Genomic DNA, 1,002,819 nt, shown 5'->3' with positions numbered 1-1,002,819 from the left:
GAAGCTCCAACCAACACATTGAGTGCAGCTTTGTGAGAGACCTTGAGCCAGAGGTACCCAGCTAAGCCATGCTTAGAAACTATGCATGGCTTAGAAACTATGAGCTAATAGATGTTTGTTGTTTTAGGGCACTAGTAAATCTCATAGAATTTCATATTCTTCTAGATCTTCCAGTACAGGTAAGTGAATACTATGAAGGACCCTCCCACTATAATACAACAACTCAAGCTAAAATACACTTTTTAATGTGTTACTTGAATCACTAGAATCACAGAAAATAAGAGATACTTCCAAGGATGAAATAAACTAAAACCTGAGAGTGGAAACCTTATCCTAGGATAAATATTGACTTATTTCTGGGAATAGGAGACTGAAATTGGGTTTCACTGCGAGATAGGAGATCAGAAAGGATCCTTCAGTGGGGCTAACATGGTTCCGGGTCAATAGTGTCCTGGAGAAGTATACACTATTCAGGCCTTTAGGGTAATCTCCCCAAATTATATTAAAAATTAATCACAGTTAAAATAAAACCAATAACAAACAAAAGGGAAACAAGCAACCACAGATGGAATTAATGTTGAGATACAGATTTCCAAGGACTTTAATGACTGGAATTATTGATAAAGTGTACAAGTAAAATGTTTACAGAATTTATAAAGAAATAAAAATGGAATGTAAATAAACAATTAGGGATCATTAAAAACAACCAGTTATTCCTAAAAGAGTGAAAAAAACTTTAAAATTATAATCATTGAAATTAAAAATTAAAAAATGTTTTCTCAAAACGACAGAAGTTGTATAATGAAAAGTAAATAGATTTTTCTGCCTTTCCTGCCCTAATTCCTAGAAAGAACAGCTTTATACTGTGTCTATGGATTCCCCACAATTAAAGAAGAAGAATTCAGTTCACTTGGTCTATACTTTCTCTTGTCCCTTTGTTCCATCCTTATATTTCTCCTAGTCATGCTTTTCCTTTTAAGTCTCTTGGTTTAATTTCAAGAGTCACTTAATATACTAATCCTTTATTATCTGTTAATGTTAGACAGCGTCTAATGTTAGACAGCTTGCATGTTCACAAGGTAAACTAAGGAATTTTGTGCCCTTAAATATTCTTCCATCCTTTCTTAGCCCTTCCAATTCTTAATTACCTATTGCCACACTTTTATATTGTGGCCATCACTGTTTACCTTCTGTTCTGTTACTACATATCAGTCCTCCTTTTTATGCTTATAGGCAGCATATAAAAATATAAACAATGGTCAACGTATATAAATTCAGAGCTATGTAAATGTTCACCACAAAAGTGAATTTGAATCTTTTAAAAGAAAATGGTGTTCTCTTACTTCACAAGCCTGTGCTGCTCAGAAAGACACATAGCTAACAGGAATGAGTGGAGCTGAGGAGAAGGATGAGAGGGTACATTTACTACAATATAATTATTGTATTTTCTTTATTTGAAGATGAACTTTTTGCTCCTAACATCCGAACATCTCTAAATTTGGGATGCATCTTATAGCTATTGCTGGCCAGGCAGTGGTGGTGTTCATGTGAAAACTTGACCACAACTACTTATAATATCATCATTTTAACTAAATGATTCACACTGTTGGTACTATATGCTTTGAATTTAATTGGTATTTAAAATATCATCAGGAAGAATACCCTATAATTCAGTAATAATACAAACAGTTAAATGCGTAAAAATACAGGAAACAGAGCAGTGAATAATTGCTGAAATGTATATATAAATAAATCTAGAGGAGTTAGTGCAATGAGTATAAAGTAAAAATTCTAAATAATAAAAAGCACTGTGCTATGGTTCAAAAAGAACTTTTCTTCTTAGGGGTTATGATAGTAGTGCACTAATAATTATTGAACTGATAGCTCTTTAAAGTCAAGAAAATATAATTTTTAAATGTGTGTATTATAATATGACTTTACTTCTCAGTAAAATCTTTTAGCCTCCTTATTTTAGAGTGAATCACATTCTTTTTTGTACAAAACCTTCTAAAATCCTGATCAAATGTGCTTTGCAAGCCTCTACGACAGAAGCAACAGATGTTCCATTCCTTTGGTCCCTGGATATATTATCCCTTTCTAGAGTAACAGGAATTTTGGTTGGACACATTTTCCATTTCCCTTGAGCTCTGATGGTGTGACTATGTTCTGCTCATGTGATGCAAACGGAAGTGATATATGCAATTTCTAGCTTGTGTATGTAGAATAAGAAGAACTTTTCCTCCACCTTTGTCCCCTTATCTTCTTTTGCTTTCCCTCTTTGGTGAGGTTGGAGGGTAAATATGGTGGAAGCCATCTCTGACAGTGAACCCAAGGACCAAAAACCGGGGATTGCTGGAAAAATGTTCTAACACCACTGATTCATCCTACTAGCATTGGATCATCTGTGCTTACTGATATATAAGAAAAATAAATTTTTGTTTTGTTGAAGTCAATGTATTTTAAGAGAAAATAGAACTGCTATGTTAGCATAAGGTAGGGTCACAATAGTCTGAAGGATTAACCTTAAAAAACAGATGAAATATTCTAAACTCTAACTCCACCTTTTAAATGATTTCTCTTTGAGATAGTTATTGAGGATTAATTTAAAAATCTCATTACCTGGTAAATGTTACTGAACTCTAATTTTGGATATCAGAAAAAAATTGTACAATAATAATTACCCCACATGTGAGTATAGAAACCCAAAATTATACAGTGTATACAAAGCAGGAAGGCACCTGCATTCATTAAGTTCAGTGCTAGCTACTGTAATCGATAAACCCCGAAAACCCAGAAACTTAACAAATGTTTAATTTCTTGCTAATGTCAAAATAGACTGTGTGCTGGTGGGTAAGGACTCTTCCCTTGCAAGTCTTCGCAGCCCTTTCTATTCAGCAGGAGAAGAGGAAAAGGAGTGAGGATCCTATGGGAAGTTCTACTTGCAATGACTTTCATCTCTTGAGCTCATATTACCTTGATCAGAACTCAGAAATAATTGTGTTATTAGTCAGAGCCCTACCAGATAGAAACTACTTTAAGGATCTGAATGAGGAATTCGTTTCAAGAAATTTAGTACAGGAAATTACACAACTAATAAAAGAGCTGAGAACTCTTTTAAATAAGGGACAATAGATACCCCAGGAGCAGGAAGCTGTTACTTTGTCTAGTCGGAGCAGGTCGGTTACCAGATTCTAGATCATGTTACATATTGGAAGCAAAAACCATGGTGGGGCTCTCTGGTGGGGCTGTCTACAGAGTCTAGAGCTCTGCAGGGTATGTAACCACTGGTATAAATGCCTTCCTGGTCTTTGCCTTCCTCCCACCCCCTAATATTCCTCCAGTATTTCTCACTTGTGAAATCCAGCTAGAAGCCACTCATGCAAGCCTGAGATAGAAAGGCTGGCTGCAAGGGTCAACACCCTGCAATGCAGAACTGATCAGGGAAAGGGGAATTATCTCCGAGCAAACAGGTCACAGATGGACGCCTTGACACACCTAACTACAAGAAGGGTAGAGAATATAGACTGTGTGTCCAGTGGAGAATGTTGATGTTGATGAGTCAGGAATACCCAAATGAAAGGGAGAAGTTGAGGACTTCTACAGTCAGTTGGCAAATCCTTTCTAAAAGGCAACAAGTCCACCATTGATAGTTTCTAAATATATGATGTAGTCTGCCCAAATCCACAGAGTTTAATGTCTCTTGCATTTTAAATAAACTTGGCAGCTTTTTTGTATATTTTTAATAAGCTTAATAATTTTTCAGAAAATACTGGGCTATCAAAAATACAAAAGGTTTCCGTTTGAGTTGAATTGTGTTACGATTCGCTTTGTAGAGAGTGGGGCAAGAGAAGTCTAGAAATATTAATCTCTCTCATCTTAGTACATCTGTGTCTTAAATTTTAAATTCTATAGCTAAAATATCATTGCTTGTTTACTTTCAGCTAACAAAAGGGATTCTGTTAATATTTGTTAGAGAAGCTAAAGAAGGAAAATTCTCTCAGTCTCTTGCCTGGATGTCATTGCAACAATTTTTTAAAGTATAAAAATGGCAGATTATCCTCTTCCTTCCTCTGACTATTGCTTTCTGTATATCATTCGCATTTAGTTTTTCCACTTTACCCAGATTACCACTGTATTTTTATTTAACAATTATTGGCATCAGTAAACTGATCTGCAACAAGGAATTGTTTCTAGCTGAGAAGACTGAAAAGCTATTATAATCTAGTAAATTTGTCACCTTAGAGATAATAGAATTAGAGATAATAGAATTTAAAATGGCAAGGAGGGGTGCCTGGGTGGCTCAGTCTGTTGAACATCCTACTCTTGATTTTAGCTCAGTTCATGATCTCACAGTCATGGGATCAACCCTGTGTCAAGCTCTGAGAGTAAAGCCTGCTTGGGATTCTCTTCTCTCCCTCTGCCCCTCTCCCTTGCTCTCTCTCTTTCTCTCTCTAAATAAAATAAAATAAAATAAAATAAAATAAAATAAAAATAAAATATAAAATAAAATGGCAAGGGATTAGACTAAAGATTAATCAGCCACACATATAACAAAAAATTGTTCAAAAAGCTGAATTTTCTATATTAGCAGTACATATTTTTTTTTTTTTTTTTTTTAGAAGTAAATAATTCTTTTTTTTATTTTTTTATTTTTTAATATATGAAATTTACTGTCAAATTGGTTTCCATACAATACCCAGTGCTCATCCCAAAAGGTGCCCTCCTCAATACCCATCACCCACCCTGCCCTCCCTCCCACCCTGCCCTCCCTCCCACCCCCCATCAACCCTCAGTTTGTTCTCAGTTTTTAACAGTCTCTAATGCTTTGGCTCTCTCCCACTCTAACCTCTTTTTTTTTTTTTTTTTTTTTTCCTTCCCCTCCCCCATGGGTTTCTGTTATGTTTCTCAGGATCCACATAAGAGTGAAACCATATGGTATCTGTCTTTCTCTGTATGGCTTATTTCACTTAGCATCACACTCTCCAGTTCCATCCATGTTGCTACAAAAGGCCATATTTCATTTTTTCTCATTGCCACGTAGTATTCCATTGTGTATATAAACCACAATTTCTTTATCCATTCATCAGTTGATGGACATTTAGGCTCTTTCCATAATTTGGCTATTGTTGAGAGTGCCGCTATAAACATTGGGGTACAAGTGCCCCTATGCATCAGTACTCCTGTATCCCTTGGATAAATTCCTAGCAGTGCTATTGCTGGGTCATAGGGTAGGTCTATTTTTAATTTTCTGAGGAACCTCCACATAGCAGTACATATTAACATTGTAAATTTAGGGTGGACATAATTAAGGTCTATCTCCAAGGAAGAAATAGTGCTTAAGAAGTAGTTATTGAAAAACAGAATTCTTTGATATCATAAACAAGTAGATTTGTTTTAATCTGATTCCAGATATTTGAGAATCTCAGAATTATGTATCCTTTTAGAAAACTGGCATTTTTTCCCCCAGTTTGCTAAAGGTGGACAAATAAATATGCTTTGAAAATAATAATGCATCACTGTTCATGTTCAGCCTATTTCACCAAATGCACTCAAAACGCCTAGCAAATAGTTAAGTCATTTTAACTCACATGGTCTCTGTGTCATTTGAAGCTAGAAGAGGCTATGATGGTTTTAGTACAACACTCCTGACTCTTTGATTTAAATCATAAATATTATGCTCTTCAGTTTATAGCTATCGAATCTGGATCTAGCAAGGTCACACTGAATGGAGATTCAGAGTAAGGATGGCAAACAGTTTCATCTCACCATGATGGTAGTGACTGTTTCAGGTGCTGTGGTGAGAAAGATTCTAAAGCCATATCTGGCTCAGCAGGATAGAATATGGTGATTAATATTGATCTCTTCCTTAAGCATAGGAAGGGAAGAGATTTGCAATTCCTGCTTTCATACTTGAGATATCTGAATTTCTGTTCTACATGGAAAATAAGAGTAAGTTGGAGCAAATTTTCTGTGGGTAATACTATATAGATAGTTTTCAAATTAGTCAAGAAGTACTTATTGAACGTGAAGACAACAGAGTTCTTTCTACTTTTCCAGCTGTGTATAATGGCTTTTCCTTCTTTTCTTACTGCTCCACAAATGACTCTTCTAAAGATTAACTATAGGTGAGAAAGGATAATTTTCCAGCTTCGAGGGAGTATTCTTCAATCACTAGTGTGCAAGTGTCTGAATACCTGTTTATAAGGCCAATAAAAAACGTATTGGATTGCTATTTTGCGTGTTCTTTCTTTTTGTTTCTTGAATTATGAGACAGAGAAATTAACAGAAACTGATACTCAAATAAGAATTTTGTTTGTATGTTTTGCAGAGTCATTAAAAATATACAATGAAAAAGGAAATGCACATAATGGGAAATATGGAAGTTAAAATTTATTGTGGCAAAATATGGTTTTAGAACCTTCTGAGGGCTGGAATTATTTTTAACCCCAGGTGTTTTAGTGTAGGGCTTATCCTTTCTTATTTTAGTGTAAATGCCCTTAATACGCTTTTATTGAATAAATAATATGTGTCAGCCACTAGGAATGATAGAACATTAAAAAATTTTGGCTGTCTGCTGAGCATATTTTAAATTTTATTGTAGTCCTGGAGATATGAATATGAAGGCAGTTGGGGATTAAGCAAATAGCAATCAAACACAATTTTAGAATACTCTAATTGAAAGCCTTTTATTCATTGGTCGAATTACTTTCTCTTTCTTCTGCAAGAATTCCAGTTTCCCACTGATTACAATAATGTTCCTGAAAAAATTTCTTTTTATTTATTTATCTTTTTTCTATTGTGGTATAATTATTATACAATCAAATGCACATGTCTTAATTGTTCAACTTAATTACTTTGACAGTTGGGTTCATCATTGTAACCACCTTTTAAAACAAGGTATGGAATATTTTCATCACTCATAGAAATTTTCCACATGTCTTTTCTCCATCAATTCTATTTCCCATTCTCCTTTCTTTAACAAGTCACTTCCTGATCATTACCTGTGGTTAGTTTTGCCTTTGGCTTTCCCTATAAATGCAGATAGTCAATGGGTACTCTTTTGTGTCTGGATTCTTTTGCTCAATATAATGATTTTAAGTGTCATCCATCTTTTTACATGTATCAGTATTAATGATTATTATTATTACTAAGTAGTATCCCATTCTATAAATATACCAGTATTTGTTTATTTATTCTGTTGATTTGTTTCCAGTTTTTGCTTATTGTAAGCAAAGTGGTTATAATAATTCTTAGAGAAATATTTTGGTGGTCAGATATTTTTATTTCTCCTAGCTAATATTTAGGAGTAAAATATCTGGATCATGGTGTATACAAATTATAATAAGTCCAAAAAAGTTCCCCATAGTAATGGTATCATTTTACATACTCATATTAACAACAGTCATTATCTCTTCTAGTAGTTTGTCCCTTTCTTTCATCTTTTTTTGGCAGAAGGCCAATTATATATATGTTCTACTGTTTGATATTATTCCTCATATGTCAGATACTCTGTTCTTTTTAATTCCTATTTGTACTTTTTTTTCCCCTCTTTGTGTCTGTTAGGAAACTTTTTTTTTTTTTGATCTGCCTTTAGTTCACTGATACTGCTCTCTGCTTTGTCCACTCCTCTGTTAAATCCATCTTTTTTTAATTGACATAAAGTTGACACACAATGTTACACTAATTTCAAGTGTACAAAACAGTGATTCAACAACTCTATAGATTATGCTATGCTCACCACAAATGTAGCTACCATCAATCACCATACAACACTACTGTAATACCATTAATTATATTTCCTATGTGCACACTTAATCCCTGTGACTTATTCATTACATAACTGGAAGCCTGTAAGTGTACCTCATATCAAACTTTTCACATGTAACATTTCTGTTTAGATCTTTTTTATAATTATAATTTTGTAATTCATATCTTTGCTCACACTTGCCAATTATTCATACCTATTATCCACAATTTTTACTATATTCTTTAACTTTTTGAAAATCATGGTTATTTTAAATTCTCTGTTTAATAATTCCAATGTTTGAGCTATCTCTGATCTACTTCTATTGACTATTTCCTCTCTTATCCATTGTTCATATATTTTGCCTTTTGTTTGTCTTGTAATCTTTCATTGTGTGCCAGACATTTTGTATAAGGGTAGAAGAAACTGATGTAAGTTATGTTTGTTTCTAGAAAGGGCACATTTTTTAATCAGGCTACCAGAGAAGGGACTGAGTCAATATGTTCTAGTTGACCTGGGTTGTTCTTTCTTTCAACGTTAGTTTTATTTTGTTTCTCATTGTCTTCAAAAGGTTTGAGGATTAAATCAGGGCTTTCCTTTCTGCTGAACTTGGGGCCAAAGTACTGCCAAGACTCCAGAGATCTACCTATGCTTCAAAGTGGGAGCCACCAGCTTTTGAAACTATGGAATATCTCTGTAGTTTACAGCCTGGTTTCCAGTTTATTAGATGTCTGGAGATTTATCTTTTCCAGTCTTGCCCAATGGTTTCTGAATCTGTGGGCGATCTCTTTAGAGATCTTTTACCCCTGTTACCTCTCTCCTGGCCTTTGGAGCGCTGTGGCCCTATACTCCATGAAGATGTAGAATGCCTTAAAGAGATTTTTTTTCAGCTTTGGTAATTTAAAATTAAACTGTAATTGCATTTTGTGTGTGTGTGTGTGTGTGTGTGTGTGTGTGTGTGTGTGTTCCTCTCAGCTCTCTGATCTCTCCAACCTTTTTCAGATGATGAATTTGTCTCTGCTGTCATCCCTAGTTACCCTCCTCTGAGGGAAATGTGCACTTGAAAGAGGCCCTGAACAGCCCAATGGAGCAATCTCTTAGCTCTCATTCTTTGCCACCACTATCCCTTGCTTTTAGGGTATTACTCCTTACACTTGGTGAATACTTATGAGCAAGAATTGGTAGGTAGGTGCAGACTTGGCCTGTGAGTGGGGTTCCTCCAAATTCTAATCTGCCATGTCAGCCTACATGTTATTGCTAACAATTCTTTAAACCTGTATCCAATTTCAACTTATTTACCCCCACCCCCACTGTATCTCACTTTCATGGTGTATTTTCTTTCTCAGCAGCCATGGTCTCTTCTCTTCTATGCAGGACTCAACACTTTCTGTATATTAGTTTGTTTGAGTTTCAGTGTGTATCCAAGTCTTCAATGAGTTTTAAGAGCTATGATTTTTGTAGTTTATCTGGCTTTTGTTATTATTGATTGGGTGAGAGTAACAGTCTCATAGCTTTCTTATCTGATTGGAAAAGAAACTCCATTTATTATATTATAATTATTTTTAATTTGAAATGCCCTTGGTATGCATAGGAATCTCTGGTGTAGGTGAAAATGACACATAATACAGACAGTCAAACAATTACAAGTCCCTGTTCCTACTAAAAACATTGCTTATAGAAAATTAGATGTTTTTATTCTTTGAGTTTAGCAAACTGGATTTTGTAGTAGTTAAAACATGAGGAAATCCTGGATCAGGGCATCTCAATGACTCATACTTTCCTTCTGGTTTCTTGATATTCAAATTTGGAAACATTTAGCAGAAATATTTTGGTGCTCTGAACTGGTGATGGTGTATATAGGTCCTTAATTGTCACTGACTCATTTCACGAAAGATCTTCCCCTGCATTCTATTTCCTAGTTCCCAATCTTCCAAGAAATATTTTTTGATAATTAAGGAAGACCTGTAATTTCATATGCTGCTCTTATTTTACTTTATAAATTAAGACATCTTTCATAGTCATGGCCACAATTTTTTTTCCAGATAGTGCATAATGTAATTATGCCAGTAATCTTTTTATTTCTGAACTTCATATATTTACTTATTTTAGTCTTTCCCTATAAATCAGTGTCCTTAACTGTTTAATGACTTCCACTGTTTATTGAATACAATTCATATTGTTTATATAAAAACTTCTGGTGGACCTATCTAAACATACCCAAATATATTTATGGTGTGTGTGTGTGTGTGTGTGTGTGTGTGTGTGTATAATGTGCATGTACTATACATATATACTAATACACACATACACATTTTAACAGAATTTCTGTATCAACATAAAGTGTTTCATGTTATATTAATATCATCTAGATTCTGAAATTCTGTAACTTGTTTCTTCCATTCAATGTACATATATATTCTTATATATATTGATAGCTCATTTTTCTTTCTGTTGTGGGAATTGTCATATTTATAACTTCAATAGATCATCACAGTAATTTGATCAGGCACCTTGCCCTGATTGAATTCTGTCTGGACAAGGATTAAGTAGCAATTTGACACACATCTGTTTTCCTTTGGTGAATGTAAATCTTCCATTCTTGGAATGGAGAATGGGTGTCTTTTTTAAATTCATTTTTCTAGCACTTGTTTGCAAAATCTTCAGAGCAGTTCCTATTCCTAAAATCTCTTTTATTGGTTTTGTATTTTTAAGTTTTCTTGGTATAATGGAAAACAAAATTGCATAGAAACAGTGATGAACAGATTTCTTTTCTCTTTTTTATACTTTAAGTGTATTTTTGTCTCATTGTGCAGTGTTAGATGGGACTCCACGGACACTCTACAGATCTGACTTATTCTTCTGGGTTAGCTAAGTACAGATGAGGTTTGAAATATTACATACCATTGCCAAATAAATTGGACAAAAATAAATCATATATAGAAGCCCTGATTTAATTAAGCTTGAGACAATATGGAGGCACTTTTTCAAGCTTTTGGAATTGGCTGCTTCTTCAACAGATGCTCCTCTGATGTTGAAAATGACCTATGACCCTTAAACACTTGACCTGCCCAAAATGGTCCCCTTCCCTGGGCTGGTAAGTTTACATATTTCTGCATAGCACAAACATACATAAAAATACAAAACAGGACAGAAAAACAAACCAAAAACAACCTCTGTTACCTGAGATCTGGCACTCACCACTGTACAACATGGCTTAAAGTTCTTGTGGCCAATTGTATTCAGGCTCCAGGGGAAAGCTTCTCCATGTCTTTAGCCTCATGTCCTAGATATCATAAGAGACAGCCTCCAAATGTGGTAAAGATTTAAGGATTACGCCTTTGAACATCAGAAAATGACACTGCTTTATGGTACAGGAAGGATTTGAGAGGCAGAAGGGCTTTATCGGCAGAAAAGACACATTAATTAACTTGTCAAATGTTTTCTTCTAGACAGCTTGACTGCAATAGATTTTGAAGTATAATGAAGTATTGTTTCTCAGTAGTGATGAGATTTCCTTATTTTACTTATTTTTCTATTTTAATTCATGGTTTTGGAAGTGCTAATGAAACAGTGTGAAATTTGTAACAGTTGCACATGATGACTGAGGAAATTTTACAATAAGAAATCATTGCTATTTACTCTGAAACTTTCATACACATAGATGTAGAGGTAATTGAGGTGAATCGTGACACCAGATTTTTACGTTGGCAAAAAGAAGACAGTGAATGCAAGGATTGAGAATAGTTGTGGTTTTATGAAAAAGTAATGACTTAATTAAATTTTCAAAAAATTAAACATCAGACTTAAGCAATGGATTTACATTTTAATATTCATTGTTTTTTAAATATTCATTAATTTTACTATATTTTTATAATTGTAATACTTGACAGATTATTTTATAAGAAAAACCTTTTTAGAAGACATGAAAATAATTTTGATTTAAAAATTTGACAGCATTTGATGAAGTATATATAAATTTTGTATACTTTTGAAAATAACATTACTTTTGTTTATTTAAATTATTCCCATCAGGAGAAAAAATTATGTTAAAAAATATGATCAGAATGATAAAAGCCAGTGTTTCTGCTAAAGTGAAATAGAGACAAATAAAATTTATGTAATAAATATCATACTTATGGATTATTTATAACTGTTTTTTTATTACATATCTAAACATTATTAGCTAACCAAGGAATGCCCAGGCATATGCAGGAATAATTAAATTTAGTCATCTTTTGATATTTTTTTAAAGTTTCATCCATATAAAAACTATAATTGTGCACATATTTTTCAGGTTTTGTTATTATATAAAGGTGTATTTGTCAGGGTAGAAGGGTAAATGTAATATATCTAGTAATTTATTAGTTTGATGTAAATCAAACAATCAGTGATTGGGGCATCTGGGTAGCTCAGTTGATTAAAGGTCTGACTCTTGGTTTTGGCTCACATCATGATCTTGCCTTTCATGGTCCGGCATCTGCCCTGATGGTGTGGAGCCTGCTACGGATTCTCTCTTTCTCCTTTTCTCTCTTCCCCTCCCCGACTTGTGCTGTCTCTCTCTCTCTCAAAAAAATATTAGTGGTTAAATATTTAGTATAAAATTTTAAATATTTAAATATGGCAAATGAGCCCATTTGTCCTCTGTTCCTGTTAGGACTAGAGGGAGGGGTAGAACTGCCCCTACTACCAAAAATAATAATAATAATAATAATAATAATAATAATAATAAGGAAATGGACCAACTATTCTATGTTGAAAGTTATTAATTTTCTTGGGTATGATAATAGCATGCGATTAAATGTCTATATTTTGCAGACACGCTTACAGATTTATTTAACAGTTGAAATGGTAAAATGTCAGAAGTTTCCTTTAAAATATGACCAAACAAATCATTATAATATTTCTTGTTTGAAATATTCCTTCTGTTTGAAAGGAAAGAGAGTAGGTATATGCTCCATTTGTAAATTAGAATTTGGCAAAAAAAAAAAGTCTATTCTTTTATTTGATCAAGAATTTTATTTTCATCTTTATCTCAGATATATTTTGGAGTCTTTAAAAAATCCTGTAAGCATTAGAATGCCAGGGTTAAAACCATGTGTTTTAAAATGAGTTTGACTTGGGTTTTAATCCTACATTTTTACTAGATATTTGATTGTTGGTAAGTTGTTTATCCATCCTAAATCTCAATTTTATCATTTTAGAAATGACAGTGCTACTACTAACACTGATCTCATAGCATCAAACCGAGGATTAAACAAAATAATGAATTTTGCTTAACACAATGCTTGACACAGAACAAGCACCCAATAAGATGCTAACAACTTAATAGCATCAGCTGGCATCAGTTTTGGATTATAAGACTATTTAGATATGAAAATGGTTGTTCCTTTTAGTTTATGGAAATAGATTATTGGTAATGTTTATGAAGCATTTTCCCCCCAGGCACTCAGTTAATTGTAGCTTTAGTTAGAAGTGAATCTTTTCTTTCTAATGTAAGTTCCTGAAAGGAAAATGAGCATCTCTGATTTGGAGATGGTGAAGCTCAGAAATGCTGCGATTCTCAAATTGGATGCCTGTGGCTGAGAAGACATCACTGTCTTGTTGAACTGGGGTTGTTGGTAGTAGGAGAAGAGGGGTGGTTTGGATGGGAAAAAGAAGAAAAGAGGAAGAAAAAAGAATAAAAGAAGGATCTAAAGAACTAAAGGAAGGAATGCTAATGCCTGTCACTTAAAAATGTCGGACTATAGGAGAAATGTTCAAGTTTTTAAAATAATTAAAGTCATCAAACATCGAACTACATAAATAATTTTTAGTATTAGAGATAGGAATATATATCCATCCAGGTACATACACACACACACACACACATATATATATATATGTATATATATATATGTATACATACAGAGAGAGAGAGACAGAGAGATTGTAGAACCAGAACCAGAGATTGTAGATTATATAACACACACACATGCACAGACACACACACACACACAAATATATGTATATATTATATTCAATACGCCAACATACTAATTGATAAGTCGGTTGTGGTTTTTCTGTAGTATGACATAATATTAGCTAAACAAAAAACAAAAAAAAATGTTCCAAATCCTCAGAAAAACTACACTGGGTTTAACTGTTCATTTTTTATGTCCACTGAGTGAGACTCCTGGACTTCCTGCACAAAACACTATACCTCTCAGCTAGTATTAGGGGCTCCAGAGCTTTGAGATGACTAGAAAAATTCAGAATAGTCTAACATTTTAATATTATGTGGGCTATATCCTCTTGGTCTTTCTGAGTTAAAATCTTGGAGTTACTTTCAGTACCATTCTCTCAACCTCACATTCCAATACATAGAAGACACTTGCATCATGCTCATTTCTCCTTTGTAATTACTCAAGAAAACCATAACCTATTTATCTCATGCTGACAGTCTTTTCCAGTCTCAAGTTCCATACATCACCGAAGAAGCAGGAAATGCTACCGAGGTAAGAAAGCACGGAAGCATGCGTTACTATGCAGACCAAAAGCCTGTGAGAGAGAGTGAAATCTGTTGCAAGGTTCTGTTGGATATTCTCTGTGGGTGAGGGTACTAGAGACGGGGTTAAAATCTTGCTTACAGCTAATCTACAGCAGGTTTGCAAGTTACCAAGTAGGAGAGGATGAGTCTTAAGTAAGTAAGAAGTAGCTCTTCTCTCTGGGAACAGGCGCCGCAAAGAGGCAATTCGCACACAATTTATAGGGAGAAATACATCAGGGGAGCTAAAGAATTACTCCTGAGACCCATTACATTTGAGCATGATGGCATCTGTTCCAGTGATCTATAGCTTCTGTGCGATGTATGTATTTTTGCTTTGGATGATTGTTGGCTCTGTGGGCTGCAAACGCAAGTTCCTGTCCATGCTGGAGGAAAAGGTGAAAGGAAATCTCTGGCAAATGTTCTTTTATTAAGAGGGTGAATTGTTGCAGACGGGTTGGAAGAAGTAAGTCAGATGGGCATAAAACAGAGGAAATCAATGAAAAGTTTGTGAATGGAAGTTTGTAACTCAGAATAAAAAATGGAAAAGAAAACAGTAACAGCAATAAAATGCAGAAACAGAAAATCTGTCCATATGGGAATTTCATCCCAGTTAAGAGGATTTTCTTATGCAGTGTGTGGGGACTGCTTGAAGAAACCGTGTGCTGTTCTCACTGATACACAGGAGAATCATACGCTCCACCAACCGGGAAGAATCTTGTTAATAACCCAGGAGGAAAAGACTTAACATGACCACCCTCCTGTGATGGGTTAAGAAGCTGTGGGTGGCCTTGACATGGCTGTGAAGGAGGATTTTCATTTCATGTCCAGCACTGGAAAAACCAGAATTAAGTAGGACAGAGATACTCCCTCTTTGCATCAGTTCTTGTAACTGCCCCCAGCAGGCACATAGAAAGTCTGATCAGAATCAGATACCACCTGAATTCTAGCTCGGAGAATTTCTCCAGTTTTACCCTCCTTTCATAAACTTCAAATTTTCTCATTCATCAGACTGTGTTGCGTCAATTCTTGATTCAGTTGTTCCTCACATACTCAGGCTAAAATCTTGATTTCCACCATTTGACTTTATTCTGTTTGGATTAGGTCACCCTGTTTTGGAATGTCGACTGCGTACCCACATAAAGTGTTGCTTCTAGTAACTGCTTCTTGGTTTTCTAGCTGCCAGCATGGGCACAAAGTCCTGAAATTCTGGGCAGAACCCTGTTCCCTGGGACACAGCTGGCTGGATCCATAGTTCCACTCAGCTTGTTGGCATCTGATTTCAAGGTGATAGAAGTAAAAACAGAAATTTATTGTAAAAAAGCAAGTGCTATTATGGAGGTACAAACTAGGTTCTGTGGGAACCCAGTGGATGGAGCAGACGACTAGGCTTATTTTTATTAAGGCCTCTGAAAAATATCCCACTACCTCCAGTGGGCAAGATGGGGGATAAAGGTAGGTGAATAAAAGTGAAATGCCCTTTTAACTAAAAACTATCCCAAAAGTAACTAATAATGTTGATCAGTGGAGTGAATGATGGAGTGAAATCCTGAATCACAGCACTAATAACAAGCAGAGTGGAACAAACAAGTGGTGACATTGACAAGGACTAATACTTAGGAAAACAACAGCAGTGGCATCTACCACTCAACTGATAGTTGAGCTGTACTGGCTCTTTGCATATATTATATCAGTTAATTCTCTCAAGGATCTGTAAGCTAGGCTGTTATTAGCACTTTATAGATTCAGAAAGGCGAGGAAACTGGCCCAGCTTTGCATAGCTAGTACTGTGCTTTTAACCCTTGTTGGTCCATGTGGAGGTTGCTTAACCCCTTTCGTTGTGTTAAGTCATGTCATTCTCCCAACACACAGTGAGTTAGACTCTGTCATCATCTCCCTCTTACGAACAAGAAAATTGAGGCAAATCTGTCTCCCAAGTTTGGCTTACCATTAGAATATAGTGTGTTATAATAATAACAGATAAACATTTGCTCCAATCTAATAGTAAAAGCCTGGTTAGAAGAGAAATTAAGGCTTGAAAAAACACATGTGATTTATTATTTTGTGGGTCAGAAAAGAGAAGTCCTGGGTGGTAGTTCTATTTTATCATTTATTAGCTATATGTCCTAGGGCAGGTGCATTAAACTCTCTGCACCTCAGTTTCATTATCTATAAAGTGTGGAAAATAATACCAGTCTCCATACCTCTTAAAGCTTTGGAAGAAAAAAATGAGACAAGGGATATGAAATTGATTTGAAACCATGAGTGTTATGCAGATCTACGTTTTTGTTTTTGTTACTATTTTGAAAAGACAACTGGTAAAAAAAATACTCAATAATCTGAAAATGGTGCAGTAAAAAAGGTTATTTTATACTTATATGAATTAAAATAATGCAGACCATGATGTTAAAGATTCAAGGAGATAGAAGTTTGTCTTTGCAATGAAAATGAAAATTAAACACACTTAAAAGCCAAACCTAATAAGATAACATATGAGCCTGAAGTAGAGCTGTGCCCTTAAAATTCTTAAGGCTTTTTATTCCTTCAATTAAAGTCAAGAAAGAAAACGAAGCTTGTAAACAAGGCTACCTGTGGGTAGCCAAAGCACAAAGGAATTCCACACTAGAAGAGTATACAGAGTACATTGGAATATATGCTCTGACTCTCTGAAGTGAATACAAATTTATTTGTTTATGGAATTGCAAACCCACTTACCAATGCCATTATCTGGGCACAGTATTCCTAAAAGAAATATAATTATTATCAGTGAAGTTTTGCCTTCCTCAGGATCAAGGAAAACACAATAAAAGAGAAATTAATTGAACACCAATTTTATAGATCTTCAAAATTTATAATTTGAAATAAAATTTGAATTTTAATTGTGTGGCTTTTCTTTAAAATATGAGGTCTTTCATTTATGTTTAATAATTACGTTCCCAACTTACTAGGAAGAAAAACATGAACTTTTCTTTTTGTTTACTTTAATCTTTATACCTACCACAGAGAATGAACATGGCTTAATTCTTTGAATTTGCTTGAGATAATCCTCTGGATGTTTTTGCCTTTAGAGCTTTTAAAATTAGGCCCTTCGCTCTTATTGAGTAAAGGAATTTCCAAACTTGGATAGCAAAGGGAAGGTCTGTTGTATCCATAGCTAATACCAAGGAATGAGAAATCGGTATAAATTGACTGCATGTGTCATCCTTTGAAGCTGTGACCTATATGAGTCAATCTAAGAGTAATCTCTCTTTTAGAGATGTATAATCTAAACAAGAATTTCATTGCTTCTTCATTTCTCTAGGAGAATATAAAGAAGGAGTTGTGTTTCACAGAAAAGCTTATGAAAATTCCAGATTGTCTCCTATTCTCTAAAACCCTATACCTCTAAGTTACTTACCTCCTACTATTCCTATTAAGAGGAATAATATGTGTTGAACTTGTTCATGGTAAGCACCCAATAAGCATTAGCAATTTTCAGTGTTAACTTAGAAGACTATTTTGTTCTTCATGACTTTCTTATCCCTTCCATGTCTTTCCTTCTCTGCTCCTAAATACACACTTCCCCTCCCAACCTAATTCCTCTTGAGCCAGCTTGTCATCTTCTTCCTTCAGCATCACAGCCCGCTGCAGAGCATGGTTGCTCTTTTACTTTCACTTTATTTCTCTCTACAATCTACCAGCACAGTTGTAGCTTTTATACGTTTTGAACTTTTTTGCCAATTCTGCAATGCTGAAATAAAAAAAACCTAACATGGCAACAAAAGAAACTTCCTTAGATGGCTGGAGAAGATCCGGAACTGAGCAGGTGAAGCCAGGACCCTCCAGCAAACAGAGAGAGAGAAGACTGAGAACACGCCCTCTTCAACATACACAGGAACAGGAAGTTGAAATGAAGTTTTTCCTAGCCAAGGGGGATAAGGCAGAATGCTGACATTTGAGAAATGCATTCTGAATAGCAGCTATTTAATCCTCCTACTGCAATGTGAGGCCAGTATTATTGCTATCATCCTACGTTACAGATAAGAGATTCATATGGCCTTAAGTCATGCATCTGGGTTATAGCTAGAAACCTTGGTTTTAAAGACCCTACTATCACCCATTAAATGTGCTGGTTCCCTGAGCTAAGGATGAAGATTACCTGCAAAGCATTGGTAAAGGAAGTTGAAGTTCAATTTGTGAGTTTTCTTTCTACTGACATGCATTCAAAATTTTTTATTGAGTGACAACTATGTATCAAATATTATTCTAGATACTGGAGTGCTTTATGAGACATTAGCAAATTTCTATCCTAATAGTAAAGGAGAGAAGGAAGAAAGGAAAGCAGGAAGGGAGGAAGGGATTAGCTCTATGATAGATTCAGTTGGACTACTATAGGTTGGGTGGTTAGAAAACCACCTTGATAAGGAGACGTTTAGATTTCATTCCAAATGTGATGGAACTTTCTTCCTTTCCCAAAGACACTTAGCTTCTCAACATAACTAGGTGACCATACTTCTTTCAACATTGGCAGTACACTAGAGATTTATGTTCCAGATGGGTTGGAAGAGAGAGAGTCTGGGATTTTTGACATTAGGCCAGATGAGTATTTTGGTACTGTACTGAAAATGAAAGAATTCAATAAAATTCTATTTAGTAAAAGAAAATGCAACTTTCCAACTGCCATCCCCCCAGTGGCCATTCATGTGTATATGCTCATTCTATTCCCTAGTTTGCCCACCCATAAGAGATTGGGAGATTTTCCTTGGATAAAAAAAAAAAAAATAGAAAAGTGATAATACTGTAGATGTTAATTATAGTGATAACCCCATTAGATGTCTGAGTTTACGCCATTACCTTAGAGTGAAGCATGCCATTCCCCAAGCCTGCACCACAGAGAGTTCTCATCTATCACAGTAGTCAGTAGATAGTACCTAAAACAAATGAGCAAAAAGAATTACAGTTTAATCAGGTTTCTTAAAAATGAGGTAAACACCTGAAGAAATAGTTAAAATGAATTGAAAATAGTTGCTTCTGGGAGATAGAAGTAAAGAATGAAAAGGGTTGGGGTAGAAGGGCTTTAAAATGTTATAGAAATATTTGACTTTTATAATTATGTATATATATCACCTTAATACACATAAAAGTTAAATTTAAAGAATGAACCATTATTAAAACATGCCCAGGGGTTCCTGGGTGTCTCAGTATGTTAAGCATCTGACGTAGGCCCAGGTCATGATCTCATGGTCCCTGAGTTTGAGCCCCATGTTGGACTCTCTGCTGACAGTTCAGAGCCTGGAGCCTGCTTTGGATTCTGGGTCTCTCTGCCCTCCCCCACTTGTGCTCTCTCTCTCTTTCTCTCTCTCAAAAAAATAAGTAAACATTAAAAAAAATAAAACGTGCCCAGATTCACACAGGAGTAGACACTACTGATAAAACAACTTTTAAAATCTAAACAAAAGTTCCTTGAAAGGAATGCTGAGAATTGTAACAGGAGAAACATGATTCACTAGGTTGATGAAGGCAAGTTTATGTGGCTCTAAAGAGTGTCAAGTTTACATAGTCTAATAGATCTTTCTCTATATTTGGAAAAATAGCTTTGGATATAGACATAGGAACATTTCAAACTTATATGCGCACACAAAATATACCATAACATTACTTTGTTCTTTCACAAGAGAAGCAGCAGTGCATAATGGTTAAGAGCCCAGAGGAGCCAAAATCCTGGGTGTGAATAGCTTCTTTGCCACAAACTAGCTATGCCTGATTTCCCATCTGTAAAGTGGATATGACAGTAATACCTCGTTCATGGCATTGTAATAAGGATTACATGAATTAATACCTGTAAAGTTAGAATAGTGTCTGCCCCATAGTAAGCACTACATAAGATTTTCCTAATTAAATAAAAAAATCATATTTTGTTTGCTACAAACTTTATCAATGTTATAGGCCCATTACAAGTTTAAGTTCAAAGCTAAATATTCCAAATATTAGAAACTCTTTTAAAATAGTTCTTATATTAAAATTTACTGTGACTTACTAAAAGTACCTAATTATCTATTTTACCCAACCATATAAAATTAAATACACATGTATGTAAATCACACATATATCTTCATGTACATTTAAATGATAGCTTCAGTGGAATAAAGTTATGAACAACTAGGTAAAGCAGATAAGCAGTAGACACATGCAATATATTTAAGATAGAAAGCTTTGCACTGAAAAGCAGCATGGATAACTTTGCCGTGTCAATTTATGGGTTTGTTTTACCCTGTTTCCTAATGGTTAAAGTTAAATAGCATTATGGAGACAATGTAACTGAGAATGGACACCGGAAGAGGAAATTGCTATCGGATTAAAATCTAATGAAAGGTAGATTTAAATTGGATCTTTAATGCAACTTTTAAAAGCATTGTTAATCTGTCAGCATGTGGGTTGTATCTCTAGTATTTGAATGCACCTTCACAGTGTCCCAGCTCCATCTTTTCCATTAAGTAAAAAAAAACAAAAAAAAAAACAAAAAAAAACCCTCTTCTTCCATTAGACAAACAAGAGAAAATTCTATGGCTTCAATCAACAAATATAAGTGAACACAAGCAAAAGGTGTAAGGCATAAAAAGAAAATTATGCTTTGTCCCTGTCCTTCTTAGGGAGGTAAGGCATAAACAGAAGTTAAGCAATTCAGGAAAAGTTCACCCAATGCCATAAAACCATAGGAGTCCTAACTGAAAATAAAGACTGATATAAAAAATAAAAAAGTACCCGAAAGTAAAGGAAGAAGGGATAACTGGTGCAGCTGAAGGGATGTGGAATTCAGTCCCTGATGGAGAAAGTGGAATTCAGCAGGTTCTTGGAACGTGGATATAATGTGTGGATTCACAGAAGAAAGGAGAGTGTATGCCATTCATGGAGGGTAAAATGGGGCAAGATCTGTTCAAGAAACTAATTTGGTAGAGGAATAGAGAAGTAGAAAGGACTAGAAATAGGGCTTCTCGATCTCTTTTTCTCAGCCAAAAAAAAAAAAAAAAAAAGTGTCCAGGTACACTGACTTGAGCTAGGGTTTCTCAGGGTTGAGATCTGAAGGAGGTGCAGGTATGATCTATAACTTTGAAGCCTAGAATCAATAGGTTCCTGAAAAAATAACACCAAGGACAAAAACAAATGAAAATCAAGGTGGTCAGTTCAGAAAACCATGAAGTATAGTGAATGCCTTTTGGAAAGGAGGGTGAAAGGAACAAGTTTCAATGGGCACACAATAGACCAATGTTGAGGAGCTCTCCAAAATGCTCTGACATGGAGGGATGCACTCACAGAGACTTGTGGTCTCACCTATGTTTGGTGATGGAGATGTGAAGAACACCATGCAGGTTCCAGCACAAAGTTGGAATGCTAGGTTGAGACTAAATTATCAGAAATTATAAATTTTAGGGCAGGCATGAATTTTATCCTGGAAGCAATGATGATCTGGAGATTTGCATAGAACTAACTACTGTAAGAAAATAATAAACTTAGGAAGACCACTTAAGTCATTCATGTGTTCCAAAGTAAATGGTGATAGGATATAAACCAGAAAATTAGAAACAGAAATAACAAGGATGATAAATATATAAGAGGTACTGAGAAACAAGCAGTATTAAGTTTCAGGGATTATTTGGCTTCCAAGAGTAAGATCAAGAAAAAGAAATAAATCAAACTTAATTCTAAGCACTTGAGGGTAGGTGACCAGGAGAAACTTCTGGAGGAACTGACAGAGGAGAGGGAAGGTGAAGATTACATTGCTTTCAGTTGGCAGGTGTTGAAAATAAAGTGTAAAGATAAAGTTATTTACTGAATTTAATCAATGAAGCATTCGTAGCCAACTAAATTTCTTAGGCTTTGCTATTTTAAATCGTTTTAAAAATCCATATCTATTAGCAACTGTAGATTCATAATTTTGATCAGCCTAGGGGTCTCATGTTATTTTTCCTGCAAGCTGATAGATAATATCTGGTATTTTCGAGTCAGCATGAATTAGTTAAGCTGGACTGTAGTGATCTTGATCTGTTTTTTTGGGGGGTGGGGTGGGGGTGGGGAACAGGTGTTATTTCATTTTCTCTGGTATTCTTGGAGCTAGCTATAAGGATGGAAATACTCTCATTGAAGCTCAAGTTCGGTCCACCACTGAAATTTCTTCAGGTTATGGGCCAGCTGTGGTTCATTACAGCCTTGAAAGTGGCAGTGGCCAATAAGGTATGTGATAGAAGAGCCAATATAAGATTTGAGAACCATGTTTCTGAAGCTTTAATGTACATACAAATCACCTGAGGGATTTTGTTAAAATGCAGACTTTGATTCAGTAGGTCTGTGGAGAAGCTCGATACTCTGCATTTCTAACACGCCCCAGAAGATGCTGAAGTCACTGACCCCTGGACCACCTTTTGAGCAGCAAGGCACTAGAAATCAAAAGAGAGGATTTTAAAACTAAAGAAGGTCTCTGTGCTCCACACTTACAGTTTGCCTTTTCAGATCCACCTTCTACCCTTCACCTGGAGCTGTGCCTGAAGAGGCTGACCTTTATGGAGCACATCAGTGAGGTTTCTTTTTGCTGGGGTTTCCTGTTGGTTTTGGACAGTAAGAGAAATTGACTGAAACTGGAAAGAGAGAAGTGAGTGAAATCTGGGTATTTACAGTTATTTTGCTAAAACAGAACATTTGATGTCTTAAAAAATCTCCACAATGTACAAAATCATGCAATTAAAACCACAAGGCTTTGGGGTAAATGGGATCAGGGACAGGATATTCAAAATCTTGGTCAGTCACACACACACACACACACACACACACACACAGAGAGAGAGAGAAAGAGAGAGAGAGAGAGAGAGAGAAAGATTGAGAGAGAGAGAGAGATGGGAACCTAATAAAAAAACTATAGTACAATTTTGCACATAAATGGTTTAAAAAATACACATCTTCCAATAAATATGGCATTTTACCTTGAAGAAGCCCTGACGTTTGCTTGCAGAAGGGGGCATTAGAAAAGTTGCAGAACGTGAGTTATCATCAAGTGGTGGAAGGAGGGTTATCTGAAATTGGAAGGAAAGCTGTACCACCAGATGTGGATGGACGAGGCTCATAACACACAGCGAACTGAAGTAGCTGGTAGATATTTGAGGTGTGTGCATGTGTACGTTTTGGGTTTTCCTACTCAGCACAGTTCAGCTATGCGGTCTTCTCTGTTTACCTGGTATTTCTCATGGATGAAATTGTGCATAAGCAAACATCAAATTCAGTTATGCTCAAATTGTTCCCTAATATATTAATCACATTGGAACAAACATGTGTTCTCAAAACAAGAGTTTTGCTGCAGTTTGCTGCAGATTGTCTGCATTTCTGCTTAGAGATGTGGCTTTTGTAGGTATCCTCTCATACAGCTACAGAAATCACTTCTGGGTTCAGGTAACCACCATTCACCTTTCCCCTTCTGAGCTAAGGGTGGTAACAATTCCCTGCTATTTCTAACTCTGGGTGATTTCACCACCAACTGTTCGTTTCACTTACTCTTGCCCACAACTCTGTGAATAGTCCCTTTAATGCATGGCCATCAATTACCTATGCTGGTTGAGTTTGTTATATGTGTCCTTCCAGTCCTGGACAATATTCAAATGTGATGAGTGATGTGAAGAGATAAAGGAGAATGACAGCGTGGTGGAGAACTTTGGATTTAATTTGTACTGATGTCCATTAACAGATATTTTAATGAGCTGCTTCTGCGTGCAACAGCTGGAGAAACCCTTTAAAAAGTCATAGCAAGTCATTCCTTTTCTCAAAACCTTACACTGGCTTTACTGTACTCTGAGAATAAAAACAATGGTCCTTTCAATAGCTCACAAGCCTGGTTTCCTGTTGCATCTCTGAATTGGTTACTCTCCAGTATCAACTCACCATTTTGATCCCTTTGTTCTGGAGACATTGGTCCACTTGTGGTCCTGGGACACAGTAGGTGGGCTTTTCAATAATGCAGACAGATGTTTGTGGAGGCATCTTAGCTGAAGACATTCGAAGGCCATTTTCTGAATTTGGAGTACAATTTGTAACAGGGAACACAATTTCTAAGTATGAAAGCTCCTCAGACCATTAATCTGAAAAACTAAGTGATATTGTTCAAATTCACATGCTTTCAAACTATGCAAATACATGTCTAATGAAAGGGAGAGCAACCAAAGTACCATAGGCTCTGGGAAATCATCCAAGAAGTCCATTGCCTGACCAGGTAGGGGTCATCATCCCTGCAGGTGGCCATCCAGTCATGGCCTGGAAATATGTCAGGTTTTGTTTTACATTTTATTAGGATTCAATTATAAATCATTTTTTTGAGTGACAAATACATGTGAGTCTTCCTGCCCAGTAGTTCCAACCAGGCACTATGATGATAAGATACTATAATTTGTTTCATTAGAATCAAGACTTCCTTGCGTGTTTAAGGTTCATTTCTAAAAAGTTCTAAAACTCAGCAATTTTTCCTCACAAAGCCTCTTCCAGCTTTGCCTGTAGCCAGAGCACACCCAGAATCCTGTCCCATATTCAAGGTTTGTTTATATTTTGCTGGAAAATGCTGTTTTACATTCTTGTAGCCATCACCAGCATCATAAGCTCTTAAATGATTCAAGGCAGACAAATGAGGGGACCTCTATCAATGACACAAACAAATTATATTTAATGGTTGGAAAGTTTAAAGAATGTGCTTTTTTTTTCCTTCCAACATTCTTAGCTTTGGTCAGGATAGATGAATTCTCCTGGGTTGTAGTTTCCATGTTTACACATAAGAAAATCAAGGCATCTATTTCCTTATATTTTTATCTGGGAAGAACTGTTGAACTTTCAGGACTAGTGTAAGACTAGTTTTATTAAATTGAAGTCACTGAATTGGCTAGAAGAGAAGGCTACCTTTTGATTATGATGCATCTGATTATATGAAATATTTAAATTAGGGAGCTATTTTGCTGTTCTTAGTTGAATGGCTCAAAACAAAAATGAAAGTAAAACTAGTATATTTAAAGCAGTTTTTGTAAGTAGCAGTTGTATACATTCTTATGGAGGATTAGTAGAATAATGATATCTAAATCATAACAATGTTCATTCAACCAGTTTTCATTCAATTTTTATAGAGCATTGATTATGTGGAAATATTGTACTAAAGTAGCAAAAGAATGGCATTTACACTACATTTCACTTTTTTTTTTCTTTTTAAAGTTTATCTATTTTGAGGGGGGGGGGGAGAGAGAGAGAGAGAGAGAGAGAGAGAGAGAGAGACTAAGCACAAGCAGGGCAGAGAAAGAGGGAGAGAAATAATCCCAAGCAGGCTCTACCTTTTCAGCACTGGGCTCAAACCCACGAACAGTGTGATCATGACCAGAACCCAAATCAAGAGTCGGACGCTTACCTGACAGAGCCACCCAGGTGTCCCACGTTTCACATTTTTATATTGAAGGACACATCAGCCTTGAATGGGGAAGACATTGGCAGCCTTGAAACTGGTAGATGATAGACCCTTTGGGCAACTAAATTACAGTGTTTGCTTCTTTATAATAAAAATATTTTGTATTTAGAGTATGTTCAAAGATAAAGGCTATTCTCCAGTTGTTTACAGTATATTCATTTACATCTCACTGACTAGAAGCCAGATACTTGAAGAACAGGAATCTTGAAGTTCTGTGTTCCTCAACTGCCTAATAGAAATGTAAGGCAAGGAGTGGAAAATGAATAATTATGTGTTGAGTGATGTAAAATAATTCATGTAATCATGTGGATGTTTAGTGACATGAACTGATGAAACATCTGCAAAGTTGAATTTATGTTTATGTAGATGTTTAGTTACTCTTTGTTACTGACTCTTAAATTGAAACAAGCTTTTATTATAATCATATAAATTCTAAGCATAGTGACTTGAAATTTTTTTTTACATTTATTTATTTATTTATTTATTTACTTATTTTGAGAGACATAGAGAGAGCACAAGTTGGGGAGGAGCAGAGAGAGAAGGAGACACAGAATCTGAAGCAGGCTCCCAGGCTCCGAGCTGTCAGCACAGAACCTGACGCAGGGCTCGAACTCACAAACCGTGAGATCATGACCTGAGCTGAAGTCGGATGCTTAACCGACTGAGCTACCCAGGTGCCCCTAAGCATAGTGACCTATAAAGACTATTATCAAATTTTTGCAAAAGTTTGGTGTAGGGAAATCTTAATCAGAAATTATTTCTCTTCAGATACTGTGTTTTGTCTTTCAGAAAAGTCAGATGCCCAGGAAAGACACTAGAGGAAAATACTACAAAATATAGAATACAAAAAAATGTTTAAAAAAGCCAGTGACAATATTTGCAGACAGTCACACTGAAAAAGAAACAGAACAGCCATTGTACTGTTTGACCAGATAGGAGATGGGTCTGAAAGTGACATGGAATGAAGTAATTTATATCTTCACGACAGCTGGCTTACAGTGAGGTTGATAGGAGGGAAGGTGCACTCTGAGCAAGGCATTGATAGTACTGGGAGCAAATAAAGATCAACAGAGACTCACTTTCTCAGCCAACTTTCTATTCTTGTGTAGAAACAGAAAACACACAGTGATGGGTGCAACATCTGTTGAATTGTTTTTCATGTGCCAAGCTAGAACGGGCTTTTCAGTTTGAGAAACAGCATTTAAAAAAAGAAATAAGGAGAAAAATACGGCACAAAATTAGAAAATATTTATGTAAAGAAATCTTCACAAGATACGCTGTAAGTTCCTGACTGAAAATAGGTTGATAGGCAGCTCGATGGCATAGCTGAGGGAGACAGACGAGAGATTCTGGGTTTCATTTTTTCATACAGTGACAATTAAATGCAACAGCAGTTTGGTACAGTTGGGCTTTAGGGAAGACGTAATTTTTGTCACATATGTTCCTTCTGCTTGCTGATTTATGGGAAGACAATGGCATTGAAGAAAAGAAGGGTAACTGCTATCTGTCTAGGATGAGGATATCCCTTATAACACGGCAATTGCAGGAGGTAGCAAGGAGCTGACAAAAGGTGGTTACTTCTCATTCTCAAAAGTCAGGTAGGATTTAACATCAAACATAAGCCTCACTGTAAAGAAATAAGAGCACAGAACATGAATGATGTGATTATAAGAAGCCTAGTGATGATGCCAACTGACATAATTTCTGGGCCAAGCTATTTGTGTGTGTGTGTGTGTGTGTGTGTGTGTGTGTGTGTGTGTGTGTGTGTGTATTCATCTAGGAAATTAGATTTACTGAATACAGATTATTACCAAATATTATTACCAAATATTTCTTTGCCTTCCCGTCTAATTCTATTGGTTCAGATTGACACATAATTATTTGGCCATATATTCTAGTTAAGTGCTAATCAACTAAGGTCCTTTTACACAGTCAAACACTATTGTTGACTAAATCTAATCCTGTTTCAGGGATGGTCACTGAGGAGAACTAGGGTGAATATGAAGAATAAACAACTTATTAAAAGAATTATCTATATTTCTAAGATGTATGGGTAGGAAAATAATAACTTCTTTATTTCTTGGCCTTTAGAATCCTTCTTTCTTTTTGGAATCCAAGACATTAGTTATAGGCCCTTTAAAAAATCAATTATTGGACAATTGTAAAATAATGATTTCTCTATAATCTGCATCTTGATTTTGCATTGTCAAGAATTCAGAAGTTTTGAAAGGAAATTTGTCTTATTTCCATGAATACTACAGTTGCAGTAGTCACATTAATTCCATGTTATGAATGAAATCGTCTCTGGGAAAATAATTTCAAAAAACATTTTAGGAAGGAAAATACAACAGTTAAAAAACCTGCTAGAAATACACAGTGAAATAGAAACTCAGTAGTAATGAGACACTTTATTTAACATGTTACTGTCCACATACAAGCTAAAGCATAATGATAAGGTATATGTAAAAATCTGTACCTTGAAAACACTACTTTTTCACATGCATATGGATTATTTATAAAAATTACAAAACTAATCCAAGTAAAGTTCTGTAACCCAAGCAGACTAGTTGCTATGGTAAAAACAAGGAACTTTTAGAAAGCAAATAATGCACATCTACCCACCCCTTAGAGCCCCAGTTCTTAAGACTATGTAGTGTTAAAATGATATTCTATTAAATCTTTAAAATTAATATATCCAAAGAGAAAAGTAATGTGATTATCTCCATAAAGTCTGAAAAATATTAGGTAACATTTAGTATCTAAAATAAGAATCAATGCATACTTATACGATGTAATAATATGTGAATAAACATTTTCACACTATGATAAACCAGTGACACACATTTCCATAATATTTTAAAATTGGAATAGATGACACTTTCATAGTTGTGATGTAATGTGTTAGCCAAAAGCTGGCACCATGCTTTAGCACTAGCAGCAGGAACAAGATAAGGATATCTGCAGTCATCTTTGTTATTTAACATTGTTATAGAGCTATTACCCAATGCAATTAGACAAGAGAACAAAAGCAAAAGGTACAAAAGTAGAATGTAGAAAGGATCGTTGCTATCACAGAAAAGTGACTGTTTACTTAGAAAACCTAAAAGAATCACTTGGAAAACTATGACAAGTAAAAATTTAGTAGATTGCTAAGTACAAATTTAATATATATACAGAAATCAATAAAGTTTAATTATAGAAATAAGATTATAGAACTAACTAAATTAGAAAATCTAATAAAATAAATATTCCTTTTACAAAAGAAGCACAATGATTATAAACATAGAATTACATTAATTGAAAAAAAATATTTAATGGACAGAAGTAGGAACATAAATGGATAGATTCCTAATCTTAATGGTGGATTTTGACACATTTCTTTCTGACGATGAATGATCAAGCAGACAAAGCAATTATTGGGAACATTAGAAATTGAACAGCATAATCAATAAGCTAATATGATGAATATATAACGAACTTGCATCCATAGAAAATACTCACTCATTTCCAGCATACATAGAACATTTACCAAAACTGGGCAAACTCACAGTAGAACCCAAAATATGTATCTGCAAAATCATAATCATGCATTCCTTATTTTATAATCTCAAAGAAATGAATATAGAAATTGGAAGAAAAAATCTGCAATTTCTATATTATTAGAATCTAAATCAAGCAAAAAAACACCTTTTCTAAGAAATTCATCGTCCAAAAAAAGAAATTACAATGTGAATTATGAAATAATTACAATTAAATGACAAGGAAAGTAAAATCTTGTAAAATAAAGAACAAACATTTTTACACTTAAATTCATATGTTAAGAAAGAGAAGAGGCTCCGGGGTGGCTCAGTCGGTTGAGTGTCTGACTTCAGCTCAGGTCATGATCTTGCTGTTTGTTAGTTTGAGCCATGCATCCAGCTCTGTGCTAATAGCTCAGAGCCTGGAGCCTGCTTCTGATTCTGTCTCCCTCTCTCTCTCTGCCCCTCCCCCGCTCATGCTCTGTCTCTGTCTCTCTCTCAAAAAATAAATAAACATTAAAAAAAGACAAATAAGAATAATACTCAACTCACAAACTTAGAAAATGAAAAATCATGAGGATCAAAATAGGTAGAGGAAAAAGAAAATAGTTAATAAAGTAGACAAAGGAAAATAGAGGTTTTATAAAACCAAACAAAAACGTTTAAAATAGGCAAAGAATCTGATAAAATTGATCAAGAAAAAAAAGAGCAAAATTGAACAAAATTAGGAAAAAAGACATAACCACAGATTTAAAAAAATCTTTACAGCGGCAAAACAAATTTATGAAATGAATAATTTTCAAGATAAATTTAAATTAGCACAATAGACTCAAAAAAGAAAGAGAAAACCTACTAAATGTGTATCCATTAAAGAAACCGAATTCGTAGTTTAACATGGTCACTTCTCATTATTCACAATAGATATGTCTGTTCTATAAGTGACTGTGAACACTGAGGAAATATGAACCATTACTCCTAGAGGAAAATACAAGGTTAGATTCCTGCCAGCCTCTGGCCACAGCATTTTCACCAACCAATGAATACATAGTCTTGTTTTATGTGTGTTTTCTTAAAGATGCCATTTATAATATAATGTTTAATGTCTATTCATTAGCATTGAACTCACAGCCCACGATATTATAACTGCCTGAACAAAGTTTATCTAACCCAGACATTTTCTTTCTCAGCCACATCACAGACTTCTGTTACTTAGGAACATTAAAACAGCACTTCAGCACTACATCTGGGGGCCATTTTAAACAGTACAATCATCAACTAAAAGTACAAAAATGTGAAAAACATGGCACCGAACAGACCACAAAAAAGACGCCGTGTTCAATGTGGTATCTGGAACAAGAAGGCAGAATGTCACCTTGTTTGACTTTAGGTAGGAAGATTCCCTTTGGGTGATCAAGATTTTTTAAAGTTCTATTTAAATCTGTGATGACTACAAAAACACTGTGAATACTCATTTGGGGGTTACAAGTAAATTTTAGCGATTAGGCGGTTTCAAAAATACAGCATTCTCTCACACTAGAGATTAACTGTATATCCAAAAAATTACAAAATCCCATTTTTCTTCAGAGGAAGGTTATACCAAACTTCCAACAAATGGATAATCTTTGTCTTATACAAGCTATTCTAGGGAAAGGAAAAAATGAAATCTTCTTACCTTATTTCTAGGCTTGATAACAAAACTAGATAAGGAAGAAAGATTATCAGATGATTCACTTAATAACATAGAGGAAATATTCAAATAAAATATTATTGGCAAACCAAATTAGAAAACTATTCAAATAACCAAGTAGATATGAAAGGATAGTTTAATAGTAGTAAACAATAAAATAGTTCAGATTGTTAACAGATTAAAGGAGACTAACCTTATGATCATCTCAATAAATGCAGAAATAAAAGGATTGCATAAAATAACACTTTTTTTGTCATTACAAAGCAACACATAACAAAGCAAAACTCTACCTTTTATTGCCATAGATTAGTGGCTGTCAAACTGCAGCATAAGATTCAAATTACCTAGAGGGCTTGTTAAAATACTGATTTCTTGGCCGCACCGCTAGCATTTCTGATTTAGTAGATCTAGTGTGGGGTCAGAGAATCTTCATTTCTAACAAGTTCACAGGTGATGCTGATACTGCTGGTCCAGACAACAGTTTGAAAACCACTGCCATCCGGGACTTAGGCCCAGTATAATCACTATTCTGATTTTTCAAGAACAATCAAAATTATGAACTATTATACAAAATAGCCAATTTTGTAAAATGCTGGGCAGTCCAAATCAATTATGTTTTAGAGCAATATGTAATGTGTGTATATTCCTTGCAGATTTAGAGATGGATGTTCTGTGGTTTAGAATTTTCCTGCCACTTATGTCTGCCTCAGTTTATATTACTATTGGAGTCCTCCAGAAGTATTCCACCCTTCATACTTAATCATCAGGTGCTTTACGATTATAAATTTGCTATATGTGTAATTGGTCCTGTGTCAATGATTCAGTAGGTTTACAACACATCAGTTGGACCATACAGTTTTCACATAGTTTGCTTCTCCTTCCTTTAAAACAGAACAAAACAATGGTGGTGAACAGAAAAAAGAAAGATTTGTGTGATACAGATTTTTGCTCAGTGGAATTAATGCTTCATTTTTATTTGGAGAAGAAAATAGTACATGTCAGAAGTGGAATATAATTCCTAACTAGTATTTTCAGTAATTTATGTAGAAAATCATGAGCAAGAATAGAAACATGTTGAAATGAGGAAGCTTGGTCAGGGCATTAATAATCTTTTTTTTTAAGTCCAATATACATAGATTTTATTGTATGTTTGTTATTTACCTACGTCCTTTCCATTTTATATTGGTTATTCCTGGTATTCAAAAGTAGCATTTAGCATATATTTAAATAGGATAACCAGAGAGAATACATAAAAGTTTTTTGTTCTTTGGCAACATGCTGGTTGATTTTTATATAATTACTTTGTCCTGGAGATATTCATCATCAATGTTACATTTGAAAACTTATTTTATAAAGCTGGAATTAATATTTAAAAGGAAACAGTGGTATTTATAAATTTACATCATCAAAAATTTTCACAAGTGAAAAATAAGTATTTTCCTTTCAGTTTAGTATTTCATTCTCTTTTAAAAGGAGTGGGTACATTTTACTGTACTAGTAAGTGATCTGTGAAGGGCAGAGAGTATCCTAGTCTTAGTTTAGCATGGGAATGCGGTCCATTGTGCAGCTGCACAGAGGGCCAGGGAAACACCAGACTGGCTCCGAAACAAGCCCTATGTTGATGAAAACTATTCCTAAAATGCAGAAATCTTAAGGAATATGATAAAATATATACTTTCATCATGTATTTTTTTTCCTGTCTACATGAATAAATCATGAATTCTCAAATAAAATTTTGGTGGGCTCAAGAAAAAAGATGGTCTTTGGTCTAAGTTGGGGGTAATTCTTTTCACGGCTAGGTGCTGGAAAACCAGTATTTTGAAGAAAATTGAAAGCACCGAAGGGAAAAAAATTGAGTGACACAGGGTATAATGAAAAAATTTCATTCATTTCCCTTAGCTTTTTAAAAAAAGTTTATTTATTTATTTTGAGAGAGATACAGAGCATGTGTGGACAAGTGGGGAGGGGCAGAGAGAGAGAGAGAGAGAGACACATGGAGAGAGAGAATCCCAAGCAGGCTACCAACTGTCAGCACAGAGCCCTCCACAGGGCTCTATCTCAGGAACTGTGAGATCATGACCTGAGCCGAAATCAAGAGTTGGATACTAGACTAACTGAGCCACCCAGGTACCCCTCTTCAGCTTTTTTAAAGGATGAATTTTCAAAATGCAAAGCAAAAGGTGATTTTGCATTTGCACCCTCAGGAGATTTATTTTCCTGTAAATTGCATTGATTCCATGGATTACTGTAAATTCTCAACTGTCATTTAGATATCTTGTACTAGGGTAGAGTTCTTTATTCATGGAATGCTGTTTAAGTAACTTATATCCATGAATTTAAATCTTTTTTCCTCAGTTCTCTTTTAAGTTCAATATTTTATTTTATTCTTCTTTCACCACCACAGAAATCTACACTTTAGTTTTATGATCTTTTCGTATTCCCACATTTCTAGCTTTACTTGGAGTACTTTCTGGTATCTTTTGAATTTCTGCATCACATCAGTTTCATTCTGACAGATGCAGCCTCTAAAATAAGCTGTGTGATGCACTCAAACCTAAAATAAATCATTATTTGAGTGTTAGGTGCGTCATACCTGCAAATAACCTCATTTATCTAGAGAAATGTATTTAATGCTTATTGTATAAATACCAGTGTTTCAGTGTGCTTTATAATACCATCTGTCACTTCTTTTCATACAATACATAATTCAATGTATCCCTTATTACATTTTTTGAGATGCGGAGTTCTTGCATGTATCTGTACATACTGTGACAAGAATCCAGGTGTATTATAAAAAGTTATATCAAATATTATCCAGTATAAAATTTTAATGCATGTTGAATCAAATACTTTCTCTGTGGCTAAGATATGCATCAAGGTAAGCTTATATCATTGGCATCTTTCACCAACTTCATTTACAGTAGATTTTAAATACAATGTTCTGGAAAGTAGAAAAGTAACTATTGTTTCTATTAAGGAATGTCAGTTTGTGTCTGGTTATGCCATAGGGGTTCCTCTGCTAGAGAAGCAGAAGAAAAGAAAATGGTAACATAAAATGGTAACATGTTGCTAGGAAATGATCACATTTTTTAGTTGAAACATTTTCTTTTTCCAGGTAAAATAAGATATTAATTAGATTTATATTCATGGGCATTTAGATCCACAGTAGATATCATTAAAAGGTTAGATTTGTTAGATTAACAAACATTTGTTGGGTAAATCCTAAGTGCCAGACATGAGGCTAAGTTGAGGTGCCTGAATTAATCAGATCCCAGGTGCTCATGCTCTACGCTCTATGCTCTATGAGGGAGATGGACACACGTGGATTGTTAGGAATACTGATGTTACTGGCACAATAGAGGGGGCCCGGGGACAATGGAGCTGCTGAAAGGGGTGCCTAATTCAGCCTCTGGAAAGAATGAGGTGCCAGGAAGAGCTTTCCCAGGGAGGTTCTACCTAAGCTTCATTTTGAAGAATGAGTAGGAGTTAATTGTTTAGGTTGTTTTTAGATCATGTATCATCTAAGCAGTTTTAGGAAGTAGAAATTCTGAAATTATCTTGTCATGCACAGTTCTGCAAGTTGGATCAAGGTAGACAGTTCATATATCTTTTATTTTCCGCCTTCTTATATACACACATACACACAGATTTTTTTACATGTGGCTTCACTATCAGATATACTGCTTTATAATTAGAACTATATGATATATATTTATGTGTGAGAATAGGTGAAAAGGACTATATATTAGATCATCACTTTAATGTAGCTAAAATTTATCTTCTGAAGCATACTTGCATATTTCTCATCAAAATGACTTTCTCTCTAAACACAAAGAAGACATATTCTTAAGACATGACAAAGTCTCTTCAACAAACTGTGTTGGAAAAACCGGACAGCTACATGTAAAAGAATGAAACGGACCATTTTCTTATACCATACACAAAAATAAACCCAAAATGGATCAAAGACCTAAATGTGAGACCTGAAAACATAAAAATCCTCTAAGAGAGCACAGGCAGTAATCTCTCTGACATCGGCCAGATATGTCTCCTGAGGCAAGGGAAATAAAAGCAAAAGTAAACTATTGGGACTATCTCAAAATAAAATTTTCTGCACATCAAAGGAAACAATCAACAAAGCTAAAAGGCAACTGATGGAGTGGGAGAAGATATTTGCAAAAAACCTCTCAAAGAAAGGGTTATTATCAAAAATTATATATAAAGAATTGAAACAACTCAATGCCCCCAAAACAAGTAATCCAATTAAAAATGGGCAGAAGACATGAACAGACATTTCTCCAAAGAAATCTAGATGGCTAACAAACACATGAAAATATGCTCAACATCACTGATCATCAGGGAAATGCAAATCAAAACCACAATGAGATATTACCTCACACCTGTCAGAATGGCTAAAATCGAAAACGTAAGAAAGAACAGATGTAGGCGAGGATGAGGAGAAAGGGGAAGCCTCTTGTACTATTGGTGAGAATGCAAACTGGTGCAGCCACTGTAGAAAACAGTATGGAGGTTACTCAAAAAATAAAAAATAGAACTACCCTACAATCCAGGAATCACACTATTGGGTGTAGTGCAAAATACAAAACACTAATTCATAGAGATATATGCACCTCTATGTTTATTGCAGCATTATTTACAATAGCCAATTTATGAAAACAGCCCAAGTGTCTATCAATAGGTGAATGGATAAAGAAGAGGTGGTTTACAAATACAATGGAATATTAGCCACAAAAAAGAATGAAATCTTGCCATTTGCAACATGGATGGCATGGATGTAGACATGGATGGATCTAGACATGGATGGCTAGAGATGTAATGCTAAGTGAAATAAGTCAGTCAGAGAAAGACAAATACCATGTGATTTCATTTATATGTGGAACTTAAGAAATAAAACAAATGAGCAAAGGAAAAAGAGAGAGAGAGAGGGAGAGAGAGAGGGAAACCAAGAAACAGACTCTCAACCATAGAGAACAAACATGGTTATCAAAGGCGAGGTAGGTGGGGGGATGGGTAAAGAAGGTGAGGCATTAAAGAGTCCACATGTCATGATCAAACTAATAATAATAATAAATAATAATAATAGAAGAATCAGAGTGAAATATATATATTGAAAAACAACAAAATCATGACACAGAAATAGGCAATTCTATTGGCTATGCTCTGCATTTCTTTTGCACACATTACCTTATTACTGTAGCAGATTCTTCTTTATTGCAAAAGTCCCAAAAGTGGAATTAAGGGAGTGAATACATGCTTGCTCCATGGGGTACCTTCCAGAGGAGGAATAACCTAATATTCGAGTTTCAACACTTTCCTTTTTTAAAAATTGTTTTTAAATGTTTATTTATTTTTGAGAGACAGAGAGAGTGTGAGTGGAAGAGAGGGGCAAAGAGAGAGGGGGCCCAGAATCTAAGGCAGGCTCCAGGCTCTGAGCTGTTAGCACAGAGCCCAACGCAGGGCTCGAACTCACCAACCGTGAGACCATGATCTGAGTCCAAGTCAGTTAATCGACTTGAGCCGCCCAGCTGCCTCTCGACGCTTTTCTGTTTTACAACTTTGGAGAGAGGATAGTCAATATCTTAACACGCATATCTTTTTTGTCTGATAATGAGATACACATTTTATAAATATGCATGTTGCTATAAACCAGGCTGGTCTTACATATGGGACAGGTGTTGCTTTAGCTATAAATTTAGTTTTATCACGGATGAAAAAAAATATTTTAAGAGATGATTTTAATCAATATGGTATAGAAACCTAGAGAAAAATACTCCTTTGATAAGCTGTTTGGCTATCTTCTTCAGCGAGAGCCTCTGGCAGGTTAATAAGAACAGCTGAAGATTCATGAATAGTGAATAACATTTTCCCCTATTTATTCTTGAAAGACTTTTTATTGATTCTTCTAAGATCTATCATTCTAAGTTCTAACTAAGCCAGCATAATCACTTTAGGCCATAACGTTCAGTACATTTTTTCCTTATCTAACTGGATAGTTTCATGGTGTTTTATTTATTTTGCTTACTCATCTATATTATCATATACTTCGACCTCAAAAAAATATATATAAAAATAACACACTATTCTCCCTTGTATCTACTATGCAACCTAACAAAGAAAGCATTAAAATATAGATGAAGCTCTTTTTTGTGGCCCCATGATTTCATTGCATAAGATCAAGCCTACAAGTAATTACTATCCTAAAGTGTCATTTATTCTTCTATACGGTTTCATATTTTTACCAATTAAGAGTGTGTTGTTTAATATATAACATCATTTTGCATATTATGACATTATATTCTCTCTATATATTCTGGCAATTTACTTTTTTTTACACAACATTATGTTTTTGAGGATTTTTCCCATATGTGACTCGCGTTCATTCATTTTCACTGCTCTGTAATATAGCATTATGTGACTTCACCACAATTATTTTTCCATTCTCATGTTGATGATTGTTTTCAAGTGTTTGCTCTTGCAAACAAAGCTACTATGAATATTTTTGTATTTATCTCCTTGGGCATGTGTGACCTTTTCTAGGTCATATTATATAGCAGCAAAATTGCTAGTTTAGAAACTATATGGCTTTAAAAGTATAAAATATTAGCAAATTGACCTCCAAACTCTCTTGAACCAATTTGTTCTTCCACCAACAGTTGGCAAAAATTCTGGAAATGAAGACAAACTTATCTCTTTCCTTCCATGATTCATGCCTTTTTATTCACTGTTGAATAAAGTGGTGAAAGCTGATACTCTTTTCTTGTTTCTGAGTTTGAGGGAAGCACTGGTTTTCAATCTGAAGTAGATGCTTGTTGAGGAATTTTGTGATGCCTGTTATCAAGTTGGTGAAATTACTTTCTAATCTTAGTTTCTGAGAATTCATGCACCTGATTGTTTTGCTCATGGGTCACGATTTCCTGCTTCATGACTTTTATAGTTTTCTTTTGTTTGGATTGGTTGCTGGGCATTATGATTTTATATTATTGAGGGTTTAGATTTTATAATCCTCCTTTAAAGATTGTTGTGCTTTTTCTGGAAGACAGTTTAATTATTATGGATCAATTTGACCCTTTTTAGACTTGTTTTTAAAGTTTGATAGAGTAGATATTGACTGATATTTACTCTAGGGATAAATTAGTCTACACTGACTGTCCTGGTGATCATCAGGGAATGACTTTCTTTCCTGTGTGAGCTCTGATAATTCTGCAACTTATAGCACCCTGGCCATTATTATCTGACCTCATGGAGTTTTATAGTATGCATGCACAATTTGATACTTAGCAATAGACTCAAAGGGATTTTTCTACAGATTCCTGGAGTTGTTGTAGTTGTTGTTGTTGTTGTTGTGACTAGTTTCCCTGTGGAATTCTGCCTTTCAACTTCTAGATGCCTAAACCCACCAAACTGAAATATTTTGCTCTTCAATAAGTGAGACCTGCCATGACTGTGATTTTCTTCATTCTACTATATATAGTCCAGATGGTTTCTCCAGGAGAAGAGACATGGTGCCTGTGAGGTTCCTTTCATTTCCCTTTTTTTCAGAGATAACAGTTTTACCCTGTGTATTTTCCAGAACTGAACATGGGTTTTTGCTGTATTTTGTCCAGTTTGTTAAGTGCAGATTAAGTCCTGTTACTCCATCATGGCTGGGCGCACCAGACTTATTGCTGTATTTTTAAAAATGGACTCTTTTTTGAACAGTTTTAGGTTCAAATTTAGTAGAAGGCACTGGGATTCCCCATCTACCTCCTGGTCCCACACATGCTTAACCTCCCTCATCATCAATATTCCCCACCAGCGTGATACATTAGCTACAACTGATGAACCTACATTGACATATCCTTATTACTCAAAGTTCATAGTTTACATTAGGATTCACTCTTGATGTTGAACAGACTGTGAGTATCATGACATGTATCCACCATTATAGTATCAGACAGGGTAGTTTCACTGCCCTAAAAATCCTTTATGTTCCACTTACTTATCCCTCCCTCCCCCAGAAACCTCTGGCAACAACTGATCCTTTTACTGTCTTCATAGTTTTGCCTTTTCCAGAATGTCAAATATTTGGAATAATACAGTATGTAGCCTTTTTAGGCTGGCCTCTTTCACTTAGTAATATGCATTTATTTTATGCATGTCTTTTCATGGCTTGATAGCTCATTTCCTTGGAGGGCTAAATAAGACTACATTGTCTAGATGCATCACAATTTATTTGTCAATTCATCATTCAGATCTACTGAATGAAGGGCACTTTGTTTGTTTCCAAGTTTTGGCAATTGTAGATAAAGTTGCTAGCAACATCCATGTGCAGACTTTTATGTGGACATACATTTTTAGCTCCTTTTGATAAATACTAAGGAATATGATCATTGGAAATATGGTATGAGCATGTTTAGTTTTGTAAGAAATTATCAAATTGTCTCCCAAAGTGACTATACCATTTTTGCATTTCTACCAGCAACCAGCAATGAATGTGAGTTCTTCTTTTTAATTTTTTTAATGTTTTTATTTATTCTTTAGAGCGCGTGTGCACACGAGAGAGAGAGAGAGAGAGAGAGAGAGAGAGAGAGAGAGCAAGCAGGGGAGGGGTAGAGAGAGAGGGAGATACAGAATCCTAAACAGGCTCCAGGCTCTGAGCTATCAGCACAGAACCTGATGCGGGGCTCAAACCCACGAACAGTGAGATTATGACCAGAGCCGAAGTTGAAAGCTTAACCGACTGAGCCACCCAGGCACCCCTGAATGTGAGTTCTTGTTGCTTCACAAATTCATGAGGATTTGGTGTCACTGTTTTGCTTGTTGGCCATTCTGTTAGATGTATAGTGGTATCTCATTGTTTTCATTTGTATTTCCCTGATGACATATGAGCTGAAGGACTTTTTTCCCCCCATGTTTATTTTGAATGTGTATATAGTATTTGGTGAGATGTCTTTTCAGATCTTTGGCCCGTTTTTAAATAAGGTTGTTTGTTTTCGTATTGTTAAATTTTAAGCATTCTTTGTATGTTTTGGATAACAGACCTTTAGAAGATGTCTTTTGCAAATATTTTTTTTCCCAGTCTATGGCTTGTCTTCTCATTCTCTTGACATTGTCTTTAGCACAGGAGAAATTTGTTATTTTAATAAAGTCCAGCTTATCAATTATTTCCCTCATGGATCATGACTTTGGTGTTGTATGTCCTCACCATGCCCAATGTCCCTTAGTTTTTCTCTTTTACGTTATCTTCTAGGAGTTTTATAGTTTTTTTTTGTTTTACATTTAGGTCTGATCCATGTTGAGTTGATTTTTATGAAGGATGTAAGGTCTGTGTCTAGATTATTTTTGTTTTTGTTTTTGTTTTTTCCATATAGATGTCCAATTGCTCCAGTAACATTTATTGAAAATACTTTTTACCTTTTTTCCTTTGTCAAAGATCAGCTGACTATATGGATCTTTTTCTTGGCTCTCTATTCTGTTTCACTAATTTATTTGTATTTTTTTTTTTTAATCAATACCACACTGTTCTGGTTACAATGGTTTTGTAGTAAGTTTTGAAGTCAGGTAATGTCAGGTCTCCAACATTATTCTTCTTCAATGTTGTGTTGGGTCTAATGGGTCTTTGCCTTTCCACATAAGCTTCAAAATCAGTTTGTCAATATCCACAAAATAACCAATGGGATTTGATTGGGATTGCATTGACTCTGTAGATCAAGTTCAGAAGAACTGACATCTTTACAATATTGAGTCTTCCTATCCATGAACATGCAATATCTCTCCACCTATTTAGTTCTTTGATATCTTTTTTACACAGCCTTGTAGTTTTCCTCATATATGTAAATTTTGTTAGATTTATACCTAAGTATTTCAGTTTGGGGATGATAATGTACATGGTATCTTGTTCTAAATTTCAAGTTGACTTATTCATTGCTGGTATGTCGGCAAGTGATTGACTTTTATAAATTCACCTCGTGTCCTACAGCTTTGCTATAATCACTCATTAATTCCCGGAGTTTGTTGATTCTTTTGAGTTTTCTACATAAACAATCATGTCACCTACCAAGACAGGTTTATTTCTCTCTTTTCAATCTGTACCTTTTGTTTCTCTTATTGCATTAGCTAGGTCTTTCATTATAATTTCAAATGTGTTGTGAGAGGAGACATACTTGCTTTATTCCTGATCTTATTGGGAGAGTTTCAAATTTCTCACCATTTAGTATGATGTTAGACATGTGGGGTTTTTTTTGCAGGTATACTTTATCAAGTTTAGGAAGTTTCCCTCTATTCCTAGGTTACTGAAAGTTACTGTTACTTTGAAAAACCACATTTTACTATTGCTGAATTACAGAATTCAATTGAGTTTTGTGTATTAATCTTCTATCCAGTATTCTTGCTTAACTCTTCCAATTATTGTCATAATTTGCCTGTATATCCCATCAGTGTTTTTCTGTGATAATTACAGTTTTAATTTTTTTTCCTCCCAAATCACATAGATTTTAGCTCTTGTTCTTGTCATCCCGGACTGACAAGAACAGTCAGTATGCTGCTAATAGAAGCAGTAATGGCAGGCATCTTTGTCTTAATTTTAATTTTTAAAGGCAATGTTTCTAGAATTTCAACATTAATTATGGAAATCTCTGTAGGTTTTTGTCAGATAATCTGGATCTCTCATGAATGTGTTCATTTGTAAGGTGACAGAAAATGTGACAAGAATCTAGTATCTCAAACACATAGAAGTTATCTTTTCTCATGTAAAAATAGGCCCAGATGTAGACCTTTTCCTCATGCTCTCAAAATGCCTGCTGCAAGTTCATCCACCTAGGCCAAAACTCTTGCAAGGCAGATTCACTCTCTGGGAAAGTGAGTGTTAAGCTTTCCAGTTTATATCATGAAAGGCAGCATTGGACAAGGAATTGAAATTGTATATTAGATTAACTAAACCATAGTGTTTGCACAGTTCATTTTGTTTGACTTAAGGAAGTTCTCCTCTGTTTCTGGTTTGATAAGGTTTTTAAAAAATCTTAAATTGGAGTTGATTTAAAAGAATGTGGCTGTTTTTGCATGGACAAAAAAAATGTTCTTGGTCCTTTATTAATGTATTGTATTACATTATGAGAGCTTTTTTTTTTTTTTTTTTTTTTTTTTATTTTTTAATATATGAAATTTACTGTCAAATTGGTTTCCATACAACACCCAGTGCTCATCCCAAAAGGTGCCCTCCTCAATACCCATCACCCACCCTGCCCTCCCTCCCACCCCCCATCAACCCTCAGTTTGTTCTCAGTTTTTAACAGTCTCTTATGCTTTGGCTCTCTCCCACTCTAACCTCTTTTTTTTTTTTTTCCTTCCCCTCCCCCATGGGTTTCTGTTATGTTTCTCAGGATCCACATAAGAGTGAAACCATATGGTATCTGTCTTTCTCTGTATGGCTTATTTCACTTAGCATCACACTCTCCAGTTCCATCCATGTTGCTACAAAAGGCCATATTTCATTTTTTCTCATTGCCACGTAGTATTCCATTGTGTATATAAACCACAATTTCTTTATCCATTCATCAGTTGATGGACATTTAGGCTCTTTCCATAATTTGGCTATTGTTGAGAGTGCCGCTATAAACATTGGGGTACAGGTGCCCCTATGCATCAGTACTCCTGTATCCCTTGGATAAATTCCTAGCAGTGCTATTGCTGGGTCATAGGGTAGGTCTATTTTTAATTTTCTGAGGAACCTCCACACTGCTTTCCAGAGCGGCTGCACCAATTTGCATTCCCACCAACAGTGCAAGAGGGTTCCTGTTTCTCCACATCCTCTCCAGCATCTATAGTCTCCTGATTTCTTCATTTTGGCCACTCTGACTGGCGTGAGGTGGTATCTGAGTGTGGTTTTGATTTGTATTTCCCTGATAAGGAGCGACGTTGAACATCTTTTCATGTGCCTGTTGGCCATCCGGATGTCTTCTTTAGAGAAGTGTCTATTCATGTTTTCTGCCCATTTCTTCACTGGGTTATTTGTTTTTCGGGTGTGGAGTTTGATGAGCTCTTTATAGATTTTGGATACTAGCCCTTTGTCCGATGTGTCATTTGCAAATATCTTTTCCCATTCCGTTGGTTGCCTTTTCGTTTTGTTGGTTGTTTCCTTTGCTGTGCAGAAGCTTTTTATCTTCATAAGGTCCCAGTAATTCACTTTTGCTTTTAATTCCCTTGCCTTTGGGGATGTGCCGAGTAAGAGATTGCTACGGCTGAGGTCAGAGAGGTCTTTTCCTGCTTTCTCCTCTAAGGTTTTGATGGTTTCCTGTCTCACATTCAGGTCCTTTATCCATTTTGAGTTTATTTTTGTGAATGGTGTGAGAAAGTGGTCTAGTTTCAACCTTCTGCATGTTGCTGTCCAGTTCTCCCAGCACCATTTGTTAAAGAGACTGTCTTTTTTCCATTGGATGTTCTTTCCTGCTTTGTCAAAGATGAGTTGGCCATACGTTTGTGGGTCTAGTTCTGGGGTTTCTATTCTATTCCATTGGTCTATGTGTCTGTTTTTATGCCAATACCATGCTGTCTTGATGATGACAGCTTTGTAGTAGAGGCTAAAGTCTGGGATTGTGATGCCTCCTGATTTGGTCTTCTTCTTCAAAATTACTTTGGCTATTCGGGGCCTTTTGTGGTTCCATATGAATTTTAGGATTGCTTGTTCTAGTTTCGAGAAGAATGCTGGTGCAATTTTGATTGGGATTGCATTGAATGTGTAGATAGCTTTGGGTAGTATTGACATTTTGACAATATTTATTCTTCCAATCCATGAGCAGGGAATGTCTTTCCATTTCTTTATATCTTCTTCAATTACCTGCATAAGCTTTCTATAGTTTTCAGCATACAGATCTTTTACATCTTTGGTTAGATTTATTCCTAGGTATTTTATGCTTCTTGGTGCAATTGTGAATGGGATCAGTTTCTTCATTTGTCTTTCTGTTGCTTCATTGTTAGTGTATAAGAATGCAACTGATTTCTGCACATTGATTTTGTATCCTGCAACTTTGCTGATTTCATGTATCAGTTCTAGCAGACTTTTGGTGGAGTCTATCGGATTTTCCATGTATAATATCATGTCATCTGCAAAAAGCGAAAGCTTGACTTCATCTTTGCCAATTTTGATGCCTTTGATTTCCTTTTGTTGTCTGATTGCTGATGCTAGAACTTCCAGCACTATATTAAATAGCAGCGGTGACAGTGGGCATCCCTGTCGTGTTCCTGATCTCAGGGAAAAAGCTCTCAGTTTTTCCCCGTTGAGGATGATGTTAGCTGTGGGCTTTTCATAAATGGCCTTTATGATCTTTAAGTATGTTCCTTCTATCCCGACTTTCTCAAGGGTTTTTATTAAGAAAGGGTGCTGGATTTTGTCAAAGGCCTTTTCTGCATCGATTGACAGGATCATATGGTTCTTCTCTTTTTTTTTGTTAATGTGATGTATCACGTTGATCGATTTGCGAATGTTGAACCAGCCCTGCATCCCAGGAATGAATCCCACTTGATCATGGTGAATAATTCTTTTTATATGCTGTTGAATTCGATTTGCTAGTATCTTATTAAGAATTTTTGCATCCATATTCATCAGGGATATTGGCCTGTAGTTCTCTTTTTTTACTGGGTCTCTGTCTGGTTTAGGAATCAAAGTAATACTGGCTTCATAGAATGAGTCTGGAAGTTTTCCTTCCCTTTCTATTTCTTGGAATAGCTTGAGAAGGATAGGTATTATCTCTGCTTTAAATGTCTGGTAGAACTCCCCTGGGAAGCCATCTGGTCCTGGACTCTTATTTGTTGGGAGATTTTTGATAACCGATTCAATTTCTTCGCTGGTTATGGGTCTGTTCAAGCTTTCTATTTCCTCCTGATTGAGTTTTGGAAGAGTGTGGGTGTTTAGAAATTTGTCCATTTCTTCCAGGTTGTCCAATTTGCTGGCATATAATTTTTCATAGTATTCCCTGATAATTGTTTGTATCTCTGAGGGATTGGTTGTAATCATTCCATTTTCATTCATGATTTTATCTATTTGGGTCATCTCCCTTTTCTTTTTGAGAAGCCTGGCTAGAGGTTTGTCAATTTTGTTTATTTTTTCAAAAAACCAACTCTTGGTTTCGTTGATCTGCTCTACAGTTTTTTTAGATTCTATATTGTTTATTTCTGCCCTGATCTTTATTATTTCTCTTCTTCTGCTGGGTTTAGGCTGCCTTTGCTGTTCTGCTTCTATTTCCTTTAGGTGTGCTGTTAGATTTTGTATTTGGGATTTTTCTTGTTTCTTGAGATAGGCCTGGATTGCAATGTATTTTCCTCTCAGGACTGCCTTCGCTGCATCCCAAAGCGTTTGGATTGTTGTATTTTCATTTTCGTTTGTTTCCATATATGTTTTAATTTCTTCTCTAATTGCCTGGTTGACCCACTCATTCGTTAGTAGGGTGTTCTTTAACCTCCATGCTTTTGGAGGTTTTCCAGACTTTTTCCTGTGGTTGATTTCAAGCTTCATAGCATTGTGGTCTGAAAGTATGCATGGTATAATTTCAATTCTTGTAAACTTATGAAGGGCTGTTTTGTGACCCAGTATATGATCTATCTTGGAGAATGTTCCATGTGCACTCGAGAAGAAAGTATATTCTGTTGCTTTGGGATGCAGAGTTCTAAATATATCTGTCAAGTCCATCTGATCCAATGTATCATTCAGGGCCCTTGTTTCTTTATTGACTGTGTGTCTAGATGATCTATCCATTTCTGTAAGTGGGGTGTTAAAGTCCCCTGCAATGACCACATTCTTATCAATAAGGTTGCTTATGTTTATGAGTAATTGTTTTATATATCTGGGGGCTCGGGTATTTGGCGCATAGACATTTATAATAGTTAGCTCTTCCTGGTGGATAGACCCTGTGATTATTATATAATGCCCTTCTTCATCTCTTGTTACAGCCTTTAATTTAAAGTCTAGTTTGTCTGATATAAGTATGGCTACTCCAGCTTTCTTTTGGCTTCCAGGAGCATGATAAATAGTTCTCCATCCCCTCACTCTCAATCTAAAGGTGTCCTCAGATCTAAAATGAGTCTCTTGTAGACAGCAAATAGATGGGTCTTGTTTTTTTATCCATTCTGATACCCTATGTCTTTTAGTTGGCGCATTTAATCCATTTACATTCAGTGTTATTATAGAAAGATACGGGTTTAGAGTCATTGTGATGTCTGTATGTTTTATGCTTGTAGTGATGTCTCTGGTACTTTGTCTCACAGGATCCCCCTTAGGATCTCTTGTAGGGCTGGTTTCGTGGTGACAAATTCCTTCAGTTTTTGTTTGTTTGGGAAGACCTTTATCTCTCCTTCTATTCTAAATGACAGACTTGCTGGATAAAGGATTCTCGGCTGCATATTTTTGCTGTTTAGCACACTGTAGATATCGTGCCAAGCCTTTCTGGCCTGCCAAGTTTCAAAGGAGAGATCAGTCACGAGTCTTATAGGTCTCCCTTTATATGTGAGGGCACGTTTATCCCTTGCTGCTTTCAGAATTTTCTCTTTATCCTTGTATTTTGCCAGTTTCACTATGATATGTCGTGCAGAAGATCGATTCAAGTTACGTCTGAAGGGAGTTCTCTGTGCCTCTTGGATTTCAATGCCTTTTTCCTTCCCCAGTTCAGGGAAGTTCTCAGCTATAATTTGTTCAAGTACCCCTTCAGCACCCTTCCCTCTCTCTTCCTCCTCTGGGATACCAATTATGCGTATATTATTTTTTTTTAGTGTATCACTTAGTTCTCTAATTTTCCCCTCATACTCCTGGATTTTTTTATCTCTCTTTCTTTCAGCTTCCTCTTTCTCCATAACTTTATCTTCTAGTTCACCTATTCTCTCCTCTGCCTCTTCAAGCCGAGCCATCGTGGATTCCATTTTGTTTTGCAATTCGTTTAAAGCGTTTTTCAACTCCTCGTGACTGTTCCTTAGTCCCTCGATCTTTGTGGCAAGAGATTCTCTGCTGTCCTGTATACTGTTTTCAAGCCCAGCGATTAATTTTATGACTATTATTCTAAATTCACTTTCTGTTATATTATTTAAATCCTTTTTGATCAGTTCATTAGCTGTTGTTATTTCCTGGAGATTCTTCTGAGGGGAATTCTTCCGTTTGGTCATTTTGGAGAGTCCCTGGCGTGGTGAGGACCTGCAGTGCACTTCCCCTGTGCTGTGGTGTATAACTGGAGTTAGTGGGCGGGGCCGCAGTCCGACCCGATGTCTGCCCCCAGCCCACTGCTGGGGCCACAGTCAGACTGGTGTGTGCCTTCTCTTCCCCTCTCCTAGGGGCGGGATTCACTGTGGGGTGGCGTGTCCCGTCTGGGCTACTCGCACACTGCCAGGCTTGTGTTGCTGGGGATCTGGCGTATTAGCTGGGGTGGGTAGGCAAGGTGCTCGGGGGCTGGAGGGGCAGGCTTAGCTCGCTTCTCCTTAGGTGATCCACTTCAGGAGGAGCCCTGTGGCAGCGGGAGGGAGTCAGATCCGCTGCCGGAGGTTTGGCTCCGCAGAAGCACAGAGTTGGGTGTTTTCGCGGAGCGAGCAAGTTCCCTGGCAGGAACTGGTTCCCTTTGGGATTTTGGCTGGGGGATGGGTGGGGGAGATGGCGCTGGCGCCTTTGTTCCCCGCCAAGCTGAGCTCTGCCGTCCGGGGGCTCAGCAGCTCTCCCTCCCTTTGTCCTCCAGCCTTCCCGCTTTCCGAGCAGAGCTGTTAACTTCTGACCTCCCAGACGCTAAGTCGCGCTTGCTGTCGGAACACAGTCCGTCCGGCCCCTCCGCTTTTGCCAGCCAGACTCGGGGGCTCTGCTTGGCCGGCAAGCCGCCCCTCCGCCCCGGCTCCCTCCCGCCAGTCCGTGGAGCGCGCACCGCCTCGCCGCCCTTCCTACCCTCTTCCGTGGGCCTCTGGTCTGCGCTTGACTCCGGAGACTCCCTTCTGCTAATCCTCTGGCGGTTTTCTGTGTTCTTTAGGCAGGTGTAGGTGGAATCTAAGTGATCGGCAGGACGCGCTGTGAGCCCCGCGTCCTCCTACGCCGCCATCTTCCGGAACCTCTACCCAAGGCCCACCATAAAAGAGAGGATAGAGTGAATCCACTTTGGTCTGTTTTGAAAAACAGTAATAGTTTTTCTTCACTAATCTGCAACCTTGTCCAACACCTTAAATCTTTCAACTGTGCCTTTTGAGAGTCAGTCATCAGCAAAATGGCCTTCTTTGAACATTTTTTTCACTTCTTGCTTTAAAACTTGATCAAGCCTGTAGCCCTCTCCTCTGCAGCTCAAAGTCCTCATTCCACCATTAGGAGGCAGAGATCAGGAAGTAGGAATCCTAAAAATCCTGACCACCTCCTCAGCTTCCGCTCGCGGCCGCGCCTCCCAGAAAGCCGCCTGTGACTCGACACACGATGCCCACTGACATTATGAGAGCTTTTAATACTGCATCAACCCTACACTTCTAAGATATACCCATCTTGATCATGATTTATTTTTTTAAATACATTGCAGATTTCAAGGCGCAGATACATATTTTTTTAGGAATTTTGTGCATGTTTTTAATAGGCTATGGTCAAGCCTCTTTTGGATTCAATAATTCAATAAAAATACAATGCATTGATGACACAAAATTGTATCACTGTCATGTAAAAAGAAATTGCTTTATAATATAGTAAGTAGATAGACTCTTGAATGATGATATGATCCTTCTCTCTTTTTTTTTTTTTAATGCATAAATGGAAGGGAGCTAGTGACTTGAGTTTTTTGGTGTGGTGGGTTTCTTATCCTGCCCTTTCTTCATTGAAAACAAAATTTAGGAAGCACCTTGATAAGAAACCAGCCAAGAACTAGGAAACTGTATTCACTTTCTCACTTGTGTCTTTATCTCATATATTTGTGTTTCACTTGTTTACTGGTTCAACAGGGAAACTGAAATGAAGGTCACAGTGTATTAGATTTCAGTCATCATTCTTTGCGGTCTTTAGGCTGAAATCAAGCCTTTTTGTTCTAGCCTCACTCTATATCAAAAGTGAAATTGGCTTATAATTGTTTCTTATGCTGTCCTTTTCTTATTTTAGATCAAACTTACTTTATAAAATTACTTGAATGGTTTTCTCCTTTTCTTTCTTTCTTTCTTTCTTTCTTTCTTTCTTTCTTTCTTCTTTCTTTCATGAGTTTGGTATACACTGCCAATAGAATTACTTGTCTTTGCCCTTTTGATATTGTTTTTTTGGGTTTGTGTGGGTTGGAAGGTAGACTTGTATCTACTGATTCAATTTCTTTAATGATCATTGGTGGTTTTGGATTTTTTCCTTTTTTCTTAAGTTAGTTTTGGCAAGTTATATCTTCCTAGGAGATAGGTTTTTTCCCCAAGTTTTCAAATTTATTGGCTTAAATTTAGTTATAGTGTTATTTTTGTATGCTTCTACTGTAATCCTATCTACATATTCCTTATTAATCCTAACTTTTTATGAGCCTTCACAATTTTTTCCTTGATCAATCCTGAGAGTTTTGCCTCTTTTATTTGTCATTTCAAAAGTCTGTTCTTTTGGTTTATTGATTCTTTCACTGAATTTTTTATTTCTTTAAATATTTCTTTATTTCTTTAAATATCTTTTTTTAGATTCACAAGATGAATGATATGGTGGTCATTCATTTATTGCCTTTCAGTTCTAAATTCATGCTTTTTTGAAAAGGAGCTTGGCCTTATAAATATTTCTCCTTTGCCTACCAGAAAAATCATAAGGGGCATTCCTGCTTCCAAAGGGGCTTGCTCACCAGATTCCTGGAGGATGTACTTTTTTTTTCCCCCCAGGTTCTTGGTTTGCACAGAATCCCTAGTGCTAGATACTTAGAGGAATCAGCTTCCTTCAGCATTTGGCTGCTGTGTGCTTTCTGTAACTTTTAATTTGGGCAGCAAAAACGTAACTAGCGCCCCTGACAGCATGGACTAGGATGCCCTGACAGTATGGTGCCTCAGCCACCATCCTGGCTCCCTGTACCCTCCCCTCAGTCCTACTGGTACTGTGTTGGGGGACTCAATGGGCTTGCCATTTAGTGGAACTACTGCCCAACCTTCATCCGCAGCAGCTGGCCCAGAATCACTCAAGTCAAGCTGCACGCAAGAGGAGCACGAAATTCCCACAGAAAGAGGCTTACCCAGCTCGTGGTTCCAGTAGCATAAGCAGTCTCACTTCCCACCTGTACCCTTTCCACTCTCTACCAATCTCCAACTGCCTACCTGTCAGCCCAGCTTACATGTGTTTTTGAGGTTTATTTCCTGTACCTCTCCTGATGTGAGCACGGCACTCTATTTCTTAAATCCACAGTGATATCCCAAAGCCACCTGTCACCTGCTCATCCTCAGCCTCAATTTGTCTGTGCTCCAAAGAGGTGCTCTTGCTTTTCTGGTGTGTGTGGACCAGCTTTGGCTTGGCAATCCGCCAAACTTCTTTGTTATCTAATTGGCTACAACCAGGGCGCCTGGGTGGCGCAGTCGGTTAAGCGTCCGACTTCAGCCAGGTCACGATCTTGCGGTCCGTGAGTTCGAGCCCCGCGTCAGGCTCTGGGCTGATGGCTCGGAGCCTGGAGCCTGTTTCTGATTCTGTGTTTCCCTATCTCTCTGCCCCTCCCCCGTTCATGCTCTGTCTCTCTCTGTCCCAAAAATAAATAAAAAACGTTGAAAAGAAAAATTTAATTGGCTACAACCACACCTCCTTTAACAAGGTTTGAACCACCCTTTCAGATGTGTCCTTCCTTGGACACTTTCCCTCAGGAATGGGATTGATCCTCTTTAGGATTCTCTATCTTTACAGTAACTCTCCTATCATAATTAATAATTCTTTAAATCAAAATAATACAAAATTTTCTCTAATTTCTTTGTCCTGATTGGACCTAGCTTATATAGATACTAACTTAATATCAGTATGTTTTGTAATAAGAAGAGCTAAGGCTATTAATTCCCCTCTAATAATGAAGTTTTATATATGGTAAGACTCTTCTGCTACAACAAGGGTTTATTTTCTTTTTTTTAATTACTTTTTTAATGTTTATTTTTGAAAGACAGAGCACAAGTGGGGGAAGGGCAGAGAGAGGGAGACACAGACTCCAAAGCAGCCTCCAGCCCCGCTTAACTGACTGAGCAATCCAGGTGCCCCAGTAACAAGGGTTTCTGTAAGAAGAATTAGTTCATGTGTGATTTGTAAATAAGAGAATGATGACAGCAGAAAGCATACATTCCTTTGATTCCTGCATTTTTAAAATGTCAACGTGTTAATATTTTATGTTACAAAAAGTAATAGCAGTAAAACAGAAAGTACAGTAAAATAGAAAGTGCACAAATGCTGCTGAAATGCTGCCAGCTGTGAGTGAGCATGGTACTGTACATGCTACCTGTTCCCTTCATGTTTCTGCCCTTGGCTTACTTCAGTCACATGCTTCCTCTTAGAATGACTTACTGTGTGATTTTTTTCTCATTTTTGTACATTTCTCCTTTGCTTTAATTTAGCTCAATGCTTCCTTATATCTTATGTTTGCCTATTTAAAAAAAATAATAAGGTGGGGTGCCTGGGTGGCTCAGTCGGTTAAGGGTCTGACTCTTGATTTCCACTCAGGTCATGATCTCAGGGTCTCGACATCAAGCCCCGTTCTCTCCCTCTCAAAAAAAAAAAAAAAAAAAAAAGGCGGGGGAGTTCATATTTGCTATAGTATTTAAGAATAAACATTTTTTTAAACTATGTAAATTATTATTTCATTAGGATTATTATTTTACAAAATACATAAATTTTAGGTGTTTTATTACTGGATCTATCTTTCCTCTGATACACTGTTAATTTTAGAGGGTGATTTTGCAGAAATCAAAGTTTCAGAGGCATTATCTATATCATATTGCACACAAAAACCTGTTTTCATTCTCTTTCAAGTTCAGAGTTTTCCTAATTTCCTTTGTAATTAATATTTTGACCCATGAGTAATTTTTTTAATTTTTTTTTTTTTTTTTTTTGAGAGAGAGAGAGAGAGACAGTGCAAGCAGGGAAGGGGCAGAAAGAAAGGGAGACACAAAATCTGAAGCAGGCTCCAGGCTCTGAATTGTCAGCACAGAACCCAAACCGGGGCTCAAACTCATCGACCGCGATATCATGACCTAAGCTGAAGTTGGACGCTTAACCAACTGAGCCACCCAGGTGCCCTATGACCCATGAGTAATTTAAAACTTTAAAAATTCTTTATTTGAAAAAGTATAGAAATTTTTATTTTAGTTTTCTTTTTATTATTTATTTCTAACTTAATTATACCTTGATTAGAGAATGTGGTATGAATAATATAGATTTGTTAAATTTATTGAGCATTGTTTAATGGCCTAATGTATTGGACATTTTTTATAACTGTTTTCTGTGTTCTTGTGCATTTTTTAATTGCTAGAATCAAGGTTCTACATATCAAGTGCTGTAGGCTGACTTTTGTCCTTCCAAAATTCCCATGTTGAAGCCTTAACTGCCTAATGTTACTGTATTTGGAGATAGGGGTCTTAGGTAATTAAAGTTATATGAAATTATAAGGGTGGGGCCTAATCCCAGAGAACTACTGGCCTTATAAGAGACACTTCTCTCCCTTACTCTCTCTCTCTCTCTCTCTCCACCTGTGCACAAAGAAGAGGTCATGTGAGCACATAGTGAGATGGTGGCCAACTACAAGACATGAGAAAAGGTCTCAGAATGAAGCATATCACGGGGCACTTTGGTCTTGGACTTGCCAGTCTCCGAACTGGGAGAAATAAATTTCTGTTGTTTAAACCACTCAGACTATGATATTTTGTTATGGTAACCTGAGCAGACTAATGAGTCAAGCTTTGTAATTGTTCAAGTCTCTCTCTCTCTCTCTCTCTCTTTTTTTTTGCTTGAGTTCTTAGTTACCAAAAGAGGTGTATCAAAACTTCACACATGATTGTTGATTTGTTTTCTGTAAAATTCTGTCATTTTGTTTTAATAGCTTTGAGAATTACTATTAATTGCATACATATTTAGAATTCTAAAAGATTCCTGACAAGATTCATTTTTAAAATTATGAAGTAAATCTCTGTATTCATTGAAATTATTTTGATCTCAGAATCTGTTTAGCATCTATAAAGCCATACTAGCTTAAACAAAAGCTTATTTTTTTTCACAAAAACTTACTTTTGACTAGGCATTTTCTTATATATTTTTTTATATATTTTCAACATTTTAATTGCAGCCTATTTGCCATTTTTACATGTACATTTTGTAGGCAACTTTTAAAAAAATATGTTCTTGCAGTTTCTGCCATTTACTGTCAATCCTGATATTGTGGGTTTTCCATTTATCCTTCTTTTTCTGTGAGTTGTTTTTCTTTCTTGTCTATATTTTGATATATCAGTTTGTTTTGTTTTTGTTCCATTTCCTTCCCTGGAGAGGATTTAAAATTTATATACTCTCTTTACAGTCCTTTAGTTACTACCCTTGAAATTTTAAATGATGTTTAACAAACTCAGAGTCAGTTAACCAGTTAATCTCTGCTTCTAAAACCATGTGGAGATCTTACAACTAACTACTCTTTTGTAATTTCGGCCCTTGATTCAGTTCCTTTCTTTCTTAAGTATGTTGTTTAGATATTAAATTATTAAGGGTCTATTGTGGCTAAAGTTTTCCAACATTTTTATCTACTTGGAAATGTCTTTATTTTACAACTGTTTGCAAAGACAATTTCATCAGATACAAAATTCTAGGTTGATAATTATTTTCACTCAATACTTTCAAGATACCATTCAGCTGTCTTCTATTGTTTTGTTGTGTTTTGTTTTGTTTTGGCTTTTGATCTACCTGTCATTCCTTTATATGTTATCTGTTTTTTAACTACAGCTACTAGGATCTTCTCTTTCTCTTTGGTAACCTGAAGTTTGTCATTATATGTCTAGGTTTGTATTTATTTTTATCTACACCAGTAATGTATTTCATGAATAGATCACTCATAACTATTGTTCTGACAAATTCTAACTCATTATTTCTTCTAATTTTGCCTATTACCCATTCTATTCTTTTTCTAATATCATTTAGATGAATGTTGAGCCTTGTTATTTTATTTTCCAGATCTCTTACTTTGTTCATCTTTTCTATCTCTTTATTTTTTCTATTACTTTCTGGTTAGCCTCTTTAGAGCTATCTGCTGACTTAATATATCTCTATTTACCTATGTCTGTTCTTCTGTTTAAACTGCTCACTGAGTTTTTATGTTCAACGTAATATTTTTCATTTCTGAAATTTCTATTTTGTTTTCTTCAAATTTGCTACATATTATTTTTAAGGGTATCATGCTCTTTTGTAATCCTTTCATAATATTTTAAACACTTTGTATATATTTTTTTAAGTTTATTTATTTATTTTGAAAGAGAGGGAAGGGGAATGAGGAGAGAGAGAGGGAGAGAGAGAATCTGAGGCAGGCTTTGCACTGTCAGCACAGAGCCCAATGTGGGGCTTGAACTCATGTACTGTGAGATCACGACCTGAGCCAAAACCAAGAGTTGGACGCTTAACCAACTGAGCCACCCTGGTGCCCCCAAATATTTTATGCATTTTAAACAAACCTACAGTATATTTTAAATCTGAAAATTCTATGATTTAATATTCTTAGAGGCTTGTTTTAGCTGTTTTTTCAGTTCTATGGATTCTCATTAAGAATGATTTATTTCCTCATAAGTTATGCAATTTTGAAGGCAAGTTCACATTTAGTGAGACATTATCCATGACAATCCTCTAGGCTTGTTCTAAGTGTCTAATCCTCTAGGCTTGTTCTAATGTATTGTTGTTGTGTTTCGGGTGTAATTGATTTCTACCAACATGGAACTTTTCTATATTATGAAGTTACCTGGATCTCATAAGTAGTTAAATTCAGACCTATGTAAGAGGAAACAATATTTTTCACCTTATGCATATCTTAGGTAAAGATAGAGAAGTTTTGTTTTGTTTTTGTTTTTTTCCTTTCTTTTCTCTTCTTTTCTGTTCTTTCTGTTTTTCTGTGTGTGTGTGTGTGTGTGTGTGTGTGTGTGTGTGTGTGTATACCTTTTTTGACAGGTGGATTTTTTTTTTTTTTACTTACTTTTCATGAGGATATGGCCTTTGAGGATTAACTTATACATGAGGGCTTTAGTTCCAATCACCCAACTTGTGTGGACCCTCTGTCATATTTCTTGTCTCTGTGAGGTCTCTCAGTTATTGAAATCAACTAATGTAGTTTATCATTCTGGTTTTCAGTCCCATAACCTCCCCAAACTCTAGTTTTTTGGCTCTGTGAATTCCATTGCTTTCTTGTTTGCTCAGTTATGAATTTATGTTTGTTACATTAAATCCAACATTTCTAGACATTTTGTATTAGAAGTTCTTTCAGTTTATTTACTCCACTACATTGTTTAAGTCAAAGTCCACCAGTACTTTTTAAAGGCTTCTGTAAGAAATTTTTAGAAATATAAATTATTTTATCACACCTGGTTGGAAAGAGAGAGAAAGAACTAATATTTGTAGGATGGCTAAATGTGACAGAGAAGTGGATGTTTCAAATGATATTTTTCTAAGTTTAAGTAATTGACATGTATCTTTAGGAACTAACTACAGCCAGTAAATAAACACACATACATGCGTGCACACACATACACACACACACTCACACACACACACACACACACACACACAAGAGGAACTATAAATCAGGGGGAGTTTCTAGATTGTTCTAGAGACCTGTAAAATAAGTAGTGAGAGGAAACAATACTGAAGACGGTATTAATTTAGTGCCCAACTGATTTTAAGATAACTTTATTTTTCACTAGGACTCAGTTCTTTCCATTTCTTCATAGAGCTTAGCTCTGTTTTTGTACTTTTTGTTGATTTAATTCTCTGCCATGATCTTTCCTCATTGCCACAAAATGGCTGCTATACTGCCATTTGTTATATTTATTCATAATTTCAGGCCCAGTGGAAAAGAATGCAAGTCTCTTTCAATAGCTTTTATTCTGAGATTCATTCTGGTAGGCCTCACTTAGGTCACATTTTCACCAAATCATAAGGATTAAGCAGATGTGATCCCCTGATTAAATTAGGACTGATCTATGTGTTCCAATCAGTGGATGGGGGCAGACTTATCTCCAGCAGGAGAACATGGGCTGATGGTGACAGAGATTAAAATATAGAAAGGTTTTTGGTATCTAAAAATGACATATTTCCACTACTATCTGACTAATTGACTATTCCATGTTTACTATACATATCCATCTGTCTTAATCTATGTGCTCAAAATGTTCATGTCTATACTGAATGTTCTCATCCGGTCCAAAAAATCAGACAACTGAAATCTTATCTAAGCTAAATTAAAAATATCTGAATAATATGTTAGTCTTCCAAGTTAATTCTAATTTTGGATCCTTATGGTTTCCTACATGTAGATAACTGGTAAATGTATTTATTCTCCAATATTCAATATAAAATGATGGAAAATTAGTGTGATTACTACAATAAAAGTGTGAATGGGAAACAAAACACAAGGGTCATCTTAGATTTATGTAATAGATAATATCTTTCTAGAAAGGCATAACAAAGAACCACTGCCCTGGAAAAGGACTAGGTCAATTAGTTTGATCTATTCTTTTTTTCTTTAAGATTTTATTTTTAAGTGATCTGTATACCCAGTGTGAGGCTCTAACTTATAACCCCAACATCAAGAGTAGCACATTCTGCTGACTAAGCCAGCCAGGTGTCCCTGGTCTATTCTTGAAAGGACCTTTCCCATCGATGGTCTTCTATGGCTACATTTGGAGCAATCATTGGAGAGCATGTTCCAAGTGGAGAGAAAGCATAAAACAGAACTTTAAGAACCATCTTATATAGTTACTGATTCTTCATAGCAGTTTACATGGTCCTTTCCCTCTATTAGACTCTAAATTCTTTGAGGGCAAAGACATGTTTTATTTGCCTCTTTATTGCAACATGAAGCACTGTGATGGGTATAAAATAAGCGCTTAATAAATGTTTGCTGAAAAAATGAATGACTGAATGGACTAATAAAATGATTAAATAACAGAGCTAGATGGGCTTCTAGGAGATGATCCGATTCTTCTGTATTTTAAGGAAAATAAATATCTTAATAAGGATAATAGAGGGAAAATTTAATATTTATCTTATACAATACAAAGTTTGACATGTTTTGTTTCACATAAAATTACATTTTCTTCGGGGATAACTGTGTTTAATAAACAGTAAGATATTGCAGAAGAATCCAAAATCGGATTTCTCATGTCATAATCTTGAGATTTTGAAGTACTTTGAGGAAATGCATTTACTTTTTACTTCCAAGTCAATCAAATATCTAATATCAAAAAAGATTTAATCATCCATACCTTCATAAGTCTATTATATTTAGTTGGTGTTTCTGAATTTTTTTTTCCTTGATTGTAAAGAAAGATCGGCAAAGCAATTGCCCATTTATAAATCGTATATATTGTGTTGCTTATTTATACCTTATTCTTTTCACAAAAATAATAGAAAATTGAATAAGATTGTCATCTTCTTCATCATTTTAATAACTCTTACATGAGAGAGAAGGCTAGATATTGACTTGAATGGCTTTGGACAATTGCCACTTTAATTTGATCCTCACTGGGCTTGTTAACAATTATAAGACCTGCTGTCAGCAATGCTCTGAAAACTTTCTAGTCTTTTTGTAGATAATTTCATAACTTTTTATTACTTTTGGAGTCATTCCTCATCTTTGAAACAAACTTTATTCTAAAGCAGTGTTTTCCCAACTTCAGTAATTTAAGAACTACCTTTACAATTTTTGCACAATTTTGGAAACCACTATATCTTTACTATTTCTTTTCTTAAAATTAATTCACATTTTAATTTCAATACTGGATTTAAGGAGTCTTTATCCTCTTACTAATATGAAAAAGCAATATTTCTTTTCATACATAGCTTATGGTAACAGAAGCAAGCAAAAATCATTAAATTCCGGCTAGGTATCACTGTCTGCTAAAGTATGGGAGCTTGAGATCTGAGTTTTTAAATGGAAAGTAAAGGTTAATTCATGTCAGAGAGATGTTAAGTAATTTTAACCTTAAATTGAGTTTTCCTCTTTTACATTGTTATATTGAAAGGAAAGGAAATGATGTTCTTGCCATTTGAATGAATGTTATTTTTTACTATGTTCTATCATCAAATGCCACCTCCAATGTTACCTAAAGCCATGTCTCTACCACCAATATAGTTCTTGTTCACCAACTTTGGTAAAACTATTCTAAAGAAATATCTTCAGATATGTGGTATACTGTTTTAAATTGTACATGCACATACACATGCATATATGTGAAATGTGTGTGTACATAGGGATGTAAGATATTAAAAGCTTATAATGTGTGTGTGTGTGTGTGTGTGTGTGTAAAAATACCCTTGAGAGCTAGAGCAACACTCCCAAATAAAGTTTTATGTATACTATATTTTGTTTAGAACTTTTCTTCAACTTTCAGCCCTGATTGGTTTTCATTTAAATAGCTATTTAGTCCCATAGCAGGAGAAATGAAGATTTGCCCATTTTAAATACAGAAAACAAAATTAAAGTTCATTTTGATTTTTATTTAATTAATTTCTGTTCTTGGGCCTCTATTTTTGCCTCCTCCTCTCCTGCCCAGACCCTAATATATTCTCTCCTTAACAGCCACAGTGCTCTCTTATAAAATCAGATGAAGATCTTGTCTCTGTTTTAAAACCATCTGTGGTCTCCCTCATGCAGTTTAAAATAAGTTTCAAGCGCATGCCTCAACCTGAAAACCTTCCATGATTCGGCCCATGCTCATCTCCTGCGGCCTCTCTCTCCTTTAGTTCACCAAGTGGAGTTCACTCTGGCTTCATTCTGTTTTTATATAAGCCAGGTTTTCCTGCCTTAGATCTTTTTCACTTGCTTTTTTGTGTGTGTGTGTGAAGTGTTTTGTTGTTGTTGTTGTTGTTATCGTTGTTTTTCTTCCCTGGATTCTCTTCCCCTGGGGCTTTCTTTTACTTAAGTCTTAAGTTAAATGCCTTAAGTTCCCTGGCTGGTACTTTCTTTTCCTTAAATCTCAAGATAAATGTCTTTCAAACTGTCCCTGTATACCCTTTATAAGTGGATATTCCCTACATGTAGTATTCTCTGCCTGTTTCCTTCTCATGCTTACTCTTTTGGATTATAATTTGTCTCTTTCCTTGTTCAATGTCTACTTCCTTACTAGACTCTAAGCTCTGTGAGGGCAGGGCTTATGACTATTGGTTTCAGGTGCCATGGCATATGCTGTGCCAACAGCATTTTTTTATTTTATTTATTTATTTATTTATTTATTTATTTATTTATTCATTTATTTATTTATTTTTTCCAACACCATTTTTGGCACATGGAAACATTACATACATATTGAGTAAAATAATGCTCTTCAAAGAGTTGTTTTATTTGTTTGGTAGGCTTCCTGGATGATACCCTCACTTCTAAATAATTAGTTTATTGAGAAAGGAGTGTGTGCTGTGTTCAGTATTCAGAAAGAGTAAACAAATGAATGAACAGCTTCCCTTAGTTTGTAATAGTGCTTAAAACTAATTGTAGTGACTGAGCATAAGGGGCAGCATAAGCATCAAAGATGTATGGTTTTGCAGCATCAAAGGCAAGGCAGCAATACTGTTTTAAATCTTCTTCTAATGATCTCCTTATAATTATGAATCCCTAAGAAGAAATTCAACTGCTTTCTATGTTTGAAAATCTGCTTAACTATGCTTAACTCTTTTGCTTTGGCTCATCTCCAGACTCTGAAACTTTCTTTGCCTAACTAGAATTGCATTTGGACTTTGGGAGGAAACCGTTATTGTTCTACGTTTGTAGGTGTGAACACCAGCTGCTTGTGGAAATTTGAATTCATTATACATGTGAGTTCATAAAAAAAAACAAAAAACAAAAAACAAAAAACCCAAAGAAAACTGAATCAGTGGCTTTAACCCAAAGCCCTGAACCTGAATTTTACTACTGATTTACTATAGCAAATTTAAGCAATTGCTCAAATTTTTGATGTCTGTTACTTCATTAATACAATAAATATATTTATTCACTCTAATCCAATTTACACAGGGGTCTTAATATTTCCGGAAAATATCTGCAAATATCCATAATGAAAATTTTGGTAGGATACCCCCACAGATGCATACATTTTTTTTCATATTTTGTGTTTGGCTGTAAAATATTGCTAGCTGACTACTGTAGATTTGTTCATCCCTGCCGTAGAGTGCATTTGTAGCTGCCCCTTAGGGGTCTCCATGCCACAGGCACTTTCCCTTGTATCCCTGTGACCAATGGAATGTGTGCACCTCCAGGCTGAGGTAGGTAAGTGTGGGACATGTGATCCCCAGTGTACTCTTCCCTTAGAACTGCTGGCTGGATGACACTGAGATGTCTTTGAATGGTGGTCCCAGACAATGCAAACTGGGGTTTGTGACTCACAGCTTGCAGGTGGGCTGCCCCAGTGAACCACCCACAAGGAGTATCAGCTTTGGGCTTTATGGGAGTGAGAAATAAATTTTCAATGTGCTATGCCACTGAGTCTCAAGGTTTGTCTATTACAATATTTACCCTGATAAATACAATATAAATTTATCCTATATATTCTATAAATGCATACATGTATATCATGTATACATACACTATTGCAGAATTAGCGTAATGCCCGTTTTACATATGAGGAAGCTGAGGAAAAGGAGACCTTGACGGGGATTAAGTAAACTTATTCAGGTTATAGACTACATTAGTTAACAGCTGAACTAAACCCAGTGTTTTATTCATTGTAGCAAGAGTCAACAAACTATGGCTCTCAAGTCAAATCAGGCCTACAGCCTGTTTTTGTAAATAAAGTTTTATTAGAACACAGTCACACCCATTCATTTTCATAACGTCTAAGGCTTCTTTCTTGCTACAATAGCAGAGTTGAGTAGTTGTGACAGAGGCCATATGACCTGTAAACCTTAAAATACTTAGTATGTGACTCTTTCTAGAAAAAGCTGGCTGATCTGTGCATTGTACTATGCTTCCACCGACTCCTCAAGGTAACTCTGAATATGGGACATGATAAAAAGGTAGGCTTAAAATTTTACATCCCTCCCATATTTATGGGAACATAATAAATCTTTTAACTTTACTTCGTATTTCTGCTCTTTGTGTTCTTTCTCCTTTTCTGTATTTACCCGAACCAACTTCACTCTTAACTTCACTCTTAACACTCTTAACTCTCATTGGAAAGGGATGCATCCAACTTCTCCTCTTGCTTCTGATATGATTGAAGATAAACTTCAAGGAGGCAGGATTTCAGAGTGAAGTGGTGAAAGAGTAAAACATGCTTTGCCATTTCTCCTCTATCCCTACTGCAACGCTGAGCCTGGGCACATGCCACTTAATGTATTACCTCAGACTTTACCTTAAGATACCTTGTCAAATGCCCGAGAAAGCATGAGTATTTATATTAAACTCAGAATATGTTTTTCTTCTTTCTGTCCACAAAGATTCCATATTTTTGACAGAGATGTTTCTTAACATTTTTTGCCCATTGTCACTCAGGTCATATGAGTCATGTTTGCACTGATAAGTAGAATTTAGATACTGTTCAGTTCCCAATTTATATATATGCAATCCTGTCATGTTCTTTTCCGATTTACAAAAACACACCAGAATGTAAGGAAAAGACATTTATTAGAAAGCTAACCTTAAATTTATTATAATTTATTTTAAAGTTATATAAAAACATTGGTAATTAAATTGTCATTAATCAGAAATATTTGCCCCCCATCACTCAGATTTTGATAAACAAGCTTGCTGTAACACTGTGTGTAAAGACAACTGAGTCTACATGAAAAAGAAAAATCCAAGAGGCTCATAATAGGAAATTCTGTTTGTTTCTGCATTGTAAGTTGCAGTAAGAATTGATTTAAGTAGACAAAACTCAAAAGAAACAAAACACCTGGGAAATCCTTTTTTTATTTTTTACTTTATTTTAGAAGGAGAGAGAGTGTGCATGAGCAGGGAGGGGCAGAGGGGGAGAGAGAGAGACTCTCAAGGAGGTTCCACACTCAGTGCGGAGCCTGACAAAGGGCTCAATCCCAGGACACTAGAGTCATAACCTGAGCGAAAATAAAGAGTCAGATGTTAGACTGACTGAGCCACCCAGGCACCTCCAGAAAGTCCTTTTGAGTCCATCTTAGGAAAAGTCAAATAGGAGGAAAGATGCAAAACCGTGTTGCTCTAAGCTGACTTGAAAGAAGACAAATCCCAGTGAGAATCCAAAGGTAATGTTATCATAAGTCTTACAACCTGACCCATCTTTATGGCTGACCAGAAAAAACAAAGAAGATGTTTGCCAAATGGCAATAGAAGTGTTTCCAAGACATGGTAACATCAACGGGCTTCAGTTCCAACTTTTCCTCAACTCTGGCTGCCAAAATTCCTGCACTAGCTTGAAGTTGATATAGTGTTCATTCTAACTGCCATGTAAGTCAGGGTGGAGCTGGAAGGAAAGCTTCCTATCCCACTAGAGCAAACATGGGGTGTGTTCCAGGCATTTCCTGAAAAATCAGTAACTGTAGTTTCTACAGAATTCTTGTTATGTATACGTCCTATAATTTGTTCTATATTCTTGTATATAGTCTGAGTTAAATTTATTTCTCTAGTTAACCTGAGAATATATCACCATGGAAATTACTGTGAATCTGACAAGAGGCATTCAAATAGTCATCTAAAAATGTGTTTTAAAATACAACTGAATGGCAAGTTAGAGATAGTCTGTACATTTTGCTTTCATAATGAAAATGTTTGGTTTACAGAGTGGTAAAGATTTAATTATGATGTGTCTTGCTATGATTTTCTTTGCATTTATCCTGCTTGTGCTCAGCTTGACTCTTAATTTGGCATTTTTCATCAAATCTCCTTTTGTTCTGCTGATGGTATTTGACAAGAGTGAATCATAGCAATGGGAAGAATGTCTCATTCTTCCCAACTCAACATTAGAGAAGTGTCTTTCTTCCTCTTTCCCCAAGAAACTCTGCTTACAGAGAGGATAAGAAGGAAGAAGCTTTTTGTAAGGATATGGGTGACTTTGGTAACTTAATCTGAATCTAAGTGGGAAAAAGGGAGAACAGTAGAGCAGACTTAAGTTTGAATCCAAGGAGACTCCATATTTTTCCTGATTCTTCATAGGTTTTTCTACAGAAGCTGTGCCCTCCATGGAGGAATTTCTTATCTAAATGGCCCAGAGTCTCTGCTCTTGTGGCAGGGTTTTGTTGGAGAGAATCACTGTAGACTACATTTGCATCCTTCCAAGGAGGTTGCCCTCAGCACCCGCCCTATGGACAGCTTTGAATTCACCCACACTTTATAATAAATAGAACATTTGCCCACAGATTTCATTTTGCTCTAGTGTCTTAATAATCTTCCCCCGGTGCCTCTGATAGACTTAAACATAATAGAAACCAATTTTGACTCTAATTCAATGTTCTCTGTAGGAGAGGATGACTGAAGTTTAATTACAATTCTTTTATACTAAATGTGTGTGCATTCTCTAGCATTTGATGTGATTCCTCAAAAATTTTCATCTCAAAATCAGCCCATCAGTAGAGTAGTCATAGCAGCCCAGTTAATTATAATGGAATGTGGTGGTTTGGGGCTGTATTCCAAACAGAAAACCATGACATCTACAAAAACAAGCTTCTAAAAAAACTAATAAACTGAGGGCCTTTGTGCTATTTCAAATGTTTTTTTTATTGTTTTTGCCCCTTATCTAAATATATTGAAGAGGGACAGTCTTTTTTCATCTTTGCAGTCCATTTCATTGCCCCGATCTTCTGTTTTCTGTATATAGCTACAGATAAAACTTATGGTTCCTTTTGAGACCCAGAAATTCAAAACATATTCTAGAACATGGTGGATTTAAAGCACATCCACTGTTACTTTTAAAGAATAAATTTCCCCAATATAATTTACCTTTGGAAGAATACATATGGTGGACTGTACATTGAAGGCAATAACCAGGTTTTATGTTTATTCTGTGTCTTCTAAATCACAGACCTGAACGAGAGATACTAAACGGTAAATTATATTTCATAGATTAAATTGGTATTTACAATGTATGTTTCACATACATGTATGTGGAATGCAATGGTTTGGGGTTGTATTCTGCAAACAACACGACACAGAGAAGGCAGAGGAGGTTCTGATATGATAGGAAAGGTAGGATAGAATAGGCAGAGAGGGAAAGGATAGGACCTGAGGTCCCTGGCTGGGGAAAAAAACACCTTTTTGGAACAATGCTGGGAGTGTCTGACCACAACAAATTCCCTCAGGTGTAAAGTTCCTCTTAAGAATGTAACAGAACTCAACTTCTTCCCCTCAGGTTTCCCTCAGGAATTTGACAAAAGACCATAGGCCATAGACAAAGCTTCATACAATGGAAATGAGCCAATCAGGAATGGACAACCCAGCACTTAGAGCTATCAAGCCAATAAGGGTAGAACCTGAGAAGGAACAAGGGGGAAAGGAAGGGTGAGGGCTGACAGGAATCTTATAAAGCAAGGACCCTTGGCTATTGTCCCAGGCATTCACTTTTGAATGTCCCGTCTCTATAAAGAGAGATTTCCTACCATTCTTCCTTTATAATCTTATATTCTAATAAGATTTAATCTTATAACCTAATAAGATTTCTAATAAGATTCTAATAAGATTCTAACTTTTGCCTGTTGCTCATTTTGTGTTCACCTCTTCATTCCTTGAAGTGGCAAGACAACGAATCCCGAGTATTGTGATAAAAAAAAATCCTGCAACACTGAAATGAATGGATACTATCAAATGCTCCTGAGCAACTTCAAGAAGTATTAGAAGTATGGAAACAACTCTTATGGAAATCTTATGAAATGGGCAAAATTCTGTTTATTGGGACTGGTCTGGTACAGGGAGAATGCAAACATATGAAAATATTTTGATGAGCTAGTTGGCACTGAAGGTGAGAATAAAGCTCTGTGCTTGAGTTACAATAGATAATAAACTGCCTCTGGGGAAGATGAGTCCAGTTAACCAAAAAGGTTTTAATTTGCTGAATGATGGTGTGAGAATTTTTCACCAAAGCTAAATTTTTCTGGTAAATAGAATTACTAAGCACTAGGAAGGTGCTCTTTCTTCTCCATCCTTTTCTCTGGTGATATTTTATCTCTGAATAAATGTCAATGAATATTTAAAGCATCCCAGTTTGATAGAGTACCATACTATGCCCCTGCCTGAGAGGCTCACATGAGCCAGTATGCCTAACCCAGTGGACGAAACAGTTTAGCCTGACTAAGGACTGAGGTTCTAGTTGCAGAAGTGGATACAGAAGAAAATTATTTTTCCTTTAAATGAATGTGTTAATATAAAAAGATCCAGAATCATGGGTGATGGTAAATTCCAAAAAAGTATTAATGCCTCTTCCTTCAACAGCATGATCAAAAAAGAAAGGGCAAAGTCCCTAGGTTGAAAGTGTTACCAGTGGGAGAGTCTGTATTGTGTGAATGGAGGTCTCCATTCTTGGATTCCCCATGAAAAGATATACATGAGGATCCATGCTCCAATAAAGACAGCCAGAAGGCAAGTAGCAAGCACAAAGCAGTTTCTTAAAGCAAAAAGTACACTCAAGGTGGGAGAGTGGGCAGGTTCTGCAAGGTGGAAATGGCCCCTTGGTTGTCTTGGAACTGGATATTATTGGGTCTCTGTGGGCTGGGAGGAGCTGCGAGCCACAGTGGGGTGGTCTCTAATGGAAACTGCTTCCAAGCATTTGGGAAACTCCCCCCACAAGTTGGAAGGGGGAATTTTTGCCTCTACAAGGTTTGTACCCAACAGTCATGGAGGGGGGAATGGCTGTAACTGCAATTCAATGCATAATAATGAATCTAGGGGTTACCCTGGGGCAGAGGTGCAGAGGTGGAAGAGGAAATAGCATGCTCCACCTCTGTGGCTCTTAATCTGTCAGTCCCAACTTCTTGGAAGCCACAAGGTCAGGATGTTGTGCCCTGGGGCTTTTAATGTGTAGCTTGTTTATTATTGTTCTTACCTCCAGCTCCCATCTCAATCATTCCCCTTCAAGGAATCAGGACTCTGCCTCAGGGTGTTCCTTTCACTGCTCCTGTCTAGCTTCTACCTAACAAAAGTACCAGCTAAAGATATCACTCCAAGTGTAATTCAGTGAAAAGAAGTGTATATTAAATATATATATATTATATATATATATATATATATATATATATATATATATATATATTATAGATATAGACTCATTTATTACATGGAATTTAAAATTATATGAACATGTGATTTTTAAAACTGCAATACACTCTTATATTCATATATAAATACACACACACACACACACACATATATATATACATGTGTATATAGATGTGTATATGTATAATTTGGTTCTAGTTTTACAAGGTACTATAATTTTTTTTAGTAAAAACACCATAATTGAATTTAATCATCAAATCACTCTATAGGAAAATTATATAATTTATTTACATTAAACAGAATTTGTTGATTATATGAATGTTATTATGATAAATGTAGATAGATACATGTAGATACACTCTTTTATACTTTAAATACTCTTTCAAAATGTTCACACTTAGTTTACAATTCAAACCATTGCAGTTATAGTTAATGAAGTAATAAAAATTATATGCAAATTGTTTCACCTTTTCCCCTACTTATAGGAAAGTAAAATTGCTTGAGTAATAACTTTTAGAAAGAATATCAAGAAACAGCTTATGTAACTAGTATCAGCTTTGGGTATTTCCTTATTTGTCTCCTTTACTTCATTCCCATGTGAGCCAAATGAAAGGATTTCCCTGAAAAAGCATGTAGACAAGAGAGCATGGAGGGCTTATAAGGCTAAACCAGGTCCTCAAATGCTTTACCCCTTGACCTGTCATTTCCATCATTAGAGATTTATTCCTTTGGGTCTTGAGGATTTAACCTACAAGAGAACTTACTGAAATGCAAATATTCCTAGGAGAAATAACATGTTAAAATGTAGTCTGCTGATGTTTGTTTAGCAATTAGTTGACTATAAGGTGAGAGAAGTGAGACACAGGATAGACTTTAGAGGTGGAAGGGGAGAACAAAAGTTTGGAAAAAGGAGGTTGGAGGTATCAAAGATTAAATATTATATCCAGATTTTATTTAAGGCTAACCATCTTGTTTTAAAACTTTCCTAAATATATGGAAATTACAAATTATAGAAGCTAATAAATAATTGTGTATAAGTCCACAACTTGGGGTTCTGATTACGACCCTTTTGCTATGCAAGTGAATAGTAAAAAGTCAGTTTTAGAATCTATGAAGAGAGATTGAATATCTTATTCAGAAAATTTGTGTACACTAAAAACATATTAATTTCTCGGAAATTTATTTCTTTTGATAGCTCCAGTTTTTCATATGTTTGTATTCTGGCTCAGTACCTCCCCAGCCTGAAACACCCATTTCTCTACCTCTTCACCCATAGCCCAAACTGACCCTTTACTATAAATCTTTAGTCTCCAAATATTCCCCAGCAGGAAGTGATCATACATTCCAAAATTTTAGGGATTCACAGAACAACAAAAAAGAGAGAATCTGGACCCTGGATGACATGGAGACAAGATGCTTACATGCCCTGTAGAGAAATTAGAGAAATAAATGTCTAACTTGTATGTGAGCCACTGTATTCATTTCTATGAATTTTAATACGTCTATAGCTTTGTGAATTTTAACATATGTATAGATTTGTGATAATCGGAACACAAACAGATTCACCAGTGAAACTGGCTGGGCATGGAGATTTCTTTTTTGGAAGACATTTAACTGTTAATCTAATTGTTTTAACAGGTATAGGATATTTTGTGTTATTAATTTCATCTTAGGTGACTTTAGAGTTTTGGGTTTTCAAGAAATTGATCCACTTTATCTAAGTGTTTAAATTTACATGCATGAAATTATTTGGTAAGTCCCTTTAATGTGCTGGCAGTAACTAGTGATTTCCCTTTTCATTCATGATATTGGTAATTTATGTTTTTTCTTTTTTTTTTTAATCCTTTGAGAGTCTTGATCAACTTTTACTAGTTTTATTGACTTTTTCAAAAGTCTACCTTTTAATTGATCTTGTATATTTTTTTCTGATTTAAATGTCATTGGTTTATAGTCTATTTTTGTTACCTTTCAGTTTGTTTTGTTCTTCATCTTTTTTAAAATTTTTGGTTTTACTGTGTGGAATTCTGTCTACATTATTGATTTGAGATCATTTTAATTTTTTAATATAAATATTTAATCCTATAAATTTCCCTCTAAACACTGATTTAGCTGCATCCAACAAATTTTTATATGTAGTTTTTTCATTTCCACTTACTTCAGAATTTATTATTGCAACTTTTAGGTATTTTCATTACAGAAGAAGTTTCTTTCCCTCCACTCTTATTTTTCCTGTCTTGCAGTGAATGGGCATCATGGAAGTGATCCATTTTTAACAATGTAGACAGAGATAACATACCAGGGAATAGAGGAACAATCAGCAAGAAGAAACCTGAGCTCCTAGGTGATCTCATGAGCAGGTAGTTACTTTTTTTTTGGTTGTTTGCCATCCTCTGGACTTAAGGAATAACTTCTATTTCACTTCCCATTGGTCAAAATATAACACAGTCACACCTAACTCGGAAGAAGCTAGCACGTGTATTCTCCAGTGCTAGCACTGGAAAATTCTAGCACTGAAAGGAAGGAAAACAGTATGTATTAAGAGACAGAAGTCTCTGTCACAGTCATCTTCTGATTCCTGCATTGTTCTCTACTTGATTAGAGTAGGAAAGGGATTATAAAATTCAGAAAGAAATGAATACACCTATATAGACAGAATGCCAGGCCTGAGGGTTTTCAGGCAGAAGTTCCTGTACCCCAAGCAAGGAAACAGCAGACCCAGAGAACATCAATGAACTATATATATCCTGCCTTGGACCATGAGTAATTAATAGCAAATAGTGGAGTGGAGTGTGGAGGGCTTTGAGTATGAGACCCTGACACCCTGTCATGATCAAATTGGGGGTAAATGCCTCAGAGGGACTGATAATGAACCCCATCTGGGGTGATATAATCAAGTTTAGGTTGATACAAAGAAAAAAACAATTACAAGTTTTCCTTCAATTTCCAGACTTTTCCTTGCAACCCAGTTGCAAATAAATAGCCACTACAATGGTCCAGGTTTTCTCTGGGAGGCTAATATATGCCTGCATTTGAACATGATGTTCTTGTTGAACATGCTGTATCCTTTGCAGATGAATGTGGCTGAAGAGTTGACTTTCTGGCTAACTTTTCTTTGATGTCTAAAAGAAAAAAAAAGTTATGTAAAAAGAAAAGAAATGTCCTTTTTTGACTGCTAAAATTTCTGCTCTCAGTTGTGAAAAGTTTGGCTAAAAGAAATTCATTTTGTAATAAATCATGCTGACATTTTACTGCCTAAAATATGTGGACCCTAATAAATGTTTGCTGACTACATAATGGTAAGTAACTACATCTGTATATATAAGGTTGATTGACAGTTATTTTATCTTCCTGACTTTAATGATAAGCGCTAACTAAGGGCTTACTGGCACAAGGCCTCATTCCATCAGTAAGTATTTTACCTGCTTTAACTTATTTAACACTCAAAACAATCGAAAGAAATGGGTATTACTATTTTTCCCATTGTCCTGATGAAACAGAAAGAGATTATGTAATTAACCTCAGGTCACAAAGGGCAGAGCTAGAATTCAAGCCAGTCTGGCTTCACAGCCCAGACATTTAACCATGACATGCACATAAGGAATTCTAGAAACAGAAAATCTATACTCTTTTAAGAAAGAAAGAAAATTATATTATGATATTGTCTAGAGCATTGTCCCATGTCAGTCAAATATTTTAAGATATATTCTATAGAATGGCATTAGTTAAATAACTAGTCTCACCATAGACTGTTAATGTATACATTTCTATTGAGGGACATTTGAGAAACTGACCTCTGTAGAGAAACTTTAATCCTTTTGGAAAATCCTTTGTTAAGACATCTCTATTTAGTGATTGATTTTGTAATTTGCATAACACAGATTTGCAAAACAAATTGGTTTAATTTTCAGGTGTGAAAATGCTCTGGGAATTAGTGGCTTTTTCTTGATGTCACAGATATCTTGATCACAGAGACTAACATTTCAAATAACATCTCTGCTTTCACAATTAGGGAGCTTTATTTTATAAAGCCAGTAAGATGTAATTACATCAGAGGTGTTATTGAAAGAAAAAAAACAACAACAAAATGAATTTATGTTGCAGAAGGCTATGGAGAATTTCACATTCATGTGTATCAACACACAGAACTTTAAACAGGAATATGAAACATTTCTACTAAAAGCTGGACACAACTGAAACCTGGCAGTATGATGATGAGCAATAGTTTCATCACATATTTTAAGAAAGCAACAAAGAAAACATTCTACTTTTGACTTGATTATACAGCCCTTGCAGCTTATTTCTAGATATTTTATAGGCCCTTATGGAAGGCATTGAAGATCCTGCATGGGGACGCCTGGGTGGTTCCGTCAGTTAAGCATCTGACTTCAGCTCAGGTGGTGATCTCACAGTTTGTGGATTTGAGCCTTGCATCGGGCTCTGAGCTGGCAGCTTAGAGCCTGAAGCCTGCTTTGAATTCTGTGTCTCCATCTCTCTGCCCCTTCCCCACTCATGCTCTGTCTCAAAACTAAATAAACATTAAAAAAAATTAAAAAAAAAAAAAAAAAGAAAATCCTGCATTACCTTCCTACTGCTGCTGTAATAAATTGCCACAAACTTGGTGGCAACAACACAAATTTATTATCTTACAGTTCCACAGGTCAGAAGTCCAAAATCAGTCTCACTGGACTGAAGTCAAAGTATTGGCAGCACGGGTTCTACTGCAGTTTCTGGGAGGGAATCCACCCTTTGCTTCTTCTAGCTTCTAGAAACTACTAGCATTCTTTGACTCATAGCTGCTTCACTCCAACCTAGACCTTGATCTAGCTGTCTTCTTTTCACTGTGAGCCTCTTACCTACCTCCAAAAGAATCTTGTGGTTACACTTGACACACCAGGATAATCCAGAATAATCTCATCTCAAACTCTTTAGCCTAATCACATCTGCATAATCTGCCATGTAAGGTAACATATTTACAGGTTCAGGCATTGGAATGTAGACATATTTGTCATGCCATTATTTAACCTTCCACAAATCCTAACCTATTCTTTGTATTTTATTCTACTCCATTCTAATTTTTCCCGTCCTTGATTTTCACCTATTGAATAGTGTTATTGTAACCAATATTTAAAAATTGTTTTTGGAAGTGTAAATTAATTAACCAGTGAAGTCAGTTCATCCACTTGTGTATGAATATTATGGCCCAATAGGTGTAACAGGCTTCTTCCACCTTACTATCTTGTCCTCCTTGTAACTATTTCCTTGTAACTTGCCCTCCTTGTTAAGTATCTTCTATTGGATGATATTCATCCAATTCTTTTAAAAATTTTAATAGTATAAATACTTATGTGTAATTGTTTGACATCTATCTCTCTTTCTAAAGACCTCATGTTTTATACATTTACTTAATTTTAACAAGCTTCCCTAGTTAAAAGATTTTGAATGTATATAAGAAAGTAGTATCTTTAAAAGATGCTCGACAGAAAGTATAACAGAGTTTCAGGGCTCAATAAAAAGTAAATAAGAAAAAACAGTTCGATTCATATACAACTGAATGGTGGGAGGTCATGGGATAATTGTGAGCCAGGAGAGCTTACCCAGAACAAGAGACAGGGGTACGGTGAGCTACTCGTAGCATGAGTGAGTGTGGCTCTAAGCTCACATCATCTCCATGTCCATTCATAAAACCTAAAGACCACTTAAAAAATTTTTTTTTAATGTTTATTTATTTTAGAGACAGAGAGAGACAGAGGACAAGTGGAGGAGGTGCAGATAGAGGCAGAGACAGAATCTGAAACAGGCTGCAGGCTCTGAGCTGTCAGCACAGAGCCAGACTTGGGGCTCCAACCCACAAACCGTGAGATCATGACCTGAGTGGAGGTCAGTTGCTCAGCCAACTGAGCCACCCAGGTGCCCCACCCGCCTCTCTTTTTTTTTTTGCTGCAACAATATATAGGAAAAGAACAAGTAGTTTTGTTTATTCATAGAGGAACATCCTGTGACAATGAGTAATGCTTTACAAAGGGACATGGGGTACAGAGGGAGAAGAATACCTGTTTTTTACATTGCCAGGAAAGAAATTATTACAAAAATAAAGGAGTTGGATGGTTTTACAGAATCTTTAGGGACTAAAGTTGTTTTGATTTGTTTTTGGAAGCAGTGACGGTATTGTGAATTCTAAGGGATCTTTCTGTGCCTATAATTACCAAAGAAATGGGAGAAAAAGGATGCTTGGTATATTAGTGAGTCTGTTGAATCCTACTTTATATCCATTGGTCTGAAAAATAAATACCTGGGAGAAAGGTTTGGAAAGGGTAAGATTTTAGTGATATTCAGCAGATGTTGAGATGAGGTCAGAAATCATTGGATACTGTATACAGTTATGATGTGTGTAACTGATGTACAAACACATAACAATAGACACTTTGAATGAAAAGTCTGGGTTTTGATTCAATGAATAACATTTTAGTGCCCTCTGTTTGTTTTCTTCTTATATTTTTAAAAATTCACTCAAAACGCATTTATTGAATGCTTATCATGTGCCAGGAACTCTGCCATGGCTAAGTCATCTAAAAAAAAAGACCTGCCTTTCTGGGGCTTATGGTCCACTAGAAAAGGACAGTCGTATAAATAAGTGCTGCTCTGTGTTAAGATGATAGGTTGAAATTGTATCACAGAATCTCTCCCCTTCTCCAACACCTCACAATATGAGAAAATGAAAACTGCAACAACAAAATAATCAACAGTAACCAAATAAGGAAATGAGCATAGACTCATGCAATAAAATTGACCCTCATAGAAAGAAATAAGATTCTGGAATGGAGCAGAGCATTAGTAAGGCCCTGAGCAATATAGGTAGACCAACAAAGTACTGAGTTATGGATACCCCCAAAGTTGGGAGAAACAAATGTGTGTCCATATCTTTTGATTATTGTTACTGGGGGGTAATTAAAACAGCATTTGGGAAAAAAACAAGTAGAACTGAGACACTAGACTGGGGCTGGATGCTTCTGAACAAGCAATAAATAAAGCAAAAAAATAAAGACTCCACATCTATACATCCACTTGGAGGAATAATGCAAAGGACAGGGAACTCTCTGATGCTAGCAGACAGAGTGAACTGTGTGTAGTATATGTAACAAGACTCAGAGAATGTGAAGCCCAAGTAGTCTAACAAAGACTACACCTCAGCTGAACTCTATCCCCTACTCCTGTCAGTCTACAAAGATGAGAACTTCTCATCCCTGAAAGCTACCTAGGTGATACCAACGTGCAGCCAGGTTTGAAAACCATCGGTCTGAAGGGAAGAAAATGGAACCCCCCAAGTCCCAAAGTAGTCAAGGTGTTATCTCACAGGTAAAGGAACTCAGGAAATCCAGCCATTCCTGAACAACAACAAAAATGAAGAAGCCAAGAAGGCAAAGCTTTGGAAAATCTTGTGTGTAATCCATTAACATACAGAACCATTGTAGGACAGGCTGCAGAATAAATAGCCTGTAAGCTTCAAAAAGGTTATGATTATGAAAGACAAAGACAGAGGGTCTGTTAAAGATTAAAGGAGAGTAAAATGACATAACAACTAAAGTCAATAAATGATCCTGGATTGATCCTAGATCAGTACAAGGATGTTAGTGGAATAACTGGTAACCTCTGAACCAAGCCTGGACTTAGATAATACTACTATAACTATGTTAATTTCTTGATTTTGATAATTGCACCGCATTTATATAAGAGAGTCTCCCTGCTGTTAGAAACTGCACACCAAAGAATTTAGAGGTAGAAAGAAGTGATGTCTAACTTTCTCTCAAACATTTCATTAAAAAACCCTCTAGATATATACAATGATAAGGTAAGTTTAGTAAAATGTAATATTTGGGAAATCTAGGTGGAAGGTAAACAAGAATTCCTTGTACTGCTTTTGCTTCTTTTGTGTATGTTTGAAGTTACACCAGAATAAAAGATTTTTTAAAATATCATGTAAATATTAAAACCTGGACAATATGAAATTTTAATATAATTAATGAATAGGAAGGTAGGAGGAAAAGATAGATAGAATTATAAAGGCATTAGAGTTTTCATGTTCCATAGCAGGAAGTTAATGAATACCGTCTGACACTTAATGTGTTTTGGGAAAGAAAATCACTCTGAGTCCAGAATTTTAATGCTTTTCATAAACTTTGCAAACTTAGAAGAGTCTTTTAAATATCTGTTACTGTGAAGACTGATTTTCTTGGTTAAATAGTTCCTTCAGATGTTCTTTAGTTTCTTTTTCTCTTGTTAAAATCACATAATTAATATCTACAGTATGGTTCCATTTAATAAAGTCTCAGCCAAACTGGCTTCCTCATCGTATCTGTACATATGCTTTGTATGACGACTTGAATAATAATTATGAAGTTTATTTCTGGGTGATCAAATTCTGAGTTTTGTTAAACTTTCATCTTCCTGATTTTCAGCACTCTCTGAATTATTTACAATAAGCACAGTTCACTTTTAAGCAAAGGTGACTTTCTCTAAAAATACAAAAACAAGAAGATTAAAATAAATAAATAACATTTTAAGTGTAAATTGTGGATGGAAGGAATGTAAATGCTTGTTATTCTCTTCTTTTGCCTTTCTGTATTTTTAAAGTTCACCATATTTAAAAGACGCCAATTGATAATAAACGTAATATAACTTTATAGACACTGCCTCAGAAGTGTATATAGTGTGCACTGGGATAAGATACTAGGAAGTGGTCAGTTCTGAGGGGCCTGCAAATGTTTCCAATGGATGGTGATCCCTAAGCTGCCCTTAAAAGATGAGATGCTATGGGTGGGTGGAAACAGGAAGGGGTACCAAGACTCTTGTTACGAATGTTGAAGGAATAATGTGAGCAACAATCATTTTCTTAAAGTAACCTGGTACAAAACCAGTAGGCAGTTTCAGAGAGTGCATAGAGCAGGGGATTTAGGGAAGGGAGTGGAGGAAGGGGTAATTTGGTGGCTGGGAGGGTGTTGCAAAGTACGAGATCAGAATGAAAATATTAGGAACAGGACTCTGGAATGCTTTAGCATGCTGTATTAAAGGGCACAGACTTTATTTTATAGGCTAGTGGATTTAAAATCAGGCTCTTTAACATAAAGCAGGAGCTGGAGAGGCTTTCAGTAGGGGGAGGGCAAAGGATGTTGCGTTGGGGTCAGGGACAGGTAGAGGAGAAAGCAGAGTTCCAATGATCAAACTAGCCTCAACAGGAGCGACTCCAAATTTATCTGTTTGGCATATTGAACTTTTATTTTAAGAAAGATTTTATGTTAACATACTCCAGAATCCATACTTCCATGGCCTCTAGTCTCTTGGGGCAATTAAGACAGATAGATTTGGCTTGAATACATTATTGGACAGATTATATTCCTTATGCCATGTTGTCATGGGGCTAAGTCTGACAGAGAGAGAGGTTTTCACAAACACATTGGAAAGGATACCATTATCATATTACAGTATTCCATGGTAATTCCATTTCTCTCTTTTCATACCATTTCAACCACTCATATCAACAAGAAGGGAAGGGATGCCAACTGGGTAATAGAGAGAATCTCACAAGGATAGGATGGTGGGGATATTCTGCCGAAAGGTTTGGTATCTAACATATACTCCCACCAGATTCCTCATTTTCCCCTGGTAAACATTTAGAAAACCCCTATATACATATACCAGATAGTAGAAAACATACTTATTATCTTTTCTAAATTAGTCGGGAGGAAAGGAAAAAAGAAGGCATCAATTATTAGTGTTATCTGGCCATTCAAAGCTATTCTGAAATGGGGCTCTGATACAGTGTGGAAGAAAGGGGAGTGGATTTGACGTGTTCTGTCTGCTTTATATCAATTCTACTTTAGGATTAGATGCTTAAAAGATTATTATTATTTTAATCAGCTCCTAACACCTCCTTCTCTCATCCCCAGTATGTGAACACCATGTCTCAGGGCCATGAAAAGCCAAGGGAGATATTTTGTGGAGAAGTTATAGGACCAGATTTACATCTTAGAATCATTGCTCTTGGCAAAATTATAAAACTTCTATGTTTTACCAAGATGATATTAGGGGCACAAAACAGGAGATTCATCAAGAAGATGAAGGCCTGGGGCGCCTGGGTGACTCAGTCGGTTGAGCGTCCAACTTCAGCTCAGGTCACGATCTCACGGTTCGTGAGTTCGAGCCCCGCGTCAGGCTCTGGGCTGATGGCTCAGAGCCTGGAGCCTGCTTCCAATTCTGTGTCTCCCTCTCTCTCTGCCCCTCCCCCATTCATGCTCTGTCTCTCTCTGTCTCAAAAATAAATAAACATTAAAAAAAAATTTAAAAAAAAAGAAGATGAAGGTCTGAAATGGAGATGCTACTTCGGAAATATTTGCTAAAGTAATGTATGAGTATGTGGATGAATAGAAGCCTGAACCGAGGCAAAGGGAAAGGAGCATACTGAGATGCAAGGCTGCGAGCTGCATCATGGGGCATGCGACAGGGGCACACACACTAGATAGTGAGAAACAGACAAAGAAGAGAATCTGAGTAATGCCTAGGTTTCTGGCCCAGCCACAGAGCATCATGATGATATCTTTTCTCTTTTCTTTCTTTTCTTTTCTTTTCTTTTCTTTTCTTTTCTTTTCTTTTCCTTCCCTTCTTTCTTTCCTTTCCTTCTTTCTTTCCCTTCCCCTCCTCTCCCCTTCCCTCCCCTCCTCTTCTTTTCCCTTCCCTTCTCTTCCCTCTCTTGCCTTCCCTTCCCTTTCTTCCCTTCCCTTCCTTCTTTTCCTTTTTCTTTTTTTTTTGCTTTTCTTTTCTTTGATTTTCTTTTCCTTTTCCCTCCCCTCTCCTCCCCTCCCCTTCCCTTCCCTTCCCTTCTCTTTCCATTTGCTTTTCTTTTCTGATGAATACATAGAGAAGGAAGAGAAGGAAAACTGATGCATTTGGTTCCAGATAGGTTGCTTTTGAGACAAGCCTGGGATATCTGAGTAGAGATGTTCAGTAGGCTCTGTGAGGAGAATTGAAGGAACTGTCTAGAGTGAAAAGAAATATCTGGGACTCACTGGCATGGGGCTAATTGAAGCCAATTATAGAGCAGAATTTGCTCAGTGATAATGCATAACGAGATGAGGAGGAAAGAACACCAAGGAACACCCATTTTAAGAAGACATGAGAAGATGATGGAGGAGCCAAGAACAGAGACTGAGAAATAATGGTCCAGTAGGCAGTATATTCTACTCCAGCTTCACCACAGTGTTTATTTGTCACGTATGTCACATCTGTCTGTCACGTTTGGGGGACTAAGTCCTTTAAGGGGGGGAACCATTTCATATCTTACCAAAAACCTAAAATAAGACAAATAATAGATGATAAATAAATATTGCCTAAGTCAATACATCTCTTTATTATAATATATATTTTTGAAAACTTTATACAAGTTATTTCTGCATGTATTTGGTAGATGTTCATAACTTGGTAAAGTTACCCATTCTTGTGTGGCACTTCATTAATTGTAATTATTACCCTTACATAATTGTGGCTAGAGAAACATTAGCCTACCATGGCTGAATTTTGGGAACATTGGGGCGAACAGTAGGGGCACATAACTAGAGACAGCATGCACATGATACCAATAACGCTCACAGATTTTTCCTGCTTTTATAAATCACCAGGAAGCCAAGGTATCTCAGCAACAACAACTTGACTACAGATATAAAATATTCCCGCAGACAGTAGGAAAAAAATAACTTTTATTCTGTAAAGTTATTTAACATTCTGCACCACTCTTCCAAATTAATTTGCAGTTGAAATAATAGCATTTCTACATATGTATTTTGCATTAATGCGAATCTAGATCTAATATTCAGGAACATCATTTTACATTGTTAACATTATTTCTAGCTATAGACTGTCTGGCTGACATGAGGTGCCTACAGGGGTGATTTCAGAAGCACTTGAAGAGCCCTCTGCCCCTTCAAATATAGTCCTCATCTGCTCTCTGACTCTTCTGATTTCTTTATCTTGTGAGATGGCTATTAGATTGAAAGACTGCAATCCAACACCCATTAAAGAGAGGCCATAGAGACTTCATTCTTCAATAATGAGTTATGAGCAAATGTGAAATTTGGAGAATAGAACAACCATACATTTGAGCATTGTTTTTGGAGGAAATTGTCAGGTCTCACAGTGAAATTAACTCTTGTCAATTATAGGAAAATATATTCATTTGATCAGTTTTTAGTAGCCTTTTGCTACTGATTCTCTTAATCTCAAAAAAGGCAGTCCTGGCCATTAAATTGTAAGCTTTTTGAGGCTAGAGGCTGCCTCTTAATCACCTTTATACCCTTCCCTTGTCCCTAGCAGCTAACAGGGCCATGCATAGAGAGGAGAGAGAGGGAGAGGGATAAATATATCACTACCGTGAAGGGTATATTCTAAAGTAGGAAATGGGTAAAGACAAGGCAGTGGGGGAAAACCAAAAATCAATGACCCACAAAAATATATGATACCATGAAATAATATGGAGAAGGAAAAAAAAAAGGAAGTTTCTTTCCTTTGAGAGACTGTCCAGGATTCTTCTTTGGATGGAGGCTTTGTCAGAGCAAGAATGTTTTCTCCATAAGACACAGGAAAGTCAAAGACAATGGAGGAGAAGGCTCCAGGAACTCTAAACCTGTTGCTAAATTTATGCATGCTGTTTTCAGGCCAAACTAACATCTCTTTAGAGTCCCAGCTTTAGAGGAAATTCAAGGACCTAAAAGTACATGTGACATGTTCATTACTCAAGCAAATTAATCCATTATGGAAATCAGTGTATTCTTTTGCAAACTAAAGTCTAAATACCAACTGAAGGAAGTTATAAAAACAAGTGGTTTTCAGAAGCATCGTGAGGTTGCCTTTCACAAAGAAAACAGTACATTTGATTTAACAGAAATAAATATTTTAGCTTTAATTTTATTTTATTATAAATAAAAATAAATACTTTCCAAAAAGTATAAAGAAAATGTTTGAACAAGGCCAGGGGTTTATCTCATCAACAAATGACTGCATACACTCAAGTTCTGCTAAAACTTTCAGAACCAATGTCATTTTTAGCTCAGCAGGAATGGATAACAGAAGAGTGTACTTTCCAAATGAAACTAAGCCATCTCAATAAATATAAGCCATTTATGTAGAGTAATATTTCAAATACATAAAGTAGAATTAAATATGCAAAGTAGCATTTCATTTAAAGAAAAACTTCACAGGACTAACATTAAAATGTGAATGTGATTTTATATGTCAACATATATGAGTTATAAAGTAATACTTGTTTACAATATTTATCTTTTTGATGATTCACATGTCATTTGCACTTACAGGTGGAGTTATCAGTAGGTGGCAATATATTTATTATGTCCAGAAATGAGTTGAAGGGGCAGATGGTAATATTGAATACAAATATGCAGTAGACATATAAAAGAGTTTTCTTATACGAATTCAACTTTTTATAAGCACAATATTAGGATACAGCTATGTAAATTTTAAATTTGCATATTGGAAACAAATAGCAAATAGAGCATTTTTCCACTAGCAGAAGGTTATGCTTAAAACATTAACATTTAAATTGCATGAATTTTAATAATGTCTCTAAACAATGTGCTTTCTGGCATTTATTCAAGAACTGAGTAACACACCAAACTTGTTCTGGTCAAAAGTTTTCTGGGAACTCTCTCTTGCTGACATACTGATGTCTTCTGAAAACCATGGAATAAAGGATCAAAGAATATGCTAAAATCAAGCACTGATGATTAGCCCACCTTAATTTCTTTTCTTTTCTTTTTTTTTTTTTTTTAACGTTTATTTATTTTTGAGACAGAGAGAGACAGAGCATGAATGGGGGAGGGTCAGAGAGAGAGGGAGACAGAATCGGAAGCAGGCTCCAGGCTCTGAGCTGTCAGCACAGAGCCCGACGCGGGGCTCGAACTCACGGACGGTGAGATCATGACCTGAGCCGAAGTCGGACGCTTAACCGACCAAGCCACCCAGGCGCCCCTCTTTTCTTTTTTTAATGTTTATTTATTTTGAGGGAGAGAGAGCATGCGTGCAAGCAGGAGAAGGGCAGAGAGAGAGGTGGAGAGAGAGAGAATCCCAAGCAGGCTCTATGCTCAGTGCAGAGTCGACATGGAGCTCAATCCCATGACCAGGAGATCATGACCTAAGCCAAAATCAAGAGTTGGACACTTAGCCAACTGAGCCAGCCAGGTGCCCCTAGCTCACTTTAAGTTTTTAATGTTTATTAAATGTAATACACATACAGAATTGTACATATATAAGTATAGAGCTAATCAATTTTCTCAAACCACAAATCTATGCAACTGTACACAGATCAAACAATAAGAAATTACCAGCCCCATAAAAACCTCTCATTACTTCCATCTAGTCACAAGGCACCCCCTTCCTACTACTACATCCCAAGAATAACCACTATCCTGATATCTAACAGCATAGTTTAGTTTCTTTTGTTTTTATACTTAATACAGAGTCACATAGTGTGTATTCTTTTGTGTTCATTTTATTTTGCTTAACACTGTTTTTGAGTCATCCATATTATTACTTCTAATCATATGCCATTCATTCTTATTGTTAAATATTATTCCTTTGTGCAAATATAGCACAATTTAACTATTCAACTGTTGATGATCTTTTGTGTAGTTTCCAGTGTGCAGCTGTTATGAATAGTGCTGCTATGAGTATTCTAGTACACATCTTTTGGTGAACAGGTATATGTATTTGTTCAGTATAGACCTAGGAGTGAAATTGCTGGGTCATAGATTATGTCTTTAGCTTTAGCATAATAGAGACTGCTAAAACACTTTCCAGAGTTCTTATACCTTGATTTTTTTTTTAATGTTTATTTATTTTTGAGAGAGAGGGTGTGAGCAGGGGAGGGGCAGAGAAAGAGAGAGACAGAGGATCTGAAGCAGTCTCTCTGCTGAGAGCAGAGAGCCCAATGTAGGGCTTGAACTCACGAACCATGAGATCATGACCTCAGCCAAGGTCAGATGTGTAACCAACTGAGCCATCCAGGAACCCCAACTTGGACCTTGATTTTTAAACCACTAAGGTATGTTATCTACCTGGTATACTACATTTCTGATTTAGTCTAAAATTATAGACAAATTCCCAGTTATTTTAGATGAAATTCTTTGAGGTCAATTATTTTAGGCTAAAATAAAGTCTTACAGAATAAAGAAATTATCTAATCTACTTCTTGTACCCCCAAATAAATGATTCTTGTATCTTTATTTTTGTGATGTTTCTTGTCCAAACAAATGGAATGGGTATAATATGTCTAGAGAAATGGCAATTGTGGCTACCACTACTCTAGTGTATGTTCTATTTTCTCAATACTTTTCACAGGGATCTCAGGTGTTATTATCCTCATTGTGTATGTAGGAAAACTGACTCTCAGAGAGGTTAAGTGACTGTGCAAAGTGAGAGGCAACGCAGGGATCCAGCTTAAATCTTTCCTGATTCTAAAGCTCAGACCTTCCACTCTGCCAAGTGCCTCTCACAGCATTATGCCACTTGGTGACTCCTTTTCATGCTGCCTGACTTAATACTAGCCCTTCCTGCATAAAGAGGGAGTTAAATGTGAACCTCATTGTGGGTTGATTCTGGTATGTTAATTAAGACTGGTTGCTTTCCGATAGTTTTCCACTACCTTTCATAATGAAAACATATGCAACATGAAAAATAATTTGAAATGTTACACAATCTGCTCCACATTATTAATATATAAGGATGTAGTATTCTAGACACAACCAGACACAGACACAGAAAAATTCTGTTTTGTTTTGTTCTTTGTGTTTTTAGTAATGGTCATAATTACATATTTCAAATATAAGTACAAATGTTAATCATGTGTCTTCAAGATCTCATCCTGTTCTGTGAAGATATAAGCAAAGACAGTGGTGTCTGTGACCATGACTCAAAAGGCTGAGGCTGCATATTGGTTTACAACTAGAGTCACTATTTACAGACATCTTTGCAGATTGACATTCTTTCTCTCCCCTTATGGTTTCATCATTTTGCTCAACATGTACCATTTCACTTGTACTTGCCATATTCCAAGTTGCCTGTGTGTTTTAAATGTTTCTACTGCACATTGACCCCACTTCATTTCATCACACAGCTACTGACTGAATGTCCATATTTTGTACCCATCAAACTTGTGGAGTTTGATGAAGCAAATAATGTTAGTAGACTCCAATGTCAATACTCTGGCTTTATTCCATGACCTCCAACTGGGTGATCCTCTCTTGCTATTTAGTGCTAATTATGACTTTAAATGATGTAGGTGAGATGTTCAAAGAATTAAATGTGATTAATATAAAAGATCCAAATCTCTCATGGACATAAAGTAGATTACACAGTATCTTCATTCTATGTGCCTTTACTTTGGTCTGAAATAATTTCCTTTACATTTTCATTTTTATCATAATTAAGATATTATGCTGAATGGCCACATTTGCTCTAAGCATGAATAGAATTAAATCACCGTACTGTCATTCTCCCTAAAGAACAAATCTTTGCCCTTGAAAAGGTATCCATTGAGTATCATATTGTTTTGTCCTTGGCCCTGTACAATTCACTATTGTCAGCAATGTTTGAATGAAAGGAGAGGGAACTTCCTATAAACGAGAAAGGATGGTAAATTCAGTAATTCAGGACTATGATTTAAAATTATCCCAGGAGGCTGGAATACTTTACCAAAACAAATGGAATATAATTAAAAATAGAAACAGAGAGTGCTACGAATTTAAATACAAAAGATTAATTACATATGTAGAAGATGTGAATGCCTAACTGAAAGAAATTCCTATAAAGATTTGGTGCATTTAGTTCACCTGGAATGAAATATTAGCCAATACTATGATGCCAGTACAATCCTTCCCCATTTTGTGTACTGTTACCAAGCATTACTATGTATCTGGCATTTTACTAGGCAATTTTACACGTTACCTGCAGAAGATAAATAAAAACACCTCAAGTGTTAAATCTTTACATCTAGCTTAAAATGAAAAGCATATCACATAGAAGCAATTAACTGAAGGTATTTCTTTAGGGAGTTAAACTAATGCATTCCAAGGACATTCCTTTCTGGGCATCTAATGAATTTAAAAATATAATAAAGAACTATGTGTTCACTAATTCTTTCTTTGACTATACCCTCTTAACTTCCATTTGTTCCAGCCATAGTTTTTGCAGTCTTTGCTATTTTATGTAAGCATTTTCTGACATATCTGAATGCCAATGGTTTATATTGTTGAAGAAACATTTCTAATTCCAACTATACTGTTGAAGAAATATTCCTAACAACCTATATCTGTAAGTTGCTCCAGATATAATCATGGAAAATTTTCCCTCAGAAAAAGTTTTCTTTTTAAATACACAAGTTCCTTGTCAAGTGTTTGATGGAAATTGTGGGGCTATGCATCAAAAAGAATAAAAGAGATGATTTCAACCTGGAAATGCTGATAGCTATTAGTCCCAGGCTCCCTCATCTACAAATGAAGCTTATTGTTATCTTTGTCAAACTTTACAGTTGTGAATAGAGTTGCACCATATGAGTATGTCAGCATAGTTTGCTTCAGAATATACCTCCTAAGGTAGGTAAATACATGTATCTATGGCACATTGGACAAACTCATTCAACCTTAGCTGGGACCACCCTTGGTCTGGAATGCTGTAGAAGTGACTCTTATCTTGGATCTCAGATTATACATGGTGAACTCTTCAGTCTCAGAAAGGACAAGATTAAATGATCCCATGTTTCTGGGCCATTTCTTGATATGATTATATGTTAATTACTTAAGTTCCATATATCAATATTAATAATGTTCTGGTTTCCATTCTCATGCATTGATCCAACAAAACATAAATTGAGTCCATTTATAGATCCAGTGGCATATTTGAGCACTTGAGTGAAATGGTGTTTGATGATTATTACATGTGGAAAAAAAAAGAATTCTAAGCATAAAAAACTTAATATTCAATAAATCTTCTAAGGCATGTCTTGTACTCTTATTTAAGGGAGTGGGATTTTTGTATGCATCTTATGAACAGTATGAGGATGGCCCTTAGGGTCCAGTGAATTTGAACCATTTTTGGATAATTTCTAAGAAGCTTTCATAGAGCTCCAAAATTATTCAAAATTGATTTTCTTCAGTGTAACATGGATATCTATGAGAAGTAAGACTGGAAATAAATTTTTATTGAGTTATATCCCTTTGGAATATTTTAAAGTTGCATGCAGCAACTGTATTCTTCTGGAATATATAGATAAGAAAGATTGCAATTCCCATTTCTTTGGAATCTAAAATGGGTTGCGATAAAGGAATAGTGAGTGAAAGTTCGAGACCATGTAGTCTGAGAGGCTGCAGGTCAGAAATTAAATCCATCCTAGTTCAGGAGACCAGGGCAAACAATAGCTAGATACTGAAGGAGGTGTGTTTGAAAATATACTGAGGCAGTTTGAGTAGGGAAACCATGAGAACAGAAACAGTTTATGAACTTCTAGGAACACATAGATGTGGGATATTTTAAAAGACTCAGAGAATAGCATTTTTCTGTGAACATTCTGCTTTCCCTTAAAAAAAAAAAAAAGCTGTACATTTCTTTTTCTCTTTGTACAAACCTGCACATTTAAAACGAAAATCTTTATATTTCTTGGAAATACTACATTGTGCCCACTTAAAATTTTGTTCATTTGCTGTTATTTTTTCTTATTTCAATTTCAAATTTTTGAATCCCTTTGTAAATAAATCTCAGGTAGGAAAACAAGGACATGTTTACTTAGGCAAGTTTATACCTATCTTTTAGACCTCTTTCACTCTGGAAAAAATTTGCCTACAAAATTTATGGAGTTATGTGTTGGATGGATTCTTTTTCACGGGTACTCACGTATACTCTTCATTATAAAGACAAATAGTTTTTAGTTTCTCTCAGCTAATTGTACATTTGAACGTCTTGGAATCAAGTCGTCTTAGTTTGGAAAGAACATTAAACATTATATAGCTCATTTACTCTTATATCAGTGAGTCTACAGCTTTTCTGCTAAATATCTGTGTGACCTGAATCAATACTTCAGTGAATGGGAACATATTATCTTTGGAGGTGATCTATTCTTTCTTTGAAGAGTCTGATCTATTAAAAAGTTCTTATTATTAAACAAAATCTCTCTCTCGGAAAAAATTGGGGGTCCACTTCTCTTCAAGTGTTTGCATGTTGCCATTGACCCCTATCCTTCCTCTGTTGAGTCTTCTCGTGTCTTTCTTGAACCTACAGGTCTTTCAACTGCATATTGTTTTGAACTTTTTCACCACCCTTTTCTCTCTTCTTTGGTCATTGCTATTGATGTACATTGCGTTAAGTGTGACATCTATACCTGATCACAATTGTCTAGAACAAAGTAGAAAGAATTTCCATTTTGCTGGGTTTCTTAGAATAGCCTAAAATACTATGAGACTTTTTAGTGACCATATTTATTGCTTCCATGCATGGTGCTTACTGCTTACTAAAACCTTGCACCTTCCTATTACCTGTTATTCTTAAGGTACACAGCTCTTATCCTCTACATGTTAGGTGCTCAAGCAAAAATCTGCCAGAAATTGCTATTCAACAGGCAATTTGTGTCTATCAAGTAATCTTTCCTACTTTCATATATTCACTTTTACCAGCTATTGTGCCCAAATTTAAGGTTGGAGTCACAGAAAAAAAAATTCACTTTGCATTTGTGGTTTTTTCAATTTTTCTCCTCTGTGGTGGGTTAGAACATTTTAAAGAAAAGCAAAAATAAGGTCACTGCAATACAAATAAAAAGTGCTACACATTTGAAAGAGTACCTGTAGCTAAGTATATATGCCTAGTTTGGACTAAAATTATAGCTTCTTTGACATTTTTATCAGGTGAAAATTTTGAGGAAACTTCATTTCTTTTACTTTCTGTGCTTTCCTTTAAGACTCATATAAAGCCAGCCGTGAAAATAGTGAGTATTAGGAAGGGAAATACAACTTTTAAAGTTTTAGTGCTACCTCTTTCTCATTCTGAATTCTACTTGGATCAAAGTATGTGATTTTTTTGTTGTTTGTTTGTTTTTGCTCTTTTTTTTTTAATGAGCTCTTATTCAAATCGTATATACTTTCTCTTTTGTTTGTGCTGTTAATTTTGTAAATCCCAACTAAGAATAGTTATATCAATGTTTGTTTATGCCAATTCGGTCTTTATATGTAAAACCAAAGTGAAATAAATACTTTTTTTTAAGTTTTATTTATTTTGAGAGAGACAGAGACAGCATGAGTGGGGAAGGGGTAGAGAGAGGGAGAGACAGAATACCAAGCAGGCACCGCTTTGTCAGTGGAGAGCCTAATGCGGGGCTCAAACCCATGAAACTATGAAGCCATGACCTGAGCCGAAACTGAGAGTCAGACACTTAACCGACTGAACCACCCAGGTACCCCAAAAATGAATATTTTGAAAGTCAGTGGAATAATCAAGTGAAAGGAATCACTTTTGGTAATGGTGGTCCTTCTAGGATTTGTCAGTTAATTTTAGCAATGAAAGTTATCTGAAACAATGTCTACATTGACTCACAAATACAAGAGCCATCAAACATAAAGGACAATTCAAATTATGTATTTGCTCTGACCCACTGGAATCAATAACAGCTGGCAAAAGCAAAGGACATACTAGTCATTAGTATGAAGGCCAGATCTGAGAAAAGAGTTGGTAAAGAAGATGTATTTACAGAGACAAGGTTGAAAATTAGAAATAATAGCTAAACGCAAGAGGAGTTTTCTATAACATGTATTAAACATGTAATATCACTCCTTAAAGTCACATATAAGTAATGAAGAGCACCATTAACAATTTTAAAGTACTTATCTATATCCCTGTGTATAATACAACTAGAAGCCACCTCTGAGATATTCAATTATGTGCTATACTGATGCAGTTTCTCTTAAACCAGGGATTTACTCATTTAACCAATGAGAATTGTTCCAGTCCTAAATAAGTACTTTTGGCAACTCAAAGCACATTTAAATTAGTCTGGAAAACAAAAGACTAAATATAATCATAACATTATCAGCATTCTAACCCTAGTGTATATTATTCTAATCACTTAATAACAACTAATGGCAGCACCTATCATTTGAAAAAACAAAATATTGCTTTCTTTTGACAACAGAGGTACAAATATATCATAGTTGCATTAAATTTAATCAAAATCAACTATACTGACTCAGAAAAGAAGAGTGAGAGATTTATTTAGTGGGAGATGCAGAGAGAGAATGAATCCTAAGCAGGCTCCATGCCTGACAACACTGAGATCATGACCTGAGATGAAATCAAGAGTCAGATGTTTAACTGACTGAATCACTGCCCTGAGTGAGAGATTTTTAAATAGTGTCGGGACCTGATATTTCACTTAATAAGTATAAGTTTCAAGATTTGACTCCATTGTAGTTCAAAGGTAGTTCATATTTAAGTAATATGGCATATAAATATATAATTCTCAAGATTCTATTAATGCATTTTATTGTTGTTATAGGAAAAACTAAGGCACTTTTATTATTTTATCTGTAATAATATCTCATGCTAACAAAGCACTAATTGCTAAATATTATTTTATATATATATATTTTATATATATGTATATATATATAAAATATGATAGTATACACAAAATTAGTTATCTGAAAATATGGTGAATTTTCAAGATGAAAAACCTGAGGTACAGAGGGCTAAGTATTTTACTGAAAGTCACAATGTTCATGTAAAAGTTGACCACAAGCAACTTGGCTTCAAAATCATCCTCTCAACTACTATATTTACATAGTACATAAATAAGTTTCCATGTACAGATTCACTATACAAGTCATTTCATGCCTACTGGTTGTTTGACTTTCTGAAATTTATGTACTCTAGAGGAATTATATGGTCATCATAGCCTAGGCTGCCATAACAAAATACCATAGACTGGTTGTCTTCAACAACAGAAATTTATCTTCTCATAGTTCTGGAAGCTGTGAATCAAGATGAAGGCATGAGCATGATTGGTTTCTGATAAGAGCCTTCTTCCTGGCTTGTAAATGACCAGCTTCTCTCCATGTTTTCAGATGGCAGGGAGAGAGAAAGCAAGCTGTTGGGTATCTCTTCTTATAAAAATACTAATCCTGGAGTGCCTGGGTGGCTCAGTGGGTTAAGTGTCTGTCTCTTGGTTTCAGCTCAGGTCAAGATTTCCTGGTTCCTGGGACTGAGCCCTGCCTCAGCCTGGCACTGACAGTGTAGAGCCTGGCTGAGATTCTCTTCTCTCTGCCTGGCCCCCCTCCCTACCCTGCTCACAATCACAAATTCTCTCTCTCTCTCTCTCAATAAAATAAACTTTAAAAAATAAAAAAATAAAAATACTAATCTCATCATTAGGGGTTCACTTCATGAAAGTGTCTAAACCTAATTATTTCCCAAAGATCCTCTCTCCAAACACTGTTTCATTGACTTCAACATATCAATTTTGTGGTACACAATTCCGTCCAAAACACTAGTAGGTTGTAAATGTCTGAAGCCATGGATCATGTTTTTTGATCTTTATGTCTTCATAACTCCTGCAATAGAGCTTTGCATATTTGGTCCCAATAAAGTTATGAATTGCTTATTAAAAATTGATGATAATAATCACCATTATTTTTAATCTCATTTTTCCTGACTCCAAACCTAGGAAATATATCTTAAGATTACCATGTAGTTTATTGACTTAACTGAAATATTTAAAAAAAAAATTTTTTTAACGTTTATTTTTGAGACAGAGAGACACAGAGTGCAAGCAGGGGAGGGGCAGAGAGAGAGGGAGACACAGAATTTGAAGCAGGCTCCAGGCTCTGAGCTGTCAGCACAGAGCCCATCATGGGGCTCGAACCCATGAACAGTAAGATCATGACCTGAGCCAAAGTCAGATGTTTAACCGACTGAGCCACCCAGGCACCCCTTAACTGAAATATTTTTGAGACAACACACGCTATTAAGAATTACATTAAGACAACGAGAGGAAACTAAGACTGTTCCTGGCCAACCAGGTGGAAGGCCTGCCTATGTATATGTGAGTAGAAAACTGAGGCTCAGAGTTTTGTTCAAATAAAAACATTTGGACAGGTTCTCTATCTTCAAATAATGCTTTTGCAATTTTATAACATGAAATGGAAGAATCATAGCATTCAGCACTAAAGAAGACTTTAGAAAACTAAAGTTTAGTTTAGAAAACTAAACTATCATTCCCTATCAGTGTAATAAACTACTCAAAACTTAATGGTTTCACAACATTCATTTATTTAACTCAGAATTCTGTTGGACTCATTTGGGCTCACCCTTGTGCTTGCAGTTAGTTAGCAAGTTAGTCTGAGACCATGTGGATGGATGCTGACATGTCTCTTGAACAAGCTGGGCTTGTTCACATGTCAGGGTTCTAAGCCCAGTAAGAGGGGACAAGTCCAAATGGGCAAGCGCTGTTCAAATCTACTTGTATCACAATTGCTATTGTCCCACCGGCCAAAGCAAAGTACATGGTTATACTCAGAGTCAATGTGGGAAAAACTACCCAAGGACATGGATACTGGGGGCTGAAACAAATTGGAGGCTATTTCTGCACTGATCCTCCACAGTAACCCTTTGGTAGTGCCTCACTGTTTTCACATTTGAGGAAATTAAGATTGTGGGTGGTCAAGTGATTTCAGGAAGGACACAAACTAATTGGTATGTTGTCCTGATCTAAAAATAATATGATATTTTAGGTCCATTTATGTAATAAGTCAATTTGAACACTGTCCCCTTTATGTGTTAAAATTTATTTTGGATAATTTTTATTCTCTTCTGCTGGTTGAAATTGAATATAATTAAACTGATCATCTAAACCCATAAAATCATTACAAATCAAGGTTGTTATCTTTGTCTAACATGGTTCTGTGAATATACAAAATTTTTAAATGATAAAAAAGGATAAGTTTCATACTTAAAGTATTGAACCTCATGTCTCTCTTGTGATATTTTGTTCCCTTAAATGATTCTAAATAATTTTTTCTTTAAATACCCTGAGATACGAAAACACTCAAGACAAATGTAAACAGATTAGAAAATACAACTACAAAACAATATCTTAATGTTAGCTGTACTTTTAGTATATTAGTTAATGAGTTTGCCATCCTTGTTGACAGTAAAGTTTTCTCTGAATGTATGGTTTGTGCTAACATTTGTGGTATTAATGTGAATGCTTATACTTTTTCTGCATATTCATGATAATTGTTAATAAACTTGTTGATTGTAGTCAAGGGCTTGGAATCTGTCACAAAAAATACAAAAACTACACAGTTTTTGATTATTACTAATATAATGGAAGATTTGGGGAAAGTCAAAGAGACATCAGACATAGACAAAAGCAGTTCAACTATTTTGAGGACCATCTACAGGCAGGAGTTAGCTTAAATAAACCTAGAATTAGGGCCAATGCACATAGTGGGTGCTCATTAATAACATTCATTTTATCGCTTTCTTGACCATATTGTAAGATTGCATTAGTCACCTAGAGCCGCCATAACAAATAAAACAAACTGAGTGGCTTATAAGAGAAATTTATTTTCTCACAATACAAGAAGTCTCAGATCAAGGTGTTGGCAGTTTTGGAGTCTCAGGTCTGTCTCCTTGGATTTCTCCTCTCTCTGCTTTCCCACTGTATCCTCACATAGCCTTTTCTCTCTGCAATCATTTCTCTCTTTTTTATCTATATATATTTAATTAGGAAGCATTAGACACATTTTTGCCTATCTCTATGTTATGGCTGTTTATGTGTTTGTATTATTTGGAGATGGCAATAGTCTCATGCTTACTCACTCTGTGGGTTCTTGAAGTATGTGTGGTCTTCTCCAAAACCATGCTCCTATAGCAGCACTCGGAGCTTCTTTGCGGGCTAGTGCCTGCCGTGCACAATGGCCAGAAGCACCCAGCCGCCAGCGGCTTCCTGAGGCACAGCACACTCACAGGTGGTTTTGCAGCAGATTACCTTCAATTCCTGGGTATTTAGGGGGGCAAGTAAGAGAATGTCGCAGATGGCTCCTAGGATTCATGCATATAGACCAATATGAGGAAATTTCATGTTTATAGACACATTGTAAGTTATAAAATAGCAGTTTTTGTCCTTGAATATCACAAAAGTTCTTACTTTCAAAATAAGAGGCTGATTAGAATTTACCAAGCACTTTAAAACAATACTTGAAGAAACAACAATCTTATTTAGAAAGAAACTCTTCAATTTGTCTAATTTCTTTTAATGTTTTATTTATTTTTGAGAGAGAGAGAGAGCGCAAGCGGGCCACGGACAGAGAGAGAGGGGTACAGAAGATCCGAAGCAGGCTATACACTGAGAGTAGCAAGCCTGATGCAGGGCTCGAATTCATGAACTGCGAGAAAATGACCTGAGCTGAAGTTGGACGCTCAAATGACAGAGCCACCCAGGTGCCCTGTCATTTGTTTAATTTCAGAAATGAACTTCCAATTCTTGTTTTATATTTCCAGAATTCTAGGTAGGATCTATGTGAGAGTGGTTGAGACCTTTTTTTCTTTTTCTTTTTTTTTTTTTTTTTTTTTTTGAGATTTTAACATCACTTAGTCCCCCAGAGACCATGCAAGTTGAAAATGGAGAGAGAGAAAAATGTTCTTTAAATTAGGAATAAATAAAAAAAAAACAAAACAGAATTTAGTTCACGTATTCATCCAAGGTCATCTTACTAAAAGTACTGACAATCTCTTCTTCTCTAAAACCATTTGACTCTGGGTAGGTCATACAAGCAACATAGGGAATCTAAGATGAGTCACTCAACATTTTAATATGTACACTGTCTGATGTAACTGAGTTTTATAGAAACTAGTAACACTTTGACAGCATGTATTTTTAAAAACATCTTTTTACAAAAGTCTTAAAGCATTTGAAACATTGAAAGCTCAAAAGAAAAAGTTAGAAATCTCAAGCAGTGGGAAGCATAGATCAATTTGGGAATAATTACTTCAATTATTTCTAATAAAATCATTTTGTATTAAGTGAAAATAGTCTTAAATTTTAAACATTCATTGAGGATTAAGAGTGGCAGGCTCAAGCCTTTATATTTCCATAAAAAAACGAGTCCTATTATCCATAGTGAGTTAATAGACTTTTGTAGGTTTTTTTTTCCTTTTAGATAAAGGAAAGTATATAATTGCTTAGGCTAATCAAGAAGGACAGCGAAATTCATTTTTCTTAAATCCACTCACATTGCAATAAAAAAACTAAAAATATAGGTAACAAATTCTTTCCATTGGTCATAAATTTTGTAATGTATTCCAACCCAACATTTTTACCCCCATTGTAATACTGTCTACTTTCATTTACTTGGGAATGATCTTTAGATTATAATGGTCATGAACACAGATTATGGAGCCAGTTTCAAAGCTCAACTCATAAACTGTTAAGCTATGTGACCTTGGGTAATTCACTTAAACTTTCTGTGTTTCAGTTTGCATCTCCACTTAACAGGAATAATAATAGTACCCATCTTATAGTGTTGTTATCAGGATCAAATAAATCAATATATTTGAAGTATATAGAACAGTGTCTGTCACATAATTAGTGTTATTTGAATTTAGCTGTTGTTGTTAGGTTCCTTGCAGCTCTAAGGTTTTATGATTCTACGATCTTCTCTATTGGCCTCTTTATATGGAAATGTAAGCTATTGATGGATGCTTTGTATTTTACTGCATTTTATAAACATTGACATCATGGTGCAAATAATGTAACAGCTTATGATTTATAAAATGTGTCTTAATAGAGCACCTTCTGGAAAGGGTGCTGTTTAACTGAAAATTCTATCTTGGGCTTGTAACAGTCAGGTAAGAGCCACAAGTCCAAGTATCAAAATAGGTCATTTTTTCTCTAACTTTAAATATATATATGTATGTGTGTGTGTGTGTGTATACACACACACATACATATATGTATACACACACACACATAGATATATATTTATATGTACATAAACATACATATATAATAAACACATATGTTATATATAATAAATGTATATATATGTATATATACATATATGTGTGTGTGTGTGTATATATATATTTATGCTGATTAATGATAGAAATGTCTAATTCCTCTGTAATGTGTAATTGGTGAAAATCTTTAGCCAAAGGAGGAAAACTCTCTCTTCTGGAACACCCCAAGTGTATGTATCTGTTAGAGATCTCTTTTCTTTGTGACCAGTTTTGGTTTTAGCAATAATTTTCAATTTTTTACTAAGGCATTCTTATGCAGGTATCAGCTGGATATCTGTGTATTTGTGCACAAAAAATTTTAGTCACTCAGTCTGACATTGTTCAAAGTTCAAAATTTAAGGCAGAGATTTTATTAATTTTGTTTTTGTTTTTCTGGATACTTCTATATGTAAGAAGTTTCAATTTTTCCTAATATGACTTCTAAATTATTGGGTAAAAGCTATTTTTCCTTGGTTAGAATATCTGATTACAAAATATAGTAGTAATTCTCATTTTTGATTTTGAACCATGTAAATGTGTCACTTATTCAAATATTTTAATCCATAATTTAAAAATGCAAAAGAAACAAAAAGATACTTCCTAAATTAAAATTAAAGAATTTGTCTTAATGTGTAAGGCAGTTTTAATAAAATATAAATATTAAATTAAGTTTTAATAAAAGTCTCTCCAGTCGAGTTTTAACTATTTTGTTTTCACATTCTTGTAGTCCACATGACACAAATTAAAAAATTTTAAATTACATTGTGTATCATAAATTTTTCTTCACTTTCATAAAAACGTTATAAATCAACTGGATGCTTAACTCGATCTTCCATTCAGTGATAGTAAAACTTGAAGGATGCCAAATTCCCTCACAATCAAAAAAGGATTCCCAAGAAGCTGACACAATGTCTGAAAATCTTACAATTAGCATTGTCCCTTGAGGGCTTTGTGGAGACAACCATTTCAATTAGGTAAAGGCATTATATTTCCTGGGTAAATCATTTGCTACCCAAACACAATAGCATGAATTTTTCCGTCTTATTAAAACTCATTAACACACAGCAGAACCCTGAGGAAATGACGTGAGATAGAAAACAAGCATACGTCTCAGAGAAATGAAGAGGTACAGAAAGGTCAGATTCATAAGAATTGCCAGATCCCGATGGGCATTTCTAAACCAAAAGGGAGCGTCATGAGGTTTCAGGAATCTCTTGTGGTTTCTCCTAAATTCTTCATTGTATTAATAGTCTTTGGTTAAGACTTTTTTTTGTTGTTATTTTCCATTTTTGTTTTTATTTTTTTGGTTTTAATAACTGGTTCTTTAAAACAAGAACCACCCTTGGGGCACCTGGGTGGCTCAGTCAGTTATGTGTCCAACTTCGCCTCAGGTCATGATCTCACAATTCCTGAGGGCTGAGTGGGGGAGCTATTTCTGGCCACCTCAGAGCCTGGATCCTGCTTCAGATTTCTGTCTCTGCCCTTCCCCACTCGCACTCTGTCTCTCTCAAAAGTAAACATTGAAAAAAAATTTAAAAAAAAATAATGAAACAAGAACCATCCACATTTGATTTGACCTTGTATTATCTCTGTGCTGGTTAGCCATGATCATGCATTGTCGTTCTATCTTTGCATTGCTATAAGAATTTGCTTTGGCCATACATATCTGCAAGTTTCCATTGACTATTTATTTTAAAAAATAGTAAACAAAAACAAAAAAAGAGAAAATAGTAGGCAAGACAGTAATGACACACCAGTGCATGGAACCCTGAACATGAATAATAAATAAATCAGGTTTATTGTTTTTTTAATGAAAATGAAAGTGATACAGACTCTTATTTTTGGCTCTGTATAGCTATTAAATATCCTGAAAGTTTCCCAGTTAAAAACAAATAACATAAAATAAAACCAAATAAAATAAAACCATCAACAATCTAAGAATTCAAGAAATTAAAGAATGAACAAAATATTTTTAAAAACCCCAAATAGCTGAAATCCAGAGGAATAAATCGATCTTAGAGCTGTAAAACTCCTGGGGCAATTTTGTAGCTTCTAAAATAAGAGATCTGCATTTTGTTAACTATGCACAAACAGGAGACAAGTCCTTTATCCGTGTAATGTGAGAATTGGAACTGAATCTTTAATTTAAAGTGAAATTTTCAGGGGCACCTGGGTGGCTCAGTTGGTTAAGCATCCGACTTCGGCTCAGGTCAAGATGTCGTGGTCCATGACTTTGAGCCCTGTGTCGGGCTCTGTGCTGACAGCTCATAGCCTGGAGCCTGCTTTGGATTCTGTGTCTCCCCCTTCCCCTTGGTCCCTCCACCACTAATTCTCTGTCTCGTTTTGTCTCTCAAAAAGATAAATGTTAAAAAAAAATAAAAGAAAAATAAAGTGAAATTTTCAATAAGTTTTGTCCTTAGTAAAAGAATAGACTAACGAAATCTAACTCACCAACAAAGTAAGAAGACAGGTGAATTCTCTATCTTGGCTTAGGGTCTAAGCGAAAACAAAATCAAAACCAAAAACATTTATTTTAAAAAATGGTAACTGAAGGCCAACTTGTATGCAGGTTTGTTGTTCAACACTATACTCTTTACCTAATATTTGTACGTATTCTGGCACGGCAATGCTATCCTGCGAAATTAACATTAAAAGATGCCATACTATGGCATTCTGGGTCACTGGTTAAAATAAAGCACAAATTCTCTCTCAAAGGATCACATCAGGTAAAAAACAAAACAAAACAAAAAAAACAGAATCACACCAAGCTGAATGTTTTTTTTACCTTGTGAATGTAAGGATGGCTTTCAATGGAAAATCAATCAAGATAATGTACTATATTGAGAAATTACATGATCATATCAATTGATGGAGAAAAATTATTTAACAAAATCAACTCTTTATGACTGACACTTTTAGAAAACTAGGAATGGAAATACACTTGAGAAATTTCATAAAAGCCATGTCCAAAAAAGCTAAAGCTAACAAAATACTTAATGGTGAAACACTGAATGCTCTTCTTTTATGATCTCTTAATGCTTCTTCCCTTAAAGAATAAGTTGAGGATATCCACTCTTAGCACTTTTGCTTAGCATTATAGAAGAAGTCTCAGCCAGTGCAACAAGGAAAGAAAAACAAATAAATAGTATATGGATTGGAAAAGAAGAAATAAGTCTCTCTATTCACAAATAACATGCTTGTCTGTCTATAGAATCCCAAGGGTGGGAAAACGAAACAAAACACAATTCTTAGAAGTAATAAATGAGTTTCTAATGACACAAATACAAAGTCAACATGAAAAAATCGATAATACTATTTCCTAGCAATGAACAAAAGGAAACCAATCTTAAAAACACTCTTTACACTATTCCCCCAAAATGATATACTTAGGTATATATGTAACAAAATATCTAGAAAGACCTGTATGCTGAAAATTACAAAATTTTGATTAAAGTAATCAAAAACCTAGGTAGAAAAATATATAGTATTCATAAATTAGAAGGTTCAGCATAGTAAAGATGGCAATTTTATTAGAAGTAATTAGAAGCAAATTAGATGTTGCAGAAGATATCAGTGAACTTGAAGATATAATAATAGGATCAATCCAAAATGAAGCAGAAGAAAATAAGGACTGCAAAAGAAGTGATCAGAACCTCAGTGACTCATGGGGGAAACATCAAGTGATATAACACATATTTAATTAAAATCCCAGAAGAAAGAGAGGTGTGATGAAGGAAAAAATATTTGAGGAAATTATATCTGAAAGAAGGTGAAAAAAAAAAAAGGAAAGTGAAAACTATAAACTGAGTTTCCAAGATATTCTTTGAACACACACACAAATTTCATGCCAGAACAGATAATCAAATTGATAACCACTAACAGTAAAGAAAATAACACAACACCCAGGTAAACAAAAGGTATATCAAATGTATAAGACCAAAGATGAGAATTACTGCACTTTTCTTCAGAAACTGCGCAAAGCAGAAAACAAAGAACTAACATTGTTAAAGTGCTGAAGCAGTGTGTGTTTGTGGGGGGGGGCACCTAGAATTTTATATCCAGAGAAAACATATTTCAAAACCAAAGTTAAGAAATTTTTTCAGGAAAACACAGTGTCAGGAGAATTATTGCCAACATACTTACACTACAAGAAATGTCAAAGGAAAGTCTTTGTAATACAAGAAGAAAACTGGGATGTACACAGGGAATAAAAAATATTTTATTTTCTCTTTTTAATATTGGTATTGACTATTTAAAGCAAAAGTACAAGTAATTTATTTTCATCTTCAAAATATAGATAAAGCTAAAATGTATGAAAACAACAGCACAAAGGGTAGGAGAGGGAAATGGTAATATATTGTTGTAAGCCTCTTATATGTGAAATATTGTAATATTACTTGAAGGTAAATTGTGCTAAGCCTATAAATCTTCAAGAAAACCCTCAGAAAAATAATAAAAAGGAGTCTTAGTTAAATAGCCATTATTAGAGATAAAATGAGATACTGAAAAAAAATACTCTGTTGACTGAAAGCCTTACCTATAACATACAATTGATTAACACATATTTTTTCATGTTATATGCATTATATATTGTATTTTTAAAATAAAGTAAAGAAAAGAAAAAGGCATTAAGAAGTCATAAGGAAGGGAAAATACATTTATAGTACTGTATTGTATTGATTAAAAAGAAATCCATGTGTAAGTGGACTCACATATTTCAAACCCATGTTGTTTCAGGGTCAACTATATTATCTCATTGGATTCCAAAAAAAAAGAAAGAAAAAAAAGAAAAAAAAAACCTAAACCCCAAAACCCAGGGTCCCCGTTTTACAAATGAGAAAAACAGGACTCTAAAAAGTTAGATAATTTCCTCTGTCAGAAAAGTTAATTTTAAAGAAATATCAGGCAAATGGCAGATGATAGTAGAGACGAAAAGAAGTCATGTAGAAAAGTCATTGTGAGTTAGCAGTTATCTGCCATCAAAATAACCAAAATAGTTCCGTAAAGGAAGGGCAGAGTTGAGAACTGAAGCTGGGTTGATTACCTGTTCTCTGCATATGAAACTTTAAGAGTCATGTGGAGTTTAACTCAGTGTCAAATCAAAAAAGGCCAGATGTATTGAATGGCTTCAGAAGCCTGTTTCACCACTGCATCCTGGCATTCAGGAAGTACATGTTAAATAAATATTTATATAATATGTAAATGGATAATAGCATGAAAAAATGAATGAATGATTTCCCAAGGATATTATGTTTTTGAAGTCTTATTATATGCATCTTCCTGGTCAATTTTGAAATCACATTAAAATTTTTTGGCAATATATGAAGATTTGATTTTGGTTTAATTTTTGCTAATACCCTTCATTGATGAGTTTGTCCTTCAATTAATAATTATATACCAAAACTGTTCAAAACTGCTGTGTATCATTTTAATAAACCTTTATCAAAATCATTATAAGTTACATATTATTTTTGCAGATGAGGAAAATAAAGGCTCAGAGAGATTAAGCATCTTGTCCAAGGTTGCACAGCAGTGAATATCTCGAATTTTGCCCTACTTTCCCGAGCCCATGACTTTTATAATTTTGTAAACCAAGAGTGGAGCCATATTTACTCCTTTTTACCTGTTTGAGAAATGCTTACTACAAAAGCTTCAAATTATCCTGAAGTTTAAAGTAAAAATCCCTTTTGCTTAGGGAGATATATGTATATATGGGTGAGAGAGAAAGACACACCAAGGCCAAGGAGAAGAGCAAGAGATTTCTTTTTGTCCTTTTTCCTCTTAAGTGGCAACCAACTAGGACAATTCAGAGACTACATGAAGTGAGCCACCTATTTTGGTGGAGTGGGGGAAAGAGTAAATCACACAGCCCAACAAAAAGGTATTGCTGTGCATATTCATGTTCACCCAACCCTAATCAGATTCTATATTTCTCTATTCTGCTCACTACTCTATTCTCAGAAGTGTCTATCATATATTTTTTGGCTTTTAGTGTGTTTAATCTCTGCCTAGGTACCAACCATTACTGCTGCCAGATAAGCTCATATTCTATAGAGGATATAGAAGTGGTCAGATGGGTGATCTCTGCTATCCCCATCACCGAATCAGTCCACCAACCTGGATTTGCTTCCACACTAGTTTTATTGGGGTTCAATGGAGGAAGAGAAGAACATTATGGCTTTCTGACTTTAGAATTAAGGAAAACATTTTGGGGGGGCCCTAAAACCATTTATGAGCTCCTAAAACTGTTCCTAATGTACTAAGGAGTAAATAGGTTCTCTGGAAGAGTCTTTCTCACCATCAACTACTAATCCTTCTGGGTGCACTGGATTGTATCTCCTCCCACCTGCTCAACGAATTTGGTTTTGGTTCCCTCTTCTCACTATATTAGCTACCTTTTTAATACTAGAATTTTACCAGTAGAATGAAAACAAGTTATCAGGTCTGTTAGTTTCAAAACAAACAAACAAAAAGAACAAACCACAGAACTTTATTCGTTTTCTTCCACCTGTTGCTAGTCACTGTCTCTCCACTTCCATTCAGTGGTAAGCTTTCCTCGGTTCTGCCTTTTTTTGAGATTCATAAATATTTTTAATGATAATTATTTCCTCTACTATATAGTAATGCAGTATTCTTTTGACTGTTATCCAGAGGAATTTCACTGCCTGTGCCCTCTAGTATAAAGTTGAATACAAGTGGCGAGGGGAAAAATCCTTGCCTTTTTCAGAACGTTTAATTTCTCTCAGGAGTCTCTTGCATGTATCTTGTTAAAGAGAGTCCTCAGTATTTCATAGGTTTGTATAATATTATGATATTAAAAATGACGGTCTTTAAATTTCAAATTCCAGGGCGCTGCTTAAGACTCTTTCTCTTGGGGGAGGAGCCAAGATGGCAGAACAGCAGGGAAGTTTTTTGTGTGTCTCACACCCATGAAATACAGCCAGACCAACACTAAACCATCCTGCACACCTAGAAAAGTGATTGGAGGATTAACACAACAATCTGTACAACCTGAACCACAAAATTCACCAGGTATGCGGCGCAGAGAGGTGAACTTGGGGAGCAAAAAGCCGCGGGAAGGGAGGTGTTTTGCAGGCAGAGAGAGGATGGAGACGGTGGGGGCGGGGGGAGAATACAGGAAAAGCACCCCTCCCCAAAAGCAGCTGGAGAGAAAGTGGAAAATTGGAAACAGCCACAGGGACTAAAATAAAAAGGGAGAAAGGAGAAAGGAGAAAGGAGAAAGGAGAGGGTTTAAATTCCATTAAGACTGTAAACAAGGGGAACACAAAGTCTGCAACTCCGCAGCTCCATACCTGGCGGTGCTCTGGTGTGAAAGGTGAATCCCCAGGAGCAGAGTGGAGTCCAGGAGGTTCTCGGGCCACATGGGGAAGAGCAGTTCCACTGCTGGAAGGACATTTGGTAGAGACTGTTGAGGCCACCAGGTCCGAGCACACCCCAGAGAACGGCCACATTCGCTGGAGCTGGAATAAGGTCCTTAAGGGTGAAGCCTGGTGCCAGATGTGTGTTGTGATTTTCCATTATCCCCAAAATGCTGCTGCTACACTATCTTGCGAACTTTTTCTGGGGCAGGGTGGCACCTTGCCGCAGTCTCGGGGCACCCGCAGCAGCAGGGTCCAGCGAGGGTTCCTGGGTGCAGCCGACATTCAGCCATTGCTTATTCGGCCATTTCTCGGTGAGACCCTCCCACAGAGGGGCGGGACGGGTCAAAGCCACAGTCCTTCAGAAGTAAGGGTCTGGGGAAAACAGCCGCATCTGGACAAAACTCGGGAGAGAGGTACTGCCTGGGGCCTGGTCACGGACAGTGAAAAAGCCGGGAGTGGACGAGAGCTGAAGACAGAGGAGGGGTGCTCGATTGCTGATCTGGGAGAACAGATTGGGTAGCTGGGTGACGTCATTTTCACCACTCCCGCGCATGCGCATACTCACCTATGAACGCCAAACACTCCATCCCAGTAGGCTAGCAGCGCCATCTAGTGGAGAGCAGAGCCGTTACACGGAGCCCCGCCCAACTGGGCCAACCTCGCTCGCTCTTCAAGAACACAAGTCTTACCGCCGGTTTAGTTTATGGTCTATAAAGCACTTCATAGTCTGACTTCTATGGGAAAACGAAGTAATTCTAGTCCTATTTCAATCTGTTAGCAGGTCCATCTATTCAATTTTCTTTTTTTTCTCTTTTTCACTTCTTTTCTTTTTCTTGACTACAGAAAGAGAAAAAATTCATATTTATTTTTAATTTTATTAAAAATATTTTTCTTTAACTTTTTTACTATATTTTTTACTTTTGTGTAAATTTTTTCAAATTCTATTTACTTCCATCATTTTGTTTTAGTCTACTACAGTGTATTCACTTTTTCAAATTTTCAAACGATTTCTTTTTTTTCTCTTTTTTCTTTTTCGTTTCTTTTTATTTTCTTGAATACAGAAAGAGAAAAAATTCATTTTTAATTTTTATTAAAATATTTTTCTTTAATTTTTTTCTACTATATTCTTTACTTTTGTGTAAATTTTTTCAAATTGTATTTTACTCCCATCATCTATTTTAGTCTACTTCAGTGTATTCATTTTTTCAAATTCTCAAACGATTTCCTTTTTTTTTCCTCCCCCCTTTTTTTTCTCTAATCTGTCAAACCACTTTTAACACTCAGACCAAAACATACCTAGGATCTAGCATCATTTATTCAATTTTTTTGTGTGTATGTGATGTTAATTTTTTAATTTTAATATTTTTTAAATTTTAATTTTTTTACTTTTAATTTTATTACCTCATTAATTCCTTTTCTCTCTTCAAAATGACAAAACGAAGGAATTCACCCCAAAAGAAAGAGTATGAAGAAACGACAGCCAGGTATTTAACCAACACAGATACAAGCAAGATGTCTGAACCAGAATTCAGAATCACGATAATAAGAATACTAGCTGGAGTCAAAAATAGATTAGAATCCCTTTCTTCAGAGATAAGACAAGTAAAAACTCGTCAGAATGAAATTAAAAATGCTATAACTGAACTGCAATCACAGATGGATGCGATGGCAGGAAGAATGGATGAGGCAGAACAGAGAATCAGTGATATAGAGGAAAAACTTATAGAGAATAATGAAGCAGAAAAAAAGAGGGAGATGAAGGCAAAAGAGCACGATTTCAGAATTGGAGAAATCAGTGATTCATTAAAAAAGAACAACATCAAAATCATAGGGGTCCCAGAAGAGGAAGAGAGAGAAATAGGGGTAGAAGGTTATGTGAGCAAATCATAGTGGAAAACTTTCCTAACCTGGGGAAAGACACAGACGTCAAAATCCAGGAAGCACAGATGACCCCTGTTAGATTCAACAAAAACCGACCATCAACAAGGCATGTCATAGTCAAATTCACAAAATACTCAGGCAAGGAGAGAATCATGAAAGCAGCAAGGGAAAAATAGTCCCTAACCTACAAGGGAAGACAGATCAGGTTTACAGCAGACCTATCCACAGAAATTTGGCAGGCCAGAAAGGAGTGGCAGGATATATTCAATGTTCCGAATCAGAAAAATATGCAGCCAAGAATTCTTTATCCTGCAAGGCTGTCATTCAAAATAGGAGAGACAAAAAGTTTCCCAGACAAACAAAAATTAAAGGAGTTTGTGACCACGAAACCAGCCCTGCAAGAAATTTTAAGGGGGACTCTCTGAGGGAAGAAAAGATGAAAAAAAATACATATATATATATATATATATATATATATATATATATACACACACACACACACCAAAAGCAACAAAGATTAGAAAGGACCAGAGAACACCACCAGAAACTCCAACTCTACAAGCATCATAATGGCAATGAATTCATATCTTTCAGTACTCAATCTAAACGTCAATGGACTCAATGCTCCAATCAAAAGACATAAGGTAATAGAATGGATAAGAAAACAATATCCATCTATATGCTGTTTACAAGAGACCCACTTTAGACCTAAAGACACCTTCAGAGTGAAAGTAAGGGGATGGAGAACCATCTATCATGCTAATGGTCAACAAAAGAAAGGCTGAGTAGCCATACTTATATCAGACAATCTAGACTTGAAAATAAAGACTGTATCAAGAGATGCAGAAGGGCATTATATATTAATCAAGTTGTCTATCCACCAAGAAGGCCTAACAATTGTAAATATTTATGCACCAAATGTGGCAGCACCCAAATATATAAATCAATTAATCACAAACTAAACTCATAGATAGTAATACCATAATAGTAGGAGACTTCAACACCCCACTCACAGCAATGGACAGATCATCTAATCAAAAAATCAACAAGGAAACAATGGTTTTGAATGACACACTGGACCAGATGGACTTAACAGATATATTCAGAACGTTTCATCCTAAAGCAGCAGAATATACATTCTTCTCCAGTGCACATGGAACGTTCTCCAGAATAGACCATATACTGGGACACAAATCAGCACTAAGTAAGTACAAAAAGATTGAGATTATACCGTGCATATTTTCAGACCACAACGCTATGAAACTCAAAATCAACCACAAGAAAAAATTTGGAAAGATAACAAATACTTGGAGACTGAAGAACATCCTACTAAAGAATGAATGGGGTAACCAAGAAGTTAAAGAGGAAATTAAAAAGTATATGGAAATCAATGAAAATGATAACACCAAAACCCAAAACCTCTGGGATGCAGCAAAGGCAGTCATAAGAGGAAAGTATATAGCAATCCAGGCCTTCCTAAAGAAGGAAGAAAGATGTCAGATAAACAACCTAATCTTATGCCTTAAGGAGCTGGAAAAAGAACAACAAATAAAACCCAAAACCAGAAGAAGAGAGGAAATAATAAAGATTAGAGCAGAAATTAATGCTATCGAGACCAAACAAACAGTAGAACAGATCAATGAAACCAGAACGTGGTTCTTTGAAAGAATTAACAAAATTGATAAACCACTAGCCAGTTTGATCAAAAAGAAAAAGGAAAGGACCCAAATAAATAAAATCAAGAATGAAAGAGGAGAGATCACAATGAACACAGCAGAAATAAAAACAACAGTAAGAGAATATTATGAGCAATTATATGTCAATAAAATGGGCAATCTGGAAGAAATGGACAAATTCCTAGAAACATATACACTACCAAAACTGAAACAGGAAGAAATAGAAAATTTGAATGGACCCATAACCAGTAAGGAAATTGAATTAGTAATAAAAAATATGCCAAAAAACAAGAAAGAGTCCAGGGCCAGATGGCTTTCCAGGGGAATTCTACCAAACATTTAAGGAAGACTTAACACCTAATCTCTTTTTTTTTATTATTATTTTTAATGTTTTTATTTATTTTTGAAAGAGAGAGACAGAGCATGAGTCGGGGAGGAGCAGAGAGAGAGGGAGACACAGAATTCGAAGCAGGCTCCAGGCTCTGAGCTGTCAGCACAGAGCCCGATGCGGGGCTCGAACCCACAAACTGTGAGATCATGACCTGAGCTGAAGCCAGACACTCAACCGACTGAGCCACCCAGGCGCCCCTTAACACCTAATCTCTTGAAGCTGTTCCAAAAAATAGAAATGGAAGGAAAACTTCCATACTCTTTCTATAAAGCCAGCATTACCTTGATTCCAAAACCAGACAGAGACCCCACGAAAAAGGAGAACTATAGACCAATTTCCCCGAAGAACATGGATCCAAAAATCCTCAACAAGGTATTAGCCAACTGGATCCAACAATACATTAAAAAAATTATTCGCCACAACCGAGTGGGATTTATACCTGGGATGCAGGGCTTGTTCAATATCTGCAAAACAATCAGTGTGATTCATCACATCAATAAAAGAAAGGACAAGAACCATATGACCCTCTCAATAGATGCAGAGAAAGCATTTGACAAAATACAGCATCCTTTCTTGATAAAAACCCTCAAGAAACTAGGGATGGAAGGAGCATACCTCGAGATCATAAAAAACATATATGAACGACCCAACGCTAATATCATCCTCAATGGGGAAAAACTGAGAGCTTTCCCCCTAAGGTCAGGAACAATACAGGGATGTCCACTCTTGCCACTGTTATTCAACATAGTATTGGGAGTCTTAGCCTCAGCAATCAGACAACACAAAGAAATAAAAGGCATCCAAATCGGCCAGAAGGAGGTCAAACTTTCACTCTTTGCAGATGACATGATAGTCTGTATGGAAAACACAAAAGATTCCACCCAAAACTGCTGGAATTGATTCATGAATTCAGCAAAATTGCAGGATATAAAATCAACACACAGAAATTGGTTGCATTCCTATACACCAACAATGAAGCAACACAAAGATAAATCAAGGAATCAATCCCATTTACAATTGCACCAAAACCATAAAATACCTAGGGATAAACCTAACCAAAGAGGTGAAAAATCTATACACTGAAAACTATAGCAAGCTTATGAAAGAAGTTGAAGAAGACACAAAAAAATGGAAAAAGATTCCATGCTCCTGGATAGGAAGAACGAATATTATTAAAATGTAGATACTACCCAAAGCAATCTACATATTCAATGCAATCCCTATCAAAATAACACCAGCATTCTTCATAGAACTAGAACAAATAATCCTAATATTTGTATGGAACCAGAAAAGATCCTGAATAGCCAAAGCAATCTTGAAAAAGAAAACCAAAGCAGGAGGCATCGCAATCCTGGACATCAAGCTATACTACAAACTGTAATCATCAAGATAGTATGGTACCGGCACAAGAACAGACATTCAGATCAATGGAACAGAATAGACAACCCAGAAATGGACCCACAAATGTATGGGCCAACTAATCTTTGACAAAGCAGGAAAGAATACCCAATGGAATAAAGACAGTCTCTTCAGCAAGTGGTGCTGGGAAAACTGGACAGCAACATGCAGAAGAATGAACCTGGACCACTTTCTTACACCATACACAAAAATAAACTCAAAATGGATGAAAGACCTAAATGTAAGACAGGAAGCCATCAAAATCTTCGAGGTGAAAGCAGGCAAAAGCATGTTTGATCTTGGCCACAGCAACTTCTTACTCAACACGTCTCCAGAGGCAAGGGAAACAAAAGCAAAAATGAACTACTGGGACCTCATCAAAATAAAAAGCTTCTGCACAGCAAAGGAAACAATCAGCAAAACTAAGAGGCAACGGGCAGAATGGGATAAGATATTTGCCAATGGCATATCAGATAAAGGGTTAGTATCCAAAATGTATAAAGAACTTACCAAACTCAACACCCAAAAAACAAATAATCCAGTGAAGAAATGGACAAAAGACATGAATAGACACTTCTCCAAGGAAGACATCCAGATGGCCAACCGACACATGAAAAAATGCTCAACATCACTCATCATCAGGGAAATACAAATCAAAACCACAATGAGATACCACCTTACACCTGTCGGAATAGCTCACATTAACAACTCAGGCAACAACAGATGTTGGAGAGGATGTGGAGAAAGAGGATCTCTTTTGCATTGTTGGTGGGAATGCAAGCTGGTGCATCCACTTTGGAAAACAGTATGGAGGTCTCTGAAAAAACTAAAAATAGAACTACCCTATGACCCAGCAATTACACTACTAGGTATTTATCCAAGGGATACAGGTGTGCTGTTTTGAAGGGACACATGCTTATAGCAGCACTATCAACAATAGCCAAAGTATGGAAAGAGCCCAAACGTCCATCGATGGATGAATGGATAAAGAAAATGTGGTGTATATATACAACGGAGTATTACTCGGCAATCATAAAAAATGAAATCTTGCCATTTGCAACTGGGTGGATGGAACTAGAGGGTGGGTATTATGCTAAGTGAAGTTAGTCAGAGAAAGACAAAACATATGACTTCACTCATATGAATGATAAGATACAAAAAAGATGTATATAAGGGAAGGGAAACAAAAATAATATAAAAACAGGGAGGAGGACAAAACAGAAGAGACTCATAAATATGGAGAACAAACTGAGGGTTACTGGAGGGGTTGTGGGAGGGGGATGGGCTAAATGGGTAAGGTGCACTAAGGAATACACTCCTGAAATCATTGTTGCACTATATGCTAACTAATTTGGATGTAAATTTTAAAAAATTAAAATTAAAATTAAAAAAAATAAAAAGATTGAAGTTAAAAAAAGACTCTTTCTCTTCTTCTACCTCTCTTCCCTACTCATGTATGCTCGCTCTCTCTAAAATAATAAATAAATAAATAAATAAATAAATAAATAAATAAATAAATTTCAAGTTCCAATTCCTTGCCATAGAAGATAAGAAAATTGGTATTTGTATATCAACTTTTTATCTTGTAACTTTGTTAAAATCACTTATAATTTTGAGTTGTTATCAAAAAAGATTCCTTAGGATTTGCTACATACACCATCCTGTCATCTAGAAATAAAGATGAATTAATCTCGTGCTCGCTTCGGCAGCACATATACTAAAATTGGAACGATACAGAGAAGATTAGCATGGCCCCTGCGCAAGGATGACACGCAAATTCGTGAAGCGTTCCATATTTTTAAACCAATTTGACAGTAAATTTCATATATTAAAAAATAAAAAATAAAAAAAAAAAATTAAAAAAAAAAAAAAAAAAAAAAAAAAAGATGAATTAATCTCTTCCTATCCAAAATGAAAGTCTTTTCATTCTTTGTTAAATAAAGTGGTGAGAATCTATCTCCTTTTCTTATTCCTGAGCTTGAGGGATGTATTCAGTTTTTCAACCTGAGGTAGATATTAGTTGTAGAATTTGATAGATGTCCACTACCAGGTTGATGAAATTATTTTGTAATCTTAATTGCTGAGAATTTATGGGACTGACTGTTTTGTTATGTGTCACAGTTTACTTCTTGGCCTTTCTAATTATTTTTGATTAGCTGCTGGGTATTCTGTTTTATGTTGTTGAATGCTTAGATTTTGTGATCTTTCTTTAAAGATTGTTGTACTTTTTCTGGAAGATAGTTTAATTATTATGGATCAGTTCAATCTTTTTGAGGCTTATTTTAAGATTTGACTAGTCTTTAAGAATAAGCTAGTTCTCCTACTCAGGTATGGCTCTCTGGGATCTCTACTGACTGCCCTAGGGATTATCGAGGACAGTCCACCTTAGTTGGTTAATCTGAATGTCTCCCTTCCCTATATGAGCTCTTGGAATAGTTTACAGCACATTGGTCATTTTTTTTCGCCTGGTGTCATGGAGTTTTGCTATATGCATGTACAGTTTAGTTTTAGCAATAGATTCAAAGGGATTACTATGAAGATTCCTGAAGTTCCCTTTTTGAAAAAATTTTTTTTTTCATCTAGAATTTTGCCTTTCAACTTCTGGTCAACTTATACTCTCTGAACTGCTATTTTTTTTTCTTTTTTCAGTGAGATCATCATGCCTTGCTTGTGATTGTCCTCATTCCAGTAGAGTCCTGATTGTGCCTCCAGAAGGAGAACCACATGCTTATAGGGCTCATTTCTATCATTTTCCTTTTTTTTTTTTTCAGGGATCACAGTTTTACACTGTGTATTTTCCAGTATCTGACAACAGGTGTTTGATGTATTTTGTCCAGTTTTCTAGTTGTTTCCAGTAGGAAGTTCAGTACAGACCCTCCTACTTCACTATGGTTGGAAGCAGAAATATTGTTACATTTTTAAAAATAGATTTTATTTTTTAAGAGCCATTTTAGGTTCACAGCAAAATTGAGTGAAACTGGGAGATGTCTCATATACTCCTTGCTTCTGTACATGCATAATCTCCTCCATTATCAACATTCCCCACCTGAGTGGTGTATTTATTATAATTGATGAACCTACATCAACAAATCATTATCACCCAGGTCAATGGTTTATATTAGGATTCACATTTCATGTTGTACATTTTCTGAGTTTAGAAAAATATATAATGACATGTTTGGTGTTAGTGATCCAGATTTAGGTCATTTTAATAGGTGTGTAGTATTATATAACTGTTATTTTAATTTGTATTTCCCTGATTGCATACGGTATAGGCCATCTTTTCAGAGGCTTATTTGTCATCTTTATATCTTCTTGGTGAGGTGTCTGTTAAACTCTTTAGTCCATTTTTTTTAAGTTTATTTATTTATTTTGAAAGGGAGAAAGCATGAGCATGTGAGTGGGTGAGGGGCAAAGAGAGAGGGAGAGAGAAAGAATCCTAAGCAGACTCCCTGTTCTGAATGCAGAGCCTGACATGGGGCTCAATCTCATGAACTCAACCATGAGGTTATGACCCGAGCTGAAACCAAGAGTCTGACACTTAACTGACTGAGCCACCCAGGCGACCCCCCTCCTTTTTTTAAGTGCTCTTTAACCCATTTTTTAAATCGAGTTATTTTCTTATTTCTGAGTTTTAAGAATTCTTCATATATTTCAGATAATAGTCCTTTATCAGATATACCTTTTGCATGTATTTTCTCCCTGTGAATTGTCTGTGAATTGTCTTCTTATTCTCATGGCATTGTCTGGAGCAAAGTGAAAGTTTTTGATTTCAGTGAAGTCCAGCTTATCAAGTCCATGGAAAGAGAGATTGAGAGATTGAGAGAGAGAGAGAGAGAGAGAGAGAGAGAGAATGAATATGTGTGTTGATTCCTCTTCAAGTGACTTTAACATATAGGGCTTGTATGAATGTATGTGGAATCACCATTAAGCAGCATATTTATTAACATGGACATATGTTTTCAAGTGAAAAGAATAATAGGGTATGAGGCTATCTATGTACACAAAAAGTCACATGCAGGTCTTTCTTTTAGTTCTGTAGCACGGAGCAAGTTTTTCACCCTCTCTCTTCTTTGGTTCCCATATCTATAAATTAGGAATAATAATAATAACAACATCCTAGAATTGTTGAGAGATTGAAATGAATTGTTATGTGTAAAGACATTTAAAATAGAGCTAGGCAGGTCTGCAAATGGTTGTATAAATATTAGTTACTATTTTCCTCTCTGTCTTAGCTGTACTCTGATTTCTGATCTTTCTACAATGTGTACAACTTTGTTGTAATATGCACAACTTGTGTGATACAAAAATTATAAAAAATTAAATGTGAAAATACATATGAATATACGTACAACAGGTACAAATACTTCCTAAAAATGTAAAAGTTCCTGCATTTTTACTAAACTTTAAATATTAAGTTTATAAAATGTTGCAGCTAACATAACATTTTTACAAGAGGCTGAAAATTGGGGTTGTGTGCAGGACTTTGCTAAGAGATTGATTGCTTTGGATTAGCAACCTAATTTTCTGTCTGAGCTTTGCATGGTTTTAGGGGTTCTGCTGAAGTGCCTTGGGGGTTAGGCAGGAAATGAAGGGAGAATGAATATGAGTAGGGTACAAGACTCTCCTCCTCCTTTTTTTTTTCTTTTGACTTGGGCAACTTCATTTTTATCAGTTTTATATAGTACACTTCTGAAAAAAAAACTGGAAAACAACTGTAATGGATCAAACAGAACATATCCTACAAATATTTGAAACACATCAAGCCTATGATGACTCATTTGAACAATGAGAAAGATATGTGCAATGAGCAGAAGAGACTTTTCATGGAATAAACACTACTTGTCAATTTCATGAGCATGACTAATGAGAACATTTTTTAATAAGACTGAATACCATGATGACCCAAGTTCTATTAATTATTGTAGAAAACTTCTGAATTTTACAGTGACTATTATCAATTTTCTTAGTCTATAGACAAAAATTATTATCAGATTGGCTCTTATGTTCTTAGAATTTTGAAATTTAAGGAACCCTGAAGCACGTCAGTGCCAGTTTTCACAAAGCATCTCAATTTTAAAAGAACCTGTGGAAGTCGTTGTCCCAAAAGGAGAGACTTTTCCAGACACGACTCACTGGAACTCATTTGCCAGCTCAAGTTGGAGTCTCAGAGCCTCTTTGTAATGCTAAGATTATAAACCAGATGCCTCCAATCAAGATCAATTCCAGGAAATGCTGGCCCAGCTTATACTCAAAAAAAATGCTCAGAACTTTTTGGACTACACTCATCTATTCATGATGAGTTAGAATTAGAAGGAAAAGGATCTTTCTTTAGAAATCTTTCAGTGTTTCTCAAAAATCTTTTGACATCATATGTTTATTTACCCAGGAAGTATGAATTAAAAGTGGATTTATAGAGGTGGTGATTTTGCAGGGTCTTTGATTCAGCTGGAATCCTTGGTAAGTGGCAGGTGCTTTATCATGAAGGCTAATGGGCATGTTGCAGAAAGAGTGTGTTTTCTCCCTTGTACCAAGTAAGTACCTTTCTGAAGATACAGCCTGGAAGCTTCTCTCTTCAAACCAGAATGATGGGATTTTCTACGTGGCAGATAAATAGCTCTTTCTATCTTTCAAATAATCGAAGCAAAAGCAACCATAGAGAGAAAAGGTCAGATGGCAGTTTTAGGGCCTAGGCACAGAAACACACCAAGAACAATATGGGTAAGCAGTAAAGCAACAGTAGTATGAACAGAAGGTTCAGAGGAATTAGAAAAGAGCAGAACAGTCTAATAGCACATAAAGCAAAAAGGAAGAAAAATGGAAAAAGAAAGAAATCTAATAAGAAGCAATATACACGAGAAATTTTTGTCTATCTAAAGATTAAGTTACTTGCAGAGGGATAGCACAGTTTGTTGCAAAATAAATAAATAAATAAAAAGCTGTAAGAAGAGAAGTGCAATTTAGTTAGCAAGACCAGGGACTAAGAAGTGAAGGGATGGACTGAGACAAAGAGCTAGTCTCCATACTAGAAAACTGTTTCCATTTCTCTGGGGTAGAAGGAATGATGGTTAAAATGGAGTTTAAATTGTACACTGTCTTATCTATACTTGTATTGAAATTGAGTACATTTGATTTAACTGCTTCTTTTGATAATAATTTATCCATACTTCAGTGACTGAGAAATTCTGAAATCATTTTTATCTAAGTCCTTATTTAAAAGAACTAAAATAGCTATTTGTTTTTAAGGATGCTGTCATGTTGCTGCTAATAACATTTCTCTTTGTAATAGAAACAAATGAATACAGTTAGGCCCACAGTTTTCCTGTGGTCTAGAGTATTGACCATTTACTTTTTCTAGAAGTAACTTCTGCCACATTCTATTGAAGTAACTAGGATATTTTCTGTAGCGACTTTTTAATTGGTGCCTACTAGACAATAAATGTTTGTTGATAGAATGAAAGATTAGTTCATTTCCCAACCACCTGCAATGTTTCTATACTACATATTAAACACTGGTACATAAGAGATCTCCAAAAGATTACTAAATTTAAATTAAAATAGTCCTTGTGTTTTCCTTCCTGATTGGGTTTTCTAGTCCAGAAATTTAAGCTGGTTTACTTGTATATGAATTTAATAAACTAAAAAAAAGGAAGTTCTTCTTACATTTTCATAATTTCAACCAATTTCCAAAATTCACTTATTTGGATTGCCTAGCCAAAAGCAAATCAATGCCTGGTCCAAGTTAACATGCTATGCTTGATTTAAAAAAAAAAGGAGTCAAAATAGCACAACTGATTGTAACTGTAGGCATGGTTGATAGCTGTGGTGTTTAAAGCCTAATCTTAAATTTGCAAATGGCTCAGAAACAAAAGTGGAAAAGCCATTAGTTATTAAAAAGTCGTATAATTCAAGGTTTGTTGTTTCACCTATCAGTTCAGACAACTAAGGAATGGTGATCCCCTCATTGCGTTAGCTGTCCGGATAACTTCTGGTAAATATAACTTTCTGTGGTCTACAAGCAGTATAACAATGTGATGTAATCATCTCAAAATGTCAATAATATGATATTCCTTAAAGGTAAAGCTAATGAGGGAATCGTGCATGTCATTCAGCTACACCCACAGAAGATAATTTGCCATCAAGATCCTACTGCTTCTTCATCACCAGCACAGTGCTCTTACCTTTGTCCTCCCATATTATTCCATTCTGAAATAACCTGCATTTGTTGGCTTCTCTACTCCTGGGCAAAGAATTTCCACCAGAGCGTGCATTATCTCCTAAGAACAGATGTCAGTCAGCAGCCATATTGTCAAACTGCCCCCCCACCCGATTCCAGTTCTCAGTCATGACAGTATGACTCACCCTCCTGAAATATCATTATCATATGGTTTGAAATGTCTCTACTTTGAGTGAAGCCAGGGCCTGGCACTGGTGCCTTTTTTAATGAATTTCCCAGCTTTCATCACTCATAGCTATTTTAATTAGGGGCACAAATTTAGGTGCAAAAAGCTAAGTGCAGAATCTACACTATTTGCCAATATTGCATTTCCTTCCACCTAGTGCATCCTCTGCCTATCTCTAAACTGATCTTGAGGTCTTTCATATACTAACATATTGGTATTTTATCACTACCTAACATATTGGTATTTTATAATGGTACTAATTCAAAGATAATTAAAATCATATTGTTGCATTTAACTATGTCCAGAGGCTCATGAACAGACTCATAATTTTGTTTTTTTTTTAAATATTTTTTTTTAACGTTTATTTATTTTTGAGACAGAGAGAGACAGAGCATGAACGGGGGAGGGTCAGAGAGAGGGAGATACAGAATCCGAAACAGGCTCCAGGCTCTGAGCTGTCAGCACCGAGCCCGTAGCGGGGCTCGAACCCACGGACCGTGAGATCATGACCTGAGCCGAAGTCGGACGCTTAACCGACTGAGCCACCCAGGCGCCCCAAGACTCATAATTTTGTATTAAATAATGAATTAATTCCAGAAAATAATGTAAATGTTCTAGGTTACGCAAGTGACATTGTGTTCACAATATTCAGTAAATTGTCAGTACCAATTTGCTGTCATTTTAATCCAACAGTTATGAATCATTCCACTGATAGATTTTGGTGTTCAGTATGCGATCAGTATTATGGAAAATAAAAAAGATGATCGATATATGGACTCTATCCTCAAAGAACATAGAATCTAGTAAGTAGATGCATCAAGTAAACTGACAAAATGCAAACACCAAACAATGAGACCAAAAGATAGGCCAAAAAGAAAAATTATATCTGGTTCAGGTGACTCAGAGAATTGAGCATTAACAAAACACACATGACAAAAGAACGAACTGATTTGATGGGAGGAGCGAGGATGAGATGAGTTTGGCATCCAACATGTTTGCATTGTGTTTTGATATAATGGTTATCAAAGATTTTGGTCTTGGAACTCCTTTGCTCTCTTAAAAATTATTGAAATCTCCAAAGAGGACCTTTCTTTTTTTTTTTTTTTTTTTTACATTTATTTATTTATTTTTTTGAGACAGAGAGAGACAGAGCATGAACAGAGCATAACCGACTGAGCCACCCAGGCGCCCCAAGAGGACCTTTCTTTATAGGAGTTTTATCTATGAACATTTACAAGGTTAGAAACTGAGAAACTTTAGAAATTAGTATTTAATAATTTAAAACAACAATCAAGTCTTGTATATCAACATAATTAATATATTTTATAAAAAAACATTTCTGAAAAATATCAAGTAGAGTGGTAGGTATTATTTTAAATTTTTGAAAATATCTTTAATCCATGGCTTAATAATAGACAGTTGGATTCTCATATCTGTTTCTGCAATGTCATTTATGATACAGATTCTGGAAAACTCCACTGAAAACTCATGAGAAAATGAGAGTGAAAAAAAAAGGACAAATAGTGCCTAAGTTTTATTATGAAAATACTTTGATTTTGGTCAGAGAACATGCTTTATATGACTCAAGTCCTTCATACAAGTTGATACCTGTTTTATTCCTCAGAATATGATATATTTTTGTAAAATTTCCATTTGAAAATAATGTGTATTCTTTTGTATTTATGTGGTACTTTCTATAAATGTCAATAGGTCAAGATGTACTAGTATTGTTCAAATCTATATTCTTACTGATTTTCTGTATAATCATTTTATTATTAATTATATTAATTATTATAAGAGGGTTTCTGTATAATTATTTGTTAATTCTATTAATTATGGTGAGAGGTTAATTGAAGTGTCTGATTATAATTGTGGATATGTCTATTTTTTCTTGCAGTTCTATCAGTTCTTGCCTTATGTGTTTGGAAGCTCTGTTATTATATGTTTAAGTATTCAGGATTGTTAAATCCTCTTAAAGAATGTAATCTTTTATCATTATGAAATGACCTTATTTATCCTTGCTATTTCTTGCTTTGAAATATAATTTGGTATTAATGTAACCACTTTAGGATTTTTTTTAAATTAGTATTAGCATGGGATATGTCTTTTCCATCTTTTAAATTGTCACCTAATTTTATTATATTTAAAGAGTATTTCTTGTTAGCAACATTTAGTGGTGAGTTGTTTTCTATTCAGTATAATAATCTCTGTTTTTTATTTGGAATATTTAGACCACTTGCTTTAAATGCTTTTTGGTTGATGCTGTCAGGTTTAAATCTATCATTTGCTATTTGTTTTCTATTTGTGTCATGTGCCCTTTGTTCCCTTCATTTTCATTTTCTGTCCCATTGTAGATTAATTTCCTGCTCTTATGATTCTATCTCCTTTATTGAAATACTAACTATAATTCTTTTTTTTTATGTTAGTTGTTGTTTTAAGATTTATAATATACAGATTTAACCTATCACAGTATATCCTTGAATGATATTATACCACCTAATACATAGTGTTAACACCTTACAATACTATATCCATTCTTTCATCTTGAACCTTATTGTATTATCATGTAATTTCGTTTCACATATGTCGTAAACCACTCACTGTAATATTTGTGTTTAAATAATTTTATTTTAAAGAGATTTACACAGAATTAAAAGGTATTTATAAATTTATCCATGTGGTTATCACTTTCAGTGCTTCTCATTTATTTGTGTAGGTTCAGATTTCCATCTAGTATCATTTTCCTTTTATCTGAAGACTGTCACTAATACCTGTAGAATAAGTCACTGGTGATGGAAACCTTCAGTTTTTGTACATCTGGAAAAGTTTTACTGTTCCTTCATTTTTGAAAGGTATTTTCATTGGTTATATAATTCAAGATTAAAAGATTAATATCTAGATTATTTCTTTTAGTAATTTAAAATTATTTCTCTCTTGTTTTCTAGTTTATGTTATTTCCAACAAGAAGTCTGCCTCCTTACTTATCTTTGTTCCTCCACATATAATGTGTTATCTTTTCTCTGACAACTTAGAAAAAATTCTTTTTTATCACTGGTTTTGATTTTTATATACTTTGGTATATAGAAGTTTATACCATATTGCTTCTGTTACCACTTATTGAGATTCCTATATCTGTAAGTTTTTAATTTTTATTTAAACTTGGAAAATGTTTGATCATTATTTCTTCAAATATTTATTTTGTACCTCTCCCCCTACCTTCCTCAGGGACTGTAATTACACATTTAATAGGTGGTTTGGAGTTGTTCTGCAATTCACTAATTCTTCATTAATTTCATTATGCACTGTTTTTTGTTTTGTTTGCAATAATTTTAATTACTTTGTCTTCAAGTTCACTTAGTCTTTCTTCTGCGATGTCTAATCTGCAATTAATCCTATACTGTGTATTTTTAACTTCAACCATTGTAGTTTTCATTTTTAGAAGTTCAATTTAAATCCCTTTTATTTCTTCCATGTCTCTGCTTAACATGTTCAATCCTTTTTTTCCTCTCATGCCCAGTTTTTCCAATAGGTTTTTTAACATAGGGAATAAAGCTGTAACAACTGTTTAAATATCAAGATATTTAATTGTTATAACTCTGCCAGATGTAATTTGATGTTGATCAATTCTTTTTCTTACTATAGGTTATATTTTTCTGCTATTTTTCCTGGCTGATAATTTTTTATTGGAAATTGGACACAATTAATTTTTTAATAGGATGTCAGACACAGTGTAGTTTACCATATTGGTTCCTGGATATTTTTGTATTACTCTGAATAGTCTTTTTTTCCCATTTACTGAGATCTAACTGACATATAACACTGTATAAATTCAAGCTATACAATGTGATGATTTCATACATGTATATATTGTGAAATACATAATTATCACACTGCAATTAGTTAACACATCCTTCACCTCATGTAATTACCGTTTTGTTGTTGGAACGGTAAGAATATGAAAGCTTTACTCTCATAGCCACTTTCAAATATACAATACAGTACTGTTAACTGTAGTCAACAGGCTGTACATTAGATTCTCAGAATTTATTCATCTTATAACTCAAAGTCTAAAAGTAACCCTTTACCAATATCTTCCCATTTATCCACCCCATCCCCTGGCAAACACCATTCTACCCTGTTTCTATTTTAATCAACTTTTTTTTCTTTAGATTCCATGTATAAGTGATACCATGAAGGATTTATCTTTCTCTGCATGACTTTTTTCACTTAGCATAATGCCCTCCAAGTCTATTCATGTAATATATCTGTCACATTTTCTCTAACAATCCATTGGTGGGCACTTAGGTAGTTTTCATGTCTTGGCTATGGTAGATAATGCTGCTATGAATGAGGGAGTATAGATATCACTCCAAGATAGTGATTTTATTTCCTTTAGGTATACACCTAGAAGTGAGATTGATGAATCATATGGTAGTTCTATTTTTACTTTTTTGAGGAGCCTCCATACTGTTTTCCAGAGTGGCTGTACCAACTTACATTCCCATCAACAGTGCACCAGGGTTTCTTTTTTTCCACATCCTTGCCAGTATTTGTGATCTCTTGTCTTTTTGATAATATCCATTCTAACAGGTGTAAAGTGATATTTTGTTGTAATGATTAAGGATGGCAAGGGATACAGAGCTGATGAATTAGGGATGTTGAGCATCTTTTCATGTACTTGTTGACCATTTGTATGTATTCTTTGAAAAAAATGTGTATTCGAGTCTTCTGCCCACTTTTAAATTGGATTGTGTATTTTGTTTTTGTTTTGTTTTGTTTTGTTTTGCTATTGAGTTGTATGAGGTCCTTAATATATTTTAGTTATTAACTCCTTATCAGATATATGACTTGCAAATATTTTCTTCCATTTCATAAATTGCCTTTCATTTTGTTGATGGTTTCTTTTGCTGTGCAGAAACTTTTAAGTTTGATGTGGTTCCACTTGTTGACTTTTGCTTTTGTTGCTTGTGCTTTTGATGTCATGTCCAAAAAGTGATTGCCAAGACCAAGGTCAAGAAGGTTTTCTTTATGCTGTCTTTTAGGAATTTTAGAGTTTCAAGTCTTATATTTAAGTCCTTAATCTATTTAAGTTATTTTTTGCATATAATATATGATATGTGTTCAATTTCATTCAATATCCAGTTTTCCCAACACAATTTATTGAAGAGATTATCTTTTACTATTGAGAATTCTTGGCTTTCTTGTCAAAAATAATTGGCCATGTATGTGGGGTGTTATTTCTTGGCTTTTGATTCTATTCCATTGGTTTATATATCTGCTTTTATACTACTACCATGCTGTTTTGATTAAAATAGCTTTTAGTAGAATTTGAAATCAGGAAGTGTGATGTTTCTGGCTTTGTTCTTTTTCAAGATTGCTTTGGCTATTTGGGGTATTTTGTAGTTCCATACACATTTTAGGATTGTTTTTTCTATTTCTGTGAAAAATGCCATTGGTTTTTTTTATGGGAATTGCATTGAATCTCTATATGGCTTTGGGTAATATAGACTTTTTAACAATATTAATTCTTCTGATCATGAGTATGCAATATCTTTCCATTCATTTGTGTCTCCTTCAATTTATAAATATGTTGATTTTGGGGGGGTACACAATTAGGTTATTTGGAAAGAGTTTGATCTCTTTGGGTCTTGCTTTAGAGGTTTGTTAGACAGAGCTCTGATTGTTCTCAGTCTAGAGATAACTATTTTCTATTATTAAGGCAAGGGTGTTCTGAATACTCCATGCAATATCCTGTGAATGATGAGGTTTTCCAATCTGGCTGTTAGAACAAGCACTATTTCCAGCCCCATATGACTGTTGGGCGCTATTAATTTTTAATCTTTTGGTTGTACCTTCCTCAGTCATTGATAGTTTCCTCATTCATGTTCTGATTAGCACTTAGCAGAATACTTGATGGGGATTCTCTGAAGATCTCTGGAATTCTCTATTTGTGTTGCTCTATTCTCTCTGGTAGTCTTCCCTGGTAACACAAGCTCTCTCTAGGCTCTCATCTTTATCTCCTCAATTCAGGGAGTTCAACAGGCATTGACTCAGTTCTTTTTCCCAAGGAAATATCCTGGAAATGTCTTTATAACAGTAAGGTGGAGCAATTGTAGAGCACACCTCATTTTTTCCTACTTTGTCAGGGATTGTCCTTCATTGCCTGATAGCCAGTAGTTTTCAGCATTATTGTTTCATCTAATGTTTCCATTTTTTGTGGTCCTCCGTTCCCCTTTTTAACTGAAGGTGGCCGCTTTGACCTAGGAACAAATTTGGTAGGAAAGCAGTACCCTTAATCTCATTTTTGCTAAGCAATACTGCAAAATTTCTGTGGCAAGACACCCATCTTGTCTCTTGTTATTGTGCCTCCTTTCAATTGCCGTTGCTGCTTCTGGAACCAATTATCATATTGGTTAAAAACCATGAGCTGCAATGGACACTATTCTTGTTTATTTATGGGAAAAAATGATTTATCGCCAGGTGGTTATCAATAGAATTGAGAGTGCTAGAGAAACAGACACCAGTGAACTTCTAGCAGCAATTCTTAGGCCATAGTATAACATCATTTTTTATTTGAATAGGAAAGCAACTGCTACTACTGCAGAGAAATATCAAATCTGGAAGTGCTAACTACAGAACCAAACTGTCTTCACCATAATCTACAGCAGGAAAATGGATTCCTCATATTTTGTGTCTCCTTTCCTTATTTTGAATCCAATTGATGAGGTAGCATATTTAATTGAAACATGTTTTGACATAGTGATTAAGAACGTCGAACTTAAAGTCAAACTTTTTGGGTTTAAATTCCAGTTCACTACAATGCACCTCTCTGTGCTTCAGTTCCATTGTCTACAAAATAGAGAAAATATTATGACTATCACATCAAATGTTTGTGAGGATTAAATGTTAAATGCTTAGAACAGTTTCCAGCACACACAAAAATGTTAAATAAGGATTAGGGATTGTTTTATTATTGTTGGTAGCAGCAGCATCAAGGATGTCCAGCTTTACAGTGTTTTCACCATAAAAAGACCCACCAATAGGACGTCAGAATATCTATGTCAGCCATAGTATTGGGCCCATTGTTCTATATACAAGAATAGTTGCAGTTATGTATGTAAATGTAGATTTCACATAGATATAGATACCAGTTTGGGTGCATTTAATTTATAAAACCCAATAAATGTTAGCTAGTAGTAATAAAATGGAGTATGGCTGAGAAGAATAGGGAGATGAAAAAAACTATAACCCTGAGTACAAAAAACAAATTTAGAATGAATGGGAAAATGGGAAAAAAGGAAAAGTCTAAATGGTTTTTAGAAAATGCATTTTTGTACATTAAATAGTTCTAGTTGTTGAGAATTTAACAGTGGAAACTAATACATAATTAATTATAACAGTGTGATGATTACCATTGTATTATACAAGATGCAGTGGAAACAGAGAAGAAATGTATTTCATCTTCCTGAGAACATCAGCACCAAATCCACACAAAAGCAACTCTTAGGAAAGATAGTCATTGGTTTTGAAGAGATTAAGGATCTGCAGGGTTAAGGTATTAGAAAATATACCATTATTAATACTGAATTTGTTGAAGAGACTATCAGTTAAAAGAAAATAATATTTTAAGCAGGAAAAATAAATACAGGGATCAAAGAATTTAATTTTAAGGGGGTAATGCAAGAAATGTCACAGGCAATACAAAAATAATTGCTAATGCATATAGTTATGTAGTTCAAAGAGTACATTTGTGTAAATGTTATAAATGTTTTTGACTTATGTTGAGTCATCATAGTAATACAGTGACAGGCAAGGTGGAATCTAAATAATTAAAAGAAAAGCCAACCAAAACAATGAATACTGTTTCAGTGTGGAAAAATCTTTTACTTAAAATACTTTTTTTTATATAGCTGGCAATTGACCCATGCACACATTATGACAATAACATAAAGATGTCCTCCTTACTTGCTGTGGAAGATCTTTTTTTGCTCTTTTTTTACATACAAGAGGTCAGGGCAGCAGAACTGCTAGAAAATAATACCAAGATGAAAAATAAGTTTAAAGATTGCTATTAAATCAGACAAGGTGTGTTTAATCAAATGTAAAAATGTTTTCCACTTTCTGGGAAGAGTATCATAAATGATGCAAATGAGTAAATTAACATATCCATTCTAGCATAAACAACCATATAGTGACTTTATTGTGTTGAGGGATTGGCAGGAAAAAGGCAAAATATTTTTTCTTAAAATAATTAGAAGTACTAAAAAATGTATTTGAGTATTCACAACATGAAAAATGTAAAATTAAGGAAAATTATTCCCTCTCTCTTTCTCTATGTCAGAATTGAAAGATTCTTCTCTCAGCACAGATTTCAAAGCTAGAGTAGTGTTAACTTTGGAGCTAGAATGAGTCAGAAAAGTGGCTACTGGGAACTTCATTATGCCTGTATAGACATTATGCCTCTGTATATGAACTTTCTCATAATGCCCCTGTTTCAGGTTTCGAAATCTCCAAGTTATAGCCTATTCATTACTTGCCATTTACTTTATTTTGCTAATTCTAATTTTTTTGTACCTAACAACAATATTTCATCATCTTTCCAGTTTTTCTTTTTAATCTGGTGGGTATTTTTAATCATACTGATGGTTTATCTTATGTTCTCAGTTCTTCCTTTCTCCATGCGTCTTCCTTGCCTTAACACAGATGTGAGACTGTCCATCATTTCCTTCTTTCAAGTCTCTTCTATCTCCTTTATTTCCAGCACTATGTTGCTTTTTTCAAGTTAACCCAAGTCTTCAACAAGTTGTCACTTTTGAGGCATGATGTGTGTATAATATTGTGTCCAGATTAATGAGTTTTAATAATTGTATAAACCTGTGTGGCTACAACTCCAGGAAGGACAGAGATAATTTCACCCCAGAAACCTCAGGCCAGTTTAATACGTTTGAGAGGTAATCAAGAAGTTTTCTAAAACTATACATTAGTGATGCTTGTTCTTAGCTTTCATAAAAATGAAATTGTATAGTATCCACTTTTTTGTGTCTGGATGCTTTCACTAAGTACGTTTTTGGGATTTATTCCTGTTGTTGAAATTATCAGTACTCTGTTCATATTTATTCCTGAGGAATGTGCTGTATTGTGAATATATCATACTTTGTTATCTTTTTACCTCTTGATGGATATTTGAGTTTTTGTAGTTTTAGCTATTATAACTAAAGCTGCTATCAATATTCTTATGTAAGTCTTTGTGTAACACATGTGTTCATTTATCTTAGGTAAATATTTAGTAGTAGAATTGCTGGATCATAGGGTAGACTTATGTTCAACTTCATGAGAAAATTCCAAACAGTTCTCAAAAGCAGTTGTATCGTTTTATACTCACACCATTGAAGAATGAAAGATCTAATTGCTCCACAAATTTGCCAACGTTTATATTAAAAATTTTTAAATCTTAGTTACACTACAAAGCATAAAATGATGTTTTATTGTGATTTTAATTTGTGTTTTCCTGAAGATTAATGGTGTAAACACCTTTCCTGTGTGTTTATTGACCATTTTGTATCTTCTTTTGTAAAATAAAAATTAAAATCCTTTGTTTTTTTTTTTAACTCCAGTTAACTAACATACAGTGTTATATTAATTTCAGGTATACAGTATAGTAATTTAAAACTTCCATGGGGCGCCTGGGTGGCTCAGTCAAACCGACTTTGGCTCAGGTCATGATCTCACGGTTTGTGAGTTCCAGCTCCGCCTCGGTCTCTGTGCTGACAGCTCGGAGCTTGGAGCCTGCTTCAGATTCTGTGTCTCCCTCTCTCTCTGCCCCTCCCCCACTCATGCTTTTTCTCTCTGTGTCTCAGAAATAAATAAACATTAAAAAAAAAAAACTTCCATAGTCACCCTGTGCTCATTACAAGTTCACTCCTTAATCCCCATCACCTATTATTTAATCCATCTTTCCACCCCGCTCCCCTCTGGTAACTACCAGTTTGTTCTATTAAGAATCTCTTTCTTGGTTTGCCTCTCTCTCTCTCTCTCTCTTTCCCTTTGCTGGCTTGTTTTGTTTCTTAATTTCCACATATGAGTGAAATCATATGGTATTTGTCTTTCTGTGACTGATTTATTTTGCTTAGCATAATACTCTCTAGTTCCATCTATGTGGTCACAAATGGCAAGATTTCATTGGTTTTTTATGGCTAATATTCCATTGTGTGTGTGTGTATCTATCTATCATCTATCTATCTATCTATCTATCATCTATATATATATAACCTTTTCTTTATCCATTCATCAGTTAATGGACACTTGAGATGTTTCCATAAGCTGGCTATTGTAGATAATGCTGCTATAAACATTGGGGTGCATGTATCCCTTTGAATCAGTGTTTTTGTATTCTTTGGGTAAATACCTCGTAGTGAAATTGCTCGATCATAGGATGATTTTATTTTTAACTTTTTGAGAAACCACCATACTATTTTCTAGAGTGGCTGTACTAGTTCGCATTCCCTTTGACTATTTTTAGTAAATTATATTTTTATTATATTGACATAATTTTCTATATTTTTGGATATGAGTTATTTTTCTGACATGTGTTTTGTAAATATATTTTCCTCATCTGTAGATTGGCTTTTGAAAAAAAAATTTTTTTTGATGTTTATTGATTTTTGAAAGAAACAGAGCATGAGCTCCTCTAACTCAGTAGCAAAAAAAAAAAAAGATTTAAAAGTGGGCAAATGATTTGAATAGACATTTCCCAAAGATATAAATGGCCAATAGGTATATAAAAAAGTGTTCAACATCCCTAATCATCAAAGATATGAAAATCAAATCACAATAAAACATCACCTCACACCTGTTAGGATGTCTATTAGCAAAGATGATAGATGATGAATGTTTGTGAGGACCCTTGTACATTGTGGGTGGGAATGTAAATTGAAAGCTGTAATAAACAGTGTTATGGCAAATATAACATATGGAAAACAGTATAGAAGTCCTTCAAAAAAATGGAACTACCATATGATCCAGCAGTGCTCGCTTCATCAATATGTATACTAAAATGATCCAGCAATCCCACATCTGGGTTTGTATCTAAAGGAAATAAAATTACTATTTCAAATAGATACCTTACTCTTATGTTAATTGCAGCATTATTTATGATAGCCAAGATATTGAAAATACCTAAGTGTCCACTGATGGGTGAATGGTTAAAGAAAATGTGGTGCTTGCACACACACACACACACACGCACACACGAATAGTTTTCAGCCATACAAAAGAAAGAACCCCTGCCATTTGTAATCACATGGATTGAACTTGGAGGATAATATGTTAAGTAAAATAAATTAGAACAGAAAGACAAATACCATATGATCTTACTTATATATGGAATTGAGAAAACTCAGATTCATAGAGAGAGTAGAATGGTAGTTGCCAATGGTTGGGGTGTGGTATGGCGGAATTGGAAACTGGTCAAAGAACTTTCAGTTATGAGATGAATAAGTTCTGGGGATCTAATGTACAGTCTGATGACTATAGTTAGTAATACTATATTACATATATGAAATATGCTAGAAGGTAGATCTTAAGTGTTCTCTCCCCCTCCCAAAAAAGAAGGTAACTATGTGAGGTGATGGTTGTCTCAGTTAACTCAACTGTGGTAGTTATTTCACAATGTGTACATATATCGAATCATTGTACATCTTAAACATATATAGATTTTATCAATTATACCTCAATAAAGCTGGAGAACAAAGAATATATAAGAATTCTTGTATTTATGAGCCCAAACCTTCAGCAGTACTATAAACAGCTGGTACCTCTATGAAACAAGTTATGTGTTTTATGCATGTCCACCAAAATATTAAATCAAAGTATACATTTTATGCATTTCTATAAAATATGATGAGTGAAGATACAAAATTGTCATATTATGTGCATATAATGAGAATTTTAACAACAAAACAGTTAATTAATGCTAACATTTTAAAGAATATTTAAGATTAGTTGTTGAACAAGAAAATTTGAAATGTTCTGAAGTCTTACAGGTCTTAAATAAAGCTGAGTGAGATTTTTTCCCCAACTTAAAAAGAATCCTATAAATTTATGGGATATTACAAATAACAATTTGTGAAGCTGAAAGAAATTTCCGGAAAAGTCAAAAAGTGAAATGTTTTTCATCAACCATAAGAGAAGAAAGTCTAAATGGTCTTTGAGTTTTCTTTATAGAAAATATTGCAAAACTGTCTTTTAAGAAGGCAATCACACTGTTTGCAGCTAGAAAATATTTAGGAAAAAGTGTTGTATAAATATGCCGAGAAGATAATTAATGATGGGTCTATACAATGTTAGTTTCCTGAAATTTTTGATGCTTACTAGTAGTCTTTGTTGGCATTTTAAAATTTATTATCTATTTTTATTTCTATTTTCATTCTGAATACATATATCCATTCACACTTAAAGAAGGAAATTTTTGCCTACCACAAGTTCATAAGGCTATTATCCTATAATCTCTGGTAGAAATTTTATGATTCTAGCTTTTACAGGAGGTGTATGATTCATCTAAAATAATTTTTGTAGAGTGAAATAAGGTCCATTTGTTTTTCATAGAAATCTCCAACTGTTCAAGCACCATTAGTTAAAACAAACAAACAAACAAATAACAAAAAAAAACCCAAAAAACTCTTCTTTTCTAATTGAAGTAATTTCATACATTGGCAAAATTCACATATGTCTGTAGATTTTACACATATTTTCTGGACTCTCTAACCTATTAAGTTGATCTTGAGTCTGTATACCAATTCTACACTTTCATGATTATGAAATCATGAAATTTATAGCTTTATAAAATGTTTTGACACCAAGATTTGTAAATCTTCCAAATTTTAAATTATTTACATGATCATTTTTTCCTGCTTCTTTTTGATCTCCTGTTGGTGCTTCCCATTTGCTGAACTGTAGCCAAAGTCAGTGAACAAGAGAAACAGTTAATACTGACAACCAATATTATCTCATGGGTTATAGATCAGGGTGGGGAATGTCAAAACGAAGATGTGATGGGGCAAATAGAGGATGTCCAACATAAATTACCCATGTGATTTTTGTCTTAGTCACTTAAAAAAAGTTATTCTCGTAAATAAGTTGTATTGTTCTTTGGCTTCATCCTCTGCTCTAAGCATCCAAAGACTGCAACATGTAATAAACTCAACCATCCTACAACTTCTTAGTTCCAAAAATACACAAGTGTCTGCATTTACACATGTTTTTATTCCCATACATAATTTTGAATATATAGTCATTTTGGCTATTTATTCATTCATATTATTTAAAATAGAGGGGAAGCTTTATAAAGTCAAACAATAAGAGTTCAATCTCTCAATTTTATTTAGTGGTTTCTCAATATATACACTCAAATTCAATATATGTGTTCAATATATTCAAATAACAATAATAGATACATTTTATTAAGAAACGCCTTTGCACAAGGTACATTGTAAAGCATTTATAAGTAATTTCTTTGTACAATTCTCATAATACCATTATAAAATAATTATTTTCATAACTAATTTCTTGATGAGAAAACTGAAATTAAACTGATTAAGTATATTCACAAGGATCATATAACAAATAGTGGTCCTTGGGTTCAAGTGCTGGGTTTTCTGACTCGAAAGCCTGCTCTCTTGTTCCCTTTTTCTGCCTTGATAAAAGAACAAGAAACAACACAAGTTTAAAGACTGTCTTCATTGTTAGAATCCAGGAAAAAAATGAAAAGAAAATGATTCACATTTTCAATTCCTATATGAAGGTCAACTTAAGTGTCCCTTTAGGCAAGTTGCCCAGACTCTACTGTTTTTCCTCTGTAACCAGTTCTTTCACTCATTTGGCACCTCTCTCATATTGAACGATGAGTCCACTTCTAACATTTTTCTGTTAGTGAAAGAGAGAGTGAAAGGGAGAGTACTGAGCTTCAAGCCTTTTATTTAGTTATAGTTATTGAAATATTTTCAGGAATAAAGCCTCCAAATCTGTACTCAAAAATGGGTTGCTTGGCATTTCAAAATGGTACCATCTATGTAAAGATTAGAGGATGCTATTTACAAACCTTTCTTAAGACAAATGCATATGCTGTTTCAAGGATTTTTGTCATCTTAAGACCAAAATGCCTATACCTGTTTTCTATCTACTACTGCATTAGAAGTGAAAAAAAAATTAAAGATCATGAATTTAGGTCTGACTGCCTATGCATTGTTACGTACAGATGAAGCTAGCTCCTTCCATATTAGCTTTATATGACCTTACTGACCTATTTACTGGTGCACAATATTTTCTATTTGTTGGGAAGAATGTGTGTGTGTGTGTATGTGCGTGTGTGTGTGTGTGTGTGTGAGAGAGAGAGAGAGAGAGAGAGAGAGAGAGAGAGAGAGAAAATCAGAAATAAAAGGATAATAATAGGGTAGATAATGAATTGGAGAAAAAAGAGAAAATAGCCCCCTTTTTCTGGATCTGTAATCACAGAGCAAGGAGAAGGCCTTTCATTATCTTTAAAGTAAAATCTCTAACAGTTATCATCATCTTTAAACTGACATCAAAATAAATGTCTCAGGCAACTCATAGGATTTGATGCCAGCAAATAGGTACGTAGATGTCATATATTAGTGAATTCTCTGTCATGGGAAATGTTCTAAAATTAAGACCACTTTGAAATATATTCATCAGATTGTGCCAAAGTAGAGTTTTAATGGAATGTAGTCAGAGATCCCTTACAACTATTATTTTATGATCTTACAACTGTAAGGGTTAAAAGTAATTCCATCTATATAACTATGAATTTATGATGTTGAGAGAAATTTCTGATTGTCACTAAGACAACAGTGTAAACACCTTGCTTATTTCTGGTCTTTTCATTGCAATCATAAAAGAAACAAAAAAATGAGAATTGTGATATTTAAAAATCATTATATTCAACAATCCATCTTACAGATGAGAAAACAGAGATTCAGAGAAGTGAAATGACTTATTAAAGGGCCCATAGCTACCCAGTCATAGACGTGGTAATTACACTATGGGGATTTAAGCCAGTGATCTATCTTCTACATGCTAAAAGTTATAGCGCGTAGTTGTAGTTATAATGTGCAAGAAAGGCCTATGAAGTTTACTACTTCTTAGAATATCATAGGGTTACATTTGCTATTAATATTTTATTCATTTCATTGCTCCAGCAGTATAGTGAATAAAGTAATATCTTCTTCCCAGAAGTCATATAAATGTTGCTTCATATTTGTAATTTTCAAACGATCGTATGGAAAGAAATCCATATATTTCTATTTTACACTTTTAGGTATCAAGAAAGAGATAAAATAGATAATTTTCAAAAACAAAACATAGGCTCACAGGAAACTTGAAGTTTATCTGGATATTTAATAGGTTGTGCTACTACCAGTAAAGCATGAAGAATATACATTCTCATAATTCAGTTGCATTAATAGCTGGTTGTCTCTAAACACTCCACATCAATAGGTGGTTTCAAACATTCTTAACCATAGACTTGGTTACCTGAAACAAGACTTCCCGATAATTCATGATAATCCTGCAACCAACAGTATCAGCTGAGAAGCACTCTCCTCCTTGGAGTTCTATATACTGTCTACAAGACCTCAACTCAACTCCATGACTTATGCAAATCCAAAACTCTCCCAAGATTTCTTCAGACTTGCAAGGAATTTGCATTTTCATGATCTCTTCTATCACCTGACCCCCTATTTCCACCTGCCACTGTCTTACAAAATGCAACTCCCCTTGCCAATTTCCACCTGCAACTACAACTATCTACAACATCCACACCTCACAAAATATCCACAAATATGGCACAACTAAGTTATTTCCTGATGTGTTACAGAACCTGAGTCATGTGAAAGGGTGGAGTGGTCTCTGCTTTTCATGCAGTCAACACTCTAAGATTGAAATCTCTTTTCCATAGGTCTGTGGGTATCTCTCCTGGCTACCTCCCCATGCAGCAGTTAGTTACTTCTTCCTCTCTGCACTGTCCCCTATTTCCCTCTCATACTCCTTTTCCCTTACTTCTCTGGAGGAAAAAAATAATAGTCTTTGCCTGTCCTAAACAGAGAAGTTCCACCCTTTGCTGTGAGATCTTTGAATACCCTCAAGATTTATACCAAACAGTTACAGTATTTCTTTTCTAATCTAAACAAAGACAGTACTCCCTAGCAATTCTGGGACATATTTTTAGATAATCATATATTTTCCAGTTTTCCAGTTCTAAAGTAAACTTAAGGAGGCTACAAAGGGATGAGATATCTAGAATCATCTTATGATAGACCAGAAACAACTGGGAGGCTTTGCTGGAGCAAATTACAAGCCTTTAGATCTAGGTGAGAAGAGATAAAGTAGGGTTTGCAAATTTCCATTACCTCCTTGAATCTTATTTAAGCTATAATTTTATCAAGGTTCTTGTGTTAAAAAATTTTTAACTTAACCATCATAATGAAAACTTTTACCCTTGTAAGAAGCTACAGCACTTCAGAATTGCTTAGTCATTTTATAAACACCATTTCAGTTGAGTTCCATGGAAACCTTGACAAATAGGCTAGAAAATATCATTAGTTCGGTTTCGTGCATGCCAAGAGAATGAATGATTTTAAAAATGGGATTTCAACTCGACTCCCAAGTTGCTTACTCAACTTTACCTACTTTTCTGTTTCCTAAGTGGTGATCTCCGTTTTGTTTTGAATTTCTCCAGTTGAATCCTACTTTTGCAACCAAAGGGGTATTTCTAAAGTCCAAATCTCCTCACTTTGTATCCTTTATTAAATTGCTTATTCAATTAATGCCTTCCCATTTCCTACAAGATTAAACCCAACATGGCTTCCAAGGTCTGTCTCTAAGTCTGTCCCATTCTCCTCCCCAGTGTTCTCAGCCTTCTAGGGCATGCACAGTCATGTGATTCCTCAATTTTATCAACTCTCTCTCTTTTTTGGAATTTTGTACACATTGTTCTCTCTCCTCAGAAGTTGTTCACTTCTAATCTCCTACTTCCTCTGCTAATCATTTTATCACAAATTACCTCACCTTTGACATTTAGAATGGGTATGACAGACCATACAACATCATGGCACCAGACACACTGTGGTACAATTCTTTCTTATTCATCTGTTTCAACTAGTTTCATGAGGGTGGTGACCTCATCACTTAAGAACAGTTGCTGAATGAATTAATTCAGGTGTCAGCAAATGACACCTGTGGGCCAGATCTAGCTCACAAGCTAAGAAGTTTTTAAAGTTTAAAGCATTTTAGCAAGAGAGAAAGAAGAGAAAAGGAAGAGGGGGAATAACAAGGGGAGGAGGATGTAAATGGAACTCAAAGCTAAAAAAATAATTTATTATCTGTCCCTTTACAGAAAACACTTGTCTTCTGAAATATAAATAAAACAATTAATATATACATATATTAAAGATATATATATATATATAAAGATATATAAAGATATAAATATATATATTAAAGTATTTATTTTAAGGGAGAGAGAGAGAGAAAGAGAGAGAGAAAGCAGGGGAGGGGCGGGGAGGGGGGAGAGAGAATCTCAAGCAGGCTCCTTGCTGACAGCATGACATAGGGCTTGAACCCATGAATCATAAGACCATGACCAGAGCTGAAATCAAGAGTCAGATGAGCCACCTAGGTGCCCCAAATGCATCATGTTTTTGTTTGTTTGTTTAGTGAAGGGTGGGGGAGGGGAGGAAGGAGAGAGTCCACAAGCAAGGGGAGAGGCAGAGGGTGAGAGAGAGAATCTTAAGCAGGCTTCATGCTCAGTGCAGAGCCCCACTGGGGCTCCATCTCACAACAACTATGAGATCATAACCTGAGCTGAAATCAAAAGTCCAACGCTTAACTGACTGAGCCACCCAGGCACTTCTAAGATATTTTGATTCCAAGTCTTTGGCTGTTTTAATAAATCATCTTCCAAATGCCTTTAAAATCTATTGATTACAGGGAGAAAGTCACCAGGCCTGTTATATGCACATTCTAAATGTCAGTTCACCTCATTGATTAATAGCAATAATAAAAACGTCTGATGTGTATTGCCAGGTAACAGCGGCTGCTAGTAGCATTAACCAGCTTCATGAAACTGATTCAAAAGAGGTGCCTTACATCTGCCAAAAGTATGATGAGCTTGGCAGACTACACAAAAAGTGAAAGGAAACTGTTTTCGAGAGCAAAATCAACCTGGTAATTTTGACTCTCTTCTGCTTTGTTTCCCAAAATATTTTATACATCAATTGAGAGCCCATATGCAAAAGAGAAGAAACAAAGCTTTCATTTCAGTTGGTGGCATATCCTCTACTGTTTTTACAAGAAAAGTGTGGTCTAGGTAGCTGTCAAAGGAGGAAACAGTTTTTTATTTCTGCTACCTTTTAATATGTTTTCAAAGTTGTTATTTAAATAGCTGGCATTGTTAAGGTCTCTTAGGCATTCAACCATGTGCAGTTTTATGTATTTTGCCTGTAGCAATCACGGTTTTCTTTCTTGTCTGTATCAGAATGAAGGTACTTACGCAAAGGTTTTCACTTTCCAATCTCTCTCCCTACTTAGCAAGTTTGCTGCATGCTTGCTGATTCTCGAAAGCATCAATTTACAGATAGGTGATTAAATAAAATAGACTCGAATCGGTAACTTATAATTCTGTTTTGAAAACTTCTGGCTCCAGGGCTTTTTGCAAAATCATGTAAAGATAAATTAATGTACATAGCCCTTTCATGATGAAGTGTTTTAATAGGCATTGGACAATAAATTATGACAGATTTTTTGTTAATTTTCTTTGTAATATGTATAAATTTGCTTACATGAGTAATGTCATTGGAAACAATAGCCCAATAATTTTACAGAGCAATTTCTGAAAATGTATTCTTTGTTCACTGGGTTGCCTGCCTATTGGAAGTCTATCAGCTTTAGGGTATGATTTATTATCCACTAAGCAACAGTATGGCCATTCAAAATGATGGACAGCAATACAATCAAATCTGGTCTGTTAGAATTGGTGGGGAGTTAGGGGCGCCTGGGTGGCTCAGTCGGTTAAGTGCCCAACTTCGGCTCAGGTCATGATCTCACGGTCCGTGAGTTTGAGCCCCGCGTCCGGGCTGTGCTGACAGCTCAGAGCCTGGAGCCCATTTCAGATTCTGTGTCTCCCTCTCTCTGCCCCTCCCCTGTTCATGCTCTGTCTCTCTCTGTCTCAAAAGTAAATAAACGTTAAAAAAAAATTTAGAATTGGTGGGGAGTGAAGGGGCAAGTTATTTGAGAAGAGGGATGAGATAGACTTCCAAAAATCCTATTAATTTGCTTTTTATAGGGGTGATGATTAAAATATCGATTGCCTGTAGTCTTAACATATAGTCAGCTAATCAGATAAATAAAATGAGAATTCCTGATTCTCAGTTAATTTCTATATACTACTTGCAGTAAGTGGTATGTTAGTTTAGTTTTGGGCCATTGGTCGGTTCCCCTGATATACCTTTTATTGGAAAAGTATTAGAAAATGCAAAATCTATTACTGGTTAGTGTAGAGAACTTAAATCATAGATTCACCATTGGAAAATTAGGTGCAGATACGACTCCAAATACAGTAACTGACTTTTTTCTAATTCTCATTCATTCACTCAATCACATAACATTTTGGAGCACTAAATACATACAAGATATTTCAAGCTAAATAAGACAGCGTCTTCTATCAAGGAACAGTTTAATTGGGGAGAGTAACCTATAAATACTATCATTGCAAACAGTATTAGAATAAATTATGAAATTGGGCCATAAAAATGCAGACTGGGAGGGAATAAGTCTATCTAGTGGATTCCCTATGAGGTTCATATTGGCAAATCACCAAATAACTGATGAAAGAATAGAAAGAAAACATGTTCGAACTTTGAAAAAAAAACACCTCCTGATTTTCCAAAGAGCATTCAGACACTCTAAATATTCTTTTTTGTTGTTGTTGTTTTGCACCTGGACAGGTAATTAGTTTAAAGGCAAGAAAGATCTGGCAGAGCTTAGTATAAAATTTAGTTTATAACTTAAGTTCCTAGGATAAAATGTACTGTTGATATGTTCGCTTGGCAAATTTATTATTGGAATATAGTAAATAGTTGTTAGTGATATAGCCCTCTTCATGAAATAGTTAATAAAAATACTAATATTATCTACTTTTAATGGAACTTTATTTAAACTCTCTGCTGAGTTTTTAAATCTGTGTTTTCCATTAAATTCTTCAACAACATGTTAAGCTGGATACTATTATTATCACTACTTTATAGCCATGAAACTAAAACACAGAGACGTTAAGTAATTTCAAGGGCAGATGAGCAAGGTATTGGTCAAAGTTGATTGACTCAGGATATACTTTTAATCACTGTATTAAAGCAAAATAAAGCTCAACATGCTTATATCTGAAAATCCTATAATAAAAGACATAGGCCCAGGTTAATATACTATAATGTGGGCATACTCACTCATACATGTTTCTTTGAAAATAAAATTCAAGATTTTTTGTCTTGTTTTCCCTGAGATATTTGACCTGGTGGATCCCAACTCTACAATTTTGCTCTATTTGTGTACTTATTTAAACTTGTGTAAAATCAGGAAGGGATAACTTTAGGATGAAGTGGGAATTCATTGTTTGAGACAAACCAAGATGGAGATTGATGAGCAATAATCAAATTGTAGATACAAAATGTTTATGGGTTAGACTATATGATATAAGGCAAAGAATACTAGCTGATAGTCATTTTTTCCCTTGTTTCTCAGAAAAATTTATATATTACTGTTACCAAGAGTCAGAAACCTGGGTGAACTTTTTAAAATTATTTTTTAATGTTTATTTATTTTTGAGAGAGAGAGAGAGACAGAGAGAGAGTGTGAGAGGGGGAGGGGCAGAGAGAGGGGGAGACACAGAATCTGAAGCAAGAAGCTGGATCTAGACTCCAAGCTGTCAGCACAGAGCCTTACAATGTGGGGGGCGGGGGCGGGATTCAAACTCACGGACCAGGAGATCACGACCCGAGCTGAAGTCAGACACACTTAACCGACTGAGCCACCCAGGCACCCCAGAAACCTGGATGAATTTTGAAGTTAAGCATTCCCTTGTCTTTCCTCACACATGCCTCTTGAACTACTTTTAGGGCAATGTGCCCTTAGCACCTTCCTTAGTCCCTTGTGAACTTTTATTTTAGTGTTGCCTTGTGTGGTACATCATACCAGTGTGATCATTTCAGTATTCCTATTTTGCCTGGACTTCCTGGGCCTCTCAGGACCCAGAAACCTAGTCTTACATTTTCACCAAAAACTAAATTTTAATTTTAGTATCTGTGTTAATTTCCTATTGCTGCTATAACAAAGTACCACAAATTTCATGGCTTAAAGTAAGACAAATTTATTGTCTTAAACTTCTGGAGGTCAGAAATCTGAAATGGGTCTTTTGTGGCTAATATCAAGGTGTCAGAAAAGCTGTTGTTGTTGTTGTTGTTGTTGTTGTTGTTGTTTTTGAGGCTCTAGGGGAGAATCTGTTATTGCTTTTTCTAGCTTCTTACAGGCTGCCTGCATTCCTTGGGTCATGGCTGCATCACTTTGACCTCAGCTTCTCTGACTCTTCTCTCTCTAGGACCTAGTAATTACATTGGGTCCATCTGGATAATCCAGGATAATCTTTCCATTTTAAGATCCTTAACTTAATCACATCTGTGTTGCCTCTTTTTCCATGTACAGTAACAGGTTCTGGGATGAGGATGTGGATATCTTTGGAGGAATCATTATTCTGTCTCTCACAGTATCCCTTATTTGGGGCAATGTGTCCCCAAAAGGTACGCGGCAAAGTTTGCAAGAAAAGCCATGCTTGCAATTTGCAAAACATGAACAACATTCTTTCCAGTTATAATAGGCCCCAAATAATCATGTTAATTCTGTCTGATTCTTTCTCTTCTTTCTTTGTTTCAAATGTTAGGAAGAAAGTTATTGAATATGAGAATACAAGTCAAGCAATTTTACATAGTAAATTATTTTAATCTTTCTTTTCTTCAGTGCTTTTTCATTCACCAATGAAAACTGCTTCAGCACTATTATAGACTAAAGGAGGATGAACCGTAGCATGGGTCCCAGTTGTATGTCTGTAGCACATGCGTTTTAGGAATTGCTTGAACATCACAGTCCTGTGAAGGGCATGCAGGAAGTGAAGATTGAAGTGTGGTCTTGTTTTCTTCATACCTTTCAAAACCTAGTCAAGGTTTGAGGAAGGAGTCCATCTGTTCTTAAGCATGACTCTTGAATGGTCATTTTGGTTCTTCCAAATGTCCATCCCAGAAATTTGTATTGAAGCTGATGTTCACTGAGATTCTTGGATCTGCTCAGTTCTTGACCTGAGGTGACTTTAGCCCTTCACCAGATGGTATATAAAAAATAGATTAGTAAGTTTCATACCCTTGATGACATTACTAAATTTTGCATCATAAAATGGAACTTGAGCTGGAAGATTTTGAGGGTGGGAGTAATCAGAGTAATAAAATCTATGGTGTGGAACAGCGTTCAATTTAAGAAATGAATTGTCCTTTCTCCCTATGCTTCCGGCCTATACAAAAATACATTTCTTCATAGAAAACATGAAACAAGGAAAGCTTGCTTTGGGTTGGTTGGTGCTCCAACATTTGCTTCACTTAAAGTTTGTAAAATATCACTTCATTAATCCTTATTTTCATTTTCTTGGGCAACCACTGACTTGTAAAGGCCATTTTATTATTATAGAAACAAGTGAGAAACTTTGTTCATAAAAAAGATTACAAGGGGGTGCTTGGATGGCTCAGTCAGTTAAGCATCTGATTTCAGCTTAGGTCATGATCTCATGGTTCTTGGGTTTGAGCCCCGTGTCGGGCTCTGTGCTGAAAGCTCAGGGCCTGGAACCTGCTTTGGATTCCGTCTCCGTCTCTCTCTGTCCCTCCCCCACCTCGTGCTCTGTGTCTCTTTCAAAAATAAACATTAAAAAAAATTTTTTTAAAGGTTACAAAAGCATATTTTGTTTCTATCTTTTTAATTTTTTAAATAAGATAGTGGACATCTGTGAATAATGGCTTTCATTTTTATTTAAAAAGAAAAAGATTAATTTAATTTCTTTCTGTGAGCGATTGTGCCAATGAGCCCTTATCAAATGAACAGTATGAGACACTGATACACCTTGGAATGTATCTAGATTTCATAAAAGAACGTCAACATTTATTTAGTTAGGTTCAGCCAACATCCATTTACTGCCTGCTATGAACTAGGCATTACACCACAAACAAGCACTGCAAATATAAATAATAAACCCTACCGGCAAGGTGTTTATATTTGAGAACAACATTCAAATTCTACTGAAATACAAGAAGAGTACTCCTGCCCAAAGGTGACACCAACATAAGTAAGTTTGGTTCTTGTCCTGGGGAACTCAGAATCTAATGTGGAAGGCAGACAAGTGAATAAAAATGTGCATTAAATGGAAGAGCTCTATCCTGAACATAATCAGTAGGCAAGTGACCTTACAGGATTGGATGGTATGGGCCAACTTACTATAATTCAAAGTATATTTGTCACCCTTTTAGGTCCAGAAACTGGACATTATTAATGTAATAAGGAGAGATTATCAACCTCTCAAACAAGGAAATAATGGTTAAATTCTGGACACTAATCGATACATCACTAAAGATATTCTTTTGCCATGGTCAGAATGCTCATATTCCCTTTCTAAGACACTCTTCTTTCTAATTATCAAGAATGATATCAAAGACATATAGAGCTTACTCTGGGGTACATATTTACTTCTTTAATCCTCAGCACAACCTTATAAAGCAGGAAATAATATCTTCATTTTACAGCTAGGGATAATGAGACATAGAGAGGTTAAGTAATTTGCTTAATTTATGGCCAGGAATTGAAAGAACCAGGATTTGAAACCCAGTTTTTTTCTAAAATTGACACTTGTAACTTCTATATTGCTTAGAGAGTCTTTGGAAGAAATTGATTTTAAAAAAATGCTTTCTTTATATGGGTTACTATTACTGATTAAACTATAACTAGCTATTTCAAAGAGACATGTCTCCCCAATTATATGTTATTTAAGTAGTCTCAGCTTACACAGGGAAATCTTATTTCCCTGGGTCTTATTTCTTCTACCACCAGGTATGCCTTGAATAGTAAAGATGTGAACCAAGCATTCTAGAAACAAAATAGAGGGATGTAAATGTTTTAAAGTCATATCAATGGACACATGTGAATTAATGAATATCTCATCTCTATCATTCCAATATGGCTTATAGTAAAATTCCTCCAAGTGATGGAGGTGATAACATATATCAATAAGAACATATTTCATTTCTCTCATCTCAGGATTTATCTGAAAGATCTCTCAGTGTCATCCAGCTCTAGAAATGGTTATGATTCCATAAAGAACCCTTCCATTTCCTTGTGTATATAAAGTTTTTGTCCTAATTGCAGAGTTAATGTTATTTCCCGTTGTAGCTATTAGCGTTAATCTCTATGTACAATTTGCTTATTACAGTAAAGCTTGGCTATCTGGAGACCAGGCATCCTAAAACCTCAGGCTTTGGTCCAAATCTCAAGACAACTGGAGAAAACATGCACACACAGCATCACCTCTGCCCATTTCCTTTTTATCATGGAGACTTGTTTCCTGTAGACACTACTGAAATAAACAAATGAACAAGCCTTGATAAAATGAAGACTCAAAGATTACAGTCTCATATTGTAATTGATTAGTTCTTCAACAGGAAAAAAGGAAGATTAAAGTCTAGATAAAATGAGACTTTTGTGTGTGTGAGAAAGGGTAGCATATATTATGTAAAAGGAAATAATGAGATAAAAAAGGAGAAAAGAAGAAAGAAGGAAGAGAGCAATGGAAATTAACAGCATCTTTTATCTTACTGATGTTGGGGAAAATAAAGATGAGGAGAGGAGGGGTCTGTAATTGATTCAGGGAATCCTAATTAGAAATAATGTAGGAAGGCCAGAGGGGCAAACTAACTCAGAAGATCTTCAGTAGAAAAGGTTAGATGCTGAAGATGAGTGGAGGATTAGGAAACATGCTCAATCTCTAAGTATTAGAGGCCAAGATCAAAACCAGTATGGACACCAGGATTGAAACCAGCCAGCAAGGTGAAATGCAAGTAAACTGAGATCTCACATAAAGGAGAGAAGAGTTCTGTGTGATAGTTTATAACTCAGCAGCATTTGGGATTTCCTTTGGGGTCATCAGGAAGTTTTTGCAATGATGGGTAAATAACCTGCAGTCATGATTACGTATAAATAAAATAATTGAAGGCTATGGACAGCAGATACTCAGTGCTGAGCAGAGGTAAAATAAAAAGGCAATATGATGAGATAATTCCTAAATCTCAAATTTCCATTTTCTAACAGTGTATAGTATATTACTGTGTGTGCGTGTGTGTGTGCATTAATAGCATCTGCACATCAACACTACAGACTTCGTGACACCACTGACACTTCAATGCAAGTTGCTTTGAGAATGCTGTTTCCATTAAACTGTTGAAACCACCTACCACATGAACCATGGATGCAATGAAGGGTGAGATCACATGTTCAATAACTATGGCTTAAAACCATTGCCCTATTAACTGTGAGGTGCCACAAGGTCTGTCTGACTTCCCACCAGCTGTGTCATTACCCATATTAAATCCTGTGGTCAGTCATCATACTACTTCCTTGTATACATGCTTGATTCCATTGAATTCTCTCCCTTCATCATGGCAAAACTACAATCCTAGTTAAAACTCTATGCCAGCCTCATGCCTGTCTCTGAATCAGTGAATGTGATTGAAGAAAACACATAATCACACTGTGTTAAATTCATGACTACAACCTCAACTGAGCCCTTAATACCATGTCACAATAATATTATACTTCCGTAATATAATTACCTTCTTACTCTTCAAAACGGGAGTCATCTAAATCCTTGCTACTCAGAGAAGAGCTGTATGGGCCTATAGAATCTTCATTACCTGGGGGCATATTAGAAATGCAGAATCTCATTCCTCATGGCAGACATTTCTTACGCACATTGAAGTTTGAGAAGCACCGATCTTCTGACATCTCTCTTACTCACTCTGCTCTAACCACACTGGCCTCCAGCTATTCCTAAAACATAACCAGGCACACTTCTGCTTTAGTGTCTTTGCACTGACTGTTCTCTCTGCTTAGAATACTCCTCTCTCAGGTATCTATGTGCTAATACCATCATCTCCTTAAGCTTTCTTCAAATATTACTATCTTAGTGAGTCCTAACCTGATTATCCTATGTTATTCTAACTTACTCTTTTTATCACACTAACCACCCCTTATATGCCTTACATTTTTCATTCCCATTGCACTCATTACTTTCTAACATGCTATGCTATGTTATTTGTTATGTATAGCTACTTATCATTTGTTTCTGTCTTACCTCTCTTGAGCAAGCCTAACAAATAGACATTATTATTCCTGTGTTACAAACAAAGGAGTCAGGGCTCTGCAAAATTAAGTCACGTGTACACATACACATGGTGAAAGTACGGTGGTAGAGGTGGTACACAGAACTATTTGCTTCTTAATACTTTATTCTGAAGGCCCTCAGTCTATCATCCATGGTTGTGCGGAAATAAGAGACATACCTCCTTCCTTGAGAAGCTGATTGTCTGGTAGAACAGTCTAACTATATCATTATAATAATATAACAGGTAAGACGCAGTTAAAGAAAGTTTCTTAGATGCACACATATTTGGAGCATCTTGCCAGAGGTACTGGACTAAAAGTAATAGTCAAAAGGATTCTGTTGCAGGTGAAGACTACTTCTCCGGTGACCAGCTTAGCCATTAACTTTATTTATTTATTAAAATGTTTTTAATCTTTTATTTATTTTTGACAGAGAGAGAGGCAGTGTGAGTGGGGGAGGAACACAGAGAGAGGGAGACACAGAATCTGAAGCAGGCCCCAGGCTCCGCACCAGGGTCGAACCCAAGAACCATGAGATCATGACCTGAGCTGAAGTCGGACGCTTAACTAACTGAGCTACACAGGCACCCCAAGCTTTAGCCCTGAAACTTTATAGTAAGACTCCCTCTCTCATAAAATGTTCTGTGCACAAGCAGCATACAAGTTAGGTGTCTCAGAGAATTAATTCTACATCAACAATTACAAAGAAAAAATAAAGAGCCAAAACATAAAAAGATTATGCTAATTTTGAAACCAAAAAGAAGAAAAGCAAACCAAGGAAAGAAAATCTGTACTAACATTTAAAATGGTAGCTGTAAAAAACCTGATAGCAAGAGGCCCTGTGTGATAGTGAAGAGCCGCCAGCCCTTACCGTCAGGCAGAACTGGTTCCAATCCCCTTCCTACAATGTTGTGTGAATTCTTTAGCATCTCTCAGTTGTATGTTGAAAAACAACACCGATGACAACTGCTTAATCGCAATACCAAACTCAGAGGGTCATCGTGAGGATTAAATGATTTGTTAACGTGTACTTTGCTTAGCAAGTATTTAATAAATGACAGCGGTTATTCTTAACCAATAAAATGTGTATTTGCCTAATGCAGACGCTCTTTAGCTCTCTGTCAGAAGCTTTTGGAAGCTTTAGCTGTGAAGGTCCTGAGTCAATGCAGGTCTAGGGTAAGGGAAAGGCATTTGTATTTTTTTTTCAACGTTTTTTATTTATTTTTGGGACAGAGAGAGACAGAGCATGAACGGGGAAGGGGCAGAGAGAGAGGGAGACACAGAATCGGAAACAGGCTCCAGGCTCTGAGCCATCAGCCCAGAGCCTGACCCGGGGCTCGAACTCACGGACGGCGAGATCGTGACCTGGCTGAAGTCGGACGCTTAACCGACTGCGCCACCCAGGCGCCCCTAGGCATTTGTATTTTTAAAAAGCTCTGCAGATGAAGCTGATGCACCACCAACATAGAGCTACTAATGCAGCCTCCATGTGCACACTGATTTTCAACTTTATGCCTAAGGACCACTAATTAGCACCTTGGGAATGCAGATACCCAGGCCCCACTCCACAGCAGGCGTGCTCAGTGGATCTGGACTGGGGCCCAGGAATGATATATGGAAGCAGGACCCAGACCGTACTTTGAAATACACTGGTCCCAGCCATACTTTTTATTGATGGTTCTTTGTGAACAAATTTGAAGATCTGGCTTAAACTCACTAGAAGGGCAAAATATTTTTAGGAACACATGTTAACTAAACCATGTGATTTCTGAAAGGATATTTTAGTGATTCAAACAGATACATAACTCAGAAAGTCAGATTTTGCTCTTTTAAATCATCTGGAAAAGCACGACGCTAAGATTTTGTGGTATTTTTTCCCCCCACGAAGTCATTTCTGCCTGCAGTCTACAGAAAGCACAAACAGCTAAACAGTACAACCTGGGTATCTGAGGCTGGAAGCAATATCAGGTGTTGCAATCAAGTAATCAGGACTCCATGTTTTCTGTGCAGAGAAGGAACCTTTGTGAGGCAGGACTCAAATGGGGAGCCCCAGTAACATTTTGTTGAACAGAAATGGACCAAACATCCCTCTTCCTGCCAGAAAGCTTAATAAGCTAGCCTCTTACTTCCATAGCACAGTTCAGAGGGGCCCAGAGAGAGTCAAAAGGCACAGAGAAGAGAGCACGCAGAGCAGAAAGGCCATTCCCAGGCAATAAGTGGCTGCGGCTGGCATTTTTCAGAGCTTTTGGAAGAAGAGCAAATCTTCTTAAATCCAAGAATTGTGCAGACAATGGAGTAGCTACAGGTTATAGAAATACCACTGATAAAGCCTCCAAAGAGTGAATGTAAGGCAGCTCTCTCCAGGGAGTTTGAGAATTTTCTGCTATTAAAATTAATAACCTTGGTTCTGATCTAATATGGGACATACAAAGTGTGACATGCCGAAGAGATCAGCAGATGGCAGCACTAGATGATGAGGAAGAGAATCCAAATTGCCTGAGACAGAACTATTTCCCTTACCCTCCTTGGCAAAAGGGGAGCACACATGCACAAGGTGGTCATTTATAGTTTTTGGTATACAACCCTATGTTGGTAGTTTTTTGAACACTGTTTATGGAGCTTCCTAAAATCCACATGTTCTGTTAGCTTATACTAACCCTTTTGTTTCTTCACATATTTCCATATAGATGGTTACCTTAAAAAAGTTCATTCCTGGGTAAGTGTGCTGCACTTAGCAGAAGCACAGTCCAAATGCGGAGAGTTTTAGGAAGCTGACTAAAGTTGTCTGGATATAGTTAAAGAGAAAAAGTAATCGCCTCTCTTTGTATGTAATTTTTGCTTCCAAGTGCCATACTCTATGGTAATTGTGAGCAAATATCATTCATTATTCTAGAACTTTCTATTATGGTAAGTAATTTTAAGAATCTTGGAGGTTGTTCATGCAAAAATCGAAGTTTTCTATGATGATGGCCAGGGTTGGAATGGTAAGGAAAATCACGAGTCATTTCATGAAATGTTCAACAAACAGGGAAATAACCAGAAGGTCAATGGGTGACAGACAGTAGCAAAAAAGAGTAGTTCCAAATATTACACATTAAATGAAGACATATTTTGCACTCAAGAGAAAAAGTAAGATATCTAGAGGCAGCAATGGTGAGTTAAGAGATTGCCAAAGTGTCTTTTGCTCTTAGAAGTAACATAGAACCAAGGCGTATGACTATGACTATGACTATGACAGGTCTTCAGGGGAAGCTATAGGGGAAGCTATGCCCTGACTTGGTTTTGGTTAGTGTAGAAAGTTTAAGGAAGCACTGAGTGAAAAAGATGTAAATAAATAGGATTACCACAGAACTAGAATTCTAAAGAGTACCAGGATGGATTGAAAAGAAAATCAACTATACTCAAAAGAGAATAAAGCACTGAGTTGTATGTGGACAACGGGACTGACAAAGTAGTTTCGTATGGTGTCTTGGTGTTTGTCCAGTGGCCAAAGATAAAAGTGAGAAGGGACATACTTATAATGATAGTTTTTGAGGCTGCCATTTTAGAAAGGTGTGGCTAGTAGATTCATGCAGATAGCATATTCTTGAATTCTTCTGCAGTTTTGGTTAGGCATGGTTTGGTTTAGGGTTTTGGATTTGTTTTGTTTTGTTTTGTGGTGAATTCTCCCTATAGTCCATAGCAGGAAAATATTTGGCTCCTGAGATTCTTAAGTTTCAAGTGTAATCCCAGTTGCTCAATACTTTGAAGAAACTATTGAAGGCATTGAACTTGGATAAAAATGGTCTTTAAATACAATTTTTTGTGGGTGGTTTAGGGTATTAGTTCAATCCTTGAATTCTTACCTCATTTCATTTAACCCCTAAACAGTCCAGAAATTTATATATCATGACCCATTTGAATGATAAGGCTAAAAGAACAGTTTAAGCAGGAGACAAGTACAGGCACTCATGAACCTCTTCTCAGCAGGAGTAGGGCATGGGGAGGTAATCACCAATGCCTGGGGTTCTCCTCAAAGTTGGATTTAGGGAGAGTCTGAAGAAAAGTGTGGCCTGCTGTCATGTCAGCAGTAGTACAACATCTTCACAGAGTGAAAGGCTTTATGTTTCAAGAATATACTTTGCTGAAAACATTCTAGCAAATTTTTGAAACAATAAGGAAAATTTTATTGTCATACCCATCAAAGAACACATACATTTGGATAAGTATGCAGGCTGATAATGAGGAGTATGGTCATTGTGTCATTGACATTAAAATTACTGATAATTTTTTAAAATAGTGGCAGTAAAAGCCCAAGGGGTTATACAGCAACTGCGAGGAAGGTGATTGTCTAAAGAGTAAGAACAACATCACTTGGCAAGATATGGCCCTTTATTTGATAGCTAAACTTAAATTACATTGCCCAGGAAGTCATTCAGCTTTATGCATTATTAAATCTTTACTTTAAAAAAGAGCAAAAGATCTACAATATGACATTAGAGGGGGAGAAATGCCAGTATGCTGTCAGACTTATATCTGGCATCATCTGCAATGTAGAGGTTGTTTTTGTTTTTTGGTTTTAGTTTTGCTATACATCTCCAGCTGCGATGGGTCTCCTTCAGCAGTACTCTGGGGGTGATAGTTTGCTGCCTTTCCTTAAGTGACTGATGGTTTTTGTTCCATAGAATCTAGAGTCTAGGTGGGGCCTCTAGCTTTTCATGCAAGAAAGACCTCTTCCCTCCTCCAGGCCTGCACCACTAAGTGAAGCTTTCTCCAGTCACCAACCCTGCCAGCAATCTTTCTCACTGGCATTTGTTGGAAACCGTGGAGAAGATACATGTAAGTGGGTGCAAATTCCCCCTGTGTCTATGACTTCCAGAGAGTGTATTCTCTTACAAACTGCCTTTAGCAATTTGTGAACATGATAACTGAATTCTTCTCACCCACTGTGTGCACCTGGTATCCATTTCTTTCTCTCCTCCTCACACTTTCTATCACAGGTAAAGCATGTTCATGTCCTGTCTCTACTTGGAGATACCTGGCTTTCCTTTGAGTTCATGCTACTTTGTGCCCTGAGAGCTTACCTGCCTGTTGGTTCAACAGAAGTTATGATTTTGCAATTTATTAGGCTTTTTCTTGTTTTCGGGGTAGGAACAACACTCTCCATATTTCTATGTTCTAGGCAGAAGCATCAGGCTTTAATTTTTCTCAGTACTTAATATTTGCTTACTTGCTCTTTCCCTTCTATGTTTTGGGTGAGGTCTTCAATACTATTTCTGAATTTATCCAGTCTGGAGGGTTTTTTTTTAAAGTTTTTACTTATTTATAGTAATTATAATTTTCTTCCAGACTACTTATTTTCCATATTTTTCTGTTCTTCATTCATCTGATTGTTTTTGATTCCTAGTCTTTATTATGTATGAATCGCATTTCTTCCTTTATCTTATTGACAATATTAAATATACTTAGATTAAAGTGATTTTTAGATTGCTGGTATTTTTAATTTACTCTTAGTCGATTTATTTCTTGGATTATAGTTTTTATTTGAGTATCTCAACAATAGTTCAATTGTTTTTTTTGGAATACTAATTTACAGCCTTTTTTGAGTAGTTGATTTTTCTGTATGTGTGTGTGCATGTGTGTGCATGTGCCCATTGCCTCTCTCAAGTGATTTTATTGGTCTCTCTATCCCTGGGTCCTAAGTCCAGTTCTAATTCCTAATTCCTAATGTCACAACACAACCTGGCTCTGGCCCTTGATTGTATGTGGAATGCTTTTAGTCCCTTTTATTTGTAGGAATTGACTTCCTCATGGCTTCCTAAGTTCTTCCAGACCTAGAAGCCAGCAGCCTGTGGTCTTAACCCTTCCTACCACAGTGTTTCTCTTCTATTTTGAGGTAGTGGAGATATTTACCATGTCATTGAGTATTACTACTGTATTAGTGTTCTCCAGAGAAACAGAACCAATAGAACAGAAACATTCTATTGGTTCTGTTTCTCTATATATGTATGTATATAGACATATTATAAGGAGTCAACTCACATGATTTTGAGGGCCGAGGATTCCCAAGATTTGCTGGAGACCCCAGAGATCCAATGGTATGGTTTCAGTCTGAGTTTGAAGGCCTAAGAAGTAAGAAGGTTAATATACACATTCCACTCCAAGTCAGAATCTGAAGAAAGGAGAAGATTGATGTACCAGCTCAAAGACAGCCAGGTAAAGAAAGAATTCTCTGTTACTCTGCCCTTTTGTTTTATTCAGGCCTTCAGTGGATTTGATGAGGCCCACTTACATTGGGGAGGGCAATCTGTTTTATGATTCAAATGCTAATTTCTTACAGAAACATTCTCATAGATACACCTAGAAATATGTTTAACCAAATATCTGGACATCCCATGGCACAGTCAAGCTAACACATAAAATTAATTTCTCTGCTTCATTTCATTTAAAAAATATATTTTACTTGTTACTGGCATAAATATGATGTAGGGAGAAGCACTTAAACATTGAACCCATGGTGCCATTTTAAAAAATTATTTTCATTAATTTTAATGTTTATTTATTTATTTATTTTGAGAGAGAGCTGGAGAGAGACTGTAAACAGGGGAGGGGCAGAGAGAGGGAGAGAATCCCAAGCAGGCTCTGTGCTGTCGGCACAGGGCCCAGTGCAGGGCTCCGTATCAGTCTCATGAAATTTGAGATCATGAGCTGAGCTGTTATCAAGAGTCAGATGCTTACCTGACTGAGCCACTAGGCACCCCACCACAGTGCCATTTTGACCAGAAATCTAGATGAGATCAATTTTACTTCCATTTAATGTATGGTTACCAACATAAATAAATATTTGGGCCAGTAATACAACTTGGATAATTTTGTACAGGAAATAATTCAGGGGATTTTACCACAAAGATATTGAGCATATATTTACAAATAGAGACAGATACAGATCCCATTCCCAGCAGTTACTAAGTCTATGGGAGTTCATGACTTCTGAAATTTTTTCAGGTTCTTTAAACTCAGTGCCTCACTCTCCTCAGATATAGTGGAGATAGTAAATAGTACCTATTTGATAGGATTATTGTGAAGATCATACAAAAAGGCTTGGACTTTTTGCCCTGTATTTTAATTTCTTTATCCCAGCTGTCTTGATTGCAAACATTGTGCATTAGGTTTTTTACCTGCTAGCCTTACAAACCTAGATCCATAAAATGGACAAGTCCATTCACACACACACACACACACACACACACAGGGAATTTTAAATACACCTGTTAATGACATATTGTTAAATTTTTAGTTTTAATGACCATTAAATATATTTATGCTATTTAAAATATTGATTGTTTGGTCCTTTCAAACCTTCAATACCACTCTACAATACACACTTACACACACTGTTTATACATGTCATTGAATCTTAAGTCACTGAACAAATAAAACCATCAGGCAGAAGCTTCTCAACTTCCCAGGAAATCTGTAAGTTTACCTGCATCTGTACTTATCCCCCTGTTAGAAGGGTGGTATCTTTCCTCTTAGCTTTATTTTCCAGGCCCTTCTGCCTTCTTAGGAATCTTATCAATCTTCCTCTTCTCTGTTATGAACCTGACCTTCTATACTAGCTTCTTTCCATCAACATTTCAAAATAATCTCTCCAATAATAAAAACTAAAAGCAAAAAAAAAAAGCCCCTCCTTTGACCAAATTTCCCTCTTCTGCTGGGAATCTATCTTTATCCTCCTTTTTACAGTCAAACTTCTTGAATGAATTTTCCATAATTGCTGTTTTCATTTTCTCTCCTCTAACTATTAAACACACTTCAGTCTGGTTTCTGCTCTGAATATTTCACAATAAATGTTTCCACTGAAGATACCATGGTCTAAGTTGGACCCTGTCTCGTTTTCATTCTGATCTCTCTCATCAGGATCTGATGCTTGTCACCTCTCTGTCCCTTAGACACTCATTACTAGGTCTCCAGAATCCTTTTTCACCTGAATTTAAAATGCTGTTGTTCTCTGATTCTAGCCCCTTCTCTTTCCTGTTTACAAAGTCTTCTTAGTGATCTCTCCCGGTCACTGATACAGCTTCAATGACCATGCATGTGTGCAGGCTATTCCAAAATACATATCCACACTCCTCTCCTGATTTCAGATCCATCATCAATCCCTAGTTGTTTTTTTCCACTCGGATTTCACATGCACTTAAAACTTGAGATATCCAAATAAAAGGAATTATTTTTCTTCACCTGATACTGTTATTTCTTCAGAATTCTCTATCTTGGTAAATGGTACAATCAGCTGCTCATTGCTTCAAGCAGGAAATCAGGAAATAATATTGAATTCTCCTTCTCCCTCACTTTCCTCTCCATGCCCTGTTTCCCAAATGCCTTTCACAATTTTCCACTTCTATCCATTTCTACTTGCCACCACCCTAGTGTATATACTCCCATCATTCTGCTTTGAAAGGTGTGACCACTGAATGACCGCAATAACTTTTTAACTGCTCTTATTTCTACCACATTTATTTTCCACTTATTTATTAATTATATTATGTTATTCATTTTCACATATTTATGTACCCCAAAATGCTCATGAAGCATTTATTTGTGCAAGATAACCTATGTGCCAGGCACTCTAACAAATTTTCTAAAAAGAAAAAAATCTGCAAAGCACTTTTCCAATAGGGTAGATGAGAAATGCATAAAAATCACAATGAATCTATTAGTGATGCCTGCAAGGAGGGTATTATATCATGAGGTGGGAAGGGAGGAGGTTTCATGGAAGAGGGGATATTTGAGTTGTACTTCACATTTTTTGTATTGAGAGTTTTGAGTTGCAAATGATAAAGGGAAGGAAGTGCATGGAAGGGGAATGCTCCAGGAGAAGAAAAGAGAATGAAGTTAATCCTGTGGGGGGCAAGTATGCAAATCACTGAATCTGGCTGGCTACTAGGCAGGGTGTTTGAAGATGTTTAGAAGAGCTCAGAAATAAATGCTTAACATGATTCATGGGAGTGCATTGTTTCCACATTCCCTCCTCTGTACACTCTATTTTATTAGGAACATACAGAGATAGGAGAGGGCCACATTTGAAATTGTTAGCAAATTGAAGGAGGGAAGAGATCCCTCTGGCCTCTGCAAAAATGAGGTGTGACCCAGAATAACGAAATGACCCTTCAGTGCATGTTACTCATCAAGTCTAACAACTTCAGAATTACATTTTACCTGGTTCTTCCCCATACATACAATCTTTACAAGGGAAAATTTCTACTAGGGAATTCTTGTAGGCTTTACATTACCTCCCTGTACTTGTAGGAGCAAATATCTAGCACCTTCTAGTGATCAAAATGTTTTAGTTAGCTCTAAGTGGCTGTTACATAAATAAACAGAAATCTTGGCGTATACGAATATGGTAAGGCAAACCTAAAAGATTTCTTTTCATAATTACATCACAGATATCGAGTTTTACTGTATTTTCCATTGTGAGAGCACTAGAATAAATGAGAACTTGCTACTTCAGGCTTGCAATCTGTTTCATGAATTTAAAAATTGTAATTATTATTTTAGGTTTCAAATATAGCACTTTTATTTCTCTGAAACAGAGAAAACGAGAAAGAAATGTGAGAGGGCAATTATCTCCAACTTGAATCCCAAGATGCTTAAATCATCTCTTCTTTCCTTTACATTAAATATTTATATTGATTTCCTAATACTGTAAGGGACACTTAACACCTCTATTTATATATAAATGACTGGAAGAACACTTTTAAACTATCGGCTGAGGTAGATTATTAAGAAATAGGCACTAGATATTGTATGAGGAAGTATTTTCTTGCTTTAATGTAGTCCATAAGTTACAATTGAACAGATTTAAAACAAAACACAGTAATCCATTATAAACAGGAAAATCCACTGTGAACTAATTTTTGCTATTTTAAAGTTAAGCCTATCATTTAAAGAAAGGTATTTTCCTATAACTTCTCTTGTTTGGTTTTGGTTTCCTAAATCTTTTTAAGATTATTTTTTTCTTAAAAGATTTGGCTTTAAAACTCCATTTATTTTCTATATCTCATTCGCAACTTTCCTAGGCCAAAATCTTACACCTAACCAATTTTTTTCTTAATGAATTTAAAATATCCCACTTCATATTTTTCTGCTTGAAACATGTTCAATTCCCTACTAAATTAGGAAAAGAAAGAAAGAAAGAAAGAAAGAAAGAAAAAGAAACTTATCTTTTCTTGACTCTACTACCTTTTAGAATTAAAAGCCTAATATTTCTTTATAGATGATCGAAAATTTAAATGCTTTATCTGTTTGTTCATTTACATCAGCTCATTCATTTGTTCATCTATTCAATTCAAAACAAATATGCACTGAATTTCAATCACTTTTAAGAGCTAAATCAAATACTTTCATTTAAGCAAAGCTTATTCTGGAATCCATATCCCCCTCCTCTCAGATGTGCTTCATCCTTTTCTTTGAATTTCCTTTACTCTTTGTATTCAGTGCATTGTTTTGTTTCATACTTTGGATATTTGTATATGTGTTTTCTATAACCTTCTAATCAAAAGCTCTTTGAGGTTAGTGACTCTACCCTGTGTGTCTTCTTGTCTCCTGAATGTCTAATGAATTGCTTAGACAATTCCCCACAATGAACATTCATTAAGCACCTAATATATGCAATGCATTAGTTCCTAGAATTTATATTTAATCAGGCAGATTTAGGGGAGGAACTCAAAGTAGCATAAATAAACTGAACAAAGACTCAGCGATGGGGAAGCATGAGATGTGGTTTTGCAACATCTAATAATCCATTTTTGCTAGATAAAAGAACTGAAAAGGAGCTCACAGGAGAAAAACTAAGAGCAGTATGTAGTGTACGACCATTATGACCTTAGTGTAGGTTTGCCCAGAAAAGTTTTTCACTTTTCTTCTTTTGGTAACCATCCCAGGGCTTTTCTTACATCAGCCTCCACTGTCTGTGGAAATCTTGGTGGCTTCTCTTACCTGGTGTAGAGGTAAATCATGTGTCCTGGGCTTGATAAAGCAAATTAACTCCATTGCCAGTCACAGGAAGGAACATGTCATCCAAGCAAAACCACTTGGAGTCTTCATAAGATTTCTTTCTAGAGTTAACAAAGTAATTTTCCCTGAGGATACCAGGTTGAAAGGGCAATCTGGAGTTGCACCTTGCCCCAGGGGTGAAGAGAAGCTGCCAGAAAGTAATGCTGCGTCAAACTGAAGAATGACAAAACGAAAGAGAAAAACTTAAGGACCGCAGTTAAGCTTCTAAATAGTCATGGTGAGAACTCTGTAAAGTCTAAAGTTCTCAGTTACAACAATAAACTGTGTTTTTGCTTTTCAGGAATTTGTTTTACTTATTGGGCTTGAGTTAAGTTTCTGTCAGTTGCCTTAAAAAGAGAGTGGACTATATTGAAATGTAGTCAGTGTTTTTACTATAAAGATGGAAGAACACTGAAGGTCTGATAAAAGTATTAGATAATTACAGTTATATCAGCTTTCTACTTATGTGTTCTCTGATTAGTTTTTTTAACTCCAGAGGTCTTCCTCTTTTTTCTACTCAAATTGATTCTTGAAAAATTGTCGCTAGATTCAAAGGTCCTTTCTCAGTTTGCTTTTTTCTTGACTTCATTACAGTGTGTGATGACAGTGATAATTCATTCTCTCAGTAGAGTGTAAGGCTGAAAAAGATAGGCTTTGTGCCAGACTTTCATTTGAATCTGGCTTCACTGAACAATTCACTTAAACATGGGCTTCGGTTTCCTCATCTATAAAATGGGGTTGGTAAACCTACTTCATAATTTAGTTGTGAGGATTAAGAAAGATAATAAATGGAGAGTGACCGAAAAATGTTTAATGTGGGGTAGCTATATGGTATGGAAAATAAAACATGTAATTTCTCACTCTGTCCCAACAGGTAAATGCTGATAATGTATTTTAGGTAAATGCTTTCATATCTTATTTTTACATTCATGTACAGCACTTTTAATTTTTTCTTTTATTTAGGGAATAGTATCCCAAAAATCAGTTTCTTCCTTTGAAATATTTCATATACAAGGTTTGACCTGATGACCCAGACAGATTTCTTAGCCCATATCGTTTCCCCTTCTAGTCTATCATGTATTCTGCTATTAGATTAATATTTCTAAAGCATGATAATGCTTTAAGATTCGTATTTTAAGATAAATACGAAGATTACATTTTTTAAAAAAGTTTGTTGGTTTATTTATTTATTTTGAGAGAGAGTGAGCATGCGCAGGTGCAAGCCAAATTAGAGGAGGGGCAGACAGAGAAAGGGAGAGAGAGAGAGAGAGAGAGAGAGAGAGAGAGAGAGGAACCCAAGCAGGCTCCACACAGAGCCTGACTCTGGGGCTCAGTCTCTGGAACCATGAGATAGTGACCTGAGCCAAAATCAAGAGTCTAAAGCTTAACTGACTGAGTGTCCCAGGTGTCCCTCAACCAATGAATTTTTTATGTCATACATAGTACTTTTTAGTTCTCGATTGTCCTTTTATTTCTTTTTATCATGTATATTTCTCTGTTTAAATATCCTATTTTTTTAATTTACTGCAAGTATATATGCTTTTACTTCATAAAGGGTAGTTACAATGCTGTTATGAAATCCTGATTGGCTCATTCTAACATTTATATAACCTAGTGTTTAGTCTCAGCTGATTTTCTTTTTTCTTGAGAACACATTCTATTTTCCTGAATTTTTGTCTGTCAGATAATTTTGGATTACATTTTGAATGTTGTGAATATTAAGTTATGGGAACTCTGAGTTCTACTGTTTTTCCTCTAAAGAGTATTATTTCTTTTACTTTAGCAGGAAACCTAGCTACAAACTGGGCAATGACTCCAATACTTAAATAAATTTTCTTTAACTGAGCTACTATGATGTTGTGCTCATGGATGTGGTTCAGGGGTCAACCAAAGATGTAAGCAGACAGAATCTGAGCATCTCCTTTACATCTATTTTATCTTCCCCAAGATTTTCACTATTTTTCATTTTCTCCTGGCTTCAGACTTCTGATTCCCCCAAAGCAAGGTATCACTGGTTTTCCTACCATGCTGACTCATGGCCACAGGCTAACATCTGAAAAATGAGAACTCACTTTGCACAATTCCTCCTCTGTGTGTTGATTCACTAAAAGAATCTGCATGCTTCTGTTTGCTATAAAGTGCTTTTCTGTAGCTCTTTTTTTGTGTTATGCCCAAAGTTTATGGAAATTTTTGACTTCAGGAAGGCTAGTCTAAGATGTTATTCAGCCATTACCAGAAACAAGTCCTTCATATTAAAAAAAAAATACTACTGTTTATCTAGAAGGTGAATTTATTCAGGCTGTTAGCTCTGTATGCTTCTTCCACGTAATTAAGTCAGATTGATCCTATAAGACTAACTAGAAATTCAGTCCTCAGTTGAGCTTTTCCATGCCTCCCCTTCTTCTCTCTTCCCTCTCTCCTGTATGCTTATTGAAGTTTTACACAGTTCTTGACATCAAACATATTAACTTCTTTTTAATTAACAATACAGAATACCTAAATTTCAGACATTTACCAGGAATCTCTAGCTTCAACAGTTTCTTCCTGAACTCATATTAAATACAAACTTGAATATTTGAAAGCCATATTCTCATACCTGTTCATTCCTATTAAGTTCAGGAGGATAGTGTGACATAGTGGTAAGTTAATTGGTTTTGGAGTCGGAAGACACAGTTTCAAGTTTAAACTGTTTTGACTTGGATCTAGTAATTTTACCACTGAGGTTGAGGTTTTCCATCTTGAAATAAGTGTACTAAAAATCACTATTTCATCAAGCTGATGTAATTGACATTACCATTTACTTTGTTGCTCCAGCTCAAAAATAAAAAATCATTTTACACTTTCTCTCACGTTCCACAGCCAATCAGTTTCTAAGCTTTTTAATGCACTACTTTTAATTTCTTGTTGTAGTTTTTGCTATGTAGTTCAGACACCTGCATCTCTCCTGGGTACTATTGCAATAATTTCATAACTGGCTTCCCTGACTCTGGTTTTACCTCTGCTTCCCAAGCCACTACCCATCCTACTTTGGACAGACTTTTCTTAAAGGCAAATGTGATCACCCTGCCACCACTGGCCCTGCCTGAGGGTCAGATCCAAACTTCATTGTCTAAAATGCAAGTCCCCTCATTATCTGACCCTACTTACACACAAGCTCATTTTTGCTATTCCCTTATATATCTTCTATGCTCCAGCTAACCTGAGCTGCTTGCCTTTAATAATATATTTTGCACTCAAGTGAGCTCATGCCTTTGCATATGTTGTTTCTTTGCTTGGAATGTCCTTCTCTGGAAAGTCTTTTTGTATAGTGCACAAAGTCATCATATTGTTTAGGTATGATCTTACCTCAGAGATACTGTATAGGTAGAGAGGGACCATGTCTTTTGTTCTTTTGATCCTTCAATAATGAGGTAATGGGTACAGGTAGGCACTCAAAGGATGGGTGAGTGAGAATTCATTTACTTAATAACAAAGCAATCTTGACCTATTTAAGAACTAAATTCATAGTATACTAAAAATGTCATTTTGGGTTTATATAACTGCTCTTATAAATTTTTTAAATTTTTAAATAATTACAAAAAAGAATTTTAGAACCTTTGATAAAGAACATTACCTGGATACACAGTTTAAAGTCATTAAAATCTGGGAAATGAGCAAATGCAGAATCTAAGTCATACATAATAAAGTAGCATTGGCTCTCAAAAGAATAGCATATTTTTGGTAGTACAATATAGTATCATTGCTTTGTGAACACATTTGGGGCTAATATATACCCATTCTAAACATTATTTTTAAAAAGTGGGCTTATGTTCTGTAATTATGGCTTTAATGTATTTTAAGTAAGACATATATTTTTAAGAAATGTCTTTCAAGAACATCTGAGCAAATTCTTATGCCTTTATGTTCAATTATTGGCTGAAGTTAGAGATAGTCAGTAATCATGCCTCCAAAATTGCTATTAGTGAATCAAATTGACCACATTCATTCATTCGTTCATTTGTTTCACTATGTATAGAGCACTATAATGCACAGGCATATTTTTAGGTGTTTGGTACAGAACAGTGAACAAAACAGACTAAGTATCTGATTTCATGGAATTTACCTTCTGGTGAGGAGAAGCAAACAACAGACAATAAATATAATCAGGTTATAATAAGAACACTGAAGCAAATATAAGTTAAGGAGACAGGGTGAATGAGGAGGAAAATGCTGTTTTAGATATTCCATGAAGATACCTTTTGAAAGTGACATCTGAGAAGAGTTCTATATGAAAGAGTGAGTCATATAGCCATCAGAAAGAGAGAGTACAGGGAAGAAGGATTGGAAAGTGCAAAGGTCCTGGAGTGAGAAATTGTTTAGTATTCTGTAAATAAGTTAGGAGACGCAAAAGATCTAGAAATAATGGTAACACAAGATAGGATAAACTGTACAATTGCATTATGGGAAGTACACATCAGTTGTATTTAGAGCTAGAGAAAATAATTTCTGGCTGAGGGAATCTTTGGGTAGTATTTTTGAGTTTTCAGTAGGCAGGGATGGTGATTTGGTAGCCCAAGAGAAGAAATTTTGAGAATTGTCCTTGGAGAACAATGAGTTATATCTTTTAGGGAAAAAACAGAGATGCGGTAGAAAAGTAATGGGAGAGAAAGCTGACTAAAGATGTATGGAACTGAGAGTATGTTGGCTTTGGATCCTGGGATAAGAAGTGTGTATTTCATGTGATGGGAATTACAGATTCATTAAGGATTTTCAAAAATGGTTTGACTCAGGGGGCATCTGGGTGGCTCAATCTGTTAAGCATCCTGACTCCTGATTTGGGCTCAGGTCATGATCTCACAGTTGGTGAGGTCCAGGGGCTCTGTGCTGAGAGCACAGACCCTGCTGGGCATCCTCTCTCTCTCCTACTCTCCCTCTCTCCCTGCCCATTCCCTACTTGCAAGCTCTCTCTCAAAATAAATAAATGGTTTGACTTGGTAAAGGCTAGATTAAAAACAGATCAATTGGCCATGCTGTACAAAGTGCATGGGATGGAGAGGAGGTTTGTGGACAGACTGGAGTTGAAGACCAGGTGGATTGTGGCCAAAGAGATACTATATACAACTAGACTATGCTGGTACTCCAAGAAGTTAGGTCTGTCTTTTCTGTATGAATAACATGTATGTCTTTTGTCTAGGTTATAACAAAATACTGCCAGGAAGCTATGCAGGTGGTACACTTGGCAAATGCCATAACTTGAAAGATTATTCAGCTCTGTTTTTTCTTTCTTTCAGAGCTGAAATATGAACTTTTCACTGCCCCTTTGAAATCGTTCTCAGTATATTATTTATATTTAACCCATTTTAAGTAATATACATATGATTTATGAGGAAAGTTGCAGTAAAATTTCATCTAAGCATGATATGATGTTAATACTTTTCCTTCTGAAGCCCCTTGGAAAAGAAAAAAAAGCAGGGGGGGGTACTAATCTCCTGCTGTGAGTCTTTGGGATTTTCCAAAGAATGAGTAGTACTCATGCTTTCTTTTTTTACATGCCATTTAATTATATATATATACATATAATTACTGAGGGGAAAAGATCTTCCCACTTAATAACTTTCTGGACTGAAAGCAAACTGAGTCTATATACCACTGTACTGAGTATTTGAAAATACACTATAATATTTACCTTCAAGCCTAATTTCCTTTGCCAATATTTTCTTTTTTATTTCTGGGAAAGGAAATTTTACCATCACAACAATTAGGGAATAAACGTATACTTACAAAGTTGATTTCACTATTCCTTTAGTGATATTTTCTGCCATTCTCACTCAAGAGAGATTGGCTCTTCTGAGCCAATATTTTCAGAAAATGCTAATACTTTACATATGTGTCATATTAAGATCTCCTTCCCAATCTACAGATGAGCAGATGCATTTGGGCAAATTTCACAAGGTTTTTATTTGCATTTGACCTTACAGAGAGTTCCAGAATTCATTCCAAACAGTGTCTGACCTGGTTTAAGGCAGCAAACTTGAGCAGTTAATGTCACAATCTAGAAGATCACATGATTGGCAATGTGAATTGAATTCAACTTCCTACGTTTTATTGATGCCTTCATCACCTATTCATGTGTTTAATGTTTTCTTTTCTATCTCATTTAACACATTTAGTATGATCCCTTACACTGAAATTAGTTAATAGAAGACAGATATTGTACCATAAGAAAAAGAGAAGGCAGGAAGGGTCTAGCAATTACTCTCTAATCACTAATGGCTTCCATGCAACCAAATGTCATGTCAGTTTTTAACCCTAACCCCACATGTCACTACATATACTGGTGTTTGAACCCGAAGAGGAAAGATATAGCATAGATACCAAAAATAAAGTGAACACTGAAAAATTACTTACTCATGTGCCAAGTGCTTTACATGCATTATTTTGGATAATCCTCACAACATTCATACAAAGTAGGTACTGTTATTATCTCCATTTTGCAGAGGTGGAATTTGAGGTTTAGGGAGATTAAGTAACATGAACCATGCAATAACAAATTAAGTGCAGATCCAGGATTCAAACTCAGGCAATTTGTTACCAGAGTCCCAACTCTTAACTACATACCAACAAAAGAAGAAAAACATAAGAGAAACAAAACTTCTTGCTTTCATTCTTTTTTTTTTTTCTTTCATCAAATGGTATAGGATAGGTTTATTTTCCTCAGGGGGTTTGACAGGGAAAGTGGGAAAAATGGGCAAGAAGAGTGTGGCTCATTTGCCTGTATTTACAGATTGTGATAAATGCTGTTTGTAAGGTAATTCTATTTTGTTAAAATTCTTGGGCTTTTTGTAAGACTAACTAATAAAAATGAGATAGTAGTGCCCAGTTGATAAAGTACAGCTATGAAAAGAATAATGAAAAAACACAATAGAACCTACTTAAAATTAATCTCATACTATAAATACCAAATATTAGAAATAAAAAAAAAAACATTCAGTCATTATTACCATTAGGGTTCTAATATTAACATCATCTGATGCATTTAGGAAGTGGTCCCAGAGCCTTGAGTTATAAGAAAGTATACAAAACTTCATCTCTGTAAAGTACAATAGATAGCTTTATCACATTATCCTTATTTCTCTTTTAAAAGTTTGATTTTGCAGTTTTGATAACGATGTCCTCTATCAGCCTACCTCAATTGCGTAGTCTCGTGAAAGCTGAAAGGATTCACTTATGTACTTTTACTGGTATTGGAATAGATCCTTATTTCTAATTTTTCCTAGAAAATTCCAGTGAATTTTAGAAATTTCCGAGAATTTTCACAGGATTTAGAATTTAGACAAACTTGGGCAAGGCAGATCTTTCACCAAGAAAATCAGATGCATGTTTTAGTTGAATGAAATTTCACTTTCATGGGAGCAATACTGAGATCTACTATTTGTCAACACATCACCTAAAAGTTACTTTAAAAGAAAAAAAGAAAAAAATGACAAGATAGACTAAATTCTAAAACTGTCAGAAAAATGTGAAACTAAATTCCTTCTAAGAAGAAGGAAGGATATATTTAAGATGATTTTTTAAAAGATCATATATTCTAGAAACTTAGGTTTCTTATTTAGTGTTATTAATTAATTAATGAGTAATACTTCTGGACAACTGCAATCTAAATGTTGGTTATTTTAAAGTTCCTTTCTTTACTTGGCAGCGAGAAAGAATGAAATCATGCCATTTGCAGTGGATGGAACTGGAAGGTATTATGCTGAGTGAAATAAATCAGTCAGAGAAACACAGATACTGTATGTTTTCACTCATACGTGGATCTTGAGAAACTTAACAGAAGACCATGGGGGAAGGGAAGGGGAAAAAATAGTTACAGAGAGGGAGAGGGGCAAACCATAAGAGACTCTTAAACACAGAGAACAAACTGAGGGCGAATGAGGGGTGGGGGAGAGGGGAAAGTGGGTGATGGGCATTGAGGAGGGCACCTGTTGGGATGAGCAATGGGTGTTGTATGTAGGCGATGAACCACGGGAACCTACCCCAAAACCAAGAGCACACTTTACACACTGTATGTTAGTCAATTTGACAATAAATCATATTTAAAAATAAAAAAAGTTCCTTTCTTTTATCTAAATTTTACAGATGAAAACATACTCATTAAATCTCATTAAAACACGAGTTTGAGAAATTTGAGGCAAGCACTTAATAAGAAAAAACACCACTTTTCTACACTAAGTGTCACAATTTCTTCTAGCGATTTCCCACTGGTGGATTTATTTGTTTGAATTATGACACATTGCAATTGATTAATTTAATGCTTCTGTTGTCAGGGCCCTGTCCCACAATTCACTTTCATTCAAAAATTCACACAGAGAAGCTGATCAGAGGTGGGTAAACGATGTGGTATAGTGAGTCACACCCGTCACAAAAGCCAACACGGGTTAGGTATGATGAATTTTTAAATATCACCTATCCAGTGGCAGAAGATGTGGGAGCAGCCGGAGGGGGGGGGGGGGGGTGGAGAGGCCAAAGGCAGTAGCATTTATCTACACTATTCCCACAAATGGGGCTACAACAGACGCTACAATTCGGAGCTTACTCTGCCTCTGGCTGGTGGAAACAAAATGAGGGGGAATTTGGTAGCAAGAGCTCTACCACAGGGACGAAAACTGAAGAGGCACGCTAGGAGGCTCTTGCCTCTAACTCTGCGCGTTCAGTTACCAAGACGAAAACGCCTGGAAGGGTGCACAATGACGCCGAGAACACAGAAACTCCTCGAGTCCGAGGCCTCGCGGCTCGGCGGCCGGGCCCGTTCACTCACACGCTCCTCCGAGTGGTTCGGTGAACGTCACACGTGACGCCCGGAGTCCTTAACCCCTCCTGCCGCCTTCCGCGCTGCGGGCGGAGGAGGCTCGGTCTCTGCGGGAGGAGGAAGGGGGGAGGGCGGAACTTGTAAAGGGAGGGACCACCACTAGCAAAACGTTAGCTACCGCCGGACCCGCACCCCCGAAAGCCCACCCCACTGCGATCGCCGCTCGGGCCCGGGGGGAGGGAGGGGACGCATAGGGGAGGGGATGCTGAGCAATAAACCGGGAGAAGAAGGGGTGGCGGAGGGGGGGGTGAGTCCTGGTTCTGAGGGGGCAGGACGGGGTCTGAAAGATGGGTCTAGCTTAATTCAGACTCCTGCACCCGGCAACGCCACGGGGGGGGGGGTGGGAGAAGAAGCGGGGGGGGGGGGGGTTGTGCTGTGTGTGTGTGTGCGCGCGTGTGTGCGCGTGTCTACAGGTAGCAGCGGCGGCGGCGGCGGCGGCGGGGACCCGAGCAGGGGACGATCTGCAGCCACCTCCCCGCCTGTGATTTTCGGAGGCGATTGCTCACTTAGCTGGCGGATCTTTACCCTCAGGAGATCTTCTCATCCTCTCCATTTCCACGCGTCTTAGGCGTCTTCCAGTTGCAAGTGTGTGTTTTGGGTATTTTATTAAAATTTTTTTCTTCTCCCTCTAAATCTTCTCGGGAATTCTGCATATTGAAGCAGGTGGCTCCTGATAAATCTTTGGATATATTTGGCTTGCCAAGTTTTTCTCTTCCCGGTCCCCTCCCTCTCCAGAGGCATCTGTGGTGCTTTTCTTTTTGGATTTATATGCAGAAAACGTATATATGTTTATATACCGACCGCATAATATGTAAATACATATATGCGTGCCCAAGCGCTTGGTTTTCGTCTTTCTTCCTGACAAAGCGGAATGTTTCGGAGCCGATGGATAACGAGAACAGTATTAACATTCTTTTGAGCCTGTTTTTAAAAAAGGGGAGGGAGCGTGAAGAATTGTTTAACATTCGGCCATCGTTTGGCTGCACACTAAGCATCACGAAGTATTTATGGTTGCAGATCAGGTGCAAACGGGGCTTAGAGAGAAAGGTAAGGGAGCTTCCTGCGTCCGCCGACCTCAGGCGTTTATCTTAATCCCGGGGATTGCCGAGAACTTCCTACTTCCCTGCCTCTTTCTCCTCTTCCCCACCTTCCACCAACCCTGCCCTGCTCACTCTCTTAGGTACGCTTAACCCTTTTTCAGTTCCGATGGATTGGGGAGAGGGGGTGCTGAAGGTTTAATCGTCTGTTAGAGTTTAAATGCTTCTCTCTCTCTTTTCCCAGCCGAGTAACCGAGTTTCCCAATCCCCCTTTAGCTGTTTTAGGAAACCCATTTTGTCTTTTTGAAGAAGAAGGCTACCTAGATAGCTGTTTTAAGCATCTCATGGTGCCAACCCCTCACCTCTTTCTTCTGACGAAAATAAAAGCAATAAAAAAAATAATGAACTTTAATGAACTGGGTGGTTTCTTTAGCACTGGGGTTCATGGAACCTCCCAAACGCTTATTTTCATTTAAAAACAAACCCATACCTCAGGGGGAGTCCACAGTGGAGGAAATTCAGCTTCCGTTTTTACATTAAGCCAATTCATTTTACTTGGAGGGTCGTTTACCAGAGTTGAGCGAGATGGAGCGGAGTCTAGTGTAGGAAAAACTACACGATACTAAATTCCTTTTTCAGATCCACCCTTGACACCATGACCAGTCCCTGTTTAACTCCCTGCCCAGGGGACGCATTTTCAGACTCGACCTCTGGGGAGAGGTGGAAACTTGCCCTTATGTGTTTCTTCTCTCCCTTCAGCCTCCTTCCCCCTCCGCTCACCCTCGCTCGCCCCGGCAGTTTGCAAATTGCCCGTTTTGCCCACCCCAGTCAGTGGGTGTTTTCTGCTCTTCTCCTCTCCTGCCCCCCTCTGTCCTCTCTTCATTGGCGCTTTCGGAGCAGATGCATCTTGGCTCTTCTTGGGCTCACTCTCCCGCCTCTGCCCGCCCCGCCACCCCCAGCCCCCGCCCCGGCCCCCGCGCTCCCCACCTGCCCCAGCTCTCCTCGCTCCTCCTCCCCGCCTCCCCGCGGCGCCTTGACCCTTCAATCCCGAGTCCCGGCCGGCGGGTGGGGGGCGTCGTGTCGTGCGCCGACGACCCGGCGGCCGACGCCGCGCGGAGCTGGTGTGAGGAGACACCGCAGGAAAGGCGAGCCGTAGTCTGCGGACGCGAGGCCGGGAGAGCCCGTCCGAGCCGGAGGGAGCCGAGAAAAGGGAGAGGGCGAGTGTGAGGCGCGCACGCTTCCCGAGCTCGTGCGGACGAGTGCAGTCGCCTCCAACGCCTTAGAGCGGCGCCCCAGTCACTGCAGCTTTTCAGCCTAGAGCTGTGCCCAGGGACCACAGAGACCAAGAGCCAGGAAATCGGCCGAGAGGTACTAAAGAAATAAGGAAAAAAATACGAAAGAGCGGGGAGGGTTTGCTGGCGAGATACGGAGGCTGAACAGATGGAGGAACAATGCCGCCTCCAAAAGAAATCCCTCGCCCAGAAGCCCTGGCGGAGGGCGGCGGAGCTGCCTTCAGCCCCCTGCTCTCCCCAGGCCTCGGGCTAGTTCAGGGGGTGGTTCCGCCTCTTAGTTTGACAGGGATAAGAAAGTTGCTCTTCCCCGCATTTCCTGAGAAGAGCTTTTCGGATCTGCGTGGTGCAAGTCAAGATGTCACTCCCTAGATCCCCCCGCGACGAGCAGCTAATAGATTATGCATATTGGGCAATAAAGTCCCCCAGGAAGACAAGGTAGTCCAAACATTGCAAACGTTCTCCCCTGGCTCCTGACCGTCCAGCACAGTGCTTTGTGAGTAGAAATGAAAAACCACCTGCAGTGAATTTAAAATTATTTTAGGTTGAGATTTTGAGTTGGGAATAATTTATTCCAGAGGAGGTTGTTAGCGTGTTATAGAGATGAGGGAAATCATGTGTCTAACATTCGATTCATTTGTGATTATTCTAAATTATGGGCAGTCGGCCTCCACAAAGGTATTATACTATTTCTTTTTCATTTCCAGGGCCATAGTGATACATGTAGGATTTAGGAAACATGAATTCAAATAGCAAACCCTGTATCTGTTACTCTGCATTTTATAGGTACTTAATATTCTCATTTTTCTTTTTCTTATAGTGAAACTACAGTAGACTATTTTCGCTTAAATAAATTCTTATGCTGTGTATGAAAATTACAGGGTCCTAATGCATTTCTCCAAAATTAATTTTGCTTAATTACAAATAAGAACATAGATATAAAAATATCACTAAGGAAAGGTGTGGGTACGTGTGTTTGAGTGTAAAAGCTATAAAATGTCTCGGCATTTCAATCAGCCATTGCAACCTAGCAGAACACCAGCTTTTTAAATGAGCTCAGAAGCAATGGCCATGCACACATTTAAGATATTAAATGTTAAGTACAAAAACATTAAGTTTACTGTGCCCTTGGCAGAGAATGAATTTAAGGCTACCTGCACTGCTGAGTGATTGAATGATTTACAGAGAAAGTGGAAGTTAATCATTACTCAGGCCTTCTGATTACATGGTTTGATTAAAATAAGTAACTGTTTTCTGTAAGCCTGCTATTCTACAGTTAGTCTTTCCAATCCTCTTAACATAAGCAGAAAATGAAGGAGTCAATCTTTTAGCAGACTATCCTAGAGTTCCTGCAGTGTGGGGGTAAAGAAAAGCCTTCTTCAGTTCCCCTTCTTTTCAGTCTCCCTTCCTTCACCCCCAGAGTACTTTCTGTCAGTCTTCTCTCTATTCCCATGGTGTCATTTCATTTGTGACAATTTTCTTATGTGTCTAGGTATAACATTTTCAAATAAAAATGTGTGACTTGTTTTGAAATTGACATTGGAATATACACTCATGGAAGGTAGGCAGAGAACTCCATTTGCTGCACATAGAGTGCATGAAGGCTTGGTGATTCTTTGCAGGGCTGAGTGACTTCCCTGACTTCCTAAAGCCTCTTCCAACTCTGAACTTTTCATATTTTTTTCCACTTTTATTATTTTCACATGGCTATCCAGTGACAGGATCTACATCTTCCTTCAAATTTCCTTAAATTAGTTAGGATTTTTAAAAATAGGATAATTAAATAGCTGTAACTAGAGACTACAGATACAAATCTAAGCTCTCTGAGTTAAAAAAAAATTTTTTGTTTCCATATAAGTTTTAATGTTATTGACAGCTTTGGGATAATATTAATGCAGATTTAGGTATGCTTGACAAATGCCTCTCTGGGTTGCCATGTGTTGAAACAAATAATTTTGAGTATTTTTAGCAAAGCATAGTAATCCTTTTTTAAAATTTTTATACAAAGGAATTACTTTATGAATTACCTAACATGCCAGTTTGTAGTTTTTGTAAGCAAAACACAATTGGAATTAACAGTAAGATTTGAAACCACTGCAGTTCAACAGTACACTTTTGCCACATTTTAAAGTATTTTGAAGTGAAGTTTGAAGCCTGTTTCCATCTTATTAGAGTGTAAGTAGGAAGATATGATTCCTCACTTATATTTTAATTATTTGTAAATGGAATCACCCAAGTTCAGTTCATCAAACTTATTTTTTTTCCTAGAATGCAGGTCTGGTCTTGCAGATCTCTTGTTAACAATGGCCAATGTTCCTTATAGCATGGATGCTAATGTCCAGAATGCAGATGGCTTTTAATTCTTTGCACAATTTACTCCCCAACTTTACTTTTTAGGTTAAAATATCTTCCACCTAGAACTCCTCCCCACTTTCCTCTTTCCATTCACAAGACTGTAACTTGTTACATTCCCCAATACCACCCCATTTTATGCCTCTGTACTTGACTTATACTAATATTTCTCCATGGACTACTTTCCCACATCCCCTACCTGCCACACACACACACACACACACACACACACACACACACACCCCAAATGTAGGATAGGAGAACATTTTGTTTCCTTAGAGTGGCCTTTCCTCCACCATCCTGCTTCATTCCTGGATTCTGACATGAGCTCCCACAACACGTTTTTTATACCAGGAGTAGCCTGCCTTTTACACTTCCTGATGTTTGGCTTCCTCAGTTGATAGCAAGTTCCCATAGGTGAAAAACCATACTTGATTTATCCTTTTATTCAGAATTCTTAGACCCATGTATGAACATGAAATAAATAATTTGAAATTGATTGAAATTGTATTGATTGAATGATTGAAAAATGATTGAAATGATTGAAAACTGTATTCTTTAGAAATCCATTTGGCTATGAGGTAACAGAAAACTTGGCTAACAGCAAATAAGGGTTTCTTTATTTCATATAATAAAAACTCAAGAAGACAGTTGTTTAAACATTTGGTGAAAGAATTAGACTTCTTTTATAATCTTGGTATTTTTCTTCTCATGGTCATAAGATTGCTGCTGTGCTTCTGGCATCATGTCTGCTTTCTAGGCCCAAAGAAAGATAATGAGAATACTCTAGGATTTTTCAACTGGCACTATTGTCATTTTGGGCCAGATAAACCTTTGTCTTCATTGGGGGGAAATTAGGATGTTTAGCAGTGTCTCTGGCTTCTACTCACTAGATGCCAGTGGCACACCCTACCCATCCAGTTTTGACAACCAAGAGTTATTTCAGACATTGCCAAATGCCCTTAGAGGTAAAATTGTCCTGGATTGGCAATGATTTCCCAAAGTCAGAGGAAGGTAATTCCCGGTTACTACTTCCTCTTTTTCTTTGCATTGTAGTGGTGGTGAGGATCTATTTGGTTTTTGCTTAATAAATGGTAGTGGACTCTTTATGTGATTGCTTAAGAAAGGAGGGAAGGAGGGGCAAAGGGAGAGAGGGAGGGAGGAAGGAAGGAAGGAAAGAAAAAAAAAAGAAAAAAAGAAAAGGAAATGAAAGGAAAGAAAAGAAAAGAGGAAAAAGGGGGAGAGGAAAAGGCCAAATGAAACTTCTCCTTGGGCAGTTTATCTCTTTTTTTGTGATGCGGACATTCTTCCTGTAGACTTCCATTCTCATATCACTGCCAGAACTGTGTCAAATGGCTACTTCTAGGTACATGAGAGGTCAGAAACAATATTTTTAGTGTGGCATACCAGTACCTCAGAGAAAATCAGAATCTGAAAAAAGAAAGGGAAATGGATTTGTAGTTGGAAACTAGAAGTGTTTACCACTATGACAGAATAAATGAATATGGAAAATTCATCTAAATATTTTAAAAGGAGAAAAAGTAAAAAAAGGAAAACAAACAATAATAAAAGAGGATAGATAAAATTTTTCACATGCTAAATATTTAACAAAATGACTTGGATAATACTGTGTTTTCTCCCTCTAGATGCTAATTTAGTTGGAAAATAAGTGGGCAGAATGGAGGCATTTTGCTCTTCCTAACATTGTGTGTGTGTGTGTGTGTGTGTGTGTGAGTGACAGCACTCCATCACCTTCAATCTACTGAAGAAAGCAGTAAAGTTTGTTATTCATATTTATAAATTAGTGGTCAATAGTGAGAAATGTTGTCAGAGAAGATGAAAATGCAGATCTAGTGTTTTAATACAACTTTCTAATGCTTGTATTTGGAAAGCACATGCTAGTGATGGCATTAGATAAAATAATGGTTTCTTGTACAGCTATGTTAGCATGGGCTATAGTAGCTTTAAATTAGATTGCTCAGTTGTTTACCTCAGTGTGGTAAAGAAGTACTATTGGATATCATTATAGGGGAGAATTCTACCTTACAAAGATATATCAACATTGCTGTGATGGGCCAGTAATCTTGTCTGATTGATTACAATTTTTTTTCTGCTTCTTACCCTTGTCGTTCATTCTTTATGAGTCTTTTGAATGCCAACTTTTGCTCAATTTTATGTAGAATATAGAAATATAAAATATGGTGTTTATTAAGAAACTTTTGCCTTCAAGTAACAGAATAAAGTAAGCCGATTAAAGGCTTTAACAGTGAAGACATCTCACAAAACAAAGATCCTGGAGGTATACTGGTCCAGCTAACTCAGAAGTTCAAGGATGTCAGGGCTCTAGGATAAACTTTGCTGTTATTCTCTTGGCTTTCCATCTTGGGAAGAAGAAAAACAATATGGCTGGCTATCACAGAGCCAAACAGTCCTACTCAAAGCAAAGAGTTGCAGTCTTATGGAAATGAGAATATGCTTGATTGACTAAAACTATGACACATCCTACTCCTAAAATGATCACTGGCAAAGAGATAATGCATTGTGCATGATTGATTTTGGTTAATCATGGTCCTTCCCCTAGGGCTGAGGGGAGGTCTCCTTTCCCTATGGACATGGCAAGGTCGTACTTAAAATCAGAGCTTTTGTTAACTGGGAGGAAGGAGGCAATAGCTGTAACCTTGGGTACCTAATAGGGTATTCCATAAACATCATGCTCTGTCTTCCTCAAACTTCTTATAGCATGGAATGACAATATTGGAAAACACACACACGCATTAACCAGTCTTTGAATCCATGAACATAAACTGAATACATGTCAGGCTGCATGCTTCTGATATAGAATGATTCTTTCATCATGCTCCAGAGATTTAAAAAAATACTACCTGGAGAATCAGAAAATGTAAGAATGGGCCCTGGATAGAAGAATTACAAACACTAAATTATGCTACATTACATGTCTAAATACAAAACCCTATCTTTTCAACTTATGCCTTCATTATATAATATAGCCATAGTTAAATCAAAGCATTTCCTCTTCTACTAAATAGATTATCTGTGTTTGTCACATGACCTTATAATCATAATTCAGGAATAATGAGAGAAATAACTGAATCCTTTGCCAATTATTCTCATGATGAAGGACTTGATATTAGTTATGCCCAAATTAAAACTACCCTGCTGCTTTTGATAACTGTTTAACTTGGAGGGCCTAGGAGAGGGTTTTCAGTCTACATGCCAGGGAGTATCTCTCTCAATGAACATTATGAGTCTTTTTTTTAAAACAAAGAAAGCTTTATTTTCATTCTTTTGTCTGACTTCATGGAAGGATAGAGTCAATTTTGTCTTCAGTTGAAAAGGGGTTTTAACCATCTCCTTTTACCCTGCTTTATTATTTGAATCTATTTTTTTAACTTAAACTTTGCTCTAAGATTTTATTGTATTTGGGCTTTTTATCATAAATAATCTGTGATTCAAATTTTTTCTGAAAGAGGAAGAATATATGTATATGTGCATGTACAAACAAGTGCTGTCATATATCACTCAGTAAGTGTCTTCTGAATGAATACATGTTCAGAAATTAGACAATATTGTGTGCAATAAACTGCTGAATTATGCTTCCATTAACATGTGCAATAGGATTTCAGGGAAAGGAGATACCAGCAGTGATTGAATCATTTTGATAAACATTGTAGTTTACAGCTTGATGGTAAACTAAGGCAGGGTAGGTGGAGAAAGTGTAAAAAAGTTGAACTCATCACACGTATTTTGCTCTGTGGTCATATAGAAATGGGTTTTCAACTTTTCTTTCCTCTGTAGCATAAGAATTTCTACGATCTCATTCCTATCTAATAACTTTCTCCCTAATAAAAATGGTCAAATAAGCTTTAACACCAAAGCCACCATGTAAAAGAACCATGAGCAAGAGAAGAATGGATTTGATCTCTCTTTGTTTTAACACAAATGTTGTGATGGCCATTGGCTATCTATCTCCTGAGTTAACTATCAGTATTTTAGAATGAATGCATTTTTAGCATCTCATCTTTCCATTGCCAGTGCTCTATTTTTGGGCTCCATGCCTGAAGCCGTTTGCGCCACAGCAACCACCTCTGACCTGGGCTGCTCACCTCCAGGTGAACTATTATTTGAATCAAACTTAAAATGATAATTAGTAACTCCATCTGTGTTTACGGGCAGAAACAGATGCTTCTCCTTTTTGTTTTAATAGAAGGTATGATTAAAAATGGAACCATAGTGAAATTTTGTTCTGAACAGATCCATGTTTTAGTGGGCACTCTTGTATCAAATGAAGACCACCAAGAGAACATGTTTTCTAAGCATCTGACATTCTCTTGTCTAGACCCAGGCAGTATCTCATACTTTGACAAATCCCCTGTGAAATAATTATGGTGCACAGAATTGACCCCAGATATTGCAGGTTCATAAAGCTTCTCTCAGGGAATAAAATGGTTAATTATATATTGAATATACTATGTTTCATCAAAACTGAGGAATACCTGATTACCGGACACATTCTTATTTTAAGTACACCTTTGAAAGAAGAAACACCTCAATTAAATCATTACACAATTCTTTCCTAGCACTTAGAATTTTTATTTTATACTTTTATAAGAGCAACCTAAATTAAACAGGTGTATAGTTTTATACTATATCAGTCTTGTAAATATATAAGAAGCATAATATTAATAAATACATTGGTTTAAGAATTAAAGAAAATTTGTTCTATTTAGATCCTCACTCTTCTGAATCTTTTTTTTTTTTTCTTTTGACTCAGAGGTATCCACATCCATGTTTTTTTCTGATGATAGTCTCTGTGTTTGGTGGTATGCTATTTCTTAAGAGTGCTCCATGATTATCTTCAGCATTTCATTCCAAGCAGCTGATACCTTCTGAAAAGTTTGATGCTGGTGTTCTGTTGATCCTACTAGAAGGTGACAACTGAGAATTTTCAGATGACAACCAGATCTCATACTTATTTCTTAAATTGTCTTGAAATGTCAGAAGTCGTGGCTGTCTGTTTATGGCAAGAGGAACACAACCAATTTTTACACACAAAGCCAATGACACCTGTGCTTCCACTACTGCTTGGCTATAGGAATTCTAAAATGCATCCTGATTTCAAAGATGTTAAAGGTTACAAAAAATGTGTCAGAATCAATGAAATGTGGCAACTTTAATGCTACATCTGTCCTCATTTTTTAAGGGAGCTAATGCAGTAATGATTATTAATTAACCAACTAATTAATCTCTAAGCATTTGGATATGAGAGATTACTACATAATTCTTAGACAGAATGATTGAATCTAATTCTAGCCCCTTTTATTCTCTACTTATCCTCCCAGCTTGTATTATATAAAACAAAGCTAGTCTTCCAAAGAGAGAATGGTAGGATGAAGAAAAGCACAGACTAGGAATCAAGAAACCTATGTGTGTAGAGTGGACTCTTACTAACTGTCACTTCCTATAATTCATGTAAGCTCTCTGGGCCTCAGTTTCCATGTTTAAAATGTACAGCTAGACTAATTGAAATTAATGTGTCTTTTGGCTCTCATAACTGTTTGGGGTAAAGACAATCAGTAATAAAGAATGTTTATAATAATATATGATTAAGCTGGTATTATATAAACATGTAATGATAAGTGTTCCTTTAAGTTAGTAAGTTTAATATATATAATAGATATTATATAGCCTTAAGATTTATTGTATAGCTTTAAGATTTTACAGTTTCTGGAGGTTTACATATATCTTGTTTGCTCTCTAAAACAACTATAAGCAATACAGAAGTTTCAACAGAACAGTTAGGATTTAGGACCCTTCTCCTCAAATATACTGGATGAAAAAGATTACTGAATATACCAAAGCCAAATAAAGAGTGAAAAAGTGGGAAGAGGCAAGGAGAAAATGCATTTTATACCAAGAACAAAGAAAACTTACACAAGGAATTAACTATCACTATATATAAATATTCCGCTTAAAAAGAAAGTCATCAGAGGGCGCCTGGGTGGCTCAGTTGGCTAAGCATCTGAACTCAGCCCAGGTCATGATCTCACAACTCCTGAGTTCAAGCCCTGCGTCAGGCTCTGGACTGACGGCTCAGAGCCTGGAGCCTTCTTGGAATTCTGTGTCTCCCTCTCTCTGTGCCCCTCCACAGCTCATGCTCTGTCTCTCTCTCCCTCTCAAAAATAAATAAACATTAAAAAAAAAAAAAAAGAGAGAGAAAGAGTCATCAGTAAAAAGCAAGAGGAAATTGGCAGGTAAAAATGAATTTTACTTTTTTTTTGTTTTATCATTACTCAACTGCATACCACTGATTAAAAAAATATGAATAAAAGAAAGAGTAGTCTTGGGTTGGATCAGTCAGATGCTACTATTTGTGGAAATATCTTGACAGTTCTTACTGTGCAATTGCACAGGCGACAGTGTTTGTTCTCTGTATTGTATTTGAAAATTGCCACTGCTCCTAAGTGGTCAGAAAGCTGGGTACTTACTTTCTGATGACTAACAAGCTCTGCAGAGGTATGCCACTCTCCTTTCTCTCATTGTAGTATAGTCACCACAAAGAAAACACTGTGGCCTCTCACCTATCTTTTTGGCCATAAAAGTAAGTTGATTTCTAGAGCATGAAGAAAACCCTTTCTTTTGACGAGATATTCTTGAAGCTCCCATTTCATACAAGTCAAGTATAGAATGCATAATATTGCTGCAAAGAAGTAGATTTTTATTGAATTTAATTAATTAAATTATTTTAATCCTCTATTTAGGTTACTTGGTCTATTAGAAAAATATCCATGATAACTAATACTAGTATTTAAGATTAAAATGTTTAATGGTTTAGAGTTTTAGACCATTAACTAGGGTATTGAGGTTATATTCCCATTGCAATAAATATTTTTTGAGTAAAGGGGAAAGTCCTAGTTTTTGACCCCAGATAATATGAAAAATATGATGTTAAAAAGGATAATTCCTTTTTAAAATTTTAAAATAAATATCCAATGGTATTTCTATCTGAGAAGCTGAAAGGGCCATAATGTTTTTTTAGACAAGTGTAGGCCAGCCTCCTCAGTTTGCAAGTGACAAAGCAGGCCAAAATAAATAATGTTTTGCTGGGTTTATACAACGATTGAACTTGGACCAAAACATCCCAATCTTCATGTAATACTTTCATGCATCAATTTTATGTACAAGACAGCAATACATATATCTGTGTCATATATGTATATATATATATATATATATATATATATATATATATATATATATGATTATAGAATTATTAGTTTGTAAATACAGGGAGATAATTGACAGAAGTTATAAAGAAGGGTGTTTTACTTTTAGGAAGGTTTTGTGAAAAAGGAGATTGAGATATGAACAAATGGAGAAAAGGGAGCAAAGCACTGCTTGAAGAAAAGCAAAAAAATTAAGAATAGGACATGTAGCAGAGGTAATCGGTCGTTCCACGCTTTTTCAAAAGTAAAGTAAGTAAATAAATAAGACAACCCACATTAAGAAGTACTATTGTAGAAGAGAAAGAAAGGTGCTTATTGAAAAGGTACATCTCATTCTGTGTTCAGTAGTTTGGCTTAGGACCTCTGCAAATCAGAAATGTCAATTATGTATTTCCCCTGAGATAATCAGTTTCCTCAGGAAAACTGGTTCATATTACTCACATCAGAAGAAACTAGAAAGCAAATTAAATTATTTAAAATGGAAAATATAACTTTCTGAGTATATGTCAAGTAATATAACTGGTTAATGCTAAATCAATTTGAATATGTAAGTGATGAATCACTAATTTTACTCCTGAAGCCAATATTACACTATATGTTAACTAACTAGAACTTAAATAAAAATTTGAAAAAGAAGAAAAAAAAAGTACTAAATCAATTTGAGATCATTTGTTGTCACCAAACAAGATTCTTCTTATCCTAACTTGCCCAGATACTGTTTTCTAACCTGGGCAGCCTCTCCCCAGAAAGTACTAGAGACATGGTGCACCCAAAACATCTTTCCAATGCTCCCATTCAGTATAATACTCTAGTCAGTCCCTTCAGAACTTCTGATTACAGGACACTTATAATCAAAATGTCCCATTTGCTTAAGGGAGAGAGGTTCTAGTTGGTGCTAATCTGTCTATTAACACCCAGAGATCATCCTCATCATTACTTAAAGGATTATAATATTACCAAGGCCTAAGACGTGCAATTTCAAGTGAGATATATTCCTCTGTTTCTACTAAATTGTACATGAAATCAACATGTCCCTCCCGACTCTCCTTCAATCCACTTTTTGTAAAAACAGCTCATTTTAGGAATCAGTGCTTAGAATAACCAGCAGCTGGAGAACAGAGAATGCATCAGAAAAGCATGAGCATGTTTTCTATACAACTCCATAAACACGGTTGTAATTTCTCATGAATCGGTGCATTTTGACTCTGCTAGTCAGAAATACACTGGGAATAGTCCTAGTAGTCAGTGTAGAATGTCGTTCCCTCACTGGTCTTCTCTAAAACTCCAAAGAAGCATGAAACTCCACAGAACTACCTCTCATGGGGCCCTCTCTCTACTATGCAAACCTGAAAATAACAAAAGAGTGAGGTGATGTTATTACAGGGCAGAGAGAAGTCCCAGTCACTGAAATGGAATAGTCTATCAGGGACATATAGACAGTATAAAGAGCATCATTTGCAATATCCTTTAAATTTTCTGCTAGACACAAGCTTGCAAAACAGTTATATATATGTATATATACACATAAAATGTTTACATGAATAATAAGTGTTTATGTTTATTTATATGAATACATTTGTCTGAATTCTTTCCTTCCCCATGTGATACTCATCTAAAATGAATGAAATGTAAAATAGGCATTTATGGGGAAGGCCAGGAATATTAGTTTAAACCAGGACCATTGCCAATGAGATGAACCTTGGTTCATGCCAAGTGTTAACCAGAAGGATGCTTTAGAGCCCCAAAGGGAGGACAGGAGGGAATCCCTGGAGAAGGTGGGAGATTGAGAAACTTCGGTGTGAGAAAAGGACTATAAAATAAACAAGACTGAGGCAAACAAACCTCTGTCTTGCTCTTAGTCCCAAAGGTGATCCTGTTGCTACGATAGTATTAAAATATGTGGTTTTTTGTAGCCTTCAGGTTTTCTTTGATTTTGTTTATGTATCTGTCCAATAGGGTTGATAATGTCAACCTCGTAGGGCTGTTGTGGAATTAAGTGAAATAATGTATTTAGTACCTTTGCTTGGCACATAAACAATGTCTCTGAGTGCTCTTGTTATCATGATAACCCTCCACACGTGTACACAAACACGTTCTCTGCTCACTCAATAATAACCATTTATCCCACACTTTTTGTGTGCCGTGCAGTGCTAGTCACAATGAAGACAGCAAAGACAAGTCAAACCTTGTCTCAAATGTCCTGGGAATACTTGTTTTTTCCCCCCCGAGCCTTTGAAATTCAGATATAGAATGTTCTATATTCCTGGCTTGCCTAATGTAAGGAAGATAGGGCTGTTTTTATTTTATTAACACATGGAAGGAAGGATAAAGCATTTAGAAATGGTGAAATTGGCAGCTTTAAAAAAATTCAAGGACTCTATCAGCATTAGGATGTGGAAACATTTGAGTCATAGGCTTGCTAGGGAGTGAGTGTTTAATAGGTGCCTTTGTAAAATCTCCAAACTAAGCTGTATCATTTTCTATACATGCTTAAATCTCTTAATTACAAAGCAACTTTAATTATACATAAAGTATGCCTCTTCAATCATGTTTTAATCACACATGAAAAAATTAAATTTATACCAAAGTTATTTTCTGCATTTCAATTCTGATTTTTAAACTCTGGCATATTCCAAACCAAAAAATTACATTAAGCTAATGTTTATGCTTGCACATAATCCCACACTTTCAAGGCAACACTTAAAATATTCAGAAGAGCTTCATAAGAGGGAGTAGTTTAATTCTGCTGTTGACTCAGAGCCATTGTTCTTCACAGTTACAGCTCCGTTGGCATAGGCTACATATGGTCACTTGTTTTCTCAGTGTACAGAGTGATAATGCATTAACATTCTGGCTGGTGGTAGAGGATACGCTGTTTTAGAGAAGTACATCAGGGAGGATGTGCTGCCTCTTGGGCAGAAAGGAGGACAAGATCACCATGAAGGAGCCTGCAAATTGCCTTAAGAAAAATCCCTGTGGCTTTAACTGTGGTGACTGACTTGGGAGCCCTGATTTCAAACATTGGCTGTCTTTGGGTAGGACTTAATATTGAAAGAGCAGTCGTCAGAGAAAATGATGGATCAGAGCCATGGAAGAAGATGTTGTCATTCAGAAATGCTGTTCTGGAGCCTTTGGTTGCCTCTTGGAAAGGACATTTTATGACCCCATGTTTGCTCTAATCACTGCTATGTAGGTCATAGGTTAAAGTGGAGCTTTGGGCTGGTGACTGATGGCTTCGGAGGTCCATTAGAAGTCTTTAAATGAAATCTTTGAGTATTATTTAAGTAGTTTCTTGGGGACTTTGGCCAGGGTTTAGTGAACATGATTTTTCTCTTACCTTTTGCAGTTTCCTTTGGTTTATATTAAATGAAGAAAAAAGGGCAAGGAAGATATTGTATCTATTCTTTTTTATGTTTATTTATTTATTTATTTTGAAACACACAGAGAGAGAGAGAGAGAGAGAGAGCGAGCTCATGCACATGAGCAGGAGAGAGATAGAGAGAGAGGGAGGGAGCCTGACTCGGGGCTTGATCTAACAAGAACCTTGACCTGAGTCAAAACCAAGAGTTGGAAGCTTAACTGGCTGGGCCACCCAGGCTCTCCTGTGTCTATTCTTATACTGTGAAAGATGTCACCTTTCATCTAATTTGATTCCAAGTGGAATTGTATCCCAAGAGACATCTGTAGTTATGCAGGCCATGACTTTACTTACTTTTCCCAGCTAATCTGGTTTATATCTATGGTTGTGAATAAAAAAGAATAAATAAAACAAAACAACAATGAATATTAGTAGCATCACCAGAGGGAGCCACTTACACAGTTTTGTCTCAAGCATCAGCAAAGCTAACTATAAGGGTTGAAATGCAGAAATATTAAGATTTTTATTGTATTTTCTAAAAAGAATGGCAGAAAAGTTGATGATATATAAAATCTGTTAGCAGCAATTCCAGATTATGGGACTAGCAGCAACCACTTCATTTCTCCCACTTGAAATATTTGTGAATGGTAATTGCCTGGCTGCAATCCAGAAAGTAAATCATATTTCAAAATGTAAAATTGTATTTGGAGCAAGAGGTATTTTCTCTGATCCTGTCATTGTCCCTCTACAGAATAGTATTAGCAAGTTTGTATGTTTGAAACTTATGCCAGTTTACTGTTTTTGTAATGTAAATTATGCTACCAAAAATAAAAATGAAGAATAAACTCTTTGGATGCACATGCCAGTGCTCAAACACATTCTGCTGCCCCTCTTTGTGACACACATGCACACACACGTGTACATATTTCCTCTAGTATTTGTTATCAATCAGTAGAAGCAGTGTTGCTGTACGGACATCAGATAAGCGTGTCTTTGGGTCCCCTAGCAGGAAAGAGAAAATTAGTACACCTAAAGAAAAATAGGCACGTGTCTTTATTAGCACACTGACCTTTTTCATAAAGAAGCAGTCAAATGTATGCAGTCTTGGGGACACTCTCTTAATTACCACTCTGACAGAATATTTCAGGAAAATGTATTGATTCCAACTGTCTGTTCTTGGACGGGAGATTGCTAGGTCTTTGGTTGTTTTATCTTTAGTAGTTCTAACTCAAATCATAAAAAAAAACTGGACAGGCAGAATTGCTGTAGTTCTTTAAACAAAAGCGCTTTATGCTTAATACTCCTCAACCCCCCAGCTCTGATAGAATCAGGTAAATCTCATTATATATAATCACAAGAAAGAATGTTCTATAAAATAAAATGATCTCCACTAGCTCATGTAATGGCACTTCGTTGATCTGATTACAATAAAGTCTGCAGTGCATAATATTGATACAGAATGCTTTCTTAGGTTCCTGTCCTTATAACAGTCATTCTCTTCAGGAAAGTATTTATTGTGGTTTGTGCTACAGATGGAAAGGAGAAAATGAGAGTGAAGATTAGTTGCACTTGACTCTGGCAGTACTTATCTTTCTTTCCTTATAACAGCCTTTCATTCTTTTCCTGCATTGCCACCCAGCCAAACTGCTCCCCTGACAAACTGCCTATATCTAATCTATTTGTGAGGGAAGTGGTGGGTGGTGGGGAGTTAGGGGCATGCAATGTGACTGATCAAAATGTCCTGCCTATGGGACTTCAGGTGTACAAATTTGCCTCGGAGGCAAAGGAGCACATATAGTTTATTTTTCGGTTGTTTTATCTACCTACTTTCTGTGTATTTATTCATCCATCCTTGCATCTGTGTGTTTTATTTTAATTTTTAAAATAGTACTTCTTAGTGTAGCAAGAGGCACCATTACTGAGGAAAGAGTCCGCAGGACTAGCACTTCTTCAGGAAGCCTCAGCCCCCAGATGTTCTAGAGAAGTGCTGTGTTAGGACAGTGGGTCAGTTGGGAAGACCTGTACCTAAAGATATCAGTTGATCTGCCTACCCCATAGGCAAGAAGGTAGAAAAATACCTCTTCTCTCTGGGAAGAAGGTGAGGGAGAAAGCAGTAGTGGCAGTGGTGTGCAAGGCCACCCTCAAAGGCATAGAAAGGTTGGCGTGAGCTTTGCACAAAGAGGGTGCCTCCACATTGCCTCAGTGGCATCTCCATACTTCGATTGCCTTGGGATGTGACATATTCGAACAGAAAGCCCTCAGACAAAAGGGGCATGTAGGGCCTGAAGTGGTCGTTCTCATACTGTTGTCTCCAAGCTATGTCTGGCAGCAACATGGTAGCTGTATCACTGGCGTAAGAGAAAGAGGGGGGCAATGCCTGAACATTGATTTGAGTGTGACAAAGGAGATAGTATATACTACTTGCCTTAGTCCACTTGGGCTGCCATAACAAAATTACCAAAGAGGGGCAGCTGAAACAGCAATTTTTTTTCTCATACTTCTGGAGGCTGTAAGCCCAAGATCAAGTTACCAGCAGATTCTGTGCCTGGGGAGATCCTACTTCCTGGCTCATAGACAGCCATCTTCTTGCTATGTCCTCACATGGCAGAAAGGGAAGGAGACCTCCCTGGGGTCTCTTTTGTAAAGGCACTAATTTAATTCATGAGGGCTCCCCGCTCATAACCTAATCACGTTCCAAAGTTTCCACTTCCAAATATCATCACACTGGGGATTAGGTTTCAGCATATGAATTGTGGTGGGGAGCCCACAAACATTCAGTCTGTAGTGGTCCTCTTACTGGTAATACTCGAGAAGCTAGGCAAGGGCGAGGGATAGGGTGAATAGAGGATCCAGTGTCCTACCCAGGAATGATTAAATGGCTATATTTGGATTGGACTAGAGAAAGAGCAATCCCCAGGCAGCTAGGATACCAATAAATTTAAGGGATCAGTGGTCTTTTGTTTGTAATCTTCCCAGAATTAGCAGAGGGTACATGGAGGCTTCAGTTTGCCTCCTCAAAGGAAATCAGGAGTTTTAGATAAGAAATTAGAAGGGCATTGTGTAGCTGTGTAATTTCTCCATGACTAGTTCCATCTTCTCTTTCTTTTCTTGTGATTAAGAGTAAAGTCTTGAAAGGAAAAACACCCTCAACATTTATGTCTTTAGCGGGAGCAAAGAAGGAGAATTTAGGGAGCAACCACTCACGATGAAGTCAGATTTGTTGGAGCAGGACCCTAAGGAGTGGAGTGAGTGATGTTGAGAAGGCTGAAGGTGTAGGCCCTAAAAAGATAAACAATAAGAAACAGTCTGACATGGGAAGAGATCCTGGGACATAGCAGTGGAGAGGCCCTAAGACCCACATAGAAAAACCTCTATCAAATAAGTCCATCTGGGACCTCTAAACAAACAAATTGGAATAAGATCTTACAATAAGATCCAGAAGAAGACCAGGGAGGAAAATGCAAAGTGAGCAAGATTTTTCCTTGGTCTTTGGCTCAATGTTTATCAAGCAAAGTCAGAACATTTGGAGTATCTTAACCACATTTGTTTTGCAAAATAATTGAGATTAAAGGATGATTTCAAATACTTAGATTTAACAGTCCTCCAAATAATTATAGTAACTCAGTGGTATATGTTTAAATTCTGGGCATTCAAGTAATGCTTTCAGAGAACCTTCTTTGTCGTCTGCAAATCAGGCAAATTTATAGCTCTCTATTATATAGGGATTGCTATTTATTTATTTATTTATTTATTTATTTTTTTTTTAAGCAACAATGCTCTAGGCCAGAGGGGAGGATGGGGGGGGGTGGGGGGGGTGGGGGGGGGATCACAGGTCACAGGTGTAGCTGATGTTGAATCACAGGACAGCTCGCATTACAACAGGGAGAGAGTGCCAATTTGGCGTTTGTTGTTGCTTTTTTTTTTTTTTTTTTTTTAATTTTTTTTTTTTTTTTATTTTATTTTTGGGACAGAGAGAGACAGAGCATGAACGGGGGAGGGGCAGAGAGAGAGGGAGACACAGAATCGGAAACAGGCTCCAGGCTCCGAGCCATCAGCCCAGAGCCTGACGCGGGGCTCGAACTCACGGACCGCGAGATCGTGACCTGGCTGAAGCCGGACGCTTAACCGACTGCGCCACCCAGGCGCCCCGGGATTGCTATTTAAATCTAATAAGATGGCAGGGGTGGGAAGGATGATTATTTCAGGCCATTGACAGGCATTATATCTCTTTCTCTGATCCTTATTTTTTTAGTCCTCAACAAGTAATTTAGCAGTATGAAGACAAATCTTGCTTGTTTCTGGAAGAAGAAGGATGTTAAAGAACTTGATGCAGTGGATAGTGTACATGACTTGAAGTTGGATGATGTACATAAAAGTTCTAACTTTGCCATGTGTTGATGATTTGGTGGAAAAAAAACATTGAGATTCAGCTGCTTAACCCGGCTGAATCTCAATGTTTTTACCTATAAAATGGGAAAGGCAACGTATCTTTGCCTGTTTCATAGCATAGTTGTAAGGCTAGAATGGGTCACAGTCTGAAAAGGCATTTTATATACAATTAAGCTCTATATAAATATAGGATTCTGTTGAATATAACAGAGCAGAAGGCACCATCTTGCAGGCAGTGGAGGGAATCAGAGCATAGACCTTTTAGTAAGAGGAGTCTACATGTGAATTCCAGCTTTACCATCAAACTATTTAGCCTCTCTATGCCTCAGTTTCCTTATTTATGAAGGAAGATAAGGGTAGGTCTCCCTTTGGTGTACTACAAAGTAATGAAGACTAAAGGAGAGTGTACATAAACTGCTTGGTATGGAGCCTGACACATGAGAGTCCATAGTAAAATAAAGATTAGCTATTACTAGGTGTGATTATTGTGGTTGACTCTACTGAGTTCATTTATCTTGGAAATAATAAGCCCATGAACTTCACAGAAAGGGATCTTCAAGTCCAAGCACTGTATTTCTATATCACATTCACATCAATTTATCTAAGTATATAACTTAAAATATCAAAGACTGAAATCTGTGTATTATATAGCTAACAATGTACAGGAAGTACATTAACTTTTTTTCACTTGGATAATTTGGTGACCCAGAATTTAGCATTGCATTATTGGGATCTATCTGTTATCTATCTAGTTAGTTTTGTGGATTGCTGCATCCTTCAGCACTCATCTGTTGTGTCATATTGTCATCAGAAGGATCAATGAACATCATGTAATGGACAGACCTGTTTGTTCAAGAGGAAGGAATCCTGAGAACACCTCTTTCCCATTCTGTGACCCCAACCATGTTTATTATAGCCATGAGGACACAAAGTCCAGTGGTTCACAGATGGTTTACAAAAAAGAAGGGCAAGAGGTGTTTCTTTTTTCTCTTTGTCTCTCTTTTTCTACTCTATTATCTGCTTTTTATTTTTCTTTTCTCCTTTTCTTTTCTGCCTTGTACTTAGCCCTATCCACATTTTCCCTATCTGTTCTCCTTCTTTTCTTTATTATTAGCTTAGATAATTTTCTTTTAAAGACCATTATAAATATTATTTATACATTTTGAATACCTACTATTGTTTGCCAATTATTTTTTTTTCCTTACAGTTGCTTATGACTTGGCAGTTTTCCAAACAAATACTTAGAAGTGTAATAAATGAAAAATTTATTTTTTACCCTTGTCTTTGTTGACCCCTCCTAATTCTCAGCCTCTACTGTTTTTTTTCCAAAGCTAATGTACAATAGCTTTGCTATAGCTATAGCTATAGCTATATAGGAATAGCTATAGCTGTAGCTATAGAAAATCCCACTTTACTTCCTGAGGGCACAAGGGCATAAAATAGGTTTATAAGAGCTCGGGAATTTGGGGATGCAACAAGTTAAGTGATAATTTGACCTTTGGTTGACTTCTGAGGCCCGTTCTTATTTTACTGTTCTTCAGTTGGTAAATGGATATCTGTCAGGTTCCTTGTAAATAGATACTTTGTCAGGGCATGTGCCCCTGAGCCTTACCTGAGAGACTGAGGTCTTGCTGCCTGCTCTCAGCCCATCTTCAAGCTAACTTTTTATCTTTGTGATCTTCCAACTTCCCTGTCACCATGTCTGCCCCAGCATTGGATATTTTATTGGCCTTGAGTCCCTCCCAGCCACGTGCCATGCCCAAGGCTGCCCTCTCAAATGTTGCTCTGAGTTTTTGCAGCCCATTGAGATCTCCCTTTCTCATTCTATCCAGATGCCATGAAAGGGAGGTTCTAACAGTCCAAATGTTTATGTTTCCCTACCCCCAACATTTGTATGTTGAAATCCCAGTGTAATGGTATTCGGAAGTGGGGTCTTTGGGAGGTGAATTCATCATGAGACTTAAGAAGAGTCCCCAGAATGCTCACTTGCCCCTTCCTTGTGAGGATTCAGGAAGTCTGTGACTTGGAAGAGGGCCCTCACTGAACCAATCTGGCACACCGATTTCAGATTTCCAGCCTACAGACTGAGGAATTTCTGTTATTTTAAACCACCCAATCTGTGGTATCTCGTTATAGCAGCCTGAATAGACTAAGACAGGAGGACTTGTGGTTTTTTGCCCTGTATTCCTAGTATCAAGCAGATTGAGAGCTTAGCCTTGGTGGGTTCTCAGTAAATGTTTGAAAGACTGTTGGACCATTCCACTGCCTCTCCCGGTGGTTTGTTGCCATTCTACTGGAAGACTTTTTCTCAACCTCTGCTGCTGGTAGGTTTGCATAGACAGGGTAGTAAATGCTATGCAGTAATGATCAGTGATAATGTGATAGGGGCACCTCAGTTCAGTCTCTAAAGAAGAGTAGGGGTCTACCAGTTATTGGAGTCCTGGAATGGGGTATTAAGACAAAAGCATGGATTTTTTTGGACCTGTAGCATGGTAATGCAGTGTTTCCTTCCTTCCTTCCTTCCTTCCTTTCTTTCTTTCTTTCTTTCTTTCTTTCTTTCTTTCTTTCTTTTTCTCTTTCTTTCTTTCTTTCTTTCTTTCTTTCTTTCCTTTTCAAAAAAATTTTTTTAAATGTTTATTTATTTTTGAGAGAGACAGAGACAGAATACAAGTGGGTTAGGGGCAGAGAGAGAGGGAGACACAGAATCTGAAGCAGGTTCCTGGCTCTGAGCCGTCAGCACAGAGCCCGATGCAGGGCTGGAACTCAGGAGGTGTAAGATCATGACCTGAGCCAAAGTCAAGACGCTCAGCTGACTGAGCCACCCAGGCGCCCCCCCCCCCCCTTTTCTTTTCTTTTCTTTTCTTTCTTTCTTCTTAAGCCCCAATTGTCTTTGCTATTTGGCTCCAAAAAGTTTTGCTTTGGCCTAGAGCAGAGAACAGGTATTACTTTCTGAATTGCCTGAGTAAGCTTTAGAATGAGATAGAAATGGTTTCTAATTCATTCTCTATTTCTGGCCATTTTATGATCTCTGCTAACTAACTTCTTTGAGCATCAATATGTTGCTAAATGTGCAGTATGTTATTGATACCTCAGTAAAGGTTCATTGCCTTTCATTCTTAACTCTACTTTTCACGGACAGATACTGACATGCTTTCCCGGAACGTTTCTGGTACCTTTTTTTTTTTTTTTTTTTTTTAGTGTTTATTTATTTTTCAGAGAGAGAGAGAGAGAGGGAGAACATGAGTGGAGAGGGGCAGAAAGAGAGGGAGACACAGAATCTAAAGCACACTCCAGGCTCTGAGCTGTCAGCACAGAGCTGAATGCAGGGCTCGAACCCACGAACTGTGAGATCATGACCTGAGCCAAAGTTGGACGCTTAACCACCTGAGCCACCCAGGTGCCCTGTGATACCTTTTACCAGCAACTTGATAGGCTAAATATTCCTGGTGATGTGACTACTACCCTTTATCTTTTATTCTTACTCATCATGGTTTTGTAGATTTTTTTTCGTGATCCAGATCTTGAAACATTAATTTCCATATCATGGGCATACATCTTTGTTGATAAGCTTTGTAAATAACTTTTCTGGTTTATCTTTGCATTTATTTTTCACTCTACTATTTTTTTCACCAGGTTTTTTCATACTTCACCACTTTACTTTTATTTTGTTCTTTGGGTCATACATTCTTATTCCTTGAGATTCATATAAGATAAAGAATTTAGACATCAAGATGGAATCTCTGGAAAAAATGGCTGATAAAAATTCAGTGGAGGATGAATACATTTTCATATTTTGGTTTGGATTGGCTAACTCATGGCACATTTTTTATGAAGTTTCCATTGCAGTTGAATAATCAGATGTTTATGGAATTTGTGGTGATCAATCCAGGGATATTTAAACGAAGTGTAAAATCCTCCTTAGTAAGAGACAAGGAGGAAGAAGTGTGGTAAGATAGGATTAATAGTGAAAACTGGCTAGAATCTAAAGTTAGATTGATTCATTCATTTTGTCAAAGATATTTATGGTGCCAGGCTCAGTTCTAGTCTCTTGGGCTACACCAGTGAACTAAACAGGCAAAAATCCTTATGCTCATGGAACTCATGTCCTACTTTGGGGGAGATAAACTATAAACAATATGAGTGAATAATTTGTATAATGTGCTCAAAGATGATAAGTGCCATGGAAAAAATAATAAGGCTGAGGAGGGGTGTGGGGAATGTTGGGGAGGGAAGGTATCAGTTTGAATTCAAAATCAGATGGTCAGAGTAAGCCTCATTAACTGGTGGTTTGGAAAAGACTTAAAGGAGGTAAAGGAGCAATCCATAGGTGTACTGGGGAGAAGAGCATTGCAGGTGGAGGGAACAACAGTCAGTGCCAAATTCCTACAGTGAGAACATGCCTGGTGTGAGCATCAAGGAAGCAGCTGAGGCTGGAGTTGGGGAGTTGTTGGCATACAGATAGTATTTAATCCTCAAGACTGGATTAGATCACCAAAGGAGTAAGCAAAGATAAATGCCCAAGATAGACATTCTGTCCCCCGAATTTATGAACCTTCCGTAAGCTCCTTATCCCTCTGAGCCTCATCCTTCATCTATAAAGTGGAAATAAAAATATATTCCTCTTAGTATGGGAGGATTAAATGAGATAATGGATATAGAATATGTGGCCTTTCATTGGTTTGATTTCCTTCTGTTCTTTCCACGATAGCCCAACATCAGAGATGCCATTAAAGAACCAAAGGAAAAACAGGCACCAAGGGACAGCTTCTTCCTCTCCATAAAGTCTCTTCCTTGACTCACACTTCCTCTGTTTTCCAAACTACTCAATGATTGCTTCAGTTAAGAAATTATTGCCATTGGGGCACCTGGGTGGCTTAGTCGGTTAAGCATCTAACTCTTGGTTTTGGCTCAGGTCATGATCTCAGGGTTCCTGAGTTCAGGCCTCGCATTGGGCTTCACGCCAACAGGGAGGAGCCTGCTTGGGATTCTCTCTCCTTCTCTCTCTGCCCCTCCCCCTTGGCTGTCTCTGTCTCTCTCTCAAAATAAATAAATAAAATTAAAAAAAATAAAAAAGAGTATTTCCTTTGATCACAAAGCAGACCCTTGTCAGGTCTTTGGGACCCTTGAGACTTTGCCTGGGAAAAGCCATGTAAAAATTTACTTTCAAAACAATATGTTATTCCCTATTTGGATATCATACCAGGATATGTAGGAGTCAGTATTGGAAATGAGAGGTGAGGAGATACATGGATGCAAATAATAATTATATCCTTTGGAATTTAATATGATTAAATAGATACTGGCATGGTTCAAGCACAAAGATTATATCACTTTAAAATATATAGTTGAAGTGGGTCTAATGCACTTTGAAAGAGATAGAAGAAAACCCAAGTGTTTATTTTGAAGTCCACAAATATGTTCTTGGGATTTCTAATTCTAATAAATTCTTTTGTTACCATGGGTTGAACTGTAACATTGTCACCTGTCTGCTTTAATTTAACACCTATTTCCATGTCAATGTATGCTATTATAATTGTAAAATTAAGATTATTTGTGATTACACACTGGTGACCTTGGGAATCCCTTATTTGGAATTAGTACTTTGTGTTGTTTGTTTTTTTATAGAAGATAACCTATGTATTAGATATTTATTAAGACATATTCTTCCATGTCACAAGGTATTCCCTGTGGCCACACAAGTTATGTTTGTATTAGTCACTTATGTCATTGCATTTAAATATCCTATAAATGTCTAAAAGAGTTTGTGGCAGTAGTAAATAAATTAAAAGTAATTTTTCTGATGCATTTAAAAAAAAAAGTTTATTTATTTATTTATTTTGAGGGGGCGGGGAGGGGCCGACAGAGAATGAGAGTGGAAATATAAATATAAAGTGAGAGAGAGAGGAGGAGAAAGAGAGAGAGAGGGAGGGAGAGAGAACCCCAAGCAGGCTCCTCACTGTCAGTGCAGAGCCCCACGTGCGGCTCAAACTCACAAACGATGAGATCATGACCTGAGCTGAAAGTGAGTTAGACACTTAAGTGACTGAACCACCCTGGCGTCCCTGATGCATTTTTTTTTTTTTAAATTGGTGTTCTTCCCTTTTAAGACTATAGAATTAGACATTTAAAAGTTCACTACAATTATTTAAAATAGTTCTTGATATGATATTCAACTGAATTCTCTAAATTATTTATATTTAAAAAGTGTTTTCCTATTTTGCTTAATTATCTGAATCATAGAAGCATTCCTAATTTTATGGAAACAATCAGTCTCTTTATGAAATTAGTAATTCATATTTTATCATTATATAGATTTAAATTCTGTCTTAGAAAATATTTATCAAATACTAATGCTAATTCTTTTGGGTTGCTTAGTTTTATATTTTATACTACAGAGTAATGTAAAAATTTATAACAGGTTGCTTGCAACAATGACTTGCAGTTTTAAATATGTGATGTTGGATCTCTATCAGTTATATAGTTATTTTGTAGCTAAATGGAGCTACACAGAGATTGCAAGGCAGATATTATAATACAAAATATGAAAAGAATGTGAAATATGAAAAAGTAACTACATTTTTTAGATGTTTCATTTCTTCTTTCATTAAACTTTTTTTTTGATAAATTTTCTCCCTCCTTATGAATTTTCAGATTAAGTATTCCCCACAACTTTTATAACTTTTATTATTTTTATTAAATAAGAAACACATGCTCATTTAATCATAATTAGATAAGAAATAGTTGTACAGGTAGAAAGAAAAACCCTAGAATCCTGTCACCCTGATATAACTACTTTTACCTATCCATTTTCTTTCTTTGACTTTCTTTTACTAATTTTCTCCCTCTGAGAGTTTATGTGTGTACAGCATTTGAAAATGTGTGTGTATCCACACACACACTTTTAAATACAAAGATGATCTGTTAATGCTCTGTCATACATTCATTTCTTGTAATTATATGCCAAATACTGGATGACATAATTATTAGCTGGTTGTTTTAATGACATACTTTAACACCTAATTACTTGATTTGTACAATTGTTTCTAGCTTTTTCTCCTGTTATCAGCAAGAAGCATTGCATATACATTGCACAGTTGATTATTTCCTTATGAACAATTCTTGATGGGGAATTTTTTGGGTGAAGGATTTGCACATTTTCTTTATTTTTAAAGTATTTATTATTTATTTATTTATTTTTGGAGGGATATGCACATTTTCAGTCCTTTGAATAAATATTCGCAATGTGTCCTCCCTAATAGTGGTGGCCATATATAATCCCTCTGGCAAAAATTCAGGGTGCCCTCTTCAATACTAACATTACAGTCTTTATAATATTAGCAATCCAGTAGGTGTAGTCTTTTCTCTCATTGCCTAAATTGGCAGAACTATGATTACTAATGATTTAAACATTTGAAAATATATTTATTTGCCACATGAACTCCATATTTTAAGACTTGCCTAATTTTTCTAATCTACTGTCTGTTTATTCTGTTTTTGGGAATATAGATCTCCTTTATGGTTTTTTCTTTGACATCAAGCTTAGGTTCTGTGATGTCAGTTATATGCATATTAATCTATATTTTCTTTAGATACCTTTATGTTTTGAATTTTTTACCACTAAATTTTCATTTCATCTGGAATTTGTTTTGTTGTGAAATAGGAGATAAGATTCTAAATAGCAGTATTGATGAGCCCATCTTTCCATACTAATTTGAAATGTTTTCTTTATTATGTACAAAATACTTACATGTACTTGCATCTTTTGGACTTTTTCTTCAGTTTCATTAATCTGTTTATTTGGAAAAGTTCTCCATTGTTTTAGTTTATTATAAATTTTTCATACTTTATAATATTGAGCAATACAGGTCCTGTGTATTAGTCTTATTTTTCAAATATTTTCTTACTATCGTGTCCACTCTTTCTTCAGTTGTAATGTAGGATAAGTTAAAAGTAATAGTATTGGATTTTATTAAGCAAATTTTAAATAATCTTTGTACTGTTGAATTTTCAGAATCAGGAACCCAGTCTATCACATTTTTCAAATAATTTTTGCTAAATACTTTTTATTTTGAAACAATCTTACTATGGAAAAGTTGCAAGCAGAATATGAATGGCTTTTTTTCTCTTAAGCCATGTGAAAGTAAGTTGCCCATCTTCCCATCACATACTTTATTGTGCATTTCCTAAAAATACAGACATTGTTCTTTTTAATCATGATACAGCCATCAAAATCAGGAAATTAAGGTTGATACATGACTCTATCTAATTCTCAGACCCTGTTAGTTTTTTGTCCAGTGTTCCAATAATATCCTTTATAAATAACAAAAGGGTTCAGTTTAGAATCCTGTTTTTAGTTGCCTTGTCTCTTTAACCTTGTTCAACCTGATGTAGTTTCTCAATCTTTCTTTGACTTCATAACCTTGGTACTTTTAAGGGATATAGGGCAGTTGTTTGGTAGTCTGTTAGTTTGTGTTTGTTTGGTCTTAGCGTTTAGCTTTAGCGCATGCGTCTTTGGGAGGTATATCACGGAAGTGATGCCGCGCTCTTCCCATTGCATCATCAGTGGCGGCACTTGATTAAAGTGATGTTTGCCAGTCTCCTTCCCTGTAGAGTTCTTCTTTTCCCCTTTGTAATTAAAAAGTATTTTGAAGGAGATACCTTAACACTGTAAATATTCCATTCCCAGCTAACTTTTAATTAATTAATTAATTTTTAAAAAATCAGGAAGTGCTCAAGATATTCACTTTTATTTAATAGGTTATGTGACTCTCATTTTTCTTTTTGTGTTCAGATCAGTTTTCCCATATTTGATTAGTGGGAGCACTTCAGGGTGGATGGCATGTCCCTACCATGCTTGGAGGAATACCTTGCTTTCTGACACAGTAAGATGTTCCAAGTTAATCTTGCATTTTCACTTCTGTCCTGGAACCAAGCATTTCACCAAGGAGCCCCGTTTCCTTTTGATCCTCCTCCTCCTTTCCCTCCTCCTCCTCCTTTTCCTTTTTCTTCTTTTGGTTATTTATACTTCATTTTGTTTCCTTAGGGAAGAGAGCAGTTTTGGGGCAAGTAGGAAGCTAATATCTGGTTTTAGTCATGCTAGTTTTCTTATCAAATCTAGCCAATATAGATACAGGTTTCCCCTGCTAGCTGAAAGTAGAGCGTTCCTATGAAACCTTTTGTAAGCCTAAATGGCATTAAGTGAAGGAGCATTACCATTAATGGAGTGGAAAATTTTTTTAGTGTTCCCAGGCCCCAAAAATAACCTCTTGTAGGCTTTTCTGATACCTTAGGATACATCTTACTCATGAATACACAAAATAAATTGAGATAATGTTCAGATGCTCACACAGTTCATGGTGATGCTTCATGCTGAGTGTAGTTCCTGGGGAAGGAGCTTGGTGGGGCTACTCTCGCTGCTATGGACCTGTGGCTTCTGTAATGGCTCACTGCAAATCAAACAGTGAATGTTACTTTTGCTTTTATGAATAAAAGGTGAGAGCTTTCACCTTTCCTTTTATTCGTAAAAGAAAAAATCCTCTTCAGATTCCTTTCGGTTAATGAACACAAGTACTAATGGTGTTTCGTAACAGTGAATTGCCGTAACATGAACCTTTGAAAAGTGGAGGATACCTGTAATATACAAAATATTTCATATATATAAATGTTTTTATTTGCACATTTATTGACAAATCTGATGAAATCAACATCTGTTAGATTTTTTTCCATTTTGGTAAATAGTTTTTGCATGAATTTTTTTTTTATATAAAATGTATTTTAACTTTTAGAGCAGTTTTAGTTTCAATGGAAAGTTCAGTGGAAGGTACAGAGAGTTCCCATATACTCTTGCCCCACACATATATAACTTCCCACATTTTCAACATCCTCCACCAGAGTGGTCCATTTGTTCAATTCAATGAACCTACATTGATAAATTATTATTCCCCAAAGTCCGTAGTTTACATTAGGATTAATTCTGGGTTTTGTACATTCTGTGGGTTTTAACAAATGTGTGATGATGCATATTCACCATTGTAGTATCATACAGAGTAGTTTTACTGCTTTAAAAACCCTCTGTGCTTTGTCTATTCATCATTCTCTCCTCGCTGAATTCTGACAACTGTTGATCATTTTACTGTCTCCTTAGTTTTTCCTTTTCCATGTTTGGTTTTGTAAGAAACTGACCAACTGTCTTCCGAAGTAGCTGTATCATTTTGCATTCCCACCAGACAAGAGTGAGAGTTCCTGTTGTGCCACATCCTCAACAACACTTGGTGTTGTCAGTGTAATGATTTTGGACTTTCTAATAGATATGTAGTAGTATCCCATTGTTGTTTTAATTTGTATTTCTCTGATGATATATTATGTGGAGCGTCTTTTCCTGTGTTTATTTGCCATGTGCATATCTTCTTTGGTCAGGTGTCTATTAAGGTCTTTGGCCCAGTTTTGTAACCCAGTTGTTTGTTTTTTTATTGTTGACTTTTAAGAGTTCCTTGTGTATTTTGGATAGTAGTCCTTTATATAAGATATGTCTTCTGTAAATATTTTCTCCCAGTCTGTAGCTTGTCTTCTTATTCTTTTGACAGTGTGAATGTTCTGCAGAGCAGAAGTTTTTAATTTTAATGAAGTCCAGGTAATGAATTATTTGTTTCATAGAGTGTGGCTTTGGTCTTGTATTTAAAAAGTAATCAGGAGTGATTGTTCCCTTTTAGAGGAAAATAATATTTAAAAGCCAGAATCTGGGTGTGAATTATTACTATTGGGGCATGACTCCTTCTAGACTTCTCAATGGACAGAGCTGGGACATGTCTCAATGGACATGTTCACACACAGCTATGTAAATATTTCCATATCTTTCTACCTATCTATTTAAAGCAGTGAGTTTACATTAATACTTCAAATTCTGATCAAACAGCATAGAATTCATTCTGGTTTTCTCCCTTTCCATATTTGCAAATTTGTTATCTGTTACTGGGAACATAGCTCCCAGCATTTTATTTTATTTTATTTTATTTTATTTTATTTTATTTTATTTTATTTTTCAATATATGAAGTTTATTGTCAAATTGATTTCCATACAACACCCAGTGCTCATCCCAAAAGGTGCCCTCCTCAATACCTATCACCCACCCTCCCCTCCCTCCCACCCCCCATCAACCCTCAGTTTGTTCTCAGTTTTTAAGAGTCTCCCAGCATTTTAAAGATATTTACTCATTTGATCAAGTGTTCTGCATGAAACCAATCTCCTATTGCTGCCAGTACTCCTTGCTTTGAATAGATGTCCTCCTTATGCCACCTGGGCTCTGAAAGTCCTCACTAGCCTCCCTGCTGTGCGGACACCCTCCTCAGCCAGTTTGGGCCCTGACAGTCCATGTCTGGGCTTGCCCCTCTATGGATGCCCTCCTCACCTTGCTCATCTTCTGACTCCCCACACTGGGTTGCTTCCCTGTTAAACTCCTCCTCACCCTGCCAGGGTCTGACACCTTGCTCTTGGCCCTTTTGGGCTCATTCCTTGCCCCATGAGGATGCTGTCTTTCCTCTGCCTTACCTGATTACTTAATTGTTTAATAAGGAAAATAAGGGAGTGGGCAGAGAGATCTTTTATTTGTTTTATGTTTTTTTAAGTTTATTTATTTTGAGAAAGAAAGCAGGGTAGGGGCAGAGAGAGACAGAGGTAGAATTCCAAGCCGGCTCTGCACTGTCAGTGCAGAGCTGGATGTGGGGCTCAAACTCACGAACCATGAGACCATGACCTGAGCCCAAATCAAGAGCCAGATGCTTAACCGACTGAACCACCCAGGTGCTCCAAGAGTCAGATCTTTTATGTCCCTCAGTAAACTTTATACTTTGTTGTTAGTTTTCTTGTTAGATTCTTAGCCATCTTGTGTTTTTGTTTGTATTGTGAACATTTATTTTATTTTCTATTTTCATCTAATTTTTGGTATATTAGGAAAGTTTTATTTATATGTTGAATGCTTAATTTGTAACTAACCAAGTTCTCCAACTCTTATATATAGATTTAATCATTTTCAATTTGGAATTATAATTTTATCTTTAAATAGTGGTCATTTTGCTTCTTCATATGTATGTAATTGGACTTTTCCTATAACATTAATTTCCACATATAGAAGTAGAAAATATACAATTACAAAGAATTCTAAAATTGATTTTAATCCAAAATCCTTAACCAGAAGGTAAGACTAGGTAGGATGGGGAATTATGAAAATAAAACAATTTGTTATTGTTGATTCATATTAGACAATTTTAGGCCTACTTGAATTAATCAATAGATTCCTTCCTCAAGTTTCCATTAATTTCCTAAAGCCTTCTAAAGTTAACAACAGCATAGCAAAGTAGATTGTAATTTTCATGTTCTTGCTCCTGAAATAATACACGAGCTCTTTCTAGCAGTGGTTTTCAAATTTTAACATGCGTATGAATTACCTATGTATAGGCGCTAGGAATTTGCATTTTTTTTAAAAAAAATAAAATTTATTTATTTTTGAGAGAGACAGAAAGACAGAGCATGAGCAGGGGAGGGGCAGAGAGAGATGAAGACACAGAATCTGAAGCGGGCTCTAGGCTCTGAGCTGTCAGCACAAAGCCCAACGCGGGGCTTGAACTCACAGACCACAAAATCATGACTTCAGCCGAGGTCAGAGGCTTAACCAACTGAGCCACCCAGGGGCCCCAGAATTTTCATTTTAATCAAACACTCCAGGTGATTCCAGGTCCATGGGCCTCATTTAAGAAACACTGATTTAGAGTGAAATAGTGTTTAAGTAAATGTTTCAACTAGTTCACTTTTGTTCCAAGTGGAGATAAACAGGCATGTTTTCTAGTGAGGAGATTAGAATTCAGGGACTGGAGAGCATCGTGTGGTTGAAGTCAACTGCACTCTATATAATCTACTTCCACAAGAGTCTGTTGATGTTCATTTCTCTGAGACTAAGAGCTAAGTTCCTTGAATGTTCCTATCCTTTCTTAGGTTTTTAGTAAAATGACACTATATAAAATCATCTAAAAGGAGTTGAAGAGCTACTCTGCTTTTAGTTATTTATCCAATTTTCAGTGTTTAAGAAGCTTTCTTCCAGGCAAGAGTAAGTTCAGAATTACCTGTGAATAGCTACAAAATAGTGGTTGTTCCTTGTAAGCTCCTAAGTATAGCACATGTTTGGGAGGAAATTATTTGGTCGTTTGGTCTAATGTGAAACTGAAAAGGGGGCCTGAAGTTTGCCCAATAATTTCAAATATGTTGGTGTTCAATTCTGCATAACTAATGCTCCACTTTCTCTGTTGGTCCCTTTGCTTTCTGTCACTTCTGAGGACCAGAGCTGTGATGCTTGAGGCCACTCAGGTTCCAAATTTGTGACAAATCCCCCAGGGCTCACTGGACTGGCAGTAAGTTCTCCCAGTTTGATTTCCTTTCAGCCACTGAAGTGTTAGAAAAGTAACAACAAAGGCTCCCACGGAAAGCAGCAGTTTTGTTTCTTAACAGTCCTCTCTACTCATGAATTACGTCTTTTGTTCCATGGATTTTTTTTTGTCAGATAATTTTAATAGTCTTCTCCATGTAATCTATGGTATGGTTTTCATAAACTGGCATAATCCTTTAAGGGTGTTTTGAGTGTAAGCCACTATTTCGCACATTTTTCCTCCTTCTATCCCCATCATCTGCCATAGAAAAGTTGATTTTATTTTTAAAAATTTCTTTAGCCTTTTAAGCTGTTATTTTCACTTTAAATATATGGTGTTTTATGTTATAAAGTTAGATCCTCTTTTAAAATAGTATAGATACATATAAAAACCCCATGCTCACTGAAACATTATTTTGTAATATTTCAGCATCAGTTCAATAAAAGAAAGTCATTTTTAGGGAGAAATGTATAGTCCATGCCATGCATTCAGTCCAGAAAGGAGGCTAACGTTTTAAATGAGGGAGAGATATTATGAGGAGAAAATAGTGGCTTTGGGGTTAGACGGAAACACCAGTACCAAACTGGTATTGCTCATTATAACTATTATTAAGAAACTGACAAACCTAAAAGACAAAGACAAAGTCAAACAACACATGATCTCCCTTACTAGCAGTATTGTTCTTACTTTTTTGTCATTCTTACTTTTGAGCATGTCTAAAACTCCCCTTTTAAATCAACTCATCAAATCCCAAGTGAATCCAGCACTCGCCAAAAAAAAAAAAAGAAAAAAAAAAGAAATGATTATTTTATAGCCTTTGCTAAAAAATGACCCACATTGAGAATGCAAACTGGTACAGCCGCTCTGGAAAACAGTGTGGAGGTTCCTCAAAAAATTAAAAATAGATCTACCCTATAACCCAGCAATAGCACTGCTAGGAATTTACCCAAGGGATACAGGAGTACTGATGCATAGGGGCACTTGTACCCCAATGTTTATAGCAGCACTTTCAATAATAGCCAAATTATGGAAAGAGCCTAAATGTGCATCAACTGATGAATGGATAAAGAAACTGTGGTTTATATACACAATGGAGTACTATGTGGCAATGAGAAAGAACGAAATATGGCCCTTGTAGCAACGTGGATGGAACTGGAGAGTGTTAATGCTAAGTGAAATAAGTCATACAGAGAAAGACGGATGCCATCCATATGTTTTCACTCATATGTGGAGCCTGAGAAACTTACCAGAAGACCATGGGGGAGGGGAAGGAAAAAAAAAAGAAAGGTTAGAGAGGGAGGGAGAGACTCTTAAAAGAGACTCTTAAAAACTGAGAACAACTGAGGGTTGATGGGGGGTGGGAGGGAGGGGGGGTGGGTGATGATCATGGAGGAGGGCATCTGTTGGGATGAGCACTGGGTGTTGTATGAAACCAATTTGACAATAAATTTCATATTTAAAAAAATAAAGGTTTTAAAGATTAAAAAAAAAATGACCCTCATTGAAAGCAAAATAATTTTTCATCGTTACTATTCAAAATGCTAATGAAAACATCTAGATATATTTCCCAATATTCAAATTATTTCACAGTATTTAGAAGCAAACAAAGACTGCTACTCACTACACATTTTCTCTTTGCTGTGATTAGCTGCTCCCATTCCTTTGCAAATAACACATGGCACACATAGGAGTTCTGGAATATATTTTAATAACTCTGGATTTCCTACCACTCATGACCTGTCTCTCATAATTTGAGGATTTCATGCTATAGGGAAGACAAATGGGGAGATCTCTATATTTGTGGCCAGGAGAATTCATTTCTAGGGATGGTTTAACTGTGTCCCAGTAATGCTGTAATGTATCTATTACTTATTATCTGTTTGTGACCCTGCCCTATCCACATCTACATTCTGCCTTTCTCTGTCTTGTTCTGTGCCCTAGAAGGCAGACCTTGTCTTCTATGAGCATTTACCCAAGCTGCCTTGACAGTTAGCTTCCTGTTTAAACACAGGCAAGTCAATGACAGGAATGGAGGGTAGTAAGAGAGAGAGTTTGGGTTATTTTTTCGCCATTCTTTCCCACCGTGTGCCATGGTTTCTAGTAGTGCCTGTATCCTCCCATGACTATGGACTGCGACCTTGGCATAGGTCCATGCCTCCAGCTCTAACTGTACTCCAGTAACACTGTTTTTTGTTTTTGTTTTTGTTTTTTTCTTCCTCTTTCCCTAGGGCAACAAGTGCCCTAGGGAAATGCCTCTTTCAGTTGCTATTCTCTGGGTGCTGCAACATTCCTTTCTGGTTTCCTTCACCCTGCCCATAACTCTATCAGTGGTTCTGCATTAAAATCTTAGTTTGGATTCTGGTTCCTGAATGACTGACACAGCATGTAATAGCAATTAGAAACACTGTGTAACACATTTGATTGTTAAGTTCTTGGATATAGAAATAAAGTGGGAAACCTAAGGAAGATCCTTAAGATGTGATCTGTCTAGAGAGTACTTATATTTGAAATAGCTTCAGTTTTGCTCTGTGTTGCTTCTCAGCTCCTGCTTTCCCAGTTAAGATAACCAGCTTCTCAGCTGCTGGTTATCACCTGTCACCGCCAATGCCACCGTGCTTACTGTGGCAATAGCTACTCTTTGACCTTCACTCCTATAGTGAGGACCCCATGGCATACATTGATCAGAAACCTTTTAAAGTGGGATGAGGGAAGATAAGGCTTTTTCAGGAACATAAATGAATGACAGTTGAAGTTGCAATAAAACTTGTGCTGGAATTTATCCAGCACTCCTCTTACTCTTGAACCTTTATTTCTAATCCCAGTTGTGCTCTCTGGTTCTCAGCTTGTAGCTGGCTTTTCCTGCTCTGATTTGATTCTTCATTTAGTGTATTGGACTTTCCTCTTGTTTGGCTACTCACTTTTGATGCCCTTTAAATCTTACCCCCAGACCATAATATGCCAAGTGTAACACAGGAGCTACCATCTTTGTCTTCTCCAGTGCTGTTCCTGCCACCATCCATCGTCCTTGGTTTGGCCTCTGCTAATGCCTTTACTTTGATCATCACCATCCCCACCCCTTCACACTTTCCTCCACCCCCATCACACACACTTGTGCTGCCATCCTGCAGCCACCATCATCTCCACCATCAACTCTGTATTTTCCACCAAATGCCAATTGAACAGCCTGTTTCCTTCTCTATTTCAGCCCTTAAACTGAGCTCCCAAATATCTAGTCCCCATTGATAATGAAGTTTGGTATTTTGGACTTTGTTTTTAACACTTCAGATTTACTATAATAAAGAGAGGAACCTAGTCCTCAAGGATTCATTAGTTTGGCAGTTATAGCAGGTGCATATGAATATATTGTTCTCTTGAGAAAATAGGAATACACCTTTGATCACTTGGTTATTATGAGATAAATTTCATTTTAATAGTGTTAATTTTTTTTCTTCCTTTGGACTCTATTTCCAAACTAAAAACCTATTTATTTGACAATGGAGAAAATCTTATACCTTGTATTCATACATGTTTTGTGCAGTAAAGTTTCTATAACAGAAATTCAATTTCCTGGTTAAGATAGGAGTAGAGTTTAAATAAGGTGATGAAAAAACTGAGTCTTATACATGTTGTCTTTCCTACTAAAACTACATAAAAATTATCACAAATTACATCTTTATCTTCTACAACTCCAGTTTGTGATAATTCCTTGTTATAGGGATTCTAGTGAGAAATGATGAATTAAGTAACCTCCTTATCAGCTCTTCAGTGTTGTTTTGTTTAGTTTCCCCTCACTTTTTCTCTGGCACTATTAATTTAAGTCAAATTACACAATAATAAAAAAAAACCCTAAGTATAAAAAAAAACTATGAAATGAAGGAAAGAACCAAAAGAGAGACCTGCCAACTTTCTTCAGAAAATTTTCCCCAAATTCTGGGCTATACCATTCTGGGATTGCAGATCTAGTATGCGATCTTTCTTGGGCGGTGTATAATATAAAACGTTTATTTTAAAAAATGAAATTAACATGATCCTGAGCTCTCTTAATAATTAGGAATCATGGAGAAAAAATTTATTTGTTTTTATAGTTTTACTTTCAAAGTTCAGGGTTACCATCTTTAAGAAAGTCAAATACAAACTGTAGATTATTCAGGAACAGTGAAGGGTGACTCAAAAGTTTGAAAATGGGACCTCTCAAGAAAGCTTAAAGGAATTAGAGTTATTCAGTGGAAAGAAAAGATGAAGGCACACTTGCCTTTAGGGGGTTAATGGGCACTAAATGTTCCTTTTTTCCCTTGAATGTTAAGAAGAAGGAACAGTGAGTAGCATATGTTAGTAAGAAAAGTAAAAGCCATGGTTTCTATGTGGACATTTTTAGAAATCTCTTTTCTGAAGTTCTTCAAAAGTAGACTTATTTGGAAAAAATTTCCAGCATTTCCCAAATTACATTCAGTAGAAGCACAGTTTTTCAGTGATACTCATTTTTCTAAGGTTTCCATGGTCAAAGATGTTCGGGAAATGTTTCATATTATATTCTCTTCTTGGATATTAGCAATACACATTAGCATGTTGCAGGCTCTGAGAAGTCCTGGAAAGGTAGGAACTTGTTGAAGTCTGTTTAATGCTTAGGCAACACAGTTTATGTGCACAGGGAAGAATTCCTCCCCCACTGTCAGCACACATCATATTCTTTAGTTTCCTCTAGGGGCCTGTTTAGGAAGCACTGGTTTAAAGCCTGGAGAATGAATTTCCAAACCTGTTGAGGCTCACTGTTGACTTTTAAGATTATATTAAGAAATCATTATGAACTTGTGGAATTTAATCCAAGGGATGAATGAGAATTAAATAAGAAATATGTACAAAACTATACAAAGAAATTACCTTGAGGTTGCATGAATGCTTTATGCTTCTATTCACATGAAATATGTGTACCAGGATGTAAACACAAAGGAAAATATACTGGTTTAACATATTTGGAGAACCTGAGGTTTATTTTATACTGTTAAAAGTATTCTTCATGCACTTGCAAAATAATGTATATGAAGTGTAAAATCTATTAAACTATCAGCCCATGACGTAAATGCCTGGATGCCTTCTGCATTAATCTTAGTACTGTGAAATAAACCTCAAGAAATTTTTATTATAGAAAGTCAAGGTGCATCTTAGCCCTTTTAAATTCAAAATCACGACACTTGCATTCAAATTATGTAAAAATATCTCTAAACAGCAATTAACTTAAATTTGGAGGAATGAAAGTGTCCTTGTAGGTTGGAAAAATGCCAACAACATTTGGGAGCTTAATTCTGTTACTGGGTTTCCCCCATGCAATGATTTATGTTGAGTACATTGTCAACTTACTATTGCTTTTAAAATCATTAAATATTGAAATTTGTAGTACTGTAAAGAACTAGAGGGGATGTTGAATGTATGAAGAGTATTGAGTTATGTGTATTTAAAGTTTGTTGAATGGTTATTTTTCCCTTTGAAATACTAATTCTATCCCATCTAATTCTTTCTAATTATTTTCATTCTAGTGTTGACTTGGTTTAGTCCCTCCTTTTAATAAAGTAGACCACATTTTTCTTGTATTCAACTAAAAATAATGTGTAGCATTCAAATTGTGTAATCCAAGGACGAATAGACTCCTACAGACTAATTTTTATAACTGTACTTTGTTACCACATAAATGACTGTGTACAGATGTCTGTGTCAAAGTGTTTAAATTTCATTTCAGTTTTCTTGTATATTTTCAGTAATTACTGAGTCTTAACATTAGACTCAAAACAACTATAAAATATTATTTTCATGATTATATTGAAACTTTAAAAATTACATTCTTTTTGAAAGGTGCTTGATTCATTCTGTTCAAGTTTTACGAGATAAATACCATGGAAGATGGTGTAACTTAGAGATCTTGAATCTCAGGATATTAATAACTTGGCTAGTAGTAGTAGTTGTATATCTTTTAAAATTTACACTCTGTCAGATTAATTATAGTAAGACTTAACTTAAGACACATACACACACATGCACGCACACACACATACATATCTTTGAGTAAGCCAGGAACCTTCAGTATTAATAAAATGTAATTTTATAACTCTGTATAAGGAGTCTACAAGAAATGACATGGTGGTTTGAAGTAGGTGTATAATAAAGCATTGGCATCATTTATATTTCTAGGGGAGGCAATTATATTAGGTTTATAATTATATTATTATATGTTTTATATTATATTGTTATATATGTGTTGTTAATTTTATATGTATATTTTAAAGTGGAAACACAAGATTTAAAATTGAATGCCAAATTTTAGTTTTTTCCCTTTAATAATATGTGTATTCATGACAGACATTGAAGCTTTTTGTGACTAAATTATTATTTTTTGAAAATGGACTTTACTCCCAATACTGTGTGACACAACTTTATCACGATTTCCATTGCCTTGAGGTTTTTCTAAAAATTGTTTTCTAATTAAGAAAGCATTTAATGAGAAGGGAGAAAACAAAAGTAATACGTATTTGTATTTGCAGTATCGATAAGATTTGACATCAAGTCTCTATGGTTGATTGTAGAACTGCTGTATTTTTGTTGGTTCATAACAGATCTTTTAAGGTTACTTTCAGACTTGGACTTTGGATATTTAATTTCCAACTTTCCTCAGTATTTACTTTTCTCGATTAATGAATTTCCATTGCTTTAGGGGGAAAAAGTATAAACATTACTGTTAGGTTAGAAATTTTTTCTAGCAAACAATTTCATTGTATTTTCTCAGTGGAAAGACTATTATGGAAGTTAAACTCATAACCATTAAGTATTGAAAATTGTAATGCTATAAAGAACTAGAAGGGATCAAGTTCTTCCCAGGTAATGCAATTTTGAAATAGATCATTTGTACCTACGCATACTTATTCATTGACAGCATGTCACTCTGTAAATACCAACTCACTTAACTGACCAGTGAACATATTTTATTGGGTAAAAAGCTATATGTGATTGTATTGACATTGGTATTTGTTTGCTCATAATTTATGTTCCAGTTTATTTTTGGTAACATCTATATATATTTTTAACTTGAAAAAACCTGCAAAAAATGCAGCTTGAAAAATAGCACCGACAGGCACCTTTTTAAAGGTCTTGGCAACATTATAGGAATACAACACTCAAATTGTAGAAATTCAAAATTTTAATACACTCTTGTGTATAAAACTCTGACTTAAAACATCTTTTCAGAAAGATGTCTGCTTTTTTTAAGGTTATTATAGAGTCCATTTCATATTTGATATTATGTTGCATGCCCAGATAAAATGATTGATAGATTTCTGGGGTTACCTGTCTGTACAGCAGAAGGAGAGCAGGTAACGCTACTCATCAAAATGGATAGGTTCTAATATCCATAAAATGGAAGATAAAACTTAGGCTTCTGCTTGAATTAAATGAGCCACTGATGTAATTTCATGCAAGTCCAGTATACATTTATTCCATCTTTACTTCTGCCATTCTCTTCTTCCAGTCCTGACAAGGTAACTTTTGCATAGTTGACCTATTATCCGGATATTACAGCAGTTACTTTAAGTGCAGATGTTTATATTTTGGTCCTTAAAACCTGCCTGCCCCTGATTCTTATCATTTTTGTAAAAGTAAAATCAAAGACCAAAAAATACATATTCTTTTTTACTTTCTTCAATTTGGTTGCTTCGATGAAAATTGATAGTGATCAAAAAAGGTTAAACTCTGAAAATGCCCTTATCATATTAGTGTATTCTTTATGCTCCCTGCCTTCAAAGGCTAGATGTTCACACTATAGGCTGCAGGATCATAGTGAGATAATTAAATTCATTATATACATATATACACATATATGTTATATTTTATAGTTATTTAAAGTTATAAAAATGTATTTTTGGTGTCTTATCTTGCTGTTTCAGAAATGCAAACCATAAAGAAATATATATTTTCATTTTATAAAGAAATATATAAAAAGCTCATATGAAGAACCATCATGTTTTTTTTTTTGTTTTTTTTTTGTCAATCAGTACCTTTCTTTTATCTGATACTAGAGTAGAATGATCTGTTCCACATGTATGACATTCCCAGGTTAATTAGAGCTTAATTCCCAGGCAAAACAACTCTTCAAGGAAGGCATACATGTTTCAAATTATAGAAGCAAAACCCGAGACTTGGAGAGATTAGGTAATTTGCCAATGATCACACAGCTAGTAAATGCCCAAACTGACTCCAGTTCTAAGCTTGTTGCCCTTCCCATGTGGTGAGTCAGTTGTTGCCCTTTGCGCTAATACACTAATGCTTTTAGAACCTGCTGAGGTATTTTAGATAGTTTTCTTTCACACTAAATGGCTTCAGATTACTAAACCTTTGCATTGTGCTTTTTATAGATCAGCAGCCTTCTTCATTCTTGTTGACTCCGCTAGGGTTTATTTTCTTTGTGCTTGCACCAGGGCAGCTGAGCACTGTTGGAGGAAATCACAAAACGGGGAGGTTTGGGAACACTTTAAATTTGCACTGACCAAGTACAGCTGAGCCCTCAGCACAATCTAGCAATTCTACTGCCTTTCTCTGGTTTCCCCTTCTGTGTAATGAGAAGTTCAAACTTTTCTACCTTCAGCAGACATGTGATTTATTCACTCTGTGTCTTATTATGAGCAGATGACCCCTCTTTCTGCTTTATAGAGAGAAGAAATCAGATATAAAATTGGTAAACTTTCTTGCCAGCATTCACAATCAAATTTTCTTAGTCCTGCATTAAAATCAAAGTCATCCTTTTTGAATACTCATGCTAGGTAACTTTGTTCTAGACATTGTGTACACATATGAAAAAAACTAAACTAGTTTCTTGGTCTTATGGAGCTATCATTCCATAGTAGAGACAGACAGTACACTCATATAGGAGTTAAATATAAATGGTTATTTAAAAAATAAGTTCTAGGAAGAGAATAAAGCAGGTGATAGGAAGCACAGTGGCTGGGATGGGAGAAGGCAGCATACTAGGGTGGCAAGGGAAGATGCCTTTGTGATGCAATATAGCATGGTGTTAGGGCATAGCCTGGCATCTGGATTCTACCACTTATAAGCTGCATAATCTTAAGCAAGTTACTTAAACTGTGTTTCTGAGTTTCCTCATTTGTAAATAGTTGGAACGTTAACAAGACCTTTATAATGGGGTTAACGTGAAGATTAAATACATGCAATGAGTTTAGAATAGTGCTTGGATTATAGGAAATGTTCAGTTGTATCTGGCAAATATCAATTAGTCTCCTCAAAAGAGTTCATTTGAAGAGGTTGTGAGGAAGGGGGCATTTACAGAGGTATGGGTTTAGCTAAGGGAACCAGCAGGAGATGGCAAATCACTCAGGTAATGGCAACAGTGGGAATCCATTAATTACTACCTTTAAGTCTGGAGAGACAAAGAGAAATGATGGGAAGATGCAATAGCTATCTATGGTAGAGGGTCCCCCCCAACAAGTGCTGTAGTCATAGGGAAACTTGGCCACTGTCTAAAGAGTGGCTTGGCAGGGAGGAAGCTGGGAAGGGAAGCGTGTATAATACCCTGACCTCTCTCTTCCTATTCTTTAACCTTTCAGCAGTGCTTATTATCAGGGCACTCTACCAGAATTCAGGGGATAACGGAGGCTAGATGGGGCAGTCAGTGGAGGTCATACTTCCAAGGCACAGAGTAAGGAAGAGAAGGGCAGAGAGTAGGCAGTCAGCTATCATCAGATACTTGACCTGAGAAGTCAGGTAATTCAGAGATCAGGGGAATAGTGCCAGAAAGAGAGAACATCAATGCCCCAAAGAAAGGTTGCTACTTGTTGTTGTGCAGATTTTGTGCCATACAACTCTAACAGCTGGTATTAGAGGCTATGTCCACAAAAGGAGAGAGATAAGTGTGATTTGAATAAAATAAATAAGGTATATGGAAGGAGACTTGCAACTGGAGAGATAGGCAGGGCCAGGTCATCTAGGTCCTTATAGCTGATGCTAACAGCCACACAGTTTATTTTACATGTAATAGGAAGACCCTGGGGATTTTCAATGAGAAAGTGGCTTGATCTGATCTGTATTTATCAAAGACAACTTTGGGTACTACCTGGAGATTGAATTGTGAGCTTCAACACAATTGAAGTGTAGAAGCAGGTGTAGAAGCAGGAAGGTTGCCATCGTAGACTCAGTGAGAGATGATGGTGGCTTAGACTATAGTGGAGAGTAGTGGATCAAATCCGAATATGTGGAAGTAAAGCCCATAAGGCTTTCTGATTGACTGTGAATGGGGGGGGGGGGGTTGGAGATGATGAAAAAAGAGGAATCAAGGATGATTTCAGGACTTTGGCTTAAGTAACTAGGTATAAGAGATTGGCATTTACCAAAAGTTAAAGCCTGGAAGTAGAAGAAATATATGTGTTTTGCATGTGTGTTTTCAGGGGGTGGGGGAGTAAGAAGGGGTAACACATAGTAATTGTAGGATTAAGAGTTCTGATATGTCTGTGAGACAAACAGGTAGACATATTAAGGAGGTAGTCCCGCAGTCAGTGGTGAATTAAGACCTCAAATACACATTAGGTGTCTTCAGCATATTAATGGTATTTAAAGCTATACAGAGTATAGTTAAGAGGATTAAGGGCTGAGCCCCTGGGGTCTACCTCAATGTTGAGAGATACAACAAAGATGTACACAGCATAGGAGCTTGAGATGAAGCTGACGGTGAAGTAGGAAGGAAACCAGGAGTGTTCATGACATGTAAATGTTTCAAGAATGATGGAGTGGTATCCTGTGTCCTGTGGAGCTGGACATACTGCCTCCTTCTTTCAGTCGCAGGAAGCTTACCCTGAAGATAATTCTTTTTCTATATCATGTACCTTCTGGTCTATATTGGATCCTTGCAATCATCACTTAAATGTATTCAAATCTTTTCTCTCTCAAAAACAAAAGCCAAACCAAACCCAAAACTGCAAATCTGTCCCCAAACTCCAGATCCAGCAATTTCCCCATCCCTCAGTATTTCAGTCATTTCCAAGAGCTGTGTAAACTCTCAGTTTCTAGTTCTTTATCAACCAGGCAGTTCTTAATCCAGTTAATGAGTTGTGATTCTTTTGGTAGAAAGTTACTAAATGCCCAGCTAAATGTGACTTTTTTTTAAAAATGAAGATTTACTTTTTAGTGTAAGAAGAGACTTCATGTGTAATTCAACAATTCAGGAGTGTTGATGCTTTGTGATCTTTTTGGGTTTTTCCTCATGGGTATAAGGCAGCTCTAGCAACTTTAAGGGTAGGTTTTCACATAGGGCATGTCTTTATCTCTCAATGTTTCACGTTTAAGTGAAACGTGAAAGGAAAACCTTTCAAGAAGCCACCAGCAGAGGGCACTCAGGTTCCACTGGCCAACACTATGTTCTCTAGCTGCAAGGGAGGCTGGTAAAGCAGGGCTGTAGCATCTTTAGCCTCATTGGTGGGAGACAGGCTCTGTCAAGAGGGCAAGAAAGAAGAGGGCAGTGATTGCTGGATAGGCAACAGAATGCTGGCTGCCACAGTACTCCAATATTGCTTCCACTAGATCCCTCCACCAAGAGTTTTCACATCAATTACTTCACTTGACCTCCCTTCTTTTTAGAAAATAGCATCATCCTTTGGATTCAGGAGCACCACGGTCTGCATTCCTTCCTTATTGTCTACTTCTCAATGGTGTCCCATTGTTCTTAGGATAAACCTAAATCCCTAACCTAGCCTACCAGCCTGTGCATTTCATGACTAGATCCCCTGCCATGATTTCTGTCCTTCAGCCACACAGATCTTCTTTCACACACACACTAACCTTAGCACTTTCCTACATGCAATTTGGTCTTTACCTGGAATTCTTCCCATCCGTTCATCTAGTTTATGCCTATCTTCCAATTTCAGTTCAAAAGTCACTTCATCAAGGAACGATTTCCTCATTTGCTCTTACTGACCTCCTCTCTTCTGCCCCCTCTTTCAGTATTATAGTTTACTGTACTTTTATCTTATTCCTTTCATCAGTTTGTATATTTATTAGATTACCAATGAATGACTAAACTACTTGATCTTATAGCAGTGTCTGTTTTGTTCACCATTTTATTCTGAAAACTCAACTCATTGTGTAACTCAGTTAAATACGTAGTTGTTTAATGAGTGAAACAATGAATTTCATGTCTTTCAATTAACTACTTCCACAATTCTAATTTTCTGTTTCTACTTTGCTGGGGATTAAGCAGATCCCCAAGTCCTTTCAGGTGTGTGTGTGTGTGTGTGTGTGTGTGTGTGTGTGTGTGTGTGTGTGATGAATGTCATGGCAAATTGGCTTGGAAAGAAGTATTGGCAACTATTGTAACTAATGCACAAATTCTGTGACATTTATTTGGTTGATCAAAGCCTTACATGCTAATTTTCTCATTCTTGAATTTGTTATGGTAAACAAATTAACAAATAGGTGGCTTCTAGATCAATGAGATATTATTTAATTTCTTATTGAAGAGAAGATCATAGGAAATTATGTCAGAGTTTTCTTTCCTCACATTTTTTTCTCATAACTGAAGTATTCTGAAGAAATATTAATGTCTGATTGCACTTGAAGAAAAATAAAACTATTACCATTACTATATTTATGATAATTTTATGCTATAATGATAACCCATATACAGATACATTTCAAAAGAGTGTTTATAATAGGTTTGAGTGAGAGGCAAGTCTTGAATAATTAGGAGTTAAATACTATAATAGCACTTTTTGTAAAGGTGTCACATATGTATTTTTATTTTATTTAAAAAGCAATTATAATCAGGGATTTTATTTATAAAGCTGTTATCCAGGGTTATTGGAAATTTTTGAGCTTTTATTTAAAATAAAAATACATGAGAAGCAATTATTTTTCTAGTGTATGTGTATGAAAATTGGCAACACAGAATTATTTTTTGCAATGAGAATTCTTAGATACATACCTTAAATAGTAATTTTAAAAATCAATATTTATTAATTAACATAATAACTAACACATATTTAGAAAACGACTAATGTAAGCCAGGCACTGTGGCAATAAGTGTTGATTATAAAACTCAGAGTTGGAATACTTTTATAAATCATGTAAGAATTTTTATGTGCTGTAATTACCCTTTGGACTTATTATTATAGACATTCTTAGTTACTTGTGAAATATTCCTAAGTTTGCTGAAGGCAGACTTAAGGAAATAAACACATTATATTGAATTAAAGGATCCAACATGTTTCATAACTAAGGCAATCAGTGTGGCCTCCAGAAAGTTGAGGGGGTTTAGTGCTTAGTTGAAGAGATCAGACATATATAAAAATGATTAAAAAAAAGGGATAGTCAAAGAAAACATTCTCTAATCTTTTTCTTTTCAAACACTGGCATCCCCTCCTCTTGTGCTGGTTCAAAGTAGTTAATATTGATATTATATTAAAATGTTGGAGGTTGTGACCTAAATATTACCTCAGAGCTCAAGGACTGAAGGCACAATTAATTGATTTTTTTTCCCCCTGGGAACCATTAGAGGTAGAAGTACTAACCAGTAGGGTCAGCAATTGGTTGTTTGTGCTTGCTTTCTTTCTTTCTTTTCTTTCTTTCTTTCTTTCTTTCTTTCTTTCTTTCTTTCTTTCTCTTCCTTCTTTCCTTCCTTCCTTCCTTCCTTCCTTCCTTCCTTCCTTCCTTCCCTTCCTTCCTTTCTTCTTTCTTTCTTTCTTTCTTTCCCCTTCCTTCCTTCCTTCCTTCCTTCCTTCCTTCCTCCCTCCCTCCCTCCCCCTTCCTTCCTTCCTTTCCTTTTCTCTTTCTTTCTTTTCTTTCTTTCTTTCTTTCTTTCTTTCTTTCTTTCTTTCTCCTTCCTCCCTCCCTCCCTCCCTCCCTCCCTCCCTCCCTCCCCCCTTCCTTCCTTTCTTTTTCTCTTTCTTTCTTTCTTTGCCTTTCTTTCTTTCTTTCTTTCTTTCTTTCTTTCTTTCTTTCTTTCTTTCTCTCTTTATATTTGTACTGTTTGCCAAAAGTTAGATGTAGTCTATATTGCGGACTTTATATTTTCTTGTCCCAGACAAAAGTTGAATCTACAAAGGGTAAATAAATTTTAATTTGGTTGTAATCAGATTTGTTGGTGTCTATATGATAATAAAAGAGAGATTTTCAGGGATAAATAGTTTTAGGGATAAACATTGGTCTCAAGTGACTTTGATATTCCCACAACGTAAAAAGCTGTCTAGAAATTCTCTCTTTCTACACCTAAAGCACAATTCAGCCCATTCTGTAACCATCTTACAGAGTTGAGTTTGACAGGGACTTTAGGATGTTTCCCCAGAGACATCTAGACAGCATCCCCTCACCAAGATGAATCAGAGAGAAAGGCAGGAGTATGGAGAGACAGGAGTTTACTCTAGACATTATTGAGTGCCAGAGAGGTCCATTATAAGCAAGTCAGATACATCTCTCAGTCAACTCTAAGCAGTTAACACCTATATGAGCTTTGATGTAAGGAAATCAATCAAACAGATTGAACTGTCTATGCATGGCTGAAATCCTTGATTCTGAATTGAAAGGATGGTAAAGTACCAAATTCAGTTAGAGCTTTTAGTGAGTACTTGGGGAATTTTACACTCTAGCTAACCATATGGGTTTCTAGTTCACTTGGGAAAATGAACTTGTGTGCACTTGTACCTAACAACACATTTATTTCTATTCTCATTTTTTTTGAGCCCTTGCATTAGCCAGACATTGTGCTGCATTTTACATGGACCACATCACTTAATTCTCATATGCGGAGGATTCTACTATCATGACCATTATAGAGATATGGAAACTGAGGCTTAGAAAAGTTAACTTACTTAATTTCACCCAGTTAGAACATCACTTGACCCCAGTGCCTGCTTTTCATCATAGCACTATGTCATACGTGTAGTAGTTTTTCAATACATATTTGAGGAAAAGAGTAATAACTCAGAAGTCGACATTAATATCATTCTTTTCATTTTCAAGTTGGTTTTAGGATTGTTCTATAAACATTTGTGACTTAATCCACAAATATTATCAAATCACAAGCCATACACTCACAAAAGAAACTAGAAAATTTCTCTTCTCATGTGATTTTTTTAATATTTTGAAAGTGTACTGTAATATTGTGTGAAAAATCTCTCTCCTTCCCTTGCTTCTCCTTTTCTTCTCTTCACCCATTGTTTTACATTTTTGAAAACTATATGAATTTCTTACCACTTAAATAGCTAATAGGTGTATGAGTTTGCTCAGTGCCTCAATTCTTCTGTAAAATGGGCATAAGAATATTACTTTATGAGGAGCGCCTGGGTGGCTCAGTGGGTTGAGCGTCCGACCTCAGCTCAGGTCATGATCTCACAGTTTGTGAGTTTGAGCCCTGCGTCTGGCTCTGCGCTGACAGCTCTGAGCCTGGAGCCTGCTTCTGATTCTGTGTCTCCCTCTCTCTCTGCCTATATGCATTCTGTCTGTCTCTCTCAAAAATAAATAAACATTAAAAAAAAAGAATATTACTTTATGGTATAGCTGTGAGAAATAAATTAGATAAAGCCTGTAAAGTTGTGTTTCTCAAACTATCAATGGTGAAGTACTGTTTTTGGAAGGAGTATTTTCCTTAAGGAAAAATTAAATTAAAAATTAAATTAAAAAAATTATAATTAAATGTCAAATTGCTGTAGAAATTTCTCAAAGCCTACTCTCATTTTTGTACTGGTTTCGTTGCAGACTGATAGAGAATAGTTTTCTGAAGGGCAGTAGTCCTTTGGCCCTATTTTGAATGACATTGATGTGAAGTCCCAAAAAGAGTACCCAGCATATTAAATGCTCCATATGTGTTTGCATTTCCATTGTAAGCAAACAAGGTACCCATGACACTCTTAGTTCATACTTTTCTTGCTCATTGTCATCCAAACTACTCCCTGAGGTTTCTCTCTTATTAGATTTGTACCACTTCCTCCTCAACACCTTTATTGCTCTTGCTCATTTATTTTGAAAATTCTTTAAAATTTAACTCTCAGATTTGAGACTCTCTTTTTACATGAATTACCTTGAGTTGTTAATTTCATTAGAAGGTCACTCCTTATCACTCCAGTAGTGATCACCAAATCACTCGTCCTGGCCTTTTCTGCTTCCTCTTTTGGTTGTGTGTCTTCCCATACCCAGTCTCCAACTCAGGTAATTCTGCCTCCAAGGTGACTTTAATCTTCAGCCTTGTTATTATACTCCCAGATTAAGGTAACAACCTCCTACTGCTCTCTCTACCATCATTTTATTTCTGTTTCAAATTATTTTGTATGCAGTGGTTATTATCCCACCATTTTAGTACCCCATCTCTGCTTTAAATGATATTTATTTATTCATTCATTCATTCATTCATTCATTCTTAAATTTCTATCAGGAGTTGATGACTTGGTGTTTCCAAGGAAATTCTATGGGGTGTTTGTTTTCTCCTGAGGTTTATTTTAACTCCAGCAATAAGTTTTGTACCTAAATATTCTGTTCAGAATTCAAAATCCATCTCTTAGCTTCCTCCACCCATCCATCATTCATCTCTCACATTTTGTGTTAAAATTGTTCATAACTCTGGTCATGCACAATTGTTTTATGATCTCCACCTTGCCTTAATCCCTCTGGGACATTTTCTTTGCTCAAATCTAGCTCTGTGAGAGCTAGATTTCCCAAATTATGAGCTGAAGATCTTTGTGGAGTGCTAGAATTTTTTCCAGGTGGTCTGTGACTCTATATGTACCCCAAGCATTGGTATTGCTAACTATTCTACATAATTAAAACTCCACTTTCACTAATAAGGATTATCTTGCTCAAAAATCTCAGTAGCACATTGTTTATTCTAAATAATTTGAAAATAAATCAGTGCAAAATATAAATCAAAATATGGGGTTTTTTTTCCAATTGCATTCAGAAGTTTTCATATTCCACATTTCCTCCACCCTTAAAACTCCTAATTTATCTCTGATTTTTTTCTCTGTTCTCTTCAGTACAGATCTATTACTCCTGCTGATATAATCTTCTCATGATATTTTACACTGGGCACATTCAGTTCCACATTTCAACTTTAACCACAGATGTTATCATTGCCTAGAATATTCTCTTATAGTTTTTCTCTGATTAGGGTTTATTTGTGATTATTGTCATTATTATTATTGCCATCATCATCTTCATCATCACTGAATGGACCTACGACTCATTTCCTGGGGGAAAGTATCTTGACTAACTTCAGGCAAGCAGTTTTTAATGGGTAATCGAATCCTTCAGTGTTCCTGATATTCTTTCAACTGCGTATCTATGTGTGGCCAGCTTTTCTTCTAACATATCAAGAAAAACAACATATCACAGCAGACTGAATGCAGAAGTATATAGGGCAATACAGCTGTTTTACATGAAGCCCAGCATTAAAGACACTTAAAAAAGTATAAACTAATACTTATGTTCTTACTGAATATTTTTGTTTCTGAAAATACCATTATTTTATATAAAATATGTTGTTAATATTAATAGGCAATGGATTCATTATTGTTATTTAAAGGTGAAGCAATACACAAATATTTTAAAATTTTCAAAATTTATTTTCCATTATGGTTAATATCCATAGATTTATCCTAAATATAAAAAAAAAACTCTTTGGAGTAGAAGTATACCTCATTTTATTGCACTTTGCTTTATTGCATTTTGCAGATATTCCATATTTTACAAATTGAAGGTTTTTGGCATCCCTCCATCAGGTAAGTCTATCTGCACCATTTTCTCAACAGCATTTGCTTCCTTCATGTCTCTGACACATTTGGTAATTCTCATAATATTTCAAACTTTTTCATAATTATATTTGTTATGGTGAACAGTGATCAGTGATCATTGATGTTACTATTGTACTTGTTTGGGAGCCCATATAAGAGGTAAACTTGAAAAATGTGTGTGTTCTGACTATACCACGGACTGGCTGTTCTCTGTCTCCCTCTCCACAGGTCTCCTATATACTGAGACACAACAATATTGAAATTAGGCCAATTAATAACTGTGTGATCGTCTGTTAAGTGTCCAAGTGAAAGGAATAGTGATCCATCTCTCACTTCAAATCAAATTCTAGAAATGATTAAGCTTAGTAAGGAAGGTGTGTTGAAAGCTAAGATAGGCGGAAAGCTAGGTCCTTGTACCAGTTAGTCAAACTGTGAATGCAAAGGAAACATTCTTGAAGGAAATTAAAAGTGCTACTCCAGCAAACACATGAATGATAAAGAAGCAAAAGAGTTTACTGCTTATCTGGAGAAAGTTTTAGTGGTCTGGTTAGAAGATCAAACGAGCTATAACCCTCCCTTAAACCAAAGCCTAATCCAGAGTGAGGCTCTAACTCTACAATCTAGGAAGGCTGGGAGAGCTGAGGAAGCTTCAGAGGAAAAGTTTAAAGCTAGCAGAGGTTGGTTCATGAGGTTGAAGGAAAGAAGCCATCTCTATCACAGTGTTCAAAGTGAAGAGCAAGTGCTGATGTAGAAGCTGCAACAAGTTATTCAAAAGATCTAGCTAAGATAAGAAATGAAGGTGGCTACACTAAACAGATTTTCAATGTAGATGAAATAGCCTTCTACTGAAAGAAGAGGCCATCTAGGAATTTCATAGCTAGAGAGAAGTATATGCTCGCTTCAAAGCTTCATATGACAGGCTGACTCACTTGTTAGGAACTAATGCAGTTGGTGTTAACTTTAAGTTGAAGCCAATACTTATTTACCATTTAAACTTTTTTTAACGTTTATTTTTGAGAGTGAGAGCAAGAGCGAGAGAGAGCGCGCACAAGCGAGGGAAGGGCAGAGAGAGAGGGAGACACAGAATCCGAAGCAGGTTCCAGGCTCTGAGCTGTCAGCACACAGCCTGATGTGGGGCTCAAACTCCCGAATCACGAGATCATGACCTGAGCCAAAATCAAGAACCAGACACCCAACTGACTGAGCCACCCAGATGCTGAAAAGTGGTTTCTTGAGATGGAAACTACTCCTGGTGAAGATGCTGTGAAGATTGTTGAAATGACAGCAAAGGATTTAGAGTATTACATAAACTTAGTTGATAAAGCAGCAGGGTTTCAGAGGATTGACTCTAATTTTAAACAAGTGCTACTGTGAGTAAAATGATATCAAACAGCTTCACATGCTACAGATAAACTGTTTGTGAAAGGATGAGTCAATCAATGTGGCAGACTTCATTGTTGTCTTATTTTAAAAAGTTGCCACAGCCACCTCACCTTTCAGCAACCACCACCCTGATTAGTCGGCAGCCATCAACATTGAGGCAAGACCCTCCACCAGCAAAAAGGTTACAATTCACTGAAAGCTCAGATGATGGTTATAATTTTTTAGCAATGAAGTATTTTTAAATTAAGATATATACATTATTTTTAGACATAATGTGATGGCATACTTAATAGACTACAGTATAATATAACTTTTACATACACTGGAAAACCAAAAAAAAATTGTTTTACTGTGATGTTTATTTTATTGTGATGGTCCAGAATTGAACCCACAATATCTTTGAGATAATCCACAATTATTAAGGGTCTAAAAATGTCCAGGGACCAAAAACCTTGAAAACTATTTCTTTAGCATTAAGATGTAAGGGATGTTTTGTTACTATATATCTGCTCATACTCCCTAGTTTCATAAGTAATCATAGACATCTTTTACTGACAGTGTTATAGAGAGTCATGTTATATATATTATCTCTAATCCACCCAATAAACCTATAAATTAGCTTTCTTATTCTAGTTGTACAGATGTGGACACTGGGATTTAGAGACATTAAGGAATCCCTCAAGTTTTCCCAGAAACTAAGTAGTAGAACAAGACTGCTGGTTGACCCCAAATTCCTAGTATTTTTTTACTATTTAACACTACTTTTTATAAATGCTTATTATTCCTGAAACTACTTGGACCACCAGTTACAACTCCATACACAAAGAGTTAATGAACAAAATGATTGTTGAATACATATGGACAGCCCATTTTTCAGGAGCCATTGATGGCAAAGGTCAATCTTCAAATGATATTTCTCTTTAGAACTATTTTTTTTTCTCTGAATTATTTTCAGGTCTGGATTGCCTCCTGTAGGCAGTGAGGTATTGGTTTTGCAAATCAATAGATTTCAAAGAATGAACACAATTCATTCAACTTCTACTTAAAGTAAGCTTTTGAAGCTTAATTCTATGTTAATTCACCAGTAGATCCTTAACTTGATCTGGAAACATTTCATAATTCCATTTCCCGATAATATACTTAGTGATTTCTCCACAGAAGAATTAAGATTTTCATAGTTATCAGTGCATAATTAAGCTTTGTTCAATTAACTGGCCTGCTGCCATGCTTGCAGGGTGCTGTGTCCTGCAACTCAGGAAACTGACACAGCATCACAGAGGATGCTGGCTTTTGTAGACTGAGCCAACGTTGAAGACGTAATGCTTAGGGAAAAAAAGAATGAATAATTGATTTTATTTGTTCCTGAGAACTTCTTGGAGGAAGGAGCTCTGCAGGACAACTGACTCATCTTGTAGCAACCTTATATAAACTTTGTGCTGGGGAAGATCTTGGTAGGTAAGACATACGAGGGAAGCAGAGAGAAGAGAAATACCCCAACCTAGCATACAAAAAACACGGGATTAATGTGGGGAAAGGAATTTGTAAAAAAAGGTAATAAATTTAGTTTCAGCCAACTTTGATGTAAAGGCTAGACTTTCAAATGGAAATGTCGAATAAGCAGAAATTTCTGACTGAGCTTAGGGAAAGAACAGGATGGAATTTATAGAAGTGAATGTTTTAAATTAGCGGTGAGAGCTGAAGCCATACTTTTTTTTTTAATAGAAATCATAAAGATCTAGCTTAAAGAGATGACTGCTAAATCTTGTACAAATCCTATGTTAGACTGAAGGAGGGAACAAGATAAAAATGGCAGAAAATGAAATGTGGTAGAACATGGAATTAGAATATGCAAGTGCCTCTAAGGTCTAGTGAGAAAAAAGTTTTGGAAAAGAGTATTTCATCAACAGTATAAAACGTTTCAGAGAAGATAGACTAAAGAAAGGAAAAGAATATCATACTTGTTAATAAGGAAGTTATTGGTGACTTGTGAGTTGTTGATGTGAGAGCTAGATCCTACGTCAGGATACACAAGAATAGAAATAAGATGATAACTTCAGGAACTAATGGAAAGAAAACCATTATAAAGATATGAAAATAGACAAGGTTCTAGAAAAGACTGATAAATGAGGTTACAATGATGCATAGTTGACTTGAAAGAAAAGTTTCATTATCTCAGGTTGTCTACTAGACACATAGAACATATATTCATTGAGCACCTGTGGCATACAGGCACTCTTCTAGGTACTTGGCATACATACACCAGTGAAAAATATGAACCAAAATCTTTATGCTGTGAAGCCTGACATCTTTTTTGAATACTTAGGCTAATTGAGCACCATTAGAAGCACTATCCAGTTATGTATATGCCATGGTTTGCTAATGAACAGGAAAAAAAAAGATAAAAAATAAAAAGCCTTGATACAGGTAAATACTCACACGTTGGCCAATTTCTAGGTAGAACATGATACCATGCTGTCTCCATGTCCTGTTTTGTGTTCTAGATATATTAACATATCTCTGCCTTTACTTGATTTGCCTGTAAATGGAGAAAATGTTTTTAAGTTATTATGAGGAAGGAGGTTATTTTTGAATAGTTTTGGTGGAACCAAAAACTGGAGAAAGAAATGTAAGCTATCAAAAAATCACCACAAGTCATAGATCGTTATATGTGAAAACAATTTTAAATTTAGCTGTGGAAAACCACAGAAAATTAAAAAAATAAACTCACAGATGGTAGACAACTTTTAGAAATACTGTAATAACACCTCACTTATCTAACATCATCAGGGAATTAGCTGTTTCACATAAGTGAATTTTCCTATTAAATAGAATTACAGATTTAAGCACCAGTTTGTATGGAAACTTTTCAAAAATGGGTTAGCAAATTCCTTGCCTTCTTTATTTTTATAACATATATTTTGAATAAAAAATAATGCATGATCATTATATAACATTTTTAAATAGAGACATATAAAGGAGGATATTAGCATATTTCTAATCCCATCGTTAGAGGTAATTAATATCAACATGATGGTTTATTTCCTCTACATCTTATTATTTGCATTAATTTAATATTTTCAAAAAACTGAAGTATTTTGTATCTAGTATATGTCACATAAATTTGTGAACATTTTCCCACATCATTAACTATTCTTAGAACATATGATTTTTAATGGCTGCATAATATTTCATCAAATAGATATATTAGAATTATTTTAAATATAAGAATACTGCTAGTCATTTAGGTTGTTTCATTTTTTTATAATTATAGTTTATGCTACAGTGGATAACCTCACATATCTCTGTGTAGATCTATGACATTTCTTTTTATTTTTACTAGTTAAATGAAATTTTATTTTATTTTTTTACCACGAATGATGATATATCTTGTCAATTGCTATTTTTTTAAGTTTTTATTTAAATTCCAGTTAGTTGAAATACAGCATAATATTAGTTTCAGGTGTACAATATAGTGATACAACATTTCCATACAGCACATCACAAAAAGCACACTCCTTAATCCCCATCATCTATTTAGCCCATCCCCCACCCACCTCCCCTCTGGTAACCATGTTTCTTGGTTTGTCTATCTCTCTCTCTCTCTTTCCCCCCTCCTTTGCTTGTTTTGTTTCTTAAATTCCAGGTATGAGTGAAATCATATGGTATTTGTCTTTCTCTAATGATTGTGCTTAGCACAATACTCTAGCTGCATCCACATTGTTGCAAATGGCAAGATTTTATTCTTTTTTATGGCTAAGTAATAGTCCATTGTGTGTGTGTGTGTGTGTGTGTGTGTGTGTGTGTGTGTGTGTGTGTGTGTCTTTGAGTGTGTATTACCTCTTCTTTATCCATTAATCAATCAATGGACACTTAGGCTGTTTCCATACTTTGGCTATTGCAGATAATGCTGCTGTAAACACTGGGGTGCATATAGACCTTTGAATTAGTATTTTTGTATCTTTTGAGTAAATCCCCAGTAGTGAGATTGTTGGATCATAGGGTAGTTCTATTTTTAGCTTTTTGAAGAAACTCCATACTGTTTTCCAGAGTGGCTGCACCAGTTGGCATTCCTATCAACACTGCAAGAATTTTTTTCTCCACATCCTTGCCAACACCTGTTGTTTCTTTTTGTTGTTCATTTTAGGCATTCTGACAGGTGTGAGGTGATATCTCATTGTAATTTTGATTTGTATTTCCCTGATGTTGAGTGATGTTGACCATCTTTTCATGTGTCTCTTGGCCATTTTTATGTCTTCTTTGGAGAAATGTCTGTTCATATCCTCTGTGCATTTTTTAATTGGATTATTTGTTTTTTTGGGGGTGTTGAGTTTTAGAACTTCTTTATATATTTTGGATACTAACCCCTTATTGGATATGCCACTAGCAAATAACTTCTCCCAATTCCATAGGTTGCCTTTTAGTTTTGATGTTTCCTCCACTGTGCAGAAGTGGGTTTTTTTTTGTTTGTTTGTTTTTTGTCTTTGAGACAGAAGGAGAGAGTTCATGTGTATGTGCATGCATGCGAATATAAGCACTGGTGGGGCAGAGGAAGAGGGAGAGAGAGAATCTTAAGCGGGACTCAATCCCACAACCTTGGGATCACAACCTGAGCCGAAATCAAGAGTTGGATACTTAACTGACTCAGCCATCCATTTGCCCCCAGAAGATTTTTATTTTAATAATAATTTTTTTGGAAGTGGAATTAGTGGGTCAAAAGATAAAGATACTGTTTTAGACTTTTAGTGCAGTTGGTCAAATGTTAGTACAAATTGGTCAAACCTTGACTTCAGAAAGATATTGATAACTAATATTTCTATAAGAAATGTCTGAGAGTACCCATTGTTCTATGTTCTTGCCATCAGCAAGTGTTGCTATCTTTGCCATTGTTTTCAAGCCATGTGCTACATAGTATAATGACTCAGAGTCATCATTGTGTATGTAAGTGAGATAAATGAGATAATGAAAGGGAAAGTGCCTAGAATATTCCTTGGCACATAGTCACTATTTATAAAATAGCTACTTAGGTCACAGTTATGGTTGACACAATAAAAGTTTCTTATTCACATTTCATTATGGATCAATGAAGAATCTGCTCCATGTAGTCATTCAGAGATCCAGGTTTCTTCCATCTGTTGGCTCTACCATTACTCAGGGTCTCAGAATCCTGTTTTTATTGAGATATAATTGATATATAACATTGTATAAAGTTAAGGTGTACAATGTGATGATTTGGTACATGTTTATATTGAAATGTGATTACTGCAGTAGAGTTAGTTAACACTTCCATCACCTCACATAATTATTTTGTGTGTGTGTGTGTGTGTGTGTGTGTGTGTGTAGAACATTTAAAATCTCTCTTAGCAACTTTCGAGTATATATTACAATATTATAGTTAACTATAGTAACCATGCTGTATAGTGCACCTGTAATAAGTGAGTTCAAGCAATGCAATTTCATATTATGGTTGAAAAAACTAGGTATAAAATATGTTCTAAATGTCCACTGCAATTGAATTAAAAATTAGCATATAATAAGGAAATTCACTATGTATTCTGGAATTGAACCGATTTTATTTGGTGTATGACTAGGATATGGTAGGGGTGCCTGGGTGGCTCAGTTAGTTGAGTGTCCAACTTTGGCTTAGGTCATAATCTCACAGTTCGTGCGTATGAGCCCCACATAGGGCTCTGCACTGACAGCTTGGAGCCTGGAGCATGCTTCGGATTCTGTGTCTCCCTCTTCCTCTTTGCCCCTCCCCCCACTTATACACTCTTTCTCTCTCTAAAAAATAAGTAAACATTAAAAGAAAAAGAGAGAACAAATGACTAAGGTATGGTAGAAAGAGCTACTTTGGTTCCACTACTACTAGGTGTTTTAATCTGAAAAGTGTTTTATAATATACTAAAGTGTTCTGTCTCCATCATAAGGTTGTCAGACTTAGGTGAGACAAAGTAGTCAGAAGAAATAAAAAGTGTGGGGTGCCTGGGAGGCTCAGTCAGTTAAACATCCAACTCTTGATTTTGGTTCAGGATCTTGATCTTACAGTTGGTAGGCTTGAGCCCACATTGGGTTGTGCACTGGCAGTGTGGAACCTGTTTGGTTGGGATTCTCTCTCTCTCTCTCTCTCTCTCTCTCTCTCTCTCTTTCTGTCTCTCTCTCCCTCCTCCCCAACTCTCTCTCTCTAAAAAATAAATAAACTTTTAAAAATTTAAAAAAAAGAAAAATGTTATCAAAACTTAAGGTAATACTATTTTATTAAATAATATGCTATTTGTACTTTTTGTAAGCTCTTAATTTTTAATCATCTAATTTTTCTAACTGCTTGGATATATTTTACACAAAATTACAATAATTTATTCCTGACATTATAATAGATAGTGCACCTTTAAAATAGTTTCTAAAATATCTCTTCAAAGAGAGCAATATTTTCAACATCCAACTAGGCTTTTGCCTGGGAGTTGGCCCACAGAAACATAGCAATACCTCCCTGATTGTCAATTAGTTCTCCCGCATCCGCTTACCCTGATGGTTGCCTCCCCTTCTCTGATGATTCCTGGGAAAGCAGCACCATTACATAGACTAATATATATTTAGTTAGCCAGTTAATACTATGGCATTTCAAATGCTTCTTGGCTTGTAGCACTTGTACCTATAACCTTTAAAGATTCAGGAGAATATTCTTAGTGTAGTTGGATTGGAACTGGCATTTGAGGGATGTTTGTGAAGAGAATTAAGTCTTCAAAATGTTGGTGAATATACTCCAAAACACTTCTTTTTTTTTCTTAAAGGAATTCATTGGCATTTTGTACAGTCTCAATGTCATGTAACCCCCACCTCTGTCTAGTTCCAAAACATTTTCATTATTCCAAAGTAAAAATCTCTTACCCGCTAAGAAGTTTCTCCCCATTTCTCTTCCCCCACTCCAGACCCTGGCAACCACCAATCTAAATTCTGTGCTTCTTAAAACTTCTTATTTGGAAATAATTTCAAATTTACAAAAAGTTGCCAAGTAAAACTATGACAAAAGACACTTGTATATGCTGTATCCAGATTCACCTATTGTTAACTTATTACCCCTTTTACTTCCCTCTTTATATATGTAATTATTATAATTATATGTTAATGATAGATGTGTTTATTTATAATTATATATATACTTATATATAGAGGTATAATTATATATACATATATCTAGGTATAATTTATTTTCTGAACCATTTTGAAAGTAACCCTCAGGGTGATGGGTATTGAGGGGGGCACCTGTTGGGATGAGTACTGGGTGTTGTATGGAAACCAATTTGACAATACATTTCATATTAACAACAAAAAAAAGAAAGTAACCCTCAGACACCTGTGTGGTATGGACAGATTTGCCTTCTTGAGAACTGACTTACCTTCTTGTACAAGCCAGCAAGGGTGCATCTAAAGCATAGATGAGGCTGACTGTTTCTGTCATATGCTCAAAATCCAATGAAGACTCCTTTATTCTACAGAGTAATTACAGACCGCTCTACAGGGCATTCAGAGTGCTCCACACTCTGTCTTCAATCTTGTGTCCTACATAGTCTGGTGCCACCATTCTCTTATCTGTCATCAGCCCCTCCTATAGTTAACTGCTTCTGATTACCCATGTCTTGCATCATTTTTCTGGAGATTTCTTCTTCCAGATATATCCATCTCTTTATCTCATTGTCAAATTCATCCATGGCTCAGCTTAAATATTTTTGTTACAACTTCCCTGTCCTCTTTCTCCAACCCCTAATACTGTTAGCACTTACAGTGTAAGGACTAAAGCATGGATTTGTCTGATTGAATTCAGTTTCTGTCACTTTTTAGCCTTGTGAGTTTTATTAATTTCCTTGTCTTTTTTCTACTGCTCACCTGTAAGGTGAGAATAATAACAGTTCCAACCTCCCGAAGCTGTTACAGGATTAAATGAGATAATACTTTTAGGTGTCTGGAATAGTCTATGGAAAATAGTAAGCATTCTGTAGCATGTTTTTTCAGACATAGCTCAATATATTTTGATTAGTTGTTTATATATCAGTCTCCCATGGCAAATTATGAACTTCTTAATAGTTAAAATCTTGTTTATTCATCTTCATATCTCCAGCCCAGCCTTCAGTACAGTTGACTCTTGGGTAATAAATACTGCTAATTCTACAGGTAATACCTTTCTTAGAGTAGATTACAAGAGTTATCTCAAGGTGACACAACCTAAAATAAAAGCGAGATCTGCACTGAGGAGTCTTTAGCTTATAACTACTCATATAATCTATAATGAGCAAATAAGAATTGTCATTTATTTTAGAAAAAATATAGGTATGTCAATTGATCTCCAGAAAAAGAAATAGAAGACCTTATCGTTTCAGCAATTTATTGAGGGAAGACATTATACTTTGGGATACACCTGTTGGTTCAGGCCAGCCTCAAGGAAATAAAGGCAATTTTCAGGAAAGACTCTAGTGCAGTCAAGGTGGCAGAAGTATGAAGGAGATAGACTACAAAAAACACATCCATTAGAATAAAAATTTACAATAAGCCAGTAGCACTTCAGAATCAGACAGTAACTAAGGTCAAAATCTCTAATAGATATATTAGTTTTCTAGGGCTGCCATAACAAGGTACTGCAAACCAGGTGGCTTAAATAACAATTTATTGTCTCATAGTTCTGGAGGCTGGAAGTTTGAGATCTAGGTGTCAGCAGGGTTGATCCCTTCTGAGGGCTGTGAGGAAGAATTTGTTCCATGACTCTCTTCTAACTTCTGGTGGTTTGCTGGACATCTTGGTGGCTTGTATATGCATCACCCCTCTCTCTGTCTTCATGTTCACATGGTATTCTCTCCATGTGCATGACTATGTTTAAGATTTCCCTGTTTATAAGGACACAAGTCATTTTGGATTAGGGCCCCAATCTACTCTAGTGTGTGACTTGACCTCATCTTATCATGTCTGCAAAGACCCTATTTCCAAATAAGGTCACAATCTGAGATCCTGGGAGTTAGGACTCCAACATACATATTTTGGAGTGACATGGTCAGCCCATAACAATAGACATTAAAGAACATGTTTAAAATTCAGTAAAGGCAGAATTTCATTGTATTTGATTATATTCTACTGCATCTTCAATGATCTTGTTTTTGATTTTGTTTTTCCGAGCTTAAGTGCCAAGAGTAAACACATTTATTGTTTCTAAACTTGTATCTATGATACCTGATATTTCTGTGGACTAGAGAAATTTCCTATCCAAATAGATAGGTTTATGATTGCTTAGAGATCATGAACCTGAACTTTGCTGAAGCAGGCAGGTTTGCAAATTTTAGCAGTGTTGACATTCCGAGAAAGAAAGTAATGAATTCCAACTTCCAGAAATTCAATCTGGTTATTAATGCAGAAGTGTTTTGGGTTAATAGAAAACTCAAGAAAGTAAAATATTTAGAGGAACTGTGGAGGTATCATAGAATTCAGGGACTTGGGGAACATAGAATTCTTCTCTTAAGAAAAGATAGTTACATCCAAAAGAAAGAACGTAACATTGTCAGTCCCTAAGCGGAGATGGGATGCTGGTTACATTAGTGTATAAGATAAATTTGAAGAAGCATAGCTTCGTACTGTGTCCAGTGGTAAGATCTCTTAACAATTTGACTATAAACTTAAAAGCATGTCTATTTTTTTCTGGTTTCTTTTTCCTTAAAAAGAAAAAAAATCTCCTCTGTCCTTTCTATTATTTTGTCCTAATTTGTAATGTCTTTTTGAATGATTTTATTGTTTTATATCCTGAAATCTTGCCCTATATAGAACATTCATATGTGAGCTATACAGGAAATGATGTCCTTTGCCCAGAGAGGATATTTAAGAGTAAAATTTGTAGTTAGGATTTATATTAAATAGTTAAAATGGAGAATTAGCTTCATTTAGCAAATTATATTTGAGTTAACCTTGAGGAACTTCCAGTATCTAGCATTGTGCCTTGGGTAGACAGAATTTATTAATATTTCCAACCCCGTTGGACTTATTAAAATGAGCTTCTATTCAATATTTTTATCTAAAAATTAATATTTTGCTTTTTTATTACTAATAAAGGAATAGGCTTACCTGGAATGTGAACATATAAGAAATGTCACAAGCACGCAAGTTCTTGGTGAATTTAATTACTGTGCCTACGGTATTGTTCTTAGTATTTTCAATCATCAACTTAAAAAAAATCCATTGTTTATATAGTGTTAAGGCATTTTTACTCAATTCTGAGTTTTTGACCCAAATAAGATAACAAGTTGTTCTTATCTTTCCTCTCAGGAATCTTTTGGCTTGATGTATCGCTCATCATGAATAATTAAACAGTGTTGGATTGTAAATTCCATCAAAACACAATATCTCAGAGATTAGTATTTATTTCACAAAAGACAGATATACTGAGGAAGCAAATGTGCCAAATCTATATAAAGCTTATTTTCAAGTGTGTGGTATGAAGTATTTTTTCATGTAATGAGAAATCAAAATCTTTGATAGCCAGAGCCAATAAGGACACAACTGAAATCCATGAAGGATCCATTATCCTTCCTTCTGTTAAGATCTCCTATGAAAAATTTAAATGTCTTAAAGTTTGAGAATTTAAGCCATTACGAAGTAAAAGAAATATTTAAAAAGCTGTATTGACCATTACTGCAAATTGAGAATCTGTACTGTCTCAGAAAGAGTACCTGAGCTTTCTAGAATAATGAAGCAAAGTTTCAAAGAAGGCATTGCTTTCTCTGTTCATTTTGAATGTTGGCCATTGGGTTAAAAGTAGAGATTAATTCTCCACTGTGGAAAATGAGCATTGAAATTCTATAAATGCTGATTTGCAGAAAAGTGTTTAGAATATATTCCACTTTTTCTACCTTGACCTTCAAATATGGACCTTGAATCCAGGAAGCAAAAATTATACGTCTGAAACTTTTGTGAAATAATTTCCACTTAAGGAATCCAAACCTTGAATACTACTCCTTTCAGATAGTGATACAACATGGTGTCTTCCAGAAAACCGTTACTCTTCCCCTTCAATTTCCTCACTTTCAATTGTCCGTTTGTAAGTAGGACTATTATATAATAAAACAATAGATTTCTTTTTGCATTAGGCAATAATTCCTAGTCTGTTTTAATGTGTGCATTCCCTAGTCAGTCCCCAAAGAAGTATTCCTAAGTCAGCTTCTCAGCATCTTTTTCCTGGTCAAGAGGACAAGCCTGCTGTGTACTCTACAGCTGCTGAGATGCCAGCGGACTAATAACACAGCCCTCCCTTTAACGAGGTGGCAGATTTCTTACCTCTGAAAATTAAGAATGTTGGTCTCTGCAGTAATTTGGCCAGGGTTGCCTTTTCCTTATAAAAATTCTTCTAGTAGCAGCAAAAAGCGTGCCACTATTAGACTCAAACCTAGAACAGACTGGAAGTAAAATATGTTGTTAACCTAGACCAAGTCTCTAGCAAAGTTTAGATCTCTGTGTAACTTTTCTTCTTCTTCATCACCTCCTCCTTCTCCTCCTTGATCATCTTATTATTTTGAAGTTTAGTTTGCCTTCAACTAGCATGAGGTAGGATCTTTAGTGCATTATAAAAGAATTGTCCTTCTTTTACATGAAAACAAAAAAAAAAATAAAACTGAATTAATACTTTATTCAACAAACTATCCTGTAATTCATACACTGGAAAAGTGCCACATATTCTGCAGAATATTGCATCATCCTAAAAAAGTTAATTATATTTAATTTTCTTAAAAATACCTGTGTCTATATTCATAGATATAGATACTTCCATGTAAGCATATAAATACTTACATATATAAAGTATATATCCATACATACAAATATACAACTTTAATGAAATGTTCGAGATTACTTTTAAGAATAGAACAGAGAAACTTGAGAACCACTTGCTTAATATAAATTTTAGAAGTTTTTCTGACACAGTTTGACTAATATATGCATACTGATTGTCACAGTTTTCCTTGGTTGTACATATGTGTATTTAATTTATAATATGTTCTCATGAAATGGTATACATTATGCATAGCAAGTTAGCATGGTTTCTGATATTCTGACATTATATGTAAACCAAAAAAATAATGTTTACATTATCTTAAATGCAGAATCAAATTTACTGAAATAAAGTTATACCCTGGCTAATAAATTTTCCAAATAAGAATAGAAAATAATGACACTTTATTTTTTACTCATTAATTAAACTGTCAGGTGATCACCTCTACAATTATTAAAAGTTGTGAAAGATAGAATTTACTTCATGTAATGTTATTGCAATAACTGTTAGTGTGGTCAGTGCTATTTATATATGTAACAAGTTACATGTGTCTGATGCTTTAAACTTTTTTCTGAAATGAATTACGATGTTGTTTTCTGATTAATAATATCCTTTATGTGAGATAGTTATAATCTTTGCATATATGTATGTATGTATGTATGTATCTACTTCTTAGCATCTGATGTCACACCTCTCTTACCTGCCATTTAAATATGTAGAGTTGTTCATTATTGTTTTTATTTCCAAATCTCCAACAAAATGTAGGAATTAGAATGAGTTGATCAAAAGCAGCACATCTCATATACTATGCTAATTTTTGCTTAAACCTGACTGCGTATTAGAACAAAACTTTGTGGCAGCAAGTACTACATCTTGTCCACCATTGACTCCTCAGATCCTTGCATGATGATTGATATATGATGAGATACTTGCAGCACACATTAATGAATGATTGATTCACTTAATGAACAACAATTATTACTAGTCATTCTTCAAGTTATGTTTAATCTTTTTTGACTAAGCACATTAGCCTTAGTAAATTTATAAAATTTTGGAAGTGATGTAAATACTTTAATCTTTGTATCAGAAACAGTTTCTAAAATAAACAAACTGCTAAGTGTTGTTAGAAATCAGTTAACTGGGTCCATTTATTAACTTAACAAGCATTGTGCTTTAAAAGAATTGGCGTTCAGTCTAGCTAATGGAATGAAAGGCAGGAAGGGAGTCATTTTCTTCTCTGAGAAATTAGTGAAGTCGACATAGTGTTATGATATTTTATGACTGTAGTTTTCTGCCTCCAGTGTCTCATAAATATTGATTACTTGAGAGTAGAGTGAGATAAGCTGGAGAATTACCTAAGGAGAAGGCCAAGAAGAGAACAAAAACCCCATGTGGCCGGAAGACATAATTCAACTTGGAAGCAAGCCGATGTCTCCCTTTGACCAGTGGAGCACAGCCTGAGCAGGCACTTTGTCCTCTACAGATTGCAGTAATACTAAAAGTTGAATATGGGTTTCCAGGGAAGTATTAGAAAAAGTCAAAATTTTATAAACTATATAAAATGATTTTTCATCTATTAATTTGTATATGGAAGAAAGGTTTGGATAAGCTTAACATTGCAGCTTTTAGGAGTTAAAATTATTAGGCAAGATAACTGCATACATAATTATAAATCTATTTTTCAAGTACTTGAAAAATTATTCTAAAAACTATGGGGGTTTTGGCTGTTTTAAACCTGCTTGACACTGGAGTTGGGGCTCCAGGAAGAATAAATACGATGGGTAAAGGTCTAGAGGCATGCAGCATTTAGGGAACTGTGTAATAACTCTATATCATAGGTGATGGGATGAGACTAAGGAAGTAAGAAGGGCCAGAAGATGAAAGTTCCTTGTGTGCTAAGTAAAAAATATGTGCTTTATCTATCATTAAAGTGGAGTGAAGGGGTGCCTGGGTGGCTCAGTCAGTTGAGTGTCCAACTTTGGCTCAGGTCATGATCTTGCAGTCTGTGAGTTTGAGCCCCACGTCGGGCTCTGTGCTGATAGCTCAGAGCCTGGAGCCTGCTTTGGATTCTGTGTCTCCCTCTCTTTCTGCCCCTCCCCCACTCATGCTCTGTCTCTCTGTCAAAAATAAACATTAAAAAATTTTTTTCAAAAAAAGTTGAGTGAAAAATTAAAGTTGTATTTTGAAGGGTCATTCTGACATCTCTATGGAGGGTGAGTGGATACTTTACCAGGGACAGACCAGTAATAAAATATTGAATGTTCTAGAAGAGGTGGAAAATGTATTTATCTGCATATAAAAGGTAGAGTCCATAGTACCTATTAGGAGTTGGAGAAAGAAGGAGGAATGTAAAGTGTTATCTGAGTCAAGCTCATTGTAGGAATGAATAGTGGTAACCCTAACCGAGAAAAGGAAGAGAGGAAGAACAGGTTGGGAAAGAGTTTGGCAGATTAATGTTTTTATTTTTTGAGGTTGAGTATCTGTGTAACATCTACATGGAATGGGCATTGTCAGCCAATTGGATATATTGCTCAAAATTCAGGAGAGAGGTCTGAACTGGAAAAGTGGACATGGGTGTCATTTACATATAGGAGGAAGCATGGAAAATGAAATGAGACCAAGAATGAACCACTAAATAATGATGCATTTTAAGCGATAAGCATAGGAAGGGAGCCCCTGAAAGGACCTGCACTTGGATAGCAAAAGATAAAAAGCAAAGAGAATGGAAGCATGGAAGACAAAGGAAGAATAAGTTTCAAAGAATTAATAATCAATATATTCATGTATTAGAGATAGGCCAAGTAAAACAAAGACAGAAAAATGAAAATTGGATTTGAGAAATAGTATGTCTATTTTGACTGTTGTATAATGTATTTCAACAGAGTAAACAAGGGTAAAACCAGTTTCAAAAGTGGAGTAAACAAGTATAGGCTATCCTTTCAAGAAGCTTACTTTAAAGGAATGTAGAATGAGAAGGAAGTAAATAGAGCAGAATTATGTCATGGAATTGTATGTGTTTGCATGCAATAGAAAAAATACATAATAGAAGGCATCATTTGAAGACATAGAGAATAAAGTCTAGGTTGGAAATGATTTGGTGAAGCAGAGTTCCTCAGGAAATGGAAGGAATGAAATCCAGAATACAGGTCAATATATATCTAGCCTTAGGTAAGAGTGAAGATGAAGCAACTAAGAAAATAAAGGAGGGAGAAAGTGGGGGAGGGGAAGAAAGAGGAGATGGAAGTGATATATATAATAAAATCTTAACCCAAAATATCACAAGCAAAAAGGGGAATTTATTGACGCATACTTGTGTGTTTCAGGTTTCAAACTGGCTTCCATAGAGCTAGAACCAAAGGATCAAAGTCACTGCAGCTGTGACAGTCATGGTCTCTCATGGCACATCGTTAGTTTGGTGGTCACTGAGAGGTCTAGATCCCACTCCTCTCATTTTGGCAACCTCATGCCAAATGTAGAAGAGTCTACTCCCTATGTTTGAATATCAAACCAGAGGAGTTCTGTGCTTGACTTTTCCTGGCCATGTGCCTGCCCCAGATTACAGACAAGGTGGAGGTGGGGAACTGTGGTTGACAACCCAGTCAAGACCACAGGGGATGGGATTGGGATGGGGAGAAACCATCAAAACAATCTGGGACAGGGAAAAATCTGTCCTCAATGAAGAAGATTTGGTATAATTTGAGATTGGGCTTAAGATTGAGGTAATGAATACACAATCATCTTTATTTTTATTTTTTGTTATTTATATTTATTATTTGTTATTTTGTATATGTGAGGTTGAAAGAGAAATTATAAAAATGAGACAGATTAGAGTCAAGTAGGGGGCAGTGATGGAAATTTGCAACTCTACTTGGAATTGAAGAGAACTAGAAAGGAATCTGACCTGGATCTGTTAAGTGATGGACAAGTTGTAGGGTGTTTATTATGTAAGATAGTTGAAAAGATACTAGATTTGGTTCAGAGGGATTAGAGTATATTTTAGTGCTGCCATATATTTTTGTATGAGTTAAGGTAACTCTTCTGACCCCCTATTATTTTCATTTTTCATTTATACAATTGAAATGTGCAAAGCATGTGAATCCCAAGGCTGACCGCAAACTAGGTATTACATTATGGATTTGCAGACTCAGAATCGGATGAATGACGTTAAAGTGATATAGAGGACAAATGCATGACTTGCTTCTTGGAAAAGAAATGAAGAATAGGTTTCCATTTGAAATTAATATCTAACTTCCACTGAATGGAAAATGTAAAATAAACCAAAGTTCACTTTCCCTTCTCCAGTTTTAAAATATATTAAAAATGAACCTACTATATTGGTGATGCTCTACACACAAACCCTCAGATTTGAATAAACTGATAGAAAATATAAGAAGAGGAAGAGGTCCAAGATGTTACTCATGGAGTCTGGAGAGATACTAAGACAGATTTATAGCAGTTGCTTTATGTATCTCATTACATAATTACCCAATCAAGGACATCAACAGGATTTAGTCTGATTAAATTTGCAGCAAATGTAGTAAATTTTCTAATTTATCAATAAGAAATCTCTAGATAATCTGGCTAGGTGATAGTTCTTGCTTTTTAATTATTCCACTTAATTAGTCAATCACTTATCTAGGTCTCTAAGCGCTTTCAATAAATGTTACTTGAATTTAGCAACTATGGAGTCTGTGAAACTACCTAGACTGCAGCCAAACTTCAGTGTTTAGTTCGTTTGTTCATAACAAGGGAAGTAAAATAAGATCAATTGAGTAATTAAATAATTAATGTTTCATGAGCACAATGAACTCGTGTGCATGTATGTATGTGTCTGTGTGACCCAAACCTTGACATGGTGTTTATTATGTGTCAGTCTTATAAATACTTTCCATATATTAGCTCATTTAAATTTCACAAACATGCCTTGAGATAGTTATTGGTGTTACCATTACTAGTGCAGTGGTCATATTCTGGTTTTTTAGATAAGGAAACCGAGGCATGAAAGCTGACATTTAAACCAAGGCAGTCTGGCTCCAGAATCCATGCTCCTGATGATGCAATAATTATATTCTATATATAAGCTATTTTAAAAAAGTTTTCTATGAAGAATTTCATATTTTTCCAGAATTGTTAAGATTCAGTAATGATTCATAACAACTAAAGAAATATTTGCAGTGGAGTATTTTAAAACATTTATTATTTTTCTGACTGTAAGGTTATATGAATCATCATGGAAAAGTTAAAAAAGAAATTAAACATTACACATACACTATTGTGCAGAGCCAACAGCTGTTATCGATTGGGTCTATTTTGTTCTTTCCTTCTTATTATGAAATTAATTTTTTTATTTTACAAAATTTGGATAAAATTTAAAATTTTTTGCTTTGCTTCTTTCATTTAACATTTCATGAGAACCACATATATTTATATGTCATTACACGTTCTTCAAATCAATATGTGTCTGTATATAACATTTTCATATGGGTGTATCATGATATATTAAATTAGTATTCTATTGTTGGGTATTTTATGAGTCCAGTATTTTAATATCTTAAATAGTAATGTGATGATCATTGTTATGTATTTTGAAAAAAATTTAAAGATAGTTACTTAGATGTTGAATTGCTCAATTAGAATACATGAAGATTTTTAAGGCTCTTTGGAAGGTACTCCAAAATTGCTCTACAGTAATATTATTATGCCAGTTTACATTCTCACCAGCAGAGTATGAAAGTATTCATATCATCACACCCTAATTAGCATGAAAAATTTCGATTTAAAAATCTTTGACACTTTGATAAGTGACAAAATTAAATTTCATTGGTACTTTAAACACTTTTTTTGAAACATTTTTTTTTTAACGTTTGTTAGTCGTTTTTATTTCTTGGATGAATTGCTGAGGTCTTTTATTATTTATCTCTTTCTTATTAATTTAAACATAGTGATTTTGTTTTTCAAATTCCTTTCCATCCTTTCTAAATTGTCATTGGTCTCCCCATTTTGTTTCTGGTGATGTTAGATGACATTTCACTTGTGTGTATTCAAATCAAGTGGACACTTATGTGTTATTTTTCATTCTGATGGTGTGTATGGAAATATCTTTCTTACTCTTAGAATATATTAATCTGTATACATGTCTGGGTGGTTTTACATTTTCATTTTTATAATTAAACTTTAATATAACTGAAATTTTCTTTTATATAAGGTGTGAGGAGGAACTCACATTTCTTTTCAAAGTACTTTTGAAATTACTAGCTTATTCAATGTAATGGTTTAATATACTTGATTTTTTTTTCTCCACATGGATTTACCTGTCTCTTCTGGTTTTTGTAATCTTTTGTATTCCTAGCCCTCACTGCCCACATCTTTACAGATTCAATACACTATCAATACACTTGGATATTTGTATGGGCTTTCCTGTCCAAGTGAATTGTAGGAAAAATTTTGTTTCCTCAAAATATCACATAGGAATTTTAATTAAAAAAATGGGTTAAATCCCTTGGCTTTTTGAATGAGATCTGTTTAGTTTTAATTTTTCTCTTGGAGGCTGTTTCAGATAGAGTGCTCAGGGAAAGTCACTGTTTTCTTCCTCCCTCTCATTCCCCCTCCCCACATCCCTTTTTCCCCTGGGAGTATGGCTTACTCTGTCTGGCATTCCTTATGGGGATGGCCGAGATGACAGTCCGAGTTAGCCCCAGTCAGCTAGGCAGTGAGGTAGGGGGTGAACCACAGGGAGCAGAGTGAAGCCCAAACAACATACACTCATAGAAGATCTATCTTGCTCCACAGACTAAATCCTCAGGTTAAGGCTATACTTCTTTCCCCTAAGGAGAGGCAGCATTAGGAGAAAACATCAGATCAGGGGGCCCATGAGCACATGAAACAAAATCACATTTTTTTTTACTATTATCTAATTGAAATTTAACGTTTCTTTAAATAATGAATGTAGACATTACGGTATATATCAGATATTTTCATGCCATTTATAGTTGGAGATACGTCCGATATTATTTCTGCTTATTATTTTGGAATTACAGTAAGTACTAGCCTATAGCTATCATATTTAATGCTATACTTTTTTTTTTTTTTTTTAAAGCACACATAGTGCTATATAAAGAGTTTGGAAAATATGGTTGAATTTCAATTTAACTTCTTTCCTTCGTAATGCTTTATTTTATTTACTGTATTTTTTGATATTTTGAGAAGAGATTTATAGGTTCACCAGACTGCCAAGGAGTTCATTGCACACAAAAGCTAAGAACCTTAGATTGTAGTTATCAGTCTAGGGATTTGGAGCAAAAGTTGTGGAGAAAAGACTTCATAAAGCTCGTTAATTCCCCTTCTATCTTTAGCCCTCCAAAATCAAAGGGCTCTGTACCCTCTGATGCTACTTCCTGGATACCTGAACTAGAGATCTGAATCACTGTGACTCTCAGAAAGGTATTATTTAGCTCTAGTCAGTGCTAGGAGCGAAGCAAAAATATAATTCTAATTGTTCTTCACTATTTTATCCTCTTACACTTGTGGCTGGCTGTTTCCTGCTGAAGATTCATACCTGAGCAAGAGTGTCCTTTTCGGTTTTGGGGTTTCTGTTTTCCAAGTTTCTTTTCTAATAATCAACTTTTGTCTGATTTATTCTATTTTAACTAATTTGTATATATCATTAATTTCTGGTCAAACAGAATTTTCTTCCTTTTAAAAATTTCAAATTAATATTTCTTAAAAATATGTCTAATGCTTAAGTTAGAAATTTAGTTTATTTTTAAACTTTTTGGATATATGCATTTAAGCTTATGAATATGCCTCTTAGTACTGCTGTGGATGTATTCAACAAAATGTATGTAGCGTTCTCATTATCATTTCAAATCTATATATTTGCTAATTACCTTTATGATTTTTTCTTTGTCCCGTGAATTATTTAAAAGTATATTTATAAATTCTCAAATCATGATAAGAGGATTAGGAGATTAAAAAGTTTTGTTATTTTATTTTGTTTTGTTGCAGTGTGATTTGTATTATATCAATCCTTTGGTGTCTGTTAAGATCTGCTTTGTGGGCAGTTTTGTAGATGTTCTATGTGGGTTTGAAATAATATTAATTCACTAATTGTTCTGGCTAGAGTTTTGTACTTATTCATTAGATAGAATTATTTGTCTTTTTTAAACTCTCCATGTCTTAGTATTGTTTTTGTTTGTTTTGTCTGATAAATGTTAAGATACTTATGTTAAAATTGACAAATTCACTTTTCATTTTTGTTGATTTCTCCTGATACGTCTTTCAAGGTTTTTAATGTATTTTGTAACAATGTTTTTGGGAACAAAAAGGTGAAATATTATTATGTCTTTCTAGTGAATTATTCTTTCTTATCACTCTGTATTATTCATTTTACCTCTGATATTTTTTCCATGTAATATATCTTCTTTGAGATCAATATAATTGCACCAGTTTTCTGAGTATTTGCCTAATTTCTTCTTTTTCGTTCCTTTTTTTTATACTTTCTCTGTCATATGTTTTGATTGTTTCTTTTTTAAACAGCCACAGCTGTCATTTTAAATACATTCTAAGGGTTTATATCTCTGAAATAATATGTTTATTTAATGTATATTTATCATGGTTACTGACCCATTTGAATTTCTTCTTTAATCACAAATTTTTGTTTTATTTTATTGTTGTTTTCTGTGTGTGTTGTTTTTTCTTCTCCTTTTGTCTTATTTTGTTTTGTTTCCTTTTTTAATTTTTCTTTCCTGTCTTGTGTTTGATGACATTTTATCTTATTTTGTACATTTTATATTCTATTGCTAATTTTTAGTGTTATATTTATATTTTTAAACATTCTTCCCTGACAAAACAGTACCTAACATTAAATAGCAACTACACTTTTCTTTATAACAATATAAGAATCTTAGAATACCATTTAACTTTAATCACTACCACCTCACCATTTTATGTATTATCTCAACTTGTTTTAGAATTTTAACTTGTTTTGGTACACGTACACTTATGAGTCAAAAAAGCAATATTTGCGTGCAGAAAGAGATGAAATGTATAAATGATAGCATTTTTTATCATAGGATTTCCTGTATATTTGGATGTTTTTAAGCAAGGTTAAAATTAGTGTGCATATATCTGGTTCATGTTTCTATTAAAATTATTAAATTATAAAGAGATTAGAGTATAGCAGTGAATTAGTCATAAGTACATAATAAGAAATATAATTGGCAAGAGAAGATTTTGTAAACATATTAAATCAGAATTCATTGCAAATATAATAGTTCACTGTATCTGAGAGCCAATAGAAAAGTGGAATAGACTGGAAGGACATCCAAGAATAAAGGAAAAAGTAACTTCTGATTAAATTATTTGCACTGAATTATTAAACAAAATGACTGCATGAATAAACTGGTTTTACAGCACTTTGCAACTAGGCAACAAGAATGACATTTTCCCAAATTTGTTGTTGGTATTAAAATGCACAGACTTAAAAATATATATATACTCATATCTCTCCAGATAAATATACTTCATTTTTAAATTCTGGAGAGGCAAATAAATTACCTAAGAAGATGATGTCAACTCCAGTAATAAAATATCCAAACAATATTCATATAAACTATAGTGTTCTAAGCATAATCCTTCCATTTTTCTCAGGAATTTATTTTTAACCATTCCATATTCCTCTCTGAAAATTACTTGCACAGCTTTTTAGTTTGTTTTATAACAGTAACTTAGTTAAAATGCAAATGCAATTTTCTATATCTGAAAATTTAATTGTGTTAATGCAACCCTCTATTTGGGGCTTAAAACTTGGAATACTGACATTCTAGCATGGTAAATTGAGTGTGTTTCTAGAAGTCCTAATAGAAGGAACTTTCTGGATCTTTCTGCCTTATCCTCTAGCTGTGGGTCATTGTCAGTAGTCCCCGAGGCATCTTATTATTATACATCAATACGTATTTCTCAAGTAGTAAAAAAAATAAGAATTCCACTTATTGAGTTTATATTATATGCCATACTCCGTAGTAAAGTTTTACAAATAGTAAATTTCATTTATTCCCCAATATATGCCTGTGGGTATTATCAACCTCATTTTACGAATGAAGAAATTGAAGTTCAGCAACATTAAATATCATGCCCCAGGTTACACAGCTGTTGAGTCACTTGTCTGAGAATTCAATCCAGGCGTGTTTATGAGGTATGAACCACAGTCTCTGCCTTCTGGATATGTGCCATATTTTGCCTAAGTAGTGAAGGGATTCATTTTTATATGCTCCCTGGTCCAAAGAAAATAAAATGGGATAATTTTAGCATCTAATAACAAACTGCAATTTGTGTTAATCAATTGAACCTGCTAATAAAAATGGAGATCAGTTACTTAACAACTTTAGTGTGTAGTCTTGTCTGTTGCAAATATATAAGGAGCGAATGATGTACATGAATTAATGTATGTATGTAATAATATCATAATAGCTAATGCGGTTAAGTATTTACCCTGTGCCAGTCAAAGTTAGAAGTGCCTTACATGTGTAAACTCTTTCAGTGCTTACAACAACCACATGAAAATGGTACTCTTATTACTTATATTTTATAGATGAAGAAATTGAAGCATAATGAGGTTAATTCTCTTGCCCAGGTCCACCCAACCAGTATATGGAAAATTGGAATTAAAATGCAAGCAGTGAACCACAAGAATTTAGACATCAGGCCACTGCTCTATAAAACAAATACACGTAGAAAAACATTTAAAACATACATAGTAAGGGCTGCCTTGGTGGCTGATTCTTTAGCTCAGGTCATGATCTCACAGTCATGAGATTGAGCCCTGTGTCAGACTCTGCACTGAGCGTGGAGCCTACTTGTGATTCTCTCTCTCTCTCTCTCTCTCTCTCTCTTCCACCACTCTGTCTCAAAAAAAAAGTCTTAAAACATGCATAGTGAATGATTTAATTTAAATGTATATAAAACCAACTTTTCCTTGGGGTTAATATTCTTGTTTTTAAAATTTTTTGAAAGTTCTAAAGATTTATAAAAATTGAAAGATAACTATAACAAACTTCCGTTTAGTCACTACCTCGCTTCAACAGTTACAGTACTCTGCTATATCATAATGATCTACAAACCGTTCTAAAAATCCAGACTTGTCTGTTTAGTGGCTTGTGTGTGTTTTCAACTTGTTCTTCTAGTCCTTGTTTTTTCAGTTCCTTTACATCTTTGTCAAATATTAGATGACTAAATAAGTGGAAATTTAATATGGGTTTGTTATTCTGTTTCATTGATATATTTTTCACTTCTTATGCCACTACCATATAGTCTTGATTTCTGTAACATTATTTGAGCTCTCAAAGTCAGATAGTGTAAATCCTCTCATGTAGTTCTTTTACTCAATTACTTTGTTCTAGATGCCTTGCATTTTTGTATAAGTTTTATAAGCAACTTGTCAATCGTTTTGGCTGTTCAAATTCTTTGTATATGCATATAAATTTTATAATTTTATTATACCTATGGAATAATTTGGGAAGATAGATATCTTTCAATTCATGAACATGTCATATTGCTCCATTTATTTAGAAATTCTTTAATTTCTGTCAGCAGTGCTTTGTGGCTTTCATTGTCTTTCATGGGTCTTTCACATTTTTTGTTAAATTTATCTCTTTATAGTTCATATCATGATGCTATCATAAATGGAACTGTTCCATCTTCACACTCTCCCTTTGCTGGAGCACCACTATTTCCTGGAAGGAAGCTTTTATACTTGTCTGGTGCTGTGATCTTTGTGATTACCATCCAGGGGAACACCTTTTGACTGCCTGGCTCTGGAAGTCAGAGTAGAGCTTGAGTTCCTGGTCCCATGGGACTGAAATAATTGGTGTCACCCAGAAAGAAGCTCATACCTCTGTTTGGCATTCCAATTTTTATGGTTGCTGTCAAGGTACACTTCTGTATCATTTGGCTTTGGAAGCCAGTGATGCTTATGCTTGTCCATCCCACAAGATTGTAACCAATGGAGAAAGAGTTCTTAAATAGCTACTACCACCAGGGCACAACAAGAAGCAACAGAGTCAGGAACTTGTTCTTCTGAGAAGGAGACCTATTAACTAATCATCATGGCTGAAGCCTGAGGGGAAGTCTTCTAATTAGATATCTAGGGGCTGACCATAATCTTTTCCAGGGACCTTGGAGGGTAGGCACTGCCTTTGCACTTTCCCTCTGCCATATTTCAGAGCACCAGTATCTCCTGGAGGGGACCCTTATATGTGGCTCGTACCCTGGTTCTTACATCTGGTGCTCCAGTGTGTGCAGCTGCTTTCTGGGGGATGTTCCTTGATCACCTGGCTATGGTGGCCAGGGTTGGGGGGGGGGGTAGGTTTAAATTTCTGCGTCCTACAGGACCATGGCTATCAGAAAGACACTTCTGGCAGGATACACCCTAAGGTACTTCCAAGGCAGCAGGTTGAGCCCCATTTTTGTAACTATCACCCAGGGAATACAGCTCAATCACCTGCCCGGAGGAGCTTATGCTGGTAGTCCCATAGGACTGTATATATTTGCATTAAGAGCCACTGACTGAGGGTCTGGCTTACAAGCAGCATGAATCTAGGTGCTGAGATTTCCTCCTTAGGGACACTGACAGGTCTTGGCACATCCTCAACAACTGAAAGCCATTAACAATATAATAATAGGCTGCTTGGATAAACACAAAAGTTTGAGAGGCAACAAAGAGTTGGAACAGGGTTGAAAGACAAGGTTCAATGCCTACCTAAGGCCACCCCCTCAAGATTGGGAGAGATGGTTGATCTTCTATAAGAAACTAACAGAGGGAATCAAGAAAAATAAAGAAATGGAGGAATGTGTTTCAAATGAAAAAACAGGATAAATCCTCAGAGAAAAACCTTGATGAAATGAAGATAACCAATATTTCTGATAAAGAGTTCAAAGTAATGTTCATAAAGATGCTCACTGAACTTGGGAGAAGAATGGATGAGCACAGTGAGAACTTCAATAAAGACATAGACAGTTTAAGAAACTACAAAACAGAAATCACAGAGCTGAAGAATACAATAGCTAAACTGAAAAATATGCTAGAGGGTTTCAACAACAGACTAGATGAAACAGAAGAAAGAATCAGTCAACTCAAATACATGGTGATGGACTTCACCCAGTCAGATAAGTCAAAAGAAAAAAAGGAACATAAACATGCGAAGATAGCTAAAGGGTTTATAGGACAACATCAAATACACCAACATCTGGATTTGCATTATAGGGATCCTAGGAAAAGAGAGAAAGGGACATTGATTGAAATATTGTTTGAAAAAATAATGGCTAAAAATTTCCTTAACCTGGGAAAGGAAACAGATATGCAGATCTAGGAATCCCAGAAAGTTCCAAACAAGATGAATCCAAAAAGACCCACACCATGACACATAATAACTAAAATGTCAAAAGTTAAAGGCAAGGAGAGAATCTTAAAAGTGTCAAGAAAAAAACCCAAACTTGTTACTAGAAGGAACAACCCTCAGCCCCACCCCATAAGACCATCAGGATATTATTCAGCAGAAATTTTGCAGGCCGGAGGGAGTGACACAATATATTCAAAGTGCTGACTTAAAAACAGCAACAACAAACAAAAACAAAACAAACAAAACTTCCAGCCGGGAATACTCTACTGGACAAAGTTATTATTATTCAGAATGAAAGAGAGATAGATAGTGTTTCAGGCAAGTAAAGCTAAAGGAGTTCATCCTCAGTAAACTGGACTTACAAAAAATGTTCAAGGGACTCTTTTAAGCTAAACAGAAAAGGCACTAATTAGTAGCAAGAAAACATGAAAGAATAAATCTCACTGAAAATGTAAATATGTAGTAAAAGTAGATTTATGACTTGTAAAGGTATATAAAGGTTAAAAGACAAAATTAGTGAAAATAGCTATGATAACAATCATAGTGTGTTAAGGAATACACAAAATAAAAAGATGTAAAATGTGATACCAAAAAATAAAACATGGAGAGAGAAGAATAAAATTTCGAACTTCAGAATGGGCTCAAACTGAAGTTATTAACTTAAATGGACTGTTATAGATAGAAGGTGTTATATGTAAGCCTCATGGTAACCACAAAGCAAAAGCCTATAGTAAATACACAAAACATAAAGAGAAAGGATTTTAAATATAATACTAAAGAAAGTCATCAAACCACAAAGGAGGAGAGCAAGATAAAAAGAAAAGAGCAAAGAGGCACCATAAAACAGTAAACAATTAACAAAATGGCAATAAGTACATACCTATCAATGATTGTCTTAAATGTAAGTGGACTATATTCTCCGATCAAAAGACATAGAATAGCTGAATGGATAAAAAAAATCCAAAACCCATCTGTATGCTGCTTACAAGAGACTCACTTTAGATGTAATGGTACACATAGCGCTGATAGTGAAGAGACAGTAAAAGATATTCTGTGCATATGGGCATCAAAAGAAAGCTGGAGTAGCTATGCTTATATCAGACAAAACAGACTTTAAAACAAAGACTATAAATGAGAGGCAAAGGTGTATTTTACACAATGGTAAAGGGGTCAATTCAACAATAGGATATAACATACAGAAACATTTGTGCACTCAACATAGAAGCAACTAAATATACAAAGCAAATATTAACAGACCTAAAGAGAGAAATAGACTAGCAATACAGTAATAGTAGGAGATTTTAATACCCCACTTACATTGATAAATAGGTCATCCAGACAGAAAACCAATAAGGAAATCTTGGCCTTAAATGGCATGTTAGACCAGATGGGCCTAACAAATACATAAAGAATATTCCATTTAAAAACAACAGAGTAGGGGCATCTGGGTGGCTCAGCTGGTTAAGCGTCTGACTCTGGGTTTCTACTCAGGTCATGATTTCACAGTTTTGTGAGTTTGGACCCTATGTCAGGCTCTGTGCTGGCAGTGTGGAGCCTGCTTGGGATTCTGTCTCCCCCCTTTCTCTGCCCCTCCCCTGCTTGCTCTGTCTCTGTCTCTTTCAAAATAAATAAATAAACTTAAATAAAAACAACAACAACAACAAAAAACCCACCACCACCGACAACAACACAACAGAGTACGCATTCTTTTCAAGTGCACATGGAGCACTGTCCAGGAAAGACCATATGTTAGGCTACAAAACAGCTCTTAATAACTTAAAAGAAAATTGAAAACATATCAAGCATCTTCTTACCACATGGTGTGAAACTAAAAATTGATTACACCTGGAAAATCTGTAAACTTACAAATATTTGGAGATTAAACAACATGCTACTGAATGACCAGTGGGTCAAAGAAGAAATCAAAAGGAAATAAAAAATCCTTCAGACAAATGAAAATGAAAATATAATATACCAAACTGTGGGATGCAATGAAAGCAATTTTAAGAAGAGAGTTAATAACAATAAATGCCTACTTCAAGAAACAAGAAAAGTCTCAAATAAATAAGTTAACTTTATGCCTCAAGGAATTAGTAAAAGAAGAACAAATGAAACCCAAAGTAAGTAGGAAGAAAATAACAAAGACTGGAACAGAAATAAATGAAACAGAGACTAAAAAGATGATAGGGGCAATCAATGAAACTAAGACCTGGTTCTCTGAAAAGAGAAACAAAATTCAGTAAGAAAAAAGAGGACTCAAATAAAATCAGAAGTTAACAGAAATTTCACAACTGATTCCACAGAAATAGAAAGGATTATAAAAGATTACTATGAACAATTACAGTTGAAAAAATTGGACAACCTAGAAGAAATGGATAAATTCCTAGAAAAATAAAACCTACCAAGACTGAATCATGATGAAATAGAAAACCTGAGCAGACTAATTACTAGTAAAGAGATTGAATCATTAATCAAAAACCTTCTAACAGACAAAGGTTTAGGACAGCTTCATTGGTGAATTCTACCAAACATTCAAAGAAAACTAATATCAATCCTCTCAAGCTCTTAAAAAAATAGAAGAGTAGGGAACTCTTCCAAACTCATAACCTTGATGCCAACACCAGACATGGATGCCACAAGAAAAGAAAATTATAGACCAATATCACCGATGAACATAGATGCAAAAATCCCCAACAAAATATTAGCAAACTGAATTCAATAATATGTTAAAAGGATCATACACCATGATCAAGTGGAATTTATTCCAGAATGCAAGGGTGATTCAACATCTGGAAATCAGTGTGACATAACGTTAACATTAACAAAATGAAGGATGAAAACCACATGATCATTTCAATACATGCAGAAAAAACATTTGACAAAATTCAACATCCATTTATGATTAAAAACTCTCAATAAAATGGGGGTAGAGGGAACATACTTCAACATAATCATAGCTATATATAATAAGCCCACAATTAATATATTAAATGAAGAGCTGAAAGCCATTACTCTAACAGTAACAAGACAAGGGTTCCCACTCCCACCACTTTTATTTAGATAGTATTGGAAGTCCTTGCCAGAGCAATTAGGCAAGAAAAAAGATAAAAAAGCATCCAAATTGGGAAATGAAGAAATATAGCTGTTACTATGTGCCCATGACCTGATGTCATTTATGGAAAACCTTAAAGACTCCATTAAAAACTGAAAGGTTGCAGGAAAAAAATTAAAACATAAAGTAGGTATCATTTCTATATACCAATAGCAGATTATCAGAAAGAGAAATTAACAAAACATTTCATTATTTCATTTACAATTGCATCAAAAAGAATAAAACACCTAGGAATAAATTTAACCACAGAGGTGAAAGATTTGTTTATTGAAAGCTATAAGACATTAATGAAAGGAACTGAAGAAGACACAAATAAATGGAAAGATATTTTGTGCTTATGGACTGGAAGAATCAATGTTGTTAAAATGTCTATAATATCCAAAACGATCTACAGGTTCAGTGTAATTCCTGTCAAAATTCCAGTGGCACCTTTAAAAGAACTAAAACAAATAATTCTGAAATTTGTATGGAACAACAAAAAAGCACCAAGTAGCCAAAGAAATCATGAGGAAGAAGAATAACTCTGGAGGAATCATGCTGTCTGATTTCAAACTATATTACAAATCTGTAGCAATTAAAACAGTATGGTATGGCATAAAAACAGACACATAGATCAATGGAACAGAATAGAGTCCAGAAATAAAACGATTCATATGTGGTCAATTAATTTATGACAAAGGAGTCAAGAATATACAATGGGGAAAAGACAGTCTCTTCAATAAATGGTGTTGGGAAAACTGGAGAGCCATGTGTAAAAGAATGAAAGTGGACTACTATCTTACAACACACACACAAAATTAACTCAAAATAGATTAAAGACTTGAATGTAATGTCTGAAACCATAAAACTTCTAGAAGAAAACATAGCAAGTTAACTCCTTGACATAGGCTTTGGTAATGATTTTTTAAAATTTGACACCAAAGGCAAAAACAATAAAAGCAAAAACAAAAAAGTAGGGCTACATCATGCTAAAAATCTTCTGCCCAACAATAGACACCATTAACAATTGAAAGTCAGCCTACTGCACAGGAGAAGATATTTGCAAATCACATATCTGATAAGAGGACTAAAATCCAAAATGTATAAGGAACTCCTACAACTCAATAGCAAAAACAAAACCAACCAACCAACCAAACAAAAATTCTATTAAAAAATGAGTTGGAGGTCTGAATAGATATTTGTCCAAAGAAAACATGTAGATTGCCAATAGGTACGTGAAAAGATGTTCAGCATCACTAATTAGGGAAATGCAAATCTGAACCACAGTGAGCTATCAATCTCATATTTGTTAGAATGGCTATTATAAAGAAGACCAGAAATAACAGCTTTTGGTGAGGATGTGGAGAAAAGGGAACCATTGTGCATTTTTGCAGATGTAAACTGGTAGCCACTATGGAAAACAGTACTGAGGTTACTCAAAAAATTAAAAATAGAACTACCCTGTGATCCAGCAATTCCACTTTTGTATATTTATCTGAAGAAAGCAAAACCACGAAATTGAAAAGCACTTCCATGTTTTTTGCAGCATTATTTATGATGGCCAAGATATGGAAAAAACTTAATTGTCCATCAGTGGCTATATGGGTAAAGAAAATGTGGCCTATGTATACAATGGAATATTATTCAGCCATAAAGTGGAAATCTTGTCGTTTGTGACAACATGGATAGACCTTGAGGGAATTATTCTAAGTAAATAAGTTTGATAGGGTAAGATGCATACCATATGATTTCTTTTTTATGTGGAATCTAAAAAAAAAAATTCCAAAAACCAAAAAACACACAAACAAGCTCATATGTATAGAGAATAGATTGGTGGTTCCCATCAGTAGGAAGTGGGGAGTCAGAGAAGTGGGTGAAGGGGATCAAAATAGATAAATGAATAGTAGGGAATTATCCACTTTAAACATAGAGTTGTGTACGAGAATTATATTAAAAAATAGAAAAAGAGTAATCTCCAGTCATAAGGACAGTACCCATGGTATATTTTTTACTGCTTTTAATATTAAATCTGCTATTGTACTCTCAGCCTCTGACCATGTATCTTTTCATATTGTCTACATTGAACTCCAATATTTAATAATTAAGGTAAATAATTATTTATTTAAGTTATGCATACCGGTATCCATAGACTGATAATCAATATAAAATAGAACTTCAGGTCATTTCTGACTTAATGAAAAGGCTCATCATTGAATATATTGGCTTGTGTTATGTAGGAATCATGTTAATCAATCTGAAAAAAAATAAATGTTTTAATGGAATTTGGTAGATATACTGTAGTCCCTTAAATCAGTTATTTAAAAAATACTTTTAGAGGATTCTTTGAAATTAGTGGAAATTGTTGGTTCTAAGTATATAATCGTTAAAAAACAACATCCCATCTATTTTTGAGTCTAAAGGTAAACTTATAAACTGAGACATTTTGTATTCACAGACTCTTTCAGAAGACAAATAATGTTGTTCGGATCATCTATGAGCATACTTAGTTTTTGTCTACTTTTTTCTATGTAATCTGAGAAAATTGTATCAAAATCTCTAACGATTATTGTGTAAATGACCATATTCACCTCTAATTTTGTCATTTTTGTTTCATGTAGTTTGAAGATTTCTTATTAGGTCTGAATATCTTTTTGAATGTTTTGTCTTACTGAAGAATTAACTCACTTATCATTAGTAAGTGTATCCATGGTAATACTCTTTGAGTTGAACTCCATTTTATCTGATATATTATAGAAAAATCCCCATTATCTTGTTTTCATGGTGTATTTTTCTATATCCTTCTACTTTATATTTAAAGTGTATCTTTTCTGGCTGGCATATAGTAGGGTCTCTTTTTTATACATTTAGGTAAACTCTACCTTTTAATTGGGGAGTTTAGTCCATTATCTAATGTAATTATTGTTATGGTTGAATCTGTGCGTACTATTTTATTATGTTTCTGTTTTTCTTTTCTTGTTTTGATCCTCTTTTCCCTCATTTTGGCCTTCTAGATTATATAAAGTATTTTTAGATTTTAAATTTAATGTCATTTTTAGTGTTTTTTCTAAATCTTTTTGTATTACTTGTAGTGGCTCTAGGGATTCAAATATGTACTTCCTTAATGTATCAGTCGGCTTAGAGTTAATATTTTGTCATTTCACCAATAAAACAGAAAACATGAATCCATTTGGTCCATCTATCCTACCCTCTCACCCTTCAGTTATAGTTGTCATATATATTATATCCACACACACTGTAAACTACACAATATAATAATGTAATTTTTACTTAGCTTTACGTATTTTAAGGAAATAGAAGTTAAAAAATGTCTTCTGTAGTTATCTAGATACTTTGAGTGCCAGTGCTTTTCATCCTTTCCTGAAGATTCGCATTTCCTTTTGGTACTAATTACCCTAACCTGAACAACTTTACTTAGTATTGCTTTTACTGTAGATTGGCCAATGAATTCTTCTTAGTTCACTTTTGCCTTTGAAGAATATTTTCAAGTGGTAGTGAATCCTGGGTTGACGGTCTTTTTAAAAAGAACTTTAAAAATGTTTTTCCACAGTTTTCTGGTCAGTATAGCTTCTGATGAGAACCCAGTGGTCATTTGCCTTGTTCCGTCCTGCATGTAATATATCCTTTTCCTCTATCTACTTTGAAGACTTTCTGTTCATCGTGTGTGTGTGTGTATGTGTGTGTGTGTGTGTGTAACTTTCTAAAAATATTTTTTCTCTGTTCCTTAAATTGTATAACTTCTATTATTCTGTCTTCAAATCCACTGACTCTTTTTCTGTTGTCTCCATTCTGCTATCCAATTTTATTCTACTATTTTATTTTGTATTATTTATTTTCAGTAGTTTATTCTTTCTGAGAATTCTTTTATTTTTACTTGAGCATATGTTATTTTATCTCAGTGTATAGGTTACAATAACTATATTAAATTCTGCTAATTTCAGTCTTAAGATCATCCAGTATAGATCTTCATTTTTTTTGAGAATGGGTTATATTTATTTATCTTCCATATGCTGAATAATTTGGGATTTAACCTAGACATTGTAAATGTCATGTTGTAGAGTCTTTTAGTTTCATATCATCCTGTGAAGTATTGTTATTTTTGTATAACAATAATAATAGTGATGATGATGTGATGATGATGATATTAGAAATATTTGAAAAATGATTATAGTGTGAATTAAAAGAAGTAACTACTATGGCTTTTATTAAAACTTTTATTTCTTTAAAAAAATTTTTATTGAGGTACAGTTGACCTAACATTATATTAATTTCAGATGTGCAATATAATGATTTGATATTTATCTATATTATGAATTGATAAATGGTTTTCTTTTTTAATGCAGAGTAAAAATTATTTTCTCAGTTGATACTCAGGTTATCAACTGGCAACTGATCATGGAGGAGAATCATTGTCTGTATATTCTCATATTTATCACTAGTGAAACTCAGTTATAGTTCTTTCTGTAGTTACTCAGCCAGAAATAGTGAGAATTAAGTATTGAGACCTTGCCACAGACCCCACCTTCTTTATATCTACTATAGAACCTAAAATTGTACCTTGTTTTTTGAGACTCTGCTGGTAGAGTTACCCATCTTGCTAGTGGGTTGTGATTATTTCTACATCTGCTTAGATTGTTATTTTATACTATCTGAAAATAATGTAATTGCCAAGGCATGATATTATGAGTAAGCAGAGCTCTTATTGAACCTAATTCCACTCCATCATTGTTACTAGAGCTATCTCTGACATAAAGCAATAGCTGAGACTGTAGTTACTCTTAGGTACAGCTCCTATAAAATATCATACTTGGTACAAAAGCAAGCAAAACAAAACAAAACTTTCTTAGATTATGGAGTATATTTTGCCTATTTAACTTAAGTGTGCAATTAACTTTTTCTGAATGCTAAAGTCAAATTTTTCCGTGTCTCTGGATAATAGCTGATAAAATGTTTCATCCGTTCTTTTTGTTCTACCTGATTTAGGATGGTTTTACATGTGCCTGTGTCTTTCCTTCTATATCTCTTTACATGTCACAATTTGATGTTGGTTCAGCCCCACTTATTTTTTTCTCTTTTTCTCTTGCTCCTTCCATTTTTGTCTTCACTATATTTTCTCTCTTGTTTCCAATTCAAATAATTCAAGTGCAGTTTAGTTTCATTACTTATTTATTAATTTTTGCCCATTTTGTTATTTCTTCATATTGAAGATTTTGGCTGCAAAATTAACTGCTTCCTTATACCTTGAAAGTTCACCATTCAAGATTTTTTTTAACAAGGCTAATCTCTGTGCTCTTGTTCTCATCTCTTCTCAACTTCTATGTATTTTGTGTTACCAAGTGTACTTGGGTTTTCATATCTCTATGCCCTTTCTTAGGTTTTTCCCTAACAGTATTCCATTCCTTCTTCATCACCCAACTTTGAGAACAAAGACCATGTCTTCATCATCCTTATATTCACTCGGTCCATTCTTTTCTGAATGCCCGTTTTGTGTCTGTATAGTTTTGAGCATCTAGGATGCAAAGATGTATAAGCTGTAGTCCCTGTATTTGTTTTTGATAGAGTTCACACTTTTTCACACCTCATCTCCAGCACTTTTGTCAATCCCTAACTTGACACCTTGCAACAAACAGTGCAACACTGAACTGAATAGCTATTATAGAAAGAGTCTGTAATTAGATGCACCCTCATTTATAAGTCTTTTGTTATACTGTATATTCTTTTTAAAGCTGTAGTAAATTATCACCTCTGCAAAATTCAATCTCTAGCCTAAACTCCCAGCCTCTATTCAAATCATAACATTTTATTTAAAATCTTCTTCTTATTTAACCCATAATCATCATTACTCCTATCAGTCCATCAATAGTTACCTTAAATATGGTGAATGAGGGGCACCTGGGTGGCTTAGTCAGTTAAGGTTAAGAATCTGACTCTTGATTTTGGTTCAGGTCACGATCTCACAGTAGTGAGATCAAGCCCGATGCCAACCTCTGCACTGAGTGTGGAGCCTGGTTGGGATTCTCTCTTTCCCTCTCCCTCTGCTCCTACCCCCACTTAAAAAAATTAAAAACCTGGTGAATGAGACAGCTTTAACATATCTTACTAATTGCTCATTTATAGTAGTATTCAAGGTTCTTAGAACAGTGTTTCATAAACTTTAGTGCATGTCTGAGTTGCATGAAAATCCTATCAACAAGGAGATTCTAATTCAGGAAGTTTGGAATGGGTCTGCATTTCTGCATGATGGCTACTAAGTGATACCTATACTGCTGGTTCAAGAACCATATTTAAAGGTTCTAGAGTATTCTGGGATATTGAGGAGATAAAGGTTAGAGCAATAAATATTTCTTAATCTAATAAAAATAAAAATGTGATGTTATGTAAGCATACAAAGTATTGAAATTTATATTCATCAAAAAAGCAGCATATACTATAGGAGAACAGGACTAACTTGAAGGTGTGTATACATGTACTAAATTTCATTTTTTCTTTACTTTGCAGAAAATTGGAAATAATTAGGTGATTGGATTATTAAAGAGAAATATTTTTATCAAAATATGAAAAAAATCTGAGATACATTGAACTAATGAGTAGTGGAGAGACTAAATATATGGTTCTTCAATCAGGGGCACATTAATATTTAGCTTTCTGAGGTTATCTCATCATAATTGACAGACATGCTTTGGTTGTGAGTTTGGAATATGAACGTAAGTGTGACTGATGGAGAGAAAGAATAGACAATATATTAATGAGAATATAAGAAATATCTTGGTATAGCTAGTTAATATTACTCATATGTTTAAACGGAGCATATACTGAATTAGAGGAAAATTTAAAGAAATATGACTTCTTGTTTTAACTAGAGGTCTTATTAATCTTTATTAATTACTAAATACCTAAATATCTAAATACAGCTTGGGTTTCTGTTACTCTACCAGCAGCTGTTTTCAGTTTTTCTTATTCCGTCCTTTAATTTTGTTAGCAAAGAGTACCAATTATTTCTAGAATGGCAGGGAAATAAAGTTATACCGCCATGTGAGGGCACTGTTCTTCACAAATCATCATGAATACATTTTTTTGTTTGTTTGTTTAGACAAAGAGTGTTTGTTTTCTGACTTTGTCATTGTTTCTTCAGAAAGCCTTATTTATGTCCTATACTAAACCGCTACAGATATCCAGTAAACCAGCAGTATCTGCTCACAAGATGATTTAGACTCTTATTTTCTTGAAAATCTTGGGATTAAAAATATACCCATATACATATATACCTATTTCATAATATAATGTTAAACTCAGTAAATTTATTAAACAGTCACTAAATGACTTGTAAGGTACAAAAATTGTTTTCAAATTATTCCTCATCTTTTGAAAAATCTTGAATATGAACTCATCAGAACTTTTGACAACTTAGAAATTGATATTCTATTAAAATTCAGTCATAAAATGAACATTTGTCTGAGAAAAAAAATAAATCTGTATTCAAGGCCAACGTAGCCTAAACTTTTTAATGTTTGCTTTAAAATAATGATCTTCAGTAACTATAGCACTTGTTTTATTTTATGGTGTCTAAAAATAGTCTACATAAACAATGCTGTAATAAATATCTTCATACAGAGAAGAATATATCTGGTAATTTTAATAATAAAAACTCTTGTTGGACTGAAGGTAGGCACTTTTTATAAGGCATTGGCTGTGATTAACAACTTGCTTCCTTTTAAATTTGCAATAATTTACAATTCCCACGCCACAGAGTCATTTGTGCCAGTTTTCTTAAACTTCCCCCCAATACCGAGTAGGACCATTCCTTTAAAAACCTTCATTTTCATGGAGAGTCTTTCTCTAACTCTCCAGGGTGGGTTTAATCCCATGACAACCTACTCTCAGACTTCCACAGATTCCAGTAATAAATTACATAGTAGAAACTTAAAAAAATTCTGAAAATAAGCAAACAAATAAATAAAACAAAACCTAAAGTCCACTTCTCATGCAGAACCTCTCCTTTATCCTATTACAGTAGTTCTGCTTACTATGTTCCATTTATGTGACCACCGTTTTGTGACCACTTCCCATTTTGACAAATGGGAGAGAAATCATGTGAAATAATGGAAGATAATTCCAAACTTATTAAAATAATTTATTTTTATGTTCAGTGCATCTTAAGAAAAACCATCATGTAAAGAATAGATATAGATATAAAATTTTTATCAAAAGAAAGTTGGTTTCTCCTTACCTCATTAAATAAATGCTGAACAATCATTTAAAGACTATTGGTTGGAAGAGTTCTAAATTATTAGCCTACCCAGGGCACCCACATACCTCAGTATAGTCTTTGCCTTAGCAGTAATAAGACAGTGTGTCTGGGTACCCACAGTTTGCAAGTCCATGGCAGATCCCAACATTGTATCCTCTCAGTCATTCTTGATTTAATAATACCTGTCACGACCCAGACTTTGAGGTTGTTAGACATTTACGACTTTATATTTTAACTCATAATGTAATAATTTTTTCCACAAATATTTTTGCAAGTTTAAACATTTCAAGTGGTGAGTAGTTCATTTTGACAGCAATCAAACTCTATTATCAAGAGTGGATTTCAATTCTTCAGTGTTCTGAAGTGATTATTAATTTTTTTGGCCATAAACATTAAAGTCTAGTTCTTGGCAATTTTCCTAGAGACTTGGGAAGAAAGTATCTTATGTCTCAAATCTCTGAAGTATATAAATAAATCTCCAGATCTAGAGGAGTAATTTCAATGAAATGTGATACCTTTATTCATGTGTGAACTCTTAGATGACACAAATTAAGTTGATTTGAGGTCTGTGCCATGTCAAGCGATGTATTTAATAAATGCTTCCAGGGAATATGAAGCACTACTCTGGTGTTGCCATGATTCTCAGTTTTTCACAAGGGAACTACACACTTTTTTAGCTAATGTTTTCTTCATGTGCAGACATGTTTTAAGTGTGTGTGTGTGTGTGTGTGTTTGTGTGTGTGTGTGTATTGTGCCAAATATTTAAGTAAATTCTTTACACTGAAAAGTGTATGTAGGGATATTTTTTCTAGTCTATGAAGTCAGTCACTTGCAAGAGAGGTATTAATAATTTGATGCAGCATATAAATACTAAGTGTTGAACAACTGGGAAAGAGGAATCACAAATGGCACACATCACTGAATTTTGATTGAGACCCTGTTCCCTGGCAGGCCTTATAAGTTCCTATAGGAACTTCACAAAGGGGGTTCTTGTTAAAACATTTAGAGGAAGCAGTGATTAGGCTAGGAAAAGAAGCTAAAAAAGCACTTCTGGTTCTTGGAGACTATTTGTTGTATTTTTATAAATTAAAGCTGAATGGTATATGGTTGCGATATATTTATGAATTATATAATTTTATTGACCTTTTACAACTTGTGATGCCTTATCATGTGTAGTATTTCCTTTTTCTTTATAATTAATACAAAAAGATACGTGTGCATTTGTGTGTGTATACATATACATATATAATGTATGTGTGACATATATATTTATATATGTACACATATGTATGGGTGTGTGCATAATTAACCCTAGTTTACAAATGAGAAAATTGACACTTAAAAACATCAGATGACTAACCTGAGGCCTCACAGCTATTAAGATCTATATATAACCTCTTGGATACTTAGAATCTTGGTTAAAGTCGATAGTAAATATATAAGAAGCAATATGGCAACAAATAAAACAAATCCATTTGCAAATATTTGCAGAATGCCTACTGGGTGCAAAACAAGGAAAGAACCCCATTTCCTCATTGCTTAGCTACACTTTCTAAACCCCTTGGCTGTTTTATAGTTGCATTTTCATCATTATAAAGGCATGACCCTCTCTGGGCTTCAAGCCAAATACTGAACAGCATGAGATAATGTGCAAAGGCTTATTCTTGTCATCTGATAATTTATAAAAGTAAAATAGTCCATAAGAAAGATTTCTATAAATACGTTTTATATAAAATAATTTGTAAAAGATTTTACTTTTTGAATTAAGCCATTTATTTTCACTTATATTTTAAGATTGTTGATTAATTTGGCCTACTAAGTTGTTAGAGAAGCAGACATTCCTAGTTCCTGCTGTTGTCCCTGGGAATGCTTGTCACTTTGTGGGAACCACATTATCTTTTCGAGGCCACCTGGGGATAGTTTATTAATTTGTTGGTTTACCAGTTTCTAATTATCTTGAAATACTTACTGCCATTTCCAAAGGTGCTACGGGGAACAGCACTGTAAATCTGATACTTGGTAATTTTCGCTTTATGATATCTTTCATTGGTAATTCTGAATGCATGTCTAAAAGGGAGCCCTGGCTGGAGTTATTTTCTCCATCACTTATTATCCCCCACTGAAGACACTTTGTTTCTTTGTTCACTGAAGAGAAAAAATAACACATTCAAATTATTGGCAACAAAGTAGGAAAATAGCAACATGAGAAATGTGGTAATTAGGAGGTCTATAATGGCACATATGTGTTATAAACTGCCAATTAATCTTGATGATAAGAAATGTAGTCAACTTTAGTTACCAGTAATTCCTCTTTCAAGAAGATCTTGACAACTATCAATGGTCAGTGCAGTTTCTAACTTTACTTCTGTTTCATTGAATCACTATAGGCACATTTTTTTTTTACTCCACTTCAAAATGTTCGTCTGTAGACTATAGGGAATACTGTTTCTAGCTATTGAATATAATCCATGTATTTTCTTATTTATACATTATACAGAACATGTGTATAAAGTACTGGGTGAATTCATGATGTAATGTGTGGAATACATTCCGAGATTCTTAAGCTGATAGCTCACTCATATGTGTGCTTCAGCATTTCCAGAAATAATGTTTTAATTTCCTTTGCATGAAATTTACTTAAAATGCTTCATCTGCTTCAATAATTAAAAATAGAGCCTAAAAAAGAGGAAAAAGAAGAGTCTGCAAAGTGCGTATCTTCTGGTTCAAATGTTCTGACGGTATGAGGACACTTGAAGTATCTCGACCTCACATTTGGTCTCCACACTAGCCTATTGCCAGTTTCAGCCTGAGGTTAAGACATACCTATTTGCACTGTTTCCATTTCTCCTTTTCCTTTCACTCTTCAAACCACTCCAGTCTGGCTTCACATCAACTCCACACCAAAATAGATTTGATCAGACCTGGATGTCACCAAACATCATCTTTCATTTCTCCTAATTCTTGCTCTCTCAACAGCATTTGACCTGACTGGCCACTGCCTCTTTCCCTTATCCTTTATTCCTACCACTTTCATTTTTTCTTTCTTTCAGAATTTCCTGCAGGCTTGTCCTCTGAAATGTGACTATTGTCAGGTTTCCTCAAGACTGAAAACTCCTAAATAGATATATATGGGTAGGGCCCCAATTCTAAGCAGCAGGCTCAGAAATCCAAAAGCCTGCTTGAGATCTCCAGCTTGATGTCTCATAGATGTCTCAAGTTTAATAAGTCTCTAACAACAAAGTGTATTTTTCTTCTGTCCTCCCCACGCCCCTTTTAGATCCAGCCTTCCTCTTGTGAACTGAGTCTGAGTAAAGAGTATCTCTTTTCAACCATTGCTTGAGTCAAAGGGACTCATGCTGGAAATCTATTTCTTTTTCATTCCCTTTATCAAGTTATCATTTTTATTTATGAATTAAAATCCACCTTGGATTTGCCTATTTCCAGTTTCCTTGCCATAACCTGAATTCACATAACTCTGATCTTTTGCCTGGGTCAGCTTCTGCATTGGCAGATTCTCACCGAGCAACCTACGTCTAATCTAGCCACCACCCTGTGGCCAAAGTGAACTGTTAAGAACAGATCTGTCATATCACTACCTTACTTAAAACTCTGCAGTGGCTTACCATAATTCTCAGGAAAATGATCACATGTTTCATATAACCCATGATGCCCTACAGAATTTAATCCTTGCTCCTTTTCTAGCTTTATTTTGTGCTGTTCTCCTCCTAACTGTCTTTCACTGTACTAAGCACCCTTCTGTCTCAGGATTTCATCACATGCCATTCCCTCAGACGTGAAAGTTCTCTGTACTCATTGAACCCTTATCTCATCTCCCTTTACCAGTGAATAACTACATATATTTCCAAGCTCGGTGAAAATGTTAGTTTCTCAAAAGCCTTCCGTGACCATTCAGGATGCTCTTGTTATAAAGAGGTCATAAGTTGTCTGTTCCTCTCTGTTGTGGAATTTAGCACAATTATTAACTAATGGCTGAAATAAAACTACTTGTTTGAAGTCTTTCTCACCTGCTATAATATATGCTCTATGGGATAAAAACCTGTATTTATATTGCTCTTTGCTGTACAGCATTCAAATAATACCTTGGCCTGAAAGCACTGCATGTATATTTACTTAATGAATGGTTAAATAAATAAGTTGCCATTTAAATGATAACTGATACTAGGTATTTCTAAAGCTACTGGCACATGGTAGGTATTTAATAAATGTTTATAAATATATCAAGGAATATAATTTTAAAAATGCCATTTTTGTTTAAATAAGGAATGTTCCTGATAAACACTGAATCCTGACTGGATTATTAAATATATCTTTTATTATAAAAATAATTTTGTTATCTTTTTCTTTGGCAAAAGAATTTTTTTGTCCTCTTTTTTCTGTTGTTGTTTTTAAGTAAGCTCTATCCCCACATGGGGCTTGAACTCATGACCCTGAAATCAAAAGTTGTATGCTCTACCAACTGAGCCACCTGGGTGTCTTGTCTTGTCTTGTCTTGTCTTGTCTTTTCTTTTCTTTTCTTTTCTTTTCTTTTCTTTTCCTTTCTTTTCTTTTCTTTCCTTTCTTTCTTTCTTTTTTTTGTCTTCTTGAAAGCTTACTTTTCAGAGACAATAATTTTGAATTCTTGTATGTCAACATATTAAAGCTGATAGTTACCATTTTAATATCTAGGAAGTTTCTTCCTGTCAGAGTCTACATATTTTAGATTTTAACAAAGTAAGCTTGAATAAAATTTTCTGCAGCTTTTATGTTTAACTTATTTTGTTATATTATTCCAGATTTTTTTTTTTAACTCTTAAGCATTCAAGGACAAATTCAGTATCCTCTGCTGAATTGTAGCATTTCCTTTGATGATGAATTTAGACAATACACATACTAGTACTAGCTCTAATTGTGACTTAATTTTACCTACCGAAATTAAAAACATTTCATATCATATTCTAGTTGTTGCAGTCATTTCAAAATAGTGTAAAGAATTCCAGATATGAAATCAAGGCCCCTGAATTCAATCTCAGCCCTGCTACAAGCTAGCTGTGGCATTTTAATTTTTAAGTGATTTTTATTCTGAAATTATGGTAGTTTTTTGACCTGCTACTATATTTTGTTACTTAATGTGCTAATATGCACATAAAATGTTATATATTTGATTAATTTAAAGTATTGATGACCATATGATTGGTTCCTTTGGAATTCTATGCATTTTTAAAATGAATTTTAAAACATTATTCTGGGAAGAGGATGATAGGTTTTACCAGATTGCCAAAGGTTCCATGTCACATCAACGGTAAAGCACTCCTGTATTACACTATTTTTTTAGTTGTGTCATACATTAGGTTTAGTGTTGATTCAGAAAAACTCTTGAGGGAGGATATTCCAATCTTCAAAAGAAAGATCAAAATTGAAAAGAATGCCATAGGTCCTACATTCAAGTTCGGTTGTAAAACCTGTATTCTTTTCCATCTCCATTCTGCTTTGTACCCAGACTCTACTCCTTTCAGGCTGAAAGTGCAGTTGGGTGTCTGAACACTTGCTACTTCACACCTTTCTGCATGGAAGAAATTCTTTTGGATTACATTTTTTATTTCCACTGTAGGAAATAAATAAATGTTTGCTGCTGATGAGAAAGAATTAACCTCAGGCTCACTCTATTCTGGGCCACACAAATCTATGCTTCTGACTGGAAGGAGATTGCAAGGAGCATCCTTATCATTCTGTCACACTGAGAGTGGAGGAAGTGGTGTAGGAACCTTTTCATGCCTGGTGAAGGACAATCAAATCCATCCAATTAAAATGAAAAAACGAGAGCACAATTGCCCTTCTCTTTTAAGCTAGATTTTGGTGGTGTTTGAACTGAATTTTCCATTTTTTATGGTTTAACCACCCAAGAAGAGATAACATAGTTGAATTCTATGATTGCTATTGAAAGTATAGTTCCACTCAGTATTTCTACTATGATATATATAATGGCCTTAAACAAACTAGCAATTAACCATTTGTTTTAGTGAATTTTACAAATAATTATTGATTATTTTATACATGTAGAAATTTTGTTTCATATATTTTATTGATGAAGTTATTTCTAAATGCATTATATCTTTGCTTTCACACACACACAACACACACACACACACACACACACACACACACGTCTGCATTCTAAAAATTATTTCATTATGACCATAAACATCACATTCTGGTAATTGTGGTCCACTTTTTCTGACATTTTCAGATTACTAATAATGGCAGCAAGTGTTGGCATTGGAAAGGACATTGGCTTTGAAGCAAGACAGCTGGGCTTGATTTCTGGTTCTTCTGTTCAGCATGTAGTTTTGTGAACATGGGCAATTTATTTAGCCACAGCTCAGTTTACTCAGCTGTAAAAAGAGGGTGTTAATACTACCTCATTAAATTAATGAAATAGTAGATATACATTGAGAGGTACATATCTGGTACCTAATAAATGGTAGTGACAGTATTAGTGTGTTATAAAAGTCTATCATTGGGGTGCCTGGGTGGCTCAGTCAGTTAAGCGTCCTACTTCAGCTCAGGTCACAATTTCATGGTCCGTGAGTTCGAGCCCCGCGTTGGGCTCTGGGCTGATGGCTTGGAGCCTGGAGCCTGCTTCCGATTCTGTGTCTCCCTCTCTCTCTGTCCCTCCCCCGTTCATGCTCTGTCTCTCTCTGTCTCAAAAATAAATAAACGTTAAAAAAAAATTAAAAAAAGTCTATCATCAAGACAACTGAAAACTCTGTGTTTTCCTTTATGAAAGGTCTGGTCTAATGTTGCTTTGTGTACTTTTAGTGGTTAGCATATCACTGCTGAAAAGGTATTTGTATCTTAAAGCTCCTGCCTTGGCTTTTTCTTCCTCTCTATAATTTTTGTTCATAATTTTTAGTGTTATGACCAGCAATTCTGTCATTTTATAGACAGGATCAGTACATTTGATCAACAAATTAATGAATCATATTATGATGCATGCGATTATTTTTTTCTCACAGATCCTATGTTGATTTTATATTGTCTAGAGGCTTTTCTTTTTCTGTTTGGTCCCTTTTGAGATTATGGGAACTACCACGAATAAACAAATATAATCAGGTCTGCTTTCCTGTGTAATCTTAAATGTTGCTTAGGTCTGCAGGTCACACAACTAAGGGGACATCTTTATACCTTTAGGTGTGCCAGAAGATAGTGGGTTGGGTAGGGTGCATGCTTTGTCCTGTAGAGATTCCTTTAGCGGTACAGTTCCTCTCCTCTGGAACACACTACTCCTGCTTCCCTCCGCTTCTCTGTGTGCCAGACCTGTGGGGCATGTGTCAGTCCCCGAGCTGTGCAACGTACTGTTCTTGTCCTGCTCACTAAGAGAGAAGCCCACAGCTCTTCAGTTTCTCTCGCAGGAATACAGTTCTCCAGTCATATCAAATTCTTCTCTCTGGGGCAGACAGGTATAGGGTGAGGTTGAAGTAGGCAGTATGGGTCCTGGGGGGGTTGAGCCCAGCCTAACCTGCGTGCTTGAACAGACAGCATCTGACACCCTGACCTTGTGGCTCTAGGTCAACCATCCTGCTTCCACCAGATGTCTTCACTCTCACTCATTTTCTCACAATTTTCCTGGAGAGTCTTGCCATCTTCCCGACATTCTCACTTCATAGTTCTGTCACTCCAAGTCCATCAGAAAGATGATGCTTCTGGAATAGGTTCAGATCTCTTTCCCACAGGCCCATATTTAAGAATATTCCGAGATGGGAAGTTCATCAAATATTCTGTAATAGTTAGGCTCCCTTCCCTCTCTTGTCCCCCACTCCAAATGAGGCACAAAGTAAAATTCTAATATAATCTTCAGCTCTGGCTAAGCTAAAACACGCTGTTACAAAAATAAGTTTGGCAAATCTTGTTGTTTCAACATTTAGATATTTTGAGGAAAGATTTTAAAAGTCATTTTATCCTATGTGAAGCTTTTGCCATTCATTGTTTCTCTTACCCTGTCTTTATGGGTTTACTTTTCTTTTAGTCAAATTTTTACTATTTAAAATATATTTAAATTATAAATAGTATTTCTACATTCATGGATTTTTCATACATTTCTTTTCACTAACAAGCAATAAGTCAACATATCTAACTAAACAGCATATCTATGTAATAGTGGTTCTAAAAATTTTAGGTAAATTTGTGAACATTAGAAGTTATACCTGACATGAAATTATAGATTCATGTAGAACTTTTTTTGAATTTCAAAAATACCATCATAGACTTTCTTTTCCTCTGAACTCATGAACTGATTGCACTGATGTGTTTTTAATCAACAAGTTCATCTTAGGAGAATGGATTTGCTGTGAGATGGGCGCTTGGTTGGCTCAGTTGGTTGTGCGTCTGACTGTTGGTTTTGACTCAGGTCATGATCTCAGGGTTGTGGGATTGAGCCCCTTGTTGGGCTCCACACTGGATGCAGAGCTTGCTTGGGATTCTCTGTCTCCCTCTCACTCTGCCTCTCTACTGCTCTCTCTCTCTCTCATTCTAAAACAAAAACAAACAAACAAAACACTGTGATAAATATCTACTTTTAATGTTCAAATGACCCATGCTGTGAAGGAGATAAGCTTGAGGAAGTATGCTTCAGTACCTGGAACGGTTCTGTCATTGGAGTAGATTTGATAGGAATCACATCAGTTGTAATGGGAATTTATATGAAGCAATGGAGCAAAGTAAATTTTTCATTTAAGGGATCAAAATATAAAGCAGACTTAACTAGCTTCTAGTTTTGTTTGCTCCTAATGTTTATTTTGTGACTCTACGTAAAGGATAGGTTTTACTGTTTGGTTTGGTCTGGTTGTGGGGATTTTTTACTGTTTTTTTTTTTGTTGTTGTTGTAAGCGTTTTCTTTCTTCATTGTTTCACAGTTTCATTCAACAAACATTTATTCCATGCCGAATCTGGAAAAAGCTTTGTTAGATTCTATGGAATGACAGAAATTAATAAGATATGAACTTGAATTAGATCCTAAGCTACTGAGGCAAAGAGATCCACAGACAACTGACTCATACAGAGCAAAGGAAATGAGAGCTTTGGCAAGTATGCAGAGGGCCAGTTTTAAACTGGGTGTGGAGAGGAATATTTCTGTATTTCATAGCAGATTCCTAAAAATGAAATCAAATTTTCGGGTGCTGGACCTAGAATTCCACTCATAGCTTGTGATTAATATGGGTTATTATTAGAGATTTGTTTTTTTTTTGTATTCAAGTATGATAAATGGGAAAAATTAAACATTTAAAATCTAAAAATTACAAAAAGTGAAAAATACACATAAGCATTTATATCACATTGGCTTTACTTTGGGAAGTAATATAAAATCAAGTCAGAGAACAGGGAAGTGGCTTCATCTGAAGGGTTCTTCTAGGAATCACTACGATTTGTATTAAAACTAGATAATTATTTCAAAGAAATATAGCTTTCATCCCAATGACTGTGTTAAACTCTTAAGCAATCTATCTAGTCAAGATAAACATGGTTTCACATTTCTAGACATAGATAGGTACTATATAGTCGCTCTTTCTTGCCACTGTTTGCTGTTTGTGACAAAACTGATTGAATCTGAAAGGTTTTGTTGTAATTTTTATTTATTTATTTTTCTGGAGGGAATAAATCCAAAAGATTTTGAATGGCTTAGGAAAAGACATTTATTTTTATTATAGAGATTACTTTTCTGTAAGATGTTAAGAGTGTTTTATGGGATTATTGGGGACATATTTAGAAATCCAACTGAGAAAAGGTTTTAATAAAACCATGTTTCACAGTATCTTTCTGAATCTCTCACATATCCATTAGCTCAGTTGCCAAAGCTCATGCCATTTTGTGATCATGGAACTTTAATAAAAGTGCCCCCATTCCCTTCATTTAATTGTTGGATATGAACAAAGTAGTAATTGTCTTCAGTAGTAGAAAATTCACACAAAATTGGTAAGTCATGTGGCTCAATCCAGAAAAGAAAGTAACAATAAACACAAAATGGTGCCATTCCTCAATATTCTCTTTCTGTCCTCAGTAGTATGGGAGTTTAACATATTATATTTATTTCCATACAAATTTTATAAATCTATTTGCCCTTTTGGTGGCAGAACTATCTTTGTTTTCCTTGCAATAGATAACATGGTCCTTGCATATAAAGGACCTGTTTGTCTAGAGTCAGATATAATCAAATGCTAATAATGTCAGATGGTTCAAACTAAATTCATTGAATGAATGAAGAAATGAATGAATGAATTATTCTTCCAACTCGTAGTCTGTGGATTTTTATCACATACCCAGAACTTTTACTGGAATGTGCACCTTCCAGTCTACCTTCTTGCCACTCTAGAACATTGCTTTCTAAGCTGTTTTGGTCACACACCCCATTAGTAAATCATGTTTAAGGTGACACATCCAAATATGTTTTCTTATCATAGCTTATATGCATATATTTTATTACCATATTAAGGTATTCTTGAAATCCTGTGCATCATCTATTAATCTCCTGGGGTTTGCATAACCCATTTTGGAAAATATCATTCACTGCTGAATTTTCTGATTTTTTTCACACAACTCCAAGTTTATTACAACTAATCTTTAAAATCAATACATTTTGGATAATTTGATCTAAAATATAATTTCTGGGTAAATATTTAATGGTAGATTCAACCAAAGTGAATTTATTTATTTAAAATAAATAAATAAAAAGGGACATTTTTCATGTACAGACACATTATATATGTTTTTATATATAGACACATTAATTAAACAACAAAGGGGGAGGCCTCATGCATTCAAGAAAATTCCCCTTTTTGTGAATCTATTTTAATGCAATTAAAAACAGCCACTTTTTATTCCAGGTTATGTTGTTTTAATTTGTATCTATTGAATCTTTCATAAATTATAATATATTCTACATAGGATTTATGATTTACAGTTACTCTGCCTCATAAAATGTCCTTAATAATTTAGCCTACATTTATTTCTCCTTAAAAATCCTAATAGCATATATTATATAGTGTACATAACCATAGTCATCATCATATACTGTTTTTGTTGGGAAGTCTAAGGCAGGGGAAAAGGCTTGAACTGGATGATCTGTTAAGTTTGATTCTAAGATTTGGTGCTTCTTAGTTTATGAATGCTTTTAGGACTTGAAAGTGGCCTTTCTCGATCTATGCAAGCAATATCCACATAACCAAAATTATTTTTTTTATTTTTTTAAAAAGAAAATTAAAAAAGGCTGCTGGAAGACAGAGAAACTGAGACTCCAATTCTTCTCTTAAATTTGATTCCTTTATTCAGTGTGATGATTCATATCACTCACCTATCATTTAACTTGATACTCTACTCTTGGCAAGGATTACTGTCCATTAGGCTCAGTGGGTGATATCATCACTGTCCATATGATTAAATGACACTTAGTAATATGGATTTCCCAAATTGTGTAATATCTTCCTACTATGTCATCACTATCCCCATTTTATAGCCAGAACACAGGCAAATTTGGCTGTACAATGAGGAGTTCAGATAGATAAATACAAGAAGGGGAGGTTTTAATTTGGCATTGGCATTGTTTAACATTCATAAAAAATTGTTTTACTGCCCAGATGTTGGAAATTTATTAATTATCATATTGGCTCTTGGGCCTGGTTCTTGCAAGAACTATAGTAGATGCCAGAAGCTAAATAACCTTTTGTCATTCTGCTGAATAAAGGATTGTTTGTGCTCTCCAGTTGATGAATTATCTCTGTGCCTTGTCGTTATAAAAAGAAACTCATCTTGTTCACTGGCCTGGCAGGAGATGAAAAGGCCCTAGAGAGAGCACAGAGAGTTTTTCCTCTCACAAATCATATGTAGGATGTATGCTGTGGGTCCTGTCTGGAAGTGAATGTGGAAAGAACCCAGGACAAAGCATAAAACTTGCATTGTTACTACTAGTTGATATGTGATAGATTATTACAAATTTATAGAACCGAAGATCTGCTTTTACCCATACTAAATTATTTTAAATCTAGCCATCAGTTCTAGCACAGACAAATGTTCTTTTGTGTGTGCTTTGGATATAAAGGAAAGCTTAACATTCTAACAGAGCTAAGACAATACCAGTTTTATAATTGTTCTACTAATGCATGATAAATTTAGGGAATCATTTGATATCAAACCTATATCATTGTGTATTGAAGAGAAAAAACTAACTTATTTCTTTACAATACTATGTTTCTGTTAAATAAAATGTGTCCAAATCTACAGCTGGATAAGCTGTTTTGCTGTTTTTTTAAATTAATGAGTAAATCTTATTTTTAGAGCAGTTATAGGCTCATAGCAAAATTGAGCATAAAGGACAGAGAGTTCTCATATAAGCCTTGATCCCACACAGACAGAGCTTTTCCCATTATTGATGGTCTGTCCCCACACATGCATAGTCTCACCCACTACTGAGATCCCACACCACAGTGGTACATTGGTTATAGTCAATGAACCTACACTAACACATCATTATCACCCAAAGTCCACAGTTTGCATTAGGTTCACTCTTGTGTTTATTCTGTTGTTTTGACATATCACCATTATGGTATCATACAGAACAGTTTCATTACTCTAAACCCTCTGTACTCTCCCTATTCATTCCTCCCTTCCCACCCCAACCACTGACAGCCACTAATTACTATCTTTATAGTTCTGCCTTTCCCAGAGTGTCATATCATTAGAATCATAAGTATGTAGCCTTTTCAGATTGGCTTCTTTGACTTAATAATATGCATTTAAGTTTCCTCCGTGTCTTATTAAGGCTCGGTAGCTCATTTCTCGTTGTCTGGGTGTGCCACAGTTTATTTTTCCATTCACCTACTGAAGGACATTCAAGTTTTGACAAGTATGAGCTGTAAACATCCATATACAGGTTTTTTTGTTTTAATGTGGACATGTTTTTAGCTCTTTTGGGTAGATGCTAAGGGGCATGGTTGACAATAATACAATATGTTTAGTTTTATAAGAAACTGTCCACTGACTTGCACAGTGTCTGTACCATTTTGCATCCCACCAGCGATGAATGAGAGTTCCTGTTGCTCCACTTCCTTGTCAGCATTTGGTGTTGTCAGTGTTTTCTAGTAATCCTTTATCAAGTTTTTATCTTTTCAAAGAACCAGATTTTGGTTTTGTTGATTTTCTCTATTGGTTTCCTGTTTAGAATTTATTTGATTTTGGCTCTAATTTTATTATTTATTTTCTTATGCTTACTTGGATTTAATTTGCTTTTTTTTATTGTTGTTGCTTTTTAGTTATTAAGGGGATGCCTAGATTATTGATTTTAAATCTTTCTTCTTTTTAAATATATGTATTCAATGCTGTAAAATTTCTCTAAACTCTGTTTTCACGGTATCCCATAAATTTTAATAAGTTATATCTTCACTTTCATTTAGTTCAAAATATTTAAAAATTTCTCTTGAGATTTTTTTCTTTGACCCATATCTTATCTAGAGATGTATTTTTTAATCTTCAAGTATTTTGGAAGTTTTTCAGCTATCTTTCTGTTATTTATTTCTATTGTGATCAGAGATCAGACATTGTATGTTTTTTATTCTTTTAAATATATTAAGGTGTGTTTTATGGCACAGAATGTAGTCTCTCATGGTGAATGGTCCATGTGATCTTGAAAAAATGTGTAATATACTATTATTGGATGAACCGTCTATGTCTGTTAATTATATCCAGTCGATTGATGGTGCTGTTTACATCTGTATCCTTACTGATTATCTGCCTACTGAATCTGTCCATTTCTTTTTTTAAAAAATGTCTTAATGTTTATTTTATTTCTGAGGGAAAAAGAGAGAGAGAGAGACAGAGTACAAAGGGGGAGGGGCAAAGAGAGAGGGAGACACAGAATCCGAAGCAGGTTCTAGGTTCTCAGCTGTCAACACAGAGCCCAACATGGGGCTTGAACTCACAAACTATGATATCATGACCTAAGCCGAAGTCAGAAGATCAACTGACTGAGCCACCCAGGTGGCCCTGAGTCTTTCCATTTTTGATAGAGGGGTGTTACATCTCTAATTATAATACTGGATTCCTCTATTTCTTTTTGTAGTTCTATCAGTTTTTGTCTCTCATGTATCTTGACTCACATGTACATTAAGAATTATATATCTTCTTGAAGTTTTAACCCCTTTATCATTAGTATGACATCTCTTAATCCCTTATAATTGTGCTTGCTCTTCCATTGTCAGCTTGTAGTGCCTGAATGAGGTAACAAGGAAGGAATGAATGCAGGAGTTAGAATAGGAGAGCTATGGAGGTTTAGTTGGACTCACCATTCTCACTTATTCCTCAACCAAATGCAATTACTAATTCTGCACACATATTGATGAAATTGCTTGTTCTAAATCCAATGAGGTCATTTTTAGTCCTTATCTTATTTGTTCCCTCAACTGTATTTAACACATACAGACTGCTTTCTTCTTTTGAAATATTCTTTTCCTGTGCTTTCTGTGATGCTACAATCTCCTTATTCTCTAACTTTTTTCTCCTACTCCTCTGTTTCAGATCTTTTATCCTGTCTTACCTTGTAGACTATGGTTCCCTTTATGACATTACTTTAAATATTCATCTTTTCTCCCTTTGTGCACTTTCCTGAGACAATAACGTTCATATCTGTGGCTTAAATTTCAATTTTTATCGTTAGGATTTTCACATACACTTTCAGTTTAGGTCAACCTCCATAAGCTACAGACCAGAGCTTGCTAGAAAACTCCACTGGGAAATCTTTCAGACACCCTAAACTCAGTGGATAGAATATTGAGTTTAAAGATTTTCCTTATAACTTTAGTCCTTTCTCTCTATTCCTTATTTTAGTTCATGATGTCAATCACCATATCATGTTGCTCTAGCAGAGAAATTTGGAATAATTCCTAACTTCTTTTCTTTCTCATTTCCAATATCCATTCAATCGCCAATTTTTGTATTTGAACTCCTCAAATTTTTTTGAATATATTCAATTACCTGTGTCTTTTCAAATCCGTGTTATCATCATATTTCACATTTGAATGGGATTGTCATCATTATCTCCTAATTGGTCTTCTCTCCAGTCTCTCTACTTTCAAATATCTATCCTCTGTCAAACTCTTTATAACCTCTTGTTGAAATTTCAACCACTTTAATCTTCTTTCAAAAAGGACAGTGGGTTTTTTTCTCCTATCAGTGTACACTCAGGTTGTTTTCACTGAATGGAACTCATTCTTATGATGAACTCTCTCTTAGTGATCTTTCTTCTGTAGCTTAAATGCTACTTTCTCTGGAAATCACTTTATGGACATCCAAAGTGTGTGTGAGGGGCCCCTTCTATAAACTCCTATATCATCTTGTATATTCTGTAGTATACGACCTAATACACCTTTCCATTAGTTGTCTGATTAGCTGTCTCCTCCACAAATTGCAAGGTCCGTGAGAACACAGACCTTGACCTTTCTCAATGTTGTGTGTCCCTGGAATCTAACACGGTGTTTGGCATGGAATAGGTAGTTAAAAGCATTTTCTTAATGGAGGAATAAAACTGAAACAATAGACAGAAAACAATATGAATAATTGGAGGGAATTTTATTTGTTTGTTTGCATTTTTCATGTTCTTCTCACAAAGGTTTGCGGTAATTAAACAGAAAGAAAGGGGAGGCTGCATATGAAGATGCTTGGAAGGAAGAGAAAGAAGGGGAACAGCAGGAGGATGTTTCTTAGGAAAGAGGTAGGAAGAAAAGTATTAGAGAGAAAGCATAACTCTTATTTTAAATGTTAAAATGTTTTGTTTATTTTCTTGAACTAATATATATCCATGGTACGAAATTCAAAAGTACCCCAGAGAACCCTCTTGCACTGTTGGTGGGGATGCAAATTGGTGCAGCCACTCTGGAAAACAGTGTGGAGGTTCCTCAAAAAATTATAAATAGACCTACCCTATGACCCAGCAATAGCACTGCTAGGAATTTACCCAAGGGATACAGGAGTACTGATGCATAGGGGCACTTGTGCCCCAATGTTTATAGCAGCACTCTCAACAATAGCCAAATTGTGGAAAGAGCCTAAATGTACATCAACTGATGAATGGATAAAGAAATTGTGGTTTATATACACAATGGAGTACTACGTGGCAATGAGAAAGAATGAAATATGGCTCTTTGTAGCAACATGGATGGAACTGGAGAGTGTGATGCTAAGTGAAATAAGCCATACAGAGAAAGACAGATACCATATGGTTTCACTCTTACGTGGATCCTGAGAAACTTAACAGAAACCCATGGGGGAGGGGAAGGAAAAATAAAAAGAGGTTAGAGTAGGAGAGAGCCAAAGCATAAGAGACTTAAAAACTGAGAACAAACTGAGGATTGATGGGGGGTGGGAGGGAGAGGAGGGTGGGTGATGGGTATAGAGGAGGGCACCTTTTGGGATGAGCACTGGGTGTTGTATGGAAACCAATTTGGCAATAAACTTCATATATTGAAAAAAAAAAGCAAAAGTACCCCAGAATGTATAGCAAAAAGTTAATCTGTGTTTCCTGTCACCCAACCATCCTTTTCCCCAATGTTGAGGATAATCACTATGATCAGTTTTCTTTTTCTTTTTCCTATTATTCATAAACATCTATATGTTTATATGTGTTAATTTTAAAAATGTATTTTAGAGCCAGCAGCATAGTACATACTTTTCTCTTTTCCATTTTGCTCCTGCAGTTATCTATCTATCCTACCTATCTATCATGTCCTCATTAGTAATATAGCATTACATTTTTCTTTTTAAACCTCATGGAGTTCCCTTATGTGGATGGGCCATATTTTATTTAATCTGCTCCACACTGACGGGCAATTTTGTAATAACGAAGAACACCACAATGTATACCCTATATAAGCATCATTTTACTCACATGAAAAATAAATAATACTTAAACGTAGAAATGTTAAATCAAAGGGCATATATATATGTGTATATATATATATATATTAATTTTTTTAAATGTTTATTTTTTTTTTTTGAGAAAGAGAGAGAGAGAGAAAGAGAGACAGACAGACAGAGCTTGAGAGGGAAAGGGCCAGGGAGCAAGGGAGACACAGAATCCGAAGCAGGATCCAAGTTCTGAGCTGTCAGCACAGAGCCCGACTCGGGGCTCGAACTCACAAACCGCGAGATCATGACCTGAGCCGAAGTCAGACACTTAAACGACTGAGCTACCCACGCGCCCAATCAAAGGGCAGATATATTTTTAATCTTGAAATATCTTACTAAGCTGCCTTTCTCTGAAGCTGTACTAGTTACATTCCCACCAGCTGCATTTTCGACTACCTTTGTAGGCATTGCCACCAATGCGATATGTTGCCAGACAAGTTTATTTTTGTCAAAGTAATGGGTTAAAAATGTCTCATTTTAGTTTTAATTTAAATTTCTGCTAATATGACTGAGATGCAGTGTCCTTTTCTATGTTTAAGAGCCATATGTTGTGGATTTTTTTTTATAAATAGTCCATATGTTTTGCTCAATATTTTTTAGTGGAGTGGGTCTTATGATGATTTACATCAAAGTTACATATTGCTACAAATATTTACATATATAACATATAATTATATTTAGGAATTTACAACTATAACTGTAATTATTATATATGTTTGTATCTAGAGTTATAGTTTTGTATATATAGTTATAGAGTTATAGTTGCATGTCACAAACATATACAGATATGTATGTGCATTGTCTGTGATATGAGTTGAAAATATGTCCCCCATTTATCTTTAATTTCTGACTTTGTTCATGGAGCTTTTTTCCCTTTGGAAAATCTTTTAATTCTATGAGGTCATATTTAGCAGTTTTTATTTTATTGCCTCTGAGTTTTGTGTAATTCAGAAAGTCATTCCTTATTATAAATTATGTTTTAAAAATTTTTTGCTGCTTTATTTATTTATTTAGACATCTATTATTTGATTCAGCAGAACTTTATTTTGTCATAAAATATTAAGTTATATCCAACTTTTTTCAAAGAAAAAATTTTTTAATGTTTATTTATTTTTGAGAGAGACAGAGACAGAGCACAAGCAGGAGAGGGGCAGAGAGAGAGGGAGACACAGAATCTAAAGCAGGCTCCAGGCTCTGAGCTGTCAACACAGAGCCAGACACAGGGCTCAAATCCACAAACCGTGAGATCACAACCTAAGCCATAGTTGGATGCCCAACCAACTGAGCCACCCAGGTGCCCCTCCAACTTTTTTTCAGATAGTTTCCCAGATTGTCACAATACTATTCATTGTATGATACATATTTTTTTCACTGACTTGAAATGCCATTCTTTTCATATATGTCACTGATCATTTGCTAAGTTTTCATCTGTGGTTTATTATAAGGTTTCAATTCAATTTGACTTGATTCCTCTTCCTTTCTACTTCCCCACCAAGACATCAGTCTTTTAATTATTATAGTCTTATATTTTGATATCATTATGGTAAAGATAGTTCTTTCTCATTACTCTTTATTTTTTACTAGCTAGTCATGATGATTATTCTGTGTTGTCTTTAGAATAGTCTATGTGCTTTAAAATATTCTGTTGAATATTTTTATTAAAGTACATTTATTGCATTGATTAATTTACAGAATACTAACAACTTAATGAATGTGTATCTTCCTTGGCAAAAATATAGCTTCTATTCCTTATAGTTTTATTTGTTTCTCAGAGGTTTAGAATTTTTTTCCTTATATAGAACTTACATGTTTCTTATAATTTATTCCTAGATTTTTGGTGTTTTGTTGTCATTTAATGGAGTATTTTCTTTCATTATTCAACATAACTAGGGTTTTTTTGTGTGCATGCATGTATTGAAGGTATTGATATCTATAATTAATTTTTCACTGTCATTAATTATCTTTGGGTTTCCACACAAAATAATTATATTAGTATCAAATGATATGTTCACCACCTTCCTTCCAACTTGTATTTTTTTCCTTATCTAATTGCGTTGGATAGTACCTCCTTACCTATGACAAAAATTATGTGTAAGAGTGGACATTGCTGTCTTGTTTATAACATTAATGGGGATGTGTCTAGTGTAAACTTATTAAACATGTGTTGTGGGCTTATGATTTTAGGCAAATATATTTTATCATACTAATAAAATATGAATTGTAATTCATCAAGAATCCATCAAGAATGGATTTGGGTTTATATAAAATGTAGTATACTATACAATTTAATGTCTCTGTACTTAATAATGAGTAATCATATGATTTTTTTAACTTTAGATCTATTATTATGATAAATTACACAGATACTTTAAACAATTTTTGTTAATGTTTATTTATTTTGAGAGACAGAGCACGAGCTGGGGAGGGGCAGAGAGAGAGAGGGATACATTCAAAGCAGGCTCCAGGCTCTGAGCTGTCAGCACAGAGCCCAAGGCAGGGCTCAAACCCACGATCCATGGGATGATGACCTGAACCAAAATTGGACGCTCACCTGACTGAGCCTCCAACTCAGGAGGTGCCCCATACAGATACTTTTTTAATATTTAAATTTCCTTACATTTCTGGGAACAAATCTTACTCGGTCTTCTGATATGCTGCTGAATTGTTTGTACTTAGACTTATATGATAGGAATAGATACAAAATTATGTTGAGATGGGAATGAGCAAATGTGGGACCTTATTGTTACTAAACTTGGTCATTTCACTGAAGGGATGTGATAATCTATTTAATTACAAAGCATTTTAAAAGCTCATGCTAGAGGAAGGTAGTGTGCATTGGGGTTAAGAAAATGAGTAGGACATTATTCCTATCTTCAAATCCCAACACATAGCCGATTGTGAGAAAAACATTCAACAAATCATAATACAGTGTGGTCAGTTTTTTTTACCTGATTGCAACCTAGGAAATTCAGGGACCTGGAATGTTTGAGGGAGTTGGGGAGGGCATCACAGGTGGTGACAAATGATCTGGTTTGGAAGGGCAAGTTTAAATTTGGCATGAGAAATGGAAGGAAAGAAATGCAGAACAGAGGGTGGCCCATGGGATATTCTCAAATCATGATGACATGCTAGAGACTGAAAGTTTGATGTGAAATATACATGGAACACCAACTGGATGTAGTTTCCTAGGAAACAAAGCCAAGAGATAGTTTCAGGTAACCCATACCTAGAAGTGTCAACTTGAATTTAAAGTGTAAGCTTTTATAGAACTAAGTTTACTAGGATTATTGAATATAAAGGCTGCAAGGAAACTTAAGACTCATTTCATTTATATGGCCACCTTAGTTGATAGCATCCTTCTCTAGCCTGAGAGCTAGGAATAGAGAGATTGGACTAGAAGCAACCAGGATGTAAAAAGTCACAGTAGATATCAATGTATGCAAGAGCCTAAGGAGGTCTTAGCGCATCATGGATATTTAGCCCAGAGAGGGATAAGAATTACTCCACTACATAAAGAGAGACCATTGAGAATAAACACATTCTGATGGTGTGAGACAAAGAAAGAAATCAGATAAGGCGACTGTGTAGCTGGTGCTTAATGACCACTTGCTGAATGCATGTCAGACATTCCTATGTATAATATCCCCAAACTTTACAGCAACCCTGGGAGACAGGTATTTCATAAGTGAAGCATCAGATACACTATAGAATATGCTTAGGTCACAAAGTTGGTAAATGACAGAGCCAGGACTAGAACCCATGCCTGCCTGGTTCTGAAATATAGTGAGAGAACAGAAGCATCAAGCACAACACCACATACTTGAAGTGATGCCTTCTGATATCACAGTCCCATGTATGACTTGCCAATGTGAGACTTATGGGAACTCAGAGAAGTGTGTAAGATCTCCCTGGGGACTAGCCTTTCATCCTCACAAATTGCATCTGTAAGAACCCAATTCTTCTTGTGGCTATGATGTGCCTATAAGCATTGGACACCTCCATGTAGCAGTGACTGTCAAAAAAGGTGGTGAAGCCTAGAATCAGCACTGTCCTATGGGCTGGTCTTTTATTCTGTACTAATTTTTAAGGTCATTCATTCTTAGCCCGTTTCTAATCATCCTAGTTGTGTCTGTTTTCATAGAAAGCTTGGCCTCTATGTTACATATACAAAGTCTATACATTAGGGCTTTGCTATTTCCAGAAACTCCCAGCTCACTTAGATACTCTGAGCCTAGTAATAATAATGATAACACTTACGTGGCATTTATTATTTGCTTGTCACTATTCTAAGTGCTTTACATATTTTAACTTATTTAGTCCTCACAGTAATTTTATGAGGTAGGTACTATATCATCAGGAATTGAGCCCCAGAGCTTCTAGTGGCAGAACAGGATTTAGACTCAGATCTTCAGAATGAAATTAACTAGTTGAATACTTTCTACATGCCAAGATGTGGTAGGCACTCTATCTGAATTGTTAGCTCTAATTCTCACCATCACTCTGTGAGGCAGGTATTATCATCCTCACTTGGTAAATGGGGAATGTAAGTATTATATAGGTTAAACAACTTGCTACTAGGTGGTGGATCTGGAAAAATTTAAGCCCAGTCCTGTTTGACTCCCAGACCCATACTACCTCTCTCCCCCCTGTGCCTAGAGCCAACCCCTCATTCTGATCTAGCTCCACACGTCCATGCTGGGTCATGAAAGAGAGGAAGGAATAAAGGACAATGTACTGTCGTCCTGGATAAGGAAGAGGGATGAATGGAAGAAGCTAAACTTACCTAAGGGAGACATCTTCTCGCCTGGGCAGTACCTCACACACAAAAGCTATTTGTAAGGGTAATTTCCAGAGGTGAGTTCAGTAGGATTATTTCCAGATATTAACCATCTCAATGAATGAAGAATTTCTATCATCTTTACTTAATTTGGCACTTTTGACTAAGAGCTGTTAGTGTTGGTCTTTTATCAGCAAAGAAAACATTACTGAGTTAATTATCACTTAAGGTGTTAATCTGCTGGTTCTTTAATTTCTCATGTTTCTACTCATAAATCTGATTTGATGATAAGCAAAAGCCTGGTCTTTTGCTTTAATTCTGGAGATAGGGTCTAAACAATTATTTCATAGACTATTTCTTTACACGTCATCACTTTTGTCATTTGCTTACTGTATAATTATATTTAAAATATTCTTTGGTTTAGTTGAAATTCTTTTCACTGCTTGATGCTCTTTTTGAAAAATTAGGTTTCTTAAAGTATTTTTTATTATCTTGGGCTTTGCTTTAATTGACACAACCTTCCAGTTCTCCAGGTTTTTGAAACTTTCAAAATACTTTTTTTTTTTCTTCCAAAATCCTTGCTGTTGTTTTTGGAATTCTGTGACTTACATTGCTCTTTACTTTTAACATATACTGTTACATATTAGAAAAATTATATATTAAACTATAGTGACAATTTTGAAACCTACATACATTCCATAAATTTTTCTAAACATCTTAACATCAAGAGATATTTGTGGGGAATATATAGGGGCGTAGTGCTTGCAGAACTTGATTTTTTCAAGAATTTTGGTTTGGTATAAACTTAGAAAAACAGTATATAAGCACAATAACATGGTACTGTGACAGGCGTTCTAAAAACTCTCTGAAATTTCATATTATTGCTCATTCTCTGAAATGTTTAAAGTCACAGGCATTTATGGTATTCAATTTTAAGAAAAAATTCAATTTTTTTAAAGTTTTCTTCCTTTTTGAGTTATTTCTAGTTCATACGATAAACTTGATTTTGATTCATTTTTATTTTCCCTAAGAATTTTATTCATTTTTACCTGTGTGAAAAAAATACATACCTATTTCTGTAGAAATCATGTTATTAGTCAGTCAAGTTCTCATTTCCTTTATTCCCGCTAAACTTACAACTACCTATAAATCCCATGCCTTCTTTCATTCAAAGTCGAGGTAACCAATTATTTAAACATGTAATTCTCAATAGATCAAAGATTTTGTCTTTGATTGGCAGCCAATCTAAAGCTCTGCCTTACATTTTATTCCTTTAAGCCTCCAGATAGGGTATTTGATCCTTGTCTAAGTCCTTTGCTCTTTTTTGCCCTCATGCCACTCATCTCCTTGTAAAATCCCGCATTTCATTATTAGCTTCACACAGACCCACAAATGGCTGTTTTCTCTTATTAAGTTTCCCTGGGCTCTTCAGCTGAAATGGAGCTCTATTTTACAGAAGTGTATTTCTACTCCTACTATTACTATTGCCTTTCATTCATTGCTTGAATTTGCTCTTCACTAGATTTCTTTTGAATTTTCTTTATTGGTCCCTTAACTCATGAGTTCACCAAAGCCATACTTCCAAATGTCACTAATAATTATTTCTTGTTAAAAACCCAAAGATTTCACTCTGTTCTTGTATTTCTTTTACTCTTGATTACTTTAGGTATATTCAAAACTCTATTCATTGCTTATATTTTTTTCTTAGCTCTAGGACCTATGAGTGCTAGATGTTTGATGTCATGTCTTTCAGATATGTCTTTCAAAGTGTTTTAAAAAATCATTTATATTATTTGGTCTCTTGAGGACCAACTGTAGATTTTTCAAGGTATAGCTGAGCCCTCTATTCTATTTGCAGGGACTAGCAAAGTGAAGGATAATTGGAACTACATTTATATTCCAAAAGTTCTGTGCTTTCTTTGTTCTGTATTTTCCCATTGCCCAGAGGACATATCCACTAGAATAGACCGTTGCCATGTTAAAACAAATAATTTATCAACTTTCTCCAATTTCTAAGCCATTTGTCCTACTGTATATATGTGTGCTTCTTGATGAAATCTTAGTGATTAATTAAATACTATATATTGTCTGTATCACCATAATAAGCAAAATCTGCTCTGTCCAATATAGTAGCCACTGGCCATTTGTGGCTATTGAGCACTTTAAATACGACTGTGATTAATTTCACTTGTTTCTTTTTCATTTTTAAATGTGGCTAATACAAATCTTAAAATTTCAGGGGCACCTGGGTGGCTCAGTCAGTTGGATGTCCGACTTTGGCTCAGGTTATGATCTGATGGTTTGCGAGTTTGAGCCCCGTGTCTGGCCCTCTGCTCTTAGCACAGAGCCCACTTCAGATCCTGTCTCCCTGTCTCTTTGCCACTACCCTGCCCACTCTTGCTCATGTGCGTGCTCTCTCTCTCTCAAAAATAAATGAACATTAAAAAAAAATAACATAAAATTTCATATGTGGATCATGTTTTTTTTTTTTTTCTTGGACAGTGCTGGGCTAGGATTTACTACAGTCACACCACAAAATCTTAGTGACTTACAGCTACAAAGGTCTAAGTTTCCCTCATGTTCCATGTCTGTTGCTGGCTGACTGACATTTGTGTTCTATATTCTGTCACTTTTGAACCCAGCTTGATGGAGCAGCCACTGTCCAAGTCAACCAGTCAGTGGAATCGAGGGAAAGAGAACTGTGAGGGTCTTGAACAAATAATGAAATGTTCTATCTAGCTTGGAAATGACATTTTACATATATACTCTGATTCACTGACCAGCAAAAGTCACAGGGTACAACACGGTAACAATAGCATCAGAAAGTGTGTCCAGAAGATGGAGAGTCAAAAACACAATGAATGGTACTAATAAATACTACACAATCTTTTGAAAAGTTCTTTCTGATGTTTTTTTCACATTTCTAATAGTCTCTTACTTGCAAAGTGGCCTCAATATCTGTTTTCCTATAGTTGGCTATTTGGAAATGCTATATTGGCAACTCTGCCATTATTTTTTATAGAATAATGATAATTGTTAGCTAATCTTTAGAGGTAGCTTTAATTATTTTCAGTTTCTGATTAGAGCATAGTCGTTGTTGGACAAGTCATGTAAAATTGTTATAGTTCAAATTAAATATGTATTTGAAAATTTAGAAAAGCAAACACTGGAAGGTTATCACTTATTCTCTTTGCTTATACATTGTTTTGTTTTTCTGTTTTTTTTTCTCCCTTTAAACTGAAGGACCTTTTATTTTTCAGAATGCTACAGAGATGTGCTCCCAGTTTAGCAGAGACTTCGAAACAATTAACACACTGTCAAGAGCTATAGTCACTAGTAGAAAAGAAAATACTGAGTTAGTTGTTACCCCATAAGTGTGGGGGCAACCACTCCTTATATAAGACACTGCTGGTATTGGTGTCACTTGCTTCTCTGGAAGATAAAGCCTGTATTCTTATTTATTCAAATTCACATTTTGACTTGTTCAGAGAATTAATGTAAAATCCTATGTGAAGGGCTCACTCTTCATGTAAACAATCAAACCACATTTGTGACACAGTCATTAAAAAAGATCCTGTAAGATGCACTTATATAGAGAGGCTAAAGATGATAGTGAGAAGGGCACAGGCTTTGGAACATGGACTTTGTAGCCAGGAAGCATCTCCATGCCATTATTTACTAAGTGACTTTAATCAAAGTATTTAAGCTTATTAAACCTCATCTTCTGCTCTGGAAAATGGGGATAATTCTTATCTTGCTTGATTATTATGTATCTAAAAGACTTCTGGAACATATTAATTCTATACTGAATGCTAGTTGTTATGAGAAGAACTATAATGTAGCTACATATCCTAATTGGTGGCAACATAACGAGCATGTTACTTTTCACAGAATGATTCCTTTGCAAAAGCAGTGTTCTCATTATTAGTTTCTTCTTGATAGCATTTTCATTTTACCTTGACATTGTACGGTCTATTCCAATTTGTACTTCAACCCAATTCTTGATATAGCTTTGCTACGTGTTTTCAAACACATTAGGTAGCCTTTCATTCAAATAACTACAGGCTTTTCTTCAAGCTGACCCTACAGCTGGGGTCTCTGACTTTGATCATTTTTCTCTTGTTTCTCTTACCCCCATAACACTTTGCATATGCCACCATCATGGTATTTATTACATATGCCCGTCAACTATAGTCTTGAATACATGACTTAATTGCTCTATAAATCTCAAGTTTTTTAGGAAAGGAGCTGTCATAAATAAAAAGCAAAAGTGAATGGAAAACATATTCTGTACTAAGTTCTCTAAGGCCTTCATCTCAAGTAAATCTCTAAAGGACACAAAGTTATTCCTGTTTTATAGATAAAGGAAATTGAGGCTAAAACAGTGAGTACCCAATGTGACACCAATAGGAAGGATTCAAATCCAAGTTGCCTCTATCTAAAACTCAAATTCTGAACCACTGTCCTCATTTCCTGCCTTCATCCTACCCACGTCCTGTGGAACTCTCCACCCCTGAATACTCAGCAAAGTGCTTTGATTCATGCTTTTACTTGATTAATAAATAAATTCAAATTTTCTTAACCACTAATATTTTTATCAGTAGGCAACTCTTATGTTACTCATAAGAACTGAAAGTATCAAAGCATTCATAACTTAAACACTACAGAAAGTAATACTTCTCTCTCCCACTATCTTAGTGAAAAAAAAAAGACCAATCTCAGGACATGGTAAGAAGTTCTGTTTCAGCTGGGCAGGAGCTACTTTCTAAACTGCAATGCCACCATCTTGAATTTCCCTCATGGCTCATCTACATGAAAGATACCATTTCCCCTTCTATCTCTCTTTCTTCTTCATTTATTGCCTACCTATTACTTACACTTTTTTTTAGCTTGTCTCTGTTTCGAGGTATCTCATAAAAATACATACCATTTAACAAAATAACAATGAACAGATGAAAAAGATTAGAGTAAAGGAAAAATAAGGGTAGAAAAAATAGATATCAGGGTTATGGTTTAATTACAAAGATGCAAATCATAAGATCCTAGGCAGTGAGTGGGAAAAGACTGTAAATTTAATGCTAATCTTCTTTACACCAAAGTAAAGTGGAAATATAATCAGGTATAAAGTTTAGTGTTACTAATATGGAAAAGACTGCTCACCCATGGAAAATTTATCATACACAGGCACGTTTTGGCATAGTGAAAAATATGTATTACATTCAACATTACTTTTTTCAGTGGCTACTTGATAAGTTTGACTTTGAGACCCAGCAGCTCAGTGAAACTTAAAACTTATTAAACAGTGTGTATTCTGTCTTTCTACCAAAAGCCAATCTTGTTCTCTACCGTATTTGAACATCAGGCTCCAAATGACAGGACTGAGGAGGGTGCTTTGTGTCTTACTGAGATATAAAATGAAGGGGAGATATGTAAATAGGATTGTATTTAGGTTACCAAAGTTATGAGAGGCCCAAACTGGAGTGAATGGTAAGCCAGTATGGACAGTCACCACAGATGTGGACTCACTTTTGGTGATGATGGACAAGATCAGTTTTCAATAGTGACTTCATATACATCATTTTTAATATTTGTTCACATTTCAGTAGTGTTTCTCCAGCAATCATTGCTAGCCTTTAGTTTTATGTCATCAAAATAACCAGAAAAAAACCCAGAAGATCAAATGGTTATGGCATTTTTTAAGTTTCAAAATATGGCAAGATTTTAATATAGCCAAGGGTATGCATAGATGAGTTTTAATAGAACTGGGAATATATTCACAATCATCAGTTCTACTGTTATGATCTGAAACTGATTTACTGATTTGCAGAGTCATGTGACAAAAAAAAAGAGGAGCCTAATCTCAGAATTTTTACAAAGCAAGGCTCTGTGCCTAGGCCGCAGCAGGCAGTGGTCCCCTATGAGGTGGGAGAATAGAAACCAAGTTGCCTCCTGGAGTGCTCTGTTTGAGTGGTGTTGGGGCCTTAGGAAATTTGATTGGCTTTGTGAATCCCTTCTTCCTTGAGCCTGACTGCCTCTCTGGGATGTGTCTGTGGGAATGGGAAGATGGCCATTGATCCAGCTGGTATCTTATCAATCACTGAATTCTTCTGAAAGATGACTAGGCACAACCCTCATCAGGTTCCTGCTATGTTTTAATCACTGTCAATTTTTGAGATGCTTAATCATCCCTGATAATGAGGATTTAATTCTATTTGAAGTGTGATTTTGACTTTCTCTTAGTTTCCATTTTTATCACTGTGTTTATTGAGAGAGTTAATCACTCACTGATGTTTGGGGGCTGAAGTAAACAATCTTTTCAATTTCAATGTGTATATAGTAAAACATTAAGGCAATATTTTTAGTGTGTCTAAAGATTACCTATCTCAGAATATCTTCAGGTGCCTGATAAAATGCAAATTTCTGGTTCCTACTCCAGACCCACTGAAGTTTGAGAACCGGTACCTTATATAAATTAGCATAGCAAAAGAGTAATTCTTATTTAATCATTATGGTTTTAATTATTTAATGCTTTATTGTGGTATAGCAATGTTAAAGAATGACTAGCTGTCTTTCCATGAATTACCATATTCCTTATGGGGACTATAGTCCAAGTAGATTTCCTCATCTGGGGCTCCACAAGAAATTAAGCCCTGATGACTTAAGACATCTATTATATGTAATGAATTAATTTCTCTTATGCCTCTAGAATGATACCATTTATGTACCAACCCAGGAGAATGGAGAAAATAATTGCTCAATTTTCTGTGTTCTGAGGTTCAGAGGAAGAACCTTGTTGAAAAGAATTAAAATTATCTTATTAAGCTTATAGATTTGGCATTAACTAAGTCATTATATTTATATATTTAGGACAAGTTAGAATCTTTCCATGTCTTCTGATGTTTTAAAATATCTTATTACCAAAATAAATCATGCACATGTGAAAAAAAATCAAATAGCATTCTTTAACTAACTTTTGCTGCAGTGGCAAGTAACTCCAAAATTTCAGTGGCTCATAATACAAAGGCTGATTTCTAGACCATGCTGCATATCATAAGTTGTCTGGGGCCTAGCTCTGAAACATGTATTCTCATTCTGGTACTCAGGCTGATGATTAGGCACCAAAGTTTCTGATTCATGTTACAGAGAAAAAAAAAAAAAGAGAGAGGGTGATGAATTGTGTATTGCTTCCACCTAGAAGTGACACATGCCACTTTCACTCACAAGTCCTTAGCCATGACTAGTAATATGTTTCCATGCAGCCCCACAGGGACCAAGAGGTGCAGTCCTGCCATATTCTTGGGGGGTAGAGAACTGGGAATATTTGGTGAACATCAGTAAATAATTATAAGTTATATTGAAAAGCAAATGTTGATTATCAAAGTCCTCTCTCTTGCCAGGCTCTACCCTCAAGTGACAACCACTTCAGTTTCTGTTTAGCTCTTCTGATGTTTATTTTAAAATGATATGTTGATATCTCTCTTTAAAAAAAATCTACTTATACATTGTGTGTTGACTTGCCGCTATGAAAAAAGAGTCTAGTTCATTCACACCATCAACCTTCTCTTTGCTTCCTGCTCAGATCCTTCCCCCCTATTATCTTGCCTTCTTGGAAAGTTAATTAAAGATGTACTATAGTGAGAAGAGGGTATACCAAGAAAGATGAATACATGATATCACAGAAAGAATGGGTTTGACTTAGAAGCACAGTAACATGCCATCTCTCTACAATAACTAGACTCTGCCTTAGCAGTAGAACAAAGGCTTTGGACAGAAGGCTCTGGGAGATAGGAAGAATCTGTAAAAATAAAGAATGATTCCAAATTGTACAAAATTAGGAATATGGTAAAGGCATTTGGTAGAGGATTTAAGGAGAATTCATTCTAAATGACACAAGATGGTGTTTTTCTTGTGGAAATAATTGGACTTATAGGGGATGAAATATAATCCTAGTATGTGACTCAAGATTGCAATAAACTACATTTGCAGCAGTAGCATCATAGTAAAAATATTTATTAAGTTTAAAACTTTGGAACTGATCTAATGGTGTAAATGTGGAAGTAAATGTAAGGCTATCAAAGCTTCAGTAGAGCCTGATGTGGGGCGGGAACCTGGAGATCGTGACCTGAGCCGAAGTAGGATGCTTAACCAACTGAGCCCAGGTGCCCCTAATTAAAACATTTAAAAAAATCTTATTCTTGGGGCGCCTGAGTGGCTCAGTTGCTTAAGTGTTCGACTTCGGCTTAGGTCATGATCTCGCGGTTCGTGAATTTGAGCTGTGCTGACAGCCCAGAGCCTGGAGTCTGCTTCGGATTCTGTGTCTCCCTCTCTCTCTGCCCCTCTCCCGCTCACACTGTCACTCTCTCTCAAAAATAAATAAACATTAAAAAATTAAAAAAAATCTTACTCTGTTTTCTAAATTTTTTCTCTTTTAGAGTCCACTTTTCTGTTTGCTTAATTTGATCTTTTATTTTTTTCCACATCACTTGTTTTCCTTAAATGTCCATTAATCATTGGTTACCTGTAATGGTTAGAAATGAGGTATTTCCTAGAAGCTCTATGGATGTGGGCAGAACTGATCATTACCTTTCTCTTTATGGTGAACATCAATAAGCCAGCCTTTATACTGGGGGACAGGAAATGTCATATGCTGAGATTTCTTTTAATATTTTCTTCAGAGAAGAGCCCTCTGTTATTTGTTTTTGTTTTTACCTGGGATAAGTGATGAACTACTAGGTATTTTGCTAGTTCAGGTCTTCTATTTAGAGACTCTCATCAATACCCCCATTTTTTTAGTTTGTCTTAATCCCTAGTGTTATTTATATACTCTTGCCCTTTAATTTAAAGATGGCATTGATACAAATGTCAACTAATACTCTAAGTTGACATTACATGCTCCATGTCTATTGTCCTTTCCATTCCAGTAACTATAGGATACATCGTTTGTCTAAATAGTTGTTATTTGTGTCTAGAGTTCTAAATATTTCCTCTAACTTTGCTCCCTCAGGCTAAGATGACTTGTCTTTAGCTCTTAATTTGCAGTAGGTAGTCTAGAAGAATGTACTGAAGAAAAACTCAGTATTTAATTGCAGCATTTTATTTATTTCTCTTGCAACCCTGAGGTGTGTCAGATGAGAATACCACCTAGCTTAATTCCGTCTGATTTCTTAATTCTGTTTAAAATGTCCATTATTGGTTGCTTTTCTTGCACACTAGTATGTTAGCAACTATGTCTTTGAACTCAATCTCTTCATCCAGAAAAAAAAAATGTTGCTTGTAAAGCTTCCAGCTAATTTCATAACATATGTTCTGATTTTCTACTTTTGTCTATTAGCATAACACTTAACAGTGTTCTACAAAGATAGCAAAAACGGATGTGCTGGTAATGAAATCTGTCACTGAATGTGGGGCTTCCCTGGCACAACTTAGTAAAGAACTTTGAGCTTCTTCAAGGTAATGATTCATTCCCAGTACTATTCTGCCTTTTCAAAGTAGTACATGAACCCCTGATGTATACTTAGGAGCATATCCATTAGGATAAAACCAGCTCTTGAATAATTGTTTTGAAGATGTTTGATGACTTTGACAAGTGTTCCTTGAGTGGAAAGTATGTCAGAAGATAGCATACATATTTTATTATCCTGTGTTCTGAAACATGGCTAAAACTGATTAAATAAAGTCAGATATCATAAGTGAAATTCTTGTAAGAGAATCTTGGATTTCTGAGAATAAGACATTGATAGGATTGATGGTGATGATTCATTAATTTATATATGCAATTAATAATGTTTATTGAGCACCAAATCTGTACCAGTCACTACATTAGAAGCTAGGAATAAAATGATAAACAAAATAAATGCAGTCATTGCCCACATGAAGCTTAGAGACAAGTAAAGAGATAATTATAATACAATGTGATAAATGCAACAAAATATTACTTGTCATGGGAACATAGATGAGTGACAGTAAAAAAGACTTGGGTGGAGAGATGGAGGTCAGAGTAATCCTCTCATTGGAAATAATTCCTTAGCTGAAATCTAAATGATGTACAGAAATTAACCAGGCACGAGAGTTCAAACGTGTGTGGTTTAGAAAAAAGACATGTGGAAAGTTCCGAAGTATGGGTGGGAAAATGGTATAATTGAGTAACAGAATGATTTTGAGTGACTGAATTATTGTGTTGGATTGGGTGTGACGTGTGGTAAGTAATAATGATGTGCTAAATCATAATAGGGACATAGCCTTTATCTGAAAAGTAATAGGGGACACTTATTTGATTTAAGTAGGAAAGTGCCATGATTTTGTGTATGCGTGTTTATTACTCTGGTTGCTGTGTGGAGAATGATTTAGAGAGAAGCGGCAAAGGAGGGCAGGGAGACAGAGGGCTATCATTTATTTGTGTAAGAGATAAGGAAGTGGCAATGAGTACAAAGAAAAAAGTAGGTGTCATAGAATTTGTACATTCTAGTAATTTATTGGTTATAATGGATGAGGAAAAAGGACTCAAGAAGCACCATATTTTCTTGGGCACTAAAGTGGTTATCAGTACCATTCTCTGAAAAAAAGGAATACATGGAAAGGATTGGGTTTGAAGAAATCCCTTGAGGCAAGGTTGAGGTATATTGAGTTTGAAGTAGTTATGGAACATCCAGATAGAGGTATGTAGTAGGCAGTCAGAAAAATAGGTTTAAAAAAAGATTTGACCTAGATATATAGACTTGGAAATTTTCAGTATGTAGGTAGCAAATGACACCCTAGAGTTCATGACACAATCCAGAGACAGACTAAAGTGAAAAGGGAAAGGGTCCCTACAGAGAAAACTGAGGAATCCCAACTTTCAAGAGAGGGGAAACCTAGAAGGCCTTAGTTAGGAGAAAGACCAGGAAGGAGCACTGTCACAGAACCGAGGAAAGAAAGAGACGCAGGAGGGAGGGAGGGCATAAACCAGAATGTGACATGATCCTGACAAACCAATGTATGATAGAGTATAAGTTATCTTTTAGATTTGCTACAAAATGGTCATTGATGGCTCTGCAAAGTTTTTAGTGTCAAAGATGGAGAGAAGTCTTGGAGGTGGTGTTAAGGCAGAGATAGAAACAAATGTATATTCCAGGAGACTTATAACTAAGGAAGTATTATGAGAATTAGCTTTCTCTGAAGCCCTGCCAGGGAAGAATAGAGATTAAACTAGATTGATAAATAGATTGATTTTAACTAAAATTTGAGGCCTTCTTACAAGACTAACAATAAAAAGAAAATGTAAATAAGTTAGATTTCACTAGATTGCTAAGGTCCCTGATTCTTACCAGGTGACAGTTGTATGATTCTATTATATTTTCTCTCTGTGTTATGCATGGGTATGATAAGCCTTGACAGTTGGGTTATGTTATCAAATCTCTGAATTATTTTTTAACTCACAATGGAGTGATAACAAATGTCCAATATCATTCCTTTACATACTCTTTTACTTATACACATAAAGTTGAGCAATACATACAAATCGGCAAACAAAAAATTATTGCATCTTGAATGAAGAAAATAATTAAATATCTTACATTCTGTAATTTAATGAGCAATACTCTTTCTTTATAAATAATATTTTAAAATTAATACATGCATATGCTTTTAAGAAGAGTAAACAGTACAAAATTAAAAGGTATAAAGTAAAAATGTAACCTTTTAGCGTAAGCCCCTTGCTTACTCCTTGGAGGGAACTATCTTTTCAGAACTTTTCCCTGAATCTATAATAAGATATGCATTCAGGAGAGGCTTACCTACTTTGGGGCACTATTTAATTGAATTTGGGGCTAGAGTGACTTGAATTATTTAAATTGTTCTTGGGTACAATTAGTATTTTCTCTTGTGAATATCTCAGTGAATATCAGTCTGAATCTTTCCAAATATTCTTATTTTCATACCAGAAGCCACCTGCCATCAGCTGTCATTTGCGTTCTCTCTTGTTCTGAACTATAGTCTTGTAAATCTTTTATTCACTCAACAGGATTATAGCCCATACTATGAAAGAAGTACTTCATCCTAATTAGTTCCACAGGTGCCTTTCTTTTAAAAAGGAGATAGTTTCCACGCTGTCTCCAAAAGAATGTTTTTGGGTCATTATCCCTTTGATAAATGAACCCACTGTTGAGCAGGGGTTTCCCTAAAGGGTCTCTGTGATGCACAAAAATGCTGTGTTATAACTTTTGATCCATTATTGCCCCAATTTTCTCAATTTATCCAATATTATATCCAGATATGCAGTCCCAGATCTCCAATGAACCATACTGATGCTTCCTTGTTGATTTTATGTACTTATTTTTCCTCAGGTTGCTACTAAACATAAGTTCTTCTCTTCGTACTAGGTATTATGTGTCAGCTTTTACAGAATTAGATTGTTTATGGCATTGGTATGAGAATAAAGTGCTTACAGACAATGGATTAGTGGTTTGAATTCTTCCCAGACTATCAGTAGTCAAAAGTTGTTAGTACTCTCTTGGGGTCTATATAAAATGAAGGTGGTCTGATTATAATTCCAGGCCAGCAAGAAGGAGCATGATTTCTGTTACAGAGGGCAGAGACAGAAGTCTTGGTAAGGACAGCAGATGTTTCCTTTGAATGGCTTATAAAAACAAAACCTGAACACATTTTAATTTTTTTTCCCAAAAGCTCTATCCCCGGGAGTAGGGATAGTGTAGTCCTTCTCCCCAGTCATTTCCTCTACTATAGTAATTCTTTAATTTATTAACTTACTCATTTACTGTTTTCTCCAACACTCATAAAGTTCTTTGAAATTGTTTCTATTTTTCCTTTTTCCAAAATAATGCCCACCAGAAACACCTTTGGCCCCTCACTCAACATCTGCAACCATCTTGTTCCCGATGTTTCTCTGGATCCCATAACATCACCTTATCAAATGGGAGCTGTAGATATATACTGCTTCTCTAAAATTAATTGTCTGGTCAGTATATCAAGGAAGCTTTGTGCACATTTGACTATGTCAAGCTAGGATATAAAAATATATATAAAATTCTTAAATGATTCCTATATTAGCTAGACTTTCAAATTTTTGCATGCTTTAATGTAATAAAAAAGCAAAAGAGAAAGTATTGAGGAAATTCAAGTAAACCTAAATTTTTCTTTCTAGATCATGTGATGGTTCTGTGTTGATTATAGATTTAATATGATATGTAATACAATCTAACTGTAAAGCTAATGATGATCAGTTAATTTAAAGACAATTCTCTGAAAAAAAGTATAATATATGATTTAATATTGTTGATTAAAGACTGGGCTTTAATATTATTTATTGAAGCAGTTTTCAAAAAAAATTTTTTTTACCAGGCCTACAAAAATGTATTATTTTATATTAGGATCTAGTATATAACAACATACTGATACATGTGTGTATGCATATATATATATATATTATATATATATATATAATATATATATGTATACTTGTATGTGTATGTAAATGATATGATGTAGAGATTTTATTAAATGTTTGTTACTTTACTATCTGCAGTGCCCTCCAATATATTATATTCTTTTTTCTTCTGCTGTGTACCATTAAGAAATAGCTGGCCACATCCCATTAGATTTATTTCATGTAATGTCATACATTACAGTTTGAAAAATACTAAGGGTTCCTGGCTGGCTCAGTTGGTAGAGTATGCAACTCTTGATCTTGGGACTATAAGTTCAAGCCCCACATTGGGTGTAGAGATTATTTAAAAATAAAATTTTAATAAAAACACTGATCTATTGTGACCCCTTGAGAATTGTGAATATATATCTATATTATATCCTTCCTACCACAGTTGCTTTTATGTCAGAAAAAGGTTTGTGATAAGACATGTTCTACATTGGAGATTTTTTTAACCACTAACTGAATTTCTATTAGATTAAAGGTACCACATTTTATGAATGAAGACTAAAAATATGTTCACCATCACCATGGAACTAAATAGTCTGTAACTATCTCCCATTCACATGACTAGATAGTAAATTCAAATAAATTATGTGTTTAAAAGGATTTTTCTTTTATTTCTACTTATCTGTTTCCTGAATAAATAAAAGACTGCTTTCTAACATATTATTCCAGCATACTTGTAAACTTTAAATGTTACTTAGCAAAATATAAAAGAAAACATTTCAAATTTTGGTTAAGCAAAGTGATATATAATATGTTTCACTTTGTATACCTATTTTAATATAGTGCCAGTGAGCCATACAGGTTTTTTTTTTCCCCTCTGTTTACTGGTCCATATTCCTGTGTTAATAAAAATGTTGCTTCTCATTTTATACTAAAATTTACTTTCTCCCTGAATGAAAAGAATGCTTCCTCTTTTTTTATTAGATTAAATTATTTATAGGCATGATGGTAAATCATGCAATGCTTGTGATAAAAATTGTTTGCACCAGTTCTTTATGATGCTTATATTACTGGTGGAAAGATGACCGTGCATATTTCTGAACCAAATTTAGCCAGCTGACAACATTAACCCGTGGGATTTGGAGAAAAACCAATCCTTTGTAAATTATTTTTGAATATATATTTTATATTTATACTTATATTTAGAATATATTTATGAAAATTATTTCATATTTCCTCTGCCTGCAAGTTACCAACATTGTTTACTCTACTATGGAGGTCAGTAACATTGTCTTTCCTAAAAGCTAACCTTTCCCAGTGGGCCATTATTGGTGACATAACCTTATCTTCTACCTCAATGATAAATTCCGCATGTTACTGGCAGATGATGGTATTCAAAATGCAGAAGGTGATGAGGAGATTGTGAGGATCTGTCACTTGAGTTAGACTCTGAAAGCTGGTAAGGAGTCCTGAATCCTGTTGTTGGCTCAGTCAAGATTTGACTTTTAATATCTCAATTGAACTTATCCATGGTATCTTTCTATACAGTATTGCAATTTGTTGTAAATTTCTCTTTGGCAAGCTTTTTTTTTAAAGTTTATTTATTTGCTTTGTGAGAGAGAGAGCATGAGTGGGGGAGGGGCAGAGAGAGAGAGAGAGAGAGAGAGAGAGAGAGAATCTCAAGTAGTCTCCACACTCAGCACAGAGCCGGATGCAGGGCTTGATCTCATGAACCCTGAGATCATGACCTGAGCCAAAATCAAGAGTCAGAGGCTTAGCCAAATAAGCCACCCTGGTGCCCCAGGAATCTTTTTTTTTTTAATGTTTATTTATTTTGAGAGAGAGAGAGAGAGAGAGAGAGAGAGAGGATGAATGGGGGAGGGACAGAGAGAGAGGGAGAGAGGAATCCCAAGCAGTCTCCATACTCAGCACAGAGCCCAATGTGGGGCTCAATCGCACAACTGCAAGATCATGACCTGAGCCTATGTCAAGAGTTGGACACTTAACCAACTAAGCCATCCAGGCGACCCTCTTTTTTTTTAATTGTTTTTAAAGTTTATTTATTTTTGAGAGAGAGAGAGAGAGAGAGAGAGAGAGAGAGAGAGAGAGAGAGACAGAGTGCAAGCAGGGGAGAGGCAGAGAGAGAGGGAGACACAGAATCCAAAACAGGCTCCAGGCTCTGAGCTGTCAGCACAGAGCTCAATGTGGAGCTCGAACTCACAGACTGCTCGATCATGACATGAGCCAAAGTTGGGGATTAACTGACTGAGCCCCCCAGGTACCTCTCTTTAGCAATCTTGCAGATTTTTTTTCCAAATGAAATGTGACATGAATTCTATTTGGACAATTAAGGTGGAAATAATTTTGTTTTTAATAAATATATGAAGAAGTTTAGAACAAAAATCATCCATGATTTTCTCTTCTGCCCTTGATAAGGTTTGGGATCCTATATGTGCCATGCTTGGATAAAAAGCATGTTTAGGCACACATGCATATCAAGGTGCTAAGGAAGGATCTTCTATTGTTATTATGTCCTCCATCAGGCTACATAGAGGACTAAAGGTCAAGTAAAATAAAAGAATAAATTAAAGCAAAGGACTTAAATGAGTTCATCAATAAAAATTATGTTAGATATTTACCTTACATTTCCCTTCAACACACTCATCACACAAAATTTGCAAATAACCTGGGAGTCTTCATAATTATCAGATGGCCACTTGGTATTTTAGTATATTTCCTGAAACTACTGAAAAGAAATATTGAAAGTATTAGCTAAATTCTCAAAGTTTACAAAAAACATTTGTAACCTTCAGTGTCTTTTTTTGTTTTGTTTTAAAGGAAAGCATTTGTTAGCATTTAATGAACCTCCCTCCACATGGCTTCAGGCTACCAGGACACAGCACCCTGTCCCCAACACCCCCCCCCCCCCCCTTAATCTTCTCAGCTCTTCTGTTAAAGAATTAGGTCTTCATGATGATATGCTGTTGTGAGGGCTTTCCCTTCCTCAGAACTTTGTAGTAGCCCAGTCACACCACATCAATGATAGGAGCAGCTCCAGTCTTGTTTTGGCAGCATTTACCCATGTCTGCTCCCTAACCAAGGTCTACAGTTTATAAAGGTTGATGGTTGAGTAGAAGTTCTGGTTCCTCCTTAAGTGCTAATGCCTCATAGCAACTTTTCCAAAGTGACCTGGGTGATTTTTGTTGAAGTTGATCCTGTGGTGATGCATGCCACCAGCATTACTCCTACCTCTTGGGTGCTTCCCACATTTCCCCGTAAGGCCATGGCCATGGCTCACATGACCCTGAAGCTTCCTGGTCTTCCTCAGTCTGGATGGCATTGTTGGCAGCCCAGGCAAAAGAGCCCTCAATGTCTTTTTGGAACCATTATGCTATTTAGTGAAGTTAATTTTACCAACAGAGACCTTAACAGTAGACCAGTGACTTGAACAATAGAATGAAAACTGGGATACTGTCATGAAACATCTTGATATGGAGAGGTTCTGAGTCTTTAAAAGATGCACCATAATTTGGTTGATTATAGCTGTATTCTGTAGGGAATGCATTATTACTTTAATTCCTTGGCAGTATTTTTCTCCCTACATAAAATAACTTCTCTTTTCTAATCTCAAGAATTTCTTTTCTTTTTTTTTAATGTTTATTTATTTTTGAGACAGAGACAGAGTGAGAGTGGGGAAGGGGCAGAGAGAGGGAGACACAGAATCTGAAACAGGCTCCAGGCTCCAAGCTGTCAGCACAGAGCCTGATGTGGGGCTCTAACTCATAATGGCGAGATCATGACCTAGGCTGAAGTCAGACGCTTAACCAACTGAGCCACCCAGGTGCCCCTCATCTCAAGCATTTCTATGGATCTAATCAGATTTCTTCCTTCACTTTACTATACTTATTCTGAAAAAGGTCATTCTAATTCTTCTAATCACCGGCACTTTCATCCTGCTCTCATCTATGACATTTATAGTACAGGAGTCACCGATTGAGTGGATTGGAGGTGTGGAGATGAGCAGATGTGATGACTGCGAAAGTGAAGGAAGGCCAATGATAGGCAGTGTAATTTTCAGGTTCTTACCCAAAGATTTACAAAAGAAGAAGCAAAAGTTGGGGGAATTCAAATTAAGGATCATGGCATCTTGGGGAAAACAAAATAAAACAAAACAAAACACAAAGCTAAGCCACTTCATTGCTAACTTAAACTAAAGCCAGGAGTGCTTAATTCTGCTAAGGTCTATATTATGGATTCATTAAATTGGTTGAATGCTCTTTGCCACTTAGTTAATATGTGAGATTTGAATAGCTTAAAGTAATTGTTAGACTAATTGTTTTATGTTCTTAAATAAAGCATTGTGTTTGAAAAATTCTCTTTTTATGATCCCTGATCCTAAGAAAGCTTATTCTTGTGCCCTGAGGATACTCTACATTTTAAAATATCCTCTTGTCTTCTAGATGTACTTTGGATCTAGTTTGATGGAACCTTCCAGTCTTAAAGATTGCTATAAATACTTTCTTCAAGATAAAAGCTATTATGAATAATATGAAATACTTTTCAAAGGCAGGCAGGGTTGCATTCTGATCATGGAGCCAAAGTTATTTGGCTCCAAACCTCAACTTAACCATTTACACTCATTTGACCCCAACCGAGCTATTTCACATCTATCAACTTCTATTTCTGCATCTGTATAATGTTCTCCGTTATACTTACTTATCTAGAATTCTGTAAGCATGAATAAGGATAGTACTTTTCATGAGATAAGTGCTCAGTAAATTGTAGTAGTAGCTGTTTTATTATTGTTGTATTAATAAAATCTCTGTAGATAGTTCTTAGGTACCAAAGCAAATTATTAGTTATTATAATCTATATAATTACATAATTTTCATTTTGTAAATTATAATAAATCTTATTAATAAGTTAGTAGAAAACTAAGTAAAACAAGTATATCCAAAATGACAGAGAATACTATTTGTAATCCAGCCATGAGACAATGACTGTTAAGTAATGGATGATTCTTTTTTCTTAGAAGAGAAAAAAAAATTATTCCATATTGAAATAGACTCACTGTGGAAAATTCATGTCATAACACATGAGAAAATTTCTGTAGTATGTGTGGCTAATACCCTGGAGAATAAATTCATTTTCACCTTTGTGAAAATAGAGACAAGGTTTTTTGATGGTAAAAGTGAGAGCTGGCCAGCAGGGAGGAATGAAAGTCAGCCTATGGAAATGAGACACTCAATTAACAGGTATAGGGTTAGAAAAGTTGTGGTGTTTTAATTACCTCACAAGTTTTGAACAATCATTGTCCTTTAAACAATCCAAGGTAATTTGAGAGAATTTTTTTTTTCATAGCTCAAACCACCCATGCACTAGGTAATAATTGTTAGCAGTGGAGAATTAATGTAATAATCTATTTTTTCTACAATTTTCTTGCATTAAACAGCATCATTTGTGTTTTTGTGTATATATGCTAGTGCTAATGTTTTGCCTTAATTATGTGTTTATATAAAATACAGTAGTATACAAAAGCATATTATATTTTTGGAATTTAATGAAACCTGTATAAGAAATTCTATTTAGACCCTATTACTCAAAATGTGATCTGTGGACCAGTAACATGGTAGCTTGTTAAAAATGCATACTCTCAGGATCTGCCTCAGAACTACTGAATCAAATATTACATTTAAATAAGATTTCAGGTAATTCAATACACATTAAAGTTTGAGAGTCATTGGGTTAGGTCACAAAGCTATTCCTGAGGTCCTTATCCCTCCATATTATAAATACTTGGAGGATTTGCCTTGCAATTCCAAATTTCCAAAGTGATGGGAATCACCACATTTAACTAGTACATTAAGAAACAAATCTAAATTAAATGAGAACTAATTGCATACGGATATGTGTGAAATCATATTGTTTACCAAGGCTGATACCAAAACCCAAAGAATTGATAAGAGGCTGTAAATATATGAAGCGCTGTCCACTAACTAGATGAGGAATTGAACTAACTCCATGTAGGTACAGAGAGAATTACTGGGATCAATGAATAGATTTTACAGCAAAAGAGATTTTGGCGCCAGATCACCGAACTGTGCATATGTGCAATACATTCTCTCGCAAATGATATCTATTTATCTCCTTTCCACAAGCAAGAGGCTATCCAGTTATTAGTCAGGAGCACTGCTGAAAGAGCCTTTTATGTGAGAGGTTTAAAATGAAAGATCTCAGAGGAACAACCTCGGAGGTGACTTTGAACTCTAAAATTCTAGGATTTGTCCACTCAGGTACTAAAAATGCCTGTGAATAATTGGATATATGTGACAAGTGAAAAGAGAACTGTTTGAATGAACATAAGTAGTGGTTAAGTTTAGCAACTAATAAGAATAATCAGCTACACTGCCTATGCAGATTTAAGAGGCAAATTACATGTTTAACAAAGCCGAAGAACAGAGGTGCTCTTAGCTATTTTCTGAGGACTTGGGAATTCATTCATTATGCCCTCTGCTGGCTGATAAGCAGGGCAGCACTGATTTTTAGATCGGAAAGGAGACTGAACTTCCTCCTTGGGCATAATATTAGTAGGTATTTGCACATGAAAGAGAGGTACTAAGAAAGAGCAGGGAAAAGTTAATTAAGATAGCTCATGAGAGCTGCAACTTGTTTGATTCTTAGAAATTTATTTTTTATTATCTTTGTTATAGCAGTTGATTCAATTGCTGCCATATGGTGACACCAGCAAATAACTTTTACCTATTTTTTAATACTTAAATCAACTGTATTTCCAAAACCGGGCTGAGAATTATAATTCTATAAAGCTTCAAAAAGCATAATTAACTAAGTAATGTTAGTTTCTTAAACTAAAGATGAAAGATAATTTAAAATTACTTTAGAAAAGAAAACCATCTAAAGTTTCTTCCTCCGGTTCAAAATGTTTAGAAGTAGGTTTGCTTATGACTGAATCAACAATGAAGTTTAACTCACTACTGTTTTCAGGACGTAGTGGTGACTTTAAGGGAAAATCCAGCACATGGGGGAAAAACATACCATATGGAATATTTCTACCATCCCCAAATGGGGTATTTCTGCTATCCCCAAAAGCTCTTATTGTGCTTTTTTCTAGTCAGTCTCCAACATCTGCACATCCCAGGAAAGTACTCTTCTGAATCTTATCATACTTCAACGATCATAGATTAGTATTTCTAAACTTTAGCATGATTAGTAATCTATACTAACCAGTAAAGATTAATATAATCTTTTACATAGGATCATTAATATAATCTATACTAATCAGTATAGATTAGTCTAGATTAGTATTTGGCAATACTAATACCATTTCAATATAAATGACATGTTTGGTTTTTTTTTTTTTTTGGTTCTTAAAGATTCATCCAGGTTGTTGACTTTATCAGCAATTTGTTCCTTTTATTGATGAAGAATATTCTAACAAATAGCATTCTGCTGTTTATTTGTTCTCTTGATAATGGACATTTATTTTACATTTTTAGCTCCTGTAAATAGCTGTTACAAATTTTTAATTTCTTTTGTATAAGTAGGAGTGGAATTCTGGCTATTAGGGTAGATGTGTAATTATAAAGAACTTCTAATTCTTTTTATATAGTTGACTCTTTCTGCATTCCATAAGCAACATATGAGAGTTCCAGTTGCTCCACGTCCTTGCCAACATTTGGCATTTTTAGTCCTTTTTATTGTAGTTGTTTTAAATTGTATTTCCTTGTGGTTTTAACTTGTATTACTCTGATGACTAATGATGTTGAACACCTTTGTCTATGCTAATTGGCTGTTCATATATCTTTAGTGAGTGGTCTGTTAAAATATTTGACAACTTTTAATTGTGCGATTTATCTACGTATTGTTGATTCTGAGTATAAGTCTTTATCAGATCAAGAAACATTCCTGTTATTGTTGGTTTGCTGATACATATTTTTAAATCACAAATGGGTATGGAATTATGTAAAGTTATTTTTCTCCATCAGTTGAGATGTTTATGTATTAACCTTTAATTGATAAATTGTATTGAATGATTTTTTAAATGTTAAACTTCCCTTTAATTAGTAGGATAAGCACTACAGATTAAATCTTTTCTATGTATTGCTAATTCATTAGCTAATATTTTGTTAAAGACTGTTGTAACTATGATCACAAGGATTATTAGTGGATATTTTTTCTTGTGATATCCCTGTCAGGTTTTGGTATCAGGATTATGTAGAGCTCCAAAAATGAATTGATATGAATGATATTACCAGGTCAACTCAACCTACAAAGATGCTGAAAGGGTATTCCCTCACCTTATCTTCCAGGAAGAGGAAAGGGTTTGCACTTTCAGATATTTGTGTGTATTTGTGGATTTATCCCTAGCAAAGCCCTAGAATCTAAGGTGGTGGAAATACTACGTATTTCTCATGCACTGCTGCATTTTTGGAAAAACAGATTGGGAAAAATTTAGCAGGGAAGAATTATGGCTCAAACAATGTGCTTTAGCATTTGGATGTCTTTCAGATCCATATACAACCTGCCTTTCCCACGCTGTCGTCTAAGACATGGGGGATTTGACCTTGTCCCTGAAAACTCTGTGGCAGACCCACTGTGTGTCTGCCCAGACCAACTATTTAGCCCAAGGTGTAGTGGCTGCTATGCTTATGGCTCATGTATTAAGTGTTTGTTCTTGTCTGGAATTTGCTTTACCAAGGTTTCCTAGCATGTACCAGGCTTTAATAACCACACAGAATATTATGATTTTTAATTTATCTAGTGTTTCCTCATTATTTGATGGTAGGAAAGGTGTTTTGATCCCTCTACATCCTATTTGGAAGCAGAAAACCCACCAGCAAGTAAATACTTTAAATGAAACTCTCTCCCTGCAGATATAAATAGAGATAGAGATATATAGAGATAGAGACTTGGTATAGTTTTAGAGGAAGATTTTACTTTAATATATGTTTTATATTCTAAATTCTAGAATGCTTTTACATATATTTTATATAAATAAAGATATATATTAATGGATTTTAAAATAGTATATGAAATATTATTTTCTGTCATGAAGAGAATACATTTTCATTAATGAAAAACATTAAAGCTTTTTATAATTTGGCTTCAGTGATAACATTACTTGTCTGGGTCAACTTTATAGTAAATCTGAGCATGATGACTTTTTTTCTAGCCATCTAAGTGTATAATTGTAACAAGGAAATTGAATAAAAATAAGAAAGGAAAGAAAGGAAGGGAGAGAGAGAGAAGAAAAGAAAAAAGAAAAGAGAGATAAAAGAAATGCAAAGGAAAGGAAGAAGAGAGGGAAGAGGGAAGTGAAGAAGGGAGGGAAAGACGGAGAAGAAAAGAAAGAAAGGGGGAAGGAGGGCTAACCTGTTACTTACTCCTGTAATTTTAAAGTAATCAACAGATTGATTTTCTTTTTCATTGTTTAAGTACCCACCATGTTTATATCAGTGCTAATTTTTCTTCAGGCCTTTAAATTTTGGACTAGACTTCCACTTTCCACTTAGAAAACACAATAGCAGACATTAAATATGTTTGGCAATAATATAAAATCAATTGAAATTAGAGACCAAATACTGTATCATAAGATAAATATTAGTTGAAGACTTTTCTCTCCAAAAGAAATGAAACATTGCTCAGGATAAACATATATTTATTACTTTATTCTTTGATTCATTGAATTATTAAAAATTTATAGACTCCATATGACATATTAAGGATTAAATTAGATGCTGTTAGAAATACAGAGATTATTTAAGACATCTGTCTATAAAGCATTTAACCAGCCAGCAGGAGAGATAAAACATGTACATTAACAAGTATAGTACAAGGTATAATCTGCTGAAGGCTATAAAACATTTCGGAACAATGTTTTAATGGTTCAGTTTTTAAAATGGTATTGCAAAAAGATTGAAGAAGTTGGGCCATGGAAGGTCAGAACAGTTGGACTTTTTTTTTCTTAAGTTTATTTATTTAGTTTGTGAGAGAGTGAGAGAGAGTTCATGCAAACAGGGGTGGGACAGAGAGAGAATCCCAAGCAGGCTGTGCTCTGATGGCACTTTACAATTTATGAAGAGCATTTATATGTCATCTTACTTTATTTCCCAGCAGTGATCCTCACTCATCACTCCTTAGTCTCCATTGGTGGTTTGTTTACTCCTCTTCATCTAGACATTTTAACATTTGGGTGCCCTGAGGTTCCGTTCTTGGTTCTCATCCTATGTGTTTACACTCACTCTCTTGGTTATTTCACCCAGTCTTGTAGCTGAAAATAGCATCTATATGCCATTTTCAAAGTTACATCTCTATTCCTGGAAGTAATTCTGAATTCCAGGCTTGTATTGAAAGATACAAAGCCATACTACGTATTGGACATGTCCTCTATGATAGCTAATAAGCTTTACCTAACACATCCAAAGGTAAAATCTTTTTCTTTACAACCTGCACACACACATATACCAAAAGCCTGTTCTACACACAGCTTTCACCACCTGAGATGACAGGGATTCCACTATTCTAATCACTCTGGCTTATAGAATGGTATGTTGCAGTGGTAGAGAAGCCTGTTTCCAATCTGGGTCATCTGAGGACATCAGCTGGTTACAGCACAAGCCTGCAGCTTTGCAGTCATCAAACATTGTATAATAGAACACAGCGTGCCTGCTCAGAGTGAATTATTGTTAGGTGAAAATTCACAAACAACATGGGATTATTGATAATGTACATGCACTTGTTAGTTGAAAATCATCAATTTAGAGATGCCCTTACCTTTACCTGAAAAACCAATGCATGAGACATTCAGAATAAATAACTAGATACGTAGGGAAAAACTAAGGGAAATTAAGCACAAGTACATGTACACCAAAAGCCAAGGAATGATTTAATTTTTACCATCAAGAGACATTTATTTACATCAAGTAGTAAAGTTATGTTGCTGAAAAGATGAAAAAAGCAACAACTTTATCTAATTAGGAATCCCCAGCATTGCCAGGACTTCTGATTCTCTCCAATCTGCTTGTATCTGTTTGCTCTCAAACAGATTTACATTTTACTGAGCTCTTTGCAAATGTGATAATGTTATGCAACAAGGTTACAGACCTTAGTATCATCTGTGGGCCAGTTCCTTTTCTCACACCCTTATACATTCAGGAAATCGTTTTGGATCAACCTTCAAAATATAGAAGAATCCCATCCCTTTTCCTCCCCACTTCCTCATTCCTGCCCCGTAAACATAGAAGCGCACTTGTTATTTCCTCTGCCTAGAATGTTTTTCTCCCCCTAAAAGTTTGTGGGTTTTTTTGTTATACCTTTCACTTATTGTAGGCATAGGTTTCTGTTAAACATCTCTGTTTTTCCTCTGTGCTCTTTATAGACCGGAGTAAAAAGAATATATAGGGATGTAGGACTGATACTGAAGAATGCAGATTTCTATTCATCCTCCTTGTTTAGGTAGAAAGATATTTAAGTAGAATTGTGCTGATTTTACTGACAAATGAGTGCTTAAGGATATAAAACTTTGTTATTAATTGTGTCAAACATGACTAGTTCTCATCGATATTTTCAGTTCTCTTCATCCAGCGTCATGGGAGGATTATACTTCCATATCCTCTTGAAGTTTGATTGTCACTATATAACTTGCTTTGTCCATATGAAGAGATGTTAACAGATACGCTATTTGTTCATTTAAGAGCCAGTGTGCAATTCTCAGGCTTTCTTCCCCTTTGTGAATTTTGGACTCATGAGGAGATGGTAGCTTCACAAGATAGGTCCAGCCTCATTCCCAGAACTCTTCAATGATTGTGAAGATGAGAATCCTTATTAAATAAAGTTGCACATATGCATGCACAAAAAATCAATCTTTATGGTTATAAGCAATCTGAAATTTTAAGGTTGTTATTATAGCCTAACCTAAATTATTTTGAATGATATACTATTGTCTTGTTTAATTCTTCCATCTTGTTTTACCAGAATTATCTCTTATGAAGTGGTAAGACAGTTATTTGGAATTCATGGAAGAAGAAAATCCATTATTTCACTCAATTAATATGTATTAGCTATTTCTATGTTTTAAAAGACTGGGAATACAGGCATAAGCAAAATTTCCTGTTTTCATGTAGTTTACAGTCTAAAAGAAGTTGGAGTCAAGTGTTGAGCAGAAGGAATTATGGGGTCAAAAGGGAAGCCTAGGATGAAGAGGATGAGGGAGTGCAGGGCAGAGTTGGAAGGGATGTCACGCTAGGTTATAAGCCAGTGTGGGGCTGGAAGGCAACAGGGGAGAGTTGGACCAGTCCTGGTAAATGGGCCCTGTGAGGATGAGGAAGAGAGCAGAGAGCCAGATGAAGAATACAAGAGAGTAGTCACCTCCCTCAAGTAGACTAAGTAGAGTACGATAGGCTGCCTTACAGATGGAGGGTGAAGTAGATGTGAAGGTGAAGGCGAGTACCATGCCTTGTGACAGCATGCAAATGGGAAGAAGGAGATCTCCCGAAAATTACTAGCCTTTGGGAGTGAGCGCCAAAATTATATTTTTCAAACTCTACTAAATCCCGGGACCTGAATTGCTGAGTTCCCACTCATTCTACTTCACTGAGGCTAGAGTGCATTCAGAAAGCTGATGCCTACTTCTAATAACTATAACGGGCCCAGAGGAGGGTAGGTGCTGAAAAGTGAGGGAAGAAACATAAGCAGTTCCCCAGACGGGTAGGTTTATTACTTGGCCTAGGGAAACAGAAGGCCGTTGTAAGATATCTGTCACCTCAGACAAAGAAGGAGTAGTTCCAGAAACATGGTTTTGAGACATGGCTTTTCTTCCTGGTCATATGTACTACCACATGAAGATAAACTGATTTATACTACCACCAAGGTGCTTTGACAGTTTCAAATTCAGCAGGTATAGTTGGAGTGAAGGAGAAGCAGATGTTACAATGAGAATTTTATTAGGACTCTAGATGTATGTATTGAAGAACAGTTCTTTTGATTGAATTAAAACAATATCCATTAAAACTGTTTTAGGAATATTAGAATTTATTGAATCAAACTGCTTTTTCCATTAACTGTGAATAGAGGTTTAATCCCTCACTATGTTCATCCTCTTCAAACTCAAAGCAAACAGATTTATTCATAGAGAAAGAAGAGGACCTAAGAGTAGTGGTGTTATGTAAAGAATGGCCTATAAATGTTCAGGTATAGTGGAGAGATATAAGCCTATAATTAATGGCACTGAGAGTGGCTGATGTCAGGCAGTTATTACACAACAGAACTTTATTATTTCAAATTAATCTAAAGAGAGCCTGAAAATATCCACCAACATGTCTGGTTAGTAAATGGGTTAACTGATGCACAAGTTTCATGAGTCATGATTTCAGTGGGAAATAACTTCAGGATGAATATTGAAGCTACAGATCCTAGCTTCTCCCCTAGGCTTTGTAATTGTTAGGCATTGTTGACCTTCCCTAACCTCAACTTCAACAGCATTCAGACAAATTACTTCATTGTATGAGTTAGCAGGTGACCAAAACATGTGTAGTTAAACAAACAGTATGAAATCAATACTAAATTATTTGGGAATTAAATAGTGCTTGCAAAATTGGATTTTTTAGTGATACCTATTAACAAAATTCTATGAAACCCTTTAATTTGGAAAAAGAATTTACTTTCTAAAATATGATCACTCTCTGCGCCATCTTTTATCTTATTAACTGCTACTTATCCTCCAGATTTGACCTTTCTCAAATACTTTCCCCAAATTCCTCTTTACACCCATCCCACAAATGATTCAACATTTCCTTGTTTGTATATAATTGGTATCTCTGCCTCAACAGTTATCGCATTGACTCATACTTCTTTACTTATTTGGATGTCTTCCTTCCTGAACTGCAAATCCTTTAAGGATGGAGGTATCTTGGGCATTTCTTTATCTCTAGCACTTGGTAGACTGCCTGTGTGTCTTCAAATTTTTATTGCATAAAAATAGGAATGAACAAGTGAAAAGTAAAAAATTAAAATTTTCCCGAGAAGACATACAGATGGCCAACAGGCACATGAAAATATGCTCAACATCCCTGATCATCAGGGAAATGCAAATCAAAACCACAATGAGATATCACCTTTTGGCTATTATCAAAAAGGTAAGAAATAATAAAGTGTTGGTGAGGATGTGGAGAAAAAGGAAACCCTTGTGCACTGCTGGTGGGAATGTAAATTAGTAGAGCTACAGTGGAAATCAGTATTTTGAGGAATGGAAATTCCTAAAAAAATTAAAAATAGAAGGGGTACTTGGGTGGCTCTATCAGTTGAACATCTGATTCTTGGTTTCAGTTCAGGTCATGATCTCATAATTTTGTGAGTTCAAGCCCAGTGTCAGGCTCCATGCTGATGGTATGGAGTCTGCTTGGGATTCTCTGTCTCCCTCTCTCTGCCCCTGCCCCACTTGCTCTGTCTTTGTCTCTCTCAAAATAAATAAATAAATAAATAAACTTAAACAAAAATCGGGGCGCCTGGGTGGCGCAGTCGGTTAAGCGTCCGACTTCAGCCAGGTCACGATCTCGCGGTCCGTGAGTTCGAGCCCCGCGTCAGGCTCTGGGCTGATGGCTCGGAGCCTGGAGCCTGTTTCCGATTCTGTGTCTCCCTCTCTCTCTGCCCCTCCCCCGTTCATGCTCTGTCTCTCTCTGTCCCAAAAATAAATAAAAAACGTTGAAAAAAAAAATTAAAAAAAAAAAAATTAAAATAGAACTACCATATGATCCAATAATGTCACTACTGGCTGTTTACCCAAAGAAAAGAAAAACACTAATTCAAAACAATATACACACCCCATGTTTATGGCAGCATTATTTACAATGGCCAAGATATGGACACAGCCCAACTTACCATTGACAGATGAATGGATAAAGAAGATTTGGTGTATATATATATTATACATATATTATATATATATATATCATATATAATATATATGCATATACACATATGCATAAATATATATGCATATATACATATGCATATAATACATATGCATATATAATATATATTATATAATTATATAATATGCATATATATGTATATAATATACATATATGCATATATATTATATATAATGGAATATTACTCAGCCATGAAAAGGATGAGATCTTGCCATTTGTGACAACATGGATGGACTGAGAGGGTATAATGCTAAGTGAAATAAGCCAGAGAAAAACAAACACCATCTGATTTCACTTATATGTGGAATCTAAAAAAACAAATGAATAAATAAACAAAAAGCAAAAATCAGACCTATAATACAGAGAACGAACTGACGGTTGCCAGAGGGGAGGGAAACAGAGGGATGGGAAAAATGGGTGAAGCGGAGTGGGAGATATAGGCTTCCAGTTATGGGATAAATTAATCATGGGAATAAAAGGTTCAGCATATGGAATATAGTCAATGATATTGTAATAGTGTTGCATGGTGACAGATGTAGCTACACTAGTGGTGAGCATAGCATAAGGTTTAGAGTTGATGAACCACTATGTTGTGTGCCTGAAACTAATGTAACATCATGTGTCAACTATACTCAAAAAATAAATAAATAAACTAAACTAAAATTTTCCTACATTTTAAAAACTTAATGAAAAGAAATTTATCCTCTGTAAGTTAAACATATAATGAATTATCTGTTATTAAGTGGGGTCATGAGATGATGCTAATGTAGAAGAAAGGATTGGAAATGGGTTTCATGTTGTGCCCCTGTGGGACCTTAAATTCACTTGACCCCTTAATCCTTATATATTGAAAAAGATGATAATACCTATAATATCTATTCCTTTTATAGTACCGATTTCCTTTATCTACTTTAACCTCGCTTCATGGTTAAGAGAACTGAACAAGTGTGTGTGTGTGTGTGTGTGTGTGTGTGTGTGTGTGTGTGTACTTTGAAAACTATAAAGTGGTATACATGTAAGTTTCTATTTCTACATTAAAAATGGTCACCTTGGATAAAATGAGATAAATTAGCGGACAGATTAGCAATTTCAAGATACTTATTTGATGTCAGAGTTGAGTGTATGAACCACGTATACATTTTACTATTAATTCAAAAGTGAATCAACTTTTTTCTTTTAGGGTACTCTTAAATTTGAGATACTGATAGGATAGAAGAAAAATTCTATTATTTTTCCCTTAAAAAATGTTGTTCAAATAAAATGAAAATTGTATATGTTCTTCAAAATTCTTCAAATTCAAATGTGGACATTTTTATATAATTGGAATAGGGGCACAGATTTAATTTTGAATAGTTTTCTTCACTTCCATTTTATCCTGAACATTGTTCCATGTTGCTACATAATCTCCTAATAATGTTTATCAAGTATATTACTATATTTTACTTAAATATTGTATTACTTCTGCATATTTTGATTGCTTCTAATTTTGCTATTATAAATTATTTTGAAAGGAACATCTTTTCCTATGTGGGTCTTCTTTTGGATTATTGGTAATCGATGGAAGAGATAATTAAATCACTAGTTTAGGTCCACCTCCAGAGCACACCTATAGAAGAAAAAGGAAATAATTTATTTCTTACTAAAGAAATCTGTTAATCTCAAAATCCTGAAGCTAAATTAGTGACGAATAACAATTTAAGATATTTCACGAATAGTCAAAATTATTTAAAAAAAACAAATTAGGGAAATAAATACAGCTTCAGAAGGAAAAGGAATTTCCAGGATTTATTTTTTCAACATTCTGTGTTTCTTTTCTCAGTACTTTTGCCTGAGGTGAAAAATGCAAAAGCACAACGATAATCTGATGGTTCCTGAAAAGTACAGTAAAATTATTCTTCAAGAGTCTTTTACACAAATAATGTGCTAGGTTATCTAGTCAGTTTTATGACAGCATTGTGTACAACTTGAAAATATTTTATTAGACATAATTTTAATAAAATTGTTTTATTAAGTTTTCCTTAAAAGCAACAGAAGTAAAAGAAACCAAGGGAAAACATGGAATTGTGAGTCTTCATATAAATGTTTCTGTGTTTTGTAGAATTCTTAAAGGAGGTATTTTTACTTCATCTTTCAGCTTATAAATTAATCTGCAGCCCATGTGCATTCGGCTACTCAAGGCTTCTATTACAGTTTTCATTTCAATAAATTTTATAAAAACTATTTTCTTATAGTTATGTTTTTAGAGAAGCCTATATTTGTTTTCTCAAAATAGCAGTCCCTTGAGCCTCAGTAAAACATTAAATTTTAAAATATATATATATATTTCTTTGTTTCCTTAAATATGTTTCCCCACCATATATATTTTTTTCTATTTATCTGTTCTTCCTCTTTAATGCTATTGGTTTTCCTCAAATGCTTGCTGTTTATGGTTTTCTGTTCAAATTTATGAATAAAGGATTAGATTGTTTAATATAGGTATCTGGCAAGGTTTTTCTGTCATGGTAATGGAAAGTTCTAGAGCTGCAAATTAGGAGTTGCTGAGGACCATGGCTGTCCTATTTTCTGGCAGTATGATACAGCATATGCAGCAGGTTCAAGTGAGGCCTACTTCTCTGGAATATATACCACACTGTCCCACATTCGTGCTTCTTTGTAAGAAGTTACTTAGAAAATAGCGTTGATTCAATCTTGTATTTCTTGTTTTATTGTAATGCTGAATAGGTTCAAAATGCTGGTTAATAAACATAGAAAAAGTCAAAACTGTCTCCTTCAGAGAGCAATTAGGGAAAGTGCAAGTGTTCTTAAGAGATACATTACTAGCTAACCCAGTTTGGGAGTGGGAGAGGTATGAAGTGGGGTGGGATGGTAGTGAGGGGGGGGATGGGTGGGTGCTGTTGAGGAATGGTCTTTAGAGTCAGTGCTAAGGTTTGATGGATCTATGGAAGTTAGAAAAGTGAATAGGTTGGGAAGGAAGGCATTCAAAGAGAGAACTTTGCAGACAAAGAGAAAACCATGTGCAGAAGTTTAATGCTTAATAAAAAGCATGGTAGATTTGAAAAGAAAAAAAATGATACGTAGCTCTGTGCATTTCTGATAGCAAATGCTGTGCATGTCACTTAAGAAAGCTTTGTTATCATTCTGTGGCATCTAAAATGCACTCTCTAGGTCAGTGTTCTTAAATCTGGCTATACATAAGAATTATATGGGAGCGTTTTTAAAATGTTGATGACCTAGTCAGAGATTCTGATTTAATTGGTTTGTGGGGGGCAGAGAGGTAGGGCTAAGCACTGGTATTTTTAACCTCTCCCCTTAAGTGATTCCAGTGGGCAACTATGGTGAGAACCACTAACCCTGGTAATAATTAATACAGAAGTGTTTCAACTAGATTTATTTAAAAAAATTTAATGTTTGTTTATTTTTGACAGACAGAGAGAGAAAGAGAGAGAGACAGAGCTTGAATGGGGGAGGGACAGAGAGAGAGAGAGGGAGACACAGAATCTGAAGCAGGCTCCAGGCTCTGAGCTATCAACACACAGCCTGAAGTGAAGCTTGAATCCATGAACTGCGAGATCATGACCTGAGCTGAAGTCGGATGCTTCACCGACTGAGCCCCCCAGGTGCCCCAGCTAGATTTATTTTATAAACAATTTATTTTGGTGTCCATATGGGGAACAGATTGAAAAAAAATTAGATGAGGGGAGTGGAGGCCAGTGAGGAGGCTGGCACAGCCATGCAGGATGAGTGTATATGGATCCACATCAAGAAGTCCAGTGTCACTTGCAATTCCTTGATGAAGAATCTTGCTGTTACCTGGTCCTCTAGGATCTGTCTCCCCAACCTTAGTTGACTCTTCTGCTGTCATAGTCTACTCTGAATATGCTTCCTTGGTGCATCTGGCTATATCTTTCAAAGTTGGTCCTGCCTGTGGTTTATAGGCAGCAAGCACCCTTTCCAAGATAATCAGGGAAACCAACTCTTTTGCTAGCAAACCGCAGTGTTGGCTTTGGTAGCCTGGTGTTTTCCCTTAGTTGATGGTCATTTAAAGAGGATTTTGCCAACTGCTCCTAAGTTGAACACTAGGCAATGCTCTCCTCTTGTAGTCCCTCACTTAAGTACATAGTTTTCCTTCTCAATGGGTGAAATCGCCATGGTGTCTCACTACAAGAAATACCCTTACCCTCTACTGTTCTTCAAAATAGTCAGCAGCATTGGCCCTATGTGAGGCAGGGTGAGTAAAGCTAACCTAATCCTGGCATTATCCCTGCTTCTTGAGTGCATGGGGGCATCCCTTTGCCCAAAGGTGACCCCTTATCATTTTGGGGGTCATTCCATTTGTATGAACTCCTGAACACTGAGTCATTTCTTCAGTACCCATACTCTTCACCTGTGAGTTTACTTCTCTTTGCAGTAAAAAGGAAGTACAAGAAACTTGGATTTAAATTTGAATGCAATCCTAGTTTAATCCATTTATAGTGGCAGCAGGTCATTTAGTGTTATGAGGTTTCTGTTTTCTGTAAAAATAGGAAAAATTATATGAACAATTCAAACTTGAAAGACATACATAAGAATAAGAACCAAGTACAGAAGATGCATTAAACAAATGAAAGTAGACATTATTTTTGTTATTATGATCATTATATCTTCGTGTCTTAAAAGCACTCATGAGCAAAGGAGTAGTTAAAACTGTTAGTCTTTGCAATAACCACATGGGAATATGTATATCTTTATTTGTATATTATGTATGTTTAATGATATGTATATTGATAAATTATATATAAATATGCATATATTATAGATGTATATACATACATATATTTAATATAATATGTATATTAAAAACAAAATGTGTAGAAGGAAGGAAAGAGAATGAGAGGAGGAAAACAACCTATATTGAGATTTTATTCTCTTTTCTGTTTTTATTAGTTACTACTACTACTACTATTATTATTATTATTATTATTATTATTATTTTGTCTGTTATATTGCTTTCTGATCTATTTCTTGATATATCAGGGGAGAGAGAGGATAGAGAAAGGTTATCTGACTTTGCCAAAATTAGGAATCAAAAAAGATTAAAGAACACTTCCATGTCTTTATATCATAAGAGTTCACTTGAAATGCATGTAGCCAAAATTAAGATTGATATTGAGTTGTATTTTGATTGATTCACTTTAAATTTAGATTGATTTTGAAGCTTTTATTAAAACTACTCTATTTATAACCTGAATTTCCTTGTAATCCAATTCAATACTATCAATAAGAAATGCCTTTTGATAAAAACATGCTTGATTAATTAAATAGAAATATTTATATCAGTGAGTAAATTAAAAATAAGGAGACTTTGGTTTCTATGTTGCAATGGAGGATACACAGAGGATCCAGATGTCAAAATCTGATTAAATTGAATTAAAATTCAATTTAAAATTTACTATTTAAATGCTTTATGTCAAACTCCTATTAATAAATAATTTGGAAAAGCATCATTGAAAAGTATAATTCCCAAAATAGTTAATGGTTTTAAGTAATCTATTTAAAAGTCCATGGTCTAAGTCCATCTCCTACTAAAGCATCTCATTCATACCCATCACTAGACTAATTTGCTTAATGGAAAGTCCTGATTACAAAACAAATTCTTTTAGAAATTTTGACTCTCAAAAAGGGAAAAAAGAAGTAGACATCAAAGAACATTCAGTGGATGCTACAGAAGAATGATTGTTCAACTTTCAGAAGATTTACTCAACTACATCATTCAGCCTATACTTCATAATTTTGTCCAGTAGAAAATTATGAGTGGTGTTTTTTTATAAAAGGCCTTGCATGAAGTCAAGATAAACAATTCAAACCACATTTTTGATCTGCCATTCCAATAACTCTAATAAGATTTTATTCTTTTTGTCATATACTTAGTGAACACATGTGAGCATGAGTTCTAGAATTTCAGTTAATGTCAAGAATAGTAAATGTCAGTTTCTGGAATTCTATTTGAAAACCAGGACAGTTAACAGTTTTCATGGCATTTTTCCATGGTGACTCAAAGATATTAGATATTCATTCCAAAAACACATCTTCAAGTATTTTTAGTATCCTGTTAGGTAACTGATTTGGACCTGGAATCTTAAAACTAATTTAAATCACCTTCAGGCTTTCTTATCATTTTCTCACCATCAAACTCTTTTCCAGTTCAAACATCATTCTTCTCTGTGGAGAAATTGGAAGCTGTGGTTTAATAGTTTTGCTTTTCTCTTGGTCATTTGTTCATATTACATAGTTGGCCCCAAGCAATGTCATTCTTATCTTTTACTTGGTTTATCTTTTTGCTTTGAAAATACCAGAGAAATTTCTTTTCTATTATCCTTAGCATTTTTCACAAACATCAGACAACTCTGTCATTAAGTGATCATACTCTTCTCTCACATTATTCTTTTGTTTTTGCTCCTTTTCTGATCTCCCTTTTGAAATACACTTCTCAAGCACATGGTTATTAGAAAACTGCCTGTACAACCATCCTGATTTCTTTAGATGCCTTTGTGATTCTTAGCCTAGATTGCTATAGGTAAGAGAATATTAGAATAATCTATAGAATAATATATGGATTTTTCTTTTTAATTTGCTTCTTATAGTTTAAAGCTGTGCTACCCAATATGGTAGTCGCTTGTCATATATGGCAACTGAGCTCTTGATGTGGACTTAGTCCAAAATGAGATGTGCTGTAGATACCTAGATATCCAGTATATACATTTGATTTGAAAGACTTTTACAAAAATTATAAAATGGTTTATTAATCATTTTCAATAGTGATTACATATGAAAATGATTATATTTTTATATATTGGGCTAAAGAAAATATATTAGTAAATTTAATTTCAGCTGCTTCTTTTTAAAAGTGTATACTAGAAAATCTTATATTGCATATGTAGCACGTATTATGTTTTTATTGGGCAGAAATGATTAGTCTCAGAATAATTTTAATACATATTTTTAGTTAAGTGTATTAGCTTCCTATTGCTGCTGTAACAATTTACCACAACTTTAGTGGTTTAAGACAATAGAAATTTGTCAACCTGCAGTTTAGCAAGTCAGAAGTCCAAAGTGGGTTGGCAAGGGCTGCGTTCCTTTTAGAAGGCTCTAGAGGAGAATCCGTTTCCTTGACTATCCGACTCCTAGAGGCTGCGTGCATTCCTGGGCTTATAGCCCTTTCCTTCTTCTTCTAAAGCAACAGTATAGCATCCTCAAATCTCTTTCTCTCTCTTTATCTGTCTCTGATTTCTGCTTCTGTTATTTCTCTGACTCAAAATTTTCTGCCTTCCTTTTATAAGGCACCTTGTGATTACATTGGGCCCATTTCAAGATCCTTAACTTAATCATATTTGCAAAGTCCTTCATGTCACGTGAGGTAACATATCCATAGATTCCACAGATTAAAATGTGGACATCTTTGGAGGGCCATTATTCTGCTAACTATATTGAGCATATCTAATGTTGTGCTTTTTTGGCTTGTTAATATGCAATTTTTGAAGCTTGGTTGTGGTCAAATACTTTAAGAACAATGACACTTTAATACCAAGAACCAAAGGAAAAACAAATCTAAAGTGGCATGGTGCAGTGGTTTCTCATCTAGCAATGTTATTGACCTCAGTGTGACCTTGGTTATTTTAGTCATTTGCTTTCTTAGGTTTTTTTTTTTCTATTTAGCAAAAGGAGATCTATGGAGTCTATACATGGACTATAAAACTGCATTTCTTTGGGCCACAGTTCAAATGTACTCTGCTTGCTTTAATGATAAGTTAATGGTAAAACTAATTTTTTAATGGTAAAACCATTTTTAATGTTGAAACTAATTTCAGACATGTATCTTTTATCAGACTTATACATGATGAGGATGTGAACTGTGAAGTAGGCTTAATATATTACAAATAGTTAAGAATTATATTCTTGTTTGATCTTATAATAGGTAAATTTTCTGTTAATATGTAAACTATCTACTCTGGTAATCTATCAACTTGGTGACATAACAAATCTTTCCTTGAACTTTTTAAATATTACTTTCTCTGAATAATATACTTAACTCTAAGAAGGTTTGGGAAATTTTTAGAGAAAAAAACATAGTGCTTAGGCTGAGAATCATGATTTTGAGAATGGATGGTTGGAAGTTTGAGCCACTTATGCATTTAGTGTTAATATAGTTTGACAATCATCTTTTTAATATATCATTCTAATGTGGTTAGTTCACTCTACTTTTTGTTTCGAGGTCATCAGAAATAATTTTTATTCATATATAATTAAAAAGCAAGCTCTAAACCAAATACAAATGATTTTAGGAAAATTCATCCTTTTGAACGTTTGTGACATGATTTACAGTTTTCTCCAAATGATAAAAAAATTAACTAAGGAGGTGGATTTATGTGTTCAGAGATTCTCAGAGAGAGACAGAGAGAGTCAGAGGGAAAGAGACATGAAGACACATGTACACATAGGGAGAGAGAGAGAAAGAGTGAGGCAGAAAGAGGAAGAAAAACTGACAGAGAGATCATTCCTTTTGAAGATGTGATTTAAAGGTCTCCTTTATTTAATATTTTAGGAAATTATGAAACTAGATATTTTCGGACAGGTAGATGATGCTCATTAAATCACTAATTGAACAATAATGAAAATCCAGGCCAGTGTTTACTTCTAATTGTGTAATTAGCATAAAATTCTATCCAGAGAGGGAAGAGTACCCAACCCATGTATGTGAAGCCAATGAGATGGTAATGTCATTGGCATGTAACAAAATTTTTCCTTTTCTAGATTGAAATACAGATCATTAATTTTCATGTGACTTTTCCATAACTGAGTTAAAGTTTATAGTAAATTTTACTAATACTGGAAACATTGACTCAGATAAAGTAATATTGTACAATAAACTTCAATGGATGATGTACAATAGGATGTTTGTTTGGTTGTTTTCATTCACTACTAAAGAAATACTTAAGATCATTTATATCATTTAATTCTAGGCTACACTGCAATGGATTAAAATCAACTAAGGTATGATGGAGTCAAAAGCAGCTAAAATAGAGAATCTGCTATGAAGTTATTATTTATATAATAATATTAATATTATTCAATTTCAAAAATATAAAAATCTAAACTCTAAAATACTGTGTAAAATAATAATGTAGTAAACTGTTAACAGCCAAAATCTTTGAAGATGAGAACTCACATATTTTTAAGTAAAGAATAATTGTGCCAATTTAATATAAATCATAGATTTAAAAAACCTCTTTCAAAAAGAAACAAAACAGATTCTTAATTATTAGCATAATGTCACCAAAATTTAGAAATTGTAACAGTTCAAACTGACTTAAATTTGTTTCAAAAATCTAGAGTTCTGACTTAAGCCCTTGAGCTTTGAAAATATGTTTTAGAATCTCAAACTAATCTTGATGAAGCCCCATTTCTTTATTTGACAGTCTCATCCTAAAATATCTAGTCTTGATCATTACTTCCTTGGTTTGCATTACAGGTCTTCAAACCATGAAATATAAAGACACATCTGGTAAATTTAGCATTCAAGCAGGTGTGTTCTCCCAATACATACCTGAAATATTCAGTATCGGTCAAGTGTTTTAAGTAGTCTTTTCTAATTAAGCAGAATTGTCTGAGCACATTCTACCCTGTAGAGAGAACCTCTTTATAAACAGCTACCTTTGCAGTAGTTAGGCCTGTGATGTTGCAATACTTTTTATTTTTATGTCTTTCATAATTTCCAGTTGCCATTCATTTAGATTCAAGTTTTGAGCATGTAAAATGAGGGTACATCAGGGGAATTCTGAAGATGGTAGAAGAATATATTTTCCCAAGACTTGCTTTAGAAAATCTGTTTTACAATACTTTATAAGATTAATTTTTTTTCAGACATAGAACACCAATATTCCATAGCATCTTAAAATGTTAACTACCAGGCAGAACTTAATTGATTTGACTTGGTCGCATAAGATGTACTGTTATATCAATTATCTAAAAAATATCATAACCCTCTTTTCATAATGACTCTTGTATTAAAAGCAACAATTAAACACTTTCTCATCTGTTTTTTAGTAGAACTATGCCATTTCTTTACATGATACATTTGGTATTAATCAATCATTTTGTTTGCTTGTTTGAAGTGTAAAAACCAAAATAAGATTTGTAATCCTACTATAAGTTTTAGCAGAGCTGAAATCAGTGACACCATCAAATTGGAATCCCATATTCCAATTGGCACTCAAGTTTGCCAATCTTGGCCTTTCATTTCCCATTGTTGTTAGTCACAGTAGTCTTTTACTTCCCTACTCTATTAATTTCATTTTCTGAAGAGATATTAGCAAGCTTATCCAATATAGAGAATAAATTTGTTTTCTTCATGTGCCAACTAGCTTCACACTTTGGTCCATTAAGTCATTCATTCACTAATCGTTTGTACTCTGAGGGATCCAAAGATTAAGTTTCTATGTTGTCTGTAAAGTAAATCACCAGGTAGAGAAATGAGTTTGATTAATATTTTTATCCTCAGTCTTTTCCTTTCCTCTACAACCCTCATCCTTTTACTTCTTGTTTTATTCTTCCTCCTTCATTGACTACCTTAAGCCATCACATCAGTTTGTACTTAAACACACTGAAAATGAACCTTCAGTTCTATATTAGTGTTTGATATCTCATTTTCAGTATAGATGGTGAGATATTAATTCAAAATAACTGTTAACCATTTAGAATGAATGAATCAATTATCAATAGCTAACTAAGGGTTTGTGGTGGCTACTTGTTTTAAAGTTAACTCTCTTGTGGAATACTTTATACTATGTCCAGTTTGCAGGAGGTATTCCATAAGTGGTTGCTGAATATGTCAACATCTCCAAATTTTGGAAATGCTACATCTGCTCTTCCCCCTTGTTCATTCTATCATTGAACGATATTAAATTGTCCCCTCTCTCTTTATTACAAAGCTGCTTTGGCTGTTGCTCAGGAATGCTGTTGTGAATGGTTGAAAATTGATTGATGATTTGTCCAGGTATCTTTACTGAGTTCAATGTGAGTTGAGTAGTATTAACTGCTAATCTAACTCACTTTTACTTCTAACATTGGGTTCTAAAAAATTCTTTCCTAATATTTGATATGATATCTTCCAGTTTTTTATGAATTATGAAAAATACTGTCTAATGATTTTGAAACAAGATTTCCAGTTCTTATATTTCATATCAACAAAGCCTCCCTGTTTGAATTCACATGTGTAATTTTAAATATTATGGAAGAATTATGTTATAGTTTGGTTTAGGGATACTCTGGTTTTGGTGGTTCCTAGTTAACTGGTCAGAATTGAACATCCATTGATTGATTGCCTGTTTCATAGTTTCAGAGCCTGGTTATTCTATGTGAGATCAAAGGAAAATACAAAAAGGAGCTAGTTGAGGATTATATTTTCCTTGTACGTAACCACATTTTTGTCACTTAGGTGGTAGTTTTTGCTTGTCAGCTGGAAATTTTCATACCTATGGTAGAAATAAATAAGCATTGATCCATTTCCACTTTCTAGAAATAGTAAGTACTTCAGATTTTTTAAAAAAGCACATTATTAAATTCTAGACTCTCATACTAATTTTTCACTTCTACATTATATTTGTTCTAATTTAAAATATTCTAATACTGTCAAGTGTTCATGGAAATCATCCAGTTTAAATATTTCATTTTAGTGAAATAGTTAAGACATACAATTTATATATAATATAAACACATGTGTACTCAAGATTTAGTCTGAGAAATAAAGCATGTAAAATTCAGCTGAAGTTCCCTGTGATGTCTTTCCAGTGTCATTAACCTCCATTCTTCCCAGAGATAACCTCTACCAAGAATTTCAGGTTTATCATTATCATGGATGTTTATATACTTTTGTCACATATACATATGCTCAAATTATATATATGTATGTATATATATATATATATATATATATACACATAATTATTTTTGCATGTTTTAAAACTTGATACATAAATGGTATCATCCCACAAGTATCTTTCTGCAGCCTCCATTTATTGTGGCTGCTTCACATCGCATTTTTGAGAGGTATCCATGCTAACTCAAATAGCTATAGTGCATTTTTTTTCTGCTTCAAGTATCACAGTATGCGACTATTCCATAATTACTTGTCCACTTATTTATCTAAAGGTGTTTAGATTTTTTTTCCTTTTCCTTTTTTTTTTCTCCTTCAAGTAATTCTGCAATGGATATTTTCTGTACATGTGAAGAGAAGTACATAGGAGTAAAGACTAGATTTTAGGAAATGAGAATCTTCAACTGTCTCTAAACTGCTCTCTGAAATTGTCCTATTATAAACCTCCCATGGTTTCTCCACATTCTTATCCATCTTTCATATTGCTGGACTTACACATTTTTGCCAATTTCATACCTGTGAAATTATATCTCACCATTTTAGCTTCCATTTCACTAATAACTAGGGTATCTTTTTCAGATGTTTATTGGATATTGAAAATCCCCTTCTGTCAATTGACTGTTCATCTTCTTGGCTCATTTTTTCCTATCATATTTTTTTTCTTTGTAAGTTTGTAAGAAAGCTTTATGTACTAGAATACTAGTCCTTCTTTGGTTATATGCATAGCAAATTTCTTCTCTCAGTGTATGCCTTGGATTTTTTGATACACATACATCTTTAATTTTAATATATCAAAATTAATATTTTTCCTTTTGGACTTCCTTTTCGATGTCTTAATGTTTAATAAACACTTCTTGTCTACTCAAAATCACAAAGTTACTTCTCTTTAAAAGGTTTTAAGTTTTGCTCTGTATCTTTAGCCTTTATCCTACCTTAAATGCATATTTAGGTGTGAATTTGAAAGCTAGCATTATAATTTTTTCATTTGCCTAATCTATTGTCTGAATAATTCATTTTCCTTCACTATTCTCTAATGCCACCTGTTATTTATCAAGTTTCCATAAATTCAGGGATTTGTTTCTGAGCCCTCTGTTCTCTTCCACTGGACTAATTTCTATTCCTGAACCAAAGCTACATAGTCTCAATTACTGGCATTTTATATTAAGTCATAAAAGTTTATATGGAAATTATCCATACCTTGTTCTTAATTGTTTTGTACTATATTGTATTGTATTGTATATAAAATCGTATTGACAAGTTTGATCCTTTAACCCTGCAAACACATTTTAAGATTCACTTTTCAAGTTCCATGAAAAATTATAGTGGGCTTTTAATAATAATTACATTAATTTTATAAATTAATTTACAATATTGAGTGTCCCATCTAGTAACAGATATGTTTGTTCATTTATTTTGGTTTACTCTTTAATTTTAATAGATAAGTTAGCCATGGGCCAAAAAGTGACTGCTCAAGGTCACATAGCCAATTAATAATAAAACCAGTAATAGAAGATCTCTTGACTCCTTAATAGCTCATATGCTAAAAAGACTTGATTATTTAGTTAGTTAAGAATGAAGATGGTGGAGTCCTTGCAGCCATTGCGCCCACTCATGAAAGTGAATTAAACTTCCGAAGTTTACTAATCCTTGATAATCAGCGTGTAGTGAGAGGGCTTGTTAGAAATGCAGAATCTCATTCCTTCTCTGATGCTACCAAAACAGAATCCTCATTTTGAAAAGATTCCTGGGTCTTTGGTAGGCACAGTGAAGTTTGTGAAGTATTGCTTACCAAAATGGAGTCTTGACATTGATTGCATCAGTTTTTTCTCTAAAACCTGTCAAAAATGTTAGTAGTGATCTTGAGATCATTGAATTGCACGGGGTTCAGATAAACATTGAGAAGTGGTATATGATGACCCTTAGGTCTTGCTCTTTGACCATAGGCTTACAGCATCCATCATCTGCTCTGCTGAATGAATATCAAAAGTCCAAAATGAGAAGAGCTTGTCTAAAAAATATGTATCCATAATCATATTCTTTTAAAGAAAACAAAACATTAAGGTTTTTTCCAAAGAGCAGCATCTCAGGAAGACTGAGGTTTCTTTGGGTATCTGTAGTTATTCAGGAAACAAATACATTTGCTTTGAAATCACTAGCTGCTCCAAACTGGCATTTTAGCTACTAAATGCCATTGGGGAAAATTCTGTTGAAAAAAAGATGCAATACTGGGGAGATAGACACACAGAAGATTCGGTCTTTAAAGTAAAACAAAGAAGAGAGATCAGACGACGTTTCAAGTAGTCATATACTATTCATGTTAATCTCGGTTCACCTTCTTCTTATTTAACTACTACAGCAGCCAGTTATCTAGTGGGGGGCGGGGGATGGTGGGGGGGGGGAAGGTGAGGAGAAGGGATTAAAAAAAAAAAAAGTGAGATTCCCTGCAATATCACTTCGAGCCACTAGGGGTATCTTTGTACCATTTTTCATCCTGCACCGATTTGGAGTAGAAACCTATATTAGGGGAAAACCAGGGTCCTCGGCATTTTTTGCGAGCAGTGCACCCAGAATTCAAAAAGATTTTTTAAAAAGAAGAAGAAGGAAAGAAACCATAGTTCCTTCGGTCACCCGAACAGGGCTACGAAATCGCTCTACTGGACATCAGCGCCAGGGATTCATTTTTGAGGTCAATTTCCAATCGAGATAAATCTATTGGATTAGTAGGATTATCTGATTGCAGCCGAAAGAAGTAACGTTGTTTGATCATTTGTATTTCTTGCCTGATGGTCGGAATTACATGGAGGTGGCTTTGGGTCCCGAGGATTCTGGATCGTGGTTTCATCTGGAGAGAAAAAAGGATCAATCGACACGTTTTGGAAGTGTCCGTGGGTGAATAAAAAAAAGGGGGGGGGGCGCGAAACTGGGGTTGCGGCTGCTTAAAGAAGAAAGATAAATAAAGGAAGCATCTTGAATTCTGAAACAAGAATTACCGGTGCTCAAGATTCAAAAAAAAAAAAAAAAAAAAGCGTCTAGAAGCTGATAAATACTTTGACCAATTCAGCTTAAATTTGACGGCGAAGTGTTGTAGAAACTGTCTCCTTGAATGATTGGAAGGGGACTAGGGAAGGTTGAGGGGGCTCCCTCTGTGGATTTATCTTACTGAGGGTAAGTTTGGGGGTCTTTGTTGGGAGGGGGCTGTCTGCCTGGGTTTGTGTGCCGCTGCGCGGTAGGTGCTGCGGACGCGGTGCCAGTGAAATGGGGAGAGAAGCGGGTATGCAATAAAGCCACGTCGCGCATCTCGGGGTGGATCGCTAGGGAGCTACCCAGATCGAGCTTAAAAACCTTATTTTGTGGCGTCGGAGGGGAAGCCAAACAACCCCCAAGCTCTCAACTTTGCGTTGAAAACCTCTCAGTTAGGAGATCCCTCTTGGATCCAGGGCTTTCCTCCTAGTGATACTTTAAAGAGAGGTAGCAGTGATGCCTTGGAAAACCTGCTTGTGCAGGAGGAAAACCCAAGTAGAAATCGCTGCTGCCTCAGCCTTGGCTTCGGCGGCTGGCTTGGCTTCTAGGGGAATTTTGCAGGGGGAATTGGCCCTTCTCCTATTATCTTCTTCTCCCTCCCTCCCTCCCTCTTTCCCTTTCCCCTCCCACCTTCCCGTTCTCTCAGCCGAACGCTAAAGGGTTACAGGGTCACTGCATCCTGTAGACACAGAGGTGGGTGACTGGCCTCACATGTTGTCTTGTAATTCACTTGCACGACTTTGCATAATACAGTCCGAGGTAACTTTCTTGGAGTTGGAAGAGTCCAGGAAGGCGTTGCAGCCTTTATGCCGAGGGCCCCGACTGGCGAGTGCGCCAGGCAGCCGGCTGCATTTCTGATGCATCCCTGCCCTGGCTGCTTCGCCACTCACTGGCTTTTCTTTCCAACTGAGCGGTGCGCGCGCGTTCCCAGACATTTTCTTGCAGCTGAATACATACAAGGATTTTTCCCCCTTTTTATTATCTTAATTTATTTTTTTAGCTCTCAAGAAAAGATCATCATTATTTGCAGAAGGAAAATCAATTTCAGCAGATATAATTAAAATTAATCACTCAAATGAGTGAATATTAATTGACTTCGGAAACTAAAAGTTGCTTTGGAATCCAGTAAAGCATATTATTCTGAATATGGAACACACATAGGTTCAGAACAATAACATATAAAGAAGTAATTCATTTAAATATAGATAGATAGATAGATATAGATATGTTAAACAGGTTAATGAATATCCCCCAGCCCTTTATACCTTCTGACATCTCAGCACTATAATTTTAGTTGGTTCTTCCTATTTAAGGCCAATTCACTAAATTTTAAACCTTCAGATATCCAAATACATTAGAATAAAATGAAGATAGGTAATTGTTAAAATATAAAATAATTTTTTTGTACACTTTTATCTTTAAAGAAAAGCACCAAATATTTTTTCAGGGGTTTCTGTTTACAGGTTATGATATGAATGTGGATACCTTTATGGCTTTAGCACTGAAGCCTCTCCATTATGTGTGAACTCATGAAAGGCAACTCTTCACTGTCATCTGAAGCACTCATCATCCCACTACTTATTTCAGGAATCCCAAATACATCAGACATTCTGGTATTAAACGAGGAGTCTTGCCAAACTTTGTTCCTGGTTTTATGTGTGTCTATGTGTTTCTTAAATCTAAGTTCTGAAACAAGCACAATGCCATTCCCTTTTTCTTTTTTAAGATGAAATAGCAAAATATAAAACTTTGTCCCCCATGGATTCTATGGTGGTAAAGTTAAATATTTCCTATTTATGCAGATTTTGTGTAAGCTTGCCTAAAGGTGACAAAAATAGCAATAAAATCTTTTATAAGCCCAACTGTTAGTTTTAAGGAGATATCTGAGAGGCTAGATTTGCCTTGCTTTTACGCAGCTCTTAGTCACGTGGTTCATGTGCAGAGTGAGCTAGAAGAATGGATGTTCTGTGTATTGGTACATTCTAGCCACTGATCGTAGCCACACAGTCCAATAATAGTTAACATATTTTTTCAAAGTTTAAATTAATAAAAAAGACAGCCAGTAAATAACATAATAAATGATGATAGTAAATAAATAATGAACGCTAAAGGGTGATGAACTGGAATTTTTCTTTTTCAGTCTAGTAGAGAATGTAATGTTGATATAAAGGTAGATGGAGAATATGAAACGTGAGAAATAGGTTCTTTTAGAAGTTAATTTGTGTATTTCACAACCATTGAACTGGTGGTCATGGCACGTACCATGGTGCTGAAGCAGAAGACTCAACCTAAAGTGCCTTTGTCATGGCTGGACAATGTTTTTCTCTGTCAAGAGTAATCAATACCCTCTACTCTCTTGTTTTATTCCCTTTCATCAGTGAAAAAGAAAAAGGGGAAACTTTGGCCTACTCTTTGGTTTCTACAAGCAGTGCCTGCACCAAACTTCAGTACCTTTGCAGGTAGTGGGTCCACTTTGGAAGGTCAACAGTGATGGAAATAAAAATAAAATTGCATACAACAAAATTTTTTAAAACTGTAGCCAAAAAATAAGAGCAAGGTATCCAGTTACAGAAATACTCTCTACTAATAGAGTAGATCACTGTAAGAACAATTGAAAAACCCAAGCATTCACTTAGAAAATTAATTACATTTTGCTCTACCTTATCCAAACACATATCTTGGGTTGTGATTGTTAAAAAGAACATGGTGGTCTTGATCAGCTGTTCCAATTTTGCTGAAGAATAACACAAACTGTGGCAGTTTGGGATGAAGGGATGGAAGCCTTCCAAAAAATTGGAAGCACAGAGCCTGATATATGTGATAAGAAATAGCACTGGGTTGCCCAAAGCTTATGACTGTGGAAAAACTGATGCTGCATTCACTGGACAGCTTCACCTGTCCCTCAAAAGCCTCCCATGTGTTGTTCTAATTGACCTTACATTCAGTGGGAGTTAAGATATTTACTGCAGCTTCCATCTGTGATTTTGAGATGATTAAATACAGTTAAATGCTATTCTATATTAATCGATTTTTGAGAAGAAAATTGCTATACACTCTTAATTGAAAGTAAAATGAAAAGGGAAATACTTCTTTAATGATTTGTTGAAATTTAACATATGACATCCAAAGATGCAAATATTCCATCTCTGGCTTTCTCAAGAAATGTAAAAACACAACAAAAGTTTCAGTTCATTTTAAATTTCAATGTTTTAATGTCTCAAATTTGCAAAGCCCAGAAAATTTTTAAAAAATAAAATAGCGAATATTCATGATGAATCTAGAGTGTCCTTCTTAATACCTTTTAAAAGGTAACTGAAAATATTTTGAGGTAGCTAACCTGTTAATCTTGTGGGGTAGCTACATTCTCAACTGTTTCTAAGAAGAGTGATTCCTTAACAGTAACAAATTTGTTTTGGCTTTGTTTTTAATGGAATCACATTAACAATATAGAATATGTCTATGTTGTTATAAAAGGATATGAATTATTTCTGCCTTTAAAATACCCCCCCCAAAAAAAAAAACCCCACCTATTTGGTAGTAAACCTACACGAAAGAGAAAGACTGCCAACTCTAAGCTTAACTGAAGTTAGAGAAAACTAGTAAATCACTTCAGGCGTTTGAAATTATTAGACATTAACCTTTTGGGGGATTTTATATGAATTCGTTTTATAACAGTCAGTACAATCTCTTCTGTGCCTATTTCCATTGCATGTAAGAGAAATTCTAGTCAATGGCAAAACGCTTTACTGCTGCCATTACTGCAGACTTTATAGATCAGAGACATGTCAGCATGTTAGCTTTAGCAGTAATGCTTCTTTTGTGTGAAACCTTATGGGCCTTGCAGGCAGTCTCTCATCCTGACACTCATAAAACGTTCAAGTCCCCATATTTATTATTTAATTTTCTTCCTATATATAGCAACAGAACACTTCAATATATGAATGTGTAGCCAAAAAATGACAGGCAAGCGTGAATGGGACTAATGAGTTTTAATAATACACATATTAGGGACTGCTAAAGGAAGTTTAATTAAGAAAAACAAGTTGAGCATGAAATTCATTTTGGAACAAAAGCAAGTTAAGTTACTGCTACAGATGTAAAATCAGAAACCACAGTGATAACATCACCGGAAATAAAGGGTCCAGCCTGAGACTAGAGCTACTTAGTACAGTTGACATCTTAGGACCTGCCTTTAAGTTCATGAGCTTGGATTTGATGTATGAAATGGAAGAATATATATTTTTTTCACAGTGATTTCCCTTTTCTCTGGTTTCTGTAGCATTTTAGTTTAGTATTTTAACTATGTAGCCAGCCACACTTTTCAAACATAATACTAGTTCTCTTGAGTTGAGCCACACAGTAACCTTTTCTTTTTCTGTAGTCTTCTTCTCTAACACCACATATGCCTGCAATTAGAGGTACCTGATGAAGCCCATGCCATCCCTTTGGGTGTGCTGTAAGTGGTGCTTCAGTAAGAGAACTGCTTGTTTATCGATTTACCTGCACCTATAATTCTGTTTAATTTTTGGCATAATTTAGAAAATAAGTAGACCTACTTATTTGTTTCCTTCCATATTTGTTTATTTGGTAATGCCAGTGGGGACAGATAGGGCAGCAGTTGGGAAGCAGATGGAATGTTGGGCAAATATCTTCTTAGAATATGGTTTTCTTACATTTTGCCTATATCTAAATAACACAGTTATACTCTGGAAAGAGCGAAGATGTCAGGAAATGATATGAAGGTCTTGTATGTGTTCCTCAACAACTTCCCTTTTTGAAACACCTAACTGATATACTAATATTCTTTTGTATAGGTCTTTGGTATCACTTAATGTAATAGGAGTTTTATCCTCCCTTAACACACCCAGTGAATGCTGCCTTTTAGGAGAAAAGAGATTAATTGTAACATTTTATTTTATTTTTTATTTTTATTTTTTTAACATTTATTTATTTTTGAGACAGAGACAGAGCATGAACGGGGGAGGGTCAGAGAGAGAGGGAGACACAGAATCCGAAACAGGCTCCAGGCTCTGAGCGGTCAGCACAGAGCCCGATGCGGGGCTTGAACTCATGGACCGCAAGATCATGACCTGAGCTGAAGTCGGACGCTTAACTGACTGAGCCACCCAGGCGCCCCTAATTGTAACATTTTAAAGTGAATTGAAAATTCCTGCTGACTTTAAAAGAAAAGAGTTATGGTGAATACTTTCATACTGTAATATGGAATACCCACTTTGCTTGGAAGTTCAACAAGGTCCCTCGTGAAATCAATGAATATTGATTTGATAAAAACTAACTTGGCTTTGTCACTAGTATAAATTTTTCCTATAAGATAACCAATCCTCTTTTTTTTTTTAATGTTTATTTAGTTTTAAGAGAGAGAGAGAGTGCATGCGCGAATGTGCAAGCAGAGGAGGGGCAGAAAGAGAATCCTAAGCAGCATGGAATCAGACTCAGGGCTTGATCTCACAACCGTGAGATCATGAGCTGGGCCCAAATCAAGAGTCAGACCGCTTAACTGACTGAGCCACCCAGGTGCCCTGATAACCATTCCTCTTATGATAGAATTAACCAAGAAAATAATGATTGTAGCATATGACATTGACCAACAGTTGTCACAATATTCCCACACCTAAAAATGGTACTTGAGCCATTTAATAGTTAACCATAACACTACAAGGAATAAAGGTTCACTTCAGTAACCATCATGTTTCAAATCAGTGCATCTGTCATTTTTAATTTAAATCTATATTACTTAGCTGTCTAAAACTTTACACACAAGTGACAGTGTTATCTATCCTTTTTCTTATGGGTAAAAAAGTCACTAGTTTCATTACCTCTTTAACAATGCCAAGTGTTCTAAATATGTATGTTGCTGTGAAGCTGATACCAAAAGTTCTCATTATTTAGAGCTGTGGTCTTCAAGTAATAACTTCTGAGGAGTTATTGAATATACAAAGGCAAAATATATTACACACTGAAATAATATAGTAGTAACTGTATAACTTCTATGATGGCAAGGATTTTTGTCTGGTGTTTCAAAGCTGTACCTGGCACATTATTGGTGACCAATAAATATTTGTTAAGTGAATAAGGACACTGGGTTCTAGTCTTGAATGTTGACAACTAAATATGTAACCTCTTGCTTAATACATGGTCTCTTCATTTTTGCCATTTTTTCCTTAACATAAATCAGCTGTTATTTGAATTGACAGATATTTTGAAGTTATATGCAAATCCCAAAGGTAGAAAGGAATATATTTAAAAGGACTGAATTTTAATCAAAGAAAAATAATAATTGAAACTTTGTAATGATTTTTTACAGTTTTTAATTTTGATAAATTATTAAGACTTACAAGTATAATAGGATTATTTCTGGTTGTAATTTACCACAATACATTAGAGTTATTTTCTGCCATGAAGAAAATGTGGTCTCTCAAGGAACTTCAGAAGGACTAAAAATTAGTCAAACACTTACAAACACTTAAACCATAGACAATAAGATCTAAAATACAGTAAAGTTTGGTGTTTTGGTTATAATCTTAAACACTTTTTTTTCATTTTTTAACACTTCATAATTCTAGCCCCCCCATTCAATTTTATTAAAGTTGGTGAAATCATTTAATTGGTGAAATCATTTAAATGATGGATTCATTTAGCAACTTATGTTCCATGTATATGTTAAATTCTTGCAAATATCTATTCATTGATGTTCTGTTACAGAAATGGCCCATGAATAGAGCATTGTTTTTAATTTTGTTACTGTCAGTACTAATAGAACTGTTATATGAAGGGAAAATAAAAGATGTGAATATCTGAAGATGATTGCAAGTGTAATATGCTTTCCCCTTTGGGGTACTGGTTGAGCTCTAAGCCAGGTCAGGAGTGGCAGGAAGCCATTATTGTTGTTTGGTGCCTTACGTGAAAAGAGTTGGTGGTGTTAGTCCAGTTCCTACTAGACAGTTACTCCTTAAACAATAGTCACTATAGTGTTTGCCAATTCCAGCAGAAGCCTGGGACTGAATGGGCACAAAGGTTTAACTACCCCCTCTCTGCTAATCATCCTCCAAGGGGTCAAGATTGACACAACCTGGCACAAGTCCATACTGAGAAACTTAGCACTGCTTCTGCCAAAGTTGTAGCTATTCTCTGGCAACAAGGGATTTTTTAAAGAGGACTTTAATTAAGCAGGGCACCAGGAATGGCAATTCTCCACTCTTCCCAGGCACAGCAGCTCACTAGAAACAAAAATAAGCTTAAACAGTGAATTGAGAATGTAGCAGTGCTCTTAGGTTGTGCTATCTTCTCTATAAAGATACCGGCAGCCGTAATTAAGTTGCATCTGGAAGCAACGACTTGTGACCCAAAAGTGGCCCCTTTCAGACAAAAGCATCAACTTAATATCAAGGGAAGTAATCAGCCCTACCTTGCTGGCTCTCTGAGCTCTTGAGTGATTGATTATTCACTTTCTTTTGGGGGATCACAGGGTCACCAATTGGTTTTAAAAATATGTCCTGCAGTGTTTTACATATACATTAAAAGTGTTACCTACCCATGCTTTTTTTTCCTCAGCATCCTCTCTTATGAATTCCTGTCCCTCTCACCTTCTTCACCTTCTTGTTCATTCAGAAGTTGAGATTACTAAGTTAGATATTAAATTTAACAATTAATATTTGGAGATCTTATCTGAAAGTAGATTCAGAGTAAACAGAAAGCAAAGCTTATTATATACAATTAAATGTTAAACAGCCTGTTTTAGCCATCTCTCCAAAACAAAACAAACAAGAAGCTCTCTAATAGTTAGCTGTTAGTTGTAATGATGGCCATAGTAGAAATATTTAGATATGAATACAGAAGGAAGTGCTGTCATTTTGGTCTCTTTTTCTTTGTGTTGTCAGAAAAGCTATGGCCTTTCAGAATCCCGTTTTTTGCCAAACAGCAGTGGAATTAGCTACTAGTCTACATGGGTCATCCATGCACATTCCTGCATGATGAGGAATTTTTGTTGTACTCTAATTTGTTTCTACCTCTTCTCTGTATTACCCTCTCTTGCTGTAACTCTAAAGTAATGCCTTCACAGAGGTCAGACATCACTGATGGATAAAATCTGAGGGTAGGGTTAATTGATGGCAAATAATATAATAAATGAATGGGTTTCTCTCAAAGACTATGGCCACCCTAATTATGTCATTATTGTGATTGTAATTCTTCTCATCATACTTGGGATAAGATCTTAAATTCCTAAAATGGCTTAGACTTTCTTGAATTGTCCGCTCCTCTCCAGCCCCATGCCCTACTCAGTTCTCAAATTACACTTACCTCTTTGTTCTTGCAAAGCCCCAGGCTTCACAGCATTTGGGCTTTCTCTTGCCTGTCTGTCCCCTGATCTTCACCTGCCAACTTCTACTCATCCTTCAAAACCCACTGTATAGATCTCTTCTTCAGGAAGATCATCCATCCCACTCCAGACTGATTAAGTCTTCCCTCAGAGCACCCTGCATTATCCTTCTTGGCAAAGCATTTATGACTAAATAGTTGTCTGTGTGATTGATTTACATAAAGTTTGTCTTTCCCATGGAATTTTAGTCTCCATGAGAATTAAGTTAACACTATGCCTATTTTGCTCATGTGGGCTTCACCAATGGCTGACACTAAACAATATAAGAAGATGAAGAGGGAAGCTTTGTTTATAAATCACTCTAATAGAATGTACTACAGATTCAGTTACAAGAAAGGTAACAAGTGCTTTGAGAGTTGAGGGAAAAGAGTATTTTTGTGGCTGGAAGGATCTGGGAAGGAAGTACTGATATTTGAGCCAGGCTTTGGAGGATGCTAGCTGGGGTTCCTTCAGGCAAACACTGCTCAAGTGAGTACTTCCTAGACAGAAAGATGTTGGTGAACTGTTGGACCCAATTCACTGGATCCTGCTCCCCGTGCTGTGCGCTGCCTTCCAGTAGTCTTGTTTTTTTTGCAAAGATACTTTGTTACCCGGTGTAACCTTGGCAACATACTCATGATTTTTTCCTTGCTAATCTTTAAAATATTTTGGTCGTAAAATTTGTTCTTTTATTACTGTCAAATTTTAGTTTGCTTTTTCTTCTTAATAATTGTTTCTCTCTGATATTTTCTCACATCACTGGAGAGCTTCATTTAGAGTGGAAGTAGCTCAAGGAGAAAGAAAACATAGAACTGCTTACATTTTCTTCAGAAGAGAGGGGGATGGTATATAACTGAAAATTATTGAAGGCTGCCTACCCTTTTCTCTGAAAAAGAGGCTCTGGAAAAAATTGAGAAGGGGGCAGGGCTTATCTTTAGAGTGTATTAATTCTTCAGCCTTATCTCCTTTTATTTATTATAACTCAGTATATTAATAAAACTGTGGTCTTGTTTTATTGAAAAATGTTTCAGTGGCTTTGTGTTCCTGATTTTCCATTTAATTATCGGTTACAAGGAGATGGTAACTATCTCTACTTCATCGTAGTTAGAGACAATTAAATGAGATGATGCTGTTAGCTCACTGGCCCCAGTCTATGCTCAGTTGGAGCAAGCCATTAATCAAGTTATTAATTAATGATGGTAATGGCAGAATATACTTGTTACCGCATTAGTTCTCAATAGCTCCATGGTAGTATGGCCACAATATGGACCATGGCATCTCTTGAAATTCCGCATGATCAAAATCTCAAATTTTGATATTCCCATCTCAGAGTAGACCTTTCATAATAATCCTTGGTTCTAATTATTTCTTACTTTTTCTCCTTGTACCCTTCAGGTACTGCTTACCTTTCTACCTAGATATAGTTTATTCAACACTGGAATTACCATTTCTCATAATCTTTGCTTCTTGAAATTCTAACATTCTTGACTTGCTTATCGCCAGTCCTAACTTTTTTCATTACTCTCTAGTCTATATTATGGAATGTTTCTGGAAGAAGTCTCAATATCACAGTGCTTGGAACTGCTCTAAACTATGCCTATTAATTAACCCTGGCAAGCTGATCAAGAGCCTTTTTATTTTCCTCCTATTAGTGTCTGGTGTGTTTCACTTTCTTCAAATGCTCAAACTGAACATATGACTTGATGGAGTTGGTCTCATTGGAGAACAAAGCAAAATGTCATGTATCATAAAAGTTCAGGGCATATTCTGTGGAGTTAGGCAGTCCCAAGCTTGTTTCTTGGGTCTGCCTTTTCCTACCCTTGCCTTAAGAAAGTTACCTAAGTACACAAATCCTCATTTTCCTCATCTCTAATACCAGTACTTGGCTTATAAATTGGTTGTGAGGACTAAATGACATGACACATGTAAATGGTTTGGACAAGGCTTGGTGAGTAATTGGTGATTTATAATATTAGTCAATTTGCTGTCATTTTCACATAAATGTGGTATATTAACCTATAGTTTAAACTGAACATAAAAATAAAATTGTTTCTTCTTTCTTTCCCACCATTTCATTCACTAAGGTAATGGTCTCCACATTTTTGTGATCATGCAATCCTGTGTTTATGATAACCAAACCAAAAAAGTATAAATATATGCATACATTCCTACACAAATATCTTTGTGTATCAACTTGTAAGGCATACACAAAAATAGGCATTAAAAGATGAGAAAGATAAAATTAGTATTTTTAATATTTTATAAATGTTGACGCCTTCATTCTATCATTCATGAATATACCAAGCCACTGAGATCCTAAGGACACAGTTCAGTTAGTGAAATGGATATAAATCTGCATTCTTTTTCTTTTAACATTTATTTATTTTTGAGACAGAGAGAGACAGAGCATGAACAGGGGAGGGTCAGAGAGAGAGGGAGACACAGAATCCGAAACAGGCTCTGTTGTGGGCTGTGGGGCAGCCCGATGTGGGGCTCGAACTCACAGACCGCGAGATCATGACCTGAGCTGAAGTCGCACGCTCAACCGACTGAGCCACCCAGGCGCCCCTAAATCTGCATTCTGAGTTACTTTCTTGATTTTTTGAAAATGTTTGTCTAACTTATTATTGTATATGATTTGATAGCCATAGTTTTGAGTCTTGCAATATAGTTGAAGAGCTTGTATCAGAACTAGAAGTTTCATATCTGCTTGTTTCTTGTTGTTATGATTGTGTTACTAGTATGTCCTTTAACATTTATTTATCTTGCGAGAAAAAACTTAATTCAGTAGTTCTTTTTTGTGACGGTTGTTTTAATTACAACATGATGAAAAAAAGTATAAATCTACTTATCTAGTGATGTTAACTCTAATATATCATTGTGTGTTGGAAAGAAACAATAACAGCAAAATTGTCACTGCTGGGAATCCTACCATGTTCTAGACTGTACACCTTCCCAAGAATATCTCAAGTGCTATACACGTCATGCAACCATGTGGAGACACTGGTATTAAACCATATATTCATATTAGCAAAGCTTAATTTCTCTATCTTCTAGCTTTATATAAAAATTATGATACATAGTTCAACGATTACCTTCCTTCTCTCATCTGGTCATCTTGTAGTAGGGTATGAGCACAGTGCTTTGGAGATCCCTGCTCCACAGTACTGCCAGTTTAATTTTCTTCTGAATAAATTTGATAATATTCTTCCCCTGCAAGGAATATTTAATGACTTTTTATCATCCTGTGAATAAAATCCAAACTCTTTAGCCTTTTATGAAAGGGCTCGTTTGATTTGGCTGTAACCTGCCTTTCCAGTCTCATTCAGTACTGAACCTCATTTACTCTGTGTTCTTGCCAAACTAAACTGTGCCCTCCTCAAACACTGCTGCTTCTTTCCTTTCTGTCATAGGTCAGGTTTCCCAGGGGGGAACAAAAAAGACTCTGAGATGGGGATTTACCTGCAGGAAATTTACTAGGGCACACCGCTGGGAAAAACACATGGGAGGGAGTGAAGGAATCATAGTCAACTCCTCCTTCTATCTCTTTCCATACAGTAGGGAGCTTTTGGGCCAGGATAGCCCCTCAGAGTTGGTCTGCATTGAGGCAAAAAGGCCAGGCCTTACACTGATGTGGACCAGTCACTGGAATGTGAGCTGTTTCCAGGAAGACTGAGCACTGCAATGTCCACTACATATTCTTTCCATGTTTCTAGAATGTGCCCCCTGCCTGGAATCTCTTCCATGACCATCAATATTTGTTCAAATCTCTTTCCTAATCTATTACCTAGAGGTAGACCTGTCTTTTCCTTTAAAGCCTAACAGAATTTTGTGCAATTGCATTCATTTGTTTATTCATCCTATTTCTAAGTACTTACTGTGTGAATTAATTACACATTAGTTACTTTAAGTGTTCAGGTACTGAAAGGACTCATGGGATTCAAACAGTTTATACTCCTTGGACAGCTTTGTTACACGCAAATAGTACCAGAGAGCAACAACAGGGGAAGGATATGCATTGAATGGGGTCTGGACATCTCAGATGCAGCCTTCCTTGTTTTCCCACTGCTGGGTCACGCAGGATACTCCTTATCTCCAAATTTTGAACCACCTCCAGCATGTATGTGAAACATCTTGCTATAGGAATCCTAAAATCTGCTGGTGGTCAGATTCTGTTATAGTGAGCTGGCTACAATAAGCACATTCCAGTTACATGGGTGGCGTCGGCTGGCTGAGAACGCTGTACTCCACTAAAACCAGTTATTATTAAATGCAATTATTATTAAATTATTAGTAGTAAATCCAATTCTTAAAACCAATGATTATTACTAGTTATTAGTAGTGACAGGCTGGTGACAGGCTGATATATTCTGACCTCAAAATGACTCATCGACCCATAGTTATAAAATATTATTTATCTTTAGTTAATACAGTCAATCATCATTATTCGTGGACCTGTGTTTTCAAATTTGCCTATTCACTAAAATTTATTTGTAACCCCAAAGTCAATACTCACAGATACGCAGCCATTCACAGAGCAGCAAACACTTTGCGTCTTCCTATAAGCATAGTTTCCAGCTGAGGTTATACAAGGGTATCTTCTCCCTCCTTGTTTCAGCTGTCACACTGAAATGAATGGAGGACAGAAATGGTAGACATAGTGCTGTGTGGTGCAAGAAGCTCCAGTGTTGGGGCCAGATGAAGGGGCTTTGAATCTCAACTCTGGCACCTGTTAGTGGAATGGCCTCAGACAAGTCACTTAACATTTTTGAACCCTGTTTTCTCTTTTGTAAAATAAAGAAAATAGAATCTACTAGGATGAACTGTTTTTAGGGTTGAAGATTATAATTTACAACTATGTGAATGATTTATAAATATTTAATTTGAAATTGAGATTATGATTTATAACTATGTGAGTAATTTATAGCTATTTCCCTAGGAGCATGGATCCATGTTTCTTAACTTGACGTTTGCAGTGACTTTATGGAGCATAACTACAGTGAATAACAACAATCAATTGTATAGCAGTGAGCAGACTCCACACCACTCTGGTGATAAGCATTCAGTCAGTCCATATGAGCTGAGGTTTTACCCATGTCTGCATTATATAAAGGATTGTCAACATAGAGTTTATGATGGATATGAAGATACTATTTAAAAACAACAAAATCCTTGCCCTTGAATAAGAAATTCAGTAGCGGGAGGAGGGCGGAGTTGGGTTCAACAATAAAACAAATTAAAAACAGAGCAAGGTAGAAAATAAATAGGTCATATTTTTAAAAAAAACATATAAGGCTATGTAAAGTTATCAATCAGAAACTTTTTGCTGGGTTCCATATCCCCATTCATTGTGTATTTGTTGCACACATGTCACATTCCAACCTACATTAGAGTCATTTTTTTTAATGTGACTTACTCCTTTACACTATTATAGCTACTTGGGAGCAAAGACGCAATTGTACTTGTCTTTAAATTCTCATAACATTTAGCACAATAGCTTATATATTATAGATACACAATAAATGTTTATTGAATGAGTGGAAGATTGGATGAATGATTATCTAATGTTTCAAGAAGTTCTCTCTATTCTCTCCAGTGTCATCTCTTTGATCTGGGTTACTCAGGAACAAACTAGTTCCACCAGTTATGATGAATTAATGCAAGTGAGATAATATATATCCATTTATGATGCCTTTTAAAATGTTATTTAAAATGTTATTTATTTTAAAATGTTATAATTCAGTGGAATTACTCATACTTTAACCCAAAGGGAAGAATTTTTTGAGCTAGTGTCTGCACTAACTGCAAAGTCCAATGGAGCTAGTCCTATATGAATTAATAGACTCATCTACTTGCCTGGCCTGCTGAATAAGGCTTGCTGATCTTATTATTTTAACATATTTATTATAAAAGATTTCAAACACATAGAAAAATACAGAGAATTGCATAACAAAGATGTATAGGTGTGTGTGTATGTATCACCTAATGCTATCAAATGTTAGATTTGTAAAACTTATTGTAGTCAATTAATTATGGTCTTTTAAGACCTCACCACAGGTTATCAATCTTAGTGCCAATTAATTAATTAATAATGTTAATTATTAACCATTAGACTAATTTCATATGCTTTCCTCCTTACCCAGGGATGACAAATATTCTGTTACTACATATTTATGTAATCTGTGAATAATATATAGATTTGCTCTGCATATTTTATACTTTATTTGAATAACATTTTACTTTGTCTCATCTGCAATTTGCTTGTTTAAAACTTCTGAGATTTATCTAAGTTGACATATTTAGGTCCAGGTCCTTTACTTCACTGATGTATAGAATTCTAATTTATGCATATATCATAATTCATTTATCAATATCTATTAATGGACATTTAGGCTATTAGGCTACAAAGTTGTAATTTTTTTGTTACCCATTATTATTTTAGCATAATCTTAGGTAAACACATATGAATAACTGATCACTGCAATAGATGTAAAAAAAAAGTTAAAAAAAGTAAAATAGAAGAAATCTAGCAAAATAAAATCGAAATTTCCAATAAGAACAGGGTAATCCATTTAAATTTCTGTTCCTATGAAATTGTCAGAGTATTTACCTAGACTCTGTCCTTCTCAAGGAACATAAAACACTTTTACAATTCAATTTTAAGTGCACTAGGATCAATTTTTTAAAAAGTGTTAATTGTGAAGTGAGAGTGTTATCAGGTGCAGTGATCAAGAGGGCAGCTTTTAAATCAGATTCCACTGGGCTCCTGGATCTGCTATTGATTAGCTGAGAGACCTTGGTCAGGGTATTTAACCTCTTGAAGTCTCAGTCCCTCTGAGTAAAAAGGGGATAACTGTTGAACTTATGTTATAGGGTTATTGTAAATGAGATGTAAATGCATAAAAGCTAAGGGTTTGGCATATAAAAAAGCTAAGAAAGCACCAATAAATAGGAAAAAAAGTCTTCCAAGAAATTTGAGAGTCTTTATATTTAGTAATCTATACATGTATGTGCACACACACACACACAGACTAATTTACACACATATTTAAAATTTCATTAACTTAAGTAAGCCATATTTTTAGGTTAGACTTGGACAATTGTTATTAATATAACACCAACTTCTAAAAAATCTTTGGGGTCAATACCATAATTCTCCATACAGGTAAGCCCTTGTAAAATGGGACATTTTTGTAACCTCAGTAACAAAATGTTATTAGAATTTGAAAATTTACCCTGGTGTACAGAAATCTAATCCTTCACATCTTGTGTTAAAGTATCACATCAGTGGTAAACAGGACCCCCTTTATTTTTAACACAGTTAAGGGCTTGTGAATACAAAAATGAGTGTTCTTTGTTAATAATGAAATAATTACTTTATAATATTAATAAGGTACCAAGTGTATAAAGAAGAACTTTTGGAAATCACTGTACTTGGAAATAAGGCTGAATAAAAAATGGTGATGGAGATTTTTAACGTGCCACCCAGTTTCTGTATTTTGGGTGTCGATATGGTGCTTTTTATTTGGGATTTTTCTTGTTTCTTGAGATAGGCCTGGATTGCAATGTATTTTCCTCTCAGGACTGCCTTCGCTGCATCCCAAAGCATTTGGATTGTTGTATTTTCATTTTCATTTGTTTCCATGTGTTTTTTAATTTCGTCCCTAATTGCCTGGTTGACCCATTCATTCTTTAGTAGGATGTTCTTTAACCTCCATGCTTTTGAAGGTTTTCCAGACTTTTTCCTGTGGTTGATTTCAAGCTTCATTGCATTGTGATCTGAAAATGTGCATGGTATGATCTCAATTCTTTCATACTTATTAAGGGTTGTTTTGTGACCCAGTACGTGATCTATCTTGGAGAATGTTCCATGTGCACTCGAGAAGAAAGTATATTCTTTGCTTTGGGATGCAGAGTTCTAAATATATCTGTCAAGTCCATCCGATCCAACGTATCATTCAGGGCCCTTGTTTCTTTATTGATTCTCTGTCTAGATGATCTATCCATTGTTGTAAGTGGAGTGTTAAAGTCCCCTGCAATGACCACATTCTTATCAATAAGGTTGCTTATGTTTGTGATTAATTGTTTTACATATTTGGGTGCTTTTGAATTCGGTGCATAGACATTTATAATTGTTAGCTCTTCCTGATGGATAGACCCTGTAATTATTATATAATGCCCTTCTTCATCTCTTGTTACAACCTTTAATTTAAAGTCTAGTTTGTCTGATGTAAGTATGGCTACTCCAGCTTTCTTTTGACTTCCTATAGCATGATAGATAGTTCTCCATCCCTTCACTTGCAATCTGAAGGTGTCCTCAGGTCTAAAATGGGTCTCTTGTAGACAGCAAATAGATGGGTCTTGTTTTTTTATCCATTCTGATACCCTGTGTCTTTTGGTTGGAACATTTAGTCCATTTACATTCAGTGTTATTATTGAAAGATATGGGTTTAGAGTCATTATGTTATCTATAGATTTCATGCTTGTAGTGGTGTCTCTGGTCCTTTGTGGTCCTTGCAACATTTCATTCACAGAGTTCCCCTTAGGATCTATTGTAGGGCTCATTTAGTGACGATGAATTCCTTCAGTTTTTGTTTGTTTGAGAAAACCTTTATTTCTCCTTCTATTTTGAATGACAGACTTGCTGGGTAAAGGATTCTTGGCTGCATATTTTTCCTGTTCATCACATTGAAGATTTCCTCCCATTCCTTTCTGGCCTGCCAAGTTTCAGTAGATAGGTCTACTACTACCCTTATGTATCTACCTTTGTATGTTAAGGCCCATTTATCCCTAGCTGCTTTCAGAATTCTCTCTTTATCCTTGTATTTTGCCGTTTCACTATGATATATCGTGCAGAAGATCAATTCAAGTTACGCCTGAAGGGAGTTCTCTGTGCCTGTTGGATTTCAATGCCTGTTTCCTTCCACAGATCAGGGAAGTTCTCAGCTATGATTTGTTCAAGTACACCTTCAGCCCCTTTCTCTCTCTTCTTCTTCTTCTGGTATACCTATGATACAGATATTGTTCCATTTGATTGCATCACTTAACTTCTCTAATTCTCCTCTCATACTCCTGGATTTTGTTTTCTCTCTCTTTTTCTTAGCTTCCTCTTTTTCCATAATTTTTTAAAACAATTTTTCTTTAATGTTTATTTTTTAGAGAGAGAGAGGGGGTGGGCAGATTATGAGTAGGGGAGAGGCAGAGAGGGAGGGAGACATGGAATCTGAAGCAGGCTCCAGGCTCTGAGCTGTCAGCACAGAGCCCAATGCCTGAATTGGCTCAAACTCACAAACTCACAAACTGCAAGATCATGACCTGAGCCGAAGTCAAACGCTCAACCCACTGAGCCACCCAGATGCTCCCATAATCTTACCTTGTAATTCACCTATTCTCTCCTCTGCCTCTTCAGTCCGCACTGTGGCAGCCTGCATTTTACTTTGCACGTCATTTATAGCATTTTTAAATTCATCATGACTATTTTTTAGCCCCTTGATCTCTGTAGCAATAGATTCCCTGCTGTCCTCTCTATGCTGTTTTCAAGCCCAGCAATTAATTTTATGACTATTATTCTAAATTCTTGTTCAGTTATATTGCTTAAATCGGTTTTGATCAATTTGTTAGCTGTCGCTACTTCCTGGAATTTCTTTTGAAGAGAATTCTTCCATTTCGTCATTTTGGCTAGCTTTCTGTCCCTTATGTGTCTTAAAAGCTTGTTGTGTGCTCTGCACCTGCGAGCACTACTATATTAAAGGAGGGTCATACACTGTCCAGGGCCTGGCCCTTCAGGAGGTGTTTTTCTGGAGATTGTTACTTGCTCTCTGTTGTTGTGACTTTGGTTATTTTATTACCCTACTCGTAGTGATATTTTGGACCCTCCACCAGGTGTACTTTGATTTGTTCCTTGGAGGAGCCCTGTGTGGCAGGGCAAATTTTCTTTACCAAATATTTCCTTGTCTCATCTTCCTGTGATCTGCCTTCTTACCTTTTGAAGCACCCACACCCCTCTCCCTTTCCTTAGCTCAGGATGGCATATAAAGCTCAATTGCTTGCTGTCTTTTTGGAGTCTCATATCTTTGTGGGGCTCCTGGACATAATTACAATGGCTTTTCTACCATTAACTTGACTGACTATTGTGTTTCATCTGTTGATACGGTGCTTTTTACCACCAAATGTGACTAGGAAAGACTCAGCCATGCTGTGGCTCACCACGATTCTGCACAAAAATAAACACTGTGTACTCTTAATAGAAATGGGTTCGTGTAGCTAAATCTTCAGTATGTGCTCGAGTTTTGAGACAGGAATGGGATGGGTCTAAGCCTGCCTTTTGTATGTTAATGAGCTTTCACAGCAAAGGTTTATGAATTAACACAGGCAGAAGTACTCTTGAAGAAAGACATTTATCTCCTTATTGCCTTCTGTGATGGATTGTTCAGAGCTAAAGGAACACCAGGCCTGAATCAAATCTCCTACTGCCCTATATAGTTTGTACAATCTCCTTTTCCGTAACACAAAGTCAGGGCAACCTCACTGCCAGACCAGCACTTCTTTGGGAATCTTCTCATAATATGACAGGATAGAACCATTTGTAATACAAATCAACACTATTATTTTCAAAGTAAGCACTTTAAAAGGTTGCTTGAACAAGAAAAGATGAATTTGCCGAGTTGTATGCTATCTTGCAGTTAAAGTAAGATTATGCTGTGAATTGCACTGCACTGAGTGTTACATTTTATCCTGATGTGTTTTAAGTTGAATTGGGTAAACAGTGTTAGATGTTCTGTTAGTGTTAATATGCAAGATGTGGTGATTAGGTATGATTGTTTCACAGAACTACTACACTTTATTTTTTTTTATTGTTCCTTTGATCTCTGATAGGTAGTGAAAACAAAACTTGTAACTTACAATACATTGACTTTGATGCAGAAATTAATTTTCACGTTGAGAATTTACTGATTTTTAAAATAGTATAACTAGATTGTAAAAAAAAAAAAAAAAACTAAAAACACTTTAGTCCTCAAAAAGATGCCAATTTCTGTTTCTTTTTCAAATTTGTCTGAAGCCATTTTATCTTTAAAATTTTTGAAACTTAATTTAAGGTGAGGGACCTATACCCAATGATTTGGTGCAAACTTTTGAGAAACATCAAGGAGGTTGATCTTATAAGGTAGTTGCACTTAAATGATCACAGTTGAACTAGTGTTAGTTTTCTTGCTCTAACATTAACTTTGTTTTTTCTATGTAGCATAATATTGGGGACCGCCTTTTTGTTTGTTTGCTTTTAAATATATATAGTCACTCTTATAGTTTGTTTACATTCCACTAATTCCCTACCAATAATTTTCAAAAGGTTTTCTGCTATTTAATTCTAATTTTTAGCGTGTTTGCTGATTACTTCTGTTGTTCCTTGATGTGACTGAAGACCATCAATAAAGGGGAAATTTTACATATAGCCTTTAGTATTTTTTTAAAAACGTGTACTGTGAAATGCTCCTGAAATCACATATGTTGAAAAGGCCTGCTTCCACTTAAATGTGTGTAAGTCAGCAGGCAAGTTTTTCAAGAATCTAATAGTCAGTTATTTCCCCTTTCACCTCACATCAAACCATAATTTTCCTATGGTAGTATTTAACTTAACTGACTCTAGCCGCTATTTATGTATTTCTGTAGCTTGTAAAACATCTAGTTATTGCTCTATTTCAGCTTGTTCATCCTAATGATTTATTTTCATTTTCTTTAGGATGCAGATCTGCTGCTAACTGGATTTGATTTGTAAGAGGGCAATCTACAGTCAATGGCCACTCTTGTCACATTGCTACTATGGAAAACAGAATGGTCAATAGGATATGGTCTGATAAATAGTGATGATTGAAGATGCTACTTCAATACATGTGAAATCAATGGGAGATACTGGATGCATAAAGAGCTTTCTGAGCTTTTCTTGACAAGCTTGCCTTGAAGAAGTTGGAGGTGCGTTCTACCATTATCCAGTCTTTCTAAAGCGGATACAAATACCTTTGCCTCACTGTAACCAGACAACTACACAACTAATGTGGGACCATGGCACTGCCCAGATGCATGTGGCCAAATTATGTGTGGAGAGCAGTAATGGCATGCTTGGTACACAGGGGATTGGGTGCCTCATTGACTCTCTGTGTGTTGGGATGTTTACTTCAGGCTGCCCATGTGCTTTCACAAAAATTGGATGATGCAGACCCACTGGTCACTACCAACTTCGGCAAGATAAGAGGGATGAAGAAAGAACTCAATAATGAAATTTTGGGGCCTGTTATTCAGTTTCTTGGGGTTCCATATGCAGCCCCACCAACAGGGGAACATCGTTTTCAGCCTCCAGAACCACCATCTCCCTGGTCAGATATCAGGAATGCAACTCAGTTTGCTCCTGTGTGTCCCCAGAATATCATTGATGGCAGATTGCCAGAAGTCATGCTTCCTGTGTGGTTTACTAATAACTTGGATGTGGTTTCGTCATATGTGCAAGACCAGAGTGAAGACTGCCTATATTTAAACATATACGTTCCGACTGAGGATGGTGAGTTTACTGCAGGAAAAACAGGGAGATAAATTTATATTTTCTTTTCTATTCTAAGTTCTAACAATATTGTTTCATGTGTACTGGTAGCATGCATGGCTTTTCCTGTTGGCATGTAGACATATTTTACATGCTTGCATGCTGCTCTTTTTGTTTATGTGTGTTAATGTTTCTGTTCTTATTTTTTCCTGTGCCTACTCATTTTCTTTCCTCCACAGCACGTATATTTAGGTAGAAATGGGTTCCTAATTTCCATTTCCTACCAAATGACTTCTGAGAAGATGCATCAACATTTCTCCATTGCATGTGCAGGCTCAACGAATTGGGGATCTTTCGCACTCAGTAAATGCAGGAGCGTATTAAGTTAGATAGTGGTGTTGCATGTTCCGGCGGTCTGTGATGGAGCGCCATGTTATTTTCTAGTCTTCTATTCATTTTTCAGTAAAAAGAATATCCAAGGAATGTGCCAGAAAACCCGGCAAGAAAATATGTAGAAAAGGAGGTATGTATAAAAGTGGAAATAAAAAAATGGGGGAAAAAGCTTACAGAGGAAGAAGATATTCTCCCTAAGGATGATTTGCTGAGCTGAGAAGTAAATGGTTAGGTGATATTTGGAATTTAATGAAGGCATGTCAAGGAATAGAAAGATGATTAAGGAGAGCTGTAGTTGAGTGGATAATATTGACAAAGCTCATTGGTGGTGCCTTATGTTTTGGTGCTGGTAGCATCAATAGGAGTTGAATCTCTGCTTTGAGTTTGTGTTCAGAGGACAAGATATGTTTAGGCTATGACATTGCCTGCAAGGAACACAAATGATGCTGCCTTACCAACTGGTCGACTTTATCTCTGAACCCTGTTCTACAGATACAGATTTCTGTTCCTCTTAACACTGGTCAGCTCTGTCACACACCTAGTTTTTTGTTTGTTTATTCTCAGCTACTTCTGAAAGCCCTGTGAACTTTCTCAGATAAGGGTAAATTTGCCGTAACAGTCTGGTAGTCACCATTATTCAGTCATGGTATTTTTTCCCAGATAGTCTATATTTTCAGTTACTCTTCCAGAAAAGAATGAGATTTTACAGATTTTTATACTAAATATTTACAGTCTTAAAATTACTTTAACATTTTTGTATTTATGTTAAACAATTTAACACATAGGGAAGAACATGATTCAGAAGCTACAATTAAATCAACCTTCAAATCATCCTCTAGCCAGATTGAGCACATGTACACACTGACAGCTGCAAGCTTGCATCTGAATGTAGCTTGTCCACACTCCATTTTTATATAACATCCAGTAAATCGCTCATAGGAGAGTATGATTTTTTATGGCAGTAAATCATCTAAGTGTTATTTTGACCTTATTCATAACTTTGTAGAATTTCCAATCTTCATACAGAAGTCATATTAACATTCCAGTGCTGTACATTCTGTCTCCCTATGCACTTCTAATCTGGCTGGACCAAGTCAGATTTCATTACAACATCCTGGTGGGGCAGGGAGTGTCTAAACTGTTCTGTTTTACGAGGATTGCATTATATGGAAGAAGCTTCATATAACAAAGTTCTCAACTGCTGACCAGAGTGTTCGCATTCAATTGAGTTTTGGTTTGGTTTGGCTTGCTTTTTATTTCTTTGGTCATACTAGTAGAATGGGATTTAACCTCTATTTTATTATTGATGCCATGATTTGGGTTAAAAGCACAGTATACTTGAGAAAAGCACAGATACAGACACAGCAAAGGTGTTCTAAATGACCAAAACAAAGTCTCTTGTTTTTCCCCAAATGAGAATAACTGCAGTAATTTACATATCTTTGACTAATGTACAATACTGCAGTGGTTATTATTATGCAGCTTGTCAAGCACGTGTAATTAACTAAGTGACTTTCACCTCCTGTCACAAAGATGTTGATTCACAAAGTCATAAATAAAGATGCTATTAAAGAATGCATAAATAGAGCATAATACATGAAAATATGTACAATCAAGAAAATGATAAAATACCAAAAAGGTAAGCTAGTAAGTGAGAAGTGACCTTTCCTCTCATATAACTTCAGGGGGGAATGAATTCATTAGAAAATTCTTTTTCATCATTCTTTAGGTGGTCGGTTCCATCGGCTGTATGAGAGAGTTGGCAAAGAGGTGTGTAAGGCTGTGCTATTTACTTTGGCAACTTTGAACTCATTTATAATTAGCCTGAGGACAAAATCTGTAGATACCTACTTCAGTCTGTGTGGTTTATAGTCCAAATCTATTGTGCTTTTATGTTAAGCAGTTCAAACAATTATTTTGCTTTGGTATTTAATATATCTTATTAACACATAAATTTTGATCATTCATTGTCTGTTTGTATATTACTCCAAAGTCTAAATAACAAAGATTTTAAATGTAGCTTTCTATATAGATAGCTTTTCTTAAACTAAATAAAACTAAATTTTAGAGCTTGACTTTAAGCAGCGGAGTAGAATTCTTTTTTCCAAACTTTTAACTTTTTTCCTTCTCTATCATGGAAAGTCTCTTTTGGTCACTTCATGAAATCATAGCATTCTGGTTTAAGAAGATATTAGTCATTTATAATATCTATCTATCTATGCCAATATTTACCTCATATGGACTCTAAGTTCTTCAACAGAATTCTAGATGTTTATAAATGATGATTCAGGAAGTATAGAAATAGGTGTGCTGCATTTTATAGGTGATGAGATATTTTGGTTTGTTATTATTTATCTTTTTAAAAAAATTGTGTGTAGTCATCTTCCAAGGCGGGTGAACCCCCATCCCTGTGCCAAGGACATTATAATCTGTGCATACTGTATTCATCCGAAACTATTTCTTAATTGCTTAAATCATGCACTATGCAAAGGAGTCAGTAATGATGAAACAAAGATCTTTCTTCTCATAGAACTTACTGCATTCAAGTAAATATACAAAGAACAAAGCATTTTCTCCACTTTAGTCTGTATAACAGGATCTTTTACTTTGTCTAAGAGATCCCTTGCTATAGTTTTTAAATAGAGCTTTTGTAATATTATCCTGTTCAGTTGAAGGGGGAAAAACATTTTACCAATAGGCTCCCACTCATTTCAAACAGGTCCTAGTTGCACTTTTCAATCTATCTTTTTATATTTCCCATGATAGTTTCAGCCATATGTTAATTACTCTCTAGATGTTTCTTCAGGGTTTTATCCTTGCAAAGTGAAACATGGGGGCTTAAAATGGGATGGCTGTCAACACTTGGCCAAATGGGCAGATAACGTGTGACAGAAACTGGAATTTGGATGTAGAGGACAGATGTAATTTATCACAAACAAATTTATGAGAAAAGATACTGCTATCCTTATTATATAAATAAGAAAGTAGGTTCTGAGGTTAAGTGTTCTGACCCAATTTCTATTGCCAGTAAGTGATAGGTTTGTCTCTAGTTCTTGCTTCTATTAGATGCATTTCCATCGTGTTAAATTACCTCTTCTAGAGATTTCTTTTTTGATTTTAAGTTTATTTATTTATTTTGAGAGAGAAAGAAAGAAAGCAAGCAGGGGGGGTGCTCAGAGAGAGAGAGGGAGACAGAGAATCTCAAGCAGGCTCCATGTAGTCGCAGAGCCAGATGTGGGGCTCCATCTTACGGTTCTTGAGATCAAGACTGGAGCTGAAATCAAGAGTCGGATGCCTAACCTACTAAATCACCCAGGCACCCCTCCTCTAGAGATTTCTATAGCTTTGGTAATATATCATATCTCTCTACCTTATTGATCTTCCTTTCCTTTTTTTCTTTTCAAAAATGTCATGAATTCTTTTTTTCTACCTGTTGACTCTATTTTAGGTAAATTTCATGCTCCCGTTAATTGAATTGGGTCAAGACAATGATAGCAACTGATTTCCAGAAAACATGCTAGTAACCATTGTAGTTACTCGGATCTTCAATCCTACACATAATTTTATTACTGTCTAGGCCAAAATCTCAGCATATTTCTCCTGGCTACTATCAGAAGTAGCTTTAATTTGCTTATGTTTCATTTTGTTTCTTTAGTTTGCTGTCTTGTGAGAGTTGCCAACAAACAGAAGAGTGGTCAAATATTAGGCAGTAAACATGAGAAGGAGGAACAAGGGACCCAGAGAATCCACAAACAAATTGATTGGCTCATGGATACCCTAGAGTTGTGTAGCTTTGCATTTCTCCAGCACTTTGACTGTTATTTGCATAGCTCTTCTGAGATGAATACAGAATTGATTTTCCTCTCTGCAGTGGTGAGAAATTGTTAACCTAATTTTCTCATTTACCTCAATTTTTAATGTACAGAAAATTAGAATCTTAATAGACAACTCTTGCATAATTGTTTACTCCTTGAGCATTTTATTCCATATTTTCATAAGTATTTTACTTGTGCATTCTCCGTTTAGTAGTCATTACCTGAGATAACATTGAATTCATTCAAGAGTCTTTTCCACACATTTAGGGTCTATCTGGTTCTTTGTTGTACATAGAGACTGATTTTTCCCTAATTAAATATGTATAACACTACTCCTTTCATTGTTAATGTGTTTAAAAGGAGATTATATTCCAGAATGCTCTCCTTCTTGCCTCATATATTTTTAACAAATTTATTCATCTAACAAATATTTATTGAGTCCTTACTCTGTGCCAATTAGAGTACTGTTCTAAGACCCAGAGATACATTACATCAGTGAAAAAATAAAAAAAAATAAAAATAAAATAAAAAAATCCTTGACCTCCTGGAGCTTACATCTAGTGTGTGGAGACAAATTATAGACAATAAACACAATTAACAGTTAAAGTTAAAAGGTGTAAGAAGATGAGAAATCAACAGAATATGGAGGATCAGGAGTGCTGATGTGATGGATGAAGGTAATTTTAAATGAGATACTTAGCATAGCCCTCATTCCAGCAAAGACCTGAAGGAGATGAAGTGGTTATCTGGAGAGGTGAAGTGGATATTCGGAGAAAGAGGAGAGTAAAGAGCTAGTACAAAGGCATTAAGGTGACAGTTTGTGTTGTGTAGTTAAGGAACAATTATGACTATTGTATATATGAAAGGGGAGAGAGAGAGAGGCTATGAGATTCAGAATGATCCAACTTTTTTTATTAAAGAGGTAATGCCAGCACAGCATATGAAAGTATGAACAAAATTAAAAGGTAACCTACTGAGTGGGGAAAAATACTTGCAGATGATATATCTGATAAAGGGTTAATATTCAAAATATATAAAGAGCTTATGCAACTCAACACCAAAACAAAAGCTCCACAAATAATACAATTTAAAAGTGGCAAAGGACCTGAATAGACATTTTTCCAAAGAAGAGATACAGATGGCCAGCAGACATGTGAAAAAAATGCTCAACATCACCAATCATCAGGGAAATGCAAATCAAAACCACAACAAGGTATGATCTTATACCTGTCAGAGTGGCTAATATCAAAAAGACAAGAAAAGACGAGTGTTGGCAAGAATGTAGAGAAAAAGGAACCCTTGTGCACTGTTGGTGGGGTTGCAAATTGGCATAGCTATTGTGGAGAACAGTATGAAGTTCCCTCAAAAAATTTAAAAGAAAACTACCATACAATCCAGTAATTCCACTACTGGGTGTTTACCCAAAGGAGACAAAACCACTAATGCAAAAAGACACATAACACCTATGTTTGTTTTAACGTTATTTATAATAGCAACCTATTATGGATATGGAGATATGGAAGCAACCTAAATGCTCAACTATATGATTTTATTTATGTGTGGAATCTGAACAATAAAGAAAAAACAAACAAATGAACAAAGATAAAACAGACCCATAAATACAGAGGACAAACTGATGGTTTACCAGAAGGGAAAGGGGTAAGAGGATGGGCAAAAATGGATGAAGGAGAGTGAGGAAGTACAGGATTCCAGTTATAGAATGAATAAGTCATTGGGATGAAAGATTCAGCAAAGGGGAAGAAAAAGTTATTATGGCTGATGAATTGAGAGTAGATTGTATAAGAGTGTGGGGAAACCGGGAGAGCAGATAAGAGGCTATTATAGTCCAGACAACATAGAAGCCTGGTCCAGCCTCAGTCCAGGGAAATAACAATGGACGTGATAGTCTCGATGTATTTTGAAGGTCACATTTTCCCCCCATTAAATTGCTATGGGCTGTGAAAGAAAATGAGTCAGAGAAGATTCCTAGATTTTTTGTCTAAGTCCTTACAAGAATAAATAAACTTGCCATCAATTACTATGGAAAAAAAAAAGGAATGTAGAATGGTTTAGAGGACGTGTTAAATTTGAAATCATTTTTAGACATTCAAGTACAGACATCAAGGAACCAGTTTGAAGTTCAAGAGAGAGGTATAGGAGGAATACATTTAGGAATCATTGTGTATAGAAGGTAAATAATTAAAGTCATGAGGCTGAGTGAGAATGAAAGGAATTGAATGAAAATAGAGAAAAGAAAAAGACACCAAAGGCCAATCCATGAGACATTCCAACATTAAGAGGGCTGGAAGAAGAGAAAGAAAGCAATGGAGACTGAAAATGTGTTACATGTGAGATGGAAGGTAAGCCAAGATTTTGTTGTTGCTGTCCTAGAAGCTAAGTAAAGAAAACGCATCAGAGTAAACACAGTTATCAACTCTATCAAATGGACTTTTGTGGAGTCTGATGTACTGGAGTGGAGTCTAAGAAAAAAATGGGAGATTTGGAGTCTCTGAGCATAAATAACTATTTTAAGGAGTCTTGCTATAAAAAAAAGAAGAAAAAAATGGGAACAAAGGAAAATAGAGGTTGATTTTGTTGCTGTATGTTAAGATGAAAGAAAGAAATATTTGTATAGTAGAAAGAGAACAATTTAAAATATAGAAGATGGTGGACTGCTAAAATAACATTCTTATAGAAAGATGTGATCTAGTACACATTTGGAGGTTTTGGATTAAAAAGAGCATAGGCAGATAATTTAAATTAACATTAATAACTAAGAAGAGTTCATGAATGGGATTCCATGGGTAGAAGTGGTAGTAGGATTCTATTTTCATCCGAGTATTTAAAAAAAATTAATGTTTATTCATTATCGAGAGACAGAGAGAGACAGAGCCTGAGCACGGGAGGGGTAGAAAGAGGGGGAGACACAGAATCTGAAGCAGGCTGCAGGCTCTGAGCTGTCAGCACAGAACTGGACGCAGGGATCGAACTCACGAGCTACAAGATCATGACCTGAGCCGAAGTCGGCTGCTCAATTGACTGAGCCACCCAGGCGCCCCGTATCTGATTATTTTTATTTTGTTTGGTGTGTAATATTAAAGGGAATGGGAATAGAATTAACATTGGCAAGCTCTTAATTTGTTCTAGAATTTAGCCTCATTAATTTAATATCATAACAATCTTATGAGATTCTTATTACCATATTACAAATGCAGACATGGAGGACCAAAGAGGTTAAATATCTTGTCCTAAAATATGTAATTTGTTGGTGACCAATTATATTTTCTTTGAGGAGACTATTTTTGAACAGAATAGAACAAAACAATACAACAGCAACAACAGCAATCCTGTTTATGTGGGATCCCAGATCAAACAGAAAATGAAATTGGTGGCCAGTAGAAAAAAAAAATCATTGTATACTGGAATAATTACAACATCTGGTTCATTTGGGGGTTCAAAGATGAATGGGAAGCCAGATTGTACCAGAGATCTGGGATCACATTTGAATTAGTAGCCTTGGACAGATGTGGTTGTCTTCTAAAAGCTAAACAGTTTAAGTTGGAACTCTGAAATGAAGTAGATCTAAAGCGTTGTAAAGTTTTAAAAGAGTAACATCAATTGTTCCATTGTTTACTGACAGGCAGAGAGAGTCTTCTGAAGCGGATGATTAAAAGACCATTATAGTTGTCCAACTCAATTTTTCCAGAGAATAAATACCTTTTTTTCTTATAGAAACTAGGGTTGAAGTTGAAAACATGTAAGACTTATGTTACCAGCAAAAAGAGTTATTCCGCAAAATAAATCCTTTGTAGAAACTGCTTTTCTTTCTCCTATCCAATGTATAATAAATAATATATTTTCTTTCGTGTATTGTTTTCACATATGGGACATGCTACTAGCTTAACAATTATGATATAATTGTTGCTTTAATTCATTTCTACATTACTTGGCATTACAGATTTTGTTGATAATCTTTTGGTTTTTAATATTTCTCCTATGAATGCTCTTCTTTTTCCTCCCCATCATGGTGGTACATGCTAAAATAGTTTAGGAAATGACCAATTTTAAAAATCACACCAGTATATAAATTTGCTAGAAGCAATCATATGAACTCATTCTAGATTTGATCATCTTAAATTCTTGACTAGATGTGGAAACATAATTTCTACTCATCAATCTTCTCATAACCATTTCTAAGAGGACAGAGTACTTAATGTAACACTTCCTATATTAGTTTCCTGGGACTGCTGTAACAAATTGCACAAATTGTGGGGCTTAAAATAGCAGATATTTATTTTCTCACAGTTCTGGAGTTGAAAAGTCCAAAATCAAGGAGGTGACAGGGTTGATGATTTCTGGAGCTTCTGAAGAAGAATCTCCCTGCCTCTCTCTGAGCTTCTGGTGGTTGCCAAACCTCCCGGGCATTCCTTGGCTTGTAGATGCATCTCTCTGATTCTACCTCTGTTGTCACATGGCTTTCTTCCCTGGGTCTCCCTGTTGTCTGTGAGTCTTCACATGGCCTTCCATAGGATGCCAATGACAGGATTTATGGCCCACCATAATCCAGTATGACCTTAATTACATTTTCAAAGCCTCTGTTTCCAAATAAGGTCATTGTCTTACTTTGCTAGGACTGCCATAACAAAGTATCACAAACTGTATGGTTTAAACAACAGGAAAATTTTGTCTCAAATTTCTGGAGGCTGGAAGTCTGAGATCAAGGGGTCGAGAGGGTTGATTCCTTCTGAGGGCTATGAAGAAGAATCTGGTCTAGGTCTCACTCCTTGGGCTTAAAGATGGCTGTCTTCTCTCTGTGTCTCTGTGCATGGCATTATCCCTGTATGTATATCTGTGTTCAAATTACTCCCTTTTAAAATCTGTTTTTTTTAAATTGACATATAATTGACATATAACATATTAATTTCAAACGTACAACATAATATTTGATATTTGTATTTATTCTGAATTGATCACCACACCTAGTCTAGTTAACGTCATCACCATACATAAGTACAAAAATTCTTTTTCTAGTGACAAGAACTTTTAATATTTACTCTTAACAACTTTCAAGTGTGAAGTACCATATTATTAACTATAGTCACCAGCTGTATATTACATGCCATGACTTACTTATTATATAACTAAAAGTTTGTACCTTTTGACCTTCTTCATCCATTCTTCCCACCCCTCACCCTCACCTCTGGCAACCACCAATCTGTTCTTTATATCTATAAGCTTGTTTTTTGTTGGTTTGCTTGTTTAATTCCATGTATAGGTAAGATCATACAATATTTATCTTTCTCTGTCAGACTTATTTCACTTAGCATAATGCCCTTAGAATCCATTCATTTGTCACAAATGGCAAAACTTCATTCTTATTTATAGCTAAAGAGTATTCCTGTGTGTGCATGCATGTGTGTGTGTGTGTGTGTGTGTGTGTGTGTGTGTCTGCGTGCATGTGGGTTATTACATCTTTTTTTTCCATTTATCCATCGATGGACACTTGGGCTGTTTCCATATCTTGCCTATTGTAAATAATACTGCGATGAACATAAGGGTGCATAAACCTTTTCCAATTAGTGTTTTAATTTGCTTCAGATAAATACTCAGAAGTAGGAATTACTGGATTGTGTGGTAGTTCTATTTTTAATTTTTGAAGGAACCCTTTTGCTGCTTTCCATAGCAGCTGTGCCATTTACATTACCACCAACAGTGCATGATGGTTCTCTTTTCTCTACATCCTCAACAATACTTGTTATTTCTTGTCTTTTTGATATAGCCATTCTGACAGGTGTGAGGCGATATCTCATTGTGGTTTTGATTAATATTTCCCTGATGATAGGTGATGTTGAACATCTTTCCTTGTGCTTGTTGGACATCTTGTATGTCTTCTTTGGAAAAATACCTATTCAGATACTCTGCCCATTTTTAAATAGGATTGTTTTTTTGTTATTGAGTTGTCAAATTACCTTTTGTTTTATAAGGATACCAATCATATTGGATAGGGTCCACCCTAATGACCTCATCTTAACAAATTTTATATATATATATATATATATATATATATATATATATATATATATATATATAGAGAGAGAGAGAGAGAGAGAGAGAGAGAGAGAGAGAGAGACCTTGTTTTCAAATAAGGTCACCTTCTGAGTTACTCAGGGTTAGGTCACCTTCTGAGGTACTCAGGGTTAGAACTTCAACATATGTGGGGGGGCACAATTTAGCCTATAAAGTGAAATGCTGAGGTTCTAGTTAGACATGAATTCTTGAGGGACACTAAGCACACATCCACTTTTCTTTAAACTGAATCCCCCTAAAAATTTCAAAATGGGTCATCATTATATCCATTTTATAGGTTTCTTGTTTAAGTTAAATAACTTACCCAAGGTCACATGCTGCTAGTTAGGAGCTGGGGCTTCTTTGCAAATCAGAAGTCAAATGTAATATTCAGGCCCTCCAACACCTGTAGATTCTTTGTGCTCTCCTGAGAAGTTTCTTTAATTTGTTTTTTCAGTATTTTTCTATCAAGAGAGGATGCTATGCATTAGTTTAGATACTTTTAAATATGCAAGTGTTTGATCTGTGATAAAATGATTCTGATTTTTTTAAACTTTCCCTGAATTTTAAACATTTTATCCAGATGGTTACTTACATGCAAATATGGTTTCAGTTAAAATTAAGATGCTATAAATTTAACATTGTAGTAGCATTGATTTTCAATACTATCTCATTTGTCATATTTAGGCAGTTGAACAAAGTTCTTTTTAAAATGATTTTTAAATTTAAGAACTATTTCTTTGTTTGCTGTAATGTTGCTCATCTGGTATCTATGTAATGATGGCATTAGAGCAATTTAATTACAGTCCTTAATTTTCATTAAAGCATGTAAAATGTGGCAAGAATCAGTTTTAAACAATTACGAAAAGAAATCTTAATGAAAGGCGTTGGGGTCATTGCAGCCGTAATTTGGAAAATTATAAAATCTGATTAATCAACAGTCCTAATTTTCTGCTTCTCATTTGAGGACTAAAAAAAAAAAAAAAAAACAAGTTCATCCTCCCTTTTATCTCTTTTCTTTGAGGCAAAGACTTTTGGAACAGTTAGGCCAAAAAAGAAATTACATGTTGTCTGCTAGTCTTAGGAGGGTGATACAAAAGCACTTTCCCTCTCTTCTCTTTCTCTCACAAAAGAGTTCCTATTCTGTTTCCCCAAAAAACTTCTGGGTTCCTCTTCTAGAATCTTTCCAACTTCCTCAAAGTGGAAGTGGAAGGAGGAAGAGAGGGAATAGAAGGATAAATGAGTGCAGCACAGGTATGACATGAGGACAAATATAACCCTGAAAGGTAGATAAGAAGCATGAATATAAATTGTAAATATAGCTGTTCCCAGGAAAGGAGGAGGGAAGCCTAGGTAGAATTATTAAGAACACATATGCTCCTTCTGATTTGGATTCCTGGGCCTTTCTGGAATAGATATGTCCCTGTGAAGTGGATCTTTGGAGAGGAATGCCTATAGCTCGTGCTAAGTTTGCATTCCTGCGAAGTTCCTACTCACCGTTTTCCTCAGCTCATCATCTTTGCAGGCAGTGAGTTCAGGCCTCAGTTTGTAGCTCTAAGCTTTCATCACAAGGATTAATATTGTCCTTTTGGCACAATAATTTACAGGCCAGGCAGAGCCTGAGGTTTCTGACCTGCCTTTGAGCTAGGTAACCAAGGAGCCTGACAGTGCCTCTGTTGACCTACCCCCAAGTCCCCACCATCGCACACCCCTACACTCCCGCACATCCCAACACCAACAGGACAGCTCGGCTTTCATTCCTTCCACATGTAGGGAAAGTCCACCTATAGTGCCAAGATTTCTCTAAAAAAAGAAGAAAAAAAAGTGGGGGGAAGTGAGATTTTTTCTTTTGTTATTAAAAAAAAGTTTGGCATTTATTTAGGGAATTAACTTTGTTTCCATGGAAACTAAAATATCTATAAATTTGGATTTTGAAGAGAAAACAATTTTTCTATAATGACCATTTAAAATATTTTGTATTCCAATTCACTCTGAAAAGCTAGGGATGATATTTGGGCTTATTTCTGTTTCTATAGTGTGAAAGCCTTTGGCCACCTGTCCAGCTCAGCAAAGGCATTTGGGGGGGGGGCGCAAACAAAACCTTGTAAAATGTTTGCTGGGTCCTCAGATTGTCATTAAGTAGAGTCTTTGACTATCAGAATGATGCTTCTCTCTCTTTCTCTCTTTCCTTCTTCCTTTTGTTGTCTCCCTCTCCCTCACCCTCTCCCTCTCTCCCTCCCTCTGTCTCTCTCTGTAGTATTGATGTTGCTTTGGTTTAGTTTGTGTTCTGTGTCCAGAAGGCACTGTCTTAAATTTCCTACATGGCCATTCTCTGTCTCTCTCTTGAGCCTACCATAGGCAAAATATATGTCCCCAACTACTGGAGGCTCAGTTGGGCAGGACAGATTTATTCTTCGCCCTCAGGGAGCTTCCTTTGCAGTGAGAACGCACCAGTAACAAGAAATCTGATGTTGTTGTAGGTGGCCTTGTCAATATTACCAAGTAAATGTAAGCCTTATTTGTATTAAAATCTCGAAACCAAATGAGGAAATGGCTCTTTCTGTGGGGGGAAAAAAAGGTAATGAAGCTGATATTTGGCACTGTGTTCCCTGTAATAAAACATTTAATTAAATCTTTAAATGTGTATGGAGCACAAAATATGCACATCAGAATAAAACACATCAGGCATAACCAAAACTATAATTATATCAGCCCTGTGCCTGAGCCCACCTCCGTTGCTCTGCCAAGAAGCAGTGCTTTAAAACTTTCTATCCATCTGTTAAAAAAAAAAACCAAAAAACTGCACTGTACCTATACAAATCTCTGGAAAGCTTGAGAATGCTTTGGCTACTGATATAGCAGCTGCTGAGTTACTGGGCTATAGGCTGTCTCTTCTGGAGGTAAATTAACAGCTGCTGCGCTGTAGTTCTTTCCACACTTCTGTTGAGTGTCTTCTCTGCGCAGGGCCCTGTGGTAGGCCCCAGACACACAGAGATAAAAGAAGGGCCTGAAAGGGCTGCCCTCAAAGCACTCACTAACTCTTGGAGGTAGCGGATTCGGAAACAGAAAATAGCAAAGTAGTAAGTGCCCTGAGGAATGGAAGCAGGGGGCATGATGGGGACACATAGGAGAGATGTCTGTGGTTTAGAGATGTTCTGTGGTAGAAAGTTGTCCCTGATGTGACCACTCAGGAATAAATATTGTCATCCGTCTAGTCTAGTGTGGTGTGTGGGACCATTGTACTGAGTTACTCCAGATTGAAATGTTTGTGTTTATTTAAAATGTGTTTGTTTGTATGTGTTGGGGGACATGTATGTATGTATGTATGTATATCCATGTGTCTCCTCCTCTTTTCTGGGTTGTCTCCTTTTACTGCTCTCACTTTGCCAGGCTGTAGAAACACTGCCTGCCCACTTCTGAGGTGATTAAAACTGTCATGGGTTGGAAGACTGAGCAACCACACTTTAAAAACCACACAAACAAAAAAACTTGTTTGTGAAAGAAAAACAAATAGACTTAAAAAAAGTGTCTGCACTATGAGTAGTCCATAACAACTTAAATATGTAGGCTTTGTTCAAAAATAATTTTTAAATTTCATATTCTGAATAAATGAGGCTGCTGAAGAGGTAGCTTCCGAATACGTGAGGCAAACACCTCACCTATTGATTTTGAAGCTGACTGTGCTTCACTAGTTGTGAAGCTATAGGAGCCAACCCTTTCTCTTCACAAAGTCACCTCTCGGACATGTGTACAGACATTGCTTACCTCTGATACTCAGGACATTGCAGACATTATCCTTCCATCCTGGGGCACCTTTTCCCTTCTTCTCCACTTCCCTCACCTTCACCTGGAGCCACTTGTCTGAACCACTGTAATAGCCTCATACCAGGTCTTTCCATTTCCATTCCTGCTCCTGAATTCCATTCCTCATATGATGACTCTGTGATGACTCCTGCCCACTTCTGCAGTCTCCTTCCGTATATTTCCCCCTTGCTCTCTACAGTCTGGCCTTGTTGATCTCCTTTTGGTTACCGATCTCTATCCTACCTCAGGACCCTTGAACTTGCTCTTCCTTCTAACTTGAATATACAGCATCTACCTCTTTTCTTGTCTAAGTCTTATAATTCAAGTCTTGGTAAATTGTCAGCCTTTGCTGAGCACTGTGTTAAAGTAACCTCTTTTCACCCAGGTATTCTTTTACATACCCAGGATTATTTCTTTTATTACATTTTATCTCCATATGAAATTATCTTGTTCATTTATGTGCTTACATATTTATTCTCTGTCTGCCCCAGAAGAACATTTTTCTTCTTCACTGTTACATCCCTAGTACTCACAAGGGATTAAATAAATATTCACTGAAAACATAAACAGCCTTAAGACACAATGCACTTTGTTGGAGAGAACCTTCATCTCCTACCATCTGCATTTATTTGAGTAATACTACACCTGCTATCGTTTCTCACCAGACATAGCAGGTAAGAATATATTCTATTCCTCTCTGCTCTGCAATCACTGTTTGTTTATGGCTCCCAAAATGAAGAAAATTTCGAAGCCAACATCAGAGTCCTTAACTAAGAAATAACAGTGTTCAGTGGCTCAGTGTCTGACAGATATAACCTGGACTCTGTTGCAAGGGCCCTTGGGGCCGAGTGGCTGCCAACAGCCGAGGCTCTTGGCTCTCTGCCTGTGCACGTTACTGCCAGCCTTATTGCCTCTGCACTGAATTTATATTTTAATACAGGACGCCAACAACGCATTTATGTAATAGAAGCACAGAGAATGATTTCCCTTTTCCAGGCCAGAAGCTTCATTTTCCCTTCCCACCCTCTAATTTAATTTCCTTTTCCTCTTACCTAACCCCAATTTCCCCCCTGCTACAAATATATCTTCTCTTATAATTATTTTACTTTCTTTGTCCTTGTTATACCATCTACCTCTATGATAGAATTTCTTGCCAGTGTTTCTAAGGCATGTCATTTGAGGTTACTAAACAGGCAGAATCTGGGTACTAAAGGATCTAAGAAAAGGTCTAACTGGATTTGTTTAAGGGATTTTCTATATAGCATGAAATAGTTCCTTCAGTGCTCTGTGCTTATGATTTAGCCTTTAGTTGTCTCAAATTGCCATTAACATGTGCATGCATCCAGAAGGTTGTTTTGTTATTTTCTTCTTTTATTAGATATTAGCAACTGCCAGCTTTCCCAAGAAAATCCAGAAATCACATTATAAAGTGGGGCACATGAGAGAATGAGACCTTATTGTATATATAACACCATAGGCAGAGCTTGTGAAATATGGTTGGTGCCCAATAATTGGTTGATAAATGAAGGAACATTTTGAGCATGACAGATAATCGGCAGCTTAGATTCCTAAGCTACATGGAGAGGCCATTGGCTTTTGTAGTGGACAGTGGAGGCTGGATCCTGGACAGTTCAGGGTAGAGAGGTGTAGTAAGAGCATTACAGATTTATAATCTCTTAATTTAGTTGTAAGAGACAAATCCGGCAGTCACATAGACTAGATCTGTGTCTCCAAACACATTGCGTAGCTGATGGAGAGGAGAATGTTAGATTCCTGGCAGGGCTGGCTTCACGGGAGGGCGATCTGTGCAGTCATATTGATCCCTGTGCTGAGAAAGGCTCCATACTTAGTTAAATGTTCCACTGTCACCATCTTGAAATTCATATTTATTTTTGAACAAGGGATCCTACATTTTCATTTGGCACTGGGCCCCACAAGTTACACAGCCAGTTCTGCTTCCTTGTTTCACTGGCATTTCCCCCATGCTTCATACCCACTGATGTTCATACAATTCTGAGAGATAGTAAAACAGAAACCCTCTGTGCATGTTGGAAAGTTCGATTAAAACTCTCAACTAAACACTAAGAACATTTGTGTTTGTACCCTTGCAGTCTCATTCACATTTAAGGGGAACAAAAGGGACCACATGGTAACTTGGGGAAACAAAAGGTCTGTTTTTCTCTTATTCCTATTTTTATGTATTTGTTCATTGTCTCACAAAATGGTTATTGAGTATCCACTATGTCCTAGAGACTGTGTTAAACACTAGGAAAAAAACAACTAAACGTGGTGTTTACCCACAAGGGGAATTTAAGGGATAATAAAAAAATTATTCTTATTATTGTAGCTACCTACTGTACCTATACTGTATAATATCTATCAAGGACTAGCCATTGTTTTAAGGGTTTTATATACTAGCTCACTTAATCCCTGTGATTAATCCTCCCACAAATGCCCTGTGAAATTATTACTATTAACATCCTTACTTTACTGATGAGAAATGTGATGCACAGATAGGTCGCATAAACTCTACAGATTCCAGAGCTAGAAAGTGACACAGCCAGGATTTAAAACCAAGTAGCTTAACTTTGTTGACTTAGTGCCCTTAGCCACTAAGTGCAACAAATGTTAGAGGTGCTATGAGGGAAGGAGGCAAAGGTTATGCATGGTTGGAGGCTGCCCAAAGGAGGGAATTACCGGTTCTGTCTTGGAGGGGGCTGGTGAGGAAGGTTTTGTCAAATTCATCTTGCTTGAAATGGACTGCGAAGCATGAGGAAGTGGCCCATCCACTGAGGAAGAGAATGTACTGGGATGAGGTGGGAGGGGCTGGGATAGGTAGATAGCAGAGAAGTAAGCCTGGAGCTCTAGGCAGCAACCAGATGTTGTGTCTAAGGAACTTGAAGGTATTATATAGGGATGGCAAGTCATTAAAATTTTTAAGCAAAGACTTGACATGATCAGATAATAACTATAGAATACTCTCTACAACAGCATTGTAAATGATAGAATCCAAGGATAAAAACTCACAGTAGAGACAAGTAGAAGATTATGGCAGTGGTGTGTCAGTGAACCTGAGGGACTTCACAAAGACAATGGCTGGAAGAGTAGAAAGGAGGAAATGAAGGATAAGCGATATTTTTTTGGCAGCTCAATGGGATTGGGGTATTGGCTGGTTGTCAGGAGGGCTGAAGAAGGGATGGAGCCTAGGATGGCTCACTGCCCGGTGCCTTCCTTCTTGACTTACTGCTCTCACTTTCCCTTGACCAAGCCTTCTTTAACATAGCTTCTTCACCAGGACTCAATAAGGGAGGAAAGTATAGAGAGTAAGTTAGAGTAAAAAAATGAAGCCCAAGAATGGGAAAGTGTCCATTGCAGAGGAGAGAGAGAGAAGGGGGAGAAAATTTCCAGAAAACAAATGGAAGGACTAGATGGAATACTGAACAGTTTTTTTTAATTTCTCATGTGACAGATTAAGGTAAACTCTTGAAAATAATGCCACATATATGTATTTATTTTACTGAGCCATCTTTTAAAAAAGGAACTTGATGAAAAGATAAGTATGTCAGAACAAGACAGAGACAGGTGACAAGGATGTGTGGCAATGAGGCAGAGGAAAGAGTCGTAACTATGTAACCTACCTTTGATTGGGGTAGGCTTGAAAATGAGAAGGAAGACATACATAGACAGCAAATCACAAACTGTCAACTGGAAAGAAAGCAAAATCATCTATCAAAATGTAAATTGCTAAAAAGAACAGACAGGTGTATAATTTATGTAGATTTGTATTAATGACTAAACAAATGAACCTAATTTTTCAGAACACTAGTAACTCAGAAAATACATGTTGATTGAATTCAACATGTATTTTTGAAGTGTTTACTGTGTGGCATGCTTCATGCTAGGTATTGGAATACAAATCCAGCCTGTGCACATTAGTAACGCACACAGACATACACACACGGAACTCAGTACTTAACATGTAGTATGAAAGCAAATTATAAATAACCAAATATATGTACTATAAGACCAGAGAGGTCATTAGGGGAATGAAATGTTATAAATCTTCATAAAAATACAGGAACTCATTAAGATGGGTGTGAATCAGCAAAGTTTCCTAAAAGAGGTAATAGTCTGGATCAGCTTTGAAGGATTGGAAGACTCTCAGCAGGTAGGGGTATGAGAACTTTTGTCTAGGGTGGAAACTAATTCGATTGTAGGAAAGAAAACTAGATAGGAGGTAATGGCCTTATAGTTCATATGGAAAGTGGTTGACAATGGCAATACAAAGATGGTGGATTGGGGAGACATTTCAAAGCAGAATTAGCAGAATTGGAAACTGATGGCAAAAACACAGACATCAATGCACATTAATTTCATTAATTTCATCAATGCACACACACACACACACACACACACAAATGGTCTGAAAAAAAAATCCTACATTCATTTCTTACCAAAAAGGAGAAAAAAGGTGATGCATCTTCTGTGCAAAAATTTCTCTATTACTGTCATTTCTGAGCTGTGCATAGTTCTAGATTTCCAAAAGAGAAATGAGTAGGGTACATAATACTTCTCTCAGGAAAAGGCCACCCACTGCCATAGTGTGTGAGTATAATTCTCACTGACAAGCCAAGATTGAAGGATGTATATAAGGCCAATTGCACAGACTCAGTGTGTTTTTCCAGCTATTTAACTCTTCACATCAAGTGCTGTGTTTATTTGCATGGAAGTGGAATGGACCCAAAGAACTAGAAAGCAGCAAAGCTACATACCTTGCTGTGAGAAGTACAGATGGGACTGGAGAGACTTTTACTTGAGACTTATACACCTAGATCATTAAAACCACATAAACCTCAGAGAAAGACTGAGAATATGGAATGTGCGACATCAAGTAGAAAATTGTCTAAAGCAATGGCAAGAACATCTGGCAAGATCAGAGCATGATAGAATGCGCAAATTGCTTTTTGATGCTGACCTGCTGGAAGAAGAGAAATAGTTCCAGGCAAAAGAGAGGTAAAAATATCAAACTCATTTTGAGATTTTAGAGAAACAAAAGTTCACCTGGAGTGATCATGGGGATCACTTTTCTTCTTATGATTCAAATAGGCAAAGTACTTATTTAGGGAATTTCTGAAAAATAAAAAAGAGAACAAAGTTACTAACTGACCCAATTAGTAAACACAGCAAGTTGCCATATTTCCTGCCCAATAACAGATGCAAGCCTTAGGGGAGCTGCACACTGCCTTCCAGATCATTGAACAAATGACTTCTTCAGTGCACTAATTATGCTGAAAGAGTTAAAAGAGCTCCTAACTGCATTCTACACCCAAGGGAATGTTGAGTCCCAGGGAAGCTAAGCTAAATGAAGAACTACACTAGGCTATTCCTGAAGCTTAAAATGCCAGCATCCTATCTCATCACTATTCTACAGCAACATATGATATTTATTCCTCACAGTCTACCTTGTTAGCCATGTCCCTGTTGGTGGCCTGCCTCTAACATGACTTCCACATAAAACCTCAGTGAAGGTTAACATTGGTGAAGGTTGGATGCTTCTTGTGTATTCTGTCCTTAAAGTGCTTTGGCATGGAAGTCCACAATACTGAGTGGATGTTGGCAGCAGGGGTGACAATTGACCTGTGTCATCAAAAAGCTTAGTCTGATGAGAAAGGAAGTTGGGCAGGTTACATATATAATGTAAATGTAAAGGAATATGATAATTTTCATAAAAGACAAAAAAACCCAGAGTCTTTGGAGGGTTAAAGGAGAGAGGGATGATACCTAATCATGAACGTGTTTTTGATGAGTTTAGAGAGTAGACAACCAGGAAATGATAGGACTGAAAGTGACTCGAAATAATGCAGACTTGTGATGGATAGATATGGAAGGAGAGATCTGTTCTCTCAGGAAGAGAGAACAGCATGGGCAAAGGGAGGCGTGAAGATGGGAAAGAACAAAGATGTGACTGTCACATGGGTGGAGTTGGGCTGGGAAAGAAGTAATAAGTATCAGGAAGGAAAGATTGATTGGGACTTTTGTGAAGGACTTTGAATGCTCGTGTTAGGATTTAACATTTAATTTGGTAGGCAAAGGAGAGCCAGCAGATGTTTGTGCATAAGAGAGTGACATGATTAAAACTGTTTTAGGAAGATTAGTTTGGCAGTTGTCTTTGGTTAGATGGATATTGCAAGGGGCTGGTGCTTGGAAAAAAATAGTTAATAGACTTTTACAATTGTGTCATCTGACAAGAAGTTGATCAGTAATTTAAAAAATCTTATAAATATTTAAATTTTCCTAACATGCCACTGATATCTATTTAAAAGGCTCCAAAGATTTGGCAATAAGGAGTATTACTAGCTTCCTTCTTCTTTCCTTCCTTCCTTCCTTCCTTCCTTCCTTCCTTCCTTCCTTCCTTCCCTTTTCTTTCTTTCTTTCTTTCTTTCTTTCTTTCTTTCTTTCTTTCTTTTGTTCTTTCTTTTTTTTATTCTTTCTTTCTTTTGTTCTTTCTTTCTTTTGTTCTTTCTTCCTTTCTTTTGTTCTTTCTTTTCTTTCCTTCTTTCTCTCTCTCTTTCTCTCTCCCTCCTTCCCTTTCTCTTCTCCCCTCCCCCTTCCTCCCTCCCTTCCTTCCTTCTTTCTTTCTTTCTTTCTTTCTTTCTTTCTTTCTTTCTTTCTAAGAAAAGAAAAAAAAGTATGCCAGAAGTACCAGTATGTAAGGTTAAAAGGGGAGATGTGCTGGATTCTCTGGCTTTCTGTCAGCATATCAGCTCAGGATAGAATGCTGGACGCAGGGCTTCCTGGTCTGGCTCTGTCGTTGCATTGCTGCGTGACCTTGAGCAAGTCACACCTCTTTGGGTCTCAGTTTTCACTTGTGTGAAATGAGGGTTCAGGCTCCATGACATCTAGAGTCATTTCCAGCTTTCACATTTTCAGAATCTTTATAGGAACAAAGTGAATTGCAATGGATAAAAGGGTTAATGTCCGTCTTTGTTTTCTTCTGCCTATTTCACTGACTTCCCAAGAATCCTAGTAAGGAGGAGGAGTTGAAGATTTAAGTTCATGCATGGATTTAACTTAGCATGAGCTCAATTCATTTGTTGCAACAGTTTAAATACCATCTTTAATGTTTTCTTGTCGTGAAACTCTTGGTGTTTTTCCTTGTTTCCAAGAAGTTAAACTTTTGCTGATGCCTGCTTCCATGTCTTTACAACGAATTAGGATGCATTTTATTCTTTATATTTAAGAAGACTTGGAATACCAGTTTAAATAAATTAGTCACGGGGCGCCTGGGTGGCTCAGTCGGTTAAGCGTCCGACTTCAGCTCAGGTCACGATCTCACGGTCTGTGAGTCCGTGAGTTCGAGCCCCGCATCGGGCTCTGGGCTGACAGCTCAGAGCCTGGAGCCTGCTTCCGATTCTGTGTCTCCCTCTCTCTCTGACCCTCCCCCATTCATGCTCTGTCTCTCTCTATCTCAAAAATAAATAAACGTTGAAAAAAAAAATTAAAAAAAAAAAATAAATTAGTCACAATGTAATATTGGTATATCTTAGTTTCATAGGGAATAATTTAAGTCAGCTAGATGTGCTTTGTAATACTTTAAAAATACGAATGCAAGACAGCTAGGACCAAATGCAGTAAGAACAAACAGAAACTATTTCAATCAGTGGGTTAATTAATTAATTAAATGAATTGTAATAGAATGTAGAGAGTATAAGGAACCAGGGGTTGTGTTTCCAAGACTAATTTATAGCTCATAAGTTGTCTGATTATTCTTAACTAAATGATAAGGTTTATAATTCTGATATTCTATTCACTTTCTCTATTTGTATTTTTTTTTCTGGGGGCTTCCATATAGTTTTATAAAAGGCTTATGAGGACAGCATGATCAATATATTCCAGTGAGAATTTTAATGTTTATTTATTTATTTTGAGAGACAGAATACAAGCAGGGGAGGGGCAGAGAGAGAGTCCAAAGCAGGAGCCACGCTCAGCTTGGAGCCAATGTGGGGTAAATCTCATGAACCATGGGATCATGACCTGAACTGAAATTAAGAGTCAGATGCTTAACCCACTAAGCCATCCAGGTGCCACCCCCCCACCCCCACCCCCAGTGAGAATCTTCTTGAGCTCTACAGTAATTGTTAGAGATTTCATAGATGTCAATTTGGTCAGACAGGTGTAGAGAATGGGTGAGCCAAATATTCTTGACTGTACCCACTTACCATTTGCCTGATTCTAATTAGAGAGACATTAACTCTTTCTGGATTTACTCTATTATGTCTACACAGCCTTTAGCAGAGTTTGAGTCATCAGAGGACTGAGACTACCACTGTTAAAAGTACCACTCCCCCACTTTTTTTTAATTTTGCAGAAAAATGGAAAGATTAACTGGAATGGTAAAGAATTTGGGTAAAAGAATGACATTATATAGATTAGGAAAAATATCCTTGATGTGGGTTTTAGAGATAAGCTAATGTGGACCATTTTCTGAGAGGGTGGACACGGTTTTTGTGATTATAGATACTGGAAAGAATATGCCTACATATTCACGCCCCACCCCCACTCCCATGCTTCATGCTCAGCACAGACTCTAACATGGGGCTCGATCTCATGACCCTCAGATCATTACCCTGAGATCATGATGTGAGCCTAAATCAATAGTCAGACACTTAGTTGACTGAGTCACCCAGGCACCCCGATAAAAGAAATCTTTTTAAGAGGTCCATAGATACAAATCAGATGACTTTTACCAGAGTTTCTAGTGTGAAAAACTCAGTACAAAATTAAAATAAACGTACTGTTAGGAGTCTGACTTGGTCAAAATATAAAAGATGATAGAAACATCTTTGAAATTTAGCATGATTAATTTTTCTTGTAGCTAAGAAATACAGCTTTGGTAATTGAATTTATATTAGTTTTATATCAACAATACATTCAAATGTATGAAATCTCATCTCTGTTTATAGCCTATAGGTTAGTGCTAATAAAACTTTCTGCAGCCATAGAAATACTCTATATCTGCTCTGACTGAAATGGTAGCCACTAGCTACGTGTGGCTATTAAACACTCAAGACATGGCTAATGTGACTGAGAAACTATTTAATTTTGTTTAACTTTTATTAGAATAAATTAAATTTTAAGCAGCTACCTTTCATTAGTTGTTACCATTTATGGCAGTGTAACTAGAGAATGAATATTAGTATCACCAGAGGAAAGATAAAAATCATCTACGATTTTCTAATATGAGTAAAACTTAGTCTCCATATTGTGATAATTTTTGAATTTAGAAGATAGTAGCTAATTTTTTTATAAGAAATGAACTTGTTCAAATACATTGTGTCAAGTATGATTATTTTTAATTTCAGGGATTTTTTTTATAACACTCTAAAATTTAACTAGGTCTTTGCAAAAATTTTTTGAAAAAATTAATAAATTAATTCTCAGTTTTTCAAAATTAAAACAAAAGTAATTCAGAACAATTTATTACATTAAGGATTATTTAATATATAGCAAGTGTTCTTGCTAATATTTTCTAAGAGATCTATGGAGTTAAGAACATTTTGTTTGTTTCTGGAACTAATGTATACAATATTTTCTCCCAAGGATATACACCAGGATGGGCCACATACCGCCTGCCTGCCCCCCCCACCGCCCCAGATATTTTAGAATTCATCTCTCACAAATGACTTAATCATTAAGAAATATTTTTTTAGCTGTTTTTTGACAATCAGCTTATAAACTTGCTATGCAGTTTGTTTTTAGAGGTTTTGAATTGACTATTATAACCACTGACTTTTCAAATCATTTTCTAAGACTGTGCTTATCATTCATAATCTATTCTTTATTTTTGAAAACTAGCTATTGCCAAAAATAGTAAAACTATCCCAGTGGGAAAGAAAGGTATATTTCCCTTGGGACCTCTTGAAAGTCACTGACTGGGAAACAAAAACATTTCCATAAGACTGGCTCACGAGTAAACTGACGTCATCAAAAGTTGTATCTTCTTTCTCTTTCTTTCTTTATTCTCATCTCCTCTGGTTTTAAGTTGAACACATTATATAGAGGCATTTGCAATTTGTGATTTTCTAACATATTAACCTCAGAGTCAAAATATTTATTATTTGCATATTGCATCATCTCACTTAGTACTGGGTTTTTTATTTGTTTGTAGCAAATGGGTTCATTCTAGCTCTTGGTATGAAACTACCTCCTTTTAGGTCATTATTTTTTCATTCATGATTTTCTTGATAGCAACTGAGTTTTTCCTAATCTTTAGGAAGATACATGTCACTTATTTTGTATACTTTTTTCTCACAAAGACTCATGCTTTAAGTTATTCAAGCAAATGTAAAGGCTCTACGTTTCATCCAGGTGAGACTTTTTCTTTCTAATTTCTTGTTTTCTGTTCAGCAAAAGAAATCATCCCTGAAAATCTGTATGCATTACCTGAAGTCTGCTGTCTTTTTGTGAGGCTTTTGTTGATGTCGTACTTGATTCCAGTATTTGTCCATTGAACCTCTCTCTTTTCTCTGTATTTTTCTCTTTTATGTGAATGCTTGTTTCTCTTCCTGACAGATAGTGCTTTCATTTTCTATCATTTGCATGAAGAATTAGGCAGTGTAAAAGTTTTTACCTATGTGAGCCTGGCCTTCTGAGGTGAACAAGCTTCCTGGAGCCTCACCGTCATCTGCAAGGGCTTGGATTCCTCACCTCTGGGATGACCTTGCTCCATAACACGTTCTTTGTAGTAGAGACTGTTTTCTGTTCCTGTATATAGATATGAGAATGTCATTTGTCATTACCCTTAAGGTAAGCCACTCAGGTGGGGAAACACACACACACACACACACACACACACACACACACAACCTCTCTTATTCTGTGATTATTACTGATTTTTTTATGCCAGAAATTCATGTGAAAATGTCTTAGGTTTTACCCTAAAGCAATAGTCACTGAGCATCCAAACTGCTCTGAGCAATCTATTAGTCTTGTGATTGGTTAGAAATGAAGAAATCTATGCAAGTGTGCACGTAAAGAAAATTCAAGTTTTAATATAAATTCTATCAATATGTAAAACTCTGTACAGTTTTTGTCTAATAAAACTGGGAAGACTCTTAAGAGATATATTAAGCTACATCTTCATTTTTTAGGAAAATAACTTGTTTGGGGCCCGATGTAACTTTAAAATTTTGTCCTGAAAAAGCTGAATGTAATATTTTAATTGCTTACTCAATGAGGTCAAAGCACTTTGTAGAGCAGTATATAAATAACTATTTTTACCGTATAAGCAATATTAAGATTTCTATAATACTTTATTTTTAATTTGATCACAACAGTGAGGGACATACCTGTATTTAGAATATCTTGTTGCTTTTTTATTTTTAATAAGTCTTCTAAACAGAAGGAGCTAATTATTTCTTTGTGCATGTGCTTGGACCATATTCCCAGACTGGGGTTGATCCAATGTTAATTAGGTTGGCAAACACCATCTCTGTGTTCCTAAAAATTAGACTTTCAGACTAGCAAAATGATCAATAGACAATTATGTTTTAATTAAGAAATACTTCTCAAATTTAAAAGAAATATTCTTTATTCAAAGACATAGCTTTAGTTATCATTAAAAAGGAAAATAATAATTTAGGTTCAAAGGAAGAGCCGTGTAACAATAGGTTATAAAACATCCAGTGAAAGGTTGTTTGAAACTCGGGAATCCTTAGATAAAGGGCATTTTAGCAAATTGTATATCAAGTTTCTATGAGACAACTCCCTTTGAATCATATACGCGTAACTAATCCCTTATCTCCAACTCCTTCACATCTTGTTTAATATTGCTGGTTTAAACATCTGTACCTTCATTGCTTAGAAAAAAAGTCTTGACTGTGTTAAAATAGTGAAGAAATCAATCTCCATTTCAGACTTTATCAGACTTGTATAATTATAGCTTAAAAAAGCTTGAACACTCAATCAATTCTTTTTCTAACCTTTATAGAAAAGTTTTTTTTAATACTGCATACCAAAAATTTAGAACTTAAAAAATGTTGAAGGTTAAAGAAGGCAGGAGTTATTTGAGAATGATTTTCTTTTTTATAGACAAAGAAAAAGTGAAAAAAAATGTATGACTTTAGAGTAAACTATGTTTCTCAGTTATGAAACCTGCCTGGGAAAGTGAACAAAGGCACAGCCAGTCAATTGTGATTGGGAAACAAAGCTATTTTGGAAGGTATCACAAAATCTACACAGACAAGGAGAAAAGTATTTTCACTGAAGCACTTAAATGACTGATATGCTGTCCAAAGTATGAGGAAGCTTTCCAAGGCACAAAGTTAATGTTTCCCCCTATTGGCATCATGAACAGTGAACAGTAATCTTGTTTTTAAGTAATAAATATGAAGTTCTAGAATCCCTAACTGAAATTATTCATACTCTTACCTGATTTTCTTCAATTTAGGAGTAAGTCTACTATATGTAAGAAGATAGAAACCAAAGGCCATTTCAAAATAAAGCTGAATATAATCTAAAAATAAAAAAAATAAAACGTGATTAAAGTATGTGTGAATTGGCAGTGTTCTGCATTTCCCTCCAAATCAAGTGGTCAAGTATATTCCTTTCAGGTAGATCCTACTGACCCTTATAATTAGATTCCTTCCTCCGTCTTTCCCCTTCAACATAATTTTTATTTAATATTATCATCTTTTAGAATTCCTTCTCTTCCAGAGAAGGAAGCTCAGTCCTTTGTGGGGTCTCTTATCTCTTCAAGGACATCTCTTACTGGGCACGAGTATTCTTTAAAAGTTCCTTTTGAACATGTTTTCTTAATGTAGAACAATATTCTTCTGACATGCCTTGCTTAAATTTTTTTCAAGTGCCATAAGCCTGTTGACTTTGTTACCCCAATTATGCAACATTGTATGCAAATACTAATGTATTGGACTTTGGAAAAGGAGACTCTTGTAATGAAACTTGAGAGGTGTGCTAAGGGAGAATGGTTTGGTGGAAGTTAGTTTAGACGGAGACCCTCAAAGAAAATTCCAAGATGAGAGCCAATAGTTAAGGTGCTTTCTCAGGACATGAAGATGTGGTATTACAAGTTGGCCTTCCTAGTGATATTCCTGATTGGTAATCGTATAGGTAGTTGTAGATTTAAATGTTTGGAGAGAGACAAGTTCATTCTCAAAGTGCTTATTTTAAATCAAATGTGTGGTTCAAATCGTTACTATTGGCAACTATCTACATTAAATTGTCACCGAGTAAGACATAGTCTGTTAAGCAAGCAAGTAGAGGATTCTCACATGTGGAGAATATAGATTTCTTGTTTTGAGAAAGATTGGTTATGATACTATTGGTCCATCCTTTGTATGTGTAGATTAAGAAAAAAAAATTAAGTCTTAATTTTCCTTTTTTCCCCCCTTATTTATTTTGGGGCTTAACTTTCCTTTATTCTTGAAGAACCAAAAACAACAAAAGACTTTGTGCTTGACATATACATACTTGTGTGTTAATGTGTATGCATGTGTGTGTATGTGTGGGGGTGTCAGTGTATGAATTTATGGATATATGTGAGAAAGAAGGAAACGCTACCAGGAACAAGGGTTTCAGTTTTACCTTTGTACTTGTTGGTTTTGATCCTGAGTAATTTTTGAAGTATATAGTATCATTTGACAACTCAGTAAGAATACATATTTGTAGTTATGTATAACTATGTAGTTATGTATACCTATAACTATGGTAACAAGAGTAAATCCAGTCTAACTAGGAGTAAAATCTACTCTGGAATGACAGCTATTTACTTGAAGCTTTTTTCCAACATGCATTCAGAATAGGTGAAAATAGGTTTCCATTTCACAAATTTCTGGTCATTATTTTTATTTCATTATGTATTAAAATTAAGTTGTGGCACAAAAGCCTTAAAAATCATGTTTTTGTAATTTACAATTTCAAGATGGAGTTTAAAATGTTCTTTATTTGATAATAAACTTTAATATTTTTCTCCTTTCTTAAGCCTACAAAACTTGATCCAGGAGCAGATTTTTTTTACAGCTGGTTTATAAACTCTTGGAAAATGGTGTTTATAATGGAAATACTGCCATAACTTTAAATCTAGCAGTGCTAAGAGGCAGCCTTCAAGCTTCATGATTTTCTGGTAACGTAGAAGTTAGTTTTCAGATGCATCTGCAATGTCTATCTTGAGCATTTCAGATGTAGGAAATGAAGTGTGTTACTTTTAGAGAAAAAAAGAGACAAACAAACAAACATATTCATTTTATCGAGGTCAGCATCTGTGGAAATGGGTTTATTATGCTATACATATCACTTAATGCTTCTTGAATTTTGTTAGATATTTTGGTTATAGCATGGGGCTTCCCAGCTGGTGGTTGTGAAAACATTTGTTCTGCTTCATTTTATCCCCAGAATTTCTGGGAAACAAAGGTCTGAAATTCTTAGGAGTAAAGAATGTCATCTTGCTTCTTTTTCAAAAATTTGGTATATCCCAGTCTTGTGGAAAATGCTTGAAGTCATCATGAGCTTATTTTATCTGAAGAGATCCTTTTGTTGATGGTCTATATATACACACACAAAGAATTGCCATAAACTGTAGCAGAGAAAAATGACCTTTTTTACTTTTAGTTCTGTCATTTGTGCTTCATGTTTAGGTGAAGGTCAGAGAAGTCAGTCAGTCAATTATTAGATTCTTGAATACAAGCTGGGTGCTTGAATATTTGGATGCCCTGCCTCAAGCAGGTGGGATTTTCTTATCAGCTGACTAGGCTTCCACCATCCAGTCTTTCTCTCTTGAGATTAAGAGCCAGGGAAAACAGCTCCAGACACTTGTTTCTCTAACACTATCGGTTCACCGGTACACGGACAGGATTTTGGATAACCACACAGGGTTTGTCTTGAGGGCTGGTTTCTGTAGTTGTTGCCTTCTATAGCAAGAGTGGGATGAGAATACTTTTGTACTGCTCCCAGAGCAATATGAGTCTAATTTGCTTCAAGAAAATTTTTTCAGTGGCCAAAGTTTGTAGTTTGCTCTTAAAATACTTTTGACTTTTGATACCGTGAAATATTTGTTATGTGAAAGAGATTTGTGGGAATGAAAATCTGAGAAATGGGGGGTCAGATCACAGAAAAGCTTTTAGGATGCTTTAAGGATTTTAGCTTTTATTATGTTTGAGATGAAGAATCTCGGAAGGGCTGTGCTCCAAGGATTGACATGAACTAATTTTTGCTGGCTCCTTTCAATCTGTTCTTAACACGACAGCCACAGTTGGTATCTTAAAATGACATCTTAACAAGACTGGTTATTTTATCATCCTTTCATAGACTCCAGTTAAAAACCCTTCTGTAGTGTTCATTTGGTCTTCATACGATACACTCATGGTTTGGCCTCTGCCGACTTTTCTACCTTTATCTGGTTTCCATACTCACCTGTGCTAATGGGACTACAGTCACTTTGTCCTTCTTTAAGCAATGTTAATGTACTCTTCCCTAATTTCCTGCGTTGTTTGCTCTTGGTCACATATATATGCCCTTCATATCATTAAGTGACAAGATGGGTGTCTATAATTAATCTGATAGGAAATGGGACATTTTGTAAGTTCCTGAAAAGAGGAACTTTGTAGCCCAGGAGCTTACCCACTGAGGGAACCTCAGAGGTATGTAATTCAAGCCATTCACCATAGCATTCAAAAATGGCAGCATGGGTTCTATGTGGGCACCTTCAGTGACAGGCAGGGAAACTGCCACCTATAAAGGAAGCCCAGTCCACTGAGCTCTTAGCAACACCTTTTCTGAGAAAAGGATTTCTGGTGAAGTCTTTTAGATGAAGAAAATTAGACTTCTAAGGCCAACAACAAAAAGAAACTTTCTGATTCTCATCTTATAATTCTCATTTAGCAGTACAGTATTCAAAAGAGAATATATTGAGCTGTATTTTTTTTCTCATAGCCCTTTCTGATCCCCCATAGCTTGTTAAACCTCTTATGCATAATCCACTTATATTAGCTTAAACTCAAAACAACACTGCAAGGCATTGTACTGTTGCCCATTTTAATAGAATTTTGAGATGGTGTGATAAATGACAACTTGTTTAAGTAATTCCTTACTAGAATAAAGACAATCTACTCAAGGCTTTATCTGCCAATAAAGGTAACCTTGCCTAAATCCATATTTTTAATTAAAAATATCATGGGCTTAAAATTTTTTCAAATCAGTAAAGAAATACATGTACTTTGTTTCTTAAAAAAACAAGCAATACAGTGTTGGATAAAACAACAAGTGAAAATTCCTATTGACTACTTTAATCTCACTAGATAATTCGTTGACAGTATATATGAAAAATATGGTTTAAAACAACAAAAAATAAGGTTTAACAAAATGCCCATATCTCTTGTAAAAGAAATGAATAATAAAATCTCCTCTTCCATTGTTCCCAATCTCATCCCACAGATATGATCACTGTGAACAAATTCATAATCCTAAGTATATTTACATATATTACTATGACTTATGTAATATGCTTTCACATACATATTTCAAATATCTAACATATGAATATATAATTTACTCTTTTACAAAATGGGGTAACATAATAGATGTTATTTAGCAATTTGCTTTTTTTAAATTAACAATAAATGATAGATTGTTTTCCACATTAGTAATGCATACTTTTTAATTTTTTTACTAATTTTTAATACATATTTAAGAGGAGGAGTGCACCATGGTTAATTTAATCATCCTGTATTTTTTTTTTGTTTGTTTGTTTGTTTTGAGAGAGGTGGGGGAGGGACATAGAGAGGGAGAGAGAATCTGAAGCAGACTATGCTGCCAGTACAGAGCCCAGTGTGGGTCTCTCGAACTGTGAGGTCATGACCTGAGCCGAAATCAAGAGTCAGACGCTTAACTGAATGAGCCACCTTGGAGCCCCCCAAAAATTTTTTAAATGCATGCTGAGTATTATTTTAAGTAGTGCGTTTATAATTCAGCTTATTTACTATTGTTAACAAGAACTATGCTTTAGGAAGATTGTTCTATCATTGGCATGCAGGAAGAATTGGAACTGAGAAAGTAGGTGTGCAAGAAGAGCAGTAAGATATTTTTTATCCTTGTGATGATCCCAATGTGAGATGTAGAGAGATAGAGCAGGATTGGGCAGAGGAGGGGCTGACACTGAGAGATGGAAGAAGCAGAGTCAGGGAAGGAGCTCTTAAGATGGCAATAGAGCATTTAAGCAGACATGGAGGAGACAAGAAGACAATGCTTTGCTACATAATGCAGGAATGTTATTGTTACACATGGATACATTAACTTAATTTCGGATCTCCTCTAAAATATAACACTTTTTTAAATTTTTTTTTTTTGCATTTTATTTATTTTTGAGAGAGAGAGAGAGCGCGCGAGAGAGAGACAGAGCACAAGTGGGAGAGAGGCAGAGAGAGAGGGAGACACAGAATCCGAAGCAGGCTCCAGGTTCTGAGCAAGCATTCATCACAGAGCCCGACGTGGGGCTCAAACCCACAAACCGTGAGATCATGACCTGAGCTGAAGTCGGATGCTTAACCGACTGAGCCACCCAGGCGCCCCTAATATATAGCACTCTTAAAAAAATAAGTCATTAATAGTAACATTTTGCTTTGCTTTTTACAGAGTCCATGAACACTTATTTTGCCTAAAAATACTAATAAGTATACAATACCATGAATAATAACAGATATCTATGGGTTATTGTATGTTCCCACCTGCCATTTTCTTTTTATACATATATAATCCACTCTCTACATCGTCTTGTGAGACAGTCATTGCCGTCCCTATTTTATTTTGTTTATATAGCTCAGAAGTACTAAGTAATTTAAGTTTATAGGGGTTATTATCTTTGGAGTTATACTGCTTCGGCAGATGAGGACAAGGGAGCTCTGTTTGCTATATCAATTCTCAGTAGTTCTCTAGTAAGTATGAAATAAGGCATAATGGCATAGAAGTAGAGTCTTTGCTCCACTTTGGAATACTGTTATTCCACTATTCTGTTTTGAATTGAAAGTTTGGGTTCATTTTTTCCCCTGCTTTTAGAAGAGGAAAGCAAGCACAAATATCTAGTTTCTTAATTGTATTGCTAACAGGAATATACAATGTTTACCTGAAGAAAATGATTTCAAAAGACACTTTTCTGGAAATGAATGCTCACCAGGTCATTCGAGCAACCGACTAAAATTTGAATTATCTTTCTTTGTTTTGATGTTTCTATATTTGGAAATAATTTTCCTTTATTATCTTAATTTTCTCTCATTACTGTTATTAATTAGAAGACATTTTATATCAATGAAAATCTTGAAATATCATTCATTTTCCCTCAAAATTATTAAAGACTGTGTCTGTGGGGAGTTAAGTTAATTGCATAAAATATTTTTGAAAGGACTGAGTTTTATATTAATAAAAAGAGACTCACATTTCTATTGAATTCTTTTACACTTTAGTCTTAATAAATAAGTATGGAAGAAGATAGCAATCAAGAAGAACATTGGACAGGCTCCTGATGTGCAGTTCTAAGCAAAGGAGAACTGTAATTTTCTTACTAGCCTTCCAAAAAGACATCAAGGGTGGCAGTATTTTATTCCTAGCTTCTAAATTATTTTAACTTAGTATTTCACAAATTGCTTACCTTAATTTCTATGCTTCTACTAAAAAGTAAGAAAAGAACTCAACAATGGTATTTTATCAATTTGTCATTTACTAGAATATAATTAGTCACTATAAGGGAAAAAATATCATATATAGATTATCTGTGATCCCCCCTACCTCTGCTGCATTTCTGCAGAGAAGTCACATTTGGTCATTTCTTTTTGGCCCTTCCACCAGTGCCAAAAGAGAAAAGAAAAAGAAGAGGAGAAAATGCTTTCTATCAACCACCTTTTCTATTGTATAACTAATAGCACAGTGAAGTGGTTTTATTACACTTAGGGATAATATAGAGCCCCAGAGGAAAGACTCAAGGTGCAGGAGTTGAAAAGGTGTGATAAATCCCTCAAGGGCATTATACCCATTTGTATAGATTGAAAAACTGAGGTTCAGAAATTAAATATCTTCCCTACAGTCACAAGTTATCCATGGTATTTCTCTCATTCCTCATCTTTAGTGTATCCTTTTTTTTTTTTTTTTAACTCTTCACATAGGGATATTCTTAGGTATTTTATAATGAAAAAAAAAATTAAGCCAAGAGAATTGGGCTCATGGTCTGGAACTTCAAAATATGATTATTATAAACTTTTTGTTCATTCTTGGAACTAGCTGGAAAATAGTTCTATGGGGATTTAATGTTAAATTGATATAACTTTAAAAATGGATGGAAGTTGTTTTCTAGATAACATAGTGACTCTCATTTCTCTCTTGAATTTACACACTACTGAGGCCATTAATAAGCATAATGGGAAATGTTATAATAAACAAAATTAAAAGTCTTAAAGAACTAAGTTGAAAATAACTTCTAGTGAAGAGAGGTCAATAGAAGATATTTGGATGTCTCTTGACAGTGCTGTGCCTAAAGCCGTATAAAAAATAAATAAAACCTGAGTTATTAACTTCATGATGTAAAGAATAGAAATATCGTAAATTCTAGGGATTTTTTTGTCTCCTTATATTAGTCTAATACTGATTAAGATAATCGGGGTTACCTTAATGATAAATTCATAAGAAAATTGTTATCTTGGTTAAACAGGGGACATTGGGTGATATGGAATGCTCTTTATTCCCAAGGAAAAGACTTGGCTGTGTAGGGACTCACCTGTCTCCATCATCTGAAGGTCAAGGAAAATAATAAAAAGACCATTAAAAGACTTTTTAGCATATTATTCATGGAATGATTTGATAACTGTATCTAAGAGTTTACTATAAAATATCTTTGGAAATATGCAGTTTAAAATATTGAAAATCATTTTTGGTTTCCTCCTTTTTCATTTGTTTTGCTATTTTAATACATAAAGAAGACAATGATCATAATAGTCCATAATTGGCCTCTGAATAACAAGAAAATTGAATGACTCACCCTTGGTGTGAATCATATAGAAAACTATTTTTACCACTATTCCTTCATATGTAAGTTTGTTTTATTACTGTAAATGGTGAAAGTAATATTTAAAAATGAGTCTGATAACATTATATTTATTTAAGGCTGTTGATACAATCAAAATTTGACTTTTATGACCCTTATTGCTTTCATAGGCTGAGATAATTGAGTTAAGATTTTGAGATATTGAGATACTGTGACATTATGAAGCATGTCTATTTAGCACAGGTAGGCGTTTGTTCTTTGGTGGCTGAGTTCAGGAAGGTTTCTATGATGCCTTAAAATACAGAATTGAGTTATGGGTGAGAAGACATATTAGTATGTAGTAATATGTATCTACATATTAGTATGTAGAACCATGAAAATGGCTTCTTCTGTTCCTAGTCACCATAATATGTTCATAGGGTATAAATCTCAATGGTGTTTCTTCTTTGTGTCTGTGTTTTGGATTTAGTCCTCTGGACCCAGATAAAAATCACCAGAGATGCTGTTTCATTCTTTGCCTTTCAACATTTGCAAGTGGAAAGTTGTGAAACTTTGATGGTAAACCACTTACTGCAGTTGAAGATATATGCTAGTAGGAACATTGATAGATTTCAGCAGACATATTTGCTTTCTCTACATCCTCCAGAGATCTAAAACTTGAGATATATTATCTAGGATAAAACTCTGGTTTTGTGCCACTTCATGCTCATTAGTACAGTTCTCTCTCTTTCTCTTAAACCAATGAATAGATGGGGAAATTCGTTTGTTAGAATATTTCTTTTATGTAGCCATAGAGTTGAAAAAGCCTAGTTGTGCCTCTGTTTTGATGTTCCAGGCTGAGAAAGTGTAATTGTGTTTGTGAAATGAAGTGGGTGTGAAATGAGTCTGATGGTTCAGTCAACTTCAGTAGACAGATGTTAATTTTATCCTTTAATAGAAAAAGGTTATGCAAAAATCCTTATAAAATTAAAAGGACAAGTTGCAGGTTTGTGAGCATTATTAATATATATATAAGTAAGGAATTTTAAAATAAAATTGGGGATCATATTCTTCTAAATATTTTGTTTTTATGTTTTCACAGTTCTCTCCCATTACCCTCTAAATATGTGATGTTAGGTCTTTTACTCCTCTGCTATTGTTATTTCTCAATTGTAAGTTGATGATGACACCTACTACACAATTCATGAGCAATTAGATGATAAAATGTGAGAGAATTTTGATAAAACGTGAGACCGCTTGCATGTAATGAATTATTTTATCAGAGATAGAATCTCCATGAAAGAAATATTTAAAAAAAATTTTTTAATGTTTATTTATTTTTGAAAGAGAGAGTGAGAAAGAGTGTGAGCAGGAGAGGGCCAGAAAGAGGGAGACACAGAATCGGAAGCAAGCTCCAGGCTCTGAGCTGTCAGCACAGAGCCCGATGTGGGGCTCGAACCACGAACCGTGAGAATGTGACCTCAGCCAAAGTCAGACGCCTAACTGACCGAGCCACCCAGGAGCCCCTAAAGAAATCTTCTTTATGGAAATACTGATTTTTAAAATATGCTTTATAATTTCATGGTTATATCATTTCTCCTGTGAGAACACTGTGAGAAGTAACCAGAGAAACTTTGGAGGGAAGAATTTTTTCATGTATTAATTTTCATGTAATAAATACAGGCATTAATTGCTTTCTGAACTGATAGAATATAAATATGTAGTACAGGAAGGTATTGCCACACACTGAAGGAAATATTTCATAAATTGGAGAAATATATTTATAATATTAAAAATTCAAAGAAATGAGAATTTAAGGAAAAGTCCAAACTTAGCTCCATGTTTGGTATCACCCATACTTTTAAATTACACCATGTTCATATTTACTGTTACCAAAGGTGAATTATTCACATAAAATGAATTATAGGATCTTAGTTTTTTTGAATAAAGGGAGAGGTTCTTATAAAAATAGAAAAACAAATAGGAACTTTAAAATGAGTAATTATCATGTCTCTATATTATTCCTAGTCTTTTTTGTGACAAACAAGAATACTGAAAGGATCATGAGTGCTGTAGGGATGGGGGGGAAGGATTGTTGAGCTTGAAACTTTGGTATAAGATACTTCACCTACTCAGAATTTTATTCATTACATTTGCTTTCTGACTCTAAATGTGAATAGGACAGGACATTAAGAATAAAATATCTAATCAATAAACACTTTTCCTGACCAGCATGTTCTTTCTGGCCTACTCCAAGTGTTCTTTGTAATAACCCACATTTAATATTCGATTATTTTTTCATAATTAGATTAGTTTGGACATTTTTAGCAAGAATATTACCTTGGTGATGTTGCTTACCCCTATCAGGAGCAAGTAATGTCAGGGTATCTTATTATTGATAATGCTGTATTTTTGGAGACTTGATTAAGACAATTCTCATTATAGCTCACCACTGAGATATTGGGGCGACAGACATTGATCCAGCTCGGAAGCTGGTAAACTAGGGCTTGTGAGCCACATCTAGTGTTCTTCCTGTTTTGGTAAATAACATTAAAAAATTTTTTTTATGCTTATTTATTTTTGAGAGAGAGAGACAGAGCATGAATAGGGGAGGGGTCAGACAGAGAGGGAGACACAGAATCTAAAGCAGGCTCCAGGATCTGAGCTGTCAGCACAGAGCCTGACATGGGGCTCAAACTCACGAACTATGAGATCATGACCTGAGCTGAAGTCAGATGCTTAACTGACTGAGCCACCCAGGTGCCTCAGTAAATAACATTTTATTGGAACACCTATGCTCAGTTGTTGACATGTTACCTATTGATATTTTCACACTACAATGGTAGAGTACTTGCAACAGAGACCATATGAACTTCAAAGCCTAAAATATATACTATTTGACCCTTTGCAGAAAAAAAAGTGCACCAACCTCTGAGTTAGATGCTTTTAGTGAATTTAGTGTATTTAGGAATACATTTTTTAATGTCACGATTTTACTTCTCCTTTGACCAAAATGGAGTAATAAAGACTTGATTTACCTCCTGCCTGAAATAAACAAAACAAAATAACACCAGACAAAGTATATGAAACGAGGAGTTATAAGACCATGTATTTCAAGCAATAAAAACAAAGGAGAGCAATCCCTGAGAACAAGCAAAGTGAATCCTGCAACTGTCCCAGCTTCTTCCCTTAAGAGAGTTTCTAGACCATAACATAGGGACAGGAAATCCAGATAGAATCTAACCAGCTCCTGGAGAAATAGAGTCCAAGAGGTCAAGGCAGCTATAAAGTAAAGAGATGAGAAAGCTGCACACATAGAGAAGCCCCAAGATCTTCATAAGACCTACCTCAGGTATTCAGCACAATGATTAGAAGATGCATGTGTAGATACTATCAGAGGCCAGGGAAAGAATTATCCAAAAGTATTAAAGTGAACAGTACACAATGCATGGTAAATCTCATAATTCATGAGGTACAGTGTAGTGTAGAGTATATAGGAAGTTCTTCTATTGGTAGATGTGGAAAATAATTGGCCTTAGATTAAGCACTGCTCTGTACCTACCTAACACTTCCTAAAGCATGACTTGAAGGACAAAACTGTTTCCAAGTAACTTAACAGAGTCCTGGAACAATGCTCAGGAACATTTATAGGACTCTAAACATATCCAGTACCCAAAAGGTAAAATTCAAAATGTATGGTGTCCAATAACAGGTTACCAGGCATGCAAAAAAAGGAAAATGTAACATTTAAGGAGGAAAATAGGTCAATTGACACTGAACTTGAGTAGGCAAAGATGTTACAATTAGCAGAAAAAGATTAAAACAGGTACAATAACTCTATTCTAGATGTCTAAATAAAGTTAAATGGAGACATGGAAGATATAAAAGAAGACCCAAATCTAACTTCTAAACATGAAAACTACAGTATGTAAGATGATGAATACATTGACAGATAAAGACAAATAAGCACTGCAGGAAAAAAAGTCATGAACTTGAAGACATAAGAATAGAAACTATTCAAAATGAAATACATAAAGAAGAGAATTTAGAAAAATGCACAGTATATCAGTGATCTGTGTTACAACTTCAAGAGGCTTACTATGTATATAATTGGAGTAAAAAAATATAAAGCCACAGATATGAGAAGCTCAATGAGCCCCAGTGAGAAGAAATATATAAAAAAGAAGAAAAAGATAGTGACACCAGTAGAATTTTCATCAGAAACAATGCAAGTAAGAAGACAGTGAGCAAAACACTGCAAAGCAGTTTTTAAAACTGTCAACCAAGAATTCTCTATACTCAACAAAATATATTTCAAAAACTATAGCAAAATAATGGCAGCTTAAATAACTAATCATCAGTAGACAGACACTATACGAAATGATACAGAAAGTTCTTGAAGCAGAAGAAATATAGTACCAGATAAGAACATGGTTCTACACAAAGGAAATGAAGAGCATTGGAAATAGAAGCCACATGTGTACTTGCATATGATTTTTAAATAATTTAAATCTCTTGAGAAAATAACTATTTAAATAAAACACTTGAAGGGTTTATAACACATGTTAAGTAAAATGCATGACAATGGTAGCATTAAGTCCAGGAAGAGAGAAATGAAAATACACTCTTAGAAGATTCTTATACATAATATTATATAATATTACTCAAAGGTGGATCATGGTAAGCGAAAGATGTGTATTATAAATCCTAAATCAATGACTAAAATAACAAAACTGAGTTATGTCTAATATGCCAACAAAAGATATAAAATGGAATTATAAAATCATTCATTTCATCAAAGCAGAAAAGGAGGCAAAAAGGAATACAGAACACATGGGAAAAATTAAAAATACATAAGATAGGGCCAAACCTAACCATATCAGTAATCACATTAAAGATGAATGGCTTTAGACATCTTCATTTAAAAGGCAGAGATTGTCAGATTGTATAAAAAAGTGAAATTCAAATAATTTTGCTGCCTAAAGAAACACACTTTATTATTAAATATAAGTACTTTAAAAGTAAAAAGATAGGGAAAACATGTCATGGTAACACCGATTACAATAAAGTTTGTATGTCTTATTAGTATATTTATATAAGCTATGTTAATTTGAGAACAAAGAATATTACCTGAGTTATATAAAAAGTTCATTTTAAAATACAAAGGACTTAATTCATTTAGAAAAAATAACAAGTCTAAATGTTCCGACCCCTAATAATAGTTCTTAAAAAATACATAAAACCTATCAAATTTTAAAGAGACATAGATAAACTCAAAATCTTAGTTAGAAGTTACAATACTCAAAAAACTAAGAAGTTACAATATTCTTCTCTCCATAATTGATAAAACCAGTAGTCATAAAATCAACAAGTAACACTATCAAGCGACTTGATGTAATTGACATATATAGAACATTCCACCTAACCTAGAGCAGAATAGATTCTTTTCAAGTGCACACAGAACATATACCCAGACAAACCATATTTGAGCCACAAAGTATGCAAAGTATGCAAAGAATGCAAAGTATGTTTCTGACCTTAATGGAAGTAAATTATAAATCAATAAGAGAAAGTCTATGGAAAATTCTGAAATATTTAAAAGTAAATAATATACTTCTAAATAACATATGTGTAAAGCAAATCAAAATGACTATTATAAAGTATTTTAAACTGAATGAAAATGAAAATCAGTATATCAGAATTTAGGGGCTACCTCTAAAGCAGGATATAGGGAAATATCTATAACAATAAACTCTTATATTAGAAAAGAAGAGCCATCTCAAACCCATGGCATCAGCTTTCGCTTCATGAAACCAGAAAAATAGGAGACAATTCTACCCATGTTTAACATCAAAACACCTAGGGATAAACCTGCCAAAAGATATTTAAGACATGCATTCTGAAAACCGAAAAATATTGCTGAGAGAAAGTGAAAAAGACTGAAATAAATGGCGATATCCCTTAATCATTAGTCAAAAGAGTCACTATTGTCAAGATGTCAGTTCTTTCTCTAATGATGGATGGATTCAATGTAATGCCAATAAAAATAGCACTAGTTTGTTTTTTTTTTAAGAAATTAGCACCTGATTCTCAAATTTATAGGGAAATGGAAAGAAACTAGAAGAGCCAAAAACTTTGAAAGAGAACAAAGTAGAAGAATAGAAACTACCTGGTTTCAAGAAAAAAAATTGATAAGTTGGATTTCACTAAAATTCAAAATTCTGTTCATCAAAAGATACTGTCAAGGGAAAACAGAAATGCCATACATTGGGAGAAATATTTAAAAATAATATCTTTATAAAAGACATATCCTGAATATATAATAAAAGTCTGAAAATGCAGTAATAAGAAACCAAAACACAAATAAAAGCTGGTCAAAGTATTTGAACAAATACTTCATCTAAGAAGATTTAGGGATAAGCACATGAGAAGATGCTCACCATAATTACTTACTGGAGAAATTCAAATTAAAACAATAAGATACTACTACACATGTATTAGAATGAAAAGTTAAAAAGACTGACCATGCCGAATCAGTGGAGGATGTGAAAGAATGGAAACTTCTGTGTATTGCTGGTAGGAATGTAAAAAGATACAAAGTCTTTGGAAAACAGGTTGGCAGATTCTTAAAAATCTTCATAGACACCTACTATTTGATCGAATCATCCCACTCCTTAGTAATTAACCCAGAGAAAAGAAAGCATGTGTTCATGAAAGGATTTGTATGTGCACATTTATGGAATTTTTATTTGTATTAGCCAAAAATCTGAAATAGCACAAATATCCATCAATAGATGAACAGATAAGTTAATTGTGGAATATTCATAAGATGGAATATCACTCAGTAGTAAAGAAGAAAGTATTGATACAAGGAAGAACGTTAGTAAATTTCAAAATAATTATGCTGAATGGAAAAGCCCAACTCTTCTCATTGAAAAGAGCATATACTGGATAATTCCGTTTATATAAAAATTTAGAAAATGCGAAATAATCTATAATTACAGAAAGGGTGTGTGTGGTCGCAAAGAGTGCAAGAAGGAGGACTGGAGAGGAGAGATAAAATAGAAGAATTACAAAGGAAAATGAGAAAACTGTGGGGAGTGATCAATATGAATGCAAATGATCAAATTATACATTTTAAGCATATGCAGTTTATTGTATGCCAGTTATATCTAAACAAAGCATTTAAAAAACAATGTTGAGTTCACATCACTATCTCAAATTCAAACACAATACCATAGAATTCTTTCTCGACTTCCCAGAATCTATGTTTGTGTTTTCCTTCTCTCATAGTGAAAAATGGCTCTTTACAAGATCAGAATAGGTACTCATTATTCTATTTTTCAACATGCAGACACACGCGCGCGCACGCGCATACACACACACACACACACACACACACACACACACACACACACAGAGTTAGTTAGTTTTGGGATCACATCTATACCGCTGTTACCAAAAGAAAGTCAAAGAAGTTAAAAGTTTAATTCTATACTTCCAATGCCTGATAAGCAAGAGGTGGTCAATAAATATTTGATGAATGAATTAATGAATGTAATGATGGGCATCATAAACAATTATTAGAAATCTGTGTGAGTTTTCAAAATAAAACATAATTTAACCTTAAAAGTGAAAAAAAAAAGACTTATTGTAGTTCTTTTGGTCCTTTTGATGTATACTCATTAGGGTACACTGAAGGTGTACAATTAGCAACTTGTGTTTAATTTATTTAAATTATTCAGTTTTCTTTGGTAATAATTATACATTTGATATATAGGTACAGTACATTTATTTGTACATGGATTGAATTGTATGATTTGCCCCTTCCATCCTCTCTAATTTTTTAATATATATCTATATGATCCCAAAGGCAAAACTATATGAAAACATATACTCAAATCTTTGTCCCATAATAATTTGCTCCACCTGCATAGAAAGAAAATTATTTTCTTAATTTCTTTTTACAAAAAGAAACAAATTGTTATATATGTGTATGCATATATGTGTATACACACACTTATTTTGTATTTCTAATTTCTTTTTCAGAGGTGGCATATTGTGTGATATCCAGCTACTCTTTTGAAGCTTGCTTTTTTACTTAATACACTGGGGATGTAACATTCAGTCCATTGACATCTTTTTCGTTCATTTTCCGCTACATACTTTTCTTTCATCATTTTTTACCCAAATCAGTTTCCCAAGGATGACATTTAGATGGTTTCCCTATTTTGCCTTTGCAAATAATGGCAAAATGAATAACCTTTTGCATGTATTGGTTTTGACTTTTGGAGGTTTATTTCAGGATGAATTCCTAGAAGTGGAATTGCTTTTGTTGTGGAAGGTATTACCAATTTCCCCTCCATGTGGTTGTGTACTTTACACTCCCACCAGCAATCTGTAGACTACCATTTTCTCACAGCCTCGCCTTTGGGTGTGTTGCCAAACTTATGAAGTTTTACCAATTTGACAGATTTGGAATAGTATCACAGTTTAGGTTAAATTTTGAGCACCCTTTGATATGATTGTTTTAAAAGTGACTACACACTTGTCTCAACATAATTTTTTTAAAACATCTTTTTCTCATTGATTTAAGATACTATTTTTATGCCATACACTAAATTTTCATATATTCTTGAGTATATGTTAGGTATTTATTTTATTCCATTGGAGCAGCATCTAGTTTTAATTTTAAGGTTGTAGAGTATGTTTTCATAACTGGTACCTGATTATTATTCTTATCTAGGGACTTCCTAGCTATTCTTACATGTTTATTTTCTTATATAAATTTGATCATCAAATTGTTAAGCTCAAGAAAATGAGCTTAACCATTTCTATAGATATTGTGTTCAATTTATATATTGATATGGTTGATTAATGATAGCTGAACACTCTTTGCTACTCATACAAGAAGATGTGGAGTCTAATTCTCCATTCCTTGAATCTGGGCTGGCCATAGTGACCTGCTTGTCTAACAGTATGTAACAATGTGAATTCTGGGGCAGAGAAAGCATCACAGACACTTTACAGGTCTCTTGGGACCTTTTGAGACCTAGACACCGTGTTGTGAGGAAGTCCAGACAGCTCAATGAAGTGGCTACATGGAAAGGAACCAAAGGTTCTGGCCCACAACCCTGGCTGAGTCGACAGCCACTACCAACTAGCCAGTCACTTGAGTGTCTCTTCTTTGAAGTAGATTCTATACTGAGTTACCTCACCTGATGCTGTCTGGAGCAGAGATGAATCATCCCCACTAAGCCCTATCAAACTGGAGATTTTTGGAGAAAATGAATAATTACTAAAGGTTATTGCTATTATTTAGTGTAGTGTATTACATGGCAGTAGATTGCCAGAGCAATTATGTTCAGGAGAGTTAAACTAGGTAATATTTTAACTTTACGTCTTGAACTAAGATGCTGTTGTAAATTCTTTACACTTTAATTTACCTACCTTATTTTATTGAAAAAACTGTTGGGAGTATAGTAGATTTAAGGAAGTGTTTTACCTTAAACACATCAACAATACTAGTGACATCTTATAAAACATTGATCCTGAAGAGCATAACATAAGATTATCTTAACAGAATATTTTCTAACAGTTGAAAGCAACTTGTTTATTACTTTTATCCTATCTACTTTAAATAAGTATTCAGGGTGCTTAAAATGCTACATATAGGTCAGGTTCTTGTTATAACAATATAGAAGGTGAAACCTATAAAAAGAAGAGATTAAATTATTATACTGTTTTCTTTGTTCTAAGCTTCATTCTTTTAACATTTTAATGTTTCTCAAGTTGAATACTTCTTGTGATTGACATATATGTTTAATATAGTGTTTCTTCCTTCCCCAAAAGCTATTATTAAATCAAAGAAATACATCACAATTGAGGAACCATGTACACATCGTGAAGCATTTCGTTTTCTTTTTTTTTTCCCAAAATACAATAAGCATCTATAGATGTCTAGTGTCTACAAGAAGATTCTTCAGGCGTTTTGTTTGAAATGGAAAATGTAGATGGATTTATATCCCAATTCATATAGGAGGTTAGGAATTCATGTATGGCACTATTATTTTTTGTTAAGGCATTGCCATATATGTATATATAATATATAACATGTAAGTTACACACATATATGTAATATATAGCTATACACACATATATTACATATAAATTATATATAACATAAATTATATATTATTTTTAAATATATTTTTGTATATTTACAAAATATTAAAATTTGTATAAATGTTAAATATTTATATTTAATGTATAAATATATAAGTTATATATATTGTATAAATATATATATATTATTATATATACATTATATATATTTATATATATCATAGAGTCGGCTGAGTATGCAGTGATCACAGATGCTGAAAGCAGATTGCTTGCGTTCAACTCTTCCACAGTACTTTGTAATTTGGGGAAATTTTCCCTACATTATAGTTTGCTATGAAGATTAAATGAACTAAAATTAAAAAGCACACAGCAAATTACCTTCATGTAGTAAGCATCAAGCAAGTATTTGTTAAATAAAAGCCAGAGAGGACCTCAGAAGGGGGATAGATAGCTAAGTATCTTAGGGGAAGAAAGAAAAAAGAAATAGAACTGACAACATTATAATCAGATTTATTTAAACAGCTGCTGTTCATTTAGGTCAACTCCTGTTCCCGCACATGTAGCCTCTCTATAGCTAAAATGAAAGGTGCTTTTGAAAAGTTTTTAATTCCTTAGAAAACTCCAAGGTCTAAATATATGTGAACTTTTTGTATTGTAGCAAGTTGTTCTGTTATGTACACACTTTAGCACAGATGGCTATTTTGAGAGAGTGTAAGCAAAACTGGTTATAACAAATGAATTTTGTATTCCCAAGATTTGTTTTTCTCTCAGTATGTTATCATTTTGAGCTACATTTTTGGAAGCATATATGACAGGTGTACTTACCAACTGTGCCTGAAAGAATTATGTTTTGAAAAAAATCTACCACAGCAAATCTCTAGCTCCCTGTCCTTTTTTCATGTTGAAATTATTCCTGCATGAATTTGTTTACTTCATATTTCTCAGGTGTATTTATTTATAATTTATACCCTGCCTACTTCCCAAATGATTTTAAGATAGCTTTTTTAAAATTCATGTATAAGACAATTAAACTAAAAATAGCTCAGACTCATGTGAGTGTATGTGAGGGAGGGGTTCTCAGTGGAAAAGTACCATATGCCTTAATTAATAAAGCATTTATTAAAAGATGGTCCTCTTGCCACCTGCCTAGAATTACTTGAATAATTTGTTATTTATTTGTTAACTATTTAGGACCTCACCTCAGTCTTCCTCAATCAATCTTTGGGATTGGGTTGTTTTAATTAAGCTCCTCAAGGGGTTGTTATGAGCACCAGTGATGGCAAATCACTTGGAGAGGGAGAGCTATGGGAAGAGATCAAAGGACAATTTAAGCTACAAGACATTTGGTATTTACAGACTTTGGAAACCATTATTCAAGGTTTTACAACTAGTGAGTTGATTAATTTTTCCTGTTTCTTCTTCATGTAAAAATAAAGAAAAGCATTTTATTTTGTCTCACCTGCTGTAGAGAACTGTGATGATTACATTAGATACTAAATGTAAAAATGTTTTGAAAATCATGAAATTAAAAAACAGCCAGTTTTTATTGTTATTATTGAAAACATGTGGTTTAATAATCTAACTACTAAGGAAGTTGTATGGCCTGGGGGCTTTGGGATCTTGCGGTGTGTGACTCCTGAATCCCACTCACTATGGTATCTCAGGTAAGAGCCTTAAATAATGAAGATGAAGGGATCTGGGGATCCTTCTGCTTCTTACATAGACTTTCAAACGATCCTGCTGTTTTCACTCTTGGATTCACCACCCTTCGAATTACTTGTGTTGCCAATTCCTGGGACATTTGGAGTTCTGTAGTGCAAGTTGGGTTGGTTTTTACCTTCTCTACTGCCAGTTTAGCAACTTTCTTAGCTAAGTACTTTACTTTTTGTTTTTTGTGTGTTTTAGTTTTTTATTTTTTGCATTTAGCTTCCAAAATAGTACTATTGTCTGCCCTCTCCTCTTTTGTTATCATAAGATTTTGCATCTTTCAAAGGCTCTGAACTATCATTTAACCGGGTGTTGGGGAGTAGTGAGGAGTGCTAATACACGGTTTTTGCTTTGAATTTATTCTTTTAAAGTGTAAATGCCTTCTCTTAACTCATTAGTTGGAAACCTTATTTACACTCTTATCTTAAGAATGTTTGAAAATATGGTGCATATGTTTTGCTTTCAGCTAAAGATATTAGAATTATCCCACCCAGTCCAAAGCCCTAGGTCCGTTCATTTTACTCTCAGTAACATTAAAGAAGTATGTAAATAAACGTAAAAAGGCTTTTCTGAAAGAGGGAGCCATGAATAAAGGATGTCAATATTTTTGAAAAGTACTGGATGGTGATCCTTGTTGGCAATGCTCTTCCCAAAAGTCTCTTAGGATTTCATGTTGGTTTTTTTTTTTCCTATAAAAGCTCAAAAATGTGACAGCAGTATTCCTAAATCTACTATAGGAGTGATAAACCTAAGTTTGAAAGTACATGGACACTTTCACCAAAATCTAGTAAAGGAGACTGAAAGAAATTAGGTTTATCAACCTTACCAATAAAACAGATAATTAAAGAAAGAAAAGTGGTATAATTTATATGTCTAAGTGAAAGTACTTTAGTGGATATGGGGGCAATGTCTACATTAGTAGATGCTGTGGCTGTACATATTTATACCATAAGTCCAAATACCACATCATGTAACTGTTAGCAATCGGGATCATCTTGGGCCTTTGCTGACACAGGCCCCATTGCTTCTCATTTTCCTTAGGTCTGTTGCTACCAGGTGTGCTATTAGGAAGCTATAATGACTTGATGTACTCTTTTATTGACTCTCTATTGGGTGTAATTACATTAATTACTTTATGGAAAAGAGAATTCACTTGGGACAGAGAAGTTTTGATGAGAAATAAGAAAAGCAATCTACATTTTTAGAGTAGAATCCAGGATAGTGACCTACAGCACTGATAATCTAAATTTTTTACATGCTTGGTTAATCCTAGTCTAATCTCTATATTGTGACTACTCTAACTTTTTTGGAAATAGCATAGAACGATCCTATTCCATCACATGACTTTTGATGTGTCTACTCTCAGTTGTGTATACTCCTGCAGAGTTGGCAAAAATCAGGGTGAAGAAGATATCAAAATCCTTTTCCTACTTTGCTTTGGTTTAAAGCTAAGGATGCTGCTAAACTAAGACTTTCTTGTGCTTTAATCTTGCTACCCATCCCCCCCTCCTCCCCTAGGACCCTCTATCAGGCTATGAAGGCATGGGATTGATTCTAGCGCTATTGAATAGTAGTATCTAGGTGGAGGCCTCCAATGACCCACTGGGCCATAATATGTCTGTGGTTTATAATGTGCATTGTAATCTACTCTTTAGGTACTACATTTATATGATGTCTACACATGCATAGAATGGAGGTCCATTCTCAAAGTGCTTGTAAAACTATTTTATAAAATTAGAAAGTAATTCAAAGAGAATAAATGTCCTCAGGTAGCCTTATCTGATACTTCCATGAAGACAGGCACATGATTATTGTAATTCTTTCACTCCAAAAGAGAAACGTAACACCAGGAACTTGAAGCCTCAGGTTGTCTCATTAGACTGATGAGCCCTTAACTTCTATTGCCTCTATTTTTATATTTTAACCAAAGAACCGTGGCTTACTATTAGTGTCATTGTGAGCAATAACCAGTGAAGATAATAATATAATATCCAGTGAAAATAAAACACAAATATAGAAAAACTTTAGAGGTCAGAAGAGTGCCAAATTAAGATATATGTATTCTCATATTATATTTAATGATGATGTATAAACTGTTAAAACCAAAGCAGATTAAAGAAAATGCATTTGTACTGCAATTTTTTTTTCAAATAAGCAAGTGGAGATTTCTAAGTCTGTTCTATTTGCTGACTCCTCTTTTTGCTGGTGTCAACTCTGTGAAAGCTGAAATGACAATCACTGCATGACATAACCATCTACCTGGGTATGTCAGAAATATTAACCACGTGGGAGTCATTTAAAAAGCAAGTAAGTATGACCAGGATCATTTAGCACTTAGAACCTTCCAGAGCAGCAGTTTAAAAAATAGCCTTGGGCCACAGAGTCTTCTTTGCCAGCTAACATACTGGGTTTATTATATAAAAGGGACATTGTGATGCTTTGATCCCTGATTCACACATTTTAGAGCATTGCTGGCTTCAAATCTTGATGTGTGTATTGTTGCTGTTTATTTGTAACTTTTCTGGGTTTGTTTGTCTGCCTTTTTTGGGTGTCTTGTCTTCACTGCTTTAATCATTTGCATGCTGGTGTTTGTTTTTAGCTAGAGGATATATTTGTGTGGTCCTGTATTTTGTCAAAATTCTTTATCACAGTAGGCCCCCACCTCACTATCAGTCTTGGAGATTAAGTATCATGCCTAAAAGTCATATATTTTTGTTCTGAATTTACTTTCCTCTTGCATTTAATTGATAGATAAGCAGGTTTTCTTCTCTTGCATTCTGTTGGTTTATGTAGGTCGCTTGTTCTAAGTATATAGCAAGGAAAAATGTGGCATATGTTCTAGTAAAATAAGTGGTTATTCTTGCCATTCTGTAGAAACCTCCATGACTTGAAAACAATGGAGGCAGGTGAATTATGTTTCACTATGTCAGTCCCAAGCTAAATGGAGCTTTATCTTTTCCACACAGTGAAAGCATCTAGAGGAAATGCAAAGTAGTTTCCATTGTACAATGAATCACTCATTAAAGTTAATTGACATCCATGGAGCACTTGTTTCAGATATCACAGGTATAGGGGCAAAATCTGGTTGTCAAAGAAAGGCAGAATACAGGAGACCCCCTTGTCCATGGGGGATACGTTCCAAGACCTTAGTGGATGCCTGAATCTGCAGATCATACCGAACCTGTATATACTGTCTTTTCCCACACATACATACTTATGATAGTTTAATTTATAAATTAGACACAGTAAGAGATTAACAACAACTAATTATAATAATATTATTAGAACAATTATGACAATTTTCTGTAACAAAAGTTATGTGAAGGTGGTCTCTCTGTCAAAATATTTTATTGTATTGTCCTCACCCTTCTTTTTCTTGTGATGATGTGTGATGCCTGCATGATGAGCTAAATGTCACAGTACCATAGCATTAGGCTATGGCATAGCGTTAGGCTACTATTGATTGACCTTCTGAGGATACTCAAGAGGGTCATCTACTTCTTGATTGTGGTTGACCACAGGCAGCTGAGCCCATACAAAGTGAAACTGGATAAGGGGGTACTACTGTATCTCACTGGACCAATTTTAACTTGCACCGGTCGTTTGACTTACTTATTAAGGTTTTACAGTTGAAAGGAAGCACTGAGGTATGCATCTATTGTTCATTGAAACTAGAGAATAAAATATGACAAAAACAACTTTTAAAAAAAGAAAGTACTTGCATATATAGACACTGGTGCCAGAAAATAAATAAATAAATAAATGGCACTGGAAAGATACCTAAAGAACTATGCTGAACAAAAGAAGCTCCTAGAGATATTAAAACCACCCACAAATGAATCAGAAAAAAAGCCGCAGTTGAAAGATGGCTTGAAATCTATTGGTAGTTGAGCTGGGGACTATTTCGACCTGCTCATCTTCTAAACGCTCTGTCTCTTCTGTGCTAGTATGTCCTGTACCAGTCAGTAACCTTGACTAGAACATGTTCAAGTGTAGATCTGTGATCTCATGGACTCCTGAAAGTGAAGTTCCTTGAAAATCATCGTTTAAAATCTGTAAATCAGTGCTATTCTTTTCCATTGTGAGCAGTCTTTTCCCCAAAGGAATCCTGCCTGATGAGTAGGAGTGCATTGTTTGAAAGAACTGCAGAAGTATTTCCTAGGTGTTTTTCCCCTTTAGCAAACCGTTGGGAAGATGGAGGAGTATGCAGCATGAGGTGTGCTGTCATTATATTTATTCTGGGCCTTTTCAGCACTGTAATTTATTTCTGTGCCAAAACAATATGAATGGTTAAAAAATGTACTTCTCCACAAAATGAAACAATTGGACTGGATTCCTATTAAATTATGCACATATCTTAGCAAAGAGAATGGTATTTTCTGAATAATAAAAATCATATCTTTTTGCAAAAAACAAACTACTTAAAATCCTTATCAGTACATTTTAAGGGGGACTCTCCCAGTTAGACCTAAAATGAACTTTTGAAAAATTTCAACAATTCCCTGAAAGCTCACCACATCTTTAATTTAGAATAGATTATATCCACCATCTCTTGTCTTTTTTTTTTTTTTTACTAAGATGCCTCCTTCTGGAAATGAACACTTAAAACAGAATTCATGTCTACTTTTGAGACATACAGAATCACTTTATTGTACATGGAGACTCTTAAAGAATAAGTATGGCCAGATCATCCCTTTTATGAAAAAGAAATGAGCAGCTTGGGTAAGGGAACCATTAAAAGTCTAAAAAAATGAGCACTAGACAGAATTAGTAATTCCCTCTCCTGTGATCCTAAAGCAAAGGATAAGGAAGTTTCCAGTCATTGAACATCCAGCATTTTTCTGATGCCTCCACATGTGTTCTCATGGAATTCTCAGAGCCACCATGCAGGGTGAGTGCAATCAAATGGCATATATATAATAGATGAGGATACTGAGTTGTAGAGAGGGTAAGCTAATTCAACTAGTGAGTAGGTCTGAGTTTGAGTCCAAATGTGAAGGTCTCTAAAGTTTAATGCCCTTCCCTCGAAATCACGCTACTTGCATTATTTATTGTTCTTTTATAGTGTTTCTATTTGAGCACTTACCAAACTGCTTTAAATTTCCACTGCTAGATGGGTTCTTCAATGTCAGAAGCCACGACTTGCACATCCTAGTGCTCATCAAATATTCAGTATTAGTGACTGGCATATGGTTGGTTCTTACAAAGATTTGTTAAATAGATGCCAAGGTTGAAAACATTCATCAAGTACAGCTTCCCCCATTTGTCAAACAAAGGTGGTAGAGTGGCATACCTGTCAAAGCATTTAGATATTCTGAAGATCAATGTTAAATACATGTGTAGTTATACTACACTTCTACTGCAGTGGCAAGGTTTACATAATTGACACTGAAGACTCTAACATGTGTAAACAGTGCTTAACTTCTGTCTACTTGAGTCACCTTACCAAAAAAAATCCTTTAAGTACGCGTTCAGAAATAATAATGTCAAGAACAATATGAAAAAAATAAAAAGACATGTATTTCAAAGGAAAGCATTTACATTTACCTGTGTGGTGTGTGCATTACCTAATGTGCAAAAGGAAAAAATAAACTGTAGTTAAGTTTAAAAGAGTAGTGACCAAATTCTTTTGGTAAATTGTTTCTATAATATGTGAGGTTTGTTATAATTCTTCTTACTTTGGGATTCATAATTGGTATTAGTTTCTAGCTCCCATTAATATGATAATGGAGTGTTGCCCAAGTGTTTTGTTTATATGCCTGACCTCTTTTCCATGAGCACCTGGAGGGCACAGACTGACTATTCATCTTTGTAGCCCTGCAGGTGGTTAATGGGTGAATTCATACTTTACCATACTGTTGTGCATGATTGAGGATGCAAATTGTGATATACTCAGAAAACCATCATGCCTAGATTGGAAACACCATCCCCCAATCTTTTCTTAAATGTCTCTTGACTTTGAGTTCCTAATAAGTAAAATAAACATTACAGTAGTTATAAAGTCTTTTCTCCCTCTGGCAGTCATATCTTACTGACATAGATAAACATAAGCCTAAGGATATCCTCTTTTTAAAAATTAAATTTCCTATTAGTAGGTTACACTGGTGCAATTCTGGATCAAACCATAAGCTCCAACCAAAATGTGTATCATTTTAAATGAACCATAATTAATGAGAGTTAAAAGTTATACTATGAAGGGAGTTGGAAGTATGCCTAATGTATTCGTGTTAAAACAGTTTATTGTTTTAGGAGGAAAGTTGTGTTAAGTTAGAAACAATACTGTTTTAATCAGAGGATGTCAGAGTTTAAGTATCTTTTCTCCTGCCTAGATATATGATTAACAGATCAATCATTCCCTAACAGGAACTCTCTTGATGATGCAGTCTTTCTTTGAAAATGATCCCAGTTCTCTTTTGATGTGTCATAGATTCATTGCTACCCTGAGGGTGAAAACTCTGCTTCAATGATAAATTTAAAAGAAAGTCCACATTTCAATGAATAATAACTAAAATTATAACAAGGATGAGCAACTTTATTTATAATAGTAGCTTTTTATGGTATCCATCACCAAAACATCTTGAATTTTATTTTTTTAATCTAAAAATTTGGGGTTTGTTTATTTTTGAGGGTGAGAGAGACAGAGTGCTAACAGGGGAGGAGCAGAGAGAGAGGGAGAGACAGAATCCGGAACAGGCTCCAGGCTCTAACCTGACGTGGGGCTTGAACTCAAGACCTGTGAGATCATGACCTGAGCTGAAGTCAGATGCTTAACCAACTGAGCCACCCAGGCACCCCAAAACATCTTGAAGTTTAAAAACAACATAGTTTTTAATTGCACTATTGGAATGGAACTATTGAAAATGCATATTAATGAACTATTGAAAATGCATATTAATAAACTCATTACCCTGACTCATAAAAAGCACATCTTAATATTGTATATTACTCAAGATCCATTCCTTTGCACATATTCAAAAACAGAAAAACTCTTTGGACTAAAAATACAAAACAATTAAAAAATTTTTTTTAATATTTATTTATTATTGAGTGACAACATTATTTATTGTTGAGAGAGACAGAGTGTGAGCAGGGAAGGGGCAGAGAGAGAGGGAGACACAAAATCTGAAACAGGCTGTAGGCTCTGAGCTGTCAGCACAGAGCCCGATGCGGGGCTCGAACCCATGAACCATGAGACCATGACCTGAGCCAAAGTCGGATGCTTAACCAACTGAGCCACCCAGGCGCCCCTAAAAATACAAAATGTGCACATAAAATAATAATTACATTGTATTTTACCCTGCTTTTTTATACAATAGATTGCAAACAGCACTGTATGTCAGTAAATCTAAAGAAAATATTATAATTTGCATGGCTTAATATAGCTTTTTATGGATGCAACATAATTATTCATTGGGAATTTAGGTTATTCCCAATTTAATTTTTTAAATAATGCCATGGTGGAAGACACACACACACGCACACACGTGCCTGCGCACACACACAGAAGCATGCATACACCCATAAAGCTTTGTGGGCTTTTCTGATTATTTCTTTGGAATAAATTCCTACAGGTAAATTTGTGAGATTAATAGGTATGCACACTTTTTTTTTTTTACATTTGGAAATATAACTAATTTAAACTTACAGAAACCTGGCAAAAATAATACACAGATTTCCCCAACCCCTCTCACCCAGCTTCCTTTAAAATTAATGTAGTGTAACCATAGCACACTTAACAAAACCAGAAAATTGCATTGGTAGGAAACTATTATCTAAACTGCAGACCTTAACTGAATCTTGCCAGTTTTCTCTTTCATTTTTCTGTGCTAAGAAAATGCACAGAAAATGAAATGTATGGGCTCCCACATTACTTTTAGTTATTTCTCTTTAGCATGTTCCAGTCTGTGACAGTTCCTCAGTCTTTTCCTGTCTCTCATCATTTTGACCCTTTTGAAGAATACCGGTCAGTTATTTTGTAGAATGTTCCTCAATTTAGGTTTGTCTGAGGTTTTCCCGTGACTTGGATGAAGTTACGCATTTTTGGCAAGAATATGGGAGAAATCACGTTGCATCCCTCACAGTGCATAGGACCAGGGGTTTTGTGATGTCCTCAGGTGTCATCACTGGTGATGTTATCCACCCTGAACATGTGCATGTCATGGTGCTTGCTGTGTTTCTCCACTGTAAATCTGCTATATTTACCTTTGTAATTTATAACTGTCTTGGAGGAGAAACTGAGATTATGCAAATCTTCTATTTCTCCTCATTTTTTGCCCACTAGTTTTAGCATCCACTTGTGAATCTTGTCTGCAACAATCATTACAATGGCATTTACCCAGTGGTGATTTTTCTAATTTCTTTTCCCTTTAGATTCATGCTACACATTTTAAATAACTTGTTTTTATTCTTAATTGTGGAATGCTCCAGAAGTAAAATATTCAAAAAAACAGTAAAACAATTATCTCTGCATTTCCCAACCTGATTTAATACACTGGTAACATTTGGAACATTAGCTTTAGATCTCTTATTTTTGCACATGTTTTTTGTTTTGATATTTCTTTAGAAATAAAACATAATGAATATAGGTAAGTTCCCTTCTGTCCCTTTACTCTCCTTACCTCTCTGGGAAGTTGGCATTTATCCATTGCATGCATTTTTAATTACATATGTGCATATATATTTGATCACAAATATTGTAAAATATTATGCATATCAAAATTTTATCTAAACCATATCATACATATAAAGCTAAATATACTTTCTCTATTTGCTTTTTACCTGTTAATATTATCATTATATTTTTTAGATTTATCAGTGTTGATACATATAGATCTAGTTCATTCATTTTAACTGCTGAATAATATTTCATATGTTCTAGGAAATATGCTTAAGATTCAACATTTATTCAACTCATTTATTGAGCAGTTATGATGGGGCCAGCAAATGTTCTATTCTCTGACTTTAGAGAGTATCCATTAACGAGAAAGAAGATTTACATTTTAGGACAAATATTGTGGTGTAATAGCAAAAACTTGAAACCATGAAAACTTCTTAACTTAATCATATGTTATATTTTCACCAAAAAGAAAAAAAAAAAGCTGGGCCAATATGTGAAGTGATGGATGTGTTAACTTGATGAGGAGAGTCCTTTCACAATATAGACACATATCAAATCATCAAGTTGTACACTTTAAATACTTACAATTTTTATTTGTTAATTATGCCTCAGTAAAGCTTAAAAATAATGTTATGTCTCATTCATTCATTTATATAATCTACAAATCCATACTTATCATCTGTTGTAGGCACTAGGGATATAATGTGCTTTCCTTAAGAAGCTTATAGTCTAGAAGAAAGATATAAACTTGTGACTAGTAATATATTTGTCTAAATGCTATAATTGGCATCTTTCCAGCTATCGTGAATTCAGAAAACAGGCAGTGATCATCAGATTTTTCTTAAGGAGAAACTAACTAGACTTCACAGAGGAAGTGATAATTACCAAATCGTAAATATTGGAAAGTAGCTCTCAGTTTGGTTGGGCTTTCAGAAGAAAATTTTAAAAAAAGGTATTAGTAGAAGTAATGAGGAGAGACACATACAGTTAAATTTAAAGGCACATAATCTAAAATGAATGCATGAGACGGCAGGTATGTAGTGGGAAGGATATTGTAGAATCAGGAAATAATACTGAAGTACAACACATATAGAAGCCATATCTGGAAGGGACTTTCAGCTATTGTAGTTCCCTCATGGCAGCTAACTGTGTGTGTCCTCAAGGAGGATAACTCTGGGTGAAACCTGGCTTGGCTCTTCTTTAACCGTGTGATCATGGGCGATTCACTTTCTCACTAAGTCTTGGTTCTTTCATCTCTAATATTGGAACACTACTACTGGGTTCAAATGGGTGCTATGAGGGTATAATAGATGTGACTAAACCCCATGCATAGCCCATAGTACATTATCATAAATATTAAAGCTGTCATTGCTACATTTGCATGCTGTGTTTAATTTTTTCCTATCAACATGAGGAAGTCCTTACAGTTATTTTAAGCAGTAAAATAATTACCTTTTAAAATGTTGGGATGGGGTAATAGTTTATTTTTTCATTTTGAGTTTAATAGAAAAAAATGATTTCACCTTTTTTTTATCCATTGCCTTACGTATTTATGTTTTTTGTTTATTTGTTGGTAAGAACACTTAAGTTCTACTCTGAGAAAATTTCTGCTTTACAATACAGTATATCAACTGTAGTCACCCATGTTATACGTAAATCCTCACACCTTTTCATTTCACAGCTTTAAAAAAAAAGTTTTCATCCTTTTACCAACCTCTCCTTACTTTCCCCACATCCAGCCCCTGGCAACACTTTTTACTCTGTTTCTATGAATTTGAGGTTTTTTTTTAGAATCCGCTTTTTTTTTTAAGACTCTACTTATAAATGTTACCATACAGACTTTGTCTTTTTCTGTCTGGCTCATTTCATTTAGCATAATCCTTTAAGGTCCATCCACATTGTCACAAATGGCCGGATTCTCTCTTTCTCATGGCTGAGTAATATTCCATTGTGTTTATACATACCACATTTTCTTTATCTATTCATCTATTGATGAACACAGGTTGTTTTGGTATCTCGGCTATTGTGATTGATGCTGCAGAGAACATGTGAGTACAGATATCTTTTCCATATCCTTTCTCTTTTCTTTAGGTTATAAACCCAGAAGTGGGATTGCTGAATCATAGAGTAGTTCTATGTTTAATTTTTTAGGAGCTACATACTGTTTTCCATAGTGGCTGCACCCATTTACATTTCTGAAACTACTGTTTTTTCAAAAAAAATGTTTATTTATTTCATTTTTGAGAGACAGTGTGGGGAGGAGAAGCAGAGAGAAAGGGAGAGAGAATCCCAAGCAGGCTCTAGGCTGGCAGTGCAGAATGCAATGCAGGGTTCAACCCACAACCCTCGGATCCCACAGCCCTGGGATCGTGACCTGAGTTGAAAGCAAGAGTCAGACACTCAACCAACTGAGCTACCCAGGCACCCCTGAAATGATCACATTCTTAATTTAAGACAGAACAGTATTGTAGCAATTTGGGTAATGACTTGAAGGGACTTAAGAGACAGTAAGACTTCTTATAAGAGTGTTACATTTGTTGAGTATGTAGAGGGTAATGAGGTGAAATTTTTTAATACATTGTTTGTATTAGTTTCTTAGGGACTTTGTAAAAGAGTGCCATATGCTGGGTGGCATAGACAACCAGAAATTTATTTTCTCACAGTTCTGGAGGTCAGAAATCTGAAATCAAGATGCCAAGAAAGTCCCACTCCCTCTGAAGGTGCTCCCTCTAGGTTGTCGTAGTTCTTTGGTTTATAGCAAGAAAACTCCAATATACTTATGGCATTCTCCCTATATCAATGTCTGTCTTTCACATGGCTTCTTTAATGACACCAGCCATATTGGATTAGGGACCCACTCTACTGCAGTATGACCTCTTCTTAACTGATTGTGTCTGCAACAACCCTATTTCTAAATAACACTACATTCTGAAGTGCTGGGGGTTAGGACTTCAACATATGAATTTAGGAAGACACAATTCAACCCATAACATTGTTTTTTCTAACCTTAGGGTCACATGATTCTTTCTAGGTGTTTTCTAGGATTATGGTAATGATTATGTGTGAGAATTCATAACTAATTTTTAGTTATAATGTTAGCTTTGTAATAGAACCAATTGTCTCAGCTCATTGTCGCTATTCAAAAACAAGCATCATCATTCAAATACTGGGCAAGTGTGGGGTGGTATCCATAACTTCTATTTATTGATACATGTAGTTCTTGGATCAAGTAGTTTAAAATTAAGCGGTGTCAGGTTTTAATAAAACAAAATACAAAATTTTGTTTGTGATATGATTAAAACTATGTCAGGAATATGCATATGTGTATGCATGTCTGAAATTTAACATGCTAAAAAGAAATGTTATTTTTATTATGATACTAAGATTATGATTTTTTTCTAATTATCTTTTTGTTGATTTTTCTTATAAATATGCAAAAGCAGATAAATCCAAAATATCAGCTGATTTATTAAACCTGATAGTTTTGACTCAGATCTTGATTTCTATGCATTGAAAGCTATCATCATTATTCTGAGCACATAGAAGAAGCTTAGAAAATGCTTGGTGTTGTGATGTGACTATTAATTCTACACCTCAGATGTAACATGGAAAGTGAGTAGAGTACAGGGTTATTTTACTACATCCATTTCATTTTTATTTTTTTTAATTTTTTAATTTTTTAATTTTATTTTTATTTTTTAAAATTTACATCCAAATTAGTTAGCACATAGTGAAACAATGATTTCAGGAGTAGATTCCTTAATGCCCCTTACCCATTTAGCCCATCCCTCCTCCCACAACCCCTCCAGTAACCCTCAGTTTGTTCTCCATATTTATGAGTCTCTCCTGTTTTGTCCCCCTCCCTGTTTTTAAATTATTTTTGTTTCCCTTCCCTTATGTTCATCTGTTTTTTATCTTAAAGTCCTCATATGAGTGAACTCATATGATTTTTGTCTTTCTCTGACTGATTTCACTTAGCATAATACCCTCCAGTTCCATCCACATAGTTGCAAATGGCAAGATTTCATTCTTTTTGATTGCTGAGTAATACTCCATTGTATATATATACTACATCTTCTTTATCCATTCATCCATCTGTGGACATTTGGGCTCTTTCCATACTTTGACTATTGTTGATGGCACTGCTATAAACATGGGGGTGCATGTGTCCCTTCGAAACAGCACACCTGTATCCCTTGGATAAATGCCTAGTAGTGCAATTGCTGGGCCATAGGGTAGTTCTATCTTTAGTTTTTGGAGGAACCTCCATACTGTTTTCCAGAGTGGCTGCACCAGCTTGCATTCCCACCAACAATACAAAAGAGATCCTCTTTCTCCACATCCTCACCAACATCTGTTGTTGCCTGAGTTGTTAATGTTAGCCATTCTGACAGGTGTAAGGTGGTATCTCATTGTGGTTTTGATTTGTATTTCCCTGAGGATGAGTGATGTTGAGCATTTCATTTTTATTTTAACTATTGGCCCATTTCTTGATCCTGAAAGCCATAAAGTTTAAATTTCCTTAGTTCATTTTAACTAAGAGTAAGGATGAAAAAGTGATATGCACCTCATTCATTTACAGGTGGATTATAAAGTATCATGGCAGATTCTTTTTCCTGGAAAAGCAATTTTTTGACTCAAAAAAAAAATACAGTGCTTTTTGAGTGTGATGAGATGAGAAATAGAAGTATGCCGTTTGTTAATTATGAGTTATTTGTGATATTTTCAGAAATTCCTTAAGTAACTCAATTTAAAATTAAAACATGGACAAAGTATACAAAGTTATTTTGGAAACAAAATGTCATTACTGAAGGTGTACTTTTTCATATCCCGAACTAATAAATAGTTCAGAAAGTCCTTTGCATATTTATCAAAATGTCATCTTCAGGTACTGGGTTGGAAAATTAGTAACTGCTGGAGTGTGTGACTGTTGAAAGGTGTTACTATATGCAGAGGCCTAAGTTTTTAGCTTCTGGCATAAAGCAAAGATGTTAATCATAAATGTCGAGATTTAAAATGCCAGAAGTTCTAAGCATAAAAATAAAGGCCAAGAGTTAAGCATCTATTGTACTGTAAATCTCAATGTACAAAAAGAAAACACAGTACTCTAAAAGTGCTCAAACTTACAGTATTTACTATAATAGCTAAGAATGCCATAAATAGCAAACAGCTTTATAGAGTATAATGGCAGATTCCTTAATTTTATTCTTAGAGGATGGCTTGCCTTGGCTTTTTAAATTGTCTGAGGGATGGTGTGGTGTTAGTTCATGCTTCACACCTATACCACTTGTTCTTTTAGTTTTTTAATATTTCTTTTTGGGGGGGGTGGGGGAGGGGCAGAAAGAGCAGGAGACACAGACTCTGAAGCAGGTTCTAGGCTTGACATGGGGCTCAAACCCACGAACCGTGAGATCATGACCTGGGCCGAAGTCGGATGCTTAACCGACTGAGCCACCCAGGCTCCCCTATACCATTTATTCTTAAATACATATGTGACTGTTAATATGTTTGGGAAAATATAATTTTGCTTCCCTGACAAAATTCTTTGCAAGTGGAAGAACTAGCACAAAACCTCTAATGAAATAATGTGGGATTGGACAACTTACCTTAACATAAGCACGTTGGAAGAGAGAAGAGCTAAGACATGCCTCCATGCTTCACTATATTTCTAACAATATTTCTCCTGCCACTTTACATTTGATGTTTTGCTCAATTTCCCAATACTTTCACCTATACTTTACTCATTTGCTCCTCCCCATGATGCAGATGAAATAGGTAGGAAATCCCATTTGATGGGTGAGGAAACTGAGCCTCTGGTATTTCTAGTATCTGATCCAAGGGCAAGCACTAGATAATGCTTGAAAGATTGGGACTAGAAAATGGGTCTTCTAGAGGGCAGTGCTCCACTATAGAGTATTGTAGATAAAATGATATTTTAAATGCAGAACAGCAGAGTTCAAACAAGAAAGAATTTGTTTAGAGCTGTGAAGTTGTACTGGTCTTTATGGTTTTAGCAGATTAACATTTGAGATTTATAGGCTGCCTTTCCTCCAAAGAGAATAGAGGTATTTTTCAAGTGTTATTAATGTATACCTGTGAGATAGCACAGAGTGTCTATGATGGTGAATAAAGACGGACCCAAACACTTAAGTGACCTGCATAAAGTCCCTGTTTACAGAAGGGTCTGTTCTAATGCCTGATGATGTAGAAATCCTTGGACAGGTGAAGGTTAAATCCTGGCTAAATTCTCCATAGCTTTGGACAAATTATTTAACTTCTGAGAGCCTCTGTGCTTCATTGTACAATTGGGTGTTGCTGATACCTCTTGGACAGAGTTGACCTAATGATTGAATGGGAGAACACGTGTAAATTGCCAAACAGAGGCCTGACACATTTGAGAAGACATATTTCTTCTCTCTCTCTCTCTCTCCTCTCCCCACCACCTAATACACTATTATTTCAGCTTATGTTATGTTACTTCAATCAAACCTAGTTACTATTTACCTCATTACCATATGTATAAGTATATTTTAGTTTTATTCTAGAGTTTAAACACCTTTTATAGTGTGCCTCTTTCAACTGTATTGTTTTATTACCCTTGCTGAAAAGTAGAGGTCAATGCCACTATATAACAGCACAAACGGTTATGTATTACTCATTATTCAGGGGACATTTTTAGAAGGAGGCAGACGGGTAGGACTCACTTTAGGTTTTGCTGGTTTTATCCTTGTCAATAAAGAATTGATATCTCAGAATAAAAGAATTTGAAATGACTGAGTTATATTTTTAAGAATTGTTATGGTATGACATGGGAGCTGGTTGTGATAAAGGTGTTTTTTTTAAGGATTAAATGGAGATTTTAGGAAATTTAATGTGTAATTCAAAGACTTACATTATCAGTTTCATTTCTTCTCTTATGACCAATATAGAATAACTGTACATGATCAAAATGGCATTATCTTGTTGCTATGAAATGTACCCCTGGGTAATTGAGAAAAATAAGATGCTGAAAACACATAATGGCCAGTCAAATTGTGAAGAATGTCTCCAAATACAGTGATTTCAGTGATTCATATTGAGTCATTCCTTTGTCAATAATTAGGTACCAGTACTAGTTAACTCCTGATGCCACCCTTAGCATATAATGATGTATCATATCATCCACATAGAGGAAGATAATATCTTCCCAATTGCTACGGTAGATCCTTGTGCATTTATTCTAAAAGCAGTATCAGAGCATTAGGGAGCACGTTAAGAGAAAAGGCTTTAAAATAAGTCTGTTTTACTCTTTTTGAAATACTGGTCTGGTTTGTCAAGTTAGCATACCTATTGATAATTTTTGCAATAATATTAAACTAAAACTTTTTCAGAAAAGGAAAGGAGTATCAAGCATGGTGCCAACTATCTTACCTACATTATTGTATTCAGTTCTTAGAAGAACCCTGTAAACTCAATAGTATTATCTCATTCGACACATGAGGAAACTGGAGCTTGGAGAGGATAAACCCTTGTTAATGTCACATAACCAGTTAGTTAGACATCAGAATGCAATCTCTATCTGACTATGATATCCCTTATTTATTGTTGTTGTTTCTCAGTTACATGCAGTCAGTCAATGATCATTAGTATCTGGAGACCTATGTTAAGCTGCTAAAGTTTTGTTTCATTTTCTGGAGTAACAAGAGGTGAATGAAAAGTATACAAAATAACAAACTTTTTGTGGCAGATTTCTGTAAAATATGAAAGAAAATATAAACACAATCAATAGCAGAATGGTCATATCTGAAATTTACTTATTTCACATATGAATTACTACTCATTGCATCAAACATATTAATCGATTCCTTATTTTGTACCAAGAATTATGCATTTGTATTATTATCCCAGTTTTACAGATGAAGCAGCTGATGCCTAGGGAGTTTAAATAACTTATTGAAGGTGACAAAGCTTTGGAAAAGCTAAAAATTGAGTAATGTCTGAATGACTACAAAGTCTTTGCACTTAGACACTATATTATATCTTGGGCTGAAGAGGAAGCCCTGTAGGGGAAAAAAAAAAAACATGGTAAATTTTGGACATGTCATTCAATACTGTAGGAAAATGTGTTAAAGAAATAAAAGACTATCCTTTCAGAAATGAATGGGTAACTCTGTATCTGCATAAGATACCATTACTGGTGAGTTAACTAGGACAATAGTATATTAAGGATTTAAGCGCATTAATTATTAGAATAGCTTTTAAAATTTCTAGTATAAAGACCATTTCTAAAGTTATTTTTTTCCACTTTAAGTTAAATAAGACAGAATAAGAGAATTTAGGGAGTACCAGTTGGGATGAGACACAGGTTCGTAAACTTTGAGAAAATGATCCAGATTAGGATAGATATTCTGACTCCCAGGAATCTGCAAGGTAATAGGGATTTCAGATGTGCCTTATTATTATAAAAAACTATTTTTCCATGGTTTTGCATGATGATTAAATTTATTTGTTTTTTACTCAAATTCAATCAACATGGTAGCATTGTTTTCTCCATGCTGACTAAAGGAGCTCCTCTTTTTTTAATCATATATGTATGTATGTATTTTCATGTATTTTTTATTAAAAAAATTAAATTGTGGTGGGAAAACAGTAATATAAAATTACCATCTTGCCAAGACCACAGGTTTTGATCAGCACATATATACCTTTTATTTTTTTAATTCAAGTAGGTTAACATGCAGGTTAGTCTTGGCTTCAGGAGTAGAACCCAGTGATTCATCTCTTACAGATGACACCCAGAGCTCATCCCCAAAACGTGTCCTCTTTAATGCCTGTCTCTCATTTAACCCACCCCCCCACATACCTCCCCTCCAGCAACTCTCCATTTGTTCTATTTAAGAGTCTCTTATGGTTTGCCTCCTCTCTGTTTTTACCTTATTTTTCCTTCCCTTCCTCCATATTATCTGCTCTGTTTCTCAAATTCCACATATGAGTGAAATCTTATGATATCTATCTTTCTCTGACTTATTTCGCTTAGCATAATACCCTCTAATTCCATCCATGTTGTTGCAAATGGCAAGATTTCATTCTTTTTCATTGCCGAATAGTGTTTCATTGATTATATTATATACACCACATCTTCTTTATCCATAAGTCAGTGGACATTTGGGCTCTTTCCAGAATTTGGCTATTGTCAATAGTGCTGCTATAAACATTGGGGTACATGTGCCCCTTCAGGTAATCATTTGTATCCTTTGGATAAATACCTAGTAGTGCAGTTGCTGGGTTGTAGGGTAGCTGTATTTTTAATTTTTTGAGGAGCCTCCATACTGTTTTCCAGAGTGGCTACACCACTTTGTGTTCCCATCAACAGTGCAAAAGGGTTTCCCTTTCTCTGAATCTTTGCCAACATCTGTTGTTGCCTGAGTTGTCGTTTTGATTTGTATTTCCCTGATAATGAGTGATGTTGAACAATTTTTCAAGTATACCTTTAAGTGTAAAATACATTGATTATTTATATGGTGTTTGTTAGTCTTTAAGAATAATATGGTTTTAGATTTGGTATAAAGGAGGAGAGGAGTAAATGGGAAGAAATCCTGTTGGAAATGGTTGCACTGATGTCCATGTGGATCTTTCTTAATGAAATATTTTTATTCTAACATGGATAAATATCAACAGAATACCTTTTTTTGGTCATTTTTGGTCTTCTAAGTAGCTGATTTGCAAAATGCCAGAATCTCAGGCTCATTTCATTGCACATACATCTCCCAGTTGACCACTCAGCCCAATCTGTCTCTAGACCTGATTATTTTAATACATTTAGGAGCTTCAAGTAGCAGATGTAAACTGAGAAACTTATTAGAACAAATAAACAACAACAAAAAAAGCTCCAGTAAATTCTTACATAAAAGAACTCTGAAAATCAAGTCATTGTAAATAAGAAAAAAGTGGTTGTAGGTAGGGAGGTATCACTTTACCGAATAGTTTTTAACCAATTATTTTATTCTTGGTGGCTGCTAGTACTTTATTAACTACCATTTACTGATGTCAGGAGCCAAGCTAGATATTTTATAAATGTCTAATTTAATATTTGCCAAAACATTTGGGGTTGGTGTGTACATGGAAAAGATTAAGTAACTTGTCCAAGATTACATAGGTTGGGATTGACCCTGAGCTTGCCTGATGCAAAAGCCTATGATCTTTTCTACTATGCCATTATACAGTATGCTAAAAGATATAGCAATGGTACCATGGCATACTACTCAGAAATAAAAAGTAATGAATTATCTGTGTGCTCAACAACTTCCATGAAACTCAAAAGAATGATGCTGAATGGGGAAAAAAGAAGCCAATCCCAAAAAATTACATACTACATTATTCCATTTATGTAAAACTGACAAATTGTAATATGACAAAACTATTGAAATGAGAACAGAATAATGGTTGCTAAGGGTTAGGGAGGGAGCAGATGTGGGAAAAGGCAAGAGGGAAGTGGATGTGGTTAAAAAAGAGCAACACAAGGGGTCATGATTTCATTGATGAAATTCAGAATCTTGACTCTGCTATAGGATACATGAACCTGTAAATGTGATAAAAGTGCATAGAACTACACACACACACACACACACACACACTAACAACACCCACATATTCCCATGTACAAACATACACACATACACAGAAATATAAGTAAACTGGAGAAATCTGAATAAAGTCAGTGGATTGTACCAATGTCAATATCCTGGTTGTGATATCTGCTATAGTTTTGCAAGATGTTACCATGAGGGAAACTGGATAAAGGGTAAGTGGGCTCTTTCTCAACATTTCTTTCAATTGCACATTAATCTACAATTATCTAAAAAAAAGAAGTTGGATTTTACAAAGGATAGCAAAGGGAACCTAGAAAGAGAGACTTTCAGTGAGTTTTGGGGCTTGATGGTCTTCCCTTCTTTCAGAACAGCCAGAGAGCTGGGGTAGTGATGCTTTTGACAGATTGTACAATCTGAGCAGGCTAACAGGCAGATCAACAGGACTGAGCATAAACAGGGTGCAGATGGAAACTGGAACTAACAGTAAGGCCGGACAGTGGGTCCAGAGCCCTGCTCAAGTCAGTACAGAGTCCAAATCAGTACAAATCCTATGTAAAGAATTTTAGCCAGCCTACCCTTCCTGGGCCTTTACAATGGCCATTCAGCCCCCAATAATTGCTAAAGTATAGAGAATACACATGCTGTCTTTTCCAGTTAATATAACATTTTTGTGTGTTTTTTTAGATAAAGGTAACACAGTAAATGTATAACTGATTTTGTGTATATATTTTTCATATAAATTTACATATTAAAAAATTCATTTAATTCACAAAAGATTTTTATTTTTATTTTATATAGTAGTTACTATAAACTGAGATATTAAATGAAGATCCATCCTTAGTTTTAAGAATGCCTAAATGTTCACCACACATCTCAACATACTCCAAACAAAGCAACTGTTCTGCTTTCTTATGATTTATTTGTTTTCATGTGTTTCTCCTAACTAGACATTGAGTCCTAGAGTTGTGAAACAGTTCTTCACTTGTTTGTGTCTCTCTTCTTCTTTTTATCCTAGGCCCAAATGTCTAGCATAATATCATGCAAATAATGACACTTAATTAATGTCTGCTGAAATAATTTAAAAGTGAATTAGGAGAAGAGGTCAGGTGAAATTTCCAGGGAGGAGGAATCCTACAGAATCAGAACTAAAAGACCTGAGACTCCAAGAAAGAATATTTCGTTAGCCATCAAACAAGGACTTGGTTGAGGGACTAGCTCAAGGTGTATAGATGTCCAGCCAACTGTAGAGTGAAGGCAGCTGACGGACATCAAGGCCAGAAGGGTGATCTGGAGACTGAGGTTCACACCTAGCTATACAAATAGGAAGCCAGCGAATGATGTAGAATACTGTCTTGCACCAGGTCTAAAGATAGTGCCATCTTGCATCTGCTGGAGCTAGATGCTGGAATATTTTTCTGGTATCCAGCCTAGTCCAGAAGTATGTACAACATTTAAGCTTTACTTGCTTGTAACTCCACGTACCTCATAATTCTTTTTGTCTGCTTTCATTGCTTCATTTTCATTTGCCTTAATTTATTAATAAATTTATCATTTAAAGTCTTTAAGTTGCTGATAAATTGAAGAGAGAAGTTAATTTTGACTTCCTTAGCAACATTGTTTTTTGTTTTGACCCAGGACAGTTGCTTCACAGATGGACAGAAATATTGTTGCCCATAGACCACCATATAGATTTGATAACTGTATAACTGGTGCATAAAAATTATGGATTCTGAATATATGTTCTTCAAAAAATTAATGTAGATAGATAGAAATATATATGGATGTATAAATATTTAGATACATGGGAAAAAAGAACTACCGTAAATGGACAATTTTACTATCAGCCAGACACTGTATGCTAACCATTCACATAATCTTCCTAACAATTGTCCCTTCATTGAGTATCAATTTCCACACTTGTTAGGTACAGAAATTGAACTTTGGAAACATTAATTGACTGAAAGTCATACACAAATACTTGAGATGGGATTGAATTTGATGGCTGACTACAGAACCCTGTTCATTCGGTAACAGTAAGTGTTTTTAACTCCACCCCTGCCCCCAAAGACCTAGGGTGGTATAATTTAATTTTCAGTTATCTACAGATTCTGGTGCAATTTTTTTTTTATTTATGTCCCATTCTGTAAGTGGAATTGTGTATTTGTAATTTCCTCAGTTTGTCCCTTATCTTTCTGTATGTGGAAGCAATTATGATATCAGCTATTGAAACAGTTTCTGAATTGAAATACAATATGTCTAGTCAACCTGAGTGCCCACAGACCTTTAATGTGACAAGAGCAGTTCATTCTATTAAAAATCTGATATATTATCCAACAAACATATACTAAATGCCTACTCTTTATCAGTACTTTTCCCATATATTGGGGAAACTGAGATGAAAATGACATGGTTCCTTCCTCTTAAGGAACCTGGTAGGAGGAATATATAAGAAAGAATAACTACACAAAGCAATTAGCAATCTAGATAAAAGAAAAAGCCACTGGTTATACAAAGAAGAAGGAGCTTATCTTTGCTTAGTTATTATGAAGCCATAGAAAAACTAGGGCAGACTTCACAAAGAAGGTAATTATTGACCTATGAATTAAAGGAGTAGTAGAGATGTTAGGTGGAAAAAGTCTAGACTCATTCCAAATGAAAAGATCCATGCCATGGAGGTTGCAGGGATACTATAATAGTTCACCAGTCCTAACTATAGTGACAATAGATAAAGAAGTTGAGGGTGTGACTGAAAATGAGGCTTAGAGGGGTATGCTGAAGCTAGATTTTAAAGGGCCTTGTACGCTAGCCAAGGGATTTAGTTTTCATTCTTGTGGTAATGAAAACCACTCATGGGCTAATTTTTTATCAGAAGAGTGATATGGTCAGATATGAATTTCAAAACGGTCACATTAACAACATTGTGGAAAAAAAGATTAGACAAACTTAAAGGCAGAATACTTATTAGGGATCACAGACCCAATCTAGGTGAGAAATATTGGGGCCCTTCAACTAAGGCATTGTCAGAGAATTTGGAAAATTGGCAGATTTTCAAGATATGGTAAAACCTTGGATTGCGAGTAACTTGTTCTATGAGTGTTCCACGCGATGAGCAAACATTTCTAATAAGTTTTAACTTGCTAAAGGAGTGATATCTTGAAATACGAGTAGTACGTGACCCCGAATGTCACATGATCAAAACTGAGCCAATGGTGCTTAAAATTCTCTTTGCTATATGAGTGCTTTGGATTACAAGTATGTTTCCAGAATGAATTATGCTCACATACCAAGGTTTTACTGTATTTAGGAGAATGTATTGTTTTATAACATGTTGGAGTTGAAAAGTCTGTAATAAATGGGTGGTTCCATTAAGTGGAAGAGGACATAGCTAAGTAGAGCAAGGGTTAGTTGAGAATTAAATAAGTTTGGCTTGTGTGTGTTGTGAGTTTGAGAATACTCTGGAAACCACCAATGAGTACTGATCTAGTCTGTCAGTACAAAGATTTCCATTCTGCTATGTTATGTAGCCTAGTGGCAAATTATATACGATTAGATTTTAGAAGTAATGTAGAGTTGAGGAAAGATGAGTAGCAATTGAGTTTACTGAGGTTTTTGATTAGAGAAAAATATGATTCACCAGAGCTAGTAAAAAAGAATAAGAACAGGAAGAAACTGATAAATCAGCAGAAAACATACAGATTAGGGAATTAGAGTTTCCAGGATTTCAGAAAGAATAAGGGAATGAAAGAGCTGAAAATAGTTGAAAGTTTTTACAGGTACAACAATTCTGAGTCATAAGGAATCCTATAGAGTGGGGTTACTGACATGATTTAAGGATAAATGTTATTATAGGAGAAGAGATTTAAAAAAATGTGAGAACCTAAGAAATTAGATAGGCTATCTCCATGTATTGAAATCACTCAAAATTATTACATGAGTTGGATTGAAGAGGGAGATTGTAAGCTGAGTTGTATTTCTATGAATGTAGGTGGGTGATCTGAAGGTCAGTAGAAGAAACGATTCAAGGAAGGAGTAAAGGATACTATAATAAAATATGTTGGCTTCAAGGAGGAAGGAATTTTTCAAGAGCAGATTAATTATATTCTTAAAGTTGAAGCCAGGAGCCAGGAAAATGCCTTAGGTAGCCTCTGCATCTGACTTTGTAATCATTACACTATGAGAAACCAGCTCTACAAATACTATGACTAGACACTGACCATGGATGACTGAGACATAGAAACCTCCTCCCTGTCCTAAACAATGGCACGCTTTATGACAGGGTTTCTTTGGAAAGTCTATGCTCCAGGAATAGTTATGGTTATAAGAAATCAGGACATGTTCTACAAAAGAAAAAATACTGGATTAATACTTTGAAGGTGCATAGGATATTGGCCAGAGGAAAAAAGAAGGAGTTAGAGGGAAATACTTTGGAATAGCAGATATTTTGAGGCTAGAATGAAGGGAGATGAGGATGGAAAGACTATCCTGTACGGAAAATGAGGTTTTAAAAGAGTTTTGTTTTTGTTTTTCCCTAGCAGGGTTATGACTTTTATGCTAATTTATATGAATATACCGCAGGTTTCTTAGAAATTTTACTTATATAGTGCTCATTGATAAAATAATTTGTCTAAAAGTAACCTAGCATTGATTTGAAAAAGAAGAGATCATTTTAGGGATAATCAGAGATATACTTTTAGTATAAATCATCGCTGTCATAGTTCTAAAAACTCCTAAAAGTAAAAGCAAAGGTGAAAGGTTAATAATGTAATCTTTGGGTTACTTTTAAATATAATCATGAGTTTTTAGACTAATGTTCTCTGAACATTGAAGGTGGCAAATTTTTAAAATTCTAAGCAACTAAATTCATTTTAAATTCTAATTCTCTGAATGTCAAGTGGCAAGATGTATCAAGGTTGGGATCCTTGTGTTTGCTCAATGCCATTTTATGACGAGGATAGTCTTCCAGCATACATTTGAAAGTGTTAATGGCAGGTAATTGAAGGGGGGAATTGAAGGGGGGGCATTAGTTGACAATCCAGTCAGACTTCTGTCACTAGGGTAAGGAAACTGAAACTTTGGGGGCTGAATAATATATATATTATTTATTTTAGTTGTTGATCAGAAAATTCTTTGAAATATAAATGAACTTATATATATCATGCATGTTAAATATGTATGTCACATATATATTAAATATATATTATATGTTTATGTTACATATACATTTGATATATATAAGGCTAAAGAATGTTCTGAACCAAGAACTGAAACAAATGCACCTTTTCTGGTTCCAACTTCAGCAATTTGATGCCTTGGAATTGGAAATTGAGACATGAGAAACTGGGCCAGATTTTCTTTCTGCTTCAAGCTACATTAAAAACAAAAGAAAACAAAAACAACTAGAAAAATTCATCTTAAAGATTGCCCATTTGCTTCATGTTAAAACAATATTTTTCAAGAAAATAATGTTTACCGGTAGAGATTTAAGCTACATATTTTCATTTGAAATTTGTTAGGCAATCAAATACATGACAGGATTGGCTGGTAATTGTATATGTTCAAACTACTCTCTCTTCAAACTGTCTGCAACATTTTCTGTCCTGTGAGATGAGATAAGCAGAGGTTGTTTTATATGCTGAGCACTATTTTTTTTAATATGGTAAGGAAATAGAAACATGAATGTTTGCTCCAAGACAAGGTAACAAAATGGCTTTATGGTCAGTGTTTGGATATGAAAGAGAAATAGAAGAAGATTGATGTTTTGATGGATAATAATTGACTCTTAGCTGTTCTCACTCTTCTAAAGCAAGGATGAATTTGCACTGATGCTTCCTTGCTGTCATTCTAAATAATATATTTCCGTGGCTCAAGCTGTTATCAGTAATTGTAAGTAGGTATTTTTGTGACAGTCAGTCATCTGGAGTCTGCATGATGAATCTGTCCTTGGCATCTATAACCCTCCCTTGCTGATGTGTTTGAGGTTTGCATCTCTGCACCCACCTCTCAGGGTGAGACCTGCATACTCTTTCTGGAACTGTTTTTATGGGTTACTCCCTGAATAAGAAGCATTTGAATGCTCTGATTAAGTGCTTTGTCTCTGGATGCAGAGTAACTACCCACTTGATGAATGATCAGAGCAAGTTATTTAAGCTCTACACCAGATTCCTACACGGAGAATGGGAATATTGACAGTAACCTATCTCACAAGGACATTGTCAAATTGAATCATCAGGCATGTAAAGCCCTCAGCACAGTGCTAATAAGTGCTCAATGAGTGTTCAATATTGTATTAACTATGATGTTTGGAAATTCCCTTAACTACTCCAGTTAACCTCCTCACTTCTAAAACTATTGTAAAGGATTCTGAGGTTTGTGAAATGAACTCACTAAGAATTGACAGACAGTGTAAGCCCTATTTAGTAGGAAAATGGACTATGAAGTTTGTTAGATCTGATTTGAACCTGACTATGCCATTTACTAGTGTTTGTGGGCAATGTGTTTAAACTTTCTTTAGTCATTATAGTGATAATAATAGTAATATCCACCTCATAGGGTTTTGAAAGAATTAGACAGGAGTGTGTATATGTACCATTTCACACAGTGATTGATATAGAGAGTTCAAGAAATGATACCTTTTGTCATTATTAATATTATTTTGAAATTTTTCATTAAGTGATTCTGTTTATGAATTTGTCTCTTCCCACCTAGCATAACAATAGCTATTACTACATATGCCATGACTTACCATATTTAAGAAATCATATCTCTTAAATTGCTGCCTGAGGTGTTAATGAATTATATACTGGAAAGTAATGGATGTTAAAACCTGAGGCTCATATCAAATTTAGATATCTCCTGGGGTGCCTGTGTGGCTCAGTTGGTTGAGCATCCAACTCGATTTCAGCTCAGGTTATGATCCCAGGGTCGTGAGATAGAGCCCTAAGGGTCGTGGGATTGAGCTCTGCATCAAGTTTTGTGGTGGGTATGGATCCTGCTTAAGATTCTTTCTCTCTCTTTCTCTCTCTCTCTCTCCCTCCCTCCCTCTCTCTCCCTCTGACCCTCTCCCTGCTCTCTCTCTCTCTCTAAAATAAAAAATAATAATAATAATTAAAAAATAGATATTTCTTTAGTTGAAAAAATCTATCAAAGCTGTTGTAATTTAAGGAGTCTTCTCCACCATAATAGAATATTTAAAGATTTTTATTAAATTGTCATCCTGTATAAGTTGCTGTTCTTGCAACTGTTGACAGAGATTAAAGCTGTGCTTTTCATTACAGGGCATTCTGTATACTGCATGCATATTTGTGGTTAGTTTTACAAAAATAAATTTAAATGTTGCTTCCTTCCATTTAGTATTAATATGCAGCTGGCATGTATTTATAAATGATGTATAAGTAGCTATTTTTTGCTCCTTTTAAAATACAGAGATTTCATTTGATTTGCTTTTCTTTCGTTTTTATCCCCTTGTGTCCTCAGTGGAAGAAATGATCATCCCTACAATTTCAAGTCCTCTTTCCCTTCCCCTTCTTTGGTTCCACATAACTTTAATACTGCTTCAGGCACTGTGTGTTTGAAAACACCGTCCTTAGTGAGTGCTGGCCCTATCTTTCCAGGAAATAGAGTTGAAATTTCCCTCAGTCTGTGACAATTGAGGATATGGAATTAATTCCAGATGGGGTGGATCTCCCAGGGACAAGACAATAACTGTTGCTTGTAAAAGGTAAAGAATGAGAGAAAATACTGGATTTGATAACCTAGAGGTAGCAACTCAAAATAGTATTTCCTTGCCCTTTTTTCTCTCATTCCTTAATTTCGTGGTAATGAAAAATTTTAATTACTTAACTTCCAGTTAATCACTTACTGTGAGCAAATATCTTATGCTTATTTACTCAGTCTTAGATCCTGTCCATACAATTGAGACATAGTAGATCCCTTTACTTGGTTGATGGGATCAAATGAAACAATACATATGAAGGCCCAGGAGAAACTGTGAAGTTGATAAGGGTATGTTGAGTATTATGCTTTGTACTTTGCAAATGTTTTCCAAGTTTAATCAGCATTTCAACCTTAAGAGATGCCTATGGGCACCATTTTGCAGATGAAGAAACAGAAGCTAAGGATGCAAGCAAGTAATTGTTTATAGAGTTTGAGATGGAGCAAGATCCAGATGATTCCAAAGCTGGGGGGTTTTATTTTTTAATCATAATATGCAAATATAAGATATTATTATTATTATTACTTAATTTTACATAACAAGAGTACCTTATTATACTGAGTGTGTTAAAATTCAAACCTGCCAAAACAGAAAATAATTTGGTGTGATTATTAGCTTTTCAAAAGAATTCTTTGCTTTGAAGATACAATAGTGTCTTTTTAAACAGAACTTTTTTTTTTTTTCCAGTGCAATTAAGACCCAATTTGTATTTTAAGGATTTCATTCATGTACAGATTTCCAGCAACATGTGTTTTGGCTAGATCAATATGCCCCTCCCGGTCCTTTTCACTTTGAGTTCAGGAAATAGGTGAAGCACATTTAACAAAGATAAATGTGAAGGTTAAAAGTCAGATTTTACATAGTGTACTTCCCATGTCTCCACAATGGTGTAAGTCTGAAGCATACCTGGGTGATAGGATGTGAAGGATGTTAATTGCCCTAATTTACTTATAGGCTATTAGCTTACCACACATCTGGGCCTTGAAGAACTAGACCAAAGGAAAATATAGTTGTGATGACCAAAGAACTCAACTTTTTTAATGTGTTGAAGTACTCCCATTAGATCCTTGAGCTCCGTGATGTCCCATTTAAGCATGCTGGAAATGACAGTTACTAAATCAGGTTATTGTTTGCTTCTTTGTTTGAAGATTCCCTATTGAGAATTTACATGAAGCGAATATGTCATGGAGAAAATATTTGAAATTTATAAGTTGGATGTAGTTTAACTGAATATTTATTCATCTCAATTCAGTGTTTTCCTGATCATAGCAGTTAAGATCATAACTAAGCTATTCTAAAACTTAATCGAATGAACAATGGAATGTTGTTTTAAAGTCTTCAAGGTAAATAATCCTTGCCCTACATCTGATGATTCAGAAGTTACTATTTTTTAATAAAGTTCTTTTGAATTATAGATAATATATTATTTCATACTGATAGAACTTAATTTGTGTCACCATTTTAATCCTCTATGTCCCTGTATGGTGCCAAATGATTCTTTCCATGATGTTAGCCCTTATTATTAGACCATGCAAGGGCCTTTCTCTTTAATAATGGAAACTCATTTAATAATATATGGTTTGTGTTACATAAAAGATAATTAGAGGATACCTAGTAGTTGCTTCAGTTGAAAATCAATTTAAATAAGTTGCTCCCAATATTATAATAGACACAAAATGAAGCTTATTGGTAATTACTAATTATGAGACAAAATCATTAAGAACCCCATGGACAAGAAGAGAACAGATTTGAATCATTTTTTTTATGTGTAGTTAGGACATATTCCTAGGTTTTATGAGCTATGTGGGATGAGGTTATTAATACCTTATGAAAATTAAGTGCTAATCACATTTTAAATGCATCAATAATTTGAAGTGTCCTAAACACTATGATAAAAATGCTCCCAAGATTCCTTCTCAACCATTTTTGAAACCTTAAGTTAATAGGTATCACTATCCTCCCTCACTCCCTGCATAGAACATGGGCTACCAGGCAGATGCCAAATCTAAAGAAGAGAGGATATTAGGGTCCAATAATCAGAAATAGGCTGTGACTCAAGTCAGTGATTCAAAACAGTGAGCTCTAAGTTCATAGAGCAGGAAGATGGCAGTGTCAGATAAGAACCCAAATCCAGAAATTCAGAAAATCAACCTGAAAGTGTTGTATCTAGATAGGGTGATCACAGGTGCTTCCAAAGCAGAGACTGGGGCTTTTTCATCATGGGTAACCATGATGAGGTTTGATGTGAGCATGGACAGAGCATTTCCTACTTCACAGCCTCAGATGTCATCATACGACTAAAATCTAATTTATACTCTTCTCAGTTGGTTGAGAGAAACAGAACCTGAACTCATGAGGTGTGTTTGTAGAGGAAGGGAGTACACTGTATCAAGCTATAAGAAGGTAAAAGGAAGAAGGAGGAAAAGAAGCATAGCAGATTCCAGTAATCGTTGAACATGCTCCCTTGTGGAGGTGTCATCGTCTAGCAAGTTATCTCCAAATTTTAAAACATTTTACAAAGAAATACATTGACTTAACCCAGGGCTGAAACTTGTTCTTTTGGTCACAGTATACAACTGATTTTTCACAGCATAACTGTGGAATAATACAGTGATAACTGTGAAGCTGAAGAAATTTTAACTTATTCTTGCTGAATTCAGAGTTCTCTTAATATTGTACCATGATGAGGAAGTGAGCACCAAGTATTTGTCTGAAAAAAAACCCCAGAAAACAAAACAAAACAGAATAACCCCAACAGTATAATGAGTAAAAGTTCCTTCTACTTTCTCTCCTCCTTTATTCATTTCAAAAAAAGGTTTTCTAAACTTTACTTATATTTAATTTCACATTTCTTTAAGTCAGAATTACTGTATTGTTAAAATTTTTAAATTCAAATTATGGTCTCTGGTGATTTCCTAAGGATAGTTAATTTTTTGTTTTTACCACCGTGTAAATTTCTGCAAATTTCTAATCAGAAGTGTGCTATTGCTTTATGCATTCTTCTCACAGCCTTTTAGATGAGATCAATAACCTCAATATCCTGCATGTAAATAGACAGTCAAGGACCTTGTAATAAATCTTAATGGTATGTGTGGTATAGTGATTTGTATCTAGGATAGTGATTATTATGAGGGGTAAAGTGTGTAGCTCTGGGACAGTGGTAGTCTATGTATGTTGGGTCTGCTGTGATTACAGAGAAACTCCAAATGAAATCCACAACAGGTTGTTTTCCTTGGATTTTGGATTTAACATTTTGCTTGTAGAACCATGATAAATTCTCCTGAAATAGTGGTTCTCAATACGATCAGATCCAATAGCTCATTTGTATAAAGTCTTTTGTAATGTACTTTTAATTATACTGAAATGAACTTAAGAGTTGATATTCTCTACCTACACATGCAAGCTTTAGAAATAATTTAATAATAATATATACTTTTATTATATAAATGTATGTGCATGGCTTCACTAGAAGATAGATCAAGTAGTTAGGTGCTTATGCTTATACATAGAATTATTAAAATGGAAAGGCTAAAATGCAGGCAGGTACAGGTATGCTGTGCTGGGGACTCAAATACCATGAACAGCTCTGCTGTCAGTCACCTGATTTTCCTATAAGCTAACTGAACTCTTGATAACATTCTAAAATGAAAATTTACCTGCATTTGTAAAATAGTTGTATTTTGGGAGAATGCATTTTTATATTAAACTGAAAAAATAAAATGTTAAAATATTGATATGTAAAAAAGAGTCAAGTTATGGGCTTCAATGAATATACATAGTTTTCTCACTTGTATATGTCCAGCAAGGTACTTGAAAGATGTGTGAGATGTAGGATAATTCTTCGTTCTACAGGATTGCTCTTGAATGAAGAGCACCTAGCCAGTAGTGGCCAACAATCAATGAGAGCGCCTCCCAACTTAAACAAACAATGAAAACACAGGATAGCAGACACAACCACTGTAGCTGAGAACTGTTCCTCTATACTGGTGCACCAGGTTTTAAAATCTTGGTTAAGTTTCAAGAAATATTAATTCTTTAAGAAGGGTCTAAGATAAAATAGAATGGTAGGGGATGTAAAATAAGTCATGCTAGCATCTAAAATGCCTGATATTGGGGACATTCTGCAATTTATACATAGACATGTATGTATTTGTTTGGGTTGTAGATCTAGACCAAATCTGAATGAGATACTGCTGACCATGTGGCTTGACTTTTCAAAACCCTTTTCTTCAAATGTTAAATGACACTACATGACATAGTGTTATGTGAACCTGCTTTGTGAACTATTAAGCCAACTATGAATGTTAGCAATGCTCTTGTAGAGATTTCTTTAAATACTGACTCCTGAGAAGGCAATGTGATCCTCTTAATTCACTTGCTCTCCTGGGGTAGTAAGTTTAAGTAAGCTGAAAGAAAGTTAATGATTCATTAGGCATTGGATTTTGGCCTCCCAAAACAATACTGTTTCCTTAGGACTTTGTCTTCCTCTGAGTACTGCATGGCTGGGCAGTAGAGAGCAACTAAAAGGTCATTTACATTTTCTTTTTAATCTTAGCAGTACACTGGAATCAAACAATCATAGCTATTTAGAGAGCCCTTTAGTTGTTTCAGTCATTAAAATAAAGCTCTTTATCGAACACTAAACATATGCCAGACACTACTTTATTAAAGATATTACAGACAAGTCACATGGTCAGGTTCTTACTCTAACTGGATGTGTAAGAAAACTATTCTGCTGGTTAGAAATTAACTAAGTGTCCAGTCTGTCCTAAACAGTCTTTTTAATCAGCATTCAGAATTAGTCTTCAAGATCTCATGGACACAATTGCTAATCTTTGAAACAAACTTTTCTTAAGGTCTTGTATCTCTCTAAAATGATGTCAGGGAATATTTGGTAAGGTGTAATATATGAGTCATGGTGAAAGTTTAGTCTCCATGTCACTATCCTGTTGTCTCATTTCATCCCTGCACCTTCTACTTGGGTTTACCAAATACTTATGACTGACATCTGCAGCTAGTGTAATTTATATATATTCTGCTCTGATAGACGTTGATCTGCTCTGCCTGGTTGCCTTGGCACTATTTGGTTCCAAGAAAGTCAGATCCTAGGTTATACCCTGATTCAGTTCCATACCCTGCTTTGGATTCCTGTATATTACCCTGGTGGACCACATAGCAGGCTTGTTGGTTCTCAGCTCAATATCTTGGCCTTCCAGGATTGTGCCTTTAATATGGCAAAACCAAACCCAAGAGCCTCTCTTTGCTTGACAACTTCTGTGTCCAAGGGTATGAGAGTTAGATGTATTATAGAACAGTATGTATTATAGCCCATGATGTGGCTTCCTCCCAAAGTTGTAGAGACTAAAGTAATGGTAGTGTGCTCTTAAGTTTACTCCTACTTACTTGATGCCCCTTCCTGTATTCAGACAAATCCTGGAAACTCAAGACACACATCTGCTGAAATAACTCTTCTACTTTCATTTCCTTCTTCCCAAAACTCTCTAAGGCAAAACAAAGAGAGTGGAATTTGGTTCTACAGTCTTTTCCTATTGGCCCTGCCAAGTCTGACCTTTGTTATTCTAAAAGAGGAGCCAAAGGAATTTTGACAATTATCTTTCAAGATAATGGCCGGACTTGAGAGCCTCATATGTGCTGCAAAGTCATATTTTGAGTATCAAAGGTGAATTTTATCTTGATTGTTTTTCTTTTTACATTCCATCTGTAACAAATTCTAATCCTCCCATATTACCTTGCCCCATTCATTTAGGTACTATAATAAAAAACTTGTTCTCCAAAATGTACACTAGAAAAGTACATTAATAATTTTCAAAACGTATACCCTGTAAACTAAGAATTTGGGATACAGAGGTGGAAAGGGTAGATATGATCTCTACCCTTATTCTATTTTTGGAGAATGGGTACAAGATAAATAAATACAAATACAATAAATTAGAATTTGTGTTACAAAAAACGTAAACAGAATGTTAAAGTGGGAAATAATTGTGAGGCTTGAAGAAATTGGGTGGCTCTATTCTTTTGATTATAGTTGAAGAAACTGAGACTTGGAACTTTCCAAATAACAATCCTTTAGTTACTATAAGAGTCATGAGTGAAGGCATGACTCTAGAATCCTTGCTGAGTGGACCCATAATAATAAAATAAAATAATGGTTCTGGCATGATTTCAAGTCACACTGGTTTTTATAAAATACTATGCTATAAAATATTCACCAAATCTCAGCCCCAATTAAACAAGGCTCCTGACCACCTGAATCCAGACTTACATATGCCATTCCTTTAAGCATTTTGTTTCTCATCCCTAGAATGTCATCTTACTTTATTTCTAGGCATTGTAATATTTTCCAGCTCAGAAACATCCTTATTTATGAATCCAACTCTGATTACCATATCTAACATATCTAAAAATAATCTCTTAGCTCTTGAAATCACCTCCTTTGGTATTTTTCACATTCTGCTTGCATTGCAGTTCAATTTTCCACTGAATTGAAAACTTTTTGTGGTCCAAATACTATGTACTGTAAATGTATATGGTGCTTTGAATACATAAAGTATATAATGAAAGCCCATGATTCTGATTCTAGATTCCATAGAAATCCCTAGTACATAAATGATTCAAGAACCTCACAATCTAATCTAATTAATAAAGGACATAGTTTCTGCTTCTGTTTACAGCAACATTGAATGCATGCAAGAATAAAAAGCACATTGAAGCATAAAAATAGATATGGGACTCATTTGGTATATGAGGAGATCTTAACCACGTGTGGTTAGTGAAGAAAGACAAAAATGGAAAGACTTGAGTTTAAACCACTTTTGAAGTATGAGCTGAGCGGTTTATGGTACTTTAGGTAAAGTGCCTTAAGAGAAGCTGTAGAAATTGCAAAAGTTGTGGAAGGGTGAGCATTAGTTCTGTGTAGACTCTATTAAGTTGATATGCCTAGTAAGTATTAGCTGGAGAATCCAGGGAGTGGCGGGTGGAAGTCTTGAAGCCTGTAATTAGGAGTCTTAATTACGTTCAAAGGATAATCGGAAGCCATTGTCTACTCTGAGAAGGGGAACTTGAAATAACATTTAGGTAGTGCTCCTTCTCCTGTCCTTCACTCTCGCTCTTTTTCCATCTGTAAGAATTCTGTTCCTCTTTTCTCAACCTCTGTGTAGCTCATTTTTCCCTCAAGGATTAGTGCAGGTCTTTCTATCTCTGAAGGTTTTCTGATGATTCAAGCCAACACGTTCTTTCTCAAACTCTCGCTCTCTCTTCCTCATTCTCTCTCCCTCTCCATACCTTCTGTATTTATTGCATTCACTACAAAATTAGCACCCTTCTTAATTCTTTCTTCTTAATTATAAATTGAATTTTAAAAGATTTTTTGTCTTATGGTCTTATTCAATAGCCCAGAGAACTCATGTACATATATGAAAAATAAGGTCCCTGAAGCCAAGATTTGTATATAATGTTCTTGTATGCTCTAAATAGCTAGATCTAGGTTTGTGGGTATTTAATATGTATCTTTAACTTAAAGTGAGAGAACCTAAGATCCAAGTATCAACTCAAAGATAAATAAAGCTTAAGGATTAGAAGAGACCTTAGAGTCCTCTTCAGAACTTGTGTTGGGATCAAATATAAAATCAGTACTAATGGTTTGTATCACATTTTTCACCTTCAGGGGTATTATGTAGCTTGATCATATGCTAGACTCACCAAACTTGACTCTGAATATACTCCTCTGACCCAAAACAAAACTAAATGAAGTAACAACAATAAATACTCCCTCTAATGTTTTACTATTGAAGATTTTTTGAAAGAAAGTTATTGACTTCTATGTAGTAACTTAAATACAAGTTAAATATTCCCATTTGTGGAAGGACTTCAGTTATACGAAAGCCAAGATTGTCAAGCACAGTACATATTTTTGTAATTGAATGCAGAATTACTTTTATTGCTTTTAGGTACACATAACAACTTGCATACTGTGGATTTAATATATCAGAAATTACTTGAATATTTTTCTGGAGGCAATAATCAGTAAATAACATTCAATGTATAAATAAAATTCAATATAATACCTATTATAACAAATTCTGGCATCAGTATGATTCCCTTTATATTTAGTTGTTAGAGACAGGAAATTCTCACTTAAAATGAACATGTTTTAAAGCCTTTTAGTGTTTGAAGAAGATTGTTCTGATAATAACCTTGTAGATGTCACTACATCACTTACTGGGGTACTCACTGTCTTTTCAGGTATAAAAGGAGTAAGCTATAAACTTATTTGGCAGTTATCACTTCTCAGTACATGGAAAAAGTTCATTTTTACTCAATTATTTTTTTAAAAAAGAGCAATGATATATACTCACATTTGTAGCATAAGGATTAATTGACAATTATCTCTACAATCCCCAAATACCATGTGACTGCTGTATAATAAAGCAAGTGATCAGTTATGTCTTTGAAAATGTAAAATACTATATAAGTGCAAAATATGACTTTTTTCAATCACATTTTTCTGCAGTACAGAGGTAAGATTAGACTTATCAAATATCTGCAGTGGGTGTTGAAAATCCTTGGTAATATACTGGTTTAACTTTTATATTGAGTATTTCAGAAATGTGTTTGATAGCTGAGATTTGGAAGTGCAGAGAAAGCTACAGAGCCCTGAAGGCAAAGATGAGCTGCTTGAATTTAATATGAACTAAAATGATAATACTTATTCTTAAGAGCTAACTTTTTTTTTTTTTTTTTTGCAAGATACTCAGAAGTCTTTAGCTGTATTACCTCTAATCCTCAGAATACATCTGTGAAGATGGTCTCTGTGAACAGGGTTAAATGCATTGGAAAGGACACGGATAGAAATAAAGAGGGGTCACTTTCCCATTAAGAGCTACTGTATGGAGTCAAAAGTACGTGCCTGATTCCAGAAAGAGCCGATTACACAAGTGTCTTCTCTACCAGTGGGACAGTTCAATCAAATCAAATAACCTTGCTGTTTCGCATGGTACAAATTTGTGGCCTAGAGAGTTTTGTTAGATGATTTCCTCAAGAATACACTGTAAATGAGAGTCAGAACAAGAGTTGTGAGAAGCTGGCTAAGGAATATTTAAGGTATCTTAATATCTAAGGTAATTTTATAGAAAAATAATAGAGTGAGTGATTTGACATCTGGAAGCAGAATGAGATGAAATGTTGAGGATCTTGCACCATTGGAGGCAATATTTTGGATGATGATGAAACCATCCATAGTCAGTCCTATTAAGGTCTGAGACTATGTTTTAATCATGAAATTCAAGGAGGAACTGAAATAAAATTTACCTAACTATTACGGGAAATAAGTGCCATTATTGCAAATTCCTTCACAGACAGCTGAGTAGCATATATATGTAACTTGTCTGAGTAGAAAACAAAGGAGAATAATAGAGTACGTGGGAAAATGAAGACTAAATGACCCACCTACAAGTATTCAACTCCGATTTACATATCATCAGAAAGGCAAACATCTGAAGGCCCAATTTCAGGCTGCAGGATTTTAGACTGAATCCTCTGATATATGTCAAAATGTTCACCAGAAATACTGACTATAATTAGCAAATAACATTTAGTGGAAATTCTATACTATAAGCTCAAACTTGACCAATACTTCAAACACTATGTAGATAGTTACTTAAAACGTTGATATGTGTATCAATTAAATGATCTATTTATTTTTATTTTTTTTATTTTTTTTTTTATTTTTGGGACAGAGAGAGACAGAGCATGAACTGGGGAGGGGCAGAGAGAGAGGGGGACACAGAATTGGAAACAGGCTCCAGGCTCCGAGCCATCAGCCCAGAGCCTGACGCGGGGCTCGAACTCACGGACCGCGAGATCGTGACCTGGCTGAAGTCGGACACTTAACCGACTGCGCCACCCAGGCGCCCCAATGATCTATTTATTGAAGAGAATTTCCCTCTCTAAGTATCACATTGACAGCCTGATTATATTCATGTTTTATTAGAACTTTAATGCATATTAGCCTTTACGCCTCTGAATTTTAGTAGCATGAATTAAAGAAAAATTTTCCCTCTTATACTAGCTGTATAACAGAATCACAATGTTTGGGGGGAGAAAATGGCATGGAAAATAATGAACAAACCAAAAAAAGGAAAATACAGTTAGGAAGAATGAGAAAAAAGTAACTTTCCCAAAAAGATTTTTCTTGAGTTTATTTAGGGTCTCAGGAGTATTAGGAGCAAATATTTTTAGAGAAAGTTAAATATTTGGAGAAAAATTGGAGAAGATAAAAATTGATTAGAAAACTATTAATATGGAGGTATAGTTTAATCCATGATACAGAATGAAATTTGTAGAGAAAGCATAAAAACACACATTAAGAACAACACACTGGCAAGAATAGGAAAATAATGGGAAGAAAACAGCTCTTTTTTTTTTTTTTAATGTTTTTATGTTTATTTTCTTTTTGAGAAAGAGAGAGACAGAGCACAAGCAGGAGAGGGGCAGACACAGAATCCGAAGCAGGCTTCAGGCCCTGAGCTGTCAGCACAGAGCCCGACACGGGGCTTGAACCCACAAACCGTGAGTTCATGACCTGAGCTGAAATCGGCACTCAACCGACTGAGCCATCCAGGCACCCCAGAAAACAGCTCTTAAAAAGTATGAGAGAGTCCAGAGGAAACTGAATTCTTTTTTTTTTTTTTAATGTGTATTTATTTTTGTGAGAGAGAGAAAGGAGCACAAGCGGGGAAAGGGCAGAGGGAGAGGAAGACACAGAATCCAAAGCAGGTTCCAGGCCCTGAGTTGTCAGCGCAGAACCCAACATGGATCTCAAGAGCCTGACATGGGTCTCAAGAGTCTGACGCAGGACTCAAACTCACAGACTGCAAGATCATGACCTGAGCCAAAGTCAGACGCTTAATCCACTGAGCCACCCAGGAGCCCCCAGGGGAAACTGAATCCTAAATTATCAGCCAGAGTGCTGTGAGATAGAACCACCCTATTAGTGCTTTTGTGGGATGCACACCTGTTGCTGCTGGTTGGAATTATGAAATTTATGGTCTTTTTTTCTTTGTGCTTCGAATAAAATCAGATCAATTATCAATTATATTTATTCTATGTGTTTAAGCCAATGATTCATTGTGGGCAGGAAAGGACAAGATATGGTAAGATGAACCACCAAATAAAACATTACATAATGGATAAAATGCATAATGTTACAGGTGTTAAACAAACTGGAAATGATTTGGACACTTGGGGGCCAAGTGGGGTGCTGAAAGCTTGTGACCCATAAGAAAAAGGTCCCATTTAAAGTCTCAGTGTGTTTTGTTATGTGGGACACATTGATGGGTACATACTTGAGGGCTTCAAATAAACTGATGTATGAATTAATTCAAAAGGACACATTTTGTTATTACATTACTTTGTGCTACAAAAGAAACAACATTGGGTAAATTTCTGTTAGAGGATGGGTTGGATAAATAAGATTGCCTTTGTGCATAGTTTCTGGTATCTACAGTGAAAACCTGACATTTTTGCATAGGCACCATTGGAAATATTATTTGCCTGATAGATGTAAGCCTTGATTGTAAATTGAAAAGTAAGTTTATTAACCTAGGGCCCACACCATATCTATGCAGTGCTCCTGATCAGATTCCTTTTACATATGCGTTTTTGTGTTGTCTTTTATTGACCAGGATGCAATACGTATGCAGCATATACAAAATCAATTGCTTCAGAGGATTAAAAAATAAATTCTAAAGGTGGAGAATGGAAGTGTATTCCATGGGCAGCCTTCCACTGAACTGTAGACAGATAGCTGATATGTTGAAAATTTCTAGATTTATCAGATTCTACTAATAAATTCTGCATATATATCTTTTCTTGTCCTCACTTTTTAACTAATGGTATTGAGACTTTTAGCTTGGCTATTTGAGATGTTTCCAGAGACTATTAGCTACATACGTTGATCCTTATAATCAAGGACTCCTAATTTTTTTTAGTCATTTTTTTAATCATGCATTTTATGGCCTAAATAAAGTCACCAATAAAGAATTCATTTCAAGGTAATTTACTTTTTCGGGAGAAAAAGACAAATATATACTGTCTGTACCTAGAAGTACTTTAAAATATGATTCTGTAATTTTAAGTATTCTATCAAATTGAACATCATTAGTACAGTCAGTCCCCAAATTTCAAAGGAGTAGTGTTCTAACATTCACTTGTTAGTCAATAGCTTGGCAATAAAAACACATTTTATGCAGGAAATGGTGGTTAGGTTCCCAGACTGACCCACAAAATCCTCCTCAAAAAGAGTCCACCCACAGGGATACATTCATACTTGGACTTTTATTACCACCCATTTTTTTGTTCTGGATTATTGATACAGTTTTAATGGCAAAACTGGGCCTTGTTTTCAAATCTTTTGATGCTATTATTTTTCAATGCCATTGTACCAGTATGCTACCTCTAAAAGTTTTTTTTTGTTGTTGTTGTTGTTTTTTGTTTTGTTTTGTTTTTTAAATCTGATACCTGTTATTAGTCCAACAGTCTACTTAATAGATTTTCTCTAGCCAACTATTTTGGAAAGCATATTAAGCTTAATTCAACCTTGTCTTTGTGACTTCTTGCAGTAAAACTTTGGGCAAATTATTGTCTTTCATCCAGTTTTTCTACCTGTAAAATGCAGACAGTAATACCTGTATCATAGGATGTCTGTGAACATTAGGGACAGTTTGGGAAGGATCTGGCCCAGTGTCCAGTATATGTTGAGATACTTGATATGTGGCAGCTGTTTATTTGCAGTTCTTTGTGGTGCCTGTAAAGAAACTAAGTTCCAACTAAATTTACCAGAAAAATGGAAATCTACAGATTATACATTTTAACAAAATATTGAACAATAAGATAGTGACATGGTACAGGAGCAACAGGTCATCAGAAATAACCACAACCAAGGATTTAAACATTCTCTATTGAACTTTCATTTTGGCTTGTCTTTGTATCTTGACTTCCATGATTACATCACAATCTTTACCCACCTACAAGGGACTCTGCATAAATTATGAAGTGGACACCAACATAGAGTAGTGTGTTTCACAGAAGTATTCTGCCAGATAAGAAGAGGTTTATTGTGAAGGAAAACAGTACATATCTTGAAAATGGACAGTCTTCTTTAGCCACTGAGTAAGCCACCGTATGTAGCTGACCGTGATTACCAATGCTACTCTTTTCATACAATTAAAAAAATATATACTCAGAAGTATTATTACTATACTAGTTTTGACTGTGGAGAAATTAAAATGTTTCTCTTCAATTTTTATGCTTTTATTTGCCAACATATAGACACATATTTTAATTATAGGATACTATGTACTATTTTAATTAGAAGATATATAATTCATAGATATCCATAGAAAATCTTATGAGAGTTAATAGAAACAAAGATTTGAAGTGGGCCAGAGCAGGGATCAAATCTTTTTTGGGGGGGGGGGAAGGGAGAGTCAGTATTTTGTTCTAAGTGTCCTTAAGCACTTATTTTACTTTTCTTTTTAAAAATATTTATTTATTTTGAGAGAGAGCACACATGCATAAGTAGGGGGAGGGACATGCTCAGAGAGAGAGGAGAGAGAGAATTCTCTCACGACTCACAACTCACGACATACTACTCAATCTCGGGAAAAACTGACTGAGCCACCCAGGCACTCCTATTTTACTTTTCTAAGCCTCAGTTTCTACATCTGTTAAAAAAGAAAGTGAAGAATTAATAATAGTACTTACCTCCTAAGATCTTTTGTGAGAATTAAATATAAAATGCAGGCAAAGTATTTTGTACACAGTATTTTTTTTTTTTGAAAGAAAGAAATGAATGAGTCATGGAAGGATAGAGGGAGAATCTTATTAAGTAGGTTCCATGCCTAGCTCAACACTGGCTCCATTCCATGATCATGAGATCATGACCTGAACTGAAATCAAGAGTTGGATTAACCCACTGAATTAACTTAACCCACTGAACCTCCCAAGTCCCCCAACACATAGTATTTCAATATTGGTTAGTGATGATAGAGGTGATTATAATGAGTTAGTGGCCCTTCTTTTGTTGTTGTTGTTTGCTTTATGAAAATTTTAAATAAGGTTAAAAGAGCTGTGTGCAAATGTCTATATTGTCTGTTAGAGAGACAGGGTGAGGGAGAAAGATTTCAATCCAATTTTTATGCCCATTCTCCCTTACAGGTTGGACCTTTTCTGTGATTAGAGGATTAACTACTCACTTTTTAGTGGCTTATTTATTTTTTCAGGTTACTGGGGCCATTTTGTAAATGTGTGCTCCAGTGCATTGAATGGTAACCAGTGGCCTAAAACCATTAAGATAAGTCTTAAAGGGGCACCTAGGTGGCTCAGTTGGTTAGGTGCCAACTTCGGCTCAGGGCACGACCTCACAGTTATGGGTTTGAGCCCCGCTTTGGGCTCTGTGCTGACAAAGCCTGCAACCTGCTTTCGATTCTGTGTCTCCTTCTCTCTCTGCCCTTCCCCACTCACACTGTGTCTCTTTCAAGGATGAATAAGCATTTAAAAAAGAAAGAAAGAAAGAAAGAAAGAAAGAAAGAAAGAAAGAAAGAAAGAAAGGAAGGAAGGAAGGAAGGAAGGAAGGAAGGAAGGAAGGAAGGAAGGAAGAAAAAGATAAGGCTTAAAAAGTGAGAAAAAAATTTTTGTATATGTTTCATTTCTTTCTGCTTCCTCATGTGTTAGTTTATCAGGTCCATACATTCTTAGGAGAATCATTGCTTTGTTGCAGAAGTTTGCTGATTTGGGGAGCTTTGTACTCTGTTCTGCAACTATTAGAGAATCAATAAATGCTACTTGATGATAATGGTGCTATTGTTTTCCCAAGAAATGGAAATTCAGGAAAAAAGACATATTACAATATGAAAATATCAAATGGAAGATTTTTCCCCACATGCCAGTGAAAACAAAATCAGGGCTCAGGTGTTCTTCCAAATGCCTATTCTTCCACTGATGAGAAATAAGAGACCTCCCAAATCATTCCATTAAATAGCTTCTGATCATCTAATGTATTCATGCACTTTCTAATGGGAGAACAACCATATTCCCTTTTGATGTTTAAGGGTTCACCCACTGATGGCAGAATGCCTTAAAATGATAGTTGCTTCTCAGATTCAATTGAATTCTCAATATATACCTTGTTCTATACCATGCCCTATAGAACATACAAAGGAAGTATGTCCTCAAAGAGAAAGATTTTTGCTAGTTTTTTTCCTATATTATAGGAAAAAATATCTAAAATACTGACTCTGTTGCCCACACACACAAGGCAAGCATTCCTTTTTTTTTTTTTAATTTTTTTTTTAAGTTTATTTATTTTTGAGACAGAGAGAGACAGAGCATGAACGGGGGAGGGGCAGAGAGAGAGGGAGACACAGAATCGGAAGCAGGCTCCAGGCTCCGAGCCATCAGCCCAGAGCCCGACGTGGGGCTCGAACTCACGGACCGCGAGATCGTGACCTGAGCCAAAGTCGGACGCTTAACCGACTGAGCCACCCAGGCGCCCCAAGGCAAGCATTCCTAAATGAATGAATGATTAGTTTCAAAAAGCCTTCACTTTGTTCTCTTGGTAGTAGTTGCCTCTTTGGAGTTAGGATAATGCCACTGATGAAATGGGGGAAAATGTTGGACATAGTACAGTTAGAAACTGAATTCTTAGCAATGAGGAACTTTGCCATCCCCTTAATCATGACAAAGCCATTTCTTAGATTACTATTCTATTTGGTCACACCATAACAATGATTAAATTTTTGCAATAGTCAATCTTAGGAACATCTATTCATTGTTTTATTGCGTAAAAATGAGAAAATAAGGCAAAAGACTGTTTAATCCAGTTCTAAATAACAATTTCAGATGAGTTAATTATACAGTGAAGCTGACAAGTATATGTTTTGACTAGAACTGTGAATTATTTCAGTTGTCCTATGTGTACTTAGCTTAATAATAGTATGATTTATCATATCACTTGTCACAATGTTCTTATAATTAATTGAAAAAGCTTAATAGGAAATTAATCTAGGGGCATCTGGATGGCTCAGTCAGTTCGGCGTCCAACTTCAGCTCAGGTCTTGATCTCATGGTTCGTGGGTTCGAGCCCTGACTCAGGCTCTGTGCTGACAGCTGGGTGCCTGGAGCCTGCCTTGGATTCTGTGTCTCCCTCTCTTTCTGCCCCTCCCCTGCTCACACTCTGTTTCTCTCTCTCTCTCTCTCAAAAATAAATGAACATTAAAATTAATCTAAATTTTATTTTATTTGGATTAATAGCATTACATACATAAAACACATATGACCTCACTACTGCAACCTGTAACATATTGGTTTTAATTTATGCTTTTTATGCTCCCTTCTAGCCTTTCTACTTTCATTCATAGTTGTAATCAAAACTAATAATGGTGTGGATACTCAAATACATTTCCCTTCCAAAAATATGACATGAGGTATGGGATACCTCATTAAAAACAAAACAAAACAAAAACACCACATAATGCCTTAACTCAAAACAGATATATGTATAACTCTGATTTAAAACTTAATGGCAACTTATGCATCATATAGATGTACATGCGTAGATATTTTCAGTAGCTTGATTATTAATTTTTGTAATGTACTCTGTTTTTTATTTCCCTAAATATGAATTAGCACTTTTCTATGAGAAAGGAGATACTTAAAATGGTAGGTATCGCTTCTATCTTAACTTTATACTGTATTCTGGCTACCTTATCTATTTTTCCATTTCAAAGCCCAAATTTCATGACGATTTACCAAATGTGAACGTAAGACAAAAGATTTACCAAATGTGAACCAAACTAAACATTACCAATACAGTTTAAAAATGTACATTCATAAATTTTAGGGCAAATCCAAAATCAAGCTGACATTAAATACATTAGTCTGCTCTTGTCAAGCTCTTTTCTCTTGGTTTGCTTTGACCTAAATTTTCAACCTGATATTCTTATTCAAATGTGTCATGAGGGCAGCCAGATGGCCTGATTTTTCCAAGGCAGAAGTAAAAATTGTTCTGCTTTCTCATGGATTATTTGAGATATTTTTCTCTTGCAGTGAGTATAAATGTAAACTTCCTGTCTCAGTAAGCTAAGCAACGGAAAGACGTTTAAAGCCACAGATCTGAGTTCTGGCCTCCTATACTGAGTCACCATGTACCCTCTGTGGCTTTGACTTCTTGGCTTTCATTCATGAAAATAGGAATTGTAATATGATAGATTTTATGTGCTAATGTTAGGAAAAGAATAATGTAGGAAGCTGTAGGATTAACAGCAGGTAATTTTTTTGAAAACTGGCTAATAGAGATGTTGTAAAGTGTCTCTCCCCAAAAAGCTCCCCAATAAGCTCTCCTCTCCCATCAGTGGGTAGAAAATTGGCCACCAATGGAAGGTTAGAGGATGATAAGAAAAGAAAAAGAAAAAGAACTCTGCTGGTCACAGAGGTACCATTTAGTAGTAATAATTTATTAAGTGGACCTTTGTGGCTAAAAAGAGCAAATTCATCTACCAAACTGAGAAAATTTACATTCTTTCCATCTGAAGGATGAGATTCCACATAGCCGGTTATTCATCTTTTGGGAAATAACTGGGTAAGATATGGGCAATGGAGTAAATCAGCAAAATGAAATGTACTCCCAAATGCCAAAATCCACAGGCTCCTGGGAAATATACTAAAATATTATTGTTAATTGTATATCTACAAAAATTCTTGTAAATGCACTCATGTTAATCACTACTATAGAAGTGCTATTTTTCCTTACTTTTTATAACATTCCATTTCTTGGAAAAATACAAGATAATTTGAAAAGCAATCAAAAGAGCCAGAGTGGTTCATTTTAATTAATTCTTACAGAAAACTGCTTTGTTATAGATGTGAACCTTTGTTAGTGACCTTCTCGAGGTGAGAAAAGATATACCCAGACCTCTGTACCACTGTAATGCACCTTGTACTCTACAGGTAGAAACAAATAAATTCCACCATTATTTAGACTGTGTGAATAAAGCTGAACAGTAGTGGTTTATGTTTTCATAATGAGTTTCTTCTGTTGAATGCAGAGCTTCTGTCATATTTTCATGGAGTTTTCATAACATCTGTACATAATGAAATGCTTGTTTTCTCCTCTTTGATGAATCATCTTTAGGCAGAAACCTTCATTTGTGTTTTTGAAGTGTAACTATTACCTGAATGTAATCTAGTCTCCAAAGATTTCTGTCACATTTATTTTTTGCATGCAAAAGATTTCCATAGAAGCTATGACTGATATATGGCAAGACAAACCAATTATTGAGAAGCCAGAGGAGAGTGCCAATGTGTGTGTTTGGGAGTGGCTTATAGAAATCTTAAAATCCAGACCTCACACAGGTGCCAGAAAATCCCATTAAAGTTTATCTATAGTTTTTCTGAAGCATATAGCCAGAATGATGGTTCCATGTCTAATCAGGGAATTTGTGAATATGTTCATATGGCAAAAGGCACCTTGCAGATATGAATAAGTTAAGTATCTTGAGGTGGGGAGGTTATACTGGCTTATCTGTGTGGAACCATTGTAATCCCAAAGGTCCATATGAGAGGGAATCAGGAGAGATCCAGTCAGAGGAGTGAGGAAGGAAGCAGAAGGCAGTGTGGTGTAGCCATGAGACAGGAAAGAGGGTAGCCTCCAGAAGCTTTAAAGGTCAAGGGAGTGATTCCCCCAGAGCCTCCAGAAAGAATGCTGCCCTTGCTGCCACCTTAATTTAGGCCAGTGAAACTGATTTTGGACTTCTAATCTCCAAAACTGTCAGATAAGGAATTTCTAGCATTTTAAGCCACTGAAATTTGTGGTAGCTTGTTAACAGGAAACTAATACACAATTGTTAATATGATTTTCAACTTTAGAATATAGAATTCTGAAGCTCAAATTAGAACACAGTGATTCAGGGATGCCTGGGTGGCTCAGTCAGTTAAGCGTCCAACTTTTGGCTCCGGTCATGATCTCATGGTTCACGAGTTGGAGCCCTGTGTCAGGCTCTGTGCTGACAGCTCAGAGCCTGGAACCTTCTTCAGATGTCTCCCTCTCTCTCTGCCCTTCCCCCATTCATATTCTCTCTCTCTCTCTCCTTCTCTCTCAAAAATAAATTAAAAAAAAAAATTTAAAAAACTAAAAAGAAATTTAGAACAGTGATTCAGACTCTACCCTGAGCCATAGTCTACATCCTTTTCAAATAATAGAAGTAGAATAAATCTTAGTGATAGAAGCTTATTACACTTGAGTAACTAAAACCAGAGGAGATAAATCACCTGCTTAAGGTAACATAGCTAGTTATCAAGAGATGAGACTAAATTGGGGGTTACATCATATTGCCTCTGTTTCATGGTATGAAAACATTTGCATACAAAAAGTCAGCATTTGAGAAGTGTTTTCCAATGTCATGAGAAGGAGTAGGGGTAAAAGTGGGCATGACAATGAAGGGGTAGAGCTGAGGAAGAGTTACTTCAGAACAAGAATTTATATGTCTCATTAAGTTCTGGATTAGGCAAACAGTCATGAACTGATTAGCCGTGGCCCCTGCCCTCTTGCTAATTATTAGTTTTGAAGGCAAAATAAACCCGTATCATTATAATTCATTAATAACTTAAAAGGGAAAAGATTCTGCAAATGTCACAAATGTCACAATGTCCAAGGAATTTCCCTTTTATCTATATGTCTTTCAATAAGATGGTGACCAAAAAAGAACTTAATTTCATCAAGAGGCTATCATGTGAGTCTTGAGCTGTTTGTTGTTATTGGCAAATATTTAATAATTGCCTTCTATTTGGGGGAAGAACGGATACATGTGTTGTTCAATGTCTTTGGAAACATACTCGTGTATATTTTAGAAGCCCAAGTTTGTTGATGACACTTTACAGCAATGCCATCAGTTTCTATGGAGACACTAACTATTGTGCAGTTAGGGGGAAAAGACTCCTCCGCTTCCCTGTGGCTTTAAAACAGTTTCAGAAACAAAATTAAAATGGTTTTCTTTTAAGCAATATTACTTCAATGCCAGTAAGATTCCCTTTTATTTCGCAAAGATTATAAACATTTACAAATTACATACAGTACCAACAGAAAATGAGATCTTTCCTGACATCCCATTCTGATGACAAAGATAGTGTTTCCTCTGCATAGTTTGTAAATCTAGAATTCTCTTGGCGTTACATTACTTCAGTTTTTTTTAAATAATAATTTATACGTTAAAAACTACCAAAAACTTCAACTTTGGTATTTTGCACAGCTGTGGTGTGTAGATAACTTTCGTTTATATTAACTGAAGTTACATTTGCATGCTAGTAGGAAAGTACCCTTTACAGAACCAAATTAGTACAAAGCCATGTGAAAGAACAAATCTTTTCTACTTAGAAGAGGCAGGGCAATTCTATTTAATAAAGAAATTCTACATTAGCATCTGTTTCCTGGATTCAGATGCATCCATTCTGTCTTCTTTGCATCATTCATTTTAAATAAGTTTTTAAAGAACTATTTGGTAAACAACAGATAGGATTCCATGCTCTGAATTCCCTTTTTACACTGGCTTTATTTACTGGTTGGATTTTTTAAATTCATTTTTATCCCTCTTAAAAATAGGATTCTCTGCCTTACTAAAGTGGTTTTTTTTTTTAAGTCCTATAAAATGCCGAGTTACATACATATCAGTAAATATTACAGTTGGCAAAAGCTTAACACCATTCCTAAAAATAGTTTTAAGAAACCAAAAAAAGAATCATTCCTGAATTTATATATCCAAGTATATTTTAATATCAGAGTTAAATGTTAAGTGTTAACAGTGAATCCATGGAGATGGCGTAGTACTTTGCGGTCTACGTACTTTTAAGTAGCACAAGGTCTTTCAACATAATTAGCACAGAATATTGAACCCCGCCAGAAATATGGGATTCGTCATTAAATTTAGAGGCTTCCTTATCTTTCTGAGTCTAATCATGTGTGCAGAAGACTAATTGTTATTGGCATGGTCTTTATTGCTCATAGCTTTCTTTTATTTTAAATGGAATGGTCTGCTTTGTGAGAAATAATTAGGTTTTATAGGCCTACCTGCATAGAGCCTTTTGTTGAATGTCTTATGGTTTTGCCAATTCAGATCCTGAGAGCAATTAGAGGCTGTGGCAGAACTGTTCCTTAAATCACACACATATTGTGTTATTGCCTGCTTTTTATTTTTTACCTGCAGTAGCAGATGCAGAAGCTTCAGTTACTTGCGAGTACACAGAGTAATGGTTAGCCAATGCAAAACTTGGTTTGGGAGGTAAAAGCTATGAAGAAGATGTTTTGTGAGTCTGGCACATGGCAGTGCGTCCTGATGTCTGACATTGTCCCCAAAATAATTATGTCCTCAACTGTAGAAGAGCAATTCTTTATCCACTCTCTAAAATGACATAGTGATTTTATTGTCTAAAAGAATGGTCAGAATTGGTCAAACTGTAGGCTTTTAGTATGTATGGATTTGTTCAACGAGAATGATTTATTTGCTTCCCATAGTTGTTGGGAATTATTTGTTGCGCAGTGAGGTAAATAATAGAGACACTTTTCAAAAGTGCTTGTAACAGTTGTAGAAATCATTTCATTTATAAGCGAGATCAATTTATATGATGAGTCAGAGAATTCACTGGTGAGATCTGATAGAAGTAGTATCTAAATTCTTGCCAATTCTAATAGATTTTTGGAGAGAAACTTGTGTTGTGGTGGAAGTTTTGTTGCATTATTTTGGTCACTTTGCCTACTTAATTTCTTCATGACACAGGAGGACTCAATGAGATTATTGTTCATAATTAAATGAGAATGAAAATCATTGTCGTTTCTATATTAGAATGTCCCTATAAAGTGCATGTTACCTTGGAGTTATTTGTTAAGGAGTGGTGGTCAGTAGGTATTCATTTTTCCAATAGTCTTTCACCAAGGGGGAGTGAAATATATGTATACTGTTCTGTTTCACTTGAACTTAATGTTTTGTCCTCTCTGTGTCTTCAACATGTTAGCCAGTTACCGTTTGCTCAAGCAACTCTACTCCTACTACCATATAATCGATAGCAGTCAAGGTACTTTCAATCTTGACAGTTTTCTGTACTGAAAAATTACTTTGCACAGACTTTTTACTATTCCAGTTGACAAGCCATCTTCACTCAAATCTATGATGTCAGGCATTATCAATCCCAAAACAACACTGACAGTCTTAGACATATACATGTACAACTCAATATTATTTTTCAACTAATATCCTTTGAAACTTTTTTAACTGAAATAATGGAAGCCAGATGAATTCGTGATCTAAATCTAGTAGCAAACTTAAAGCTAAGTTTGGAAAATGTCATGTAAATTTGCAGAATCCACAGTGAAATATACTGGTGAGGAGTTGGGTGGGCCTGTCATTTTTGATATATAGGTCACTGTGAAAATATTTCATAGCAACCAGTGGTACCTAGATGTTTATTTTCTGAATCTCTTCATTTCATTTATTTTCCTTTATTTTTTTCTTTTCTTTCTCTTTTTTTTCTTTCTTTTCTCCTTTCTTTCTTTCTTTCTTTCTTTCTTTCTTTCTTTCTTTCTTTTTCTTCCCTTCCTCTTCCCTTCCCTTCCTTTCCCTTCCCTTCCCTTCCCTTCCCCTTTCCCTTTCCCTTCCCCTTTCCCTTTCCCTTCCCCTCCCCTCCCCTCCCCTCTCCACCCCTCTCCACCCCTCCTCTCCTCTCCTCTCCTCTTTTTCTTTCTTTCAAATTCTTTCCCTGGATAAAAAAAGAAACAGGAAAATTGCTTTATATTACCTGGAAGATTCCATTTTGGGTAATGAATTTCAGACAAGCAAAAATGCGTATTGTTGTTTTGAAGCATGCCTGAGATTTTTGAAATCCCAAGGGGTTTACAGTTGTATAAGAAATTGGCTAATTAAAATATTATTTAAAGATAATTTGAGGTATTATATTTTTATGGAAAAGAGATGAAGAAAACAAAATTCAAGAATAAACTTAAATAGAAAGTTTTATTTGAAATAATTTGACGTTTTTGTCATAAAAATAAATGGAATAATTATTCTGTCATGGAAAAAACCTAGCCTGTTTTTATTTTGTCTTATTTTTAAGTGTAGTCTCCACTGAGAGCGTGATCCTTTAAACCTGCCTATGCAGTTTTTGACATTTTGCCCACAAAAAAGCTCTTTTGTATTCAAGGTATGTAGGCCTTGTGAAAATCAGTTGTAGTGTTATTTTGTAGTCTCCAGAAGGTCAAACATAACCAAGGAAGAAAATCTAAATAAAGTTAGGATTATTTGAGTAATTTATCCTTTGTATACAATAGAGTTTACATGTTGTGAGTTAAGATAACTTATAGTAATTAAACTTAAAATAATTAAATTAGAAAGTATTTGCATACTCCTTGCAAATACAAACAGCATTAGTGCTAAATAGAAGTTGAAAGTTCCTTGTAGTCCTATTTTCAGAGATAAATACTGCTTATGATTTGATGTAGACCTTTCTATATTTTTATGCACATATACCTTTATTTTATCATCCTAAGTGCAAGCACACTGTATTTACTATTCCATCATTTGCTCTCTTTACTTAACAATATAATAAGGATTTGTTAATACATATAGATCTATAATTTTTAGAAATAAATGCACTGTAATTTATTTAAATAATTCCATATGCTTAAGATTTGGATTGTTTTCAAAATTTTACCCATTATAAACACTACTGTAATAAATGTTCTTATTCCTATATCTTTGCATACTTGTTCAATTACCTCCTTAGCATCGGTTCCTGGAATTAGATTTGCTGGTTCAAAGGTGTTCAGGCAGCTAATACTATTTTAAACCCCTACCATCCGTGTTTTAAAATTTGGATTTCCACATCCCTTAGTAACATTGCTTTTAGCTATCTTTTTTTCTTGTGTTACTCTGATAGGTTAAAATATATCTGATTATTTTTAAAATCTGCTGCCCTTTGTTATTAGTAGGTCAGTTGTCTTTTCAGCCTTCAGATTTAACAGGTATTATGTAAGGTATAAATATGGATATTTACCTGTAGTTATAGATCTAGATCATATAGATGGAGATGTAGACATAGTTATTGATATAGGTACAAATACAGATGTAGACATAGACAAACACACACATATATACACACACTTTTTCCTTTTATGTTCCACAAATACCTTATGATCTGGCAATATTTGTTGATTTGAGGATGGTAGGAAGTCAGTGTTGGGTACTTATAGATTTTCATTGTTGTCTGCCATAAAAGGTATGATTTTTGTGAAGTATAATGTTCTGGTAAAGAGCATGGGATTTAGAGTCACAGAAATTGCCACTTGATTGCTGTGTGACTTTGGGGATGTTCCTCATCTTCTATGAACCTCAGTTTAATTTATCCGTGAAATGAAGGCAATAACAATATACTTCACAAAATAGTAATGAAGAATAAGCAACATAATAGTTTGACAAATGCTTTGTACACTTTCTGTAAACATAAATATTATTACAGCTAAGATGTGAATTTTTATGTCAGTTGAAGGTAAATAAGAAGACTGAGTCCCCCATTCCTGATGTGTGCTCAGTGATGTGAATCTTAAGAACATAAATAGATAGCAAGATTTCATATGTAAATGCCATAACCATAAGCGTTGATCAGAAATTGTTTAGTAAAAGCAGAAAGTAAAATCAGCTCACAAATAGAGTTAAACTTACTTTCCTGTATGATAGAATAGTTAAATTAATGACTACATCTAATTAAGAAACTGAAAAATTACACCATGCCTGCTGTTAATACTAAACTCAGTGAACTGTGAGATAAGAATATGGTAACACTAAAAATTACCTCACCATTTTTGAATATTAAGGCAATTTTGCTACCTATCCTTAGAAATAAAATAGCCCTTGCAATTACATTTTGTGATTTGTTATTGGTTCAAAAATTAATGACTTTTATTGTAGTAAATGGATCATCACAGGTGACAAAGCACAGTTTTAATTAACAGTGACAGGTAAAGCTCCTCACCGTCAGATGGAATTTGTATTGCAGTTATATAAGAAATGATGTTTTGATCATCACAGTTTTACATTGAAGTTAAGAGTACTAATTGTATGGCTTTGCCCTTAAATTTTTATTGTGAATGGGAAAATACATAAAAATTGTAAAATAAGTTGACCAACTGGCCTATCTTGATAGATATACTTTCAGAATGACCTAGAATCCCAGGTTGGGTTAATTCTTCAACTCTTGAACTTCCACATCAGATCTTGGCTAAAGAGTAGGCCCCTTACTTGTTGCCTGCCTTTCCACCCCAAGCTCAAGTGCTGCACAAGAGATTTTGTGCTTCATATCTAGTGAATCGTACTTCTAAACGCCTTAACACTTACTCCCATCCCCAACAGGCTGTGTCTTGGCCAACCTTCTGATCTAGGGAGATACATACTTGCATCTACCTCCAGGAAGATGGAATAGGAAAGAGGCCTGCACAGGTCCTGCATTGGGCTCAGGACCTTTAGGGCAAGAAATGTCAGTTTTAAATACCTGGAGAATAGTCTAGGGAAGGCCCTGTACACTGCAGATGGACATGTTCATTCAGCTCTACATACTCCTTGTCCCCTGATGAGTACAGGAAGGTAAGAGCCATAGTGAGGTCTTATAAAGTACAGGGTCTAGGGGTCTACCTTTCCTGGATCTAGCGGTGGTAATGATCATATACATGAAGACTTTGAATATATTTCAGAGATGTCAGTTAGATAATGGCACAAACATCTCAATGATGATAAGTCAAGTGTACTGATTTTAAGTTATATACACTTTAGAAAAAAATAAAGCTTTATATGTAAGCCAATGCGTTACTCAGTATATTAATTTTATTTTAAAGGCAGGGTTCTCAATAACATGATTTCTGTTGTATTGTGCTATTGTTTCTTTCTTGACATATTTGTAGGGCATGTAGTTATTGAGAAATCTAGTTTCTATGTGTCAGAGACACAAAATGTATCAAGTAATTGAAACAGACATAGCTATAGCCATGGGTATATGCACTCGTCAGGAGATCTAGGTGTTTGCTAACATGACCAATAATTAATCAACTAATCTGGTAGAGTGTACAAATGTATATCTAGAAAAGCAAAAAAAAAAAAAAAAAGATTAGATGCATATGCACCACATTGTTAACAATGATTTCCTTGGGTGTAGAGTTTATGATTTTAAAACTTTGTGTTTTTAGTACTTTTGTAATGTTTTTAAAACTAAGGCTTTGTGATGGAATTCAAAAGTACAATACCTAATGCAATACTTACATGTTGAAAATTAAAATATTTGTCCATCTAGCATTAATTATGCCTTCATGCCATGCCAAACTGGTGATAGACATCTCTTTAATTAAATTTGACATTTGGTAGACACCACTAATTATGGATTTTTCAAATATTTAATGAGTGTATATATATCTAATCTGACAATGTAAAACAATTAAAATGACATAGTAAAGATACGGTAGAAAAGATTAGCCATACATAAAATAGAAAAGGACCAACAAGGTACCCAGCTTGACCTTCTTGACTTCTTTGGAACTGTAGATTCTGGAATCTCTGTACTGCCATGTTTAACATTTAATCTAATATTCTATTATTAGCTGTATTCCTACTCATATTAAAAATAAATAAATAAAAATTCTCTGCAAAGATTTCCCAGGATTCATTTCCTTCTTACTTGACTGTCTACAACAGTCTAATTTTTCAGCATTTAAATATCTAAACTTAGTTTTAAATGCAATTTTTCTGAATTATTCCAATTGTTATCTACTAAAAGTGAGTCATATTACTTAAAAGTAATGTAATTTTCTAAAACTTGGTTTATGAATGCTCTCTAAATCTATGCCTACAACGACCATTGAATGACCCACAACACACAAGTGCAATGCCTCAAATGGCAGGGCTTTTGTTAATGAAATTTTAATAATTAAATTTTTAATCACATCTGTAAAATTTGGTTAACTGAGTCCTTTTTAACAATAAAGTCCCTTTATATCTGAGACACTTTGGAGGTAATACATACTTTGGAGGCATGTATTCAGGCTTAGAAAACACAAAAACATGACAAGAACCAGTCAAGTACCCTAAAAGAACAAATTGGGTAATCCATAAGAAAATAGGAACTCATAGTTCCTGTGGTGATCTGGGAGTATAGACACCTCTTAAGAGCATTCAACTTAGAACTAATATTTTAAAATATACTATGTCAGTGAAACTAAACACTCTCCTGGGCAAAATTTGAGTATCTGGCTACAAGTTTGAGATTCTAGAACTCAGATTCCCATTTAGTATACATATTTATTATTCAATATTTAGCTACACAGACAAGAAGGTCCACAAATTGCCATATTGGAGAAACAGGAAAAATATAAACTTGTGAGATGCAGACAATCAAATAGTAGTGATTTTATGTTGGGTACCTAGTTTTGTTGAGCTCATCTTTTTGGACTTAAATGATTCAGGATAATATTTTATAGATACTGCAATTTAGATGTTTTCTGGTTGAGAACCACAGTGGGCCTGTTAGTTTGTTTCTGGTGACAGTGGGAGAAAAATCAGCACGTATTTGTTTTCAGGTCAGGGAGGCAGAGGGTAATCTCCCAAGTTGAAACAAGGCACATAAAGAAGTCGCTGGCAAAACACAAAATGTTACAGCTATCACTTACTGCGTGTCTGTGTTTCCTAAGGTAATGTGTGAGGGCAGCATGGCTCATTATTTTTGTATTTCTAGAGTCAGGTCAGCCGAAGGCTTAAAAGAAAAAGTGGGGGCTTGAGAGAACTTGTTCTTTTGCCTGGTGTGGTTCTCTCCATCATTCTTATCTTTTACCTGTTTTTTGAGGTTCCCACTAAGTATGGTGGTTGCTTATACTTGTTACTGGAATTGGCCTACCAAGGTGATGTTGGGTCCCCTTGAAATGCTAGCCCATCTACCAAGGAGGTGAGAATACAGACTGGAACTTGACTGATTATGAGGCTGTTTGAATGCCATCCAATGTATTGAGCACCCCTGCCCCTCAAGGGTAGGGACTATACTTTTTCCAGCTTCAGAGTGTTCAGAGTGGCAATGAGATCGAGGCCAATCATTAACTGAGTCAGAGAGTGAGCAATAGAAAACTGTGAGCAATGCAGGTCATTTTACTTTTGAATCACTTTTGTTAAGAACCACAGTGTGTTATTTAGTTCCTGCTTTCAGCCAGCTTTTAAAAGTGAACTGAACACAGATCAGGAGGTACACATTTCTATGGCTGTTCTTAATAATAATTTATAAGGCATGTAACATACATATGCTAGTCACTACATTGAGTGTTTTGTTTGTTGCTAGTTCACTTAGTTTTATTTTTTACTTCACTTAATTCTTTTTCTTTAATTTTTTAAAATTTATTTTTGAGAGACAGAGAGAGCAGGAATGGGGGAGGAGGAGAGAGAGAGAGGGAGAAGCAGAGAGAGGGGGACAGAGGACAAAGTAAGCTCCCAGCCAATCTAACAGCAGGGGCCCTGCCTCAGGGCTCAAACCCAGGAACCGCCCTTGAACCACGAGGTCACAACCTGGGTCAAAGTTGGATGCTTAACTGACTGAGCCACCTAGGGGCCCCTCACTTAATTCTTACAGTGTAGTGTAGGTATTATACTGAGATCTCCAGATGAGGAAACTGAAATTTAGAGAAAGTGAAATGTTTGCCTAGGAACTCGTACCTAGTAAGTAATAGCAGAATGATTTTTTTGGTGTGAATCATCTCACTGAAGAGCTTTAACTTTTGCGAGTCTTGCTTTGCACTGTTGCAGAATAAAGACAGCAAACAAAGGAACTTGGTGAACTATTCAGGAGAAAGGTTTTCAATTTCTTTTATTACAAACAAACTTGACTTCAGTTTTCTCTCACTTTCTGCCCACCAAACAGTATATAGAAAAATTGAAATTACTCAAATAGGTTGCATTCATTGTTTTTGCAGATGGAAAATTCATTAGCCAAGAATATATAAACAAGTCCATATACCGCTTCCTTTGAATGTTTAAATGAAAAAAATAAAATCTTTGTCGTGTTTAAAGTGTCTTTTATGTCTTGACACTAGGAAAAACAGGGTTTCAGGCTTAAAAAATTTTTTTCTTTGCTTCTATTTTGATTAATGTTTTTCAGCTCTTCAAAATAACAAACATTTAAATAAAATAAGAGTTGTATTTTAAATTACTTGAAGGATTTTAAATGTACGTAATAAGTAAACATGTTTACAATAGCCAGAGATATTCATAAGACAGTTCTACCACTAATATAAGATTTCTAAGTTATTTCACAGACAAAATTGAGTGAGTGTACATTTCTCTTCATTTCCTCTAAAAATTGACTGTATACAAGAAATGGTAGACACAATGACTTTGAAGTTTAAGAACAGGGATTTAAAGTAATTAATCTTTACAGATATTTATAATTTCTTAATTTAACTAAAATATTCCTCAGTTTTTAGAAAGGGGGTCACAGATTTTTTAGATGTATTCATTTTACCCAAATATACGAATGCTTATCAATAGGATAATTTTTGTTCATGTATAATATATAACATACATACATAATGTCTGCATTTCAGTCTGAAGCACCAGTATATAATTTGTAAGAAAGTGACGTATTTAAATTCGAGAGTCTCTCTTATAGCAGCAGCATCAGTGTTAGTAATATATAGGAAGTAAGAGGCAGCAGGGTTTTCCCTTCCAGAAGACCTTGGGTTCACACCCCTTTGGAGTTCATCAGAGCCCATTCAGGTTTATCCTGAGGGATCCATTGCCTGATACTCCTTCTTTCCAGAGGCTGAATGCACAGCTTCAGCAAGACACCCAACTCCTGCTGGCTTGAGAAAAGTGTTATTTTAATGATGATTATAATGAGCTTTAGTGTTGCTGGGAGCCAAGTGTATCCCTTAAGTCCAAGAGAGAACGCTGCAATCAGAGTGAAGTATAATGTAACTTAGATTATTATTTGATAAATTGGCCTTTTAATTAGGATTTTTTCCTTCTTCTATAGTCATTTATTGCCCACTGTTCCAAGGTGAATAATTGCTATGTTTCTTTATGAAGATATCATAGCAACGGAAGCACACTGAATGCACTGAAAGGAGGGGACTACCTCAGACCGTTTATCTTGACACATTAATCAATGAAACTGCACTTTTGATCCCAGTACTGAATGCATTTCTAGTATTTGATTTTGCCTCCAGCAACTTTAATAAGTTACTTTTTATTAAGTGACTCCAGCCTTAGCAGATGGTTTTTAGCCACTTTTAAGCCCATTCCTGGACTGTATTGTCATGAGAAGTTCATTAGGGAAACATCTAACAAAAGAAACTTCAGCTAGACAATTGGGTAAGATGATGTTCTAGCAATCCTCAGAGTTAGTGGAATTTGAGCATGAACTTCAGTCTTCTATAGAATTTAATCTAACTTGGTCTGAATTTAATGTGATTGAAAATTTCAGAAAAATAATACAATTAAATAGTTTTTGTTTTTAAAGCTGTTTAGATCACCTAAAGAAAATACAGTGACTTGATAGTTGCCCATTTCCATTTTTACAAAAAAAAAAAAAAAAAGTATGTCAAGCCAGATAATACTGGGAATGCATGCCAGGTTGGAATCTAGAAGTTTTGTTCCAGCTTGCTATGTAATAGCTCTTGACCAGCAGCTTCCACACTGTTTAGGCTGTGATCCATAGTAGGTAACACATTTTCCATGGTCACACAGTATACCAGCGTATGTTAACAACTGAAAACATGTTTCCCAGAATAGTGCCCTTTGTATAGAGTATGACTCTATTTTCTATCCTATGGTGTACTATTTCACTAAAAAGAAATGCCGGTCACAGATCATTACAATGATTTCACAATCCATGAATAGGTCTCAGTTTGTAAAACCTGCTCTAGACCACAAGTTACACAACTTGGAGGGAGGGAGATAGACAATAAATTTCTAAAAGTTCTTTTCAACCGTAAAAATCTATGACTCTGAGTAGAAAATGCATGTAGATATGACTTTCACATGTTAGATTCAAGTCAGTGAATATCCTGAATAAGCCAATAGATGCATTGCTTGCCTTTGTGATCCTGTTCAGTATATGGCTCTGATGCAAATTGTTTCTAAAATAGGTAACAAGATGTAAAAATTTTAAGTTTATTTATTTATTTTGAGAGAGAGCACATGCATGAATGAGGGAGGGGCAGAGAGAGAGGGAGAAAGAATCCCAAGCAGGCTCCATGCTGTCCGATGAGGGGCTTGATTTCACGAACTGTGAGATCATGACCTGAACTGAAATCAAGAGTCAGACACTAAACCTACCCAGGCACCTCAGATGTAAAATTTCACTAATTATCAAAAAAATACTTATAATGATACCTGAAGCTTTCTGTTAAAGTACAGCAATGTGTATTAACATTGGTGAACTGAATGTGAAAAACTTTTCTTGAACCATGAAAATGAAATAATTTCTTATATTGCTTAGCCACAGTTGAAAGTAACTTAGGTAATGAGGTCCACTTTTCATACCACTGTTATTTTCTTTGTCCCCAGGGTAGACTAGGTGGGCATAGGAACTTCATAAAGACAGAGACAGTATCTTTCAGCCTATTGACCATTTTTGTCCACAAAGGAAAGCACCACTTGGTGCACTTGTTAGATTTTTGTTGTTTCTATAAACAGAAATGAGTGGACGGATGGATGAATGAGTCCATTTTAGTAAGGCTTGCCCTAGGTAACTTGTAAATAGCAAAATTTTCTTTTCATCTCTGGTTTTCCTTTCTTTCAATTTTTCTGGGACTTAATTCCCTTAGTAAGTACACATATTCTGGTCTCATATTTGATTGAAACTCCTTTCTGTATTTTCCTGCTTACCTAAACTTCCAACCTTCCCTTTTTAAAATTTAAAATGCCTGCCCAGTATCTCAGACCATTTAGTTACACACTAATTAAAATTCATGTCAAAGAATGAAGAAATTTCAGTAATGACTTATAGTGTAACTGCTTCCAGGAGAGTTTAAATGTCAACCATTTTTATGGAACAGTCATCGTATTAGATGGTGGTTTTACTAGCACTGTCAGAAAGATATGGGAAAGATATGGGAAAAGATAATACTGTATCAATGTCCTGTAAATAATCTCATGGAGTTGATGTTTGAACTCTCCTCAGAAAACACTGAGACTTATGCTGGGGGCAGAGGTTAATGAGAAATATCATATCATAATATATGATATGATGTGATGATATGATATATCCTTTCTAGGGTCTAGGATAGGGTTTTCTCAAACTGTGGTTGTAGATTTTGGGGTGCTTCTAGAAAATTCCTATTTCTGAGTTATAGTCCAGACTTGTTAAATCACAATTTCTGAAAATAGCAACCAGGAATCTTTCCTTTAAATAAACCCTCAAATGGGGTGCCTGGGTGGCTCAGTCGGTTGAACGTCCGACTTCAGCTCAGGTCATGATCTCACAGTCTGTGAGTTCGAGCCCCGCCTTGGGCTCTGTGCTGACAGCTCGGAGCCTGGAGCCTGCTTCTGATTCTATGTCTCCCTCTCTCTCTGCCCCTCCCTGCTCATGCTCTGTCTCTCTCTGTCTCAAAAATAAATAAAAACATTAAAAAAATAAATTTAAATAAACCCTCAAATAATACCTATGCATGCTAAATTGAAGACCCATACTTAAACATTTTTTTCATGTTGAAAAGTGTCTATGATAGCTTGTTTGAAGGTAAGTTTCAATGTCCCTTTATGCTGGTGATCCAAAGGTTACTTATTTCTCCTTTTACGTTATGAATGGGCATTGGGCCCATGTGACATGGAAGGACACTTTAGCCAATAGAAACTTCCAGGGAATTCTGACCTACTTATCAAAAGTTCACCTCCATAATAGGCAGAGCCAACCTCCAGTATATCATAAATTATTTGCTTAGGAAAGATAAAAAAATTTAAATGAGAAAATAGGAGTCGACAACTTTTTCATCTTTTTTCAGCTTCAGAAAAAAACAAACAAACAAACAAACAAAACAAAACTTCCATTATACCACACATTATTAGGAAGCTAATTTCACTAAAGAGAAAATATAACAAAACTAAATGTTTTGTTTATATTTCTATGCCAATACATTTTGGATACTCCAGACATTTAAATTTTCCATTTAAATATCTCTACAAGCATGGGTAACATAGTTAAATTTATTCTTTACACAAGTATTATTGAATACCTCCTAGATAGCAGGCATACTGCTAAGATATGGAGATGGAGAAACAAAGACTTGGTACCTATTCTCAAGGAGCATTTGATAATGCTAAGGAAATAACTATTTGTGAAATTAATTTTTAATGACATCTAAGTACAGTTGTAAGGAGGAGAAGTATGTAAGAAGAAGACCAGTGTGTCTGGTCTAACTTTGGGGATCAAGGAAGGCTGCCTTGAGGAAAGATATTTAATCATAGTCTTGAAGAATAAACAGGAGGGAGTTGACCAGGCAAAGGGTCAGATAGAGCGTTTCAGGCAGAGAGACAATGTGAGTGAAGAGTATATCCTCTCATTCTTAAAAGACTGTGTTTTTGAGTGTTCATATGCAGCACAGCTTATATTTTCTAACTAAACTCTATAGTTTCAGTTGTACATAATCATTTCTTTACTTTCTATTTCCCAATTTTTCACTTCTGGTCACCGAACTCTAAAGTAAAATACAAGCATTTAATAATTATAATAACAATACTACTACTACTACTAATAATAATAATAAGTTTAGGGTACTGATTCTCTGCAAAGTACAGCTCTGAGTATATTTATGAATTATCGTATTTCATCTTTACAACAACTCAATAGGTTTTTCTAAGGCAAAACACACTATATAAATTTGATGTAATTATTTATGGAGATTATTACAGAATGCCTGGAGAGAGTAGAGAATTTTAAAAGCAATAAAATATGTTTATTGCTGCTAGAGGAATTATAAAATAATTTTGTATCATCTCTACAATATAATAATCACTAAAGCATGGCTTGCTCTTCACTCTGCATAGCCATTTAATCATTTTAACAGATTGGAAAAGTGGCCCCCATTTGGCCAGGATAAAGTACCAGGCATGCATTAGAGTTGAGTATAAAGCTGCTGTGACTTGATGGACATCATGAATATATGCTGGGCAAAAAAGGGATACCAATGGACCTGCGTTAGATATTTAATTATTAGGGATTTGGAGTCTTTTGTATTTTTCTGGAGTCTGCTACAAAATTGCAAATGTCCTAGAATGGAAAGATACCTTATGCAATGGCACTTCTGATGAATTAGTAAAATACCAGAATTGACTACAAAATTGCTCCAAAATGAGTGCCTGAAACTGGGTTGGTAGACTTTGCTATCTCAGTAGCATGCTCCATGATAGCTTTATGAAAGTCATTGTCCTACACAAGCTTTTCTTTCTTTATCTTCGTAAATGGCCTCAGACCTGCACTCATATATTAAGCCATGAGAGACGATAATAACGATAAAAACCCAAGACCTCTCATTTATACTACCTGTAAGACCTTGACCTAATTATTTAATCTCTCTGTACTTCAATTTCTTCATCAGTCTAAGCAGAATGATAATATTATCACTATGGATGATAATGTCAGTGACTATCATAAAATTTTTGTGAAGATCTACTTATTCATTTATTCACTCAACAGATTCTTAAGAGCACCTGCTGTGTCAGGCACTATGATGTTTTTCAATGGAGGAAAGATAGGCAATAAATAAAAGCACGAGAAAAGTATAGAGTATGGAAAACGTAATTTGAGAGAAGCAGAGATATTTTAAATAGGATATGTAGGGAAGACCTAATAAGATGGGATTTAAGCAGAGACCTAAAAGAAATGAGCAGATGAGTCCTACAGGTATATGTGCAGTAAGAGTACATCAGGCAAAAGGAATAGCAAAGACAAAGGTCTTAACACAAGTGTTCATGGCATATTCAAAAAACTTCAAGGAGGTCATTGCAGCTACAGCTACGTGAGCAAAGAGGAGAGTTTTCAGAGATAAGTTTAGAAAGGTATCAGGACGGTAAGAGCACAGCATATAAGGGCCATGTAGAACATTATAAGGACTGGCTTTTTACCATATGTCATCAAACTTAAGACACTCCTGAGTGTTAGCTTTATCATTATTCCATGTATGACTAGGAAAAATAAACTTTTCTATGTAAACAATGACACATACTTTCTAATCAAATACAACTTTTTATTTTGTATTTATTTACAGAGCTCATTTAATCTTATTTAGACAAAGATTCTTTTATATTCCATGCTTGTCTGCCACTGTGAGTTTTTGCATGTACAGTAACTTCTAACCTCAATGACCAATCTCAGAGAAAATGTCTTGAAGACTTTAAACTCAAGATGTTTCAGCAATGCCTATAAGTCAACTGAAGTGATGCCATGATGAACAACTATGAACAATGAACTATGAACTATGAACAACTATGTCTATTGCTTGTATATGTACAAGCAATGACCACTGCCGCATTGGATGCAAATATAAGACACCTCTTAATTTCATACATAAATAAATAAATGTGTATTATAGTAAATTAAATATGCAGTGTAAATGAAATAGGAAGTCAGAAGAGGATGTTGAGAAAGGGGGTAATGATTTAATTCAGAAACCACTCTTGCACCCATGATGATAATAGGCTGAGTGAAATGAGCAAAGATGGAAGCAGAGAGTGGCCAGGACATTTATTTTAAAAACACTAATTCAGACGGGACATTTTGACTTGAAGTGGTAGTTCAGAAAGGGTTTGAAATGATCAGGTTCTGATATATTTTGAGGGCAGAAATTACAAGGTTGCTGATAATTTTATGTAGGGTATAAGAAAAGAAAGAAATCAAAATGACCCCCAGCTCTTTGGCTTGAGATGGGGAAGACTGTGGGCAGATGGGTTGGTATCCATAGAGAGGTCAGGAGTCTGATTTGGGACATGATACATTTGAATTGTCTATTATTCATTCAAGTGGAAATGTTGAGCAAGCTGTCAGAAAATGATTCTGGAGTTCAGAGAAGAGATACAGTCTAGAGATATAAAACTCATAAAATGACTCCATCCTGGTTTGGATGCTGTTCAGTACTATGAAACAGGATGACATCACCTAGGGCTTTACCATGTATGATACATTTTGGGGTTTGTTTGTTTGTTTGTTTCTGCCTTTATTTTTGTTCAAAAGCCAAAAGTTACTGCATGTTACTCAGGTTGAAAAACACTGGCTTAGAGTGTGAATGAGGATGGAGAAGAGAAGAGTTCCCAGGACTGAGCCTTGGAGTGCTTCAACATACAGAACTCTAATTGATGTAATATGTACATATGCCTAGCTCAAAACAATTAAGTGCTCAACAAATGTTAGTTTTTATATTAAAGTAGACTTCCTCCCCCAAATATTCCTTGATTTATTTTTATCAGTTTCGTAGAAGGATTAAGCTATTATATACAGAAAAGGAAATAGGTGCTAATGTTAAGCTTTCTATGGTGCTTAACTAATCACCACAAACTTTGCAGCTTAAAACAACACACATTTATTATATCAGTTTTGATGCCTGAGAGGTCTGGATACAGTTTAGGTGAGTTTTCTCTTTCAGGATCCCACTAGGCTACAATTCAGATGTTGACCATGGCTGTACTCTCATCAGAGGCTCGACTGGGAAAAGATATAATTCAAATCTCCTCAGGCTGTGGGCAGCATTCATCTCTTTAAGTTGTAGGACTGAGGTCCCCACTTACTTGCTGGCTGTTGGCTGGGGGTTACTCTCAGCTCCTAGATGCCACCTCTTGCTCCTTGTCATGTGACTCTTTCCCTAAACAATTTAGAGCAATCCTTTTACTTCCTCAAGGACAGCAGGAAAGTCTCTGAAACTTCAGTCTGCTAAGAGATAGTCTTATATAGCATTACACAATTATGAGAATGACAACCGGCCACCTTTGCTGTATAGCGTAACTTAATCAAGAGAATAAAATCACTTTTGTCAGACTCTATTTAGAATGAAGTTATTTCTCATGTTCATACTCAAGGGGAGAAGACTTATATAAGGGCCTGACTTACTGCGGGTCATTTTAGGGTATGTCCCTCTGCCTATCTCCTTCTTATCCAAATATTCCCCATAGCCTGGGACTTGTGGTACAGTGAGATTTCTGTTCTTCATCTTGATTATGAAATAGAATAGCACAGACTAAGGGAAAAAGTCATGAGCTTTACTCTTAGTACTTTCACTTTTATTATGTGAAGATGACAAGGTAACTAATCTGTTAGAACCTTGGTTTTCCCATCTTTAAAGTAGTGATGGGGAAGTCTCTTTCCAGCATCTTTTCTCATAGGACTCTCATGAATATTATATGAAATAATGTATATTTTGATTTTGAACTATAAAATGGTAACAGTATAAAAAAACTGTAAGTTGACGTTATTCTTTATTATAACGATTATACTTTGGTTCTCTGTACTTTGGTTCTCTGAGCTCTTATTGGCTATCAGAAAGTCTATAGCAATGTTATAAATGGCTTATAGCCTTTCACCTCACTCTAAACCTTGTCCATAGCAAGCTCTCATATATTTATTGAATGAATCAACCATGTTTTTCTCCATTTGGCTTATAACTAGTTTTGTTTATCTTGGGAGCCATAGATCGTTTACCTTCCTTTATAAAGCATGTTTGATTTTTAAAACAAACCACAAGTGTTGCACAGTTTGTACTAAAGGACTACTTTATTGCTTTTTTTATTACCTGAAAAATGCAACAAAAGTTTAAAATTAATAACAGTCAGTAACAGGGAATAGGGATAATAAAAGTTATGTTCCTTGCTTTGGAAGCAACTCAGTTTCCATTTCCTTATAAAAAAAATCAGAAAACTTTCTGGTGGTTTATCAAGGGATTTTTTTTTTTAAAGGAGAGAGAGAAAGAAATAAAAAAAAAAAACTTTTAAACTTTCCTATTCGGCATCTCTCTATTGAGAATAGCATTGAGAATTTGCTTGAGGAGTTGATTCCTCAAATCCCAGAAGACCTATATCCATAATAAGGAGGAGACAACAACAGTGAAGCATTAGGGGAAAGCAGCTTTGTTAGGACATAACTAATCCAGGTACCATAAGTATTTCATGGCACCATGTCAGTTAGTCAAAGTGACAAACTTAAACGATCATTCCTAGGTCATTTAAGATAATTTACAGAGTTATCTACAAAGCTGACTTTTCAGGGAACGGGGGGGGGGGGGCATTTACAGACCAATATCTATTTTGCAATTATCTAAAAAATGGAAAAACTTTCATCAAATTCATCTTCCAGTTCTACTCATTTAAAATAATAGAGTCTGGCCAATATCTTCCATTTATGCCTGTCACCAGTCATCTTTGTGCTAGAGTTTTATCCCCTTTTGGCATCTTAATTGTTCTCCTAGAAGTGATATTGACACAGTTCAGCCTTCCCTTTCACCATTTGCTGGATATTTCCAAATGGATATTCTTTTCTCAATTGAAATTCACTTTGGTAAAAACTAATTTCTAACCTTCCAGCTTAGCTGTTGCCCGACCACTTTCCCTTCTTTATCTCCACAAGCGCATCAACACCTTGTGTATGTTACGGGCCTCAGCCCACAACAAGTAAGTATTCATTCAACCTCTTTATCCTCCATTCAGAGAAAACACTCTGATTCACTTACAAACTCTTTCTACCTTGGAACACTAGTAAAAAGTGCCCTTTGAGATGAAAGCAGAATTATTCTGTACGTTTTTTGATGTTGCTGAGAGGGAATTTCTATAATTACTTTCTTTTCCAAGCAAGAAGTGAATAAGGAAAACTGACCCAGGCTTCCTGAAGATGAGGTTTCTCATTTAGTTGAAAAAGAAAGCTGACAGTGCAGAGTCTGCTTGGGATTCTCTCTCTCTCTCTCTCTCTCTCTCTCTCTGTCTCTCTGTCTCTCTCTCTGTGTCCCCCCCCCCCACTTGCATGGTCTCTCTCAAAATAAATAAATAAACTTAAAAAAAAAAAGAAAGTATAAGTGGGTAAGTGGGTTAGGTCAGATCATAAATGTCTTTCCAGTTGGTCTGAAGAGCTTAGATTCTACCATAAAAAAATGGGGAGCCACTGATGGCTTAGTGATCATGAAAAAATGTGAAAAAAATGTAAGAAATTAATCTCTCATGGTTTGTGTTATGATTCAAAAGTGTTGAGGCAGTTGTTGCTTTAAAGGTGATTATATTCATGCTGGTGCTAAGGTGAAGTAGAATTAAGAGTGAGAAAGAAAAATCCGTGTTAGAGATATGTAGAAGAAAATTGCTAGACCTAGCGTCAGGATGTAAGTGAAAAAGCATAAGATGTGGCTAGACTGTATAAGCCCTGAGAAAACCAAAAACAAACAAGCAAAAACATAAGTAGAAGCTCACTTAAAGACACATTTTTGAAAATGGAAAAATTGTATTTTCACACTGCAGGTCTAGGTTGACATTGTGTGTATGTATGTATAAGAAGACAATACGTAACAGAGATGACTATTTCTTTTACACTCAATTGTTTTTTGACTTTTCTCTCATTTTGCTTAAAGCCATATGAGCTTTAGATTTTGTTAAATATCTCTAGTTGGTTGAACAGTACCACCCTAAAATTCATGGCTACCCAGAACCTGAAAATATGACCTTACTTGAAAATAGGATCTTTGTAGATGTAATTAGTTAAAATGAGCTATGCTGGACTAAGGTGGGCCCTTTATCCATTGACTGGTGTCCTTTTAGGATAAAGAGGTGCTACACAGAGCTACACATGTAGGGAAGAACCCCATGTGAAGACAGAGGCAGAGTTTGGAGTGAAGCAGCTACAAGTCAAGGAACACCATGTGTTGCCGGGAGCCACCGATAACTAGGAAGAAACAAGGGGTGATTCTTCCCTGGACCCTCCCAGGGAAGCATGGTCCTGCCTGCAGCTTGACTTCAGACTTTAAGCCTCCAGAACTGTGACAGAATAAAATTGTCATGTTTCAAGCCACCAAGTTTGTGGTAATTTGTTGTAGACACTGTTCTTAGTGCTTTATTCAAATGAGTTCACAGAAACCTGTGTTGGAGGGACAATTATTGTATTATTTTTAAATAAGCAAACAGAGGCTTCCAGGGTTTTTGACCAAGGACATATGTTGATAACTGATGGAGCCAGGATTCTTAAAATAGCAGTTGGACTCAGATTCACCAAACAATGTACCTCTCCTCCATTCCTTGAGTTTCTGAGTAACTCCTAGCAAATGTATTTTAAAGTTTAAGGGTCTCTGGAAAACATTTTTTCTTGAGTAATCACGTTCAGCAATGGATCAAGGGTTCCTGCCCTGGCTAAGACATCTTATCTATGTGTTTAGATTTCTTGGGCTTTCTGTAGGCCATTGAGTCTTTGGGGATTACAGTAACGTCATTCTGTTTCCATCTCTTGCAATTCTCCAGACTTTGGTATCTAACGGTTTTTATAATCCTTAAATTTTTTTACCAAGGGATGTAAGTTGTGTGGGTGTTTTAAAATACACACACTCCCATAAACTTGAAGTCACAGTGTAGCAATATGCAAAATATTTGAGCTTTTCTAATGATTCTTCTTAATTTATCCCTAATGTTTTTGATGGAATGCAAATCTGCACTTTGGAGTTTCTGCTGTTTGTAGAAGGTACATGTTGGCAAGTGAACTTTTTGTCTTTCGAAGGAAAGTATCAACAACATTGAATAGGAAGCTTTACAAATATCTTTATAGCCATATTTGTGTATTTTAAAGGTGAATGCATTTTAAATTTCCACGTTGTCCCCATTATAAATGTATACATTGTTGCACTCATAAATGTGGGTTCTGTAATCTGATCTTATACAATTTATTTTACAATTTCTGTATTATTTCTATATTATTACAAATGCTTCAAAAGCCACATTTTTCATTTGTTGCATTAGCATGTCTCTTTGTTTCAAAGATTTCATTTATGGGGCTTAGAATTTCTGTGTGGGGCTGTTTGCCCTTCTAACTCCAAATTGCATTCAGTGCTGGCAAAGCACATTGGTTTAAAATGCAGTCCACGATTATTTACTGAACACCTACTGTTGGCCAGACGCTATTCTAGGTATTGAATATACAACAATGAACCAAAGAGTAAAATATACGTAAATGCTTATATATATGTATGCATAACATAATTTTATCAGCATATGAGAAACATACATTAGGGTATAAGGGAAAGAGTAAAACAAAATTGTTTTAGGAAATATCTTGTAGATAATATATGACTTCAGACACAAACTGCCGTGCCTCTTGCTTTGTCTAACACAGTGCTGCCCCAAATAAATACAGTATTAGCTACACATTTCATCCACATATATAACTTAAAATTTTTCAGCAGCCATGTGAAAAAAAGTAAAGAAAAATAAGTGGAGTAAATTGTCACCATACAATTTATTTAACTCAATATTTCCAAGTATTATTATTTCAACAAGTAATGTAAAAATTCTCACTGAGATTTTACATGTGTGTATGTGTTGGTATGAAGTTCAGTGCTTACTTTACACATTCAATACATCCCAGTTCAGACTAATTACGTTTCAGGTTTTCAATAGCCATGTGTGACTGGTGATGACTATAGTAGATAGTGCCTATCTAATGCCTGATTTTTTTCCCTTGCCTTCTCCGTTTAAGATGGGGACATTGGTTTTAATTCATATCTTTCTATTTTTTTTTCTTTTTTGCTCCACATTCTGCAAATGAAAAAGAATAAAAATATATTCTCTCTGGTTTTCTCCAATATTCCAAAATAAAACCAAAATAGTGGATTTATTGAGAGGCCTTTTTTAAAAATGTAAAGATAAAACTGTTCAGAGCTTCTTATAAGAATATAAAATTTCAATATCAAAAACAGATAATAAAATCTCTGATATAGTCTCTTTGAAAATAATTGAGCAAACAACATTTTCTAAGTTTAGAAATCTAAATAAAAAGTAAACATGTATAAATTTGGATTCAGGTACATATGATACGTGCCTTGAGAGATCCCTGGCCAGCAAATGAGGGGTTCTCTCTCTTAAAGCAGCCCCGCAGAGTAATTTTCACATATAACCTGTGACTGTTTCCATTCCAGTGTCTACCACACTGAGTCTCAGATGAAAATTTCTGTTTTTCTCTGGCACAATTCAGTACAGTTTTATGCATAATTTAGATTGCACTATTAGTAAACAGCTTTAAGAAGAAATAGGGTTGTTGGGTTTTTTTTTTCTTCAATTCTTAGTTTCATTTCATTCTTGATGAGCTTATAGTTATGATGAATTTTATACATTTGTTAATTAAACATGGCAATGAATCCTAGCAAAAAATTCTGGAGAATGAAAAGAGAAATGAAGTTACTTTATAATTTTGTTGATAATTTTTGTAAAATCATTTAAATATAAGATGGACTATGTTCTGTTTTAAATCTTTACTTCAAAGATGCACAAATGGTGTGAAAAATGTAGGAGGTTTGGATCCTGGGTCCCATTAGGGTTATGAGTTTCCTCATTGTGAGATGGGAACAATATTACCTTCACTACAGAGCTTTTGAGAGGGTTGAATGAAATAAATGCATGATACATAGGATGTATGAGTATTACATCAGGCTCTTAATAAAGGTTAGTTATCCTTTCTCCCTGAATCTCAAATTACAGCTTATTTTTCTGTTAAAAAAGAAAAAAAAACAACCAACTTTTTTCTTCAATGTGAAACAGAGTAGATGAAACCTTTTTTTTCCTTCTTAAGAAAACTGAGTTAAAAAAATAATAAACTTGGTTTAAAAAATTACATCCAGAACAAAATCTTGTCCCTATATATATGTAGGTATATAAATGTTTAAGTAAAAAATGCAAAATAACATGTAATTAGTTTCTTACATCATGACTGGTCGCTCGAAGTAGTCAAAAACAAAAATTGGTTTTTTTAAATTACCATTGTTTTAAATGGCTTCTCTTTGCCAACAGATTAATCAAAAGATAAAAATCACTGAGGAATTAACTCAATAAAAATCATAAAAGAATAATCATTATGGTTTAAGAATAGCTAATATATGTTTTTATCAAGAGAAGTACAGACTAAATTACTGTTTACATTCATTCTTATGCACACCTCCAATTTATCAGTGGTTAGGATAGTATTTTAAGCTAGTTAAGATAAAATATTGTCTGTCATTTAAATTGCTTAAATCCCCTTTACTAGGACCCTAAATGCCCCAGTAGGACATCTTAGCATAACTAGATGTTTTCCGTCTTTTAATTACTATGACTAATTTTTTACAGCTCAGTTACAAACCCTTGAAAATAATGAATATGGTGACACAATCTTAATTATAATGGTGCAAATAACACCACTCTAATACAGTGTGAGGCTTACATTGAAAAGGAATTTCCCCGGAACTGAAGCTCCTCTGATTGCTTTCCACATCACGTTTTAAACAAACACTGTGGTGCTTTAGCCATTACTTGGTTGCCTAGGATACACAGTTAATGTAGCCCTAAGATGCTGCTACCAGTTAGGCTTTGAGACCATGCCTGGAAGTGCTGCATATAGCTGCTTTTTAATAAATTAGGAGAATTTAACAGTGACACTTTTGGGTGGGGGGAGTTCATTTTGATTAATGAAATATCCAACTGTGTTTTTTGAGTGGTTACACTGAAAACAGTTATTTTTATTTCAGTTTAGTTTGTTTTTTTTCTGTGAGAGAGCTAAAAGCAAATGTTTTTAAACAAATGTAAAATTGATTCAGTGACCTAATTCTAAGACACATTCTCCAATAATATAATTTTTTTGTGACTGAAATAGTGGAAAAGGTAACTAGCTAAATCACAGGAAGTCCTTTCTGTAAGCTTCTTCATTGGGTCATGTCTTTTATTGTTAGATTTTTACTTCATCTGTATGGTTAAAACAGACCACAGTTTATTTGTATTAAGATGTTGAAAGATTCATGTGTTATCATAAAAGTATTATTACGAGAAAAATAATCACTAGCAAGACAACATTGTAACCTAGTAACTCACCAGAGTTTTGATGCTGAACTACAAAAACAGACATAAAATGTCACTATTATGTGTATAGGTTATTGTATCTTTCACACTAACAGCTTACCTTTCAATTCCTGAAACAGTGTATTTTTAATGTTTCACCAAAAGTTGGTTTGGGTTTAAATATGAGATGGAAATACAAAGCTAGTTTTAAATCTTAGCAAAATTTAGGTTGTCTGATTTTAAAAATCAGTAGTTTCCTTGCCTTACTTTTTCCTATGAAAAATTGAATTGTCTTCTTGGCTGATGTGACTGCAAACCAAATTGGAATTGTTGTTGAGGAAGTGGGAAGATCCAGTGCTGAACCAGCAGGTGGTGCTTAAGTTATAAGTGCATTTAGAGTAGAGATTTTTTTTTTTTTTTAAACCTGCAAAACCTTCAGGAATGGTTGCTCTTGTTTTTGTATATTTCATAAGGGGCATTATATCTTAGAAGGGAAAATATCATTTTGGGCTTCTGAATTGTCACCAGAATCAATAGGCTTAACTTCTTTCCATTCTCTCGCTCCCTCCCTTCTTCCGCTTTTCTGGAATCATTGTTTCCTGTCCTACAGTGGCTTTCTGCAGCTGTACTCTTAGGGAGGAGGGATGACATCTTTTCTCCAAAGCAGAGCACCTGGGTGGTGGGAGTGGTACTGTTTGTACAGTCAGGTGTACAGGGAGAGACGCAGGCATGTTGCCGGCACGTGCAAAGACTCTCTCACTTGGGAGAGACTCCGGGAGATTCCTATCTTCACTTTTAAATCTCGGTGCATATTTACGGCTTTACTTCATAAGTTCACTCTTTTGTGCCTGCTCTCTCTTTTTGCCTGTGTTTGTTAGCATGCAGAGCTCTTCACAGTGACTTTACTTAAATAAGTCCCCAAAGTACATGTGGTCTGAAAGGTAACAAAATTATGTCCTTCAACATTTGTCACAGTACAAGGATGGTGTTTATGTACTAAAGAACTAACAACTAAAGAAGAGTTGTTCATTTGGCTAAATTCAAGAAAAAATAAAAAATCATTGCTTTTTGATAGATTGTGCATTTTTTATTTAGATGTACTAACTCTAGTGAATGAGCATAGAACCTAAATAACAAAGGACATTATACTGCTGGTTACCTAGTGTTGTTGATTCTTTCCATACGCCTATCAAGTATACTTTTACTAATTACACTTTAATTATTAAATATTAAATCTTATGGAAGTGTTAGATGTCTATTATCTCCACAGAAATAATCAGAGAGCAGATTATAACTGTATTTATTAACTTTAGACAATCCCTTTATTGGTTGCTTTTATTAAATAATATTTTGTTTTGTAGCATTGATAATTTTGAGGTCCTAGAGTTTAATTTATTTGCATCATGCTTTAGTTTACGATGATAACTACCCTCTATTCTTAAAGTAATAGGTGTCCTGTGCTGTTTCTCCATCCATTGTGAATCCATTGTGAATTATATTAATAATAATTCAATTATATGGATAGTTAATTCATTTTAATAAGCAATCTGAATAAATTATTTTCTCCCCCAAAAAAGAAAACATTTTCTCCTGTTTTTCCTCAGTAGAAATTTTCCCTGCAAGAGTTAATATTTTTAACCAATTATTGTAATGGTTTCTTTCTGAACTCTGGTTCAAAGTAGTCAGACTGGATGGTGTCAGCAATGGTACAGTGAATAAAATAATAGACCTTTCCTTAGATTATATACAGACCTCCTTCTATATGATTAACATGGTATCATATCCTTCTCTGCAAAGATTTTTCTTTTCCCTCTAAGAATTAAACTTAATACAGTATTTGTCAATTATAAATCAGGCTATGCAAATAGGGGTCTGCTAGGTCTCTGATAAAGGGAGTGAATTTTATTTGCCTGTGTGAGATCCACTGGGTTTCATATCATATGAATATTCCAGTTTCCATGTTCTTATTATTATGAATAAACATTAGATGCAAAATGTAAAGATGATTTATTCAAATTCCAACTGCTATTGAAAAAAAATAATAACCAAAATCCAAAGTCCAAGCAATTTTGGGTTCAGGGAATGGAATGTTTTCTTGTTTTTATACACAGGAACTTATTTTCATATCCTTTCTATGTGTGGGTCTTGCTTTGGAAACAAATGTTCTCCTGTCCCAGTTCATCTTTGGCTACTTGATTTTATTACAGAACTAGAGACAAGAAATATAAAATACTGATGAAACAATTCTATCTTATGTCCCAGAGTGCTGTGGATCAAACTTAAAGGATTAAGAAAAAGACACCTCTTACCAGTTTATAAGACGGACTAAAATTTCTTACCAGTTCAGGAATTATCTTTAACTTTTGATTCTGCAGCATAGAACGAACGCTTGTTTTCAGCTGGCCGATTCCTTGCTCACCAGGCCAACTCTCCTGTCTCAAATCTGCATAGAGATAAGTTTTGAGAAGAGTAGAGTCCCTTTGGGGATGAAATTTGCTTTTGCTATTTTTGTTATTCCTTTTTCACAGGAGGCTGTATAATAATTTTCTGCTCTAGGGTCTTGAAATAACATTAAAGATTGACAATTCAGTTGGACTTGTTGCTCTCAGGGCCACAGCTGACTCATATTGCACAGGGGAATGGTGACGTCCACATGATTTTTTAAAAATATCTTTTACATAGAAATTTTATTTTTCCAATTACAGGTGGCATTTCAAAAATGCTTTCCTGTATTGTGTGTCATTCACATACATAAAAGTATATTTTATCTTTGTATACACATACTGTCCTTCAGGGTGATTTCGGTGTTTGGAGTAGCTCTTAGAAACTTCTTTCTCAGGCAGACACCAAACAGAAGGAAGCACAGAAAAGATGGAACACTTCATGTTTGAAAGAGAGGCAGGGACTGAAGGGCGTGGATACCCTAGGTTAGAGATATGTGGAATTTAAGAAGCAAAACACATAAGCAAAGGAAAAAAAATGAGAGAGAGAGAGAGAGAGAGAGAGAGTCAAAGCAAGAAACAGACTTTTAATTATAGAGAACAAACTGATGGTTACCAGATGGGAGGGGTTGGGGAGGGTAGGTAGAATAGGCGAATGGGGATTAAGAAGGACGCTTGTGATGAACACAGGGTCATGTATTGAATTATTGAATTACTGTACACCTGAAAGTAATTTAACATCATATATTAATTAACTGGAGTTAAAATAAGAACAAAACAAAACAAAACAAAACAAAACAAAAGGATTGTGGGAATAGAGTAAAAAGAAACTCAGCTTGATTTATTTTTAGGCTTTATATTCACTATTTAATACAATATATGAAATGAGAATGGTTTCTACCTACCTTCAATTCTTTTTGCTCTTCCTTCTTTTCCCTACCTTCTCATACATGGACATGAAATTTCTCACTAATGTCTATGGCTGAAGAAGGAGGAAATTTATCCTGTACCTCATCTTCCTTCTCTGCAAAACCCTGCAAATGTGATCGCTGAGCTTAGAAAAAGTATATTAATTCATTATGTATTTTTTATATTTAGTATGTTGGGAAACGTAATGTTCAGGGGACATGATTTACAGACAGGTGTGCAAAACCAATATCAAAGAATGGAGGAGAAATAAAAACCCAGAAAAGGACTAGAACATAGTTATAACTTGTGACTAAGCCTTCTCCCCTTTGTTTTTATTTCTGAACAAAGTATTTCCTTTCTCACTTCTCATGGAGCCTTCTTTGTAGAAGGGGGGTGTGGGACCCTGGGGAGGATTGCAATGTGAGAAAGAAGACATTAGGTTACCAAAATGAGTCTTCACTTGGAAATCCATGTGCATATGAAATATTTAGAGATGCTAGTAAACCATTTATTAAACTATAAAATAACTTTACAAGCTCAACTTAAGTCATCTACAATATAATTGTGAATTCAAAGTAGAAATATACTTGTGTATGTTCCATGTAGATATATACCTTAGTATTGGCTGGAAATGCTCATTATTGATAAATCAACCCTATAAACATTTATATAATACTCTTGTTTAATAATGAGCAATGTTGGCACACATAGTTCATTTTAAAGCTTATCTGAAATTTTAATCCCTAGCAGTAAATCAGAGGACCTATTTATGATTTAATTTTGCCAACTCAAAAATGCTTACTAATTTTTACAAAGAATCTTTCAAATTGTAGGTATATTATTAAACCAAACCTATTTGAATTATTAGATCATATCATAAGTACAAAAGCCAAAATCTACCATGAATCTGAAACTCAGATTTCTTTTGGTTGGAGGAATAGTATGGATCCATGTTAGCTGAGTTTATTACTAGTCAATAAAGGATAATTTTTTGTACTGTACCATGATTGCTAATATTGAATATTCTCATTTAAAAAACTATTGACAGTTTTATTGAGATAGAATTCTCATGCCACACAATTTATCTATTTTAAAGTGTATGATTCAATGGTTTTTAGTATTTTCACAGAGTTTTGCAATTATCGACACTGTGAACCTTAGGACATTTTCATTATCCCCCCAAACCCCAAACCCATTAACAGTCATTACCCATTTCCTTCCAAACCCCTAGCCCAGGCAACCACTAATCTAATTTGTGTCTATAGATCTGCCTGTTCTAGACATCTCATATAAATGGAATCATACAATATTTCATCTGTTGGCTTCTTTCAGTTATCAGCTTTTTTCAGGATTCATCCATGTTGTAGTATGTATCAGTACTTAATTCCTTTTTATTGCCAAATGTTTAATTGTATAGATATGCCACATTTGATTTATCTATTAGTAGATGGACTTTTGGGTCCTCCTACTTTTGGCTATTATAAATAATGCTGCTATAAATATTTGTGTACAAGTTTTCATGGAATACATGTTTTCATTTCTCTTAAGTATATACCTTAAAGTGGAATTGCTGAGTCATATGAAACTCTACATTTAACCTTTTGAGATACATTCAGATTGTTTTTCTAAAGTGGATGGACCATTTTACATTCTTATCAGCAGTGCATGAGGATTCCAACTTTTCTACGTCCTCACCAACCTTTGTTGTTTGATTATAATCATTTTGATTATAATCATCTTAGTGAATGTGAGGTAGTATCTCCTGGTGGTTTCAATTTGCATTTCCCTGAGGGTGAATGCTGTTGAACATAGGTTCACTGCTTATTGGCCATTTGCTTATCTTCTTTAGAAAAAGGTGCATTTAGATCTTTTGTCCATTTTAATTTTTTTTAGTATTTTTATTACTGAGTTGTGAGAGAACTTCATATATCCTAGATGCAAGTTCCTTGTAAGATAGATCTTTGTAAATACTTTCTCCCATTCTGTGGGTGGGCTTTTTATTTTCTTTATGGTATTATTTGCAACAGAAAAGTTTAAAATTTTGATGAAATCCAATTTACTAATTTTTATTTTTATTTATGCTTTTGGTGTCATACCTAAAAGAGCTTTGCCAAACCAAAGTCACAAAAATTTACTCATATATTTTCTTCTAAGGGTTTTATAGACTGCTCTTACCTTTAGGTCTATGGCCCATTTTTAGTTAATTTTTTGTGTAGTGTGAAGAAAGGGTCCAACTTCATTCTTTTACATGTGAATACCCAGTTGACCCAATATCGTTTGTTGAAAAAATTGTTCTTTCTCCATTGAATTGTCTTGGAATCTTTGTCAAAAATCAGTTACGGCAAATTTGAGGGTTTATTTCTGGATTCTTAATTCTATTCCATTGACCTATATTTCTGTTCTAAGCCAGTACCACATAATCTTTCTTGGTAGTAAGTTTTGAAACTGGGAATTTTGAATCCTACAACTTTGTTCCTTTTCAATATTATTTAGGCTTTTCTGGGTCTCTTGAATTTCCATATGAATTTTAGGAGCAACTTGTCAATTTATGTAAAACAGGTAGAATTTTTATAAGAATTGTATTGAACCTGTAGATCAATTGGAGATCACTGCCATCTAAACAATATTAAGTACTTTGACACATGAACATGAGGTCTTACCTTTTACTTAAGTCTCCTTTAATTTATTTTGATAATGATTTTTGTTTGTTTTAATTTTCAGAGTATAAGTTTTGCCCCTGCTTTGTTAAATCTATTTCTAAATATTTTATAGTTATTTTTGATGGTATTATAAAGGACTTGTTTTCTTAATTCATTTTTTGAGTAGTCGCTGCTAGTATACAGAAATACAGTTTATTTTTATGTTGATCTTGTAGACTGCAAAATTGCTAAACTCATTTATTAGTTCTAATAAATTTTTAATGGCTTCCTTAAGATTTTATATAACAAGATATATCATCTACAAATAGGTGGAGTTTAATTTTTTTCTAATATGGTGCTTTTTATTTTAATATCTTGCCTAATGGTAATGGTGAAAACCTCCAGACCAATATGAATAGAGTATGAGGAGCAGATTTGCTTATCTTGTTCCTGATCTTATGGGGAAAGCACTCAGTATTTCACCATTAAAATGATGTCATTAGTTCTGGGTATTTTGTAGATACCTTATGTAAGATTGAGGGAGCTCTTTTCCATTTCCAGTTTGTTTAGTGTTTTTATCATGAAGTATGGGGTATTTTCAAATGCTTTTTCTGCATACATTGAAGCAATCATGCAATTTTTGTCCTTTGTTTAATTGGTATGGTGCATTACATTAATTAAGTATAAAACAAATATTAAATTCTTGGGATAAATCCTAATTGGTCGTGGTAAATTTTGCTGGAATAGCTTGCTAGTATGTTGTTTCAGAGCATCTTCACTTTTACAATGCAAACCCTTTGCAAAAACCAAGCTAAAAGATATAAACAGACCATGCATCCACACTTGTCTTGTTTTTATTCCACCACATATTTGGCATCTGCAACAAAAATGAAGAGATACAAATTTAAAGTGTTTGGTATTTTTAGCACCCTTTTACATTAGTGGCATGGCTAAAGAAATACATAAAATATCAAAATCATGCCAGTACTAACCATCTGGTGGTAGCCAGAAAGAAACATTTTGAATCTGAATCTTTATGCCCCAGAAAGGTGTCCCTGTCTCCATTGTGAGGTAAGGGGAAAAAATTACAGATCTAGAACTATCATCTAATATCTTATCAATTTATATCTATTATGTATCATCTATCTATCATCTATCATCATCATCATCATCATCTATAATCTGTCTATCATCATGTATCTCAACGTCTCACAAAATTAAAACATATTTGTTGAGAAATGCCATTTTCTAGGTTTTTAGCCTTTACTTGGTAGGCGATGCAGAACCATTGCAGTCTTTGGATTGAGGTTGTAAAATCTGGTTAGATGGAAAGCACGTGTATGGGTAAGTGTTTTAACCTATACAAAAGGCTACCCACTAAAGGTCCTGGCTTTGACAATCAGCATAGTAGATCTTCTGGAAAACAAAGGGAAACATTGTTTATCTTGTCAATAGAAGAGGTTTGCTTATATTAATTCAGGATTTAATAGCAAGCTAAGCCATAGGGAGCTGCTGTCATGATGAAAAACACCACTGGAGTCCTCCCGGAAAAGGTACTTCTGATGTAAAAGACCTCAGGGAAAGGTTTCTGGGGAATCCATAATTAAATGTCACATCACAGCAAGGGCAGAGGGAAAAATAATGACTCTACTGGAAAATTGTAAAATATGAATGTCTGGTCAAAATATTTTTATACTTTATAAAAAGCTGACTTTTTACCTACTGGTTCTGGACTTCCAAGCCAGAAGCCTCAGTGAATAGACTATTTGTTAACAAAACAGGGGTAGTGAATATACTTCAGCATTACTTGTCTTGATAATGCTGGTAGAAATTTCTGAATTCTGGGTGGGATTCTTTCATTCTGGATTGATGATCAGAAGAAAATTGAACAGAATGATACAATAGTGATTTGTCTCCTAATGGACAGTTTAAAATATATTGGGGATGAAGTAGTTGTAGCTGCTTCCTGCCTATTCCCTAATTTAGTTTGTTTATTTTTTAAAAAATCACACACACACATATACATGCACACACACGCGCGCGTGTGCGCGCGCGCGCACACTCACACACACACACACACACACACACACAAGGTAAAAAACCTACTTTGGCTTTTGGTTATGTAGTCTGATAAGAGAGTATTGTGATTCAAAAACCATTCATTTCTCGTGATGGGTCCAACTCACTGTGATAAACACATAAAACATGAAGGTAAGTAAATTAACACACCGTACTACCCCTAGGGGTGCCATGGAAGCCAGACAATTGAAATGGCTGGGCATCAAGGGAACCAGGTAGTTGGAAGGAGTTCAGTGATTTTGTAACATGCTGGCTTAATCATACAGTAGAAGTAATTGAGAATGTATGACTTTTCTGTTCTTTAACACCAGAGTTCCATTTTCATAACCTTCTTATAGGTAGGTTTAACAGCTAAAGGACCGATTCTCTTTTGCACATGGCACGGAATGAACATGGCTCTGTCAATGAAGTCAGGACCTGCCAATATAAAATCGGCATCCTGGCCACAGCTTCTTCCTAATCCTTCACCCAATTCTCTTTTCCAATGAAATTCTGATTGGAAAGAGAAGAAAATGAGTTATAGATGAAAAGAAAGAAAGGAATAGAAGTTAAAAGAAAATTAAGTTAAGTTTAGGAAATGGAGACCATGGAAAAGAAAGTCATGGTGATGGGCAGTGATGTCTAAAATGAAAATGTGCTTGTTTTGCCTCATACCACAGTTCATAGATGAGGAAGCATCTATATGTTTAATTCTTGGATAATGACAGGTTTTAGAATTAAAAGAGAAAAGGAAAGAATAAATTGTTCTCAAAAACTGGAAAAACTGTACATAAGACAGAAATGCTAAAGACCAGCACTGACAAAGAAGAGCCAAATAAGAGTCAATGAGATATGAAATCAAGAAGGATTTATATTATATTCTGTGACACTTTGAGGGCTTGCAGAAAAAGTTTTGACCTTACAAAACACATATTGTACTATTAGCATCCAAAAGCAAGCTGGTAGATTTATGAAAACTCAGCATATAGATATGCAGTTAGTTACAAGAAGGACTAAATACACAGAAAATTGACTTAGTCAATATTTTATAAACTAATGGAGTCTAATGAAGATAGTTATCAGTACATAAGTATTGCCTCTTAGACATCATAAGAATCCACGCAGTAATAATCCATTCACTTGCTGCTTGATTTTCATTAACAGCCACCAATTGTGCTCTTGCACTCAATACAATATCTGGCACATAGCAAGCAATCAATAACTAGTTCTTGAGTGATGTAGAAATAAGTTCTGGCCAGTGTCTTCACGGAGCAGAAGATATTACTGGACTACCAAATGTTTCTTACATGTCTACGATGTGCTAGACAAAAGGGACACACAATGTTCCAAGGGGATGACAGTCTTTGAAATGGCATAAATGAGCTCATTAGCATCTACTCTATTTACCATTATTTTTTCTCAATGTTTATTTGTTTTTGAGAGAGAGAGAGAGAGAGAGAGAGAGAGAGAGAGAGAGGAAGACACAGACTCTAAAGCAGGCTCCAGGCTCTGAGCTATCAGTGCAGAGCCTGATGTGGGGATTGAACTCATGATCCATGAGATAGTGACCTGAGCCAAAGTTGGACACTTAACCAACTCACCTGAGTTGCCCTGAGCCACCCAGGCACTCCTACTGTGATCTTTTATAACAATGTTCCAACTCACGGAAGCATATAGTCATGGTCCAGCTAAGAAAGCCCAATATACAAAGGCTGAGAAAAGTGAGAAAGCTTCTATCCCTGAGAAAGTCTGGTGTGTGTCCATGTACTGCATGCCTCTAATTCATGCTCTATTCATCAAAACCAACATCCTCATTCCCTCTAGGCCCTCTGGTGAGCAAGCAGAGCTGGTCTCACTTCAACTCTTACATCAACCAAGTCACAGAGATGTCTTCATTCTATGATGTTCTCCATCCTTTCGGTAATATGATTTGTTTCTTCTTTTTCTCTCCTTTTCCAGAATTTTATTCCATTTCATTCTCTCCAAGCATAACTATATTACCTCTTCTTTTTTTTTAAATTTTTCTTTTAATGTTTATTTATTTTTGAGAGACAGAGAGAAACAGAGTGTGAGTGGGGGAGGGGCAGAGAGAGAGGGAGACACAGACTCTGAAGCAGGTTCCAGGCTCCGAACTTTTAGCACAGAGCCCAAATGTGGGGCTCGAACCCATGAACCATGAGATCATGAGATGAGCCAAAGTCGGATGCTTAACGGACTGAGCCACCCAGGCACCCCAATTATATTACCTCTTCTTAGGGATGCACAGTATATACATTTTCCCTTTAAAGGATCTGATGGTTTTAGTGAAATTAAAGACAAGCAATCATCAATAGAGACACTGGGGAAGAAGAGGTAGGGAACAGAAGAACGGAGATTCTCTTATAATATTAGGACCAATGTCACTGTACCAAGTAATAAATACGGAGGTTTTCTACATCCCAAGTGATTAAATGTAATTAATGCATTTTCAAAAATACTGTTTTTATTAATGAAAGAAAGTGAGAGATATATTTTCAAGTGTCTACTACATGCTACATACGTTTTATATGCAACATCTTATTTAATCTTTACAATGATCTTTTTAGGTAGCTAGTGCATTCCCTTTTTATAAATAAGAAAGTAGTCACAAAAATTAAGAGATTTCTTTAAGGACTCATAACTAGGTATGTTATGGATATAACTCTAAACTCTTATATTCTCTTTCATAAAAGATAATGGACTATATAAGGAAATCACGATTTAATTTTTTATATGACATATCGGTGCAACAAATTCTGAGTCATGTATACATATCTTTACTTTTGACTTGTGCCAGATTCCTTTGCTAGAAGGCAAAAGTTGTGATTTTGTTCTCATGCAAGTAGCACCTGGTTTCCTTATTTATTTATTTATTTTTTAAGTTTATTTATTTTGACAGAGAGAGAGGCAGAGAGAGAGAGAGGGAGAGAGAGAATCCCAAGGAGGCTTGGTGCTAATGGCACAAGGCAGGGTCGTGGGGCCCAAACCCACAAACTGTGAGATCATGACCTGAGCTGAAACCAAGACTCAGACACTTAACTGACTGAGCCACCCAGACATCCCTGGTTTCCTCATTTTAGTTGATGTTTTAGGAACCTCTTCACACTGGTCATCTCTGATGTTAGAAAAGCAGAAAATACATTTAATGTGACTTTGAGTAAGTTATTCCTCTAGATTTGGGGTGGGTTGTTTGTATTACACCTATAAAATTATTTGAACATATTTGTATTAAATAGATCTTTCCCCAAAGCTTAAATGAAGAAATTGCCTGGCTATACCTATGTTCTAATAGCATCAGCTTTGCTACAGGGCATCCTTTGGCTCCCTCAGTATATGGTATGTCTACCAAGATTTGGATAGCACTATTATTGGGACATTTTTCCAGATGGAAGTTCTAAGCTGTTGACCCTTAAAGACTCATAATAAACTCACACTTCAGCAATATGTGGCAACAGTTGAGTTCTGCAGTCTACATTTAATTTATTTTTATCATTAATATTTGATAACAGCTTTAATATTTAAAATCACACAAATACCTAGCGAGGAGTAGTGAGATGTGTAGAATCCTGAGTAGCTTGTCCTGGAGTGTAGTCTAAATTATGTTCTCTGGAAGGATGATTTCGTAGTGACTAAGTACTCATCAGCTCGAGGGACAAATACACCATTTACTCTATTGAGTTATATTTCCTTCTTTGAACAGCTGCTACTTATTATTCATAATACCTCATGTCAGTACTTTGCACAATCAAATATATCATAGCAAGTACTCACATCTTTTGCTTCCTTCACACAGGACTTGAGAAGAAAAACAGGGCTTTTGTTTTCTTTAGACTTTCCTCTTCATTTTTTTTCCCAGCTTTGAAACACAGTATTGCCTGCATTGTTTTCTGTCTTAGGGAAAAATGTTTTATCCTTGCTGGGTTACAGGGCTGAAATAAAAGAGATGGCAAGCTGCTGGCTTTTGATTGGGCCATTTGATGAGGAAGGAGAATAAATTGTTCAAGAATGGACTCTGATTATCTGGGTAGGTTCTCTGTCTCTCCTTCAGGTTTAACTTCAGCCTACACAATTTCTTTGACTGCCTGCAGAATCCAATGTTCAGAGATAGACCGTCAGATTTCATTTGCTGTAAGTTTAATCTAGTAAAACCTGTCAAAGGAGGCAGTTTTCAACTATGTCATGCTTCTGAATACTGTAACATCACCACCAGTTTATTTTAACTTAAGAGAAGCTACTTAGGAATTCAGATAAATTTCTTTAACATAAAGAGGCAACATGGTATAGTAAAGGTTGGTGGAAAATGCATGGATTTAGGGCCTAACTGATCAGGTTTATATCTGTGCTCCACCCATTTTAGTTATGGAACCTAAGGCCATTGACTTCATTCTCCAAGATTCAATGAAATGGAAATAATAGGACTCACCTTGAAGGGTTGTCGTGAGAAATGCAGGACACATCAGGACAATACATGCTATGCACTAGATGTACAAAGGTGTTTTTCCCTTTTATTCCCCTCTTCCTTTAAACAGACATTTATTGAGTCTCCAGACACAGTGCTTAGGTAAGGAGATAATGAGAGGCAAAAGCAGATGTACTATATGCTCACAGGGAGTGTGTAAATGAGTGGAGAGAAATTACAACAAAGAACAGTCATGCAAATAGAAGCACACTGTCACTGGAGCAGCTGCTGCAGGAGGGGGGGAGAGGTGAGAGTGTATTTTAGAAGAATTTGAGCCTGTTATGAGGGTCTGGGAAGACTTCTGTGAGAGGGTAATAATTGAGCTAAGATATAAAAGATAAATAGGAGTTAAGTTGGCAAAGTGGTGAGTGAAGAGCCATCACCATCATCATCATCATCACCACCATCACCATTATAAAATACAAACTTCTTTTCATTGTTTGTCCAGACAAGTAAAACCCACCCCAAATTTTGTAATTCATTGAATTTTGCAGTGGCTGTGCCTCACATTCTTGTCTTTCTTTCCACTTTTCTCTATGCATGTCCCTGCCTTTGGTGCCTTGTAGAGGCCACTCATTAGCGGTGGTACTGAAGAGGCTGTTCTTAATCTTTTGTCTTTATTGCTCTGTTGGGATGAGGCTGATAGATCTCCATCCACTATTGCACATACCATCCAACCAATTAAAAAATCTCTGTATCCTCCAGCAGAGTCGTATCAATCAGTCTTTGTCCACATTACCAACTCCAGATGTTCTCAGCATTGTTAACAGGCCACCTGTCTTTCCTTTCACTAAATTGAAACTGGGAGGTACAGTTGGATCAGTGGTGTGCATTCTTAATGACCCATTCCTGACCAGGGCAGATGAGCCCTGTGTATGAGCAGACACAATGACGGTTCTCTTCATCTACCGTGAAATGTCTTTAGAACTTAGTGACTTGATAATTCAGCAGTTATCATGTTTTCTGTGCTCAGAGATGCCTTGCTTGTGACTAATGACCTTATTAGAGTTTGAAAGAAGGGAAAAGGGAAATGGGGATCAGATAACAGTTTTTTTATGCACTGAAAGAAAATTTTTTCCCTTTCTTATATTCATGTACTCATCCAAATATGTTGTTGAACATCATTTCTTTAAGTAAGTCTTGGAGATCCTACTTAGTTTATGCTTCATTGGATTAACATTTAGTAATCAGCTAATTTAATTAAATAAATGACTGATCTTACTTTCTTATAAGTACATCTAAAGCATTTTTCACAAGAAGGAGTTGGTTATTTGTGTATTTATTTATTTTAAACAGACATAAATTCAACCAAACTTGGAACTGCCTGAGTTGCATCACTGATCAAAATAGAGAGGAAAATAATGTGCATTATTTAAGGACTAAAAAGGAATTTTTTAAGACCATCAAGTCCATACCTCTGGTTTTGTAGATGAGATTATATGACTTGCCCAAGATCACATGGCAGACATTTATGGGACTCTTCAAGCATCCCATTAGATGCTTGAATGCAATGTAACAAGGTTATTGGGTGACTTAGTTACTTAGTACCAGGACTCTGAGCGGGGGGTGGGGGGATGGGGAGGTGGGGAGGAGAGCCAAATTTCTATGTCTTTATTAGATTTTGACAAAGGCTTATTTGAATTATGAACTATTAGATTAAAAGAGATCTCAGACTAACTATAAATCAGACACATTCACTTCATAGATAGAGAAGCTGAGACTCAGAATATTGAAATCAGTTATCCAAGGGTGTGAAACTGATTTGCAACCAGGGCATTGGACTAAACTAAACTAGTATCATTGAATGCCATCTAGGACAATGGGTTATGGAAGTAATTATAAAATTTGCTCCCTGAAGATTGAAACTGGTTTTCCTGATTCTTAGCCAGCAGAAGGAATGGAAGGTTTATACCATCCATTAAAAGTTGATCTCCAGTTAAGGAGACTCTATAAAAATCCTTCAATTTTTTTCTCATTATTCTCAAGATAAAGTTTAAAATCCTTAACCTAGAATCTACTTGGCCTTCTACAGCTAAATCTTCCCTTCTTACAATTTTAACTTATCTTTTAATATACTCCTCTCTATCCACTGGCCATGAAATCTTCATCCCTCTCTCTGGCTCTTTGTAGGACTTCCACATGCTCTTGCCTCTGCACTAGCTCCTTCTGACTTATTTTCAAGTCTGAATCCAAATACCCTTCAGGAGGCCATCAACAATTATATGGCAAATGTCTGAATAGATGAATGAATTTCTCTTAGACTGACTTGTCAGTGCTCTGCTTGATTGGCAAGAGAGAGTCCCTTTCTAATTTCTAAGGTATGTTTTTTCATAATCCCTTCTAAATCCTTTAGGAGATGCTTCTTCATGCACTCATTCATTCATTGACACAGATTAACTTGTTACCTGCTGAATAGGACTGGTATCCAAAACCAAATAATACACTCTTTGTTCCAAAGCTATTCACAGTCGTATTCATTTAGGGAATATTCTTTAAGATATGTGCAAACATTGGGGTATGATGAGAAGTTAATAAAACAAAATCTTCTTTCTCTTGAAAACATATATTTAAGAACCCCAAAGCATATTATTAGTTGATATATTACCAGTCTAGAAATAACTGCATTGTTTTCTATTTGTTGTAAGAATCAAGAAACATTCCATCTTGAAGGGTGCACGTAATAGAAAATTTCAAGTGCAGAAGAGAGAAAAGAGTTTATTCCTTAAGTTGACTTTTGCTGCTGACTTTCCTATTTTCACAGGCAGAACATTATATCTGGTCACATGGGGCAAATGGAAAAATGAAGGAAATGGTATCCACCTAGTATGTGCAGAATAATCTTTGATTCTTGCTGGCAACTTCTGGAAAGAAAGTGCCATGGTGGAATAAGTTTCCTTCAGGTTTATTCTTCAATGTGTGTGAAAGAAACTGGTTGAATTTTTCATATTTGTATAAACATTGACCATTTGCCTTCTCATATATCTAAATGATAGAGAGAGAATGAGGAAAGGATGGATGTGAGGAATTAGCCTCATGGCAACTGAGTATGTCTACATATTATCGCAACATCCAGATAAAATATTTAAAAAATACCTTTTCCCAGAAGATCACCCATTAACTCCTGAAAAATACTTGGATATGGCCTTATGTATTTTACTTTTCATCTGGAGTATTTAGCTGTGAAGACATCTCCTTATCTATAAATGTAGCCATTGTATCATAAGTCTGGAAAACATATTTAAAACAGACATATCAGAACATTGAGGTATTGACATGAGATCTGAGAAGTAATTCTCATGGTGGTTCCAAATTCTTCTCAATGAATGAATGAATCTATTATGTAGAATATGAATGAAATGAATGAATGAATGAATCTATTCATTTTCTGTATGAATCTATTATGGCTAGATAAACTGTATTTGAAATACCTTTGAAGGTTTACCAGGTGTTTTCACATATGTTTTCTCATTGAATTTTCACAATAATTCTCTGGAATATGTGAAAATAAATATCAGAAAGTTACCCTGATTGAGTGACAAAAGTTAATAAACATTGAAGTAGGATCTCAAATCCAGATTTTCAGATGCCAAGTCTTATTCTCTGGGTCTAAATCATGTCTGTTAAATATATAACCAGATATAGAACAGTTTCAGAAACTTACCGTATGAACTCTTAAGACACATTGTGCATTCAGATTCTCCTGTTGCTAAGATTGCCCCTTGTTAACACTAGTATTTGTCTTGTTGTAAATGCTAATGCTAATAATAAATATTTTGACATGGCTTAGAAATATTTAATGTGTATATGCAGTTTAGTTTGATGTAATTCTTAGTATTTAAGGCACATTATATATATATACTTTATACTTTATATATATACTTTATACATATACATTATATATATATACTTTATATGTATTAAATATATACTGTATCTAAATATTTACTGTTTATACTGTATATAAATATTTACTATATATAAAAATATATATATATACACACACACACAGACACATACTGTCCTCTTTTAGAGTTCATATTGTTGGCATCAGTTACTGTCAGTCTCTGAAAATACTTTAAAAGTTACAGGTAAAGTAATATCTAATGATTTTCTATCTAGTTAATAAATTTGGTTGGCATCCAATATTTAACTTGAAATAATTTTTGTTAGCATTTAATGCTATCCCTTAATTAAATAATTATAAGTTGAAACTATTACTCTTAAAATGACTTTTACTTAGGTATATATGGGCTATCTATTTCTAGGTTATTACATGTGAGTGTTTAGGGTTGGAAAGTTAGCTGAAACATATACTTTTTTCACATAGATGAAGAAAAATGTGGCAGTTTAACCTTAACTATCTAAAAAGCCTTTGTGGAACAAGGTGGAGTATAAATAAATAAATGAATAAATGAATGAATGAATAAATAAATAAATAAATAAATAAATAAATAAATGCAGATGCATGCAAAGTAGAGGCAGCATTGGAAAAGTGTCAGAATTTTAGCTTATATACAGAATTATAGCTTATATTTTTTTTACAGAGTGCTATACTATAACTCCTAGCTTTTATATCATCCTGTGAGGGAATGGCTCCTGGAAAATGATGAACTTAGGACTCAGACCTGTGTCTGATCCCCAGCTCCTCACCCATTATGTGTGTGACCCTAAGGATCTTTCTACCTCTTCTATAAAATAAGGGTGATTGACCCCCTGGAATGATGGAAGAGATGAAATGATTTTGTGCATATGCACACAGGCACACACACAGTGTGGGAGTGCCCAAGCATAGGATCTGACCCGTACTCAGTACTTAAAATATACGAAAATATATTCACTTGTCTTCTGTTTAAAGGCAAGGAAGAAGCTAGCATTATTATAGCAATAGCAAATAGGTTTCTTCACAGTGTAATGTATGAACTGTAAGATTAGAAGACAGAAAGATCATTTAAAATATAATATCTTATATATTGGCTAATTTATTCATTGTATCTCAAGTTATCTAGAAGTAGAGCCTGAGGTAGAAAATTCTTGTAGAGGAAGTGCACATGCAAAAATGGCATGAAGGAAGCAGGATGGGGTAGGAGATAAAGCTAATAAGCAAGGTGCTCTTAGCGGGAACTGAGCTGCAGTCTGAGCCCACCAGGAGCCCTGGAGCACAAATTACTCCACAAAGCTGACCTGATCTTGAAATGAGAAGGGACAACCTTTTGTCCACCATGTCCATTGTGGGGGACGGTCATGCCATGGGTACAATGTTTAATCTCTTGGGCAAAGTGGCTCCTGTTTGCCCAAAGACAATTCTCCAAATAAAGAGGAAGCTGTGACCATTAGCAGCCAAGAACCACAGCAACTGAGGCAAGTTCTCTTGCCTGATAAAAGAAATGTAGGCAAAGCCACCACAGAGGTCAGAGCAGTATCTTATTAAATTGTCCTCTATCACACATGCCCACCAAAGGAAAAGACACATAGAGCAAAGCCTGGGAGAGTTCCAAATGAGAAGCTTCCATAATTCTCACAGATGAGTTACTATTCTGGCATCGATGGGTGATAATGCTTAAAGAGCGTTTGCTACTAGTCAGTTCACTTGAGCATTTCGTATCCAGAATTTTACTGAGGCTTCATCACCACAATTTAATTATTGCCAACAGAGTTGAACCCAATCTCCTACACCTCCAACCTCCCCAAAGATATGAGAAGATATGTGGCACAAAACCATGTGGTTGGTCTTTTTAGTGTGGCTACCTCTTAATTCTAAGATGCCTTGTTAGCATAAACTATCAGATGTGGTCCATGGGGCCTTCCGTGGGTCACCTAGTAGGGAAAACTATCAGATATGAGGGGAGGGGCACCTTAAATATGAAGGTGCTCCTATCACTCAGGAAATTCCGAAAGATTAAAGGAACCAGGACAAAGATCAAACCTCTCTTTACATGCAGCCATTTTTTATACTATACATATTCAAAAATTCCATTCTTTAAAACAAATTGCATCTTGCTATGATAAATACATTGCTGAATGGCTTATTGGACCTGAATTCTCACATACACTCCAAATTCATGTCTACTACAAATTGGCCCAAAGTCCTAGATCCTTTCTCTTAAACATTACTGTTTATGAATGTGACTTAACCTACCTCTACAGTTCTCATAAAGAGGAGAAACTCCTAAGTTTCTATAAAGGAGAGGATTTTGGTAGTGATACAGTTAACAGAGTGGAAGATTTGTGTAACTTCTGAAAGCTACATTTGTGGCTCAAGTCTACTGTTTGAATAAGATTGCTTATTTATTTGCAGAACTTTGAACTGAGATACAAAAAGACTAATTGAGATAATAAGGTGGTAACTCCTTGGTGCTGCCCTTAGGTATATAGAATCTGAGTTATTTGTGGCCCTGTGATTGCAAAATATATGAAGTGGTGATATGCATATAGCATGATTGAGTTATTGTGAATGAAAAAAAACAAATCTGTTTAAATGCATGCTTATGTTAGTTTGTGAGTTTCGAGACCCACATTGGGCTCTGTGCTGACAAGCTCAGAGCCTGGAGCCTGCTTCGGATTCTGTGTCTCCCTCTCTCTGACCCTCCTAGCTCATGCTCTGTCTCTGTCTCTCAAAAATGAATAAACATTAAAAAAAATTAAATGTATGGATATGTTTTGTTTGCATATATGAAACATCTGTGTGGTTGATGTCATCATATGTAAGTGAATAGAATACCTGAACATCATTCAGTTGTACTCCAAGATTCTGGTATATGGATTAATTCCTCCTGGCTGCAGTCCCTGTTTTGACATCTAATTGGATCTATGGTCGTCCTTTCCTGGTCACACTCTTGGGCATGCTTTCTTTCCTTTTTTCCTTTTTCTTTTATTCATTTACATTCCTTCTGTTTCATTTCTTTCTTGAGGAAACCAAAAATGTTATAGTTGAGAAAGACAAACCTTAGGTAGACTACATTTTAGTTTATGCTTAATTTGTTTTAGTTAACCAAAGAGTAAAATAAGAAGGTGAAAACATAAGGTGGAGAACCCAATAACTTAAAAGTACAGCTTATCTTTGAAAAATATTTCTCACATTTGCTCTCTCTCTCTCACTTTTTTATTTAAAAAAATTTTTTAATGTTTATTTATTTTTGAGAGAGAGAGAGACAGACCGAGTGTGAGCAGGGGAGGGGCAGAGAGAGAGGGAGACACAGAATCCGAAGCAGGCTCCAGGCTCTGAGCTGTCAGCACAGAGCCAGATTCGGGGCTGGAACTCACGAACCGCGAGATCATGACCTGAGCCGAAGTTGGGCAGTTAACTGACTGAGCCACCCAGTCAGTTTTTTAATCTAAGCATCTTTTTTAATCTAAACATTTTTTAATCTAAGCATATTTTTGTGAGAATTTAGAAAGCAAACTTGGCATAAAGTCACAGTGCAAAACAAAATGATTTACAGTCTGCTAGATTTATGGTAATTTTTATGATCAAATAATTTATTCAAGACTATCAAACAGATATTAGGAACCCTGGGTGGCCCTGGGTGGATTGGTTTGTCCTTCTAGGTTTAGTTTCCTCATCTATAGAAGAAGAAGGTTGTCCTGGGTGAAAGATCACTAAGGATCCCTTCTAAATGTAACATTATATATTTTATAGTGTGTTACATGACTTGAATTTGACATTTTGCTGAAAAATTTAATTAATGTAGACAAATAACTTGTGATTTAATTAACTAGAAAGACCCCACCCCTCCTGAATTCCAAAATAAAGGCCCAGCCTTCCAGTTTGAAACAATACCAGAGATCCTTATTCCATGAGTAATACACCATTCCCTTGACTAGTGTTTCTTCTCCAAAAATCAATTGATAGTAACATGTAGGTTCAAAACCTTTGTCTTCCAACAAAAGATTATTATAACCCATTAAGAATTACTGTCACTGTGTATGATGACCACTACATATTAACTACAATAGAATGAAGTATGCCTCCAGTATCTGATTTTCTGTAAATAACTCCCTTTGTAAAAGGGTGACTATATGATAATAAAAACTTCAAAAACTACAGTTAACTGTCTGGACAGTGGAAATATTCTTGGTAAATTTTGTGTACCTTTTGTGTATTCATGTTCATTTGAGGATAACAGTGCTCAAACTAAGTAAACTTGATGAAGTTTGTCCCCAGCCCTGTACCTTTCTTCTGCTCTGGTCAGAAGTTTGTCCAACTAGAACTCTGGAGACTGAACTGAGTTGATTTTGCCATCCCATCAGAAGCTTCCAGAATGTGGAAGCTGCCCTGCCCTGATTTGTCTTGTACCAAAGTGATCTTCCTTATCCATTGCCCTTCTTCACATAAGAGCACCTATTCTCTCCTTCTACCTCTCAGAGCCTTGCTCATTATTTCGGACTTTCTGCTGAAGCTTATTTCATGTTGTCCAGTCTTTGTGACTTTATTTTGCTCCATACTTAATGTTACTTTATTACCACAATATCACTTTTCTCATGTCTTGGACAACACCCTCGTGCTTCCTAAATTTGTTTTAAACTCAGGTAATGAAGTTTCTAGTGAGGGTGTTTCACTGGATTGCATCGCCTCTGCAAATTGGAGGTTACTGAACTAAGATAGAAAACTAATTTCTTTGGCATAGTCAGCATGTTATCTTTTGTACTTAATAAAACTTAACAAAACATTAGCTTGCAGATTGAATGGGATTTGCCGATTTTTCTAAGAACTAGAACACAGTACAGTACAAGCAGTAGTGGATATGTACCAAAATAATTTTATATCTATTGAGAATTCAAAATGCACTCCTGTGCCTCAAAGGAATCATTATGCACACTAATTATTGTTGTACACTGCAGAAATAGCAGTTAGTAGAGGTTTCTTTTGACAGAAGGGCAGATAAATCAACTTCCCCGTAGTTAATTCTTTAGATGGTGCATAATCCTTTTATGCAAATGCTGGTATTCCTGCAGTTTACATTGAGGTCTAAACTCCAACAGAGTTATGATGTGTGGAGGAAATTCAAAGCCAAAAAAGTTCTTTGTAATGTACTTGACCCTGGGATCATTAGAACATTTCAGCACAACTCAACTGCCTGGAGAAATAACAGTGCTTTAGAAATACTTCAACTATGGGAGTTGGGGCAAAAAGTACAGTAAGCATATGAGTTCCAGAAGAACATGTTTCAAAACACAGTTGAAAGGCCAATTGTTTGAGCATGTGACAAATATGTTCCTTGAAACTGTGAATTCTAGTTGCAAACTATGGAAGTATAGCTTTGAATTTCAAAATATGATTCCAGGATGACCAGAATAGGGCATATCTATAACAGGACTATACTAGATTAAAGTAATGTTTAGTGCGAGGACAGAAAATAACTGACATGATTAAATTTCAAATGGACTAAATATTCTGAATTTTCATTTATTGCTTGTCAAGAAAGATCATAAAACTGTATAGCATATTTATCAGAGCACATGGGTGGCTCAGTGGGTTAAGCATCTGACTCTTGGTTTCAGCTCATATCATGATCTCATGGTTCATGGCTAGAGCTCCACATCAGGCTCTATGCTGACAGTATGGTGCTTGGGATTCTCGCTCTCTGTCTCTCTGCTTCTCCCCTGCTCATGCTCTCTCTCTCTCTCTCTCTCAAAACAAATAAATAAACTAAAAAAGAAACAAAACATATAGCATTTTTATCAATATCTAATATACGTAAAAAATAAATGCAATAGTCATAACTTGTCAATCAATCCAACATTTGTTTATTAATTTTTTAGTACTTAACAAAGTAGCTTTACTTCAATCCATCTTTATTTGCTGTCTGTTTTTGTAATAATGAAAGCATGTGAGCATAGCTATCATATCTCCTTAAATGCAGGCATGTCACATCCATTTATTTGATTCACTCAAACAGGCCTTAACTAAATTACTTCTGTTAAAGTCTGATATGCAAAGAATCAGATGCTGATAAGACAGTCTTTAGCCAAGGCATCAACAGTCTAGATAAGCAAATCAACAATTCTGTTGTATATAGACAAGGAAGACCATATCCTTAAAAGAGAACACCAGGAGCAAAGTCATAGAAGTGTGAATATTTCAAGGGATTTGGGAATAAAATATAATAATAGCTTCTAAGCACTGTTCCAAGAACTATGTTAAAAGCTTTATGTATGTTTTCTAATGTGAGTCCCACAACCATCCTTCAAATTAAGTTTACTCTCCTTATGTTGCAGATAAGAAGCTGAGGATTAAGGGGTTAAATAACTTGACCAAATTGGCACAACTAACATATCATGGAGCTGTGATTTGAATCCTGTTTTCACTCCAAGGCCTGTACTGTTAAAACACTGTCTGAATGTGAATGTGAATGTGAATGTGAATGTGAATGTGAATGTTTGGCATAGCTGGAGAAAAGGGTTCTGGGAGAAGTGATAGAATCACAATCTGTTTACGGGACTAGTGAAGGCCTTAAGGAACCATGTACACTCTATTTGTATTTTTCTGATTCTCAAAATTTCATTCGTAAATGTAAGCTAGTCCCAGGATTATGGTGATACAAAATACCCCTCCTGCCAGACTTCTGAGAAGCAAATAACAAATGTTACCTGGTGTCTTAAAAATATAGATTTGTATTTTTGAATTGACTTCTCTCTACATGGAAAACATACCCAATTTTTAATATGTAAACTGTTGGCCTACTGAACTTTCCTTCTTTCTTTTTGCCCTCCACCTTCTTTTTTTAAAAAAAATGGGTTTTTTACTGTTTATTTATTTTTGAGAGAGAGACAGAGTGTGAGCAGGGGAGGGGCAGAGAGAGAGAGGGAGACACAGAATCCGAAGCAGGCTCCAGATTTATTTTTGAGAGAGAGACAGAGTGTGAGCAGGGGAGGGGCAGAGAGAGAGAGGGAGACACAGAATCCGAAGCAGGCTCCAGGCTCTGAGCTGTCAGCACAGAGCCCGACATGGGGCTCAAACTCACAAACTGCAGAGATCACAACCTGAGCCGAAGTTGGAGGTTTAACCAACTCAGCCACCCAGGCATCTCTTGCCCCTCCACCTTCTTATCAGCTATTCACAAGTGCAGACACACCCTATACCTCACCAAAAGCAGAAATCCCTCCATAATCTTGCCTTCAAGCATTCCATTCTCCAACTACTAACTACTTTTTTCCCCTCAATGCTCCAAACATGACATAGTCTTCAGTCCTACCCAGCAATATGATTCTTGATTCAACCAACTCTTCTCTGTTTCTCATCCCATTAATATCTTCTTCTACCTGTTTAGACAGCTTACATATTCTGCTAAACATGACAGGAAAAGTCATAACCATGTTGAGTGGTGTGCCAGTCTAAATATACTGCCAACTTCAAGTGGTTGCCAAGCTGCCAGTAATTATATTACAGTTCTCTGTTCATTCTCCTTCCTCCTTCCTTAGATGACTTCCCCTCACCCCCTCAAATCTTCAGCAGTTCCTCTATAGTCTTCAATCTTGGTTGATCACCTTGCTTCCTATTTCAGTGAAACCATAGAAGCAATTAGAAGAGAATGTTCACTCTCCTCCCTCTACTTACTACCTATCCCTGTCTCTGCCCTTATACTCCAAGAAAGGCCAACCCCTCGACTTCTATGCTAAACACCATATCCTTTTGCCAACTCCTGGGCATTGTTCCAGAAAATCTTACCCAACCCCCTTTTCAACACCATCCACTTATCTCTCTTAGATCATTTCCATCATCATGTGTACATGCTACAGGGCCCAATCCTTCAACTTTTCTGTAAAGCTATACTTCCTCCCTTATTTATTTTATCTAGACTCTTGGCTTCAAATACTATCCATGAATTTATAATGCTGAAATTAAATGTTTGCTCTAGGCCTCTCCTTCAATACAGATTTGAATATTTTTCTGCTTCTCCATCTCTAGTTGAGTATCCAATATCTATCCCAAACTTAGCATGCCCCAACTATTATTCCTTCCATACTTTCTTCTTGGTCTTCCTCATCTTAGTTAATAGCAACTCCAGACTTCCAGTGGCTCAGGTCAAAAAATTTGCAGTCACCATTGACTTTCGTTTTCCTCTCACATCGCATATCTAGTCTGCTGGTAAATTGTGTTGGCTCTACCTTCAAAATGTGTCTGAAACCTAATCTCTTCTTACTATATGCACCCTGGACCAAACGCCATCATCTCTCATCTGGATTATACTTTCCTTCCTATCCTTGTCCCACTAGACCTATTCTCAACTCAATAGCCACAGTAATTATATTCAGCAATAAGTCATATCATATTATTCCTCTCCTCAAAACCCTCCATGGTTCCTTTTTCCCCCAAAATAAAAGCCAACATCCACACAGTGGCCTACAAGGCCTTACAAAGTCTAGGTCCTGTTACTTCTCTGAGTAGTCTACTTTCTCTCTATTCTCTCACTATACTCCAGCTACACAAGCCCCTTGCTCTTCCTCAAACAGAGCCAGCATACTCTAACCTCAGGGCCTTTGCAAACCTTGATGCTCTTTCTACAGGGATTCTCTCCTTCTACTATCTGCATGGTATGGTCTATTAATTTTTCCATGTCTTCACTAAAATGTCATCATATCATAAGGCATCTTCTAACTATGCTATATGAAATAGCAATGCCCCTTTCCTCCAATACTCCTTATCCTTTCTCTGCTATATTTTTTCTCCAGAGGTTGTATCACCATCTAAAATACTCTGAAATTTACTTATTTATATGGTTTATTATCTGTGTCCTCATTAATAATTTTGTTAGTATAAGAATTTGTTTTTACTATCTGTGCACTGATATATCTAGACTAAGTATATAGTAAGCATGCAACAAATATTTGATGAATAAATGAATAATCTGTAGGAAAATAAATGATAGTTCTGGCACAAATACAACTAATGCAGGAAAATACATATTCAAACACATTATCCAAGTCTTAGACCAAGATAGTATCAAACCTTCTTAAACATTTAAGAGTTGAAGAGACAAAATTATTTTTTACAAAAGAGTTCTGTAAGTAAGTTGTAAAAGATGATATAACTAGGAAAAATCAACATTTTTGCAATATCAAAGTCACTGATTTAGGTAATATCATCAATAGATAAAACCATTGGATGAAAGATTAATGGGGAATCAGATGTTACCATCTTGATCTACAGTTCAATCTTAGAATCACTGGAAGTATGACAAACCAACGTTATGTGACACATTCATCCTGATATGCTGAGAAATGAACTATATAGCATCGTTTATGAAATCTTCTTGGAAAAAAATTAAAAGTTGTACTTGTATCTATAATGAAGTCTTTAGACTTAAGTGATGATTTGCAAGAAATGCAGGTGATTGTGGGACAAATTAAATGACATTATAATAAAATGCATGCATTAAAAATATAGGACATTCCTGTGGCGCCTGGGTGGCTCAGTTGGTTAAGTGACAGACTCTTGATCTCAGCTCAGGTCGTGATCTCACAGTTCCTGAGTTCAAGCCCAGGATTGGGGGCTGTTAGGACTACACTGTTAGTGCAGAGCCTGCTTGGAATTCTCTCTCCTCTCTCTCTGCCCTCTCCTCTTTCTCTCTCTCTCTCTCTGTCTGGAAGTAAATAAATAAACTAAAAAAAAAAAAAAAAAAAAAAAAAGAATATATGGCATTCTACCAAAAGAAGTACAACTCATTTTCTCAATTAAGCTAATGATAGAAAAGAAAGTTAGTGAGAGAAGTTAGTGAGAGAAACAGTTATAATAAAAGAAATTTAAGATATTAACAACAAATGACAATGTGGAGACATTGTTTATATTCTGGTGTAGACAAAACAACAAAAAATATCATTTTAGAGATAATCAGTGTAATCCAAATGTTTATGTTAATAAAGCCCCATATATTTTGAAATTATATACTGAAGTTTATAGGTATGACATGATATGATACCTGAGACTTCCTTTTAAATACTTTATAACAAAAGAAGAAGGATATATGATAAAAGAGTGGCAAAAATTTTGATGTTTATTGGAGCGCCTAGGTGGCTCAGTCGGTTGAGCGTCCGACTTCGGCTCAGGTCATGATCTCACAGTCTGTGGGTTCAAGCCCCGTGTCAGGCTCTGTGCTGACAGCTCAGAGCCTGGAGCCTGTTTCCAATCCTGTGTCTCCCTCTCTCTCTGCCCCTCCCCCAGTCTCACTTTGTCTCACTCTGTCTCTCAAAAATAAATAAATATAAAAAAAATTTAAAAAATTTAATGTTTATCAAACTCGAATGATGGGTGGTGCTATGGACTGAATTGTGTTTCCTTCAAATTCACATGTTGAACCCCTAACTCCCAACAAGACTGTATATAGGGCTTTTAGGAGGTGATTAAGATTCAATGAAGTCTTAGGGGTGAGATCCTAATCTGATAGGATTGGTGACTTTATAAGAAGAGGAAGAGAGAGAGAGAGATCTCTCTCTCCACATGCATATATGCACCAAGGAAGGGCCATATTAGGACAGAGCAAGAAGATGGCTCTGCAATCCAGGAAGAGAGTCTGCACCAGAAACTGAATCAGGTGGCTGATTGATCTTAGATTTCCTAGCCTCCAAAACTGTGAGAAATAAATTTCTGTTGACACCCATTCTACAGTATTTTGTTAGCAGCTCAAGCAGACTAAGACAATGGGTATATGGGAATTTATTAGGCTCTCTAATTTTGTGTATTTTGAAAATTAAAAAAAAATCTGCTGCTGAAAGTTTCTCACCTATGTTACTAGAAATAAAATGTTATATAAATTCTGATTTTGTGACTCTGCTCCCTGCCCCCATCTATCCAACCTGGTAGCTTTCCTATTATTGTATTATCCACAGTACTTCAGCCTACAAGAGAAGTCCAAGATGCTTAGCCAGGCAGTCTTTCCCATAATTGAGCTCTAAATGAATCTTTTCAGAAATGTCTCCTTTTGTTCTCTGTAACATATCCTTATATTTCAACCAAAAGAAACCTTACATCATCAAAAATGTCCTCTCTCCATTTATTTGTAGTGATTCTTCTAGTTCAGCTCAATTTTTACATTAAAATGAAAGATAACTAAACAGTTATTATACCCAGTTATATGCAGCTAAATAAATGAATATTTGTGTAGATTCTGATATCAGCCCTCAATTTTTCCTTCTTAGGAAAGTGGTAAATACCGAATCAGCAACTCAAGGATTACTTCTGAGACAACAGTGGGTCCTCTCCCATGGCTGTCACACTAGGAGCCCCATTGGTGCAGTGTGGTTTCCTAGCTTTGACGCCTTTATTGAGTTCTTACTTTTGCACTTAGATATGTGTAAGATGCTCAGACCATACATATTAAGTGTTATTTTTCTTTTACCTTCCCCATTTTCTTCCCCTTTCCCACCACCCACTTTTTCATGCACACCCTCAGGATCTCGGTTTTAACTTGTTAGTATGCATTCTTCCATATTATTTTAATTCATTCATGTAATCACACGCGCACGCGCACACACACACACACACGCGCGCTCGCTCGCTCGCGTTTCAACTCTGGCTTACAAAATAGAAATATTTCATTTATACTTCTCTGCATCTTGCTTTTAATTAACAGTTCACTACAGAAATCCATCCACATCAGCTGATGATTTGACTCATTCAAAAAAAAATAACTTCATAGTATTTCTCAGCAAAGATAAAGCACAACTTATTTAACCATTTTCTTACTGATAGGCGTTCACTTTTTCTTTTCTAGTTTTACTACCAACACAGTGTATCAATGAACATTCTTGTGTATAGTAGCAGTTTTACTTCTTGGGAGTGAAATCACTGGTATGTGTGTTTTAACTTGAACACATGCTTTCTTTCATGTGGCTTTCTGAAAAGCCTGTGAGACCTAGCATTTCTTTTTTTTTTTTTTTTTTTTTTTTAACGTTTATTTATTTTTGGGACAGAGAGAGAGAGAGAGAGAGTGAGCAACCGAGCATGAGCGGGGAAGGGGCAGAGAGAGAGGGAGACACAGAATCCGAAGCAGGCTCCAGGCTCTGAGCTGTCAGCACAGAGCCCGACGCAGGGCTCGAACTCAGGAACTATGCGATAATGACCTGAGCCGAAGTCAGACGCTCAACAGACTAAGCCACCCAGGCGCCCCGAGACTTAGCATTTCTTTAAGCAATGTATGAGAGTACCCTTTTACATGGGGAGGATGTTAGACATTAGCACACTTTTGACCATATGCCATCCACTCAGGAAAAATTTATCTCAAGATTTCTTTCATCTGCATTTTTTCTCACTCCCTTGGTGGTTCATCATACTTCCATGTATTGATTAGTCATTTTGCTTTGCTCTGTAAATTGTCTATTCTTCTTCTTTGGCCCATGTTTCAACTGAGATGTCAGCCTTTTTGTTACCAGTCTTAAAATCTTGTAGTATAGTAAATACAATAACACTTTTTTTTTTATTATCTGTATTACAAGTATTTGTGTCCCAATCTATTATTCATCAACTTCTTAAAATATGGTTATCTACATGCAAATTTTAAAGTTTTTGTAGCAAATATATTCATTTCTTGTTTCCTAACTTCTAGGCTTTTTATCTTATTTTTAACAAAATCTCAAATATCTAGGTTGTATATGTAATCTCTTAAGTGTCTTGTAAGATTTTTATTGTTTTATAATTGTACCTTTAATCAACAGGAATTGGGTGAGACTGGGATCCAATGTATCTTCTCCTAATGGAAGTCAGTTGTAATATCCATTTGCTAAATTAGACCCTTCTTTTCATGTGAATTAAAATACCTCCTCAGTGATCCATTATATTCCACAATATACTGTGATCCATTTCTTAGCCATGTGTGCTACTCTGCCAGTGGCTTTAAAATTTTACATGCATATAAAATCTTCTCTCTGACTAGTTGAAAGTTCTGTCTTCTTGTTCTGAGACCCCATAGCACTTTATTTTTACTTCTCTTAAAGCAATTACCACTTCCTACCTCAAATTGTAGTTGCTTATATACATGACTCCTTGATCTCATTTATAATCCCTGAAAGGAAAATCCCCATCTAAATTATCTTTGCACCCTTCAGTTTTTTGAGCGATTTAGAAACTTCTGACATAGCTATTGAATGCATACACTAATAACTAAATATAAATTATTAAAACCATAAGAGTTCCATGCAATTTTTATTTACTTTTGGGGGGGTAACTTAGTGTTTATTCTGCTCTAAAGAAAACCACTCTTGGGACATGTTTACGTCAGTTCCTTTCCTCTTCCTCCAGAGAAAATGATCAAGGTTCAAACTCAGTTTGTGGTTAATATTTCACTCTGAATTTCTTGAAGTAGCTTCCAGTATCTTCCCCAGCATATGCGGTAGAAGCTTAAGAAATTTAGGGTAGGTATTTTACTTTTTCTTAATGGGTACCTTTTTTTTTTATTAAGTTTTTTTATTTTAATTCCAGTATAATTAACATACAGTGTTATATTAGTTTCAGGTATACAATATAGTGATTCAACAATTCTGTACATTACTCAGTGTTCATCATGATAAGTGTACTCTTTTTTTAAAGTTTATTTTTGAGATTGAGAGAGAGAGAGAGAGAGAGAGAGAGAGAGAATGAGTAAGGGAAGGGCAGAGAGAGAGGGAGAGAGAGAATCCCAAGCAGGCTCCATACTGTCAGCACAGAGCCCAATGTAAGGCTCAAACTCAAGAACAGTGAGATCATGACCTGAGTTGAAACCAAGAGTTGGATACTTAACTGACTGGGGGACCCAGGGTCCCCTTGATAAGTGTACCATTTAATCCCCATCACCCATTTCACCTTCATTCACCCACCCATCTCCCCTGTGGTAACCATCAGTTTGTTCTCTAAGGTAAGAGTCTGTTTCTTGGTCTCTCTCTCTCTCTCTTTGTTCCTTTGCTTATTTTGTGTCTTAAATTCCACATATGAGTGAAATCATATGGTATTTTTCTTTTTCCGACTGACTTATTTCACTTAGCATTATACTCTCTAGTTCCATCCATATTATGGCAAATGGCAAGATTCCATTCCTTTTCGTGGCTGAATAATATTCCATTACATATATCCCACATCTTCTTTATCCATTCATCTATTGATAGACACTTGGGCTGCTTTCATAATTTGGCTATTGTAAATAATGTTGCAATAAACATACAGGTGCATATATCCCTTTGGATTAGTGTTTTTGTGTTTTGGGGGTATATACCCAGTAGTGCAATCACTGGATCATAGAACAGTTCTGTTTTTAACTTTTTGAGAAACCTTCATACTGTTTTCCACAGTGGCTGCAATTTCATACAATTTTAGAAACTCACAGTGACAGTGATTCTAGACAAGATGTGGCAGGTCTTTGTTCTTACTTTACTTCAGAAGTTCTTGCTACAGTGAATGGAATTAAACAAAGAAATTTCATTTATGTAATCTCTCAGTGTTTCACTCATCAATACATAAATCCAGACTACTCCATCAAGCATAGTTCTTTGTAATATATAAACAGTTAGTAGGTAGTTCATTTAAATTTAGTTTTGTTTATTACATCTTTCTACTTATTAAAGTCATAAAATGACATAGATGAGTTCATACATCTGCAGGATCCAGAAAACTTTGATAATATTAAACCAAACCAGATACAAGCATATAAAAAGTCATTCATTCACTTTCTTAATCACAGCTTTTGAGATGCGAATTTTGTCATAATACGTAACAAATGACAATTATGGCAACTCAGATTTCTAACTCATTAATGTGTTGGCATTACACAAATCATGATATTCAAGTCAGCAAAATAGAGCAATTAACAGATGTTTACCTGCAGCTACCTAAAATCTGCAGCTTTAACTCTAGGCCTATAGCAATTTGTAGAGGAAATGCTTGTGGTAGACTCTGGGTAAAGTAAAATAGGAAATTCTGCTTCATTCCCAGACATTTTGTGCAATACACTGAGAAATGTTGAAAGCTGACTCAATCTTGCCCTTTTTGACATGTTTTCTGTCTTTATATTCAGCATATAAACTGAATATAAACCGGTGTACAATAATTTTTAATACTCAAATTAACATGTAATGATAATCCCTAAGTTGCAGTCCTTGTGATAAAAAAACAAAACATCAACAACAAAATCCACAAAACCTAATTTGCTTGTGCTGATAGGAAACTCAAAGTCCACTGGTGTGACCCATTATTTTCTCTTCTATTGAAGAGTGAGAGAAGCTATCTTCCTGCAGGTTAGCAGGGGTTCCAAACCAGGAAGAAAGGTTGATCAGATAGCCTACACATAGTAGCACTGACAGACGGGGAGCAATGGGTAAGATGCCAGGGAGCCAGTGTCAACAATCGAGTATGAATCAAAAGTGCAGTTGCACTGGGGCAAAAGCTGGGGGGTTCTAATGAGGCAAGTCAATTGGAAAGCTTAAGGGAACATTGTCATCTTTAACTGTGGCTATTTGTTTCATTTTGGGCAGCTCCCTTTGAGATTTCTTATTAAATAGATCATTACATTTCTGATATCATGGGGCCAATTATTAATGTTTTAATAGATTTCTTCTATGGCTTTTATTTCCTTCAGAATTATTTCTTCTAACCTGATGGCTCCATAATTAGCCAAATGAGCAAACAAGGTTTTGACCACCATTGTATGCATTCGATGGATGCTCTTTTTATCCCCTTTACACTTTTTCTCTGATTTAAGTTTCTTTTTTATTATTTATTTATTTATTTATTTATTTATTTATTTGAGAGATAGAAACTATGGATGAGGGGCAGAGGGAAAGAGAGAGACTCTTAAGCAGGCTCCACACTCAGTGCAGAGCCCCATGTGGGGCTTGATCCCACAACCCTGGGATCATGACCTGAGCCGAAATCAAGAGTCAGATGCTCAACTGACTGAGCCACCCAGGCACCCCTGATTTAAGCTTCTTAATTGAGGTAGACAATGTAGACTTTTTACCAGGAACAAATCCAGTGACAGAAGGCTAACCTAATAACAATGAGCCAAGAATGGACAGTCTAATATCAGTCTTTGATTAAATCTTTGGAATGGGCCAATAGTGATATCTAGTTCTCAGAGTTCAAAGCAAAGAAGTAATACCAGAAAACAGATTAGAGGAGATTGGAGGGGCAAGAATTTATGGTCTGCTAGTAGTTTTAGGACTAGTCTCTAATATTGAGGCATTATTCTGATCCAATCCTTATTATTTTATTTCTCCAGGACAGGAAATAAGCCAAGGGTGGCTTGGGTGGTCGTGAGCTTAGAGGAGAGGCAGAAAAGTGACTCCCTTGGAAAGAAGGGAAATAACAGCAGGTCAGTGTTAAAGTAGACCCCAGAGAAAGATATTCTCTGACAAGCAAATGTGCTGGGTCTAACTTGCCTTCCCTGATAATGAGGCACTTTTTTTTTTTTTTAATAAAATGGAAAGCAGTTTACTATAACGTTGGGTTGACAAACATGGTATCCATCATAAAAGTGATGATGCAAACAAATATTTGTACCTTTTAAAAATGATAATACATAAAAAGAAGTGCACAGCCAAGCGTTCGAGTGATTAAAATATAAATGAGATAAAATATAGTATAGCTATATAAAATATGCAAATGATGTGATCTTTTTCTTCATTTACTATGTCTTAATGGTGGGGGAAATAATGTACTTCCAATTGGTACTAAAAAGAAACTGTTTTATTATGTTTACTACACAATGAGCCTGCCTTCGGCATTCTCTAGTTATGTTATACATTATTAACTGTTATAAACCATTACTCTGAATAGCACCCAAGAGGCCTGAAAGTTAATGTATCTCTTTAAGTGCTTAGCTCACTACAAGGGAGTAACTTAGACATTGAAAAGTGATTGTTTGTTCATTGACTCTTATTCTGCCAAGATTAGGATAAGGTTTGGGGTGGGGTTGGAGCATGTCGAGAAATGTAAAAGGAAGAAGGAAAGGGGTTAAGTTCATTGAAACAGAAATTCCAAATACTATTTTTATGCTACTCTAGGATTATCTCTTTGAATAATTATCACAGATTTTTACAAATAATAGGAGAGTATGTCTCTGATATGACTCATGAATACACATAGACACATACAGATCTTTGATGGGCATGAGGCATGTGGTTTCACATTTCTCCAGACTGCAACCTATTCCCTGCTACAACTGCTAAAAAATAAAGGGGAAAATGGGCAAGTTTTGGGGAGCTTCCTTCCTTCTTTCTCTTCCTCCCAATCTGGTCAATTTATGTGGTGAGAAAATGTGTCTATACATCCTATACTGCTAATAAAGACAGAGATAATTAACTGTTGATTATATAATGACTGCTATTCCAGAACATGATGTAAAGGAAGCTCCCCTTCCACTTATGTTCCAGCCTCCATTAAGAATGTATAAATACATATTCTCTTGTTTGATGGAATTTATTTCTTCAACAAATATTTATTGATGCATTTACTATGTGCCAGCTAATACGCAAGGGGTAAGGAAAAAATAAGATATATATCCATGTCCTTCCGAATAAAATTAGAAATTTATGAGAAAATAAGGGAGAAGTTCATGGTTTGGGTTTATTTATTTTTTTAAGTTTATTGATTTATTTTGAGAGAGAGAGAGACAGTATAAGCGGGGAGGGGTAGAGAGAGAAGGAGAGAGAGAGAGTCCCAAGTAAGCTCCACACTGTCAACACAGAGCTTAATGTGGAGCTTGAACTCAGGAACTGTGAGATCATGACCCAAGTCAAAATCAAGAGTTGGACGCTTAACCTACTTAGCCACCTTGGCACCCCCTGAGTTTATTTTTCAAATTACAATTACGGTTTTGGTTTGATAAGGCACTTATTATATTTTAACTTACCTTCTATTTCTCACTCATTGTGAATTTTTCCTAGATCTGTGAAACATGTTTTTTTTTCTTTTGATACTATGAAGTTCATCGTTTCATTTGCATACATGGTATACCATATACAGGGTATAGCTAACCATGTATTGGTTAACAGGTAATAGAACTGTCCCATGACTCCAACTCTGTTCTTCCTGAACTTCCCAATGAACTGTCCTCTCTTCTATCAGAGAGATACAAGAAAAGGGAGAGATATGAGGAAGATAAAAATTGAAGAGGGAACACAGAAAATGGAAAAAAAATGAGATGGAAAGGAGGAAAAAAGAATATGTAAAAGAAAGACAAAGACATTCAGAAGAGGGAGCACATAATCAATGATGTTAAAGACAAGCAAACTCACACTCATTTATCTTTTCACACATTGAGCATGGCCGCTCACTGTTTCCTCTGGGTAAATAACCATTTATACCCACACATTTACAAGAACATCTTTACTATGTCCAATACTCTAACAAATGTCGGAGACACTGCATTTAAGAAATTGCAAAACACTATTCTTATATTGTTTTTAAACTTTATTTTCACTGGGCATCATTACTCCTTGAAATTGCCTGGAAAATTTTTGTGTTCCCACAGATGAGTTTCAAACAAACAGCACAAAACAAACAAACAAGGAACAATAACAACAAAAACCACCTACAGTTCAGGATGGAGAAAAGTTTAACAGGAACTCATGATGCGAAAGATCTTGAGATTACAGTCAAGTCTTAAATATGGGTTAAATTGTGGGATGTGGTCATCAAGGAAACTGGTATGATCTTAAGTGGCATTTTGGAAATATAATTTGCCAAAGCGGTAATAATTACTCTACCTGACTAGATCCAACTTAGATTTTGCGGTCACTACAGAGGGCTGCTGACAGACTATACTTTGTTTAGAGGGAATGATTAGAAAAGTGAGAAACTGCCTCCGTGGGATTTTACTGCTGATTAAGCAAAATGAGAGCAGAACCGGGGAGGGTAGCATGACTAGCTTCACTTATCTGAAGGGCTGCCTCGTGGAGCAGGTATTTTTTGTGTGTGTCCCCAAAAGGTTAAGTGGAAAGACTGTAAAAAGTATATTCTAGCTCACTTTTTGAGGGATGATATTCTCATACATAGAGATGCCAATAATAGATTGGGTTACACCAAATGACCTCTGGTCATAATTAGTGCAATCTGGATAACTGTTTGGTAAGAATTTTGTTGAAAGGACTTGGTCATCAGGTGGGTAGTTAAATGAATGGATTTCTGTGTCTCTACTCTAAAACACAATTTTCTGAATAGGAATAGGAAATAGAAATATAGAGTTCTCCATTTCATCAAAAGATACATTTATTAGCAAATATCTTGGTACAGTTTTCCTGGAATAAATAATTTTTATTACCTTATGTCAATGAATCCATCAGTCATTTATATTATTTTTATAGCACTACATGATGCCATCTGATATTTTTTGTTGAATTTTTTTGTCTTATACAGTAGAAAAAATATCTTTATGTCCATCATTAGGGCTTCAAGATGGATAAGTGAAGACATGTGCCAGAAATTGCACATGTAGATGTGTGTGTACACATACATTTGTTATGGGGGAGATTGTTTACTTAAAGACAAGATTCCTTCTGGCTCGCAGAATTACTCCTGGTTCATGAGGATTAAGAAGAACAACAGTAACAACAACAATAACAACAACAACAACAACAAGAAGTTTGGGGCAGCAGAGAAACTTTAACTTAGTGAAAAAAGATATACAGAACAATGGGTTGTCAGAATCTAAAATAATGTGAAGGGAAAGTTCCCTTGGCTTGATGATAAAAAGTAATTGATTGGACAGACAAGAGCTATTTCTTATTATGGCCTAAGCAAATTGAGAAAAAGAGATTATGTCCAGTGATGTCTCTAGAGAGATGGTAAAATGTCACACACAAAAAAAAACAAAGAGAAAATATACCAGTAAAACCGGAAGGAGAAAAAGGAACTGGTATTCCTTGTCCTCCTAGGTTGGAATCATTCCTCCTATTTCCATCTCCTTTCTCTAGAACCCAAAATAGTCAGTAAGCATCTTGATAGGAATGGCATCCTGCTCTAGAGAATTGTACATGCTCTCTTCAAACCATAAAGTCCATTGGTCCAGTCTGTGTCTATACCTTTTTCCAGTTTCCTTCAATGCCTAGGGTTTGGAATGACCACTGGTACCATGCAGATCCCTATACTTAAATCATGCAGTAAGAATACCAGGAGAAGCTGTTTCACATATTTTCAGTATCTGCTTCCATGAGAAAACAAAAGAATGACCTCCATTTCCTTTCAGCACGTATATATACTTATTTTGTCAGAGGTCCTTTTCCATCATCCTTGTGTTCCATCACTTAGTTCTTTTGGAGATAGGTCATGCTCAGAGTTTTAGTGGCATAGAAGGACTTGGTGGAGGAGGAAATCTTCTATTTTCTAAATCATTACATACATATTATTATATAGATGCATACGCACATGCACAAACACTTAAAATTTCATTATATTCGTCTTTTCTTTCTCTTTTCCTCATACGTTTTCTCATTCACCTTATTTTCCCTCCTCCTCCTATTTTTATTAGTAGTAGCAATATTAGTAATTGTACTGGTAGCAGTAGCAACAGTATTATCTTCTGTTGAACAAAGACCACATGTTAGTTGTGTGCTTCTAATTTCACATACACTATGTATAGTCCTAAAAATGGCCCCTACAATGTTATTATTTCTTCATTTTATGGGAGTAAAGCAAAGGAAAAAGAGGTTAAGTTATACAATAGAACAAGATCCATGCATGGAATTATTTTAGGAGTCAGGTTACTATTGAAGCTAAAAATTCACAATTTATAAAGTTAAGAACTGGTCTCAAAGGACACTGAAAAGAACAAAGGGAAACATGTTTTACAATATGCAAAAAATAATAAACAGTTTCCATTTGTGTAACTTACAAATTAGTTTATAAACAAAGGCAGGGTATAAACTAAGAGTTATTTATAACTCAATCTTGTGTAAATAGTATCAGGAATTCATTAATTAATTGAAAAATGATTATTACTATTTTTATTTAAATAAATGATTTTAAAATTTTTATTAAAAGTTATCTGTTGCATCTCCCCCTAAAATTATCTCCTTCATTGGTGTTCCATTCTTTAGATCAATGATAAAATAAATAGTAATTATAGTTTATCTTGAGAGGGTACTTTAAAACTTCAGCTATAAGAGGCTGTAAATGTTTAATATGTAATTATTATATGTAATATATATGTATATGGACATAACTTAACAACCTGGAAAAATAAAAGAAGGGGCTGGCATATTTTACTTCAATGTTGAACATTTTTCTCTCACAGACATTGAACCAGAAATGTGAAATTGGTACTTAAAGCAATACTATAAACCTAAAAGGGTTTCCTACACTTGATGACCAAATTATATTTATAGCTTCTTTCAATAAGGAGAGTCTAGTATATACCTGACACAAATTAACATTCAACAGATGTTAGTGAATAAATGAATAATGGATAACATAGACTGATAGTTGGCTTATACTTAGAATAAAAAGTATTTTCTTGTATACAGGCAATGATGGCCAAAATCATGAAGGGTGCAAAAAGTATTTGCAAAGAGAATAGGCATTTTTACTGGAAAATCAATGAAAAATAAGAGTACCAAAAAATCTTCAGACAGTTTCAGATACTGACTCTTCAAGATCTCTCCATGATAAACTTATTATTTGGTTTACTTTATCCAGCTAATTTATTAAGTAATGTAATTTGTTTCGTATGTGTAAGTATATTGTTTACTAAGTAAGAGTGGACCCAGAGTAAACAATAATGACACACTGAATTTGGAAGAAGCAGGCACACATTGATATTCTAATTTTATGTTTTAAAGTTTCTTTTTTTTTTTACTTTCTCTAGTTAATTGCTAGTTTCAAGTCTAGAAACTAGTCTAGAAAAATCAAGTCATTTGTCAAAATTCAACAACCTTCACAGCTGATGCAATTCCATCCATCATCACTTTATGCCTTTGAAGAATTAATTTTTTGTAGTTTAAATTATAATTTTTAACAGTTTATTTTGAACATTTAAAAGTTAATTTTATTTAAACTTGTCAGTTAATTTCAACATTACATAAGTACAGTTACTACTCAGAAACAAGTTCCTACATTGACTTTTATTTTTTCCCACTTCAAATTCTCTCTCAAGTTTATATGTATTCATGAAATACTTAGAAAATTTAATTTATCCATTCAGAAACTGAAAATTAGGTAGCCAATATATAATAAAGTAATTTGATTTACCAGTGTCTGGGATTGAGAAAGGAAGAAAGAAAGAAAGAAAGAAAGAAAGAAAGAAAGAAAGAAAGAAAGAAAGAAAAGTATTGCTCAGACAACAATACTTCACTGAGTTTTTAGAGAATATTTGATTGCTACCATGTAAAAGCAGAGATGCTTGCTATAAAGCTTTCCTTTTATTGAGAATGAATTTACTTATCATTCATCAACTACTAATGATGGTTCAACAGGAAGTGACAGAAAAATTGCAAGACAACTAATGCACTACGTAGTTTATTAATGAATGGATGAATAGTCCCCTCCCCCAATACTAGTAAATAATCTTGTGCAGATTTGCTTCTCAGGATCTTCAGAAGATTTTTATCTCAAGAATACTCTTTTAAAAAAAGTACTGAAGCTCGGGGTGCCTAGGTGGCTCAGTTGGTTAAGCGTCCAACTCTAGATTTCGGGTCAGGTCATGATCTCATGGTTTGTGAGTTTGAGCCCTACATGGAGCTCCACTCTGGCAGTGTGGAGCCTGCTTGGGATTCTCTTTCTCTCTCTCTCTGCCCCTCCCCAGCTCATTCCCTCTCTCTCTCTCTCTCTCTCAAAGTAAATAAATAAACTTAAAAAAAATACTCAAACTCTTGGAATGGTCACTCTTCATCAGCTTACACCTTACATATTACATACACCAAATATTTCTTCAAGGTCACCGTTTAATTAGCTCTTCCTAGGACCTTTTATCAAAAAAATTCTACCAAACTGTATTTATATTTTAATTAATTTTCTTACTTTTATACACACACACACACACACACACACACACACATACATATATGTATAATAGCCAATAAGAAATACTAAATTACTATTTTAGACAAAAGCAAAACAACAACCTCAAAAACAAAACTAACACTTTGATTGATTTAAGTATGTCTCCATTACTTTGAGAATCTACAAGGACCAGGAAGTCCAAATTAGGGACTTGGTGGAGGTATTAATAGTGAACTTCCCCCTGCCCCCTTGATCTAGCCTTTTCGCAACTGCCAGAATATCAAATTTACCATAAAACTCCTTTGCCAAAAATCCTTTAGTGGTTCACTGTTCCTTCCAGGAGAAAGGCCAAGATAATTAACATGGTTTACAAGGGCAGCCATGACCTGGCTCATCCCTGATCTTCCACCATTCCTTGAGTTTTGGTGTATGCTCAAATAATTCTAAGCTATATGCCTCTCAATCCATACTTCACGTCCCAACATTCTTCCCAAACACACATAGTAGTGCTGTGTGTTTCTGCCAGTTACGCTCCTCCTCAGAACCTCTTTTAAACTTTCATGATGTGTTCCTATGACAACACATGTATGTGTCTGGAGTAATATATGCTATGCATGCAGCTGTCTGTCCTTCTAGGTGCTTAGCACATTGAGACATAGGACTGTGTCTCAGAAATCTTGTATTCATAGCAGTTCTTCCAGTGTCTGGCACAAATAGCAGAGGGCAAGATTAGAGATGGGCTCTAGGCTGTTAAGAGACATGCGGATTGGAAAGATAGAAGAGTATAAGGTTGAGTTCATCTATTTAACTTTTTTTATTCATATGCCAATTAATAAATTGGTTTTGATATCAGCTACCTAAAAGAAGAGTTCAGAGTCCTTTGACTATTGCTACACTCTTCCCTCACCCACCCCTCTGGAAATATCTAAAAAAAAAGGTGGAATTTCCCCTCTAAGACACTAGAAACATATCCAGTATTCATGCTGTTTATATTTTCCATATACAGAATCTACAGTTTTCAAAGATCAAGGCAATTAGTGGAGTTTTCTAGTTTTTATTGTGTTCCAAAGATGCAACAAGTTTGGAAGTTATATTGTTTTCCTGGAATTCTGGAAAGTGGTGTACCCTAATAGAGGGAATTCTCAAAATGATGGGAACCTTACGAGAACTAGAGCAACTCCTTATTTTACAGATGAAGAAATATTTGCTCATTCATCCATCATCCATTCCATCATTGAACATGCCAAGAAAATGTGTGGTGCTGGGACAAAGATGAGTAAGCATGCTCTTCAGGGAGCTCACAGTCTAGTTATAAATAATGATGTGTAATAAGATAAGTATACAAGTGAAACATTTACAGAACTTGGACCCACAGAGGTATGGATTCACTTGCCCAAGGTTGCATCCACAGATAATTGGTGATGGAGCTAAAGTGTAGGGTACAAATGAGCATTCTTAACTCTTATCTTTTGCTCTTTCTAAAATTAATAGTTTTTTAAATTTTGCAATCTATAGAGTGATGTGTAAATATTTTAACTACTTTATTGCTACCTCCTGATGTTTTACTTTTTTGTAGAATATTAAATCAATATTTACTGCAATATATCTAACATTCTAGTTCAGTGCTATTTCCCTTGGATTCCTAATTCCTTTGGGAGAGGGTATGGTATAATGAACAAGCTTGGGTTTAAAAAAAAAATGGAATCACAACTCTAGTCCACTGCTGGCAAGAAATACAACTTCAGACAAATTAATTGACCTTTCTAAGTCTCAGTTTTCTCATCTGTGCAATGGGCATGACAATGTTCCTCCTACATAAGGCTTTTAAGGGGATTAAATAAGATACGCCTGTGATGCAATGAACAGTTAGCAGCACCCAATAAAATGAAAAAGAATGTCTCCTATTTTTGTCATTTTGTCATGAAAAGCCCTTCAACCTTTATAGTACAGCTTATGAATCAGAAAACATACTGCCAATAACATAGTCCTTTACAACTGAACCTGGAGTTCATTCCGTTTATAAAGTAAAAATCCTTTGCTCACTCCTTTGTTCAAGTTGTACCCTCAACTTACAGTGGTTTTTCACCTCTCAATAGCCCTTTGATTTTTCAAGTTTCATCTCAAATGCACTTCTACAAAGGAGCCTTCACTGAGACTGCACACAGAAATCTAATCTCCCATTTCTTTCCCTTCCCATTGTGGTTTGCTGTTGTCACTTTTATATCACTTATTGTGAGAATCTTAATTTTACAATTGTCTACCTGTCTATCTTTCCCTAATACAATGAGAGCTCTGAGCATATGGGGAATGGTTAGCACAACGCTTAGCACATAGTAGGTTCTTTTTACAGCAAATGTCTGTTGAACGAAATTGAAAATAAAATAAGGAACTTTAAAAATTTAGTGGTTTGTCTTAATTTTGCAATCATTTGCCATCATTTAAAATCAAATCTATAAACTGAAAAACAGATGTGATATTTAGGGTATTTGAGCATTGAGGAATTTTATGATTTCAGAAAACTGTAGAAAAAGTAGTTTTCTTGATAGGAAAACAATGATAAATTCCCTTATTTTTAAAAATTTTGTTAATTGTTTTTATTTATTTTTTGAGAGAGAGAGAGGGAGGGAGAGGGAGAGGGAGAGGCAGAGAGAGAGGGTGACATAGAATCTGAAGCAGGCTCTAGGCTCTGAGCTGTCATGACAACACAGAGCCCAACAGGACTTGAGCTCATGGACTGCGAGATATTGACCTGAGCCAAAGTCAGATGCTTAACCAGTGAGCCACCTTGGTGCCCCAAAATTAACTCATTTTTAATTAACAGAGCAAAAGAAATACTCCTTGAATGATTAAGTACTCAAGGAGAAAATTGAGGGCTTGAATTGTACAAGGTTTGTATGTGACATTGTATTTTTAAAATAACAAGCTAGGAAACACAGAAAATTGGAGCTTCATTCATTCATCCATTCATTTTCTTCAAATATTTATTGAGCCTTTAGCAGGATTCTAGAATTTGAAAGATTATTAAGACTTTACCTTCTAAGAACTCAATATTGTTAAAATATAACAACATTAGTCTTGTTGGTCAGTGTTTACACCTGATTTTTATTTAATTCAATTTTGATATATAAGCAAACTTATTTTGTACGTGCAGTATTGTAAGATACAATCCTTTCGAGAAGAAGATGGGGAAACAAAATATTATAATTCTAAAGATGCATGTATATATACATACATATTTATATGTAAATCTTCAAATGGCTGAGTATTTTAACTTTAACATTAATGCTATAATTAACTTGCAGTCTTTTCAATCTAGAATTTAAACAAAAACAAAGCATAACCTTATATATTTTTTAAATGTTTGTTTTATTTTTGAGAGAGAGAGTGTGAGTGGAGGAGGAGCAGAGAGAGGAGGGGACAGAGGATTTGAAGCAGGCTCCAGCCTCCTCGCTGACAGTAGCGAGTCCGACTCTGGGCTCAAACTTACGAACTGTGAGATCATGATCTAAGCTGAAGTCGGATGCTCAACCAACTGAGCCACCCAGGCACCCCAAGTGTAACATTATTTTGAAAAATTCTGTAATTCCCTTTGATTAATATACTGTTCATTAGTATTTATCAGAGAGGCAACAAACTTCATAGCATATTTTTTAGTCACATAACTGTGTTTTTTCATTAAAGGGAGAAATGAAGAGATTTAAAAGATTACTGGCTCTTTTCCATTTTTTTCTTGTGTAGATGTTAAAGTTTTTGACTCATGTAGTCTCACCTTAAATAGTGTACAGTAGAGATTATTTTTAATTTGGAAAACACTTTATTATAATGAAGTAAAAATCATTTTTTCACATTTTCTCATATTGAATAATGGAATGTTAGAAGGTATTCAGTTTCACATTGTAGTTAGAGAGTCATAAATTTAAAATGCACAAAGGTAATTATATTTATAAATGTGTACAATGATTTCAGAAGTTGATAAGTTCTATGAAATAAACAAAACATAGTAATATGACAAAGTGACTAAGGTTTGCAATAAGATGAGTTGTGGGGGGAAAGGCTTCTCTATAGAAGTGGCAATGAAGGTGAATTAGAAAAATGGAGTTTGTCATGTGAGGAATAGAGAATAAAACATTCTGATCAGGGAAAGTAACACATGCAAAGTCATAAAGTTGCAGTATAATTGCATGTCTAAGAAACAGGAAGAAGGGCAGTAGAGCTAGAGAACAACAAAGAAGGCAGAGAATGGTAGTTTCATTCAAATAGCAGTGCATGTGGACCATGGTAAACAGTGTTTTTTTTGTTTTGTTTTGTTTTGTTCTTTATGTTTTAAATGATTGGAAGAAACTGGAGTGTTTTAAGCAGGAGAGGGACCTAAAGGTATAAACTGAAGCTGTCACAAGCAGACCTTGATGTGTGATCATCCTATTTATAAGGATATTAAGATAGACAAAATAAGGAAATGTTAGTGACTCAAACAAAAGTATCAGTATAGAGATGGAGAGAACTTGTATGAAATGTGTGTCAAAGAAGAGAAGAGCATCCTGCCAGATGCTTCAGTAGCCAACCTTCTGCCCATGGGCAGTCCCTAGTCTTCCTCTAAATTTTCAGCCGCCTGATCATCCTACTCCTTATTAAAAAAAAAAAAAGAATCCAGTAACCAGTGACTCTTGTTTCTGGTCTGTTTAGGATTCCCCAACTGCTCCAATTGTCATATCCCAAATAGCTATACTATGGTTTCTCAGGACTCCCTTCTACTTCTAGTCCTTGCTTAGTGTTGAATCCACTTTCCATGGTAGTTTTCTGGTGATCATTTTGATGGTGGTTTCTTTGTTCGATCCAATCTTATTTGCTCTCTATCTTTCCGGGATGCTTTGATGTGTCTGAGTACATTGATAGTCTTATTCTGTTGTTTTCCCGGAATACCTAAATATGTGGGGAGTGAGAGAGATGCTAGCTTTTGTTTAATCAACAGTCTTGACCTCAAACAACTCTAATATAACCTCCCAAAACACACGTACACAAATGATATGGCTTATATTGATTTAACATAGAGTGATTTTCCTTACTGCTGCACTATATAAACCACTTCAAATCTTTTAGCTATACCTTAATGTAGTATCTATTAGTTTTGAAAAGTTTTTAGATTTGATACTTTACAACTGCATCTTCTTCAGTTATTGAGAATGTTTTATAAACTTTTGTCTGTGTATCAAATTATTGCAGACAACCGTGAGTCAATGAAATATTTTTTAGTTTCCTAAATTTCCCATCTCGTTTTCATTACAATGCAAATTTACATAATCTAATATGCTTATATTTTCTGAGTACTTATAGGAATTACTGGGTTTTCTAAATCTGTATTGAATTTATAATAATCAAAAAGTAAAATCGCCAATACATAAATCTTTAAAATATGATTAGTTATTATATATTCAGATTATATAGATTATTTTGTATCTTTATATTCTTTGTTACTCTTATATTATCAGTTTTAAAATACATATGTTTCTTCTTGTGTACTCTTTAATCTTTTAATGGGAATGTGCTGCTCTCCCTTAAGACTTTGGTCTTTGTATTTGAACAGACCTGGATTTGAATCCTAGCTTTGCCACTCTGTGACCTTGGGTAAAAAACTAATCTCCATAATACTTATTTTTCTCATCATAAAGTTGGAATTATGCCTACTGCATGATAATTTGCAGTGTAGCATATTTAAATCTCCTTTCACAATGCCTGGTTCTCAGTACATTTGTTACCATTGTTCTCCTTATTGGTTGCATGTTGGGTTTCCATTCTGGCATCACCATTTATTAGTTGTACAATCTCAAAAAAGCAAATTGATATTTCAGACAGCATAGAATTTTGAGGTTAATTAAATGTGAGAGTGGACATTGGAGTACTTTAAAAACAACAAAACATTTTAAAAATTCAAAGTAGAAAAAACAGAACTAGAGTAACACCTTTTTTTAACTTAGGACATAAGAAAGTATACCACTATTACATAGTTACAAAATAAAGGGAAGGACAGCAATTGTGAGATAGGGCTGCACAGCACTGAAGCTAAATGAGGATAATCATTATAAACAGTACTACCCAGATATAAAAACATCAACCTTTATCAGTCTGCTTCAGATTTTCTGCTGGGGTTCTTTACTGGGAATTGTAGTCAGTTTCTACCAGCAACATTACCTTGTCTATACAACTAGTTTTATTCCTTGATTTTCCTTCACTTCCTCACAAAAACATACAGATGAAGAGGTCACACTTTTATTTTTCTTAACTAAATTTCTTCCTTGACCATCAAATGAGTGAAATTCTAAATAATTGTAATTTCCTTCAAATACTTGGGTACTAAGCAAGAATATTTACTGAGAGATTATTATGTTTTATTATATCTTGCCATTTGTAAATTATATCAGCTGGTTTTAGGAAGCCCGTAAGCTGAATATAAACAATATGACAATAAATGAAATTTAATTAATGTGGATTATATGAGGAGTTTGGTAAGATATATTATGGAAATCATGGCTTGTTTAAAATAATAATTACAGCTTTATTCCTCTCTTATTTTTAATATTCAACAATAACAATATTAATTATTTGAAGATATTTTGTTTCCTTATTGTTAATAAATTCAATCAATTGACATCGATGATCAGGTTCAATCTGTTCTAGTGTTGACAACTTAATAGAGCTGCGATTACTCTAGCGATGTGTGTGGAGAAATCTGTTTAGTTGACTAACTCTTAGTAATTGCCTTTGAGTATCACATTTTTAGTATTTTGAATGTGAAAGAAGGAAGCCAATTAAATGATTAAAAAGAATCTCCTCATATGGGATCATCCCCTGATGGTATATCAGATTTGCTGGAAGCAATATGAGTGACTTGGCTGTTAGGTGTTTATTTGCCTTTATACACAAAAATAATATGGGGGACTCTAGAGCGATTCTCCAACGAGAGTGACTGCTTTTGCCAACCTAGATGCAGATACTTCTCTGATTCTTTCTTATGATCCACTGAAAAATAACTCTTGTGGAAAAGTTGGATAGATGGGTTTCAGTAGCAATAGCATAGACTTTCATAGGGAAACATGAGCTGAGCACAAATGAAACCTGTGACCCTGACTTTATTAATGCCCTAATCTTGTCATCCAATCCAGCAAGCTGTGTGGACTGTATAGTCCACACAGGTATAAGTGCTAATGAATTCAAATTTTCAAAAATAAAACCCAGTCAAAATAGAATATCTACATAACTGAGAAAAGAATAATAGTGACTAAAACTAACATGTACACCTGCCAATCACCAAGCTACACCTGACACTAATGTAACATTGTGTGTCAAATATACTCAAAACAGATGAACAAAGAAAACACTACAGGTTATAAAAAAAAAAAAAAAAAAAAAAAAAAAAAAAAAAAAAAGAAAACACTACAGGTTCTGTAACACTGCTATAAATTTGGGTTCTCCACTCATTGGATTGGGCAAATTACTTTGTTTAGAAGTATTAGTTTACTTATCTATGAAATAGGGGTAATAACAGTGCCTGCCTCATGGAGTTATTGAGTGTCAGAAATGAGGCCATTCATACATAGTTGTTTCCCCAGTGCCCAGAATTTAATAGAAAATAAATGTTAGCTTTATTAGATTTTATCACAACCACAAGACGATATAGTTGACCCTTGAACAATTCACAGTTTAGGGACACCAGGCCCTCCCAATATAAATCCCTATATAAATTTGATTCCCTCAAAATTGAAGTACTAATAGCCTACTGTTGACCAGGAGACTAGCTGATAATACAAGTCAATAAACACCTATTTTCTACGTTATATGTGTTATATAATGTATTCTTTTTAAAAAAATTATTTTTAGTGCAAGTATAGTTGAGATATAGTGCTAAGTTAGTTTCAAGTGTACAACATAGTGATTCAACAATTATGTACATTACAGAATGTTCACCACAATGTGTCTTACAGTATTATTGACCATATTCCCTATACTGTACTCTTCATCCCCGTGACTTACTATTTTATAACTGCAAGTTTGTGCCTCTTAATCCCCTTCACCCATTTGCCCAACCCTGTCTCCCTTCCTTTTGGCAACTACTAGTTTGTTCTCTATATTTATGAGTCTACTTCTGTCTTTTTTGTTGTTATTGTTGTTTGCTTGTTTGTTAATTTTGTTGTTGTTATTTTTAAGATTCCACATATAAGTGAAATCATATGTTATTTGTCTTTCTTCATCTGGCTTATTTCACTTAGTATAAAATCCTCTAGGTATATCCACATTGTCACAAATGGCAAGATTTCATTATTTTTATGGCTGAATAATATTCCATTTGAAGTATGATATATAAATATAGATACATCACATCTTCTTTATCCATTTATCTATCGATGAACATTTAAGTTGCTTGCATATCTTTGCTATCATAAACAATGCTGCAATAAATATAGGGCTGTGTGTATCTTTCTGAATTAGTGTTTTTTGTTTTCTTCTGGTAAATACCTAGTTGTGGAAAAACTGGGTCATATAGTATTTTTACTTTTAGTTTACTGAAGAACCTCCATACTGTATTCCCTAGTGGCTTCACCAATTTACATTCTAACCAACAGTGCACAGGTGTTGCTCCCTTTTCTCCACATCCTTAGGAACACTTATTATTTCCTATCTTTTTGATACTAGCCATTCTGACTGATAGATATTTTATTGTGTTTTGATTTGCATTTCCCTGATCATTAGTGATATTGAGCAGTTTTTCATGTGTCTATTGGCCATCTGTATGTCTTCTTTGTTATGTATTGTACTCTTACAATAAAGTAAACTAGAAAAAGAAAGTGCTATTAAGAAAATCATAAGAAAGAGAAAATGCATTTACAGTACTATATTGCATCAGAAAAGAATCTATGTATAAATGGACCCACACAGTTCAAACTTCTGTTGTTCAAGAGTCAACTGTACTTTGAATACCCAAAGTAGTGGTCTAATGGATTCTGGAGTAAATATTTGTAAATAAGTGATAAGCTCTATCCCTGAACCCGAAAGTGACTGCTTTGAAGTCATTTTCCAAAACTCTTTTCCAAAATCCATGCTGGTCTGTAAGGATTCATGCAACTCTCCAAAGTATTTATTTCATATGTGAAAAATCTAGCACATTTGTGACTGATAATGAAAATAATCATGTCATTAAATAACCAACACTTTAGTGGTACTAGTATATTCCTAAGAAATATAATCCTATGAAGTATTAATCAAATTCACTTTTCAGTTGAGGTTTAAAGATCATCCCTGGTCCCTAAAAGGACATTTCTGATATAGAGACTGGAGTTGTTAAAGTGTATTTTAAAATAGCGTACAATTTATTTAGTGTCCATATTTATTTACACTTTTTTTCACATTTATATCTAAAAATATGAGTGTCTTGTTCATGTGGATTCACTTTATCTTTTCTAGTTCTAAGAATCTCTTATTTAGTTTGAAATTAGACTATAAATTGCCCAAAGGAAGTACCTCATTATCCCTATCACTATTAAAAAATGGAAAAGACTAGAGCCTTAGAAAATATGCACTGGACTTTATTAAGCAATAGTTTTAGGAAACGGAAGTGAATTTTTTGTGTGTGCCAATATTTCCATCTTATTACAGATGGCTCTTTCTGGCAGAGGATAAGGACAGAGGGAAGCCAATAAATTTGCCATCATTTTCCTAAGAATATATGAAAAATATAGTATATTGCTCTTAAAAATGAGTTTTTGCCATCATTCTCTACTAATATATATATATATATGTATATATATACGTATACATATATACATATATATACGTATATATATATACACATATATACATATATATATATATATGTATATATATATAATCTGCAACCTTAAGGTTGCTCTACAAAGGCAATATTTTATTTTATTTTTGTGAGAGAGAGACACAGTGAGAGCGAGGGTGGGGCAGAGAGAGCTGGAGACAGAATCTGAAGCAGACTCCAGGCTCTGAGCTATCAGTGTAGAGCCCGACGTGGGCCTTAAACTCACAGACTGCAAGATCATGACCTGAGCCAAAGTTGGACGCACAACCGACTGAGCCACCCAGGCGCCCCTACAAAGACAATATTTAGCTTCCATGTTTCTTGCAGGAAAAATAACATATTGCTATTGAGTGGATTTTGCCTCTTAGTCTTCCCTTTCTTAACAATGAAGTTAATGCTCCAAAATGAATGGCAAAATCAATTTTAACTGGCAGTTGATGTCTATTCAATAAGCAACTTAAATCACTTCATGTTCTTTAAATATAAGAACAAAAGTAGAATTTAGGGTTACCTGTTACAAAGAGTAATATGGGTAATTAGTTGATATGATCAAAGATTATGATATACTTATGGTTTAATAATTTACAATAGTAAATTATTCTCATGAGGTAAAAGTAATGCAAAATTATGCAATTTAATTTGCATGTCTAATACATCCTTGATATAATAACCAATTAAGATGAGTGGGCTAACATCACATTTAATGATTTATTCATTAAAATAGCAAATATTTTAAATAATAATATTCTTTAAATAAGAGCTAATCATACTATATTCTACACCAATATTCTGTGGAAATAAATGATAAGATTATAGAAACAATAAGATTTTGATAAGCTGGAAAACTTTGCATTTGGATTTTCTGGTTAATTAGACATTAGTTCAGAAATTCATTTTCTTTTAACACTTTAAAAATAATCTTTCTAGAAAATATTATTTGTTTTTCCTGTATTTTTTAAAAAAATAATGTTTATTTATTTTTGAGAGAGAGAGACAGAGTACGAGCGGGAGAGAGACAGAGAGACAGAGAGGGATACATAGAATTGGAAGCAGGACCCAGGCTCTGAGCTGCCAGCACAGAGCCTGACGTAGGGCTCAGATCCACAAACCATGAGATCATGACCTGAGCTGAAGTCAGATGCTTATCCAACTAAGCCACCCAGGCACCCCTTGTTCTGTCTTAATGAGTACACTGTATTGAATGCAGACAGAACATTTGGTTTTGTTTTTATTTTTCCCTTTATATTAGGATCAGCATCCTGAGTATCAATTTAAATTACAGTATATGGTGCCTGTAAATATATATAAAGAGAAGAGATTCACTAAAGTCTTTAGAATATTTGTTACCCTGCCCCCCCCCCCTTATTTATTTAAGAAACTGAGTTCTGAAATGTGTCAAACCGTGGACAGCGACTTCAGGTATAAAGATGAGTTTGGCATGATCTCTCCTTCATATGCTCAAAATCTACTGGAGAAACCAGATAAGCATTACAGAAACTGAAAGCAGTGTGACAGGGATGATTAATGTGGTTTGAACTTACTATTATGGGGCATAAGATAAATCTGCAAAAATTATAAAATTAAGCTGATTTAATTTCAGTTAAAGAGATTTTGATAAGATTGGTCAGCTCTGTAGATCCCAAGCACTAGGTAACAGACCTTCGGGATGAGTGGCAGAATATGGAGTAAAATAATGAAAAATGTTTTACTAATTATCTCTCATCAATTACTATTTTTTCAAGATTATATAAAATGTTCATAATTTGACTCTTCATTTTATAACTTCCTTAAACTATTTTTTCATTTCTGTCAGTTCTTATTTTTGATAAAAAGTGTTATCCATTTACCTACAAGGTCTCTGAGTCAGGGTATTAAAACACATGAATAGAATTTCAAAAATGCATGCGTAAAAAGCAACACATTTTCTAGACAGCTGTCCATGGAATATATCATTTGTTATTTGAAAAGTCCATATTTAAACTTAAGGTTGACACTTTGTCCTTAATTCACGCTGCAGTGCTTCTAACTTCCCTACATAATAATGTGAGTTAAAGAATGTATTAATACAATTGCTACTGCTGTCACTTGGTTCATATATTTAGTGATGATTCTTACATGTTTCTCTCTGGATACATAAACACATGCATGTATGTCCATGTATATGCTTACTGGGATCACGAATGAGCTAAAATGTTACACTTAGGTCTAAAATGTGAATCTAAAATCAGACTCAATAGTTTATCTGCTGAAATCATTTCTATGATAAGTGAAAATAACTGGAAGACTTTAAAGGTTCAGAGAATGTTTCATGAAACATACACACTTTTGAATTGCCCATCAGCACCCTCAATGTCATGTACACTGGTCATCCAGACAGTGGCATGTGTCTTGCTAATCCAACCAGAATGTCATTCTGAGTGGCTATTTTATTGATGAGGTAAAATTCCAATACATTTATCCCTGTAGTTTAAGCTTACCACTAGCATTATAATTAATTGGAGAAATTAAATATTCATTTAAAGAGTCAATAAAGATTTGGGCACAAATAAAGTCGAAGTTTCAATGAATGATCTAAGAGAAGCAGACATTTAAAGGTATGCATAGAGTATTTGCTTGATTTGTCCCAAGTTTAATAGCAAGTTTAAATTATTTTTTTTAAGTTTTTATTTATTTTTGAGAGAGAGAGAGAGAGACAGAGCTCCAGAGGGGGAAGGACAGAGAGAGAGGGAGACAGAATCTGAAGCAGGCTCCAAGCTCTGAGCTGTCAGTGAAGAGCCTAATGCAGGACTTGAACTCGTGAACCACCAGATCATGACCTGAGCAGAAGTCGAAGGCTCAACCGACTGAGCTACCCAGGCACCCCAAAAATTCTAACCATATGATATTTTTAAGTGATAAAAATAATATATAGTCATGCTTTTAAAAACTACAAGCATTGAGAAGAGTGTAAGTGAAAAAGTAAAAAAAAAGTTCTATCTATTTTTCCATATGACATACTATACTCACTTTCTATTGATTGATTGATTGATTGAGAGCCAGAGAGCACAGGCGGGGGAAGGGCAGAGGGAGAGGAATAGAGAAAATCCCAAGCAGGCTCCATGCCCAGTGCAGAGCCCAATGCAGGTCATGGCTTCATCTTATGATCGTGAGATCATGGCCTAAGCTGAATTCAAGAGTTGGACACTTAAGTGACTGAGCAAAGCAGGTGCCCCCATATTATACTCACTTTCTAGAGAGTACAACTATTGGATATCCTTCCATGAAATGTCTATGTATAGTTAAGCATTTGTGTGTGTAATATTTTTTGTATACAAATGGGATGATGCTTTTCATGTTATTATGAAATTTGCCTTTTTTAAAAAGTATGTATGTTAGATAACTTTAATATAATAACATGGATCCATCTAATTCATTTTATCAAGTGCACAAGACCGAATTTGTTCACCATTAAGGATGGATGAACTTTGATGGGTATTTTAGTTGCCATTTTGATTTTTTGTCTTTCCTTTCTTGGGACTAAATGACTGAATTGTTATCAAGTCCAATTATTCATTTCTGGATCTGAGGATAGGTTAGGATGGTTTCCATGAAAAACATTAGATCAAACATGAGCAACAGAGTTGCCACCACTTGTTAGTGATGTAACTTTGGATAGGATGGGTTATCTTCCAATGTTTCTATGATTAGATTTACAAAATATATATATTTCTAAAACAGGAACATCAGCCCTTGACTTACAACGTGGTTAGAATAAGTGAAGCAATATATGTTGAAGTATTTTTTTAAAAAATGAAATCTTAAAAATGGAATGTAGATTTAGCATCCATACTCTTAGTAGAGTCATAAAATAAACTATTAGCTCAAACCTGGGCAGTATTTGTTATGTGACTTGGTTATGGACAAAGAACTTAAGGTAATTTTATTTTAGACTTAACTTGATCTGAGATTTAAGGGAAGTTTGAAATTTCACTGGGCAACAGGCAGGACGTAGAATAGGAGAATCTACCTCTCTTTGCTACTTACTGTGTTACTGTGAACTGTGAACTCCACAAAAGCAATTCTCCTGTTAGAAAGGCTTCTGAAGTTTTTAGTTACCTTTGCGGATTGTTATCTACTGTGTATTTTGGATAGGGAGGAATAAGGCAAATCAGACATAGATCTAACTGTGTTTCCATGGACAGTTGGGGAAGATGGGGTGTTGAAAGAGCTCACTAGGATAAAGTACATACAACACCTAACAACATTCCTGACAGGATTCTAGTCACTAAAATGTTAATTCCCTGAAATAATATAGATAAGCGAATTAATTAGACTGTAGTAAAGACAACGGATAATGGAATTATAGTAAAAAAAATTCTCAACCAGATACTTTGTTTTACTGTAATACCATAAAAAATTACTCTAAGAAAAAACTGAGTTTGTGTGTACGTGTATGGGTTTTTGTCTTGGTAAGTTTACAACTTAAAATGGTAGTTTGAGCACTGCATATTTTCAGGACGTTCAGGTCCTGCTAGGAGCTCCTATTTTATGAATGTTTGTATTGTATGGATTTTTGCTTCTGGGAGTAAAAAGTAAAATAACTGTAGACATTTTATCTATTTGTTTCATGACTCAGGCAGCCCTTGGGAGGTTAAGAAAGGGAACACGTGTGGCCAGACGGCTTTTACTGTGTGCTCAAAGTTCGCCTTGACCCTTCTCTTTGCATTATTCCTCACCACCCATGAAATAAAATTGGTGTGGGAATTTTTCCATATAGCCTTGTATCATTTTACCAAGCTTCATTTTTTCCCCTTTGGTTTAAGTATTCACAACTAATTAGATTCTTTAAAAAAAAAATCTGAAATCACTGTGCAGCTATAAAAAAAAAGATGAGGAAGTTTTTCGTATACTGATATAGAAAGATCTCCCGGATATACGGTTAAGTAAAAAAAAGAAAGGGGCAAAACAGTGAATTTAGAATGTTATCCTTTATGTAAAAAAGAGAAGAAATAAAAATACATATAGTTTATAACTACTGTGTCTATATAAATAATCTCCTCGAATTTGCATAGAGAATATGGAAAGGACACACACAAAATGGAGGAGTGCTTACCTCCAGGATCAAGGATGAGGCAGGAACAGGAGAGCTAAGGGTAGGTGAGATGGACCATGACTTTTCAGTATCCCTTCGTATTTATTGAATGATTTTTTAACTTTGTGAATGAATTATCTATTCAAACGATGTGATTATATGAAAAAAAAAAAACTGTTTTCAATCCATAGTGAAGGTAGCAAAACACACTGGAAACAGCATAGACTATAAACCTGAGGGGCATGAAGGTTTGTGGCACATTTGCCACTGTTGCCTAGAACTTCGGACAGGTCTCTGAGACTCAATCTCCCTGGCTTCAGTGTTCGCACCTGCTACAGATGAAGAGGTTACAGTAAATGATCTCATACCTTAGATGTCATTATGAGTTATATTTTAATTGATCTAAGATTGTGCATAATCTGGAGCTACTGGATTAGTGCCATAGGCCACGGAAGGCATGGAAACATATGTTCTAATATATTTTCCATCCGAAATGTTGTCATAGTATTTCTTAGACGAGATCCATTTTATACCGTTCTTCTAGCTATATTTTTTAAAGGTAGGAACGTTGCATGAAATAATCTCTCTTAAAATTGTTTAATTGTATAGCAGGTTTCCTTAGAGGAATTTAACTTTTCAACAAAATTTAGCCTAGAAATGTGCCCTGATAAGAGTCATAAAATTATGGAGCACCAACTATGTGCTAGATAATGTGCTAGAAACTTTACATCTGTAATTTTCACAGCAATCCTACAAAAAGGTGCTTTTTTATCATAATTTTTACTTGAGGAAATAATGCTTAGAGACATTTAGGTCATGGAATAGATATTCTATGTGTAAAACAGAATATATTAGGAAAGGTAAGAAAGATGACTATTAACATCTCTCTGTGGAATACGTTAGCAGTAGCTCTGTCTGGAGGCAATAAAAGACTAGATAATTTCCTTGAGTCTTTTAACTGACAGACTGGGCTTGAGAGAGGGTATATATCATGGGAGCTTCTTGTCTGCCTAGTCTCCCACAGGGCATGCTCAACAGAGAGACATATAGAGAAAAGAGGACACATTGAGATGCTCAGAGGTGCCCACATAAAGGGGAGCAAGCTTGCAAGAAAAACACGCATACAGGCCATACCCAGAGGCGCAAAAAGGAAGAGAGGGAGAGACACATAGAGATGGATATATGTAAAAACAATAACATGTGCCCTCAGAAACACAGAGGCAGAGACAACCACTGTAAACCTTCCAACACCGTGAGATGATCAGGGAGGCATACAAAGAGAAATACACAAAAGTACAGATAGAATGGGACACAAGGTGTCAACGACACTCAGAAGCAGAAGAAGTCTTCTAAATGGAGACACAAAGCACATATACAACAGAGAGGAGAAAAAGCACACACTTGGTCAGAGAGATACACAAGGCAGAACAAAGTATGCAAATAAGCAGCAAGATGTAATTGGGAAGATCTCATATATTCAGACAAAGTGAATGACACGTAACCCCATAGGAATGAAATGTGCGCCTAACTAGACAGGAAAATTCACACACATTTATACACAAAGAAATACACACACAAGGGTAGATGTGACATCCATGCATGGAGAGAGACACACACAGAGAAATAAGCAGAGACTTAGTTACTCATAGCTTGAAGACAAAAAGAATAAGACTTTAATTCTCACTATAATAATTCAAAAGCTTCCTAGCTTCCCTGGCTCCTGCACTGGGGTGGGGGGGTGGGGGGGTAGGAGTAGGGGATGGAGGGGGGGCCCCAACGATGGTGCTGCCACCCTTAGATTGCTGTGCTATGTTCTTATTGTATTTTTATACTTCTGTTTATTTCATTATGTTCTAGGGAGCATATTTCCCTCACTCCTGGACATTTATACCCCTTAGATATCTCTTAAGAAATTTTACATCGTCCTTACGTTACATTCCTTAATTTTCCTAGAAGTATGTTCTGAACTACTTCAGGTTGAGCTCATTGCTTTGTCTGAAACTTATTTCTTCCTACCAGCCTTAGTTTTACTAAGGTCTGGTATGATATTACATGAGATAGTAAGGTGAGTTTTCTTAGTAATATGTGAGCCTCAAAGAATCTAAATTATTGTCAGGATTAAGTACATTTTAAACAAATATGTTGTGAAATATTTTGAGATGGAGATTATCTCTTGACTAAATTTCTAAATACTAAAGCAAAGGAATAGACACATTTAATATTTTCAATGACATATATGTGTATTATTATATATATGTATACATGTATACATTATTATATATATGTATACATATGTATACATATGTTTGTATACATGTTCATATATACACATATCTATCCATATCTACCTAATCTATATATCACCTAAAGTTTTCTAAAAAATAAAGCTTTATTTGGGAATAGACCACTCTGTTTCTTTTGGGTATTTTCTTCTCAAAGAGAAGACACCATATGAGTCAGAGAAATATTTCTAGCTGATGTGGGTCATAACTAAACATGCACACAATGTTGTCAACTTCATATATTTATGTAGATCTTTTTGTTTTATTCCTAGTGAGAGTTAAAATAAGAGTCAAAATCCCCAAATAGGAAAAGGGTCTAGATCCCAAGCTTTCCTCAAAGTGTGTTCCATAGACCTCATTCATCATTCCATTGCTGAACTCTGGACTGAACCCTGATCAATCTCAAAGGGAAGGGGAGTAGGAATTGTCACTTTTAATAAGATCCCTGGGTATCTTTTATGTACACTCATATAGGAGAAGCACTGTCTAGAGAACTGAATTTTATTGATTTTCCTACAGGGATTAATCTGAAAGATATGTTCAAATACAAAGGGAGAGTCATGTGAGGGAAGGATTCCACCTGAGAATTTTGTACAATGTAATTGTCCTGAATATTTCTATCTATTCATTTTTTTTTTCTTTTCCTTTTGTTTTTAACGCAGAACCATTTTGGTCTTTTTTTGCACCCTGTTCTCTTAGGAGTTTTCTCTTTGCCCTTCTGCTTAAAAAAAAAAAGATCTACAGAAGCACCTGGGTGGCTCAGTGGGTTAAGCATCCGACTTTGGCTCAGGTCATGATCTCAAGGTTCCTGAGTTCAAGCCCTTCGTCGGGCTCTGTGCTAACAGCTCAGAGCCTGGGGCCTGCTTCGGATTCTGTCTCCCTCTCTCTCTGCCCCTCCCCCCACTCGCACTCTGTCTGTCTGTCTCTCTTTCTCAAAAATAAATAAACATAAAAAATTAAAAAAAAAGAAATGTCTACAATAATTAAGCTGACTGCAGAAGAAAATTTCTACTCCATTTCAGCAAAGTAATGTTGGAAATCATTCATTCTCAGTGAAAAATTATGTTTAGGTGAATATAAAAGATAAATGAACCCTAATTATAAACAATTAAAACATTAGATACTATTTCTTAACATGAACCAGAAGAGTTGAGTTTACTACTAAATAAATATAGATGCATCCATATTTAAAGGAAAAAAAATACATAGGAATGGTAACTTAGAAAACACATATTGAGGTGGCTCTTCTCTTATAAGAGAAATTTATTTATCCAAATAATTCACTACAGGGTGCCAACACTAAGCCTTTCTTAGTGTATTCCAAATTTACAAACATTGATTCATGTGCAAATTTCTGAAACACATCTCTTGCCTAAAGTCAATTGCATATTTTTATTGCTTTAAATTTTAATACAGCTATTTCTAGATTTCTATATTAAAATAAAAATTCTGTGATATTCAAGAAGTGGCTATTTACCTAAATGTGAAATATTTTAACAAATCAAATGTGATCTCTATATATTTGGAAAAAGTGCCTTCGTTGTAAAAATACTAGCAACTAAACTCAAAAGCTTTTATATTGATATAAGTAAATATATTTTCTTCAAAGGCAATCTTGACTGCCAATAGCAAAATATTAGTATTAGATATGTTATCTTTGATAAATATTATTATTCTGGACCATCTTACAAAAAGTAGCTTCATCTGAAGCATTTTAATAGCTTAAAGGAAGAACGAAAATGTAGCGAAGGAGAAATCAATAAAACATGGAGCCTCTTATCCCATATTGATTCTTGTAATCCAGCAACCATTAAATACTTGAGAGATAAACCCCTTTTAAGATGGCATGTTTATATTTTGAAGATCAAATACCTTAATTTTGCTCATGGGTTTCCCAAAACACCATCATGCCCAATATAGAATGTAAGCTTTCGATGGCCATGTTTCCTATTGCAGATGTTCTTAAACTGAGCATCTTAAATGCACATTGTGAGTGGAGTCACCCGCAAGCAATTATTTCTTGCAGTGCTGGCATACATAACCACATTTAAACAGTACTACAAATTATGAAAACAAATCTAGAATATCAAAGTTGATAAATAATAGAATTAGAAAAAATATTTTAATATTCACATAATTTAAAGTATAATTCTACCCAGAATATCACTTTTGCCTTTCTATAAAAATTCTTGGTGTTTCAACTGGATAAAGTATTAAGAATTCTAGCTTGTCCTAAACCTGTCAACTCTTTCCTTAATGACTATTATTACAATGGAAATAGAGAACTGTTATGGCATTTTGCTTTCAAATTTTCTGCACTTTTTTCCCCTAATACTACAAATTCAGACCTGATATTGTGCCAAAAAAGAAAGTCTCTTTAAAATTCTCATTAGCAGATAATCAATTTCAAACCTGTAGTGACTAAATATTAAACATATTATTAATTAGATTCAGAGCCTTCACTTTTTTAAAGACACCAGAAAATACCCATTTTTTTCCTCTTGTAAAATGACAATTAATCTAGTTTTCTAAATGTTGTATTTACTGTGTTTTAATACGAATTCTTAATATGCATTGTGTCCTTAAAATATGCCAGACACTATTCTAAGCGCTACATATATATTACCACCTCTAGTCTCAGATGCAATGCTATGAGCTTGGTGTTATTTCTATCCTCAGTTTACAGTTGGGCAAACTGAGGTGTGGAGTTGTCAAATGACTTTCGAGAAGTCTGACAGTGGGTAGGTTGATGGAATCAGAAAATCTGATTCCAGAACCTGTGGTTTTGATAGGCACATAGGGAAGCAAGAGGATTTTAATTAAAAAAAAATGTTTACATGTATATATGGACTTTTTTCTTTAAGATAGTGTAGATACTCTTCTTTTGAATACATGATGCAGCCAGTCCTTTGTGTCAGTCATGACCTTTGTAATGAGCAGTCCCCACTATTTCCACTTGTTCAGAGCCAATAATGTAAAGCTTTCATATTACATATGATAAGCCTTTTGCCATGTGTTCACAAACACCACGTGATTTGATTTACAACGATTGCATGAGGTGGCTAGACGATATTGTCTTCCTTTTGACAGCTAAAGGAAGGCTCAGAGACATGAAGTGACTTGAACAATATCATATAGCTCATCTTGGACTCTTTTACCAGAGAACTTGGCAGCTGGCATTCTAAAATGAGCCATCTCATGCTGTTGGGGCCTCTGGTTACTGTGGGAGAGACTGCCTCACAGCTTCACCATCTGGGCCCTAGTATGCCTAGGGACCACACCCCTGGGACTAAGTAACAAACCCAGGTTCAACTTTGATGTTCTCCATTTGAATAAACATTTCTTGCCTTTTTCTAGACTGTCTTGCTCCCATGAAGTGAACTCCATCCTGCCTACCCAGTGTTTCTGTTAGGGATAAGCCATTCATAAGACTTGGTCCTTCTGCACAGCATAGTACTCACATGTCATCTTATTTTATTTTATTTTATTTTATTTTATTTTATTTTATTAATTCTGTATACACAACCCTGCTTCTTTTTCCTCACACCATAAAAGAGTTTCCCAACACATCTAATTTTGCACTTCCCCACATTTTAAAGTTTCATTTCTTTTTCTCTTCATCATTTCAATGAAACTAATGTCATGCAATAAGTTAACAGTAAAGTTTACTCTGAGCAGAGATCCAAATATGTATATATTATGAGTAGATATCATGAGATACATAGCTACATATAGATACATAACTATGTGTGTATATGTGTGTGCATATATATGTGTATATATATATATATATACATATATATATATATATATATGTATATATATATATATATATATACACACATATGTATGGATATCCCATTGAGACAGTCTTAGTTTTAACTGCTATTCTATTAATCTCCCTGAAAGCAGTTTTGTGACACTTTTGTGATACCCTTTGGAAGCACAGAAGAAGCCTAATTGTGTGAATTCCAGAATAATACAGAACTTGTCCTGCATCCTGGCATCCCTACTTATTAGATGGAAGATATTGGAAAAATACATAATTTTTCTAAGCCCCAAATTCCCCTCCCAGTCCACCCACAGATGGAATAATAAGAATCCTGGGATTTGGAATAGTTGTGAGGAGCCAATAAGATAATTCTTGTGGAGTAGTTAACATAGCATCAGGTTTTTTGAACAGTTCATTAATTTCTATTAAATGAAGATAATCACTACCCATCTCATAACAATAGGTAACACTTTGCTTCACCATTTACAGTGTATTGAGTAAGCAATTTGGTACATTGACTAATTTAGTTCTTACAGTAACTCCATAAGTAGGTACCATTATTAATTATACTTATTTTACAAATGAGGAAATGAAGACAGAGAAATTAGCATCACAGAGCTTATAATAACTACAGACAGGATTTGAAACCGGGTAGCATAGTTTTAGAAACTGTAATTTTAATTATTGTGTCCCATTCTTTGGCATGACTTTATAATTAAAAATATGTGAAAATCCATTATATGTTAGATGTGTAAAAGTAGATGCTCAATTATTGACTCATTGAGAAAATTTCTTTCTACCACAGTCATTGTAAAAATCTGGAGCTATGTATAACTTTCAGGAAAACTGCTCCTGGCAGGTACTACCAAGAGGTACTTTGACATAATCTTCCTGGAGGTCACTGGTGGAAAATAATGTTTATACAGTCAACTATTGCCACACACCTTCTAGGATGCTTGGTGCTCAGTAGACTTCATAAAGCTTACATACTATTACCATCTGAGGAATATTCTGGTAAATTCGTGTCAGTACTTTTAGGTGAGTGTAAGATACCATAACCATCTTTTGCCAGTATATTCTGTTGATAGATTATTTGGGGAGAATGATGCAATATTAGACTCTAATTAGATGTTTGTAGATTAAGCAATGGAAGACTGGGTCAATTCTGTAAGTTCAGTGGAAATAGTTGTCATATGTGTATATTAGACATTAGTACATCTTAAATACAATTTAATCTCGCATTTAGATAATTCAGTGATAATTATCATTATTATTATAGTGTCTTTATAAATTAGACACTATACTAGGTATTTCATATCCATGATCTTGAATCCTTTTGATAGTCCTGGTAGGTGGATATTGTCCAAGTTTACATTTAAAGAAACTGAATACTACAGAGGTTAAGAAAGTTATAAAAATCACACAGCTAGTAGACAGCTGAGTGGGAACAACCTAATTCCAAAGTCCTTTTTCTTGGGGCGCCTGGTTGGCTCAGTCGGTTGAGCATCTGACTTCACTCAGGTCATGTTCTCGCGGTCTGTGAGCCTGAGCCCTGCGTTGAGCTCTGTGCTGACAGCTCAGAGCCTGGAGACTGTTTCAGATTCTGTGTCTCCCTCTCTCTCTGACCCTCCCCCTCTCATGCTCTGTCTCTCTCTCTGTCAAAAATAAATAAAACACTAAAGTCCTTTTTCTTTAGCATATATTACAATGGGAGACATATGTGTGAGTGTAGGGGTGTGTGTGCACAGGCACACAGGTGCGTATGTGTTCAGCATTTGATTTGAGACAATAAATAAAAGAAACATGGAGGGCAAACAAAAATTTAACTGTACTTCTCTGCATTAAGCCCTTTAGTAGGCACTTTGAATTATATCATAACAATATTGAGGATGGGGTGGCACTGTGTTCCTAAGATGCTATGGACTTAAAAAAAAATGTCCAGGATTACACCACTAGCACATGAAAGAGCCACTATCCAAACCTGTGTGTGTATATATACAATTATATGCGTGTGTGTGTGTGTATATTTATGTATCTGTTTCCAAACCCATTAGAACACAGTCACAATACCACGTACTATTTTTTTTAATGTTTATTTATTTTTGAGAGAGAGAGGGAGAGAAAATGAGCAGGGGAGAGAGGCGGTAGGGACAGAGGATCTGAAGCAGGCTCTGTGCTGACAGCAGAGAGCCCTATGTGGAGCTCAAAATCACAAACCATGAGATCATAACTTGAGCCAAAGTTGGACACTTAACCACCTGAGCCACCCAGGTGCCTCTCAAGTAGTATTAATATGTATTTTAGGAAATGTATTAGAGTCACAGACTACTAGGTTTGAAAATGTCTTTGAAAGTAATCCAGAGGGAATATTAAAATGCTAACATTACCTAGTTAGAAGGGATATCAGTCGATAGCACTATAGGTCGGTGATGGGAGCCCCTGCTATACCAAACATTAACCCTTTAGTTTCTTAATTATGCTACAGTTAGGGGATCTGAGGAATGGTTTGAGCTAAAGCATCTTAGGTGCTAGAGTACAGGGACTTCAAGAGTTCTGGACAGTAGTCATTTAGCCTGTACAGAGCATTTCACTATTTCATTGGCCTGTGGGCCATACATCCCCTAGCTATTGTTTTTCTTCTAAGTCAAGTGGATTATTTTTTTCACACTGTATTCATTCTACACATCACTCAGTTTAATAATACTGGGAAATTGTACCTCTTAACTGATTTTACTTATTTGGTTTAAACTCTATGATCTTTGTCCTTCCAAATCTGTTGGTTTGTTTTAAATTTTTTTTGTTTTTTTTCCTTTTAAAGAAAGGAAAATATTTCTATAAATATTTATTTGTATTTAAAGTTTGACCTCACTGACATCTAAATACATGTTGGTTGGAGGAGTACTAAAGGCTTCATAGTTATAATAATGGTCTGCCTGTTGATTTGTGGTTTATTTAAAAGGTATCTATGCTACATCCAATACCTCAACACCCATTTTTTTTTTTCCTTTTCTCTGCTTATCTTTTATTGCCGTGTGACTTACTATAAAGAAGTGATAGGAAACCTGAGATCTAGACTGAGCTCTGCTTTTAATTAGTTTTGAGGCTTGTGCATAATCAGTTAATGGTTGTTTGTTTGTTTGTTTGTTTGAGGACTTGTTAAATGAGAGAGTTTGGTAGTCAGTAGGGTCCTTTCCAGCGTTAGCATCCTATGAGTCTGGGCATATAATTACTAGATTCACAAGTGGGTTATATATATATATATATATATATATATATATATATATATATATATCAAATGTAAGCTTATCATTTATTGTATCAGGCAAGAGGGAGCACAGGACTGTGTCCCCAAAAGACTCCTGATTGCCTGGTAAGAGAGAATCAATCCATGTCTAATGGAATGCATGAGGTGGAAAGAGTGAAATAACTTCACTGAGGACAAGAGATATTTAGCCAGGAGGGACATGTGTGAGACTAGAAATTGTCAAGAAGTCACTTCAGGGGAACATACACTCACAGTTAATCTACCTCTTTTGGGACTTCAGCAGTAGAGGTCTTGTCTTTACTGACTTATTTCCCAGTGAGCACCACTCAGAAAATAGATCTTAAAAATTACTGGCTCAACTGGGTGTTGTATGTAAGTGATGAATCATGCAAATCTACTCCCGAAGCCAAGAACACACTGTATATGCTGTGTGTTAGCTAACCTGACAATAAATTATATTAAAAGAGAGAAGAGAAGAAGGAAGAAGGAAGAAGGAAGAAGGAAGAAGGAAGAAGGAAGAAGGAAGAAGGAAGAAGGGAGGGAACAGAGTGTTAGCAAAAATACTAGTAAATATGTGAAAACTAAGAAAAAAGATTACTGTCTCAATTTATTTATTTCACTTATGGAGATAAAACTTAGTAATGTACAGGAATTAAGGTATTTTCACAGTCAGGTCTTGCTGAGCAATATAGAACTATCTCTAGTTCGTATCCTGGAGACAACAGTTCAGGCCAAACCATACAATAGTACCCCTTTTTTTTCAATGTGAAAACAAATTTTACATGGGATATTAGAGGAGATTCCCTATGCTCATCATCCTTCTTTCCTCCTCTGTGGTGAGTTGATTAGAACTTTAAGGAATCAACTCTATGAGACAAAACACACAAGATGTGAATGTGAGATCATTTGTGCAACAATGACAAGACTCACAATGGAAAAAGATGTATTTTTTTTCTCACATATTTACCTTTGTGTGTGTTTATGACAGAACATTTAAGCTGTACTCCTGAGCAAATTTCAATTATACAATATAGTGTTATCAACTATGGTAACCATGTTAAGAATTTCAGACTTTACCTATTTTATAACTGAAAGTTTTTACCTTTCACTCTAAACGTCTTCCTATTTCACCCACTCTCCAGCCCCTGACAATCATTTTTCTACTATTTCCATGAATTTGACTTTTATTTCCTTATTTGTAACTCTTTTTAGATTCCACATATAAGTGATACCATGCAGTATTTGTTTGTTAGTTTGTTTTTCTGTCTAGCTTATTTCACTTAGCATAATGCCCTCCAGGTATATCCGTGTTACTAAAAATGAAAGAACTTTAAGTTTGAATAGTATTCCGTTGTGTATATATACTCCACATTTTCTTTATCCATTCATCTGCCTATGGACAGTTAGGTTTTTCCATACCTTGGCTATTGTGAACAATGCTGCTGTGAACATGGGGGTTGCAAACATCTCTTAGAGGTAATGATTTCATCTCCTTTGGTTATATAGCCAGAGTGGGACTGCTAAATCTATCGTAGTTCAATTTTTAACTTCTTGAGAAATCTCCATACTGTTTTCCACACCAGTTTACATCCCTATGAACAGTGTACAGGGGTTTCCTTTCCTCCACGTTCTTGCCAGCATTTATTTCTTATCTTTTGTTAACACATTCTAACAGAGGTGAGATGATAATCTCAGGGTTTTGATTTGCACTTCCCTAATGAGTATGGATGTTGGGCACCTTTTCATGTACCTATTGGTCATATAGAGGTCTTCTTTGGGGAAAAAAATATGCCTATTCAGGTTCTGAATTTTTTCATTGGGTTGTTTGAGGTTTTTTGTATTGTGTTTGTATGTTGGTGTGTGTGTGTGTGTGTGTGTGTGTGTGTGTGCGCGCGCGCGCGCGTGTGCGTGTGTTGTTTTTGTTTTTGATATGGAGTTGTATGAATTTATTGTATATTTTATTAACTCCTCATTGGATATGTGGTTTGAAACTGTTTCTTCCTGTTCCATAGTTTGCCTTTTCATTTTGTTGATGTTTTCTGTGGTGTGTAGGAGTTTTTCAGTTTAATGTAGTCCCTTTATTTTTGTTTTTGTTGCCTTTGCTTTTGGTATCAAAGCCAAAAAAATATTACCAGGGCCAGTGTCAAGGAGCTCACTTGTTACTAGGTTTTTTTCTAGGAGTTTTATGATTTCATGTCTTACATTCAAGTCTTTAATACATTTTGAGATTACTTTTTGTACGGGGGTCTAGTTTCATTCTTTTACATGTGGCTGTTCAGTTTCCTCAGCACCATTATTGAAGAGACTATCGTTTCCCTATTTTATATTCTTGGCTTCTTTGTTGAAAATTGATTGACCATATGCTTAGGTATATTTCTGGGGTCTCTATTCTGTTCTGTTGATCTGTGTGTCTGCTTTTTATACCAATATCATACTGATTTGATTACTATAGCTTTGTAATACAGTTTAAAATGAGGAAGTGAGATGCCTCCAGCTTTGTTGTTTTCTCTCAGTAGTGCTTGGACTATTTGTGTGTTCTGTGGTTTCATACAAATTTTAGGATTGTTGGCTCTATTTCTGTGAAAAGCACCCTTGGAATTTTAAGAGAGATTGCATTGCATCTGTAGATCACTTTGAATAATATAGACATTTTAACATTATTATTCTTTCAATTTATGAACATGGAATATCTTTTCACCTATTTATGTCCTCTTCAGTTTCTTTCATTAGTGTCTTATAGTTTTCAGTGTACAGATCTTTTGCCTTCTTAGTTAAATTTATTACTAAATATCTTACTTAACCTTTTTGATTCTATTGTGATTGAGATTTTTTTCTTAATGTTTTTTTGTATTTCATTGTTATAAAAACACCACTGATTTTTGTGTGCTGATTTTTTTCTCCTACAACTTTACTGAAATTGTCTATTAGTTCTATTAGTACTTAGGTGGAGTCTTTAGGACGTTCTAGATATTTCATGTCACCTGCAAATAGAGGTGATTTTACTTCTTTCTTACCAATTTGGATACATCTCATATCTTTTTCTTGCCTAATTGTTTTGAATAAGACTTCTAGTACTATGTTGAATAAAAGTGGTAAGAATGGGCATCATTGTCAGCATTTTACCATTAGATATGATGTTAGCTGTGCACTTATTATATATGACCTTTATTATCTGTTGAGATACATTTCCTGTATATACAATTTGTTCAGTTTTTATCATGAATAGATGTGTTTTGTCACATGCTTTTTCTGCATCTATTGAGATGATCGTATGATTTTTTAGCCTTCATTTTGTTAACATGATATGTCATATTAATTGATTTGCTAATGTTGAACCATCCTTGCATCCCACTCCATCATGATATATGAGCCTATGAATGTTTTGTTGTATCTGGTTTGCTAATATTTTGTTGAGTATTTTTGCATCTATGTTCATCAGGGATATTGACCTGTAATTTTCTTTTCTTGTAGTGTGCTCATCTGGCTTTGCTATCAGGGTAATGCTGGTAACATAAAATGAGTTTGGAAGCATTCCATCTTCTTCAGTTTGGGGAAAGACTTTGAGAAATGTTGGTATTAGTTCTTTTTTAAATGTTTGGCAGAATTCAGAAAAGATGTGTTTTGGAAAGCAGTGGAATGAAGAGATAAAATCTGGAAAGAATAAGGAGAGTCTTAAGGTTTATTCTGGGGCATTTAGTCTAAAATAATAAGAAAGAAGGAGATAGTAAAAACTTTTAACACAGTGGTGAAACAATGAAAGTGGTCTTCAATGAACAGTAATCTGAACTGCATTTAAAAAAAATATTTGAAATGACTTGTTTCCATTTTGAATAAAAAAATCTTTCTGCTCATGAATTTCTAAAACATCAAAATGAGTGTTAAACTATATTTAGTTTTCATCTGTCTTGTTATAGCTATTTTAAAATTCACAGTACAAGTTTTTTGTATACGCTTTTGAGTTCCTGTTCCCTTGGAATGCTTGCAATTTTAGTCTTAGAAGGAGTTGAATGTGTATACATTTTAGCTGGTGGTGATTAAATCTTTTTCTCTTTGGGTTTGCCACTATTATTATGTACAACTTCAAAAACCTATGGTATACAAAATGGCTTGGAGACAGTCTAGAGTCTAGATGACAGTGGGAACAGCTATGAGACTACTGCAAGAATTCAGGCACGTGATCATGATGGCTACAGACAAGGCCAATAATAGAGAGCTTTGGGAGAGTGTGACAAGAATAAAATTTCTATTGGAAAATTGATGAAATCTGGGTAAGACCAGAGGGAGGAAGAGGAAATGGTTAATGACTATCTCCAGGCTTAAAGTTTGGAAGCAGAGGGAAGTTATAAGTCTGAAAGCAAAACCTGTATGGGAGATACAACTGGCCTTAAGGTGGACCTTGTGGGTATTCCTATTGTAGTGAGAAGGGGGTGAGATATCCAAGTAGAAATCACTTAAAGAATATCTGCCTTTGTATGAATATTAGAATAGTTATGATATGTTAATTCTCATTATGTTAATTCTTAGGCAACATAAATTTAACTTTAAATACATATTTAATAGAAAACTTTAAAAATATTCATAGAGGTGCCTGGGTGGCTCAGTCAGTTAAGCCAGATCATGACCTCACCATTTGTGAGTTCGAGTCCATCTCTCAGTGCAGACACTGGTTGGGATCCTTTCTCTCCCTCTTGCTCTGTCCATGCCCACCTCTTTCTCTCTCAAAATAAATAAATAAACTGAAAAAATAAAAATACTCATAAAATTTTAGGTGTGCTGGAGTCTTAGATTTTCCTTTTTGGTGATATTCATTTTATTTGCAAGCAGAAAATAGAGAATTATAGACTCCTTTTCCATCGTCTGATTTCTTCTAATGAAACTCCTTTCATCTCATAAGAACATAATGTAGATCTCTATGTAAGATATTCTCTGCCATATTATTTGGAGTGACTTTACCTCTTTCTGATTTTCTGTTGAAGATTCAGATAAGCCAGAATTTGTCAGTGTGTGCTTAAACCCTTTAAATGACTTTCCTTATTGCTTTTAGGGTTAAGACAAAAATCCTCTGGCTGGAGGAGCTGTGTGCTCATCCTCATCTGCCACTACTCTCTGCTCCCCATTGCCAGCCACACTGACCTCCAGGCTTCCTCTCATTGTAGGGCCTTTCTGGCTGGAATCTTCTTTCCACCCTACCTACTCATCCCCAGCCTCTTGGCTTCCTTTGTACTGAGCCAACCTTCAGTCCTCAGGCCACATTGCACTTATTCAGTGAAGACATCCTAGGCTCAGCTAGGTCGCTTTGTATAACCCCTCATAACACTAAGATTCTTTTCCTTAACACAGTCTGTGAGTATATGTTTATGTGTGTGATTATTTGACGAATGTCTCTTTCTCTGACAAAATTAATTTTCATGAGGGCTAGGGTCTTGCCTGTTTTGCTCACCATGTATCCTGAGGACCTAGCATAGCACATATTTGGAAAGCCTGGATGAGTAAATACTGGAAGCCATGTGAAGGAGTTTGGGCTATTAATGCCATCCCAATCCTCAAGCCTTGCTCAGAGAGCTCTGGGCATCTGTGGCACTTGTGTCCTCACCATACTTAGGTACATCTCTGGATAATGTGTGGAAAACCAGGTCAGTGGAGAGTATATCTTCACAAAGTACTACTGGTTATACAACATACAGCCACATTACTCCAGATGAGAAGGGAGCATTATTCTGACATTCTTCATGCTATAAAATACTGCATGTGCATTTTTAAAAAATCAAACAAATATAATGTAAAAAAAATAATAAGCTTGTGCAAATTTGGTGATGCTCAGATTGTTAGCCTAGTTAAATTTCTTTTTATCTACTTAAAAAAAATTTCCCCAGACCCTATCACTTTTGTTCTAGACAAGATTTCTTCTGACTTCAAAGTATTGTAACAAAGGTAATTTTATGAAAAAACAACTTGTTTTTCTTATAAATATGAATGAGTTCTTCTCAATGTACTGGATCCATGATTTCTCTTTCCCTTTTTCCTGGCCTTAACATCAACTTTTCTTTTCCCCAAAAGTCATGTTTTAAGCTGTGCTCTGCCTCTGAAGAACTGTCTGAGGGAATGTATTTTTTGTACATGTAGGTGTTCTCTCCTAATGCAAAAATAAAACACAGAGCATGTCTGCTACTTTTATAACCTTGTAACCTGGTCCTTTCCATAGCATACTTGAACCACTAGACTAGCCTAAACGGGCAGATTTCCTAAAAGATACTCAAACATCATACATGGCATAGTAGTGCCACCAAAATTTTCGCAGGTATGGATCCTTTAGAAACTATGAATTCTCCCAAAGTTTGCCTCCAATACCTTATCACAGAAGTTTGCTTTACATTTTTATTTTATCGTAATGCATATTTATGATATTGTATAAGAATGCTCTATTTTAATTGAAAAATTAAAAAATTATTTTAGCTATGATTTCTTTATATATTCATATAATTGATAGTTTAAGAAGTATAATAACCTTTAATAAATAACACTAACATCAAATTAATGAGTATTATCCCAAATCAGTTTATCTCATTCATTTCTATATTCTCAAGAGTTATGTATCATAGTTTTATAAAATCCACTAAATTTCAATAGGTAAAATGTACTACCTTTGCAATGACGCCAACTGTTGTGATATCTGATTTCTTTAAGTCATTGTATTTTAATGTTTATCAATTTAGAAAAATTCAAATACAGTAACATACTGCTCTTTTTATTTATAAAGTACTGAATTCTGGCATTGTCTTCCATAAAGAGCAGATATAATTAGATTTTTACATCTTTGATTCTAGTTTTATAAAGACTATGAACATTCCTGAAAAGATTTAAACTGCTTCCAATTGTCCCAGAATAAGTGGCAACATTTTTTTTTCTTTTCTTTTCTTTTCTTTCTTTTTTTTTTTTTTTTTTCCTTTTGGCAAGCCCAAAGCAATTTAAGAAAGTACACTCTCGGTGGGAGAGCAGGAGAGCAAGCAGGTTCCTGGAGGTGGACCAGGCCCTGGGTTGTTTTGGGATTACATATTTGTTGCTTCTCTCTGGGCTGGGAGAAGCAACGACTTGTAGTGGGGTGGTCTCTAATGGGGGCTGCTTCCAATCACCTGGGGAATTCCTCCCACAGGCTGGTGGGTGGGGGGGAGGGGGGGAGATGTGAAACCTACCAGGTTTGTAGTGAAACAGTAAAGGAGACTTTCTCCCTAGGAACAGCTGTGTCTGCAATGCTAATATATTCTTTTTTTTTTTTTGTATGTTTATTTATCTTTGAGAGAGAGAGAAACAGAGCATAAGCAGGGGAGGGGCAGAGAGAGAGAAGGAGAGAGACACACAGAATCTGAAGCAGGCTCCAGGCTCTGAACTGTCAGCACAGAGCCCCACGTGGACTTGAACCCAGGAACCTTGAGATCATGACCTGAGCCAAAATCCAAGCTCAACTGCTCAACAGACTGAACCATCCAGGTGCCCCTGCAATGCAAATATATTCTAATGAGTCTAGGAGTTAGCCTGGGGTGGAAGAGGACAGTGTGTGTTCTGCACAAGTGACTCTGGGTCTGTCAGACCCAAGATCTTGGAAGTCACAAGGTTAGAATGTTGTGCCCCTGGGTGTTTAATGTGTGGCTTATTTATCACCATCCCTGCCTCCAACTCCTGTCTCTATTATTTCCCCCTCAAGGACTTGGGACTCTGCCTCTGGGTATGCTTTCTACTACTTATATCTAGCTGCTACCTAACATCTTGTCTTCTTAATGATGGCCATTTTACCAGGTGTGAGGTGATATCTCAGTGTGATTTTGATTTACATTTCCCTGATGATTCGTGATCTTTTTATGTATCAATTGGCTATTCGTAGGTCTTATTTAGAAAAATATCTTTTCAAGCCCTCTGCCCATTTTCAATCAGATTATTGGTTTTTGTTTGTTTTGTTTTGTTTTTTTTTTGCAGCCTTGAGTTGTATGAGTTCCTTATATAGTTTGGATATTAAATTCTTATCAGATATATAATTTCCAAATAAATTGCAACATTCTTCAATTTCCCCATTCTGTGGAAATAGCCTTAGGCGTTCCATGGAGTCAGTTTACCTCAAAGTCTGGTGGGGAAAGAATAGAGCAAGGTCGTTAGCCAGGACTCTCCATCTATCACAATTGTATTCACAGGAGCCTGGAGCTCTAAATAATCCTAAAAATTTCAAAGACTCCTTCTCTTAAGAAGGACACATTTCTCATAGCCAGCCTTCTAACTCAGGAGCTAATAATACCCTCAACCTGCTTGCCTTTTGCAGATATGTGTGACACAAAGTACAGATAATTTCTGCTAAATTGAACCCATAATGAAGGAATTTATAATCAGTTCTAATGTATTTGAGACCTAAAGTATATTAGCCCTTCATCAAAGAAAATGATAAAAAGCAGCATTAATATGGGTGGATAGTAATTATTTCGGAGCCTCATAATTATTCTCCAGTTAACTACAGAGAAATGCTGATATTTTCATTCCTTTTTTTAAAAAATAAAAAGCACTGTGGTCAGATCCTAAAATGTAAGACTGTATCATAAGTCCTTTGTAAAGGCCAGTGCTTTGAATTATGCTTATACTAATGGCAAAGGAACTATTTTGGATTTAAATGAGTTGAAAGTTCATGGTTAGGAGTTCCCTTTCCCTTCCTAGTCCTGTTGTTTCACCACTGAATCTATTTATTGCCTATAGGAGATATAAAATATAGTAATTACTCTCACTCCCTTTCAAAATGACATGAGGTCCACTTTCCTATTAACTCTAATGAGAGTTATGTGTGCATTCCTCAAGGAGGACAGATCCGATAGAGTTTCAAGGTAAAATAAATCACTTCTCCAGGTTGTAGAGGACTCATTCGCTTTATATTTTGATGCTTTAAGATACCCATTTAAACTGCTGGTATTGAAAATACACTGTTTGTAGTTTAAAAGAAGCATAAGCTGTGGTTGGATTGTTGTTAATGATTGCTATGTGTTTTCGTTGAAGGATAAATGTTTTAACCTTCTGGGGAAATCATGTTGATCAATTTATAGGAGCATGTGGTCTCTGAAATGTGGTTGTCTAATTTTCCTAAAACAATTAGTGACAATTACCTTTTACTGTATTTTCTTTCAACTAAAAAAAAATTAACATCAGTAATTATACCAAATTATGTCAGTTTAGAGAAAAGAAAAAATGAACCAGTGTTGCTGATATCCTAAAAAGAAGATAGTTTAAGGCAACAGACTGTTTTCCTTCTAGCCGTAGAATAAGGAATCTTGAGATCATGTAGGGATCTGTTTCTGTAATCCACAGTATATGTTTACTTGAGGCTTCCTCGGGGAAAGCAGGATTGAGTTTTTTATTTTGCATTCCTGGACACTCTCAGATACTTGTTCTCTGTGCCTTTAAGCATATGAGATAAAGGAACTCTATTTTTTTTGTTTTTTTCTTATAATCATTTTTGCCAAAAACTGTTATCAGCCCTCTTCTTCCCAGGGAGCCTTTAGAAAATCAGATGTGTAAACAATTATTGATGTTAAGAAAACCCAGTTATGCTGGAATTATGAAATTACTGCTGGAACCCATAGTGTGGTAACAATTTGATATCCTATGATAATAAGATTTTATTTAGTATTCAGTAAGTGAAATTCTTTAGTTGGGAGAACTTGACTTACTCTTTCTCTACAATAATGATGTCACCATCTACTTATGATGCTGAAGCAGTATCTATATCTGTTTTTAACTCTTCAGATTTACTACAGTAAAAGATGTTGCATACAGTGCATGTATGTAATCATTATTCTGCATCAGTTAAGAGGCGTGCAGCTTCCTGAGTAGAGAAGGTGATAATAAATAATGAAACAAAAAAGGTGGTTCAACCATTTCATCCATGAAAAAGTCATCTCATTGTATATGCAGTATCATTTCCATTGATTCCCTACTTATGCAGACCCAGAGTCAGTTAGCAACTGAGAAAACTGAGAACTCTGTCCCACATGCAAACAAGTGGGAGATCAGGTTTTAATGAAGGTTCTCTTAATAGTGCATTTTATGCAGACCTAAGAACCAGCAGTTCTGTGTGTGTGCAAAGTAGGTAAAACTGGCTGTAGAAGCTGAATGATTTCCTGAAGAAGTCATGTAAATTTCCTCGGGTACCCTAGGACGGCTTCGCCTGAATTATCCAAAAGAAGCCTGCACAAAATGAAGACAGTGACTTGATTTAATTGTTACAGGTTTTACATGTGTATCCAAATGTTAGTGAATTGATGATTCAGCAAAAAAAAATTTTTGAGCTCATATTAGTGGTTTCTTAATAGAGTCAAGAATTAAGCAAATTAAGGGGCGCCTGGGTGGCTCAGTCGGTAAACGTCCGACTTCAGCCCAGGTCATGATCTCACGGTTCGTGAGTTCAAGCCCCGCGTCGGGCTCTATGCTGACAGCTCAGAGCCTGGAGCCTGTTTCAGATTCTGTATCTCCCTCTCTCTCTCTGCCCCTCCCCTGCTCCCACTCTGTCTCTTGCTTTCTCAAAAATAAATAAACAGTAAAAAAATTTAAAAAAAAAGAATTAAGCAAATTAAGTAGTTTGGCAAAAATTGGAAAGTAGATAGTGGTTTTGGCAGCAATAAATAATGACCATTGCACTTAATCTGTGTTGTTAACCAGTAAATAAAACTGTAACTTCTATATAGCATCTTTGAAAATAGAAATGCAAAAAATCATAATTGTTGAAGTCTGTTCATTTACTGCTTAAGGTAGCTAAAGAAAAATAAAAAGTTTGAAAACATAATTTTATGAGCCTAACATTTTGTGTGATGTTTTAAAATTGGGACTATTTCAAATAAAGGTTTTGATATAGTAATTTTTAAATTTAAATTAAAAAAAACTCTATTTTTCAGAAACATAGCATCATTGTTGCATGGACTTCCAATAACATTGAGGGTATTTTTTCCACTAAACAGGGTCATATTAAAGAAACGTAGATTTCTGTGAACTTATAGCTGAGTGTCAATTAACATAGACTTGTTTTCATCTAGGTTTTCTTTTAATGGAATGATTGCTTGCAAGAGTGACTATAAAAGTGTATCACTTAATTTATTGTGTACCCCTTCTCCGTATTTGGAATGACCTTGAAACCATGACCTTGGAATTGAGTAGTCAATGGGTCCCTTCAGTTACATCGTTAATTTCTTCATTTCCAATTTTGGATTTTACCACTTACTACTATTTTTCAGGGATGTTTCTCTGAGCTGATGAAACAACTGGATTATCTCTCTCTCTCTCTCTCTTTTTTTTTCTTCCATTTTCTGGGATGGTGTTTTTCATTCTTTGAGGGTTGTGATAATAGGTATGGTTTGAATTACAAACATAATGCACAGTAATCACTGAAAAGACTCAGAAATCTTTCTCGAAATGTTTAACAATCTTTCCGTATGAAGTGTGCTTACAGTTAATGCCTGCTTTTTTTCTATTTATATTATTGAAATCAACACATGACTTTCAGTCCTTTTTCCCCCTTCCTTTTTCTATGACTCTTATTTTATGCATGACAAAATTCTCTTGCTTACTGCTGTGTTTGGCTGTCTTTTAACTTGAGTGTCCTGTGTTTGTAATGATTGCTTTTTGCATGAGGATTATGAAATGTCATACAAATTAAATGGTTGTGGAAACAAAAAGAAATGTGGGGCTTCACTTGCTTTTTCATTGTGCTGAATATGTCAAGAATGTGACACTTAAAATTACTTTCACCTGGCCTTTGGCTTCCCCTTTGGTGTGCTTCTTTATTTTAGCAAATTAGTATTGTTAAGTATAATAAAACATTTATTAAACATTCACAGTGTTTTAATGCAATTATTATCCTAAAACATGATTCCATTGTAAATAACTCTACTGGACGTGAAATTGCACAAGGGCACAATTCTGTTATATTACTAAATTGCTTATGAAATATAAGGCCTGACTCTGTAACTTCCTTAATAACTAAACACTGACTTCTAATGATAGTAGCTTTCTCTACAGAGTGATGAGATTATCTGTTCATATTTTTGTGCAGGCTGCAAATGTCTTAAATCCACAGCTAATATTTAATTAAAACAAATGGGGAAATATTTGTTTTATGACAAGTAATTTTAAAAAGTCACAGTTACGAAAAATGTATGATATAAAAATGTGTAAAATTCAAGTGTTAACGCTCTTATAAGAAAAAACAGGAGAAAAAAAAGAAAAAAAAAACACCATAAAAATGTTCATATCTCTGTTTTCCCTAATGTTATTATATTGTCCCAAATTAAAGATGAGTTTGGCCTACTTTATTGTTGTCACCAATTCAAATTAGAAAAGACACTGAATAAATTAAGTTCTTTCAGCTAAAACTGTTTACTTTTTTATATGCAGTAGATATTTAAAAAAAAATCATTTCCTTTGCTTATGACTTGAGTTTCAAACCATAATGTATTTTTTATGCTGGATATATTCACAAACCAAATCTTCTATAAGATATTTTGGGGAAAGGGATTCTTTTTTTTTTTTTTTCCTTAAACAAAATAGATAATCACTTTGACGTAACCACTTCCCTGCTCTTTTTGGAAATACCCTTGAGAATTTTAGTATTTACATTTATTTTTTCCCCCTCAGTCTTGTTTATTCTTGAATTGTCTTTTTTTTTTTTTCCCTCCATTTCTCCGTTCTCAATCCTAGGTCCCCTTACAAAGAAACAGACAGATGATTTAGGTGATAATGACGGTGCTGAAGATGAAGGTATTTTTTTCCACCAAATCTATTTGCATGACAACGGCCTCAATCACTTTTTCCACCCCTTTCTATTTTTTTACTTCTTGTCTTTTTTTGAAGAGTTGTTTTTAATTCCCGTTTTTGATGTGTTTTGTCTTCTTGCTTGTTGTTACATATAAATATACATTTTTAATTTTTTTTCAAAATGAATGTTAAGTTTTACATTTTGATGCCAACCATTGAAATGTTTTAGAAAGAGGGGCATTTTTTTTTTTGTTTTCTTGAACTGACTTTTGATATGTTTCATACCATGTTTTGACTGAAATTTGTCCATATTCTTTGAACTAACAATCTCTCCCCTGTAGTCTCTTTGTACCCATTTTGCATGTTTTCTAATATATGTAAACATTTTACCCAATATCAAAATGTGTTTCATTTTTACATATGATATTTGTTTAAAAAGAACCCCATACCCAATAAAATGAAGGAAAACTAAAGTGTTTCTTGAGCAATATAATTTAGAAGACAAAAAGACTATTTTCTGTTGATTTGCTTAAATATTATGTAAATAAATTTAATTGTATAGATAAAGGTATTCCACCTATTTAGATAATTTCTAGACCGGCAAATGGAAATGTTCTGATTTTCAAAGTATTGCCAGCTATAAGCAGTAAAATATTTCCTACTTTGCTAATATCAAAATTGTTTTGTCTTTCTAACTTTCTTACGATGTACAATTCTGATATACTCTATAAATGTAAGTACTTGCTGGATTGATTTGACATTTCTCCTTCCAGTGTGTCCCTTTATCTGGTATTAGGTGGAGTGTCCACTGATATTTTCAGTTCACCTTCATTCCAATTAGGACTTTTTTTTTTTTTTTTAATGCTACCCTAGTTACGATTCTCAGAGAAGTGACTAATGTAATCCCAGGCTTAAAAGTAACTCCCAGAACCCTAGAAATTAAATTTCATAAAAATATTAATAATATGGGAGAATGGTTTTTCAAAAGAAAATAAATCCACAAGCAGACCAGCAGAAATACTATCTCCATGAGTTACAACTATGAATGAATGCATCCTTACTAAACAATTTGAATTATTTTCATTGACATATATATTTAATAAACTACCTCATAGTAAAAAATTGAAGGTGAAGTATTGAAAGCTTAAAAATATTATTGTGTTTTAATATTTTTATAACATTCAAGAAATATTTTGATTAAATGAAATTGATGACCTTTGATTAAAAATATGTTTACTATGAACCCCAACAGTGGATTAAAGATTAAACACAAAGCTGTCATTAATATTTGAAATAAATCACTAAAACTGTCCAAGAGTTATCACTTTGAATGCTAAATTGCTAAGAATAAACTTATAATGTCAAAATGCAAATTTTGATTTTTAAAAACACTGTTGGAAATCTGAAGTTTTTAAACATTCAACACATTTATTGACTTTGTTCTCACAGCTAAGAAGCCTGCTTCCACTTAGGGGCTTTGAGATTTGTTGAGAAAATTCTTAACTTTGAAAATTCTTAACTCTTAGACATTTGTTATCTAAAATAATACTTAAATATAAAGGACTTCTTAGTGTGTAGACTTGTAAACTCCAAATTATCTGAAAGTACTTACAAGGTCAGTACACATAGTTTTCCTATTTAAAAAAATATTTTGATTGGTGACTTAATGTACTTCTTTTCTTTTGGTAAAATGTATCAAGTAAGACATTTACATGTTTACAAAAGATACCTCTGAGCCACCATAGTGAGCTAAGCCCTGTCAATGTGAATCTATTTTATAGACCTATTTTGAAGCACATTTAACAGTTTTAAATAGCCATTAAAAATGTACTAAACTCCTGTTTAAATTGGCAGATTAAGTACTGAGCCAGTTAGTCAGTCACAAGAGTTATCAAATCAATAAATATTTTTAAATGCTCAAAAGTGTAGAATGTAAGAGCAGTCAATTCAAGTTGAGTCTATTCCTCTGTGCTGTCGTTTTGGGTAATTGTTTAGAAGACAAGAAAGATAAATCAATTTCTTTTAGGATTAAAAAAAAACTTTGCAGAAAAGTCTGAGCATCTTCTATTCAATTCCTTTTACAGTTATTTTGTAGATGTGAGTGTGAATAAAAATCAAGGCCAACTTTCACATTTAATTTGTTCCAAATGTTAAATCAACATCACTAGACATAAAGCAAACAAATATAAACTACTTGATAAATTATTCCTTTTACTTTAGTCAAAAGTCTAGTTACCCATTCTCCATTACTCCCTGATAACCCAAATCCTTTACTAGATTTCAAGGTTCCTATAACAGCCACCGCATTCAGAGGCTACCAGAGGCATTGACTGGGGTGTGCCCCTCATTCACTTAAACTAACCCAAATCATGCTTCTCAGTGGAGCATAATTGTTACTTCCTATTCTCCTTTGTGTCTTTACCGTTATTCTTTTGCTAATTTTAGGCCAGACACAATTGTATCACTTTTCATTTGTGTTTTATAATACCTCAAAAAACTACATATTTCATAGACTATTTCCATGGTTCCAAAAAGACTAATCTGAAGTGATAAAAGTGGGTCAAAGCAACACCCGAGATTTCTACCAATTTATTTTGGGAATTTAAGAGATGTTTAAATGTTTTTAATTGTGCTAAGAATACCTTGATATTAATATTTCAGTATTCAAATGCAATTTTATATTCTACATAGAGCCTTTTAAAAATTGCTCTTGTAGATTTTTACACACTTTTAAACTAAGAATTATATTCAGTCAACACTTCTATATTCTTTTGCTGGTTTGGAATGAAGTTGGTAACTGAGGTTGGTAAATTCAGTAAAGAGGGGCACAAAAAATATCTTGAAATATCTTTAAATGTATCAGAGAAAAATTTAATTGCGGCACTACCCCACATTTTAAAAACTTTTAAATGCCAAAACCTCTAAATTATGGGCAATTAAAAACTTCATGAGTTTTTTTTAAGAAAAAGGAAACCGCTAAACTTGTTTAAGGAGTTATGTGACTAATAAATATTCATTAAGACCATTAAGGAGAGTAGTGATTTCAAAACCATGGTTGCCAGGCACAAATAAATCCCCATTAATTGCTCTAGAACTATTGGCACTTGCCACGTTGGCTTAAACTTTTTATCAGAAAGGTAAAATAGTTACTAAAATTTAAAATCGAGATATTTACTCAGATTCCAAGTTTATTAATTTTTTTAACTTGAAACACTTAAATACTTTCTTACCATAAAAAATAACCTTCAGTGTAGTATTTCCCCCTTACCATCCTACTCTTTTCAGAGATTTAGATGTTTGGTAAAGCCTTAAAAAATGCATATAATGGAAAATATAAATATGCGTTATGAACATTGGTCTTTTCACTGGACCTGAACTAGTGCTTAAGGCTTTGAGAGCGGTTTTGATTTTAGTAAAGTCAGTAGCAGCTGTTTAGGCAAAGTCAGAAATCTTAGGTGAAATCTACCTTATTTATAAAGAAAAATATTAGACACGTTTTAGAAGGATGACTTAGCTCTAATAAATTCATTAGCAATTACCAAAGGACATCTAATACATTTGCATGAAAGACATAATGGCTCCCCAAAATTTTATTACTAAAAGAATGGCATTAGCAAATAGTATTCAATAGTAAGCTATGTGATATATTAGTCTCACTTATAAAGATTCTGTATAAAAAAAAAAAAACAAAGGAAATATAAATACAATTTAAGCTATTTATATTTATCATTATATTATTATGCTATTTAAACTATTTACGACTTACATTTGCATCAAAAAGACTGTATACTATGAAGAAAATAAAGTCTAGGGTAGACCTCTGTATACACACTATCATAGAATACCAATTGTTCTGTAATAGAAATATGGCATCTTTCCAAACTATCAGTAATTTTAAGGGATGTTACATACAGTAATATTACTTATTTTATTAATTAATACCCCATATAGAATTAGCTTCAGGATTACTTCAAACAAAAAGAAATACTGTTCAGAACATAGCATTCAAATTTCATGTACCTTTCTGGAAAAGAGCTTAACATATTAAGTTCTTAGACAAGGCTGAAATCTTTGAGAAGTTTGAAAAGACAAAATGGAAATGAGAATGGGCCCAAACTATCAGTAATTCTTTCAAGTCTGATTTTCAAAGAAAAATAAAGAGACACCACTCAAAAGGCTCCTAGGATGTACTGTCATATTTTCAGTGTTTCCTGACAATGTCCACTTCATTCTGTTATTAAGTATAAAATGTGGCATGTCTTCTCAATGTGTGCCTGTATTGTTTTCCAGGTGAACAGAATGGTTCTACCAAGATTTCATTACTGTTCACAGTTGGTGCTTTGTAATTCTATGTAATTTTAATTAAAGAAGAATTCTGAAACAGCCTCCCTCTGTGCTACCTACAAGCACACAATTAGCAGAGTACAGTGTCTGCTGTGAACAGTCAGTTAATGATTTCAGTTTAATAATTTATTATTGCTTCTTCAGTGCCAGCCATACTAGAAAAATAAGCTAAAACTGTATGTAGCAAACAGGCATTTAAAAATGGAGGATAGTTTAAAAATTTCCAAAGGATTATTTTCTCTGTGTAAGCCTAACATCTCCACAAGCCCTCAAATCTTTACAAATGAGTGAATACCATTTTCCTTCCCAAGGATTTAAGGCGAAAATAAATTTAGATTTTTCTTCGAAATGAACTGTGTCTAGTGGATAGTTTCTATGTCAAAGTATCCTCCTCTACCACTTAAAAGTAAGACATTCTTCTCAAGTACGCCCTTGGGAGTGGTGGGCTTATGGTAAATTCATATGCTAGTATTAAGTCAAATTTAAAATAGTCTTTTTAAAAAGTCTCTAAATTCTGCAATGAGCTTATTTCCCCAATTTGAAAATCTGGACAAACGAGTTGAGTTGCAATTCCTGATCCTAAAAGGAATTTTTCATTTAAGAAAATCACTTTGTTATTACAGTAGAAAAATGGGCACATTTATATTAGTCATCCTTTTCACAGGAAATGTAAAGCAGCACCTAAATAATCATCAGATTTTTCAATGAGTTGGTATTATATTAGCCATTCTGAAAGCAGAAACCTCACTTGTAAAGATAAGAAATTTAAGTTTGACCAAAAAATGTTAAAAGCAAAGGAACAAAACTATAATTTTAAATGACACTTCTAATATTGGCATTAACAAGAAGATAATACACTTGATCTAATTTTGTTTCAATTGTAAGTAGAAGAGATAATGAGCTATTATAGAATAGTAACGTTTTATATATGTATGTATGTATGTAAATGTTCATAATCATATACATACATATATAATATTTCAATATATAATAGTTAACACCGTGTGTGCCAATACAAAGGTAAGCATGTATTTCTCTAGAGATTAGGGCATTTTTAATATCTATTAAAATTATCTTATGGTTCCCTTATATATCATTTCTAGATCCTTACTGAAAACTACAAAATTTGGGGACAGTATCTTAGAAAAGCAAACACAGTTGATTAAAACCCAGAGCTGTAGAAATCATTTTAACATCATCTTAAATTTTGCACTTGACAACTGGACTTAGGTATATTCTGTTTCATGTCTACAAGACAAAATCAGAGAGCCAAAGTGGGATTAAGAAGAGTACAATATTACACAAAGAGGTGAAAAGTATAATTTAGTCTGTTTTCTTCTTCCAAAGGGTAGAGTAGGTGAATTGGGCGGATAACACAGACTTAACTAAAAAATATCATTTAAGTGACAGTCCCCTAAGTGCAACAACAAAAATACAGATGTTATTACCCAAACATTCATTTGCCAGTTAATACTTGAGTCGTGAAATGAAACTTCCTGAAACCTATAACACAGTGTTATAATTATGTTCACAAGTTAGAGCATAAATTATTCAATATAATCATTATGCATTTAATAAAATCCTTATAGTAAATAAGAAATGAAAAAACAGAGTGTTTTATTCACAATAGCAGTGCTAACATTGTCCTTAGTATATGGCTCATAAATTCCATATGAGGTCCAGAACATTAAAAAAAAATAGTTCTAAGAACTATTATCATTCTTTCTTTTTGTTCTACTGTCACTTTAGAAATCAATCAAAAGCACCTATTTTCAATTTGTCCAAGTTTTGAAATTCAGATTATAATTTTTAACGGAATCTTATCAGAAAACAGTGGATATCTATTGCTCTCCTTTACAATAGCTCATTATATGAGTTGCTGAAGAAACACTTTAACAAAACAGCAATTTAAATAACTATATTAAAATCATACTCTTTCGTCCCTAAAATGGAAAATTTATTCTCTGCTTCATGATGTGTGTTTTTTGAGGATAAGAACAATTGCCAACCATTTGTTTTTCAGATATTCGGGACAGTGGGGGTCCCAAACCAGTGATGGTGTATATCCATGGAGGCTCATATATGGAAGGTACTGGAAATTTATATGATGGGAGTGTCTTGGCAAGTTATGGCAATGTGATCGTCATCACAGTCAACTATCGACTTGGGGTACTTGGTAAGAAGTCTCTTCTTTTCTTTTCGCCATTAATCCATGAAGTATGTGATAGTTTTGCTCTTGACTCATTTTGTTTTGCTTTGCTTTGTTTCACTCATTGTTCTATGCTTGTTGATTTTGTTTGAACCAAATTTTTTGATATTTTTAATAAATTCTATAAGTATGTTCATAAATTACGTGATGAAAGACAGGGTTGATTTTAAAATTTGAAAGTAAAAGGTACTGAAATTATTCACATTGTTGAATAATGTATTTCCTGGTTTCACTTTACAGAACTGTGAAAGGCAACAACATCAGGGCCTTTCTAAAGAAAAATTAGTCCCTGGACAAATTTTCCCTTCTACTTTTCTTTTTTACAATGCCATAAAATTGTCTGAAATTTGACATGAGCTTAGAAACAAGTTTATAGTCTCTGAGAATATGTGGATGGACTGGCTTTGGGGAATGATTGTCATTGTGGTATAGGTTTGGGTTTTTAAAAAGCTGGTCAGATAAGAATTAAAAATATTTGTCTCAATGCATTTATATTGAAATATTTGATTTGGAAAAGATGTGTTGATATCATAAAGTGATAAAGAGTTCAAGTCAATTATTTATATATATATATGTATATACATATATATATGTATATACATATATATATATATATGTAAAACAAAATCAAATTGGAGATTCTTGGTTTGAAGAAAATATAGGGAAATACTATTTTCAAAATAACTTATCAAGCACTCTGAAATACTGTTTTATGTAATAACAAACCATTATTAAAAGATAAACCTGATATTCTACTTGTGTAAGTATATTTTCATAGTATTGCCACAATCTGAGGAGTGAAATTACTTTATCATTTAATAAAACACCTTTATTGTGGTATATTAGTTAAGAGTATTTGCTAAAAGAGTACAATTGATCACAAAAGATTTTATCTTTTTAATATTAATTGTTCTTAAAGTCTTATACTATACATTTTTTAAATGTATATAATTTATACTGTTATTTGCACAAAAAGAAGGACCTCACTCTCATTCTTTAAAAGATTTTGAAAAAGCAATTTAAGTTAGGTTTTCTTTTATAATAATTGTTCATATCATATATTTTGGCCATTGAGAATCAGTTTTGTCTTCCTCTTCAGTGTTAGTTACTTCTATGTAATCATAAGCCTATGTTCATGCCAATCTCAAAATATAAAAAAAGAATAATTTTTTTTAATAGATTTTACATGTCTTGGGGAAGGAGATATTTTAGCCCTGCAAAGTGAAATCTTGATCTCTTTCTGGTTTTCTATTTTGAATTTGGAGTATGGTGGACAATAGATATAACGTGGCAAACTTAGGTATAAAATATTTCTGTAACATTTTTCAAATACACATTAGTTTCCCATAGTGTCTAATCAGGCATTGCTTCGGATGTTCTAATAATTTCAGTGAGCAGGAATGTGTGTTTTCCCACCAATGAAACTGTATATTAGAAAGATATATAAAGAGCTGTTCATAATCATCTTCTTAACTTTAAATATCCTATTGTTGTCATTTGTTTTTTATGCAAGACTTTAATGCAAGAATTTTTAACATTTTAATACATTTAATTTTAATTATTTAATACATTAATTAATAAATTTTAATATATTTAACTTTAAGTATTTTTTATACCTCAGTTGTTTATATTCTCAAGTTTCTTATGAATTTTTCAAATTGAAAATCCTGAAGCAGTCAACAGTTTGCCAGTTGAAAATTTAAAATTAAATGCCGAATTGTGACAGCAATGTTTTCAAGAACTTCACCATGCACTTAATCATATATATTTATTTTATTAAAAAAAATCTTTTGGCCACACTTTATGTTGCCTCACTTTGTTTAGTTGTACACACATAAAGTAAGATTTCATAAAACAAGCTGTTATGTTACTAAATCTTTGCCTGTTTTTTTTAATGTATTCAGAATTGATGAGGACTTGATTTTGGTCCAATTTGAATCCGGTATTTGTGCTCATATCCTATCTCTGAACGCCATGCTCTGAATGATTGAAATGCAGGACAGTAGACTAACCAGCTAAAAAATGAAGAAATTGCTTGGTCTGTGAAATGGCAAACAGAGTTGGTGTTGATGATGGATAATTTTCTCAGTGCTAAATATTTGTTCTGCTGTACTTCAGTTTAGGGTTTAATTTTCAGTTGGCTCCTTTGTTGCTCACTAATAATCAACATTAAGAATCAGGTGTCCTTTCTAGACCTCTCAACATGATAAAGCACAAAACTCTGTTGGTGAACAATTTTAAATGCCTTTTGGGACACTAGTTCTGGAACAGGTATATTCTGGTCACTTTGTTCCTAAAATATGTATTGGGCTTTGTGAAAATATATTTAAGTGAATTAGTTCATGAAAAATAAATTATTGAAACATTCGTTTCAGTACACTTAGCATGTGTAGTATACTACAACCAGATCAACAGCTCATCTGACAGGTGATCTACAACAATAAAGATTATAGGGTTTTGTTGTTAATAATTCGTCTAATAGTAACAAGGTAAGCCAAGGTTTCTTGGGTATGGGATCCAAAATTATTGCTGTTTGCATTTGGGAGTGTTGGAAATTAAGTAGAAGATAAGATTTGGTTCCACATTAGAGGAAATCTTGATCTGTGTTTTGGTTTGGATGCTTTGGTATGAAGAATATGAATTTTGGGGTTCAGTGTACAATTTAGCTAATTACAAGACTATTGCTCTCAGAAGACTTGCAGAAAAAAATCAAGATGTCTGAAACAGGTAATGTAATTAGTGTTGATTGATTTTGCCATCCCAGAGGAGAAATATTACAGGTTTTATTTGTTTGTTTGTTTGTTTTAGCAATAACTAAAAATGTGATAATGTTTTGGTAATAAAATTCATACAGCTATCTAGAGGCAAGGTTCCAGTTTAAAGCATTTCATGTTGAAAATAAGATTTTGTTCACTGCAAAATAAAGTGGCATAGAAGAAAAAAAGATCTCCTATTGTAGCATTGTTCTAACGAAGCTAGGAACAAGTGGGAGTTAGTTTATCAACCGAGACCGTTTTGGGGTTTCCTTTAGAGTGGTAACATAGACTATCACTATTATGATCATAAGAAACACTGCTAATAAGTTTGAAAAAAAGGGAAGGGGGGGAAAGGTTGAAAAAAAGATCAGGGCTCTGCCTGCTAATCTCACTTCCCCTGTTTTGTCTTCGAGCTCTCTGCAACCCTATCTCTTCAGTCTCACCCGTCCAGTGAACATTTAGACTTTCTTTCACTTCTGGTTGTACACATTCTTTGTCCTTAGCCAGCTTTAACTCATCATCCTCTGTTATTTAGTACATTGTTGCATAGTTTTTTAAAATACATTTAAAATCATTGTTAATGGACTTATTTTTAATATTATAGTGTATAGTTAATAAAAGTACCATAATGGAAATTTAGGGAGAAGTGTTTTGATCATATGTCCTTAAAAGCCTTAGAGGGGGAAATAATATTAAATATTATGGTTCTAAATAAGATAAACATATGTACTTATGAACAAGAACTGGAAGGAAATATGAAATAAATCTCACACAATTAGGATGGGGTATTGTGCAATTAACACTTGAAAATAGAAACTATCTAAATGATATATTTTCAAATCTCAAAAATAAAAAACATATCAACTAAATTAGTGTTAAAAATGTGTTTCAACTGCCTCTTTAAATTTAGAGTGAATTTAAGAGTTATTTTTAGAGAAAATGAAAAAGTTTTATACCATTGTTAGGATCTAATTTAGGCAAACACAATTTTTATCTGATGGAAATTTAATGTAACTTGGATCTTTATATGGATATTTTGGAGGCAATTATGTGTTCATAATTCTAACCTATATGATTTAGATTAGAAAACAATTGTTTTAAAGATTTTGGAAGTACCGATATCTATCTGAAATTTGGCAAGTTTTAGCAGTCTAATGTCTGGTGAAAAAGTTTGAAGTGTACATACTTGTATTTGAAGAATTACACTTAGCTTACTTTTTAATGCAATGTAAACTTAGCAATTACACTTAGCAATCACACAATAATATAATGCAATTACACTTAGCTTACTTTATAATGCAGGGCTAAATCATTTAAAACACAAGTTTTTTTTTAACTTTACTGCATATCAACTTTAATGAACACCTGAATTAATTTTTATTCTATTAGAAATGGCTAATGAAATTTGTTGATTCTTATAACTATATTCTCTACCTTATGATAATACTTCAAGTATTATTAGACAAGTGAAAGAACTATAACTTTAACTATAACTTTGGTGGTGCTCAATTATCAAATATATAGTACTTGCTCCAATAACATACATCTTCTATGAGGGATAAAAAGTAAGAACAATATAGTACTTATCTTTAGACAGTTTCAATCTAATAGAGGGGAGAAATAAACATTCACTAGAGAACAATAATCGACATTCTGTTTCGTATTTATAATAATATTTTTATAATTATAATTTTAAAAAGCAAAGAATATCACATGGATCCCTATGGATGCAGTGATTGAGATTCATATTTGAATCTGAGCAGTGTAGCAGCAAAGAAATTTGGTAAAGTCTAAGTTATGCTTATGATTTAAAAAGAAAAGCATGTTGGGGTGCCTGGTTGGCTCAGTCCATTGGGTGACAGACTGCGGCTCAGGTCATGATGTCCCAGTTTGTGGGTTCAAGCCCCACATTGGGCTTTGTGCTGGCAGCTCAGAGCCTGGAACCTGCTTTGGATTCTGTGTCTCCCTCTCTCTGCACCCCGCCCCCTGCTCGTGCTCTCTCTCTCTCTCAAAAATAAATAAACATTAAAGGAAAAAAATTTAAAAAGAGAAAAGCATATTAATTTCTGAAGAGGCACAATGTTTTGTCATTATTCTTGGTTTTTGTTTGTCTTTTTATTTTTATTTTTTTTGCGTTGTTTTTATTTCTGTTTGGCTATAAATCCTAAAACAGACAAATAAAAATCTTTACATGTGACCTTATATTTGAGATCAATGTATAATAAAATATAAGATTTTATAAGATGATCCAAATATTTTCTTGGAAGGTAGAAGAGAGAGTCAGGCTGTCCTTGAAGAGTCAAAAATTCTTCATAAGATTGATTTTATTTGAGTAAGATCATGAAAAGTAGATCATGTCTGGGATTAACTGAAGGGAAGAGAAAAGGTCTTTCTTTCAGTTTTTCTTGATTAATACTCTTTCTACTTCAAAAACGTGGAGATAATTTGTGACAAAAACACAGATGTAAATAGGCTGCTAAAATCATATAGGAATACATATGCTTTAGAGAAAAGATACAGAAACTTAGGTCATGAATCTGTATTAGAATTGAAGATAAAATGTATATCTTAATTTTTCAGAAGGAAAGTAAAAAGGATAATGGATTGTATTTCATAATTGTTATAATCAGATAAAGAAAACATACTTATTAATAAAAAATACACGGCTTTTTCTTACACTATACTCTAGCAAAATTTATCATATAGCTTGTTTATATTTGGAACCCTGAACAATATTGGAATCCTGTGATAGTTTTGATGTCCTTAAAAGATACAGATATAGTCTCAGTATATGATTATTTATATTAACGCTCTATAAAAGCCAGGACATAATAATAAATGTCCACAATTTCTACAGTGTCATAAAAAGACCTAATCAAATGCAATTCAAGTAAGATATTTGGTGATTTCACTCATAATAGGATAGAGCTAAAAACCAATTGACAGCTTGGACAGTTAACTTGGTCCACAGATTTCTTTTCTCAAATATCTATATCAACTCAGTTTTAATAAGGATGAGATGGCAATCAATTTTAGATTGAATGCTAAAATGAGCTACTGGAGTAGAGATATTGTTTGTCCTTTGGAATAAAGAGACATAAGACAGATAATGTCACAGGAGAAGCTTCACTATTTGTTCACTATTTTTATTCAACCTACTTCCTCCAAAATGATTTCAGGTGGCTTGAGATAAAAACAATTATTTAGTTATGCCAACAATTTGGAAGTAGCCTGAAAGTAAGCATGTCGGTTAGTGTGAGTGTTAGTCAAAAGAAGTTTGTTTTCTTTAAAATTGTGTTTTTGAAGCAGTCATGTAGTGTAACTAATTAATTCATTCATTATAAATTGAGTAATATTATGTATCAGACATTCTACTAGTTATTGAGAATAATGTGAAAACCATGATAGATGTAATCCCTGCTATCCAGTAGATTACTAGCCATTAGGCAAGATAGAAAATAAATGAATAATTATACAAATGATATCTTTTACATAGATGATGATTTAGTGCGAAGTCAACTTTCTTTACAATTATCTAGATGATATGTACTAGAGAAATGGCAAGTGTTAATCTATTCTAGAAAGTCAGAAAATGTTTCTCAAAGGAGGTGACATTCAAGTTTCCATTTCTTATATTCTACTGAGAAAGCCCTCGTCAAGATTCCCAAGCACCTCCACTTTGTTAATTCCATTGGCCACTTCTCTGTTCTTGTCTTACCTGATCTCTCCATTGCATTGGAGACAGTTAACTAGTCCCTTCTTAGTATGCTGTTTCTTGGCATCACCCCAGGGTTACTTCCTATCTCACTATCTGCTCCTTCTCAGTCTCCTTCCCTATCTCTTTCTTACCCTGATCTCTAAATGTTGAAATACCATTATGCAGAATTGTTGGCTCCCTTCCTTTTCCTCTCTACAATGTCTCCCTAGGGAACCTCATGCATGGCTCTGAATACCATCTCTATGGAAGAGACTTCCAAAACTGTATCTTCAGGACTGCCTATTCCTTAAAACTTCACAGTTACATACTTTTGCCTATTAACATCTCCATGGAGATATCTAATGAATATTTCAACCTTCATGGCTAAAATATGTTGATTTTCTCATGAGTGTATTTCATTGTCTTCCACAATTATTATAATAATTGCAACAATAGCAATAGTAGCCACACTCATTGAGGACTTATTATATTCCAAAAGCTATTTTAAGCAGTTTACATTAATTGCATTATTAAATTTCCACAATAACCCTGTGAGGTAGGGTTGTTATTTTCCCAATTTTATGAGTGTAGAAACAAATGAATAGAGAGGTTAAGTGTGTTATTTATAGTCAGACAGGTCAAATGGCATTAAGTGGTGGAGCCAGGCTTCTAACCCAGGCAGTCTTCTCTTCAACACCGTACTGATGGCATTAGCACTGCCATCCATCTGGATAATCAAGTGAAACTCTATAGATTTTCCCTGATTTGTCTCTCCTTTATGCTCAACATCCAATTCATCAGCTTCTCTTGCTGAATTATTCCATGCATCCTGGATCTATCTTCTTCTTTCGCTTTCCCCCTTTACCAAACTAAGTCTCCTTGAAACTCTTATATTATTTTCTTCTTTCATTTTTGCTCCATACCTATAATCCATTCTCCATACAGCAAAACCAGATTATCTTTTTACAACATAAAGTGTACCAGCTCACTTTTCTGCTTACCACCCTCTAGTGGCTTTCCATTATTCACTTAGAATAAAATTCAAACTCCTTCCCTGACCTGACAAAACCTTTCATAAATCTGTATCATGTATCTGTATCTCTTAGTGTTTGTACCTCTTGTACCTATATCTTAGTTCATCTCAAAATGCTGCTCCTCTCATTTCCAGTCATCTTTTTTCCTGTTTGTTTGTTGGTTTGTTTGTTTGTTTTGAGGGGGGAGAGGGCAGAGAGAGAGAGAGATAGAATTCCAAGCAGGATCCCCTGATATGGGGCTTAAAGTCACAGACTGTGAGATCATGACTTGAGCTGAGGTCAAGAGTCCAATGCTCAGTGGACTGAGCCACCCAGGTGCCCCCATCTTTTGTTCTTTATATACCCCAAATTCATTCCCGTTTTAGATATTTTATACTTGCTGTTCCCTCTCCCTATACCTGTGTGAGACTTGTTCCTGCTCTTCTCATCTTGGTTTGAATGTTTCTCCTTAGAGAGACCATCCATGTGCAGTCAATCTAACAAGAGCCACCATATCACAAGTAATCTTTTTAAAATTCTTTGCGTTACAATGATCATACCTGATTAGCTCCTATTTATATTTGGATTGTTTGTTTTATTGTTGTCTGGTGGTCTCTAATCTGAAATAGTCCCTGACATAATGAATTTGCTGAGAAAATATTTGTTGAATGAATTTATGTGAATCTGAAGAATCAATAGGTGTTAATCCAACGTGGTCCTTGACTGGAGGGTGAGGCTGAGCTTCAGGCAGTGAGGAAAATCTGGGTGAAAGCTGGAAGAAGAGAGAATTTTGGCATGTTAAAAGGACTGAGCAAACCCAGCTGGAATGTTTGGAGTACAGAGCAGTTGGTGTCAGGTAAGGTTGAAAACAGGCAGTGGACTATGCAGCATCTCTTTAAAGATGTAGGACTTCTAAGAACAATGAGAAACAATAATGGGGCCTTGAGCAGATAAATGACATGATTAGATTTGAATTTCGAAAAGTGTGTTGAGCAGGCCTAGACTTTGATCAAAGTTGACAATCTGCTACGGATACAAAGAACACGGCTTGCGCCTCATTAAAGTGAGATGCTTGGTAAAGTCAGTGAATAAGGCAAATATTTAGCTCATAGAAAATTGAGGGACCAGCCAAGCCTTGGCTGACTCAGGTGAGTATGGAAATCTGTCTTTTACACAAAAAGCAACATAAACATTTTGCCAATAATGGAATGAACGATAATGGAATGAATCAAGCCAGCATGTTCCATTTTTACCACAACTGCTTATTTAAATGACTAATTTTGGTTCTAATTTTCTTACATCTTTTAATAATGGAATGAATCAAACCAGTGTTATGGAGAGATCTTTTGAATTCCTGTTTTGAAGGAGTGTGAATCAATATGATCTGTATTATTCCAGAGACTGGCCAATATAAGAAACTGTAATAAATTACTATATTATGATGTTTCCTTATTTAAGCTCTTAGCTTCCTAAAAAGGATTTTTTTTTTTTTTTATTAATCCTGGGAGGAAGTTGGTAGTATGTGATTTATGATTTTCTTGAGACATTAAGATCAGTCATTTGGAATAAGACCTAAGAACACAGAATAAAAATTTCCCCCATTCCTACTCAAGGTGTTCTTCTGGGTCCAGAATTGGACAACCATTTTCAAGTACTCAAAAGACTTCAACTAACAAACCATAAGCAAAAAGGTACTTAGTTTCCTTTTCAGAGCAGAAGTCATCATCTTAACTCAGTCATTCATTTATTCACTCATTAATTCACAAGTATTTGATAAGTGCCCACTACAGGTTCCCAGCAGTTGGGGTGGTCAGTGTTCACAATACAAAAAAATATATATAAAATAATATATATATCAGACATCAGACTCAATCCTTCCTCTCTGGATTTCAAAGTATGTAAGGCAGATCGACATGAAACAAACCAACAAAGCTATTCGTACAAATTTTGGTAAGTTGTGTTTTCAAAAAGATGAGGATGTCAAGAAAAAGAATATTTGTGGAAGTGAAATGTAGAATGAGGGCTTCAGGAAACATTATGTTTTGTTTTGTTTTGTTTTGTTTTTTGTTACCTCTCATGCTAGCTTAGTTGTGGTTTTTTTTTGTTTGTTTGTTTTTTCCCCTCATGCATTTACAAAGTGAAGTATTAAATGACAGATAAAATATTTTGAAATAGTTTTAAAAGATGTAAGATGTATTTAGAAGCTAAATAAGCATTTAAACAAGCAGCTGTGGTAAAAATGCAAAAATCCAAACAAACAAACAGACCACCCACAAACAACCAGGCAAAATTCTCTATTTGAATGTAATGAGCAAAATTGGTCTGTGAAATACAATAAACAGGGAAAGGATCCCGGGGGGGAGTGACCAGCCCTTAACTATTGGGTCTATGGAATGAGAGTATAATCATAGGAATTTTCACAGACAATTGAAGGTTTTCTCCCTCACCTGTCCTATTGTGACTAAAAAAGCCATGCAGTGTGTAAGTTAGTCACATTAATGATTTTTTAAATGGAAATATAAATATCTTCTTCACCCAGTGTCAAGTTTTTCCTCTTTGTTCCAAACAAAGTGATGGCTCGGATTTTGCTTTTTAGTTTAGCTTGCTTTCAAATGATCCTTTCCCACCTCTGATGATCCCTCAGTAAGAAACTAAGGCCTTACTCCCCGTACCTTCCCATGATCTAGTGCCATGGTCCTTGGTATTTCATCCACTTTCAATACTTTGCCTTAAAAATATACTGCAATTTCATCTGCCAGAACACCTTGTAATGTCTTTCTCTTTCTAAAGTTCTTCCATGAATAATTTACTCCATGAACACTTGGATATTGTTCCCTTTTCCTTTGTCTTTCTATTTTTAATTGGCATAGTTCATTTTAAAAAATACCTTCTATTTGTCTCCTTTTTTCTATTTCTGTTGCTACTAACTACTCACCTTAGGTTACCAGGTTGTCCGGCTGACTTAAAGCCTCCAGACCCAAACTTACATGCCAAATTACCTTAAAAATACCTTAAATTAAAAGAAATAACTTTATTCGTTTCAAGAGAGATAGAGAAAGTGAGCAGGGGAGGGGCAGAGAGAGGGAGAGAGAGATTTCCAAGCAGGTCCCTGCTGACAGTGTCATTGCGGGGCAAGAACTCACAAAACACAAGATCATGACCTGTGCTGAAACCAAGATGCTTAACCAACTGAGCCACCCAGGCACCTCACCTTAAATAATCCTTAAAAATATAACAGAATACCAGTTTTATTTAGTTTTTCTCTGCTCTGTATTTCTAAATATTTCTCACTAACTCTGGAATCCATTCCAGATTTTTCCTTCCATTTTAGGGTTGTTAAAGTGTGTTGCTTCTCTTCTTAGCAAACTTTATCTTCTATTAGTTTCTGGAAAGTCCCTTACACTCAAGCCAGGCTAGCCTCCTCACTGCATACCAGGACCATTTCCAATTGCTTACTTGCCAAATATAGTCATCTTGCTCAATCTACACAGCCTGGCTATCACCCTACCTTCTACAAAATTATCTCAGGCCAGACTGATTTATCTCTTCTGTCTGCTTCCATAGCTTAGGCAGCCTACCCTTCATTTTGGCATGCATAAAACCAACTCCCCTTGTTACTTTGTGTATATTAACTGCTCAATATAGTAGATGCCTTGCATCCCAAACTAGAAAATACATACAAAATAAATAGAAATCTGGTTTTCCAATATCCTCAAGACTTGCAGGGTGTTCTGCATACATAATCCAAAAATCAATAAGCATGCAAATTAATTCACTTTGTCCTATTCTTATGATATGCGTGTCTTAGGATAGAGAACAGATAGAATGAGTGGCTGATAGTGGAGGATGTGGGTAGTAAAGACTACTAACCATGTGCATGCCAGGTCTCATGTCTTGTCCCACATAAATGAGGTGAGGTCTTGTTGATGGTAGCAATACTTTGCTCCCAATTGCAGTAGTATGAAAAGCCCCTGGATCCTCTGGAAAAATGCCCTGGGTACTGGAACTGTAATGCATGACAACAGTAATTTATTTTAAAAAATTTTTAAATGTTTTATTTATTTTTGAGACAGGGAGAGACAGAGCATGAACAGGGGAGGGTCAGAGAGAGGGAGACACAGAATCTGAAACAGGCTCCAGGCTCTGAGCTGTCAGCACAGAGCCCAACGCGGGGCTCGAAACCACGGACCTTGAGATCATGACCTGAGCTGAAGTAGGCCGCTTAACCGACTGAGCCACCCAGGCGCCCCAACAGTAATTTATTTTAAACTGAGTAGTCATTTCTGAATTTATCATACCTTTACAATCTGCATTAATTGTTTCCTGCATAACATATAGTGAGTGAGAAGGTTGGTGTTCATGAGAATTAGATTAAACATAAAAAGAGTGATGAAACACAACTCTTCGAATTAAAATATATACAATATTAAAGAAAGGATAACTATTGACTTTATGTATGTAATGGCCTGTGAAATTTATGTTTTTAAACCCAGTTTAAGGTTGTTCTTTTGTAAAAACAATATTATAATTTCTTTGCCTTTTGATACTTCAGCTGTTTTGAGTTTAATTACAGGTTTTCAATTATTGCCACAAACAGAGGTTGGGGTGAGAGATCTTAAACTATTGATTACTCACACACCCACCCATTTTATCTAACAGAACAGTGAAGACAATACATTTAATTTTTTTTTAAGAAAAATTTCTAAATACTGGGCAAGTTGTATTACTCAACTGATTTATGTATCAACAAAGTCACCATTTAGAAACCTTTCTGAAGAGCTGAGGCATAATCTTGAGACGAGACATATCCAAGGGAAATACTAATTTCTGTTCTGGTGTTTGTTAGCTTTTTGCATTTGAGCTTTTCAAAGCAGTACCTTTTCTAGAAGAGTCAGTTCTCTTAAAAGACTATGTAACATACTCAAACAGAAATAAATTATTAAAAAGGATTTGTTAGTAACATTATAATTTGCAGCATTTTTTTCTGACAGAAAAGAATATGTAATGATTTTTTGTCATTTAATTATGCTAGAATTAAGGTTTTTGACTTTGAATGAAATAAGCTTTAAAAAATATGCATTCTTTCTTTTTAACCTAAATTAGAAAAATGCTTAACTAGATACAGTTTTTCCTTGAAATATACCACAGTTGTATCTGTTTAAAGTCAACAAAGAATATGTTTTTCAGAGTGTATTTTTGACTCTTCTCTTTTTTTAAAAAATTTTTATTTACTTTTGAGAGAGAGAGAGATGGAGTGTGAGCAGGGGTGAGACAGAGAGAGAGGGAGACACAGAATCTGAAGCAGGCTCCAACCTTTGAGCTGTCAGCACAGAGCCCAACTCGGGGCTCGAACTCACAAACCGGGAGATCATGACCTGAGCCAAAATGGACACTTAACCGAGTCACCTTGGTGCCCCTTGACTCTTCTGTTTTAAAGCCAATCTGCAATATTTACCAAAATAGACAGTTTATAGTTGACAATTAATATTTGGGTTTATTTTCTGGGAGATGTTTACAGGGACCACATCAGGCATGTATAACTTTTCCCTAATCCCAGGCTATTCTGCATTCAAATGCGTATTATCCATGTATTCCTTTAGTAATATTTTATCATAATTTATATAATCTTAATATTTAGAAAGACAATTAACCACACATTTAGTAAACTTATGTGTTTTTACCCTTCCATTTTCTAGAAAGTATTTGTGACAGATTATGCAGAGTATATACATAAAATTATAGTCAGATGTAAATAATGAATCAAGTCTAGAGAAAATAGAAGACCTGGAAAAGACAAAAAAAACGTAATCTCAGAACATTTTTTGAGTTGATGATTTGCACTCTGAGCTGGAACTCTACCAAGTTTTATTTATTTGTAATTATCAGAAGGGGTGTAAAACATGACAATTCTTCAGAGAAATCAAAGATATTTATTCTAAGCACTGATTTTTTCAAAAGAAATTTCTTATGTGAGATTTCATGTTAGGGGCAATTATAAAAATAGAACTTTATGATGAAATGCTTAAAAATAAGCAGCCCAAATCCTGTTGTTTAAGCTTATTCATGCACCATACTTTGTTATGCTCTATTTCCTGCAATCGTCTAGCCTATGAGTTACATTTTCTCTGCTTGTTGCTGGAGTCCAGCAAGAGGGATCTTTCAGATACAGAGCAGATAGGGGACGGGGAGACAGAAATTAAAGCCATGTACAGAGATGCATTTCCATGGTATGTGTGTATTCTATAGGCAAATCTAATTGGATATTTGTTTTATATGAGAAAACTACCTATTATTTTACTTTGTTAATCCACTAGTATAGGAAGACTGAGTCAGTGGGTTTTCATAAAAAAGACTTTTCTGTGGCTGGCTCAGATCATCTGCTGTTTTTAAGAGGAAAGAATAATTTACTTAGTTTTCCTTTTTAAAAATAGAATCATATGATCCATATCCCATACTTGTTGTTTTCTATCATTTTCTTAAAAAGATAAAAAGATTGCTATATTTATCCTTTTCTTCTTTTTCCTGTCCTTTGCTTTTGGTCTAGTTTTTACATAGAAGCAAAAAATCTGCTGTTTTTCTGAAATACAATTAAAATTGGCTAATTTCAATGTAATTTCATGGCAGTTAACTCTATATGTCAGTATTGGCATTAAGCTCAATAAATCCCAATAAAAAGTATCTTCACATTGTGTTCAATTTGTGTGTATATGTATACCTTGTATAGGTTAAAACGATTTATTATTCTAGTCTTGAATTTTATAAAAGACCTATTCTCTTAAATATTCCTTTTGGAAACTTCCCTATTCACTGCTTTGCTTCTGGATCAGATAGAAATACAATGCAATCAAATATGTAATTTTAAATTTTATACTAGCCACATTAAAGAAAAATAAAGAGACAAAATTAATTTTAAAAACTTTATTTCATTGAACCTAATATTTCATTCAACTAAAATATTACCAATTTTAGATGGAATCACTATAAAATTATTAATGGAACATATGCATTTTCATTCATTAAAATATTTTATACTTCTAGAACATCTAAATTCAGATGCTATATTTCCAACAGCTAAAGTGAAATGTAGTCTTCCCAAAATAATATAGTTGTATCAGAAAACAATATTTGATGCTGCTTCCCTTTTAAAATTTTAAATCAACTAAAATTAAATAAAATTAAAAAAATATGGTTCTTTTGTGACACAGGTCACATTTTAAGTACTCAATAGTCTAATGTGGATAGTGGCTACTTACTGGACAGTGCAGCTCTAGACATTAGATACTTTACTTTTTTGATTATACTCATCTGTTAGGTAAAATTTTTGAAGCAAAGACCCTCAATTCATGAATATATTTACAAGTTACATTCATATACCAGGGTATTAATGGATTATATATTACAAAATTAGACAGAAGATAAAAATCTTGAAAGTGAAACAGCACTTTAAAATAATAGTTATTTTGGCGTGTCTGGGTGGCTCAGTCGGTTAAGTGTCCAACTTCCACTCAGGTCACGATCTCATGGTTCATGAGTTTGAGCCCCATGTTGAACTCTGTGCTGACAGCTCAGAGCCTGGAGCCTGCTTTGGATTCTGTGTCTCCCCTCTCTTTGCCCCTCCCCTGCTCACATTCTGTTGCTCTTTAAAAATTAAATAAACATTTAAAAAATTTTTAATAAAAAATAGTTATTTTATCTTCATTTAAAAAAGTTCTTTTTTTTGAAGTATAGTTGACACATAATGTTACATTAGTTTACAGCTTTTTAAAAGACAAAACAGATGAACATAAGGGAAGGGAAACAAAAATAATATAAAAACAGGGAGGGGGACAAAACAGAAGAGACTCATAAATATGGAGAACAAACAGGGTTGCTGGAGTGGTTGTGGGAGGGGGGATGGGCTAAATGTGTAAGGGGCATTAAGGAATCTACTCCTGAAATTATTGCTTCACTATATGCTAGCTAATTTGGATGTAAATTTTAAAAAATAAAAAATAAAGTTAAAAAAAACCCAAAAAACAGCTTTTTACTTTAAAATTATGTGATAAACAGGCTTTATTATTTTTAAGATATTAGTTTTACATTTTGTGATCCATATATTTGGAAGATTGTTTCTACAATCAGTTTAATATTTAGTTGTAATGACTATTAGAACTGAAAAAGATGGTTTACAAAGGCAACAAACTACACATTTAAGAAGTTCAATGTTATCATAATATATTTAAGTACATATGATAGTCTTGACAATTTTGCAGACTGAATTTTTGTCAGGTGGGATTGAATTGTCATGGTTTCTACCTTGGAATTTAGTTGGCTATGAGCTCATTCTTAACACATTCACATACAGAAAGTGTCAGCTTTGCCTTTTTTTGTGATTTATTGGTATCTGTAACGTCTTCAGTCTGTGGTGAATTTTCAGGAATCTTTTGAAGCCACTGACCCCCCGTGAGTGCTAGTTTTATTAAAATTAGATGACATAAATGATAGATCTACCCAAGCGGGCTTGTGTAATCTGCAGCATACTTTACAATAATGAAATTAACAAGGGCATAACAGGCTGCCAGGCAGTCCCCCTGCCCTCATGCACTGTAAATGACAAGTTTATATGACATGTGCACTTAAATGACATGTTTCTTTTACATACCCAAGAAAGGCTTCAGTGTCATTCTGTGTGTTAGAAAAGTTAGATTTCTTTTTGCTTTTATAAAAGATAAATATAAATACATGTTTTCCTGTTTTTTTCTCATACCCCTTCAGATCATATGACTGATCATGATCACTGTGTCTTCCTTGGGTAACCACTTATCATTATGAAGACTATTGATATAAGTTAAAATGCTCCTTAGCATCAGGATTATGATTTGGTGGTATTATATGCTGATACTTTGGTTTGAGGATTTTTCTTTTATTGAACATTGATAGCAGGTTCAATGTATATAATATAAATGACTAGAAATATCTTTCATTGACTAACATTTAATACCAGAATATAGTTTTTATTTTTTTAATGTAATTGAAGTATAATTGACAGACAATGTTATATTAGTTTTAGGTATACACCATATAATTCTATTTTTGCAAACATTGTAAAATGATCACCTCCATAAGGCTAGTTCTCACTGTCATTGCACAAAGTTAAAATCATATTATCAACTATATTTCCCAGTCTGTACATCACATCCCCATGACTTATTTATTTGATAAATAGAAGTTTGTGTTTCTTGATCCCTTTCACCCATTTCACCCTCCCCATTCTTTCTCCCCACTGTAATCATTAATCTGTTCTCTGTATCAATGAGTCTGGGTTTTATTTTGGTTTGTCTGTTTTGTTTTTTAGATTCCACATATAAGTGAAATCATGCAGTATTTGTCTCTCTCTGTCTAACTTATTTCACTTAGCATAATACCCTTAAGATTCGTCCATGTTGTGGCAAATGACAAGATGTCATTCCTTTTCATGGCTTAGTATTCCATTGCATATATGTGACATTACTTCTTTATCCATTCATCTATCAATGAACACTTAATTGCTTCCATATCTTAGCTATTGAAAATAATACTGTGATAAACATAGGAGTACATATATATTTTTGAGTTAGTGTTTTTATTTTCTTTGGATAAATATCCAGGACTAGACTCACTGGATCATATAGTAATTCTATTTTAATTTTTTAAGGAACCTCCATACTGTTTTCCATAGTAGCTGCAGCAGTTTTCATTTTCATCAACAGTGCATGGGGTTCCCTTTCTGCATGTACACAACAACACTTGACATTTGTTTCTTTTTGATAATGGCCATCCATTGGTGTAAGGTGATATCTCATTATAGTTTTGATTTGAATTTTCCTGTCAATTAGTGATGTTGTACCTATTTTCATATGCCTGTTGGCCCTCTGTATTTCTTATTTGGAAAAATGTCTGTTTAGATCCTGTGTCCATTTTGTAATCATATTGTTTGTTTCTTTTGTTAAGTTGCATGAGTTCTCTATATATTTTAGATATTAATGCCTTATTGGATAAGATTTGCAAATATCTTCTCCCATTCAATAGGTTGCCTTTTCATTTTGGTGATGGTTTCCTTGGCCATATGGAAGCTTTTTAGTTTGATGTGGGCACATTTGTTTATTTTTACATTTGTTTCCCGTAACTTTAAAGTCAGACCAAAAAAACATCTCTAAGACCAATGTCAAGCCGCTTATTGCCTATGTTTTCTTCTAGGAGTTTCATGGTTCAGGTCTTAAATTCAGGTATTTAATCCATTTTGAGATAATTCCTGTATGGTAGAAGATAGTGGTTCATTTTCATTTTTTGGCAAGTTGCTGTTCAGTTTTCCCAACACCATTTATTGGAAGACATCTATGCTTACCACTATACCACCAATGCACATCTGACATCATTTATTGAAGAGATTGTCCTTTTCCCATTAATATTTTTGGTTTCAATGTCATATTAATTAACTGTATATGAATGAGTTTATTCCTGGCCTCTCTATTATGTTCCATTGACCTATGTGTCTCATTTTATGCCAAATCATACTATTTTGATTACAATAACTTTATAGAATAGTTGTAAATCCAGGAACATGATACCTCCAACTTTGTTCTTTCTCAAGATTCCTTTGGCTGCTCAGTGTCTTTTGTGTTTCATACAAATTTTAGAATTATTTGTTATATTTCTGTGAAAGATGCCAATGGAATCTTGATAGAGATTGCAATGGGTAGGCTATAGATTGTTTGGGGTAGAATGAGTATTTTAACAATATTAATTCTTCTAATTCATGAGCATGAAATATCTTTTCTTTCACTTCTTTCATCAATACCTTTGTACTTTTCAGTATATATGTCTTTAACCTTCTTGGTTAAATTTATTTCTAGGTATTTTGTTCTTTTTGATGCAATTGTGAATGGAATTGTTTTCTAGACTTGTCTTTCTGATATTTCATTATTAGTGTGTAGAAATACAACAGATTTTTAAAATAAAATTAATTGATTTTGTATCCTGCAATTTTACTGAATTCATTTATTAGTTCTAGCAGTTTTATCATGGAGTCTCTAGGGTTTTCTATGTATAACATCATGCAGTCTGCAAATAGTGACAGTTTTATTTCTTCCTTTCCAATTTGTATGCCTTTTGTTTCTTTTTCTTGCCTAAGTGCTGGGGCTAGGAGTCCTGATAATATGTTGCATAAAAGTGGGGATGTGCGCATTCCTGCCTTGTTCCTGATCTTAGAGGAAAAGCTCTTAGCTTTTCACTATTGAATATGATATTAGCTATGGATTTGTCATATATTTCCTTTATCATATTGAAGTACATTCCCTCTATACCCACTTTGTTGAGAATTAGTATCATAAATGGATATTGAATTTGTTAAATGCTTTTTCTGCCTCTATTGAAATGACCATATGAGATTTATCTTTCATTTTGTTAATGTGGTGCATTGTGTTAATTGATTTGCAAATATTGAACGATTCTTACATCTGTGGAATAGTATATATAATGGATATGTTGCTTTTCATGTATTGTTGAATTTGGTTTGCTGATATTCTGCTGAGGGTTTTTGCATCTATGATCATTAGGAATATTGGCCTGTAATTTTCTTTTCTGTGTAGTGTCCTTGTCTGGTTTTGGTATCAGGGTAATGCTGGCCTCATAAAATCAGTTTGGGAGCATTTGATTTTCTTCAAAAAAAATTTTTTTTTGGAAGAATTTGTGGACAAAGTATTAAATCTTTGAATGTTTAGTAGAATTTACCAGTGAAGCTGTCTGTTCCTGGACTTTGGTTTGTTGGAAAGTTTTGATTACTGATTCAATTTCCATATTAGTAATTGGTCTATTCAGATTTGTACTTCTTCCTGATTTGATCTTGGAACACTGTATGTTTCTACAAGTTTATCCATTTCTTGTAGGTTGTCCAGTTTGTTGGTGTATAGTTGCTCATAACATTCTCTTATAATCCTTTGTGTTTCTTGATATCAGTTGTAATTTCTCTTTTATTTCTGATTTTATATATTCGAGCTCTCTTTTTGTCTTAGCAAGTCAAACTGAAGTTTTGTCAAGTTTGTTTATTTTTTCAAAGAGCCCGTTCATAGTTTCATTGATCTTTTCTATTGTGCTTTTAGTCTCATTTCATTTCTTTCTACTCTAATCTTTATTATTTGCTTCTAGTAATTTTGAGCTTCATTTGTTCTGCTTTTTCTAGTTCCTTTAGAAATAAAGTTAGATTGTTTGAGATTTTCTTGATCCTTGAGTTAGGCCTATGTATTTCCCTCTTAGAACTGCTTTTGCTGCATCCCATAGATTTTGGTACATTGGTTTTCTGTTTTCATTTTTCTTTACTTATTTTTAAATTACTCCTTTGACTTCTTCAATGACCCAGTAGTTGTTGGTAGCATATTATTTAATCTCTACACCTTTGTGAGTTTTCCAGTTTTTTCCTTGCAATTGATTTCTAATTTCATACCTTCAGATCCTTGATATCTGAAGGCTTCAGTCTTCTTGAATTTATTGGTACTTGTTTTGTGGCCTACCATGTAATCTATCTGGAAGAATGTCCCATGCACACTTGAGAAGAATATGTATTTTGCTGCTTTTTAATGGAATATTCTGTATGTATCTATTAAGTCCATCTAGTGGAATTAAGTACACGTAATTTAAGGCCAATGTTTTTGTATTGATTTTCTGTCTTGATGATCTACCCATTGCTATAAGTGAGATGTTAAAGCCCCTACTATTATTAGTTTATAGCTACTTTCTGTTTCTTTCTTCTCTTTTTCTCTTCCTTTGAGGTATTTTGTTTTTCTTTAGTGGTGTGTTTAGATTACTTTCTCACTTTCTTTTATGTATTTACTATAAATTTTTGCTTTGTGGTTACTGTGAGTTTCACATATAACATTCCATGTATATAGCAGTCTATTTTAAGTAGATAGTAACTTAAATGTAAACAAATTTCAAAACTCTACATATTTATCCCCTCCCCTACATTTTATGTTTTTGATGTCACATTTTACCTTTTGTTTTATATATCCCTTAATTAATTATTATAGCTTTAGTTACTTTTATTTCTTTTGTCTTTTAAACTTCATACTAGCTTTGAGTGACCTCTCCACCACCTTTACTATATATTCACCTTTTCCAGTGAAATTTTTATTTTTGTATGTTTTCTTACCACAAGAAATAAATGAATACCATTTATTTTCAGCTTAAAGAAGTCCCTTTAAATATTTTTAACATGACCAGTTTAGTGTTCATAAAATTTAGTTTTTACTTATCTGAAAAATTATTTATCTCTTCTTCAATTCTGAATAATCTTGCTAAGTAGAGTATTCTTGGGTGAAAATGTTTTCTTTTAGAACTTTGAATATGGCATGCCACTTCCTTCTGGCCTGCAAAGTTTCTGTTAAAAATTTGATAATAGCCTTAGGGGTTTCCCTTGTATGCAACAATTTGTTTTTCTCTTGTTAAGATCTTTATTTTTAAGTTTGACATTTTAATTATAATGTGACTTGGTGTAGATATCTGGGTTCATTTTATTTGGAATGCTCTGGACCTGAATGTCTGTTTCCTTCCCTGTATTAGGGAAGTTTTCAGCTGTTATTTCTTTCAATCAGTTTTCTGCCCTTTTCTCTTTTTCTTCTGGGAGCCTTGTAATGAGAATGTTATTCTGCTTGATGTTTTTCTATTAGTGTTTAAGCTATCTTCAATTTTTTTAAAATTCTTTCTTTTAACTGTTTTGACTGGGTGAATGCCAGTGTTTTGTTTTCCAGTTTACTGATTAATTTTTCTGTTTCATCCAGTCTGCTTAGTGTATTTTTTATTTCAATTATTATATTCTTTAGTTCTGTGACTTTTGTTTGGTACTTTAAAAAAAGTGTGTTCTCTTTGCTAGTTTTCACTGTGTTCATCCATTCTGCTCCCAAGTTTGGTGAATGTGTTTATGACCATTACTTTGAATTCTTTATCAGGTTGATTATTTATCTTTATCATTAAGATCTTTTTCTGAGGCTTAGTCTTATTCTGTCATTTGGAACATATTTCTCTGTTCTAACTCTGTTTCTATGTATTAGATGAAATAGCTACCTCTTTCCATCTTGATGGGTGGGAAGCCCGAAGCCTGTCTGTCGGGCTAAAGCTCCAGGATAAGTAACCAGGTCTTTCTCACTGAGGGTATGTTTTAGTCTGCTGTCTGTACAGTATCCTGGGTGTGTTGGCTTACCAAGACATTTTAGCAAATGTTATAGTCCCTTATAGCTCAGGAATGTCAGCTGCTTTTGACACCAGAGCCAGGTGAACAATGGGCATCCCCTGTGTGGTTTATGCATGTCTGTGGGTTTTAGCAGGGCAGCTGGTGAGTGTAGGAAGCAGGCATGCTCATCATCGTCAGAAAGGCAACATGCCTTGGCTGCACATGCCCACAAGCTTCAACAGTGTTGCTGGCAAGTGCTCCTTCTGTGTGCATGTGCTGGCCCCAGTTTTGGGCAGGAGAATTTTGCGACCATTTGTGCTCAACTACCCCACCCAGGGAGCAGAGGATCATCACTGCAACTGTCCCTGTTCTCCAGCTGTGGCAAGGCAGTGGGACAGTACAATGACTCTTTGCTCCAACCCATCGTAGCAAGGCAGTAGGACATGCTTTGTCTGCGTGCACCTGCCTGTACTAGCAAGGTACGTGGAGAGCACACAATTGGCATTCACCAGTGCCTCCATCTCTGGAGAGAGCCCCAGTTGTCTGCCCTTCCTGCAGATGCCCCCAGATCAACAAATGAATCTCCTTCAAACACAGTCTAGGGGCTTTTCAAACTGGTGCTTTTGCTCTGGTTTCCCAGGGGAGTCAGAGTGTATGTAAGACTTTTAAAAGGAGAATCAGTTTTATATAGCACTTTGGGTCCATAGGATATCAACCCCATTCATATTCTATTGCGAGCATTTTTGGAAACTCACCTCTCCAGTGCAGATCCCAAGGGTTAGGATGCTGATGTGGGGCATCAACCACTTGCTCCTGCAAGAGAAACTCCAGTCTGGGGAGACTTCGTCTTATTGTAAGCCTCAGTGCCAGCCGTGAAGATTTTTGCTGAGACTGTGTCTCTGCCTCTCATACCCTTTTCAGTGTGATCCTTAATCTTTTGTTGTGAAGAGCAGTTCATCTAGTTTTCAGATCTTTTTCAGAGGGAAATGATTCATATGTAGCTGTAGATTTGGTATGTCTGTGGGAGGAGGAGGTGAGTTCAGGATCTTCTATGCCTCAATCTTGGAACCCCCTCAAACACCATAATATTCTTAAAGCAGATTCAAGACTTTATATGGGTTCTTTCAGCTTTGTGAATATATAAAAACTCCATCCAACAATCTGGCAGTCTTAAAGTAGACCCAAATAGCCACTTAGACCTCCTCAAACTGTGCCCAAGAGAAGAGCACAAAAAACTGTGCCAGCTAACGAGCAAATGTAAGAGTGGAGGAATTAAGATCTCTATTTTAAAAATATTCCTCATTTTCATTCACTTCATAAGAATTCACATTATGCTTTATTACATTTCAGACTATGCTACTCTGCTGAAAAGGACTAAGAAAGCTTTTTAGCAAAAAAAAAAGAAAACATTTTAAAGGATGCTTTAAAGTGTTGCTAGTATGATTAAATTTTATTTATTTGAATTTTTTTTAATGTTTATTTTTGAGAGAGACAGAGCAGGAGGGGGGGAGGGGCAGAGAGAGGGAGACACAGAATCTGAAGCAGGCTGCAGGCTCTGAGCTGTCAGCCTAGAGCCCAACGTGAGGCTCAAACCCACAAACTGCGAAATCATGACCTGAGCCGAAATCAGACACTTAACTGACTGAGCCACCAAGGTGCCACTATTTATTCTTTAAAACTAAATTTAAAGTCTGACCATTTATTTTTAGGAGCACCTGGGTGGCTCAGTTGGTTGAGCGTCCAACTTCGGCTCAAGTCATGATCTCATAGTTCGTGGGTTTGAGCCCCTTGTTGGGCTCTGTACTGACAGCTCAAGAGTCTGGAGCCTGCTTTAGATTCTGTGTCTCCCTCTCTTTCGCTCATGCTATGTCTCTCTCTGCCTCTCAAAAATGAATAAACATTAAAAAAATAAAAAATAAAATAAAGTCTGACCATTTATTTTTAAATGCCATGCTGATAATGAGTGATAGAAAAGGGATTTTTTCATATTTTGTAAAAATATGCCATTTTTTATTTCAATTTGATTGTTGTTTTTATATCATTTGTTCATCCTTGTTATTTTTGTATGGCTAATATCAATAAAATGCATTCTGTACTTAAAGTTTTTTCCTTTATTCTATTTTTCCAAAAATTATAAAGACTTCTTTAGTCAAAAGTAATCAATGTTTACACCCTCTTCTCCAAAGCTCAGGCACTTCCCAGCCAAATTAGTTGGATGATGATCTCTATTCGATGTGATTTTTATTTACATGGTACTTGATATGCTGTTTTCCACCAATGAGAAATAGATCTGAGAGGGTTAGATCTAAATAATGGTAAAATTAAAATCACCATACTCCTCATTTTGATCTTTTATATCAAATCCAAAAAGGCTTGAGGTGTCCCAGGTGAAAGATTAGTAATCTTTTACTATAATATGTTTTCTGTAGGTAGCTAAGAGAGCCTGATCTTAATCTGTGATTTTGTTTTTTTATTTTATTAAGTTTATTTGTTCATTTTGAGAGAGACAGAGTGAGTGAGTGGGGGGGGGGGGGAGAGAGAGAGAGAGAGAGAGAGAGAGAGAGAGAGAGAATCCCAAGCAGTCTCTGCACTGTCAGCCTGGAGCCCGATGTAGGACTCGAACCCAGGGAATGTGAGATCATGACCTGAGCCAAAACCAAGAGTCAGTTGCTCAACCAACAGAGCCACCCAGGTGCCCCTGATTTTGGTTTTTTAAATAGGTCTGTGGTAGAGCAAAATGCAGTGGATTTGAGTCATAGCCCTCATGGAAATAGGCAAGATTACCCCAACTCACTTAGGGTGGATGTTCATCTCCTTGTTTATTTATATACTTGAACCAATGAGACATATTAATGAACAGAACTGACAAATTCCCACAATTTAAATTAGAGTAAAAATGTAATATTTTTTTTACAACAAAAAGTGCATTATGTGTGTATAGAAGGATGTTTGTCCCTTAGAATAAGCTAAATTCTGATGCAGGGATAATAAACTCAAAATATTAGTGGTTTAGTATGACAAAACTTCTTGCTCACTCAAATTCTTCTGGAGATACCGGCAACTCTCTTGATCAGCCATCCATGTGACAGACATTTCTGTAACTCAGACTGCCGTGATCTTGATCTTGTGTCTCTGCCATCTCAATACATGGCTTCCTCATTTCCTGAAGCAAAGGAAGATCACAGAATTGCACACAGCCTTTACATTGCCTCAGTTCAAAGTGAATAATACCATTGGCCAGAACAAGTGATACAGTTCCACCTAACTACAAGAGGACTGATAAATGTAAGGAAGCAATAGACTGTGTTGTGTGTCATTACTGTTTCTGCCACAATGCCTTAGTCATTTAAGGCAACACTTGAACTTCATGTGTCTGATTTCTCAGAGATTTATTCTCAGGTTCCATCTGAATATTTTGTAAAATCTAGTTGTCAGTGTTTTGAAAATAAGGGCTTCTGATGAGGGTGTTAATAATGATCCATCCATTTGAACAACAATTACCAAATGGTTAATTTATCCTAGATAGACACTGGGGACAAGGAGTAAGCCACGCCATAGTCTTTCTATGTTCAAGAAGCTTATTTATTTATGAAAAAGATATATAAATTTTTAAGTTATACTGGTAAATACATTCTCTCATTTATTCAATAATTATTTATTTATCACCCATAAGGGTCTTAAAATAGGGATTAGGACCAAGTTTCTAGTTTCTAGTGACTATATTTAGAGTAGGGTAGGGAAAGGTGTATAGGGAATAAACACACCAAACAAAATTTACATCAGAGAATAATGAGTATGGTGAGGAAAATAAAACATTATGATGCTGAGAGATGAAGCTAGAAAAACTACTTTAGATTAAGTAATCAGGAAAGAATGCCCTAAACTGGAACCATTCATGCTGAGACCTGAGGAACCAGCCATTCCAATATCTGAGAATACAGCATTCTAGTGGGGGGAAGACCAGGAAGGACCAAGTTTCTTCAATTGTAATTAGTTAGTGTACAGAATGTTGACCAGTGACATTGAGAATAATATATCAGGAGTAAAGTGGTAAGGAATGAATCTGGAGATGGAGGCAAAATCCCGATTTCATAGGGACTGTAAACTGAGGTAAGGATTCTATTGAAGAGATGTAAATAAACCGCAGGCTATTTAAGGCCACCAAATTGGTCCTATTATCTTAGGTAGGATAGGGGGTTAGTTAGAAAAACTATTTGGAATAGAGGATACCTGAGCAAGATTTTAAAGAAGAATATGAGTCAGCTGCCCAGAAAAGTGGAGGGGTCAGTACATGCAGGGAACTGTAAGCTGTAAAATTATTATGACAGCTGAAAATGGGAGGAATGGACTAGTAAAGATATATCTGCTTGTGCTGAGAATTTGGAGGCATGGACAGCAAAAAGACAGCAACTTAAGACCCCCATCATATCTTTTTGTGTTCCATAAAAACATAAACAAAATTGTACCATTTCCCACATTAATGTTTTGCTTGCCTAAAGAAAAGAAAATTAAAAGATGTTTTATAACTTTCATAAACTTGAGTTTGCTAAAATTATTTATTTCATTTCTGTGATTGGAGCTTCTTCATTTTGTGTATATACAATGGCATGATTTGAGTTGCTGTCATGTCATGTAGACACTTATTTAAAACATTTATTAATTTTGACATTGCAGATTTCTTTCTGCAGTATGAACCCTGTCATGTTTTTCAGGACTTAACCAGTTGTGTAAGCCTTTTAAAACCATATGGCATTTAAAAAAATAAATAAAAGGCTAATAGTATATGTTCAGAAACAGAGGTCTTACGTGATACGTAATAAAGGCAGGTGATTCCCAGATAGTAAGAGTCCTTCAACATTCATCCAGCTAATAGTCACAGGATACTCTACCATGATAGATACCATTAGATACTGGAGACACAGCAGCAAATCAAAGAGGCAAAATCCTCTTCCCTGTTGTGCCTCATATCCTAGTGAGAAAAGCAATAAACAAAATAAAATATAAGTAAAATACAGAGTATGTTAGGTACTGATAGGTGCTGAGAAGAAAAATACATCATAGAAGATAGATGGGAACTTGGCAAAGGAGGAGTGCATTTTGATAGGGTAGCCAGAGAAGGCTTTCAATAAAGACCTGATGGAGAGATTACACCAATAGATACTTGGGAGAAGAGTGTTTTAGGAAAAGAAAAAAGCAAAAGCAAGGGATATGAGCTGAGAGGGACTCAAATGTTCAAAAAAAAAATCAGCTTGGTCTGCAGATGAGTCAGATAGGCCCTGGAGAGTAGGTGAGGGCAAATGATGTAGAGCTGTCATTGGAAGGAATTTGGACGGCCTTCCTTCCTTCCTTTTTTTTTTTTTTTTTTTTTCCTTAGTAATATGGGAAGACCCTAAAGAGTTTTGAGAAATAATGCAATGACCTGAATTGCTTTTCAGCTGTCATCCTTTGGCTTCTGTGTTTGAGAATGGATTGGAGGGGAGGAAGACTATAAGCAAGGAAACCATGTGGGAGGCTACTACAATAATCCAGGCAAAGTATGGTAGTTCCTTGGACCGGAGTGGTAATTGTAGAGGATATGAGAAGTGACTAGATTGTGCAGGTTTTTATTGACTGATTGATTGATTGATTTAAATTTTTTAACATTTATTTATTATTGAGAGACAGAGCACAAGCAAGGGAGGGGCAGAGACAAAGGGAGACACAGAATCTGAAGCAGGTTCCAGGCTCTGAGCTGTCAGCACAGAGCCCGACGCGAGGCTTGAACTCACAAACCGCGAGATCATGACCTGAGCTGAAGTCGGACGCTTAACCTACTGAGCCACCCAGGTGCCCCTAGATTGTGCAGGTTTTTAAAGCAGAGCTGACAAGAATTGAGGGATGAATTAGAAAAGTCAAGATGATTCCAAGGTTTTTTCTGAGAAGGAGAAAATGGCATGAAAAATTTTGTGATGGCAAGGCAGGAGATCAGTTTTAGATATCAAGTTTAAAATGCCTATTAGGTGGGATGCCTGAGTGGCTCAGTCAGTTAAGTGTCCAACTCTTGGTTTCAGCTTAGGTCATGATCTCACGGTTGGTGAGTTTGAGCTCCGCATTGGGCTCTGCACTGAGAGTGCAGACTGCTTGGGATTTTCTCTCTCCTCTCTCTCTCTGTCCCTACCCTGCTTGCGCTCTCTCTCAAAATAAATAAACTTAAAAAAAATTTTTTTAATTCTATAAAATGACTTTTAGGTATCAAAGTGGAGGTTTCTACTTGGTAATTGGATATACAAGTCAGGAGTTTAGAGGAGAGGTCTGGACTAGAGAGAGAAAAATTTGGAAAATTATTGGGTTTCCATAATCTAAATAATCATGATTTTCAGGGTTTGAATTTTCTGGCAGGGTTTAACTGATTTGTTTTCTCAAATCCTTTCATTTAGATTTCCATTTATTCTTCTGCCCCCTTGTATTCTAACAGTTAATATTCAGTCTTTTTTATTTAAATTGGACTTGAACATGTCATATATCTAATGGTTTGTAAAAACTTCTGTGATGTCTTCTTTTTACCTGCACTAAATAGTTGATTGGTTTCAAAATGTCCTGCTGAGTGGTCATAATATTTTCCAGATCAGTTTTAGCAGTTATAGAATTAGTGGATTGGTATATATATCAACATACACACACATACACACACATATGTTTTATGTATATACATACATATATATATATGTGTGTGTGTGTGTCTTAAAAAAGTCTTTATATTCAATTAATTTATCAGTATGTTTCCATCTGTTTAAATTGTGCTCACTTGGACTTATCTGAACATGTTAAAATATATCTTTTTAATATATGGTAAGCTATGCATACAGCCCAACCTGTACTCACCAAGATTTATAATTCCCTAATTTCATAGGTCAGTTAATAGGATTCCCATTCAGCTCCCAGGCTGTCATAACTTATGACATTCAAGTGTATGTTTCGGTATGGTTTTAGCCAAGGGAAGTCATGTAGCTAGTGAAGCAGAGAGAGGAAAGAAGATTGCCATACTTGAATCTGTACCATCAAAATGACAAAATGGGTCTATAATAAACAATAGGTTAGTGCTTGATATGCCTACAGCATCAATTGCAATGCACAACAGGCAAGTTATTTATGAAATGAACCTCTTGAAAATATATAGCTCTTATCATATGAATCTCATTTCTATGTCCTTTCCAACAAAATAGATTGGCATTATTCATCTATTTAGAACACATGGTTGCTTTATTATTTTTTAAAATATGATGACACCATATAACTAGGAAATAGTGAAGAAATCTAATTCATGTAACAAATGGAACACATTCTTTTTGTAAAAAATCATTGTTGTGATATTTAGCTTTTCACAACTTAGGAAAAATGTAATTTTCTAGAACACAAAGCAATCTATGGTAGCATTATTTATATATTATTTGCATTGTATACAGAGATAATATTAAGGATGAATTAACTGTCATATGCATGTATGTCTATAAAAATTGGTCAGTATAGCAAATACTCTAAGAGGAACATGTGACTAACTAGTCCATATTTACCTTGTATTCCTAAGATATTTATTTACTCTTATTTCTACATGAAGATTGAAATTCAGAACTTTCAAGGAGACTGATTCAGAGTAACATCAATAAAGAGTATATTTGAGCATTGGCCTTCTTTAATAGGAATAGACAGATCATTTCAGATTTGATCTAGAGTTATTATAGTTCTCAACTTGGTCAGTTCCAATATCTTCCTTAAAAGCAATAGTTTGTAACCATCCGTAACTACCCTAGGAAAAAAAAAATTATGTTTAGCATTGTATTACGTACTTACACATATATTTAAAAATATATATATCAACCACATTTTCTACTGTAAAATAAAGAGGAGATAAAAGAAAAGTAAATTTTAAAGAAATTTGTTTCAAAGTGCAAGTTTTGCTTCAGGATCATGCTAGGAGACATAGTGAAATATTCATATGTCTTCCCTGGTACGTAGCACCACTGTGAACACACAACTATGAAGGCAGGCTGACAGACACTGATGTGTTGTGCTGGTGTCTCAGACACCATTAGTGGCATTGTAGGTGACGCCATTTTCTGAAATAGAATAAAAGTTTTGATAAAGTTTCAAATAAAACAAAGTACAACATTTGTACTCTATACATAGTGTCATAACTGTTGTTCTTATTTGTCATGAGGAAAATGGGGCAATTTTCATTTTGCAGGATAGTGCCACGCATTGTGTGACTGTCTAGCCCACTTTATACCAGTTAAAAATATATTTAAAAATTTGTTAAATCTTTAAACTGACAGCTCTTGGTCTAGAAATTTGGGGGACTTATAGGTTTTTGCTGCGTATCACAGCAGCAAAAGGGAATGTTACTTACATTCCCTTTTATCTTTGTTGTTTTTCTTATTTACCTTAGAATGACCAACTTATTATTAATTACTAATATTTTCATACAGCTTGGTCCATGTTGTACTTTATTCTTTAAAAAAAGTGATTTTTCCTGACCATTGAATCACTAAAGTTCTCATGTTTCTTTCAACACATGTAAAACATTCTATTAAAACTGGAAAACTTCCTTTATGTTGCCTATTCAGTTTATTGTTTTGTTTTTCACCTTTCACTACATCATTTCTCCTTAATTCTCTACCACATAATATAAGATTATTATTTTCTATTATATGCTACTCTTTAGTTATACCATTCTTATATTTTTACCATTGCAGAAACAGATCCTTCAGTTTGAGACTAATATTTGTTAGAAAAGTTTATATAAACATTAAAAGCTAAAAGACATGTATGAAATACTTACCTCCCTTTAAAGAACAGAAAGATTATTTAGGATATAAAATACCACTCTTGCTATTCATCAAAACTAATATTTTCTGGAGTTATTAAATTGTATTAATTAGGAAAGTATGAAAAGTTAATTCTAAGCCACATTAAATATATTATTATAATTAGTTTTTATTTTAAAAGTAACACCAGTGTGTAGTAAAAGTAAATAAATGAAGATTAGAAAAGAGTTATGAACATGAGTGTTTCCTTTTACCCCTGACTCATAGTCTTTGACTTTAAATTCTTTTTATGTAGTCAAATTTACATTTTTTCCTTCATGGTTTCCATCTTCTATGTCTTCAAAAACTAAACTGATTTGTAATTTCAAATCAGACTAAGATTACTTTTTAAATAAGTTTTAAAATAATTTTTTGAAAATTTCATTATTTTTACAGTTTATTTTCCAATTAACTTATAAGTCTTCTAGGATTTATTTTGGTATGTAGGAAATAAGATTTGCTTTAGAATGTGGAAAATAAGGATCAAACTTTTCCGTTCAAAACCATGTTTTCCTCAAATGGTGGACCCAGTGTCATTTATTATTATCTATTCCCCCCATTTAAAATGTCAACTTTTCATATTCCAAATTTGTATTATCATCACACACACATTCATATTCTAGACTATTCTATCTTTTAGATTAACTGTATATCTATATGTCATACCAAAACTATTTATTGTAGTTTTATAATACATTTTGATATTGGGCATAGCTAGTCCCTGTCCATTATTACTCTATTTTTAAGAAAAACTCTGACCTTCTCCGTGTCTTATTTCTTCTATGTGAATTTTTGAATCAGCTCACCTAGTTTTAAATTTTCATCATATTTTTATTGGGATTGCATTAAATATTTACTTAAGAATACCTTTCATGATGTTGAGTTAGTCTATAGAAAATAGATGTAGTTTTCCATTTGTTCAAGTAGAGCTTTTTTTTTTTTTAGTGAATTTCCACATTTCCAAATGACCTGGAGTTCTTCTACATTCTATAACAACAGCAGCAGCAACAACAACAACAACAAAGACAACGATTACCCCTTAGGGAGCTTGTGTTTTCCAAACACTGTGCTACAAGGTTTAAACATATTGTCTCATTTAATTCTTGCACCATGTATTTACTTAAGTGAAGAAGTTGAACATCAGAGAAGTAATTACATATGTTCACAGTTAAGTAGGAAGCAGTACTGATTATCAAACACAAATATACATGAATTTAAAGCTCATGCTGTCCTTACTATGCTAAACTATATTTATCTCTATTTAATCTTTCTCACTTATCAAGGGAGAGGAAAAGGCAAACAAAGTATATCTACCAACTGGCCAGGAGTTGTAACCAAGGATAAATTTGTTCATTTCACTGGAAAAAAGGGGCATCACTATGCTCTCCATTATACCAGCGTCAAACCAGAATAAAGGTCACTAATTGTTCTGTAGACAATGAATGTACGTAGGCCGCCTTATTCTGCCAGTGGATGCTTACCTGAATTTTCTGATAATTTCTTCAAATATATCACAGGAGGAAACATTTCTTATTAATAAGTACTTATTAATAAGTAATATATCTTATTAATAATAAGTATTAATAAAATTCTTATTAATTTCTAATTAATAAATTATTAATAATTTCCCCTACTATATTTGTCTCTTTATACCATTGTAATTTCCCTTGAAGTTGGTAGTGATTTTTCATTCGACTCTGAATATTGTAAATATTTTATCAGAAAAAAACATTTTCATAAACATTTTCTGAACTTTAATATATGGTTATTTTTTCATCATTATATCATACAAGAAATCATAGGTATTGATAGTGTACAGACAAATAAAAAGAGAAACTTCTCAGGAAAAGATGTTTATTTGTAATTGATAGTTGATAAAATTTTCCTTGCTAAAATTTTCCTGGAGTGATAATTTAATTTTGCAACAGAATTTAAGTCCCAAATGTTTTCTTTGGAACACATTTCATTGTCAATAATCTAAGTCAATTGGTTATTAATTTTGTAAAAATATAGTTTATATTGAATAATACATGTGTTATTATATGTAATATATAGGTAAAAAATAATATTTTCAGTATTTTACAAACACACACATACATTCTTTCACCTATGCCCTCATCTGTCTCCAAGAAAACGTAAAATAACATTTGGATGCAACAGATACATAAAACGTGAAGTTTTTAATATTGAGTTAAAGTCATGAATCACGAGATTTTTCTTTTGGGAGTGAAAGAAGTTTTCACTTGTTGAATCTTGAATATGAGAAACTTAGAACTGGAGAATAGGGGCGCCTGGGTGGCGCAGTCGGTTAAGCGTCCGACTTCAGCCAGGTCACGATCTCCCGGTCTGTGAGTTCGAGCCCCGCGTCAGGCTCTGGGCTGATGGCTCGGAGCCTGGAGCCTGTTTCTGATTCTGTGTCTCCCTCTCTCTCTGCCCCTCCCCCGTTCATGCTCTGTCTCTCTCTGTCCCAAAAATAAATTAAAAAAAACGTTGAAAAAAAAAATTTTTAAAAAAAAGAACTGGAGAATAAATAGAGCTCAATAGGCTTACAGAAGTTATAAAAATAATATATTTATTTATAACTTTGGCACCTATGAATTATTTTCACAGTTCTTATCTGATTTGACCCTTACAACATTTCAGTAAAGTTGGCAAAGTAAGTCCTAATTGCATTTTGTATGTGGGATATCTGAGACTCAGTGATGTTAGCAAGAATATCTCCACCTACAGTCATTGCATGCCAGAGCTGGAACTTGAAACCAGGTATCCTCACTCAGGATAAAAATGTAACTTCAAAATAAGATAAATAAGGGATGCCTGGGTGGCTCAGTCGATGGAGCATCCCACTTCGGATCAGGTCGTGATATCACAGTTCGTGAGTTAGAGCCCTGCATTGGGCTCTGTGCTGACAGCTCAGAGCCTGGAGTCTGCTTCAGTTTCTGTGTCTCCCTCTCTCTCTGCCCCTCCCCTGCTCACGCTCTGTCTCTCTCTCTCAAAAATAAATAAACATTAAAAAAATAAGATAAATAAATCTTATAAGATAAGATTACAATAAACACATAACATAAACCTATACCATCATGACTATAGGGGATAGTAAAGACACTAGAATGTTTTGGAGCACAACCCTAACTTTACGATGACTTTGTATCAAGTCTCAACCATTGTGACAATTCTATAAGGACTGAAGAGTCTTATAATATTATTATAAGACATATGTTAGAATTTTAAAGTGTTATCCATTCTATGAAGTTAATTATTCTTTGGGATTAGTACCATATTACCATAACTGCTATTTCTATTATTACCTCAACTAATACTGTTGTGGTAATAATCATTATACTAATGATAACAGTGATAATAATGGTCTATTGATTTATAGTCCTTACTATACATGCAGGATTGGAGGATTTTAGAAGTTTACTTTTTAGAGAAAAATGGCTAAATTTCAACAATATATTCTCACCAATGGAAAAATATAAACGTGGGGAAAGAAATTACGGTTTTAGGGAATTTTCTTTAGGAACTTCTCCCAGGAAATTTAAATTCAATTGACCTTGTTAATTTTTATACCCTAACCTAGTATTATGATTTATGAAAGAACTTTCTAGACTTTTGAAATTTGACTTCCATTTCCTCCATTACTGAGAAAGAAAATTTTTCTGATCCCTATCAGTATCCCTGTATCATAATTTTTCTACATTCAGACTGTGGCATCAAAAGTTAGAACACTATAGCATTTCCTATAATTTCATGTTAAAATGAGCATTTCTGGTTTGGATTTTTTCTAAGGCTGTCAACAATGTGATAATGCTCACATGGAGAAAGGAATCTTAAATATATAATCACTTGCTAGATTGATTTAAAGACCCTATATTGATCTACTGAGTAATATGATATTTATTTCTGAAAACACCATAATGTATATTATTAAAATCATCTAAAATATATTTACATATAGATATTAACATCTCCTTTGGAACTTTTGAATCCCTTTTACATATTTACACAATGGACCAAATAATTTAAAAATTGTGGGTTGAGGAAACAATTTTCTTCTTTTCCCCTAAACTATACATAAAAGCGATAAGAAATAGGAAATTAAGACAACTCCATTTCATTCTTAATTCACCTTCTTGCGGGCTCATACTATAACTAGTTTATTTTTTGAAGACAAAAGGGTGTTCTTAATACACATAAAATTAAGTCAAATGATATTTATACTTTAAAGTAACATTTCTATTAATTTTTAAAAGGGTTTCTTATATTTAAATGTACTTACCATAGAAATTATAGAACAAAGGAAATTCTGCTTCAGGACAGTAAACATAGACAAGTCTCCATTCTTTCTGAGGCAATCTGAATTTTAAAAGAATGTCTATTATAAAAGTGTCTGAAGACTCTGAAAAGCCTTTGTTCCATAATGATATTCATTAATGTACAATATGTTGAGCAAAAGGAATAGCTGTCACCTGAGGTAGACTCTATGGTTATCTGAGCTTAGCACAGAAAAACAAACTCAGTGACATGCTGAACATTCAAATTCAAATTCCACTGTATAAGATGTTCTACATTTGTATCCATATATTGAAGTGCTAATTACTTTTTTCTACCGCAGAGCATTTTCCCAGCATACATTAGTATACATTTAAGTTATTTTTCTTTTTAACTGCGGCAAATCAGAAAAATATAAAAGAATAACTAGCCAAAATGTTTGTGTGGCTACAATGACTTTCTATGAAGTAGAAGGAGGTGGGAAGGGAGTGGAGATCATGTGAAACTCAAGACAGTAAGTATTCTTGATCTGAAATTTTTATATACTTTCATAAGTAATTAAATCAGCTTACATTTTTAAGCAGCTTTATTGAGGCATAATTGATATACTAGAAACTGGGCATATTTATTGTATACAATTTGATGAGTTTGGATGTATGCATGTAACCATGAAACCATCACTGCAATTAAGGTATCAGCCAAGGTATCAATCAACCGTATACATTACCTCCTAAAGTCTCCTTGTGTTCCATTGTCGTTGTTGTTGTCTGTGGTAAGAACACTTAATGAGATCTACCATACTAATACATTTTTTAAATGCAATAGGCACTATATACCACAAATATCTAGAACTAATTCATCTTACATAACTGAAACTTTATATCAATTGAAAAACAATTCCTCATTCTCCTCTCCCCACCCATTCCTAGTAACACAATTCTATTCCCAGCTTTTATAACTGTTTTAGGTACCTCAAATAAGTGGAATCATAAAATGTTTGTCTTTCTGTGATTTACTTATTTCACTTGGCATAATGTCCTCCAGGTTCATCCATGTTGTTGCAAAAGAATTTCCTTCTCTGTTAAGACTGAGTAATACTTGATCATGTGTATATTTCCCATTTTCTTTATCCATTCATCTATTGATGGATATTATGTTGGTTTAGACTGAAAAAAATTTACCACTTTGACTTTGATTTGACAAAATAAGAAATAATGCTACACAGGTAAATCATAGGAAGTGAAAGCAAAACTGAGTCTAGAACCAGATTGTTTGATTCCTAAGTCAAAGTTTGACCTGTTACACAGTGCCTGGTTAACCTGAGCATTTTGCTTAATGTGAACATTTGAAATTGCATACCACCTAATTAACTTGCTTGTTTCAACAGGAAAAAATTAAAAGATATATTTTAGTAATAGACTATACAGGAATAAAATTTTATTTTTATGTGTTAACATCAGATTTAGCCAAGTGTATAGCTTTATAAAATAGGTATGGCCCCCAAGTTTTGGAGAATTTACATCAATTATATTTTGGATAACTTACATTTATCTTATTTTGTTTGACCAACTGCAAACTTAAGAAATATTTTATTTTGAAAGTTAACTTTTACCCTTTATGTAGTGGTTTATTCAGATACTGATTAGGTTACTACATTTATCAAATAAAAATTTGCTTAATAATTTTGTACACCCTTCAAAATTTAAGTTCTTGGTTTAGTACAATAAATAGCTTTTGCCAACCCTAGGCCCCAAGTCATTCGGCTAGAATGTATGTCTGATATGAACTGGGGATTTGTCTGTCTGATTCAATGCTGGATCCCAGTCTTAAATTCCTGACTGTCATACAAGAACCTCTCAAGAAGTATTTGTTGAATGAATGAATCATTCACTGTTGCTTTTCCATAGAACTTGTTTTTTTGTTTTTTTTTTTTTTTAAGTGGCTAATGATGTTGGTAGAGTTTCAGAATATTTCCAAGAACTTCTGAATTGCTTAGAGAGAGAGAAAAAAATTGGGACTTATGATTGCTGAGGCAATGGATTCTATACTCATAGGGTGAAATTGTCTCTATGTTTGGAATCCTGAGAGTGTGCGAATAAAAATATGATGTGCAAGCAGTCTAGTTTGACTGATGCTTCACATGAAAAGTCTTACTGATATTGAACTATATTTTTTCTTCTGCATATATTCATTCAGTTCAAGATGTTAGAGTGTGTTATTTTTTGCTCAGGAAACCATTTTTCTTAGTTTAATTTCATATTATCAAGAATCAAATTTTGAAGAGAAAATTAAACCCTCACACTATTCTTTCTTTGACTTCTTGAATCAGATGGCTATTTCTTTTTTCTTTTAACAGATTAGGATACAAGCCAGTAAATTACTTCACCTTTAGTTTATATGAATAGGGAAAAAAAATCCATCAACCTTTTCTTAATTCATTAAACTTAAGTCATATAAGATAATAGTCACTGCCCTGTTTGTCATTTCATTACTTGTTTTTATTTTTTTCAAGTCTCAAGTCAATTTAGAACATTTGCATGCGTATAAAATTGTCATCTTCTGACACAATGAGTTTTCACCTGCTAATGATCTGGGCCAAGTCATCAGCATGACAAGGCCCTGAAGACCCTTTGAGAGGCTTTAAAAACCAGTGTGTTTTGTTTGTTTGTTTGTTTGTTTGTTTTGCAGTAAAAACATTTAACATGGTATCTACCCTCTTAACAAAATCCTAGGTTTAAGGATGTGTGGATAATGTTTAAATCATCCAAACATTAGTGACAATCAGAAAGGAGAAAATTTAAATGGACTGAAAAACCAGTGCATCACTTCAAGAAATGTATTATTACAACTATAGCTACTAGCCCTACTATTATTTCCCCTCACCTAATTGATAAGGCAACTGAGGCACAGAAAAATAAAGGTAACTTGAAATATTCATTTTGCTAGTAAATGGTCAATGTGGACATTTGAGCCCAGAGACAACTTGAGACAAATTCCAGCCTAACTACCATGCTGTTTTACAAATTAAAACCTAGGTTAGGGCATCTCTTATACTCATGTTGACAGACAAATTGAGATTGGAAATCTAGTGACAGTTTTTGAAGCAAAAAGATATGCCTGGACTGTTATTAAGAAAATAATGGTAGATAATAACTAGGTACATAATGGTGGGCGATGATGAAGAGAATATGAGGTTCCTGCAAAGAAAGGTAGGAGGGTTGCACTAAGAATGTGAGCATGAAAAGGAGGGGTTTTGTCATTTGTGAAAGACATTACAGGACATCTCAAGAATAGATGGAGGAAGGAGGAGCCAAAGATGAAACTGTTTTTTTGATAAGCACAACCCAGTTTTTAATATTCTCACAACTTGGCTTCAACTTACCTATATAACCTCATTTCTTTCAGGATCCCTATGAGTATCATAGATGTCACCCCATGCTAAGAATTATAATAATGCAGACAATTTCACACTGTGAACATAAAAGGTATTAGGTTTATAATTATTATTCCCCACTTTTTTTGAGTGTCTAAGCAATTCTAAAGTTCTTAGAAATATTTGAAACCTTGACCAATTTAGTTATATCTGTATCTCCCAAATCAAATACCAATCAGTTGTGATAACTTCATGGTGGTCTCTAAATTGCTTACTGTAATACTATAAGGGGATCATTATTTGCATTCCTTTTGAATGGGGGTATATTTGTCCATTAAGTCATCTTTGGGAGTTTTGAATTTAGCATGTGACATAGATGGAATTAAGATTGTCTTGGCATTTATGAACTATGTAGGACAGAAGGAGGTTGTTCCAGGGAGATGAAGGAGGAGTTCAGTCATTAACATGTTTGCTGATTTAAGTTTATAATGAGATAGTGAGGTGGAGATGCCAAAAAAACAAAAACAAAAACAAAAACAAAACAAAACAAAAAACAAAACAAAAAAAACCACCACTGATCTATAGTTCTGGGAGGAGCTATTGAATTGAAGATGTGCATGGGGATAGCATCCATGGAGAGCATACCTGAATTCCTGGATGCAAGTGAAATTACTGAAGGCAAAATATTGGAGAACAAAAGTGGAAACTTTGGAAACACTATAGACATAGAGGGAATCTCAGCAAAAAAGATGGATCAGCATAAGTGAAAAGAAACAACAGTGAACGGATAGCCAGAAGTTGAAATACAGTGAAAAGGAGCCATCAGTTTCTTTTTAAAAGATGGTTTCTTTTTTAGAGAATCCATCTTTTCTAAATCCCAAATTTTTAAATTCTCCACGTAAAGTTCTATCCAGTGTTACCAAGTAAAGCCTCATTGCACAGAAAAGCCACTAGGTTAGGTTCTGTGGCCTAGCAGGGTGCACTCTCAGCAAATAGTGGATGACCCAGGGCTCAGTGCTTTCCAATAAGGTAACTCTGGTATTTCAGGGACATTTCTGAGGGGTGCATTCCAAGTAATTTAGAATAGGAGTTAAAAACAGATTATAGGGATTAGCTGGAGTGTCAGGGATCAGGGAAGATGGAAGGAACATACAATGGACTCAAGCCTAGGAATATTCATTAAGATCCCACCAAACTTGCAAGTTTCTTAATTCTCTTGATGCTCCATCCAGAACTCTGACCTGGAGAGATGGGGAATCTGACTTCACTGTATGCCATCCTCTCCCATTTCTATGAATGTTCTGAACCATGGAGCATCCTATTGGGGAGAGACTGATGTTATTTTACTTTATTGAGGAGGAAATTGAGACATGGGAAGATGAAATCATTTGCTCAAGGGTAAAATGAGTTAAGTGTGCTCAGAGTTCTACACCAATCTGACACTCCACTTTCCAGGTGTTAGTATCACTGACCTCACACAAATACATTCCTCTGTCCTCTATGTGCTATTAAATTAAATGGGAACTTTTCTCTTTGGTAGCTGTCTTCAAAGTGGGAAAACATTGTCCTTATGTCTAAAGGAATCTAAGAACAACTGTAGTAAATATCTCCCTGAAGTATCAATAATTTAAAAATTTTAAAGGCTTCCTTTGGTTAATATTTTTTTCTTTCCTACCGTACTATGTGTACATAAAAAAGGAAAGTGTTAAATTGTCCATGCTGCTTAATAATATTCCACAGTGGTTGTCTTAAAAAATATATGAAAGGTGCCTCTCTTACATGTCTTTCTTTATCTGATTAAATGTTTAGAGAACAACTGTTTGAAAAGATGCACTTGCAAAAGACAGTTAAATATGTTCTTGCTTAAAAAATACTGCAATGAGAAGGTTGTTTAAAGATATCTTGGGATTGCATTCTAAAATGACAACTGATGAATAGCTTTGTTTTGCTCTTTTTTTTTTTTTTTTGCCAGAAAGACTGTTCATACATTACTTAGATCTCTCAATGCATTTTTCTCACATCTTAAAGATGATAAGGTTTTTATATTACTTACCAAATGCAAATTAAACACAAAGGGAAAACAGACTTTTTGATCAAGTCTTCAATTCTTCAAATAAATGTTTCCCACAATGACTGCTACCAGCTATATTATAAATGCTGTCTCTAAAGAGAGTCATTTATTCCAATGAGAATGTTTTTTTTAGGTTATATTATTGTTTTATTTTAGGCATTCCTAAAAAGCATATTCATTATAAAATTGTATTATAAGTATGTAGAGAAAAAGGTAAAACTTTCTGATATTATGAAATTTATTCCACTTTCACCTTTTCTTAACCTACATTTCTCTAAAATTCATCCTTGGCTATATGGGTACATTTTTAGAAATGACAATAAAGGTAACTATACCAATTATTCCCTTACAAATAAATGTTATTTTCTTTCAACCAATAAGAATAATAGGAGAAAAACTTACATGCAATGCTATTTACTTGTATAATTAAAACATATACGGAGGATTTGAAACAGGTTAAGTGAATATAATGTCAAAGAAATAAATAACAGTCATTCAATAAACAAAAGTTTTCTGTTTACAGTGAGCTCACAGTCTAATGAAGGAAGTTAGTAACAAACATGTATGTTAGTTTCCCGTCTACTGAAAATTTACTCAATGCCATCTATCTTGTTAATGGAAGAACATGATTTCCTGAGCTGTTATCACCTGGATTCAGATTATAGATTGTCCAGTTACTAGCTGTGAGACCTTGAACATGATACTTAATCCCACTTTCCTTTTCTGTAAAATAGTGATCATTGTAATATCTAATGTAGTTATGACAATTTAATAAAATGATGAGGCTAAAGATCCTAGAAGAGTGGTAAGCACACAGTAAGCATGAAATCAATATTAGCTATTAATTACTCGAATCCTCATCCACATCTATGAGGTAAGTGACATAATCTCTGACAGAGAACTTTAGAGAAGTCAAACCATTCACTCAAGGTTGTATTCTAGAGAAGGGAAAATAATTCAGCCCCATGTCACTCACCAGACTCCCAAATCCACTGGTCTTTACACTCGTTTTCAAAGGAATTTTAATATTTAGAAATCTTCCTGTCATTTATCTCACAAGACAGTAATAATATCAAATTATATTGGGTTTTTCCCCCTACTGCAAATGTCATCTTTGTGAATGCTAAAATGTCTTATTCTTCCATTGCTTTTAGCATTAAAAATAACAACAACAGCAACAACAACAACAACAATAACAACAAAATGCCATTTTCCCCTGAATTGCTAAGAAAGAGAAGATTTGAAATAACCAATAGGCTTTTTAGAATATTGGCCTGTATTTATTGAAGTATAAGCAATCATCTTCCAGTCTGGAATACAGTGTTGATTTTGTCAGATATTTTTGTTCTATTTTTAATAGATATTTTATTTAATCTTTTCTTAGTGTTTATTTATTTTCGAGGGAGGGAGAGAGAGCGGGGGAGGGCAGAGAGAGAGGGTGACAGTGGATCCTAAGCAGGCTCTGCTCCACGCCGACAGCATTGAGTTCAGTGAGGACCATGAGATCATGACCTGAGCCAAAGTCCAACTCTCAACTGACTGAGCCACCCAGGCACCACTATATTTTATTTATTTATTACCTTTATGTGGATTGTTTTACCTCCTATTGAGTTTTAATGAGATGTAACTATTTTATTTTCTAGCTGTTATAAAGTTTAAAAGTGTTTATTGATATTTAAATTAGTCATAATTACCTGCAATAGATTTCTTTTTAAACAAAACTCATAAAGAATTGAAAAGCATTTTCTAGGCATAAGGTGTGTGTTGTGGGGATGGTCTGTGGGGGAAAGGAGAATTGCATATGAGATAAGAAACTAGTTGAAGAGTCCATGATTTTATATACAACTTATCATTAATTCTGCTTGAATTATAGATAATTTTTTAAAAATATTATATAAGCTTTATAGCAACCGCCATACAGTGAAGAGAGAACTTTTTTTTTTTTTTTTGCATTTGGGGAAGTATTACATTTTTTTCCTTCAACGTGATAGATACTTCTATTTGAATTTGAATGACTTTGTATGTGGTACCAGGTAGATTGGCACTTAATTTTAATTCATATTGGTTAGTCACTTCTGTAAGTTCTGCTGAAGTTCGTAGACATTAAGGCATAAAATGTTTGACAAACCCGAGTTACCTTCTCAAGAAACCAGACCTCTCTGTGTGACACTTAATCATCTGAAATGTCAAGACAAATCAGGAGAAGCAAGAGACTGCAGAGTGGCAGTGGGTCCTTCATCTGAATGTGTTTGAACAACTACCAACATTAGTGGGGGTCACATGTTACTAGAAGTTTGTTTGAAAATTCATACTATTTTATTAACACAAAATCTGTGCTATGCAAAATGTGAAGTTATTTTTAGGATTAGTAATTCAGCATTAAAATACTGCTTTAGCCATTGCTAATTACCTGTCCCTAGTCCAACACTATGGGGCAGTGTGGGAACTTGGGAGGAAAACTGTGATATAGTGAAAATGGCACCGATTTAGAAATTATCTTTGTTCTGGCTTTAGCCTCTAGTGTGGATTAAGGTAACTCATGTCAACTGCCTGAGGTTCTTTCTTCATATATAAAATTATGACAGTTAAACCAGATAACTTCTATGTTCCTCTATTGTGACAGAATTCTCAGATCCTAAGGACGCCTGGGTGGCTCAGTCGGTTAAGCGTCCGACTTTGCTCAGGTCATGATCTTGAGGTTGGTGAGTCTGAGCCCCACCTCAGGCTCTGTATCAACAGCTCAGAGCCTGGAGCCTGCTTAGGATTCTGTGTCTCCCTCTCTCTCTGCCCCTCCCCTGCTCACACTGTCTCTCTCTCTCTCTCTCTCAAAAATAAATAAACATTAAAATTTAAAAAAAAAAAGAATTCTCAGATCCTATGACCATGAAAAATCTCCACGTAATAGATGTGTTCTTTCAGAAGTGTGATTCATTGATACCACCAAGTTATTTGAGTTCAAATGTAATAGAGTATATATACTACTAAAATGAAATATATTTATATGAGCTTAATATTTTCTCTATATTAATGTATTTGCTTTAATTACATACATCACATATTTCTTCATGTAACTGTAATACTTGATGTAGAAAATTCAAATAACACAGGAAAAAATATAATCAAGAGTATTAAGATCCCAGAAGTCTCATTTTATATTTAGTTGGCTCTCTTTCTAGATTATCTTTTCTGTTCTATGTATCTTTTAAACTTTTATATTGCTTATACCATGGTATTATTATTTAGCTTTATATTATGCTTTAATATCTGGTGAGTCAAGACCACTTCACACACATATCCATTATTTTTGTTCATCATCTTCCTATGTTATTTTTTCTGACAAGTCTCAGAACATTTCATCAGATCCAATCTCCTAATGTTCATAATAGGACTGTCATTAATCCTGTAGTGACTGTGTACCTTAAGTTAATGAAGATAAACAATTTTAGAATGTCCAGTCATTCATCTCTAAGAATAAGGTCTCTCCTATTTTCGAGTCTTTGATGTTTATTTCAATAGACACATATATCTAGGTCGTATAAATTTGTGGTTGTATTTATTCCTTGACTTTCAGGCTTTTGGTTACAGGCATATTTGAGACTATTGTTTAAATTATATGATACAAACGGTTTTTCTAAAGTGATTTATAACCAGCCACGTTAAAGAATCATCTTATAATTTCTGATAACTTTTCTAATAACTTAAATTTCCCATGTAAACAACCAAGACATTTGAAAATATTACTAATGTTATCCTTGTCTTTCTATGCTTATGTTAACTCTATGAGGACCAGATCCAGGTCTGTTTGTTAACAATATTATCACTTCATCAACAATGCCAGTTACCTGGAAGATGCTCAAAAAGCATCTGTGAATATATTAAGGACTTGGATCTCATGGTACTACTTAGGATTTAAACAAAAGAGGGATCAACCCTTTGTTGTGCCTAATTTCAAGAACGCTTCAAGAGTCCTATGGTTAAGTCAGACTCCATCTTTGGGTCAGCTAATAACACACTCATGTCAAAAAGTTTAAGAATCAAGCACCCATTTCTTCCATGCTCAGAGTCATTAAAAATAAATTTAAAATTTTATCAGATGCAATTTGATATCGTTTAGCACTCCCCCCCCCTTTTTATCTATTATTATGGTAAATTAGAGTGTTTCTCGTTTTTGGGCGATCCAAAGCTTACACACTGAAGGGCTTGAAAGTAAGTAGTTATTTAGGATGGAAGAAGAAGGGCTGCAGTGGGAGGGCCCCTCAGGAGTAAAAGATCCCGAATCTAAAGCCTCATCACTTTCCTAGTGAGTCTGCATCTTGTGGAGAATTATTGAGAATTCTAATATTTAACAAACCTTGTATTTCTGAAACGAATCTTGCTGCTCATGAGATACTGTTTGTGGGGCCACCAGGTTTGGGTAGAGGCCAGTGGTGTGGATGGTGAAAGAATTCACCTGAGGCAGAACAAAGGAGATTGAAGTTTATTGAATACACAGCAAGGGAGCAGCAGTCAGGACAGCAAAGGAGAGACAGCCAGGAGCATGTGGGAGGGAGGGGGATTGCTGTAGGTAGGGGAGGAGGGTGAGGAGGTATGGGAAGGTATGGAATTTTCCGCTTTTGGAGCCTGTGCCTGGAGCCCATTGGTTGGCCAAGGCTTAGGGCTATTTCGAGTTGGGTCACCCAATCGGCCTGTTTACATTCAGCCTGGTGGTGGCAGTGAGCCCTTTTACCTTACTCAGATTTCCACTGTTCAAGCTTATTGCCTAAAAGCGGCCTCTACACTATTCATTAAATATCTTGTTTACTTCTATTTATTATTAAAGTGTTTATAGCTTTTGTATCACTATTCATATAAAATTGTTTTACAGAATCATTTCTTTATAAGATACATTTGTGAAGTTGTGAGTTTTTAATTCCATGATAGGTTGGTTTTGTAAAAACAAATAAATTGCTTTTCCTTTCTCTGTATTTTCTATATTCCAGCGGAGCTGAATGTTCTTGCTTAAAGTTATAAAAGTCTTTTATATTCTTGAAATTATCAATAACAACCTGTCTAGATCTATTAAGGGATTTTTGTTAATAAGAACAATATCATTTTACTTTGAAAAAAGTCATTAAAATTTTTTTTTTCAAATGTTTTTCTTTATTTTTGAGAGAGAGAGAGAGCAGGGGAGAGGAATAGAGAGAGAGAGGGACAGGGAAACTGAAGCAGGCTCCGTGTTGTCAGCAGAGAGCCAGGAGTGGAGCTCGAACCCATGAACTGTGAGATCATGATCTGAGCCAAAGTCGGATGTTCAACTGACTGAGCCACCCAGGAGCCCTTTAAAAAAGTCATGTTTTGGGGGCGCCTGGTTGGCTCAGTCGGTTGAGTGTCTGACTTCGGGTCAGGTCATGACCTCACGGTTCGTGAGTTCCAGCCCCGCATTGGGCTGTCTGCTGACAGCTCAGAGCCTGGAGCCTGCTTCTCATTCTGTGTCTCCCCCTCTCTTTGCCCCTCCCCGCTCATACTCTGTCTCTCTCTGTTTCTCAATAATAAATAAACGTTAAAAAAAAAGTCATGTTTTTAATCTCATCATGCTGATGCAGATAAATCATAAGGATAAAGATGTTTCCAGTAGTCTCAAGTGAGTTTATTTGTGTTCTTCCAAAATATTATTGCTATTTCAATATGATTGCTGAGAACAGATTTGGGAGAAATGTACCAAGTCTTCTACATATTTATACCCATATCTTCTTCACTTTGCACACTATTCTACTTTAAGACACTACCCTAATCACATGCAACCTGTCTCATTAGTCAATGCCCTAGACTTCTTCCCAGATTTTAGCTGTAGGTTGTCAGCATGGTGGTCCATCCCAGACAGGATAGCAACAAATGATACTTTATAAGTTTGGCAGGTAGTAAATTATCTGTAGAGTGGAGAAATATTCCTCTTTCATATACTCGTAATGCTTCCATTGCTGATGCTTATGGGGCTTAAAGAGAAGAATTGAGTTTAATTATTAACTTCATATAAAATAGTTTCAATACATCTGAAAAGTCAGGAAACCTAGTATGACCTGATTTTTGTACAGTGGTAAATACATTTTTAAATAATAGCCTTAATAACTTTCTCTTCCAAATCCAATTGCCTTTTCAGAAGGTGTACTTTTGTATTTAAAGTAATAGTTCTAACATTAGATCCAATATAAAAATAAATACAACAAATACACAATAGAGTGTCCAAAAAGTCTAACATGGGGGAAATTATGTATTTACACTGCAGCATGATGAGTAGTTGAAGTGCATAAATGGATGGAATTAGAGTGGCACAATTCTTGTATGTATTTATTACTAAGTGCATTTTTACTGTCTTTTACCTTGGACCGAATATATGTTTTTTGACAAACTACTCTAATCTTAAAAACTTTCATTACTTAAAAAGACAGACTGTATATAAGCTTCATGCTTTCTGCAGATTTTTAGTGCCTTTAGAAATACCATGATCTTTTTTTTTAAAGTTTATTTATTTATTTTGAGAGATTGAGAGAGAGAGACAGAGAGAGAGAGAGAGAACAGGTGAGGGGCAGAGAGAGAGGGAGAGAGAATCCCAAGCAGACTCTGCACTGTCAGTGCACAGCCTGACTTGTGGCTCAATCCCATGAACATCGAATCATGATCTGAGCTGAAACCAAGAGTTGGATGCTTTACTGACTAAGCCACCCAGGCACCCCTAGAAATATTATGATTTTAAATATTAAAATAATCAATCCAGTTGTGATAGGAACTCAGGGTCAGCAGTAATGATGATATCTTTTTAGAATTTTAAAGTTAATGAAATAATCATTTTATAATTTAGTTATCAAAATGTGTGTACTTTTGATGGCGATGTATCGTTTTATATAGTTGATGTATTACACCCCAAATATTTGTACTCAATATGTAAAATATTATATCTTTAATGTACCTGTGAAAGTTAATTTTAAACATCCTTATCAAATATTTAAGCAATGTAAAAAACAAGGGAAGTAAACTTTACCATTCAAATATCCAAATTCTCATTTTATCTCGTTTATGCTTTGGAATATTATGTTAGGTTTTTAAAAGTAAAGTACACTTTTAATATGGAAAAAAACCTCCATCCATAATTCAAATATCCATTTTCTTTTGCAAAATACATCAGTATAGCTTTTAAAAATGATAGTTACTTAGGAACTCATTTTAATTAAAGCAATCAAATTATATTTGCTACCTAAATTAAATGTCCTATAACCACTCTGCCATTTCAATATATAAAAAGCAAAACAGTGCAAGAATGCCAACTGTAAGCTTTATTTTTTGGCTTCTCCCAGGAAGACCATTTCCTTAAGCACATATGAAAATAGTGAAAATTATAAAGAAAGAAGGGTGGGTTATGTGAGTATGAATCTGTTCTAACTTTCTGTGTCTATATAATACTCACAAATATCATAACCAGAGCTAATTTCTTATCTACAAGATAATGAATAACTCATTTAACTTTTTTAAAATCAATGTGTGCATTCATTATTTCATTATCTCAATGATAGCCAAAGGAGAGCTTGCATAGGAAATTCAACATTATTGACAGATTTAAAAAAATATATGGAAGTTCAGGGGTAGATTACCATTGAAGGTGATATCCTTTGGGGAAAACATAGGAGAAATTGATTCCTAATCTGGGTCCCAAAGAATATATAGCTTTAAAATAGAAAGAAACACAGATTAAGGCATTGTTACCATTTTGCCAAGATGAAGCGCAGCGAGATTAAGTTACCTCCCTAGTTATATCTAGTGTTTAGAAGAGTCAAAAAAAAAAAAAATACAACTCGGATCCCCATCAGGCTATTTTTTTTCCTTCTATACCATAAGTATAAGATCACAAATCTGAACAAAAGAGACTAAATATTTTATTCAAATCCATGGAGAATTTTTTTTTTTTTGGTAGAGCAGAGTGTATCACTCCTTGCCTGTTACATATTAATGCAATATTCCACATTTTTCACGGTTTGAAGGAAGGACTAAAAGTCTGTCACTTTAGATTGTTTAACAACAATTTGCCAAACTGTGGGTGAATTTTTTTAAGCCAATTATTATTAATGATTGATGATAGTGTTTATAAGTGTGGTGATATTAAAAATTTATATTTTAAAATTTAGTCTTATCTGCATGTGATACCAAGTTAGTGACTAAAGCTGACCCTTTTGAAGGAAAATTACGATACATCAAATGTGAAAACGTTTTCAGTGCTCAAGTTATTTTTCTCAGGATGTTTATATATTGTCACTGAAGTGTGTATGTCCAATTAAAATAAAATTATAAGTTAAAATAACATGAAAATATTTAAATTTTTACAAATAACTGTACTCTCTTGCCTTATAAATGTTAATTTTGGTACATTAAGTAGAAGGCAACTAATAACAAAATATTCTTGATTTTTTAAAATTGAGAATATGTACTTGGCAAAGGAGTTTTATGCACTAAGCCCTACATATTTGAAACATTAATTTTAGATGCCTCTATGGCAACATAATGTATTCTTGTAGTCTTCCAAGATGTGCCATAGTTTGGAATCTTTCCTAAGAGTCACAAACCAAGAGACATGTCACAAACAAAGTAAAAGATGACCACGGCTGTTTAGAGAATTGCCAACACTAGCACTTTTAATAAACTTCTACTATTTGACATGCATAATTTGAATGTCAAGCAATACTGTAACTAATTTTAACATGAAATTCTAAATAATCTAAGTATTGCCAGTTTGCTCCCAGTAGAGACAGGCAATGTCCTAATTCAACTCTATAAATAAATATGCCAAATATTTTCTAATTTATATCATTAATGGTGGCCAGGCTGTAGATTGGGACCATATACTACTACACCTTTATCATTTAAGAAGCCACTTCATTTCAGATTCCCCCATCACATTAGTTGCTTTTTGATGAAAGAATGGTACTGTTGAGAATCTTTCCTCTCCCTGAATCTTCATTACCAGGTCTTATTTATCCACTAAGAGCAAAAAGCCAAGATTTTATTTCTGTCTATTCCTCAGTGGTGTGCAGTATGGGGATCTGGAAGCATTCTTCTTGGGGTACGTTGTCAAATATATGTCTTCTTGCGTTAGTATGGATAGAAAACAAAAGTTGCTTTCTGAGGGTTAGAGAGACTTTGCCTCTAGGGAGTGTTGTTGCAACAGACTCAGGCTATCACAGTAGTAGTTACAGTAACATCACTAATAAGGAATTAGTAGCATTTTGTAGCCCTTTTGCTACACATTATCTACTGTACCCTGCATTTGGCTCAGGCTATCTCATTTAATCCTTAAAACTACCTGTGGTATAGGTGGAGTTATTCCTATTTTGCAACTGAGCATAATTAAACTTTGAAAAGGCTTAAAAACTTTATGTAAGTCCTATAGTGGAAATGGGAATATAAGACAGATTTCTCTAGGGTAAAAACTACCTGACTATATACAGATCACAAACTCAATATTTAGTAAGTGTGTTTACCATCAGGAACTTTGTAGCTAGAAGCTATTGTCCAGCAAAAGCAAGAGTGATATTATATATTGCAGGTGTGACAGCTTGGTTCAAGCTGGGATTCAAAACCAGCTCTGCAAAAACTAAGAGGTTGATGATCTTTCCTGGAGTCTATTTGCATAAATCCATATGCATGGAGACTGTTCTAAGGAGAGTCTGAATAAAATGAGAGTTGTTTTGTACATGGAGGTCAAGAGAGTGGTAGAAGACTAGAGTGTGAAACACATGGCATGAATATCACCTGAAAGCCAGAACTTGACAAATACAATTTCATGATAGGCTTTGTGAAACTCACGATAAGATGAACTTAGGGGCCCAAGCTGACAGGGAAGTACAAACTGCAGGGGGTGGAGTCACTGTTCTTCCACACAGAACCTGACAAGACCTTGGCTCCTGGAACACTGGGGACTTGGGAATCTAGAAAAGATTCTTTGGGCATTTTCCAAGAGCATTAGTGGGGGAAAGAAAAGAAAAGAAAGAAACAATATTCTTCATGCAGCTTATGTTCTTATTTAGGACTCCCTCTTGAGCACAAAAGGAATTTCATGTTAGAATTACCGGCAAACATTCTAGAAACATGTAAGAATAACTACCAAAGGCTTTGAAGAGAGCCTTGGGTGAGGGTCCATAGGTCAAACAGATGGAAGCTAAGAGTCATGCTAATTTGGACACAAATTTTATTGTTGATAAAATTTGAACCCACTGACTTTTGATATCTGGGATGTTGAGACTCCCACACTATTTGTGACCAATATCCTAAGAGATGAGACAACTTGATGTCTAAACAATCCCCAGTTTCATGATTTGTAGAAAGTCTTCTCAACCTAAAACTCCCTCTATGTCTGTCTTTGAGATTTTATCACTTATTTTTCAAAACCCAAGTCAATGTTCCCATTTTCCTGACTGACCTAACTGATCTTCTAACTCTCCCACTTCCCCATCCTACAAAGTGGACACAAAATAAATACTTTTGGAATTGGCAATAACAATATTAAAGAAGCTTTGAAAAGCGACACGCCAGTACAAAAAAAATCATGGGATATCGTATTGCCATCTTGGAAGGGAAAAAGAGAGAAAATGGTTAAAGACTGGGACCTCTGAAATAGATTTTGTTTATTGAGCTGTATATATCTTCAGGATGTTACTATTTTCTTATTTTACTATCCAAGAACTTTAGAATCCCTTTATTCCCTATCCCAAGCACATTTTTAAAAATTAAGTCAACAATGATTCCTAATAGGAAAAATATGAAAATAAAAGGTTAAATCTCAGTATTATTCTGCATGCAAAAACATGTCTATTTGTGATTTTTTCTTTTTTTTACATCTTGCTATTTCAATGACCTCATTTTGCAATTTCCTCCTTGTTAGTATCTCCACATGCACAGTGAGCCTGGAAAGAGATTTTCAACCTCTTCTCTTCCATTTTGAATTCCCAGGGGACAATACTGTGCTGGATTTTAAAAGATGCATGAGTGAAGAAAAATGAGCTCTGTCAGATTTCTCTGCTTTGGACAGAGTCATATATTTTCCCTATATCCATACACCAGACAAAACAGAAGGATAGAATGATTTGTCATTTCCTGTTCTGGAATGTTTAATTTCAGATACCTTTTTCAAGGACTGGAAAAACAGTTACCTTCTGTTTTAAAATTATATTCTGGTAATCAAGCCTATGTAAGGCCTTGGTAAAATGCTAAGATTTGATTTATTTCAAGGAGCACTGCCATTTGAATAGGCTTCCAATTTCTGAACACTCTTATTTATCATAGTGGTTGATTAAAATGGGTCATGATTTCTAACATTGGTTATCCCATTGTAAACACACAACTTTAATATCAAAAGGAGTCGGTGTAGATCGTTCCCTCGATGATTCCTAACTCATACATTATTAGATTTTATTCATTTGGAATCCCAGTTTCAAACCTTTAAGTACTGAGCCCAAATGAAATTTTTATATGAGACTCCTTATTCATCATTAGAACTAAATTGCATGTATAGTTCATACAGGTAGCTCTGGATTTTTCATTACTACAGCATCTCTGCAAAATACTTATGCTAGGTCTAAAAATGATCTTCAAATCATTTATTCATGTCTTCACAACCATAGAAACCACACTAGTAATGTCAGTGGTTAATTGAAATCGTGGATCATGTCTTAGTTTGAAAATGTCTGTGCAGCTTTTGTCTGCAGTAAAACTGTCTACAGTTTTAGATTGGAGAAAAAAAATCATAGTATATATTAAGGCTGTTTCACTTCTTATTAAAATATGTATATTTGATATTCCATTTCAGTATGTTTTAGTTTACCTTTATCGTTGCTCTTGCCTTGCTTTGCTTTGCACAGCAATGAAGTCTGAAATACTTTAGGGAAAGAATGAAAGAAAGAAAGAAAAAAGAAAGAAAGAAGAAAAAAAGAAAGAAAAAGAAGGAAGGAAGGAAGGAAGGGAATAAAACCTTCTCAATTCAAGGGATTTTGTATTTTATCTAGTTTGACAGTAAAATATTGGGTATTTTGAGTATCTTCTACATAACTAACACTGTGAAAACTATATATAGCTCTCAAAGAGCTTACTATCTAGTACTTCTCTTAAAAAGTCACTGTCTTCCTGTTTGTATTCTAAGAAGTTTGCTTTTGAGCCTCCTTTATTTTTTTATCTCCCAAGCGTACGTAACTGTGACCAAGCAAAGTTGTTCTCCTTTTTCTGTTAGTCTATTTCTTTGCATCATAGCAAGCCACACCCATTGTATTCAGAGAGACCTGCTTGCAAGTGGGAGTCATGGAAAACATCAGTAAGGGCTCTGTTTTACTCTTTAGGAAGCTATGCTGTCATGTGATATAAACTAGGGAGATAACAATAAAAGAGGTACTTGATAATATTTTTTAATCCATTGATATAGTAAATAGAATCAGCTAATTTAGCAGCTTTTTCCCCATTGATTTTCTCATCTGTATATTTAGGCCGTTGAAACAAATAATGTATAGATCTGGTCTCCTAGTTTTCATACATGAAATTTTTGTTCAATATGTCATACAGAACACATACACTAAACTTCATCCTTTTCATTCAAATTTTTAAATTTTTGGCATAAAGTTGTTCACAGTTTTCTCATTATTTCCAAATCTCAGTTGTACCAATAGTTACATCACTTTTACTCCTTCTTATTCCTAATCTTTAAAAATTTTTGCTTCTCCTTTATTTTCTTAATCAATCCTGCTAGAAAGTTATTTTATAAATCGTTCAAACATTTTTTTAATGTTTATTTATTCTTGAGTGAAAGAGTCATCCAGTGTAGTTATCCAGTGTAGTTATGACAAGACTATTTCATTCTAGAATCATCCAGTGTAGTTGTCATCCAGTGTAGTTATGACAAGACTATTTCATTCTAGAATCAAAAATATTTTCTAAAATTAATAAATCAAGGTACAGATACAAATATAGCACAGAAGTAAAAGTGAGTGTCATTAATAGACTAGTTAAAATTCACTTAAAAGGGCAAAGAAACTGCCCTTGTAAGCAATGTGATTAGGTTGATTCATTAAAAATTCCAAAAGGCAGGGATATTTGTACTCAACCTTTTCTATTCTCTTACAAAGAGAACTGCTCTCTAGGGAGATGAAATGTAAATAATTTTAATTAATTATAACCTTGTTCTTAAAGAAGGATCTTCCCTAATGTCTGTCTGCCTGTTCTGCTCTGTATTAAAATATGATGGAGAACTTGCCCATTGACATGACCTAAATGTACACATATCTAAGTAGGAGGGCGCATTTAAGGGACAGGCCTGTGGGATAGAAGCTTATAGGCCTGTCAAAGAAATCCATGTTAGTTGCCTGTATTGGTCAAAATAAACATAAATGGACAGCCAAGGAGTGTTAGACATCTTCTTTGAGTGGACTAAATTTTTATAATATAAGCTTATATTTCTTTCTGTATAGATCAATCGTAGCATATGATTCATACATTAATACCATTGATCTGTTTTTATTTCTTTTTAGTATTCAAGGACACTCTTCTTAAGTTTATTTTTGAGAGAGAGAGTGCATGCTCAAGGGCACAAGCAGGGGAGGGGCAGAGAGAGAGCACGGAGACTGAGAATTCCAAGCAGGCTCCAAGCTGTCAGTGCAGAGCCCAATGTGAGGGGGTTCAAACTCACAAACCTTGAGATCGTGACCTGTGCCAAAATCAAGAGTCAGATGCTTTAAATGACTGATTAACCCATGAACCCCTGTTTGATTAGTCTATTGTAAAGGCTAATTGAAAACTTTGTCATATCTCAAACTTTAAAACATATGCTTAAACCTTGACAATATAAAAATCATAATAATTATAAAGTAACACAAATTCGATGGTATAAAAAGGAGAGTTTGAAAGAAAAGTATTTCCTCTTGTCTTCCACAATATAAAGTCAATAGATGTGTTATTTAGACAAATCAAGAAAAATTAGTGAAGGAATAAAAATCTCAAAGTCCTTATGGCAACCACTACAGATTTAAAAAGAAATTATAATGATAAAAGAAATAACAGAATCTAGAGTTGAGAGATACAGAGGAGAGGAGAGATAGTGTTTAGTTTCCTGAATTCCTTATTTTTCATAATGCCTAGTTAATGAATAGATACTGTTAGGAGTTGGTAAGTCAAGTGATTGTCATGTATGTGTGTATAAGTTGTAGAGATACTATAATAATTTAACTGTACAACAACAATTATACAACCATAATTATAATCTTTAACAAATAATACAAATTTGATTCCTGACAGAACAGTTGAAAATAGAAACTTTAGGATAGCGGAGATGATGGACTAGAGTGTGTGTGTGTGTGTGTGTGTGTTACCAAACTTTTAATTTTACACCCTTCCAGGTGGTTGAAAATATTTAATCATGGGCATGACTTATAATACTTTATTTAATATCCTATAGTCAATCAAACAAACACTGTTCAGTTAAATAATTAGCCACATCTATATATATTGATAAGGAAAGAGAAGTATAATATATTTATAAGTAAAATAAAAATATAATACATATAATTGTATGTATCCTGAGCATTTAAAAATGGTAACAATGCATATGTTTATATTAATCAATGCATGAAAAATATCCAGAAATAAACACATTAAATAATAACAGTGACTACTTGTGTAGTGTTTTATTTTGTATTCCATATATTACTTATATAAATTTTTCACTACTACAATGCATTGATTATATAATAAAATTTTAATAGTAAAAATAATTGAGATCCTAGATAACTTTGTCGGTAGGATATCCAACTTAACCTCATTAGTCTGGGCCTCTAATTCAGGTTTTAAGGTCTATGGGTACAGAAATTCTCAGTGCCTTGCTCACTGCTCTAACCCCTGCAGCTAGCCCAAGTTAGTCCCTACCCATAATATAAACCCTTTCAATATTTCTGGAATAAATTAATAAATATAAACTGAGTGCTTAATATAATATGCAACATATAGTAGGTATGCAATAGATGAAAGCTCTTTTTGTCAGTCTATATGAGCCACTAAGAATTGATAGATTTTAGTAATTAAAATTAAAAATCATTCAGATAGCAATGTAAGTGAAGCGTGATGGAAAACATTTCTTCTATTATTTTCCTGCCTGTTGATTTTCACTTATCTATTTGGACGCATCCCATTTTTTACATTAAAAAGCTATAAAAAAGCTAATGCCAGATTGTTTCAGCTCAAGATTAAAAACCAAACATTCTCATCTGTGCCTTTATATTTTTCTCAATGGCATATACCTGTCTTTCTTTGTGGTTCATATTTAATCCAGATTTCTCCAAAATGGATAATACATTTCCTAAAGCTTCTTCATTATCATCTTTCATATCAGCAAAGCAGCAGCAAATCTTTGCTTACTTTTAGGTTTCAGAATTCTAATAAGCAGAGTAATGCTTCTTTTTTCTAAGTCCTATCTACAATAAAATCCTGTTGAGTACAAGAGTATATAATGGCATTTCCTTCCTCAATTAATTTCATTGTGAATGTGCTAGAACTTGTGTCAATGAAGGCATTCTGAATATCTCCAATAGACAATAAACCTCAGTCATGACCAGAGTGAGGAAGAGGGAAAATATGCACATGGGCTAATTTGATGGCTATGGCTTCGGATGAGTTTCCATTTCCCTTCAGGGTTTGGACTCAAGCTGAAAGCTAAAGTAAAATTCAAGATGCTGGAGACACCCCTCTCTGACTTCACTTTAAGCAATCTGCTGGCAGGACTGGCAGGACTGGCCCTTCACAGAATGGCGGTGACCATATTACTAAAACCTACAGGGTGAGGCCTGGAAGTCTTTGGGCACAAGAGAACTTGATCGGCTGTCACTGAGCCTTCATCTTATATTAATGAAGGGAAAGTGATCAGTCTATTGCAAAGGGCGTAGATAATTCTCCCTTCAAACCCAAAGTACAACCTGACAGAGCTTCTGATATTTGGATGATGGTGATGAGAGGAAAATTGGAGGAGTAATGATCTGTCTCAAATGGAAAAATTATGATTAGAAAGGAAAAATTTAAGTATTTGCTTTGGTATAAATAAAGTTGTCAATCCAATAATAGACCATTGAATGGCTTGTTTAAATGCAAGAATTTAGTATTGAATTCATGAAATACTATATTGTACTCCTTAGTTTCATAAGCATTAAATATGACAGGAAAAATAACCTCTTGTCTCCATTTTAGAAATGAGGTATAAGTAACATATTATAAATTTGTCCTAGTTCATGGATGTGACAGCTAATAGATGCAAATATTGGCAATTTGCTTAGTAGATTATCATTTACTGTCACTTTTTTAATTAGAATGTGATCTTCCATTGTCTTTAATCTATTTACATCATGGATGACAAATTTCTTTCCCTTAAGCAAAATCTTTATTTATCATAAAGCAATTTCACCAAAACCGTTACATGAAGGAGAAACCATTATAGGAATCATTTAACTTTTGAATTTTCAGACTACTTTGTGTCTTAAAAAAAAGAATAGAAAATATTTTATTTTTAATGACTGGTATTTGCACACTTGCCTCTTCAAGAACGTCCATATTTTTTTCTGTTTATCTTAAAATTATAAAGATATAATTACTTTACCATTAATTTTGTAATCATGCCATGAAAAATCTGAGTAGACTTAGGCTTTGTTTATGTAAACAATGAAAACTTAAATGCAGGTGTAATTAAATATTGCTGGTCAGCTCTGAGGGCAGGAATCATCTACGTGTGTTTAACACTGGCACATAACATCTCTTTAGCCCATCAAGGGATTTTTAAAGCAAACAATTCTACTGGTAAGGAGTTATTTGTAGAGGAACTTGGGAATATGGGTGGTGGAGGAGGGAAATGGAAAAAGGAGAGTCAGATGGTCTGAATTGTCTTTTGGGAGAAAAAAAAATGACATGGTTTTGACTGGATGTGATTTGATATCTATCAGCTTCTGTTGCAAGTATAACAGAAAGCATGTATATAGATGATGTTTAACTAATGAAACTTGTTTAGATTATTTTTGATTGGATTGTCAATTTAATGGTATAATTGGCTGGCACTAATTCCAGAGTAAGATTGTGAGTTCAGTATGGTATTTGTCAAAACTGAGGGCTACTCCATATTAAGTGACATCTTTAAGTCTATTTAAAATAAATAATGAAATAAATATAACCTCATATAACCTCAATTATGTTAATTCTTCACTTTTATACCTCATGATAAATATGAGGAATATAATAAATATGGGGAATAAAAATGAATTAACACAATTGAGGTTATATTTAATTATTTATTTAAAATAAACTTAAAGATGTTGCTTGACATAGTCCAGTTTGCAAAAAAAAAAAAAAGTCCTCAATTTTGAACTTTTTTTGAACTTCAGCTCTTTAATCTCCCAAGGTCCTAAAATCCAGGTGTATTATGTGATCATGTATGTATTGTTATTTCAGTGTCTTTAGGAAAGACACTTCCTCACCTCCAAAACGCCCTAGCCTCAACAACTGTGGTTAGTTCTTACGCATACATCATAATAACTAACATGTATTGGACATATGTGTCAAGAACCATTCTAAGTGCTTTATGTATTTATTATTATTGTTATTATCAGTATTATTATAAGTATTATAATAATAATTATTATTATTCTTGAGTGCATCCCTGTGAGAGAGGTACTCTTATATTTGCAAGCTTACAGATAAAAACCTGAGGTACAGAAAGATGAAGAAACGTGATCAAGAAGGTAGCCCAGCTAAGAAGTGGAAAAGTAGAAAAATTGGGGTCTAAATCCAGGTAGTTTGACTCTAGAAACATTGTCATGAATCTTAAACATGGAGCTTTTATATTTGAAATACCCCTTTAATGTGGTTACTAGACATTATTTATGCACCTCGGTGAATGACAAGAAAGAAGACTTTGATGATCATACGTTTAACACTGGATGAGAGATGGCTTTGGGGGAAGATATATGACAAGAAACTAAATGCTAAAATTTTAGGAAGCAAAACCCTTACTTCACAATTATGATTAGAAAAATGTGTAAGAGGGGCGCCTGGGTGGCGCAGTCGGTTAAGCGTCCGACTTCAGCCAGGTCACGATCTCGCGGTCTGTGAGTTCGAGCCCCGCGTCGGGCTCTGGGCTGATGGCTCGGAGCCTGGAGCCTGTTTCCGATTCTGTGTCTCCCTCTCTCTCTGCCCCTCCCCCGTTCATGCTCTGTCTCTCTCTGTCCCAAAAATAAATAAAAAACGTTGAAAAAAAGAAAAATGTGTAAGAGTTGTCTTGTGCTGTTAGCCATGCGGTCCTGGGTCTGAGAAGTAAGGGGTGGCAGACTTGCTCTTCAGCTGACTAGTCTAACAGCATTGGTATTAGTCTAAAGGCACAGTAGAGAGAGCCCCCTAGAGGAACCAGACACCTCTGACTACATATCCTTTTTTTCCCTTGGGCCTGGCATCTTTTCTTTCATCAAGGTAATTTTATAGTTTGAGAGGGTGATTGCAAGAATATCTTCGTGAAATAATAAAGCAGCTCATTTGTAAATAATAAGGCGGATCATTACTTTGACAATTTCTTTTTTTCTTAAGTAGGCTCCATGCCCAACATGGGGCTTGAACTCACAACTCTGAGATCAAGAGTCTCATGCTCTACTGACTGAGCCAGCCAAATGCTCCAGTGTTGACAATTTCTGATAATGCAAGCAGGCAGCTGAAAATGGTAATGAAAGTAATTAGATAATGATTATTTTTTTACATTATATAACTGATATGAGCTAATATATGTTGCGCTATATATGAATGAGTGAATGAGTAATGAGAGAGGGAAAGAGAGGGAGCATAATGATGTTTTGATGAGAAATTGGCCATATGTTTACTATCATCTATTATGAGTAAAACTCTATTAGAAATTGAATTTTTGGCAACTGATTTACATGGTTGACTTTATGTTCTTAACTAACTTTCAGTCAATATCAAATTTGAAACCTCAGCAGAATCCAATTAATTTGTTGGTTTTAGGTAAAAAGGAATCTTGTAGAAGATGTAGTGCCTGTTTTAACACATAGCCACTGAAGAGACCCCTTTTTCAATAAAGCCAGTGATTTCTGACTTGAGAATATCCATTAGGTTGGCAGTAGAGATTTATGTAGTGTTGGTGTTAGTTAAATGGCACCTTTCCGGAGATAGTCGTCCTCCTGGACCTAGACACCATAGGGTTTAACTCATTCCAGAAAGATGTGCAGCATTTTTGGAAGAGAGAGGTAAAAACAGAGAAGAGCTAAAACTTAGGAAATTACACCATTCATAATTGTAAGCTTCAAACTGTAATTCTTGAATGTTTATAGATAGTTTAGGCACAGTACTATCTTCCAACAGTACAGTCTGTCTGCACTACTAGGAAGATCTGAGCAGGACTTTAAGGATCATTTATTTGGTGATCAATTAAGCTGTCTTAAAACTGATTTATATAGAAACTATCAAATAAAATTTAAAATGTAACCCTCTCCTGACCCAAATCTAGGGAGATGTTATCGCATTTCAGAATAACAATCAGTCATTTGTCTCCCTTAAATTTAGTTTCAACTTACCAACAAATGTATTCCCTGTATTTAGCCACAAAGTAGAGGCAATCATGGCCAATAGCTTGAGTTCATACATCTACTAAACAGGCTGTATGAGATGAAAAAAAAAAGTATATTTTTCTGTATTTGCCAACTTAAAATTCGTTGCACAAGATTACCGACCTTGCCACTATGTGTCACTTATAGGATGTTTCTGACTTCTATCTTCAATAGGTAATTGATTTTTATGGTAATTTACTCTATGAATAATTCTTTTTAAAATGTAAATATGACTTTACTTTCCAGAAATTAAACAGACTATATGAGCTATTAAACAAATATACAATGTAGGTATATTTTCTAACCTCATGACTTGTTAGTAAATTAAAATATTAGTTCATATTGATTATCAGACAACTACTTATAATGAACATTGTGAACAAAGGTGGTTTATCATTATTATGTAATGGTGGCTGGGAGGATACTTAAATTACTTTTTTAATTGTAATAATATAGACACATTTGGCTCCATAAAAAAATCACCTGAAGAGACAGAGTGATAGGGACATGTGATAGGTTGAGAAGTTTCAAATTCACTTACTAAAAATACATAAATACGTGTGTGTTTGTGTGTTTCAAAGTGAGGTGGACTACTGATTCATTGTTTGAACTGAGAGTTGCACTTGCTTTGACTATACCAACTATACCCCTAGAGAATATTCTTATGTGGCTATTGCCATTAAGAAGAAGTTACTTACTGTCCAGAAGCCTGGATCTTCACATGGACAGTAGTTCAGATCTTGAACATATCTTAGGTTTCCCATGTGCACTGTGAAACTGCAGCTTTCTAATATTTTCCAATTACATTTGTAAATGCCAGACAATTCATGTTTGTGGTTTCTATTCACATCATTAATTGATAAATGTTTGGTAAAAGTACAACAGTTGGAAAGTCGTGAACTTTTCATCAGTTACAGAGCTCTATTGGTCTGATTACTAAGTGTAGGGAGAAGTAAGTGAAGTGGGTGAATATAGGCAGTAGATAAGGTGATTGGAGAATCTATAGGAGTTGGATAACTAAGAGGTTAAGGGAAGATATTGAAGTCAATAATATGTTAATTGTGTATATACGTTCAATCGACAGCTATATCTATATCAGTATTATTCAGAGGCTAGGAAATACTGTGTTTTAGCTACCCAGAGATTCTGGTATATATTGCATCATATAGACTTTATTTGGATTGTTGTTTTCAAGTCATTAGAATACCGTAAATCACAGAGTAAAGTTACACCAACTGTCATTCACTCATTAGTGAATGAAAATGCACTTGGGCATCTTGTGTCCCTTGTAGTTGTGGTTTTCACACCTTTGAGTGAGAACAAAATGATTCCAGTTGTGGTGAAAGGAGAGATTCAACCAGATATCAGTCAGATCTAGAAGTTCTACATAAATTCTGGAGCTGTGGCTGTCAGACTTCATCAGGCATATCAAACATTGGTAACAATGTGGACTTACTGGGACCCTATCTCAAAACAAAAACAAAAACAAAAACACCCTGATTCAGTAGTTCTTTTCAGACATGACTCTTGCATTTTAACAAGCAGCTCAGGTAATCTAAGACAGGTGTCCCACAGGAGTGGGAAAGAAAGAGAGCAAGAGAGAGCATGTGAGAGAGTGAGAGAGAGAGAGAGAGAGAGAGGAAGAGAGAGAACAAAGAAAGCAAAGAGAGAAATAAAAGAAAAAACCTTGGAACACCCACAGTTTAACTGAAAGGCAAAAGTTCTCATTATATTCTCAAAGAGCACATGATACTGGCTTCTACACTTAAATGTCATTTTTCATATTTTTTAACATATTTTTACTGACTGATATTTCAAACTTTTAAGGAACGTAACAATAGATCAGAAAAGTTAATGCCAACTGCTTAGGATATCACTTGGCTACACCATTATTTTTTTTAAGTGCAGATAAATGGTGAATAATATTCAACATGAACTTTGTAGTTTAAATGGCAGCATCATGCACTACTATTAAAATTGCAATCAGATTTAGGAAGAAATAAAAGTAATTCCTTTCAATTAGTAATTGCTCATAATTAATGAAAATGAGCTATTGTCTCAACACAGATATGAATATATGCCTTTAAAACTAGTTCTACATATAAAAATGGTACTAAAAATCCATAAATTTAATAAAAATTATAAGCAATTCTTAACTTTGTGACATAATCATATTTAGGATTTCATATTTATACTAACTAATGGCCTATGGAAAACGTTGTTTAGTTTTATTCCCTGGACATCAGAAACCTATAATCCTTTATTATAAGGAAAAGTGAAGGTTCACTTTAAATCCATACCAAGAGGGGCGCCTGGGTGGCTCAGTCAGTTAAGCGTCTGACTTTGGCTCAGGTCACGATCTCGCAGTCCATGAGTTCGAGCCCCGCGTCGGGCTCTGTGCTGACTGCTCAGAGCCTGGAGCGTGTTTCGGATTCCGTGTCTCCCTCTCTCTCTGACCCGCCCCCCGTTCATGCTCTGTCTCCCTCTGTCTCAAAAATAAATAAACGTTAAAAAAAAAAAAATCCATACCAAGAATCTACATTTAAGAGGGCACTCTATTTTCTATTTGTTAAATAGGAAATGGATGAAAATATTTGTCTGTAGGAAGCCACATTTGTTGGTGGTTATTAACCTCATCTGATCATGTCAGTGAAAACACATGCCTCTTGGTGTGGGAAAAGAACCCTTCAAATCAGCACAAGAGAGAAAAACTTCCTTCTATTTCTATTCCCCATTTTTTTTTTTTACTGATCTTTATGGAATTAAATATATACACTAATTATATCATATATTCTTATATTAAATATAATTTATATTATCATTTATAACATATATATCACAAACAAGGCTCTAATTCATTGTCTTTTTGACTGGTGTTTTTGTTGCTGTTTGCATCAGATGCTCAACAGAGAACAAATTACAATTTCAGTCTGTATCGAGAATTCCAGCAGCCAGAGGCATTTGATTCAGATAAATTGAGCACACATTTGAAAGAAAGTCTTTTATTCTAGACACGGCTGACTTCATTGCTAGCTGTGATGTTCGGCAATAGATCCAGAGGCTGGAAGAGAGGAAGTGCTGACCAGTACAAATACATTTCAGTGTGTGAAGCATGCCAGATTATCATAAAGTCTGTTCAGAGCAAGGGGTCCTAGGTTTTAGTAGAGATCCTTATTTTTGTAGAAACGATTATACATGTTACTATGTGTCTCTTCAGACCTGTTACTAAGTTGCTGTTTATACTTTGCCATTTTTTAATCTTATTTTAAATCTGAGCTTTTGAAGAAATTTTGTAGATATCTCATGATAGCGGTGACTATATGTTGAAGGAATGAATCCTTACTTAGTTTGAGGCAGTTTGAGAAATTGAACTAGAAAAACAAAGATTTAGAAGCTGATTTTTAATGATAAAATTTAGTACTTAATTTAGTTCAGAGTTTCTGATAGTTTCAGCAAAATGGAAACTGGTTTGATTTTGCTCTGCTTAAAAAAGAGCACTCAGGATGAGATATTTACCTGGTTCTGAATTTTAAGAATGTATCAACCTGGAATGCAGTTGAAAACATATCGTTTTTCAAAAGGGACAGAAACAGTCTTCATGCTTCTTATGTTAGCCTTCAATGAAAAAGGACAGTGTGAAATTTTATGTTTACTCAGTGAGGATTTTACATTGAAAAGCCACCAGAGGCAAGATCTTTGTTTCCCTAGGATTTAGCAAAATACATGGTACATAAGTGGTTCTCAGTAAATGTTGTTTGAATTGACATATCTCAATCTCAATTAAAAATCAAGTTGGTGGGGCGCCTGGGTGGCTTGGTCGGTTAAGCATCTGACTTCAGCTCAGGTCATGATCTCAAGGTCCGTGAGTTTGAGCCCCGCGTTGGGCTCTGGGCTGACAGCTCAGAGCCTGGAGCCTGCTTCGGATTCTGTGTCTCCCTCTCTCTCTGCCCCTCCCCTGTTCATGCTCTGTCTCTCTCTGTCTCAAAAATAAATAAACGTTAAAAAAATTAAAAAAAAATCAAGTTGGAAATAGATCACTCTTTTTAGTTCTCCAAAGGATAGTATAGCCCTACTAGGAGCTATATGATGCCTGAAACCCAGAAGTGATACCATAGGACCATATCTGGACCACAGTCTTAATGATGTATCCAGAGAAGCTCCTGACCGGGTAAAGCCTGCATATTACTGCTTTTGTTACTTTTCATCTGGTAGAATGGTCTAGAGGCCATAGGTGCATGCCTGCCTCTCTGCTTCAGGTAAAGTACTAATGTACGAAATGCACAATCATTGTCTTGATTCAGCCAGAAACCTTAGGACATTGTTTAGGATGTAAAATATTTTAAACTTCGGAGGCATTCAAATAAAATTTGAAATATTAATTATTTATAGGACCTTTCCTTTTCAAACACTTGCAGCAGTTAACTAGAATTCATTAGAAGCACATTCCTGAATACCACCTGTGGTCTGTAATTTAAATAGATGAAGACTGCTTGGAATACCCACCAGCAGGAGGTGAGGTGGAGCTAGCCTCCAAAGGGTGGCTGGGTAATGAGACAGGAAGGCATGCACAAGGGCATTGGCAGTCGCCTCCCTCTATTGGAGTGAGAGAGGGTGGGGTAGCCAAGGCAGTCCCCTTGTCTACCCAAACAGGCAGGAGGAGAATTTGATTTGACTGACTGACTCTCTATTTAAATAAAATGCTCTAAATTGAGCATGCGGACAATGGAAGGGTCTCTAATGTGTCTCCAGTGTGGGCCTGTGCTGGTGATTTGAGTGATCATGATTTAGATGGCAGTGTAGTTGAACGAAAAGGAAGTGAAAAATCTGGAGTTACAAATCGCTTCTGTACTATCTCTGCCATCTTTCCTTTATCTCTGCAGGCAGACAGAGCCTCTGGAAAAATGCCTAAATGACCCCAGGATTTGTCCAATGGTGTCTGATGTCTTAACAAAACAAAGTTGTTAGTGTTGGGTTCTTTCTGCCCCCCCAAACCAGGGAATTTGTTTTTCTGCTACTTTTACTGTAGAGACGTCTTTCACCTGGGGTGTGTGTGTGTGTGTATGTGCGTGTGTGTGCGCGCGTGTGCGCGTGTGCACCTCCAGAAGCTCCTTAGTTTCCTGAGGCTAAACAGAAACCCCACTGCATAGGAATCTTCAGTGTTTGGGGTGAGCCCAAGTGGCTTCAGGGCTATCAGAATGACTGCTTTTCTTTCCCACTGAGGCCCTGAAGCTTGCTTCAAGGATTTTAGTGTTTTCTTTCTATTTGGCTTCTCTAAATGTAAAGTTTTAATGTCAGTTTGAAGCTTATAATCTCACTAAGTATCTGTAGTTTATATCTCTGCACAAAGGGCTTTCATTTGAATAACATCTGGAACTTCCCTTCATCCTCTGGCAGCTTTGTCTTTTGTTCTTTATTGCAGAGCGAGACAGAGGGGATATAAGAAAGTAGGTGAAAGAAGAAGTGAGTCAGTTCTTAGAGTTTGATGACATGATGTCACCCACGTCATACTACTGTGAAATGTCCCTAAACCCCAGGCCAAAAATGCCTAGCACATGAAGGAACTCAGTAACAACTTGGTAAATACAGGAATGCATGTGTTATGAATCTTAAAATATTGTACTTTTAATCTAAAAACCTGCATTAAAAACCTCTTTCTACTGGGGCAGCTGGATGGCTCAGTTGGTTAAGTGTCCGACTCTTGGTTTTGTCTCAGGTCACGATCTCATGGTTTCATGGGTTTGAGCCCCATGTCCGGCTTTGTGCTGACTGACAGTGGAGCCTGCTTGGGATTCTCTCTTCCTTTCTCTCTGCCCCTCCCCCACTCATGTTGTCTTTGTCTCTTTCAAAATATAGAAACTTAAAAAAAACCTTATTTCTATCAATATAATGAAAATTAACTTATAACTGCTCAAAGTTTTACCTATAAACTATTTAAAAGAGCTATTTGTAATTCTAGATGTTTTTGCTCTATATTTATACAAGAACAAGAAACAAGAACAAGAAACTATTTAAAATTCTTGTTTTGTTTCATTGTGGAATTTTTTTCTTAGTAAAAGAGATGCATAAATTTTGCAAATGTTTTTGGAGTTGTCTTTCATTCGAGTCAGTATGGCCTGGTCATCTATAGAAGTCCAATCTTTTAAAATTACCCTCACCTGAGTACAAGCCAGGGTATCCCAAGATGCTCAGGGCAGGGGGGCGGTGCCCTGGCTGGGCAACATGAAAAGATGCTCAACATCACTAATCATTAGGGAAATAAACATCAAAGCCACAATGAGCTATTACCTCACACTTGTCAGAATGGCTAAACTAAAAAAGGTAAGAAATAAAAAGTATTGGCGAGAATGTGGAGAAAAGGGGACTCTCGTGCACTGTCAGTGGGAATGTGGATTGGTGCAGCCACTGTAGAAATTGCATGGGAGGTTTCTCAAAAATTAAAAATAGAAATACCATATGGCCCAGTAATTCCACTGCTGGATAGCTGCCCAAAGAAAACAAAAACACCAATTCAAAAAGATAGATGCACTGCTATGTTTATTGCAACATTATTTACAATAGCCAAGATATGGAATGAACCTAAGTGTCCATAGATAGATGAATGGATAAAGAAAGATGTGGTGTACACACAGACTCACATATGCACGTGAATACACACAGGAATATTACACAGCCATAAAATGAGATCTTGCCATGCACAAAATCTTGTGACAACATGGATAGACCCAGAGGGTATTATGCTAAGGGAAATAAGTCAGACTGAGAAAGAAAAACACTGTGTTATTTCACTCAATTGTGAAATCTAAAAAACAAAACAAATAAGCCAACAAAAAGAATCTATAACTACAGAGGTATAATAGACCTATAAATACAGAGAACAAACTGATGGTTGCCAGAGGGAAGGGGGTGGAAGGACGGCTAAAATGAGTGAAGGGGAATAGGAGATACGGGCTTCCGGTTATGGAATGAATTAGTCATGGGAACGAAAGGCACAGCATGGGGAATATAGTTAGTGACATTCTAATAGCGTTATATACTGACAGATGGTAGCATAATGTATAGAGGAGTTGAATCACTACTTTGTACATTATGTTGAAACGAATATAAAATCGTATGTTAACTATACTCAAAATAATAATAATAATAATAATAATAATAATAATAATAATAAAATTGTTATCATCTGTTTTCAGACATAGTATTTTCTTCTTTCAGGCACACACCCTACTTCTTTGATTGCAGACTTTAGAATCATAAATTTTGCAAAGGGGGGTGTTTTATTTTGTATGATGATTTGTTTTGTTTCCTTATTTTTCTTTATGTTTCCTGTCCTTGCTCTAGATTTTTGTCTTGTGATTGCCGTGATGAGAATTGTATAAACTGCCTTATAGATAAAATAGTTCTTTTTCTGCCAATAGCAACTTAACTTCATTTGCCTATACAGGTTCCATCATTTTCCTCCTTCACTTTTATATTTTTGTTGTCACAAATTATCCCTTTTTATGCTATGAGATTGTTACCAAAGTGCATTAGCTATAGTTATTTTAATACTTTTTTCTTTAACCTTTATGCTGTAGAGTTTAACATCCTATTCCATTTTTTTAATTTTATTTATTTTGAGAGACAGAGGGAGTGTCCAAGTGCATGCATATAGAAGAGGGGCAGAGAGGGAGAGAGAGAGAGAGAGAGAGAGAGAGAGAGAGAGAGAGAGAATCCGAAGCAGACTCTGCACTGCTGGTGCAGAGCCAAACATGGGGCTTGATCTCACTAACTGCGAAATCATTACCTGAGATGAGATCAAGAGCTGGATGCTTAACCCACTGAACCACCCAGGTGCCCAACACCCTATTCTAAAATACAGTTACAATTTTCTGATTCTATTTAATACCTTACTCAAAAGCTTTGGTAGTTTTGCTTTTTGTTTCTTTGTTTTAGGTAGAAGAGCTCCTTTAAACATTTCTTGTAAGGCAGGTCTAGTGGGTGGTAAACTCAGCTTTTGTCTTTATTTCACCTTTATTTCTGAAGGATAATTTTGCTGGACAAATTATTTTTGACTGGCAAGTTTTATCTCTCAGTACTTTGAATACATAATTCCACTCTCCTGGCCTATAGAGTTTCTACTGAGAACTCTGCTGATAGTCTAATGGGGTTCCTTTGTAGATTACTGGCTATTCCCCCCCTCCCCCCCCCCCCGGCTCCTTTTAGGATTCTTTCTTAATCATTGACTTTTGATAGCTTAATTATAATATGTCTTGGACACAGTCTTTTTGCATTATGATAGGAAGGGGATCTATTAGTTTCAGAGATTTATATGTCTGGTTATTTCCCCAGGTGTGAGAAGTTCTCAGCTATTATTTCTTTAAATAACCTCTCTCCTCCCTCCTTCTTCTCTTCTCCTTCTGGTATACCCATTATTCTTGGGTTGGCTTTCCTAATGGAGTCTGATAACCCTCGTAGGGTTTCTTCACTTTTAAAAAATCTTAATACTCTCTTCTCTTCCACCTGAATCATTTCTAGATTCCTATCTAACAGACCTTGTATTGTCCCTTCCATCTGATCTGCTCTATTCCTGTGCTTTCTAATGTATTCTTCATCTCATTATTGAGTTCTTCATCGTCAGAATTTTTGTTTTGTTCTTTTTTAGAATTTCAGTCTCTTTGGCAGAGTACTCCTCTTCATTAATTTTATTCCTCAGTTTATTGAACTGCCTTTCTGAGTTTTCTTGTAGCCCATCAAATTTCCTCAAAACAGCTAGTTTGAATTTTCTCACTTAAATCCCAATCTTCCATGACTTTGAGTTTGGTTGCTGGAGGATTGTCATTTTCTTTTCTTTTTATGATACTGTATTGCCATGATTTTTCATGATGTTTGATGAGATGTGCCTCTTTCCATGCATTTGAATAGCAAAGACCTTTCTTATTTAGGTAAACTTTTGCTTACTTTAATTTTAACAGTTCAACAGGTTGGCAATTAGAGGCCTTTCTTCTTCCTTCCAGCAGGTGGCACTATAGCACAAGTTTTTGGTTTCTCTTCACAGAGCTGCCTTGTGGCTATTTGGGAACCTGCACTTCCCACCCCCCACCTCATCTTCCAGGGTTGGGGGTGGGCATTGCTAAGGTCGTGGGGTCTCTGGCATCGTGCAGAGAGGTAAGTGTGTCACAGGTGCTGCCACCACTGCCAGGGTCATCAGGTATCACAGTCAGTCCCAGTTGCTGAGGTTGACAAGGTCACTGATGTGTCCCCTGCTCCCAGAGCTGGCACTGCCACTGCTCTCCTGGTTCCACCACCTCTATTACATCCAATCCACCTACTTTAAGATATATAGATGTAAGAGTCTCTCAGGCGTCCTGGTGTTCTGTGCAGAGGGCTCTTTGCAGGGCTATGGATGTCCTATGGGTTGTAACTTAAAGGGGAGAGACAAAGGGAATGACTCATTCTGTCATGATGCTGATGTCACTCTTAAAAAGGTAAGGATTTGAGACTACCTAATAAGATGCACTTTTTGAGTAATGAATTTGCAGGTTTATCTCATCTCTCTTGGTCATTCCCCTTTGTCACTAGTGGTATGTTTTTGACAGGTAATGGAAAGGAGGGAGCAATCTGATTACAGATGGAAAAAAAAAACCCTGAATCCTAAGAAAGTTGCCTTTCTAAATTAATAGGTTCTGAAGTGTTTAGGGAGTATGTGTACTACAGGCAATATGACTACTTATGTCTAATAACTTCAGCAGGTCTTAGGGCATTTGTTTTTCAAAGACAATGTACTATTGAGGCTATAAACCATTCCCCCTCATTTATTCCCGTGGCAAAGCAAGAAATTTTTTCACACACTTCCTCACATCCTGTCAGACTTTGACATCCAGGACTCGAGCATTGCAAAGAATAACACAGAAGGTGTTTGGCAACTACTGGAATGTATGCTTTGGTGGGGCAGTACTCTGGTCTGAATGTTTGCGTTTCCTCAAACCCCTGCTAAATTCACATACTGATTTCCTAATCCCCAAACGTGATGGTAATATTAATAGATGGGGACTTGGGTGGGTGATTAGATCATGAGGGTGGAGCTCTCATGAATGGGGTCAGTGCTTTTATAAAAGAGATCCAACAGGGCTCCCTAGCCCCTTTCTCCATGTGAGAACACAAGAGGTCTGCAACCTTGAAGAGGGCTCTCTCTCAACTGTATTGGTATCCTGAGCTCAGGATTCCAGTCCCCAGCACTGTAACAAATAAATGTATCATTTTATAAGATACCCAGTCTATGCTATTTTGTTATAGCAGCCCAAAGGCACTAAGACAGGTAACACAGAAATTCGTGAGCCCATGGCAATTGTTAGTTGTACATGTGACCATGACTTTCAGCTCCTTCTTACTTTCATCCAAACCTCACTTGCCACAGGTAGAATCTGTGTCTGGAGCCTCATTTCCTAGGGTCTGTATTCAAGTCCTGACTCTCAACTGTGCACTGAATTTCTCTCACTAAGCGAGACATGCACATAATAAAAATATCTGTTTTGCTTTCTAAAAAGATTTGTTTGAAGCATCAGATGTAATAATACATGCAAAATCCATTTATCATAAGTTGTGTAATTCAATGTAAATACAAGGTAATAATATGATAATAAAAATAAATATACTGAACGTTGTACTGGCAAATGAAAATTAATGTAGCAAGGTTTTTTATTTATCCAAAACAATTTTAAACAAAAAAGGCACCACTATTTTTTAAATGAGAATGCACTTTAATTTTAGCTCTTTTACCCAAATATATTCCTAATAATGGCCTATATTTTTGTAGAGTTATATTTTTAATAAGTTTTATAATATTAAACAGGATAGAGTCCCTAAATGTAAGAAAACTTCTGACTCTATAAAATTATAAGAAGAGTTCATCATTTCAATTCAATTTCTAATCTAATGACAGACTTTTATTGTCATATGATTAGCAGGTAGTGTGTCAGATATGTCTTTGTAAATGAAATCTAACTACCCAGTAAGAACCGAGGCGACACGTACAAAGAGTTTAATGCAGGTCAGGCTGTGGTAGATAAGAATTTTTAAGCTTACCACATGCCTTAAAAGTCTGAGAAAATTTTGAAACTGAAGATACTGATTGATGACTGTGATAACATTCTAAGTATAGTAACAGTGATAAAGAGCTGAAAAATCAAATTGATTCCCCTGGAAAGCAGGGACATATTAAGAAATGTCAAGTTGGTAAGGGTTCTTAGAGGAAACAAGATGTATAATTTTTGAACAGTAGGTTATGAGGACTGTGGCAGTGGGTAATTTTGACAATGCATTTGTGGTGGTTATGCATCAGAACAGGTTAAATCACTTTTACAAAACACTTTTTTTCCTTATAACCCAACCTTTGAATATTTATATCTTATAGTTTAAAATATTTGGGGAGTTTCATTTAATTTTAAAAATTAGCAAGCATTGATTATTTCTAATTAATTAAAATAATGTTCAGGGGTTTGTCTACATGTATCAAATAATGAGGCAACTAAAATTCAATAGTAATTAGAGAATTTTAGAGGGATACTGTTGGCTTACATTGTTGTGAAAAAATGTATAGGCATTGCTAAAAATAGTGTGATTTAAAAGCTATTATACAATCCTAGAGCTGGGGCAGGAAAACTTAAGATGAGCCTGGGGCATCTTGTGTTAACAGAAAATAAAAATACTTTAAAAAGGGGGTGGTATCCAAAAGGCTTACTAGTTAAATGGAAAGAGCTCCTGGTGACCAAAGCTGAAGCAATGAAAGCAACAAGATAAATAACATAAGTAAATACATAAGTGAACAAACAAATGATTTTTTAGATTATGCCCCTGAACAAAAATAAATACCTATGAATCCATACTGACACAGATACATAAGTGGATCAATACATAAATGGAGTCGAAATGATAGCTCTTTCTACATAAGAATTCCAGTGAATAAATGTAGAAGGAATGAGAGAAATAGAACATCCTCATTAGAACACCAAAGCCGTAATTGCTTTACTCAAGATCCACTGAGGGATGCTAAAACTGGTGAGTAAAGGTTGAAACAAAAACTGGATATTTGCAGTCTCAAAGTATCTCCCTCCCCAAATGTGTAATTACAAAGGGAAGATAATATCACAGGGAAGAATCCTGACAGACACTACATTAACGAAATGATCAAGGTTAATTTCACTGATAATATACATCAATATGATGTACCCCAATGGGATGCACTGAGAAGGGCACATCACCTCTCTGATATCTTTTCCAATAACATATAAATTCAATCTAATAATAAGGAAACATTAGATAGACCCAAATTATGGGACAGTATATGGAATAACCGACCATTACGCTTCAAAAGTGTCAAGGTCAAAGAAGACAAGGAGGGGCGCCTGGGTGGCTCAGCTGGTTAAGCGTTCTACTCTTGTTTCCAGCTCAGGTCATGATCTAATGGTTTGCAAAACCGAGTTCCTTGTGGGACTACAGGCTGCGTGCCAACAGGGAGGAGCCTACTTGAAATTCTCTCTCCTCCCTCCCCCGCTTGTGCTCATGCTCTCTCTCTCTCTCCCTCTCTCTCAAATAAATAAACATGAAAAAAAAATTTAGAAAAAGATAGGGAAAGACTGAGGAACTGTCACATATTGGAGGAGACTAAGAACACACACAAATACATAAAATTCAGGGTTCTGGAATGGATCCTTGAACAGGAAAAAAGTGCTGAGGAAAAAAATTGGAGAAACTTGAATAAGTTCTGTACTTTACTGAATATTATGCACCCAGGTTAATTTCTTAGTTTTCATAAATGGTATATGATTATGTAAGATGTTAACATAAGAGGAAACTGGGTGAAGGATATATGGTAATTATACTATTTTTGCAACTCTTCTATTAAGTCTAAATTTATCTCAACATAAAAAGTTAAAAAATAAAAGCTATGATGACAAAACTTACATATGCAATTGTAAGATAATGACTAACACATAGCAACATGTGCTAGGCACTGCTTTAAAAGCTTTACATATATTAACTCAAAATGTTTACAACATTACCTTGTAGCTGTTATTTTCAAGATGAGAAGACTATGAAAAGAGGATACATAAGGTCAGTTAATAGTGGAGCTGGGACCTTAGCCCAGATTTTAACTCTAAAGTAAATATTGTTTGTCCTTTGACAATGTGTTTGGTCTTTAAAAATCATTTAGTGCCAAATAAGCTAGGTAGCTTGAAATAAAAAAAATAAGGTGTGGTCATATAGGAATGACTCTAGTAGTCTTTTGTCTTATTATAGGTTCTATTTTTAAATTTTAAAGAAAAGGTTTTAATCATCTCAGTCTGTTAAACACATGACATATACATGCTGCATATATATGCAACCTACTTTTTCAGTAAACATTAGATCATGGGTATTTTCCTTATCTATAAATACTCATCTGCCTCATTTTTAATATGAATGACATTTATTTCTGTGAATATATTAGACTTCATACAATCAAATATCTGTCTTTGGGCATTCGGTTTTATTTTTTTAGAAACAATACTTCTATGAGCATTCTTGTATATACATTCTTGTATCATTTTTATTTATACATGTATGTATTTATTCATCCTTTTTCTCATTCATTAATTCAAATATATTATTTTTCCTACTATGTATCAGGCACTGTTCTAAGTGCTAGAGATACAGCAGAGAACAAAAGAATGTTTCTCTTGCCCTCAAGGACCTGATACTCATGGAATTGCTGAGTCAATAGTTACATGCATGTTTACATCTTTTTTTTTAATGTTTATTTATTTTTGAGACAGCATGAATGGGGGAGGAGCAGAGAGAGAGGGAGACACAGAATCTGAAGCAGGCTCCAGGTTCCAAGCTGCCAGCACAGAGCCCAACATGGGGCTCGAACTCATGGACTGTGAGATCATGACCTGGGCCGAGGTCGGATGCTCAACCGACTGAGCCACCCAGGCACCCCTCTGCATGTTTATATCTTGTGGCCCATTTGTCACATTATTGCCTAAGGAGTTATAGCAATGTGCAAGCCCATCAGAAATGTTTCAGAATCCAGGTAAACTGATTCCTCAATATTTTCTCTGTCTATTCCTTAGATTGGATAATTTCTGTTTCTCTATCTTCAGGTTCACTTAATCTTTAGGTATCTTCAATCTATTGTTCACTCTATCTAGTGAAATTTTATTTCAGGTATTGCATTGTCCAGTTCCAAAGGTTCATTTTTTGACAGTTCCTGTTTTTTCAGCTGACATATTTTTTATTGCATTAATGCAGAACGTAGTTTTCTTACATCCTTGAGCATTGTTGCAATGGCTGTTTGAAATCCTCATGTACTCATTCCAACACCAGGGTCACTTCAGAATCGGTCTTTATTAGTTGTCTCTTTATTGAGTATGGATCTTGCTTTCTTATTTCTTTTAATGTAATTCATGAATAGCACAGTGTAGAGACTCTAGATTCTGTTATGTTCTTCCAAAGGTGTGCATATAGTCCTCTAGAATCTGCCTCTTTGTAGCTATTGTCCACTGTCTTCAGACTGTTTTGTCTTTTGCCCAGAATTTATAGTTGTTGTATTTGAGACTTCAACAGGAGCTACTTGGCCATGACCAAAAACATAATTCCATGTAAACTGATTCTTGAGAGTATTTCCCAAGTGTATTTTAAAATGCTTTGAGCGCCAGAGTATTATTTTGTAGATGGACCATTACTGGACATATAAATTATTTGGACTTTTTAAAATTTCACTACTTTGTGGCTATGTCCTGTAAGTAGATATAGTTTTTTTCTTGCTCACTTTTAAACCTATTAATGTGTTTGATAATCCGAAAAGGTTTTCTTTCTTGTAAATTAGATCAAAATTTAAAAAAAAATTACATTGCTTTGCTAGGAATCGTCTATTCTATAATTGGTACGAATTCTCTGTAGGAGATAGAACTACTTTTAATGTTAAAAAATTAAAAATAAGGCAGAAAACTCAGAAGGGATCAACTGCTATTTATGACTATGTTTCCTAGCGCCTAATTTCTATTTCTGGACATCTCAATCCACCCATCCTAGTCTTAAAGTTTTATCCTTACGTACTATTTCTAATGAGGCACAGTAGAATATAGATGGTTTCAGATTTATGGCGTGCCCTACATCTGTTCATAGTGATCTTCATGTAAGAAGAATAAATATAACACTTTCTGTGCTACCTGCTAATACATTGTTAACAGTGAGAGATGGGAGGTATTGATTTAGGTTATTTAATAACGACCTACATATTTGAAAATGAGTTGAAATTTTTACACCCATCCATACCCATATTACAAAAAAAAGTCCCCTACATATGCATATACATAGGACCTTCTATCTATGTCTGTATATATATTTTTATCTTGTGTGAATTAAAATCAGATTAACACATATATGATCTACCAATACCATAATATTCAGGTAAATTGTCACAATGTTAGTGGATTCTGAGGATCTTCCCTGAGGAATCTAGCAAGTATTAATGTTTCACTGTGAAATTGTGTTGTACATTTTCCCCTGCCCTCAATTATATTACTTAATTAAATTTTTGTAATCATCCCCACACATATTTTTTTAATTTTTTTTAACATTTATTTATTATTGAGAGACAAAGAGACCCAGAGCATGAGCAGGGGAGGGGTAGAGAGAGGGGGAGACACAGAATCCGAAGCAGGATCCAGGCTCTGAGCTGTCAGCACAGAGCTTGATGCGGGGCTCGAACTCACAAACTGCGAGATCATGACCTGAGCTAAAGTCGGTTGCTTAACCAACTGAGCCACCCAGGCGACCCATCTTAGAAAAATAAGCATACTCTCTATTTTGTTATTTTTTTGTAAATACATTATGTCTATCCAGCTCACTTGAAGTACCTTACATAAATGAAACTCAAAGTACTTGTACTAGATACAGTAGATGATTCAGAGTTGAAAAGAATGACTAAGTCATACATTGTCACTACCATATTAGAGTTTAAAGACAAGGGAAACACTAAAATACTAGTTGTATTTTAGTTGTAAAACTAAAATTGTACTAGTTGTATTTTAGTTGTAAAACTAAAATACTTAACATAGTGTTATTAGTTAGTCTAGAAATAGATCCTGTTATATATAAGAATTTGCTATCTTATATGTACTATGTTAAATATATGATAAATAGCATTGTAAATCACTAATAGAAAAGAAGGCCATTAAATAAATGGTTAAGGGATAAATATCTAAAGGAAATAAAATTTATAACTTCATCATTATCTGTTCACTAAATATTCAATTAAACACTAGAATGTTTTTAAACTGCTGAATAGGAAAGCTAAGGAAACAGAATAAACACAAGGAAGAAATAAACTGCAGGGAAGAAAACATTTTAATTATCTGAAACGTCATTTTCAGCAAACATTAAAAACAATACAAATATTTATTTGCTAAAGGATTCATAAATACTAAAAATATATTAGCATTCAGCAGATAAATAGACAAAGACAGGAAGTGATCGTGACAAAACATGTAATTAATAAATCTATTAAAAACTAATTAACCCTACTTGTATTTAAGGAATTATAAACTGAAATGACATTAAAGATCTATTTCCAATCCCCAAATTAGCAATTAATAAACAATAATACTATCTTCCATATTCTCAGTTGTATTTTGACTGGTAAAAATTTTTTAGAAAGTAATTGGAAGTTTGTGTCAGAAACCATATACATGATAACGTTATTTGTTATTATTTCCTTGACAAAGAATGAATTAATTGGAAAGAATCCAAAATGTGAAAAAAATACACCTACATGGGGATGTTTGTTTCAATATTTTTTAAGACAGAGTATTTCACACTTCCTAGAGGCTCATCAGTAGAAAAATACTTAGGTAAATTATGGTACATCCACACAGACACTTAGACTGGCATTACAATAATGGTCACTCAAAACCTATAAGGTCATAGCAATATGTTTATTATATACTATTAAATTAAATATTAGCATATAAAATTATAAAAACAGTATGAGTATAGTTATAAGCTAAAAGAAGCTATAGCTAAAAGAAGGACACTTACAAAAAGAAAATGAAAGTAAATACTTCATTATTGTAAGAGTATGTGCATTATGAAAGAAACACCATGAATAATTTTTGTCCTCCTTCTTCTAGTCCTCAAATTTGCTATTATATGAATATTACTTTTTTAAATGCAAAAACAAATGTTAAGGTATAAAAAGAAAAAAAGAAAAAAATGTGTATCTTTAATACTAGAGATACCCTACTGTGAATTCTACATGTTTAATAGTTTCATCATTTTACTAATCACTATTTTTCTTATAAAGACGAGTTTTCAACAGGTGGCAAGTACAAGAATCTCTCTGGTTCTCAAGATTTCTATAGCTCTTAAATTATAAACTGAGTCTTTAAACAAGTTTTATCGTTAATAATTGGTTTTTAAAATTACCAATCTGTATTTTAAAAATTTTACTCAGAAGATTCAAAACAACAAACATGACATAAAAAAACAAAAACAAAAAACCACTCTCACCACCACCAGCATTGCCAAAATATGTATTATTGTATTTAAAAAAATGTTTATTTACTTATTTTGAGAGAGACAGAAAGAGCGAGCAAGCAGGGGAGGGGTAGAAAGAGAGGGAGACAGAGAATCCCCAGCAGGTTCCATGCTGTCAGCACAGAGCCCAGCTCATGGCTGGAACCCACGAACCGTGAGATCATGACCTGAGTAGAAATCAAGAGTCAGACACTTAGCCGACAGAGCCACCCAGGCACCCCCATATAAGGGTTATTTTTAAAGAAATAATTTATGAACTTCAGTTAGAACTTTCTAAGTGACCTTTTGCTAATATTCTAACTATATCTCACTTCTTGAAATAATGCAGATATTTAGCATAATAGAAAATGCATATTGCAAGTGACAGTGAAATGCATTGGCATATATGATCCACAAACATAAGGCAAGGAATAACATTTTTTGCGAATCACAATACCCTCTTTATTGTAGTCCCAAAACTCTCAATTATAAGCGTATCTAAACCTTTCAGTCCAATAATAATTGATTTAATAATAGATATCCTAAAGCAAAATAAGATACTGAAGTGCTTCTGAACACCAGAGATAAACCAAATAGTATTGAAAATATTTTTATACTATGCTCATTTCAATATATGTGAATCTTTTGAATGCATAATGAATGTATATTATTATATTATGACATTTTATTAATATGCATATTTGAGTCCTCAAAAATTCTATTTAAAATAATAGATTGGAGAACATTTATCACGAAATGTTTTTTTTTTTTTCCTCCATTATATACCTACATGATTTTTTTTTTAGATGCTGAAGAGGGCATTAAGATTTTTAGGAGTATTTCAACTCAGCAGCATCCCAATAAAAATCAAGGCTCAAAGGTCCTCCTTTTGTTACCTTTTTTGTCATTTTCATATGGACTATTCACAGGTCACCATTTATAAGACATGTACAAAGACGGGCTTATCATGATTTAGTTGTTAATTAACTGTTTTGGCTGGAAACTTTCAGTTGTTAGGATAGAATACTACATTTCAACCCAGCTATAGAAATTTTTTGTTTGTATTCACTATTTGCATGCAGAATGATTTTGAAACTAAAATTGAAGGCTTCTAATTTTATGCAGAATGACAGCTATGTATTTCCATAAATGTAGGAGCATTTTGATATGAAACTGTTATTTCTCATCTGAAGTCATAATTGTTCAGTCTGAAAGTAGGTCATGGGAATGAATAATAATAATAATTTGCCTTTTTGAGATCATGGCAATAATAAGCATAATTTTCAGAGCTGCATATAAGCAAAAGGAGCTTTGCCTGTAGGCAGCATGACATGATGGTTATGAGGGGAGGAGGATTGTGAATCGCTGACAGGTGGATTACCCATCTTTGCAGCCATCTTGTTTCTCTGCCCTTTCTTTCTGCATAACTGTAGCCTCTAGCCAGCTCCCTGCCATTGCTTTACTGGAGACTGTGACAAAGAGAGCAAAATAGAGGTCAGTGTAGGAATCCCAAGGGGTTAATACGTTTTATTATAAAGCTCGGTGGCACGACTATTTAGTTGTGACATGTCGTTTTTAAAGCAATCTGTTTCCTGTTAGAAGAATCCATTTCTCTGGGTTGTCAAGAAGTAAAAAGGTTTTTTGTTGTTGTTAAGTGATGTTTTAAAATCCCGTCCAATTTATGTTAAAGAAGGTAGCTAGGATGGTTGAGACTGAAAGACAGTGATACATGAAGAGGAATAAAAGAACACAGCAAACATAAGGTCTGGCAACAACCATGATAGTTGTTCAGCTGCCAACAGCAGTAATAAGAACTAGTTGTACTGGGTGAGAAAGCTGTTTAATTCAGATGCATCCAATAAAATACACATCCTTCCAAAGAGATATGGTGTATAAATTTATACTGTAAAGGAACCATCTCCAGTTCCAATGCTGAATGACTGGAAAAAAAACACTTAAATTCTTTAAGCTCATAGACATGGGAAAGAATGTGTCAAATTGTGGAAGTCAGTAGAGGTTTTGCCTGAAATAAAGGGCTTACTCTGTGTGTGTGTGTGTGTGTGTGTGTGTGTGTGTGTGTGTGTGGTGTGTGTGTGTGTGCGCGCGCGCGCGCGTGCACGCATGTGTGTTTGCTTAGGTAAAATCACACGAGTTCATTTGGGCTCTGTAGCATTTTCTGGTGATCCAGTAATCATTTTCAGTTACCCCACTTAGCTGTATGGTGTAGGTATCTGCAATCAAAAGCTGTTCTATTTAAGACTATACATGTACTAACCTGGACTGGAAAAGGAAATTCCCTTATAAAAGTGATGGTATTACCTTTTGCACAGGGGACTGTCTCTCATGTGTTCGGACCATAATACTAACACTCATTTCAAAGACCTACCCCTCAGTTGTTTTTCAGATAATGGTGAGAGTTTTGTCCAGAACCACCCACACACGTTTGTCTAATTCCTGGGTGATCAACAGAAGGCATTTCTGAAAAGCCTTCCTGGATTGGAGATAAAGCCTATGCCTTTGGTACAGACATTCTTCTCAGCACAAAATCTAACTGGCCTTTATGGATATTGCATTAGCATCATGCACAAAATGTTCACCTGCCTTACTCTTGAACCCTTTTTCCTGACCCTAAACAAATGCTTTTTGGAGATATAAATGTGTGAAAGGTAGTCATTTATATAAACCTGGAGAAATACAAGGAGATAGCATTGGAAGAAAATTGTTATTGCACTCTGATCTTGAAGGAAAATTGATTTATTATTATGAAATAACAAAGTACTCTTAAGGCTAAAACCTTCTTGCCCTCCCTCAACCTGACAAAAAGGTTTACTTCCAAGTTATAAACCCATCCAAAGCATGGCCTCTAATGGGAAATCTGAGAGCTCCTTCACACATGGCAATAGAAGCCACTCTGCTAATAAAAGGCTTCATTAAAATATGGTAAGAAATCTGTGTGCTATGGCAGTTTTCGGCTACAAATTAAAAAAGAATTGGTTGCGCCTGTAATGAGAGTTCAATGACATGATCTTGGAAAAAACTAGAAGGAAATTAAATATTGAATCTTTCATCATTCAGTGTCCATCTTGAAGGGAATAATGTATGGACTGGAGAGGAGAATAGTGCGGATTAACAGACATGGCCTGCCCTCTGTTTATTTTTTTACTGCTAAGTAGCTGTTTTGCAACCAACCGTTTCTCCCTCCATGTTTAGTTCTGCGATGAAATAGGATGATGCAAGACCACTTGTTCCACACAACACAGAGATGTTGGGAAGGTTGACAGGTAAAGCCAACAAAGAACTGTGAACTCTCTGGACACATTAGTAATATTGTACGCTGCTCATTCTCTGAACTATTGATCAGGTGCAATGGCCTAAACAATGGAAAGCAGCAAATACATACCTTGATCTCTCAGTCCCCAGCTGGGAGCATTGCGGGCTAATAACAATACCTCCCTAGATTCTCTTTAACTTGATGTGGTATTTTGTTGGATTTTCAAGTTATCTGAATAATCAGAAAATCATTTCAGATATTTATAGAGCAAAGGGTTTTCAAATCCCTCCAGAGTATTTCATTTGATCAAAGCCCAACCCTAAAATAGTTTCTCTTTCTCAGGTGTTCTATGCCCTTTGCCCAGCACATCCTTCTTCCCCTGTATACCTAGTCTGACCTTTATTTTTGCCTCTAAAATTCTCAAATCCAATTTTGCCTGGCTGAAATGTCCACAAACCTTGAACAGTGAGGATGATTTACTTCTGGCCAGTGTCCAGGGCCATTTGTCAACCTCCCCAACACAGTCTCAGAACTTACCAGGACAGTGGGTGTGAGTGGCCCCCACAGAAGGTCCTGGGGACTCCTCAAATCCAACACATTCAGATTTAGAAAGGTTGAGTTTTTCTAATACCTCACACTCAAATGAAACCCGATTATACTATCCCTAAATAAACTCTCCAGCTCTGTCCTAATCAAGTCACAATAATGCCCATCATGCAGAAAAGACAAAATTGCTTCTAGCACACTGCCTCACACCTTGCAGTGAGTAATAAATACTTGATGAATGAATATGCAGTAAAGTGCACTAAATGGCAGAATGCATATTCTACGGCCAAGGTCAAAGCAATTACTTTTTTGGAAGCAGGCTTTGAGGGGAAGTAACAGTTACTTAAATCACTGTTCTACTTAAACACATAAATGAAATGGTTTTATTTATCATGGAAGCTTTATATTTGAGAGAAGTCATCCATTTTTAGTTTATTAGTATTTATCTCTTTTAATTATATTTTGCATCAAGACCATATTTAAATAAATATTTTTTCAATTCCACAATTTTTATGTATATTCACATTAGTTTCCTTTTCCTATTGGGCCTCAGTCTCTATGTCATATCCTCCAATAGTTCCTTCATCTCTGTTCTCTGCTTTCATTTTATGCAGCTTTTTTCCCCAGACATGTTGTATCCTTTCAAAATGTGGGTTGGTAAAGATGAAAGGTGGGTGGAACAAAATATTATTGAGTTTTTCCTATACATATTTGGTGTACCTCATTTTCTTTGAACCTTCAGAATAGCACTGTTGGGTAAACATTAGCTGCCCCAGCTTACAGATGTGAAAAATAAGTATCAAAAAGTGTTATAACTTCCCACAGATTAATAAGTGTCAGCAACAGGAAAAGACAAAGCAAACAAAAAAATAACAGTTAAGAAATGAAAAATAAGAGATAATATTAGTCTATTTAGCACTACAAATTGGGACATTTGCTATGATTTCCAATTGCTGGACACTTGAAGGTTTCCTCCCTAGCTCTATATCCCAGTTATGTTTCAGGAGCCACAGGGCAGGAAAATAGGAGGCAACACAGGAAGGTGACTGCAGCAGTAAAGGGAAAGAAGAAGTGAAGAGTGCCTAAAATGTACAGCCATAACCCCCCAGATAGGTTTTACAATGACTCAAGATATGTTGTCCTTGATAGCCATCATGGTAGGTGGTGATATTATACTGTCTTGGAGATTTGGTGAAGCTTTGTTTTTGTTTTTGCTTTTTTTTTTTTTAATTTAAACATTTTTTAATGTTTATCTATTTTTGAGAGAGAGAGAAAGAGTGAGAGAGAGGGGGATGAGCGGCTGGGGGTGGGGGCAAAGAGACAGACAGAGAGAGAGAGAGAGAGAGAGGGAGAGAGAGAGAGGATCTGAAGCCGGCTCCGTCCTGACAATACCAAGCCCAACGCAGGGCTCAAATTCAAGGAACCAGGAGATCATGACCTGATCCAGTCAGGCACTTAACTGACTGAGCCACCCAGGTGCCCCTGGTTTTTAATATCTGAGGTTAATCTGTAGTATAGCTGTGTATTTCCTGGGTTCCTCCCTCTTGTATACCTGCTAGTTACATTAATTTTTGACGCATCGTGAGAATCAGACAGGAAACAGGTATCTGAGAAATCAGATCCAGAAATCCAAAAGCCCTTTGTCTCTCCACCTAGATGTCTCTTGTACTTCAAACACAGCATGCTCCAAACTGAATATATTCTGACCTTTGGCTATTCATCTTTCATTTTTAACTTTTTATTTTTTTATTTTTTATTTTAAAAAAATTTTTTTTAACGTTTATTTATTTTTGAGACAGAGAGAGACAGAGCATGAATGGGGGAGGGGCAGAGAGAGAGGGAGACACAGAATCGGAAGCAGGCTCCAGGCTCTGAGCCATTGGCCCAGAGCCTGACGCGGGGCTTGAACTCACGGAGTGTGAGATCATGACCTGAGCTGTAGTCAGCCGCCCAACTGACTGAGCCACCCAGGCGCCCCCAGATCTTCACTTTATGTCTATCACTTTACCTCAAGCTCTAATTATTTTTTGCATAATCATTATTGTAAGGGCTCCTTCCCTGTGTCTTTATTTCTTGCTTAACCTACCTCCATTTGTCCTTCATGCTGCCCCAGAAGCATAAATACAATTTTGTTTTCCTCTGCTTAGAATTCTGAAGTAGCTTGCCTAGTGTTTATAAATCCCAAACTCCTTTTTATGTCATAGCAAGTCTTGCATGATATGGACCCTGAATATTTATCTAACCACATCTTTGGCCTCCTGCCACTCACACCCTTTATTCCCGTTTATGCAAAATGTGAATGAGAAGGAACCAAAGTCATTTCACTTCTTCATGTCTTCACTTGTACCCTTACTTCTGCCCGAAATGTCCTGCCAATTTATCCAACTTTCAAATTCCTACTCACTAAATTCCCATAAAGCACCTCCACTTCTTCTTTCCTTCCATTCCCAATCCCTGAAAGGAAGCTGGTTGCTTTCTCTTGTAGGACGTGCTATATTTAGTATAGATTTCCACTACAACGCTCTCACAGGGTGGTGCAATAGTAACCATTCAACAACAATAACAATTATACAGCTAGTCTGGTCCTACTGGATGTCAATATCTAGCACACCACTTACCGGAAACCTGAGTGGAAGCCTTGGGTTGGAACTAATGGAGGATACTGGCTTACCAAGAGGAAAAAGGAAGGCATTCAAACTAGTTAGCTTTCAAGTGTAATTCATTTCCAGAGACTCAAGTTTATAGGGATGGAAAAGTCTTCTGTCTCCTGCAAGTTTTGGAGGTCAGAGGAGGAGTCCCTAACTCATTCATTGTCCTGGAAGATTATATATATTGATTCTCATTCTTCTTTGATGTTCATTAAAGATACAGTCTCATAGATACTTCAGAGTCATATAGTATATTAGCTTGCCATTGTTGCCATTCAAATTACCACAGATTTACTAGCTTAAAATAATTCACATTTATTATCTTAAATTTAAGTCTGACGAGGGTCTCACTGGGCTAAAATCAGGTGCCAGGAGGATTGCATTCCTTACTGCAGTCTCTAGGGTAAAATCTGTTTCCTTGTTTTTTTTCAGGTTGTTGACAGAGTTCAGTTTCTTGCAGTTGTAGGGCTGGTGTTTAGTTTCTCAGTTGGACATCAGCTGAGTGCCATCCCTAGCTTCTAGAATCTCTCACTTTGAGTCACTCCTGCTTATGCTTCCCTCTTGTATCTCTCTGACCAAGGTCTTTTAAATAACTATATGTGGGTGCCTGGGTGGCCCAGCCAGTTAAGCATCCAACTTCAGCTCAGGTCATAATCTCCCAGTTCACTTGTTCGAGCCCCATGTCAGGCTCTGTACAGACAGCTGAGTCTAGAGCCTGCTTCGGATTCAGTGTCTCTCTCTCTCTCTCTCTCTCTCTGCCCTCCCCAGCTCATGTTCTGTCTTTTTCTCTCTCTCAAAAATAAATAAACATTAAAAGCATTTTTTTAATGAAGAACTAATATGATTAGACTGAGCCCATCTCGTTGTCACACCTGTGAAGTTCCTTTTACCATGCAGGTAACATATTCACGGGTTCTTGGGATTTGGGCATGGTCCACTTTGGGGGAGAATGTTTTGCCCACTATGTATAGAACCCAATAATTACTGCCAGTCTGATCCTTCTGAAAGCTAGGAGACTTCTGATATGTAGAATAAAATCTCCCTGGTTCTGAGAAATAGGATAATTGAGTCCTCTGAACATCTTGTTTTGAGGTATCTGAAATAACCAGAGGTAGACTTCCATCTCTAGTGTAGCAAGGTTTTGGGATCGCCTGAGTAAGTGTCTCACGCCCTTGGAAGGCATTTTACTTCCCTAGTATTTAAGATTGTATTTGGCATGTGTTAGTTTGATTTACAAAACTCAGGCCTGTGGGACAAAGTTGGTATGTCTCTATTAGGCATTCTCTGACATTACCTCTACTTTTTCATTCTCCTTTCCATTCCAGTCTTTGGTTTCAGTTCCCAACCACTCAGTGGACATTGCATTCTTCATTATAAGGTGCTACTCGGCCCTAAAATCTCCAGCTCTCTCAATCCAGCCTTTTGATCTAATGTAATTTTCAATCCCTCTTCTCACCTAGTCACCCTCTCCCTCAGCTAGAGACTGTGACTCTCAATTCCCATTTCACCCAAATAAATACTTCCTTCCTTGGCACACTCCTTTTTCCTCTTCCTTGAACTGGACTGTCACTTGGTGTTCCCAAACCTATAGCTTGATTCTCAAACCTATAGCTGAATATATCCCATCAAATCTTCACAATAAACTATTCTGATGTCTTATTCTGATGCTGTTTCCAAGGTCTTCAAAGATCTCCTTGGTCAGAATCAGGGTTCTTTCATCCAGAAGCATGTACCTTACTTCTCTTCTGCATTTGGCTACTTCCTTCTTGAGACGCTATTCACTGACCCTGTATGTTTTTACTCTTCCAGTTTTCACATATTTTTAAATTCCTTACCATCTATATTGACTTTTTTGCCTCATAATAAGATCCCTCAAGATTCAGTTCTACTGCTTTACCTTCTGGCAGCCCTGGTAGAGGTCATCACCTGAGTAGCACCTCGATGCCTTTATAAGAAAATCTTCAAGCACCCACTATCTTCCTAAATAACCATCACATTAAATTGAGGTAGTAAGATTTGGAATCTCCCCTCAACGGGTACTTTTCCATATTGCTCCTGCCTTCCTATAAGTCTATCGTTTAACAAACACCCTTGCTGAGGCCCACTGCAGCTTTGTAGAATCTTGAAATTAGAATTCGAATATGAACATCTAAGATTGGATAAGTTGTTTAGTGACCAAGTATCATCTCCGTCACCACCAGGCATGGCTCGTGCAAATGAGAAATTTTGCTTTTAGAATGTGCACCTTAAATTAAGTGGCAATTTACATTTCTATCTCATTATGTCTAGGTTAGGTATAATATACAGATACCCTCATTTAAATGTAAAACAAGTAAAGCATTCTTGCTCTAATAGAGAAGGCAAGATAAACAATAGATTATCTTACAAGAGGAAAGCCTTGTTCACTGAACTGGATAAGCTTTAGGGACTCAGTTCTATAAGGAAACCATAGATTTTTTTCTCTCCTTGCCATGAACATCTACTGCTCATGTTACAAATCAATATTAATAGAATAGCATGGTGTTCTTGCCCCCTTTAGACTACGTGAGTCATGGCAATCAATCAGATTTGCATTCATAAAAGCCATGGTATACTGTAAAAAGCTAATATTGGGGAGAAAAAAGAATTTAAAAGTCATACATAAGAGAAATGCATTTTGAGATTATACTTGAATTGCCATGAATATAGAAAGGAAAAATATCTAACAAAAGGTTATATCTTAAAAAAGAAGCTTCTGCTGACATTTATCAATGATCATTTCTCTGTTAAATTTCCCTCTCATTATACATAACAATTTTAAAAGATGTAAACTGTCAAAACCTTTATTTGTAAGTTACCTTGAAGATGTGTTTTAAGTCCAGTATTTGGCCACAGTTTAATCATTTAGAGGATTTTATTTTTATCATACATTTTGTACAGTTATATTTCACCTACATTTTTACCTTACATTTTGTTTAAGTGAACATTGGAAGGACTTTTACTTTTCAGCTGCTCTTTTAGACATGAGCAGAAAAAGTACCACAATCTCTTAGTATAGCACCTGACAGTGCTGTGCTGTAGCTAGTCTTTCCATAGCCTGCAACTCTTTCCAGTCCTGCATTCAGAGATGTTACATTGTTGCTTAAAACGGGCCATGGTTTGGAGTATTCACACAATGGAAATCAGCAAATGTTACAAATCAAGGCTGTTCTCCCCGAAAGGTAGGTATAAGCTTAGCCGGCATACCATTGATATTAGTGTGTATACGCCTCCTCTAACAATATAGTTAGCTGCTAAATCTAGGGAGACACTTGTACTGGTTCCTTATTTCTCTTATTACTGTTGCTGTCATGGTGTCATTTTTGTTTGTTTTGGGTTGTTGCTTATTTTTGTTTGTTTTGCAGTTAACTGGGGACTTACTCATTTCTGCTGTAAAACTGCCACTATGCACTGTGGATCCTTTTTTAGTAGTAGGGTTGTATACTCTTCTGACAAGTCAGCAACTACAAATAATCAGTGTAATAAACATACTATCAGCCACACTATCAACATACTTTCAGAGTCATCCAAGGACATTAAGCATACTGAATCTAAAGGAAAAATGAAATTGTCCTGTGGGTCATTCAGATAGAGCTTTAAGAGAACATTAAAAGTGATTGTAGCAATAAAAGTCAAGTTGATCAGTGGGGTAAGAAGTCAGTTGTTTATCAAAATAATAGAATTATTTGAAAATGCCAACTCTTAAAATAATTAAGCATAGAGAGGGAATGATAAACACACATCTCTGAATTTTTTAACCAAATAATATTGACATGGAGCCAATTCCATTCCTTCTGCTTTTCCTTCACTGCCTCATTCCAATCTCCATCAAATTGTGGGTTTCGGTTAGTTTAGCAGAAGCAGAAAGCTTGAGAGGTTGGGAGGCTCATAGCTTAAATAACCTAAAGGACAGCCTCAGACAACAAAATTTTGCTGAACTTGCTACAGTGTGAGAATAGAGTCTGCATTTGTCATTTTTGCAATTTGAAATGAACACACTGGAAATTTTCAAACTAATTGGTTAAAAAAAATTTCAGAGTGATGTGCATTAGTAGAATAATTTAATGTTTTTTTTTTCAAAAACATTTAGAATAAACCTAAAATGTTTCTTCTATGAAACTTTTAATTAGAAACATAGGTGAACTTTGTCCACTAGTTTGCAATTCCTAGCAAAACTAGACTAGCCAGGGTAAGCCAGGGCCTGACGAACTATGACTGGTAGACCAAATCTGGCTTACCATGTGATTTATATTTCTCCCGAGATAAGCATGATTTTTACATTTTTAAGTGAGAAAAATCAAAAGAGAACATTTTCTAACATGTGAAAATTATATGAATTTTCAATTTCCATAAACTTTTATTGGAACGTAGCCATGCCCATTCTTTTACATGTCTTTATGACTGCTTCTAGACCAGAATGGCAAAGTTTAGTAGTTGCAACAGAAATTACATGGCTTTCAAAGCCTAAAATATTTACTAAATGTCACTTGACCAAAATTTGCTTAAGCATGGAGTAAAATACACTTATTTTTTATTTGGTGTTTGATTCCATTCTTTTGACTTGAATCAAATTAACAAGATCAACAATTTTCTTAAGGATATCAAATAGCTACATAAGTTAATTATGAAACATATAAACAAGGAAATAAGATGATGTATAGTCAGTCCACTGAGTTCATAACAAATCATCTGTTCCATTTCCTCTCAATAGTTTCCAGTCAAAGGCTTTTAAGCAGCTGGTGGATCTTCTACTCATGTTCCTTCCACAAAAAAGCATAGAGGATAAAAGGGCAAAGGTTTTTGGAAGTCTTTTTAAAAATGTCAGTGAAGATAATGCTCAAGGCAGAGATAATAAAGAGATCTAGTAACTATATTGTGTGCTATTTTTCTGTATATTGTAAGCATTAATTTGTCAAACGTATACTTTTAAAATATGCCCAAGTTTTATAAATTCTATTGTGGTATTATTTCATTTTTTAACACCAACAGCCTCAAATGATTGGCCACAAACAGTCTCTGGACCTTCTGAGAGCCTGGCCACAGCTTTGAGTGTATCTGTTACAGCATAGGTGTGAATATAGCCTAATGTCATTTGTCTTGACTTATTTGCAAATGCAGCTAACCAGTCAGAAGAAGAAAACTAATTATCTCCAGATTAAGGCTAGCCAAATATAGACAAAAGTGGATTTTGAAAAATCATGAATTTCTCCCCATGAATCCCTTTTTATTACTTTCCTTATATTACTAAATATGATCTTGAATAATTCTATCTCTGTCTCTATTCTGTGTAGTTTTCATAAATATGGGTAGAAGAGAGGGAATCTAAGTTCTCATTTTTAAGAGGCAAAATTTACTTAGGATTATCTATCCAAATCTCAAGCTATCTTGAGATCTTCTGAGTTTCAGGGGAAGACAAACACGCAAAGTACAAAGATTCAGGGATAGAATTGACACTGAGACAGGGCAACATTCATTTTGGCCAATAAAGTAATCCTGGTATATCAGTAAAACAATTCAGGTTTAATTATCATTTGCTTAGCATTTTATCCTGATAGGAGAGTATGAGATATATTCCCCATATTGTGGCAGAGAGAACTGGGTAATTACAAAGTGACTATTTTAAGGTCACAAAAGCAATAACTAACATAAGTCTGTCTTCTGATTCCAAATTCGTATCTTTTGCAATTGCTTTTCAACTCCATGGTGCCAAGTTCAAGAAAAGCACCTTAGAAATTCTCTCTTAGGACTTTTTGACCATCTGATTAAAATATTCAGTTAATGTCATTTGGCCTATCAGAATCTAGAATATAGATTTATTTCCCCTTGCTTCCCAGGAAACCTTTCTCCAGGGTTTAGCATGACACTGTGACCAAGAACACATTAGGAATTCACACGTGAGTGCTCCCTTTAACATGTACATGTATTGTGTGTGGCCCATCATGGTGTGTGTGACTGGGAAGGGAGAAGCAGTTAATATATAGACCCCTTCTGAAATCAATAACGAAAACAGAAATAGAAACAAAATACTTGGAAGCTAGTTACCATATTTTTGTTGTCGTTTGTGCGAATTTTTTAAAAATGTGTTTTCTTTCAGGGGCTTGGCATTTCTTGCTATTGCATATTAGATTTGAATAATATGAAATTCCATTTAAATCTGCTTGCAATCTCATTTTGGAGTTTATTCTATTTGTTAGCTGCCCCCTAAAGAATATTTCTTATTTTTCTTATTCAAGATTTGCATATTCTCTATATAAAATTTAGGTAAATGAGATCCTTATTTCTAAGATTCCCTGCAAAACGATAAAGGATTCTATTTTGCAAAACTGAAGTTTGAAAGAATGAAATCTCTCTTCGTGGTGCTCAAGACATTTTGAATTGATCACTTCATTTTGGAAACTATATTGGGAAATGATCTGAATTTACACAGGGGCTTAATTTCTTTTTGAAAACTCGGCCTTCAAATGCTGTGGAGTTTTATTGATTTACTTTGAGAATCACTGCACTGTCCTTCAAGAAATCTGAGCTGAATCAGAAGGACGTATTGCAGTTGCTGTGTCAGAGATGGAGCCATTTGTCTCACAACATTACACAGTATATATTGAAACTTCAGATACATTTTGCTTGTCTAAAATACAACTTTTATATTTAAGTCATTTTAATGACGAGCTAGAATAAAAACTAATGATCAGATCCTCTGGTATAGATCTTATTCTTACAAGTTTGCACTTTGCTTGGCATCCAAAATTTGGTTCCTTACTCAGATAGCCCTTGACTGAATATTATTTGAGTATCCTAATCCATGTTCATACTTTTTAAAAAAGACTTCCCATGTTTCCCATTCTTCCATATCCCATACTTTCACTTCTTATAGCCTGGATGCTTTTTCTTTAACTTTTCCAAATTTTAGTTTTTCTCCTCCTCTTGTTTAGGACCGATGACACACTTCATTTAGGGGTTTCAGCTTCTGTCTGTGGTGTTAACCTTCGCACAGGGATGGACACACGACTTGCCCATGTCTTCATCTCCCTCCTTGGTGGGTGAGGATTTCAGGACCGACATAGAAAGACTTGACCCTTGGCTCAAAAAATTGTGGCTTTTAAGAGAGTTTGTATGAGGGTAAAGAAAAATACAATATTTCAAAGTTACAGGTCAACTTGAGTCCTAGGAGTTACCTGTGTATTGACTAGCTTTTCAAAAGATGGAAACATTCAAGGTTGTATTTATTCTTATGAATGACCTTTCAGTAACCAATGGCTATTCGGTTTTTAAGCTGGCAAGCCTCTGGCAGCTATATTTTCATATTTGATCATTAGTTATTTCAACAGACTAGATAGCTTTACTTTTTGTTTGTTTCCATTGAGGTAAGCATAGGGCAGGCATGGAATAGTACCTTCTGGCTTGTTTCTAGGCCAGCTGAAAATCTAGAACATGATTTTAATTGCATTCTACTATAACTATTTTGTGACCCCATAACATCAAGTCTAAATATGCTATCAGGAGCAGCCATTTAATAAATGTGTGTTTTGTGACTACTGTGTGCCAGGCACTATTCCGGTGTTAAAAACAAAACACAAGTCTCTGTACTTGTATTAAAGGGCTTTCATGGGTAAAGCCATGGGTAAAAACAAATACAGGACTATGGTTAGTGCTATAATAAATATACTATGAGAATTCTTGGATTTATCACCTAACTGAGCTTTAGTGGATCAGGACATTCTGTGCAGAGTTGAATGTCATGTGTAAAGGTCTAGACAAGTTTAGCACAGAGAAGAGACTTGTGGAATAGTGACCAGGTCAGGAAGGACATCTTATGTTCTATTAGGAGGTTTATCCTGGGGACAAAGGGGCACCGTTGATGGGCTTTTAGGAGTGCTATGGCCTTATTAGATCAGATCTGCAATAATCAGCAAGATTGGTGATCAGATCTAAGGAAAAGAGATTGCTATGGAGAGAAGAGGATGGTTCAGAGAGAGAACAGACCAGAATTGACTTGGCTATTGATGGGGTGAGACATAGTGAGGGAATAGGAGGAGTCAAAGTTAATCATGGCCTGGATGGATGAGGATTTTACTGTAGGAATGTGTGTGCCGATATTTAAAAACTTTTGCATGATAAAGATGATGTAAGCTTTGTAATTTGACTATGTTGTATATTTCACTATTTGACTATTTATATATATAATATATAAAATATAAACAGGTTTCTTTAAACTCTTTAACAAGCAAAGCTCTCTATTACTTCATTTTCATATTTCCTTGCTAGAAGGGACACATGGCAGCTGCAGATTGGGAAAAGGTGATTAAAAGGTGAGAGTTCTCTGTTGGTAAAGTCAGGCCTACCTCATCAAGGCAGCTGTACTGGAGGTAAAGGATATGGAAGAAGAGAAGGTAGGAAACTCTACCTGTGGGTATACACCTCCTGAAACAACGAAGCGGTTGCTGAAAGCTGGGACAGTTTGTCTTCTATTTTAAAGTCTCAGATGAGAGCCAGTGTCAGTCTCAGCCAGATTCCTTGAAATACTGTCATATATTTCAGGGAGCTGTAAGGAGATCTTTTATTACATCCTTTCAAATCCTGATGTGCCCTCTAGAAGTTGGCTTTAAAATACTTGTAGTCTTTCTTTTTTTCTCCAATGCAGACTCAGAATCCTTTTTTTTTTCTTTTTTTCATTTTCAAGGAGCTACAAAGTTTACTTTTGAAGTAGAGATTTACTTTTCTAAGAAATGTTGAAGGTCTTCTATATGACAGTCCAATTTGAACTTTAAGAACTTTGTAATATATTCAACTTCTGTGGCTTTAGGCTGCCAATTTTATTTTTTGAAAAGTCAAACTAAGGTTTTTAGTCTGATATAAATTCTTGTGGGTTCCTTTAGGGGCCACCCATTATTTGTTATTGCAAGGCCTTTTTAAATAAAAGAAGTATGATGTAAAAATCTCCTTCTCATTTTTTTTCTGTTTCCTTTCTTCTTATCTCTCCCTTTCTTCTATTCATTTTCAGTCCAACAAATATTTATTTTTGAGTTTGGCATTGTTTTACCCTAGAAACTCGAAGAGAGTAAAAAGCTATTCCTACTGCCACATGATTAGAATCACACCTGCTTCTCTCTTTTTAACTTTCACCTTTTTTGTTTTATACCTTGCTTAATTTATTTTCTGCCTTTTTTTCCTCATCAATGGACCATTGTTTATATGTGAATATAATTTTTTAAAAATGTTTTATTTGTTTATTTAGAGGGTGAGAGAGTATGTGCGGGGGAGGGGCAGAGAGAGAGGGAGAGAAAATCCCATGCAGGCTCCACACTGTCAGTGCAGAGCCCTGTGTGGGTTCCATCCCATGAACTGCGAGATCATGACCTGAGCCGAAATCAAAAGTCACACACTCAACTGAATGAGCCACCCAGACACCCCTATAGCTTTTTTTTTTTTCATTTAATTTTCAAGTAGGCAAGCACAAATGGGTGACATGGGGCCCAGTGAATGTTTTCCTCTTCAACATGGCAGATAGAAGATGTGGATGGCACATCCTTCCATTTCTTTTTCTGGATCACTTCTCCTTCTGGAAGGGAATGCCTTGGACCAGATCTGACCATATACAGACACATTTATTTGCGTTTGTGGCTTTGCTTAGTAGTCACCAAAATGATGGTGATAACACTTGATAGAAAAATACCAACAGATGCAGAACAAGAGTGACCTCTTTTTCAGGTAGGTAAAGGATAATTTACTAACACAGACTGCATAAAGCTGGAGACACCGCAGTGTTCCCAGTGAGGAGGCCAGGCCACCCCTGCTTTCCAGTCCCCATAAAGTCCCTGATACTGCTGCTTCTGCCATTTTCTTGTGATGAAAATTCCATAAGAACTTTGGAAAAGCTCCCTTTTCTGGTCTCATGAGGTTTTTAACCTCCTTGGCTCCTCCTCGCAATAAAGGCGGGTTCTGGCTGCTGCCTGATACAAGCGATTGGTAACAATTCCAGAATCTCCCTACATGCTTGCCCACGCTCTCTTTCCCAAGTGGACCATTGCCATAGCAGAATTAGGCCTCAGGCCTGCTGAGGTCTATTCCTACAGGTTTCAAACACTGTTCATTTTTTACAGATGAATAACACTGCCAATTTCTTGGTTATTTTTTGTTGTTGTTCCTATTGTGTACAGTTTGAATTTGCAACTTCAGCTCAATTGTTAAAACAACTCTAAAGTGAAGGGAGCCAAACATTTCTTGTTAACTTCCAACCCCAATTTGTACTGCCTGTTTAGAGCAATATGTTAAGGAGAATTCTAACGCTTCACTCTGGTTCAGTGAAAAAGGGGTCTGGTCCATCAGGGATACATTCCATAGGCAAAGGAAGGGAATAATGGCACGTGTTCCTGATGTTTCCCATCCCTGGCCTCGCCCCATCCTAAATCTTTGAAAGAGAGGAAGACATACCTTTTGTGTGGCCTTCACTGGGGCATTCATCGGCCTATTGGATGTTGGCTGTGACTTTACATTTCTAGATCTGTCAGTGACAATGGATGTGATATGAAATACAACACTTGAGGCATTTCAAGCAAGCACAGAAATGTCGGGTAAAAATAACAGAAGACATGGATACAGCCACACTTTCTCTAGCAGGTTTGTCTCTATGATTACAAGGAAGTCTCCGTGCATAGCCTTTCCTTGAGGCAAAATTATGTCATTGACATGGTAGGATTTATGGGGTTCTGAAAATTCTTGCCATAACAGAAATAAAAATTTATTCCATCAGTTTGTGTGAGGTCCTTGAAATTTAATCACAAGGAATGTATCCCTGTGGTACACCAAGGAAATTGAACTCTCCTATGTAAATAGATTATAGAATTAAAGAACTCTTGAAGGGAGAAGGGATGCTAGGGTCACTGATTCCACTGCTATTGTTTTCTAGTTGAGGAAACAGAGGCACCCTAACCAATTGGGTCTCTTTAATTTCAAGGGGAAAGAAAACTAGTATTTATCCACTAGTTATTACTGACTGTGTTATAGATTAGGAAACTTAAAAGTAGAGAGTTTGAGTGATGTGTTTAAGAGCACACAGCTAGTCTTATAGCACACTTGAATCCAACTTTGGCCCCTAAACCTATATGGTCTATGCACAAGATCATATTGCTCTCCATTTTATTATCATAAAATGGATCGCCGTCCATTTCCTTCACTATCCAGTTCACTTATGTGTATCTTACTCAACAGAAATCTGATCTCTGCTACTTTTGATTTCACAAGCAGATGATAAACTAATTTATGTCTCATGTTAATTGTTAATAAGACTCAATGCTTTATAACACTTGTTGTACACCTACTTTGTGAATGGTCTCTAGAGATATAAAAGAGATATCACTACTGCCCTGAAAAGTTCCAGAACATTACTGCATTGCCATCTTTCTAGACAACTTATCACTTTTTGTGAACAAATTTGTGATAAATTATAACCATATTTTCCATCATTCCCAACACAGAGTCACTGTGGTCTTTGGGCTATTTCAAATCTGCTGCCTCTGTAGCACTGTATTTCTTTCCTTTTTTTTCTTCTCTTTATGAAATATGAAAAATGTCCACCTTACCAAGGCTCTCTTTGATTAATTAATAACTTCTTGAAAATGTCTTTAAGGGGCGCCTGGGTGGCTCAGTTGGTTAAGCGACCGACTTCGGCTCAGGTCATGATCTCGCGGTCTGGGAGTTCGAGCCCCGCCTCAGGCTCTGTGCTCACAGCTCAGAGCCTGGAGCCTGTTTCAAATTCTGTGTCTCCCTGTCTCTCTGACCCTCCCCCATTCATGCTGTGTCTCTGTCTCAAAAATAAATAAATGTTAAAAAAAAAAAAAAAGAAACAAAATGTCTTTGAAAGCCTGAAATACTAAGCAAATTGTAAACTGTTTTCTCCTATAGCTTTTGGCACTTGTCCTCCCTGACACTTGAAGGTCTTTCCCATTGTCTGGGCGTCATCATCATTTAAAATTAAAGAACTGGGATTGGTGGTATGAATTATCCACTTATTATTATCCCTGGTCAGGCTCAGCAAGCAGGAAATATTCAAAACCCAGAAAGCCTAGAGCTGTTCTTCACCACCAGCATCTCTCACATCACTTTCGGAGAGGATATTTAAGTGTAAGAGGTTTTGTTGTTGTTGTTATTTTGGTTTTTTGTTTGTTTTCCCCAGGAAGTCCTTGTTATTTCACATTGAAACATAATGTCAGGTGATACCCTCTGACTTTGAGATACCATTTAAAATACGTATTTCCCTTCCAGTTGTTGGAGAACAGACCTGCGTGGCATTTCCAGAGTCCAGATTCCACAGATTTCTTTAGTGTCAAGGACAAACACTATTCCCCCCCACCCCACGTCCCTACATTTCTATCCTCAAGCTAAGTCATTTTCTCTCTTCTTTTTCATATAAAGAGCTGAGAGTGACAGTAAAAGAAGAGTATCCTAGAGCAGGTGTAACTTACAGTTGCTTCAATTATTTTTCACCTTTCCACCAACTACACAGCTAAGAGGAGAAAACAAGGAACATTTGATAGAAATGATAGATATGTGTCAGTTAAAGCTCTTAAAACAAGGAAATAAAGGCATATTTATATTGACTAAATTAGAACAAAAACAGCATTTAAATGTTAATACCCAGACTAGTTTGCAGTAAAAACATGACACTCTGTAGTTGCTCTCAAATTAGGGCTGCACATTAGAACCCAGTCGGCAGTTTTTGTGACTTACCAATGCCAGCCCTCTATCTCCACCCCCGATCCTCAGGGATGGAGCAAATCATGCTTCTGGAAAGTAATTTTCATAATATTTAAAAGACTCCAAAAATGTTCACACCTCCAAACCTCATAATCCCACTTATGGTAAATTATCCTAAAGAAATAATTCATAATAAGGGGAGGGTACGTGAGAAGAGTTCAGTTATTTATTATACATCAAAATTTAAACAGCCTAAATATTTAATGGACAATAGTAATTTCTCTCCCCATCACCACACACCCACCAATATAACACCACCTGCCTATGTGGGGTGGGAAGCCTGTGTAATGCAGAGTTGGCTCTGGGACCAGCTGAATGCAGCCTAATGGTAGCAGATTATCTGGGACTCTAGCAGGGTTTGAAAAGTCAGGGACAATTGGTATTGATGTCATTACTGAAATTATATTTTTAAAAAAATAGACACTTAATGTAAATGACCAGAAGGAAATGGAAAAAAAAAATGAATGATTTGGTTTGTAGGAATAGTAGAATTGTGCAATAATTATTTTTCTTTCATTTTTAATTCTGTTAACATAATTTTAATGTCTGTACAAACATTTTTAATGGGAACTATTGGCAGGCTAAAGAGATTTTTTTTTAGCTTTATTAATTAATCTGAAGATTAAAATGCAATAACATCAACTGGCCAGACTCAAGTACCTTAAGCCCGGTGCCTTAAGAATCACATTTGTCTCCACTGTCACAAAGAATCTCTTCCTATCAGTGGAAGAGGAAAATGGATCATTCTTTCATTACTGGCACACATTTGGATTAAGACATTGTCTCCCAAGATTAATATTATTCATTTTTAGGAAATGACTGGCATATGCATTTTATTATATTAGCTAATTTCTAAGTCAGGAAGTCCTTATGGAATGATTCAAGGCAAGAAAGATTTGATTGAGGGGAGTAAGGGAGACTTAGTTAAGACAAAGAAGAACCCCAGGCTTTGGCATCTGGCACTTAGAAAGTAAAACAATGCAAAACTGCAAACCCTGGACTTGACTAGCTAACAAGGCTAACAGGCTGTTGGTCTTCTGTTCCCTTTCAGATACTTTTGTTGATAAATTGCTCCCAGGGGCCTGCATTACAGATCATCCTTTATCATAGACTTTCCCAAACAAAAGCATTGCATGCTTTGGGACTTTCCCTTAACAGAATTTAATTCAAAAGGGATTGTGTATGTGTGTGTGCGTCTGTGTGTTTTGTGCCAGGTACAGTCCCTGGCATCCGAGACTTTATAATTTCATATCAAGATTCACTTGTTCAGTCTGCACTATTGAGCAACCAATTCACTTGAAGGCACCAATCATTGCTATGGATTCTATTGTTGTCTCATCTGTCAGGTCAGTGTGTGAGAGAGTTATTAGCTTTAAACCCTAATGTCAGTGTAGTCTTCACCCAGGCACTTGAGACACTGGCATTGGTGTTCTGTATTTTTCTTCTTTTCCTTCCTGATTACTGGTAGAGATTCCAGTAAATGCAGTGCTTGTCAAACATTGGAATGCACATGAATCACCTGAGATCCTGCTAAAATGCAGATTCTATTTCAGTAGATCGGGAGTGGTGCTTCAGATTCTGCAGTTCCAACATGCCCTCCAATGATATAGGTTGCGTTGCTTATCCATGGAATATACTTTGAAAAGCATGGACTAAGGAACGAGACAAACCCTGAGGGACATAGAAAGAGAAATGCAGTCTTTTCCTACAACAATGTGAATATCAGCCTTCATCCCCCACTTACAGTAATTCAAGTGATCATTCTAAGTCTAAAATTTGAAATTTGCTACTATTTTACTCTGCTCTACTGAGGTTTTCTTTTTTCTTCTTTTCTTACCTCATACAGGAAAGAATATGGAAATAATGATGTAGATACTTCCTTAAATAGTTTGTATTTCTTTAACATTCTTTTATTTAGGTTCTATGTATGGTATACAGATTTACATGCAACTCAAGCATATATATTTAACTGGATTTGAGATTTTAAAATTACTGAATTTTTATAAATAATACATAATGCTTTCAGCTAATGTATATATTATGTACATATAATGTGCTTGTCTGGAAAAAAGAGAAGCAATTATTTTGGTAATGATGTAGCATAAAGAGTCTATATTTGGAGTCAGATACTTGATTTTAAGTTTGGGCTGTTTTAATTTCATTATAACTTTGGAAAATTTCTTATCTTCTCTAATTGTTCTTAATCATCTGTAAAATGGGTGTGATAATAAAGTGAGGGGTGTTGAAGATGAAAAGAGAAAATTTATGTGAAACACTTTGAAAACTGAAAGCATTTTACATAGTTGCTAAATATTAATTATTATTAAATTTTCATGTACATTGTCTGAAATCACATTATATTTTATTACATTTCACATGCCAATATCAATGAACTGTATTAAATTTAAGCATAAGAAATGGAGTAAAGAAAAAAGGAAACACCTGCTAAACTCATCGTACCTCTGGAAAGAAAATAAACTGTTGATTTGTATCAACACAGAATTTATTAAGAAAGTAATCCCCTAAACAATAAAAATGTGCTAATTTTTGAAAAATAATTATTTAAGCTATTACAAGCTCCAGTGCTTTTATAGCTCACAGTTTTTCCTCTAGTTTTACTATATCTAGTAGTTTATCTCAATTATTCAGTGACAGTAATACGTAAGTATCCAAGAGGTGAAATAAATCCCTATTAACCTTGCATAGAATGGCTTCTGAAAGAATGATCAAACTTCGTCAGAATGCAAAAATACTCCTTAAATATGATAATTCTTCAGATACAGTGACACAATGTATCTAATGAGTGAAAAAATATTAATTTCCTTTAACTCTCCCCCAATATATGTAAATGCTAGCAAGCCTGCTGAAAAGGTTGAATCAGAGATGAGCTCAAAACTGTCAAGGAGAATATCAAAACGGCACCTTCTAGGGCATGTAGGCAAACCAAATACTTAGTGGCGACAGGCTAATTTATCATAGTGCAGTTGCGATGGCAACAACAGTTCTTGGTACCACGTGCCCCAAAGCAGTTTCTGTTGACTGGCTCTAACTGACTGTCAGTTCAGCAAAGGTTCCACTGTTTCCAGTGAAAGGGAAGAGAGAGCATTGATACTTGTTGAAAAGGCATAATAATAATAGTGTATCTCAAACCATGAAAGCGTCCCTTTGTCTCCTTGACGTTTATTTTTATTCTGGTTAAAGGGACCCCTCTAATTTTTGTTACACAAAGGTCCCTTATTTAGTCACAGATTAAATATGTGTTTCTCTGTTTACTAAGAATTCCATCCATGCTAAATAGAGTTGCAAGCAAATATTTAAATCTTCTATGGTAATAATATTTTATTTACAACGTGCTAAATTTTGAACAGCATTTTTTCCAAGATTTTTCATAAAATCACAAGAAATCTGCTTGCATGAAATATGAACTAATAACTGAATTTCCCTGCATATAATTTTCTCACATATAAAAAATGAAGCCTGACAGCATTCCCCTCTGATCAGAAAGAGCGTGAGATCTTTGGGAAGGGTAGACAATAGGTTTGCACATGATTTTTCTTGTCTCCTTTTCACTGTTATTTTCAGTGATGGGTAAGTAACAAGGCCCACAGAGATAGTCACACTCTTTGGTTCGACAATTCCACTCTTGGGATTCTATCTTGGGGAAATTCCACTAAATAAAGAGTTCTATGACATAAAGGAGAAAGAATGAGATTTGGAGCCAGATAGATATGAATTTCAAATCCTGGTTCTGCCACATGCTCACTGAATACCCTTGGGGAAGTATTTTACCTCTATAAGACTCCAGTTCCCTCATTTGTAAAACAGACTTGAGAGTATCCACCCTGAACGGTGATTGGGAGCCTTATAAATCATATGTGTTAAGTGTCTGGTCTATGCCTCGTGTATCTATCAGGGCTCTCAGTATGTGGTTCTTCTCAATGCAGCATCATCTATAAAGCAAAACCTCAAAAACAATCCATAGGTACTAAATTAGAAATAGAAGTAAGTAAATTCTATATTACTAAATTAGATATATCAACAGAATTAAATATAATGTAATCATAAAAGATTTGAATTTTAAAACTGACTTATGGAGGAACATTTATGATATAAAAATAACAATATTACATGGGGCGCCTGGGTGGTTCAGTAGGTTAAGTGTCCGACTCTTGGTTTCAGCTCAGGTAATGATCTCATGGTTCATGTCAGGCTCTGCAGTGACAGCACTGAGCTTGCTTGGGATTCTCTCTCTCCCTCTCTCTCTGTCCCTCCCCCGCTCACCCTCTCTGTCTCTCTCAAAAATACATAAATAAACTTAATAAAAAAATAATAGTATTAGAAATAGCAGAAGAAGAATTATGGGCTTTGTAATACACTATCATTATATACAATATACATGTATGAGGAAGGTAATTTGCTAAATGAAACTAGTATGGGTTATATGATTATAAGTGATTTCTGTATTTGTACAGAACACCTCCTTTAAGGCACATTACTATCTCTTCAATTGAAAAAGATAATGAAAGAAAAGCATGTAGAGGTTGGAGTGGTGAGGTGAGCCCCTTCAGGAGTCTACAGCAACCAGAATGCATCCTTAATTTCCTCTTTCTCTTTTATTTAAGAAAACTCATTCACCCAAGCTATGGCAGACACTAAAATGTAGTTCTGCCAACACTTTTGAATATTTCCTTTATGTCCCCAGAGCAGTGCTGCTTCAAGTGAGAAACAGAAAAGAATTTATAAGAAAGAATCCATGTGTGAAAGAATTCCAGTTTATGTACCAAGGAGATAGAATTAGTGGAAGAGTGAAAGCAATTTGCAAGGTTGCTTAAAAGGTGTGGTTTGCATTTGGAATGCATTTTCTTTCAAATTTAGAATTTAGACACTAGATATCCTGGCATACGGGAAGAACAGCTGTAAGTCCACATTCTAGAGTTTTCCATAGGACTAAAAGTTCATTATAACCACAAACTAATGATCACAGGAACTAAGAGCCACATGATTTTCTAGCTGAATTTTTTTAAGTAGCAGTAGAGCAGTTCATTGAATGCCAGGTTCAGTGCTGACAGCCCAGGAAGGAGTGAGGAAGACAGATAAGAAGGCATTGACAGAGGCAGCTGGGTAAGGCTCACAGTGAATGCTGACATGTTCTCCTCTCTCAACATTCTAACTAAATTGGCTAGAGTCCAGGTACTATTATCTACTCTGGCAAGGACAGGCCACATTTCACTTCATGCAAAAAGTATGTCAAACAGAAGAACTCAGTAATAGCTAAAGAAAAGTGCTTGATGACATATATATATATATATATATATATATATATATATATATATATATATATATGTTTTGCTCTTTTTTTTTTAAACTGAATTCTTACCAAGACTGCTCTGCTTCTAACCATGAGGTGATTCTTAATTTACCTGAGGAGTCTCTGTTAACTTGCTGTTGTTGCTGCTGTTTAAAACAGAAGAATATATACTGAAAAAGATTAAAACTATAGACTGAAACACACTCTCCTGTTGGTTAGTGAAAACTCCATCTCATTCATTGTTAGGGTCCTCTCCCCAGACCAGAATCACATCACACTCCAGTGGACTTACATGATATAATCAAAACAAGGATATGGTACTAAACCTCAGTCAAGTGTGGTTGCCACTGGTATTCTCATTGACAAGCCAAAGTGGTCTTTTGAAATTGGGGGGCCCTGTTCTTCCTTACGGTAATGAACGTGTCATATCTTTAAGCTGTGGTTCTGCCTTCCTAGTTCACCCCAAGATTCACCTCTGAGATCTCATCACTCTCTGACATGTGGCTAATTCCCACAGACTTCTCCCCTTCCCCAAATCCTGGGACAAATGACTTTCGAGTCAGAGGGAACTTCTGCTCCACTTCAACCTTTCCCAATCCCTTTGCCTTTTCTTCAAAGGAATTAGGCTTTTGTAAAACAGAGGCCAGTAGGACTTATAGACTGCCTCGTGGTCAGCCTTATATATCTCTAGAAGCAATGAAACATGGAGGCTACTAGAATAGAGAAAAGAAAAAAAGGAGAAAATACAGAGTGAGAGAGAAAAAATAGTATTATCCATAAGGTGCATACTTTCATGGCCCAAGACAAAGTACAAAGTAAAGAAGTTGTGTATGTGTGTGAGTGCGTGTGTGCATGTGTGTGTGGTTGTTATTGCTGTGTGAAAGTGAAAGCATGGAGGTGTGGAGTCTTTGAGACAGGGAGAGACTGAAGCAAACATAAATCAATAACTGCAAGATCACCAGGTTGAGTGGAGTAACGATTTGAGTTCCCTGATATAGGCCCTGCACACTAATGCTGGGTCAGCTCTAGAGACACTGTTTCATAAATCAATAACTGTTTCAAGTTCATTTGTTTGGACTTTTTTTTAAGCTAAAAGAATGCCATACCTTGTTTGTGGTGATGTTCATTAGATGATGTGCCTATATTTGGATGTGGCATGGGATTTTATTTTGAATGACATATAATCTTTGTGCATTTAAAAATAATCAATGAAATTATTAATAGCATTAATTGTAACTTTTTAAAATCATGTACACTTTTAATTTAACTTTGGCCCTTTAGATTAGCTGGTTTGGGAGACATATTAACAGGGTCCAGATCACGGGCATGAATTTCTTGGGGCCTGGCTAACCTGACCCTATTCCATAATTATAGATTATACTTCTAACCCCAACCTACCAGTTATAAATGCATTTTTCTGGTCTCAAGGATTATTTTGTAAGAGTATGTGAACAAATCAATGGAAATTGATTTCCTATTGGGAAAAAACTCAAACTTCATGACCTACATCTCATGAATAACCAACACCTTTGCATATGGAAGACACAATTAATTCATTCATTTTCAAGTGCAACTGTCTACATGGATGTCAAGATTAAACACATTTACATTAAAAGCATTGTTTACTCTGGACAGATCAGTAGACTGAAGTCTATATCTGTAGGCAGGAAATTTATTGATCTTGAATGAAATCCAATTAAGCTTTTCAACATTTTCCAAGAGCATTCAAGAAAGAAAAAAATATATGTATATATTCTCCTGCTAATAACCAGGTAACTTCTAGAATTATTTAGACCATTGGTAATACATTCTATTTAAAGTAATAAAGTAAAAAAGACCCATTTTGTCTGTTAAATCATGCAGATACTATTGTAAATTGGAGTAAATGTGTCAGAAATAGCAATGGGGAACCACAGTTTTAGAGGCTCCAGTCATGTAACTTGTAATCTGCTTCTCCTTTATTCTGGCCCTTGACTAGCCTTTTATTTATTTATTTATTTTTTTGAGAATCATAATGTCTTATTTTGCATCCAATGTCCATGTAGATTTTATTTCCAGATTAATGCTCATATTTGACACTTATTCTAATCTTTCTTTTTTTCTGATGTCATTTTTGGATTATAATATCATTTTAGGCTAAATCAAGATTGTGTGGGAAGGCAACACATGAAAGTAACTCTTCTGAGCCTGTTTTCATATCTATAAAATTTAGATAATTTAGATATTTACATTTAGATATCTTAGGTTTCTTGTACGAATGAGATCAGATCAGTGCATTATATAAACTAATGCCGTGTAAGCATGTAGCACATAGTGAAAGTACGTGCGGTTGTGATTACTTATTTTGATCATCACTCATTGAGAGGTCTGCATCCAATTGCCTTTCAGCCACCTCACTTTTGCTGAGTTTGATGAGCAAGCTATTCAGAACTGTAATGATACCTGACAGCTACGTCATTTCATGTTGCAACACATCATGAAGCAATAAACAAGTGCAGTTAAGATGCCATATGAAATTCATTAAAAAGATTATAAATCCCCTACTTTGAAAGATATTAACATTGTACCGCAGGTATCATATCTGTTGTATTATGGAACTCTAAACACAACTGGTAAAACACACCTGTGGCATCCTAGAAATATGCTGTCCATCCATTGACTCATTCACCTGTTGATCACCCCAAGTGGAGAGACATTGGGAATAAGGAAATAATAAGTTCTGGCTTAAGGAAGTACATAGGAGAAGCACATAATTACAATGCAGTCTAATTACAGTTGACCCTTGAACAGCATGAGTTTGAGCTACGTGGGTCCACTTATACACAAATATTGTTTTTATAAATACAGTAGAGTACTGTAAATGTATTTTCTCCTCATTATTTTCTTAGTAACATTTTCTTTTGTCTCTATAAGAATATAGTATATAATATGTATGACATAAAAATATGTGTTAATCTACTGTTCATGTTATATAGTTAAGTCTTCCAGTCAACAGTGGACTATTAGTGGTTAAGTTTCGGGGGAATCAAAAGTTATATGTGGATTTTCGACTGTGTGGGAGGTCAGCACCTTTAACCCCTGTATTGTTTAAGGGTCAACTGTATTGTATTTACTATGAAATGATTGGATACATGTAAAATTTCTTTGTATGTGTTGTTATAATAGTGACAATAAAGAATTACATGAAAGCCATTCGATATGATGACCAGTTAATCACTGGTGACTTTCAAGACAGCAATTTCAGTAGAATGGCTCTTTTAATGCTATTTTTTATTATTGTAAAGCCTAAAGAGATACATATTTTAGTGAGAATTACAAAAAATATATGGAAAATGGAGATGAGGCTGGTTTTTCACAAATGTGCTTGAATTTGATCAAATTATAAAAAGAGGGAATGTTTCATTTTATCCATAAAGGATATCCTGGTCTTGTGAGGTTGAGGCCTCATTGCCTCCTGGAGAATACTGAGAACAAATCTGAAATGCTTTAATCAGCATAAATTTTTTTAATATAAGAACAAATGAATGTTCTGGATGGTTTCAATGATTGGACCGAACTGTCAAAGGAAGCAGAGGGCAGGACAGCAGACTTATTTTGTGACAATCTGGATGCAGTTTTCCCCCCAGCCGCAGACTGTAATTGCAGAATAAGCTGATTTCCGGCATGCTGCTTAATTAAATGAGAGTAACTTACAATGGAAGAAGATACACATTGCTTAAAAACCAGTTCTAGCAAAGAAATCTGAGTAAGTGTACTCCAAAGGGAGAATCCACATGACAGAAGCTAGAGCCAAATTTCGAGATGAAAGATCTGATTTGCAAAATCAAATACTGCCTCCCTATATAAGGAGGAAGTTCATGGATTTTATCATAAAGGAAGATTATTAGGAGAGAATAATCTTTTGGATTACTTTGTATCTTCCTAGTTGATACTCTATCATGACTATGAGAGTCTGTCCCACCTGGGATTCAATTAACTGTGTAATTATGGACAAACTTTGTGAGGCTTGGGTTCCTCTTTTGTAAAAATAGGAACATTAAAATACATAAAATATTATATGTGATGATGACTGGCATAAGACTAGGCACAAAATCAGTATTCATTTAATATTAGTTTAATTTTACTTTTATTTCTTATACAGAGTTGCATCACCTCTTAAGAAAATAGCAAGAGCTAGAACATAAGTTGAATAAAAAAGCAGATTTTATGTAAAATTTGAAAGAAGTAAATACACCTTTTTTTTTTAACCTGTGTATTTTTCTAAGCCCTGACCTAAAATGCCAGTCCTGAGTTCTCTAGTGGTGGGTAGGTCAATTGCTCCCTATTAAAAAAAAGATGTTCAGAGCAAAAGTAAGGCAGAAATGGTGGGGTGCCTGATGACCTTCACCTTGTTCAAGAAACCTCATTTCTATGACAAATTGAAATATTATCATCTGAAGTCAGGAGGGAAGCACTCGAAAATTCTCACAGAGCAATCTTTTGTTTTTGTTCTTTTTTGTTTTGGTCTCTTAATTTATCTTTGGTGAATAACATGGGATTTTAAATCAACAGACTATGGTTCAAATCCTTTCCCTTTCTTTTTGTTTGTCTTTTTGCAAGTTAAACAAAAATTTAGTCCCTTGTTTATAAAACCATAGTATGAATACTTCTCTCTAAGGTTTTTTCCAGAATTAAATGAAATATTGTATGTAAAATGCTTATCTTATTGGCACATAGTAAATATACAGTGAATTATAGTGAATTTTAAGTTATTTATTAATATAAATAATAAATTATTACATATCAAGTGTGGGATTTGTAACTCTTAAAACATATATATATATATTACTTTTAAAATATGTTTTTATGGGACTGTAACTGTACTTATTTACTGCTTCATGAGGTATTACAACATGAAATGACCTACTTATCAGATATCACAGTTCTCTGTAGCTTGCTCTCTATCTCCAAAAATACTAGACACCAGAATTTTTAAAATTTATAGAATGATAGCTTCTTTTAATTCATGTCTAGCCTTCACTGATTGTATCAGCTTTCGATTGCTGCTGTAGCAAATCACCACAAACTTAGAGGCTCAAAACAATGTAAGTAATTATCGTACAGTTTGGAGATGAGAAGTCCAAATCTCAAGGTGTTGGCAAGGTTGCACGACTTTTGCAAGCTCCAGTAAAGGATGTATTTCCTTGCCTTTTCCATCTTCTAGAGGCTACCTTCGTCCCTTGTCTTTTGACCCCTTCTTGCATCTTCAAAACCAGTGGCCTAGCATCTTCAAATTGCATTTCTTCTCTCTGACTTTTGCCTCCTTCATCACATCTCTTCCAATTCCCATTCTCCCGCTTCCATCTTTCCCTGACAAGGACCCCTGTGATTTTACTTTTTCCATTCACAGGATCCAGGATAATCTCCCCATCTCAACATCTTTAATTTAATCAAATCTTCAAGATCTTCTTTGTCAGTTAAGGTTTTCTATTCAAGATTCTGGGGATTAGGACTTGGATATCTTAGGGAAGCCATTATTTTGTTTACTGCGGTGAATTTAAAGGAAAGGCTATTTACTCCTTAAGGTCATAAAAGGCATATTATGAAAAAGATTCAAGTTTAATGTTCATATTCTCCTTTCCAAGTGTAAATCAAAAAGGATAGAGCCAAAGCATAAGAGACTCTTAAAAACTGAGAACAAACTGAGGGTTGATGGGGGGTGGGAGGGAGGAGAGGGTAGGTGATGGGTATTGAAGAGGGCATCTTTTGGGATGAGCACTGGGTGTTGTATGGAAACCAATTTGACAGTAAGTTTCATATATTAAAAAAAAAGGATATAACAGAAGAAACTTTTATTGGATTTTTATCCTGTGACAGAATTGTGCAAGGTAATTTACATAATTTCATAAAATTATCTAAGCCACACTCACTTTGTTAGTTGGCTTTACTCTATTTCACAGAAGAGGAAACAGGACTTGTAGGACAGTTTGTCCAAAGTCACCCAAATGGTGGTGGAATCAAGAATTTAGAACAAGCCTAACCATATTTAAATTTGCATTCTTAGCATAGATCATGCTCTGCATATAACTCATTACATCTTCACCAGAATGGTTTAAGAGGATTCCTAAAATATAAATAAAATCTTCAAGGATTCCTATAATATTTTACATGACTAATTGCTTAACCATTTCACCTGTGAGTTTATCCTCTACTAAACTAAAAATGGAAAACATGCAAACAGAAAATATTACTCTATTACATATGAAGCTATTAAATATTTAGCAAAAGAGTCTTTTTGCTAAAAAGATTATTTTTTCTTTCATGATGGATAATTGATACTTTTTTCTAAGGTTTGCATAAATCTTAGAAGATATTCAATCTAAATTTAAAACGTTAATGTGGTTGCTGAAGAGCTTTGCAACTTTATTTAGTCAAACAAGTGTACTGAAATGCTATTTATTTTTTAAGGTTTTGTAGAGGAACCCTAGATTGTGAACTGCCCAGAGTAGGGATGAGACATTGAGAAAAGAGGAGAAAACTTTATAACTTATGAATCTAGCAGTTTTAATGTTGATCTTCCAGTCTGAAAAGAGAGGTTAAATACAAATACTTTAAGGGAAGTGGAAATAAAATAAAATATTGAATTATTACTAATGATTTTCAATGTTCTACTCCACCTATATGGGCGACTAGTCTAATATATATATTTTAAGTGCCAAAATGCATGACCCTTTGAATTGAATGACTCATTACTTCCTAAAGTAGGTGTATTAGAAAGATAGTGGAAATGAAATATAAATATTATTTCGTCATTGAGAATACTCATGTAATAAATGAAAAGTGTGATTAGTTAAGTTAGAGCTGAAAACTCTAACCCTTCATTCTTTTCAAATTTGGGCAAAATCATGTATCATTTGATACAAGAAAACTAGAAGGCACAGTCTGGTAGAAGGGCTACCCAATGTAACTGGTGCAGATTGTTCTTGGTTAAAGGAACAGCTCTACCATAAAGGCAACAATTTACTCATTGGTTACTGTTATCCTCAGCCATCCTCAAACTTGTAAGAATGTATATCTGACATCTCATTTGTTATAACTCCCTCCTACACTCAAAATATGAACCATTATTTCATTTCACTTTCTTGAAGATTCAATTTCTAGCCCAAGTGAGAGGTTTTAAACTGTTCACGAATTCATTTATGAATCACCTAAATGAAGGAGGAAAGGTTACTGCGAAAAGGAAGGATTAAGTGTCCCAAGCCTTCCTTCCTTTTTAGTTCTTAGTTTGTTTTGAACAAGAGAGAGAGAGAGATGGAGGGAGAGAGAAATATCTGAAAATCGTTGTTCTAGCACTTTATACCTGGTTGACAAATGTATAAACATGTTTAAAATGAGAAGCTTATAGTTTCAGGGGCACCTGCATGGCTCAATTGGTTAAGCATCCGACTTCGGTTCAGGTCATGATCTCACAGTTCGTGGGTTTGAGCCCCACATCAGGGCTCAGCTGTGCTGACAGCTCAGAGCCTGGGGCCTGCTTCAGATTCTGTGTCTTCCTCTCTGCCCCTTCCCCACTTGTGCTCTCTCCCTCTATCTCTCTCTTTCTCAAAAATAAATGAACATTAAAAAATTTAAAAATAAAAGAAGCTTGCAGTTTCAAATACTAAATTATAAATTCTAGGAACATAATATAAAAGTGAATTGGATTTCAGCTTATGTGTTACAATTTCAAGATTTATTGTTGACTTGTTTTTCAACTAAGATGCTTTCAACTTTTGAGAATTTAAATGAGTTCAACCTTAAAAATCCCCCAAAACAACTTGGAATTCATATGGAGCTCATAGCAACAGATTTCTTTTCAATTTGATGCTTAATGTACATACAGTGGAAAATAATGCAGTTGACTTTAGTAATCTATTGTTTTGTTTGTAGTGATTTATTTTTTCTGTGTTCAAGTTCAGTTGATACTGGGATTGCATTTAGAGACATTCAAAATGGTTTTCTTTCATCATTCTAAATGCTAAGTTTCTTTTGTTTTGATTGTGATCAAATCTTATTTATTTTACTCTAGCAAATAATCATTGCTCAGCAACTCAAATTTAATTGAATATATAAATATGAATTTTCAGTTCACTTAAGAGATTATCAAGGTGTTTTTCCAATAGGAAAGTACAATCGTCATTAAAGGAAGCAATTAAAGTGTGTATGAATTTTATGATGTGTCCCAAATCATACAATGACTGTCAAAATGAAAAAAGGAACTGGAGACTCTTAACAACTAGTATGTATTTTCACCATGGTGTTCCTTCTTCTATACATAAAAACTTTGACAATACAAGTATCAGAAATTGACATCATGAAGAATTAAGTGCTGTTGATCATTACTAATTGTAGCAGTTGGATTATTTGAATCACTTGATTGACTGAAACAAACCCCTAGGGCATTACTATTCTTTCTTGATGCTCATTTCCTATCCTAAGCAGAATATTTTTCCCTATGCCATTCCAAATGCATTATACCAACAAACACAGCAAGGCAAACTTCAGGGCCTCTGCAACCAAGGTGGTTCTACACACTTCCTGGACTTACTGAAAGTGTCTTGTAATGGTGTTCCTTCATTAGTTGCTAAATTTATCACTTACAAAATAATATTTTAAGGAAACAGCCACACTGATCCAAGTAAATACAACTAGAAATCTTTAGGGAAAAATATAGAAATGGATTTTCTTTCTGACTTGGAATATAAACCAAGCTGTATGAAGAACTAAATATTTATGGTTTTTTGTATTTTTGATCAATTTTCATTAAGAAACTCTCTTTGGACTTCAAATGGAAAGGATCAAGCAACCCTAGGCTATTTGCCAAGCATGATAGAGGAAAAAAAATATATAAATATAGTTCAGGCACTGTGCCTCCAGTTGCATGTTTACTAAAATAAATTCAGAGAGAATTATTTAATCATTTGTTTGCAAGGCATCTTCAAATGAGTGATTTAAGGTACATGGCCTAAAGGTTTTGAGGAATTGTCTCATGGAAAAATACAATAATTTTAGATTTTAGGGGGAAATTGGGCACTCAGGGGAGAATTTGATGGCTTGTTAGACATATGTTTGTGAAAGGTAGATTTGGAATGCGAGGTTTTAAACTGAATTTATCAATTCAAGTTGTCTTCAGATAAAAACAAAAACACATTGAATTGGCAACATGTGCTAATCAAATATATATCAAGTGACTAGCAAATTATAGTAAGCATTTTTAATGATTTAATTCATATTGTAATTTTTGATCTAATATCAGTTCAAATGATAAGATAGCTCAGTACGAAGAAAAGAAAAATAAGGGTGTCTGGGTGGCTCAGTCAGTTAAACGTCTGACTTCGGCTCAGGTCATGATCTCATGGTTAGTGAGTTTGAGCCCCGCTTTGGGCTCGCTGCTGTCCACACAGAGCCTGCTTCAGATCCTCTGTCCCCTTTCTCTCTGCCCCTCCCTGGCTCTCTCTCTCAAAAATAAAAAAATAAAACATTAAAAAAAAGAAAAGAAAAATAAAACCTATTTCCTGAACTCTTACTTTAAACAATATAATCAAGATAATAAAAGAATTTAAAACACTCAAATAAAATTATATTTTGATAAAAATGTCTTGATAGCTGATCAGCCCTGGAGGTCAATGGGCTACAGGCCAAGTAGATCAGAGGTCACAAAGTTGAGGCTCACTGTAGGCTAATTAAACATTGTGCCTATTCTGATTATTGATTGTTGCATCTCAACCCAACCCAGAACGTAGTGGCTTACAACAATTTATTTTTTAGCTGTCTCATGGGTCTGTGATTGACTGGTTTGACTTGAGGAGGATTAACATCTAAAATGGCTTCTTCACTCATGTGAGATGCCTCTGTGATCATTTCTGAGGCCCCTCTGCAGCAGAGCAGCTTGGACTTCTTGCCAGGAGCCAGCCCAGAAGGCAGAGATTACAAACCTTATTTAGGTCCTGCTATGTAATTTGTGAAGCCTAGTGCAAAATGGAATGTGGGCTTCATATTCCACCATCATAAATTTCAAGATGATGAGAGCACACCATTAAGCCAAACATGAGGCCCTTGGAAGCACAGGATCCTGTGTGGCTGTAAGCAGTCACATGCCCATGAAGCTGGCCTTGGCTCTACTAAAAGATATGTATGCTGGGGCGCATGGGTGGGTCAGTCAGTTAAGTGTCCTATTGACTCTTGATTTGAGCTCAGGTCGTGATCTCACAGTTGTGAGATCGAGCCCCGCATGAGGCTGCACGCTGGGAAAGGTACCAGTTTAGGATCCTCTTTCTCCCACTTTCTCTGCTCCTCCCCAGCTTGCATGGGAGCGTGCTCTCTCTCAAAAAAAAAAAAAAAAAAAAAAAAAAAAATCTGCAGCTGACACAGTGTCACTTGTACCAACTCTCTGTGGGGGAATTCCTTGTGCAGATTGGGCATAAAGAATTTATAGCAGCCATTTTGGAGGTAAGATAACATGGTAATTTAAAAAGAAATGGAGTCAATGACTGATATTGAAAAGCAGACAATTTTACATGTTTTAAAAATACATATTTCTGTCTTCCATTACACAATGGGAAACTCTGGGAACAATGATATATAACTGAGAAATGGCTACCTCTTTCAGGCATATCATGAAAGCTCCATCCCCCACACTCTGTACCTGACACACTTCATACTTAGCTATGGCCTGGCCACCACAGGCATTTGGGTTTGAGACCTTTTTGTGTTACCAGCATAAAGTATTGTTTTACTTTTTTTTTTAATGATGTAAATATATATTCTAATAGCTATTGTATAAAATTATATGTGTACTATTCTAATTTTTTCTATATTTAAAATTTTGATTTTGTACATCTATCTTTTCCCCTTCTGATTTCACATTGTTTTCCTTTTAAAATAAACTATGGATTTAATTCACTAAAAATACAATATGATTTACTTTGACAAAACATGAATAAATTACAAAGCCTTGTATTATCTGGCAAGGGCTCATTTATACTTAATTTCATATAATAAATTTTATCACAGTAGCAGATTTTATCTAATTATTTTAATCATTGCTGGTTTTGTTTATGGATATTAACCATAATAACATAACCAAAGAAACAACTGAGCAAGAAAAAAAGTTCTGACCAATAAACATCTTGCAAACCATATTCTACAGATCTTTCAGAACTATTTGACATGTTAAAATAAAATAAATCAGGATTTGGGGGCGCCTGGGTGGCTCAGTCAGTTAAGCGTCCGACTTCGGCTCAGGTCACGATCTCGCGGTCCGTGAGTTCGAGCCCCGCGTCAGGCTCTGGGCAGATGGCTCAGAGCCTGGAGCCTGTTTCCGATTCTGTGTCTCCCTCTCTCTCTGCCCCTCCCCCGTTCATGCTCTGTCTCTCTCTGTCTCAAAAATAAATAAATGTTAAAAAAAAAATTTAAAAAAAATAAAAATAAAAATAAAAAAAAATCAGGATTTGGATACATTAAAATTAATATTGCTATATTAAATAGTCTTTGTTACTGCTAATAGTGACTTATGAAGATTTCATACCATAATTAATTGAGCAGTTATATTCACTACATTTTTAATATATTAATAATACCTTCAAAATATAAATATTAAGAAACTGCATATATTTCTTTGAGCATTTAACAATATGAAAACACAATACTTTCCTTTTGTAACTTTCAACTAATTGTAATTCCCATGTGAATACTAAAATTGAAAATGTAGTCCAATTAAAACTGATAAGAAAATTTAACATCTTACAAATACTCCATCACTCACTTTAAAACCAATCAACTCACAATTTAGCTGCCATGGCTAATTATTTCATAAATAATGTTGACTTTATTAAGAAATAAAGCACAAATTTAAAAAAGCTATTTCTCTTCATGCATCCATATTTGTTCACATTCTAAAATTGAGAAGTTATTCTAGAAATAAAGACATTAAACATTATGTCTTATAAAAGCTGTTATATGTTCATAGAATTATTTAAAATTTCATCCAAAGTGGGCATTGGCTGAATTTTTCCCACACTGGTTCATTTATGTCAATTTTGCACACTTCATCAAGACCTATAGAATTTCAAAAAAAAAAAAAAAAAAAAAAGACAAAAAAAACAATGGAATTTCTTTTCCAAATAGAGGAGATGGGAGATTTGGGATAAAGTAATTAGACAACAAACAAACAAACAAACAAAAAAGATGCCAGAGGTTCTTTACTGGAAATAACTAACCACATTTTGCCTTATTTTGTTTTTTGGTTTTGTTTTTTTTTTTTTTCATTTTGCCTTATTTTGTAAAGCTATGTATCTTCACTGGGGATTCATTGCATTGACCAATAAATGGTTTTGTTATGGGATAGTGGTAAGTGTACAGTCACAGGAGACAGACCACTTGGGGTTAAATACCATGAGCAAGTCACTTAACTTCTTCATTCCTCAGTTCCCACGTCGGTAAAATGGAGAGTGTAATGGTGCCTACCTCAGAAGAATTTAATCAAGCCAATGAAATTTGAGGAAGTTAATGTGTGAAAAGCTTTAGTTACAATGATGGGTGCATAATAAGTGTTACATAACTGTTTGCTATCATCATCTTTGTCATTATTATGGTTTCACATACATTTTGTTATTGTTTTCCAATAGAGTCTTACTTAAGACGCTAACAGGCAAGATTGATGCCTCATCCAGTATTTTCAAATCTTATCTCACTATAATTTAAACATTTAACTATATGAATCTTAGAAATGAAGAGGAAAAGAAAGTTGGAGATGGAAAAAAGTCAATTCAAAGCCATGGTTGCTAAGGTCTATGAGAGAGGGCAGAGGAAAGATTGGCAGTAGAGATTGGACCCTTTAGTAGAGGGTCCTGTTGGATGGTAACTTTGTTCTTCAAACTAAACTGGCAAACCTCTGGAATTTCAAGATTCCTCAAAGGTTTCAGAATCAATACTACTAAAAGAATCGATATCTTTCTGCATCCCAAATGGTCACATATGATGCTAAGATGGATTGGCTTGAGAATATGCTTGCTACAGAGGTATCGTACAGTGCTCCTTTTTTTTTCTCCTTTCGTGCGTGCGCTTCGTAAACGGTGGCATCCTTCTCTCGCTTCCTAAGGTTTACTGATCCCTGTGATGTAAAAATCTCAGGGACAGATTAAACATCTTCCAAGATGAAGCAATCTTGAGGACATATCTGGTTTTCTGAGTGAGATATGATATAACCTCCCTTTTCTAGCTCCTGAAATCTTCAGTATACATCTGATAAATGGATTAAAACAAAAATATCTTCAGTCGTAAAACAAAGAAAATTTAGGATATTGGTAATTGTATTGGGAAAGAAAATGGCTGGGTAAAAAATTCTTTTATAAGTTAATTAATTTCCAGTTCTTTCTTTTCAAAAAAATTGAAGGTGATGTTAATTGAGTTGTCAGCTGAGAGATCATTAACAGTATTTTTTTTATTATAGATTACAATGTGATTTCTGGCACATAACTTGGAAGAAGTTCAAAGCAGTAAATGATATTTTATAAGAAAACTCTTTAGATTCTCATTTTGTTATATATGTGAATTAATTTTCTCAGGGCTGACATATATAAAAATAAAAACTAACAAATTTATGTTGAATATTTTCTTACTATAGCAATAAAAATATTCAGATATGAATATAAGGACTAATTGAGAAATAAAGGTCATTTATCTCATTAAGAAATGAATTTCCAATATATTTTTATTTTTATGTTTCATAACTATCAAGCATATTTATTTGTTTAATATGTATTAAAATGCTAGCATATATAATTAATAGTATATAATATACATATTTATATACTAAAAATATATACTATTAATAGTGTATTATTAAAATAATACTAAAGGCTAAATCTTGAAGAAAAATATTAACAGTTTCTCGTGATCAGCGAATTTTTTAAAGTTTCTATTTATATACTTTTTTTGGCAGAAAATTATAAGAGGATGATCAATACAGATCTTCCAATGTAAAAAACAAATTATTCCACTAAAATGTAATGGTGTAGGACAGGTAAAATAAAAGTTCAGAGAGAAAAAGAAACAATGAAACATATTTTAACTACCTAAGCAGAGTTTGTTGATGTATTTTACTTTGTAATATATGATGGTGCTTATTAAGTTGATGTGACATTTAGAATCAATTAAAAACAAATAAAAGTTAAAAACAATTATTTTCACCTGCCAATATTTATGGTACATTGCGAATTAAATATTTTCAAATGTTAAATTTATGAGAAAATATCTTAGATGTTAAATGTATGAAAGTACATAGTTTTTAAGATATTTTTTTAGATGGCATATGGGCAACAATGCTTAAGAACCACTGGCTGGTGAAAACTTTCAAGGAATCATCTGGTTCAAAGATGATATCATTATTTTGAAAATGAAACACTAACTTCATGTATTTCATAAACTTTTATTTGGAATCTCATCCAGAATTGCTTTAGAAATATTTAGTGTTATGATCTTTAAAAGACCTAGTTTTTATTTTATTTATTTTTTTGCTTTGTGGAAATTCTCTTTGGAAATTTGATGTTCTTCCTAAAAATTGAAAAGGAAATAAGCACAGGCAGAAACACACAAAAGGCCAGACCTGTGAAAGTTTTTGTGGGAGGGTGGTAGGGGGAAGAGGAGGAAGCCAGGGATATTACAATGCTATTTGGTGTACTACAAAATTCCCTTTTATAAATGTTAATAATATAATCCATTTTAAGTACTTAATTAAAAAGTGACATTTCAGAAAGCCTACGTGGCTAATGAAAGTAAGCTATTGAGGTTCTTTTGGGGATGTTGGTATTTTGATGCAAGTTTTGCACTAACAATATTTTGAAGAAAAAAAAATAGTTCATGTAAAAAATTCAGAGTAGGAACTCCATGACTGACAAACTAGCTCAGTGCCTTCAAGAATGAGGAGAGAAATTTCCAAGGCAGCTGCTTTTTATTTCACTAATTCAGAACAATTGAAAAGGCATCTATCTACCTGGACAAATGCCTAGTAGTAAGAACTATTACTGCCCACATGTTTTCTTTAACTATCTACCTCCAGAACCAAATGCGGCTTGCTGCTAACTAAAGAGCTGGAGGGCATACAGTCCTGCCTGATGGGGAACAAATGATAACTGAGAGACTGCTTCCAGGGCAAAGCCCATCTCTATACAATAGGGAGAGATAATATTAGATTCCCACCCCCCATGGATCCATTATCTATTCTAAAAAGACAAATTTGAAACATTTCTATCTTTAAAATTATTATTTAAAAATATACCACAGATATGGGTGAAAAATACATACTCATAGTTTACCTAATAGTCAATAAGCGTCCAGATTAAGAAACAGAACATTACAGTACCTTTAAAAAATGTATTTCTCTTTTAAAAATAGCATCTATGTCATTGTTCTCATTTTTCCCTTTCCATTTAGGATGCAAAAATTTTCAAAAATTTTAAGTGTCATTCAAAACTTCTTTAGCTGTCATTCATTCTTATTTTAGTGCTGCCATTTTCATTAGAATCACGCTGTACTAAAACCGTTAAGATCTTACTATAATCTAATTCCATTTAAGAAAAACCTTAAGTGATTATGCAATGAAATACTTCTAAATCTTCAGTTCTAAAGATTTTTTTAAAATATAATTTCATTCTTTAAATGGTGTGGGGTTTTTTGTTTGTTTTCATGTTATCATTGAAAAAACAAAGAACTGTCTCATGAAAGACAACTATTTTGTCTACAAAAGAGTTATCTCTGCATTCTGGAAAAGATATTTTAATTTCACTAATTGTAATTTAAGTATATTGTGAAACCTTAAAAAAAAAGGCTATGCTCCCAACTCTAGTTTCCCCTAGATAATGCTACTTTATTTCATCATTTTCTTTTCTAATCATAAAATCAAAAAACAATTTGTAGGCTCTCAGATAATAAAGATCACCTGAGTCTGTTTTGATTCCTACAGTCTGGTCCTACAGTGTCTCCCCACCTTATTTTCCACTAAATTCTGAGACTAATCTGCTTAAAAAAACCTACTTGTTTTATATATTCACACATCCATCATTCTCTATCACCCATCTAGATTCTGTCCACATTAAAACAGTTCTCTTTTGGGATGTCTGGGTGACTCAGTCAGTTAAGCACCTGGCTCTTGATACTAGCTCAGGGCATAATCTCATGGTTCTTGAGTTCGAACCCTGTGTTGGGCTCTGCACTGACAGCAGAGAAGCCTGCTTGGAATTCTCCTTCTCCCTCTCTCTGCTCCTCCCCTGCTTGCTCTCTCTCTCTCTCTCTCTCTCTCTCTCAAAAAATAAACAAATATCAAATTTTTTTAATTAAAAAATAAAACATTTCTCTTTCTAGATTAGTGTGTAGTGAATTTCATTTCTTTGCTCACGTGAGGGTTTTATTAACCATACTATCTTTGGTGCCTACTGTGTGTTGTCCCTTGTAATATTCTTTTACCTTACAAATGTATATGTGGCTACTTGCTCCATGAAATTTAGAAATTTTAGGAAACTGTGTTTGGAAGGTGGGTAGATGCAGGGCGGGATACATTATCAGTCCTGACTTTAATCTAGGCCTTAACTTAGTGTTACTAAACCTTAAAGCAACCCAGTACCATCTTCAAAATGTCATTATAGCTGTATTACTGTTTTACTGACTGGGTTGATTTCGGATGGGGATAAGCAAAAAGCCAATTAAATCTTTCTTACCACTTCCCTCTTAAAAAAAGTTTATTTATTTTGAAATAGAGACAGCATGACTAGGGGATGGGAAGAGAGGAGAGAGAGAGAGCGAGAGAGAGACAGAGAGAGAGAGAATCCCAAGCAGGCTCTGTGCTGTCAGCCCAGAGCCCAACTTGGGGTTTGAACCCATGAAACCTGAGATCATAAGAGCCAAAACCAAAAGCCTGCAATTTAATGGGCTGAGCCACCCAGGCGCCCCTTACCACTTCCCCCTTTTTTTTTTTTATTTTTTTTTTAAACGTTTTTATTTATTTTTGAGACAGGGAGAGACAGAGCATGAACAGGGGAGGGTCACAGAGAGAGGGAGGCACAGAATCTGAAACAGGCTCCAGGCTCTGAGCTGTCAGCACAGAGCCTGACGCGGGGCTCGAACTCACGGACTGCGAGATCATGACCTGAGCCGAAGTCGGACGCTTAACCGACCAAGCCACCCAGGCGCCCCCCCACGTCCCCTTTTAATAAGCTCTGACGACTTAATGCTTTCTCCCCGTAATTAAAAAACTCATAGCTTTTCCAGACATTCTGTGAATTAGTGAATTTTCTCAATTTTAGTATTTAAAGTCTAGTATAATCTGCTGTCAAAACTGAAATATCTCATCAAATTTGAATTCTCTCTTCTCTGTCTCTGAGCCTGACTGAGGCTCAGAAACTTCTAGGGGGGATGGGAACACAGTCAGTTACTACTGTACATCTCTGTCCATTTGCTGCTTCCTCTTCCCAAGCTGGGAAAGGAGAGGAAGAGGAAGAACAGGAGAGGGCATGGCGTTAGAAATACCTCCCTTGGAATTTATACATTTTTCAAGAATGGCTTCATTTTCAAGTTAGAGGAGACAATGGGGACCATTGAGGGGACCTTGGCCTCCCATTCTCATACACATAGGCACACATGTGTAAAGACACACATGTAACATATGAAAATAAACACAGAGACATGCATGTTCACACGTAGTCATTCCGGTATGCCACCAAGAAGAACAAAGCCTTTCTTCTTTCTGAGCCAGGGAGCATCTGCTGAGGGAACCTACCCCTTATGTCCCTGTACCCTGCTTTTAGAGTGATAGGAAGAGGAGTTGCCAAGAGTTTCATACTTCTCTGTAGATCTGGTTATGTCCAGCACAGTGCCTTATTCATTAGGACTATAAACCTTTTCTTGAATTGTTGAAATTCCCAATATCCAGGGTCACACCCAGATTTCCCAGAATACATCAAGTGTAGATAGATTTCCATTATTTATTTTTATTACTGTGACCAAGGAGAAGTTATTCTAAACAATTTTAATGTAAAAGCAGATTTGATATCCTTAGTTACAAGTTACCTACTGTTAACCTTAAGAATTGGATAGTGTCCTTATTCTCTTATATGTGGAAACTGAGACTCAGGTTAATTAATTTGCCCAGTGTCACACGCTTGTGACAGAGCCTTCTGATCCTTTGTTCTTCGGGGTCACCACATAGCCTGTTTCAGTAAGGCAGTTAAACTTTGATAACTTCCCATTTTGCCTTGTGAAGAATGCTGTGATCCCCTACTGAGTGGTACATCAACCTCTGTGATCATGGACAAGCCACTTGAACTTTTTGAATCTCAATGATCTCATCTGTTAAAATAAAATAATCTTAATAATACCTATCTCTGAGACTTATTGGAATAATTAAGATGTACAATACCCAAGGGCAGGGACTATATTACATAGTGCATGACACATGAAAGACACTTAACATTGGTTGTATTGAATTAATTCTCGCAGATAATAAGACTTTTGCCTTAATTTTCAACTTCATATTTGTTTTGTTTTGTGTTTCTCTTTCTCTACTATCAATGAAGTGGCATTTAGAGGTACTCAAAATAAATAATGTATAGTAATTTTTGAGAGGGATTTTAAAAGAAGAGGTCAATTATTATTATAAATCTCATCCTTATAGAATTCTGTATGAAAAAACTTCTAGTTTTTCTTGCGAAAGTCAAGTCTTATATACCAAAACCAGGTTTTATATCAACTGGCAAATTAGATACATTCCATTTATTCTATGCTTCATACACAAAAGTTACATGAAATGCTTACTTTTTTTCTGATTTGAAAGGAGCAAAATGCTCCTTGCATAATTCAATGGCTCACAATGGCTTCAGATGGAAGAAAAACTTGTAACAGTTGCAAGATGATCAGCTATGTTCTTGTCATCAAGGGTTTCCAATCTGAGCGCCATATGGTTGGTGTCATTTATTTTACACTCCTGCATATTCTTTCTTTTTGCAAATTACCAGCTAAGTTGTATGTTCACCTTAAAGGAATTCAAAGTATATGGCAGGTTGTCAGATTTGCCCACACAGTATCAGATGTCAGACCACCCACTGAGAGTCTTAATTGGAGTTACCTTTTGCTGAGTGGATGGGAATTATGTGACTTTTGATTCTGTAGTTATAATGGGATATTTTATAGATGATCACTGTCATTTACACAAAGAGAAGAAAAAAAAAATAAAAGAGCAGCTTAAAGTCTCCCAAATCTTTTCTGGGAGGAAAAATCTCCTTATCAAAGTGTGTGTGTATCCAGTAAGCTCTTTCAAGTTAATCCCTCCCTACACTTCCCTCTGATGACACCTGATGGCAAAAGAACTAGTAGGTGCTTTCATGGTGAGAAGAGAATATCTATCCCAGCGTCTGCACTTGATGTTTTTAGAAATGATGAATGTTTTAGCTAGGAAACTCTGCACCTCCTGGGAGATTTATACTTTCATGTCATCCATCAAAAATGTAAATTGCATATTACTTCAGGTTGGGGCTGATTATTCTAATTATTATTATTTATTATTTTTTGAGCACCATCAGTGCAGCACTGGGCAACTCTGGTGGAAATGTTCCAGTTAGAGGAGGAACTGTTATTTTCATATTTCCTAAGCGACATCGATTTGTATGGCTAACATTTTAGCAATAAAAAGCAAAATGTAAAACCGCAGCCTGCTGTGAAGGGAAGTCTACACATTGAATGAACACTGCAGGGACATACTCATAAATATTCATTAAACAGGGTTTCATTGAAAATGAAATTTAAGTACTTAAGGTAATGCAGTGCAAGTCAGTGAAAAGCTCTTACACCTCAGCTAAGGAAACAGGATAGAATGAGATAATCTAAGAAAGGAAGATTGAGTTTAGACCACTCCTTTTGTACTCCAAACTATGAATTAAGAAAATGGAGAGTTAATTCAATTGTCATATTTATCCTGGGGCTTCTGATGTCCAGTCTTCATAATAGAAAGTAAGTGTTTTTAAACATACTATCATCATATGACTTGAGGAGATGGTTTGAAGGTCTAGAGAGTTTCTATAGAAGAGGTATAAAAAAAAAAAAAACAGGCTGCTGGAAACAGCATTTTTCAAGCACTCAAGGTAGCTTTCTTCTTAAAATATGTGTGGCCTCTAGTAAGTCACTAAGGTCTATGGTGCTGTTTCCTACCTGTCAAATGAAAATAATGCTACTCCTCACTCACATGGTTTTGTTAAGGAGAGTGTATGTTTGCAGAAGTTTTATAAATGATAATGCACCATGGAATTATCCATTGTTATAATTCCCTAGTATTCATTTCAGTGTACGTGTGGAACTTAGTTCCAATCTCTGTGATTGCTTACTTATACTGAGATTTTTACATTCATTGCCTCTATTCTTTTCTCTCATAATAGATGAATTAATAAATGAATTCAAATACTTGATCAATAAATATGAAATGGAAGCCAATTACATCTCAAGCATCATTTTAGAGGCTCAAGATAAAGCAACAAATAAAACAAATAAAATATTCCACTTGCATAGAGCCTATGTTTTATTTAGAGAATGTCAACAAGATACTAACATAATAACTCCATAGCAGATAAAATTTGTTACAGATGAGAAGTGCTTTGGAGGAAAATAGAGCATGGAAGTGAGATACGGAGTATGCACGGTTGCAGAGATGGAGGGGAAGTGGGTACAGTATTTTCAAAATAGATAGGCAATGGAAAACATCAATATGGAAATATTTAAGGACACACTTTGAAGTAAGTGAGCAAGTAAGTCCTGTTGATATCTAGGAAAGAGTATTCCAGGCATAGAAAACAGCAAATGCAAAGGCCCTGTGGCAGAAGTATGTCCCTGGTGTTTGAGGAACATCACTAACTCCTGAGGGATTGGAAAGAAGTGAATAAGGAAAAGAGTGGGTAGAAATATAGTGTTGGAGAGTAGGAGGCCAAATATCATAGGGACTTTTAGGTCATTGAGGAAATTTATCTTTTGCTGTGCATGAGTAGAAGAAAGAGAGAGTTTTGAAAGGACATATGACAAAACCAGACTTATATTCTAACAGAATCAGTGTGCCTTCTTTGTGGAGGAATTAGATGTCCAGTTAAGAAGTTATTCTAATAATTCAAGTAGGAAACGGTGGTAAAATGGAGAAGGATAGAAATACAGAGAATAGGGAGAAGTGCTAAGATTCTAGATGTCTTTGAAAGTACTGCCAAAATAATTTGTTCAAAGTTCAGATGAACGATGTGACAGAAAATAATTTAAAAAAAAAAGAAGAAGAAGAAGTCAGGATAACTCCAAGTTTCTTCACCTGAGCAAATGGAAGAATTGGTTTCTGTTACAGGAAAGCAGGGTTTGTTTTTGCTTTGTTTCATTTTGTTTTTTTAGTGTGTTTGTGTTTGGGTGCACATGTGGGTATCTGGGGTCAATATTAGACAAGTTACTTGCTTATATTTTTCCAGTTATTTGTAATGAGTTTTTGTATTCCTACTGTTATCAAGCAAAAAGTGGTAGTATTTCAAATTGATTTATGTTGTTGTGGCAATAGTTTAGTCCTTAATTTTGTTTTGAAGTTGATTCATAAGAAACAAATTGGGCTATAACTCCTCTTTCTATATCATGTTTGTTATTTATTACTAAACTACGGGTATATGGGGAAAATATGTTTGTATGTTTTGATTAATTCCAATATACTGGAGAGCAATGAGTTATATTCAGTTAGAAAATGAACTCATCCTCAACTAGGCAATCTGTGAGAGAAAAGTGCTTATTATTTAAAAAGTGTGATCACTTTTAAGTCTGGTAGAAGAATAGGAACAAAAAAAATAACTGTGATATTATTGTTTGGTAAAAGTGTTAAGATAGGAGCATTACCCGTGGTGACTGTAGTTTGTGTGTGAACAGATTCTTTGGGGATGTGGTGATGGTGGATAGGGGACTAAGCCACGAAGCTGATGGAAATCCTAAAATGTGTTTTCTTTGTTAACTTTGATTAGAATGCTGGTTTCATCACATTTTTTCCAGGCTAAAGAGAATGAACGAGGTTAGCACTCTTGAAGGCTGTCTGTCTGGGTAACTGGCTGAGGACCAGGGAATGACTGATGTGCATGCAGGGTGAGTCAGGTAAATGTGACTCATCCCAGACACCGGCTGCCTCAGGGAGCTGCTGTGTTATAACTTTAGCTTATGTGTAAGTGTGGGAGTATTTGCTAAGGTTCTTTTGGTAGAAGCCACCTGAAAGCAAGGAAATTCAACTCAAGCATAAAGGTGGCTGGTGTGATGGGTGAGGGTGGGATATATTTGAAGGATGCTCAGAGAATCACAGAAGTCCTAAACAACAAAAGCTTGAGAAACACAGTGGCAGGGAAGCTCAGAGAGCCTTAGGGACCAGTAAGAGAGGTACCAGGTCTGAGCAAAAATATGGTATCTTGGGAGTCATTGAATGATTGAATGGAACATATAGAAATCAATGGTCAAAGATATGAGAAGGAACAAATTAAACATTCAGAAGGACATTGGAATCATCCAGGGAATTGTAGCACTTAGATTAGAAATGACCACAAATCAGATGTGAATTCTTTAGAAGTTAAGTAAATGGTGGGCGCCTGGGTGGCTCAATCAGTTGGGCGTCCAACTTTGGCTCAGGTCATGTTCTCACGGTTTGTGGTTCGAGCCCCGCGTCAGTCTCTGTGCTGACAGCTCAGAGCCTGGAGCCTGCTTCTGATTCTGTGTCTCCCTCTCTCTGGCCCTTACCCCCCCCCCCCCCCACACACACTCACATTCTGTCTCACTCTCTCTCTCAAAAATAAACATTTAAAAAAATTTAAAAAAGAAGTTAAGTAAATGGCAAGAGAAGGGGGCCAAACCACCACTGTGGTGGTTTGGAAGCCACATTGTGAAGAGAAGGGACATGTTTTCCACCAGTGGACTCACAAATAAGATAAAAATGAGCCTTACTAGCAGAACCCTTTATAATAAAACACATTTCAGGTAAGACAAGAAGTTAAAAGGAATTGTGGATTAAGGGAGCTTGATGACTACAGATGGGGTTCTAGAGAGAGGGCATTGGAAAGGAAGTGATAAGAAGGGGTAGAAAAATAGCTGTCCTGGATGATCAATAAAGAGAGCAGGCATTTGAGGGGTGCCTGGGTGGCTCAGTCGGTTGAGCGTCCGACTTCGGCTCAGGTCATGATCTCACAGTTCGTGGGTTCGAGCCTTGCATCAGGCTCTGTGCTGACCGCTTGCTCAGAGCCTGGAGCCTGCTTCAGATTCTGTGTCTCCTCTCTCTGCCCCTCCCCTGCTCATGCTTTGTCTTACTCTGTCAAAAATAAAATAAAAATGTAAAAAAAAGTTTAAAGATAACAGGTGTTTGAGACAGTTTATTTAACTTGCCACAAAATTACAAGTGACTCAGACCTACTGGTGCTTGGGAGAACCCCAAGCACTTTAGGAGGAGTTAGATTTGATATAATTAGTTATTGCTCCTTCTGGCCTTTTCTATTTCCTCTTTCAGAAACATATGATGAGATGATAATGACTATCAGATAAATCAACTGAGCTTTCTTGTGATATATTATTTACTTTCCCTTAATGTAGACACAAATCCCATTAGGTAGTGAGTAGGTTATTTCTGTGTTCTGAATAACATCAAGCAGACTCTCACTGCACTCCATAAATGTTAATCTCATATATTTCAACAAATCTCAAAGGCTAAGTTTGCTTTTGATAGATTTTCTTTCTCTTGAGATATTTGTCAGATCACAGTCCTTGTAATAAATATATATTGTAATTGAATAAGGATATTTTGCTAAGAGTGGTATAATAAACAAATATTTCATTCATTGAAGAAGAAATGTTTAACACCTGAATAATGCACAACACTGTTCTCAGTATTAGGGGACACTGGGTCACTCTCTAAGACTTTATAATATCCTTAGAGAAAAAAGCACATACATAAGTAAAGTAAAGCAACTATATATAAATGGACAATTTTAAGTAACAATTTACCAGAAAAAAAATAACAATTACCAGAATCTTGAAAGAAAAAGTTGAGATGTTTTACATTCTGTGGAAGATAAATAAAACAATGAATATCTAAGTTCCTCATTCTACTTTGTTGTTTTATGAAAGGGTTGAAAGAAAAATTGAATAGCAATATGAATAGTAGATTTGCATTTAAATTATAAGCACATATTTTTATTGATTACATGCTAACTATAAGTTATAATTAATATTATGATAAAACTCAAAAAGTTTATTTTTTAATGAAGGATAAGAATTACTTTGAACAACTGTTCACTTCTCATTGGCTACTTAGCTTTTTGACTCCTTTCTTCAGTAGAAATCACATTGTGCTCTTTATCTTTATCCCCGGTAATTAAGATTTTTCCCCTAATCTTTTATACCCTGGAAAAGCACTCTATAAATAAGCTACAATTTTCTTGTTTTTAATCAGTATTCTCAAACTGCTTTTTTGTTTGTTTGTTTGTTTGTTTGTTTGTTTCAAAAAAGCTCTTGATGTATCAGTCTTGATCACAAAATTAACCTTTAGGTAAATATCCAATCACAGGGAGGGTTGAGGTCATAGCTTTGCCACCAACATGTCGCTAATTATCTGATGAGTATGATTTAAAAACTCAGGAATATCTCTTTAAAGAGATAAGAGATTGTGCATGCTTGTGGTAAAGTTTCCAATAAAAAAGCCAACATTAAGCGAAGGCTTATTGTCAGTCCCTGTCCTAAGTTTTACTTTCATGATTTCATTGCTCACAGCAACCTTATGAGGTAAGTATTGTTACTGCCACTAAATGGATGAAGAAGTGATGCTTAGTGGGTATTCACAAGCAAAGCTAATTTTTCAGAGTAGCCATTATTCTTAAATTCTGCTCTCTAAATTCCCTCCTTCTAAGAGCTCTGGAATCTTTTCCTTTTTAATCCCAGTACCTCATCATTTTGCATCAAATCCAAACTAGTTATCTAGCACATATCTTTCATCTTGCCTATGTCAGCTAACTTACAGTTAAACTATCTGAGGCTTAAAAAGTTAAGAGACTCACCTAAGGTTATACAGCTAAAAAAATATCAGACATGGGATTTAGCTGCAATAGGGAATGAGAGATACAATTCTTAGTTAAATCTTGGGACAAGAATCAATAGTAAAAGTCTAATCTAAAACTTTTCTTTTATGCAGTCCAACATGAAAATATGGATTTTTGTACCTGCCCTAAAGGTCAAAAGATGCTAGGTTTATTGGAACCTAGGAGAAACAAAAAATCCAATAATGCCACACCTCCACAAAGTCAGCCAAGTTCTAGTCCCTTGAAGTTCAAAGTGGCAGGTTCCATTTGTTATGAGAATATGGAGTCTATATAGTACTCACAAATGCACACACACATACACACACACACAAACACACTTTCCATTAAATTGATTCAGACAAAAATAAATAACAAATAAACAAATAAACAACAACAAAAAAAACCCCACCTGTTAAAACCGGAAACTAAGTTTTGGATAGACCAATTAGTTTATTTGAGATTTTGTTTTAGGTATATGTGTATGTGTTTTTAAGTCTTTTAACCAACTGTTAGTGTTCAAAGCAATGTGTTTTTGATGTAACCAAGACACAAAAAGTTATTAGAATTCATAGACTAAAAGAAAATATTGAATTATACCATGCGGGAAGGTTATGACTAATGTAGATTTTTAGACTCCAAAGACTTATCAATCCCCATGGACAGTGTAAAGCCTTCAGCAAGTGTTGTTCTGAGCAAGTTAAAATTTCTTAAGCATATTTTTAAGAGTAATACCTCAGGGAAAACATTGAACTAGTTGCCAAAACTTCTCATAGACATGGAATCTGTTGTGCAAAACTGTCATTTATTTCATAACAATGTTTGAATTCCCACATTAATATTAACCCTGTAAAGAGAATAGTTTCCTCTTTTTTATCTAATGTTTTTTTCAAATGTTTATTATTTTCACCTGCAACTAGCAGAGGATTGTTTTTTAACAGTAGGACATCTAAAATAAGGATCAACAAACTACAGCCCATAGGTCAAGTCTAGAATGCTGCCTACTTTTGTATGGCCCACAAACTAAGAATGCTTTTTACATGTTTATACGGTTGAAAAAAAAATCAAAGAAAAGAATATTTTAAGACATGTAAAAATTACCTGAAATTCAAATTTCAGTGTTCATAAAGTAACTTTTATTGGAATATAGCCCTGTTTGTTCATTTAAGTATTGCTTATGGCTGGTTTTGTGCCTATAATGGCAGCACTGAGTAGTTGGAAAAAGACCCGATGGCCCTCAAAGCCAACAACATTTAGTATCTGGACTTTTACAGTAAAATGTACCAAATCCTAATCTAAGACAATGATTTTTAAATTGTCAAATTTACTTTCAATGTGAAAGGCATTTGCTTCCCTTTTTTCCAAAATGTGAAACCTTTTTCATTTACTTTTATCAGGTCTCTCTCAAGGCCTAGAATATTTGTTACATCGATAATGTTGGCAACTTCCGTTACAAAGATAATTAAATACTTAAAATAAGAACATTTTCTCGCAAGTAAATTTTCTAAGCAGATGCCTCTATTGAAAGGAAGATTCTGGAAGTCTCATTTTTAAAGAAAAAAAGTTGCTTTTCCTCAGACTATGTGTTAGAATCAAAAAAATATGAACTTTGATTCAAATTCTTATGTAGGATATTTAATCTTGTGTAGGATATTTAATATGTATACCAACTTCATAGCCTTGTTGTGTAGTACAAATGTATTAATGACTCAAGTTTCAAAGATGAAAACTTGTAATGTTTCAACTTTGTAGTAGATATTCAATGCATGTTAATCCTCCTTCTCTGTGTCTACTCAAATGCTGGGTGGGCTTTCTGACATCTTAAGGCAGAAAGTAGATCTACAATCATATATAACTGCTCTCACAAAATAAGCTAGGAGTGAGTGATCAGATTTTGTATTGCTTTTATATGTTTCATTCATTTATTCTGCTTTTGTAGTTTATTAATCCAGTCTCTACATTTGCTTTCTCCTTAAGGGCACCATTTTTCATCTTAAGCATGGCCGTATAGGTGTCTACCTCCCACACTTCCTGATAAGTACCATGCATTTCATGTTTATTACAGTGTGTTTAATTTGCATTATTTCTGGTCCCTACACCATGAGTTTAGAAATTTCAGGTTAATAAACACTATAAAAATTATTTCTCTCATTTATTCTGGCATTATAAGGGTAATTACATCTAAGCACAGTGACACTATTGTGAATCTGTGTAGATGACCAGAATTATAATGGCAGATGGCAAACCATGGGCATTGTTATTGCAGTTCACTGCAGCATTTTCACAAATTTTAAATTGAAATTCTCAGCTGAAAGGGTATCACAAGATCGAAGAAAGAATCTCAAAGCAAGACTTGCATAAGATTTCATGAATTAGCATTTTGATTCTATTATTCTTTATATGCCTTGTTTTGTTGTACCACAATGGTTATACCATGGCAGACTCTTGCCTCAGGTTTTCATTCTAACATTGGTACTCTTGCTTCAACATTGACCATCATATGTTAGGCAGTGAGTAAATTAACAAATTGGAGCATTTGGAAGTGACTCTAGTTTTGCGAGATCTGTCTTGGATTACTACATTTAATTGTTTAAAATGTAATAGAAAATAATTTTTTTCTTAATTACAGTAGCATGTGAAATCATATAAAATCTGACTCATGTGAACACAGGGACATACACAGAAACATAATGCAAGTTTTTTGAATTAACTTGTAAGATAAGCTTTCAGATTATAGAACTAATAACTTTCTTTATTCCTTTTCCATCTGCTCCCTCTAATTCTGTAATGCAGTTCCCAGACCATATAATGAGCACAAGACCATTGAGATTGTTAGAAATAAGAGCAAATTTAGGATACATTGACTGTAAGTAAGGGCATACGCGATTAGTTATGAATGCATAATCTTCAGTTAATGGACTGTGACTACATTAGCGGCTCAGGTGCCTTTTTTTGTTTATTAATTATAAACTGAGTTCATTACTAGTGAGTTTATGAAATAATTCACCCACCAATGAGGGGTGTTGAGATATGTACAATAAAACAAAGATTCTAGCTCACAGGACAAAATCAATAGACCTTATGAACTTTATAGTGTCTTAGATTGGGAGATGTGATTTATCAGAATCCACAAGCACTCAATAATGGTACTACAAACAGCAGGTGGACCTTGATAAGATCTTTAAATTGCAACTGATTTATTACTACTGAGAATTAACTATCCAAAGTTAGTAAGGTTGTTTTTTTAATTAATTAGAATGCAAAGAAAGAGATAGGGCTAATATACAGGAGAAAGCATATTATCTGTGACTTCTCTTATCTATGCTATATCCCTTAGTAAGCAATTGTTAGAGATAAACCACTAATAGCCACTATACCCTTGATAAGTGATTTTATATCATCTGTAGCTATTTGTTTATATCTCTCTAAAATGTTGGGGTATTCTCAAAATGTGGTTAGCCCAAGATAGGGTAGTAGGGGCAAATGTCTTCCATCACATAATGTGAAGCAATTAAGTAAGAAGATATATGTCAGTGTTTAGATTTTACAAAGTTACTACTAAATGCCCTGTTAACATTTAAAAATTTGAAATGTATTTGTAGATGTGATCCAATAATATAGTTACTCTGATGTTAAAAATAACCCTTCTAATGTTAATGTTAGGTAAATATAACACTTAAAACAATTAAACATAAATCAGTAATTATGTTATCAAATATTTATTGAGCACCTATTATTTGTCAAACAGTGGGATACAATGATGATTAAGAGAAGGTGCTTGTCCTCAAGAACCTCACTTTCTAGCATGGGAAACAAACAAACAAAAAATTGCGTCCAGTTCTGAATCCAAAAAATTGCATCCAGTTCTGAATGTAATCTGGTTCTCTTTGTAAGTTCAGAGTACAATTACACTCCACAGTCCCATGAAGTTATGTACACTTGACTAGTTTTAGCAGATTAAATGTAACCAAAAGTGTCTCCCCAGCAAGTGTCTCCTCCCCATCGCATAAAATGTATAAGCCAGAATGAGTCACCACAGTCCTTCCGCTCCCATGTCAGGCTGAGCACTGAAGCATGTGTTCCTCGTAGGACTTTAGCCACCATGGCCAAGTTACCAGAATGAGAAGGCTTTGGTGATCTGCACTGGACATGTACAGAGAGCAAAAAATACTTATTTGTTTTGTTAAGCCACTGAGACTTCAGCGTTCTTTTCTACTGCAGTGTAACTTAGCCATCTAGGCTGAAACTACTGTTTTGTATGAAATGTCAAGGAAGCACAAAGGAAGTTCTGATCATACTATTCCAACTTGTAAGAAATAGAATAAAATGAATAATTAGTCATTGGCTTGGTTTCTCCAATGCTGTTGTTTGACAGGAGGACTAGAAGAAACACTTTCCAGACTGGAGAAGTCTCCTACCTCTCCTTTTCTATTCTGCATCCCATCTGATCGGCTCCTACAAAGAGAGAGGTGCTGAGAAGAAGTGTGCCCTCAAAAGCTCCCAGAGTCAATGATTTATGACAGATGTCTTTGGTGGCAAGAGTAGAATGTAGGGATGGTGATCTATGCCCCCACACAACTTTTACCTTTCAGCTGAGTCAGGGATAATATTTGGGGGTGAAATGAGTGTATCAGTGTTTCCCAAAACTAATTGGTCAATTCAGTGGCCTGAGGAAAAAATTTTAAAAGTTGAATTTTCTTTTTTAAACAATACCAAACAAGCCAAACCAAAAGATTTAATAAGATAAATCTCTTCCCTCACTAGACTGTGAATCTTCCTCCAAGAAAGAATTAGTATAAATAGTTTTTTTAGGCATCCAGAAATATGCAATGTATTTATGTATTTGTGTAGCACATGGAAAGTCTTTTATTATTGTTTATTATTTATTATTATTAATGTTTTATTTTTGCTAAGATAGGTTTATTTTTCATACTATTTTTACTTGTTGCTTTTTCATCTTAATATATCTCCGTCTGAGGACCTTTTGAAAATTCAGATTACCAGACCTCCATAGGCTCTGATTGAATATATATGAAAGAAAACTCCAGAAATATTTATATTTAAAAAGCTGACCAGGTAAATGCAGGAGTCAGTTATTTTGGAAACTCCTGCAGTTGGTGAGCTATAAGATTCCTTTCAGTTCTGAGAGTTGTAGATTCTAAGATATGTCCATAAAAACTATAAAATTGTGACATTGTCACTGGTTCTTCATATAACTACCATCTATTTAACCTTGATGATTAAATAACTTTGATCTTGAATCTTCTCCGCACCTTACTTCACTGTTTTTTACACTAGAGTGGCATTGTGTGTATTGTGCACAATGGGCTTGTATAAATGCATTGTTAGCAGCATATTTTGTAAAAGCATACCCCAAAATGCCAAATATGCACATACTAGAAAAATTACTGCCCACAATGTAGCTTAAAATTTCAGCCAGAAATGTTTACCTAACAGTTCTTTTGAGCAGAGCTCAACTGTGTTGGCCTCAACCAGCAACATTGATTTTCCATGTTCTTCTCCCTTCAGCTGAAAAGAATCAAGTTAAATCTGTAGGGAATGAAAACTAAACAGCCCTTAACATGAAGGTCCATGTTCTATTCCATTTATCTCGTAGGTTAAAATCATTCATTGATCGCTGATCACCTGTGGTTGTTTACACACAACAGGTTCCCTGGATAGCACACAACCACGAGGAGGATTATACATACCACAGGAAGCAATCAATAAAAAAGGCTCATAATGATCTTCCTGAGAGGAAACTGAAAGATTTTCCCTTTGTGACAGTCTGTATATGTGTGATAGGATTGTCAAAACAGACATAAGGGTTTCCAGCTGGCAGAAAAATGTTTTTAACATTTTGCTTTCATATCCACTTTTCTTGTCTAACTATAATGATATTAAAAATGAAAAAAAAATCTTTAGAAAATTTATTTTAATAGAGAATTCAATTCTTGTTTTGAATTTTTGCCCAAATAATCGTGACACATGCCTTTTGTCACCTTTGGAATGTTACTGGGTTGTTTTGATTTTTGTTTTTTACCTTGCTGTTGCCTATAGCATCTGATCAAGTCACTTTTATCATCTAAAAGAAGTTGGATGATATTTATCTTAGGGCTTTAAAAGTGGTTCAGTGTATCTTCAACTTAAAAATGATTAGTTGGTCTTAAACATAAATCACATTGTGTGAAATTGACTAAAATATGTTAAAACTGATGTTTCAAGCACTGGTCTAGGAACAAAAAATAAAGCCATGAATAAATTAAAACTCAGTTTTTAAAGTTTCACATTCTAATAGTTTTATCTTGTAAATTCTGGTCTATAGTATATACTATACCTAGTTCTTCTTGGAGGAAATGATGGAAACCATTAATTCAATCAACATGAGTTTATCTTTCCTGAGTTTTGTCCTAAAACTGTTGGCATTTATTTAAAAGTGTAGATTTGATATGTTCCATTTTGAAAAGTCGATTTGAACAAATTAAATTTTAAAATAAAGTGTTCACTCCAACTCCCAACAACAAGGATGAAGAAAACTGACCCATCTGAGAACACCTGTGCCTTGGGAGACAGAATATCTCATCTGAAATTCCTTGAGATCTTCCAATAATATCCTGTTATTTTCTTATTTCATAAAGTAGTCTCATAATTTCTCCCCAGATGATATTTGATAGCCACATAATTCTCATAAACAGTTTAACATTATTGAGTCTCCATGTGTATTTGTCAGCTAGGTCTTCTTGAAGCCACTCAGCTGCTTATTATTATACATTTATAAGAAGATCAACTTATACTATATTATATGAATACTGACTATCTAGTTTTAATAGTCACCTTTACTTCCACTGCTTCTGAAACTTCACAACTCTCCCTACATTTTCCGTAATTATAGAAAATTTTTAAAGTTTTAAATGTTACATTTGGTATAGTTTGATAAAGGGGCTTTTGAGGATCTGTCAGGGTGTAATTATGGGGAGAAAACAGTGGAGGTTCTCTAACTGTATAAATGCATATAGACTCTGAGAGTGAATGTCAATATCGGCATGCCAGAAAGTTTTGCTTGCTGTTCCAATTACTCTAAGATCACAGTATGGAATCATAATTTGCTCCCCAAACTTACCCAGGCCTTCCAGAACACTGCCTAAAATTAAATCTTCTGCTTGTGCATGGCTTATGAAAAATTGAATGGCAGTTCATTTTCACAACACATGACAAACATAAAAGAAATTATGAATTAATTTTAAACCCTGCTTAGCAGAGTTTTATCAAACTGATGGCACCCTTTGTCTCACTGAAGTCAAGCATCAGATTTGATATGCTTAATTAGAATCAGGCATCTCTAAATGTTTTAGAATGACAGCTCAGATCATCCTATTGGACCCCCTCCTTCTGATGGTTTGAAGCCTAAAACAAAACAATTGGCTTAAAAGGTGACTTTCACTTCACGCTCTACATTAAGCATATCAAAATGTATTATTGTGCAAGATGTTCAAATAAACAAAATCCAAAGGCTTTTGAGAGCTTATTTAGACAGATGGATGGATAGAGATTAGGTAGATAGATAATAGATGGATGGATGGATAGATAGATAGATAGATAGATAGATAGATAGATAGATAGATGAGATAAAGATCTGTATGGGCTTGTGTGTCCTTGGCTCTCAATTTTTCTTTTGTTTATTTCAAGAGAAAACAAGATGGAGTTAGAACTAACTGTCCTTCTCCAATAATCTTTGGCTCCTTCAGAAGCTAACTATGCCCTCGATGAATTATTTAGACTTTGCCTCTCCCATTTTGATTATTTCACTATTCATTTGATGCCATTGTCAGCTTCTAACTGACACCTTGCCATGAATAATACATGTGTATTATGTATCATAAAAGCATCCTACTTATAAACAACAAACACCCACAGATGCCATGGGACACTAGCTTATTATATACATACGTGTATGTGTGTGTGTGTGTGTGTGTGTAGTATATAATATATAGTAAAGTAATGTGTGTATTTTTGGCAGCCTGTAATGGCTGCTCTACTGTTTTAGAGCTAAGAGCTATGATCGGTCAAGTTTAGTCACATCTGCTTGATTAACTCATTAAAGTTACCCAGAAAGAGAAACTCACTCTCATGGTGTTGGTTTGAAACAAAAAACAAAATATAAACCTGAAGTGTATTAGTCAGTGGGGACTACCTTAGTGGCCATTATAGTATGAGGGGGAGAGACCTCAGGTTGACTCAGGTGATTATCATGTGGTTCAGATTTTACTGTATTTCCAGCATTTTCTGGTCTCAGAATAGCACCAACAATTACTGAAAGAAAGTGTGGCATAAGCTTTATAGTTCAAGGGTTAGTTTCATAGCTTTTTTATTTTTCCCAATTTGGAGGGGGAAAAATGTTTTCAACTGCTAAGAGCAAAATGCAGTCCAAAGGGATATGAAACTCTTATGCCTATGAGATCAGTGTTGTATCTGTTTCCCTTGTTTCTCCCCATGTTTTATTACAGCGTCTAATATTACCTTGCATGACGGACTTAATCTTCCACAAAAATAGCCATATTCATGACAACCATGAAAGACGCAGATATAGGAGTTAGTGGTAAAACTAAATTTTCATATGTTAATTTAATTAAAAAGAACAGTTTTGTTGTTGTTTGTTTTGTTTTTACTCTTATTTCTCTTTTTGGACTGACAGTTTAGCATACTGGTAGCCATGAAGGTAATAAAAGACATAAAATACTTACACATTTTTCCTTTAGAAGCGTTTCCTTATTACTTTTTTGAAGGAACCTTATACATTTCTGTACTTCTTATAACTGAAACACACTCCGTGCTGAGCCACTCGTTCTTTCTTTGGCTTTCAGAACTTAACAGGTCTTTGGGTATCACTTGCACCAGAAAAACCAGCCATCTCAGGAAGACACCTAAGGCTAGAAGTTAGCTTCAGTGGAAGGCCATTCACAGTCAATTACATTTGAGTTCTTTCTCCTTTCTTAGGTACTTAGAGTATTTACTCCCCCTTGAGTTAGTTGGGTAACATTTTGTGTCTTGTGCTTTGTAAGAGAACTCTAAGAATTTGAAAATGAACCAATTATTGAAGCTTTTGGAGGAATTCAACTTTTTAGTTTGGGGGGTGGGGTTGTGCTTTTGTGTTTTACAGACAAATTTCCTTCCCTGCCATCTGATTTTTTCACATCTCCTACTATTATTGCCTATAAAAGTGAGAACAGCATTTAGAGAGCCCAACAAAGCTTTCCAAGTGTGAAGCTGTGACATTTTGTTATTCCAGAACCACTTCAGAAATCAATGTTGTATTTCTACTTAACATTTAATGTTTTGCAGCTGCTAAAGAATTATTCACTAAGTAGTAAAACAGAGGAAAATCAATCTCTTTCTAACATTATTAGTAATAAGTATGTTTGCTTATATTTTCCAAAAGAAGTGACAGGAAACGGGGATATTAAGCAACTCTTTGACAGACATATGTAACTGTGCCAGCTAATATTAGAAAAAACGAAATACAAAATAAGGAACCAAAACATTTTATCATTTCTTACTTAAAAACCTCATTTCAAGTGTCCAGTAACATATTATAGAAATTTGTTGGTCTCTGTGCAAGGAGAATTCAAACAAATAGCCCAGGAAGGAAATATTGTATGCCTTAGAAGCAATTAGGTCCTATTTTATTTTTGATAATTCCAAACTAAGCCCAATGGAAATGAATTGTGAATGAGCGCATGGAAGATGTGCTTAAAATACCATGTTAAAAAAGTACAAAAATTGAACTTTTGTCTGAAGTGTTGTTTACACGGGCAGTGAGAAGTCGATGGAGACCTTCCCTAAAGCACCTCCTGATGCTCTCTGTGCTGGACTGCACAGAGACACTGGGAGGGGCAGCCTTCTCTGGTCCTGGGAAAGTTGACTGGGATGACCTGTTAGCAGTCAATTATCCCCCTCTGAAACCCAGAGTGTTCACTGTCAAGGGTAGAGTTGGCTGGCAAGGCTAAGGTGGATGTGGGATGTGATTCAAGCTAGAACGGAGGATGCCCCCATCAAGTCTCACTGGCTTTCCTGTTATCGATTTAGATTAACTGGAAAGTTGTGAAACTCCCTTGCAAGGTAGTCCCCCTGCTATCCCACTGTACCTTTCTCCTTTCCGGTGCTTTCTAGCTTGACAACTTGATGCACAATGTTTTAGCCATTTGTTTTGTATTGTTGTTTACCCTCCTAGATTGTTAGTTAGCTTCCTGAAAGAAATGGCCATGCCAAATTCTTATTTGTTGTCCAGAGTTGTCATTCAGTAACCATCATTTGTACAAATGAATATATAGTAAAGACAAGAGTTTTAACCAAAGCTTTTTCGTTGCTCTAACAGTTCTCTGGGTAACTTTATATTGACAAACTTTGATGGTAAAGTAAAAATGAGACAGAGGCCACTTTCTGAATAATTTAGATCCTTAAGCCTCCTTTACCTGGACTTAAATGAAAATTTGATTGGATTGCTTTCATCCAAACTGGGCTTCATTTGACCTGATTTGAAAGTCTATAATGTGATCTGATAGAAGGACTCTAATCTATGGCTCGTCTGCTTGATTTCAGGAGTGCTTTGGAAATTCTGCAATAGGTGGGTATTTTCCATCCACTCTCTGCTCCCTTCGGAGGGATGGTGGGAACAGGAACCAGAAATCTCTCTCTGGTTACATTGCTTGCATCTGTGCAGCCAGCAGCATCTCCTCCCACACCTCTATCCCAACAAATACATTTTCTGATGTGGGTGTAAACCTAATTTCCCTGTGCATAATGTTAGTGCCTCTGGAGTATACAGAGCTGGCTGGAATCTGCACTAAGTGGTTTGAGAATAAAGGCTTTCCTTGTCATTATTTGCACAGTCTGTAGTATTCAGCTGCCAGCCCATGCCATATTATTTGTGTGATGCTTGGTGACAGTCTGTGTTGAGTTTCAGCTATGATTCTTGACATAATTTAATGAGCTGGAATGCCATTTTCCCCGGTAAGAAATATGCACATATTTTCAATGCCAATGAAAAGTTGTTTATTTTACACATATATTATGTTTCTGAATCCAGGATTTCGACTCTTAACACATATTAACATGATACATTCAGTATATAAATGTACTTTTCTCCCACTTGCATTTATGAGAGGTTTAGTCTTCAGCATAATTGAGGGAGAAAAATGTACCCACTTGGTTGCGCAAGGCTTGCTTCTTTCCTTCTCTTCCTAATTAGCTTTTAACAAGCTGTCAGTCTTCCACTCTACATGTTGCATTTGTAAGGAAAGGACGAGTTGCAGTTGCCCTGTGAAAGTAGACTGTGCTTCTTAAGGGAAGCATCTCTGGGCTGTCAGGGTGGGTCTTGGCATGACAACTTTGAGTCAAATACAATATGATTTTTGCCTGGTGCCATAAACCAATGCTGAGTACATATTTATGTGTCTGTGTCATCTGTCCCTTTCCTGAGAGATGTCATCAGCCTCTTTCACACAGACCCACTTTCACAGAATAGGAAAGAACCAACTCAATGTTTTCCTCTTGTTAAATTAGATTTTCAAAATAACATTTATTTTTTTCTTTCAGTCTAATAACAGCAGTAATGTTCATTCAATCTAAAGAGAGGTTGGAGTTAAAAAAATTATAGCCAATAAACCAAAATAACTTGTTATTCCACCAGACAGATAACCAATTTAATATTTTGATGCATTCCTTTTGACGACTGTGTAAGGGCTTTTGTATGCTTGTGTGTGTATTTATGTGTGTATCTACATACAGGCGTTTAATATTTTCTTCACAGAAAAGGTAGCATTTCATATAATATTTTGTAGCATATATATTTTTTTAATTTTTTTAATATTTATTCATATTTAAGAGAAAGACAGGGTATGAGTGGGGGAAGGGGCAGAGAGAGAAGGAAACAGAATCTGAAGCAGGCTCCAGGCTCTGAGCTGTCAGCACAGAGCCCCCACATGGACTCTAACTCACCAGCCATGAGATCATGACCTGAGTCGAAGTCGGATGCTTAACTGACTGAGCCACCCAGGCACCCCTGTAGCATGTATTTTTATTTAACAATAGTTTATGAACATTTCCCATGTCAGTAAGTATTGTTACAGTATGATTTTTATGATACTCTTTCATGTGGCAGTGTGATAATTTACATAACCTACCTCCCTATTAACGGTTATTTAATTTATTTCTCAATGTTTGTTATGCATAAATTACGTCTGTGCATTTCCTGGATCTTGTCTTTTAGGGCAGATTCCTAGACATGGAATTACTGGATAAAATATTATTTACATGCTAGATCTATCTATCACAAATTGCCCTTCAGAAGGATTAACTCTTCATATACTTCCATTCACGGAGGACAAAAGACTCTTCCTGTACACTAGCTTCTGCTTACTAAGACTCACATTGTAACTTTAATCATTGCCAACATGACAGGTGAAATATGGATACTTTTCAAAATTTACATTGGTGAGGGGCGCCTGGGTGGCTCAGTTGGTTGGGCGTCCATCTTTGGCTCAGGTCATGATCTCACAGTTTGCAAGTTTGAGCCCGTGTCAGGTTCTGTGCTGACAGCTCAGAGCCTGGAGCCTGCTTCAGATTCTGCTTAACTGACTGAGCCACCCAGGGACCCCATCCTGCTTCGGATTCTGTGTTTCTCTCTCTCTCTCTGCCCCTTCCCCACTCACACTCTGTCTCTCTCTGTCTCAAAAATAAATAAATGTTAAAAATTTTTTTTTTGTTAAATTACATTGGTGAGCTGAAACAGTTATCACATGTTTAATGGTGATTTCAATTTAGACAGGAAACTCAACATAGGTAGCAGCTCAGTGTTGTGTTTGGGAGAGCAGTCCCTAAAACCAGGTGTCCTGGTGCTCCATAACAGTGCACCCACATGTGGCCTGTGTCAATTGCCTTAGCTTATCTATATGATGTGGACAACAGTAGTAACCATCTCATGGATTAGTTGTTAAGATTCATATATTCCCTTATATAATAATAGTAAGAATAGTAATAATATAAACATCTCTGTAGTCCTTACAATGTGCCAGGCACTGTCCTTAGTGCTTTATATATGTTAACTCTTTTAGTATACATGAAGGTGTATATAAAGCATTTAACACAATGCTTAGTACATAGTTAACTCTCATAGGAAACCCTCATGACTGCTATTATTTAATTATTATGCTTTTCTCATAGTGCGTACTGCACATGGACTGATGTTATGGATGAAATTAATTTTATCAAGCCATCTTCAGATTATCCACATAAAATTGCTTTACAATATCAAGTATAGACATTAAATATTGTGAGTGGCAATTTAAGATTGTTTCAGCTTAGCATAAGACAAACTTATGAGAAGAATGGATGTTTAAAAAATAGGTTAATAAGAAATAGAATTATTGTTGACTTATCAAGTGCCAGTATTCGATGTTCATACTCATTGCTACATTTGGAATATACGGATTAAATAAAGTAGAATTAAGCACATATCTAGCAAACTGGAATAGTGGATGCAATCTATCTGGACAGTTAAAAAAACAACAACTGCGTCACCATTTTACTCAGTTGTAGTGTCTGTTACTATAAGAAATACAAGCAGCTGAGAGTTTAAACACTTAACTATGTTCATTTGCTTCTCAACATCTGATGAGTGGCTTCAAGTGGACATGAGTGACTTTTAAAGTTATCATCAACAGATATGCCTCTGTGAGACAATGGGGAGGCAGCATAGAGGTTGCTGAGGGGCACATATTGTGTTTCAGTAAAACCGATCTTAAATCTCAGGTCCGCCACTTAGAGTTGGTTGGCACTGGACGTGTTGCTTACATTCTCCAGGCTCTCATTACATTTACAAAATGAGGATGTTTACCTGAGAGGTTGATGTGAAAATTAAGTGAGATAAAGAATATCAAACTCATCACACAGGCACATAAGTCAACTAAATGTTAGGTGTTGATTTTAATTACTGTATGGACAATGATAGGTTATCCAACAAATGTTCTGTTGATGTGTCAAGATGTGACTTTGAGGCATCTGCAGAACATCATTGTGGAGAAGACGGGAAGACATGGCATTGTGCTTGCCTATAACTTAGAATAAAGATCTAAGTTTGAGAAATCAATCTGTTTGTCATGAGTATATGGGTGGTAAATGCAGAGACGTAAAAGTTCCAGGAGGAAGCCCCTGAAAAGTTGGGAGGGAATAGGGCCAGAAGATAGGACCATAGGCAGGAAGAGGGATGGACAGTTATGCGGTTGTGACATGAGGGAAGGCAAAAGGTGGCTGCAGACAGATGCATGAATATTTATATGATATTTGTGTTAAACTGCTCTGAAACTCAAGTACCTATTTTTATGAATGTTAACAATTAATACTTTCCATCCTGATTCTTCCTAAAGTTTTATTTTAAAGTGATCCTCTATCTAGAAGTTTTAGTCAATTACAATAAACTGAAATGGAGTGGCAATCCAGAAAGACACTTGGTAAAATAAAGGGATTTGGAAAAATTTATAATTAATGCATTTAAAAAAAACATTTTTTAAAAATGGAAGATAGTTTGTTAAATTTTTTAAATCACAGTTTTATACCCTAGGGAAAATTTGCCTTATGTGTAGACACCTCTCTTCACTCTTTTCACTGTAGTCAACACATGTAAAAAATGGTACTTACTCAAGAGCGCCTGGGTCTCTCAGTCGGTTAAGCATCTGACTCTCGGTTTCAGGTCAGGCCTAGGACATGATCTCACAGTGGTTCGTGAGCTCGGGCCCCTCGCTGCCAGTGCAATGCCTGATTTGAATTCTCTCTCTCTCCCTCTCTCTGCCCCTCCCCATCTTGAAAAAAAAAATGGTACTTAGAAAGAAAAAGAGCTAAATAATTAGATAATCAGTAGAAGTTTGCATTTGGAAAAACAGCTCCTAGCACATTCTCTCCAGACATACAGTTCCTTTTACATAAGGGTAGCATGTCTTTAAATGTCTTTTACAGTAGTTGTAAATCTTCAAGATACACATATTTTTCTGAGTATATTCTTAATTATTTAAATAATTGGCTGCCAAAAGGGAAGTGCTTTAATTATGATACAGCTTTTAGTCATTTTCCTCTCCTAACAGAAATAATACATTGAAGAAATATAAGACTTCCTAATCTGCACGGTAGAAAAGAGCAAAACTATACATAAAACATAATTAGAAAGATTTATTTTCCTATATAACTTGGGGCATTTTGTAAGTCCTACCCTGCTTACTTATATTTTCAGAAAAATCCTTGTAATAACCAATGCCATAAATATCAATTTATATACTCTGAGGTAAAAGAGGCGTCTGAAATGTGCTTTTGAAACTTTGTCTTTACTATTTTCAGGCTAAATATGATGAATTGTGAAATAGTCTTCAGTTGGTAAAACCAAGTCTTAAAAAATGAAGGCATCCTATAAACATTCAGGTTAAAAATACTAAAGAATATCTGTATAATATTATGTCAGAAAGTGAAGCACAACAGTGCAATAATCTTAAAATGAAAATTATATCAAGCTAGAATTTATAAAAATTTATTATAGTAGATTTGCCAGAGTGTTACTACACTGGAAGGTGTCAGGAGGAAATCATTCTGTCTTGCAGTTCTGGATCAATTACTTATGTGGCTTCTAATAAATTTTGTCCTCTGATTTTGATGGATGTTTAACCATCTGCTTCTGGAGTGATTTCTGTTTATAGACCTGGAAAATGCTTCAATGGAGTGCTTGCTAAGTATTAGCAATCGTAAGATACAAATAGTTGTTGGGTCGTTACTGTGGCTAAAACAACTGTTAGTACCATATGAACACTTTATATTGAGACTTGGTATCCTTTTGTTACTAAAAAAATTAAGGGAATTTGGTAAAGTTATTGTTTTTCTTTATTACCTATAAAATGCTCCAAAGAATAGTTAATAGAATAATTTATGCTAAACTTTTAAACTGCATTGAACAAATGGAACAAATTGGTAAATACTTTGAAATTTTGCCTCTGTGAATGTTAGACTTTTATGTAGCCAAGTTTGTTTGGTCTCATTTATAAATATTTAGGTAAACATTTGCTGACATAAAAATATAATTACTGTGAACTGTAAAATATTTTTTCATGGTTATAAACATTGTCTGGAATTGAAATGTTAAGTGCATGTTGTAAATTTAATTTCATTAAATACACATATTTTAGGCAAAGGAGAATTTAAACAAATATACTCATGTTCAAACTTCTTCTTAAGAGATAACAAATAATAAAAAATAAACATGGCATTATTTCTATAACTAGATTTTAAAAGAAACTACGTTTCCATCTAACTGGAAAAAATAAATATTAAGAAAATTTTCTTTGGAAAATTTGTGGTAGTTTTTCAGTTTATTCAAATTAGTATAATACATGTATATGTTATTTGAGAAGGCATTTGCCATAGAGAAGGCATTTGCAAACTTTTTCAGCAAATGGCCAAATAGTAAATATAGGTTTTATGGGTCAGATGATCTGGGCTGCAACTATTTGACTCCGCCATTGTAGCACAAAAGCAGCCATAGCTAAAATGTTAACAATGAATGTGGCTATATTTTAATAAAACTTTATTCAGGGGACACTGAGATTTGATTTTTATATAATTCTCACAAATCATGAAATAAAATTCTTCTTTTGAATTGTTTCAACCATTTAGAATTTAAAAACCATTCTTAACGCATAGGACACAGAAAAACGGTCAATGGGCCGAATTTGGCCTGGAACCATAGTTTGCTGACCTCTGTCATAGAACATTAACGCTGTGTCCGATCCAGAATTTAAAAACAAAAAAAAAATGGTAGAGAATTGTATGTGGCCTTCAACAAACTTCTCCAAATGTGCCTCAAGGTATATGTAATATGTCTAAAAAGTGGTGCTAAATTTTTTTCTTCCTTTAAAAAGTACAGATTGTTATACCACTGGGAAAAGTCTATAAAAACAATAGCTTCTGATTGGTTTTTACATAAAGAGTCCATGACAAATACGCTGTCAAAAGAATGCTTTGTCATGCAGGGATATGATGTCAGTTTCATGTGTAACCAGCTTTCTTGCCAATCAAATGATGCTATAGATGGGTGTGACATCATGTCTGGGCATAATCACAGTTTGACTGATAGGTTGGAATATGGAATATAAACAGGAAACTGGAGAATAATTGCTTGACTTAAGATTTCAGGTAAAAATAGTTGAAGAAAAATATTACTAACATATCAATGTACTAGGAATTACTCTAAAATTGTTTCTTTTGTAACTGTCAAGATATGATCTAATGATGAGAGAAACGACCTTGGAAATGTTTGATATCATTTAATTTACGTTTAGTCAAATAATTCATTTGAATACATTTCTATTACATATATCAGTACTATTAATAAAATTAGAGACCATTCCGAACACTCAAGAATAAATATGGTTTATCATATGAAAGAGCAAATTTAATCTGATGCCAATTATTAGTAAAAAACAGAATTAATGTTATACTTTTACTAGTGAAGTTAATTCTCTTTTTAACTTAAAACTACATAGATGGGGCACCTGGTGGCTCAGTTGGTTAAGCATCGGACTTCAGCTTAGGTCATGATCTCACAGTTTGTGAGTTCAAGCCCCACGTTGGGCTCTTTGCTGACAGCCCAGAGCCTGGAGCCTGCTTCAGAATCTGTGTCTCCCTCCTTCTCTGCCCCTCCCTGCTTATGCTCTGTCTCTGTCTCTGTCTGTCTGTCTCTCTCTCTCAAAAATAAACATTAAAAAATATTTTTTTAAACTACAAAGAAAATGCTTTTCTAGAGCTTATAGAAGTCTTAATGACATTAAAATAAAATCACTCAAATTTGATTAGGTAGAGTTTTCTTTAAAACTGTTACAATACTATTATCCAATCTACAGATCTTATTCATATTTAATCAATTATCCCAAGACATATTTTTATCTATTTTAAAATGTATTATCTAATATTTCATATGTAAGAATACTTGAAAATTATGAAACAAAATAATAAAATGATCATCTGTCAACCATCATTCAACTAAGATCAAGAGTCAACAAACTGTGTGCTTTACTTACATAGCAGGTCAAATCCAGTCCACTGCCCATTTGGTAAATAAGGATTTAACAGAACAGTCATTTGATGGGGCAGTGACTTGCTTTGTTACATCATGTGGTTTGTCCAAGCCCTGCTTAGAACAAGGAGATTAAGTACAGAAATGCAAAAGGACTTACTTACAGTCACACAGCAAATTAGTGGTAAATAGGGACAAGAATCCAGTTTTTTTCTCTAACAATATTCTACAATTAAAGGAAACAAAATGAAACCAGCTTATGAACTGAGGAAAGAAAATAACAGTATCTGAAATTGGCCAAAAGGTCCTTCATCATTGCCATCCTCTCCTTCTTCCCCTTCCTCCTCGTCTTCCTCCTCCTCCTCCTTCTTTTTTAATTAGCTAGTTGTAAGTTATTAATGTTATCATTTAAAATAAATTAAATATTATTTGTAATTATTGCTATCCTACAAAAATGTATTTTATGTATTCTCAATTAAATTGTATTTTATGAAACATTAATTCCTACAAGGTGGTCCTGTATATTTGAATATTTCCGAATATTTATGATATACTAAATACACTTAAAGAGTTGTATTGCGTTGCATTTGTTTTATTCCAAACAAAACATGATGATACTGTTCATGACTAAAACTTCTTATTGATAAATAACATTGTGTGTAATCCTCACTTATGAATCCTAAGGAACATTAGTAAAACCTTGCATGGTAAATAGCTTACATTTTTGTATGGGGATGGGAAAATTCATTTTCCCCACCGATTTGAGCATATGGCAGATTTTCTTTTCTTCAGAGAATTCACTCTTTCCAACAGAGCTTTATATATTTTTTAATGAGTTGATAATATGGTGAGCATCATGAAATGGTGATTTTAGGCATCTGTATGAAAGGCTATCAATAACAAAAAATATTAGAGATACAGATATAAAACTATGATTAATGCCATAAAATTACCAAAAAATAACCATTTGGAGGGTAAAGTGATTTAATGAGGATCAAATACTATGTAATACAAATTTTAAAGTATCTGAGCATTAAAAGTATATGCCTTTCTGAGAGAAGCAAATGTGTTATTTATTTGTATGGATAAATTGTTTAGGTTAAACCAATACTAATTAATCATTGTCTGCATTAAGACAAAAAAGACAATATTATGAAAATTTTCTCCCCAAACAGATGCTCAAAGCCTTCAGATCATAATGTATATATAAATATCAAAGCTCATTATATTTTAGATAGCTGTTAGTATATTGGGAACTTTTGAAATATTATTCTTTTGCACTCAAGGCTTAAAATCAAATACTGACAAATAAAAGACATGTGATCTGAAGCATATATTGCTATGTTTCCCTATTATGCATGCTTCTTTTCTTGGAAAACACCTGATTCTTAGCCCAGAATAAAGGCTGTACTACTTAGATTCCTAGATAATCCCATTTAAATGGGGCATGTGCATAATTTCTCTCTAATGGGACATAAATAGAAGTTTCTTTCTATCTCCCTTCTGTGGTCCTGGATAGACATTTAGTAGTGAACCATCTTTGTCAGATCAGAAGCAGGAAACACTGAACAGCAGAGTAACAAGAGAGAAGGAGTCTGGGTTTTCGGTGCTTAGAGCCACCAAACAAGCCTTGGACTGACCATGCTTACACACTGATACAAAAGAAATACACTCTTATTTTTTATACCTTAATTTGTAAATTTTTGTTATCTATCGAGATGATCATGTAGTTTTTTTCTTTATCTAAAGGTAAGAGGAACTACATAAATATTGAATCCCAATATTCAAGGAGCAAACATTTTGCATTCTTGAAACAAACTCTACACGTTCCAATCTGCAATAAATTCAGTTTGGTGCTATTTTATTTAGGCTATTTACATCAACATAAAAAAAAAGTGATATTGGCCTAGAAATTTTTCTTTCTTAATGTTTTGATGACAAAATTATGCTAGATTTGTACAATTTTCAGAATCTTCCATAATTTCTATGCTCCTTCATTATTAATATGTAAAAAGAATGTTGGTTTCTTGAAAGTTTGAAAGAAGTTGCTTTTGAACCTCTTTGGTCCTCAACATTTTTGCCAACTTTTCTGGTTTCTTCCATAATTATTGATATTCCAATGCGTTCTTGTTGTTATTGTTTGTGGTTGATTTTGGCTAATGACATGTATCTAGAAAATCATCTTTACTTTGAGATTTGCATGTTAGATTGCACAGATTTGTATATCACATTTTTAAGCTTTTTCTCAGATTTTGGACATTTTTTTCTGAAATTATACACTTAGTTTTTTTTTTCCTTTCTCTTCTTTTTCTCAGCAGTACATAAGGCCAGAAGTTTGTCTATTTTATTACTTTGTCAAATAATTTTCACTGATTTTTTCAGCTTTATGATTCATTAACTTATTTACCAAAACATGTCTCTGCCTGTTTTCCTTGTTTTTATTTCCTTTTATATATTTAATTTGTCAATTTATTTTTAGTTTTTCTTGCTTACTAATAAAACATTTGCAGATAAAAGTTTGATTTTTGGTTAAACCTTTGACCATGCCTCAAATTTTTTTTTTGACCATGCCTCAAATTTTTAATGTGTAGTATTTTCACTGTGATTTCTTTACTAATATCTAAATGAAAATTGTATCTGTTTGGCCACAGCAGTGATTTTATGGTGTTTTTTGTTTCTTTGTTTCTTTGTTTTAATTTCAGGTGATTTAGGAAAGGTTGAAATTTTATAACTAATTTTAACTTTTACCATGTTGAGTTTTAGAGAATGTGGCCTATGAGCTATCTACCATTAGAGATTTATTTAGATTTTTTGGTACTTATACATGATCACTTAAATACATTTGCATGAAGTTTTAAAACAAAGAAATAGGTTATACCTTTAATTATAGATTATAAAAAGAGAAATATATTATATATGTATTAATTTTTTCACATCCTTTGCATCCTTATCTGTTCATACTTAAAATAGACAGTAAGGCAAGTTATGTTTTTCCTTCTATTCTAATGTTTCTGTACATTTTCTCTTGAAGTTATAAAATTTGTTTTTCTTTGTATAGGTAAATAAAATATTATTTTGTAAATTCTCATGTATGGCCTATCTTTAATATATATTTACACATCATCAATTTTGCAATATCAATGTCTGAAATACCACTTAAATTTATAGTATTGCATTCCTTATCTTTTCATTGAATTTAGATGAGTTATCCTTATCTGTCTTTTCATTTTTAATCTTCTTATGGCACATTCTTTAGATGTGGCTTTATGGATAGCATTTGGATTTGGCTTTTAAACAAATTTGATAACCAAATTTCTATTTTTGTGATTCTTTGTTGTTTCATATACATGCTTTACATTGTTTACTTATATGAACTAGAATGCAAATTCTATCAATGAATCAATCTGTCAGTCTATAGGTCTGTACTTTTTCCAACCGATCTTCTGTCCCATTCCTTCTTGTTTTTATTTTTTTTGATACATTTTAGCTCTGAATGAAAATAGAAATATGATCTGCTGGAAATAATTAAAGGGGAACCTCAAAGTGTCAGTACCCAAAACATAAACCAAAGATATGTAGCAGATCTTGGATTTGGGGAAACTTTTAATATACTCACAACTTTACCAGTCACAACATATTGTGATTTGATTCCCCTTCCGTCTCAAGGCCAATTTAGGGGTTCTATGAAATTATTGTTTGTACATATAGACTATTTTTGAAAAGATTACAAAGTAGACAAGTAATTTGTAATAGTTGGAATATATACACATATGACTAATTCACTTTTGTGTACCACTTAAGATGATTACAAAAAAGGCCATTAGATCTAGAAGTTAAATATAGATACAGATGTTAAGGTGGGTACAATTTTTATAAACCTAAGGAAAACCTATGACAAGACAGAGGTCTCATAGTTCAGCAGAAATGGGGATGACATTCTGTATGCAGACAGAGAAGGCTATATTCCATGTTGAATGGAAGGCCTGAGGATTCAGGCTTATGATGATTCTTCTTCTCCTTTGAGAGAATTGAGAAAATAGATTCACGCAAGCCACCCAAGTTAGAGAAGCTTCATCAACCACTTCTACCTTAAATCTTGCGAGGGCTGACCCTAGTGTTTACTCAGCTATTTGGAGCCCCAAAAGTGACTCCCAGCTGCTGTGTCACATATGGAAATCTTCCTTAAGCTATCTCTTCTGCTTCTTGCTTCTTAACTTTCTGCTTGTCTGAGTAGAAAGTGACTCAAAGACAGAAAAACAATAAGCTGTTTTGAAGAGACTTGAACATTTGTACTCAGTTCATAAACAGTTTTAACTGGGAAGAGACTTTTTTAAAATGAGGTTGAACTTTGAAAACCAAACACAAGACACTGGGTTTACAACAAGATGAAGTTCAGAATTAATATATATTTATCTCTATATCTATATCTACATTATTTATATTTATATTTAATTTACCTCAATTAAAAGTTAGCAGGAGTTCCTCCCATAGTCAGGCAATCGGTATGTCAGGAGCAGATTGAATGTTAGATGAGTTTTGTTTTCTGTGTCTTTGGAGGCATTTTGGAGGTCATTGTAAGTAGGTCACTAAGTTTCTTAGTCAAGTACAATCTTCCATTGGAAGCCCAATGAAAAGAGCATTTTATTCCCTCTTTTACAATACAGTATGTTACGTCAAACATACTTTTCAGACTGAGCTTACCCCAAATGTGTGCTTGGGATAGAGCTCTACCATGGGCTGTCACATTGTATTCAAAGCTTTCAGACTGGACGTTTTATTGCTTTATTTTACCTGAACACACTTGAAAATGGTTTTGAATTCTGAAAGGCATGCTAGAGTGGCTCAAATATTTCCTAGTCATTTCTTATTTCAGGTGGAAATTTAGTCCCAAAGATTAAAGTTCTGAAATGGTAAAGAATTTTCTCTGCAATAAACTAGGAAACTTTCTATTAATACCAAGGCATGTGTTAGTTTCATTAACTAACAAACAAATTCTTGGATTTGACTCATTAACTACAAAGTTATCTTTCTGATATAGAATAGCCAAGGGTGCTTTCTAATTAAAATTTTGAAAGCTGATGCTCAGTATACCATATCTGTCTCCAATTCTAAATTAAGCTGGGATCTCTTATGTTGAGTTAGTCTATAATCTTTCCTTTCACTATTATGAAGCAGTTGAAAAACGCTAATTTAGTAAATCAGATCAAGTTCAACTCTAAACTATTATTACTATAGCAAATAAAGTTAGTGGTAGTTATGGTCGAGTTACAATTTATGGAACCTCATAATCCTACTAGTAATAAAAATAATAATTCCAGCAATAATAATATTCTACCATTTATTGCACTCCTGCTGTGTTCCAAGCCTTTTAAATGCATTATCTCATCTGACTCATGCCACAACTATGTGAGAGAGTTATCATTTCAATTCTACAGTTACAGCAGCTGAGGTGAAAAAAGAAGATAGTTTTAACTAACACAGGGATTGGAGTCAAGGAGTTGAATGGTGGGCTAAAAGGGGCAGTTAGAAGAGGGGGTTCATTAAAGAACTTTAAGATCTTACAAGAACATTTTTGTAGTTTTATAAATTGCTTTAGTAATGTGGGTACATCTTAGATAGTGTGGAACGGTAAAGGAAAACATTGAAGAAAATAAAAATGACCAATTCCATTTCATATATGTTATGCTTAACATGATAGATTTCCAGAAGGTGTTGCCTATTAGTTAGATGTGGAGGTTTGGAGTTCAAGAAAGGGGTCTGAATGTTAGCTTTGAAATCATCAGTAGATAATAGAAGTTGAAGTTTTGGGTATGGATAAAGTATTTTTAAAGAGTTTTGTAGACTGAGAAGAAGAAAAAAGATAGGATCTGGTGAACAGTAATATTTAAAGTGCAGTAAAAATTAGAGATAATATGAGAATTAGCACAGGGTATTATCACCAAAGCTAATAGAAGATAGGTTTTATGATATAGAAAATGGTCAAAATGTTAAATTCTGGGATCAAGTAAGATAAGGCTTGAAATTTGTCTAGAGGGTTTGCTTATTAGTTTGAAATGAGCAGAGTAGAGGTAGGCAGGCTTGAGCACTCAGTGCTCTGGAGTATTCAGGAATGTATGGTAGGTGATGAGGTGAGAAAGTAAATGGAAATTTTATAGAAGCCAGGGTGTTCAGAGAAGCAGATTAAGAGGTCAGCAGCTAGAAATCAAGAGAAGAGTTTTATTAGACTTAAACACATTTATCTGGAGAGAGAGAGAAAAAATTAAGATATAGAACAGAGAGATGATACCAAAATGAGGTCTTGATAAGTCAACATGATGTCCTGAGAGGACTGACCCAGATGGGTATGTAGGGCCGTGAGTGGAGAGGAGACTGGATGCTGAAATCCAGCCTGAGTCTTGCTTGGTGAGCCATGGCTGATGGAGAAAGGGTGCTTTTTTGTTAATAGTCCCAATAAATGTGGCTTCTTTTTCTGTTTAGTTTTCTCAGAAAGGAAGCCTTTTACAATTTACCCTCCCAGAAGAGATATCTTTTTTTTTCTAATTTGAAAAAAATTAGTATTTGCTAGTTACAGCCCAGACTTTAGCATTCACTGGCATTACTTTATGTATTCTGAATAGTGAGTGACAACACAGAGTCTTGTAGTTCATCTCGTTACCATACTGAAATCATAAAATGGTGAGAGGACCCCAAGGTTATCTGCTGCAACTTGGACATGTTACATATGAGCACATTCAGGGGGTTGTGGAACTTGCCTAAGGTCAGGTAACTAGGTAGGGAGAGCCAAGACCAGGATTCACTTCTGATTTCCAATTCAATGTTCTTTTCAGTGTAGCAGGAAACAAAGACTAAACCTTGCACTTTTGGTGATAGAATGTCAAAGCACGTTTTGACAGCATCCTGAGTATTGAATTCACCTGATATGAGGTGGAGGCTTGAAATACATTGCTCTTACTTTCTGAATTTGCCCTACTTGAGAAAGCTGTGTGAATCAGCTATAATTCTGACTTTTAATTTTTAATAATTGTTCTTTCTAAATGCATTTTTTAAAAGGGCATGGTAAAAAATTTTTTAAAAGGGCATGGTAAAAAAAAAGGGCATGGTAAAATCAAAAAAGTTTGGTTTTTATGGTGGTCTTATACATTTGTGTCCTTGAATCCAAATAATTATGCTTTTGGAATTTTATGCTAAGTTTTTTAAAAATAAGACTATTGTTTGAGTTACAATAAACATTTTCAGTTGTACATGAGAAGGGGATTGGTAACTGCATGGATCAAATTTAGAGAAAATTTTGGATTTTGTGATAATTGTTTAATATGAAATCTGCATGGCCATTCTGAGTAAGAACATACCCTGAAGAGTGGCATGCTGGTATCTTGGTTTATATTTTCAGCTATTGTCTTCCAAATGTGTTTCTTAAGTTACTGATACGTAGTCTCTGAATAAATAAGTCTATGATTAAATGGTGCCACACTTTTAGTATACACTCCCTCATCCCCTATGTGAAATGTATAATGTGGAATTAAAGGCGTAAACAGCCTTGCAGTAAAGAACCCCTATTAGGTTTGTTGAGTAACATTTTCCAAACTTGTTTGACCACAGTTTGTTTTGTTTCCTAGAACATCTACTAGCATCCCAAAGACAGAAGTGTTCCTTAGTTGGTAGAAAATTTTCTTAAGTTAGATTTTTTTTTTCAGGATCTTTCATTATGTAGCCAAGTTTTTAAGACATCTTTGGACACAAATGTCTATATTGCCCTGAAGTAAAGGTGCATTTAATGCCCTAAAAAACTGCTAAGCTAAACAACAAAAGGGAAAACATATTTCGTTGTACATGTAAATACTATCAATACTGACATTGTAAAAAATAATAATTTATACATTTTATTTATTTATTTATCTATTTTAAGTAAGTTTTATATCCAATGTGGGGCTTGAACTCAAGACTCTGAACTTAAGATTTGCATGCTCTACCAACTGAACCAACAAGGCACCTCTAAGTATACATACTTTATATAATTCACATGTGCATATGTGTATGTAGATTTTGGGGAAAGGGGGAGATCAGTATAATTATCAATCTTTACCTGGGCTTACAATCTTGCAAATGCTTCAATTTTATACAATTGAGTAATACTTACCTTATCTTCTTTATGAGAATGAAATATTTTAGCTTTGGATGGCATCGACATTTGAGATAAGTATTATTTCCAGTGGAATTTTGTTTCTTGTCCCTTTCTGTAACAATAGAGCGAATGACCTCTTGCCTGAAATCTCTCCTTCCCATACTTACCATCTGATCAAGTAAAAAGTCCAGAGCTCACTTTAGTACATTCACCTTATAGGTTATAACATGGTTTTCTAAATGAAAAAGTGTATGACATGTAGTTAATCTGAAGATGCCAAGATATATATGTGTGTGTGTGTATATATATATATGTATATATATATATATATACATATATATATATATATATTTGTTTTGATTTGAAATACTATTTTGAAGTAGAAGGGTAGTCCAAAGGGGCTAGCATCAGAAACAGATATTTTTGTGTTATCAAGTAAAGGACATAAAAATAATTAAATAATAAACTAAGACAGTATGTGAATTATTTGTACCACCTGTTTTTCACATTATGTAAAAGAACATGGAAACCTGTTGTTATCAATTTAAGAATGTTAAGATGCCTCAGCTGGTTGCTGAAAGGATATGTACATCCCATACATTGACTCCATCTGCTATATATCAGGCTTAGTAATAAGCAGACTTTATGAGTTGTATTACTTGCTTGCTTAGCAGAATCAGCCTTGATAGTCTGATAGATTTAAAAAGACAAAAGTTGAAAAGAACACTATATAAAAATAGATGAAATATTCCTTTAAAATAGTGCCACTATTGCAGTATTGGTAGTAAACATGGATAAACCCCCAAATTGAAAGTGGCTGGATGAACTAGAATGCATTTTGCAAGGTAAGTATATGGAACTATGATGTAATCCAAACATTTAGGTTCATTCAAAGAGAAAAGTCTAGGACTAAATGATGACAATACCAAAATTTCTCCAGTACATGAATTAAAAACTAAAATCTTAAAAAAAATCATACAGTTTCTGGAATAGTTTCATCAACTTTGCCTACAAGTCATACTTAACATCTAATGGCAAGACAAGGTCAACAACAGCAGGATCCTTGGACATCAGGGTAGAAGTCAAGCTCACTGAAATTCAGATATACTGGGTTGGACATGTGTGGAAGATGGATAACAGCAGGGTGGCGAAACAGCTGATAGACTAGCCGAAATGGAGTAATTGTAAGCACAGTAGGCAAAAGAAGTTCTCTAAGGCCTTTAAGCAATGTGGCATAACTCCTGACCGCTGGACGGTGATAGCAGCAAACAGACCATGCTGGCGCACAGCAGTCAGAACCTGTGTGGCTTCCTTCTAGTGACTGCTCTGCAAGTCCTAAGACTCTTGCCTGAACTGTAATAAGGTGACTCTATAGAGGTGTGTAATGGCATGCTTTCTCTTAGAAATAGTTTAAGTATAGATCAGTCTTTATTGTATTGATCTGGACGCAACTAACATTTCCACTGAAAAAGAGTCCTTGTCAAAATCTGACCTTTGTCACCCAAGGAAAAAAGTGCCTTATTTCACTCTGCAGTCACCCCAAACTTCCCTATAACCTCTGTTTAAGTTTTCATATTACTTACTACATAGTTCAGTTTCTGAGAAATTTTACGGGCTTTCTGTTCCCTTTGGTATGTACTTTATAATGTTTATATCTTGCTTTCAAGGTCTATTATGATTCTCAATCCTTCTGAAAAATATTTCATCCCATTTCCCTCTGTCTTATCCTGTCTATAAACTTGGCAGTCCCATGAACACTTACTTTCACGGGAGCTGAGAAGAAAATCAAGAGGTCCAGTAAATACATATCATCTTATTTCATCCTTGTTTCCATTTCTCTAAGCACTTATTTTTACTTTTTTAGAAACTTGACATAAAGTCTAAGCCCTAGGATTAAGGATTCCAAAAATAGCAAAGTTGATTGGAACGTACTCGAGTTTATTCCATTAATGAGGGCTGGGTTGAGGGCCCTGCAAGCCTCGCTGGTAGGTGACATGTTCCCGGTAATATACAACTCAAATGTGATGACATGAGACTTGCTGTGGTTTTCAACCTTAACTTTCAACATTAAAACTTGAGTGGTTCAAGGGGCGCCTGAGTGGCTCAGTCTGTTAAGCATCCGACTTCGGCTCAGGTCATGATCTCATTGTTGGTGAGTTCGAGCCCCGCATTGGCTCTGGGCTGACAGCTCAGAGCCTGGAGCCCGCTTCAGATTCTGTGTTTCCCTCTGTCTGCCTCTCCACTGCTTACACTCTGTCTCTCGTATTATCTCAGAAATAGATAAACATTAACAAAATTAAAAAAAAAAAAAACTTGAGTGGTTCACGCTTGTGGTGGTTCACGATAAATGAATGAATAAACAAACAAATAAGTAAATAAATAAAATGTAAAATTACATTTTAAAAATTCCACAGTCTTTGAAAACACCTTGGAGACTTTCAGTTGCATGATTTTAGAATAGGTCATATAACTTACAACATTCATTTAACAAGTCCACCATATCTAAACTCTAGCTTAGGAACTATCCAGGACATCATTTCCCCTTAGAGAAAATGAATCTTTTAAATACTGACTGAACTTTGAATTGCCATTTTACCTGTTACACAAGCTATATGGTTACTGGACTTTTGCCTTTCAAATATAATTAAACCTAATTTCTTTTAACAATGAGGTATAGAATACATCTATATATCTATTTCTGTATCTATATGTATCTCTCAAACAGTTATAGTTCTTTAGATAATTTCAGTAGTTTTAAAAAATGAGTCAGTGACAATTTTTATTTCTTTGACACAATATTTCCTGATACTTGTAATAAAGTGTGTTAACCAGACACACACACACACACACACACACACACACACACACACACCTTTATATCCAGAAGGTAGTCAATGAATGTTTTATTGAATATGAAGCTTTCTGAAAAATTATTATGATTTGTTCCCTTCTCTAATACTCTATAATCATTTAAAAATAATTTTTGACATGATCAGATTGTTAGCTGGATAAGGCAAAAAAAAAAAAATAAGGAGAATAAAAAAATGTCTTGTTACTGTCAACTTGTTGATATATATTTTTTATTTTATTTATTTTTATATCCCACTTATTATCTAAACAAAAATAAGATTGAGGATGATATCAACATTACAATGTGACCATCCAAAGAGAACCAAAAATAAAATAAATTATAAGACATATTGGTTTTCTCGTAGTCAAAGACACAGGACATTATGCTGTACAATATGATGTTAAATATTTAATAAATGAACACATACCAGCTCATCTGGAAGACAGATTATTTCCTAGTATTGAATTTTATATGGAGTTTAACCTATAAAGCCTTACAATGGGTTTTTAAGTAACATAATTGGCAGATGTATTTTGCAGAAGAAGGGGGGAATTTCTTCAAATATTCTTATATCAGTCATTTAGAGAAGCCAAGAATTAAATACCACTAGTAAATATATTTGGTATTTTCTAAAATTTAGACAGTTTAGATTCTAAATTAATACATGGATAATAGAAAACTAGAGCAAGAATTAGCCTGTCTCTTGAGCAGTCTGTCTCAAAAATCCTTAATTTAAGTGAGCCTGTTTTAGAATTAGGCTATAGTCAATTCAGGCCTGGATTCAGTGATGAGTCTCTGAAATACCAATATTCTATGATGTTCATTCAATATTCTTTAAACGTGGTATATCAGTAGAGAACTAACAGTTGTTAGGAAAATTTGGGAACTTGATTTGTGTTCTTAACTCTTTTGCACAGAAAGGTGCCTATGGGTAAAATACAAATTGTTTCAAAAAAGAGTTTTTACTCATCCCAAGTAATTGCCCAATAGTTTATTAGAAATCTCAGAGTTCTGCTTCAGGAAGCATGATGAGGATATTTGTACTAAAAAATTTTAATTATAAAATAAAACCTTTTAATGCCCTATTTTATTATATCACTATAATATTTTACATGAGCTACATACAATCATTGAAATGCATTGAATAAATGCCTATCATTTGTTTCATTTCTGACTGTTAGAGTTTCTCTTTTAACTCTTTTTTTTTTTTTATAGATTTTGATACCTAAAAAAGTAGGTGCAATTAAGTTTGTCTTTTCTTACACATCTCTAAATAATATACTCTGGTCTATTGAGCAACTATGATAAGGTAAGCACAGTCCTTTTTGCTAAAGACCAATAGAGCAATTGTGTTTAGTGGAGGACCAGACAAATTAAATGTAATATTCTGTGGTAAGTTCTATAAGAAGAGATGTTCAGGGTGCTTTGTGAGAACAGAAGAAAGTCATCTGTTAGATGATGAGCACTTGAGATAGAAAGAACCACGTTTTAATGAGAATCAAACCCAAATGCAAGACATTCAATGTGGCTACAGTCCAGATGTTTTATGGGTAAGTAGGAAGAGATTAAGTAGGAAGGGATAGAAAATCCAGATAATGAAGGACTTTGCTTAAAATGGAAAGAAAGTTGGATTTTATCTGAGGCTTATAAGGCATGAATTAAACTTGAGGATTTATAGAAAAGATAAGTTCCAGATCTATCAGAGAATACAACATAACATAGTGACTGAGAGGACCCATCTAGATCTGGGTTCAAATCTTGGCCTTGCCACCTAAGAGTTCTGTGGTTTGGGCCCGTTATTCAGCTTCTGAACCTAAGTGACCTTTTTTGCTGCTGATGCTAGCTGCAACTTCTTTTTTAAAAAGTGGGAAGAAAGACTGAATACTAGAGGTAATGGAGGAATGGAGTGCTACTGGAGAACTGACTGAAAATACAGGAAGAACAATGTGTTTGGAGTTTGGTGTTTTAGACATGTTGAATTTGAGCTGGCAAGTTGAGAGCTTGTGGAAATTGGTTCATGAGTTATTGGCAATGATGTGGTGAATGGTGAAATTGCCTAGGAAGAGAATATAGACAAGAAGATTCAAATATGAAAACCTGGGTACATGCTCTAATATTTGAGGAATGGTCCGGGGGAAAATGAAGCCTTTGAATGAGAAAGAGGAAACCATAAAGGGAACTAGGAGAATGTGATGCCACAATAGTCAAAGAAAGATTCCAGAAAGGTAATTATTTATACTGCAGATTGCCAATGGAAGTCAGCTTTGATAAAGGCTGAAAAGATACCCATAAAAAAGAGCAACTAGGAAATCACTGGCCACTTTCAGGGAGGGAGAGGGGCTAAAATCAAATTTCAGTGGGACGGGGAGTGATTGAAACATGAATAAATGGAGAAATAGTACAGAAATTTGACTGAAAAGGGAAAGAGAGAGAGGCATGATGCTGATAGAGGAGGTGAAAGATGTGTTTTATTTCACTTTAATTTGAGTGCATTATCATACCACAAAGAAAGAGCTGATTAAGGAGTGTAAGTGCACAAGAAAGTGGTGAATAATTTTGTAACATAATTCTCTTTAAAATTTCCCCCAGGACACTTGGTTGCTCAGTCAGTTGAGCATCTGACTTTGGCCCAGGTCATGATCTCATAGTTCTTGAGTTCGAGCCTGCATCAGGCTCTTTGCTGTCAGCATAGAGCCTGCTTTGGATCATCTATCCCTCCCTCTCTGCCCCTCCCCTGTGTGTGCTTGCTCTCTCTATCTCTCAAAAATAATTAAAAAAATTTTTAATAAATAAAAAAAAAGAGGGGCGCCTGGGTGGCGCAGTCGGTTAAGCGTCCGACTTCAGCCAGGTCACGATCTCGCGGTCCGTGAGTTCGAGCCCCGCGTCAGGCTCTGGGCTGATGGCTCGGAGCCTGGAGCCTGTTTCCGATTCTGTGTCTCCCTCTCTCTCTGCCCCTCCCCCGTTCATGCTCTGTCTCTCTCTGTCCCAAAAATAAATAAAAAACGTTGAAAAAAAAAAAAAAAAAAAAAAAAAAGAAAAATTCCGCCAAATCACTGAGGAACAGTAGATGTAAAATCCTAAAGTGAGACAGTGGATTGCTTTATAGAAAGGCCGGTTTAGGTTTCTTGGGCTTCCCAGGGGACATGATATGGGTGCCTGCTAGTCGCAGGGCACAGAGGACTGGTACTCAACTCACACCAAGAAAGTTAAGACCTCCCTGTGCATATCTTTATTTCCAGGGCCAAGGATGTGTAAGGATTACCTCTGAGACAGAGAACTGGCATACTGTCATTTTGACCCTTGCTCAAATGGACTATCTGGGGTGGTAATGAGATAGGTCTGTAGGGAGTGGTCTTCCAGGAAACCAGAAGCCAAAAAGGGAGCAAGTCATTAGCCACATCATGAGAGTTACAATGGAAAGTGCTCAGCTGAGGAGCTTCTGAAGAACCTACAAGTGTCCCCATGAAGAAAGAAAAATCAGCTTTAAACATATAAACAGGACTAGAGAGGATAAAGCATCTTACAACAGCATTAATCAAGTAAGAATGTTGCACCTTCCCTTTCCTAGTGAGAGAGGAGACAGTAAGAAATACATATGCCTTTCCTTGATGACAGGAGATCTGCCTGCCTGCAGTAAGAAAAGCTTCTACTTGGCTATGAGTTCAGAGTTTTGATTATTATTTAGAACTGGATTGCTAGGTCTAGTTAGAGATATTCTGTTTGTTATTTAAAGTGCTCTGCCCTCTTTACTGCCTAGACATGACCAGAAAATTCATGGAACTGTTTGGATTTTTATAGTGGTGGTGGTGGAGGGGAGAGACCCCTCCACTGAAAAAATGTGAAGGGACATGAGAGTATACAAATAAATTGTGTTTTAATTGTGTATAAGTCAAGTTCATTTGACATGCTGTTACATGTGATCCCAAGGGAGCATGAGTGATGGAGTCCACATATGGGAAAATGGACCTTAAACAGCAAATTTTCACAAATGTGGAAGAGAGAGATAAATGAAAGAAGATAAGACTGAATTGGAAGAGGCAGGGGAGGGGGGAAGTGAGAAATAAGAGAAAGTGAAAATAAGAGAAATTTGACTTACTGAGCCTCATTTTCTCTGAGAAGGGGTCGGTTTCTCTCCTGAGAATTAAGAGTAGTGGTAAGATGGTGGGCAGATGGGAGACTTGAAGAGACTGAGAGGTTTGGAATACAGTAGAGCAATGGTTCTCAAAGTGTGATCTGTGGACGGGGCATCAGCATCTCCTGGGAACTTGCTAGAAATGCAAATTCTCAGGCCCCAGCCAGATCTCCTGAATCAGAAACTCTAAGGACAAATATATGCATTAACAATAAGTGTTTTAACAAACCCACCTGTGCATGGTGATTCTCATGCACACTGTAGGATTTGAGAACCACTGGAGAAGACTGGTTTAAAAGTACAAGCTCTATGCTTACGTCACAGAACTGTTACTTATTAATTGAGTGCCTTTTTTTTTTGCAAATTATTCAACCTCTCAGTGCCTCAGTTTCTTCATCTGTAAAATGAGGATATCTAATAACAACCAACTCATAGTATTCTTGTAAAGTCTATATGACTCAGTGCATCTTAAGTCTTTAGACCAGTCTCTGGTATATTGCAAATGCTCAAAAACTGTCAATAATTGTTATTATAGGAAAATAGAATAAAGTGCTAATTACCTCTGTAAGAATTGATAGTTCTGTTAGTCCGATGTGCTTTGTGACATTTGCCCTCTTAGTGGTACAGGCTCATTTTTTCGGTCTCTTGCCACAGACTCTGAGCCCAAGATTTGCACTTTTTTCTTTTTGTGCAATGTCTTTAATGGCATGAGGTATGTGCTCAGGGATTGTTTGATGAAAAAAATGGAGGAAGTAATGTAGGAAAGAGTGAAATAATGCATGCAGAGCAATGCATATAGAAGTAGTCAAACTCTATAGAGGTTTTGAAAAACTATATGATAACTAATTTTTGAGGAATAAATTGTGTTTTGATTTTTTTGACACATTTTAAGTATTTCTTTGAAGAAATATTGCTGGGAGACCATCAAATATAGTGGTATGGTGAAGGACAATTTCTGTGTTAACTAGAAAAGCCCAGTTTCCAGTGTATTTGAAAGGAGATGTCAGTTTGCACTGATTATTTTTCCATTTACTTAGATCTACATGGCTTCATTTTTCAAAGGTTTAATAATGTTTTCCAAGATCCATATCCTTTGATCATAATGTTAGCCACATAGATGAATGCCTGGTAGTTCTGTACTTAGTAGCAGTGATAAAACTGCATTTGAAAATCTCCTATTTGTCTTTTTCTGGTTACCCTCTAATAGGCTGGAAATGTGTAATAAAATACCCTAATGACTACACCTTGAGAACTAAACCCCATTCTAATTGTTTTGATGCTTGGGCTGGCAGGATAATTGATTGACACTAAGACCACTCAGTAAACAGACAGCTAGCAGAGTTAGATTAATGAAAACATATGGTAATTACAACTGTGCAAAACAACTTAGACTCTACAATGTGGCCCCAGGGTAAATAATCAAAAGTCTGATCAAAGAGCAATTAGAGTTAATAAAAGTCTTATTGTGCGATTAGGATTAAGAGAGGCTGAAAGATAAAACTGTAAAGTTTTAGGAGGGTATTTGATGGAAGATTTACTTCATTCCTGAAAGGAAGTTTTGGTGATCATTGAATTTTTAAAGGAGTGAATTACCGTGTATGTTTTTCTTTCAACTTTGCTTGGGAAGCATTGAAGACTTTTCATACTGAATTGATATTTTTTTTATAAAATACATGTATTTTTATTTAAATGAGTCCTCAAACTGACTCATTCATTCGCCTGACAAACAATTACTAAGCATTTACTATATGCAAGGATCTAAATAAAACACTGTTGAGAAGAGGTAAAACAGCCACAAATCCTGACCTTTGAAATTAGAGCTCGGTGAAGAATTAAAATGTGTTTTAAAAATTTATGGTTCAATGTGGATGGAGTAGAAAATTCTTTAAGAAAGGTACAGGTAAATTACTTACAAAGTTTAAAAGAAGTGATTGCTTTTGTGGGGACTTGAGAGAAAGCTAAGGATTGCTCCCTAATTCTTATAAGTTTGAAGAATCTGTTACACATAGTGGTAAAGATAGGGATGTTTTACAGTACTCCACAGAGCGGGCCCTACTTTATGTTTTGTTGGTCCATGTGTATTCTTTCATAACTGCAAGTATACATATTTGATTTTATAGTCTCATCTTACTTCCTAGATAAGTGAAACTAGAAATAAAGCCATAGATCATAAATCATAAATATTAGGCTTTCCTTTGTTAGTTTCATTCGGGAACCAATAATGCTCTTCTCACAAGCCACCCTGAATATTTAATATTCAGTTCAATGAGCTCAAAAAATAGTGGTGACCCAAGCTCACACTTCTCTAGAAAAATAAAGAACATTGGCTAATTGGATTTATGCATTTCCAGGGCTGGGTTAGCATCGTATTGTACCAATTTCTGAAGATGAGTGTGTTTATAGCTTCAACTTTCTTTAGATACAGCCATTGCTTCTTCCTACATACCTTGGGCTAAAAATAATCTAGACTTTGTCTCATTAATTTGGGGATTCAGGGAAAGTAAGGAGTGAGTTTACATGGATATTTGATGGATGCGAATCTCCTCCAAATCTCTCCCTCTTTTCTCCTCCACTCCTATATGCCCCCTCCCTTTCCAATCAGTAAAGAGTGGTTAGCTAGGGAAAGACGCTGTGGGAGGGAAAGAATGACAAGACAGGAATTATTGATCAGAAGAAAGTGACAGTTTGCTGCTATGTAAACCATGGGATAATATTGGTTGCATATGGAAATGTTACTGATTTCCAAGGAAGGTGAATATCCTAATACAACAACCTAAAAGGGTAATAGTTCTTTGATGTATGAAAAATAAATATAGGATACCTTTTTAAAGGTACAAGAAAATGAAGATTCAGACAGGATACCTGACCTACTGAAGGTTGTACAACTAATAGAAGCTATTATCTAGAGATAGTATCTTATGAATCCTATTCCAGTGCCCTTTTTACTCTGAAACTGAATTTTCAGCTCTCCCTGCCCACTCTAACAACTCCCTCCCCCCACAATAATTGTCCATCACATTATCCTATATCTTGCTTTTTGTGATATTTTATATTCATGTCATTGATTTATTTTCTTATATTTGGGTATTTATTCACTGTTTCTCTCCACTGGAAACTAAGTCTCCTAAAGACAGGAATATGCCTTATTCATTGTTGTTTCTAAATCTGATTGTCACCGCTGTATCCCCAGCTCCTGGTACACTATTGGTAAATAAAAAAGAAATATTTATTAAGTGACTATTTACTATAGAAAGTGGGGTAGATGGTGATAAATCAGGGTGATCCCAACTGAGTAATATACATTGAGTATAAAAAGAGCTATGGAAATGACATAAACATTTAATAACTCTACACTTGGGGGCTTTATTCCCTTATTTAACTATATTATACAATCTTCTGCTCTTCTCCCCCCAGGAAAAAATGCACCTCCAACCTACACATAAATTTTTGCATATATTTTAATAAGAGATTTATTGATTTAAGATATTCTTAAGTGTATGCTATAGAACAAACAATTCAACTGGGTTAACATCACAGATCCCTAGGCACAATATCCCATGCCAGAGCCTGGGGAGTGCAGCAATGAGTAAGATGTGATCCTTCCTTTGAGTGGTTGATAGTCTCATTTCATGTAAAACTCTTCTGGAATTACAGAATCAGAATTTTAAAACTATTACTGATGAAGAAGTCACAGTCAGTATATTTAAGTGATTGAGCCAGGCAAGCTGAGAGAGAATAGTAGAGCCAGAACTAGAACACAGATTTCCTGATTCTCAGTCAGTATTTTTTCTACTTTAAATGGTTATGAACTTTAGTTATTCTCTTACTGCTTCTCTATCATGGATAAATATGCTTCATTATGATACAATTTCTCTAATCTTCTTCATTTCAGTTAGTTTTTCTGGGCTACACTGAAGAATGTGATTCTCTAAGCCAATGATTCTTTCCCTGACATGTGCCCTTAAGGAATCTATGACCTTTTATGTTTCTTAGCTGTCATTTTCTCAAGCAAACATTGGCAGTTCTTTTCATCTTTCCTAACAAATACTTTTTCAACCTCTTACTAATTTGGTTTTTTAGGCACTTGCTAATTTATTAAGTGTATATATTTTCATTTTACTGATTTGTATCCAGGTTCAACCACAGTGGTCTAAAAGTCTTCTGAGCACTACAGCAAAGAAATTCACTCACTCATTCATTCTTTCATGCATTCTTCCATTTAACAAATTTATATTGAATATCTACCGTGTGCCAGGCGCTATGCCAAGTACTATGGATATAACGGTGAGAAAATATAGTCAATTTCCCACCTTTATAGGGTTTCCAGGCAAGCAGAGCGGAGGAGAGACATTCAAACACCCACCCACCCACCTGCACTCACACACGTATTTACATCTGTGATGAACACTAAAATAGAAAGATATCCAAACTATGTGAACCTATGAGAGTGCTGTATGACATTGCAAAGTACATCAGGGAAGGCTTCTCTGAGAAAATAACACTTCAGCTGAAATCTGAAGCATGACCAGATGGTAATTAGACAAATAAGGGAAGAATGCTTTCCTATGGGGGTACTGGAGATGGAGGAGGGGGGTGGTACATGTGAAAAGATTCTGTGATGGGAGGAATCATGGCAAAGGATAGGCGAAAGAGCAGTGTAATAGTGTAACCGCAGTGCAAAGGGTAAAGGGGAGCTTTATCTGAGTTGACAACGTGGGTGGAGATTGGATCATGCAGGATCGTGTATGACAAATTAAGAAGTTTCTTAATTATAAATGAAATAGGCAGCTACCAAAGTTTTGAGGTGTGAATTAAATTTTTTCATATTAGAAGATGAAGGTATTAAAGATGACTTTAGTGATTTGGTTTGTGCTCCTGGAAGACTAGTGGTGCTATTTACTGAGACTGGAAACAATAGACAGTATCCAGACTTTGGGAAAGTGAGGAAAGGAAAATCGTGTATATCAATTTTGGTCATGTTGAGTTGGAGATGTCTTTGAAATACCGAGGGGCAATGTAAAGTAGGCAGTTGGCTATACAAATATGGAACTCAGAAGAGTGTTATTGCCTAGAGATATAATTGAATGAATCAGTTGTGACTGGATGATAATTGAATCTGTGAGGATAGATGAGATCACACAGGGAGAAAATACCAAACAAAAAAAAGGAGATAGAGCTAAGGCGCAATCTTAGTGGAATGTCAACACCTTGTGGCTTGAAGGAGGATGAGCATGCCAAAAGAGTAGAAAGAAGGAGAAAAAAAGAGGAAAACAAAGTGAGAATTGTGTTGAAACCAGGGGAGAGAAAATACCAACAATATCAGTGTTTATGATAGACTAAGCAAGGGATAAAAGGTCATGAGTCGAGTAATGAAGTATACATTACCTCTGGTAATCATATGTCTGGCACTGATCAGGCTTTATTCAAGCCTTGATCAGACAATTTCACTAAGAACCACATGTCTCCTCATGCCTTCTTTGACATTTGCTTTATCTTCATCCTCGATTGATTAGATGGAAGGATGAGAGATAAAGGAATATTGCGCATGGATCCCAGGTTCCAGCTGTGCAACTGATCATATACTGGCATTATTAAGATGAATAACACATAGGAAGAATAGTTTGGGAAGGAAACTTTTAGTTTAGTTATAAGCATGTTGAGTTTGGGAGATATGTGAGACATCCAAGTGCAGGTGTTGCATAAGCAGTTAAAATTAAAAGAAGGTGCTAAGTAAAGTCATGAAAATGCATGGGATTACCTACAAAGACAGAAAGAAACTGAAGAGTGCCTAGCACCTCGCACCTCGCACCCAGCAATGTGGGACTCTAGAATTTAAGGGTTAGGTGCAGATAAAAGAGCCACCAAATAAGAACAAAAAGTAGCAGTTAGGAAGAGGAAATATCAAAAGAATATGGTGTCACCAATGCCAAAGGAATAGAAACGTTCAAGAAAAAGGAAATAAATGGCCAACCTTGCAAATATTCCCAAGAAGCAAGTAAAATGGGGATGAGTAAAATGAAAACCAAAAACAACCATTTTAATTAGCAATGAAATACACTGGTGATATCAGGAGCTGTTTCATTGATAAACTAGGAGCAAAGGCAGGTGGAGAGGGGAGGGTTAAGTTAGACTGGAGTGAATTAAAAAGTGAATGGAGAAACAAGAACTAAGGAAGGATGTTAGACTATAAAAGCAGATAAGTCTTTCAGAATAATTAATTTTATAGAGGAAGAGATAAAGCAGTAGCTAAAGGAGAAAGAGGGATCAGAGAAGTTATTATGTTTGATTAGAGAGACACCTAGGCATGTTCAATGTGGATAGGATTAATCCAACAGAAAGGAAGAAACTAAAGGTCTATAAAATAAAAGGGATATCAACAGATGGGAAAGGATGAAATTCAGAGTGCAGATTTGACAAGACAGGTACCAAGTACAAGGTCAGAGGATTATTAAACGTAAGAGTTTATTAAAATGATGGCTCCTAGAATCCAGGTTGAATAGAGGTGTGAAGATAAGATAAAGAGTAAGAAATAAAAAGAAGTACCAATGATGTGAAGACTCCAATGAGACAAACAACAGCAGTGGTTAGTGTAACTGAATACCAATATCTCAAAGGTGTTCTGTTACAGCATAATTCATGCTAAGCCTTAAATGAAATGCAGAATTTTTCAAGATAAGCACGGGACTGGAACTCTGCCCAAGATTACTGGAGGAACACGTTATCCTCCTATACAAACATGGTACTGTTTTTTTTATGTCCCTGTTCTAGTCCTTTCACCGTATCCTTTCATTGACTGCTTATGTATCTGTCAAGATGAGTCTAGTTTATGAGGCCCTAGATTATTCCTTTCTTTACTCACTTCAAGCATACCAAATATTTTTGACTGTAAGAATACTCTATAGTGGGTTCAATGGATTGAAATGAGATTTCCCATTGGACATCTTAATGACTACTATATTTGTACCTCTGAAGTTGATCTTCAGCTCTCAAGTAGCAGCAGTAGCATGAATTTACTTCCATCCCATCTTCTGGGTTGAACCATGGTATCTTAATGATATAGAGACTTAGATGTAGTGTTGCCCCTCATCCAAACACACCTACTCAATACAAATACAGTGAGTTGTATCACCTGTTATGCCTCTTGGCCAAATTTAAATTATTGGAAAGTGAATTTGAAAAATTATTATATAGCTTTAACATATAAATCCCTCATTTCAAATATCTGTTAAACAAGAAGTAACAAGACTACATTGAACAAAATAACAGTATTTTAGAACATGCATTCTTCTTTTCTTTCATGTTATTTTTACCTTTAATTCTTATTTTCTATTATTCAATCATAAATGTTATATCTCAATTCACTTTCCATTGTATCATAAAAGTATTCAATGTTGCTATTTAGTCTTCATATTTATCATTTTTAATAACTGCACAAAATGCCACTGGGTTGATGCATTATAATTTACTCAGCTATTCCCCTTTTGTTTGACATTTAGTTTATTTCTATTTTTTCCTCATTATACCTTAATGAACATCTTTGGGAATATAGTTCATTCTTATTGGATTGTTTTCCTAGGATATGTACCTATGAGTGAAATTACTAGATCAAAAGATAAAGACATTCAAGCAAATGCTGATGTGCTTTCAGAAAAAAGGTTGTATAAATTCCATACTGGTCTAGACTCATCTTATCTTTGCCAACATCAAGTATAAATTTTTTGTTAATTATATGTAAAATGGCACCTCTGCCTTATTTCATATTAGTGTGAATATTTCTCCAATATTTGCATACTATGATTGTCTCATTTATATTTTGAGGAAAATCAGTTATTCCTTATCAATTTATTTGAGTTATTTCTTTTGGAGAAATCATTCCTTATAATTTGATCCACATATTCTTTCTACTCCACACTTTCCCAGTTATTAAAGTACAGTTAAGTTTGTTATATGCAACTCTACATAAAATATTTAATTAAATACTTATATCAAATTTCTACTTAAAGCCTACATTAAAGAATATATTATTGGCTGAGGCTCTAGGGATTGTAGTCATGTAAAACTTTAAGTAAAGCCCACCTCTGAATCTCTGGTTGTCCTACTGATGACTTACCTCAGAGTTTCCTCATCCGGGGATAATACTACAGTATAACAGTTGAGGATTAAATATCAAGTACTTAAGAATTATGTTTAATGGCTTGGCTACTCAGTGACTTAGATTATCAACCAAGCAAGTTAAGATAACTGCTTTTCTTTTAGTTTATTTTACTTTTATCGTTCTGTTGTAGATTCACCAAGAATTTCATTTGGTAGTGTTTGGATGGTTTTATGGCATGAATAAAAATATAGAATGGTAAAATCTTTAGTGGGAATGCTGACCAAATATATTTCCATTTGAAGTTGTTTTAGCTCAAACTGCTAAAGAGTTTAGGTCATTGTTTACAGGTATCACTGATACACCATATAATTCCAATTCTTTCAATATTACATTAAAGCAAGGATCTCATTTAATTCAATGGATTACGTCTGCTGTCCAATGGTATTGGCTGAATAATGTCTTCTGTTTCTTATAGTGTTTTCTAAGATCATGGTTTGATGTGCTATTTATTTTAACATTCTTGGGTTTGTCCTTTTTTTGATATAGAATTAACATATCTATGTAATAGTGTCTGCTCTTTTCATTATCTACCTCTTCATATTCATCATGATACCAAGCATAATTTCTTACATATAATCACATTCTAGCAATAACACACATATTCATATAGCATTTTATAGTTTTCAAAGCATTTTACAAGCGTTCATTTTCTCTTTGATTAATAAATGTTGTTTGACTAAAGTCAGACACATATGAGTGTCATGATACAGAAATGAATTAAATGCCATGTTGCTTTTTTTTTTTTGCTTTAAGTAAAATGATTTAATTTTTTTTAATGTTTATTTATTTTTTAAGGAGAGAGACACAGAGTGTGAGTGGGGGAGGGGCAGAGAGAGAGGGAGACACAGAATCTGAAGCAGGCTCCAGGCTCTGAGCTGTCAGCACAGAGCCAGATGCGGGGCTCAAAGTCACAATCTGTGAGATCATGACCTGAGCCCAAGTCAGATGCTCAACCGACTGAGCCACCCAGGTGCCCCAAGAAAAATGATTTTAATAGCTGACACTCTGTACCACATTTATGATTTTTGTAACACACTCACACTCACATTAAAATTTTTTTTGTTTGATATTTACCGCAAACATGTGAAAGATAGAGAACAGATATTAGTGTCCTTAATTTATGGATGGGAAAACTAAGACTTCAAGACATAAATGGCATGTTGTATAATCATATGAAAATGAGGTAAAATAACTAGGACTAGAGCTCAGCTCCCTAACCATTAGCTGTATCCTAACCATTCATGCATGCCATTCTTTGGTTTGATATAAATGTAATTGCCCAGAGACACTCAGGTTTCTGAGCATCAAAGGAAAATAAGTATTTTTTTTCCAAGACACATACTAAGAAGTCTTATCTAAAATAATAAAGAAATAACAATAAATTGAATAATTATATATTTAATATTTAATTATTACACGTATCCTTTTTTTTTTTGAAGGAGAAAGAATATGCTAATGGAAAAATGCTTTTAGAGAAAAAACAGAAATCCAGTAGCCTCTCTATCATTCTAATTCTGCCATGTATCTTTAAATGCTTGATCCATAGAGCTAAGGAAGACCCCACAGGTAAAAAGCCAGAGAATGTCATGGGTAGTAAATTTAGAGTAAGGGCAGTTAATTCTATCAGGTGAAGAATTATTGATCATTCTAGAGAATAAGTTTAGGAATGATAAGCAGTGAATGAATTGATTGATGGTCACAGTCAGACATACCCTGTATCAATTTCTGAGTCAAACTGCTACCTGTCATATTGGTAAGGTTGGTCCAGTTTTCATCTCTAGTGCTGCTGTGAGTTTTGGTGAGAACCGTGCTGACATGTACCTAGAACATTTAAGTAGTTCAGAAATATCGTACTCTGTTTTTGAAGTTAAGTTTGATTGCAGTTTACTCGAAAAAATATATTCGCAAGTTTGGGATGATGCGTTGCATTTCCTTGACACCATCAGACTTTTCTTTGTTGTATGGCAACATGATGGCACTCCATACCCAGGCACCCATCTTAAAAAAGGTACTGGTCACTAGCCAAATGAGTAATATATGTACAGTCATCTAGAGATACTGGATAGAGTTAGAATGATGGACTATTGGAGTTTTACTTTTTTCCTTATAAAAACATTTTTATTTCTATTATACCTGTTCCTTCTGAAGAAAAAAAGAAACCAAATACAGGATAATTAAGTTTAAAAGCATATGTAGTTGATTTCTTCTGGGTTTTTTTCTTTATTATTTTGGGTGAGTGTCTTGGCATGCCTTCCATAAGAATTGTCAATTTTCTTTATTTCCCCTTCATATTTGAAGGACAACTAACCTTACAGATTTCCCCTGCTATCTGAAAGTAGAACATTCCTATGAAAACTTTCATAAACCAAAACAGCATAAAGCAAGGAAGCAATTACCATTAATTTATATGGAAAAATTTTTTAGCATTCCCAAACCCAAAAAGAATCTCTCTTAGGCTTTTCTGATAACTTAGGGACACATCTTACTAATGGATGCAGAAAATAAATTGAGATAAAGCCCAGATGCTCATGGTCACGATTCAAAGCTACAGTAGCTTGATGCTGACTGTAATACCTGGCGAAAGAGTTGGGAGGCACCACTCTGTCTGCATACTTCCTCTGTAATGGCTTGCTGCAAAACGGATGTCAGACATTATTTTTACTTTTTGCCTTTTTTCCATAAAAGCATAAGTTGCTTGGAAATTCTTTGGTTAGTTGAAACAGGTACAAAAGTGGTCTTTTATGAAAGCAAAGTGACATAATTTGAACTTTCACAAAGTAGGAGGGACACCTGTGTTTGGTCTTACATGGGCATGACAGGATGCACTGCCAATAGGCACGTACTACACTAACTAGTCAGTTACTTTATATAAAGCATGACTATAGAGCACCCTTTCTTTAAATTTCCCTAAATTAGTTGATTTGTTCCTAAGTTTCCCTTAACATAGGGCTGTGAGTGGAGAGTAGTGATTCCTCTTTACTCAGCAAATGTTTCTGTATTTCGGTTTTGAGTCCAGTGTACGTCCAAAGGATTAGTACAAAATTTCATTAGGTTATTGCATGGACCTCCTGATTCAGAAACACTTGGATCTTTGTTTGAAAGGCAGATCCCTAGGTCTATCCCAGACCTAAGAAATCAAAATCTTCCCTGGATCCCAGGAATATGATCTCAATGCCCATTTCTTTTCCTATCCCTTGGTCCTTATGCTCCAGCTTCTTTTAGTCTCTGACTCATGGCAAGTATGTCTCCACCAGAGGCCATGCACAGCTCTGCTTCTGCTTGAGTCTCTCATTTCCCACTTTCCATCAATGGTTACTTTTCCTCATTCAAGTCGTAGTTCAACGAGTTTCACTGTCACCTCCATAGAGCAGAGTTCAATGACTATCCAAAGTCAGCTACCACGCTCACAGACTTTTCTACTCATTAGTATGCTTTATGTGTGTCAAAGTGTTTAGCAGTGTCACATATTATTTATTTCTTTACTTATTTTTAACATTCAGCATCTGTTTCTGCTAAAATTGAAATTCCACTGACACAGGATTGTTTCTCTGCTTTGTTCACTGCTATATTTGCAGAAAGTGCTCCAACAAATACTTGTAAACTAAATGACTGAATTCTTTAACAAGCTCCCCAGGTTACTGTCACAGATCTTAAGATTTGACAGCATGGGACTAGAGGATGTCTTAGGACTAGGATGTTTCTCAATTAAAAACAAAGCAATGTGATGATTCCAGTTCTTCTGGGTAAGCAAATATTCTCAGAGGCAAATCAAGTCTAACTGAAACCCCCAAGAGTACTCAGGTATATGGAGTACTGCCCTGTGGCAGTGTAGAAGTTCACTGGCTGGGGTCAAGACGTTGGCTTTAGGTCCTGGTTCTGCTGATTTATTATGTATCTTTATTCAGCCAAATAACCAGAGATTTTAGACTCTAGGACTTCTCTCTTTAGGACTTTATCTCAGAGTCTATATTTCTGCATATGTAAAACAAGGGAATAAGACCACATTAGCAACCCATGCTGCAAAATTCTAATGCTAGTGAGCTAAATATTGGCTAATCTAATATAACTGGTGTCCTTATAAAAAGGAGAAATTTGGACACATGTGCAGAGGGAAGGTGATGTGAAGGGATATGGGGATAAGGTGGCCATTTAAATCCAGGAGAGTTCTGGAATAGATGCTGCCCTGACAGTCCCTCAGAAGGAACCAACGGTACCAATACCTTGATTTCAGACTTAATAGCCTCCAAACAGGTGAAGCAATAAATTTCTGTTCTTCAGCCCACTCAATTTGTGGTACTTTGTTTCAATAGCCCTAGCAAAGTAATACAGGATGTAACTGTTGGAATCAGGTCTCTTGGTCCTGTGTGGACACATCCTATTGCCAGACAAATTCCTCCCTCCAGAATACCAAATGTCTGAGTGGTCCTAGGGCATGACAGAGCCACTCAGTGAGCAATCTTCCTCAGATCACGTTCTTTAGTTCTTGTGCTTAGAACTGCTGGTATAGCTCAAGTCTTGGAGTAGATCCCTTAATGACATTTCGGTAAAGCCTTCCTTTACTGTTCTAGTGTATTTTGCTTCAGTCAAAATAAGCCAAGATTGGCAGAAATTACAAATATTTGGAAAGATAAAAGGCAATGAAATTACTTTGAAACCCACTTTGTACAGCTCCATAAGGTTGAGCAAACAACATTTTGGGCAAAACTGCCTAGATTTTGAAAGTGGATGTTAGAAGCAGGTAATACAGAAAATTGAAGCGAATCTTCCTGAAATTACTGCTACCACTGCCAACGTTCTTTGGGGATTGGTCTAATGCAATTCCTACCTCTTCAGCCTAACAGAGAGAGGTCAGAGCTTTAACATGGCACTTGTAACAAAGGAAAGAGTCCAATTGTTCTTGTCATTAATTAGTTCAGATGTTATTTCAAATTGACTTTGGCCCTGTCATTGACTGAAGAAATCCAAGTTGGAGGGAATCAACTATGAAAATGCTACCAGTTGGGAAAATGAGATCACCATTTGTAATTTGCAGTTGGAAAGGAGAATTTAATGCCCTCGCTTGATTTCTATTTAGCACTAATCTCAACGTAAGAGGGTTGACGAAAATATGGCAAGAATTATATGAAAAATACGAAGGCTTGAATCCAAAAGTCTGTAAAAATTGCCATGACTTCTCCCGTGTTTTGTTTCTGTGTTTATAGTTCCTTTCCATATCTGTTAACCCGGCTTACCTTAGTAGAATAATTCCATCTACAACACTACCATCATCACCTTTACCTTTATTTTCACCAATAAAACAATTATTCAGCTGTGCAAAGGGCAATGTGCAGATCCAGCTCTGCCCTGTAGTTATTTATAATTATATGGTTGCATTGAGAATATGCCATACTGTGATTCAGTTGGACTTAACAATTGACTTAATAATTCTTTTTGGTTTTATCAGTAAAGGAAGGTCTTACTTCCTAATTCTCACTTGCTTTGAGAATTAATGAGATTGTCAATTAGTCATGGCTTTACTGTCAAATATCCCAAATGCCTTTCCTTATCAATGTCAGTGATTTAAAGTATATTTTCATTTTATTAAAGCTAGTAGTTTCTACTCAGTTAATGTGACTAGAGCAACGATAAAGATGTACAGCTTCATTTTGAGAAAGCTCACTTTTTTCTACTACCTCGAGTAAAAAGATACCCAATTACTGAATAAGCCCACTTTTGAAATATAGTTTCATAGACTCTTAGTAAGGCTTCTCATAGCCATTATTTTCAGCCAATTCTAGGATAGATGAAGAAAAAAAGCAGGTTGCTTTGACTTTAACTGGGAGAACCAAGATAAAAATACTTTACCTTCTTATTAGCACAAGTCTACCTGTCACAACTTCCAAGGAATATTAATATTTGCTCCAGTAATTATTAATGCTTTCTCAAGCACAGCGTCCAGGCAGGAATTAACCTTTTCTTCTCTACCTTCTTTGTTCCCTGCTCAAATTTTCTGAATTCCATATACCAATAGTTCTGTTTTGAAAATTTATTAATCCCTAAATAATATTTATCTCTCACTTTCTAATTTAATTGATCAACCCTACTTTAACGTCCTTCCTACTTCAACGTCCTCTTTTCTTCTTCTTGTCCTTCAGTACCATTACTCTCTCCTAAGCATCTTATTAACCTCCCTGACATTTCCATCCACCGTCCCCATCATCTCACTTCATCACCTCTCAACCTTGTTCTCTGGTTCCATCTCTGTTGTCCAATCCACTTTTGTTTTCTCTCACTTAAAATGCTGAAGGCAAGATAAGGCAGGAGAGACTAGCCAGCTGATTGGCAAGAATCTTCATGAAGTGACACTTAATTTGGTGAAGTCACCAGGCTTGGGTTCAGCTAACTTCATTCTGTCATGTCTTTCTCAGGTTGCTACTTATTAACGAGGCCTGCAGGGCATGGGGTATAAGACAGTTGGTATCCTAGAATGAGAACCCCAACAGTCACATCGACTGCTGTAACAGCATCAGCGTGACTTACACATTCCTTACCTTTAGGCAAATCTACATGGGAAGTCACATGCTGTACTCAAAACAGTCTGAGTCCATTTTTCCTAAGAAATTATCTTCAGCTAAGAAAGTTTGAAAAAACCCTGTTATAAAGATAACTTTGACAACAGGATCATAATACTTCAAGTCTATTGCCAAAATTCTCTCTCCCATGTGAAGTACTTGAATAAGGGTCAGGGTTTATGTTTTTCTCTGTTTCTTTTTCTATACCTCCATGCCTGAGCAGCCTCCTTTATGATTGATATATCCTTTTTTAAATTAGATTGACTTGAGTCAAGTTATAGTCTAATTTAGGAGTCTTTTTAACTTTAATATTACTTTGCATACCTTTACTCTCACCCGCTATAACAGTTAGAATATGTTTAGCCAAAAGTAACCAAAAATTCCATTCACCTTAGCTTAAACTATAAAAACATTTAAAAAGAAACATGAGGGATGCCTGGGTGGCTCAGTCAGTTGAGCATCCGACTTCAGCTCAGGTCATGATCTCACAGCTCGTGGGTTCGAGCCCTGCATCGGGCTCTGTGCTGACGGCCTGGAGCCGCTTTGGATTCTGTCTTCCTCTCTCTCTGCCCCTAAGCCACTTGCATTCTGTCTCTGTCTCTCTCAAAAATAAATAAACATTAAAAAAAATTTTTTTAAATAAAAAAAATAAAAAGAATCGCGAGAATTTGTAGTCTCAGGGCAAGTGTAACAAGCAGTTCAACTAACTCATCGAAGACCTTCTTCTCCCACCCTTCCTTTCCTCCAGGCTCAGTGTTTTGGTTTTGCATCTCACGATCCTCACAGCTACAAGTGCTTGTAGAACATCACACAAACCAAGAAAGGAAGGAAAGGACAACAAGGCTCTTTAATCTTAGAGCACTGTCTTATCAGAAACATTCTGGCACCCCATCTCGTCCAAGCTACCCGTCACACTTTACTTCTCTGTGGGCAGACCTGGATCACCAGCTCAATTCTAGCTAGACAAATTACTGGCATAGAAAAATAGGATTGGCATAACTGGTTTAGAATAATCATGATCCATTCTCAGTGGCTGGGCACATTGCCCAGGATGAGAGTGGAGGATGCTTAACAAGCAAGAAGTAAAAATGGCTGTTAAATAGGCCACCAACAATGAGCCGCACCAAACTCCATTGGATGATTATATAGTTATACTTGAGGAAAATGTGACTTCCTTTATTTCCTAGTTTTTAGGGTGCTAGGAAACCTAACAATTTTCTCCATGTACTTATTGCTTACATTACCTTTCTCTCTCATTTAGACTCTACTTGTTGACTATTTTCTTTACTTCCCTATCATGAGCGAACACATTTTAAAAGGGATAGGTCAACAATACGTTTATAAAGAAATACATTTTGTTTGATACATACTTAAGATTGCAACTGGTTTGAAAATTTTTGCAAATGAGTATGCAAATTTTTATGACTTGCATAACAATTTCAATTTACAATATTCCATTGCTTTGAAGTTTTATTTTTCAGAGGGTCTTAATCTATTTTGAATATTATTTGATGCACAGCTAGTATCATGAAAGTTGTTTACTCTATTGGCAACTTGATTATAATAGTTCAAGCAGTATGTGCCTTCTTGAGACAATAATTTAAAGGGAAAATTAGTAAACAACTCACAGCTGTTTGATATGAAATGTGTGTATAGTTATGAATATTCATAAATATTGTATTCTAATCAAATATATTTTTTATTTAAAATGGTATATGATATTAGAATATAAAGAATGCTTTTTGACTCTTTTAATTTTTTATTAAAATATGTTTTCTGGGGCACCTGCGTGGCTTAGTCGGTTAAGTGTCCCACTTCAGCTCAGGTCATGATCTCACGGTTCATGGGTTCGAGCCCCACATCAGGCTCTGTGCTGACAGCTCGGAGGCTTGTGCCTGCTTCAGATTCTGTGTCTCCGTCTCTCTCTCTTTCTGCCCCTCCCCCACTTGTGCACACTCTCTCTCTCTCTCTCTCTTCAAAACAAATAAATAAATAAACATTAAAAAATATTTTTTCTAAGCATATATTCTTTTTTTAATAGACTTGATTTTTAAGAACAGTTTTAGGTTCACAGCAAAACTGAGCAGGAGGTATAAAGGTTTTCCATGATCTTCCAGCTCCCACACACATATAGCTTTCTCGGTTATCTATATACTCCACCAGAGTGACACATTTGTTACAACTGATGAGCTTATATTGGCACATCATTATCATCCAAAGTCCAAAGTTTACATTAGGGTTTATTCTTGGTATGGTACATTTGTGGGTTAGGACAAATGTACAATGACATACGTCCACCATTGTAGTATTATACAGAATAGTTTCACTCCTTAAAAATCCTCTATACTCTATTTATCCCTCCTTTGCCTACCGGTTGTTTTTGAAATGTTAAAAAATCTTAATAATTGCTATAATCCAACAGAAAATATTTTAATATCAATAAAAATATATCGTCCCTGTGACTTATATACGTTTTAGAAATTGTATGTGATTCAATATCCTAGATTTGTATGAATGTACTCAGTGTCAAAACGTGGTGTACCAAATTCCATAATTCATTGTAAACCTCTAGAGCAGAGCTGTCCAATTGAACTTTCTGTGATGATAAAAAATATTCCATATCTTCACTACCCAATAAAGTAGCCACTAGGCATATGCATCTTGAGCACTTGGTATGTGATTAGTGTCACTTGGGAAATGATTCCTCAACTTTATTACATTTTAATTAATTTAAATTTAAATTTAAATAGCTGTATGTAGCCAGTAGTTACTGTATTGGACATCACAGATCTAGAATGAAGTAGAATGTAGAGAAGATAATAATTCCTCTGTACATACTGAAGGCTCTAGACACCCCCCTCAGTGTGGAGATGGTCTCTAGAATAATAAACCAAAAATGTTGGGACACAGAAGAATTAACTGGAGAACCAGTTTTGCATGAACAGGCTCAACACCAGAGGTACTTGACCAGGAGGCTTTCAGTGGAGCCTAGGGTCAGGTGATTCTGACACAAGTAGTCTAAGAATCACACTTTGAGAAACACTGTCATAGGGTCTTCCTTTCCTGGCTATCAGTGGCTGCTCTCACTTGAATGGTGACTTTCAAACATTTTTGACTTTTTTGTCAACAATTTCAATAGTATGAAATAAGGTTATCATTTCCCAGAACACACACACACACAATATACATATGTATATTCATGTTTGTTTATATATTATGTTTATACATATGCATGTGTATATATATCTATATATGTTTGTATACTACTCATAAATATATATAATACATATGTATAAATACAAAATATATAAATGTTATAAAGCCATATTTACTTTTATTAGTGCAAGAAATTCTAGTCTTTTAAGTTATGTTTCTCTATTTGATTTTTTAAAAATCTGGTGGTGACCCATTAAAATGAGTTATGACTCAATAATGTGTCAGTACTCAAATGGAAAAGCATTGTGCTGGATAGTCATGATTCTGGCCCTGAAGCTGTTCATAGAACCTCAGGGCAGAAGTATAGAGACAGGAAGTGGAGAAAGCTTTTTTTGTTCCACCCTGCACTAAGCTGTGGGCACACCTGCACAGCTAAGAGATTTCTAATTCAACAAATGCACTGGTGGCTCTATTTATTTATTTAATTTTAAGTGGTTCAAGAATAAGATACATATTTATGGTCTAACTGCCAGAAACATCAAACATTAATGTCCCATGTAGAAAGTATTTTTGTAAGTAAAGTAGGTTTATCTTTTTTGGGGGGCACCTGGGTGTCTCATCTGGTTAAGTGTCTGACTTTGGTTCAGGTCATGATCTCATGGTTTGTGGGTTCAAGCCCTGCATCGGGCTCTGTGCCCAAAGCATGGAGCCTGCTTCAGATTATGTGTCTCCCTCTCTCAGCCCTTCCCCTGCTCGCACTCTATCTCTCTCTCTCTCTCTTTCTCTCTCTCTCAAGAATGAATAAACTTCAAAAAAAATTTTGAAAAGAAATAGGTTTATCTTTTTAAAATATGATGATGAATTTGTCCAGAAATAGATATTGTGGTGACCTTTTATGCTGAACAGTAAATGTGTAGCTTTAACACACTCTTAGAATATGTTGTGTTCGATTTTAACATATTCTTTCATTTTCATAGATGCAAAGAGACAAGAATATATTAATGGCATGAATATCATCTAAAATTCTGTTTATCATAAGAACCCAAATATTTATCTTACATCCTTAAGCCAAATAATTCAGCAGTACTTGTGCTTATTTGTTAAAAAATAGCCTGGAAGTTATTTCTATTTACAGCAGTCTTAGTCTATTTTTCTCACCTGTTGGAATGGATTTAATTTTATCCATGTGGGTTACAAATCTGAAGCAATTAAAATTAATGATTGTGTAGTATAATAGGAGAAGAAGCTATTCAATTCCTGAGGGATAAATTGTTCTTCGTTATCATTTATTATTCCTCCTTTTTCTGATTAAAATGTGTAAATAAATAGAAAAGGGACACCTTACAGGCATTTTCATTATTTTGATGTCACTGGGACACAGTTTAATACTCTCATAATGAGTGGTCTATACATGGTTGGATCCTATATTCAGTGATAAAACATTTTCATTAAAACATATTAAATTTGTTGTGGAGCATGTAAACCATCTTAAAGATCAGTTCTCCATGGGTTCACCTGTATGTGGCCAAGGCAATTCACTCATTTAGTTATTTATATTGCTACTTGTGGTTTATAAAGGATATGCCAGGTGTGTAGTAAAAGGTCCATTCTGTGCTGTCTTTGCAGCATAACGTCAGATCAAATGTGAACATATGATTCATGCCACTTGCTGCAGAGCAGACACAAGTTATCATAGCATGAAATGAAAAGAGCTACTAGTAGTTAGGTCAAACGTTAGTGAGAGAGAGTGGGGTGCCTGGGTAGCACAGTCGGTTAAACCTTCCACTCTTGATTTCAGCTCCGGTCATGATCTCACAGTCATGATCTCACAGTGGTGAGATGGACCCCACATCGTGCCCCACACTGGGTGTGGAGTCTGCTTAAGATTCTCTCTGCCCCAATCCCTCTACCCCCCTCCCTCTCTCTCCCTCTCTCTCTCTCCCTCTCTTGAGAGAGAGGGAGAGAGAGAGAGGGAGAGAGAGAGAGAGAGAGAGAGAGAGAGAGAGAGAGAGAGAGAGAAGGCCTATATGTGCGTGTGCTCGCGCGCGTGCACGTCTGTGTGTCTGGAGAATGCTATAGTAACTTTTGGTCAGTAGATGGAGTTGCAGGTCCCAAAGAGTTTTGTTTTGTTTTGTTTTGTTTTGTTTTGTTTTGTTTTGCTTTTTTTTTTTTTTAATGCTTTGACCTTATTCAAAGCAGAATATCCATAGATGTATATAGTGCAGGGGACAACTAAGAGTAGCTCAGCTTTTTCATTCAGTAATTTAATAGTAAAATGTGTGTGTGTGTGTGTGTGTGCACACGCACACACACATAAATGCCTACAAATCAAGTTAAGAGAAACACAGTTTTTTTGCCTCATATTATTGTAGGTAAATATTTCACCTCAATCCATGTAAGTAGATTGCCATAAAGGACTTTGGAGGTTTAACTTTTATGAAAAAAGTAAAATAAATTAAAAACATAAGTTTCATACTTCACTTAAAACTGCAAAACACATAAATTGATATATTGGCAGGTATTACTTAGTGAGAGTTTCTTTGGTGTGAAAATTTCTATATTTAACCTTGAGAAAAAGCAAAAAAAAACCTAATTAGTAATGCATTAACTCTGTTTTAAAACCTGTTAAAATTTAGTTCTCTATCTTATATCTGATGGCAAAATGTTGAGCTATGTGTGATTCATACCTCTTTTACAGTGAAACATTTTGTTTGGCAAAGACACAGGCAAAATTAAGTGACAGCATAAATCCTTCATTTCTCTCTACCAGCATCTAAGTCCTTGGCTTTAGGTTATAATTGGGGACAAGTGCTTTTTTTAAAGGGTACTGAAATTTTTGTTTTTAAAATTCTGAACAGTTTTTGGAACACCATGAATACCTCACAAATGTCAAATAACTGTAATAATACAAAGCAGAAGGCTAGACCAACATCAACAGCTTTCCAGAGGAAATGTCTGAAACTTTACCCTTGTGAAGAGGAAACAGAAGGTGAGAGATTAAAGCTAGCAGAATTGGGCACCAAACCTTCAAATACTATTAGATATTTTAAAAGTATAATACTGACTTTGAGTGAAAGTCTCTAACGTTTGTGTTTATCTCGCATTCATTACATGTGAACTTCTGTGGATTTTCATGCACCAGAAAATTCATCTTTCCTCTTCCTAGTTTGTTAAAAATTATCGTGCCAAACAGCCTATGTTTTGAGGGTTTGGTTTCATATGAGAGAAACTAACCAGAGCTGACTTTAGCTGAAAGGAGGTTTTATTAGAAGATTATTCAGGAGTCATGAACCCAAAGGCCAGAATTTCAAGATTCTCAAGGAAGGAGCTGCAACCAATGACTTAGAGCCTCAGGGAACTTTCTGCTCCTCTTGGTGCCTTTCCCCATTCTTTCTGTAGACCAGATTTCTCTCTTTCAAAGGCACATGGGAAAAAAACTTAGCCTCTCCTTAGTTCCTGAATTTATATATTTCAAGTCTAGCTGCATAAAGATGGAATGAATAAATCTCCATGAAGCCCAAGCCCAAATTCCTGAAATGGAGGATCTGAGCTGGAATAAGTCAGGTGCTCCTCCTGATCAAATCAAATGTGCCCAGGTGGCATCCCATTGTACAAAATGACTGCAGAGAACCTTCTACCATGAATGAAGTGGGGATTAAGAAAAAGATTACTGTGAATTGATCAGACTTCCAAAATGCTCCTGATTAACGGTAGACTGTTTTGTGTTTTGTTTTTAATCACAACAGACTTTAATAAGTTCCAAAACACCAACAAATATGTATTGAATGCCCTAGAGCATAGAGTATCAGTCTAAGCATTAGTGTATCTTTATTGTCATTTTTTAAAGTAAAATTTAGAATCACAAATGCTGTCAAATAGAAAAATTCTAATTCCTGCTTTTATTCAATGGTTGTGGCTCAGCATCTACAATTTACATAGCACTTTCTTTCCATTCCACATGTCTTAAATTATTTCTACTTCTATTTTGAGATCCTTATTGCATATGTAACAGCAAAGAAATGCTACTTTCTTGAATTGGTTCTCCTCAAACTTTCTAGTGCATCAGAATCACCTGGAATGTTTGTTAAAACACAGACTGCTCAGTCTTACACCCAGAGTTTCTGATTCAGTAAGTCTGGAATGGGTTCCTAAGAATTCCTTCCAGGAATTTCCTCAGAAAAAAAAACATCCTAACAAGGTATAATATAAGCCCCAAATTTATGCAAGGCAATGTTTTTTCCCAATAGTGGCTTGTGATATGTCAGTGAGTGGTGAAATCAATTTAGAAGGTTATATCCATCTTTGGGGGATGGAACAGGATGGCATATATATACATATATATTTTTTTAATTTTTTAATGTTTATTTATTTTTGAGAGAGAGAGACAGACAGAGCCCAAACGGGGGAGGGGCAGAGAGAGAGAGAGGGAGACACAGAATCAGAAGCAGGCTCCAGGCTCTGAGCTGTCAGCACAGAGCCTGACATGGGGCTGGAACTCATGGACTGCAAGATCATGACCTGAGCCAAAGTCGGTCGCCCAACCGACTGAGCCACTCAGGCGCTCCAAGGATGGAATATATTTTATACACAGGTAATTATACTGTGAAACTTGTTTCACAAGACAAGTTCTTGTCATAAAAATGCACAATAGGGACGCCTGGGTGGCGCAGTCGGTTAAGCGTCCGACTTCAGCCAGGTCACGATCTCGCCGTCCGTGAGTTCGAGCCCCGCGTCAGGCTCTGGGCTGATGGCTCGGAGCCTGGAGCCTGTTTCCGATTCTGTGTCTCCCTCTCTCTCTGCCCCTCCCCCGTTCATGCTCTGTCTCTCTCTGTCCCAAAAATAAATAAAAAACGTTGAAAAAAAAATTTAAAAAAAATGCACAATAAACTGCATTAAATCATTTTTAGAAGGGGGTGAGATATAAATGATAACAAAACTGAATTATGTTACAATGAGGCTTTAGGGTACTTTTGTGCAAAATTATAATGGAGAAGCAACCTATCCATAGCGAACATAGAGATGAGTTATCTAACAGAGTAGACATGGTAAACCCCTGTTAATTGATTAAGATTCTGCATCTTTGAAGAGTTTCAAAAGTCATAGCACTTTTATGCTGGATAGAACATCCAGAATCATCTATTACAGTGACTTTTAAACTATGTTTATAGACTCTTAAGAGTGCCTTAGAGTTTCATTGGCTGCTGAGAGTTGTCAAATGGAGGCCAAGAGTGTGGGGCTTTTGATCTCTAATCCTACCTCTAGTAAGCTCTCTATCAAATGGATTCTAGAGTTAACTGTGTTTCTTGAATGCTTACTATGTTTCTAGCACTGTTCTAAGCATTCTTCTTCTTCATAACTATCCTATGAGGATGGTAATATTATATTCAGCCCCATTTTTAAAAAAATTTTATTTATTTTTGAGAGAGAGAGAGAGAGAGAGAGAGCACTCTCAGGGAGGGGCAGAGAGAGAGGGTGAGGCACAGAATCCAAAGCAGACTCCAGGCTTTGAGCTGTCATCACAGAGTCCAACACAGGGCTCAAACTCAGGAACCATGAGATCATGACCTGAGCTGAAGTCAGTCGCTTAACTGACTGAGCCACACAGATGCCCCACCCCCATTTTTCAATTGAAGAAACTGAGGCAGGGTAAATTTAAGTTGCCCAGATTTCCAGATTGTGTTCTTAATCATTATACCATAAATACCTCTCATATAGTAAGTATCCCAGAGCACAAATGAAAAAGAGTTTGTTCTGGAAAATATTTCCCAAAGTTTTAACCCTTAACCCAAAAGAGTCAAGATCAAAGTAGTAAAACAGAGAGTGTATACAAAGAGAGGAATACTGCAAATGAGCACAAAGTAAACAGAATAATAATAGATATGGCATATCAAAGGTTTACATAAGCAAGGCACTATGTTAAAGATCTTTACACATATTATCTCAATTTTTGTGACAACCCTCGGGAGGAGCGTGGCAGAGTCAGCTAGCTCTCCTATTCCCACCTCCATAGTGAAGGGTTTCTGCCAAGTAGCTATCCAATGGCTTCCAATGGCTTCAGTTTCTACCCCACCCCTTTGCCGTTAAATAAAGTAATGTGATTAATTCCTACAGTAGATTGAATAATGGCCTCCAAAGTTACCTACTTCATAGCCTATGGAACTAATGAACGTTAATTTCACATGGCAAAAGGGACTTTGCAGATAAGAGAAAAATAAGGGCCTTAAAAACAACAAAAAAAAGTGTGTGTGTGGGGGGACTAATAAATCATTTTTAAAAGACCCTGATCTAATTCAAACACCTAATTTAAAAAGGAGACTTTTACATTGCAGTGAAGTAAAATACTGGAACCAGGCTCCACAGCTGCAGGAGATCCAGAGCTAGAATCGAGATGCACGGTTTGTTCAGTGCTATTCTCACTAAATAACGATTCAGCCAGGATCTTGCCCATTTAAAGTATACTTTGACGAGTAATGTCCTGGTGGGCAACATAATACCATCAGCACAAATTTCTCTAGGAATTGAGCTACACTTGAGATTAGTTGAGAGGATCTGTAAAACCTCCTGGTAGGTACTCTTTCTATACTCATTTTATGAAGGAGGGAAGTGAAGTACAACAAGGATACATAGTTTTTCCTGTGTTACTTTTTTAGTAAGAAGCACAAGCAGGCTTTCCACTCAGGACAGCCTATCTCCAGAGCATTTATCTCTTTTATCTTATCCATTGATATTTCACTTGCCAGGTACTCTATGGTCATGTTACTTTGGTTGGAATATTCCTAGTTCACAGGCAGCTTTCCCATTCATATGTAATTTATCTAAGTTTAAGGCACACTCTTACATCTTTAGAAAAAACTTCTGCGTGCCTTAAGTGTTTAAGTGGAAGAAATAATAGTGTTATGATTTCTCTTTAGCAGGTGGCTAAAATACCTTAAGAAGAAATGGTAAAGTGTAATCTCAAAGTCAGGCTTCACTTGATTATGTGTGAAATAAAAATATAACTTTTATTAGAACCCAAATTATGACAATTACATCCCTTCCCTGCCCACCAGGGATTAGCTACCTATAGTCCAATTATTTCATAGAGTCCCCAGAGCACTGACATGTGTTTAGAATTAAATCTACCTACGTTGTTTCATTCTCATCAGAGAATCGCTTCGTGTCGTACCACAGATCCCCTAAGAGCACCAACGATCCTGCTGATTTAAGTTCTTCCAGTGAAGTCACCCCCTGAGATATTGGCCTGATTCTGGGCTCTGGACAAAGATAAAGAGAACATCATTCACGGACACGCACCCTCTAACCTCACTCTAAATGCTATCACCTGAGTCTGAAAATGGTATTACTCATTATACAGCCTGTGAAAGGTCCCTTGCAAATAGTTCCTTCTGCTGCTGGTCTTCAGCCTCTAAATTCCTATCAGGAGTTGTACACACCAGTAAAGGAAATACAATTACTTCTCTAAGGGTCAGCAACAGTCTTTAGACATAAAGCATGCTTTCTCCATACTTACAAACCTGTCTCTATAGGCGTCATTATTTCCAGAGATGCAGTGCAACTCTGGGTGCCCCATAAAATAACTTGATGGAATAGTTGAACTCCTTAGAGATACAACTGACTAGTTATATCCATTTTAGCAGAGCGTGGCTGTTTGATATTCTCATAATAGAAAGTCTAGTTGGTAGTTTTCCCAGAACACAAGAACAATCTGCCCCAAAAGGGATTTCATAGAGTTTTGAAAAAAAAAAAAACTTTTAGATGACATTTTTTTTCCAAACTTCTACCCAGCAAAGTTTTAAAAATTCTAGGACTGCATTTCATTTGAAGTACTTGGTCATAGATAACATTAGAGGGATTCTAAGAGATGATCTTATCTTCGATATGTCTGAATCTATGTTGTAAATAGCCAGAAATAGAATTTCCACTATTTATGGAAAAAATTACTAAGAGTTAGATGATGCAAATACAAGTTTTATAGAACATAACGTTTGAAATTTTTTTTTAAACTCACTGATTAAAAGAATATAAAATTTTCTAAGAGTTATAGCTAATGGGTATCTTTATTCGCCTACTACCACTTTATATTTTAAGATCCGAATAACATTTTGGGAACTTACCTCTTCAGTTGCCTTCTGAGCCAATTTATAAGACAAAGAGATCAATTTCCTTTCTAGTTATACTTCCTTTTTGCCCGAAGCTGGTATTACCCAGCATGATCACTATTTTATTCGCAAAAGTAGTTTCAGTTGGCATTTAACTAATTCCAAAGAATTGAATCCACCCTTGAATAATGAAAACATATCACTAATAAGTACACAGGGCAAAGCATTTTGAAATACAATCACATCTCCAAAAGAAGAGTAAAACTTACTTTAAATAATGTGATAATTACAAGGCTTTCTAGAGTTATTAATTTGAAGAAGTAACAGATGTTTTCTTTAATAATATGACTAAGTCTTCAAAAGCCCATTAAAACAGGGGATCATAATAAAGAATTGCATGAATACTTTAAATATTTTATCCCTAAACATGTAAATACACATTACTGTGCCAGTCTTTTGATGTAGGAACAACAACTTGCATTTGTGTCCTGGTCCACTGATGGGAATTCTTTTCATTCTTTCTCATCTATGATACCCTGACTGCAAATGCCCAGCTTTCACTTCCTTAAACAGAGTAAATCTTCAAGAAAGTTGTTCATCAATATGAGCAGCTATTTTGAATTGTTATGCTGCCACACCTAATTCACAAGTCACCTGAATTTTTTTCAAAGCATCTAAGTTAGTTTTCATAGGAGTGACTCTTTATATTGACATTCATTTTCATTGTTAAGAGAAAGAATTTACATATACACCTACACAAATTCAACTGGCATAAACAATGTATGAAATAATTTTGCTAAGCAAACAACTCCACTTGTGAAAGCAAAAGTAAGTGGATGAGTCAGAGAAAATCCTACAGCCTCTGAGATTCTGCAAGTGCTAGAGAGCAATCAATAGGTTTCACAAAGGTAACAGAGAGTTTGCTTAATCCATGGAGTTGGCTAAATGATTGTTAAGAAAATTCTAGTGTATTGATTAAGAAATTGCCTTTGTGTTTCATATAAGGTAAAATATGTTAAGCAACCAATATGAGAGTTGCACAATGAGAGTAAGAATGCAAAGAAGAGAGAGATCTCATTGGGTGGAAGTGACTAGAGAATAATTCACGAATTTAGTGGACCTTAAAGGACAGTAAATTTAAATGCTCTAGGTGAAGAAGGGAAAAGGCAAAACTGACCTGAGCGGGGCAATGTGGCAACATGTGCAAATCCAGACATGCGTCAGATCACATGTGTTCATTGGTAAACCGGGATTAAATTACTCTGTGAGTGGTGGGGGATGAGAGCGAGGGGTGAATGGGGTGGTCACTGGTCCTCCCTTGGGCTCTTCCAAACCCCAGGAGACCCAGGGAGCCCGGACAAGGACTGGCTCTCTAGTGTTTATTGCGTGGTACTTAAGCCTACTGTACACCATCCCCCACCCCTGCCACACACACAGCTCAATTATACTTTGTCAGGCTTAAATGCAAGATTTAATTGTACTGAGGATTCATCAACAAAAGGTGTTTGTAAAGCACACTAATCCAATATCTTTCATGGAAGATAAAGTTAGAAAGCAGATGGAGGCAAAATTAAAATGTGCTTTCAAACTACCAGCCTAAAATCTTCAGGTTTACCTTTAAAGGTTATGATAGAATGATTTGAACTGGCTAGGTAATGAGTTAAAAATCCAGGTTTTAAAAAGATTTATCTTTTTTTTTTTTTTTAAAAGCTGTACCAATTTGCACTGGAATCATTAGTAAGTGCACATGCTGTACTTGATTTTGGAACACTTTTAATTTTCTTTTTTGATACATTATTATTCAATATAATTAAATTTTAAAAAGGTCATCATTTTTCTTCACCCCTACCCCCAACCTCTGGTAACCACCAATCTGTTCTCTGCACCTATGAGTGTATGTGTGTGTGTGTGTGTGTGTGTGTGTGTGTGTGTGTTTTAGAATACACATATAAGTGAAATCATATGGTATTTGTCTTTTTCTGACTTATTTTACTTAGCATACTGCCTTTAAGGCCCAACCATGTTGCTGCAAATAACAAAACTTTATTCTTTTTTATTCTTTTTAATGAAATAATATTCCATTATATTATATATTGGTGGATATACCAATATATTTATCTGTTCATTTATCCATGGACACTTATGTTGTTTCCTTGTCTTGGTTAGTGTAAATAATGCTGCAGTGAACATAGGGGTGCATATATCTTTTTGAATTAGTATTTTTGCTTTCTCCAGATGAATACCCAGAAGTAGAATTGCTGGATCATATGTTAGTTCTATTTTTAATTTTCTGAGGAACCTCCACAACATAGATTCACAACAAAGACTTATCCAGTCCCAAATGTCCATACTGCTGAGGTTGAAAAACCCTTTTGAAGAAGAAATGCTTTAACATGAGTAAAAAAGATGTCTTAGAAACAAAAATGGGAGTTTGGAATGAAAGTGAGGTAAGTTAAGTTAACAAAATCACCGAAACATATTTCTTAAAATACCAATGCTCAGGCTCCTCCCAATGGAATGGGACTCTGGAATGGAATTGGGGTCCAGGAATCAATGTTTTTTTAATGCTTCCCAAGTGATTCCAATAGCATTGCAAGTTAAGAACGGCTGGCCTAGATGAAATCACTAATAGGTGGCAGGTTGTATGAAACTGGACCTTGAGGGTTTTTTTTTTTCCTTAGAAGCAGACAAGTGTTAAAGGCCACAGTAAGTTTTACATTAAATTTTCTGCCTCTAAGGAAGTCATTCTGCACCACCTACTGGGAAGAAGTTTAGAGGAGCAGAGAAGGCATGTGAAAGTAGTTGGTGCTGTCCCAGCTTTCCTCATTCATGGTCCTGTATGGGTCAGAAGCATGATTATTCATAGCAAGAAGTTTTGTTTTTTGTTTTTTTATATAGGTCAGGATTTTAAGTTGGGTTGGGATAAAGATTTTTGAGTAATTCGTATATCCACAAAATGTCAATACTTTATGAAAAGGAAATTAGAGAAGTATATAGAAGACCTCTGTCTTAACTCAGGCTGCTTTAACAAAATGCCATAAACTAGGTGGTATCTAAATAACAGAAACTTATTTCTTGGAGCCTAGAAGTCCAACATCAGGGTGCCAGCAAAGTGAAGTCCCTCTTCCAGTTGCAAACTCATATAATGGAGGGCAGAGCAGAGAAAGCAAGCTCTATCAAAACTCTTAGAACAGTACTAACCCTACTCATGAAGGTTCCACCCATGTCACCTCCCCAAACACCCCCTCCTCCTAACACATCACATTTGGGGTAAGATTTCAACATATGAATTTGGGTAGGACACAAACTTTCAGTCCATAACAACCTCAAAGCCCTATGGGAAAGAGTACAGCATAAAACCAAAGGGAGTAGCAGGGAATTGAGGAGGAGTGAGGCTGAAATGGCAACCACTGAATGAGAGGCAAGTTGGTGAGCCCTCATGTAAAGGAAGGGCCTCACCTTTGAGGTGGAGGAGGTAGGAAGAAGGCCTTGATGTTTCAAAGGAAAAAGAGTGACATTATTCAGAAGAATCATATCAGAAGTGCTAAGGACTTTCAAGGAACAGAAAATTGCAAAGGTTCTTTTCCCTTTTTGAAGGTAACTTCTTTAATTTTACATGATATATTTAGCAGGAATTATTTCAGAATAATTGGTAATATTAGAAGAGCACAGTTCTTTAAATCCTTGCTAGTCAATGAGTGGTCAGTGGACCAGAAGCATATCACCTGGGAACTAGCTAGAAATGCATAATTTGAGGTTTTATGCTAGATCTGCAGGTGTATTATATGCACATTACAATTTGAGAAGCACTTCTTTGAATTATGAAGTAGATGTATATTAAAACAAAATGATTTGGGGAAACTATTTTATATTCCAATTCATGCTTAGCCTAAACACAATTTTAAAAGATTTTCTTGTCTAATAGATACCTTTTCCTACAAAAATGCACATAGAATATTTTTTTAAATCTAATGTATCTCTTTATGTAAATTTCAGTGTAAAAATAGAGTTTGTTACAAAAGAAGCTGGATGAAAAATAAGACTCTTGAAGAAAAAACCATATTTGCCTATCTTATCTATAAAGCCTAAATGATTAGATGCCTTCCCCTGAGTTAATATGAGGAGAGCTGGTATTGTTTTACAGTGGGATTTATCAAGGTAATAATTTTGATGCAAACTCAGATTTTAGAAGTACTGGTATATAAGTACTGGTATATAAGAAGTACTGGATTATATGTACAGTATTTAATGGGATTTGTTTGATACAAACATGGTCTGCAACAGTTTACACTTTTCATGGAATCATAGCACTTTGATGCTAGAATGGATCTTATAAATGACCTAAAATAGTTCACATTCAATTCTGTAATTTCTTCCTCTGTGGATGAGGTTTTGATTATCAGTGTCACTTAAATTATGTTTCTCAGAATTGAATCAAGCACCAGATCCACAAAGCAATGATCACTTCTCTATTATCTGGAACCTATAGTTTGATTTGGGTGGCCTACAGATTCCTGTTAGCTTTGTTATTATTATTTCTGTATTAACACTGTTCAGGGCCATTTGTCTACAAACTATGGCCAATCACACTCTTGAAAGCAGTATGGAGGTTCCTCAAAAAATTAAAAATAGAACTACCCTATGACCCAGCAATGGCACTACTAGGTATTTATCCCAAGAATATAAAAATGCTGATTCAAAGGGGCACATGCACCCTAATGTTTATAGCAGCACTATCAACAATAGCCAAAGTAGGGAAAGAGCCCAATGTCCATTGACTGATGAATGGATAAAGAAGGTGTGGGGTTACTTGGCGATCAAAGAGAATGAAATCTTGACATTTGCAACCACATGGATGGAACTAGAGTGTATTATGCTAAGTGAAATAAGTCAGTCAAAAAAAGACAGATTTCATATGATTTTACTTGCATGTGGAATTTAAGAAACAAAACAGATGAACATAGAGGAAGGAAAGGAGAAATAAGATAAAAACAGAGAGAGAGAGAGAGAAACCATAAGAGACTTAAATACAGAGAACAAACTGAGGGTTGCTGGTGGGTGTTGGGTGGGGATATGGGCTAAATGGATGATGGGTATTAAGGAAGGCACTTGTTGGGATGAGGCACTAGGTGTTGTATGTAAGTGATGAATCACTAAATTCTACTCCTGAAACCATTATTACATTATATGTTAACTAACTTGGATTTAAATTGAAAAATAATAATAATAAATTTAAAAAAATAAAATTATGGTTAATCTAAACTATTAGAACTTTCCCATAAATTCTTGGCAAGAAAGTTCTCTACCAAGCTAGGCTTGTACAGTTGATTGTGTGAAAAGCTAATTTCTGCCTCACCAGTAGTTTGGGTTTAGGATTACCTTGTTAGTGTTTGTGAAGGTAAATTTCAACCTTGATTCTGTTACTTCTCGTAACAGCTAGCCCTCTGTGTTTGGTGTCATCTATACATTTTATACACTTTTTTATTTCCTTATTTAATTACTGACCAAAATGTTCACATCTAAGGGAGTGCTCTACTAAAGTCAAGATATCCTGTTCCCTGATTTACCAATAGTAACTATATTAAAATTAAATGAGTTGGACATGCCTAGGTGGCTTAGTCGGTTAGGCATCCCACTCGATTTCAGTTCAGATCATGATTTCCTGGTTCATGGAATGAAGATCAGGCTCTGTGCTGACAGCACAGAAACTGCTAGGGATTCTCTCTTTCCCTCTCTCTCTCTGCCCCTCCTCTGTGCTGTCTTTCTCCCTCTCTCTCTGTCTCTCTCTCTTTTTCTCAAAATAAATAAATAAACTTAAAAAAATGAAACCCTTTAAAAAATTAATTTAGAAGAAAGTTCTATGAGATCTATGCTGGCTTCTTCTGTTCAGTTTGCTACTTTCCACATGCAGGTGCTAATTTATAAGCAATAAGAAAAAATATTTCTACTATACCTTTAAAATGGAAAAATATTCATCGAGATTTCAAAATGCAAATACTTTAATGTATTTGGTCAGACAACAACTCAGTCCAACTCTTAGAGTCTATTAAATAGACATAGACATAGACATAGAGAGAGGGCGAAGTATGGTTACTAGAGGAGTCATAACAATGTCTTAAATTATGTTCATGTTAAATCTCAATCATAACACAATTTTACTGTAAGATTTTTTCATTTAATTAACTTCTGATTTTATAAATTATAGCTTTATTACTTCTGGGGAAAACCATAAAAGCCTCTAAAGATTATTGAAATAACAAGCCTGCCTGGGTCAAATCCAATAATTAATATTTCCCTAATGAAAATAAAATGAAGATTTCTTATTATTAAACAGTATTATATGCTATCTTCATTTATTAATATTGCTTCACCTCTCCAATGTACCTTTTATTCAAAGATATAAAAGTCTGTTATAATTTTATCTCTGTTTTATTGATGGACAAACTGGGATATCAAAGGTATAATGACTTTCCTTGAATTGTATGTCCTGATAATGGTGAAGGTAGTTTATTATAATCTATGACCTCTGATACCAAATAGCTAGCTCCATTCTTTATCAAATTGCTGATGGTCTCTGTAAGCATTACTAGATGAAAAATCCGTAAGTCCTGGGACCAGTTCTGTGGGGTTTTTTTCCATCATATCTTTAGATTCTGGTGTTACGTGCCTGGAATGTAGTAGATATTCAACAAATATTTGTTGAATAAATGTACCAATGAAGGGTAATATGTATGACTCTTTCACTTAGGAAATGACTCATACTGCAACGTCCAAATACATAAATTTTACCTATTCCCTCAACTTGCTCCCATTTTATTGCTTATGATGAGTACTCACATAAGCCCTCTGCTGTGTAACAAACTCGTGAAATGAATTTCTTTTCACCATCAAGCAAATTTATGTAGAGAAACAAAATAACAATAGTGAAATATATGTATTATGGAGTTAGATGCCTAAGGTCAGATCTAGCTCTTTGATTTACTAGCTATATAACATTAAATATGATATTTTACCTATATGTCTTATCTTCTCCATCTGCTTATTGGGGATTATGATAGTTTTTACCTCATGAGGTGTTGTAAAATTAAATGACCAAATAGTTAACAAAGTTAACGTTATGATATTTTCTACTATATTTAAGACCTTGTTTTTATACTCCCTTGTGCTGTGCAATCAAGCTTCTATCCAGCCTCCACTTTCATCTCCTCTATAACTCATCCCTGCTCTCTTCTAGACTGATAAGGTTGCCAATATTTCCCTAGTTACCAAATCTAACACCCTTTTTCAGAATGTGCTTTTGTTTGCCCCATACACAGTTTTAAACACTCTACTGATATTGTAAAATTACCTCCTCTAACTTCATAGCTCATTTCAGAATCTCCTTCTACTTCTCTAGACTACATTTCTTTCTCTTTTTTTAGTTTATTTATTTATTTTTGAGAGAGAGATTGTGAGAGGGGCAAAGAGAGAGAATCTTAAGCAGGCTCTCTGCTGTCAGCACAGAGCCCAATGCAGGCCTTGAACCTATGAACTGTGAGATTATGACCTGAGCCAAAACCAAGAGTTGAACGTTCAATCAGTTGAGCCATCTAGGCAACCCTCTGGACTCTAGCTCTGTTTTTAAGACTTACATTTCTATTCTCTTCAAGACTCTTACCTTTTTGTGGCCATAACTGGCCACAAAACATCTGGTCACCAAAATAAAATCAGTTATAGTTTTGTTGTCATTATTTATTCTGTCTCACATTTCCTCCCATATGTATGCCTTTCCCTCCACACCCAGTGATATTATCTTTAACCAGGTTATTGGCTGCCTATATTTGAAAACATCTGTCCAATCTGTGCTGGTCCTACAAACCTCACATGAACTATCTAAATCACCATTCTAATTGTGTGTCCTTATCTTGATCACAAATTTTCAGTTCTTCCCAGTTGCCAATCAGCCTCTACTTTATTCAGTCTACTCACCTTGTTATGGACTGAATTATGTCTTCCCAAAATTCATATGTTGAAGCCCTAACTCCCAGTATCCGAGAATGTGAATGTATTTGGAGCTAAGTCTTTCAAAGAGGTGATTAAATTAATTAAGATGAAGTCATTAGGATGGGACCCCAATCTGATAGAACTGGTGGCCTTATAAGAAAAGGTCATTCAAAGAGATATCATGGATGCATCTGTACAGAAGAAAGATCAAATGAAGACAAAATGAGAAGGTGGCCATGGCAAGCCCAAAAGGCGGCCTTAGGAAAAACCAAACCTGTTGAAACCTTCATCTTGGACTTCTAGAGCCCAGAACTGTGGGAAAATGTTGTTTAAACCACCAATTGGTGATATTTGTTATGGCAGCCCTAGAAAACTAATATACATCTCTTAAGTCATTCTGAGTCCCATGCTTTAACCAAAACGAGTTATTATTTCCCATTCTGTGATTTTAATCACAGCATACACTCATTCTCAAATGCTATGACTCTCTTCCCATCAATCAACAATTTCAAAAGCTACTTCATCATGGAACATCTCAAATCTTTCCTGAATATGATCTCCCAGAGCACTTTGTTTCACCCTCCTTTATGGTATATATTACTTTATATCTTAAGATAGTTTCTAGCTGATCACGTGCATATTTATACCCTCTATGCTAGGGTATAAATATGCTATATTTGGTATATGTATATATATATATATATATATATATATATATATATATATATGGTATATAATTGCTAGGAGGCAATCTCCTTGATAACAGAAACCACATCTAGCAAGATGTTATGTGTATGCATCATCCTCTATACTTAGCACACTAACTGTGTGGGACAAACCAGTGTTTGATGTAATGAAATAACTACTTATTCATGCTCCCAGGGTTTCATATGTGAAGTTCCATCAGTATTGTAAGTCCTAGAAAGCAGGAGTCAGGTCTTCTCATAATGCATATCTAGAGATACAGTCAGTTATAAAATCAATGTGTACACATACATATGCACATATACTTGTTAATGTTTGAACATGCACAAACAGAATGATGCTGTATAAGTGTGTAGCAGTTGTTAACTACTGAGTTTTCCAAAGTGAATAGAAAGTATAGTGAGTACCTTGATTTTGCTGGCCCAGACTAGTCTTGGCTAATTTTTGGGGTGTGTATGTGTGTGTGTGTGTGTGTGTGTGACAAGGGCAGAGGAAGCTCCTGAGGGGTTTTGCAGGAGGATTTAATTGCTCTAAGAATGAATCCCAGATGAGTTCTATATCAGTTGTAGTTTGTTGGTTTATGGTGTGGTAATAATTCCCCAAATCTCCATTCTTGCAACTGGTTGCACTGGTCTGGGAATTATATTCCCCCCATAGAGAATCCCTTTATCAATGGGGCTTATATATACTCAGTTTTGAAGAAAATATATGAGGAGTGCCTGACTGGCTCAGTCAGTAGAACATGCAACTCTTGACTTTGGGGTTGTGGTTCGGAGTATAAAGCTAACTTCAAAAAATGTGAAAATTAAGGGAGGTACAGAAGAATCCTAAATTCCCATTGCTTCCAACATATTCCTTCCCATATTTTTTTCTATTTTTTCCTCATTTATGCTCTTTCTCTAACATCAGAGCAAAAGTGATTCACTCTTAGCTCTTTAGCCAGGCACTCAGGTTTGCTTATACAGACATGCTGGGCATGCCTATATAAGGGGAGCAGGGATATAGCTTCCCTATATAATCACCTTCCCAACAAGGAAACAAATTTCTCCATAAAACTTAGGATCCTTTCACAGTTTTAGATGTTCAGACAGTGTTTCTTAGGAAGAGTCGATAAACCCTTTATAAATTAAAGACTTTTCTTCTTCTTTATTGACTTAATTTTGTTCATTTATTCAGTTATTCATCCAGGAGTATTGAGCATCTGCCTTGTGTTACTGTGTTCAACTATGAAAGATACTAAATAATCAGTAATTAAAATATCTAACAGCTATTGAGAATTTATTATATGTCAGTCACCAAGATACATGCATTACAGGTTGCATGATTTCTTTAAATCTTTACAAAATCCTAAGAGATACATACTATAGTTTCATAGTAGACAAGAAAAAAAGCTTAGAGAGGCTAATAACTTTGCCATATTTGCTCGCCAGAAATTGGTGGAATTAGAGCATGAATCATGGTCTCTGACTTCTTAGCCCAAACTCCTAACCACTGAATATACACAGTTTACTTCCTTAGGAATCTTATTATCTAGTTGGTAATGAGTAGAATCAGGAATTTCTAAATATCTAGGTTAAATAAAAAGTAGAAAACTAAATGTAGTATTTGTAAGCTAAGTTCCATAGAAGAAAAGAGAAAGGTAGGAGTGATTAATTCTAACAGGCAACAGAAGGGAGACATAAGAGTTCTCTTCATCAAGAAGGCACTGGTTCAGCTGAGTATGGATGATGAGTAGGCATTCCCTACACAGAGGTCGTTTGTGACTCAAGCAAGGTCAGAGGGATGTGGCCATGTGGATAGGACAGAGTACATATCTGGGTGATGCTACATGAAGAGGGTACCTAGTGAGTTAGAGGAAGTTGGGATCACAAAGGACCTTAGTGACTACACTAAAGGAATGTGAACATGTCTATGGAAGTCAATGGGAACTACTTCCCCACTAAATCAATGTTTTTATGGGTATTATAGGAAATATGGTATGAAGCTTTAAAGATGGCTTAAAAACAGGACTTCAAAAAATTTTGTAATCAAAACATAATACCTTGAAAACAAACTCTGTGATGCTTAAGGCCAATTCAGTCTTTGAAGTTCAAATGAGCATGAATTCAATTAGCTATTTACTTTTTTAAAATGAGGATAGATCTGTCTAATGTGGCTTGTAATTTACCAATTGTATGAAAATCATGTTCTCCTGAAAATCACAGAAGTTATATAAAGGGACAGTCCTTTCAACATGTTCAACCCACATACACTGTTTTTTTTAAATATTATTTGATTTTTAAAATTTATAACATAATAATACAAAGGCATAAAGCTCTTCAGTTGAATTAAATATTGTTTAAATGCTTTAGGAATAATTCCATTAAGGCATTTAAACATAGTATTATCTATTTCATATACCACATTTCTTCCCACATGTAGTCACAATCTTTCTTATATCAGATTTTGCATAATCTTTAAACTGCTTATTGTTAATTTTTTTATAGCAGATAAAATGTTAAATGAAAAACTTGGATTTGTGAATCAAGTTGGGCTTCCTCAAAATTTTTTGTTTATGTATGCAGGTGGATGAATTTGTTGATGATTCATGCATTTTCCATTCGAGGGCATTTTATTTAGTACCATTAGGTTATTGTAAAAAAAATATATAAAAAACTAGAAAAATTAATACCATGTCTCCCTCGAATTTGATGATGGGCAAGTAGTAAAATCTGAATCTCAGACTTCAAGGTCAAAAAGAGATTTCTTGCCTGATTCAATTACTGCTCAATTTGATAGCAATAAAAGAGTTAAGAGCATCTCCTATAATTTGGCTAGACTTTCATTATAAAAATAGAACACATTAACAGGAAACCATTAAACACAATTTACGTGTGAATAGCCCCCTCAGTGGAAGCTTTGTGTCTGCCATTTACAAGATAAAGTAAAGGTAACTGTTTCACATCAATTACCAGTGACTGCAGACAACATACTTTTATTAACTCTATGGTAAAAGCATTCATATTTATATTTTAAGAATGACACAAATCCATTCTTTTCAGTATTAATCCACATCCCACACAATTACTGCCCTGACATTAACTGAAGTAATAAATTGGCTTTAGTGTTTGTTGGCTTTTCTCCTCCTTTGGCCATCCTGTTTTGCTGTATGGTATAATGTGCCTTCATTTTTTAACTGACTAGAGGGAAAATGTTTTCAATTTCACATTAGTGAATGTGGCCCATTTATTTTAATTTCCTTGGTACCCCTAAGAGAAAAAAAAAAGTATCTGCATTCAGTTTCAATTCAGAACAGTAGCTATAAACACAAAATGCAAACTAACTTTGCAAGTTTAAAGCTTCTATTTATTGTTAAAGTTTTAGCTTATGTTTCTTGGATCCACAACTATGCTGGAATAGCTGTGTGCAATGAAAAGACCCAGGTTCAAGTCTAGATTGTGCTTCTCTCTCTCCACGAAACTGTAGGGTGCTGGCAGTTCTGTTATCTTCTCCAGGTCTTATTTCCCCATCTGTACAATTGGGATTCTAAAACTTCCTTTCAGAGTTATTATAAGGATGAAATAAAATAACACATATTCAACAGTATTCCCTGAAGCCCATATTGTGCCAGACACTGGCGTAAGTACAAATCACATCAGTGAACAAAACCTAGAAAAATCTCTTCTCCCCTGGAACTTTATATTTTACCATATAAGAAAAACTGCCATTTTATGGTGTAGAGTAGGTGCTAATGATTTCCAGACCTTTTCAGACTATGACTATAAAATGAGATGGCATTTCCTTTAAATGCCAAATTTTGATAGATGTAGGACCAGAGCTTCTCTTCAAAGTATCATTCAGCACTTCTCTGAGCCCCCAAAGAGCCATCTGGTGTAAGCTCTGAGAACTTGCTCAAATTGTCTCCTTTCTCTCCCTCCTCAGGTCACTAAGTCAGTTAGCTTGTGCTGCTGAACTTGTGCTTGGTACAGCCCTGTACCCCCAAGGTGCCCCTCACCTCCTCCCTCTCTTACCTACATCCTAGCCTCAGGGAATACCAAGTCCACATTGCCCTACTCCCCAGTAGACAGAAAAGAATTTACCCCAACTCCATTTCTCTGATTGTTATTTTCAATCCCTTAATTTATCTCTCACTTTCTTTTTTCTCCAGTATGAATGTCTGGGAAATCTCATGGGTTTCAAAGGAAGTACCTTTTCCTACACAAAGGACACATGCTTTTACTCTCAGTTTCTGGCAGGGTAATTAGCAGAACATAACAAAGTATCCTGTCACTCATTCCTAACACTACCAGGTGTCTATTGTCCAGTTCACATCCTCTTTACCACTTCTCCTCCAGTGAAGGAGTTCTACGAGTTCTTCCCACCATCCTTGCCCCAGCTTCTTAGCTTCAAAGCCAACTACCTACAGATTTGCAATTCTATCTTCATTCTCATAGTTTCAGAGAAACTAGAGTCAAAGTTTGGTCATAGCTCATACCTAAGATAAGAACAACAGATGGTCTACTCCCTTTTATTGATCCCTATAAATAAATGTTCAATAATTTTTTTTTTTTTTTTTTGGTAATGAGGTTGAAATTGTAGATACCAGTGTCAAGGTATGTAGTAGAGATGCTAGATTTAGATATAACAATTAACGATTAACAAAGGTCTCTTCTTCAGTCCTTTAAGGATTTTTGATATGCTGCTGTAGAGGAGGAAATAATTTCCTCTCTATCGTTCTGAGTTCTTAGTTGAAACCCCTGTAAAACAAGACAGATTAACAAGAGAAAAACAGGTTGATTAACAAGTATACATGAAAACATTGGAAATACCTAGGGGAAATGAGGGTCTTAGATGACTTAGAATTCCACTAGATACAGCATCTTCAACAAACAGCCAAAGAATGGTAAATCTGTAGATAAATGACAGCACAAAACAAAGCAGTTTTAAGCAGAGATAAAGCAGAGGTAAAGGCTAGTTAGTAAAGTTTGTTATGTAGATTCCTCTGGTTCCTTCTCTAAGCTGAGATTTCTCTGCGGACTAATTTTTGTCCTTCTTGGTAGAAAGGGGAAGAGAGACACCTGTTTTTACGTGTAAATGTATGTCCTACTTCTGGACAAATGGAGGAAGGCGGAAAACTATTTCTTTTGCATCTGTTTCTTCTCAGTTGCTTTCAATTCAAAATAATCCATATGCCAAAGTGGCATATTTTGGGTAGCACAATCTTCAGTGTAAACTACCAAACAGAGCACAAAGTTTAGATTAGATCAGTAAAAGTGAATCAGATAGTGAATTGGAAAAGCGGGTACTGCATTGATACTCATACATAGGCAATAAATGCATCAAAATTGTCATCTTCAAATATAAAGAGCAGCTTTTGCAAAAATGTGAGAGGATACTAAATTCAGAAATGAGAATAACTTTAAATTGTGATGCACGTGACAGGTGAAGTCTTTCAAATAGCACCTCCAGATTTTCCACAAAGCAGTGCATATTGAATAAGTCCAATTCTTGGTTAAGGGTATTTAACCAGTTCAAGGGTATGATAACAGACACTTGGGATTTTGAGTCTTCTTCAATAAACTATTTCCAGCAGACTTTGCACTGTTAATATCTTATTATGAAGAATTTGAATATTTCTAATGCTCTATGATTTACAAATACCTCTTTTCCCTCAAAATAACAGCACAATTGAGTTTAACACCCATATGCTCAAAATTAACCAAAACCATTTTTAAAGATGCTAAAATAATAGTATTTTAGTAACCCAGATGCAATTAAATTAGTGAGTGAGAATTTATCTTTAGGAAGATCAAATTCAATACAATGATGTCAACTGCTAATTAGCTACAAGGTCATCTAGCGGTTGTTTAACATTTTTGGTAATTGAAATAGAACTTAAAATTCCACACTAAAAGACAGAATTCAAGAAATGTGTGATGTCTCAAATACATTCTTTAAGCCAGAGAAATTATCCATTTTTCTATTTTCATCTTGAACTGGTATGTTCTAAAGATATGATTGATACTGCTACATGTATTAAGTGAAGTGAAACTTTATCGAAGAATCTCCAAGTGTTGAAAAAATATCAAGATAGTTAACAGAGTTTCTCAAAATTGAAAGCCACCCAAGCCCCATGGGAAATGTAAAAAAATAAAAAAAATAATAACATTAAAATATCTCAGAATAGGAAAACCACATTGTTCTATGTAAATGTGTAAACATATGATTTATTCTTTTTTGGGGGCCTACATAATAAACACCAATCTTATTAACATATTAAACTTTTTACTCTATCATCCTCACCTACCTTGTCAGATTATCCCAGGTTTTGCTTAGGTTTAAGCTACATCTGGCAGTTGCTTGTCCTTGAGCCCATCTGTATTGTTTCTCCCTTTTTACCACCTGTCAAAATTCTACTTACAGTTCAAGGCCTTATTTAAATGTTACCACTTTGAAAAGAAATAATCACCTCCCCCTCACCTGATGCACTTGGTGCATTCTTTTATTAAATACTTATTACCATCTCACCTTATGATTGCATTTTGCTCTTTTCCTTCACTCATTAAATTGCTGGTTTCCAAAGAAAGAGGATGCTTTATCCTCTCCTTAATCTCCAATAGCATGTGATAAAAGATAGAGTCTTCGGAGCCAGACAAACAAGGTAAGATTTTGAATCCTAGTTCACAAGTGTTATGCCCCAGAGCAAGACCCTCTGTTTGCTCATCTATAAAATGAAGGTATTAACCTACCTCTTAAGCTTGTTATGGCAATCAAGTGAGATACCATGTAAAGCACTTAGCACAGTACCTAACCCTGAGTACAGGCTTAATAAATGGTGATCACTATTCTTGAGGAAAGAGTAGTAGAAGGGAGTTCATTTTCAAGTCTATCTAAGCAGTGGTGAAAGTGGAAATGGCGAATAGGGGCAGCGCTGGGGAACAAATTGAGTAGCTGGAGAAAATTTCTACCAACTCATGTATTTGAGTAATTCTCACAAGGACAAAAGCATGGTCTTATTTAGTCTGTGTCTCAAAGTGGTGGTTTCATGGTTGTAAACTACGTGTTTGCTCTTTATTCCTATAGTTCTTTGGATGAAAATATGTTAAGCCATTATTTTAATTTTATGGCCATCAGTTTAGAAATAACACATTATATTCTTACAGAATCTATTATCAAAGTATATGCTGTATTTAAAAACATTCGAGTATTTAATCATAAACTCAATACAACTATAGATTTTAAAGGGACTTAGTTTTTATCTATCCAACATCTCATCTTGTACAAGTGAGAAAACAAAAGATAGGTTAGGTATCTTATCCAAAGTCTTCACACCAAATAACAGATAAAAAAAAAAAAAAAAACAACTAGAACTCAGGTTCTTTGAGTCTTCATCTAGTGTTTTTAGTGTATAAGTAGCACATAAGTGACACATTCACAAACCATGAAGAAAGCACATGCAGAGTGAAAATAAAAAAAATAAGAGAACAGAAAATTTTGGAAGAGGAAGAAGAAAGATGACTGAGAATGAACATCAAAGGGGTGACAAGAGATCGTAAAACAGGAGAGAATAATGTCTGGAATGCCTAAAGCAACCTTGAAAGAATAGCATATGTGACCACGAGACAGTATTCTATAGAAAGCAGCAGCATCCCTGACCTCCCAGGAATTAGAATACAGTATTGGGCGCAATAATATGTCCCCAAGCGTTCTGAATAATGACCAACAACTGTATAAGTAGTAGATGCTCCAATTTGAACCAAAATGTGTTTATGCTAAGATTGAGACATAGTTGGAAACCTAGAAATATAGGTTTGTCAGAAGACCTTTAGAGTGAGAGTCAGAGAAAGTGCTGGGTTATAACTTATCCTAAAGTAAAAGAGCTTAGAAGTATATGGGACAGAGTCCAAGGGTACAAGTCCAAGTACAACTGAGATTGTGTTATAACCAGTTCCCCATGGAGTCATGGTTTGCTCACATAACACTATAATGAAAGGGTAAGTAAGTCCCAGAAAGAGCTTTCTCATTAAAATGACCATGGGATATTGAGTGTACAAGACATTAGCAGCCCTGGGGCTGGCAACTGTGACTAGAGCTGGTTCTGTTGGCACAGACAGCAGCACCCTCAATATTGGGCATAAGCAGACAGAGAAGATGCCAGAAAAAAAATGGCTGCACTCTCTGTGGATACTAATAATTGACTTGCTCCTTTGGATGAGCTACAAAGCTACAAAGCTACAAAGCTACAAAGAATATCCTCCACTTTAGATCTCAGCAAAAAAGAAGGAAATACACCTGAAGCTACATAGCAGCCAAGACGATTACCTCACAAAGAACAGTAGAAATTCCCAGGCCACTAAAGAAGAATATCATTTGGAGTCTTATTTTACCAGGAGCATTAGACAGGGTTGGGAAGGAGATGGGGCTAGGAAAATATTATTGAATGACTTATTTTAGTATGAAGGACAGGGAAATGTTTGATATGATCTGGAGAACAGAGGATGCAGTTCTTGGGGTACCTTGGGGTGGCTCAGTTGGTTGAACATCCTACTCTTGATTTTGGCTTGGTTCACAATCTCACAGTTTGTGGGTTTGAGTCCCATGTCCCCTGCTTGAGATTCTCTGTCTCTCTTTCTCTGCCCTTCTGCCCCCCTTGCTCAAAACTAAATAAATGGACTTTTTTTTATAAAGAAGCAGCTCCTGACAACAGAATGCTAACATCTGAGAAAGAAGACCATATGTACGAAACAAAATTTAATGAATAAGTAAGTAACTCTATCAAGGCTGTATAAGGGAGGAAAATACCATTTTCCTCCACTCTACTAAGCTCTTGGAACAGGGTCCTGTAACACAAGAAAGACAAACAAGAGAAAAACATACATGTTTTTTAATATGTTTTTCATGACATGGGAGGCTTCATAAGGAAATGGAGACCCGAAGAAGTTGTTGACCTGAGTGTTTCTGTGCTAGTTTTGATGAAGAGTGGAGATTCAGAAAAGGGTAAAAAAGCTAACTGTATTAAACAGGATAAAAGAGCAAGGCCTGTTTGTTCATATTCCTCTTCATGTCTTAGAGATAAGGATGCCCCTTTTCCTCTAGCAGAGAGAGGGCACCGCTCACATGAGGGTTTTATGACCCATTTCAGGGAAAAGTCAGAAAACCCCTTCTTCACATGCCATTCCTCAATTTCCTTCAGCTTAAAATATTCAATGTGCCACATTGCCAGATTTGGGAGTAGCATGTCTTGAACCCCATCATCTGCTACTCTATTGTTAGGGGCCTTCAAAACTGTATGTATTATTTGGAGGTATTCATTATTTGAAGGATGAATTTAGTTGAATAGAGGAAAACTCTAATGCATGGGCTCAGAGTGTTAATACATTATTTAGCTTGTTTTTCCACCCTTCTTTTGGCTAATGTTGGGTCTAGAGCTGTTCATTTTATTTCATTTTTTGAAAAGGTGTTCATTTTTCATTGCTGTCTAGGACTTTAACAGAAGTCTATGGTTGCTCTGTGAACATTTTATTCAAAGCCAGGTTTATGATGCATATATGTATATTTAATCTCTGGAATGTGTATAATGAATCATTTCTTTGACAGCCTGTCAAAGTATCCTAGTTGGTTGAGATCCATTCATATCAGTTGTCTCTTTGGTAGAATCATAGATATTGGTACAGTTTGTAGTCATTTCATAATGGATTTATTTAGAATGTTCTACGTGATGTCTCAAGGAGTGAGAGTCCATAGATACATCTAGAAACATTCTTAAAACAAAATTAAAATTGCCTTTAAAGCATATTATATATAGGGTTCTCCATTAATGAAAGAGTTAAGCGATGTTGATTGGATTCAAATACTGAGTACAGTTTAGATCCAATACAATGTGCATTGCATGTGTGTGTATATGTGTGTGTTAACTTTAACACATTTTTTTAAAGATAAGACTAAATCAGTAAAGATGTATATGAAAAAGAAGAACTGAAAATTAACTCCCAAAAAACAAATATTAGCTAAAAGGTTGATGGCCATAATGCTATTTATAGTATCCAAAAGGGAACTTCAAAATATCATAAAACTGGAGTATTAATGAATTGACATACTCAGATATACCATATACAAGCAGTACTAATATATATACACACACACATACATGTATATATATGTATATATAGTTGTGTATATAAACATGTATATATAGTTGAATTTAAGCAAGAAAATGTGTTACCAATGCATCTATATGTTATGCAAGTAGATTATAAAATTATATGTACAGTATGATACTATTTTGTTGAAAGTAAACACTTTCAAATATGCAAATACAACTAGAGATAAGTAGACAGAAAGGCACCAACATTTTTACAGTGAGTATCCCTGGATGGTAGAATTATCAGTGATGTTTTTCTTCTTACTCATTTAGGTTTTCTACAATGAGTATGTATCACTTCATACTAGGAGAATGGGAAAACTTAGTTTTCACAAAGAAAAAAATCTCCAAAGAGCTCTATTTTCTTTTGGTATTTGGTTTAAACACTTTATATGATTATGCACTAGAACAAATGATTGACTGCTACCATAATAATAACAGGTAAATAGAAAGCATGATAGAAACCATTTGAACGATAAACCTTGATTCACACTGTAACTCAGCCCTCAGGGTCTGTGTCCCTAGATTGTATAGGTTGAGTTTAACAATGTTCAATGGCTTGCTTCTAAAACTTGAAGTAATAAAGCTTCTAGGCTGGAGACTTCCTGTTACTGAATTTTGTACTGGAATATATTGCATTATGGTAGCTTGTGCTCCTCTGGTATTTTAATGCATGTGTCTTTTTGAAATTTTTGTTAAAAAGACAAATATCTTGGATAATATAAGTTTGTAGGTCACATATCCATCCGAACTTGTCATTTACCCAAATTGCAAAGCCATCATGTGTAATTTGTCTCAATTAGCAATTTTATAGTTTGTAATTAACTTTACTGTTAATTGATTCACTCTGTAATAAATGCTTGAGGAAGTAAAATGAATATGATGTGATTTTTTTTGTCAAAGAGAAAAAAATATAACTCGAGGTTTGAGTGAAAGCTACGTTGCCTTGGAAGGACAAAAAAAAATTTTCCCTGCCAAAAATGACTCCAAGTGATTGATGGGAATTTATACCAGTTCTTTTTAAAGATTGGAAATTATGTAAATAATTTTAGTATTGTTTTATTTTTTACTTTTATTTTTTTCTCATTAGAAATGCAATTTTACCTAATTTTTTAAACATTGATGTCTAGGTCTTGATGTACTACTCTTCCTAAAAGATGTAATTAAATGTGCTTTCATAAGGAAATCTATTACAGTAACAATTTGAGGAAGCCTGTATAAATTTGTAAAGGATTAATTTTATATTATATCAGAGTCATTCACTAATGCAAATGCTAATTTGAAAGCTTGGCTGGTTGTTGAATGACTGAATATATTTCAGTACAGCAGTTTGGGTTATGCTCTTTAGCAGAGGAGAAAAACTTTCAGTTTAAAGACCTCATTATGCTTCTGGATATATGGAGGGATGGATGCAATTATAAAACAATACCAGCAAATTAGCATACTGTATTCTTACATGAATATTTGGAATTCAAAAGCAATTTTGTATTCTTTAATTGGTGCTAAAAGCAAAGATTTAGGGGTGTGGTCTATGTTTTTATATTGTGTAGCAGAATCAAAGAGAGGAAAGGATTTAAAAGCATATACTCCAGAAAGGGAAGAAGAGTTTGTAGGGAGGAATACCTTTTCTTCTTATAGTCCCAGGATGGGTTTGAAAATTAAACTGAGAAAGACAGATTAACAGGAGAAAAGCATACAAATTTATTTAATGTAAGTTTTATGTGACACAGGAGCCTTCATGAGGAAATTAAGACCTGAAGAAATGGTTAACCTGAGCATTTTTATTCCAGATTTGTTGAGGAATGCAAAGTCCTGGAAAACCGTGGTAGGACAGAAGGTAGGAACTAAGGGTGGTAAACCAGGGTAAACAGCAAGGCTTATTCATTCAGATTCCTTTGGATTGCTTTCATCTTTGGCAATATGGGGCTAGGGAAGACACCTCTCCCCTGAGGGTCTTTTGACCTGCTTCAGGGGAAAAGAGGAGGTCAGAGAGGCCTCTCAGCACCTACCATTTCTATGACCTGCTTCAGGGCAAGGGATTTATGACAATTGAGTTCTTTTGGGAGGCTCTGCTTTTAGGCAGATAAGTGATTTCAGGAACTCAAATGTTTTCAGCTCAAAATAAAACTGATGTTAAAGTGGTTTCTTTTGGGGTATCATATCCTGATCTCTTTCAAGCTCCATATCTTTCCCATAACTGATTTTACCGCCTGAGGTGTCTCTTTACCCAATTGTTGCCCCTCTCTTGTTCTTTTCCCTTGATTTCTTGCTTTTGATGAATCTCTTTTGGCTCTGGTCTCTGGGTACTAATGAATTGAGAGCACTGGGCAATAGCGAAGACAAGAAACTTAAAGCAAGACTGTGTGGAGAGAGAAATACATCAACCCTGCAGGTCCCCGCGACAGTAGTCTGTATCTCCTGGTATCTCTGAACAGTGATTTACAAGGACTAATGCTGGTCAGTGACGATGCATTCATGGGTGAAATGTCAAAAAAAATAAGGGCACTGTAATAAATTTTTCATAAAACTAAATATATTCCATTTAAAGAACTGTCCTTTATTTTGAGATTATAAAACTCTCCCCACCCCTTTTTTTTGAGTTAAAAATGTCCTTTTGTTTAATGAAATGATAGTGTTAGTAGAAGAAAGTTCATTCTGTTTTGTTTTTTTTCTCTTCTGGGGAAAGCAACAAAATGGACATTCTGCCTTGGTTTTCTAGAAGTGTGTATGTGTATATCTTAACTTTAACTTGACTATTTTGCAAAATACAATAATCTTGGAAGCAATGTAATAGAAGCTAAGAGAAGAAAGACAGTTCCTCTCAGCATTCAGGTGAAAATTCACACGTGGGAAATGCAGCAGTGATGGTTCTAGCTTTGTGGAAAAAGCAGATCTGAGAGAATAAATCTGTATGCAGAGAAAAGCAGGGAGAGAGAGAGTGCACGCAAGAGGGGCTGACAGAGAGCTTAGGAAAAAGACAGAGGGATCCAGTGGTCACCACATTTCTGGTTCCTTATCTCTGAGTCCAGCTCTTCTGTTGATTTTAGTTACCTGAAATAGTATACACATATTCCCTTTTTTGAATGCAGTAGTTTGAGTTGGGTTTCAGTCACCTGCAAATAAGAATGTCCAGGTGGAGATTCTGGAAAGGGCAATTTCCAGCTCTATGTGAGCGGTCTTTGAACATTTTCTTTCAAGAGCGTGCCTTCAGGCAGATATGGGAATGAGAATCTAGACCTGGGTTAGGTGGCACAAGTCTGAGGGGGGCCTGCCATGCTGCCTTCCTCTCCCCTCCCTCTACAGGCTCCATTGCGTGTTCTGAAAATAGCTAGTAGGTGGTGGGCACCTCCTACAACTTTGACAAATTTTTGATGCTCCATTTTCTCTCTAGGTTTCTTGATGGATGCTTGGTTGCTTTTCACTCAGAATGGATCTCCTTTTAATGTCAAGCATAAGGTGGGCAGCCCTAGGGTCTCTCCTCAATCCTAACCAAGCATCTCCCTCTGTTTATTCAGTTTGCTTTATACAGCATTTTTCTCTGGAACTGAGTTAAAATTTAACATATGTTGGGATGCCTTGATGGCTCAGTCATTTAAGCAACCGACATTGGCTCAGGTCATGACCTCACAGTTCGTGGGTTTCAGCCCTGCGTCTGGGCTCTGGGCTGACAGCTCAGAGCCTGGAGCCTGCTTCAGATTCTGTGTCTCCCTCTCTCTCTGCCCCTCCCCTTCTTGTGCTCTGTCTCTCTCACTCTCAAAAGCAATTAAACATTAAAAAAATTTAACATATATTTATTACCATGACATAAAATAATCTAGAAGATTCCACATTTGCAAGGTGAGAAGGAATACATGAACATGTAATTTTTCAAAAGCTATAAATACAGAAACAAGGCGATTCGAGCTTACTTGATGATTTTCAACACAGTATTTTCCTTTACTTCTCTGAGATCATATCTTGGAAATCTTTATTGAAATGTGTCTGGAATTACTTCCATTTTTTTCTGCCTTCCCTTCTAATGACATATAGTTCTCATATTTCTCTCATTTTAAGGTCAATTAAATAATAAATCCTCCTTAATTCAGATTCTAGTAGTATATAATTTGCATAAGTCAGATAGGGAATTTTTTGTAAATTGATGTATCTTTACCATCATAAAGTGGAAAATGTTTTTTTTTAATTTTTTTAAATGTTTATTTATTATTGAGAGACAGAGAGACACAGAGTGTGATCAGGGGAGGGGTAGAGAGAGGGGGGAGACACAGAATCCGAAGCAGGCTCCAGGCTCTGAGCTGTCAGCACAGTTGAGAGGGCTCAAACTCATGAACTGTGAGATTATGACCTGAGCTGAAGTCGGTCACCCAACGGACTGAGCCACCCAGGCGCCCCTGGAAAATGTTTTTTACAGAGAAAACCAATACTGTAAGCATGACTATTAAGGTAATATTTAATTTTTGAATCACTTTAAATTTGCATATACTTGCAAATAATTGATATGCTATTTTTAGAACATTCAAACTCATCTTCTGAAGTACCTTTACTTGATAAGACTGTTAATTATGTATGCCTTGTAGTAACAATTAAAATTTGAATTTTTCAGTTACTCTTATGGAGTATACCTTGAATAGAACTGAATTACTAGGGCTGCACCAATACAAGTTTACACCACATAAAAATCTTAGAGTTGTTTTTAGACTAAATCCTGATGTTAGGGATTTTTACATTTTTTTCTAAATTTTTTAACAGTGTCACATCAGAATGCATATCAAGTGAATGCCATTAAGCCAACATTTTTGGCCAGGAGTGGATTATCTTGCCTCTTGAAGGCTGAATTTCTCATCACTAAGATACCATTTATGGAATTGCTTGTAGGAAGATGAAAGAGAGAGTCATCTTTTAAAAACAGCTAAGAAAATGGACTCTGGACAAGTCAGGAAAGAAATCTCTGGAGTGGAAGCTGGGTCAATTACTGAAACACTGCTGACCAAGAGTACTGAGGCAGAGTGAGACACAGATTGGGAAAACTGTGGCTCCAGAGTTTCTTCTGGAAGAACATTCATTTGGTGTATGATACATTATTTGTCCCTGGTACAAAATTTCCCAAGATCCTTTGTATCTGCTAAGTATTATTATTGAAAGACATGGGTTTAGGGGTGCCTAGGTGGCTCAGTCGGTTGAGGTCCGACTTCAGCTCAGGTCATGATCTCACAGTTCATGGGTTTGAGCCCCACATCGGGCTCTGTGCTGACCTCTTGCTCAGAGCCTGGAGCCTGCTTCAGATTCTGTGTCTCCTTCTCTCTCTGCCCCTCCCCCACTCACACTTTGTCTCACTCTGTTTCTTAAAAGACAAATAAAAAAAAATTTTTTTTTAATTAAAAAAAAAAGAAAGACATGGGTTTAGAGTCATTGTGATATCTGTAGGTGTCATGCTTGTAGTGATGTCTCTGGTACTTTGTGGTCCTTGAAACATTTCACTCACAGAATCCCCCTTAGGATCTCTTGTAGGGCTGGTTTAGTGGTGATGAATTCCTTAAGTTTTTATTTGTTTGGGAAAACCTTTATCTCTCCTCCTATTCTGAATGACAGATTTGCTGAATAAAGGATTCTTGACTGCATATTTTTTTCTGTTCATCACATTGAAGATTTCCTGCCATTCCTTTCTGGCCTGCCAAGTTTCAGTAGATAGGTCTGCCACTACTCTTATGTGTCTACCTTTGTAAGTTAGAGCCTGTTTATCCCTAGCTGCTTTCAGAATTTTCTCTTTTTCCTTCTCCAGATCAGGGAAGTTCTCAGCTATGATTTGTTCAAGTACACCTTCAGCCCCTTTCTCTCTCTTCTTCTTCTTCTGGAATTCTTATGATACAGATATTGTTCCATTTGATTGCATCACTTAGTTCTCTAATTCTCCCCTCATACTCCTGGATTTTTTTTATCTCTCTTTTTCTCAGCTTCCTCTTTTTCCATAATTTTATCTTCTAATTCACCTGGTCTCTCTTCTGCCTCTGCAATCTGAGCTGTGGTCACCTCCATTTTATTTTGCACCTCATTTATAGTATTTTTTAGCTCCTCATGACTATTTCTTAGTCCCTTGATCTCTGTAGCAATAGATTCTCTGCTGTCCTCTATGCTTTCTTCAAGCCCAGTGATTAATTTTATGACTATTATTCTAAATTCTTGTTCCGTTATATTGCTTAAATCATTTTTGATCAATTCATTAGCTGTCGCTACTTCCTGGAGTTTCTTTTGAGGAGAATTCTTCTGTTTTGTCATTTTGGGTAGTCCCTGCAGTGGCTCCAAACTGCAGGACACTTTCCCTGTGCTGTCCAGAGTGACTTGTGTTGGTGGGCAGGGCCTCAGGCAGACCAGATGTCTGCCCCCAAACCACCACTGGGGCCACAGTCAGACTGGTGTGTACCTTATCTTCCCCTCTCCCAGGGGCAGGACTCCCTGTGGAGTGGTGTGGCCCCTGTCTGGGCTACTTGCACACTGCCAGGCTTGTGGTGCTGCTTCGATGGGATCTGGCATATTAGCCAGGGTGGATCTGCAAGGTGTCCACAGGGCAGGAGGGGCAGGCTTAGCTTGCTTTGCCGTCAGTGGTCCCCTGCTGGAAGTCAAAAGAAAGCTGGAGTAGCCATACTTATATCAGACAAACTAGACTTTAAATTAAAGGCTGTAACAAGAGATGAAGAAGGGCATTATATAATAATTACAGGGTCTATCCATCAGGAAGACCACTCCTGATGGATATAAATGTCTATGTGCCAAATATGGGAGCCCCCAAATATATAAAACAAGTACTCACAAACATAAGCAACCTTATTGATAAGAATGTGGTAATTGCAGGGGACTTTAACACCCCACTTACAACAATGGATAGATCATCTATACACAGGATCAATAAAGAAACAAGGGCCTTGAATGATACATTGGATCAGATGGACTTGACAGATATACTTAGAACTCTGCATCCCAAAGCAACAGATTATACTTTCTTCTCGAGTGCACATGGAACATTCTCCAAGATAGATCACATACTGGGTCACAAAACATCCCTTAATAAGTATAAAAGAATTGAGATCATACCCTGCACACTTTCAGACCACAATGCTATGAAACTTGAAATCAACTACGGGAAAAAGTCTGGAAAACCTCCAAAAGCATGGAGGTTAAAGAACACCCTACTAAAGAATGAATGGGTCAACCAGGCAATTAGAGAAGAAATTTAAAAAATATATGGTAACAAATGAAAATACAACAATCCAAATGCTTTGGGATGCAGCGAAGGCAGTCCTGAGAGGAAAATACATTGCAATCCAGGCCTATCTCAAGAAACAAGAAAAATCCCAAATACAAAATCTAACAGAACACCTAAAGGAAATAGAAGCAGAACAGCAAAGACACCCCAAACCCAGCAGAAGAAGAGAAATAATAAAGATCAGAGCAGAAATAAACAATATAGAATATAAAAAAACTGTATCTGCTAAGTATATTCCTGCTCATTATTGCCCTTCAGAAGTTTATAGGACCTAGAAGGGGGCAAAAAGGGCCTTCTGGAGGTGCTGCTAGTGGTCTGTTTTGGATCTGGGTGTTGGTTACACAAGTGTGTTCACTTTGTGAAAGTTCAGTAAGCTATAACTTAGAATTTGGGTGCTTTTTATGTATGTAGTGTATTAAGTGCAATTTCACTTAAAAATGAAAAATATCTACAAGGAAGCTCTAATTGATACATAAAAATTACACACATAAATTACTGCGAGAGGGAGTCACTGATAAATAAGGAGGAAAAGGAAAAAAAAAGATGTAAGAGAGGCAACATGCCATTGCACCAGTGTGGCTCCCTGCTGTAGCTCACGTTTACTAAGCATCTACTGAGTGCCAGGAATCTGCTCTGTGCAAGATGTTATATAGCTATTCAGTTATCCCCAAAATTTGGTGGGTCAAATTTATTATCTCCATTTTACAAGTGGAAAAAAAAAGGAGTTCAGCAAAGTTATATGACTCTAGGATCACAAACCTGGTATCTGCAGGAGCTAGGGGACTGCTCAGAGACAAACTCCTTCTCCCAGGATATATATAATGCTTTTTGGTAATCTTAGGAGCTCCTGCTTTTCAGGCGTCCAAAATGCTGGCATCTGCTTGCTGTTTGCAAGGGTGAGGAATGGGATATGGGTAAAACAACACAGAATGAGTATCATGAAATCTCAAGGGGATTAATGCCCATTACTTCCTTTGAGGTGGAAATTCATCATCGCAGTGTGGAGAGGCACTGCTGTTAAATTCTCTGCCCTCTGCAAACAGCCATCTGTCTGAGATCTCCCTGAAGTGGCTGCCGTCCAGGATGACTGTGTTGCTGCAGTCTTTGAGTGGTTGGAGCACTGTAATGTCTATGTTAATAGCTGGGAAATAGCAGCAGCAGCAGCCAGACCACTCCAATGGAACAATCCGAATCGGGGTAAGTTTGATTGAGCAAGAAAGTCCTGCTGACTGTGTGATGAAGAGGCAGAACTGGTAACGGTGACAGGCCCTGCAGTCAGCAGCTGCAGATTTTATGCGAAGGGCAGACTGATCCGGAAAATGGGAAGAGCCAACTGCCAATAACACCTTGGGGGTTTGGTTCAGTGAGTCTCTCCACTCCTTGTATACCACCCATCACATGTAGAAGCTTGGGAAATAAAACACGCTCTTAACACCACAAGGTGCAGGTTGGTACATGTGGATACTAATGTAGAGAGAAGAGAAAACTAGTTTTTATTGCAAAAATCCAAACAGGGCACCAGGATTTTTTTGTTGTTGTTGTTCACTACATGCAGAAGTTCATCATCACTCTCTGGTATTCCTGGCATCCCTATAATAATAACACGGACTTGACCATAGTAAACTGCTACAGTAGAGCATAGATCATTGATAAGTCAGCACATATTTTTTTAAGTATCTAGTGGGTATAAGGATTGGAGTGGTAGGTACTTGGGGGAATAGAGAGAGATCCCATGATTCCTGCCAGTAAATGTTAACCCATAAATGAGTAATACAAGCACTGAGCATTATGAGTACCATGTCTCTCTTCAGGAAAATAGGTTAATCTGCTGGGCAGAATTAATTATATTTTCAGGAATGAGAGAGAGGCTAGGATTGGGAATTCTTGAAGTTTATGGTGCGTATATAACAACTCACAGATTTACACTTTCTATATCCCACTGAGAAAAATTTTCTGTTTGTACACAAGACACTCATTTGTATTTGGCCCTCCGTAGACCACCCCAGGGTATTTCTGGCAAAAATAAAATAAAATAAAATTTTAGTTATCATTCAGAGCCATGGAAGACTCTGAAGTCTTCTATCACACAGTGAAAAGGCTGGTGAAAGTCAGATTGCCTACCAAAAAGTCACCATGAATCAAGTCTTTCATAAACTCCAATGGTTTCTGGAATTTTTTAAATCTGTTTATTGACAATATAAGATAACCACTCTGCTGTTAATCTAGCTGTCATCAAATAGGTTGCTCTGTAGAGATGCCATTTAGGTTTTGCGGCATCTTTCACTTAGAAATCTTTAAAACAGAAAATAAATGCATTTCATTTTATCAGCATTTAATTGCACAAGGTAAACAAATAAAAATTAAATTCCCATCTTTAAATCACACCCATCATTTTTCATGAGACCACATGTTTTTTTCTCTGTTTTTTTCTGGCCAATAATACCTCTTCTAATAGTAATAATGGTAAATGCTACTTAGTATAATGCCTCCTATGGGCCAGAAATTGGAGATGCTTGACCCGTATTATTTCATTTAGCTACATTCTGAGTTCTGACTAATAACAAATTTCTGTAGATTTTTCTAGAAACTTAACTTTGACAAACTGATTAACAAGTACATAGGCCAAACTCAGATTTTCCAAATGAGGGCACCATTACTGAGAATCATTAAGTACTAAGTTTATAATCTTTTGATTTAGAGTTACATAAGTATGACTTATACATGACTCAAAAAGCATAACCAAAAATACAAAGCAAACACAAGAAAATTAAGATATTCTGTTTAATGAAAGATATTATACTATACACAAAGCTAAAGTAAAGACGGCAGCTTAAGGTGGTAGAAGATATACTCAGCATTTAAAACTAGTAAAAGGGATTGTTATCTAGAATATACTAGGAACTCCTTCAAATCAGTAACAATGCCAGGGACTCCAAGAGTAAATGGGCCAAGTATTTAGGAAAGGGAAATGCAGAAAGAGAAGCACAAACGCACAATAAACATGTAAAAAGACGTTTACATTTGCTAACAACTAGACAAAAGTGCAAATTAAAACAGTGAATGGTTGGTTATTTTATATGAATCAGTTTGGCAAAAACTGGAAAGGTGAATAACTGTCAGGATTGCTAAGGATGTAGGTAGCTGGGCACGTTTGGGCACTGTTGATAGGAGTGTAAACATGATTGGCCTTTCTGGAGAAAAGGTTATCACTGGAGAGAAGCCTTTACAAGGCTGCCATATGACTGGCTACACAGTAGAATTTAGCTACGTAAAACTCCTTTATTTAAAAAGTCATAGGGGTGCCTGGGTGGCTCAGTCGGTTAAGCGGCCGACTTCGGCTCAGGTCATGATCTCGCGGTCCGTGAGTTCGAGCCCCACGTCGGGCTCTGTGCTGACAGCTCGGAGCCTGGAGCCTGTTTCAGATTCTGTGTCTCCCTCTCTCTGACCCTCCCCCGTTCATGCTCTGTCTCTCTCTGTCTCAAAAATAAATAAACATTAAAAAAAAATTTTAAAAAGTCATAAAGAGACAGCAACTTGTATTTTGTGGGACATGTTTTCTTATAAGAGAGAAATTTTATCAGTGGTTTCAAACCCTTTACTAGAAATTGAAACCAATAAAGAAATTGAAATTTTTTTTCAGATATAGTTACATATTTAGTCCTGTCTTCCCAGGGACCAAAGACTATGTCCATTATTATGCCCTGAATGTATTTGATACTAATAAATAGTTTCAGATGAATAAGTGAATAAAAAATACACAGAGATAATTTTCCAACCCTAATACCCCAGTGTACATTCAACCACATAGCTAATCTTAAAAATAATAAGTTAAGAAAAAAACAAAAAATCAACTAAAATGTAGACTACATCATAAGCACTACCCATGTAAATACAGAACAGATGAACATACAACACTATTACATACTTTGCAAGCATAACTCAGGTCATATTTCAGGCATAATAGAGTATGAGATAGGAGAAGTTGGATGAAAGAGATGGTCAGGGACAAAGGAAAGAATAAATAAATAAATAGCTTTAGAGTACTTGTCATGACCATGTTCCATGAACTATCAGTAATAGTTAACCCAATTCTCTGCACTTGAGATTCAATAATCAAACAAAATTCACTCCGTTATATATCTTATTAACAGCAAAGGCAGAACTTGAAGCTAGGTTGCAAGACTTTCTGTCCCTAATCTTACCCTCTTTCTATAAAAAGCTTTCTATAAAAGCATACTCCTTGTATACTAAATATTCCCCACACTACGTAGATTCATGCAATAAGGGTTATTAAATAAACTTCAAAAGCACTTTTAAGCAATATGTGTGTGCAAGAAATTGATTGAGTGAGTCCTAGATGCTCAAGAAGAATACAGCTAGAAGGGTAAGCCATATAAAACTTGGCTAAGTTAGGTCCAGGTCCATTTTTAAAATGGAAGAAAAAGAACCCCCTATAAACAGAAATTGATTTTCACTAAACCTCTAAAGCAACACAAGCCTATACTAAAGTTTCTGCATAGTGGAACACCCAGAAGGAATTCCTAAAAATGCCATTTATCCAGTTGTCTGCCCAACAACTATTCATCCTGACAATTACTCCCTCCAAAATTTATCTTCTTGGACTGTTTGAACAGTTCCAATCTTTCTCTCTCACACCCTCTTCTCCAACTTTTGGATTTGTTTTAGTTTTTCCTCTTCCTATTATAACTACTTCCATTTCTCATTTTGAGCTCTTCAGCTGTACTCATAACCCTAATCAACAAAACACAAAGCTAACAGGTAAGCTTTAGAGGGAAAGGTTATAAATACTTACACAGGGCCACAATCCCTTTGAAGCCAGAAATATTTCAGAATTTCAGATTTTTCAGGTTTTTAAAAGAAATATGGTCATAAAAAATACCACTAAGGAGACAGGGATGCACTAATGTATGACAATTACATTATTTTTAAAGGATTTTTTTAATGTTTATTTATTTTTGAGAGAGAGAGAGAGAGAGAGAGAGAGAGAGAGAGAGAGAGTGACTGGGGAAGGGGCAGAGAGAGAGGGAGACACAGAATCCAAAGCAGGCTGCAGGCTCTGAGCTGTCAGCAGAGCCCGAGGCGGGGCTCAAACTCACAAACCATGAGATGATGACCTGAGCCGAAGTTGGACACTTAACCCACTGAGCCACCCAGGTGCCCCCACATTATTTTTTCTCTAACAAGACATATGAATATTCATACTATATGGGATAGAGATGTCAGTTCAGGTCAAGTTTTGCCCCCAAATAAACTCAAATTGAGTGAAGTTTTGCTGTAAAATGAGTTTTTAAAAGCTTGATTTTTATAGCTTTTTGGAATTATGAAATTGAGGATAAGGGAAATGGTTTTGTATATTGATGAGTTAATTTGTATAAAACAAGCATCCAAATGCTTGCTTAAAACCAGAGAAGGCACAAAAAAGAAGGGGGGAAGTGGGCAGAGAGCTACAAAAAATAAATATAACAAATAGAAAAGGTAGGTAGACATTAATCTAACAGTAATAATTACTTCAGTTGTGAATAGTCTAAACAGAGCAATTAAAAGACAGATTCTGAGAGTGGATAGAAAGACAAGATTCTAATATAAGTGTCTATAAGAAAACTACTTCAGGGGCACCTGGGTGGCTCAGTCAGTTAAGCATCCTACTTCAGCTTAGGTCATGATCTCATGGTTCATGGGCTCAAGCCCCACATGGGGCTCTGTGCTGAGAGCTCAGAGCCTGGGGCCTGTTTCAGATTCTGTGTCTCCCTCTCTCTCTGCCCCTCCCCTACTTGCACTCTGTCTCTCTCTCACACTCTCTCAAAAATAAATAAAAATTAAAAAAATAAGAAAAAGAAAACTACTACAAATGTAAAGACTTAAGTAGGTCAAAAGTTAAGGGATGGAGGAAAATATACCGTGCTCATAATCAAAAGAATGCTAGAGTAGCAATGTTAATTTCAGAAGTAGGCAATTTCAGAACAAGGAGATTGTCAAAGTTTAAGAGGATTATTACATATAAAGCACCTGCTGTGTGTCTTAACATCATGACAGATTTTTTTTCACTTACATTACCTCATTCATTGCTCATGAAAATCCAATTGGTAGATAGCATCTGTTTGAATGTAAAGATAATAAAGATGCAAGAAAATAGCATGGCCTCAATTTCCTTATATTAATACATTGAAACAGCAAATGTGAAACCAGCATTTGAAAACTGCAAACAGGCACTCAACACACCATTATGTTTGTTAGTCTTGTATTACATTAATAATTGTCATGGGAACCTATTCAAAACTGCTCACAGTAGTACTGCTCCCAGCTAGGCAAGAGACCTAAGATGAGTGGTCAGCAGAACTTTCACACCAGCCTGTTGTCATATATGATATGTGATCATCTTGACTCATAGGCTACTCTTTCTGCTGGCAATTTCCACTGTTTCCTGGGAGCTTGATGTTGTTTTTGATATGTGCTTGGTACATTTCATCTGCCTGCCAAGTTTGAGTTTGCTCCACTTACAGCAGCTCCTGTGTTGGTGTCCTGCTACCATTTATCATCCACAAGCACCTCACCCTGCAGAGAGAGCAGAGCCAGAAGGAGTGTGCCTCCAGCCTGGCTGCGCTGGCTGGAATCCAGGGTCTCTTGGCCAGAGATCTGCAATTCTACTCAATAAAAAGGGCTGATGGGGTCGCCTGGGTGGCTCAGTCGGTTGGGCGTCCCACTTCGGCTCAGGTCATCATCTCACGGTTTGTGAGTTCGAGCCCTGCATCTGACACCTCGGAGCCTGGAGCCTGCTGCAGATTCTGTGTCTCCCTCTCTCTCTGCCCCTCCCCCACTCACACTCTGTCTCTCTCTCCTTCAAAAATAAATAAACATTAAAAAAAAAAAAAGGGCTGATGATGTTGTTGGTGAAACTGCCTTAGAAAGTCATGTGATGGCAATTCTACATCTGATTATCACTGCCCTGTACATCAGTATTTCAGGTTACTAACTTCATTCATGGTTACATGAACCTTTGGATCACCAATCTTACATACTCTCCATTACAAAGCAGACAACATATGATTTGGCCTGATTTGGGAAATGGCATGGTTTAGGATATCTTTACGATAATGAGATGGTCGGTGTCTTTTGGTTATTAAGTGTCCTTGGCAGTTCAGCAACTTATGCAAGAAACCAAACATTAATGCTATATTACAAATGTTATTCTTTTCAAAAGTTGTCAATCAAGTAGAGAACCTTGGCAAATAAAACTGAGATCAGACTTCAAAAACAAAATGAAACAAATAAGCAAGTAGTTTAACCTGGATGTTAATGCTGCAGGCCTCCTCTCCACTTGTGGTTTGGTTTTTTAAATACATATTAGTTTTCTTCAACACTCTCTTATATAATGCTTATTATAGTCCAAGTACTCTTTTAAGTACTTGACAAGTATGAACTCATTTAATGCTTGTAACAACTGCATGAATCAGATACGATTGTCATTCCCATATTGACAGAGGCACAGACGAAGAAGTAACACACCAAAGTCACACAGTTAGAAAGGGGCAGAGTGAGATTCCATGAGGCAGAGGTGCTGCACAATCTGAGATCACAACCATCTCTGTGTTATAGCCTCAGACACACAGTAGTGTATCCCCAGTGGTGAGCTTTATGGAAACATTTTATTACTCCCTCTAAGAAATCATGATAAGGACACCCTAGATGTTTCCTGATTGCAGCAGAACTAGACAAGGCATAAAGGAGCTCAATTTTGACCCCAAACTAACAATTAAGCAGGACAGTAAAGTTTAGTGAGGTGTGCATAGAAGATAAATGAGATTTACAGTGTTGAGAGGAAAAATCTGACAAAAATTATATTTCTGAGAGTCACACTGACTGGCCCCCCTTGGATAAACTTAAAACAACAGTGTCAAATGAGTGAGGCAGCCTGGTGTAGGCAAAAGACCACAGGCTGGGGATCACAAGCCTAAAGTTCTAGTCTGTCTTGTATCCTGGAATAATTGTATTACTTGGGGAGTCAGTATATAACTATATAACTCTATAGTTTCTGGAGTCAGATGAACCTAGTCCCTAACCTGGCTTTTCCATTTCCTTCCCATGCATCTTTAAGGGGGTAAGTACCTACCTAGCTCCTTACTTCCTTTTCTTTTCACAGCAGACACGTGTTTCCACTTTTTTTTTTAATTGCCTCACAACATCTAGCTGGATGAAACAAACTTTACTTAAATATATTTCTTTATCCTGGAAGCCAATGAAATTATGAATAGCTACATACTAAGTACTAGCTATGTAACTAGGTCCAAGGCTGTCTTCTGGGAATACAAAGTGAAGGACACCTGTCTTCAAAAACTCGGTCTAATGGGGAAGATAGATGTTTAAGTGTGCTAAGGTGGAGATAAGTCAAAATTTTTAGAGGCTTAGAAAGAAAAGTAGCGCAGAGAAAGCTTCACAGGGGAGATGATGTTTCAACTGGGCTTGAGAATGAGTGAACTGGGTGCCCCAATAGGGAGATGAATAGGATCTGAAGATACATGGCCCGTAGGAGGAACCTGTGAGAGCAGAAAGCCTGTGGTGAGAAGGGTAATGAGAGAGTAATCCCATGGATTAAGAAGGTGGCAGGTAAGGGAAAGATGAGCATATCAATGGTCCTCAAGGTATGGTCTGGGCGGCCTCAACATCACCTGGGAACTTGTCAGAAACACATTTTTCATGATCCACATCAGACCTACTGAATCAGAAACCTTGGGGATGAGATCCAGAAATACATGATTTCACAAGTTCTCCAAGTGGTTTTGATGCAGGCTAACCCACTGACAAGAAGTAAAAACCAAAGCTCCTAGAGACTCCCTTTTGTATGAGTCTTCTTCCCTCACTTTTCAGCTGGCTTTTTCAACATGTTCTTTTTATGCAAATAAAGACTAATAGGATAATCCCACCTCCGATTAAGTATGAGGAAGTTTGAATCAAATTGTAAATCTGGAAGCTGAGAATTCCGAGGAAGAAAAATTAGGGAGCAACACCAAAACAAATTCTATCTGGTGACTTAGTATTTATGGAAAGAGGTTTTAGGCTATAGCCTACATTGTATAGGCACAACTTTCATCCACCTCTGTTATGTTTCAACACTGAGCATTGTTGGTGATATTTTCTTTGTACGCTCAATTCAGAAACAAGTGTGTCACCTTTCTGTCAAGTGGAATGATCTCCACCAGTGTGATGGAGTTTGAGAAAACTCTCTTGACGTTAGCGTTCACCATGTTGATTAAAGCATTAGCAATGCAATGTTCCTCTGAGCCAAAGGCACAATAACATAGAGGTCCATGGAACAAGACATTTAGAAAGTTCCATCCACAGAATTCTCTGTATTGATAAGCACTGGGAGGAAATAGGAAGCAAAACTGGTTAGATATTAGCTAAGGTTGTTAGTTAAGGATGAACTTGATTTTAGTGTGTTAATTTAAGGCAATGATTTTTTTTAGGGGCAAATATGTCACTAATGCTATTTTTTGTGTTTCTGTACCTTTGGCTTCCTCTGGGGTGACACATGAAAAGGGTAATTAATAGCGATAGATGAAGGTTGAGAGAGTGGTTTTGAGCACGTTAATTGGGTAGTAATTTCAACAATAACAATGTACAATTGACAGTGTGATGAAACATTATTGAAGAAGGGTGTTATGAGAACAGTGGTTTAAACAGATTGAAGGAGGAATTATTGATGTGAAAAGTAAGGGCAGAGATGATGCCTGATATTAATGCCTCCAGTAATGATAAAACTATATTGAATGAATTTTATGACACAAATACATTTGCAAATGTGGAAAATTGTTTATTATTCAAAGAATGTTATGAGGCATGAAGCCTCCTGAAGAATATTAACTAAAATAAGGTAATAAAGAGAGAATTTAGTAGTCAGTGTGAATCTGGACAATGTAATTCTCATCTGGTTTTAACTCTGTAAATCTCATTTGGCTTCTGTGAACAAGTCATGGAACTTCACTACCCCACTGGATTGTTAGGTTTGAGCCAAAATTGACATTTTTTTAAATACAATGTCTAATTGCCCTGTTGCTAGTGGACAGGTTGTTTTTGTTTTGTGTGGTGTGTGTGTGTGTGTGTGTGTGTGTGTGTGCGTGCGTTTACTCAGTGTACTAAGCTGATTCATTGAGATGTCAGCTGTTTTGTCTCTCCCTTAGTTTTCAACTCATTCACTATATCAGCAAGGAATTAAACTATATCCTTTGCCCTTCTTGTGATACGGGAAACAGACTCTTCCTGAAACACTTCTTCAGAAAAGATTCTCAGCAGTAAGCCACTTCTGTAACTTGTCCTAAGGATGGTCTTTGCATCATGTAGTGCATACTAATAATGAAGTTCAATGCCAAACTTCTTTTATCTTTCTTCTACAACTACGGTTGCAATTGCTCCTGCGTGTGTCATATCTTATGGAGGATTTCCTCTAAGGATACGTAGTGAATCTATTGTTGGTTAATTTAAGGAAATCCTTTTCTAAAAAAAAAACAAAAAAAAACCCCTAAAAATAGCTATTACCAAGAGTTAAAAACTTGTTTTGGAAAAAGAAAAATTATGTTCTGGTTCTGCAGCAGTCCTAAATCTCTTATGTTTCTTTTCCTGAGCATTCAGGTTACCTTTCATAAACCCTACACATTCTTAAAGAGGTTTTTCCTCTCCTTTTCTAGAAAGCTTGAAGAACTAAGGAAATATACCCCAGCCCCCTTAATCTTTCTCTGTGCATATACACAGTAGCCCGTGATGCCTTATTGTTTCGCATTTTGAATTGTTCTTTAATTGTTTCATGTACATAAGTCTTGAGGAAAAGGACATGTGGCATTTTTCTTCTATAGGCTTCAAACAACCTACATAGGCTTGAGCATCAGAAATTGCTTGTTGAATGTAAATGAAATTCTCTTAGCTAGCTCTAGTTTCAACTGAACTTGTTGCATATGGTAGATGACTCCTCGTGTACCAGAAAACAAGAGAGGATCCCTTAGGAGCAGATCATTTAGGAAGGAGACATCCAGCCTCCAGTACAATTCACCTCATGGTTTTTAACCTAAAGATCTGGAAGATGTTTTGTACTGCAAAAAAGGTGACCATGTAGGAAGGACTGTCTAAGATCCTTAGGTTAATATTTGTATTTTCAAAGTCTTTTCATTGGCTCCAAGTGACTTTTTTTCCCTTTAGGATGAAGCATTAAAATGCATTAGATAAGAAAGATATACCTGAGTAAGCTGGTGAAACTTTGGACAAAATATATACACCCGAAAAATGAAAACAGCAATAGAGTGCTTTCCAGAACTAACAAACATAGCTGGGGTTCCTGGCAGTGAGCATGCCATACGCTTGAAATCATTTGTGTTCATGGTGCCTTTGTAAGCCTGTGACTGCCTGTGCTTAGGAAGATAAGGAACATTGAGAGGTAACAATTTTCTGCTTAAGAATGTGGGAAACTAACGTAAAATAGGCAGGACCTTTATCCTACAGCAAGGGTAGCTGGAAAGTTTGTTGAATTTGAGCTATTGATAAGCCCAGAATAGAAATAAGGCCAATCCTCTGATGTTCCACCCACTTTCCTGAAAATGATCCTTCTGAGGTCAGTATTCACAGTCCTCACAATTCAAAGGCATCTTCTTCTGTTCTAATTCTCCCTGACCTTCCATAGCATTTGACACTGGCTCCCAACCAGTCATGAGACCCTCATTTGACATCCTGGCTGCTGAATTCTTCAGTTCTGTTTGTTTTTGTCTACTCTTCTCTCTTTTGAGAGAAAAGGGGCTGGGGGCCAAAAAAGCCTGAATGTCTACATGGATCTATTGAGGAACTCTGTGTGTTGTGAGGGAAGGGAGGGAAAGGAAGTCTGTCACTATGAGATACCCTTCAGAAGATATCCTGTCAAGGATACTCTTCAGAAGGAACTCAGCAAGTGACTGCCAACCATGTGCAGGAGGATGAGGAGTTGAAAGTAAGGTTGAGGAATCTGAGTGGAATCTAGACTCATAAAGGAGGAGTTTGCAGTTTGAGGCTATTATGGATAAAACTTGCTGTGACCCCGAAAGGGAATGCAGGTGAAGTAAGGGATGAAAGAACCAACACTTATCGGAGATCAACTTTGTGTGGGCCACCTCATCCATTAATTCTAAAGGAGAAATTGATAAATTACATCAAAATGTAAAACTTCTGCTCATCAAAGGACACCGATAAGGAGATGAATTGATATCACAGAGTGGGAAAAGATATTTACAAAACATATCTCTAAAATGTCATTGTCTCATTTTATCTCTGAAGAACTCTTTAGGTAGTAATTATAATTCACCCTTTCCAGAAGATGAAAGAACATCAGAAAGCTTTAATTTTTTCAACATTAAAAAAAATTAATGTTTATTTATTATTGAGAGAGAGAGAGAGAGAGAAAGAGAGCATGAGTGGGGATGGGGCAGAGAGAGAGGGAGACACAGAATCTGAAGCAGGCTCCAGGCTCCGAGCTGTCAGCCCAGAGCCCGATGCAGGGCTTGAACCCACGAACTGTGAGATCATGACCTGAGCTGAAGTCCGGCGCTTAACCGACTGAGCCACCCAGGCACTCCTTTTCAACAATTTTTTTTTTATGGAAAATTTCAAACATCAATAAAGTTGAAAGAATTTTGGAATAAACATTCAGATATCTATCACCTAAATTCTGTCATTAACATTTTATTTTATTTATTTTACTATATATTTATCCATCTATTCATCCCTCTACGTAGCCTTAAGTCCATCTTATCTTTTAACGCAATTCAAAGTAAATCACAGACATCAACACATTTTTCCCAAAATACCTCAGCATGCATAGCTCTAACTAGAATTCAGTATTTGCTTATAGAGTTTTTTAATATAATATACATGCGCACACACACATAAATGTAATGAAACAAAATCTTGAGTATTTATTCACTGAGTTTTGACAAATGCAAACACAACTGTGCAAGTAAACTGTGTTCAGGGTACAGAACAGTGGCATCAACCTCATGCTCCGTCTAAGTCATTCCCCAAATGAGTCTTCCAGGAGGTAACCACTGTTCTGATATTTTTCCACAACAGTTTAATTTTACCTGTTTAAAAGTTCTTATAATGGAATCAAAGAGTATGTACTTTTTCCTGTAAGGCTTCTTCTTTTCAACATAATTATTTTGAGATCTATTCATGTTGTTGGTTTATTACTATTTTTCCCTTTTTTATTGTTGAGTAGTATTTTATCCCATTATACAGCAGTGTATTTATTCATTCTCCTGTTTTTGTTTTTGAAGTAGGCTCCACGCCCAGAGTGGGGCTTGAACTCATAACCTTGAGATTTAGAGTCGCATGTGGTACTAAATGAACCAGCCAGGTGCCCCTCATTTTCCTGTTAATGGACACCTAGGCTGTTTGCAGTTTGAGGCTATTAAGAATAAAGCTTCTGTGAACATTATTGTACAAATCTTTATATAAATATATATTCTTGTGGCACTTGGGTGGCTCAATCAGTTAACGGTCCAACTTTGGCTCAGGTCATGATCTCAGGGTTTGTGAGTTTGAGCCCTGCATCAGGCTCTCTGCCGACAGCTCAGAGCCTGGAGCCTGCTTCGGATTCTGTGTCTCCTCCTGTCTCTCTTCCTCTCCTCTGCTCATGCTCTAGCTCTGTCTCTCAAAAATAAACATTAAAAAAAATTTTAAACATATATTCTTTTTTTCTTGTGTGAATACCTAGGAATGAAATTGCTATGAGGTATTATTCCAAAGTGACTATGCCATTTCAAGTTCTTACAAACAATATGTGAGTTAAAATTGTTCCACATCTTTCCCAAAATTGGTGTGGTCAGTTTTTTAATATTAGTCACTCTGGTAGGTATTTGTAGTAGTATTTATCATGGTTTTAATTTTCATTTCCTGGTGACTAATGATTTTGAGCACTTTTTCATGTACTGTTTGCCATTCCTATATCTTCTCTTATTGAAAGTCTGTTCAAATATTTTGCTTATTTAAAAAATTAGGTTATTGGACCTTTATTATTAAATTATACAATTATTTATAACCTGGATACCTGTTCTTTATCAGACATGTTTCATAGACATTTTCTCACACTCTGTAACTTACCTATATATTTTCTTAATGGCATATTTTGATGAGCAAAAGTTTTTAATTTTGATGTATTTTAATTTGTCACTTTTTATTTTATAATTATTGTTTTCTATGATCTAAGAAACTTTTGTCTAGCTGCAAGTCATACGTATAGTCTCCTGTATTTTTTCTCTAAAAGCTTTAGAAGTTTAGATTTTACAATTAGGTCAATGTTCAAAATTAATTTTTATATTATGGCTTGAAGTAGGTGTTGAAATTTATTTTTTCCATATGGATATCTAGTTTTACATTACCCTTTGCTGAAAAGACCTTTCTTTTTCTATTGTATTTCTTTGGTATTTCTCAGAGACTTTTAAATAAATTACCCAAGATTTCACAGGTAGTAAACCAAGAAACAACGGTCAACACTCACATTTGACTGAAAAAGATAATTTAGGTTATTTCCCCCAAAATTGTGGCTAATGAAAAAAAAATGCTAATATAAATAGCAAAAAATTATTGGTCAAGTTTCTTAGCATAGGTTATCTCATTTAGTTTTCATACCAACTCCATTAAATAAATTTTTATATGACGTCCACTTAGAAATAAAGAAACAAACTTGGAGTGGTAAAATAATTTGCCAAAGTCGCACAGCTCATAAGTGACAAAACTGAAACTTGCCCCTAGGTCTGTTTGAATCTTTAAACTGCTCTCTTACCAACGTGTTATATTGCCCCTTAATGAAGAACAGTGTGCCAATCATATATTAAACCTGCTAGGAAGAGATTTAGTATCAGCACTGTTTCTACTATTTAGAAAGCAGGCATATTTGAATCCACACACTACGTTGAGAAAACTAATTCAGACCAGCATTATTTATATGGTATCTTGATGTGTTTAATGACTTGTTTTTATCCTTTCGTTATGTCTTATCCTATATTACCGACAGTGTTTGAATGAATTTATTTGCAAATGTGATTAAAAATTGTGTAGCAGAGAGTAAGTATGGAAAGCTGAGCTTTTAAAATCAGTTTTTCTGGGGCGCCTGGGTGGCTCAGTCGGTTAAGCATCCTACTTCAGCTAAGGTCATGATCTCACAGCTCATGAGTTCGAGCCTCGTATCAGGCTCTGTACTGACAGCTCAGAGCCTGGAGCCTGCCTCGGATTCTGTGTCTCCCTCTCTCTCTGCCCCCTCCCCTCCCCTCCCCAGTTGCGCTCTGTCTCATTCTCTCTCTCTCTCTCAACATGAAGTAAACATTAAAAAATTTTTTAAAAATCAGTTTTTCTTATCAGCTGAAACAAAGCAAGTTTTTCAATCCTCTAAAATGATTTATCAAACAAGAGTTCTTTTTTTAAAAAAGGATTTTTGTTTATTTTAATTTGAGAGGTGGGGAATAGGGAGAGAGAGAGAGAGAGAGAGAATCTGAAGCAGACTGCACACTCAGCATGGAGTACGATGAAGCAGACTGCACACTCAGCATGGAGTACGATGTGGGGCTCAATCCCACGACCCTGGGATCATGACCTGAGCGAAATCAAGAGTTGGTCACTCAACCAACTGACTCAACCAACTGAGCCACACAGGCGCCCCTCTAATAAGAGTTCTGATATTAAGTCATATTTTCTTAGTTTCAGGAAGTCTGAAAAAATACATTATGATTTAGAGAACTACTAGGGTAAAAACTGAATCCTATTTGTTTGGAGAATATTTGGCCATTATACTCTCAGTGTTTCAACAATGACCTAAAGAAAAAGGTGCTGTCTCAATATGTGTGAGATTTATTGCAAGCACATTAGTAAGAACTGCGCCTACTGTTTTGCAAAAGCATGTGAAAAATTGAGGCTCCATACTATATTTTCTTAAGTATAATTTAGCAGTGAGTTGAAATTGCTTTTATACATAAAAATATGACAATAGTATTTCCTCAAATGGACTCTAATAGAAGAGTTTTGTGGTTTAAATAGTAATGGAAAATTGAACATTGGTGGAATAACATATTTTGTCTTGCTTTAATAAGAGTAGGTACTATAGGCTCTAATAGAAGCAAAAAGTTTTTTTAATTGTTTTCCTTTGTTTGTTTATGCCTCCTGTAGCTCTGCACTAGTTCATGGGAAATGAGGCTGTGCAGAAGCTCTGGGATTTGCTTGTAATCTTACAGGTGCAGTGCCCCTAGTGTGACACTTCTTGGACTCCAGTTACCTCCTGTTTCTGTGTTTGAGCCCATATTACTAGGTTGAACAAACACATACTTCTTTGTGCTTACATGGAATAAAGAAAACAATTTCAATGCAACTTTGTAAGTATTTGTTTCGTAAGGATTATGTCTTAGGAAATATAGACTTCTAGTTTATTTCATAAGGGGCTCCCTACATTAGTGTTGCCTTCTTTATAATATTGAGGTGAAAATCAAACAAAATTTCTGAATTAATGTATTTCTGCAAAGTACCGGGGTGTGGATTCCACTGCTCAATAAGATACTGTTTTTTTATTTTTTAATTTTATTTAGTGCTGTCATCATCCACCCAGCAAATTTTAAGGAGCTAATAGTAAGTATATATGAAATTTGTGCATTATATTTGAAAGAATTTCTTTTAAGTTTTTGGAAAGTTAAAAGCAAATCTGCCTTGCATTTAAAAATATAATTGTTAAGAGAGTTATTGATGATAAATAAGTGGGATTTCTAAATTTTTACATTTTTCTACCTTCACAGAGAAAGAAATATTAAGGAAAGAATAAAATAGATGCCATTGGATCAGAGATTCTCTTTGTCTTTCTACTTAGTATGTTTTCAATCTTTAGCCTACATTAAATACAAAACAATATTGTCAATATTCTGAATACTAACATGCATTTACACATTATCATCATGCTCTAATTTTAAATACTGGCTACCTTATGTAAGTATATCTTTATGAAGTGCACATTTTTCCATTTCCCCCATGTTAATGAGAAGACACAATTCCATTAACGGAATATTATTTTACAATAAACCCTTAGATTACGTATCTATTCTGTCAAGTAAAGTATTAGACTTTTAGCCAAGGTCAGACATACAATTCTATATATAAGTGAGATGGTGACTGAGAATTGAGATATGAGTTAGGATTTAGCAAGATTGAGAGTCATCCAAATCCACTTACTGAGTTGCTACCATATGCACATACTATTATATTTGCTGGAGAAGGTTGAAAAAAAGTTTTTTTTTGAGACAATTTCTGTCCTTGGGGATTTTACAATCTGATCAGATATAAAAACACAAGTAAATCTTAAACACACATGCATACACACATACACACACAGAGATACACAGCAATATGTATCAAAATATATAAAGAACAGCCAGAAAAGACATGGCGTGCTACTAGGAGTCTAGGGACCTTGTAGTTAGTTCAATCTCTATATTTTACTATTTTATCTGTCTACTTATCACTATTTTCCTTACATGATTAAATATTTTTATTCTGTTCTATTCACCCAAAATATTCAACATAGTCCAAAAATAGATATAATTTACAAGTTGTTTCTTTAAGATGACTGAATGGTAATTGATGAAATTTATGCAAAGGGAAAATATTGGTAGGGAAAAGTAATTTGAAATCAAAACGGACACTAAGGTTCAAACCAGATGCTCTGAGGTCTTACACACTTGCTATATGTGGGCAAAAACTGGAATATGAACTTTCTAGAAGGTAATAGGAAGATCTGTTCAAGTTTGTCGCAGAAAGCTTAGCTAAAGCCATTGCAGAGGAAGCAACCTATCTATTATCAGAACTCAGAAAGGGAAGAAATGATTTTTATCTATCTTAAAGAAGAGAACATTGTGGCAGAGTCAACATCCTCAACATATTGTTATAAACACAAGTTCCATAGGATTGTTTTAAGGCATCCCCTCAGATGGGCTCCTGGTTTAATATTAACTTTATCTGAAGAACAGTTGTGTTGTGTAATTTTGGACCAGTGACTTGCCCTTTTTAAGTTTTAGTTTAGTTTCCCCATGTGCACACTGAGGATTAGATGATTTAGAGAAGAAATTTCAGCTTAGTGTGCCAAAAAGAAGTGAAGTCATTTGTGTCAATGATGGAAAGGAGGCTTGGAGGAGGAGGTGTTAAGTTTGGTCACATACAAGTAGACATCCCAGCAGAAATTTTAAAGAATCCTTTGGAAACAAGGCAACAGAGGGGGCTGGAAAAAAAAAAGACAAAACATCTTAACAGGTTAGTGTCACAAGTTAGAGTTATGAGAAAAATAATTTCTCCTGGAGGGTGTATATAGGTAAGAGTCAAGAACCAATCCATGGGATGCATGTATTAATCCATAAGGAATGCCAGAATTAAGAGAAAAAAGAGGAGCCAACAATAGGGATACAGAAAAAGAGAGTTCAGGAAGATGATGATTCATGATGTAATGAAAAACCATACTTGAGGCTAAGATATATTAAGTATGATGAAATACAATTAATGAATTCAAGTTAAATACACAGAAGAATTTTTATTAGATAAGTAATTGTAGATGATAGGTAACACAGAAGGTTTTATAAAATATAAGGCAAATAGTTATTGCTTTAAAATATTTTATATTCCATGAAAAGTGATAAAATAAATTTTTAAAAACCCACAGAAAGTAAGTTAGACTATCATAAATGCCAAAAGACAAGTACAATTTTCTGAATCTTTGAAAAAGATAGGTTACATATGGCTAGCAGATCCAGGATGGAATTCATGGAAGTAAAATATTCAAAATGATTCCCAAAAAGAACAAAGCAACAGGATTAGCAGAAACGAGGAGACAAGTGTTTCTGAGCATTAGAAGTGGCACAGGCAGGAGCACCTGGGTGGCTCAGTCAGTTGAGTGTCTGACTCTTGGTTCCAGCTCAGGTCATGATCCCTGGGTTGTGGGATTGAGCCCTATGTTCAACTCTGTGTGAGCATGGGGACTGCTTAAGATTCTCTCTCTCTCTCTCTCTCTCTCTCTCTCTCTCTCTCTTTCTCTCTTTCTCTCTTTCTCTCTCTCAATCTCTCTCTTTCTCTTGCTCTCTCGCTCTCTCGCTCCCTTTGCTCCTCTCCTCGACTTGCACTCTCTCTGTCTCTGTCTCAAAGGAAAAAAAAAAGTGGCATGGGCAAAGACTTGGAAGTGGGAAAGTTTGGGGCTTGCAGGGAAGAGCTCATAACTGTATTGGTCAAGTAGCATGTAAGAATATATGTAAGGCAGTCATTGATATATTTGAAAAAGGTTGACATCCTCAAATGCTGATATAAGAAAAGTTTAATTTAATTTGGTGAGTGATAGGAAGCTATTGAAGGTTTATGAACCAGTAAGTGGTATGATCTGAGAAGTTCTTCAGAAAGACACATCAGGTGGTAATGGATATGACAAAGTAGAATAGAATTTGAGCAGATAGAGTCTGGGATGGGAGATCTTAGTAGGAAGTCCAGTTATGGCAGTAGTGTAGGTGTCCCAAACTAGGACAGTCACAGAAGGAATGGCAAGAAGAGGACTGAGAGAAGTAGCAAACTTGGCCAGCGATTGAATGTCAGTTTGTAACTACTAGAAAATGACAGTGTGACCTAAGCTAATTCCCTATCTCCAGTGCCATCTTTCTTACTTAGTAAAAATGGATTACGGTATTTTGCTTCTACCTGTCTCAGAGATGCTGTCAGAATTGATTATACATATTTCCCCAAAGTAATCTAAAGTCCTTTAATTCTTTGGAACTGGACACTATGTAAATACAATTAGTCATTATGTATAAAAGGGGCCACAGAATGATAGATGTGCCAAGCCAACACGAGAGAACTGTTTAAGAATATAAAGAGGAGAAGAAGCTAGAAAATCAATACAGTGTTGAATTTGGAGGGCTAGAGACGTTGATGGAAGGATATGGAGTAAAAGGGAAATGAAGAGGATGATGTGTTTGGGAGTTAGGAACGATGGAAGAGGACCATGTTACCTTAAATAATTTCAAGAGGGGGTGCTTGGCCGGCTTAGTCAGTTAAGCATAGGACTCTTGGTTTCGGCTCAAGTCATGATCTTGTGGTTTTGAGCCCCACATCAGGCTCTGTGCTGGCAGTGCAGTGCCTGCTTGGGATTCTCTCTCCCCCACTCTTGCTGCCCCTCCCTGACTCATACTATCTCTGTCTCTCAAAATAAATAAACTTAAAAAATTTTTAAAAATAATTTCAAGAGAAAAAGTGAGTATTTTAGAGTTCAGTGTTAAGAAGTAATAAGAGGGACATGTGGGTGGCTCAGTCAGTTAAGCATCTGACTCTTGACCTTGGCTCATGTCATGATCTCATGGTTCCTGAGTTTGAGCCTTGCATCCATCCCACTGCTGTCATGCAGAACCCCTTTGGATCCTCTGTCTCCCTCTCTCCTTTCCCTCCCCTGCTCATGCTCTCTCAAAAATTAATTTAAAAAAAGGAGTTATAAGAAAAAAGTTAAAAATATAAAATTGAGGCCATTTGTAGCATTTATGAAAAGGGATCAGAAAAATTATGTATATACGTGTACATTTTGAATTTTATACCAAAAATGATCACTACTTCTATGCAAAGCTGCATTGCAGAGTAGCATTGTATTTTAAAGACAATTGCTAGACTTCTAGAGGTCAGAATTTTTGACTAGAATTCAAAAGAATGGGCACTGTTATAGGCTATTATGTTCTCAATATTAGAGAATAGACACTTAGAGAGCCCACAAAAATCACTCTTGGATCACAGTTTTAGCCGATACCTGTATTGATGACCATGAAGAGAAAGAACTTCCACTGAGTAAAACTTGGATTTCGAAACTTTTTTTTTTGCTTTATCCTAGCATGATTATGGATCAGATTGACCTACTACTTATCATAGCTTAAAAGTCTGTGATAAACCATTAGAAAACAGTGCATAATTTAGCATAAAATAAGCTGTACCTCAATTGGACAACTAATGTTGTAGCTTGGTGCAGAGAGGAGGCTCTGCTTTGGGTTGAAAGATGAAGTTGGTCTCTTGGGCCTTCCCTCACCTTTATTGGACCAGCTGTTTGGTCTTTTCCTCACCAAAAGTTTGTTAAAACTTTTTCTTCTCTCGGCTCGTGATATGTTTAAAGTCAACTAATGAATGTTGAAGAACATTCTAGAATCACAGGAGGGAAGCTATACTGGTGAAATGGGGACTAGAGCTATGTAGTGCTCTAAGGGTTAGAGGTGTTACTTCTGTCTGTTTGTCTGAGTTGATCATGAGGACTCTAGCCACAGAGAAAAGAGCTCTGGGCTGAGAGGTCAGATATTGGGAGAGGTTGGGCTGCTTAGAATTCTACAGCAAGTGAAACATTGTCAAAGGTTGCCTTCAGGAGTGCTTGTAAGAACATTGTCAGTACAATTACTAGCAGCTGCAGGGACATTTCACAGGAGGTTAGAATTTGGTGAGTGTGTGAAATCACCGAGTCCACAGTTTTCAGAGTTCTGTGAGAGTCTAATATTCTTAGACTTCCCTCATGGCCAAGTGCAGGAGGTAAGAAATCAGGTGGGAGGGCCTCCAGTTCCCACCTTCTGATTCTACCACAACTCTGCTTGTACCTGTTTCATGTAATGGGGTTCCAGGTGTTAGGAAACAAGAGATTCTAAAAAGTGTTTTATCAGATAAAGTAACTGGGATTTAGGGAGTCAAAGTGATTCACCTAAAGTTGCTTTCCAGTTCCAGGTGCCATCCACAATGTCATTGTGCTGATTTGTAGAGTCCCAAGTGGATTCAATTTCCGTGGCCCCCATTTAAGAGACAGACTAAATGAAGGTTTGGCATGTCACCTCTCAACGGTTGCCAAGTCTGGGGTTTCACTGATGAGACATTCCATTCTTTCCTCTGTGTGCTGGTCAGCCGCCATCTACACCAAAGCTCCCATTTCCTTTTTGTGAATTGGTTTTTGCTGTAGCAGAACAAACTAGCTGAGAGGCAGATTTCTTACAATCAATTTGGAATGGCTCTGACTTTCTCTTACCCTTATGCATGGCAATCAACTCTACATGGATGCCTGAAGGATGCTTCAGGGATTGGAGGATATGAATGGAACTGAAAAGCTTACAAACCAGGGCATGTTACAAAAACTGAAGGAAGAGGGTAATTATAGAACTTGGGGCTATGGGGAGAACTAATGGGATCAAACTAATAAAACATGTTCCTTGAGAGTGACATTAACTTGTGTGACAGCTTCAGAAATACTGTGGAATTATGCTTCGTATCATTAAAATTTTTATCCCACCCACCCACAGGTGGAATGTACACCCGTGGCAGACAGATGAGCTTCATATGTTTTGGTTCTATCTAATCTTCTGTTTGTGTGAATAAAGATACAACGTGATACTATTGAGAAGAGATGTAGATGTATGTGCTTGACAGTAATAGCTCTAGACACTCGAATCCTCTGCCTTTCCAGGGCCAATAAAAATCCTCTTCCTTTCTGTGGGGAAATTTAGTTTTCCATGTAACATAATCTGTTTTAACACTTAGCTCAAGGCTCACAAACTCCGAGCAATTTTTCAGTAAGATGTTAATTTCTTCTTTTACTTGCAGCCTCACACTCATATTGAGATGTCACTGGGATTTTTCTCTTCCTGTGAACCAGTTTATGAATGTGCCAGGTGGGAAATGTAAAATGAGATTGTCATTTTAAGCTGGGGCAAAGGGAGGGCATGTGTTTGGTAGGGGCAAAATTATTCAGTGCATTAATTTGTAATACATGTGTAAGACTTACTCTGACATAATTCTGGGCTCTTTTGATAGCATGTTCTACATGTTCTGTTCTTCCTTTTTCTCAAAAAGAATATTAATTATTTTCTCTGGAAACTTTATTGAAGAGTTAACAAGAGAATTGATGAGTTTTTCTTTTAATTAAGCAAGGGATATATTTTAGAATGCATAATTTATAATAAATAAGCATCAACATTTTAAAGAACCATGAAGCAAAGTTCTTTGGGACCTCTTTTTTAGCTGGAATACATGTTACTGAATAGCTATATTTTTATAGCATATATTTCAATGCATTAAATAGGGTGATATACAGGTATATTTTAATACGGTGATAAAAGTCAAATGGAACTAACCAAATTTGTGTGATGGGGAGCCTTGGGGCTAATATTTTACTGTACCATTTATTTAAATTTTCATCTTATTTGTTTTTAATAGGACAAAGGTGAGGTAATTGAGTGCTTCTATTAGAGGGTGTACAGTTTTAGCATCTGTGTCACTGATATTCATGCAGAGATCTGTGAGACTTTCAGTAGTGTGGACTTGAACAACAAAATTCACAATCAATAGACTTCTAAGAAAATCCCCAATTTTGTTAATCAGTTGAGATGATTACATCACAGTGCCAATGCTCTGAATGAGTAGCAGCAATGCTCTATCAAAAATGCTTCTAACAAAATGGATATAGCAGTAATATTTTATAGCTAACTAATTGCTACCTTATCCAGGGAGAACCATTATGGAATGGGGTTATTTGTACTCCATGTCTATCTTCGTGCAATTCCCAAAGCACATGTATAGGACTTTTAGAGTCACTGCATTCTGTCAGAGAAATATTGTCTTTTTAGAAGGATGATGAAGTATTGAAGAAAGTGCTCTGAAACTGGCATTTAAAAAGTTGGGGGGAGCCAAGGTTGCTCAGTCAGTTAAGTGTCCAACTCTTGATTTCAGCTCAGTGCAGAGCCTGCTTGAGATTCTCTCTCTTCCTTGTCAGTCTGCCTCTCCCCACTTGTGCTTTCTCTTCCTCAAAATAAATAAACTTAAAAAAAGAGTTGGGTGAGTCTCTTGTCTTCAAGATTTAAGATCATGTAATTAGGGAGGGACCACTTCCTCAATATCTCTGAGTGTCAGTGTGCCCATCAACAACATAGGAGTAAAATTCCTTGTTATACTCAGATCTGTGTTGTTATGATAATAAAATATGATGAAAGTTATTTTGTAAACTGTGAGGCCAGAGACAAATGATCATTGTTATATTTTTTGAAAAATCTATGCTTCTATTGATCTTAACACAATTTTATTAACTATAAATATGACATTTAAAATTGACTCCATTATTTACATATAGTTTTGACATCTCACTTAATTGATTGTACTTTTTTCAGCTAGCTTTACTGGGCTTCTATTAGTTTGAAACCATTCCAAGTAAATCTTTGTACACTTTTGAAGTCATGTTTTGATGAGTTCATGTACGGAAAAGGACCATTAAGGAGTGGATAAAGCCAAATGATCATTGAGTTCCAAGTGCTAACATTTAACAATTACTTCCCTTTGGGCTTTGGCCTTTGCTGCTGCTTCTTCTTCTTCTTCTTCTTCTTCTTCTTCTTCTTCTTCTTCTTCTTTTTTTCCCCCTAGAGCCATCTGTCTATATTCTCCTTTCCTATTCCTTAACCCTTGTCTTTCTTTCCCAACTTTTACTCTTCAATTCCTCCTTTGTTTCATTTCACTATTTTCTGCCTGGTATCTAGTGTCTAGAGAAGAAAATTTACAACACTGACTAAAACTTATTACTTTAAAAGTTTTGCCTTTCTGTAGTCTTATTGAAAATTCTGAAATGTTCAATATAGGGGACATATTTATGCCTTGCTTCTTAAATATTTCTTTATGTTCAATACAAATCTGAACGGCTTTCTAACATTTAAGAAGCCTTGAAAAGATCACTGGAACTTTTAAGACCATATAACTTGCCAAACTTTTATTTGTTCAATATATGGCTTCATTGTGAATGACAGGTTTGGCTCCTTCATTTATGTCCACTGACACAACTAGACAGTAGGGTCTATTCATGTCTATTCATGTCTATTCATGTCTAGATCCACAGTGCCTAGCTTGGAGTTCTGAGTCACTAAACAAAATGGAAAATTGACAGATTAGTTGTAAATCTATGCCAGTGTTTCACAACACTAATGTATCAGGAAAATTTCAAATGCTACATGGAACCTAACTAGCCTCTTACTATGAAGGAAATCACACACATACACAAATAATTTTATTCAAAAAGTACTTGACAGCACAAACCTGGGCAGTTGTGAGGAATACAGAGATGTCTAAATTCAAATCAGTCATTGATAAAAACTTTATAATCTTAAAGGGACAGACTAAATGAGTTGTGTAATAAACTTATTATGTTGATCCACATAACCCTTTAGGATCTGACCCACCCTGTCCCCTCTTAGTTTCTCACCATCCCTCCTTCCTATGCTTCAGATGTTCTAAATCAGTATTTCTCAAACTGGGTTGAAGGATCTGTCGCTCTTGTTTGTTTTATTTCTAATCCAAGTGGACATGTACACCGTCCTACAACAAGTGATTAGGACGCTGTTCATGCCACATGTGACTCCTTATGCTAGTTCAACAGTACAAGATTGGATGTATACCATATTCAAGGCAAGTATGAGTCCACTAAGGCTTTCATGTCACAGCAGGGTCAACTTTCTATAAATGTTTCTACACACTTACTCTCAATCTCTGACTTTATCTCTTGCACAATCTGCCAGTGAGGTGGTGGATCACAGTTTTAAGTAACACTCTTTTAAATTAGTTGCAATTTGCAAACTGTGTGGCACCCTCTGCCATTCCACTTGTGGTTTCTCCTTCCTGGAATGAGCCGACCTCCCCTGACTAATCCCCGACTTGCCTGTCAAAACTCAGACTGTCAAGTTACCTCTTCCAGAAAGCCTTCCAAGACTCTGATTCAAAACCCATTACTATGCTTATTCTCTGCATGTATCACATGCATTTGGGCAAGTAGGTTCACATTTCTGAGTATGAACTTCTTAAAGGCCTGTCTTTTCTTTCCAGTGTCTGAGAGTGCCTGGTGGTCATCACTGACATTTAATATGCAATTTGTGAATAAATGAACACCAAATGAACCAAAGAGCATGCAAATAGCTCTGGCAACACAGAATAGGGAAGTATTAATTCCGGTTGAAGGAAGTAGAGAAGATTTCACTAAAGAAGTAGTATTCGAACTAGCCCTAGAAAGAAGAATAAGATGGTAGGCATTTGAAGGAGCAGAATATTTCAGGCTGCAGAAATGGCAAGGGCAAAAAAAAAAAGAAAGAAAGAAAATAAGCATTGATCGTGAATTTATGATCTGACCAAGAAACTGTGACTTGTCTTGTGTAGCTAGAATTGTGGGCCTCTGGCAGATAAATCTGGAAAGAAATCTGGAGAAGGAAACATTTGGACTTAACTTGTAGGATGTGTGAAAACATTAAAGATTTGGGGCATTTTAGAAAGATTCATTCATGTGTTCAGTTCACAGCTCTTAAGCAACAACTGAATGGCATGTTCTATGTTCTGTCCTGCTCCTAAAACATAATTCGCATTTTCAAACAGTTAGTGGAGTGGTCAGACAAGCAACAATGGAAACTATCTCAAGATTTTTGGTGAGAATTAAGTAATTTAACATGTGTGAAACAGTTAAAACATCACTTGGCATATTATAAGCATTCCATAAATTATCAATGATTAATTGTTCCCATTCTTGACTTTTCCCTTAATTTTATCAATAAATTCACAGTATCCTTAATGTTAGGTATCTACTCACTGACACTGGACACTGAATTTGCTTTGTTTGCCTCTTTTAGAAATAGGTTACAACCAACTGTATCTGTCCCAATAGAATTTAAGTATAAATTGTGTTTTTCAGTAAGTGCTAATATGTATTGAGAGCAGATTATATGCCAAATATTGTCCTCAAAGCTTTATATGTGTTACCTCTACTATTCAATCCTCACAACCCTATGAAGCAAATACTATTATTACCCTCTTTTCAAAGATGAGGAGGCTAGAGTTCAAATGATTTAAGTAATTTGCCCAAGAGAATTTGAGCACAGGTCTATCTCCAGAAATCAAGTCCTTAACCATGACATCTTACAGCCTATTTGTCCAGAGATGCATTTAGATATTTTGCAGTAATAATGACGTATATTAAGTGATTCCTCATGTCTGTGTTTTCCCCATACTTCATGCTTAGTTCTCTTTCTAATGTATTTTTTTTATTAAGATCAGAACAGGTTTGCTCTCCCTCTTTTTCAGATTTAGGTTCTGGGGATTCCGAAGGCAGTTCATATGGATGGGAGGAACGTTGAGCTGGAAGATATTTTTTCATCTTTTCCTTCTAGGAGTAACTTTTTTCTCTTTATTGAATTGTATGTAATATAAAATTATTATCAGTCACATGTCATTTAAACAAATTGTCTATTTGACTTCTCTTTCCTACTAACTCAGGATTATAATTTTCTTAAAAGATGAGTAAACCTTAAATCTTTCATTGGAGGAGGTTTTACTTCCAGCACAAAAAAGAATTCAAAACTCTCACCATAGAAGTTCTCTAAGACCAGTACATATAATGGGATTTTTATAGTCACTCCTCAAAGATAAATGGCCATTTCTGTTTTTATTTTCCTGTAATGAACCATTTAATAAAACATTAAATTTCTGTATGGCATTTGCAAATAAGCTCAAGTGCTATATTTCAGACTTAAGAAAACCATTCTCCTTTCAGGCGGTTTTAATAAATTTAGAAGACTTGTCATTTATTACAGTAAACATGAACTTGATCAAATTAATAATATAGAGCTTCTAATTCATCTTGGATGCTTTCATTTCCCTGGGGAATACAGTTTATATAAAATGACTTTTAAGCCATATATATATATATATATATATATTCCATTTTTCTACCTTAAGATTAATTACTTGCTGATTGACATCTTGAGTTGGGTCCTATTTCCCTCCCGCCTAATTACATCCAATCATTTCCTTATTCTTCCGTAATTTCATGACAATTCTACTGAAAGTATTGTGACTGTAGATTGATGTTCCACAGCTTCTTATATTCTTGTAATTTAGGGCCTATTAATGGCAGACTGGGGAAAAAACTAAGAACTTAATTGGTTTTAAATTGCCCTTAGATTGTAATTAGTGGAGGAGAGGAGAAGTAAGTCATAACTTAGGTATTTTTTATCACAACAAAATTTAGAGGTGTTGATCTGTTTTTGGTAGGGGAGAGGGAACCTCCTGACAATTAGACATGTGTTAATACTCCAATGCTTAGCAGACAAAAAAAAAAAAAAAAGTCAGCACCTGTGGCACGCTGATGAGCCTCAGACAAGCAACAGTGGGACTCCCATGCTAGCAGTCCAGCCCCAGGTCTTGGAGTGGCCAGGGAGAAAGGTGAAACTATAATTGTATATATATGTGAAAACTTTTACAAAGCCACAGGCATAGAAATGCGTTGCTTGGCAATTAGATTTGAGGAATTCCCCTCTGTAAAGTTTTCTAAACTTCCACATATATTATCATTACCACAAGAAGCCAGCTCTGGCTGAAAGTAACATTGATCCTGCCATGGTCTTTGTGTGGATGTCGATGGGAGGGCATTCTGGCTACCACATCTATTACCCATGTATTTTCCAGAGATGGTTCTGCTACTCTGACTTGCTAAGTGGGGTCCCTTTTTTTTACCTTCAACTCTCCATCTGCATCCCTCCCACAACTCAGTTGAAAAGGATGACCTTCCCATATAGAGAAGAAATCATTTTCAAGCAAGGGAATCAAAGTTCTTGAATTCCCCAAGTGTCATTATGAAACTAGCTCTGTTTGTGGAGGGTAAACAGTTTCCTTTAATTTGCTAAGTCCTTCTACCTCTTTTACAATAGAAGGAGATAGTGTTAGATGTTGAAAAGAAGTCTTTGTGAAGTCAGATGTGGAAAGAAGAGTAAAAGATTTGGATTGGCATTATCCCAGGGCATTGATTGTGATTTTGAGGGAAGAGAGAGTTGTAGCTAAGATGATTTCTTTGCATTTGCAGTGAAGTGACTGTAGAATGCAGTAACAATACAGATGGCAAGTGGTAACAGGGCAGGTAAGAATATATTTACCAGTATTTTTTATGCCTCCTTTGTCAAGTGAACGAGTTCAGAGTCTTTTGTATTATTATTCATGTATAAGCAGTCTGTGCATGGGGAATTAGCCAGAGAGGCAGTTTTTATTTTCACAGCTGACTTTTTAGAATTATGAAAATTTAACTTCTTTAACTCCATTTTCTTGTACACCATTTTGACACCATCTGTAATGAAATTTTATGGCAAAGTGAAGCATTTATACTGAAGAGTGCCTGTCTCAGTTAAATTAGATAAAAGTATATGAATTGGACATACTTCCCATCTCATTGCAGATGAATCTCTCACTTTTACAGATTTTGGAAAAGAGCATTAGGAGTGCCATGTTACAGTACTAATGGAGAGATTCTTGTATATCATCCTGCTTCTTCCTTGCCCAGGGCCCATCAAATTGCTTAAACCACAGAAAGTAGATACCCATATATTTGTTTAAGAATTCATGGGTGAATAGATGAATACTAATCAAAAAATACTTAAAGATGTTGTCATAAATCAACTTGCATATGTATTTTAAATATTAATAAAAATCTTAATACATCTCTTATTCTTAATTTTACCTCACCTACCTCTGCTGGAATATGTAAAAATAGTTTAGAAGTAGGCATGTGCTTTGTACGGTTATTGTGAAAAAAACTTATTACTTACAGTAATCAATACCATTTTCTTAAGATTTTAAAGCAGCAAATGTCTATGCAGAAATACATAAAGAATGAATGTGTTGATACCACCTTTTCTATAGATAATTTCTATTGCCAAAGGTTCAGCATTTTCTTGGGCAAGATATTGAGAACTCTTAAAGCAAATGCCAGATCTTTCCCATTTAATGCTGACGACTTGAAGATGAAATGTGAATAATCTGACCTACAAATATATTCACAAATGTGTATAACAGCTGTATGAAGAGAGGATGTGAACAGTTTCCCCTTGCTGTATAGTACTTTCCTGAGCTTTCGCAATGTGCCTGGTGCTCACTGGGCACTTCAATTAATCTCCGTCTGTGCTCACTAGCAAAGCTGCCAGCCATCATACTGCTTAGGACCCAGAACCTATGGCAGAGAGCCTGATAGGGTAAATGGTGCCATCTAGTATTTCTTCCCAGGCTGGACTTAGTTAATCCGGTCAAAGGATCACTTTTTCCCCAGCATCGACTTAGACTATGAAAGAAAGTCATGGGTTATTATGGCCTCAAAGGCAACTCTTCATGGAAAAGATAGTACATTATAATTCCATATAACAGTATTTTCAGTGCCAATAGGAAGGAATGGCTAAGAGTGAAACTACAGTAAAAGAAAGGTTTTGGGGGAGCATTGGAGAAACTTAAGTAATCAAATTCTGGGGTTGTATATAAAATACATCAGCTTCTATTCCCAATTTTACCCCCTATCAAACAATTTGCAAAACTGAATCAGTTGGCCTTTTCTGCAAAAACTTTGGGAAAATTATTCTTACTCTTTAAGCTGATAGCAGTTTTTTACAGTTATTGAGGCTTTTGGTGAAAATGAACATCCATGAGTTCTTGCAATATTTGAATCAAGTCATATACTTTATGATGATCGCCATTACCATTTAAAGGGAATCCGTTAAGTAGCAAGCTATGTGCAAGAAGTTCTATATGGATTAGCTCTATATGCTATTACAAATTGACAGGAAGGAACTGAGACACAGAGAAGTTATGTAGTTGGGCTGAATTCACAGGGTTACAAGTGCCTGAGCTGCAGATTTGAACCTGGCTGTGTTTGGAGGCATAACCTACATCCTTATTTCAGTGTACACACTGCGTCTAGCACTCAAGGCCCCAGTGGGTTTAGAACCAGTTTCTGTGGCTTCTGAATTCTCATCTTTGTCCTCCATAAAGCTGATGGTTAATGTGTGAATTGAAGGAGAGGCACCCATAGAAATTATTTAGCATTTTAAAGGGCATTTGAGGATGGTCATCATGGTACCACCGATATTGGACTTGAGGTCTTCAATTAAGAGACTTTCTTGTTTTTCATTTGTGTTTTCACATGGCTCTCAGTATATACTCTATAATAAAAATTTGAGTTAGGGGATGAAAGGAGGAGGAGGAGCAGTGAATTGGAATGTTTCCCTTTTTCCAACTAAACCTGGACAGGCGTCTCTCCATCTCACATTAGCAGTTCACACAGCCTCAGCCATGAATTGTATAACTTGGGCTTTTTGAATTGATGTGAAAAATAGAGAAAGAAGAAGAAGAGGTAGAATAGGGAAGGACAAAATGGAAACCAACCCTGGAAGTGATTTAAAATTGCAAAAAAAAGAACCAGATCACATGTTCTCCTTCACTCTCTGAGCAATAAGGTTTAAAGCAAGTGGAACTAAACTTTTTTTTGAGGCTCTTTCCCTTAACTCTCTTCTTCCTCAAGCAAATACTCATTCTTCTTGAAGGAGATTGCTGATCAGAATAAAACTCTCCCTTCTTCTTTCTTGCCACATCCCGTCCTGCCTTAAATTCAACTTGCTTGCTCCTAGGCCTTCAAGATTCTTCCACTTTCAATCAATCATGCAAAGAGCTATGCTGTAATTTTGTACTTTTCACATTCTTAACTTATTTTACAATGGGGTTTTGAGGTGCTTTTTTTCTGGCTCAAACTGATGAGAAAAAATATATAGAAGTGTTGGCTTCTTGAGCTTGCATCAGTGTTGTGAATTACATAATGAAACCTGTCTGGGTTGGAATTCTAAAGCTATTATCCTTCCAGTACTGAGATAGGACACCAAAGGAGCCATTTAGGATCCCTTAGCCTTTTATGGCTTGAGAATTCAGATTCTTTTCCCCTAAAAAGAGGTTTGTTGAAGGTATTCAACTTACCACATTGTCAATATTTTGCATTATAAGCCCTTGGGAGACATACTGAATCCTAAGATATGATTTCTCCATAAGGTTATTCTGCCTCTTAAATGAGTTCTCAATAACTATTCTCGTGGTGTTTGAAAAGTTTTCACTTGGGATCTTCTGTGACCTTGGTGTTGTGTGCCATTTGTGCATCATTAAAAGGTTGTAATGAAGTTCTGCTGCACACAGATTGTAAAAGGTCAAGCAGAAAGTTGGGAGCCAATGAGGTTGGGAAGAAAAATTGTGCTTGCTGCAGAATTTGAGGGATTCATTATATTGATGCTGTGGGGTTTTCAGCAGAGTAATAACTGGGTTAGCAATAGAATGTAAATCTTCTCAGCCACTTAGTCTGAATCTGCTTCTTCTTGATTTGTGGGGATATATTTTTAACAGAGTACAAGGAAAGTCATTACACTCAGAGGAAAGCCAGTGGAATTGGTAAATGCGTTGTAGATGGGCCAGCCAAAAAGAGGAGTAGAACCAGAGGGATAAAGCATATCAGCTTTCCTGGTTGCCAGTATAAGAAGTATTGTCAACCCATATGAAACAATTGTCTCAGAAGAACTTTGCATAAGTGATTACTTTAATTCTTTAAAGGGATATACAGAATTGTTTTTAGCTTCAGTGGTTCAGAGTTGCAAGTATAGCTAATTAAAATGCTTAAAATAGCTATTGACAGAATTAAGTAAAAGAATTTAAGATAAAAATAGCATCAAAATAGCAGCAGCTTCAAGCCAGTTTGTTTAGTAAGGACCAGCAAGGTAAGCTAATGAGGTCTTGGCTACTCTAAAAAGAGAAAGAAACTCTAAAATTACTGGTTCTCCATTGAATGTTCTGTGGATCCATTTTCTTAAAATGGAGTTCTAGAAATTATGTGCAAAAGTGCAGCAGTTGATTGCACATCTCACAAGTGTACATATGGAGTGATATAATTTCTTCTTTAAACAAGCCCCAAACCATCTGTTGACTTAAGTCAACTCTGAATCTTACTTGGAAATAATTAGAAGCCTAGATATTCCATAAGACTAGTTCAATGTGTTTCTTTAATTTATGCATGGACTTTTAGGAGTACATGTGAAAGGGGAGGGATAAGAAAGGTTTTTCTAGAGAAGGATAAAGAGTCATTAAGATATGTCTATAAAATTAACACTAGTTTTAGGAGTTTCAACTTGATTAAGATCCATCTACCTAAATTCAATGATTAAAATTTTTAGAAAAAAATGAGAATGTGGGACAATGAGAAATTACTGATGATTTTATCCAAAAGCTTATTTTGTAAGTATCAAGTGTTAAGGTATCAAGGCCTATAATATAAGGTAGAAGAACTTCCCATAGCTCTATTTTCAATAAGTAGCACCTATTTTATATAGAAATTGATATTTTTCTTTATCAACACTTGTTAAATGACCTCCTTGGGCCAAGTGGAGTTTGAGTACCTCTTACTGTTGTTCACATATAACAATCCCAACATTTCTCAAGTTCTTATTTTCCAGAAATTAAATATCATCTAAGAAGACAATACAATTTGGTGTATTGAAAGTATTTCTGAGAAGAAATAAATAATTGTGTGAACTGGAATTATATAGCACAGGCCTTTGAAACTAGAATGATCTCTATATGTCATATGTATCATTCATTCAAATGGTCTCATTGTTCAGAGAAGAACACTATTTTTCTATCTATTTTTTTTTCTCCAAAATATAAGTATCATTGAAATCACTGCCTTTATTTGGGGCACCTGGGTAGCTCAGTTGGCTAAGCATCTGACTTTGGCTCAAGTCATGATCTCATGGTCATGATGGGATCAAGCCCCACATCAGCGTTATCAGTGCAGAGCCTGCTTGGGATTTTGTCTTTCTCCTTCTCTCTCTGCCCCTCCCCCACTCATGATTTCTCTCTCTCTCTCAAAATACATAAATTTTTTTTAGAAAAAATTACTGCCGTTATCATGACAGAAACATAATCATTTATTAATGTTATTTCTTTATCACTTTAGAAACTGCCTTTTCCATTAAAATGTATATACTGAAAACATGCTAGCTACTAATCATATGATTTGTTTGATAATTATGAATAATAACTATTATATTTATTTTGTTTTCTCCTAAGTATGACATTACATTACATACTGATGATAACAACCAAAGTCTTTGTCTTGGCAATAGTGCCTATCTTATTAATTAATTAATTCATTCATTCATCCAACAATTTCTTAGTCATTGTTGTACACTAGGCTATAGAAAGTTTCCTCTGTGAGAAGAGCCTAGCTAAGAAGCAGATATCTAGGAAAATTACAGACCAACGTGGTAATGTATATAGTGGAAATGTGTAGTTATAAGTATAGCAAGTAGAGTAGTTATCAAAGGGTTCTTTGTTATATAGAATAAATCAGGGTGATTGTGAGGAATAAATGTGATAATCTGAGGGTACAGCATTCAGAAAACACTCAGGGCTTTTAGAATTAATTGGTTCACCATATACCAAATATTTATTGAGCCTCTTCTATATGCCACCCACTGTGTGAGACTCTTGAGATGTAAAAGTAAAGAAGACAAGCTTCTCACCTTCACAGAGTTTACTGCTAAGTAGAGGAGGTGATAGACTAGTAGAGGAAATAAAATCATTACAATCCAGTATGATAAGTGCTTAAGTAAAACAATGTATGATGCTTTTGGCAACCTGGAGGGCAGGGACTAATTACCTCTTTAGTGGATTGGGAAGACTTCACTGAAGGAAGAAAGTAAACAAAGAAGCAGCTGGTATAGAGAAGAGGGTTTCCTGGGCAATGGAAGTTGATCTAAGGAACAGGAATAAAAAATATACCAATAGGGTGGTCTGAAAAGCCATGGCAAGGTAGTCTAGTATTAGAATATGAATTTCAGGGAGAGAGTGAGTTAAGGGATAGGCAGGGTTGATCATACCATGAAATTCCTTAACATATGGGCATCCAAACCCTTCTGAAGGGTATAGCTCTTTCATTTAACTTATAATGTTGTACATTTAAAATAGTATGACAAATATTTGCAGCAACATAGATGGACCTAGAGGGTATTATGCTGAGTGAAAGAAGTCAGACTGGGAAGGACAAATACCATATGATTTCATTCATATGGAATCTTAAAAAAAAAAAAAGAATACATGAATAAACAAACAGAAAGCAGGACCAGACCTATAAGTACAGAGAAGAAACTGATGGTTATCAGTGGGAAAGGGGATAGGGGATAGGGAACAGGTGAAATGGGAGAAGGGAGAGAGGGAGGTATAGGCTCCCAGTTATAAATGAATAAGTCATGAGAATAAAAGGCACATTATAGGAAATAGTCAATGATTTAATAGCATTGTATGGTGACAGATGGTAGCTACACTTGTGAGTGTAACATAACCTATAGAGAAGCTGAATCACTATGTAGTACATTTGAAACTAATGTAACATTGTGTGTCGACTGTACTCAACAAAAGAAAACTTCTAAGTAAATAAAATGGCATGGCAAAGTAAAAGAAGACTTTAACATTAACGGTCTTACTCTAAGGACAAATGAAATAGAAATAGAAGAACTGAATAACATAATCAGGTAGATATTGTAAATATATAATAAAATTTACATCATGATAGTAGATCATATACATTCTTCTCAGGTTCTCTTGGAACATTAATAAAAATTGACCATTTGTTAGGCTATAAAGAAAATTTTAGTGTGCAATATAAAATTTTAATAATATCAACATTTTATCAATACATAGCAAAACTAGAAAATAATTTAAAAAGGCTTCGTTCTCCTTGGAAATATTAGAATTCTCTGTTAAACAACTCTTGAGAAAAACAGGAAATACAAACCCTGATTTCAGAATTTTCAAAGATTAATACTAATATTCCACATATTCAAACCTGTGTGATACAAAAAAGGTAGTGAACAGAGGAAAATTTATAACCTTAAATATTTGTATCAATAAAGATGAAAGAATCCTATAAATTAGTTAATTTTTCAACCCAGAAAGGTAAAAACACAACAACAAATCAAGCTGGGAAAAAATAGAGACTGAAGTTAATTAAGTAGAAAAGGGAAGAACAGTAGATATAATAAACCCATATAAAGTTGGCATTTTGAAACATCAACAAATTAACTAAATCACTATCTATCTTGATCAAGAAAAAGGAGGAGAATAAAAAATTAAAAGAAGTAAGTATATTCAAACAGAAGAAACGAAAAATCATGAGACTACTTTGCCTAACTCTGCAAATAGATTAGAAAAGTAAAGCAGCATGGATAATCTTCTAGGACACACAGTGTGCATGAACTCTAATACATTCATATAATGGAGTACTATAAAACCATGGAAAATAGTAAGAAATATCTCAATATAAAGGTACAGAATTGTTTTTAGGATACACAGTGGATTGAAAAAGCAAAATTTTAAATTGGGCTTTTAATACTGTATTTTAAAGCAAATTTGAATAACTAGATAGCAAAATGACAAAAATAGCTAGATAGACATAATACTAATTATTCACGAACTCCTTAATAGAAATTTGCAGAGGCAGTTGATTCTTTGTTTTTTTCCTTCTGTTCCCCTCATTAGGAATACATAATCTAGTAACTAAAGTAACTTAAAAATTATGGACAGTTTTTTTCAATTTATTTTAATTCCAGAATCGTCTGGCTCAAAGAAAAAAATGAAGGTATATCAAGATAGGGTATTTGATATCCAGTCAATTTACTTTAAATATGTTTAAGTAACCTGTCAATTTATTCCATACTTTTAAAATATTTCTTTTCTAGTTTGGTTTTTGTTATTGACTCTGACGTCAACTCCATCTAAATACAGCTTTTACTTACTTGTTTTTAATTTTTTTAACGTTTACTTATTTTTGAGAGAGAGGGAGAGAGAGAGAGACAGAGTGTCAGTCGGGGAGGGACAGACAGAGAAGGAGACACAGAATCTGGAGCAGGTTACAGGCTCTGAGCTGTCAGCACAGAGCCGGACGTGGGGCTTGAACTCACGGACTACAAGATCACGACCTGAGACAAAGTCGGACATTCAACTGAGTCAGCCACCCAGGCGGCTCTTTATTTACATTTAAGAGAAAGACAGCAGGAGCAGGGAAAGGGCAGAGAGAGAGGGAGACACAGAATCCGAAGCAGGCTCCAGGCTCTGAGCTGTCAGAACAGAGGCCCACACGGAGCTCCAACTCCAGAACCCCGAGATCATGACCTGCGCCAAAGTTGGATGCTTAACCAAATGAGCCACGGAGCTTATGGAGAAAATCTGTTTGGGTCTCTCTCTTTCTCTCTTTCTCTCTCTCTCTCTCTATGTACCCCATAATATTGGTTGTTTTAGGTTATGGTTAATTCTAACGTAGTGAAAACACTAGTGTCTTGTCAGCGAAGATGTATTACATGATCTGAAGGCAAAATCACGTCTCTGTGACATACTTTTCCTTTCGGTGATAAACTTAAATTGGTCCTTGCTAGGGGCAAGGTGTGTTTAGCAGGACTTCATACCTGAATGATTTGTTTATGTTGGAAATTATGACCTATACACAAAGGATCAGAGCCAGCAATTTGTTCAAATGACTGTTGGGTGTTTGACTGAGGAGAGATTTGATAGGAAGTAAATTTTTCAAATATCTTCACTGACACTAATGTGTTTTTCTCAGATTGTGGTGCTCTTGGCCATAAAAATAATAACACAAAGAAACTTATTTGACACACTTAATCTAAAATCCTTTTATTCTCTGTATTTCTGACTTCTTCACTTAATAAATATTATAACTATTTCACTGTTTCACTGAAAGAAGTTTCCTTAACTGACTCCTTCAGATAAGGGAAAAAAAAAAAAAAACGCAGTCACAAAAGAAATTAGGTAAATAATGATGCTATGTTTAAAGTTGTCAAGTTGGCAAATCTTGATCTTTTTTCTTCTTTTGCTGAGACAATAAAATAAATTTGATAGATCTACCTTTCTAACTCCCAAGCCCTATTAAATTAATCATAGTGCAAATAGGATTTAGTAAAAGTAACATATTTTGAGGGTATATCATTTACTGACTATCAAGGCAATCTGAACTATAGTAACTTTTACTTCTACTGAGCATTTTGAAATAGCAGATCAATAATTGTACATTCAATATCTAGAATTGATTTTCTTCTGTCTTATATTAGAAGTTTACAATGGTGTTTGTTTAGGAAATGTGACTTAAAAGTCCATGTGAAGAGTCAGTCTTCCTTTTCTTCTCAGTAACGTTACTGAGTTTGATCAAGTTTTAATTGGGTTAAGGTAGGCAAATCTAAATAGATTTCCATGAAAATAATTGTTCTCAGGTCTCCTCTGTTTTAATGGGCACACAATGTTCTACCAAGGCAATTTCATTTGGCAAAGTTGTTATCAATTTGTGCAGACCAGCTCCATTGCTGGTTTCAGTCATCTGTTGCTCTCTGTATCACCTCCCCTCACACTCCACACCCCCACCCCCGCCCCAAACCAGTGTCTACACACAGACACGCTTTTAGAAATGGGATCATCAAATTCATCTATTCGAAGAAAATAGTTTGGGGCATTTGGGGAAAAACTCAAAAGGACGTAAATTTTAAAGAAAGTTCATGTGGAATGTTCAAATACAGAATATTGTCTTGAGAATCAGGACACAAAAGTCCTGAATAACACACCCTAGTTCTTTACTTTGAAGCTCCATTGGATTTCCTCTCAGCAGGCTGGCTTGAGGCAGAACAGGGAAGTAGGTGAGATTTGAGTATTTTTCCCCTTTGTGTCATTCCTTCTAGTTAGGTATGTGCATTTGCATTTTAACTGGGCTCTTGCTTTAAGTACTGGAAACTTGTTATTTCTGACACTGAAAATAGCTGAGAGAAAAAGCGTTTCTGAGTAGGATGGACTTTTAAAACTCCTCTAAGTTCACTATACAGTGTCTGGTTACTCTAAGTACTCGAGGGCCTTATCTTGACGATAGGTAGGTAGCATAGCAAAAAAAAAAAAAAAAAATTGAATGAGGGGCGGTTGGGTGGCTCAGTCATTTAAGCAACAAACTTCGGCTGAGGTCATGACCTCAAAGTTCTTGAGTTCGAGCCCCACGTTGGGCTCTGTGCTAACAGCTCAGAGCCTGGAGCCTGCTTGATATTCTGTGTCTCCTCTCTCTCTGTGCCTCCCCGCTTGCACTCTGTCTGTCTGTATCTCTCTCTCAAAAATAAATAAACATTAGGAAAAAATTGGTTAAATTTGTACGAAATGCAAACATTGTATGAAATACAAAGGCATCTGTTGGCAAGCTTTGTCTGTCCCAGGCTGCTACCATGTGCCTGGTGTGCTAGCTACTCTGACCTCTACAAAAGCACGTGTGCTTGATTTGAACCGAAGTCATTTTGCACTTAGAATTAGCAAAACATTATTTGCTCATCACAAATGTTTATCTTACACTCACTTTACTTGTAGGCTTTCTTTGTTTTTTGGGGTTTTTTTTGCTTTTAATTTTATGGATTTAGAAAATGATGTACCTGGAGTTATATTTGATATAGAAATGATCCAAACCACAACTTTACTTTGATGGATCTTAATTCTGCTTCATTTAAACTTTTTAATATGATATTTATCTAAGGTAATAGATTGAGTAAAAACACATCTTTAATTTTTAATGTGAAATATCAAACTAAAATCTTTTTGTTGAATAGCAAGTATATTCTAAATTAAGGTGTGAGGAGATAGGTTGGTGTGATACTAGGCATTTACTTACACTTATAGCATGCCAGCTGTGGAGAAAAAATGAGTTGGTGGGGTGAAAAGAGGTCTTGCCATACATATGTATGCATATGTATATAATTCTGTGCTAAACTATGGGATGGGATCAAGGAGGATGTGGAGTTTCGAAGGTCCCATTGGAAGACAGGAGACTTGTACAACCTTTGGAGAAGTAGAAACAATGGGGTTTAATGTTTCTGAAAAATTAAGGAGAAGTCCCATGATATAGAATTAAGAATAAGTGTGGGGTGCCTGGGTGGCTTGTCGGTTAAGCATCCGACTTCGGGTCAGGTCATGATCTCACAGCTCGTGGGTTTGAGCCCCACATCGGGCTCTGTGCTGGCCACTCAGAGCCTGGAGCCTGCTTCAGATTCTGTGTCTCCCTCTCTCTCGGCTCTTCTTCACGCTCACACTCTGTCTTTTTAAAAAATAAGTAAACATTAAAAATTTTTTTTTAAGTAAGAATAAGTGCAACTTTGCATAAGGTATAGAATAAGTAATATGTTATCTGTAGCAGAATCTCATGGGGAAGTAAGGTTAAATACTTAAGAAGAACTTCATTGCCTTGGATACGAGGCTAAATAATTGAAAGTATGTCCTGAAGGTTGTGAACCTGGGTGTAATATGATCAAAGTAGTGTCTTGGAAATGTAGCTCTGACAGCTGTGCATAAGCAGATTAGAAAAGAAGGGACAAAAAGAAGAAGAAGAAGAAGAAGAAGAAGAAGAAGAAGAAGAAGAAGAAAAGAAGGGACCAGATGAGGTAGACAAATTAGAAGGCTATTGTAGTGACCAGACCGCTGGTGATAGTGGGAATGAAAAAGAAGGGAATACCCTGGGAGACATTTTGAAGAATTAATTAATAAGACTTCATGTTTCTACATGAAAAATTTGGAGGAAGGCTATGATATCCCTAGGGTAACCACCCACGTGTGCATCATACATTTTCTTCCCATATATGGTAAAAATAAAACCTTTGCTATCTAAACATATATCTTCTGAAGCAAGTGAGTGTTTTAAGGTTGGATTGGAGGAGAAACCCAACCAATTAGTTGATAGGAGTGTGTGGAAACGTGACACTGGGCCACACAGGGGACAGTGTAGAGAGCTCACTGATGGTGCAGCTCTCTAGATAGCTTTTGGACTGTAGATTGAGAGAAGATAAAGAAACCATCTTAGTGTTCCAGGTAAGTGACAGGAAAGTTGTTTGAACCTCAGTCTTGTTATTTCTGAAAAAGGTATGGAATAGAGTGGTTATTAACAGAGGATTTGGAGGCTGAAAGACCAGGTTTTGAGCTCCAGCTCTAAAACTTACTACTTATATGACCCGGGCTGAATGACTTCAACATCACTGAATCTCAGTATCCTTGTCTATAAAATGGAAACAGTAGAGTAATCCTGTAGGGTGATTAAGAGAATGAAATAAGACAGCTAATGTACAGTATTGACTGTAAAGTTTGGCATATACTAATTGATCATTACATAAATATTAGTTCTTAGTGTGATATTGCTGTAATATGGACAAATGAGCAAACCGATGACTTGGGAGATGGTAAGAAGCGAGTGGAAGTCTGACTTTTTCTGCAACTCTCAAAGAAAACAAAGACTGTGCAAGGCTGAATTAAAGAGAACCTAGATAGAATACTCTGCCTAAGATTTTTTTTTTATTACATACAGGACAAAGCACTGTAACTATGCATTGTAGTTAGTTATTATTTGCCAGATAATTTACAACATGCACCTCACAATCCCTGACATTTTAATATAAAAGTTTGTATATTAAATATCAGAACATTAATTTAAAACTATTTTTCTTAGAGTGTCAGGAATGGCTAAGTATATAAACTGATAAATTACTGTGAAGTTGTACTCATTAAGAGTAAAGGACATGGCTAAGATACGAAATTTTTTAAAAAATGAAAGTCTAAATAGGAAAATGTTTTAATTTATTTGTGACCACAGGAATCTGAGGCATCTTCCAGTTTTCTGTTACTGTATTATTTGATCAGAATTTATTTTTAAGATAACTGAATTTTTTTTAATGTTTATTTATTTTTGAGAGAGAGCCAGACAGACAGAGGGCGAGTGGGGGTGCAGGGGGCAGAGAGAGAGAGATACACACACACACACACACAGAATATGAATCAGGCTCCAGGCTCTGAGCTGTCAACACAGAGCCGGTTGCAGGGCCCGACCCCGGGAACTGCGAGATCATGACCTGAGCCGAAGTCAGATGCTTAACAAACTGAGCCACCCAGGCTCCTCAAGATAACTGAATTTTTGATCATGGAAGACAAAGATATGTTCATAGAATATGGAAGGATTTAGTAATGTAGGGAAATATAATCAATTAAGAAGGAGGTGATGAGACTTTAGTTTTGTTGCATGGAATTTAGGACAAGAATAGGCTATTCCACCTAAGGAGGTGTCAGGTGGGCATATGGAAATATAAGTCTGGCAAGCAGGTAAGAAATGTTCTCAGTTCATTCAGTTATTTATTAAGCACATGCGTCCTTTGAAAAACAATGCGAAGAATTTCCAAGGATATAGAAATAATTTTCTGCTTTTCAGTAACTTACATACAGGTTAGATGTAGTTACAGAATCCGGAAAGCCTTCTGAAGGAACTGGAAAGGAAATAACTTCAGGAAAGACTTTGGTTGGCAGAACATAGAGAGCTTTCTATGTGGAAGTGACCTGAATGAATAAAAGGGTAGAAGAGCTACATGGTTGTGAACAGAGAAGTAAAAATAATTACGCTATTTGGCTGCAGAAGAGGACAATTATAGTATCTTTGGAAAGTTAAGTCTAGGGTAAGAAAAATGCTTTCATATTATTGTATTTAATCTTCACGGTTCCACTGAATAATAGTTGCTTGCTCTTTGCATTCTACAAATGGGAAATTTGAGAACCAAAAAATCTTTGATTTGTCTAAAATCACTTAAGCAGAAAGTGTGATATGAGGACTCCCAATCCTGAAGAGAGACTTTATGTCCTTGTGGAAAGGAGGAAAGGAGAAGGAGGTTTTGATCTTGGGTGAACTAAAAGGTGGTATTGTTATACACAGACCAGAGAGCCAGCCAAAAACTAACTTTGGAACGATGACGAAGAGTTTATTCTGAGATTGTTATGTAACAGATGACACGACGACATCCACACCAAGATTGGAAAGTGTAGACTCAGGAGTTATAGTTGACAACTTAGAATAATAAAACTATGAAAGTAGTGGGCACATCAAGGGCACTGATGGCAAAATAGAAGACTGGGTTACAAAGGTGAGGTCTGAGCTGAAATTGGGCAACAGCAGTGTGAATACTGCCAGATTGGTAAAGCTCCCCACAGTGTTTGTAGTCCAGGATAGGAACAAAGAAGACACTTTGGGTGAGGGAAGGGTATTGGTGTGGCTGCTTTGGCATAAAGAGTCGAGAATTGGTTTGGAAACCCCACAGAAGGAACTGACAATGGAGTCAGTCCAAAATGAGTTCATGACCAGAGTAGCCATGAGGAAGCTACTGGGATATGAGCAATTGGAGAACAGAGGAGTGAATCATTGTTGTTATTCAGTGTGGATTCTGGTGAAGTGTATTTGAAACATAAATGACTCAAACTGAAGATGACATTAAGACACATTGCTGCTCCCAAAGTAATGGGTGTTATTAATAAAGTGAGTGGGTGAATAAAATTTGCCTTCTTGTGTGGGACTTCATCCAAGTATCAAATGACTTCATTACCTAAATAATTCCTTAAGTTATGTTTATATAATATTAATATAAAATATATAACTCAGCTATTTAATCAGATTCTCAAGAGAATTACAAGTAAATAAAAACTAAAATTTTTAGATTTAATGCAGTCAAGAAGCATAGATTGTCAGGGCTGGACCTAGAAAAAAATTAATCCAGTCCTTTGGGGTTTTTTTCCAAATGAAACAATCAAACAAACAAATGAAGTTATACTAGGGGTAGCGAGGACATTCCTTTAATACCAAATGATGTTCTAATAAATTACATAGTTTATATACAACTTTTACATATTTTAGCATTTTATTTCATTAAGATTGACTAAGTTTATGCTGCAAATAACTTCAATAACTTTCAATAACTTTCAAAATGCTTTCTTTCAATAACTTTTAAAAGATAGAATTTCAGAATTCTTAGATGTGAAGGCCACTTTAGAATATCTGAATACTGTCAGGATAAATGTTTAAGAGCATATCTTGTGAGCATAGAGCTGATGAGAGTTACCTAAAAGCATTTCCCCCACTGGTAGAAAATTCTAGACCTTGAAATCACTCCTTTGGATTAAGACCCTTATTCTCTGCTTCAGTTCTCTTCCTTCTAGATGTCTGCATAGGTAGCAGTGAAGCCTAAAAGATTATTTTCAATATTTTGGAAATCCTCATGAAAACATAATATACTCCTTCACATTTGGTTGAAAGTATAGCAGCCCTAATTTCATGCTAATCAGCAGCTCAGATTAACTTCAGTGATAGCACACGAACCTCTGGGATGTGACTGGTGGAGACGACACACTTAACTGCATCGCATGTCTGGTCATCGCAGCGCCGATTTTGATCACTTCTTTCCACAAAAATTTAAAGTGATAGTCAAAATCTTTCCAAACATAAGATCTACAGCTGAAAGAATAAAGCAATTGAAGAAAAATAAGAACCACTATTTTTACAGTCTTCATAACATCCTGACTTAAAATGTAAACGTTGCCTAGAATGAAGTTAATAGTAAACTGTTGGCCCCACCTAATATAAAATCAAAGGCTGGTTTACCAAACAAACTAGCAGAAGGCAGAGATGGATACAATATGCAGAAAAAGTGTCAATCAAATTGAAAACAGTGGAAAGGTCAGGAACAGGATTCTCCTGGGAATGTTTATAACATAAGCTTGAGTCCAGTGTAGAAGGAGCATCTCAAAATCAGACTTGATTCCAAATGGAAGATTGAGGGTACAAAAGATAACGCTCACATGCATCTGCTTAAGACTAGCTCTGTTTAAATACCTAGAAAAATAAAGAGAATTAAGCAGATCTTATGAGTCATAGTTACTGCCCATGTCCTATTGGCAAAGATGATGACGTGCTAATATTTATGGTTAAGCTTCCATGGTTTGGGTGTTGCTCATGATTATAATTTTCACACTACTTAGGTGGTAATTATTGTAGTAGAAAAATAAGACACGAAAAGAGAAATATTTAATTCAAAGCTGTCTCTCTGGGTGATAACCAATGAAAAGATTAAAAGTGAGTTTAATTTCTGGAGTATTACTTGTTTTCTTTAGAGAACATATTGAAAATATGGAACAAAATGCAAGTCAAAGTTTAGGATCAGACCTGGATTTCACTCCATGCTTTAACTTTTAGCAAATGATACAATGTTTGCTTTTCTAAGGAATAGAAAGCAAGGTCAGCACAGTCAATGTTGACAGCAGATAATCAGCAACGTTATTCTATGATGAAGGTTGATATAAGCTCCTGGGCTTCCCCAATGCGGCATCACTAGTGGAAACAGTTGTGGGTGATTCTCATGAGTAAGGGTCACATCACACTTTCTGAAAACTCAATCATTTCTGTAAGTCCACCCTGAAAAACACCAGTTAAAGCAGGCTGAGATGCAGCCTTGCCCTTGACCATCTACTCCTAAACCGGCAGCTTCTGATCAACCTTAGGATTTTACAATGCACATTATTATTGAAGTGCATAAAGTTACCTTGTTCACTTAGTTCTGAAAAAACTTCTCATCCAGCACTCTTGGCCTTCCCAAGATTACCGCACTTGAACCAAGTACGTTCCTGAATATAGTGCTAAAGAACCAGAGCAAAATTTAGCTACCCAGATATCTCTTGGAGTAAAGCTAATAGACCTTGGATGAGCTCTAGGACCTATTTGACAGAAGAGTATCTACCATGAATCTACCATGAATATTCATCCCAAATGGGAGTGGCATTTAAAGGGTGTTTTTACAGTAGTCTAACTTAATTTTTAACTTGTCTGAAAAGTTTCCACTAATATTTGAAATATATACATATATAAATATATATATATATATATATATATATATATATATATATTTCCATGTCCTAGGATCTGAGGAAATTGAAGATATAATCAATAATTTATTTAAGGATGCATACTGTCAAGATAAGTTATTATGTGATGACAGTGATTTAAAACCACATAATATTGGCTGATTATGTTTCTTAATCAATCAATAAACAGCAAATCAATTTAAATGATAATCAGAACCCCCAGAGTAGACACAATTTTGATTAAGCGATCCTTTAAAGTAAATGCCAGACACGATTGAAAATGTCACAAATTTTATTTCTGATACTCATGTTAGCAGTATAACTTGCCCAGGAATTACACATTCTAATTGAGGGCAGAATGGAACCACATAGGAATAGACATTTCTGTAAATTAATATGACTTTTCCTTCAGTTTTTACCACTAGGCCTAGAAAGCATTTGTGTATTAAAGAATATCTTAAGGGTAAATAACATTTACTTCAAGATATTTATTTTTTACCATTAGAGCTAAAAAGGAAAATAAAGAGGACATAGAAATAATCTATATGTGGATTATTGATTCTTGTGGATATCAATATTTAGATATAAGCCTCCATGGAACTGAAAATAAGCTATTAGCATCTTAATTTCATTGCTTTAATTAACTTGATCAGTATCAAATCATGCATAGAAATAGCTAATTTATACTAAGAATGTACACTTTACATTGTTGTATGAAGAATCACTGTGGGTGTAACAGCATCTGAGATAGTAATTAAACTAAGAAACAGCACTTTATTTTATATATCTTTGCCCACACTGTACCACTGAACTAGCTTATAATTGTTAACTCAATTAAATTATAATTTATATTATTTATAGCTATTATACATTATGTTATTTGTCTACCATATATATCTTGTGTCCAAACTTGACTAGCAATTTTAAAGCAGGATGCTTTGTAAGTTTAAGAATAATTTATTTTCAACTGAATATTGTTTTTAGAAATGATACAGGAAATGTTATTCTAAGTTTTAGAACATATAAGATGTAATCTTTAATCTTTAGACTCAATTTTCTTTTATTCATTTAGCTGCTGTGTGGGCATATAAATATAAAGCTTTAGTCTTCTTCCTGTCACTCTATTTGAACATCAGTGAGATTTTCTGAAAGCTCAGAATGGCTAGATCTGTACCAAATTACAGTCATTCAGAATGGGTCAGAGAAGACCCAGGCATATTCCACCGTGTTCAACCAAAGCTTTCATCTCAACTGGAAATACTTCTCTATGTTTCCTTTGCTTAACAAATTCTTATACAACTTTTGCAGTCCCTTTAAATTGTCCTGTCCTGGCTGTTTTTGAAACTGCCAGGGAGAGTCAGGAGTTAATTCTTCCACACCCCTCCCCCCTCCCCAGGCCAGAAAGTATGAGAGTGTGTGTTTCTGTTCATGCTCGCATGTGTATGTGTTTCTAAAACTATTGGTGGTTGTGGATTTAAGTTTTGTTACCAGGAATAACTTGCAGTCATAGTGAAGTCCATTTGAATCATCCACACTCAATGTAATTTACATGATGCTAAAGAAGCTTCATATTCAGGACCTCTTATTTGCACAGGCCCCTTGGCATACTGGGAGTTACTGGAAGGTATATAATGTTCTAGGTTGAGAGGGCCAATTGGGTCCATAAATCATTTGCTTATATAAATTGTTGGTAGATATCTCAAGTAAAGATATTGAATTCCAAGATTTAAATATTTTGTGTGTTTTATCTTCCTATTTTTTTTTTAAGTTTTTATTTATTTATTTGAGTACTCTCTACACCCAATGTGGGACTCAAACTCACGACCCCGAGACCAAGAATCTCATGCTTTTCCAACTGAGCCATCCAGGAGCCCCTTATTTTCCTATTCCAAATAGATATTATTTTCTACCTAAGTTAGTGTTTGATTTTTGTTCTTTTTCTTAAGGGAAGCGCCCCAAATAATATAAGCTTCAGGCACCACAGAACTTCCTCTTTTGAAACTGCAAGGTAGATGCAGGGGAGTCCAGCCCTGGACTAGTGAGCAAGTTTGGCATTTGTTTGCAGTAATCACTACATTCAATAGGGTAGCAGTGGGTCCTGCTGAGGCCCCATATTAGAACTATAAAAGTCTTTGGTTTTATTCTTGTTTTCTGTTCATATGTAATTTTTGCAAGGTGAAGTTTCTAAAGAGTAAAAAATAAAGACATTGTAGTAGGGAAGAAACATACATGTTAAAGCCAGTGAGATCAAAATTCAAAGTCCAAGTCCCACACCTAGCCCTCACTATAGGGTATACTCGTAACTATAATCAATTTAAAATTTCTAATCTTTTATATCTATATGTGTGAAATTCAAATAATGGTATCTCTCTGGCAGAGTTTGGGGAAGATCAGCGATAATATATTTAAAATATGTCATATATCGGGATGTCTGGGTGGTTCAGTCGGTTAAGTATCCAGCTTTGGCTCTGGTCATAATCTCACAGCTCTGAGTTCAAGCCCCGCACCGAGCTCTGTGCTCTAAGCTGTGCAGTTTAGAGCCTGGAGCCTGCTTCAGATTCTGTGTCTCCCTTTTTCTCTGCTCTTCCCCTGCTCATGCTCTCTCTCCTCAAAAATGAATAAACATTAAAAAAATTAAAATATTTTGTATATCTAAGCAATCAAAGCAAGTAATCAAAAAATAATGTAACTGCCATTAGGAATATTTATCCTATTAGCAAAACGTTTTAGGAAAAGATTCTGCCTGTTCCTCTCTTATAATTCTAAGTGTAGCTATGAAAGACTCTCAATTTAGTGCTAATATACCTTTAACAGCTCTCTTTATAGCAGGTAGCTTCTGATCTTACCCAATAAGGAAGAACCACTAGGTTCTATTTTGATGAGAAAGACCTTTCGTAGCATAAGATATTTACCTTACCCACTGAGAAAATACCAGGGAGAAGGCTGGCGGAGGGCAAAGAATATTTTAAACCAAAACAATCAAACATGTGAGTCAAGAAGATTTCTTGTTTAATAACATTTCCTCTGCCTACATGGCTGTACATTTTGGATACAGGAATAGACTATGTGCACTCCCTGTTGCTTTTAAAGAGCACCACCATTTGGCTGAGGAGGCTATGAGATTGTTGGAACCCTTGGAAATCACAGACAGTGATACCTAAATTAATTCAAATTTCTCTTATCCAAAGCAGCTCTAGGTATGCCAGCTTATGAACAAAATTAGTCTACAGAATTTTCTGCAGGTATTAATAAAAGCTAATTTGTTCAAACAATGACATTTTAAACTGATTTCCAGGAGAGAGTTTACTTTATGTTTTTTGTGTGCTATTTTGCTGCTAAATCGGCACTATGATGGGCACATCAAGTGACAAGTTACAGAAAAAATAATGGATTTCTTTTCCAATTGAAAATATCTATCCCCATGCTTAAAATGAGATCATATAGGAAATATTGTGGGAGGAAATGAAGCATTATACACTTACAAAATGTTACTCCATGAAGATTGGAAGGCATCAACCTAGATACCCTGACTAACCTTACAAGAGTCAAATGCACTACTAGAACACTGAAATCTGTGAAAAAGTTTCAACTAGCTTAGTTTTAAAGTGGAATCTGTTTAAGGGAAGCACTTTACTTTCTACACTTGTGATAATAGAGAGGGGAAAACTGATTGTATAGACCGTTGCAAATGTTGGGAAAATATTCACATAACAAAGAGAAAGTTGGTATGTTTAGACTTTTATCTTTATTGCTCAGTTTCCTTGTTAACAATATTCATTCAAGGAAGGCATATTTTGTATGGCTCAAAATATCAGGCATTTGGTCTATAGAGGGAACGAAAGCCAGAAAAATCTCACAAATGTGCCACTACTCTCCAGTGAATTACAAGGCTGTTTCCTAAAGCTGATGTAGTGAGGTAGGGAACGGAGGAACAAAACCTAACAGGTAAACATTCATGCCGTATATGATTTCTATACATATGTATGCTGTATATGCTGTATAAGCTACATAGAGACTTTTGTGTACAGAGGGAAAAACTTAGATTGTTAAAACTTAAGTACAGTATTTTAAAAAGTCTATATGATGACTTCATTGTATTTTTAGAAAAGGAGCTACTATTCAGTGAGGTTTTCAAAGGAGAGCAACATATGGAAAACAGATTATTTTACTGATTGCATATGTTAGATTCATCCCTTTGGAGAAAAGAGTGAAAACCCATTTTGTTAATGGGTTGTTCTGAATGAGCACAATTTGCTCATTGAGGAAAGAGAGGTATTCCATAGCATTTATTAAAAGAATTAATAGTGATCAATTGTCCATTGGAAGAGTTTTGGTGGAAATTAGACTATATGGTTTCCGAAGGCCCTTATGACTCTAAAATTCTGTTGTCTTAATTTTGTTTTTCTATTCATGTATATATAGGATTCTTTCTCACAAGAATGCTTGATATTTCACACAAACAAAAATGTAATAACCTGATGGAGAGAAGTTACCTTCTGGGGTCAAAAGAAAGACCAAAACTTAAATCCTGATCCTCACTTCAAACCTTTGTAACAGGACTCTGGTTCTTGTTTTACAAGGTGATCTTAAGGATGCAAATTACTTTCCCTGTTCTGCATCACAGTATCTGAAAAAGAAAGGGGCCAGCAATTTGATTACTGCTGTTTTACATTACAAGCGATATTGGTTGTGTTAATTCAAGAAAAATTTTATCTCATTCTTCCCAACTATCTGTATCTTGCATAACCCTTTCCCACCTACAAATCTAAAGAACATTTATTTCTAATTTCTGAAAATGCAGATCATATTACCTTAGTGAAACAAAATACCATGGTATAAACTATGTGTGTACACGTGTGTACAGGTAAATATACTGCTCTTCCTTCTCTCATATTGCAATGTTAGTGCATTTGGCTTTAGACTGCATGCTCTTCATATATTACCTCTGATTCTTTCCACTTTATTGGAATAATTTCTGTCATAACAACTATTTTGCCACTGCCTGCATCCAAAATATATAGCCAATAAGACAGAGATGCTGAATCATAACAGACAATAAATTAACCCTTGCCTATAGTTCTTATAGAAATTAAATGCCAGAAATCTGGTTGCTGTGTTGGGTAGGCTGCTGAGTTTGAAGATCATTTTCATCAGTTGGTAGGCTGCAACTTTCTGCTACATACCTCAACTATGAGTTGCAAACTGGATGAGAAAAAGTCTGCATTGCTCCATATTGGTGTGTGTCAGAGGGAAAAAACACACGTAATATGTTTTTATGACCTGGGGGAAAGGGGGACACTGACATTATAAAAGCTTACCTTGAATTACTTAATCAAATTTAAGGGCACATCTACGTCCCAGTTTAACTCATACCAGAGAGCAATTGAGGGTTCTAATTTGAACCATCTAGGTTACAAGACTGTTATTGAAAAATGACGATGGCTACAGTATTATTATTATTATTATTATTATTATTTTTAATTCAAGTTAGTTAACACACACCCAGTGATTCATTTCTTACATATGATACCCGGTGCTCATCCCAAAATGTGCCCTCCTTAATGCCCATCACCCATTTAACCCATCCCCCCCACCCACCTCCCCTCCAGCAACCTTCAGTTTGTTCTCTGTATTTAGTAGTCTCTTATGGTTTGCCTTTCTTTCTGTCTTTATCTTCTTTTTCCTTCCCTTCCCCCATGTTGTCTGTTGTGTTTCTCAAATTCCATGCAGTGAAATCTTATATCTGTCTTTCTCTGACTGACTTATTTTGCTTAGCATAATACCCTCTAGTGCTGAGTAGTATTTCAATGTGTATATGTATACACCACATCTTCTTTGTGCATTTTTCAGTTGATGGACATTTGCGCCCTTTCCATAATTTGGTTATTGCTAATAGTGCTGCTATAAACATTAGGGTGCGTGTGCCCCTTCAAATCAACATTTTCATATCCTTTGAATAAATAAATGCCATTGCTGGTTTGTAGGGTTGTTCTATTTTTAATTTTTTGAGGAAACTTCATAGTGTTTTCCAGAGTAGCTATACCAGTTTCCATTCCCATCAACAGTGCAAAGGGTTCCCCTTTCTCTGCATCCCCACCAACAACTGTTGTTTCCTGAGTTGTTAGTTTTAGCCATTCTGACAGGTGTGAGGTGGTATCTCATTGTGGTTTTGATTTGTATGTCCCTGATGATAAGCGATGTTGAGCATCTTTTCATGTGTCCGTTAGCCATCTGGATGTCTTCTTTGGAAAAGTGTCTATTCATGTCTTCTGCCCATTTCTTCACTGGATTATTTGTTTTTGGGGTGTTGAGTTTGGTAAGTTCTTTATAGGTTTTGGACACTAACCCTTTATCTGATATGTCATTTGCAAATATCTTCTCCCATTCCATTGGTTGCCTTTTAGTTTTGTTGATTGTTTCCTTTGCTATGTAAAAGGTTTTTATCTTGATGAAGTCCCAATAGTTCATTTTTGCTTTTATTTCCCTTGCCTTCAGAGACATGTCTAGTAAGAAGTTGCTGCTACCAAGGTAAAAGGGATTGCTGCTTGCTTTCTCCTTTAGGATTTTGATGGTTTCCTGTCTCACATTTAGGTTTTTCATCCATTTTGATTTTATTTTCATGTATGGTGTAAGAAAGTGGTCTAGTTTCATTCTCCGGCATGTTGCTGTCTAGTTCTCCCTGCACTATTTGCTGAAGAGACTGTCTTTTTTCCATTGGATGTTCTTTCCTGCTCTGTCAAAGATTAGTTGCCCATATATTAGTGGGTCCAATTCTGGGTTCTCTATTCTATTTCAGTGGTCTGTGTGTCTGTTTTTGTGCCAATCTGTCTTGATTACAGCTTTGTAATAGAGGCTAAAGTCTGGGATTGTGATGCCTCCTGCTTTGGTTTTCTTCTTCAATATTACTTGGGCTATTCAGGGTCTTTTGTGGTTCCATACACATTTTAGGATTGTTTTGTTCTAGCTCTGTGAGGAATGCTGGTGTCATTTTGATAGGGATTGCACTGAATGTGTAGACTGCTTTGGGTAGTATTGACATTTTAACAATATTTATTCTTCCAATCCATGAGCATGGAATTTTTTTCATTTCTTTGTGTCATCTTCAATTTCTTTCATAAGCTTCTATAGTTTTCAGATTATAGATCTTTTACCTCTTTGGTTACATGTATTCCTAGGTATCATATGGTTTTTGGTGCAATTGTAAATGAGATCAATTCCTTGATATCGCTTTCTGCTGCTTCATTATTGGAGTATAGAAATGCAACTGATTTCTGTACATTGATTTTATATCCTGTGACTTTGCAGAACTCATGTATCAGCTCTAGCAGTTTTTTAGTGGACTCTTTCGGGTTTTCCATGTACAGTCATGTAATCTGTAAAGAGTGAAAGTTTGACTTCTTTCTTGCTGATCTGGATGCCTTTTATTTCTCTTTGTTGTCTGCTTACTAAAGCTAGGACTTCCACTACTATGTTGAACAACAGTGGTGAGAGTGAACATCCCTGTCCTGTTCCTGATCATAGGGGGAAAGCTCTCAGTCTCTCCCCATTAAGGACATTAGCTCTGGGCCTTTCATATATGGCTTTTACTTAAATATTATTATTGTTATTATTATTTGACTCGTGGTGTGCGTTAAAATGAGAATCTAAAAAATGGATTTTATTATCCAAATTATACTTGTGTACCTGTTTCTCCATATATTACCAATATTTTCCTGATATGACTACCCATCCCTCCCTCTTTATATATCCAAATATTCTTTTCAAAGTATAAATATTCATTTACCTAAGACCTTGTTTAGATCAGATCATTGGGCCAATGAGACGTTCATTTGATTAAAAAAGTAGCAATTTAAAGAGAGATGGTAGATATTTTATCCGCCTTGTTGATACTACCTTTAGCAATAATTTTTCTATGACTTTTGGTTTAAAATTAAACCAGTATTAAAGTAGTTGCTGGCATGTTATTCCATCATTTAAAATAATGATCAAAAGGACTACATAATAGATTGGGGAAGAGTTTATGATACAGCAGTAAATTGAATGAAAGGATATACAATATATACCAACTATGATTGGAGCTTTGTTTTAAAGTGCTATGAAATTTTTTAAAAATAAGGAAATGTACCAAAATATTAATAGTTTTTTTTTTCGTGTGTGTGGCAGAATTTCTGGTCATTTTGTTTTACATTGTTTTTTATTTATTTATAGTTTTCCTTAATGAACATAAATTATGTTCTTAAAAGAAAGTAACAAATCTAGATAAACTTATGTTAATGTGAACTTGCATAGGATAGCCAAGTGGTTAAGCATGTAGATCGTGGACCAAGACTGATTGAGCTTAAATGGTGTTTCCTCCTCAGCAAGTTGTCTCAACTCTCTCTATCCCCACCTCTTAATTTATAAAATGTGCATACTTAGACTTTTAACCCCTGTGTCTTGTTGTGATAACAGATTTGTTACTGTATATAAAGCAATTAAGATAATGCCTGGTACATAGGTTGGTAGTCAATGGTATTAGCTATTATGATTAAATTTGTAATTAAAATTACATTTCAAATTGAGGACAACCTAACATGCGATGTTCTCTGAAAACACATAGTTAAAATTTAGAATTTGATTTATAATATTCGGTAACACCCAAATTTTGAGGTTATTTACTTAAAATCTTTAACTATTTGGAACATAATTAAAAATATGCATTTTAAGGGTTTGAATATTTAAACAATTCAATATCAGAAAGTTCATATTCTGATGCTAATGTAATTCATTCTTTAAAAATTCTCAAGCCTTCAGAGGATTTGTTCTTATTTTTAACCCAGTGCTAATACTGGGTCACAGTTTTCCCCTTATAAGCATAGCAAATAAGAAACCGATGGAAAGATGGTGGCCATTCATAACAGGCTTTCCAACAGGAAAAAACAGAGAGCCAAGCGCCACAGAGGGAGGACAGAGATATACCAGCTGTACATTATGAAACAAAACAAAACGAAAGTAAAACAAAAAGCCTGAGAACCATTCATTCTGTGGACAAACAGCTTCTGAAAGAAAAATATAATTTTGTATTTTACAATACAGTGAATACAAAAAGGAGATGCTTCTGCTCAGTTGTTATCATTAAGGTGCAATTAGAATTCACTATTTCATAAAGCATGAACTTTTTTCACACATTTTAGAAATTTTTTTTAATTTAATACTTTTGTGTGGGATGGGATGTGGGAAGAAATAATTACATGAAATCGCAGATTCCTTAACAATTTCGGATAATTGAGTACTAATACAAAAATTCCAAATCACAGGTTTTTAAAAGTTTTCTCCTTTTGAATTTCTCAGATATATTTCTAAGATTGTTCAGGCACGTATATTATAGCTATAGTCAATTAATTTAACTAACGGTAGTCCTTGAAGATTTATTAATGAGAAGATGATAATAAAAATTTACATAGCTTTTCATAGGCCTTTTCTCCAGGTTTTACTTATTTATTTTATTTTATTTTATTTTATTTTATTTTATTTTATTTTATTTTATTTTATTATTTTTTCAGCAGTCTTCTTTCTACTCTTGGAAAGATGATACAGAGTGCAAAATGAAGAGGGGGATCAACAGAGATTGAACATATAAATGATATTCTCATATTATTTGTTCTCTAAGAATTCAGAATAAAAGAACCCAGATAACCAAAATAACGGAGTTCTTATGGTTATGTTTATCAGCATTCAAAAGTTAAAAAATAATGAAAAGGATTCTCTGGCCTAAATACACGGATAGGGATGTCAACCTGTTAATAACTTCCCCGAGAAATACTGTACCTGACATTTAGTGCTCCAAATTCTTTGTTTCACTCTTTTACATGCCATAAAAGTCTATTCTGTAATTCAAACACGATTCATATTTTTAATACTGGAATGATGAGTTTCAGTCTTAAAATCTTGCTCAAGTTGACTCCAAATATTTAAAAAATGTGAAATACCTCTTTAAAAAACTTAATATGAAGACTGAATTACAATTTGTCTTTTTTTTGTCAAAACTAAGACTATATTTCCTCATTTACTAAGTATTATCAGAATCATCACTAAGTTAGAAACAATCCTTGAAAGAAAAACAACACTATCATATTTAATGTATATGTTGGTTGTGAAATGCAACTCAATATCATGAAAGTTGCAATTATAAAAATATAAAAATAATTTCTGAAAATTTGCTTCTTAGGAATGAGTAGATGGATACATATGTGATAAAGGAAGTATAATAAAATGTTAGGTGTAGTTTCTATATGAATGCTTACTGCATTCTGTGGACTTTGGTGTGGATTTGAAATTTTTCCAAACAAAATGTTGGGAAAAATATACTTCTTGGAATAGAGTAATTAAAATTACCTTATTCAAATGAAGAAAAATAACATTTATTAGACTTTCAGTTGCTTCACTGAATTATCTATTATCGCTCATTTTTAAAAAAAAAAAAGTTTATTTATTTATTTATTTATTTATTTATTTATTTATTGAGAGTGCCAGAGATTGCATGTGCACAGGGGAGGGGCAGAGAGGGAGAGAGAATCTTAATTAAGCAGGCTCCTGCCCAGTATGGAGCCCAATGCAGGGCTTGATCTCATAACCATGATTGAGATCATGACCTAGGCCAAAATCAAGAGTCAGACACTTAACTGACTGAGCCACCCCTCCCTCATTTATGAATCTGTTTTCATGAAGTTGTATCTCATGAAGCTTGAGTATGACTCCAAGTCATTTCTTGAGCAATATAGACCCTATAAGTAATTTCTCTCTTATCCTTTGGGTCTTGTTCAAATTTCCTTCTTCCCTGATACTTAACACCTCATGTAGAGTAATTTTCATAACGTTTCATACAACTCTTCCCCTGTTAAGGTCCCTCCCAGATTCTACCTTGTATTGTGGTCATTGTGTCTGATTCCTAACATTTTGAGGGAAGATTCTTTGTATTTTGTCCTCAATGGCAGAGTATTACAGAATAGGAAGAAAGGATAGCCTGAGGAAGAGAGGAAAAAGGTCATTTTTTATTGCGTGAATTAAACATCTAATTGGTAAAATTTTAATTTTGGTTTATTGTTAACAACTTATTGAAAAGTGAAATAGCTAGTATACCTGTTTGTTAGCAGAAAACCAATTTTAAAATATATCTGAATCTAAGTTCAATTGTTTCAAATGAATTTATTTATTCCATATTTTTAACATACTTAATTTGAGGTCCTACCAGAGTTGAGAACAATCTGCACTAGAACAGTCTTCTAATTTCCATTACAATAATAATTGTCAATTGTTTTTAGTAAAATGAATACACTTTTGGATAAAAATGTTAATATTGATGATTTTTAAAAAGTAAAATAGTATTAGAGCACCTGGGTGGCTCAGTTGGTTAAGCTACTGACTTCAGCTCAGGTCATGATCTCATAGTTTGTGAGTTTGAGCCCCACATCAGGCTCTGTGCTGACAGCTCAGAGCCTGGAGCCTACTTCAGATTCTATGTCTCCCCCTCTCTCTACCCCTCCCCTGCTCAAGTTCTGTGTCTCTCTGTCTCTCAATAATAAATAAACGTTAAAAAAAAATTTTAATAAAAAAAAAGTAAAATAGTACAAAAGTATACATATAGTGAAGAGTTACTCTTTTCTGACCAAATGTACCAAATATTTCACCAATCTCCTATCTCAACCACAATCACTTTTTCCTTTCATAAATATTTGATGAAGCATGTATATGTATATGTCCATGTATAAGTATACATACATACAGTTTGGGATTAATATGTGATTGTTAAACAAGTGATGTTTAAGTTTTTACTGATCTTGATACATTAATTATTAATAACTCGAATATGCACTCTTAAAGAAAAGAAGTCATAAGTGTAAAAAATATTCATGACAGCCTTCAACACAATAGGAAAAAAGCCTCAGTAGAACTGTAGAGAAGTGAATGTAGCATAATGCTAAATCCAGAAAGCAATACAAATTTTATAACTCTCTATGAACAACTATATAAACAGTACACTTACTTAAAATAACTGGAAAGGAAAACTCAAAACTATTTTGTTTTATGTTTTTATTTTAATCACCTCAAGCTCATCATGACAAGTACATTCCTTAACCCCCATCACCTATTTCGTTCATCCTCCCATTCTCTTCCCCTCTGATAACCATAAGTTTGTTCTCTATAGTTAGAAGTCTGTTTCTTGGCTTGCCTTTCTCTCTCTCTTTTGTTTCCCCTTTTGCTCTTTTATTTTGTTTCTTAAATTCCACATATGAGTGAAATTACATTGTATTTGTCTTTCTCTGACTGACTTATTTCACTTAGCATTATACTTTCTAGCTCCATCCATGTAGTTGCAAATGGTAAGATTTCATTCTTTTGTGGCTAAATATCATTCCATTGTATATATACCACATCTTCTTTGTCTATTCATCAATAGAGGAACACTTGGGCTGCTTCCATATCTTGGCTACCGTAAATAATCCTGCTATAAACATAGGGGTGCATGTGTCCCTTGAGATAGTGTTTTGTATTCTTTGGGTAAATACCCAGTAGTGCAATTGCTGGATTATAGGGTAGCTTTGTTTTTAACTTTTTGAGGAACTTTAATACTGTTTTCCAGAGTGGCTGCACCAGTTTGCATTCCTACCAACAGTGGGAGGATTCCTTTTTCTCCACATCCTTGACAATACCTGTTGTTTCTTCTGTTTTTTTATTTTAGCCATTTTGACACACTGTGGTGATATCTTATTGTAGTTCTGACTTGCATTTCCCTGATGATAAGTGATGGTGAGCATCCTTTCATGTGTCTGTTAGCCATCTGAATGTCTTCTTTGGAGAAATGTCTGTTTAAGTCTTCTGCCCATTTTTAATTGGATTATTTGTCTTTTGAGTTTTATAAGCTCTTTATATATTTTGGATAGTAACCTTTTATTTAGATATATCATTTGCAAATATCTTCTTCAATTTGTTACGTCGCTCTTTAGTTTTGTTGATTGTTTTCTTCACTGTGTAGAAGCTTTTTATTTTGATGTAATCCCAATAGTTCATTTTTGCTTTTGTTTCTCTGGCCTCCAGGGACCTATCTAGAAAAAGTTGCTACAACTGATGTCAGAGAAGTTATTACCTGTTCTTTTCTAGAATTTTTAATTTTCAAATCTCACATTTGGGTCTTTAATCTATTTTGAATTTATATTTGTGTATAGTGTGAGAAAATGATCCAGCTTCTTTCTTTTGCCTGTTACTGTTGGTTTTCCCAACACCATTTGTTGAAGAGACTTTTTTCTATTGAATATCCTTTCCTGCTTTGCCAAATATTAATTGACCATGTAATTATGGGTTTATTTCTGGATTTTGTATTCTATTCCATTTATCTATGTATCTCTTTTGTACCAATACCATACTGCTTTGATTATTACAGTTTTGTAACATAACTTGAAGTCTGGAATTGTAATGCCTCCAGCTTTTCTTTTTCTCTTTCTTTTCTTTTTCTTTTTCTTTTTCCTCTGTGGTTCCATACAAATTTTAGGATTGTTTGTTCTAGCTCTGTGAAAAATGATGTTGGTATCTTGATAAGGATTGTATTAAATGTGTAGATTACTTTGGTAGTATAGACATTTTAACAATATTTGTTCTTCCAACCTATAGGCATGGAATGTCTTTTCATTTCTTTCTGTTGTTCTTTAGTTTCTTTCATCAATGTTTTATAGTTTTCAGAGTACAGGTCTTTCACCTCTCTGGTTAAGTTTGTTCCTAGATATCTTTTTGGTTTTTTTTGTGCAATCGTAAATGGGATTATTTTCTTAATTTCTCTTTCTTCTATTTCGTTATTAGTGTATAGAAATGCAACATATTGCTTTACATTGATTTTTTATCCTGTGATCTTAGTGAATTCATTTATCAGTTCTAGCAGTTTTCTGTTGGAGTTTCTATATGCAGTACCTTTCCATCTGCAAATAGTATAAGTTTTACTTCTTCATTACCAATTGAAAGCTCAGAAATTTTAATAGTCTCTGTACCTTTGTGGTACAATTCACGAAATTTTTTCCCCTCCTATTCTCCCAAAAACAGTTCAAAACTTTTCAAAATATTCAAAGTATTACCTTATTTGAAGTGAATATTTGAAAAATACAATATTAAGTAATTTATAATACAGGAATCAATTTTTCTTATTATAAATCAAAAGATTTTGTAGAATCTCTATGAAATTAAGTTTACATTTTGTAGGGTTTTTTTTTTCTTGTTACACATCCCTGAAGACAAAATTAAGGATAACTTTTCACATCCAAAATGTGATTAATCTGGGCATGTGATACAAAATCTTTTCTGAAGGATATTATTTATGATCTTTTCATAGACAAACCATTGTTTTTATCTTCAACTATCATGTGGGAGTGTGTTTGCAGCACCCATCTCCTTAGGACCATTTTGTTTTATATCTAGCACAACAAGAACAAGCTTATCAACCTTTCTATGGTCTTTAAATGTAAAATTACAAAACTGCCAATGCATACATAAATTGCTAAAGGTATAAATGCCTTTATTATCTTGAGCCACAGAGAGAGCGTGAAAGAAAAAAATAAAGTATACTGTTGCCAAGTTTTAGGTGATTTCACTACCTAATATGCTTTACTCTTCCACTCTCAAAATCCAAACCCAAATATGAGTTTTAGATCTTTTCATACATTCATTCTCTGGGATTTTTAATGAGAATATATCTTGACCTTTAAATGTAATGTAAAGTTCTATGCCACTGCTATACCTACAGTCACTGCAAATTTGATGCCAGTAGTTCATATTTGCCCATATTCTTATAATTCTTATCATTCTTTCCATCATTGATAGTGAATCCATTGCCACATGCTTTACTCATTTGAATAGCTGTGAACGAGAATTGTGGTGATATATGGAATTCTCTTAATTCCAAGCTATGTAACAGGGAAAGAAAGCAAATGTGTTCTCCATCTCAAGAAGGATTTTTTACCGTCATCTTTACTTCTGTATTCCTGCAGTCTAGTACCATTTACCGCTCAGGGCAGAGACTTTTAAATCGTTATGAATGCAAGCAGAGTTTTAATAGATTTTACTACATGATATATATTTAGCATTCGTTACAATTTGTGTTTTTCCCTATAATGTCATGATGTAAAATAAAGTAATATCATCGAGTAATGGAAAAAGACACCCATTTTGTTTCGAGATTCATTTCATATTGACATTAATAACATAAGTTAATGTAAGGTTCATTTGAAGAAGAGTAAGCAATTCATTCCAGGGGCCAACAGAGGTTCAGATACTTCTAGAGAGAAGGCAGTAAGATTCAGAGGTAAGTGAAAGTTAAAAAGGTGACTTCAGGGAAAATAGATCACTTAGAGGCCTTGAGACAACATGAAAATGAGGGACACATTAAAAGTATCCATTTTGCAACTTTTATTATCACAATCCAGGACCTTGTTTATCAAATTGTCAAAAGAAAGGAATGGGGAGGGGAAGGAGGAAAATCATTAATCAAAACAAGATTGTTTTATTCCTTAAACTCATATCCAAATCTTTCAGGACATATTAAAGAGGGTGCCTAAAATGCACCACCAAGTTGCAGACCCTCTGCACTGAATACCCATTTCATGACAGATTGGAAATAGGAGTTGAGGGTAACCCAGAATAAGACTGCGATCTCTTTTTTAGAAATCAATAGCTTTTAAAATCCCAAGTGCTCTCACTGCTGAGATTAATAAAGACCAAGAATCCATCCTGAACACACACAATGACTTCTATTACAAAAGGAAAAATGAAAACGCTCCTATTACTGACACAGTCAATAGATCCCACCTCAGTATATACTGTACTTTCTATATTTTTAATTTAAATGCATATAGTTCCAGGGACTGGAGCATGATCAGCATTCATTCACTTCAGAGAATAACGGGAGATGTAGAAGTTTGTCCCATAAATAAACATATAACCTGCTTTCAGTACCATTTGCTTAAAATATTTTCCCTGGAAACTTATCTAGCCATTCTCAGTATGTGGTTCTTCCTCTAGCCTGTGCTTCATTACTGCTTTCCTTCTTTCAACTAGAACTTGATCAGAATATCATGAAATTTGGCCTCTGACTCAGGTTTGAGGACATGTCATCCAGAGTCCCTAGAAACTGCAGCCTTGTTCAAAAATAAGAAAAGATTTAAGAAATTTGTAATCAGAGTTTCCTAAGTTTAAAAACATGTGCAATTTTGTAAGCACATAGTCTTTCCCAACTACCTGAAAATATTTCTTATCCTTTGTGTTTATGAGCCCTTGGGGTAAAAGAAGCCTCTACTTAAAAAAATTAAAAAGTAATTAAAATATATTAAACTAGAAGATCGTTTAGCAACACTTTTATTCTTGTTATAACAGAAGAGGCCACCAATAAATCATTCAAGAGAGCTCTGAAGTATTCATGTGGAGTATGCAACAGATCCATTTAATCCAATTAAGTTCAAGTAATTCTCTCACTGATAGGCATCCAGGATTTCTATGGCAAATTCACAAATGCCTTCAGGAAGCAAAATATGCTATGTAGTATTTGTCTTAGAGACTTATGAACAGACCTTTTTTTTTTTTTTTCTTTCAAGATAATATGTGGTAGACCCAGGTTTTTGTGGTGGTGCATTCACTATATCTAGATTTATCGTTATTTTTATTTGACCTGTTATATTAACTCTTTATCACCCAAAAAGCAGTTCAATAGATAAAGATGTGCTTTTCATTAGGAATCAGCCATCATTTCTCTGTGCTCACAGTGCAGAGTCTGCTTGGGATTCTCTCTCTCCTTCTCTCTCTGCCCCTCCCCTCCTCTCTCTCTCTCAAAAAATAAATAAACTAAAAAAATAAAAAAGAATCAGCCATCATTTGTCGCATAAAATAGGCATCCACTCAATGCATTAATTTCTAAAGTGAGGAATAAAGAAAAAATTCTATGCATGTAAAATAGAACAGATGTAAAAGTAGGGAGAAATCAACCTGCCTGTTATAAGAAAAGCACGCATTCCTATGTGTAATCATTTGGTTTCTGTGTAAGAACCAACAAAGTGTTCCATATACTTAATGAAATTATTTTGTGTTAGAATTTTAAAGAGAAAAAAGAAAAAAATAGACAATTACTTAAGAAAATTGTTTATAGCTTTAGAAATGCTCACAAAAATATTTCAGGGGGAAAGAACACTTGGATCAATTCCTACAGAATGGGAGTATCAGTCTTTTGTGAACCAAACTAAAAAGGAATTTTCTGTCACGAAACCAGTAGAATTCAGTTTGAATATATGGGCACATAAGGATAACTCAGAGGACTGGCAATATTTGAACATGATGCACAGGGAGATATAAGAGAGCAAAGATTTTTCTTTCCAGATTATCAGCCATCTTTGGACCCTTTCTACTCAAAGTGTGGTCCTCAGATTGGCAGCATAGACCAGGGAGCTGGTTAGAAATGCCAATCTCAGGGTGCCTAGGTGGCTCAGTTGGTTGAGCGTCTGACTTCAGCTCAGGTCATGATCTCGTGGTCTGTGAGTTTGAGCCCCACATCAGGCTCTGTACTGACAGCTCAGAGCCTGGAGCCTGCTTCCGACTCTGTGTGTGTGTGTGTGTCTCTCTCTGCCCCTCCCCCGCTTGTGCTCTCTCTCTCTCTCTCTCTCTCTCTCTCTCTCAAGTAAGTGAACATTAAAAAAGAAAGAAAATGTTAATCTCTGCCATAGTGTGACCCATCCAGGTGATTTTCACTCCCTTTAAAGCTAGAGTAGTAAGGTTTAGCCTTCAAAAATACTTGATTTTCCTCCTGATTCTCACTTTGTAAATAATGGTGCAACATTGTTAGACCATAAGCTGTTGTACCCTTATGGAAGTAGAGTGCTGAAGCTGTGGGGTAAACTTTCTCTTTTCCAGACAGCTCTGTCCTTCCCAGAGCAGTGACTGATCTTGGTTGACCTGGTACCTGAAGGAAATTAAACTGAAGGAAGTTGTGAAGCCAAGATGAACTTTGCGGTGTTCTCTAATCAATCGGGCAAATGGATGATTCAGGGGATTTAGTTGTGGTCATCTCTAGTTAAACCTTTGAAAACAGCATTTGGTTTTTATAGCTTTCTGTTTGGGTGACTGGTGCCTCTTGTGGTTTCTTTATTTATTTAACAATTATAGAATATATTTCCTCTCTGTGAATTTTTAAAAATTTATTTAGGCGTATTATGTTTAATTACATCTGATGATAGAAAATACTTTCCAATTACTTAAAGGAAACTTCACATTAATAATAAGCTTGCCTTCAAACTTTGCCTATTGTAGAAATATTTTCTTAGCTGGCATAGTATACTATTCAGCCAGGGACCATACTAGATACAAAACTATTCTTTGATCTTTCACAGTGTTTTCTTCTTTAAAACTAGCAAAGAGATCATGCTGCGGTTACTATCATTTTTAATCCAGAAATATCATTCTTTAATATAGCTCGATGAATCATTTATTTTTTCTTTCCTTAGGAACTGGAAAATGTAAAAATGTTACAGTTTGCCATTCTAAAAGGAATATGTTTGTGGGTTTTGGGGGGAGGTTCTTTTGCATTTAAGATATTATAAAACCTTATGAAGACTGCCTGATTCCAGTTATACTTATGAAATAAATAAATAAATTAACTAATTAATTAATGAGTGCAAGCAGGGAAGGGGCACAGAGAGAGGGAGACACAGAATCCGAAGCAGGTTCCAGGCTCCGAGCTGTTGGCCCAGAGCCCAAAGTGGGGCTCGAACTCACAAACTGCAAGATCATGACTTGAGCCAAAGTCGGGACGCTTAACCGACTAAGCCACCCAGGCGCCCCTAGAATGATATTTCTTTTTTTTTTTTAATTTTTTTAATGTTTATTTATTTTTGACACAGAGAGAGACAGCATGAATGAGGGAGGGTCAGAGAGAGAGGGAGACACAGAGTCTGAAGCAAGCTCCAGTCTCTGAGCTGTCAGCACAGAGCCCGACGCAGGGCTCAAACTCACGGAGTGTGAGATCATGACCTGAGCCGAAGTCGGCCGCTTAAACGACTGAGCCACCCAGTGGCTCTATCACCCCTAGAATGATATTTCTAATCCATTGATTACTAACCGGTGGTTCCTCTGCCTCCTTCTGCCATTTAGACTTTGATAATATCACTCCTATTATCAGCCTCCTCAAAAATGGCCAAGTCCCCCAAGTTCACTGAATCTAAGAATACTGTACTAAGGAAGTCCCGAGATAATTAGCTGAAAAATAATTATCCATCTCTGAGCTTATAAGTCTCTCATATAAAAGGACAAATTTACCTAAATTATAATTATGAATAAAAATATATGGAATATAAATAAGTATGAAGAAAGAAAAAAATGAATATGTTTTGTGCAAAGCACTCCTGAGGTACCTGGTAGCCACATGAATACTTAGTATAAAGTGCAGTTGTTCTGAGAAGAGGTCCAAAACAGATGACTTTTTTGAGCTCGTAAGAAGAGTGGGCTAGCAAATGAAATGCAGAAACTCTGATCTGGAAAAAGATACATGAGATAAACCAGAGGCAAGAGGGCCTGCAGAGGAAAATACACAAGTGCGAAAGAAAAGAGAGAAAGAAAATAAACTTACAAAAAATGGAAGACAGGTACCATGGTATAACAGATACAGTATGTTGTCTTTTTAGCAATTATAAAAGAAAGTTGTGTGGGAGGTTATGTGAGAGTTTTAGTACATCAATACATTTCATTCTTCCATAGGTGCTCTAAGAGCTGTGCTTACCTCCCATTAAAAACTACTGAAATAGGTTGTCATTTGATAATTTAGAGAAACTAAATGAAATAGATACCAACAATAGGATCTGTGTTTCACATTTTTTAGACAAACCAAAAGGTGACATGATTTATAACATTTCTCTTATTTTTTTTTCACTTCAGAGAGGAAAGTGGGTCTCTAGAGCCACGTCTGCTGCCACATAAATACTTTAATGCATGGCAACTCTGGTCATCTCATGAAAATATATAGCTAATCCAGTCCTGGTGTCACTAAAGAGAACATGACCATTCAGCTTTATGGTTATTCAAAAGTTATGGACAATTGCCAATTCAAATGTGGTCCATGGATTCTAACTTCAAATCTGTCATCTATCTCCCTTTCCCCAAGTTTTAATCCATCAAGTCTTTAAATTTTCTAAGTCATTATCAAGATGAGCTGGATTTGTACCAGGATTCTAGAAGGGAGCAACCCCATAGCTCATTGTTATTCCCTTGAGCTAGCCAGTCCCAGGGACCATACCTAACAGTGAATGCAAAAATAAATCAAACTCTGGGATGGCTTTAAAAGGCTTACTTTTCTTATGAGAATGAAGCTTTAACCTTGCCTAGCACATCAGGGATCTAAAGGAATACAATCTTCCATTTATTTGCATTAACCAGAAAGGCACTGTACCAACACGAAGCCTTATTTTCAGCAAACAGGATTTTGCAGAAGAGAAGGAGAAGGAAGAATTGAGATACCTATATGAAATAAATTTAACCAGATACAAGAATTCAGTTATGGCTAAAAAGTACAAGCAATAAAGATACATGTTTTCAGAATAGTGCTTTCTTTAATAAGTGACATCCCACACAGCCTGTTAGAAGATGAGAGTATTTTAGAGGTACAGCTTCCAACTAAACAGCTGCAATACATACCCCAGCTGTACAGGAGATAGTGGTTCGAGGAAGGAAATAAAGGTAGATCTCAGTATAGTTAAGAAAATAAATTAAAACAGCAGTTTGTGAAGCAAACTAATTAATAGTTACACACAAATTCATCAATAATGCTAATGCCTGGTAATAAGTTAATGCTGCACATTAGCTTAGTTGATATAAATGAAACCATGGGAAACATTTATTCAAGGTGTGCATTTGATTGTGATGGCCTGCTTTGCAAGTTTGACTTTATGATTAAATTGTCCACACCGCAAATATAATGTTTTCTGCTAGTTGGTTTACATCTGAAAATCCTTGTAGCCAATGTCAGAATAATTTAGTTAATATCCACTATTATAAATATAAAGATTGAGCATCTTTGTTTCTTCTCACCCCCAACATATACCCACTCACAAATATTTCATAAATGTGTTTTTCTCTTTAATGGCCTTTATTGTCTGTATTCTCATATCTCTGAAGAGGATAATATAATTAAATTTGCTATTATGGTCTTGGTATTTAAGTAAGGAAATTCTGTTTTCTATTGAAATTAACTTGAGGAAATTTGTCTTTATTATAGGAATGCATAAATATAAACATTATCCAAAGAAGTAAAAATCTATATCCTAGTGTTCTGTATCATATAGACTAGATTCAAATTAGTAGCAACCCATACAGAACTAGAAGTAACAGGATTATTTTATATATTTTTAAAACATTTTAGATACTTAGAGCCACCCAAGTGTCTCAGTCAGTTCATCATCTGACTCTTGATTTAAGTTCAGATCATGATTTCACGGTTCATGATTTCGAGCCCTGTGTCGGGCTCTGCGCTGATGGCACAAGGACTGCTTGGGATTTTCTCTGCCTCACTCTTTGCCCCTACTCAAAGTAAATAAATAAACTTAAAAAAACATTTTAGGGGCACCCGGGTGGCTCAGTCGGTTGAGCGTCTGACTTCGGCTCAGGTCATGATCTAGTGGTTCTTGAGCTTGAGCCCCGCAATGCGCTCTGTGCTGACAGCTAAGAGCCTGGAGCCTGCTTCAGATTCTGTCTCCCTGTCTCTCTGCCCCTCCCCCACTCACACTCTGTCACTCTCTCTCAAAAATGAATAAATATAAAAAAACTAAAAAAACATTTTAGACACTTTATATTTCATCGATGTACCATTTGATTGTCTAAAAAGCAATTTATTAACTATATCCTCAAAATAGCATAGTATCCTCAAAATAGCATAAAGTTTTCCATCTTTATGAAATATATATTTAATAATACTAATATAATAGATATATAATATAGATTTTATATAAATAGTATATATTTCCTATATAAAATGTTTTCCATCTAAAATGTTTAAGGATTTGTATTGTAAGGACTCATTATCTCTTCCTGAGCCCTGTGGCTACAAAGTGAAGTGGCCATTTTTTAGCTGGTTGGAAGCATGTGTGGCTTGTGGCTCAAATCCCTCCATGTCACTTTGCCTTAGTTTTCCCATATGGTAATTGATGCTTACTATTATACCATTTTCCATTAAGATTTATCAGATATCCATTGGGTGTTGTTTTTGTTGGGTTCACATTTGAAGATTACACTTTCTATTAATCCCCAATAAATCTCTGTGAGAAATTCTACTTGAAGCTTTCATTATGCAGCATAATTGTCTCATGGAATAAAGGTGGGATTTTAGTAATATCTGGGATTTATTCATCTGCAAGTATAATGTCCTAGGAAATTTTCTTCTCCGAGCCTCAGCTTCCTTTCTGATGAAATAAAAACTATAATAGTAACATGTACCTCGCTGGATTAGTCTAAGAAATAAATGAATGTGTAGAGAGCACTTCGTAAATTGTGAAGTTGTACTGTATACGGCTATCAATAATATCATTCTACAGATTGCTATTACCAGTTTTATTTTGTGTTATAAAGAGCAAAAAAAAATTTATGTTCACATTTTAAATGGCTTATCTTAAAAATATTCATTCCTTGTTGGGTAGGATTTCTAAATGTATGGCTTCCCTATTCTCACAACAAAGTTCATGTGGACGTCACCTGCTTATCTGCTTATCTGCTGAAGGATTACTCTTATGTCTTCTTCATTGGACTCCTGTTCTGCTTCATTTAACTGAGATGCTTCAAAATGGGAGGAAGAGTGATGTCAGTTAAATGCAAATCAGAAAAATGTTTATATTTTCAAAGGAGTCTTCGTTCTTAGTAAATTTCCCTCTTCTTTCTGGTCATTGGACAAAACTGGCTTCCTATTTGGCACACACTTTACATTTCCATTTAGTGGTCTCTGTCATTGCAAATTTAACAAATCCACCAATTTCATCTCATACCACGTTGTTCTTGCATTCCTAAAATTGACAAGGTCTTGTGGCCCTCAAGATCAATCTATCTATCTATCTATCTATCTATCATTTATATACTGTTCTTTTTGCCTAAAATAATCTTTGAATATCCAGGTCCTTCTTATCCTTTGGGTCTCAGATTAGATGTCATTTCATCAGAAAGAGTGTCTCTGACTACAGAATCTAAAATACATCCCCCTATTTTACCCTTTTCTTTTCCTTCAATACATGATCTCATTTTGTAATTATAGACCTTTCTATCTCCTTATTTGCTGTTGCCTCCTCCAGTTGACTGTAAACTCCATGAGAAAAGATTGCCATGACTCTTTTGCTCCTCTCCATATACCTAAAAGAGGGTCTGATTCCTAGAAGACACCCAATAAATACTTACTGATTAAATGAATAAATTAATAAAGAATAGAGCAGTGTCATTTTAAGCACATTTGTGAACATTCAGTTTGTTTAGAGACACCATCTCAGAAGATTGGATTGGATGGTTTTAATTGCTGACTGATCATCTCCTTATGGAACTCTTGCTCCAGTTCAGCTCAATATGCCTTAAGCTCAGCTCATTATTTCTCTCCTTCCTATAGTTTCCACCAAAGCATCTTATCCTTATGCACTGCCTATCTCTTGTAATGATTCCATCCACCTCCTAGTTTAAGAGTAAATTTGGGGATAATGTTTAGGTCTCTCATCTTCTCACTCTGTACATCCAAGTAGATCTTCCCATCTGAAAGTCTTTCAGATTCATTCTTATTTCATGTTCATTTGTCTCTTACCTGAAAATCTGCATTATCAGGCCCATGTCCATGTCTCCTGTTCCTCTATCCTTATTTACATGTTAATATCTCCTATTAAATTATAAAAATATTAAGAGCAGGTATTCTCTTAGTTATTGTAGTTGCAAACATAGTGACATACACATGGTCAATTCCCACTTAGTTCACTTCGTTATCCTAAGATTCAGTAATTTACACATGTCTTTGTAAAACCAAGTTATAATTTCTAATAATTATGACTTATATTGGTAAAGTTACTTTAAAAAATATATTCAAATCCTTTGTCTCATAATTTAGCTCTAATTTGGTAATCGTTCAAATATCATCATTACAAAACCTGTAAAGCCTGATTCTTCCCTCTCTTTCAGGCAATCTGCCCTGAGGGTATAAACAATAGTATCTATTATTTATTCTTTAGGACTCCCTTGTTATACCCTATTAAACATCTATAAATATTCTCCTTCTGTGTTTATAGGGAAAATGAATTGCTTCCCTGCTCAACATTCCTTGGCCCCATGCAAAAAAAAAAAAAAAAAAAAAGAGTTGAGCATATATTTTCAGCTAATAAAGGGAAACTTGGTAAGCCAGTCACGAAGCCTATAACTTAAAATCTCAGCAGTTTTGGGGACTTGGTGAGCAATAGTCCTTCCTTTTGAAAACTAATCAGAGTGGAAATTCAGGGCTGAGGTTGATCAAAGATTGGCATCCAACACCTGGCCATTTCTCTCTGCCCCAGAAAAGGGCAAAAAAGAGTTAATCAGGTACACAGCCATTGTATCAAATGTTCTGGACACCTTCTTTGGGTCATGTGTGTATTTATAACCAGACAGGCCCTTCTTGCCTCAGCACCCTTGTCAGGGTGTTTCTTCCCAGTCACCATGGCAGATGTAAGAAAATGTATAAGGCTCACTTGACAGGGTCTGAAAATGGACAAATAGATCCTGAACCTGATGAGGAAGTATCAAAAGTAAAAGTTATAAAGGTGTTCTGTCAAAAATAAATTACATGGGTATGGAGCTCGATTAAGGTTAAGAAGAAAAACCTAATTTTAGTAACAAACAGGTAGTCAATGAAAATCAAATAAGGGCAGTCCTCACCCATCTTATAGATTACTTTCCTAGAAAGTCACTAGCAATTGCAATGATCAATGCAAAAGCAGACTGTATACACATGATAAGGGAGTCACTGTCTTATATAAGAGTCTACACACACACACACACACACACACACACACACATTGTTACCATAATTCTTAGTAAACTTCATATGAAACATTATATATGTTATATATATATATATATATATATATATATATATATATATATATATAGTGTATATATAGTGTATATAGACACTACCATAAGCACCAAATCCAAGGAGTGAGTTTTCAAGCATTTTTAACAGTAGAATAGTTTTTTCATATGCCAGTTTTAATGGACCTTGAATGTATAAAATAGATAAAAATAGAATGACTATGATTAAAACAGTTATGGAAAAGAATTGGGAACCCCACACACTTGGTCTTTCCCCCATCTCCCATCATGGCCCCCGAATGGTCTTTCATGCAACTTGGTCTGATTTAATCAATGACAGGTAATATCGCCAATATACTTTAATAGTGTAAAACTTTCTAAAACACACTTAATGTAACCTAGGAAATATTATTTCATAGAGCATTAATTATCTGTATATTTCTTACCTTATTTTTGCAGCAACAAATCAGAGATGAAATAAATATTTTCACAAAAGGTGTTGAGTTCAGGAAGGGTTTGAGGGAAATTTGGCACATGTTTTGAAGAAAACGAGGCTCGTAGTGACTTTATTGTCATAAATTTTCCTAGGAGGGCATGGGCATTAAAAATCAAGTGGTTCCTCCGGATTTGACATTAGAATTCCATCACCTGGAACTTGGATAGCAAACATATCAATCTACGTGCTGCTCATCATAAAGGTCACAAAGAATATCACAAGTGTTATGACAGACTTCAGTACATTCACAATAACTTTAGATTAGAATAGTCTCAAATTAGAAGACCAAAGAAGACCAAATCATACAAGTAGGGAATCCTATTTTTTTACAAGTTTCTCAGTGTATTTAGCTCTATTAATTTGTAAATACCTAAGGGTGCAGTTCTTTGGAAATTTTGCAAAGTGAACTTCTATTAATATTTAAAGGTCTAAATGGCAAAGCTGGTCACACACACTCTAGAGGGTGGTCAGAATTCATTCTCATCACCTCCACTCCCACAGAGACAGAATGAAATGAGTGGTTTTTAGGGGTCCCCAGTGAACTACAAATACTTGAAGGCAGAGACCATGTAATATTGTTACTGTAGCCATTTTGCACAACCCCTGGTTCATTAGGGGCTCTCAATTTTACATTAATATAGAAACATTACTTTTATGAATGGGTAAACTCAAGTTGTGCCAACAAATAGCACTCCTCATAAATAAGCCTCTCAATAAAATTTTTGTAACCAAGTGACAGCAGTCTTTTATGCATCTCCTTTAAATGATACTGCACCCTCAAATACTGATGGCAGAACGGGTAAATGGATGGTACAGTTCCCCCAGTCTGTGCTAAGAACCACTCCTGAGAAAGTCATTTCTTCTATCATTAATACCTCTTACGATCACACTCATTTATCCAGATTTGCTTTTTTTCTTTTACAATCCAGATGACAACCAACTCATCTGATAGACTAATACATAATGATTAATAAGTAGGTGTTAATAGCAACAGAATAGCTTAATACCTAGGTCTCTTTCATTCTTAGAATACATGCATTTAAAAGTTACCTGTAAGGGGGCTCCTGTGTGACTTAGTCAGTTAAGCACAGGACTCTTGGTTTCTGCTTAGGTCATGATCCCAGGGTCATTGCACCAAACCCTGTGGCTTGGTGGAGACTGCTTAAGATTCTTTCTCTCCGTCTCCCTCTGCCCCTCTACCCTGCTCACACACTCTTTCTCTCTCTAAAATAAAATAAAAAATAAAATAAAATAAAACAAAACAAAAATTACCTGTAAGGCTTAATCAAGAGTAATCCTACCTGGAATGTTAGAGATCATGGAAAACAATAGCAAGAGATTATGACTATATGTCTACTTTACAAAAATAGATACGAGGTCAGTTTGAAAGTGGATAAATTATAAATGTAGAAACTTCTAGGTAGAAACCTAGACTATGAAAAATGAACACTTGAGTAAGACAAGGTTTCTAGTAATACTTTATGACTTTTTGAATAACAGAATTTATAACAATGGAAAACCACCTGATCTTCTTTATATTATTTACGTTTTTGTTAGGAGTGATCATTTTTGAGAAAACTTATTGAACTCTATTATTTTGGTGGGCACTCTCAACATTCTTCTTAATTAATATTTGTTTGAATTTTTAAAAAGTGTAACTGTATTTCTAGAAACCTCAATGACAGTGGTATTTAGAAACTATGAGACTTTCATAAGTGACCTTAAAAAGCAAATCACATCTTTTTGGAAGTAATAACCTGGAGTGAATTAAGTAACTAAATAATTAAATTGTGCACGTGTGTGTGTATGTGTGTGTAATTTTTGAACCAATGGCTTTGCCACCACATATTTTAAGGGATTCCATTTCTCCACTCTGGGAATGATTTGAGGGTTAATGAGACAGTGGGTCTATGAGCCCCACTGTAGAAAGATGCTAGCTTCATATAAATGATTATAATTATCCAATTTTCTCAATGTTTTCTTAATAAGCAGATGGGAAATTTCCATTCATGGCAAGGAATTTCAAAGGCTTAATCATTTCATTTTTGTAACTATTCAGAATTTCAAGTCTAGCTCTGCTTAGGACTCAAAGCACTTTTAGAAATCATTCATATTTATTCCTCAGAGCAAAAATCAGTGAATGGATGTGAATCACTTTGGATGGTCTCCGCACCAAACACCAAAGTGAAAACTTGGCAGTTGTTCAATTTATTTGATCAGTGTAGATTGTCAAATAGAATATTCATTGCCCAAAAGGGAGCTTTTAAAAATGTTTGGATTTGGATCTGCAAAGAATTGTTTTTATGTATTAATACAAAGTTCGTGAGTCATTTCTATCAAGTCTGTGTTAAAAACAGATAATTCTGCCAGTCACTCACTCAACCTTTTGAATAGTCAATCATTAAATCCCAAATTATTTCAACTGATATGAATATAGGGCACAATTATGTAGTGTTTTGGAGTCAGTGTATCCAGCTGTGAAGAAAAACATAGTATATAATGGAGAAAATCTTTGCTCTGAGAATACAAAGAAAGCAGTTACAGAGTCACTGAAATAACTCATGGAGTTTCATGGAAAGATCAAGTGCTGATGGAAGTGGTCAGGGATGGCACAGCTCTAATTAGCGACAAGGACACCCACTTATTATCACTCCACACCAGTTTGCCCTAATAAGGTGGTGAGTCATTGTCAGTGGGTGAGTGGTGCAGTTACCGGCAAAACTGCCCACCGTTTAAAGTAGCTCTAAGCATGTGTCTGAATTAGCTGTTTTATCTGTCTCTCCTCCAAGTACTTTCTCTGCAGCATATCACTGAAGTGGTATTAACAGTCATCTGATAAAATCAAAGCATTTCCCCATAAATGTTGGACCAAAGCAAACACATTCGCAGGAAAAATAAAAAGGGAATTTAAATACAAATCGCCTTCATAATGTTGCTAATTTGTTGCTACTTGCAGTAAAGCTCTTAATGAGATTATCTAGGATTGAGCCCTGTTTCCATTGAGAGTTTCATTAACCTCCCCAAACATTTTTCCTTCATTTATGGCTATGTACTTAGTATGTTTGATTATCTATATTTCACATCTTGTAATTCAGTTTCTGCAAATCTGCAAAACTTGTTTTTATAATAAAATGAGAAAACTCAGAGTAATTATGTGCATGATAAAAATTTTCTTTATGTACTATACTTACGTCCATGACCATTTGTCTCTACACCCACCTAGCAAATTATTTGGTGAAGGTAAAAGGAAGAGCAGTGGCAAACATTTTTATCAAATTCAGGGAACGTGCTACCTCAAATGCTTTTTCAAGTACGGTAGACAATAAGAAAATACGTAAATGTTGGATGTCTGGTAGTCTCTGCTTTCTGCAATCCTATTCAGCAGTGATACACTATTTAAGTAGAGTACAGAATAGTATTTCTCAGACTTTCCTGTGTATCCAGATCACCTGAGCATCTTATTAAAATTCAGATTCTGATTTAGTCAGTCCAGTGTGACGCCTGAGTCTCCGCATTTCTAACCAAATCCCACAAAGGCTGTTGGTCCATAAATCAATCATACTCTGAGTAGCAAAAGTGTAGTATATTAAACTATTAATAGGTAGAATCACATCTAGTTTAAAGAACTGGACATAAAGCAAATGAGTATTATAACCAAGACCCAAAAAATTGAGTAACCCCCCCAAATACATAAGTTATTAGAAAATTCAATAGGAGCCTACTTACGCATATATCAGAAATTTTAGCTTTGTTAACATAAGTAAGACCTCTTTACATGAATGAAAATGCCACAGAATGAAAGTATCAACTAAGTCCGGTTCCCTGCTCTGAAATTCTGATAGTCGTATTAAAGATAAATTGCTTTATTAAAACTGGACATTTCTATTAAAACCGGAAGCAGTCCTTACAAACAACTATATAAATCAAAAAGTGATGTCCAAAGGAAAACAGTAGGAGTTATGAAGCAGACATTTTATCCCAGCTCTGCCATGGAAACAGCTTTCTTTATCTACAAATTGAAGATGATAAACATCTGGCTCAAATCTCATAAATATGTAGTGAGATGTGAATATGGTCATTCACATGTATGCATTTGGAAATAACTTATAACTTATACCTAATACACGTTTTAAGTTGTAGATATTATTTTCTTCTGTAGACAACAGACCATGATATAGGCCATGCTAGAACATATGCTAATTTGTAGTGTTTAAGTTTGTTTATAATCTCCAGGTTTTAATATATGTGAAGGAAAGGGTGGTCATTTTTATTTGGTAGTGTACTTTTTTAAATGCCCTGATTTCACCTTAAAAAGATATGCTTAGAGTTTCCTTAACCTCAGATTTCATTCATTCATTCATTCAGATTGTTTCTTTCAGTTTATTGAGAAATAATTGACATGTGGCACTGTAAAAGTTTAAGGTACACAGCATAATAACTTGACTTATATATATTTTGAAGTGATTACCATGGTAAGTTTAGTTAACATCCATCATCTCATATAGAAAGAAAAAAAATGTTTTCTTTATGATGAGAACTTTAAGAATTTACTCTCTTAGCGACTTTCAAATATATCATACAGCATTGCTAACTATAGTCATCATGTTGTAACTTACAGCCCAGTATTTATTTATTGGAAATGTGTACCTTTGACCACCTTCACCCAATTTCTCCTCACATTCCCACCTCTGGTAATCACAAATCTGATTTCCCTCTCTCGCGCGCACGCACAGTTTCTACATACATATAAATTAGGTCATACAATATTTGTCTTTCTCTGACTTTCACTTACCATGATACTCTTAAGGTCCATCCATGTTGTTACAAATGGCAGAATTCCCTTCTTTTTTATGACTGGATAGTATTCCATTGTGTATATATACCACCTCTGCTTTATCCGTTTTTCTGTCAATGGACATGTAGGCTGTTTGCATATCTTGTTGTTTTCTTTTTTAATTTTTTAAACGTCTTATTCATTTTTGAGAGACAGAGAGAGACAGAGTGTGAGCAGGGAGGCAGAGAGAGAGAGGGAGACACAGAATCTGAAGCAGGCTGTAGGCTCTTAGCTGTCAGCGCAGAGCCTGATGCAGCACTCGAACTCAGAACCATGAGATCATGACCTGAGCTAAAGTTGGATGTTTCACCAACTGAGCCACCCAGGTGCCCCATGTCTTGTTTATTTTAAATAATGCTGCAATGAATATGGCCATATATCTTCGAAATAGCAAGTTTGTTTCATATATACATATGAATATAGATATATGTATATATATGAATATATGTGTGTATATATACATGAATGTTTATATATATGTGTGTGTGTTTGTGTGTGTGTGTGTGTGTATATATATATATATATATATATATATATATGAGTATGTATACATACACACACAGAATTGACATCACTGGATGTATATTTGTTCTCCTTTCATTTAATTTTTTTGGGAACCTCCATAACGTTTTGCTTAGTGATTGCCACTTTATAATCCACTCCTGCCCACCAACAGTACCGAAGGGAGCTTTTTCCTCCACATTATCACCAGCATTAGTTATCTCTTGACTTTTTGAAATTAGCTATTCTAACAGGCATGAAGTGATGTCTCATTGTAGTTTTGATCTGCATTTCCCTAATGACCTACTGACTAGTGACTTGGAACACCTTTTCATGTACCTGTTGGCTGTCTGAATATCTTTGGGAAACTGTAAATTCAGGTCCTCTGCCCACTTTTATGGGATTATTTATTTATTTATTTATTTATTTATTTATTTATTTATGTTTTGCTACTGAATTTATGAGTTCATCATATATTTTGGTTATTAATCTCTTATCAGATATATGACTTGCAAATATTTTCACCTATTTTTAGTTTGCCTTTTTATTCTGCTGGTGGTTTCTTTGTTGTACAGAAGATTTTTAGTTTGATGTAGCCCCACTTACTTATTTTTTTATTCCATTGCTTCTGTTCTAGATGTCATAACCAAAAAAAAACTATTTCCAGGACAAAAAGAATTTTTCTATGTTTTCTTCTGGGAGTTTTATTGTTTTCAATCTTACTTTTAAGTCTTTAATCCATTTCCAGTTAATTTTTGTGTGTGGTGTATAAGATAGAGCTTTACTTTCATCCATTAAATATGAATATCCAATCTTTCCAACACCAGTTATTGAAGAGACTGTCTGTCTTTGTTTCATTGAGTATTCTTGGCTTCTTGGCAAATATTTGTTGACCATATATTCTGGGGTTTATTTCTGGACTCTTAATTCTGTTTCATTGGTCTGTGTGTCTGGTTTTGTTTTCGTTTTTTGTTTTTTGTTTTTTGTTTTTTGTTTTTGTTTTTGTTTTTGCCAATCCTATATGTTTTGATTACTCTAGCTTTATAATACAGCTTGAAATCAAGAAATGGGATACCTTCCTGCCCCCGCCACCATTTTCTTTTCCCTCAGGATTGCTTTGGCTATTTGGGGTCTTGTGTGGTTCCATAAAATTTTTGAATTATTTTTCTACTTCTGTAAAAATGCCATTGGACTCTTCATAAGAATTGCATCTATAGATGGTTTTGGGTAGTATAGGCATGGTTTACACAATTAATTATTCCAATCCATGAACATTACATCTTTTTCTATTTGTTTCTTCTATTTCTTTCATCAGTGTCTTACAGTTTTTTTTGGTTTTTTTTTTTTTAATTTTTTTTTTAACGTTTATTTATTTTTGGGACAGAGAGAGACAGAGCATGAACGGGGGAGGGGCAGAGAGAGAGGGAGACACAGAGTCGGAAACAGGCTCCAGGCTCTGAGCCATCAGCCCAGAGCCCGACAGCGGGGCTCGAACTCATGGACCGCGAGATCGTGACCTGAGCTGAAGTCAGACGCTTAACCGACTGAGCCACCCAGGCACCCCAGTGTCTTACAGTTTTTAATGTAGTGATCTTTCACCTCCTCTGTTAAATTTACTCCTACTTTATTGTTTTTGATGCTGTTGTAAATGGGATAATTTCTTTTACTTCTTTTTCTTTACGCTTCTGTTCTTACGCTTCTGTTGTTAGCGTATAGAAGTGCTACTGATTTTTTTAATTTAAATTTCTTTCTTATTTTTCTAAATTAACTTATTTTATTTTTTATTATCATTCTTTTTTGCTTAAAACAATAGAAATTTATTATATCACAGCTCTGGAGACTTAGAACTTGGTTATATCTTTTAGAGGACAAAATTCAACCAATAACAGCTTCTGACAAAGAACAATTACTCTACCTTACCTTGTATTCCAACCTCTCCCTTCCCTGGCTCTTAGATCATATTACAAGTGGAATCATAGGTAGTAAAGGTCATTATAAAAATTTTAATTTAAATATTACCTGTTAAATACTGTCACTTAACACCATATATATCAATAGCTATAACCCAGTTAGAACCTCTTATTCTCACCAAAATTTTTAGATACATTTCTTTATGTTGATCCGTCTCTTCTTCAGCACCTCCTATTCTGTCATCATTTCTGCAGACTAAATATTTTTCTCAAACATTGTGCCAAAACCACTCTTGTCGAGGTTGCTAATATGTTGCACTATGTAAAAAAATCAATTGTTATCTTTAAAACAACTTACATATTGTTAAACTCTCCAACTACTTTTTTTACTTGAATGAGTAGGACATGAGAAGTGCTACTGATTTTTTAATGTTACTTTGATATTTTGCAACTTCACTGAATTTGTTGATTAGATCTAACATCAGATTCCATTTAAATGTGTGGTAACATTATTAGCTCTTATTGAAGGTTATATTTAACATACTACTGTTAAGCTTTGTCCGCCTGATGAAATCATCTTCCAAAAGTGCATAGCTAATCCCGTCTCTCAGTTTAAGTCCTGCAGTGGCTCTGCTTCACAAAGTTGTTGAATAAAGTCATAACCTCTTTAGCGTAGCATACAAGGTTCCTTAGGATCTGGCCTCACCTACCTGATTTACAGTCCAACTTCTTTACTCTCACATCCTGGATTCCAATCATACTGAATTCTAAGAGTGGTTCCCCCATCAAACCACCAGGCCTTTACTGAGGCCGTAGTTTATATCTGAAAGTCACTTTGTGTTCTTTCTCGAGAATCTCCCAATTTCAGTTCAGAGGTCATCTCCTGCCAAAAGCACTGTAAAATCCTTCTAAAGGGTAAGAAAGATGCCCCTTCTGGATGGAGCAACCATTGTCCTGGTTGACTAGGAAACCTAACTATGTCTGTTTTCTCAGCATTCCATTTGGGTAGTACCCCCTTTACTTGGCAATATAGTGGTTTCTAGGTTTGGGTAATATATTACAAGGCCATCACACTTCTGCAGATTGTGTAGAAGTGCACTTACTTGTGCAGCAAGTAAGAGGTCAAGAGCATGACTATTTTGAAGCCAACCAGGTCTGATTTCAAACCCCACTTTCACCTTCTATCAACTATAGGATATGAACGCAGGTATTGACTAAGCTCTGTTTGGCCTTGATTTCCTTATCCATAAAATTGGAACAATGATAGCTTACTTCTAATGGTTTGTGATTTTAAATTCAATTATGCATATAAAATTCACAGTTTAGTTCTTGTGCATTGTAGGCTTTCAATAAATTACAGCCTTTTTTGTAAAGTTAATAATGGCCCTGTGTAGTAATTACATGTTACTTCCTTCACTGGACTATGAACTTCTTTTTTTTAAGTTTTTATTATTGATTTTGAGAGAGAGGCTGTGAGTGGAGGAAGGGTAGAGAGAGAGGAGAGAGAATATCAAACAGGCTCTGCACTGTCAGCACAGAGCCCGACATGGGTTTCAATCCCACGAACCATGAGATCATGACGTGACCTGAGCCGAAATCAAGAGACAGATGCTTAACCAACTGAGCCTCCTAGGTGCCCCTGGACTACGAACTTCTTTTTTTCATTTATTTAATAAAAATATTTTCCTTACTTTCATTTAAGCAAAATTACAAAATATGTTTTACGAACAATTTTTCACATAATTTTTGCTCTTTTGACATTGATAAATTAGATAAGCTTTCTTGAATCATTATAGTTGTGAGATTTATTTTTTATCAATCAAACCTTGCCCTGCTGAGGCAATAGCAATTGGTATTAAAATTATTTTTAAGTTTATTTCTTTTTTATGAATATAATTTGTTGTCAAATTGGTTTGCATACAACACCCAGTGCACATCCCAACAAGTGCCCTCCTCAATGCCCATCACCCATTTTCCCTCTCCCCCCCACCCCCATCCACCCTCAGTTTGTTCTCTGTATTTAAGTCTCTTGAGATTTGCCTCCCTCACTCTCTGCTTGTAACTATTTTTCCCCTTCCCTTCCCCCATGGCCTTCTGTTAAGTTTCTCGAGATCCACATATGAGTGAAAACATATGGTATCTGTCCTTCTCTGATTGACTTATTTCACTCAGCATAAAACCTTCCAATTCCATCCACATTGCTGCAAATGGCATGATTTCATTCTTTCTCATTTCCAAGTAGTATTCCATTGTATAAATAAACCACATCTTTTTTATCCATTCATCAGTTGATGGACATTTAGGCTCTTTCCATAATTTGGCTATTGTTGAGAGCACTGCTATAAACACTGGGGTACATGTGCCCCTATACATCAGCACTCCTGTATCCCTTGGGTAAATTTCTAGTAGTGCTATTCCTGGGTCATAGTGTAGTTCTATTTTTAATGTTTTTGAGGAATCTCTGCACTGTTTTCCAGAAAACCTGCACCAGTTTGCATTCCCAGCAACAGTGCAAGAGGGTTCCCATTTCTCCACATCCTTGCCAGCATCTGTAGTTTCCTGATTTGCTCATTTTAGCCACTCTGACCGGTGTGAGGTGGTATCTCAGTGTGGTTTTGATTTGTATTTCCCTGATGATGAGTGACATTGAGCATCTTTTCATGTATCTGTTGGCCATCTGGATGTCTTCTTTGGAAGAGTGTCTATTCATTGGACTGTGAACTTCTTAAAGACAGATTTGTGTTTGTGTTTTATCCATTTTTTCCTTGAGACCTAGCACAGTTGCTGCCACATTATAGATTTATAATTAATGTTTATGAAATGGAAAAATGACTAAAAGAATGATTGACTCACTGAATGAATGAATGAATGAATAAGTGAATGAATGAAGTAGATTACCTGCCCTCAAGGGAAGAAAAGTGCTTTTACAGAAGCCATAGTATACGTCAGAAGTGCTCTAAGAAATAAAAGATAATGTAAGTAGTGAAGAAATTGCACTTGTGTCCACTGGGGTGATTAAGGAGTATTCACAGAGAGAATGGTACTTGAATAAACTCCAACATGTAGAAAGATGTGAGAAGAAATGGCATTTTAGACAGAGGCCCTGAGCACCATTATTTTCATTGTACAATAAAAATCTTAGTAAATAACATGTACTATAACTTTAAAAAACAACGAAGAGTATTTTTAAATCAATGCAAAAGTTCAGACTTTCTACCCTCTGAAGGCATTTATGGTTGCCATTCTTTTCAATGACAGAGGTGTTGCTAGCTGTGATTTCTCCTATGTCAATATGCAATTTTTTAAAAAATCACAAAAGTCAGGCTCTTTTCCTCTTGGTTTTACTGTTGAATGTTCATGTGTTTGAGTGGTGGGGGTAAGTGAAATGTTCATCCCCCCACCCTTTGCTTTTTAATATGATAATCAGCTCCTAAAACCACAGTAGAAATTAATAAAGATCTTTTTTCTAAAATTAGAAGGATCTATTTGCTTTGACAAGCTCTAACTGTTTATAGTGTCAGATTATTTTCAAAATATTACACATGTGGAAAAGGGGTAGAATTAGTTTTGAGTAAAATTATGGCTTGTCGGCAGATAACACAATCAACCTTTCAAAAGCAAACACCTCTTTCCAAGTAGTATAGTTGTTAGGAAATGAAAGCCTTATTCAAATGCTAAATAAGAAAAATGAGGATAGGAATAGAAACTCCTCTAAAGAAAAAAATAAAGACCAGCATTTTAGGCCTGGTTTATAAAGAGATCCCCACTTGCAGGTGCTACCCAGTTGTTGATTGGTTGATTGGGTGGCCTTGGTGGTGTTGACAGCCCATCAGAGTGGGGCATTCCAGCTAATGGACAGCTAATATCATGATTGAATGGTGCCTGATCTATTTAAGGATGGAAAATCAATAGTCTATTAGATTTACCGTATTTGCCTTCATCGTCACGGCTGCACTAATTAAGCACCGCCTTAAGATGAAGAGGAGCCTGGAGAATTGAACTGGTAATGAGATTCAGGCTTGAAGTAAATGAAGCAACTTCACCATAAGGCACACTGACAGACAATTAAACCTCTTTATCAATGCAGCTTTCATCCAGAAATAAAATCTCATATGGCAGCTATAAAATAAATGGGGGACTGAGAAGAACTGTAAATCTTTTTCGCAGCTTGCTGTTGTACTTATAATTTCAACATTGTTTTGACATTTGGTTTATTTGCATTAGAAGTTAGTCATAGTGAGTAACATTTCATTTTTCTACATAGAAATTCCTAGTGTGTCACTTTGTTGAAATGTTTCAAGAAAGGTTTTGATTAAGCATAAAACTGATTAGAGATAAAAAGCAATTTCCTGAAAAATTTTTGGACTTGAGAGGGAATATTCTACAGAGTAATAATTGCTATTAACATTTTTAAAATGCTTTCAAAAATATTTCAAAGTAGTTAATTTTACAGATAAAGGCTCATTCCTGCTTATCCAAATACCACCTTTTCCTCAAATTAAGAATTTACTGTTGGAAAGGACTATCACAAATAGCCAGATAATCTTCTCATCTTACTATTTGGAACTGGAGAAGATATTATTTTAAAATACAATGACGGAAGTTGACAATTAAATGCTCTGGTGAAGAGGTAATTATCAAATATGTTATTAGAATACAGTCAAATAATATAACCTATCTGCATTTTATAAGAAAACATGCCTTTGAAAATAGGCTTTTTGTTATGCTGCAGTATATTAGTGGTATGGTGAACTGCTGTACATAACATAAAAGATACTATTACCTATTAGAATCACACCTAAATCCCCCACTACCAATGTTCTGGAATATAGTTTATACTATATGGCATAGCTGTACATTTATTTACCTGTCAAATTCTATACACACGTTCTACAATTTTGAGGGGAAATGGCCAGAATATAACATCTTTTTTTTTTATTTCCCATGATAACTAATGCTATGTACTTCACACAACTGATATTTATTATTTTGTTGTTCCTGCATGTAGGTTATTGGTAACATTTCCTAGTTTATGTTTTGAGTAAAGGCAGAAACATAAGAACACCTGGCTGTTTCTTCTCATCTTGTAGAGTGATGATATTTCACTTTATCTTTTGTTTACACATATATTTAATACAATTTTCCATTTCATAGTCTTTCACAATAGGTTCTCATTTCTTCTTTCAGCATTACATATCATCTTTTTTTAGCCTGTATTTCGTTATTTCTTCTATAGCGGTTTGGTTATTTCTCCTTCTATCCCTGTTCTATGGTTTGATTATTTGAGCTTTAAAAATATTATATTAATACTTCAATCAAACTGGCTGTATGAATTTTAGGAATGTTATAATAATATTTCACTCAAAGCTATTTTACTCAGCTTTTACTGAGCACTTACTAGATATATTGCACTGGGGTATATTTGTAGAGAGATACAGATATGTGTAGTTATTCATTCATTTAATCAAAAAATATCTATGGAACATTTAGATGTGAGTACTCTGCATGTACCTAACACCAGGGAGGATACTAGAAATTCAAAGATAATCTTACTAGGCATAGATTGTGTCTTTGAGTATTTGTAATATTTATTTTAAAAATTCAATATCTTTGGCCAACTAATCTTTGACAAAGCAGGAAAGAATATCCAATGGAAAAAAGATAGTTCTGTAACAAATGGTGCTGGGAGAACTGGACAGCAACATGCAGAAGAATGAAACTAGACCACTTTCTTACACCATTCACAAAAATAAAGTCAAAATGGATGAAGGACCTGAATGTGAGACAGGAAACCATCAAAACCCTAAAGGAGAAAGAGTAAAAAACCTCTCTGACCTCAGCCACAGCAATTTCTTACTTGACACATCTCCAAAGGCAAGGGAATTAAAAGCAAAAATGAACTATTGGGACATAATGAAGATAAAAAAAAAACAAAAACAAACTTCTGCACTGCAAAGGAAACAATCAACAAAACTAAAAGGCAATTGATGGAATGGGAAAAGATATTTGAAAATGATGTATCAGACAAAGGGCTAGTATCCAAAGTCTATAAGGAACTCACCAAACTCCACACCCAAAAAACAAATAATCCAGTGAAGAAATGGGCAGAAGACATGAATAGACACTTTTCTAAAGAAGACATCCAGATGGCCAACAGGCACATGAAAGATGCTCAACATCACTCCTCATCAGGGAAGTACAAATCAAAACCACACTGAGATATCACCTCACGCCAGAGTGGCTAAAATGAACAAATCAGGAGACTATAGATGCTGGAGAGGACGTGGAGAAACGGGAACACTCTTGCACTGTTGTGGGAATGCAAACTGGTACAGCCTCTCTGGAAAACAGTGTGGAGGTTCCTCAAAAAATTAAAAATAGAACTACACTATGACCCAGCAATAGCACTACTAGGAATTTACCCAAGGGATACAGGAGTGCTGATGCATAGGGGCACTTGTACCCCAATGTTTATAACAACACATTCAACAATAGCCAAATTATGGAAAGAGCCTAAATGTCCATCAACTGATGAATGGATAAAGAATTTGTGGTTTATATATACGATGGAATACTACTTGGCAATGAGAAAGAATGAAATCTGGCCTTTTGTAGCAATGTGGATGGAACTGGAGAGTATTATGCTGAGTGAAATAAGTCAATCAGAGAAGGACGGATACCATATATTTTCACTCATATGTGGATCCTGAGAAACTCAACAGAAGACCAGGGAGGAGGAGAAGGGGGAAAAAAAAGTTACAGAGAGGGAAGGAGGCAAACCATAAGAGACTCCTAAATACAGAGAACAAACTGAGGGTTGATGGGGGGGGGGGGAAGGGAAAGTGGGTGATGGGCATTGAGGAGGGCACCTGTTGGGATGAGCACTGGGTGTTGTATGGAAACCAATTTGACCATAAATTTCATATTAGAAAAATAAATAAATAAAAATAAAAATCCAATATATAACATGACATATAACTCAAGCTAGACACACAAAAATTAGGTATAATATAAATAAAAATAATAAAATAATAAATATATATCTTGTGGGCTGTAATGTACATAAAACGTTGCAGTTCTTTGTTTGGTTTTGTTTTTATTCTAACTCCGATTAAAAAGGGCTTCAGGGAGGCGTACAATCTTGCAAATGAATAGGATTTTTGTAAGTGATGAAGAAGTGGAGAGATATGCTCATATTTGTGAAGATATACAAATCAGCAGAGTTAAAGGTAATAGTTTATTTTGGCAGGATCATAGGTTGTGTTAAATGAGTAGCATGAAATTAGGGTTAGATCATATAGGGTATAAAGTGCCATGATGAGAAGTTGAGAAATTATTCCGGAGCCAGTGTGGATCTACTAAAGATTTCTTCTGATCAGGAAATTACATGACTTGAAATGAGTTTATAGGGTATGGCTTGTGGCAAGAGTGGGCAATAATGAACAACATATGTACCTTCATATTGTAACCAGCAGCAAGAAAGGAAAAGAATGCAGATTCGCAGATTTTGGTGAGGAGGCTACAGCATAAGTATGAGTAAAAAATAACATATACTTATGTTTTGGAAAGTAGGGTAGAGCTGAGAAAAAGGAGAGACCAAAAAGTAGGTTAGAAAGTCTAATTTCTAAGACTTAAGTTTTGACTCATGTGGAAGGTGCCAGAGGGGGAGGAATTGAAACTGAGTTTCTAGCTTGATTGTTTCGATTAAAGGATTTTGCTGTTCACTTAAATCAGTGACACCAGGTCATTTTCATTTTGGGTAAGTGTCTTCACCATATTGAGGAGATTGTTTTTGTTTTGTTTTGTTTTGTTTTGTTTTGTTTTGTTTTTCCCTCGGAAATATATAACTCTCTGGCTTCTGTTGTTCCCACCTTTTTAATTTTCACCTGGTGAGTTCCTGCCACTTCTCCAATAAAAAAAATAACAGTACAGAAGACACTAGGGACCCCATGAAAATGTATATTATCAGTGATGTTGGTTTTGGAGCATTGTATGAATGGGTACAGTATCCCATGGCCACAAAATGTGTCTGGGGCACATTGGTAATCTGCTGAAGAAGGTAGATTAGTCTTTACCTGGGATCTTGAATCCCTGAAATTAATGCATTAACTACCATTTATTGGGAATTATATTGTATCTGACCTAGTGATGAGATCTTTACATAAAATATCTCATTCATCTGTTGATGGACACTTTGGTTGCTTCCATATCTTGGCTATTGTAAATAATGCTGCAATGAGAAACACAAATACCATATTATTTCTCTCATATGTGGAATCTAAAAGACTAAACAAATGAATAAACAAACAAAAAGCAGAACAGACCTATGAGTACAAAGAACAAACCGACAGTTGCCACAGGGAAGGGGGGTAGGGGGATGGACAAAATGGGTGAAGGGGAGTGGACAATACAGGCTTCCAGTCATGGAATAAATAAATCACGGGAATGAAAGGCACAGCATAGGGAATATAGTCAATGGTACCATTATAGCTTTGTGTGATGACAGGTGGTGACTACATGTGCGTTGAGCATAAGGTAACACATAGAGGAGTTTAATCACTATGTTGTACAACTGAAACTAATGTAACATTGTGTGTCCACTATACTCAAATAAAATGATTTTTAAAAACCCAGATATATACAAGGCACCCGCGCACATACACACATACAAATATCTCATTCAATCCTTGATAAGAATCATTAGTCTTCTTTTACAAATGAGTAAAAGGAAGTTCAAAAAGTTTAAACCATCTGGCCAAACTCTTACAACTAGAGTCATGGAAGAACAATTTTAACTGATGTTAAAATCTAAACCTAGTGTAAAGTTTGTAAACTGCCCTGATATCTTTTTGAGATTAAGGAGCTCTCTCATATATGCTTTTTTTCACCAAGAATTTAGTAGTATTCTTTGTATGTAGTATTTTCTCAAAAATTCAAGATTGGTTACATTTTTCCATTATAAATTAAAGCTAACATTTTTCTACCTTATCTTTTCTCTTAATATTCCTGGATCCAGAGCAAATGTACAAAAATCTTCCAGCCATCCATGCTCAGGCTTACTCAACAAAATATTCTTGTCTTTCATAAGGATTTTGAGAATTATTTTACTGCACTTCACTTATTCAAAGAAATTAATAGCCATGATTTCTGGAACACCATATTTCTTAATGAAATTTTCTTAATTTTACTTGAGATAATTGTAGATGCACATACAGTTGTGAGAAATTACACAGAGAGATCCCATGTTGCCTTTACCCAATTTTCTGCTGTGATAATATATTGTGAAACTACAGTAAAATATCATAACCAGGATCTTGATATTGATGGCAGCCAAGATAAAGAACAATTCCATGACCACAAGGAACTCTCATGTTGCCCTTTTTTAGCCACACCCAACTCCCTTCAGCTCCACCCACTCCTTGCTCCTTATCCCTTGGCAACCATTAATCTGTTCTTAGTCTATAATTTTGTCATTTCAAGAACATTATACAAATGGAATCATGTAGTAACTAAGGTTTGGGATTGGCATTTTTCACTCAGATTAATTCTCTAGAGATTCATCAGGGGTTTGTGTGTGTGTGTGTGTGTGTGTGTGTGTGTGCATGTGTATGCATGTGTGTGTGTATGTACACATGACTTTTTTTCTTTGCTAAGTTTTTAGAAATAATGGGTCTATTTGGAAAGGGAGAAATGAAAAATGACTAATAGAATTTTATAATCTTAAAATAAGTATCTTCTAATGATCTTAAATTATCTTACTTTGGGGGTGACTTACCCTTCTGGAGTAATTTAAAAAATAATAACCCTCCAGGGCACCTGGGTGGCTCAGCTGGTTAAGCGACAGACTCTTGATTTCAGCTCAGGTCATGATCTCACAGTTCATGAGTTTGACCCTCGCATTGGGCTCTGTGCTGACAGCATGAAGCCTACTTGGGATGCGCTCTCTCTCTCTCTCTCTCTCTCTCTCTCTCTCTCCTGCTCTACCCCACCCCTGTGCATTCTCTCTCTCTCTCTCTCCCTCTAAATAAATAAATACATAAATACGTAAATAAATAAACTCCCTTATTTAATCTTTCAAAAGTATTTTCCCCCATATCTATTTGCAGCCTCTCGTTGACTGTGCATTACTTCTTGTGCATCACTTTGTAGTTTGGATTTAACCAGTTTTGAAAAGTCACTGTTATGTGCTGCCAAATGGCCATTATAGCCTTTTGAAGTTGCTTCTCAATTTTTATTCTCCATTCCTAACTTATAAGAGCCCATCCTCTTTTTTGACCATGCACATTTCATTAAGCCACCTAGTTTTCATAAACATTTTATTTGTCCTACACTGTCAAAGAGTTACCTCTCCTCTCCTTTGATGATATTTTTCTCCCTGCTGATCTTAAGACTCCATAAGAAACTAACATATTAAACATATTCTTTTATCCTTCTTTATTTTGGATTCTTTGAATTTTTATTCAGTGTGGAAAAAGTATTAGCCATTAATGGGTTGTACCTTATTAGAATATTTATGATAAGCAAAGATGTGAAGATATTTTAAGCCTCTAAAGATCCATTCCAGGGTTACATTTGGTGTTACTCTCTAGGAACAAATCCTTTGAAATTTAAATGTGGGTTCATGTCTGCTGATGCTGTAGTGTTCATGTCTGAGGTAAAATCAGAAGCTGTCCATGAGTTGCTAAACTATTTCTCACTTAGTTGAACAGGGAGAAAATGAAAAACCCTTTTTGTGAGTTAAAAACTTGTCAAAGAACTACAAAAACCTAAAACACTGCCTTCAGTGAATTCTGTGGAGTGTTTCACATTTTTCGGTTTTCAGAGTGGTATGCACTCGATTTGTCATTTTTAGAACATTCTGCCAGTACATACTTCCCCAGACTTGTTAAAGCCTGAAACTACAGATGTTCACTTGGGTGGCTTCTCCTTAGCGAACATTTCCCTGATTTGTAGTTATTTAATTCTCTATTCCATCGAGTACAGTGTTACATTTCCCTGTAGATTTGTACTTTCTTTTCCACATATCTACCTCCCACATGGACTCATCACAGCATTCAGTTGGGTTGCTTGCATTTTTGCTGTATCCTGGTTTTATTTTTATCTTACTGTTTTAAATGAATGTTTGTTTCCTTTCATTTTCTCAGATAAAGTTAAATATTATTTCTGTTGTTGTTTGGATCCAACATGTAGGGAAAAAAAGCATAAAAACCTGAAACTACTGGAAAACAAACTGTTTTATTCTTTACTAACTGGCTTTTCAAGTATTTTTCCTTTGGGTTTAAGTACCTTGTAAAAATGAATGAACATGGTCAAAAGAGAGTTAGCTATTGCAACACCAATCCCAAGGACAATGCCTACCACATAGTAAATACTCAAGAAATATCCAGGGTAAGGAGCTTTCTCAAAAAATTTAAGACAGAACTACCCTATGATGCAGCAGTTGCACTACTAAGTATTTACCTAAAGAATACAAAAACACTATTTCAAAGGGATACATACACCCTGATGTTTATATCAGCATTATCTACAATAGCCAAACTAATAAAAATAGCCCAAATGTCTTCTCGGTCCATCAACTAATCAATGGATAAAGAAGATACTATACGTGTGTGTGTGTGTGTGTGTGTGTGTACACAGTATATATAAATATAATACTCAATATATATACGTATTCTAATATGTATAATACTCCATTGACATTTGCAATGGCATGCATAAAGCTAGAGAGTATTATGCTAGGTAAAATAAGTCAGTCAGAAAAAGAGAAAAAGAGAAATACTCTATGATTTCACTCATGTGGAATTTAAGAAACAAAACAAACAAGCATGGGGGAAAAAAGAGAGAGAGAGAAGCAAACCAAGAAACAGACTTTAACTAGAGAAAACACACTGATGGTTATCAGAGGGATGGTGAGTCGGGATGGGTGAAATAGGTGATGGGGTTAAGGAGTGCACTTGTGATGAGCACTGGGTGATGTATAGAATCGTTGAATCACCAAATTGTCCACCTGAAACTAATATTATACTGTATATTAACTAACTGGAATTTAAATAAAAACTTTTTAAAAAACCATAATTTTAAACAGGAAAAATATATTCAGTGTATGAACAAATGAATAATTGTAAGGGTTAAAATGTTTGGTTGATGTAGACTGCCAAGATATGTTATTTTGACCAAAGAATTATTTTCTTAATATCATGACTCTTTGCTTAAATTATCTGGACAAATGCTTCAATTTTCAGTGTATTTTGACTATATAAACATAGCGCCTTGGAACATTTTCTTTTAACCAAGGGAGACCCAGGGTAAAATGTGGATAGGTTAAATAAATTTAAAGCACTAAACAAGAAATATATTATTCCAGAGAACAATCCTTTTCTGGCTTTTGGTAAACAGTTATTGCTATTTTTTTAAAGGTCACATTCAGCAACACCTAAGGCAAGTGTTGAGAAATAGTTATTGTCAGTCTTTCTTATACACACTTGGGTACCACCTGGCACTAAGCAGCAGTAACTTTGTTCTTGTGGATCAACCAGAGCAGACTATTTTTTAAATTACCATTTTTTTAAAAAGAAAAAGTCACATTAGGGCTCAGTAAATTGACCTTCTGACTCTTGATTTCAGCTCAGATAAAGACCCCAGGGTCGTGGAAATGAGTCCTGCCTCAGGCTCCACACTCAGCATGGAGCCTACTTAAAGTTTTCTCTCAGGGCGCCTGGGTGGCTCGGTCGGTTAAGCGTCCAACTTGGGCTCAGGTCATGATCTCACCGTCCGTGAGTTCGAGCTCCGTGTCGGGCTCTGTGCTGACCGCTCAGAGCCTGCAGCCTGTTTCAGATTCTGTGTCTCCCTCTCTCTCTGCCCCTCCCCTGTTCATGCTCTGTCTCTCTCTGTCTCAAAAATAAATAAACGTTGAAAAAAAATTTTTTTTAATAAAATAAAATAAAGTTCTCTCTCTCTCTCTCTCTCTCACTGTCTCTCCCCCCCCCCTCAAAAAAAAGTCATTTTAAAGAGTTGAGATTCTGTGCTTTTCTGAACTATTAGGTATTACTTTTGTCAATTTCTGACCAGCCAGTCTAAGAAAGGAGGAACCAACTTATATCCCATAGTATGCCAGGTGAGGTGGTGAAATCAACAGGGGGTGGAATGTACCATATGGTATGGTCTGGAAAGCACAGTCCAAAAGTAATGCTTCTTACCTCTGATCTATAATATGTAAAAATGGGGACAAAATATCTCCAGATCTTAAAATTGCTTAAGAGAACTTTGGATTTCTCCCAGTCTTTAAATAATGGTGGCAAATATTTCATGTTTTTTTTATTTATCTATTTTGAGGTGGGAGGGGGGAGAGAGAGAGAGAGAGAGAGAGAGAGAGAGAGAGAGAATCCCAAGCAGGCTCTCTGCATCATCAGAATGGAGCCTGACTCAGGGCTCAAACCTACAAACCATGAGTTTATGACCTGAGCCAAAACCAAGAATGGGTCACTCAACTGACTGAGCCACTCAGGAGCTACTATTTCATGTGTTTTTAAACCCACTGTGACCAAAACAAATGAATTACAGGAATACGCAAAATAAAAATGAAGCTTAACAATATATTAAGTGAAAAATAGAGTCCCCAGATGATTCACTTAGTCTTTTTACCTTTTTGTAAAGTTTACAGTTATAAAATCTGGGGCACCTGAATGGCTCCGTCTGTTAAACAAGTGATTCTTGATTTCAGCTCAGGTCATGATCTCACAGTTGTGAGATCTAGTCCTGTATTGGGCCTGTGCTGATAGTGTGGGTCCTACTTGGGATTCTCTCTCCCTCTCCTTACCCCTCCACTGCTCACTCTCTCTCTCTCCATCCAAATAAATAAATAACCTTTAAAGTTCTAAAATCAGCCTTTCATAAATACATACATATGCAATAAAACCCTAGAAAAAGAAAGCAATGGAATGATGAACACAAGGGATACAGAATGTGGTACTTATATTTGGTGGAGGAAGGAAAAGAATGAATTATTGGATACAGGTTATCAGTAAGGTCCTGTCTTATGATTTAAGTGAAGGGTTCCTGAGAGCTATTACATTATTAAAAATAATCAATTAAATGAGAACTAAATAAATGAGTGCCACACATGAACCTACAAGGAAAGTATGTCATGAAACAAGGGTCAAATTCTGTGCATATTTAGTCTAATTAAAAATATATTAGACCACATCAAATACATGTACTGTTAGATCTACCAGTGAACCTAGTCCGGGAATGACCAATTTTCAACTACTGTTCTAAAAGAAGGACCCAGCTAGCAAGATGATTATTATCCAGTTGAGAAGTTGATGTGTAAGAAAAACATAATTTAGTAGAATGACCCAAAAAATGTCACAAAGTAATATCTGAACATTTGCCAAATTAATATATAAGCCATTGATACTAGATCATGAACTAGGGAAATTTCTAATGGCTTCGAAAGATTTCTAAATGAGGTATAAGAACTAAGTCTTTTGATGTATAAGTAGTTCATACTTAGGAACTTCACAAATTATCTAATTGAAAAATACAGTCATCTGGAGATTGAAATAGATAGATTGATATCAATTTAAACTTTCTTTTAATCTATTACCATATCTTAAGTTAAAAAAACTCTATACTTAGGAAGACTGTTTTGAATCTGAGAATTAATTCACAAAATAGAGTTTGAACTTTGTGCATATAGTCATTAAAATAAATGTGGGAGAAGTCAATATTATTATTATTATTATTAATCTGAACTTAACACTAAAATTCCAATTTCTCTTTTTTTGACTCAATGCCTTTTCAGTGATATTTGCTAATATCACTCTTGTCTTCTCACTGTTCAATAGATCCATGACACTGATTAACAGCCCAAGTTGGATGCAGAACGTACTTTACATCTTCAGTTGTATTGAAAAGTCATTCTAAAATGTCACTCATTACTCCTGCTTCTCTATTAAAATGATGAATTCAAACAGAAGACAAAAATAAATTGATTTAGAAGTGCTTATTTATAATCCAATAATATCACATTTTTAAGATATTTTGACTGAAATGCAAATATGATTTATTCTTTATTTAGGGCCTGTTACTGATTAATCATGAATATGGCACAGTGGTTAGCATATAGTAGGCACTCAATAAATAGTGAAAAAATGAATTGATGGTTTGACCTTTATCTCCTTTAATTGATCCTCAAAACAACTTGATACAAATCACAAATCTTTTTGGCTAAACATAAGCATGTATGTATGTTTGTATTCTTTTTATAGAATATGCATATAAACAAATATGCCTACATGCACATAGTATTCTCTATAATTTCTGCATTCCCATTTTCAAGGAATATTCATGTGATCATAGGATAGAAGCATTAGTAAAGAAAGGAATATGAGAATAGTCAAAATAGAAATAATCCCACCCCTCAAACACTTTTAGTGTTTACTTTTTATATTCTATACCATGAGTGAGAGCTTTGACATTTTTTCCCTCACTTGGATGCATACCTCTTAACAGCATTTGCTTCTCAACAATATGCAAGCTCCAAACATACATCTTCACGTGCCAGTAGATTAGGATATTAATTTCATATACTTTCAAACAATTGATCTTCCAAGAATCAATACCATACAGTGATTTTGAGCTTCAAATGTTTCTGAAGAAAAATCGTAAAGTAAAAGCAATACAAAAAAGAAAGATAGGCTTTATTTTCAAAATGAGACAAAGTTTTAGGAGACATGATCTTTACTATTTAATTCAAATATATTCTACTGTAGTATTTATTAGGGGAAAGTATCAGTAAAAGGTAATTTAAAACTTTGTGGTAGTACAACTTTCTTATCGTTCTTGTATTCCTTAGCTAAAATAAATTTAAATACCCTTTTGTCCCAAGGGCTTTGTAACAATTATTGTCATAAGGACAGCAAATGGAGATGCTCTGTGTTGTTTCAGATCTGGTAATAAGAATTAATGAGCTTAACTTCAACATAAACAATTGCAGCTAAGAATCAACCAAGCTAGGTTTCTATGCTTGCTTTGCCATATATTAGCTGTGCGAACTTGGAATCATCACTGAACTACTCTGAACCTCAATTTAATTATTTAAAATGTGAATGCAAATAACAATTATGGTATAGAGCTGTTGTATAGATTTAATAAAATCACTTGTATAGATCTTACATGGCTAATATTTAGAAATATAACATATAAAATGATCCTTAAAATATTTGATGTTTTGATAAGCACACTGTTAAGTTTATATATCAGTAGCTGAACATGGATGAGTCAATTTAAATCTTAAGCGCTGAAAATTTGAAGGGGCTATATCAGCCCCTTTTATAGTCACACTATAAATCTTTGGAATTCAGGATTTATTGCATCGGCTCAGACAGAACTTAACTACAACCCAGCAATGGTAAGTGCCACTCTAATAGAGATAATTTTTCATTTTGCCAGCTTTCTTCCCCAACGTTATCTCCCTCTCCTTCTCTATTTTTAGATTAAGTGGTACAAATATTAGCTTGAAATATTCAGCATATGTTAAATGGAACTACTCTTGTGTAACAGAAATATATTTCCGCATCATATTTATTTAGACTGAGGTGCTGGGTTTAATTTTTCAGTGTTGTGCATCCACAGGCTTTGATTTTTTATGCCACGCGATCCTAACTACTGTGTTTCCTATCTGTTTTTACCCACATGGCTTTTAGGGTACTGGAAGTATTTAGGCATTTGAGTTCCTAGAAACACAGCTTGCAGTAACAACCATATGTCATAAACATTAAGGGGGAGACTTTATGTAACTCATTAAAATACCAATCTACAAATATCAACATAAAGCCCCTAGTAATATGACTGAAGTTGTAAAAATGATCTCTTCTCTCATTTTGCATAATCTTCCATTTTAAAATGGCATATAAACAATTCCAAAACTCCCAGGAGTACTCTAAATATTGTAAAGTGGATGCTTCATACCAGTTTATCTGATGCCTCACTCAATGAGGCTTTCAGTTTCAACCAGACCAAGCCACACAAATAATTAATCTGTCAAAAATGAAAGAAAACAAAATCTATGACTCCCTTCTTTCAAAATCTGTTTCCTCTTAAATTCTGAATTTGGGAAACATGATTTTGCTCACATAGCTTCTAGTTATGTTTGGCACATGCGTATTATGCTGCAGAGTCTCCATGTACTTCTATATAATCTGTAAGGTGCTGTTATCATTGTCCACCTCAACAGAAGTACCCAGCAAATGCATGGCTTTCTTTTAGGCTCATTTTTACCCAAACTGGAAGGTTTCCAGCAAAGCTTTTAGGTCTCCTCTCTCACCTGCTAGGGTTTCCTGATTCCCTATCATCTCTGACTCTCCAGATTGCTTAGTCTCAGAGCTATTTTACAAAATCATAAGCATTATTATTCATCTTTTCAAGGCAAGGAAACTGAGATTCAGAGTGATTCATTCAAGATTAGAAAGCCAATAAAAAGCAAAATTTGGACCAGGACCTAGGTTTTCCAAACCTTGATGGGAACATCCATGCTGTCCGGTTAGCAAAGGACTATTAACTACACTGACATTTAAAGTGGTCCCAAGATTGTGGACTGTCTCTCTCAGCATTTCCTATGATTTGGGTTTTTCTTATTTGAAAATTAAAAATCAAAGTCAGCCAAGTGTGGTCAGCAGAGTAGTATACTGAAGTTAGATTTGGGTTCAAATCCTGTAATGCTGCTTGCTAGTTCTGGGACTATGGAGAGTAATTTAATCACCCTGAGTTTACTCATTTGCCAGTGAAAAGATTAAATGAGATAACTAAAGTACTCAGGCACAAAGACTGACATTTAAATTCCATAAATGATAGCCATTATTTTGTAAAAATTAAAGCTTATGGGAAAATAGGTTTAGATATCAGGCATTGTTTAGGCTTCAACCCTAGTTCTTCATGTCACAAACTGCTGCCTGACCTTGAACAAATCTTATCTTCTGGATATTGTTTTCCTCATCTGTTAAACAGATATATAAAACCATATTACAGAATCCAAATAAAGATAAATGATTCATAGAGAAGTCCTTGAAGCCAGAGAGCCTGGAGGTCATGGAGATAACTTTTGAATCCCTGATCCAAGAAATGAAAAGCATGAGAGTCTAGGACTAGGTGATGAGGGAAAGGATTGTCAGGGTTAACTTGGAGACTGGGCAGAGATAAAGGAAGCCTGGGGCTATTATTTCATTACTTAATGTAATGAAAAGGACACAGCCCTAGATTGAGAAATTTGGACTATAATTTCTCCTCTACCGCTAATTTGCTATGTAGCCCAGAAGATGTCATTTAAATTCTCTGATCTTCAAAGCCCCTTATGTTCAGTGAAGATGTGGGACTAGATGACATGAGACTGTGGTCATCTCTAGCACTAAGGTTCTATGTATTTATTCATGAGATGAAAGCATCATAAAGTATATTCTACCAAATAGTTAATATTCCACTTGGTGTTTTGGAGTGAGGGAATGAAATGTTCCCATGGGGAATTCTGTATATGCCATCTACCCTCTGAAAATGTACAGTGAAAACCTGCAGGAAATATTAAACCTGTAGGAAGTGCAGTACAAAAGGAAAATTATTAACACCTCAGATTCAAAACTTAACAGCTTCTAAGGAATTTCTAAAATCACTTTTATAAATGCTGCACTAGATGACATAAGGGCTTTGGACAAAGGTTGAGTCAAAAGTAAGAGATTTTTACCATCATCATCCTCATCCCCATCCTTACCACCACCGCTATCATCATCATCAAAACATTACTATCTTCTTACATTTATGAATACTGCACTATGAATTGAGACATGTGATATTTTGGGAAAACACAGGCAAAAAATAGAATTTGGAAACTGTACACTCACATGCCAAAAAGCTAAATGTTGATTTTGGATTTTGATATTAACTTGCTACAAGTGTAGAATTCAAATATTCATAGATGATGGCAATTGAAACACAAGGCAACTGAAACTTATTCCAGTTAAATTTCATTTTAGTACTGAATGACTTTCACTTACAATATTTTTTCATTTCTTAGAAGAATTAACAAAATGATGTATGTTAAGTGATTTCTAGTCCATACAGGGGGGGGAGTGTAAGCTGACATTGACAGCCTTACAATTTAATAACACACAATGCTCAAAGCACTTTCATATCCATTATTTCATGTGATATTTGTAAAAGTCACGTGAAAATAGGTTTGGCAGATATTATTTTGTATGTTTCATGGATAAGCAAACTAAGGATAAAGAGGTTAGGTCACTTCTTTAAGGACACAGATAATTTTGAATTGTTAATGATCATCAATTTTTAAACTTTATATCCTATTTTGTTGTGCTGCCATTCCCTTCGATTATATTACCATCTGTAATAGGCATTTATCAAAAAGCTGGTTCACATGAAAGAATGAAGATTTCAAATGACAGTAGATCAATGTGTCTCAAGTTTCTTATATCATAGCACACAAAGAAAATCACTAGGACAAATGAGCCAGCCTGCTTATGGCTGGTGAGGAATGACCATGAGGGTTGCAGGAGGTCAACATCTAATACACCTGCAACCTCTGCAACACACCAGCTTGGAAGCTCTGAAACCCGTACAAAAGATGTGATTGATTCAGCCAAAGACTGGAGGGAAACTTTATTACTTTCATTTCCATAGATGATTTTATTTTATTAGCTGTTACAAATGCCCTTTATTTAACATATAATCTTAACACACATTCAAGTCCAACACTCTCTTTCAGGAATTGATTCTAATCTGGCTTCACAGAGAACAAAAAAATATCCTACATGCAGGGAATAAATCTATTTCACAAGGAGTGGGTTTTTTTTTTCTTTCTCTTTTTTCTGATAATTAAGGTCATGCCATTATTACTTATTTTTTTGTGGATTTTTCATCTCTTTTTATAACTGCTGATTTTCTTCTTTTAATTTATTTTTATTTTTAAAATTCATAAATTGTTTGAGCAATGACTATTTACCACTTTTCAGCAATGTTTTTAGGGGCGAGAACAGCAAGAAGTTTCTCTAAATTCTTCTCATGACCCTAATCACTTTCTTCTTAGTATCATACTTATTTGTATGCATTTCACTTATTTTCCTAGAGGAGCCTGCTTAAGCCTCAAGCCCTCAAAGAGCTCACTATACCATCTTACACATAGCATCCTAACTTCATGACCAAAGCCATCCATTTTCTTTATTTTTTTTCTTTTCTTTTCTTTTCTTTCTTTTCTTTTCTTTTCTTTTCTTTTCTTTTCTTTTCATTTCATTTTTTTAGAGAGATACAGACAATGGGGGAGGGGGCAGAGGCGAGGGATGGGGTGGGGTGGGGGGAGATAGAGAGATAGAGAATCCCAAGCAGGTTCCACACTCAGCACAGAGCCAGATGCAAGGTTCAATCCCATGACCCTCAGATCATGACCTGAGTCAAAATCAAGAGTCAGATGCTCAACTGACTGAGCCACCTAGGTGCACCAAGCCATCCATTTCAGGAATTGAAAATACATACATACATACATACATACATACATACATACATATTTTAAAGTGTATATGATTTAGTGACAAAAGCTAAGGTTAGACAATAATTTCAATGCATTATAATAAATGGTAAATAAAAGCATCATTTATTCACTTGTGGTGGAGAAGGAGCTAAGTCAGGCAACATTTCATGAAAGAATAAAATTCTGAAGTTATTCCTGAAGGATTCTTAGAAGTCAACAAATACATGGGGGTGGGATGGGTAGTAGAACGAAGGATGTTTCTAACATTTGCTGCCTATGTGGTCGAAAAGAAAAGAAAAGAAATCTGAACATTTGAAAGGATCTGGGAAGAAGTTTTATACGTGTGGAGTGCAAGTAAGGTACTGGGGCTTCGGTTCCATACTAAAAGCAACTTTCCCACTCACACCCTAGGCTTGCATAAGGTACATAGTTGCATGTGAGCAATGCCTGATGTTTTCCAGAGTCTATAGTAAATAACCCTATGTATTCCCAATATTCTTAAGGCATTAATAATTGATATTCCATCTGTAGACAAAGGAAAAGAAAATCACCAGAATATGTTTTTTTTTCCTCATGCTTAGAATATGTATGATTCAATTAAAATAAAATTATTACAAAATTAATGCATGCCAGCTATCGAAATCTCAAATAATACTAAGGTTATTAGAGTAAAACTGAATGTCTTCCTTCACCCACAACCCCTCACCCCAGAGTTCATCTTTTCAGCAGAAACCATTCAGTGTTTTGTATGCATATTTCCAGACCTATTTCTATGTATTTCTAAATGTACATGTTTCTTAACATTATAAACAAAATCATTATAGAATGTGCTTTCTTCAATTTGTTTCTTTCTCACCTAATAATATGCCATAGACAATTTCCCCTGAAGTACACCTAGGTCTACCTCACTGTATTTAACCACTTCATAGTACTACATAGACTGGATTTACCATAATTTTTTTTAAGTCCTCCTTGTGTTATAATTTTGTGCAATCCCATTAGATTGGACAGTGTTCTAATTCACATGGATCTATGAAAGCTTTTTCAGGTACCAAATTATTCTGTGGACTTGCATTAAGGTCCTCTGTTCTATAGGACAGCCCCTCTGGCTGGGGACTCTAAAACTGCTTCAGAACAAGCATTTCTTCTTAGAATGACTACAAGATTGCTGTATGACTTACTTAGAAGCCAAACCCTCAGGTGGTAGCAAGCTCTTTTTGACTTGGGAAGTGCTCTGGGTATATTTGCCAAGGACTCATCATTCTAGGATTGATTTATCTAGATTAGAATTTCTCCAAGTGTGTTCTGTCGAGCACTAATAGAGTTCAATACGTGTTCAACCAAGAAGAATCCTTCGGCATATAATACAATAGTATCCCAGTACCCCTGGGACATTCATGGGGCACCAACTTTTATTAAAAGTCAGGAATTCCTATAGTAAAGAAACTTATTTATCTTTGTTTCATCTAGCTTTTCTTAATATGGACACTAAACCTTTTTTTAAAAATATTTTTTGGAATGTTTATTTTTGAGAGAGAGAGAGAGACAGACCATGAGTGGGGGAGGGGCAGAGAGAGAGGGAGACACAGAATCCAAGCAGACTCCAGGCTCTGAGCTGTCAGCACAGAGCCTGATGCGGGGCTCGAACTCACGTGCTGTGAGATCATGACCTGAGCCGAAGTTTGACGCTCAACCAACTGAGCCACCCAGGTGCCCCTAAACCTTTTTTAATAATCATGATATCTCATGAAATACTGTAGTCACAGTTTGAGAACCATTGGTGTAGATGCCTAGGTATTTCACAAAATGTCCATTAACATTAAAAATAACAAACATTAAGAAACTAGATTCCAAATATCACAAAATAATAGAGCTAGGGATATCATTAGAAGTTTGTGATTGTAAGGATCAAATAAATTGATTATATGATGCAACAGGACATCAGCACATAGCAGGTGTTCAAAAAAATGTTTTCATCATCCGTTCTACCTATCTGATCATCTCATTGGATCACTTATTAATTTGACTCTCTAGAAAATATTTACCAGAAACACACTTTCCTTCTTTAGGAACTTAACTTTGATCCCGTGGCATTTAATAATTGGAGATTTTAAAGCAGGATATGACACGGTCACGTTCGAGTTTTAGAAAAATCTCTTCCTCCCTGTCTCTCTCTCTCTCTCCTTCTCTCTCTTCCTCCATCCATCCATCTAGAGTGGAGGTTGAATTGATAGAGGAAAGTTAAACCCCCAAGAGGTAGAGTTTTAAGCCTCAAAATATAAAGCTTGTTGGCCAAGGTATCATAATTTAAAAGTGCTAGAACCAAGACTAGAACTCCCATCTACTTAACTCTGAATCTAGGCTTCACTTAATACCACTATGCTGCCTATGTTCCTGGCTTTTGCTAAAATAGGGCCCGACAGTCATTATCTGGCCTGAGATATATCTGAATCTGCACAGCAATAGGCCTTGTTATGTTAGCTCTTCACTTTGGTAATCTAAATTGTCTGAAGCTTTCAAATTCCTGTAACTTATGCACTAGGAAGTACCTCAGAGCCACAGATATTCAAGTTCAATTTGAATGATACCTTTAGAGTCAACTGGCTAGCCCTGTATGTGCCCTACAGTTGGTAAAACATCGAGGGTTCAGACCAAGCACATATACTCATTATTTTTGCTGTTTTGGAACAGAGACTAGTGACAGCATTTGAAAGAACAAAAGCAGTGAGTTCTGTCTGAGAGCCACTTGACCTTTTTAACTCTACTTGGCCTCCATTCTGTCCATAGGTCCTAAGTGGAATGAGTGTGCCTGAGAGTGCTATTGTCTACAGCAGCATTTTATTTTGAGATCACTGACCAGACACATTTCCACCCAATAGGGTGACCTGTGCTTTGTGTGAAAATGCTGTGTGTAGAGCACAGGGCAACACTGCCACATTGATCCACATTTGTATTCCAGACAAGTTGGCAAGTGTATGAAATGAATGCAATCAGTGATTAGGGCTTGAGCTTCCAGTAGCCCTAGAAATTAGTTCTAAGGTAGACCTTCAGCACAGTGAAGGAAGAAGAAGAAGAAAATAAAACTTTGCTCCTTAGCTGGGGGAATGAGATTTAGTTCTGAATAGATGCATTTCTGGATGCTCAATCTCCAATTCTCATCACTGAATTTTTCATCAAATATAAACAACTCCTACACCTCCAGGATTTTACACAATGAGAACTATACACTCATATATTAAAGCACCCAACATTTAAGGTACATAGGATTTTACAGGAACAAAAACTGGAATATACTACCCGAACATATGTTTCTAATTTCTTTACTTCATAGAGCTGAACTTATATGTGCATGTAAATATGAGAAACCAAACTCACTATTCTTACACTTGTCATTTTTTTCTCTACATCAATCAGACTTTCCTGCTTTTAAATGACACTCACACGCTCCTGCATCTATTCTTTTACCATATTTTATATCTAAATTTCCCATCTTTTATAAGCAAAGACTTCTCTTTCCCTTCTTTGAAATCACTTCACCTCTGGACTAGCTGTTGATCATGCTGTCTTGAAATGTCCTATGGAATTAAGAAACTAGGTGAAAGGAGAAGTGAGTAAACATATTTCCCAAGCCCAGTGAGTGATATTGCCCATTTTGAGTCTCCATGAAAAGATTGTATGTTATTTAAAGCCACCTGCAACTGATTATTTTTCCTTTTTTAGGAGGTATCCTCTTTGAGAGCAAAATTTTTTCACTTAAAGTTTTAACCCATTTTTAAAACTGGCTTTCTGCATGTTCTGTAAGAGTTTGAGCATGAAGGCTTAATAACCATAACATAAAAATAGCAGGGTCATACAATGGAAATGTAACCTTGCTGCGTTCTTTCTTGCTTTAACTGAAAGAAGGTTTGTGCCCTGTGTTAGCTGAAAATCCACCAGGATCCCTTAGTCTTTTATTATCTTCTACCTAGAGGCGAAGATTATTTTTTTCCACCTCTCTGATGACATTTTCAAAATAATTCTTGCTCTATAATAACCTCTTCAGGGAGAAGGAAAGAATGCAATTTACGACATCCCTGTGATTATCATGTGGTAAATTTGCCCTTCAGATTTAACAGTGACATTGTTTTTAAGCCAAAACCTAGAACTAGATCTCAGAAAGCAAAGATCACTTGCCCTGGCTTCTCCTTCACCTGGTAAATCATTCCTAGCCTTGCTTCTTTTATGGTTTTTAAATAACAGAGGAGAGAAATTTCTTTCTTTTCTTTTTTTTTTTCATAGCTGAATCTGTCATGCCTGTATACACTTCATAGTCAGAGACTTTCATAGTCAGAGATATACAAAGAAAATTGGTTTCAGCACCATGTTATTTTAAAACAAATAAATAAATAGATAAATAAACAAACAAATGCATGTCTCTTCCTTCAAAGGAGATAAGGAGAAAACTTTTTATGATACTAAGCATATACAGTTGACTCTTAAACAACAGGGTTTGAACTGCACAGGTTAAATTATATATGAATTTTTTTTTTTTAGAAATGCAGTATAATACTATAAATATATTTTCTCTTTTTTATGATTTTCTTAATAACATCTTCTTTTCTCTAGCTTATCTTTTGTATGAATATAGTATATAATACATAAACATCCAAAATATGGTAACCAACTGTTTATGTGACCAGTAAGGCTTCCCGTCAACAGTAGGCTATTAGAAATTAAATTTTAGGGGAGTTAAAAGTTATATGTGGATTTTTGGCACCCCTAACCCCCATGTTGTTTAAGGGTCAACTGTATTCAAATAACCATTAATATTTGAGTACAATTTAGAAACACCAAGAATGAGAATACCAAACACTACCAGTTACGCATTTAGGTAGTAGGCAAATGGCACTACAGATACCTAATCTAAGGTAAATTCACCTGACATGAGGCTCTTTAGTGTAGTCTCCAACTGGAAGGGAAAACTACTTTTCTCCTCTCTTCTTGATAATTCTGGTATCAGATATGTGGGGGTTTTCCTACACCAACCAGTTCTCCAATTTCTCAGCTGACAATGACTGGGTGTCCTACTAATTGAACTTAATTCTGATACTATCTACCTGGAGATAGCTTCAGATCCCACTGGTTAGAGGCTCAGTCCCACATGACTGTTCCCATTGCAGATGCCAATCATAAGTCTAGGTCCTCACCAATACTTCTGACCAACCAGCAACAAATTGGGATTCCCACAATCCCCTCCTCAGGTTTGATAATTTGCTAGAATGGCTCACAGAACTCACAGAAACATTTAGTGATTTATTATAAAAGGATACAACCCAGAAACAGCTAGAGGGAAGAGATGCATAGGGCGAGGCTTAAGGAGAGAGGTGTGGAGATTCCCTGCCCTCTCTGAATGCACCACATTCTCCCATTTCCATGACCTAGAAGCTCATCAAATCCCATGGTTCAATACTTTTTATAGAGCTTAATCTCCAGTTTTCTCTGCCTGCACCTCCTTCCCAAGGGTTGGTGGGTGGGGCTGAGAACTCTACCTTCTAAACACTAGGTCTTTCTGGTGACCAACCCCATCCCAAGTCACCTCATTAGCATAAACTCAGATGTGCTCAAAAGGAGCTCCTTACAAATAACAAAAGACACTGCTGTCATTCAGAAAATCCCAAAGGTTTTAAGAGCTCTGTCCCATGAACCAGGGACAAGGACCAAATATATTTCTATACCATACCAACTCATCAGGATTCACAACTGGGAATCCCAAAGTAAAGATAGAGAACCATTTGTAAGTATGTTTTGGAAATGGAAACCAATAATAAAAGACAGAAAAAGTAATGGTCACCTCAGTAGGCAGAACAGTGGTATTTGTTGCTGGTGAATTAATAGGAGATAGATACGTAAGAGCCTATGTAGCCACTGTAGTGGTCAAAGATTTCTGCTGATGAGTAGTCAATGCTGAGTTTGTAGTCAAGTGGCTGTTTTCTTTTGTTTGCTACCATTTGTTGAACATTAAAAAAAATCTATCAACAAGTATTTATTGACCACCTATTTTATACAAGGCACTGTACTAAGTAGTGGGGATATACTGGCACTGGTGAATAAAACTAACATAATTTTTGTTCTTTGGATCAATCTTCAGCAGAAAAAATGGAAAAGAAACAAATATATTATGAATATGCTGAGTTATAGGAAGTAGAAACACAGAGTTCTGTGAAAGCATCACACACACACACACACACACACACCAAGCTTAGTCTGGAGGTTCCTGGAGGTTTCTATGAGAAAATTTAAACTAAAACTTGTAATTTTAATGAGGAATTTACCAGGCAAAGATGAGGAAGGGAGAGGAGGTAAAAAAAACCTGACCCAGGAAAGGACTTAGAGCATTTGAAAAACTTGACAAAGGATAATCTAGCTGAAGATCATTGAACATGATGTGGAATAAATGATATGAGGTGAAGCTGAAGAAATACTTAATTGGCAGATTACAATGTAGGCAAAGGTTAAGATTTTTTCTTTATTTCAAAAACAATGGAAAGCCATTAAATGGTTTAAAGTAGAGGTACCGTATAAGTAGGTTTTCAGTTTTAAAAGAACTTTTTGATGACTGTGTGTAGGATGACGTGGATCAAAAAAAGAAAAAGTATATAAAATTCTATAGTTCAGTCTGGAGGCAAAGTTGGCTTGCACAAGGGTGCAATGAGGGCAGATAAAAAGTTGAAGTTTTAATTTAAAGTATATTTATTTATTTATTTATTTTAAATTTTAATGTTTATTTATATTTGAAAGAGAGAGAGAAGAGAGACAGCGAGCAGGGGAGGGGCAGAGAAATAGACAGAGACAGAATCCGAAGCAGGCTCCAGGCTCTGAGCTGTCAGCACAGAGCCCAACGTGGGGCTCGAACTCACAAGCTGTGAGATCATGACCTGAGCCCAAGTCGGCTGCTCAACCAACTGAGCCACCCAGGCGCCCCAAAAGTATATTTAAAATATATTGTGAAAAACTTGACAATCAATTTGATATGGGGACAAGGAAATGATTATTAAAGATGACACCTGACTGTCTGGTTTGAGCAACTAGGAGGTTAGTAGTGTCATTCTCTAAAACAGGAGTAGAGGAAGAGGTGGTTGAGTGCGGGGGTCAGTGTGATATAAGGAGCTCAAGGAATATGGACATATTCCTATTGGGATACTGGTCACATGGATAGTCAAGTGGAGGGTTTGGGGGGTATTTTTTTAGTTTTTATTTAAATTCTCGTTAGTTAACATGTAGTGGAATACTCGTTTCAGGAATAGAATGTAGTGATTCATCATTGAGTGGAGGTATTCAATACACAGTGGCATAATCCAGTTTAAGACTCAAAAGAGAAGTCAAAGTCTGAAATGTCCTGTATGGATTTGTTGGAATGCATGTGTCTATGTATCTGTTGGTTGTACATGAGATTGTATAGAAAGAGAGTGTACCATGATAAAAGAAATAAGCAAAGGCCTAGCACTGAGCCCTAAATAAATAAATAAATAAATAAATAAATAAAAGTGTATCCAAAGAGATAGAAGAAAACCTTTAAGACTGGAATCTTAGGCCCTGAGGAATGAAGTTGTTTCAAGAGAATTAGCACCACTTACCTTGTCAAAAATTACTGTGGTCAAATAATATGAGGCAGCAAAAAAATGCCCATTGAATTCAGTAACACAGAGGTTCTTCTTTGTGGCATACACCATGCAGGGTGCCTCACATCTAACTGTAATTCTCATAGTGCAGTAGGTTTTATTGCCATGGGGCTGATGAGGAAATAGCATCAGTGTTCAAGGTCACACATTAAGAAGTGGTGGGGGAAAACCTGAGGTTCAAACCTAAGTCTATAACACAGGAGAGATGGAGTCCTATGGTCATGCTCTGCACGACTTAGCCCTTTCCTGAATTAGTTTTGCTGTTTCTCTTGTTGCTATTTGTTTGTTTGCTTGCTTTAGCATTAAAATCAAGGGCACAGAACTAGATTCTGTTTATTCTGTTATTGCTCTAGGTGGATGTAGTAGCCTTGCCTTTCCCACTAGATTTATGAGTTCGCTAAGGGCAAGCACCAGAGCATAGTGTAGGGGGGAAAGAAAATAGATTTTGCAACCTGACAGACCTGGGTCATAGTTTAAAAATTATAATGTCCATGAAGTGTCTAGTGGAGTGACAGGTACAGATGAGCCAAGTGTTGAATGGATGTGATTTTTATTATTTCTTTGTATCCCTCTTTGCCCAGTGTGCTTTACACAACAAGATGAAATATATATCAGATTTAATTCTTAGGATACTGTTAAGTGATAATAAATTCTTCATCCGTTAATTGTACCCATCATAATTGCTAATATAGTTTAGGAGTCAATCAACTCCTAACAAAAACTTGCTTACCCTGGGACTGAGAAGGGAATAGAAAATGAGATACTCTGCTTTCCCTTAACCCTGTGCAAATGCCACATTGGAAAACTAGACCCCTGAAAATCATGAGCTCCTCAAGGACAAGTTCTGTGATGTCTCTAAGCTGCCATTTCCATTGTACTTAATCTAGCACCAGGCACATGGTATTTACACAGTACTTACGAAAATAAGGTAAATAAATTGGATGTTGATGAGGAAGAGATTTCTTGCCCTCTAAAGACATTAGAAGTTTTCTTTCCTGAACTACAAAATGTCATGTGCTAACATGGCATTCTAACTCCTTAACTACTGCTCTAAGCTCTATTTGTAATATAGTTATATATCATTTATGTGCACATACAATACACTACAGCTTACCACCCTTTAATGTCATGGGAGTTATATGATTTCAGAGGTTATGTCTGACCCATGAACAAGCTAAATAAAACTATTTCCTAGACTGAAGCCGGGCTTAATCAATATTTTCATCCCGATGACTCATCAAGCTTAATATGTTGGAGTACTGTGTGAGAAAACTTATTTAAATGGCTCAATCACGCCCAAGTATGTGGGATTTATGTGGGACCAAAGGTAGACATTTAAAAACTCAATTATCAGTTTTCCCCTTTTCAAAGCTTTACAAGTATAGTAGCAACTGCATAATCCAAGTGTGTGCTCATGTTCTGTTATGTAGGCATTATAAGAATATAGTATTTTAAAGCTACTTGATTCTATGTTATCCTTCTGTTCTTTTCTGGAGGATTTGTTTACCTGTAATAGCTAGTTCTTTAACAGAGTGACAGTAGCATCGGCCCCTTCTGACTGTGCGGAGTGTTAGGAAATATTGCTCCTCCTCTCCTTGTCCCATGCTCCTGCCACGCTGGTCTCTTCAACACTTTTGACTAGTCCAGTTCTACCACCTTCTCCAGACATATCACTTACCTCCCCACACACATTCTACTGTGGAAATTCCACTCCTTTCAAGGCTCAACTTCCAGACCACCCTCTCAAAAAATATACATGTAGCAGGTACTCGATAGAGGCTTGAGTTGAGTTTAATAACAGCAATTTTCCTCCTAGACTAACCTCTCATGTACTACTATTTGGAATGAATAAATTTTGTCCATTAAATAGCTTTTTCTAGAACATAGATGTATATGGGTAAAGTGCAAATGCATTGCAGGCATCACAGACAGCAATGTTTACAGGAATCAAGTAGTTAAATGAATACAGTAGGCTTGGTACTCAGAATATGGATGGGGGTGTGCTGTGATAAAACTAGACAGCATGTGCTTATACATAGAAGCAGCCCCTGATATTTTTAGCTGCTTTCTGCAAGATTTTGTTCTGTCATTTTCTTAATGCTTAGAAATGTGCCTGGCACATAATAGAACCTCAATAAATATTGTTGGATGAGTGACTGAATTAATGCTAAATGAGAACCCATTGCTTCCAGATATCCCAATTTCTCAATAAAGAAGAGAAACCCAACATTTCTGTTGGAAGCATTCTGAATTTTTAATTCTACTGACAAAGTCCATTATTATGAAAAGCCTGTTCTGACCAAATACAACTACAAGCTTAACCTGAGAGCCAGTAATTTACTATCCATCCTATATTTGTTTTTTTTTAAGAGGGCATTCATTTTTAATAAGTTTGTAAAGGGTATCAATTCAGATATTACTTCTAGCTTCTCTCCAGCTGGAGTCATGAAAAAAATACTAAAATAATAATAGAAAAGATAATGTGTAGGATAGATAGGAATTACATTTAACATTTTCTGAAACATTTTTATTTGGATTCTCACTTGATCCTTACAACAGCTCAGTTAAATGGAAAGAAAGTAGCTTTCAACTCCATTTTACTGCTGTTGAATACATCCAGTCTTTCCACTGTTGCTCTGATTGAATGGTGATTATTTATTGACCCATTTTAAAAGCAGCCCCAAAGTTCGTGTAGTTCTCGTCTTTGTACATTTAGTCAAACTGACTGACCTCAGAGAACTCAGAGTGCAGTGCTTTTACCTGCTCAGTTGGTAGCTTGTAACTTGTCCATTTTGGGACGAGCTATTTCAGTGGGCTTCATAAAGGAGCCACCTGCCTGGACATTCAGGAAGGCTGGTTTCTTTAGATATGGTGCTGCATAAAGCAACCTGAAAAGAACATCATAAAGCATGTCCTGATTGTTGCTTTTCTCACGGCCTCATCTGGAAAATGTGTCTGCCTGCCAAATACAGCAGTCTCAGGAAATCAAAATAGAAACGGGAAACAAAGGAAATTAGAGACAAATTTATTTTCAGAGTGCGTCCTCGTCCTGTGAAGAGCAAAAGAATGCTGCATCTGTTTGAGGTCATTACCTAGACATTATAGGTAACAATCCTCAATTCAAACATGTCCAAGCATGTGTGGTTAGTCTGCTGTCAAATCTGGAATGAAAGACCTAATATCAGCAGATAGGCATCATATAAAAGTGGGTGACTTTTCGCTCCTTATTAAACCTTCATTTGGTTTCAGTTGTCTCAGGCTGCCAGGGAAATCGTCTGTACCTTCAAGACTTAGAAGTACTAGGGCCCAAACAATCCATTTTTTGGTTTATAATATAAAGAGATAAGAATCCCAGACAGTTGGTATGGAATGGATGAATAAATGAGTTTCAATACACCACCTATTCCTCCTGTTCCCCCACCAGGTATACCACACACGCACACACACACACACACACACACACACACAGACATTCATTAATTCCACTGTATCTAATAAAAAGTGTTCATTGGAGCTGAAAATGCATATAATCTTAGGAAATAAGAATTTTCCTAAATTCACAAAGTTAAATTTAGCAATCAAGGTGCATATGACACTTGGATTAAGATGGGTTTATTAGGTTCTTTGACATTTTTAAAACTTGTATGGGCTAGACATCATCTGTGCTGCTGGCTAGTTGGGGTATCCCAGCCAATGAAATAGTGTAACTTTATCTTTAAGCCTAGGACTGGGAACTATACCAGTCCATACCACTATATAGGTAAAGAAATATTTGTATTTAATAATAATTGCTTAAAATCATGCAAAAATAAAGTAGCTAATGTGCCTCATAAAATAAGATACCTAAATTTAAGTTAAATGGGTCATACGTATAATTTTTCAGTGTCTGCTCCAATACATTTGCCACTGAAAACTCATGTGTAATTTTCAAGTAAATAATGCCTTTCCATTTATTACTGATCTTACTGTGTTGGTCACTAAATCCACACTTCTCATGTAATCATCAGCCTCTGTTCAGGCCTGTCTATTGCTAAAATACAGAATTCAGCCACAGTGCACACAAGGTAAGAAATAGAACATCAGGATAAAGTGCAGATGATACTTCTCTGAGGTGTTGCAGACCCACCACATGCCTCTAAATCTTTTTCCAGTGACCAAACCAAAATCTTTTCCTTTCCTGGCATCTGCAAGGCCTGGGAAATCCAAATCGATCAAGCAAAATGTAATAAATAAAAATGAATACACATTCATGCCTTTATTCATTCCACACAGTCTTGAGGACCTGTGATATGTCTGATAATGTGGTATATGACAGACACAAGATAAAAAAAAGCTGGGAGATGGTGGCTAGGACACAGTATGGCGAAGGTGTGCCAGATGGAGCAGGCAATAAGAATAAAGGCAAAGGGGCACGACAGAATGTTAACAGAGTTGTGGTCATTCATGAAGACAGAAAAAATGGGGTACAAAAAGAAAGAGAAATGAGAAAAGACAATAAAAACTCAATTTAGGAATTTGATTTTTACACTGAAAGTTTAGAGCATGCAGAACATCCCTCGGTCAACAGCAGAGAATACTTATTCTGAAACTACTTGCTAGAAATTGTGTTTTGTAATGTCTGGCATTCCTGCCAAATGCTTACTGGGACAATATTTTAAAAATTGTCATAGGGATGTAGGCATATATTGTGAAAGATCTTCATGAGATTCTTATTCACCATACCCTCTTCCCAAGAAGAGAAAAAATAGTGAAATAGTATAATGGATATATTAATCATTCATTTGTTAAGCTTCATCTCTATATTAAGCCAGGTTACCAAGAAGCTTTTAAGCATCATCATGCATTTTAACTCCTCCTGTAGGTAGCATGATACCCTGGCCTTTCTCCAAGGCTAATATGGGAAATAATCATATATGGGAACATCTCTGCATTGTTCAAACTATTAACAACAGGTGTATTCTCTATTATATTCTCCAAAATGATTAATATCTATGTTTTCACACATATATGTGTTTTTTCTCCAAGTTCTTTGATTACCTGTGAAAATTACATAACTGCAGTGTTTACCTCTTTATTGTGGAAGATGAAAGCCCAGAGCTAAGTTTTGATTTACATGAACATAGAGTTGTTTCCATATTAGTTGTATGATTTAGAGCAAATTAGTTAAACTCTGAGCATCAATTCTCTCATCTATAAAATGGGAATAATAATGATAATATTAATGACAAAAACAAGAAATAATAGCACCTGTTTTACTGCCTGAGATAACTTACTTTTTTAAAATTCTGGTAAAACAGTGTAATATGTATCTATATGTGACTATTTAAATTAAATGTAAATTATTCCCTAGTATTTGAAAAGCTCTGATCAAGAATCCGTATTCCAAGGTAAACACTTCAAATATTATTAATGAAACTACACCAGAAAGTTTGCCAATAAGTATGAAGGATGTTAGAAATCTATGTAGTGAAATGACAGATGTTTAAAGTTCGCTGTTGCCTGGAAAGACGATAAGGACATCACTGCCCTTTCCTAAGCAAGTATTAGAATTCAAAAAGCCCAACAGCTCAATACTTTCAAAAATGTGTTTCAGGTCTGAACAACCATGTAGTACTATGTCATTCCCATTTCATGGAATATTTTGTTGCCTGACCCAGCTCAAAAATTGGCTGGTCCTTCCATTGCAGCAAATGCCTAGAATGTAAAAGAAAAGGAAAATTCATTCACAGTTTTTTCCTAAAGATTCTCAGGACAGAGAGAAGCCTCCCTTGAACTTACAAGAAAAGGATGTATGATGTTTGTGTCTGCTTGCCAATCAATCCTTGTAAAAGAATTTGGTGTAAGATTTGCTGTTATTGTAATAAACACCTGGTAGCCTGGAGATCTATAGAACTCGACTTGCCTTAGATTACTAGGCTAAAGATATTTACGAAACAAGGACACAATTGAAGGTGATGTCATATCTAGCCTTATGGTAGACTTATAGAGCAATAGGTAGACTTTTTAAAGCAATTTGTGATAAGAAAATGTTCTAAAACTAAATTTAGGCAAAATAAAATTAGTCAAATTTAAACAAAAAAATTAAGCAGGAAGCTAAATATGTAGCAACAAATAGATTTAAATGTATCACAAGTAGTTGTTTTTAAGTGTGTATCTTTTGATTTAGCAATTCTACTTCTAGAACTTTTATATGAGAAAATATTATGATAATATAAAAAAATGAAATACAGGAAAGATCACTGTTATAGTTTTCACAACAGGGAAATCTAGTAATGTCCTGTTACTTTCAACAGGTTATTATTTAGTAAACTATAGTACATCTATACAATGTAATAATTTCCACCATTACAATGATAATATAAAACTATATTATTGACACATAAAGATGTCTATAATATACATTAGATGAAAAAACATATTACAAAAAAACAGTGAAATAGCATCATTGTATTTTTCTTAAAATATATATGTATAGAAAAAAATCTTGAATGATGTACACTAAAATATTTGAAAAGGATATATCTAGAAAATGTAATTAGGGGATAACTTTATTATTCTTCTTATAATTTTGCATGTTTTACTAATGAGATGCCTAGAAATATATATATATATATATATATATATATATATATATATATGTGTGTGTGTGTGTGTGTGTGTATATATATATATATAAAAGCAGAAAAAAATAAAGGCAAACTTATTTCTATCTCAGATCATAGTACTAGAAAACCACCTTGTGCAGTCAGGCTAACAAAACCACTTGGGTCACTTGGGTCACTCTCACTCACAAACTCAGGTTTGCTGATGAGCTGTGTTTCTTAATGACTCAAGGAACTTCCAGCCCTTTGTACTTATTCAATTTCTGATTTTGATAGTGTTGAAATGATCTGCACTAGAGAATTTAGAAATTCTTTCCATTCTTTTTTTTTTTTTTTTTTTTAATGTTTATTTTTGAGACAGAGAGAGACAGAGCATGAACGGGGGAGGGTCAGAGAGAGAAGGAGACACAGAATCTGAAGCAGGCTCCAGGTTCTGAGCTGTCAGCACAGAGCCCCACACGGGGCTCGAACTCACAGACCGTGAGATCATGACCTGAGCCGAAGTCAGACACTCAACGACTGAGCCACCCAGGCGCCCCAATTCTTTCCATTCTTGAAGGTATCAGTTGGTCTTTTTAAGTTACTTTTACTGTCTTACTATTCAGACTTCAAAAGTATTTACTTTTTATCCCCCACCTTTGTTTCTTGTTTCTTGTTAAGTTATTCTAACATGCTTATTATCAAACTGTTCCAGATTCTCTTAAAATAACCAACAATGGATGAAGACCTCCATAGTGTATATGACAAACGATAAAGGGTATCTTCTTCAAACTTCCTTAAATCTTTGAACTAATTTTGAAGTATCTTTTGCACAGAAACAAACATGTTCTGCCATATATTCAACATATCCCATCTGCTATCTATTTATATGCTAATCTGGAGGCTCCCAGATGAGTTCAAGACAAAACATTTCTATTAATGGTTTGGCTTCCTCTTTGTATTTCCTCTAAGATATCACTTAACTTGTGTTTATGGTAATAATAAAAAGTGCTGAGAAATCCCCAGTAAAATGATTGATTCAGAAATGGATTACCAATGGATGCTGAAACCATTATATGAAAGTTTAGGTTGTTAACAGAGTAATAGTAAAGTTTCAAAATATTACCTTATAGATTACTTGTTAATTACAACTGGGAAAACTTACCTTTACTATAGAAAATCTGGTGGAAACCACTAACCAAGACATCAAATTTAACTTCATTAGTAGTGGGAGAAGCTGATATTATGTGCATTCTGAAGTAATATGAAGTGCAAATTATTGCCTAGAGAGTATTTTTGTCAACACTGTTTAATTTAAGGGGTGCCTGTGTGGCTCAGTTGGTTGGTTAAGCATCTGACTCTTGATTTTGGCTCAGGTCATAATCTTATAGTTCATGAGATCAAGCCCTGCGTTGGGCTCAGGGCTGACAGCATGGAGCCTGCTTGGGATTCTCTCTCTCTCTGTCTCTCTGTCTCTCTCTCTCTCTCTCTCTGCCCCTCCCCCACTCAAAATGAATGAATAAATTTAAAATATATATATTGTTTAACATATCTAACCAAGCCTTTAGATCTAACTTTCAATTCACAGGAAATGCAGAGGACAGAGAAACAGGTTACTTAACATCAGGAAGAAACAATATGAGAAATCCAGATTGTAGGCCATTCTACAAAACAACTACCCTGATGTTTTCAAAAAGTCAATGTAATGAGGGGAAAAAAAGTGGTGGGGAGAATGCTTTAGACATAACAAAACAAACAAAAGCAATATGGGAAGATTTATTGGATCTTGGTCTGAAAAAAAATAGCTATAGTAGATATTTTAGGGACAATTGACAGTATTTGAATGTGAATCAGATATTGAATAATATTGCAGAATTGCTAAATTTTTAAGTGTGATAATGATGTATTATGGCTACAAAGGAAAATATGCTTATATTTAGGAGACAAATACTGAATTATTCATGGGAAAGACATGTTCCTCCCAGAATGAGAAGAGAGCAAGAGAGAGAGCACGTAAATGTGGCAAAATATTAATACTTGTTGAATTTAGATGATAAACATATGAGTATTCTGTTTGAAATTTTTCATAATCAAATGGGGGATAAGGGAAGGTTAAAACAACAAAAAAGGAGATAAGCCCTTTATATGAATATTTGGCATTCTGCTTGCACTTGCAAACACATGTCGTAAAGATAGGATATTTAGAATTGTCCTTGCATGGTTCTTTTCTTCTAAAACTGCTTCAGAGAAAATAGTTTGAATACTCTTGTAAGACTGGCCCTGGCTCGAGGGATTTATGGATTTTTTTCAGTCTGTTTATAACCTCCTGGAAAGCTTCTGGAACCTTTTGGATTAATCATCAATAAACATTTACTAAGCACTTCCCAGAGATCAAGGCACTCTACTAGTCACAGTGGGCTTAATAGTGTTCAGAGTGGACTCAGTCACTGTGCCTCAGGTGTCAGCAAAATGATTCTGTTCTTTATCTAGTAATGAGATTATTTTAAGTGATCTCAACTGGGAAATTCAATCTAACAAATGACTGAATATGTCCCAGGTATAAGACTCAGTGCTGTCTGCCAAGAGAGTGGATGAGCTTGCTTAAATTTAGGACACAGAGGTTGAGAGAACTGTAGGGAATGTTAACTAAGTGTGGGATTCAAAAATCTACTAGGAGCACTCTATCTTTTGGCAGATAAATTAGACTTAACCTTTACTCCATGATTTTTGGAAAGTCCAGGGCCCTCCCCAAGGTTGTTGTGAATTCCTGGGTGCTATAGATTCTCATGGTCATCTCAGACTCTGCTCATCTGATGGTGAATTAATTCGGTTCTTATTCTGTCCATGGCAGCTCAGTCCCCACTCCTTGATTCCTTGATTCTCATATGAAAACAAGGATTTTATATACTTATTAGAATTTTCTCAGAGATCATGTGGTCAGATATGTTGCCAGGTAGATTGGGGAGACCCTTAGGCCCTGAGGCTTCCATCCAGCCCATCCCCAGGATGCAACCAAAGGCTCTTGGTCTCCTCTCAAGAAAGAATTCAGGGATAGACCAGACACAATGGTTGAGTGGTACAAATAGGAAAGTTTATTAAAATGAGATGTAAGAGTGAGTGAGCCCAAAGGAGACCTCAAACCCAAACCCAAGGGTTTGGGTCTCTCTCTTTTATTGACAATTGTTAACTAGGGGGTAGAGTATTTATTACTTGGGGGAGGGGATTTCTTTGAGACCAGGGTTTCATCCTTTTTCTTCCTTACTTGATCAGGGTCTCTGATCTTCTTTGCCTTGGGCCTGTCTAGTTTGATCTGGCTTCTAGTGGCTTTGCTTTTGGAGTGCTGCCAGGACAGGTCTCTAACTTCTCCCAATAGCTAGCCATGACCCTTTGCTGGCCTCCAGGAATCCTGTTAAAGTCAAGAAATGCCTACTCTAACATTAATTTATGCAGGAAAGGGTCATATGTAAAACAAAGAAAAAGCAGCCAAGAAGTTAAAACCTGCACAGGTCATAAAAAATTGTAGATTCTATCCTGTTTCCTTATCTTCAAGTTGAGCCTCTCTGGGAAAATGTCTTTCTAACCTTTAACATCTAAATTTCCAATGACCTTCTAGGAAACTCCATCCATTTAATCTCTCCTTCAGGACCCATCCCCCTTTCCCCAACAGTGAAAGTTCCAAGTCTAGGAAATTCAGTGTAAATCCATGCTATAGGTCACCTGGCAATCACTTTTTAGAGGGTTTTGTCCTTTGAATTAAAAACAATGTTTACTTTTTGGGGGAGACATGTGGAGAAGTGTTTTCCTAGGGTTCCTAGACCCAATTCCAAACTGGGAGACAGAGATTCCCCCACCCCACCAGACGCACCAGCAGGCATCAGATTCCACAGGTTAAGGGTTCAGTACTATGAGACTGCCTTCCCCACTCTCCATTTCAGATACCAATGAGGCAAACTTCAGGCTGTTTCCTGTGCTTCTAACAGACTGGCTGTAGATCAGAGGTTCCCAGGACCTCCTCCTAAGGTTTGATCAATTTTCTAGAGCAGCTCACAGAACTTAGAGAAGCATTTACTTACTAGATCACCAGTTTATTGTGGAAGGATATAACTCAGGAACAGCCAGATGGAAAAAATGCATAGGGCAAGGTATGTAGTAAGGGCATTGGAGCTTCCATGTCCCCTTCAGGTACTCCAGTCTCCCTGTATCTCCACATGCTCATCAACCCCCAAGATTTCCAAATCCTGTCCTTTCAGGTTTTTATGGAAGCTTCATTATATGGGCGTGCTTGATTAAATCATTGGCCACTGGGGATAGATTCAACCTCCAGCCCTTCTCCCCCTCCTCAAAGGTAAGGAAGGGTGTGGGACTGAAAGCTCCAACCCTCTAATCAAAAGTTTGGTTTTCCTGACAGCCATCCCCCCACACTTAGGTTACCCAGGAGCTAATTTATAAAAGCCACATCATTAACATAATAGAAGACACCTTTATTGCTCTTATGGCAGAAAATTCCAAGTGTGTTAGTAGCTGTGAGCCAGGAGCCTTGGCAAACCAAATGCATATGTGAAATAAAGTTTGGCCATCTGAATAACAAAATACATATTTCTTATACATCATAAAACTGCAGGCACCAAAGAGATAGGGAAAGAGGCCTTGGTACTCCCAATTAGGCCAAATAGTATCTGTTGAATAAGATCTCCTAGTCTAGTCCCCCTGAGACTCTTCCCTCCAGGGTAACCTGAAAACATTGTTAATTACTGTTCTCACCATGAGATCTAATTCACATACTTCCCAAAGATAAACAAGTTTTTGGAGGCAGATTGTCAAGTCCCAAGAGAGAAAACCTTTCCCTGCCTGCCTCCTTCTTTTTTTTTTTTTTTTAATTTTTTTAATGTTTATTTATTTATTTTTTTTTAATGTTTTATTTTTTATTGTTTATTTATTTTTGGCAGAGAGAGAGAGAGAGACAGAACATGAGCAGAGGAGGGGCAGAGAGAGAGAGGGAGACACAGAATACGAAGCAGGCTTCAGGCTCTGAGCTGTCAGCACAGAGCCCAAAGCGGGGCTCGAACTCACAGACCGTGAGATCATGACCTGAGCTGAAGTCAGATGCTTAACCAACTGAGCCACCCAGGTGCCCCTCCCTGCCTGCCTTCTTAATTAGCAAGGCCATCTTTCTCACAATGGAATGAATGGATCTTGTTATCACACAAAACAGTGATATTTTTTTAAATCTCTGCCCCACGATACCAGTCATGTGTGTGTGCATGTGCATGCACAACACGTGCATATATGCGCACACACACACACACACACACACACACATCTCTTATTTGAGCCTTTTTAAGAATTCGAAACAGACCTGGTTCTTAGTAGGTTCTTAGGCAAGGCCTTCCTTCTCCTCAATTTTGATCTTGAAGGTGAAGGAAGAGGACAAACTATATTTTATTGTAACCATGAGACCAAGAAGGAATGGTTGTAGTTAAAAGAAATCAGAAATCAGAGAGTAACAGACTAAGCAGTCAACATACTAAGAAGAAAATTAAAAAGACCATTTTAGAAAATGGTGGATGGGAAAGCCAATTTGCAAAACATTAAGGAGTGAAGAGAACATGAGGAGTTGGTGAGATAAAAACCAACAGCATTTTTACAAAATCTAAGGGTAAAGCTGAAAACAATGGGAAAGCAGCATGGCCCATGTTTGGTTATCCATTCAATGCTTTCATGTATACAAAGCAATGTACTTAGCCAAGTAAATAAATAGATCATTTGGGGAATCTTTATAATTTAAATTATATCTGCATTTGAGGCTTTGAGGATGAAAAATCTATATTCCTTTGTAAACCTGAATGAAATATACTGTCCCCTTCCTGACCTGTACTGAGAGGCTGAGAAACCAGCCCTACCTACAGTGAATGCCCAACATGATATTACACAAAGAGACTGAGGCGTGTGAAGTACTAAGAGAAACCTGATTATCCTAATATTTCCACACGGCCCCCAAGGAGGCTGCAGTTTCTAAGTAAATGACTTGAAGCTACATGGTGTGGGCCCCAGCAATTCTGAGGAAACACTCTTATGCCACCAGGGGTGTGAACACTGGATCAATTTATCATACACAGTGAAAAGCTACCTGACCAGTTGTGATATAGCTGGGTACCCAGATGAAAGCAAAAGCCAGGGTCTGTCTGATCCTGCCTTCCCAACTATCACACAAATTCTCTGAAGGGTATCCAAGAGAGATCCAGGGCGGTGCCCTTCTACTGTTTTCCTGGAGTGGATGGCACCTTCCCTGCAAGAGCCTGCTATTTATTCTTTCTTTTTAGAAGCAATTGTACCTACTTCTGGTACAGAAAAAGGCAATTTAGAGTTCTGCCAAAGTTCTGAGATTATTAAAATCATTTCCCTAATGTCTTTATTATAATAGCTATCATTCTGATCGTCCCACATGTAACATTATTGTTTCTTAAGATTTCTAATGCATCTTAATCAGACATTGCATTTCCTAAGTTAACCATTTTTGAGGCAATTTCATACAGATTATATTTCTCAGAACGTTTATTTTAAATCATTTATTAAATAAATGTCTGAAAATGCTGAGTGAATGAGGTAAAATTTTTATTTTTTTTTGACAAATAAAATTGTGAGCAGTTAGCTAGAACATGCAATAGGATTGTTTTCTGTTACATCCTAATAATAAGCAGGTGACATGGGGTGTTACATGTGTTTCAAGGTAAACAGTGTTAACCATGCTTGGAGAAGGCTGGTAGTTGCCTAGAGAATATGTGGCTTACAGCAAATATTTTTCTCTCAGCGGGTTTTAATGATTTCTATTAATAACCCAATTTCATTATTTCACTCTAGTTCTAGGTACATGGGTTTAAAGTTCTAACAGTCTTGACTTTTAAAAGCATATTCTGTCACTTCCAGATCTTCTGTGGAATAGAATGATGTTCAAAATATGCACTCATCACTGTGGTCATTTGATGCGTTAGTTTCATTTAGAATAAAAATTAAAGTTTATCTAAGTGCTAAGTATGTAGCCAAAAAATTACAGAACATAAACTATTTTGAGTAAGTAGTTCTGAAATATTTTAAATTAATAGCTTCTGAAAAAGCCATTTCTAAGATTCAGCTCTAGATTAAATCTGGTGAAATAAATAAACTGTTAGTGTATCATTGAAAGTTGAAAGTCAATGAAGTGAAAAGTGACTATTATTTAAAAACCATTGTTTTTAAAATTTAAAATTCTACCCTTCTGTTTTCTTGCCACACATAGCTTAGCTTCTATTCTAATATGTTTGACACTATACACACATGTAGAGGGCTTTGATCTCTGCTAAATCTTGAATTCCAAAAATTGCAAGATTGGGACAGTCTTCAACTACTGAATATTTTGCAGCACACAGGATTATAGCAGATGTCTGTAAGCTACAAAAATATATGTCCAGTGTTTTGGTGGGATGGATGTTCACATTAATATTCAGAACAAGAAAACAAAGGCACATAGAAATACATATTGTATTATTGGTGTTTGTTACCTTCACTTTCCAGCTAGTTCAGGAAGGTACCAACTCAAATGAAGACTGAAGTCTGCCTTCATGAACCTGTTTTTATGTGTCTCGGTATTATAAAACTTGGTCATAGAATTGTGACACCACAAAGCCAGATAAGATACAGGGAAATTTTTGCACGTTTTGGAAAACTTTGCAACATTATTCTGACAGTAAAAATTACCCCAATATAATAAAACACACCAAGAACAGACCATCTGGCTCAAAGGAAGTTGGGAGGGGATTCTACTAGAGGCAGAAAAGATACACGGACATTTTTCATTTGGTCCAGGAGAAACAACTCAGTTTACTATGAATAAACTAGCTCTCTTCCATTTAAAACAATGTCTGGTCCAGGCAGGTCTGCGTAGCAGCTTTGCATAAGACTTTAGGGCAAGGAGTTGGGATCCTGTGTTAGGCTGAGCTCTCTAGGCTTCTTAACTATCTCTAGAGCCAGATACTACCAAAGAGGGGCAATCATTCGTAATTGTAATAGCACCTAGCGGCCATTTTGGCCCCGGCTCAGACTTCCCACTAGCATAGCTTACAGTGATCTATCCCTGCAATTATCTTACTGTGCAACTGCATGCCTGAGAATTAAATTGAATACACATTATTGTGTATTAAGTTACTGCTTTTCGAGTCTTGGTGAGAGGTTTGTGTGTTTTTGTTTTTTTTTTCAAACTTATTCAGTGCACACAAACTATGAAAAGAAAATAGTAGGAGTTTTCACCTAAAAATACTCTTAACTTTCTGGCCCAATGAAAAATCTAGTTAAATTTTACTGGAAAGGGCCGGATCAATTGTACACTCATTCAGTGTTTGCCTTATGTCAGCTCTCAGTCAAGTTCCAGGTACTGTGTGGCAAAGGAAACAGTCTCGGCCTCGTGAGGGTTAGAGTTTAGTCATACCATTCTGTGAATGGTGTTAAGAACATTATAATCAATGCTTGAAGATCCACTTGCTTTCTATCATGAAAGCACTCTTCAATCAATGCCCTGCCCCCAGTGCTATTATCCTCTGATTTCATCTTACTTAAAAAGTGTGTGTGTGTGTGTGTGTGTGTGTGTGTGTGTGTGTGTGTGATTCTAGTTTATCTTATCAACAGTGGAACCAGTTTTCCCCTATTGAACCTGGGGGCTCACTGGGGAAATATGCTTTTTTGCTCTTCTTCATTCCCTATCAGAATGGAATGCATTTGTATTCTCATATGAAAAGAAGAGACAAATCTCAAGGGTAGAGCTCTAATCTTTCCTTTTCATCATTGATTTACTCAATACTAGGAAAATTAGTACAAAGTGATCATAAATTTGTTTTTCCTCTTAATGTAATAGCATTTTATTCATAGTAACTTAATAAATGTCTGGTAATTGTATTCATATAAAGCTTACCATTATGTGTCCAGCAATTATTAGTTAGTAGGAGGTAAGAGGATGAGTAACATATAGTCCCTGCCCTCTGAGTGCCTAAAGTTATGAAAATGTTGTCATTAACACTAGAAAGGATTCAAGGCCTTTACTAGAAAAAGTAAAATTAAAGAAAACTACAGAAATTTATGTTTCATTCCATTTTCTTTAAGGAAATGTTTCAGAAATTGTTCCAAGGTCAATTATACATTAATACATTCCATGAGAAAAGAAGCTAATGATAGGTTGAATTTAGGTTATATTCCTATGTATACAACAGATATGCAGCAAAGTTAAACAGGTAGCTTTACTGCAGGGCTTAGTACACTGACTGTTTAAAAGGGGCTAATGTACTAGATTTCCCAACTAATTTAACTCTAGAATCTTGTTTTTCTAGAATACTTATTAACTTTAGTCCCACAGAACACAATGTGTTCCACTAAACACAGTTTGGAAAACACTGCTTTAAGTTTTATTTTTTGAATAATACCTCCTGGAATATATTTCTGTGTAATCTAAAAGAAAATGAAATATACCGACAAGCAAAACATAAAAATTTATAAACAAATATGAACTATACAATGCCCTAAGGCTATTTAAAAATAACACTTTAATATTAAGAATGAAAGCATTATTTTGTAGTTAAGAAGATCAGTTTAGGAGTCTAGGTTTTCATCTAGACTCTACCTAACTTACTTGTCATATGACCTTGGGAAAGCAATATCGACTCTGAACCTTAGTTTTTTCATTGATTCTATGGGAATACTATCTATTTTGGCAACCTTGCTGGATCATTGGAATTCTCAGATGAGGTCATGGATATGAAGCAACTTTAAAAACTCTTACATGGAAGGACTATTTTTATGCTTTACCAGAAATACTATGTGTCAGTTAATGCCCTAGGATAACAGAAGACTGTTACACATAACGAATCGTACAGACATGTTAATTTTGACATTTTTGGGTGTAAGAAAATACATATACTTCTGAATTATTTCAGCTATCTTACATCTGGGGGAACTTAAATGTTGAAAAGTAAATGATTCCCTCTGGTCTTCATGGGCAGAAAGGGGTAATACCAGCTCCTGATTTCTAGAAAGACAAAAATAGGTTTTATTTGTACATAAGGTGTCCAAACTATTGTGGAAACCATTCATCTGGTCACATTTGGTCAAGTGTCATTCTACTTGTTAACACTGTTAGCATAGAAGAAATTGATCACTCCAGTTGCACTACTAATCCATTTGACTCACAGTCAGAATCGGCACTATGTTCTAACTATTCTATTAATCATCCCAAACACTAGTAAGTTTTCGGTCCCCTAAAATCTAGCATAATGCTTAAGATAAGCTATAAATAACTTGGCATTTGGGTATATTAAATAGTCTAACAGCAAGTTTGGTCTCAGTAGAATGTATATATATGGCATTTATGTGAAATTTGGCATAGAAACTTAGTCTCCAATGTTCTCTTGGTAAGTAAATTCAAGTTACTAGGAAAAAATGTTGATTGTCAAAATTCATGCAAACTTTTTTAATAAGGTTGCTTTTTGTCTTCTCAAGACATAATTCTAGTTGTAATTTAAAATGAATGATACCATTGTTTTAAAGTTATAATTTATTCTACATTTACTACTATTAGTACTTCCTACTACTCTTGAACTAAGATTTACTTCATTCTGCATATAATTCTAAATGTTTTTTAAAATAATGAGTATATTGCTTCAAATATCTGTTTTTAGTTCCTTATTTTTGGCTGTTCACAAAAAGACAAATAGGGAGGGCGGGTGCTAAATGTAAAAAAAAAAAATTAAATCATCTGGTTGATCAGTTAATTCCAGGCAGTAAATTTGAAACAGACATTTTTGTTTGTTTATTTGAATTTAATTCTCTAGTTATTTTATAATTATGGCTAAAGAGTATGTAGGCTAAATATATTTTAATACCTAGTTTCAAATCTTTGTGCAGAAAACCCAGATTCTATGTTCTACTGATATTATTGTATATTGCTTGGTCAATATCTACATGCTAGATACTTTTTTTTTAATTTAATTTTTTTAATTTACATCCAAATTAGTTAGCATATAGTGCAACAATGATTTCAGGACTAGATTCTTTAATGCCCTTTACCCATTTAGCTCATCCCCCCCTCCCATAACCCTCCAGTAACCCTCTGTTTGTTCTCCATATTTAAGAGTCTCTTATGTTTTGTCCCCCTCCCTGTTTTTATGTTACTTTTGTTTCCCTTCCCTTATGTTCATCTATTTTGTCTCTTAAAGTCCTCATATGAGTGAAGTCATATGATATTTGTCTTTCTCTGACTGACTAATTTCACTTAGCATAATACTCTCCAGTTTCATCCATGTAGTTGCAAATAGCAAGATTTCATTCTTTTTGATTGCTGAGTAATACTCCATTGTGTGTGTGTGTGTGTGTGTGTGTGTGTGTGTGTGTGTGTGTGTATACCACATCTTCTTTACCCATTCATCCATTGATTGCCATTTGGGCTCTTTCCATACTTTGGCTATTGTTGATAGTGCTGCTACAAACATGGGGGTGCATATGTCCCTTTGAAACAGCACACCTGTATCCCTTGGATAAATGCCTAGTAGTGCAATTGCTGGGTCGTAGGGTAGTTCTATGTTTAGTTTTTTGAGGAACCTCCATACTGTTTTCCAGAGTGGCTATACCAGCTTGCATTCCCACCAACAGTGCAAAAGACATCCTCTTTCTCCGCATCCTTGCCAACATCTGTTGTTGCCTGAGTTGTTAATGTTAGACATTCTGACAGGTGTAAGGTGGTATCTCATTGTGGTTTTGATTTGTATTTCCCTGATGATGAGTGAGGTTGAGCATTTTTCATGTGTCGGTTGGCCACCTGGATATTTTTTTAATTAATAAACTTTATTTTTTTAGAACAGTTTAAGATTCCCAACAAAATCCAACAGAAAGTACAGAGGGTGCCCATTAATCCTTGTCTCCACACATGTACAACCTCCCCACTATCAACAACCTGCACCAGAGTGGTACATTTGTTACAATTGATGACCATACTTTGACACATCATTATTGTCCTAAGTCCATAGTTTACATTAAGGATAACTCTTGGCGTTGTGCTTTGTATGGCTTTGGACGAATGTATGGTGACATGTATCTACATTGTATTATCATATACAATAGTTTCACTGTCACCGAAGTATTCTGTGCTGTGCCTTCCTAATCCCTGGCAACCACTGTTTTACTGTGTCCATAATTTTGCCTTTTTCAGACTGTCACACAGTGAGAATTATAGGTGTGGAAAACTTTTCTTCCCTTCTAGATTCTTTGGCTGGTCTAGTAATTAAATGGACATAAAACAGGTTAACAGGAGAAGAAAAAATTTCATATGTATGAGAGCCTCAAAGAATGAGGTTCCAAGAAGTGACCAAAGCAGGCAACTTTTATATCTTTTAGGCAAAGAAAAAAAAATGTGAAGAATTGACAAGGCAAAGAGGTTTGGGCTTAAGACAGTATATTAGTGAGGAAGTAACAAAGTTTGTTTATACAGCCTTCTCGGCCTTGAATTCCCTATCTCTGGCATTAAGTATGCCTTTTCCTCTCCTGTTATAGGGAGGATACCTTCACATGGGAGATTTATTTTCTACTTTCAGGAGGGACAAAGGACAGTCAGAGTGTCCTTCTTGCACCAACTATTTCTCAATTATGAAAATAATCAGAGGTGCCTGGGTGGCTTAGTCCATTAAGCATCTGACTCAGCTCAGGTCATGATCTCACAGTTCACAAGTTCAAGCCCCACATCAGGCTCTGTGCTGACAGCTCAGAGCCTGGAGCCTGCTTCAGATTCTGTGTCTCCCTCTCTCTCTGCCCCTCCCTTGCTCTCTCTCTCTCTTAAAAATAAATATTTAAAAAAAAATAAAAAATATAATAAAATAATCAATAGGCCAAAGTGGCATATTTGGGGTGGCATATTCTGCTCCCCTTCAGAATCATAAAGAAATGTGGCCTTTTCAGATTGGCTTCTTTCATTTAGTAATATGCATTTAAGTTTCTTCCATATCTTTTCATTTCATGGCTTGATAGCTCATTTCTTTTTAGCATTATCTAATATTCCATTATCTGCATGCACCACAGTTTATTTATCTGTTCTCCTCTGAAAGACATCTTGGTTGCTTCCAAGTTTTGGCAATTATGAATAATGCTGCTATAAATACCTGTGTGCAGTATTTTTGTGGACATAAGTTTTCATTTGACTTTGGTAAATATCAAGGATCACAATTAATGGATTGTATGAGAAGATTAGTTTCATTTTGTAAGAAACTGTAACACTGTGCTCCAAAGTGGCTTACCATTTTGCATAAGCAATGAATGGTGTTGATCCACATCATTGCCAGCCTGTGGTGTTGTCAATGTTTCAGATTTTGGCTATTCTAATGAGTGTATAATGGTATCTCATTGTTGTTGTAATGTACAAATCTCTGATCTTTTCATATGCTCACTTGTCATCTATAGATCTTCTTTAGCTCTTCAGAACTTTTGTCTGTTTTTTAGATTGTGTTGTTTGTTTTCTTACTGTTGAACTTTGTGTTCCTTTTTATATTTTGGATAACAGTCCTTTATCAGATATGTCTTTTACAAATATTTTCTCCTAGTCTCTGGTTTGTCTTCTTCTATTGACCAGATACTTTTCTTCTGTGGAAATATTAGCTATATCTCTAAGGTGATTTGTCATAAATTATTTATTTTATTCAATTTTAAACAGATTTGATTTTGGACAGACAAGATTTATTATAAGACTGTAAACATCAAATTGATCCATGTGTTTTTTTTTTACCAGATGAATTTATATCTTAAATTGACTATTCCTAACATATTTTCCAGATTTATTTTAGACATATTCATTGACTAGAGTTAGCTTTAAGTTAATATTTTGTAAGGGACCCATCATTTCTTTCACACAGAACTTAAGCATTAAATAAATTAATCTTTACACTTCAAGTTCCATGTTTTATATAGGTAGTAGTAAACTTATACTATATGCTGGGGGTGTTCCGGATATTTTATATGTATTATTTCATTCAACATTGAAAATCCTATGAGACAGGAACTATTATTATTATCCCCATTTTGTGGATGAGGAAACAAGGCAAAGAGAAGGTAACTCTCTGAAGGCTATATAACTTGTACATGGGTGATAGAAGTAGTATTCAAACCCAAGAAATCAATATAGTCCAACAACCTAGATTTGTCTATTACATTTCATTACTGTAGGTCATGTTCCTCTTCTCTGCAACATTAAAATTCATGATTGCTCTTGGTTAGTAGTATCTCCTTCCATTTCCTATCTTGTAGATCATTCTTTTTTTTTACAGAGATTAAATTTTGACGAAAGAGCTGAGGAGGAACATATCTCCCCAGTTAGGTTATTTTTTTCTGTAAGTGTTCATAAATTGTATAGCCAAAATTTTAATGATTTTGTATAACTCTGTGATTGGAAAAAACTTATCTTAGCTAATGACTCAATTCTTGAAAATGATGTTAGGAATTTATTTTTAATCTCTACATTAAAGTATTATCAATTATTATTTCTAAAATAATTAAACACCCAAATGGTACCATTTGAGTAAAAGCAAAATTTTAAAATACATATGTTAAGTGTTGTTTAATGGCTTCTCAGCTCATTTTATAATTGTTGTTACACTTCACTTAACATTTTTCTGGTCTTTCTTGGTAATTAAGTACTTCAGGATTTTCCGTGCCATTTAAGTAATAGTTTCTACACTGTTTTTCATTAAGAAATTAACAAGAAAAAGACATTCCTTTAATACAAGCAAATTATTTTTCAGGCAGTTAACCGGAATAAGATTATATTCTTTAGGAAATTTGTGACTAATTTTCCTACCCAGTGATAGAATAGATGAGAGGAGGGTTGCCGAAGCACTTCCTGATCTTTCATCCTACCACATTAGGATTCATTAAATGCCAAAATTCGTATGTCTGCTGTGAAGAAAATAAAATCACAAGTGTCAGTGGTCAGCTATCCAAGGAAGAGCAATGGGTACATGGACATAAAGTCAGTTTGATAAGAGAAAATGGTTTGATTCACTGAAGATATGTAATGTTGAACAAATCCAACTAAAGGGCATGATAAAAAAATGCCCCCCTCACAATTCTCTGTAGTTAGTTTATTTGTAAAATAAATCTGCTAGGACTCCTTAAAATAAGAAATAAGTGTATGTAGTGCTTACTGAGTATGAGGCATTCTCCTACCTTGAGCCTTGAACCAGGTATCAGCTTCTGTGAAGCCTGCAGTCTAGTAGGGAAAGGGACAGAGACAGACTAGAAGCCTCAGCAGTAAATGAATATAGTAACTTCAGATAGTGATACATTATGAGAAAATAAAACAGGACGACTTTAAAAAGGACTGATGGTCCATTGTTTTAATTTATAATATTAAATACATAAAGCTGTTATTATTTAATACTCTTATTTATATTATTTATTACATGTATATACCACATGTGTAAAACTAAAACACATAGGTTCTTAAAGTGTTCTTAAAGATTAACAAATAAAACATTTGAAGCCTCTATGTGCCCTTCCTATCTCAACTTTTCCCTTACCCCTTACATCCAGAATTTGCCACCATTTAAAATTTGTACTTGCCATTTGCTTAGTTTTCCTGATGATTTTACCACACTTACCTGAAAATATATTGTTTTGTGTGTTTAAAATGTTATAAAAATGAAATCATAGCTATTTACTATAACTGGCTTTTTTGAGTCTGCATTTTGTTCTGATATCCAGCCTTGTTGATGCATACTCATTTATTTTCAATGCTATATATTAAATTTCAGTGTATGAGTTCATTACAGAATATTTATCCGTTCTGCTCTCTATTGATATTGGATTGTTTCCAGGATGTTTGTTTTCTTTGTTTGCTGTTACAGCAAACATAGCTCACATATCATTTTTTATGATACTTGTAATCTGATACATATGTGTTTCTTTATGGATATGTGCCTAGATGTGGAATTTCTGAGTCACAGCGTATGCTAGTGTTCAAATTTTCTAGATACATTTTCTGTTTTTTCAAGTAGCAGTACTTATGCACACTGGAAATGAGACTCTTTGGATGCAGAATATTCTACACAAAGAGAATATAAGCAAAAGCCCTAAAGTGGGATGAACTTTGTTGTTCAAAGAAGAGAAAAAAGGGCCAAGAAGCCCAAATATAGCTAAAGGTCTAAAACTTAGGAAAGGGCCAGATCAGATGAGGTCTTGCAAGACATTTGAAATAGTGATCAGGATGAGAAGCACATGATTTTTTGCACTAAACCAAATTGTTGGTAACTTTCAAATATAGATACATTTCTTTTATATCAATAATATATATGGATGATATATTAATATATAATAATATTAATGTGCAACATATATTGCTATATAATATGTTGATATAAAGTAATTTATAATCTATAACATAATACAATATTGTGTGTGTGTGCCTGTGCCTGTGTGTGTGTGTGTAATTTACAAATTGCTACAGACTTCATAGAGCAGGGAGAAAACCAGAGCCACCATGAGCCACTGGGAAATCTGTGTTTTATAAAATAAATCCAAGTTATGAAACCAAAAGGAAGAAAACCACGGAAAGCAAAGGTACTATTATTGATGTTTGGTCCAAACCTTACAATTATTATTCTTCCAACATATGATGCAATCAATCCACCTACCTCAAGATGTCCCCTCTAATAATGTCTCTGCTCCAAACGGACTCCATTGTTGTGCAAATTGGTTATGAAGCAGCCAGCAGAAGAAACTGCTATTAGATTAAACTTACTTTATTTAGGGTCAACTTTGTGAGGTGCTATTGGAGATTATTGAGGTCTAACGCCTGTCCCCACAAGGCACCCTTTGGTACAATCCCAGAGAAACAGCTTAAGTATAAAAATATGGTCAGTTATTTCAGGCTCCAATGTGTTTATTTTTCTCCATCAAACATGAGTTCAGGATTTGTTAACAAATTCTTCACAACAGAAATTAATTACTCATTAACAATATCTACAGAGCCGAATAAAGCAACGTTGCCTAACTAATGTGTCTACCTTGTGTTCACAGAAGAAATAAGATGTTTAAAATAAAATAGTTAGACAAAATGGTTTAAAAAAAGCACTGGCAAAACATATATTGTACTTTTTTTTTGAGTCATCAGTCTTAAATCTCTGACATTGCTACTTGAATTTTATAGCACATTGATTCAATTCCAAAAACATTCTCCTTTTTACAAGACTAGTTAATGTCCTAAAAGACTAAGGTATAACCATTATTCTTAATTTGGAAAGTTGCAATACATTTTAGTAATTTTTTGCACTGTAATGTTAAAGGAACATAATGTGTTTTTAAAAGATGTTTAAATCTAAACTCTATACCTAAAATATGAATATAATTTCATTAAATATTATAAGTTCTAATAGGAGAAGACATTAGGTTATAGTGTAGTGCCTTTAAACTTTTTTTTAATGTTTATTTATTTTTAAGAGAAAGAGACAGAGTGTGAGTGCGGGAGGGCCAGAGAGAGAGGGAGACACAGAATCAGAAGCAGGCTCCAGGCTCTGAGCTGTCAGCACAGAGCCCGACATGGGGCTCAAACTCACGAACCGTGAAATCATGACCTGAGCTGAAGTTGGACGCTCAACCGAGCCACCCAGGTGCCCCACCTTTAAACTTTTTTGATCAGATTTCACATTAAGGAAAAATATACCACTTCTAGGATGTACGCACACATGAAAACATATACATACTCACACATGCACAAACTTTATAACTGCATGGAAAGTTTCAGAATCAAATTTACCATTAATATAGGCATGACCTAGATATAACCAATAATATTAATCTATTCTATTCTACTCTCTTCTACTCTGTCATTTCTTCCCTGCTTCTTCTTTCCTTCTTCGTTACTTCCTTTTCTCACACTGCTGCAGTGGTTAAGAACATGACTCTGAAATCAAGCAAAACTGTCCTCAAGACTTGATTTCACCACTTTGAGACCTTGGGAAAGTTATTTAATCTCCAGTTATAAAATTAGGATGATAATAACACATACTTCATATGGTTTTTGTGAGAATAAATAAAATAATGCATATAAAGCAATCAGTACAATTTTATAACAAATAGTAATTGCTCAACAAATGATAGACATCAGTAAAAGTGTTGGTAGTTTTAATTTTAAATCAAAAGCAAATACTTTTGCATGTTTAAAGTTTCAAATAAAAATATCTATAAAATAGCTGACGTGTACCTGAATTACAAAGTGAGCCTTTAACAAACTAGTCCATAATCTATAATTCACCCTTCTCTTTAGTAGGGTTTATATAAAACAGGTTTATGAGAAAAATAAAATTCATGTCATGGAAACTGTCTTTTAACAAGGGTGAAAAACTGAAGAACTAAAAGCTTTTCTCTTCAAGATAGCTTACGGATATAGATAACCAAGGTGCCCCTCTAATAGTAGAGATCAGCTTTACCATTCATCCGCATTTCCAGAAACAGTATTCTAGTTGCCACCAGTGTTTTTGATTCCTGCCAAACTATAGCTAAAGCCATAGATAATGAAATTGAATCGGGCTGTGTGCAAGGACGTAGCACCCGTGTATGTTCCCAGTGTCTGCAGAAGTCCTCTTTAAGCCAAGGGAAGACAAGTTGCGTGCGGTAGGGCCTGCACAAAATCAGACTGTAGGGGCCCTACTCAGAGGTCTACTGAGCTAGGGCAGATTATTGCAAAAGGGGCTGAAAATCTGAATTTTTGTGGAATGCTTTCTATTTTTAGATTCTGGCAAATACTTAAAAAAAAATAAACACTGTATGAGCAAAACGCATGGCTAGCTTGATCTGGCCCATGAGGTGCCAGTTTATAGCCTGTGATATAATTCAGCCTGAAGATTCACACTTGCTGAAGCTAGAGGAAGGGAGGTGTGGGAATTAATTAGATTATTGTGAATAAGAGTTTCTTAATATATTTGGAAAGACCTCTACTTCTAACACTGCATATGAATAATACATGATAATGACATGAATATTATTGTACTTTAAACATAAATGTACCACCACATAAATTAAAATAGCTTCTAAATCCTCCTCTTGTTCCTAGTTGCAGAACAAATTTGCATGCCCCAATTGCCAACATTCTGGTGTGCTTTTAGCAGAACACTTCTACAAAAGAATGTGTGTCATTCTGTGAAGAACGTGACATAACAGGGTTTCAAGCTCCTAAACTGAACAATGAATTTTTAATTTTGTCAGTGACAAACATCAGCTTTTCTCCAATCTGATTAAAGAGTATTGGTGTTTTCCCACTTGTAAATGTTACATCCTTTTTCTGGTTTAAAAAAAAAAAAAGGAAGGCCTTAGCAAAATGTGTCACTTATGAATATGTTGGTTTTCTATTCATTCTCACTAGTTTAGATTGCATTCAAAAGTAACATAATGTGTTCTGGATAATATGTTCTTATAGAAGCCACACATTACCTGTGGAAGTAGAATATAACTAATTGTTCCAAAAAGGTAGGTACTTCTTCTCCAGGTGCATAAATAAATAAATATAAATATGCAACGCTTTTCACCTTGCTGATTTGGAAACACATGCCAAATTGCCATAAGCTTATAGCTACATTTACATTTTTTTCTTTCCTTCCCACTCTCTTGCCTATGTTTCTTTAAATCCATTTTCAGTAACATGTAATTAATACTCAGCAGCATAACTGAATTTACTAGTGTTTAATTATGTCCTCCCACTTAAGTATATAGATCTGTTTGATACAGACACCATCTACACTTGTACGTGTATTCTAAGAAATTTTACATGTTATAAATTCAAGTAGGATCATTAAACAGGGATAAAAGACAATAAGCTATTGAGAATTGTTGAAGACTTTATAATAGCTATTTGTGTGGCTTCATTCCTTCATTTATTCATCATATATTTACTTAGCACCTACTATGTGCCTTACCCTAGCATAAGTGTAAATAATACAGCAATAAAGTAAAGCATTTATCACTTGTATTACACATTTCCATAGTTATATTACTCTGTTTATACACCTTCTGCAGATCTACCAAATGAAGTACAAGTTGCCACAGTATATCATTGTACACCTGTCGCAACAGTATATAATCTCCTTCTGACATGATTCCCTACTTTTCTATGTGCGCCAATGATCCTATCACATCTGATTATATTATAAATTAGAATACTTTTATTTGCAAGGACTTAATGAACAAGGAAGTGCTAAAGGTATAACTTCACCCAGCAGTCATGACCTTGTCCAGCTCTCATACTTTTGTATTTAACAAGGAGGAAAAACCACCCCTCATGTTCCCCAAGGTTCCATTCGCTAGAATCGGGTCACATCATGCTCCAGCCAAAAGTATCCACCAATAGCATCTGCCACAAACACTCACTGTAACCCGAACTTAACTATTTTCTCTTAAATATTCATCTTCTCACATCCTATTCCTTTGCAATATCTTCTTCCTCTGATATCTCCACTTGTGAAGAGCCTGCATTTCAATAGCCAGCCTTAACCTGAAGCTTTCATACTCCTTCCCAAAAAGGAGTGACTCTTGTATTTTGAACATTTAGTCTATCCGTATCTCCCCCTTTACTTTTGCTGTTTTGCTTAATAGTTATTAGCATGCTTCTCTTCATTTACTTATCAGATTTTAAACATCCTTCAATGTAAGGAGTTTGGTTCTTATTTTTTATGGCCTTCAAACCTTTTGGCGCATTTTTTAGAAGTTATTTATTTATTTATTTTGAGAGAGGGAGGGGGAGGGGTAATGGCAGAGAGAGAGGGAGACAGAGAATCCCAGGCAGGGTCTGCAATGTCAGCACAGAGCCTGGTGCGGGGCTCCATCTCACAAACTGTGAGATCATGACCTGACGGGAAATCAAGAATTTGACTTTTAACCTACTGAGCCACCCACGCGCCCCTTTTATCACTTTCTTAAAATGATACAGGCACTAAACAAATATTTGATAAACAATAAAATTCAAAAATTTTAACCCAAAGATCTCTGAAGATATTTGAAGTGATTTACAAGTGAAACCTAGAACAACGTATGATAGATAGTAGTAAAAGAGAATAGAGACTAAAGAAAACAAAATTGGGTACTACAAGAAACCTGGATAAGCAGATCACGGAGGATGGGTAATAAATTTGCTTGAGAGCTTCTGAACAGCTAGGCAGAAAAAGGAAAGCATGCTGAATTACACAGATGTTGCCTGCTGTCAAAAGTGACTTACAACCTCATTTTTTTCTTGCAAATAAACTCAAGATATGGCATTCCAATACATGGGTAGCTTTCAATCTTTATTGACGGATAATCTCTACTCTTTTACCAGGAAAACTTAAAAGCATTATTTTCCCCATCTTCTTAGACTCTATTACTGAGGATGAGCCAAATAGTCACAATGTAATTAACAGCGTAAAGGAAGGAATCAGCTAGTAACTTGGATTATATGTAGACTGGAAAATCCATTGATAGAAACTTAATTATTCCTCTAAAATATCAGAAATCATGCCATGTGGTAGAAATTCTTATTATTTGAAGTATAAATGTTTACGAACACTTACAAAAACAAATTCTGCCCCCTTTTCTTTTTCATACTGAGATTCATGTGTTTCAGCAAAGTTGATTACAAAACAAATGCCCCTAGAGCAGAGTTTCTTCACAATCTCAGCACTATTGACATCTTGTATCAAGTTAATTATTTGTTGTAGGGGGCTGTTCTATGCATTTCAGGATGTTTAATAGCATTCCTGACCTCTGCAGTCTCTCGCTTGTGGCAACCCAAAATGTCTCTTAACCTTGCCAAATGTCTCCTGTAGGATAAAATCACTCCTGGTTAAGAACCACTGTTTTTTGTTTTGCTTTGCTGTTTTTTTTATATTTTTTTAAGAACCACTGGTCTAAAGCCAACCCTGTGTCCCAGGGTTATGTTGGGAGCACGGGCTACAGGTAAGCCAGAACCAGGAAAATCACACAACCTAACATAATGTGACACTATGTGAATCCTGAAGCCTCATATTAATTGCTATTGAAGCTACTGTTCAGGGATATGGCCAGGATCTACAGAGATTGAGGAGACGTATATAGGTAGAGATGGCAGATCACTAGTTCTATTTGGAGTGGAAACTGTAGATGTGGAAAGAGATTAGGAAGTTCTAATATTGGAGAGTGCAATGGCATAAGAAAAGATTAAATATTCAATCGTTAAGTTCTTGCTAATAAAAATTCTAAATAAAAATTAATTCTTGGGGCACCTGGGGGTCTCTGTTCGTTGAGCATCTGACTCTTGATTGTGGCTTAGGTCATGATTTCACGATTGTTGGATCGAGCCCTGCATCCGGCTCCATGCTGGCATAGATACAGTATGTTTAAGATTCTCTCTTGGGGCGCCTGGGTGGCTCAGTCGGTTAAGCGGCCAACTTCGACTCAGGTCATGATGTCGCGGTCTGTGAGTTCGAGCCCCGCGTCGGGCTCTGTGCTGACAGCTCAGAGCCTGGAGCCTGTTTCAGATTCTGTGTCTCCCTCTCTCTGACCCTCCCCTGTTCATGCTCTGTCTCTCCCTGTCTCAAAAATAAATAAAAAAACGTTAAAAAAAGAAAATTAAAAAAAAAAAACATTCTCTCTTTCCCTCTCCCTCTGCCCCTACCCCACTCTACGCTCACCCTCTCTCTTTCTCAAAAAAAAAAAATTTTAATTAATTCCCTCATATGTTACCATCATATCACATTACTTATGGCATCTAACATAGTCCTCTCAAACGAACGGGACTTGACCTAGCAGGTCATTTGTCTCTAATAGCATTTTCCCCATTGCAGTTACTCTCCTCTGTCTTAGAATTCCTTGGGCCATAGACATGTTTTTCTCCAAGTCTGGAAACATCTCTTTTGCTCACATAATTCCCTCTTTCATTTTATCTAAGTGTGTATGTCTGACAGAGCTAGGCTGCAGTTTTATATGCTGACAAATGATGACCTTTACATATAGAAAACAACAAAAACAATCTTCATTTTGAAATATTGAGTTACATAAAAGAAGTTAATTCCTCATTCTTATTTATGCAAGCTTTAAAAAAGCTGCTTTTGTACTATAGCTTAGAAAAAGGTGTTTATTAAACAGAAAAGTTATTAAATAGGTTGCTATCTGTTGGTTGATCACTCTATACTTGTCAATACTTTAAAATTTTATTTTCTACCTTCATCACCTTCTGACAACCTTTGCAGGCTTTTGAAATAGTTGCTATCATGTTGAATATGCTGGTGATGTGCATAATTAAAAATATTCCTCTGACATCTCTGTCATAGTATATGTTCATTTACATTTCTCTGAAAAGTTGAATTGTCCTCAGGCCTCTAAGTTAGAACATATTTATGTTCCCAAATAAATTTCTCATAAGAACTTATCACAGACAGATTACATTCCCATGAATCTCTAGAATGTTTGTTCTTTGTAAACCTTTACATAGCCTTCAGAAAACAAGCATAGCTTGGTAAGGATTTATTCAGATCATTGTGTTATGTTGATGGATTTCCTTTGTGAAACCTAGTTCTAAAAAGGTTTTGGCATTAAGGACTGATTGACTGATTTAGATCAAATATGCTGCCTGAACCATTTGTGTATTAAATAAGATCTAGATATCCCTACAGTATTTGAACTGTCAAGAGTTCCTCTTCAGCTCTTTAACTGATCCTCACATTACAGATGGACAAAATACATATTTCAAAAATCCATTTCCAAGTTAAAAGTTGGCTAAGGAAAAATATCTCATGAACATTTATTAGCATTTTTGGGGACCTTATAATATGAATAGAAAAGAAAATGGCTCTGAGGGAAAGAATATAAGTCCCCAAACACCTCTGTGTATCAGTTTTCATCTCAAAACATTGTGGAAAGGCTTTAACCACAAATCACATGAAAAAGCAGCCAACCAGAATAGGTCTCATTTTTGTATTCTTCTAAATTGCAAAATACAATGGTGGGAAATAAATAATATTAACTAAAATTCTAAAATGTTTAAAGGAAAATAGAACTAAGCTTTTCATCTATATTTATCCCAAATGTACCATATGTTATTCATATAACAAGATTTATATATAAAATGTACCTATCTATCTATCTGCCTGTCTGTCTGTATGCATAAATATACAATCAAATCACTTTTAGTATATTTAGGATTCTTCACCAGAAGGAGAGGATGGATGTTCTCAATTTCAATAAAGCAAAATAATTTAAAGATGAATGGTATGTTACCTATCAAATATATTAGCTTTAAAGGATACGCCATTTATGCCTGCACATGGTGTTCATTGCATCCAGTGAGTTCTGTCATATTGTGGGAAAACTGTTTTTTATTTAATACTCATCTAAGAAATCCAGATAATATAACTGAAGATCCTGAACCATTTACTTCTGTGTACCACATGTCATCACCACCATCCATTACCTGTGCATAAGCCTGGATGATCTATCAATTCTTAAAATTTATCAAATTACTTTACTCTTTTGCTTTTATGTCTGCACTGGCTTTTCATTCATTCAGAATAAAATGAAAATTCTGTTTCAGTCTCTGCTAAGCTCTGTATGGTCTAGCCCTAGCCTACCTTCCCAGCTTTACCTCGTTTCTCTCATCTCCCTCTCTCACTATGCACCAGACAGCCTTTAAACACCTGCTTGGGTGCTCTTTATGGGTAACTAGACTCTTCTGTTAGCTGACTTCCTCATTGTCAAGTCTTAGTTTAAATGGCACTTCCTTGAAGATGTTTACCTTAATATGTCACTAACTTATTAGTCTTCCTCAGCACTTCATAGAACTTACCCCGATTTATCATTTTGACATATTGTGACAGTTGCATTTTATAGAACAATGGTCAGTGTGATGAGTGTAGCTAATGTAAGCAAGGTTACATTTCAAGGACAATTTTAACCTCTATTTCCTTCACGTTTGAAAAAAAAATGTGGAAGTGAACATGGTGATATTCACTTTCCCCCACACATTTAAAATACTCATAGGTATAGATATATGTAACACTATTCAGCAAATAGTACCAAAAATAGCATATAGTTTGGCTAGAGGTCTTAACTTTTCTCTTCATCTTTAATGTCAACTCTACCATTTTATAACAACATTCATATTTATACTTAAGATTTAAAAAATATTTTAAATCTTACGATTCTATTAAATTTAAATTGAGTTAAAGTTGGCATATCATCACAGAATAAAGCCACAATATGTTGTAGCATATTTTTAAAAACATCAGCTGCATTTTGAGCCTCCAGGATTTAAAATTTTACTTAAATCTTGTTTTATAATTTTTTATTGTTGCATTTTGATAATTGAATTTTAATTAGCAAATGGTCATTTTCAAAGTTTTTTTTAATGTTTATTTATTTATTTGAGAAACAGAGAAAGTGAGAGCAAGCAAGGGAGGGGTAGAGAGAGGGAGCGAGAATCCCAAGCAGGTTCCCTGCTGTCAGTGCAGAGCCTGACATAGGCTGCATCTCACAACCACGAAATCATGACTTGAGCCAAAATCAAGAGTTGGCACTTAACTGACTAAGCCACCTAAGGGGCCTCTAAAGTTTTTGTTTTTTGTTTTTAAACAGTACTAGATTATAATGGCTTACAATATTTGGATATAATCAAATATCAAAATAATTTGGATAAGAGACTATGAATGAATATGGTTTAACTACTGAATTTATATACAAATGATTTGAGTGAATTTTTTTCTCCTTAAAGAAGTCATTATTTTCAAATGCTAACCAATTCACAGTGGCTGCCTATTTTTTTTTTTTCTATTAGTGTTTTCTGTTGTCTTTGACATTTACAAAAGTAGGTATAATATGTAATTGCAGGTGGTTAATGCCCATGGAAAATTTTGAAGACAACCCCTCTTCACTGAATCATATTAGGTTATTAGAGAACCAAGAAGAATCTAGAAGTATCTTTTTTAGGATGTGCATTTTTTCCTCTCAAGGCAGAAGTCAGCAGAAAGCATCTTAGAATATGGATTACAAAAGAGATAGTTTGTGCTTCATTTTATAAAGAACTTCAATATTAAACCGATTTTAAATAAATCTCTTTATTGGGGTGATGGTATAAATACACCTTAAAATGCTATAATGGAAAAATGAAGTTCCTTTTCTGTGGAAGCAAGTGGCAATCTTTCCAATCTAATCTAGGGCTCTCTGTTCTCAAATTGTTCTGTAGATGAAATAAAGTAAGTGGTTTGGTCCTATCTACACAGGATTTTTCAGATCAAGCTTTTATGAAGGAATATTACTGCAAAGAATTTTACTGAACCAGAAAGTGTAAATGAAGGATAATTGATGAAATGTGTTGAGAAGAGAGCAAAACGTGAAATGCTGCTGAACTAAAATGAACTTTGTTTTGTCTCCAGGGCAGCCATGACTTAATGAAATACAGCTTTGAGTTCAATAAATCAAACTGCAGAAAAAATTGACGATGAAAGCAGTTTTTAAAAAGAAACTGTAATGTCCCCCAAATAGAATAGATATGTATATATGTTTGGTATATGTGTTTGTGCATGTGTGTATACATATATATGTTTTATACATGTTTTATACATATGTGTGTGTATATATATATAATATACATTTTTTTCATTTTTCTTTTCTAAATACATCTGATATATTTGGAATGTTTTTGTTCCTTGGTTACTGAGAGATCAAAAGTCCATCATTTTAACATCAAATAGCGTAACTTGGATTTTTTTTTATTAAAAAATCTTGCCCTTACTATGTCTTTTCTCAAAGACAAGACATTGGTACTCTAGGTGGAAGCTGTTTATGTTTCTTTCTTTCAAGAGAAGCTTGACAGCTGCTCCCTGGAGAGGAACTCGGACTCTTTAAATTTTTATTAGGCTATGGTATTTGAAATTTGGAAAGTAGACATTAGCCTTTGAGGTACAGTGTTTGATGGTATGAATCTTTTAAGCTGTAGTACTGCAAAAGAAGATTTTAGAGATTTGCTACAGACCATTTGTCAGGGGACAATGAAGCATTTGTGAACAATATACAGTGAAAATATGCTTGCAAACTTTTCATTAAACAATATAGGAATATCTTACTGGTATGTCTTTCAGGTTTCAATGATATGTCAAATAATATAGTTACTAAGGGTGTAATGGATTTTTTTTCCATTTAGTTCTCATTTTCAGACAAAAGAAACATCTCCCTAGCTGGAGTTGCTTTATATTGTAGAAGTTGTATATAGCACAAATTGTAATGAAAATAAGCAAGAGCATGCAAAGTGAATGAAGAAGTATGAAAATGAATAAAGAAATAAGGATGGCAAGAACTGGAGTGTGTGTGTGTGTGTGTGTGTGTGTGTGTGTGTTCACATTTTTTTTTTATTTTTTTAAATTTTTTTTTAGCTTTGAGACAGAGAGAGACAGAGCATGAGCAGGGGAGGGGCAGAGAGAGAGGGCAGACACAGAATCTGAAGCTGAGCTGTCAGCACAGAGCCCGACGCAGGGCTCGAACTCACCAACTGTGAGATCATGACCTGAGCCGAAGTCGGGGGCTTAACCGACTGAGCCACCCATGTGCCCCCACATTGTTTTTTAAATGTAAAGAAAGCCTTGCAGGTTTTCCAGAGAGTAAAGTAGATCTTAGAGAAATCCCTTTTATAAGCCTTACAGAAAAGAAAGAAAGTTACTCCTTTAATTTTTTTTTGCCCTTACAAGTGTTTCTGTCTTCATTTATAATCTAGCTACAATACTTTGAAATACCTTTCCATGATAAGGTAAACTGGCAGGAGGCCAAATTTAGGATACATGTTGATTATTTGAAGGAGCGTGATACGTTGGCTGTGAGAAGAAAATTTACCACCTTTAACCAGTCAAGGCATAAAGAGCGGTGGTAGAGTTTTGGTGTACAAAGTTATTTTCCTTTAATAATTAACATCATGCTCTGCTTTTTTCTACTCTAAGGACTTTATAGCATTATAGCAGCTGAAACTCATTGTTTTCTGGATATGACTTTAGGAATATCTTTTAAGCCAGTCAACTGCCTTAATACCGTAGTAAACCTTTTTAATAGCTATTCCCAGAACAGTTTATTTCTCTAGAAAATCTGTCTAGGAGATATTTCAATCAGGGTCATTTGGGTTTCCAGAAATATGTTTATCCCTGTGGACTGATATCTTAGTCTGCTTAGACTGCCATAACCAAATAATCACATGTATTAAACAATGTGGGTTAAACAATAGACATGTATTCTTATAGTTCTGGAGGCAGGGAAGTCCAAGATCAAGTCAACAGCCAATTTAGTCCTCTGATGAGACCCTGTCATTGGCTTTCAGCTGGCCACCTTCTCACTCTGTTCTCACATGGCTGAGGTCTGGAGTGGTGAGCAGAGAGGAAAGAAAGGGAGAGAGGGAGAGAGAGAAACAGGGAGGGAAGGAAAAAAGAGCTATCTGATATGTCTCCTTAAAAAACACTAATTCCATCATGAGAGCCCTACCCTGGTGACCTCATCTTAACCTAATTATCTCCCAAAGGCTCTCTCTCCAAATTCCATCACACTGGTGGTTAGGGCTTCATCATATGAATTTGGAGAAATGACACAATTTAGTCCATAGCACCCAGGGTTTGTTTTTTTTGTTTTGTTTTTTTTTTTCAAACCTATTTTGTTGTTTTCGTTCTTTTAATGTTCCTGGTTTTCTGAATGAAAATAAGATGATCTAATTTGAATTGAATATTTAGAAACCTCCTTAAGTGCTCACTTCAGCAGCACATATACTGAAAATTAGAAACCCCTTTCATTCAGTGACTTTATATAATTACTCCTCTGTCAACAGAGTGAGGTTTGCCTACAAAATTATGGGTTACGTAAGTTTGATACCTATGCATCAAAGGTAATTGTCTTAAGAATGATGTTAATTAACGCAGTCTAAATTTAAACACAAGGGGGTACATCTCACTTAAGGAGGTCCTCATATTTAAGAGGTAAATATAATTTCCAATTAACAAATTTGAAAAAGTGTGATATTGGTAATATTAACAAAATCTAGGTTTTATACAAAATAAAAATTTATGCCGAAATTAAAATAAAAACATCAAAAATAACAAAATTGCAAAGCTAACTGACCAAGTGAATTATAAATATATATTACTACTCTGTTTCTATACTAGAGTACTACTTGAGATGGGAAATAGAAATATCTCCTTATCATGTGTAAAGATTAATTTTAAACATACGATTTTAAAAATTAAACTCTATGCTCTTTAAATAAAATGGAAATGCCCTGTATGTTAATTACACATTCATTAACATGAGAACTTCAAAAGCACTTGGTGAGAGGTAGACCTGGAGATGTGTTGGAGAGAAAATGGTTATTTTACTCAAAAGCCAATTTGACCACAGTGCTCTGAAGAAGATTTTAGATCAAGGATGTTTCTTAACAAGATGCTTGTTTAATGGGTAACATAAACACAATGACAAGTGTAATCAGTAACCTCAAAACACTTTTTCTTTTCTCTTTCATATTTTTGTGCATTAACATATTAAGAATAAACAATGTAGCACATATTTATATAATATGCAGGCTTTTGTTTATTAAAAAGCATTACAAGTAATATTACTAAATATATTTAATGCAAGTTTCCTAAAAATTCCTTTATCATTAATAGATTTAGATAATTCAGATATATTTTTAAATGTTTATTTATTTATTTTGTCTTTTTTTCCATTTCTTTTTATTTTTTTGTTTTTTTAATATATGAAATTTATTGTCAAATTGGTTTCCATACAACACCCAGTGCTCACCCCAAAAGATGCCCTCTTCAATACCCATCACCTACCCTCAGTTTGTTATCAGTTTTTAAGAGTCTCCCACCCCCCATCAACCCTCAGTTTGTTATCAGTTTTTAAGAGTCTCTTATGCTTTGGCTCTCTCCCACTCTAGCTTCTTTTTTTTTTTTCCTTCCCCTCCCCCATGGGTTTCTGTTAAGTTTCTCAGGATCCACATAAGAGTGAAACCATATGGTATCTGTCTTTCTCTGTATGGCTTATTTCATTTAGCATAACACTCTTCAGTTCCATCCACGTTGCTACAAAGGGCCATATTTCATTCTTTCTCATTGCCACATAGTATTCCATTGTGTATATAAACCACAATTTCTTTATCCATTCATCAGTTGATGGACATTTAGGCTCTTTCCATAATTTGGCTATTGTTGAGAGTGCTGCTATAAACATTGGGGTACAAGTGCCCCTATCCATCAGTACTCCTGTATCCCTTGGGTAAATTCCTAGCAGTGCTACTCCTGAGTCATAGGGTAGGTCTATTTTTAATTTTTTGTGGAACCTCCACACTGTTTTCCAGAGTGGCTGCACCAGTTTGCATTCCCACCAACAGTGCAAGAGGGTTCCCATTTCTCCACATCCTCGCCAGAATCTGTAGTCTCCTGATTCGTTCATTTTGGCCACTCTGACTGGCATGAGGTGATATCTGAGTGTGGTTTTGATTTGTATTTCCCAGATGAGGAGCGATGTTGAGCATCTTTTCATGTGCCTGTTGGCCATCTGGATGTCTTCTTTAGAGAAGTGTCTATTCATGTTTTCTGCCCATTTCTTCACTGGATTATTTGTTTTTTGGATGTGGAATATTTATTTATTTTGAAAGAGAGAGATAGAGCACAAGCAGAGGGAGAGGCAGAGAGCGAGGAGAGATAGGACCCGAAGCAGGCTCCACACTGTCAGCAGAGCCCAATGTGGGGCTTGATTCCAGGAACCATGAGATCATAACCTGAGCTCAAACTGAGAGTCAGATGCTTAACTGACTGAGACACTCAAGCACCCCAATTCAGATATACTTTCAAAATATATGCTTTGAATTTCCCCACAGACATTAGTTGATATAACCCCTCTCCCCACCCCCCCAAAAAGTAAATAAGAGACAAATGCTTAATACATTGGTGGTACTCAATAAAGTTGAGATATTCATTATGAAAGTAGAGTAAGCTTTTTAAATGTTGCATGATATATATATATACACATTATATATTTGCATGGTATTTATATATATATATATATAAAGTATATATACTTGCACATTTATACATATTTCTACTTGCATATTTGGACTAGATAATTGCAAATACCTCTTACCTGAGAACTTTTACTTCCAACCCAAACCCCTCGACCTCCTGGAAATAGATTGCCGTGGTCATGATTTCTAGCCATCTCCTCAAGCACAGGGAAGAAGCAGACAGAATTCTGAAAGGATATTAAAAACAGAATGAGGGCAGGGAAGAAAAATATTTTTGAGGAAATGTTAATAGACACTTTTTTTTTAGATACATCCTTTTTTTCTCCTTCTCTTCAGAACTCTCTTATTCATTACTACATAATTTTTCTTCACTACTCCTTAGTCTTAATCAACAATCTAAGATTGTAATGCCACTCATTAAAACTACTTCTTTGCCACTGTCCTAAGTAGAAAGCACTTTTCCAGTAGACTAGTCCATCTATTGTAGGCTTCTGGAGGGTTGTAAGTGGGAGAGAATATCTGTAATAAATAAAGTGCTATGTCCCTATGGCATTAAGATTACACAAAGAACAGCAGTATGTTTTGTGTTTACTGATGTTGTTAAGTGTGTTTTCTCTCCTCAAATCATGATAATTATTTTTCTACTTTATTTTGGAGTACTAACCAATAAAATTTCACCTATAAGTTTCCCCTGTGCAAAGAAGAAAATTTTTATTCAAAAATTAGATAAATTGATAAAATTTAAGGTGGAACTTACTTGAGAATGCATTAAGTGCCTACTGTGCATCTGGAACTCGAGGTTATTAACCTTTGGAGAAAAAAAAGATTCAGCTATTTTGCCAGCAAAATGGGTTTATTTGGGAATAGCAGAGAATTGCAATTCAGGACAAGCAAAGTATGGTCAACCATAGGCAAGTCAGGAGAACAGAAGAGAGGGGCTTGCTTTTATGGAGGAAAGGAGGAAGCCGGGAGGGGTTCTTTCAAAAAGTTCAAGGTGGTGATGGCCTCTCATTCACTAAGTGTGGCAGTTTCTCATTGGCTGAGCTGTTGCTGTACAAGGAGAAATTCTTTTTTCCTCCTTCTGGGATATGTAAAGTAAGCTTTTTCCTATTCGGAGTCTGAGCAATAGCATGTGAAAGCTCTCCCTTCAGGGCTTCCCAGCTCTATTTTTAATAAAGCTTCCTTTATTTATTTTCACTGTATATATTATATGGTGATAAAATATAAGTAGAAACCAGATCCTAAATAGTTTATATATTTAAGGAGGGGGGAAGGATAACATAACATTTATAATCATATAAACATTAGAGACAATATAAAGTAGAAAATCACCAGAAAGTCATTGAGATATAGATCTTGCTACTCTGTGGCGTATCCACTAGAAGCCCTAGGCCCTCTTAGATACTTGTTACAAATGCAAAATCTCAGACTCTGTCCCAGATCTACCGAGTCAGAATTTGCATTTTTGTAATATCCTCAGGTAATTTATATGCACATCAATGTCTGAGAAACACTTACATAGAACAGTATTTTTCTTATGTGGGTGTGTACGTATTTTATAAGATGAGGGATCTGGGGAGGTGGAAAGAGGATGAGGGGAGCCAGGACAGGATATATGTACAAGTTTGAAAAAGCCGTTAACCAAACTATCAAGGATTGCTTAGTACAGACATCAGACTCATATCTGAGCTTCTGAACACCACCTTATGAACCAACTTCCTTCATTCTTCAGGCATTTCCCATCAATTTCTATGTTAATCCAGGCTATGGTAACAGATGCTCACAGCTACTGGGTGTCCTCATCTTTTTTTAGATTCCCTTTCTAAAATCTTGCTTCTGAAGTCTTCACAATGTATGTGAAAGATATTAAAATTTTTTTCTCTAGGGTGCAGAATTCCTTACTGAATAACCACTGGGTCGACTCAGGAATAGCCAGGCTGATATTCATCCAGTATGCACTGGGTAGCATTGTATCTATTGTGAAATAGCTTGACTGGCTCCCTAGGGAATATCTGCTACCATAAAAGCAAGACTTCTTCTTTATCCACAGTTCTCTGAACCCATGGTGTCTAAAGCCAAGTATGAAATAGGATATTTGAGAGATTTTTACTCTTGGTATCTACCCCTATATGACTGCTGTTAAATTTTGATCCATTTTTAAAAACTAAATGTCACTCAACCAACAACCAACAACCACCCTCCCCCCAAAAAATAAACCAATAAAGGACCAAATCCAAGGAAATAGCAATTTGAGGGCAGTTTAATTACAAGAAAAGTTTTAAAACTTCAGATCTAAGTATAAAATAGTAAGGCACACATTGTATTCATCAATTGCAACAACTCAATTTTATAAAGTCCTGTTTGTTCTGCTTATAAAGACAGAAATGGATAAGAGGGAGACAAACAGGATCTAGTGAAAAGTAACGAGAGGGACAGGAAAAAGAAAGCCCAATAAAGAATAAGCTTTTCTAAAAGAGGTGGAGAGACAAAAAAATTTATAAAGAGAAGATCACACAGAAGAGAAAAAAATTTAGAGAGGCAGCAAGAGACAAGTTCCCTAGGCTATGGGGTTGATGTGTTAATTAAGTTAGGCTGCTAGTCTGATTCCACAGTTTATTTGTAGGATAGTCATCAAAGTAAGTTATCACCTGTTATGCCTATCCTTTGAAATTCCAATGAGATTTTCAGCAATTATCCACTAGCCACTACTATTCAACTATACTTATTATGCTTAACCTTCAGTAAGCATTTAACAAGATACCATGACAGCCTCCATGGGGGATTGATTTTATTCTTAGATGCAGCATTACAATCATAGCAGTATCATTTCATAAGTACTTGGAATGGGCCAGATGAAATCAGTTTCTTATGGGATTTTCTTTTTCATGCAAAACACATATTCATTTTGTTCCCTTATTTTTAGCATGGAACTTTTCCTTTCATCCAGCTCCAGAATCCCCAAATAGACACACACATATACACTCATGCACACACACAGCCTCTACAAACAGAAGCCATTACTTTTTTCCTTTTTTAACTTGTATTTTAAAATTATTTCAAGTTTAAAGAAGAGTTATAAGAATTATTCAAAAAATTATACTGAGATGTTTCAAACGTTAGTATTTTACCACCTTTGCATTTTGTCTCTCTTATTATTTTTGTCTGAGCCATTTGTGAGGAACTTGTAGACCTGTACATCCTGATTTCTCTTTCTCCTAAATACTTCTTTCCCTCCTCCCACCTCCTGGAAAAAGAAAAGAAATTCTTTTATATTTAACCATAGCAATCAGTTATTTTAAGACTATTTCTACTATTAAAATTGATTGGCACCCTCTACTACTGAATGTCTTATTTACAATAAAATCAGTGGTTAAAAAACATCTTTATTTTGGCTTTTCTTTCCACAAGAGCATTTTTCAGTTACTGACATCTCGTCTCTTCATATTCATTCTTATCCTTTTGTGAAGCGTTTTGGAGGAGATGGTTGCAAAGCATAAAACTTTGGACACTGTTTTTCCTCTAAATATTTATTCCCACCTCCTTCTTAAATTCCAGGCTTAACCCTACAAATATTTCAATCCTAAATAACTTTCAATCATACCAGTATAATATACTATACCGCTTTAACAATGGTGTTTTGAAGAACTGAAAATGGTTTATTTTGGTTAGCCAATGTAAAATTCTAGAACAACAATCTTTGCATTCCTAACTTCACTGAAACCATGTCAATGTGGATATCTACCATGTAAGGTTTTTGTGAGGACTGAATGTGTTAATCAATGTAAAGAACTTAAGAACAATGTTTGGTGGTATTATATAAGATCTACTATTATTATTTTTATATCAAAAAATTCTTCAAAACCATCTTTCCTTTCTGTTATTTTCCTACTGCTCTCCTTGGTTATATCATATTCTTAGCCACATACATTCAATTTCTTTTTTTAATATTTATTTACTTCAAGAGAGAGAGCGTGCATGCATGCACAGGGAGTGGGAATAGAAGCAGAGAAAGAGAGAGAAAGAAAGAGAGAGAGAGAGAGAGAGAGAGAGAGAGAGAGAGAGAGAAAGAATCCAAAGCAGGCTCCATACTGCCAACACAGAGGCAAATCCGGGACTCGATCTCATGATCACAAGATCACAACCTGAGCCTATATCAAGAGTTGGATGCTTTACTGACTGAGGCACCCAAGCATCCAGGTTCAATTTCTTAGAATGATAAGCAGCTTTCCTTTCAGTCCCTGCCACCTCATTCCTATTCCTATCCTTTAGCAAATACATCTGATTATTTCTGCTTTTGTAATAGCATGTGTTCCTGTCATTACTGTCACCAGCCCGGGCCAGGCCTCACCATATTATGTCTCCCCCATTTAGTCTTTCTAAATTACATTCCCAGGTTACCTCCTCCAAACACTGGAAACAAGGCCCTCCACACTCCAATACTCCTATTGACTGTAATCTATTTCTCTTATTATCTATCCATTAAATGAGAATATTTGTGAATGTACTTTGTAGACTATAAAGTTCCCTGTGGAATATTATGGTCATGTTACATTTTAACATCTCCAGTTTGTAATCAGTTAGGATAATATTCTATTTTTTATTACCTATATAATTCTATTCTTGAACCAATGTGACAACAATGAAAATTACTGTGTCCTTAAGGAGTTAATTTAACTAAACATCAATTGTAACACTATATACAGTCACTTCCATTTTCATAAAGAAAATAGTGACCAATTTCTAAACACCTTGATAATGTAGATTTGTGTTTTCTTTATCTTTCCCTTTTTCTACTCAGTTGAGTAAAACGTTGTGAAATCAACTCTGAATCTGTGATGGAAAACTATATGAATAATATTCAGTCAATGGATCATAGCTTAGAAATGCAATAACAACCAAAACAATTCACCTGAAAACCATAACTCACTGTCGGAGTTTCACATGTCAGAAAGCACAATATTTACTCAGAAAAGAAAAGAATATTTTGTTTGGACTTCACATAGGCTTAGTGTTTACAAGAAACTTCTGGAGGAATCAAGGAAGAAAAATATGTATAGAGTACCTACTGTGTGCTCAATACATATGTGTGCTTGTACATACTTGTATAAAAAGTGTTTCAGTTGTTTTCATTATTGTGAGCCTCAGTTTCCATCTGCTTTCACAAAACAGGAATTCTAAGGTTGGAAGGGCCTTAGCTGGCTGGTCCAAATCTCTATCCAACACAGGAGTCTTCCATCATTTAATTTAACAATTACAGTTGACCCCTCATAAGTCATATAAAAAAGCAGACAAACCTACTTCTGGACAATTTAGTGTCTAAATTGAGGAACTGTCTGGTCTCCCAGGATCTTGTACACATGTGTACTTGCTATAACTTCTTGAGCAATATAAACATGACTACATTGTACCCCTCACCCACAAACAAAGACAAGACCTCTCATGTTCTTCTTGGGATTTTTGTCCCCCATTTGTTGGATTTATTTAGTCAGTTTTTCTGTTTCTAACTAACATGAGATGGTTTCCAGACTCTAATATCTTGCTTTAGTTTGTCAAAATGAAACATCCAGAGACATACCAAGTAATCCAGGTATGGATTGAATTTGATGGGAATAAAAACACTAATATAAACTGTTTCCATTCCTCTAATTCTCTTTTTTTTTTAATTTTTTTTAACCTTTATTTATTTTTGAGACAGAGACAGAGCATGAACGGGGCAGGGTCAGAGAGAGAGGGAGACACAGAATCCGAAACAGGCTCCAGGCTCTGAGCCATCAGCACAGAGCCCGATGCGGGGCTTGAACTCACGAACCGCGAGATCATGACCTGAGCCCAAGTCGGACGCTTAACCGACTGAGCCACCCAGGCGCCCCGCCATTCCTCTAATTCTAAAGCAGTCGCCTCATAGTTTTTTCATTTATTAAAAAAGTGATTGACAGGGTGGATGACCCTGTTAGTCTCAGTAAATGAACCCCACAAAAGGATAGGAGGAGGGCGAGGCCCAGGGTGAAGATACTGGGTTTAATAATACAGGAGGAAGGTGACATGACCACATTTTTACCCAAGCTGGAGAATATTAATATTATCTCCTCCCTGGGCAATAGGATTAGAAAAGGATTGTAATTTTGAAAAAAAAGAGATCAATAAAACCATTATTTTTTGTTCTGCTTTTTAAGATAAACTGTATCAACTGAATTATATCCCATTCTGTACTATACAAATGACGTCTTGAATTTAGTCAAGATTTTTTTATTTGTTCTTGTAAATCTTACTTTGCTATTTTCTAAATAAACAATTGGATTGCCCCCAGTGAGAGAATGGGTATGGATACTGACTATGGATTTGAAGTAAGAAATGGGACAAATTTAAAGCATCCTTATGGCTATTCTACCATCTTGTGAAAATGCAAGCTCTCTGTGGGTTCAAATGTATGATAATGTGAGAGCCTATAATTCAAGGAAGAAACATGTAATTAAATGAGGCTTAGGGAAAGGAAAGAAAAAAGATCACTTTACGGCTGTGTTTGCTCTGTCTGGCACAGAACTAAGTGTATGAATTATCAGTTTTTATTGACACTAAGAGGTAAATATAAACATATCTATTCTCTTTGTAGTCTGCCACACTGAACTGAAAATCCAGAGACAGGCTCACATTTTTTATCCACCACTTGAGAGCTATGCATTCCAAGCAAGTACCCTGAATCTATATCTTAAAGTGGAGAGCAGATGAGATTAAACTATACAGAGACTTTTTTTTTTTTTTAACGTTTTTATTTATTTTTGAGACAGACAGAGACAAAGCATGAACGGGGGAGGGTCAGAGAGAGGGAGATACATAATCTGAAACAGGCTCCAGGCTCTGAGCTGTCAGCACAGAGCCCGACGCGGGGCTCAAACTCACGGACCACGAGATCATGACCTGAGCCGAAGTCGGCCGCTTAACCGACTGAGCCACCCAGGCGCCCCCAGAGACTTTTCATTAATAAGTACTGTCCATATTAAGGTTATTACTAATTACAGGACATCTCTACCTGCTAGACTGTAATATTTTCTAGACTGGGAGAAAAAGCATCAACCTTCTCCTGGTTAGAAAGTTATTTTTTTTCTTTTTTTCTCCTTTTATGAAATCATATTCACTACCCATGGATATTTCTAAACCCAATCTCTCTAATAAAACTTGTGTTGCTTCTTTAAAATATGCAAAGTTGGGGCGCCTGGGTGGCTCAGTCCGTTGAGTGCCCAGCTTCGGCTCAGGTCATGATTTCACAGTTTGTGGGTTCGAGCCCCGCATCGGGCTCTGTGCTGACAGCTTAGAGCCTGGAGCCTGCTTCGAATTCTGTGTCTCCCTTTTTCTCTGCTCCTCCCCCGCTCATGCTCTGTCTCTCTCTCTCTCCTTCAAAATACATAAAAAAAACATTAAAAATATTTTTAAACTATGCAGAGTATATTTCCATTTGGATCAGAAACCTAGAAAAATTTTTGTTTTTTCTTCTGTGTCACCTAAAAATGTGTTCAACTAGTCCATCAACATTTCTCACCTCTTTCCACCTTTGGTAATGTCTTTTAAAATGGAAAAAAATAGAGAGCTTTATCTGGAATTTCCAGTTCTTTCAAAGCTACTTTGGTTTTGTGCCCCAGTAAGAGTGTATTATAGAGCACATGGCACACGGATGATCCACTACTCTAATCCATCAGCAGGGCTCCCTGGCTCCATGATGGATTGTTGTATTACATCATCAGCCCAAGGGCTGACAGGAAGGAAAGTGCTTCAAACAGACCTCTTCCATAAATTGTTTTAGTCCTAATGAAAGAAAAAAAGTTTTGAAAGGATATGGATGAGTGGGAAAACTCACTATACCTTTCAACTGTATATTGAATTATATACATGAGAAATCAGGCACCAGATTTTCTTGGTTCACAAGATAGAATTTTCTTTTCATTTGAAAAGTATGCTATCAGTTAATGTTGGTTAACGGTGACCATGTGTTTGGCAACGTCCAAGGAACTTTGGATCAATTATCTGAGTTAAAGAAAAGATTTAAGTAATATCAGTATAAGTTTTTTTAATCTGCGTACTTGTGGTTCTTCAATAATGTACTCTGGTGCTCTATTAACCCAAATGTTTAATTAATTACATGTACATTTGTACTCCTATCAGATGACAGAATTATCTCTGGAGTCAAATGTACCTATTTACATGTTTCTTTACATATTTTTATACATGAAACAAAATGTGAAACAAAAATTTGCATTCTTATTTAGGAAGACCAATCATAAACCCTGTTATCCATTTACTCAATACTTGACATTTCATAGGGTTTTAATAAGTCTATGGAAGGAATAGATAGACAAATGCATGACTAAACCTCTAAGTTCACTTCTTTCCTTAAAAAAAAAAAAAAATTCAGGGTCCCCTGAGTGGCTCAGTCAGGTAAGCACCAAACTCTTGATTTTGGCTCAGGTCATGATCTCACGGGTCGTGGGTTCGAGCCCTGTGTTGGGCTCTGTGCTGACAGTGCAGAGCCTGTTTGGGATTCTCTCTCCCTTTCTCTCTGCCTCTCTGTTCCCCACGTGTCTCTCAAATAAATAAATAAACATTTTTTTTCTAAAGTTCAGTTTGAAATGTATAGCAATGTCATGTTTTTGAGAGTAACAAGTCAAATATTTTTGCAAGCAAATTAAATGAACATTTCATACAAATCTGAAAAATAATTTAAAATCAGGTGTCACTATTGGTAATCATTAAAAAGTGCAGAAAACATGGGCTTTGAAAGACTTACTGTGTAACTGTTCTTTTTTGCTACTAAATTAAAAAGCATCATGAATAAAATGAATTTGACAATAAAACCTGTTATATCTATTATCCTGAGTATGCCCCCTCTGTATCATTTTTCAATGATAGGATTTGCCATTCAAAAATAAATAGTGGCACACTATTGGCAGAGAACCTGATCTAGAATATGAGCTTTAAAAACTAGTTTTTATCTTTTTCTAATAACTCTTTTAGTGTTTTAGAGAGATCTTTTATGTTGAAAAATTAAATATTAAAGTCTTTAATTTCCTTCTGAGGCCACTAATAAAATTGGGTAAAATGAGTTCATAAGCATTTTCATGGAGTTCTCATAATACCAGTACCACAAATCATATCATACTTTGGGAGTTTGAATTTTTAGGTATTACTTTACTCCCAAACTATGAAGCATTTAGTTACATCAGTTACCTTCTTGTTTAACAGTCCCAGGACTCTCTCCTTATCACCAGTTGTTCTACCTCTCAATCCGAGTTTTGTGACCTTGAGATGCTTATGTTTCACATGAATTCAATTTTTTTATTCTTCCCTCACATTTTAATTCTTTCCCTCACGTTTCCCAATTTATTTGCTAAACCCCAAATTCCAATGTAATTCTTAGGTAGAATTTAAGCTCACTCAGATCTTTGGATCTTTGGATTTCAAGAGTTTTTCCCAAAGCCTTCTCTATCATGCTAAATATCTCTTATGAAGTTCTCCTGACCTTTAAATACCCACCCCCTACTTTAATGGCATGCATTTTGCATAGAAAGTTATCATTAAACTTTCATTGCGAGAAACCTGTGGCATCTATTAACCCCTCCACCTCTCATGTGCAGATGGCTTTAGCATTTATAAAGCGTCCCAATATTTAATTATTTTAAAGGACCACAAGTGTTTTTCACCATTTTCAGAGTGAGGAAAACAAAGCTCAAAGGAGGGTAAAGATTTGCCCACCGTAATCCTGGTGTGGTGAAGAGAGCCACACCAATCCTGGGTGGCTGCATGCTAGAGATATCACAAATGCTTCCAACTCTGCTGTGCTTGCCACTGGTCAGATTGCCACTGAGACGTCTTTGGGATATTTCTCTTCTCCCACCCATGGGGAAAATGTTAGAGTTGTTTTTCCCCTTCATCCACTGTGCATATGCTTCCCATATTAAATCCACATTCACTAGCAGTTCAAAGCATACATTATTAGGAAGACTTCTGTACCACGCATCCAGGAGTTCTGTTTTCAGGTCAGATTTCTGTCTCTGGTATCAGCTTTGTTGAATAATGTATTTTACTACATCGTTTACGAGTCACATTAGGAAATGGGAACACGTAATTATACATTTTTAGTGCAAAATACCCTTCACTTTTTACCTTAGAGTATCCAATGGAGCCTCATTCAATACATTTCTATCAAATATAGGAAGTGGCCAAATAAGAATCTCCGTAACTCCGTTACCTACACAAACATTCAGGATTTTTACAGTAAAAATCTCCATATAAATGTTTAAAACTTTATTGTCTTTTGTTACCTCCAGCTATACATAGATATAAGTGAAATAAATCACCAGTGGCATTTTAAAAGTTCCTACCCTAATGTATAGAACAACAGAAATTTGCATTTAAAGTAAATAGCTTTTCTGCGAGCCATCAGATGTAAGATTCCTTTTTTCTACTGAGTAGTCTGCCTCCTTGGGAAGGAGAGAACCATTACAGCTTAGTGCTCTGAATTGTTTTTATTTTATTTTATATTATTTTTTTGCGGATTGTAAGTTGTTGTGTGTGTTCAAGTGTAGAACAGTGAAGAAACAGTGAGTAATGGCTTTGTGATATAGATTGCTGTCTAAACAGAACAGAACAGAAGCCAGTAATATCATTTTAATTAGACCTAAAGATCAAAAACGTATATCTTTAAATGTAAGCCTGTGCACGTAATCATACAGGCACCCCCATATAGTCACAGCTAATATAATTTGGCCATAATTTAGATACATTACATTCTGACAGAAAAGAGAGCTACTAGTAATGTGTATGACTTGCCTCAACCCAACACTGCCTTGGTTTTGATAACTGAGAATTAATCCGTGCATGCTACTGATTGTGAGGTGCTAAATTTTATGTAATACATCAAATAGCTATCTGGTCAAGGCCTAGAGTAAGAGATTTTCATAATCTGACAAGCTATAAATATTTAACTTAAAAAGATGCTATTGTAGAACAAACAGTGTAGAAGATATACGATTATAATTTTTTTACATTTATTTATTTTTGAGAGAGAGAGAGAGAGAGAGAGACAGACAGAGTGTGAGCAAGGGAAGGGCAGAGAGAGGGGAGACACAGAATCTGAAGCAGGCTCTAGGCTCTGAGCTGTCAGCACAGAGCCTGATGCAGGGTCCAATTCACAAACCGTGAGATCATCACCTGAGCTGAAGTCCAACGCTTAACCAATTCAGCCGCCCAGGTGCCCCAATATGCTATTATAATTCAACTGTGCCCTTGTCTATGTAAGAAACTAAAAATTTGGAAACGATTTCAGAATTTTGGGCTGCATGGACATTTTGCTTCACTAACTAACAATTCCTTATTAAAATATTCATGAAAATATTTTAGAAGGAAATAAATCAACGCATTATTTTTCTCCAACTGAGTGTATCACCTATAGGTGATTTTTCTCCTTTTTCACAGTTTCTTTCTCCCAAGTTTCCTATGCTAAGTACATATCTTATATTTTTTTGTTTTAAATCTATGTAGGAAATTGTCAAGTACAAAATTTTAATATTTACTGAAAAATTTAACATTAATTAGTATTCTGATTTGAAGTTATGACCATATGATTGGTGATCAATGCTGCTCGATTCCTTTGTTTATAACCTCCATTCTTGGTTTTCCATATACATCATGTATGATAAATATGATGAAATAACAAATTAAAGTCAGTGTCTTCAGCAAGGGAGAACATTATTGAAATTTGTGCAACAAGTTTCTTTTAATTTTTAGGACACCAAATAAAAGACTATTCTTTGGTTAGTAAGTCTCAATAGAAAGAAAAATGTAAGACTTTTAAATTCAATTATAATTGCCTACAATCAAAACATAGTCATTTACTGCTGACCTCTCATTGTGTTATATTCCCAAGAAATATGAGTAGTCTTGAGAATAGAAGTAAAAGCATAGTCACAATTAATAAACCTTTGATTTATTCTCCATGTTGGAATCGGTCTTTAATCATGATGGAAAGACAACCCAGACAACGGTACTGCTGGTGACACATTTGTTCCACCATGGGAAGATAGGAGAGCCAAGTAGTGAGAGCTCAGGCTCTAGAGTCAGGCCCAGGATGGACTGTTTGTTCTGCCACTCACTAGCTTTATGAATTTCATCTCCCCTTTCCCCAGTTTTCCCATCTGCAAAATGGGGGTAGGGAGGTAAAATGCTTAATAGTGCCTGACACGGTGGGACGTTCAGGATAAAGATGAACAGTTATTATAGTTATAATTAGTGATTTCTACCAATTATAGTTACTGATAAAGGAAACTCATTTATACCATTTGAAGTATTCAAATTATTTCTAAACAGGAAGTGCATTATTTGTTTTATATTTGTCACATAAAAGGCTGTCTCTGTACCCACCAGAATAAGTGGAAAGGAGAGCACACTAGCTAATCTAGGGCAAAAAGCTTTATCTCTTGATTTATTCAGATAACTGACCCCTGAAGTATGCTTGAATTATAGTTATAATTTTCTCCATTCTCCACACAGTGTGTATAGTCAGCCTAGGTGTTATTCAATAGACCTGTTCCAACATCTACCGTGATTGATTTATTTAGAAATACCTCCAGGCCAAAATAAGAATGAAAATAAATGGAACAGATGAAAGTGCCCTGCTGCAAGCAAGAGCTACAAATTGAGGTTAAGAGTAATTGCTTTGGCCTAATTGTTCTTTGTAATCTTAGAACAAATGCAAATCTCCCATTAGGAGCAGTAAATCTGGTGCTTAAAGTAGAAGATGAGTATTTCACTGCCTAGCAATGGGAAGCCGTAGCTGAATGCTAAATGCAACGACATATAAATTCCCCCAGGTCTTTCATTTTGACTAACAGTTCAGGGGATATGGTGGACACAGGAGTACCTCAGAAAATGACTATAGAGATGATTTATTCGCTCTATGTATTTTCTTTTTCCAAGACGCTTTATATAAAACCTTTCTCTTTGCATTTAAAAACTCCTTGTGTGCTCTCTTTCATAAATACTTTATATTTATCCTGAGCCTGGCTTGCAGAAAGCCTGATGTACTTTTTATGGTTATTAGTCTTCACACCTTCATCACTGAACTAGGTAATAAGGCAAAGTCATTATCTTTATTTTAAAGAGATGAGAGTAGAAGTATAGAGAGGTTCAGTGACTTTCCCAAGGTTATAAAATCATTCTGTGATACATCTGGGAAGACTATAAAGAATATGTAATTCAAACTCATTTTAACTACCACATCATTGTTTTTCAGATTATTTTTTAAGTCACTAGGTTATTAATAGCAGTGGAGGTTATGATAATCATAGTGATAAACCAAAGGGTCTCGTTAGATTCCTCAAATATCCAACAATTTCTGGGCCAAGATTATGACATAAGAAACACCATGCTTATTTTAAATGAATCGTGTGCCTCACAAGAGCATCTTAAACTTAAAGCCTAGATAGGATTAAATTGAGTTCTTGGTTAGTAGCAGGTACCCTGCTTGTTTGTTTTTAATTGGGCAGACAAAATGAGATTGCAAGGTCCATGTGTACCTGCAAGAATATTAAGAAATATTAGAAGTTGCAGGGGAAAAAATAGGTAAAATTGAATCTGTGTATTTGAGAAAGTGATGGGTGCAGTGGAAAAGAAATATATTGTAGTTTTTGCAATAGAATAATGAAAAACATCAGTATTCAGTTTCTGATGTATACATAGCCAGGGTCAAATACCAAGTAGATTTTTTTTAGTGTCTCTGACTGAGATTATATTACCTTGAATATTATGTGTTAGATGTTGACAGGAAAAAAGTTTAGGATGGTAAAAATGTATTTTTCACTTACAACTTTTATTTTGTATATTTTTAAAGAACACCATGTCAGCCCTTGAGAGGAAGGAGGACAATGCATAGTTCATTGCAAAACCAGAGTATTATATCCTACTTTAGAAAATGGGTATATTTGAACTCTAGAGAAATTAAACAGTTCTGGAGGTTATTACCCTAAAGCTGCTATCCAAAGATGATCTCCGCTTTCTCACAAGGCCTTTCACAGTTTATAAGAATAGAGTTTTAATTTGAAATTCATTTCTAAGGAGCAACATCCGCAAAGCCATCCTCTACTACGTCGTTTTAACTTGTGACCTCCTTCCACAGAACCTATATAGCAACAGCTTTTGATCTGTGCCCATAGTTAATCATTTATGGTGCCCTGGGTTGGGAGGGACGTTCTTTCCAAAACAGTGACAGAATTATAGCAATATAATCCCAAGCTGATTCAGTGAGGCCATCTATTTTTCTTTAATAAAATAAAATAAAAGAGCTGTCAAATACTATTTATGCTCCCTGCTACCATTTCTATAGCCAAAGAACGCAGCCCCTTCTTTCAATTTAGTAAGGAGGCAAAAGAGTCACAGAAGAGTTAGAGATGAAAGAAAAATTAAACACAATGCAAAAATGTGAGCGCACGTTAGCACACATTAGGGAGAGGAGAGTAAAACACCAAGGACATTGTATCACTGGCAAGCAAGTAGAAGACTCAGACCTCACGAAAGAAAAAGGGCAGTCCATGGATAATGAGCTAGAAAAACTTTGCAACTACAGAAAAGGGAGAGAGAATAGGGTTAGCTTCTTTAAAAAATAAAAAAAGAAGTATTTAAATGGATTCTGAAAGATCAGTGGGATTCTATCAACTGATTGGAGTGCAGAGAAAACAGATTTAAATTTGATTTACTTCATAGCAGACAAGCAACAAGGATAACACTAAATTGCTGTGTTTTCCTTATGAGAGACGTGGTTTGCAAGAAATTACTTTGTACTTTGATCTGCAATAACCAGATCAGTGACACTTTATTACATTATTTTACCTATTTTTACCTATATTTTTCAGTATAGCAAACCTCCTCTTGGCCCTGCCGCCACATAGAACAACATAAATTTACTGAATCAACCATCCACACTCTCTCTCCAGGGTCTTCCCTACATGATTTGCTTTGTGTGCGAAAGTCTACCCACCCCCTCTTCTTATCCACTGAATATACGCACATATGTCTGGCTGCTTATTGAGTTTGAGGGGTCTTGTGTGAGTCCCCTCTTCTGAGAAGCATTTTCTGAAACCACCCACCCCAAATCTAGATTCAGACTCCTCCCCGGGGCCATGTAGCCTGTTGGGGTTACCTGTGTCACAGCACGTACTTTACTCCATTCCAGTTGCCAGTTTGTTTTTCTCTCCCTTCCATTAGACTGTAAATTCCTTGAGGGCAGAGACCAAATAATATCAGATGAGCCTTTTTATCTATAACACCTGGAAGAGAGCCCACATTCTGGAAGGCACCAACTCAATAAATATTTGTTGACTAGAGAGAAAAATAGAAAAATGTAGGGAAAATGTCTGAATAAAATTGGAATCACATCCAATTTCAGTTGGCCGATAAAATCAGCAGGTGATGTCCTCACCTCACCCACACATCCTGTACTTTCTCTTACCCTCACTTTTTATATTTAATTATCAAGCCTACCAATCTTTCTTTCTAAATATTTCTTTTCTATTGCCACTTCTTTTTTTTTTTTTTTTTACCTCTACTATCATTGCCTTAATGCAGTACTTCATTTTTCACCTAGACAATATTGCAATAACCTCTTAACTGGTCTCCCAGTTGCAATAAATGTCTATTAAATTGAAATGGTTGAACTGTTTGAAGTAACACTCTTATTTTGAAAATAAATCAACTAGGAAGTGCTTGCTGCCCACCTACCACATGCACTATTATGTGCTTCGGGGGAGGCAAACGAAGCAGAGCATAGAAACTACCACTCTACACCCCCCTCCCCTCAAAAATACAATGTGGGCATAGAGCACCAGGAAATGTGCTTCTCCTATTCATCACGCATACAAGTCACCTAGGGAGCTTGCTAAAATATAGATTCCACAGGTCTTAAGTGACGCCTGAGATTTTGCATTTCTAACAAGTTCCCAGGTGACGCAGGTGCTGCTGGACCATGAAACACCCTTTGAATAGAAAGATATTAAAACCCATTGAGTGCCTTAGAGTAGCTTCCTAGTGAAGATTTTAAAGGCAGACAGGCTTCGTGGATGCAATAGGAGATATAATGAAAACCTGTCCATGTTGAGGGAAGAATGTAAGCTGAGAAGATGACAGTTTATGTCCTAATCCTATAAGGCTTGACTCACTTTTCATGTTATCCCCAAAGACTTCCTGAAACTCCTTGGCACAGTCACACTGCTGCCCTTCTTCCTGACCCTCTTCTTACCTACCCTCTAAAGTACACTCAGAAAGCTCTTTCTAAAATACAAATCTGACTGTGCCATGCCCAGACCTAAAGCCCATTAGTGTCTATCCATCACTTGCTGTATACATTCCAGACTTGAAGACCCTTCCCACACTGGCCCTGCCCAGTTCTGTCACCTCACCTGCCACCACTGCTAGTGCACGTAACCTGCATTCACCACATGCTTTCTTATTTTTTTAATTTGTTCTGTTTATGTATTTATTTATTTATTTAGAGAGAGAGAGCAAGAGAGCAAGTGGGAGAGGGACAGAGCGAGAATCCCAAGCAAGTGGGAGAGGGACAGAGCGAGAATCCCTGAGCTGTCAGTGCAGAGCCCGATGTAGGGCTTGAACTCACAATCTGTGAGACCATGACCTGAGCTGAAACCAAGAGTCAGACGCTTAACTGACTGAGCCACCCAGATGCCCCTCACCCATCCTTTCTTTCCTCTGCTTTTTACAGGCTGCTGCCTTTGCCCAGAAAGCTCTGTCCCCATTGTCTATTAGGCAAAGTGTACTCATCCTTTGAGGTAATTTCCCTCCTCCTGAGGCCTGTCTTGACCTGGCCAGGAAGAGTTAAGTATTCAGTGTTCTTTTTAGTTCCATACTACATAACACCTATTTATTTCCACTGATGTCAACACTTACATATAAGCCTCTATTTGGAAGCGTCCGAATCTCATCTTTCTTTGCATCCTCTACTTATAAGGTTATGTTTAAAATATAGAAGGTGTTTCAATAACTATTGCTTAAAAAAATGACTGAATGAATAAATCCTAACTAATTACTTACTTAGGACGTAAATGTTGGGGTGAAAGGACAGAAGAGAGGGAAAATAGAGGAGGAAAATTCTAAGAAACACTGCAACGAGGGGAAAACATATTTCTAACTTACATGTTAAGTCTCTACTCCCCTGCACATGTGCACACATTCATAATTAAGTTGCCTTAAAAAAATCTAACCTAATTTTAGCCCATCTCCAGAAATCAGCAGAAAAGACAGAAAAGTGTGTGACTGCTCCTTCCTTTCAAAGTACTCCATTATTTGCTTAGGTCCTGTGAATTGTGTCTTGAATATTAGACTGAGCTGAAATGAAAAATCTCATGGCAAGAGGAGTCAATGTTCCTCCTACTTAGAGAGGGCATATCTGTGTGTATAGACACATCTGTGAACTATTATTTTTCAGTTGAAAACAAAGCTCAACCTTGAATATCAGGGAGCAATTCAAAGATGATCCTGAATGAAAAAAAAATCATGTCCCATAGCAACTCATGAGAAAGCCACACAGATGATCATATTTGTAAGAAAAAAGGATATCTTTAGCATCTTTTCTAGACCAATTCTCCATATAAAAATATGAAAGTCAAAAAAACACTAGACAAAGTGATAAGCAAACAGAACGTTTGAAAGATTACCTGTCATTTACCCTGAACAAATTATATTATACAAATTGTTGTTACTCAGAAATCTTACATCATTAACGTGAATAAAAGCAATTTGGCAGTGAATAAAATGATTTAAAATTTCATTATATCTCACCCCAAACAAAAACCACTACACCAAAAATTAATTTACATAGAAACATCAATGGATGATTGTTCACACTGTAAAGCATGGTGTCACATTACATGAGGATTAACCTCAGTAATCCTCTATATCCCATCATTCTTCTATAGCAGTCGTATATAATTTAGTCCCCCCTCCAAATTATTATAGAACTTTTCCATATCTTCCTTCATTTTCATTTTTTTATCCCCACTATTTTAGAGTGCCTACTTGGGTTGTAAATTCTGTATGTATTGAAGTGGAATAAAAATGATTTATAATTAGTTACTATATAAACCAATCTGAGCATCTACCTATATGCCAAGTACTGACCTGAGGAAAATAGAAGAAACAGAGGACATGGACTCTGTCTACTTTCCTGGGCATTAAAGTGTAGTCAGAAGCCTAACAGTGGGAACAGTGAGAAACTGTGAAAGCCAGTATATGGTCTCTACAATGTAGCTCAGAGTGAAATTGTTTTGGGGACTCAGTGTTGAGAAGTTCTACAGTTCAGGCATGGTCTTACGGTTGGGGATGGAAAGATCAAAAAGATGTCAAGAGGAACCAGACACGCAGTCCAGAGTGAAGAGATGTGAGGAGATGTAAATGTCTCCAGACTCAGGAAAGGGCATAATCATAGATCCAGAGACCAGAATGAGTATGGCATACAGCTGGGCACCTGTAGTACAACTAAGATACAAATGGAACCCTTCAAAGTTGTGACATGCACAACCTGCTTAACTGTATTCACAGGTCCTACTGAACAACTCTCTGAACACATGCTGTTTCAAGCCTCTCTGAGACCCAAACATTGATTCCATCCTTTGACACCCAAACATTATCACCTCTGGGAAGCCTTTCCAGATCTTCGTATTTCCATCCTACTCTGTACATCTATTAACAATTCTTTCTATAGGTTATAATTAAAAACTAATCATACTACCAACTTCACTACTAACCCTCCCACACATATTCTAACCAGCACTGTCCAATAGAACTTTCTGTAATGATGAAAACACATCCTCACTGTCCAAGAGCCTCTACCCACATTGGCTACCAAGCATTTGAAACGTGGCAAATGTTATAAAGGAGCTAATTTAATTTTATTGAATTTCAAAGATTTGAATTAAAATTTAACTTGCCACATGTGGTTAGTGGCTACTGTATCAGACAGTGCATTTCCACCTTCTTAGGGGAAAGAATTATCATCCATATACCTCAGCATATTCAACTGTGGTATGTATCCAATAAAATGAATGGTCTAATCTGAGTGGGTCCCAATGTGTATTCAAAGTAATGAATATAAATATTAGATCCCATGAAAATGTTACAAATTTTAAGGGCACTTAAAAATAACTATTGGGGCACCTGGGTGGCTCAGTCAGTTGAGTTGACTTCAGCTCAGGTCATGATCTCATGGTTTGTGAATTCGAGCCCCACATCAGACTCATTGTCTCAGCACAGAGCCTGCTTCAGATCCTCTGCCCCCTTCTCTCTCTACCTCTCCCCACTCTCTTTCTCTGTCTCTGTCTCTCAAAAGTGAATAAACATTTATTATAAAACTAACTATGGAAAGATAAGAAGGAAAAATAATGTGACATGAATAGAGTTTACATTAAAAAATTATTGGTAACGGTGGCCTAGAATGCAAACTAACTAAAAATCTGCTGAAATACTGATGCTCTATATTATTTCTCTGTTTATGTTTTATAATACATTTATCTCCCTAAAGCGTACTCTCTTCATTATATCTAAGTCTTCACGCACAATGCTGTGACACCCTTGAGAACAGAAACTTCTAATCTCTACTGTATCTGCAGTTCCTAATATAAAGCCTAGAACACTGTAAGCACTCAATAAATATTTACTGGATAAGTGAAATGAATGAGAAAACAGAAAACAAACTATTTTAATAAAACTAGCAGAGTGGATGTTCAGAAAGAAAAGATAGTTATTGAAAAGGCCATAAATAACGATCATCAGTAAACATTCTGCAACACCTGCTTTATACGTGCATTTACACCTTGTGCTTGAGAAACCTGTAAATGTTATTTCCAAAGACTTTTCCTAAAACAAAATCACAATTGCTGTTTTCTCCCTGTCCCTTACCTATTGTTCTATACAGTCCCATTGCTTTTAGTTTTACATTTAATTTCAACCACTTTGGCTCTTTCACTATTTTCTTTTAATATTTCATGACCTGTATGGAGTTTCTTTTACTTTCTTATAGTAAGAGGTTAACACTATGCAAGGGGAAAATGTCATCAAAGACTAATCGGGACAGATTGCAGTTTTGCCTGATGTTTCTGCTTCAGACCAAGCAGGCTGACTAGCATATTCAATTTATCATTTCTGATAGGTTGGAGTCTGGTTTATATTTGTCAACCAGTGCTGCATACGTTAGGGTAAAGCCTCTAACTGAAGAGTTTCTTAGGAATCAGGAATGATGACATCAACTATTCTTTTTTTTTTTTTTTTTTTTTTTTAATTTTTTTTTTTTTCAACGTTTATTTTATTTTTGGGACAGAGAGAGACAGAGCATGAACGGGGGAGGGACAGAGAGAGAGGGAGACACAGAATCGGAAACAGGCTCCAGGCTCCGAGCCATCAGCCCAGAGCCCGACGCGGGGCTCGAACTCACGGACCGTGAGATCGTGACCTGGCTGAAGTCGGACGCTTAACCGACTGCGCCACCCAGGCGCCCCTATTCTTAGCCTCACTTGACCTGATGGTCTCCTGGGAGAATCATTTCCTATCTCTAACTTCCACCGTGGCTTTCTCCTTGGGAGAAGTGATATTGTAGGTGTGCTGGGACAATGGGTTGCTTACATGCCAGGGACTGTGCTTCAGTTACCTTTGTATCCTCCACACTAAGCACAACTTCTACTGCATGGTAGAAATGAATCAATCAATCAACATAGTATTGAATAACTATATTCTAGTATTTATCCAAGAGTAAAATTCACAGACTTGGAAAATATTCTTAAATAACTATTTGAGTTCTATAACGTGTATGTTTAAATAGCACTTATCAAAGAGAACAAAACTTTAAAGCCAGAGCTAACAACAGCTAAATGATTTTAATAATGAAAGTAACATTCACGGTTACATCACCACACGTTTGTACAGTTTATGCTTTTCTAAAATTCTTTTGGACATTTTCTATGGTTTTAGTTTTGTATTTTGTATATTTATGAAATCAGTATATTTGAATTTGTATAAAATAAGTATATGTTTACCCAGAATGTTTGGAGAAATGAAAAGGTATAAAATAATAGCCAATAATAATAAAACTGGGAACAACAATAACATCAAAAATATGAGCTACCATTCATGCTATGTTTCAACTAATATGGTAAATACTTCTCATGTGTCATCTTATTTAATCCCTGCAACAATTCTATGAAATAGAGACTATTGGAAGCTCCCTGCTATAGTGGGGGAAATTCAGAATTCGAAATCTTAAAAGAATGTCAAAGATCATACAACAAGGAAATAGCAAGTCCAGGACAGAAGCCAAGTTTGTCTGCCCCCGAAGTCCTGACTCTTCACCACCCCCACTAAATGTTTCCCCAGGCCTAAATAACAAGAAGAACAACAACTAATAGTATTTGTAAACTCATCCTATGTTCTATGCGTTGGATCTTCATTGTATTACTTATCCTCAGAACAGAAATAGGGAGTTGTACGTGGTCATCCTATTTCCCAGATGAGAAAACTGAGTTTTGAAGAATCGTGACTGCTCTCCCATGTTCACAAAGCTAGTCAATGTTAGAATAGAGAAGGAACTCAAATGTGCTTCTAAGAGACAGCAATGTTCTTAATCACCACCATCTATTAACGGTAATCAAATATTCTGGGTAGGAGAAAATTATTATACTCAGAGTATGTGAGTTTTTACTATAGCTAGAGCAAAATAACATACTTACACTTAACATTAAAGTCATACCAAATAGAATTTCCTCTTTCTACAGTGATTAGAAAGGTACTTCAGAATGTTGAAGTGCTTCATCATACACATAGTTAGCACATAATAATATTTTTAAAGTGTGGGTATTTGAACCTTTGGGCCATTTAGCTTCTGAATATGTGGGAGTTGGCTTTAAACATTTTCCTTTCCTGTACCAGTGTCTGGGTAAATTATTTTGAAGTCGACTCTGAACGGAAGACACAGAGCAAAGAGTGCTTTCAATCCAAGCCCTACGCTCTCACGTGAGAGAAAAAATACCACTCTTCCTCAGAGAGATGGAAGCATTATGGGACAAAGGGCGCTTAGCGATAGTGTTTCAACCTTTTAAATTACTCTTCAACACCTATTTCATTTCATTAACAGCACAATCAAGTACCACCCTATTTGAGTAATTGCTAATAACCAGAAAAAGTTTCCCCATCCTTCAGATCTGTTTCATGAAAGCAAAATTTTCTCTAGCACCATGACAAAAGGGAAAAAATCAAGTTCTGTAATGTGAACATACTTCCCATTTCATTTGAGGTGCTGAGATTTAAATTATGTATATGTCCATCATTCTTCAGCATGTTTCAAAATCTGCTGTGTATTGTCTTTTTTACAACTAATAGAACTCATTACACTAATAGTCTAGTATTATGTAAATGTATTTTATCCAAATATCTAGTATCCATAAGTAGTTTATTCTCTATATCCCTAATGTAATATATCAAACAATAACTCATTTGTCAAAAGAGACAGTTCATTAAAATTCAACAACCATTTGGCCAGGATAAAACAGCAACAGTATAAAAATTGATGTTGTGAAACTTAACAAATGAGGGAATAAGGAAAGTGCAAATCAGGAAATCGCAGGCCTGCCCTCTAGGGCCATTTTTGGGTCACTTGCCTGAATTTTAATATTACAATTGTTTTACAAAAAAAAGTCTCCAAGTTATTAGGCCGGGAGGAAAGCCAATTTACAGCTAGGTGACTTGACTATCAGGGGTATTCAATAAATGAGAACATGATGCCACTTGAGACTTAAGAGTAGAAATGTACAACACTTGAGCACTGTGCTACAACTCAGTTTTTAACAGTGCATTATTATTCGATTTAGAAAACACATTTCCTACTTGGTTGAGTGGTATTTAAGTAGCGTGGAGAATAAGAGTTTTAGACTCTTGTTTATGGTTTTAAATGCAACATTTTCTCCATGTTTTTTAAAAGAAAGATAATTTCAAGTGCAGAATAGCACCTACCAGGATTTTGCACAATTTAAAAAGCAAAGAAAATGAACCTGCTGATTGGCTGAAACTCACCCTATTGTGAAACTCACAGTATTAGAAAAGGTCATCAAATGGTTAATTTTTAGTTTTAGAAAAAAATGAAAACATGTAACTTTTTAAAGTACTCAGAGAAAGGCATTTGTTTTTCGTGATATATCTATGAAATCAGTTTAAAATTAACAATAAATTTTATTTTAATTTTTTCAATGTGTATTTATTTTTGAGAGAGAAAGAGAGACAGAGCATGACTGGGGGAGGGGCAGAGAGAGGAAGACACAGAATCTGAAGCAGGTTCCAGGTTCCCAGCTGCCAGCACAGAGCCTGATGCAGGGCTCGAATTCATGAACCACAAGATCATGACCTCAGCCAAGTCAGATGCTTAACCGACTGAGCCACCCAGGTACCCCAACAATAACATGTTTTTAATTATAAAAACAGACATTTTTAATATAGATTATGTTCACCAAGATCATTATATTCTAATCATTAAGATATTAATTTGTGCATGTGTACACACTTAAGAGTTTTCTTAATTGCTACACACAGCTGTTGGTTTGTACATGTGCACACAATTTATTAGTTAACTGCATATAATTATTATGTAAGTCCCCACCTCGGGTAGTCATCACCTCAGTGTTACCCACACAAATTGGAATCCCTTTCCTTGTGTCTAAACAGGCTCTGTTTACATACTCATCAGGGAATGTCATATTTGATGCTTCATGTAGCCAAAGCAACTAATTATCCAGAAATCTGTCTTTCCAAAGGCAAATATTAAGGGTTTGATTAGCTGCAGGAATTTCTGATAACTGAAATTTTATTGTATTCTCTCCTCTTGATATATAAATGTATATTTATATTTATATACTTTATAAAGTATATAAATATATTTAAATTTAAAATATGAATATATTTATAATATATGTAAATATATTTATATTTATAAACACATAAGGCTGTATACTGATATACATATTACTCATATAAAATTTATATATTATTTATATATCAATATATTTACATATTTTATACTTATGTACTTTATATAAATGCATATATTTAAATAATATATGTCTTTTATTTTCCTGCATGCACCCAATACATTGCATTTTTACTTCTATGTAAGAGAAGACTTTGCATATAGTTAATATCGCATGCATTATGAAAGGAATCCAAAGTTGCCAGCCTTGTTTGGCTCATTCATGGATCTAGTCTTCCTTAGAAATCCATTTTCTGGTCTCCACCAGTTTATTGTAAGGAAATTTGCTTATGCAAATAAGCAAACCTGTATAGTGATCTCCCTAACATACTGTTGCTCTAGCTAAATTCCACCTGCTGTTAGAAAGTAAAAATGGTGGTGTCACAACCACTGCTCTGTTATGCATGGGAAATGAAGTAATCAAAGTATATATTTTATTAGTACATAGTGGAGTGGTACAGCTATGCTTCCTTTTAAGCAGTTAGTCAAATCATACAGCTAATAAGCAAAAGACAAATGAACAAAGCTATTTTTGCTCCCCAGTTTTGCTCTTGACAGAGAGCAAAAAGTGAGGCTGGCTTGCAACTCTGTGACCTGTCATTATGTGAGAAGTGTGTCTGTTGCCAAAAATGAAACTACAAATCACATGTTGTTTGATAGTGTTTGTATGCTTGTTTGAGCAGGCCACCTTGTTCAAGCTATGAAGAAAGTGCTGACAGGTGTTGTCTGCTTAGCAAAATTATAATTGCAACAAAGCATAGAGAAATGGAATCATTAAGATTACTTAAATGCTGTATCCCAGGCTTTGAAGCTTGAACATACATTTTCAGATTTTTTTTTCAGTTTCAAAGGTCTATCTTCAAATAAAATAATCTGAGTAAGCATTTTGTTTATCTATAAAATTCGCTTCAAGTGGGTATCTTATTCAGTTCTGCAAATGAAGTCCATTAGAATTTCTTGTCAATGCTGTTTGACAGAAGTTTGTTAAAACAAACAAAAATGGCTGTGGTTTATTCAAAGTCAGTAACACTTACACTTCAGTTAGTCTCCCTTGAGCCTAAACCCCAGAAATGCTGTTGTGCATTGACCATACAGCAGGATACCCAGAGCAGACATATATGTTTTGTTTTTGACAGTGTCAGAGGGTGGGAAAAATTGCTTTATTTGAAAAAAAAATCTTGAAAGATACGCTATCATAGGATTTTTGAAACACATTAAGGAATTTTATCTTGAAAAATTCAAAATCTTAAACAGAAAACTTGTTTACGTGTTTACTCTAGTTTATTTTGAAAAATGAATTCAATCAATTACACAGGGTTTTTTGCTTACTTGATGACTAGTAATTTCTTGGAGTAACATTGCCTTTTCAAATAGCTGCTTGGTGTCCAATCGAAGATGCAACTAAGAGAATATTAAATTCTTATAGAAATAAGTGATGCTGTGCAGATGTTGTAACTCAGGAATGTTGTTCTCAACAAGTTAACAGGGCAAATATATTTTTTAACATTTATTTATTTTTGAGAGAGGCAGAACGTGAGAGGGGAAGGGACAGAGAGAGAGAGAGAGACGTAGAATTCGAAGCAGGCTCCAGGCTCTGATCTGTCAGCACAGAGCCAGATGTGGGGCCCAAACCCACGAACCGTGAGATCATGACCTGAGCCGAAGTCGGACGCTTATCTGACTAAGCCTCCCAGGTGCCTCAAGCTAAATATGATTTTAAAGCAGTTTTATCAATAGATTGTTTTAAACCACACTCTCCCCTACCAACACACACACACACAAACACAGACACACAAGACAGTGGTAATTATTTTGAAGGTTACAACTATGGATATTTGTGGAATTTTGACTGCCCATATCTATTTCCATTTCCTAATAGTAAGCTCAATGGTCTTCAGGAAAGGCATATTGTCCTCACTGAACATAGTCTAGCAGGATTGTACTCTAGTCCCCTTCCTTTTCTAGCCAAGAAAGAATCATGTTATTGAAGTCCTTCTTTATTATACTTTGAATCTAGAATTTGAGTAGAGTAGCTAAACGAACCAAAAATATTTGGAATTCTGTCATCTTGGTATGATTCCCTCGACCACCCTACCTGATGTAAACTGAATCTATAGTTCTGCTTTCCTTCTCCACCAAGATCACATCGTCCCTGTTAGTTTCCCAGCTTGGTTCTCCAGCCTTCCTGTGATTCCGTGGCCTCCCTCTATTGTTTGAATACATTTCCTTTTGCTTAGGGTAGCCAGAGTTGTCTTCTGCCGCTTGCATCCAGAGATCACTTCGCTTGTAATTGAATCCAGTCTTGAAGAAATGACTAAATAAAAACTCATTCACTTATTAGTTAATAACACTAATAAGTTGGTTTTAAGACATACAAAGAATTTTAGTTTATCATTAGAACACAACACGTACACTATGTTGTTGAAACTTATCCTTGCCTTTTCAATTCTATGCTCTATTTGTTAAAACTGGGTACATAAAATGTTCTCACCTTCTGTGGGCACAGCTTCCCCCATATTTCAGGAAAAGTCATGGTTAAACAGGAAATTGATTTTTTTTGCCATCTATGCATCCCTAGTAACAGGAAATGTTACAACAGACTTCGTTCTAAATAGACAGAATGAAATATTCACTAAAACACAGACTCTGGGGCTTGACCACCTGGAATTAATTCCTACTTTTCCACCTGCAATCTGAATGACCTTGAGAAAGCTACTTAACCTTCAGTGTTCTTCATCTGAATTGAAATAATAACTGTTCCCTACTCATAGGGTCGTTATAAAGATTAATAATGTCAACATAGTTAAAGTACTTAGGGTAGAAGCTGTCATATACAAAGTTTACACACAAAGGGGCACAGAATATGTCTCCCTCTCTCTCTGCCCCTCCCCCACTCATGCTCTGTCTCTGTCTCTCTCTCTCAAAAATGAATAAACTTAAAAAAAAAAGAATAGTACACATCTCATAGGTTTGTTTGAGGATTAAATGAAATAAAACATAAGGGCTTAGGACAATATGTGACTCACTATGAGTTAACAAGTGTTAGTTACTATCAGTAGTAGTAGTAACGGTAATAGTATGAACAGTGAAGGTGATTGTGTGGTCAAGGTTATCTTCTCTTAAAAGCAGTATTTTCTGATTCTCATTGATCTGAATAACTCGCAGAGAGCAAGTCTGGACAGGGTAGAAAGGTTGTCGTAGAGCTCAAAATCTAGGAGATCTCCTCTCAGGATTGTCCTCTTGCTTGGCAGACACCTGTGTCAATGAACAAGAATGACAGCTAGATGAGATTTATTTGCCTTGGAGTTAGGGCTGGAGGTGGAGGAGTGTCAAATACGCACTCTGAACCATGAAAATATATTGAGGTGTGAACATCAATAATTGGTACATTCAATAATTTACCATTAGAAAGTGGTAAATGCTTCGATAGGATAGACTTTGGAGAAAGTGCTACAAATGTTGGGGAAAGAGTTCCACAATTATCATTGTGGTACCACAAATGCCACCATTTTACTTCTGCAGAAACACAGATTCAAATGGCCTTCATTGACGTACCTATCATGTGCCAAGGTACTGCTCTAGGCGAGTTTTTCAAGCATCTCATTTTAACCTGATACAAAAAAATACTCAACAGCTGTGGAGGAAGTACTGTTATTTACAGAGTAATACTATTTGCAGAGGAGGAAACAAATGCCATAGGAGTTTAATATCTGCCCAAGCCCACAGTTATAGTTAAGTTTGTCTGGCATTTTTTTTCCTTGCTTGTGACCTTTTTTAATCATCTATGCATAGAGAGCTCTCCACGCAGTCCGGATTTAGCAGGGGAACTTTTATAATTCCTGATCTGACCAATATGTGTCCAATATTAATGCACCAGCTGCCCTGAATTTGAATTCAGCCTCTCTGCCTCTGCCTTTTACTCATTACATCACCTTGGACAAATTACTTAATTCCCTGTTTCCTCATCTTCGAAATGAGGATAATAACAACTAGCTAGGAATGTTAATTCACGGAGGAAAGGTAACTGCTTTAAAGATCCTAGCACATAATAGCAATTGATAGTTATTATTAATAACTATGTCTCAGCTCAATTTCCTCAAAATTAGCAACAAAATTAGAGATAAACTCAAAACTTAAGTCTTTATATCCTGTCCCAGAAACAGACCCCCTTCACTGCTTCTAAGATTTATGCAATTTATGCACTGAGTGTAAACTGAGTGTTTCCTGTGCACAAGATACTATCCAGGGGCTGTGGAAGGCATTACGATTAAGCAGACAGATTCTGCACTGAAAGTCCTTACAGTCTAGCAGACAAGGTGAAGTGTGAACATCAATAATTGGTTCACATAGTAGAAAGGGGTAAATGCTTCACTAGGATAGATTTCTTTTTTCTTATTTTTTTAACGTTTTTTTTATTTTTGAGACAGAGAGAGACAGAGCATGAATGGGGGGAGAGTCAGAGAGAGAGGGAGACACAGAATCGGAAGCAGGCTCCGAGCTGTCAGCACAGAGCCCGATGCAGGGCTCGAACTCGTGAACCACGAGATCATGACCTGAGCCGAAGTCGGACACTTAACCGACTGAGCCACCCAGGCGCCCCTCAATAGGATAGATTTCAAAGAAAGCCTTTTAAATGTTGAGGAAAGGTTAATTTCAACTAATAAAGGTCACAAGATAGTAATAGTAACAACCCTTCCTTTTATATGAGCTTTTATCTGGGACTAAAATCTCACTCCATCCTCCCTCTCAGCCGTTAAATTGGGCAACTTTACCTTACTGGATCCTAAACAGACCACTTAGCCCTCCTCTCACTACTGATTCTCCTTAGCCATCAAGCACACATATTCCAATCGCATGGGGTATAAAGCACTGACAACCTTTTCTTCTCCCCCTAAAGAAAGAAATAGCATCCTTAGAATCTACACGTGTGCATGTCCTGAGGGTAGAAATCGGCTGCAGTTTGTTCTTGCCTCTCCTAAAGTCTCTTTTTGTTAGTGGCAGTGCTGAGATTGATTCCATGTCTCCTGACTCTCAGTTCTGCCTTCTCTTTACTGCAGCGTATCACCTCTCCTCTGCGATGGCAGGTCGCTGACAGCTTGCTCATCCCTGGATAGGTGGGTTAAAAACTGCAGCCTGGATGTAAATTAAAAAATAAATATATTAATTAATTTAAAAACAAAAACAAAAAACAAAACCCTGCAGCCTGGAGATCCAGGGACTGCACATTTGAATGGATGTATTCTAACCAGAAGTAGAGGGATCAAGATGTCAAATTCTTCTCAGAACTTAAATGTAAAAGGAGAAGACAACATCCAAAGAGGTTTCTCATTTAGAAAGGTCTCCCAACGGGACTGCCACTTGCTCCCAAGGAAAGCTTGTGCCTGGGGTGTGAAGGAAAGAATCCTCATTCGGATGGACAAGATAATGAGTGTAGGATGATGGTAGCATTCCATTACTTGCTTCTTTCCATGGTCCCATTTTACCTAATTTGCCCAGATCTTTTGGGTGAAGTTTCTTGTTAAAGGTGGGAATTTTCCTATTGTGTTCTCTTTTTCATTCCAATTTCCTTCCAGTCATCTTTCTCTCTCTGCTTCTTATTCTTTAATCATTCTCTGTCTCTCTCTCTTTCTTTTATGCTTCTTTCACTTCCCTGTTCTCTATATATTTCTTCCTTTCTCTTTTTTCTTCTCCTTTTCTACTTAATACAGTCCATCAATTCCTTTTTTCTTGTTTCACTATCTTGACATGTCCCTATCTCTTGATGTCTCTCTGCCTTTTTTCTTATCTCTCCCCCTTGAAACATGTCTTCTATACACAATACCCATAGTACAGGAGGAATTTGAGATAAAATGACCTTGATCCAAATACAAATCTTCTTGTCCAAGAAGCTAAACACAGAGTGTTTGGTATTTCATTTTTGTTTCCTGCTCCTCTTAAAGAGCCATTTCTATTTCCAAACGAAAAGACTGTTAATGATGTAGCAGGTTCACATTGTAGATGGAATCCAATTATCTGCTGTTTGGGGTACAATGGCCTTTATGTCTACCAGCCCTGCACCAGGTGGTGAAAATAGCATGCTTACTTTATTCCTAAACATGAGGGTGTTTTCTACTAAAAAACAAACAAAACCTGCAAAATAGTTTTGAAATAAAGTATTTTATCTAAAAGATTACTTATCAGAGATTTAATGGAATTCTGTTTTCTTTTTCTTATTATTTAAGTTGGCACTTTTCTGTAATATTAGCTGGGGCATGTTTTCAACCTGCATTCTCTCTGTCCCCTACTATTAGACTTTGCCTTAAACTCATAATCCTGCCTGCTGATTTTCAGAATGTTCATTTTTCCATGGCAACAGAGATGCAAATGAAGAATTCTGGTGTTACTGTGGGGAAGAACTAGAGGAGAACTGAGTGTGACTCATCCAAAAATCTGTTATTCGAGAATAAATATCTGCAGCAGTAATAATAGAGGTCAGCACTCACAGAAGTCAATGAGTTGCACATGAGTTGTGGAGGGCAGGATTTTAGCCCTCAGTGAGTGCTGAAACATGTCAGTCAAGTAAATTGCCCTTACTTTCTGCTAGAAGTTCTGGATTTTTTTTCTTATAAAAAGAAAGCACTTCCTTTACAAGTTTTATGAGCTTTTTTTGACAGATTTGAACGTGTCACTGAACAGATCTATCTGTATGAAGTGCTTGCTTACTGAAGCACACACTTAAGATCTCTTCTCCTATGATTATTGGAGTTCTTGGCCATGTCTACCCACCATCTCACATCCCTGACTGGTAGAAATTTCCTCATGCTGCAGTGACCTAGACAAGAGGAGTAATTTTCTGCCCCTGTGCAGTCTGGCAAAGGTTACTATTCCAATTGCCACTAAGGATTTCTTTCACTGAGAGATGTTTAGAATTCTTGTTGGAAGGTCCTGGGGTGGGCAGAAAGTGAGGGGAGTATGTAGGCATTCACCCCTACAGATTAGTTAGTTGCACATTTGTTCTTGGACAGCTGGAGGCTGATGGATCTTAGGAGAAAAAGAAGCCATCATAAACATGCTTTCCTGTAGTGTTTTGTCTCAGGACTTTCTTCTCTTGCCCAGGGCACTGTTATTCCATCATCAGCCATGCTGCTTCAGCTGCAGAAGGCAGATATAGATCTGATACACCCAGGGTACCCAGATGTATGAAGGAAATGGATGAAAGACCAGAGAACACCCTCCCGTCACCTCTGCTCCAGCATCACAAACGTAACATGACCTGTTACATGCATATAGGCTAACAGTTGTGGAATTATACTTAATGGAATAGGATCTTCAAAGAGGCAGATTTTTAAAGAATATTTCTACAGAATTTCTAGATTCAAATGATAAAGCTGTGGCTATTCTATTATTATTAGACACTGAATCCAATCCTTGTTTATTAAAAAAACATTTCCACAGCAACACAGACACAAAATAGGTTTCTTAAATAGATATTATAATTTGATTCAAATAATATAGAACTTCTATTAGAACCATTTTAAAATTATAATGGTTGTACAGATATTTTTCTCAAAGCATTAATATTACATTAATATTAACATTTTTAGGGAAAGAAACTCATTTTGTAAAAGAATACATTTTTATATCTTTCTATTAGACGTAAGAGACAACAGACTTGTATCTACATAAGTAAAATTAGATCAGTTAGTAATTATTAATTAGAGTTATTTCTCCAAATCTCCAATTTTTTCACAGCAGTGGGGGTTCTTGTTTTGTTTTTATAAAATTAGCATATCATTAGCTAAAGTCTTTAATAACCTCTAATGCCAGAGTAGTTTTCTTGTTCTTCAAGGACAGTGAATCAGAATATATTTTAACATTCCACAACACTCTTAACATGTTTCCAAAAGGAGAAATATTCTTCACGTATCAAACAAATTTTTAATTTAAAATTTAATTAAGCAAAAGCATAGATTAATTGTGTTTCCGCTGATGTAAAGAACTCTTTATTGAATGTTCCAGCTGATCAATCACTGGCTTAGTTCATAAGATAAATTCATCTATGAATGGTAACTGAAGCCCCTGGGGTCTCAGTGGAGTGTGCCAGATTCTGTTGGCATTTGCTCTACTAAGCATAGGATTTTTTTTTCTTTTTTTCCCCTAAATAATGAAGTTTGGGGTGAAAGTTCTGAGACAGCATAAGCTCATGAAGAAGCAAAAACGTAATCTGATTAGCAGGATTTGTATCTATGCATGGTAAATTGTAGAAGATCGTGGTGTTTCCATGACTAATTCCTAGAAAAGCTCGAGAGATGAAGACTTCGGTTGTTAAGGTGGGCACTCCTTTATCTCTAAGACAGCTTAGCCTGTCATCTACCACAACTTTCCAACTTCTGAATTCGTAGGCATGAAAAACATTAAAGTGCATATTAACTGAACTTCAAACAGGTTTTTTTTTTTTAGATGCCACCTGTAAATCCTTCTGGATTACCCACCTCTAGATATCATATTTTAGCCTGCTGTGGCTTATTAAAGAAGGATTTAAATGTGATAGCCAGCAATGAATTGACAGAAATGGAACTTAGCAAACTAGTCACGTGATCATGTGGTTGCAAAGTCTCTGGGACCAGAATGTATGTAACTGTGCTTAACACCAATAGTTAGCAAATTATTATGAGACTTTTATTAATTTCAATATGATTCAAAATAAAAAACCATTTTATATCTTCAACAAATATCTCAAGTGACATGAAAACATAGTTGTGGTAATTTTACCCTTAGGAATCCACTGAATTTCTCTCTTTAGAAAACTAAGATATTCAAAACAAAGCACTTGAAGATTTAACATTGATTCTGTCATATTCCCTTTTCAGAATACAATTAGCCTGAGGTTAAAGCTAAATATTATATCATTGCATTTTTCAAAAAGAAAATGGAGACGCTTAAATTCCATTGCTCACTATGACTTCAGTACTTCTTTCAAATTAGTCTCTATACCTCTCCAACTTTAATACTAAATGAAAATTTAAACTTCACTTAGCATTGAAAAGTCAAAGTAGCTGTATTTTGTTACTGAAAATAATATTTTAATGCTTATTATGGTAGTCATTTTTAAAGTTTTCAATTCTTCGGGACTTTTACTCTTCAGCCATAGTATCTGTGTGTGCACAGTTCTTTTGTATTTCTTTTTAAGTTGTGTTAACAAAGGAATTTGGAAGCTAATTCTCACAATAGCAAAATAATTAACTAAATAAACTAGAAGATATAAATTAGAAGATATGTCTGTTTTCTATTTCTATGAATTTGCATTTTAAAATTATGGAGATAAAGGACTGTATATTTTTAAATAAGAAATACAGAAGCCCTTAAATTCAGGTTAGAAAATGTGCTCTTTTAATTTTAATGTTTCCCCAATATATTCTGGAGTAGGACTGTTTTAAAGACTGTTTCCCCAAACTTCTAAGTTCAACCTTAGAAGGTTCTTGTGAAGATTGCTGAGGTGGTTACATGTAAAGTGCCTCAGTGCAGTTCCTGGTATCCAGTGCCCAACAGATTGTGGCCATGATTACTTTTATTAAATATTTTCATCAACATAAGAAGTGGATATGGAAATTGTGTGGTTAATTTGGTCAGTCTAGAACCCAAAAAACAAATGGAGCAACTGGGCACACATCTCAATTGTTAATGTCTGCACGAGTCTACCAAAACTCTCCAGATGTGATGACCATATTTGTTTCAAGTCAAAAATAAGAACACATGACTTGATTTCAGATCAAGAAGATAACCACAGATCATCACTTGAGCAGGGACTTCCAAAGGCCTTAGAGATGCATCACGTTCCTTTCTTTATTTAATCTTTTTGTCTGTGGCCAGAGGAGAGAAATCAGATGGTGGCTCAGGGCTCACATCAGCTTTAAGCCACCAAGATCAGGAAGGCAAATCCAGATCAAGGAAGCATGGTCAGGCACCTCAGAAGCAGAGCCAGTCCTTGGCAAAATCATGAATCATGTTTTAGTGTGAACACCTTTCCATCTTTCTGGAGAGAGCCCCTCTTTCACTTCACACCACTTTTTGTGACTCATAGGCTTCCCCTCAAACCTTTTTTATTTACTCAAGAGATCTAATCACTGCTCTCCACAAGGTTCCCACTCCCAGATGAGGAAGAAGCATCCTGTGTGTAGACTCATTCCATTACTGCTCGCATTTCAAAATGTTCTGGAAACCTGTCAGTGCTCTATAGGAGTAACTTCATGGAGTTTCACAGGCTTTATTTGCAGCTCCTGGTAAATAGTGCAGGTTAAGGTCTTTGTTGTGTGGACACTTGGGTGGCTCAGTCAGTTAAGCAGCTGACTCCTGATTTCAGCTCAGGTCATGATCTCATGATTTGTGTCGTCATGCTGTCAGCAAGGAGCCTGCTTGGGATTCTCTCTCCCACTCTCTCTGCCCCCCCTCCTCTCTAAAGTAAATAAACATATGTTTAAAAAAATATTTTATTGCTGTGAATTGCTTGCTAGTCTTCTCTTCATAACTGGCATTCTGAAGACCTGTGTGGAATGGAGAAAAGAACTCTAGAACCCAGGCAGCACCATATGCTCCTATCCTTGTGAAACTGATAAGCTTCAAAAGGCACAGATGTACCTTTATTTACCCACGGAGACCTAGTACAAAGTCTGGAAAAAAAAAGAGATACCAATTGGCATGAGTCTTCTAGATTATCCAAGAGAGCCTATGAGCCTATTTCTGGTTGAGAGTATGAAGTATGGACTTCTGCATACTTGCCTTATCATCCCTTTCCCTAGACCCCGGACTGCTCGCAAAGTTACAGTGGAAGCACACACACATCAAAGACTTGCCAAGGGCTAAGACCACCCTGCCCAGCTCCAAGGGCTGCTGGGTTAGCCTTTTGTAAGAATAGTAAAAGGATATTAAAAATTGCCTTCCTCTTTCCTCTTCTTCTGGAGTGGTGAGATTTTAAAACTGAATGGTGCTTATGTTTTTAAGATTTAGTGGGGTCTGAAAAGAGTAGAAAGAACAATAAATAAGAAATGCCTGGGTGCATACTCAGACCTAGTAGGTTAGTATTTAGACTTGAGAAATCTAGGGGATACGTGAGGACTCTACATTGTTTTGTTCAGCTCGTTTGTGATGAAGGCAAGATCTGGGAACAGTACGTGCTAATAATGAATAAAGAGAACATTCGGTGACCAGAGCACTCCTCTATCGTATCTCTTAGCGTAGCGGCCCTACCAAGACCGTACATACAGTGAGACCCCAACAGGTTCTTCAGCCATAGGCACAGGGCCTGACAGGTAGTAGACACTCAATACATATCTTCCCAGCAAATACATAAGGATACAGACAGAATGCAGTCTGTTCTCAATTCATTTAGAAATCAAATGATTATTTTTTTCTATTATGAAGAAATTGATTCATCCTCTCTGCCAAGCTAAGTGTGTAAACTGAATGGATTTTATTATAGTCCAAATGTATGTGGCTCCTATACATGGATGTCACTGACTATGAGAAATTTCAACTGTAAGGATATTTTGTATTCCAGGATACCTTTCTTATTCTATTCTTCAAGTAAGATGGCCAAGAATAACTGTCCCCAAAGATGTTTACTTGTAACTTTTCATGACTATTAAATCGTTGTATGTCTTGCTGCCTCACCAAACCATAATCTTTCTCCTCTTTGAACCCCTCATTGTACCAAGCATAGAAATTTGCACATTCTAGGCCTTCAGTGAAAGTTGAATTAATATTCTTGTTAGAGATGTACAAGTGAATTTCTCTTAATTCAAATATATGCAAACTAGAGCTGCTTGCCAAATTCTAATTGGTAAATAATGCAAATAGGGCATGTGTTTGCTTTGCTTTCTTTGAATACTGCCTATATTTTTCAGACCCCTTCACACATTATAAAACAAAGCTTTAGCAAAAGGCAAATCAATTTGTTTTCACAGAGACTTCTTAAGAATGCCTTTGGGGGACATGAATGAATGATATAAAAAAAGCATCCGCTCCCCATTATTTCTAGATCATGAAAATATCATTCATTTCCAATTTTGTGTTTCCTGCATGGCCACCCAAAGGAAAGCAGCACCCTAACTTTGTATGCTCATTTCCGAAAGAGAGTAGTCTGTAGGAGGTGGGGAGACACAGTTGAATTCAGTCAGGTTAAATTTTATTGCTCTTTGCAAAGCTTGTACTAAACCTACAAAGCAAGGAACAGAAATGGGGGCCATCTGATTTGCTACCACAGCTTAACAGTGAGTTTATCCAGACAAGAAGAGGAAACAAATGGTATGTCAAGGTAGATGATACACCATTACTATAGCTGACATGACCCCCATTTCAAACACCTGATTTAAATCTGATCAGCATTACTTCAGAGAGCTAAGTCTGGGATCAGGTAGTCTGGGCTCTCTCTGAAAGTCCCCTAACCCTCTCTAATATTGTGGGCACACAGCCGGCCTTAAGTAGCCTGCATTTATAAATTTGACAGCCTATCCATATGTTGCCTTCAAAGGTGTTCCATTATTCCAACATAATGCCTTTACAGGGAAAAAAAGGAAATGATAATTTATCAATCATGAGAGCCAAGAAAATAAGCACAGCGCCTAGAACCTCAATTCAATCAGCAAAGGCCCATAGGAAATCAGCATCAGACCTAAAAGAACTGAACACTCATCTTTCTTTCTTCTTCTGAGTTTGTGAGGGTCTTTAGTATATTTCAGACAGGGAGTAGTGATATAGGCAGGTAGTAATTCTACATTTTTAACTGTGACACTTCTCCTTTTGATGATTTGTTAAATCCTTTATCCTTCCCTGTGACCGCAGCAGTTCTGTTTCTTTCTTACTGAGATCTTTAGCACTGCGCATTATACATACTTTAGATCAGGGTGTGGAAGAACAACACAAAGTTTATTGTTTCAGTGCTTGGCACCATAAAAATAGTGTTTATCTTGTGTTTTCCAGTAGATCACTCCACCACACAGTGTAGACTTGTTCCTACAAGTAAATGCTTAATGAAGTAGTTAGGTCAGATAAGAATATGTGTTTGAGTAGACACATCATCACTCTGGAGGAAGACCAAGTTGACCACACTGGTACATCCCCTCTGGCTACTCCACTGCTTGTCTGTCAACATTTCTACCTTCATCTCCTACTACCCCCACCTAGATCACCATTTCTCAGACCCTCTGGAATTCTCTCTCTTTATAGATCCACTAAGCTCATTCTTATTTGAGGGACTTTCTGTTGCCTCTTCCTCCAACTCGTCACATGGCAGGTTCCCTTCTAATATTTACATCCAAGCTCATATATGACTTCCATGAAACTTAAATCATCTATGTTCCCCAACGCCTTCCTTGCACACTACCATGGGTTTTTACCTGTCACATCCCCTTGTTTGGTGTTCTTCATTTCACTTGTCGCCATATAAATTTATTCTATTTATTTTATTTGTTACCCTGTGTATTTCTCTCTTCTCCACTGTGAGAGATCTATGAGATTAAAGGCCTTGTCTCTATCCCCTCCTGTTGTAACTCCAGCACCCTGAGGAGTGCCTGGCACATAGTAGGTATACAACAAATATTTGTTGAATAAATTAATGTGTCTTTCAAAGTGTATTGCAGAAAGGATTAATAAACATGACTGGTGTCAGCGAAGGTGAAAGTGGGAGAACCACTGCATATTTTCCCTGATGACCGAATTTTCCAAAGGCCCTGAAATGCCATAGAATTTAAAAGCTGAAAAGAGCTTGAGGCCCAAGAAAATTAGATATTCAGTGTTTTGGCTAATAATTGGCAGAGCTGAGACTAAGTCCAAAGTCTTTGTGTATTGCTTTCCTTCTCCCTTCCAACCCTTGCCTTGAGGCTCTAAACTATGCTTTCCTACTCACTTTATTACAAATGACATTTTTAAATATAGAAAAGTTTATTAGTTTCCCATAGCTGCTATATACCAAGTTACCTCAAAGGTAGTGGATTAAAATAATGTAGTTATTACATTATAATTACGTGTGTCAAGTCACACACAGGTCTCCCTAGGCTGAAACTAAAGTGTTAGGAGGACAGTATTCCCTTTTGGAGACTCTAACAGGTGATCATTTCCTTGCCTTTTCTGGCTTGTAGAAGCTAGCCATGTTCCTTGGATTATGGCCCTTCCTTCATTCCATCTCTCAAGGCAGCAACGCATGGTCACATCCTTCTCACACCATAACACTCTGACCTTCTGGTCTGCCTCCCTCTTCCACATTTAAGAACCTTGCAGTTACACTGAGCCACACTGCATAATCCAGGATAATGTCCTTATTTGAAGGTCAGCTAATTAACCATCTTAATTCCATTTGCAACCTTCCCCTATGTAAGGTAGAACATTCACAAATTCTGGGGAATAGGCTATGGACATCTTTGGGGGGCATTATTCATCTTACAAGAAGCAATATGAAAAATGTTTTGAAAAGTCTCTCTCTTCCAAAGTAACTATGGTTTACATTGGAGTGTGTGGTACCATTTGAGTTGTAGGCAATTTTTGGTGCTGATAAATTCTGCTGAAGCAGTTGTCCAGATCCATAGTTCATTTTTCTGTTAAAATATACTTTATCAAAAGTTAAAAATAAAAGTCTCATATAAGTTTAAAATAAACACATGTCAAAGATTTTATTCACTTATCATCTAATAATAGAACCATGATTATGAGACTGGTTCAAAGGAGTATATGAGGAACTAAGATGTATATAATCAATCAAAGAAATGCTAAATGATTTTGCTAATGTTAAGAAACATATATGACCATAAAATTATAACCTTTGGATTTATTCTTTTCTATAAAATAGAAATCTACTAGTTAAGATGTCATTTACAATGCCTGCACTGTCATCAAACATCTAGGTTCATTCTCTTAGATAATTTTTTGATTCCTGGGTGTGCCTATTAAAATAATGACACTGGAAAGGATTATAGTCACTCTGCTCTACTCCTAAACCTTGGATAATTTTTCTTAACTAAAATAAATAAAATTCTAAAAGGACTATTGAGTTAAAAGTTATAATTTCAAAGTTACAATTTACCTTTGAAAACTACTACATTTGCAGGTGATGGTTCATGGTGTTTGTCTCCCTTAGATTTAAATTTAGGAATGAATGGGGTGCCTGGGTGGCTCAGTCAGTTAAGTGTCTGACCTCAGCTCAGGTCATGATCTCATGGTTTGTGGGTTCGAGCCCCGTGTCGGGCTCTGTGCTGACAGCTCAGAGCCTGGAGCCTGCTTCGGATTCTGTGTCTCCATCTCTCTGTCCCTTCCCCTTTCATGCTCCTGCTCTCTCTCTCAAAACTAAATAAACATATATGTATATATATAGTATATATATGTATATAAATAATATATGTGTATATATAATGTATATAAATAATGTATATTTATAATGTATGCAAATTACATATATATATATATATATATATATATATATATATATATATATATAAAGCACCGGCTTTGTGATGCTATTTTACCATAACTAATTTACAATTATTTGTCTTAAAGGGATTTTTAAAGGATTAGCAAGTTAATATATATAAAATATTTTAGCACTTTAACAATAAATCATTTAAGACAATGTTACTCATTACTTGGAAGATTTTGACCTACTCTAGAGGGCTTTTTTGATGTTACCGTAGTTTATTAGATACAGCTTGTGTCTTTTAGAATATTTGTGATTTGTTTTAATGGATGCAAATCGTAATCCACATTACCAGAGATGAAATTTTGCAGTGCCTATTATGTCCTCAGAATTTAAACATACCCACTATTTTCATCGTTTCCTCAAAATCATTATTTTCACCACATTCTGATTTTCTGAATTATGTAATTATTTACCTGGATTTGCATTAGCTATTCTGAAATGCTTAGTAAATTGCTGTGAAACTATCTTATAAAAACAGACTGCTTTTAGTGACTTCTTAGCTTTCTTTGCCAGGCAGCCACAGTGGTCCCTATTAAAAGTATTAATAAGTTCTTAACATTGTTATGGGCATACATTTTAGTGTTATTTTCTGAGATAAACCTAGGTGCCCTTTTGTTGATCCAAGATGGCAGATTCCAAAACATTCAGTTATTGAGTTTTTAGAAAGCTTTCTATTTTCATTTTGTTTTGTTTCAAGCATAGCAATAGCATAGTATACAGTTTGAATTAGTCTTAGCTCTATACAGTGTAGAAAACCCACAATAACAGTAGCTTATAAAATAGGTGATTATTTGTTTCTCAAGTGAAAGAAATTCACAGATGTTAAGTAGAATGGATCTGTGGTTGCTAGGGACCCAAGATTCTATAATTGTAACCTGTGTTCCTTGAAAGTCATCTTGTAGTTCAAGATGGCAACTTCTTAGAAAATGCGCCAAAGTCTCACACTTAAATGTTATTGTCTAAAAGTTACCTGGAAAATGTAGTTTTTGGACTAGATGCCTTGTTGCTGAGAATAATATCAGGAAAAGATAAAAATGATTATTCAGTAGCAATGAGCAGTTTCTGTCATGCTTAATTAATTATTTATTAGAATCTGATGGAATTGACAGGGAGTTCAAATCAAAGTCAAGACTTCTGAATTTCAGGTCCACGTATTATTAATTAGGAGATTTCTTTCTAAACTTTGAGTCACAAATCATCAACTGATTTAACAGTGACCATGTGTTGGTTTCTTCCAGTTCCCGAATTCAGTAATTTTACAATGCATTGCTATTTATATTTTCCTATTATGTAACATTTCTTTCTTGGTCTAAGAAACAAATTATGGTTGGATTTAACTATTATCTAATATAGGCTCCTGGTATGCTCAAGACACAAGATAAGAACTTTTTGGAGAAATATTTAAGCATACAGAGTGCGACGTGCTGTCCCACTAATAAAAAATGTGACACTCCCAGAAGCTGTGGATAAGCTTCAAAGCAGAAATACCTATTTAAAATGATAGCTCCTGCCTATGATTGAGCCAAGGCACTGAATGCTTTCCTTCATCTGAAACTTTAAGGACTATTTGCATATAAGGAGTATAAATCTTAGCTAATCCAGCAGGAGGGAAAGTATTTATTTTGTACTGAGAAAATTTTGTTTCAGGCAGAGTGAAGATATTTGACTGATGATTGTCATCTTTTATATGCCTTGTAACTGTGATAGATGGTCTTGAGCTTCAGTGATTCATAATGGCATTTGGAAGCATGTAAAAAAAAGCAGCTAATTCAAATGAAGCAGTCAGTAAAACATCACAGCAAATGTAGGTCACACAAAACCATGGAAATCTAACAGAAGGGCAGTGTGTTGCCAATGAATATACTTGAGGGCGGTAAAAGAAAACTATTTCTACACTCATCACTGGCTCCAAATAAAATGGTGTTTTTATCTTTTCTACCGCAGCCTCCCAGCTTGACAACCTTCTTCCCTCCGTTCAGCTCATCCTTCCAAAGCCCATCACCCCACAGAGCCAAATGGCTTTATGCTTACTTCCTCTTAACTAGTCAAATCTCCTTAAAATCCTGAGGGGAAAAATGTGACCCAGAGGAGATTCAGGACAACCCCACGGGGTGAGTTTTTGGCAGTACAGAGATTAGAAATCCAATTTTAGTGGATTTCCAATCCAGTTTCAATTGCATTACTGTGTTTGTTAATAATTCCTGTTAAATTGTGCCCTGTCCAGGTTTGGGTATCTAGTTAGTAGGTGAGCTGAGACCAGAATCCAGACTCTTCCCACTGACTCCCTAATACTTCCTTCTATACATGCTGCTATCAGCCAATTGATCTGTATTCTCAGATTTTCTTTTAAATAGGCTTCATGGAGTAGGGGTCTCGGCAGCTCAGTCAATTAAGCATCCAACTCTTGGTTTCAGCTCAGGTCATGATCCCAGATTGAGCCCCACATTGAGCCCCACATTGGGCTCTGCACTGAGCTTGGAGCCTAGTTGAGGTTTTCTCTCTCTCTCTCTCTCTCTCTCTCTACCTCTTCCTCTCTCTCCTGCTTGCATTCTCTCTCCAAATAAATAAATAGATAAATAGATAGATAGATAGATAAATTAAATTAAAATAATAAAAAATAAAATAAAGGCTTTGTAGAAACAATGAGAGAGATAAACAAAGGAGCATAGAGTCCCCCAGCAAAGCACCCATGAAATCACAACAAATGGTGACCCCCCCTGTCCCAAGGATAAACCAGTTCAGACTTTCTGGACTGATTATTTCATTCATTCTTTCAAATATTTTTGAATACATACTGTGTCCTATGCATTATGAAAGGAGCTGGGGATTTAAGGGGAAGAAAAATATTACGTTGGCCTTGAACAACTGGGTAGATGGAAGTGCCCCTTCCTGAATCGGAGAAGACTGTATGAAGGGAAAGTGCGGGAGGAGAGCAAGGATGTACCAGAGTGCCTAATACTTTAGACTCTCAACCAGTGACAACTGCCTCCCTTGCCATGTTCCTCTTTGTATTGCAACATTTAAGAACTGAAGCCCCACGGGATAGTTTAGATGTTAGGTTGTGATGCTAGGTCAGAAATCAGAATCTCTCATGTGCACTTGGTAGATACCACACATCCCTTTCCACTGCAAAATACCTTCCTCATTGACCGGTTGGGTCATTGGTGGTATTGCTTCTGCTATGACTTTGTCTACTGAAGGCCTTATTAAAATAGACATGTATGTAAGTTACTCAGAAATAGCATCTTAGTGAGTTAGTCTCCGTATTAGTGTCCTGTGCCTGCCATAAACTCTGTGTTAAAACAACAAAAATTACTCTCTCACAGTTCTAGAGGTTAGAAGTCTGAATACAAGGTGTTGGTAAGGTCATGTTCTTCCCAGGGCCTGTCGATGAAGATGCTTCCATCCTTTTGCAGCTTCTGGTAGCCTTAGGTATTCCTCAGCTTGTAACAACATCACTCTGCCTCTGACATCTTATGGTGGTTTTTTTTTTTCATGTGTCTGCTTTTTATGAGGACCCGAATCATATTGAATTTAGGGCCCCCCCTAATAGGGTATGACCTCACATTAACTAGTTACATCTGTAATGACCTTACTTCCAAATAATGTCACATTCTAAGATAATGGGGGTTAGGATTTCAACATCTCTTTTGGGGGGACATAATTCAAACCATAACAGTTTCCAGTAACACACATTAAGTTGTTTACCAGATTTGTCAGACCTCACCTAGCAGGAAACAAGAACCCTTAAAAAATGATAAGCAACATGAATAAGTTCTCACAAAGTGAAAGTGGGGGTTAGGAGGGTATAGCAGCATCGTGAAGGAGCAAAGAGTGAAGCCAGGATGCCAGGCCCAAGAGAGGTATAATAACAACAACCCAGAATCCACACATATAAGTATGTGAGGCATCGAGGTGGGGGTGGCTACAAGATTATGCCAGCTAAAGGAGTGAGGAGGGCTGAAAAAGACAAACTTTACCTACTTCATAAGTTTGCCTGGGCCAGAAGACAAATGAACTTTAGAAGCAGAGTTTTGCAATTTAAAGTAAATTAAGTCAATGAATAATTTCCACAGAAAATTGTCTTTGGCCCTCTCACAGCTCTTTTATGGCTTATACCATTTTTTTCATGGGAAAAATTAATGCTTTAGACGAGTTGAATCCATACCACTTAAGTTCCCTTTAAATAATCAAGCAAGGTTAAAATGAGAATATTCATGGTAATAGAATCTGCCACCAGGGGAATATAGCTTACCAAGAAAACTATGACTAATGCCATTCATTGACCACCCCTTACCTTCCCGAGAGTAATAAGGTAAAATTGCATTAGGGAGGATTTAAGACAGATAATAAAAATGCTCCCAGTACAGGTTTTTTTTTTTTCCCCCCCAGTATTGCTGTACCATCTCTCCTTGAGGGAGATTAAGGAATAGGAAGGAGATTATCAGAAATGGTTTAAGTACAATGCTGCCTTACTTCACTCAGAATTACAGATTTTTCTCAGTTTAACCAAAATCCTTCCTCCTTTTCTTTGCCTTTCGACACAAACATAGAGTAACTTTTTCAGTAAACAGCACTATGTCTTTGAGAACCTTACTCTGTAATAGTATTGTAGCCAAGGTCCATGCTGTGGACCTCCTTCAAAACAAGACATCCTCATCTTTGGAAAACTCTTGATGGGAGCTAACATGACCCTTTAAAATAAGACCTCTCAGAGGAGAAGTGCATCAGAACAGCATAATTGAGGCATTGCTCAATGAGCCTTGTATCAGATAAGTAACCTACATTTCTCAAGCTTTATTTCCCCCCTTGGGCTACATTGTAATTGTAGTTTCTTGATTCTTGGCATTCTCCAAGTTTCCCACTCTGTTCAGGGATCCAACTGACAGTAGCCCATTTTCTATTGTTTGAGAGCATTTCATCAGTCCCCTCAAGTGCAAGGATTGCCTCTGGGCTGTTATTGCCATTTATCAACATTGGGATGATGCTCTAGTTCTGACAGAACAATCCTGGTTTATGTTCAGCTAGTGACTCATTCTGACCTAGAACATTTTCTGCCATATTTGTTCACACTCAGTCTTCCCTCTTTAAAGCAAGTATGGAATGTCCAGGTTTATTTCAGGCAACTTGTCAAGATATCCAAAAAATGGTTCCATATTTTCTAAAATGCTAGAAAATGCTATTTTATTAGTGAGGGTCCCCCAGAGAAACAAATACAACAGGGGAGATGATATATATGGTTGGCTCATGCAATTATGGAGGCTGAGAAGCCCTAAAATCTGCAAACTGCAAACTGGAGACCCAGAAAAGCTAACATGTAATTCCAGTCCAAAAGCCAGCAGGATCAAGACCCAAAAAGAACCGATGTCTCTTTCCAAGACCAAAGACCAGGAGACAACAACAACCTCAGCTCAACAATCAAGCCTTGTTACTCAGCCTTTTTGTTTTAGTCTGGTCTTTAGTTGATTGGATAAATATCACCCTCATTAGGGACAGCAATCTGCTGTACTCAGCGTATGATTCAAATGTTAGTATTGTCCAGAAAACCCTCAAAGACACTTCTAAAATAGTGTTTGGCCAAATGTCTGGGCACCCCATGGCTCAGTCAAATTGACACATATAATTAACCATCACTGCTGTCAATAGTACCAGCTACTGCTATTATACAGTTTGTCTGGGAGACCACTCTGGAAGGTGAATCAGGGACCCACAGGTAAGATGCTCTGTGAAGGAGAGTGGAAATGACAATGGTTTTCAAACCATATAGATTGGGTTTGGTTCATGCCTCTTCCACTCTTCAATTGGGAAACTTACATAACTTTCCACTCTTCCCCAGATTCTTTATCCATAAAATGGGGATTATTCAACCTAGTCCATAGAGTTGCTATGACAGTATGTCTCAAGGTAAGGTCCTCAGATCATCTACTACATAATCACATAATCATAGGAGTTGTTTGCTTAGGCAGTTTCTTTGACCCCATTCATGATGATTCTGAATAACTAAATCTAGAATGCAGTGCAGATCTCTGGTATTTTTGCAAACATCCCAGATGATGACCAAGTCTGCCAAGCCTAGAGAACCCACATTTGTGGTATTTAAGTGTGACCCTCCTGCTACATAGTAGGAATACAACAAAACAGAGCAATCTTGTACAAGCTATTAGCTCCTTGAAAATAAGGACAAATTCTGTTCCACCTTGGATCCCCAATATGCAATGCCTTGGCACATAGTAAATGCTTAGTGTATGTTTGTTGATATGGATGGTTAGAAATCACTGGTCAGACTTGGAGGTGAAAACCAGGAGGGTCAAGGAATGTTTGGTTCAAGTGAAACAGCATAAAAGCAAGACATACCATCAGAAAGGAAGCAGGATTGTTGACTGCAGTTCAGTTTTTCCAGATGTCAGCATTATGGCAGAAGAGCAGCCAGCAAGTATCACACAAGTAGCAGCCATCTGGAAGACAGTGAAAGGAAGAAGGTAGAAGATAGAATGGATACTGTAGCAGGAAGGAACCAGGCAGAGAGATGATGCAGTACTCATTGGCAGTCAGGACTAAGGTGTCCGCAAAGTCTGATGGGCAAAACACCACAAGCTAGAGAGCAGAGATGTTGTCCATACAGTCTGAAGCAGAAAATTTGGGTGACTAACTGAGTCTGAGAATTTGTGAGATTTCTGGTGAACAAATCGTCAGAGGTAAGTAGTTTCAGGGTACCAGATTAAACTGAAAGTAAAACATACCAAAAGAAAATAGAAACATCAGTAGTTCTATGATAAAATTAAACAAATTGGGCAGACCTATTCTATCAAAATTTTGGTTGTAAATCAGCGTGGCGGTCTTCTGAAGAAATGCACCTACTGAGACCCTCTTTCACATACTCTCCATCTCTGATCTAGACCTAGGAATACATAATTAATATCTTATAACTGGAGCTAAACGGTTGTAATTGGAATCATAACTAAGCAGTGACTAGAATATTCTAATGAAGCATTCTTTGACTACACATACACATACTTGAAGACAAATTTAGACAAAGATAGCATTATTAAAAATAATAGTGAATTGACCATGTGAAAATGATCTCACAGATTTGAGAAATATCCCTGACATGTGTAAATATAAAGCTTTATTCCTCTTTAATTTTACATTTGATTACCTCAGATATTATCCATAACGAAGTATGGATCTATTTTGCTAGTCTCAGCATAATACAGTTTTCTAGGACATCACTTTACATATGACCATGCTTTCTCAGTACTTGAGCTATAGCCTTCTATCTTACAATGCATATGAAATATTTAGACAGCAATCAGTCCAGCAATTCGGTGTATTAATTACTTGCTTTTTAGAAAGTTGCATGCCAGCAATCTACAAAGAAAATCACAAAATATTCTACGGCAATACAAACGTTTGTGTGTTTTTACAGATAAGTCCATTATATAGAGTCATTCATGGGGAATAAATGGCAAGCAAAAATAGGATTTATCAGGGTAGAGCCCTAAGGGTTGTAGAAAACACAGGAAAATCCAATTAGAACTGCGGGGAGTTCGTTCAATCTCTTAATCGGCACTGCAGCACAGCAGATTAATATTATTGCCTACTATTTAAACTTTATTACTCCATTTTTCTGTCTGTGGTCCTCTGCTTTGCCAGCCCACCTTGAAAAGATGGCAGGCAGAACCATATAATACTTTTTATGGCCTTGGCATCAGCACTGTTTTGTGGCTTGAAAGATAAGTACCATTCTGGAAATGATGAGGTGAGGAAGCAGGCGACACTTTAGCTTGTTTTATAAGCCAGAGTGTGGGACTGTTTGCCCTGCATTCTAATCACAAAAGCCATCAGCACCAGCACTTTGCCAGCTCCCACTGACTGACAGCAGAATTTACAAGAGTCATTTTTCTATAGAATTATCCTTGTAAAGTCAGAGGCAGCAAGAGACAGAGACTACTGCAAACACTCCCAATAGTTGGTGGTCTTGAGTTCCAATTACAAAACAAAGACACATGTACCAAATAACCTTGAGCAAATCACCCAAGTTCTTGGACTCAAACAATGCTTGAAGTTCATTAAAGTCAGATTTCTGGATAAGCAGTACTTATGTAAACATACATAAACATCTCCTTTTCTAAAATACTGGGTATTTTACTTTCCTTGGGCTCCCATAATAAATTACCACGAACTGGTGGTTTAACACACCAGAAATTTATTTTAAGTTCTGGAGGCTAGAAATTTAAAATCAAGTTGTTGCTAAGGCCATGTACTCTCTTAAGGTTCTAGGGAAGAACCAGCCTTGCCTCTTCTGATGACTCCCAGCAGTCTTTGGTGTCTCTTGGCTTATACCTGCACCATTCCAGTCTCTGTCTCCATCATCACATGGCTTCTCCCCCGGCATGCTTGTGTCTGAATGTCCCTCTCTTTTCTTTTATAGACGCTAGTCATTGGATTTCAGGCCCACCCTAATGTAGTATGACCTTATCTTAACTAATTATATCTGCAAAGATCATATTCCTAAATAAGTTTATATTCTGAGGTCCCAGGGGGACATAAATTTTGAGGAGACACTATTCAGCCCCCTTCATGAGGAGAATTAAATTTATAGCCCCAAATCTTTTAATATTTTGAGCTGACTAGACATGAGTATTCAAATAATTTAAATCATAAGTCTTTCATTAATGGGCTATTGCATATACGTATTATACATGGACACAGTCTGCTTGATTTTATGGTATGTTAACTTATGCAGCATTTATTTTATTTGAAACCTCTTAGATAGCTATAATAGAAGCAGATTTTATAATTCTTTCTTGAACTTTATTTTACAAATACTTCAACTAACAAAAGACTTCTAGGGTTAAGCGTTCATTCTTTTGCTCTATGTGGAGACTCAGTAGGTAAAAGTTAATCTAATTTAGAATTTAGAAAACTTCTAAACCAGAGCATTCTCCCCTCCCCAAATCAATGCATATACTACTGTATAAACAGATGTAATATATGGCTTGCAAAGCAAATAACTTACTCTTTCACAATCAACATGGTTCTCTCTCACTTAATCATTTTTAGAATAAAAGGTTCCTAGGTTAGGTTTGGGGTCCATTTTGCATTGGCACAAGAACTCATTAGATTCAGCTCAGTCAATATATCTGGCCAAATAAGATTCCTGTTTGGGCAAGCAATGTTTTCTCTGGGTTTGCAATTCTCTTCCATTTTTCAGGTTCACAAGACACATGTAAATGTAATCTCCTTTTGCACACCACTGGCTCATTTCTTTCATCCATGTCTTCCCAGGTGTTGATTAGACCATCCTAGCTGCTGTTTGCATCTATTTTACCATATGGAGTTGTTGAATTGATATAAATGGAAGTGTTTATTTGAAAACACATCTTTTTTTCTCCCTATACTTTTACTATTCTAAGGTTGTACTTTATTTTTTGAAGTGTACCACTAATTTTTTCACATTTTCAAAATCAATTCTCACATTTCATCTGATTTATTTTCTTAGATTCTTGCATGTTTTGTGCCACCAGAGAGGTGAGTAGCTGATCACAACTCCTTTGGGGTTTTATATATCTCTTCTGCAAATCACTGAGAATACTTTCCCTTCTGCTAACAGGGTTCTCACATTGATCAGAGGAGAACTGACAACTTCACATTGTTCTTATCCCTCCCTCACATCACCTCCCACATCTCCTCCTACCCTTGGCTTCCTCACCAAATATGTGTTTTATCTATCTTAACTCTCCCTTTGTGCCAAATTAGTGTGCCTATTCTGCTTTTTATATTTATTGTTAATCTGGCCAATGTCGACTTGGTATTTGATGATAAGTTCCTACAGGGAAATCTGTGTAATTTTCAAATCTGTGTAATTTTCTTGGCACAAAACCTAAGAATCAGACGCAATTAGCTCCCTGATGAGCTGGGTCTTCTCTCTTAGCTTTCAGGACACTTTTTTGTATCTTTTCCTGTCTCCTTTTCCTCAGTCTCTGACTGTTGGTATTCTCCAGAGTTTCTTCTTTCTCACTTTTCCTTTACCCAGTCTCACCCACTCACCTGCCTTCAACTAACCTGCCCACTGGCAACTCTCAAATTATTCTGCACAGCCAGATGTCTTTTGCTAACTTCTAAATATGTATCCTAAATTGAGAACAAGTACTTTGTTGACAACTGAATATCTCATGCGTACTTCTTTAAAAAAATGTTTTTTAAACTATGGTGACTGCTGCCCACAGAAATAAACACGTTTGGCATCTTAAATCACAAAGTATACCCAGAGATACAAAAGGGACACCTGACTGGGTGCTCCCAATAACATGACCTTAATTTAACAAATCATCATTACCTCCCAAATCGCTCCTCCTTCTGTATTTTCTTTTCTGGTTAATGAGACCCCAATAGAGAAATCTGAAAGTTATTTTGGGTTCTCCTCCCTCATCTTTCTTGCCATGTTGGCCATGAAGTCAGAAGCATTCTACATCTAGACTGTCTCTCAAATTTACTCCCATCCTTCCATCCCACTGCATGGACGACTAGTGCATGACAGACCTGACACTCTGCTTGTGTCTTATTTGTCTCATGAACATTTAATCCATCTTCCATACTGCTGCACAAATTATTTTCCTTCACCTTCTGTTTACCTTTCTCCTTCTATATAACAACTACTTCCTCGGTTATAGAGATGGGCAATAAATAATGCCTCTCCTGAGTTACTAACAATCCCGTGGAGGAAATAAAATTGTAAACTAATAATTACCACACCACATATAAAATGTTCTCCTAGAAGTTCGGGCAATTTCAACATCTCGAAAAGATCTGATGTGAGAATCCAAGGGAACAACCTAACATAATTTAAATTGGTGAACTTGAAGACGTAAATCTATGTACTCACTTGGCATCTACCACCTCTACCTTTCCTTTTAGGAGGTGCGTGAAGCTAACTGAGCTTTTTTACACTAGTTTTTTATCTTGGGAGGGCCACTGCACTACTTCTCCAGACCCCCGGGCCCTTTAGGACATCAAAGAACATGCTTTGAACATCACACTGATGTAACCCAACACACTCTGTTTAGAGACAAGGAATCCAAGACCAAAATGAGACAATTGATAAGTATAAATCTAGAGAAGTTTTCATGGGTTAAGTCAATCTGAGGCACCTGGGTTGCTTAGTTGGTTAAGTGTCCCACTATTGACTTTGACTCGGGTCCTGATCTCACGGTTCATGAGTCTGTGCAGACCACACAGAGCCTGCTTGGGATTCTATCTCCCCCTCTCTTTCTGCTCTTCCCCTGCTTGCACTCTCTTTCTCTCAAAATAAATAAATATTTAAAAAAAATGAAGATCCAAACCTTCTAATAACCCATCATTGGGGGGGGGGGGGGGTTCAGTACAAGCTCTTCCTTGTCCCTCCTGCCCCTTTCCTCTCTCCCAGAACAGAAAAGACAACTGTCCTATCTGTGCAGCCTGAGATGTTAGTTATAAAATAATCTTTTTAAATAATCTCAAGACAAGAGTTTAGGGCCTTGTTTGAAATCTTAATGAAAAATATGGCCTTTTTCTACAGATAAAAAAAATGTCTAGAATTTTAAGGATTTTCAGATCCCAGTAAACACTTCCAGGGATCCCATGTAGAGAATCCCTACCCTAGGGATTAATGGGCATTCATTTTGTGTGGTAGATAAGGGGAAGAGAAAATTCAACAATGAGCATCTGGTCCAACCATCTTGTAACATGGATAACCAAAGTGATATAACATGCCTTGTACTGTTGGTTTATCCCTGTACTATTAGATTAGCCTTGCAAACCATAAATACAAGCAAGGAGAAAAACAAAGCTTATAATTAGGACTATGAAGTGTTTTTACTTTTTTGGGTATTTAGAGTTGTTTGTATTTTGTATCATTACAGTTAAACTCTAGAGTAGCAAAGCATATTAAACAAGTCAAGGAGAAGATTTCTACAGCAGAACTATCAATATGAAATATAGCAAAAGAACAGAAGGATCTTATTTTATTAGAATTTGTGCAGATACGATCACAATTTTCCATACAGTTTTCTCCGTTATACTGAATGTCATGTTTCCTATGTGAAACAAAATTGAAACTCACTAATGGCCTCCAAGTCTTCATTATCCCCTGGATCATCAAAATATGTTCAAAGAGATGATTAAGAGACAGATGGCTGGAATTGTCTCCGCTATGAAGAAAGCATGGAAGTTCTTTATGAATACAACTAGAAAACGATTGTGGATGCCAAGAAAGTATATGGTTTCTAATTAAAAGCACATACTGAGTCATAGAGGGAGATGGGCCATTAGCTGCTCCCCTGGTTAGCTAGGTGTACCTGTGACCATCCATCTCTCATAGTATGAAGACCTAAACAGGTCATGATTTAAGAGGGATTTTCTCTAGAGTTGTTTTTGGTTGTTTTTTTTTTTCCTGGTTCACTTAGCATGATACTGAAGTAGTAATTTTAAATGCTAGTTTGTGTGAGATTTCTCTATTGCTGTAACATTAGGGTGCTATTAAAGACAATCTATGTATAAGATGCTTTTAGGCTCGTTTTTCTTTAACTCAAATTTTACTAGACTCATGATGCATTGAATTTTATTGTTACTTCCTCTACTTCTGAAGTATTTTATGACATAAGAACCAGGTGCTATATGTCTGTTACTCAATTAAAAAAGGTTATATACCATCCACTAAAATTTAAAACAACACTAAAATGAAGTGACTTGCTGAAATATTCCTTTGTGAATATTCCCCCTACTTCTTGGCTCCCTGATTATGGCTATTTTATCCAAATTGGGAGTTCAGAGAATTATTCACTTCAGGGGGTGATAACTTTTTCCATTTATCCTAGCTGCAAAGGAGCACATGTTTTAATGAAGTTAAAGACTTGATTATTTATTGCTGGTATAAAAGAAATGAAAACAAGTAGAGATAGGATCCTTGATTATTTTATTTTATTTTATTTTATTTTATTTTATTTTATTTTTGAGAGAGAGAGAGAGTGCATGAGCAAGGGAGAGGAGGAGAAAGAGAAGAGAGAGAGAATCTAAAGCAGGCTCCACACCCAACCACAGAGCCTGACTCAGGGCTCATACCCGCAACCAGGAGAGCATGACCTGAGCCGAAATCAAGAGTCATATGCTCAACCAACTGAGCCACCCAGGCACCCCAGGATCCTGGACTTTTAGTCATTCAAATATTAAAACTAATTCTAGGCTTGGTCTAGTAAGTTTTATAGTAGACAAGTTGTTAAGAGTAATGAGGATTAATTTCATAGGCTTTACCTGAATTTATACATGGAAATGAACAATCCTTGTACTTACCTGCCAGGTTCACATAGACTTTATGTGAAAAGCATAAATCCATGTTTATTACCTTTACAAGTAGCTAATTGAACACTTAAGTAATTATAAATACTATGGATTCATTACATTAATCAAATTCCTATGAAATGGTAAGACTAAAATATGGCCACCTGAGAGGAATATTCGCTTTTGCTACCTCCTGGGGAAAAACAACATTTTTACTACCATGTTCATTTTACAGATGAGGAAGCAAAAACTCAGAGAAGTTAGTATAAAGTCATAAAGCTCACCAGAGTTACAGCAGGCATTTGACCACAAATCTGCTCTTGATTCCTCTAAGCACACAGTAGTCATACCACTTAATATAATTATTTTATTTTTACTTTTAATGATTTCATAATTTATCAATATAGTCATATTTTTAAAAGTATATTTTTGTAACAGAAAACAAGCCTTAGATTTCATCTAGTTAAACCCGTTTATTTCATAGATGAGAAAACTGTGACCACAACAGGTAAAGAAAATGTCAAAGATTAATAAATGTCTGGTGGCAAATGTGTCTGGTGTTGGGACCCAGATTTCAACAATCTGTCAAAATTGTTAATAATTGTTAATAAATATTTTTAATAAATTTATTAAATGTTTATAAAATAGCATTACTAAGTTAATTTCAGTGGAATTATAGTTCAAGTACAGAGATGGAGAAAGAAATTAATGTTAGCCTTATCTGATACATATTTGTCTTAGATATACCAAGTGTATTAAAAATATAATTTGGCTAGTTGCTTGGAAACTTGGCCACTGTATAAGCCCAAATAACAGAATCAAACCTGATATAATTCGCACATTATATATACTTAAGTCATATTTGATGTATATTTGTACATATGCCTAGGAAAATTTCTATACCATATTTGGGGGGGGGGAGTTTATTATTACCTTAGAATTATTGTGTTTATCTCTTTCTACTTCCTTACATTGAAATCATTTCTCAATTGGCTTTCCCAAAGAGAATTCCTTAATTAATTATTTAGGTATTTATTAAGATAATTGATTCATGAAATTAAGATTACCTTTGTTCATTTGATTTTGGAGGAACACTACTGTAACAAATAAACAACCTTGTCATTTGCTACTTTTTTTCCAGTGAGTGCTCATGAAAGAAATTAAAATGATAGATCATCAGTGTATCTTCCCGTAAAGTCGGATGGAACAACTTTTGCAAATCAAATAGCATGCAGTTCCACATAACAGAATTTGGCTCAATTATGAGTCTAATCATGGTTCTATTAGCATAAATCATTTACCTTAATCCCCCAAAGGCATGCATTTGCAGGATACTACTACATGATAGGGGCTACGGAAACAAAACTAGAGATGCCAATGTATTTTCTTCACTGTGCATATAAGGGGAAGGTGGACATTTTGAAAATATCTTTTAGAAAACAAGTGTGGCATAGATGCTATATAGTAACTATACAGTTGCATTTAATTCCACTGATATTACATTCCTGCGAATAAAATTCCATTTGCCCTTTATCTACATTAGGTGAAAAAATTTCATTTCAAACTATAGCCTGAAATATGCCCTTTCTTTTCACAGCTTTCTTCTGAATATGCCCTGTCTCCAAATAAGCATTTTTGTACAAATCTATTGATGGGAAAATAACATGGTGTTTCTAGTCTACCAGGTTTCTGTGGGAACCAAGAAGTAGTACAAATATTCATTATGTAAGTAGACTATTATATCCAGACATTGGATAAAGCAGACATTGATGATTTCCTGGAGAGTGTCACATGGTAGAAATTAGGCTGTGATGTCATATATTCACTGAAGATCATTGATTTCATCTATTTCCACAGCACGTCAAGAGGTAGTGTGGTGTTGTGATCCAGTGTGCAGACTCTAGTCTCAGACTACCTGGATTTGATTCCTAGCCCTGCTGCTTACTAGCTGTGTGACCTTGAGCAAATTCTTTACCTCTCTCTATGTTAATTTCCCCACAGTAAAATAGGTAGTTATAGTTCCTATCATATAGAAGTATTAAGAAAATTAAATGAGCTACCTGGGAGGCAAAAAATTAACTAGAAGGAACATGGGCTTTGGTGCCCATGTTTTAATTATGAATCTGCCATTTTATTACCTGTGAGATCTTGTACAAGTTTTCTAAAATTTGTGAGTCTCAGTTTCCTCATCTAAAAATAGGACTCAGGTACCCATCAAGCCAGGCTTATAATACTTACATACCCTTTTCCCTCACCACTTTTCTTCAAACTCTGTTTACAAACTTGAGACAAAATCAGATTTTGTAATGCCAAAATTAATAAAATTCAAATGATAAGTTTGTTTTAGTAGCTTAATTTGAAGTATAATAGATTTTCTTTCAGGCCCTTTTCTTTAGCAGTCTCCTGCAAATGAATGTTTTTAAAAAAAAAAAAACCTAATAGATATATTTGTTTACAGAATTTGCCAAATATCTTTAAAATATTGTTGGAATTTTGGTGCATTAATTTAAGGAAGTGTTCAACTAGAAGAAATCAAAAGAATAGAATAAGTCTCTATTTTATTGTAATTATGATTATGTAATGTCACTTTTAAAAGGAGTTCTTAGGTCTGGTTTACATAAACCTGTTCCTGTTGCCATTTATTGCTTGCATACGGAGATCTGTCTCCCCACTTCTGTCTGAACAGAATATGCGGGAGCCTCCAATTCTTGTGTGATACTAATTTCACAAGAAACATATTCATCTCAAATTCATAAATTAAAGGAAGTTCAGAAAAGTCCTTAAATTCCTTCTCATCAAAACATTTCCCCCCATTTCATTTTAGTCTTCAGATACATTTTTCTAGAAGAGTTTCCTACAAGTGAAATCCTTACATGTTCATTCATGGCAATATAGTGAGATGCAAATAAGGTTCTCACTCCAATACATATTAAACACCCACTATGCGCACAGTGCCTTCCTGGTGCCTTATGAGGCCCTGTCATTGGAGAGGAAGTATAAAATTGAAAAAACACCACATTCAACTTCAAAAGATGCCTGAGAATTGAGATGAGTATTTTCCTGGGAAAATTTCAATCAAGGAGCTTAAATGTATTCGTGAACGACATGAGAAAATTTTAAGCCTCACTAAAAATCAAAGAAATACAAATTAAAAGAAAATGAGCTGCCATTTTTCCCCCATGAAATTATCAAAGATGATTACAAAAACTATAATAACCAGTGCTAAGGGTAATATAATAACATGGATCTAACATTCAATAGTATTAGTGTGTGAAGTGATATAAACTTTCTTGAAAGAAATTTCATAGTATATATCCACCTTAAAATATGAGTACAAATCTCCCCAGTAATTTCACTGCTAAAAAGCTAAAGATGATCAGAATATGGAAAAAAAATGATATATGCCCAGAAGCCTTCACCTTGGCATTATTTGTTTTAGTGAAATATTGGCATCCATCTATATGTACAAATATAGAGAAATCATTAATAAGTTACAGTAGATTTATAAGACAAAGTATTATCTTGTTATTACATATTATACTTTGAGGTGACTTTAATGATATAGGGAATTATTTCTGATACAATTTTAAGTTAAAAAGCCACATGAAAGCTATACACACTATATACATAAATGTAAGAAATTCTCTTGATTAACAGGAGATACCCAGGTGAAGAAATTATGGGTGATAATTAATTTAATTTTTTATAGTTTTATTTTTTCTAATTCTTCAACAATGGCATGTACTGGTATTATAGTCACTGAATGCCTTTTAAAACTATAGAAATCTGATTTAAATGACATTAGAAAACATAGCAAAGAATATTAAGATATTAGCATATTATTGGTTTATGAAAATTAATTTAAACTCTCATCCACATGGCAGGAAGTTGTCTAATGAATCCAAAGAGAAAGAAACATAACCCTCTGCTTTCATTTATGTGTCAATTTGCTGTCCAGCAGTAACACCCAGAAGCACATCCGCCCCATTGCTAAAAGTTGTACTGCTCAAGCTCTAAAGAAGAGATTTGTGCAACTCTCTGACATCCCAATCACCGCACAGCTAGGTGAATGGAACGTCCTGCCCCTTTAGTTCTGTCCCTCCAGGAACTCAGTGAGAATCAGGGAATGTCCAAAGGAGGAGCAAACTAGAGCCACAGGCAGGGGCAGGACATTGAGAAATCACCTCAGTGGAAAGTTGGTTGTCACAATGAGTCTGGAAGCCTCTAAATGTTGGGTGGTTTTATGTCTGATACTCATAGCTGAAAAATTATGCACATCCGTCCTCTGCTTTCCAAAAAATAGGTTGAGTTAGGATTCAGCAGGGAAGTTCTTAAAAGTTGACCACTTGTACTTTGGACATTCTGAAATGTTTCTTCTTTCTACCCCCAAATGATTTCTGTCAGTCTAGCACTAGTTCTTAAAAACTAATTTAAAAGATTACCTGGAATAGTCTTGGTTTACACCTCTTCTCTAGATATAATTGTTAGTAATGTCCACTATCACTCTCAAAAATGTCCTGGTTTGGTGAAGGTGTAATCCCTGATATTACACAAATAAACCTCAAAGAGTAATAGATTGAACTGTTGTTATGTGCAAAAAAACATCTACTATTTTCCTTCTTATTAGGGCTTTAGTTTTAGTTGATATCATTCTACACTAAGAATAATCCAATAATCTTTAAAATAAATTTTTTCCCTCTAGCCTTATGCTTCCCCAATGTACTTTCCATGTTGCTGTCAAACTGATGGAAAATCCATGTAACCTCTTGTTTTCTCCTGCATATTAAAGCCCTGCACTGAACTTTGGTGTAAGATTAGAAGATACATTTTCAGCATGACACATATGATCCTTCATAATATGGCTCCTACCCAAAACAGAAAATACTCAATAAAAGCAAGCTTTTGTTATTATTATCCTCCAATAACCAACTATATCATTTCAAAGGCTTCCCTAGGTTTTTGTGCCACGTCTGTTTTCTAGATTCTTTATTGCCAAATTTTTCATACTATATTTTATTACAAATTATGTTCCTCACTGACCTAAAAAGACTAGATCTTATTTATATTCCCAGGGTGCCTGGGAGTAGGTGCTCAAAAGTATGTATTTATTCAAGTGGATTTTAACTTAAAAAATTTCTTTAATGTTTATTTATCTTTGAGAAAGAGAGACACAGAGCAGGAGTGGGGAAGGGACAGAGAGGGAGACACAGAATCTGAAGCAGGCTCTAGACTCCAAGCTGTCAGCACAGAGCCCGATGAGGGGTTCAAACTCAAAAACCGTGAGATCATGACGTGAACCGAAGGTGGACACTCAACCAACTGAGGCACCCAGGTGCCCCCAATAGAATTTAATTTTTGATTGATGTTTGTCACAGTCTTTCCAATGGGTCAACTTGCTGAGGAATGATTTATAAGGGGAAGTGGGAAAAATTAGGGCCTTCTGAGTCTAAGACATGGAGGACTAGCTCATGACAAACAGGAAGTGCTGAAGATAGACGTGAGGGAGCCTAAAAGGTCTGGACAAGTCTTCCATGGTTTTCGAAGGAGTGTGTCTGCAATGTTGAGGATTGCCGGCTGCCAACAGGACTGGTGTTAGAAGAGTGGTAAAATACGCAGACTTGCAAACACACTTGCCAACAGTGCTTCTCTGCAAAGTAGCGCTTTCCCCAATCCAGGTGCCTCTGCACTCATGCTTCGCAATCTTGGGCTCTCATGCCTTCCTATCATCCCAGAACCCAAACTGGGATGCCACGTTCAAGTCGGCCTGGCCGATGCTGACATGCTCCATACTTGACTCTTTTCTCACCTGTGAGGCTCCTGTTTATGGTGGCTACATGGAGAAATGGCATCATCTAAGTCTGGGTTAATCCTCTATAAAATCATGAAGTTGCACATTCCTTGTTTTTATGGCACAATGATACTGGAAAATTTAGATGAGTATCCTCTTGAGCCAAAGGAATGATTTACAAATTTGGAGATTTCAGCAGAGAGAACTTTGCACTGAAGATGGCATTTAGTGAATACCAACCTCTAAAGAGTAGTCACCATTACCACCCTAGCCATTTAATTCTTTAGTAATAATGCAAATTCAGTATTTATTATATTCAGTATTATATGTTAATTTCTAGCTTATTTTGATTGTTCCTGTGACATACTGACATACAGTTTCTTTTTCCTTTTATTCTTTATGTGGGCATTTAAACTTTAATTTTCTATAGTTTTTTTTTTTTTTTTTCAGTAACCTACTTAAAGTTCCATATGAATAAAAAGAATATGGCATTTAACCCTTCCACACTAAATCACTCAGTTATGCTTTTAGCACCAAATTAATGTAAAATAAAATTGTGCAGTTTATAACTTCAATTTAAAAAAATATTTATATATATAAAATCTTCTTTTCCCCAAATTATCTTATATCTTGAATTTTAAAATAATTTTCCTTCACATTTCTTCTCTTTGGTGCATATTTTTATAACCCACCCTTATGGGCTTTGTAAAACAACAACAACAACAACAACAACAACAAAAGGAAATTATTCCTCTCATTGATCTAATGATGGCTAGGTTTGTTTGTTTCCTGTTTTGTTTTGTTTTAGTATTAACATATAATGAAATCAACATGTGGAGCCTTTGACCTGAATTTTTCCAACTGTGTCACTGACTTGGACTGAGAACTCAGATTTCATATGTTCTGAAGTTTAAGTATGCTTCCCCCAAATTCATTTAGAAATCTCCCCTTAAGAACATTTAGCCCAATAAGCATTGTCCCCTTCTTACCCCTTTTTGGAATATGGAAAATATGTAACCCCCAGTCCTTCTCCTGCCCTTTCCTTGAACTTTTTCTCTGGGCCAAAACCTCAGGCCTGGGGAGTGGTAATAATTAACTCGAGTGAGTCTGGTGTAAGGAAAAGTGAACAATGGAGAGCACATATTTCTTAATATGATTACTTGTTCACACTCCGGTATTCTTCTGTATCTGTGGGAGACAATGTGACTCTAACTCAGTGATTTATCAAACCTTTTCAAATACATATCACCTAATTGTTCATTTATTATTAAAAAAACAAATTTTATTTACATTTATTTATTTTTGAGAGACAGAACGAGGCAGAGCATGAGTGAAGGAGGGGCAGAGAGAGGAGACACAGAATCTGAAGCAGGCTCCAGGCTCTGAACAAGCATTCAGCACAGAGCCCAATGCGGGGCTCGAACCCACAAACCATGAGGTCATGACCTGAGCCGAAGTCAGACACTTAACTGACTGAGCCACCCAGGCGCCCCACCTAGTTGTACTTTTATAATATCCTAGTCAGATGAATCATAAGGTCAGATTCCTAAACCCAGAAAAAAAAAAAAAAAAAAAGGAATCTGTTTTAATTAAAAATGGAAAATCCTCCTTAATAGGCTGATATTCTTTCTATCGATTTAAGTTCTTTGTGGGTACAAACAGGATATATGGTTGCTACTTACATGTTAAAAGTGTGGATTTGTTAACTTACCCTCTTTGTTATGGTCAGATAGCTTATGTGAAATTATAAAAGGCTTAATTCTAAACAGGATAGTGTTGTCTTAAACAGCAGAACTAAAGAATAGCCCAAATTTCCAGTAGGTTTGAGAAAAAATGACTCCAAAAAAGCAAGTACTTAAAGTGAATTCTTCCAAAATCATCATCCCTCGTTCCCCTGACCTTTCTTTATTTATTTCTATACCACTCTCCACCATCTGATATACAATATATTTACTGGCTTATTTGTTTATTCATGTCTTTCCCCACCTAAACATAAAATCCAAGAAGGCAGGAAGTATTTATTCTGTGTTGTTTACTGATGTATTTCTAATGCTTAGAAGAAATCTGGCTCATAAATATTGAGTGCTGGCCCTCAATAAATAGTAATAAATAAATGAGTGAATATGGCTAATATGCTTTTTGATATCTATAAAGGTTTGAGGTCTGTTGTCTAATCAATTTTGGTAAATATGACATAGGTGCTTGAAAAGAACTTGTATTCTCTATAGGGTGCTTGTGGTCCTATTTAGGCATGTTAATTCAACCTACAATCCAAACAACATGCATTCATATCATGTAATTCAAATTCTCTGTACCCATATTTATTTTTATGTAATCTGTCAAATGCCCAGAGTTACATAAAGTCTTCTAAAATAACTTTGTGTTTCTACCAATGTTTCCCTTGTTTTTTGTTATATTTCTAAGAGGCTTATTTTACAAATTTTAATGTTCTTCTCTTTGTCATGTAAAGATTCATGACAACTATTATCATTGCAGGTTATAATTCTGGTCCAAACAAAAAAAAGTTCCTCTTTAGAAAAAAAAAATCAAGGGGTGCCTGGGTGGCTCAGTCGGTTGAGCGTCCGACTTGGGCTCAGGTCATGATCTCACCGTTTGTGAGTTCCAGCCCCGCATCGGGCTCTGTGCTGACAGCTCAGAGCCTGGAGCCTGCTTCTGCTTCTGTGTCTCCCTCTCTCTCTGCCCCTAACCCACTCGCATTCTGTCTCTGTCTCTCTCAAAAATAAATAAACATTAAAAAAATTAAAAAAAAAAAAGAAAAAAAATCAAATTGTTTACTACTTTCTTTCTTGACTTTTACTTTGTCTAAATTTAATCCTGCCTTCAGTGCTTCCATTTAGTTTGTATCACCTTGCAAATCTTGTTCACCCATTGATTTTTACATTTTTAAATGTATTGCTTGCAGTCAGCATTTATTTGGAATTTGCATCCTAACCAGTCAGAAATTCTTCATCTTTTAAAAGTAGAATTTATCCCATTTGCGTTTATTATGATTGCTACTCTCCTTGATCTTCCTTTTTTTAATTTTTTTTTTTTAGAGAGAGAGAGAGAGAGAGAATGCATGAGTGGGGAGAGGGGGGGTAGCAAGAGAGAGAATCTTAAGCAGGTTCCATGCTCAGCGCAGAGCCTGATGCAGGGCTTGATCCCTGACCCCAGGATCGTGACCCGAGCAGAAATCAAGACCCAGACACTCATCCAACTGAGCCACCCAGGCACCCCACTTCTTGGCCCTCCTTATTCTAGTTTTAAATATTTTCATTTGTTTTTTATCTTGCTTGTAATTTCTGGCTGTTATCTTCATTTTTTGTGTTTTTATTATATGGATTCTGGGGGTTTGCTTTCAGTTTCCCAATGAGTACAACTATTTTCAAACCTATAAAAATAAATACAAATACATATATACACTGTGCTTCTAACTCTAAGTTCATTAATTCATTCAACAGATATTTATTGAGCATCTACCATGTGCTAGGAAATGTTGTAGGCAGTTGAGGTATATCAGTAGCCAAAATACAAAAATTATGGAATTTGCAATCTAATGGGTTGCTTTTAAGAAATTATAAAAAAAAAAGTGTTATATTACAGTTAATTCATTGATAAAGTCAACAAGTAAATAAAATCCTTTCTGCTTTTCTAATTTAATGTTGGGAATTTCAAATACTTTATCTTCACCTCTATTTGCTGCCCTCCCAATTTAAAGACTTTGTTAATATATTCTATGTGTTTAGATCTAAACAGTTACAGTGATTTTTATTTATAGTTTTATTTTAGCAATGTGTTATGTTTTATTCATTTGCCCACCCAAATTTATAATTACTTAGAATATTAATTATGTTTAACAATTTTAAATCACACTAGTCCTTTAGTGATATAATTTCCCTGTTTTTCAATTCCGAGTTTTAGTTCATCAGTCAGGTGAAAGGCATCATTAAGTAATATTTGCAAAATGGACATAACTTGCTGAGCCAAGCATATCTGAAATTATCATTCCATTGTTTTTACATTAGTATACAATTTTAAGCCATAAGTTTATATCCTGCCCTGAACACTCTGTAGCACCTTTTCTATTATCTCCAGGTATTTTATGTCTCAAAGTAGTTAGTTGCTAGTCAGACTTTTATTCCTTTGTGGACAGCCTTTTCACCTGTGTAGTTGACAGTAGGATGTATTAATTATCCTTCTGATTCCAAAATTTTGTTCTACTACATGCCTATATGTTCATATCTTTTCATGCTAGATCATCGGAGTACTTAGTTGTTTTGTTTTGTTTTGTTTTGTTTTTCAATCAAGTACAAGTATCCCTGTACTTGACTTTTTGCTTTGATAATTTGTACCTGCTAATTGCCCACTTTGTAACTGCCCTGATGATGTCTTCCTCTGGAATTAATATCTATAACTCTAAGATTACCTAGCCATTTTCTCAATATCTAATTTCTGTTCTCTCTTTGTTTTTGTATCTTTGTCCTTTTATTTTCTATTATAGGGAAGCTTCCTAAGTTTTTCTTTCTCCTTACAGATTCCATTTTCAAATCAAGCTTTATTTTATTCTTATGAATTCCTAATCCAGTTTTATAAACTATATATTTTTGTACCCTAGAGAGAATGCAAAATAGTACTGTCTATATTTGTTTTCCAACCTCTGTAGTAAATAATTTTAGAGATAAAAACTCATCTTCAGTCATACAGATAATTCTCTTTCTCTCTTTCAATTTCTCCTTAATTTTCTTTACTTATCATCAAATGAAATATCATCTATACTCAACAGTGTGGGTAGAAGGTTATGGCTCCAATCACTGACTACCCTGAGAGCTGCATAGATACCAATTTCATACCTATAGGTAAAAGGCAGAATGGTATGCTGCCTAAATCTGAGTACTTACATCTTTGCTTTTAGTGTGCATTAGTACTGTACTGATCTTGTATCTAGAACTTATATATTCAGGAGAAGGTCCTGATGGTAGGGGTTAAACCCTTGGATGCAACCATGCCTGATGCCAATTACTTTTTAGTTATTTCATCATATGCCCCAATAAATTCCTTTTATTGTTGTTGCTCTTTTTTGCTGGATTCATTTTTATGTTTTCCCCTTTTATAAAAGAATCCTGACTAATACAATAGTTATTAATATTCATGTATTTTATTATGTCAGAAAGAGAGCCCGTAAAATTGTAGATACTAAAGCAGGGTTAAGGAGAGTGGACATCAACCAGGTAACCAGTCTTAGATCTAAGAAGGGCATTTTACCAGTTGAAAAGTTGACTGAGTAGAAGTAAGAACAAGTCAAAATTCATAATTTGTCAAAATTCCTGTCTGGATACTATGTTCCAGGTGAAAACTAAAAAACCAGAAAACATTAAAAATACATTTTTCCCATTTTAAAATATTATCAAGCAAGAGAAAGATTTCATCATACAAAAAGAAAAGCAGACCTCTGAAAATGATGTAGAAACCAGAATATAATTTTAGAAATTTGACATTTTCTTAGAATATATAATACATTACCTTTGAAACAGAGGTATAAATCAACTTGGAGAACACAGATTGAAATAAAAGGCAGCAGGCTGATATTAAAAAATGGGTGGTGAGATAAGGAAGGATATCAAGAGAATGAAATAATAATGGCAGATTTTAAATCCAAAATGATTGATGTCGATTCATTGATGTGGAGGTCATACTTTAAAAGCTTACTCATAATATAGGGAAAAAAAGGAAAATAGCATTGACATGAGGAGGGAGAAAAAATAGGTATGATATTAAAAATATGGAAAGTTAACCTTAGAAGAGTTTTCTAAGAAAGATGTAATATTGGAATAGAAGTATAATGAAATATATTATGGAAGAATTTTCTTGAGTTGATAAAAATGGCTCGAGTATCCAAACTGAAAAAGCTTTCAATGTAAGCAATGACTAAAAAAAGATACCCATATTTAAATAAATCCTAAAACATTTTTAATTACAAAGAATGAAAAACACGTACTCTCATTTTCCAGGCCACCCCAACCCCCACCGCAAATAAAATCCACAAAGAAAACAACAAAACTAACACACAATAGTATACCTATTGTGGAAAGGAAAAAAAAGAAATCACACTGGCCTCAGCCCTCTCTGGAACGTCATTCCAGAAAATGACAGAGCAGCATCCATAGTTTTAGGCAAAAACATTGTGACCTGAGGATAATATTCTATTCTCAGATATTCAAAGGCTCACAATATACACCACACCTGCATTCATCTTGAAACAAAAGTAAGGATTCAAGCACAAGTCTATAAGAGGACTTATGGCTCTTTTCATACCTTTGGTCCCAACTCAGGAATCCAGGTGGACTATGCCATGTCAAGGGAATTCTACAGCCCAAGGGAGATACTGGGCTCTAATATTTTCCTCAGCTGTTTCCCTTCTGCCTCCACACTCCCATCAATTTCCAAAAGGTGTTTTTTGTGCATTGTCTTCCACGTTACAACTGAAATGGCCTCTCTCTCTCTCTCTTTTTAATGTTTATTTGCAGGGGGGTGGGGCAAAGAGAGAGGGAGACACAGAATTCAAAGCAGGCTCTAGGCTCTGAGCTGTCAGCACAGAGCCCAATGCAGGGCTCAAACTCATGAGTCATGAGACCATGACCTGAGCCAGTTGGACACTTAACCAACTGAGCCACCCAGGCACCCCAACAACTGAAATGGCCTCTCTTGACTTATTTGGTCACTACTTAAAATAGTAAGTGCTGTCCTAGTCTAATACTTGCTAACAACGACAAGCTTAGTTTTGACAGCTACACACCATCTTGAATGCTTTTTTATAAAAAAAATCTTGAATAAAGCTTTTTTATCCTTTCTTTCCCTCCTAGAAAAGTGGAGGTGGATAAAGTTCAATTTTAATCATTATAATTATTAGGAAATTTGATCATATCTTTCTATATCTTTTTAAAATTCTTATCTTATAACCTAAGTTGTTGTTTCCCTGTCTGTCTAGTAAGAACTGAGTAATTTATTTTTTCTCTAATTTATTTTTATTTTTGTTGTTTTACTTTTCAGGTTTTAAATATTCTTTAGTTTACTGCTTTTATGATTAAAAAGAAACAATAGATGATTAAAATTTCAAAAAGCTGTTCTCATACAGTAAAGAGAGAGATGCCCAATCAGATATTGTTGATCTTGGACTTTGGAGCCAGGAATCCTTGAAAACAATTTTCTAGCTATTGTTCAGGCATACACTTATCCACAAATAAAAAATTTCTTCAAACATTTTCTGGTATTTAACATACAAAAAAAAAAAACACAACAAAATCAACATAGCCTTTGTCTTGAAGGATCTTGTGTCTTTGGGGGATACAGGTACTAAAACAATAAACCTACCTGCATACACATTCTTGTCAATTGGGCATGTGCTAACACAGCACAGCAGCTCTGTTCCCCAAAGTAATCCTTTATCTCACAGTCGCAGAGTGGAATGTTTTTGAGAGGACTTTGGAATTAGAGCATCTGGGTTCAAATCCAAGCTCTACCACTTAACCAGTTGTGTGATTTTGAGCCGATGTTAATAAAACTGATCTGGGGCGCCTGGGTGGCTTAGTCGGTTAAGCACCGACTTCAGGTCAGGTCATGATCTCGCAGTTCATGGGTTCGAGCCCCACACCAGGCTCTGTGTTGACAGTTTGGAGTCTGGAGCCTGCTTCAGATTCTGTGTCTCCTTCTCTCTCTGCCTGTCCCCTGCTTGTTCTGTTTCTCTCTCTCTCTCTCAAAAATAAAAAAAATAAAACATCAAAAAATAAACATTAAAAAATTTATTAAAAAAATACTGATCTAATAGGATTCATTGGGATCAAATGAGTCAGCATTTGTAAGTTGTTTAGATTGCTTGGTACATCACATGTGATCTACAGATGTTAAAGAAATAAAATCTAGCTCGATCAACTTCATGATCAGTTACAAATCCTCCAAGATGCTTATTATACCTAAACTCCCAGCCTTGACTTCTTTGTCATTTCCAGCTTTTAATTTCTCTATGTGTTTTTTATTATTTGAGGGAAGTTGAGAGAATGTATGTTGGGGCTAAATCATATGCCATTTTTAATCAAAAATCTTCCAAAGCTGAATAGGATATCTAAGCAGGTCCAAGCTACTGGTGTATTTAAATATTCACTTACAAACATTTCTAATTTCTCAAAAAAATTATTCCCTTTGCCTACTGTTTTGGTAACCCTTTTCTTCAAGAAAACCAGAGATCATATTTAAATTTGTCCTTCCAAATGTGTCTATCTTCCCAGATACAGGGCTTGCAGAATAACTGAATGTGACTTTTCAGGCTCACAGGTGGGCAGGCCAGGGACTTAGTCACTATGGCAATGACAGCTTTAACAGTGTCAGCAATATAAATAAACTGCTGCCACAAAGCAAGAGTTCTAAACTAAACATAGAACCACATTTTAATGACTGTAGGTGCAGAAATTTTTACCTACTATTAAATTACCCAGGTCTTTCCTTTCTCAAAATCTCCTTAAAATTAACCTCTGTGACCCCTTTTCTACCCCAACAACTTTTTAAACCTTCCTAATATGTTCTTTAGAAGTCAGATTGGGTTGGTGGTTTTACAGGTGCTCACTAATTACAATTAATGTGATTCCTTCCTCTTAGTAAAAGGACCGTAGAATACTTGCTACAGAGAGAAAAAGCAATGTCTCAGAAACATTTTAATGTTTATTTACTTATTTATTTATGTGATTTTGAGAGAGAGGGAGACAGAGCACGAATGGGGGAGGGCCAGAGAGAGGAAGACACAAAATCCAAAGCAGGCTTCAGGCTCTGAGGTGTCAGCCCAGAGGCCGCTGTGGGGCTCAAATCCACAAACTGTGAGATCATGACCTAAGCCGAAGTCAGATGCTTAACCGACTGAGCCACCCAGGAGCCCCTCTCAGAAACATTTTAGAAATTATCCTGGTGTCCTATTTGAAAAGTACCCTGCAAAAATGACAATTGCCCTTACTACACACAGTCAATATATGCTAATCCATTTAGTCCTTATAACAACCCCCTGAGCTATCATCTCATTCTCCAGAGAATCCCATTTCACAGAAATCAAAATGTCCACCCAAAATTCACACCACTAGTAAGTGGTAGAACTCACTTGAGGACACAGATTGTCTGACTTTATTAGGTCCAAGCTTCTGGATACTTCCATCATCACAGGAAAAGGGGAAAAATCAACTTGTTTCACTTGTGTTTAATTCTGCTCTTTTGTATCTACGAGTAAGTTATTAAGTAGACCATTTTCTTTCTTAATACAATAAATGTGAGTTTTCTTTATATTTCAGTTTGTTTTTCTTCAGATAATAACTGAAGAATAGAAAGGGATGGTTTCAATAAAGCTATTTTTACTTCTCTTCTTTACTGTTTCTTAGCCATGTCTGTAGACACTTAAGTACTGATTTGAGAACAGATAATCAAGGATAATCCTCCTGCTTAATTTGAGGAGAGTTTAACATATTACGCACAAAAATTTCTTCATGATGATCATCATCTACTAAGACTTAAAATTTTAGTTTGAGGAAAACAGTAATTAAGAATCTGGTTTCTTTTTACTACAAACACTACATTTTCACATTGTTGAAAGTTAGTTATGTATGTTCATTGAGGTGAAAACACAATACAGAACATTTGAATAACAATGTTATTCAAAAAATGTCTTCTTATTGTTACTTTATTGAAGAAAATGTCCTTTAATGCTAAGTAAAACCAGAATTGAAATAAAAGAAAAATGTGTAAGCAAAATAATAGAAAAAAAATGGGAGATGATTAAAATTGATTATTACTGCAAAACACTTGTCGTTTAGGGAATTTTAAAAAGGAGAAGTCATAGATGTGTAAAACAGGTATATTGAGTCTTTTAAAAGGCAAATTTAGAGTGTTGCTAGTTTCTGACCAGATATGAGGACAAGAGGTGACAGAGAGACCCCCATTAAAATGCTTGGTGAGCACTCCAGAGGCCGCCTTTGAGTTAATCGGTAATTTTTCACAGACGACATCTAATCTATGAGTATAAATTACTTTGCACTCTTATTATTCCTTAATTGAAGTGCACCAATGTGAAATTGCCATAGATGTTGCAGGAATGATTCTCGCCTCAATTAACTTGGGTGGAATTGAAGCCCTTTTTTTCCCTGAACTGGGACTATTGTCTGACATCTTGTATTTATTTAAATTGTTGCTGGAAAATTAGAGGGAGACTGTGTGTGACTAGGTGTTTTATAAGGATGTGCTGGAGCCAAAAGAGCATCTACACAATCTATTTCTATTTTAATCTCTACCCTCTGATGCAGCTGTTTTGTGTAACAGATGTGCAGCCAGCAGTAGCTTAATCTCCCCAGATTCCATTTGGGAAGTGTAGATTAATAGCACTCATTTTTTTTTCAAAGTGGCATTTAGAGTCTGTGATTTTTAATTCAAAAGGCAACTACCTCTGTTATTTTTTAAATGAATTCTCCTACATAGCTGCTGTTGTTTAATATATAAAACATGTTAAGCTTTCTGTCTGGTTTGTGGGGAAGAGCAACACAAGCGAACTCAATACTAGGCATTCCACTCTACCAATTCTAAAAACAGCTGGAAGAACATATCACCAATAGCTGCTGAATATTAATAAGTAACTGATTTAAAACTATGGTCTTTTGTTTTATCATAACCAGTATCATTTGGAAAAATATTCTTGGTTTATTAGTTTTTACCTGGAATTAAAAACCATGAAGACAGGGGCGCCTGGGTGCCTCGGTCGGTTAAGCGTCCAACTTCGGCTCAGGTCATGATCTCACGGTCTGTGAGTTCGAGCCCCGCGTTGGGCTCTGTGCTGACAGCTCAGAGCCTGGAGCCTGTTTCAGATTCTGTGTCTCCCTCTCTCTGACCCTCCTCTGTTCATGCTCTGTCTCTCTCTGTCTCAAAAATAAATAAACGTTAAAAAAAATTTAAAAAAAAACATGAAGACAATAAACCTGGCCTCTAAACACAACAGTAATTGAACAGATATAGATACAATTAACTGTACAAAACTATAAAGTTTTGATGAAATTGCTTCCCAGTTTTCCTCTTTACTAGTAAATACTATTTATATCAAGGATACCTCTAGGTGTTTTCCAAATTGTAAATTCTCTATAAGAACAAATTGATCAGTTTATGTTTTGATTAAAATATCCTGCCCAATTACTTTTCACATTCTTAAACCTATAGCCAGCTCTGAACGTTGTCCCCAAGAGCCTCCTATTACATGAAAATATTACCCAATATGGTAACCTAATATGGTATCTGATATGGAGGTGAACTGGCATTACTTGGAGATTAACATCAAACATTGTTCTCTAGCCTTGACAAAGTTGTGCCTATCATCAATTAAATGCAATGTACATTTATTGGGTGCACATTATTTGGCAAGCCCTTACATACCTAAAGTCATTCATCAGATTATTTACCTAGTCCCAGAACAAATATTTTAGGACTGAGAATGGTAATGCTGGCCCTGGATAGCACTGGATACCTGTAGAGGATAGAAGAAAGCAGAATGATCTAAAAGAAATGCAGCAATGTCAAGATTCCCACCACACTCTTGTTTATCTATTTTGCCTAAGTCGTGTTTAATGAAAATGAAGTCATTGTTCTTTCAGTGTATTGATTGCTCTATATGTGATCTCCACACCCATCTGGTTATCAGTGTAAAACCAGCTCTACAAGCAGACAAAATTTTGTGGGAAAAACGGGCAGGGGTATGCTTTAGAAAAAACTCACTGGGATGACCCTAGTTTCATTTTTAACAAGACCCTTTTCTGGATCCTAGAGGAAGCACACTCAAGAATGAATGGGTGGTTAAGTTCCTTGCAGTGGTGAAAAATGGCTCTTGATAATCAGCAGATGTTCACACTGATGGACGTGATCAGTAAGAACTAAAGGGAGCACAGTTAGTATACTGTAAGAAAGTGACTAGTAAATTGAGTTCATCCAACTCAAATGCCCATTGATTCTTAACCTAGTTATGTTATGGGTCAGATAGGTATATAGAAAATAATTCTTAAGAATCAATACCACAAAAGCCTATTCAATTGGAATGTTTCCAATTCTGAAGACTGATACATATTAAGCATTCTCTAAATTATTGTGAATCATACAGTAGGAAAGACTGCATATGTCTCTTTCTAATGCCAATAAAATGTATGGGTTGTCATTATTTTTTTGGCATTAGAGATCAACATCGAAGGTGATGCTCTAGTCTTGACAGTACTGTGGCCATTTTAGTTCAAGTCTGTGTACAGGTATTAGGAGCCTATTCTGTGGTTAGCCCTAGGGATACACATCACTTGAAAACTGTAAAAATAATCCTTGACCTCAACAGGCTCACCACTCAGTGAATGTCTTCTTAACATGAGTTCTCCATCCTTATCTGGCAGAAGGTATATTCAATGTCTGAGAGAAAAACCCAACCTTTATTTCTCTGTTAAGGGTCTGTCTCTCAAAACCTTTACTGAGGGCCTTGTGACAGGTCTTTCTTGTCCTGGTTATCTCAGGACTCCACCTCTTACTCAGACTTCTCATCTAAATGATTTTATCAGTGCAGCTGAGAAGTCTCCCATCTTTTAACTGTACTTACAGTTATCTATAGCCCCTCAGCAGTAGACAGCTGTCAGCTAGACCAGCTTGCATTCATCATTCACCAATCAAGCAGCCCAGGTCGGAGAAGAGATAGAGAGCCTAAGCCAACAGTCCATTACCGCTATCTCAGGAAGTCACTAACAGCCATCCCAGCTGGAAACCTCCCTGGCTGTGAAAGACTAGCCTGTTCAGGTTTCATAGTGATGGCTACTGCTCTGCTTTGCTCAATATCTAACCTCATCTGAATAAGGGCTGAGAGTGTCTGTAAAGCTGCCTGAAAATTTGCAGATGTGTGTAAATTATAGATTCTTGAAAAAAATAATAATCCACATGACATGCTTTTAGCTTGTGTCTGTACACAAGAAATAAGCAGACCAGGCATGACTAATTCATTCATATTGGCTGTGTAAGCGAGTGATGTGGATCACTGCACGATCAGTTCAGCTTCCAAACTGGTAGGTGCCAGACTTCCAGCTCCACCTTCAGATTTGCAAGTGGAGCTCAGCTAGATCATTAACAAGCAAGGGGTTGGCAGAGCCAAGACCCCACTTGGGGTTAGAAGAAAAGATACCCAAATTCAATTACACATTTTGCCATTCTATAAAATATGGCCTACTGTGTGCCAGAGTCTGGGAGGGGATACAAAGATGAATTCTCTTTCTCTTCCCTCAATCTCCTTCAAATGTTTGTAGTCTAAAATGGAAAAAAAGTCATGCACATAATTATTTATAAAGATTATCCACAATTGGGGTGCCTGGGTGGCTCAGTTGGATAAACATCTGACTCTTGATTTTGGTTCAGGTCATGGTCTCATGGTACCTGAGTTGGAGCCCCACATCCGGCTCTGTGCTGACAACAAGGAGCCTGCTTGGGATTCTCTCTCTCTCTCCCTCTCTGCCCCCTCCCCCCCAAATAAATTAAAAAAAAAAAACTTTAAAAAAGGGATTATCCACAATAAATATGTATAGTCACCAATGCAGCAAGCATTAATTGAGTATTTATTATTTATTAGAAAGTATACTAGGAGCACTTACTGTATTATACAATAAAGAATTCTAATATAAAGATTGTATCTCACAGATAATAGTTTGAGAGGTTAGAAACAAAAGTAAGCTCTATAATCCAATATACAATTTACAGTATACAATACATACAATGTACACTATAGAGTATTTTATACTACTTCTATACTGTCATTTTCCCCACCCTTGCTTCTCTGCCCCCTTAATTCCATGTCCAGGAGATTTGTAATGGTACTATATACAATTGAAAGTTTCAGATGAGAGTTGTAAGGAACCCTAAAGGAGATATAACAATTATGTTAGTGCCCATATCTTTGTCTCTTCATGTTATGGCCTTAGACTCTGAATAAAATAATGCACACCCAAAGTCTTATTTTCTACATGTTTTCCTTTAAAAGAATTGCATTTTATTGAAATTTGGTTATTTATTTTTGAGAGAGAGAGACAGCACATAAGTGAGGGAGGAGCAGAGAGAGAAGGAGACAGAGAATTCAAAGCAGCTCCAGGCTCTGAGCTCGAACCCATGAACCGTGGGATCATGACCTGAGCTGAAGTTGGACGCTTAATCAACTGAGCCACCCAGATGCCCCGTATTTTCTACATGTTAAAAACGTACCTATTGTAATACTGCCCTCCCCCCACATCCCATCTTTCATATTATGGCACTGCTCCATTTTGGAGAGCAATAAGTAAGAAATGCATTTCTTCCTTCATTGTCGTTAAAATGTGATTGTTCTATGCCTCTCCAAATTCAGTGCCTAGTGCTGTGCATGTCACATGTTCCAATACATCTTCCATTGAACTAAACTATACATTCTGAATATAATTAGGACACTCTTTCCCCCACCCTACCCCCCTTAGAACCACATGGTCAGAAGTTATGAAAAATGGAGCACTTAGGGCAAAGATCCAATGCCCATTTCTTTAAGTTGCATGACCAGGGAACATGGCCCTTTCTGGAAATAAGACTAGACAGTTCTGTCCCCAGGAACTCTGACAACCTGCTTTCTTTGAGATGAGTGCTCATATCAAGTGGAGCTAATTCACATTCCCTTTAAAATTAATGTAGAATTGAATGAGTACTTTATCCACTTACCTACTTTATGAAAAGTGAGTCCTATTCTACTTAAATGAGGACTAAAGAAACCACAAGTCATTAGCCTGGAAATACTTTTGATGAAAGACAAATTTTCTATTGAGTTATGTTTAAAATCAGAGTAGTTTTTCTCTCACTTTCCTTTTTTTTGCCTAGCTATTTTTCTCTTCTCTGATTGTGCCTTTGTATTATAAGAAGGAGGCTGCTGTGTTTCATTGTCACAAATGGATCATGCATTTGTTCCAGTGTGTGACCTATGGAAAGGAGAAGATTATATTATCAAGGAATAGAAGGAGGTTATGTAGGCTGGATGATTTGTTAAGGGGGGAAAATGTTAAGTGTTCAGAATAGAGACGCTTAGAAGCCCAGGAAAAGTTTGTCTTTTATGTTGTTACAGCAGATGAATATTTTGCTTAAAAAAAGATCATACAGTAAAGACACACTTCATTATCAAAATATTAAGTGTATACCATTCTTCAGAGCAAATCCTTAAGTCTTACTCTGTCATTAACTCACTAGATGACCTCAAACTCTTATCTACTATTCAGAGTTATTATATAGGTTAAATGAAATGTGGCATGCAAAGTACTTAACTAAGTGCCTAGAGTGATGTGAGGTTCTCAGTAATTTGTAGTCATATTACACAGGACTAATCACCATTATTTTTAATTATTATAGTAATAGAATAGGAATTATTAAAATCACACAATTAGTCCATATTCTGGAAGGATTTTACATATATATATATATATATATATATATACACACACAAGATTTTATATTTTTTTAATTTAAATTTTATTTTATTTGGCTTGGAATAAGGGGTTTATTTGTATTCAAGAAAAAAGATGGTAAAGAAAAAAATGATCACTTGAGGAGTGAGAATCTGATGCAGAGAAACTTTAAAACAGCAAAGGAGAGACAAGTTGAAGGACACTGGCATAACTGAAAGCCTGGAGGAAGACTCTGGAAAAGAAAGGAATAAAAGTATGCCTGGCTGAATCAAAGAGGCTGAAAGAAAGAGAGGGAGAAGGAGGTCATATTAGTGGAGCAGACTTGGTGGTAGGCCTCCAAGCTGAGTTTGAGAAGTTAACATTCCTTACTTCTGATCGTAAATAATTTAAGAACTATGGCCCAGCTCAGGGAGAGAAGCAGCTGTGACCTAGGATGTATAGATAATCAAATATTGATCACCCCTTCTGCCCTCAGAGCCTTACTTGTTCCTGTGAGCAAGATTTCTCTGGGCAGAATCTGACATGCTGTTTTAATAAGGAAAGGGCTTTTCTGTTTTTCCACTGAGTACAGTGTGATTATACTAGCCCATCTTAGTAGGAAATCAAGCTTTGCTCCATTGCCAAACTTAGAGTCAGCCTACCAAGTGTGCTTTTGTGGAATTTTTCATCTTAGATGCTAGCAAAATCCACTAACTCCATTAAAAAAAAAAAAAAAAAGGAAGCTATGTACAAAATAGAAAGCTGCTAATTGTAGAACTCTAAAATATTCACAGAAATGGCTACTAAAAAATGAAAACTTTTCGAATGATGTTCATTTAATGTTGGACCAATTTGCAGTGTACAATATATTATTCTTATTTTTTCTTTGTGAGAATGGTAGAATGGCCTTCTCTCTATGTCTAGGAAAAGAGTCTAAACCTGTACAAATACAATGCTGAACAACTGGTGGAAGCTTGTGGCGGACCTCGGGCCAGGTGCCACTAACTCATAAGGCACCTTTGTGTAAATTAGATAAAAAGGTGCCCCTTGCAGCCTTGTGCCGTGATGATTTCCTCACCATGAAGTTGCTTACAGGCACCCCTACGACACCTAGTAAAGGCTGGTCAAATGCAGGCTACCAGCCAGCCTTTCCTCTTAGATAAGCTCAAAAAAAAAAAAAAAATTCTTAACATGCTGCATAATGATATTTCTTTTGGCATGGCTAACAGATGAAAAACCTAAAGAGCAAATTATTTCCTGTAGAATTTATTAACATTGCTTTTGTTATAATTAACTTTATTCAAAGAAATGGCAAATTAAACTACTATAAGTTGGCTCTGATCAACAAATATCCATCTCCATTATGCAATTTATCCATTTATATAAGAGTTGGAGAGGAGTTCCACACAATGTAGACAAAAAGGAATTGGATTATTTTGCCTGAAGAGTAAAGATTTTCCTTGGATATCCTGCCAAAAGAACCTGCCAGATGTTTTCCATCTTCTCTGAGCACAGAACAAAAGGAAACTGGCTTAAGCTACATAGATATTTCAACTCTGAAAAGAATTTCCTAGCAAAGAGAATAATAAAATTAGTTTAGAAGAGAACTTTTTTCCCCCAAGGTAGATAGAACCTTAAAAGTAAGATTAAAGATTTTATTGCCTCACATTTTATTTTTCTATTTTTATTTAATTTTTTAATGTTTATTTACTTTTGAGAGAGAGAAAGAGAGAGAGTGAGTGGGGGAAGGGCAGAGAGAGAGGGAGACACAAAATCCGAAGCAGGCTCTAGGCCCTAAGCTCTCAGCACAGAGCCCAACACGGGGCTCAAACCCACAAACCCTGAGACCATGACCTGAGCCAAAGTCAGAATCTTAACCAACTGAGCCACTCAGGCACCCCTATTGCCTCACACTTTAAAATCCAGTTTTTACTTTACTTTGGAAATAAAAGGATAACTTGTAAATAAAAATTAGCATTTTTAACTGCAAGAAAAATTAATAAAGGTATGTAGAATAGGAGGGCCTCACATAATCATTTTTTGTTGCAGGAGATCTAATATTTGCATGGGACAATACCCTTGCTTGTCTAGATAGTTAAGGGTGGATGAAGGGTAGTCTGTAGAAAAGGTCAGGAGACTAGAGAGCTTCATATACCAAACTTTTGTCATCATAGTTGATGGAAATAATTGATTACTAAATAAAAAACAAGAGGGGAACATATACAATGCATTGTTTGAGTTAAGAAATCCAAAACAATGTTCTTACTTTGCAAGCACTGGGCTTAGAAGACAGGAAAACTGGGGTCCTAACCAGCTGTGTGACACCAGATAATTTATATTCACTCTCCAACCCTCAGTGTTCTCATCTGTAACATATGTGGTTGCACTAGTTACTAAAGTTCCTTCCAGCCCTAATATTTTTGGTCAGGATTCCCTACATTCTTTACCTTTAAGACATCAGAGTTCTCAAATTTTGGTATGCTTCAAACTCACCTTGGAACTTGCTCAAAGTGCATATTCCACCCCCAGATTTTGGGCCCTTCTCTCAGACATTCTGGTTAAACAGGTAGAGTCCACAGAATCTTTTTCACACACTCTCTCCATGGTGAGATTGCAGGAAAATCAAGGAATACATTCAAGAAACATTCAAACGAAAACTAACTTTCTGAAGGACAGAGGACATGACATATATTGGGTAAACTAGCAGAATGCCTGGAAAAGAGTAGGTCCCACCGAATGTGGATTTAATCAACTGTTTTCATTAAAAGATTCATATTTGTGATATTAATTGATCTCCATGATTATCAAATTCTCTAAGAGAAAGAAGGGGTATTTCTAACAGAGGGAAAATTGTTTATATAAAGATCCTCGGTAGCCACAAAGTGATGTAGAAGTGCTTTGTAGGTCAGCAAATTAAAAAAAGAAAAATCATAGCTTCTCTTCAATATCGCACTTCTCCAATCCTCAATGTAAAGGAAAAAATTGAATTCTGCACTTGTATGCATTTTACTAAGTGCCATAATGACAGGATGCTCTTTTTATTCTGAAAAAGGAGTAACTCTTTCCATTAAAGTGCTAGAGAATCAAGCTGTCACTTCAACCCACAGCAGCTGTCTCTTGCACCACCTCTGCCACATGTCACCCTTCCTCTGTGGGGTTTGATTCTGTTACTGGATCCGGGGGAGTATGCCTCACTGCACAGCTTGTAACATCAGTCTCCATGCCTTCGAGTCTCCGATTCTTTCTCATTTCCCCTCATGTATATTAATACAGAGATTAGTTTCACTTTTTTCTTGAATAGCTAATCACTTGGCAGCCAACATCCTACTCTGGCATTGCAGGTCAAACCAGCTGAAAAGGACAGTGACTTCAAACTGGAAAATATAATGCTTAGTGAAAACTGTACCCAGGACAGGACCTCAGACTTGTCACCCAGACATGAAAGATTTATTTTCAATTACAAATCCAAGCTTAATGTGAGGGCACCCTGGGGGAGATTCAGATCACTGCTTCTTCTAAATTGACCTTCTACTTGTTTCAATATTTCCTTCACTATTGAACAGCATTCCATGACCCTCTGAGCTGAAGATCCATATTAGCTACTGTAGGAATTGCTGGTCTAGGAAGACTTTTGAAAAATTCCTCCAACTGAAGGCCAAGTTACATGAGTAATTTTCTCCTTGGTGAGCTTTCACAGATTAACACAGCAATAGATTTGGGGCTTCAGACCATACTTCCGATGGATTGCAGGGGCTAATAGCCCTGTGTTACTTATGCTCAAGTACAAACCCAAAAGTTATTCCAATTTTCAAGATTAGGTGGATTTATTGTTAACATCTAAGTAACACCTATCATATATCCCTTTGGCGTTAGTAAATGAGATTACACAAGGCTAGCTGCTGGTGCTGCTACATTGGTCCCTGGAATTGGTTTGCCTCAGGATATTTTGGGTCCCTTCTGGTGCCTTTATGTACATTCAGCAGCTGCTCTCAAAGGCATACCATATGGTCCTAATCTAGGGTTCACAAACTTGCCTTTTAAGAATCACTAATTGAAACTTCTTAGGAAAAGTTAGTTTAAAAAATAAATAAATAAATAAATAAATAAATAAATAACCTTTGTAATTTTAAATTTGGGAGAGTGAGAAATTTGGATTATCATTCAAGTTTTATCAGAGATCTGACTACTGGAAGGTAGTTGAGTGTAATCTTCATATTGTAGCTTCCACTACTTTATATTGTAGATTTTCACTCCAGGTAACCCATATTACTATGTTCTTTCCATAATCTGTATACTTTGAGGCATTAAAATATTTTTAGCTAGGGTGAGTCATAGATTTGTTACTGCCATTGTTTTTGTTTGGTATGTAGTTGTGTGTTTGTGTGTGTGTGTGGTGGTATGTTAATATTTTATATGTGGTGTTGGTGAAATTATTTAGTGTTGTTCCAACACTAGTTGGTAGTGGCTTCAACCTCACTGTATGACACTTTTTCACAAATGAGATACCTTATACTCCAAAATTCAAGAATAAGCTTCAGTTTCTGCTTTTTTGTATTACTAAATATTTTTGTTATTTTTGTAAATGATTTTCATAATCTTAGTTTACCTTTACTAAATTACTTTGGAAATTTAATTAATTTTGCAATTACTAAAAAAAATGTAATTGCTTTATATATGAAAAGAGTATTCAGAAATTTTAACCAAAGGGAAGTCCAACACCCCAAGAGTAGTTAGAGGTTTCTTGCAAAAATACTATTTTTATTGTTTCAAGGAGAAGTAACCATGTGCTCGAAGATGATAAGGACATGTCAAAATGACACAGGGGCCAGCTTGGAGGGAATCCTACTGGCCAAATAAGGAACAATTTAAGTATAAAAATAAATGATAAAAGATTCAAACTCCTAGAATAAAATAAAAACGCATGAGTCCATTACAATACAAATAAATGAGTGAAAACAAAGTACAGAGAAGGGAAGGCCTTTTTCTTGCTGCCAATTCCAACTAACAATAAAATAAATGATGAAATTAATATTTGTTTCAGATAAGAATCATAAACAGATGCCAGTTAGTGGATGACAGTGTGATGAGAAACAGGATATTTACATAGTATCAATATAGTCTGCCTACCTTATATTTATTAACTGTGAAGGGAAAAAATGTAACTTAATAGTGAAAAAACATGGAAAATTACCACCTTAACCAAGTGGTCATGAGACAAATCAACATTGTGTGCCTGTTGTTTTGATGAACTGAGATAAACACACCGTTACTTCCATGGACCTTCTGTCAAAAATTGATAACCTGAGGAAATATAATCAGGAAGAAACATCAGATAAATCTTAATTGAAGAACATTCTACATAATAACTGATCTGATCTGTATTCTTTAAAAAATTTCAAGGTTAAGAAAAACAAAGAAAGACCAACAAATTGTTCAAAATTAAGGAGATTAAGTAGAAAACTAAATTCAGCATGTGATTCTAGATTTGATGGTGTGAGGGGGAGCGAGAACTAGTGGTAGGAAGGAAGGAAGGAAGGTAGGAAAGAAGATGTTAATATGTGGGAAATCTGGGTGATGAATACATGGTAAATTTGTGTACTATTTTTTGAAATGTTTGGTAATATTGAAAGTTTTCAAAAATAAAAAAAAATTTAAATTGGTAAATCAGGGTAGCTTTTAGTAGAGAAGAATACAATGGAAGCAGCATTAAAGATTATCAAATTTTATTAGTCATGCCTTAGGACAATATTATCTTCTCAAAAACTCCTACTATAGTAGAAACAAAATACATAAAACAATCTGGTTTGGTTAACATTCATATGAAATTAGTTAAATTGTCTTAAGTTAGTTAAGTTTATTCATTACCAGACATTTATTCGTTACCCAGACCTTATCTCCTACCTTTCTTTCTTTCTTTTTTTTTTTTTTTAATTAATTGTATCTTTCTCAAAGGTCAGCTAGTGTGGGATTGAAGAACACAGCACCCCTCCGTCTCTCTCAGGTCTCAGCTATGTGCAGTTGAATACTGTTGCCTGTTTTATAATAGTCAAAATTACTAAAAAAATCACTTATCTTTTTTTTTCTGCTATTTTCTTCTACATAAAAAAATGTACTACTAATATGTTTCAGCAATTTTGCTGACTATTCTAAAATAATGAGTGATCAGCAAATCAAGATGCCACGTGTTCTATTTAGTCATCATCACAGTATTTTGGCTTATGAAACTGTTCTCATTACAATTCAACCCAATTATATGTTTGAGTTGAATTCGAAGGATGTATCTACAATGCATACAAACATGCTTTCTATGCTTAATAGGATTCCCTAAATGTGTTTATGTCACAACAAATATCCTTACGACCTGACTAGAATTTAGAGGGCAACATATGTATTGTCAGTTGTCTTGCCAACCACAGCCCGTAGAACAATTTTAATACCTCTGTGACAGAAAACAGACTGGTGGTTGTCAGAGGGAAGTGGGGTTGGGAGTTGGGCAAAATGGGTGAAGGGGATCAAAATAAATAAATAAAATATAGTTATAAAATATAAATAGGCCATATTGGGATATAATGTACAGCACAGGGAATATAGAAAATAATACTGTAGTAGCTTTGTATAGTGGTGAGTGATAACTAGATTTACTGAACTGATTATTTTGTAATGTATACAGAAGTTGAATCACTATGTTGTATGCCTGAAACTAATATAATATTGTATGGCAATTATACTTCAATAAAATAAAAAATAAAATAAAATAACCTCTGGTTAATTTAACCTTATTGTCTATATACATACATTTAACTTTTTTGTAATTGAAATTTGTTTTTCTTTTTTTAATTTTTTTGAATGTTTTTTATTTATTTTGAGAGAGAGAGAGATCTCAAACAGGGCAGGGGAAGAGAGAGAGAGGGAGAGAGAGAATCCCAAGCAGGCTCCGTGCTGTCAGCACAGAGCCCAACACAGGGATCAATCCCACAAACCATGAGATCACAATCCGATCCGAAATCAAGAATCTGACGCATAACTGACTCAGCCACCCAGGCACCCCAAATTTTTTTTTCTTTTTAATCCTTTTGAAGTTCATATTTTTTCAATCAAAATGGAAAAAAAAATTAATTAAACAGGTGAAAATGAGGAAAATGTCAAATTAGTTAATTAAAACCAAAGCAGTTTTAACTAACATATATTAAGCCCTCCTGTGTGTCAAGACATTATCTTTTAATAATGATAACTCTGTAGGGTAGGTACTACTATTAATATTATCTGTTAGGAAACTGAGGCACAGAGGGGCTGACTAACTTACCCAGCAACTTGCTTGTACATCAAAGTTGTCCTATTAACGCCTTGTGCTTTTTTCACAACACTAACTATTGAGAGAATCTCAAATGCCTTTCTAACTTTATGTCCTTGGGACGGTAATCTGAGTCAATATCGGGGCCAGTTTGCTGGTTGGCATGTCCTCTTCTTCCATCAGGAGGTCTCTACCCAGTATGGCTCTACTTTTCCCCCTTTAATGTTGCTACCATCCACTCTATATTTAAGAGCAATTTCCAAACAGATTGGCTGCTGAGAGGTTCCTAACTTCTCACTTCAGTGCTGCCATCAAAGAAAGATACATAGACCTTTTCTGTTTGGAAAGAATTTAATTGTTGGTCTCCATATTATAACAGAATTATAACATGTTAATTCCTGCCTTCATTCAGAAAACATGTACAGAATGGCCATTTGGGGGCAGGTACAAAGGAGCATCCAGTTCAGAGGAAATAAAAAAGATGAACAAATTGTAAATACAAATGATAAATTACAAAATACACACACACATTATAACAAGACCAAAATATGCATTAGACAGATAGTTGGAATATTCTTATAGTCTTTACTGTTCCTGAAGCTATATAGTTCTGAACTATATATATAGGTGTTGAAGATTTTTCTTATATGGCAGCCATTGTGTCTCCTTGAATGTCCTGCTTTGAAGTAAATTATGCTTTTAAGTCATTAGACACATTCCTGCATAATCAGAACAGTTAGAAATTAACGATGTGATTTCTTTCCTCTAAATAGCTTTTTTAGAAGGGAGAGTCCTTTTTCACTTCTTTGTGAGAACAGTTATTCAGAAAGGATGGGAATTTCATCAGTTTTGGTACTAGGTCTGTTGTCCAGATTCAAATAGCCAGAAAATGCACAAAGCCTAACTCAAGGAGTGTTGCATAAGCATTTCTTGACATGGAGACCAAGAACTGTGAACATTAACAGTCTCAGGTTGGGGTGAAGAATAGAGGTGATGGCATGGGATCAGGAACTGAGTGTTACCTTTTCCCTAGTATCTTGGGCTATCCTTGAGATGGGAATAGTGTACACAATTCAGAGCCAAGCAAACCAGAACCTTTGTTTCTTCATTACTATTTATGGGGGAAAGAGTCACAAATGTTACCATTGACTGTAATATAGACAGACCAAACTCACCTGTTTACCTTGGAGATGGCAAACATATGGGAAATTTGAAGATTGAAAAATAGACAGACATCTACAGGTGTCTTATTTCCAGACATCTGCTGGCAGTCACCTTCACCTTTTCCATGTCAGCTGTCAGCAATCAAGAGATGTGGCCAGTAATTCAGTTTGCTTTTCCCAAACATGAGCCATTAAAAAGCAAATTACCTCACAATAAAAAAAATAGGTAGATGATAAATGATGATGATTAGATAGATAGATAGATAGATAGATAGATAGTAAATGTACCAAGATATAAAGTTTGGAAATACCACCAAGTTATTTGATATTAAGATATCACCCATTTCAGAGCAAGTTTTTTCTGGAGGATGCATACAAAAAGGGAATTATTTTGACTTTGTCTTTTATTGCTTTCTAAGAAAAATTTAGATGATAGCTCTCAAAAGAACACATTAGCAGGGAAGTTAAGCTCGAGGTGATGAGTAATTAATAATATTATGTGTATTCCTTTTCCCTACACAGACCCCAAATTGTCCAATTTGGGGAATTTTAAACCATCATATTTTAAACAATCCTGACTCAAAGAGAAATTGAGGAGAAACTGTCCAATATGTGTTAACATAAGGGTTTTATTTGATATAACAATGTCCACCATTAGAACAGAATATTTTTCAAAAGTGAGTCTGGTGACAGAATGCAAGGTAGACTTGTTTGCTGAAAGTTTGGAGGTTGAATGACTAGCTCAAAGAATTTCATGAGTCTAAGAAAGAAAGAGGAGGAACTAGAGTAAGTCAGGAACAGGAGTGAAAAGCAAGAAATAGAGACAGAGTACAGAGGAAGAACAGACTGGATTTGGCAGCTAAGAAGACAGGGAAAGTTAGTACATGGGATTTCCAGTCAGATTTTTAGTTGGGAGGTTTTGAGATATTAATCCTACTGTTTTAAATCCTTTTATGTTTAAGATGCAAAATCCTTAATGAGTTATTTTTCTGATCTATATTCCCAAGTCCCTAGAAGGATGCCTCACTATCATTCACAGTCTCATGTCTTGAAGGCAGGCTCTTGAATGCTCAGTATGGCCTCTATTTGAAGTTCTTATCAATTTGACTCAAAGACCAACCACAACCGTCTGTATCCAGGCAACAGCATTGATAAACAGACAAGATTTCTTTCTTACTTTTTTATAGCACGAACACATACTGAGGACTCCTATATATATATATATATATATATATGTATATATATATATATACATATATATATATATATATATATATATATTTAACACTGTCAGATATCAAACACTATAAGCATAGGCATTCAGATTTGCCCTTCTGCCCTTAAAAAAGAAAGCATAACTACAACATAGAATCACTAACATCTTATTTTTTTAAGTTTATTTATTTATACAAATTTGTAAACAGAAAGAGAGAACACAAGCAGGGGGCGGGGGGCGGGGGTGGGCAGAGAGAAAGAGAGGCACAGAGTCTGAAGCAGGCTCCAGGCACTCATCTGTCAGCACAGAGCCTGACCCAGGGCTCTGACCCCCAAACTGTGAGATCATGACCTGATCCAAAGTCGGATGCTTAACCAACTAAGCCACCTAGGCGCCCCTAGAATCACTGACATCTTAATTTCTGAAAATCTAGATGTCATCTCAGATGTAAACAGTCTGCATTTTTGCTACTCTCAGTGTCCTCCTTGAATATGTTTAGATCTTTTTTACTGAGAAGCACCCTGCTTTCCTTTTGTTTTACATTCGAAATATGTTGTCTCTACAGTTATACTGTAAGCGACCTGAATATAGATCGGGTCAACCAAGAAGCTGCAGGGCTGCTGCCAGACAGCTTAACTCAGCTTCTCTCCTACTCTCTCAGGTCTGTCTGTCTGAATTTGGTGGGCATCAGTAGCCCAAGCCAACAGCTGGTTACAGCCATTATCTGTTTTTATTTATTTCTCCCTTGCCAATTTATTTTATGCCGGATCTGATTTTTCCATTCCAAGGGCCTGTGGACCCATGTTCAGTTTGCTTGGTTTCTAACACCTGAAAGTAATCCTAGTTGCCAGATCAGGTAAACATCAAACCCTGCTCAGTAAATTTAATCAGATCAGTAAAACTAGTAGTCCAGGTAGTAAAAACAATGATTGGAGAAGTTTTTTGTTTTTTGTTTTTTGTTTTTTTTTAGTAGGACTAATTTTTAGGTGGGGAAAAAAAGGCATTAAATAAATTCTATTTGAACACATAGTTGGTGAGAATTCTAGTGTGTACATGAGCCACTGAAACAATTCTTGGCATACTTGTAATTATGAATTTGAAAAGTTTACCTTAAGTTTAAATGTAATAATGTTTTCAGGTTTTATACTCATGAGTCAAGTAAATTAAATAGGTAAATATTGTTTTCTGGAGAATTCTGTTGCTATCTCCCCCAAAAAGAAGAAGAACTTGTAATCATTATTGTTCTATATTACAAAATAATGTGTAATTGTGTTAGGACAATAATTAGTCATACATTCTAGGAGCTTACAATTGAAAGCCAGGAAAGGCCTGATAAATTGAATGACTACAAAGAATGACTTAAGTGACATTAAGGGAAAAACCTTCTCGAAAGTAATCAGGAAGGTAAGGAACACTGGGATCTTTGCAAAATTGAGTTCTGCCATGGCTGGCCTGTAGTTGAGAAGTCCAATGTAAAATTCCAAGTAGAGTGATCTGAAATGATTCTGCTGTTAAGGACACAGCAGCTAAGTCAATTTTAAAAAGAACTTTAAATGACACTTCACTGGATAGCAAAGTATAAAGAATACTGCCAATGCAAATCACTTGGGTAATTAGCGAACTGTGTCTCTTTTGAGGCAGCGATTTACTTAACTTTCCTCATTTATTGCTCTTGGCTGAGCCACAAACTCTTGTTTGAATATAGCATCAGAAATCAAAGAATTCATAAAAGCATGTAGTATTACTTTATCAGGTCTAAAGAGATATGATTTTGATTGGCTGGCTGACCTTAATAAAGGCAGTAGGTATTATTTTTTCCTAATTCATGCTAATGATCAGTTGCTTTTAGTTAGAGGATGATAGATGATTGATAGATAGAGAGATAGATAGATAGATGATAGATAGATATAGATAAACTACAGCATACACATGAAATAAAAATTAATAGTAAAGGAAATTCTGTAATGAAAGGTAAAAATGAAGTTTGACAGAGTAGCTTGGGCATTCCAAGCCTAGGACCACAATCTTTTATCTGATGATTTACTCCATTTTCCATGCTATGACTTAACAGTGCAACTCTGGAATTGAATTGACTTTATTTTATTTTTTCTTGATGATGCTATAAGATTTCACTAAATCATATATAAATTAGAACTTGCTTTTTGGCCAATTGACATGCTTTTTCAAGTATTATGATATAAACACAAAATTACTTGAGCAACTTACCAGAGTCCTTAAAATGATGCTACTAAAACTGGAATTATAGAGGCCCTATATTTTAGTTAAGTTAGAGATAATAATATTATTACTATGGTTCTCTACATGCTACATGTTGAGTTATGATTATTTTATTAGGAAGTCAATTTTGTATGAATATAGAGATTTATTTGAATAATACTGGAATTATTCAATATTATTTCAAAAGGAATTAAATACAAATCCTGGGGTTTATGCTGAGTGGCATAAGATATATTCAGAAATCTAATTTCTATCTGGATATAAAATTATAGGTAATAAACTACCTAGAGTATACTCCCATTCTCTCATTCATTTATTCTCTCTGTCTCTCTCTTTCACACACACACACACACACACACACACACACACCCTTATTATATCCTTCAAGAGTCACTTTATCCTTCAAGAGTCACTTGTATCTAGTGCATAGTAATCCTTTCATAAGGTTGTGTTCAGAGTTCACGCATCAGTCCATGTTTATAGAAAAAAAGGTGTAACAGACCCATTCAGGAACTTAAACTAATGGTTCTATCTTATACCAAAATTTACTTAATAGCAAATAAAGTTAAAAGAGCTGTTTGCCATGTTTTTGTTTTGTATTTTAATATGCTCTCATTTATATGACCTTTGAATATTCAAAAGTGCTTTTATGTTAAGAAGATACCATGAAGATTTCCTTAAATTGTTATGTATATTTAATAAAAAAGTAATGAGTATGTCCAGAAAGATATATTTATTTGAATCCTATTTTTTAAAAATTAACCTCTGTATCAAGGGTGATTGGTTTTGTGGTTACACACACACGCACACACATACACACACACGTGCACACACGTGAACACATATGCTCGCATAATGGACTAGAGATTGTGTTTTTGTTTCTTAAATTTTTTGGTCTTATAGAAAAAGAATGACTAATCAACATTACCTCATATTTTTTTTTTGCAAAACTATTCAAAAAGATTTGTCTTCATCTATTGCTTCCTACAGTGATCCTAAGAATTTCCTGTCCCTTTATTCATTTTGGGTATGGATTGATTCACTTAACTGATAGGTACTGTTATCACAGTCTGGTTTTCACAAGTATCACTGACTTCCTGACTTATAAATAAAAGTCAGGTATAAATGTCAGTTATAAAATAAAGGTATATTTCACATTGAACAAAGTAATTTTTACTTTTTTTTATGTTGAGTTCCTCTAATGGGTCTGCAATAAGGGAATATATCTAATTAAAAAGATGAGTTCTATACACTTGGTGAGATTGGAAATTATATCCCTAAATATAATCAATTTATGTGTAATATATCTCTAAATATTTCCTACACAATATGTGAATAATCTATAAAATGGAATCTTTTATGAATTACTTTATACTTTTTCATTTATAGCAAATGTGGAAATATATTAGAGAGTAGATATTTGTTTTACAAGTTGTAATAAACATAATATAAAAGCTATTAAGTCGGTGAAATGAGTGAATATGTTTAAAGTATTATTAAAGTACTATCTTTGACTCCTCTCTAAAACTTTCATATATAAAGAAAGTTACTCAGCCAGCTGTTACAGCCACAATATTTTTTCTATCCCCCTTTTTCAATGGTCTTTGCCAATCTGTGAATTCAGATCCCTATAAACTTTCTTCTACCTCCTTTCTTTGTATTATGCAATATATATTCCTCTTCATTATCAGATTTACTGTTAAGCAGAGCTTTAAACATTCTAGATATATGAGTCTGAACTTTTTAAAAACCTCCAATTATTCTATGTTGTTTTCTAATTGAGCAAATATGCTCAGTTTAGCATTTAAGGTATTCCAAATGTGTTCTCAAATTACCTCTAACACACTGATTCATTCTTTTCCTTTAAAGATTATATTTTATTTTATTTTGAGAGAGAGAGAGAGTGAGCGCAAGTAGGGGAGGGGCAGAAAGAGACAGAAAGAGAGAATATTAAGTAGACTCTATGTTCAACATAGAGCCCAGCATGGGGCTCAATCTCAGGACACCGAGATCATGACTGGAGTCGAAATCAAGAGTCGGACACTTAACTGACTGAGCTACCCAGGTGCCCCAACACAGTGATTATTTCTTAAACATGGACCATCATTGATAAAAATGTGCATATATATCTACATGCAAAGAGTTGCATATAATTTTATGCACAAGTCTTAGAAAAATACCCGTGCTCATCACCCTCACATCCTGCCCCTGTGCTACACATTCCTTAAATTCCAACCATGTTAGATCATGAGCAACTTGAGGACTGACACAGTGTTTTATGCAAAAGCACATTCTCATATTCCCCATGATACTATCTCAAATATCTCCACCAAGTAACTTGGCCTATAGAATGTCTCCCTTGAGGTTTTTCAGAATGTTTTCATTCTCTTTATCTGCCCCTTGTTACCTATTACCTGGGTAACTTGGGGAGGATAAATGTCACTTTTCAGATTTCAGTGTCTACTATTCTTCCTCAAGTATATTCTTCTATTCTGGTGGGAAATAATTTTTTACTAAAGAATTTGTACTGTACTCACCTTGATGAATACAAGCTTTAATTGTATTTTTTAATGTTTATTTATTATTAAAAAATAGAGTCAGAGCGCGAGCAGGGGAGAGGTAGAGGGAGAAGGAGACACAGAATCTGAAGCAGGCTCCAGGCTCTGAGCTGTCAGCACAGACCCCGACGTGGGGCTCGAACTCACAAACCACAAGATCATGACCTGAGCTGAAGTCGGACGCTTAACCAACCGAGCCACCCAGGCGCCCCAAGCTTTAATTGTATTTTTTTTTATTTTTTTTAACGTTTATTTATTTTTGAGACAGAGAGAGACAGAGCATGAACGGGGGAGGGGCAGAGAGAGAGGGAGACACAGAATCGGAAGCAGGCTCCAGGCTCTGAGCCATCAGCCCAGAGCCCCACGCGGGGCTCGAACTCACGGACCGCGAGATCGTGACCTGAGCCGAAGTCGGACGCCCAACCTACTGAGCCACCCAGGCGCCCCTCTTTAATTGTATTTTAATTGAATGTCTGTTTGATTCATGTCAACTCAAAAAGGTGATCTAAGGTATTCTTTTATTTCAATCTTCCAGGTTTCTTAAGCACAGGGGATCAGGCTGCAAAAGGAAACTATGGACTCCTTGACCTCATACAGGCTTTAAGATGGACTAGTGAGAACATTGGATTCTTTGGTGGTGACCCCTTAAGAATCACTGTTTTTGGATCTGGCGCTGGGGGTTCATGTGTCAATCTGCTGACTTTATCCCATTATTCTGAAGGTAACCGTTGGAGCAATTCAACCAAAGGTATTATGCAGGTTGCAAATTTTGACAATTTTGGTGTCTGCATGCTACCACCATCAGTAGTATGTGATGCTCTGTACATATTTCTCTGTTGAAACTGAGTGTTAGGTTGAGCTCAATAACTGTTTAAATTTTTGTTTCTTCAGCTTTTCTATGCATGTTTAAATTTTTGTCAAACTCTTTTCTTTGTCTCCTGTGGAGCTTGGTAAGGATACCCTTTCAAGCACACTTCAGAATAGTTAGCATTACAGTTACTTTTCTTTCCTCTAAAAGGTGATTTTGGGGAAAATCAAAGATGTTCACAGTTCTGTCATCTCTGTTTATTCAGTAATCAAAAATCAAAGACAGGTGTTTTTTTTTTTTTAAATGCAAGGATTGTGTATTATCTATTTTCAAGACAATAGGCATTTAAAACCCTTCACCAGTAGGAAGATAAGGAAGCAGTCACAAGCTGGTTTGTCTGGAAACAAGGTTTTCACTTGTTGTCTGAATAGAGAATGGATGTTTGATTATTTTGCATGCATGATCCAAAATTGTCAAAGCATCAAGGTCACTAGTAGAGCTTTTCATTAAAAGGAATATTAGGTTTGAATTTGTACTTTTTCTATTTTCAACCTCCAAAGTGTTTATTTTTTTTCCCTGTAAAGCTTGGCAAAGCAGCTTGGAGCACTGAGGCTGCTTAAACCCATGAAGCATTTTTCTTGTCTCCATTTTCATGCCTTGACACCCTTTTTCCAAAGTGCCTGCCCAAGGCTCATCATGTTGTTTTTTTTTTATGAATTTCCATTTTACCATGAGTTTAATTCACTCATTCTAATTGCATTATTAACTTGAAATATCCGCAAGAACAGAAGTGTTTTGTTGGAAAAGACTGCAAAAGCAAATACTTTTTCTCTATTATACATAACAGAGAGGAAGACAGAGCAGGCACATCAACACAGACCATTTTATGTTTTCTGCTTTTTTTATTGTCATTTTTTAAAGAAGTATATACTGTCAAGTGTAATTCATGAAACATCTTGATCTGTAAGACTGAGTTTTATGATATGGAGCATCAGACATAGAATATGTGTTTTCAGTATCAAAGATACATTGATGTAGAATTTCAAAAGAACAGCCTATCACTAAATGAGTATATATATTTGGAGAATCATATATTTTCATAGACTTAATTTATAGATATAGTTTATGTGACATCTTCTTTATGTTATAGAGTTAATAGAGTTCTGATTTGAGATGACAAAATGACACATATGAGAACATTTCCAAGTGTATAGGGATTTTGGTCTATAATGAAGTGACTTATTTTGAAATAAACTTTGTTGTTATTGTTTTTTCATTGAAGAGATTAGATTGTTCTAGCTGAGGACTATATGAATGCCAATATTTATGTAGGTTAACATTAGACAATCTGTTCAGACTTCTTAGGGTCGTTTGATCTCAAATATTATTTCTTCCTATTTATTCTAAAAGTTTTTCTAAATGTAGAGCAAAAATGGGCACCAAAGCTAATCACCTAGTATAAAACTAACATTTGATAAAGAGATGAACCAATTAGTAAGTTGGCCAGCATTGCTATTCATCAATTGATGATTTAATGAACAGTGGCCAATGTCTATGCCAATAGTTGAAAATATAATATTCCATCACACTCTTCAAGGAAGACTGTCCATGGCAGGGCCAGAGAAATGGACTTATATTTTATTTAGTCCTAAGCCTATCTCTACAAAAAGGCTGCATGATTTTTAGCAGGAGATGCCCAGGAGATACCTTAAAATCATCAAGCTAATTCTATCTCCAGTGCAGACATTGAATTAAAGTCTGTAAACAGCAAGGTTACAGCAATGCTCAGATACTCCTGGTATCTACCAGGAGTCAACCACAACTTATATAAACATAATAAGCATTTTCATTAATGATAAAGTATTTGGTTTTTCTAATACTATCTAGATGGCATATTTCAGACTATAATGAAATATATATTTTTTTCAAATCTTCTTTGGTATATTTAATTAATCTCAATGAGCGCCTGAAATGGGAAACAATCACCAAGTTTATTTTAGTTGTAAAGTTTTTAATTAGTAAAATATTTTTCTGAACAATTTTTAACAAACACATAGCCTATGTAATTTTTAAAAATTATCTGTATTTATATCATTTGCTCTGGCATACTTTGCTCTGATAAACTAAAAATATGTTCATAAAGAAGTCAGAAACCAAAACAAATTTAAATTGGTACTGTTTGATTTTTTGAATATTTTTAGAATTATCTAAGAACACATTATAGACACTTTGAATACATGTACATGTTTGGAGAAAAATCTAGAACTTTGCTTCTAATTCAGACACTGCTTTAACACCTTTTTGAAAAGAATAATTCTTATCTCATTAACACATATGAATAATTGAGCATGTGTTTAAATAACAACTATGCAGGTATTTTTGGAAATTGACAATAAATGTAATTTTTAAAGAAAATAGATAAATTATGTTTTAAAAACAAAAATTTTATTTGAAAATATCTTAATGAGTAGATAAAGTGCATTTGTAAATTTGAATGGGATGCAGCCCTTATCAAACTGCATTTGGGACCATGATTTATAATTCTTAAACGCAATTAAGTAAAAAGCAGTGGACCATGACTTTTTCATCTTTTATGATAAAATATAGCAGTGAGTATTCAACAGTAGAAAAAGTTAAATCACCCCACACACACACACAAACACACACTGAATCCTTCTGCTGATGGTTTTTTCTTTAACCTAGTGAAAACACTTCAAATGTTATATCTTCTTCTGAAAGATGAATATTCAGCACACTATGTCTGACATGAAGAGCTGGAAAGAGTATGTCTAAAGTGATATTCTGTTCTGTGTGCCTTCTGGGCCATCCCCAGGGTATTAGCAAATTCCCCAGCCCCAGTAGTTGTGTGAGCTCCCAGCAATTCTTTTTTTTAATAAATCTGATTAAAACAAGCATACAGAGCCATTTTGAAAGAAGATACATGCAGCCAAATTGGAAGAAATATTCTCAAAAAAAAAAAAAACAGTACAAATTCTAATGAAGAGTTAAGGGGGAGAAAGCCCACCTGGTTGGCTTTCATAATAACATGGGTGTTTACATGTTGGGTGAAAAAATACTTGGGACTTTTTACCACTAATATTTACATGTTCTCCATCTCTCCTTGCTTATTGCCTCTTTGAGACACTAAACAATTTAGACCTCTTGATCCTTAAAGCAGTTGCCACTCAAAGCATAAGACTTTACCTCTTTGACTCCTTATACCTTGGGGATGTCTTTATGTACCTTCTCTTAAGCAAAAATGTCTCTATCTTCCTGTTTCTTGAGTTGTATATGGGTTTTTATATACACAGCTAAAATATCAGATGTTATTGTTTTACCACAACATTATTCAAAAGTCATCTCAAACTCTGTTGTTTTTCCTATAGGACTTTTTCAACGAGCAATAGCTCAAAGTGGAACAGCCCTTTCCAGCTGGGCTGTTAGTTTCCAACCTGCAAAATATGCTAGAATGTTGGCCACAAAAGTTGGTTGCAATGTTTCAGATACAGTAGAGTTAGTGGAATGCCTACAGAAGAAGCCTTACAAAGAACTTGTTGACCAAGATATTCAACCAGCACGATACCACATAGCCTTTGGACCTGTGATTGATGGTGATGTAATACCAGATGACCCTCAGATATTGATGGAGCAAGGAGAGTTTCTCAACTATGATATAATGTTAGGAGTTAATCAAGGGGAAGGGTTAAAATTTGTTGAAAATATAGTAGATAGTGATGACGGTATATCAGCTAGTGATTTTGACTTTGCTGTTTCCAATTTTGTTGATAATTTATATGGATATCCTGAAGGCAAAGATGTTTTGAGAGAAACCATTAAATTCATGTATACTGACTGGGCTGACCGTCATAACCCTGAAACCAGAAGGAAGACATTATTGGCTTTGTTTACAGACCATCAGTGGGTGGCACCAGCTGTAGCTACAGCAGATCTTCACTCAAACTTTGGTTCACCTACATATTTCTATGCCTTTTACCATCATTGCCAAACAGATCAGGTTCCAGCTTGGGCTGATGCAGCTCATGGAGATGAAGTTCCCTACGTACTAGGAATCCCCATGATTGGACCTACAGAGTTATTTCCTTGCAATTTCTCCAAAAATGATGTGATGCTGAGTGCAGTTGTAATGACATACTGGACAAATTTTGCTAAAACTGGGTATGTACCTAAGTAATAAAGTTACCTATAATTGAATAAAAATATCCTTGTAAGCATTTAAAAATAATACATACTTTGTGTCCAAATGATTTAACTTAATGGATTAATACCAATAATACATTAAGTCTCTTTATTCAAACTTGTATATTGTGCTGTTTCAGAAATCATTGCTTTATTAGCTCTTACTTCTTAGAACTTTATTAAGAAAGACATACCTCTGGGGAAAAAGAAAGAAAGAAAGACTTATATTTCTGTTGTATTACTCAATAAATAAATTTATTTTATTTTTTAATTACACGGGACTTATTCTTGTTATTTAGTAGTGACAAATATTATTTTATAGTGCTTTCCAATTTAGATTATTGTTTGTCCTTTGATCCTTCCAACTTCTTTTTTAGGTGGGCAGGTCAGGTATCGTTAATCCATTTTGTAAATAAGGGACTGAGGTGATGAGAGCCTAGCCTCATATAGATATTCATAGCTCTATGATATACATAGCAGTACTAGGACTTACAGCCTCATCTGCCAATTCCAAAACTCAGGTTTTTTCCACTATTCCATGCTGTCCTTGCTAGTTTGCCTATGAGACAATGTGTATGTGTGTGAATTTAAAAACCTTTGGGTAGACAGTAACCCATCTCTAAATGGCCAGAGAAAGCAAGATTGTGAGGCTTACTCGCATTACATCATCATCCATTTAACCTGCCTATGATAGGATCTATATTTCTAAGTTGACCCAAATTGTTATTAAAACACAGTCTAAGGCCTTGCTAACTTGCCAAGTTACCTCTTCAATTTGATGTTAAACTAGTACTATTTTGAATAAGAAAAAACAAAAACAAAAACAACTTTGTTCTCATGAGCGCTTTTGTTCTTCCCCTAGTGACCCAAATCAACCAGTCCCTCAAGACACAAAATTCATCCATACCAAACCCAACCGCTTTGAAGAAGTAGCATGGACCAGATATTCCCAGAAAGATCAACTTTATCTCCATATTGGATTAAAACCAAGAGTTAAAGAACATTATAGAGCCAATAAAGTGAACCTCTGGTTGGAGCTGGTACCTCATCTGCATAATCTCAATGACATTTCTCAGTATACCTCGACAACAACTAAAGTGCCATCAACTGACATCACTTTCAGACCTACGAGAAAGAATTCTGTACCTGTCACATCAGCATTTCCCACTGCCAAGCAGGATGATCCCAAACAACAACCGAGTCCATTTTCAGTCGATCAAAGGGACTACTCCACAGAGCTGAGCGTCACTATTGCAGTTGGAGCATCACTGCTGTTTCTGAACATCCTTGCCTTTGCAGCCCTGTACTACAAAAAGGATAAGAGGAGACATGACGTTCATAGGAGATGCAGCCCTCAGCGTACTACAACCAACGATCTGACCCACGCACAAGAAGAGGAGATCATGTCCCTCCAAATGAAGCACACTGATTTGGATCATGAATGTGAGTCCATCCATCCACATGAGGTGGTTCTTCGGACCGCCTGCCCCCCAGATTACACACTAGCTATGAGGAGGTCACCTGATGATGTTCCCTTAATGACACCCAACACCATTACAATGATTCCCAATACTATACCAGGGATTCAACCCTTACACACATTCAATACATTTACCGGAGGACAGAACAATACTCTGCCCCATCCCCATCCCCACCCCCATTCACATTCAACAACCAGGGTATAGCCAGATAAGAGAAACAAACTCTATTTTTTTGATGGATTGCAGTAAAAGATTACTGAAGATTCCTTGGCTTTCAACCTACAAGACTCTTACTATTTAAATAAGGAGGAATATTATGTGAATATACATATCAAGAACTTTGGGGGTTTTGAAAAAATTAAATTGTACATATATACACAAATCAACTTTAAAAATGAATTTCAATTGCTTGAAGCAATTGTTCTGAATGATACTTTTTCATTCATATTCAAGAATTAATTTTTTGAAGATTTATGTTACATAATGGAATTAGGCATGTGGAACACCAAACAGGAAAGAACTATGTCTGAAATATAAAAAATAAAAATAAAAAAACAACCATGAATATGCACAAGGGACACACCAATGGAATGTCAGATAATTTTCACCAGTTTTTATTTGGAGCTGTTTTATTGTGTAGACCATATTTACATATTTGGATAAGTACACAAAGCACCAGTGCTGTTAATGGCCTTAGCGGAGGCTCATGCTGAAATTTGCCAGTAAGACAAAGTTTAAAGACTGGCAGGTACAACGTTATCACATAAGTGCTGTCAGTATAAAGTTGTGGGGATAAAGGAAACTGGATATTTTTAGCACGATGTGCATGATAATTTATATGCTTGGTGGCTGTGCTGCTGATTAAGCCGTAATTAAAATTCTTCTCATCCCATTGGAGTCTTTAATAGAAGCTTCCTCTATCAATTGGCAGAACCTAAAGAAGATTTGTAAGGGGCAAAAGTAATTAGAAGTAAATAATTCACAGTAGTTTTGATAATAGGAAGAATTAGTTATTAAAGGTATTTGAAGAAACTATAGTTATAGTGGTGAATACTCGCTGATATGAATCCCAGGAAAAAAAACATTCCTGTGTTTTTAATGTTATTTTCATGCCAACCTAAATAATTTATAGAAATACAGCCCTATTTGGACATGTGCTACAGGATCTATAATTTTCTGTGGTTTTTGTTATTCTGTATTTTGTTCCTTTTGGTAAGGTGAAGTGTGTCCAAAGAGTTACTTGCAACAGTCTTTTATGATATGAGGATGCCCCAAATTACCACTCTGATTACAGTTCTCAGTTAATTGATTTACTCATGTTGCATGACAAAATGTTTACTACTAATAATTCAATATACAGTTATGTCCCTCCTCATATCACTTATCTTTCTCACTGAGGTTCATCCACTGGAATTTACTGACGCAATCTCAGTAGAGTACAACATAGATACAGAACCTAGAAGGAGAGTCAACACCTAGAGGATTTTAGTCTTACACGTATGTGTGATTTTAAATGAATACTTTAAGACCACAGGAAACTCTTCATCCCCCTGTTGTTTACCAGTAACAGTATATCACAGACCTTTCCAAATGTTTGTATATGTAATCAGATGTACATTTATATTAAAAAAATTGAGATGGACTTAAAGAGCACATCCTGATAAATACTTTCTCTCTTACCTGTACTATATTTCTATTAGACTAAAGTTATGTGATTTTTTTTTACATTTTTTCAGATGACTAGCAATTTTGATAGTTTGTAAGATAATGCAAAGAACTTTCTCTGACAAACTAACTGCAGTAACAGAAACCTTTCTTTTCAGTTACTCTTTTTCAAGAATGAAAGCTTATTATACAAAAAAAAAAAATTGTATACTACTTGATGGAAACAACTTTGTACATCTTGGCCATGTCACTGGTCATTGCGTGAAATAAAGATAATCTGGATAATGACTATTAGTCCAATGCTAAGAGACATGATCTTTGCTCATTAAAGAGCTAAAATGTTTATTGCTGTTTTGTCTTTTTTTTTAAAAAAAGGAAAAGAAAAGAAAAGAAACATGACTGTCTCAGAGAGTCATTTTTCTAGACCAGTAGGGTTTTTGAAGACATACAGGTAACTTCTACAGGAAACACACCGTGTATTTAAAGGCAAGAGTCATCTAAGATGAAATTGATGAAACTTTATAAGCCCAGGAACTCATGAAAAATATTAGCTTTGTACTTTTAAATACCTCTTATGTGAAAGTGTTGTAGAAATAAAATGTGCCAATTGTTTTCAATTAGAAACACAGGTCCCAATTCTCATTGTCAAGGAAAAGGTCTATTGGAAATAAATGTGCAATATTTCATGGAATGAGAATAGCTAGGTTCATAATATAAGGGTGATTAAGCTATCATAAAGTAATGGATAGGAAGTTATCTTCCTAAGAGAATTTAAAAGTGCTGAGCAAGACATTAAGCTGACACTAAAAGATAAAATCTTCTATATCAAGGAATTTCTTTGCTTGTAATTTCCCCTCCCAATTATTAACTATCAATTAAATGTAGAAATTACTCTATAACTTCAAATAAAAATCCCTGTTAGAAGCAAAAAGTCTTCAAAACCCAGAGCGGTCTACCTGCAGTTTTTGCCTGATGTGGTTATGCTTTTAGGCTGTGAACTGCCAATGTAAACCAAGAAAACGAATTGCTTAGCATCTGAAATATTGCTAATCAGAAACCCGTCTTTTAATACACTGGTTAAAAAGCAGAAATAGAAATGGTAACAAAATGAGATATGAGTGAAATCTTTCATATGCATTACTTCACTTGGCAAAATCAGGCATTCCGTTATATCTTAATGATGGCCATATTTACGTCCACCTACGTAGCTGTTGCTCTAAATTAATCTATCAATCTACCTATATATGCCATAACTGACATCTATGTTATATTAATTTAGGGAAGTGATTTAGTAAAACAAAGCATAGTCCTACTCTTTTTTCTAAATTAATGTAGTACCAACTCTGTGAAAGATAAGAAGCATTTCTAGGTTTTATTACTGTTCTCAAGTTGTGATAAAGTCATTGTGAAGGAGTGTTAGTTGTTAGTTTTACAATTACAGCAGCTAGTTTTCTGAACATAAAATGATTTCCCACAATAAACAGAATATTAAGAACTGTTTTTAAAGCTGAAACATAATTTCTAAATCTAAGAAAGACTTTGGATATTGTTAAATTTTAACCAATATCTTTAAAATGTATTTATTTAGATAATCTTCTTTAGAAAGAAGTAAGTCACAAAATTAAAAGAATATTTTTGACATTACTTATTAATTCAGATTTTCCTCCCTCAGATTAAATTGCAAATAGTCAAGGCTGCTTAGAATTTATACAAACATTAAGCCAAAATGGACTTTATTTCACTGTTTTGCTATTCTATAAAATTATTGCCAGACATTTATCAATAGATTAAAGTTGTCCTAGAGTATGGGATTAGAAACATGAAAGTGATAATTTCCATAGTTTTAAATTTCTATTGAATATGTTGACTCTGAACACAATCTGGTTGGCTACTACAGATGTGTCCTAAGATTCATTAGCTTTATAAAAATTGGAAAGTCATTTGCTAAAGCATTAAAAATGTCAATTTGAATTTGGAGAGATCATGCTAGCAGCTCAAAGAAGAAAATCTGAGTAAAGTGTAAATTGTTTCATTCCTCATTTCAAATTTAAAAGTTGACCATAATGATGCTTTCATTTGATTTTTTGATCTGTACAATGTGAAAACAGCAACAAATTTTTAAAAATAATTAACCATATATAATACTTAAAAGGAAAACAACTCACTAATTTTCTTACAGAAAAGAAATGCCAAAACTCGATTGTTGTATCTTTATCATATTCTTCTCAGTGATTTCACCTATTGACATACTCGTACTGACACACATATTAATATCATGAAAAGATACAAAGAATGTGGCAAATATGTTTCAGCTTTAACAGCACTACTACATAAAAACTACTGGGGTTTTTTCTTTGGCGAGTTTCACTGAAAGATTTTCACAGGGCAAAATGATGAATGGAATTTTTAGGAAGCTGTCAAATATCATGGCAATCCTTTGATGTTTGTTTTCCTCTGTGTTATTGGTTTAAAGTACTGGGCTTTTTCTTCATTTCTAGTAATTAGTTGTTATAGACTATCAGTTTTTAACGTGAGTGAAAATTAGATAATTTGGTTATATATACTTGTGAAAACATGCTCCCAAATAAATTCAATTAATGGGCATTTCCCTGCTGAGATTTTTGTTATCATTCATTTAATTATCTTGTCAAGCTTTACTGTTAACGACAATTGTTTTGGCTTTTTAGTCAATAAACTAAGGGAATTTCTCCAACAGCCTTATACCTCTCCTGCACTTGATATGATAACATACACTTCAAATTTCCATCAGAAGCCTCTAAAGAAAAATCCTGCTAATGTGAAACATTTGGTAGCCAACTTGATTCTCTTTATTCTGGCACTTGGGTGTGTTTGTATATAGGCCAAAAATCAATTACATTTGATAAGAATTATGAAGAATACAGCCTAGAATTACCACGTGCAGGGTATAAGTGCCTTTCTTCCTAGGGTTTTATTTCTTATTGTCTTTTTTAAATTTGCAGATCCTGATAATTCAACTCAAAAGATACAATAGGACGACCATGTTATAAATTTCCAAAAAGAAAATTTTATTTAGAAAGATCTTTTGTTGCATTTAATTTGATTTTTGTATGACAGCAAATGGGTCCAAACTACTCCTACAAAAGATTAACGTGAATTTTTGGAAAATAACAAATAATTATTTAGGCATCTGATGTAATAGTATTTAAGTGTAGAAACTTAAATCTCTAACAAACTTTAGCCTTTTTCCAAATAAGTAAATTTAACTTAAAAGGAGTCTGAAGCTATTAGGGACAAACATAAGTTAGAAAGTATATCACTTTTTCTAGTCAACCATTATATATACCACATGGTATATATATCCTATATAGTATGTGGTTTATAGGATGTTTGTGATGGTCCTTCCAGACTCATATATTTTCAAATGACTTTGTATTCCATTCTACATATGTACTAATGTCATAGAATTTAATCTTCTGTAGAAGGTCAAGCCAAAGTGCTAGCAGTTTTGTGTTGAAATGAACAATAACAATTAAAGCTTTAAAGAAATTTGTAAAGGTACAGTAACAAAAACACAGCAGATGAAGTTAAAACAAAGGGACTATTTTTGAATGCCATGTCTAGGGTTGTTGTCTATATTAGATGGTATGTTCAAAAGAATTTTAGTGTTTTTGATTCATCTTTTCTGCACTCATATCATTTAGCAAATTAATGGGACATATGTCATGGTTTTTGTAAAAAAGGCCATTGGGTGTCATGATTCAGTTTGTGTTTGGGCATCCATGGCTTTCATTAAAACACATTTATTATCATGAATAAATATTACCATGTTTTCCAAGTTGTGTTGACTATTTTTAAACTCAGAAATAATTTCTTGTCTGTGTGACACACACAAAAACATTTCCAAGATAAATGTTCCTTTCCAACTTCTTTGTATTGCCCACACATGTGCTGACAGTTCTGATTTGACAGAGCAATGGTCTGTTCACCTTTGGTGAATGCAGAGGAAGAATCTAGAGAGTGAATTTGGGGAACTTGAACACTTATTGCTCAGCTTGTCAGAAAAGAGAGAGGAAAGGGGGAGGAGAAAAAGGGAAGGAGTAAGGAAATGAGGGAGAAAAAAAGAAGAAAAACTTCTCAGTTTTAGATTAATGACTTTATACCTCCAAATAGTTATTTTTTAGAGGTTAATGACAGCTAACTAATAAAGAAGAGTAGAAATTTAAATAAATCTCTTTAAACCATAATCCACTGTCCTTAGAGAATAAGATTTAGGAAGAGACAATGAATTTAATCCTTAATCCAGGCCTTGGTCAAATTGTTTCACTGGAAACAAATAAAAATAAAATCTAGAGTGATATATTTCTAGTCATGTTCTATTTAATCAATAGTGATCTTGATAGAGAAGACTGAGTGAGGTATGGGCATTGCTCGTCTATATATAACCTTAGGTAAGAATACAGTTAAACAAATAAGCCATCATAGAATTTCCCAAAATATGCCCTAAAGATCAATATTTCCAAATTGCTAAATAACAGAACTGTCTTGTTTTGCAGGTCTCTGGGGCCACATATAACCATCAGTACCAAATGTCAAAAAGACGTTCAAAGAGTTTCACATTCCACAAAAGGGTTTAGATGTTTTGTAGGGTTTGATGTCTTACATGATTACATTCTTACCACATCTTTACATTTCCTTGTAGGTTACAGAATGTTATTTCTGAGTTCAAAAAACAGTCCCAAATATATTCCATAAATGTTTATTTGAAAACACTATTTACCAATGGAATGACAAAGTTTTCAGTTCTTCTTACTGCCCCAAATCTGGAGAGTTTCCTTGAATATCCCTTTAAAACATTTCTTTCTCTCCCACAAAAATATTCAGCCTCATTCTTGAGTTGTCCTCTGCACTAGAGATCTTCCTACCAGCTACTTTCTACCAGCAGCTTTTATTTCCACGCCATCTTCCATAACTATCTATGACTTCTTCTCCAAGAATGTAGAATTTATAGGGAATGTGTCCAGGTGATCCAAATGAATGGTGCCTTAGGAATTGGCTTCCTCTGTTCCTCACACAGGTTAGAAGCTAGTGTACATCATTCAAGCAATGAGAAGAATTAGTCATTCATTTATTCAACAAATAGTGCTCATCATGGGCCAATGTGCTGAATTTTAAATACAATGGCCTGAATGTTAAACACTTACCCCATAAAATACAACTATTACCACCCTTGGAATAGGTTTAAACACTTAAACTATTCAGATATCCTTCTCTACTCTCCACTGTACCAAATCATTACACAATACTTTGTTTTATCTGTTTTAAATGTCTCAAAGTAGTAAATATAAAACAGTATTTGCTGAGTTCACAGCCATATTAGTTGAATTCTATTGACCAAGTTCACCCATAAAGGCAGGTGTGTGACAATCCTTTCAATGATAAATATAGCAATATCTGAAGCCACATTATACTATGCCAAAATAAATCAAACATGAAATATCCAGCTTAAAGTTCATCCAATCCAGCCACTTAACTGATTCCTTAATCCTCTACCACAGTTCTAACATGTGGTTGTGAACTTTATTATTGCATACCATTGGTCTAGAATTCTAAAGCAGGTGGCTACTCTTGAGAGCATTTGGAATTTCTTCCTTAAATTGATCTATTACTCTATTTTTTCTTTTGAAAGTCATAAAGTCTCCATCACATGACTTCCTTTCAAATATTTAAAGACAACTATCACATCTTTCATGAGTCATTTTCTTCTCAAAGCAAATTTCCTATTTTCAATACATAATAGCTTAGTCTTCACCATTTTGATCATTTTTTAAAAAATATTCTCTCAATCTTATATTTCTTAAGATGTGTGATGTCTATAATTGCATATAACAAATGATTTAAGTATAGACTGATCCCTAATAGAGCACTACTAACAATATCCTCATTGTAGAAACTGTATTCTTTTAATATAACATGATAACATTATATTCTTTGGTGGCCACAGTGCACTGGTAATTCAGATTGAAACCTACTCCCTATTAAAACTCCTTAAAATTTCTACATGTACTACTGTTAAGCAAATTATGCCTTCATCCTGTCCTTGATCATTTGAGGATTATCTCATCGTCAGGATACCGGACACTATTACATTCCACCTCATTAGATTCGGCACATTGTTCCAGCCTATGAAGATCTTTTTACCCACCCCAGAGTAATTACATCCAATAAAGTGATAAATATACCTTTTTTATCTTCACCCAGGTGATACAAAGATACTATGCAGAATCAGGTTAATGATAAAGTTCTGGAGTAATGTTAATAGAAATAGTATGTATATTACTGAGAAAATCAACAGCTGACATTTACTGAGCACTTATTATATCCTAGATTCTGTATCATACCCCACAATAAACCACTACATGCCACCCTCAAAAACGTATCAATAGTTTTAGACCTATTTATTAAGGATCTATTATTATATGTGAGTCACTGAGCTACTGATGATAGAAAAGGAAATAAAATGTAGCCTTTATTCTTTTGTAACTGACTAATTCTTCATTTGGTCTACACACATAGCACAAGCTACATTATCAGATAAATTTGAAGAATCTGTTTTCTTCCATTTAAAATATTTGAATGATGTGATAGTCATCCTAAGTAAGAAAATTGAGATTACTTTAGACCCATTTGGAGATTTCTGAGTTGCTGGTGCTTATTAAATGAAAGAAATTATGGAAAAAGAATGTGGTTCTGCTACTATGATGTTTTCCCCAATTCTCATACCAGTCACCTGTCATAACTAAGATGCTGATGTAGGTCAGTCAAGTGTAGTCTTCAAATGGAATTGCTTACGAGAAAAGGTAATACATGCACAAGGTTAATAAAACCCAAATATGATAAAATATTTTACAGTGAAAAGTAAACATCCTACTCACATCAGATCCCAATTCCTCAGTCCCCTTCCCCAGAGACATTGACAGGTGCTAATTTGTATATCTATCTCTACCAATATTCCATCCATATACAAACATGCAAATGTGTACTATGTATATGTGCAAGGGTCATTATATGTATGTATTCTTTTTTAAATTCATCTGGACATGTTCCATGAAAGCACAGTACATGTCTGCTTTATGAAAAAATTGAAGTACATTAAAATAAGTCTCAAATTTATCCACAAACCCAAAGCTTTTCTGATCAAAATTGTAACAGAGCATGTTTCTGTGTGTGTCTGTGTTTAGACCTTAGATGGGTAAAGGTGGAGAATGGCCAAAATCATTTTGAAGCAAAAGAACAAGGAGCAACTACTTCACTTCAGAGTTACTATTAAGCTATTGTAATTAAAACAGTAGTATCAATTTAAAGAGAGAGAAATGAAAAATAATAGTAAACTCATAAAGAGACCTATGAAAAAGGAACAATTAGGTGTATGCTAAACATTACAAACCAAGAGGAAATGCCAAACTCTTCAGCTAAAAATGGCTCTGTACTTGAGGGAAAATAATCTCTATGTCCTACTGCACACAAAAATTAATCCTACATAAATTGCATCCATAAACATGAAAAGCAGATTTTAAATGTTTTAGAAGAACACATAGGAAAATATTGCCATGTCTTCTGAATAGGAAACAATTTATTAAAGAAGACAAAAAACAGTATAAACCATAAAGGAAAGGATAAGAAATTGAAATGAAAATCTCAATAAATTAATTAACAAGATTACTTAAATGATGACAAGTACATACTAAAAGTAAATATTTATAATATGTATAGCAATGAAAAATTCATTAATGAGTTGGATAGAAAACTTCTATAAATCAAAGAAAAGACAATCCCCAAGAAAAATGAGGCTGATTAAATATTATGGATTGAAAATATGTCTTTGTTTCTTTCCTCTCCCTAATCCTCACAAAAATATAAGAGGGAAAAAATTACATAAGGCTATCAGAACAAGGAGAATAGAAGAAGAGATAACAGCTAAGAAGTTCTAAAACGTTTTTGGAAGATTAAAATTAAATAAACTAAGATATTAAGGAAATAATAAAATCTATAAATAATAACATAAAACAGAATTAGAAAAGTTGAAATGCTTTAACAGAACTCAAGAAAGAATTATAAATAAAAGACAGAATGATTTCAAAAGTAAAGATTAGGGGCACCTGAATGGTTCAGTCAGTTAAGCACCCAAGTCTTGATTTCACTTCAGGTCATGATCTTATGGTGGTGGGATGGAGCCCCAAATCGGCCTCCATGCTGAGCATGGAACCTGCTTGGGCTTCTTTCTTCCTCTCTCTCTGACCCCCTTCCCCACTCACACACACTCTCTCTCTCTCAAAATAAATAAATATACATGTTTTTTAAAAACATGAAGATTGGGTTGAAAGAAACACAGGACCAAAGAATGCCTTAAGAGACTTAAAAAATGTCGAAAAAGAAATATAAGGTAAAAGGGAGAACATGTCCAAAAGAAAAGAGAAGATAGAAGAAAAAATTCAAGAGTAATTGACTAATAAAAAGACAGACAAAAAAAGACTCAATATATGTATATAGGGAGTCTTCAGAAAAGACAATCAAAATAGGGGACAGAACAAATACAATAAAAACCAGAATTCAAGACAACATTCTCAATGCAACAGAAAAGTATTTAAAATTGCATTTTTGAAATGGTGCACTGAGTATCTGAGAAAACCATTAAGACATTCCAGGAAGATTATTGAATATCAAAGAAAAAATTCTTCAGGCATTCACATCCAGATAAAAAGACCAAGTCTCTTATAAGGGAGACTCTCATAATATAATAGATTATCATCCAACTTTTTGAAAACAATGCTTTATGCCAGAAGAAAATTGAGTTGAGTGTGTAAGATGCTCAAGAAGAGAGAACGTGAGTCAATGATTTTTATATTAAGTCATAAACTAACTTTACTTAGGAAACAAATATAAAGGCCACAAGAAACTATTACCCACATTCAAGAGCTCACGTAATACTATTCCTATGAACACTTCCTGAGAAATTTAACAGACAATGACCTTCAGACAAACATAAAGGTGACACTGATGCAAGGACTGGTGATGGTACTTAATATATATATATATATATATATATATATATATATATATGTATGTATTTGCTCAAAGAACTACGACTAAATGAAGATTGCAAGGTGGAAAGTACATTCTATAATGGTTATATGTTTTGACAATGGATACAGATTATAACTATTTTTAAAAATGTGAGGAGAGTAGGTAAATCATATGCAGAAATTGTAGTTACCTTCAGTCATCATATTGGTTTTGGTAATAGTGTTATTGCTACCCTGAGACTGTTACCAGTGTAACAAGGATTACAGCAGATGAGGAATACTGTGATATGCTAATTTTGACACCTCCACTGTCTTGAGAATGAACAATCTTAATGTGGAAGAAAGGATATTCTGAGGCAGGATAAGTGATGTTAAGTTTAAACCCCATGGTGTGGATTTTAAAGTGGAAGTATCAGAATAAACATGAAAAATGTTATGCAAAAAAATGACCAAACCGGTAGCAAAGAGCATCTCTGGGCTCAGATTATAATCTTGAAATAACATTCCCTATGATAAAATGTACACACACACACACACACACACGCACACACGCACACACACACACACACACACACACACAGAAAGTAAAAGAGAGAGAGAGCTGGGGAAGAAACTATACAAGATGAACCTGGAACATCTTGTCAAAGACTTGTATGGTTATATGAAAAAGACTCAAAAGCCAACTTGAAGATCTGACTACGTAAATACGGGACAGTTTGAACGTCAATAAGGATAATCTCCATTAATTGAAATAAATCAAGTTGAACATATGAAGGATAACTGGAATTCAACTCATTGTTTTGAAACTGATAAATAAAAGGAAGCATTAAAGAATCTGTCCTACTATTCTTCTGTGAACTATATAACTAAGTAGCCAAATAGCAGATAAAGGGAAGTACACTTTATAAAATTTATTGCAGCTAATAAAAGAAGGAATCATCATATTAGAATTTCACCCTTTTCTCACTCCTAATGAATTAATGCATCTAACTATTGAGCATCAGTGGCTGATATCATCATAAAAAACAACCAGTCATTATGTGCTTCCTGAATGGAAATACTTAACACTACCTCTGAAGGGGTCTTGCACCCAAAAATGGACCTGTATCTAATGACGTCTCTAGGTCCAACTATCAGGAAATACACAGGACAAAAGAGCAGGTCAATATATACCATGGGGATGAAATCAACAAAATCCATACTATAGGAAGTTTTATCAATTAAACTTCTTGATTTCTTCAACAAATAATTAAAAGAAAAAATATGATGGGATAACACGTAGATTAAAAGAAACTTACAAAAATGTAAAAAATATACTGCTTAGGGAAGTACCTTTGGGGGATAAAATTATAAAGAAAAACAAGGTGAGTAGTAAGCCCTCAACATGGTGATTATTTATAGGAAAGAAGAAGTGGTTGTGATGGTGCATGTGGAAGATTTTGGGGTAATTTCCAAAGTGGTATTTCTTAATCTGGGTGTTTTTCTCCCGAGTTTTGCTCTGATGATGTTTCAAACCACTTATTTCATAAGTTTTTTCTGTGCCAGTGTTACATTTTATAATTAAATAAAAAGGATTGTTATAAAAGAGATAATACATAAAAATGTTTTAAACTTAAAAGGTACGAGTTTATTAATTGAAAAGGCCTTTCAACCACCTACTATAATGGATGTAAAAAGCACCCTATCAAGGCATACCATCAAGGAATGTCAGGACATCAGATGAAAAGAAAAGTTCTTACAGCTTCCAGAAAGGAAGAAAAGGGGTTCTCAACACCAGTCCTGGAAGCTATAAGAATAGATGCCTTGAATAATGGCCTTCACATTTGTTTAGGGGAAATTATGATCAATCTAGAATTTATATCTAAACAAAATATTGGTGCAGTGCTATTAGTCCAAGAAGGCATAGATCCAGGAGGACAGTTAAGGGAACACCCAACATGTCTGCTCAGGCAGCCAGAGAACAACCAATCCAGCTTCAGAGTGTGACACAGGGGACCCAGGTAGAGATGTCACTAGAATAAAATTGAAAGTGATAGAGTATCTGATGTGTTTCATTATGCAAAAAGAAAAAAGTTATTTGTACGGGTTTTATATTTTCTTTGCTGAATTTGGGAAGGATGTAAAAAAAAACAAAACTAAGCAACAAACAAAAAGACCATTGTTAATGAGAGAAAAGCAAAAATTATTATAAGAATGGAATATAATCCTTGAACATATATTTGTGCACATGAATAGAAGTACATTTAAGGAATAATTCTTACAAATAGAAAGTTTAGAACAAAAGATATTTTCTTTTTTTTTACTATTTCCTGATTTATTTTCAAATATGGTATACAAATTTACACTCCCACCAACACTGTATTTGAGTGCCTGTTTCCCTATACTATGGCCAAAATTGTAATTAGCACTTTTTTACCTTTTCATTTTAATATAAATGGGATATCATTATTGTATTAATTTGCATTTTAAATTGAAGTAAAGCATCTTTTCTTATGCATATAAGCCATTGTATTTCTTTTTATATTAAATGTCTTCTTCTGTATATTTTTTCTATTTGTTTTTTAATCTTTTATGGAATTATAAGAGCACTCTATAGATGAATAAAATCAGTACTTTTTGTCACACGTGTTGTAAATAATTTTGCTCAATTTCCCTTTGAATTTTATGTTATTTTGTGTAGGGTGGAAATGGTTGCATTTTATTATTTAAATGTATCAGTGTTTCCTTTATGTTTTCTGGATTCTGTCTTGCTTGGAATGATGTTCCCTATTCCAAAATTTTTAATCTAATCATATTTTTTTCTTTATTGACATCCTCATTGTTTATAGTTAAATCTTTACTCCATCTGAAATGTATATTGTCGTAACAGATTAAGGAGGAAGTTAAGCTTTATTTTGTCCCAGATTAAGTCAAGATTTTAATACATTTCAGACCTGAGTAAAAGTAATGTATTTTATTGTAAAGATAAGAACTTTTTATTTTCAGATTTTGAAATCTACAGGACTATAGAAGAGCAAGACGTTAACTAAACCACACGTGGATTGTTACTACCTATGCCTGTCTTCTTACATGCCCATGACTGAAACCTGCCTGCCCTGTTACTATGTGACATCTTATTTCCAAATAGGAAGCTGCCAAAAAGCTTAAAATTATCCAGCCAGTGAAAGGAAAGTCCTCTGGTTTATAATCCCAGTCTGCTTATATGTGCTGCTATGGGCTTTGGATTATAAAATATATTCATGTCTAAAGACCTTATTTTCTAACTGCCATTCAATTTTAAAATAGATTAAGAATAACAAGTTTGCTGAGTCCTATTATCAGAAAATCAGCAGCAAGCAAAGAACTATAATGGGTAAGTATTTTGGTCTAGATTGAGTCGGGAAAGAGAAATTACAACAGAAGTATACCTCCACCTGCCCCTGGACTCACAGACCTAAACCAAATGCTAGGTAGATGCTGCCATAGTATTGCCAGGGATTTCTACCGAGTACAGTATCTTAAAGACAACAATGGTTGTCTTGGCATCTTTACGGTATCTTTCTTGTCTTAGGTTTCTTCCCAAATTGTACAGCTATAGAGTAGTCTTCTGATCACGTTTTCTACATTACTAAGAGAAATCTAATTTCACTCTGCCTAATTTCCTCATCCATTGCCCAAGACATCTATTGCATTTCTGATTCTCTGGCCATCATTTTTTTGAAACTGACTCTTGGGGTCTGCACTTTGCTACATGACTTATTTCTACACTTTTTTACTCTAAACCTTAAAGAGCCTAAGAACAGCTATTAATAAAAAAAAAAAAGGGAAGAGAAAACTAAAAGGAAGTAATAAAAGGCTGAACATTAGAGTTGAAGAAAATTTAATGGAAACTACTTTTGTTCAGATTTCCATGAAGGCTTTTAGCAAAGATGAATGAGCTCATGCCATGAAGCTGTGTATGTTTTAAAAAGTGATAAAAGGTTAATTGGGTACCATGTGAGCAAGGCTGTATATAGAGAAATCTTTTAGTTGATGGTCCAAGTACACTTAACATCCATCTATCTTACGTCTACATTGGGTTGCTATTCTGCACAAAGTCTGCACAGTGTTATGGGAGACAAAAAAAAAAAAAAAAGCTTAGCAATATGTGCACAGTTTCCAATAAGACATTTTGGGGGAGGGAAGGGAAGGAGGAAAGAATTGGGCTGTCCAGCAGATGTGAACAGATGTGTTAAGGAGGGGGAACTCTAAGTATCTTTTTCCCCTGGCAACGAAAAAGTTCTTTGAATAATAATTGCATACATTTGCTTCAAGAGCTGTAAAAACTACATAGGAAACATGGGGAAAGATTGAGCTAAAGCTGAAATAATTATTTATAGAGAAAAATCTTAAGAGGAAAGAAGCAATGATCAAGATAAGAGTCAGTCTTGTCAATTTCCTCTTGAATTTTCCACAGTTAAAATCCAGTGTTAAACTGTATTTTCTTCCCCTTTCCGAAATCAAGAAATTCACCAAAAACCAAGAGATATCAAACTATAGATTTTATATACATTTGACATGAAGGGAACGATGCTCACCTACCAGAGAATATGACATCCTGTCTTTGCCATGTAAACCAACAAAACAGAAAAGTTGAGAGATGATTTGAGGCTCATGACATTGTCTCTTTCTTATGAAGATTTAGCCTTAAATATCTTGGCCAAATCATCTAACCACTCTTCTGTACAGTAGGGAAAAAGATTCATCAAGTTGCATTTACCCAGCTAAGGTGACTTCATTACAAAGGCTACCTTCGACCTACGGTTGTCTATACTAGTTTCTATGAAAAAGAATAGTTCACTGCAGATTCTCAGTTTCCTGAGTTCTTCCCTCACTTCTGCCTTCCCATGACCCTAACCTTTATTGCGATCTTGTTTCATCCTTTCTCCTTAGATGCACCACCTTTGTCTTTCTCACCTTGGCTTTACTCCTAAGCGAGTTTTCATCACTTCTGTATAGCGATACATTCATAGAGACTTTCTGTGGTAAAAACCCCTCCTTAATAACCCAGGTTTCTAGGTATCTTCTTTCATGTATCTCATGTCTATCTCATCTGTATTCTCTTATTAATCCTCATTGCCGTTTCATAGTTTTGACCCTTAACCATTCTGATCTCGATGTTAAAACAGACTCCTACCTGGTCTCCAAAATCCTGTATGACTCAGCTGCTGTTTACATCAATAGGCTTCCTCACCTCTTCCCATAAATCCTGGACTCCAACCAAAAAAATCTTTCTGAAGTTCCTCAAATGCATTGTGCTCTTGCTCTCTGCTATGGGTCTTTGCACATACTTTTCCAGCTTCCCTCTCTTCACTCGGCCAACTCAGTAATCCCTCAGGACTTAGCTTACATGCCACCTCCTCTGGGTGGCTCTCTCTGGTATTTGTGATTTCTAGACTAGGTAAAAACGGGACACTGTGTTTTCTCTCTGCCACAAGGTAAATCACACTTTACTGTAATTGTCTGTTTCTCTCTTCCCTTCCCAAGGCTATAAGCTCCTTGAAGTCAGGGACTGTCTTACTTGCAGTTGTATTCTCTGTGCTTACTGCTCAGTTCTAATTTGGGGACAAAAATAGCAATGTACAGTCCCTGAAAAAGTCTTGACTTTCCTACCTCTGTGATTTTTCACATGTTGTCTTTTTGCCTGAATCTCATCCCTACCAATCTACTCTCCCTCCAGCCCTATGTACATGCCTTGGTCTATTGTAACCCTGCTTATTCTTTCAGGTCAGATTGAGGTATTCTCTTCTTCATGAACTCTAGCTTAATCAGACCAACTAAAATGGATCTGATTTATATTCTAACCATGTAACATGAATCACACATTGCTTTGCAATATACTCAATCTCTGGTTTTTTTCTCCCAAAATAGATGGATTAAAAATAGGAACTAAGTCTTAATAGATTTGTATCCCTTATATCATCTATCACAGAGTTTTGCATTCAGGGTTTAATATATACTGAATGAATTATTATGAAATAATTTCCCAAAGCTATAAACTTTACTGTGTTTTCTCCAGAAAATATTTGATAATAATACTTCCCATTTATAAATTTCTTACCCTTTCCCATTCTAACAAGGAAGTATGTGATTTATTTATACATATTTTCCTTACTAGACTGCAGCAGAAATCCTTCCGAAGACCCAGTGAGAGTAATAGAAGCATGTGAATAATTC

At 35.3% G+C, this 1,002,819-nt stretch overlaps 1 protein-coding gene and 1 non-coding gene across 2 annotated transcripts; both read left to right on the top strand.

Annotated features, from left to right (window-relative positions):
* Positions 1-107,744: 107,744 nt before the first annotated feature.
* Positions 107,745-107,851, top strand: LOC122198947. The gene has a single exon (XR_006193235.1). It is a non-coding gene; the product is annotated as a U6 spliceosomal RNA (small nuclear RNA).
* Positions 107,852-313,626: 205,775 nt separating this feature from the next.
* NLGN1 (neuroligin 1) lies at positions 313,627-986,101 on the top strand. The gene is made up of 8 exons (XM_042955278.1): positions 313,627-313,733; positions 333,704-334,516; positions 334,959-335,018; positions 527,759-527,818; positions 534,183-534,335; positions 979,947-980,132; positions 983,606-984,395; positions 985,279-986,101. Exons 2-8 carry the CDS (start codon positions 334,024-334,026, stop codon positions 986,099-986,101), a joined length of 2,565 nt encoding a protein of 854 aa, XP_042811212.1. The 5' UTR covers positions 313,627-313,733; positions 333,704-334,023.
* The last annotated feature ends 16,718 nt before the right edge of the window (positions 986,102-1,002,819 follow it).

The sequence above is a fragment of the Panthera leo genome, chromosome C2 (genome assembly GCF_018350215.1).
Source record: "Panthera leo isolate Ple1 chromosome C2, P.leo_Ple1_pat1.1, whole genome shotgun sequence".
In the NCBI taxonomy this organism is placed as follows: Eukaryota; Metazoa; Chordata; class Mammalia; order Carnivora; family Felidae; genus Panthera; species Panthera leo.
The sequence above is the reverse complement of the archived record's forward strand: the minus strand, read 5'-3'. Positions and strand labels throughout refer to the sequence as shown.

Excerpts from the sequence above, each read along its gene's own strand:
- NLGN1 (XM_042955278.1), top strand. The coding sequence starts at position 334,024 with ATGGCACTGCCCAGATGCATGTGGCCAAATTATGTGTGGAGAGCAGTA. Across the intron at positions 334,517-334,958 it reads ATACGTTCCGACTGAGGATG|TAAAAAGAATATCCAAGGAA; the intron begins GTGAGTTTACTG and ends TTCATTTTTCAG. Across the intron at positions 534,336-979,946 it reads CTATCGACTTGGGGTACTTG|GTTTCTTAAGCACAGGGGAT; the intron begins GTAAGAAGTCTC and ends TCAATCTTCCAG.